This window comes from Scyliorhinus canicula, chromosome 9 (assembly GCF_902713615.1).
Source record: "Scyliorhinus canicula chromosome 9, sScyCan1.1, whole genome shotgun sequence".
In the NCBI taxonomy this organism is placed as follows: Eukaryota; Metazoa; Chordata; class Chondrichthyes; order Carcharhiniformes; family Scyliorhinidae; genus Scyliorhinus; species Scyliorhinus canicula.
Genome location: NC_052154.1, coordinates 57,626,302 through 58,779,734, shown reverse-complemented (window position 1 = coordinate 58,779,734; position 1,153,433 = coordinate 57,626,302). Strand labels below are relative to the sequence as shown.

The window sequence follows — 1,153,433 nt, the reverse complement described above, 5'->3', positions numbered from 1 at the left end:
AAAAAGAAAAAGGAACAATGCACTGAAATTGTAAAGAGAACATTGATCCATACATTGCGAGAATTTAGTCTGTTGATGTGAAAAATGGTTTTGTGAATTTGAAAGATGCCTTGTGTTGCTAGCTAGTCTGATTACTCTGAAGTTTTCATGCCCCATGCTGATAGAGTAGAGTGCTGAATCAGGGGGATCTCCCCTTGGGAAAGGGGAAAACTCAATTACTTTTGGTTTTCATCCTTGCCTCAATGGTCGCACACCCCACTGACTCAGCAAGATAAGGGTTCAAGTCCCAATCCAGAGAACCAAACATATATTCAAAGGTGACCAGGGCGATAATGAGGGAATACTGACTGCACCGTTGGTCTTGCCGCCTTTCAAATGAAATGGTAAACTAAAGTTCCCCCCCCGCCCCCCTACTCAAACCTCTACCCTCTCAGATAGACGTATTTTAATGAAGATCAGAGAAGGTCTCCTGGTGCATGGTTATTATTGATAACTCCAACAACGTCCTTGAAACAGACGATCTAGTCATTATCCCACTTTCGTTTGCGAGACCTTGGCGTCCACAAATTAGTTACCATGAATTCCTACATGATAACAATGACAACACTGCAAAGGCACTTCCTTGGCTATAAAGCTCTTTGAGATAAGCTAATGACATACGAGATGTTATCTAAATTCATATTCTTTCTTCCTTTCTTCTTTCAGTGACAAGCTACTGTCACAGAAAGGTTTATTTTTCAGTAAGTGAAAACAAATGCTGAAGCATCACTTGGAGCCAGCAGAACCTAAAGCTGAATTTACACACAACTGACGTCACTGTGTTTTCTGACCACAATCTTTTCATATGGTTCTGGTTGATTCGTGATTCAGCAACTGTGTTGTGCCCGACGTGGATCCGGGTGCATTGGGTGACTAGCTGGAGAGTGTAAAATGGATATTGACGCTGGGTGCAAACCAATCTGCAATGCACCTAGCCCGCTCCCAATGGTAAGTTCCAGATCACAGCCAAAAATGGCCAGAATATCATTAACCCTTATTTGCATTCATTTCAATCTCATTAACGAGGTTGACCTCGAATGTAACGGCCTGCCAGGAGTTACCAAACTCGCCAGTGGGAAGTCACATGGGCGTTGTTTAGTACTTCTTTCTAAAAATGTAAAGCTGATGCAATGGCTGCCTGCATACAGCTCAAGGGTACCGGAGTTGCTACCCCAGTGGTTGAGGAGGGCGAGGGACCCTTCAGGGGGATTGGGCTTGGTCGGGGGGCTCACAGGCAACCAAACCTGCAGCCTGCCTGTCCTACCAAACTCTTCCAGGACAGAGTCTTGCTGCTGCTTCTCTCCTGAAATTTAATCTCACCCCCTTGAGCAGCTTTCAAGCTTCACAATTGAAGGCTTTTTCAAATGTGAAATTAGCTTTGTTAGTTGTGAGGGCACTTCACATCTGCAAGTTCTGTTTGCTGCTTGCTCCTGATGGTGGCTGCAAATGTCTGGAGGCTGCTGTTGCAGTTTCCTGCCTTTTCTGTAGCCGGAAAGAAGGATAATTTTTATGAAGATACCTGGGTCCTGGAACACCAGGTTCAGGGGATCGTATGAGTCTAGAAGACAATCCAGTTTCAGGCAAGAAGATGCTGCGGGACCGGTGCATGACATTGATCCACGTGGGCCACCTGATGACGCCATTGAAGAAATGCTTTAGCAGATCGCTGATGGTTTTGTTGCTGGTGTGGTGAGCGCTGCATGTAACTGGCACGTCATCGTGAGTTAAACACACTGGAAGTCAAGAATGTTCAACTGCACCTTGAGCGGCAGTGGAATTTGTGAATGCCAGGATATGGTCCCGGTGAGATTGGGCCTTGTGGGAGGGCCTGCACAGCGTCGCTCCTGGATAGAGAATGGCACTGATACGTGGAACAATCAACACATTGATGGATAGATCATTTCTATGACAAATTTCTGGATATGGCAACACATTCTCAGGCTTATCCTCAGTTTCTGTTGAGGAACCTACGAGGGGTGATACAGCATGTTCGTGATTTTGTGAAAATTAGCGGATATAGTTTTGTATTGGTACCAATATGGAACAGTGATGTCTCCCTGTTGTTTAATGGTTAGTGTGATATGTGGAATATTACATAGTTGATTTTCAAATCTCTTACTGTTGACCATTTGATAAGCAAAATATTCTCAACTCTCAAGTGCCTCCTCAAAGGAAGAGATGCCATGTCTCAGAGGATGATTCGCACACTGCGTGTCTAATCTTTGATGTCTGAACAGTGTACAGGTGACTTTGGTCATTGCATGAGCTGATGGACAGCATATGCTTCAGAAGACTCGGTCTGAACAGAGAAACAGTGCGGCACCTGTGCCACGTCCTCAGGAGGACACCCGCTCCCAGTGGGCGTGAAGGTCATTGCAGTCTTAAACTTTTATTCCACCAGATGTTTTCAGGGCTCAAGCAAGGACCTGGGTGTCATATCCCAATCTACCGCCCACAGGTGCATCTTGGAGGTGACGGATGCTCTGTATGACTGGGCATCTGATTATATCATCATTGAGCTGGACTAGATCCATCAAGACACCCGGGCTGCAAGATTTGCTGCTATCGCCGGAATGTCTAGAGGGCAATCGATGGTGCCCATATCGCCCTGTAGGCACCGGGGCATCAGGGTGTTCCCTATATTAACAGGAAGAGGTTCCACTCCCTGAATGTTCAGATCGTGTGCGGCCATCATCTCAGAATCATGCACGTATGTGCCTATTAGCCTGGGAGCGTGCATGACAGCTACTTTCTGAGGCACTTGGAGATCCTCGGTGTCTTCGAGGACCACCCCATGATGGTGGGTTGGCTCATGGGGACAAGGGATCCCCTCTGACGTCATGACTGATGATCTTGAAATCGAGGCGGAGACCAATTATAATGAGGCCCACGTTGCCACCTGTGCTGTCATTGAGCGGTGCATCAGGCTGCTGAAAATGCAGTTGTGATGCCTTGACTGCTCTGGAGGAGCGCTACAGCATACCCAACAGAGGGCCTCCCGCTTTGCAGTGGACAGCTGTGCCCTCCACAATCTGGGAGGTCCGGGATGGGCTGAAAGATGAACTGGAAAATGGAGGACAGCGACAGGAAGGATCTGATTGCAAGGAGGACCAGGGAGGCACTCATCGTCTCCAGATGCTCCAAGGGCGAGGCTGTGTCTGTCAGCTCAACACTGCCCCCCCCCCCACAGTTCCCTAACCCATACCATTTCCCTCCCATTTCTCTCCCCCCTAGTCCCCGACCTATCCACCGCCCCCCACAATCTCTCCCCTTGCCTCCACCATTCCCCGCTGACAGTGGCTTCACATGTATGAGGTGTGACATGTATTAATAGTGAACATTTCACGGTGACAGATTTCCATTCTCTCAGCCCCAGGTATTGACCCCACCAGTGACCACTCTCCTTGATCTTCTGTGGCCTAGTGCTCGTCTAGGTGTGTCCTAGGGATGCATATGAGAGGTGGAGGCACGCCTGCTGCTTTCCATGCTCTGTGGCCTTTGAGGCCCTTGGCCAACATCCTTGGGAGAGCCTGGAGCTGGGGGTAACTTACTTGTGTCACTAGCATTGCCGTGTCACCCTGTTATGCCCGCTGCCCTTGAGATACGCAAGTGTAAGGGACGGGGATTTGTAAGAACTGGAGACTGCCGTTGTATCCTTGATGACAGGCACGGTTTGTCTCCAGCGCTTCCTCCCCCCTGATGGTGTCCATATGACCCTGGGGATTCCATGAAATGGAAGGGCAGTTGGAGTGACCTCCAGAGACCGCTGTTATCTGGTGCTACCAGTCCTGGAGACTCCCCATTTTGGTGTTGACGCTCCCAGCGATGCTCCCGAGTGACGAGGCCATGCTCTGCAGTGCCTCGGCAATGTGCACCTGCATCTGGGACACATCTCTCATTGGCTAGGACATGATGTTAAGGCCCTCAGCCATGGTCATCACAGACTGGGCCATGCCTTGGACACCAACACTCAATGTGGACATTGTGCGGCAGGTTTTCCATCGCGGTCGACACCTCAGCAGTGTTGACCTCGGTGCCAAATCGTGTGTGTTGGGACTTCTCCAATCAGCCTTGCAGTGGTTAGAATGTCGCTGACAGCCTTTCCTGAATTGCATGGCTGTGTTCTAACATCTGCATCAGCTCTGGGAGAACCTTGTCCAGAGGCTCGGCATCTGGCTGGGATCCAGCAGACCTCTGATCGCTGTCTCCCTAGGATATTCCTGCCTCCACCTGATGTGTATCAACAACTGTGTGGAGCTCACCAGAATGTTCCCCAGAAGCCTGTCCACTAACGTCGCCCACCATTAGAGATAGGTGTCGCTGCATTGGGGGAGGTGCAGGAGATTGTTGTGATGCCTCGCCGGTGGTCTCATTGGAGCTCTCCTCCGAGGTGTTCTCTTGGGTGGCGGGGAGTGTGGGGGTGGCGGGGTGGATTTGGACGACTGCGAATGGCCTGACCTCATCAGATGATATTCCTGCATGTGGTCAGAGAGAGGGAAGGATCATTTTGCCTGACATGACCGTTTATTATGGGCTATGTTCTCCTGTGGGGCAAAGAGAGGACATTGTGAGCTGCATGCTTAATGGGTCAGGGGTGTCTATAGCCGGTGGCATGCGTGATCACTGCACCTAGACATGACGGGATTTTTAGGTGGTTCTGAGGAACAAGCATGAAGATGAGATGTGGGGAGGGTGTTAGTCAGTGGATTGGGGAAACGGGGAGGAGGTGCAGGTGGAACTGGTGCCAGGAGAGAGGTGGTAACTTACCCTTGCAACTCATTGGAGATCATTGGTCTTCTTCCTACATTGGACAGTGGTCCTCCTTTCCATGCTGCAGCACTGACAGCCACTGCCTCCCAGGCAGCATTGCTGACCCTCTGCTGTTCCTCCAAACCCCTCAGGAGAACAGGGTGCCCCACCTCTCACCAACAAGAGCGAGAATCCTGGCTCGGTCGGCATCCCCAAAGCAAGGAGCAGGTCTCTGCGCTGCCACCCTGTGTGTTGACTGGAAGTGAGTGATGAAGTAGCGCTTAAAAGCAGCTTCCCCTTGTTAGTGGCGAATTGATGAGGTGCGGATCAGGCGAATCAGACGTCAATGGAGCCAGTAATATCGAGAATCGCGAGGGGGCTCACTTTGGGCACTTAGTGCTGTGTGAATATGGGCTGTGGTCTCGCCAATGCAGCCGCTGCAAAACTCCCCACCTAACGTGCCCAAAACTGGACTTTAACTTGAGTCCACTGACTCGCGCCCAGTGTATCTATTGTGACGGAGCACCTGCTTGAAAGGTTACAAAGTATCCATCGAACATTGACATGATCCCCAAAACAGGAATGTCAGTGCACTGTCACACAAGATAATAAGCACAATTTCAGTCCATCATGATACCAGTGGCATAGGTAGATTGGACCAACTGGAGGGTTCTATCCACAAGATTTGCCTGACTTGCCGGAAGGGAACTGAGCTGGGAATTAGGAAATGACAACTTTCCCACTCTGAAAGACAAGTCAGAAAGTATGCCGGAATGAAGACAGAAGATTGAGGCCAAAGACGGGTGACGGAGGTTCCTGGTAGTAGAATAGGGACAGTCCTTCTCAATCATCCCACTTCTGACCTTATGATGGAAGGATAATCATTGATGAAGCAGCTGAAGATGGTCAGGCCGAGGACATTACCTTGAGGAACTCCTGCAATGATGTCCTGGAACTGAGATGATTGAGTTCCAACAATTACAACCATCTTCCTTTGTGCCAGGTATGACTCCAACCAACGATTTCCATTGATTCCAGTTTTGCTCGGACTCCTTGATGCCAAATTCAGTCAAAGATGTCTTGATGTCAAGGGCAGTCACTCTCACCTCGCCTCTGGAATTCAGCACTTTTGTCTATGTTTGGACTAAGGCTGTAATAAGAACATAAGAACAGACGAACTAGGAGCAGAAGTAGGCCATCTGGCCCCTCAAGCCTGCTCCGCCATTCAATGAGATCGTGGCTGATCTTTTGTGGACTCAGCTCCACTTTCCGACCCGAACACCATAACCTTTAATCCCTTTTTTCTTGAAAAAACTATCTATCTTTACCTTAAAAACATTTAATGAAGGAGCCTCAACTGCTTCACTGGGCAAGGAATTCCATAGATTCACAACCCTTTGGGTGAAGAAGTTCCTCCTAAACTCAGTCCTAAATCTACTTCCCCTTATTTTGAGGCTATGCCCCCTAGTTCTGCTTTCACCTGCCAGTGGAAACAACCTGCCCGCATCTATCCTATCTATTCCCTTCATAATTTTAAATGTTTTTATAAGATCCCCCTCATCCTTCTAAATTCCAACGAGTACAGTCCCAGTCTACTCAACCTCTCCTCATAATCCAACCCCTTCAGCTCTGGGATTAACCTCGTGAATCTCCTCTGCACACCCTCCAGTGACAGTACGTCCTTTCTCAAGTAAGCAGACCAAAACTGAACACAATACTCCAGGTGTGGCCTCACTAACACCTTATACAATTGCAGCATAACCTCCCTAGTCTTAAACCCCATCCCTCTAGCAATGAAGGACAAAATTCCATTTGCCTTCTTAATCACCTGTCGCACCTGTAAACAAACTTTCTGTGACTCATGCATTAGCACACCCAGGTCTCTCTGCACAGCAGCATGCTTTAATATTTTGTTGTTTAAATAATAATCCCGTTTGCTGTTATTCCTACCAAAATGGATAACCTCACATTTGTCAACATTGTATTCCATTTGCCAGACCCTAGCCCATTCACTTAACCTATCCAAATCCCTCTGCAGACTTCCAGTATCCTCTGCACTTTTCGCTTTACCACTCATCTTAGTGTCATCTGCAAACTTGGACACATTGCCATTGGTCCCCAACTCCAAATCATCTATGTAGATTGTGAACAATTGTGGGCCCAACACGGATCGCTGAGGGTCACCACTAGCTACTGATCGCCAACTAGTGAAGCACCCATTAATCCCCACTCTTTGCTTTATATTAATTAACCAATCCTCTATCCATGCTACTCTACTTTACTTTACTCTACTTTGACTACTTTACCCTTAATGCCATGCATCTTTATCTTATGCAGCAGCCTTTTGTGTGGCACCTTGTCAAAAGCTTTCTGGAAATCCAGATATACCACATCCATTGGCTCCCCGTTATCCACTGCACTCAAAAAATTCCACTAAATTAGTTAGGCATGACCTGCCCTTTATGAACCCATGCTGCGTCTGCCCAATGGGACAATTTCTATCCAGATGCCTCGCTATTTCTTCCTTGATGATAGATTCCAGCATCTTCCCTACTACCGATGTTAAGCTCACTGGCCTATAATTTCCTGCTCTCTGCCTACCTCCTTTTTTAAACAGTGGTGTCACGTTTGCTAATTTCAGGAGCTGTGTTTACCCTGTTGGAACCCAGAGCAGGTTATTGCTGTCCGAGAACAGGTTATTGCTGAGCAAGAGCTGCTTGATCGCACTGCCAATGATCCCTTCCATCACTTTACTGATGATTGCCAGTAGACTGAAAGGGCAGTAAATAGCTTGGTTGTATTTGTCCTGCTTTATGTGCAGGACATACCTGGGCAATTTTCCACATTTCCGGGTAAGATGCCAGTGTTGCAGCTGTACTAGAACAGCTTGGCTAAGGGCTCAGCTAGTTGTGGAGCCAAATCTTCAGTACTATTGCTGGAATATTGTCAGGGCCCATAGCCTTTGCAGTATCCAGCACCTTCAGCCATTTCTAATTATCACATGGAGTAAATCAAATTGGAAAACTGACATCTGTGATGCTGAGGGCTTTTGGACGAGGCTGAGATGGATCATCCACTTGGCATTTCTGGCGAAAAAGTTTTGCAAATGCTTCAGCCTTATTTTTTGCACTGATTGGCTGAGTTCCTCCATCTTTGAGGATGGAGATATTTGTGGAGCCTCCTCCTGCAGTGAGTTGTCTAATTGTACCACTATTCACAACCGGCTGTGACAGAACTGCAGAGCTTACATTTGGAGTTACTTATCTCTGTCTTTTACTTGCTGTTTATGCTATTTGGCACATCATTTGGCAGACAAGTAATCCTGTGTTGCAGCTTCACCAGACTGTCACCTCATTTTAAGTATGCCTGGTGTTGTTCCTGGCATGCGCTACTGCACATTTCATTGAACCAGTGTTGATCTCCCGGCTTGGTTGCAATGGTAAAGTGGGGATATGACAGACTATGAGATTACAGATTGTGTTGAGTACAATTATGTCACTGATGAGCCACAGCGCCTCGTGGATGCCCAGTCTTGAGTTGCTAGATCTGTTCGAAGTCTATCTCATTTTAAACTGTGCAGTGTCACACGACACAATGAAGGGTAACCTCATTGTGAAGACGGGATTTCGTTTCCATAAGGGTTGTGTGGTGGTCACTCCTATCGCTACTGTTATGGACAGATGCACATTCGGCAGGCAGGTTGGTGTGGATAAGGTGAAGTATGTTTATTCTAGTTGTTGGTTCCCTCGCCATTTGCCGCAGACCCAGTCTAGCAAATATGGCCTTTAGGAACCAGCCAGCCCCTGTCAGCGATGATGCTACCAAGCCACTGTTGATATTGGGCATTGAAATCCCCACCCAGAGCATTGTTTGCACCCTTGCCACCCCCAGTGCTTCCTCCAAATGGTGTTTAACATGGAGGGGTACTGATTCATCAGTTGAAGATGAATGGTATGTGAGAGTCCATGGTTGACCTGGTGCCATGAGGTGTCATGGGGTCCAAAGTCAATGTTGTGGACTCCCAGGGCAACTCCTTCCCAACTTGCTTTTGTACTCTATGCCCCTATTTATAAAGCCTGGGATACGTATGCGTTATTGACTGCTCTCTCCATCTGGCCTGCCATCTTCAATGACCTGCATAGAAAGCCCCTAGTCCTTCTGCTCCAGAACACCATTTAGAGTTTTACCCTGTATTTGTACTGTCACTCCATGTTCTTCCTACCAAAATACATCAGCTCACACTTCTCTGCATTGAACTTCATTTGAGACCTATCTGCCCACTCCAGCAACTTGCCGATGTCCTTTTGAAATTCTACCCTGTCCTCCTCACAGTTTACAATACTTCCAAGTTTTTTATCTCCCATCTCCATACCTTGTCCACTACACACCAAGATCTGGATCATTAATATATATCAGGAAAAGAAATGGGCTCAAGACCCCTGTGGAACTCCACTGCAAACCTTCCTCCAGCCCGAAAAGTATCCATCAACCATTACACCTGTTTCCTATTACTCAGCCAATTTTGTATCAACGTTGCTACTGTCGCTTTTATTCCATGAGCTATAACCTTCCTCACATGTTTCTTGTGCAGCACTGCATTGAATGTTACTGGGGTAAACACTGCCTATGAGGGGTAAAACAGGCATGGGCACAGGAAGACAGGCATTGAGAGAATGTGCAAGGGTGTTTAATTGGTATTTTTATGTAATTTGGCACGATCAGATTTATGAATTTGGTTTGGAATGTGTAGTTTGTTGTGGCTTTTAACATTTCATTGTTGCCATGCTGATACTGTGATGGCCAATAAAAGGGGAAGTCAAGGTGTGGGATAGTTGCTGAATGGACAATTGATGTTGAGTTTACTGATACCACAGTTGAATGAGTAAATTCCGGACAACACTGGCAGAAGGGAATGTATTGGTTGCTTCCTCTTTTCCTCCTCTTCCTCCAAACATTCCTTCCTCTCCTCCTTTTTCCCAGATGGTTGCCACAAAGCTGGTGACCAGGATTGTGCCCTGACAATGTCATGCATAGAATGCAGAAAACCACTACAGACCTTGATGTCTGCTCTGCCGTGTGCTACAGGCCTACTCCAAAATGGTTCTGCCAGCAGAAACATTGTTTCAGCACTGTATCGAATGGCTTTTGGAAGCCCATGTACACCACTTCAACTGCATTATCCCTCATCAACCCTCTCTTCAAAAGCTCCAGCAAGTTAGTTAAACATGATTTTTCCTTAGGAAATCCAAGCTGGCTCTTTATAACCAACCCAACATTTTCCCATATGACTGTGAATGATATCCTGTACAATTGGTTCTCAAAGCTTCCCCACCACTGATCTGCAATTTCTGGGCTGCAATTTCTGGTCTTTTCCTTACAACCTCTTTTGAAGAGGGGCGTAAGGTTTCCATTCTCCAGTCCTCTGCCATCACCCCTGAATCTAGGGAAGACTGAAAGATTATGGCCAGCGTTATAGTTTCCACTCTCACCTCCTTCAATATCCTGGGATGCATCTTATCCGGTCCCAGAGTCCTGTTAACTTCCAGTGCCAACAGTTCATTCAACACCACTCCCTATCGCTATTGAACCCTTCTAGTGACAGAGTTTCCTCCTCTGTTATCATGGCTTAGGTAACATCTGTTTTCTTGGGAAAGACAGAAGCAAAGTATCCATTTAACACCACAGCCATGTCCCCTGCCTTCATATGTCAATCTCTTTTTTGGTCCCTAATCCACTCCTCTTTTTACCACGCTTTTTACTATTTTATGTGCCGATGGAATATTTTGGGATTCCCCTTTCTGTTCGTTGCCAGTCTTTTCTCATAACTCCTCTTTGCTTCTCGTATCTGCTTCTTCACCCTGCCTTTGAGCCTTCTGTATTCAGCTTAGTTCTCAGGTATATTTTCTATCTGGCACCTGTCTTAAGCACACGTTTTCTTCTTTATCTTAATTGCTATCCCCTTCTTCATCCAGGAGCTCTGGATATGTTTGCCCTAACTTTGCCTTTTGAGGGACTATACCTTGACTGTGCCTGAATCATTTCTTCTTTGAAGACAGCTCATGTTCAGTTAGTTTGTTCTTCCCAGGAACCTTTGGTTCCAGTCTTTTTTTTAAATAAATTTAGAGTACCCAATTCTTTTTTCCAATTAAGGGGCAATTTAGCGTGGCCAATCCACCTACCCTGCACATCTTTGGGTTGTTGGGTTGAGGCACGTGCAGACATGGGGAGAATATGCAAACTCCACATGGACAGTAAGCAGGGGACCTTTGGTTTCAGCCTACCCAGCCTAGCTCCCTTCTTGCCCCATTGAAGTTGGTTCTCCCCCCGTTAATTCATCTTACTCTGCATTTACAATTGTCCTTTTGTACCATCATCCTAAATCTTATGATACAATGATCACCATCTCCTAAATGTTTCCACACTGACACTTGAGCCCACCTCATTTCCAAGAACCAGGTTTAACAGTGCCTCCTTTCTTGTTGAACTGAACATATACTTGCTGCAGAAAATTCTCCTGAACACACAATAGGAACTTTTTCCCCCTCGCCACTCTTTACATTACCACTGTCCCAGTCTACAATTAAAGTCCCCCCTTAAAACTACTCTTTAATGTTTGCACCTTTCTGTAATTTCCCTGCAGATTTACATAGGAACGTAGGAATTAGGAACACAAGTAGGCAATTCAGCCCCTCAAGCCTGCTCCGCCATTCAATCAGATGTAGCTGATCTGTTCCTGGTCTTAAATCTACCTCCCTACCTGTTCCCCATGTCCCTTTAACCTGTTTTTTTAAATCAGAAATATATCTATCACCTTTTTGAAACTACTTACTGACTGAGACGCCACCGCATTATGGGGCAGCAAGTTACACAAATTCATCAACCTCTGCGGGAAGTAGTTCCTCCTCATCTCAGTTTTAAGTACCGCCTCTCAACCTATACCTGTCTCCTCTCATTCTAGATTGACTCACAAAGAGGAACTTTTGATCTATATTTACTTTATCAATCCCTTTTAGTATTTTAAATACCTCAGTCAGATCCCCTCTCATCTTTCTAAACTCCAGCGAGTATAAGCCCAAACTGTTTAATCTCTCCTCATAACGTCAACCCCTTCATTCCGGAATCAATTTGTTGAACCTCCTCTGAACCTCTTCCAATGCCATAACACCCTTCCTCAAACAAGGAGACCAAAACTGGACACAATACTCCAGATGTGGTCTCACCAACATCCAATACAATTAGGATCATAGAATTATCATAGAATCCCTACAGTGCAGAAGAAGGCCATTCAGCCCATTGAGACTGCACTGACCCTCTGAAAGAGCATCCCACTTAGGTCCACCCCCCACCCTATTCTCGTAGCCCCAGCTAACCTGTACACCTTTGGACTATGGGAGGAAATCGGAACACCGGGAGGAAATCTATGCACACATGGAGAACATGGAAGCTCCACAAAGACAGTCCCCTAAGGCCGGAATTGAATCTGGGTCCTCAGTGCTGTGAGGCTGCAGTGCTAACCACTGTGCCACCGTGCTGCCTTCATCCCAGGGAAGCAGCTTTGGCAGCATATATCTGACTGTGTTCTGCAAGGAGGATATGAATCTCTGCCTAACTGATGTAAGTTTCGATCAGGAAAAAGGTAGTCTTGTATTGTTTTCATTTAAACATTACAGCATAACCTCTTCATTAAACTGTGCCAATTATTCCATTCAAATGAAGGCCTGGCATTCGAAACATTAGTTGTTCTTTAGCTTTAGGGATTCAAACTGACCCGCTGTCACTTTCCAGTATTTCTGCTTTTACTCCAGATTTAAAGTATTTTGGGAGATTTGATTTGTCTAATTTTTGTCGTTTTGTTAAATCTAGTCAGCAAACCCACACTTGTTGACTTCATACAATCTATAATAATAGTTGCTGTGAAAGATTAACTGCAAAGTATGATTTATTATTACTTATTGATTTTGGGGACATTTGCGTGTAAAATTATGTGTCAACAGGGATTTGGCTGCATAGGTCCCTGCTGAAGACAACATTTACTGTTACAGTTCATTGAAAGGATCTCGTGCAGCAGGGCAAAACTCATCTTTATTTAACAGTCATAACTCAGAAATGTGCAGCCTGAAAGATTTAAGTGCAATGCAGCAGAGGGCAGTCTTTTCAGATTGCTGGCTTATTCTAGAATGTCGAGGAAAATCCTAAAGTTAACCACCATTTTGTCTGACTTGCACTGTCCCCGATCTAGAAATATTGAATATTGAATAGCATGAGACATGAAATGTCAAAAAGAAACGTCTACTGTTGCACTGAGACACAGTTTGGTTGTAAGCATATTTTTAAAGATCTCTAATTGTCTCCTCGAGCCAATACTACAAAGCAGAAACTTTCTTCGGAATTGTTTGACTGTCACCAGAACTACACTAATGTTTGACGCTGCCTTACTGTGGAAGGCAGCCAGGACCCAAAGACAAATTGTGGAGGGCGATGATTAATTATTGATGGCTCTGCAATTTTTTTTTGCCGTACAAATCAGAGGTGTTCTATCATCGGCTCGCAGATAAAATATGACATTGGGAAATGATGGAAAGACAGTTCTGTTATGGACTGACCCATTCATCGTCTCCTAGTGTGAAGGTCTTACTTGATTTATAAAGCTGAACTTGTGGTTTTTAAATGTTGAAACAGTTTGGAGACATTTAGCCGATACAGCTGAAGCAGACGCGTTGCAGGAGAGCAGTTTGTCATGGCCCTCCTCCTCTTAATAGCAGAAAAATTGAGAGTTGATTCCTCAGGCACATGACACATAAATCATTGACACATAATGCTGTGAGCTAAATTGCTGTGTTTCCTGCAGGTGGACTCCGAAGGGGTAACATCAGGACTCCACAATATTTTTAGCTGAAGGATTTTGATTTAGCTTAAGAGATTACTTTCATACTGTGTACATTGGGATCTTTGTTGCCTCATTGATTCTGAAATTTTCCAATATTCCCAACTCAGCTGAGTTTTCTAGGATATTCTAAGGTAATTATCTTTTAACCTTGAAAGTACATGCAAGGCTCCAAGATTTAGATATGCTTTTTGACTGGCTTTTTCCAGAGTTTTCAGGTTATGTGAATAAGTAAAGTAATATGCATGAGATTTGTTTAATAAAACTAACAATGCAATGAACATTTTGTTACTCTAAGGGAATTGGCCTTTTGAATATGATATTTTCTGACTGCTTTGAACTAAATATAATTTTAACAAATAAGTGACTTCTGAGGCAATCTAATGTGGCTTATTATAAAGTGGAATAATTGTAATGCTGTTTGTATTGTGATTTGATGAGGAAATACTGCTGAATTCACTCAAATTATTTCAGTCAATCATTAGAGACAAGACTATTACATTAAAGGTAAATCATTAAAGAGTATCCTGGTGGTGATGGAGACATGGGTTTCACATCGACTTGGTCACTGGCTCAAGTCCCAAATGCTGGATGACATTTGGATCAAACTTTGTGAATTCTGATTGACCTGCCACATTGGATAATAGCTTTTTGGGGATGTGGGGGAAGGTAGATTGAATGTGGGTTACTTCGGTAAATGTGGGCCTGTTGTTTGAACAGAGATCTGTTTATGTTAGGAAATATGGAAGAATTTGTCGATCATTTTCACCTTCTGAAGGCTGATGTGTGGAAAGAAAAATCATGGAACAAATGTGACTAAAATACTGTTGGAAATATATCTCAGCAGCTTTCAGCCACTTGGGATGAATTATTGCCTAGGCTTGGGAAAACCAGACCCGCACATGTTCAGGGATCACAAGATCGTACACCCGACACATGTGGAATGTCACAACGGATTTTTTTTTTTTTTTTCAAACACAGGGGCTGGGTTCACAGCACATTTTGCAAGCAACAATGAAGTGCGTGAGACGTGTGGGTGTGGAGGATGGCTGCTTTTACAACACAGCAGGCCAGTTCCAGCCACTGTTTGATGATCGCCTAAACCTCACATCATACCCCAACACATATACCACCCCATGCCACTTTATTCCCCATTTCACCTCTCTGCCCCATGCCACCTCATATTTCCCCCATGCCACAACATGCCCCCTCTATGCTCCCATGCCAGGTCCATGCCACCTCACATTCCCCATGCCATCTCCCTGCACCCACCCGCAGCCCCCCCATGCCACGCATTTTCGTAGCCACCCAGCAAAACAACAGCAATGTTTTAAAATATTTGGAAAAGCATTAAACCACTAACAATCTAAGAAAACCCTGAATTCAACTTTATTATTGATAGTGGACCAAAAAATCTAAAGGAAAAATGGTGCAATCCTTTAAATGCCAATTAGGTTTGTGAACAAACCAAGAAACCACATTAATAAATTGTTCTTCAGTCAATAAGTCTACCTGCTGAGCTGAAGCTTTTGAAACCCAGCCAAACATTCACAATGGAACAGGTGACATAACAAAAGCCTGTGGCTCCAGACAGAAAAAAAATCTATTTCTACTTCAAAGCATAGTGCCTGGCAATCAATGGAAGGACAGGTGCAGACCATTTCTTCTATCTTCAAGAGCAAGGGTTAAAAAAAAAGTCAGATCTTCCAGTGCACAATAACATGGCAGCAGATTACAATTTTTCAAAATTTAAAAAAAAAATCTTGTGGTACTTTCTCAGTTGGAAAAGTTGTGTAGTGCATGTGAACAATTAAACAATGCTGATTAATGTAAGGATCAATTTACCTTTGCAGGACAGGACTTAGGATGAATCACTGCATTAAAACACATCTACATTACAATGCAATACCTTATGGTGATATTTGAAAGTGTTAGAATGCTTACCTTTCAGAATGTTCCCTACTTCTCAGCAGGTTTTCCATTTTCTTCACAAACTGCAAACCCGGTGTGCATTTTGGGCTTCCAACCCCACACGCCGTGAGACCAAAATGGTTAGTGGGAGGAAATTTGATTTCTTTTTTGCCATTTAAAACGGGGAATCCAACCTCAGTGGTGGGAGGAGAGTGTTTTGCACACTGCACATTCCTGCCCCATGAAAAGACCAGATGAAAATGACGTGTGTCGAGAATGCGAAGGAAAGCTAAATTTCCTCCAAAGAAAATCAGGAAAATGTGGCCTTTCACGCAGCAAAACACCGCTGCGCCCAGATGAGAATTCAACCCTTGGTGTTTGTCGATCAAAAGATTTTTGGGCTCACAAAAATCACGTTTTATTAATAAGATCATTTTAATAGTGAAACAAATAGATATAATATTGTTATGCACTGACCTTTCAGAAAGCTACAGGCTTTTCTTTACCAAATACCACATACACCACATATGAAAAAGTAATAAAGTGTAATGCCAAACTTATCCATATGAATAAATGAAGAAGGAAAATTGCACTCTAAGATGGAGCACATCAGTATTTTCATGGCTCAAAGGTCTGATAAAATTTTAATAGCTCCAATTTGGTTCAGTCTGTTAAATTACAGAAATCCATAACAACCCGTGCTAAGAAACGTTCTGGCTAATGAACCATGAACAATGCTTTGATGCGGGTCTTGCATCCTGGAAGATAAAATAGTAAAAGCTGTTGTAGAATTATTTGTAATCTAAATCGTTCCCAGCAATTAGCCACCAAAAGCATGCCATGTTAGAATGATCCATGCCTCTTCACAGTGTGCACCCGTAATAAAGCAAAATATTGCATTAAAATTTTTAAAGTTTTTAACTTGGAAGTAACTAGACTTTCTAGGTGGGTGTTGTCTCCCCCCCCCCCCAACCCCCCCCCCCCCCCCACCCCCGCTCCCCCACCACAAGAAGCAATAGCTCCATAGCCTCTTCTCTCCCTATCCCTGTAAAGACTTTCAGCCCTACAACCCCTGGGATCTCTCCGCTCCTCCAAATCTGGCCCCTTGAGCAGTCCCGATTTCCTTCTTTCCACCTTTGGAGGCTACGGATTTAGTTGGCAAGTCCTAAAATCTAGAATTCCTTCCCTAAACTCCTCCACCTCTCCGCCTCTTCCTTCTCTTTTAAACTGCACCTTAAAACTCCCGTTTGGCCAAACGTTTGGTTACTGTTCTAATACCATTTTATGTGATTCTGCATCAAGTACTGTCTAACAATCCTCTGAAGGACGTTAGAACTTTTTACGGCATTGCCGCACTATATAAAGGCAAGCTGGTATTGTTGCTGCCTTCAATGAAAGGTAAGGATGAACAGCAAGGCCTTGGGATAAACCGCCACATGATAGGCAAGAAGAGGTCATGGTTTGGGAAACTTCAGGATGTTCTTGACACCTGCTGTTGTTCCAGGAGACAAGTTATTTTACAAACAAATTTAAATTAAGCTTCCACAGTGCAGTTGAGAGCCTGATTTAAAATTTACTGGTGTTGCATGAGTTTCTCCTGACTGTGGAAACCCGGTAATAAAATGGAGGATGAACCAGCCGCAGAATAAGAAATTAGAGCACGTCTTGTGGACTGGGGGAGCCTCGCTCTTCCTTTCTGCTGATTGATAGTTCTCACTATGCTGGCTCACGGAGCAACCCCCACCCTCTTCTCTTACAAGCCAACTCCTAATTCTGCGCCCCCCTCCCCAAATTAAGCCTTGATCTATATATGCCTTGCTCTTAAATGCTTGGAACTGTCTTCAATGACCCCAGGCTGTACCTTTTGCCACTGGCCTTGCTGCCCGTCATCTTCTTTGCCCACTTTCCAACTCCCTGGGCCTGTCCCCACCTTGAGCGTGAGGTGTCCGGTTAGGCAAATAATCCGTTTTGCCACCAATGCTCTGAGTACTTAAAGATGGAAATATTTGTGCAATAGTATTCAACCTAACATTATTTTTCTTGTTCCATTGGTGATTATTTCAGTAAATATTTCTATATTTTTTTTCTGTTACCGTTTTATTTGTGTGAGGGATTTCTTCAGCCAGAAGATGGTGAATCTGGAACTCTTTGCCGCAGAAGGCCGTGAAGGCCAAATCACCGAGTGTCTTTAAGACAGAGGTAGATAGGTTCTTGATTAATAAGGGGATCAGGGGTTATGGAGAGAAGGCAGGAGAATGGGGATGAGAAAAATATCAGCCATGATTGAATGGAGGAGCAGACTCGATGGGCTGAGAGGCCTAATTCTGCTCCTATGCCTATGGTCTTATGGTTACACAGCAACAAACTGACAAAATGAGGTTCTACATGTTCAGCGTTCTGTAGAATACATTTGGGGCTAGATTCACCATTTGGGAGACTAAGTCCTCACGCCAGCGAGTAAACAGTGGTGTTTCACGCCAGGCCACTGATTCCCCATTTCGCTGGTGGCTAGCAGAGAGGTAGCGTAGAGCTCCCAGCTCTAGCTGCCGATCCGGCCCTGAGCTTCTCCGGTTCAGTGGCCCCACATGAGCACAACGGCGGCGGCTTGCAGCGTGTTTCATGGTGGACTCAGCCCACGGACCCGGACCGCAAAAGTAGTGCCTCCTTCTGCTGTTCGCGCACCCTGGGCCTCCTGCCCACAGTACCTCTAGCGCCAAATAAAGCCCCCCATGGATCGGCCCTCCCCCGACTGTGGCGGCGCCGAACTGAGTCCGCAGCCGCCACGTTAAGTTCATGACAGATGAGACCATGAGAGTCCCATGAGAGTCAAAGCGGATTCTCCGCCCCGTCGCCGAGCACTATTTCAGCATCGGGGAGGGAGAATCCAGCCCTTGACCTTTGGAAACATCAACAGGTTTCCATTTCAGCCAGAAAAAACGATGCCTGCCAATTCAGGTTAAAAGCTGGTGACCAGTGACCTAAATGAATGTAATGGGCCTATCCAAGTTCCATTTGCAAATATACCATTGGGAAGACCTCTAAATATTTCCTTTCACTGGAGAAGTATCTCAAATCGTGGTTTTGTTATATTACTTTATTGAAAAAATATTTATATTAAACAATTTCAATTTGTAACAAACAAAATACGCCATAACACTATGCAAAAACAGATTTTACAAAATGCAATATTAGTAAAAACAGAACCAACCACGCAAAGCCCACACAGGAAAGAAACACCCTTTCCCCAACAATGAGAACTAAGAACTACTCTGTGGGTGAAGAAATTTATCTTAATCTCTGTCCTAAATAGCCTACCCAGAATCCTCAGACTGTGACCCCTGGTTTTGGACATCCCCACCGTCGGGAACATCCTTCTTCCATCTACCCTATCTAGTCCTGTCAGAATTTTATAGGTTTCAATGAGATCCCCCTCATTCTTCTGAAATCCATCAAATTAAATCCTAACTGATTCAATATCTCCTTATATGTGAGTCCTGCCCTCCCAGGACTCAGCTTGGTAAACTTTCGCTGCACTCCCTCTGCAACAAGATAAGAAGACCAAAACTGCACACAATATTCCAGGTGTCACCTCACCAAGGCCGTGTATAATTGTGGCAAGACATCCCTGCTCTTGTACTCGAATCCTCTCACAATGAAGGCTAGCATACCATTTGCCTTCTTTGCCGTCTGCTGTACCTGCATGCGTACCTTCAGCGACTGGTGTAAGAGAGCACGCAGGTCTCATTGCACATTCCCCTCTCCTAATTTATGGCCATTCAGATAATAGTTTCCTTTTCTGCTTTTCCTACCAAAGTGGAAACCTCACATTTATCCAAAGTATACTGCATCTGCCATTCATTTGATCACTCACTCAACTTGTTAAATCACACTGAAGGACATCTGCATCCACCTCATAGGTCACCCCCTCACCCACCTTTGTGTATCTGCAAATTTGGAGATATTACATTTAGTTCCCTCATCCAAAACATTAATTATATATTATGAATAGCTGGGGTCCCAACGCAAATCCCTGCGGTACCCCACTAGTCACCGCCTGCCAGTTTGAAAAAGACCCGTTAATTTCTACTCTTTGTTTCCTGTCTGCCAACCAGTTTTCTATCCATCTCAATATACTACCCCTAATCCCATGCGTTGTAATTTTACATGCTAATCTTTTATGTGGGACTGTGTCAAAAGCCTTCTGAAAGTCCAAATATACCGGCCGGGATTCTCCGAGCCTCCGTGCCGAAATCGCCCACGGCACGGGGTCTGACGCCGGGATGCAAACCTCGGGCGATCGGAGATGCAGCGCCAGTCGTGCACGGTCGACGCGGCGCCGAGCGGGGGCAATTGAAAGAGGCCCTACGGCAAATTTCCGCAGTCGGATGAGTTCCGCTGGCGTGGTTCACGTAGGGTTCCACCCGGCGGGAGTTTGGCGTCGCGGCTGCGGTGGCCATCCTGGTGGGGAGGCTTACCTTCTTCCACACCGGCCCGCTGTGTGGATCCGCCATGTCGCGTGGGCGCCAGTGCGGAACTTTACTCTTGTACTCTATTTTCCCCTTCTTAATCAAAGCTTGGTCCTTCTTTACTGAATTTTAAACTGCTCCCAATCCTCAGACCAGGGGCGGGATTCTCCGACCCCCCTGCCGGGCCAGAGAATCACCAGAGGGCGGCGAGAATCCCGCCCCACTACCCCGACACCAGCTGACGGATTTTCTGGCGCCGGCTTTACGGCGGGGGCGGGAATCAAGTCGCACCGGTCGGGGGATATTGGCAGTGCCTCCCCCCCCCCCCGGCGATACCCCGCCCCGCGATGGGCCGAGTGGCTGCCCGTTTTCACCAGTCCCACCGCCGTATATTACACCAGGTCCGTACCAGCAGGTCCTGGCTCTGTGGGCGGCCTGCGGAGTCCTCAGGGGGGCTCGGGGGATCTGGCCCCGGAGGGGATTCCCCGTGGTAGCCTGGTCCGCTATCTGGGCTCACCGATCCATGGGCGGACCTGTGCCGTGGGGGCACTATTTTCCTCCGCTTCAGCCGGTGTAACGGTCCATCATCAGGGAGAAGGGAAGTGGGCTATTGCCAAAGCCCATAGATCAGAGCTCCTACAGGAGCTTTCTTCCGTCTGTCCCCACATGGGGCCCAGCTCGGCAAAGCATTGAGAACACCTTCTCGATGTTGGCTATCCAATAACAAACAAGCAAGTTGGGTAACACTGGACACCCTGACTGCTGGTCCCTCTGAAGGAATACCCTATGGACTCTAGGGGTCTACACCTTCTCAAAGAAAAGACGGCATAAACTTACTAACCTTAGCAAAAAAGAATTAGGGGAGAAAAATCAGGAGACACTGAAAAATAAATAAAAACCTCTGGAGAATATTCATTTTTAAACTCTGAATCCTGCCCGCCAAGGACAAACAGGTTATCCCACTTTTGCAAATTGGAGCTCACCCTGCTCACCAGGCTAGTGGAGTTTGATCTTTGGAGCAATGACCAGTTGCAGCTCATCCAGATACCCAGATAACAAAACCTACCTCTGGCAAGCGGAAAATGTAATAACCCCAGATCAGTTCTGCTCCCCTGGGGGGTAACCGGAGGATATTCACTCTTCTCCAGGTTCAGTTTGTGTCCTGAAAAGGAGGCAAAGTTCCTGAGTAACTTCATTACTTCATCCAGAGGAAACTGGGTCTGTAATCTACAGAAGTAGGTCAATGGCGTACAGGGACACCCTATGCACCCCCCCCCCCCCCCCAATTCTATCTCACTCCATTTATCTGAAGATCTCAACGCTATTGTTAATGGCTCAAATGCCAGTGCAAATAGGAGTGGTGACAAAAGACACCCTGCCTAGTGCTCCTACTCAATGAAAAATATTCCGAGCTCCAAGCGTTGCTACGTATACTGGCTGTAGAAGCACTTAAAGCAGCTGAATCCATGAAATGAACTTCTGCCCGAGACCGGGCTTCGAAGAGGTATTCCCACTCTACCCTGTCGACCGCCTTCTCCACATCCAAAGACACAATCACTTCTGGTTTGGAAACCAGAGAGGGCGAAAGGACAACATTCAATAACCGCCACACATTAGCTGATAATTGCCAATCTTTAATGAAACCGGCCTGAATGTTCACTATCACTTATGGAACACATGGCTCCAAATAATGTTCAAAAGAGAAATAGGTCTATGAGAATCACACTCTGTGGGATATTTGACTTTCTTCAAAATGAGGGATGTTGAGGCCGGAGAAAGCGTAGGAGGCAAGGACCCTTGTGACATGGAATCGTTAAATATGTCCATGGTATCAATGGTATTAACTTGCTCGCAAACCTCTGACAAAATTCAATGAGAAACCCATCAGGGCCAGGGCCCTTACCCGACTGCATCAATCTAATGCCCAAAAAGTGTTTTCTCTGGACTCAACGGGGTCCCCATCTCCTCCTGCCTTTCTCTCTCAAACATCGGAAAGGACAGCCCTTCTAAAAACGTTGACATGCCCAACCCATTTTCTGGGGGTTCTGATCTATATAGGTTCTTGTAAAAAGCTCAAAGACCGCATTGATTTATTTCAGGGCAGAAACCAAACAGCCGCCCGAGTTTTTAACTTGTATAAACAATCGGGAAGCCACCTCCCACCTCAGCTGATCGGCTAGGAGACGGCTAGCCTTCTCGCCCTATTCATTAAAAAAAACCTCAAGCGCCAGAGCTGGTTCACCACTCTCCCAGTGGACAGCAAATCAAACTGGGTTTCCAGCCTCTTCTTATTCACAAGCAACTCCGGCGTAAGGTCAGATGAATATTGTCAATCCATCTCAAGGAGGGCATCCACCAGCCATTGCCACTTTGCCTCACCGTCCTTTCTAAGTGTGCCATAGAGGAGTTTAGGCTTCCCAGTGTGGAAGGAGAGACAGAGACATTCCTCTTTAATCTGGTGTACTCCTCGATGGTCTGGGACATGTGCTCACAAAACCTGCTGTCCACCAACAGCGCTACACCAACCTCCATGGTCGCCTCTGACTAGAATCTGTTTCCAAGACCAAGTCCACAAAGTGTGGAGCATAATCCAAGATTACAATTACCGAGTATTCTGCTCACCGCACCCAAGGAAGAAGGGACCCATCTATTAGGAAGAAGTCAATTCTGGAATAAAATTTATGTGCGTGGGAAAAGAACAAGAACTCCCTGACCCCTTGATGTAAAAACTGCCAGGTCTGGCCCCCCACCTCGATCTGTTCCATAAAAGCCAGGAGCACCTTCGCCACTCTTGAGAGAGCAAACGATTTAGGCCTGGATTGATCAAGTTTAAGATCCAGTACACAGTTGAAATCCCCTCCACAGATCAGCCCGAGTGAGTCCAGGTCAGGAATGGAAGTTCTTCCAAAGAATGCATATCGTCCCAATTTGCTGCATTAGATATTTACTCGTACCACCAGTGTGCCCGTCCAAGACCCACTGATCATCATGAATCTGTCATCGGGATCCACTACAGTCCTGGTGTGGGAAGAAATATCCCGTTTATTAACTAAGATCGCTGCTCCTCAGGCCCGTCCATCAAAACCCAAATGGAACACTTTTCTCACTCACCCCTTCCATAATCCAGTTTGATCCTTTATTCGCAAATGGGTCACCTGCAAAAACACCACATCAGCACTTAGATTCTTTAGGTGAGCAAAAACTCTCAACCTTTTTACCGGGCCGCCCAACCTCCTCTGCCAAGCTCCAATCAAAAAAACAGGCCCAAGGTCCATCCAAGATGGCCACCAAACCCACCCATAGGGTGAGACAAAGAGAATCTCATAATCACCATCAGAAAACTAACTCCTCCTCCACCCCCACCTCCAACTAACACCCCACCCAAATATACATATTGGGGATCCCCGAAAAATAATCATAACCCCCTCCCACCAAACCCCAACCCTCAACTATTCACAGATGCTAAGCTCGCCAAACCATGTGAGACCTGTTCGACAGCTGCAGATCCTCCCCCATCTCACTCCTATTAACGAGCTGAATTTTAATGCTAGTGGGGCAGTCTCCCCTCAGAATAGAGAAGAAAATACACATTATTGCTCGCCCCGAGGATAAAGCAAGCTTTCCAAAACCAATACCCCTACAAAACTAAGTTCCCAACAGGGGCAAAAGAACTCCAACTATAGTGCAAGAAACAAAAATCAACACTTCTCATAGAAGTTAGCCCCCATCAATAACCAAATCATAAGTGAGGCAAAAATCCCTTGTCATCCCCATGGAAGAAAAACAGACAACGAAAGAAGAATTTCACCCTCAGACAATAACAACTTTATATAGGATAACCCAATAGTCAGTTGACGAGTTTCTTTCTGTAGGTTGTTTCTGTCCTTTTTTAACATTGCAGAGGCTTAGGTACCTTGTATATTCAATAAAGGCATTTTTGTGAAAAAAATCTCCCAAAAGAAACAGGCGAAAAGGGCTCTAGAAAACGGACCTGGGTGGAAGCTGAGGTGTAAGTGTCCTCACTTCATGTGATGTCACCGGAAGAACTGTCTTTGTTTTCTTATAGCAATGTGGACATCACCATATACACTATTGGAATAGGAAATGGACGCTACTTCTACCAATACTTCACTAATAAGCTGCAAGTAGAAACCAAGAAAGTACACAGTGTGCTATTGGAAACATTATTTAGGTCATTTAGTCTCTTAATGGTACACTCTGTGCACTTTTTTTTCCAACTAGGCATCGCCCACATCATTAGCAAACCAGAGGCTACAGGGCTCTGATCCTCACATTTTCAATAAGAAACTGAGCCAGTGTCATAGTATCATGCACAGTGCATTTATGCGTATCTGTGTCAGGCAATGCAACATCGGAAATTTCACATTGTTATGAAAAAGCTGTTACTCTTGAGCATTACCAGCTTTGACAGCACTGGAGCTGAAAGAGCATTGTTCAGGAAACTTTTAAAAATTAAATTTCTCTGCGTGTTATTCAGCAGTGAGCAAGATAAATCCTGGAGTCTGTATGACAAACACTGGCAGGGTGACGAACAGCAAATAGTGTGGATTGCTCCAAAACAATAATTTGTTTGCTTCATACTTAGGCCTCATACTTAAACTCCTAAGTCTCTCGCTTCCTATACATTTTTCCAATGTTTGCAGTTTTGAAGTCCATGTGCCGATGTTCAATAATAGCTTTCGTAAAGGAAAGATAAGAAAGCATGTTTTGCATGAGCGAACCTAAACGCATTTGCAACAGCACTTTGCAATGCATGTCAAAAAGATCTACTATTTTAAAAAGTGATACGCCAACTCCAAACTTGGCTGGCCAAGTTTAAGTCAACTCCCCGAAATTCAGATGAGCTCATATTTCGGTTATGTTCACTCTTAAAAAAAATGTATCCATTGTCCCTGACCATGGCCATACACTTTTCATTGCTTTGAGTGCCTAAATTACAGGACTGCAGTTCTCTGTTGTTCATTACCTTATACGTGGGGTAATGTTTTATTTGAGTACTGGATGATGCATTCCATCTAAACACTTCTTACCAGAACATCAGTTCATCGCAGTGTAATAATCCCCAATTGGCACTGCAGTAAGAAGGAATGTGATTAACTTTCAAATGAAAACATATAATACTGCCAGTGCATTTTCTCCAAAACGGAGCACTGGATGAAGAAAGCAACACGACGCAAAACAAATGCTGCAATAAATCTGTGAATATGTGAGAAAGTTCAATCTTTGCATATAAGTGCCCCTTGAAAACAGTGCCCCTCCATTTATTAACGGCGCAAAGCATTAAAACCTTCGTGTTGCTCCACCCGGAGTTTTGAGTGTTGTAGATGGAACAACCCAGCTGTTTCCAATAGCAACGGCAGCTTTTTGATAAACAAGCTGCAATAGTCTGTGTTCATGTCAGCATTCAGTGACAACATACATGTCTGTCTATTGTGACATTCTTGCTTACAAGCAGGAAAATAAACTACTCTGGGACATTGACGTGTTCTGATATCAAGATTAAGTTCTTCGTCAAAGCAAGTGTCTATGCAATGAAACTTTTACACTTAAATAACACTGCACATGAAACACACTGAAAACTCAAGTAATGTTGTGGATATATTATTTGCTGCAATGTAATTATTTTACATCAATTTATTTCATTGCACTCTCATCCCCACTTCTGTCATACAATGATAACTTCAAAGATACTAATCAACAGTTGAGGGATCAAAGAGAAATTCTTGCTAGCTTGAGAAATGAACGTTGGCGGCGTCTTATTCAAAGTGTAAATACACAAAATTAAATGATGATTACACAGACTTGTCTTCAATGAGCATGGTTTGTAATGATTTCAAAAACAAGAGCTGCTACCAAGATAAGATTAGAAAGTGGTACATACAGATGATGCAGTAGAAAGTGCTGTCTAAAAATGTTATCTTGGCTCTGGAGTTTTGATATACGAATCACTCATTTAGTGAAATATCTTTTGATTCATCAAGTTTCTCACACCTCAATTGATCATTTGTTTTAGAAGCATCCCTGTGTCTAAACTAGCATAAATAAATGTGTGGATAAAACTACTGAAACAAGGGGTTCCTTGGAGGAATACTGCCCTCAATTACTCCCTGTTCATCACCCATCTGATTTTGGAAACAGATGTAATAGATAAAATTCAATGGAAACACGTTACCTTGTTTTCTACTCTATATCCAATTCAAATTCAATAAAATGCAGTATATTTTTGAGTTCGCAAGCAATGTTGATCATTAATTTGTTAATTAATGACACGCTATAAAAAATTATTGTGCCATTAAATGCAGTTGCAGTTTTCTGAATACAGTAACAAGAGCCTTAAAGTATAAGCTATCTAAGTTTAAATGCGTTGAAGTAATATGTTTAAAATCTATGTATATACAAACTAAAATAGTATAAATTTAATGTTATTCAAGTTGCATGAAGAAAAATAAGATTACGGAACCGTGTACGTCCGAAGGAGTAGTTGACTATATTTTCTATCTATATTTGGAGTAGACCACATTTTGTTTTTAAACTAAACGTACTCCTTTCAAACGAGACCCATACATCATACTTTGATATAAATAGATTGCTACAAACCAAAATATATGGGTGGTTTCTCCTCCTCAGGGATGACATCCTCAAGGGAAGAACTCATCCGATCAACCAAAGGAAAAACAAGGATTTAATTATGTTTGAGTAGATGCCTGAGGTGAAAGAAGTACATGGCTGGATTGGACTATTTGACCAATAAACTCAAAACAAGCTAAAAAATAGCCAGTTCACAACCACATGATGTGATAAAATAACTAAATTTAAGGTTGATTGATTATCGTTCCCTGTTTTGACAACTGCCATGATCATAATTCTGAGAAGCACATCATTATTCACCTCATTTAAACTTTATAATAATGTTACTTGAATAACATAAGTGTTATTGTGTTACCTACAAATGACTGCTTTTACAGTTAAAAATGTAAGGAATTATTGTCATGAACTTAAGAAATGATAACTTTTGCAACAGCGAAACAACTTTCGCAAGAACTTGAAAATTATAGCTTGAAGCGTGACCAGAAACACATAACATTTGAATTAGAAAGGCAGAGGATGAAACATTTTTTTAACAAAATCTTTTAAGAGCTGAAATTCCCATTGGCACACAATCGTCTTTTCCATCATGTAATTTTCCAAAATGATAGGCTAGGAAAGTGAAATCTCAAATTTTAATTAAATAACTAGGCACAAATGATAGGGTACAGAGAATATCTCTGCTATTCCGAATCACTAACAAAACAAATCACAGAAATGGTTTAGGTGGTTGGAATGCTTTTATTTAAATCCTGAAGAGTTAATTTTATTTAAAAACGAGAGCTGGTGTTAACTTTATCAGCTTTCAGGCACAGCATTCATATACCATCACAGATGCTAAGGTGTTAAACCTAACAAATAGGCAGATGTGGTTTCCAACAAAGTATCCATCAGCCTTAAGCTTCCAGTTATCTTTCAAAGAAATTCCTGCTGAGAGGGTTAGCAAATCTGAACTCCATCTTTAACCTTTCCTACAGTGTGTTTAGCCTTTAGGAACTACTGTTACAGAGTTGATGGTGTTAAGCACTCCCTCTGTATCTGCTGGCTCGCTATGATAACCTGAGGTTACAGCACAGTGTCTGACAAATATGTTTCTATTGTGGATAGCACCTGACAGCTGTTTAGTCGGTTTATTCATCACCTCACATCATGTTCCTGTCTGCGATTTTACCTATTTGCCCTTCTTTTGTGTATAGTGCCTGGACATTTATCTCCAAAAGCACAGGATGAACAGCTAAGCATAAAAATGTGCTTAAGTCCTCGTGCGTTCAAGAAATTGGCTGTATGCCTGTCGAACACCACTTTGGTATTTCATTGATAAGACAATATGCCCTTCAAAGTGAGGATTTATATGCCAGGAGTGATGTTATACTTCATTGCAATTTCTGTAAATTGCATTATGCAAAATATATTTTAACCTTCTGGGCACTAGTTTGTTTTCAACAGTTTACAACATTTTATTCAATCAAGTTTTCTTTTCAAGTTTACCTGTATAATGATAAAAGATAAATTGTTTTTAATGGAACATTTGAAGTGCAATTATTTCCTATTCAGGATAGTAACAAGAACTTTGTGTTATAAAATATTATAATGGAGCTTTTAAACATTGTCATAACAAGTTATCTATCACTCTTTCCCCCTTAACAATAAAGAAGCAACACAAATGTTCCACATTGCCATTATTTAACATTGGAATATGAGTGAATAAACCTTTTATCAGTCGGAAACGATTTTTAAACCAAACTTCCATCTTTATGAACAACCATGCAATCAAAATGATGTTGCTGGAAAATGTCTCAAAAACTTGTGGACACAAGATCAACAGCAGACTTTGTGTGCTCTCTTTACCTCTCTGTGATGTCAGTTATCCACTACATGATGGTCAGGGTCTATGTATTGTGTGACTTATGGGGCTTTTCCTCAGGTTTGCCTGCTCCCATTGTCAGTCATTGTCAGCCCTTGCCCACTAATACGTCTCATAAATGGCCACATTCATGACCCTGGCCTTTGTTTTTGCTAATGGTTCCATATCTCTCTCGTCTCTCGGACTTCCATGAGGTCTCATGACTGATCTGGCTTTTATCCTGCTATTTCTTACTGAATTGTTCCCTAGTTGTTTCCATCCTATTTTTTCTCAATATTGTCCCCTAGCTCATCTCTATTCTTAAACTGTTTCTCGCTGCTGGTCTGAAGCCCATAATTCCCGGCCCACAGCTTTGCACTAAGGCTGATTGATCTTGTCCTGGAGCTTCTCAATAACAGTGGCTCATTACTTGGTCTTGACTTTCAGTTTCTCACTAAAGTTCAATCCCTGATTGACATTGTAGTGATTTTTTGATCCTAGTCACTCACTGATTGCTTGCATTAATTGTTTTCTGGCACCAGCTCCCTGAATGGTGTTAATCTTGCAAACAATGATGACAATCATATAAAATCATATAAAAGAAACAAATGTCCTTGGTGAGCAATTGGAGTACAAGTTCAGGACTCTTGACATGAAACAATTGAACAAAACAGCAGCCAGGAGCAAGTGCCAACTGGCTGACAGTCAGTGAATCACCATCAACACAAAAGCATGGGAGGAGATTGGAATAGCTTTGCAGCCACGTAAATCAGGTTTTGATCATTATGCATGAAGTTGACCGAGAGGAATTGGAAATATACAATTGTACCCTATGCTGATCTACTTTGTGATGCTTTAACACGGTGGTTCATTTGGACACAACTATCAACTTTAGAAATCAAACGCTCGTGCTTCGGAGGTATTTGTCTGTAGGTAGACCTGTGATGGTAACAAGTGCGTGCTTAATGCATTTGTATCAATTTGTTAATAACCATTTCTTCTTTCCTGATTAGCAGTTCAATAGGTGATCCATACTCAAATTATATTTGGTGAACACTGCAGTACAAAATGCCAATTGAATACGGAGCTCTGCTATCTTTTTCTGCACGGGGAATTTGTAGACCTGTGTGCTAACTATTTGTGCAACTGAGATGCATTTGAAATAACCACCCCAATACCATGGGATGTAAATTATTTAGAAGGCAGCTTCCTGTTCCCAGATTATAACCAGTCCTTCATTACTTCACAATTGCCTTTCATATATTCTGGATGAGGAAAGCTGACAACAAGAAATTTGTGATTTTATTGTGTTTGACGTGGTCTTTTGAAGTGGCCGTGCCTCCTTCTATTCTCACCTTTGCTTTGTATTTTTGTCTTCCTGCACTTTGGTAAGCTGCCATGAACGGGTTGGTAACGGCTGGGAGCCGTACAGTGAGCTATTACACAAAGTATTCACTTTAATTGTACAAATTTCTATCATTTTCAAAGTCTCGGCAATAATCCCTTGTTAAGGCAGTTGCATTTCCAGCTCCAGAGGTCTGACACCCGACTCACTCCTTCATTCCTTCATGTCATTTTATGTACTTGGCCATAGGCCCTGATGCACTCACTCAGGGGAGTTGAACTGGTGAGTTTGATGGGAATATTTTAGGATGATGCACTTAGTGCCATTGATACACTGAGCAGGATTGGCTGGTAGCAGATGAGAAGTTGCAGCTTAGAGTAGAAAATGACTGAGGATCTAAGAGGCCCTGAGCATATGAATCAGACTTTAGGGCAAAAAGAGACAGAAACATGAGTCTCAAGTGTGGGTAATAGAGGTTTCTATGTCATGGATAAGTGGAAAGTGTCATGTATGCAAGCCCATGAAGAAAGTTTTCAGGGTCATACAGATGACCTTGGAGCATATGGCAGTCTGAGAGAGATCTGCAGCAAAACGTGTCGGAACGGATCTTAAGATACAGGCATGGCTATCTGAATCGCCGCTGTGACTGCTTGCTCAGGTGAAGGTATACCTTAACAGCACAATTTCGCAATCATTCGGGGATTTAATGTGGACCATTCAATGTGTTTTGCAGCCAAGCAATAGCCCAAATGAGCCCATATCCAACTTGAGTGGGAACTCAAGATGTTGTTGCTGTTGTTCCAACCTTGAGGTTGATTTCAGTAGAAGAAAGGGGATTAGGGCTGATAGGGTTGAAGTATTTAAAATTATGAAAGGGATGTGACAGAGTAGACAGAAGCAAACTGTTTCTAGTGATGAAGGGTCTCTTCCCGGACAGGCGCCAGAATGTGGCGACTAGGGGCTTTTCGCAGTAACTTCATTGAAGCCTACTCGTGACAATAAGCGATTTTCATTTTCATTACAGAGAAACATAGAACCGAGATCAAGTGTAATCGAGTCAGGAAAGAGCACATGGGAAACTATTTACCCAGAGGTGATCGTTAAATGCATTATCAGACTTAGGGATTGAGACGTAGACCATGTCAACATGTAGGAATATATTAGCTAGGTTGCTGAAGGAGACAACAAAAGGATAATGGAATAAGGTGGACACATGAAGAGACCCCCTCCCCTGTGCATGCGCCGGTATGACGGCAGCAGCCGCTGACGCACTGGCGCATGCGCGGACTTACGCCGGCCAGCGAAGTCCTTTCGGCCCCGGCTGGCGTGGCGCCAAAGGCCGTTCACTCCAGCCGGCAGAGTGGGAACCACTCCGGCGCGGGCCTAGCCCCTCAATGTGAGGGCTTGGCCCCTAAAGGTGCGGAGAATTCCACACCTTAGGGGCGGCCCGACGCTGGAGTGGTTCACGCTACTCCGACACGCTGGGACCCTCCGCCCCACCGGGTAGGGGAGAAACCCGTCCCTGTTCTGGGACCTCTGCTCTTTGTGGTTTTTATAAATGACTTGGATGAGCAAGTGGAAGGGGGGTTAGTAAGTTTGCCGATGACACGAAGGTTGGTGGAGTTGTAGATAGTGTTGAGGGTTGTTGCAGGTTACAACAGGATATTGACAGGATGCAGAGCTGGGCTGAGAAGTGGCAGATGGAGTTCAACCTTGATAAATGTGAAGTGATTCATTTTGGAAGGTCGAATTTGAATGCTGAATACAGGGTTGAAGGCAGGATTCTTGGAAGTGTGGAGGAACAGAGGGATCTTGGGGTCCACGTACAAAGTTGCCACCCAGGTTGATAGGATTGTTAAGAAGGCATATGGTGTGTTGGCTTTCATTAACAAAGGGATTGAGTTTAAGAGCCGCGAGGTTTTGTTGCAGCTTTATAAAACTCTTGTTAGACCACACTTGGAATATTGTGTCCAGTTCTGGTCGCCTCATTAGTGGAAGGATGTGGATGCTTTAGAGAGAGAACAGAGGAGATGTACCAGGATGCTGCCTGGACTGGAGGGCATGTCTTATGAAGAAAGGTTGAGGGAGCTAAGGCTTTTCTCAGTGGAGTGAAGAAGGCAGAGAGGTGACTTGATAGAGGTGTACAAGGTGATGAGAGGCATGGATAGAGTGGATAGCCAGAGACTTTTCCCCAGGGTAGAAATGGCTGTCACGAGGGGGACATAATTTTAAGGTGATTGGAGGAAAGTATAGGGGAGATGTCAGAGGTAGGTTCTTTACACAGAGAGTGGTGGGTGTGTGGAATGCACTGCCAGCACAGGTGGTGGAGTCAGAGTCATTAGGGACATTTAAGCGACTCTTAGACAGACACATGGGCAGCAGTAAATTGAAGGGGTGTAGGTTAGGTTGATCTTAGATTAGGATAAATGGTGGCACAACATTGTGGGCTGAAGGGCCTGTACTTGGCTGTACTGTTCTATGCTCTATGTTCTATTGCAGGCATGGTTCATTGACAAAGCAAATATCTGAGTGGCAGTCAATGTGCTGAAAAATTGGGTGATTGACATCACACACTCGCTACATGTTAATTTGGGCAGCACAGTAGCATAGTGGTTAGCAGAGTTGCTTCACAGCTCCAGGGTCACAGGTTCGATTCCCGGCTTAGGTCACTGTCTGTGTGGAGTCTGCACGTTCTTCCCGTGTGTGCGTGCGTTTCCTCCGGGTGCTCCGGTTCCTCCCACAGTCCGAAGATGTGCAGGTTAGGTGGATTGGCCATGCTAAATTGCCCTTAGTGTCCAAAAAGGTTAATTGTGGTTACTGGGTGAAGGGGATGGGGTGGAGTAGGTGTGTGCTTGAGTGGGGTGCTCTTTCCAAGGGCTGGTGCAGACTCGATGGGCCGAATAGCCTCCTTCTGTACTGTAAATTCTATGATTCTATGAATGCAACCTCTCCTGGCTTATCCAATTGAAAAGTTCTCAAATGGGTCCTTCAATGCCCTGAGTACAATCAATTGCGTCCCATATCTAAGGGAATCCAGCTAATTGATAAATGTTGATTACTGTCTCTCTGCTTTACAGGGTCCGTTGAGAACACAGTCAATTGAGATACCTGCCTGAGCAGGGTATCTGTCACCCTTTTGCACAATGGTGCACTGGTGTTTTGTTGACTGGCTGATGTGACTTGAAGTCACCTGAGGTAGCCTCGAAGGACTCAATTTAACATTATTATTTTGATGGAATCATTTTCCTTATTATTTCCCCATCTCACACCACTGTTTTCACTTTAATCAACGATACAATTAATCAGCATATTTCTGAAGTTCTGCTCGTCAACTAGTTCCCTCCCCCACTTTCGCACCCATCCTCCCCCGTCAATCCCCTTAAATCAAGTGTCATTGAGTGCTCCATCCAACTAGTCTTTTGAGAGCTGCTGAAAGACACCTGCTGTGGACACACATGTGAACATCAGTCAAGTCTGGTATTGAATCTCATGGCTTTCAAAGCTGCGAGTCAAATGTTGAGAGGTTACAGCTATCAGACCACCCATAATAACTTCATTGAACAAATGCCTTAAATGCTGCTGGGACTTTTATTGTTCTTTAAACTATCACTACACTCTTCAGCTAAATTCTTGGATTTCGCCAACATTATCAGTTCTGTTAGTTAGTGTTGATCATCCCACCCCATGTACCATTATATTGTAATCAGTCAAGAAATTAAAAAGTATAAGCCCAATTCGCTTTTTAAATTCAGGTTTTCCAGTGGCTCACGAAATAGATCCGGGCCCCAGGCTAGTGCCCACCAGGCCCCTGATTGTCAGTATTCCTCTGCATGTTTTCTCTTGTTCTTTTACTGAATTTGAGGGGAAGGATTAATCAGTAACGTTCCTGTTTACTCTTAGTGAAGCCCAATTTAAACCAGAGGTTCCTCTGTTAGATCCACCGGTATCAATTTTATAAGGAAAGGACTAATCCCAGTAATTGTCTTTCCTTGGATTGGATTTTGTTTATTGTCACGTGTACCAAGGTACAGAGAAAAGTATTTTTCTGCACGCAGCTCAACAGATCATTAAGTACATGGAAAGAAAAGGAAATAAAAGAAAGTACATAATAGGACAACACAAGGTATACAATGTAATTACATAAACACTGGCATCGGGTGAAGCCTACAGGGGTGTAATGTTAATCAGGTCAATCCATAAGATGGCTATTTAGAAGTCTAGTAACAGCGGGGAAGAAGCTGTTTTTGAGTCTGTTTGTGCGTGTTCTCAGACATTTGTATCTCCTGCCCAATGGAAGAAGTTGGAAGAGTGAGTAAGCCGGGTGGGAGGGGTCTTTCATTATGCTGCCTGCTTTCCCCAGGCAGTGGGAGGTGTAGATGAAGTCAATAGATGGGAGGCAGGTTCGTGTGATGGACTGGGCTGTGTTTACGACTCTCTGAAGTTTCTTGTGGTCCTGGGCCAAGCAGTTGCCATACCAGGCTGTGATGCAGCCAGATAGGATGCTTTCTATGGTGAATCTGTAAAAGTTGGTGAGAGTTAATGTGGACATGCTGAATTTCCTTAGGTTCCTGACAAAGTATAGGCGCTGTTGTGCTTTCTTGGCGATAGCGTCGATGTGGGTGGACCAGGACAGATTTTTGGAGATGTGTACTACTAGGAATTTGAAACTGCTAACCACCTCCACCTCGGCCTGGTTGATGCTGACAGGGGTGTGTGCAGTACTTTGCTTCCTGAAGTCAATTTCCAGCTCTTTAGTTTTGCTGCCATTGAGGGATAGCTTGTTGTCGCTGCACCACTCCACTAAGTTCTCAATCTCCCTCCTGTATTCTGACTTGTCGTTATTCGAGATCCGGCCCACTATGGTCCTATCGTCAGCAAACCTGTATATGGAGTTGGAACCAAATTTTGCCACGCAATCATGTGTGTACAGGGAGTATAGTAGGGGGCTAAGTACGCAACCTTGTGGGGCTCTGGTATTGAGGACTATTGTGGAGGAGGTGTTGTTATTTATTCCTACTGATTGTGGTCTGTGGGTTAGAAAGTCGAGGATCCAGTTGCAGAGTGAGGAGCCAAGACCTAGGTTTTGGAGCTTTGATATGAGCTTTCCTTTGCACAATGCTTGGCACACAGGCAGACCCCTAGCTGCCAGAGTAAATTCTTGTGAAGTGTGAAATGGCATATACCTGGATTAAAGCAAGCACGCACTGAAGAACAATAAAAATTTCAAAGTTCTCTTTATGTACTGCATTCATTCTGAAATAGCATTTTTTTTTAAACTATTGCAAGGGCTTGCAAAGATATTTTGTGGTTTTGTTGCAAGGGCAGCCATCTTGAATTGCACCTAAATGAAACTTGACTCAGTAAAATATCTGTATTTGTATTCTGTTGTTCTTAACCAAGATTTGCCTTCATGTGATTTATTTATACCAAAGTTTGTTCCAATGTGTCAAATACAGAGTTGTTGTCAATGTGTCAAGTGATAAATTCTCGTGAATTTATTACAATATTCACAAATTTTTCAAAGCATTATTTCTGAATACCTGAGCAGCATCCTGTATGACCCACAAGTGGCATTGCCTCCTCTCCATCAAAGGCTTGAGAAGGTAAACAAGACTAATGCTCCAGCACAGTACTGACGGAGTGCTGTACTGTCAGAGGTGCCATTCTTCAGATTAGAAATCAAATCACAGTCCCGTTTGCCCTTTCAAGCGGATATTAAAAAATCCCATGGCACTATTTTCAAAAAGGGCCAAAAAGTTCTACCCAGTGTTCTGGCATAATTATCATTCAACCAACATCATTAAAACAGACTTTCTCCTCATCATCACATTTCTACCTGTGGGAATTTCCATTCCAATTCTCTTCCCACACCTAGTGGTGCACGAAAGGCAGACGTTTCTCCATTTCCATTGCCAGGTATTCCCGGAATGGGTCACTAGTCTGTCGTCAGAGAGTTATAGTTTGAGGGGCTCCAATCCACATCAAGGGTGGCTGACCAGGAGTCTCCCCCACTCTTCCACCAGCCATTGGCGTGTTGGAAGGATATTGCAGCTTGACACACTCAACAGGCGCGATTTAACGGGCGCACTTGCATCATTCTTTGCACTGACTAGTTCAGCTCGTCAGTGCAGGAAGAGTATCTGTGGAACGGGGCACCATTTTTAAATGCCAGCCCGATCTTTCAACCACCCCACCTTGGCCTCCGTACCGCCCCACTGCACCTAACTTCCCTCTTACTGGGTCCTCGAGTCTCCCTCACCCCACCTCTTAAGGGCAAAGGACCCCGGTCTCAATCCCTGGCACGGGCAAACTCGCACCCGGATGTAATGTTCTTGTCGGATGGCCTGATTTATATTACAAGACTACTTGTAGCTAAAGCTATAAACAATTTATTAATATTATTAACTGTTGGTCAAATATGTACAAAACAACAATGAATAACAGTATGAACAATCACTATCTCTCTCCCCGCTCACTAGTCAGTCTGAGGTCATCTGAATCTAGAATTAATTTTTATACTAATGAGACTCCTGGTGGTTGAGTCGATCAGGTTTCCTTCTGACTCTGGTTCATCTTCTCAAAATTTGACCTTACTGTTCGGAACTTGTAGATCCAATGTTCTCCATGACATTCTCATGCTCAGGAACTGCTGAACTATCTGACACTGCAGCTGACATATATTCTGATGTAGATGCGTCATTCATCACATTGTTGTGAAAGTCTTCTCTGGTTTTCAAGAGCGCGCGGCGATTTCTTCTTAAAACCAACCCTTCCTCGGCCTGTACATTGTAGGAACGAGGTGCTACTTCTTCAAGTACAATGGCTTTTCTCGATCAATTGCCTGAATCTTCTATTCTCACAATGTCATCACTACTCAGAGGTGGTAAAATTCTAGACACTGTATCATGGAACTGCTTTTGTTTTGCTTTAATATTTTGCATTTCCTGCAGTACTGTAATGATTGTTTTACAATGTGTACACTTTTTTCGTTAAAATCTTTGGAATCCATGCCGAAACGAGTATCACCATTTTTTTGTTTCACACATAGCATGGAACTTACCACATTAGTAAGTTCTTCTATTTTCTTAATAACTTGTGGTTTTGTATCTGATACGGGTGATGGGGTAGAAATGAAATTGACATGCAGATCTACATCTTCAGCAATTTCACTACTAATAGTTTGTATCTGTGTTTTAGATAATGCATCTTCTTTAAATTGTATCTCGTTGCCGAATGGTAGTGCACAAAAACCACTGAACACATCGCAAATTGAATGATAATGTGCTCAGAATCATTGGAGCATTGGTCAAATCCTTTGCGGATGCTATATACCAACTGCACTAGACCTACTTTTTCACAGGACTGATCACCTAATAATTAATCCAAACCCTCAGATACTATACAGAATGGACCAGAATGAACTGTGTTTTCACCACCACTCTCAGGTCACAAGCACCATAACATTTAATGCCTGAACCATTATAACCTCTCAGGGATATTTTGTGATTTCTAATTGGCTGGATTTTTAGATTTTTTAAATCAGTCATGCTGATTAAATTGGCTTTGGCACCAGTGTCTAACTTCAATTGGACCGCTGCACCATTCACTTCAAGTGGTAGCAGCCAATTGTCCTCATCAACGGCATTTATTTTAAATGAAGTATCAGTTTGCATTTTTTAAGTGCTGGAGAATTTTTTGATGATGCCAAAAAATTCTTCTTCTCTGTTATTACTCCAACAAACAGTGTTATTTCATCACTGGAGACTGTCTTCCACTGTGCTGATTGATCTGGGATTGAGCTTAGAGTAACAATTCTGAGCAAAGTGATTTTTTTTCCCTTTGCATCTGGAACAAAACTTGCCAAATGCTGCACACTGCCTTAATTTGTGCCTTTGACCACATCTTTTACACAGAAGTACTTCATCCTGATCTTTAACCTGTTTGTTGGTGTGCGAGGAGCTGCAGGAACTTTCCGCCTTTTTTCAGAAGTTTCCCGCCTTTTTGGAAAAAGGCGGGAGTAACCGGAGTGCTTTCCTCCAAGAAGATGCTGCCATTACTGAGAAACATTTTAGAATGCTGTGCTGCTAGTTAGTGAGCTTGACAAATCTTAACTGTTTGTTCCAAAGACAGCTCCGATTCCCTCAGCAACCGTTCCCTCAGCTTATTTTCCTTCACACCAAACACAATCTGGTCCCGAATCATGGAAGATTCCACTGCAGAAAAATTACAGCTTTTAGCTTTTAACTTTAAATCAGTGATGAAATGAGCTATGGACTCTTCTGTCTTCTGTAAATGTGATCTAAACACATAGTGTTCATAAATTTAATTCTTTCTGGGGGTGCAGTGTTCATCAAATCTTTGGATTACTTTGTTAGAATTTTTACTATCTTCATCGTTTGCAGATTTAAACGTATTAAACAGGACAATTGTTCAGGCCCTTCCGCTGATAGGAGCATCACTACCTTACGTGAATCTGATTGATTTCCTAAATTTACTGCAGAAAGAAACAGATTAAATTGTTGTTTAAACACACACCAGTTGCTGTCCACATTACTATGAAATCTGGGACACATTGGTGGCTTCAACAACTCCTTGTAGTTCATTCGTGCAGTCTACAAAATTTTCAAATCTCTGGACCTCATGGCAGGCTTCACCGATGATATGATAGTTTTTTTCTCAGTGTTTAATAATATTCTTGTCGGATGGCCTGATTTATATTACTTGTAGCTAAAGCTATAAACGGCTTATTAACATTAACTGTGGGTCAAATACATACAAAACAGCAGATGAATAACAGTATGAACATGCACAAACCACTCTCTAGTCAGTCTGAGGTCACCTGGCTCTAACATTCACTTATATACTAATGAGACTGCTAGTGGTCATTGGGTGAATTGCAACACAACCATGATATGATTACAATGGGCACCTTGGCACTGCCATCCAGCATCCTGTATGTGCCGCTTCCAGCCTGGCAGTGCCACCCGGGCATTCTGGCAGTGCCAGGGTGCCTCTCACAATATTTCCAGCCTCGCAGGGTCACCAAGTTGAGTGCGGCGAGGCCAGTAAATCGCGCTCAAACCTGTTTGACAGCGTAATGAATGCACCTTCCGTGGCCAATAAGTCCCGGGGTGGAACTCTAACCCAACGCTTCTGGCCCAGAAGGAGGGCGCTACCCTCTGCGCACAAGACAGCTGTGGGAGCTTACTGTGCACAAATTGGTTGCTGGCTCCGAGGCTGCATAATATGACAACACATCAAAAGTACTTTGTTGTAATGTGCTTTGAGGAATTCTGAATTTGTGAAAGGCACTAGAAAAATGCAACTATCTCTTTTTGAGGTATTATGTAATGAATATAGTGAATTGATATGGTATCATTTTGAATATTTTATTTTCATATTTTAACTAAACTTGACAAGTAAAAACAAAGTACAGAAATCTAAGATAGTCAAAGAAAGTTTAATGGGCCTGGTGATGATTTCCTCAGTGGTCAATTGTAGTGTATATAGAAAATGTGCTGTGACTATCATCCTGGGTCCATTCTCCCAAAGCATTTTGACACTTAAATCAAGTCCCTTAAGTTTGATAAATAATGCTGGAACTACCTATACATTAGATTCTGGTATTATTTATCAGCATTGTGAAGAAGCATTCACTACGCACTGAGAGCACTAGTACCCTTTACATATTGAGAAATGCATGATATAATGAACAAAGATCAAAAGAATAATAAAACCAAAGCCAGATCATTTTAGTAAATGCTGTTGACTGAATTTGCTCTATTGTGTCACAAAATTACACATCACAGTGGGAAACTAAATTATAATTTTGATCACAACCCATCCAAATCAGATTTATCATCAAGGTGAACCTTAAACCTGTTGTCAGAAATTCATGCAGTGTTTTTTCAAAACTTCGTTTTAGTTTATCAGTTTTTTATTTCCTGCAGGTGCTGATTTTCTAAGCGATTTGATCCGAGTCATAGAATTTTTGCTCTATATAAATCTTTTGTACTGTCACTGATGTTGATTTCCTCAGAAATACCGTCATATTTCAAAGACAGGACACTTGAAATAAGTCAAAATCTTTCTTCTCATTTCAGACTACCGAACTCTAACCCAGGCCGTGGCAACAGCTCTCAGAATGTTATCTTTGATGGACAGGATTAAGAAAAATCCCTGTTCCTTGGTGAATTTCAAACACTGGAGAACAATGATGCAAGCCATGACTGAATTAATGAGATATTGCTGACTGGCAGGCAGGCAGGAACTGGCTTTACATAAACCTGATTAGCCTCCTCTTGCACTCTCTCAGAACATAGGAAAGACATGGGCTGCAAAGATCAGCAACAAAAGCACATATTCTCACTTTTATTAGTTTGATAGAAAAAGAGTCTGCTTTTCACTGGGTACTAATTAAAGGATTTAGAGTTCTTTCATCTGATTGGCTGTGCACATCCCTTGTTTCAAGCTCTTACTATGGAATCATTTGGCACCTGGGAGCAAAAACAGTTATTCTAATGATGTTGACTTTTCAACAGTTCAAATTTTATTTCACTTCATTTTTTTAATCCCAGACTGCCGTGATCTATTTTAATGGACCTGCAAATCTGAGTTTAAATTGCTTCTGCCATGGTTTCATTAGAAGTAATAATTTATCTGACTGATACTGACTTTTCAGTAACTGAATATATATATCCCTTTTACTTTTTAAACAATCGTGCTCCACTTCAAAGGCCCATGCTAATGAGCGGTGAGGGGTAGGGGGAATACTTTGACTTCCCTTATTTAATTAAAACGTCATTGTGCTTTTAATTTTCACTTTAGGCATAGTTTTTGATTACTTTGTTCCTCAGCAATTTCTTTCAAGGGGGAAAAAAAAACAGGGAATTAAATGTGAGGTGTGAGAAATTGGGAAAAAGACATCTCAGAATAATAAGTAATCTCATCAACGTTATCATAGGTGATTTCTCTAGCTTGGAGGACAATTCGAGGCATGAATGTAATTATATAATAGAATATAATTATGGATTGAATCTCTGCCAGGGTCTTTCAATTTTCCTGTTGTAACTTTGATGGAGACACACCAAAATTGCCATCGGTACCACTTCCCCCCACCACTTGGTTGCCATTTCAGCAGAAGAACTGCCCCCCACACTTCCCCCTTCAGAATACACACCCCCCACCCCCACTGTTTCATTTCTATCCTTCACTGTATTGCTTTCACCATTTGAAATATTTTGGTTGCATGATTAAAAAAGAAACATTTGAAATCCATTTGCTTAACTGAGACTACCTCATTCTTAATGCAATTCTTTTTGCAATATTGCATTGTAATGAATATTTACCACTTTTAACATTGGTGCAGAGTTACTTTCCTAAAAGGTTTGGCTGAAGAAAATTTCACAATCAAGCCCCAACATTAAGGGTAGTGAATAACAGAACATAAAAATTAGAAATAGATATTCATATTTTACAGTTTCCAACAGGCACATTCCCCTTCAACATCCCTACAAAATATATTTACAAAGGAGTTGAGGATTCCTACTTCAAGTCTACTGCTGGTCCTTTGAAGATTTTAATTTCCAACTTCGACTTCAAAACCGTTTTTTTAAAAGTCTTTTAAGCAATTTATTATTCATGCAATAGAGGTCCTTTTTGCTTGTAATGTGCACAGAAGAACGTGAGATATGTTAAACCAACGCACTGAGTACTGAAATTCTTTTGACACATGCATCATGATAAAAGTTTTTTATCTCTAAGAACTGAAGGCAAGTGCTTTTTGTATGATAGTTCAGCTTAAATATTTGAGGTACCTCTGCTTTAACAGTTTTTTTTTGCGCATTATCATGTGAAATGTTCAAAATCAGATTCTTTTTCATTGTGAGCTGTAAGTCAGAGGATTCTTTATTTATTCAGATACTGAGAAAAAAAAGATTTAGGTTAAAAGCAGCTGACTAATTTCCATGTGCAGATGTTTAAAATGCGGTTTTCTGAAACTATATTTATCACATCTCCTGATAGATATTAAACTACATACTTTGGCAGATATGACAGCCTTATTTAATTTACAGAATGTAATTACCAGTCCTAATCAACAAGCATGGTTAATAAGCCATCTAGAAAGACAAATTTGCTCAATTTCTCAATGCAATACAGCTTAGATTCTATTTTTATATATTTTTTTACAATATTCCACTTGGACAGCCACCTACAGATCATGCCGATGTTATTACTTACTTATGCAACCAGCTTTAGAATCATTTGCTTTTTTTTTAAACCATCCCCATTGGAGCCAACGGCCTACGGCAAGAACTCCACTGCCTCTTACTTAATTGCTTCTTAAACCTAACAGTGAATTACATTAAGTGTAATTTCATTGCCGTCAGATCTCAGTGAGTTAGCAGCAGACAGAGGTGCCACGTTTGCCACAGGAGCTTTTTTTTTCCCCTCTCTGGTTCATTGGCTACATCCGGGTGGGATGTGATTTTCCTAAAGTAATCCAGGAGAATCTCTCCTTTGAAGAGGAACAGATGTAGATTTACATATCTGGAGGACTCTTGGCCTCTGATGAGATTAGCTTGAGTTTTAAAACCCTACTGGAAGGTGCATATTTAATAAACCCCTAAAGCAAACCTCTGTGTGACAGCCAGCCCTGAGAGACTGGGGCAGAGAGGAGAAAGGGAGGAGATGTAATCATATGCATTGTGGCAGCATCATAATCAACACTGAAATTAGGCCAACAACAGTGACAACTAACAGACGCTGTGCATTTTCAATAAATCAATGAATATCTAAACCACGGAAGAAAGATGGAACTTTAGTTCACTGATACCAATAACCGTTATTCTTCTGATATGATGCAGGTTGTGGTAGTTATGTAAGTAATTGGTAGCAGACTTGCTTTGATATATTGGGATTATGTTTATGAATCTGGAGGAATATTAAAGCTATTTCATATTCAACGAAAGGCGGAGAAGAACATTTAAAAAAAAAAGATTTATGGCATCAAAAAGTTTTAACCCCTTCAACCTGCTTTCTTATGGTACAAAATGTATCATTCTATTTTCATTAGGCAAACAAAATTGTTTAATTTTTATTTATTATTAGTAGAGTTCTTCTACTGAAACAAGTCTTCTGGGATGGATTACAAAATTGTGGGCTTGTAATTATCGATTTTGTATATAGATATACATATATATGTGTATATATATATATATCGATAGGTAGATAGGTAGAACTTTGTTCAGTACTGCTGTCTCAGGCATTAAGTGGTTAAACTACACTGCCAGATCAAATATAATGTTAGACATCTGGAATGAGCAGCAAGTAGCCAAAAATTCTGCTGCAGTGCTGAGGTATTTGGTAGACGTTGATTAAAACAATGACATATAGCAAAAACTATATGTGGGCAGCACAGTGGTTAGCACTGTGGTTTGACAGCACCAAGGTCCCAGGTTCGATTCCCGGCTGGGTCGCTGTCTGTGCGGAGTCTGCATGTTCTTCCCGTGTCTGCGTGGGTTTCCTTCGGGTGCACCAGTTTCCTCCCACAAGCCCCGAAAGACGTGCTGTTAGGTAATTTGGACATTCTGAATTCTCCCTCTGTGTACCCAAACAGGCGCCGGAATGTGATGACTAGGGGCTTTTCACAGTAACTTCATTGCAGTGTTAATGTAAGCCTACTTGTGACAATAAAGATTATTATTATTGTAACTTCTCATAATGTATTAGTTTATAGTGTTCATTATATCAGCACACTTCTCCGATCGGTCTTGTCCATTGACATGATTGGCGAGAGAGGCACAGTGGCACAGTGCTTAGCACTGCTGCCACAAAGCACCAGCAACCCAGGTTCATTTCGGCCATGGATGATTGTCTGTGTGGAGTTTGCATGCTCTCCCTGTGTCTACTTGGGTTTCCTCCGGATGCTCCGGTTTTCCTCCCACAGTCCAAAGATGTACAGGCTAGTTGGATTGGCCATGCTAAATTGCCCCTTAGTGTTCACAAATGTGTAGGTTCATAGAATTATAGGATCCCTGATCAGAAGGAGGCCATTTGGCCCATTGTGTCTGCACCGACACCCGCTAAAGACAACTCTACCTAGGCCCACTCCCTGCCTTATCCCTGAAATTCTTCACCTAACCTACACATCTTAGGTGGGGTTATAGGAATAGGGTTGGGGAGTGGGCTTAGGTAGGGTGCTCTTTCAGAGGGCGGGTGCAGACACTATGGGCGATCGGCCTCCTTCTACACTGTAAGGATTCTGTGAATAATAACTGTATGTTCAAGGCCACTTAATACTCACATCTGCCAGGGACTCTTATGGAAATCAAAACCAACTCATCTCCATTACTTGAATAGATACTTTGCAACAGTTAATGGAAGAGTTATAATATTATAATAATATAAACTGTCAATTCCTAATCATCACCTGCAAACTATCCTGCGCAAGAGATCTTGGTGTGCAGTGGAGGTGGGGGGGGGGTTCGCTGGTCAGGGCCAGCCCAACACAGGAGCCAGGTGGCAAATAATTTGAAGGGGTCAATCCCTGCGATGGTAATAATCTCTGGGATGGGATAGTACAGTTCAGGAATTCCGCTGAATTGCTCTGAACCCAGTGAGGCCAATGAAAACTCTCATTAGGAGCCTGTCAGAGGCTCAGTTTCAAATTTTTTAAGGATTGGACAGGTTACTGCGCCTTCAGAAGCCCGTACCCGTACCAGCCTCCCCGGACAGGCGCCGGAATGTGGCGACTAGGGGCTTTTCACAGTAACTTCATTGAAGCCTACTCGTGACAATAAGCGATTTTCATTTTCAGAAGCAGATCTTCTGAAGGGAGCTGAGTGCAAAATGGGGAGCCAGTCATAGCTTCCCCAAGGATCCCATTGGCCGCAGAAGAGGGTCTGTGGCCAAAATGGTCTGGAGAATTGGTAACAGGGTACCCGTGGCAATTCAAAGGTGGTAGGGAGAGTGGGTATTCAGGGCCTAAGCTTTGAATGGATTCGGCACCCCTGGCATCGCAGGGGCTGGCTGACAAGGAAAATTGGGCAGCCACCGACCAAGAAGGAAATCAATAGAGGCCTGACTGTCAGATTTTGGGCCCAGTAGTGATGAGGAGAATCACCTTTACAGGGCATCAGGAAGGTACGAGAAAGGAAAGAAGGGCAGGAAGGCATTACAGGCCAAATACTTAACACACAATCGATCACCAAAGACAAAGCTAGCTGGAGTGAACGGATAACTTGTGTTACAGACTATGACTCTCCAGATGATCACAGACAGTTGTGCTCTCCTCGCGCAAGACCTCGCACCTCCCAGCATTGGTTGTCATGCTCTGCCAGTGGCCATCAAAGTCATTGTTGATTTAAACTTCTTCACATCTTTCTAAAGATCAGTTGTGGACATTCATGGCATCTTAGAAACAGCTGCACACCACTGCATTTCACTGATTTCCTCTTTAGAGCTTGACATTCCATTAATTTAATCACTGCCATAACTGCGTGGGGTAGATGGCATGGGTTTGCCTCCAGTGTTGTATTCGATCAGGCACAAGAATCATCAATTGTGGCCATCAAGATACCCAGTGAAAGGCCATTGAGGTCTATTAACAGGAAGGACTTTGATTCACTCAATGTCCAACTGGTCTTTAATCACAAGAGCTTCATCCACCATGCACTCATTTTCTGTCAGCTGTCATCACTCCTTCATCATCCACCAGTCCAGGCTGTCTGAGATCTTCACAATGTGTGGCGAACATCCTTTGAAGAAATGATTACTAATCCCTCTAAATTAACCACTAATAGGGGTATAGAGGCAATACAACCAATACCACCTGCTCAACAGAACAACCATTGAGCAGACTATCAGACTTTGGTAAATGCAATTCTAGTACCTGGAGCAGGGTGCCCTCCTGTTGCTAATTGTGCTTTTACTTAATTTGCTCTGTTTAATCACCTTGCTCTAGAGTCGCCAGGTATCTTTATGATACCACCACGAGGTTCAAAGCCAAGTGCTGATCAATAACTCAATACACCAGATAGTAAGTTTCAAATCAAAACACATTTATTATATACACAGTCAATCACTACTCATGCATAAAACTCTTACTAAACTATCTTTAACACTAAAAGGCCTATACTTAGCTTTGGAAATGGCCCACCAGGTCAGGGGAACAATGGCCTTTTGTTCGATTCTGAGGCTGCAGGCTTCAAGCTGGTATGGACTAGTATCTAGGAGCGCCTATCTCGTAGCGTGCGTTGACTGGAGACTTACTTGGTTGGTGCAGCTGCTAGGCTGGTCTCTCGTTGTTGAGAGTCACGGTCAAGAGTTGTTTCGAGCTGCTGAGAGACCTTGCCAAGAAGGACGAATTGAACTTGGGGACTCTGTTTTATAGTCCCCAGGGGTTTCGCGCCCTTTTGGGTGGACCCCGGACCTGGTCCCAATTAATTGGACCAAGTCCCAATCGTTTCAATCGATTTCTCCAATACTGGAGCTGTTCCCTGATTGCTGGGCGGTTCCTATGTGTCCGTTGGCCTTCCTTTGTCCTGGCTCCCGCTGGTGCCGGGGAGTCTGTCTTGGTCCCAATCGCTTCAATGTATCTAATTGTTTCTGGGGATTGCTCATTAATATATAGATGGTTGCTGGTTTCGATTCTGTCTGGGTTTATGCAAGTCTTAATACACAGGAGCCTACCCCTGGTCACTTTCTGCATCCAACGCCAGTAAACTATGGCCTCCTCACGGGTGCGTCAGTGGCCTGTGGCCGGAAGCCACAGGGGAACCAGTGGCCGTTGTCCTCGTCACCTGCACACCATGGCATGGTGGCAGACATTTTGTTACGGGGTTGGACGGCTCACTCTCTACCTACCCCCCCCCCCTCCGTCGCCCCCCACTGCCCCTCCGTCTCCCCCACTGCCCCCTCCGTCTCCCCCACTGCCCCCTCCTCTCCCACTGCCCCCCTCCGTCTCCCCCACTGCCCCTCCGTCTCCCCCCTGCCCCTCCGTCCCCCCTCCCCCACTGCCACCTCCGTCTCCCCCACTGCCCCCCCCGTCCCCCCACTGCCACCTCCGTCTCCCCCACTGCCTCCCCCGTCTCCCCCACTGCCCCCGCTCTGGACCCCCTTCCGTTCCCAGGGATGCCTTCCCCGTTGTGGCCAGACTCGAGCGGTGCGCTGAACGGTGCGCTGAGCGGTGCGCAGAGTGGTGCCCTGACCTCCTCCAAGCAGTCGTCAGCCAGGCCGACTGGTTGACGAATTTAAAAAGCAGGTGTGTTTCACGACGTCCAAACAGGGAGCCATGACGTCGGGACTTCGGCCCATCCGGGCCGGTGAATAGCGGGGGGGCTCTCAGTGGCGATTCTGGTCGTGTCAGGGGCGGGAAGGAGGCGTTTGTCGGGAAACGCGACTCCGACAATTTGCGGGGTTCGGAGAATAGCGGGAGGGCGTCGGAACAGCGTCGCCGTAAAAATTTCCGACGCCCGCTATTCTCCGAACCGTCGTGAGTCCGGAGAATCGCGCCAACGAAACCTTGCACCTGCTTGTTTCCCTGTGCCTGACCACTTTTCCCTGTATTCTTTGCGGGCCTCCATTTTGGAATCGGGAAGTGGCCAACCCAGGTGGCTACACTCCCATAACATATGCCACGCTCTTGGTCATCGTAGTGGTCTGCTGTACTCTCTGTAACATGGACCTCTAGGGGGGGCGAGGACCTTGAGGATGATGAGGCCCTAGAGGGAGACAGCCCATTGGGGTGGTTGAGGAGTAGGAGGCAAGAATGGAGGAGGAAGAGGAGGCAGAGGGAGTTGATACAAAACAAGGAGCAGCTCCAGCTGCACAATGCAATGGTCACCTCCTGCCTTCCTCTGGTAATAGGATCTCCCTCCACCCCATCATGGCCTCCAACATTAAATCCAGGTCACCATCAATGAAGTGTGGGGGCGGTGGAGGGGGGGGGGGGTGCTGTCTGGTCCCTGATAGCAGGCCTCTGGCTCCCCTGTGATATTTTGTTTCCGTCTTGTGCAGCAGAAGGTTTGACACAAAGATTTCTCCCTTAGGCAGCCAGCAGCTTCAGTGATGGCTGCCGTATTTCCACTTCATCCTCATCACCATACTTCATCAGAACTAACTCCATTCCACCCCTGTGGTTGGACAGGAAATCCATTTCAATATATTAGCAATAGGCTTTTTACACAAAAAGCTGAACTTTAATGTTTCCCTTTGTTGAAGGTAGACTTTTGAGCCAAAAGCAAACCCAATTCCTGTTTCCCACTTCTGTAGAGAAAATTCAGCCTCCAGTAACTAGGGGCATGATTCAGCGGACAAATGCTAAGGTCTGCTATTGGCTGCATTTAGCATGGTGTTTCTTGGCAGCTGGAGGGCCTAGAAACACCCGAGAATCACCCTGCTATTCAATGGCGGCTCTTTGTCTTTTTATTGGCCTCGGGAGTCTCTTCCTGCCGAGGCCGTAATTAGAGGGATATCCCACTTGTGAGTTGATCTCATCAGCAGGAATTGCTGCTCGCAGATCATGGTGCCATTTTGATCGGCAGCCCAAACCTCTCCCACCCCCCCACCCCCCTTTCAGGCTGCCCCAACTTTATCAACTCCCCCTTCATCCCCCCAAACTTGTCACGGCCCTTGGAACCACCCATCACTCCTCCTCCAATAGGCAAGGTCCCCCTTAGCGCCATTTCTGGCAGTACATACCTGGCACCCGGGCACCGTGTCACTGCCAGCCTGGCACCCTGATAATACCCCTGACAGTGCCAGAGTGGCACTGCCAGGGTGGCCAGGTGGCACTGCCAGGTGCTCACGTAAATTGGCAGGGTACCACCTTGCCCCTTCCTCGACCATCCAGGGCTTCCCGTTGGTCTGTGAACCCCATCCCCTCCAAGGTGCCGTTACGCCTGGTCCATATTTGTGTGGACCAGTACTAAACGCCAACCTGGTGAAGTCTCACAAGCGAGGCCGTTGAGTCCTGGGTGCTGGATGAATCCATTAGGCTCAGTTAAATATGCAGATTTGGATGTCACCCAGTGAGGACATGATCCAGGTCGTGCAGGGCGGAGCGATGCGGGTGTGGCTGATAAGCCCAACTTATATTGTCCATTCTTAGTTGCCCTTGAGAAGGTGGTGGTGAGTTGCCTACTTGAGCCACTGCAATTCTGTGATGAAGTTACTCCCGCAGTGCTGTTAGCCAGAGAGTTACAGGATTTTGACCAATGGTGAGGAAGGAATGGCGATATTTGTCCAAGTGAGGATAGTGTGTGACTCGAGGGGCAAACCTGGAAGTGGTGATATTCCCATGCTCCTCTGCCCTTGTCCTTCTCGGTGGTAAAAGCCACAGCTTGGTTGCTGGGTCAAAATCATGGGATTCCCTCTGTAACAGGACTGTGGGTGTACCTGCACCTCAGGGACTGCTGCGGTTCAAGAAAGCAGCTTCCCACCACCTTCTGAAGGGCAACGAGGGATGGGCAATAAATGCTGGCCTCACCAGTGATGCCCTCATCCGTAAAATGTATTTAAAGAAAGATGTTGTTGGAGAGTTCTTGACGAATTGCTGCAGTGCATCTTGATGTTACACACTGTAGCCACAATGAGCTGGTGGTGGAGTGAATGTTTAGGTGGGGGGGGGTCTCGCATTGATCAAGCAGGCACAACAGCAACTAAAATTGTCAAGTATCATTCAGAAGAGGCCATTGCAATGCGAAAGGATCCTAGCAGTAGGCTTTCTTCTGAGGAATCGTAAACTATTCTGCTGGTTTTTACTCTTATTGGTGACTAGCAGCAACATTGTGGCCCAGCTGTTTTAATGAACAAGAATCATCCTCTGATCTTTTTATTCAACCTCAGTTTTTTCTAATTGGGATTGGCCGTACCAATCAAAAACACGATCCAATGTCTCTCTTGTGCAGAATGTGAGCTTGGTGTTTCATTTGTATTTCTTGTGGTTTGCATAGCAATCGTCAGAGGGCAGATTAAACTTCAAAATATCAATAACTTTGGCGAGGCAGAAATGGTTCTGATTTGTCTTTTTGGGAGGTTGGTGGGCGGTCACTTTGGGCAGGATTCTTCGGCCATTGCCACCCGGCGACTGGAAATTCTCGCTCGAGGTCAATGGACTTTTACATGGTCCACGTCCTGCCCGTGGTAATATTGTAGCGGGCATGGCCGAAGAATCCAGCCCAAATTATATTGCAATGCCCCTCTCCATAGAAAATCAATCATTTAGTTTATATTTTTCATAGTTTGCTTTTCTCTAATCTAAACAGATTTGATTTTAGCTTCAACTAATTTGTGACAATTAAGCATCTAATCTCTGAAAAGCAGTTTGATGGTGTTTCGTGATAACCTGTGGCATTCTATTATACAGATACTGTGAGATCCATAGCTAAAGTTGCGTATTTTGGTGGGTGAAGGGGAGGAAATTAATGAGAGGGCGTTTTGGGTCAAAATATTTTAAATATTCAAATTATTTATAAATTAAAAATCAACAAAAGATTTCGAAGTGAAGTTAAAATGTATTCAGGACAAAGTATAAAATTACTTAATTTGTATCTCTGTGATACATTATGTTTCGTGCAAGATCTCTTCTTTTTATACCATGAAATAAATCAAGAAAAGATAACGCTCCTGGTGCACTCCTGTAACCAACTTTATTTTTACTGTTGCGTTTACCTTTGTTAGGGTTTGCTTACCTCTTACATTCGGTGAAACTATCTCCAAGAAAGTGGAAATGGAAGTCAACTGGCTTGTAGAAGTTTCAACTTAATTTGGGTTGGGCATGATTTCACCGCACAGAGTTATCCTAAATGAGGTATCCATGTGAGCGATCGCAACTCTGTGACTTAATGAATAGCAACTTCATGCTAATACAGAGGGGTGCATTTAGTCCTCATGAGGTTTGGGTTTATGCCATATTCCTTGAGCAATAATGGAAAAGCATTACATTGCCATAGAGTCAAGCAGCATCTGTCCTAAGAGGGCATTAGATCATAGGGAGATCAATATCAGTGCAGTGATTGGAGAGAAATGCATTGTAAAACCCAAGGGTGCTCACTAAGAATGTTGCTTTGGAATCTTTAATTATGCCAATTTAATTTCAACATGATCGATGGGAATAATGAACCTGAAATAAATGAATCGTGTGTCGGGGTTATTGCTAAAATGCTCTGTTTCACCTTGTAGTAAAATCATTGTTGTTACAGCAATATCTTCAATGTTTCACTCCTTATACAATTATACAAAGACTGGGTGCAAAGGTACAAAGTGTATATTCTGTAGTTGTGAACATCTATTTTAATTTTTCAGATAGCAATAGTAACTGAAAGAATAAAGAATATTTTCTATTATGGTCTGAGTGGAGTTGGATTTAGAGGTAGTGGGAAGTAGAGATTCATTCTAAACACGCTGGTGAGCCAATTGGGTCAAACTTTCCTGGCAAAGGGACCGCACTCAACGCCATTTATGCACAAATTGCAAAGGTGAGAGAGAAGTGTGGTTAAACATAAAAATTCAGAAACTGCTGCCCCAGATGCTTCACTGCACCACCAGCTTCCTCAAATCTACATCTCACTGTCTGGCCCGCCATTGAAAAGCAACAAACAATTTCCTGCATGGTAGATATGAACTACACACAGCACAGAAAGTTAAGGTTTGCCCAATTTCTGTTCAATGAAATGAAATGAAAAATGAAATGAAATGAGTACACTTTATGATAGCATAAAGGGTGTTAATGATGTCAAATAATCTCTCTGCTACGGAAAATTAATTTGTGTATTGCAGATGATTCATCTTCCTGAATTTGTCCCTAGTATGAAATGGTGCAGATATTGTAATATTCATTGTGTACTGTCCACATAACGGACTTAATATAAATCATGTACAATGTCCATATGCATTTGGAATGGTCAGTGGTTTTAGCATTCTGAGGTTTCGATAGAACCAAGACCGATAACAACTTGCATTTTGTGTCTTTAATACAGTAAAATACTTCACAGGTGCATTATCAAACAACATTTGACACTGAGATATGAAAAGAGATTAGGACAGTTAAGATAGGTTTTCAGGGGCATCTTAAAGGAGCAGAGACACCTCAGTGTGGGAAAGGGAAATGAAGAACAAGAAGATATAGAGGAGATAGGCAGCAGACATGAATAGAAACAGGAAAATCCAAGTTTTTTTTTTTTTTTTTATAAATTTAGATTACCCAATTATTTTTTCTATTAAGGGGCAATTTAGCGTGGCCAATCCACCGACTCTGCACATTTTTGGGTTGTGGGGGCGAAACCCACGCAGACACGGGGAGAATGTGCAAACTCCACACGGACAGTGACCCAGAGCCGGGATCGAACCTGGGACCTCAGCGCCGTGAGGCGGTTATGCTAACCACTAGGCCACCGTGCTGCCCAGGAAAATCCAAGTTATGTACATGTGGTTACATCTCAGCAATAGGATAGTTCTGGTAATAATTTAGGCAGGGGAGGAGGGGCAAATAAAATGGTACCTTTTAATCCACACATGAATGCAGTTGTACATCTTATTCTCCCATTCCAGTGTACTTAATAGATGCTGAAACTAAGGTTACATTAACAGGGGTGAGAATTTAATGAAAGAATTTCTAAGTTCATTTTTGGCGGATTTTTCAGGACGTTTCCCATCAGCCCTGCCGGGGAGTTCCCCATTGCTATCAAGCGACACTTAGGATGCAAACCAATAGCCACCCTGCACCGGAAAAGCAGCTCGCCGATAAAAGATGGGAGACACCGCTCCCGGGATCTACCCGGCTCGGAACGCCTGGTGAGATCTAACAACATCTCGCCAGATGTTGCACATTAAATCCCACCCATTGTGGGTGGGATCACTTTTTGGCAAATCTGCATATTAGAGCGAGACTGCCAGTCTGACTCTAATGTGCAGATTCCCGAGTTACCTGAGGCTTTGGGATTTCCCACAAATAGGGACCAGATGTAATGGTGCTCATGGGGAACTCCCAGGGGATTAGAGGACCCCCAGCTGCATACCCTTTTGGTAGGGAGTGGCCTAGCGCTGCTGGTGCCACCTGTGCATCCTGGCAGGTGGGATGGCACCTTTGTAGTGCCAACCTGGCACCATGGCAGTGCCACTGGGTGCCAGCCTGGCATTACAAGGTGCCCAGGTAGCATTGTGAGCTGGCATGGGTGATGCCAGGTTAGCAGTGCTAATGGGAGGGTGCCTTAGCCATGTGTTTCTTGGCACTGCGAGTGCCAGGAAACACGTTCGCTATGGGACTGTTGAATCTTCAGCTGCACTTGCTCAGCCAACCCCAGCCAGCTCGCAACAATGGTGCCGAGGAGACCAGCCCCAAGATTCAGGGATGCAAACCTGGATGCGCTGGAGGCCAGGAGGAATGCTTGTTTCCCCGGGGTCCCGGACGGTGAGCCACAAGGCTTCCAGCGCTGCCTGGGATGAGGTAGCGGCAGCAGTCAGTTTGGGGAGTGTGACCAGGAGGACTGGCCAGCAGTGCAGGAGGAAGGACAGCAAACTACACCAGGCAGCACGAGTGAGTAGATACCAATGCCCACCAACTCGCCCCACCCTGAGACCTCTTCCCCCCACGGGAGTGTCCGCCCCCTCCCTCCACCTTCAACTCCCCCAACCCTTCCTCCACCCCGTAAAGCTGCTAATTTTACGCCGCGTCCCTGCTAGCCCCCTGCAGGGCGAGGAATATGTGGCCCTTTCACGCCATTTTTTCTGGAGTGAAAATCCACAGTTGTGACGGCGGAGTGGGGACATAGTCCCAATAACGGAGAATCCAGCCCCACGTCTTTCGGGACTTCTGGAAGGAAACCGGAGCACCCGGAGGAAACCCACGCAGACACAGGGAGAACGTGCAGAGTGCGCACATGAAAATGAAATTAAAATGGAAACAAAATGAAAATCGCTTATTGTCACGAGTAGGCTTCAATGAAGTTACTGTGAAAAGCCCCTAGTTGCCTCATTCCGGCGCCTGTTCGGGGAGGCTGGTACGGGAATTGAACCGTGCTGCTGGCCTGCCTTGGTCTGCTTTAAAGCCAGCGATTTAGCCCAGTGTGCTAAACCAACCCCTACATACAGTGACTCATGCCGTGAGTCGAACCTCGGACCCTGGAGTGTTAAGCAACAGTGCTAACCATTGTGCTACCGTGCTGCCCATATTAACGGGTTGGGCACCAGATTCTCCACACCTTTGTGATGCTCCCTCTGGGCTGGGATTCATGTGGGTGTGGATTGGGTGCTAGTATTTGCCAGTGTGCTCTTGACACGGTGGACCTTGCGGTGGGTCTATGGGGTAGGTATTTAAAGTAGGTGCCCCCAAAATCCATCGGAGGACCCTCCCTATCCATACCCCACGACCCTCAGCTCCCCTGGCAGAGACCCACAAAATGGCAGCCCGATAGCGTGATTTGTGGCAGAATCCCTCGCAAACCCCACCATGCATAAATTTGCATGGTTTAGAACATAGAACATAGAACAGTACAGCACAGAACAGGCCCTTCGGCCCTCAATGTTGTGCCGAGCCATGATCACCCTACTCAAACCCACGTATCCACCCTATACCCGTAACCCAACAACCCCTTAACCTTACTTTTTAGGACACTACGGGCAATTTAGCATGGTCAATCCACCTAACCCGCACATCTTTGGACTGTGGGAGGAAACCGGAGCACCCGGAGGAAACCCACGCACACACGGGGAGGACGTGCAGACTCCGCACAGACAGTGACCCAGCCGGGAATCGAACCTGGGACCCTGGAGCTGTGAAGCATTTATGCTAACCACTATGCTACCGTGCTGCCCTTGGTTTGGGGGAGTGAATCATAGAATCATAGAATCATAGAATTTACAGTGCAGAAGGAGCCCATTCAGCCCATCAAGTCTGCACTGGCCCTTGGAAAGAGCAGCCCACTTAAGGCCACACCTCCACCCTATCCCTGTAATCCAGTACCCCATCTACTCTTTTGGACACTAAGGGGCAATTTATCTGGGCAATCCACCTAACCTGCACATCTTTGGACTGTGGGAGGAAACCGAAGCACACGGAGGAAACCCACGCAGACACGGGGAGAAAGTGCAAACTCCACACACTCACAGTCAATGGAAGCCAGAATTGATCGCGGCGCCCTGGAGCTGTGAGGCAGCAGTGCTGACCACTGTGCCACCACACCATCCTCTGGACGCCGAAGCACCGCACGATCACAGTCCTGGTCACTGTATTGGTGTCATTATAGCGGGTATCCATGTCGGTCTGTGGCCTCCGGATAGGTGTCATCAGCCACGGCCACAGCGAGTAACCCCTCTCGCCCAGGAGCCAACCCCTCAGCTAGAGCAGCGGGTGGGGGGGTGCACCTCGAACATGTCACGAATCACCGAGTGTGCCAGGATGAAGGTATCGTGCACACTGCCCGGATATCGGGTGCAGAGGTGTACGATGCACAGCTGATGGTTACAGACCAGCTGGATGTTCATTGAGTGGTACACCCTTCAGTTAGTGGAGAGCAGCCTGTTATCTGCAGGTGCCCGTAGAGCGACATGCATCCCGTCTATCGCCCCCTGGACCCGGGACATCCCGACGATGACAGCGGAACCCCATTGCCCGGACATTTCTGGTGGGCTCGGTCCACATGGAAATGGATGTAGTGATCCGCCTGGGCATATTGGGCCTCTGTAACGGCGCAGATACACCTGTGCGCCGAGATTTGTGAGATCCCAGGCAGGTTCCCACTCGGCAACTTGAAGGACCCCATCGCGTAGATGTTCAGGGCGTCTCTCACCTTGACGGTCACCGGGAGAGGGTGTCCATCGCCATAGCCCTGCGGTGCTAGGTGTGCCATCATCTGGCAGATGTGTCGCACCGTCTCTTTGCTCAGCCGGAGTCTCCAGCGGCATGCATGGTCCGGTAGGTCCTCGAATGACAGGCAGTGCCGGTACACACAAGGCCTCAGGAAGTGCCTCCTTGGCACCTCCTCCCCCTCAGCTTGTTGGGCGGCCCCTCCAGCCTGTGCGGCCGCCACCTGCCCCTCTGCAGCCCTGTCCTCTGCAACCCGGTCCTCTGAAGCCCACTCCTCTGCTGGCCGCTCTGCTGCTGCCGGCTCTGCTGCTGCAGCTTCCCCCTCCTCTCCGAGCGGCCACTGATCATGCGGCTGCAGGGAGTCTCCCAGAGCTGCAACCATCACCACGGCGGCCAGCATTGCTGGTTGAACGCCAAACGTCTTTGGCTGCAGAGGGTGGAAGGCCACAATGTTAGCATGGCGCATACTCCCGTGCCCAGCCAGGTTCCATGGAGTATACACTGGCGCCGATTGGCAGTGAACCACGCCGTCATGGAATTCAATGGAATTCAGTCCATCGGAGGCGGTGAATCTCGGAGACCCCGGAGAATAGGGTGTCAGGCCCGCTAATGATATGCCTACTATACTTTAACGTGGCGAACAACGCATTTACACCATTTCCGGGGTGCCAGAGTATCCCGATTTGGTGTCAAACTGGTGCGTACCCCGCTTTTGGCGTCGGAAGCTGTTCTCTTCCCATTCGCGTTTCGCGCTTTTGCCGTCGGCAAACGGAGAATCCGCCTATTGTCTCCCAAACAGAGAATCGAACTCCATATTTTCATTTAAGAATTATAACTTAAAACCACCTGACAGCCTAACGAGTCAGCTTACAACATGTTTAAAATTATTAAAAGGTTCACAGTGAGTCATCACTGTCGGCATCAACTCAATCTACTTTGTCATGCAGAAAGAAAGAATGTGACAGAAAAAACCGTCAAAGTGATGCAAGGGGAATTATTATCCCTGCAACAGAATATTGTATGGGCTGCTCTTATTTTGCAGGTGTAAAACAGGTGCAAAACATACCAATTTAACAGCGGAACGACCCTACAACCTGTGCAGCTGTCCCACCGAGTAGGGGCTCTGACCACATCTATAGCTTCATTCTAGTCCCAGTGGTTGTGAGTCTACAGCAGATAACTGCCATCATTGACTGCAGCAGTTGTGAATTTCCCCTTATTCTGACATCAAGACAGCTTAAGAGTATGAAAATGGTGAAGTGCAGTGACACCTTGATTTTTTTTTAAAGTCATGGCTACACGAACACAGGTCAAATTGAAAGCCGTGGCAATTATAGTGAATAATGAATCTATTTATCATTCCCAATCCACTGATTATGATGAGAGTTGACTTTGTCAGCCTAGTGAGCTTGAAGGATGGCACCTTTTCATTCATACTACAAATGGAATCTTCCCTTGTTTATACCAATTCATTTTGCACCTATAGCAACAGATGATGAGCTAAGGAAATGTTTTCACTCCAAGTTAAAGACAAATTTTATTACAACCATTAAATAATTTCATTCATATCACCACCAATATGATTGGCCAGCATTCAAAATTCTCGAAACGCTGTAGACTTTCAATTCTACCACAAACAGAATGAACGAGAATGTTAGCAGATGTGGCGTCTGTAAAGACCATAAAGAAGGGTACAATAAGTTTTGTACTAAAAATTTGAGATACTGTGCTTATTTACTTCTTCTACTGAAAGCTTGAAATGTTGCTTTTGCGCTCTCTGTGTTTTCCAGTGAAATATGTTGAAAATTAGAATCTTATTCTCAAACCATTCCACTAAGAATGACTGACTTGCAAAATTACAAATGAATTATGAGGAAATCACAAATCCATTATTTATTCATCCAGAAATGGCCCCGTTTCAGCATTCAATTGTCCTTAAATGATTTCAGGGTTTTCACCTCCACTATCCTATCTAGAGGTCGATTTTCTGCTGGCCAGCCAATCAGAATTTTGAAATTTCCTCATGTGGATTCCAGTCAATGTTGCCATAATGGAGCTCTTCCACTATTTAAATGGATGACCTTTCCCATAATCTCATGAGAGCATCTTACCATTCTTTAAACGTATGAATTTAAACGTATAAATTTATTCCCCCTTCTAGATAAATGGCCATAATGAGGAATAACTCATAATTTGCTGATTTAAGAACTGGAAAAGGCAATAAAAGTGTTCTGAAATATTACAAAATAGCCGATCTGTATTCATTATGTCCTTACAGGGCCACTTAGGATGTGAATCAACATCCTTCAGACAAAAGAAGTGAATTATACATCTGCTGTGTAAAGGGAACAGATAAGAGCATCTCATCAGGAAGAGCTACACAACTTCCTGCTCTGCTCCCGAATGTCAACATTAATTACATTGAAGCTAGTTCTGCATAACACACATCCCAACAATATTTTCTAACACAGACAGGCTTAGAGTTATTTAGGCCATTCTTCATGCAAAGGGCTGATGAGTGTTCTGACTGAATCAGAATATGGTGCCATAAAGCTGGGCCCTGAGGATTGCACTGATATTTCAGCTTTAAAAGCAGTAATAAGATTAGAGTGAACTCTGTTTACAGACAGAATGCTACAGGAAATGTCTGCTGGATATATATAATTTACAATGTTCAACTTTACAAATTCATAGATTGTCGGCTTCTCTGCGGGATGTGTACTTTGTTGGAGAGGATAAACAGCATAATACATAGATATTTATACCTCCCCTAGTCCATCTCTTATTTGTCATCCTACAGGAAGTCATGTGTAGTATTCTGGTGAAAGGGAGGTGGACAACAGAATCATTGAATAAAGGCATATTTCAGTCCCCATTTTAAAGTTGCACATCTACCTTTATTTTTGTACAGTGTTTTGGCAAAACCTATCACAATTTGGGGAGTAGAGATTTAGAATTAATTGCATCATGGGCTGCAGTGCAGTCTTACGTGAGTAAAGGAAAATTTAGTCACTACACTACCACCACTGGCAAGATGGGGCAATTGCAGCATGGCACTTCGCACAAGACTGGGGTGATTTTCCAAAAACCTAATTTGTCGGGAGAATAGTGGTAGGGCCCCAAAATGTGATTTGTGCTGGGAGCCGAACAGTGCAAGACACCCACTCCAGCTGAGGTAATCCGGTTCCCAGATTAGTATATTTAAATCCTCATTTGAATATGCCGGGACTGTTTGAAGCTGGGTTCTCCCAGCTCCTGTTATTCACCCACCCGCTGACGCAGCGTGAAGCCAGCGGGAATCCACCACTGGAGACCAGACGTGATGACTTCACTGGGTGGGTGGCGGGGGGGGGGGTGGCGGGGGGGAGGGGGCGGGGGGGGGGGGGGGGTGATGCTCTGAGGACATTGTAGTCCACAGGTGGTCGAGGACAGACCTGGAAAACTGGTGCTGCCAACTTTGCCAGGTTGGTATTGCCAAGGACCGGGGCTTAAAAGTGGGTTTAAAATGGGCGGGGCTGAATCGGATGGAGTCTGAATGGGGCAGGATCTGGAGCCACGAGGGAGAGGCATGAAGGGGAGGACATGGGTGGGGGGGGGGGGTGCATTTGGTAACATGATAGCGGGGTGTTGTTGACCTGGGGATGGGAGGAGGCACGGGTACCGACGATGAGGGGGGTGGGCCTGATTCAAGTGGGAGGAAGCTGAAAGGAGACCCATTGGGAGGGTCCTGTTACCCTGATGCCAGTGATCCTTGGGTGGGGGGGGGGGGGGGGGGGAGCGGGAGCTGATGCCGATGAGAATGATTGTGGAGGTGAACACTGAAGGCCCGATGCCAGTGATATTGGGAGGGGGGTGGTGCCTTATTGTCATTTGATATCAGGATGTTCTTTAAAAACTGCCCCTCTTAGTGCCGGTGTGAAACTCGACCCTCCCCCTTAAAAAAGAATTCTAAGTGAATGTGGATTGCGACCCACCCGGCAGTAATCGCAGCACCTGTCCCACCAGGGACCACACTTAGAAATGTTTTGGGAGAATTACACCCAAAAAGTTTATTTATTAGCTGCTTCTATCATAAGTGCGGACATGTTTATACAGGATGGGTAAAGTGCAGGAGATATCGGTTTTTTGTTTATATATTACAGAATAAGAGCGTGAGAGATGGATAGCGTGGAATGGTAATTTATGAAGTAATTTCACATTGGAATTCCAAACCTTACCATTTACATGTTGCAACTAGATTATAGTTTCAATATCCAAAAGTGATGATTTTTGCAAATTAACATTCATTAAAATGTATAATTTCTCTACTGAATGTAATTTCATTAGCAGTCATCCCATAAACTATGTTCAGAGAACCACATTCATTTTTAATGTGGTGGAAGCTGTTCAATGGGACCAACAGTGTGCCAAGTAAAATATACTAATTAATTGACTATAATTCTTCCTTAAAAGTAAAAAGTGAATTTTTGTGCTTACGGAAGTGAGGGATGTTGAAGATTCCTCTACTCTGTAGCACATAGGGTATGTTAGCCATCTGCACAATGCAGTTTTTTGCTGTAATGAATAACCCTTGTTGCCACAGGTGTCTTACTATTGTTGGATAATAGTTTCACTATTGATTTGCCAAAAGAAAAATCATATGAGTGTTTGAATCAGGAGACGGAGTAGGCCAATCGGCCCCTGGAACCCCTCCACCATTTGATAAATCGTGGGCTGATCTGATTATTTGCTCAACTCCACTTTCCTGTCTACTCCCATGTGCTTTGACTCTCTTTTCAGTCAAGAATTTATCTAACTCGGCCTTAAAACTCCATGTTCTCCTCTTGTCGCGTGGGTTGCCTCCGAGTGCTCTGGTTTCCTTCCGCAAGTCCCGAAAGACATGCTGTTAGGTAATTTGGGAATTCTGAATTCTCCCTCCGTGTACCCGAACAGGCGCCAGAATGTGGCGACTAGGGGCATTTCACGGTAACTTCATTGCAGTGTTAATGTAAGCCTACTTGTGACAATAAAGGTTATTAAAAAATATATTCAACGACCCTGCCTCCACTGCTCTCTGGAGAAGAGAATTCCACAGGCAGACAGCTCTCTGAAACAAAAGGGGCTGGATTCTCCGTCAGTGTTGACGCCGGGGCAGGATTTGTGCACATTCACGACAGCAAAACTGCGCCAAACCTAGACCGATTCAGCAACTGCGGAGGGGCTAACACCGGTGCCATGTGGAACACAGTCGATTCCAATGAAAAACAGTGCGGGATTCGCCGGGTCCATGATTGATTGATACTTGGGAGGCTGACAAACTGCAGTCGCATATTCACATTACAATGCCCACATACACTCATCCCAGCCAATAAGATTGCAGTAGTTTTGCTGGAGCGTGCCCATACAGCTGATGGGTTGGCTGGGCCAGAAGGCACCTAGCGGGGTGGCCTGGAGGGGCAACTATACAACCCATTGCCCTAAGTTCACAGTGGGTTGTCAGTGGCGTGCACTGCTGCATTTCCTGCTGCGTCAATGGTGTTCCGTGGCCGTCCACCCCGACCCCACAGTACACCTCCTGGCTACCCCCCGCTACTCCCCCCAGCCCTGACAGAAGCCCCCCGCCAGCGGCACAACAGTCAGCAAACTATGGCGATGTTGGTCACTTTCCATACCCCCTCTCTCTCCCTCAGCAGCCACGACGCCGGTTGAACAATTTTTAAAAGCATAAGTTAACCATGCCATCGGTCCATCGGAGGCAGAGAATCGCAGAATCACCGGAAAATACCAGATCAGACCCGCTAATGCAATGCAAACGGTGTTAACTGTGCGTGCGTTCCAGACCACATCGACATCGCTGTCGAAGTGACGGAGAATTTGGCATCAGAACCTATTCTCCGCCCAATCACGTTTCCCAATTTCGGCAACAGTCAAGGGAGTATCCCGCCCAAGATTTGTCCTCATCTCTGTCTTAATTGGGTTGGATTTAGAACTACCATTATGTCGCTGTTCAGCCGGCACATCCCATCCAGAATTCCCTTTGCATCAAAATTTGCGACTGCACCTTCAGACATCTAGCTCCAAGCTCTGCAATTCCCACACTAAACATTTCTATCTTGCTACTTCTCTTTAAAATACTCTTTAACCTCATATTGTTGACATTGCTTTTGGTCGGCCCTCCTCAAATTTCCACCTTCAGATCTGTCAACCTTTCTTTCTCTGATTATGACTCCGTGAAGTGACAGAAGACATTTTTCGATATATTAACCGCTAATTTAAATGTCGGTTGCTATAAATTATTCACATTTCTGGATAATTTGCCACCTCAGATTTGAAAGAAATTTGATCAATAACACTTGATCTGTAATCAGAAAAGGTTTACCATTCCTGTTTGTTAATGTTCGCACTGGACATGATGAGAGAATGATTCCTGAGCTGGATCTCCATGTCACCAGATGCACAAGTGCTGCATCATGTCAATATAATTGATACTTAAACGAGCAAGCATTGTCATAACAGTAGGACTGACACTTGTGCAGAAGAAGCACTAAAGTTGATGTTTCTCTGAGTGAACGTTTAGAGGGTTGTGACAAACAATCACAACATTGCCACCATTTGAGAAATGAAACAAAGCTATATTAAAAGCGTATGACAGTAGATTAGTGATTACTGGAGCAAAATAAGCCATCGATTCCCAAAAACTGTATTCACATGATTTTAATAAAGTTATCCATTCTTTCTCAATAATTTACCAGTATTACACAACCTACTTGAAGCAAATTGGTATCCATTATTGATAATGCACTGCCTACTGGTGATGTGGTTGAGTGCTGTGTATTTCAAAGACTCTAAACCTTTTGAAAGTTGACATAAAAATATATCATTAGTACTTTGGTTTGTGTCTGTAAAGTTCTTTCGGAATGTGAATATGTTTGTGGTTCCATGCATATCAGTCGGTGCTTAGCTACCCAAAGGTGGGCAGGGAAGGTTGCAATACTTTCATCTTTGAATCCTCTGTTTTGTGAGGTAAAGTATCAAATTTATTCAATTCATTGCTTTGAATCATGCTCAGGACTTTTACCCCTCCTTCTGATTTGGGATTCTTTGAAGATGCTTCCTCATGTCACAAGTCCACAGGCCCTGTCCACCCTCGGAGGTCCCGGCCCAACTGATATTTCTTCTTTGTGAACCTTGACAGGGAGTATCATCCGGCTATTTGACTGCACGGGATCATAATCAGATTCAATCCTCTCCTTGCCTTGTGTGTATATGCATGCGCTGTACATCATTGGTTACCAGGTTACCAGACAACAATCGGAAACAAGGACCCAGGATGCTTTCTGTTTATACCTCCTTTTGCACACTTTCTTTGCCATCCCCACTTTCTCAGTGACTTAGATGACCTCACACAGCATAATTTTATGCCAACTTGTGAACTTCCTGCTCTCTATCACTTAGTACCACATTGTTTGTGTGTGTGTGGGGTGGGTGGGGCTGGGAGGCGGCGAGTGTTTTTATATTTGTAACTTTCATACTGGGTTTCAGTCCTACGTTGAGGTGCCATCACTCAGAATCTGTTAAGATCCATTTAAGAATCGACTACCACTTGTCAAACCCCTGTGTGCTGAGGTATCAGTTTTTAAAAATTATTTTAATTGGTATTTTCAATTTATACAAGTTTAATATTTACAGCACGTGTGGTTCTTATATAGAAATTGATATCTTCTGTCTTCCTCCACCCCCCGCCCCCAGCCACTCCTTGATATCCCCCTTTTTTTGAACTGTCCCCTGTCTCCTGGCTCCTAATCGCCCCTCCCCCACTTTATGTTTTCTGCTGCCTGCCTTGTAGGTCTGGGGACGGTGCTTCTGCCCCCTCCTCCTCCCTCCATGCTTCTCCATGTAGTTCCCCTAAGTACCGTCCTCTCCCCATCCCCCCTCCCCCAGAGTTGTGTGTTCCTGTCTGTCTTCTCCCATCTCTCATTTATGTACTCGCCCATGACTTTGGACAATCCTGGAACAGGCCGATGAATTGTCCCCATGCTTTGAGGAAGCCTTCTTCCGACCCTTGGATGGTGTATTTGATCTTCTCCAAGTGGAGAAATTCTGCCAGGTCTGTCAGCCAGTCTGCAGCTGTGGGTGGTGCTGCTGATCGCCAGCCAAGCAGGATTCTCCGGTGTGCGATTAGGGAAGCGAAAGCTAGGGCTTCAGCTCTCTTCCCACAAGTAGCTGCGGCTGTTTGGATACCCCGAAGATTGCCACTCTTGGGCACGGCTCCAACCTCACCCCCACAACCTTGGACATTGCCTCGGCTGTCCAGAACCCTGAAGGTTTGGGACAAATCTAAAACATGTGATCAATGAGCCTGATTAGATCAATATAAAGGCTGTCAATCAAAAAATAACAGGCCCTCAGGAATCCTGGTTATATGCAAATGAAAGGCTTTGAAGTAACAAGAGGCAAACAAATCCTCTTTAGTGCCCCTAGAACAGTGTTTTTCAAACTTTTTACCCCGGAACCCACGTTTGCCAACTGACCAACCTTTGGAACCCACGCCGACCAACTTACGCAACACAATTCACGTTTGCTCATCTTTAATGCAAAAGGGGAGCCTGCATGGTTCTCAGGAGGAGAGGGAAATGCACAGATCAGATGCAGACTTCAGCCAGTTCCTTTGTGCTGTTTTCATCTTTATAAAAACAGAAAATCCAACCTCGCACATGTCGGTCATCGTGAAGGGCAATAGCAACAAAATGCTTGTTTTACTCAGCACTTGATACTCCAGAATAATCCTGCTCCAGAATGCTGAAAGCCTCTTGGGCCTTTGGTCTATTTTTAATGTGGTATCACAGGTCAGCGACAGCAGCATTGTCTTTTAATTTCACAGCTCTAAGTTAATGACTGACTCTTTCAAAATCTGAAACTTCTCCACTCATTTGCCATTACTTCCCTGCAAGTAACACATGAGTTTTGCATCCTTATTTGCATTGGCACAATTGACAAATCATACCTCAAGAAGTGGGGCGCGATCTAACAAAATTGCAACTGCGTCCCATGATGAGGGCTTTAATCAAGGTGTTTCCTGGTGCTCATAGCACTGAGAAACACCATGCTAGCTATCGGGACTTTGGTGCAATCTAGGGCCTCTATGGGGAATGCCTCGCCAAGGCCATATTTAGTCCCGTTTCCTGCATATATCTTTCCCCCCATCCCCAACATGACCCCCGAGTCCCCTAAAAGCCCCATCTCACCTATAAGGTCCTCTGGGTCCCACGTACCCCACCCCACATGGTTAGGGCACCCCCTGGTTTGATCCCCAGATCCCTCTGCCCAGCCGCATTTTAAATTACACCTATCGCCTTTATACTGCTTTGTTCCCGAGTTAAGTTTCTTCTTTGCAGGCTGTTAACCAGAGGCCTCGGAGCTCCGTACAGAGCTAACACTAGCACAGCTCTATCCTGCCCTGGACTCTCCTGCGAAGCTCTCTCCAGCAGATTCTGTTGTGAAATCCTGTCCAGTAGGTATACTGTCTATTTGTGTCTCTGACCGTCTCCTACTTTTAAGATAACAATCTTCTTGCCAGCAGCTGGAAAATGGAAGCAGCTCTGCTTCATAATTTGGCACCAAAGGCGCTTGACGTCAAGTGTACCTGCAGGAAATGTGACTTGCTGTCTGCTGCTGCTTCTGGCAGGAATACTCTACACACCCTGATTTATTTTCATTTAAAAGGTGGCAGCGGCTGCCATTCTCACTGTAAAAGCTGGTAGCGGCCATTGAGTGCTTCTCCCGTGATCGGGAACGCTGCAGGAACACCACGTCCCTCTCGACACTCGCCCGCATTTTGAAAAGCCCTATCCTGGAATGAAGGTGTTAATATTGCTTTAATCTTACATGAATTTAATAACCTCCTACTGTGCATTTAGAATGAAATGCATATCTGTGCAATTTTTGCTTTTCCAATTTATTTTTAAATTGACAATAATACAGTTTAGTGATTTTGAACTTAACATCCGGATATTCCATACCAAATTAAAGCTATCCACTGCAATACTTCATCGTTTAAAACTGGTTGGAATTACTTCATGCATTTACATTAAGCACATTATTATTTGACTTTTAGTGCATCTTAGATGAACTGAGACTTTGTGCGTCCAAATGATGTATTTGTGCTACAACCAAAGCATTTGTATTTTCTGGACAATTTAATTAACATGTGCAGTGGGGGGGGTACATATTCTGCTCAGAAGTGCGCTGCTTGGGTTGCAGTTCAAGTTTCTGTTATTAAAAAAATTGCATAGTCACAGATGTAAAATCTTTCATGGACCAATGTAATCAGGCAACGTAATACAGGGCAATTTTATTTTTCCATTCAAAGCTATTCCTTGATGTATTTTAAGAGTGGTAACCTCATCCACTTTATTTTTCCAGCTGAAAATCCATTTATCCCCCTAAAAAGCATTTATAATAAGAGTTCCCAATCCTGCAACTGAGTCATTTTATTTAAGATCACTGAAAATTATTTTAAAAAGCCCAATTGAACCATTTATTACTTACACTTTGCAATGAAAACATACTTCATACTAAAAAAAAGATTTTTGAATCTATTGTTAAAACCCTTAACTGAGTTTGTTTTAAAAAGAACCAAAATACATATTCCAGACTTGAGCTTATAGCCAAAGATGGCTGCACAACTTGCATCACTATACCCACTACAATGGTGTAAAACGCATCCAAGACAATGGCCTCAGAGGAATGTGAATGAATCACATTCCTCTCACATTGGCACATTGTCCATCAGGGTACTCAACTAGGTGGAGACAAACCATTAAACATAATAATTTGGACAATGAGAGAAGGATTTCCAGAGACGGTCTAATAAAGCTACAATTGGATTACATTGGCCATCACCTTATTTGGATTCTTGGAAAGTTGGCGGGGGAAGTTCATGCGACAAGCCAACACTTTGCTTGTTTTAAACACTTGCTTTCTCTGTAGAACAGCACAAGCAGCTGAGACACCAAAGACACAAGATCCAGAGAGGGTTCCTTCCTTTCTTTCTCTCTCACTCTCCACCCAACCTGTCAATTTTTGAACCCTGTCTGCTGATTGTGACTACTCCAGGTGCTGTAGACAGGTCTTTTGCAAAAGACGTTAACTAACTGTCTCCAGGAAATTAGATGACTCGTCTGTCTTCATCTTTAAATGGCCTTGTTGCCAAAAGCATCAGGACAACTGAGTGAAAGCATCAGGCCTGCCGAATTCAGCCTGATGCCAGCGAGTCACCACCCTCCACAAATTCTCTACCCTTGTAGTTTTATTGGATTCTAACTGTCATAATATACACCAGTATATCATGGTGGAGACACACACTGATGGACACACACAGGGACCAATCAACATGTACAAACACCCCAGCCAATCACCAGTTAGAATACACACACTATAAAGGCAGAGAGCACACGGTTCCCGCTCATTCTGGGTGCTGCCTCTCAGTGTAACAAGAACTCATCCAGCCCAGCACAGACTCACACCACGTGCTGAGAGAATCAACTGGTTCGGATAAGGCTTAGGTCTCTAGTTTAAGTTAGCGTCATTTAGACCCACAGTCATCGTGTGTTAGTTAGTTAGAAGTAGTTAATAAAATTAAGTTGAACCTTCATCAGTGTTGGAAGTGTCTGTTCATCTCTCAAGTCTACACTAGCCAACACTTCACTAACTTACTTAATTTATTCTTCCCCACTTTGTAATCTATGGGCGCATTTAGCATGGTGTTTCTCGGCGACTGCAGCACCAAGAAACATCCTGCTATTTAATGGCACTTTTTTTGGGGTTTCAGGGAGTTTCTCTCTGCCAAGACAGCACTTGAGTAACTTCCTGCTGGTGAAGCAAGGATCCTCCCAGATTGTGGCACCATTTTGTAAGAATGTCCCGATCTCCTCCCACCCTCTTTCAGTCCGCCCCAGCGCCCCCCCCCCCCCTTCCCCCAGCTAAAGCCCCGGGGGCTCAATGATTGGCACTGCCAGGGTACCAGGTGGCACTGCCCGGGTGCCAGGCTGGCGGTGCCTGGGTGCCAGAAGGAGTGCCCAGTGTGGGCGAGATCCAGTTCACGACACCTTGTGAGATTTTGTTAAATCTCACGAGGCATCTCGAGTATCGCAAATCGCGCAGGAGGCCTCGTGCCAACACCAAGTCAGAGGCAACAAGACCGCTAAATTGCACCCTACATGTGCATTTGTGTACGCAAACTTTGAGTGTTTGTAAGTTTGTGTGCAAACGCTCGCGTCAAAGTCACAGATTAGTTTATTATTTTACTCAGACGATGTTAAATAGAATAACAATTATCCCATTTTCTATGTTAAAACTCAGGAACCTGTCAGATTGTGTCTTTTAAACAAAAAGCCTATTGCAGTCAAACAAGGAGCGGAAAAAGAGGGAGGCAACTGAAATCTCCTCATCTGATCATAACAATTGGTACCTTAGTAAACTGACTAATTTTGAATTTGAAAACATGCTTATTCAGAAACTGAGTACCAAGAAGATGGGGAAATTTTCTGAAACATCAGCCGCAATTTAACGGGACAGAAACAGAGTGCCATTTTGGGCGTGTTTCTCAGTGCCTGTCATGCCGTGAGCTTCACCTCTATTTAACAATACTTTGCCCTTTCTGTTAGCTTCAGCGAGGAATGCCCCACTGTGGCCTTCGGACCCCATGCACCCAACTTACCCTTTACGAGATCCTCGAGCCCCCCCCCCCCCCCCCCCGACCCCACTTCTTAAGGGCAAGGCCCGCGCCCGATCCCGGCAACCTCGCACCCGGGAACCTTGGCATTGCCAGCCTGGCTCAATGGCAGTGCCCCTGCCAATGTGGCAGTGCAACGTGAGCACTCTGGCAGTGCGATATTGCCTGAGATCTCATAAAATCTCACGAGACTTTTCGAGCATCGCGAGTCTTGCTTCGTTCTGTCACCAAGTCGGGTGTGACAAGGCCATTAAATCCCGCCCGCACTCTTTAAATGTCGGCTCTGGTGAGAAAGCAGGCATTCAGCTCCCCAGCTGTACATCCAGCTTTTATTACCAGATAATGCAACATTTAGAGTTAAAAATGCTTCAGGCGTCTCTGAAACCATCACACTGTGAGCCAGCCCACAAATATTGGGCTCCCTTTTTAAAGGGCACCCTGGTCAGCGCTAAAAAAAATATATTTCCCCAACGCCCCTACACTGATGGGGTATTCTAAATGTTGGGAACATACTTCGGGAAAGCCGGCTACCTCATATTTGAATTTATGCACATTTATTGAAATTAGGTCGCTGCCTTTTCTGGATGGATACCTTGTTACATCACCGGTGAGGAGCGGGGAAAATCGGGAAACAAGATCTCGCCAGCGAGAAATCTGTTTCCCAATTGTCACGAGGGTTTGCGCCCATGTCGCCATTTGCGCTCACGACGAGCACAGGCACAAAATCGCCCCCAATGAGAGTGATTTGAAGAGCCAACATCCACCAATACATTCAGTGGAAGTTTGCAATATTGGCCCGGAGCTGTGGCCAGTTTTGGGGTGGGACCTGGTCCAATAAATTAAATCTAAAAACAGCATAAAGGGATTGTGCAAGGCACAAATAAAAGTGGTTTGGATGTAACACACAAATGCCTAAACTTTCCTACTTTTTTGCACTGGTTTGGCCGGTTCCACCCGGATTGTGTTCATATCACTGTGTAATCTCTACCCGAGGCTGTTTCAAATGTGACCAGGGACTACTGAGAATTTTTAGCCATGTTTTACTTAATTTAATGTCAAACTCAATAGTGCAAGGAATACTTGACCTGTGTGCCTCACATTGTTAGGCTCCGGCATCAGATCTGCCATCATTTCTGGAATTATATTGAAACCTTAGCAGTTAGAAAGTTGAACTGAACTCACAGTGATGCTAGAGTTGTAATATTAATGCAACCTTGCACTGTGGCCCTCTGCCAAGAGTCTTTATTTGATGCTTGTTGGACAACATGGAAATCGTCACTCTTTTGGCTTCCAATGGACTAGAAAATCTAGTCTTTGGAGCCCGTCCTTAGCCAATCAAGACCACAATTTGCTGTGCAAATCCAGCAGAAAATGCGAAGCAAGCAACTGAGGAACTTTTTGTAGTTTTTACAAACAGTAGGCTAGAATTTGTTCAGATGGAGTATGCAAATTAGTCAAATTTAATTTCAAAACAAGATACTCTTATTGCCTATCTTAGAACAGTTCAACGTGTAAAAGAAACCGCACTGAAAGCGAAGGTCCTTTGTATGGCTTCTTGACAAACAAGAGTATAAACAATCTGTATTTTATCAAATTGTAACGTGCCAGAGCACCATAGGGAAAAAAAATGCTTTTGTATCAAATGGTATCCCGAATGCCTGAAGTATTTATTCCCTATGTAAGTAATCAGGCTGATTGAGCAAATAATAGAACACTCTGAGTTTTTCTGCATTTAGAGAGGTGGCAGTGATCTATTAGTCATTTCAAGGGCCAGCTTTAGCATCCAAAAGTTGCACTTTTCCTTCATTCTCTTTCCCTAATCCTTACATTACTAGTGTTTATCTAATGTATTTTTGGCTGAGAGAAATAACTTATGAAATAGATGGAAAACATTTAAGATAATTGAAAGAGTCAGAGGTGAGAGGAGAATTATTTTTTACGGTGTGAGTTGTTACGATGTTTGGTTGAGCAATGGCCCTGTTTCAAAATTCACAATTTCAAATCCCTGCCTGACTTTGTCCCATCTCTGTAACCTTTCCCAGGCCTCCAATCTCCAAGATCTCTGAATTCCCCCCCCCCCCCCCCCCCCCCCCCCCCCGCATTCTGAATGCGAATTCCACTCTTGCCCGTGTCCGGCAGCCAACAGTAATCATGTGCTGGTTGGCCAATTAACAGTTGGCCAGCACACACCCACTTTGAGAAGGTACGTACTACAATGGTGGTGGCGGTGGGGTGGGGAGGGCAGGGGTGGGGGGGGGGGGGGGGGGCTGGTGTACAGATGGATAGGGTGCAATCAGCATCAGGCAAGGGGATTGCAGGCTGGAGAACTTGTACAGATGTACAGTTCTGGGAGAGCGTGCTGCAGACCTTGAAATTAAAACATTCCATTGAAAAGCGAAGGACAGGAAGAACATGGTCAGGGATGAGGGTGATGTAATCCGGATCTGCAATCCATGGAAATGGGAATACGCGGGGCCAAGCAGCCCCTCACATCCCTGATGTGTGCCTGTGAGTACTTAAGTGCCACTTGCTTAGCAATAACCTGCTCAGTGGCGCTCAGCTTGGGTTCCGCCAGGGCCACTTAGCTCCATAATCTTGTTACAGCCTTGATTCAAACATGTACAAATGAACGGAACTCCAGCGGTGAAGTGAGAGTGACTGCTCTTGACATCAAGGCCGTATTTGACCGAGTGTGGCATCCAGGAGCCCTAACAAAACTGGAGTCAATGAAAATCAGGGGGAAAACTGATGGAATCATACTTTTCTTTAAATTCATGTATATGATTTGGGCGTCGCTGGTTAGACCAGCATTTATTGCCCATCCCTAGTTGTCATTTAGGATATTGTGATGAGCTGCCTTCTTGAACTGCTGCAGTCCCTGCAGGAAAGTGATTGTGATTGTTGGAGGTCAATCATCTCAATTCCAGGATATCACTGCAGGAGTTCATCAGGTCAATGTCCGGTAGGCCTGAGGCCTGCAGGCTCTATTTTTTTCCAATTTTGCATTTTGCATTTTATTTAAGCTCTGCTTTAATTTTAAGCCTCGAGTCAATATTTAAAGTAACTTTGTATTTTCTCACTTGGTTGACATTGATCTTAATCCAGCTATGATTATGATTTGATGAATTAATCAGTAGTAAACAGTAGTAACCTGTTTTTTTGGACCTTTGGCAGGATTCTACGCAGCTGGCAGCGGAGTTCCCAATACGGTGGAGACTCCAGCATTGGGGAGAGATCGGGATCGGTGGCAGGTGCCAATCCATTTCTGATGCTCTGCCACTCCTCCCCCCCCCCCCCCCCCCCCCCCCCACCCCCCTTCCCCGCACCCCTCCCTCCCCCCATTGGCTTTGGGATCAAGGGTCATACTCCGTGCCAGTGGGAGAATGAAAATTAGTCATTAATCCTCATTTGCATCCACATAATGGGATGGGCACCATATCCTCCGTGCTCGTGTGATTCCCTCGTCCTCCGAGTATGGACAAAAGATCGCCAAAGTAACAAGACCCCTGCCCAGAGTCCCACTAAATAAAAAGACCCCCCCACCCAGTGACCCCTGAATAAAGAAACCCGCCAAAGAGCACCTAAATAAAGGGACCCCCCCCCCCCAAAGAGCACCTAAATAAAGGGACCCCCCCCCCCATCCCCACCCAGACCCTCCCCAGAAAAGAGACCCCGGCGAAGGAGGCCCCCAGAAAAGAGACCCCTGTCAGACAGCCCCATCCAAAAAAGAGTCCCCTGTCTGGAAGCTAGAGAGCAGTCCAGAGAGAGACAGTGAAAAGAATTACTGTTGGAACATTCACCTGGGCAATATACCTGCTGGCTCAGACACAGAAAGCACCAGGTGTCAATTCCAGGAAAGAGAAACCAGTGACCTGTGTTTAAACTCCTTAGATCCTTGAGCTGCAAACCGTTCATTCATTTCCTTTACTGGGCTATAATTGGCAACTTCCACATATACACAGCTGTCAGCTTTGCTTCATTCATCCTCCATCAAGATCAAGTAACTCTGAAGTGCTTTAACCACAATGTTTATAAACATCAACCACATCAAAGAGAGTTAAGCGTTTCCAATCCCCCCACTCAGGCTTGAGTGCTTTTGAAGTGGTCAGCAGGAAATTGACAGCACTTATCTCTCTTTGAAGTGTTTGATGTTTATAAACACTGCCCTTATGATGTGGGGTGCTCGATAACCCCCTAATTGGTAAATTGGGGCATTGGGGATCGGCGGAGGGAGGTCTAGAAAAATGGCACCCCACTCTCTTCCTGCACTGGCGAGTGGAGTGAGCCTAGGTACAGCCTCAGAGGGGTGTTCCTCACTGAGGCCCAGAAATGAAGAGGGGTTGTTCTTAATGCTACCATAAGTGTTTACTTCGAGGCTGAATTGCATGAGATCCATATTCCCAAAAGGGCAGCACGGTGTCGCAGTGGGTTAGATCTGCTACGTCACGGCGCCGAGGTCCCAGGTTCGATCCTGGCTCTTGGTCACTGTCCGTGTGGAGTTCGCACATTCTCCCCGTGTTTGCGTGGGTTTCGCCCCCACAACCCAAAGATGTGCAGTGTAAGTGAATTGGGTAAATTGTCCCTTAATTGGAAAAACTAATTGGGTACTCTAAATTTATAGGGGCTGGTTTAGCTCACTCAGCTAAATCGCTGGCTTTGAAAGCAGACCAAGCAGGCCAGCAGCACGGTTCGATTCCCGTACCAGCCTCCCCGGACAGGCTCCGGAATGTGGTGACAAGGGGCTTTTCACAGTAACTTCATTGAATCCTACTCGTGACAATAAGCGCTTTTCATTTCATTTCATTGGGAGACGCTATTCCCGGAGCCATTTTGAAATGTTAGTGGGCCAGCACTCTGCCCATGTGAATCTACAGAAATCCTCCTTTCTGCCGGCGTCAGATTCGCTGGGCACAATTTTTAACAGTTTTTCAAACTTTGCTTACCTTCTCTCTTCCCCTCAGTAGCAATGGCACTCAGTTCCCGTTTGTAAATGCTTGTAGTAAACCACCCCCGCGTGACTTCTGCCTGAGAGGGGCAGAACATTAGGGAGACCAGGAGCATGCTGGGACAATGACGTCAATGGCATGTAAATAAATGTAAATGCCGGTTTTGCATGCCGCCAACGGCACTGGGTGCAAACTTTGTTATTTCAACCAGTGAGGAACCGGAGCATGGCATTCGATTCAGCACCAGGCACGGACATTGGCCGAACGCCCGATTCTCCGCCAGATCGTGGTTCGCGTATGCGGCGTGACGAGGCGGAGAATTCCACCCGCTGTGTTTTGCTTATCTGTCGTACTATTGCATTCAGTGATCCTTGGACTACCGACTGGGATGCTGAGTAATCTTCTCTGGTGTGGTCACCTGAGGCAGTAGAAGATGAAGTTTGATTGATGGACATAACATCTGATTGACGGCAGATGTGATGACACCATTGGAAGCTGTATAAAAGACTTGGATATTGCAAAATATTCATGGCCCTGTGAGAAGAAGATTTGTCTTGGAAAAACTGTCCCAGACCTCGCTGGAATGCGGCTAGAAATTCAGCTTAAAAGAGATGTTGTTTCCGGGACTCAGTGCTGTAGCCATAATGGAATAATCATCCGCTGGGAGGTAGAAAGAAAGACCAGGAATGGAGTGACTGACCGTACTGCCCACCCATTAAGATTAGTCAGTGACCTGTAGACATATTGTGGTACAGACCAAATTGGAGTTGTTGGGTGGGATTCTCGGATCGCCAACGCCAAAATCGTGTTCGCCGGTCTGCCGGAGAATCCCCGTTGATGGCGAAATAGAGGGTGGAGGCGTTTTTGCGATGCTCGCCCCCTCAAAAACTTCAAGTACACCGCATACCATCGGGATGGCCTCAGAACGTCACCTGAGGCCCTCCCCCGATGCTATGCCCCCGATGGGCCGAGTTCCCGTCGGGCTGAGGGGGGGGGGGATAGTGGGGGGTGGCCAATAGGTGGGCTATGAGGTCTGGGTGGACGGGTACACAACATTACCGCAGCCGGCAAGGCAGCCATGCAGCTGCGCATGCCTTTGACAGCCTGCTTTACATCTGGTGCCCTGGGTCATATAGTTGCCTCCCGGCTACCACCTGGGTGCCCTCTGGCCCTAGCCGACCCATCAGTTATATGCGCTGCAGCACAACCTGTCCCATCTTTTCGGCCTCGATCAGTGTGTGTTTGAGGGGGGTTTATTGTTTATGCGCGGCTGCAACTTGTCAGCCATGCGAGTGTCCATCACAGACCCAGCGAATCCTCCACTGCCTTTCATGGGATTCGATGGTGTTCCACATGGCGCCGGTGCTAGCCCTCAACAATAGCTGTATCGGCACAGCTGCAGCGCTGGTTTTCCTGTAGTAGAAGTCCACGGATTCTCCGTTGCCATCACCACTTAATCCTAGAAATGGAGAATCTGGCCAATATGTATTTTTATATGTAAATAAAATGCTTTTTGCCTGTCAATTATGCTATCTTTCTCTTTTTTTATATTACGAATTATAATTCTCATATTATTATTATTATCATAATCTTAATTCAATATTCAATAAAAATGTTGACCAAAATATTCTGTCCTCGTTCGCAGCTGGGATTTTCCGGTGCTGCTGTAAGTGAATGACGTTTTGGCTGGAACACCAAATATTCCGTTCTCACTCGCAATGGGTCCCACCACGGACGAGACTGGAGAATCCAGCCCATTGTTTTAACACAATACTTGTCATAGTCACCCATCCCTCCTACATCCAGACTGCGGTTTCAAACGTAAGTGAGACTTTGAAAGGAACTCGCGCTGCTCCTTATAGTCCTAGGCCCCACCACCTTCAGCTGCTTCATCAATGACCTTCCTTCCATCACAAGGTCCAATGTGGGTTGGTTCGCTGATATTTGCTCAATGTTCAGCGCCATTCACAACACCTCACATACTGATGCAGTCTATGTCCAAATGCAGCAAGAGCTGGATGATATCCGGGCTTGGGCTGACAAGGGACAATTAAAATTCATGTCACACAAGTGCCAGGCAATGACCAACTCCAACAAGAGAAAATCTAATCATCACCCCTTATGAAAAAAAATGAAAATCGCTTATTGTCACGAGTAGGCTTCAATGAAGTTACTGTGAAAAGCCCCTAGTCGCCACATTCCGGCGCCTGTCCAGGAGGCTGGTACGGGAATCGAACCATGCTGCTGGCCTGCTTGGTCTGCTTTAAAAGCCAGCGATTTAGCCCAGTGAGCTAAACCAGCCCCTGGTTCAATGGCATTATCATTGCTGAATCTCCCACTATCGACAAACTGGGGGGTTACCATTGACCGCAAAATGAACTGGACGAGCCATTAAATACTGTGGCTACAACTGCAGGTCAGAGGCTCGGGAATCCTGTAGGGAGTAACTCGACTTCTGACTCACCAAAACCTGTCCACCATCTACAAGGTACAAGTCAGGAGTGTGATGGAATATTCTCTACTTTCCTGGATGAATGCAGCTTCAACAATACTCAAGAAGCGAGACAGCATGCGTAATTGGCACCCCTTCCACAAACATTCGCTGCCTCCACCATTGATGAACAGTGGCACAATGGGCACACAATGAAAGCCCTCAAGATACAGAAACGCTGCCCGGCTCTCCAGCAGGTGCTTTGATAGGCACATGCGTGCAATCAAAAGCTACTTAAATCCTTCGAAAGTCTGCAACAGCTGCAAATCCTTTGGAAAGCTTTGCCTTGCTGCCCTAATATATCCTGAAATGTATGAAGGTATTGATCCTTCTGAACAATGCACCATCAGAAGATTTATTCAGCTAAATGCTGCGGATTGTGACACACCACACATCACCAACAGGAAAGAATCTGAGGCATAAAACTGAGTGTGACAGTCACTTTCAGCATCATTGGCATTGGGTGTCCACCTATAGGGTTGGATGCGATCTCAGGCCCTATCATCTCACAGGTTGATGTCACTGTCTATCATATGAGGCAGTTCCTTCTTCAGTAATGCATCTCAGTCATCTCAGGATAGTTGGATTTAACCTTGTAGATTCTTCTGGCAGAGGGCTGATGCTTCCCCCTGCCCCATCTCCTTTGTAAAGCTAGCTGGCCTTCAGCCTGGTCTTGCGAGCAGATTCTATGACAACGTGTGTGGACGGCTAGATTACTCTCCCTTCTTACTCTCCTCTCCTCGTCTGAGAAGTGCTTCCAGCTGAAAAATCAATGCCTATTTTCACCTGCTTTTTTACCTTTGTGATGATGTAGCCAGTCTGTGAAAGCCTACATAATGACTTATGCCTCCTAATTTATATTTGAAAAGAGAAGGATGGATTACTGATGAAATTGGACTGCCCAGGCTTTCGAGTAACATGTGTACACCCACCGGCTCAATTCTCTATTCTTGCTGAGCCTTATAACTCGCCCAGGATGTAGAAAGTGTAAGATATGCAACTCCCGCCTGTCCATTTTTCCCATGCACCGAATGTAAAAATGCACGGGTCTGTCACAATTGCAGTGGATTGCCCTTTTAATTGACATGGGGTGGGGGCTTCTGACAATCACCCACAGCTCCCAGCATAATATGTGACGTGATGACATCAGGAACCCCTCCCAATGTCATCACGCTCCATTTGGCATGACATTGGGAGTGACGGACGCCCGCACAGGGAATGTAAAATGCGGGCCCATATTTTAAACTTCTTGTGAAACAAACTCTTTGGGAAAAACAAATACCTATTTGCAATCACCCTTGTGTCTTGCTGGGGATTGCATCATCTTTAACAGTGAAAGGTGTGTCTGTGCCCTTTAAAGAACTTGGATGTTTGTCTTTAGGCTGAATCGGGGATATGGGTGCAAATTGCATCCAACGTTGTGCTCGTTTTCAGTGGTTTTTGCTCCAGGTTCTTTTCAAACTCATTTGCAAAAAATCAATCATGAACCAACGCAATAAGTTTCTTTTTAATTTTGTTTCAATGATTCTTTATCTGCTTAAGAGTGGGATCTTGATGCAGCTTGATAAATACAGCTGATAAATATTGCCTATCCCTAATTGCCTATGAATGGTCGGTTTGCCAGGCCATTTCAGAGAACAGTCAGGAGTCAACCACGTTGCTGTGGAACTGGATTTATGTGTAGGCCAAACCAGGTAAGAACGGCAGATTTCCTTTCCTAAATGATAATCGTGTACCAGATGTTTTTTTTACAACAATCGACAATAGTTTTATGGTCATCATTCGACTTTTAATTCCAAATTTTATTGGCAGCAAATTTCACCATCTGCCATGGTCAGATTTGAACCCGGCCCCCCCAGAGCATTATCCCTGGTGTCTGGCTCACTAATCCAATGAAAATATTGCAACAACACCACCTCCCCCTTCCACTGCCGGGATCTTCGGGCTCTGCCAAAGGCAACCCCCGCCACCTGTTCCCCAGCAACGCGATGGGCAAGTCATGCAAAATGCCATAGACTTTGGTGGGACCAGAAGGTGCCACCAGTAACCAATGGCAATGGGAAAATCCACCACGGAGGCAGGTGGAGGGGCAGGGTGGGGAGAAAGGCTGGAAAATTCCAGCCATTGTGCCTAAAAAATGTTTAATTTTGTTTTAAGAGCCTCCTTGAAGTCTTGCTAATGGCTTGGAAACTTGCAATGGTGATAAAACCGATCTGGGAAAATGGCCTGTTTCGTGGTTCCGAGCTGGCATCGAGCACAATGTATTTCAAAGTAGCGCAAAATAATAATAATAATCGCTTATTGTCACAAGTAGGCTTCATGAAGTTACTGTGAAAAGCCCCTAGTTGCGACATTCCGGTGCCTGTTCGGGGAGGCCGGTATGGGAATTGAACCCGCGCTGCTGGCCTTGTTCTGCATTTCAAGCCAGCTGTTAGCCCACTGTGCTAAACCGGCATGACATGAACACCCAAATTGCATGAAGCGAAATGCGCTTAAAATTCCGCCGTCTTTTACGTTACTTTGGATGTATTGCGCCAAAGAAACTAGGGCAACTAAGCAGAACCATAAGACCATAAGACATCGGAGCAGAATTGGGCCACTCGGTCCATCGAGTCTGCTCCGCCATTCAATCCTGGCTGATATTTCTCTCATCCCCATTCTCCTGCCTTCTCCCCATAACCTCTGATCCCCTTATTAATCAACCCTCAGGCCCAGGCGTTTCATTGCCTCAATTTTGCTACCGGAATATAAGACAAGGGACAAAAGAATAATTTTGAAATGTTACCACGTGTTACGCAATGACTGCAATGTTAACTGCACCTGAGTTAGCGGATCTTGCATTGCAAAATCCCACGTGGTCCTGCAAGATCCTTAAAGGCTTTATGAAGCATTTTCCCAGGGCACAGGAGGATAGATTATATAATATTGAAATTTTAATGGCTGGGGCAAAATTACTTCACAATTCTCTCGCAGATGTTTATTTAAAGGTGTGTCATTCAGGAGTATTTGCTGGACTCTGGATATATATCAACAACAATAATGTGACAAAAAATATCAGTTAATTAATGTGCAGTCATTTTGAAATGACACTTTATCCCCGATCCAGAGATAGAACATTGTATTCTTCTCAGTTCTGACAGAAAGTAAAGATGAAATATTAATGTCGGCTCGCTTCTTTGCTCTCGCCACGGAAGAGGTGTTTGGAGACTGCATTCCTGCAGCCAACTCTGCTTTAATTAATCAGGTCACTTTCTCTTTCAGCCTACCTCAGATGTTCTTCATCTCCACAGCGAACAACATACCTGAAAATTCAATCGAAAGCTGTCCAACTAATTTTCTCCCCCAATCCATTGTTCCCTGTGAAGATCAACTCCTTTTGGCATTTGCTTTGAGCTTTTGGGTGTTATGCTATCTGTCTATTGATGCTGTGCTTGCTACCACTTATGCTTCAGACCTCCAAAATAAAACAATGGAAGGCATTCATACTGGGCAGAGCTAAGCAGGTTACCCAATTCAGAAACCAGTTAAAGCCACTCTGAGGTAATTTATAAATCAGTTATTAGGAACCCAGTATTTGCAAGCTGTTATGTGAATAATTTACATCTTTTTGACTGCCTTATTAGTGACAATTGAGAGAACCACTGGCACTGCCAGATCTTCATTTTCTCATATTGTACATAATATAACAGCAACTTTGTATGGAGTTCTGCTTTTTTTTGCAGATTTGAATGGGCCTCATCGTATTCTTCCGAACAATGGAACATTTTTTTTCGCCTCAGCAGAGAACACCACCAATCAAAATGTTTTCGCTTGTTCAATTCTCTCGGCTTAAATTTTCAGCAAAGTAAGAGTCAGCAGAAAGCAAGCAAAGTATACACCTATTGAAAGATGTTAAGGATACTGAATATAGAGGGCAGGTTACCGTAGAGGAAACTTAATTCACTTGAAGTTTTTTTAAAAAGGCATTCTGCTGATGTCAAATCTGATGGTTGAACAGCATGGTATGTATTACTTAATGGTCGCGTAATCGGGAGTTCTTAGATTAGGGACATTGTGGAGTCACGTGTATACTGATGTACAAATCATATGCTTTTTAAGCATATAATATAAAGTATTATGCCACAAATATGTTCATTTTCAGAAGTCCTTAAATATGGGGCTAGAGTAACATAGTGGATTAGCACACCGTCATTTCTGATTTGGGCTTGAATCCAGACTGTTCCACAGCAGTGAAAGTATTTAGCTACAGTGTCCTAATTGAATGATCATCAGCACTTTCCACCGAGGAACAAATGAGCGAATGACCATAATGTAAAATTTCACTTAATTCAGGCCTAATTAGTGCTAACTTATAGATCTTAATTGAAAAGGTCATCAAGGTAATCTTTGAGAGATGGAAATGCCACACTATTGTAGCAATGAGTGCTCCCCTGAGATTGGGGTTCATTGAAGTTTTTGTTTTGGTAATGTCAGTTTTAATGTATCGGTAATATTCTTTGTTTAGAATCACTGCAGCGAGGGCAAAGTGGTATATTCCTTGTCATCTTCCAATTTGAAGCACAGAATACCCCCTCCCCAATTGAAGGACAAAGCAAACTTTCCAGGTCTGGTGGCTCAGTAACAAAGATGTTTCCCGATTGTTGTGCACAATCAGTTTGTCTTTTGCTGCACTCATAATTCAGTTCAATCACTGCATTATGCTGAAGTGGTCTGACTAATGAACCTCACTAGTCTACAAAAGTACAACCATGGAACTTAGCTTCCATACCTCCTATTGACAGGTTAACACACAGGCCTGAATTTTACATTTGACGTGCGCCTGAAGTATGCGCGGGCGGAGGGGATGTGAAACTGAGATTGCATTGTTTATGCAATATTATGCTGGTTGGCCTTTTTAACAGCGATCCAGCATGAAACCCACTCTGTGAAAGTCGGAGCGCTGCTGGGGAGGGCGGGAGGAGGATGGGCTCCGGCATAAGGGAGTTGGCCAAAGCAGCTGCTCAATCTTACAAAAATAAATATTGATGGGAAAACTGTGCTTGAGTGTTCAGGCAACACAATCATACACGGACCTCAGTCACTGCATTTGTTAATTTTTTTCTGTCCTGTCCATTCATCCTGCCCAGGATTGAGGTTGCAGCTTAAACGTAAAGGCTGCCTTGCCAACTGGCCTGCCGGTCAACTGTAAAAACAGAGGGGCAACATAAATTCCCAGTCAATTGCTGCATAATTCATTTAAATTGGTTTCTCGATTGGCGGCGGATGCGCTTCTGACTCACGTGTGTTCCCGCCAACCAAAATATTGCATGAGGGTATGATGACGTCCCCAATTTACTCTTGCGCGATTTTACAAGCTTTCAGGTGGGCATGTGCCCACGTGAAATTCTGACCACTGCCAAGGGGCAACTGCCAAGGGGCGTAACCTTCCTCCATTGGGGGGATTCCCGATATGTCTTAGAGTCATAGAATCCCAACAGTGCAGAAGGAGGCCATTCAGCCCATTGAGTCTGCACCTACTCTCCGAAAGAGTACTCCATCTAGGCCCAAACATCCACCCTATCCCTGTAACCCAACCTAACCTTTGGACACTAAGGGGCAATTTAGCATATCCAATCCACATGACCTGCATATCTTTGGATAGTGGGTGGGGGGGATGGAGGGGGAGGATTGCGTAGGGGGGAGGAGAAGAAAAAGAGTGCCCCCAATATTTCCATGGTGGGGTGGGGGCGAAGGGATAGAGTACCCCCGATATTTTCATGGTGTGTGGGGGGAGAGGATGTAGTACGCCCCCGATGCTTCAATAGTGGGGGTGGGAGAGGGGCGGAGAGTACCCCCTGATACTTCCATGGTGGGGGGGGGGGGTTAGAGAGTGTCCCCCAACACCGTCGTAGTAGTGGGGAGGTCATCCTGAAGCTTGTGGGGTGATACTCTGTGTCCGTGGGGTGGGTTGGGGAAAACTTATTTCAACACAGATCAGGGCGTCCTTTACAGATGGTTCCCTGATCTCTGTGAAGTGGTCTTTCCTGGCTCTATCAGGCCCTGTCCCACCAGAGTAAGAGCACAAACTGGTTTTCAGACAGAACCTGTCACTGACACATTTTGGGAAAATTCCAGCCCTTATGTATCGAGCAGTACAATCCCTTCTGGCCGAAATGCACAGAACACTATCACTCTCAACTTAATTGGTGTGATGTTCAATTACCCAACCATCTATCACCATCCCTGATAACAACCTAGTTTGCATTAAAATAAAAGCAGAAAAGAGAGTACCAATATTTATTCATCTTGTGAAGAATATCACATTCTAAATGTTGCAAGTTAGCAAAACGTCTAAGAATTCAAAAAATGTGATATACACCAATTGATGTATTGGTGGTTTTAACACTTCACACTGTGTTACTCTGACACAGAATCTACTTTCTATAATAATAATTTGATAATAATCCAGGTCAGGATATATTCAGAAGCAGATGGAAGTTCACTTGGGGTGGGATTTTCCTATAAAAAAGACAAAGTTTCAGGTTCTGAGTGAAAACCGGCTTGTTTCTCCCCAAAAACACAGCCAGATTTTCATTTTAGAAAAGCCACGGGTGTGTTTTAAACTGTCACTCTGGCAGGGCAGGGCCTGATAGAGTCAGAAAGCTTGGTTCCACAGGTCCTAAAGTTAAAGTAATGCCCCTCAGACGTGGGGAAACTCTGAACCATGAAGACAGAGGGGAAACTCCTCCCCCCTCACCACTCTATGTTCAGGTCCGTAGCCCCCTCCGCACCAGTATCAGGCTGATCAAAAGTGCTTACCTCTCATCATTGCCAGCATTGGGGCATCATCTCTTTCCCCCCATCCCATTATCTCCGGCATCGAGGTATCATCTCCCCTCCACCCCCCCCCCCCCCCCCCACACCTTCATCACCGGCAGCGTCCATCCACCTCCCATCATTATCCGCATTGAGACATAATTTCCCCTTCGCCCTCATCATCGTCAACATCAGGGCATCATCTCCCACCCACCCATCATCGCCAGCATCGGGCCATTATCCTGCCTCCCACCCATCATTGCCACCCCTTAAAGGCCCCTACCTGGTCCTGAACCTGGCCCCGCCCTGTGCCAAACTGGCACTGCCAGGGTGTCGAATGGGCTGTGCCAGGTGTGACGATTGGAAGATTTTCGGAAATTGGAATGATAAATGGAGTGGGCAATTTAAGGGTTAAAAGCCTGCCGATAGTGTGGTTTGGCTGGGGAAGTCCCTAGAGAGTTAATGATTTGCTGCCTTATCCCCTTACTTCCCTTTTTTTTATTTTGCAGTTATTAATTTTGACTTTGAAGTAATGTCAACAGGAGAGAACACTCTGCGAGTCACTGCTGGTTTAAACAGGAGCTTCAGACTTGTCGGCACCAGAGAGAGATGGGGTGGGACTCAGCTTGATTGACTGGCTGGTGGCCAATGAATTAGCCCAAAAGGTCTTACTCTGTCTGGGAGCAGGTGGTGATTGGATCATATCTCAGTGGAATAATTTTCTGAGCCGCAAGGAGTTTTGGTTTGTCTCCTAAAAGCCCTGGGCAAAGGTCTCGCTTTCTCTCCTCCATGTTTTCTCCAGAAAGGCTGTATCCTGATGCTGCAGAGAGCTGGAATGAATGAATCTACAGAAAACCATTGCAGATTGCAAACAAAGCCAAGAACCTCTCCCTCTCTCTCTCTCGCTCTCTCTTGAAAGATTTTGAAAACTACAGAGACCCGAATGAATCTACAATAAAAACAATGAACTGAAAACAAAGTTTTGAAGAGGAGGAAAGTGTGTGAAACCTTCATCTGAAACAAAGGCTCTTTTTTCCTGTTACTTACAATTTTTACCCCTTTTACTCCCCTCTGTGTTTGTCTGTCTTGTCTGTGTATATAGACTGTGGGGCAACTTAAAGTGAGGAATTAGATAATAGTTAACCAGTTGTATTTGCTGCATATTTCATTAGAGTTCTACATGTTACAAATCTGGTGACTAATTACTGGACAGCCAAGGGCCAAAGACTTTGTGTATTTTTCGAAGAATTATTGGTTAATTCACTTGTGTTGCGACTCCGGGTTAAGTGGGGCTGGAATTGACTGCACACTAGTCCACATGTCGTAACAGGAGGGATGCGTGCCAGCTGCACTCCCGGGTTTTACCACCGTATTTTTAACAGTTTGATAAAAAAATGTTAAGAGGCAGTTCCCATGCCATCATGCTGGTAGGGTGGGCACTGAATGAGCAACCCTGGAGCCTAACAGACCTGTGCGCCATGCTACAGGGGGGATGAGAGCTCCCTGTGTGTGGGGATGATACAGCGGGGAGGCCCGCTAGGTAGATGCAAATGTGTGCAAATGGAGATCTTGCCCTTTCATGGCAGGAACCCCATTACGTCATCAGTGGTGGTGCGGGGGGAACAATCTCAATGGGAAATCTTGCCGGCGTAAAAGTTTTGGGATTCCTGTTGGATTCCCACCCGCCAAAAACAGGGGGTGGAGGAGTTGAAATCGCCCCCCCCCCCCCCCTTAGTTTCAGCAAGAGTTCAAACTGGCATCAGAGTTGAAAGCCCATTCAGTTTAAAATTGATAATCCATAATATTAAGCTTCCCCAATATGATTGAATTGGACAAGCTGTTAAAAACACAGTTCACTCTCCTTTTGAGGAGAAAATGGTAAGCTGAATGTTCGCACATTTTGGAAGCCAGAAGTAGGGTGGGTCTGGATTTTGCAGTACAGTAGTGGTGACATGTTCGACGGGGTCATCAATACATGATGCTGGAGATAACCCCACAAATTCTGGAGAGGACCACTGCCGTTCCAAAGTTTAATTGCAATGTGCCAGTTTGCTACTTCAAACAGCAAGCGTGGACCAAAATGTGATTTTGGGCTAATTGCCCACTAATTCTGAAATACTACACTTTGGGTTGGCTTTTTCGGCCACACTAATGGATCATTTAAATATGCGCTCGCCCAATTCACCCTGGCCCCTGCGAAGCCTCAACCAGGCGCTGTTTGGTACTGGTTCACAAACTCCGGAACCAGTCGTGATGGCACCTTGGGGATGTTCGCAAGGGAGCTGAGGCCCCCAGGTGCGCGGACACTGGGCAGGATGGCTTCCTAACATTCCCCTGGGATGTCCGCACCTTGGCACTGCCATCCGGGCCCCCCAGCAGTGCCAGTATACCTGGGTGGCACTGCCAGGCTGGATGGAGAACTGTTATGGTGACAGAATGGCAGTGCACAGGTGCAAGGTTGTCCATGCCGGGGGTTGGGCCTAGGCTGGGCCTTGCCCATTTGGAGTGGGTGGGTTGGGGGTGAGGGGAGGCTGAAGGACCCCAGAATAGGTAAGTTTGGTGAAGTGGGGAGTGGTTCTGAGGCCAGGGTGGGGTTGCAGAGGGGTGTCGAAAGATTGGGGCTGCCTTTAAAAATGGCACCCCGATCCCTTGCCAGCGCAAGAAATTACTTAGAGAGTGGCCTCAACAGGGCATTCCTCACAGAGGCCAAAAAAACCCAGCAAAGTTCTGTTAAATAATGGGGTCTTTCTCAGTGGTGCAGCTAAACGCGCTATTCTGCAGACTTTAACTCGAGACCGCTGTTAATATATAAAATCTTTGCATTTTTAGCAATGATTTTGAAGGCTTTTTAAATATCACTTTTTAAAAAGATTCAAAATGATTTAAATTACTGTACTAAAAAAGAATTATTAAAATTATGCTTACAGTTTAATTTTCTATAATTCATTCCGTCTCCAAAAATGTGATTTTTCCAATGACTTTTTATTACAGTAGCTTTTTTGACAATGTTTGTGGTGCAGTGACTGTAAACACACCCACAACTGTCTGCCATTTTGCCCACACCAGACGTATTGTTGGGCTTTGTTGCAACCCAGACCAGGAGGAATCCTCCCTCGAGACAGCCAAAGTTTTCACTAATGCAATCACGGTAGGTTTGTGGGGACATTAGTTCAAAGATCCACCATGTGAACTGAACACAATTCCAGGGGCATCCATACAAGCAATATCAACACATTCCCTCAGTTCTGCACTCAAGGACCAGCGTGGAGTTCTGTGCTTATGAAAAGTCAGGAGGCCCAAGAAGATAGACTAAATGATGCTTAATAAATCAACGAAAACCAAAGGCCACAAATCGGCATTCAGTTCAATGGTCCCAACCGGGACTACCGATCCTGCCGGTCCCAGTCCGGGCCGGCTTTTATAAGGCAAATCTACGAGCCCCAGCTGGGTGGGCCTCCGCCCACCAGCAGGGGAGCTTGTGTTCCACGAGTCCCACAGGGAGATCAATCGAGGTGTCCCCGTTGGTCTCGTGAGGGTTGTTATAGTTCTCCATGTCTTGGAATGGGATTCGAACCAACAAGCTTTGAATTCTGAAGTGAAAGTGTTGCCAACCGAACCAAAACAAGTCGTCTTTTTGCCAGCTGTAGGGATCCTAAATGAAATGAGCATCAGCAGTATTAATGCAATCCTAGCAAAGATGGTTCAGTTCAAAAACTGCCCATTATTTGGTGCAAACTTTGGCCTCAGACAAGGAAGGCTCAGGTATTAATGGGTAAATGTTCATTTATGCAGTACAGGTTGTCGCTCTCAGGCCAATTTACACTGGAGGTAAAATTCATGTTCCATGGCGGGCCCAATCGTGAGCTTGCTTTATAACCCACCCAATGATCTGTTCCATTTGTCTTGTGCTACTGCCCAAGACAATCAGTGCTAGGGAGAGAGCAAATGTACCTTTACAACAATATGGAATTGGAATCATTTGACACTGGATATGGGCAAGGCAGTGTTCCATCTCCGAGCATTGACCTGCCTCACATTCATCTGTGCAAACAAATACAGTTCAAATAATTATTTGGGGTGCATTGAAAAGGGTTAAAACAGTATTGAAGTAAATCCATTGTTGTGATCTCGCTCTGGAGTGTGAACGTGTTTTGTTTGGGGCTACTTTTTCCTGTCTTCCTAAAAAAAAAGTCATTAAATGTGACACACATATAGAGTTTTACAGCATTAATCTACAACAAGAAGCTGAAACCATTACTGATCCACAATACAAAAACATCTACAAATACTCAGAAGGATGATTTTACATTTTTTTTCCGAACAGGCCTGATTAATTGGATTCTTTGTATCTGCAAATTGAAAGCTCACTATTACCTGGTTGTTCTTCGGAACAGCAAACCACTTGGGACATTGAAGTTTGGACGGGAGTCTGGGACATGACACACCAGAACTATTGTGTGTAGTGAAGTGTGAAAAGTCATTCAGAGGAAAAACGCCTCACATCCTTTATTTATTTGCAGTGAAATATTTATCTGTGACATGAGGCTTTGGTAATAGCTCATCCCTCTTTTCATCTCTCCAATGAATATAGACATCTTTAGAATGTGTGCTTAATATATCTCCCAAGTGAATAATTCAATTGTGCACACTTTGGAATGATGCTTTGCTGACCTGAAAGCCAAACTGGTGATTTTGCTTCGAAAAAAAACTTTAAAAATATATATATACTTGGACAATGAATGCCTGGCTAAATTGTTAATTTTTTAAGCCGAAAATACGAACAGAATCTACCCATAATTTCATGTAATGCTGCAATTTTAGAATGGTTCATGGAGATATTTGTGCTGTCTGTTTGAGATTCTGTCATAGAATCGTAGTGTGGAATTTTCTACTCCCCACCCCGAAGAGGGGAGTTCTGATAGGGTGGTGAATCCCACGTCGGCCCAATAATGGGTGGACAGCAAACCCGCAACACCAACCATAGCGAGTTTCCTATCCCATGCCGTTGGGAACATGCCAACAGCTCATATGTATTCATTTGAATGCAATTAATGGGCTGGTAGTCTGAATCTCCACCCGCACCCCCATCCCGTTTTGCTCCACCCCACCCAGCCGGAAGATTCATAATAATTACAAACTGGGTCAACAAAGAACAAAGAAAAAAGAAAAGTACAGCACAGGAACAGGCCCTTCGGCCCTCCAAGCCTGCGCCGAACTTGCTGCCCTTCTAAACTAAAATCTTCTACACTTCTGGGGTCCATATCCCTCTATTCCCATCCTATTCATGTATTTGTCATGATGGCCCTTAAACGTCACTATCGTCCCTGCTTCCACCACCTCCTCCGGTAGCGAGTTCCAGCACCCACTACCCTCTGTGTAAAAAACTCGTACATCTCCTCTGAACCTTGCCCCTCACACCTTAAACCTATGCTCCCCAGTAATTAACCCCTCTATCATGGGAAAAAGTCTCTGACCATCCACTCTGTCTATGCCCCTCATAATTTTGTAGACCTCTATCAAGTCGCCCCTCAACCTCCGTCATTCCAGTGAGAACAAACCAAGTTTATTCAACCTCTCCTCATAGCTAATGCCTCCATACCAGGCAATATCCTGGTAAATCTCTTCTACACCCTCTCTAAAGCCTCCACATCCTTCTGGTATTGTGGCGACCAGAATTGAACACTATACTCCAAGTGTGGCCTAACTAAGGTTCTATACAGCTGTAATGTGACTTGCCAATTTTTATACTCAATGCCCCGGTCAATGAAGGCAAGCATGCCTTATGCCTTCTTGACTATCTTCTCCACCTGTGTTGCCCCTTTCAGTGACCTGTGGACCTGTACACCTCGATCTCTCTGACACCATGGCCTTTGAGGGGGAGCAAGGAGGCAAGTGCCTTTTTAATCGTCTTCAGGCGCCTGGAGCGCTGGGACTAGTGGGGACTGACTTGGTGGCAAGGGTGTGGAATCAGGGGCCACTAATCTCCAGTTTTGAAACTAAGTGCTCCCGCCAGCGGAGAATTGGGACAGTGAGCCATTTGTGCGAGGAGCGTTGCCAAGGTGGGATTCTCATACCTTTCCTCTGCTAAATTATGCATAGCGGAGAGCACAGCAGTCTCCCTGCACACAGCGAACTCAGGCCGCCATTTTGAATGGGCGCCACAATACCAGTGTCCAGAGCCAGGCTCACAATGCAAATGTTGACACCCCGCTGACAAAGGGAGCGCCCCCAAACCTTCATCAAGGAGGGTCATCGTCCCCCCACCATGGGAATAACGGGCCAACCTTCCCCACACCACACATGCATGAGAGTGACCGTACACCCCATCCAACACCCCCAGCTCTCCTCCAGCCCACCAAACCCAAGCCCTCCTCTTTAGCCAGCCCCCCTCCCCCCAAATCAGGCACCCCCTTAAGGCTCTGCTCCCTGGCATTGCAAACAATGCTCCCTGGCATCATGTCACTGACACCCTGCCAGTGACACTTGACACCAGTGAGCCCCGAGGGGAGTTAAGGAGATAAATCTATTACTCGTGTGCCCCTCTGCCGCTGCTAGGCTACAGAGGGAGGGTCCCCCAAGAATCTTGAGTGTTGGGTGGGCTCATGCTGGGAGTAAGAGGTTGGCCTTGCGACCCTCCCATGAGATGGGCGTCCCATGTTAGAACTGCCCCTTCTAGCCCTGGGCAAGCTGAATGTCGCTCGGCAGGATAATCTCAGGCAAATCTATGTTCAAAATTATCATCCTTCTCTGTGAACTGTTTAAACTTTGAAGTGGCCTTCTCACTTTCCCTGGTAGCTGATGAGCAGATCAGGCAGTTCATTGGGAATTCAAACCAGGAAGACATTTCCTTTCCTCACATCTGCTCCCTCAGAACAGCAGAAAGCACTGAGCATTGTTGAAGTGGTCAGCAGCAGTCAATCAGAACAAGGATTTTTATAAACATTTCAGAGGATTTCAAAGCTTTTCAAATGTTGCGTTCTTTCTAGGAAGGCTCAGGCGCTTCAAAAAACAGCAGTTTCAAAAGCATAGCAGATGTGAGGAAAGGGAAAGTCTTCCCGGTTTGAATCTTCATTGAACTGTCTGATCTGCAGATGCATTGGGTGAGAGTGCCAGGGCCGGTTCAGAGAAGAGCCACTATTCCAGGTCCCTGCCCCAGAACAGCAGGAGCCAGCCTGTGAGGCTCAAGTGCTGGTCATCCACCAAATCAAGGAGAAGGTACGAGGGTGGCACCACATCAAGCCATGTTTTTACCGTTGGCACTCATGCTTCAAGGAGCTGCCAGACTACATGCATTGGCTGAGACACTGCCTCACCAAGGAGATCATAAGGCATCTCTGCCAGATGGTGGTGGACTTGGCACTGCGAGGCGTAGGAGGACACCCGCTCCCGGTGGCTGTCAAGTTGACGGCTGTCCTCAACGTCTATGTCTCTGCCTAATTCCAGGGTGTGAGCTGGATCTATGCGGGATTTTGGAATCTTCCGCACACAGGTACATCTGCCCTATGCACCCGGGCAACTATCCATATCCACTTCAATCTGGACCCGGCCCATGAGGATGCCCAGGTTTCTGTATTTGCTGCCATTGCTGGCATGCCCCAGGTCCAGGGGTTATTGATGACACATGTCACCTTTAGAGCACTGGCTTGACAGGGGGTGCTCTTCATGAACAGGAAGGGGTTCAATTCCCTGAACGTGCTGTTGGTGGGCGGTCACCAATTGCACATCATGCACGTATGTGCACGATACCCAGGCAGTGTGCATGCTGCATACATCCTGGCGCACCCAGAGGTCTCTGGTACCTTTGAGGTGCTCCCACAGGTGAGGGGTTGGCTAGTGGGTGACAACACATACCTGCTGAGGTCATAGTTGAAGACAGCTGTGCAGAGGCCCCAAACTGAGGCAGAAAGATGACATAACAGCGGCTGACTCAGCAACCAGGAGCGTCATTGAATGGTGCGTCGGGCTCCTAAAGGTGCACTTCTGCTCTCTGAACCGCTCTGGTGGGGCTCTCCAAAACAGCCCCCAGAGTGTCGCACCCATCGTGGTGGCCTGATGTGTCCTACACAAATCACCCAGCAGGAGGGTGACATTCTGGAGGAGGGGGAAGATCAGGCCTCGCCAGACGAGGATGGTATCTGGGATGAGCCAGGCGAGGGCCCGGAGCTGGCTTGATAAGACGTGGAACGAGTCCTTCAGGACTGTAGAACCAAGGATAAACTAATCAGCTCCTGATTAGCCAACTAGGAGGCCAAATGACCAGCCGATCCATCACCATTGCCATCCTCTAGCCCTTGCCCTCAGTCCCTCCTGTCCCATAGCCGTCCCCTCCCAACTTCTCCTTAACCTTTCACCTCACCTTGCCCCTAGCATCTCACCCCAACTTTCTCTTAGGCCTTCACCCCTTCCCATGACCACAGCTCCCCTCCCTCCCTCTAAGGATCATCTCAGTTTCACACAGAGTGTTGGCCCTGGCTTCGCAGTATCAGCGGGTTTTGTCTGTGGGACAGAGGATGATGACGACTCGCTGTGGGATGAGCTCTGGCTCTCCTCATTGTGTGACAAAATATGACTCCTATTTTTAGATAATCCACTACTGTCCACTCATGTTATCCCTAGTTGTGCGACCGGGTCTCCTTCTCATGGGCCACATTATTTTTGCAGAGGAGATTCGGTGAGAGATGGGAGCGAGCTTTGGGCTAATTGTTTGGGTATGCTGTCACACTAGCTGGTCTCACACTGTAGCTACCATGGCCTATCACTCCTCGGTGAGGGTGGATGCCTGTGGGACATCCATGGGCCCGATGCACAGTGAACCCCTCGCCGCAGTCCCTTCTCCCTCCATGCCCACCACCGCCATCACAGCCCAAGACCCAGTCCCGGCCTAACTTTCACACCTGGGGGGACAAGAATGAGACTGGTGTGGGAAAAGTGTATAATGGTGAATTTTTACAGATTGTGTGATCTTCCCTCTGACTAACTATGTTTAACTACACACTGCCAATTTATGTGCAATCCACCTTTCTGATCTTCTGTGCCTTCCCCCCCCCCACTCCCTCTAGGCGTTCCCCCAGATTGCACATCAGGAGTGGAGGAGGCCTGCTCCTTGTCTCACCCTTTGCCCTGTGAAGCCTTTGGCGCTGACCTCTGAGGGACGTGAGGCTGGATGGGCCCGGCCACCTTTCGGCTATCACAGATAATGACATGTCACCCTGTTCTGCCCGTTACCCAGCAGCTGGGCTCGTGTCATTTTGGAGGGAATTCAGGAGGGCTGGAGTGTCCCGTACCTCCCTTGCAGGGAGGCCTCGGGATGGGACCCATCCCTTCCTATCCCTCAGGATGTCACTAAACCATGGGACGCAGGGGCAGCCGGAGCAAGCTCGAGAGGCCTCAACATCATCTGGTGCTGGAGGCCCAGCCTCATCTGAACCATGGTGTTGATGCCCTCAGCGATTGTGCTCTGTGACTGGGATATGTCCCTTATTGCTTTGGTCAGGCCCCTCTCTGTATCATGCCCCTCTGTAACTGGCTAACGTCAATCTGTACCCAGCTAATGCTCTCAATGCCCTCAGCCATGACCCTTTGTGAGTGGACCAAGCTCTGGAGTGGTGCAGCATTGTTGATCTGTACCTGGGACATGTCTGCCTGTGACTGGGCCCTCCTGTCCTGTGGCTCGTCCATGGATAATGCAGCCTTGGACGTCCTGATACACAGGTCTGACACTTTGCTCCAGGCCTCCCACCGCAGACGCCTCACATTCAATGTTAGACTGGGTGTCAAGCATTTTCGGCACAATTTCCTGCACCTGAAAGCTATTGGACTCCTCCAGTTGTACTTGCAGGTGCTGGAATGCTGCTGAAACCCTCTCCTGTAAATTCTGGCTCTGATTTTGCAACTGCATCAGTGATGGGATAACCTGTTCCAGGGGCGCCACATCTGTCTAGGGGGCAGCTGTTACTTGGGATTGGGCAGCCTTCGGACCGGCCAATCCCTCGGGGGTTCCTGCCTCCATCTGATGTTACTGCATGTGCTTGGTGCTCACCAGGAGCCTGAGCACTAACATTGCCCACCAAGGTGATAGTCTCGGTGCTGGTGGATGGTGCTGGTGTAAGCAGTGCCGAGAAGTCGGTGTCTTCCCCTGAGGTCCGATCCACGGTGTTCTGAGGGTCTGGAGGGGCCTGTGACCCCAGACAGCCTTGCCTCGTCTGATGAGGATCCTGGCAAAGGACATGGTGTCAGCTCTTGGAAAGGACAGAACTGTGGAATCTGGATAAAGTTGCATTGGACTCTCAGTTCTTCGGTGCATGCTGAACTCCATGTCAACTCCTCGATCTTCCCCACAAGTTCCATGGCCTTTCTTCAAAGGCAGTGTGGACTCACATCTCGGGTATGCCCTTGTCAATCTTCTGATGCCTCCTTTGATTATGGTCGCCTTTATCCTTGGGGTCACAGAAAGGACAAAGTGAGATGCCAGGTTTATGGCTGGGTATGGGCTGCATGGGGGGAGTTTCCAGCTGGTGGCCTATGTGTGCAAGGTGCCTGGCCAAAGAGGTCAGGGCATGTGTTGAGGGTTCCTGGACGGTGGGTTCTGAGGTACATGGTTATCGGTGGAGTGTCATAGGCACATAGAGTTTGGGGGCAGATGTCAGAGGTCAAAGATGGAAGTGATGCCAGGGTCACACCAGGTGGTTACCCACCTTAGAAGTTCAAAGGGAGGTTGTTCATCTCTTCATGCCTTGCAGGCTTGTCCTCTTGTGAGGCTGTCAGCACTTCTGCCATCTGCCACCTCATCCCAGGCTTTATTCATTACAGCTGGATGGTGTCCCTGTCCAACCTGCAAGAGAGGGTGTCCCCTCCTCTCCTCAAAGGCATCCGACATTCTGTGGATGTCCGTATCAAGGAATCGTGGCACAGGTCTTTATTAGCCATCTTCTTGGCTGGAATGAGAGTCTGGAGTGAGTGAAGCACTAAAAGCTGTTCCAGGCTTGCCTCAATGGGGATCACGACCCCAGCAAATCACAACACCTGGGGAATCTGGCGGGGTGAACGTGGCCAGCCGTACTGGCCCCAGTTACAAAGGTGGAATCGCACCTCCCCAGCGTTCCAGGCAGTAAAAAGATTCTGATTTCCTGCTGGCGGGATCACTTAGTCTCTGAACCAGAGAATCGCACTCACAGAGTTATATTTTCCTGTGCAGAGAGAGGCCCTTTGGCCCACCGTGCCTGCCGCTAACCATCAAGCACCTATCTATTCTAATCCCATTTTCCACACTTGTGTGCTATGGTGTTTCAAGTGCTTTTCTAAATGCTTCTTAAATGTTTTAAGTGTTACCATCTCTACTATCCTCTGTATCTGTCTGAGTCTAAAAAAACAGTAATCAAATAAACAAATGAGTATATTTTCTCTGCCCTAAGCTGGCTGTTCTAATATAGTCTTAAGATCATGTGTCATAAAACATGTAAGTTTTAAAATGAAAATGTGTCCTCCTTACATTTCATAGCAGATACTTGATAATCATTCATTACTTCATGCAAATTTTACAAAGTCCGGAGGTTTTGGGTGCATGTTTTTTTTTAGTATCAATGTAGACCTCTACCTTTGGTTTATCAAATGTTTACTTCAAACTATATTGAAGCTTTTAATCTCTGGACCAGACGCTGGATAAATGGATCACCCCCAATGGATTATTTCTCCATTGTGATCCTCATACGAACATATGGACAAGGAGCAGAAGTAGGACAGGCCATTCACCCTTGAGCTGGCTCCACCATCCAATGAGATCACAGTTGGCCCATTAGTAACCTCAATACTGCATCCCACCTATCCCAAATAATCTATCACCCCTTTGCTCACCAAGAATCTTTCCACCTCTTCCTTAAATATATTCAAACACCCTGCTTCTCCTACCTTCTCAGGAAGAGTGTCCCAAAGACTCACAATGCTCTGAATGAAAACGTGCCTCATTTTCAGTTCTAAATAGGCGACCCCTTGAGCGGGATTCTCCGAGCCTCCGCGTCGAAATCGCGATCAGCGCAAGGGTGGAGAATGGGCGTTTACGGAGAATCCCTGGAGAATCGACGCAAATCTACGCGGCGCAGGAAACTGGCCGAGTTCCCGACGACGCGGTTCTAACCACGTTTTGCCTGTCGGGAACAGCACCGGTGGCAGGGCTGCAGACTCAGTCCACGAGGCCGCCCTGGTGGGGTGGGGGGAGATCCTTCACCGGGAGGGGCCTCGCAGACAGCCTGCAGGTGATCGGGTGCAGCGAGCCGTGGCCACCGCGTGATCTCGGCGGGACCTACTTCGTTCATCATGCTCTGCGCTGTGAGTCGCCCATGTCGCATGGGCCGCCGCCACAGGCCGCCGCCGTGCACATACACAGATGCCTGACTGGAAGTGCAGGGCCCCATATCCCACAGCCAGAGCTGCAAGGCCCAACTCCGGGGCCCTGCCAGTCACCTGCAGGTTCGAGAATCACTCTGGATTTTTGCTTAAGGAAAGTTCAGAGTGAACGCCCGTGTCCTGATCCTGGCGTGGGGACAAAGACCCATTATTGGAGAATCCAGTCCCTTATTTTAAATTATGAACCCTAGTTCTAAATTGTCCCACAAGAGGAAACATCTTTCCCACGTCCGCCATGTTAATACCCCTAGGATCTTATATGTTGTTTTAAAATTTATTTTCCTCTCACTTGTATGCACCAATATTAGCACATGTGTCTTCACAGAACACAGTTGACATTTGAGCTTTGGCATCAGCTAAACTTTAAAGTTAAATTTGTGCTCAAGATCCCAGCTGATCGGTGAACGGGGAAATAAAAATCTGTGAAATGGCAAACTGTAACTTAACTAATGTGCAAGAAATGTACAAGTCGGTAATACCCACAGAATTACAGAAATACATGGGCTTCAACACAGTAGCTCTCCAAACCAGCAGCACCAAAGAAAACCTCAGACTCCTTTTACACCAGCCGTGGTTTGTATACTCATCAACAGCTCTGACTTTAATTGCAGAGGTTCAAGCAAAACACCGCATGCCCCTCAAAAAGAGATTTTTCACCATAACATACAGACCACTTGAAGTAAATCTCACCAGAAAAATACTTCAGTCCCTTTCTTTGAAATAAAATTATCCATTTGTGGCCAGATCACAACTTATTTGAACCTATTAGCACTCAGAAGCTTTATCGAATAAAGCAGCAATCACTATTGTATATCTCTCACATACAAATGCTTCCTTCTTGATTCCTTATTTGATTTTGGTACTGCAATTTATAACTTTTGCATGGGAAGGAGGGAACCGATATGTTAAATTATGTTTACAAACGCCAAATTACAAGATGCAATTTGTTTTTTTAAGAACTGGAGATTGATACCCTTTGAAGTAGCCTGAATGTTACAGCTAGATTATACCCCTGTACATGATTCAAATTCATCTAAGGCTGAGGGAATAAAAGTCTCTTTTTCTATTCCGGGTCTCCCATCCTCTAAAATATGAGTTTGAACGATCTAAATCCAGTTCAAAGTCCTATAGCCTGTAGTTCAGCTATTATATTCAGAATAGCTGTGGTTCAAAATTGGAAGTCACATTGTTACCATATATCTTGTGTTTCTAAAATTGGGTTTAAGATATAATATTGGGGTAGATTCTGCAGGACGAGCTTTATCTCTACCCTTTTCTGGATGTTGGCAAGTATCTGGATAAATATCTATCTGGACAAGTGGCAAATAACATTTGGGCTACATAAGGCAATGACCATCTCCAATTAGAGAGTATCTAACCAATATTCAATGGCATTACCATTACTGAATCCCCCACTATCAATATCCTGGGGTGTTACCATTAACCAAAACTGAACTGGACAAGCCTTATGAATATGGTGGCTAATACAGCAGGTCAAAGCCTTGGAGTCCTGCGGTGAGTGATCTCCTGACCCCTCAAAGCTTTTCCACCATCTACAAGGCACAAGTCAGGAGTGTAATGGAATACTCTCTACTTCCTGAATGAGTACAGCTCCAACAAACTCAGGAAGTTCGAGGACCATTCCAGGACAAGTAGCCACTATGATTGCTATCCCTTCCACGAACATGTCACTCCCTCCACCACCGATGGACAGTGGCAGCAGTGTGTACCATCTACAAGGTACACTGGAGGAACTCATCAAGTTTCCTTAGGCAGTACCTTCCAAACCCACGACCACTGCCATCTAGAAGGACAAGATCAGCAGATACTGGGGGACACCACCACCTGGAGGTGCACCTTCATGTCACTTACCATCCTAACTTGGAAATATATCACCGTTCCTTCACTGTCACTGAGTCAAAATCCTGGAACTCTCTCCCTAACAGCAGAGTGGGTATATCTATCGATCAGGGACTGCAGTGATTCAAGAAGGCAGCTCACCACCACCTTCTGAAAGGCAAATAGGGATGGGAATAAATACTGGCCTCGCCAGCAGTTCCCACATCCCGTAAATGAATAAAGCACAAAAATGTGCTGTACCTGACCTGGGGTTCGCTGAAGCTGAACCACATGTCCAAAGTGGCGAGATATTCTATTCATCAACATAGTTAATTCCAAACTTCGATAAGCACAAAAGTTCATGAAAGATATAAATTTGTTTTAACAGCTCACAAAACTTGTACATTTATTTCATTTTAACATTATTTCAAAAACGAATCCTTAACATGGGAAAAATCAGTTTAAAATAAAATCTGACATTTCAATAAGAAATATCTAATTTCCTAAATAACAACAGGAACTTACATTCCTCTGGCTCCCTTTATTGGAAAAACTTCCCAAGCTGCTCTCCTTGTCTCAGTGTTTTCACAATATGCACTATGATTTTGTAAGGTGTCTCTGATTTAAATAATGGCTAATCATTGATCACTGTAATGTTATTGTGACTCTGATTGATCAATATTTGAATACCTTGTCTTGGGGTGATACAAGAATAAACGTGGAGGTAAAATTGAGTTGTCCTTCAGTTAAAAGTGTTAGTTCACTCAATAACAGATAACATTGACTTCGGTTCTTAATGTCCTCATCCTTCCTAAATGCACTGCTTTGAAAACTGGCAACATGTACTTGAAATGAGACAACCCATTATATTATTATTTAGTTTGAAATATATATATTTCACCAGTACTTATATAGTAATGAGCATGTCCTTTCATTTTATTCTTACTCAAAGCAAAGTGTCAGTGTAATGAAAAAGCTTAATGGTATGCTGTTGGTGTTGTGGTCTGTGTAACTCATCTCACTGGAGAACAATAGGATGTTATTTTTGTTGAAATAATTCCAAAACTCAATCCTAAGTGCGCGTCTGTTAATTCTGCAGCTCGTATAGCCTTGGCTTGTGGATTTAAGATCTGTGAATCTGATCAAACTTGACAAGATCATTATGAAAGTAACCATATTTTTAAACATCCATTTGTATCAGCAAGAATATATTGAGATTCCAAAATGTCAATGAAGGAGCAAGATTCTGGTATAGCTGCTTACATTATTTTGAACATAGGTTTTTGGCAGGTCCCTGAACATCTTGTTCATGGGGGTGGGTTATTGTGGTTTCCAAACATGAATCACTAACTCTTTATTTTACCATAAGAGCAAGCCAAGCATCAGCAGAGTTGGTCTGTGGTAGTATGCTGTGTTTTTGTAAAAAATCAATAACTGCTTCTGTTTGGAGAGAGAAGCATAAAGGACAGCTAACTGTAGCATATTGTAAGTGTTCTGCAACCAGTCACAGCACTCGTCTTATAACAGCAAATCCCTGCAAATTATTAAATAATAAATCACAAAGTAGAGCAAGCCTTGGTGGACAGAACATATTTCCCAGCAAAGCAGACAGAGACAAATAAATTATTTAGTCCGCAAGCAAAGATAAAACAACAGAGGGAAAGAAATGAGAAGTTCTGATTTTTTTTTTGTTATCCGCTTTTCAAAATGGAATATGCTAGGGGTTTTATTGACAGATTGTTGGGAACTGCAATGGTCAATGACATGGTTTAACCAAGAGAAGAAAGTTCAGCCCAGAATTGTAAGAATAAAAATGTAATTGAAGGGCAACTTGGCAAAAGATTCGAACAGAAGGAAAGGCTTCCAAAAAATATTGCCGAAGTAAAGAAAGGTGGATGGCATTAAAGGCGAAACATAATTTGGAGATGTAAAATGAAAACCATTTTCCCAGTGATTTTTAAATAAAACATGGGCAAAGTACCACAATTAATTACTTCCTACACAAAATGTGTGAAAATCAGGATTACTGTTGGATTTCATAATTGCATATGTATAATATTGGTTTGTGTTTAGGTTGCTTTCCATTCGCTCATCCATGCATGACCAGTAAAACATTGTAATCCTGAAATGGCTTAAGCTGGCCTGAAATAAGCAATTTTATTTTTCATTTTATTATCCATTTATTGGGTCAAATTTTGCAGCTTTACAATTGAATGGAAAGGAACTCTATGTTATAAGGATCTATGTTCATGACAAGGTGGTCCACATGCATTTCAGTGGGCATGCAGAAATATAAACTGACAATAAGCTTCATTCAAATCAGCTTCAGATTCAGCTCCTCACCGCATCAATAATAATGGATTCCAACCCGCTCCATTTAATTTCCACTTTTTTTTTACTATTTTAAATATTCAGAAAATATTCACGATGCAGTATTTTTAATGTAAATGTAATAAATTTTGCAAAGGAATTCTGCACCTTTGCCACCTAAAGCTTCTTTCTGTGGAGAGAACAGCAGGGAAAATGTTCCTTTTCTGCATCAAATATAAATAACCTCAGGCTTACTTAAATAAACTTGAGAGTATATTCTATTAAATGTCGATTTCAAATGGTTTTTAAAATATTTAAAATTCTAAGATAGCAAGCGAACAAAAAGGCGTGAGTATCCTTCAAAAGCTGAAGGCTGATTAAGGCAATAATGTCAGTAAAATTATGCATTTCCTCTGTGATGCAGGCTTCAAGTAATAATCACTTTCTGCCCAAATAAATGCTGCAAAAGTTATTTAAGTTGGCAGCTTTTTGCATTCTTCAGGAGTAATTTGCAAAGCAAGATCTTAATATCACCTGATTGTGGTCATTTGCAACACACTCATCTAACTGCTTCCTCATCAATTGACTAAATCCACACAAAGAGATCTGCCCTGTGTGTGTGGAGCCCCTGAGGCTGATGTTGAAAGTGTTTTCTCAGGTTATTTAATAGAACACGAGCCAATTATCTAACTTCAATGCATTTTTATTGATTACTCTGTTAGCTCTGACTGAATAGCCATTACATTTTTAACAGAAGCATTTTTAACAGCAAAGTAACTGTTGAATTATAATTTACAAGTAGTGAAGAATTAATGATCGTTTAATATTTCTGACAAAAATTTGGTTATTCTGTATTTTCATAACTGATTCGCCAAATACTACAATTTGTGCATTATTAAATCAATGGGACTATTATCATTGAATCCTTTCAGTCTATCTTGGCAAGCTTTCTCAGTTTCAGTTAACCTCACTATTATTTATGGACTCTGGTTTACTTAGCCTCATACAAATGACACTGTTCCTCCAAAGAAACAATCCAGCAAACTGTGCATCAGATATAAATGGCATAGCTCACAAAGTCCCAGAATTAAATTGTAGCGCAACATTATTTTATTTACAGAAATAGAACATAGAACATAGAACAGTACAGCACATTCGGCCCTCGATGTTGTGCCGAGCAATGATCACCCGACTCAAGCCCACATATCCACCCTATACCAGTAACCCAACAACCCCCATTAACATTATTTTTTTTTTAGGACACTAAGGGCAATTTAGCCTGGCCAATCCACCTAACCCGCACATCTTTGGACTGTGGGAGGAAACCGGAGCACCCGGAGGAAACCCACGCACACACGGGGAGGACGTGCAGACTCCGCACAGACAGTGACCCAGCCGGGAATCGAACCTGGGACCCTGGAGCTGTGAAGCATTTATGCTAACCACCATGCTACCGTGCTGCCTTATTTTAAGATGGTCCATAGTCAACAACCAATCCGACCTCCAATCCAACTTGCCCTCGTAATGTCATCTCCAATTATACACTTGATTTATCCACCAACTTTATTTTCAGCTTCTGTTGCCTAGCTTGTTGCTGGGATAGATAGCCTTTACACTTATACCCGGTCGTCAGATCATGCATAGAATCTATATTATAAAATCAGATGGTAATAATAATAATAATAATAAACACTTATTGCCACAAGTAGGCCTCAATGAAGTTACTGTGAAAAGCCCCGAGTCACCACATTCCGGCGTCTGTTCGAGGAGGCCGGTTTGGGAATTGAACCCGAGCTGCTGGTCATGTTCTGCATTACAAGCCAGCTGTTTAGTCCACTGTGATAAACCAGCCCCTCAGGTGGGAGGTGCAATGGGTCAGACACCAGTCTTTTACCTCTTACACATAGGTTTGAACCCAGCCTAGACTGAGAGGATAAAATGCTGCTCTGTCTGCTGTCTGTAAGGACACTCCATGAATTTGGATATTCTGAATTCTGTTCTGAAGAAAACAAAACGCGATAGTGCAAAACTATCTCTAATCTGGTATTAGTCGACAACCTAATTCAGACAGGCTGGAGGGTGGTTGATGTGACAGGGGGAGAATGTCACAGTGCTTCCTGAGGGAACGTTGTTCTAAACTTAGGTGGAAGTATCTTGTTAGAGCCTGAGAGAGGGAGCTTGATGCTGACACATGAGGATTACACCAGACAAACAGAAGTGCAGGACAAGTTACACTTTATTTTCCAATATGCAAATATCTATATTGATAATTATCACCCAAAAACCAGTATTGTCCCACCCATCCGCTATAAATCAGAGTATAAAGGTGATTTGAGCACTGAAAATGTGCTTGATTTCATCCTGTATAACGTATTCACCATGGCACTCATTAAATTAGCACAATGCTAATAATGTCCAGACTACACTTCCAAAATTTGATTTTTTTCCACATTGCAACGGTAGATAGATTTACAAGTATTTTGTTATGCGAAAAAACTGACTTGTTCAAAAGGAACAAAATTTCTCCCTTCTGCTTGTGTAATATTCAGTTATGAGCAACATGGCTTATGAGTATTGATGCTTGCAAGACTTTGAAACATTGGTAGGACTGAGGATGAAAGGATGTTTTATTGGATATGTTGCAAACATTATTCCACACTGGAAGTTATAGACATAATCATCTATAGCATGTCCTTGACCTAAAGTGTTCAATAAAATCATTTGCATTCCTTTGTTTGTTTCTTTTTCTTTGTTTTCATTTTTTTCCTGTATGAACAAATGTGTGCATTCTCTTCAGTTTCCAAAGCTGTCCACCTTCCTTTTTTATTTCAGTGCACAGCATTCTTGGTGAGGTCTCTGACCTCTGTTGTTATACATCAAGATAATGAACATCAACCATTTGTAAATGTTACAAGGCATCCTAACATGGATCAGGTATACCTTTCCGTGTTTACATTATCACTTGCATAGAGCTCATAATTATGGCATACTTTTGTTTGACTAAATTGCTATATTTGCAATTTTAGGTTTTGAATGAAGACATGCCAGAGCTAATATAGCATGAAATACTGTGAACATGGCTAAACTTTTACAATCTGCATTAGTCCAATCGCTAGAACTCTCTGGTGCCTACTATAACCTACTATAATCTTTGTCTGCTATACTATGTGCTCCTTCATCCCAGGATTCTTTCTGTTGTCGCAGCTGTCTTTAGTAGGGTGCCATTACCCTGTCATTCTCTCAGCTCTTTCTGTGTGGTATGCTTTTCCTATAATTTACCCATCATTCTGTTATTTTGCTGCCACTTGTACAAAACAATCATTCATTATTCCTTAACGGAGACAAAAAAAAATACCGCTCTAAAACCTGTTATTTTAGAATCTCAACAGTTAGTCAGACAATGTTGAACCTTAACTGTTTTCCACAGCGCTCTGCATATCTACATTTCATCAGGAAGCTTTGTCTCGTGGGACCCTATCATCTCAAGGCACTCAGAATGCCATGAAAACATAAAACCCCATCTGCTCCATTTAATGATTTCTATTTGATGAATTTTTTCTATTCATGAAGGAAGATGTTACCACAGGGGACGGCCTGAAGCGCACTCTACCCTATTGCTTCTTCCAAGCCACGACTGATGATCGTCCAGCCGCTACCATCAAACCAACAGAAACAACATACAAAGTCATCAGTCATAAATAGTCGACCATAGACTTCTGATTTCTTTTTCCCTTACCTTTTTTGCATTGTGAGTGATTGAGTCATATTTAATTAGATATTAGCTGATCAATCATTGCCAACAAGGACTTCTGTGTGGCATTACATCAGAGAGCAGAGAAAACATAAGGGAGCACCTTGGAAACTTAAACTGTACAACACTTGTAATATTAAAAGAAAGTTGTCAGATAAAACAAAGGAAGACTGTTTGCTTGTGGCTGTACATTGGCAGCTATGTTAACAAGTTCTAACAGACGACATGAATTACCTAATCAGTGCACGACTATTCAAAAGCTAATACTTCTAGCAACCTTCAGGAAAAGCTCACAATCAAATATGTACAAAGGTTAGTTCAGGGCTCATGGCCTCTAGCTTTATGCTGCTGTCACCTTTTGAGGCATGTCAGGATCAATTTTCCTTAATAGATATCACTTAAGCTACATGATAATTGGCCCGTTGCTCTGTGTTGATTGAATAGCAGCCAGAGATTAAACTACGCTCAACAGATGATGAACAAGAAAAGGCATCTGAAACATGCATGCAACTTTTTTTACACAAGATTTTAAGTAGAATAATATTTGAATGGCAAATTAACGTCAGGAGCAAAATAAGTTAAAGCTGACGGTGATAATTTCTGCATCGTTTTCATTCTGAATTTAGTTTACTGGTCACATCAACTGTACTGTATATGCCGTTGTATATAATATGCTTGCAGGAGATTAGTTAATTGACATTGGAAATTTGATATATTTACTTGCACTATATTGATACTCTCTCCTTTTTATATCATAGAATCAAAGGGAAAGCCATTCAGACCAGCATGCCTGTACTAACTCTTTGATAGACCTCTCCAATTTGCCCCATTTCACTGCCCTTTCCCCAGAGCCCATAAAAAATATATTCTTCAAATATTTATCCCATTCCCTTTTGGAAGGAGATTCAGTATGGGCAATTATTTAGTCAGAGCTGTGTGACATAAAATATGTTTTTCTTCACAGCATAATCATATTAAAACTCATCACTTAGCTGAGTTTAGGTCGGTATATAACATGTAGAAAGGGTGTCGAGGCAGCACCTCCATTGTACTTGGGCTGTTTCAAGAACTCCTGAGGGAAAGTAGAGATTATGCTTTGTTATCAATGTGTTGGTGGATGCTTGGTAATGCAATGTATTAGACCACAATATAATTTGCACTTGGTAAGGCAGCTGATATAAGAGGTGCTTCTGTACGGGGAACATAGATTATAAATTTAGATTCTACCAGGTCAATACTAGAATCTCACCTCCTTTGCTTATTCTTGACCTTACCCTAGTATATGTATCACTATATGCTGGATGACACTGTATTTAATAGGAGGACTTGTGGCACTGTAGTAGCCTCCCTACCTTTGGATCAGAAGCTCCAGGTTCAGGTCCAATGCCAGGACTTGCTGGCCATGTAAGAAGTGTTCATAACACATTTGAACGGGCTGATAATCAGCTCGGGAATCCTTCCACGACTTTTCCACTATCTCCCAAAGGGAAAGAAAGTGTGTGAAGATACGCGTAAAAATCCTGTATTTAATAGGGTACTGTTATCAAGTATCCTTTACTTATTTTTAGAGCTGCACCCTCAGACCTCCATCATCTTTTAAGTGTCAGGGAAACAAAATCTTTGCATGAAGGATTCAACTGTGTTAGTAAGACATAATTCGTGTTTTCACAGATGGATTAAAATAGCTGTGGAGTTCGTAAGCCAAGAATTCTGTGACAGCTGCAATGTCCTGGTGGATATTAAATTGGCCAGTTGACTTGTCTGTTTCAATTATTAACTGCTGCATTCATATTATAGCAATCACTGGGCTTGCAGAAGTAGAGTAAATGTCCATTTGACAGGTGGCATCTTCAGTGTTATTTAACACCTTTTCCAGGTTTGACCACTCTGTTCACATTTTAACTCCACAAGTGTAACCAATTGTCAAGATGTAAAGCACTTACGTCTCTTACGCCATATAAAACACTTGAAGATGCATCTTGTTTTAACATCTTATCTGATACAATGTTTAAGCTATTTTCTTAAACTTGAGTTTGTCTCAATAGCATACTTCACCAACCTGAAAATAGCAAATATGATGCAGCACAAAGCTCTGGGTACGATCTAACCAAAAATAAACACAGTCCATTCTGGGCGGGATAGGCGGGGTCGTTCCCGACACTTTGTTTCCATGCTTCAGCGCATATCCTGCACTTAGGAGCTCTGCTCATCAGTGCAAGAAAAGTTCGAAGCACCATTTTTAACTGCTGTCCCGATCTCTTGACCCCCCCCCCCCCCCCGCCCCCCCCGACATGACCCTCAGACCCTCCCAACGCTGCAACTCACCTGCTGGGGGGTCCTTGAGCCCCTTGCCCCCCCCTCCCCACCTCATACAAAAGGGCACCACGGGGCAGCACGGCAGCATAGTGGTTAGCACAATTGCTTCACAGCTCCAGGGTCCCAGGTTTGATTCCCGGCTTGGATCATTGTCTGTGCGGAGTCTGCACGATGGTTGCAGAGATTGGGCTCGATGGTATTCATAGAATTTACAGTGCAGAAGGAGGCCACTCAGCCCATCGAGTCTGCACTGGCTCTTGGAAACAGCACCCCTCCCAAGCCCACAACCCCTCCCTATCCCCATAACCCAGTAACCCCACGCAACACTAAGGACAATTTTGGACACTAAGGGCAATTTAGCCTGGCCAATCTACCTAACCTGCACATCTTTGGACTGTGGGAGGAAACCGGAGCACCCGGAGGAAACCCACGCACACACGGGGAGGATGTGCAGACTCCGCACAGACAGTGACCCAAGCCGGAATCGAACCTGGGACCCTGGAGCTGTGAAGCGATTGTGCTATCCACAATGCTACGTACTGCCATGTGTTGACAACTCATTTTTTGGTATGCCTGGTGCTGCTCCTGGCATGGTCCCCAGCACTCTTCATTGAACCAGGGTTTATTCCCTGGCTTGATGGTAACGGTAGACTGGGGGGATAGGCCGGGCCATGAGGTTACAGATTGTGGTTGTATACAATTCTGCCTGTTGCAGGTGGCCCAAAGCACCTCTTGGATGCCCACTTTTGAGAGGCAGATCTGTTCGAAATGAATCTCACACAACACGGTGAAGGTATCCTCAATGTGAAGGACTGTGGTGGTCCCTTTTACCAATACTGCCATGGACATCAATACTAACATTTACAGTGTTGGGGAGTCAGGAGGTGAGTTACTTGCCACAGGATTCCTATCCTCTGACCTGCTCTCATAGCCGCAGTATTTATACGGCTAGTCCAGTTATGTTTCTGGTTCATGGTGACCCCCGGGATGTTGATAGTCAGGGATTCAGTGATGGTAATGCCATTGAATGTCAAGGGGTGATGGTTAGATTCTCTCTTACTGGAGATGGTAATTGCCTGGCACGAATGTTACTTGCCACTTGTCAGCCCAAGCCTAGATATTGTCCAGGTGCTGCTTCATCTGCACGGGGATTGCTTCAGTATCCGAGAAGTCATAAATGGTGCTGAACATTGTGCTATCATCGATGCACATTCCCACTCTGATATTAAGTTGGATGCAAGGTCATTGATGAAGCAGCTGAAGATGGTTGGGCCTAGGACACTACCCCGAGGAACTCCTGCAGTGGTGACCTGGAGCTGAGTTGATTGACCTCCAACCACCACAGCCATCTTCCTTTGTGTCGGGTATGACTCCAACCAGTGGAGAGTGTTCCCCCTGATTTCTATTTACTCCAGCTTCGCTAGTGCTCCTTAATGCCATACTCGGTCAAATACTGCCTTGGTGTCAAGGGCAGTCACTCACATCTCACCTCTGACATTCAGCTCTTTTGTCCATGTTTGAATCAAGGATGTAATGAGATAAGGAGCTGAGTGACCCTGGCAGAACCCAAACTGAACGTTAATGAGCAGGTTATTACTAAGTCAGTGCCGCTTGCTAGCACTGTTGCTCAGCAAAGCCCGCAGCACCTCATCAAGGTCCGCCTGCTACATCCCCAAAGGCTGGGGCACGCTGTTGAGGTGCTCAGCCATGGCCGTAACCGACTGAGCCACGCCTTGGACACCTCCACTCATGTTGCCAACACCGTGCACCAGGCTCTCTACTGCAGTCGCCACTCTAGAAGTGTTGGCCTCGGTGCCACACATTGCCGGCGCCACCTCCTGCACCCATAGCCTCTGGGATTGCTCCAGTTAGCTATGGACCTGCTGGAGTGTCGCTGACATCCCCCTCTGAGTATCACGGCCGCACCCTAACGTCTCCATCAGCTCCGGGTAAACCTGGTCCACAGGCTCAGCATCTGACTGAGACCCAGCTGGGTCCAGGCATCCAGCTGACCTCTAACTGCTGTCTCACCTGGGCATTCCTGCCTCCACCTGATGTACATCAGCAACTGTGTGGTGCTCACCAGGATGAGCCCCAGAAACCTGCCCATGACCGTTGCCCACTGATGTGTGTGTCTCTACACGGGTGGAGGGTTGGGATGTCAGCTGTGACCTCCTCCGAGGTGTTCTCATGGGAAACAGGGCTGGAGGGGGACCACCGCGGATGGGGCAACACCGTTGGATGACAATCCTGCTGGAGATGACAAATGGTCAGTGGGAGGGATGGTTCATCCCATTTGGCATTAACAACTCACATGTGACATTTCATCTGGGTGGAGGACAGCATACCCTCACCTCTGCGCCGTACGCCAACCTCTACGTTTGTGACAGATCTGTCCTCGGTCACCCCCGCATCCTCCAGGGCCCGTTCCTTGTAAGTGGTGCTGACTGATATCCGGCACCCCACCGCCTATATGGTTCCTCTCCCGTTTGTTGTGGGCCAATTTCTTCTGCGGGGACACAGAAGGGCATCGTTTGCCACACATGTTCATCGCAGGCTGGGGGAGGAAGGGGGGGGGGGGGAGTCTTCAGGGGGTGGGGGGGTTGAGGAGAATGGCCAAATAGGGGAGATGTGGGGTGTGGAGGGGCTGGGAATAGGGGGGAATGGAGGTGTTGGGCGGAATGGGCAGCACTTCTGGGCATGGGTAGGCCAGGGCACGGAACGGTACTGAGTGGGGGCAGTGGCGGTGCCCTGTCCATTCCCGGGGGGGAGCTGGCGGCAAGGGCCCACCGTGCAGTCCGGTGGAGGTCCTTGATCATGATTACGAGCTGTGTGAGGTTGGCTGTACAGGATCAGTTTAAACGTTACTCTCTATTGTAAGGGGGGGGGGGATGGCAAAAGTGGTCCCGGCAAATCAGCTGGCGGGACCATCATTTGCAGCGTGAAGCCCACAGGACCTTGTTAACGGTAGCATGGACCTATTACCGTTTTCCAACAGTAACAATGACAGCCTCACCAGGCCGTGCGTCAGGAAGCTCGCGGCAGTTCCCGCTGCTACTACACTTAGAAACCATTCCATTAAATCGCACCCATTGTCTTGTGTGATTGAAGAGACAAGATGGTAATAGCATAAACTCACCAATTTCATTTCAATGGCACTGAGAAGGAAGAATTATAAGGTCATTTCCGTTAAGATGCAGACGAAGAGGAGACATTAGTGCCCTGTTGATCATCATATGCTTGAGTGAGCAGTGATTCAAGGAATCATCCAGGTCGGTGCCTTTGTCTAGGGAGTATAATCATGATTCCTTTTTCAGTTAAAGCACATTGATTTTCTCCAGTTTTAGCACATAATTTAATATTTTACTGTGTTTAGTTATGCTAGTGACAAGATTACCAGTCCCTTAATTGCAGCATCTATAACCACAATTTTGATGATGTGTTTAATTGACTGTACAAAGGGTGGCTCACTCTCAGCTCCCAAATTTTCAGTGTATGCAGAGGCATAAACACAAACTAGGTGGTCTACTTGGATTGCTAGTAGAGAATACTGTAGGTGTTGACGCACCTCCAGTACTTCAAATACTGCTATCCTCTGCTTATTATAGCTGTAGCACTCATTGCAAAATGTATAGCCTGAGGCATTAAGAGAATGTAATGAGAAAAATAAAGAAAACATGATGGTCACAACAAATTTGCCACACACACCTTTAATCACCATTTGAACAAAAATTCTGTCTGACAAATAGAGGTACTGTTTACAGCTCGTGCCAGGTACCTATGGGTGGCCAATGTGCTGCAGGTCTATTAGCGTTCCTCTATGCTAGAAATCCTTATGTTGTCCTATTGTACTCAAACCAATAGGTACCGGCTGATACTTTTACCATTATAGTAACTACTGCAATGAATTTGAACATGAATTCCAAAGGCAAATAACAAGCACAGGTTGATGTGATGGAATGCTGTGCCTATATGATTCAATCTGTCAGCCATGTTCAGTTAGCTTCTGAGTCAGGGGGCTGTGGGTTCAAGTTAGCAAAATGCTATCATAAACAACGGATGGATTCGAGAGATGATAATGAAGAAGACAATGTTCACTACAATACATTTCCACCTCATGGTCAACCACGTAACGCGCACAAACAAGACGCACCTAGGGTTACATTCCAACAAGACACACCCAGTACGGCTTCTGGTCAGTACCACTTGCTAAGCAAGTACAACCATGGTTTGCTTTTACAGTTAATCAACAACAGTATCATAATAGCCCAACTGTTTACCACGTGGCTCTACAGAATCATCTCAGGCAACTGCCTGTTCTGCCTTCCACCATTATCCAGTAAGAAGATGATGTTCTGATAACCTCCATCAATAAAGATGATCAAATCGAAAGATTAAGTGAAATATATCAGAAAATACATCATTAATGTGATAGGACAGGTAAAAGCGCAAAGAATAACTCATTCATATTGTCATTGCAGTTTTGAACAATAGAATGGACACTTAGCATTGCAACAAGTATTTCAACAATAATCATTAAAATTATTAAAGAATCCTTATTAAAAAATAACAATTAATAAATTAATCAAATTTGATACTACTGATTCAGTATTAATAAATTATACAATATGTTAAAAATACAGTCAAATAATTGATTGATCAGCAACATTTCAACTGTTGGAGTTGCAGTTTTTCAGATGAGGGGCAACTAGGGATGGGCAATAAATGCTGGCCTAACCAGCGATGGCCACATCCCGGCCTAGCTGTCCTCTTGGGTGGCTATAAAAGATTTTTGAAGAAGAGCAGAGGAATCCTCTCCAGCTTCCTGGCCAATATGGTTTTCCTTCAATCTGGGCATTAGCGCATTGCTATTGATGGGAACTTACTGTACAGAAATTGGTTGCAACATTTACTACACAATAACAGTGTCCACATTTCAAATGTACTCCATTGACTGTAAATTGCTTTGAGATGCCCTGAAGTTGTGAAAGGCAGTATATTAATGCAAGTCATCCTTTTTTCTCTGTCGAACAGGGGCCAGTGCCTGGGTCGTTCTGGGGAAGTGCCAGGGGGTGTGTTCGTGGTGGCGGGTAGTGAGTGTTATGCCATAGTGTTCGGGGTGGGGTGTGGATTTGGGGGTGGTGGGTTCAGGGATGATATTTGGGTGGGGGGGGGAGTGCGGTTCTATCTTTATGTTAGTATTGGGGAATCCTTCATTTGGAACTCAACCTGTCGAGTTATATCATGAGACCTGCCGTTTCACTTTTGTTCGGTTATCAGCCGAACAATATGGTGGGGAAAGCTATTGTTGGGGCCGACGGCTTCCAAGCCGTTTCTCCCGCCTGCTGTGCCACTCTGCAGAAAAATGGGAAAATTCCTCCATTGTTTCAACCCGAAATTTGTAGTGAAATTGTTTGTTGCTGATTAACTTATTTTGGGTTTGATTAAAGCATTTCCTGGACTGTATTACTGCAGAACTATTGAAGTGCAAATCGATTTCCAATATGACAAAATGTTTGAATCATGAAATACCATTGTACTCTACATGTGTTATGCCATAGTTGAAGTACATTTAACAACTGCATACACTAGCATTAAGCCATGGTATTGAGCAGCAATGAGTGGGATTCTCCATTTCTGTGACAAAGTGTTGAAGCCAATGGAGAATCCACGGACTTTCACGACGGGAAAACCGTCGCCGCACCTGCACCGAATCCGCTCCCAGTGAGGGTCTAGCACCATCAGTTCCCATTAAATACGGTGCAGGATTGGCCGGGTCCGTGATCGACATTCGCAGGGCTGACAAGCTGCCGCCACGCATAACACAATCACTGATAGAAGCCAAAAAGCGTGGACAGGTTGTGCAGGAGCATACCCATACAGCTATACAGCTGATGGGTTGGCTGGAACCAGAGGGCAAGCGGCGGGGGGGGGGGGGGGGGGGGAGATGCCGGGGGGGGGAGAGGGAGTCACCTACATGACCCAGGGCACTAGGTTTACAATGGGCTGTTAACGGCATGCGCAGCCGCATGGCTGCCTTGCCAGCTCCGGTTATGTTGTTGCATGCCCATCCACCCCAACCCCACAGCCCATCTCTTGGCCACCCCCCACTACTCTCCCCGGCCCTGGCAGAAGCCCCCCCCCCCCCGGCCAGCGGCATGACTGTCAGCGAAGCATGGCAGTGTTAGGCACTGTCCTTACACTCTCTCTCAGCAGCCACCATGGCAGGTTCACGATGTTTGAGAGCACATGTGGTCGGGAACTCGGCCCATTGGAGGCGGAGAATCGTGGGTGGGCCCACTAATGATATGCAAACAGTGTTTAAAGTACGCGTGGCGTGCACCGCAGTGACGCAGTTTTTGAGGTTTTCAGAGCATCGCGATTTGCCGTTAAACCAGCACCTGCTGTGATTTTGGTGTCAGAGACTATTCTCCGACCGATCACACGCCCCGATTTTGGGGTCAGCAAATGGAGAATCTCACCCAAAGCGTTGAAGCCAAAGCAGAGATCGTGGACTTTCACGACAGAAAAACTGGTGCCATACCTGGACCGATTCTGCTACTATTGAGAGGCTAGCACCGGTGTCGTGTGGAACACAATCGATTCCAATGAAAAACCGGGTCCATGATTGACACTTGAGAGGCTGACAAGCTGCAGCCGCAGATACACATTACAATACACACTTATCCCAGCCAGCAAGATGGCACTGGTTGTGCTGGAGCATGCCCATACAGTTGATGGGTCGGCTGGAACCAGAGGGAACCTGGGGGGGGGGGGGGGGGGGGGGGGGGGGGTGCCCGGGGGGGCGGGGGGGGGGGGGCGGGTGAGAAGACCGTGGCACTGAGTTCAATGTAGGCTGTTGGTGGCGTGCGCAGCTGCATGGCTGCCTTGCCAGCTGAGGCAATGGAGTTCCGTGCCCGTCCACCCCAACCCCACAGCCCACCTCCTGGCCAACCCCCAGTACTCTCCCTGGTCCTGGCAGTAGCCCCCTGACCAGTGGTACAACTGTCAGCAGCTATGGTGATGTTGGACACCATCCATACCCACCTTCCCTCAGCAGCCGCCATGCCGGTTTCACAATTTTTAATAGCACAAGTGAACCGCGGCGTTGGGAACTCGGCCCATCGGAGGCAGAGAATCATGGAGGCCCTTGTGCATACCGGGTTGGCTCCTAATGATATGCAAACGGAGTCTACTGTATGTGCGTTCCAGAATGCATTGACGCTGCTATCGAGGTGCAGGACAATTGTGATTTGACGTCAAATTGCCGCCTGCCGCTAGTCAAAACCAATTTTCCATCCAATCGCTATTCCCGATTTTAGCGTCGGCGAACGGAGAATCCCGGCCAATGTCTTTTGCTCAGTGGAGAATTCATTTGGTAACAGCAGTGGGAAGATGGTGGAAATGGACCACCCTTGGCATTAGATAGAACAGCAGCAGTTGCATCAGTGAGTAAATCAGCAGGGATTTACTCACTGATGCGTGCAAGCAGTTACACCCTGATCAAAACTACATTTTTGATTGAGAATGGTGTACCTGTGAACGTTTGGCTGTGATTTGCCTCTTTGCACCTTATCTTAAGATAACTCAAGAGTCCAGCATATCCAAAAACACCCCTGAAGTCACGGTTGCGTGCCTGGCTGAAGTTGTTCGTACATTAACAATTTCTCCTTTAACTCAATTCTCCCCAATAAAATGTGCTGCTATGGGAGCCCATATGGATCGCAACTATACCTGATTTTTCTATCTGGAATCCATAGAATCCTTACAGTGCAAGAGGCCATTCGGCCCATCGAGTCTGCTCTGACCCCCGAAAGAGCACTCCACTCAGGCCCACTCCTCCGCCCTATCCCCGTAACTCCGCGCATTGATCATGGCCAATTCATCTAACCTACACAACTCTGGACTGTGGGAGGAAACTGGAGCAACCGGAGGAAACATTCTTTGTTCCGGTCCTACACAGTAGCCCTCTCCTCCCACCCTCCGCACCCCCCCCCCACCCTCAGCCCCCCACCCACCCAATACATCAATGACTGTTCCCTGGTTTCAGTCTGAACTGCAACATTTCTTCACCTTTTCTTCCATTTTCAATTTTGCTAATTTTCAAAAAATCCATCATGACAAGATATTTACAAGACATACAAGATAATAGGGGCTGTTTAGCTCACAGGGCTAATCGCTGGCTTTGAAAGCAGACCAAGGCAAGCCAGCAGCACGGTTCGATTCCCGTAACAACCTCTCCGAACAGGTGCCGGAATGTGGCGACTAGGGGCTTTTCACAGTAACTTCATTTGAAGCCTACTCGTGCAATAAGCAATTCGGAAGTGCAGAAGATTTTAGTTTAGACGGGCAGCATGGTCGGCACAGGCTTCGAGGGCCGAAGGGCCTGTTCCTGTGTTGTACTTTTCTTGGCTCTTTGTTCTTTGTTCTAACCCATTGCACTGAGTGCAACTTTGCCCTGTCAACTGCCTATCCTTCCTCACGGATTTTCTGCATAGTATTTATGTCTGTTCAACAGCTCCCTTATCCTCTGATCCATTGCTCTGGTTCCCATCCCCCTGAAAACTAGTTTAAACCCTGCCGAAGAGTTCCAGCAAACCTCCCACCCAGGATGCTGGTGCCCCTCCAGTTTAGGTGCAATCTGTCCTTCATGTACATGTCCAACCTTCCCCAGAAGCCTTCCCTCCTGCACCAACCCTGTAGCCATGTGTTCAGCTGCACTCGCTCTCTGTTCCTTGCCTCACTTGCACGCGGCACCAGAAGAAATCCTGAGATCACTACTCTGCTTGTCCTGCTCTTTAGCTTCCAATCTAACTCCCTAAAATCATTTTTTAGATCCTCATCCCTTTTCTTAGCTATGTCATTGGTGCCTATGTGCACCACGACTTCTGGTTGCTCCCCCTCCCCCTTAAGAATCCTGTAGACTCAATCCGAAACATCCCTGGCCCTGGTACCCGGAAGGCAACATACTTTCTGGGAGTCTCGTTCATGGTCACAGAATCTCCTATCCATCCCCCTAGCTATTGAGTCTCCTATCACTATTGCTTTTCTATTCTCCCCCTTCCCTTCTGAGCCACAGAGCAGGGCTCAGTGCCAGATACCTGGCCGCTAGGGCCTTCCCCTGTTAGGTCATCCCCCAACAGCACCCAAAATGGTATACTTGTTTTGTAGGGGAACGGCCACGAGGGATCCTTATAATGTCTGCCCGTTCATTTTCCTTCCCCTAACTGTAACCCAGCTACTCTAGTCCTGTACCTTGGGTGTGGCTACCTCCCTGTAACTCTTCTCTATCATCCCCTCTGCCTCCTGGATGATCCAAAGTTCATCCAGCTCCAGCTTCAGTTCCCTAACACGATCTCTGAGGAGCTGGAGTTGGGTGCACTTCCCGCAGGTGTAGTCAGCGGGGACACCGGTGGTATCCCTCACCACCCAAATCCTACAGGAGAAGCATGCAACTGCCCTAGCCTCCATCCCCTATGATCTTACACAATGTAGCTGCCCTGTGGACCAACTGGAACTCCGCCCTCCGACTCTGCTCCCAGTCAGCTGCACTCACTGCAAATTCCTGGCTCCTTTCTCGCTCTTTGAGGAAATGAAATGAAAGGAGCACCTTGCTCCCTCCTCACCTAACTCCCTCAGTCACCAAACTCTCACTAGAGCACACAAATGCAACCAAATTCAGCACTCAGTGCAAACAAAGTCTGCACTGTAGCTGGCTCACCTTCATACTGTGACTCTAGCCTCTGAAAACAGGCCTAATCCAATTAACTAATTAACAAGCTCCGGCTGCAAGTAGAACCTCTGTTTAAAGCTGTTTGAAAATTCACATTCTTCTCAACCAAACAGCAACTTTTAAGTTAATTAACTAAACAAAAGAAAGACTAGACTTTAGATAAAAATGAACCCTTAATACCCCCCAATCACCAAACTCTCACTATAGCACGCAAATGGACCCAAATTCAGCACTCAGTGCAAACAAAGTCTGAACTGTAGCTGGCTCACCTTTATACTGTGACTCTAGCCTCTGAAAACTGACCGAATTCAATTAACTAATTACTTGGGCACAAGCTGTTCACATATATATCAAAGATTTGGAACCAAATGCAATATCTCAAGCTGGTGGATGATCCAAAGCTAGACAGGAATTCATGTTGTGAGGAAGATGCAAAGCGGCGACAGCAGGATTTGGACAGACATAGTGAGTGGATAGGAACATGGCAGGTGGAAAAATGTGATGTAATCTATTTTGGTAGAAGGAGCAGATATGCAGAGTATTTCCTAAATGGTAAGAAATTAGAAACTGTAGACTAAGGGACCTGGGTGTCCTTGTAGGTAAGTCACTGAAGGCTAACATGCAGGTGCAGCAAGTTGTTAGGAAGGCTAATGAAATGTTGGCCTTTTTCGGAAGAGGATTTGAGTACAGGAGTACAGTAGTAAGGTTTTGCTTCAATTGTCTCGGAGCATAGTTAGACCACACCTGGACTGGTGTGTGCAGTTTTGTTCCCCCTACCTCAGAAAGGATACCATTGCCTTAGAGGGAGTGCAATAAAAGGTTTACCAGACTTGTTCCAGGAATGGTGGGACTTTCTAATAAAGAGAGGCTGGGAAAACTAGGCAAAGAGAGATTGGGCAAATGGGGCTTGTATTCCCTTGAATTTTGAAGAATAAGATATAATCTCAGTTAAACCTACAAAATACTTAAAGGGATAAACAGGGGAGAGTCAGGTCAGATATTTCCCTCGGCTGGGATGTCTAGAACCAAGGGACATTATTTCAAAATAGGGGAATGATACTTAGGACCGAGAGGAGCAGAAATTTCTGTACACAGGGGGTGTGAATCTTAAGAATTTTCTCCCCCAAAGGGCTGTGGAAGCTCAGTCATTGGGTGTGCTTAAGGGAGAGATTGATAGATTTCTGATTAACAATAATATAAAGGGTTATGTTATAGAGATCAGCTATGATCGTATTGAACAGTGGAGAGGCTCGACGGGCTGAATGGTCTACTGCTGTTCCCATGTTCCTATCTCCAACCATCAACACTTGACATTCAATGACATTACCATTGCTGAATCCCCCACTATTAACATCCTGGGGGTTACCATTGACCAGACTGCATTTTACCAGCTGTACAAAATACCTGTGGCTACAAGAGCAGGTCAGAGGCTGGGAATTCTTTGGGGAGTAACTCACTTCCTGGCACCCCAAAATCTGTCCACCATCTACAAGGCACAAGTCAGGAATGTGATGGAGTACTCTCCACTTGCCTGGATGAGTGCAGCTCCAACAACACTCAAGAAGCTTGGCACCATCTAGGACAAAGCAACTCACTTGATTGGCAATAAATGCTGGTCTAGCCAGTGAAGCCCACAACCTGTGAATGAATAAAATATGGGAAAGCTGCATCTAGGAAGGTACATTCAAGAACTTTGGAAAGGAAAAGGAGGTTGGGTTGGAGATGGGTGATTGTTTGCAAGGACAAGCGGGGGTCAAGGTTGTGTTTTTTGAGGAGGAAGGGTGTGTTGGTGGCCGAATGTTAGTGAAGCAAGACAGCACCTAATATGATGGATAATATCAGCTCGCATGAGGGCATAAAAGGGATATCAATGGATTGATAAAATTAGTGCTGAGAGGGCAGAAGATGGGTTTAATGGACCAGATGAGCTCAGGAAAGGCTTATGGAGAAATAAAAGGGAAACTAGAGGAAGATGCGAATCTTGGGCCAGGGCAGGGAGATCTTTAAAGGATGTTTAGCTTTGTGGCAAAGGGAAGGGAAAGAAATGGTACAGCCAGCTCAATGTACGATTGTGGCAAAATGGCAAAGAATCCCTGACCTCCTCTGACCTTTTCCTGGAGTTGAGGGTGGATGGGGCAATGGAAAGGGTTTAAGAAGACAGTTTTTAGTGGAGAAGAGAAACAAGGGATTTTCTTTGCATTCCAGAATGCAGTTTTGGAAGTGAAGAGCAACACCTGAAAGTTCTCCATTTGGTCCAGCCAGTTATGGTAGTGAATGCCGAAATAATTTTTTTCACTATAATCGTTCAAATCCTTTAGACTTTTAACAGAGCAGAAAAAGGCCCTGTTCTAGGGGGTGATGAGGTGAGAGGGAGTAATAACTTTAAGGGCATCAAAGATGAAGATTAGGGTATCATTAAGCGTTGGCTCATTTAAATACCTGGACACCAGGTTCACCTGGGACATAACGACTGCACCGCGAGACCTTGCCAGGGCTCCGTTTAGTACCAGTCCATATAAACATGGACCAGGCATAACGGCACCTTGGGGAGACTGGCAGGCCATTGAAGACACCCAATGGTGGGTGGTCGAGGGCAGGACAGAGTGGTACCCTGGCACTCCTGCTTGCACCTGGGCACCTTTGCACTTCAGCTTGGCACCCTAGCAGTGCCACCCAGGCAACTTGGCAGTGTCACCCTGCAAACAGCCACCAAGAAACACCCTGCCAGACGCACTCGACAGTGGAATTAGTTTTAAGTCTGCTGAATCGTGCCCCCGTTTCAGATTCCAGAATCCACAGTATTTTGCTTTTTTTACAACATTTATATGGCTGGTCCAGTTCAGTTTGTGGTCAGCGGTAATACTCAGGATGTTGATAAGCGGGTGTTATGTATTAAAGAATATATTCCTGCCGGTGGAATGTCACTTGATCTATAGTGATGTCAGCAGAGTGTTTGCGTGGGCTTTCAGTTCTCCATCTTAGATTTCATGAGCAACATCTCCTAATAAACCTTCTATCGTGTTTGTAAGAAATCCAGATGTGTGACACTTCCATACCTTTTCACTTTCTGGTACATGGAGAATATAACAGTGGGGAGTTCAGAGATGGTAGCACCATTCATTGTCAAGGGAGATGGAGTTGCTCCGGTTTCCACAGTCCTAAGATGTGCAGGTTAGGTAATTGGCCATACTAAAATTGCCCTTATGTCCAAAGGCGAAGTGGGGTTATAAGGAGTGGACCTGGGTGGGGTACTCTTTCAGAGGATCAGTGCAGACTCGATGGGCCAAATGGCCTTATTCTGCACTGTAGGTATACTATGATTCCATGGTTGGTTTCCCGCTTGTTGTGGCGAACATTATGCAATCTTCTGCGAACATCTCCACTGCTGACCCTAAGATGGAGAGAAGATCATGGATGAAACAGCTGATGATTGTTGTGTCCGGGACACTACCCTGAGGAATGCCTACATTGATGTTCTGGAGCTGAATTGAGTGACCTCCAAGCAACACAGCCATCTTCCTTTGTGCTATTTATGACTCCAACCAGTGGAGATTTCCCCCCCCCGATTCCCATTGACTCCAGTTTTGCTGGTGCGCCTTGGTGTGTACTTAGCCACATGCTGCATTGGGCAGCCACTCTCACTTCACCTTACCTAATTAATTCAGCAATATTGTCCATATTGACCAAAGGTGGAATAATTTCATCAGCTGGATGGCTATGATGGGACCTAAATTGAGCCTCAATGAGAAGATTATGGCTGAGTAAGTGCTGCATGATAGCACTCTTTACAAAAATTTCCAGTTTGCTGATAACTGAGAATAGACTGTTGGGATGGTGAATGGCTGCTTTTGTGTACACAAAATAACTGAGCAACCTTTCACACTGCTGGTTAGATGCCAGCGTTGTAGCTGTACCAGGACAGCTTGGCTAGGTGAATGGTTATTTCTGGAACATGCGTCTTCAGTGTTACTTCCAGAATATTGTCAGTGCCTTTGCAGTATCCATTGCTTTCAGCGATTTCTTAATATCAAATGGAGTGTATCGAATGAGCTGAAGACTGGCATCTGTGATGTCCTTCCAATTAGCTTTCTGCCCCTGCTAAAACATTGAAACTTTCCAAACTAAGGTGACATATGTCACGGTGATCATGGTAAACAATTCTTCTCAACCTGAAAGTTTTGTCACTGTTCATCACATCTTCTCCTCCAATGTCTCTCATCCATCATGCAGCTGGGTGGGATCAGCCTCTCAGTTCCATTCCTATTTATCCAGACAGTTACTTTCAATGTCGTCTCTCCCACTTCTGCACGTTTTCCTTTGTTGTTCTCCAGGGATCTAGCATTGTCTGCCTCCAATTTATCATTTACATGCTGCTCTTTGGCAATCTCTGAAAACATAGGGCTGGATTCTCCAATTTGAAGACTAGGTGCTGATGCCGGTGCGGAAACAGTTGCGTTTTCCTCCCGAAAAAATGGCGCCAAAGCTGCACCAATCTTCCATCTGGTGGGGGGCTAGCAGGCACGCAGTGGCCCCCATGGATACGGCTGGAAAATTGCCGGGTCCGTGGCCGCGCATGCGCACGGCGTGCAACATGGCAATGATCGCGCGCGGACCCAGTCTGCTAAAACCTGCTCCCCTGTAATCAGCCTCGCCACCCCCGGAACACTCCCCACCAGTGCCCCCCAGCCCCCGTCAAAGCCCACCCTGCCCATGGAACAGCTCCCCACCACCACCCCCCCCCCCCCCCTCCCAACTATGGCGGCGCTGGACTCAGTCCGCAGCCGCCACGCCGGGTTCACAAAAATGAAAAGGACAAGGGGACGTCCAGAGACCGCCCCGATGGCATGCGGCGTACTCTTTCAAGGGGGGGGGGCAGAGCGTTGCAAAAGTGGTGCTGCCCCCGATTTCGCTGCAAATGGGGATACTCCGTCCAAAATCCGCGTCGGCGACCGGAGAATCACGCCCATATTCTTGCACATGTACACTGATGACAGCCAACTTTATCACACTGCTATCTCTCCCAACCTCTCTCCTAATTCTAATTTGTCAAGCTGCTTGTCGGGTATCCAGTGTTGGATGAACAGAGATTTCCTTTGGCTAGATATTGATTAGACCAAAGGCATGGCCTTTGGTTTCAAACTCCATTCTCTTGCCATTGACTCAATCTCTCTGCCTGGCTACTATCTGAGGATGTTTTGACAATATTCAGTGTCCTATATTACTCTCAGACGAACGTCCAACCTGCATCTTCACCATTACCAAGATCACACACTTGGTCCTAGACTCAGGGGCTTAGAATCTGGATACTACTTTTAGTCCCAGTCCTGACCATTGGCATTGCTGGGATGACAATGCTGCCAGCCATTATGATTGGTCAGCAGCTCTCTGAGGTGAGAATTCCAAAAGTGTGGAAGAAATCCCATCTCCAGCCAACTAACGCAGCAGAGAGCGCTAAAAGGCTGTGGGGGCTGTTGTGATCTGGCTCTCTGGTTGGTTGGGTGGGAAACCACATCATCCAAAAAATCCTGCTCATTGTGTATTGTTAAAGTTTTTTAAAAATTTGAAGCGCGAGTTATAATTGAACTATACTTTGAAATTGTTTCCCTAAAGATAGTAAACAATTGGAAGTTTATAATTGTCCAATAAATGATCAACTACAAATACTCATCATGATGGGATATCTCTGGTGCTTTGACTTAATAATAATCGCTTATTGTCACAAGTAGGCTTCAATGAAGTTAATGTGAAAAGCTCCTAGTCGCCACATTCCGGCACCTGTTCGGGAAAGCCAGTATGGGAATTGAACCGTGCTGCTGGCCTTGTTCTGCATTACAAGCCAGCTGTTTAGCCCACTGTGCTGAACCAGCCCCTTTGGCAAAGTTGATGACACAAAACTTCCTCATAGATTCTGGACCCTGATAAATGTAAAAATCAGACACTTAAGCAATAGGTTTTTAAACAGCACGCTGTTGGTGCAAGTTTTTACTCGGTCAGAAAGGTTTTTGCGGTGGCTTTCCACTGGCGGTGATATGCTGTGCAGTCACACATCACATGGCTCTCCTCCAGAATACAAACAGGCACTTTTAGTCGAATGTAGCCCAAAAAATCGGACTTATTTCAGCCATGAATAAGAAAGGGAGAGACGAGGAACAACAATATGGCGGCAAAGGGGAGCTCGAGAAGCAGTAGAGATGGCAAGAGTGGAGGGAAAGGCCAAAAGTAGCGGTTGGATAAGACGGTAGACCCAGGGGAGGGGTCCCGGACACCCCAGAGAAAGGGAGACCGACAACTCGAACACCAGCCTCTGCCCCCCTCCCAGCCCCTCCGCCTAGAGATAGATGGAAGACGTTCCTGGCCAAGGAACTGTTGACAATGAGGGAGGAAATAAAGGTGGAAATCCAGGTGGCGGTCAAGTTGGCAGTGATGGAGGCATTGGTTGCCATGCAGACAATGATTGACGGACTGGGGAAGAAGCTGGAAGATCAGGGGAGAATGATCCAGGAGCTTGAGAAGACATTGACGTACCAGAGCGACAGGATTGTTGCTCTGGAGGCTGAAATTAAAAGGTTGGTGATAACCTAGGGGAGCCTAAAGGGGCAGGTCGAGGACCAGGTAACCGGCCCTGGCGCCAAAATATACGGATTGTCAGCCTGTCAGAGAGGACCGAGGGCAGGGACCCTACGGACTATGTGTCCCAGATGCTGGACAACCTGGTCGGGATAGACAGCTTCCCCAAACCGCTGGGATCGACAGAGCACACAGATCGCTCCAACTAAAGTCCAAAGCGGGGGAGCAGCCGAGGGCAATAATTGCCCAATTACATCGGTATCAGGACTGGGAGAGGATCCTCCGGTGGGCTAGACCGACACAGGCGAGCAACTGGGAAGGAGACAGAACCCATGTCTACCAGGGCATTTGGAGAGACAGTACTGAGGGTGAAACAGAGGAAGGGAAAAGTTAAAGCATAAGACAGGGTAAGAGCAGCAGGGCGCAGGGCACAGGGGAAACTGAAAAGGGAACAGCGATCTAGCAGTCATAGAAAAGAGGTAACATTAGCTTTGGAGTTGGGGGGGTGCCACCACACTAGCGGGGAAAGCTAGCAGAAGAAGTATGAAAACAAGGGGGCCACAGCGCACCGCCTGGCAGGGAGGGAGCGTCGGGCGTGGCGGGGGTGGGACCACAGGGGGAGGGCTGGGGAATTCAAGGGGGGAGAATGGGAAGGGGGGAAACGGAGGACGGGGGGGTGAGGAGGCAGCAAAGGGGACAGAGGGGGGAAGGGGGACCACAAGAGAAATACAAGGATAAGAAAAGGTTAGCTTCCAGGTTGGCTTCAGCAGGTAAGGTGTAGGTGAAAGCAACAATTTAGCACCGTAAGCAGCCACTTTGGAGGGTCCCTGGATTATGGGAGACCCCCAGAGTGCATGGGCACACACACGTGGCGTACACACAGTTGGTGGCCATGTTGGATGCTCCCTGGACAAAGGGAAACCCTGGAGTTCAAGGGCCCGGCCTCATGGTGAGAATGGTGACCGTGGCCATTTTGGGCGGCCCCTGAACAAAGGGAAACCCCAGAGTGCAGGGGCGCGTCCACCAGGTAAGTATGGCTGATCCTGCAGAAAGAGAGGGGACAAAAAAACCCGACCAGGATTATCATCTGGAATGTCAGGGGACTTAACGGCCCAGTGAAAAGACCCATTTGAGAAGGTTGAAAGCCGACATAGTCTTCCTTCAAGAGACATACCTGAGGGAGAAGGATGGACTGCGGGTAAGGAGGGGCTGGGTGGGACAGACGTACCATTCATGTTCGGGGATCAGGGCTAGGGGTGTAGCTTTCCTGATTGGCAAGCAGCTGGTGTTTACAGAGACAAGGACAGTCACAGGCCCAGGGGACGGTATGTCATGGTCAGCGGTGTCCTAGATGGGGCACCAGTAGTCCTGGTCAATGTGCACGTGCCCAACTGGGATCATAGAAGACCGTGGCAGAAACCCCCGCCATCAACACACACCAACTGATTATGGAGGTGGGGGGGGGACTTTAACTGTGTACAAGACCCATTGCCAGACTGATAAAACCCCAGAACAGGGGAAAAGACAGGCATGGCTGCGGAACTGGGTACATTCATGGAATTCTCATTCTTCTCACCAGTACAGAACCCCGGTGGGCTTCGTCTCTGGCTCCTCCCTCACCGGGTCCATATATAGTCCGGGCACTTGTGGGAGGCACTCATTTGTACAGCCGACTCTGGCAGGCGAGTTCATGGATATTAAAGCCTAATTTTCACTCGTTCTCACGGTCTCACAGTGAATTGAAGGTACAACATATCCATACTGATCTTCAGATAGGAACAAGGGGGTGTGCAGCAAGGAAGGAACCTAGGGAAGTATCAGGCAAGGACATGGGAAATGAGTGAGGGGGGTGCGGAGAGACCCTCCAGCAAAATCACAGAGGTAACAGCAACAATCACAAAATGAAAGAAAGAATATAACACCCATGGCGGAAGAAGGGGCTAAGATAGAGTCCGACTATCAACAAGGGGAGGAGAGGGAAGGGGGGAACGGGGCGCAAGAAAGGGGGACGGCTGATGAAAGGGTTACATATAAATTCATAGATCATAGAATTTACAGTGCAGAAGGAAGCCGTTCGGTCAATCGAATCTGCACAGGCCCTTGGAAAGAGCACTCCACTTAAGCCCACACCTCCACCCCTATCCCCGTAACCCTACCTAACCTTTTTTTTGAAAACTAAGGGCAATTTATCATGGCCAATCCACCTAACCTGCACATCTTTGCACTGTGGGATGAAACCGGAGCACCTGGAGGAAACCCACGCAGGCACGGGGAGAACGTGCAGACTCCACACAGACAGTGACCCAAGCCAGGACTCGAACCTGGGACCCTGCCGCTGTAAAGCAACTGTGATAACCACTGTGCTACCATGCTGCCCCATAGTACATAAGAAATGTCTCATTCTGTAAATAATGTGTTTTCAATGTCTAATTGTTAAATTGTTAAAATAAGAAAATTCTAATAAAAGTATTTTTTTTAAAGAAAGGTTGTTGTGTATTGTTGTAAAGAAGTGTGACATTGTTATTATGTTTGCATTGTTGCGGACAGGATGTCATACGAACTGAAGTAAACCAACCTAATATTGACTAATATTCAGTATATTCAAAAAAAACTTAATTTATGAACTGGCTTCACCTCACCAAGTGTTTTGTCAGCCACCTTGAAAAGAATTGGATGTGCACAGTCAAAAGACAAAAATATCCAGTTCAGTTCACCGGAGGGACTTAATGCAACAGATAGTGTCTGGTTATATGTTGGGTTACGTACCTAATTAAAAAGAGATAAGAGTTTCCAATAATTCACAGGATAACGCTACAATTCAAGTGGGATCAACCCAACCGCGCTAAATTTGCAGCATTTGCAACATAACTGGGTTGCACCAATACACCTTTTACTTATGTTTGGTGATTTTTTTACACTACTTCAAGATTCAGTTCAGTTGATTCCCAAAACTGGTCACACGCCCAGTTCAAATCTCTGAGATTCCACCAATTGCAGTGGTTAGCAAAGGTTCTTCAGTTTCTTCGGCGCAACCTGAATTAGTAAACTTGTGTTAAAATGATTTCCAGAACAAAAAGAACTAAGAAGCTGAACTGCGCACTCCAATGAAACGCGCACACAATTTGGTACTTTTTTAGAAATGTTACATCAGGTTATTCACCCCTGAAGCACTGGACACCAATGTTCCCTGTAAGCTAGTAAGAAGTCTTACAACATCAGGTTAAAGTCCAACAGGTTTGTTTCGAATCACTAGCTTTCGGAGCCCTGCTCCTTCCTCAGGTGCATCCGGGATGACTGGGCATCCAACTATATCACCTTCAACCTGGACCAGGCTCAACATGATGCCTTGGCAGCAGGATTTTCCACCAACTCCAGGACACCTCCGGTCCACGTGGCAATAGTTGCCACATATGTCACCTTGCGTGCACCAGGGCATTAATAAGTGCCCTTTATTAATAGGAAAGAGTTCCAATCCCTGAATGTTCAGATTGTGTGCGACCACCTCCTCGATATCATGCACGTGTATGAACGCTTCCCAGGGAGCGTGTATGACAGCTACATCCTGGAACACTCAACGATCCCCAGATTCTTTGAGAAGCACGAAATGGTGATGGGTTGGCTCTTGGGGAACAAGGGACACCCACTGAGGTCCTGGCTGTTGACGTTGGTGCGGAGGCCTGAGACCGAGGTAGTGGACCCGATATAACGAGGCCCGTGCTGTTAATGCGGGGTGCATCGGATGCTCAAAATGCAGATCCGATACCTGGACTGTGCTGGTGCTGCCCCCCATCCTCCACACACCGGCCAACCACCCTGTTCCACAATGCAAAGGTCTGTGGAACATCACCCCAGGCAGATGGGTCTGTGTTGGAACTGTCAGCAGGTCTATATACGAGGCAGGAGAGTGATGGTAACGCACTGTGAGAAAAGCTCTGGTGCTCCTTGGTTTATGCCAAACGTTTGGCTCTTGCCTGTCTGCTGACAGCGTGCTCACGCCCATCCGCTGATTTGAATCTGCACTGGTTGCATTTGATGTTGGACCACTAGGCCCAGGGGCAGGGGTTGAGGGGAGTTGAGGGCAACAGGGAGTGGGACTGCAGGCATTAGCTTGACAGAAGCTTCACATGTATAAGGCGTGACATGTTTTAATAGTGAACATTTGACACACTTTTAATACCGTTATCAAAAATAGTGACATTACCCCCCCCCCCCCCCCCCCCTTAGTGCCTACTCAGTGCACCTTAATATCTTGATTTCATGATCCAGTGCTACATCCCCAGGAAGCACATCAGTGGTGGAGGCAGCCTGTTGCTCGCGCTGCCCTGTGGCCTTAAATGCCTTTGATGGATGTCCCCTGGAGTGCCTGGAGCTGCAGGGTCCTTGCCGACTTATCGGCGTCATAGGCGCCACTGCGCCCGCTGCCCTTAAGATACGCCGGAATCAGGAGTGGGGGAATTCGGAGACCACCGTAGTCTCCTTGGTGGCAGACCCTGGGTTAGCCTCCAATGCTTCCTCCTCCCTGACAGTGCCTGCAGGGTCTTTGGGGTCTCCAGGGACGGTGGGGCAGCTGGAATAAGCTCAAGAGACCTCTGAGTCATCTGTGCTGCCACTACTGGAGGCTCCCCATGTCTGCACTATAGTGGAGACATCCTCAGCGATGGTCTTCAGTGACTGGGCCATGCTCTGCAATGCCTCGGCAATGCCGACCTGTGTTTGGGACACGCCACTCTGTGGCTAGTACATGAAGTCAAGGCCCTCAGCCACAGTTGTCACAGACTGAACCATGCCTTGGGCACCACCACTCAAGACGCAGATGTCGTTTTCCAGGCTTTATGCAGTCGCCACCCTAGCAGTGTTGGCCTCAGTGCCATGCATTGTCGGCAACATCTCCTGCACCCGTAGCCTTTGGGACTCCTCCAATCGGCTATGTGTATGTTGGAATGCCGCTGACATCCCCTCCTAAATGTCACTGCTGTGTCCTGTCATCTGCATCAGCTCTGGGAGGTCATTGTCCAGAGGTTTGGCATCTGGCTGTGATTCAGCTGAGTCCTGGGGCCCAGCAGGCCTCCGACTGCTGTCTCCCCTGGATCTTCCTGACTCCACCAGATGTGCATCAGCAACTGTGTGGTGATCACCAGATTGTGCCGGATCGAACCTGGGACCCTGGCGCTGTGAAGCAACAGTGTTAACCACTGTGCTACCGTGCGGCCCAGTGATTTGCGGAAGGTGGGGGTGGTGTGAGAATTTGAGGGGTGACAGGTGGAACTGATGCCAGGAGAGAGGTGGTAGCTTACCCTTGCAGCTCAGTGGGGGTCATTGGTCTTCTTTCGACATTGAATGGCGGTCCCCCTCGTCTTGCAGCCCGAACTGACAACCGCTGCCACTGCCTTCCAGACGGTATTGGTGACCCTGCTGCTGGTCTTCTGACCCCCTTGAGGAAACAGGATATCCCGCCTCTCATTCCCACCATTGGGAGGCCTGTCCAGGTCGGCACTGCCAAAGCGAGGAGCAGGTCTGCGCGCTGCCATGCTTGTGTCTTGACTGGGAGTGAGTGGCGAGTGTGTGTTTAAAATCAGCGCCCACTTGTTAGTCGAGAGAGGCTGCGGCACAAGTCTGGTGAATCAGACAGCGAGCAGCTCGTGGGGATTCATTTTTGGAACTAAGTGCCATTACATACGGGCTGCGAGCTCACCAACGCGGCTGGCAAGAAACACCCAGCCAATCGCACCCAAAATGACTCTTCGAAATGGTTCCATTAAATTGCGCCCATGGTCTTTTCCTCTTTGTGGTTCCTTCTTTGGAGCTTTGAAAGAAGGAGTCTAATGCCTTCCTTCCTGTCAGGAAGCAATCTCTAAGTTGCTGCTAGCCTCTCGGCTAAGTGGGGGCCAGTCCAATCCTGGAAAAATACTGTCAAGTTCCAAAGAGCAATATTTAATTTACTTCCTACTGTTATATATACCTAGGTCATGGTTCATATTTTAGAGGCATTATTTAGTTCTGGGAAGATTAAAGAACAAAGAACAAAGAAAAGTACAGCACAGGAACAGGCCCTTCGGCCCTCCAAGCCCGTGCCGACCATGCTGCCCGTCTAAACTAAAATCTTCTGCACTTCCTGGGTCCGGATCCCTCTATTCCCATCCTATTCATGTATTTGTCAAGATGTCCCTTAAATGTCACTATCGTACCTGCTTCCACCACCTCCTCCGGCAGCCAGTTCCAGGCACCCACTACCCTCTGTGTAAAAAACTTTCCTCGTACATCTCCTCTAAACCTTGCCCCTCACACCTTAAACCTATGCCCCCTAGTAATTGACCCCTCTACCCTGGGGAAAAGCCTCTGACTATCCACTCTGCCTATGCCCCTCATAATTTTGTAGACCTCTATCAGGTCACCCCTCAACCTCCGTCGTTCCAGTGAGAACAAACCGAGTTTATTCAACCGCTCCTCATAGCTAATGCCCTCCATACTAGGCAACTTCCTGGTAAATCTCTTCTGCACCATCTCTAAAGCCTCCACATCCTTCTGGTAGTGTGGCGACCAGAACTGAACACTATACTCCAAGTGTGGCCTAATTAAGGTTCTATACAGCTGCAACATGACTTGCCAATTCTTATACTCAATGCCCCGGCCAATGAAGGCAAGCATGCCGTATGCCTTCTTGACTACCTTCTCCACCTGTGTTGCCCCTTTCAGTGACCTGTGGACCTGTACACCTAGATCTTTCTGACTGTCAATACTCTTGAGGGTTCGACCATTCACTGTTTATTCCCTACCTGCATTAGAACCTCCAAAATGCATTACCTCACATTTGTCCGTATTAAACATCATCTGGCAACTCTCCGCCCAAGTCTCTAAATGATCTAAATCCTAAAGTTCAACTGTACAAAATGGAATAAATGCGTCTAAAGCAGCTTGAAGATTATTGCACTTAAAAAGTTGGGGCAAAGGTAAGATCATAAAATAACAGGTACATTTATTTAGCTGGAGAATTAAAGGAGATCTCTCTAAACCACCTTGCCAAACAATTGCAGCCAGGAGTGTTGTTTTGTTTTGAGAGTTAAAGCTGTGATTAGTTTAAAAGCATTCAGCGAGGGCAGCACGGTAGCGCAGTGGGTTAGCCCTGTTTCCTCACGGCGCCGAGGTCCCAGGTTCAATCCCATCTCTGGGTCATTGCCCGTGTGGAGTTTGCACATTCTCCCCGTGTCTGCATGGGTTTCACTCCCACAATCCAAAGATGTGCAGGGTTAGTGGATTGACCATGCTAAATTGCCCCTTAATTGGAAAAAAAGGAATTGGGTACTTTACATTTATTTTTAAAAAGCATTCAGCGAGCCCTGGAAGGTGACATCATCATGGAGATGGATGGAGCTTAAAAAGGTTCTAGGCTTTCAATTTATCTATGTGTTTGCTGCAGAAGTGAGTGTTCTGCATCAGGGAAAAGGGCATACTGAAAAGGTGCTGCTGTTAGAAGGCTCCAGGCAGCAAAAGTGTTGCTGTCAGCTGGCTTTGTGTATTTGGGGCTCGAAAGAAGCACCAGGAGCGATATGATTGCTCTGTACAGTTCGGGGAGTGCTGGGGAGCTGAGAAGATGGCAGAGTCACCAGCTCAATGCTGGAAAAGGTTAGGGCTCAGAAGAAGCCCTGGGAGGCATTTATAGCTTTGTGTAGCTGGGGAGATTGGAGCTTAGTAAAATGCAGAGACAGTGCCAGTCAAGTGAAGCTAGCTGGCTATTAAAGAGCTGAAACTTTGCCAGTTAGTAGAGGCTGGAGTGCAGACTCAGAAATCCAGGGCCACAAATGTAGTCTCAAAATGGGAGAATTCAGCCCATCATGTCTAACAACATCTGGGTGGGTTACTGAGAAATCTTGGTTGCGTTTTCTATTTATTATGGAGTGTGGAGTGTTTGACCACAGTTTGCCTATTAATTCACATGTACTGGATACTTAATATATAAGACGGATGTTGGAGTTTGTTTTATCTTTTTGACCTTATTTAGTGTGGTGGTATGAATGTGAGCACTGCCATTGGTGCAGAGCATGGGTTTCCCATTGGCTCTGGCTGGCCGTGTGCCTCTCGTCCGATTGGCTGGGACTAGTCATGTGACTGCTCACCAATTGGTCGAGAGGCAAGTAGACCCCGCCTCCGAGGCGGGGTATAAGTACCCAGAGTTCCCGGCGGTCGGCCTTACTCTGTAGTCAACCACCGGGCTAACAACTAGCTGATTAAAGCCACAGTTCGGATCCTAATCGTGTCTTGAATCCAATTGATGGTACATCAATTTAATCAGCTAGAATTTTGGAATGGAGCTACGCATCAAGCCTGACTGCCTCCGTACCAGTCCGCATGCTTCAAATGCGTCTGCAAACTTTAAACACTGGCAGGCGTGTTTTGATAGTTACCTGACGACTGCAGCCGGCAAGCCCACCAAGGAGCAGAAACTCCACATCCTCCACTCATGCATGGGCACAGCGATCTACTCAATGATTGAGGACGAAAGCGATTATGATGCGGCCATGGAGATTCTCAAAGGACACTTTCTCCGGCCGGTCAACCAAGTATACACACGGCATCTCATGACGACTAGACAACAGTTCCCTGGTGAGTCACTTGACGAGTTTTACCAGGCCCTCGCAGCTCTAGGGAGAATGTGCGCATGTCTCCAAGTTTCGGCGACTGAGCACATGGAACTTTTAATCAGAGACGCTTATGTTGCTGGCATGCAACCTCCTCTATCCGCCAACAATTGCAGGAAAAGAACACCTCAGCCTAGCTGAGGCACGGACTCTTGCAACCTTTTTGGCACGCGCCACCCCCGTCCTCCATGGACCCCGACCCCCCCCCCCCCCCCCCCCCCCCCGCCTCCCGGCCCGCTCCGCTCTGTGCAAGAGCTGCGGGAAGAAGGGCCACTGCGCGGTGGTCTGCCAGATCAAGTCGGTCGCTGCTGTTCCACGCAGCGACTGCTGGCCCCCGCAACGGCCCCACAGTCCACCCGACCCTCGCTCCCAGCCGTCCCGACTGGCCCGCAGACGCCGCTGACACTGCCCACAGCTGCCACGGGCGCAGCCATCTTGGGCCCCGGATGCCATGTGCAGGCCATGGGCGCCGCCATCTTGGGCCCCGGCTCCACGTGTGGGTGCTGGGCGCTGCCATCTTGGGACCCCCAACTCCACGTGCGGGTCCTGGGCGCCGCCATCTTGGGCCAACACAGAAGGCCCTGCAAGCGATTACTCTGCCACTGAGAATGATCTGGAAATCTCACCACGACTGGCTTCCATCAAACTCGACCAGTCGCGACCACACACGCTCGCCAAGACTACGACAACGGTTCAGCTCAACGGACACAAAACGAGGTGCCTGCTGGACTCCGAGAGCACAGGAAGGTTTCGTCCACCGCGACACGGTAAGACGCTGCGTGCTCCCCATCCACCCAGTCAAGCATAAGATTGAATTGGCCTCGGGTTCGCACTCTGTCCAAATCACTGGGTGCTGCATAGCGGACCTCACGGTCCAGGGGAGGGTTTTCAAAAACTTCAAACTCCTCATCCTCGCCCGTCTATGCACTCCAGCACTCTTGGGCCTGGATTTCCAGTGCAACCTGCAGAGCTTGACCTTCCAATTCGGCGGCCCTATTCCTCCTCTTACTGTTTGCAGCCTCGCGTCCCTCAAAGTGGACCCCCCTTCCTTGTTTGCTAATCTCACCCTGGATTGTAAACCTGTTGCCACAAGGAGCAGACGATACAGTGCCCAGGACCGGACCTTCATCGGGTCCGAGGTCCAGAGGCTCCTTAAGGAAGGAGTTATCGAGGCCAGCAACAGTCCCTGGCGAGCCCAAGTGCTGGTAGTTCGGACTGGGGAGAAAAACCGGATGGTCATCGATTACAGTCAGACCATCAACAGGTTTACGCAGCTGGACGCGTATCCTCTCCCCCGTATTTCCGACCTGGTTAACAGGATCGCAAAGCACAAAGTCTTCTCCACGGTGGACCTTAAGTCCGCTTACCACCAGCTCCCCATCCGCGCGAGTGACCGAAAGTACACCGCGTTTGAGGCAGATGGGCGCCTCTACCACTTCCTCAGGATTCCATTCGGTGTCACAAATGGAGTCTCGGTCTTCCAACGGGAGATGGACCGAATGGTCGACAAGCACGGTTTACGGGCCACCTTCCCGTATCTCGATAACGTCACCATCTGCGGCCACGACCAGCAGGACCACGGCATCAACCTCCAAAAGTTCCTCCGAACCGCGAAACTCCTTAATTTAATTTACAATAAGGATAAGTGCGTGTTTAGACCTGACCGTCTAGCCATCCTTGGCTACGTAGTGCGTAACGGAGTGATAGGCCCCGATCCTGAACGCATGCGCCCCCTGATGGAACTTCCCCTCCCCAACTCCCTCAAACGCTGCCTGGGCTTCTTCTCATATTATGCCCAGTGGGTCCCCAACTACGCCGACAAAGCCCGCCCCCTCATCCAGTCCACCTCCTTTCCCCTGTCGATGGAGGCCCGCCAGGCCTTTAGCCGCATCAAAGCGGATATCGCAAAGGCCACGACGCATGCTATCGACGAGTCCCTCCCATTCCAGGTCGAGAACGACACGTCTGACGTAGCTCTGGTGGCCACACTGAACCAAGCGGGCAGACCCGTGGCCTTCTTTTCACGAACCCTCCACGCTTCCGAAATCCGCCATTCCTCGGTGGAAAAGGAGGCACAGGCCATAGTTGAAGCTGTGCGACATTGGAGGCACTATCTGGCCGGCAGGAGGTTTACCCTCCTCACAGACCAACGGTCAGTAGCTTTCATGTTCGACAATGCACAGAGGGGCAAGATCAAGAACGACAATATCTTGCGGTGGCGGATCGAGTTGCCCACGTACAATTACGATATCCTGTATCGTCCTGGGAAGCTCAACAAGCCTTCCGATACCTCCCGCGGTACCTATGCCAGCGTGCAGATTGACCGCCTCCGCTCCCTCCACACGGACCTCTGTCATCCAGGGGTCACCTGTTTCTACCATTTTATTAAGACCCGCAACCTGCCCTACTCCGTTGAGGAAGTCAGGACAGTCACCAGGGACTGCCATGTCTGCGCCGAGTGCAAACCGCACTTCTACCGCCCCGAACAAGCGCATCTGATCAAGGCATCCCGCCCCTTTGAACGTCTCAGTATAGATTTCAAGGGTCCCCTCCCCTCCAACAACCGTAACACATATTTCTTGAGTGTTATCGACGAATACTCCCGCTTCCCTTTCGCCATTCCCTGTCCCGACATGACCCAACAACCGTCATAAAGGCCCACAGCGACTGGGGGTCCTCCTTTATGAGTGACGAACTGTGTCAGTTCCTGCTCAGCAGGGGCATAGCCTCTAGCAGGACGACCAGTTATTACAGCGTCTCCACCACCAGCCCGGGGTACGGAGACACATCTACGACCGATGCTCCCGGAGGCAAGGACGACCGACGTCACCGGCTCCACTGCGACGGTCTTCTAGAACACCACGGGCACCTGACAGGCTGATCGTGTCCATCTGATGCGGCCATGGGACATTTTGGACTTTGTTGTTATTCCGTTGCACAATTTGGACTTTGTTGTTATTCCGTTGCACCTTAAGTAGTATTGGTATTGTTTTTATTTGCCACGAGCCAGTGGGAAGCCCACCTTTCTCGATTGTCGCTGCTCATACCACCAGTCCTCGGACCACCTACCCCCCCCCCCCCCCTTCCACTTACACCATCCCCCCGCCTTCTTTCTCCACAAGGGGTGAATGTGGTGGTATGAATGTGAGCACTGCCATTGGTGCAGAGCATGGGTTTCCCATTGGCTCTGGCTGGTCATGTGCCTCTCGTCCAATTGGCTGGGACTAGTCATGTGACTGCTCACCAATTGGTCGCGAGGCAAGTAGACCCCGCCTCCGAGGCGGGGTATAAGTACCCAGAGTTCCCGGTGGTCGGCCTTACTCTATAGTCGACCACCGGGCTAACAACTAGCTTATTAAAGCCACAGTTCGGATCCTAATCGTGTCTTGAATCTAATTGATGGTACATCATTTAGTAAAGTTTATTTTTGTTTGTTCAAAACCGGTGGAATCTTGTGGCTTTATTCTCTGAGGCTTTATTCTCTTAATAAATGTCTTGAACCTCAAACCTCGTCTGTTTTAAACTGGAAAGTAGCCAAAAACCTGGGGGCCATTTCAAGGATCACACCACAACATCCATGGGGCTGACCGACAATTCTCTTGGAAACTTGCCTGCGAGGGGGGTGGGGACAACGTCAATGAGCTGCCCAATGTGCAATTATCTGCATTTCCCCAGCCCACATGCTTTTGAACACGCTTACGCGGGGCAGGGAATTTTCCACTTGAGCTGTCCCCTTTAAGATAACATGCAGGCAAATTTAAAGATACTGTGCATTGAAATGAACATTCCAACCACAAAAAAAACATTTGACAGGAACATTGCTGAACACCCGTATTAATAATGCTTATTTATACTGCTAAATGCACTTTCAGTTGTCAGAACAAGATAGCACTTCGTTAAAACTCTTAAATATATCAGGTTTTGACTTGTTAAGGAAAGGAAAGAAACAATTACATCCTATTGTGTTACCCGATAGCACTGGTTCGTTCGTTGAAATGTTTTGATTCTGCAAATAAAGTTTGACAGATGTGGGAATGTACTTTGCGACGGTGTAATGGGTCATACGTTAGCAATAGTCCCCTTTAATATGCATGCATGCACAGCTGTGCAGCCTTCTTAAAGCTGCCACACAGTGAAACAAAGAAACATTGAAGCAAATACTGATTAGCCCTCTTGTATCAATGCAGGTATTTAAAGCAAAAGCTTAAATTTGCAGGAAATGTTTTCCACACAAGACAAATAGCACTTTGAATATTGTTCATATGTGCTGCATGTGTTTACTTACATGTATGCACAAATGAAGATTAGAAATGTGACCAACATTTTCTCGTGGGTACAGCAGGACACCACAAAACTGTGCACAGACTATCCATGACTTGACACCAAATCAATAGTCTGAGTTTAGAGTTTATAAAGGTAGTGCTCCTGCTATTGGAGAATGAGTGCATTTCTGAAGCTTGAATTAAGGCTCAATGGCAAATAATTTCTCTGACTGCTTGTTGTAGCGAAATCAAAACACATATTTTCCAATTAAGGGGCAATTTAGCGTGGCCAATCCACCTACCCTGCACGTCTTTGGGTTGTGGGCGTGAGACCCACACAGACACGGAGAGAATGTGCAAGCCCCACACAGACGGTGCCCCAAGGCCGGGATCGAACCTGGGTCCTCGGCGCCGTGAGGCAGCAGTGCTAACCACTCCACCACCGCGCTGTCCTAAATTTTTAAATGCATTTCTGATGTTGTGCATTATAGCCAGAGGAATTCTTCCCCCATGTCAGCCACAAATAGGCAGCAGAGCTTTACTTCCTTCTCATGGCCATACCTGCGTGATGCGGATTCTGGGTGCAAAAGACTCAAAGAGTGCTCACCATCCTAAATGAAATCCTGGTCATGATGAACTCAAAACCGTCCTGACAATGTTGGTTCGATTTTCAGTATTTTAATAGGTTTTCTGAGCAGAAACATATGCTGTGAATGTGTCATTCTGAAAGTATTGCGCGAGCAAATCGAGCCAAAAACACTGTCTTGCTTCAATAGACAACACAGGGATGTTCCCAGAAGTGAGTCTCTCTGAAACGATGGGGAAATGGCAAGATTCCCAACAGCAGTATCTCCACCACCACATTGGAAAGATTAAGTTGTACTTTGGGAGATCTGCTGACTTTCCTCTTTGTCAACAGGCCCAGCCCATTCCCAGAATGGCAGTGATGTCTCCCTACACAGAGACAGTAGAGTTGAGTGCTTGCCAGTAGAGCTAGTTCATTGCTGCCACCAAGCCTAAACTTTAGTTCTTGCCAGCGGTCTCACCACACCCCGAAACCACAGTTGGGAAAATTCGACTTTTATGATTTTGAACTTCACATATGTTTTCAGATGGGAAAGTGTGGCAAATGCCCTGTCATTCTAAATGCCTTTTAATCTTCCTCATACTGTACAGGGTTGTACTTAATTGAGTCACAACAAACCAATGAAAGTGTCACAAAGAACTGGGAAGTGAAATAAGGTAGCCATGATGTGGAGATGCCGGCGTTGGACTGGGGTGAGCACAGTAAGAAGTCTTACAACACCAGGTTCAAGTCCAACAGGTTTGTTTCCTGAGGAAGGAGCTGCGCTCCGAAAGCTCATGTTTGAAACAAACCTGTTGGACTTTAACCTGGTGTTGTAAGACTTCTTACTGAAATAAGGTAGACACTAATCTTTCAACTTTGGGACTTGACTTCAAATTAAGTTGACACTGGTCTCCTCTGTCCACTGGCTCGAATGGACATGATATTTAGCACCATATTGTCCCAATTTCACACTAATTGGCAATCTTATTGAAGTCATAGGATGGCCACGGCAGCAATTGGAATAAAAATACAAAGTAGAGGGTACCCTTCTGAAAGGAGGGCTGATGCATGTTGCAGGAGGAGAATAGAAGGCACTTTACTTTGCAGGTGGGTATGCCCTACTTGACTCAGGGGTGCGAACTGCTGACGCAGAGTTCCTGAAACAAGATTTGTTTCTTTCCTGAGAATGATCATCCCCACTTTGATGAGCACAAAGAGAGAAAATACATTAGGCTGAACCTCCTCATTTCCTCACTACAATCCACAACACGTGAGCATTTAATGATGAAGTGTGACCAAATTAGGGTAATATAAAAAAATAAGTGTGGGTCATCTAACATTATATATCCACTCAAGATTATGCAATGTACAACTCATGCTCCACAAGGAAAGACTTAAATCACATCAAAGTTGAATTGGCTCCGTTTGGCTTGAACTGTGCCAGTCCCTACAATATTACTAAACCAATTCAAATGAAAAACCAATGCATATTTAAAGAGATAAATTATCAGAACCCTTTTAAAAATGATTTATTTGTGCTCCAAATTAATTTGAAACATATTTTTGTATGTTGGCATTGCTGATGACGTTACTGGAATAAATAGCCCGGAGAAGTTACCGACTGAAGTAAAGTCTTCACAAAATGTTTTTGCCAATTTTTGTTTGGGGGGGGGGGGGGGGGGAGAGGGCCATCAGTAATGTTGTTAGATGCGTAGCCATGCTACTTGATTGTCCCCACAAAGCTGGTGCACAAGTCGACCCTTTAAGTAATTCTGTTATTTCATTTCATTTTCATTTTCATTCTGCAACCATGAGGTCACGGATACCCTGTATGCCTGGGCTTCAGACTGTATCAACTTTGAACTGGACCAGGCCCACCAAGATGGTCGGGCTGCATATTCTCCATTAACACCAGGATGTCCCAAGTCCAGGAGGTTATTGATGGCACGCATGTCGCCTTGCGCGCACTGGGGCAACATGGAGTGCCCTTCATTATCAGGAAGGGGTTCCACTCCCTGAATGTTCAACTCATGCGCGACCACCACCTCCGAATCATGCACATATGTGTTCACTTCCCAGGACCCCCCCCCCCCCCCCCCCCCCACACACACACACACACACACTCGCACACACCCCTTTGCCCTTTCCCGCTTATTATGAGCTATCTTCTGCTGCAGGGACACTCAGAGATCCCCGGCGTCTTCAAGGACCACCCCAGGATGGCGCGTTGGCTACCGGGTGTTAAGGGGTACCTGCTGAGGTCCATGCTGAAGATGCCTGTACAGCCACCGGACACAGAGGCTGAAACCTGATATAACAAGGCCCATCTTGCCACCTGTGCTGTCACTGAGCAGTGCATCGGACTGCTCAAAATGCGGTTCCAATGTCTGGATCGCTCTGCTATTGCATCAGTACACCGCCCAGAGAATTTCCTGCTTTGTGGCGGTCTACTGTGCCCTCCACAATCTGACACAGCAACGGGGCAACATGTTAAAGGAGGAAGAGGAGGGATAAATGGCCTTGTCTGAGGAGGAGGAGGTGGACCAGGAGGGGATGGAAGACAAGCCTAGGGAGAACCCGCAGGAGGAGTCAGAGGATGGAGGACAGGCAGCATGCATACAGCATGCCTTGAGGAGGAGGGAGGCCCTTGTCCTCGCCCAATTCTCATAGGCTTGTCTATCAGCTCACCCCCTATCTACCCCCTCATCCCTCCTTCCCCCTTCATCCTTTCTCTCCCCATTCCCCTGCTTCCCACCCATTTCCCTCCTTCCGCCCCCCACAATTCCTTGCCCTCCCACACTGCCTCCCTCCCCGACTGCCCTATTGCACCCTCTAAGGGTCTGTGTAATATCACCCCAGGGTGATGGGTCTGTGTCAGCACAGTCAGTGCATCAATATACAAGGCAGGAGAATGGGGTCTTCATTGGGGGCGTTAGATCATGGACACTTTGCCCGGGGGGGGCACGGGGTGGGGGGTGCAGGCAGACCCAGTGTGAAGTTTAACATGACCGAGGCTTCGAATGTATCAAGTGTAGCATGCTTTAATAGTGAAGATTATACATTTTCATTCCTCGGGTAGTGCTCTCACTCCCCGCACCCCCCCCCCCCCCCCCGCCTTCCCCCACCCACCCAAAGTGCCCACTCAGTGATCCTGGTCTACAGCTATATCAAGATGTGTTCGCAGGATGCACGTCAAAGGTGGAAGCAGCCTGCTGTTTTCCGAGCCCTGTGGCATTTGATGCTCTTTGTGAGCATCCTGTGGAGGATTGGGAGCAAGCTTACCAGTGTTATAAGCATCGCTGTGCCACCCTGTCCTTTCCGCTGCCCTTGAGATGTCAGGAGGGGAGGGATTTGGAAGAATTGTAGAGCGCCGTCGGCTCCTTGGTGGCAGACCCTGGTTTGGCCTCCAGCGCTTCCTCCTCCCTGCCGGTGCCTTGTGGGATCGAGGGGCAGCTGGAGTGAGCTCCAGAGGCTTGTGAATCACCGGGCGCTGCGAGTCCTGGTGGTTCCCATTGTTTGTACCATGGTGATGATGCCGATTCCTCCAACCGGCTACGTGCTCACTGGAATGTCGCTGACATCCCCTCCTGAACCTCATGGCTGTGTCCTATTATCTGCATCAGCTCTGGGAGAACCTTGTCCAGAGGCTCGACCACTGACTGGGACTCAACTGTGGGAGGGATTCAGCAGACCTCCGACTGCTGACTCTCTTGGATGTTCCTGCCTCCACCGGATCATGCATCAGCAACTGTGTAGAGCTCACGACATTGTGCCCCAGAAGCCTGTCCATTAATGTTGTCCACCAAGGTTTGTGTCTCTGCACTAGTCGAGGGTGCAAATGATAGCTGTGAAGCCTCGATGGTGGTCTCCTCGGAGCTCTCCTCCGAGGTGGTCTCTTGGGTGATGGGAGAGGAATGACTCCAGATAGCCCAAATGCACAGATGGAGATCCTGTGAGAGAATGAACATGTGGTCATTGAGAGGGAAGGATAATTTTGCCTGACATAAACAACTCACTTGAGACAAGCTAACCTTGCTGTCGGTGACTGCTCTCTCCTTGGTCAACCCTGCGATTTCCAGCGCCCATTCCTCATAGGGGGTCAAGGATTCAGATCTCTGGGACTCCACCCCCCCCCTCCCCACACACACACACACACACACACTCGCACACACACACACCCTTTTCCCTTTCCCGCTTATTATGCGCTATCTTCTGCTGCAGGGACAAAGACAGGGCATTGTGAACCACATGCTTGATGGGCTTGGCGGGACAGGGACGGGGACGGTGGGGGGGGGGGGGGGGGGGGGGGTCGATTCCTGATAGCATGTGTGGGCACCGCACCTGGAAATGAAAGGGTTGTGCTGGTGGGTGCCAGGAGGTACTGAAGAGCAAGCAGGAAGATCTTAGATGTGGGGAGGGTGCATGGTGCCAGCGAGTGATTTGTAGGGGGAGGTGTTGGGAATTTGAGGGGTGGCAGGCGGAACTGAGGCCAGGAGAGAGGTGGTAACTTACCCTTGCAGCTCGGTGGAGGTCATTGGTCTTCTTCCGACATTGGACAGCGGTCATGTTTCCCGAACTCACAGTTGCGGCCACCGCATCCCACACGGTATTGGTGACCCTGCTGCCAGTCCTCCGACCCTGCCGGAGGAAAAGGATGTCCATCTCGCATCCACAGCATTGAGAGGTCCAGCCAGGTTGACACCCCAAAGCGAGGAGCAGGTCTGCGCGCTGGCATCCTTGTGTGTTGACTGGGAGTGAGTGGTGAGGGAGCGTTTAAAATCAGCGCCCACTCGTTAGCAGCGAGACACTGAGGCGCGTGTCTGGCGAATCAGACAGCCAGTAATGGTGGCAGTTTATTTCCGGCACTAGGTGCTGTTAAATACAGGCCGGGATCCCATCAACATGTCCATCAGGAATCACCCCTCCAATCACCCCCAAAATAACACTGCAAAGTTTTCCCGTTAAATCGTGCCCTCCATGTGCATCTGCAACACAAGTAACACGACTTGCCAAGTCACATGGCGAACATTTAGGTTTCCGTATTAGTGGATAGGATTCTCTGTTTGGGAGACCATGGGCATGATTCAACCTAAACATTTCTATGTCCGGTTTTGGCTGTGTTTAGCGGGGTGTTTTCAGTGGCGGCAGTGAAACTTCCATCTATTCAACAGCACTTTGCCAATTGTTTTGGCCTCGGGGAGTTACTCTCTGCCAAGGCCCGCACTGGGGGATTTCCTGCTGGCAGAGGCCTCATTTTGGAGCTGCCTCGATCTTTCCCCTAACCCCCAACCTTGGGGGTGCCCCTTGGAACACCCTCTTCATCCCGCACCCCCCCCCCCCCCCCTTATCTGATAAGGCCGCATCCCCGGGCCCAACCCCTGACAGTGTCAGCCTTGTATCCGGGCACCCTGGCCCTGCCAGCCTGGTAGTGCCACCCAGGGCACTATGACAATGTCAGGAACTCTGTGTCCCTCCCGCATGCAACAATTGCAATTCATCACCCCCCCCCCCCCCCCCCCCCCCCAGCTTTGCAATTCGCATCCATCCTCACCGGCTACACAATTCTGACCCTTTCCCAGGAAATTTCTGTGTACCCCACACTGCACTGTGCGGGGTGACCCGAACCCCCCCCAACCCCCAAGACCCCCCACTATTGACCCCCTAATTAGAGAAACCTCCACCAGAGACCCCCTAACTGGAGAGACCTCCACCAGAGACTCTCTAATTGGAGAGACCCTACCTGAGACCCCCCCCCCCCCCAATTAGAAGCTCTCCATAAGAGAGATTCCTGCCTAGAAGCTAGAGAGCAGTCCAGACAAAGGCAGTGAAAACAAATTCCTGCTTTGAAACTCACCTGTGCAATATGGCTGCTGGATCAGGCAAAGGAAGCAGCACCTGTCAATTCCTAGAAAGAGTAAACCAGTCAGCTGGTTTAAAACCCCCTCAGATCTTTGATCTGCAAGCCCTTCATTCATTTCTTGGTGAAAGTGCTTTTGCTAGACTGCAATTGACAGCTTCCACATACACACTCAGCTGCCTATATTGTTTTATTCATCTCCTTTCACCCTGAATCGCTTTGAAGTACTCAACTGTGAAACTAACAGAATTACTTAACTGTCTTTGATGTGGCCCAGGAAATGTCAATCATAGCTAAATGTTTATAAACATTGTGGTTAGTTTCACAGCTGGATTTTCTGGCCAAAGCTGATTCTCTTTCGCCTGCCGCCGGTACCAGAGTTTTTGATGTGGCAGAGAACCGAGCTCAGTGTATACTAATTTCCACTTTCACAATCCACTCACTGTAGTTCCTCCCAACTGGTGTTAAGCTGTCACCTGCACTGCTGACTTTTCCTGTCATATTTTCCAACATTTAGAACCCATTTGGCCTTCCATAGGTCAGGCCAATCTAACAAAATTAAAAATTAAAACAAAGATCCCTCCCACATGCAGAAGATCGCCACTCCCAACATACATAGGGAATATTCCCCTCAGTCACAGGTAATCCACAAGCACATAAACTCCTCCCACCCATGAATACAGGGAACCTTCCTTCCCCCTCCATGGACCTCCCGAGAGGAAGCCATTCCTGGCACTCCCCCTGGCACTGCCCCCTAGCGTCGGGACAGTTTCAAGGGGAAGTGCCAGGGGGCAGTGCCAGAGTACTGCCTGGGCTTGTACCTCTTCCCCGGTGCTTGTGCTTACCTGTGTGCCCACGACATGACGACGCTTTGGCGAGGGGGAGGGGTTGATCAAATGTGGGGGGACAGAAGGTATTTAAATAGGGTTCGTGTCATTGTATGGTAGGAACTAAATTACCCCAATAGGTCACTGGCGAGGGCGGGGGTGATCGCGTTGCAAGATCGCACTGGTGTGAATGTCATTTTCGGACTCTCACGAGATCTTATGCCCCATCGCCATATATGCACGTGGCAAACTCCTGGCCATTGGTTTTACAACCATTTTGATTTTTAAAAGCCGTACGGTATTACGATTTCTTTAAATTATGAGCAATAATGCATCATTTAAAATACGCACAATTAATTAAAATAAAAAGAAAGGAAGGCTTTTGGCACAGACCATAAACACTCTGCGAATCTCATATTTTGGTTTTCATGGTTAAGTTATTGCAAGACTTCCAGTATTTTTAGCTGAAGTCCAAACAAGGTCCAACTTCTGGTTCCTAATTCATTTGTTTTTCTTTTCTTATTGCCAAATTATTTGTTGTAAATTTTCTCAAAATATGTTACATGGAAAGACACATTCTTCCAACACTTGGCTGCTCATTAAGAACATTTTGAGCCCAGCGTCTTTGAAATTCCTGCTCTCATCAATAATTCACTTTCAGGTGTAAATATAAATAGTCCAGTGATGTTCTGACACACAATTTTTGTTTACTTCAGTGCGTTGCTGCTTTCAAAGAGCATTTTAATTTTGAGAACAAGAACTACACCAAAGAGACCAGCACCATTTTTGTGAGGATCAGCTGAGTGCATCAGCAAAAGCAATTGAGACCGTCACAACATTTAGGGCAGGATCTTACTGGTACCTGTCCTGGAGGTAAGAAATGAAAATTGCTTATTGTCACGAGTAGGCTTCAATGAAGTTACTGTGAAAAGCCCCTAGTCGCCACATTCCGGCGCCTGTTTGGGGAGGCTGGTACGGGAACTGAACCGTGCTGCTGGCCTGCCTTGGTCTGCTTTAAAAGCCAGCGATTTAGCCCAGTGTGCTAAACCAGCCTCGTAAGATCAGTGCTGGCAAAATGAAATGGGTTTGTATTGGCCTGGCTGCCCTGATATAGTTCCACACTCCTTCCAAACTTTCCAAATGCAGATGGATCAGCCATTCACTGAATGGTGGCTGTTACTCCATCAGTTGTCGGTGATCTTTCTGCTGATTTGGGCTTTTGAAAGGGGCACAAAGGTTACATGAAGTATCAGGAGCTCAGCTTTTCAACAGCAGGTGAGCGTTGGAGGAAGGCGGCAACCATTGCTAAATGCATAACTGTACTAGCCCATATTATAATATAGGATTACAAAGGATATATGGAACAGAAACAGGCCATTCGGCCCACCCACTCCATGCCGATGTTTATGCTTCACTTGAGTCTCCTCTCATCTTTTCTCATCTAAATCTACTATCATAACCATCTATCTCCTTCTACCACATATACTTGTGTAGCCTTGCCTTAGATGGTTCTATACTGGGCAGCATGGTAGCTCCATGGTTAGCACTGTTGTATCACAGTGCCAGGTTCCCAGGTGCGATCCCCAGCTTCTGTGCGGAGTCTGCACATTCTCCCTGTGTCTGCGTGGGTTTCCTCCAGTTGCTCTGGTTTCCTCCCACAAGTCCCGAATGACATTCTGTTAGGTAATTTGGACATTCTGAATTCTCCCTCGGTGTACCCGAACAGGAATGTGGCGACTATGGGCTTTTCACAGTAACTTCATTGCAGTGTTAATGCAAGCCTACTTGTGGCAATAAAGATTATTATTATTTGTTGCAACTATTCCCAGCGATTGCAAATTCCACATTCTCATCATTCTTTGGGTGAAGATTTGTTTCCCACATTCCCTATTGAATTTCTTGGTGACTATCTTATGTTGATAACCTCTAATTGTGCTCGTCCCCGCAAGAGGCAATAATCCCTCTGTATTCACTCTATCAAAATATTTCAGAATTTTAAAGGCCTCGAATCGGTCACCCCACAGTGTTCTTTTTTCAATAGAAAAGAAACCCAGATTGTCATATTTTCCTAACATGTAAATCCACGCATTTCTGGTTTCATCTTTATAAATCTACTCTGTGTCCTCCCCAGTGTCTCTATGTCCTTATTATAACATGGCAACCAGAATTTCACTCAGTACTTTAAGTATGGTCTAACCACGCTCACTATAGATTCAATACAACTTCACTATTTTTCAATTCTATCCCTCTGGAAATAAAGTCTAGTTCTTGTCTTGTTTGTTTTATGACCTTGCTACTCTGTGGTTCAGCTTTTATTGACTGATGTATTTGTACTCCAAGATCCCTTTGTTCCTCTACCCCAATGAGACTTGCACCTTCCAAGTAATAAGTGACATTTCTATTCTTGCTACCAATGTACTACCTCACATTTATCACGTTAAACTTCATTTGCCTCTTACCTGCCCATTCTGCAAGTTGTTTTGATGTCTTACTGTAACTTGTTACAGTCCTCCTCAATATTAGCTATCCTCCTCCAGTTTGGTGTCTTCTGCAAATGTAGATATTGTGTTTTTGATTCCAACACCCAAATCATAAATTATGAACAAGAGGCAGCACAGATTCTTGCGAGGCACCATTTCTCACTTTCTGCCACTCAAAAAAATATGATTTATTCCCACTATCTGCTTTCTCTCTTAACGCCAGCTGGCAAACCATTCTGCCACACTGTCTGACCTTACTTATTACTCTATTTTGGGGCACCTTATCAAAGATCTTTTGAAAATCCAGATAAATTACATCTACTGCATTACCACTGTCTGTTCCCTCTGTTACCTCCTCCAAAAGATCAATAAGGTAGGTCAAGCAAGATTTTACTTTTTGAAATCCTTGCTGACCATCTATTATTATATTTCTTATTTCCATTATTGGCTAAAGAGTTTGTAAAGTTTTCCTGACTATGTAAAATATAATTCTTGCAGAATAGTGTATAATTGGCTCTCATCAGAGCTGCTTTGGATATTTTCAATTGTTGTAATATACCTGCTTGTTTCAAATTCAGAAGTACTTTTTGCTGGATTAAATAGAAATAGACACATCAATATTTGTCTTTAAATCTTTTCACTAGCATAAATCTATATGGCAGTTGCACAAAATGCACTGGGGATAATATTCACCTTCTATGACATAGCAGAGCTCCATCCTGTTTCATGTTGTAAAAATGCTGCCTTGTAAACCTTCATATAAATCTTTAGCTAGATCAAGCACTGTTACTGTGATGGATGTGGGCTTCATCCTGCATCATATTTTGGCCATGAAATTTGGCTCCGCAGCTCTGGGGAGGATTCTCTGTTTCTGAAACTAAGTGTTGTCGTTGACGCAGAATTCATGGACTTTTATGACAGCAAAACCGGTGCTGCACCTGGACCGATTCTGCTACTGTTGAGGGGCTACCACGGGTGCCACATGGAACTCAATCGATATCAATGAAAAATAGTGCGGGATTCGCTGGGTCCGTGATTGACAGTCGGGAGGCTGACAAGCCGCAGCTGCACATGGACATTACAGTCCCCACACACACTTAACAAAGCCAAAAGAAATGGCTGATGCAATTCAACGTGAGAAAATGTGAGGTCTTGCACTTTGGAAAAAAGAATCCAAGCATAGACTACTTTCTAAACGGTGAGAAAATTCATAAAGCCAAAGTACAAAGGGATCTGGGAGTGCTAGTCGAGGATTCCCTAAAGGTAAACATGCAGGTTGAATCTGTGATTAAGAAAGCGAATGCAATGTTGTCATTTATCTCAAGAGGGTTGGAATATAAAAGCAGCGATGTGCTACTGAGCCTTTATAAGGCTCTGGTTAGGCCCCATTTGGAGTACTGTGTCCAGATTTTGGGCCCCACATCTCAGGAAGGACATACTGGCACTGGAGCGTGTCCAGCGGAGATTCACACGGATGATCCCTGGAATGGCGGGTCTAACATATGATGAACGGCTGAGGATCCTGGGATTGTATTCATTGGAGTTTAGAAGGTTAAGGGGAGATCTAATAGAAACTTACAAGATAATACATGGCTTAGAAAGGGTGGACGCAAAGAAACTGTTTCCGTTAGGCGAGGAGACGAGGACCCGTGGGCACAGCCTTAGAATTAGAGGGGGTAAATTCAGAACAGAAATGCGGAGACATTTCTTCAGCCAGAGAGTGGTGGGCCTGTGGAATTCATTGCCGCGGAGTGCAGTGGAGGCCGGGATGCTAAATGGCTTCAAGGCAGAGATAGATAAATTCTTGATGTCGCGAGGAATTAAGGACTACGGGGAGAATGCTGGTAGGTGGAGTTGAAATGCCCATCAGCCATGATTGAATGGCGGAGTGGACTCGATGGGCCGAATGGCCTTACTTCCACTCCTATGTCTTATGGTCTTATGGTCTTAAAAATATGCCACTGGTTGTACTGGAGCACACCCATACAGCTGATGGGTCAACTGGGACCAGAGGGCATCCAGGGGGGTGCCCTGGGGAGACACCAAAACGACCTGTGGCACTCGGTTCAAAGTGGGCTGTTAGCGGTGTGCGCAGCTGCATGGCTGCCTTGCCAGCTGCGGCAATAGTGTTGCATGCCCATCCACCCCGACCCAACTGCCCACCTCATTGCCACCCCCCCCATTACTGCCCTCGGCTCTGGCAGAAGCCCCTGGGGTAGCAGCACAACTATCAGTAAACTATGGCAATGTTGGACACCTTCCGTACCCCTCTCTCCCTCTACAGCCACTACACCAGCTTCATGAATTTTAAAAGCACAAGTGAACCACTGTCAGGATCTCGACTCATCAGAGGTGGAGAATCATGGAAACACCAGAAAATACCAGGTCAGGCCTGCTGATGATATGCAAATGGTGTCTACTGTATGTGCCTTTCGGAACGCATTGACGCCACTGTCAAGGAGCTGGAGCATTGTGATTTGGCATCAAGTCGTCGTCTGTCATGATTTTGGCGTTGGAACCGATTCTCTGCCAAATCACCTTTCCCGATTTCGGCTTCGGCTAATGGAGAATCCTGCCCCTGGTGTTTTTGTGCTATGAGTGTTGTTCTGTGTCTAAATTGGCAGCTACAGTGTGCAGGCGCACTTCTGGTGCTCGTCATGAGGGAGGCCACTTTGGCCACTTTGGCAAAGGAATTAACATATGTGCAGGAAGTATCCACTGCAAGTACATAGAGTCGGTATGCAAGTTCAGACTGCTACTTAAGCTTACGTTGCTGCTGTCATGGTTGTGAATATCAGCGTCCATAGTGGTTTGCAGCATATCATAGCAGTCCAGCAATCTGTCTTCTAGCACATTGCTAGGATTGCCGAGGCACTGCCTTGGGGAAATGGCAGTGGCTCCATGAAGCACAATACTGATGTCTGCTGTCAGAGTGACAGCATGCTTCCTTCCACCAATGCCTGTCCATCCGTTTCCTGACTGTTGCTTCTCAGCCAGTCTCTGCATGCCAAGATCGTGCAATCTGAAGCCTTCTTGGGCCAAAGTTGCTCGAGGGTGTCCTGCAAGGCCATCTGCAGTCAGTCTCCTTGACGGTGAGCTCCCTTCCACCAGCTCTTCTGTAGCCACCGGGGTAACACTGCATGAGATAAGTGGAACAGGCATTGGGCAGAAGGAAGGCAGGGATTGGGGGTAATGCACGGAAGTGTTTAATTGACATTTTATACAATTCAAAATGATTTGATTCATGAATATGGTTTGGAATAATTATTTATTGTGGCTTTTATTTTTACATTGTTGCCAAGCACATACTGTGATGGTCAATAAAAGAGGGAAGACAAAGGGGGGAATTCTCCCATTTTGAGACTAAATTCTGTGGCAGTGACAGGAATGTGGAATGTTTCCCGCTGGGAAGGGTGGTGGTAAAGCATGCCAAATCTTCTGGCCCTGGCCTCTTTACACACCTGGGTGTTTTACGCTGTATTCCGAGGTGGGCAGACCTGGATGGTGTGTAGTCTGCTGTTGTATCCAGGCGCCATATCGAACAGATGCCCAACATCACTGACCCACTATTGATGAAAGAAGGTGGGCCTCCTAAAATGAAGGTAGATCTCTGGGGTAATTCTGAGGCGGGAAGATGGACCCCTCCAGGATACCAAGTCCGGAAGGTCAACTTGCAGATGCTTCCCCCACCTACTTCTATGATGATCCAGGTCCACAGTTGCGGGTGGCTTCCATCCTGAACTCTGGAGGCAGTCCCAGGTATTGTTCAGATGAGTCCCGACATCTGCATGCCATGTTGTTGTGAACGTGACACGCCGCTGTATTTTCCCACCCGCATTGTGGAGAATTGGACGTGTGGAGGTTGGGTCTTCACCTGAATCCCATTAACAGGATGCAAATAAGATTCACAACAGCCTCTGGAGGGCTTTCCGACCCACCATGGCGGACACCAGCGGATGATCTTGCTGTAAATTCACGCTGGCATGAAACCAATTTCTGCGTCTTCCGCCATTTTCTCCCCCCACACCCGTCATCAAACCTGCAGGCGGAGGCTTCAGAGAATTCGGCTCAAAATGTGGGATTGTTGGTGAGTAGGGAATTGGGGTTGAGTTTACTGATATGGCAGTTTAATAAGTCAATCCCTGACAATGCTGGCAGAAGGAAGTGTACTGGTTGCTTCCTCTATTCCTCCTCCTCCTCTTCCTCCAACTCCTCCTTCTCTTCCTTCCCCCTTTCCCCAGATGGTTGCCACATAGGTTTGTGCCCTGACGATGGCATGAATAGGATGCAACAAACCACAACCATAAGTGCTCTGCCGAGTACTGCAGGGCTTCTCCAGAATGGTCCTGGCAGCAGAAACATTGCTTCAGCACCCCAGTGGACTTCTCTATCAGAATGTCTTTCATTCTATACATGGGGCCCATTGTGCTTGGTTTGCACTCTGCAATATGTCATTGGAAGATAAACCTTCTTGCTCAACAGTCACCCATTGATTTGTTATGGTGGCTCAAATGGGATAAAACAGTCTGAAGTCATCATGGCTTCTACCAGGATACCTGGCATTGATCTGCAGGAGTCATGGCCAGTGTGGCATATTGGCATATGGCAGAATTGACATACGCCATCTGCAAAGTGATAAGCAAGCAGTCAGTGGAACCCTGCACCAGAGAGAAGCCTCCAATTCTCACAAGGCTTCTCCATACTTCTCTATACTTGAGAGTATAAATACCAAGTGGTATCAAACTGCCCTGGTTTAGACAATGCCAACTATGCCCACTAAACAATGAAATGCAAAGTGTTTCGAGAGCTTAGATTATGTGCCGAACTCTCTTTGGCCCAATGAATCGAAGTTCCAATCAAACATTGTAAATAGGGTATTGCTTGCTTGGAAATCACGCTGCTCCAGATATGCACCTCCTTTATGAATAAGTCATAAGCAGCAAAAAGCACCAATTAATTTTGCACGATAGCCTTCATAAAGCAGAAAATACACTAAGAAGAACCAATCAAATCATTCAAACTATTTTAACAGATTTTGTTCATTTCTGTCAGTGGCCATGTTCTTACCAAAGGCACTTAGAACTGAAATTATGATTTTTAATATGGAGAATATGTAAAAATGAAATAATTTACAAGTAAAAACTTACAAAGTGCGTGCAGTAAGATTTGCCTCCAGATACTTACGATCTTTTAGGTATCTGGAACTTTAGTTTGAGCCCTTTAGCTTCCAACCTATCCCAGGGTTATCTATCCTGATACTCTCCGGCCTCTATATATGCGGGGAGATCCTCAGTGTATCTTGTGGCCTACATGCATGCTTGATTTGGATATGACCCTGTGGGGAACACAACAGGAGACCCGCTTTGAATGATCAATAATTTAAAAATAGAAGAAACATTTAGAAACTGCCATTTTGCAGCAAGATCATAGTTCTGTCCCAAGAGTTTCTACATGATGATTCTTAAAAATAATTTGCTCATATTAGTAAAGGGAAACATTTGACAAACCAAATAGGATTTCAACTATTTTTAGTTGAATGACGATTCAATAAGCCTTTCTTTTGGGTGCAGCACGGTGGCCTAGTGGTTAGCACAGCTGCCTCACGGCACCGAGGTCCCAGGTTCGATCCCGGCTCAGGGTCACTGTCCGTGTGGAGTTTGCACATTCTCCCCGTGATTGCCTGGGTTTTGCCCCCACAACCCAGAAATGCGCAGGGTAGGTGGATTGGCCATGCTAATTTGCCCCTCAATTGGAAAAAATGATTGGATACTCTAAATTTATAAAAAATATAAAAATAAGCCTTTCTTTCAAGTAATCGCTCCTTACTTCCTCAAACTGAAGTAAACAATTCTTGTCACATTGTACAGCAGTATTTGCCAAATGATGTACACTGATATGATATCAAGAAAGCAATAACAGCGCCCTGTCATTTTTGAAGTACTGTATTTTGTTTTGCATGCACTGCTTTCAAAAATTCACTCGATGTCTGTGTCTATGTATTAACATTGTGTATTTATTGTATGTCTTATGTTTGTTCATGTATGGAAGAATCTGTCTGAACTGTACGCGGAACAACACTTTTCACTGTGCATCGATACATGTGAGAATAAGTCAAATCCAATCAAATCCAATCCAAGAGAGAGCTCCCAGTACTCACCATTATCCCATTGTTATGCAGCAAGTAAAATTAGCAACTTCTGGTCACCGCATCTACACAGTTTAATTGTGGAAATGAGAAGGTTTCATTCCGAGTGGTCCTGCTCCTCCTGGAGTTTCACTACACCAGTACCTCGTCAAGAGACTCAGCAATCAGCCATTTGGAACGGTGTAAATCTGCGACATTTATATAATCCATACCAAATAAACACACCAGGAAAAGTAAGGTCCATTCAAATAAAGGTGATTTTTTTTCAATGTCACAATAATTTTCATTACAACCAAACTATCTCTTTGGCACTGAAAATGTTCTTTTAAAAAAGTGTTGATTTTTTTATTTTTTCAGATTACAATTAGATATTAAAATTGTTACTTTATTTGACTGTTTCTTTAAGTCCTAACTGTCCCTCTTGACCCCATCATTCTTTCCCTCTCCTTATTTGGCTTTCTATATGTAGTAATCCAGGAGACACAAAGAGGAATGTTTAAATGGATTATTCTGAACTGATAAGTAAAGCCTCATCTTGGCATACAACACAAGTGTCCAGCCGAATGGAACTACCAGTCTAGTTCTGGGGTAGCATTTAAAGGGCTCAGTAACCAACATCTGGGCGGGCCGCTGCTTGTTACCATGGGAACCTGTACTCCACGAGCACCATGGGAAGATTATTAAGTGATTCCCCGTGGTGCTCGTGAGGGTTATCACCCCCCCCCCCCCCCAATTCCAGATCCTTCCCCTCACTCCCATGGCGATGAGGCCTCTTTTGCCTCTTTTTGCATGACCTTGAGTTGCCAGTCAGCAGAGCCGGATATGGGGGCATTAAGCAGATAGGGATCATTCCTTCCTAGTCAAGCATCGAAGTGCCACTGACGGGGGAGTTTCCTCGACATTGACTATCAGCTGCGGGTCTGTCACCTCATCCTCCATTTCTGAGCCCATTACTTTGTTCTCTTGGGGATGACTCTTGAGTCCCCTGTCTGGAAGTAGGTTCCAAGGATGGTGAGGGTGTCGCCCCCACCCAGAGTATTTTCTACAGTGGAGGGTTCTCTGCTCCTGAGATGGTCCAGGTGTTTTATGCAGTCCTCTCCCTGGTCTTCAGCTTGTACTACACGAGGACCATCTTTTCCACTACAACTCCAGGGATCCAAGGGAATCTGTCTCCAAAATTTCAAACATAGATCGTGTCTCCCGGCGTGAAGGTCCAGTCAGGTCCACGCGTATCGTAATTCTTTTTCTGGGCCTATTGTTTTGACTCCACTTTCCCACCTAGGTTGGGAAACAACAGAACGAGTCTGTTCCAAAAGCGTAGGGCCATCAGGAATTCTACTGATGCAACCCACGTTGTGGTGTGTGGCATGGTCGTGTAATTGAAGAGGAACCGAACCACTTTGGTGTTGAGAGAGCCAGCGATCAGTTTCTTCATGTCGCTTTTAAACGTATGGACTGCCCATTTGGTCAGACTGTTATAAGATGGGTGGTATGGCACCGTTCGGCTGTGTTTTATTCTGTTGGACTTCACAAATGCCTGAATGTTTCACTGGTGAAAGGGGTCCCATTGTTGGACATGAGGACCTCTGGTATCCTAAGGGTACAAAATGACCACCGGAGTTTCTCTGTGGTGGCGAAGAATGTCGTTGAGGATACCATAGAAAGCATCAGTCTACACAAAGCGGGCAGCATAATCAAAGACCCCTCCCACCCGTCTTAATCACTCTTCCAACTTCTTCCGAAAATACTTTTCACCACGGTACACGTGACAATAAACAAAATCCAAATCCAGATATCCAATGTATATCCAACCAAGATCAAAAACAGTGACTCCGTAAATGGCCCGAAGAAGTCCGTTTGTGCCCGTACCCAAGGTTTCCCTGGCCATACCCACGGGTGTAGCGAGACCAACGGGGGGAGGTTCTGACTCTCCTGACAGGATGGGCGCAGATTGATCAAATTTCAATGTCAGAGTCAAGCCCGGGCCAACAGAGTAGCTCCTTGCGAGCATCTCAATTTTAGAAACTCCTGAGCGGGTTGCGGTAGGCGACTCCTTAAAAAAGTCCAATAGGGACTTTTGGTCTGTGATTATCATAAAGCATCAACTGTAGATGTACAGATGGAATTTCTTCACTCAGAATATCATGACCAGGGCCTCTTTTTCGATTTGTGTGTAGCGTTGTTCTGCATCTGTCAGAGTTGTGATGCATATGCTCGGTGCCATCGTCACATCGATGGGAAAGGATTGCCCCTACTCCATACCGGGAAGCATCATATGTGTTAGTACCAGTGATCTTGTGGGATCATGGTCCGCCAAGATGTGCGACGAGTGCTGTTGCTTCACCTTCATGAATACTCTGTCCTGTGGCGCTTGCCACGTCCACTTCTGGGCCGGGATTCTCCCCTATCCGGCGGGGCGGGGCGGGGGGTCCCGGCATACCGGAGTGGCAAGAACCACTCCGGCGTCAGGCCTCCCCAAAGGTGCGGAGAATTCCGCACCTTTAGGGGCTAGGCCCGCGCCGGAGTGGCTCCCGCTCCACCGACTGGCGCCAACGGCCTTTGGCGCCCTGCCGACCGGCGTCGGGGCTGGCCGAAAGGCCTTCGCCGGTTGCTGTGAGTCCGCGCATGCGCCGGAGCGTCAGCGGCCGCTGATGTCACCATTGACGCATGCGCTGTGGAGGGGGTCTCTTCTGCCTCTGCCATGGTGGAGGCCGTGGCAGCGGTGGAAGAAAAAGGGTGCCCCACGGCACAGGCCCGCCTGCCGATCGGTGGGCCCCGATCGCAGGCGAGGCCACCGTGGGGGCACCCCTCGGGGTCCGATCGCCCCGCTACCCCCCCAGGACCCCGGGGCCCGCTCGCGCCACCTGCTCCTGCCGGCACCAGAGGTGGTTTAAACCACGTCCGTGGGAGAGGCCGGACAGCGGCGGGACTTCGGCCCATCGTGGGCCGGAGAATCGCCACCGGAGGCCCGCCAACCGATTCCCGGGTGGCGGAGAATTCCGGCCACAGCGGGGCGGGATTTACGAAGGCCCCGGGCGATTCCCCGACCCTGCGGGGGGTCGGAGAATTCCGCCTCTGGTTCTTCTTCAACAATGCGTCCAGGAGTGCCAGTAAGGTATTGGCTGCTGGTTTGCATTTTGAAAATTTACTTCAAGCCCAATCGGATTTTCTGCAGCTAGTCTCTGCTCAGGAGATTGGGTCCTGGTCCTTGCAGGACTATTAGGGGAGTCAGACCACCTGTTGCCCATGGGTGATGAAGGCAATGGTGGTTCCTACGATTAATAGGGGCTTCCCATAGTGTGCGTGGCTAGCCTGACCTCGGAGTCTCGTAGGCCCAGGGGCATGATTCCCACCCAGAGGCACCTGTAGGTCTGTCCCCATTTATGGAGACAGCAGCTCCTGTGTTCACTTCCGTTTCCGGGGACTGTTGACCGGGTGTTTAATTTTGATTGGGGCATCTTTAGGGGGCGATGATGCAGTTCAGCTGCATTAATTTGTCCTCCTTGGTCTGGTTGATTTGCAAGGCCCAGGCCTGAGGTGGCTTTGGCTTCCGGGCTGGACGATGAGTGTACTGGTGATTCTGGTAGCTTTGCCTTGGACGTATCCTTCAGCCGCAGATACGATTTCCGACTGTCCCCTGAAGTCTCCTGGGAAGCTTCCATTACATTCCTGGGGTTTCGTGGCCATCGCTTTGACAAAGAGTCATCGGACTCGAAACGTTAGCTCTTTTCACTCCCTACAGATGCTGCCAGACCTGCTGAGATTTTCCAGCATTTTCTCTTTCGACCCATATCCTTGCATGCCATGGTTGAGTGCTGAACAGGTTGTTGGTGGGGCGCAAAGGTGCTTTCCACAGGGATCCCGTTTTTCCATATGGGGTCATCCAACGTTGGGCACACAGCAGTATATTGAACCCTGAAGTTCCTGGGCCCCTTTCTTGGCATTTTCCAAGCGACAATTCTCTGGCTCTTTTAAGGTCCAGAGTAGGCTCTGCAAGCAGATTTCTCTGTGTCGCGACATTGTTTAACCCACATACCAGTCTGTCCCATGGCATCTCCAGCAGGATGACCCATACCCACAGTGTTCCACCACTTTCCTAAGCATGGTCAGGAATTCCGTTATGGGTTCTCCAGAGGTTCTTCTGCCCATATTAAACCTGTAGCGCTGGCGTATTACTGATGATCTCGGGTAATAGTGGTTTGCCACGAATTCTACCAGTTCATTAAAAGTTTTTGAGTCTGGGGCTGCTGGGTAAGTCAAACTTTTAATGGTGTTGGTGCTCCACAAGCATTCAGGAGGATTACCTTTTATCAGTTGCCAACTTCTATGAAACATTCGCATGAAAGAAATAGCACAATCTTTTGACATACTGGGGCACCTCTACGCCTGTATCATACAACTCGAGTTTCCCAGATAGTGGCAATCCCAGTATCTCTTTGTACGTTTCCTTACCAGAGTTGTTACTTTTTAAGCAGGGCTGTCCAGAATATAATTTTTGCTCCTCATCGCCAGTGTAGTAATCCAGCAGACATGAAGAGGAAGGGTTAAACAGATTTATTCTGAAAAGTAAAGACGCACATATGGCGTACAACACATGTATCCCAACCCGGGACGAACGGGGCTATAAATCTGAACATAGGACAGAGAACATACAGTGCAGAAGAGGGCCATTCGGCCCATTGAGTCTGCACCGACCCACTTAAGCCCTCACTTCCACCCTATCCCCGTAACCCAATAACCCCTCCTAACCTTTTTGGTCACTAAGGGCAATTTATCATGGCCAATCCATCTAACCTGCACGTCTTTGGACTGTGGGAGGAAACCGGATCCAGCACCCGGAGGAAACCCACGCAGACACAGGGAGAACGTGCAGACTCTGCACAGACAGTGACCCAGCAGGGAATCGAACCTCGGACCCTGTCTGCGTCTGCAACTAAAGGGCTTGGTAACGAGTCCCAACTGGGACTAGCTCATTATAATGGGAACTCATATTCCATAAGCCCCACAGGGAGATCGCTAAGTGATTCACAGTGGTCGTCATGAGGGTTATCACACTATTCATAGTTTAAATTTAAATTCAATGTTCTACCTTGCACTTCCTGATTTGGACTCTGTGGTTGAATCTTGCCATCTCTGAAACCTGTCTGCTTTCAGGACCCCGCTGGTGTCGGCTAGCTGCACGGTGTCGCCATGTTGAAGAAAGTGGCCAACAGAAAAGGCAATCCCCCTGTTTGCCATCCAGTTGAGGACAGTGGGAATGTTTGGAGGTTGGAGGTCCAATCAGAGGGGCTGTGCACGACAGTCAATCCCACAGAGAGAGGAAGACGCTGCAGATGCTTGTAGAGGACAGCAAGGGTGTCTCAAAATGGAGGTGCTCTCTGCAGCATTCTGAAAACTTAAAAACCATTCAGACCTACAGCTGTCAAGCCATCATTGTGGTTGGAATCCTCTCCACAGGCCTATTTGTATCCACAGCCGCGTCCTTCTGATCCCCATGACTCCATGCTGGGGCGATTGATAAGAGGCACTGACTCACGGTCCCACCTCCTGCCCTGCATGTTTCAGTGAGAAATCTTCAGTCTGGTTGGATAAAGAAACATGCTGTTGCCCTGTTCACACATGCCACATATCCCCTGTGATGCATGAGGACTCTGCCCAGTTTCAGATGTCCGATACCGTAGGCTGCCACTCAAGAAGTTAGGGTGATGAATGGAGAAATCGGTTTGTCTAACACTGACTGCAAAATCCAAACAGTCTTGCACAATGTTCAAAAAGGAACCGCATGGATAGTACTGGATCTGAAAATAAATAGAGAAAGGCTAATGGAACAGCCTCTGTCCTGGCTGTGAAAGGAATATGGAAGTGCGTTGAGATTTGATTCAAATTTTCAGAAGTCGTGAATTGAGTTGCGATCCAAGCATTGCGCAGGTTGCCTCAATTTACTGCGGCATGCAGCAAGATCCCAGCAAATCGGCCTCACTTGCTTAGTCCAGTTGGCAGTCACAGCTCCAGAGGCGGTTCATCAATCTGGGGCAGGGTTATCTAAATCAGCCAGTTTTTACATCCACGTTAGGTTATTAGTCGGGTCTGAGAATGGAGTGCCAATCTGGAGTGGGGCACAAGTGTCGATCATCAGCAACCAGTTTATTTAATGTGGAGGCAGGAGCAGCAGCCCCATAATCGAGGAAGTCAAATAATTCAACACACCTTTCCAGTGCCAGCATATGAATTGTGTAATGGATGGGGTCAGAAATGTATATTAGGTAGCTTTGCAAAGAATCAAATGTATATTTCAATTATGCGCCAAGAGGTACCTTTGCCAAAATAATGGGTGACCTAACTTTACTGTTGAAATGAACATACACATGCCGCCCACCATATTGGACCCTTAGGTGTGCAGTAAATAAAATATGATGTGGAGATGCCGGTTTTGGACTCGGGTGAGCACAGTCTTACAACACCATGTTAAAGTCCAACAGGTTTGTTTAAAATCACTAGCTTTCGGAGCACTGCTCCTTCCTCAGGTGAATAAATAAAATAAGCACAGTACAATCCAATTCGTTTCTCACAGGATTTGTCTTTGACTGTGTGCATTTCGTCCTTGAGCTTTAACTGGAGTGAATTAAAAACTTTATCTGCAGAGCCAGGAAAAGAGAATATAAAAAATGTAAGCCAAACTAAGAAAAATTAACCTCACATGTTAAGTTGGTAACTTGAGTAATACAGTATCAGTTTGTAAATGAAGACACAGTCAAAGACAAATTAAAAGTACCATTTTAGCTTACAGTGAAGAAATGATCAAGGACGTCTCTGTCAGTGATCATGGCCTTAAAGGAAGTGAGACCTGGTATGATAGTGAGGCCAAGAGAGTGTCCATATTGGTGAGAAAGTTTATGGAAGAGGTGTGGTGATGTGCATCACTGTAAATACACAAGGGGTTAATGCAAATACACTAAGACTAAGTAAACACTAGAGGGAACACCAGAGACATCATGATATGCAGACATACAGCTAATGAACACATAGAATAGGGCACAACCAATGGGCAATCAGAACACCCAGATGTGACACTACCGCAAGGGGGCAACCCATATAAAAGGACAGGGCACACATGCTCTTTCTCTTTCCACAGGCAACACTCAAAGAGAAGCACAGGGGAAGAGCGGAAGCATCACACCCACCGCATGGCACATGAAGAAGCATAATACAACATGGTTCCAGGAGTGCCTGTTGAATCCATATAGTTTAACTCAAGATCCATGACTACCAGCAACAGCACCCAGGTAAGATGTTCGAGATTCCGGTTCCACAATAGCTCAGGTACCACGGCAATCTCAGTGCAAACTGGCATGCATTCAGGCAGAGATTTGAGATCTACCTGGTCGTGTCCGACCTAGATGGCGTGGCGGATGCAGAGAAAATAAAGCTTCTGCTCACCATTGCGGGTGCAAGTGCAGCAGAAATCTTCAAGACCTTCAAATACTCAAAAGGGCAAGGCAAGAGAGACTTCCAGACAGTCCTGGACAAATTTGAAACATACAACGAGGAAAACACAAGAGAGAACGGCAAAAGAGGCGCCAATACTCACTACGAGGCAAAGGTTGGCTTGCAAATGCAGAAAACAGCAGTTTTGATTGGCAGCCATCTTGAGAAAGGAGCTGCACATGTGCAGTTGCCCAGAAGACTCCAACCGGCAAACGCAGTGAGAAGCCGCACATGCGCAGTTGCGAAAAGAGCGCTCAGAAAAGGAAACGTGATCTGCGCATGCACAATCCATTCCTACGCTCTACGTCACAAGCGTCATGATGTCAGAGGTCCCGGACCACACCCACTTAAAGGAGAAATGTCCTAAAAAAGTGAAAAACAGTTTTAAAGCCGGAAAACACAATTCTTTCACCTGGAACGACAGCACACTGCCTGAACTTCAACCAGTAGCTGAAAGTAATCTCCGCAGAATTCTGCAACAAGCAGTTAGCACCACCCAAATAAATGATTTGGTCCTTGAACACCACGGCTCAGACGTTGATTACTTCTTTGGACATTGTGAGCACAATGACAGCTCCGACGCAGAAAGTGATGATATGGTCCTTGAAGACTACGACTCGGAAGATGATTTCATCATTGGATGTGGTGACCTCAGTACCAAATCCGAACCGCAACAAAATGTATTGTACGGTGAAGAATCCGACACAGACGTGGACGAGCTCTTCGGATTTGAGGATCCTCAGCCCAGCACAGACGACATCCTAACCCAGATGTACAGGATTCTCCAGCAGCCTGACGCCAAGAGACAGAGAGTGGTCCAAGCCCACAGAGAGGGGACTGACGCCAAGAGACAGAGAGAGGTCCAAGCCCACAGAGAGACCTGATGCCACACCAGTGGTCCATGCACCACGAACAGTGCTCCACGTACCACGAAGAGTCCCCGATTCCACACACAGAGTGGTCCACGCACCAAAAAGAGTCCCCGACTCCGGACAGAGGGTGGTCCATGCACCACAAAGAGTCCCCGACTCCGCACAGAAAGCGATGACAGACTCCACAGCGAGACCACTGCACATCTCCACACAGAGAAGACAGAAAGACTCCACAGTGAGACCATTGCATGACTCCATTGAGAGCGCACAGATCGACTCCACAGCGAGACCACTACCTGACTCCACACAGGGAATCATGCCAGACTCCACAGAGAGAGCGGTACAAGCCTCCACAGCGAGCGCGTTGACAGACTCCACAACGGGAGCAACGCAAGACTCCAGAGCGCAGTCCTTGCATGAACAAGACCATGAAGGTCTAGCAACCAACAGCAGACGATACAAGTCTGCTGCGCTCAAGTGCACAACAAGACGACTGTGACAGTCTACCACGCTCATGTGAACAACAAAAGGACTATGACAGTCTACCCAGATTATTTGAGCCACCAGGAGAAGACTCTGACAGTCTACCCAGCTCACCTAACCGACAAGAAGACACTGAAGGTCTACCCACACTCTACCCACACTCCGGCGGGGTGTGTCGAGAAACCAAAGCCGATTTAGGTGAACCAGAAAGGACTCCAGACGGGGAGCATTGACAAGCCAAAGATGATTCTAGTGAACCGGACATGGCTCCAGACGGGGAGTGCCGAGGAATCAGAGACGGCACGCTCAATGAAACAGCAGATGCCACAAAGGACACTGACACAAGTAACTTTGTGAAGGACTCAAATTCTCCACTCGGTGTGGTCATTGAGCGCAACAAGCACAACAATAAAACCTACAAAAACAACAACAAAGACAACAAGAAGCATACCAAAGGCACCAATATCAAAAACAAGCATGACAAAAACAACACTGGAACCACGACTGGTACGACATGGTACAACTCTGCAAATGCAGGACAATGTAACTGCACAGCTCCTAACACTGGCAAGAGTACAGCCATGGCATGACGGCAAATCTCACCGATTCAGGTTTGCTCCACTACGAACCAGTAAACCAGCTTTCAACACAGATGGCATACCACAAGCATAGAAAAAAAGAGTCCAAATCAGACAACGAAGTGATTTGACCATTTGAACACCGCCTGATGACTTCTTGGTTCCTTAAGCACAGGGACACTTACGGCGTTCACAAAGCAATGACAACATCGACATCGCCACTTCATCAACAATAGAAGAAAACCACTCAACCATACCAATTCATAAATTTTGGACTCATAAATATTACTTGCTATTGTATAAACATCAATGTCATCATGATTCATACATGTAATCACTTATCTAACTATTTTGTTCCATTTTCTTTAACACTGTACAGAAAATATGTAACACGAAAAAGGGGGGATGTGGTGATAATCATCACTGTAAATACACAAGGGGTTAATGCAAATACACTAAGACTAAGTGAACACTAGAGAGAGCAACAGAGACATGATGACATGCAGACATACAGCTAATGAACACATAGAATACGACACGACCAATGGGCAGTCAAGACACACCCAGAGGTGACACTACCACAAGGGGGCAACCCATGTAAAAGGACAGGGCACACATGCTCTTTCTCTTTCCACAGGCGACACTCAGAGAGAAGCACAGGGGCAGATCAGAAGCATCACATCACCGCATGGCTTAGAGCAGACTGGTTAGTTAGACTGAATTACTATAGCAAGATTAGCAGGAGAGTCAAACTCAAGTAGGAGAATTGTTCAATAAATGTGTTAAACCTATCGCCAAGTCTGAACCTTCCTTTGTCAGAGCATACATCAAGGAAGCCGCTTATGCTACATGAAGAAGCATAACACAAGAGGATTTGAATGAGGGGATAATCAATGAGGACAGAGAGACATGTTTGCAGTTTGGTCCATGGTTTATGCTAAGTTAACTGGTCACAGGAGCTTGGTGTCTAACTGACAGAATGGTTTCTTTCTCTTCCAGAAAGTCTTCGTTTTGATGTTTGCATTGAGCAGAAAGTAAAGGCATATTGACACGTGGAGCCAAGTGGGAGCACTGTGGATGGCACAGTGGTTAGCATTGCTGCCGCACAGCACCTGGGACCCAGATTTAATTCTGGTCTTGGAATGTGGAGTCTGTTCGGAGTCTGCACGTTCAGTCGTGTCTACGTGGGTTCCCTCCAGGTGCTCCAGTTTCCTCGCACATTCCAAAAATGTGCATGTTAGGTGGATTGGCCATGCTAAAATTGCCCCTTAATGTCCAAAGATGTGCAGGTTAGGTGATATAATGAGGTTAGGATGGGGAAAGTGGGCCTGGGTAGGGTGCTCTTTCAGAGTGCACTGTAAGGATTCTATTCTACGAAAATGAAAATTGCCCATCCTGACTACAGAGAAAATGGACTTCTAGTTTGTAAATGTGATGGGTCTTTCCAGAAATAATGACACCAAAATAATATTATAAGAAGTTGTTGTGTCAATCTTCATTATGTCAAACTTTCTCTTAAAATAGTGATGAACCGTACAAAAGTCTATATGACGATGTCACTGAAATTTGTACCCGTCTGCCACCTTGGAACTGCAAAGCTTGAGATTGTTGCTATCTATTTCTGTCTCTCATTCTCCAACCTGGTAGCCTGATCCCATTTTTACAACAGCACATTATACAAAGGCAGCTGTGATAAATGTGAAAGCCCATTTATCATTGCACCTTGAGCAGAGACAGCAGAGGCTGCCCAGCTCGTTGAGTGTGCACCATTTTAACCACTTTAGAACTTCATAGTTTGAAAAATATCATCCTCAGGATAGAGAAAGTTTACAGAAAATCAGTAAGATATAGATCACTTGCAGAGTTTGACATGATTACAATTTGATATTGGGGTGGGGGTGTTCGATTTTTGGCACTTGCGTTTTCAATGAGCGCAAATGGCGACCTGGATGGCGGGGAGGCATTGCTCCAGTGCTTGGGGGGGGGGGGGTTACCCCAATACTTGTGGCGAGGGTTCCTGTATCCGTGTGGGGGTGGCTATTTGTTTCAGCGCAGATCGGGGCACCCTTTAGAAAGGATGCCCGGTCTCTGTGGAGCCAACATTTCCCACTCCATCAGGCCCCCCACACTGGCGTGATGCCGAAAACCACACCGCCATATTTTCTGTGCAGAGTGCCAGAGAATCTGGAGAGAAAACCCAGCTGTGCAGCTGGAGAGCTACCGGCCGGTCTTCTTGCCTCAGCCAGCACCCTGTGCACAAAGTGCAAACGTCCGCCCAGATGCAAGCTCAGAACTGCTTTGTGTGTAAATGAATATCCTGTGAACTACTTCAAATTCAACTATATGCTGTGAAATTTTAAGATGTACATAACAAAATTGGACATCCTGAGCTTGATCATTGCCATGATTAAATCAATGGGTCATGCGAACATTCAAAAGATCAGTCAGTTAGACAAGAGCAGATAATAAACCAATAAGCTAGATGCTAAGGCTGGAATTCACTGGCCCTTTTTTGGAGGTGGGATTCTCTGTTCTCACCGGCAGCGTCCGCGGGTTTCCCAGCTTTGTAGGCTGGCTTCAAGGGGAAGTCCCTTTGACAGCGGCGGGAGTGGAGAATTCCACAGCCAGCGAACAGCGTGCCACTTCCCGCTGCCATGGGGTGGGGGGGGGGGGGGGGGGGGGGGGGGAGAATCTCAACAGCAGAACATGCACCAGACTACCAATCAGGGAACTGAAAAATTAAATTGAGATGAATGGTTAAGAACACATAGAAAAACAGACGTACACATTTGGTTTCATGCATTGCGTATGTAGAGTCTGCTTGAAATTATTAATTAATGGAACGTCACTTATTCTGAGTAAATGCTTGGTTATTTAATATAATTACATTTCTCGAGAGTTTTATAACACAGAAAAATGTATGGAAAATAGAAGCAGGAGGAGGCCATTCGGCCCTTCAAGCCTGCTCGCCATTCATTATGATCATGGCTGATCATCAAGTTCAAAACCCTGATCCCGCCTGATCACTATGTCCTATGATCTCTTTAGCGCCAGGAGCTATATCCAACAACTCCTTCTTGAATTTATACGTTTTGGTCTCACTTACTTTCTGAGGTCGTGAATTCTACAGATTTACCATTCTCTGGTTGCAGAAATTTCTCCTCACCTCAATCCTAAAAGGTTTACCCCTTATCCTCAAACTATGACGCCCAGTTTTGGATACCCCCACCATCGGGAACATTCTTTCTGAATCTACCCTGTCTAATCCTGTTGGAATTTTTCAAGTTTCTATGAGATCCCCTCTCATTCTTCTAAACTCCCATGAATATAATCCGAACTGACTTGGTTTCTCCTTATTTGACAGTCTCGCCATCTCAAGAGTCAGCCTGGTAAACCTTCACTGCACTCCCTCCATAGCAAGGACATTCCTCCTCGGATAAGGAGACCAAAATTGCACACAATACTCCAGGTGTGGCCTCACCAATGCCCCATACAATTGCACGAAAACACCCCTATTCCTATATTCAAATCCTCTTGCTCTGAAGGCCAACATTCTATTTGCCTTCTTTACTGCCTGCTGTACCTGAGCACTTACTTACAGCGACTAATGCTCGAGGACACCACTCTCAATTTACACCCATTCAAAGAATAAGCTGCCTTCCTATTTTTGCTACCGAAGCGGGTAACTTCGCATTTATCTGCATTATACTGCGTCTGCCATGCATGTGTTCATTCACTCAACCTGTCTATATCCCACAGAAGCATCTCTGCATCCACACCACAGCTCACCCGCCCACCCTACTTTGTATCATCTGTAAATTTGGAGATGATACATTTAGTTCCCTGGTCAACTCTACTCTAAATCTTCAAAGATTCCAGTACATTTTTCAAGCGTGATTTCCCTTTCGTAAATCCATGTTGACATTGTCTGATTATGCCACTACTTTCCAAATGCTGTGCTATGAAATCCTTGAAAATGGACTCTAGCATCTTCCCTACTACCGACGTTAGGCTCACAGGTCTATAGAATAGAATCCCTGCAGAAGGAGGCCATTCGGCCTATCACATCTGCACCGATCCTTCGAATGAGCACTCCACCCACTTACACTCCCCCATCAACCCCGCCCTATCCCAATAACCCAGAACCTAATCTGTACATCCCTGGACATTAAGTGGCAATTTAACATGGCCAATCCACCTACCTGCACATCTTTGGACTGCAGGAGGAAACCAGAGCACCCAGAGGAAACCCCGCAGACACGAGGAGAACATACAAACTCCATAGAGACAGAGGCCAGAATTAAACCTGAGTCCCTGATTCTGTGAGGCAGCAGTGCTACCCAATATGCCACCCTATAGATCTCTGCAATCTCTCTACTTCTCTTTTTGAATAGCGGGTTTATATTAGCTACCCTCCAATCTCTAAGAACTATTCCAGAATCCAAAGAATTTTTGAAAATGGCCATCAATGGATCTACTATTTCTCAGGCCACTTCCTTTGTAATAACAATCTTTATTGTCACAAGTAAGCATACATTAATGCTGCAATGAAGTTACTGTGAAAAGCCCCCATTCACCACATTCTGGCGCCTGTTCGGGTTTACAGAGGGAGAATTCAGAATGTCCAAATTACCTAACAGCACGTCTTTTGGGACTTGTGGGAGGAAACCGGAACACCTGGAGGAAACCCACGCAGACACGGCGAGAACGTACAGATTCCGCACAGACAGCGACCCAAGCCGGGAATCGAACCTGCTCCCTGGAGCTGTGAAGCAACAGTGAAACCCACTGTGCTACCATGCTGCCTCTTTAGTACTTTGGGATGAAGATTATCAGGTCTTGAGATTTATCCAGTCTTTAATCCTATTAATTTCCCCAAAACTATTTCTCTTCTAATACTAATTTCCTTCAGATACTCACTAAAATGTGTGTTAATCAGAGCTTCCGATACATTATTCATGTTATTCATGTCTTCCTTTGTGAAGACAGAAGCAAAGTATGAATGAATTTAGTTCCTCAACCATTTCTTTGTTCCTCATTATGAATTCCCCCATTTCTGTCTGTAAGGGGCCTACATTCATTTTTATCAATCTTTTTCTCTTCACATACCTATTGAAACTTTTACAGTCAGTTTTATGTTCCCCACTAGCTTACTTGTATATTATATTTTCCCCATCTTAATCAATCTCTTGGTTTGCCTTTGCTGAATTTTAAACTGTTCCCAATCCTCAGGTCTATTGCTTTTTCTTGCTAATTTGTATGCCTCTTCTTTGAATCTAATACTGTCTCTAATTGTAAACCATGGTTTAGCCACACGTCCCTTTCTACTCTTGTCCCAAATAAGAATAAACAACTTTTGGAGTTCACCTATTCGTTCTTTGAATGCCTGCCATTGCCTGTCCACTGTCCTTCCTTTCAGTAATGTTTCCCAGTCCGTCATAGCCAACTCATGTCTCATACCATCACAGTTACCTGTATTGAGAATCAGGCCCCTGGTCTCAGAATCAACTGCCTCACTATTCCCTTACCGAGCAGGTACTGGTGCAGTTCGTCGCTCAAAAATGACGAGCCCCGGTCACTGTGGACTGAAGTGGGGAAACCAAACAAGGTGAAGACACTATGCAGGGCCTTAATGACGGTGGCTGCGGTCATGTCGGACCGGCAGGGGATTGCAAAGGGGAAGTGGGAGAACTCGTCAATGACGTTGAGGAAATGCGTGTTGCGGCTGGTAGAGGGGAGGGGACCTTTGAAGTCGATACTGAGGCACTCGAAGGGCCGGGATGCCTTCACCAGGTGGGCCTTATCCGGTCGATAGAAGTGCGGCTTACACTCCGCGCAGATTTGGCAGTCCCTGGTCATGGCCCTGACCTCCTCGGTGGAGTAGGGCAGGTTGCGGGCCTTGATGTAGTGGAGAGGCCGGGTGACCCCCGGGTGGCAGAGATCATCATGGATGGCCAGGAGTCACGGGACAGGGCTTCTGGGGGTTCGTTGAGCTTCCGAGGACGATACACTATATTGTAATTATAGGTGGAGAGTTCGATCCTCCACCTCAAGATCTTATCGTTCTTGATCTTGCCCCGCTGTATATTATCAAACATGAAGGCTGCCGACCGTTGGTCGGTGACGAGGGTAAACTCCTACCAGCGAGGTAGAGCCTCCAATGCCGCACAGCTTCCACGGTGGCTTGGGCTTCTTTTTCAACTGAGGAGTGTCGAATTTCGGAGGCATTTAGGGTACGGGGAAAAATGCTACTTGCCATCCTGCCTGGTTTCTGACGCGCCGCCCTCCATGGTGGAAGGGGACGGACTCGTCACCGCGCGCATCGTGGCTTTGGCAATTTCTGCCTGAGCAGCTGGAGGCCTGGTGGGCCTCAGCCGCCAGTGGGAAGATGGTGGCCTTGATCAGTGGGCGTAATAGGAAAAGAACCAGAGGCACCTTTTCAGGGCCTTGGGGCAGTGGGGGAGGAGGAGTTGCAGGAGGGTGCGCATACGGTCGGGGTCGGGTCCTAGAGCTCCGTTTTCCACCACATAGCTGAGGCTGGCTAGTCTGGTTGTGCGTAAAACGCATTTCTCCTTGTTATAAGTGAGGTTGAGGGCTTGGGCGGTTTGGAGAAATTTCTGGAGGTTTGCGTCGTGGTCCTGCTGGTCGTGGCCGCAGACGGTGACGTTTTCCAAGTACGGAAATGTGCTCGCAGCCCGTACTGGTCCACCATTCGGTCCATCGTTCTTTGGAAGACCGAGACCCCTTTTGTGACGCCGAAGGGAACCTGGAGGAAGTGGAAGAGGCGGCCCTCTGCCTCAAAGGCCGTATAGTGGCGGTCCTCTAGGCGGATTGGGAGCTGGTGGTATGCAGACATCAGATCCACCGTGGAGAACACCCAGTAGTGTGTTCTGGTTAACCATGTCTGCGATCCGGGGAAGGGGGTACGCATCAAGGTGCGTGTACTGGTTTATGGTCTGGCTGTAGTCTACAACCACCCGGTTCTTTTCCCCGGTCCTGACAACCACCACCTGAGCTCTCCAGGGGCTATTGCTGGCCTCGATGATCCGTTCCCGCAAGAGTTGCTGGACCTCGGACCTGATAAAAGTCCTGTCCTGGATGCTGTACCGCCTGCTTCTGGTGGCGACTGGCTTACAGCCGGCGGTGAGATTTGCGAAGAGCGGGGGAGGGTCAACCTTCAGGGTCGCGAGGCTACATACGGTGAGTGGGGGTAGGGGCCCGACGAACTTCAGGGTTAGGCTCCTGAGGTTGCACTGGAAGTCCAGTCCCAACAGGAGAGGCGCGCAGAGGTCGGGGAGTACATATAGTTTAAAATTGGTGTACTCAGAACTCTGTATTGCAAGGTTTGCGGCAGTGTACCCCCAGATCTGCACTGAGTGCGATCAAGAAGCAAGGGAGATGGTTTTAAGTGCAGGGAAGTTTTGGAGCGAGCAGTGCCTTACCGTGTTTGGGTGAATGAAGCTGTCCGTGCTCCCGGAGTCAAACAGGCAAGGCGTTTCATGTCCATTGACCCGGACGGTCATCATGGAGCCCCGGAGGTGTTTTGGTCGCGACTGGTTGAGGGTGACCGCGCCGAGTGGCGGGTAGCGTGGTCGGAGGTGATGGAGTGGTCCCAAGATGGCTGCCCCCGTCGCTCGTACGTGACCGGTCGGCGTTGCAGATAGCGGCCAAGATGGCGGCCCCTACCAGTTGCACGTGTCGGGCGGCGAGTAAGATGGCGTCCAAGATGGCGGCCCCCATGAGTCGCACGTGACCGGCCGCGTGGGAGACGGTGGCCAAGGTAGCGGCCCCTGTGAGTCGCACATGTTGTGCGGGCTTGAAGATGGCTGCCCTGATGGACAACACGAGGCAGATGACGCGTCCGGAGGGGGCAGAGCCGGTAGGCATGCAGCCACACTGCGGGGTCTGCGGGCCTGTGAATCTGAGAGTGGGGCCTGCGACTTGGAGGATTTGGACCTGGCCAGGCAAACTTTGGCGAAGTGTCCCTTTTTGCCGCAGTCGCTGCAGTTCGTGTTCTGGGCCGGGCAGGGCTGCCTGGGGTGCTGGTGCTGGCCACAGAAACAGCAGGGTAGCCCCCCCGGGTAGGGTGGGCAGCCGTGCGGCACAGGCCTGGGGTACTCTCTGGTCGGGGGTCCATGAGAGGGGTCGCGTGATCAGATGGGAATGCGTTGAGGCTTTGGAATGCTACCTCTAAGGAGGTGGCTAGTTTTACCGTCTCTTCCAAATCGAGGGCACCTTTCTTGAGCAGGCGCTGTCTCACGTAGTTGGACCTGACTCCAGCCACATAGGCGTCCCGGACGGCGAGGTCCATATGTTGAGAGGCTGTAACGACCTGGCAGTTGCAACTTTGCGCAAGGACTTTGAGGTCGCTTAGGTACTCCTCCAACGATTTCCCGGGCGTTGGCGGCGAGGAGATGTACACCTCATTCACTGGTCTTACATATAGGCACTTCAGCATTGCGAGGGCTTTCACATATGTGGAGGTTTCCTCGAGTTGTACAGAGATTCAATGGCTCACCCGGGCCTAGAGGAGGCTCAGCTTCTGATCGTCGGTGACGGAAGGCGAGGAGAAGGCGGCGAGGTAGGCCTCGAAACAGCGGAGCCAGTGCGAAAAAATTCCTTTGGCCTCCGCAACCTGTGGGTCGAGTTCCAGTCGGTCAGGTTTGAGGGCCGATTCCATTGTGGTGTTGTAGTCGATTAAATTGATGCGACCATCAATTCACACAAAACAGAGAGTCGATGTAAACTGTGGCTTTAATCGACTAGAGCAGTGCCTGCCTGTGACTACTCTGCTAGCGAGAGCTGCCTACAGGGCAGCTGCTCTTTATACCTCCCCTCAAGGGGCGGAGCCAGGGGCGGAGCCCATAAGGGCACCAACATGATACATTCTATTTAATATCATACAATGGTCCATAGGTGGAGTCCACATGGGCAACAGCATGATACACTGAAATATATGGTGAATGATTAATACAATACGTTCACCACACCAAGAAGGCGCCGCAAGCAGTCACTCGGGGGGGTCCCTGGGCAAAGGGAGACCCCAGAGTGCAGGGGTGCACCAACATGGTGCACACACAGTTGGTGGCTATGTCGGGTGCCCCCTGGACAAAGGGAAACCCTGGAGCGCAGGGCCCCGACCTCATGGTGAGAGCGGCGACCGTGGCCATTTTGGTCGGCCCCCTAACAAAGGGAAACCCCAGAGAGCAGGGGTGTATGCACCAGGTAAGTATGGCTGATCTCACAGTACCGGGGGGGGGGGGTCAGAAACCCCCCACCAGGATAGTCACCTGGAACGTAAAGGGACTTAACAGCCCAGTGTAAAGATCCAGAGTCTTCGTCTACCTGAGGAGCCTGAAGGCGGATATAGTCTACGTATATGAGGCACACCTGAGGGGAAAGGACAGACTGCTGGTAAGGAAAGGCTGGGTGGGACAGATGTGCCATTTATGTTGCGGACAAGGGCTCGGGGAGTAGCCATACTGATCAGCAAGTGGACAAGATTTACAGAGACCTGGACGGTTACGGAGTCTGGGGGTCAGTATGTCATGGTCAGCGGTGTCCTGGAGCGGGCAGCAGTGCTGCGGGTAAATGTGTATGCGCCCAAATGGGACGAAACAGAATTTATGAAAAAGACCCGTAAATCCCCGACATCGACACACACCGAATGATTATTTGGGGGAGGGGGGGCAACATTAACAGCATACAGGACCCATTGACCGACCAATCAAACCCCAGAATGGGGAAAAAGGCAGGCATGGCTCGGGAACTGGGAGAATTCATGGAGCAGATGGGAGTGGTGGACTCGTGGTGGTTCCTGCACCGGGGAGAAAAGGAATTCTCGTTTTTCTCGCAGGTGCACACCCGCATCGACCTCTTTGCAGTGAAGAAATCGGTGCTTCCAGGAATCAGAGGAGCGGAATACTCTGCAATAGTCATCTCTGACCATGCTCCACACTACGTGGATGTGAGGTTGGAGACGGGCCATGTCCAGCACCCCGCATGGAGGCTGGACATGGACCTCCTGACCGACAAGGCCTTCTGCCAAAAAACATCGCAGCCCATAGGCGACTATGTAAGTAACAACCAGAACAGGGAGGTCTCACCCTTCACGTTCTGGGAGGCACTGAAGGCTGTGATTAGAGGAGAGATTATAGCCTACAAGGCACGCAGAGACAGGGAAGAGAGGACAGCCAGGCAGCAGCTGGTTGACTCCACCTTGAAGGTCAACAGAAAGTACTCCAAGGCCCCGACTGTAGAACTGTTGGCGGATAGGAAAAAGCTACAAATGGACTTTAACCTGCTATCCACCAGGAAAGCAGTGTACCAACTCTGCCAGACATGGGGGACCTTTTACGAACACAGGGAGAAGGCTGGCCGCCTACGAGCTCACCTGAAGAAGCAGGGAGCCATGAGGGACATAGCACAAGTAAACGATAGAGGTGGCATGGTAGCACAAGTGGATAGCCACTGTGGATTCACAGCGCCAGGGTCCCAGGTTCGATTCCCCGCTGGGTCACTGTCTGTGCGGAGTCTACACGTTCTCCCCATGTCTGCGTGGGTTTTCTCCGGGTGATCAGGTTTCCTCCCACAGTCCAAAGACGCGCAGGTTAGGTGGATTGGCCATGATGAATTGCCCTTAGTGACCAAAAAGGTTAAGAGGGGTTATTGGGTTACGGGGATAGGGTGGAAGTGAGGGCTTAAGTGGGTCGGTGCAGACTCAATGGGCCGAATGGCCTCCTTCTGCACTGTATGTTTTATAGCAGAGGCAGACAAAAAGAGGTTAACCGAGCATTCGAGACCTTCTACTGAGGGCTGTACGCCTCCGAGCCTCCCGATGACGAAGCGGGGATGAAACGGTTCCTCTACGGTCTGGAAATGCCAGTTGTGGGGGAGCACAGACGGGGATCTGGAAGCACCAATAGATCGGGGAGAAATCATGGAGAGCATCAGATCCATGCAGACGGGGAAGGGGCCAGGACCTGATGGGTTCCCGGCGGAACTTCTATAAAAATTCGCACCAGCCTTGACCCCACACCTAAAGGACATGTTCGCAGACTCACTGGCAATGGGCACCTTGCCACCTATACTAGTGCAGACCACAATTTCATTTTTACCCAAAAAAAGACAAATACCCAATTGAATGTGGATCATATAGACCTATTTCGCTGCTAAATGTGGACGTGAAAATGCACGCAAAGGTCTTGGCCAAAAGGCTGGAGAGTTGCGTAGCAGAGATGGTCGCAGAGGACCAAACGGGCTTTGTCAAGGGTAGGCTACTCACTGCGAACATCAGCTGGCTGTTGAATGTAATAATGAGTCCCTGGAGAGGGAACACCAGCGATGATCACCTCCCTGGACGCAGAAAGGCCTTCGACAGAGTCGAATGGAAGTACCTCCCCGAGGTACTGGAACAGTTTGGGCTAGGAGCGGCATTCACCGCCTGGGTGAGACTCCTGTACAATATTCCCATGATGAGCGTTCGAACCAACAGCACCAGCTCTGAATACTGCCAGCTACAAAGAGGCACAAGGCAAGGATGCCCGTTGTCCCCGCTCTTGATCGCGCTAGCAAATGAACCCCTGGCGATAGTCCTGCTGGATGCGAAAAGCTGGAAGGACATCCAGAGAGGAGACAGAGAGCACAGAGTCTCACTCTATGTGGATGACCTGCTCCTGTCTGTCTCAAAGCCGCAGGAAGGACTGAAGGCAGTCATGCAGATCCTGAAAGAGTTTGGAACCTTGTCGGGTTATAAACTCAACCTGGGCAAAAGTGAGGCATTCCCAGTGAACCTAAATGGGGGAGGGACAGAGCTGGAAGGGCTCCCTTTTAAAATATCTTAAAATAGATTCCGATACCTGGGGATCCAAATAGCCAGAAACTAGATACAGATCCACAAGTGGAACCTTACCAGCCTGGTGGAGGAAGTCAAAAACGACAGAGGTGGGGCGCACTCCCATTCTCCCTGACGGGGAGGTATAAAGAGCAGTAGCCCTGTAGGCGGCCCTCAGTAGCAGAGCAGTCGCAAGCAGGCACAGTTCTAGTCGATTAAAGCCACAGTTTACTTCAACTCCTTATTTTGCGTGAATTGATGGTCACATCAGACAGGACGGGGGTACGCTGACAGTTAGGAATTTTTACATAGGGAACAAACTAGCGATACCATACAAACTGACGGAGGAATGGGAACTGCCAACAGGACAGGAAATGTGGCACCTACAGATAAAACACTTCCTCCTCAAAGAGGAGGGCCCCGGAGACCACATTATTGGAGGACCTGATGAACACAGACAGTAAGGAAGGGGGATTCTGCTGGAAAATATACAGACTGCTACTGGACAGAGCTCAAACACCACTGGACAAGACCAGACAAAAATGGAGGGACGAACTGGGGACAGAAGTGGGGTGGCGACTTTGGAGCGAAGTACTGAGCAGGCCCAACTCCATCTCCTCTTTTTTTTTAAAAAGTTTAGAGTACCCAATTATTATGTATTTTTAAAGAATTAAGTGGCAATTTAGCATGGCCAATCCACCTAACCTGCACATCTTTGGGTTGTGGGGGTGAAACCCACGCAGACATGGGGAGAACGTGCAAACTTCACATGGGCAGTGACCCAGGGCTGGGATTTGAACCCAGGTCCGCAGCGCCGCAGTCCCAGTGCTAACCATTGCGCCACATGCCGCCCTCACTCCATCTCCTCCTGTGCAAGGCTCAGCCTCATGCAGTTCAAAGTGGTGCACAGAGCACACCTGAACAGAACCGAAATGAGCAGGTTCTTCCCGGAGGTGGAGGACAAATATGAACGGTGCCAGAGGGGCCTGGCCAACCGCACCCACATGTTCTGGGCATGTCCCAAACTTGCTGGGTTCTGGATAGCTTTCTCCAAGGCAATGTCCAAGGTTGTGGGGGGTGAGGGTGAAGCCATGCCCAAATGTGTCAATCTTCGGGGTATCGGAGCAGCCAGAACTACAAATGGGGAAGGGGGCCCATGCCCTAACCTTCGCTTCCCTAATTGTACACAGGAGAATCCGGCTCGGCTAGCGATTAGCAGCACCACCCACAGCTGCAGACTGGCTGGCAGGCCTTTCGGAATTTCTCCACTAGAAGGAGATTAAATACGCCAGCCAAGGGTCGCAGGAAGACTTCCTAAATGCATGCGGACAGTTTGAGGCCAGCAACAATGAGTAGATATCGAAACTGGAAAGTTAAGGGGGAAAAAAAGGAGAAAGGAAAAAGAAAGAAAGACAAGGAGGAACCGCAGGAACGCACAACCTGGGGAGAGGGGGGGGGGGGGGGGGGGGAGGAGGAAGGACTGGGGAGGCACAAAAGAGGCAATGTGGGGGGGGGCAGCGTAACTCCCCCTTCCACAGGAGAGACACGGCCAAAGCCAACAAGGGGAGAAAAGAAAGGGGGTGGAAGGGGAGGAGAAGGGGACACACACCCCCAGACCGACCAGGGAGGGCACGGGGGGGGGGGGGGGGGGGGGGGGGGGTGCGGGAGATGGCGGACTGGGGGGGGGGGGGGTGGCGCGGGGAGGATTATAAGCCGAGTTGGATGTCGACAGACTGTTGTATACAGAAATATTTAAGGGGAAAAAAAAGGACAAATCTTTCTGTGTAAAATAAATGAAAACGAACGCCAATGTATATCATTTTGAAAAGGCAATAAAAGATTTGTAAAAAAAAAAAGACATTTTTCCAGTAGTTTCCCTCCTACTGAAGTTAGGCTCACTAACTTAGGCCCGGAGTGGTTTGTCCCTACTTCCCTTCTTGAATAATTGTACCACATTAGCTGTTCTCCAGTCCTCTGGTCCCTCTCCTGTGGCCAGAGAAGATATGGAAATTTTTGTTTGAGCTTGTGCATTCAGTACTAGTTCAAATTTAGTAGCTTTACTGAGAAAGATTTCTCACACCTCTCACATGTGTTCTCTGTTTATGAAGAACAAACAATTAAAATGGGTAAGGCCAGTGCAATATTTGGGCAACGCTTTGGATTTCTTGGACGCGGTAGAACTCTCTTATATCTTTAAAGCCATTTGAAAAATCTGGTATGATTTCTATCAATAGGAGCATTGAGCTCTGTGGTTCTCTGCTGGTTCCCACAGCATTACAAAATCTTTGTTTATGAACAAGAGGATTCTAGCTTGCTTCATATTTGTAACCACATTGTCATTACCACTGATACTGTATCAACTATGATAATTACCACTGTGACTTAAAGTTAAATAGACCAGACATTTGTCTGGTCGAAGGGGAAGATTGCCAAGTTGGCTATGGCTGCTTGATGAAATTAGGTTCACTGTCTTCATCTTGGCTTGATTTGGCTCACTTTCATGTTAAATGTGAAAGAATTTGTGTGGTTAGGACAGAATGTGTTTTTGGTGCTGAAGCAGATAAAAGTCCACTGCCATACATTTGCTCAAACAGCACAAACATGAAAATTATTTCCATCAGTTACTATGAAAACAGAGGCATCTGTTGAAAATTTGAAGATGTGATCGAGGCTGGTTAAATTAGGGTGTGAATGGAATCAAAAGTAACAAGCCAAGTTTTGAAGAAGTAGGTCACTTTGGGTAAACTACTAATTTGCCAGTGATTCATCAAACCCTGTCAGTTTTTACTGATTCCCTAAACAATGCATTGGTGCATCTCATTTTGAACTGCATTCAATTCCCATCACATACAAGTTGAATTCACCGATCTGGACAGCAATATCATCAGCCAGTCTAGTAAGCCTTGTACTGCCTCGTTTCTCTATATTCATAAATGAGCAAAGATACTGAAGTGCAGATACCATGGTGAAAAGTATTCAGAGTTCAATTATGATACAGATTGACCATAAGGAAACATTGCCTTTTCTCCACTGGCATCCAGTTGGCCACATTATGCCGTGTCCTGTGAAATAATTTCCACTAGGAATTCAATTGAGACTGCGGAAGTTCATTTCCCTTACAATTGTCAGAGAGAGGCAGCTGTCAATCAATCAATCTGGGCTTCACGAGAAGCTAATCCCTGGAAAGTAGCATAGTTTAAAAAAATGGCCAGTATTTATTTTATTCGATGTCCAACTTATATTGTTCTCCATAGTGCAGCCTCAAAATAAACAAATACTTAAGTGAATAAATTCTGACTAGAAATACAAATAGAATCATTTTTCTGCTGAAGGATAGGTAGAATATCAGCCCTGGTAATATTTATGGAACAGGATATCTTAGAGGAAATTTATACATGATTAGACATGATCATACAAGACCACAACAACTTGCGTCTACTTAGCTCCTGGACTGTATGCAGGACAATATTTTTCATTGTACCTGGGTACATGTGACAATAAATTAAATCCAATCCAATCTAATGTCTCAAAATGTGCCAAACTGCTTCACAAGAGCATTACGCTTGGCCCTGAGATATATAAGAAGCTATTAAAATAGGTGTGCAAAAGCTTGACCGAAGAAGCAGGTATCAAGGAAAGGGGGAGAGAGGCAGGAAGTCGGAGCGTTTTAGAGGAGGCACTCCAGAGTTTAGATAGATGGAAGCATGGCCACCAATGAGGCCTCATTGAAAATTGGGAATGCGCAAAAGGACAGAATTTCAGCAGTGCTGAGATCACTGAGGGTTGCAGCCCTGAAGGAGATTAGAGGTGGGGAAGGGGTGAGGCTATGCAGAGATTTGACATCGCAGATCAGAATCCTGCGGAGCTCAAGCACTTTCAGCACTGACTTACAAGTGTAGCAATAATTACCGAGTTTATAATAATGGCACCCATTCCGTGCTGATTACTTTCATACCGCCGCAAGATTAATTTGCAGGCTAATCCGTTTTTTCCGTTGTTGTGATTAAGGGAGGATTGTTGGCTGGCACTTTTAGGAAAGTTGTAATATTTCCAACTGAATCAAGTGAACAGGTAACTGTCAAGTCAACTGATTCAATGCTGATTTGTAATCTAATGCCATTTTCTATGTGCATTGTCAAACCCAATGCTGCAGACCGATTTCTACATTGGCTGGAACTACTTTAAAGCGACACCATAAAGACATACTCTGTTCTTTACAGTTCCAAACAGCAACTATTTATTTACTTTAAAGAGTTCAGGAGGACCACACAGGGCAGCAATAATTAAACCTGATTACTGGCCTTGACAGAGGAAACGAAGCAATCAAAGGCTCAGCTAGCTGACGGCCATGTTGTTCATTGGTTCAAATTCCAGCAACAAGCTACATGACATTGAATCTGCTGTCAAAGGTCAAAATCATACACTCTTTCAAAAATCAGCAGTGCTACCTTTTCTTGAATTAAAAATTTGTAACTGCATTTCTTGGCGTAGGCAGCAGAAAACTTCAAATATCCAGTGTGTATACGGAGACGGTGGCAGAGTGGTATTGTCACTGAACTAATAACCCAGAGACTCAGAGTAATGCTCTAGGGACCCAGGTTCAAATCCCGCCACTGTAATTGGTGAAATTTGAATTCAATAAAAATCTGGAATTATAAGTCTAACAATAACCACAAAACCATTGCCGATTGTATTAACAACCCATATGGTTCACGGATGTCCTTCAGGGAAGGAAATCTGCTGTCCTTACCTGGTCTGGCCTATATGTGATTCTAGACCCACAGCAATGTGGTTGACTCTTCTCAAGGGAAATTAGCGATGGGCAATAAATGGTGGCCTGCCATGAACAAATTAGAAAAAAATGGTCAGTGGTCTTATAACAATTTGCAATGTGACTTGTGACCAGGTGATAACTGTGACAGAGGAGAAATCCTTCCTAGCTCTTTATTAAACCCCTAAGTGGCCTTGGCATGATGGTATTGTTGCTTGACTAATAATCAAGCGACTGGGGACCTGGGTTCCAATCCCACCATGGCATAAAGTAGAATTTCAATTCAATAAAAAAAATCTGTTTGAGTGCGAGGAGTAATCAGAACTAAAGGGCTGGCAAAAGCAAACTTTTTTCTTCTGACAAAGTAACCCAAGGGATGAAAACCACCTGGTATGATTGAGTTATCTGCTGCTAATGGCATCGAAGTTTGCAAGTCATTCATTATTATGCAAATTGACTTATCTCTTGCACCACTGGAAGAACATCTCAAAGAAAAGAGGCTTCAGCAGGCCTGTTTAGCACAGGGCTAAATTGCTGGCTTTGAAAGCAGACTAAGGCAGGCCAGTAGCACGGTTCAATTCCTGTAACAGCCTCCCCGAATAGGCGCCGGAATGTGGCGACTAGGGGCTTTTCACAGTAACTTCATTTAAAGCCTACTTGTGACAATAAGCCATTTTCATTTTCATTTCAGTAAGGTACATAATATATTAAATTCATTTTTTTACGAGATACTATCCAGCACTTGACGCAAAGGTTGGATCCCTGTTTGACCTCACCAGATGTGCCTCGGCGGACCCCATGCCAGGTACCTCCTAGAGCCAGGAAATTTGGAGCTCCTGACTTAGGTGGCCCCTGACCTTCTTGCACCAATGTCCATGCGGCAGAAGGAGATTCCATCCCATGTAAGGGGATGTAAGGAGCGAACTTAGCATATCTGATTACTAGTCTAATTTGAGACATTTCCAGGGCTTTCCTGCTGCAGCTTTGCGGGGAATCTGTTGGAATGCCTGTGTTTTTACTGGGCCCATTACTTTAAATGTACACAGGTGACCTTAAAATGTGAAATGGAGCAAAGTTAAATCAAGCTCGAAATTAAACATAATCACAAGGACAAATTAAAAGCTGAAATAATCTGTTTTTGCAATGAATATTCTAAATTTGTTCAAATATTTTTGTCACCAATTTCTAAAGGCTGTATTTTAATGTAAATAGCTTCTGGAATCCAAATACATTGCTTTAAATAACTGCTCTATCAAACAATCATTTCACTTCAGAGTTATCGATACAATAACATGTTGTACATAAAATTAAATGCTTAATTAGATTGCATAAATAAATGATGTTTCATGTCTATCAAAATACGTTAATTGCTTGAGCAATCTACCCATTTCCCAGCTCCAAATGACCTCCGGCACTCAAAGGATGCCAGGTAGTTCATTAGAGTTGCTGTATTTGAATACATTCTATTGATCAAGGCTTTACTTGCTTCACAATTGGATTCTTATTGTTCTCAAAGAATTGCTAACTGACAATTATCTTGTTTACACACACTACGATGACCTCAAGGCCAGACCCCTTCCTGCCTCCAATGGCAAATATTACATGAAAGCCGCTTTTCAAGCACTGCATGTCTGGCCAAGTTGAGTCTTGGTCCCACTAATTTGAGTCCTGTGCTGGAACAGTGTGATAATTAAGCATAACCGGTTGAGCCTGGCCACCAGCAAATATAACATGCCAACCCTTAATTTAGCTTAGAAAATGGGATCCATGCCAATCACATTGTTTGGATGAATTACGCAAGAACTAACCATAGATGTTCAGTAAGAAGCTGCAACATATATGCTTACTTGGGATGGCTTGTGTGCCTCTCCCCACAATATTCAGGATCTGGAGAACTACAGTCCAATTCTCAGCATTTATGTTTGTCTTTTCACTGCTGTCAGCCATGCTTCAACTGAAGAAAGACAAATGCCAGGACAGACAGGATAGCTTTTGGCAAATAATATTTGTGCAGACTATTCCCCAGCCATTTTAAGAATATGCCTTCCACAAATTGGAGGTGGTTCCTAAGTATTTGGATAGGAAGGAAAAAGATATATCAGTCTTCAGTTGCTTGCATTTGTTCCCTGGGGAAGCACGGCATACATAATAGCTTGTTGGAGGATCATAACAATGCTGTGAGTGGTTAAGTATTGACCTGGCAAAATACTACAAGACAGTTACTAAAGTCAATATTTAATCATTATGTACATAAATTGTTATCTTTGTTAATATTGTTGATATATATACTCATTAATAATTAAACATTAGGCATGATGTTGTTGTAAATTCTTTACACTTTGGTGGGTTCTTGCATCTAATTTGACTGAATAATAATGTTATCAAAGATTTTTAACAATTGTATGAAATTATAAACAAATGTATCAGCGTATAAGGTGAAGAGGTGACTGGTATGAAGTATCCCAATATAAAATCAGTTTCACCATTTATCATTTTTGAATCCTTTCCAAAGTGTGTGAAACCTGGATCAGATAAACTGTCATGTGAACAAAGCCTGTGTGATTACTCATTCTTGACTGTTCGAGTTTAATCTTAGAAAAATGTGAAATAGAAATATTTGGATTGACCCTCTTAAACATGTCAACACATGATTGGTACCTCAACTGGAATCTTAAAAATCTGTCACAATCAATGGAAAAAACAGAGTCATCGTCACCAGTGGGCAATTCCATTGAGTAACCGTTTCTTCTGTTTTATGTGGTACGTTAGTTTGAGACAAACCTAAGTTAATAGATCTTTGTACAGAATTCAATTAATAACGGTTCTATTGACTGCAGTTCTCAGTAAGATCCCTAAGTATCTCCAGAATAAGTGAGATTTTTAACATGGCATCTACTTGATGTAGGGCGCGATTCTCTGGCCTCGTTGTGCTCGGGTGAGAGTGCGATGAGGCCGATGAATAGCGGGAGTTGCCAAAAACAGTTTGCGATGCAACCGGCCCGCCCCCATAGGCAAAATCGGGATCTCGCCGTAGCGTGGCAAGAAACCAATAATCACCACTTAAGCCCTATTTCCATACAATTAACAGGAGCCACCCCATATCCAACAGCCTCCCCAGCAAGTGGTCACGCTGGCGCCAATTAGGACCCCCTTTTAAAAACGTGAAACTGACGGAAGGGCTTCTGCGGGGAGCCAAGGTGATGAGTAGCCATCTTCGCTCACAGGAAAAGAGCCTGGGTTACTGGGATTGCTGCCCCAATGCTCGGCTGGGGGCATGCTCTGGTGGGAGGGACCCCAGCTGGGGTGGGCCTCCATGGGAGTGGGGGGGGGGTCAGTGTTAGGGGGAGGGGGTCATCCGTTGGGGAGGGGGGCAACTGCCCGCTGGTCCTCCATGCCAACTCCTGGATCATAGATCATAGAATTTACAATGCAGAAGGAGGCCATTCGGCCCATCGAGTCTGCACCGGCCTTTACAAAGAGCAACCTACTCAGGCCCACGTATCTACCCTATCCCAGTAACCCCCACTTCACCTTTTTGGACTCTAAGGGCAATTTATCATGGCCAATCCACCTAACCCACACATCTTTAGACTGTGGGAGGAAACCCACGCAGACACAGGGAGAACGTGCAGACTCCACACAGTGACCCAGCCGGGAATCAAACCTGGGACCCTGGAGCTGTGAAGCAACTGTGCTAACCACTATGCTACCGTGTTGCCCAAATCATGTGCATTGGTTCCAAGGGCAACCTGTGCCCCTGCCCTGAAGGCTATTGTCAATAGGAAATTGGCAATCATGGTTAAGTGAGCACTTCACACATCCCAAGTGTATTCCTGTGGTTGGGCAGTGCCATGTAGCATGTGGAAGTCATTGCCTTACATCCGATTCAGACGGCGATGCCCGGACACTGTAGCTGAACACTGTGGGAGGGAAAACCACACACGCAGTAGCCGAGAGCCGAACATCCAGGGGATGGGCACGAGCACTGGAGACATGACCAGTGAGTGCAATGGGGAGGGAATCTATGGCTGGTCCAGGGAACGTTATGTGCAGGTGTCAGGGGTCTGTTGAGAGGGGCTCACTGTGGCTCGGAGTGCGTGGGTAGGCCATGTCACGTGTGGGGGAGGGGGGAGAGGAGGGAAGGGGGGTAGATCATTGGGGGAATGGAGGCTCTCAGGATGGGAGTCACCACTGTTTGTCAGTCTAACATTCTCTCCCAATTCCTTACAGATATTGAACGGTATGGACAGTATTTTGGACCCCGCAGAACAGGCCCTAGTGGTGCTGCTGGTAGGCCGGTCGGCCAGACGCCAGAGACGGCAGCAGGAGTGTCTGCAGAGGCTCCAGGCAGCGGCCCATGCCAGACCATGGCCCACATCCTGTGCACTTGGCTGCTCATCAGGCCAGGGAGAGACACGTGGGGCAAGCCCGGGACAGCCCAGGGTGCACGCGCTGGTCATTCGAGCACATTATGGACAACAAGTGCCACAATAGGCTCCGCCTCAATAAGGAGATGGTGCAACACCTGTGCCATGTCTTCGCGGACGTGGGGCCAAATGCAGGAGTAGGACACCTGCTCCTGGTGGCTGTCAAGGTCCGCAGCCCTGAGCCTTTACCCCTCGGGATCCTTCTGGGGCTCGAGTAGGGATCCGTGTGGCATCCCGCAGACCACAGTCCACAGGTGTGTCCAATAGATCACGAATGCCCTGTTTTCCCGGGCGGAAAACTATATCAACTTTGACATGGACCAAGCCTAATAAAGCTGCCCGGGCAGCAGGATTTTCCACCATTGCTGGGTTGCCCCAGGGCTGGCACACATGTCACCTTGCGCACACGAGGCCAGGTGCGAGTGCCCCACATCAACAGGAAGGGGTGTCACTCCCTGAACATCGAGCTCGTGCGTGAAAACCACATTCAGATCACGTTTCCCAGGGTCAATGCATGGCAGTTACATCCTGGAGCAGTCAGATACCTCGGCCTCTTCGAAGACTACCCTAGGATGGCTAACTGGTTCTTGAGGAATAAGGGTACTCACTGAGGACCTGACTAATCACTCCAGTATGGAGGCCGGAGACTGAAGCGGAGACCCAATACAACGTCGCCCACGTGTCCACATGAGCTACCATTAAGAAGAATGCTCTTCCAATGCCTTGACTGCTCCGGTGGTGTCCTGCAGTGCACTTCCCCAGGAGGTGGTCTGCTACGTCCTCCACAACCTGGCACAGCAGCGGGTGAGGAGCTCGAGGTGGGCGATGAGGTACTTGTCATCACCTCCGAGGAGGAGGACGAGAATGATGAGGTGGCTCCAGACCAGCAGAGACTGGAGGACAATCTCTAGGTTGAACGGGGGGGCCAGTCAGAGACTGCGCAAGAAAGTGACAGAGGCATCATCCTGTTGTGGGGTGGCACCATTCTCCAGATGGTGCCACCCCATTCTCCCCTCCACCCCATCACCGCTGCTCATCTCCTAAATACCCCCTCTCTCCCAGTGCCCTCTCAGTGACCCTCAACATGCTTGGCTTTCTTTGCTCTACCACTACATCTAGGTGTGTCCACAGGATGCACATCTGAGGTGGAGGCAGCCAGCTGCTTATCTCATCCCGTGGCCTTTGATGTCCCTGTCGGGCATCCTCTGAAAGCTCAGAGACCGGAGGACCGCGGTGATTTGTCGGCCGCACATGCACTGTGGTGTCGCCTGGCCCCTGTACTGACTGTGAGACGTGACATTGTCAGAGGGGTGGAACTCGGGGAACCTAGTGGCCACCAACCCCTCTCCACCCAGTGCCCTGTCCTCCCACTCAGTGCCCATAGGGCCCAGGGTTTCACCTCGGGATGGAGGGGCAGCTGGTTCAAGCCCCGTCTACCCTGTGTCATCTCCTCTGCCAGCCTTGGTGGCTCCCCAATATCTGCACCATGGTGTCAATGCCCTCGGTGATGCTCCTCAATGATTGGGCAATGCTTTGCAGCACCTTGGCAGTGCCCACCTGCGACTGGGGCAAAAACTCCGCAGCGCCTCGGTCATTACCATCTGAGACTGGGCATGTCCTGCAGCACCTGATTAAGGTCAGCCTGGTACTGGGTCACGTCCCCCAGTGAGTCAGACATTCTGTCGGGCCCCTCAGCCATGGCTGTCACCAACTGCGTGACGCCTTGGACACCTCCGCTAATGCTGCATGATGTCATGCACCAGGTTCTCCGCTGTGGTCGCCACCACAGCAGTGTTGGCCTCGGTGCCACACATTGCCGGCAACATCTCCTGCTCCCATAGCTTCTGGGACCCCTCCAATTGGCTATGGATCTGCTGGGGTCTCGCTGACATCTCCCTCTGAATATTCCGGCCACTCCCCAATGTGTCCATCACCTCTGGGATAGCCTGGTCCGTGGGCTTAGAATCTGGCTGGGATACAGCTGTGTCCTGTGATCCAGCTGAGTCCCAGGATTCAGAAGACCGCTGTCTCACCTGTGTGTTACTGCCTCCACCTGATGCGCATCAGCGATTGTGTGGTGCTCACCAGAATGTGCCCCAGAAGCCCGACCACTAACATTGTCCACCGAGGTGTGTGTCTCTGCGCTGGTGGAGGGTGGGGATGATACCTGTGACGTGTCGATTGTGACATCCTCAAAGCTCTCCTCTGAGATGGTCTCCTGGCAGGCAGAAGATGGGCCTCCCTGGATGGGCCAGCGGCGTCACCTGGCGGACCTGCGGGAGAATAGACATGTGGTTAGTGAGAGGGTTGGGTCAGTGTGTATGGAAATAATAACTCATGTTTGACAGGTTCTCCAGGTGGGGCCCGGTGGGTCTTCGCCTCTGCGGCATGTACTGACCTCCGCGAAGGTGACTCCTATGTCGTTGGCCACCCCCATAATCTCCAGAGCCTCTTCCTCGAAAGTCATGAGAATTATAATGTTTGGCACCCCTCTGCTAGTCTGGGCCCTCTTCCGGTGATTGTGGGAGAGCTGCTCCTGCGGAGGCACAGGGAGGGCATCATTAACCGCATGCGTGGTTCACACTGGGTAGGGGAGGGTGGTGACGGAATGGTTGGGGGTTGCATTGAAGGGAGGAGGGTGAAGGGAGGGAGGGGTTGTTGCTCGCATGGGGGTGGAAAGGCCTCTAAATACTATTAGACTTTTTTAACTACCCAAATGTGAGCAAAGGACCTTACTTGTGGTCCAAAGGGTAAGTTAGATCAGAACTCAACTCAAAAAGCTTTCTCAAAATGTCTGGATACCTTAGTTCTACTGAGAAAATAGATCTTCTCCCCAAGCTGAAAACACATTAATTCCCCAGGTACTCCCCCCTAGTCAAACAACATTGCATTAGCCCAGGCTGAAAACACATTACTCGGGTCAATTTCACCTCTGGCTCCTAAAAGCTTTCAGGTCTTGCAAATCAAGATTAGTTTTCCCGGCTCTGGGTCTCTGTCCGTGTGGAGTTTGCACATTCTCCCCATGTCAGCATGGGTTTCGCCCCCACAATCCAAAGATGTGCAGAGTAGGTGGATTGGCCATGCTAAATTACCCCTTAATTGGAAAAAATAATTGGGTAATCTAAATTCTTTTTTTAAATCAAGTGCAGTCAAACACACTATAACCCCAGGCTTTTAACTCTTACATTGCCAAATGTTTAGAATCCAATATATCTAAACTCCTGCATTCATCACATCAGCACACCATCACTTCCTTTGACACCTCAATTGCCTCTGTAGTATTAGACTGTTTGCCCAGGTTCAATACCTGGATAAGTGGCATCTCAAAACCAGGAAGACTAGAATCATAGAAGTTACAGTGCAGAAGGAGGTCATGTGGCCCATTGGGTCTGCACCGGCCTTTGGAAAGAACACCCTACCCAAGCCCACACCTCCACCCTATCCCCTTCACCCAATAACCCAACCTAACCTTTTTGGACAAGGCAATTTAGCATGGCCAATCCACCTAACCTGCACATCTTTGAACTGTAGGAGGAAACCAGAGCACCTGGAGGAAACCCACGCGGACACGGGGAGAACATGCAGACTCCGCACAGACTGTAACCCAAGCTGGGAATTGAACCTGGGACCCTGGAGCTGTGAAGCAATTGTGCTAACCACTGTGCTACCATGTCGCCATTAGTGAGAAATGGAATGCTGTGAATGTCTGAAGAACTCTTATGGAATGAATCACGATGGGTGCAATAGTGTGCAGGGGAGGAGCGGTGGAATGGCTCCCCTCTTTTCCTTCCCCTTATTTGAGTGAACAGGTTTTTGAACAACAGATATACTTGTCAATTCCATGAGTGTCTAACTTTGTATCTGCTGTGGCACTAAATGAGCTGATAAGACAGGTTGTCATGAGTTTAAAAAAGAGCGTTGTTTTATTATACTTAACCACACACACATGCACAAAGACACACAGACACACACACACACACGTGATGGTTAAAACTGTGGATTGGGAGATTTATCTTTTCTTCTGATGACAACAGTTCTGGGGTTTGACTTATTTTTCTGTGACACCGGGATAGTCAAAATTAGCAGACTGTGTTTAACTTATACGCTGGTTGTAATTGCAAAGTGAGAGGGAAGGAACCTACTCAGCATCCTGGTTATACAGCACCTCATTGTGTGTGGTGTTCTGCAGAGAAAATAGGTGCTTAATCACACAAAGTGTTGGCTTGTCACATGCCATTCTCTCACCAATATCCAGTGACCCAAATATGGTCATGACTAGCATATTCCAGTTCCCTTGATTAGATCATGACTGGGAAATCCTCTCTCCTGATCGTGATGCCTCGCGTGACTTGGGTCAATCTCAGGAGGCATGCTGGCTGTCGGGAAGCCGGCGGGACGCGTCTCCCGGTATCTACCGGCAGTGTCGTACTCCAGTTCGAGCACAACACAGCCGGTTGATCGCGACCTATATGTTGGAATGTGAGACAAATAATTAAGTAAACGACGAATAACACTAATAACAACATCAATATGGCCGTGCTCCTCATTTTGCTGATGAAACTTAGACTAGTCTGCCTTTCAGATTAGACATTAAACAAAGGTTCTGTTACCTTCTTTGACTCAGCTAGACATTAAAGGTCCATTGCATTACTGAAAGAAAGGCAGGGAGTTCTATCAGTGTGCTTACCTACATTTCTTCTACGATATCTCTAGTCACCATTAGCTGGTTATTAACTTTGTTACATCTTTTTACATTGATTGTTATGCAACAACACCCACTGCACCTTGAAGTGATTCACTGTAAAACACATTGTGCCATTTGAGACATGCAGTACAACACTACAAAACATGATTCCTGACGCACAAAAAAGGATCATCCTGGTGGAACAAATGTGGTCCGTTTTAAGGCAGTTAAAGTTTAACATGGGATAACTGCTTTCCAACAGTGCAAGCCAGCAGAACCCAGATATGCCGAAAATGTGTGAAATTAGGGAATTACATACATGCATTCCTGGAGACATCGAAGGGGCTTTTGATCGGATACTTGTTACATGACTGCGATGTCAGTACTTTGGTGAAATTAGAAATGTAATGGCAGATCACTGAGTGTTTGAATACTTTAATGTTACTTAATCAATACACTTTCCACCTGTTCCATTGCAGCCAGTGTGAAGACCAAGTGGCAGGTGTCTGCACCTTTGAGTTGCCGTCACATCACTCCCCAGAAGTAATGGGTACCCTCCAGGGGTTGGGGGTCAAAGTAAAGCTGCTGGGGAAGAGAAAAGCATGTTTCAATTTGCAGCTAATTGTGCTATATTTGCCCTGAGAGTCCTTTAATGCTGACACTGTTTGCCTGAAATGAAAAATGTTTCATTGCCACAAACAACCTTCAATTTGATGACATAAACATTACACCATCGCTGCTTCAAAAACAGACGGTCTCGCCCAACAGACTGAGGGTTAAATTTACTTGAGCTTTTTGTATTTTCATTAACATGGTAACCACTGTTTAACGTGTCACGACACAAACATGTAATTGTATCCATTGACCATGATGCGTAGGTTAGCAAATGCAAATTTTTCAACATATGTTAATCTAAGTCCACTTTCAGTGCAATGTCACATTGGTGTGCTGCAATTAGAACCAAATGCCATTGAGCAATACTGCACATGAAGATTTTAGGTCTGAAAAATCTAAGAGCCATCAAAATGGCACTAAACCCATGGAAACCCCGGCCCCATGAGACTCAGAGATGTGAAAGTTCATAATTTAGAAGAATTAAACATTTTCTGATAATGGAAATGTAACACCAATGGTAGCTCTCTCAAGGTGACAATAACCTTCATGTGAAGTGAAAGCTTATGTAGCACTGGAGGAGTGAATTTAAACTGCTGTTGCTTCCCCATTTACTGCGTCGGGGAAAAATACTTAACTTCAACTGTGCAACCAGTTAAAGAAGCAAAATAACTTTCCAGTTATTAAATTACATTGCTGCGTAGCAATGTAATCACAAAATGCACTTTAACTGGTGTGTTGAAATAATTTAATTGAGACATGGTTATCCTAATAGCAAACTCAGGAGTGTCTTTTTGACAAGACCACTTGTACTTCGATTCATTGGGTCCCCAGGCAACATTCGGTACTCTTAACTCTTACATATGCCAACCCTCACACAGCAGGAGCCTTCATGGCCCTCCCAAGCTATGTCGATTCATATGTCTTCATGTGAAAAGTTGCTGTTCTTTGCCTGCTGTCTCTATGACTTTTTGATTTGAAATTAAAGGTCCAGTTTCATTGCAGATAATTGATCAGTTTCGCACGAGGAAGCACTGTGGTACGATTCTCCTTGGGCGCGTTTCTCCGGCCCCGTTACATAGAGTCACAGAATTTACAGTTCAGAAGGAAGCCATTTAGCCCATCGAGTCTACACTGGCCCTTGTAAAGAGCACCCTGCAGAAGCTCACACCTCCACCCTATCCCCGTAACCCAGTAACCCCACCCCACCTTTTGGACACTAAGGGCAATTTAACATGGCCAATCCAACTAACCTGCACATCTTTGGACTGAGAGAGGAAACCGGAGCACCCGGAGGAAACCCACTCTCGCTCAAGCGAAACGAGGCCGGTGAACAGAGACAGAAAACGGAAACGATGCTGGTGAATAGCGGAATAGGCAGAAAACAGGAAGCTCGCCAGGTGCCAAACAATTTGCGATGCAACCGGCCCGTTCTTGAAGGCAAAATCGGAATCTCGCCGCCGCATGGCGAGAAACTAATTAGCCCCACTTAAGCCCTATTTCCATACAATTAATAAGAGCCACTCCATATCAAATGGTCTCTTATGGATCAGCAGCACCACCCACAAGCAAGTGGTAACGCTGGCACCGATTAGTACTTCTTTTGAAAAACATGAACATGGCGGAAGGACTCTTCCACAGGTTCAGCATCAGCTGGGTCCCAGCTGAGTCCTGGGATCCAGGAGCCCTCTGACTGCTGTCTCGCCTGGGAGTTCCTGCCTCCATCTGATGTGCATCATTAGCAGTGTGGTGCTCACCAGATTGTGCCCCAGAAGCCTGACCACTAACATTTGCCACTGAGCCGTGTGTATCTGGTGGAGGGTGGAGTTGACAGTTGTGTCGTGACTATTATGGTGGCATCCTCGGAGCTCTCCCCCTGGTACCCTGGCAATTCAAGGCTGGCACTTCCAAGGTGCCAGACTGGCAGTGCCATGGTGCCTGCGTGCCAAGCAGGCACTGCCAGGGGTAGGGCCCAGCAGGGCCTTGCCAGGTAGGGGGGTTGAGGAAGTTCCGGGGGGGCCTTCCCAAATTTGGGGGTGTGAGTTGGGGGTCACAAAAACAGGAAGGGCTTGAAAGTGGGTGTGGGAAGATCGGGGCTGCCAGTCAAAATGGCTTCCCGACCTCTGAGGAACCTTTCCTGCTGGCGAGCTTCCACTAAATGTACCATTCAGCAGACTTTACCTTAGGTCCGCTGAATTGCACCCCATGCCTCCATGTAATTGTGCTCAACCAGAACTCTTGTCATTCTCAACATCTTGCTTTGCATAGATTTCATGGAGACAGATCCTTTCAACTTCCTTCCACAGACCCAAACTAGTCTAAAGACCCTCAACATATTTGGTGGCGGCAAACTGTAAGGCACTATCACAACTGATTGTTTTAACTTGCTGTCGAACAACCTTTAACATATAAGGGCACATTTTAAAATATTTTCTTAAAACACAACACACAGTCCTACCTCCAATCCAAGATGTTGGATTTGAAGTGAAGTTTGTCACAACATAATATTATTGAACATCCATTCCAATTGACGTGCTTGTTTCCATAATTGCACAATTTATAAGTTCTGTCCACGGCATCTACTAGTTGAACAGACATACTCTGTAAACAGAACGCCACACTAAGTTTGAATCAATTGAATTCAGTTCCATTATTAATCTAGGTGAAAGCTGCAATGTACAACAAATGTTTTATGTTGTTTAAAAGCTCTGCATTAAGCACAGGCAGATATTGAATATTGTATCTTTAAGACATTTGTTACAAAAGGTATAGGTATTTTTTTCTTACACAGATCGATTGAGTACTGGTTCTTACTTTAGTGTTGTGTACTTTATAAAAATTGCTTTTATTCTGAGGTCATGACCTGTGAAACGCTTAAATGTTTTCAAAATCAAGAAACTGTGAAGTACAATTGCTAATGAATGACTTTGATGCTGAACTTTAGTTTTTTTTAAACTAGTTTGGGTCTGTGGAAGGAAGTTGAAAGGATTCATGCTTAGTAGGGTAGCAAGTGCTTTCACATGACATGGTGCAATGTTAATAAGTAGCTCAGTGGCTCTACCACATGGTCCAATAGACTTTCCTCGTTCCATCCTAAATTTGCTAATCGCCTGGGGACAGCAGTTGGGGAATGATAATTGGTCTAATTGTTTTCAAATCCCCAAAACTTATCCTTCCCTATTTCTGTAATCTCCCCCACAACCCTCTGAAATACATCTGCTCCTTCAATTCTGTCCTCTTGCGCATTCCCAAGTTAAATTGCTCCACCATTGGTTGCTGTGCATTCGGATGTTTCGGCTCCAGGCTCCGGAATACCCTCCCTCCACCACTCCAACTTTCTGTCTCTGAAGACACTCCCCAAAATCTACCACTTTGACCACAAGCTTTTGGCCATCTGCTATGATATCTCCTTATGTGGCTCGAGGATGTTCTTTATTTTACAATGTTCTTGTGAAGTGCCTTGGGATATGTTATGACACTAAAGGTGCTATACAAATATATGTCATTATTGTGCACTCTGAAGACTGAGAAATGGATAGAAAGTCAGTCCAGGTTTCTGCTTCTAACAGTCATTGATTGGTCCCTGCAGGATCGTCTACCTGTTTGGAGATTTGGCGAGAGTGAGATTAGATTGAGTTATTGATTCCATACACTTTGGTCGAGGTTGAGCAACCCTAGGTTGAGGCTTGCAGGAGAAGAATGAACACTGGGATTGGGCGCCTGTGTCAACAGACCCACTCGGGAAAATGTAATTTGGAATTTGCTTAAGCATCGAAACCCAATGCTGAACTCTTGACCAATGAGATCTACCATGGAAACAAAATAGCCCTGGTTCAGAATGTGCACCCCAGGTGTCTCTGCAAATTGAAATGTCTTCTGAGGTCAGGAAATTGGACTCCTGAATGGTTGGGCCTTCTGTGATGATGTGAAACATAATCATATGCAGATATACAATGTATGACACTTAATTCCCAGTCCTTACAAAGAAATCAGCTCAGTAATTCCATCTGATAGGAAACAGCAAAGAAGTATTTGTTGCCTAAAGTGTGAAATCTTTAAAGTTCCTTCTTCTATAGAATCCCAAATATTACCATTTTATCATCATATTTCCTCTCAAACATTATCCCTGGCCGCACACCTTGGAAAGTACATTAGAAGATGCTTCCTGTGAAATCGTCAGTGTTTCTTCTGGAGCCAGTGAGAATACTAGTTAGAACTCTAACAAACATGCTGTCTCTATCAGTCCAGGAATCTCGGACGGGATTCTGTGATCCTGAGGCTAAGTGTTGATGCCGTAGGAAGCGCCGTCGCATTTCTCGACGGCGTCAACACAGCCTCAGGATCAGCAATTCTGGCCCCTACACGGCGGGGCCAGAATGGCACTGGAGTGGACCACGTCGCTCCAGTTGCTGATCCTGGCATGAACTGGGCGCCGCGGGGTCCGCGCATGCACAGTGGCGTCAGCGCCAACACGCGCATGTGCAGCGGCTCCCTTCTCCACACTGGCCCTGACGCAACATGGCGCAGGGCTACAGGGGCCAGTGCGGAAGAAAGGAGGCCCCCAGCCAGAGAGGGCGTCTCGCCGATCGGTGGGCCCCGATCGCGGGCCAGGCCACATCGGAGACCCCCCTCCGGTGTCGGACGCCCCTCCTCCCTCCCCACTGACCGCCCCCGGCATTGGGGCGGCGTGACGTGATTCGCGCCAGTCACAGGGATTCTCCGGCCTGGGATTAGAGAATCCCGCCCCTCATCTGTGGATTTTCGAGTAGTCCGTGGTTATCCAAGTCATTTTTATTTTATTAAAAAGGCTAGAATCAGACAATCATAGATGAGTTAATTTCACATTTTTAATGAGAAAATGCTTAAAGACATTTTCCAGCATGCTATCAATATTCAACTATAGAGATACCACAGCAGGCAAATGGCATGGTTTTAAAAGCAATCCGTCATGCCTCAAAATCCGTAGGAATTCTTTAAGGAAGCAGCTCAATTGGTGAACAAAGGATATCCGGTGGATGTAATATACTCAGATTTTCCACAGGCATTTGACAAGGTTCTGCATCAGAGGTCTCTAAAAAAGATAATGATGCGTGGAAGAAACGTTACATTAACTGAAGGGAGTGATAATAAGCTTGCCAATTGCAGTGAATGATAAATGCACATTGCTGTGCTTTAAGAACAGTAACTTGTAAGTTTTTTTTTAGGTTCTCTGCTGTTTGCATGGTTCATAAATGACGCTGCAAAGGATTTTTATTTGCAATCCGAAATTCGTAGCAAAACCCCAAGCTATACATCCAGATAATCTCTGCATGGGTGCATAATAACGTTCAGAAGAATTTATCCGCAGTAATTGGAGATTGACAAGTTGTGTTCAATATGAACTTGTTGTGGTGCACTAAATACAGAAACTGTGAAATAAGTATTAAGTAGATTCACGCCAACGAAAAGAGAAGAAATTAGATTTGTTCCTCATTCCATTGCAGGGTTGAGATCCAGAATGGGGTAAAACAGGCCCCTATCCTGTTTGGTGTCATTTTCTCTGCCCTACTGACCTATGCTTTCCCTGTTGATATGAAAAGAGTTTACCTCCACACGCAGATGGGAAACTTCTCAACCTTATCAAAACTAAATATCAAAACAAAAATTGATCAGACAACTGTATGCTGGTGATGCTCCACTTGTTTCCCAAACAAGAGCCCAGTTCCAAACGCTCCTGGATCATCCACGCCATGTTTGTGTCATGTTCGCCCTCGCTGTTACTGTCAACAAAATGGTAGTGATGGCACAGGGTATTGTGGCTCCGTCTGTGATTGGACTCAACACACCATTGGAAGCAGTCAGCAAATGCTGCTCCCTTGGATCTATGGTGACAGACAAAGAGTTCAGCACATGCATTGGAAAGGCAGCCAATTGCAAACAGCAAACTGACCTTAGGACCAAGATGCTTAGCCACAAGATCTGGACCTCAGCACGTTGCTGCAATTATTTTTTTAAATTTATTTACTATGGGATGTGGGCTTCACTGGGTAGGCCAGCATTTGTTTCCCATCCCTAATTGCCCTCGAGAAGGTGGTAATGAGGGTGGCACATGGCACAATGGTTAGCACTGCTGCCTACAGAGCTGAGGGCCCGGCCCTGGGTCACTGTCCCGTGGAATTTGCACATTCTCCCTTTGCTTGGGTTTCACCCCCACAAAACAAAGGTGTGCAGATTAGATGTATTGGCCACGCTAAATTATCCCTTAATTGGGAAAATAATAATTGGGTCCTTTAAATTTATATTTTAAAAAAACAGAAGATAGTGAGGAGCTTTGTTCTTGACCCGCTGCAATCCCTGAGGTATAGGTACACCCACAGTGCTGTTAGGGAGGGAGTTCCAGGATTTTGACCTAGCAACAGTGAAGGACCGGCGATATATTTCAAAGTAGGATGGTCAGTGACTTGGAAGTGAACGTCCAGGTGGTGGTGTTCCCAGGTACTGCTGCCCTTGTCCTTCTATCTGAACCAGAGAATCATAGAATTTACAGTGCAGAAGGAGGCCATTCAGCCCATCGAGTCTGCACCGGCTCCTGGAAAGAGCACCCTACCCAAGGTTAACACCTCCACCCTATCCCCATAACCCAGTAACCCCACCCAACAATAAGGGCAATTTTGGACACTAAGGGCAATTTATCATGGCCAATCCACCTAACCTGCACATCTTTGGACTGTGGGAGGAAACCGGAGCACCCGGAGGAAACCCACGCACACACGGGGAGGATGTGCAGACTCCGCACAGACAGTGACCTAGGCCGGAATCGAACCTGGGACCCTGGAGCTGTTAAGCGATTGTGCTATCCACAATGCTACAATGCTACCGTGCTGCTATGGTAGTGGTTGTGGGTTTGAAAGGTGCTGCCTAATGAGCCTTGATGAGTTCCTGCAGTGCATCTTGTAGATGGTAAACAATGATGCTGCTGTGCAGTGGTGGAGGGAGTGAATGTTTGTGGATGGGATGCCAATCAAACGGGCTGCTTTGTTCTGGATCGTGTCGAGCTTCTTGAATGTTGTACGAGCTGCACTCATCCAGACAAGTGGAGAGTATTTCATTACACTCCTGGTTTGTGCCTTGTTGATGGTGGACAGGATTTGGGGAGTCAGGAGATGAGTTACTCGTCGCAGGATTCCTAGCCTCTGACCTGCTCCTGCAGCCACAGTACTTATATGGCTGGTCAAGTTCAGTTTGTGGACAATGTAACCCCCAGGATGTTGATTGTAGGGGAATCAGTGATGGTAATGTGACTCAATGTCAAGGGACAATGATTTGATTCGCTCTTATTAGTGATGGTCATTGCCTGGCATTTGTGTGGCGCAAATGTTACTTGCCACTTGTCAGCCCAAGAGCAGATATTGTTGAGGTGTTGCTGCATTTGCACAAAGACTGCTTCAGTGTCTAAGGAGTCATGGATGGTGCTGAACATTATGCAATCGTCAGGAAAGGTCATTGATGAAGCAGCTGAAAATAGTTGGTCCTCGGACACTACCCTGAGGAAGTCCTGCAGTGATGTCCCAGGACTGAGATGACTGACCTCCAAAACCACAACCACCTTCCTTTGTGCCAGATATGACTCCAGTGAGTGGAGAGTTTTCCCCTTGATTCTCATTGACTCCAGTTTTGATAGGGCTCCTTGATGCCAAACTCGCTCAAATGCTGCCTTGATGTCAAGGGCAGTCACTCCCACCTCACCTCTGGCATTCAGCGCTTTTGTCCATGTTTGAACCAAGGCTGTAATGAGGTCAGTAGCTGAGTGACCCTGGGGGTACCCAAACTGAGTGTCCGTGAGCAGGTAATTAATAAATAAGTTCCACTTGGTAGCACTGTTGATGACTCCTTCCATCACTTTGCTGATGATGGAGAGTAGACTGATAGGGCAATAATTGGCTGGACTGGATTTGTCCTGATTTTTGTGTACAGGACATACCTGGGCAATTTTCCACAATGCCGGGTAGATGTCAGTGTTGTAGCTGTACTAGAACAGCTTGGCAAGGGATGCAGCAAGTTCTGGAACACAAGTATTCAGTACTATTGCCAGAATATTGTCAGAGCCCTTAACCTTTGCAGTACCAGTGCCTTCAGCTGTCTCCTGATATCACATGGGGGTGAACTGCACTGGCTGAAGGCTGGCATCTGTGATACTGGGGACCTCTGGAGGAGACCGAGATGGATCATCCGGTCGGAACTTCTGGCTGAACATGATTGCGGATGCTTCAACCTTGTCTTTTGCACTGTAATGCTGGGTTCTTCCCTCATTGAGGATGGAACCACCTCTTTCAGTGCGTTGTTTATTTGTCCACCACCATTCGTGACTGGCATGCTGCAGATCTTACATCTGATCTGTTGGTTATGGGATCACTTAGCTTTGTCTATCAATTGCTGCTTTTGTCGTTTGGCAAGCAAATGGTGTAGCTTCACCAGGTTGACACCTCATTTTTCAGTATGCATAGTGTTGATCCTGCCATGCCCTCCTGCACACTTCATTGAACCAGGGTTGATCTCCTGGCTTGCTGGTAATAGTAGAGTGGGGGATATACTGAGCCATGAGGTTACAGATTGTAGCTGAGTACAATTCTTCTACTGTTGTTGGCCCACAGTGCCTCTAGGATGCCCAGTCTTAAGTTGCTGGATCTGTTCTGAATCTATCCCACTTAGCACGATGGTAGTGCCACACAACACAATGGATGGTATCTTCGATGTGAAGACAGGACTTTGTCTCCACAAGGTCTGTGCAGTTGTCACTCTTACTGATACTGTCATGGACAGATTCATCTGCAGCAGGCAGGTTGGTGAGGATCAGGTCAAGTATGTTTTTCCCTCTTGTTGGTACCCTCATCCCCTGTTGCAGACCCAGTCTAGCAGTTATGTCCTTTAGTACTCAGCCAGCCACGCTTGGAGATGGACGTTGAAGTTCACCACACAGTGTACATTCTGGGCCCTTGCCACCATTAGCTTTCTCCAAGTGGTGTTCAGCATGGAGGAGTACAGATTCATCAGTTGAGGGTGGTCGGTACATGGTAATCTTTGGACCTGGTCTCAGGTCACATTTGGGGGAGGTCAGGTGTCATTTTGGGGAAGTCAAGCACTCTTTGGAATATTACATGAATGTGCATAACAGGTACATAAACTCAATAAGTGTGTCAAAATCAACTGTCAAAACTGTCAAGAGGATGTGTTAAGACAGTCTGTCAAAAGAAAACTGTCAGAAATGTGAAGAGGACCTGTCAAACTTCACTGTGAAAGGGAGCTGTCAAGCTGTTTAGACAGTTAAAAGTCCTGCCCTTTAAGTCTTTGGAGACAATAAGTCTGAAGTGTTAAAAAATAATTGCTTGCTATTTCATTCTACCTGCTAAATGACTACTGCTTTATGACTAATTTCACAATTATCCATTATCAAAGTTGGGTGCCTGCTAGTTTACAGTTTTATTGCTAGCTGCAAGTAGTTATGGACTCTTTGATGTAGGGCTATGAATCTTGATGCTTGTTCTGTAAGAGATTGTGCACTTGAATGAAAAGTTTGTTGTTATAACATTTTATTAAGTTGAAGGAATGCAAATGCAGTGAATAGGTTTTAGAACATAGAACGATACAGCGCAGTACAGGCCCTTCGGCCCTCGATGTTGCACCGACATGGAAAAAACTAAAGGCCATCTAACCTACACTATGCCCTTATCATCCATATGCTTATCCAATAAACTTTTAAATGCCCTCAGTGTTGGCGAGTTCACTACTGTTGCAGGTAGGGCATTCCACGGCCTCACCACTCTTTGCGTAAAAAACCCACCTCTGACCTCTGTCCTATATCTATTACCCCTCAATTTAAGGCTATGTCCCCTCATGCTAGCCACCTCCATCCGCGGGAGAAGGCTCTCGCTGTCCACCCTATCTAACCCTCTGATCATTTTGTATGCCTTTATTAAGTCACCTCTTAACCTTGTTCTCTCTAACGAAAACAACCACAAGTCCATCAGCCTTTCCTCATAAGATTTTCCCTCCATACCAGGCAACATCCTGGTAAATCTCCTCTGCACCCGTTCCAAAGCTTCCACGTCCTTCCTATAATGAGGTGACCAGAACTGTACGCAATACTCCAAATGCGGCCGTACTAGAGTTTTGTACAACTGCAACATGACCTCATGGCTCCGGAACTCAATCAATCTATCAATAAAGGCCAACACACCATAGGCCTTCTTCACAACCCTATCAACCTGGGTGGCAACTTTCAGGGATCTATGTACATGGACACCGAGATCCCTCTGCTCATCCACACTACCAAGTATTTTACCATTAGCCAAATATTCCGCATTCCTGTTATTCTTTCCAAAGTGAATCACCTCACACTTCTCCACATTAAACTCCATTTGCCACCTCTCAGCCCAGCTCTGCAGCTTATCTATGTCCCTCTGAAACCTGCAACATCCTTCCACACTGTCTACAACTCCACCGACTTTAGTGTCGTCTTCAAATTTACTCACCCATCCTTCTGCGCCCTCCTCTAGGTCATTTATAAAAATGACAAACAGCAACGGCCCCAGAACAGATCCTTGTGGTATGCCACTCGTAACTGAACTCCATTCTGAACATTTCCCATCAACCACCACTCTGTCTTCTTTCAACTAGCCAATTCCTGATCCACATCTCTAAATCACCCTCAATCCCCAGCCTCCGTATTTTCTGCAATAGCCGACCGTGGGGAACCTTATCAAACACTTTACTGAAATCCATATACACCACATCAACTGCTCTACCCTCGTCTACCTGTTCAGTCACCTTCTCAAAGAACTCGATAAGGTTTGTGAGGCATGACCTACCCTTCACAAAACCATGCTGACTATCCCTAATCATATTATTCCTATCTAGATGATTATAAATCGTATCTTTTATAATCCTCTCCAAGACTTTACCCACCACAGACGTTAGGCTCACCGGCCTATAGTTACCGGGGTTATTTCTACTCCCCTTCTTGAACAAAGGGACCACATTTGCTATCCTCCAGTCCTCTGGCACTATTCCTGTAGCCAATGATGACCTAAAAATCAAAGCCAAAGGCTCAGCAATCTCTTCCCTGGCTTCCCAGAGAATCCTAGGATAAATCCCATCAGGCCCCAGGGACTTATCTATTTTCACCTTGTCCAGAATTGCCAACACTTCTTCCCTACGCACCTCAATGCCATCTATTCTAATAGCCTGGGTCTCAGCATTCTCCTCCACAATATTATCTTTTTCCTGAGTGAATACTGACGAAAAGTATTCATTTAGTATCTCGCTTATCTCCTCAGCCTCCACACACAACTTCCCACCACTGTCCTTGACTGGCCCTACTCTTACCCTAGTCATTCTTTTATTCCTGACATACCTATAGAAAGCTTTTGGGTTTTCCTTGATCCTACCTGCCAAAGACTTCTCATGTCCCCTCCTTGCTCGTCTTAGCTCTCTCTTTAGATCCTTCCTCACTTCCCTGTAACTATCAAGCGCCCCAACTGAAACTTCACGCCTCATCTTCACAGAGGCCTCCTTTTTCCTCTTAACAAGAGATTCCACTTTGGTAAACCACGGTTCCCTCGCTCTACCCTTTCCTCCCTGTCTGACTGGTACGTACTGATCAAGAACATGCAATAGCTGTTCCTTGAACAAGCTCCACATATCCAGTGTGCCCAACCCTTGCAGCCTACTTCTCCAACCTACACATCCTAAGTCATGTCTAATGGCATCATAATTGCCCTTCCCCCAGCTATAACTCTTGCCCTGCGGGGTATACTTATCCCTTTCCATCACTAATGTAAAGGTCACCGAATTGTGGTCACTGTCTCCAAAGTGTTCTCCTACCTCCAGATCTAACACCTGGCCTGGTTCATTACCCAAAACCAAATCCAATGTGGCCTCACCTCTTGTTGGCCTGTCAACATATTGTGTCAGAAAACCCTCCTGCACACATTGTACAAAGAACGACCCATCCAATGTACTCAAACTATATATTTTCCAGTCAATATTAGGAAAGTTAAAGTCTCCCATAACAACTACCCTGTTACTTTTGCTCTCTTCCAGAATCATCTTCGCCATCCTTTCCTCTACATCTCTAGAACTATTAGGTGGCCTATAGAAAACTCCCAGCAGTGTGACCTCTCCTTTCCTGTTTCTAACCTTAGCCCATACTACCTCGGAAGAAGAGTCCCCATCTTGCATCCTTTCTGCCACCGTAATACTGTCCTTGATTAGCAGTGCCACACCTCACGGGGCAGCAGGGTAGCATGGTGGTTAGCATAAATGCTTCACAGCTCCAGGGTCCCAGGTTCAATTCCCGGCTGGGTCACTGTCTGTGTGGAGTCTGCACGTCCTCCCCCTGTGTGCGTGGGTTTCCTCCGGGTGCTCCGGTTTCCTCCCACAGTCCAAAGATGTGCGGGTTAGGTGGATTGGCCATGCTAAATTGCCCGTAGTGTCCTGATAAAAGTAAGGTTAAGGGGGGGGGTTGTTGGGTTACAGGTATAGGGTGGATACGTGGGTTTGAGTAGGGTGATCATGGCTCGGCACAACATTGAGGGCCGAAGGGCCTGTTCTGTGCTGTACTGTTCTATGTTCTATGTTTTGCCCCCTTCTCTGACCTTACTAAAACACCTAAACCCCGGAACCTGCAACAACCATTCCTGTCCCTGCTCTATCCATGTCTCTGAAATGGCCACAACATCGAAGTCCCAGGTACCAACCCATGCTGCCAGTTCCCCTACCTTATTTTGTATACTCCTGGCATTGAAATAGACACACTTCAAACCACCGACCTGAACACTGGCGCCCTCCTGCGAAGTCAAATCTGTGCTCCTGACCTCTCTACTCTCAATCTCTCGTACCCCAAAACTACAATCCAGGTTCCCATGCCCCTGCTGAATTAGTTTAAACCCCCCCAAAGAGTACTAACAAATCTCCCCCCAGGATATTGGTGCCCCTTAGGTTCAGATGTAGACCATCCTGTCTATAGAGGTCCCACCTTCCCCAGAAAGAGCCCCAGTTATCCAGAAATCTGAATCCCTCCCGCCTGCACCATCCCGGTAGCCACGTGTTTAATTTCTCTCTCTCCCTATTCCTCATCTCACTATCACGTGGCACGGGCAACAACCCAGAGATAACAACTCTGTTTGTTCTCACTCTGAGCTTCCATCCTAGCTCCCTAAAGGCCTGCCTGACATCCTTGTCCCCTTTCCTACCTATGTCGTTAGTGCCAATGTGGACTACGACTTGGGGCTGCTCCCCCTCCCCCTTAAGGACCCGAAAACACAATCCGAGACATCACTTACCCTTGCACCTGGGAGGCAACATACCAAACGTGAGTCTCTCTCGCTCCCTCAAAATCTCCTATCTGTGCCCCTGACTATTGAGTCCCCAATTACTAATGCTCTGCTCCTCTCCCCCTTCCCTTCTGCGCAACAGGGACAGACTCCGTGCTAGAGTCCCGTACCCCATGGCTTACCCCTGGTAAGTCCCTCCCCCCACAAGTATCCAAAACGGTATACTTGTTACTCAGGGGAACAACCGCAGGGGGTCCCTGCACTGACTGCTTCTTCCCAGTCCCTCTTACAGTTACCCATCTATCTCCAGTCTTTGGTGTAACTACTTCCCTGAAGCTCCTATCTATGACCACCTCTGCCTCCCGAATGATCCAAAGTTCATCCAACTCCAGCTCCAGTACCATAACTCGGTCTTGTAGGAGCTGGAGCTGGCTGCACTTCCTGCAGGTAAAATCAGCAGGGACACTAACGGCATCCCTCACCTCATGAGTGAGAGCATTTATTTATGAATATAATGAGCTCTGCCGGACATATTGTGGTGCAATGGCAGCTCCCCTACATCTGGGCAGGAAGATCTGGGTTCAAGTCCTACTTCAGGACTGATGGACCATGGAAGGTGCATTTGTGCCACAGTCAAACAGGTTGATTATCAGCCCGTAAAGCCTTCCAATATGTTTAATGCCAACAGGAGATATTACTTGTCAGCCATCCTGCTGAAGACAATGGTAAACCACTGCAATACTTTGCCAAGAAAAATAATGGGCAAATCCACTGGAATCCATGATTGTAGGATATGTGACCTAAAGGAGAAGGAGGAGGAGGAGTGAAGTCTGTAAAAGACACTTCGATTTTATCTCATCACTGCATGGGTCCTGAGATCTGCCCATGATGGACAGTGGGTGAGTTCGCATGGTAGGTGTAAGTACAATGGATAGTGGTTAGCAGGCATGGGTTGGCACTAAGTTGGCTTAGGGAGCTATAAAGGGCTATGCAGGGGGGATGCATGGAGGGTATGAGTGGCCGTGGGGGTGAGTACAGTGCGTGTGGTGGCATGGGTTGATATGGATGGGGTATGAGGAGTATGTACGGAGGTGAAGACAAAGGGGGTGAGGTGTGGTGAGTGCTGGAGCAATGTTTTATGTTTATTTTTTTAAATGTCAGAAACCTCACCAAATTCTGAGGCTGCATTCTCATCATCTCGCAGTGATGAGAAGAATTATCTGCAGGACAAATTGAGGTCTTGGATCATGTAACATTTTGAAATTTTTTTTATTGGTTTGCCCTTCAAGGAATCTTTGGTTTAAGTTTCCACAGGCTTACCCATGTAAAGTCAGGTCTAGTTAACAGATGTTTTGATTTCAGTATACTTTTCTAGCTTGACAGAGCTGGAGAACGGGTGATTTGGAAAGTGAATGTGCTACCCCAAGGGCAAATCAATAGTCATCACACTTCTCTGTTGTAAAATACACTGGTGTAAAAATAATGGAAATCCATTGAGTATTTACAATCTGATTGGAGCTTTAGAAACAGCTTCCATTCATTGTGGGTGAAGGTGAGCTGGGGTTAGGATTGGCGACAGGGGCTGCTCTTGATCTCAGTTTAATTGATAATGGTACCAGGAGTAATAATATATAAAGGTGCCTAACTGGGAAACCCGTATTATATTAATTCATATATTTCATGTAAAAATCAGTTCAATGCTTCACAATGTGACGACCGACAAGACGTTTTGAGGCCTCGATCTTTCTTTCCCATTACCCGACTGATTGTAACAGGATAATGTATAAGGATGAAGGTACTTGTGCAGGCCTGAATTTTACAGCATAGGTGTGGGCCCATGGCATTCCTGACCTGCCTTGAAATAGAGCACGATGACTTCAGAAGGGATTGCCGACGTCATCACGACACCTTCCGACAAATCGGTGGTGTGCTCAAATTAAACATCACAAGCAGAAACCTCTTAATTCAACCACATACAGTTTTAGTGCAGTTTTGCTGGGTTACACCCCCCCCCCCCCAACCCCCCCGCCACACCCCCAGTCCCCTCCAGCGAAAAGCTTGCCTCATTCCCCAACTCCAGTGGGTTGCACCCAGCCATTTGACGCATGGAGGGGTATTCACTAGTTCAGGGCAAGACTCCTGCTGCCATCTGGAGAGGAAGTCACACTTCCAATAGTGACCAGCAGCACTCTGGGATTGCACCCTGTTGCACCCTGGCCCCACAAAGATTGGAACTGGGGCCAGATGAGGTAAGTGGGACAAGGTAGAAACACCGGAGCATGAGTAGGTCATTTAGCCACTCTAGCCTGCTCCATCATTTAACTAGATCATGGCTTCTCTTCTACCCCACCACCATCTCTCCGCATTATCCCCACATCCTTTGACGTAATTGGTATTGAAAAATCAACCTCTGCTTTGAACATACTCAATGATTGAGCCTCCACAGCCCTCTGAGGTAGATAATTCCAAAGATTCACCACTGAAGACATTCCTCCTCATCTCAGTCCTAAATAGCCTATCTATTATTCTGAGACTGTGTACCCTGGTTCCCCCAGCCAAGGGAAACATCCTTCCTGCATTCTTGACGAGTCCTGTGAGAATGTTATAGGTTCTGAGATCACCTCTCATTCTTTTAAACGTTAGTGATTACAGGCCCAGTTTGCTCAATCTCTCATGAGATAATCATGCCATCCCAGGGATCTGTCTGGTAAACCTTCATTGCACTTGCTCTATGGTAAGGAGGTCAGAAGTACATGCAATACTCGAGGTGTGGTATCGCCAAGGCTCCCTATAACTACAGCAAAAACCTCCTCACTCCTGTACTCAAATCCTTTTGCAATATAGGCTAACAATCCATTTGCCTTCACAATTGCTTGCTGCACCTGCATGTTAGCCTTCAGTGACTTATGAACAAGAACACCCAGATCCCTTTGGACATGAACACTTCCTAATGTCTCTTCATTTAAGAAATACTCTACATTTCTGCTTCTCAGAACCAGAGTGGAGAACTTCACATTTCCCACATTATATTCCATCTGCCATGTTGCGGGAAAATCCCGGTCAAATTATTCATTTAACATAGAACATACAGTGCAGAAGAAGGCCGATTGGCCCATCGAGTCTGCACCGACCCACTTAAGCCCTCACTTCCACCCTATCTCCGTAACCCGATAACCCTTTCCTAACCCGATAACCCTTTTTTTGGTCACTATGGGCAATTTATCATGGCCAATCCACCTAACCTGGATATCTTTGGACTGTGCGAGGAAACCAAAGCACCTGGAGGAAACCCACGCAGACACGGGGAGAACGTGCAGACTCTGCACAGACAGTGACCCAGCAGTGAATCGAACCTGGGACCCTGGCGCTGTGAAGCCATAGTGCTAATCATTTGTGCTACCGTGCTACCCCATTTGGTTTCTCTATTTCCTTATTCCCTGTTATAAACGCTCCTTTGCCTATAATGGGCCCACATTTGTCTTTGCTTATCATATCTATGATTCTAAGATTGGTGGAGTTGCAGATAGCGAGGAGGACTGTCAGAGAATACAACAAAATATAGATAGATTGGAGAGTTGGGCAGAGAAATGGCAGATGGAGTTCAATCCAGGCAAATGCGAGGTGATGCATTTTGGAAGATCAAATTCAAGAGCGGACTATATGGTCAATGGAAGGGTCCTGGGGAAAATAGATGTACAGAGAGATCTGGGAGTTCAGGTCTATTGTACCCTGAAGGTGGCAATGCAGGTTGATAGAGTGGCCAGGAAGGCATACAGCATGCTTGCCTTCATCGGACGGGGTATTGAGCACAAGAGTTGGCAGGTCATGTTACAGTTGTATAGGACTTTGGTTCGGCCACATTTGGAATACTGCGTGCAGTTCTGGTCGCCACATTACCAGAAGGATGTGGATGCCTTGGAGAAAGTGCAGAGGAGGTTCACCAGGATGTTGCCTGGTATGGAGGGTGCTAGCTATGAAGAAAGGTTGAGTAGATTAGGATTGTTTTCGTTGGAAAGACGGAGGTTGAGGGGGGACCTGATTGAGGTATACAAAATTATGAGAGGTATGGACAGGGTGGATAGCAACAAGCTTTTTCCAAGAATGGGGGTGGCAGTTACAAGGGGTCACGATTTCAAGGTGAGAGGGGGAAAGTTTAAGGGAGATGTGCATGGAAAAAATTTTATGCAGAGGGTGGTGGGTGCCTGGAACGCTTTACCAGTGGAAGTGGTAGAGGCGGGCACGATAGCATCATTTAAGAGGCATCTAGACAGTTATATGAATGGGCGGCAACAGAGGGAAGTAGACCTTGGAAAATAGGAGACATGTTTAGATAAAGGATCTGGATCGGCGCAGGCTGGGAGGGCCGAAGTGCCTGTTCCTGTGCTGTAATTTTTTCTTTTTATATCCTTTTTACCTAAATTAAAAGTTTTACATTGCATCTTTATGATTCTCACTAATTTAATTTCATATTCCATTTTCTCTTTCTCTATCAATTTCTTGGCTTTCCTTTGCTGAATGTAAAATGGTCCCTACCCTCAAGCTTTTTGGGCCTCTTCCTTTGGTCTGATAAAATCCTTAACTTTGCTTGCGAGCCATGGTTGAATCACTTTTCCTGCTGGCTTGTTGTAACTTAAATGAATAGCTGCAAACCATGTATTAATTCTTTAAATGCTAGCTGTCATCATGCCATCATTTTTAATGTTGTTCCCAATTTATCTCAACCTACTTTCCCCTGTTCAGCAGGGTCAGGCTGAAAGGGCCTGGCAAGCCTGTAATGGTGGAGCCACCACCGCTCGTCACTCCTTTCACTTCCTTTCTCATCAATAGCCCAAGGAGTAAGACTTGCCGCGCTTCAAGCCTGTCCCCCCTCTTCCACTGCTGTGGGAAAAATTGCAGCAAGGCAGGAACAGGTCCTAAATTTCCATTGATTGTGGTGAGGGCAAGGGAGGGCAGGTTCATTGGATTGTTAACTGGAACCTTCATAACTGTCCATGGGAATTCAAGAAGACTTCTTAAGTTTCCTCTTCAAAAATGTTCATCAGTAACAATTCAATTCACTCAGAAAATTAAATTAGAGAAAGTCTCAAACTTTCATAGGAATGAGTCATCATTCATCTTCCAAGGTCTCCCTGCTTTTTTTGACTGCGTTGACACAAGAACATGATATGCCCAGAGGCAACGGTAATACGGATAGATGTCCTATGGTATTGAGTGTGAAAAGCTAACAGAATGGGTACCAGTTGGCAAGCTTGGAGCTCTGCTGTACCTATTGCATGCTTCATCAAACCTGGATCCGCTTATAACAGCTGTGTGCAGAAGCTTCGACAATTTATTGTGCTTTTTATGTTCTTAATGATCGTCTGTTGCCAGTCAGTAGATGGCACTGAAGCACAACCCAACATAGAACCCCCCCACCCCCACTATTCCCCACCCATGCTGATTCTTCTTTCGTTCCAACAGCCAGATACGTGGCCTGAACAGGTCCTATTCATATCAACCTAACCAAAATCAGCAAATTGCCATGTGAGGAAAACTTCACTGGGAATATCATCTGAAGCTGGATCTTTCATTACTTGCAAATGTATTTCCACTGATTTTAAGTTCACTTCAGTAAGGAATTATACAAAATTACATCCTTTATGTTTTGATCAGTCTGAGTTTCCTTTTGTACACCTGACCTTGTTTAGTCTTTGATGAAGAATCCTTGGCATTATAAAAATATTTAGGTATGAAAGCAATATTGACATAAGGGAACATTTTATACATCAAGCGGATGGCTGAGGAAGAAAAAGCTGTTTGGCATGATTACATTTCAAAAACACTGGTACATCTTGTCACTTCATTAATTAAACGCTGTTTGTCATTAAATGAGTATTGCAGCCTTTCATGCCCACGGATAGGTTTGATTTTAAAACAGTCAAAAGGCCTGTAAGTAATCGGTGGAATGCTGTTGGTCTCTATTAGCATTCAATATATTCAAATGCTGATGTACTCTGCCTCACCTTATCAAATAAAAAGGTTCATGTTTAAAAAGCATGTCAGGCTATCAGGAATAAAGAAAAACTTTGAAAGGGATTGTGCCGTCTCAAAAAGGTATTGCAAATAGGAAATGTTCTTGTGAATGACGTGAGGCTTATGCATCCATATAGGAATCAGCGAAGAAAGCAAATTTCCATTCATTGATAATGTGAGCAGAAACGGTCTTAATGTCCTCAGCAGTTATTATACACATTTGCACTCGGGAAGGGCCATAGTTCCATTTTTTGTGTCCCGTGTCAGGTTCAAACACTACTAAGTTCCATGCAACACAGATTTAGTTTCTTCAATGCTGCCCATTAATGTGCCATTTTTATTTCTCATATATCTTTACGGAATGAGTGAATTTACCATATTTGTTCAAGTATCGCTATATATAAAAAAGAGAAACTTGCTTTTCATGACCTTTGAGCACCTGAAAACAATTTACACCCACCAAAGTACTTTTTGACGTGTTGTAAGAACTCCTGTGCTCAAGTCATGTGCTAATTTGGAAAACTCATTTTGCTCAGAAGCCTCAAAGCAGCCGACAGAGAGGATGTCAAATGTGTAAAAAAAAATCTAAATTCATGGCCAAAAGAGAAATAAACACTTGCTGTGACGCCATCATAGCATTTTAGTTTTCAGATGTAGATTACTAGTAGAGACAGGGCTCCAGTTGTGAAAAGCTAGAGCTCTCATTGAACTAAAGTGTATCAATAATTAAAATATTATTTAATTTTCTCCTACCCTAGTAATAGGATTGGACAACAGTGACAATTTAGCCTTTGAAGAGGTTTGTGCACATCTCAGCAACCTGACTCTTTGGCAGTATTATGATAATATCAGAAACAGTTGACACAAATCTCTGAAAAGCTAGAGTTATATACAGAGTATAACATACTCAGAATGGTATAGCAGACAACAAAGTATTGCAAGTAATGTAAAGCTTGATGAGTGGTTGGAAATAAAATTGCTGGTATCTTGAATGGATTCTTTGAATAAAGTTGCACGTAAGGTCCATCTATCTTCTTATTAAAAACAGCCGCAAAAATACACACATCGTACATATAAAATATCATGGCCACAAACTATAGCTGCATGGTTCCTGTATTGTAGATGCTATGGATGGCATTTTGCATGCAAAATAACATTGGGCTGTACATTTATGGTGTGGCCTTTGCTGAATATGTCTGAAAAGTGCAGGGTAGATTGAGCATGATGTCAGCCAGTGTGTAACACTGATTTGATACCGGCCAGCCTGCCAATTTCGCCCTCACCACCCTTCTTAAAATTTCACGACTGAATATGCTTTCAGCAGCAGAGCTGATCCCCACTAAGGCCACTTAAAGGGATCATCAACTATTTTCAGGTGAGCTGCTGATTGATTTATACCAACTCTAGCTGAGTTTGTTGGTGCTATGAGTGTTCTACTGCCACATTCCAAGTCGGTGAGGTTGACTGGGAATGGGTGTTGCATTTGGTGAAGGACTTGGTTCTAATTTCAAGGCTTCTGGTCAGGCCATTTGTTTCCAGTTATGGATGTTGCACTTACAGACCCCTTAGGCTTGCAACAAGCAGAGCCAACACCAGAGGAGGACAAGCTGCTTGAAGAGGAAGAGGGAGGAGGAGAGGGAGAAGGTCTCACAGCAGGAGGCCACATCCACCCAGGAGGCCACATCTACCCAGGAAGCATTTCTCTTCTCTCAAACCCACCAAGGAACAATGTGTGCACTGGCTCTATTTTACAAAGGAGGTGCTCATTGAAATCTCCCCCCTCCCGCCCCTGAGCAGGTAGAGCCGCAAAATCTGAGCAGGGCACATACAGCATTATCAGTAGCTGTTAAGGTCACCGTTGCCATGTATTTCTTTACGTCAGGGTCCTTCCAGAGTGGACCAGGTGGTACTTTTAATATCTTCCAGTTTGCAGTCCACTGCTGTATATGGAAGTGGATTGATGTCCTCCATATTAAGACTGTATTCTCTCTGGCCAGAGAGGAAAGCATATCTTGTACATTTTTGTCAGGGTAGTGGTTCCCCCAAGGTGTACAGTGCCATTGACTGCATACATTTTGAGGTGCATCACAACTACAAAGTGTTCCACTTCATGAATGTGCAGTAGGGGAGTGACAATGCTCAGTGAATCATGCAGCTGAATGTCCACTATCTTGGCAGCAGTCAGGATCTGCACCAATCTGCTTTCCCTCAAAGAGCGACTAGCAGGCAAAATAGAAGTATCCATTGCCCGACCACATGTCGGCAGCTCGCAGATATTGAGACTCATGCTGCTATATGAAGCACCATGGAGGATAATGGGGGTGCTCAAGAAATGTCTCTGTTGCCTGGATCACACTAGAGGAGTGCTGCAGGACTTGTCAGATTATGTGTTATGATTCATTATGGTTTGATTCATCCTGCAAAGCGTGGTCAGCATGAAGGCACAAGGCTTACAACCAGGTAATAAGTGAGCAGCTGAGGTGGAGGGGGGAGAAGGAGGAGGTGGCAAACGTCATATCCCTTTTCCGGCTAGGTTGTCCATGATCATTTGAATCTGGTACTAGGGAACACAAGGCCAGTTTCCCACTGAATAATAAACCCGCAACTCACACATCCAATATTCCATGCACCTTGTGCATTCCCTTAGTGCCTGTCTTACAAGTGCCTTTGCCTGGCCTAGCGTTCCATCACAGTGCAACAGCTGCGGCTCCAACATGGCTGGTGGCAGGTTGTTGACATTCAGCGGCGGAGATTGCAAATGATCCTGTCAGAAACACTCCTGTATTTCTGGCCATAGGCTGCCCAGCCTCGATCTGCACCATCTCGACATCAGCAGCAGCAGCAGTCTGGACTGGCACGCTGACAGTGGAGTGGCAGTGATGGGAGCAGAAATGCTGCCATTCTGAGAGGACAGCAGGTTCATGCTCCGCTGAACAGGGTGGTTATTCAGGAATCTTAGTCATCTCTGCTGGGAAACTGATTGCTAGTTTACCGTGAGACCTTCCTAACCCCTTTCAACATTAGTACCTGCAGCCATCAGCAATCTGCACTTGCATGGCAAGAAATTGGGATAAGGTGCACACAAAAGGCAACTACACAAGATAGGAGCTCATGGTGTTGGAGGTAATGTTCTGGCATGAATGAAGGTTTGGATAACTAACAGGAAGCAGCGAGTAGCGATAAGGAAGTCTTTCTCAGGTTAGGGGGCAGTAACCAATCGAGTGCCAGAGGGATCAGTGCTGAGTCTGCAGCTCCTCACAATATTTATTAATGATTTAGAGGAAGGAACAGAGTGTACGGTGGCCAAATATGTGGATGATACAAAGTTGGGAGGAAAGGCAGGTTGGAAGGAGGATATAAATAGTTTACAGAGAGGTATTGACAGGTTAAGTAAGTGGGCAGAAAATTGGCAAATAGAATTTAATGTGGGAAAATGTGCGCTGATTCATTTTGGAAGAAAGAATGGGAAGATAGATTATTATTTAAATAGAGAGAGACAGCAGAAAGCTTTTGCACAAAAGAATTTGGGGACCTTTGTTCATGAAACCCAGAAAGCTGGCACACAGGTATGGAAGGTAATAGGGAAGGCAAATGGAACGCTGTCCTTTATTTCAAGGGGCCTGGTGTATAAAGGAAAGAGGTGTTGCTGCAACTATGCAAGGTACTAATGAGGCCACATTTAGAATAATGTGTACTATTTTGGTCCCTTTATTTAAGGAAATATACGTTATTATCAGAGGAAGTTTACCAGGATGATCCCGGATATGGAGGAACTGACATCTGAGGAAAGATTAATTAGGTTGGGTGTGTACTCCTTGGAGTTCAGAAGAATGAGAGGTGATATGATTGAAACATTAAAGATTCTTAGGAGGTTAGAGATGATAAATGTTGGGAGGATGTTTCCACTCATGGGAGAGTGTAGGACCAGAGGGCATAGTCAGAGAATAAGAGGGTGCTTATTTAAGGCTGAGTTGAGGAAGACTTTCTTCTCTCAAAGAGTGGTGAATCTTTGGAATTCTTTGCCCCAGGAAGTTGTGGAGGCCGAGTCCTCGAACATCTTCCAGGCTGAGATTGATAAGTTTTTAATCAGTAGGGCAAGTTAAGGTTATGGAGATCTGTCAGGAATGTAGACATTTAGAAAGTAGAATGTTAGATCAGCCGTGATCTTATTAAATGGGCGGAGCAGGTTCAAAGGATTGAATGGCCTACTTGTGTTTCTATGTCTTATCGTCTTGTGGGATTGCATACCTTCATTTTGAGCTTCCACTGCAGCACTTACACATTTGTGTGGTTTCTATTTCTCCTGCAATGGAACTAGGGCGTTGGCCACAAGACACTGCATCACGGTTGGGTTTGTAAGAATTCTTGTGGATTTAGCCACTATTTTCCTGGTGGAAAGGATGGCCCCCATTTCTGCACAAAGGCACGTGCCAATGCGGACACCCACATTAGGGTTAGGTGGATTAGCCATGATAAATTACCTGTAGTGTCCTAATAAAAGTAAGGTTAAGGGGGGGTTGTTGGGTTACGGGTATAGGGTGGATACGTGGGTTTGAGTAGGGTGATCATGGCTCGGCACAACATTGAGGGCCGAAGGGCCTGTTCTGTGCTGTACTGTTCTATGTTCTATGTACATGCTCTTTGACATTGACCACAGACTTCCTATCATGCACCAAGCCTTTCAATATCCATGCCCATTAGACTCCTCCTGGATGACATCCAATCAAAGTCCTCATCTGAGTCCTCTGCAACAGAATTCATAAGTGGCCTTACCCTCAGGGTAGCTGGCACCTGTACTATCCTTTTCCATTGCCCTGGCTACAGGTCACATGTGCCCAGTGACTCACCCCAAGCAGATCCCATCCCTTTACTACTCTCAATGCACTCACACCATCTGTATCTGAACTGGTGGCTGTGAGCGTGAGATCAAATGCTTCTTTCAAATTATGATTCTCTTGTGACTCTTCCACTTCATGCTCCTGCCCAATGCCTGGCAAGTTGAATGACACAGGAATAAGGTTGCCATGAGGGGAGAGGGAGAACAAAGAGGTCCATTTTACACCATTTATAACTTATAAATCAGAAGGGATTGTGGGATGAGAGGCCAATGAACTGTGAAAAACTGGATTCGGCTTGAGCATGCCATCACCTTCAATGGTTTCAACTCCACTGCTGACCACACCATGCTGTCCTGCAAGGGAAAGGGAAATGTGTCAGTGAGTGTGGTGAAATCCCTTTAGATGGTGTGCCTGTCATGTTTGAATTGCTGGCAGTGTGTGTGAACTGTGAGGTGTTATCATGAGGCTTGCAGAAGCGTTAGAGTGTGAGGGTGAGGTGAAACTATGAGTGTGAAATCCGAGTAGTGGTTGATAGAAATTACGGGTAGATCACAGAATAACAGAAGGAGGCCATTCAAGTCTGCACCAGCACTCCAAACAAGCATCATGACTGAGAACTATTGCCCTGCCTTTTATACCTGCATCTGATGCCCTTTTGAATGCCTCAATTGAACCTGAAAACCACACTTTCAGGCAATGCATTCCGGATTGAAACCAGTCGTTGTGCGAAAACGTTCTTTCGCACACATTTGCTTCTTTTGCAAATCGCCTTAAACCTGTGCCCTCTCGTTTGTGATCCTTTTAGGAGGGGGAACTGTTTCTCCCTATCTATTCTGTCCAGAGTCTCATGATTTTGAACATCTCTGCCAAATCTCCTCTCAGCCACCTTCTCTCCAAGGAGAACAGTCCCAACCTATCCTCATAACTCAAAGACGGAAGGGCAAATGGATAGCACTGTGCCTTTACAGTGCTAGGGTAGCAGCTTCCATTCCCTGCTGGGTCACTGTCTGTGAGGAGTCTGCACGTCCTCCCCGTGTCTGCGTGGGTTTCCTCTGGGTGGTCCGGTTTCTTCCCACAGTCCAAAGACATGCAGGTTAGTTGGATTGGCCATGATAAATTGCCCCTTAGTGTCCAAAATGGTTAGGAGGGGTTATTGGGTTATGGGGACAGGGTGGAAGTGAGGGCTTAATGTGAATTTGTGCAGACTCGATGTGTCGAATGGTACTGTATGTTCGATGTTCTAGAACTGAAGTTTCGCATCCCTGAAACGATCCTTGTAAACCTCTTCTGCACTATCTCCAGTGTGTTCACAATCAAAGGATCTATAGAATCCCTACAGGGCAGAAGGAGGCCATTCAGTCCATTGAGTCTGCACCAACCCATGAAAGAGCACTCTACCTGACCACTCCCTCTGCTTTATCACCATACCCCACCTAATCTGCACATCTTTGGACACTAGGGGGCAATGAAGCATAGACCATAAGACAAAGGAGCAGAATTAGGCCACTCAGCCCATCGAGTCTGCTCCGCAATTCAATCATGGCTGATATTTTCTCATCCCCATTAGAACATAGAACATAGAACAGTATAGCACAGTACAAGTCCTTCAGCCCACGATGTTGTGCCAACCATTTATCCTAATCTAAGATCAACCTAATCTACATCGCTTCAATTTACTGCTGTCCATGTGCCTGTCTAAGAGTCGGTTAAATGTCCCTAATGACTCTGACTCCACCACCTCTGCTGGCAGTGCATTCCACACACCCACCACTCTGTGTAAAGAACCTACCTCTGACATCTCCCCTATACCTTCTTCCAATCACCTTATAATTATGTCCCCTTGTGACAGCCATTTCCACCCTGAGGAAAAGTCTCTGGCTATCTCCTCTATCAATGCCTCTCATCACCTTGTACACCTCTATCAAGTCACCTCTAGCCTTCTTCGCTCCAGTGAGAAAGGCCCTAGCTTCCTCAAACTTTCTTCATAAGACATGCCCCCCAGTCCAGGCAGCACCCTGGTAAATCTCCTCTGTACCCTCTCCAAAGCATCCACATCCTTCCTATAATGAGGCGACCAGAACTGGAAACAATATTCCAAGTGTAGTCTAACTAGAGTTTTATAAAGCTGCAGCAAAACCTCGCGGCTCTTAAACTCAATCCCCCTGTTAATGAAAGCCAACACACGCTACGCCTTCTTAACAACCCTATCAACCTGGGTGGCAATTTTGTACGTGAACCCCAAGATCCCTCTGTTCCTCCACACTTCCAAGAATCCTGCCGTTAACCCTGTATTCAGCATTCAAATTCGACCTTCCAAAATTAATCGCTTCACATTTATCAAGGTTGAACTCCATCTGCCACTTCTCAGCCCAGCTCTGCATCCTGTCAATGTCCTGTTGTAACCTGCAACAACCTTCAACACTATCTACAATTCCACCAACCTTTGTGTCATCGGCAAACTTACTAACCCACCCTTCCACTTCCTCATCCAAGTCATTTATAAAAACCACAAAGAGCAGAGGTCCCAGAACAGATCCTTGCAGGACACCACTGGTCACTGACCTGCAGGCGGAATACTTTCCATCCACTATCACTCATAGTCTTCTTTCTGCCAGCCAATTCTGTATCCAGACAGCCAGATTTCCCTGTATCCCATGCCCCCTAACTTTCTGAATGAGCCTACCATGGGGAACCTTATCAAATGCCTTACTGAAATCCATATACACCACATCCACTGCCCGACCTTCATCAATGTGTCTCGTCACATCCTCAAAGAATTCAATGAGGCTTGTGAGGCATGATCTGCTCCTCACAAAGCCATGCTGACTATCTTTAATCAAACTACGTTTTTCGAAATAATCATAAATCCTATCTCTCAGAATCTTTTCCAATATTTTGCTCACCATAGACGTAAGACTGATGTGTCTGTAATTCCCAGGGATTTCCCTATTCCCTTTCTTGAAAATGGGAACAACTTTCGCCTCCCTCCAATCATCCGGTACTACTCCAGTGGAGAGTGAGGACGCAAAGATCATCGCCAATGGCGCAGCAATCTCCTCCCTCGCTTCCCATAGTAACCTTGGGTATATCCCGTCAGATCCAGGGGACTTATCTATCCTGATGCTTTTCAAAATTTCCAGCACATCCTTCTTCTTAATATCAACCTGTTCGAGTTTATTAACCTGGTTCACACTGTTCTCATGAGTAACAAGGTCCCTATCTCTAGTCAACACTGAAGCAAAGTATTCATTTAGGGCCTCCCCATCTCTTCAGCCTCTAGGCACAAATTCCCTCCACTATCCCTGATCGGCCCTACTCTCACTCCGATCATCCTCTTATTTATCACATAAGTGCAGAACGCCTTGGGGTTTTCTCTAATCCTTCCCGATAGGGCTTTTTCATGCCCCCTTCCAGCTCTCCTCACTCCATTTTTGAGTTCTTTCCTGGCGCCCGTGCCAGATCCTTGCTTCCTCAACCTTACGCAAGCTTCCTTCTTCCTCTTGTCATCCAAAGCTCCTTCACCTTACCATTCCTTCCTCGTCTCAGTGGAACAAAACAATTCAGCACTCGCAACAAGTGCTCTTTAAACAATCCCCACATTACTGTTGTGCATTTCCCCAAGAACAATTGTTTCCACTTTATGCTTCTCAGCTCCTGTCTCATAGCAGTATAATTTCCCCTCCCCCAGTTAAATACCTTCTCGTACTGTGTGTTCCTATCCCTCGCCAGTCTATGGTAAATGTCACGGAGTTGTGGTCACTGTCACCGAAATGCTCTCCCACCGAGACATCTGACACCTGGCCTGGTTCGTTGCCGAGCACAAAGTCCAATATGGCCTCCCCTCTAGTCGGCCTATCTACATATTGGGCGGAATTCTCCGACCCCCCGACGGCCCAGGGCCATCGTAAATCCCGCCCCCACCGTGGCCGGAATTCTCCGCCACCCAGGAATCGGCGGGAGCAGGAATCACGCCCCACCGGTCGGCGTGCCCCACGCGCCAATCGGCGTGCACCCCGCGGCGATTCTCCAGCCCACGATAGGCCGAAGTCCTGCCGCTGACAGGCCAATCCTGCCGACGTAGTTTAAACCACCTCTGTGCCAGTGGGATTGGCGGTGTCGCGGGGCAATCGGACCCCGGTGGGTGCCCCCACGGTGGCGTGGCCGCAATCAGGGCCCACCGATCGGCGGGCGGGCCAATGCCATGGGGGCACTCTTTTTCTTCCGCCGACGCCACGGCCTCCACCATGGCGGAGGCGGAAGAGACCCCCCCATCGCGCATGCGCTGGTGGTGACGTCAGCAGCCGCTGACGCTCCGGCGCATGCGTGGACTCATGCCAGCCGGCAAAGGCCTTTCGGCCAGCCCCGATGCCGGCCGGCATAGCGCCAAAGGCCGTTGGCACCAGTCAGCGGAGCGGGAGCAACTCCGGCGTGGGCCTAGCCCCTAAAGGTGTGGAGAATTCCGCACCTTTGGGGATGCCCGACGCCGGAGTGGTTGACGCCACTCCACTACGCCGGGACCCCCCGCCCCGCCGGGTAGGGGAGAATTTCACCCATTGGGTCAGGGATCCTTCCTGTACACTCGTGACAAAATCTCCTCCATCCAAACCATTTGCACTAAGGAGGTTCCAGTCAATATTAGGGAAGTTGAAGTCACCCATGACAACAACTCTGTTACTTCTGCACTTTTCCAAGATTCTGCCACCCAATCTGTTCCTCTATCTCTCTGCTGTTATTGGTGGGTCTATAAAAATCTCCCAATAAAGTGACTGCCTTCTGCCTTCTCCTGCCTCCCCCCCCCCCCCCCCCCCCCCCCTCTCCCCTTAACCCTTGATCCCCTTATTAATTAAGAACCTATCTATCTCTGTCTTAAAGACACTCAGTGATTTGACTCCATAGCCTTCTGCGGGCAAAGTATTCCACAGATTCACCACCGTCTGGCCAATCCACATAATCTGTACATCTTTGGACTGTGGGAAGAAGACGGAGCACCTGGAGGAAACCCAGGCAGACACAGGGAGAATGTTCAAATTCCACACAGTCACCCAGGGCCAGAATTGAACCTGGGTCCCTGGCGCTGTGAGACAGCAGTGCTAACCACTTTGCCACTGTGCCGCCCTTCCTATAGTGTGACACCCAGAACTGTACACAATATTCCTGCTGAGGCCTAACTAGTGTCTTATGTAAGTTCAGTATAACATCATTGTTTTTGTTCTCTATGTCCCTATTAATAAATCCCAAAATTCTATATGCTTTATTAACTGCTCTGTCCATCTGTTCTGCCACTTTCAATGATCTTTGCACATATACACCCAGCTCCCTCTGATCTTGCGGCCACTTAAGAATTTTCTCCCTTCTGTTATATTGTCTCTCCTCATTCATCCCGCCAAAATTCATCACCTCATATTTCTCCACATTGAACTTCATCTGCCAACTACCTGCCCACTCCACCAACTTGTCTGTGCCCTTTTGAAGTTCTACACTGTCCTCCTCACAGTTTACAATACTTCCATGTTTTTTGACATCTGCAAACTTTGAAATTGTCCCGTACATACCAGTATCTAGGTCATTAGTACACATCATGAAAAGCATGGGTCCCAATACTGACCCCTGGGGAACTCCACTACAAACCTTCCTCCAGCCTGAAAAATATCCATTAACGACTATTCTATGCTTCTTATTATTCAGCCAATTTTGTATCCATGTTGCTACTGTCCTTTTAATTTCATGAGCTATAACCTTTCTCACAAGACAAGAGTGAAAGAGCGTGTGTAATGAATTAAGCAGTGGGGGAGACTTGTGGTTCAGTTGCAAGGATATTGCATATGAAAATGCATTCTCTGGCCTGGACCAATAATGTGAAACCAACTGATTTCTTTCATCACCGCATTCCCTTCCTTGAGGCTGCGTAGCAGGCATGGCGTTGCATGGCTGGCATGGGTCTGAGTTGCTGGAATTGGCTTCCGCAGCTGGCATGGGGCTGCATGGTTGACATTGGCTTCCACAGCTGGCATGGGTCTCCGTGGCTGGCAAGGGGCTCTTTGGTTGCCATTGGCCTCCACGCTTTCTGCTCTCAAGGCTTTACATGACCTGTTCAGGCCTCCTGCACCATAGCAGGTTCTGCACTTGAAAACCTTGGAGCTGCTATTGTAGTGATCTGTACATCTGTACATACATCTGCACATACACCAAGGACCTACAGACAGATGTAACAGCCACAGCATCATGAGAGGGCAGCATCCGAGACGGGTATAAAGGGTCCAGCCCAAGGGAGGATCCACTTCTTTCAGAAGCACAGGGCTAGTGAGCAGCAGCAGACAGAGACAGCTCAGCATAGGCAGTTTACGTCAGCTTCACTGGTCATACCTCTTGACTGTATTATATCTGGTTAAGCTCTGGAAACAGAACAAACCCACTGAATAAAGTATTTGTGTTAACTGGAAGTCTGCAATCTTTATTCAGACTTAGAGAATAACATATGGTACCAGGAGTGAATTTCAGAAAGTTAGCTCGACACCAGCAAGAGAAGAAAAACTTAAACCGGATATTCGACTGTGGAAGACTTCGCAGCAAATGGATCCTTGACGACTAACTGATTCGATGGAACTTGTTGGAACTTCATGACAGCTGGGAACAACCGGTAATTTAAGTTATAACTGGAAAATGTTTGAATAGCTGATCCAAATATTTATCACAGCTAATGATTTAAACTGCCTCTGACGCAACACAAATAGCCCTACTACTCTCAACAGGAGGGCATGAAGCTAGAGAAATCTATAATTGCTTTAATTACTGAGAAGATGAGGGCAACACCAAAGTAGAAGTTATACTCAAAAAATTTGATGAACGCTGTAACAGTCAGTCTGATGAGATGCTGGAAAGATTTAACTCTCGTCAAAGAAACGGAGGGCCCATCTCTGATTTTATTAAAAATCTCAAGTTAATACCACAGGGCTGTGATTATGCCGATTTCAGAGACACTGTGATAGTGCATCAAATAATTTCTGGACTAACTGATAAAAATTTGAGGGAAGAACTTTCACAAAATAAGTATCTAACTCGAGAAATCGCTATACAAAGATGCCTTGCTTATGAACAAAAACAAAATCAATACTTTGAGTCTCTACAAACACAGAATCATCATTTAGAAAACAAAATAGGTAAAAATGGCGTGAACACTCACCACGAGGCGGAGGCAGGGTTGAATCGGAGGAAGACAGAGGTTCTGAGCGGCAGCCACCTTGACAGCACATGCGCAGTTGTGAATAGAGCGCACAGTACAGGAAACTCGGAGTGCGCATGGGCAATTGAGTCCTACGCATGACGTCACGAGCGTCATGACGTCAGAGGACGAGGACCACGCCCACGTAAAAGGGAAATGCACAAAAATGAACAAAAAGAAATTTAAAGCTGCAAAACCCAATTTTCTTGCCTGAAAAGACAGAACAATGCCTGAACTTACACCAGCAGTTGAAAATATCTGTCACAACACCCTGGAACAAGCAGTTAGCACCGCCCTAGAAGATGATATGGTCCTTGTAGACTACAACTCACACGACGATTTCATCTTGGAAGATGGCTACCCCAGTACCAAACCCGAACCGCAACTAGAGGTGTTGTACCGTGAAGACCCTGACGATGAGTTCTTCGGATTGGGGAATCTTCAGCCCAGCATATATGACATCCCGACTCATGAGTGCAGGATTATGCTGTGGCCTGACGCCAAGAAAAGAGTGGTCCACGCACCACGAAGGGTCCCAGTCTCCACACAAGAAGATGATTTGTTCATTGAACATGAAGAGAACGATCACAACTCCAAAACAAAAAGCGATGATTTGTCTATCGAACAATACACACAATACTACTCAGACCTGGCTGAGTTATTCGGAGATCCTGATCACAGCATCAGCAACACGGTTGAAAAGCTCCTTACGACTCATCTCATGGTAGATTAATCCAATACCATGGTGCCATGGCAGATCGTCGATACATTGGATGACAGCAATACCCAAGACGAAGACGACGCCACACAGGGAGCACAGAACGACTCCACTGAGAGAGCACAGATCGACTCTACAGCGAGAACACTACACAACTCCACAAAGAGAGCGATGACAGACTCCACAGAGAGAGTGATGACAAACTCCACAGAGAGAGCAATGAAGGACTCCACAGAGAGAACAATGGCAAACTCCACACAGAGAGCGATGAAGGACTCTACAGAGAGAGCGATGAAGGGCTCCACTAAGAGAGCAACCCAAGCCTCCACAAAGAGAGCGACGCAAGCCTCCACAAAGAGAGTGATGCAAGCCTCCACAGACAGCTTGGTGACAGATTCAAAAATGGAAGCAAGCAAACACTCCATAGCGAACGCCATGCATGTTCAAGACCATGAAGATCTATCAAGCTTATTTAAGCCACCAGAAGAAGACACTGAATGTCTACCCACTGTATGTGAGATAGGTGACGAAGAAATCACAATTCCCATACAGAATGTGCAGGATCACAGCGAGACTGACATATCTCAGCTCATCTGCACAGAAGCACTCAATAATCATAGGACAGCCACCCATGAGTCCAGAGAGACCACGTCAATTGAAATCTTGAAGATTTTGACTCCAGAAGAGGTGCACCAAGAGTTCAGAGAGACTACGTCAAGAGAAATCCTGAAGATTTTGACTCCAGAAAAGGAGCACAAAGAGATCACAGATGATTCAAATGGACCTGAAATGACTTCAAAAGAGGAGCACCAAGAAATCAATGATAATTCAAGTGAACCTGAAATGACTCTAAAAGAGGAGCACCTAGAAATCAATGATGATTCAAATGAACCAGAAATGGCTCTAGAAGAGGAGTACCAAGTAAGCAAAGAAGAGGAATCGAATCCACCACAAATGACTGATGTCACCAACATCAATGCAATATTAGATCATTCTCACAATTCTCAAGAAGAAATGCTCAATGTAGCAGATACCACAAAGGACACTGACACCAATAACTGTGACAATGACTCAAATCATCCATATGGCACACTCATTGAGCGCGACAAGAACAACAAAAACAGCAAGAAGCACAGTATAAACAAGAACAACAACAGCAACAACAAAAACAAAATGCAGCGCAACAAGAACTACAAAAGCAACAAGAAGCATCCCAGAAACAACAAGCACGACAAGAAAAAGAACAAGAATAAAAGCGAAAACAATGAAAACAGAATCAACAAGCGCGACAAAAAGAACAACAAGAACAACAGCAGCAAAAACGCCGACGAAAACAACAAAGACAGAAACGACAGAAACCACAACAATGAAACAACGACCTGTACAACATGGTACAACTCTACACGTGAAGGACAATGCCATAGCACCCTGCAAAACAATAACAAGACTACAAACATGATAAAAAATCTCACAAAATCACATCTGCTCCAGAACAAACAAGCAAAACAGCTTTCACAAACGATGACATACAGAATAAATGCCACAAACACAGGAAAAAGTTGAGGTCAGAAACGGTGAGACACGGAATCGCTACCCGCAATCAAATGGAACAGGGGGAAAAGTGTCCACATCATTAAACGACTCATCAGCAAAGCAGCTGAGTCACGTTCTGGCATCAACCTAGCTCTGTTATCATACCGAGCAACCCCATTGAGCTCAGGACTGTCGCCAGCGCAAATGCTCTTCGGCAGAGACATGCGGACAACCCTACCGGCAAAGCAATTCCGAGACCCCGGTAACGCACTGGTTCTCAATGACATGCGGGCACTATGCTCCAAACAAAAACTATACTACGATCAACATACGATCCCACTCAAGCCACTGACAATAGGCAATGCCATCAGAATCAGGGACCCAGAGGATGGTCTGAGTTAGTTACAGTGATCAGGCAGGAGGCACCACAGTCCTACATTGTCAAATCGTCTGCGAGAGTACTTTTTCACCGCAACCTCCGGGATCTATTAGAGATTCGACCTATACCGACAGTATTTCCCAAACTGGACTTGACCGAGTCCATTTGTCCACAGGACGTTCCTCGCCACACAACGCCAGACAGTACTCTTGATGACATCAAACCATCATCCCTACTACCACCGTTAAGATGCTCCAGCAGAAGCCGTAAGGCACCCGACCACTAGCTTTGTAACGACACTTCAACACACACAAGACGAATATGGACATTTCTCACGATGGACTCACAACACAGTTATCGTTTCTGTATTACTTTTATCATTTTCACAGTGTGCAGATTTGCATATTCTCAGCACTTGTTATGTACAGTTTTCTTGAGACCAGTCTAGAAAACATGTCAAATAAAAAGGGGGGGGGGGATGTAGTGATCTATACATCTGCACATACATCTGCACATACACCAGGGACCTACAGACAGATGTAACAGCCACAGCATCACTAGAGGACAGCATCAGAGACGGGTATAAAGGGTCCAGCCCAAGGGAGGATCTGCCCCTTTGAGAAGCACAGAGCTAGTGAGCAGCAGCAGACAGAGACAGCTCAGCATAGGCAGTTTACCTTAGTTTCACTGGTCATACCTCTTGACTGTATTATATCTAGTTAAGCTCTGGAAACAGAACAAATCCACTGAATAAAGTATTTGTGTTAACTGGAAGTCTGCAATCTTTATTCAGACTGAGAGAATAACATAGCTATCTGCTCTGTTGTGCTATTTGGAAGTGCTTTTCCTGCTCACAATATATTTCCTGACTCCCTTCAGCCCCGGCTGCAGCAAGAATTAACCTTTCTTTTCATAGATGCAAGCTATAAGGTGGTCCTAACCTCACACTAACCTGGGCTCCCTGCTGAGGTTTGCAGCCATTCAACAGCAGGTTCAACATAGCTAGCAGGAAGTGTGCTTCTTTTGGGTAACCAAATGCAGCAGGAAGTGTATGAGTTGCTTGTGTGGGCAGGAATGCATGTGGGTTAATTGCTTGTTGAAATTCATGCCCCTGTTTTCACACCTTGTGCAATTTCCCTCCTCATATGCATTGAAATTGACCCACTTCAGATGTTGCACTTGAAACAACACACATACATGTATGTATATTTTAAAGAGCAGCAGTGATGTTATATTAATCTCTGAGCTGGAGTAGGAAATTTACAAGCACTTGTCAGTCTGCAAACTTTCCCTATCAACAGCGATTAACCTCTAGTTAACCTTAGGATTTACTGCAATTAGCCTTCTTGACCTTAAAAGGACAGATTAGCCTAGTCACAGCTTCATCTTTGCAGTGCATTAATGCATCAGACGTTACATTGCATAATGATCCTGTCCCTATAAAACAATGTATCATCTGCTTTACTGCAAGCAATGACACTGGAGCTCTGCTAATTTCGACAAATATTAAAGCAATAACGATCAAAGAATGACACAGTCATTTTGAGATATTTATTACAGTTTGAAAATTGTCAGCACTGGAACGCTTACGCCAAATCTGAAAAACATAAGAAATGTGCAAGTGGTCCACTGACTATCTGAGAAGGCAGGTTAATGTTTCAGATAGGCATTTTCATTAGAACAGGGACTTACATTAAGCATTCAATGCAGAATCATCCAAAGTGCATTAAATTTACTGAACACGTACTGTCTATAGTGGCATTTTATCACTGAAGTTAATGCAACACTTAAGGTAATTACCACAAATCTGCATTTTCTACTTGTAATTTAACTCAGCTGTAATGGATTGGCTAATGATAACTAAACACCAATTAAGACAATTATTTAGGTAATGGATCTCACTAAACTAAACTGCACATCTTTTCCGCATTTAAGGAGAAAGGAGTGATGGAGACTATTTTAGATACGTCCATTTAAAGGGAGCGAAAAAGCAAGTTACTGCAAACGCTGGAAAATTGGGTCAGTCAGTATCTGTGGAGGGAGCAGTGAGTGTTTAAGGCATAAAGCTGAAGCAAACATTTGAAATAGTTATCATTCTGGAGCCTCTGTTATTGGTGATTCACATGAGGGGTGGCCAGTTTTAACCTTAGGGTGCTCTTTAAGGGGAGTTGGCAGCGTTGTGGTAATGTGGCTGGATGAGTGATCTATGCTAAGGGTCTGGGGATATGGGTCGTATCCCATCAGGAAGTTGGTGAATATTGAATTAATTTAATAAAACTGGAATATATAGCTCGTCACAGCAATGGTGACCATGAAACTGTTAATCATTGTCATTAAAAACAAATTTCCTTTAGGAAAGGAAATCTGCCATCTTTGCCTCCTCTGACCTACATGTGACTCAAGATCCGCAGTAATATGTTTGATTCTTAACGGCTCTCTGAAGTCCTCAGTTCAACGGCAATTAGGGATGGGCAATAAATAATGCAATGCCCGCATCCTATGATTGAAGATCCTTTTTTTTTCCGAGTACATGGGTGCATGGTCCCTTTAAAATTGTTTTGCACAGGTGTGAACGTGCAGTGAATTTAAGGAACTGACTTGCTCATGGCCTGCAGTTGAACATGACGGCACAGTTTTCCGGGAATACTGGTCTGGATTGATCGAAGGAAAATGGCAAAGTCTTTACCTCTTTGCTGTCCCAGCAAAATCTCAATGTTGATCAAACTTACTATTTATCCAAATGGAAGGGATTGCCCTTGGAGAAGAGGCCTGACCCAGAAAGCTGTAATAATAATAATAATCTTTATTAGTGTCACAAGTAGGCCTATACATTAACACTTCAATGAAGTTACTGTGAAAATCTCCTAGTCGCCACACTCCCGGAGGGAGAATTCAGAATGTCCAATTCACCTAAAAGAACGTCTTATGGGAGGAAACCGGAGCACCCAGAGGAAACCCACGCTGATACGGGGAGGACGTGCAGAATCCGCACAGACCGTGACCCAAGCCTGGAATCGGACCTGTGTCCTTGGAGCTGTGAAGCAACAGTGCGAATGACTGTGCTACTGTGCCGCCCGAAGTTAGATCTATGACAAAAAGAGGACATTGTTGCACAGGGAGAGCATTGGGGTTAACACCAACCTATCTCACTGTAGACTGGAAGGGTTCCTTTGTGATCACAGATCTTTGTAAAAATCATTTACATGAGGATCTAGATTAAGCATTTGGTGACAAGTAAGCCTGGTGATTAGTACGGCATGTGCAGAATTTCAGAGTGACTGACACATTACACCTACATAATATTACATCGGGTCTGACCGTGTTAGATGTAAATATCCATCACATGGCTGATGAGCAACTCTGTGACTTTGGATGAGTTATTAAAAAGTACTCAGCAAGATGTGTGTGTAACTGAGCAGCTGCTGTCCAAGCTTTGGTGCAGAAAGGGAAGCAATTCCTTTTGAAGTTCTCCGAATTGGTCAATCTTCACTTCCATTTAATTTCCACTGTTTGTAAGATTAAAGCGGGGTCCCTTTCTTTTAGGGTGACATAAAAGACCTTGCTGGAGGACAATGTCTGAAAGAAAAGGAAGCATTTGTGAAGTATCTTCCACAACCACTGACATCCCCATGTTCTTTACAGTGAATTAAGTACTAATTTTGGTAAGAAGAGCATGGAGTGACAAAATAAAACAATGTGTACAATTCAGAAGTGGATGCAGGAGCAGAGGACCTGGATGTATATATGTAAAAGTCATTGTAGAAGGTGGCAGGACAAGTTGAGAGAGCCATAAATAAAGCATACAGCATTCTGGGTTTTATTAATAGGGGCATGGAGGACAAAAGGAAGGAAATAATGTTGAACTTACATAAGACAAAAGTTCAGCCTCAGCTGGATGTTGTATCCAGTTCTGAACACTGCATCATTGAAGGATGTGAATGCATTGGACTGAGTGCAGGAAAAATCATGAGAATGTTTCTAGAATTGAGGAACTTCAGGTAAGAAGATAGATTTGAGAAGTTGCGACTGTTTTCTTTGGAGGAAAGACGGCTGAGAAGAGATTTGATAGCAGTATTCAAAATAGCAAGGGGTCTGGACAGAGTACATAGGGGGAAATTGTTCATCCACATGAAGGGATTGAGCGCGAGAGGGCACAGACACGGAGTAATTAGCAAGAGAAGCAAAAGCGACATGAGGAAAAACATTTTCAGAAAGCAAGTGGTTAAGGTCTGAAATGCACAGGCTGAGAGGGTGGTGGAGGCAAGTTCAATCGAAGCATTCAAAAGATAATTGGACTGTTATCGAAAAAGGAGGAATGTGCAGGATTATAGGGAGAAGGCAAGGGAGTGGCACAATTTGCTCATATAGAGACTTGGTCAGACATGATGGTCTCCTGCGCTGTAATAATTCTTTGATTCTGTGAACTGCATGTCTGGTCTAATGTAGGAAATGCGGCAGACAATTAGTACACAGAAAACTCCCCCAAACAGTATGTGATAATAACTAAATAATTTCCTTCTGTTCAGTTGACTGAGGGATAGAAATTGGCCAGGGTAGCTCCTTTGCTTTGCTTCAATATAGTGACAGGGGACATTTTACATTCACCTGAAAGGGTCTCAGTTTAACATCACATCCAAACGACACTTCCAACTGTGTAACGTCCCCTCAGTACTGTTGTGTCAGCTTTGACTGTTGTACTCCAGTTCTGGCATGGGACTTTATCCCACAATCCTGTGGGTTAAAGGTAACAGCGCCACGAACTGAGTCATGCTGACACTCTGTGGTGTATGGTGGGCCAACATCCAGCAAAACTGATTTTCCAACAGTGATTGTCCATTTTGCTAAAATGCCATTGGCTATGATCATTAGAAACTCAGCCTTCTTAATCCTAATACCATTAGTGCTCATGCATATACACTGCATTGTAGATTTGCTTCTTCCTTTGGCCTCTGGTGTCCACCTGTTTCTGGAAAAACATAAGGGGCTGGTTTCTCCGTTTCAGCGGCTACGTGCCGGCTCAAACGGAGAATTTGCAGGTGATTTACAACCAGACAATTGCCGCCGAACCCTCAGATTCCGTAACTGGTGAGGGGTTAGCAGCGGCACCGGGTGAAACTCCCGGCGCCTGTGCTGAAAACAGCTGGAGAATGGATAGGTGCCTGGCCGTGCATGCGCACGGTGGCGACATGCAGCGGTCGCGCTGTACAACATGGTGCGGCCGTGCGCGGACCCGACCCGCCATCCCGACACCCCAACCCACGCCCTGGCCACACCCCCACCAGTCCCCCCAGCCCTCACGGAAGCACCTCTGACCAGCGGCACAGATCCCAGCTGAGTGTGGCGGCATTGGACACAGTCCGCAGTCGCCATGCCGGGTTCCCGCCCTCTGAGACCACACGTGTCCCGCGCAGTCGGGAACTCAAGCCATCGTGGGTGGAGCAGGAGGGCCTGCTGATGACACACTAACGCCGTTGCAACGACATGTGACGCGCGACGAGATGACGCCATTTCGGATATCGCCAATTCCGATATCGGCATCGGGCAATGGACCATGCAGCCCAATATACCTGCATTTTTCTAAATTGTGTTCACAACAAACATTCTGATCAGAGCTTCTAAACCACCTATTACATAATCACCTCAGAAATCAAGGATGAGGAAATATCATTACCTCAGATATTTTTCTCGTGTTTGTTAAAGGAGGAAAATTCACAAAAAATGAAGGTGACTGGAAAACTGGTGTTGAGAACATGGTGTTACTGCCATAATTAATCAACTTAACAATATCATACAAGTAGACCCACATTTTTGCAGAGCGGGCGCGATTCTCCGCCCCCCACAACGGGTCAGAGAATAGCGGGAGGGCCTTCCCGACATTTTTCCCGACCTCCCGCTATTCTCCCCACGGCCGCCCCACGACACGAATCGCTGCTCGCCATTTTTTTACGGCGAGCAGCGATTCTTCCCTATCCGATGGGCCGATTTCCCAGGCCTTTACGGCCGTCTTCACAAATTTAAACACACCTGCTATCACAGTTTGTGAAAACGGCCGCAAAGTGCCGTTCTGCACAACTATGCCACCGATTGGTGGCATGAGCCCGCGATCGGTGGGCATCGATCGCGGGCAGCGGGTCCGATTCCCGCGCACTCTTTGTCCCTCCGCCGTCCCGCAGGATCAGTCCGCGGGGCGGCTGAGGGGCATGACGGACTGTGCATGCGCGGGTTTGACGCATATGCGCGATGATGTCATCCGCGCGCGTCAGCCACTATGAGTCTTGGCGGCCGGGCTTAGCGAATGTTCGCTAAGCCCGCGCTGCCGTTCTTCCCGGGGCCGCGATGCTAGCCCCGACCGGGGGTGTGAATCGGGTCCCGGGAGGGGGCGCGGAGGCTGCCGTGAAACACGGCCGGTTTCACGGCAGCCTTTACGACTCTCCGCATTTGCGGAGAATCGCGCCCCGGAGTCTACACAGTGCTTCCAAATGGTGGGTGGCACCTGAATCCTGAAGTCTAGCCCCATTTTTACTGGTTGGGGAATGGGGACGGGGCATTACTCACACATGAGGGAATCCCAAACTCAGTAAGGCTATTTGAACTCAGTGCTGAGTTCAAACAGATCCAATTTTCACTGTAGCAAGGCATCAACCCGCAACATGGACCTTACGAATTTTTAAGAGTAGTTGTAAGCACTCTTGAAGGTTGAATAAGGTCTGTAGAATTATCATGATGTGAAGTTATTTAAATCTCCAGCCCTATAAAAATTTAAAATTCAGCCTGCCTATCACGTTGAGAGGTAATAAAACATTCAAGTGCAAATCTATTCAAATCCCAAGCCTTTTAAAATTAAAAAAGGCCGCATGTGTCAGTAAGGTGTTGGAAAAACAAACTTTTCCAGTCATTACAATAGTTTGTTGATATTACCTCAAGGACTTTCATTATGTCATTATTAATGCTCGGCTTCTTTTCTCGACCTATAATTGTCTTAGTAGGGTGTCCTAAGGTCACAGTTTGATAGCTGAAAGAGGTTATGAAATGATTAGCTGTCATTATTGTGGGGTTATGAATACAAGTCTTTATTTTTATAAGGGATTACATACTGGAGGTGGTTTATATGTTTTGATTGGGCTTTCATGAATGTGAGTTTATTTTTAAACCATAGTTGAAGCTGTAATAGATATCAAGGCCTTTATTTTGTTTCATCTCAGTCCGACTCTGGAGGTATGCCCATAGTGGATGCTAAGTGAGTTGGCATGGAGGGTGTAGGGCAGAGAGTGGTGGGTGAGTTGACATGAACTGCCATGAGTTGGCCTATCTCCTGAGATATTAAGATTTCCTGACACCCACGGCCCATTTCAGAAGCAAAACCCCAGGCCATTGTTTCCTTAAAACAAATATCCACTGCCTGAAGCAAAGAGTTGCCTGTTCATATATAAAGCATTAATGCGTTTAAGTCTGCATTTTTGCACTCAGCTATCATCTCTGGTTGACAGGTTGTTTCCATCTATGACTGGGTTTTCTTCTGCATTCGGTAACAGTGTCTGATTCATCCTTATTATCTTCTCAGTGGCTTCAGGAATGTTTCTTTTCCTAATCTCGATCCTTCTCCCATCCGTATTTTCTTGATTCCATTCAACATTTGTCCCTCTTACTCTCCCTTGGCAATGCTATACAAACTCCCTTGCCACTGGATGAAGTTGGGGTTTTAAATTTTCTCTCCCACCATTGTAATTGCTACACTCATCTTTTAATTTTGTTTCTCTTGCCTGTTCCTTATCTGGTTCACGAAAGGAAATCTGCCATCCAGATCCACAGCAATGTGGTTGACTCTTCAATACTCTCTGAAATCAGTTTGAGGGAAATAAATGCTGGCCCAGCCACAGCCGATGATTGAATTTTAATTTAAAAATCCTGCGTATTTCTCCATTAAACATGATTGGACTTAATTGAGTTGGTTACATTGACCTCATACAGCTAAGGATATTGGTTTCAATATTCTACAGAAATGAATGTCTAACTGTTTGTGCAAGAAAAATAGCCTGAATTGTGACCATTCATCTGCCTTAAATGTATGGAAGAGGATGATTGAATGTCGGCCAGCACAGTCGGTAGATTGACATTTGAATCATTTAGATTTATTAAAGTCAGAAGTGATGGATGTAAAGAGAGCTATTTAACCAGAACTGCAAGCTCAGAGCTTGAATAGAGGTATGCAGAATTGTTTTTCACAGGCCGCCTATAGTGATCTAAAACATATGCGGATCCACAAGGGATGGGAGAGGTCCTAAATGAATATTTATCGTCAGTATTTACTGTTGAGAAAGGCATAAATGTTAGGGAAATTAGGGAAATAAAATGTGATGTCTTGAGGAGTGTACATATTACAGAGAAGGAGGTGCTGGAGGTATTAAAGTGCATCAGGGTAGACAAATACCCGGGACCTGATGAAATGTATCCCAGGACATTGTGGGAGGCTAGGGAGGAAATTTCCAGCCCCCTAGCTGAGATATTTAAATCATCAACAGCTCAGGAAAGGTGCCTGAAGATTGGAAGGTAGCAAATGTTGTTAGAATAGAATAGAACAGTACAGCACAGAACAGGCCCTTTGGCCCTCAATGTTGTGCCGAGCAATGATCACCCTACTTAAACCCACGTAACCCGTATACCCGTAACCCAACAATCCCCCCATTAACCTTACACTACGGGCAATTTAGCATAGCCAATCTACCTAACCTGCACATCTTTGGACTGTGGGAGGAAACCGGAGCACCCGGAGGAAACCCACGCACACACGGGGAGGACGTGCAGACTCCACACAGACAGTGACCCAGCCGGGAATCGAACCTGGGACCACTGGAGCTGTGAAGCATTGATGCTAACCACCATGCTACCGTGAGGCCGGCATTATAAAATGATTATAACAGGATCTCCTTTGTTTAAGAAGGGCTGTAGGGATAAGCCCGGGAACTACCATATTTCTGTAGTGGGCAAATTGATGGAAGGTATTCTGAGGGACATTTAGACAGGCAGGGGCTAATTCGGGAAAGTCAGCAAGGCTTTGTAAGGGGAAAGTCATGTCTCACAAAGTAGATTGAGTTTTTTGAAGGGGTAACCATAAGGTAGAGGAGGGCAGTGCGGTGGATGTTGTCTACATGGACTTTAGCAAGGCCGTTGACAAGGTACCGTGTGGTAGGTTGTTGCAAAAGGTTAAATCTCACGGAATCCAGGGTGAGGTAGCCAATTGGATACAAAATTGGCTTGGCGACCGAATGCAAAGGGTGGTTGTGGAGGGTTGTTTTTCAAACTGGAGGCCTGTGCCTCAGGGATTGGTGCTGGGTCCACTGTTATTTGTGATATATATAAATGATTTGGATGAGATTGTAGGAGGCATGGTTAGTAAGTTTGAAGATGACACCAAAATTGATGGAATAATGGATAGTAAGTTATATAAGATTATAACAGGATCTTCACCAATTGGGCCAGTGGGCCGATGACTGGCAGATGGAGTTTAATTTGGATAAATGTGAGGTGATGCATTTTGGTAGATCAAATAGGGCAAGACCTATTCAGTCAATGGTAGGAAGTTGGGGAGAGTTGCAGAATAAAGGAATCTAGGAATACAGGTTCATACCTCCTTGAAGGTGGAGTCACATGTGGACAGGGTGGTGAAGAAGGCATTCAGCATGCGAGGTTTTATTGGTCAGAATATTGAATACAGGAGTTGGAACGTCTTGTATAAGTTGTACAACACTTTGGTAAGACCACACATGGAATACTGTGTTCAGTTCTGGTCACCTTATTATAGCAAGGATATTGTTAAACTAGAAAGAGTGCAGAAGATATTTACAATGATGCTGTCATAATATACACCAGTATATCATGGTGCAGACACACGCTGATGGACATACACTAGGACCAATTAACATGCACAAACACCGCAGCCAATCACCAGTTAGAACACATGCACAATAAAGACAGAGGGCATCACTTTTCCCGTTCATTCTGGTGCTGCCTCTCAGAAGCACAAGAGCGTATCAGTTACAGTACAGACTCTCACCACGTACTGAAAGATTCAACTTGTTCGGACAGGCACAGGTCTCTAGTTAAACTAACATTGTGTAAACCCACAGTTATAGTATGTCTAGTATTTTATCAGTAGATAATAAAATAGTGTTGAACCTTCTTCAGTGTTGGTGGCATATGTCTGCTTCACGAGTCCACAGTGCCCAACATGGTATCATTTCATGGTACCAGTAGTTGAGGGATGTTAGTAATTCTGAGACCTACCTACCAGTGATCAGCCTTCCACCAGTCTTCAGCCATCCTGCAGTATGGACACCGTTCGCCTCCCGCCGCCTCTCCGCATTACCGGGAACCTGGGCTCCAATTGGAAGATTTTTAAACAGCGCTTCCAGCTATACCTCGAGCCCATGGACCTGGACGCTGCCTCGGACACACAGAAGATTGCTCTCTTCCTCTCCACAGCCGGGGACCATGCCCTCCACATTTTCAACTCTCTCACCTTTGCCGATGGGGAAGATAAATCTAAGTTCAAGACCGTCCTCCTAAAGTTCGACAGCCACTGCGAGGTCGAGGTAAACGAGAGCTTTGAGCGCTATATCTTTCAGCAGCGCCTACAGGGTAAGGACAAACCTTTATCACCCACCTCCGTGTCCTTGCGCAGTCCTGGAACTACGGGTCCACCTCTGACTCCATGTTACGCGACCAGATAGTTTTTGGTGTGCAGTCGGAGCCCCTTCGCCAGCAGCTTCTTAAGGTCAAATAGCTCACCCTGTCCACTGCCATTGAGACCTGCGTGTTCCACGAGCACGCCTCCACGCGATATTCCCGCATCCAGGCCGCTGAAACGGCGCGGCAAGCTCCCCAAGAGGCAGAACGGGTCTAGGTCATCAAATCACTCCAGGGCCTAAACCTGACGAAGGAGGCCATTTCGCGTGCTTTTCGCGGGCTCCCGCGCTGGGACGCAATGAACGTGGCGACGTCAAAGAATGTACTGCGCAGGCGCACACCACGCTGGATCGCACCACGCATGCGCGGTGGCATAATGAGCGCGCCGACGCAATGGCGTGTGGCAACTGTGGCTCCGCCCACTTAAAGCGGCAATGTCCTGTGAAGACCCGACGATGTTTGCAGTGTGGCCACTATGCTGTTTTATGCAGGTCGACTCAGCCTGCTAGTTTCCGAAGATCCAGCCAGCCTCGCAGGGATGTCCGGGCCATTCAGCCCACATTCAACAAGCCTGTCCCAGACCTGTCCTCCGACTTTGACAGCGATGACCTGCAAGCCCCTTTCCAAGTCGGCATCATGGCCAAGCACAGGATGTCTCCTAAGCGCAGCACCAAACCCATTCCCATACACAGCATTGATCCGGATGATGAGTGGTGTGCCACCCTTACGGTCAACCGGTCCCCAGTGAGGTTCCGCCTGGACACTGGCGCCTCCGCCAATCTCATAGCGTTGTCTGACCTTCGCAGCCTGCCATCCTGCCATCTGCATGCCAACTGCTTGATTGCAACGGAAATGCCATCGCTGCCAATAGCTCCTGCCAACTCGAGGTGACACACCGTGCTCACACAGCAGTACTCTACTTCGAGATCGTTGCCTCCTCGAAAGCCTCCTGGCTTGGTGCGCAGGCATGTTAGCTGCTGAAATTGGTGCAGAGGGTTCACTCTCTCTCTCCAGCAGCGTGTCTGCCTCTGCTGACACCGACTTCAGGGCGCAACTTGACTCCATCATCCAACAGTACCACAACGTCTTCGAGGGCATGGGCACGCTACTGTATACATACAAGATTCTACTCAAGCCAAACGCCACGCCTGTGGTACACGCACCTCGCAGGGTCCCAGCGCCCCTAAAGGACCGCCTCAAGCATCAGCTCCAGGACCTCCAAGACCAAGGGATCATCTCCAGGGTCACGGGGTGAGTTCCATGGTCTGTGTGAAAAACCGTCCGGTGAGCTAAGGATTTGCATAAATCCTCAGGATCTTAATCGGAATATCATGCGGGAGCACTACCCGATTCCCAAGTGTGAGGAACTCACGTGTGAAATGGCCCACACCAAACTCTTCAAAAAACTCAACGCCTCAAAAGGCTTTTGGCAAATCGAGCTGGATGAATCAAGCAGAAAGCTGTGTACATGCAACACGCCCTTTGGCAGATACTGCGACAACCGAATGCCATTTGGCATCATCTCGGCGTCCGAAGTATTTCACAGAATAATGGAACAGGTGATGGAGGGAATCGAAGGCATCCGTGTTTACGTTGACGACATAATAATCTGGTCCACCACCCCGCAGGAGCACATCAGCCACCTCAAGCGCGTCTTCAAGCGCATACACGAGCATGGCCTCCGTCTCAATAGAGCCAAATGCACTTTCGGCCAGTCGGACATTAAATTCCTGGGTGACCATATTTTCCATTTGGGTGTGCGGCAGGATGAGGACAAAATTGCTGCTATCACTTCCATGAAAACGCCCGAGGACAAGAAAGCGGTCCTCCGGCACTTGGGCATGGTAAATTTCCTAGGAAAGTTTATTCCCAACCTCGCCTCACATACCACGGCTCTCAGGAACGTGGTCCAAAAGACAACGGACTTCCAGTGGCTCCTTGCCCACAAGCTCGCGTGGAGGGAACTGAAGGCCAAGCTATCCACGGCCCCAGTGCTGGCTTTTTTTGATCCAGCTAAGGAAACGAAAATCTCTACGGACGCCAGTCAGTCCGGCATTGGAGCCGTGCTTCTGCAGCGTGATGAGGCCTCGTCATGGGCCCCCGTTGCGTATGCGTCACGGGCAATGACCCCCACGGGACAGCGCTATGCGCAAATAGAAAAGGAGTGCCTCGGCCTTCTGACCGGTGTTGTGAAGTTCCACGACTATGTTTATGGACTTCCCCAGTTTACTGTCGAGACCGGCCATTGTCCGCTTGTCAACATAATACAAAAGAACTTGAATGATATGATGCCTCGCCTCCAGTGCATCATGCTCAAGCTCCAGAGGTATGATTTCCAACTCGTTTATACCCCTGGCAAGGACCTTATCGTTGCTGACGCCCTCTCTAGGTCGGTCACCACTCCATGCGATCACGAAGGGTTCATTTGCCAAGTCGATGCTCAAGTTCAGTTCGCAGCCTCCCATTTGCCAGCATCGGATACACGCCTGGTACAGATTCGCCGCGAGACAGCGGCTGACCCCCTACTACAGCGTGTCATGCGCCTAATTACGGACGGTGGCTCAAGGGCCAATGCCCACAATTTTACAACGTTCGAGACGATCTGGCGATCGTTGATGGGGTTCTCCTGAATCCCACATCGTGATCCCGCACAGCAGCTGCACGAGGGCCATCTGCGCATTGAAAAATGTCGCCGCAGGGCCAAGGAAGCTGTCTATTGGCCGGGAATCAACAACGACAATTGCCAATGCGGTACTCAACTGCCCCACCTTTCAGCCCGCCCAACCACAGGAGACTCTGATGCCCCATGAGTTGGTCACATCGCCCTGGACCAAGATGGGCATTGACCTGTTCCACGCATTGAGCAGGGACTATGTATTAATTATTGATTACTTCTCAAACTACCCGGAGGTAATCAGGTTGTATGACCTCACTTCATCCTCTGTCATTCGGGCGTGCAAAGAGACATTTGCCCGGCATGGCATCCCGCTCACAGTGATGTCGGACAATGGCCCCTGCTTCACAAGCCAGGAATGGGCCAGCTTTGCACGGCAGTACAACTTCGCACACATCACATCCAGTCCAATGGCAAAGCGGAAAAGGGGGTTCGCATAGTCAAGAGGCTACTCTGCAAGGCTGCCAATGCCGGATCTGACTCCTATCTCGCTTTGTTGGCCTATCGCTCCGCCCCGCTCTCCGCTGGGCTGTCGCCTGCACAGTTGCTGATGAATCATTCCCTGAGGACGACGGTGCCATCTATTCACACCCCGAATCTTGATCTGGTTCCCGTGCTTCACAAGATGCAGATGTCTCAGGCGCAGCAAAAGGCGACACATGACTCACATGCTGCTGATCTCCCCGACATCCAGCCAAACGACAAGGTTCGCATTCATCTCCCGGCTGGTGGCTGGTCTGCACCTGCTGGTTCGCCTCAGGCAGGTGGCCCCCCGCTCCTTCCTGGTTCGGTTACCAGATGGATCCATTCGGTGCCGCAATCGGCGTGCCCTTCGCCTTGTTCCACAATCGTCATGGGATCCTCCGAGCAGCTCCTCTGCTGACCCTGCCATGGACTGTGCAGAGTTTCCGGTCACTCTGCCTCCCCCTGACTATGTTACAGCCCACCCAGCTCCTCTGCTGACCCTGCCATGGACTGTGCAGAGTTTCCGGTCACTCTGCCTCCCCCTGACTGTGTTACAGCCCACCCAGCTCCTCTGCTGACCCTGCCATGGACTGTGCAGAGTTTCCGGTCACTCTGCCTCCCCCTGACTGTGTTACAGCCCACCCAGCCCCTCTGCTGACCCTGTCATGGACTATGCAGAGCTTCCGGTCACTCTGCCTCCCCCTGACTGTGTTACAGCCCACCCAGCTCCTCTGCTGACCCTGCCATGGACTATGCAGAGTTTCCGGTCACTCTGCCTCCCCCTGACTGTGTTACAGCCCACCCAGCTCCTCTGCTGACCCTGCCATGGACTGTGCAGAGCTTCCGGTCACTCTGCCTCCCCCTGACTGTGTTACAGCCCACCCAGCCCCTCTGCTGACCCTGTCATGGACTATGCAGAGCTTCCGGTCACTCTGCTTCCTCCTGACTTTGTTGCAGCCCACCCAGCTCCTCTGCTGACCCTGTCATGGACTGTGCAGAGCTTCCGGTCACTCTGCTTCCTCCTGACTTTGTTGCAGCCCACCCAGCTCCTGACCTGGCGGCTATCGACTCACCCTTGAGGCCGTCAACCAGAGTTCGTCGCCCACCTCAGAGACTGAATTTATGAACTTTGCAAATTTATGGACTCTCTGAGATGTTTCCTTCCTTGTTCAATCGTCTTCTATTGGTTTGTACATAGCACTGTTCTTGTTCAATTTATTGCATACTAACTATCTGCACCAGGCACCTTCCCTTGTATGTAGCTTTGTATTCCTGTATATAGCTCTGTACATATGTCTTTGCACCTCACATGTAGTTAGGAATATTCTTCACACATCCACACTATTTATTGTTACACATTCACATCACATCTTTTTTAAAAGGGAGGGGATGTCATAATATACACCAGTATATCATGGTGCAGACACACACACTGATGGACATACGCTAGGACCAATCAACATGTACAAACACCGCAGCCAATCACCAGTTAGAACACACGCACTATAAAGACAGAGGGCATCACTTTTCCCGCTCATTCTGGATGCTGCCTCTCAGAAGCACAAGAGCTCATCAAGTACAGTACAAACTCATACCACGTCCTGAGTGATTCAACTGGCTCGGACAGGCACAGGTCTCTAGTTAAACTAACATCATGTAAACCCACAGTTATAGTATGTCTAGAATTTTATAAGAGTTAATAAAATAGTGTTGAACCTTCTTCAGTGTTAGTGGGATATGCCTGCTTCACGAGTCCACAGTGCCCAACACTACAGATGCTACCAGGACTTAATGGTCTGAGTTATAAGGAGAGGCTGGATAGGCTGGGGCTTTTTTCCCTGGAGTTTAGGAGGCTTAGGGGTGAATTTATAGAGGTCTATAAAATAATGAGGAGCATTGATACCTGTGACATCCACTTGGAACCTCAAATATGTGACAATATGTAGGCAGTAAGATACATTTCTCATGTTTAAGGTGGACCCCGCATCTCTGAATCTTTTTAATACCTCTTCCAAACTTGACATGCTCTTCGCCTGTGATTTCAGTGACTAACACATTGTCCAGGTAGACCTCCACTTTTGGGATACCCTGAAAGACGTTTTCCATGAAAATAGCTGGAAAATAACACAGGTCGAGGAAATACCGAAAGGGAGCCTGGAGAATGGAAAAAGGCCTTTATGTGTACTGAAAATGGCAAATGTTTGGGACTCTTCGTCTAATCCTAACTATAAGGGGTACAAGTGGCTGAGGTCCAGCTTGGAGTAGGTGAGACCTCCCACCAGCTTGGCGTAGAGGTCCTCGATTTGAGGTATCAATCGGGAAGCCTGGTTGATTGTGAGCTTTATAGTCCCCACATTTTCTTCTTGATCGGTATGGCTTCAGCACAGGGACAATGAGGGCTGCCCACTCTCAAAATTGCACAGGTTTAATTATTCCCAGTTCCTCTAATCACTTTAGCTCAGCTTCGACCTTTTGATGCAGGACGTACAGGTTGACAGCTTGGCCATCGTGCTACCTAAATTCAGTGTCTGAACTCCTTTTGCAATGCAATCAAATATCTGCTTCCCCACAACCATATCCAAGCCCCAGTATTGACCTCCACTTTCAAAGGTTTTCCAGTCACTTCCATAATTATTTTGATGAGCTGTCTTATTTACTTCGACAACAGTCAGACAGTATATTTTTTGTTCCTCCTCCGAGCTCTTCTCCACTTTGTTCAGTGGTGTCATGGATTGCTGCTGTTGCTGGTTTTTCTTTTGCATTGGCAGACTCTGCCTCTTGCAGCAACATGCCTGGATATGGCCTCTTTGGCTGAAAATAGACAAACTCGCAACAGTGGCAAGCTTCCTGCGGATGATCTCCCCCACATTGGTAGCAAGCCACCTCTGTCCTGGGCTGACGACCCAATCTTTTCCTGCTTCTCTGACTTTGATCCGGTCCCGAGGACCGTGGCTGGTTTCCACTATGCCAGTTGATCTCACCGCGCACCTTGCAGCCAAATCGCCCTACGACTGATTCACTTCTGACTTGCTTTGGACCTCAGGTGTGCCATTTTTGGTGCACTCCATTGCCTGAGATATCTCAATCGCTTTGTCTAATGTGATTTTAGTTTCAGCCAGGAGTTTATTTCTGGGTGCTGAAGTTGTTAATTCCGCACACTAGACAGTCACGCAGCATATCACTGAGCGCTGGACCAAACTCACATGCTCGGCCATTTGGCGGAGCCTCGCTACTAAGGCAGAGATGGACTCTTCTGGGTCCCTAACAGCAGAGTTGAATTTGTACAATTGTGGGATTATTGAGGTTAAAATGTTCATTGACCAATGTGATTAACTGGCCCAAAAACAGAAAATACTGGACAATCTCAGCATCGGGAGTTTTGAGTCTGGATAGAAACATTATCTCCCTTCTGTCTCCACAGGTGCTGTCAGACCTGCTGAGATTGTCCAATATTTTTTGTTTTTGCTTGAGATTCCAGCGTCTGCAGTAATTTGTTTATATCCTACTGACTAACTGCTCGAAGGTTTGTAGGTGTAGGTTTGAGGCCCTCAAAATGTTAAAGGTATCATCTTCTGTTTGTCTTCCCTTACTATTTAATTTGCTATAAAGAAATAGCAAAGCCATTCGATTAACTGACTCGGGTCCTTGGCGATCTTGGTCAAATAGTTCTAACTTTACGATCATTGGAATTTTCATTCACTTTTTGGGTGCTATCGTTGATGATTCCCGATTCTCATCTGTCTTTAGAGGTTTCTTCCTTCCCTTCTCAAATCCCAAACTACTGCAGACTAACGATCAAACCGTTTACCTCATCGTCAGTATGGTGACTCGAGACTACACACTGGACAACAATGGGGGCATATTGACAATAGGAAGAGGCAGCTATACATTGCCACAGAGCAACACCAGTTAGGACAGGGGCTGGTTTAGCACAGGGCTAAATCGCTGGCTTTGAAAGCAGACCAAGGCAGGCCAGTAGCACGGTTCAATTTCCGTACCAGCCTCCCCGAACAGGCGCTGGAATGTGGCGACTAGGGGCTTTTCACAGTAACTTCATTTGAAGCCTACTTGTGACAATAAGCGATTTTCATTTCATTCTCCAGCTCCTGGGTCCACACTGCCCAGGCCTTGTTCCAGGGCCCCATTCTTTTTCTCGATTGGTTGGAGTCAGCACACTCCCACATGATTCATCCCGGGCCACTCACGTGGACTGCAAAACTTGCCCCCTGAAAGGGGCCACGCTACCACAGTGCCAAAACGCTGTTCAAGAAGGAAGACAATTATATAGTATGTAACTATTGACTATTGAACACTTCCTTTAGTGTCAGTTGTGCACCAACACTTACAATCCCTAATTAAAGATAAAATGAACTCGCATTCAGAAACGCTCAAGTCATCTCGGACATTACCATTTGGAAATAAAGCTCAATAATAAAATATATGTGATTGCAAGTGCATAGGTCAAATATCCTTTATATTTCATTTCTAAGCAGCCTTCAAATTGATTCAAAGTATTCCTGGCTTTGTTAATTCAGCGGTGAAATTCTAACCTTTTGGGATCATCTTCACTACTATCATTTGCAGCAATGTATTGCTCAAAACTTTCACTTTTCATTTAAGATTAACCAGGAAATCTGGGAATGACAAAGTCACTTTGTAATTTAGTTTAATATTGTTTGTATTAATATTGTTGTTGAACGGGGATCATTACTTTTAAAGTCTATCCAGTACTTGGACACAGTTTCCAGATGGTACATTAGAATGCTTTGCTTTTTTTTCGCATTTTGTTTTAAGTCTTGAGGTGAAGATAATTCACAGTTGATTGAAATCATTCATTCACAGCTCTGCTAATGGCTCTGTAATGTTTGCCAGTGAGCAGCCGAGACATGCAGGCCAGCAATGTCCCAAGGTTTGATCTACAGTCTGTGCTGAGTTAGCTACTCTCAGCTGGGGCAGTGGCAGGGGCACCATCATTGACCTCAAATGCAGTTGAAGAGGGGAACATTGCCAGACTTCCTGCTCCTGATCACGGTTCTGGACCCCTGCTGAATGTGCTCTCGTGGGTATCAGGTGAAGACCAGGTCAGCTTCTGTTGTAATTTGTCCACGACCCCCACCAACCACTTCCATTTGAGCGAGTTCCTATTCCTTCTCCGGATCAAATAACCTGTCAACACTCACTGTTGAGGCCCATGCATTGGCTACTTGAGTACCTTACTACAGATGGTTCAAACCCATGAAAATATATCTCAGGAAAGGACGAGAGATAATTAACAAGGAGAAAAGGAAGTCAAAATTCATACAGAGGTACAAAGTAAAATACTGCTGTACAGTTATGGATGCAATCAACCTGCATCTAATGTACTTTGAGTGTTTTTATTTGTTTTATTTACTGCCTATCCCCCACTTGTCCTGAGAAGGCAATGATGGGACATATTCTTGAGAGGTTGTTTTCACAACTAAATGGTCGGCTGGAACACTGCAAATGACATTAAACATCAACTATATAGTCTGTAATTGTGGTCCTGCATAGCCTGGAGCAGGTAAAGGTAACAGATTCTTTTCCCTGAAGAACATTAATGATCTAATCAGATTTTGAACAACAATCCAGCAGCTTTCATGGTCACTCTTTCATAGGCCAGGATGTTCTGGACCCACCCGCGACGAAACATTTGGCGAGCCTGTAAAGCATCCATTAACTTGCTTGCAGGAATGTCCAGTCACGTCCAATTATTGAGTTCAATTTGTGATTTGAGCTTGGGTCTTCTGCATTGCTACACCAACAGCATAATCATACTGCCCCACAATAAGTGGGCGTGCTTAGCGATCAGAGTACCCCCTCTCCCAGAAATAGAATAAGGCCTTTGAAATAATGCTGCGATCATTCACATCTTATAAAGGAACCGTAAGTGTTTCAAAATGGTAGATTACCATCTGAGGGTTTTATTGCAGGTAAATATTGAAAAGCAGAATATTTGGCAATGCAATGAATTATCCCTGTTAGTGCCAACGATCAGCAATAAACCTGCCATGTCAGAGTTAACAGTCGCAATGAATTTGTGTCAAAGCAAACTTTCACATCTTGCAGTTGGAGTTGGTCAAATTCCAAATTGTTTTGCCACCTTTTGAGCTTCCTTGGCACAGCAGTACTGCTTTGCGAAAGGAAGACTTGTTAAATCCTTGCACTTGCTATTCTTTCACAAAGCGTTAACATTTGAGCATTGAAAAGAAGAAGAATCAGGCATTGATAAATGCATGTAGGTTTCTAAGGCACCAAGAGCAAACTCTACCATATCTAACACTGCCTTTTTTTTCCCAGCTATCAGCTATCACTCACAACAGTGTATTCTACTCTACTGAATTGATAATGTTTGGCTAAACGATTCTGTCTGACATTAGATTTCATTAAGTGTAAATTATACTCCCAAGGCCTGAGGCTTTGAAGTGGCATTTGAAGCTATCATTGGGGACGTTTTTCTTTCTACCTGTCTACTGGCCAATAGCCCAGAAGTTTTAACTAATGGAGAGTTGGCATTCATGTTGTAATACAAATGTGAGGTCTGTGCAGCTCTTTTCTCCTTTGTGACAGTCATTAAATTTAAATGGAGATAGGAAATTGATCTGTATTTAAGGGGGTTAAAGACCCTCAGCTAACTTAGGATCTTTATGACCTGCTCATTATAGTTATTATATGCTAACAGAAGCACTAATGAGCAGCTCTAAAACTGTCTGTATGTGGCGTCCATCATTTTAACCAAGAAAGTGGAAACAGCAGTCCAGATGAGAAAATATAGGGGAGAAAATAATCATTAGCTGGGGAAAATTATTTGGCACATATCAATTTTCCGTCAATTGATTTATCAGATTGATTGCTCGTGTTCAGTGCCTATGGTCTTTAAAACAAATTCTTTTGATGTTGCCGTGGTGCCTGATATAAAAGAGTTACCCTGCTCTCTTGAGGTTATGAGTTTGTGACCCGGTAATGTTTAAACACTTGAACTCAGCTACCTGATGTGCAGCGAGTCAAACTACTTCTCAGGAAAGACTAACAAACTTCAAACGGGGGCGGGGCGGGGGGGGTTGGTGGGCGGTTGCTTTGTATTGTACATCCTGAATCATTCCAAGTGTTGAGTTTAGAGCCCAAATATGTATGGAAGCTTCAGTGAGGACAGGACAAAACTCAAAACTGACAACTGGGGAGTTTGAGAGGGGGGGGGGGGGGGGGGGGGATTCCCATTTGTTGAATGTAACTGGGTGAGAAATCTACCCCAAAATGCAAGTCATAACTTTATGAATAACTGACTTGTTCTCTAATATGGGCAGTGGCCCACTCTTGCCTCATTTCCTAATACTGTTTTGATATTGTGATAATAAACATTGTTCAAATTATTCATAAAAATAATTTAATTTATTTGTAATAAATGTAAACACTAGCTGAACTTTGGAAGTTATTGTTCAACATTATTATGGTGCCTTGTCAAAAACAAGCTGGTTTATTTGAAAAGGTAATATTTTGCTGAGATATCATTCTATTTTGATTGCTTTGAAAGTGAAATTTTAAGGTAGATTTTTTTTACAATTACACTTCAATCTCTATTTTAATTGAAAATTCTGATATGTTGTGTACTACACAAAATCACATGTTCACATATTTAACTCAATGTTAAGTTATAAAATGAAAAGCCTGTTTTCCATATTTGTTCCAGATCCCTCACGTTCAGATTTCAGTAACCTGAAGCTTCATCCTAACTTGGCAACAAATAATAAATCAACACAACTGTTTGCAAAGATAATTGGCTGCATCACCTTCTTCGCAAATTGTTTCCAGGTAGAAATTATGCTGAAAGATTCAAAGTCTACTATGCCCATCAAATAAACACCTTTTTGTACTGATTCCCCTGCATTTTACTGACAGGTTGTCATTGATAACACTTTATTTCTCTGGTTTTATTCATCTGAAGGCAGTCAGATGATGTTTAAGAGCTAATTTCTTGGTTGATGATGAATGCTGTTGCATTTCGCCTGTTTAGATTTCTTTAGCCTTCCTGACTTGGGTTACAGAGACGTGTCATCTCCGATTACAGCACGGCCATCAATCTTGGCTACTTCAAATGATTCTCGATTATCTAGCACAGCATCAGCCCATAAAACAGGTCACCGGAAGTTGACAGAATGTGTCTGCTTTGTATTATATGTCAAGATATTTGCAACTTTCACAAATTCACAACTTTCACAACGTAAGACTGAGACATAACAAAAGCATTGTGAACAATGCACTTTCTACTATAAGCTGCTTTCTGACTGTAATTGTATATGCATGGTTGTGTATCTTAGTGGTTAGTGGCTAATTTATGCAGATGTAAGAAAATTAGGATGAGGGCCTAATTGCAGTAGGTTTGGAGGAGTATCAGGAGTATACCAGAGCTAAAATAGAGAAAGTCTCTCACCTTATGCCTGGATATTCAGGGCATATTGCGGGGGGCATTGGGAGTATTTGATTAAAAGGTTGCCCCATAGTGAAATTAGGTTTCAGATAGAACATAGAACATAGAACATAGAACAGTACAGCACAGAACAGGCCCTTCGGCCCTCAATGTTGTGCCGAGCCATGATCACCCTACTCAAACCCACGTATCCACCCTATACCCGTAACCCAACAACCCCCCCCCACTTAACCTTACTTTTATTAGGACACTACGGGCAATTTAGCATGGCCAATCCACCTAACCCGCACATCTTTGGACTGTGGGAGGAAACCGGAGCACCCGGAGGAAACCCACGCACACAGGGGGAGGACGTGCAGACTCCACACAGACAGTGACCCAGCCGGGAATCGAACCTGGGACCCTGGAGCTGTGAAGCATTTATGCTAACCACCATGCTACCCTGCTGCAAACTCTGGCCCTCAGTGAATGGAAATCCCTTCCTTGAGAGCTGCCCGCCAATCAAATTGGCCAAGAGCTCTAAGAGTCACAGCAGCACCAGAACTCAGTCATTGGTGCTGCAAGCAGTCCCATGATGAGGACTATATGGATCCTGGACTTTGGTAAGTCCAGGATTTTGGGGCGGGGAGGAACTGGATACCCAAGGGAGGGGAAGGGGATGGATTGGAAAGGTACCATCTTTGGGTGGTGGGGGGCTGTCTCCAATGTGCACAGAGCACCTCCGAAATCAGGTAGCCCCAGCCAGCTTATCTACTCTTATCTTCCCCGCCACCTGCAATATGGCATAGGCAGGGTAATATCCAGGTCAATTGGTTCGTTTAGAAGCTCAATTGCCCATTCCTGAATTTATCGTGATGCCGAAGCTGCTGATTTCGGCCAGACATTATATTATGGGAAATTGGCATGTTCATAGCTGGTTCATGACCCAACATCATCAAGCTGTACTTTAGGCATGCACAGGAGACAACAATCCCGATCTCCACATATGTAAAATCTTAGCCTTTGAGCTATGAATTCATCTTGTGGAATATGAATGGTGAAAGTGAGTTTTGGTCTGATGCAAAGGACAGCGATGGAGTAATTGCGTAGCACAGCGACATAGTGGTTAGCACAGCTGCCTAACGGCACCGAGGACCCGGGTGGCTGTCCGTTTGAAGTTTACACATTCTCCCCATGCCTGCGTGGGTCTCACCCCCCACCCCCCCCCCCACAACCTAAAGATGTGCAGGGTAGGTGGATTAGCCATACTAAATTGCCCCTTAATTGGATAAAATATGAATTGGGTACTTTAAATTTTAAAATGTTTTTTAAAAAAGCAATGAAGTACCTGCCCCTTAAATACCAGGCTAGGGGTGCAGTGGGAAGTGTGGCCATCTGTCACTGTGGAGATTGTTGAAAAGATATAGGGCTGGTTTCTCCATTTCAGGGACTATGTCCCAACCAACTGTGGTCTTTCACGCCAGAAAAACTGGTGGGAATAGGCCACATATTCATCGTCCTGCAGGGGGCTAGCAGGGACCCGTCGTGAATCTAGCAGCTTTAGTTGCAGGTGCGGGCCCCCGCATGTCCGGGTCAGAGGCCGCGCATGCGCACAGCGGCGGCCTCCTGCGGCCACGCTGTGCTCCATGGTGGACTCAGACCGCAGAACTGGACCACCTAAATAGTGCACCCGATCTGCCGTGCGCCCGACCCGGACCACCTGCCCAAAAATAGGCCGATCCCTGATGATCCCTGCCCTCCGATCGGCCCACCCCCGAACATGGCGATCGAGGACTGAGTCCGCAGCCGCCACATGAGTATCCCGAACGGCAGGACCACATTAGATCCACGCCGTCGGGACTTCAGCCGGTCAGGGGCGGTGAATAGCGGGGCAGGCCTCTGGCAATGGCCGCAGGTCGGGGAAACGTGGCGCGGCGTACTCAGAGAGTACACCCCTTTTCGGGGGCCGGAGAATCGTGGAACCGCCACCGATCCCGATTCCATGCCTGGAAATGGATGCTACACCCCGGCGCCGGGTGCGATTTCAGCGTCGGGGTGCAGAGAAACCAGCCCATAGACCTCATCTGTGGCAGAGGATAAAAGGGTAAACTAGCTTAAATTAACTTCAATTAGTACGATGGTATTACATTACAGTTTGATGTTAATGTGGCAATGCAAAAAAAACAGCACAAAATTAGGATCACTGATTCATGAGCATGTGATCAGTGTGGTCATTGCATAGCTGTTATTATGTACAGTTACAGACAGTCAACTCTCTGGGTGGAGTTTAGCCACTGCAATTTAATCATTAAAAGTTCCAGTTTATACTGGTTTGGAGAAAAGTGCTACTTGTGTTCCTCGAACAAGCCTATTTTAACCAAAGGATTGTAATTTAGCTAAGAGCATCTGGTGAAGACACGGAGTTCAACTGAGTGTAAAGTTTGTTTTAAGCACTAACATGTACACTTATTGCCAGCCACATGACATTACTATGTACAAGTACCGCAAAAATATATGTTGAACCACTTTAAGTCAGTTTGTCAATAGCTATTGGGTCCAAGTGAGGGGAAAACAGATTTTTAGATGCTATGCTCATGATGAAGCATTGTAACTAAATCAGGAATGAGTGATATTTTTCCTTTTCCAGCAAAGCTGGTTAGAAATGACTTATATTTTCCTGTCGCAGCTTATTAATATTTGTCAGAACAAGCAAAAAAGAACATATGTTTCATATTTTGCAGATTTATTTTCATAAATTTCAGATTGATGTGTGGGAGTAAAGTTGGAGTTGCTGTCAAAATATTTCAGATCATAAAACCAATAGAGGTTAGAAAGCATGGAAGCAGTTAATCGGAGAATCCACAATTGTAAGGAAGCCATGGGCGTGATTCTCCAATCCCGCAGCAGAGTGTCCACGCCATCGTAAACGCCGTCGCGTTTTGCAACGCCCCTACAGGGGGCAGGCATGGCGCTGGAGCAGTTCACGCCGCTCCTGCTGCCGATCCTGGCATGACCTGTGCGCCACGGGATCCGAGCATGCGCAGTTGCGCCAACGCCAATGGGGACATGTGCAGTGGCGCCGGCGCCAACTCGTGCATGCGCAGTGGCCTCCTTTAAAGTGCCGGCCCCGCGCAACATGGCGCAGGACTACAGAGGCCGGCGCGTAGGAAAGGAGGCCCCAGCCACAGAGGCCGGCCCACCGATTGGTGTGCCCCGATCGTGGGCCAGGACACAATCGAGCCCCCCCCCCCCCGGGGTTGAACCCCCCCCCCCACAGGCTGCCACCCGACCCTTCCATGCCGAGGTCCTGCCGGCACTGTTTAACCTGCTCTGGGCTCTTTTCTTACGGCCGCTTGGCCCATCCGGTCTGGAGAATCGGCGGGCGAGCCACGTAGAGCGGCCCGTGACCGGCGCTACACCAAGCACGCCGGCGCTGGCTCTGCGGAGAATCGCGTGCCGGAGTCGGGGCCCGTTCGCGGGGATTCTCCAGCCCGGCCCAGGGCTAGGAGAATCCCGCCCCATGTACTCCTCATGTCAAGTCTGCCGAAGTTGGTTTTTAAGCATTCTTCCAGAAGACATCCTTTTAACCAAACCCCAATAATTTGAATAGGAAGCTTTTTGGGTGTGGGCAAACAGTTAAATCTATTCGCGGTCAGATATTTCTTTTTACATATCTCATCTGGATGGCAATTTACGACAAAAAGAAAATCTCAAAGTAAAGAATGATGGTGTTGGAGAATGGGATTGGTTCTTATTTTATACCAACACACGTGAATACCAATTGCTGCCAGGACTGATCAAACACAAATAATGGTACTGCTCCAGTTGTCCTAACAATGTAATTAGAACCCCACTCCATTTTCAGAAGATTAAGCCTCCTCACATTAGTAAAACATCTAAGTCTCCACAGACTTTCCTTAATGGTGCAATTGTTGCATGCATGCCAGCCTACTCAGTTTTCGGGCAACGTTAAGCTTAAGATAACGTGAGGTTATCCATTTTGGTAGGAATAACAGCAAAAGGGATTATTATTTAAACAATATAATATTAAAACATGCTGCTATGCAGAAAGACCTGGGTGTGCTAGTGCATGAGTCGCAAAAAGTTGATTTACAGGTGCAACAGGTGATTAAGAAGGCAAATGGAGTTTTGTCCTTCATTGCTGGAGGGATGGAGTTTAAGACTAGGGAGGTTATGCTGCAATTGTATAAAGTATTAGTGAGGCCACACCTGGAGTATTGTGTTCAGTTTTGGTCTCCTTACCTGAGAAAGGACATACTGGCACTGGAGGGTGTGCAGAGGAGATTCACTAGGTTAATCCCAGAGCTGAAGGGGTTGGATTATGAGGAGAGGTTGAGTAGACTGGGACTGTACTCGTTGGAATTTAGAAGGATGAGGGGAGAATCTTACAGAAACATATAAAATTATGAAGGGAATAGATAGGATAGATGCGGGCAGGTTGTTTCCACTGGCGGGTGAAAGCAGAACTAGGGGGCATAGCCTCAAAATAAGGGGAAGTAGATTTAGGACTGAGTTTAGGAGAAACTTCTTCACCCAAAGGGTTGTGAATCTATGGAATTCCTTGCCCAATGAAGCAGTTGAGGCTCCTTCATTAAATGGTTTTAAGATAGAGATAGATAGTTTTTTGAAGAATAAAGGGATTAAGGGTTATGGTGTTCAGGCCGGAAAGTGGAGCTGAGTCCACAAAAGATCAGCCATGAGCTCATTGAATAGTGGAGCAGGCTCGAGGGGCCAGATGGCCTACTACTGCTCCTAGTTCTTATATTCTTATGTTAAGCTTTGGATTCAAGCCTTTTTGATCACCTGCTCAGCTCACCTAGGATCCTCAGCAGGTGCCAGACACAAAGGAGTTTTCTGATATATCTTTGAGTGGATTCATATTGTGGTCACGTGGCCCCTTTAAGGGGCATACCCTCGTGATCCATGTGATTGGCTCGGGGACCACCAAACGGGAGTGTGCAAATCCCAACCAATGAGGGAAAAGCACGGTACCCGAGGAACGGGGTTCTGGTCAGAGTAGGTCAGAACCCAGGAGCCAGAGTGTTAACACCTGCATAGATATTCTGTGCCCGTATATAATTAATTACCCTTGTTAGCTGCCAATAAACACTTTCCTCCCTACTGTCGAACTGGTATTGTCTCAAACCACCACACATATTCTGTTCTTAAAAATATAAAAGATGGACAAGAAATTGAAAACCTTTGCACCTGTTTTCGGAGCTAGGCATGGCATTAGAGCCCCAAAATGGTGTACAGGGTGAATCGAGCCAGAGACATATTAGTGAGGATGGTAACGATGCTGAGTGAATGCCCACCTGAAATATGCAGGTCAGGCAGATGGTGTCAATCAGCATACAATGTTGATTTAATAAAATTGGTGTCATTTTGGCTCGGGCACCCTCTGAGCCTTGCACAGTCAACATGTATTCAGCAGCAGGAAGAACCACACCCCAACCCCACCGCCCCCCAATCCTATTTGATGCTTAGTTGATTCCTGCTTTTTGTTTTTTTTAATATAAATTTAGAGTACCCAATTATTTTTTCCAATTAAGGGACAAATTAGCGTGGCCAATCCACCTATCCTGCGCATCTTTTGGGTTGTGGGGGCGAAACCCATGCAGACAATGTGCAAACTCACAGACAGTGACCCAGGGCCGGGATTCGAACCCGGGTCCTCAGCGCCGTAGGCAGCAATGCTAACCACTGTGCCACCGTGCTGCCCGGCTGATTCCTTCTTGATGTTGCTTCAATTCTATGAACGTTTGCTGCTTTCTGTAATATTCTGCATGGGACCTACAGGGTGGAATGATTGTCTTCCCCGTGATTCTCGCAGAGTACGAGCTCCCCCGTTGAGGCGTGGAGGAACTCCATTAAACATTGTGCAAAAGGTCATATATGTCATATCGTTATTATAAATAAATTAAAGTTCTTTATTTTACTTGTTGTGGACCCCTTTATTAAACTTTCTATTGGTGTTTAAAATTTTGAATAGTGTGGCGGGTACTGAAGAAGTGTTTTGCTGCTTTCAAGGCTCCTGCATAAACCAGTTGACCCCAATCATGTATGCATCAGTGGGCATTCCCCCCGGGATACAGAATAACCTGGAGAATGAACGGATGCATGCAGAAGTGGAGAATCTGCTCAAAGAGGAAGGGAAGAAGGGCTCTCAGCAGGAGGCCATCTCTGCCCAGCCTGTTCAAAGGCAAGTGTCCCTGTCCCAGCTGAACCTCAGTGAGCAATAATGCATTTGACACGTGCCCGGCAGTAAAGAGTTGCGCAGTGAAATCTGCTCGCTGCTGCAGCCACAACTGCAACCTCAGAACACAGCAAGGTCCGCATAGCCAGGGGCAGTGAAAGCAATGACATTTCTGTGTATCAAGCTCCTTCCAGCCTGGAGCTGGAGATATGTAGTAATATATCGTAGTTTGCTGTCCACGGTTGATTAAGGGAGTTCATCAGCTTCTCTGCTCAATGAGACCTAACAACATTTTTTTCTTCTCCATACCGTCGTATTCTGGCAGCATCAACGTTGGTTCGTCCTGCTGCAGGCCACTGTGCCACCTGCATTTGAGAAACTATAACAAAACATTGGATAGATTCTGGGCAATGAGAACTATCTACTGATGGCATGGCTGATGTCTTTGGTGCGTAACCTACATTTATATCAGCAGCATGTGTAGAATGAAAACCCTGCTGCAACTTGAAATGTGATAAGAGCAAAACATTGGCCATCTTCGCTGCCTGGACCACTCCAGAGACCGCTGTCATCAGAGCATTGTTTGGTTTTGATCTCCCAGCTATATGGCAAACTCTTTATTTCCCTATGGAAGATGAATCTGGAAATGACACTGTGCAATAGAAAGAAAAGGAAGGACTTACCTAGTGACTTTCACAACAGCAGAACCTCTCAAAGTACTTTAGAGGCAACAAAGTGTTTTTTAAAAGTGTAGTCACTTTTGTAATGTAGAAAATGTAGCAGCTAATTTACATACAGCAAGATAATGACCACTGACAACAGTGGGATAATGACCAGATAATTTATACTTAAAGTGTTGGTTCATTAACAAATATTGACCGCGACAATGTTATCATCTGAATTCGGTACAAGTTTGGGTCCAATCTTCTGACCAATATCTTAATGAATGTTTTAACCTATTTAAAATGAATTGGTTAACTCCTGCATTAATGTAGCAAACGGAGAACTACGACGTTAATTAAATCATTTCAGTTTTGATTGTTCTGACTGGCAAGTCCATAAAAGGAGCAGTACTCACACTTTTATTGACCTTCAAACCAGCTAAAATGTTTACTAATATTCTGGAACCATCATATCTGCCCCACTTTTTAAAAATAAATTTAGAATACCCAATTTTTTTTTTCCAATTAAGGGGCAATTTAGCGTGGTCAATTCATCTACCCTGCACATCGTTGGGTTGTGGGGGCGAAACCCACGCAAACATGGGGAGAATGTGGAAACTCCACTCGAACGGTGACCCAGGGCCAGGATCAAAACCCAGGTCCTCAGTGACATGAGGCAGCAGTGCTAACTACTGAACCACTGTGCTGCCCTAACATCTACCCCACTTTTAAAAGCTACCTTAAAAACCTACCTTATTTGACTTTGACATCAACTGCATTGTTTAATTTTCTGTCCTGCTTAAGTCTTACTTTTCTAATCTCACTCATCCTCAAAGTGTTTTGCTATTTCAGAGATGCTTTATAAATGTGCACTGTTCACTGGATAGATGTTTACTTCACATTAAAAATCGTTTTTTTTTTACATTTCTTTGTCTTGAAAAACATTAAGTCAAGCTGACAATTCGCAGGCTAGAATTTAGGATAATTTAAGCGTTTTTTTTCTGTTCATAGCTACAGCTTCTAACATTCTATGAAGATCAAGCTTTCTTCCGTGAGACGCTTTTTAAAAATACATTTTCAATACCATTTTATTCTGTCGATAGAGTGACATTTTCGCCTCACTGTTTTGTTCCAATCATAGAATCCCTACAGTGCAGAAGGAGGCCATTCGGCCCATCGAGTCTGCATGACTCTTTGAATGAGTACTCTACCTAGGTCCCCACCCTGTCCTCGTAAGCCCATCTAACCTTTTCGACACTAAGGAGCAATTTAGCATGGTCAATCCATCTAACCCGCATATCTTTGGACTGTGGGTTGAAACCGGAGCACCCGGAGGAAACTCACGCAGACATGGGGAGAAAGTGCAAACTCCACTCAGACATTCACCCGAGGTCAGAATTGAACCCGGGTCCCTGGTACAGTGAGGGACATTTTACTGAATACTTTTACTATTTTCCTGAATACTAAAAATATTTAACATTAAAAAGCCACTGGCACATTCGAGAGTGTAATTGAGAAGTATGAAACAGAAAATTATGAATAAGTGTTGCATGTTACGTTGGAGCAATGTTTCTCCATACCACTGTTTCTCAGTTAAAGATCCTTTTAACAGATAATGAACAGGAGTTTTACACTGTTTCATATTGTTAATTAATCAGAGGAACATTACATTGACAAGGCTCGGCATCATCATTTCTGCCTCTCTCTTTAAAAGGCCCTTTGGAAACAGCTGCTCTGTGGCAAATATTTTGTCATTTTATGAACATTTAAGTAGGTTTCATTTTGTAATGCAAACTTGTTAGAGCATTTACTCATTACGTTAATTGATGGAGTAATAATATTTTGGCTGCTTTAATGGTGAGGAGATGAAAGCAGCTTCAAATTATTTAAGAACTTCCTAATTTGCAGGGTTGAAACCATGCCATGTGAATCACATGGATCCTTTTCGAGGTAGGACTATGTATGCTGCATTTGCACTTGGCGTGAAGGTTGTACGGGTCTTTAAAAAATATTGTAAGATCATGGTCATGCGTAAAGGCACGTTACAACATTAAAATTAGGCCATGTTGATTAAAGGAGAGTTTAAATGAACCAAGGAAACCCATTGGAGAAGTAACCAGGCGTTATAATTATTATGTGTTCTTCAATGTTTTAGGTGCGCCATTGGTATTTATTGCATTTTCAGTAGTTCCTTGAGGAACGCATGTATTATGTTACAGAATAAATTTGTGGTTGTCACATTATTGTAACAGTTAGTCAAAATCTCCATTGGAAATAAGTTTATTTTCAATGTTTTTAATCTTCTAAATCAAGGAAGTCAGAAGTGGACCAATCACAACATCAATCAATTTAGGATCTACATGAAAACGCACTCCATCTATAAAGTTTCAATGACAAAATCCTTTCAACATGGAGAGGACATTTCTAGCCTTGCGGGGCAGGTGAGCCATGCAGACAGGCATTGACTCACTGGGACTGGAAGGTCCCGCCAGCGGCCAAAGCTCGCTCCATCCCACTGCGGGAAAAGCTGCCGCAGAGGGTGGAAAATCCGAGCCATATGTACAGCATGGCAGAAGGCCATTCAGATCATCGTTGCCTGTACCAGCTGAAAATGTGTTGTCCAGCCTTATTTCACTCTCCCGGTCTGGTCCGTAGCCTGTGGCTTATCGCACTTCAAGCCATCGATATGTATACTTTTCAATGCAATGAGGGTTTCTACCTCTACCAACCTTTCAGGCAGTGAGTTCCATGCCCCCACCACCTCTGGATGAAAAAGATTACTCAATTCTCCTTAACTCCCCTCTAATCATTCTGCCAATCACATTGAGTCTCATCCTGCATGTTATTGATCTCTCTGCTAACGGAAACAGGCACTTTCTGTCCATTTTACCTGGGCCCCCTTCAATTCCACACCTCAATTAAATCTCCCCAGTCTTGTCGCACAGTGGATTGCGTCGCTACCTCAGACCCTGAAGGCCCGGGTTCAATTCTCACTCCCAGACACACTATGGAAGGTGTTTTATGACATGACCAAACATGTAAATGTTTCTATTACACCGATGGCAGGTGATAGGAGCAGGACAATCTCCTGGTCAGCCAGAACTGTGTGGTACCTGCAGCACAACTGCCTCCCCACAGAAAAGGCTCTACGTGCAGGTTCTTGCCATGGGCTATGCCCTCCTTGCTTTGAGGATATCCGTATGATATCAACGGCTGTAATGGTGGACAAAGGCTGCAGCAGTAGGGAGATCCCCAGTCGTTGAGATTCCATTGCCACTGCAACTAGACCTACCTTCTGTAGCATACCCACGTTAAAAAATCCCACTCCAGGCATCTACCTGGAGGAAACCAGAACAACCTTCCACCCCCCACCTCCCCCCCACCCCCCCACCCCAATCCCACAGAGACAAACCCTGTGGCAATTGGCGAGAAGTGACAGGGACAGGTCTAGGAGATCTGGAAGTCACTAGCTTTGGACCGGCACGTAGGCAGTGCAATTTGGTTCAGTCGTCACGCTCTTGGAATAGGAACAGGAGCATTTCAGCATCTTTCTTCATGACTGAGCAGCTCTCTTCAGATTCCACTATGCTCACCTCGCATGGGGGAAGGGTGGCCGAAAAATAATCCAGCTCCAACCTGGTTGGAAACCTGCATCCAGCAGGCTCATCCACTTACGGTCAGAAAATTAAAGTTTAGCTGAATTTCGGAACCTGGAATGTACGGACCCGCATGGATAATGAGCAAAACCATTGACTGGATGGAGAACTGTCCTTGTTGCCCGTGAACTCAGGCACTTCAACATTGATGCCCCTGCCCTGCAAAAGACCTGAAGAGCAGTCGAAGGGCAGCTGAGGGAAGATGGTTACATCTTCTTCAGGAGAGGAAAACCTGAGGAACAGCCTAGGGCGCACGGAATTGGTTTCGCCAACAACAACAAACTCGTCAACCGACTCTCAGAGCTCCCTGTTGGCATCAACGAGCTCATCATGACCGACCCTCTACAACTCACCAAGAACCAGCAGGCAACGGTTGTGAGTGCCTCCACCCCAAACCTTGATGCCAATGATGAGTCCAAAGAAGGCTTCTAATCCACACCTGGACATCATACTCCCCAACATTCATAAGGAAGATCAGATCATCCTCCTTGGAGACTTTAATGCCAGGGTTGGAAAGGACCCCCAAATCTGGAAAGGAACCATTGGAAAGGAAGTGTTACGATAGGTAGATGTTTGGAAATTGGATCCGGAAATGGGGTTGAAGATATATACTCACACCTGGCCTGAGTTACATTGTCCCATTCAGACTTAAACTCATTAATGGGAATAAACAGGATGTCCCTGTTCAGATGGGGCAATTCACTCAAGACCTATTATCCTCTGGAACACTGTGATCTGACCAGCTATTAGCGCATTACAGAGTCTGATGGGTTTTTTTGTGCATAAATTGGGGGTTAATTGCATATCCTAGCATGGCCCTGTTGCTTTGTATTAACGGGAGTGGGCAATCAAAAGCGCAGATAGCAATGATGAGTTCAAGTCTGCACATGCCAGGACAGAACCATCTTTGAGGGGCTGGGTAGAGCTCAGAGAGAGAGAAAAGAATCTTGTTTGAACAGGTAGGGCAGAAGGTTCTGGAAAACCGGCGGTAGAGGTCATGAATAGCTGCCACAGAAAGGCAGGCTTTCAAAAATGAGTCTGAACGAGGTTCATTAACAGGAGCAATATGTTCTGTAAATGCAAATATCATTTTTGCCTGCCTGCATAAGTGGAATTGAGAGCTGCATGTTCATTTTTTGTGCTGTTTAATGGGAAATCGTGTGTTAGGGCTAAAAGATACATGTAAGCTGTTCTTGTTATGTTTGAAGTTTAAAAGTTGAAATATTGTTTTTCTTTTGTTTTAATAAAGTTTTGTTTGTAAAAGTAACCAAACTCTATTTCTTATGCAATCACTCCTGGAATGAATAGATCTTTCAGCACAGATTTACAAAATTAAAAATCCATTACGGTTCTGGTTCAGTATCTTAGCCACTGTTGGGATCTGACCAGGCGTCTGTAACAGAAGGAGTTGGGAATTACAACTCCAGTGGGATTCTCCTGCTCACCAAATGTGCAGAACACCAGCTTGTCATGACGAACACACTGTTCTGCCAAAAAGACCAATTCAAGACTTCCTGGAGACATCCGCAATTAAAGCACTGACACATGTTTGACTTTGTCATCGTCCGATTCAGAGTAAAAATGATGCCCTCATCATCAAAGCGATGACCAGTGCAGATGACTGCTGGACAGACCACTGCCTTATCTGTTTCTCTAAGTCCATCAAACTCCACCAGAAGCAGTGGAACTTGAAGAAACAGCTCAGAAAAAAGATCAACGTTGAGCGACTTCCAGAGCCAAGCATGCTATTGAACTCCCAACAATGTCTTTTCCAAAATTTCCTAAGTGTTGATTCTAATGGAGTGGATGAAAACTGGAAAGAGCTGAAGACAGTCATCATTCTCAAGCTGTTCAGCGACAATGGCCACATCATCCAGGACCTCATTGACAAGAAGAGGAAAGCTTTGTGTGCCTGGCAAACCAACATAATCAGCAAGACAATGAGGAGAACTCATTAAACAGCAAAGGCAGAGGTACAAAGAAGAATTAGGAAAATCAAGATGCAATGGTGGACTAAGAAAGCTAAGGAGGTGCAACTCCTCACTGACAAACATGACACCTGGGGCTTCATCAGTGCGTGACACCAAGGCAATTATGGACCGTATACCCAAGGCCTCAAACCGGCATGGACTAATGATGGTACATCAGCCTTCGATCGAGAAAACACTTCAAATTCCTAAACCATAATACAACCATAGATGAAACATGTTTGAGGAAAACCCCCAACTCCCTATCAAAGATGATCTTGGACTCACAACAAACATGTACGAAGTTGAAACCGCCATTAAATACATGAAGATTTGAAAAGCCACAGGAGTGGGGCGGGATCCCAGTGGAGATTTTCAAACTTGGAGAAGAGATCACCCAACATCTCCATCAGCCATTGCTGACAATCTGGGACAGAGAAGAGATTCCTGCTGACTTCAGTGATGCCGTCATTGCCACCATCTTCAAGAAAGGATACAAAGTAGAAACTATTCTCCATCACCGGGAAGATCATCTCCCTGATCCTCGCTAGTCACCTTCTCCCAGTCACTGAAGAATTCCTTCTGGAAAACCAGTGTGATTTCCAACCAAACCAGACCACTCGGCAACTTCAGGAGAAATGCCAGGAGCAATATCAACCACTCTACAGGCTTTCACCAATCTGACCAGAGTTATTGACTCATACCCGTGGAGCCAGTTTTCCTCTAATAATAACCTTAATTTGTATCACAAGTAGGCTAACATTAACACTGCAATGAAGTTAATGTGAAAATCCCCTAGTCACCACACTCCAACGCCTATTTGGGTAAACAAAGGGAGAATTTAAAGTGTCCAATTCACCTAATAGCATGTCTTTCAGAACTTGTGGGAGGAAACCGGAGCACCCGGAGGAAACCCAAGCAGACACGGGGCGAACATGCAGACTCCGCACAGGCAGTGAACCAAACTGGGAATCAAACCCCGGTCCCTGGCGCTGTGAAGCAATAGTGTTAACCACTGTGCTACCGTGCCGCCCATAAGAGTGACATTGATGCGGAGATCCAACATAGTGTTCAATCCGTGAGCGCCTCCTTCGGGCGCTGAAAGGCGAGCATCTTTGACGACCGCAACATCTGTGCTGACACCAAGATTGTCATGTACAATGCAGTCGTCCTTCCAACTCTTCTGTACGACTCAGAAACTTTGGCCACCTCTAGGCCCTGGAGAGGTACCATTAATGTTATCTGAGACAGGTTTTCTACATCAGCTGGGAGGACAGATGTACTAACATCAGTGTCCTTGAAGGAGCCAAGAGAACCAGCATTGAGGTCATGATCATCCAAAACCAGGATGGCCATGTGCTTAGGGTGTCAGAGTCCCAATTGCCAAAGCAAATCTTCCTCATCCAGTTCAACAAAGGCTCCCAAACAAGAAGAGGACAAAGGAAGTGCTTCAAAGATACCCTGAAGGCTTACCTCAAGAAGTGCCACATAAATGTCAATGCCTGGGAAGCCCTTGCTCAGAAGAGACCTACTTGGAGAAACCTCCTGATTGGAGGGACACAATTCAGCAAGAACACCCGAGTGCAAGAGGAGGCCCGGAAAAGGTGCTTGAGAAAGGAATACCAGTGATCTAGCGTCCGAGCACTGATCCCATCTCCCAGAAACACCTGCCAAGTATGCGGTCAGAAGTGTGGCTCTAGGATCCGGCTCATTAGCCACGCAAGGACACACAGTAACACGGAGTTTCTTGGGTGGACAATCATACTAGTTAACAAGTGATCGCCGAAGAAGACAAAGCTATCATCGGGGATCTTCAGGTCTCCTCTGTTGCCTATGCTTCTCCCATGTCCTCCTGTTCATTGTGCATTACAATACCCCAGATGCATTGCTTCACATTTTTCCTGATTGGATTCTATTTGTCACATTTCTGGCCACCTAACCAATGAATTGATACAGTCTACAGATTTCTTCCTCACCATCATACACAGGGCCAATTCTGATATCAGGAAACTTCTTAATTATGCCCTGCACATAGAAATCTAAATCATTCATGTGTACTGTGAACAGGAAGTGACAGTACTGAGCCCTGTGGAACATGAGAAATAGGCTTCCAGTCACAAACAAAAACATTGGCCACTGCCTTTTGCTGCTTGACACTAATCCAATTTTGGGTCCTAACTTGTCACGGTCTGTTGGATCCCAGATTCAACCTTAAAGCCAAAATCTCCTTTGTGCAGCATTCTTGTTAATTTTACAGAGATTGGAATTTTATCAGAAACAACCAAATGGTGAGTGAAGCTGCAGTCTGACACTGCTGCTTCCAGATGTGGAAGTGGAGGGAAGAATTGGGGATATATACAAGTGGCTGGGGGAGCAGGGAGGCGAGCGGGTGGTGAAGTTCAAGGAGAAATGGGAAGCGGAGTTGGGAGGGGAGATCAATTGGGGAGTATGGAGTGAGGCACTGCCTGGGGTAAACGGGACCTCCTCTTGTGCAAGGATGAGCCTGATACAGTTTAAGGTGGTGCAGGGTACAGATGACTCGGGCGAGAATGAGTGGGTTCTTTCAGGAGATGGCAGATGAGTGTGAGAGGTGTGGGCGGGGGTCAGCGAATCACGCGCACATGTTTAGTGGTTGCGAAAAATTGGGAAGATTCTGGGCAGGAGTGTTTGTGGTCTTAGCCAGGATAGTAGAGGAAGAGGCGTACCCGGACCCTTTGGAGCTCATGGAGAAGAGGAAGGCTGATGTCGTGGCCTTTGCCTCTCTGATTGCACGGCGGCGAATGTTACTGGAGTGGCGGTCGGCATCGCCACCGGGGGTAGCCGCTTGGTTTGGTGATGTGTACGACTTCCTGCAGTTGGAGAAGATAAAGTATAAGTTAAGGGGCTCTGCAGGGAAGTTTGAGAAAAGGTGGAGAATGTTTGTGACTGTGTTTGAAGAGCTGTTCGTTGCGGGGGGTGGGGAGTAAAAAATTTGTTTAGACGGTATAGTTGATTGCTGGGAAGTCTGTTTCCCAGGGTGTTTATTTACTGTGACCTGTTTTGATGAGTGGAGGAGTGAAGGCCTGCAGAATGTGATGGTGATGAAAGATGGCTTTGCTTGTCATTCCAGAGTACCACTTTTATTGCATAGCTTTGTAGCATGTCTGGGAAGAGTGTCCCTGGGCATCTCTATAACCTGGATGGGTAGGTGCTATATGGGGATAGGTACTAGAAAATTGCATGGGTGCTCTATGTTTAATATACTTAACTACAAACTGAAAAACAATGCAAAAGCTATCCAGCGACTTGCAACTAAATCGCGGAAATCTAGTTTACTACATTTCTAACCATTTTTCTGATGAGAAGTGCTCAATTTTTACCCACCAATTAGACATATTAAATGTAAGGGATTTCCCATGGTTGAAATGTGGGGTATGATATAGGTCACCTTTTCCGATTTGGTATGAGCTCCAATCCTATTGAGAGATGAACTCATTGACGAGAAATGCAGGTAGAAGAGTCACATGCTCAAGGCAGATCAATTTGTTTTGCCATTGTCAGAAACAATGGTGTTCACTGTATATATATTCCCTTTGATAGAATATTTGTAACTGGTTTGGCAGGCGGGGGGGAAAAAAATCCCTGGCTCTCCCACACAAAGTTTAATCTAAAGCCAGAGGGACGATTGAACATGATGACTACAGCTCTGTCAATGTAAGAGTTCAGCATTTCCAACCTCAGTGGTGTGATCAAAATGTGATGAAAGGAACGATGCAAGAGTCAGCAGTGCTTAAACCAGCTCAGAAGCAGGCAGCGTTCATGCAATTTCATGCTCGTATTTGGTATTAATCCAAGAATCCAGAGAATTGCAGCAGCTCACACACCCATTGCGGCTGTATGCAATCTCCCAGGAGGTCACTGCCTGCAACACGGGCCTTTATATGTAAAATATTCTCAGCACATAAGACAATCGTTCCAGGACTGCTGCACCATACATTGGTTTGTGAAAAGCTTGTTGTGTGTGGACACCAGAATTCTTGCGAACGTTTCGGTGCTCTCATCATCCATCCACCTTGTGATCCGCCCCGCTTACAGTTATTTCCAGAGGCATTCTGCTCTGCTGCCCAACATACAAAATAAAAAGCAGAGTGAGAAAACAAGAGTGATTTACTTCACATGCGATGCACTGCGACTTTGTATGTGTGTCAGGTTTATGAACCAAAACCATGTTCCGAATGACCATAGGGTAAATCCTGGTACTCAGAACAAAACTGAGTTTGTGAGTGAAGTCCTTTTATTGTTTAGCAGTATACCGGAATGAATTTGCTTGGACAACAACTGGTGCAATTTTACCAATGAAAGAACATGAATCTGAATGTCAGTTAAGACTTTGAACTTTTGTTTTCTCGCTGAGCCTTGCACCTCACTGTTGAAAGTAGCAGACAACAAAATATCCTCCAATCCACCGATAACCATGTTGTGCACCACATCACTAGCATCGACCTTATTAAAATCTTGTGTTCTTCCTCGCTGTGATATTGTGCTGTTCATTGATTGAATACAGTGCCAGAGTGGATAAGGGTCATACTCGAGATGGCAGGTCTAAAGTTGTAAAACCTGTCGACAGGACATGAGCAGCGATGCCTCTGGCAAATGTTTTCAAGGCAGAGCTGTTTGGAATGCCTCAGGTTTTAATAAGCATAGATACGTCTGAAAACGATGTGAACTACATTGGATGTGACAAGCTTGCTTCCTTGCTTTGATTAATTGGCATCACGTCATTTTTCTGCACCTGGCTACAATTTGCATGCATTCTTTATTTGGCCTGTTTACATATTCTCAGACCATCCCAGTGCCTCATTAAGGCAAAGGTTATAACCAAAGAACATGTGTATTTTTTTAAAAAATGACAGACACAAAGAAAACCTGAGAGACAACAATTAACATGATAAAAATAATGAAAATGTGTACAATACAAATGCATTCATTATTCTTGCAATGTGTTTGTATTGTACAATCTTGAGCAAATGTAGAATTCTTTGAAACATGCTTTTAAAAATTAACATTAATGTCTATTGATAAATCAATCCCTCAATTCAGCAGTGTTTTTATTCACCAAATGTACACACAAGTATGTCGATAGAGTTTGAATAATTCGTATCAGCCTTTTTTTCAAGAACACAAACAATGCAAAATATCACCTCTGCTTGATTTCTTGAAATCTGTGGAGGCATTTGAATTAAAAGGTTTACAATGAAAGCTTGTTCAGTGAAACCAATTTCTCGAAAGAATCTCAGTTAACTGCAATATTACGTTAAACTGTAGGTGATCGCCCCAGATATATGCTGTAGCGTAAAAATATTCATGTTTGTACATGTCAACACATCGTGCGCCAATCTTATTTTTCCTAAAGGTAACGCATTCAGAGCTTTGAATTTCAGGGTGTAAAATTTTCTGTCTTGGAAACTTCGGGTTGAACAATTAGTTATGAAATTCCAAGTAACAGACTTAGTGATGACAAAGACCAAACATAATTATCGCCTCAGTAAAATGCATCTTTATGGAATATGGAACTACTTGCAGAACTTAGTTAGGAATTCATAGTAAGCTGTTCTTCTATACTACATATTATTTTTTGCATTGAATTTATCGCTTTCAGCGCCCTCCTCGCTGCCATTTTGGAAAGCAAGCTCAACTTTTCTGCAAGTCTTCAGTAAACTTATGCAACAGCTTCAAGTACAGGGAGACTTAAATTCTCTACTAATACACAATCAGAGCTTTCCAATAAAGGTTGAATGTGAATAGCAGGACTCATTTTAACACTATGTAATATTCAACAAAGTAGCTGAACAGAATCTATAGAGCAGCTGAAGAGATTAGGGCAAATTCTCCAAAGCTGTAACTCATATGTGTGCGAAAGAGGTTAACCTGGAGAGCTTTAGGAACAATGACCTGGAACAAAATGCTACAGTTAAAAGTAATCTGTCCCACTCCTTAATAAAAAATAATCTTAAAGACTGTTTGAACGTTAGCGTAACTGAAGTTCTAAGATGTAAGACAAGAACAACCACAATAGTTCAGTTTAAACTGTCAAACAATGTTGCAACAAGAATTGACAAGACTAGTGAAGAAGTGAGATGGAAGGTCATTAATATGTTCTGTACAGAAAAAGATTGTTGAGAGATTAAGATCTAAAATGCAGGATACCATCAGGATTTTTAAAGGGTACAGGAAAAAATATTGGCCGGAATTCTCCGACTGTTGGGATTCACTTTTCTGCTGGCACCACAACCCGCCCATGGGTTTCCGGGTGGCAAGGGGTGGCTTCATTGGGAAATCCCATTAACAAGCAGTCGGAAGAGAGAATCCCGCTGCCAGCGTACGGCACGCCGCTGAGAAACACACGGAGAATACCCGTTTGCGCCAAAATCGGGGCAGTGCTGTTTTAGCAATGCTCTGCCCCCTCCAAACTCACACGCCGTATGGACGGCCTCACGACGTCACCTGAGGCCCTCCCCCCAATGGGCTGAGTTCCCGACAGCGTGGGTTACTCATGCTATTTTTTTTTCATGAACCCGGCGTGGCGGCTGCGGACTGAGTCCAGCCCCACCACAGTCGGGCCAACCGATCTGCGGGTGGGGGTGGGTTTGGTTTGGGGTGGTCCGGGAAGCGAGTCTGGCCAAAGGGAGGCACTATTTGGCATGCCGGGTCCGTGCGTGACTGGCACCATGTTCTCCAGCCGTTACTGCAGCTAGAGCCGAGGGCTTTACGCTGCGTGCCTGCTAGTCCCTCCAAACGGAGGATCGGTGGAGGTTATGCGCTGTTTTTCCGGGCGTAAAACACCACTGTTTCCACGTCAGCATCAGCCTTAGTCTGAAAATCAGAGAATCCCACCCATGAAATCAGAAAAGAGGATGGGATGATACTAAACTTAAGCTTCATGCTAGTGGGAGGAAGAAAAATATGAGATGGGGAAGGGATCTATCAACAAAAATAGCATATTTGTGATGCAGTGACTTTAACATAAAGAAATGTCTCAGGATATTTCATAAGGAAATAGATGCTAAGGCAGCCAGGGAATACTTTAGAACAGTGTTTATTCAAACTTTTTTTCTACTTTTATCAACTGGCCAACCTTCGAGACACATGCCGGCCGACCTTTGTGACCCACCATTATTTCTTACCTTTAATACTCACCATGCTTAGTCTTCAAGTGCTTTTTAAGTTTTGAGGGTTTTACCTTTCATTTACCAGTACTTCCCTGCATATGACAGACATGGGGCGGGATTCTCCAATCCCGCGGCAGATATCCACACCGCCGCAAATGCCATCGTGTTTACTAATTCTGGCCCTGACAGGGGCGAGAACGGTGCTGGAGCGGTTCTTGCCGCTCCAGCTACCGATCCCGGTGCGAACTATGCGCCGTGAGATCCACGCATGCGCAGTTACGCAGGCACCAACGAGGACATGCGCAATGGTCTCCTTCAACATGCCGGCCCCGACGCAACATGGCGTAGGACTACAGGGGCTGGTGCGTAGGAAATGAGGCCCCCAGCCACAGAGGCCGGCCCTGATCGCGGGCCAGGCCACATCGGAGGCGGCCCACCCCCCCCCCCCCTCCCCCAAACCCCCCCTCCGGGGTCGGATCACTCCTCCCCCCCACAGACCAGCACCCGACCCTTACATGCCGAGATCTCGCCGGCCCAGAGCAGGTTAGAACGCCACAGGCGGGACACAGCTCTTTTCTTACGGCCATTCAGCCCATCCAGGCCAGAGAATCAGCGGGCCAGCCGTGTAGAGTGGCCCACGACCGCCGCTGCGCCAACCACGCCGGCACCAATGGCGCCGATTCTCTGCTCTGCGTCGGGGCGCCGTTGCCCGTTCACGGGGATTCTCTGGCCCGGCCTAGGTCTGGGAGAATTCCGCCCCTGGGCTTTGCATTTTGATTTGCATTGGCACAATTAGCAAAGCCACACCCAATAAATCATTTTTGTATTTCTTTGTTCCTGATTTCAGTTTTTTCTTTGGCTATTCTCCAGAGGCCCTGGAGTTCTGCATGCAGCTCACGCCAGCACTGCTTTGCCCGGACTCTCCTGTGAAGCTCTCTCCAGCAGATTCGGTAGTGAGATCCTGGCCTGTTTGTGTCTCTGGCCTTCTCTTCCTTATTACAAAATGACCCATCTTCAGTTCTTCACAGAGCCCTGTTGCTTGTTTGCTGGCAGCTACAAAATGGAGGAATCTCACCTCCGTTACTTAGTGCCCTACGCACAGACGTACAGAACGCATGACATCAGTGCATGTGCCAGGCGCATGACCCGCTCTCTGCCACCGCTTCTGGCGGGAAGATAATATCATTTTTTTAAAAAGAAATTTGCTCTTGAGACAGTGTGCTGACATCAGAAGGAGACGGTCTGCCCCGCTGAGCTTGAGATCCGCGCACTGCTGGATCCACCTGAGGGCGCATGCATGCGCGGGATGGTCAGTATTTTTAAAAGCCAATTTTGGCCATTGCGTGCTTCTTCTGCAATTGGGAATGCCGCGACCAATCACTCATTGACCCTCCCGACACCCACCTGCGGCCCACCCACGGTCACGACCCTGAGTTTGAAAACTCTGCTTTGGAAGGAAGACTGTAAGTTTAGCGGAAGAGATGAGTTTTGATGTTTTTAAAAAGATGTCACAGGGCAAAGTTGAGGGAGTGTACACTGTAAACCATAGATCAAGAAAGAGAGGATTTGGCAATGAATATAAGGCTAGAGATGTTGGCAGAGATAGGATGGGGAAAAAGCCACAGAGGAACTTAACGTCAAAGAAATCAATTTAAAATTCCCACATTGTGATTCAGAGAGACAATGTAGGTCACTGAAAATGATGGACAAAGCCAGGTGGTGCAGAATATAACAGAGTTTTGACAAGTAGGAGTTTATGGAGGTTGGAGAGGATGGGAGATTATTACGGAAAATTTAAAGACGTCAAGTCTGAAAGTGGCCAAGCAATGTATAAGGATTCTACCTGTAGAGTAGGGGTGGAGGAGAGATGCAGTAAACAGTGCTGCAGAGGCAATACTGCAGGAGTGGAAGTAAGTGTTCTTAGGGTGCAGAGTTTAAAGCTCAACTCGAGATCGATCAGGATGCCATGTGTGTGCATGATCCCATTCAAGCTCAGATGGTGTTGGAGAGGGATGTTAATGTGGCAGAAAGGCAGCAATTATTTAAGAGGAGGAGCAGAGGACAGATCCTCAAGCAATGCAGGGAAGGGAAAATAAGCTATTTCTGGAGATGTACTGGGTGCATTTGATTAGGGAGGAATAGAACTTTATACAGACCGCCCCATGGACCTAGGTGTTGAAGGAATGGTGATGGTGTTGATGGCACAATGCTGCAGAAAGCTCAAGGAGGGACAATGCACAGAGAGAATGCACTTCCTGACCTCAGCTAGGTCTGTCTTGATGCTTTGGCAAGGCTCGAAGCTAGTTGAAGGGATTTGAATAATTCATTTTGAAATGGGTAAACGCAGAGTTGAAAACAATGGCACATTTGTAAGGAAAGAAAGGGTGGAGATAGGTGATAGTTGAAACAGCAAATGGGTCCAGGATGAGTTGTTTATGCAAATATTTGAAAATGATAGTTTAGAAATAAAGCAAAAGGGTGCCGGAGGATAATGAATGATTGAAAATTCCACTACCATGGAACCAGCAATTGTGGACGGCAGGGTGGCACAGTGGTTAGCACAGCTCCAGGGACCTGGGTTCAATTCCACCTCGGGTGACCATCTGCGTGGATCTTCCCTGTGTCTGCGTGGGTTTCCTCCGGGCGCTCCGGTTTCCTCCCACAGTCGAAAGATGTGCAGGTTAGGTGGATTGGCCCATGATCAATTGCCCTTAGGGACTAAAAAAGGTTGGTGAGGTTACTGGGTTATGGTAGGGTGGAGGCATGAGCTTAAGTAGGGTCCTCTTTCTAAGGGCTGGTGCAGACTCGATGGGCCAAATGGCCTCCTTCTGTACCGTAACTTCTCTGATTCTATGAATTGAATGGCCAGGAATTGAATAGGATGCTGATTGAGCAACTAGGACATGGTGCCATGGACAAATATACAGAGGTCCCCTGCCCCCTTAAAGGGGGAGCTCATATTTTGCAAGGTTCACGGAGAAGTTAATTGTTCCCACCCTGCAAGATACTTGTGGGTTACAACAATTTCATTCATCTGACTTTGCTCCAAATCTCTTGATACCCTTACCGACCAAAAACTATTGCTCTCAATGATTTGAAGTTGATCCAGCATCCACAGCTTTTGGGGTGAGACATTTTGTGCTTTCCCATAAACTTTTGGTTGTGAAAAATGCATCTATAATTTTACTCTTAAATGGTCGAGTTTAATTTTAAGATCTTGCCTCCTTCATCTGGGAAAATCATTTCTTTGCATTTATACTATCAAATCCAGTTAAAGTACTCCTCAACCTTCAAAATCCAAGAAGGCAACCTTATACACCCTGGCCTCACTATTTAAACATTTAATCATTGTATAATACTGTGTTGTACCCTCTCCAAGGCAATATATTTTCTCTGACATTTGTTTTCCAAAATGAACACAGTACTCCAGAATTCTATTCCAACTTCCTTGAGACACAGTCAGGGGCCCAATTTGTAAAATACCTTCACTTACATAGCGTTGAGTCCCTGCAGCAATCCACTAGGCTTTTTGATTACTTTCTCAATATGTGCACTAGCTTTAAATGATCTCTGCACATGGACAATCAAATCACTTTGTTCCCCCATAGCTCCTGCTTACTGTCATTAAGATAATGTTCTGATTCAGCTTTCTTCAGTCAAAAGTGAACGGCTTAATAATTTCCCAAGTTGAACACTATCTGCCATAACTTTCCAGTTACATTATCTGTTTATGCCCCTTTGAAACTTCTTGCCCCCACCTACACAACTTACTGTTGCCTCTTAACTTTGTGTCATTTAATCTTGTCTATACAGCTCTCTATTCCTTCACCCAAGCCGTTTAAATATATAGTGAAAAGCTGACGCACAAGCAGATCTTTAGGGAATGCCTCTTGTCAAGGCCTGCCATACTGAAAACATTCCATTCCAAAATATACAACACTCCAGCTCTGAAGAAATCACACCAACTCGATAGCTATTCTATTTTCCCTCTCCACAGATGCTGCTGGACCTGTTCTGTTTTTCCAGCATTCTCGTTTTTTGCTTCACTTCCAGTATTCTGCGGTATTTTGCTTTTATTAACATTCCTGTTAACCCTACTATCTAGCACCAACACACCAATTATCAATTCATGTCACAAGGTTACCTCCAATTCTGTCCATTGGGATTCCCTGTTCCGTCAGTAGCGCACTCCCGCTCGTGTTTCCCGGCAGCGGGGGGGGGGGGGGGGGGGCTTCAATGGGAAATCCCATTGACAAGTGACGGGAGTAGAGACTCCCTCTGCTAGCGAATGTTACGCCGCCGAGAAACAGTTGCTGGGGGACCGGAGAATCCAACCCTCCATTTTTGTTAATTATCTCTTATGCCAAACTTCATCAAATGTCTTCTGGAAATCCAGAGACACAAAATCCAATGACACCCCACCCTTATTAATTATGCTAGTGACCTCCTCAGAAATGTCAACTGGATCCGTCAGAAATGACGTACCCACCACCAAATCACACTGACTCTCTTTGATCAAGTGAGACTTATCCAAACGTTCGGTTGCTGTGTCTCCGATGACAGATTCCAGCAGCTTCCCCACAGGATTTCATTGGCTGGGGAAAGAGGAAGCCAGAAGTCGTGTTCATCTTCCAAGATGATTGTGGAGCAGGCGATGGTTATCTCAGCGAAGGGTGCAGCACATTGTGAGAAAGGCCAAATCTGACAACTAATGGCTAGAAATATCGTGCAGCATGTACACTCAATTTTGCAAACATCTGGCTTGAGGGAGTGAAAATGAATTCTGTGCCAAACAAATGTCAATGCAGCAATGATTGATATTCAGTGGACAAATTTTGTTTTCAACTGATGCAAGGGAAGAAATTATGGAATCGTAGGCATTTACAATGCAGAGAAATTTAGCTCTTTGTAACTGAGCGAGTGACATTGGGAATAGAACCTAATATTACAACCTCGTTGAGTGAAAGTACAAGTTCACAATCTGTGCACATTTAAGAAGTGGCCGAGTTGCTGTTGCTCTTTTCAGACCTTGGAATCAAAACACTCAATCAAGTTCTCCCCCTGTTAATAATCTATTCACTTCTCTGTGAAATATTAAATCTGTTATAGGTTAAAGAGGGTTAATTTTTGCCATGTCCCTTATTTACCAAGCTCCTGCCTGGGCAAGAGAAGTGAACCGATTTTTGTTGTGAGTGTGCAAGGATTACCCTTTTCACTGGTGCCTCTGAGAAAGAAAATGACACCAGTCTGGCTCAGTACGTCTTTGCCTGCAGCTCCTGACCCACAGAGAAACAGCCATGGGCCATCCAATCGGGACCGTTCTAAAGAAGTAATTTATTCCAAAAACAAGGCAGAGCCGATGAAATCTGTGCCAAGCATGAAAAAACCTGACAGAAATTCTAAGGGGAAACATGCAGATCCTGCAAAACGAACAAATATAGCAGTGGACTGCAGCCAACAGTGTTTGACTAATGCCCATCGAAATAAACAAACCATCCCCCTTCACCATAACTAAGGGAAAGCAGTGTGGAGGGTCAGTGGCTTCATAACCATCGGCATAGTTAAATCACATCCAAATCAATCCGTTTCTATTTTAACTTTAGTTTTGTAGGTAAATTCACAACGATGATTAAGTTAAAAGACACAGCCAAACTAATTGTGTAAGTAGTTTATAGAAAATATGGTCCTGAAATTAGACGATGATCATAAGCATCATAAGAATCTATGGTCGATAAAATATGGTTTCATTAAATGGCACACTGCAGTCCACAAATCTGCCCATTTTTGGGAATTTTTAAGTCTCCCAGACCTTGTCCAGGACATCACTGCAAGAGTGTTCAGGGTAGTGTCCTTGGCTCAACCATCTCTAGCTTTTTATCGATTATCTCCCCTCCATTATAAAGGTCAACAGTAAAGATGTTCGCTGATGATTGCACAATGTTCAGCAGCATTCACGCCATCTTATATAATGAAGCAGTCTGCTCCAATGTGCAGAAAGGCCCAGACAACATTTGGGCTAGGACTGATAAGTAGAAAGTAACATTCAAACTACACAAGTGACAGTCAATGTCAATCTCCAACAAAAGAGTACCTAACTATTTCCCCTTGACATTCATAGAATCCCTATAACGCTTAGGCCCATCGAGACTGCACCGACCCTCTGACAGAGCACTCCAACCAAGCCCATTTTCCGCACTATCGAAATAAGCCCTTAACCTAACCTACATATTCCTGGACACCAAGGGGCAATTTAGCATGGCCAATCCACCTAACCTGTACATCTTTGGATTGTGGGAGGAAACCAGAGCACCCGAAGGAAACCCACACAGGCAAGGGGAGAATGTGCAAACTCCGCACAGTCACCTGAGGATGGAATTTAACCCAGATCACTGGCGCTGTGAGGCAGCAGTGCTAACCACTGTGCCACCTCATTCAATGGCATTATCAGTGAACCACCCCACTATAAACATCCTGACCACAAACTGAACAGGTTAGCTAGACAAATACTGTAGCCACAAACGCAGGTCAGAGGCTGGAAACTCTGCAGCCATTAATTCACCTCCTGATTCCCAAAGCCTGTCCAGCATCTACAAAGAACAAGTCAGGTGCACTTTCTACTTTCCTGGATGAGTGCAGCTCCAACAACACTCAAGAAACTCAACACCACCCAGGACACCGCAGACCATTTGATAGGCACCCCAGCCAGCACCTAAAACATTTACCCCCTCCAACACAATCTGCAAGGGGAAAGTCATGTCTCACGAATTTGACTGAGTTTTTTGAAAGGGTAACCAAGAAGGTAAATGAGGGAACTGCGGTCGACGTTGTCTACATGGACTTCAGCAAGGTACCACATGGTAGGTTATTGCAAAAGGTTAATTTTCATGGAATCCAGGGTGAGGTAACCAATTGGATACAAAATTGGCTTGGCGATCGAAGGCAAAGGATGGTTGTGGAGGGTTGTTTTTCAAACTGGAGGCCTGTGACCAGTGGTATGCTTCAGGGATCGGTGCTGGGTCCACTGTTATTTGTTATATATATTAAACTGATTTGGATGAGAATGTAGGAGGCATGGTTAGTACATTTGCAGATGGCACCAAGATTGGATAGTGAAGAAAGTTATATAAGATTGCAACAGGATCTTGACCAATTGGGCCAGTGGGCCGCTGAATGGCAGATGGAGTTTAATTTGGATAAATGTGAGGTGATGCATTTTGGTAGATCAAATAGGGCAAGACCTATTCAGTTAATGGTAGGGAGTTGGGGACAGTTACAGAACAAAGAGATCTAGGAGTACATGGTCATAGCTCCTTGAACTGGAGTTGCAGTTTATGAAGAAGGCATTCAGCATGCTAGGTTTTATTGGTCAGAATATTGAATACAGGAGTTGGGATGTCTTGTTGAAGTTGTACAAGACATTGGTAAGCACACATGGAATACTGTGTTCAGTTCTGGTCACCCTATTATAGGAAAGATATTGTTAAACTAGAAAGAGTGCAGAAGATATTTATGAGGATGCTACCAGGACTTGATGATCTGAGTTATAAGGAGAGGCTGGATAGACTGGGACCTTTTTCCCCTGGAGCGCAGGAGTCTTTGGGGTGATGTTATGGAGGTCTATAAAATAATGAGGAGCACAGATAAGGTAGATAGTCGACATCTTTTCCGAAAGGTAAAGGAGTCCATATGTTTAAGGTGAGAGGGAAGAGATACAAAAGAGACCAGAGGGGAAATTTCTTCAGAGGGTGGTGAGCATCTGGAACGGGCTGCCAGAGGCATTGGTAAAGGCGGGTACCATTTTGTCTTTCAAAAAGCAGTTAGACAGTTACATGGGCACAATGGGTATCGAGGGATATGGACCAAAATGTAGTCTAGCTTAGTTATAGAAATCGGACGGATTGGACAAGCTGGGCTGAAGGGCTTGTTTCATGCTGTAAATATCTATGACTCTAGAACACTGATCACAGTAGCAGCAGCATGTACCATCTACAAGATGCACTACAGCAACTCACCAAGGCTCCTCAGAAAACACCTTCCAAACCCAAAACCTCTCTACCACCTAGGTGGACAAGGGCAGTAGATGCACAGGAACACCATCACCTGCAAATTCACCTCCAAGCCACACACCATCCTGACTTGGAACTATGCCAACGTTCCTTCAGAACAACTGGGCCAAACTCCTGGAGCTCCCTCCCTAACAGCACTGAGTGTACCTACACTACATGGACTGCAGTGATTCAAAAAGGTGGTTCAGCACCAAGGGCAATTAGGTTTGGGCCACAAATGTCAGGCTTTCAGGCCGATGGTCACATCCCATGAACAAATAATTTACAAAGTAATGGAGGAACGGCAATATATTTTCAAGTCAAGATGATCTACATCTATGACTTGGAATAAAACTTGCAGGCAGTGCTATTCTCATGTGCCTGTTACTCTTGTTCTTCTAGATAAGGTTTTTCAATGTCAAGGTCACGACCCGCGGGTCGGTGGCACGCGTGTGTCTGGAGGACTGTGGAGATTAAACTGCGTGGAGTATTGCGGCCGAAATGGCAATATAGAGTAGGTCATGTGCGCTGCATGTTGAATTCACATGAAGCGCCATCCAGGGATGTGCTTTTGGCACCAAAATAGGGAGCAGTGTTGCTTCATGGGCAGCACGGTAGCACAAGTGGATAGCACTGTGGCTTCACAGCGCCAGGGTGCCAGGTTCGATTCCCCCCGGGCTCACTGTCTGTACGGAGTCTGCACGTTCTGCCCATGTCTGCGTGGGTTTCCTCCGGGTGCTCCGGTTTCCTCCCACAGTCCAGAAACGTGCAGGTCAAGTGGATTGGCCATGATAAATTGCCCTTAGTGTCCAAAAAGAGTAGGTGTGGTTATTGGGTTATGGGGATAGGGTGGAAGTGAGGACTTTGTGGGTCGGTGCAAAATAGATGGGCCAAATAGCCTCCTTCTGCACTGTATGTTCTATGTTCAATTTTGCAGCTGCTGGCAAGCAAGGTAAGTGAGCGATGAAGATCGATAATTTTTTAAAAAAGTAATAGATGGTCAGAGACTCAAATAGGCAGGATCTCACAATACAATCAGCTGGAGAGAACTGGACAGGAGAGTCCGGGGAGGACAGAGCAGGGCTAATATTAAGAGCTCCAGGGCCCCAGGTTAACAGCCCTGAGAAAAGAAACTTGGAACAAAGAAGTATAAAGATGATTTCTTGAGGTATGGTTTTGTCAATTATGACAATGCAAATAAGGAGGCAAAGCCTATGCGTGTTATATGCAGGGAAGTACTGGCAAATGAGAGAAGATTCAAAATTTGAACGAGAAGTAGTGGGGAAAAATTCCTTTCCAATTGAGACCCCTGAGTCAGTTATTAACTTAGAGCTATTAACTTAGAGCTGACTCCAAATGAAAAGACTATGCTGCTACAGTTTAGCTGTAACACCACATTAAAAACATGCCAAAAGCACACGAGGCAGTCAGCATTCTCGTGTAGCATCTCACAGCAGTACTCAGTGTTGAGTAAAACATGCACTTCATTGCTATTGCCCTTCATGATAACCTACATGTCCGAGGTTGGAGTTTCTGATTTCATAAAGGTGATGACAGCACAAAGGGATTAGCTGAAGCCTGATATGCGCACTGGCCACTCCCCCTTTGAACTTGATTCAAATTAGATTATGAGGACAAAGTACGCTCCCCTTTTACGTTGAAAGATAAGCGAACAAGGTGTGTATCATGGTCTGTCGGCGTGTGTCGCGAAGGTAGGTCAGCGTGTCTCGCGAAGGTAGGTCAGCGTGTCTCGCGAAGGTCAGTCGGCGTGTGTCGCAAAGGTTGGTCGGCGTGTGTTGCAAAGGTCGGTCGACATGTGTCGCGAAGCCGGTTGTGTGTGTCGTGAAGGTCAGTCGCGTGTGTCGCAAAGGTCAGTCGCTGTGTGTCGCGAAGGTCGGTCGACGTGTATCGCGAAAGTCGGTTTGCATGTGTCGCGAACGTCGGGCGGCGTGTGTCGCGAATATCGGTCAGTGTGTATTGCGAAAGTCGGGTTGCATGTGTCGCGAAGGTCGGTCAGCATGTGTCGCGAAGGTCAGTCGGTGGTCGGCATGTATTGTGAAGGTGTCGCGAAGGTTGGTCGGTGTGTCGTGAAGGTTGGCCGGTGTGTCGCGAAGGTTGGTCGGTGTGTCGCAAAGGTAGGTGGTGCGTGTCGCAAAGGTTGGACCGTGTGACCTGAAGGTCGGTCAGCGTGTGTCTCGAAGGTCGGTTGGCATGTGTCCCGAAGGTTGGTTGGCGTGTTTCGCAAAAGTCAGTGGTGTGTGTCGTGAAGGGTGGTCGGTGTGTCGCAAAGATCAGTGGCGTGTGTCGAATTGGTTGGTCGGTGTGGAGCGAAGGTCGGTCGGCATGTGTCGCGAAGGTCGGTTGGCGTGTGTCACGACGGTCGGTCGGCATGTGTCGCGAAGGTCGGTCAGCGTGTGTCGCTAAGGTCGGTCAGCGTGTGTCGTGAAGGTCAGTGCCATGCGTCGCGAAGGTCGGTCGGCATGTGTTGCGAAGGTTGGTCGGTGTGTAATAAGAGGTTAAAAGTTTTGATGGATTCATGTTAACCAAAGGAGCTTGCAGTACGGATTTGGGGGTTTCATTTCAAACTGTGCCTAAATTGTGATAAGAGGGTTCACAACATGAAAACAAACAAGTGTAAAGAAATATTTGGGTGTTGCTTAGTAATCAGGGGCCACTTTGAGTTAGAAAGGCCTTTTGAGCTTAGTTTTAAGCCATACCTAGTAGCAGTTGAAACTAGGTAACTGGAAAGGAAGCAGCTCTCACAGATACTGCCAAAAGAGAGACAGAACAATGGAGTAAGGGCAAGAAAGTAAGTCCCAAAGCTAAAGAACAGATAGTGCTAGAAAGCAGGGAATGAAAAGGAGACTCAAATCAAAGGGATAAAGAGAACTGGAATTTGAACAAAGTACTGTTCATTGAAGTTGAAGAAAGGAGCAGAGAGAGAGGCTCCCAGTTAAAGATGGAGTTCAAAAGTGCAGACCTGGTGAAGTTGGCGAGTGAGAAGCCAGACATCTGAAGTAATCTTAAGGTTGGTGACCAAAGTGCAGCCTCTGAAACAATGGTGTTCTGTTTCAATTGCTGGGTACCTAAGGGATTGTGTGGAAGTGTGAATGAACATGATAATTCGAGGCAGATGGGCGGCATAGTGGTTAGCACTTCTGCCTCACAGCGCCAGGTACCCAGGTTCAATTCCGGCCTTGAGTGACTGACTGTGTGGAGGATGCACTTTCTCCCCGTATATGCATAGGTATCCTCTGGGTGCTCCGGTTTCCTCCCACAGTCCAAAGAAATGCAGGTGAGGTGGATTGGCCATGCTAAATTTCCCCATAGTATCGAAAGGTTAGGTGGGGTTACTGGGTTATGGGGATCGGGCGGATGAGTGGACCTAGGCAGGGTCCTCAGTCCAGTGGCGTGCAGAGGGGGGGGGTGACCCCGGGCATCCATTGGATGGGGGCAGCAGCGTGAAGAGAACGGAGCGCGCCTGCGCACCGCGGTCGGCCAGAGCGCGCCTGCGCACCGCGGTCGGCCGGAGCGCGCCTGCGCACCGCGGTCACCGCTGGTGAAGAGGCGGCTTTGCACTCGGCGGCTGGAGCATGAACAAAAAGGGCGCAAATTCTCCCGAATCGACGGCAATCAATGCCACCATGGGTGAGTTTTATTTATTCTTTATCTTTATCTTTTGATCCATTTTTAAACTCTTCTCTGCACCTTCTCTATAGTTGTCAACTTACTAAACTGTTGTGCCCAGAATTTGACATTTGGGCCAGGAGCACCCATTTAGGACAGAACCAGTATTTTATAAAGATTCATCATGGCCTCTTAAATTTTGCCCTCTTACCCTTTATACTTAAAGCACAGGGTCCTATAAATGGGAGATTCTCAGAGACAGGGGCAGCACGGTAGCATGGTGGTTAGCATAAATGCTTCACAGCTCCAGGGTCCCAGGTTCGGTTCCCGATTTGAAGAAGTTCAACGTTTTGAAGGATATTGTGGCTGAAATGAATGCGATACGTGCTGAATGGGCTGACTGAGAAATGTGTGAGATATGTCTTTGTACCTGCTATGTGTAATTTATCGGTCATATTATTGCAATTTTCCTGTTAATTCATGTTTAATTTACGTTGATTTTGGTGTGATTGCTAATATAAAAGTGAAGTCTTGTATATTGGTCTTAGTTGGGTTGTTTGTAGTTTGTTTCCACAAGGGTCATAACAGTATTTCCATGACGTTGCTGCTCTTATCCTCTCCATGGGGGTTGCAGAGGAGGGAGGCACAACTTTTGAGACATAACATCTCACCCATTGCTGCAAAGCAAAATGACTGAAGAAGAGAACAATATCCCTAGAATCCCAGCGCTAAGGGGAAATTGACTAACTCTTACAGCGCAATTTAACCTCAGGCAGCCGTCCTATACCTTAGAGATGACAAAGATAAAGAGGTCAGTGAATAGCTCTAGAACGGGTGCAACTACGTTTTTTATAGGTTTTTTGGTGATATTTAATGAAATATTTACGTGGGGCTTTGGGGCATACAATCAAGATTTGCCCCGGGCATCACCAGACCTCTGCACGCCACTGCCTCAGTCAGAGGGGCAGTGCGGACTCGGCGGGCAGAATGGCATCCTGTTGCACAGTAGGGATCCTATGGATACTGAAAGCTGAGACTGAAATCCTGGAATTTGATCCATGAGAGAAAGCATTGTTTGGTCGAAGATTGTAAGGCATGTTTTGTCAAGAGCGGAATTTGCAAACACTTGTGTGGAAATCAGAGTTTCAGTGACACCATGTTATGCACAGAGTAATAATAACATTGGGGTGGCATGGTGGAACGTTTGCCTCACAGTGCCAGGGACCCGGTTTAATTCCGGCCTTGGGTGACTGTGTGGAGTTTGTACTTTCCATGCCTGCGTGGGTTTCCATTGGGTGCTTTAGTTTCCTCCCACAGTCCAAAGATGTACAGAATAGGTGGATTGGCCATGATAAATCGTGCCTTACTGCCCAGTGATGTGCAGATTAAGTTATGAGGTACAGTGACAGGACAGGGTGTATGGGGCAGTGGGCATGGGTAGAATGCTCATTCAAAGGGTCGGTGCAGACTCCATTGCACTGTAGAGATTCTATGATTCCATCTGGGGAGATTTATGATGAGAAATGCGTACAAGTTTGATTGGTCAGGCACACAGAGAAGTGTGACTGAGCACAGTTGGCCTGTTGGTTGACATAGACTGTGTAGTTGCTGAGAACATTATAGTATAAGGTCAATTTTGTAACTGGTGTTATCATTTAAAATCTGTGAAGGTATAGGTGGGGTAAAGGGATAGTGTGCCTTAGTCAATCTTTTTATGTTTGATAAATGTTTTATTATTTTGTAAAAAGCTAATTGGCAGTCCTGTGACTCTATTCACCATGTTTCTCAAAGAAAATGTAACAGTTACAGTCAGGGTTCCATTCTGGGACCTTTTTTTTAAAATTTGGAGTACCCAATTATTTCTTTCCAAATTAAGGGACAATTTAGCGTGGCCAATCCACCTACCCTGCACATCCTTTGGGTTGTGGGGGTGAGACGCACACAGACACAGGGAGAATGCACAAACTCCACACAGACAGTGACCCAGAGGCGTGATCGAACCTGGGTCCTCGGCTCCATGCAGCAGCAGTGTTAACCACTGCGCCATAGTGCCGCCCCCATTCTGGGACCTTCTTGTACTGTAGTAACATTAGCTGGGATCAAACAGGGCTGGATTCTTCAGTTCTGGGGCTATGTCCCCAGGCCAGCATGAGAACGATGGGAAAACTGGCACAAAACAGCCACCGATTCCCTGTTTTGCTGGGGGCTAGCAGGACAGCAGTGTAGAGCACCCAGCTCTAGCTGCCGATATGCACCATAGAATTGCTGGGTCCGTGGCCGCACATGCGCATGGCGGCGGCCTGCAGCGGCCGCACCGTACTTCATGGTGGAGGCCGTTCGCGGACCCGGCCCGCGAAATAGTCCGCCCTTTCAGCCGCTTGCGTGCCCCAGACCACCCCCCTGTAGTGTCCCCAGCCCCTATTAAAGTCCCTCCTGCCCACGGATCTGCCCTCCCCCGACTGTGGCGGCGCTGGACTGAGTCTGCAGCCACCACGCCGAGTTCCCGATGGATGAGATCACACGTGTCCCAAACCGTCGGGAACTCGGCCGGTTGGGGGCAGAGAATCGGGGGACGGGCCTCAGGAAATGCCTGAGGCCGTCGATACGTGGGGCAGCGGTCTCCTAGAGTGCGCCGCTTTGGAGGGGGCGGAGCATCGCAAAAGCGCCCCCCCCCCCCCATGATTTCGTCGGGAAGTTGGATTTTCCGGCCGTTCGTCGAATACGATTTTGCCGTCGGCGACCGGAGAATCCAGCCCACTGTATTTATGTATCTGGTCCAGTTACATTCAGTTAATGGTGGCCCCAGAATGTTGCTGGTGTAAGATGTAGTAGCAATGATAATGCCGTTGAATGTTGTATGGAGGTGGTTAGAATTATTTACGTGGTATTTGTGTGTTGCAAATAATAATATTACATGCCGCAATTTAAACAATTGTTACCTATTCATGGAATCCTTAAAATCATTTCTGCAGGTCGAAGACTGCTATGTTATTCTATTCCTTACACCAATAAAAAAAGAAACATTTGTATAGCGCCTTTCATGACCTCAGGATATCTCAAAACACTTTATGGCTAATAAGGTGCGGTTGAAATGGATTCACAGTTATAATGTAGAAAATGTGTCAGCTAAATGTGACACCATAAGCTGTCATAAATAGCAATGTGATAATGACCAGATAGCTTTTTTTTGATTGAGGGATAAATATTATTTAAGGTAGCAGGGAAAACTCCCCTGCTTTTATTGAAAACAGTGTCATGGGATCTTTGCCATCCACCTGAGCGGGTGGATGGATTCTGTGTTGGATGCATCATCCAAAAGACAGCACCTCCAACACTGCCTCAGTACTGCGCTGTCAGCTTGACTTAGTTTCTTCAAGAACTGAACTGGGACATGAACCCCCAACCTTCTAAAACGGAGGCAAAGTGCTACCAACTGAGCCACACTGGGAGTTAACCAAGGTTCAAGTGCAAGAGCTAGATATAAAGGTGGTATGAATGAGAAAAGAGACCACTGGGCTCAGGCTAGGTCTGCCTGAACCAGCAGCAGAGGGATAGGGCTCAAGGGAGCTCCTCTGGTTTAGAAACATAATGTTAACCCTTGAAGTCAGGAGTACAAGTGAACTATCTACGAACCAGAGTAAAATTTACACAATAGATTTTCATAGGAGCTGAACAATTTAATTGAAGGGTTGAAGAATTTTTTTGAATAATTTAGGGTTTCCCCGTTTTTATATTAGACACTTTGGCAGAGGCGGATTTACAATGAGACACACTGTGCCTAGGCACAGGGCCCCAACCAAAGGGGTGGGCTCCGTACCATGCCTGGTAAGTATCAGGCCGACATGGCCAGAGCTGACAGTTAGCAGGACATCCAATCAGAGGCTGATTATTCTTCATTTGCTGCTGATATAAGCCTAACAGCACCAAATGCAGAGCAAAATCAGACTCTCTGATTGGGTGAGTCTCCAAGAGCGGGAAAAGTAATGCTTGTTGGCAGTAGGTGCATGTACAAGACCACAGGTTTGCACTGGCAAAGCAGAGCAGAAACGCTCCCCCCAGGCTAGCAACAGGTACAAGTTAACGCCACAAAAACAAGCCATAGGAGCCAAGCAGGTTTGCACTGTCAGCAGAGCGGACCCCACAAGGCCAGCAACAGGTGCGTGATGACACCCCAAAAGGCCACAAGGAGCCAAGCATTGGTTTACACCAGCAGTAGAGGGACCCCCCCCCCCCCCCCAGGTCAGCAAAAGGTATACAGCAATGCCCCAAGGCAAGGGAGAAGCACAAGAGCCACAACAAAAACACAGCATGGGTGAACCAGGCTGTCTTAAAGATCCCAGTTGAGTGAAGTCATTAAGAATGGGAGAGTGTATGTGAGTGGGTTGGGTTGCAGACTTGTAGGGAAGCAGTGTGTCAGGGCTGGGTTGCATGGAGGGAGAGTTTATGATGGAATTGCGGGGTCCAAAGGGAGGGAGAGTTTGTGAGGGAGGGAATGGGCAGGAGGAGAGTAGAGCGAGTCTTGTTTGAAATCCATGATCAGAATCATAGTTAAAAGATGAATCCCATTTTCGCAGAGCTTGAACCTGATAAAGACATGGGATTGATTGTGTAAGTGCCTGTTCTTTCAGATGCTTTATTAGCTGCCAAAAATCAAGATCTGGGGCTGCATTCTCCCCTACCCGGTGGGGCGGGGGGTCCTGGTGGGATGGAGTGGCGTGAACCACTCCGGCGTCCGGCCGGCCCATAGGTGCGGATTTCTCCGCACCTTTAGGGGCCAAGCACTCACCTTGAGGGACTAGGCCCGCGCCGGAGTGGTTCCCATCCCACCGGCTGGCGTGGAAGGCCTTTGACACCACGCCAGCCGGGACTGAAGGGACTTCGCCGGATGGTGGAAGTCCGCGCATGCGCCGGAGTATCAGCGGCTGTTGACGTCATCCCCGCACATGCGCAGGGGGGGTCATCTCTGCGTCGGCCATCGCGGAGGCTGACACAGCCGACGCAGAAGGAAAAGAGTGCCCCCACGGCACAGGCCCACCTGCGGATCGGTGGGCCTTGATCGCGGGCCAGGCGACCTTGGGGGCACCCGCCAGGGCCAGATCACCCCCCCCAGGACCCCGGAGCCTGCCCGCGCCGCCAGTCCCGCCGGTAAGGGGGGTGGTTTGATTCACACCGGCGGGAGAAGCATTACAGCAGCGGGACTTCGGCCCATCGCAGGCCGGAGAATCGGCGGGGGGGGGGGGGGGGGGGGGGGGGGTTAGGGTTAGGGTTCCCGCCCCCGCCGAATATCCAGTGCCGCAAAATTCGGTGGCCGGCGGGGGCGGGATTCACGCCACCCCACGGCGATTCTCCGACTCGGCGGGGGGTCGGAGAATCCAGCCCCAGTTTCTTCAACAAATTAAGTGACACTGTTAATCTGGCTGTCAAAAACACAGAAATTGAAGGTGAGGCAAGAGGACAAATCTAGGCAAAAAGACAGTTGTCATTTTACTTTGAAAAGTTTTAAGTTTTTTTTGTAGATTTAGAGTACCCAATTGATTCTTTTCCAATTAAGGGGCAATTTAGAAATCCACCTATCCTGTACATCTTTAGGCTGTGGGAGCGAAACCCACGCAAACATGGGGAGAATGGGCAAACTCCACATGGACAGTGACCCAGAGCCGTGATTGAACCTGGGACCTTGGCACCGTGAGGCAGCAGTGCTAACCACTGCACCAATGTGCTGCCCAAAAGTTTGAAGTATTGAACAGTAAAAATTAATCTTCATTTTTAGGTTAATCAGTTTTATCAGGCTGATTCCTGGGATGGCAGGACGGTCATATGAGGAGACATGAAGTCGGCTGAGATTATATTCATTGGAGTTAAGAGTGAGAGTGGATCTCATAGAAACCTTATAAAATTCTAATAGGATTAGGCAGGGTAGATTCAAAAAGAATGTTGGGGAAGTCCTGAACTAGGGATCATAGTTGGTAATCTTTTAGGACTGAGGTGAGGAGAAATCTCTTCACCCAGAGAGTGGTGAATCTGTGGAATTCAGTATGGATGAATTAGCTGTTGACTTATACTTGCCGATATTCGGAGATACCACATCATTTGAAAAGTTGAACAAGATTGATCAAATCTAATGTAGACCCTTACAGTCAGAAACGGTTGAATTCATAATAGGAAATAAAAGAAATGGCTGAGGAACTAAATTCTTATTTGCTTGTGTCTTCACGAAGGAAGACATGAATAATGTACCGGATGTTCTGAGAAATACAAGATTCAGCAAGGCGCTGAGGAAATTAATATTAGTAAAGAAATGGTTTGAGGGAAATTAATGGGATTGAAGGCGGATAAGTCTCCAGTACCTGATAATCTTCATCCCAGAGTACTTAAGTGGCCATAGAAATAATAGATCCATTGGTGGTCATTTTCCCAAATTCTTTGGACTCTGGAAAGGTTCCTACAGATTGGAGGTAGCTAATATTCAAAAAGGGAGGTAGAGAGAAAACAGGGAAGTATTGACCAGTGAGCATAACATCGGTAGTCGGGAAGTTCCTGGGGTCCATTATCAAGGATATCATAGCACAGCCTTTGGAATGCAGAGGTATAATCAGACAAAGTCAGCATGGATTTACGAAAGGGAAATCATGCTTGACAAATCTACTAAAATTCTTTGAAGATGTAACTCGTAGAGTTGAACAGGGAGAATCAGTAGATGTGGTTTATTTAGACTATCAGAAGGCTTTCAACAAGGTACCAGATAAGTCAAAATGCATGGGATTGTGGGTAGTGTCTTGAGATGGATAGAAAGCTGGTTAGCAGACAGGAAGCAAAAAGTTGGAACAAATGGGTCTTTTTCTTATTGGCAGGCAGTGACTAGTGGTGTATCTCCGGGATCTGTGCGATGACCCCAGCTGTTCACATTATATATGAATGATTTGGACGAGGGAACTAAATGTATGATCTCCAAATTTGCAGATGATACAAAGTTAGGTGGGAGGGTGAGTTGTGAGGAGGATGCAGGGATACTTCAGAGGGATTTGGACAGGCTGAGTGAGTAGGCACATGAATGGCAGATGTAGTATAATGAGAATAAATGTGAGGTTATCTGCTTCGGTAGCAAAAATAGGAAGGCAGATGATTATTTGAATGGGTGTCAATTGAGAGAAGTGGATACTCAGCGAGACCTTGGTGTCCTTGTGCAACAATGGCTGAAAGTAAGCGCACAGGTACAGCAGACTGGAAAGAAGGCAAATGGTATTTTGCGCTTCATAGTGGGAGGATTTGAGTATAAGAATAGGGATGCTTTACAGCAATTGTTTAAGGCATTGGTGAAGCCACATCTGGAGTAATGTGTGCAGGTTTGGTGTCCTTATCTGAGGAACAATGCTCTTACTCTGGAGTGAGTGCAGCGAAGGTTTATCAGGCTGATTCCTGAGATGGCAGGATGGTCATATTAGGAGACATGAAGTCGGTTGAGATTATATTCATTGGAGTTAAGAGTGAGAGGGGATCTCATAGAAACCTATAAAATTCTAATAGGATTAGACAGGGTAGATTCAAAAAGAATGTTGGGGAAGTCCAGAACTAGCGATCGTAGTTAGAGGATAAGGGGTAATCTTTTCGGACTGAGGTGAGGAGAAATTTCTTCACCCAGAGAGTGGTGAATCTGTGGAATTCAGTACCACAGAAAGTAGTTGAGATCAAAACATTGTGTAATTTCAACAAGGAAGTAGATATAGCTGTTGGGGCTAAAGGACTCAAGGAGGGAGGGGAGGCAGGATCAGGGTATTGAACTGGATGATCAGCCATGATCATAATGAATGGTGGAGCAGACTAGAAGAGACAACTGGCCTCTTCCTGCTTCTATTTTCTACGTATGTTTCTATGTATGAACTCTGAAATGACAAAAGAACTGAGAGGTATTGCTGATTCTGAAGTGAGGGAAGACATTGCCTTGTGGCCAAAATAGTTTCCACTGGCTAGGAGAAATGGCATGACAGAAAGGAGAAATTGGTTGACTTTTTTCGGAAACCTCTAAGGCAGTTTCCTGTTATGCGTGCAAATTATTCCCTGACCCTAGTGAAGAAAAACAAGCATTTGTCAACGGGTCCTCTAACTGGAGAAATGGTGGAAGAGACATTGCTGAGCATGAATCTTCCAAAGCTCATATTGAGGCTATATATGCGTTCGTTCAAAGATGTGCATCCTCCAGAATAATTGTTTCTGCGGTATCGGTTCAGTTTGAAAAGGAGTGTTCTTATTGGAGGAAAGTGCTGGGACGTGTTGCTGCCACAGTCAAACTGCTGTCTTCTTTGGGGCTACCCATACCGGCATAGGGGGGACCTATACCGTTGGGATGGTCTCCACCTGAACCGAGCTGGGACCAGTGTTCTGGCGAAAAGAGTAAATAGGGTGGTCAATAGGACTTTAAACTAGAGATTGGGGGGGAAGGGAAAGTCAGGGAACCAAGAGGTGAAGGGATCAGTGGGAAGCGTAGCTGCTTAGGATTACAAAAAATCAAGAAAAGACAGAGCTCAGGAGAGGTTACGATAGTCCCCATCTCACAAAATATGACACAGTGTATGGAAAGGCTCAGTAAACCAAGGTCCACCACACTAAGAAAACAAAAAGGGACAGTCAATAGGGAATTAAAGGTGCTATATTTAAATGCCCGCAGTGTACGGAACAAGGTAGATGAGCTTGTGGCCCAGATTGTGACTGGCAGGTATGATGTGGTAGGCATCACAGAGACGTGGTTGCAGGGGGTTCAGGACTGGCAGTTAAACATCCAGGGATTTACAACCTATCGAAAAGACAGAGAGGTGGGTAGAGGGGGCGGGGTTGCCTTGTTAATTAGAAATGATATTAAATCAATAGCACTAAACGACATAGGGTCAGACGATGTGGAGTCTGTGTGGGTAGAGTTGAGGAACCACAAAGGCAAAAAAACCATAATGGGAGTTATGTACAGGCCTCCTGACAGTGGTCAGGACCAGGGGCACAAAATGCACCACGAAATAGAAAGGGCATGTCAGAAAGGCAAGGTCACAGTGATCATGGGGGACTTCAATATGCAGGTGGACTGGGTAAATAATGTTGCCAGTGGACCCAAAGAAAGGGAATTCATTGAATGTTTACAGGATGGCTTTTTGGAACAGCTTGTGATGGAGCCCACGAGGGAACAGGCTATTCTGGACTTAGTGTCATGTAATGAGCCAGAATTGATAAAAGACCTTAAAGTAAGGGAACACTTAGGAAGCAGTGATCATAATATGGTAGAATTCAGTCTGCAATTTGAAAGAAAGAAGGTAGAATCAGATGTAAAGGTTTTACAGTTAAATAAAGGTAATTACAGGCGCATGAGGGAGGAACTGACGAAAATCGACTGGAAGCAGAGCCTAGTGGGAAAGACAGTAGAACAGCAATGGCAGGAGTTTCTGGGAGTAATTGAGGACACAGTGCAGAGGTTCATCCCAAAGAAAAGAAAGGTTATCAGAGGGAGGATTAGGCAGCCATGGCTGACAAAGGAAGTCAGGGAATGCATCAAGGCAAAAGAGAGAGCCTATAATGTGGCAAAGAGTAATGGGAAGTCAGAAGATTGGGAAGGCTACAAAGACAAACAGAGGATAACAAAGAGAGAAATAAGGAAGGAGAGGATCAAATATGAAGGTAGGCTAGCCAGTAACATTAGGAATGATAGTAAAAGTTTCTTTAAATACATTAAAAACAAACGGGAGGCAAAAGTAGACATTGGGCCGCTCCAAAATGACGCTGGTAATCTAGTGATGGGAGACAAGGAAATAGCTGAGGAACTTAATAAGTACTTTGCGTCAGTCTTCACAGTAGAAGACATGAGTAATATCCCAACAATTCAGGAAAGTCAGGGGGCAGAGTTGAATATGGTTGCCATCACAAAGGAGAAGGTGCTAGAGAAACTAAAAGGTCTGAAAATTGATAAATCTCCGGGCCCAGATGGGCTACATCCTAGAGTTCTAAAGGAGATAGCTGAAGAAATAGTGGAGGCGTTAGTTATGATCTTTCAAAAGTCACTGGAATCAGGGAAAGTCCCAGAGGATTGGAAAATCGCTGTTGTAACCCCCCTGTTCAAGAAGGGAACAAGAAAAAAGATGGAAAATTATAGGCCAATTAGCCTAACCTCGGTTGTTGGCAAAATTCTAGAATCCATCGTTAAGGATGAAATTTCTAAATTCTTGGAAGTGCAGGGTCGGATTAGGACAAGTCAGCATGGATTTAGTAAGGGGAGGTCGTGCCTGACAAACCTGTTAGAGTTCTTTGAAGAGATAACAAATAGGTTAGACCAAGGAGAGCCAATGGATGTTATCTATCTTGACTTCCAAAAGGCCTTTGACAAGGTGCCTCACGGGAGACTGCTGAGTAAAATAAGGGCCCATGGTATTCGAGGCAAGGTACTAACATGGATTGACGATTGGCTGTCAGACAGAAGGCAGAGAGTTGGGATAAAAGGTTCTTTTTCGGAATGGCAACCGGTGACAAGTGGTGTCCCGCAGGGTTCAGTGTTGGGGCCACAGCTGTTCTCTTTATATATTAACGATCTAGATGACGGGACTGGGGGCATTCTGGCCAAGTTTGCCGATGATACAAAGATAGGTGGAGGGGCAGGTAGTATTGAGGAGGTGGGGAGGCTGCAGAAAGATTTAGACAGTTTAGGAGAATGGTCCAAGAAGTGGCTGATGAAATTCAACGTGGGCAAGTGCGAGGTCTTGCACTTTGGAAAAAAGAATAGAGGCATGGACTATTTTCTAAACGGTGACAAAATTCATAATGCTAAAGTGCAAAGGGACTTGGGAGTCCTAGTCCAGGATTCTCTAAAGGTAAACTTGCAGGTTGAGTCCGTAATTAAGAAAGCAAATGTAATGTTGTCATTTATCTCAAGAGGCTTGGAATATAAAAGCAGGGATGTACTTCTGAGGCTTTATAAAGCACTAGTTAGGCCCCATTTAGAATACTGTGAGCAATTTTGGGCCCCATACCTCAGGAAGGACATACTGGCACTGGAGCGGGTCCAGCGGAGATTCACACGGATGATCCCAGGAATGGTAGGCCTAACATAAGATGAACGTCTGAGGATCGTGGGATTATATTCATTGGAGTTTAGGAGGTTGAGGGGAGATCTAATAGAAACGTACAAGATAATGAATGGCTTGGATAGGATGGACGTAGGGAAGTTGTTTCCATTAGCAGGGGAGACTAGGACGCGGGGGCACAGCCTTAGAATAAAAGGGAGTCACTTTAGAACAGAGATGAGGAGAAATTTCTTCAGCCAGAGAGTGGTAGGTCTGTGGAATTCATTGCCACAGAGGGCGGTGGAGGCCGGGACATTGAGTGTCTTTAAGACAGAAATTGATAAATTCTTGATTTCTCGAGGAATTAAGGGCTATGGGGAGAGAGCGGGTAAATGGAGTTGAAATCAACCATGATTGAATGGTGGAGTGGACTCGATGGGCCGAATGGCCTTACTTCCACTCCTATGTCTTATGGTCTTATACCTCCGAGAGGACATGATGAGTCATCATTGCCAAATCAAAGAGGTAATTGTTTAGCCTGACTTGAACATCTCAGAGCATTTGAAAAGTTATCAATGTTGTGGCTTACGGTAGACCAACATCTTAACACCCCAAACCTACGATGACTTAATCACTATAATGACAGAGCGGCTCAGAAACCAATTCAATAATGAAGTTAAAGATGTCAAATACTATTCCATAATAGTTGATTCAACACTAGATGCGAGTCATGTGGACCAATTAACATTGATTTTAAATATGTGATCAGTGATGGTAAAGTTGCAGAGCTATTTTGTTGCTTTGTTCAGATAAAATTCCTCACTCCTGAGTATCTGGAGACACCCGTTTTGGAAATTGTTGCAAATTATTGCAAATTTTGGTTTGGACATGAAAAATTGTTGTGGGCAGATCTTCGATAATGCCACAAATATGGCAAGAAAATAAAGTTCCTGTGCATTATTCGTTCCAGTTACGCTTGAATTTAATCTGTAATGCTGCAGCTGAATCCTGTGAGCGGACTGTACAATTTTTTGACTTTGTTCAAAATGAATATGCCTTTTTTTCAGTTTCCATGCATTGTCGGAATATGTTGCAATCATGCGTGGAGCAGACAAATGAAGAACATTTGACAGTTAAAAGAATTTGTAACACCAGTTGGTCTGCTCGTACAGATGCTGTTTTGGCTTTGAGACTGAGCTTTGCTGATATTCAGGAAACCTTATTCGACATCGCCACATCAACTTCAGAAAAATCCCATGTGAAAACCAAAGCAAAATCATTAACAAAGATTGAAAAGTACAATATTGCTGTCTTTACTCTTTTATTTCAAAGAATTAATGCCACCAACAAATAACTGTAAAATATTGATACAAATGTATTCACTGCTGCACAATTGTTAGCCTAAGTTAAAAGTTGTGTCATGGAAGTTCAAAATGGCTGTTGCTCAGTGGAAAAATATTGGTCCCTCTGATATATCCGATGAGAAGCGCACATGGTGCAGGAAATTATTTTTGATGAAATTAGAACAACGAAATCAATTTGAAAGGCAAATAGAAGATCATCATTAAGACTGTCAATGTCATTTGTGACACAACAATGGTGCAATTGCAGAGTATAAGTGAATCTTTGCAGAAAACTGTTGATTTATTTTGTGCGCTTTTTGACAGATGCTTGGATGAAAATGCTGAAAGCCACTGCAGCAAGGAATTAAGTGAATTCTACCATTGGATGAGACACAAATCTTTCTGAAGGTGAAATGATACAATTCATTAATTTCATTGATAATGATGAGCTATGTGCTTCAAGATCACTAACAGTTTTGTACAGAATTGTACCTAACAGTTTGCAGACAACCTTTCCAAATTTGGAAACCATTCTGAAAATATTTTTCATAATACCTGTCACAAATGCTTCCGGTGAACATTCTTTTTCCGTATTGAAAAAAGTTAAAATTCATTTGTGAAGTACATGAGTGGGGAACATTTAACAAGTTCAGCAATATTGCCGATTGAAAGTTTGCCTTTACAAGATTTTATCTACGATGATGCAGTTGATGATTTTGTAAAGAAAAAGTGTCGGAAAAAGCTATATAAATTGCCATGCCAACAAGGGACGAAGCAAGAAATTCTTAAAAATCTGTTCCTCTCCCATATTCTCTTGTTTAAATTCTGTTTTTCAAAATGGGCCATTGCTGGTCCGATATAATGACTGCAGATGGTCACATGCTGGTAGTTCTAACCACCATCGCCCTGAAGACTGGCCTTCAGAAAGTCTCTCAGACAAAGAATGGAATCCTGCCAGAAAAAGCCACAGCAGCACAGTGGTGAGAACTGCTGCCTCACAGTGCCAAAGATCCAGGTTCAATTCCCACCTTGGGTGACTGTGGAGTTTGCACGTTCACATTGGTCTGTGTGCGTTTCCTCCGTGTGCTCCTGTTTCCTCCCACTGTCCAAATATGTGCAGGTTAGGTGGGGTTATGCAGTTACAGGAATCGGGTGGAGAGTGGGCTGAGGTAGGGTGCTCTTTCAGAGTTCAGGTGCAGACTTGACAAGCCAAATGGCCTCCACCTGCATTGTAGGGATTCTATGGATATTGGACTTGGACTCACTGGACTCCGTTCATGTGAGTAACTTGTATGATTTGGTGAGAGGAAGTTAACTTTTATTTCCGAGACTGAATGAGACTCTGAAATACACAGAATGGCAGTGTGTACCAATTGTTGATTGCAGCATTACCTCCTGCACTGGACTGGTTCATTCTGTCCTGCGCTGCAGTGACACCATTGGTTGGTTTTTACATCTCGTTGCTCATTAGCAAGTTCCATGCTCGCCTCAAAATCGCAATATTAACCATCTTTACCATTATTCTGACAAGAGGTCAGCTTAGATTTCAGTGATTTTTCATACAGGTGTGTTTTTGTAAGTGAATAAGCAGTGATTAATTTGTGTATTTTTGTGGCTTCCGCCTTTGTGTTCTATGGGGCAAAGGTGGGTGGTGAGGAGGTGATGTTGGGTGGGGGAGGACAGAAATTAAGGTGAGCGCAAGACTCCATTAACTGTACATCCACCTCTCACCTTGGGGTGAAATTCTAACCCCAAACCTTACTGAGTCAGAAAGGAAATAAACATCATGAACACAAACCCATGTCACCTCAACCTTATTGACATACAGTGTTAATGGGGGCAGAATGACGAGTGTGAGTGAATAACCAACCACTAGGCAGCAAGTCATTCATTGAAATATTCCAACATGGCTGAATACCTCAGCTTATTTTTCTGTTCCAGCTTTCACACCAGGCTGACTGGCTTTCCTGGAAGAGCTGACTGATTTTGTAATTGTACAGAACAAAATTAATCATGGACATACATTGAAAACAAAAGAAAAATAAAGAGAAATATATACACATCGGTCGGCTTCTGTTATTTACATCAATTGTCTTATATTATTTACAATGTTTTTCGTTTCCAGTAGGCGGTTTGGTTCTGGCTGGGTCCCCTACTCCCCTCTCCCACTTTTCTTCATGACCCCTCCTTCCCCTCAAGCCGTTGGTCATGCCTTCTTCTCCCATCTGCCCATGTCCTGCTCCAGGTGCGTTGGTGTGGCGCTATGTATTTTGCAATGTGCTGGGCATTGTTGGTTCCCATGTCTCCTTGTCGCCTCTCTTTGCGCCCCCCCCCCCCCCCCCCACCCACCCCCTCCCCGTTGTACCATACCTACACTTTCCCTTCCTTTGGCTTATTGGCTGTTGGCTACAAACAGGTCTTGGAACAACTAGGTGAATGGCTCCCATGTTTTACGCAAGTCTTCGTCCGACCCCCATATGGTAAATTTAATTTTCTTCCTGACCCATGTGGAAACCGAAAATCAAAGTAATCAAATTTACCAAATGCCCTGCAAATGAAAAAGTTAACAAGATTTCACTTTTTATAACTTTTAATTAAGAACATCAGAAGAACATAAGAACTAGGAGCAGGAATAGGCCATTTGGCCCCTCGAGCCTGCTCCGCCATTAAATGAGATCATGGCTGATCTTTTGTGGACTCAGCTCCACTTTCCGGCCCAAACAGAAATAACCCTTAATCCCTTTATTCTTCAAAAAACGATCTATCTTTATCTTAAAAACATTTAATGAAGGAGCCTCAACTGCTTCACTGGGCAAGGAATTCCATAGATTCACAACCCTTTGGGTGAAGAAGTTCCTCCTAAACTCAGTCCTAAATCTACTTCCCCTTATTTTGAGGCTATGCCCCCTAGTTCTGTTTTCACCCGCCAGTGGAAACAACCTGCCCGCATCTATCCTATCTATTCCCTTCATAATTTTATATATTTCTGTAAGATTCTCCCCTCATCCTTCTAAATTCCAATGAGTACAGTCCCAGTCTACTCAACCTCTCCTCGTAATCCAACCCCTTCAGCTCTGCGATTAACCGAGTGAATCTCCTCTGCACACCCCCCAGTGCCTGTACGTCCTTTCTCAAGTAATGAAACCAAAACTGAACACAATACTCCAGGTGTGGCCTCACTAACACCTTATACAATTGCAGCATAACCTCCCTAGTCTTAAACTCCATCCCTCCAGCAATGAAGGAAAAAATTCCACTTGCCTTCTTAATCACCTGTTGCACCTGTAAACCAACTTTTTGCGACTCATGCACTAGCACACCCAGGTCTCTCTGCACAGCAGCATGTTTTAATATTTTATCATTTAAATAATAATCCATTTTGCTGTTATTCATACCAAAATGGATAACCTCACATTTGTCAACATTTTATTCCATCTGTCAGACCCTAGCCCATTCACTTAACCTATGCAAATCCCTCGTTTGCACTTTTCGCTTTACCACTCATCTTAGTGTCGTCTGCAAAATTGGACACATTGCCCTTGGTCCCCAACTCCAAATCATCAATGTAAATTGTGAACAATTGTGGACCCAACACCTATCCCTGAGGGACACCACTAGCTACTGATTGCAAACCAGAGAAACACCCATTAATCCCCACTCTTTGCTTTCTATTAATTAACCAATCCTCTATCCATGCTACTACTTTACCCTTAATGCCATGCATCTTTATCTTATGCAGCAACCTTTTGTGTGGCACCTTGTCAAAGGGTTTCTGGAAATCCAGATATACCACATCCATTGGTTCCCCGTTATCTACCGCACTGGTAATGTTCTCAAAGAATTTCACTAAATTAGTTAGGCACAACCTGCCCTTTATGAACCCATGCTGCATCTGCCCAATGGGACAATTTCTATCAAGATGCCTCGCTATTTCTTCCTTGATGATAGATTCCAGCATCTTCCCTACTACCGAAGTTAAGCTCACTGGCCTATAATTACCCGTTCTCTGCCTACCTCCTTTTTTAAACAGTGGTGTCACGTTTGCTAGTTTCCAATCCGCCGGGACCACCCCAGAGTCTAGTGAATTTTGGTAAATTATCACTAGTGCATTTGCAATTTCCCTAGCCCTCTCTTTCAGCACTCTGGGATGCATTCCATCAGGGCCAGGAGACTTGTCTACCTTTAGCCCCATTAGGTTGCCCATCACTACCTCCTTAGTGAGAACAATCCTCTCAAGGTCCTCACCTGTCATAGCCTCATTTCTATCAGTCACTGGCATGTTATAAGAACATAAGAACATAAGAACTAGGAGCAGGAGTAGGCCATCTGGCCCCTCGAGCCTGCTCCGCCATTCAATGAGATCATGGCTGATCTTTTGTGGACTCAGCTCCACTTTCCGGCCCGAACACCATAACCCTTAATCCCTTTATTCTTCAAAAAACTATCTATCTTTACCTTTGTGTCTTCCACTGTGAAGACCGACCCAAAAAACCTGTTCAGTTCCTCAGCCATTTCCTTATCTCCCATTATTAAAACTCCCTTCTCATCCTCTAAAGGACCAATATATACCTTAGCCACTCTTTTTTGTTTTATATATTTGTAGAAACTTTTACTATCTGTTTTTATATTCTGAGCAAGTTCACTCTCATAATCTATTTTACTCTTCTTTATAGCTTTTTTAGTAGCTTTCTGTTAACCCCTAAAGATTTCCCAGTCCTCTAGTCTCCCGCTAATCCTTGCCACTTTATATGCTTTTTTCTTCAATTTGATACTCTCCCTTATTTCCTTAGATATCCACGGTCGATTTTCCCTCTTTCTACCGTCCTTCCTTTTGTTGGTATAAAACTTTGCTGAGCAGTGTGAAAAATCGCTTGGAAGGTTCGCCACTGTTCCTCAACTGTTCCACCATAAAGTCTTTGTTCCCAGTCTACCTTAGCTAGTTCTTTTATCCCATTGTAATCTCCTTTGTTTAAGCACAAAACACGAGTATTTGATTTTACCTTCTCACCCTCCATCTGTATTTTAAATTCCACCATATTGCGATCACTCCTTCTGAGAGGATCCCTCAATATGTGATCATGAATCAATCCTGTCTCATTACACAGGACAAGATCTAGGACCGCTTGTTCCCTCGTAGGTTTCATTACATACTCTTCTATGAAACGTGGATACATTCTATGAACTCCTCCTCAAGGCTGCCTTGACCGACCTGGTTAAACCAATTGACATGTAGATTAAAATCCCCCATGATAACTGTTGTACCATTTCTCCATGCATCCGTTATTTCTTTGTTTATTGCCTGCCCCACTATAATGATACTATTTGGTGGCCTATAGACTACTCCTATCAGTGACTTTTTCGCCTTACTATTCCTGATTTCCACCCAAATGGATTCAACCTTATCCTCCATAGCACCGATGTCATCCCTTACTATTGCCCTGATGTCATCCTTAAATAACAGAGCTACACCACCTCCCTTACTATCCACCCTGTCCTTCCGAATAGTTTGATACCCTTGGATATTTAACTCCCAGTCATGACCCTCCTTTAACCATGTTTCAGTAATGGCCACTAAATCATAGTTATTCACGATGATTTGCACCATCAACTCATTTATCTTATTCCGAACACTACGAGCATTCAGGTAAAGTACACTTATGTTGGCTTTTTTACCTCTGTTTAGAATCTTAACACCTCGATCAGTAACCTCTCCTGAGTTATATTTCCTCTTAACTTTTCTCCTAATTTTCCTTGTCGTTGAACCCATATTTTCATGTAACAACCTGCTGCGTCGCTTAATGTTTTTACTTCCCGTTTTATTCCTTTTAGTATTACTGGGCCTATTCACTGAGCTCCCATCAGTCACTGTACTTGTACTGTCACCCTTTTTTTATTTTTGACAATGGCTTCTCTGCCTTACACTTTCCCCCTTACTTCCTTTTGCTTCTGTCCCTGTTTTACTACCGTCCAACTTCCTGCATCGGTTCCCATCCTCCTGCCACATTAGTTTAAACCCTCCCCAACAGCACTTGCAAACACCGCCCCCCCCCCCTCCCCCCCGCCCCCACCCAGGACATCGGTTCTAGTCCTTCCCAGGTGCAGACAATCCGGTTTGTACTGGTCCCACCTCCCCAGAACCGGTTCCAATGCCCCTGGAATTTGAATCCCTCCCTCTTGCACCATCTCGCGAGCCACAGTTTATCCTATCTATCCTGACATTCCTACTCTGACTAGCTTGTGGCACTGGTAGCAATTCTGAGATTACTACCTTTGAGGTCCTACTTTTTAGTTTAACTCCTAACTCCCTGAATTCAGCCTGCAGGACCTCATCCCATCTTTTACCTATATCGTTGGTGCCTATGTGCACCACGACAGCTGGCTGTTCACCCTCTCCCCCCCCCCCCACCCCAGAATGTCCTGCAGCCGCTCCGAGACATCCTTGAATCTTGCACCAGGGAGGCAACATACCATCCTGGAGTCTAGATTGCGTCCTCAGAACCGCCTGCCTATTCCCCTTATGATTGAGTCCCCTATCACTGTAGCCCTGTCATTCTTCTTCCTGCCCTGCTGTGCAGCAGAGCCAGCCACGGTGCCATGAACCTTGCTGCTGCTGCCATCCCCTGGTGAGCCATCTCCCTCAACAGTATCCAAAGCGGTATATCTGTTTTGCAGGGAGATGACCGCAGGGGACACCTGCACTGCCTTCCTACTCTTGCTCTGTCTTTTGCTCACCCATTTTCTATCTCCCTCAGTAACTTTCATTTGCGGTGTGACCAACTCGTTAAACGTGCTATCCACGACTCCTCAAGATCGCGGATGCTCCAAAGTGAGTCCATCTGCAGTTCCAGAGCCGTTAAGGGGTCTAACAGGAGCTGCAATTGAACACACTTCTTGCACATGAAGGAGCCAGGGACAGTGGACGTGTCCCTGAGCTCCCACATTGCACACGAGGAGCGTGACACAGGTCTGGGATCTCCTGCCATGTCTTAAACCTTGGGTAAACTTATACAACTACAATTACAAAAAACGAAAGAAGAAATAAATAAATTAGACAATGAAAATAAAAACTACTTACCAGTCACTTACCAGGGTTAAAAAGCACCTTCTCTCCACCCAGCTTCGAATTCCAACCCAGCTTCAAATTCCCAAACTCACTCTTGGTTGTGCCTCACTCTGGCTGTGTCTTCTCTGGCTCACTGGGAGAAGTCACCCAGGGTCTCAGATGCTCTCTGGTTCTCTCCCTGCAGATTAAAAGTTACAGGCCAGAAGCAAGAGTGAGAACAAAACAATAGGGAAAAAGCACTCTGCACCGAATTACCTCACTGCACCTAATTACCAAGTTCCAAATTCCCACTCTGGATGTGTCTCACTCCGGCTGTGCCTCCTCGACTTGCGCAAAGTGTACTGAGTGTGCTTTCTGTCTGTCTTTTATACAGACCTCAGCGAACCATGAATCTGCACAAATGTAAATTAAACATGAATTGCCAGGAAAATTATCCTTCAAATTGAAAGATAATTTAACTTTAAATAGTTGATGCAAAAGATCATCATGCATGGTAGAGCCTCACATCCTTGAGAAGACATCAACTTCAAATCAAGATGATATGTTGCATTCGAGCTTCACTCCCATTGGAAGCTTTGATGCACAATTGCTCTGGACCTTACTCTAGTTTGTCTATTATCATAATTATCAAATGGGCTGCAATTTTTAACATCTGCTTCATTGCATATGTTCTTATTTATTATATATATTTATTATTTGTAAGTCTTGTGAAAAAACCTCTTTCTGAATTGCAGCTCTTTCCCATTTTCACCTGGTGCAACCTGATTAAAATAATACACATAGATCATAGAATTTACAGTGCAGAAGGAGGCCATTTGGCCCATCGAGTCTGCACCGGCTCTTTGAAAGAGCAACCTACCCAAGCTCACATTTCCACCCTATCCCCATAACCTAGTAACCACACCCAACACTAAAGGCAATTTTGGACATTATGGGCAATTTAGCATGGCCAATCCACCTAACCTGCATATCTTTGGACAGTGGGAGGAAACCGGAGCACCCGGATGAAACCCACGCACACATGGGGAGAACGTGCAGACTCCACACAGACAGTGAACCAAGCCGGGAATCGAACCTGGGACCCTGGAGCTGTGAAGCAATTGTGCTAACCACCGTGATACCGTGCTGCCCATCATGCTACCATGCTGCCCAATGTGATTTTCACAAAATGTGATTTGAATGATCCGTCCTTTAATGCATAAAATTTGTACCAGAAAGATACAAAATGCTACTTTGTGCTTGTGTTGTTCTGGAGTAGTTGGTTAGTCCATCATAAGTATCTCTAGTTTATGACAAATGGTCAGTGAGAAAGCCACACTAACAAATGCAGTTTTTAAATTCTTTAACGGGATGTAGGCATCACTGGCTCAGCCAGCAATATTATTGAGCATCCCTAATTGCCCTTTGTTATGCATTTATAGAGGTTTAGTAGCTGCAGAAATCACTGTGTAATAATATATAAATGTCGTTGCTGGAACTGACGTCCTTGGTCGCCTGTGTGGGAAACTGCAGAGTGAAGAAGTAGCCTACAGTGCACAAACCCTGTAAATAAAGCTCCACCATCCGAGCTTCCTAGCATTAGTTCTACATGCTACACAACACAAAAACTACCCACAAACACTTTGAACGGCGCTTGCTAGAAAACCAGGGGAAAAGAAATGGACGAAAGTTGAGAAAGAAGACTTAGAAGAAGAGCTTTTGCATGTGCTCCGGACATAACAGGCAAGGTGCACCTGAGCAGCGATCCTCTGCAGAGCAATTGGGGGCGTTTTAAAAAGAGACAGAAGCTGGTGTTGTTGCCTTGTTTAAATGAGATAGCTACTGAAGACATGTTGCAAAGTGTGCATAAGGGGAACATCCATTATGACATTATGAAGAAACTGTTGGGAGTTTTCAGCGCCATTGGGCCCTTTGATGAAAATGTAAAGCAATGGGGCTCCTATACTGAGTGTTCTGTCTATTATGCGCAGGCAAACAAAATAGCAGAAGATGTTAGGGTTCCCAGGTTCCTGAATGTAATGGGGGAGGGGGAGGAAATCATTCAATCTCATCAGAAATTTCATACATCCAGAGATGTCAGACACTAGAACATATGAACAAATAGTAAAGATTTTGAAAGCAAACAATTCGCTGAAGCCTTTGGTCATTACAGAGCGCTTCAGATTCCACAGGAGACATCAAGAAGCAAGAGAATCAATTGCACAATTTGTGGCTGTATTAACAAGACTTGCAGAGTACTGTGAGTCAGTGATGTGCTGAATGATACAACTCGGGACAGACTGGTCTGTGGTCTGCGAAGTGAGGCAACACAGAAACAGTTGCTAACCAAGAGCAACCTTATTCTGAAAAAGGCCATGAAAATTGCTGTTTCAATGGAGCAGGCTGCAAAAAAAGTTCAGCAACCGAGTTTGAATACTCAGATACACAAAATGTTAGCCGACTCAACACTTAAGAGTTTTGAAACCCATACGCGTCAGTGATTCGTGAAGCCAGGGCAATCAGCTGTGGATTGCTGGTGCAAGGATATAATATGCAGAAGCTGTGGGGGAAAAAGGTCATATAGAACATGCCTGGAAGAAGGAAAGTGAACTACAAGCAAAAAATAAGAAGAAACAAGAGCAAACCAAAACAACATGTAAGTAGAGCAAAACAAGAAGTGTTCATGCTGTGCAAAAGGGTAGAGAGAAACAAGGTGACTCGCAGTCTGCAGACAAATAGTCACTGAATATGCTGGCCATTACTGGTGCTGTGAATAGATACTGGGTCAGTCCACTGCTGGATAGACAACCAGTAAGGATGGAAGTCAACACTGGGGCAGCAGTCTAGCTGGTACCAGAGTTGTCTATAAGGAAAAGCCCAGACGCATTCCCTTGTGATCTTCAAGAATAGCGTTGAAGACCTACACTAGTGAAGTGGTTCCATTGAAGTGCTGCATTGACGTAGCTGTGCAACTTAATGGGCAAATAGCAGCTATTTCTTTCCATGTCGTAAAGTGCAATTATCGAGCATTGATGGGTCAAACATGGTAAGAAAAGATTCGACTGAACTGGGCCAAAGTCAACCTGATGACTAATGAAAAATCTCGCCTTAGAAAATCTCTAAAGAATTACATTGTTGTGTTTGATGGAGAATTGAGGAGCACAAAGACATTACAGTTAAATTGAAGATTTGGAAGGAAGCCAAGCAAACTTCCTGAAGGCAAGGTCAGTACCCTATGCTATTAGGCCAAAAGTGGATGTTGACTTTGACGACTGGTAAAGAAGGGAGTCTTGGAACCTGTCGGTATTAATGAATGGGCTACACCAATAGTATCGGTCATTAAAAAGGATGGATCTGTACAGATTTGTGGAGACTTCAAAGTCACCCTTAATCCAGTGTTGTGAGTGGAACAATACCCACTACCCCACATTAATGAACTGTTTGTGCAGTTGGCAGGAGGCCAACATTTTAGCAAAATAGACCAGGGCCAGGTATAGATATCGATGAATGTAGACGTGACGGCCCAGGAACCTCTGACAATTGTAACACATAGATGTTTGTTTCGGTACCGAAGATTACTGTTTGGTAACACATCTGCTCCGACATTGTTAAAAAGAGCAATGAATTAGATCCCAAGTGGACTAAGTGGAGTCCAGTGCTATCTGGATAACATCTTAGTCACTGGAAAGTATCACAGAATCTCTCCAGTGCAGAAGGAGGCTATTCGGCCCATCACATCTACACTGACCCACTGAAAGAGCAGCCTACCTCGGCCCACTCCCTCACCCTGTCCCCGTAACCCCGCCTAACCTTAGGGCACGAGGGGGGAAATTTAGCATGGCCAATCCACTTCACCTGCACATTTGTGGAGTATGGGAGGAAACTGGAGCACCCGGAGGAAACCTAAGCAGACGCGGAGAGAATGTGTAAACTCCACACAGACAGTCACCCAGGACCAGAATTCATCCTGGGTCCCTGGCGCAGAGAGGCACCAGTGCAACCACTGTTCCACCGCTTCGCTGCAAGATGAAGCGAAGCATCTTTGGAATTTGGATGCCACTCTTCAAACATGGGAAGACTATGAACTGAGAGTCCACAAAGACAAGTGAAAATTCTTCTAGTCTTCCGTTGAATATTTGAGATATGTGATTGATGTCACGGGCCTTGAATAAAATTCAACGGTCAAGGCTATCACAGAGGAGCCTGCCCTCAGGACGTTAACCAGTTGTAATCATTTAGTAACCATTTTAAAATCATTACATAACCTATTGTGCCAAAACAAGAAGTGGAAGTGATCGGGTCAATGCAATAATGCTTTTGTGCAAGCCAAAGAAGCGTTGCTCAAACCTGATGTCCTTACGCATTTCGATCCTACCCTGTGTCCAGAGTTGGCGTGTGACGCATCTCCTTATGGTGTTGGAGCAGGGGTATCCCACATCATGCCAAGAAAGATCCATTGCCTATGCACCTCGAACCATGAGCAAAGCTGAAAGTGACTATGCACAAATCGAAAGGGAAGCTTTTGTGATTATCTTTGGACACAGATCCATCAATTGTACAGAAGAAAGTTCAAACTGTTGACAGACCATTGTCCAGTCAAGACAATATTTGGAACACACACAGGAATTCCATCACTTGCATCAAATAAAATGCAGAGATGGGCATTGCTTTGGTTTGAACATACTTATACCATCAAGTATCGAAAATCAAGTCTCCATTGTAATGCAGGTGGACTTTCACGATTACCACGACCAAGTAGTTTGTCAGTAAATAGTTTGTCAAACTACTTGAGCGGAAGTATCTTCCACTTTGAACATGTAGATGGTACATCTGTGACAGGTGAAGTGAAGAAGTACACACGGAGCAATCCGATACTCTCTGAAGCAATGGATATGGTACTGCAAGGCAAGACCTCAGAGCTAAAACCTGACTTGAAACTGTACTCGACTAGAAGATTGGAGCTGTTTGCACAGTCAGGATATCTTCTTTGGGAGCTCAGAGTGAACATTTTGCCACCATTGAGAAGACAAATGTTAAACAAATTACAGCAGGGCCAATGCAGAATTGTGCACATGAACGAAATAGTGAGGGGTTATTTCTGATGGCATGGATTGGATGTGGAGATTGAAGAGAAAGCTGGAACGTATTGCTCATTTGTGAAGATATGAAACCTGCCACTGTTAGCACCACTGCATCCTTTGGAATGACCAGAAGAGACTTGGCAAAGGGTGCACGTCAACTTTACAGGACCTTATGAAGGACATATGTTCTTAGTAATGAGTGATGCTCATTCAAAATGACCAGAAGCTTCCATAATGAGGTCAACTTCATCAGAAAAGTCCATCGAGAGGTTATGAGAAGTCTTCAGTAGGTTTGGATTTCCTGAGCAATAGGTAAAGGGTAAGAGACTTCAATTTGTCTCCCAAGAATTTAAAAGTTTCTTGAAAGAGAATGGTGTGCGCCATACCAACCTATTAAGAATAGACTAGCAGAATGTTTCATTTAAATCATGAAACATACATCGAGAGCAACCAGGGAACATGTTTTCCTGATGAAACACGTTAATCAATTCTTACTGATGTATAGGAACACGACTCATTCAATGACTAAAACCTCTTCTTCATTATTGATGATGAAGAGACAACTATGTTTGACTTTTGACTTGTTGAAACCTCCGAAAACAAAAAGAAAATGTTCAAAAGAAATTACAAGGATAGATAGAAAGGCGGAAAAGTAAAGAAAAACATCATGGGCTGGATTTTCCGCTATTGGGATTCTCCATTTCGCCGGCAGCCCGGGTGATTTCCCGACGGCGTGGGGCTGCCCACAATGGGAAACCCCATTGGCCGGCTGGCGAGACGGAGATTCCCGGTGGTGCACCGCACCAGAAATCTGGTTCAGTGGGACGGAACATCCGCCCCATTACTTCCGTCGAGGACAAGGAGTGTTGGTTAGGATTTGCTCCAGCGGTGAAAACTGGGTTCATGCCATGATCCTTGCACAGACTAGACCAGTCTCGTGTGCCATCCAGACCAGAGAAGATGTCATCTGGAGGAAGCATACGGACCAGCTGTTGGTGGGGAGAACCGATTCACCTGAAATGGAACCTGCTGAAAATTTGAAATCAACTGTACAAAGTCCTGACCTGAACCTCGGTACAACTTTGACACCGACAGACACTGTTGAGGAAGACACTTCATCTTCAGATCAAGCACAGACTCACCATCTAGTTACAAAGTCGACACTGATCAAAACAACCACTGATGACATTCGTACAAAGATGAAAACACCATACGTTATAATTGGAACAAAGAAGCAGATACGGAGGTTACCCTCTACCGTTACGGGAGCGACAACCTCCAAACTGCCTGACTTATTAATTATTGTTATTTGATTATTGTTTATGTTACACTAGTTTGAAATTGTTAGGGAGGTTCTATTTAAAGGAGGAAGAAGTATTATGTATTTATATTGAATCCTAGTAGCTGCAGTAAGCACTGTGTATTAATATATGCATGTCGTTACCTTGTGAACCTCCTAGGTAGCATAATTATTATTGTGATATAGAGTGGTGTATTTTATTGTGTCTAATAACATCAGATTATTACTTTATTGACAATTTTCTTTCTGGGGCAAGATGATTGACAAGTAATCCAATGGCCCAGATTAATACTCTTGGGACATGGGTTCAAATCCCACCCCAGTAACTTGTAGCAATTTAAAATTTTAATTAATAAAATATGAAACTGAAAGCTAGTCTCATAATGGTGACCATGAACTACAATTGATTGTTGTAAAACTCATCTGGTTCATTGATGTATTTACAGGAAAGAAATCTGCCATCCTTACCTAGTCTGACCTATATATGACTCCAGACCCACAACATTGTAGCAGCCCTCTGAAATGGGCTGGCAAGCCACTCAGCTCAAAGGCAATTAGCGATGGGCAACAAATGCTGGTCTTGTCATCAAAGTCCACATCCTATGAAAGAACAAATCAAAATCTTAAATGTGTTGTTCTGGAGAGTTTATTTTGTGTGTATGATTCTATTGTAAGCCGCTGTGTACTTCTTCCACATTTTGCGAACAGTCAATGTCCCATGGAGTAGAACCTCATATATAATGATTAAGGGCTGTGACATCTCCCGACTACTTGTGCTTTGGTTCTGCTGTGCACTGTTGATCTATCACAAAGAACCAACTTGGAGCCTTCAGCAGTCATAAACATGGCATTAACACTGATGCTGCATGCAGATGAATAGCTCAAGTGAAGAACATGGATGCAGGTGACACGATGATGGGAAGAGCATTGTCCTTATGTTGAATTATTTGCTTAAATTCTCTCTCATTGACGATGCTCTTTCGAAAGCAATGTCCATTATCCAGAGGAAGCTCTAAGGAGATATGCTGAGACTGTTGCATGCTTTGATGGTAATGTTGCCTCAGGCATTTGTCATCTAACCTACAGGGATAACAACATGTAATGGTGGTGCTTCTTTAGTGCACAGCATAAGTATGAATATTGTACCGAGATCTCTATTACAATTAAAATGGGGAAATAAATCATAAATGTACCATGAACAAATAAAGTGTGGAATTAAATTTGTGTCATTTCACTATTTTATGTGCAATGACTAAATTCACACAAACAATAATTATGCCTTACATTTTCCTACTTCTGTTCCTTTATTGTTTGTTCCAGCAGGGCTGTAGTTACTCTCCAGGTTCTGTCTAGATATATTTAGCAGCAAGCCTGCTTGATGAACATCTTCTCAATGATCTATGGCCTTTTGAATGAATATAAAATCTTGCATTGTTGCTACTTCTTGTTTAAAACCGGAGCCATCACTGCTATTTTAATAATTTAGAGAAGTCACAATAATATTTACTTCAAGAATATCCTTTCCCAAGTACCTCAGGAGAATAGTGCCAGTTGTTAAAATGTTTGCAAATTGAGTCCCCGGTGACTTCTATGGTAATTATTTTTTGTTGCTTGACAATGGAATGAGGCATGGCCAGTCATAACAGTGATGCTTATTGTCACTGGTAAATGTAAAGGGCCAATGAGAGCTGCCTGCATGTGCGATGACACGCATCACTTTTTCTTATGTATAATTTTGTCTTTTATGCGGGATTGAATAGAAACATTCTTGTCTAGAAGAGTGAAAATTATTTCTTCTCCACCTTACAAAAATTACGCCTTATTTAGGGAGAGCTTAAAAGTGCTTTGTTGCTAAGTTTGAGAGTATATGTACTTGCCTGATCAACATCAGAAGTACAAATTAAGACACAAACTTCATTTTAGATTTCTGCCCTGCAGATGCAGCACTGCAAAGGTGCAGGCAGCTAAATGAATGAAGCTTGCAATGGCCTCAGTGCATGCCATAAAATCTAGAAAAATGTAGAAGGGTGATCCTTTACATTTCAACTTCTTTAGTAGAACTGGTGGCATTATGGACTTGGTCAAAGTTCTTTTCATTTTGTGTGTAAGCTTCTGCAATCAACCCCTTAAAATGTGTATGCTTCATCTAATAACCTTTTGACATGGTTTCAGTTGTGTCAAATTATGTTGTACTCAGAACCCATAAGAAAATATACTTTTTGGATCACCATCGCATTGACGATGCATTGAGACAGGATGGGATGAATTCAACTTTTGGGACACCATCGGTGCATTCAGGAGGTGGCTCCCAGCGAATGTACAGACTGCTGCCATTTTGAGTCCCAGGCCTCATGAATCTGACCTGCGAAATGCAGGTGCCAGGTGAGGTTCCTGAGGCAGCAATAGACGAGTTGACAGGCCATAGGAATATTGGCTGACTGTGGAAGCTGCAAGCAAAGCTGTGTGGGAGAAAGGCCAAGGGAGATGAGCCTGAGTCAATTGTAAGCTTCACTATTTTCTTGGGGCCCAGGGAGGTATAAATAAATAAACTTGCATTCATATAGCATCTTTGATTACCTCAGCAGATCTCAAAGCACTTTACAACTAACGCTCAACTTTTGTAGTTTAGTCACTGGTGTAATGTAGGAAACCACAGAATTGCACAGCACAGAAGGAGACTATTCAACCCATTGTTTCTATGCCATGCCTTTCAAAGAGCTATCCAATTATTCTCATTCCCATGCTCTTTCCCCATAACCCTGCAAATTTTCCATTATAAAAATATGTCCAATTCCCTTATGAATTTATTTCCTCCCACTCTTGCGTGTAATGGTTTCCAGATCATCAAAACACGCGACATTAAAAAAAAGTTCTGATTTCCTACCTTGATTTTTTGGTCATTATCTTAAATCTGTCCATAGTTTCATAAGACATAGGAGCAGAATTAGGCCACTCGGCCCATTGTGTCTGATCCGCGATTCAATCGTGGTTGATATTTTTTCATCCCCATTTTCCTGCCTTTTCCCCACAACCCCGGATCTCCGTATTAATCCAGAACCTATCTATCTCTGTGTTAAAGACACTCAGTGAATTGGCCTCCACAGCCTTTTGCGGCAAAGAGTTCCACAGATTCACCACCCTCTGGCTGAAGAAATTCCTCCTTAACTCTGTTTTAAAGGATCGTCCCTTTAGTCTGAGATTATGTCCTCTGCTTCTAGTTTTTCTTACAAGTGGAAATATCCTCTCCACATCCACTTTATCCAGGCCTCACAGTGTCCTGTAAGATTCAATAAGATCCACCCTCATCCTTCTAAACTCCAACGAGTACAAACCCAGAGTCCTCAACCGTTCCTCATACAACAAGCTCTTCATTCCAGGGATTATTCATGTGAATCTCCTCTGGACCCTTTCCGAGGTCAGCACATCCTTCCTTAGATATGGAGTCCAAAACTGCTCACGATACTCCAAGTGGGGTCTGAGCAGAGCTTTATACAGCCTCAGAAGTACATCCCTGGTCTTGTACTCTCGCCCTTTCAACATGAATGCTAATATTGCATTTGCCTTCCTAACTGCCAACTGAACCTGCACGTTAACCTTAAGAGAATTTTGAACAAGGACTCCCAAATCCCTTTGTGCTTTTGACTTCCTAAGCATTTGCCCATTTAGAAAATAGTCTATGCCTCCATTCCTCCTTCCAAAGTGCATAACCTCACATTTTTCCATATTGTATTCCATCTGCCATTTCTTTACCCACTCTCCTCGTCTGTCCAAGTCCTTCTGCAGCCCCCCTCCTTCCTCCATACTACTTGTCCCTCTACATATCTTTGTATCATCTGCAAACTTAGCAACAGTGCCTTCAGTTCCTTCTTCCAAATCATTAATGTATATTGTGAAAAGTTGGGTCACAGCACCGACCTCTGAATCATGCCACTAGTCACCGGCTGCCATCCTGAAAAAGATTTGATTTAATTTGATTTGACTTATTATCACATGTACCGAAGTACCGTGAAAAGTATTTTTCTGCGGCCACAGTATGTACATAGTAGACAATAAGAATAATCAACAGTACTTTGACAAATGGTACATCGACAAACAGTGATTAGTTACAGTGTGGAACAAGAGGCCAAACAAAGCAAATACATGAGCAATAGCAGCATAGGGTGTGGTGAATAGTGTTCTTGCAGGTAACGGATCAATCTGAGGGGGAGTCATTGAGGAGTCTTGTAGCTGTGGGGAAGAACCTGTTCCTATGTCTGGATGTGCAGGTCTTCAGACTTCTGTACCTTCTGCCTGATGGAAGGGTCTGGAAGAAGGCAATGCCTGGGTGGGAAGGGTCTCTGATAATACTGTCTGCTTTCCTGAGGCAGCGGGAGGTGTATACAGAATCAATGTGGGGGTGGCAAGCTTGTATGATGAATTGGGGTTAGTTCACCACATTCTGCAGTTTCTTGCGATCTTGGACTGAGCAGTTGCCATACCAAGCTGTGATGCAGCTGGACAGGATGCTCTCTATCGCACATCTGTAGAAGTTTGGGAGAGTCAATGCAGACATGCCGAATTTCTTTAGCTTCCGTAGGAAGTAGAGACGTTGTTGAGCTTTCTTGACTGTTGCATCAACGTGAGTCGACCGGGACAGACTGTTGGTGATGGTGACCCCCAGAAACTTAAAGCCATTGACCATCTCCACTTCGAAGCCATTAATGCAGATGGGAGTGTGAGTTGTGCTACGCTTCCTGAAGTCACTGATCAGTTCCTTGGTCTTTCCGACCCCTTTATCCCCACTCTCTGCATTCTGCCAGTCAACCAATCCTCTATCCATGTCAGGCACTTACCCTTAACACCATGGACTCTGGTTACCAACCACCCTGCTTCACCCAATCTCCTGTCAAAATCCCTCATAACTCTATATGTGTCTCATAGGAGTCCAATTTTCATTTTAAATGGGACAATTGCTCGACACAGAAGCACTTTCGAAGCTCAGTGTTAGGGCTTGGTGAGGGATTACTATGGCCACAGAGCAGTAAAAATAGGCATGTTTTATTTCACCTTATTCTTGCGGCATTACTGCTTTCTTTACACCAAGCTGAAGTCTCGACATTCAGCTTTATACCAATCTTTAGTGCAACAGTGTTGGTTTGCAAAACAGCAGCTGGAATCTTATCACAAGGCAGGATGTCGTCACTACTGGGACCAAAGATGGGACCCAAATCCCACATGGGTGGCATTTTACTGGCAATGACCAATTGAATACAGCAGCTCACCTCCCAGAGCGGGCAGCTCAGTGGCCAATAATTGGTTCTCTTCGATACCTGCCTCCAGTTGGAGGACGGCCATGATGTTGAGGTTCTCGTCACTGGTAATATCAGATGGCAATGGGAAGATGTCGATGTGCCCTCCCGATGCCAACTACCACCATTTAAAATATCTCCTGCCTCCCACTCCATTTCTATTGGGGTTGGTAAAGTCTAACTCAATTCATCCTATGAAGAATAACCAAATAGTTTCTCATGAAAGTAAATCCCAATTATGTACCTTTACTCTGAGAATGACTATCTTAAAACAAGGCAACTTTACACCAGAAAGATCAAATTGGGTTCAAAAGACGCCTCACACGTGTGCAATGACCAGTACTGAGACAGTATGACTCCTATTATCCCAGAATCATGTACTCTAGGAGATTCAAGGCCTGAAAATGGCCCAAAGTAATGTGAACACTCAAGGTAAAATTTCACCACCACCCATTTCCATATAAACAAATAAGCTTGCATTCTGTTAGCATCTTCGATGACCTCAGCAAATCTCAAAGCACTTGCCAACTAATGTCAACTTTTGTAGTTTAGTCATTGCTGTAATGTAGGAAACACCACAGCAAATCAGTGCACATAAGCTACCACAAACAGTAATTAAATAAATAACCTAATCATCTGTTTTAGATGTTGGCTGTGAGATAAATGGCAGTCAAAACAACCAGGAGAACTCTTGTGATCTTTTTCAAACAGTCCCATGGGATCTTTTCTGTCCATCTGTAAGGGGAATAGGACCCTGGTTCCCAAACCTGCTGGAAACAAATACCGTATATATTCGCGTAACTTTCAATCTCGCGTATCATGCGACCCCTAAATTTTCAGCCCAAAAACATGCTTTTATGGTATACCTCATGTATCATGCGAGTCACTTTTTTGACATGACAGCTGACACTCAGGTAAGCTTTCCGCCTAAAACTGCCGAATGAGAAACAGCTGTTTTGCTGTTTCTAATCACGGAACTAAACCCGATAATAAACAGTCACGGTACCTAACAGGTGACACAATCGACCCTTAACAAAAATGGAGAAAAGATCAGCGAAGAAATATACAGCCAAATGGAAACTGCAAGTTGTTGCCGAAGCGGAACAAAGCAACAATGTTAAAGCTGGAATCCTGTTTGGTGTCGGAGAAAGCTGTGTCCGAAACTGGAGAAAGCAAAAAGAACAATTGATGGCAAGTCCTTCCTATAAATGCACAAATCGCGGGTCGCAATGTCATTGGCCGAAGTTAGAAGATGAAGTCTCAAACTGGGTGTCCGAAAATCGGGAAAATGGTTACATAATAACACGATCTAAAATAAGACTTTATGCTTTACGAGAAGCTAGAAACATGGGCATTCGTGAGTTTACTGCTAGTCCCGGATGGTGTACGCGGTTCATGAAAAGACATGACTTTGTGTTAAGAAGAAAAACAAAAATAGCACAGAGACTCCCAAAAGAATTAGAAGAAAAAGTGATAAGTTTTCATAGATTTGTTATCAAACATCGCAAAGCTAACAGCTATAATTTATCGTGCATTGGAAACATGGATGAGACACCCGTTAATTTTGATATGCCATCAAACTCAACCGTTAATAAAGTCGGCGAAAAAAGTATCTTTATCAAAACTACAGGGCATGAAAAGACACATTTTACGGTTGTACTAACGTGTATGGCAGATGGGACGAAACTTCCTCCAATGGTCATCTTCAAACGGAAATTAATGCCCAAGCTAAAATTTCCAAGTGGTATCATTATCCATGTCCATGAAAAAGGTTGGACGAACGATAATGGCTGCATTATTTGGCTGAAGAGAGTTTGGGAATCAAGAACAGGTGGTTTACTACGCCAAAAAAGTTTACTTGTTTGGGATATGTTTAGGTCACATCGAGTGGATGCCGTTGTGAAAGCTGTTCGCGAAGCGAACACCGATATAGCGATCGTTCCAGCTGGCTTGACTAGCGTCGTTCAGCCACTTGACGTATCCATCAATAAGCCATTTAAAGACAATCTAAGGATGAAATGGAATGACTGGATGATGGAAGGAGAAAAATCATTTACGAAGGGAGGGACTATGAAGGCTCCGGATTTGGCTCTATTGTGTTTGTGGGTAAAAGAGGCATGGGCTGGGATAGATGGCGATTTGATCGTTAAAGCATTTAAAAAATGTGGAATATCAAATGCTTTGGATGGAAGTGAAGATGATGCTTTATTCGAAGATGTAGGAGAAGAGGATGAAAATATTGACGACCTGGAAGATGATCAGTATGACGACTGCCTCGATGAGGAAGAATTCCAAGCTTTATTTGACGATGACGATGTTAATGAAAGCGAATTCGAAGGATTTTAGTTTACCTGCATTAGTTTGCTTTAATGATGTTTTTACATTTTAATAAATGTTAAATAACCAATGTTTTCCTGTTTCATATATCATTATGTTCAAAAATAAATACCTGTATAACAGTTTCATTGACTACTGAATGCTATTTGACTTATCTTGGCCAGCACTTCACACCCGCAATTTTTGTATCTCGCGTATCATGCGACCCCCGAAATTTAGGTTTCAAATTAGGTGATCAAAAGTCGCATGTTACGCGAGTATCTACGGTAGGTATTTGTCATTTTGAAACATGGGGTCCGACTTTTAAAAATTATCTTAATGTCTTTTCTGGCATGGAAGTGCAAAATTGAGTTTCCTTCTTATCAAAATAATTCCCCTTTTAATCATAAACAGGAGATATATTCTATTTTAAATTGAGATTTCTAAGTACACTCTGAGTGTCCCTGATGCTAATGTACAATATTTCAAAGAAGTAGGTCTTTCTAAAAACCATCAAGTAATATATACCAGCTAAATCTTCTGAGTTATGCTAAAATTAAGATGTTGAATTATCTCAGACTAGATACATCATAGTGAGTATTTCCCTACTTAATTTGGAACCAAAATAATTTATTTTATGATGTCAGATTATAGCAGGTAAAGTCTATCATGTTCCGTTTCAATGTCATTCATCCCATTATTTTAACTTGCACATCCAGGTCCAGTATGCCTTATCTAAAATCCTCAGGGCAAATCGCATTTTGGATTTCCGATACCACATATAGGACGAGGTCTACTTACATTACAATAGCCTACGCCTAGGCTAGGTATTGTCTAAAGCAAATGAAATAGATAGAAAGGTAAGATGTATCACTGAATAATAAATACAGGGGGTGGGATTCTCCGTCCCGTCTTACGGGTTTCCTGGTGCGGCACACCCTCGGCAGCAGTCCCACCAGCCCACCAGTGAGAATTCCCATTGTGGACAGCCCCACACTGTTGGAAAACGGCAGGCGTGGGTGCACTGCCGGCACAACGGGGAATCCCGACAGCGGAGAATCCAGCCCCCGGATACCTGTAATAAGTTCCCACCCCTAGCGCCATCTGTGATCCTACTTGTAGGATTTGAGTATCAATGTGCTCTGCTGGAAGCATTTTTGAATAGTTCTTCCAGCTTCATCTGTGTTGTCAACATTCATTTGTGTTTCATAAGTTTGACTTATAGATTAGCATTATTTCTTGCTCACTTACAAATGTACACTGTGCGAGTGCATCTATCAACCCACCACACATCTAACTAATATCACCAATGGCCACTTTGTCTACTGGATTCACTTTGTGACTCTTGTCATCACAGTTCTTATCTAGTTGGTCCTGACGTAACACCACTTCTGTATTCTTCACATCAGTCAAAAAATGCATGACAAGAGCATTGCTAGCAATATTAAACTCTTCCTCGATATCCTCAGCCTCCAGTGTATTTACACATTCTAGTCATATAGCTTTTGCATACTCCAGGAGCTAGCTTACCAAACTTTTATTCCTGTTCACACGAAAACCTTCAAAGTCTTTGTCAATATTATTATCTTCAATTGTTGAAGGGCAAAGTTTGTGTCAGGAGTTGGTCAAGGTGTCCTTATCAACAAGGGACCAGGCATTAGCGGATGCATAAATGTTGTCCTTAACTTTAAACACCTTTTGGAAGCCTTCCATCCCCAGGCCTCTGTTCACAGCACCAAGCGTATTATTCAAGAAGAAGTCTTTATAATTACATTTCATGGACCGAAGAATGTCTCGGTCCATTGGCTGAATTAATGCCATTACGTTGGGGAGAAAGTTCAGTGGCGGCATGTACAAAACAATCTTCCAGGAGCAACATGATTTTATAGTTTTCTTCAAGTCCAGCTGCACATGTGTTTGGTACAAAGTGGTTGCGAAATGAATCAGAAAACATGTCCCTGATTACCCATGCTCTCTTACTGCCATGGTAAATGTAAATGTCACCACAATCCCAGAGGTTGCTCTCCCCTTTGAGAGCTGACCGAGGATCTGTTAGCTCAGTTGGCTGGACGGCTGGTTTGTGATGCAGAGCAATACCAACAGTGCAAATTCAATTCCCGTACTGGTTGAGGTTATTCATGAAGGCTCCACCTTCTCAACCTGGCCCCTCACCTGAGATGTAGTGACCCTCAGGTTAAATCACTACAGGAGCGATTTACCAGCTGCGTCGCGCTGGAATCAAGATGGGGCAAGGCCAGTAGATCCCGCGAGAGGCCTATTCCAGGATTCCCGATGATCATTGCGCACCATGAGATCTAGTGAGATCTCTCGAGACAATGGGCAAAATCCAGTCATGCATAGTTAAGTGAGCTTAACTGATCGCTTAACTATTCCGACACCAGATCTAACCGGCCCCTGAGATCTACCGGCCTAGCTGAGGAGACCCCAGCCGGGTGCCGTTTAGCACTTGTCACCACAAGTGGAGAACAGGCGAAATAGCACTTGGGAGGGTCGGTGCGTCTCCCAGATCATTGGAGGCCCCCAGGTGGTTGGCCTCTGGGCAGGGTGGTACCCTGGCACTGCTTATGCCAGCTCGACACTGTGGCACTGCTATCCTGGCAACCTGGCTGTGCTACCCTGGTGTCACACTGGAACTGCAGGGTGCCAGGCTGGCAGTGCCAAGATGCCCAGGTGCATTTTGCTCACGTCAGGGATCAGGCCCGGAGTTACTCTCCCCATATGAGGTGGGGTGCAGGAGAGCTTAAGGACCCCCCCAACAAGTGGATTGGGCATTGGGCGGTCCAAGGGTTACGTCGGAGGGGGGGGGTCTAGAGGATGGGGCGCCATCTAAAAATAGTTTCCGATCTCTTCCTGCACTGACGAGCAGAGCTCCACAGTGCAGGAAATGTGACTGAGTGCCGTCTCGGCGGGACGTCCCCCACTGAGGTCCGAAAAAATAAGAGTGGTGTTCAATAGTTGGGTACAACTCCGCTAATCCGGCCCAGATGGGACTCTGTTTCTTTTTTGTTCGATCACGCCCCACAAGTCAGTTCTCAAAGGGGAGAGAAGCCTATGGCCTTCTGGGACTGTGGAGACACTTACATTGACATGGTAGTGAACAGGTAATGCCCAAAGACCATTGAATCACATGTAACATTTGCTCTTCCCAATTACAGCCAATTTACATTTGTGTATACCAGCTGCATTGGCACAGCCAATGACTGCCAGACCATCCTTAACATTCATTGGTGCACTCTCCTCTGCTTATTTTGTCTGAAATTAGCTTAGAAATTAGCATCAATACATTTTTCAGCAGTGCCATGGCCTGCAAATGCATTATCAACATAAACTTTCAAAAAAACGTTGATAACATGATGCTTCCTGAATTTCTGCAACCACCCCGTCATATATTCACACCAGGTTCAAGCCTCAGATCTCTGTGGTCGACCTTGGCTCGCTGTATGATCAATGGGCCAGTCAGTGAAAACCTTTCACTCCTACACTGAAAAATCCACTCTATCGTAACACCAGCATGGTCATCATTTTCTGACCTCTGCAAAATTTTTGCATCCATAAACAATCAAACAGTATTGATATTCAAATATTGTACAGTTTGAAGATAATTACTGAAATAAAGAAAGTCAACAACAATCCTTAGGAATTGGAAAGGGGATTTATGGCTGTCCATCAGGTGGTGAAGAGGAGGTGGTTATTGAACTTTAAGGCAAGAGGTTTTATAATGTGAGACATAATGTTGTTGAGTGAGAGAATATAAAGTGCCTTGAAATGATTGACTTACATCATTCATAGAATCATGGAGCCATATAGTACAGAAGAAGGCAATTTGGTCCATCGTGCCTATGCCTTATCTTTGAAAGGACTACACTTCCCTGCTCTTTTCCCATAGAACAGTGAGTCTTTCCTTTGAAATGCATGCATCCACTTCCCGTTGAAAGTTATAATTAGAAGTTATAATTGAATTTGCGCCTGCCACCCTTTCAGGCAATTTCAGATCACAATTCGTTGTGGTGACATAAATTCTTCAAGGGTGTATTTGGCAATTATCGTAAATGTGCATCTTCTCATTACTGCACTCTTGTTAGTTAAAATAGTTTGTCCCCATCTACTCTATCAAACATTGCTACAGATATTGTTTTACAATTGAGAACTAAATATAGGCAACACCAAATTCAAAATTAAGATAGTTCCACAACTATAAATTCTCTTTTGACTGCCATCGAGATCGAATAATGTCTTTCGGACAGTGTTGTAAAAAAAAACCTGGCATTTATGTTACCTTACCATGTCTCAGAAATATCTCAAAAGCTGGATCTGAACCTTCAAAAGAGACGGGCAACTTAACATCTTACCTATAGGAAGATATCTCCAACAATGTAGCAATTCATTTCGCATTGAAACAAAATGTCAGTGTTGATTATGTGTTCCAGTCCTGAGAGTCAGGCTCATATCCACAAGGTCCAGATTTAAAGACAGGAGTACTTATTATGAGCGGAGCCAAGTTGACACTTACACCCATGCTTTGCAATCAAACTCTAATGAATCATTTTGTTCCACCATGGCATTTTTAGGGCAGTGTGAAGATGTGTGCATGTGGGCAGTGTGCATGGATGGCACTCTCAATTCGTGGAACATTTATAGTTCATTTGATCTCACTGGAGAACAAGATCATGGCGTGTATTCAGTAAATTCCTTTAATAAAATAAAAATAAATGGTTAATTGTGATCAATTTATGGCCTAAGTACAAAGTAAAAATAGCTGCCAAAAGTTGGTAAAATTGTTACTTGTTATTTAAACTTGAAATTATTGTATACAGAAGAAGCCTTAATGTTTTTGACCATATTCATTTGTCAGCTATTTTAACATTATCATCATCGTATTTATTTTGAATGGGTTAATGGCTGTGATATGAGACAAAGGCTTCTGTGACCAAAGGGTTGGGCATTCTTTTATTAATACTGGCCCCAGCAATTTCTGGAGTGATTAACCAAGACACTTTCTGGAATTTATGGCGTGTTTGTGCCACAACGCAAGATTTTTCTATCAGCACATTGAAGTTGCCTTTTAGTCAGGCATGCCTTTACTCCCCATGTGGATGGTCCACCCTTTTCAGGTTTTTGGAAAAGTTTCCTGGTTGCTTCAAAGCAATATTCATGAGAACCATGTCCTTCGTAAAGCCAGGTTATTTTCCAATCCGAGGAATTCAGATCAGTCAGTTGTTAATTACTGTTCATTCCCAGATGCAAACAAAAACAAGACACAGTAGGATTTTTAGGACAGCTTTCACAGTTCTCCAGCTACTGGCAGTCCATCAAACATTGAAAACTGGCAAACCTTCAGAAATACAGAAGAGGCAGCTCAGTGCGAGTATCCAGTTCCCTAGTGTTTTCACTTGATTGACTCAAAATGTTGTACTAGTTCCCAACAAAAATCTTGACATGGATACTTTAATCCCTGATTTATCCTACTATCCTTTACTTAAATATTTCTCTTTATTTCTTTTGTAAATGAGGTCTTCATTGTTCCGTTTCTCAATTAAATTATGTTTTATTTTCCATTATCTGTTTTCATTGTAATTTTTTAAATCTTTCTCTTTGGCTATATTTTCCTTTATCTTTGTCATGGCCTTGTCCATTATTCTTGCATGTTTTTCTGATTTCCTCTCCACTAATTAATTACTCTACCTCTTTGAATCCCTCCAGTACCTCTTGTGTTGTCAGACTGCTTGTCCAACATGCAGTCTTGGATGAGTTACAAATTCCTCCAGCTAAACACTAGGAAAATCAAAGCCATAGTCATTGGCCACTGCAGCAAGCTCCATAATCACACCAGCTCCTCCCCGCACACTCCCCCACCCCCATGCTGAATCAGACTGTTAGTAACCTCATTTAATCTTAAATTGCAATTCTCACGCCATATCCTCTGTGTGACAAGAACCACTTCCTTCCTAACGTCCTTTACCTCCACCCAAAACATCGGCCTATTTTCTGCTAAACTCCTCAGCCAAAGTTGTATCTCCGCCAGATTCAGCGACTTAGAAATTCAGGAGCTGCAGGGAATACTTAAATTACGGTCCAAAGAACTCCAGTACTGGGGCCCTAGGCCTCATTCACAAAGTAACAGCACTGCAGGAGGATCCCAAGGAAGTTAGTGGTGAACGTTCAGCCCACTGGCAAGTGATGTTCTTGGCAGGGAACCAATGGTGAAAGAGGAGTGTGATGGGACTGGTTGATCATGGGTCTTTGGGATGGAAGTTGTGGACTTCGGACTAACTCTCCATTCTCCATAAACCTCTCCAGATCATCCAAAATGCTGCTACCTGTATCATAAACTGCCCTACTTTCAGCTCGCTATCCTGTCCTTGTTGACTTGTATGGAGTCCTGAGCCCCTAACACTTCAAATTTAAAATTCCCATCAATGTGTTTAAATCTTTCCATGGCCTCACCCCTCCCTGTCTCTGTAAACTCCACCAGCACTTCAACTCATCCTGCCATTCCCCAGACTCCAGTCACTTTTGCATCCCTCTTTCCCCCTGCATTGGTGCCTGTTTTTCTTTGCACATTTAAATATTCTCAAACGTCTTCCCGAACTCATTCTTCTCAATCTGTCCCTTTCCTCAAGACTCTTCTTTCCTCAAGATTTTGTATGCCTCTGGATTTTTTTGGTGACCTCATGACTTGCATCAATAGAGCGAGCCCCTTTAACAAAGTAAAATATTCAAAGGCGCTTCACAGAATCATTATCAGACAAAACGTTTTGCAAAACCAAAGAAGGAAATAATCAGAATAACTAAAACTTGGAGGAGTGCAGAGTTCTCAGAAGGTTATAACGCTGGAGGAGGTAACACAAACACGAAAGCCGTAAAGCGTTTTGCACACAAAGATAAAAATTTTAAATTGGTGGCATCGGCAATATGGGTCAGTGAGAACAGAGTCGGTGAGTGAATGGAGCTTGAAGAAAATTAAGAAACAGTAGTAGAATTTTGGACAGGGTGAAGTTCGCTGAGGCTAAGTCAGCCAGGAGATTACGTAGTCAAGACTGTGGGTAACTGTCATATTTATTTGTTGCCATAAAGAGAAAAGGTATGGCGGGGCCCACACTCCAGATTCTTGTAAAAGACAATGAGAGGTTTATTAAGGGTGTTGTTCACACAATCAAGATGGTGATCTGCCCAAAGCTTGTGCAAACACTCTGCTGATGTCACTGCACATTACATGATACAGAACCAGCCAGAATGTATTCCCAGATACATAACAGTATCAAAAGTGCAGATAATGACTTTGGTAACAGATAGAATTAGGCAGAAGCAATGCAGCCGTTGTTATGGAGCCCAAAGTAAACCACCTTTTTGGATGGCTATGCGGTCCAAAGCTTAACTGGGTCAAATGAAGCCAAGGATGCAAATAGTTGACTGCAATTTGAGACAGTGCCAATAAAAGGGATGGGAAAGAGATGGTGGAAAGGTCAAAAGAGACGATGGAGCATTGGTTCTGAACAATATTAGTGAATACGTAAAACCTGATGCCATATCTTCAGGTGTTATGGCTGTAGGGCAGTATATAGATAAGGAATCGGAAGGGACCAATAATAAATGCTTGGGGGATGCCAGATTTAATTCTGCAAGGGCAGGAAGAAGAGTCATTGCTCGATATACTCTAGCTCCAACTGGATACATAAACATGGAACTACGTGAGGGCTGTCCTGTTGAGCTGGACACCTGAGGAGGAGGATGCTTCACTCAATTATGTCAAAAGTTGCTTGCAGATTCAGAAGGATGAGGAGAAGTAGAGTGTTTCAGTCACAGAGGATTTCTTTTGTGATTATAATTAGGGCAAGTTCAGTGCTTTCGCTGGTATGTTTTGTGTTGTGGGAAAGATATGGAAGATGACAAACTGTACGAAGACTTTGGAGAACAAAGGAAAGTTGGACCTAAAGCCATTGTTTATGAGCATAAAGAAGAGATCACGGGTGGGTTTCTGGGTGGGCGGGATAATGGAAATATTGAAATGGTGTTGACTGTAGAGGAGGAAACCGATTACACTGTCAGCCAGCTTGTAGATGGGGAGGGCAGATGGGTAGTCAGTAGTTTAAGAGGAACAGCATCACAAGGGCAGGGGCTGAGCCTCATGAACAGGATGAACTGTGAGAGGGCAGGAAACTGCAGTTATATATGCAAGCACAGACAGCAACAATGGTTATACATCTTGTTGTGAAATAGGCAATTAAATATTGATTACTAATGGGTTTCCAGGTCTCTAGAGTGTTTGAGCTTCAGCTGACAGAAATAATTCAACCCTATATTTGTGTTTGCAGTTTAAGTCCCTTGAGTATATAATTTGCCATTCATTCATACACTTGCTGCCAGCTTCAAGCCAACCCATTTCCATCATAACACAGATGGATGTACCATATGCTCAGAGTGTTTTCCACCCAAGTGTTGGCTCCAGACCATCAGGAGTTTCCATGGTGTTCACATTAACGCAGATAATTTTGTTGATAAGCTTTGGATACAATAGCTCCCTAAACCCACTGCAGTATCCACGGTGGGATTCTCATTTTTGGTTTCCCTGCTGATCTGATGATAAACAGCAACAGTCACAGTTGGGCTTTTAAAAGAGAAAATCACGATTCCTGAAGGATGCAATATGTTTTGTCACTTACTTGAGTTGCTTGTCCAAGGATATCTCCATTGTACTGTAATCTCCTTGCTATTTCCCTTACTCGCAATTGTTATTAGCAGCCAGCTGTTCTCCCTTCAATAATGTGTTCAGTTCATAGCATCGTAGGTTACAGGTGTCCACAAGACAATGAGGGTAGCTCTGATTCATTATGGATGTTTAAGCTTTGAATATTATCATCTCAGTCGGCGTGGTGGCGCAGTGGTTAGCACTGCTGCCTCACAGCGCCAGGGACCCCGATTCAATTCCAGTCATGGTTTACTGTCTGCATGGAGTTTTCACATTTTCCCCGTGTCTGCGTGGGTTTCCTCCGGGTGCCCCGGTTTCTTCCCACAGTCCAAAGATGTGCAGGTTAGGTGGATTGGCCATGCTAAATTGCCCCTTAGTGCCCAAAAAGGTGAGGTGGGGTTACAGGGATAGGGCGGGTCGTAAGCCTGGGTGGAGTGCTCCTTCAGAGGATCGGTGCAGACTTGATGGGCCAAATGGTCTCCTTCTGCACTGTAGGGCTTCTATGATATGGGGCCTGTTAACTTTAAAATTAATAAGAGTGTTTCTCAGAAGAAATTACGATTTCATCCTGCACACTAACACACCCAGAAATAATTACATTTCTGCTTTCAACTAATGCCTCAGCCAAGGTTTTTGGATATCAGGCAAAATCCTAGGGATTTACTTGCCCTCGTGGTCTCCTGAATCCCACTGCCCAGGCCGTAACATAGGTCGGAAACCACCACCGTGTGGTAAAGTAACCCTTTCAGATTTTCCCCAGGGTGGTCAATTAATGGTCAAAGGGTGGGCTCACCAATCAACTAAGGATGACGGGTTAGCTCCTGAAGCTGGAGGGCCAATCAGAAAGAGCCCACCTTGAAACCAGCAGCAGGCTGCAAAGGAAGGTAAGTAAGGGAGAGGACACTTCAAAATGGAGACACTCTCACTGAAACTTTAAAAAAAAATTAAATTCAAAACTGTTTTTTCCAGTCAGATCACTCTGTGGCAGGAGCTCCACCGGGCAGCCTGTGGTTGCTATAGTACCCACCAGGGTAGCATATAAACCTCCCTCAGTGCTGGGCACCCTCCCCACTCTCCTCCAATCTGCAGTCATGAGCTTGCCTCCAGACAATTAAACTGGCCCCCACCCTCTCTCCATCCCAGTCAGTCTGCTTTAATTGCCCTTAATAGACCCTTCACAAGCTATGCCGGCTACCTGCCATATTCAGGAGGGCAGTCCAGCCACGCCCCCATCCCACCTTCTTGAAAATGGCTCAAAGGGCAGGATGGAAACTGGCACGAAGGCATGGCGCTAATTTTAGCGCCAGCTTGCCTCCGGTCCTGGCCCCAGCACATCAAGCCCCTCATGATTGATATTCCTCTTTTAATGAAATATGGGCAAGCTGCCCATTCTTCTTGTGATGGCCAGCTGCTCTCATCATAGGAATGTGTGGTTTTGAAACATGTCATTCCTGTGAAGTGAATTTCACTAGCAGCAACAAAATAACAGTAGCCAATCATGGCACGGCTGTGATAATGATCCTTGAATGTTATTCAAAAAGCTACAAGCCAGTTAACTGGTAAACATCTCAAAGTTTATTAATCCAAGCACGAAGTTCATTATTTGTTAAAATGGCCAAATCATAAGTAAGAACATCCTCATGCAATGATGAGGACTTGCAAAGACTGATTACTGCCAATAAACAAAATATGTAAAGGTGACGAACATGATAACAGATCATTCACAGACTACTAATTGATCAGAACCAACTTACTTTCCTGTAATAATTTCACATTAAGGGCTGGAATCTGCGATTCTGGGTCTATGTCTCCATGCCAGCGTGGGAACAATGGCTTGGCGCAAAGCGACCACTGATTCCCCATTTTGCTGGGGGCTAGCAGGACGGCAGCATAGAGCACCGGGCTCTAGCTGCCAATACATCCTGGCGAATGCCGGGTATGTGGCCGCCTGTGTGCATGGCAGAAGCCTGCAGTGGTTGCGCCATTCTACATGGCGGAGGCAGCTCATGGACGCGGCCCACGAAGTAGTGCCTCCCGTTTGGCCAGCTTCCAAGTCCCGGACCACCCATCCCCTTGCCCCACAGTGCCCCCAACCCCTTATACAGTCCCCCCCGCCTGCTGATCAGCCCTCCCCTGACTGTGGTGGCACTGGACTGAGTCTGCAGCCACCACGCCAAGTTCCCGACAGATGGGACCACACGCGACCCACACTGTCGGGAACTAGGCCGGTCGGGGGCGGAGCATTGGGGGGGAGGGCCTCAGGCAATGTCTTGAGGCTGTCGATACATGGCGTGGCGTACTCCGAGAGTACGCTGCTTTGGCAGACCATCGTGAAAGCGGCACCGCCCCCGATTTGGGCGGAAACTTGGATTCTCTGTCCAATCGCCGACCATGATTTTGGCATCGGTGACCAGAGAATCCAGCCCAAAGTGTTGCAACAATACCTCACATGGACAGTAGCAAACATCTGTGATAGCCCTTATTTTTTCATCATTTACTTCAGATCTGGAGTCAATCTTCTATAGATCAGTGTACAACAAACATGAGTGACTGGTCAGCAGCTGTGCAGAAGTGAAGTTATAAATGGCCTGGAAAAATTAAACCGCTGCTGTGAAAAGATGGTGTAAAAGAATTATTGTTTCCCCTTTAGGTGTCTGTTTAGTAATTTAGAAGATCTTGTGTAACATTTTTTTGTATTTTACTACAGCTTAGTATAATATGTTAAGGCAGACAGGAAACTAGGAAATGGGAATAAAGGAAAAGAAATGGATGGATGCCAGGCGAGTGAAGTTATACCTATGAAGGTGTTATAAACCCCATAAGACTCAAGGGGAGGGCCCGATTGATCTCCCCGTGTGGCTCATAGAGTATGAGCTCCCCCACTGAGGGGTGGAAGCCCAATAGGGCGGATCATTAATTCCCCGAGATAACAGCAGGCCCAGGAAGGAACGGGCTGGTCCGGGCTGGGACTTGGCTTTAGATGCTCTATTTCCTAGCTGTGAGTACAAAATGAACTACTTTTGACTCACCTTTTCAGAACTCCTCATTGACTACAATAGGAGGGCAGCATGGTAGCATTGTGGATAGCACAATTGCTTCACAGCTCCAGGGACCCAGGTTCGATTCCGGCTTGGGTCACTGTTTGTGCGGAGTCTGCATATCCTCCCCGTGCGTGCGTGGGTTTCCTCCGGGTGCTCCGGTTTCCTCCCACAGTCCAAAGATGTGCAGGTTAGGTGGATTGGCCATGCTAAATTGCCCTTAGTCTCCAAAATTGCCCTTGGTGTTGGGTGGGGTTACTGGGTTATGGGGATGGGGTGGAGGTGTTGACCTTAGGTGGGGTGCTCTTTCCAGGAGCCGGTGCAGACTCGATGGGCCGAATGGCCTCCTTATGTGCTGTAAATTCTATGATAATTGCTCTCCCACCCGCAAGAAAACAGAGGAGCATGTCAACAGATTCACCATGTAGTCAGTGGAAAATCTCTGCACATGTTGCAATCGGACCTATAGCCAAACTCCACCATGGACAAGGTACGTAAAAGACTTTCTATTTTATTCTTTCGTGGGATGTGGGCATCGCTCGCAACACCAGCATTTGTTGCCCATCCCTGATTGCCCTTGAACTGAGTGGCTTGCTGAATGGCCATTTCAGAGGGCAGTTAAAAGTCAACCACTCTGTTGTGGGTCTGGAGGCCAGGCCAGATAAGCATGGCAGATTTCCTTCTTGAAAGAACATTAATGAAGCAGATGGGTTTTCACAGCAATAAACAATAGTTGTCACAGTCACCATTACCGGGACTAGTGCTTGGTTCCAGATTTATTGATTATATTTAAATTCCACCAGCTGCCATGGTGGGATTTGAACCCATGTTCCAAGGGCATAAGCCACGACATCACCATCTCTCCTTTAAGTATTTATCTTTAATGTCAGGTTCAGTGCAGGCAAGTTACACCACTATCCTACAAAGAAATATGTTGCGGTGTCAAGGAAAAAATGCTCCTGACATCCACTTCATGCAGCACCTGCTTTACCACACTGGAATGGTGTATCCAGGCTCGGCAACTCCATTGGTCCAGAACGTGGATCCTCCCACGACCTTGACTTTTTTTTTCAATTCCCTTTCACTTTATATTTACGTGGAACTTTTTGACTCTCTCTCCACCTTCAGCCTTTCCCAACAAAACCGCAGAACGGGTTGAAGTGATCTTTGGTATTTTCTATTTTAAAAAAGCTGGAAGATTTTTTTGTTCCGCTTGCCCCGGTCTTCTTTAAATGGACACATCTTTTTAACTTTTACCCACACAGCAATTTTCTGCATTTCTTCTCTCCACCCTCCAATTAGGATGGCTCCTATACAAACCTGCAGAATAATTATGGCGTTGAGCTGACCACCGAAAATGACATGCAATCAGCACACTTGTTTCTGGCCAGAGTAACATTGGTTCCCAGTCACACTGCTCAAACAAAATGGTCTTGTTCGGCTGGGACTCAGCAGTTTTAAAAATGTGCATGAGCTGATTAGCACCGACTTTCAACAGAAACGTAAATAGTTAAAGTCAGACCCTTTGCGCATTTTGCCCAAATCTTTCAAAGTGACAGGAATTATGTGATGCCAGGTGATTCATCTCAAACGTCAATGTATAACACATTTTCTATTGGACTGAAAGACTCAGACTCCCTACAGTGCAGAAGGAGGCCATTCAGCCCATCGAGTCTGCACCAACTCTATGAACGAGCCTCACCCTATTCCCATAACCCAGTAACCCCACCTAACCTTTCTTGGATACTAAGGGCAATTTAGGATGGCCAATCCGCCTAACCAGCACATCTTTGGACTGTGGGAGGAAACCGGAGCACCCGGAGGAAACCCACACAGACACAAGAAGAAAGTGCAAACTCCACATAGACAGTCACCCGAGGCCGGAATTGAACCCGTGCCCCTGGTGCTGTGAGGCAGCAGTGCTAACCACTGTTCGATTCCCGACTTGGGTCACTGTCTGTGCGGAGTCTGCACGTTTTCCCCGTGTCTGCCCCGGCTTTCCTCCGGGTGCTCCGGTTTCCTCCCACAGTCCAAAGATGTGTAGGTTAGGTGGATTGACCATGCTAAATTGCCCCTTAGTGTCCAAAAAGGTTAGGTGGGGTTACTAGGTAACGGGAATAGGTTTGAAGTGTGGGCTTAAGTGGGGTGCTCTTTCTAAGGGCTGGTGCAGACCTGATGGGCCGAATGGCCTCCTTCTGCACTGTAAATTCTATGCTTCTATGATAGGCTGGAATTGAGTTGGCATGGAGTATTGGGCCATGGGGACTTGTTGGGGGGCATAAATTGGCACTGAGTAGTCATGAATTAGCAGGGAAGGTGTTCGGGCCATGGGAAGTTGGTCTGGAGAGGGTGGTTGAAAGCGGGTGAGGGGGTTGTTACGTTATGTAATATATTTATTACTCTCTTAATCAAGCCAAGTTGTTAAATGATAGCCGTAATCTTCCAGCAATGATTAAGTAATTTATTGTGTAATATAAAATAATCTTGTGAGTTCTTTTTACTTAATACTAAACTAGTAAAACAAATAAATAACTGTAGAATATTAACTATTAAGTAAGTTTATATTAAACTCTGATAACTAATAACTTCTTCTCTCTAGCTTTCTCACTTCTGTTCTCTCTGCAATCCTGACACATACTCCTCTAAGAAAGAGCGGGAAAACATTCATATAGGTCCTCATAGTGTGCCTATCGAGTGTTCATTTGCTGTACATGATTAACATAGTCTGATAATGTATTATTAAATACAGAGATCACTACAGGGGTGCATGGGTAAGTGCAAGATGGGCTAACACAACTGGGTTAAAGTTCCACAGAACCAAGATAGACTTTCTAACCAGCCCACCTTGGCACTTGCCCACCCCTGTGACTACCAACTCTCTGCTTTTGGTGTCAGCTGGTCCAACTCCATCCAGTACCCACCATTCCCAGAACAAAAATTGTGTATATTGTGGCTTCCTATGGAGGCCGTTCATGTCGGTCCAACTCGAGCTACTCAGGTCAGCAGCCAAAATCCAGTCCAATGTTTCAGATCACAAACTGTACACCAAAACTATAATAGGCTTTAAGAAGGTGAAATAGCGGAAGGTAGAAAAAAAGTGGGTCCGTGATAGGGCAGAAAATGGGAAATATTAAATGACACGGGTGTCTGGTGCACAACCAAAAGGGTTGGTGATTGCGAAGTAAAGGAACAATAGATTTGCCTAACGGTAGTGTAAATATCAGTTTGATGAACAACTGCCAACCAAAAACAAAACCAAGAGATAAACGCTGAAACCAAAACGTGCAAAGTAAAGGAACCTAAATGGAAGTAGAGGTGAGGGATTGAAATTGTTGAACTCAATGTTGAGTAAAGTGCCAAATGGAAAGATGTCCCTCTAGCTTATGTTAAGCTGCATTGGAACACTGCAGGAGGTCGAGGACAAGCGAGGTCAGTGTGAGAGAAAGAAAAAAGGTAGAGAATTAAAATGCTAGGCCACGGGAAGTTTGGAGTCATGTTTGCAGACTGAATGAAGGGCTGGATTTGTCCGCTGCGAATCTGTCCCGCTACCACTGCTAGCGAGGATGGATTATTTGGCACTCATCCAAGTCTCCCATTCACTGCAGCAGGGGCCAGAGAATCCCACTGCCGTGACCAGGTGGAGAGCCCCGCCCAAGGTGTCCCACAAAGTAGGTCACCCATTCTGCGTCTCTCCAAAGTAGAACAGATCACATTGTGAACAGAGAACACAGCATTGTTACAGACAGAGGAGGCGCATTCAATTGAAACTCCCAATTCCATTCCCTTCTGCTAATAATCAGTGTAGCTTTATTGTGAAAAAGGTTGATGCGTGTGTTTCTAAACCCCGTTAGAGTATTGTAAATTTTAAAAGTACCAGCAGCAGACTTTTGTGAATTTAAATAAAAAGGATTATTTATTCACACACTTACCTCAAAAATCTAGACGACATTAATTACTGACTCAAGAACGATACAATTTAATAAGATAATGCACTCCTACAAGTATAAACCAGAATAATCATTATTGTTCACTTGCCTTTGTGGGTCCAGTGAAGGAGGAGGCTTTCCCACTCCTGAATTGACGTTCATGGAGGTTTGAATGGTTGGAGATCAAATATGAAGATTGCTTCAGGATTTCTGCAATGAGAATGATGGTCGGAAGGTCGTAAAGTCAGGTATTCATGGATCTTAAAGGATGAGGAAAGTAGGAGTAAAGGGAAATATGTACAATGTCATGCACTTGCATGGAAAGGTGCCATGGGGAGGGTCAGGATCTTGGGTGGATAGAAGAGTGGACCAGGGTTCCACAGTTCCTTCAGAATACTGAAAGAGGACAGGGAGATGGGTTGGGTGGTGACATCATACTAGAAGTGGTGGAAATGGCAGACACTGATCCATTGAATATGAAGGCTGATGGGATGGAAGGTGAGGATGATGGAACACAATCATCAAACATTTTGCGAGGGAGGGGAAAGAGTGAAAGCAGAAGTACGCAAAATGGATGAGACATGTTTGAGGGCCCTATCAATCATGATGGGGGTGGGTAGTCCTTGGTTGAAGAGAAAATAAGACATGTCATAAGCACTGGTGAGGAAGGTAGCATCATCAAAACAAATGTGAACAAATCCAAGGATGTGGAAGTATAGTTTAACGAGCTGTGGGCTTCTAATTAATACTTGTTGATAGCCTATCCCCAGAAATGGAAATAGAAAAGTCAAGGAGGGAAAGGGAACTGTTGGAGTCAAAAAAATTCCCAGCTCAGCCCTCTGACCTTGGGGGGAAAGAACCCAATTTTTTACACAGCCTGATTTGTTAATCAAGCAAAGTTTTCTTTCTGACTCAGCTGTTTGATGATCTAATGGATGGCTGAACTCTCAGCTAAGAATATATGACACTTTGCTGAAAGCTCAGAAATCCATTAGTTTGTTGAACACTTGAGCCCAGAGAAAGCATTGTTTGACTGGTACTCTAGATTTTATTTCTTAGGTCAACTGCACAACAATAAATAATTTGCAGGTGCTTGCAGTTTCAGTTTTTGATACTTTAAATGGTTTGGCTGATTCACGCTTTTATCAGGCTGAAGTAAAAAGGACTGCTTTTTCAGGAAGTGAAAATTCATGAATGAATGATAGTTTTAAAAACCTGTTTTTACACATCCTATTGTCACTAGTGTTGATTGTTTCTGTACAGTGTGTAATGAATAGACGGACATGCAAGTGCCATAGTTTGGAATGGGGGGAATAAGGGACCATTGGGGGCAGATGGGGAACAAAGCTTGGCATAGGGGCCATGAGGACCATGGTGGGGGAGGGGGGTGGTGCATGTGCAGGATATATCTTCACACTGGAACATAATGGGGGTGGGTAAGGGGGATACGTTGGCATGGAGACATGAGGAGGGCCTTTTGAACTTACCTTTCAAAAGGTTCCCTCAAGCAGACTATAGTTCACAACACCTCTGATACTGGGAGCCACTCTTTGAAAACTGGCCCAACTCCATGAAATTGTGGAAGACTAGGTCATGCCTATTCCAGCAATATAGCCAACTAGGTCAGGAGTGCAGGTGTGGTCCCACAACTCAACCAACCATCGTTCTTAAAAGGCATTCCTAAAAATCAAGAACTCTGGGAATTGGATTGGGAATCCCAGAATTGGACAGCACAAGTGAGTAGACACCAACGACCCCCGCAAGGGAGCATCCATCCCCCTCAATGACCCTGGCGACACCCAACACTCCCCCCACCCCCTCACCCTTCAACCCTCCCCACACCCACTCCTTCGACCCATCCTCCAACCAAACCTTCCCTTCACACCCCTTCCACAACTGTGAACCACATGTATGGCTAACGATGCCCTCTCTGTGTCTCCTCAGGAAAAGTTTACTTAACCACAATTGCCAATTTCCTATCAGTGATAGCCTCCAGCTACACAGCCAGAGGCCTTGGCAGTCGGTGTGGTGATGGGTGATCAGTGTGGCAGACGGGCAGGGACAAGTGCTGTCCCCAGAATGAGTATACATGATCCAGGGGTTGGCATGGTGGTGCCACGAGTGGTTGTCACCCAATTACTTCCCACAGTGAGCCCTCCCATAGTGGCCCACCCCTGTGGAGCGGTCTCCACCCTCAACCGAATGTCCCCCACACCCACCACTGGGGTGGCAAGCCAGCACCCCCGGACTCTTTACCTGTGAGGAAAGATGCCTACTCACCTCCTCAGCTCCCACAGAAGCCCTTCCGCCAGGTTCGGCGCCAGTGTGACCACTTGTTAGGGAGGCCGCTGAATGGGGGCCCGTTGGATAAGGGGTGCAGGTGTGGTCCTGTATGGAAACAGGGCTTAAGCGGTGATAATTGGTTTCTTGCCACGCTACATCGAGATCCCGATTTCGCTTATGGGAGCGGGCTGGTTGCATCGCAAACTGTTTGGCACCTGGTGCGGATCTCGTTTTTTGCATCCCCGCTATTCACCGGCCTTGTTTCGCTTGAGCGAAAGGGTAACGAGGCTGGAGAATTGCGTCCCATATACCTTCCTTTGGCAAATATCCTTCAATATCTTTGCTTAACAAACATTTATCAAACTCAGATTTAAATTTATCAACTGTTCTCGCTTCGACTGCTGTTTGTGGGAGTGAGTTCCAAGTCTCTAGCACCCTGAGTGAAGAAGTACTTCACTAACATCTCTCCTGAACGGTCTTGCCCTAATCTTTAGACTATGCCCCCTAGTTTTAGAATCTCCAACCAGTGGAAATAGTTTATGTTTATCTACCCTGCCTTTGCCTGTTAACATCTTAAATACTTCGATCAGACCGCCTTCAAAATTCTAGCGAAAACAGGCGTAATTTGTGTAATCTCATCTCATAACTTAACCCTTGCAGTCCACATCTCATTGAATGCAATAGACTGCACATTGAATTTCACTATCTGCATTCTCCCACCTGTCAATCAACCTCATGAATTCAGGGCTTGTCTTTCAGGTCTTAATGGTGATGTTGCTGGGTGCTGCTTTACGTTGCATTTGTGAGGTGTGCTCACTTTATAGTTACAAGCTGCTTTTATACTGAATCTGTGCAGTAGGCATGAGGTATTCCCACTACCAGTTGCATGTTACAAGGGAAGCAAATTGCTTTGAGGTGAAATTGGCCTTTGCCAGCCCCGCTCATAGAAAATCGGCAGCCCATTTTACACAGCCCTCAGCTGGAGACAATGGAAAAGAACACCTGGCACAATAAAACTGGGGAAGACCAATTTCACTCCCATGAGTTTGGTTCACAGGATCTGATTGTTCAGTAACAGACTGGTACATAAAACAGGGAATAGATCATCCAGAGTTCAGGAATCTCCTCTTGCGGGCCATTCTCCTGGAAGTCCAATCAATAATGTATTAAAAGTCTTGTATATAGTGTGATGACCTGTAAGTGTCACACTTTCCCTGTTGAGTTTTCCCAATAACACTCCTATTGTCAAAAAACACACCCTCTCACTCAGCGAGAGCCGCACACTCAGGAGATCCAATGCCAATAAAAAGAATGCCAAGAATGTAAAACTATAATGTAATTTGGACTGTGTGCTCATTTCTACTGACGTTGAACATAGATACAACCCTTCCAGTCACAATGTGCATCAAATTACAAAATATACATCAAGTCAAATTGATAATTTAAGAGAGTGAAAATATAGCAAAGTTGCAAAATTCTAATTGTGAAGATAGGGAAATGATGAGGGGACGGGAGAGGGTAGAACAGCAGGATAAATGGTGATTGACTGCTTCTGCCAGACTGTAACTGAGGGAATTTTGGAGGATATTGCTAAAAGGATAACCTGCAAATCAGCACAATCACAATTATCTCTTGAATGGTAAGCAGGAAAAATATAATGAGCATGTGCTGCTTAAATAATGGTGATTTCATATTCTAACATTGTCCTTTTGGGTCAGTCATATAATTATAGGAATGAATTCATTGCCAGCTCCAAAATCTTTTGACTGGATGCTGACATACCTACAAATTCTGCAACTGTTTCCAATCAGCAGAAGCCTGTTTTTGAAATGTCGGATAAAATAATTCAGTGCCACACAACTGCCACTGCTGTAATGTTTTGAAAGGATGAACTAATCTCAGAGATCACAAGCATTGGAATGCGGAAGATCTTAGACCTTTGAAGGCACGCAAAGGTGGTGATTAACACACTGGCCTTTCACCTTTCACTTCTGGGATTAGATTGATGGGATGAGAATTGTCGGTTGGTGTGTGTGAGTTTTATCTGAAATGAGTTTTGGCCAGTCTGACATCAGTTCCTGCATGTGTGAACCCTCAGCACAACATTGATTCAGCACAAAAAAGACAATTTCACTGAAGAGAGGCCACAGGCTGCCATGAAAAACCAAGGTCATACTGCTGCGGTGAAATGTGCTCTTCTGAAGTTAGATATAAAGAAATTGCAGAGACGAGGAAGAAGAGTTTTACTTTTCATCTGACTGCTACACTTGACTTGTGCTTTTTGCTGACACAGGGTGCCTGAGTTGGAAAAGTTTCATTTCCCAACATGAACATATGTCAGTTTCATGATTTGATGAGCACAACAAGGGGCTCAAATAAAGTCGCCACTATAGCTTAGTGGTGCAGTGCTGGCTTCCCATATTGATGATCATGAGTTTCAAGGTTGGAAACGCTCCATTATTATTCATATGGAACTGCTGAGTTGATCATCACCAAATTTAACGCGAGTTCTCAGTAAATTGCCCAGAACGTCCTAAATGGTGCCAAAGCACAAAGTGTTTCACAAGTAAATATTTAATTACGTAAGTAATTAAGTAACCAGTTTGGAGCGGATTTTGTTACCTGCATAATTGAATTGGCTTGTGTTATAAAATCAGTTTCTTATCTCTACCGGACTATTTATTGGCTGTAGGAACATTGGAAAAGAATAGCCCATTCAGCCCATCGAGCTTCTTCATTCAATACGATCATGGCTAATGGAGTCTTCAATGCCTTTTACACACACTATCCCCATAACCATTTACATTATTTTTAATAAGAATATAATATCCAAGTGGCTACCTGTAATACTCAATTAGCTAAAACTGTAGTAATTCCAGAGGGTGAATATAGAGTCCTTTACTGACCTTTTCATGGAATGTAGATGTCAGTAGTTAGTCCAGCATTTGTTGCCCATCCATAATTGTCCTCGATAGGATGCTGAGAGCGGCCTTCTTGAATATTACATGTATCCCAATTGTATTGAAACACCTCAGAGTGCAACTTGATCTATGTCGACAACTTTAATAACTTTGCACCATTTGGCATGACCATTTTGAAATGTCTGTAACATTTCCTCGACTCACCTCAGAGTGCAACATGCTATATGTAGAGAACCAGAATATTATTGCACTGTGTGTGATGGTTATTTCAAAATGTTTGCAATGTTCTTTCAGATATTTTCTAAACAAAGTATATTGTGGCAAAAAAAAGGGGGAACCTACATGTGCTGGTGTTCCTATGCATCTACTGCCCTTGTCCTTTCATGTGGGAGAGTTTGCAGGTTTGGACAGTTCAAGACATCACCTCACCACCACTTTCTCAAGGGCAATCGGAGAGGCAAAATAAACCTGGTCGTGCCAACAAAGCCCAGATTCCATGAAAAAGGAAAGAAAATAATTGAAGGACTCTATATTCATCCACTGGAGATACTACAGCTTTAGATAATTTCACCTGAGTGTCGAAACTAGCAATCTGGACACTACAGCCGATAAATAGTCCAGCTGAAATAAGAAACTAATTCTACAACACAACGTGTAATGAGAAACAAATCATTGCCAATCTGGCTGTACGAGACCCCTTGGGGATAAGCAACCATAAAATTATAAAATGTTTTATCAAGATGGAGAATGAAGTAGTTGATTCGGAGACTAGGGTGCTGAATCGTAACAAAGGGAACTATGAGGATATGAGGCGTGAGTTGGCCTCGATAGATTGGGGAGAGTTTCTTAAAGGGATGACAGTGGACAGACAATGGTAAACATAGACCATACAGTGTAGAAGGAGGCCATTCAGCCCATGGAGTGTGCACCGACCCACTTAAGCCCTCACTTCCACACTATCCCCACAACCCAATAACCCCTCCTAACCTTTTTGGTCACTAAGGGCAATTTATCATGGCCAATCCACCTGACCTGCACGCCTTTGGACTGTGGGAAGAAACCGAAGCACCCGGAGGAAACCCACGCAGATACGGGGCGAACGTGCAGACTCCGCACCAGACAGTGACCCAGTGGGGAATTGAACCTGGGACCCTGGCGCTGTGAAGCCACAGTGCTATCCACTTGTGCTACCGGGCTGCCCGATACAAGGAAGAAACATACAGATTGGCCAAGAAAAATAATAGGTCTGAGGATTGGGAACAGTTTAGAATTCAGCAAAGAAGGACGAAGGGATTGATTAAGAAGGGGAAATTACAGTATGAAAGGAAGCTTGCAGGGAACAATAATGACTGACACTAAGAGTTTCTATAGATATGTTAAGAGAAAGCGATTGGGAAAGAGAAATGTAGGCCCCCTACAGACAGAAACAGACAGACAGACAGAAGGGGCAGCACGGTAGCATGGTGGTTAGCATAAATGCTTCACAGCTCCAGGGTCCCAGGTTCAATTCCCGGCTGGGTCACTGTCTGTGTGGAGTCTGCACGTCCTCCCCGTGTGTGCGTGGGTTTCCTCCGGGTGCTCCGGTTTCCTCCCACAGTCCAAAGATGTGCGGGTTAGGTGGATTGGCCATGCTAAATTGCCCTTAGTGTCCTAAAAAATAAGGTTAATTGGGGGGGGGGGTTACTGGTATAGGGTGGATACGTTGGCTTGAGTAGGGTTGAGTAGGGTGATCATTGCTCGGCACAACATCGAGGGCCGAAGGGCCTGTTCTGTGCTGTACTGTTCTATGATTCTATGAAACAGGGGAATGCATAATAAGGGACAAAAATGGCTGAGCAATTGAATACATACTTTGGTTCTATCTTCACAAATGAGGACACAAATCAGATCCCAGAAATGTTGGAGAATGAAAGGAATGAAAGCAGAATGAGAGGGAAGAACTGAGGGAGATCAACATTAATAGAGAAATGGTGCTAGGAAAATTGATGGGATTGAAGGCGGATAAATCCCCAGGGCCTGAGAATCGGCATCCCAGAGTGCTTAAGGAGGTGGCTCTGGAAATAGTGGATGCATTGGTGGTCGTCTTCCAGGATTCTATTGACTCTAGAACTGTCCCTGCAGAGTGGAGGGTAGCGCACACCACTCCGATATTCAAGAAGGGAGGTAGAGAGAAAGCAGGGAATTATAGACCAGTAAGCCTAACATTGGTAGTGGGGAAAATGCTTGAATCCATTATCTTTATAAAGTACTTTATAGGGGAACATTTAGAAAGCAGTGGCAGGATCAGTCAGAGTCAGCATGGATTTATGAAGGGAAAATCATGCTTAACAAATTTGTTGGAATTCTTTGAAGAGGTAACCAGTACAGTTGACAAAGAGGAGCCAGTTGATGTGGTATATTTGGACTTTCAGAAGGCGTTTGACAAAGTCCCGCATAAGAGATTATTGTGCAAAATTAAAGCGCATGGGATTAGGGGAAATGTATTGAGGTGAATAGAAATCTGGTTGGCAGAGAGGAAACAAAGAGTAGGGATTAATGGGTCCTTTTCAAATTGGCAGGCAGTAACTAGTGGAGTACCACAGGGATCGGTGCTGAGACCCCAGCTATTCACAATATATATTAATGATTTGGATGAGGGAACAAAACGTAACATTTCAAAGTTTGCAGATGATACCAAATTAGGTGGGAGGGTGAATTGTGACGAGGATGCAGGGATCCTACAGCAAAACCTGGATAGGTTGGGCAGGTTGACAAATCAATAGCAGATGCAGTATAATTTGGATCAGTGTGAGGTTATTCACTTTGGAAGCAAAAACAGGAAGGCAGATTACTGCCTGAATGATTGTAAATTGGGAGAGGGGAGTGTGCAGCAGAACTTGGGTATCCTTGTGCACCATTCGCTGAAGATAAGCATTCAGGTGCAACAGGCGGTAAAGAAGGCTGATGGTATGTTGGCCTTCATTGAGAGAGGTTTCGAGTATAGAAGCAGGGATGTGTTGCTGCAATTGTACAGGGCCTTGGTGAGGTGTGCAGTTTTGGTCTCCATCTCTGAGGAAGAATGTTCTTGCTCTCGAGGGAGTGCAGTGAAGGTTTACCAGACTGATTCCAGGGACGGCGGGACTGTCATATGAGGAGAGATTGACTAGGTTGAGATTGTTCTCACTGGAGCTCAGAAGAATGAGGGGGGATCTCATAGAGACTTATAAAATTCTATCAGGACTCGACAGTGTAGATGCAGGGAAGGTGTTACCAATGATGGGTGTGTCCAGAACCAGGGGTCACATTCTGAGGATTCAAGGTAAACTATTTCGGACAGAGATAAGGAGACATTTCTTCACACAAAGAGTGGTGAGCCTGTGGAATTCATTACCACAGGAAGTAGTTGATGCTAAAACTTTGAATATATTCAAGAGGCGGCTGGATTTAACACTTGAGGAGTATGGGATCAAAGGCTATGGGGAGAAAGCAGGATTAGGCTATTGAGTTGGATGATCAGCCATGATCGTGATGAATGGCGGAGCAGGCTCGGAGGGCCAAAAGGCCTCCTCCTGCTCCTATCTTCTATGTATCTATGTAAAACAAATTTTATGACCAAAACTAGCCTATTATTCATTCAAGATCCAAGTGATTGAATCCACTTGTAAAAAACCTGTGACACCTTCTCTTGATACATCAAAGGTTTATATTCAATATAATGGAAAAGTGGAACATGGAGTAAAACATTTGAAACCGCGCAGCACAATCAAATTGATATGCAAATTGAAATGCTGAACACATAAATCTTCAAACACTGAGCTACTGTTGGCATCTCGAATCAGAACAGTCACTTTGTACGGCTCCACTCTCGGTTCAGGTGTTTGGCTTGGGCCAGACTCAGCAACGCATCTCAATGATGTCGAACTCAGATTTTGTCAAGATGATTTGATTTCTTGGTAAATACAGAAATTGGCCACTTTATAAGAATTTGAGGCCAGTTCTGGATGGGCCCGGATGGAAGAACAACATTATGATGGACTGAACTTTGCAACTGGTGCGTTGATTAACCTTATCTGAAACACTTCACATTTCATTAACAAGAGTTCACCTCATTGTATTGCCGAAGAACCTGAAGGGGGCAGACTAAAGATAAATAATAACAATATGAGGAACAAATAGGGGAAAAAAGATTGAAAAGGAAATGCTTGAACTGGCATAAACACTCAACACTGCTCTTGAAAATGGAATTATTGGAAACAACAGGTAATAATACCCGACTCTCTGATAAATTTTGCATGTGGTTTTAATGAACTTAATAAAAAATAGATGGTTGGATGATATGTTGTAGTTAGGGTTGAGAAAAAAGAGACGCCTGTATTGAAGCTTGATGTGTTATAATAAAGGGCTGATAAAAAGGATTTCTGCACCGAAAATTTCAACCACCTAACCAAAACCAGCGCCGTCTAATTTTTAAATAGATTTCTATTTTGTAATATTTCTTTTCCATACGCCTATTGAAGTGTAATCCCTGCCATGAGGAGTAGGAATAAACATATTTTAGCTATAAAACCCATATGCAGTGGTTAATAATAAATTACTTTCTAAAAAAAAAACAAAAATACGCTGAGGTTACTAAAGTATTCACACTGCAAACAGAAGCCAAGGGAATAACTATATGTATTTCTTTGCCCTTTTTGTCTTCCTTGGTTTAAAAAAAATCCCACTGTTTTCAATGCATTCATGGTGAATTCTTTTTTTTTACATTTTAGGAACGCTAGGTCTAGCTGTAACTAGCCACAGCACAGCTACTGTACATCAGAATGTAGGATTTTGATCATTAATTTATCACAGTTCTAGCAGTTTGTTTGACAGGTACGGATTCTTTCATCTAATGGCTACACAGCAAGTGTGCAGTACACTAAAGTGTGGATGCCACTGACTTCAGGTAGGGAAGCAGCAGCCAACAGCCACCTTCCTACCTTCAGCCAATTTACTCTATTTTTCAAAGACAAACAGAAAGTACATATAATAACTGATAAGAATTCACTTCTGCTTGTTATATGGCACCAATTTTCAAGGATTTTTTACGAGAACTTCATTGTACATGAACAAAAGATTTAGGATATGTCAATTCATCTAATGGTGTGAACTCTATGAATACTTTAAAATAATTCATAATTTGCTTATATTAAACTTGTGGAAGGATTTTGAATTGTTAAAGGACAATTGTTTTGTGCCTGTTTAACAGTAAGAGAGAGTTATATATTCTGAATTATTACTAATTCCTGAAAATTAAAATGTTTTTGTTTTCCGCTCAGACACAAAAAAAACCCGAGGATATGTTTATAATTTATGAAATTTAATCCTTAATCTCCTTTTAACACCAGAGCAGAATAAAACATCACAAGGTGCTTCACTGGAGTGTCATAAAGCAAACTTTTACATCGAAGATATGGGGCGGGATTCTCCAATTTTTCCTAGAAAGTCCGGGGTGATTCTCCATTTTAAGGGGGCCAGCAGGGCCCCAGAGTGCTCCACGCAGCTCCAGCTGCCGATACGTGGCCCTGCACTTCTGGCCGCGGGTCCGCACATGCGCACGGCGGCCGCCTGCGGCGCTGGTCCCGCGTAACATGGCTGAGGCACTAGTGGGCCAGCGCCGAAGAACTACCCCCCCCCCCAGATCGCGCATGCCCACTGATCGGTGGCCCCCGAGCGCGGGCATGGCCGTCGTAGAAGCCACACACCCTCCCCCCCTCCCCAGTGACAGATCCCCCCACCAGGATGGCCACTGCGCGACCCTGAGTTCCCGCCGGGTGGAACCATACGTGAACCACGCGGGCGGGAACACGGCAGATCGTCCGCGGAGAATCACCCCGGGGGGCCTCTGTCAACGGCCTCCGACTGGCGCCACGTTGACCTTGCGCGGGCGATTGGCGGCGATTCTCTGGTCGCCGGAGAATCGCGCAAAGGCGTCGTGGGTCCTACGCCCCATTCTCTGTCCCCGCACCGGGCATGATTGCAGCGGGGAGGCTCAGAGAATCCCAGCCATGAGGTCAGATGGTCAAAAAAAGGTTCTGGGGAGCTTCTTAAAGGAAGAAAATCAGGTAGAAAAACAGATAGGTTTGGGTCAGGTAGATAATTCCAGAGCCAAGGCCCTCGACTGCTGTAGGCGTGGCCGCCACTATTGGATCAATGGAAATCAGGAATGCTCAAGGAATCAGACTTCAGGAGTACAGGGATCTTGGCAGATTGTAGGGCTGGAGGAATTTATAGAAATAGACAGGTGTGAGACCATGCAGGGATTTGAAATTAAGGATGATAGTTTTAAAGTTGAGGTGTTCCTGGACTGGGAGAAAATGCTGAGTGAGCATTGGGGGTGATAAGTGAATAGGACTTGGTGCGGGTAAGGACACGAGCAGCAGAATTTTAAATGGCCTGACATTTACAGAAGGTAGAATGTATGAGGCCAGCCAGGATTGTATTGGAATAGCCAATTCCGGAATTATCGAGAGCGTGAATAAGGATTTCACCAGCAGATAAGCTGAGGTAGAACATAGAACATAGAACATAGAACAGTACAGCACAGAACAGGCCCTTCAGCCCTCGATGATGTGCCGAGCAATGATCACCCTACTCAAACCCACGTATCCACCCTATACCCGTAACCCAACAACCCCCCCTTAACCTTACGTTTTAGGACACTACGGGCAATTTAGCATGGCCAATCCACCTGACCCGCACATCTTTGGACTGTGGGAGGAAACCGGAGCACCCGGAGGAAACCCACGCACACACGGGGAGGACGTGCAGACTCCGCACAGACAGTGACCCAGCCGGGAACCGAACCTGGGACCCTGGAATGGAGTCAGGTGATATTACGGAGATGGAAATAGCTGGTTTCATTGATGGTCATGATATATGGTCAGGAGTGCATCTTGGGATCAAATCTGATACCAACATTATGAACAGACATGTCAGGCTCAGACAGTTGCCAGGGAGAGAAATGGAGGTAGTGCCTAGGAACAGAATTTGCAACACTGACTGAAGATAGTAGGCGGGATTCTCTGTCCCACCTCACCCATTTTCTGGTGCGATGTGCCCCCACCGGCAACGGGATTCTCCGTCCTGGCAGTTGGTCAATGGGGTTCCCCATTGTGGGCACCCACACGCCGTCAGAAAATCCACAGGCGTGACTGCGCTGCCGGTGAAACAGAGGACCCCGCTGATGGAGAATCCAGCCCAATAGCTTTACTCATCACATTATTTAATTGGAGGAACTTTCTGCTCATCCAGTTTCAGCGGGCCTCCAACAGCAGGTGACGATGGTGGAGGAAAGCACTGAGCGGGGTAATTAGTCAACCCCTGTGGGTCCCTCGCTGTCGAGAGCAGTGTTAATGACAAGCTGAGGGCAGAGCCATGTCCACCAGTATCAAAACAGTACCATCCCTGAAGGGAAATAACTTCAAGAGACAAACTATTTACAAAGAATATCATTCCTGATGCTCCAGATCTCTGTCAAATATAGGGCTTTGGCTTTTCAATGCAATGCCTCACCAGGCTTAACCATAAGACAATAAGACATAGGCGCAGAATTAGGCCACTCAGCCCATCGAGTCTGCTCAGCCATTCAATCATGGCTGATATTTTTCTCAATCCCATTCACCTGCCTTCTCCCCATAAACCCTGGTCCCCTCATTGATCAAAAACCTATCTATCACTGTCTTAAAGACACTCAGTGATTTGGCCTCCACAGTCTTCTGCGGCAAAGAGTTCCACAGATTCACCACCCTCTGGCTGAAGATATTCCTCCTCATCTCTGTTTTAAAGGATTGTCCCTTTAGTCCGAGATTGTGTCCTCTGCTTCTAGTTTTTCCTACAAGTGGAAACATCCTCTCCATGTCCACTCTATCCAGGCCACGCAGTATCCTGTAAGAGCCCCCCTCATCCTTCTAAACTCCAACGAGTACAGACCCAGAGTCCTCAACCATTCCTCATACGACAAGCTCTTCATTCCAGGGATCATTCTTGTGAACCTCCCATGAACCGTTTCCATCCTTCCTTAGATAAGGGGCCCAAAACTGCTCGCAATACTCCAAATGGGGTTTGACCAGAGCCTTATACAGCCTCAGAAGTACATCCCTGGTCTTGTATTCCAGCCCTCTCGACATGAATGCTAACATTGCATTTGCCTTCCTAACTGCCGACTGAACCCGCAGATTAACCTTAAGAGAATCGTGAACAAGGACTCCCAAGTCCCTTTGTGATTCTGATTTCATAAGCGTCTTCCCATTTTGTAAATAGTCTATGCCTCCATTTCTCCTTCCAAAGTGCATAACCTCACTTTTCCACATTGTATTCCATTTGCCACTTCTTTGCCCACTCTCCTAGCCTGTCCAAATCCTTCTGCAGCCTGCCTGCTTCCTCAATACTACCTGTTCCTCTACAGATCTTTGTATCATCTGCAAACTTAGCAACAGTGCCTTCAGTTCCTGCCTCCAGATCATTAATGTATGTTGTGAAAAATTGTGGTCCCAGCACCGACCTCTGAGATACACCACTAGTCACCGGCTGCCATCCTGAAAAGACCCCTTTATCCCCACTCTCTGCCTTCTGCCAGTCAGCCAATCCTCAATCCATGCCAGGATCTTAGCCTTAACACCATGGGCTCTTAACTTATTTAACAATAAGTTAAATAAGCTTGATTTGCTGCTTCAGCTCCTGTGGCTTCAATCCTACACTGCCCCTCTCCACAAGTCTTCTCAAATCCAGGGGTGCTGCCAATCAGTCTGACTCGGTCTCCTATTCCCCTTCCTGGCTCTACTCACCCTTAGAAGCTTCAAGCTGCCCTGTTTATGGCGTGCGCTCCGACCATTCACTAATCCTGGACTTGTCCTTGCTGCTTTCTCCCTGGCCTCAATACACTTAGAGATGAGCTTAGTTGTGAGGAAGGTGTCTTCCTTTTGGGAACGAGAGTGGTTGTCCCCATATCAGGATGAAAATCACTGCTTGCAGGTTTGCATAGCATCCATTAAATGTGACCAATATGAAAATGTAGCAAGAAGCGACATTTAGTGGCCTGGCTTTTTTGCTGATATAGAAAGCGTTGTGAAACAATGTGACTAATGCCAGTTGTACCAGAAGTTGCCAGCTGCATCTCCCTTACACCCCTGGGAATGGCTGCGTCAACCATGAGTGAGAGTTCACATAGAGTGGGATAAAGGTGTCTTTTCAGGATGGCAGCCGGTGACTAGTAGTGTATCTCAGAGGTCGGTGCTGGGACCACAACTTTTCACAATATACATGAGTGTAATGTTCCTTTTGCTGATGGATGCCCATTCAAAATGGATGGAAGTATTTGAAACAAAGCCCACAACTTCATACACCAACAACTAAAAATCTGCACCAATATTTTGTCGCCCACGGCGTTCCAGAAGTACTTGCCTCGGACAACAGTATGGAGTTCACCTGTGCAGAATTCCAGACGTTTATGACATTTAATGGAATAAAGCATTTCGGACCGCACCGAGGGGGTGAAGTTGGCAGGAGCAACTGGTCAGAAGATCTTCTTGACAAAGTAGTTCATGAGATCCTCAAATCTGTTGTTGGATGTTAGAGTGGAGGAGACAAGGTATGAGGCATTTAAAGAGATGACTTGCAATAGAGAAAAGAAACTGGGAGTCACCTTTGCGTTCCAGGATGATCCTGGAATAGTGAGATGTTTTAGCAGATGAAGACAGGGCCCAACAGTGCTCCATATGGTCCAACCAGATCCAGCATCGAATGGTTAAAATAATTGTCCACCTTTTTCATTTAAGTCTGCATTCTTTGGTAATAATGAAGTCACCCCGAGGGCCATATCAGGGGAACAGCCAGGGTGAGAGAGAGAGACCAGTATATATAGACGGAATACGAAAAGGTTTTGAAAATAATACACCACTTCAATTTATATCACAAATAAAAATCAGCTGTTGTAATTAAATCAAATGAATCAGGCAATCCTAAATAGGTGTTTTATTTTGACAAATCCTTCTTGAACAGGTAACCCAAAATTATTGGAGATCAGGGTGGAGCAGAACGTGAATTTATCCATTGTTTCTCATACACAGGAAGATGGGATGTGAGTGCCACTGGCAAGGCCAGCATTTGTTACCCACCCCTAATTGCCCTTGGACTGAGTGGCTTGCTGAATGGCCATTTCGGATGGCAATTAAGAGTCAACCATGCTGTGGGTCTGGAGTCACATGTAGGCTGCACCAGCATGTCAGATTTCTTTCCTGAAAGGACATTCATGAATTGGATGGCTTTTAATGATTTAAAAGATATAATAATGAGATTATTCAGATTTAATAATTGAATTTGAATTCCACCAGCTCCCTGTGGTGTTCTTTGTGGTTCTAATCTGAGGATGGTTGGTCTAGTGTTCACAAAGACCACAACTTTTAAATTGAACAAAGCTAAAGATTTATTCACACTACTTAACTGGATTCGACACTTATTCCTGTACAATAAACAGTTGATAAACATTCAATCTACACTCACCTACTACTAATCGCTACACAAATACAATAACTATGATCTGCTCTCACTCATACTATCTTTCCTACAGTCTGTCTTCCAGCCTTCTCCTCAACACTCTCTCCCAGGAGGCTTAGCATCGATGCTTTATCTAGTTCTGCAACTAGCTCCCTCTAGTGGCTGATTTGGACATAACATTAACCCTGATAGTTCTGTACATTTATCAAAATGTCACACTCCCGTCGTAAGATTCAAACCCATGTTGCCAGAGCCTAGGATTCTGGATTACGAGTTCAGTAACAGTACCATGATGCCATCTCTTCCACATCAACGAAAGAATATGTGTGTGAGAAAGCGTAAATCAAATGAGCTAAATGCAACAGCTCATCTCATGCATATTTCAGCAGTTTTGCATCTTCAGTTGCATCTTTTTTATCGGGTTGAAGATTGAGACTCAAGAGGGAGATTTCCTCAGTTCCTTTACTACAACAAAATCATCAGAACATTTTTTGTAATTGAATTAGCAATTCTTCTGAAAACAGCAAACAGATAAGATCTTGATAAGTGAGCTATACATTCCCCCCCTCTTGTAGATCATGGCTCCAAAGCCCCAGCTCTCTCATTTAGTTTCCTGTGTCAAGTCACCTTGTCAGTTTGATATCATAAATACTCTTCTCACAACCTATGAATGGGAAACTAGGCAATAGGAGCCACATTTTTGTTCCTGGATTAGCTTTTCAGAGTTGGTAATTTTCTTGGACTCTTCAGAAAGTGTTCTGGATGTTCCAATTTTTAATCTGGGTGATGGATGTTAACTGGAGTTGGACCCACCTCACCCAGAAAGGTTTGGAGGCAGCCACAAGGGCTGCCGGATCCCAGCTGTATAAAAAAATATTAAAACAAAAAACAGCCCACTTCACCCACTTCACCTCTCCATATACTCCCCCTGCCCATCCATGCCAACGCATGCTCTATACCGACCCCCATGGCCCCTCACACCCTCCATGTCAACTTATGCCCCTCTACCCACCTGCCATGACCCTGTATCACCCTTAACTTAGTGCCAGCTCATACCAACCAATGATCCCACCCACAATCTTTAGCCTTGACACCTTCCATGCCAGTCCACCCAGTATCCTCTCAACCTTCTTTTCTCCCAGGAGAGCAGTCCTAACTTTTCCAAACAATCTCCATAATTGAAGTCCCTCATCCCTGGAGCTATTCTCTTCCATCTTTCCCGCATCCTTCCTAATGCCTTCATTTCCTTCCTAATGTGTGGCTCCTCTGTGGCACTGTACTCCAGTTGAGGTTGTGTTAGTATTTTATAAATGTTCATTATGACAATCTCACTTTTGTACTCTAGACCTCAATTAATAAAATCATAAACAGAATTAATTTAATGTTTTTAATGATATATTAGTTATGTTTGTGCTTTGGACATTTGACCACTTGAACAAGTTTAGAATTGCCAAAACTCTATTCCAGGAGAGTTGTTCAGAGGTTGAGCTATCCAAAACATGCATTCAGAAGTAACTACAGTAATTTCTGGGAAAACAATGCTCAGTAACGTTCTCAATTACAAGGTAGAACTTCATCAGAATCCTGGGTTTTGTGAGAATTAACAATAATCTGTAATATTCAACCCAATGCATTGGTATCTGGTCCACATCACGGAAAGGGTTCTCACCCACCTAACCTCTCCCTTTATCATTCACATATCTAAATATTCTTTAGCTTTAACTAGCTGATACCTGTTCGCATGCTGGCCCAATAACTAGAAAAATCATTTGGACAGTGCTCACTTTGTTTTTCCGAATGTGATCCAATACACAGTAACCCCACTGTAACATTCCCTCTAGGAGCCATATAAAAACATGTTATAGTTCTATGGAAACATTTGGCATCAAATGAATGTGCCTATCACGGCACACAGTTGAAAACGATCCTGGGTGTGGGGCACAGAGCCTGGGAGAGTGGTCTAAATTTTTACGATACTGAGTAATATTTGGCAAAATATTAATTGCTTCACACCCAATGTGGAATAATACACCTGCACAAATATTTTCTCAGGATAGACTTCATGCTGAAACTATTTACACATAATTAACCTACTCCCCTTATGTGCAATGATGTGCAGGCCAAAGTTGGTTTCTTTTCTACATCTCGTTTACAACTGTCCAAAGGCTGCCTGATGGAGGACGGTGGGGAGGTGGGGAGGTGGGGGGGGGGGGGGGGGGGGGGGGGGTCAGTCTCTCATTACTGAAGTTGGGGTTGTTCAAAGTTCTATACAAGACCTGGTAATAAATAGTTACTGAATCTTTCATCATGGGAGCTTGACAAGAACTTCATGTTCACAATCGAGGAAAGCAATTTATTAGCAAAGAAAATCAAAACACATCTGTCAAAGAAATGCAACATTGAGTCAGAGAGTCAGAGAGTCATACCGCACAGAGAAGGCCCTTTGGAGCATCGTGTCTGCAGCAGTCAAAAATAACCACCTAATCATTCTAATCCCATTTCCCACCACTTGGCCAATAGCCTTGTATGCCCTGGGATCGCAAGTGCACATCTAAATACTTATTAAATGTTATGAGGGTCTCTACCTCCACCACCCTTTCAGGCAGCGAATTCCAAACTCCCATCACCCTTTGGTTAAAAAATGATTTTCCTCACATCCTCTCTTAATCTCCTGTTTTCGTTGGAACCTCCTTGTTTTCGTTGGAAAGACGGAGGTTGAGGGGGGACCTGATTGAGGTCTACCAAATTATGAGAGGTATGGACAGGGTGGATAGCAACAAGCTTTTTCCAAGAGTGGGGGTATCAATTACAAGAGGTCACGATTTCAAGGTGAGAGGGGGGAGATGTGCATGGAAAGTTTTTTATGCAGAGGGTGGTGGGTGCCTGGAACGCTTTGCCAGCGGAGGTGGTAGAAGCGGGCATGATAACATCATTTAAGATGCATGTGGACAGATAAATGAACGGGTGGGGAACAGAGGGAAGTAGATCCATGGAAAATAGGCGACAGGTTTAGATAGAAGGATCTGGATCGACGCAGGCTGGGAAGGCCGAAGGTCCTGTTCCTGTGCTGTAATTTTCTTTGTTCTTGTTCGTCCTACCCCTTACCTTAAATCTATGCCCCTGGTCATTGACCCATCCACCAAGGAGAAAAGTTTGTTCCTATCTATGCCCCTCATAATTTTATACATCTCTGTCATGACCCCCTCAGTCTTCTCTGCTCCAAGGATAACAATCCAAGCCTATCCAATCTCTCTTCATAACTCAAACTTTCCAGCCCAGGCAGAATCCTGGTAAATCTCCTCTGCACCCGTTCCAGTGCTATCACATCCCTTCTATAATGTGGATTCCAGAACTGCACACAATACTCTGTTATATCCTCCCTTGCCTCACTAAACACATGCATTTAGTCTGGCCCTGGATACTTATCTCCTTTTAAGCCTGCTAGACAACTCAGAACCTCCTCTCTGTCAATGTTAATCTCATTAATTCTATTGCAGTCCTTCTCCCTGATTTCTATATCCACATTGTCCCTCTCACAAGTGAACACTGACATAAAGTATTCATTTATAACCTTACCTACATCCTACGGTTCCATACACAAATTACTTAATGGGCCCTCCTCTTTCCCTAGTTGTCCTTTCAACCTTGATGTACTTGTGAAACAATTTAGGATTTTCCATTATTTTACCTGCCAGTATCCTTTCATGTCCTCTTTTTGCTCTCCTAATTTCCTTTTTAAGTTCCCTCTTGCACATTTTATATGCCTTGAGGGTTTCTGCTGTTTTGAGCCCTTGATACCTGCTATAAGCCTTTCTTTTCTCTTGACCCAATGGTGTATACCCCTTGATATCCAGGGTTCACTGGATTTGTTGGTCCCATCCTCTTTCTTGATTGGAACACGTTGGCCCTCAACTCTCCCTATTTCCATCTTGAATGCGTCCCACTGTTCTGTCACAGATTTGCCTAAAAGCATCTGCTCTCAGTCCACTCTGGCCAAATCATATATGATCTTTTTCAAATCAGCCTTCCCCCAGTTTAGAACTTTGATTTCAGGCCCATTGTTTTCCTTTTTCATAACAATCTTGAATCTAATGAAGTTATGATCACTGTCTGCAAAATGCTCCCCCACTGATACTTCAACCACTTGTCCAGCTTCGTTACCGAAAATTAACCCCCTGTTTTGTAGGTCCCTCTACATACTGGTTTAAAAAGTAATCCTGGATGCATTTTAAGAATTCCACTCCCTCGATACCTTTCAATTAATATTGGGGGAGTTGAAATCCCCCACTATCACTACCCTATTACTTTTACGCTTCTCTGAAATTTGCCTACATATCTGCTCTTCTATTTCTCTCGGACTGATCAGTGGGCCCCGATCCCCCCCCCCCCCCCCCCCCCCCCCTCCCCCGAGGACCGCCCACGCATACTCGCCTGCCAGGTCCGGCTGGTGCATGACTGGCTAAAAATGGACAGGGGGACCGCTGTCAATGGCGTGGTGCCGATCCCGGCACTAGAGAATACGGCAGCCGGCATCGGGGCAGCGGGGCGGGATTCGCGCCTTGCCCGGCGTGGGGGTCGGAGAATCCCGCCCTATATGCCTTCCAATTCACTTGATGTCTCCTTTAATTTTGGCTGTGCATCTATCCCTGCTGAATTTTCTGTCAGGATCCCAGGCCCCTGCCAAGAATGTAAAACCCTCCCTAACAGCACCAGCAAACCTCCCTGCAAGGACACTAGTCCCATTTTGATATTTACTTACTTTACTTCTCTTAATTTTACTCTTCTCCTGAGTTGTCTTCATTTTAATTTTTGTTTTCCTCTGCTCTTTGCAACCTTGGGAGGGATCCTGCATTACTGATTCTTCACTGGTTTTATTGCAAAAAAATTGTTGCTCGAAAGGTATGTTGGAGAAACTTTGGCCGAAAAGCAACGTTAAATATTTGAAGATCTGGCCCTTGGCATTTATTTACAGTGACTCTTAATCCTACTTAAATTAATATAATTCATTCATGGAATCTGGACGTTATTGGCTGGGCCATTTCTAACTGCCCCCAACTCCGAATTCTCTGGTGCCGGGGATTTGGCGGGGGCGGGAATCATGCCGCGCCAGTCAGCAGACACTGGCAGCGCCGCCCCCCCCCCCCCCCCCACCATTCGTCCGCATCGGCCGCTGTGGTCCTCCGCCATTGCCGACACGGAGATGATCCCAGCTGCGCATGCACTGGGATGATGCCGGCACATGGTGGCGCTCCCGCGCATGCGCCAACCCATGCCGGCCGGCGGAGGCCATTCAGTGCCGGTTGGTGTGGCGCCAAGCCCATTCCCCGCCGGCCAGTGCCGCGCAAACCATTCTGCCGCCGGCCTAGCCCCTGAAGGTGCGAAGGATTCCGCACCTTTGGGGTGGCCCGACACTGGAGTGGTTCTAGCCACTCCTTGGCGCCGGAGTTTCCCACACCGCCAATTCCTGCAGAATCCCGCCCCTGCTTTCTATCGAATTTTACCAACTGCCATCGTGGGATTTGACATCAAGTTCCTAGAGCATTACTCAGGGTCTCTGGATTACTAGTCCTGTAATGATACCACTCTGCCACCGCCTCTCAACATTTGACCTGCAACTCTATTTTGCTGGAATCATCCAGGTTGTACCCTTATATATTGCAAGGCAATACTTTTGGTAACATCTGTGTGGAGCCGAAAGTTGCAGGTGAGGCATTAAATTAATATTTTGTATTTGTGTCCACTATGGAGAAGGACGATGTAGGTGTAGAACGCAGGGAGGGTGACTGTGATATAACTGAACAGATTAGCATTGAGAGAGAGGAGGGGACAGCAGTTCTACCTTAAAAGTGTATAAATCCCCAGGCCCAGACGAGATGTCTCCGAGTTTTATGTGTGAGGCGGGGAGGAGATTGCAGGGGCTCTGACGCTAATTTTCAAATCCTCTCTGGTTACAGGAGAGATGCCAGAGGGCTGGAGAACAGCTAATATGATACCATTATTCAAGAGGGATAGTAGGGGGGGGAAAAAGGTAATTGTAGGCCAGTGAATATAACATCAATTATCGGGAAATTATTGTAAAGAATTCTGAGGGACAGAATGAATCTGCACTTGGAGAGGCAAGGATTAATCAAGGGTAGTCAGCATGGCTTTGTTAGGGGGGAGATCATGTCCAACAAATTTGATTGAACTTTGAGGAGGTGACCAGGTGTGTAGATGAGGACTGTGTCGTTGATGTAGTCCACAGGGACTTCAGTAAGCCTTTTGACTTGGTCCCACATGGGAGACTGATCAAGAAGTTAAAAGCACATCGTATCCAGGTCAATTTGGTAAATTGGATCCAAAATTGGCCTAGCCACAGGAGGCAGAGGGTAATGGTTAAAAGTCGTTTTTTTGTGACTGGAAGCCTGTGTCCAGTGGTGCACCCAGAGGGTGGTGAGAATCTGGAATTCACTGCCTGAAAGGTTGGTCGAGGCGGGAACCCTCACAACATTTAAGAAGCATTTAGATGAGTAGTTGAAATGCCATAGCATACAAGGCTGCAGAGCAAGTGCTGGAATATGGAATTAGAATAGATAGGTGTATGATGGCCAGCACATCCACGGTCTGCCGAAGGGTCCCTTTCTGTGCCATAAAACTCTATGACTAATAAAAAATCTTTTTCTGTAATTTTGCTACTTTACCCCCAATCGCTGAAATATTCACACTTTGCTGCTGATGTGGTTTTAAATGTAGATGTACATTATATTCATAAGCATTCTGCAGGATATTTACACAAACTTTGTACCTTCTGCCCTTACAATTGCAGACTCTCTGTAGATATGAATTCTTGTTCTTTAAACTTCTAACTTAGTATTTGCAATGTAAAACATCATGTTGTAGCCTAGAGGTGTTGTACAGTTTTCCTGTCACTAGTATCCAGATGCATAATTGAATTGATTAGAAATACAAGTTTCCCGTAGGCAGGCATGCATCAAAAGCGCATTTTACCAGCTTCCCATCTTTGGGATGCAAATCCAAACTATCAGAAACAAAATATCATATTTGGGGGTTTTTTAGACACAACCATATTATGTTAATTCAGTAGATCGACGGTCTGGTGAAAAGGGGATCAATCTCAATCTCAATCTCTCTCTCTTTCTCTCATGCATGCTCTTTCTCTTTGCTCTTTCTACTAGTGAGAAATTATTATGCTTGTTTAACAAGTATAGTTGACTCATAATTTTTGAACATTGCTCTTGAAAATCATAGTCACATGTCTTATTACAAAATTTCCAAGGGTTTTTATTCTATGTGGCTGATTTCATAGCTTAGGCACAACAAAATTGGAATTTATTTAAACATTAATTAGTTCATAGGGAAGATAAAGAAAATCAGAGTTCTACCTATGTATAATTCCACTTACAGTGTCTTGTGTAGGCCTTGTGTTCATGCTGCTGGACCACTTACCTATACATTTGATAGCATGCAATGTGGCATCCAACAGTCATTAACAATCATGATGTGGAGATGCCGGCGTTGGACTGGGGTGAGCACAGTAAGAAGTCTTACAACACCAGGTTAAAGTCCAACAGGTTTGTTTCAAACACGAGCTTTCGGAGCACAGCTCCTTCCTCAGGTGAATGGAGAGGTATGATCCAGAAACATTTATATAGATAAGGTCAGAGATGCCGGACAATGCTTGGAATGCGAGCATTTGCAGGTAATCAAATCATTACAGATCCAGCGAGAGGGATAATCACATGTTAAAGAGGTGTGAATTGTCTCAAGCTGTTGGTGGAATTTTGCAAGTCCATGCCAGATGGTGGGGGGTGGATGTAATGCGGCATGAATCCAAGATCCCGGTTGAGGCCGCACTCATGCGTGCAGAACTTAGCTATAAGTTTTTGCTCGGCAATTCTGCGTTGTCGCGTGTCTGAAGGCTGCCTTGAAGAACGCTTACCCGGAGATCAGAGGCTGAATGCCCTTGACTGCTGAAGTGTTCCCCGACTGGAGGGGAACATTCCTGCCTGGTGATTGTCGCACGATGACCGTTCATTCGTTGTCGCAGTGTCTGCATGGTCTCGCCAATGTACCACGCTTCGGGACATCCTTTCCTGCAGCGTATGAGGTAGACTACATTGGTCGAGTTGCACGAGCATGTGCCGCGTACCTGCTGGGTGGTGTTTCCACGTGTAATGGTGGTATCCATGTCGATGATCTGGCATGTCTTGCAGAGATTGCCCTGGCAGGGTTGTGTGGTGTCGTGGTCGCTGTTCTGAAGGCTGAGTAATTTGCTGCAAACAATGGTTTGTTTGAGGTTGCGCGGTTGTTTGAAGGCCAGTAGTGGGGGTGTGGAGATGACCTTGGCAAGATGTTCATCTTCATTGATGATGTGTTGAAGGCTGCGAAGAAGATGTCATAGTTTCTCCGCCCCAGGAAAATACTGGACGATGAAGGGCACTCTGTCAGTGGTGTCCCGTGTTTGTCTTCTGAGAAGTTCGGTGCGGTTTTTTGCTGTGGCGCGTTGGTACTGTCGATCGATGAGTCGGGCGCCATATCCCGTTCGTACGAGATTAACAATCATCACTGTGATTTGGTTTCACAAAATCATGGAGTGAATTTTTCTTCAGTGGCCACATTTTTGGAATAAAGTCAGAATGTCTCAGAGTACTTCATAGTCTTAACTGGAAGCAGTAGTACTGTCATGAGTAAATGGCACTGTCAGCAATGCATCAACGATTAACCGATACATAGGGCGGGATTTTCCATTCGCCGACGCTGAAATCGCAAAACACAAATGGGCAGAGAAACGGTTCCGATGCCAGAATTGTGGCAGGTGCCGATTTGACGCCAAATCGCAATTCTCCATCACGTCAACAGCAGTGTTTCGGAACACATGCACGGAAATTACCATTTGCATTCAATTAGTGGGTCCGGCCCGGTATTCTGCGAGGCCTCCGCGATTCTACATCTCCGAAGTGCCGAAGGGGCGGTTCGCTTGTGATTTAAAAATCGTGAAAACGGTGTTGTGGCTGATAAAGGAGAGAGAGAGGGTGGGTCGGACCTGGAGAGAAGCAACTGCAGGCTGCCAGCCCAGATACTGGCATTGCTGGCTGGGGTGGGGAGATGGTCCTTGTTGTTTAAACTCACCACTATTCTTAAAATTCTCCCTATACCAAAAAGGGCCGACATTCTAAATGGTGAACAGGGATTCTCACTCCCTGACTCCGATGCAGGCTTCGGTGGGTGCTATTCAGGTCAAACTATATTTTCAAGTTATTCCCCGGAATAACCCATAGCTTCACTGAAGATTTCATCTACTTACCACTTAGTAGCATTGATCCTGGGTCCCGCATTGCAAAGTAAGTAAAGTAGACTTAGGAATAAACCACTGTTTCAGGTTAAATTAAGTTATTTTATTATTATATTTTTTATTTTAACAGCTGCAATCACTTTCTTTACAGAAAGCTAAAAAGTTCTTGCTTCTGGATCCTCCTCGTTGGTTGAAGGGACCTTCAGGCCCAACTTTGTTTTTTTTTATAAATTTAGATTAGCCAATTATCTTTTCCAATTAAGGGGCAATTTAGTGTGGCCAATCCAACTACACTGCACATTTTTGGGTTGTGGGGGCGAAATCCACGCAGACACGGGGAGAATGTGCCAACTCCACACGGTCAGTGACCCAGAGCCGGGATCGAACCTGGGACCTCAGCGCCGTGAGGCGGTTGTGCTAACCATAGGCCACCGTGCTGCCCCTTTCAGGCCCAACTTGACAATCAATCTTCTTTAAAGTCTGGTCTTCTTTAGATGTATTCGCTGGTGAGCTCGGTTGCTATGTTCTATCTTTCCCATGACCGAGCTGGCTGTAAGCCGACTCTGCTTCTCTTGTTCCTTCTCTCCTTCTCCCTGAGTTCAGGTTCTGGTTCTGCTCTGGTCTCTGGGTTTATATTCTCTTTCTAACAGTTAAGTTTTTATGAACTTATTGTAAAGTAACTTATTTCACTTTGATTGTAAAAAGTATCTTTGATCTAAACATTCTAATACAACTAAATATTCATTTTGGGCACGGCCTGAGCCCTCAGATCTGATTACATTACCCTTTGTGATGTTCAAAGTTCCTATGTGATATTCAAAATGCTTTGGTTTCAAGAGGTGTTACTTTTAATTCCTGTCATTTCTATAGTTTTATTTTCCAATTGTGTCCCCAGCACATAACTTTGACTTTGATTTTGGCTCTAAATTATGTTTCTCGTAGCCTAATAGTCTCCAATTTTCTTTAATTTACTTGGTGTTAGTAGAATTGCACACATAGAATTGACACGAAATTCAACTGAACTTCATCCTTTCCTTTCCAGCTGTTTACTAAGAGAGTTAATCTCAATGAAGGTGTGAAACATTGCTTTTAGCTGTATGCTAAAATCCACTTGGTTATGACTTGAAAGATCTGCCTGTTTTAAACATTCGTCACCTAATTCAACTGAAACCTTCATCCATGCTTTTCCAGATGCTTACTAAGATAGTTACTTTCAATGAAGGTGTGAGCCATTGTTTTTAGTTTCATAAAAAATCCTGTGCATCTGCTAAGCCTGCTTGAGAGAAAGAATCTGCATTTTATAATCCCGCTCTTGCAGTTGCTATTAACCCTTCGTGGGATCGTTCCCTGTATCCTCTCATGTTTCTCTCAGACCAGATATTGCCAGATTTCATGTTTCAAATGACACATCTTTCCATATTTTCAATAACCCCCCCCCCCCCCCCCCGCCATGGGACTGGGCGGTGTCCAGGCATGTGTTGGGGCAGTGATGTGTTGGGGCAGTGCCAACCAATGGTTCGTCTGGCATCAAGGAACGGCACCAGAGCCTGAGACCCAGTAGACCTGGTTTGGGCATGGGGGTACGCACCATGATATCATATTGGCCTTTCACACCCTGCAGATAATGGATATTAAAATTCAACCAGCCATGGTGGCCTTCCTGCCAGTCACCGCAGCCCTGGGGAATGCCCTGCGGCTGTACACATTGGAGCTGCTCAAGGAGGATGAAGCTGCAGCAGGGCAGTGGGCAGTGATGTGTTGGGTAAGCTGGGTCTGCGAGGACTGCATTTACTGCAGTGGTGAGAGAGACAGGCTTCCAAAACTTGAAGAAATGCAACTCGATTTTATTGAACACTTAACTATAACACATGCTTTAACTGTGGGTTGACACTGTGCTGACTTGACTGGAGACCTGAGGCTAACCTGACCAGACTATCTTACTACCCCATGGTGTTTGTTCTAGTTGCTGCTCACGGGCTCTGACTGTCTCAGAGGCTGGATCCCAAGAGAGCGGGAAAACTAGTGCCCTCTGGCTTTATAGTGGTTGTGTCCTGTCTGGTGATTGGCTGCTGTGTTCTGTGTGTTCACTGGTCATCCTGTGTGTCAATCACTGCCTTTCTGCACACCATCATATATATGGATGTATATTATGACAGGCAGCAGAGGAGCATGCCCCAGAGGACAAGAGGCAGCTTCCCAGGATGGATAGCCAGCCTGATGTGATTGCCACCCTGCGATCTGGGTCCCCGTTAGCGGGTGTCGTCTGGCAGCCTCGATGATTCCTATCATGTTCGAGATGCCCCACAGCTGGGGGGTTGGCTCCTGGGTGACAGGGGTTATCCACTGCGGTCGTGGTTGATGACGTCACAGACCGACACGGAGACCAGCTATAATGAAGCCCATACAGCAACAAGGAGCGTGATCGAGCGACGTGTCGGTCTCCTGAAGATGCGGTTCAGGTTCCTGAGCCGCTCTGGAGGGGCCCTCCAGTATGATGCTGAGAGGATCGCCCATATCGTGGCGGCCTACTGCACCCTCCACAACATCGCATAGCAGAGGGACGATGTGTTGGAGGAGGAGGAGGAATGCCAGACTTCGTCTGATGAGGAGGACGAGTGACGGGGGAGGATGGGCAGGTCATGGGGCCCAGGCAGGCACAGGGGAGGCCGCACGACCTGTGTGCCTGAACCAACACACACGGGTGCTCTGGTTGTCTCCAGGTTTACCGACAAGGGGGGGGGGGGGTAGGGGGTGGACTGGCCAAGGGCACGGACACTGCATCCCAACCCCACACTTCCCCCCCCCCTCCCAACTACCCTCACCTGCAACTCCCACTGTGATACAAACCTGTCGCACTATGGGTGTGGGCCTTGGGTTAACAGTATCACCAGGTCTAACCCATCAATCCAGAGGATGATGCCAACACTCTTTGCGGTGAGCTCTGATGCTCCACATCATTTGTCAACGTCTGACTCCTGCCCATGGTAGCACTTTCCACCGTCCACCTGGGTGACCCCTGCATGTGAGCTAGCCATTCCATCACAAGGTCCCATCGGATCCCTTGGGCTGGATGTGGGCGGGGGGGGGGGGGGGGGGGGGGGGGGATGGTCAGGGGGGTAGGGAGCCTGTGTTATCCACAGGGTCTGCTCTGCCCATGGCCAACCAGTTCCCCCCCCCCCGCCTCCCCCTTCCAGCCCCCCCCCCCCAAACCAGCCAACCCAAACTCGACCACCCTCACATCAGGGTGAGTGCACGTTGCAATGATGGCAACAAGTGTTTAATTTGAATGGATATATACATATCTGTGCCCTGCACCCGTGCCAACATAACTAGTGTCTAATCTCCTGGCCTTACGGGCCCTAACACTATGCCTAGGTGGTTCCCAGATGGTACGGCAGCGGAGGAGGTGGCCTGATGTGATTCCTGCCTTGCGTTCTGGGTCCCCGTTAGCGGGCATCTTCTGGGGCGACCACGGTGAGGGTTCCTCATTAGAATCGATTGTGTTCCACGTGACACTGGTGCCAGCCCGTTAGTAGTAGCGGAATCGGTCCAGATGTGGCGCCAGTTTTATTGCCGTGGAAGTCCACAAATTCTGCGCTGGCGTCAACACTTCGTCTCAGAAACAGAGACGGCTTTGAGGGAGTTGTAATAATAATTATTGGAAGACAAATTTGGAAGTTTTGCCTGCAGTGATCCTGACTGTGCAAGCAGATGGTATTAGTTCAATTATAATTAGGAATTTATTAATGTATTTGGTTCATCAGATTTGGACTTATGTACAGGATAGTTGAAGAACATGTCGAGTTTCAGTTAAAGCCTGTTTTAAATTATCCTGGAAAATGACAATTGTTGGAAGGTAAACTGACATGGGGATAGAGACCACAAATTGGTTTCAGTATCTCTGAAACAACTCAACTACAGGCAGCCATTGTTGAACAAACTTTATTTACACCTCCACAACAGAGAGGGCAGCAGAGGGACAGCTGTACTATACTACACTCCCTTTTCACTTCAAAAAACAACTTATACATTAAAATGGACATTTAATTAATTACCCAGGATACAATCTGACCAAACCAACATCAATGATGTTGGTTATTATCAGTAATGCAGGGCAGCACGGTGGCACAGTGATCAGTACTGCTGCCCCACACCATCAGGGACAAGGGTTCAATTCCCACTTCGGGTGACTGTGTGGAGTTTGCACATTTTCCTTGTGTCTGCATGGGTTTCCTCTGAGTACTCCAGTTTCTTCCTACAGTACAAAGATGTGCAGGTTCGGTGGATCGGCCATGCTAAGTTGCTCCTAATGTCCAAAGGTTAGGTGGGGTTACAGGGCTGGGGTGTCAGTGCAGGCTCGATGGGCCGAATGGCCTCCTTCTGTACCATAGAGATTCTATGATTCTATAAATAAACCTGAATATTAACGAGTTGCATATTTGTTTGTACTCTAATCACAACCACAGCATACTGCCAGAGTACTTTACATGTTTAACATAGAACATAGAACATTACAGCGCAGTACAGGCCCTTCGGCCCTCGATGTTGCGCTGTCCTGTGAAACCCCTCTAAAGTCCCTCTACACTATTCCCTTATCGTCCATATGCCTATCCAATGACCATTTGAATGCGTTTAGTGCTGTCAAGTCCACTACTGTTGCAGGCAGGGCATTCCATGCCCTTACTACTCTCTGAGTAAAGAATCTACCTCTGACATCTGTCCTATATCTATCTCCCCTCAATTTAAAGCTATGTCCCCTCGTACTGGACATAACCATCCGAGGAAAAAGGCTCTCAATGTCCACCCTATCTAATCCTCTGATCATCTTGTATGCCTCAATTAAGTCACCTCTTAACCTTCTTCTCTCTAACGAAAACAGCCTCAAGTCCTTCAGCCTTTCCTCATATGATCTTCCCTCCATACAAGGCAACATCCTTGTAAATCTCCTCTGTACCCTTTCCAATGCTTCCAATCCTTCAAATAATGTGGCGACCAGAACTGCACGCAATACCAGCTCAGAGTTGATGAGCTGGAGTCTGAGCTTCACACACTGAGGCACATCCGGGAGGGGGAGGCTTACCTGGACACTTTGTTTCAGGAGGCAGTCACACCTGTCAGAGTAAATAGTTTAAATCCTGCCAGTGGCCAGGGACAGCAGGGTGTGACTGCAAGTCAGGCAGGTAAAGGGAACCATCAGTCAGGAACTCAGGAGCCTCAGCCCTTGACCCTGTCCAACAGGTACGAGGCACTTGCTCCCTGTGTGGATGGCGAACAGGGCTGCAGGAAGGATGAGTCAGCTGACCAAGGCACCATGGTTCAGCAGGCCATTCAAGGGGAGGAAGTAAATAGGCAAGTTGTAGTTGTAGGGGATTCTATTATCAGAGGGATAGATAGTATCCTTTGTGAGCAGGATAGAGGGTCCCGCATGGTATGTTGCCTGCCCGGTGCTAGGGTGCGGGACATCTCTGACCGGCTTGAAAGGATATTGGAGAGGGAGGGGGAGGATCCAGTTGTTGTGGTCCATGTCGGTACCAACAACATAGGCAAGTCTAGGAAAGAGGACCTGTTTAGAGATTATAAAGAGCTAGGATTCAAATTAAATAACAGGTCCTCAAGGGTCATAATCTCCGGATTACTGCCCGAGCCACGTGCAAATTGGCATAGGGAGGCAAGAATAAGGGAAGTTAACACGTGGCTGAAAGAGTGGTGTGGGAAAGAGGGGTTCCTTTTCATGGGACACTGGCATCAGTTTTGGGACAGGGGGGACCTATACCGTTGGGATGGTCTCCACCTGAACCGAGCTGGGACCAGTGTTCTGGCGAAAAGAGTAAATAGGGTGGTCAATAGGACTTTAAACTAGAGATTGGGGGGGAGGGAAAGTCAGGGAACCAAGAGGTGAAGAAATCAGTGGGAAGCGTAGCTGCTTAGGATTACAAAAAATCACGAAAAGACAGAGCTCAGGAGAGGTTACGATAGTCCCCATCTCACAAAATATGACACAGTGTATGGAAAGGCTCAGTAAACCAAGGTCCACCACACTAAGAAAACAAAAAGGGACAGTCAATAGGGAATTAAAGGTGCTATATTTAAATGCCTGCAGTGTACGGAACAAGGTAGATGAGCTTGTGGCCCAGATTGTGACTGGCAGGTATGATGTGGTAGGCATCACAGAGACGTGGTTGCAGGGGGTTCAGGACTGGCAGTTAAACATCCAGGGATTTACAACCTATCGAAAAGACAGAGAGGTGGGTAGAGGGGGTGGGGTTGCCTTGTTAATTAGAAATGAAATTAAATCAATAGCACTAAACGACATAGGGTCAGACGATGTGGAGTCTGTGTGGGTAGAGTTGAGGAACCACAAAGGCAAAAAAACCATAATGGGAGTTATGTACAGGCCTCCTGACAGTGGTCAGGACCAGGGGCACAAAATGCACCACGAAATAGAAAGGGCATGTCAGAAAGGCAAGGTCACAGTGATCATGGGGGACTTCAATATGCAGGTGGACTGGGCCAGAATTGATAAAAGATCTTAAAGTAAGGGAACACTTAGGAAGCAGTGATCATAATATGGTAGAATTCAGTCTGCAATTTGAAAGAAGGAAGGTAGAATCAGATGTAAAGGTTTTACAGTTAAATAAAGGTAATTACAGGCGCATGAGGGAGGAACTGACGAAAATCGACTGGAAGCAGAGCCTAGTGGGAAGGACAGTAGAACAGCAATGGCAGGAGTTTCTGGGAGTAATTGAGGACACAGTGCAGAGGTTCATCCCAAAGAAAAGAAAGGTTATCAGAGGGAGGATTAGGCAGCCATGGCTGACAAAGGAAGTCAGGGAATGCATCAAGGCAAAAGAGAGAGCCTATAATGTGGCAAAGGGTAGTGGAAAGTCAGAAGATTGGGAAGGCTACAAAAACAAACAGAGGATAACAAAGAGAGAAATAAGGAAGGAGAGGGTCAAATATGAAGGTAGGCTAGCCAGTAACAGTAGGAATGATAGTAAAAGTTTCTTTAAATACATTAAAAACAAACGGGAGGCAAAAGTAGACATTGGGCCGCTCCAAAATGACGCTGGTAATCTAGTGATGGGAGACAAGGAAATATCTGAGGAACTTAATAAGTACTTTGCGTCAGTCTTCACAGTAGAAGACATGAGTAATATCCCAACAATTCAGGAAAGTCAGGGGGCAGAGTTGAATATGGTTGCCATCACAAAGGAGAAAGTGCTAGAGAAACTAAAAGGTCTGAAAATTGATAAACCTCCGGGCCCAGATGGGCTATCCTAGAGTTCTAAAGGAGATAGCTGAAGAAATAGTGGAGGCGTTAGTTATGATCTTTCAAAAGTCACTGGAATCAGGGAAAGTCCCAGAGGATTGGAAAATTGCTGTTGTAACCCCCCTGTTCAAGAAGGGAACAAGAAAAAGATGGAAAATTATAGGCCAATTAGCCTAACCTCGGTTGTTGGCAAAATTCTAGAATCCATCGTTAAGGATGAGATTTCTAAATTCTTGGAAGTGCAGGGTCGGATTAGGACAAGTCAGCATGGATTTAGTAAGGGGAGGTCGTGCCTGACAAACCTGTTAGAGTTATTTGAAGAGATAACAAATAGGTTAGACCAAGGAGAGCCAATGGATGTTATCTATCTTGACTTCCAAAGGCCTTTGACAAGGTGCCTCACGGGAGACTGCTGAGTAAAATAAGGGCCCATGGTATTCGAGGCAAGGTACTAACATGGATTGATGAATTGGCTGTCAGACAGAAGGCAGAGAGTTGGGATAAAAGGTTCTTTTTCGGAATGGCAACCGGTGACAAGTGGTGTCCCGCAGGGTTCAGTGTTGGGGCCACAGCTGTTCTCTTATATATTAACGATCTAGGTGACGGGACTGGGGGCATTCTGGCCAAGTTTGCCGATGATACAAAGATAGGTGGAGGGGCAGGTAGTATTGAGGAGGTGGGGAGGCTGCAGAAAGATTTAGACAGTTTAGGAGAATGGTCCAAGAAGTGGCTGATGAAATTCAACGTGGGCAAGTGCGAGGTCTTGCACTTTGGAAAAAAGAATAGAGGCATGGACTATTTTCTAAACGGTGACAAAATTCATAATGCTAAAGTGCAAAGGGACTTGGGAGTCCTAGTCCAGGATTCTCTAAAGGTAAACTTGCAGGTTGAGTACGTAATTAAGAAAGCAAATGTAATGTTGTCATTTATCTCAAGAGGCTTGGAATATAAAAGCAGGGATGTACTTCTGAGGCTTTATAAAGCACTAGTTAGGCCCCATTTAGAATACTGTGAGCAATTTTGGGCCCCACACCACAGGAAGGACATACTGGCACTGGAGCAGGGTCCAGCGGAGATTCACACGGATGATCCCAGGAATGGTAGGCCTAACATACGATGAACGTCTGAGGATCATGGGATTATATTCATTGGAGTTTAGGAGGTTGAGGGGAGATCTAATAGAAACTTACAAGATAATGAATGGCTTGGATAGGATGGACGTAGGGAAGTTGTTTCCATTAGCAGGGGACACTAGGACGCGGGGGCACAGCCTTAGAATAAAAGGGAGTCACTTTAGAACAGAGATGAGGAGAAATTTCTTCAGCCAGAGAGTGGTAGGTCTGTGGAATTCATTGCCACAGAGGGCGGTGGAGGTCGGGACGTTGAGTGTCTTTAAGACAGAAATTGATAAATTCTTGATTTCTCGAGGAATTAAGGGCTATGGGGAGAGAGCGGGTAAATGGAGTTGAAATCAACCATGATTGAATGGTGGAGTGGACTCGATGGGCCGAATGGCCTTACTTCCGCTCCTATGTCTTATGGTCTTATGGTCTAATACTCCAAATGCAGCCGCACCAGAGTTTTGTACAACTGCAACATGACCTCATGGCTCCGAAACTCAATTCCTCTCCCAATAAAAGCTAACACACCGTACACCTTCTTAACAACCCTCTCAACCTGGGTGGCAACTTTCAGGGATCTATGGACATGGACACCGAGATTTCTCTGCTCGTCCACACTACCAAGAATCTTACCATTAGCCCAGTACTCTGTTTCCTGTTATTCCTTCCAAAATTAATCACCTCACACTTTTCTGCATTAAACTCCATTTGCCACCTGTCAGCGGAGCTCTGCAGCTTATCTATGTCCCTCGGTAACTTGTAACATCCTTCTGCACTGTCCACAACTCCACCGACTTTAGTGTCATCTGCAAATTTACTCACCCATCCTTCTACGCCCTCCTCCAGGTCATTTATAAAAATGACAAACAGCAGCGGCCCCAAAACAGATCCTTGTGGTACACCACTAGTAACTGGACACCAGTCAGAACATTTCCCATCAACCACCACTCTTTGTCTTCTATCAGCTAGCCATTTTCTGATCCAAACTGCTACATCACCCTGAATCCCATGCCTCTGTATTTTCTGCAATAGCCTACCATGGGGAACTTTATCAAACGCTTTACTGAAATCCATATACACCACATCAACTGCTTTACCCTCATCCACCTGTTTGGTCACCTTCTCGAAGAACTCAATGAGGTTTGTGAGGCATGACCTACCCTTCACAAAACCATGTTGACTATCTCTAATCAAATTATTTCTTTCCAGATGGTTACACATCCTATCTCTTATAAACCATTCCAAGACTTTTCCCATACAGAAGTAAGGTTCACTGGTCTATAGTTATCGGGGTTATCTCTACTCCCCTTCTTGAACAAGGGGACAACATTTGCTATTCTCCAGTCTTCTGGCACTATTCCTGTAGACAAAGATGACTTAAAGATCAAAACCAAAGTCTCAGCAATCTCCTCCCTAGCTTCCCAGAGAATCCTAGGATAAATCCCATCCGGCCCAGGGGACTTATCTATTTTCACACTTTCCAGAATCGCTAACACCTCCTCCTAATGAACCTCAAGCCCTTCTAGTCTAGTAGCCTGTATCTCAGTATTCTCCTCGACAACTTTGTCTTTTTCCTGTGTGAATACAGACGAAAAATACTCATTTAGCACCTCTCCTATCTCCTCGGACTCCACGCACATCTTCCCACTACTGTCCTTGACTGGCCCTACTCTTACCTTAGTCATTCTTTTACTCCTGACATATCTATAGAAAGCTTTAGGGTTATCCTTGATCCTACCTGCCAAAGACTTCTCATGTCCTCGCCTGGCTCTTCTTAGCTCTCTCTTTAGAGCCTTCCTAGCTAACTTGTAACTTTCAAGTGCCCTAACTGAACCATCACGTCTCATCTTTACATAAGCCTCTTTCTTCCTCTTGACAAGTGTTTCAACTGCTTTCGTAAACCATGGTTCCCTCGCTCGACTACTTCCTCCCTGCCTAACAGGTACATACTTATCAAGGACACGCAGTAGCTGTTCCTTGAACATGCTCCACATTTCCATTGTGCCCATCCCCTGCAGTTTTCCTCTCCAGCCGATGCATCCTAAGTCTTGCCTCATCGCATTATAATTGCCTTTCCCCCAGATATGACTCTTACCTTGCGGTATATACCTATCCCTTTCCATCGCTAAAGTAAACGTATTCGAATTGTGGTCACTATCACCAAAGTGCTCACCTACCTCCAAATTTGACACCTGTCCGGGTTCATTACCCAGTACCAAATCCAATACGGCCTCGCCTCTCGTTGGTCTATCTACATACTGCATCAGGAAACCCTCCTGCACACATTGGACAAAAATGGACCCATCTAAAGTACTCGAACTATAGTGTTTCCAGTCAATATTTGGAAAATTAAAGTCCCCATAACAACTACCATTTTCTTTCGCTCCTATCCAGAATCATCTTTGCAATCCTTTCCTCTACATCTCTGGAACTTTTCGGAGGCCTATAGAAAACCCCTCACAGGGTGACCTCTCCTTTCCTGTTTTTTAACTCAGCCCATACTACCTCAGTATTTGAGTCCTCATCAAATGTCCTCTCAGCCACCGTAATACTGTCCTTGACTAACAATGCCACCCCTCCCCCTCTCTTACCACCTTCCCTGAGCTTACTGAAATATCTAAACCCCGGCACCTGGAATGAAATGTAAAATGAAATGAAAATCGCTTATTGTCATGAGTAGGCTTCAATGACATTACTGTGAAAATACCCTAGTCGCCACATTCCGGCGCCTGTCCGGGGAGGCTGGTACGGGAATCGAACCATGCTGCTGGCCTGCTTGTTCTGCTTTAAAAGCCAGCGATTTAGCCGAGTGAGCTAAACCAGCCCCGTAGCTAAACCAGCCCCGTAGCTGAACCAGCCCCTGCAACAACCATTCCTCGTCCAGCTCAAACCATATCTCCGAAATGGCCACAACATCGAAGTCCCAGGTACCAACCCATGCCGCAAGTTCACCCACCTTATTCCGGATGCTCCTGGCCTTGAAGTAGACGCACTTTAAACCACCTTCCTTCCTGCCAGTACACTCCTGCAACTTTAAAACCTTACTCCTCCACGTGATGCCAAGTCCGCAAGGAAGTGGCACAGGTGCCGCACCATCTCTTTGTTGTGGTGGAGTCTCCTGTGGCACATGCTGTCCAACACCTCGTCAAAGGACCAATGATACTTGTACATCTTGGGCCATCGCCGGCCTCCCCCTCTGTTACCCTCCCTAGCTTGATGGGCAGACGGATATTCAGGGTGTGGGACTCTGCACATGGGCCAACGCCTCGAGCTTCTGTCAACACTGCTGCCGCTGCCTTCTCTGGTGTCAGTCCGCCTGGCCTGCCAGCAGCACCACAAGGGCAGCTGCTGCAGGGTCCACAACATCATCTGTAATGTGATATCTGTGAGGAATTGGAGAGGGTGAGAGGCTGAGAATCAATTATGTCTTCCACCCCAGCACCCTCAAATCCCCCAAACCTCCCCCACCATTATGTTCCCCGCCTTCTCTCAGCACGCCATCCAATGAGCTGGTTGTGCTGGGGGACTCCACCCTGCACATGCACCCCCAGCCACAGAAGGGACCCCTGGGCAGTGGACCCGGACCCCAGACCACCGCCGGGCACATTACTTGGACCGGGCGCAGGTTCCTTCCCCGATGCCCACACAAACCCTCTGGTTATGGGGATGTCCCCCGTGCTGAAGCCCAGCTCTTGGGTCTTTGATTGTTGGCTGATTCCTCTGTGGTATTGACACCTCCAGTGTTCAGGTAAAGTGTCTAGGCCTCAGAGTCTGATCGGGATTCCAGGCAGTAACGTTGCCTGTGACATGGCGGAGGACATTTGGCTGACATTACCAAAATTCACTAGACTCTGGGGTGGTTCCGGTGGATTGGAAATTAGAAAACATGACACCACTGTTTAAAAAAGAAGGTAGGTAGAAAGCGGGTAATTATAGGCCAGTAAGCTTAACTTCAGTAGTAGGGAAGATGCTGGAATCTATCTTCAAGGATGAAATAGCAAGGCAACTGGATGGAAATTGTCCCATTGGGCAGACGCAGCATGGGTTCATAAAGGGCAGGTCGTGCCTAACTAGGTTAGTGGAATATTTGAGGCGATTACCAGTGCAGTAGATAACGGGGACCCAATGGATGTGGTATATCTGGATTTCCAGAAAGCTTTTTACAAGGTGCCACACAAAAGGCTGCTGCATAAGATTAAGATGCATGGTATTAAGGGTAAAGTAGTAGCATGGATGGAGGATTGGTTAATTAACAGAAAGCAAAAAATGAGGATTAATGGGTGTTTCTCTGGTTGGCAATCAGTAGCTAGAGGTGTCCCTCAGGGATCAGTGTTGGGCCCACAATTGTTCACAATTTACATAGAAGATTCGGACCAAGTGCAATGTGTCCAAGTTTGCAGACGACACTAAGATGAGTGGTCAAGCAAAAAGTGCAGAGGATACCGGAAGTCTGCAGAGGGATTTGGATAGGTTAAGTGAATGGGCTTGAGTCTGGCAGATGGAATACAATGTTGACAAATATGAGGTTATCCATTTTGGTAGGAATAACAGCAAACAGGATTATTATTTAAATGATAAAATATTAAAACATGCTGCTGTGCAGAGAGACCTGGGTGTGCTAGTACATGAATCGCAACAAGTTGGTTTACAAATGCAACAGGTGATTAAGAAGGCAAATAGAGTTTTGTCCTTCATTGCTAGATGGATGGAGATTAAGACTAGGGAGGTTATGCTGCAATTGTATAAGGTGTTAGTGAGGACACATCTGGAGTATTGTGTTCAGTTTTGGTCTCCTTACCTGAGAAAGGATGTACTGGTGCTGGAGGGTGTGCAGAGGAGATTCACAAGGTTAATCCAAGAGCTGAAAGGGTTGGATTACGAGGAGAGGTTGAGTAGACTGGGACTGTACTCGTTGGAATTTAGAAGGATGTGGGGGGATATTATAGAAACATATAAAATTATGAAGGGAATAGATAGGATAGATGCGGGCAGGTTGTTTCCACTGACGGGTGAAAGCAGAACTAGCCTCAAAATAAGGAGAAGTAGATTAAGGACTGATCTTAGGAGGAACTTCATCACCCAAAGTGTTGTGAATCTATGGAATTCCTTGCCCAGTGAAGCAGTTGAGGCTTCTTCATTAAATATTTTTAAGATAAAGATCGTTTTTTGAAGAATATAGGGATTAAGGGTTATGGTGTTCGGGCCGGAAAGTGGAGCTGAGTCCACAAAAGATCAGCCATGATCTCATTGAATGGCGGAGCAGGCTCGAGGGGCCAGATAGCTTACTCCTGCTCCTAGTTCTTATGTTCTTATGTTTCTATGGCACGTCTACCATGCAAATCCACTGGAGAGCTCTGAAGTGCTTGTGTAACAAACAATGCCAATTCCCTATTTGCAGCATCGTTCGGTTGTGCAGCCAGAGGCCACCACGGTCAGAGGGAGTTAAAGTGACCAACACCATATTATCACGGACATGGCTCTGTCCAGGGGGTGTTCAGTGGGAAGGACAGGCAGGAGCTGGTTCCCCCGGTACAGATATACACTATCCGGGGTGTGGGGGTGGGGGTGTCAGCGCCGATCCCCTCACAGCTGCCTGCCCAGGGGGCAACCCTCCACTGATGGGGGCTGAACCCCTGACCGGGCCTGTCCCCCTCAGTGGCTTCCCCCTCCCCATCCCACCTCCCCAAGCGCTGGTACAGCAGCCCCATCTGATTGCCCGATTATGAAAATGGCTACTCACCTTCTCCGATCCCCACAGCAGCCATTGTGCTAGCTTCACGTTTTTAAATAGGTGTGCTAAAGGGCGCCTGTGACTGCTTGCTGAGAAGCCGGTTAGATCACGGGAGGCTTTTAGATAGGGGATCTGTTCTGTTAACAATCTGGAGATTGGCCTTAATTGATGATTACTGGTTTATCCCCACGTCTAAGTGTCCTCCGGATCTCTCTAACGTGAGCGGGACGGTTAGGTAGGAAAGCGATTGGCGCCCGGTGTGGATCCTGATTTCAGTGTCTCCCGCGATCTAACCGGCTCGCTCGGATCTGTGCCAGGCGCCACACGACCGTTAGATCACACCCGTTGTATTTCACAACAAGCCTATTGCAGTTGGGCTTTACATTTATTGATATAAAACTATAGTTGCTCAGTCTGAAAATTAATTGAAGTGTAATTTCAAAAGATTGTTTTATTGTTTTTTTTGTGGGGAGTGGACAATCGGTTGAACTAGACACAAGAGAACCTCAAACCTCCGCATTCCTGTATATCCCACATCTGCCGCAAATTCACATCTTCAGTCAATTCCTTTCCCTTAAGTTCATTTCATGAATAAATTCAGTCAAATTACGTGAAAGAATAGTCTGTGAACACGTTTTTTCGAGTGCTTCATGTGAATGCACTGACGGAGGTCAGTCCTAAATGTGACATTCGCACAAGTTCCTATTCTCTGTGTGAGTAGCTCCTGGCTTGACTTTTGTTGTTCTTCACGACCGACAAAAATTGAATTTGTATCAAATTTGTCAATTTTTAATAAATGCTGCCACGTGGTTAGTACTGGAGGTTTGTACCACTGACCCCGGTATTACTTCCATATCGCTGTTCCAATGCTTTCAAACAAATCAATAAAATTTACTTCAAGAGCAAGTGGTGTAATTTAATTGAACATTGGTTCAATCCTTCACCAGTGATTAATGGTGGATGGCAGGATATGTCCATAGTTCATGTAAAGACAAGCTTAATATTCTATATGAGGTTTCATTTAAAATGTCCTGCCAGCAATGTTTTTAGCAGGGGTGGCATGTAAAATTGGGCAGGTGCCCATCCCACCCCGAGCTCAGCCCCAGAATACCAAGATCGGCAGCTCACCTGCCATTGTTAGCAAGCCAATTGGGCCTGATAACATGCTGCACATACTACAAAATGTTTGGCATGACTAGCCCGATTTTTTAAGTAATCTGCAACGGTCAGGAAGGGATGGTGCAGGGGTGGGGATTGCCCTTTACCGATTGGGGGAAGACAAAGCTGGAACACCAATCCGCTGTTTTCCTATCCACCTGCAATATTCAGTCCAAGATTTTAGAATAAATAGAATTCATAAAGCATGCAGGCTGAATAGATATTTGATTAATTCTATTTTAAAAATAAAATTAGAACACCCAATTATTATGTTTCCAATTAAGCGTGGCCAATCCACCTACCCTGCACATCTTCGGGTTGTGGGTGGGATGAGACCCAAGCAGACATGGGGAGAATGTGTTAACTCCACACGGACAGTGACCTGGGGCCAGGATTGAACTCAGGTCCACGGCGCCGTGAGGCAGCAGTGCTAACCACTGCGCCACCGTGCCTCCCCGATAAATTTGCATTTAACGTTTGAACATTTTATGATACTTTTCAAAAATACATCGACACCTTAGATAGGGCTCTATGTGTAAATTTTGAGCTGTATCCTTAAGTCTAAATAAAGCCAGATGGTGCATGACATCCTTGTATCTTTTAGAGTTGAGTTTGAATTCTAACTAGACGAATAAAATAAAAGCTTCTCCTTTTAAGTCAGTGCAATGGTCCCTTGTGAAATACATCTGAGCTGTCTCTCTTTGTCATGAGTCTACAGCAGAAAAGTGATCACAAATTACAAGGACGGTGGTGAACAAAATAGGAAATTTCACACTGAGATCTGACAGATAGCGTCAAAAAAGGGCCATGCTCCTTTGCAGCATTTTCATGCCTTAGTCTTTAGGCTGCGGGTTGCAGGCTTGGCACCACCTTCACTACACATGTGATCATTCTATTACCCTCTCTTTCAGCACAACAAGCCTGCTTCCCTTTAAGCCCAGTTTATGACTAACACCAAGCTGATTGCAGGCACAACTCCTGCCCACCTTTCCCCAGCATTGGCAGTCCAACCAGAAAGCGGGGAGAAGCTTGTCAAAGTAACTGAGCCTAGATAGCCTTCCAGGGTGGTTGCTGAACTCAGAAAATCAGGGCTATACTTTTGGAGCAGATTGAAATCTGTTTCAACCTCACCAGCTGTGCTATACCTGACCCTGGAGTGCTCAATGCCAATACTGAGCTGCCAAAATAGAAAAGTGTACAGCAGACCCTCAGCGCTGTCATCCCTCACTCTGGAGAACACAAATATTCTCTATAAAAATAACATTATAAAAATCACTAATTGGATGCAAAGGATAGCTCTCCCGGTTGCCCCTTCTCTCCATATGCACAGGAAGGTGGGTCCACTCCAACTCGTCTGAAAAATGCCGCATTGCAGTTGTGCTGTATTCGAGGTAAAAAAATGAATGAAACTTTAACTGCAATCAAAGATTCTCACTGAAAGCAAGTTGCCAATGCGATATATTGCAGCTGTGATATATTGCAGCTGCCTCTCTGCTACCGTCTCCGCTGGGGAGATGGGAATAAGATTAGTTCAGCAATACACAGCCCAGTCATGGCGGGTGGGGGAAACATGCCACTGGTGTAAAATTCCACCCAACAGAAAGATGAGGATGACATGGTATTCCTTTTTGCACTTCATTTGAGAAATTAAGGACTGAAGAACACTATTCTACTTCCTGGAACTCATGAAGTTGATTTTAAGGAAGTTTGAGTCTTTTGAACAATTCCCCCTTGTGTACACATCACAATTCGAGGGTACATGATAAGTTAACATGGAACGTAATTGAAAAAAATGACACTGAAGGTATATTTGGGGACAATGGGGGAACTGTCATCCTCACGAAGAAGACTGGCATCATTACGAACAATGAGGTTACACGTTTGGCTGAAAATGAATAAAACAGGTGAGGATAAAGTAAATGTTTTCCTCACCGTAATGGGGTTTTGAGCTGGTGTCCAACTCAATTAAAATATATTCCTGACAGGCAGAGGAATTGTACAAGAGAGAAAACCATTCCAATGCAAATAAGGCAGTCAAAGAGGACATAAAGACAAAAGCTAGGGCATACCATCCTGCAAAAGCTAATGTTAAGGTGGAGGATTGGGAGAACTTTAAGGTTCAGCAAAAGGCTACTAAAAATAAGATCAAAGGAGCTAAGATGAACTATGAAAGGAAACTAGCTGAAAACATAAACACTAATAGTGAAAACTTCTGTCAGTATATAAAGAGGAAGAGAATAGCCAAAGTGAATGTTGGCCCACAGAGGATGATGCTGGTGAGGTAATAATGGGGAACACAGAGATGGCGGAGGCACTGAACCAATATTTTTGCTCTGTTTCCCGGTGGAGGATATTAAAAAATTCCAAAAACTGCAGTTAATGCAGAGGAACTTGATGCAATAACCATCACTAGGAGAAGGTATTGAATAAACAAATGGGATTAAAAGCAGATAAATCTCTAAGACCTAATGGCCTGCACCCTAGGGTATTAAAGGAGTGGCAGCACAGGCAGTGGATGCATTGGTTATGATATGTCAAAATTCCCTGGATTATGGAAAGGTTGCGGTGGATTGGAAACATGCTAATGTGACACCCCGATTCAAAAAGCGGGAGAGGCAAAAAGTAGGAAACTATAGACCAGTTAGCTTGACCTCTGAGGTGGGAAAGCTGCTGGAGTCACTCATTAAGGAGGAGATGATTGAACATTTGGAAAATCAAAGCTCAATCCACCATTGTCAGTATGGTTTTATGAGGGGCAAGTCATGCTTGACAAACTTGCTTGAATTCTTTGAGGAGGTAAGGTGGATAATGGGGAGCTGTGGATATGATCTATCTAGACTTCCAGAAGGCATTTGACAAGGTGCTGCATAATAGACTGATCCAGCAGGTGAGATCACAAGTGATTTGGGGTAGAGTACAAGATTGGATTGAGGATTAGCTGACTGACAAAAAGCAGAAGGTCAGGATAAATTGGTCCTTCTCTGGATGGCGTACTATAATTAGCCGGGTGCCCCAGGAGTCAGTCCTCGGACTTCAACTGTTTAAAATCTATATAAATGATCTGCAAGCAGGGACAGAGTGTAACATATCAAAAATGATACTAAAATAAGTGGGAAAGCAGGCAATGAAGAGGAAATAAAGAGTTGACAGACGGATATAGATAGAACATAGAACATAGAACAGTACAGCACAGAACAGGCCCTTCAGCCCTCAATGTTGTGCCGAGCCATGATCACCCTACTCAAACCCACGTATCCACCCTATACCCGTAACCCAACAACCCCCTCTTAACCTTACTTTAATTAGGACACTACGGGCAATTTAGCATGGCCAATCCACCTAACCCGCACATCTTTGGACTGTGGGTGGAAACCGGAGCACCCGGAGGAAACCCACGCACACAAGGGGAGGACGTGCAGACTCCACACAGACAGTGACCCAGCCGGGAATCGAACCTGGGACCCTGGAGCTGTGAAGCATTTATGCTAACCACCATGCTACCCTGCTGCCCTATGAGAGTTTCATATACTCATATGAACTCATAGCCTCATATACTCATAGCCTCATATAGGCTATGAGAATGGGCCAAAATTTGACAGCTGGAGTTCAATGTGGATGAGTGTGAGGTTATCCAGTTTGGGTGAAAAAATAGAGAAGCAAATTATAATCTAATTGGACAGCAGATTCAAAATGCATCTGGGCAGAGGGATCTTGGTTTCTTTGTTCATAAATCGCAGAGTCAGTAGGAGGAACAACATGTAATAAAAAAGGCAAATGGAATATTAGCGTTAATTGCAAAAGTAGACAAGTGTTGTTGCAATGGTACAGGGTGTTGGTGAGACCATATCTGGAGTATTGTGTCCAGTCCAGATGAGGTTCACCAGATTGATTCTAGGGATGAAAGGATTGATGTATGAGGAGAGATTGAACAGTTTGGGTTTATATTTTCTGGAGTTTAGATCAAGGTATATAAAATACGAAGAGGGATTGATAAAGTAAACATAGACCAAATGTTCCCCCTTGTGGGGCAATCCAAATGAGAGGTGACCGGTATAGATTGAGAGGTGGTAGATTTTAAACCAAGGTGAGGAGCAACTACTTCTCGCAGAGGGTGGTGAATTTGTGAAACTCGCTTCCCCATAGTGGGGTGGAGTCTGAGTCATTAATGGTTTCAAGAAGGAGATAGATATATGTCTGGTAAAACAAATTGGTAAAAGGGACGGGACATGGGGAACAGGCAGGGAGATGGATTTGAGACCAGGAAGAGATCAGTCAAGATCTGATTGAACGGCAGAGCAGGCTTGAAGGGCTGAATTGCCTCCTTCTGCTCCTAATTTCTATGGCCCTATGTTCTGATGTGTTGGGTACTCTGGATCTGTGGAGACTGCATTTACCTTAGCAGTAACATATACAGGCTACCAACACTCATAATAGCACAACTCTATTTTATTTAACTAAGAGCTGTTGAACATACTTGCACTGTGGGTCGACACTATGTTAGATTGACTGAAGACCTATGCCTAACCTGACCAGCCTATACTGCTAGCACATGGTGGATGTTTGTGCTACTGACTGCGGGCTCTGTCTGTCTCAGAGGCTGCATCCCGAATGTGCGGGAAAACTAGTGCCCTCTGGCTTTATAGTGAGCGTGCCCTAACTGGTGATTGGCTGCTGTGTTGTGTGTGTTGATTGCTCTTGCAGTGTTCAGTCAGTGTGTGTCCCTGCACCATCATATACTGATGTGTATATTATGACATGTTCCTGTGTAATGTTGCCTGAAACACCCCAAAGCTATGGACTATTCTGAAATGAATGAAATCTGGACTCATAACTGAAAATGAGATACATTCCATAAAAGGAAGCAGTTGTCAAGTGAGACTGTTACAGATTACATTCTCAAATCAATGGAATCTCCTTTCACTGTGGGTATGGCACAGACTTAGAAATCAACCATAGAGACAGGGTTGTTGGAGACATAAAGAATTTGAATTTGATGTCTCATGTACCGAGGTACAGTGAAAAGTAGTGTGTACAGTTCAGACAGATCGTTCCAGACATGAAAAGCAAAGGACATGCATACATGATAAAATCCAGGCCAAACTATTGAGCAAAGGCAAGAGGCTGATGTGGAAAGAGGCCCCTGATGAGGTCATGAGGTCACAGCCAGAGAATTGGAAGCAAAAGGTGGTTGGAAATTGCAAGAGTGTTCTTTTCCTGAACTGGCAGGAGAGGTCCATTGGATTTCCGTGAGGTCCAGACCTGAGCAGCCAAATTCACAGTCACAGAGTCAGAAATATAAATGCTACTGTTGCCATGGTAACTACTAACCATTTAAATATCCCCCCATTTCCAGTCAACGTGGTATGCCTCTGGGAAAGTTGGTCATATCCAGACATCATGCAGGGATAGAGAAAACAGCAATGCTGCAGGTCGTGGCCAAGCTACAGGTCACAGCCATTTACAGGTTGGGGTCCTGGTAGATCTAAAGCTATTTCTGTTGTCTGAAAATTCTCAAATGCGCATATGATAAATGTGGAAACAGAAACTGATATTATTGAGCAGGAAGGTCAAGAGTTGGACTCAGTCAGAGAGCAAAGAATACAGTATATGGAAGATGAGAGGAACAAGGCTAAAGGTAAAATTCCAGTTCCCAGAGTACAAATAAAAGTCGGAGATTCACAACTTATTTTTATCATTGATACTGCTTGAGCAGTCCGTAATCTCAGAAGGAGAGTACTATAAATCCCCAAGTCACATTCCCTTATGCAAAACTAGTTTGACACTAACTTGTTATTCCAATAACTGTATTCCAATGTTAGGTTAAGTTACTGTCATACTGAAATATGATGTGTGGCATTAGAAGTAAAATGAAGGAATAAAGTCTCCCTGATGGGATGGAATTGGTTTAAGAAAACACAGTTAAATTGGGCCATGTTATTTACAGTAGGGGTCAATAAGAGTACGTCTGACATCAGGAAGTGCGAAGAGAGAACAAGAAGGAACAAATGATAAAATTAGTCGACTATTAAAGTGAGTGCATGTTGGGGAAAGAGAACTTTCTTTTGGTGGATGGCTATAGCAAGTGGATAAATGTTGAATCCATGTCCAATGCCACAAGTTTCAAAACTAGTGAGGTTTTGGGAAATTGGTTTCAGAGGTGTTGGTGTCAGATTATGGCTCACATTTTATGTCAGAAGAATTTGAAATACTGCTGAGTAAGAAAGGAGTTAAACACATTCTAACGTGTGCAGAATATAAGTATACGGATTGTGAACAGGTGCTTGTAGAAATATTTCTCAAGGTGACATAATAGGCAGTCATTTCCATGTTTCCCTTCAACACAATTTTCTGTTCTCTGGGAGAATAACCCTATGATCTAGAACAGGTTGCTCACCTCGTCTGTTAGTGTTAAACACACTCCTAAGACAATGTTTAGTTTGCTTAATCCTGACAAAGTAAGAGAAAAGCATGAATAAGAGATGTGTCAGGATATACAAAGCATGAAATAAAGTGTTCATTGCTGGTCAGAAGGTCATGTTAAAACCCCACCAAGCTGATAAGGAGAAACCTGTGATTGGAATTGCTGTAAAGAGACTAGGCGCATTCACAATGTGAGTGAAGAGTGGAGAGCGATTCCATCAGTGTCACGTGGATCATTTGTTTGAAAGAGGAAATCTGACAAAAGGAGAGCATGAGAAACCATCTATAACCCCAATGGAAATTGTGTTTAACTAACTTTTTGAAGCTTTATGAGGAAGTAACATATGCTGTGAATAAAAGGGAACTGGTGAATGTACTGTACTTAGACTTCCATAAGGCATTTTTTTTTTTTTTTTTTTTTTTTTTTTTTTTTTTTTTTTAAATAATTTTTATTGAATTTTTCAAAATACAAACATTTTAACCCCCCCTACATTTACATTTAAATTATAACAACACAAAGTCAAACCCCCCTACTTAACAAGAAAGAGAAAAAGAATCCCCCCCCCCCCCCCCTACCCGCGCATCCCCCCCCCTCCCCCCCCGCCGGCGAACCGACAGTCAGACCAACTTATCATTTCTAGCAGCGTCCTCGGGCAGGCCTTGCCCGTGCCACCGCCGCTACCGTACTTCCTTCGTCGTTTTCCCCCCCTCCCCCCCCCCCCCCCCCCCCCCCCCCTCCCGCCCTCCCCTCCCCTCCCGGGTTGCTGCTGTCATGGCCTCAGTTTCTATCTCTGATCCAAGAGGTCTAGGAAGGGTTGCCATCGCCTGGAAAACCCCTGCACCGACCCTCTCAGGGCGAATTTGATCCTTTCCAATTGGATAAAGTTTGCCATGTCGTTTAACCAGGTGTTAACACTCGGAGGCCTTTCGTCCCTCCACTGAATCAGGATCCTCCTCCGAGCCACCAAGGACGCAAAGGCTAATATTCCAGCCTCCCTCGCCTCCTGTACCCCCGGTTCCACCCCAACCCCGAAGATCGCAAGTCCCCATCCTGGCTTGACCCTGGACCCCACCACTCTCGACACCGTCCCTGCCACCCCCTTCCAGAACTCCTCCAGTGCCGGACATGCCCAAAACATATGTGCATGATTCGCAGGGCTTCCCGAACATCTAATACACCTGTCTTCACCCCCGAAAAACCGACTCATCCTTGTCCCCGTCATGTGGGCTCTATGCAGTACCTTAAATTGAATGAGACTTAGTCGCGCACATGACGACGACGAGTTAACCCTCTCCAGGGCGTCTGCCCATGTCCCGTCCTCTATCTGTTCCCCCAGCTCTAACTCCCACTTATTCCATAAGGCATTTGATAAAGTCCCACATCAAAGGTTATTGTGGAAAATAAAAACTTATGGTTTTGGGAACAACATATTGGCATAGGAAGAAGATTGACTGGCTAACAGGAAGCAGCAAGTGGACATAAATGGGGCTTTTTCAGGTTCGCAAGACATTATGGAAGCCATAGGGAACAGTACTGGGTCCTCAACTGTTTGCAACTTATATAATAACTTGGATGAAGGGATTGAATGGATGGTTTAAAAATTGTGATGAAACAAAGCGAGGTAGGAAAGTAAGTTGTGAAGTGGACATAAGGAGGCTACAAAAATATATTGATAGGTTAAGTGAATGGACAAAGATCTGGCAAGTGGAGTATAATGTTGCAAAATGTGAAATTGTCCATTTTGGCAGGAAGAATAAATGAGAAGCATATTACTGAAAAGGTGAGAAATTGTCGAGCTCCACTGTGCTGACGGATCTGGGTGTCCTATTGCTTGAATCACTGAAGGCCAGTGTGCATGTACAGCACATTGGGAAAGCTACTCAAATGTTGCCATTTATTGCGAGGGTTTTGCCATTATGCACAGTCTCACTTTTCCGGAGGCACTGGACACGAAAACTTTCCAGGATTTGACGGACTTGGTAAAAGAATACTATGACCCTTAGCCACCTCTGATCCTGCGAAGGTACTGGTTTTACTCAGCATTCCGAGACACTGGGGAGTCAGTCACTAACTTTTTAACAAGATTAAGGTGATTAGCCGAGGCTTGCGAATTTGGCCTGACGCTAAATGAGATGCTCCGAGACCAGTTGGTGTGTGGAATAAATAATTTAGCAATACAAAAACATCTTCGAGCTGAGTTCAAACTGGATTGCAACAAGCATTGCAGTTGGCTTTGTTCTTAGAAAAAGCAGCAACCAGAGCACATGAGTTACAGGGTACTCCGATGGAGGTAGATGCCCACAACAGTGAAACTGAGTTAAGGGACTACTGCATAGCCACCCTCAGGAACGACTCGGATACGAAGGAACCCAGGCCCATTGGCAGAACTGTTCCCAAGCAATGGAAAATTAGGACCAGACAGAGAGCTGCCCCTGCACCTTTTTGCCCTCAAAATATTGTAGTTGTTGCCAGAGATCAGAGCCAGAGAGGAGAAATAGAAGCCCACCATCTTGGAGAAGGACACGTAGGCCGGGGTACAGGAGATTGCACACCCTAAAAGCCCACCTACCTCCGACGAGGAACAACTAAATTGTGTAGCAATGGTTAAATCAAAATCCATTAAATTAACCATAAGGTTGAATGGACGTCCCACATTAATGGAAGTCGACATGGGAGTAGCCGTATCAGTGATAGGGGAAACAGTATTCAATAAAATTCACACTGGACCCAACCCTTATTCCCAGTCAGGACTTCGGCAAAACTGAGAACATACACAGGGGAACCACTGAGAGAGTTGGGCATAACACATGTACCTGTGGCTTATGGACAGTAACTGGTTAGGCTGCCTTTAATGGTAGTGAAACGTGTGGGACCAAGCTTATTGGGACGAAACTGCCTGAAAGTGAACCAGCTGTATTGGATAAACATTTTCCAGCTGAAAAATGGTTGCCTGATGAACTCCTGTGCAGATATCCTGAGGTTTTCTGAGAAGGGATCGGAACATAAAGGGAGCAAAGGCGACATTACACATAGATCCAGGGCAGTCCCAAAATTCTACAAGGCCCGACCAATGCCCTCCACGTTAAGGCAGAAAGTTGATATGGAAATCAAAAGATTGGAGCGGGAAAGGAATAATAAAACCGGTCCAGTTTGCAGAATGGGCAGCAACCATTGTGCCTATCCTTAAGCCGGACGGCTTGGTCCGCCTTTGATTTCAAGCAAACAATTAATTGCTACTCACAACTGGACAAATACCCAATTCCCCGGATTGAGGATTTGTATGCAAAGTTGGCTGGTGGACTCCTATTCTCAAAGCTGGATATGAGCCACGCACATCTACAATTGAAGCTGGACGAAGAGTCACAAAAGGTCTCAATGATAAACACCCTGAAGGGCCTTTTTCATGCACAAGATTACCCTTCGGGGTATCATCAGCCCGTGCGATATTCCAGAGGACAATGGAGAATATATTACCAGGGTTATCACAGGTCGCCATTAACCTAGACAACGTCCTCATTATGGGAAAAACAAGGGCAGAACACCTGCAAAACCTGGAGGAAGTCCATAAGAGGTTTTCAGCAGCAGGCATGCGCCTAAACAGGGAGAAATATGTTTTTCTAGCACCTCAAGTAACTTATCTGGGGTACAAGGTTGACATGTCAGGGCTACACCCTTTGGAGGATCGGGTGAGGGCGATTGAAGATGCCCCGGTCCCCACTACAGTCCAGGAGTTAAGATCTTTTTTAGAACTGGTGACATACTATGGAAAGTTGATACAGAACAGGGCTTCCATCCTGGACCCCCGACGCTAATTACTTAAAAAAGGGCAAGCCTGGGAATGGTCCACCCGCCAAGAAGATAAAACAACAGCTCTCCTCAGAAAATGTCTTGGCACACTACGACCAAAGGAAAAAGTTGGTGCTCACTTGCGACACGTCTCCATATGGCGCCGGGGCAATTCTGGCACTCAGAGGGCAAAACGGACAGGAACAGCCTATAGCATTTGCTTCCAGGACGTTAGCAGCAGCAGAGCGAAAGGATGCCCAAATTGAAAAAGAAGGACTGGCTGTGACCTTTGCGGTGAAGAAATTTCACCAGTACTTGACACTACATTTCCTGGACACCCTTCCAGTGGCCACACAAAACATTTGTTTGTGGACACAAAGGGACCCGTTTTTAGCAAAAATAAAACACATGGTGCTAACGGGGGAGATGGAAAGACCAATCCAGACGGAATTCCACCCCTACTGGAGCAGAAGAGGGCTGATCACTATGGAAGACTGGATACGGCAATGGGGAGATCGAGTAATAGTTTCAGGTTAAGCCTGTCGTGCCATTCTTGCTGAACTACATCATGGGCACCCTGGATTCTCAAGAATGCAGGTGCTGGCCAGGAGCTATGTCTGGTGGCCGGGCATAGACACAGACATAACGGCATTGGTAGGTCGGTGCCAAGAATGTCAACAAGGGCAGAAGGTGTCACCGGCAGCCCCGCTGCACCCTTGGGAATGGCCGGGGAGACCATTCTCTGGCAATGTTAATTTTGCAGGCCCGTTTATGGGTTCAGTGGTTTTTGTGATAGTAGATGCCCATTCCAAATGGCTGGACATCTACAAAATGAACTCGGCAAACACAACAGCAACCATCGAAAAACATTGCACCTCATTTACAACACATGGTGTACTAGAGGTGTTAGTTTCAGATGATGGATCATTTTTCACCAGACAGGTGTTCACAAAATTCAAGGAGTCAAATGGTATTCGGCACATAAGGAGGGCACCATACTATCCAGCAACAAATGGGTTGGTGGAGAGAGCCGTCCAGACCCTAAAAGTCGGTTTTGGAAAAACAGTCAACAGCATCATTGGAGACTAAACTGTCGCGCTGGCTGTTCGACTATAGGACAACCCACACACCACGATGGGAATAGCACCAGCAGAGCTACTCATGGGCAGACAACTCTGAACCAGGCTGAGTCTACTATTCCCAAGTGTAGACGGAAGAGTAGAACGACACCAAGAGGCCCAATGCAGAGACCACTACAACGCTCGCCGAGAAAGGCAGTTCAACGCGGGTGAAAAGGTATGGGTCAGAAATTATGCCAATGGCCCCACATGGGTAGCAGAAACGGTCAAGGCCAGGACAGGACCTGTGTTGTCTGAGGTACGTGTGGGAGAACACAAAGTAAAAAAGTACCTGGACCAGATGCCGGCCTCTTATTCGTTTCCTCCTCCGAACTTGGATATGGACATCATGGATGAAGCCGCGGCTGTCCCCCTACCGCCGGAGGAAAGGGGCGAACTGCCCCTCAGACGCTCTCATCGGAAAGATGGGCTCCTAGCCATTATACCCCGCCTACAACGGAGGCCGAAGTGGAGGATCCGGACCCGGCGCAGAAACAAATCGGAGACCCGTGAGTCATGAGGACCACGGGGGCTCCTCGGATTTTGGGGGGGAGGGGTGCAATGATTTAGGCCAGGCCTTTGAGATTGGCCAATTAGAATACAAGTTCCCTGATTAGTGGCCCAATCAGGGAACACCTTTCCCTGTATATAACAGCGAGTGTGAGATCCTCTGCACTTCCAGTGCAGACAGCAAGCTGAATGCACCTGATTGTGCGGCTGTTGGTTTTGTAAATAAAAGTAATTCTAGTGAAGGGACTTCTGCCTCCGTGAACTTATTATAGTGTGTCCCCAGGATGCCCAGCGGAGACAGAGGCAGCCTGCTGCTTTCCGCACCCTGTGTCCTTTGGTGCTCTGTGCAGACGTCGTCTGGGGCACATGCCGGTGGCACATGCCTCAACATGCAACCCCCCTCTGTCCGCTGATCCCGAGATGCGCTATTGTCAGGTTGGAGGAGACCTGGGAAGAACATGAAACTGGCATTGTCTCCGGTGCTCCCTCTTCCCGCTTGGTGCCCGTTGGGCCCTGGGGATCACCTTGGGATAGGGGGCAGGATTAGGGAACCATGGATGACAGCGAAAATTGTGAGACTAGTCAAAAAGAAAAACAAAGCATACATAAGGTCTAGGCAACGAAAAACAGGCAAAACGTTTGAAGAATATGAGGAAAGGAGGAACAAACTCACAAAGATAATTAGGAGGGCTAAAAGAGGCTAAAAGAGGCCATGAAATGTCATTGGCAAGCAGGGTCAAGGAAAATCCCAAGGCCTTTTATCCATATATAAGGAGCAAGAAGGGAGCTGGGGAAAGAGTAGGCCCACTCAAGGACAAAGGAGGGAAGTTATGCGTGGAGTCAGAGCAAGTGGGTAAGATCCTAAATGAGTACTTTGCATCGGTATTCACCAAGGAGAAGGACATGACAGATGTTGAGGTTAGGGATGGGAGTGTGAATACTCTAGGACATGCCAACATAATGAAGGAGGAATTGTTGATATCATAAAATGCATTAAAGTAGACAAGTCCCCTGGGCCAGATGGGATATATCCCAGGTTTTTGTGGGAGGCAAGAGAGGAAATAGCTAGGGCCTTAACAAAATTTTGCATCATCTTTGTCTACAGGCAAGGTCCCAGAGGACTGGAGACTAGCCAATGCATCTTTGTTTAAGAATGGAAGCATGGATAATCCAGGTAATTACAAACCAGTGAGCCTGACGTCAGTGGTGAGGAAACTGTTGGAGAAGGCGCTGAGGGACAGGATTTATTCACATTTAGAAGTGATTGGACTGGTTTGTGATAGGCAACATGGTTTTGTGCAGGGAAGATCATGTCTTATCAACTTGATAGAGTTTTTTGAGGAGGTGACAAAATTAATTGATGAGTAAAGGCTGTGGATGTTGTCTGCATGAACTTTAGTAGCTGTATGACAGCCTGGTACAAAAGGTGAAGTCACATGGGATTCAGAGTGTGCTAGCTAGATGGATAAAGAACTTGCTTGGCAACAGGAGACAGTGCGTAACAGTGGAAGAGAGTTTTTCAGAATGGAAATCTGTAACTAGTGGTTTCCCACAGGGATCAGTGCTGGAACCACTGTTGTTGGTAATATATATATAAATGATCTGGAGGAAAACGTAGATGGTCTGATTAGCACGTTTGCAGATGACACTAAGATAAATGAAGTTGCAAATAGTGAATGGGACTGTCAGAGAATACAGCAGAATATAGATAGATTAGAGAGTTGGGCAAGGAAATGGCAGATAGATTCAATCTGGACAAATGACATCAGTTGATGCTCTGGATAACTTTCATTCCTCAGCCAACTGGTCATTTCTTTCATTTCCTGTCTGTAGAATCTTGCTCTGCAAAATTGACTGATGAATTTAGCAACAGAACAACTACCTTTACACTTTAAAAATAATTAATTAGGTGTGAAGTGTTTTTGGGCATCCTGAGAACAAAAAGACACTGTGGTTAACCTAACTAACAAGTCGGGATGAGAAACAGTCAACTCTGGACTACTGTGTAGAGTATTGGTCTCCTTATTTAAGGAAAGATGTAAATGCATATCACTGGACTAGTAATCCAGAGACCCAGGGCAATGCTCTGGAGACCCAGGTTCAAATCCCACCATGGCAGATGGTGGAATTTGAATTCAATAACAAATCTAAAAATTAAAAGTTTAATGATGACCACGAAACCATTGTCGATGGTTGTAAAAACCCATCTGGTTCACTGATGTCCTTTCAGGACATCTGCCAGTTAAAGGAAATTTGCCATCCTTACTTGATTTGGCCTATATGTGAATCCAGATCCACAGCAAACCACCCTGTTCAAGGGCAATTAGGGATGAGCAATAAACCCTGGCCCAACCAGTGACATACAGATCCACTGAATGAAAAAAAATAAAGGGTGATCAATTTTAAGACAGGGATGAGTAGATATCTTTCTGCAGCGGGTTGTGAGACTTTGGCACTCTCTTCATTCAAAGGTGATTGAGCCAGAGTCTTCGAATCTTTAAGGCAGCAGTAGATAGATTCTGATAGCAAGGGGTTGTTGGTGGTAGACAGGAATGTGAAGTTGATGTTAAAATTAGATCAGCATGATCGTAATGAATGGCGGAGCAGGCTTGAAAGGCTGAGTGACTTACTGCTACTCCTAATTTGTAGGATTGTATGACCCATCGAAGCACACTGTCTTCTTATCCTAACTTGTCCACGTTGACTTTTTAATGAAAGAAAGACTTGTGTTTATATAGAGCCTTTCATGACCACAGGACTTCCCAAAGCCCTTTACAGCAAATAAAGTATTTTTGGAATATAGTCGCTGAAGTAATGTAGGAAACGGAGCAGCCAATTTGACAGCAAGCTCCTACAAATGGCAATCTTCACCCTCTGGGTAGTATTGCAGTGCAATGCATCACCAATCCATTGTGTATATTGTTGGACTTGATCATATTGATTTCAGTAGGTTGAAACTTAGTAGATTCTGCAATGGATGGGCAATCTGTTCTCTTGGAACTCCACCAAAGCAGTGAAAGGGCAAATTATCCCGATATACCTGTCCTTTCTTTTTCATTTACAGCCTTTCCACATGTGGGCAGAATAGGTTTTTAAAGTATCTGATGCAATAATTTTCTTGAGTGTTGAGTTAAACTTTAATCTTGCCTGAAATGCAGTAAAATACTAATGTAGGATATCAATTTGCAAATTAAATTGAATCATTCTAATGTCACCATTGCTTAGCATTGGCTATCATTGATGGCCTTATCACTAACCTAATTGCATCTTATTGACTGTTAACTTTTGACATAATTTTCTTTTAATGAGGAATTCAGATCATAATTCAACTTAAATAAGGGCATTTGGTACCGAATGTTTCTCAAAGCTGGAAAACAAGTGGGAGGTGGGGGGGCACCCCGGCTGGGAGCTGAAGTGGAAGCCGTTTTAATGGCTCAAGCTCATTAACATTGCTGACTGCCCAAGGGCATCAAGAGGCAACTTGCTGGTTTTGGCCTGCAAAGATCAGATAGTCAGTCACGTCAAGGCAAGTGTGCTTAGGAGGATTTTTATGTCTGACCTTGAGGAGGGTGAGGTGGGTGGAGGGTAGTGTGTAGATTTAGATCTCTTGTGCTCCTGGCCCCACGAAGGTAAGTCTTAAACTTAGCTGTAAGGGCCTCCACTGAGCTTCCACCAGATTTAATGAGAGCACCATCCGCTGCTGATACAGTGCTCCATAGGCAAAGAAAATTGCATTGCAGTCCGATTGACATCTTAGGATCCCAATTTAAATTTATTCCTGAATCTTCCACTGAAGCCAGGCAGATGCCTCAATCAACCAAGAAAAGAGCAGCAGCAAAACAGATGCGGGTCGAAAAAGATCGATAAATCCACTGCTCGGATTTTAACTCCTCTCCAATGCAATCACCACTGGGGACTGAGCTAGAATCCCTCCTCATACATCAACGATAGAAAACAGTATTGATTCCAGTGTTCCAAGGAACTGCAAATTTACTATTTCTTATGAGATCTTGTCTTTTTTCTAGTTTTATATACCTCATATTTTCTTTATTGTGTATAATATCAAAGCAATTGTCCAATGCAAATCACATATTCTCAGTGGCATCATGGATTCAAAGTTGGCTGAGTGACAGGAAACGGAGAGCTGTGGTGAATGGCTGGTTTTCAGTCTGGAGGACTGTATGCAGTGGGGTTTCCCGGGGGTCAGTATTAGAACCATTGCTTTTCCTGATATATATTAATGACCGAGGCCTACATGGACAGGACACAATTTCAAAATTTGTAGATGACACAAAACCTGGAAGTATTGTGAACTGTGAGGAAGATAATGACAGACAATTGTCTACAGCTTATTGAATATGGCAGGGTAAGCTGAGAAACGGGTAAAAAAAAGGCACATGGGTTCCTGGGATTTATTAAATAGAGGTATGAAATACAAAAGAATGGAATTATGTTGAACGTTCATATAAAAAACCTGGTTCCACCTTAAATGAGGGAATATATGCAATCCTGTGGCACGATACTTGAGGAAGGATGTGGGCTCTTCAGAGAGAGTGAAGAAAAGGTTTAAGAGAATGGCTCCAGGGATAAGGGCCTTCAGTTATGTAGATGGCTTGGAGAAGTTGGGGTTGATCTTCTTAGAGAAGGTTGCGAGGAGATTTTATGGAGGTGTTCAGAGGTTTGGACAGAGAAGATAGGCAAAAGCTGTTTGGGGAACAGTCGAGGACGAGTAAACAGCAATATAAAATGAATGGCAAAAGAACTAATGATGAGATGAAGGAAAGCTTTTTGTGCAGCGAGTGATTAAGATATGTGGAATGCACTGTGTAAGAGTTTGGAAGAGGCAGATTCAATCATGGCTTTCGAAGGGGAAATAGTTAATCACCTGAAGAGAAACAATCTAATAATAATAATCATCTTTATTATTGTCACAAGTAGGCTTACATTAATGCTGCAATGACGTTACTGTGAAAATCCCAAGTCGCCACACTCCGGCGCCTGTTCGCGTACACAGAGGTAGAATTCAGAATGTCCAATTCATCTAACAAGCACGTCTTTCGGAACTTGTGGGAGGTAACCGGAGCACCCGGAGGAATCCCACGCAGACACGGGGAGACCGTGCAGACTCCACACAAACAGTCACCCAAGCGGGAATTGAACCTGGGACCCTGGAGCTGTGAAGCAACAATGCTAACAACTGTCCTACCGTGCCGCCCATGAATTCACTCTGGATAAAGGACAAGGGAGTGGTACTAGAAAAGTTGGTCATGCAGCGAGCCAGCATGGACACAAAGGATCCAATGGCCTCGTTCCGTGCTGAAACCGGTCTGCAATTCAAATAATGGGTGTGCAGCCATTTTGACTACAACGTCCTCAGGCTGGGTTATGCAACAATCCAGATTGCAAGCTGTATCCTTCCAATATTTTGAAAGTCCCGGTTCTTATAATTCGAGATTTTTTTGAAAATATCTATCCTGCCCATGGGTAGTGCAGCTAATATCATTTTTTTGTGCATAATATCGAAAAATAATATACTGGTAGGGTTTCATGAATATTGCACCACTATTATGATCCTGGATAGCTGTGACTGGCTGCCCAGGTTTGGGACAAAAATTCACTGTTAATGAGAGTGGGAGAGTTAACTTGAGATAAATCGTGGACAGGACTCTTGAACAATTAGATGCAACTGGAGACCGAATTGGAGATAATCCTCGGATGAGGCTCTTGGAATGACAGTGAAAATCTGTGAGGCCAGTGGTTTTAATTTCTTTTGGTTGGTATGTCCATATGAACTTCCTTTCTTTGTTAAATTAACATAATTCTCAACTAATTTAAAATTATCAGGTTACTGAGTGCTGGGTACAGCACACAAAGGAATTTCCTCAATGTGTTAACCCGAATGCTACCAGACGAGCCGTTTGATGCTCGGGCGTCACAGTAGCACAGTGATTAGCACTGTGGCTTCACAGCGTCAGGGTCCCAGGTTCGATTCCTGGCTTGGGTCACTGTCTGTGCGGAGTCTGTACGGTGTCCCCGTGTCTGTGTTTCCTCCGGGTGCTCTGGTTTCCTCCTACAAGTCGCGAAAGACGTGCTGTTCGGTGAATTGGGCATTCTGAATTCTCCCTCTGTGTACCCGAACAGGCGCCGGAATGTGGCGACTAGGGGCTTTTCACAGGAACTTCATTGCAGTGTTACTGTAAGCCTACATGTGATAATAAAGATTATTATTATTATTATTATTAACAAATAAAACTTTTGCAACTATTTATAAACAAAATTCATGTGTTGTGAAGTCTAAAAGGGAAATCTGGACATTTCTGACTTGGAGGAGAGGGAGTAAAAATAACTGATCATCAACAACACCGAATTTCAGTTTTTGCACTTCCTTTAACTTCCTTGGCCTACATAATGAACTGGACGGGGAGAATAAAAATATATGCAAAAGCAAAGCAGAGGAGGATTCGGAAGCTCAGCATTTTATTTAAGGAGGGCGCAGTAAGAAGTCTTAAAACACCAGATTAAAGTCCAACATGTTTGGTTCAAACACTAGCTTTTGGAGCACTGTTCCTTCCTCAGGTGAAGGAGCAGTGCTCCGAAAGCTAGTGTTTGAAACAAACATGTTGGACTTTAACCTGGTGTTGTAAGACTTCTTACTGTGCTCACCCTAGTCCAACGCCGGCATCTCCACATTAAGGAGGGCAACACGAATGGACCATAGCATCATTGCATTAATCCAACCAGCTGGTGTAACATGAGTTGTGGGGAAATTCTACTGTTGGAAAACGAATTCAGGCCATTGTTTGAGCCAGAAATGGGAGATATGCATTGAGCTTCAACTGGAAGTCACTAGGCTGACCCAAAATTGGACCTCAGACCTCATCAGCATTATTGTGTGAGCTGCCAGAGTCTTTTGTGCCTCCAGAAGAATTTCATCCTTTTTAAAAAGGAGAATTTCAGCCATTGGCCCGGCCATCAGAAGTCCACAAGTGTGAGAGAGAGAGACAGAGAGAGAGTGACACATATACAAGTTCAGACGCACATGGCGAGAAAGAAGGGGAGAATGTTTCAACACACGGAGAGGGATAGAACCAGAAATAGAGATGGTCAAACAATGTAGACAAGGAGGAAGAAAGATAGAAAGTAACTCAGACTGGAGGAGTTCATGCACATAGACAGGATGAAGTACAGCAGGGGGACATCACGAAAGAGAAGCACAAATACTGAGGAACTGGGAGAAAGTGGCAAAGAGATGCATGGGGGAAAACAGAACCATGGATACACGACAGAGAGAAAAAACAAACATACAATTCAAGAGAAATTGTGGCGCTGTTTTGGTTAAAGCACCTGTCACATCCTCAGGATGTCTGAAGCATGTGGTCACTGAATTGGACTACAACCTGACCACAAGGCCCAGTCGATGCTGTCACTTAGCCAAATGTGACAGCCAAATATGGTGGTGGTTGAAGGATAAATGTTGGTCAAGAAACTCCTTTCCCTTCTCTGAATAGTGCCACTGGTTTAAAATCGCATGTGAAGGACAGTGCTTCCGGCAATACAACACTCTCTCAGGACTGCACCAAGAGCTTAACCTAAATAATGAGCTCAAATCCACAATACCTCACTCGGGTAGAAGAATCTTACCAGCTGAGCCAAGCTAGCACTTGAAGCATATTAATCACAAGGATATGTAGGTTTATGATATGTATGAGAGTTACTTAGAGAAAGAAAAAGAGAACCGTTGTCACACACAGTCTGTGATAAGTTTGGGTTAATTATGGCCATAAATAAACTTGTTATTCAAGTGGAGCCACCTTACACAACATGCCAACAAGATATGATCGTGAAATAATTTTACTTCAACACAATTCGGTGCTGAAAGACTGGTTGAAAATATGGATTACAAAAGTATAAAAGAGCAAATAGAGGTTGAGAGAAAAATCAATAATACTTTATTGTCACAACTCGGCTTACATTTGCACTACAATGACGTTACTGTGAAAAACCCCTCGTCACAAAATTCAGGCGCCTGTTCGAGTACACAGAGGGGGAATTCAGAATGTCCAAATTACCTAATAGCACGTCTTTCGGACTGTGGGAGGAAACCGGAGCACCCGGAGGAAACCCACACAGACATGGGGAGAACACGCAGACTCTGCACAGACAGTGACCCAAGCCGGGAATCAAACCTGGGACCCTGGTGCTGTAATCCCATAGTGCTAACCACTGTGCTACTGTGCTGCCTATTGCACTCTACTGGGAGTTCCAGAGAATGGAAGACTGTTTCTGAACGGCAGGATTGAAGTCTATTGACTATTAGTAAAGATAAGGAAATAAAGTCTTTACTTTTGGTGATTTGATTAATTTGACTTAGTTTGCTTTGTCCTAAAAGTCAAACCAGTTGGTTGTCCATCCCCAATTTCAACCCCATTTGCTAGGAGGGCCAATATGTTATTCGGATACATGAGGGTGATACTTTCTTCAACTAGACAAAGAAATGTAGATGTATGCTAATTTATTATGAATAAGCCCTTCGTTGAGCATGTTTTAATAACTCTTTAATTCTGAATCAACTTTGTATTTTGGATTTGCAAACATGAGAGAATACTGTGTGATACGACAAGCAAACAAAGATTTCACAGCTGTCAGAGATAGTGATTGCATGCTAAAACTTCAGACAATATGTCAAGTTTGACATGATGGAATTACTGAAAATGATGTGTAAAAGACAGCAGAAATAATTTGTATAAATTAGAATGGAAAGCTGACTGACTGGTGGAAGATGCACATGAGACAAAGTAGTCACCTTATTTGCTCTCAGTTGTTTTCCCTGTTGCAGTAATATGCTTCATGGGCCTAATCAGATGATCATTGAAACAAGTCACTTTGATTTGAAAGTACTTCCCAACAGACGTTAGACCTTTGCCCTCACCAGAAAAAAGCTTCCTATTTTAGTCAAACCAATGGATGGTTAGCAACATATATTAAAGCGTTTGTTATAATAACTGAAAGTACATCTGGATCTGAGGCAACATCAGACACTCTATAAAATGACTGCAGTGAAAACTATCCATAATGACCACCTTTGGGATTGACGTCAGGTGATCCTTTAGACAGGTTATCCCCTAATACATATTCAACACTCAGTCACAAATCTTTTGATGAAGCTGGCATTAGATAGCTGCCGTGTACAGGTTTAGTGCAAGTGTAATCACAACTGGGAAGCACAAGAAATTGTTCTTTTTTATTTGCTTTTGCATGATGCACTTTAGAAAAAAATTGTTGCTTTACCTTTCTTTTCACAAATTATGCTCAATAATAAACCACGTCTCCTCGTAATGAATTAATATTGCTTCAACTACTGTCAATGCCGCAATCGGGTTGCAGCACGAGAATGATAAAACCATTCACACAAAGAAACATTTACTTGAATTTTTTAATGTTTCCATTGCTTTTCCTCACTAAATAATTCATGATACAGTATCCACCACTGTGCATCATTACAAACAGCTGTGGTCTCTACACATGTCTGCTTCACAATGATCAAAACAGCACACGCAAAAAACCACTGTTTTCAAATTGAGAATTAGTTCTGTACTCGTAAGTACAAATCTATTGCGGAATCAATTAATGCATAAATGGTGCTCAAAGAATACAAGTAATAAATTGGCATTGCCAACACACCAGGTATATTACACATTATATTCCATGATCTGAAGTGAATTCTGCTTTTATCTAAACTTCAGCACCTTAAACCATACTGTACTGGGACTTCTCCATTGTCTATCTTCCTGACCTCAATGAATGAGATTGCTCAACATGCTGTACCTTTTGGGAGACTTGTTTTTGGTTAGAGATGGATTCATGTCAACTACAAACTGGATTAGTGATTCCCAAGCTCATTTCAGCGCTCAGCTGTCAGACAGGAGACTTTCATTCTCTCTGGCTGAGATATTTTTGAACTCTGGCCCAGAGGTGCAACAATGTTTTAACCTACTGCATTACCCTTCATTAATCAAAATGCATCCACACGCACAGAAAATGAGGTACCTATATGAAAGCAGCACAAAACATTGTCTGTTTTGTTGTATTAGTACCATTCTTGCAGCATATTGTTAAAATATCTTTTGCTAATAGATAAACTCCACCAGATAACCTAACTGTATGAAATTCCTTTCACATGCAGAGGCAATTTGAGACAAAGAAAATCTACTGCACCAGATTTAGTTGCACTGGTGACCAATGGTCAATGTGCCAATATATCATTTTATATGCCTCAGTCACAGAAATGTGATTGACTTCTTGCAACTGTTTCAGTTTTAGAATTAAGAATCGTAAGAGTTACCATGAGGTAATTTCAGTCTTTGCAATTTGATCAATGAAGTAAAGAGAGTACATTAAAAGACAGACAATTTGAATTGGGAGACAATCTATTGCCACACCTAGATATCATGCTTAGGAGCATTTGTTGAAATTTCTTTAACACAATGAATGGCTCATATCCGAGACCAGTAGAAGAAAATTTACTTTTGTGTTTTGCATGTGCTTACCAAGGGTGCGCTTGGACGCAAACAGAACACAACATCATAGAGTCTGTTACATCAATCACTTCATAATTACCCAAATACGTTTGATAAAAATGCTTTATCTGAATACTTGCTTATTTTAACTGTAGTTGAAAGTGGAAGTGATATATATTTGCATACACTGGGTGAATTCATGTGACCTATCATCATTGTAAATTTCACACAATCACTTTCAAGCAGCACTGTGCCACTTTAAACTGGGTGAACTATATAGTGGGGATTTTGATTGGAGCTCATATTTTTCATCAATAGGGAAGAGAAGTGGCTGGTGGTGGTACTTCCCCTTCCCACTGGAAACAATAGAAGTGTGTCTGTACATTGGAAGGTGTTCTTATCATTGTCAAGTCTATTCTCTGTTTCTCACTCCTTTGTCAATGGGAGTTTGCATAGTGATGTACCTATACTACTGGCTGCAGTCTCCCTTCCCTGGACCTTGTTTGTTTCCAGATGGTTTCCCACCCTTGTTATTTTTGTTATTTGAGCTAACCAGCACAATAGCGATTAATCGTTCCCCAGGTTCTCAGTTGCAAGTCTTCGCATGCAGATACAATCGCTTCAATTTATCTCAAGCTTGTTGACTTTGTTTATTACCTTTTTAACTTTGAAAAGAAACAGACAAAGGACCTGACTGCCTGCCTTTCTTTCTGTCCATCTCTTTCCTTATCTCTTGCCACCCATTGCACTTGTGGCAAACACCAAGCGTGTTATCTAATCAAAAAGGTGTAAACACCGGTCGATGTCCTCCTCAGTCTCACCATATGTTGAACAGGTCTATGCCATTCACAGGCAATACAACCAGAATGCATCTTGTTGTGGTGTCGCTTTTGTGACACAACTGTAGAATTGTTTTGAAATATTGAGAGCGGTGGATATAACAAAGTTGGGAGTCTGCAAGAGGTTTACAACAGCCGTCATATATATAATGACACCCACATTGGCAACACTGAAGCAGCTGATGTTCACACCAGATGCTGCTGCAGTCAACAATGGCACAACAGAATCCTGAAATACAAAAGATCTGTTAAAAATCATCAAATCATCAAAAGAACAATTGCAAAAAGTGTCACATCTCAGGCAATTAAAATGAATGAAGCATGTGTTTAAATAGCACACATGCATTTTCACTGCACCTTCGCTACTATACAATTTCACTGACATGTCAACAAATGCATCTTATCAAATGCATCTCCAAGTCAATGTTTTGCTACACTGACATTTAGATTCAATAGAAACGCATGTACTGTTTATTTTGTATGTTCAGTGGTTTGAATTTTATCTGTGAAAAAATGTTTAGTATCATATCTTGATTACATTTTTTTCTTCATTGAAGGGATGTTGGCTTCAATGGATAGGCCAGCATTCATTGACCATCTCTAATTGCCCTTGCGAAGGTGGTGGTGATCTGCCTTCTTGAACTACTGTGCTTTTAGATGGGTCTCAAGGATTTTGACCCAGTGACAGTGAAGAAACGGAGATATATTTCCAAACCAGGATGGTGAGTGACTTGGAGGGCAATTTCCAGATGATGGTATTCCCAGGTATCTGCTGCCCTTGGCCTTTCAGATGGTAGTGCCATGGGTTTGGAAGATGCTGCCTAAGGAGCCTTGATGAGTTCCTATGATCCATTTTATAGATGTTACACACTGTTATCATGTTGGAGGGTGTGAATGTTTGTGGAAGGGATGCCAATCAAGCAGGCTGCTTTGTCATGGATGGTGGCAAGTTTCTTGAATGTTGTTGGAGCTACGTTCATCTAGATAATGGGAGAGTATTCTATCACACTCCTGACTTGTGCCTTGATAACGATATGAGTTCCACACCACAGGATTCCTAGCCTCTGACTTGCTTATGTGGCCATAGCAATTATATGGCTAGTCCAGTTAAGTTTCTGGTCAATGGTAAACCCCCCCCCCCCCCCCCCCCCCCCCTGGGATTTTGAGAATTCAGCAATGGTAATGCCATTGAATGTCAAGCAGCAATAGTTACATTCTCTTTTGTTGGAGAGGGCTATTATTTGACACTTTGTGTGGCACGGATGTTACATGTCACTTGCCAGTCCAAGCCTGTAATTGTCCAGATCTTGTTACATTTGGAGATGGACTGGTTCAGTATTAGAGGAGTCACAGATGGTGCTGAACATTGTGCAATCATCTGTGAAAATACCATTTTTGAATTCATGATGGAAAGAAGGTCATTGATGAAGCACCTGAAGATGGTTGGGCCTAGGACACTCCTGGTGAGGATTTCTCCAACAGTGATGTCCTAGAGCTGAGATGACTGACCTCCAACTGCCATAGCCATTTTCCTTTGTGCTAGGTATGAGTCCAATCAGCAGAGAATTTTCCCTCTGACTCCCATTGACTCCAGTATTGTTCGGGTTACTTGATGCCACCCTCAATCAAATACTGCCTTGATGTCAAGGGCAATCACTCTCACCTCACATCTCATTAGTGCATGTTTGAACCAAGGCAGTAATAAGGTCAGGAGCTGAGTAGCACTTATGGAACTCAAACTGAGTTTCAGTGAGTGAGTTATTGCTAAGCAAGTGCTGTTTGAATGTACTGTGGATGACCCCTTCTATTATTTTAAAGATAATTGAGAGTAAATCATACCTGGGCAATTTTCCACATTGCTGGGTTGATGCCAGTGTGGTAGCTGTACTGGAACAGCTTGGCTGGGGCACATCAAGTTCGGGGGCACAAGTCTTCAACACTAGGGCTGAAATATTGTCAGGGCTCATAGCCTTTGCGGTATCCAGTGCCTTCAGCTATTTCTTGATATCACGTGGAGTGAATCACATTGGCTGAAGACTGACACCTGTGATTATGGGGTCCACTGGAGGAGGCCAAGATGGATCATTTACTCGGCACTTCTAGCTTTAGCTTCAGCCTTATCTTTTGCATTGATGTGCTGGGCTCCTCCATCATTGGGGATGGGGATATTTATGGAGCCTTCTCTTCAAGTGAGTTGTTTAATTATCCACTACCATTCACAGCTGGATGTGACAGATTTGGAGAGCATAGATCTGATCAATTGGTGGTGGGATTGCTTAGCTCTGCCTATCGTTTGCTGCTTCTGATGTTTGGTACACAAGTAGTCCTGTGTTGTAGCTGCACCAGGTTGACTCATCATTTTTATGTATGCCTGGTGTTGTTCCTGGCATGCTCTCCTGCACTCTTATTGAACCAGTGTTGATTTCCTTGGTGGTTCTGGTAGAGTGGGGGATATGCCGAGTCATGAGGTTACAGATTGTGGTTGAATACAATTTTGCTGCTACTGATGGCCCACAGCACCTCATGGATGCCCAGCCTTGAGTTTTTTGATCTGCCTGAAGTCAATACCATTTAGCATGGGGGTAGTGCCATACAAAGCAATGGAGTTTATCCTCAATGTGAAGATGGGACTTTATTTCCACAAGGACTGTGTGGTGGTCACTCCAACTGATATTGTCACAGACAGATGCATCTAAGGCAGGAAAGTTGGTAAGGGTGGGGTATATTTTTCCCTCTTGTTGGTTCCCTCACCACCTACTGCAGGCCCATCTAGCAGCCTTATCCTTTAGGATTTGGCCAGCTCTGTCTGTGGTGGGGCTACCAAGCCACTCTTCATGATAAACATTGAAGTCCCCCACCCAGAGTACATTCTGTGCTGTTGCTGCCCTTAGTGCTTCCTCCAAGTGATGTTCAACATGGAGGTCTAATTCATCAGCTGAGGGGGTGCAGTATGTGGAAATCAGCAGGCGCTTACCTTGCCCATGTTTAACCAGATATCATGAGACTTCCTGAGTATAATTTTTGATTTGATTCATATGATGATAAATAAAATAATAATGGTGGTGTACTGGATAGCACTGCTGCCTCACGGTACCGAGGACCAGCGTTCAATCCCGGCTCTGGGTCACTTTCCATGTGGAGTTTGCACATTCTCCCCGTGTCTGCGTGGGTCTCACACCGACAACCCAAAAGATGTGCAGAGTAGGTGGATTGACCACGTTAAATTGCCCCTAAATTGGAAAAAAAAAGAATTGGATACTTGAAATTTTTTTTAAAAATGAATTTAAAAAAATGATATGTAGGTGGGGAGGTGACTTGCAATCGCTTTAGCAGCTAAATTATCACAGGTAAATGAATGACACATCAACTACATTTTTCTCTATTGGAATTCTATCATTACGCAGGTCTTTTAAATTGAATATAATTTTAATAGTACATTGAATCTGTGTATAATGTTTCCAATCTGAACCTAACAATAAAGAGTTCTACTGTTAGCAAATAGTTGCTATTGGTGCTAGGATATATGTTACTGCAGTAATAGCTGACTTTAGTTAAGTTCCACAACATGCTCAGTTTGATTGATTGCACTGGAGCTGCATTGTTCACGATCTACCTGCTCCAACGCATATAATTTGCAGGAGTTCTGTGTGTGTTATATCCCTGATGCCAACAGCATCAATAAACAAAAAAAAAAAATAGCAGGACCTACCACAAATCCTGCCAATTATATTTGCGGCAAGGTAGCTAAAAAGCACAGCTAAGGTAGACGAGCAAGTGAACTTTCCTTTTTATCCTGACTTTCTGGATTTATTTCAAAGATCTTGGGCTGGATTCTCCCCTACCCGGCGGGGCGGGGGGTCCCGGCGGGATGGAATGACGTGAACCACTCCGGCACGGGCCGCCCCAAAGGTGCGGATTTCTCCACACCTTTAGGGGCCAAGCCCTAACCTTGAGGGGCTAGGCCCGTGCCGGAGTGGTTCCCGTCCCGCTGGCTGGCGTAGAAGGCCTTTGGCGCCACGCCAGCCAGGGCCAAAGTGACTTCGCCGGCTGGCGGAAGTCCGCACTTGCGCCGGAGCGTCAGCGGCTGCTGACGTCATCCCCGCGAATGCACAGGGGAGGGAGTCACTTCCGCGTCAGCCATCGCGGAGGCTATGGCCGACGCGGAAGGAAAAGAGTGCCCCCACGGCACAGGCCCGCCCACGGATTGGTGGGCCCTGATCACGGGCCAGGCCACCATGAGGGCACCCCCCCGGGGCCAGATTGCCCCGCGTCCCCCCCCAGGAACCCGGAGCCCGCGCCACCAGTCACTGGCGCGGCGCAATTCCCGTCACCGCCGAATATCTGGTGTCGGAGAATTCAGCGGCCGGTGGGGGCAGGATTCACTCCGCCTACCGGCGATTCTCCGACACGGCTGGGGATCGGAGAATCCAGTCGCTTATTCATACTGCACCTGTGCAATTATATTTAATTTTTGACTATCCATTGCTTGCATTCAAAATGGAGAGCAGTATCCAATGTAGATTAATTTACTCCAATGTGTGTAGTTTTAACTCAGACTGGTGTAAAACCCTTCACTGAAATATCTGAATTCACACCAGCCAGGTTTTAAACCATGATCCATGTACGAGTGGCAAGAAATGGCGAGAGCTGTGGGCTTATAAACATCAGAAAGAGGGATGGCGGGATGGTCGAGCTTATAAACTGTACAGAGAGCAATGGTGGGATGGCTGGGGTTATAGACAGCACAGAGAGGGATGGTGGGACTATTGAGGTGATAAATAAACAGAGAGGCGTGGCGGGACATGGGGTAATGAGCAACAGAGAGAGGGATGATGGGATGGGTAGGGTTATAAACAGCAAAGAGAGGTGGGCTAAGTTGATCAAGTGTCAGTATGAGGATGTTTAGGGAGCAGTGATCATTGTATCAAGGATTAGATTGACCATGGAAAAGAACAAAGAATATTTGAGCATAAGAATAATTAACTGGGGGAAAGCCAACTTACATACAAGGAAGAAGCCGGAGTAGGCTATTCAATCCCTCAAACCTGCTCACTATTTAGGCACCCCACCCACCCTGAAAACCTATTACACCCTTGCTTACCAAGAATCTATCTACCTCTGCCTTAAAAAAATTCAAAGACTCTACTTCAACCACCTTACTCTTCTAAACTCCATTAAATACAAGCCTAGCCTGTCCATCCTTTCCTTGAATGAGAGAGCCAATATTGTATGCCGTACTCCAAATGTGGTCTCTCTCATGCCCTGTTCCTGATATCATTGAATGGCGAAGAGACTAAATGGGCTGAATGGCCTACTTCTGCTCCTACATTTTATGGCCTGTATAACTGAAGCATAACCTCCCTACTTTTGTATTCAATTCCCTTTGCAATAATTATGATATTCTATTAACTTTCTCAATGACATTCTGTGCCTAAATATTAATATTTTGTGACTAATGCAGTAAGACAGCCAGGTCCCTCTGCATTTCAGAGTTCATTTACATAATAATGTTTCTCTTTTATTCTTCCTGCCAAAATGGACAGTTTCACATTTCTCACATTATACTCCACTTGCAAAATCTTTGCCCACTCACTTAACCTATCTATGTTCCTATGCCCTCTCCACAACTTACTTTCCTATCTATTTTTGTGTCATCAGCAAATGTGGCAACAATCCAAGCCATCCATCCATCCAAATCATTTGTATAAATTGCAAAAAGGTGAAGCCCCAGCTCTGATCCTTGTGGCACACCATTCGCTACATCTTGCCCACCTGATAAAGACCCATTTATGCCTACTCTCTGCTTCCTGCTAGGCAACCAATTATCTATCCATGCCAATATGTTACCCCTTATACCATGAGCATTTATTTCCGCAATAACCTTTGATGTAGCACTTCATCAAATGCGTTCTGGAAATCTAAGTGTGGTACATTCACTGATTCTACTTTATCCACAACACATGACACTTCCTCAAAGAAATGCCAGCTGCAACCTCTTTATCTTCTAAAATAATTGTTATTCCTGATGTTAAACCAAATGGCCTGTAGTTTCCCACTTTCTGCCTCCCTCCCTTTTTGAATAATGGAGTTATGATTGTTATCTTCCAATCTACTGGGACCTTCCCCGAATCTAAGAATTTCAGAAAATTAAAACCAATGTATCAACTTTCTCTCTAACCAGGGCCGGGATTCTCCTCTACCCGGCGGGCGGGGGATCCCGGCGTGTTGGAGTGGCGAGAACCACTCCGGCGTCAGGCCGCCCCAAAGGTGCGGAATTCTCCGCACCTTTAGGGGCTAAGCCCTCATATTGAGGGGCTAGGCCCGCGCCGGAGTGGTTCCCACTCCGCCGGCTGGTGTGAACGGCCTTTGGCGCCACGCCAGCCGGGGCCGAAAGGACTTCGCCGGTTGGCGTAAGTCCGCACATGCGCCGAAGCGTCAGCGGCTGCTGACGTCATACTGGCGCATGCGCAGGGGAAGGGGTCTCTTCCGCGTCCACCATGGTGAAGACCATGACAAAGGTGGAATAAAAAGAATGCCCCCATGGCACAGGCCCGCCCGCCGATCGGTGGGCCCCGATCGCGGGCCCGGCCACCGTGGGGGCACCCCCGGGGGCTAGATCGCCCCCCCCCAAGGACCCCGGAACCCGCCCGCGCCGCCAATCCCGCCGGTAAGAGAGGTGGTTTAATCCACGCCGGTGGGAGAGGCTAGTCAGCGGTGGGACTTCGGCCCATCGCGGGCCGGAGAATCGCCGCAGGGGCACTGCCGACCGGCCGCGGCGCGATTCCCACCCCGCCGAATCTCGGGGGGGGGGCGGATTGATGCCGACCCCGGGCGATTCTCCGACCCGGCGGGGGGTCGAAGAATCCCGTCCCATTTCTTTTAGACCGAAAGATGAAGTTCATTAGGACCTGGGCACTTGTCAGCCGGCAGCTCCAACAGTTTACTCAGAACCAATTCCCTGGTGATTGTAATTTTCCTGACTTCCTCCCTTCCTACTTGTTCAATTCATCTGCCATTTCCTTGTTTTCCATTATCAGTTTCCAGACTCATTTTCTGGAGGACCAATGTTCATTTTGTTAACTCATTTTGTTTTTTGTTAATATTTATAGAACCTTGTGAGTACCTGTTTTTATATTTCTGGTTATATTTCTCTTGTGCTCTAATACTTTTCTCTCCTTATTAATCTTTTAACCGTCCTTTGCTGTTTCTTATATTCTGTCCAATTGTCTGACCTTCCACATACCTTTGCACAATGTTATGATTTTTTTAAAAATCTGATACTATCTTTAACCTTTCTAGTTAATCATGGATGGTGTGTCCATTCCTTGGATGTTTTCTTACTCATTGGAATGTAGCTAATTTGTGTGTTCTGAAATATCCCCATAAATGTTTACCGCTGCATTTCTGCTGAATGATCCCTGAGCCTAATTTGCCAGTTCACTTTAGCCAGTTCTGCTTTCATGCCCACATAATTGCCATCATTTAAGTTTAAAATATAAGGCTGGATTCTACGCAGCCCCGCGCCGAAATCGCGTTTGTTGCAGGGGCGGAGAATCCAATTTCACGCCGAAATCGGGCACGCCGCTGGTCCGGCAATTCTCTGGGACCCGAGAATCGGCGTGTTCGCGTAGTACTCCGCGTGGTTGGGGGCCCATTGCCAGAGGCCCGCCCAGCGATCCTCTGCTCCCGACTGGCTGAGTTCCCGGCGGCGTGGTTCTCACCATCTAGCGCCTGTCGGGATGCTCGCGTGGCGGCTGCGAACTCAGTCCGCGGCCGCCCTGGTGGAGGGAGGGCGGATTGGATACTGGGGGGGGGGCCTTATGCAGTTGGGGGAGACAGATCGGCGTGGTCGGGTCTTCGGGCACGTGGCTGATCAGGGGGGTCTACATTTTTAATCTGCCTCCGCGGTCCGAGTCGCCATGGCGCTCGGCACCCCTGCTGGAGGCACCGCCATGCACATGCGCTGACTCAAAACCAAATGTGCGGGGGCCCGTATCCGCAGCTAAAGCTGCGTGAATTACTCTGGGTTCCCTCTTACTCCCTGCAGGTCAGTGAATCAGCTCCACTATTTCAACAGGAATCTTCAGACTGAAATGCCAGCGTTTCTATGCCAGCGTGGTGACATAGTCCCATTTTGGGAGAATCCAGCCCTGTCTTGGACCCACTCCTCTCTCTCTAAAATTGAATCTAAAATTCAATCACAATATGGTTGCTGCTAACTAGGGGCACCTTCACGAAGAGATCATTAATTTATCCCATCGCATTGCACAATACCAGGTCCAGTATAACCATGTTCTCTGGTTGGTTCCGCGGGATTCTCCAACCCCCTACCGGGTCGGTGAATCCTCGGGGGGTGGCGCGAATCCCACCCCGCTGCCCCGAAGCCGGCTGCCGTATTCTCCGGTGCCAGTTTTTGGGCAGGGGCGGGGTTCATGCCATGCCGGTCGTTGGCAGCGGCCCCCCGGCAATTCTCTGGGCCCTGATGGGCCAAGCAGCCATTCATTTTTGACCAGTGCGCCAGCGTGAATCACTCTGCTCACGTACCGGCGGGACCTGGCAGATGAGTCGGCTGGTACGGTCTTCCGGGGGGTCCAACACCGGGGGATGCCCCATGGTGCCCTGGCTCGTGATCGGGGCCCACCGATGTGCGGGCGGGCCTGTGCCATGGGGGCACTCCTTCCTTCTGCGCCAGCCCCTGTAGGGCTCCGCCATGGCCGGCGCGGAGAAGAGAACCCCCCACGCGCATGCACCAAAACACACCGGCCGTCCTGCGCATATGTGAGATCACTTTGGCATGAACTCGCGCAGTCTCTTCGGCACCAGTTGGAGCGGCATCAACCCCTCTGGCGTCCGCCTAGCCCCGGACGTACGGAGGGTTGACGCCAGAGTCATTCGTGCCAGTTTTCCTGCCGGTATGGGGACTTAGTCCCCGGAAAGGAGAATCCCGCCATGATGTTCTAAGAAGCTATCCCAGAAACATTCCATAAATTTCTTATCGATGCTACCTTTACCCATCTGACATTTTGAGTCTATTTGTAGATTCAAATCTCCCCTTATTTTCGCCATGCCTTTCTGACAAGCTCTCATTATCTACATCTTTATGCTTGTGGTTATTATTGGGTGGTCTGTGCACGAGTCCCACACGTGACGTCTTGACTTTCCCATTACTCATCTCCACCCAAACTATTTCCATAACCTAGTTTCCTGAATTTACTTCATCCCTCTCTATTTTCCTAATGCTATCATCAATTAACAGCACCACCCTCACTTCCTATCCTTTCTAAATGGCCTGTAACCTGTCATATTCAGGTCCTAATCCATGCCCTCCTGCAGCTATGTCTCTGTAATGGCTATCAAATTATACTTATTTATTTCTATGTGTACTCAGTTCATCTGTTTTGTTTCAAATGCTTTGTGCATTCAAATACAGAGCCTTTAGTTTGATCCTTCTATTATTTTCATCACCCCGAGTGTCACTCTTTGCTTTAATGTTAGAATTGTGCTCTCCATCCTGTCACTATCAGTTTTTCAGTTCATGTAATAATACCTTTTTCATTTGCTATGCCTCTTTTTTAAGTTATCACATCTTCCCAAATTTGATCCCTTACCCCATGACTTAGTTGAAAACCCTCTTTACTTTCCCAGTTATGGGGCTTTCAACACCATAATCCCAGTGATGAGACCATCAATTCACGCGACACGTGGTTAGAAGTGAACAGTGGTATTAATCGTCTTACAACAGAGCCTGCCTGTGACAAGATGAACTCCAGATGAACTGGCAGGCAGGCTCTCAGCATCGACCTTTATACCTCCGGCTAGGGGAGGAGGTATGGGTGGAGCCATGGGCAGAGCCAAGGGTGGAGCCCAGTACAAGCTCCTCATCTCCCCCTATGGGTAGAGCCACGCAATTACACGTGATCTACTACAAGTACAGGCTCAACACATGTTGTACAATACAGTGTGGATTATTAGTGTTCATAATTCATCACACCCAGCCAAGCTCATATCAAAGCTCCAAAACCTAAGGCTTGGCTCCTCACTCTGCAACTGGATCCTCGACTTTCTGACTCACAGACCACAATCAATAAGGATAAACAACAACACCTCTTCCACAATAGTCCTCAATACCAGGGCCCTGCAAGGCCTCTTACTATACTCCCTGTTCACATATGGCAAACTTTGGTTCCAACTCCATCGACAAGTTTGCTGACGATATGACCATAGTGGGCCAGATCGCGAATAACGACGAGTCAGAATACAGGAGGGAGATAGAGAACCTAGTGGAGTGATGCAGCGACAACAATCTCTCCCTCAATGCCAGCAAAACTAAAGAGCTGGTTATTGACTTCAGGAAGCAAAGTACTGTACACACCCCTGTCAGCATCAACGGGGCGAGGTGGAGATAGCAGTTTCAAATTCCTAGGGGTGCACATCTCCAAAAATCTATCCTGGTCCACCCACGTCGACGCTACCACTAAGAAAGCACAACAGAGCCTATACTTCCTCAGGAAACTAAGGAAATTCGGCATGTCCACATTAACTCTTACCAACTTTTACAGATGCACCATAGAAAGCATCCAATCGAGCTGCATCACAACTTAGTATGGCAACTGCTCGGCCCAGGACCGCAAGAAACTTCAGAGAGTCGTGAATACCGCCCAGTCCATCACACGAACTTGCCTCCCATCCATTGACTCCATCTACACCGACCGCTGTCTGGGGAAAGCGGGCAGCATAATCAAAGACCCCTCCCACCCGGCTTATTCACTCTTCCAACTTCTTCCATTGGGCAGGAGATGTAGAAGTCTGAGAACACGCTCGAACAGACTCAGAAACAGCTTCTTCCCTGCTGTTACCAGACACCTAAATGACCCTCTTATGGACTGACCTCATTAACACAACATCCTGTATGCTTCATCTGATGCCAGTGCTTATGTAGGTACATTGTATACCTTGTGTTGCCCTATTATGTATTTTCTTTTATTCCCTTTTCTTCCCCTGTACTTAATGATCTGTTGAGCTGCACACAGAAAAATACTTTTCACTGTACCTCGGTGCACGTGACAATAAACAAATCCAATCCAATCCAATCCAATCCGTCTCCAATGTGTGCTCATTCCTTAATTTCTAATTACTTTTTTTTGTTAATTTTTCCAATTAAGGATCAATTTAGCGTGGCAAATCTATCTACCCTGCATGTCTTTGGGTTGTGGGGGTGAAACCCACGCAGACACGGGGAGAATGTGTAAGCACCACATTGACAGTGACCCCCCCAGGGGACGTGATCGAACCCGGGTCCTCGGTGCCGTGAGGCAGCAATGCTAACCACTGCACCACCATGCTTCAAATTTATAATTAATAAAGCCTTCCCAATTGGTTTTGGCGCTGCCAGTAAATTTTATAATACTGACAGTACTTACAATACTAATAATACCAGTAGCTGATTTGCCTTCAATTTCTGAGGCAAAAATGGGGAAATCAAATAATGGAGACTGAAAAAGCGTAGAAGAAGACAGCACCTCCTGCCCGCAATTCTCTGCTGATCTCCCCATTCAGCACACTTCTTGCAGCAAACCTTATGAAAAGCATTCTTTCCCCCATCCACCAAATTTCCATTTTGAATTAAAGTCCTAAATATATTCACTCAGTCTCTGTCTCACTAAGCCTTAAGTCCCCCCACCCTCCCCCCCCCCCCCCTTGCCCCACACACCCCACTACATGTGAACCTTTTACTTGAATGGGGTAAGTACGGATTTGAGCCAAATAAATTGGAGTCAATGGTGGGGAGGAAAATAGTTGCTGATCAATGGCTACTTCAAAGAAGAGATTATTTGAGCAAAGTCAAAGTATAGTCCCTTAAGAGGGAAATATCAGCAAACAAATCTAGAACTCCTTCGATGACGAAATTAGGATAAAGAAGAAAAAAACATGTCCATGTCAGGTAGAACATACAATTGGGAGCCAGGTTGAATATAGAAGGTTCAGAGGAGAAGTGGAGAAGTGTGCTGATCTACCACTGTATATATATGTGGGTGCTTGCATTAGGGGATGTACGACAGTACCTGTATTACAGGTTTTCCGGTAAGCCCCTGCCGGCTAGCTCCGCCCACAGGGAGCAGTATAAATATTCATAAGTTTCCCTGAGATGCCATTCTACAGCTGCAGCCGAAGGAATAGCATCTCACAGTAATAAAGCCTCTCTTGTACCGATTCGAGTCTTTGGGTGCAATTGTTAGCGCCACAACAGGAAATAAGAAAAACAAAGGTGGATTATGAAAATAGACTTGCAGCCAACATAAAAGATTTTGGGATTCCCTTTTATGGACATATAAACAGGAAACGAGTGATCAAAGGTGAATTGGGGCCGATTAGGAACCAAAAGGGGGATCTGCAGGCATTTGCAGGCTGAGGTTTGAAAGAATACTTTGCATCTGTCTTTACCAAGACAGAAGATGCTATCCAGGCCTTGGTGAAAGAGGAGATAATTCAGAAACTAGAATGGTTTACAATTGATAAGGAGGAAGTATTGGATACTGAGGGAAGTGAGAGTGGAAATTTACAGTGGTACCAGTCATAATTTTTAAATTTCTTTCGACTCAGGGTGGTGCCAGGGGACTGGAGAATTGTAAACATTACACCCTTACACAAAAACGGATGTAAAGATAAGGCCAGCAACTGCAGCCTAGTCAACTTAACTAATGAAGGAAAGGCAGCAGGGACTTTTAAGGAAAAATCACGATTAACTAACTTACTGGAGGTATTTGAGTTGATAACAGAGAGGCTTGATGAGGGAAATGCTGTTGTTGTGGACTTCCAAAAGGCATTTGATACAGTGCTACACAATTGATTTGGCAGCAATGCTATAGCTCATGGAATAAAAAGCCCACTACCAACATGGATACGAAATTGGCTGAGAGACGAGAAACAGAGTACTGGTTAACAGCTGTTTTTCAGGCGAGAGGGAAGTTTGTAGTGGAGTTCCCAGGGGGTCAGTGTTGGGACCCATGCTCTCCCGCCAGCCTCCCCAGACAGGCGCCGGAATGTGGCGACTAGGGGCTTTTCACAGTAACTTCATTGAAGCCTACTCGTGACAATAAGCGATTTTCATTTCATTTCATTTCATTCTTCCCGATATATATTAAAGGCCTTAGTGTAGAGGGCACAATTTCAAACTTTACAGATGATGAAAAACTTGGAAGCATTGTCAACTTTGAGGAGGGTGGTGTAGAACTTCAAAGGGACATAAAGAAGTTGTACTAATGGGTGGACAGGTGGCAGATGACGTTCAATGTGGAAAATGTGAGGTGATTCATTTTGGTAGGGAGAATATGGGGACCCAATGTATCATAAAGTATAAAATTCTAAAGAGGGTCCAGGAGCAGGGGGACCTGGATGTACAAGTGCACAAGTCATTGAAGGTGGTAAAGTTAAATGTGAGGTATCCCAAAACCAGTTCTTAGTGGTGTATATTTTAAATTTGGTATACTGTGAGAAAAGATAGGCGTTTTGTAATCAATTGATAAAGAATATTTATTAGCTTAAAAGAAAAACGCACAACAAGAAGGACTACAACGGTACAATTAACTACACCGATAGAACATAGAACATACAGTGCAGAAGGAGGCCATTCGGCCCATCGAGTCTGCTCCGGCCCACTTAAGCCCTCACTTCCACCTTATCCCCGTAACCCAATAACCTCTCCTAATCTTTTTGGTCACGAAGGGCAATTTATCATGGCCAATCCACCTAGCCTGCACGTCTTTGGGCTGTGGGAGGAAACCAGAGCACCCAGAGGAAACCCACGCAGACACGGGGAGAACGTGCAGACTCCGCACAGACAGTGACCCAGTGGGGAATCGAACCTGGAACCCTGGCGCTGTGAAGCCACAGTGCTACCCACTTGTGTTACCCTGCTGCCCTAATAGCTACACTATACACACACATGAATTTACCCTTTTATTCCCAACTACCTGCACTTTCTGAACTCTGAGGTGCCCCTTGGTCCTAAACAACATCCAATGTTATAGAGTTCTATGAGCTAAATCCAGCAGATAATTACCACACATGAGTTATTTGTCCACATTTGAAAAAAAAAACGTCTTCAGCTCCAGCTAAGGCTTAATCTTTTTGGTTCGAGTTTTGGATTTTAACCGGCTGCCTTTTTAACAATAATTTGTTTTCAGGGGAGACTGTTCTCTGCAGCTGGGTGTGGCTGTGAAGGTAGCTGCTGCTACTGTAACCCTTTCTCCACTTATTGTGCTGTGGATGTATCATTCTTTCCCTTTGATGTTACCCACCACGTGCAGCCGGCTTTTTAGCATATAAGTGCCAATTCCCTCATCTCTCCACTTTGAAGTAACCTCTTCAATACCCCCATTGTTTTACCCTAGTCACTGAGGTACACACTTGCTTTTCTCACGGGTATGCTACTTTGCATATCAAAACCCCCAATCAGACAGCTACTCTGATCAATTCCCCTTTTTATTATATTTTATCCCAATTTCAGTTTTTTAATCCTCATTTTCCCCAATTCTTAACAGTGGCAGAACACGTTGACAGAGCGGTTAATAAAGCATACAAAATCCTAGGTTTTATTAATAGAGGCGTGGAGTGCAAGACCAAGGAGTTTAGCTTGAACTTCAATAAGATTAATTCAGCCTCAGCTGCAGCATTGCATCTATATCAGACTGTTACACTTTCGGAAGGATGTGAAGGCATTGGGCAGGTTACAGAAAAGATTCACAAGAATGGTCTTCAAGGATGAGGAACTTAAGTTATAAAAGATAACTGGAGAAGGTAGGGCTGTTTTCCTTGGAGACAAGATGGCTGAGAGGACATTTCATAGAGGTATTCAAAATCCTGAATCTGGACAGAGTCGATAGAGAGAAACTGTTCACATTCACGAAAGGATCGAGCATGTGAGGGGCACAGTTTTAAAGTAATTGGCAAAAGAAGCAAAAGTGATATGAGAAAACTTTTTCAAGCAGCAGATGATTAGAGTCTGGAATGCATTGCCTGAGAGTGTGGTGGAGGAAGGTTTAATCTAAGCATTCAAAAGGGAATTAGACAACTATTTGCAAAGGAACAATGTACAGGGTTACGGCATGAAAGCAGGAGAATAGAACCAGGCGAATTGCTCATTCAGAGTCCCACTGCAGGCACAATAGTCTCTTTCTGCGCTGTAACAATTCTGTGATTCCATGTACAAACAGTATTTAGATGTTGGCCACTACACGCCTAGTTTTGTAGTGGAGCTCAATGCAAATGCTGTGAGAGTCTTGATTTAGATTGACTATTATAGATCTATCAACAAGCATGGATCCCGAATCTCACAGCCTTAGATAGGAGTTTACTACCAGATTCCAGCCTCCATCTGCAACTAGAAACCTGTCAGCCAGAATGTGTATTCATCACACATCTTGGAGACTAACTTGACACATTTAAACAATTTCTAAGAAAGACAAAGTGGACCAAAATAAGAGGGACTGGCAGTGTTAAGAAAGAGTTAATGTTCCTCAATGCTGAAGTTAGTATTGAAGTTTTAGTTGTTTAATAGGTCGCACTTATTGTTTGATAGAATGTGCATAAGTATAAAGAGGGTACAGGTACACTGTGGAGTTGGAGGACAAGTGATTGTAGAACAGAGTAAAATTGGAGTTGAAGAAGTTGAGACTTGCTTTCCATTTCTTATTACAGAGATACCTTGGGAGCTTAACAGTGATAGCAGAAGATGGTTGCTGCTAATAAGAAACAGAGTGTTTGGCACTGCGCCAGCTGGCGCCGAAGGGCCTCCGCCAGCCGGCACGAGTTGGCACATCCACAGGAGCTCCAATGTGTGCTGGTGTCATCCCAGTGCATGCGTAGGGGGGTTATTCTCCGCACCGGCCATGGCGGAGGTTGACAGTGGCCGGTGCAGAGGGAAAGAGTGCCCGACGGCACAGGCCCGCCTGTGGATCGGTGGGCCCCGATCGCGGGCCAGGCCACCTTGGGGGCAACCCCAGGGCCAGATCCCCCTGCCCCCCCCCCCTCAAGGACTCTGCAGACCGCCCGTGGAGCCAGGTCCCGCCGGTAAGGACCTGTTGTGATTTACGCCTGCGGGACCCGCTAAAAATGTACAGCCACTCGGCCCATTGCAGGGCGGAGAATCGTCGGGGGGGGGGGGGGACTCTATCAGCGGCCGCCAACCGGCGCAGCGCAATTCCCACCCCCGTCAAAACCCCGGCGCCAGAGAATTCGGCAGCCGGAGGGGGCGGGATTCACGCCGCCCCCTGCCGATTCTCCGACCCGGCGGGGGTTCGGAGAATCCCGCCCTGTATTCTGAATTCTAACCTGGAAGAATGATTTAAATAGACTTGGAAATTACATGGCTAAATCCAAGTGTGGAGTGTCAGGCTATGTCGGCTGTCAATTCTATGACTAATGGGAGAATGAAGTTACCATGTGGACTCAGGTTACATCCTTGTCCAAGAAAAACAAAGAATAGCCTTGGCTCTTTCGCTACCGTACAAAAGCAAAATAAGATGCAAGGTATTCTCAGAATTGGATTCGGATCACTTGGACTCAGATTAAGGTTTGGATATATTATTAACTTTCATGGATAAAATTTATCGAAAGGACAATTTATTAAGTGCTTATGAGACCTGATCAAATTTTGGCAGGTTTAGAAAGTCAGAGGATACCTCCATAGCAGACTGTGGAATATAATTCAGGAGACTGTATAAAACACTGCAAAAACTCCGTCTAGAAATCCCTCAATCAGTGCTGCCATTTGAATTATTGGACTGCGCTAAAATTATAAATATGATAGACTTCTGGTTTTGATGGGAGTTAAATTTGCAGAAAGGCACACCCTGTTCGAACAAATGGCAGAGGCTCTAAAAAGATTCCTGGGCAGACATTCGTTCCCGGGAGCATTCATGGCACAAATGGGGTCAATCGGGTATAAGACAGACGATTGAAGACACAATGCTAACGGGCTTGGTGAGGTGGTCTAGAAACCGACTGCATGCGTCAATACAAAAAAGGGTTTATAACTAAAAATAATGCGGACAGAAATATCTTTAACAATTATGGCAGGAGGAATGAATTGGGAAATTTCAACAGAAACATTAATCCCTGAAATGTCCACGGTGTCGTCAATTGGTGTTTTAGGTGTGATTCAAAATTCCGGCATGAAATAAACTGTCCCAAGAAATATAATAGGGTGTTTGAAACCAAATACGAGACAGAAGACTCTGAAGAATAATACAGACGTTTTGACCAAAGAGAAAGCATTGTCTTAGAAAAGAGAAGTTTTTGTCCAGTGATGAATGTGCTGGTCACAGAGTTCTTCAATTGTGCCGTATTAGACAGTGGATGCCCATCCACAATATGTGGAATGGGCTGGGTGAAATGTTACCTGGTCTCTTTAAGTGACAAAGATTGGAACAAGGTTATGGTATTTTGAAGTTCCACGGGTTTCAGATTTGGGGATGATTGCAGAAAATTAACTCACTGAGAAGAGTAGTGATTCCTTGTAAAATTGCCAGAAGGAATCATTTTATTAGCACAGGTGTAGTATCCAGCGAAATAACTTTACTTTGAGCCGACCACCAATGAAAAAAGCACATATGAAACTTGATTTGGAAAATGACAAGGCCATTGTATTTGGAAAACCTGTGGACTTTACACAATCTGGACACTGTCTATCCTGTTATTGAATCCGAATTGTTCTTGTTGTGCAATTAAGGAAGTATTGTTAGCACCAGAGAAAAGGAGCCTAAAAAACAAAAGGTTGAGTGTGTTCAAGTTGCATTGGCAACCTGCCATCTGACCTCCCAAAGATTTAATTTTTTTCTCAAGGATGCGGGTGTAAGAGATGCAGAATATACCAGACTTATAGAACAGATAAGCAATAGATATAAATAAGAAATATAGAAGAATACCATCTTGGCCCATAGTGAGTAGCCCTAACTGAGAGATTTTAATGAAGTGGTGGCTATGGATCTGAAGGTGTGGGATAAAGAAAAGAGCATTTTCATTTTACACTTTGTAGATTTGGCAATGTGATTTCATCAGTCAGTGATTATATGTAGTAAAAAAAAAGTTGTGGAACAGACATTGGAAAAATGGATAGGGACCGGACTGGGGCCACCGGCAAAGCTACTCATTGATAATGGGGGTATTTGCTGATGTTGAATTTTGGGATATGCATGAAAACATAACATAATAGTTATGAATACAGCTACAGAAAGTCCATTTTAGTAATGGGGTGTGTGAGAGAATTCATGTTGTGAAAGATGAAATGCTTCAAAAATTTTGGCAGATAGGCCAAATTGTAAATTAACTTTGGCTTTGACATGGGCCTTCCATACAAATAATTCACTACAGATCTTGGGGGTGGGGGGAGCTATAGTCCATATCAGTTGTTTTTTGGGAGAAATACCAAAATTTCTTTGGTCATGAATGAACATCCTTCAGTTTGGGAGCAGATAACGATTAGCTCTGCCTTTTCTGAGCATTTAAATGCACAGCACGTAGGCAGGAGAGCGTTCCTTAAAGCAGAAATCTCAGAAAGAATTTGGAGAGCTTTAGGCACAATGTAAGGCCATCAAAAACTATTTTTTAAACAGGGAGACATGGCATACTATAAAAGAGATGGATTAAAGAGTAGAAAGTTCCAGGAAAGGTTATTAGTTCAAATGGTAAAATAATCACAAACCAGACTGTTTGTGTACACTCATCAAGATTAGTAGTCACAGATACAAGTTATGGAAAGTGCTGAGAAATCAGCTACCTCTCATGGACATATGGGGCGCAATTCTCCGAGCCCCGCGCCGGGCCTCAGAATCGCTGCAACCGCGCCACGACGCCCCAACGCCAGCGCGCGATTCTCCGAGGTGCGGATAATCGGCGTCATTTGCGCCGGCGCGTTTGGCACGGCATCGGCCGCGGGACACTGGACCTGGGACCTCAGTGCCGTGAGGCAGCAGTGTTAACCACTGCACCACCGTGTTGCCCCATGAACATATGTTACAGAATTTTGAGGAGCAGATCATGGAAAATGACAGGGTGTTTGAAGATGTACATAGTAATTCTGATGAACCAGATGAGGCTATTTGTCCCAAAGGACAGCTGCCAAAGGCTGGCACTAACATTATATACTGGCCAGAGGGGCCAGTCAGTGGAAGGATGCAACTATCATTGGCGGAGCAGGGAAGGCCGCTGGAAACTATAAAACCTGATTGAATGTAGGTTAGGCCCATGGATTGTATTACGATCCCAGGCCAAACCCCAGCAGTGGCTAGCATACTGAACCAAAATCCTAATATTTTAGTTTACATGAACGACAGCAGAAAGAATGATTCACTTCAGGAGTAACTGCAGTGAAGAAATCAGGCTTATTTTTAAAACAAAACTTTTTTATGACTACAATGTTTACTTTTTTAACTTCACACCCAAAAAGAACAGCTTACAATCAACACCTTAAACACTACTACTCCATTTCCCATTAAACAACAAGAAAATAAACAGCTGAAAAATGAATTATCTCGGCAGACTGCAAAGCACATTAATTCCCTGGGGACTGTCCCAGTCAAACCACAGTCCATTAGCCCAGATTGAAAACGCATCCCTTTGTCAATTTGACCTTCTGGTTGCTAAAAGCACCAGGCCTTGCAAAACAAAATTATTATCTTTTAAAACATGCAGTCAAACATACTCTAACCCCAGGCGTTCTACCCTTAATTTGACTAATACTTAGAATCCAATATTCCTAAACTCACTTTATACAGTAAAGTATCTTTTTAATTGAATTAACAGCCACATGGAAAATTAAAGTTTAAAAAAAATAAGATTATATCTTCCTTTCACTTTATTTGCATTTTAAACATACTTATAAATGCTAAACACTAATAATATAAGAGATTAACCTCCTTAACAATTGTCTCCCGATGTCTCCAGCCTCTGCTTGATGATCCTGGACTGAGAAAAAAAGCTGCAAATAAGAAGGTGTAAAAACTTACCGAACATCGTGAAAACCGACCAAATTAGCGCTGTCACTGAATTTCAAATGCAGCAGATCCAGCGCACTGCACGAGTTCAAGCTTGTCGAAAAACATGGGCTGGGAGTTTGAACGCTGTGCGTTTCCAGCACCATGTGTTTACAATTCCACCGTCGCGTTTTGCATGTGCAGCGACCAAGGGCTAAGGTTGGGGACCCAACAGAAAGGTACGGGCTATTGTTTAGAGTGACGCATCTTATGCTAATCTCTATGATGGCTTTACGAGTGCAGGAGGATGTATAGTTTTTCTCCTGGGGGAGTAAGGTAAATATTGCCCTTTGGCATGGGCAACTAAAGATGCGAAATGTGGTGGGAAGTACATTGGCAATGGAGACATTTGCCCTAATGGAGGAAGTAGATATGGCACTTTTTGTATCTAGTATCCTGACTGAAATTTTGAACGGAGCAGGATATCTGGGAACAGTACCTATAGAGTGTCACTAGACAATAAGTCCCTTTGGGAGAATGTCCAGCCTACGAAAAATGTCAATGAAAAGAGGCTATGGATTGACTTAGCAAGCCTAAAACAGATGTTAGAGAACAGGGCGATTGACAAGATTAAGTGGGTGATAGCAGTTGCCAATTACCTAACTGCCTGACGAAAAAAGGGGCTACCTCGAAGAAGTTATTAGAAATTGCTGAAGAGGGGCACCTTTTCCTACAAGGAGGAGAATGTGAGGCTGGATTAAAAAGATTAAGATGGGGGAAAAGGGTGCATTTATATGGAGAAAAGAAAATGTATACATTTGTGTTATGAAAATTTACATCAAACTTAATGACTTTTTTCCATTCAGAGGGGGAATCTGGAAGGAACAAATTAATGGCCCCTCGTGCTTAGGTTAGAATGGAAGCTTTGATTAATTATTAGAACTCCTGTGTTGTTTGATAGTCTGCACCTATATACATAGGGATACAGGTGACACCATGGAGTTGGATGAGAAGTGCTTGTAGAACACAAATAAATTGGAGTTGAAGAAGTCAAGACTTGTCTTCTAGTTCTTATTAGATATCTTCATAACGTAACAGGTTCCCTTCTACTTTCGGCTTTAGATCATTGTATGCAGGCAAGTCTAGTCCCACTGCTCCACAGACCATAACAACAGTTAAGATATCTAACTCACCCACAAAACTACCCATTTGTTCACCTTTGATATTGCTATTCTCTGCATAAAAAGGCTCCAATGAGGCTTCTATCGGTAAACTCATAACATGCATTTATGATGATACAAATATATTTTTATAAAACAAGTTATAAAACTGGTTAACATGCAATTTGGAGCTTAGAAGTGTAGCAATTTTCCCCCTTTGTAAAAAGAGTTTGAAGCCCCATCCCCTCACATACAAACACAAAAAACTGGGCAAAGCTAACAGTGTTCTGCTGAGGCTGGAGTATGGGAAAGTTTCTTTTTAACAAGGATAAAATTCGTATCGGTCTTGACCCTGTTGATCTAACAGAATTCTGCTTACAGTAGACTTGGAAATTCTTTCAGATTAATTGCTGGTTAAACTATCCTTGATGACTCTTACTTATCACAACTTTGCAGACTTCGCAAAACAAAAGGAGTTATTCTGATGAGACATTTCTGTTAAAAGCTTAACTCACTCTCGACAGCATGTAATACAAAGGTGGGGCAGAAAGAGAGAGTTTTCTTCTTGTAGCCTACTTCCAAAGCACACCACCCTCTCTCCTCAGAGTTTTAAATAATAAAATAGTTCGGAGAATACTTCTCTCAGGCCAGGTGTTTCTTAACCAATCGACAAGAGCCTTTAGCCTGGCAACAGCGGTTCTTTGTTCAGTCAGATATATAAAGTATCTCTTTCCTCTTCAAGTGTTCCCCGTTGGACTTCGATCTGGTTTCTTGAAGGATGGCATATTCACAGCGGCAAACTAATCCGGTAGATTTTAAAAGAAAATCTCAGGAGGGAGAATGTCCAACAACAGGTTCTCACACTCTCGAAACCCTTTGCACCACTATGGGTTTTAAGGCTGTATGGGAGACAACTTTTGAACTCCTCCAGCAATATTATCTCTCTTAAACCTTCATAGGCACAGTCATTTGTTAGGGCTAGTACCAACCGGTCAAATGCTCGCTGTTTAATTTTCTCAAAGTCACGGAAAGTTTGAGTGGTTTCTTTACAAGAGCCCTGGAACTTTTGGTGGTACTTCTCTCCAGTAAGCACTGAGAACTATTGTCTGTTCAGAGCTTGCGGTGCTCTTGGCAAACAGCATGGAATAAATATAATGGGTTTTTCCCTATCATCTGATCTTGTAGTAGAAGAGTCCAAGACTCTGCTGATCACTTTCACTGACCTGCCAGCTTTTCAAAGTCAATGAAGAAGATTTCCACATCCTTTCCTTCAAACTTGGGGACGCATCAGGTATACTTTATGAAATCAAAATTTATCTCTGGGTATTTAAATTAAAAACACCCCTCCCCCAATAGGTCACACTCACATAATCTTCTTTAATCTGTTTTAGTTTCCCATCTTTTTGTGACTGCTTTTGCAGCTGAAAAACTCGCTCACACTCTCATTTCTGGAATTCTCTCTCTCTTTGCCCTTTGTTCCTCTCTTTCTTTTTTTCCTGGAAAGGTAATTCTAGTCTCAGCTCCTCGAGGCGAAATTGCATCCAGGTAACCTGGTCTGACTCAAGTTTTGGATCGTCTACCTGCTCCCAATCTGGAGAGAGGCCAAGATACTCAGAGAGCATCTTCATTACTTTAGGCTTTTGTGCTTTATTACATGTTTTTCAGTACTATCTGTTTAACTATGGCGTTTAGTTGTTCTGCGGTTAGGGATTCTAATTTTGACCAAGTTAAGTCCTTCTGTTGCACAAATGCTTTTACATCAAAGTCAGCCATCATATTTTCTATTAGTGTTCACAAAGTTCACTGCTGATTCCCTTCTGTTTTTGTTTCAACAGCTTTAACATTTTTCCCTTCTTAATCCAATTTTTCTTAAGTCTGATTTGGCTCATTTGCTCCAATGGATTTAAATCTTGGATGAAACTCCCAATTCTGCCATGGGCAGAATGTATTTGATCTCTTACTTCCCATGATCACTCTGTCTGTATATGGAAAGAATCATGACATTTATTAACCTTGGAGTGTATATCTCAAATAAATAAGTAAGCAGCAAGTTTTTGTGAGTTTGAAAGTAAGGAACGTTATTTATTCTCACCCTTACCCCAAATTAAATGCAATGTCAGACAGACTCATTCTCACAAACACACTGATTCACACAAAGATTATGAACAGATAAAGGTAATGCTTCTTTACAGATTAAAGTCATGTCAGTGTTTTGTTTATGATCTCCAGTCTCTCGCATGGCAGGCTTGGTTTCTTAAATGGTTTTGATTCTTTAAACCTGAAATGACGGTCTTGTGATGCGCAGCATTCACAGCAGGCTGCAAGGTTTCTTTTAGTCAAATTCCTCAGAGGTTGGTTCTCAGGTGAACTTCACCTGGAACATGTTATGTACTTTGCTTGCTTGGGTCTGGTTCACAGACTGGCTGAACTGATGGTTTTATTGGCTTTGGTGGTTTTGCCTGAAAAAAGTTCTTAGTCAATTTTTAAAAAGCTGACAACAACAAGGCTCCCTCCCAATGTGAATTTCTAAAAATTCAAATTTTTCTCAGATAGAGGAGTAGTGTTCATCTTGATTTCACATCCTTTGTCATGGGTTAACATCTCTGAGACAAACCCAGTCTAGTTTGGATGGGGGAACAACGGGATGATGATTGGGGCCATTCACTCCCAACTGCCACCAATTGAGTTTCGATCTTCCATTTTGTTCAGTATGTAACGGGGAGGCCGTCAGTCTAGAAAACTCCACAGTCTTTTGAGTTGGCCCATCCTTAAACAAAGAGATGTGTGAATTCCCCCAGGTGGCTGTGAATGCCCATAATTAATTAGGCATTTGCCTGAGACTTGCTGCTATCTGTAGCTCAAATGCCAATGGCAACATGATGTGTAGAAATCATTTTAATACTTTGTTTGTGCCCTATTTTTTAAAACTGTTGTCTAAAGGTTCATAACATGACAGGTGGGATTTTCCAACCTGTCCAGTCCCGGCGAAGGCAACCCCGGTGGCGAATTCCCTGGTAGCAGGGCAGGCGAGCCATGCAAAACGCCGCAGACTCCGGCAAAGCGGGTTGATTAATGGGCGGCACGGTATCACAGTGGTTAGCATAGTTGCTTCACAGCTCCACAGTCCCAGGTTCGATTCCCAGCTTGGGTCACTGTCTGTGCAGAGTCTGCACGTTCTCCCTGTGTCTGCGTGGGTTTCTTCCGGGTGCACTAATTTCCTCCCACAGTTCAAAGATGTGCAGGTTAGGTGGATTGGCCATGATAAATTGCCTTTAGTGTCCAAAAAGGTTGGATGGGGTTACTGGGTTACGGGGATAGGGTGGATATGTGGGCTTATTTAAGATGATCTTTCCATGGGCCAGTGCAGACTCGATGGGCCAAATGACCTATTTCTGCATTATAAATTCTATCCTGCTGACGGCCAATGGTGAGCCACTTCCACTGTGAGAGAAGACAATGCGGGCTGACGGCCAATGGTGAGCCACTTCCGCTGTGAGAGAAGACAATGCGGAGGGTGGGAAAATCCAGGCCATTATCACCATACACAACATGGCATAATTATATCGATATGTGGAAAGAAATCAGAACAAAATCAATAGTCTAACAAACATACATAATTAATGTAATCGCATGAAAAAATAATTTGTTAACAAATAAAATATATAATTGTTACTAATCCCCAGTAAACACATACACCAAAATAATATAGAAATGTCCCATGGCATGGGCAGGACAAATTAACAAATTATGTCCTTAATTTGTCCTGCTGTCCTTACATTGATGATTTTCTCTCTTTTGCTTCTCCTGTGATCACAGCATGGTTGAATTTAGTATACAGATGGGGAGTGTGATGATAGAATCCAATACCAGGGTCCTATGCTTGAACAAAGGGGACTATGATAGAATGAGGAAGGACCTCGCTAAAGTAGACTGGAAACAAATATTTTATGGTAGGACAGTTGAGGAGCAGTGGAGTACTTTCAAAGAAATCTTTCATAGTGCTCAACAAAAGTATATTCCAGTGAGAAGGAAGAATTGTAAGAAAATAGGTAATCTACCATGGGTGTCTAAGGAGATACATGAGGCTGTCAAATTGAAAGAGAAGGCTTACAAAGTGGCCAAGATCAGCGGGAAACTAGAAGATTGGGAAAACGTTAAAGGTCAGCAGAAAGCCACGAAAAGAGCCATAAAGAAAAGTAAGATAGAACACGAAAAAAAACTGGCACAGAATATAAGGACAGATAGCAAAAGTTTTTATAATTATATAAAACTAAAAAGAGTGGCTAAAGTAAACATTGGTCCGTTAGAGGATGAGAGTGGTCATTTAGTTATGGGATATGATGAAATGGCGGAGGCATTGAACAAATATTTTGTATCGGTCTTCACAGTGGAGGACACTAATAACATGCCAGCAATTGACCGAGAGAAGAAGGTAGGTGAGGACCTGGAAACCATTACTATCACGAAAGAGCAAGTGTTGGGCAAGCTAATGGAGCTCAGGATAGATAAGTCTCCTGGCCCTGATGGCATGCATCCCAGGGTACTGAAAGAGATGGCTGGAGTAATAGCAGATGCACTGGCGGTAATTTTCCAAAATTCGCTGAACACTGGGGCAGTCCCAGAGGATTGGAAAACAGCAAATGTGATGCCACTGTTTAAAAAGGGAAGTAGACAAAAGATGGGGAATTATAGACCAGTTAGCTTAACCTCTGTCGTGGGGAAGATGCTTGAGTCTATTATCAAGAAAGAGATAGGAGGGAACCTCGATAGAAATTGTCCCATTGAACGGATGCAGCAGGGATTCATGAAGGGCAGGTCATGCTTGACGAATCTCTTGGAATTCTATGAAGACATTTTGAGCAAGGTAGACAAAGGGGACCCAGTGGATGTGGTGTACCTAGATTTCCAAAAGGCCTTTGACAAGGTACCGCACAAGAGGCTGCTGCATAAGATAAGGATGCATGGTGTTAAGGGTAGAGTACTAGCATGGATAGAGGATTGGTTGTCTAACAGGAAACAAAGAGTGGGAATAAATGAGTGCTACTCTGGCTGGCAATCAGTGACGAGTGGTGTGCCTCAGGGATCGGTGTTGGGACCACGATTATTTACAATTTATATAGACGATTTGGAGTTGGGAACTACGTGTAAGGTATCCAAGTTTGCAGATGACACGAAGGTGTATGGCAGAGCAAAGTGTACTGAGGACTGTAAAACCTTACAGAGGAACATTGACACATTGAGTGAGTGGGCAAAGGTCTGGCAGATGGAGTATAATGTTAATAAGTGTGAAGTCATGCATTTTGGTAGGAGTAACAATAGAACGGATTATTACTTAAATGGTAAAAAGCTGCAGCATGCTGCTATGCAGAGGGACCTGGGTGTACTTGTGCATGAGTCACAGAAGGTTGGTCTGCAGGTGCAACAAGTAATTAGGAAGGCAAATGGAATTTTGTCCTTCATTGCGAAGGGGATTGAGTTTAAAAGTAGAGAGGTAATGTTGCAGTTGTACAAGGCGCTGGTGAGGCCACACCTGGAGTACTGTGTACAGTTTTGGTCTCCACACTTGAGAAAGGATGTGCTAGCACTAGAGGGGGTGCAGAGGAGGTTCATTAGGCTGATTCCGGAGTTGAGGGGGTTATCGTATGAGGAGAGGCTGAGTAGATTGGGATTATATTCACTGGAATTCAGAAGGTTGAGGGGGGATCTAATAGAAATGTATAGCATTTTGAAGGGAATGGATAAGATAGAAGTAGAAAGGATGTTTCCACTGGTAGGTGAAAGTAGGACAAGAGAGCATAGCCTCAAGATTAGGGGAGCAGATTTAGGACTGAATCAAGGAGGAACTTCTTCACTCAGAGGGTGGTTAAAGTATGGAATTCCCTACCGAAAGGAGTAGTTGACGCTACTTCATTGAATATATTTAAAGATAGGGTAGATGTTTTTTTGAAAAATAAAGGAATTACGGGATATGGCGAGAATGCGGGTAAGTGGTTCTGAGACTACGAAAAGATCAGCCATGATCTTATAGAATGGCAGAGCTGGCTCGAAGGGCCAGACGGTCTACTTCTGCTCCTAGTTCTTATGTTCTTATGTCCTCTGTCTCTTTCTCATCACCTTTCTCCTTCTAGATATTTTGCTGTACTTCTTCCTTCCTTCATTTCCGATGGGACGTGTTGGTAGACTAGCATAGTGTTGTGGAGGAACCAGCCACCATGACCGACACAGTCACATTTTCACTGTACAGTGTGGAAAAACATAGTTTGCTGCCATCAGCAATTTCCCCCATCACAAGTACTTTACAAGAACAACGGGATTTATATATCGCCTTTGATTTGGAATAAGTGCCCCAAGTAACACAACAGAAATACAAAGATAATTTTTTAATATGCATTTGTGCATGGGTTTGGAAGAAGGTAGGGAGTTAAAGCCTGGGAAAATGGACAGTGCATTGGAAAGCCGGCTGCAACCCGGCTCCCAAAGATTAGTGGGAGGCTAGAGGACTGGGAAATCTTTAAGAGGCAACAGAAAGCTACTCAAAAAGCTAGAAGAAGAGTAAAATAGATTATGAGTAAACTTGCTCAGATATAAAAACAGATAGTAAAAGTTTCTATAAATATATAAAACAAAAAAGAGTGGCTGAGGTAAATTTTGGTCCTTTAGAGGATAAGAAGGGAGATTTGATAATGGGATATGAGGAAATGGCTGAGGAACCGAACAGGTGTTTTGGGTCGGTCTTCACAGTGGAAGACACAAATAACATGCCAGTGACTGATAGAAATGAAGCTATGACAGGTGAGGACCTTGAGATGATTGTTATCACTAAGGAGATAGTGATGGGCAAGCTAATGGGGCTAAAGGAAGACAAGTCTCCTGGCCCTGATGGAATGCATCACAGTGTGCTAAAAGAGATGGCTAGGGAAATTGCAAATGCACTAGTGATAATTTACCAAAATTCACTAGACTCTGGGGTGGTCCCGGCGGATTGGAAATTAACAAATGTTACACCACTGTTTAAAAAAGGAGGTAGGCAGAAAGCGGGTAATTATAGGCCAGTGAGCTAGGGAAGATGCTTTAATCTATCATCAAGGAAGAAATAGCGAAGCATCTGGATGGAAATTGTCCCATTGGGCAGACGCAGCATGGGTTCACAAAGGACAGGTCGTGCCTAACTAATTTCGTGGAATTTTTTGAGGACATTACCAATGCGGTAGATAATGGGGAGCCAATGGATGTGGTATATCTGGATTTCCAGAAAGCCTTTGACAAGGTGGCACACAAAAGGTTGCTGCATAAGATAAAGATGCATGGCATTAACTGTAAGGTAGTAACATGGATAGAGGATTGGTTAATTAATAGAAAGCAAAGAGTTGGGATAAATGGGTGTTTCTCTGGTTGGCAATCAGTAGCTAGTGGTGTCCCTCAGGGATCAGTGTTGGACCCACAATTGTTCACAATTTACACAGATGATTTGGAGTTGGGGACCAAGGGCAATGTGTCCAAGTTTACAGACAATACTAAGATGAGTGGTAAAGCAAAAAGTGCAGAGGATACTGGAAGTCTGCAGAGGGATTTTGATAGGTTAAGTGAATGGGCTAGGGTCTGGCAGATAAAATACAATGTTGACAAATGTGAGGTTATCCATTTTGGTAGGAATAACAGCAAACGGGATTATTATTTAAATGATAAAATATTAAAACATGCTGCTGTGCAGAGAGACCTGGGTGTGCTGGTGCATGAGTTGCAAAAGGTTGGTTTACAGGTGCAACAGGTGATTAAGAAGGCAAATGGAATTTTGTCCTTCATTGCTGGAGGGATGGTGTTTAAGACTAGGGAGGTTATGCTGCAATTGTATAAGGTGTTAGTGAGGCCACACCTGGAGTATTGTGTTCAGTGTTGGTCTCCTTACCTGAGAAAGGACGTACTGGCGCTGGAGGGTGTGCAGAGGAGATTCACTAGGTTAATCCCAGAGCTGAAGGGGTTGGAATACGAAGAGAGGTTCAGTAGACTGGGACTGTACTCGTTGGAATTTAGAAGGATGAGAGGAGATCTTATAGAAACATATAAAATTATGAAGGGAATAGATAGGATTGATGCGGGCAGGTTGTTTCCACTGGCGGGTGAAAACAGAACTAGGGGGCATAGTCTCAAAATAAGGGGAAGTAGATTTAGGGCTGAGCTTAGGAGGAACTTCTTCACCCAAACGGTTGTGAATCTATGGAATTCCATGCCCAGTGAAGCAGTTGAGGCTCCTTCATTAAATGTTTTGAAGATAAAGATAGATAGTTTTTGAAGAATAAAGGGATTAAGGGTTATGGTGTTCGGGCCGGAAAGTGGAGCTGAGTCCACAAAAGATCAGCCATGATCTAATTGAATGGCGGAGCAGGCTCGAGGGGCCAGATGGCCTACTCCTGCTTCTAGGTCTTATGTTCTTATGCAACCCATCGGCTTCAGCATTTACCCACAGGACATTAGGCTGCATTGCATGCACGACCTTCAGGGGAGGCAGGCTGTCAATTTCAACATGTTAATGGGCCAATTACAATTATATCAACATGGCCTCTTTCAATTTTACTCTGTGTCTATGGGTTTCACAGAATTCCTGGAACTCACCAGTGAAACCGAGACATCAGCCTTGCGGCAATTGAAGGCCCTGAAGACATGACAAGGAAATATGCCGAAAAGGATTGGCATCACACAGCTGTTTTCTTTCTTGCTTTGTGTGAAAGCATTTATTCCCAGCATTTGTGCTGAGAGGTAACTTTGAAAGCCTTCGAGGGTTCTACGTTGAATCTGTACTTTAGAGCTCAGGTCTATCAGATCAGCATGGGTGTCGTCTATGCTGTATTACTTTAGGTCTCTGATGTGGACTAACTAAGATGACCGGCGGGAACAGGGTGTGCACAAGCAACAGGATGCTACTCACAGACCTGCTGCTCCACTGAAGAGAGAGCATCATGAGAGTGGTGCAACTTGCACACAGGATTGACAGCCAGATGAAACACTTCCATGACATGTTGGAACACCAGTACTTCCCAGGGCTCAAGGTTTCATGTTAGTTAATGGCAGACATTTGCAGCCTGCTGCAAGAACTGCTGCAGCCAAACGAACCTGGGGGCTATAGTTTACCAGTGACTGTCAAGGTGATCATCACCCTTAATTATTTGCCTCTGAATCCTTCCAGGCCTTTTAAGGATCTCACAATCACTAGCCCAGACTTGAATCAGGCATGTTTCTCAGGGCATGCAATTATGTGAACATTGCCTGTGATGACACCAGTCATAATGAGCAGATGCTCAGGGTTGCAACTCCTGAATGGCTTTCACGTGGTACCGGGCACCTGCAACTGCAAGCACGTAACAGTTAAGGCACCTGAAAAATTATCCAGGCGTATTCATCTTAAGCAATCATCCATGCCATCAACGTGCTGCTGGTATGCCGATTGCTGGGCAAATGCCATGATCTTTCTGCCCCATTGCAGGCCACCCTCCCTGAACTCTTCATCTCAAAACAAAGTTATCAATGCCTGCTCGGGAGGGAAATGACCACTAAAAACATGGCTGATGACACCAATGAAGAAATCAACGAATGAGACCCAGGAAAGATTTGACAAAAGCCACATGACAACCAAATGAGCAAGGGATCAGTGTGATGAAGATGTATTTCATGTGGATCCCAGTCAGGAACTCCAGAATGCTTGTGGCATACCTTGTATGTACAATATTGCACAGAGGCAAGGTTTGGACCTACAGAAGGTTCAGGACGATATTGTTGAGAAGGAGGAAGAGGATGGGAACGTACAATGTGATGCTGCCAAGGCACCAGCGTACATTGGTGCTGGTGAGGCCCTCGTTATTGTGAGATCCATTTAGTTTCCACAACCACATGGGGCGGGAGAGGGGGGGCAGTGGTGGTGGGTGTATTCAGTGGGAAATATCATTGACAGCGGCGCGACAATCTGACAACCACATGCAAAAGCCACTTACACAACATAGTCCCTCTATACCACAAAACAGTTCTGGAAACAACCAAGCATCCATTTCACAGACCTCCACTGCTTGGCATCATGCTTTTCTATTCATTAAAAGCTAGTTGTTAACCCAGCAACCAACAATAGGCAAGACAGAAATTTGGTGAGCAGAAATGATTATTTATGCGGCTGAAAGATGAAAGATAAACTATGAATGTAACATTGCCGCACACAACTCTTGTACAACTGCAATCTTTACTCTTCCTCACACTCGTACATAGTGCAATCCCTGTGGCTTCAGTAGAGAGAGGCCAATGTTCTTGGCCAATGTCTTCTGGGCTGTGCAGAGCTTAGAGAACCCCGTACCTTCCAATACTGACTTTCCACTGCAGCTCCCACCTCTACCATCTGCTCTGGCTCACTTGTGGAAACCCAACTCTCTTCCTTCGCAGTCCCACTGACGTGAGAGTATCTGAGCTGGGTGCACAGTCTGCACGAGCTGCATGATGGTTGCATTCTCAGTGTGGGTGACCTCATCAAAGGAATCAACTTCCATCTCCCACTGGATCCTCCAGTGTCCCCGCAGGCGGTGGTCCAGGAGAATAAAGACATGAATTAGAACTGCCAAGTTAGAATGTTTTAAATAATAAGTATGCAGATGAACATATTGCACTCACTGCTGACATGAAATCAACATGAGTGAGTGTCCCATACTGTGTGGGTTTCTGATATTCAATGCTGCCTCTGGGTATAGCTCAGCATCTCCAATGACCAGGCACTCCAAGACACCACAGATGTCAGTGCCTCCTCCTCTGCAACTGAGATCCAGTTCTCAGCCTCTATCTCAAGTTTGATGTTCTCTTTTACTGCATGGAGAAGAGCATACCTAAAAGTAAGAGTAATGGCATGTATCAAGTGGACAAATAAAAAGCATTTGTTGAGAAAGATGATGAGTAAGAGGCATGACGAATGGACAGTTGTGAATATGATGAAGTGTGCGGACAGAGAGAGATGGATGTATGCTTCGTAAGTTGGGGTGAGAGGTCATGTACTGGAGTCAGCTTGAGAAGGTAAAGTGAGGAGGTTGGAGTGATTTGCACATAAGCATCAATATGCAACAATACTCAGTTTTTCTTCCCTGCTCGGATCATTCAATCGTTTTGAGCATTGAATCAGCAAGATTGGCACAAGCCCCTCCACCTTGTGGCATGCTTCTCAGTGGCGGGAAGGGGCTGGTGGCGGCATCTGCTGGTCGCGCCGCTGTCAATGATATTTCCCACTGAATACACCCACCACCACTGCAACCCCTCCCCCGCCCCTGCCACCGGGAAACCCGTGATGAGGATTCGCTGTTAGCGGCATCAGAAAATCTCACCAGCGAGAACGGCCAGAAAATCCCCGAGGATGATATTTTACCAACCATTTAGTGATGGGCAGAGAGGCGGGAAGGCTGGCAAAATGGCATTTGGAATGCATTTGCGGGTATGCGCAACATCCTTGTGACGCCATGCCATTTTGGCAGCAACTGGCAGGCTGGCAGATCAGCTGCTCATTGGGAGCACAATTGAGACATTTAAGTGCATATTTTAACAATCGACCCCATGGGGGATTTTCCAGAAATACTGGCTGAAGGAGAAAAGAGCACATCTGAGAGCAAGAGTATATTGAAGCCGGTAGGTGCAAAGACATGTCTGGGAGCAAACGTATAGTGAGACCAGTGGATGTAAAACCTGGCCTGAGATCTAGGGCATAGTGAAACTGGTAGGAAAGAAGGGTGATAAAGAATTGGAAAGAATCTAACATCAAGCATCAACCGAAGGTTTAATTTAAAGGGGTAGGTCATGGCAGGAGAGCTCAAAGAACCTGTTTGGTCCTCCTGCTCCATGTGGGAAGCCAGGAAGATTTCCAGTGCCCGGGACCAGCATGTGTGCAGGAAGTGTCTCCAGCTACAGCTTCTGGAAGCCCAGGTTTCGGAACTGCAGCAGCAGCTGCTGGGGACACTTTGGAGCATCCGCGAGGCAGAGAGTGTCATATAGAGAGGTGGTCACACCGCAGGCTCAGACTCCACAGACAGGAAGGGAATGGGTGACCACAAGGCAGAGCAAGAGAGCTAGGCAGGCAGTGCAGGAATGTCATTCCCCTGAAAAACAGATATACTGCCTTAGATACTGTTGAGGGGAATGAGCTCTCAGGGGAAAGCAGTGACAGCTAAATTTGGTCCACCATGGTAGGAGTAAAAAATGTGGGAATGCAATAGTCATAGGACACTCAATTGCAAAAGGAATAGGCATTTCTGTGGCTGCAAACGGGACACCCAGGATGGTATGTTGCCTCCCTGGTGTTCGGATCAAGGATGTCTTGGAGCGGTTACAGGGCATTCTGGAGGGGGAAGGTGAACAGCCAATGGTCGTGGTGCACATCGGTGCCAGTGACATAGGTTAAAATTATGTGGTCCTAAAAGCAGAATATAGGGAGTTAGGAAGAAAGTTGAGAAGTCGGATCTTAAATGTAGTGGTCTGAGGATTACTACCAGTGTCATCTGCTAGTCAGCATAAAAATAGCAGGATGTATTGGATGAATACGTGGCTGAAGAAATGGTGTGAGGGGAGGGTTTCAGATTCCTGGGGCATTGGGACTGGTTCTGGGGGAGGTGGGATAGATTACACCTGGGCAGGACAAGGACTGATGTCCAAGGGGGGATATTTGCGAGAGAAGGGTTTACATTATAAAGGCAGGGGGATGAGAACCTATGCAAGGAGTCAGAGGTAGAGGAAACAAGAACAAAAAGAAAAGACAGAAAAGGGAATAAGAAAAGTGAGAGGCAGAGAAACTAAGGGCAAATTTAAATAAGGCCCCAGTGAAAAATATTGAGAGTGGTACAAGTAATGTTAAAAAGACAATTTTAAGGTTTTGTGCCGAAACGCATGGAACATTCCCAATAAAGCAGATGAATCCATTGCTCAAACAGGCGTAAATGGGAATAATCGGGATTACGGAGACATGGTTGCAGGATGACCAAGGAGTGGAACTGAATGTCCCAGGGTACTCAGTATTTAGGAAGGACAGAGAAAAATCAAATGGTGGTGGAGTGAAGTGAGGAGGGATATTAGCTCCAACAATGTGGGTCGAACTGAGAATCACAAAGGGGCAAAAAATGATAGTGGACATCATATATAGACCCTAAACTGCAGTAGTGAAGTTGGGGATGGCATTAAACAGGATATTAGAGATGCTTGCAATAACGAAACACCTTTATGGGTAATTATGGGTGATTTTAATTTGTTCATAGATTGGGCAAATCAAATTAGCTACAATACCATAGAGGAGAAATTCCTGGAGTGTTTATGGGATGGTTTTCTGGACCAATACATTGAGGATCTAACTGGAGAATAGGCCATCCTAGACTGGGTACTGTATAATGAGAATTGAATCATTGGCAATCTAGTTGTGTGACACTTTTTAGGGATAAGTGACCATAATATGATAGATTTTTTCATCAAGATGGAGAGTGGAGTAATTGATTCTGAGACTTGGGTCCTGAATCTTAATAAAGGAAACGATAATATGAGACATGCGTTGGCTATAATTGAATGGGGACATTGCTTAAAGGGATAACAGTGGATATTCAATGGCAAATATTCAAGGAGCGCTTGGGGGAACTCATGCATCAGTTGCTGAATGTAAGCGCGCAGGTACAGCAGGCAGTAAAGAAAGCAAGGGGTATTTTGGCCTTCAGAGCGAGAGGATTTGAGTATAGGAAAGGGTTGCTTTACTGCAATTGTATAGGGAATTGGTGAGGCCATACCTTGAATATCGTGTGCAGTTTTGGTTGTTCTTATCTGAGGAAGGATGTTCTTGCTGTAGAGGGAGTGCAGCAAAGATTTACGAGGCTGATTCCTGAGATAGTGGAACTGTCATATGAGGAGAGACTAAGTCAGTTGGATGTTGCAATTGCTGCACCAGGAGCACCTTCAGGAGACTTCACATGTCTTGGGGTACCACTTATTCGGGAATGTCTCCAGCTACTTAAGCTCGAGCTCAGGATCTCCGAGCTTGAGTGGCAGCTGGAGACATTATGAGGTATCAGGGACGATGAGAACATCTTGGATCGTACTTTCAACACAGGCAGCAAGAATTTAGGATAGTAGATGGAAGCAGGAAGTATAGGAATTCTTGGGATGTGTGCTACTCAGACATATACTCAACCTTGGAGTAATGATACTTTGAAAGAGTACAATTCAGATCATGGCATTTATGAACAAGAGATTGGACAGGAGAGAACAGCATGGGGCAGACATGCAGTCATTCGAGGAGATGCAGCTGAGGGTTGAATAGAATCCCAAATTTGCAAATACATAGATTCAACGTGAAGAAAGGCATAGATTCCTCGGCAAGGATACACAGTTTAAGGTGGGGCCAAAATTGATGGTTCCTGCCTTCCCAGTGTTAGCTGGAGGCAATTAAAGCTCATTCCAGCTGAAAGGGAAAATCTGGCAAGTATCGATAGTGTGTGTACAATTGTATTTGGAAGTAAAATGGTGCTTTGAAAGGCAATTCAAGGTTAATATAACAGAAATAATGCTTTGCCTGAGGTTTACCTAGCTTTATTATTGTAATATTAGCTTATTGTAGCATCATCATGTGCAATTTACCCCCTCTGATGACACAAGTTTGAGGGCAAGAGGCAAATGCCCATGGGCAGGTATCGTGATGTGTTCCCACCTTTCTGTTATTCCCAGTGTTGAATCTGTAGTGATGTCAGGAACCCCCGTGGCTGAGGCCAGAAGCCAACTGAAGTACTTAAACATGTAATTAAGAGCAATTTTGTGCATAGATTGATTCCCTCTTTCCCAACAGCAGAGCAGTCCCACGCTGTGTCTGCAACCCAGAAAGCTGGCGAAGGCAAGTACATAGCGAGAAAGAATTCCCCAGCGAAACTGACGAAATGTGAAGGCTTTGATCAGTTACACTGAAGAGCTCCAGCTATGTCCAGGTGAAAGGTTCAAAGCAGCCCTTCTGCCAGAGAGAGCTCTCACTGCTTGACAGGTGATTGCAAAATGTTCAGAAGGCGTCTCACTTGTTCAGCACTTCATCCACCCTCAGCTGCACATCCCTGTTGCCAGCTTTTACGGGCACACAGCTTAGCAGCTCCACCTTTCCCTTCTGCTGAGGGTCAAGGGTAGAGGGCTCCCACTGCCAATTGCTCTGGATCAGCAGGAGAAATTGCAGCTGTAGCACCAGCTGCCTCCTCTTCTGCCACATGCCACTGCAGGGCAAATGGGATGAACACCAAGATCCAGCTGGAAGAAGGCAAGACCCCCAACAAAGTGACTGCAGGCAGAGAAGGTCAGAAAGTCTGAGCAGCAGTACCTCAGTGGCTTCAGTTTGTCATGGTATGCAGCCTCCTGGAACAAGACCTCCTTCCCAATGAAGCAGTTGGGCATGGATTGTCAGTGGTAATCAAGGGGCCTGTCGCTAGAGATTATTCGCTTTCCACCCCCTCACCTCAAGTTGTGTGCTCTTCCCCTGCAAGAAGAGAAAACAGGGAGCTAAGGGTACTTATAATGGTTTGTGTGCAGAAGACAGAAAAATATCACTTGTGGGGGTGAGTGTGAGACATTGGTGTGAGAGATGTCGGAAAACAGAGGTAGTTTTAAGTGAACTATATCTGGATTGTTAACTATGAAAAATAACGTATAGTTTTAAGTGGGCTTAATTTAGTGTTTGGGTGAAAGGGAGGGTAAACCTATAGTTAGATTCATGTCAGACAAAGGTGGTTAAGATGTGTAAGGAAATAGGTTTCAGTCCAAACTGTGTTCCTGTTATGCTGACAGAGTTTACAGCGTGAAAAGTAAACATGTGTTTCAAGAAATAATCAGCTGTTGCTTAGCAACCAGGGGCACCATTAGGGTAAGAAAGCTTTTTGAGTGTAGTTTAAACTGAATTCAAAACAATTGGGACTAGGAAGCGAGAGAGTGAACAGCTCTGCTACAAACAGGAAAGCCTAAAATGGAGTGATGTGCACAAAAGCAAGCTCCAAGGAACCAAAGGACAGTTGGAACCATAGGAACCAGGGAATGGACAAGAAGCACCAGGAATATTGAAGTAAAGAGGAACAGTCTTTGAAACAGGATACTGCTCATAGAAGTTAAAGTCGGACCTGGGAAGAGAAGAGCTGATGAGGTTGGCTGCAGACAAGCCACATATCTAAGACAATCATAAGGTTTGTTGTCTTTCCTTAAAATGTTTGAAGCTAAGGTTTTCTGTCGGGAACTGAGTACCTGTGTTTGTGTAGAATTTTAGATGCATGTTGGATGTCAAGACAAAGGAATTCTAAAAGAAGGGTTGGAAAATCTGGAAGCATCTCCTTGCTAATAGAGTGGAGAGGAAACCTTGTTGAAAGGTTAGTTGGAAAATCGGGAGTGGATTCTTGATGGAAACAGCTGATGAGAGCATTGATTCAAAGAAGATTTTAAGGCATGTCTTTCTGAGAGTGTAGTTTGGAAACACTCCTCGGACAATCATCTGGGGGGAATTTGAGGAGAAATCCATGAAAGATCGATCGAATGGCACCCACCATTTGGTTTCAGAGTGGGGTATTATCTTTGAAATCTGCATACAGTGGTGAAGGGCCGGTGGGGGGGGGGGGGGGGGGGGGGGGGAGGTGGGGGGGGGGGGGGTAGATGTAGTAAAGGAGTATTCTATTGTAATCAAACTTTTCATGTATAATAAATGTTTGTTTTCTTGTTGTTTGAAACTAATTGGCAGTCCTGTGACTCTGTTCATCCACGTTTCCTTAAAAAAGTTAAAGTTTATGATCTTTTGTGCAAGGGTTCCACTCTGGGATCTTTCCATCAAATTATAACATCAACTGGGATTGCAACAAAGGGCAACAGGTTAAGGTCAAGCATGAGTGTTGGCTGTTTAAGGGGAGATGTCAGACAAGGGAGAGGAATGAGTGGAGCTGCAAGGAGTATTGACATGAAGCGTGTTGTGCAGGAGAATGCTGGGAAAGTCAGAGTGTGGAATTGGCTGCTAATGGTATTATGCCTTTCACCTATAAAAAAAAACCCTCCTGAGGTGTTGGCTCTTCTTGGATCACAGTCTTCAGGTGCCGCTGTTCACTTCCTTTGCCATTTCCAACCACACCTGCATGTCTGGGGATGATCTGCCCCTCCTCCTGCCTTTGAGATCAACTCACTGCAGTTCCTCATTCCACAACAGGGAAGAGTCCGAGTCCTGAACATCTGCCTTCCCAGGTTGATCCCCACTATTCCTGTGAGTGCTGCTCAGCTTTTCTGAAACCTGCTGTGCCTCCTTTAATTAGAAATCCTGCCTTCAAAAAAATGGCGTGTGTCATTTCCACCTCCTCCCCCACCCATTTCTTAATTAGTCAGGGAACCTGGTGGCAGGCTCTTGGTTGGTTTGCTCTGGCAAATGGCAACCAGAAGGCCCACTAATCCATGGTTGGGGGTTCAGGACCCCAAACATTATCCCACAGTTTCACCAGTGGCTAAAGCGGTAAGATTCTGCTCACAGGGAGAGAGTGTCAGATACTGAATGAAAATCAGAGTGTATCCTTCAGATGCACAGCTGAGATTCTGGCACTCAGTGCATAGAACATCTGGGGGCATGGTTCACACCATCTCTCTAGCAGGGCAGGGCCTGAGAGAGCCTGAAAGGCCATCTCCACGGAGATTGGGCTGCCATCTTTAAAGGTCTCCGCAATGAGTGCTGAAAATTAACTCCTAAACACCCCTCTCCCACCTCCCCCCCCCCCCCCCCCCCCCCACCCCCACAGACACGGAGGAAACCCCCACAATCTTCAGAGCAAACCCCCACCTCACCACAGAGGTATCAGGGGATTTCCCCTTCCTGTCCCCCTCTTCACCACAACAAACATCGGGGGCTCTCCTTCCCCTGGCCCCTATCACCATTGACGTATTGATGCAATCCCCCTCCTCCCACCTCACATGCATCAGCCCGTACCTCCCTGATTCACCAAAGGGAAACCACCCAGGCCCCCTCCCCACAGTGCTCCCCAGAGGACCCACCCCTGGCACAAGTTAGCACTGTGAACGCAGGCTCAAAATCCCCCCTCTAGTGTGCGAAAATACAAAATCAATCAGTTTGGAAAGACAGGAATCACCTGGACCTGCTGGCAATCCAAGAGTTAATTTGAGTAGCATTTAGAAAAATGCTTACTTGAAAACACGCAATTTTGCATTTGCAGTAGTAAGAGAGCATATGACTGCTTAGAGAACGTAAGGGTATGATAATTATAGGTCCAGGCTCTAACAGGTAGTTGAACTGTTAGCATTTAAGTAAGTGGTAATGATTATAAATATATACTTAACAAATAAGGCTTCATGTTAAAGAAAGATGAATGTTTAGCTTTAAATGCCCCTAACAGTTAGACACTTAAGTAGAGTAAACAGCCTTATTATCGCTGCGATATATTTAGCAATAGTATATCCGGCATAGTTATAGTCCCACAGTGGTAGACTTTTTGTGTGCTAAGTATATCAGTACTGCATCTTTCATAAGGTAAAAACATAATCCATAAATATAAAATATCAAGCATAAAAATAATCATTTTTCCATTGTTACTTCGTGTTCTAACCAGCACCTTTTTCACTGCTGTCACCAAAACCACAGCAGGCAAGCCCAAACTTCACCTCCCCTCCCACACTTAGTCTGAACTCATTCACTTAAACAGGTCCTTTATTTACAGCACTATTTTATGGAGCACAGCAATGTTCCCCACACATCGCTTCTGTTCCTTACTGGCCCAGACCTCCAGCCTACCCATGTCATTGCTCTCCCAGTACATTGGTATTGTTCCACTGCCTCAGCACTACCCTTGCCATGCCACAATACCTTGCATTTGTAAAATAGTTCCCAAATTAAAAGACGCCCAATGTCAGTGCGCACAAAATATTTGCGAGAAATGCGAATCGTATGCAATTTTAAAAATGTGATGTTAACAAACTGAAGCAGAAAGCTGATGTCGTACAATGAAATAGAAAGGCTCTCATAGGGAACGTAGCCACAACACAAGGAAGAACATATGCTTTCATGACTCACTTTCTCAAACACGGCTTTATTTCGTGTCATCAGACTAATCTACACTCGGTCCTAAATAGAAAAATGCTGTGTCCATCTATCTCAGGATGGAAATGTGAATATTCTGCTCCTTGCTCCATCCCAGAATATTGATATAGCCTTCCTGTTGCACTTCCTGCTCTCGCCTCACTGCTTACAAATCTTTCCTTTTGTTGATGTGCCGATTGGGTTAATGTTACAACTCATCAGAAAATTCTGAGTGGCTGCTGTATTCTTATTGTACACTTTGCCCTCTGTTATTGGAAGTGTTCCACAGACTAGGAGAGCCTCGGTACTAAGAAAATACCAGATTTGTTTAATTTTAATCAACTGAAACAAAATATAAAGCATTGTCGTTTGCAACTTCTCAAGCATGCCTCAATAATTAAAATCAAGTTCTTCTGCGAGCACAGGACACCTTCTGTGTGTAATTCAAGGTGATAGTTGTGTTAAAAATAGAAATCATCGTTGATGCATCAATGGGACATTAGGCCAGAACATAAAGTGCATTGGTATCATGTGACCTTGTCCTTTACATGTAATTGGTTTTGGTGTATTAAAAAAAAGCATTAAGGGACAATAGAATGAGCTGCATTGTTATGGGTCTGCAACAAATTGATTTGCCATTTCTAAATGAAACACTGTTCACAGATTTTATCAGACCCCTGTCAAGACCTGTAGATTTCCATTTCATTGGATTTAACGACTGGAGGAGGAGGTGTGCATTACAGCAAGATACTATCACATTTGTCAGCATGATCCTTTTATGTGTAATTCAATTAAAGTGTTATTCTCTAATTTCATTATAGACTAAGCTGAGTGCTAATGCAAGTGACTACTTCTGCTACAGGTAGATAATGGTGCCAATTTGATTTACCTAATTAGAGTTTAGTGGTCTAACATGCTTTTCATATCTTAATTCCCTGAATATTCTTTAGTTTTGCATCCAGAACAATTCTTTTAATGGAAAAGGTCAATATAGTACAAGTGTTACTTCTTAGAAACCAACATTATCCTATTAGAATATGCATTCAGTCGTGTTGAAAGGATTCCATGACATGCTGAGTATAAACTTTTATCCCACTAGATTTTACGATATTTGCCTGTTGTAACCATTGCGTGATTAGTACCTTGTTCTGTATTTTAGAATATCTGTGAATAATATATTTTGCGGGGGTTTCTTCCATCAACTTCAAGAACAGCAATGAAACTCAAGGCTAAAACTTGTAAAACCATCTTTCAGTAAAAGGCCTGATATAAATTACTATGATTGTTGAATATTAGCCCCTTTGTTGCTTATTTAATTAGAGAATTATTTTAGATTTCCATTTTCATGGAGTCGGTATAAATGAGCTTTACTCAATATATAATGGGGTTTTTTTCAAGTCCTTTATTGAAAGCTCGTGTGTATCTAAATTATATTGTCAAGGGCATAGTTAAAAATATTTGAGAAATGGAAATAAAGTAAACTGTAGTTTGGCTAGAGTCTATCAGTAGTGTTAAATTGGTTGAATATGTTTCTTCTGAGAGTAAATGCTTGTTCTTTCCATCTCCGGGAATAATGAAATAGAAATACAATGTTGCAACCTGTTCTCAGTCTCTGACCTTTACTGAGAAGAGACACAGACACATGCCTAGCATTTACACCCTTGGTCCCCAGTCCTTACCATTATGCTATTATCTGGAAAGTGTGATTATTACTGTGCTTTCCACAGGAAAATATGCCTTGATTTCCATCGATCTGACTTAAATCAATGCTTTTAAAAATCTTGGAACCTTTTACTTAAGAGCAAAAGCATGCATTTTATGTTTTGACATGGTTTTATTGATTGAGACCAGTATGGGAGAGCAGTGCTCTGTTCCTAACTGTCTACTGCACTTCCCAAGCTACCAGTGTCTGTTAGCACACTATTCATAATGGTTTTACTTCTTTTTCTCCCATTTGCTCTCTCAGGCTTGCCCTATCTCTCCCACTTGGTCACTATATCCTTCCAGCCGACAGCATGATGCCTTTCTTGGTTTTTTAGAGTAATCAATACTACACTGAAGCCTCCTGCTGGTTCCCTGTCACTCATATTTGTTCCAGCCATAAATTATATATGGGCTGACCTCATCTGATATAAAATTTCTATTGCAGTTGTCAATTGCTGATCAATAGTTCCAAATTTTCATCCTCAAAGGTTCATCAGCTCTGAACATCTGAATATTTCCTTGAACTTAAGATAAAAGAATGTTTCATTACAAAAGAAGAAAGGTATAAGCTTTAGATGCTGGTCACTTCTTTAGATTTCTATATGTCATTGACATGGATACGCTAAGCCAAAGACATGATACAAAGCTTTAATCTTTGCATTTGGCCATTCATATCATTCATAGTTATGTATTCAGCCAATGCCCTTTTAAAAGATTGAGCAGAGCTCACCTGCAAAGCTTTTCAACCTGAATCACACAAGCTGCTTTATGCGTGAGGTCATATTTGAACTTCCTTTCTCAGTTAAGAGAAGGTGACATTTTCCCCAATCTTAAAATATCAAATGAAAGATTCAAGATTCAGAGTATGTGTGTAATTAGTGAAATAGTTTTTTTTTTATTCAGTCATTCAATTGATACATAGTGTGTTGAGTTTTGATGTGCTCAGTTTGCTAAATTGTTTTAATCTTGTTCATGCAGTAAATAAGGGATCAAGTTCAATTTGACTGCACCCAGGAAAGGTTGGGTGGATAGTGAAGTACAATTAAGGGGCTGTTTAGCACACTGGGCTATTAGCACACCGGGCTAAATTGCTGGCTCTGAAAGCAGGCCAGCAGCACGGTTCGATTCCTGTAACAGCCTCCCTGAACAGGCACTGGAATGTGGTGACTAGGGGCTTTTCACAGTAACTTCATTGAAGCCTACTCGTGACAATAAGCGATTCTTTTTTTTTTCTTTGTTGGTGGTGATATAGGCAGCATGCTTGGAGTAGGTGCTGGTCATGAAGGACGTGATTCTGCTCTGGAAACATTGAAGGATTGCACGTCTTGGGAAAAAGTGTGTGTCAAGGTTTCCAGATGCAGCACTACAGGCCTTGGTGGAGAGGAATGGTGGCTTGTACTGTAGCCATCTCAGATGGCCACCTGCAAAGGACCATGGGAATTATGGTCAACCCAGGACTCAGAAAGACTCAGAACTTGTGTGTGTATTTGCAACCTAGATAGCTAGACGCGATCAAACCCCCCGCTCATTTGCATTCTAATGGCATTTCCCCAGAACAAAAGAACTGTACTCAGGTAACCGATACAGATACAGACTAATCGGTGCCACTCCCTTTACTCAGGGAGCCCAAACAGCCACGGTTAATGACTGCTAAGGACACGCCCAGCCATCAAAGCACCCGCCCCTTTATTGACCAAAATCGAAGGCAGTGATCGAAGCCTGTCGAATTATTGGGTCCAAGTTAAGGACCGCCCCAAAGAGCGCAAAATTCCAGAGGGATAAGAAGAGACACAGGCACATGCTCGGTCTCTCTTGGATCCGGCCTATGCCAACCCAAGTGCAGCATAATGACCAGACAGACAAGTTCAAGACCAACGATCGCTACCAGACTGATGAGCCCAGCAGAAACAGAGCCACTTCTTCCACCCAGCCACGCAAGATCCGGACAAAGGCCTTGTCCATCTACATAGAGCTGGTTGCCCTGAAGTTAAGTATAGGTTATTGTAGTTGTTAGGTGTAGCTTAACTTGTAGTGTTTTGTGTTGCATGTCGAAGTAGTCCTTGTGTGTAAATAAACCATCTTTGAACTTGAACTCACTAACTGGTTGTGTGGTCCTTTGCTCGATATCCGGTAAAGCCTTGTGGTGGTATCATTTGATACCTGGCGACTCTAAAGAACATCATTATTGATTGGCAACATTATTCCAATGCCGATTGGCAACAGTACTGGCAGGGGACTAGGAGGCCCTCCAGGCATACATTCAAAAGACAGTGGAAACAGGTAGTGGTGCTTGTCACAGGAGTCCAGAAATTGATTTATTTATTTATTCATTTACAGGATGCGGGCGTCGCTGGTTAGGCCAACATTTATTGCCCATCTCAAGTTGCCCTTCAGAAGGTGGTGGTGAGCTGCCTTCTTGAACTGCTGCAGTCCCTGAGGTGTAGGTACACCTGTCCTCCAGTCGATCATTAAGATTATGGATATGCCACTCTGGGGGAGTAGCAGTGGCTCCATGAAGCATGCACCTGCTGTCCTCTCTCAGGGCATCAGCATTCATCCTTCCACCTCTCCTACTGCACCAATGTCCTTGTTGCTTGCTACCCAGCCAACTCACCCCAGATTGGTGCTTTTCAGCCTGAGATTGTGAATTCTCCAAGTGGCCATATAGACCCAGAACTGCTTGGGATCGCCCTCCAAGACCACTGCAGTTTCCTCCACTGAAAGTCAGCAGCCTTCCAACAGTTATGCTGCAGCCAATGAGGTAGTACAGCTATGAAGTACTCGGATTGGCAAAGGCACAAGGAAGCCAAGCAGCAAGTGAATGCAAAGGGGTGATTTGTTTAATTGTGTATGCGATAAGACGTGATTTATTTTACAAATTTTATTTGGAATTTTTATTTTGCAGTGGATATTATTTTTGCATTGTGGCCAAATGGTCAGTGTCAGAGGGAAGGTAAGCTGTGTGACTGTTCGTGGTTATGTGGCTGAGAATACATTCATGTTGGTTCTGCATCACATAGAATGCAGTGACGTAAGCATGCATGGGCTTTTAGCAAATCACCATCTTGAATGTATGAACAACACCCTTAATAAACCTCTCATAGATTTTTGCAAGAATTCATTAGTGTGGAAATTTCTATGCCTCTTCTCTTTGCGGCAACAAAGAAATATAACACGGGAGAAAACTGTCAACGAGGATTGAGGCAGAAAGAAGATTTCCGTCGACTACTTGTGGTACAGCATCAGGAGGAACAGAAGATTCTCGGAAGCGGACGTACAGACACATAGGTGTCAGGTGAAGCATTGCCGCTGATGCAAAGGTTTCACAAAATTTTCCACAACAATTGTGAGTGAGAGGCAGCACGGTGGCACAGTGGTTAGCATTGCTGCCTACGGCGCTGAGGACCCGGGTTCGAATCCCGGCCCTGGGTCACTGTCCATGTGGAGTTTGCACATTCTCCCCGTGTCTGCGTGGGTTTCACCCCCACAACCCAAAGATGTGCAGGATAGGTAGATTGAACACTCTAAATTGCCCCTTAATTGGAAAAAATAATTGGGTACTCTAAATTTAAAAAAAAAACAAACAATTGTGAGTGAGAAGACCAACAGTTGGGAAAGATTCGCTTGCGTTGAAGTGAGTGGGGTCTGGGCTGCAGGGTCCACACATGTGATGAAGCTGCACAAGCAGTGGGGAATGGAGATTTCAAAGTCTGCTGACTGCACAGGACTCTGCTCGGACAAAAAGTCGAAATACTCAGGCATAAAAAGAAAGATTTTTTAGTTGCTTGTTCAAGGGATTGTTCATGCTATACTTTCCAACACAGTCAGAAGAGAGGATGTGTAGATCCAAGAAGGTGGAATCCAAAAATAGCATGAAAAACGGGCGCCAAGGATCTGTTTGATGAGGATTATGAAACATGGAATTCATATGAAGAAAGATTCTTATTGTTTTTAATAGCTAATCAGACACTGGGGGACCTAAAAGTCGGAATATTTCTCAGCTCACTTGGCCATAATAAGTTTAAGCTGCTACAGAATCTTGTTCACTCAGCGAAACCAGGAGACAAGTCCTTCAGTGAGTTCATGAAAATCTGAGAGGGACATTTCACTCCTAAACCGATATTGATTGTAGAAAGGTTCCAATTCGACCACCATAGTCAGGAAGAAGGTGAACCCATTTCACAGTTTATGGCGTCTTTAGAAGATGACCTAGATATTGTGAATTTGGTACAACACTTGATGATACTCTTTGAGATACGCTGATCTGTGAGTAACACAGTGAAGCAATTCAGAGGAAGCTGCTTACTGTAAATTATTTAACTCTGAAACTGCTGTGGAAGTTGTCACATCTATGGGGCTTGCAACGAGAGATGCTTCACAGATACGGGCTGAAACAAAGATCCACAAAATGGATACCTCAAGCAACAAGGCTAGAAAGGTACAACCATGTCACCATTGTACACAAGTTGGACCCTTAGCAGGAGAATGCTGGAATAAAATCAAATATGTGCGAGACTGCATCAAGAAAGGCCATATTGCCAAAGCGTGTTGGGCTCAAAAATCTTCTTCTACACCAAGTAATTGCAAGAGGAACAAGACAAATAAACATCTAATCATGTTTAAAATTAGCTGTTGAAGCTCAAGATCACTCAAAAGACAGCAAAACAGAACTCCAGCAGAGGTAAAGCTAGGTGTTTGCCAATGCAGGGTGATTAACAACATTTTTGGGCATATCCAAAATTTGATGGTCATGCAATTAAACTGTAAGTGGATATGGGCGCAGCAGTATTGTTAATACCTGAGACGATTTGTTATCAAAAGCTGCAGCATCTGCCTTTAAAACCATCAAGTGTGATCCTAAGGATGTATATTGAATAAGTGGTACCATTAAAATAATGCATTATGGTGAAAGGAGAAGCAAATGGACAGACCGTGAAGTTGTCTTTTCATGTTGTCCATGAATATTTTCCTGCTCTATTTGGCAGAGTATGGTTGGCTAAGATTGGCTAAGATTAAGCTTAACTGGGAAACAGTTAATCAGTTAGTGGATTCAAGAGCAACTTGCAACAACTTCTGAAGAAGTACAAGAGGTATTCAAAGATTCATTAGGTTCTATGATTAGAGTTGAGCTGTCTTTAAAAATCAAGCCAGAGAGCGCACCCAAATGTCTCAAAGCAAGAACAATACCATATGTAATCAAGCCTAAAGCTGAAGAAGAACTAGAAAAAATTTCATTGAACCTGTTGCTACAAATGATTGGGTGACACCAATTGTTCTTGTATTAAAGCGGGGTGGCTCAGTGAGAATTTGTGGATATTTGTACGCAGATCATTATCCACTGTTGCTGATTGAAGACTTGTTTGTTAGACTTTCTGAAGGACACAAATTCAGTAAAATTGATCTTTCACAGGCACATCTGAAAATGAATGTGGCTGCCAAATTACAGTCAGGCTCTCCATAGTGATGCACAAAGGTCTGTTTCATTACAGAAGACTTCCTTTTGGAATAACATCTTGCCTACTCTTTTTCAAAGATCAAATTCTGAGTGGATTAAAAGGAGCGCACTGTTATTTAGATGACAGACACATCCCGGTTCAAGTGAACAGGAACACTCGAAGAACTTGGAAGCTGCACTGAAGTTGTTACAGAACCACAACCTGAGAGTTAAGAAGGAAACATTTGACTTTTTCAAGTCATCCGTAAATTATCTTGGCCATATCATTGACAAAGCTGGTTTACAAAGAACCAAAGAAAATGTCAACAATCTTAGAAGCACCACCTCCTCAGAATTAAGGTCATTTTCAGGATTGATCAACTATTATGGTAAATTTGTCTGGAATTTAGCAACACAATTGAAGCATTTACACACGTTGCTATCAAACAGGCCTGGCATTGGCCAGAAGAATGCGAGAATGCGAGATTGTATACAGTGACGTGAAAGAAGCTTTACTGAAGTCAGAGTTGTTTGTTCATTATTTTATTTTATTTTTTTTTTAATTTTAGATTACCCAATTATTTTTTCCAATTAAGGGGCAATTTAGAGTGGCCAATCCACCTACTCTGTACATTTTTGGGTTGTGGGGGCGAAACCCACGCAGACACGGGGAGAATGTGCAAACTCCACACGGACAGTGACCCAGAGCCGGGATCGAACCTGGGACCTCAGCGCCGTGATTGTTTGTTCATTATAATCCAAAATGAAGTTTCAATTAGCTTGTGATGTCTCACCCTCTGGGTCGTCTCGCACATTATGCCCTCAGGTAAGGAACAACTGACAGCATTTGCTTCATGAACTCTTACTAGAGCAGAAATGAATTACACTCAACTAGAAAATGAAGCTTTGAGCATCATTTTCGGTGTCAGAAGATTCCACTATTACCTTTATGGGCGTCATTTTACACTTATGGCAGATTATCAAAGCTTGACCACAATCCTTGCAGCATATAAAGGTATACCTTCTTTGGCAGCTAGTAGATTGCAAAGATGGTTATTGATATTGTCAGCACACACTTGCAATATCCTGTATTGAAGCGGGAGCATCATGAAAATGCTGATGTTAATGCTATATTACGATTGTCATTGCAAGTCATTGCCAGATGAAAATTTTTGCAATATTTTGTATTTCTCATTCATGGATGGTGTACCTATGACTGCATCTCAAGTTCAAAGATCTATAGTGATGGGGAAGGTGATGGACTTGGTCCAAAAAGAACACTGTCAGATATTCATAGGAAAAATCCAGACCTCAAGCCCGACATCACACAAATGACTTGAGTTGACAGTACAGATTGGAGAATCTGTATGATCATTCCTCCGTTCTTACATAGAAGAGTCCTTGACCAACTGGATGAGGGGAATTCTGGTGTGGTAAGGATAAAGCAATTGGCGCGCAGTTATTTTTGATGGCCAGGGTCAGATGCTCAAATCAAATCGCAAGTGGAGCAATGCCAATCCTGCGTAAAACTAAGGGACACTCCACCTTTACAACAATTACATCCATGGGAATGGCCGACTCAGCCATGGCTTAGAATACACATCGATTATACTGGTCCACTGGAGGGACACAAGTTCTTTGTGATTGTGGACGCGCACTTGAAATGGACAGAAGTCGCGATAATGAAGTCAACAATGCTTGAGCAGGCCATTGAAAAGCCAGACAAACTATTTGCAAGATTTGGAACACTGGAGCAGACCATTAAGTGATAATGGTATGCAGTTTATTTAAAAGGAGTTTGAGGACTACTTAAAAAGGAACAGTATACACCATATCAAGTCAGCTCCATATCATCCAGCAATTAATGGATTGGCTGAATGTTTTGTGCAATCATTAAAGCATTCCATCAAAGCATTGCAGGATCAGAGAGCATTTGGATTAGGGTTATCTAGAAGAGTAAACAAATTTCTAATGAGTTACCGGAACACTGTTCATGCTACAATGCAAAGTTCACTGGCAATGCTGTTTTTTTCGAGGGAACTACGATCACAGTTTGATTTGTTAACTCCACCTGACACTGCAGAGATTGTCAAATAACAACAACAAGCACAAATTGCTTGGAGGGAGAAAATCTCTATAAAGCAAGTACTCAACCAGGGAAAGAGTGTGTTTGCTAGGAGCTACACTGCGACTGAAAAATGAGTATCATTACACTAATTAATTAAAGAGGCCAGGCTGTATGTATCTGGGAATACATAGAACAGTACAGCACAGAACAGGCCCTTCGGCCCTCAATGTTGTGCCGAGCCATGATCACCCTACTCAAACCCACGTATCCACCCTATACCCGTAACCCAACAACCCCCCCCCTTAACCTTACTTTTATTAGGACACTACGGGCAATTTAGCATGGCCAATCCACCTAACCCGCACATCTTTGGACTGTGGGAGGAAACCGGAGCACCCGGAGGAAACCCACGCACACAGGGGGAGGACGTGCAGACTCCACACAGACAGTGACCCAGCCGGGAATCGAACCTGGGACCCTGGAGCTGTGAAGCATTTATGCTAACCACCATGCTACCCTGCTGCCCACATGTTTGCTGGTTCTGCATCACATGATGTGTGGTGACATCAGCAGAATGTCTTTGTGGGCTTTGAGCAGATCACCCTCTTGAACAACACCCTTGTATGAGCAACACCCTTAATAAACCTCTCATTGTTATTTAGAAGAATCCAGAGTGTGGGTACCTCATGCCTTTTCTCTTTGTGGTAACAAAGAAACATAACATTTGTGAATGTGAAATTGGGGTTGTAGTTACCGGTATTGCACTCAGATGGGCCTTTCAAGGGCAGTCCATCTAGAAAGGTGCTCTTCACTTCCTAGTGCTCACTGGGCTTAATCGCTGGCATTTAAAGCAGACCAAGCAGGCCAGCAGCACGGTTCGATTCCCGTACCAGCCTCCCCGGACAGGCGCCGGAATGTGGCGACTAGGGGCTTTTCACAGTAACTTCATTGAAGCCTACTCGTGACAATAAAGCGATTTTCATTTTCATTTTCATTTCCTCCTCCGCTGCTTACAATAGAGTTTGTTGCATGGCCTATTCCCTTATGGTGACAGGGTGGTACAGTATGCAGCATCAATCTGTCCAGTACTGCAGGAACATTCTGGTAACAGAAGCATTTTTTCAGCATGCATGTGATCTGCTCTATCTAACTTTCACATGGCAACATGGCTTCCCTTATATGCATGCTGTACACATGTTGGTTGGTTTTGCACAGCAGTCTTCGGTCTAGTCCTCAGCGGATATCACTTGTCACCCAGTAATACCCTTGGTTTGCTGTGGTTGCCCAAATGCAGTTGGCTCAGCAGCTGCTGTAAAATGAAGGCATTATAATGGGCTGCCAGGATAGCAGGTATTGACCTGTATGATCTGTCACATCTAATCATTTATCAGCTGGTAGGTGAGTGAATAGGATACCTTTCAGTACTGGTTACGGGCAGTAGGCTCCAGGAAACAATGCACGTGCAGCCAATGGTATCCTCCATCATTGGGAAATCAGCAAACCTAGTGAAGCCCAATCCTAAATAAAGTTACTAAAAAAAGCAAGCCTGAGGATTGGGAGCAGTTCATAATTCAGCAAAGGAGGATGAAGAGTTTGATTGAGAAGGAAAGATAGAGAATGAGACAAAACTTGCAAGCAGTGGATCGAGCTGTGCAGAATGCCTATGGTGTGCAGCGTTCATTAGCAGAGGGATTGAATTTAAGAGCCATGAGGTGATGATGCAGCTGTACAAAACCTTGGTACGGCCACATTTGGAGTGCTGTGTGCAGTTCTGGTCGCCTCATTTCAGGAAGGATGTGCAAGCTTTGGAAACGGTGCAAAGGAGATTTACCAGGATGTTGCCTGGAATGGAGAGTAGGTCTTACGAGGAAAGGTTGAGGGTGCTAGGCCTTTTCTCATTAGAACGGAGAAGGATGAGGGGTGACTTGATAGAGGTTTATAAGATGATCAGGGGAACAGATAGAGTAGACAGTCAGAGACTTTTTCCTCGGGTGGAACAAACCATTACAAGGGGACATAAATTTAAGGTGAAGGGTGCAAGATATAGGGGGGATGTCAGAGGTAGGTTCTTTACCCAGAGAGTAGTGGGAGCATTGAATGCACTGCCTGTGGAAGTAGTTGAGTCGGAAACATTAGGGACCTTCAAGCGGCTATTGGATAGGTACATGGATTACGGTAGAATGCTGGGGTGTAGATTGATTTGTTCTTAATCTTGGACAAAAGTTCGGCACAACATCGTGGGCCAAAGGGCCTGTTCTGTGCTGTATTTTCTATGTTCTATGTAACATAAAAGTGGAATGTAAAAGCATCCTTAAGTATCTAAAAAGAAAAAAGATTAGTGAAGACAACAGTTAGTCCATTTAAATTCCAAAACAGAAGAATTTATAATAGAGAACAAGGAAATGGCAGAGCAATTAAATCATAGAATCACAGAATATACAGTGTAGAAGGAGGCCATTTGACCCATCGAGTCTGCACTGGCTCTTGGAAAGAGCAACCCACCTGAGCCCAAGCCTCCACCCTATCCCTGTAACCCGATAACCCCACATTTTGGACACTAAGGGCAATTTAGCATGGTCAATCCATCTAACTTGCAGATCTTTGGACTGTGGGAGGAAACCGGAGCACCCGGAGGAAACCCACGCACACGCGGGTAGACCGTGCAGACTCCGCTCAGACAGTGACCCAAGCCGGGAATCGAACTGGGACCCTGGAGCTGAGAAGCAACTGTGCTAACCACTATGCTACCGTGCTGCCCAGAGTACTTTAGTTCTGTCTTCACAAGGAAGACACAAAAATCTTCCCAGAAATTCGAGGGAACCGAAGGTCTAGTTAGAAGGAAGAAATTAAGGCAATTAATATTATTTAAAAATTAATGCTGGTGAAATTAATGGGACTGAAAGCCGATAAATCCCCAAAGCCTGATAATCTACATCCCAGGATACTAAAGGAGGTGGCCATGGAAATAGTGGAGGCACTGATTGTCATCTTCCAAAAACCTGTAAATTCTGGAACAGTCCTGGCAGATTGGAGGGTGGCAAATGCAATCCTGCTATTTAAAAAAGAGAAAAAACTGTAAATTAAAGGCCGATTAGCTAGTATTGTTGGCAAGGAAAATGCTTGAGTTTATTATAAAGCATGTGATGCAGCACACTTAGAAAATATCAACGGGATTAGACAAAGTCAACATGGATTTATAAATGGGAAATCATGTTTGACAAACCTAATGGAGTTTTTTGAGGACATAACTCGTAAAGTAGATAATAAAATAAATAATGTGGTGTGTTTGGATTTTCAGAAAGCATTTAATAAAATCCAACATGAGAGGTTAGTGTGCAGAATTAAAGCACATGGGATTGGGGGTAACACATTGGCATGGATTGAGAATTAATCAGCAGCAAGGAAGCAGAGAGTAGTAATAAATTAGTCTTTTGTGAACTGACAGGCGGTGACTAGTGGGCCCCAGCTATTCATAAGACACATCAATGATTTGGGTGAGGGAACCAAGCCGTGTCCTGCCAGAATTGGGGCAGGATTCGCGGAGCAGATCCCGGGAGAGACCTCCCCCGGAATTCCCGATGGCCATTACGCTTCGCGAGAACTAATCACAAGGTTAGGTGAGTTTAGAAATTCACTTGGCCTGACTCGTTCAGATATTTTCAAGTTCGAAATTTTACAAAACTGATCTTCCCAACATTAACCATGGACAGTCTCGCCAACGGAGCGGGTTCTTTTGCCCACAAGGTCGGAAGAAGGGAGCACTTCTGGTGAAGATTATAGACAGATTATGTCATAGGATTCAGTATTGGTGGAAGGGGGTTCAGGCCAAGTTGGAGGAGGAGTTGCGGCTGGTGTTGGATGACGAGGTGTGGAGTGAGGTCCTGTGGAGGGTAAACTCCACATCATCGTGAGCTTACTACAACTCAAAGTGGTGTATAGGTCTCACCCGACTAGGTCTGGGATGAGTTGGTTCTTTGCAGGGGTAGAGGACAAGTGTGAGCTCTGTACAGGAGTCCGGCCAATCCTGTGCATATGTTCTGGTCATGTCCCAAGCTTGTGGGTTTTTGGGTCTCCTTCCTTAGCACCATGTCAGCGATTCTGAAAATTCAGCTTGAGTCCTGTCCCTTGGTGGCCCTATTTGGGGTGTCGGACTCGCTGAGGAGGCAGATGTGCACCGTGGCCGATGTCCTGGCCTTCGCCTCACTGATTTCCTGGAGACGAGTGCTGATGGGGTGGAGATCAACTTCACATCCGTTACGTCAGTGTGGCTGGGAGATCTGATTGAGTTGCAATACCTCGAGAAAGTCAAGTACACTGCGAGGGGAGCAATTGAGGGATTTCACCGAAGGTGGCAACCGTTTATTTTGTATTTCAAAGTGCTGGCCACCATTAGTTGCTGAAGGTGGATGTGGGGATAAGGGGAAGGGGGTGTTTTTGGAGGGGTGAGGCTAGGGTTTGGGGAGGTGGTAGGTGGTTTGAGGGGTTATTATTTGGATTGGGTGTGTTGTTTTGTCTTTGTATTATGTATAAAATTAAATAGTTGAATAAAAACATTTTTTAAAAAAGAAATCCACTTAACCGTGCTGATGCCCGGTTGACCGGTCACCAGGCACCTATCTGTCTTGGCGAGGCAACGCCAGTCGAGCGCCATTCAGTACTGGTCCCCACAAACAGGGGCCAGGTGGGACGGCACTTGTGGGAGGGGGGGGGCTGACTGGAGGCCCCTGGGTAGGGTGGCATCCTGGCTCTGCTGATGCCACTCAGGCACCTTTGCACTGCCAGCCTGGCAACCTGGCAGTGCCACCCAAGTACCACCCTGCGTAGCCTTGGTGAAACCACACCTGGAGTATTGTGAGCAGTCATGTTCACCTTACCTAAGAAATTATACTCTTGCCATAGAGGGCGCACAAGAAATATTCACCAGCTGAATCCTGGTATGGCAGGATCGCGATGATGAGCGATTAGGATGACTGAGTCTGTATTCACTATAGTATAAAAGAATGAGAGGGGTTCTCATTGAAACAAATAAAATCTGACAGAGCAGGACAGACTGGATGCAGAGATGGAGTTTCCTTTGGCTGGGGAACTAGAACAAAGTGTCACAGTTTCAAGATCTAGAGTAAGCCATTTAGGACCATGGCTGCACATAGTCCCATTTTATATAGTGGGGAGCTCCTCCTGCCGGAACTCCCCAGTGTATTCTACAGGACCCCAGGAGCGGGGTCACCCGGCTTCTATCGGCCACTTTTCTGGTGCACTGTAGCCATTGGATCGCGGCCATAGTTAGTTCTCATTGAATAGAAAGCGTCAGTAACCTCCCTTGCTCAACAATGGACAACACATTGACATGGGTGCACTGCTACGCATTCATTTTGTGAGTAGATGTAGAATGAGGACAGGTCACACAGAACAGGAAAAGCTGGTGGAAGAGAGAGGAGGAGAGGGAGAAGGATTTTGTGCAGTTTCCTTGAAATCAGTCAAATTCCTTCAACGTCACTCCTGTAGACTACAGCAACTTAAAGTCGCTAAAGAAAGCATAATTGACTGTCCGCCAATTCGAGAATGTCATCTACTCAGGCTCACAAGTTTCTGTCATGAGCCTTCACATGGTTAAGCAGGTCAATGATCGACCCGCAAATAGGCAAAATACCCCACAAGGTTATGGGATCCAAAGCGCAGGAATGTCTTCCCTTTAGTTCCTTCTCTGCCATTGCACTGCGATATTGTTAAAACACTGGCACTCAAAGTGTGATGCAACTTGCCAGTTTGTTTAATATCGTGAAAAATTTGCAGAAAGCTGCTCCCAATCATTAAATTCATCTCTGCCTCTCTTCAAAGAGCGCTTCAGAGTATCTTTTGAAGTGTTTTTTTGTCTTCCTGTGGAACATTGGCCATTTTTACAGTTGAGAGATCAAATAACAGATTGGGGGGGGGGGGGGGACAATTTTCAGCCATGTGGACATAGTGCCCAGTTTATCAAAGTAATTTTGCAAGAATGCTTGTGGACCGGACATTGAGAAGGACACTGGAGTTCTTTCAATGGTCCTCCCATTGAACCTGGAGCACGTGGTAGAGACATTGCTAAATAGACTTTCTGTCGCACTGTTAGATGTTGTTGATAGACTGTCTAGGTGCTCCACAGCAGCGTGGTAACGACAAGTACTCTGTTCAATAAGACTTTTATTGCCTTACGTAGGACTTCGCTGTCAAACATTTACTGCTGTAGTTTGGAGAAGGCTGAGCTGGTGCAGCAATCTGTTCATGAAAGGTGGCTTTTTGAGAGAGGTGACTGCAAAGGTGGGTGGATTGGCCATGATCAATATGCGGATTTACAGGGGTAGGACATGGAAGTAGGCCGAGGTAGAGTGCTCTTTCGGAGGTTTGGTGCAGACTCAATGGCCCGATTGGCTTCCTTCTGAACTAAACGGATTCTATGAATACAGGAAGTGCTCAACATTTCCCAGAATCGCTCCTCCAATATATATGGAAGACAAAGCATTTTTGGTGAATATATAAGTTTTGTTTTGCCAACATTCCAGGACAGGCTGAGTTTCTTGTGCCCAGATTGAAGAGATCAAGAGTGGCTTGATGCAGAGTGGGCATCAACACTGTAGTCGTACACAAACAGTAAATCATGTGTATCGATGGTGGTTAGTTTAGTTTCAGCACAGAATCGACTGAAGTGTTTTCTATCTGGAGTAGATTCTATATGGAGGATAGTTCATCTTTAATTATATGAATAGGCTCCGCCAGGTAGTTTGAGAATGGTGTGGGGGCTATCACACAGCCTTGCTTGAGTTTAGCCCAGATTTTGAAGGTGTCTGTTTAAGATCTGGAACTCATGACAGTTGGAGTAATATCATCATGAAGCAATTGCACAATTGCGATGAAGTCTCTTGGACATCAAAATCATTGGAGCACAGTCCAAAGAGCCTCATGATTTACTGAGTCAAATTATTTGGTTAGGTCGATTCACGTAATGATGAATTCCTGTTCTCAACATTTTTCTTAGAATTGTTTGGCAACAAAGACACTGAAGCAACAGGTGGATGAATCAATCAGCAGATAGCTTGTAAGTAGCTGATGATCCTATTAAATAGCATTAGTGTGAGGGGCCTTCCTCCTGTTGTACACATGCTCGACTGTGTGAGGTTACATGTGGGCAATAGCTGGAGTATTGAACGAAAAATTGACGCCACATTGCACACTGATTGATTTTGTGATAGAATATAGAACATACAGTGCAGAAGGAGGCTATTCGGCCCTTCGAGTCTGCACCGACCCACTTAAGCCCTCAGTTCCACCCTATCCCTGTAACCCAATAACCCCTCCTAAATGTTTTGGTCACTAAGAGCAATTTACCATGGCCAATCCACCTAACCTGCACGTCTTTCAACTGTGGGAGGAAAACGGAGCACCCGGAGGAAACCCACGCAGACACGGGGAGAACGTGCAGACTCCGCACAGACAGTGACCCAAGCCGGGAATCGAACCTGGGACCCTGGCGCTGTGAAGCCACAGTGCTATCCACTTGTGCTACCGTGCTGCCCATCTTTGATCTGCCTTCTTTGCACATTTCTCTGCAGCAACTCCCCAAGGCTCCTCCGACAGCACCTTCCAAACCTGTGACCTCTACCATCCAGCAGGACAAAGGCAGCAGATGCATGGGAACATCACAACCTGCAAGCTCCCTGTGGTGATATGCATCACTGTAAATACACAAGGGGTCAATGTAAATACAAGTAGACTAGATAGACGCTAGAGGGAGCACCAGAGACATCGCAGACAGACATTCAACCAATAGGCCAGTAAGATAGGACACGACCAATGGGCATTCATGATACACACAGAGGTGACACTACCACAGGAGGGCATTACACCAACCCATATATAAGGACACAGCATACATGATCTTCCTCTTTCCAGTGGAGACACTCAGTGAGTACACAGGGTTGATTTGAAACACATCACACCCAGTGGATTGAAGCAGACTGGTTTCGTCAGACTGAGTAGCTATAGCGGGATTAACAGGAGAGTCGAATCCAAGTAGGAGAATCGTTAACAGTTTAATAAATGTGTTAAAGCTATCTCCAAGTCTGAACCTTCCTTTGTCAGAGTGCACAGCAAGGAAGCAGCTTATGCTACGTCAAGAGCATAACAAAACACACCCCTCCAAGCCATACAGCATCCTGACTTTGAAATATATTGGGCGAGATTCTTCTGAGACTAAGTGTTGATTCATGGACTTAAGCAGAATTCATGGACTTACACGAAAGCAAAACTGGACTGGTTCTGGTACTGTGAAGGGGCTAGCACCGGCATCGCGTGGAACACAATCGATTCCAATGAAAAGCAGGGCAGGATTCACCGGGTCCATGATTGACACTCGGGAGGCTGACAAGCTGCAGCCGCATATACACATTACAATCCCCACATGCACTCATCCCAGCCAACAAGATGGCACTGGTTGTACTGGAGCATGTCCATACACTGATGGGTCAGCTGGGGCCAGAAAGCACCCAGGGGGGTGGCCTGGGGGGGGGGGACACCCATATGACTCATGGCCCTAAGTTCACAGTGGGCAGTCAGCGGCATGCACAGCTGCATGATTGCCTTGCTGGCTGCGGCAATGGTGTTCTGTGTCTGTCCACCCCCATCCCCACAACCCACCTCCTGGCCACACCCCGCCACGCCCCCCCCCCCCCCCCCCCCCCCCAATCCCTGGCAGAAGCCCTCCGGCGAGTGGCACAACTGTCAGCATACTCCGGCGATATTGGACACTTTCCGTATCCCCTCTCTCTCTCTCCCTCAGCAGCTAGCTTGCCGGTTTCATGATTTTTAAAAGCACACGCGAACCACGCCATTGGGAACTCAGCCCATCGGAGTAGGAGAATCGCAAAGGCCCCAGAGAATACCTGGTCGGGCCCACAAATGATAAGCAAACGGCGTTTACTGTACTTGCGTTCCGGAACACATTGGCGCCCCTGTCAAGGTAACGGAGACTTGCGATTTGACGTCAAATCAGCGCCTGCCACGATTTCGGCATCGGATCTCCTAATCGCGTTTTGCGATTTCGGCGTCAGCCAACGGAGAATCCCGTCCATTGCTTTCCTTTCATTGTTGGTGGGTCAAAACCCTAAACTCCCTTCCTAACAGCACTGCGGCTGTATCTATATCAGATGGACCACAGTGGTTCAAGAAGGTATCATCGGATCCCTACAGTGCAGAAGGAGGCCATTCGGCCCATTGAGTCTGCAGCAGCCCTTGGAAAGAGCACCTTATATGCCCACATCTCCACGCTATCCCCATAACCCAATAACCCCACCTAACTTTTTTGACACTGAGGGACAATTTAGCATGGCCAATCCACCTGACCTGCATATCTTTGGACTGTGGGAGGCAACCGGAGCACCCAGAGGAAACCCACTTAGACATGGGAGAAAGTGCAAACTCCACACAGACAATCATCTGAGGCTGGAATTGAACCCAGGACGCTGGAGCTATGAGGCAGCAGTGCTAACCACTGTGCGGCCATCTTCACCTTCTTTATTTTTGATTTAGAATACCCAATTTTGTTTTCCAATTTAGCGTGTCCATTTCACCTAACTTTCACAGGGAGAATGTGCAAACTCCACATGGACAGTGACCCAGAGCTGGGATTCGAACCTAGGTCCTCAGCACTTTAGGCAGCAGTGCTAACCACTGTGCATCGTGCCGCCCTTTCTTCACCTTCTCAAGGGCAATTAGGGATTGGCAATAGATGCTAGCCCAGCCAGTGATGCCCACATTCTGTGTAAAAAATTTTCAAAGTTCTCTATTGGTGCACTGCATATTCGCGAGCAGCCTCATCAATAAGGAGCGGGATTCTCCGACCCCCCCGCCGGGTTGGAGAATCACCCGGGGCTGGCGTCAATCCCGTCCCCGTCATATCCTGAATTCTCCGCCCCCCCCCCCCCCCCCCCCCCCGAGATCGCGGACTTACGCCTGCCGCCGAAGCCCTTTCGGCCCCAGCTGGCATGGCGCCAAAAGGCCGTTCACGCCAGCCAGTGGAGTGGGAACCACTCCAGCGCGGACCTAGCCCCTCAATGTGAGGACTTGGCCCCTAAAGGTGCGGAGACGTCTGCACCTTTGGGGCGGCCCGAAGCCAGAGTGGTTCATGCCATTCCAACACGCCGGGACCCCCCCCGCCCCGCCGGGTAGGGGAGAATCCCGGCGAAGAGGTCCAGCACATTTGCCCCTAAAGTATGCAAACGTGAAGACTACTGATGCCATTTTTGAGGACTAAGGGTAGTAGTAACACCCAACAACTGAGAACAAACAATCGCAGTTTCTCACCCTGCATTTCTTGCAGTCATTTGTCCCCAATGGTTTATTCCACATCGGGCCTTTCACAGAGTCTTCCTCCAAATTATTATGATCAACAATTTTCATATTGCATGGAAACCACTTGAGTGCTAATTCTTCACCCCTGAAATTAAATTTATTCTTAAATTAATGTTAATTTCAAATATATGCCCTCCAATAAAATGGCAAGATTTCAATTAGACTAAATTTTTCACTCTTCATCAGATAGGCATTGCAGAGACATGGAGCACTGATCCCACAAACCTGAACAATGGTGAAGAAATATAAAAAAGTTCATCTGGTGATGTTGAATATTTAAATGTCCTTGTGATCATGAGAACAGAAATGGGAATGTATTGCTCCATCACATAATTGTTAAGGCATGACTGATAGGAAAGGTCATGCTGCCTCAATTCCACGTGGAAACTTGAAACTGCTGCCAAAATGGTTTTTGCTATTTGTATATTATGAGGAGGTGTTCTGAAATCAGGAAATGACGTATCTGATAAATTGTAATGATTTTATATTAAAGTAAACTGTTATTGGAAAATAAATTTTAGATTTTATAAATTACATTTAAACACAAGAATGGCTTCACACAGTAAACAGTACTTTAGAACTGCCCCAAAATATTTTAACTTAAACTATACTCAGAGCTAACCTTCCCTTTTCTGCTTGGCAATAATCCTAACAGATTTTAAAACTTCTGGTCATTTTAAGAATTCTGGTCATTTTACCACACAGTGTCTTTTTGTTCTTAGGGTGGCCTCTGAGGCTGGCAGCAACGGCTTCTCCATGTCTTCTGAGAGACCTGACCAGCTACTACGTTTTCTTCTGGGAGATCTAAGACAGCTACCACCTCACACAGGTTTCACTCTTTTCTTAAATGCATTCCTTTTTTTTGATCTCTCTATCCTCTATTTTTGATCCTGTCTCTCAGAAGTGCCTTTTTTCCAAGACTGATCAAACTCCTTCCTTTATTTTAGCTCCAATATATTAAAAAGTAAACTTGCCCTATCATGGCCTCACTTACTTACAATTTTACAACTTGTCCCCCTTTGAAATAAAACAACTCACTTCAAAATCACTTATTTTATTATGTAATGTAAATTTTGATTGAAATTCCTCTTGGTTATTAGCATATCAAAACCACCTCTGACTGGTGTTTTAGACTCTTGGAGTCACTCTGTCTCTTAATCCAATCCAACAGTCACACCCACACCATCCTGTTTTCCAGTGTATGGGAAATCTGACAACGACATTACCAAAAGAAAAGTATTATAATTCCTCATTTCCCTGACATAATGGAAATGACTTTGTGGGATGGCGATTACCACAAAGTGAACCGTGTACTACAATTTCACCGGGGTCTTTGCGTTGAAGGTTCAGCTGTCTCCCTGTTTAATGTAGGGCCTTTTTGCAATACTTTAATTAAGGTTCTGTGACACAATGTTATGATTGGGACAGGAGGAGTGCACAGATTATCTATCCCCACTCCTTCACAGGTCACACCATGAGTGTGAGTGTTTTATTCACTCATGAAAATAGCCAGTTATTTACTTTCATAATAATGAAGCCACAGAGTAAATAGGACTTTAACCAGGCTTCTTTCAACAAATTATGAACAAAAACATCTTTTAAAAAGTTGCAAAAACTGGTCAAAATACAATTTACAATCCGGAAGTATAATTATGTTCCCCTTTAAATCCTAAAACACACACAGACATATACACAAAGGACAACCCAGTAAGGCCTCTACAAAGGTTGGCATTTAAGGGGGGAAACACATTCTGGCCAATGGGAAACTTTATGGGAAAGCATAAGATTTGAATGCTTTTGACGCTGTCAATCTGGTGTTCCTGTGCACAGAGACGGATCGCTGGTTATAGTAGTTGCCTGGAAGTCCTTTCCAACAATGCTTTGATGTGGAGGAGAACAGAGTGGAATTAATACCCTTGCGATTTGTCTCTTGTCTCAAATTCTCAGGTTTCCAAATACAGGTGAGTTATATTGAGATGAGGATCTCAAGCTGAATAATGATAATTACACTCAGCTTCAGTCAAGGCAGGGGAATAGTGAGTTCGGCAACCTTATCCTTCTTGGTTTATTTCCAAAACTGAGGCCAAAAAGCAAGTTCAAAACAATAAAAAACAATAAACTAATTTCAGCCAAGTGGTTTCAAGAAAACAGTAGGTTTTTTTTTCCTGCAATTAAAGATCAAGTACATAACTGGTTCTTATCTCCTCAGGTGCCTTGCTGGTCATTTAGCTGAAATCATGTGATTTCTTGAAAAGGGCAGTTTGCTCACAGACCAAAGTGAATGTAAACCTTTTTTAAAGAAAAAACAGGTCCATTATCAAGCAAGTGTCCAAATTACTCAAAAACATATAGTTCATGGCGCTATTTATTTAGAACAATGCACAGAACTCCAGCACAATGTTGAGATGCCAATAGATGGTGTGTAAATTGTTCATTGGTAACAGGCATTAAGCAGCCCATCCAGCAATCTGTAAAAGAACTGTTGCAGGTACATAACAACAAATTGCATTTAGGTAGCACCTGTAAATTGATAAAACTTTTCAAGGTGTTTTACATGAAAATTCTATAATGAAGCATTACAACAAAAGATGTGAGGAAATATTGGGTCAGATGACAAAAAGCTTGGCCAAAGTCAATTTTTAAGGAGTGTCTTAGAAGAGGAAAATGAGGTAGAGAGGCTGAGAGGTGTGGGGAGGATATTCCAGATCTTGGGGCCTGGGCAACCAAATGTGTGGCCCAAATGGTGGGATGATTAAATTCACCCACAAAACAAATAAGATTTGAGCAAAGATTTTTTTTCTGACACGATAAAACGCTTCCAGGCCACCGCCCCACTTTCAGACAAAACTTTAAATTTAGTTCTGCATAAACGTTTCCAGAATTCCTGCCTGATGTTGAGCTGACTGGTTGAGCACTTCCAGCTCCCTGCTGGTAGCCAAGTTAGGTACTGTCCTCAAAAAAGAGTTGAACATTAGGGGAAGGACTTTGGGTGGGTAGCATTTGTGCCCCCAGAAGTTGTGTCTAGCGTCCTCTTCATTTAAATAATGCTTCTCAATGTGTGATGCACTGGAAATACATCAAGGTCATGGGAGTGGGTTATCCAACACTAGCAGTTTGAAAGCGGCTTAAAGCTGTCCTACAACTTAAAATATGCAGCTGACTCCAAAATAGAAAGAATAGTTAATATGGCAAGCCATAGGGCCAGGTTTGTTTGTAGAGATGGGTCAAAATTGGTCACGGCTGTTTAATATTGTTCAGCATCTTTGAGCATGAGAAAAGGAGAGGGATAACAAGATTAATGGGGAAATGCTGTCAAAAATAAAAATGGCAATAGTTGATAAATCCACCAAGTCAATTGTCTGGCTGCTATGAAGAGACCAAATGGATTGTGAGGTAGAACAAGAAGTAGCTAGAGTGCATAAAGGATTAAGTTATGTTGCCTCTGTATAGTGCCATTCCTGGAGTGCCATCACTGAGAAACCTTTAGAAATAGCTTACCAAAGGAGGCTGTAAGGGCTAGTAGCTTAAATCTCTTCAAAGTTAAGACAGATGAGTGACTTGACGATAAGCACATCATTGATTATCACTGCTGGAACATCAAGAAGGCAGACTAGATGAATCCATGTCTTTTTCCCCTAAACCTGTGATTGTCTAAATCATAGATCATAGAATTTATAGTGCAGAAGGAGGCCATTCGGCCCATTGAGTCTGCACCGGCTCTTGGAAAGAGCACCCTACCCAAGTTCAACACCTCCACCCTATCCCAATAACCCAGTAACCCCACCCAACACTAAGGGCAATTTTGGACACTAAGGGCAATTTATCATGGCCAATCCACCTAACCTGCACATCTTTGGACTGTGGGAGGAAACCGGAGCACCCGGAGGAAACCCAAGCACACACGGGGAGGATGTGCAGACTCCGCACAGACAGTGACCCAAGCCGGAATCAAACCGGGGACCCTGGAGCTGTGAAACCATTGTGCTATCCACAAGGCTACCGTGCTGCTTATCGTCAAGTCACTCGTCTGTCTTAACTTTGAAGAGATTTAAGCTACTAGCCCTTACAGCCTCCTTTGGAAAGCTATTTCTAAAGGTTTCTCAGTGATGGCACTCCAGGAATGGCACTATACAGAGGCAACATAACGTCATCCTTTATGCACTCTAGTCCTCTTATTGTTCTACCTCCCTGCCTTGTTCTATATTCTATGATTCTTGGATATCATCAAAAGCTGAGCTGTTTTCTAGGAGTAAATGTACTTTTTAACCCTGTGTGCAATTTGGCAGAAAGAAAGAAGTTAATAACATGATACATTTTAGAACAAAATACTGCATTTCATTCACATCACTCTCTGTACCTTCCCTTCACATACTGTACTCATAAATGCCACTGGTAGAGTATTTGTAAAGATCAAGGCTGCATTTATTCCTGACCTAATAAAACCTCACCGTTTCTGTTTTATGACCCATGACGATGTTAGGTGACCTTGCAGAAAAATGTTCTTTTGAAATAGGCACACAATATTATCACGACTTATGTGTAGCTGTTGGGTAACGTTCCCTTGCCAGGTTCTTTCAAGTTTGCCATTGTCTCCTATACCTGAGCCTTGAATATAACATTGAGCCTGGTTACCATATCCAACCAGACATGGTTAACCAATATTGAGCTGGGAAAGTGCCAAGGAATGCCAATCACAGCAAATCCACCATGCACCACCTCATGTAGCAGCACATCCACTTCACCAGCTGTCGACAGGAGACCACATATTGCAACATATTGTCATTTGCCCACTCACTATATCTTGTGGTTCATTTTAAGCCTGAAAAATTAGTAGGTTTGGATTTGGTGAGATGTTAAAATTTTGAAAATCACAAACTCAAATAGCTTTTAAACCCACCCTCCTCTGAGTTTAATAGTGGAGGGAAGCAAGGTGTCACAGAGGAGCTGAAGACCTGGTACCGGGGGAGGACTGGCTCTCACTACATTGATGCTGGCCTGATTCCAGTGCTGGAGGCTGTGAGGGAGAGAAGGGGAAGTCTTTTCCCAGAGAGTGGCAGGGGGCCAGCTTGTCATGCAGCAAGGACATCTTTTGGTTCAGATTCAGCTCCCTGCGCTTCCTTTTCCTCCTCCTCTCTCACCTCCTGCACCTCACCCGATGAGCTTGTCTCATCACAGGGCCTCAAGGTTCACATCGCCCTGGAGGGCCATATAACGGAGGACACAGCAGACCACCACAATAACCAAGATCTTTGCAGGAGGGTCCAGCTACTAAAATTGCACCTTCAGATGTCCGATGGCCTGACAAGTGGCTGTCCTGCAGGGCAGGAGGCATTGGGCATATTGCTGCTGTGCAATATGCTGGGGCTTCCATATAGGGGTGAGTTGTCATTTTATCAAGTTAATTCAGTCACTTATCTCTGCTTAAAAATTGGTACTGTAACCGCAAGAGAAATATATAACTGCCCAATTAAGAAAGCAGTGTGAAAGGACATTTATTTGGTGCAACCATCAGTGAAACAATGCTATCAATTGATTAAAACACCAAATTTATATTAATCCATTTGCAATCTTCTGAGCAGTTCCTTTTAACTGTTCAGTTTGCATGTATTATTAATACTGCCTTTTAAGAGCTGGTTATAGATTATTTTATAGTGAGCTGAGAAATGCCACATGCTGCGTAATGCCTGAGAGAATGGAGTGTTACTAAACTTTTCATTCTTGGTCAGCACCAGAAAGCTGCAACTAATCCATAGTTAAGGTGGACATTCAGGGTTAATACTAATTTTAAAATAAGTTTTGGTAATTATACTTTTATCTTTGTAATAATGTAACAACATCTGAAGCATTTGCAGGATGTGAGGTCAAAAATGGCATTTCACATAAACAGACAGTGATTTATTTTCGCTACATTGGATCCATTTTAAAGCAGTCAAGAGTCAGGCTGTAGATGTAATTCAATTAAGCTCAATTCATTCTTGTTTGTGGTAATTTAGCTTTAGAGTGCTTCACAGAGCAATTTTATGTGGCATCCAGGAGTCATGACAAAATTGAGGCCAATGGAAATCGGGGGGTGAATTCCCCACGTGCTCAAAGAAAGATGATTGTGGTTGTTGGAAGCCAATCATTTCAGTCTGAGGACTTTGTGCAGGAGTTCCTCAGAGGTCCGAGGCCCTCCATCTTCAGGTGCTCCATAAATGACATCTCTTCCATTATAAGGCCAGAAGTGGGGATATCACTGATTATTGCACAGTGTTCAATACTTCCTTTTGCCATCCTTTCATGGGATGCGGGCATTACTGGCAGGGCCAGCATTTGTTGCTCATCAATAATTGCCCTTGAGGAGGCGGTGGTGAGATATCTTCTTGAATCGCGCAATCCATCTGGGTGCGGGTACACCCATAGCGCTACTGGGAAAGGAGTCTCAGGATTTTGATCCTGCAACAGTGAAGGGATGGTGATATAGATCCAGGTCAGGATGGTGAGTGGCTTAGAGTGGAACTTGCAGGTAGTGGCATTCCCTGAATCTGCAGCCCTTGTCTTTTTAGGTGGTAGAGGTCATGGGCTTGGAAGGCACTGTCGAAGATGCAGTGCATCTTGTGTATAGCTGTCACCGTGTGTCAGTGGAGGGAGTGAATGTTGAAGGTGGTGGCTGGGTGTTGATCAAGCAGGCAGTTTTGTCCTAGATGGTGTTGAGTTTCTTGAACGTTGTTGGAGCCACACTCATCCAGGCAAGTGGAGAACATTCCAATATCCTTGTGCATTGTAGATGGTGGACAGGCTTTGGGAAGTCAGTACATGAGTTACATGCCTCAGAGTTCCCAACATCTGACTTGCTCTTGTAACCACACTACTAATATTGCTGGTCCAGTTCAGTTGCTGGCCAATTGGAATCCCTAGGATATTGGGAGTGGAGGATTGAATGGTGGTAATGCCATTGAATGCCAAGAGGAGATGGTCATTACCTGGTATTTTGCGGCACAAATGTTATAATAATTTAGGCTTGAGTTGTCATTTATCAATTCAAGCTTAAATGTTGTCCAGGTCTTTCTGTATATTGGCATGGATGGCCGCAGTATCTTCTGCTCCTAATTCCTTTGTTCCTATGTTCAATAAGATTCCTTTATTATAAAGGTTATTAGTCTCTATAGAGATCGTAATATATAACTTGCCCTTTATGATGCTGGTGTGTTTGTTTTATTAAAAATAGTGCAAAATGATCTCATTGTAGCCTCATTAGTCATGTAGAGGAATTGTTCTAAAAAAGGACCAATGAGTACAGTAAAAACTACAAAGAGGATGAACATAGGGGGAACCAAGTGTATCAGCACTGTATGGGTTTGTATACTGCTGTTAACAGAGGAAATGGATTGCAGCAGACAATGAACAAAAGCTTTTGAAACTCATTAACTATTTAATGTTCTAAACTAACATTCTATTTCTAAAACTGAAGCATCTTGTGAAATTCTATGTTATATCCCATTTTTTGACCACAGAGAATAAAGGGTGTGCAATTAATTTGAAACACGTTATTTAATTGAAAGGTTTAGGGGAACCCAGACACCACAAGATCAAGGTTTTCAATTGACCTCCCTGTTTTTCATACCCCCTTCATTCCATTTATACCCTTTTTTATTGTTTGCAGTGACTCTGAGTATGCTCCAGACATTACCATTCAGACAAGGGCCGAAATTCTCCCCTACCTGGCGGGGCGGGGGGTCCCAGCTTAGCGGAGTGGCGCCAACCACTCTCCGCACTTTTAGGGGCTAGGCCCACGCCGGAGTGGCTCCCGCTCCGCCGACTGGCGCCACGCCGCCCGGCGTCGGGGCTGGCCGAAAGGCCTTCGGCAGTCGGCGTGAGTCCGCGCATGCGCTGGAGCGTAAGCGGCTGCTGAAGTCACCACCGGCGCATGCATGGTGGAGGGGGTCTCTTCCGCCTCCGCCATGGTGGAGGCCGTGGTGGCAGCGGAGGAAAAAGAGTGCCCCCACGGCACAGGCCGGCCCGCCGATTGGTGGGCCCCGATCGCGGGCCAGGCCACCATGGGGGCACCCCCCGGGGTCCGATCGGCCAGCGCCCCCCCCCCAGGACCCCGGACCCGCTCGCGCCGCCTGCTCCCGCCGGCACAGAGGTGGTTTAAACCACGTCGGCGGGAGAGGCCTGACAGTGGCGGGACGTCAGCCCATCGCGGGCCGGAGAATCGCCGCAGGGGCCCGCCAATCGACGCGCGGGGCCTGCCAACTGCGCGGGGTGCGATTCCCGCCCCCGCCGATTCCCGGGTGGCAGAGAATTCCGGCCACGTCGGGGGCGGGTTTACGCCAGCCCCGGGCAATTCCCCGACCCTGCGGGGGTCGGAGAATTCCGCCCGAGGTATCAGTATCCTGCAATAAAACCAAAAAGCTATCCCTATCTACCTATTTAATGTAAATTCACTAATCATTCTTTATCTGTTCATAGAATCAAAGAATTTTACAGCACAGTAGGAGGCCATTCAGCCCTTTGAGCTTGCCCCGCCATTCAGTCAGATCATGACGGATCTCTTCCTTGTCTCAAATCCACCTTCCTGCCTATTCCCCATATCCCTTTAACCTGTTTTTTTATCAGAAATATATCTATCTCCTTCTTTAAATCATTTAATGATTCAGACTCCACCACACTATGGAACAGTGAGTTCCACAAATTCACCACTCTCTGCGAGATGTAGTTCTTCCTCATCTCAGTTTTAAATCTACCGCCTCTCAACCTATATCTGTGACCTCTCATTCTAGATTGCCCCACCAGGGGGAACATTTGGTCTATGTTTACTTCATCAATCCCTCTTAGATCCCCTCTCATTCTTCGACACTCCAGCGAGTGTAAGCCCAAACTGTTCAATCTATCCTCATACATCAACCCATTCATCCCTAGAATCAGTCTGGTGAACATCCTCTGAACTGCCTCCAAATCCACCACATCCTTCTTCAAGAAGGAGACCAAAACTGGACACAATACACCAGATGTAGTCTCACCAATTGCAACAACACTTCTCTGCTTTTCTAATTAGTCCTCTTGCAATAAATGCTAAAATTCCATTTGCCTATTTTATTACATGCTGTACCTGCATATCGACTTTCTGTGATTCATGAAAAAAGACACCCAGATCCCTTTGCCCGTTCGCATTTTGAATCTGCTTTGCATTTAGATATTAATTTGCCTTTCTATTTCTTCGGCCAAAATGGATAACATCACACCTATCTACTTTAAACTCCATCTGAAACATTTTGGACCATTCTTCTAACCTTTTGGGCAGCACGGTAACATGGTGGTTAGCATAAATGCTTCACAGCTCCAGGGTCCCAGGTTCAATTCCCGGCTGGGTCACTGTCTGTGCGGAGTCTGCACGTCCTCCCCGTGTGTGCTTGGGTTTCCTCCAGGTGCTCCGGTTTCCTCCCACAGTCCAAAGATGTGCGGGTTAGGTGGATTGGCCATGCTAAATTGCCCTTAGTGTCCTAAAAAGTAAGGTTTTTTTTTTATAAATGTTTTTTATTGAGTTTTCATGTTTTATATATGACAAGTTACAAATTATTAGAGAGAAAAAAAGAAAACACAAAAATTTAACATGTATATTTACAGGTAAGCATCTTTATAACAACAATTGTGGCCGCCCCCTTTAGCCGGCATACATATTTTACATTCCCCAATATGGCCGAGGCACATGTTTATAGGCATTTATTTATAGTTTGGTTTTGGGCCTTAGCTTGCCATCAAACCCCCATAACGAACCCCCCCCCGGCTACCTTCCCCCGATTCCCGTCCATTTTCCCCTGATTCTTGGCCACCCGACTATTCTTCCTCTTGTTCGATGGCCACAAACAGGTCCCGGAACAGTTGCATGAATGGCTCCCACGTTCTATGGAAGCCGTCGTCTGACCCTCGGATGGCGAATTTGATTTTCTCCATTTGGAGAGATTCCGAGAGGTCGGACAGCCAGTCTGCAGCTCTGGGCAGTGCTGCTGACCACCAGCCAAACAGGATTCTACGGCGGGCGATCAGGGAGGCAAAGGCAAGGGCGTCCGCCCTCCTCCCCAGGAATAGATCTGGCTGATCTGAAACCCCGAAGACCGCCACTATCGGGCATGGCTCCACCCTCACCCCCACCACTTTGGACATAGCCTCGAAGAAGGCTGTCCAGTAATCCACAAGTCTGGGGCAAGACCAGAACATGTGGGCGTGGTTGGCCGGGCCTCTTTGGCACCGTTCACATCTGTCCTCCACCTCCGGGAAGAACCTACTCATACGGTTTCACGTTAAGTGGGCTCTATGTACCACTTTTAGTTGCGTCAGGCTGAGCCTTGCGCACGTGGAGGTGGAGTTGACCCTATGCAGTGTTTCGCTCCAGAGTCCCCACCCTATCTCCATCCCCAGGTCGTCCTCCCATTTCCTTCTTGTTGCGTCCAGTACGGTGTCGTCCCTTTCTACCAGTCGGTCATACATCTAAAAAGTAAGGTTAATTGGGGGGGGGGGGGTTACTGGTATAGGGTGGATACGTTGGGCTTGAGTAGGGTGATCATTGCTCGGCACAACATCGAGGGCCGAAGGGCCTGTTCTGTGCCGTACTGTTCTATGTTCTATGTTCTATCTAAATCTGTCTGCAAAACCTCCATCTCCTCTTCACTGCCTGCTTTCCCACCTATTTTAGTGTCTCTCGCAAATGTTGCTCTATTACACTCTGTCCCCAGGGCCGCATGGTGGCGCAGTGGTTAGCACTGCTGCCCCAAGGGCCTGAGTTTGATCCCGGCCCTGGGTCACTGTCCATGAGGAGTTTGGACATTCTCCCTGTGTCTGCTTGGGTCTTCCCTCCACAACCAAAGACAGGCAGGAACGGTACATTGGCCACGATAAAATGCCCCTTAATTGGAAATGTATTTAAAATCATTAGACGTTACACTATGTCCCTGCTTGCAGATCATTTATATAGATTGTAAACAGTTGAGGTCTGAGGACTGACCCCTGTGGCACCCCAATAGTTACAGTTTACCAGCCAGAGAAAGACCCATTTGTCCTGACCCTCTGCTTTCTGTCAGTCATCCATTCCCCAATCCAATCTAGTACTTTAATTGAAGTCAATGGAAAGAAAACCTTTCTGGACAAGATTGTACTTTTTAAAACTATTACTGTAACAAACCAATACAAATCAGCATAATTCATACATAATTAACAGGCAAAGGATAATTCAAAAGGTAAATTTCACTTTTTACAGTTGATCCAACAAAGACATGCCTCGCGTAGTTACAAGCAGATTACTTTCTGTCCAAATGTGGAACCATGTGAAAATCTCATGGTCTTTCCAACGTGGCCTCTGTATGGCTCACTCCCGATTCAATTGTTTCAGCTCTTGTGTCATATTCATTAGCAGGGGTATTTCACCCGAGGTTCCCACACATAGTTACCACCAACAAGATATATATTATATACATATATATATATGAACCCTCTCGCACTTGGGTCACAATAGTCCTGATGGACCAGAATCTCCAGAGACTCACTTTTGAATTCTGGTTGATTGTCTGGCAGGCCCTGGCAACACTGAAACAGTGCAATAGGTTTTGCCCAATCCACAATCCATTGCCCTTTTTGTCATCAGCTCTCTGCTCTTTCCAATTGTACAACACGCGCAGTCACAGTTCTATTCTCAGTGACCTTCTTCAACACCAGGATCTGTTCAAAGACTGCCAAACAGAAAACTGTCCCATTTGGAGAGAACCTTGCTTGTTCCTCTTCGCATGAGTTCTCAGCAAAATATGAACTGCTGAACAGAAAACACAGGCTGACGCAACCCCACTGCAATTAGCTTTCTATTGACCCTTTTGTTCTTAGCTGTGAATCACCATGTCAACCCCAGATCACATGAGTATTCCTTAGATATTAATGATGTCAAGAAACCAACCTCTTTCAGACTAGCTCCCAGCCCATTTTGGTCTTAAAGGAGCATCATACAAAAATAAAAGCACATGTATTGCATATGTAAGATCACTTTCTGTTGTGTAATAGAATTTTCATTACAAATCAGATTACGAGGATAAAATAATTTGCCATTTTCAGCAAATCAGCAATTTTTAAAATCTTGCAGGGTAGATTAATCCTGGATAATCGTGATTACAAAGAGTAGGGAATTTCTGCATTCGGGTGCAAGGTGCCCTTATCCCTTCCGAAGTTCCAACATTAAACTTAACATTTTCATTTTATAAGCATTGATTTGAACCATGAGCATGGGTTAACCATGGGTTACTTGAAACTTTTTAACTGAATTAGTTTTCTTCATTAGAAGCAAATGCAAAAATGATTTACAGTATTGTATAAAAATCATGAAGCGTTAACATTTTTACATTTCTTCTTTAACACTAATCACATCACTGTAAAGTTGACATGCCGTAGTTTTAAATTTGAATTACGTTTCCTCATGGCTTCAATTTTAGAATGGTATTGTGAAGTGCTGCCTTATAACTGATGATCTTCAGCATTGCAAATTAGAATACCTCTTCGAAAATGTTTATGACAGAAATGGAGATCATGTCCCTGATATTACTGGGAGTGGAAAGGGAGTGTTCCAGCAACTGGGAATCCAAAAGAAAATGGGAACCGAAAGGTCCTATAGAATTTAATGGCAGGGCCTAATTAGAATTTTTTTAAATTCCCTTTCAGGACCAGCAGCCAATCAAATTGAAGGCTCCTGACAATCAGGGAGGATTGAGGACTGTTGCTGGAGCTGCATGACAACATGGATTAAGGAAGAAAAGGAAAACTCCAAGGGGGTGAGATCATGGAATGGGAGGGTTCGCAGGGAGGAAGGCCCACCATGGGAGGGCTGAAGATTGTGATGGGGGTTGGTCTGCCAATCATTGCAAAGGATTGCTGAGGTTTCTTTGAGGCACGGGGAAAGAGCTACTTCTCCTCTTAACCCACAAGCAGTGTCGGAAAAATATTTACTGCTGACTCTGGCAGCTCCCATATCCCTTCAGCTGCCAGGTTTCACCAAGTCCTGGGAACCCTAGCCTGTAGTTGTTAAAGAAATGAAAATGATTTCCAAAATCTGAAGAATGGAACCTTGTTTAAATGGTGTGGATCATTTTTGTGTCCCTTGAACTTGTGGACACATTCATGGTGATTTGAGATCTGGTTTCACATATTTATAAATTTATCACCTCTAACACTCTGTCATCCATTATGAGAGGGTGACAATTACCCTCTTTACCTCCCTCCTGTGTCTTTTCTGTTGAACTATAGGTTTCCTTTCCTGGTTCATTTCTGTCAAGGAATTTTACATTTTCTTTCTTACACAGTTTTATTGATGTCTATACTTAATCACCTGATTCTGATCTGTGATCCTTTGATTTAACTGCAGACTCTTATTATTTATAATTCCATTTCATTTTTACAATATCATGAGCAATTTACTTCAAAAATATGGCCCTGTGGGACTGATTCCACACCTGGAGTGGAATAGGTGCTCAAACTGGTCTGAAAATCAAAGACCACACTTTAACATCCAGGAAGGTAAATCCAAAATTATCTAATTTGACAACAAAAGTACAGGGTGCAACGCGGCTTACAGTTCCAAGGTCCCAATCGGGACTACCGTTCTCGACGGCCCCAATTCGGGCCGGCTTCTTTTGCGAGGCAATTTCTATGAGCCCGCCTGATGGGCCTCAGCCCACTAGCAGGGAAGCTTGTATTCCATGAGTCCCATGGAGAGATCAATTGGGGTGTCCCCGTGGGTCTCATGAGGGATATTACACACACCAAGAAGCATGGTCAGAGAACCAGAGCAAGGAAAAGAATTGCAGGCACTAATTTGATTAGACTGCATGTGCTAGTTGGGCATTTAAATTAAAGGCAGGATTGCTTTGTGTAGCTGAATTATAAATCCATTGCAAAAGAACATATTCACATTACTACACAAAGTGACTGGAGCAATTCTTCCCCCAATTATCAGTGAGTAATAATAGAACAGTTGTTCTATTGTTCCGAGGCAGAATGTGCATGAACATATTGCTGGGTTATTTTTTGCTTGTTAAGTAATTGTTAAACAGAAATGAATATAAATTTGCATATTACATTAATTTTGCACAAGCAGTTCACCAGCTTGTGAGGGCGCATTCAGGAATCAAATCTAAGCCAGTGCTCTGTGAGTGAGATCAAGCTGCCCTTCACTTCAATCTTAGTGAGGAACAGTGCTTAAGGAGACTACTCTTTGTCAGGGACAAAATCTCTGATTTGTTCACAGATCCTGAAGGCATCTATGTAGTTAAAGTACAGGATCCAGCCAGCATTTTCAGTGGAAGTGATAGTCATCGTTGCACTAAACTTTTGCAAGATCCTTCTATGCACCAGCAGGAGACATCAGTCAGATCAGCCAGTGCATGACTTACAGCTGCAACACAGAGGTAACAAATGTCTTCTTTCACCACACGTCTCCATATATTACATTCAACGTTGGCATACCGCACTAGCTTTGAGAGACATACTCAACAGCAACCCTGACAAGGTAGCACTCCTGAATATTGTCCTAAGACTTAGGGTGGGGGGAGACTTCAATCACCTCCTTGTAACTCAGAGATAAGAGAGTTCCCAGCTGAACCAAGTTGACACATGCTGCATGTATTGCAGAGAAGAACACTTGTTTCACAACACTGCTCAGCAGGGTTGCAGAATTCAAAACTTTATCTGGACCAACTTCAGCATCTTGGGCAATGAAGCGAGTGACTTGCTAACCAGGGCATCAAGAAATATCTTCCATGAGCGTAGAATCACAATTTGGCAGTGTCTGGTGTGTGGCCATATGGGAACCTCCGCAACACAACAATCAGCCTTTTTACCCACCTCTTGGGTAGATTCTTCACCTGTGATCAGCAGCTCATCATGAATGTATCCCTCAAACTCATGGATGACATCAGGAACCACAAGCTTACAGCACAGAAGGAGATCATTTGGCTCAATGTGCCTGTGCTTGCTCTTTGAAGAGCTATCTAATTAGTTCCACTTCTCTGCTCCTTCCCCATGGCCTTGCAAATCTCTACCATATATTCAATTCCCTTTGAAAGTTACTGCTGAATCTGCTACTCCCATCTTTACAGACACTGTATGTATGCGGACTATGACTAATTACCTATTACCTATTCCAGATTATAACAATTTAATTCATATAAAAAACCTTTCCTCTCTCTGCTCTGGTTCTTTTGCTGATTCGATCTGTGTCCTTTGGAGCACTCTTAGACATCTGAGGTCAGGAGATTGTAGGTTAAAGTCTCACTCCAGGACTAGAGTACAAAAATCAAGGTTCACACTCCAGTGAAAATCTAAGGGAAGCTGTATTGTTTCAAGTGCTGTCCGTCTGACAAGGCGTCAAACTGAAGCTTCGCCTTCACTCGAAGTGAGGTGTTAATGATCCCAGTGGCACTATTTCAAGGAGCTGGGGAATTAACTCGGGTGCCCTGGCCAATACTTAATTGCTCAATCACAAAAATAGATTATTTAGATATTGTCACATTGCTGTTGGTGGAAGCTTGTTATGCACAAATTAGCTCCCGTAGTTCCTATAATAGTGTTCACACATCAAAAATACTTTATTGACTGTAAAACTTTGGAATGTCCTGTGGTTCAGAAAGGTACTACATAATTTGAGTTTTACTTCCTTACTATCAAAAACATTCATGATTTAGAATGCCTCTATTTATTCTCATGTTAACAGCCCCTGTCCTAAGATGAACATTTCCAAATTCGCAATTGTAACTGAAGACCATTATACCCGATATAATACTGGCAAATCTCTTCTTCCCCTTCTCCAAGGCCTTCAAATTCTTCCAAATTTACTCCAGCTGAGGCCTAACTAGAGACTTAGAAAAGTTGAACAAAATGATGGTGCTTTATGGGTCCTGCTGGGATGTTGTCAGCTTAAATTAAGGTAGCTGCGACTGACAGTCCTCATTGCCTTGCTAAAGAAAAAGGTTGGTACAGGATGAGAATATAGAAAATGACATTACAGTGTGTGTTTCTTGCTAGAATACAAATGAACTTTGAACCTGATTGCTTTGCATGTTGCTGAAGCCTCTGATTAATCGTAGCTTTGCCTTTCTAACTCATTAGAGGGGAATTGTTGTCATCTCCTTGCACCATTCACCACGATCGCCAGGGTTTCCCAATGATCCTCTTGCTTTCTTCATTGCTGTTCAACAAACACACTCCACAGCTGGATGAATGTACTGATCACTATTTGCAGCATTTGCACAACCACAAAGCTGATTCAGTAGTATTATTCCAAGTGCAATTTGGTTGTCAGTCAGAGAAAACACTGGATAAACTTGAGTGTTCCTGATAGTTCAGTAAAAGGGACGGGGAGGGGGGGCACTATCTCATTAGATGCATAATCAGTGCCAAATGTTTTCCTCCAGTGGAAAAAATTGGAAGCACAGAGTTCCAGGTTAAACAAAATACAGGAAAAGAGCATGCAGGAGAAAGGATAGATTCATCTTATGACCAAGAATTTGCCCTTGTCCTGTTGCTGGTTGATCTTTGTCCTTTAGTTTGAAGTAGAATAACTTGTAGATACGTTACTAATTGAAAACCTAGCACACTTTATTGGAATGTTGACAATTGGACACCATATTCTGAGAATGATATAGTTATTATACGGGATAGTATTACTGTTGTAAATTGGTACATTTATGATTTTTTTTTTTTGCTTTATTGGCATGGACTATTAATAATGTTCAATGAATTTATGCTGTAAATTACTGAACACAAAGTCAACTTGTCACGGAATGCTAAGCTAGTGAGTGGTCAATTCCAGCTAAAATTGACCCGGTGTCACAACACAGGTCAAATTAGATTTTGTTTAAAATACCCAAACACAATTAATTGTAAAACACACGTGATCCCTTATTATGTAGAGTTCCAAAGGTAAACAGACAGAAAATGTAACTATCTGCTACCCGTTTCACAATTCACCCCATTCAGCACACGCATACAGATAAACAACAGAGGGGAAAGGATGGTGGAAACATAAAGAAAATATTAATGAAAATATGAGGGTAAGGACCTTAATGTACTGGGATGACTCCCAGTCAATCTCTTTCTAAAATTCAGACTTTTGTTTTGATAACTCTTCCTTCTAGGCTTGAGATGGTTTTCTCTGGCAAGATTGTGTACTTTTTCTGCAGACTCAGCATTATTTCAGGTTTACAGCAATGGATCTGCAGGTCACTCTCTGCTTTCAGAGCAATAGAGCAATTCTTTAACTTCAGCAAGCAGGAGAGAGAGAGTGTTCGCTGCACTTTCAAGGTCTAAACACTTCTGTAAGTTCTATCAAAAAGCGTCACGCAGAAACCAATCACTGGCCCTTGTCATACAGAACACAGTCTCTGGCCAATCCACTAGTTAGCCAACCAACTCCCTCCAAACCTGGGGCGGGATTCTCCAACCCCCCGCCGGGTCGGAGAATCGCCCGGGGCCGGCGTAATTCCTGCCCCCGCCGTGTCCCAAATTCTCCGCCACCAGAGATTCGGCGGGGGCGGGAAACGCGCCGCGCCATTCGGCGGGCCCCCTGCGGCGATTCTCCGGCCCGCGATGGGCCGAAGTCCCACTGCTGTCAAACCTCTCCCGACGGCATGAATCAAAACACCTACCTGACCGGCGGGATTGGCGGCATGGGCAGGCGCCGGGTTCCTGGGGGGAGCGCGGGATGATCTGACCCCGGGGGTTGCCCCCACGGTGGCCTGGCCCGCAATCGAGGCCCACCAATCAGCGGGCGGGCCTGTGACGTGGGGGCTCTCTTTTTCTTCCGCCTTTGCCATGGTCTTCACCATGGCGGAGACGGAAGAGACCCCCTCCCCTGCGCATGCGCTGGGATGACGTCAGCAGCCGCTGATGCTCCGGCACATGCGCGGACTTACGTCAGCCGGCGAAGTCCTTTCGGCCCTTGCTGGCTTGGCGCCAAAGGCCATTCACGCCAGCCGGCGGAGCAGGAACCACTCCAGCGCGGGCCTAGCCCCTCAATGTGAGGGCTTGGCCCCTAAAGGTGCGGAGTGGCTCATGCCACTCCGACACGCCGGGACCCACCGCCCCGCCGCGTAGGGGAGAATCCCGGCCCTGGTTCCTAAAATCCACTCGATGGCAAGGACTCTGGTTTCTCCTTCCCAAATACAAAGCCTGGGAACACGGAAGCCTGGTCCCAACAAGCAAGCTGTGACAACTTTGAATCTGCTGCTTAAAGGTACGTCCTAATATGAGACCAAACGGAACAAAATAACAAAAAATACATAAAACAAATGGGAACAAAGGAAATAAACAGGACGGACTCTTACTAACTCTCAACACTGAGTCTCAGAATAACGGGTCATCAATTTGAGAAGAATAGAAATTTGTTTACTCAAAGATTTGTCGGTCATTGGAATTCTCTACCCCAAAGGTTAGTTGGTGCTCAGTTGTTGAATAGTTTCAAGACATCTTGATTGATGTTTGGATATTAAATGAATCAGGGGATATGGGGAGGGTGCAGGACCTGGAGTTCAGGTAGAAGATTAGCACTAATTACTGAACGCTGACACAGATTTGTAGGGCCAAATGCCCTACTCGCAGGGGCGCAATTCTCCCAAAAGGGAACAAAGCCCCGATCGCGTGTATGAAGCCGAGTGTTTCTTGGCCTGGATGGGGAACGTGCTGCTGAGGACGCACATAGCACCGTTTTATTCAGTGAGGAGCTCCGCTCGCCGGAATTCTCCAATATAGCAAGAGATCAGGATGCCATTTAAAAATGACCCACCCGCAACATCCACACTGGACAACCCCGGCTCGATTGCATGCGTGCAAAAAAAATGGCAGCTTGGCACCTTGGCAGTGTCAACCTGGCACCCTAACGGTGCCTATGCCAGCTGGCAGAGCCACCTGGACACCCTGCCACTGTTATGCTGGCACCCAGGTGGCACTGCCAGGGTGCTAGGCAGGCACTGTCAGGGTACTCAGGTGGCACCAGCCATACCAAGGCACCACCCTGCCCAAAGGACATTCAGCTGGGGGCCTCTGATCCCCTGGGAGTCGCACACGAATGCCATTCCACCTGGTCCCCGTATGTGGGGACCAATACTGAACGGCGCTTGCCTGAGTTCTCCGAGGCGAAAGGGATGAATCCCAAAGTCCCAGGTCCCTTGGGAATCTGCACATCTAATATGCAGATTTGCTAAAAAGCGATCCCGCCCATTGTGGGCAGGATTCACATCGCAATGTCGTGCAAGTTTGCATGGAATCTCACATGGCACTGTGAGCCGGGTCGATCCCGGGAGCAGGGTTTCCTGGCTTTCAATGGCCTACACTGTGCCACGGCACGCTGCTTTTCCGGCACAGCATGACTGTTTGATCACCCACCTCCCCCCCCCCCCCAAATCTTATATCTTTTGATTTTTCCCAGTCAAGGAAAAGGTATTTTTATGTGGAATAGTTTATTCATAACAGGAATTCAATGTCACAAATCAATGAGAAAATATCCAAATCTGGATAAATCATCACTAGAACTGAAGGAAGCTATGGTACACTAGCCGTGACTCATTCCTCATACTTAGGAACAGCATTTTTATTATTCCTTTCATCAGGGCCTCAGTTTATATTTGACCCTCACCCTCAGTAGTTCATTAGGCACCATATTGGATGGGCTGGATTCTCCGATTTTGAGGCTATATCTGGAGGAAGTATCTGCTTTTACGACGATAAATTTGATGAGGCCCCAGCACCGATCCTCTGACTGGTGAGGGGTTAGCAGCCATGCCACTTAAATCACACGGCCTTCCAGATATAAATGCCTGGTGAATTGACAACGCTTGCGCACGGCAACGGCCTGCAGCGGTCGCACTGTTATGGATAAGCTATTCCACTTAAAAATATCTTTTCCCTGATTGTGTAAAAACATAAGAAATAAGATTAGGGAGGGTGATCAAACGGACACGCTGCACAGGAAAAGCAGTGGGCCTTGGTGCAGTGTGGCATTTGAAAGCATGGTGCAGGCTGCGCACAGACCCAACCTGCCAGATAGTGCCCCCCTGGACACGCCCTAACCACCCTCAGGCCAACTCCCCATCGGTCCCCCCAGTCCTCGCCGAAGCGCCCTCTGCCAGCAGCACGGCTCCCCTCCGACTGTGGGGGTGCTGGACACAGTCCGTAGCCGCCAATCTGGGTTCATGAAAACTGAGAGCACACGTGTCCCGCGACGTCGGGAACCCGGCCCATCGGAGTAAACAACGTTTGCATATCATTAGCTGGCCTGAACCGGTATTCTCCGGGGCCTCCGCGATGGTCCATATCCATCGGGCAAATTCCCGACGGCGAGGTTCACTTGTGCTTTGACAAATCGTGAAACAGGTGCCATGGCTGATGAGGGAGAGAGAAGAAGTAGGAAATGGTGAAGCGCAACCCAGATAGCATAGTGGGTAGCACTGTTGCTTCACAGCTCCAGGGTCCCTGGTTCAATTCCCGGATTGGACCACTGTCTGTGTGGTGTCTGCACGTTTTCCCAGTGTCTGCGTGGGTTTCCTCTGGGTGCTCCGGTTTCCTCCCACAAGTCCCGAAAGTCATGCTGTTCGGTAATTTGGACACTCTGAATTCTCCCTTTGAGTACCCGAACAGGCACTGGAATGTGGCAACTAGGGGCTTTTAACAGTAACTTCATTGCAGTAAGCCTACTTGTGACACTATGTGGTGTGTGCCCTGGGTTGGCAATAACTGCGAGTCTGGTCCATGGGATGTTCATAGACTACAGTTCCACCTTCAACACCATTATCCCAACAAGACGAATAACCAAACTCTGCAATAAGAACATAAGAACTAGGAGCAGGAGTAGGCCATCTGGCCCCTCGAGCCTGCTCCGCCATTCAATGAGATCATGGCTGATCTTTTGTGGACTCAGCTCCACTTTCCGGCCCGAACACCATAACCCTTAATCCCTTCATTCTTCAAAAAACTATCTATCTTTACCTTAAAAACATGTAATGAAGGAGCCTCAACTGCTTCACTGGGCAAGGAATTCCATAGATTCACAACCCTTTGGGTGAAGAAGTTCCTCCTAAACTCAGTTCTAAATCTACTTCCCCTTATTTTGAGGCTATGCCCCCTAGTTCTGCTGTCACCCGCCAGTGGAAACAACCTGCCCGCATCTATCCTATCTATTCCCTTCATAATTTTAAATGTTTCTATAAGATCCCCCCTCATCCTTCTAAATTCCAACGAGTACAGTCCCAGTCTACTCAACCTCTCCTCATAATCCAACCCCTTTAGCTCTGGGATTAACCTAGTGAATCTCCTCTGCACACCCTCCAGCGCCAGTACGTCCTTTCTCAAGTAAGGAGACCAAAACTGAACACAATACTCCAGGTGTGGCCGCACTAACACCTTATACAATTGCAACATAACCTCCCTAGTCTTAAACTCCATCCCTCTAGCAATGAAGGACAAAATTCCATTTGCCTTCTTAATCACCTGTTGCACTTGTAAACCAACCTTCTGTGACTCATGCACTAGCACACCCAAGTCTCTCTGAACAGCGGCATGCTTTAATATTTTATCGTTTAAATAATAATCCCGTTTGCTGTTATTCCTACCAAAATGGATAACCTCACATTTGTCAACATTGTATTCCATCTGCCAGACCTGAGCCCATTCACTTAACCTATCCAAATCCCTCTGCAGACTTCCAGTATCCTCTGCACTTTTCGCTTTACCACTCATCTTAGTGTCATCTGCAAACTTGGACACATTGCCCTTGGTCCCCAACTCCAAATCATCAATGTAAATTGTGAACAATTGTGGGCCCAACACGGATCCCTGAGGGACACCACTAGCTACTGATTGCCAACCAGAGAAACACCCATTTATCCCAACTCTTTGCTTTCTATTAATTAACCAATCCTCTATCCATGCTACTACTTTACCCTTAATGCCATGCATCTTTATCTTATGCAGCAACCTTTTGTGTGGCACCTTGTCAAAGGCTTTCTGGAAATCCAGATATACCACATCCATCGGCTCCCCGTTATCCACTGCACTGGTAATGTCCTCAAAAAATTCCACTAAATTAGTTAGGCACGACCTGCCTTTTACGAACCCATGCTGCGTCTGCCCAATGGGACAATTTCTATCCAGATGCCTCGCAATTTCTTCCTTGATGATAGATTCCAGCATCTTCCCTATTACCGAAGTTAAACTCACTGGCCTATAATTTCCTGCTTTCTGCCTACCTCCTTTTTTAAACAGTGGCGTCACGTTTGCTAATTTCCAATCCACCGGGACCACCCCAGAGTCTAGTGAATTTCGGTAAATTATCACTAGTGCATCTGCAATTTCCCTAGCCATCTCTTTTAGCACTCTGGGATGCATTCCATCAGGGCCAGGAGACTTGTCTACCTTTAGCCCCATTAGCTTGCCCATCACTCCCTCCTTAGTGATAACAATCGTCTCAAGGTCCTCACCTGTCATAGCCTCATTTCTATCAGTCACTGGCATGTTATTTGTGTCTTCCACTGTGAAGACCGACCCAAAAAACCTGTTCAGTTCCTCAGCCATTTCCTCATTTCCCATTATTAAAACTCCCTTCTCATCCTCTAAAGGACCAATATTTACCTTCGCCACTCTTTTTTGTCTTATATATTTGTAAACACTTCTACTGTCTGTTTTTATATTCTGAGCAAGTTTACTCTCATACTCTATCTTACTCTTCTTTATAGCTTTTTTAGTAGCTTTCTGTTGCCCCCTAAAGATTTCCCAGTCCTCTAATCTCCCAGCAATCTTTGCCACTTTATATGCTTTTTCCTTCAATTTGATACTCTCCCTTATTTCCTTAGATATCCACGGTCGATTTTCCCTCTTTCTTCCGTCCTTCCTTTTTGTTGGTATAACCTTTGCTGAGCACTGTGAAAAATCGCTTGGAAGGTTCTCCACTGTTCCTCAACTGTTCCACCATAAAGTCTTAGCTCCCAGTCTACCTTAGCTAGTTCTTCTCTCATCCCCTTGTAATCTCCTTTGTTTAAACACAAAACACTAGTATTTGATTTTACTTTCTCACCCTCCATCTGTATTTTAAATTCCACCATATTGTGATCGCTCCTTCCGAGAGGATCCCTAACTATGAGATCATGAATCAATCCTGTCTCATTACACAGGACAAGATCTAGGACCGCTTGTTCCCTCGTAGGTTCCATTACATACTGTTCTAGGAAACTATCGCGGATACATTCTATAAACTCCTCCTCACGGTTGCCTTGACCGACCTGGTTAAACCAATCGACATGTAGATTAAAATCCCCCATGATAACTGCCGTACCATTTCTACAAATGGCAATCTTGGACTTGACCCCTCCCTGTGCAGCTGGATTCTCGACTTCCTCACCAACAGACTGCAATCTGTCAGGATAGGCAACAGTACCTCCTCCACAATAGTCCTCAACACCGGAGCCCGGCAAGGATGTGTGCTCAGTCCTCTACTCTACTCCTTATGCACCCATTACTGTGCATGATACGACTGTGGTGGGCCGCATCCCAAATAACGACGAATTAGACTACAGGAGGGAGGTAAATCACTTGGTTGCATGGTGCACCGAAAACAACCACTCTCTAAATGTTGGAAAGACCATGGAACTGATCATCGACTTCAGGAAGCGCAACATGACACACACACCCGTCTGCGTCAATGGCTCTGAAGTGGAGATGGTCGATAGCTTTAAGTTCCTGGGGGTTACCATCACCAACAGTCTGTCCTGGTCCACTCACGTTGATGCAACAGTCAAGAAAGCCAAACAATGTCTCTACGTCCTGCGGAAGCTAAAGAAATTTGGCATGTCTGCATCGACTCTCACAAACTTGGTATGGCAACTGCTCGGCCCAAGATCGCAAGAAACTGCAGAGTGTGGTGAACTCAGCCCAATGCATCACACAAGCTTGCCACCCCCACATTGATTCTGTATACACCTCCCGCTGCCTCAAGAAGGCACACAGCTTTATCAGAGACCCCTCCCACTAGGTATTGCCTTCTCCAGACCCTTCCATCAGGCAGAAGGTACAGAAGTCTGAAGACTCGCACATCTAGACATAGGAACAGTTTCTTCCGCACAGCTAGAAGACTCCTCAACGACTCCCCCTCGGACTGATCTGTTCCCTGTAAGAACACTATTCACGACGCCCTATGCTGCTCTTGCTCATGTATTTGCTTTGTTTTCTTTGTTTGGCCCCTTGTTCCACACTGTAACCAATCACTGTTTTGTCGATATACCATTTGTCAATGTTCCCTGTTGATTATTCTTGTGTCTGGGGCAGCAAGGTGGCACAGTGGGTTAGCCCTGCAGCCTCATGGAGCCGAGGTCCCAGGTTCGATCCCGGCTCTGGGTCACTGTCTGTGTGGCGTTTGTACATTCTCCCCATGTTTGAGTGGGTTTCGCCCCCACAACCCAAAGATGTGCAGTCTAGGTGGACAGGCCAGGGTAAATTGCTCCTTAATTGGAAAAAATGAATTGGGTACTCTAAATTTATATTTAAAAAAATAAAATAAAAAATTCATGTGTCCACTATGTACGTACTGTGTACATTCCTCGGCCGCAGAAAAATACTTTTCACTGTACTTAGGTACATGTGACAATAAATCAAATCAAGTCAAGGATGGAGTACGATGAAAACCCGCTATGCGATGAACTCTGGTGCTCTGCACCGTTTGGCAATGCCTGACTCCTGCCCACAGTAGCACTTCCCACCATTCACCTGGGTGATCCCTGCATGCAAGCTGGCCATTCCATCACATGGTGCTATCAGAATCCTGGGGTGGCGGAGGTGGGGACAGTGGGGGGAGGGTGGGTGGGTGTGGGACACTGGAGTAGTGAGTGCTGGCTGAACTGCAGTCCATGAGCCAAGCCCACCCACAACATCTGCCCATCCCCCCCCCCCCCCCCCACCAACCCGCGCCCGGCCTAGACTCACCCACCCCTCACACCCTTCTGACGGAGCACCGAGGTATTAACATGAACAAATATATACAGATATGTGCCCTAGCCCATATCACAAAATTGTGCACTGCACCTGTGCCAACTTAACTGGTGTCTTCTTTTCCCGGGCTATTCGATGGCAACAGAGTGCGGGCGGAGCTAACCCGTGAAGCTCACCGCCACCTGGCACAGCCAGTTCTGGAGGCCCGCTGTTGTCTCAACCAGGGTATGCATTCCCGCGGTTATGGAGCACAGGAAGTGGGCCACCTCTGTCTGGGACGGCACCACATCACGCTGTGACTGTGCCACCACCTTCTGGGTCTGTGCCACATCAGCAAGTAACTGTGCCACCTCCCTCTGTGACTGGGCCACAACCCTCTGCGACTGGGCCACCTCCCTTTGCATCTGTGCCTTGTTGGCCAGGGCCTAGGCAACGTGTTGGTGCTCTCAGACATGGCCTGCTGTGACTGGGTGATGCTGAGGAGTGCTGCTGCAATCTTCAGGTGTTCTGGCACATGGCTGCCTGTGAGAGGGCAGCTCTGTCCTGAGCATTGACCACCACCTGCACAGATTGCCCTTGGACATGCTGAACCACATCTTAAACCCTTGCCCAAGGCCTCCACCGCGGACACCTCTGGTGTGGTGTTGGTCTGGGTGGTTTAGATGGTCGGCACTACCTCCTGCCCCTGCACATGGGTTAACTGCTCCACCTGCATCTACAGTGCTGAATGCTCGCCGACAACCCCTCATGTAGTCCCTGGCTCTGTGACTGCATCTCCACGATCGAGGGGACTGTCCGTTTCAGAAGCCCGAAATTCGTCTGGTCCCTGGGGTCAGCCTGTCATGAGAATGTCACTTTACAAAATGGTAGTCTGCTAAAGGTACTGCAGTGATATCAGAGTGTGGGTGGAGCTGAGCTCTGGCTCTGCTTTTTAGTTTCACGTTGAGAAAAGCTTGGGTGTGTCTGTGTTTGTTTGGTTTTGTTTCAGTGTTGGAGCTGCAATCAGCCAGAGAAGATTGAATGTTGTTCTCTCGGCCATGTAAAAACTATCGCTTGATCATTTGGTGAATTCAGCTTGATAACGGTTCTCAGCAGTGAATTTAAACCTGATGTGCTTCTGTTAAAAGGTTTTTTTAATGTCTTATGGATGTGAAAAGGAAAGTAAGGATTACATAGTGTTGTATTCTTTGGGGGTTGTATTTGAATTGATGGTTGCTAAGATGTTCACTGTATGTTTTAAAAAGGTTACGTTGAGTTCATAGAATAGACATTGTTTTGCTTTACAAAATACTGTTAGATTTCTGCTGTATCTCACCTGTAGAGTGGGCCATGTGCTACCCACATCACAATCTAATAAAAGTTGTGGGTCAGGTGAACCTCCATGATACACTTTGCGGTTCTCTGAACCCTGGCCCATAATAAATTGGGGGCTTGTCCGAGATAAAAGTCTATCTATTGGATTGGCTTAGTGAACTTAAAGACAGTGAGGGGTGAGCATATTGTGGGTGCTTTTCAGGTGTGGTATTTTAGTTTAAGTCGGGAGTGTTTTGTGGACAATGGCTCTTTCAGAGGCTCTGTAGTTTTTGGGGCTGGAGATCATCACATGCAGTACCTTATGGACAGAGACGAAAAACAGACTGTTAGATTTGGCAAAAACATTGCAGTTAACATTGCCTGACAAAATGCAAAAAGGTGAGGTGATTATGGCAGTGGCTAAGCATTTAAAGTTGCCTGAGATACAGTCTGACTCATTGGAAATGGCAAAAATTCAGTTACAAATTAAACAAATGGAACATGAGAAAGAATTAAAGCAGCTTGAATACGAAAGAAATAGAGAGGAAAAAGAAAGAGAGAGACAGTTTGAACTTCAGAAAATGGCCGTCAAACATGACAGTCAGTTAAGATTGGCGGATTTAAAGGGAAATGCACAGTTTGAGGATAGTGATGAGGTTAGTGAGAAAGAGCGTCAAAGTCAGCAGCTTGGTGGTGATCTATTTAAATATGTCCAAGCATTGCCAAGGTTTCATGAGGAGGTGGAAGCCTTTTTCATTTAATCTGAGAAGGTGGCTAAACAAATGAAATGGCCACAGGACATGTGGGTATTACTGACTAAAACAAAGCTGGTAGGTAGGGCTAGTGAAGTGTTTGCATCAGTACCGGAGGAGGTATCTGGGACATATGAGGAGGTGAAAAAATCCATCTTGGGTGCATATGAACTAGTGCCTGAAGGCTACAGACAAAGGTTTAGAAATTTAAGGAAATAATTTGGTCAAACATACATGGAGTTTGAAAGGATAAAACAGAGTAATTTTGATAGGTGGATAAGGGCTGTGAAAATAGACCAAACATACTGAAGCTCTCAGAGAAATTATATTTTTGGAGGAGTTTAAAAATTCAATTCCTGATGTAGTGAGAACTCATGTGGAAGAGCAGAGGGTTAAAACTGCAAGATTAGCAGCAGAAATGGCAGATGATTATGAATTAGTTCATAAATCAAAGGTTGATTTACGACATCAGTTTCAACCTGTGAGGGATTGAAACTGGGGACATGAGAAATACTCAAGTGGTAGAGGCAAAGGTGATCTGATGGGAGATAATAAGGATAGTGTACCTCAGATTAAGAAAAAAATACAGGAGGGTGAAAAAGAAATGAAAAGTTTCAAATGTTTTCACTATAATAAACTAGGCCATGTAAAGTCATAGTGTTGGTGGTTGAAGAAAAGCAATGGGAAGCCTGTTGTGGTAAAACAGGATAAGACACTGGGGTTGTTAAAGTCGGAAAGGAAAGCCCAAGTGAAGCGAAGGAGGTGCAAAAGATTGTACAGCCTGATCAAGAGGTGATTGATAAGAAGGTGCCAGATCTCTTTAGATAATTTACTTGTGTGGGTAAAGTTTACTCATGTGTATCAGGAGGAGCAGGTAAAGAAGTCACAATTTTAAGAGATACGGAAGCTAGTCAATCTTTAATGGTAAGAGATGAGGAGTTATGTAGTTTGGGAAGAATATTGCCAGTAAAGGTGGTAATATGTGGAATTCAGGGTGAGAGGAGTAGTGTTCCATTATGTAAGGTAAGTCCAGTGAAGAGTGGTGAAGTGGTAGTCGGAGTAATAGAGAACTATCTTTTCCAGGAATACAATTTATCTTGGGTAATGATATAGCTGGATCGCAGGTGGGAGTGATGCCTACTGTGGTTGACATGCCAGTGGAAAATCAGACAACTGAAGTGTTGAAGGACGAGTATCCTGGGATTTTTCCAGATTGTGTAGTAACAAGGTCACAAAGTCAGAGGTTAAGACAAGAGGAGAAATCAAAGAGTGAAGATTAAGTGGCAATACAATTATCAGAAATGATTTTTGATCAGACGGTTGAAAAAGAACAAGAACATGTGGAGGATGAGGCGGATACTTTTAGTTCCGGAAAATTGGCAGAGTTACAACAGAAAGATATAGAAATAAAATGGGTGTATCAGAAAACATACACGGAAGAGGAATCTGAGTGTATAACCAGAGTGTTATTACCGTAAAAGTGATGTCTTGATCAGAAAATGGAGACCTTTACATATGCTGGCAGATGAAAAGTGGGCAGAAGTTCATCAAGTAGTATTGCCGGTAGGGTATAGAAAGGAGGTGTTGCGAGTAGCACATGACATACCAGTGGGAGGTCATTTGGGAATAAGGAAAACTCAAGTTAAAATCCAGAAACATTTTTATTGGCCTGGACTACATAAAGATGTAGTTACATTTTGTCAATCATGTCACACCTGCCAAGTGATAGGGAAACCTCAAGCAGTGATAAAACCAGAGCCCTTAATACCCATTCCAGCATTTGATGAACCTTTTACAAGGGTCCTAATTGATTGCGTAGGACTGCTTCCTAAAACAAAAAGTGGGAATTAATATCTTTTGACGATAATGGATGTGTCTACTAGGTTTCCAGAGGCCATTCCAGTACGTAATATTACAGCTAAATGGATTGTGGAGGAGTTACTTAAATTCTTTACTAGATTTTGACTACCCACAGAAATACAATCGGATCAAGGATCGAATTTGACCTCAAGGTTATTCAAAGAAGTTATGGATATCTTAGGAATAAAACAATTTAAATCAACTGCATACCATTCAGAATCGCAGGGAGCATTAGAAAGGTGGCATCAGTCATTAAAGACAATGTTGAGGGCTTATTGTCATGATTATCTGGAGGATTGGGATAAAGGAATTCCATTCGTACTGTTTGCAATTAGGTATGCACCTAATGAGTCAACCAAATTCAATCCTTTTTAACTAATTTTTGGTCATGAGGTAGGAGGACCACTTAAATTGATTAAGGAACAATTGGTGAGTGAGAAATCGGAAATTACATTATTGGATTACGTGTCAAATTTTAGGGGACGATTAAATAGAGCAGGTGAATTGGCTTGACAACATTTAAAAGTTGCACAAAATGTGATGAAATGGGTAGCGGACAAGAAATCCAAAGTTTGTAGTTTTGCCAGTGGAGATCAAGTTTTCGTATTGTTACCAGTGGTAGGTGAACCTTTAAAAGCAAGGTTTTATGCACCTTATCAGATTGAAAGGAACTTAAGTGAGGTGAATTATGTGGTAAAAACGTGATAGAAGGAAAACTCACCGAGCATGTCATGTGAAAAATCTTCAAAGGTACTTTGAAAGGGATGAGAGCAAAAGGAGGAGGTTCTAATGATTCTAACTCAAAGTGATGAACCAAATCCAGATGACTTTGAATTTGACAAACCTCAGATTAAATTGGAAAATGAGGATGTTCTTAAAAATTGGAATAAATTGTTGAGTTACCTTCCAGAGGAAAAACGACTGACTTGGAAGAGTTATTGATATCACATGGGTAAGTTTGTAGAGATAAATTGGGAAGTACTAAAATGGCTCTACATGATGTAGCTGTGGGAAATGCTGTTCCAATCAAACAACATCCATATAGACTTAACCCTTTAAAATTGGCAGAGGTTAACAAAGAGATTGAGTGTATGCTTAAAAATGGCATAATTGAAGTGGTTGCAGCCAATGGAGCTCACCCATAGTGATGGTACCTAAACCAGACTGTACCCAACGGTTGTGTGTGGACTATAGAAAGGTTAATGCAGTTACAAGAACGGACTCTTATCCTATCCCACATTTGCAGTATTGTATTGAGAAAGTGGGACAATCAGCTTTTATTTCCAAACTGGATTTACTTCAAGATTACTGGCAGGTACCTTTATCCGAAAGGGCGAAGGAGATTTCAGCTTTTGTGACTCCAGATGGTATATATCAATTCAAAGTTCTGCCATTTGGCATGAAAAACACCCCAGCCACATTTCAACGGTTAACTAACAAAGTTGTTTCAGGATTACTCAATTGTGCGGTATACATCGACGATCTGGTAATTTTCAGCCAGACATGGAAAGAACATTTAAAACATCTGATAGAGTTATGGATCGACTTCAGGAGGCGGGTTTGGTGGTTAACCTAGTCAAAAGTGAATTTGGAAAAGCCCAAGTCACTTTTCTTGGCCATACAATCGGACAGGGTCGAATGGTCCCACAGGATGTGAAACCAAAAGTTATTGGTGAGTTTCCAATACCCTTGATACAAAGGGAAATAATGTGATTTCTTGGTATGAGTGGGTTTGATTGAACATTTGTTCCAAATTTGCTCCACTGATGGACTTGCTGAAGAAACGTCGAAAATGAAGTGGACAATGGAGTTTCAACAGGCATTTGACTGCCTGACAGCTGTGATAACCAATCCTTCTGTATTGGAGAATTACAAGGGACTCTGTGATCAGATTGAACTAAAGTATCTGACTTTAAAGAGACATGTCGAAGTGTAGAGAAATGGATGGATCGTGCAGAGACCTTCTTGTTCAAAGAGACCGTCAGTCGTGAGGGTTTCAGTTGGAGGAAGAAGAACAAAAATGGACTATGTTACTATATCTGTTTGCGTGTGTTTTGTTTTTTGAAACAAAAACGTATATTTACTGTATGCATTTCTTAAAGGATAGGGAAAAGGGTCAAAATGAAACCATCTTGAAGTTGATGGTTTATTTTTTTGGGGGGGAGGTAGGTTCATGAGAATGTCACTTTAAGAAATGGTAGTCTGCTAAAGTTACTGCAGTAATGTCAGAGTGTGGGTGGAGCTGAGCTCTGGCTCTGCTTTTTAGTTTCACGTTGAGAAAAACTTGGGTGTGTCTGTATTTTTTTGGTTTCGTTTCAGGGTTGGAGCAGCCAGAGAAGGTGTAATGTTGTTCTCTCTGCCATGTAAAGACTATCTCTTGCTCATTTGGTGAATTCAGAGTGATAACTGTTCTCAGTAGTGAATTTAAACCTGATGTGCTTCTGTTAAAAGTTTTTTTTAATGTCTTATGGATGTTAAAAGGAAAGTAAGGATCACTTAGTGGTGTATTTTTTGGGGGTTGTAATTGAATTGATGGTTGCTAAGATGTTCACTGTATGTTTTAAAAAGGTTACGTTGAGTTCATAGAATAAACATTGTTTTGCATTTTAAAAATTATTGTTATTATTAAAAAATACTGTTAGATTTCTGTTGTATCACACCTGTAGATTGGACCAAGTGCTCCCCATACCACAATCTAGTAAACGTTGCGTGTCAGGTGAACTCCATGAAACACTTTGGGATTCTCTAAACCCTGGCCCATAATAAGCCTGCCCGCCGACTGTCTGCCCCCTTGGGAGTTCCTACCTCCACCTGCTGTACTGGATCAGCTGTGTGGTGCGCACCACTAGTGTCCCAGAAGTGTCTTTACGAAAGTGCCCATATGAGTGACTCTGGAATGGTTAAGAGTGTTGCAATTTACATACCACCGCAATCGGTCCACAGCAGACGCCATCTCCCTGGCCCTACACTCATCGTTGGAGCATCCCGACAACAAGGACTCCTACATCAGACTTCTGTTTATTAACTTCAGCTCCGCCTTCCAGACCATAATCCCAGACAAGCTCATATCAAAGCTCCAAAACCTTGGCTGCTCACTCTGCAACTTAATCCTCCACTTTGTGACCCACAGACCACAATCAGTAAGAATAAACAATAATACCTCCTCCACGATAGTCCTCAATACCGGGGCCCTGCAAGGACCCTTACTATACTCCCTGTACACAAACAACTGCATGGCAAAATTTGGTTCCAACTCCATCTCCAAGTTTGCTGATGACACGACAATAGTGGGTCGGGTCTCAAACAGTGACAAGTCAGAATACTGGAGGGAGATAGAGAACTTGTGGAGTGGTGTAACGATAGTAATCTATCCCTCAATGCCAGTAAAACTAAAGAGCTGGTCATTGACTTCAGGATGCAAAGTACTGTACACACCCCTGTTTTCACCAACGGGGCCGAGGTGGAGATGGTTAGCAGTTTCAAATTCCTAGGTGTGCACATCACCAACAATCTGTCCTGGTCCACCCACGTCAACGCCACCACCAAGATAGCACAACATACCTATACTTCCACAGGAAACTAAGGACATTTGGCATGCCTACACTGACTCTTACCAACTTTTACAGATGCGCCATGGAAAGCATCGTATCTGGCTGCATCACAGCCTGGTATGGCAACTGCTCGGCCCAGACCGCAAGAAACTTCAAAGAGTTGTGAACACAGCTCAGTCCATCACACGAACCTGCCTCCCATCCATTGACTCTATCTACACCTCCCGCTACATTGGGAAAGCGGGCAGCACAATCAAAGACCCCTCCCACCCGGCTTACACACTCCTCCAACTTCTTCCTTCGGGCAGGAGATACAAACGTCCATTGTGTCAGCATGCTCCTGCCCCACCGAACTTATTTCCTCTTATCTTGACTCCATCCTCACTCCTCTGGTCCATTCCCTCCCCACAAAAGACTCTTCTCCCATGCCCTCATGTCTGTTCTTGGCCTGCTGCAATGTTCCAGTGAAGCTCAACGCAAACTGGAGGAACATCTCATCTTCCGATTAGGCACACTACAGCCTTCCGGCCTGAACATCAAATTCAACAACTTCAGATGATCAGCCACACGTCGACCCATTTGTTTTCATTTCATGTTAACTGTCTTTTACCATTTCTTTCTTTCTTAATATACATTAAATTCCCCCCCCCCCAATCTTATCCACCTTTCCTGCACCTTTCTCCTCTTTGCTTCCCCTTCCCCGCCCCCCACACCTACAGTTCATCCTCTGATGTTAGTTTCCCTGCTGTTTGACCTTTCACATTTTTTGTCCTCTGTGGGGACTGCCATTAGCACTCTTTCCCCTTGGTATCTGTGGCCATTAGCACCCGGTTTCCCTGGGTTTCAGTGGCTATGACTCATCTTTCATTCTCACTCCACAGTATAAATATTTCCCACTCTCTCTGTCTGTTAGCTTTGACAAAGAGTCATCAGACTCGAAACGTTAGCTCTTTTCTCTCCCTACAGATGCTGCCAGACTTGCTGAGATTTTCCAGCATTTTCCCTTTCGTTTCAGATTCAGTCATTTGCTTTTAAATCCAAATCCAGACAGCTGTGACGGAAAATCCATGTCACCCTCGGCCTCCAGCTGCGGAGTGTCCTGGTCTCAGGTATATGGCTTCCGTCTGTGTCGGTATCCTCATCGCTTCTTTGCTCCCGGGGCGCGAGCTCTGGCTGTAGGTGGGGGACACCAGAAGTACCCAACCCCATCACCAGCAGCTCCTGCAAGACACAAGACAAGACATATGATTGTACCATGGGCCGGAGAGGAGTGATGCTGGTAGGGGTGTGTGGGTAGGGGTTAGTGCGGGTTTGCGGGCGTGAGGGGGACATAAGTGGCATGGGTAACCGCAACTCAGCGGGGTCTCACTTAATCGCCTGAGGCTGATCTCCACCCCGGTGACTGCCCTTTCCTCAGGCCCACCGATCACATCCAGGGCCCTCTGCTCTGCAAGGGTGAGGGGCCACAGGTCCAGTGGTCCCCCTCCAGTCTTCCTCCCGCTCCCGGCGGTTATGGGCAGCCTTCTCCTGCGGGGAGTGGGGGGTGACAGAAGATGCACAGAGTTAGACAATCCATCACATGCAGCCCAGGGAGTGGATAGCTGGTGGCTTCAGTGGGCAGGGCACCCGGCCATAGCAGGCAGCATGGGTGCCAGCATGTGGTGCAGGGTGGGGGTTCGGCCACCCTCCTGGGCGCGATGGGGGTTGGTGTCAGTGACACAATGCTGCCTACTCACCCTGGCCACCCTGAGAAAGTCATGCAGTTTTCTCCGGCGCTGCTGGCCAATCCAGATGGCATTTCTCGTGGTGCTAACTGCCTCTGCCACCTGCGCCCAGGCATGGCGAACAACGGCAGCTGGCAGCCTCCTTCCAGGACTGGGGTACAGGGCCGCCCGCCTCTCCTCTATGGCGTACAGGAAGGTCGCAAGCTCGGCGTCCATGAATCTCAGGGCCGTTCTCCTTGCTGCCACCTTGTTGGCTAGGATGTTGTCTATGGGGAGTGAAGTGTGTATATGTGGCTTCAGTTTGTCAGCCTCCTGAGTGTCAATCTCGGACAGGGCAAATCTGGCACCGTTTATCATTGGAATCGGTTGTGTTCCATGTGGCACCAGTGCCAGCCCCTTAACAGTCGCTGAATCAGTCCAGGTGCGGCGCCAGTTTTGCTGTCTTGGAAGTCCACGAATCCTGCCCCGGCGTCAACACAGTCTCAGGAACAAAGAATTTTGCCGCTGTTTTTCAGGAACTCAAAACAGCTTTAAACGAGGACTTAATGGAGAGGTCATATTGCACAATTCTTGACAGGACTCCAAATATTTCATGTTCAACGTGAGTTCTGTTTTTCATTCGAAACCAGGAACAAACCTGTGCATGTGACAGAAAGATTTTTAATTGCGAGTTAAAAAGCATTTATCAAAATAAACTTTCAGCCAAGGTTCTTTCAGATTATCTCATCATTAAAAAAAAATCTAACAGTATCATTTTCATTGTCACATTTCTCTATTTTTATATACCAACTCTATTGACACTGTGAAGATCTGGGGCGGGATTCTCCGACACTGCGCCGAGTCGGAGAATCGCTGGGAGAGGGGGGGGGGGGGCGTGAATCACGCGACGGGGCTCCGACGCCGGGCTGCTGATTCTCCGGTGACCGGAGAATCGGTGCCAATCGCGCCGAGGCCAGTTGCCCCCCCCCCCCCCACAACGCTCACACACATCTTCTACCCCTTCAAAGAATCGGCTCATCCTCGCCCTCGTGAGGTGTGCTCTGTATACCACCTACAGCTGTATCAGCCCCAACCTCGCACACGAGGTGGAGGCGTTCACTCTCCTGGGCACCTCACACCAGAACCCCTCCTCCATATCCTCTCCCAGCTCTTCCTCCCACTTTGCTTTGATCCCTTCCAATGGTGCCTTCTCCTCTTCCAAAATAGCTCTGTAAACCGCTGACACTACCCGCTTCTCCAGTCCCCCTGTCATCAGCACCTCCTCCAGGAATGTGGAGACCGGCTCCACCGTGAAGCTCTGTATCTCCTTTCTGGCAAAATCTCGAACCTGCATGAATCTAAACATTTCCCCCTGCTCCAGCCCATACTTCAATTCCAGCTCCTTCAATACTGCAAACCGACCCCTAAGAAACAAATCTTTTAGTGTCTTAATCCCCTTCTCCTCCCATTTCCGAAAATTTCCATCCCACTTCCCTGGCTCAAATGTGTGGTTCCCTCGAATCGGCATTTCCCTTGACCCTGCCCCCAACCCGAAGTGTTGGCGAAACTGCCTCCAAATTCTCAATGAAGCTATTATTACCGGACTTCCTGAGTATTTCCCCGGGGCCAATGGGAGTAGCACTGTTGCTAGTGCTTTCAATCCCGACCCCCTGCACAAACTCTCCTCCATTCTGATCCACTGGGAATTAACCCCTCTGATCCAGCTCCGCACCTTCTCCACATTCGCCACCCAATAGTAATACATCAGGTTCGGAAGACCCAAACAACCCTGCCTGACTTCCCCTCTGTAGCAGCACCTTTCTAATTCTGACCACCTTCCCTCCCCATATGAACAAAGTAATCATTCCCTCAATCTCTCTGAAAAAAGCCTTTGACAGGAAAATCGGTAGGCATTGAAAAATAAAGAGAAAACGCGGCAACAGGTTCATTTTAACCGCCTGTACCCAACCCGCCAGTGACAGAGGAAGACCATCCCACCTTGCCAGATCAGTTTTCACTCTCCCCACCAAACTAGTGATGTTGTACCTGCGAAGCCTCCCCCACTCCCGGGCAACCTGCACCCCCAGATACCTAAAGTGAGTCCCTGCCCTACGGAATGACAGCCCCCCCAACCCCACCCCTGCCCCCACACCCGGCCAAGATACCACAAAATACTCACTCTTGTCTAGATTTAGTTTGTACCCCGAGAAATACCCAAACACCCAAAGCAGCTCAAATAGTCCCCCTATCGACACACTTCGTTCCGACACATATAACAGCAAGTCATCGGCATATAAGGACGCCCTGTGCTCTATTCCCCCCCCCCCCCCCCCCGCATTATTCCTTTCCAAACCCCCGAACATCTTAATGCGATGGCCAACGGCTCAATCACGAGTGCAAACAGCAGGGGGACATAGACATCCCTGCCTAGTCCCACGGTGGAGGGAAAAGTATCTCGAGCTGATGTTGTTTGTGCGGACACTCGCCCTCGGCTCCTTATATAGTAGCTTTACCCAATTCACAAATCTTGGTCCAATCCCAAATCGCTCCAGAACTGCCATCAAGTACCCTCATTCTACCCGACCAAACGCCTTCTCCGTGTCCAATGCCACAACCACCTCTGTTTCCTTCCCCTCCGCCGGTGCCATAACCACGTTCAATACCCTTGAATGTTTGAAAAGAACTGCCTCCCTCTCATGAACCCCGTCTGATCCACACCTATCACCTTCGGGAGGCATTCCTCCAGCCTACCCGCCAGTACCTTCGCCAATACTTTTGCGTCCAAAATCAGAAGTGATATGGGCCTATACGACCCATACACCGTCGGATCCTTATCTTTTTTAGCAACAGGGAAATCGATGCCTGTCCCAAAGTTTGTGACAGCACCCGCTTCCCTATCACCTCTTCAAACATCCTCACCATCAGGGGCACCAGCATATCCTTGAATTTTTTATAAATTCCACCGGAAACCCATCCGGCCCTGCCACCTTCCCTGACTGCATCCTCCCAATCACATCCTTTATCTCCTGCTCCACTATCGCTCCATCTAATGTAGCCCTGTCCCCCTCCCCTAACCTCGGGTACTCCAACCCATCTAGAAATTCCTTCATCTCACGGTATCCCCCGGGTGGCTCTGACCTGTACAACCACTCATAAAACTCCTCAAAAACCTTGTTAATCAGCTCCGGAGCCACCACCAACTTCCCTGCCCTGTCCCTCACCTTTTTTTTAAAAATTTAGATTACCCAATTATTTTTTCCAATTAAGGGGCAATTTAGCGTGGCCAATCCACCTACTCTGCACATTTTTAGGTTGTGGGAGCGAAACCCATGCAGACACGGGGAGAATATGCAAACTCCACATGGACAGTGACCCAGAGCCGGGGTCGAACCTGGGACCTCAGCGCCGTGAGGCAGTTGTGCTAACCACTAGGCCACCGTGCTGCCCCTCCCTGTCCCTCACCTGAACAATTTCCCTAACCGCTGCCTTCCTCCGGAGCTGACCTACTAACATACGCCCCCCCCCCCCCCCCCCCCCACCTTACCTGTATGCTCGTAAACTGCACCGCTTGCACGCCTCAGTTGGCGCAACGCCTTCGTGGTAGATAGTCGGTCAAAGCTCGCCTGTAGTTCCTTCCTCTTTTCCAACTTCGCTGGGTCCCCATCTTCTGCATAACTCCTATCTACCTCCAACATCTCATCTATTACCCTCTGATGCTCCAACCTCTCCTCCTTGTCCACCCTGGCCTTAAACAAGATCTCCTCACCCCTCGCCACCGCCTTAAGAGCCTCCCAGACAATTGCCTTTGACACCTCATCCATACAGTTGAAACCTATATATTCCTTAATTATCTTTTCAATTTTGTCACAGAAGTCTTGGTCCCCCAAAAGTCCCACATCTAATTTCCACCCTGGCCTCTGTGCTACCCCCTTCTCCAGTACCATATCCACCCAATGCGGAGAACGGCATCAGCACTTAGACCCATTATAGGAGAATTCCACCCCTGATTTCAACTCCCAGAATTCAGTGCACCATTTTACTCATTCACAGGGCGGAATTCTCCCAGCAGGTTCAATGGCGGGCAGAGGGTGGTAGAATTTGGCTGGGATGCACTGGTTTCATGCCGGTCTGTATTTCCCATGGTATCTTCTGCTTGTGCATGCCATGGCATTTTCGGAAATCCATTGGAGGCCGGCATGAAACTGATTTGCATCCCACTAACGGGATGTGGATGAATATCTGATCAGAATCTTCCACCCATGCCGATTCTCCATTGGGAACACAGGTGCAAAACACATCTGGAACAACATGCCCTGCAGACATCGGCACTTAGCTGAAGGATGCCGAGGGTTGCCTATGGAATTTGGAATGGCGACCATCAGTAACCCTAGACCCCGAAACACCACAGCAGAGGATGGGGGGAGTATCTATAGGTGTATCTGCTAGTTGCAGTGTCATTAAGTAATTCCATCTTCCAAGCTCAGAATTTTCCTGAAAATGTATCATTGATGGGTTAGTGACGTTGGGCACCTTTTCAATATGGCACCTCAACAACGGCGTTCATGCATTCCAGAATACATGAAATGAAATGAAAATGAAAATCGCTTATTGTCACGAGTAGGCTTCAATGAAGTTACTATGAAAATGTACAGTAAACACCATTTGTATAGCATTAGCGAGCCCTTCCCAGTATTCTCTGGGGTCTCCGAAATTCTCCACCTCCGATGGGCCATATTCCCGACGGCGAATTTCACTTGTGCTCTTAAAATTGTGAAACTGGCATCATGGCTGATGATGGAGAGCGAGGGGGTACAAAAAGTGTCCAACATCGCCACCATGTGCTGACAGTTGTGCCGCTGGCCGGGGGCGGGGAGTGGGGGGGGGGGGGGGGGGGTTTGCTAGGACCGGTGGGGGACGGGGGAGAGCTAGAAGGTGGGCTGCGGGGCGGGGTGGATGGGCACAGAGCACCATTGCCACGGTCTGCAAGGAAGCCATGCAGCTGGGCAAAGCGCTGACTGCCCACTTGAACTTAAGGCCACAGGTCATATGTGTGTCCCCCAGGGCACCCCCCTCGGTGCCCTCTGGCCCAGCCGAACTATCAGCGAATTGGGAGCGCTTCAGTGCCACCTTGATGGCGGGGATGAGTATGTGTGTAATATGTATATGCAGCTGAAACCTATTGGCTTCCCGAGCGTCAAACATGGACCCGGCGAATCCCGCACCACTTCTCATTGGAATTAATTGTGTTTCACATGGCGCTGGTGCTAGCCCCTCCACAATCACTGAATCGGTCCAGGTGCGGTGTCAGTTTTGCTGTCATGGAAGTCTACAAAACCTGCCCCGCCTTCAACATTTAGTCTCAGGAACGGAGAGTTCCGCCCATGGTGTGGTATCCCGCCAGCCTCCACAATGAGAAAGAAGGCACATTCCCGCTCACAGTGTTGTGACAATAAATAGAAAGTGGGTGTTGGTTAATCTTTCCCCGCTGCGTGTACGTTTTCCCTTGAAAACATAATCATTAATCAATTCCAGTTGAATCCAAGACATTACGTCTGCAGCGAACATTTCGGCCATGAGGTCGGGGAAGTTAAATGTGTGAAGTGACAGGCAAGGGCATTTCAGTTGGTGACAGCAATCTCCTGTGGGAGGTCAACCAACAGATCAGAGCAAGCAGTTGCTACCTAATCAAAGGTTCTTAGGAAAGAATGCATCAAATTCAAATAAGAACGCAGATAAGGTAGAAATACCCTTGAGCTACCCTCAATGTTCCAGATGTTGGACAAGAAGGCAAAGAATTTGAAAAAGCTGATGGAGCTGAACGGGTCCTGGCAGGAAGATTAGGCTTCAAATTTCTTTACGTTTTTATTATTGACAGTAGAGAGGAATGCCAAATGGATTACGCAAATCCTCATTATTTCATTTAAGGTGACCTATCTAATTGTAAATATTCATTGGTCCTGCAATACAACCAATTTGCCCCATTTACACGATTTCAAACAATGTTTGATACATATACATAGCTTTTGTGCAATGTTGTAGAACATGAAAGGATCTTGTCAAAGAGTTAACATTCTTAAATATTCTGGAGTACAGCTACGGGGCTGCGGGGGGGGGGGGGGGGGGGGGGGGGGAGGGGGGGGTTGCTGGAGGGGGGGTTGGTGACCGAAGAAGGCAACTTTCTATCTCCTTTAAAAACTATAATACCGCCCTAAGCCATTTTTTCTGGGCCAGCAAGTACAATCATTATCAAATTAACCGTAATTATAGGTTGTATCTGGTTCCATGAAATGAAAGGAAGTCAGGCAAAGTAGAGTATGGTGTTTCTCGAGACCATTCTCCTTTTTCCACTGATAGCTAAATTTAGGAGATCACAAATTAAAAATAATTAAAAATGAATTGCACAGGAGTTGTTTCTCACACAATTTGAGACATTGAATGGGGGAGATTTTTGTCTTCCCTGGTGAGTTAGTTACCTGGCACATGTGGGACCTGGTGGACCCCATTGCGGTTCCAGTGACCGCATCTGTAGCAAGTGTTGGTTGCACGAGGAACTCCAGCTCAGAGTTGATGAGCTGGAGTCTGGCGTTCAGACGCTGTGCCAAATCAGGGATGGGGAACGTTATCTAGACGCTGTGTTTGAGGAGGCAGTCACATCCCTCAGTTTAACAACCTTGAATTTGGCCAGTGATCAGGGACAGGAGAATGTGACTATGAGTGAGACATGTATAGGTATCCAGGAGGTAGGATTGAAGGAGCCTCAGCACTTATCCTTGTCCAACAGACTCCAGATTCTTGTTCCCTGTGTGGACAAGATTGGGTACTGTCAGGAGGATGAGCAAAATGACCACGGCACCGTGTTACTTTTCTCCTTCCATTCAAGTGGGAGGAGAAAAGATAAATGTAGTCGTAATCGAGGACAGTATATTTAGGGCATAGACACTGTTCTCTGTGACCAGGATCGGGAAGGTTGCGTGCCAGGGTTCAATATATCTCATCCGGGCTGCAGGGGAACTTGGATTGGGTGGGTAAAGATCTAATTGACGGTGGTCCGTGTAAGTACCAACGATATAGGTAGAACAAGGATACAGGTTGTACTGAGGGAATATGAGCAGCTAGAGGCTAAATTAAAAAGCAGAACCAAAAAGGTAATAATCTCTGGATTACTATCTGAGCCACGAGTTAGTTGGCACAGGGTCAATAAGATTAAAGAGGTAAATGTGTGGCCCAAAGATTAGTGTGGGAGAAATGTGTTTGAATTCATAGGATATATTGGTACCAGTATTTGGGGAAGGAGGGAGTTGTTTCAATGGGACGGTCTTTACCTGAATTTACCTGACACTAGAGTCCTGGCGAATTGCATAATTAGAGCAGTAACTTAAATAGTGGAGGGAGAGGGGGGGATTCATTTGCATGGAAAATTAGAAAATTAAAGTTAAAGGACATGGTATAAGTGCAGGTTACTGATGAGGCTGATTGATACCAGAAAATAAAAAGAAGGAACAGAACACACAAACGTCGTCTTGCACCAAGGAATCATACAAGAGTAGGGAAATTTTATAATAGAACTAATAGAGGCTTTGTATCTGAATTCACAATGCATTCAGAATAAAATCAATGAGTTAACAGTGTAAATGAAGATAAAATGGTAAGATTTGGTGGTGATTTCTGATAACTTATAGTTACAAGGAGACCAGAGGCAGGATTCTCCATCAGCTGGAATCGCAAAATGTGATTGGACGGAGAATCGGTTTTGACGCCAAAATCGTGTTGGGCACCGGTTTCACGCCAAATCGCAATTCTCCTCTGCCTCGACAGTAGCGTCAATGCGTTCTACTCCAAATGTACAGAAACGCCATTTGCATATCATTAGTGGGCCTGACTCGGTATTCTCCGGGGCCTCCACGATGCTCCGCCTTGCGGATCCTCCCGATGGCAAGGATCTCTTGTGCTTTCAAAAATTGGGAAACAGGCACCATGGCTCATGAGGGGGAGGGGGTAGGGAAAGTGTCCGACATCACCATAGTGTGCTGACATTTGTGTCGCTGGCCCGGAGGCTTCTGCCAGGACCTGGGGGGGGGGGGGGGGGGGGGGGGGGGTAGTGGGGAGGTGGCCAAGAGGTGGGCTGTGGAGTCAAGGTGGATGAACACGGAACACCTTTGCCACAGCTGGCAAGGCGAACGCTGCTGGCTGCCCATGAATCTAGTGCCATGGGCCATATGGGTGACCCCCCAGGCCAACCCCCCCTCCCCCCCCAGATAACCTCTAGCCCAAGCCAACCTGTCAACAGGATGGGCTCACTGCAGTGCAATCAGTGCCATCTTGTTGGCTGGGATTAGTGTTTCTGTGGAGTGGAGTGCTACTTTGCAGCTGCAGCTTATCAGCCTCTCGAGTGCCAATACCAACCCAGCGAATCCAACACCATTTTCCATTGGAATTGATCGTGTTCCACGTGACGCTGGTCCTAGCCTCTCAATAGGCGGTGAATTGTTCCAGGTGCGGCACCAGTTTTGCTGTCATAGAACTCCACTAACCCTGCCCGGTATCAACACTTAGTGTCAGGAACGGAGAATGCGGGGTGTTGAATATCCAAGGGTACTCAGTATCTAGGAAGGATAGACAGAAAGGAAAGGAAGTGGTGCAGCTTTGTTAGTAAAGGAAGGGATCAGTGCTGCAGTGGGAAATGATAGAGGCACTGGAGATCAAGACGGGGAATCAGTCTAGGTAGAAATAAGAAATAGCAAGGGAAAGAAGTCCCTGGTCGGGGTAATCTATAGTTCACGAAACAGTAGTTCCATGGCAAGGCACGGTATAAATCAGGATATACTGGAGGCTTGTAAGAAAGGCACAGCAATAATCATGGGTGATTTTAATATGCATATAGACTGGAGTAATGAAATTGGCAAGGGTAGCTTCATATATTCGTGAATATATGAGAGATTGTTTCTTGGAGCGATGTGTTCTGGAACCAAACAGGGAGTAGGCTTTTCTGGATTTTGCATTGTGTAATGAGGATGGATTAATTAATGACCACATTGTTAAAGATCCTCTGGGGAAGAGTGATCATAGCATGCTGGAATTCAAAATTCAGTTTGAAGGTGAGAATCCGGAATCTCACACTCGCATTCCAGAGTTAAGCAAAGGTAATTTTACACAAGCATGAGGACAGATTTGGCCCGACTAGCCTGGGCAGGAAGACTAAGAGGAAGAACAGGTGAAGAGCAGTGCCAGTTGGTTTAAGGAGATATTCAATTTCTCCCAACTAAAATATATTCCAGAGAGGAAGAAAGGGTGTAAGACGGAGAAAAAACGTTCATGGCTAAGCAAGGAAGTTTAAAGATAACATAAAGAAAAAAACTAAGGCATACCACATTAAAAAGGCGAGTGACAGGCTGGAAGACTGGGGAACTTTTAAAGATCAAAGGGTTACCAAAAAAAGCAATAAAAAATAGCAAAGATAAATTAGGAAAGAACAGTGCAAGATAAAAAGGATGGCAAAAGCTTCAATAAGTGCATATAAGGGAAGAGGATAGCTAAAATCAATATTGGACCCATGGAGGATGAGACAGGGGAGTTAATAGTAGGGAACACAGAAATAGTGGAGACACTAAATCAATATTTTGCCTGTTTTCCAGAAGACAGGATAAGAATTAGGCCACTCGGTCCGTCGAGTCTGCTCCGCAATTCAATCATGGCTGATATTTGTCTCATCCCCATTTTCCTGCCTTCTCTCTGGCCTTCTTCCTGGTGGAGGACACTAGTACCTTCCCAATAGTAACAGGTAATGCAGATGCAATAGCAATGTCGAAACTTAAAACAATGATCATCAATAGGGAAAATGTACTAAACAAACTATTGAGATTGAAGGCTGGCAATTCCACAGGGCCCGATTGCCTACATCCTAGGGTCTTAAAGGAAGTGGCAGCATAAATAGTGGATCCATTGGTTCTAATATTCCAATATTCCCTGGATGCGGGAAAGGTTCCAGTTGATTAGAAAAATGCTAATATAATGCCCTTATTCAAAAAGTGAGGGAGGCGGAAAGTAGGAAACTATAGGCCAGTTAGTTCAACATCATTCATTGGGAAATAGTTTGAGTCCATTATTAAGGAAGGAATAATAGAACATTTGGAAAGTCAAACTGCAATCCATCAGAGTCGACATGATTTTATGAAGGGTAAATCTTGTTTGACAAGTTTGCTCGAGTTCTTAGAAGATGTAACAAGCCAAGTGGATAATGGATCCTGTAGATGTAATATATCTTGACTTCCAGAAAGCATTTGATAAGGTGTTGCACAAAAGATTAATACACACGATAAGATTCAATGAGATTAGGTGTAATTAGATTGGATAAAGCTCTGGCTGACCGACAGAGGGTCAGGATAAATGGGTCTTTTTCTGGTTGGCAAGATGTAACTAGTGGGGTGCAAACTCCAACTAGACTCCAACTATCTACAATCTATCTTAATGACTTTGATGAGGAGATAGAAAGTACTGCAGCCAAATTGGCTGATGACACTAAAACAGCAGCACGGTAGCATTGTGGATAGCACAATTGCTTCACAGCTCCAGGGTCCCAGGTTCGATTCCGACTTGGCTCACTGTCTGTGCGGAGCCTGCACATCCTCCCCATGTGTGTGTGGGTTTCCTCTGGGTGCTCCGGTTTCCTCCCACAGTCCAAAGATGTGCAGGTTAGGTCGATTAGCCATGCTAAATTGCCCTTATTGTCCAAAATTGCCCTTAGTGTTGGGTGGGGTTACTGGGTTATGGGGATAGGGTGGAGGTGTGGACCTTGGGTGGGGTGCTCTTTCCAAGAGCCGGTGCAGACTCGATGGGCCGAATGGCCTTCTTCTGCACTGTAAATTCTATGTCTAACAGATGGGGTAGTAAGTTGCAATGAAGAAATAAGAAATTTACAAATAGATATGGGGCTGGATTCTCCCCCACCCGGCGTGACGGAGGGTGCCGGCGTAGGGGAGTGGCGCCAACCACACAGGGGTCGCGCCTCCCCAAAGGTGGGGAATTCTCCCCACCTTTGGGGGCCAGCCCCGCGCCGGAGCAGTTTGCACCAGAAGACTGGCGCAAACACCCGGCGCAGTCGGAAGCGGGGCTGGCCGAAAGGCTTTCGGCGGTCGGCGCATGCGCCGGCAGTGACGTCAGCGGCAGCTGGCCGCTGACGTCACTGCCGGCGCATGCGCGATGCGGGGTTCTCCTCCGCGTCCGCCATGGCGGAGGCCGTGGCGGCGCGGAAGGAGAAAGAGTGCCCCCACGGCACTGCCCCGCGGAGTGAGCGGGGGGCCCCGATCGCGGGCCAGGCCTCCGTGGGGGCACCCCCCCGGGTCCGATCGCCCCCCGCCCCCCCAGGACCCCGGGGGCCTGCTCGCGCCGCTGAGCCCGCCGTTCCAGAGGTGGTTTAAACCTCGGCGGCGGGAGAAGGCCTCCCAGTGGCGGGACTTCGGCCCATCCGGGCCGGAGATTTGAGGTAAGTTTAAAAAAAATGAAATCCCGCCGGCGCCAGCTGTTTTCACAGGCTGCCGGCGGGATTTGCACAGCGCCGGTTTATGACCGGCGGGAGAATTCAAAAACCTGCGGGAGCGGAAATAACGCCGCTTCCCGCCTATTCTCCGACCCTGCGTGGGGTCGGAGAATTTCGCCCATGGATAGGTTAGATGGTGGGCCAAAATTTGGTGGATGGAGTTTAACGTGGATAAGTGTGAGATTATTCATTGTGGTCGGAAAAATAGAAAGGCAATTTATTATCTAAATGGAGACAAACTTCAGAATGCTTGTATGCAGAGGGATCTGGGTGTCCTCGTACATGAATCGCAGAAAACTAGCATGCAGGTACAGCAGGTAATCAGGAAGACAAATAGAACTTTGCCAGTTATAGCTAAAGGGATAGAGTATAAAGGTAAGAGAGTGTTGCTGCAACTGTACAATGCATTAGTGAGACTGCACCTGGAGTACTGTATACAGTTTTGGTCCCCTTACTTGAGGAGGGATGTACTTCTATTGGAGGTAGTTCAGAGGAGGTTCACGAGATTGATTCCAGTGATGAGGGACTTGTCTTATGAAGAGAGATTGAGCAGGGTAGCCCCATACACCCTAGAGTTTAGAAGAACGAGAGGAGATATAATTGAAGTGTATAAGATGATAACAGGTGTTCACAAAGTAGATATAGAGCAGATGTTTCCTCTTGTGGGGCAATCTGGAACGAGAGGTCATAGTTTTAGGATAAGGGGTGGCAGATTTAAAACAGAGATGAGGAGAAATCACTTCTCTCACAGGACCATGAATCGGTGGAATTCACTACCCCAGAGTACAGTGGATGCCGGGACACTGAGTAAATTTAAGGGAGCGATAGGCAGATTTCAAAGAGTGATGGGTTGAAGAGCTATGGAGAATGGGAAGGAAAGTAGAGTTGAGGCTGAGAGGAGATCAGCCATGATGCTATTGAATGGTGGAGCGGGCTCGAAAGGCTGAATTGCCAACTCCTAGTTCTTTTATAGAAATCAATGCAATTAACATCCGGTGGGTTCTACAAAGAAGGGGTAATTCACTCCAGCCAATTACAACCCCAAAAAAGAACTATCAATGAGTTTGAAAGGAACAGAAAATATCCTTGATTTAATAGGGTAATCATCAAAATGTAAATACTCGAGAAGTTTGAACATTGCCTGACCTAATATGGACTCAGCAACCACCATTCTACAAATGGAGGAACGTGGCTGCAATATATATCTACAGCAACCCACTGATCTTACTTCGAAAGAGTCTCACAGTACTACCAACAACAACCAAACATTAACATCCTGATTTGGATGTACACGATTAGCAAAGATCCTTGAATTCCCTACCCAGCACCAGTGGGATCCCATCGCTTCAATGATTGGGGCTGTTCAAGGAGAAGGCCCAACATCACTTCTCTCTTTTAAATTCATTTATGGGATGTAGACATCAACGGTAAGCCCAGCATTTGTTGCTGATTCCCTGACTGCCCAAGGGAAGGTGATGGGGAGCTGCCTTCTTGAACCGTTGTGTTATTGTAGTGCAGGTTCTTCCCAGTGCTGCTAGGAAGGGTCTTTCAAGACTTTGGCCCACCGACAATGAAGGAACAACAAAACATTTTCAAGTCAGGACAGTATGTGACTTGGAGGGGAACTTGGTGTTCCCATGTACCTGCTACCCTTGTCCTAATAGGTGATGCAGGTCGCACGATGGAGTAATAACAATAAAAAATTGGCTTTGCCAGAATTACCCATAACCTAAGAACAACTTTGTTTTAACTTATACGAGTACAATTGCTTATTGATTATTCAGTGCCACTGAGTGGATCTCAATACTCATTTTACAAGCATGTTACAATAACATCCCTTTTTTTCTATCTCATTAATTATTTTTCAGTCTGTGTTGCATGTCGTTTTTCTAAAGGAAACTCGATGGAAAATCGAAGAGATATGAGACTTGTATGATGTGCCAGGCTTTATAAATTAAATTGAAGAGTACTGGTGGCAATTTAGAGATAATTATCCCTTCCAGCTGTATGTATTAAGCTTCTTGGTATTTGCTACTGATCACTGTAACTGCTAATCTCTTTATACTTAAGGTGTCAGGTTTTCTTTTGATGTTCCAAAACATGTTTGACTCTCATTTTTGGTTGGACCCACATTCAAGGTGATGCAATTACAGTGATGGGCCATCAATTGTACGAGAGACGAGTTGCTTTACAAAAGTCAGGCTTTAATAAACTAGAACATAGCCCTGCGGTCGTCTACAATAAAATGGACGACCGCCGGGCGTGTGACTATTTATACCTCGGCAATGGAGGCGTGGTTAACTCAGCCTCTCGACCAATCGGTCGAGAGGCACATGACCGACCAGGGCCAATGGTAAGCCGGTGTTCTGCCCCAATGGCAGACAGGTATGCAAATCATATCACCACATTCGCCCCTTGCGGAGAAGGAAGCCGGGGGGGGTATGAACGAGAGCCGGGGTGGGGGGGGTGCGGGGGAGGGGGGAGAGAACTGGTGATATTAGTCGCAGCCGGGAGGATAAAAATTTTCTCTCCTTTGTTTTATCGAATTTGGGGGCTTCCCACTGGCCCAGACAAGAAGCGGTATGTACACAAACGTCCATGGAGCTGTTGAAATTTTGAACGATTCGATCAGTCTTTTTGTGGCCCGTGATGTTCTGGCAGACCGCCGCAGTGGAGGAGTTGACGTCAGGTCGGCCGATGGTGGTGGTTCCGCTGACGTCCTGGAGTCCGGGAGCGATGGTCCTTGAACAGTCTCCGTCACCCGAGCTGGCTGTGGAGACGCCATGGATGGGGAAGGGGGAACCTGAGTGGGGCGCTGGTGGGAAAAAACAGGGGGGGGGTCTGTGGTGGAGGGGGGGAAGGCCGCACGCCGGCGGGTGCCAGGTCCCGGAGGGAGACCGTGTCCTGTCGACCGTAGGGGTACTCCACATACGCGTACTGCGGGTTAGCGTGGAGTAACTGGACTTGTTCCACTAACGGGTCGGATTTGTGCACCCGCACATGCTTCCAGAGCAAGATGGGTCCGGGGGTGACCAGCCACGTCGGGAGAAGGGATCCGGAGGATGACTTCCTGGGGAAAACAATAAGACATTCATGAGGTGTCTGATTAGTTGTGCGCGCTCGGGGCGGTAGAAGTGCGGTTTGCATTCTGCGCAGATGTGGCACTCACGGGTTACTGTCCTGACTTCCGCGATGGAGAAAGGCAGGTTGCAGGCCTTAATGAAATGGTAGAGGTGGGTCACCCCTGGATGGCAGAGGTCCGCGTGGAGGGAGCGGAGGCGGTCTATCTGCACGCTGGCGCATGTACCGCGGGACAGGGCATCAGGAGGCTCATTGAGCTTCCCAGGACGATACAAGATCTCATAGTTGTACGTGGACAACTCGATCCGCCACCGTAAGATCTTGCCATTCTTGATCTTGCCCCTTTGTGCATTATCAAACATGAAGGCTACTGACCGTTGGTCTGTGAGGAGGGTAAACCTCCTGCCGGCCAAATAGAGCCTCCAATGTCGCACCGCTTCGACATTATCAAGATACGAGAAGGTAGCCTGTAATCCGTACTTGTCGACCATTCGGTCCATCTCCCGTTGGAAGACCGAGATCCCATTTGTGACACCAAATGGAACCCTTAGGAAGTGGTAGAGGCGCCCGTCAGCCTCGAACGCGGTGTATTTGCGGTCACTCGCGCGGATGGGGAGCTGGTGATAAGCGGACTTAAGGTCCACAGTGGAGAAGACCTTGTATTTCGTGATCTCGTTTACCATGGTGGAAATACGGGGGAGAGGATACGCGTCCAGTTGCGTAAACCGGTTGATGGTCTGGCTGTAGTCGATGACCATCCGGTTTTTCTCCCCAGTCCGGACCACCAGCACTTGGGCTCGCCAGGGACTGTTGCTGGCCTCGATGACCCCTTCCGTCAGCGGCCTCTGGACCTCGGACCTGATGAAGGACCGGTCCTGAGCGCTGTACCGTCTGCTCCGTGTCGCGACGGGTTTACAATCGGGGGTGAGATTAGCAAACAAGGAGGGGAGGTCCACTTTGAGGGATGCGAGGCTGCAGACAGGGAGGGGGGGTTTAGGGCCGCCGAATTGGAAGGTCAAACTCTGCAGGTTGCACTGGAAGTCCAGTCCTAGGAGTGCTGGTGCGCAAAGGTCAGGGAGGACAAGGAATTTATAATTTTTTAAAACCTTCCCCTGGACCGTGAGGCCCGCGATGCAGCACCCGGTGATGTGGACGGAGTGCGAACCTGAGGCTAACCCGATTTTGTGTTCTACCGGATGGACAGGGAGCGCGCAGCGTCTTACCGTGTCAGGATGAACAAAGCTTTCCGTGCTCCCGGAGTCCAGCAAGCAGCCCGTCTCGTGGCCATTGAGGTGGATCAGCGTTGTCGTTTTGGCGAGCATGCGTGGACGTGACTGGTCGAGCTGAATGGCCGCGAGCTGTGGAGAGGGGGGTGGGGAGGGAGGTGGGGGGTGGGGGGGGGGGTGGGGGGGTGGGGAGGGGGGTAGGGGTGGGGGGTGGGAGGGGGTAGGGGTGGGGGGTGGGGAGGGGGTTGGGGTGTGGGGGAGGGGGGTGGGGGGAGGGGGGAGGGGGAGGGGTGGGGGGGAGGGGGTAGGGGTGGGGGGTGGGGAGGGGGTAGGGGTGTGGGGGAGGGGGGAGGGGTGGGGGGAGGGGTGGGGGGGAGAGGGAGGGGTGTGGGGGGAGGGGGGGAGGGGCGCGGGGATGGGGGGTAGGGTCGGGGGTGGGGGGGTAGGGGTGGGGGGGGTAGGGGCAGCGGTGGGGGGGTAGGGGCAGGGGTGGGGGGGTAGGGTGGGGGGGAGGGGGGAGGGGTGGGGGGGAGGGGGTAGGGGTGTGGGGGGAGGGGGGTTAAGGTGGGGGGTGGGGGGTAGGGGCGGGGGTGGGGGGTAGGGGCGGGGGTGGGGGGTACGAGTGGGGGGTAGGGGTGGGGGGAGGGGGGAGGGGTGGGGGGGAGGGGTGGGGGGAGGGGGTAGGGGTGTGGGGGGAGGGCGGTAGGGGTGGGGGGTGGGGGGGGTAGGGGCGGGGGTGGGGGGTAGAGGCGGGGGTGGGGGGGTAGGAATGGGGGGTAGGGGTGGGGGGGAGGGGGAGGGGTGGGGGGAGGGGGTAGGGGTGTGGGGGGGAGGGGGGTTGGGGTGGGGGGTGGGGGGGTAGGGGTGGGGGTGGGGAGGTAGGGTTGGGGGTGGGGGGGTAGGGGTGGGGGGGTGGGGGTAGGGGTGGGGGTAGAGGTAGGGGGTGGGGGTAGGGGTTAGAGGGGTAGGGGTAGGAATAGGGGGGTAGGGGTAGGGGTAGGGGGGTAGGGGTAGGGGGCAGCGGCGTGCAGACGGTGCGTTGGCCCCGGGCATCCATTGGATGGGGGCATCAGCAGATCTTCCTTGTCTTTGTTTGAGAGAGAGAGAGAGAGAGGGAGATTGTGGGGACAGACAGAGAGAGAGAGACAGAGAGAGGGAGTCCCGTCCGTCCTCTGGCTGAGAGCAGGGCTTTGGTGAGTATATTGCAATCTGCCTAAACCAGGAATATTGCCTGGTTAGAATGCAGAGGGAAATGCTGGGATCCCGGGGTGGGAGATGTGTCTGGATTTGTCTATTTCTGCTTCAGCCTCTGCGATTTCAGGTCAGTTTCACAACAACAGGAAAAACGCGCGGAGAGAGAGGGTAAAACTTTTGGCAAAGTTTCTGGGTTCAGCCTTTATAATTATAAAGTTTAGGCAGATTGCAATATACTCACCAAAGAGCTGCTCTCAGCCAGAGGACGGATGGGACTCCCTCTCTCTGTCTCTCTCTCTCTGTCTGTCCCCACAATCTCCCTCCCTCTCTCTCTCTCTCAAACAAACAAAGACAAGGCAGCTGGGAGGAAGGGGAGCCTTGAGGAAGATCTGCTGATGCCCCCATCCAATGGATGCCCAGGGCCAATGCAACGTCGCCCCCCCCTCTGCATGCCGCTGCCCCCCTACCTCTACCCCCTACCCCTACCCCCTACCTCTACCCCTACCCCTACCCCGACCCCCCCTACCCCCCTACCCCTACCCCCCCTACCCCCCCCCACCTCTACCCCCACCCCTACCCCCACCCCCCACCCCTACCCCTACCCCCCTACCCCCCCCGCCCCCCCCCTCCCCCCCCACTCCCCCCCCCCCCCCCCCCCCCCGGACGCGATGTAGGTAACTAAACGGCGTCAACCATCATCAATGGTTGACGCCGTTATAAACCTACTTTGATTTTCGCCGACGTGGCCACACTTCGGCCCATCCGGGCCGGTGAATAAAAAAGCTTAAAAAAACAATGGCATCCCGCCAGCGCCAGCCGTTATCCGAGGCGGCCGGCGGGATTTGAAGAACGCCGTTTTATGGCAGGTGGGAGAATTTTTAACATGGCGGGAGCGGCAATATCGGCGGCGCCGGCCGATTCTCCGACCCTGCGTGGGGTTGGAGAATTTCGCCCCAGATCACCACATACAGTGTTACATTTCATTAGAACTGCATTCCCCACAATTTATAATTTTTATCTGTGCAGCAGTCTTGAAAAATTGAAAACAAAAGCAAGACAATTTTGAAGGGCAGTCCACAATCTTAAAATATTTGAAGTGTGCCTGTGTTTTATTCCGTCATTGACTGATTTTGTCTATCCTAAAAATGTGCTGAGAGAAATTTACATAAGAAACTTGGAATGAGAATGGCTGGACACAAAATCATAAGCACATACAAATTGGGAGGCACAATGGTACAGTGGTTAGCATTATTGCTTCACAGTGCCAGGGTCTCAGGTTTGATTCCCGGCTTGGGTCACTGCCTGTGCAGAGTCTGCACGTTATCCCCGTGTCAGTGTGGGTTTCCTCCGGGTGCTCCGGTTTCCTCCCACAAGTCTCAAAAGACATGCTGTTAGGTGAATTGGACATTTTGAATTCTCTCTCTTGTGTACCCGAACAGGAGCCGGAATGTGATGACTAGGGGCTCTTCACAGTAACTTCAGTGCAGTGTTAATGTAAGCCTACTTGCGACAATAAAGATTGTTAAAAAGAATTAGGAGCGTGAGAAGGCCATCGAGCCACTCGTGCCTGACCCGCCATTTGATAAGATCATGGCTGGTGTGACTATGGCCTCAACTCCACGTTGCTGCAAACTCCATGGGGCGCGATTCTCCGCCCCCCACGCCGGGTGGGAGAATAGCGGGAGGGCCTCCCGACATTTTTCACGCCCTCCCACTATTCTCCACCCCCCCACGCCCGACCCACGCCACGAATCGCCGCTCGCTGTTTTTTACGCCGAGCGACGATTCTCCGAGGCCGATGGGCTGAGCGGCCGGGCCTTCACGCCCGTTTCAACACGGCAGCAAACACACCTGCTCGCTGCCGTCGTGAAACAGGCGGCAGATGCCCGTTTGGGGCATCTGGGGCCCGATTGGCACGGCAGTACCACGGCCGTGCCAAGGGGGGCATAGGCCCGCAATCGGTGTCCACCGATCGCGTGCCGTGCGTCCGTAATGGACACACTCTTTTCCCTCCGCCACCCCGTAAGATCAAACTGCCACGTCTTGCTTGGCGGCTGAGGGAAAAGACGGCAACTGCGCATGCGCGGCCGATGTCATCGGCCGCGTCAGCCGGCGTGACGCTTGACGTGCGGCCTTGACGACCGTCGTCAAGGCTGCGCCGCTGTGACGCACGGGGCCGTGCTCCTAGCCCCGCCCGGGGGGGAGAATTGGCCCCGGAAATGGGCGTGAAGGCTGCCGTGGGTCACGGCCTGTCCCACGGCAGCCTTTACGATTCTCTGCATTTACGGAGTATCTCGCCCCATATATTCTTTGACTCTCCTGTTAGTCAAGAATTCATCTAACTCAGCCTTAACAGTATTCAATGACCCCGCCTCCACCACTCTCATTGGAAGAGAATTCCACAGCCTCATGACCCTCTGAAAGAAAACAATTCTCCCCATCTCCACCTGAAATGGGAGACTCCTTATTTTTTACCTGGAACCCTAGTTCTCGTTTTTCCCAAAAGAGGAAACACCTTCTCGTCATCCACCCTGTCAAGTCCCCTCAGGCTCTTGTATATACCTCTCATTCTTCTGAACTCAAATAGATATAAGCCCAACCTGTCCAATCTTTCCTCAGCAGACAACCCCTTCATCCCAGGAATCAATCATGTCAATGCCCAAATTAATGTTTAGTACAATTATTATCTCTTATGTCTTTATTTATTATGTCTTGATTTATTTTTCTGAAAAATTGAGAGTACGCAATTCTTTTTCTGCCAATTAAGGGGCAATTTAACATGGCCAATTCACTTACCATCCACATCTTTTTGGGTTGTGGGGGTGAAACCCACGCAGACACGGGGAAAATGTGCAAACACCACATAGACAGTGACCTGGGGCCAGGATCGAACCCTGGTCCTCAGCGCCTTGAGAACTTCTGTCTTTTATCTTCAGAGTTGAATTTTGTTCCAGAAACTCATTACTTCAATAAATATTCCAAAAATAACATTTATCAGGGCACCATAATAATCCATTATATGAGGTGGGAGGATGTAGAATGGTCACAATAATGCCTCTCCAAATGTGATTCCAATGCTTGCAGCAAAGACCAGGTAATGTTTGAGAGGGGAAATTGGAGAACTGGCACTCCAGAACCACTCACACACATCTCTCAGTGAAAAACTTTGAAGTGTTCCTGTGGCTTGGACTGCATATCTCCAACCGACCGTCCAGACTGGTGATAATACACAAAAATACGTATTTTTCAACAAAGAAATGATAAAGAAAAAAGAACAATACAGCACAGGAACCGGCCGTTCGGCTCTCCAAGCCTGCGCCAATCACGTATCCTATCTAGACCAACCGCCTGTATACTTCTATACTCCGTCTGTTCATGTGCCTATTCAGAAACGTGTTGAAGATCGCTAACGTATCTTCCTCAACCACCTCACTTGGCAGTACATTCCAGGCCACCACCACCCTCATTGCAAAAACAATTCCCCCACACATCTCCACTGAACCTCTCCCCCCATCACCTTGAACTTGTGCCCCCTTGTAATTGTCATTTCCGCACTGGGAAAAAGTGTCCAACTGTTCACCCTATCTCTTCTCCCAATAATTTCATAAACTTTTATCAGGTCGCCCCTCAGCCTCCATCTCTCCAGGGAGAACAATCCCAGTTTATTCAATCTCTCCTCATATACCCTCCATACCAGGAAACAGCCTGGTAAACCTTTTCTTATCTCTCTCCAAAGCCTTTATGTCCATCTGGCAGTGTGATGTTCAGAATTGGACACAGTATTCCAAATGTGGCCTCACCAATGTTCTATATAACTGGAACATCATTCTTTTACTTTTATACTCTATTACCCCGTCCTATGAAGGCAAGCATGCCATATGCTTTCTTTACCACCATTTCTACCTGTGCTGCCACTTTAAGGATCTGTGGACCTGCACGCCCAGATCTCTCTGTGTGTCTCTATGCTCCTGATTATTCTGCCATTTATTTTAAAGCTCCCACCTGAATTGGATCTACCAAAATGCATCACCTCGCATTTATCCAGGTTAAATTCCATCTGCCATTTCTCTGCCCAATTTTGCAGCCTATCTATATCCTGTTGTATTCCCTGACAATCTTCATCACTATCCGCAACTCCTGCAATCTTAGAATCATCTGCAAACTTGCTAGTCAGTTAGTATCATCCACAAACTTGCTAATGAGAGGGTTAGTGTATAACTGTTTATTTGATCTTATGTATATATTTTAACATTCTCACTTCACAGTCACACAACTGATAGAATACATTTTTACCTCACTTCCATTTATCCATGGTTTGCACTGGGCATACTTTTGTTTAATGTGTTCATGTGATGTGAGCGTTGCCTGTCCCTAATTGCCCTTGAGGAGGCTATTAAGAGTCAACCACATAGCTGCGCATCTGGAGTCACATGTAGGCCAGACCAGGTAAAGACGACAGATTTCCTTCCAAAAAGGATACTGGTGAAGCAGATGGGTTTTTACAACAATCGACAATGATTTCATGATCATCATTAGACTTTTAATTCCAGATTTTTATTGAATTCGGATATCACCATCTGCAGTGACGAGATTTGAAGTCAGGACCCCAGACCAATACCCTTTGATCTGGTTTACTAGTCCAGTGAGAATACCACAATGCCACTGCTTTAAACCAGTATGATATGTTTGCCTGCAAAGAGTCTTAGGCCAATCATCTTCTGTGATCTTAGGATTCAGATGAGAGTTTTATCAACATACGAATATGCACCTGCAGTGATGTGAGAGATGAACTTATAACTGGCCTCTAATGATCCAAACTGAATTAAACTGGGGGATTTGTGCATTAGCCTACACCACGGTAGTTTGGGCTTAAATTCATTATAGCTCTTACTTCTTTTCTGAAATAAAGCGCCAAAGCTTAGCTGCTTCCATACAAATATCCTGACCCAATTAAGTTGCATAATTCCTCTTGATCTACTGATCCTTGGAACCTTTCATGGCTAGACCTGAACCCTCCCAGGACAGTAGAGAGTGGTGGCAGCACCTTTGGGCAATCAAAAGAATATAGTTGTGCACATAGCCAACAGGAGCTGTACTTTATTATAAAACAACACTGCAGATACAGGAGTCCTCGGTGGCAGAACTGAACACAGAGCTTTATTTTCTGTTGTAAGGGTGTGTATAAAGAATCTGTGATTGGTCCTGTATTGGTGCTGAGGAGATATACATTGGTACTTGCCAATTATGGCACGAAAATGTATCCTGCAGTCTTGTGGAATTGCGAACAGACCCGTCATCGGAAGGTGTGCACCATTTTACCATGTTTTTGTGCTTCATCCTGTTTCTCCCTTCGTCTCTGGTGGGCTTATAGGGGCTTCTAGCTATGTCTAATGATTGCATCGAGCCAGCTATAATGTTGTTCTCCTGTTACCCTCTATTCACGTATGTTGAGCCGTTTTTCTCCTTGCTTCTGGTGATGTATTTATTTTGTAATTTTGTTGCATTGTCTCTAAAACTGTAAAATCCTAATAAATTTACTTGAAAATAATATTTAATAGGATAAAAATAGATTAAGACAACATATTTAAAAGGTTGACCGTATTCCAACTAGAAATGTTGCCTGTGCGAATGAGATTCATCGTAGTTTACCGTGAGAAATTAGGATGGAAATTATGGACGGCGGGATTCTTCAGCCGCGCCACCCAGTGACTGGAAATTCCTGCCCGAGGTCAATAGACCTTTACATGGTCCATGTCCTGTCCATGTCGATCTTGCAGCAGGCGTGGTCGAAGAATCCAGCCCGGAAACTCCGCCCAAGATCTTCCATTCCTCTTCTGATATGGGGTCATTCAAGAGGACAAGAAGATTGCAAATATTCAACAAATTTACTAAAGGATAAAGTTGGCAGCTGCAGACTTAATAGTTTAGCATTATTCTTGGAGAAACCTTCAGAGACAATAATCTGTAACAATGTTAATTAGCATTTGAACAAGTATGGGTGAATAATTAAAAGTCTGCGTGGATTTTTTTAAAGGCAAAATCATCCCCGCTGTTACCAGACTCCTAAACAAGCCTTTTATGGACTGACCTGAGTAATAGTACACTCCTGTATGCTTCACCTGATGTCAGTGTCTATGAATTTGCATTGTGTACCTTGAGTTGCCCTATTATGTATTTTCTTTTCTTTTCATGTACTGAATGATTTGCTTGAGCTGTTCACAGAATAATACTTTTCATTGTACCTCAGTACACGTGACAATAAACAAATCCAATCCAATGTTTAACTAACTTGATTGACTTTTTGATGAAGTAACATAGAGGATTAATGAGGGTAATGCAATTGGTGTTGAGTATATGAACATTCAAAAGGCATTTGACAAAGTATTACATCTTAAACTTTCCAGGAAAACCTAAAGTCCAAAGGGCTAAAGGAACAGTGGCAGCATGGAGACAAAACTGGTTGAGGGACAGAAAGCAGAGAATGGCGGTGAATACTGATTTTTCAGGCTGGAGGGAACTATACAATGGTGTTCCACAGGCTTCCATGATTAGCACCCTACTGCTGTTTTGGTATATATTAATGACTTGGCCTTGTGAATGCAGGATATAATTTGTTAGTTCACATGATATGAAACTTCAGAAATGAAGCATTGAGGAGGACATAGACTCATGAAATAGGCAGACACAGGGCAGAAGAAATTTAATTCAGACAAGTATGTAGCAATTTATTTTGATGGACAAAATGAGCAGAGGCAATATGAAATAAATGGCATGATTTTAAAGGAGGTCCAGAAACAGAGATACCTACGATTTATGGACACAAACCTTTGAATGCGACTAGATGAGAAGGCTGCTGAAAAGGCACACGGGATCCTTGACTTTATGACGAGAGTGCAAAAGCGAGGAAGTTATGATGAAACTTTATAAAGCTCTGGTTAGATGTCAGCTAAGGAATTGTGTTCAGTTCTAGGCATCATGCTTCAGTAAGGATGTCAAGGCCTTGGAGAGGGTGAAGAAGAGATATACTGGAATGGGGCCAGGGATGAGGGACTTCAGTTATGTGAAGAGATTGGAAAAGCTGGCATTGTTCCCCTTAGAATAGTGAAGATCAAGAGGCGATCTGACAGAGGTGATCAAAACCATGGTTTCTGTTGGAGTGAATAAAGAGAATCTGTTTCCAGGGAGCAACATCAGTAACCACAGAACACAGGATTAAACTGATTGGCAAAAGAACCAGAGGTGACGCGAGGAATTTTTTTTTACCCGCTGAGTTATGATGAGCTATATTGCACTGCTTGAAAGGCAGCTGGAAACAGATTCAATAGGCCTTTAGAAGGGTATTGGACAAACATTTGAAGAGAAATAAATTGCAGGGCAATGAGGAAAAAGGGAAATGGAATTACTTAAACAGCTCTAACAATAAGCTAGTCCATACACAATGGGCCAAATGTTCTCCTTTTGTCCAATATCATGCTATGACACTGTGATTCTAGGGTAACGACATTATCAAGTGCAATTATTCCCTAGCGTGCTTATATAAACTTTCTGTATACATTCCATTATATTGCAAGCAACAGGATTCAATTTTACATATAAAGTCAGGCTACCCTGGGTATTTAAAAAGAAAATCCAAGTACGGTGGAATTCTCTCGAGATCAGGCCTTGTATGCCAAAATAAATTGCCAGTGCTATTTGATCTTAACAACCCCTCCTTTGATTTTGCTGTCATAATTAAAAAATAAAACAAAACCCTTGCAGCATGTGTCTCACTTAGGAAGTCAAAAGACTTCGCTAATTTCAGCAAAAACAATTAAGGTTACTAATTGGAAAATCTAGTTTGGTGCTAAAACTATCAAAGGGGGAATTTTACCCTTTGGGTGTCATTAGTTCACTTTGTTGATATTATATTCCAGAGACATCTAGTGGCTGTTTGTGGGTACTGCACCAATTCCAGCCCATTACTGGCACGGGTGCATTTTTCCTCTCCATTTATTTTTGGCACATTGCTTTTGCCAGTCAAATTCTTGCATCTTTATTATGAAATAATTATCAATGCTATTCACACTTTCGCAGCCCAAACATACTGAATAACAGATCTGTTATATGGGCTACATACAAGCATTCAAGCATTTAAAAAAATATAGTTTGCAATTAGTACTTTTTCGTGCAAACATTAGCTATTTAGAAATTGTCTTTGAAGTCATGCAGATCTATTCGCAGAATAACTGAATTAGCACATTATTGTGGCGCAGAAAGCAGAACAAAGAATTGCATTTTAAATGTGTCTCAAAATTGGTGCTATTGAATATTTAGGGTTATTCGTGAAGGGACTGGATTTCCTAACTTACAAGTGACAAGCCATGAAATGTTGAAATGCAATATTTTGTTTCTGTCCTGTCTGTGCCACTTCATAACTATATTGTGTAGTATTTCACTGCAATTCAATGAATGATCTTAAGTGTAGTCACCTTACATATTTATCTTACTCTGTTTTACTGAAATATTTCTGTCCAGCCATAATCATGACATTATTTTCCAGCAAGCGCTGGTGTTTACTCTCCAGTATCTTTGAGAGATTATTTTGGTTGTTCCAAACCTTTTATTGTGCCAGTTTGATATTTAACCAGCAACCAAACACCGGCAGTAAATGTCTTTTTTCAAACATGGTCCTCATTTTTATTTCAGCTCCACTGAAATACGGTGGTCTTATGGTTCCGTTCAGAACACCTTGTGCTCATTTATTTAGGGTGTGTAGATTGCCACTGACATCTATTCTTCCTGCCATGGGAAAACAATGTCACCTTGGACATACAGTTCCCATGTAAAGTCAGCCCCTATTACGTCATTCTTGTTTAAATAATGAAACTGTTAAGTAGACTTCACACACAACTGTCACATTATGATTATTCTTATGACCTGCAGTCCTCTGATTTTCAAGAGCTTGACTCTATTTAAAAGGGCAAGCAGCATAAGATTGATACTGTGGAGCTAGGCTGCGCTTATTCAATCAGAATATCGTATCACCATATATGTTACAGATGCAGTTATACTGCAACTATTGGCTTTACACTGGTATAATTTTGTGATCAATTCAAGCTAACAGTAACAATATTATCCATTTGAACTACTCTCAAATCGGGAATAAATAGACAGACATTTGTGTTTTGTGCATGTATAGATCTCTGTTCACTGGTTGGTGGAAATCTTTGAAGTTAACGAATAGCTGACGTGTCTCAATTCACCTTTTAATCTTAGAAACATGCTAAAAATTAGGGCTAGACTGTTCAAGAGAGATGTTAGGAAGCACTTCTTCACGCAAAGAGTGGTAGAGATTTGGAACTCTCTCCCACAAACATCAGTTGAACTGGAACAGTTGTTAATTTTAAATCTTGGATAGATTTTTGTTAAGCAAAGATATTAATGGGTATGGGCCAAAGGCAGGTATATGGAGTTAGGGCACAGATCAGCCATGATCTTATTAAATGACGGGACAGCCTCGAAGGACTGAATGACCTACTACTTTCTTATGTTCTTAATTTCTATTTTTCCTTTTCACTATATTTAACTGAAAAGTGCGCAAGTTAAGATACTTCCTCTGCTTCATACAGACCTTTATAGTATCTTTGCTATAATTACAAAGGAAAATAAAACCTTTAAAAAGGTTCGGCGGGATTTACCGTGCCACCCGCTGCCTGTTTCGTGGTGGCAGGTGGCAGCCCACCATTGGCCGCCGGTGAAATCCTCTGGTCCCGCCATTGTCAATGAGGTTTCCCGTTGAGTGCATCCCGTGCCATTGTGAAATCCACGGCGGGGATCAGGACCAAAAGATCCCGGCGGCATGAATGGTCAGAAAGTTCCGGCTGATATTTAAAAAATATACCACATCCACTTTCATATCAGTCAATGTAATAAGAAATAATGAGATAACTTGGCAAACTTAACAATCAACTTCAATGACCTCAATGAAGGTTTTGGGTATACTGGTTGCAGGTTTGCAGGTGACACAGAAATTTGTGCTCATGCTGGGGACCTTATATAGCACCTATCATTATTTTAAGACCACCCTAAGTGTTTTGCAGCCAATTAAGTACTTTGAAGCATATTCACTGAAGGAATATTCTTTTTTTTTAAATTTAGAGTACGAAATTAATTTTTTCCAATTAAGGGGCACTTTAGCATGGCCAATCCACCCAGCCTGCACATCTTTGGGTTGTGGGGGTGAAACCCACGCAAACACGGGGAGAATGTGCAAACTCCACACAGTGGCCCAGAGCCGGGATCGAACCTGGGACCTTGGCGCCGTGCGGCAACAGGGCTAACCCACTGCTCCACTGTGCTGCCCTGTAGGAATATTCTGAAGTCTGATTCAGATATAATCAGAGGAAATAGGTTCACATCTGACATATGTCACTTAATATGGATAAATATAGTCTGGTCTATGCAAATAGAGCTAATACCAAGGATCTTTAACACAGAATTGAAGTCTGTTGAAAGGGACCTAGGCACTATAATTGTGCCTTTAGACTGATGCAAAGGCTAGTATCGCTCAAGAATGAGCTGCAAGAGCAATTCAGTATGAAGCTAAAAGATCTATGGAACTATGGTATTATTGTACAAGTCCTTAGTTGGGCCCGCATCTGGAATATTTTGCTTAGTTTTGGTCACATCATATGGAAATGTTTGAAGGGGAACCACTGGAATGATTCCTAGCTTAAATGTCCTTTGTTACTACAATAAGTTTGGAGTTTTTTTTCCCCCTGGGAGTTACCATTGATGAAAAACTGAACTGAACCAACAATATAAATACTGTAGCTAGTAGAGCAGGTTATAAACTAGGAATTCTGTAGTGAGTAACTCACCCCCTGACTCTCCAAATCCTGTCCACCATCTACAAAGCACAAGTCAGAAGTGTGGTGAAATGCTCTCCACTTGCCTGGATGTGTAGCTCCAACAAACTTAAGAAACTCAACACCATCTCGGACAAAGCAACAAGCTGATTGGCACACCCTCATCACCTTCAACATCCCCTCTCTCCACCAGAGACCTACAGTAGCTGCAGTGTGTCCCATCTACCAGATGCACTGCAACAACTCACCAAGGCACCTTCGACAGCACCTTCCAAACTCAACTTATACCTCCTAAGACAGGGGCAGCAAATTCAAGGGAACACTACTACCTGCAAGCACCCCTCCAAGCTACGCATCACCCTGCCTTGGAACCATGTGACCACCCCTTCACTGTCACTGGGTCAAAATCCTGGAACTTGCTTGCTAACTGCAGCAGTTGACAGAAGGCAGCCCAACACCACCATCTCAAGGGTAATTAGGGACGGGCAATAAATGCTAGCCTAGCATGCGATGTCCACATCCTATGCAGGGAAGCTTTAAAATAGAATGTTTGGTCATTTTACATTAGAACAGTGTATACTTTTGGGATCTTTGATTTGTTTAAAATAATGAAGGACTAAACTGTGTCTGTATCTGTCTGGGACAACTCTTTGAATTAGGTAGATTAGTTTGGGAAAATAAGTGGTCATATGCATTTAAGTAAACATTGATCTATGTTTGATATTAGGTGGCTTTTCTTTACACAGCGGGTTTTTTACATTTGGAACCAGCTCATGTGGCAAGTGTGGATTCATTGCAACAAAGTAAAAATAGCTGGACATATTACTGTAGCTGAAATGACTACATGCAATAGGTAGACTCAATGTTGGGCATGTTTCTCAAGTCTAATGTCATTCCATCAAATTAATTTGAATTAAGGGGTCAAAGAGAGATTCCTGGCATTTGTGCTCTGAATTGGCCCAATACATTGTTAATCTGGATTTTAGCGTCTCCTGGGAGATGATATGACCACAGGTGTGAGAATACACTTGGAATTAGTATCATTCTATGTTTCTCGCAGCATGCCATTTGCTCAGGATTCTCTCTTCCCGCTGCTTGTCAATGGGATTTCCCATTGAAGCCATCCCATGCCGCAGGGAAACCTGCAGGCGGGAGTTCGCGGCCAGCAAAAAACAAGAATCCCAACCCAGAGAATTCCAGCCCAGGTATTTTGAAATTGGTATTACTGAGTAGCAACATTATCTCTTTCAACACTGTTCATCTATGATATATGTAAACAAGGGCCTACCTTGTATTGAAAGGATATTAAGGTCAATTCAAGCTTGAGACTTGTGCTGTCTTCACATATATATTGGTATTCTGTTCCTTAACAGAGATTTTCTATTAAAAAGGTAAATCAAAATCAATTTATTTTTAATCAATCAAAATGCATGATGTTGTGAGCCCTCTTACTCCCATCTCTAATAGAGATTCAATTATTCCATATCGTGTTCAAAAAATGCAACATCATTTTAATAGCTACATAGAAAAAATCCTGTTTTCTTTCTTTTATTCTTTCTGTCCTAATTTTTTTTTATTTTCTTTCAAATTGAAATCAGTAACATTTTATGTTTGAAGGTATTTTTCATCAAATATAGCACAAATCAGATTTATCCCATTTAGATACCAGACATGACAAAAATACATTGATATTTTGTCCATTTCTCTTTCACGTAGAAAAAGGAGATAAGATTTATACCTGAACTTCTCTACGTGGCTAAATTTGCAATAGTATTGTTAAAAACAATATTCAAAGATGAAAAAGTCTTCATTGTCTTAAATTGGTATTTTTATTTTTAAATGGACTTCTAGATACATTCTCATTTATAGGCACTGTTTTTCTTTGCTAAACAAAGGAAGTCCTAATTTTCATCTGTGCATCATTGTATTATTTCAGGCTTTTTAACAGAATAAACTATAATTAGTGGTATTCCAGTGCTATATATTTTACTGAATCATTATAATGCAATGTAATTAACAGTATCATTAAAATCTTTGAGTCATTACAATGTTGCAGTTGCAGCCCACCTAATCTTTTTTGTATGTTTCTGATTTCATAGCCATTTTCTACAATTACACCAGCTGAAGACGATATAGGTTCATGTGCTAAAAACAATGGGAGAGATCTTCCGGCGATTCATGCCGCGGGTTTCCTGGCGGCTTGGGGCGGATATAGTGGGAAATCCCGTTGACAGTGTCAGGACCAGAAGATCCCGCTGCTAGCCAACAACAGGCTGCCTCCCACAGCCGAGGAAGACGCCGCGGGACACCAGAGAATCTCCCCAAAAATGTTTTTGTCTGTGATGAAATAAAATGATCCAGATTGGATAAAATTGTATAATGCAAATATCTGAGATAAAACCCTGCTGGATAATTACATGAATTACTCAAGGATAGAAAATGATTCCCAAATACAAAATTAAATGGGATTTGCAGTAGGATATAGATTTATACCAGAGATTTTCAATGTGGCTACATCTTTATCTTAGGTGAGACATTGAAGGAGCAGTTTGTAGAGATGAAGCAGTTTCTCCGCTGGGGCAGAGTGACAATCTAGATCATTGGCCATGCCCCTCTGTGAGGAGTAGTTCTGGCGATCCATCGATCAAAGCCAAATTCTCTTTAGAATTATATTTGGTGCTTGGGAATCTTTCAGTGGAACAAATACACTTTAACAAATTATAAATACAGTAAAACACTGCAGTTATTAATTACAGATTACTTGAAATAAAATATCCCTTTTTGAAACATGCAATTCAACAGTCTAATTGAAATTTGAATTAATTATATATTGTAACGTTATATTCCAATTATAATATTATTCATGGCCACAGAATTCCCTCAGGTGTTTTACAACCAACAAAGTACTTTTGAAGTATAGTCAATGTAATGTAGGAAATGGGGCAAAAGACTTGCACACAACATTGCTCCCACAAGCAACAATGTGGTAATGACAGATAATCTGTTTCTGTAGTTTTGATGAAGGGACTTAATTGGTCAGAATGCCAGAGATAATGCCTCAACTCCTCTTCAAAATAATCCTGTGGGATTTTTTAAGTCCACTTGGGAGAGTAGAAAGGGCCCCAATTTAATATCTCATCCAAAGGATGGGACATCTGACAGTACCACACTCTCTGAGCGTAAATGGAATGTCAACTTTGATTTTCGTACTCAAGTCATGGGACGGAACAGAAACTGACAACTTTCTGACTCAAAGGTAAAAGTGTTCCTGACTCAACCATGGCTGATCTTCATTTATAAATGTCAAGTAGCTCAACAACATCCAGGACAAAGCATCCTGCTTGATTGGCACCCCATCCACCACCCTCAACATCCACTCCCTCCATCACTGTACCATCGGCAAGTTGCACTTCAGCAACTCACCAAGGCTACTTCGACAGCACCTTCCAGACCTGTGATTTCTACCACTGAGAAGGACAAAGACAGCAGATGCATGGGCAAACCACCATCTGCAAGTTCGACTCCAGGCCACACAACATTTTGACTGAGAAAACATCTTGCTGCTCCTTAATTATCACTGGGTCAAGATCCTGGAACTCCCTCCCTAACAGCACTATGGATATACTTGCACCACATGGACTCCAGCAGTTCAAGAAGTGGACTCACCACTACCTCTCAAGGGCAATTAGGGACTGGATTCTCCACTTTCCCTGCCACGTGTTTCTCGGCAATGCATCGTTTGCTGATATTGGGATTCTATACTCCCGTTGCTTGTCAATGGAATTTCCCAATGAAGCCACCCCATGCTACCGGCAAACCTGCAGATGGGGGTCCACTGCCAGCAGGAAAAGTGAATCACAATGGCCAGAGAATTCCTGCCTAGAGATGGGTGATAAATGTTGACCTAGCCAGCAATGTCTCATCCCATGAAAGATTTTTTTTACTCCTCGTGATTTATTAAACTATAGAGGTCAATCGATCTTGGTGAGCAGTTTTCTTCAAAAACCACGACAAAAACTTTCACTTTTCCATTGACCATAAAATCCAGGCCAGTAAGACAACTCTGGACTGAACACATTTTGATGCATCAAAGATTAACTTACAGGGTTTTGAATGAAAATATTATCAACATTCAGATCTCTGATTTTATTTGGCACACAAATTGTTGTTAGGTTGTTCTCAAATTGATTTTTGTCATTTTTTTCCAACATAGGTGTAAGAAACAGGAGTGGGAAGAAAACAATAAAATAAAATTTGTTCTTAGATGTAAAATAAAAAGGGATCTGCTCCGATAAACTGGGTTAGGTTTGATTTAAAAAGTAAATAAAAGTCAAATGGCAAAAATATGAGGCAGGAAGGATACCACAATTTGAGGAGAATAAGTGTGTCATGTGCTTCTAATGATGCTACGTAGTCCGACACAGATGTAAGGTGATTAGCAGAAGAACCAAAGGCAGCATTGACAAAAAACCTTTCACGATCTAGAATACACTGCTTTGTAGGGTGTTGGAGGCAGAGTTAATTGTGGCTTTCAAAATGATAAACATTTTCAGGATGACGAGGAAAGGTTTGGGGAGTGGGTCTAGCTGGATTGCTCTTGCAGAGAGTTTGCATAGACTCAGTGGATTGAATGGCCTACTCTTATGCTGTAACTGCTCCAATATTCTCTGACAAATGTCCTGACTGCCAAATTTGCCCTTATTGCTGTACAAGAATGGTATGTTGCCTCCCTGGTGCTAAGGTCAAGGATATCTCGGAGCGGTTGCAGGATATTCTGGAGGGGGAGGGTGAACAGCCAGTGGTTGTGGTGCACATCGGTATCATGACTTAGGTTAAAAAAAGGGATAAGGTCTTGAAGGCAGAATATAGGGAGTTAGGAAGAAAGTTGAGAAGTCAGACCTCAAAGGTATTAATCTCAGGATTACTACACCTCGCCATGCACATGGGCCATGTGCTAGTCAGAGTAGAAATTGTAGGGTGTATCTGATAAATATGTTGCTGAAGAGATTGTGTGAGGGTCAGGGTTTCAGACTCCTGGGGCATTGGGACCGCTTCTGGGTGAGGTGGGACCTGTACAAGCTGAATTGATTACACCTGGGCAGGACTGGGACTGGTGCCCTTGAGGAGGTACTTGCTAGAGTGGTTGGGTCGGGTTTAAAATAATATGGAAGGGGGATGGGAACCTATGTGAGGATTCAGAGCAGGGGCTATCAAGAACAAGGGAATAAGACAGAAAGGAGAATACGAAAAGTGATAGGCCAAGAAATCAAGGGCCTGCATCAGATAATAACACTGTTAAAAATAGTAGGGGAGGGACAGGGTACAATAAAAAGACTAGCCTTAAGGTTTTGTACCTGAACGCGCGGAGCATTTAAAATAAAATGGATGAATTAGTTGCGCAGATAGTTGTAAAAGGGTATGATATAGCTGGGATTACGGAGATATGGCTCCAAGATGACCAAGGATGAGAGCATTGAGGGCTATTGCATTGTTGATTAAAGAAGATATTAATACAATATTGAGGAAAGATGTTCGTACAGATGATGTGGAATTTGTCTGGGTGGAGTGAAGAAACATCAAGGGGCAAAATGCATTTGTAGCAGTGGTATACAGACCACCAAACTGCAGTGGTAATGTTGGGAATAGCATTAGACAGGAAATCAGAGATACATGTGATAAAGGAACATCTGTGATTATGGGTGACTCAAATTAGTCACAGTACAAGAGAGGAGGAATTTCTAGAGTGTATACGGGATGGTTTTCTGGACCAGTATGTTGAGGAATCAACTACAAACAGGCCATCTTGGATTGGGTGTTGAGCAATGACAAAGGATTAGTTGGCAATCTGGTTGTGAGAGAACCCTTGGGGATGAGTGACCATAATATGTAAGAATTCTTTATCAAGGTGAATAGTGAGGTCGTTGATTCTGGGATCAAGGTCCTGAACCTCAACAAGATAACTATGGTGGAGCATGAACTGGCTTGATGGACTGTGAAACATTACTGAAAGGAAGGACAGTGGACAGGCAATAGCACGCATTCAAGGAATGAATAGGAGAACTCCAAAAGTTGTTTATTCCTATTTGGCGCAAGAGTAGAAAGGGAACTGTGGCCAAACCATAGCTTACAAGGGAAGTTAGAGATAGTATTAGATTCAAAGAAGAGGCTCACAAATTAGCAAGAAAAAACAATAGACCTGAGGATCGGGAACAGTTTAAAATTCAGCAAAGGCTGACCAAGGGGGAAATACAGTTGGAAGTAAACTAGCGGGGAACATAAAAACAGATTGTAAAAGTGTCTATAGGTATGTAAAGAGAAAAAAATTAGTCAAAACTAATGTGGGCCTCTTACAGTAAGAAAAGGGGGAATTCATAAAAGGGAATAAAGAGATGGCTGGGGAACTAAATTCGTACTTTACTTCTGTCTTCACAAAGGAAGACATGAATAATGTACTGGAAGTCCTGAACAGCACAAGTTTTCGTGAGGAGCTGGAAGAAATTAGTATTAATAAAGAAATGGTTTTGGGGAAATTAATGGGATTGAAGGTGGACAAATCTCCAGGGCCTGATAATCTTCATCCCAGTGTACTTAAGGAAGTGGCCCTAGAAATAGTAGATCAATTGGTGGTCTTTTTCCAAAATTCTTTGAACTCTGGAATGGTACCTACAGATTGGAGGGTAGCGAATGCAACCCTGCTATTCAAAAAGGGAGTAGAGAGAAAACAGGGAACTACAGACCAGTGAGCCTAACGTCGGTAGTAAAGAAATTGCTGGAGTCTGTTATCAAGGATTTCAAAGCACAGCATTTGGAAAGCAGTTGTGTAATCAGACAAAGTCAACATGGATTTATGAAAGGAAATTCATGCCTGACAAATCTACTAGAATTCTTTGAAGATATAACTAGTAGAGTTGACCAGGAAGAACTGGTGGATGTGGTTTATTTAGACTTTCAGAAGGCTTTTGACAAAGCCTCTCATAGCAGACAAATATGTAAAGTTAAAGCTCAGGGGATTGTGTTTAGGGTCTTGAGATGGATAAAAAAGCTGGTTAGCAGACAGGAAACAAAATGTTGGAACAAATGGTTCTTTTTCTGATTGGCAGGCAGTGATTTGTGGGGATCTGTGCTCGAACCCTAACTGTTCACATTATATATTAAGGATTTGGACGAGGGAACTAAACGTATTATCTCCAAATTTGCAGATAACACAAAGTTGGATGGGAGGGTGAGCTGTGAGGAGGATGCAGACATGCTTCAGTGGGATTTAGACAGGCTGAGTGAATGGGTCATTGGATATAAATTGGGAGAGGCACTCAGGTACAGCAGGCAGGAAAGAAGACAAGATGGCTCACCAGGGGAAGGCAGCAGCAGCCAGGTTCATGGCACCGTGGCTGGCTCTGCTGCCCAGCAGGGCAGGAAGAAAAATGGCAGGGCTATAGTGATAGGGAACTCGATCGTAAGGGGAATAGACAGGCGGTTCTGTGGACGCAATCGAGACCCTAGGATGGTATGTTGCCTCCCTGGTGCAAGGGTCAAGGATGTCTCGGAGCGGCTGCAGGACATTCTGGGGAGGGAGGGTGAACAGCCAGCTGTCGTGGTGCACATAGGCACCAACGGTATAGGTAGAAAACGGGATGAGGTCCTACAAGCGGAATTCAGGGAGTTAGGAGTTAAACTAAAATGTAGGACCTCAAAGGTAGTAATCTCAGGATTGCTACTAGTGCCACGAGCTAGTCAGAGTAGGAATGTCAGGATAGATAGGATGAATGCGTGGCTCGAGAGATGGTGCAAGAGGGAGGGATTCAAATTCCTGGGCCATTGGGACCGGTTCTGGGGGAGGTGAGACCAGTACAAACCGGACGGTCTGCACCTGGGCAGGACTGGAACCGATGTCCTAGGGGGGGTGTTTACTAGAGCTGTTGGGGAGGGTTTAAACTAATGTGGCAGGGGGTTGGGAACCGATGCAGGAAGTTGGAAGGTAGTAAAACAGGGACAGAAGCAAAAGGAAGTAAGGGGAAAAGTGCAAGGCAGAGAAGACATAGTCAAAAATCTAAAAGGGCGACAGTACAAGGTACAGTGACTGAGGGGAGCACAGTGAATAGGCCCAGTAATAACAAAAGGAATAAAACTGGAGATGTTAAGATTCAAAACAGAGGTGAAAAAAACCAACATAAGTGTACTTTACCTGAATGCTCGTAGTATTCGGAATAAAGTAAATGAGTTGATGGCACAAATCATCATAAATGACTATGATTTAGTGGCCATTACTGAAACATGGTTAAAGGATGGTCACGACTGGGAGTTAAATATCCGAGGGTATCAAACTATTCAGAAGGACAGAGTGGATGGTAAGGGAGGTGATGTTGCTCTGTTATTTAAGGATGACATCCGGGCAATAGTAAGGGATGACGTCGGTGCTATGGAGGATAAGGTTGAATCCATTTGGGTGGAAATCAGGAATAGTAAGGCGAAAAAGTCACTGATAGGAGTAGTCTATCGGCCACCAAATAGTAACGATATGGTGGGGCAGGCAATAAACAAAGAAATAACTGATGCATGTAGAAATGGTACAGCAGTTGTCATGGGGGATTTTAATCTACATGTCGATTGGTTTAACCAGGTCGGTCAAGGCAACCTTGAGGAGGAGCTTATAGAATTTCCTAGAACAGTATGTAATGGAACCTACGAGGGAACAAGCGGTCCTAGATCTTGACCTGTGTAATGAGACAGGATTGATTCATGATCTCATAGTTAGGTATCCTCTCGGAAGGAGCGATCACAATATGGTGGAATTTAAAATACAGATGGAGGGTGAGAAAGTAAAATCAAAAACTAGTGTTTTGTGTTTAAACAAAGGAGATTACAAGGGGATGAGAGAAGAACTAGCTAAGGTAGACTGGGAGCTAAGACTTTATGGTGGAACAGTTGAGGAACAGTGGAGAACCTTCCAAGCGATTTTTCACAGTGCTCAGCAAAGGTTTATACCAACAAAAAGGAAGGCGGAAGAAAGAGGGAAAATCGACCGTGGATATCTAAGGAAATAAGGGAGAGTATCAAATTGAAGGAAAAAGCATATAAAGTGGCAAAGATTGCTGGGAGATTAGAGGACTGGGAAATCTTTAGGGGGCAACAGAAAGCTACTAAAAAAAGCTATAAAGAAGAGTAAGATAGAGTATGAGAGTAAACTTGCTCAGAATATAAAAACAGACAGTAAAAGTTTTTACAAATATATAAGACAAAAAAGAGTGGCTAAGGTAAATATTGGTCCTTCAGAGGATGAGAAGGGAGTTTTAATAATGGGAAATGAGGAAATGGCTGAGGAACTGAACAGGTTTTTTGGGTCAGTCTTCACAGTGGAAGACACAAATAACATGCCAGCAACTGATAGAAATGAGGCTATGACAGGTGAGGACCTTGAGAGGATTGTTATTACTAAGGAGGGAGTGATGGGCAAGCTAATGGGGCTAAAGGTAGACAAGTCTCCTGGCCCTGATGGAATGCATCCCAGAGTGCTAAAAGAGATGGCTAGGGAAATTGCAGATGCACTAGTGATAATTTACCGAAATTCACTAGACTCTGGGGTGGTCCCGGTGGATTAGAAATTGGCAAATGTGACGCCACTGTTTAAAAAAGGAGGTAGGCAGAAAGCAGGAAATTATAGGCCAGTGAGCTTAACTTCGGTAGTAGGGAAGATGCTGGAATCTATCATCAAGGAAGAAATTGCGAGGCATCTGGATAGAAATTGTCCCATTGGGCAGACGCAGCATGGGTTCGTAAAAGGCAGGTCATGCCTAACTAATTTAGTGGAATTTTTTGAGGACATTACCAGTGCAGTAGATAACGGGGAGCCAATGGATGTGGTATATCTGGATTTCCAGAAAGCCTTTGACAAGGTGACACACAAAAGGTTGCTGCATAAGATAAAGATGCATGGCATTAAGGGTAAAGTAGTAGCATGGATAGAGGATTGGTTAATTAATAGAAAGCAAAGAGTGGGGATTAATGGGTGTTTCTCTGGTTGGCAATCAGTAGCTAGTGGTGTCCCTCAGGGATCCGTGTTGGGCCCACAATTGTTCACAATTTACATAGATGATTTGGAGTTGGGGACCAAGGGCAATGTGTCCAAGTTTGCAGATGACACTAAGATGAGTGGTAAAGCGAAAAGTGCAGAGGATACTGGAAGTCTGCAGAGGGATTTGGATAGGTTAAGTGAATGGGCTCGGGTCTGGCAGATGGAATACAATGTTGACAAATGTGAGGTTATCCATTTTGGTAGGAATAACAGCAAACGGGATTATTATTTAAACGATAAAATATTAAAGCATGCCGCTGTTCAGAGAGACCTGGGTGTGCTAGTGCATGAGTCACAGAAGGTTGGTTTACAAGTGCAACAGGTGATTAAGAAGGCAAATGGAATTTTGTTCTTCATTGCTACAGGGATGGAGTTTAAGACTAGGGAGGTTATGTTGCAATTGTATAAGGTGTTAGTGCGGCCACACCTGGAGTATTGTGTTCAGTTTTGGTCTCCTTACTTGAGAAAGGACGTACTGGCGCTGGAGGGTGTGCAGAGGAGATTCACTAGGTTAATCCCAGAGCTGAAGGGGTTGGATTATGAGGAGAGGTTGAGTAGACTGGGTCTGTACTCGTTGGAATTTAGAAGGATGAGGGGGGATCTTATAGAAACATTTAAAATTATGAAGGGAATAGATAGGATAGATGCGGGCAGGTTGTTTCCACTGGCGGGTGACAGCAGAACTAGGGGACATAGCCTCAAAATAAGGGGAAGTAGATTTAGGACTGAGTTTAGGAGGAACTTCTTCACCCAAAGGGTTGTGAATCTACGGAATTCCTTTCCCAGTGAAGCAGTTGAGGCTCCTTCATTACATGTTTTTAAGGTAAAGATAGATAGTTTTTTGAAGAATAAAGGGATTAAGGGTTATGGTGTTCGGGCCGGAAAGTGGAGCTGAGTCCACAAAAGATCAGCCATGATCTAATTGAATGGCGGAGCAGCCTCGAGGGGCCAGATGGCCTACTCCTGCTCCTAGTTCTTATGTTCTTATGATCTTATGTTCTTATAAATGGTAGGATGCCATTCATAACGAGAAGATTTGAGTATAGGAATGGAGATGTTTACTGCAATTGTATAGGGCATTGGTGAGGTCACACTTGGAGTATTGTGTGCAGTTTTGGTGTCCTTTTCTGAGGAAGGATCTTCGTGCTATGGAGGGATTGCAGTAAATGTTTACCAGGCTGATTCCTGGAATGGCTGGACTGTCATATGAGGAGAGACTAAATCAGTTAGGATTATATTAATTGGAGTTTCGAAGAGTGAGAGGTGATCTCATAGAAACTTGCAAAGTTCTAACAGGATTAGACAGGGTAGATTCAGAAAGAATGTTCCCGATGGTGGGGGAGTCCAGAACTAGGGGTCATAATTTGAGGATAAGGAGTAAACCTTTTAGGGCTGAGGTGAGAAGAAATTTCTTCACCCAGAGAGTGGTAAATCTGTGGAATTCGCTACATAGAAAGTAGTTGAGGCCAAAACATTGTGTAATTTCAAGAAATAATTAGATATAGCTCTTGGGGCTAAAAAAAATCAAGGGATATGGGGGAAGGCGAGATCAGGGTATTGAACTTGATGATCAGCCATGATCATAATGAATGGCGTGGCAGGTTCGAAGGGCCGAATGGCCTCCTCCTGCTTCTATTTTCTCTGAGAAAATATTTGCTCGATATGAGACATTAGACTTGTGATTTCACCGCCTCACCTAAGAAACAAAGAAAGTCTTAATCACTGCTGGTAATTTAAGCACATTTAATAATAAATAATGTAGCATTAATAAAATATTAATAAGTAAGTAAATCCCTAACCTAACAGCCTTTTTTAAAATCTGATAGTTAATGGATCCTCATTAAAATCTAATATTCAAATGTTCCATATCTTGAATCTAAGCTATTCCTCTTTTTGTGTGAACTGTTCCATTGGTAACTCAAGGGATATGATTGAGATTCATTGCATTACATTACCAGTAGATTGGCTGTACAATGAACATATATTTGACAATAAAATTGAAGGGACAACGCATGCAGTATTCAGAATTTCAAATATTCTAACAAAACTTTTTAAGTACGGATCCATACTTATCAGAATGTAAACAAAAAAGCTGATAAACGTTTGAATAGTGATTGTGGCGCAGCAATATACAATGTTCAACTCTGGAATAAAGCATCTTAATTTCATTATGATGCAAACAATTAGCTCCTTATCTCCTGCCAGAGCAGAGAAGAACCTTTCTTCTGCTATCTTCTATGTAGATACATATAGGAACTTACATTTACATAGCAACTGCCGCATCCAAAAGCGCCTTGCAGCAAATAAAGTCACCTGGTGAAAACTAACAGACCACAGGAAACCGGCAAGGTCCCAAAACAGCAATGAAACAAATCACCAGATCATCTGCTTTAGGTATTAGTTAGGAACAAGGGAAAAATACAGCAACTTCTCACAAGGAAAAGAAGCAACGTATATTGAGCAATGTGGTATTGAATATCATTCTTTTATGTATTAAAATCTGTAAGTGCTTCAAAGCATTCCATTTCAGAATGCAATGAAAAATCATTTTCAGTAAGCAGTGAAACTCAATTGCTTTATGATCAAACTCCCCTTGATATTTACGGGGAGTCAAGAAGGTAGAATGGATTTTAGACATAGACATAGAATTTACAGTGCAGAAGAAAGCCATTTGGCCCATCGAGTCCGCACCGGAAAGACCAACCCACCAAAGCCCACGCCACCACCCTATCCCCACAACCCAGTAACCCCACTTAAACTTTTAGAACACTATGGGCAATTTAGCATGGCCAATCCACCTAACCTACACATCTTTGGACTGTGGGAGGAAACCGGAGCACCCAGAGAAAACCCACGCAGACACAGGGAGAAAGTGCAGACTACGCACAGACAGTGACTCAAGCCGGGAATCGAACCTGGGACCCTGGAGCTGTGCAGAAACTGTGCTAACCACTGTGCTACCGTGCTGCGGGAGTGGGGGAGGGGGGGGAGGCAGTGAAAGCTGAAAAGCCTGAGGTGAGGAAGCCCATGTTATAGCCAGGGCCACATTATCATTTTCTTCTGTTTTCAGCCAGCCTGCCAGTCAGATCGACAGCCTGGCTGGCTGCCAAGTGGGCAAGAGAGAAGCAGAAGGCTACATCTGGTGGTGTGTAGGGCGGGTGGGTCAACGGAGGGGGTCTCTGGCATTCGGAAGAGATCAGGGACTGGCAGGATGGGCATCAGAGTCTGGCAATTTGGAGGGAGAGATCAGGGCTTCGTGGGGAGTTGGTGGGGGGTTTGAAAGTGCGAACCAAAGTCTTCTTTGATCACCCAGAGAAAAAACACATGCTCCTCCTGGTCCACTGGAGTGCCCTAACCTGCCCAGGTGGCCACTCTAACCTCCTTTTTGCTTTCAGCTTTCCTAAGCCCTGAGAAACCAGCACGGCTGGCAACTGTCAAACTTAAATCGGGTCCAACTACACAGTGGGAGCCTGCTTTAAATGAAATTTTTAAAAATCTCTCTCCAAGCCATGACATGCGCAAAGCCTGTAACACACTGTTGGAAAATGGCGTGTACGCAATGGTTTGGAAATGTGTTCCCCAATTATTAATATTTAACACCCCTCCCAACTAACTCAACACCCATTGTGGTGGCGTTAATGCCAAGACAATTATAAAAGTGTCATATTTTACCTGTTGCACCTCTTGGTGGCACTGCAGTAGGGTTTTTAATATTATATGTCACATAATGTTAGCTGCTAAACAACAGGAACTTTATAATATACTGAGAGTTCATATCAAAACAACTATTGAAATGTTCATGTAATTACAGACTCTGGACACCAAGGGGAGCAGCCTAAGTTTGTGTTTGGCAGGAACCATGTTAACATTAGCAAGCAAACAAAGTGGGAAGAAAAATTAAACACGTCTTATTCAACTGCCCCCTCAATACTGAGTGAGAAATCTTCCCTAGGCTACTGACCCAATCTTGTCTCCAGGACTTTAAAATTCAAGCCCAGAAAACTGCTTTCCTCCCACCACTAACCATTCAAACATCCCACATCTCTCCAGCTCCATCAATGAATTATATGACATTGATATCTTCAAGCAGCAATTCAGATGTCTTGATGAGTCAGTGGTTTGCTCCAATGCGCTCCAACACAAGACACTTTGATCATTGTGGTCTGTTGTATGCTATGCAACTTTGCAGGGCAATAAGCCTGAAGCAGATTAAGGGGAGGACAAAACACAACCATGAGATGAACACAAATCTGTTTGATTTGCTCAGTGTTTCCAGGTATTTCTGTTTATGTTCAAAAGGCTTTGTATTGGTTTTGAACGGGCAACTGGGGAGAGGAGGGGAGGATAGAGAAATGTCAGCTTTAATTCTCTTGCAGAAATTTTAACAGAATCACAGCACTTGTTCTGAAGTGAAATTCCTGTGTTTAGTTGGAACCAACTGTTAGACAGTATGCTACAATTTCAAAAGGGCGGGGTTCTCTATTGCCCGATGCCAAAATTATGTTCGGCGATCAGACGGAGGATGGGCTCCGATGCCGAAATCGGGCCGGTGTCGGCTTGACGCCGGTCAGCCATGCTGTGCCCCCTCTGAAATGGCGTCATCGTGATGCATGCCTTGCGCAGTCGCAATGCCATTGGCATCTCATCGATAAGCCCATCCACGATGCTCTTCCCCCGATCGGCCTAGTTCCCGAAGGCGTGGTACATGTGTGGTCACACAAATCGTGAACGTGGCGTGACGGTTGCAGACTGTGTCCAGCACCACCACACTGTGTCGCTGGCCGGAGGGGGAGGCATCTGCGAGGGCTGGGGGACTGGTGGGGGTGGGCAGGGGCTGGCCAGGGGGTGGGCTGTGGGATCGCAGATGGCAGGTTGGGTCCCCGCGTGCCATGTTGTACAGCGTGACCGCTGCAGGTCGACAGCCGTGCACATGCACAGCAGCAAAGTGGTGACTTCTTGGGACCAAAAACTGAGCAAGACTAAAATAAATATTGTAAACTGAATTTTCCGAGAAAGCAAATGGTCCTGTAGCCTGGACTAAAAGCGTGTCCCAACTCTGTATGGTGGGGCCCTGGGCAGCGTTTTACGAGCACAAGGAAATTAAAAGATCCTCAATTGAGGATGGCAGTCCCACCCCCCCCCCCCCCCCCCCCACCCCCCCTTGAGCTGCCAGCTCATCAGAAGACCAGCAGCCTTGGCAGCACTACCATTAAACGTGGCCACTGCTGGAGCTGCTGGAAGAAGAAGAGAGACAAGGTAATTTTGTTTGCTTACCGTTCCAAGGTCAGACAGGCAGGTTGTGCCTTCCAGTGGTGGCACGGTATCCCTGGGGGCAGCATTGCTCTCCCAATGCTGGCAAAATGCCGAGAGGGACAGGGAGTGGCCCTGAATTTACCACATAATTGGCCACTGTGGTTCCCAACACTGATAACATCTGGTGGTAATATAAATGATTGGGCTTCCCCATCCCTCATTTTTACCAGACATCCAGCCTGTCTCCAAAAAATCCAACCCTTTCTTCAGTAAATAGTGGGAAAACAGTTTAAACGGTTTGTCAGTTTTAATTCCTTTTATTGTTGAAGTTCTCAATTGCAAACATGTGGTGGCATTTATCATATTGGTACAGTTATGAAAAGGAATAAGGGGGTAGGCACATCTTTATTAATAGAACTCTGAATAAACTGAGTATCACAGATATGCTGCTAAAGGCAATATTGCATTCATTCATTCATATGCAAATGTTACACTTTTCACATTCTTTGCAATAAAGGCACACTCATTTGAAATGCTTGTAGTATTACTTATCCACTCATGGCTTAATCAACTACATTAGACACCCCTACTACCATAACTTAAACTCAATTAATGTTTCATACCAGGCTGCATCATTCTCATTTGGCCTCCAAAGGCTCTTTCATAAAGATAAGATTATCCACTAGAGTCTGGTTTAACATGTTAATCTTAGAAAATGCATTCACTTTTCTTTAGAATTCATTTTTTTTAACATCTACATATTTTTCTATAGAAATGGGGCAAAAGCATAAGCCACATAGCCAAGGGCTGCTCTACATCTGTGTCAACTTCACTGATAACATTTATTTGCAGAAATGAAAATCAAGTTGTTTCTTTCCCATTCGGTTGATTTGCACCAGTGTTCGTCCTGGATGGCAACTACAATTCCAGCCCAGCTCAACTCTCTTTGTGTAACGTTGTTTCCGTTTACAAAAAGAAACACTCGATGAAACGAGAGGCCACTTCATTGTCTAACGTGTGTTTTGCTGACAATTGCAAAATGTCAATGTTGAAGGCTTACACATGTGAGACAGAAATTCTAGTTTCACACGGATATGACACTGAGGGGAGAGGAGAGATTGCGCAGGATATATAGACAGAGACAAAGATAGAGAAAGAGAGTTTCCGCTGCAAATCTTCTGAAAATGCAGCCTGCAAGTCAATAATGACTTCATACCCTACATCGCCTTAACCACCCAACGCAAGGAGAGGGGAGGGAAAAGCAAAAACACACAGAAAAAAAGTGATAAAAACAAGAGATTAGTGGAGAACAAAAGAATTCACTTCCTTATCAAGTTATTCACAACCTCAGGACATCCTAATGTGCGTCTCAGCCATGTCGAATTTACGAAGTCAAAACACTGTTCGAATACAACAGCTCACAAACAGTAACGAGATAGATGACCAGATCTTATATTTACACTTTTTACTTAGTATACTTTTACATAGAGCAAATCAGAAATGTTGTCATTGTTTTACTTTGTGTCTAGAACTGAGGATAGCCTAATAAATATTATTATGTATCTCAAATTTGAATGAGAATCTTGAAGCAAATGTGAGAGATTGTGGAATTAGAGGAAAGAGGTGAAGTGGACCAAAAAGGAATTTATCAATAGAAAGCCCAAAGTAATTCTAAAAGGACATCATTTGCATCTTGTCAAAAACGAATGGCACGGCTCACTGAAGGTCAGTCGGGGAGTAATAGTTTTCATAATCTATAGATAATTTAAATGAGAGGATCAAAAGAAAAATGAATAATTGCCTCATGATCTAAAATTGCGTGGGATAACAAAAGTATGCTCGTGTTCAAATTGGATTAAAAAATGGAGCAGGTAATGGTTAGAAAATTATTTTAAATTCAAATAAATGTTAAATGATACAAAAATGAGAAGATGAAGATAGAAAGGGATTTGAGAACAATGTAGATGACTATTTGAAAGTGACAACATAGTGGAGAGTGTTGACAAACGTGGCACCCAAATGTTGGGACATGTCAAGTGAAGTGGAATCTAAAACCAACAAGAGTGGAATAATCTTCCTTTTAGTTGTAAATAAAACTGTAATTAAATTGGGTTTAAATATTACACCCAGTTTCAACTAATCGACCTTCGAATGGGCATTCATGAATATAAAATTAAGTAAAGGTGAATTGCAAAGATGATTGTTGGTTTTAATTAGCATCTATGGATTGCTTCGAAAGGAAATCTGGCTAATTTACTTTTCAAAAGAGCCAAGAATGGGAGAAATTGATATCTAAAGGGAATTTTGAACCAGGATCAGGCGAGTAAGTCTGTGCAGCACTCTTCAAGTTTTACATTTTGAGAGTGGAGCCCACCTTCATAAGCTAAGCTCTGGATTCAGAAAGCATTAGGTATGCTCACGTTACCTTCCCACTCTCCCTCCACCCCACCCCCGCTCCACCCCTAGCCTCGCGACAGAATTATAAACCCACATTTTCCTGGGTCCACAATGTCATCAGAATAAAAGAATCAGAATTGTTTACATTATAGAATATTGCCAGGGGAAGTAGACTGAGCCTTCATATAAATGTAAATTTACCCATCCTATATTCCAAGCAGGAATCGGCACTCAAAGGGAGGGTGAATTAGAAGATTGGCACTATAATTTTGAAGCCCTGTCACAAATACACAGCTAGCATTTTTTTTCTTAATTCATTTTGAGGAAGTGGGTGTCATTGGTAAATCAGGCATTTGTTGCCCATCCCAGTTGTCCTGACAAAGTAGTGCTTACCTTTTCTTGAACCACTGTAGTCAGTGTAACGAAGGTTCTGCTGCAATATTTTAAGATGGAGATTTCCAGGATATTGGCCCAGCACCGATGAAGAAATTGCAATACATCTCCACATCTTAATGATGTGTGATCTGGAGGTGATGGTGTTCCCTTGCACCTGTTTCCCTTGTTCTTCTAGGAGGTCTGTCAAAGAATCCTTAGAAAGTTGCTGCCTTGCATCCTACACACTGCAGGCATGATGGGGCGGAATTCTTCATAAACAGGCCAGGCGGGCAATTCCGCCAGATGCCCCCACGAATCCTCTGCACCTTCAGGGGCTAAGTCGGTGCCGGAGTGGTTTGCGTCACGCCTGCTGGCACGAAAGGGGCACAAATCCACGGCACAAACCCTCCCGCGGATCAGTGGGCTCCGATCACGGGCCAGGCCACCATGGGGGCACCCTCCAGGGCCAGACCCACCCGGGCCCACCCCCCCCCCCCACCTCCCCCCCCCACCTCCCCACCCCCCACCCCCCCACCACCCCACCCCCCCCACCTCCCCCCCCCCCCCCCCCCCCCGAGGACCCTGGAGACTGCCCGCGGAGCCAGGTCCCGCCGGTAAGTACCTATCGTAACATACACTGGTGGGATCCACTGAAAATTGGTGGCCACTCGGCCTATCACAGGCCGGAGACTCGCCGGGGGAGCCGCTGCCAGCGGCCGCCAACCGGCGCAGCGCAATTCCAACCCCTGCCAAATCCCCGGTGCTGGAGAATTCGGCAGCCGGCGGGGGTAGGATTCATTCCATCCCCCGGCGGGGGGGGGGTCGGAGAATCTCGCCCAATACGTTGCTGGTAAAAGGGATGAATATTCAGGCGAGTGGATGAAGCACCAAGCAAACTTGCAGCTTTGTAATAAATGGTGTTGAGCTTCTGGTATTGCAGCTGCAACTAGTAGTGTGCTAGCAGTCAAGGCATCTACATGACTGGTCTAGTTGAGTTTCTGGTGAATGGTGATCCTTAAGACTATGGAGGAGATCAATGCATTGGTAACTTCAATCACATGGAGGTGGACAGTCTTTCTCTTACTGGAATTTGATACTTGGTACTTAGTAATCATAGATCCCCTACAGTGCAGAAGGAGGCCACTCAACCCATCGAGTCTACACTGACCCGCTGAAAGAGCACTCCACCAAGGCCTAATCTCCCCACCCTATCCCCACAAATCCATCTAACCTTTTAGACACTACAGAGGTAATTTAACATTGCCAATCTACCTAATCTGCACATCTTTAAACTGTGGTGGGAAATCGGAGCACCTGGAGGAAACCCATGGAGGCACGAGGAGAAAGTACAAGCTCCACACAGATAGTCACCCAAGGTCAGACTCAAACCAAGGTCCCTGGTGGAGTACTAACCACTGTCCCACCATGCCACCCCGTAGTATGCCTGGATTTTGTTCAGGCCTTTCTGCATGCGGGCATAGAATGGCCAACCCGGTCAATTTTAACACCATGGAGCCACTTTTGATGATGGCATTGAAGTCCCTCACCCAGAATACATTCAGTGCCCCTATCCCTCTCAATGTTTTCTGCTAGTGCTGGTTAACATTATTCATTAGCTGATTCATCAGTTGAGGGAAATTGGCCACATACAACTACCTAAAATAAGAGTGACCGTGATACCCTGGCACGGAAATCCCAATGGGGACTACCTAAAGGGGAAATTGGCAAAGCGAGGGAGATTTACCCCTCAGCTCTCCCACCAGCATAGCCTCCCACTTGCTAAAATTGATCTTATAACTTGAGAAGGCACTAAATTATATCCAGCTCGTTAATGATAGTGGGAACTGAGACATCGGCTTTGTCACAAGCAGCAGCACATCATCCACATACAGTGTGGTCGTGTGCTGCTTATCCTGTAGCCACCTGGGGTGGCCACGTCCCGATTCCAAAATGGATACCCGCAAAGAGTGCAGGGAAAATTGGACAGCACTAGAGAAAACAAGCAGGTGCAAGGTTTCCTGTGTATTAAGACTTGCAGAACCCAGAGAGAACTGAAACCAATAGCCATTAGCATATTAATGAGCTAACTCCGGGGACAAAAAGAAACATTGAAACAATCGGTGCTGGGACAGACTCCCCGGCGTCAGTGGAAGCTAAAACAAAGGCAGGCAAACTGTTACATAGGGCCCGCCCAACGATCAGGGAACAACCCCGGTATTGGAGAAAATCAATACGAACAATTGGGACATGGTCCAATTAATTGGGACCAAGTCCGGGGTCCGCCCAAAAGGGTGCGAAACCCCTGGGGACTATAAAACAGAGTCCCCAAGTTCAGTTTGCTCTCTTGGTAGCTCTTGGAAGCTCTTGGAAGAACTCCCACCTTGGCATTTGGCTCTCAGCGACGAGAGGCCCGCCAAGCACCAGCCAAGTAAGTCTAAAGTCAACGCACGCTATGAGATAGGCGCTCCTAGCTACTATTCCGTACCAGTTCGAAGCCAGCAGTATCAGAACCGGACAACGGCAATTGTTCCTCTGACTGAGTGGGCCACTTAAAGCTAAGTATAGGCTTTTAGTAGTAAGTTGTAGTTTAGCGAGTAGAGTTTATGCATGAGTAATAATTGACTGTGTGTGTAAATAAATGTGTAATGATTTCAAACTTACTAACTGGTATATCGAGTCATTGATCAATATTCGGCTTTAAACCCTGTGGTGGTATCAGAAAGATACCTGGCGACTCTTGAGCAAAGGTAATTAAAACAGAGCAAATTAAGGGAAAGCATAACGAGCAATAATCCCAACATTCTAGCCCCGATTTTAGGGGATCCCCCTAATTGCCTCCGCCGACGGTTCTAAGGCCAGGACAAATAACAAGGTGGATGGGAGCAGCCCTGCCCAAACCTCTTAGACCTAAAACCATTTGTGAGTACCCCTACCACAGGCCCATGGTACAACTTGAATCCAGTTATCATAGTCCTCACTCAGCTCAAATCGCCGCAGTATGTGCACCAGATAATTCCATTCAACACGATCAAAGGCTTTCTCTGCATCCAAAGAGATCACCAGTCCAGTCAAAGCCTGCTTCTGGAAGGCACTGTACCACGTTCAACAATCTCCTCACATTACTAGTGGAGAATTTGCCCAAAATAAACCCAGTCTGATTTTCCCGATTAATCGCCGGAAGGATAGCCTGTAACCATCTCGCCAGTGCCTTTGACAACAATTTCAAATCAACATTGAAAAGAGAGATTGACCTGTAAGAGGCATATTCCTCTGGATCTTTACCTGTCTTCAAAATCCAGGATATGTTGGCCTCCCGATGTGTCGGTGGCAACAGCCCTGCCCCATAAGAGTGACTGTACATCACTAGAAAGGCGGAGGCACAGTGGAGGAAGGCACAAGGGGCAGTGTATGAACATGGTGAAAAGGCGAGTAGGATGCTGGCTCATCAGCTCCGCAAGCGGGATGCGGCTAAGGAAATTGCTGGAGTGAGAGACAAGAGTGGGAATGTGGTGCAGAAGGGGGTAAAGGTGAATGAGGTCTTCAAGGACTTTTACGGGGAACTGTACCGGTCGGAGCCACCGGTGGAGAGGAGGGGAATGGAGAGGTTCCTCGACGGGCTTTCTTTCCCGAAGGTGCAGGAGGAGCAGGTGGAGGGGTTGGGGGCGCCGATTGAGCTGGAGGAGCTAGTTAAGGGGATCGGGCAGATGCAGTCAGGGAAGGCGCCGGGGCCAGCTGGGTTCCCGGTGGAATTTTATAAAAAGTTTGTGGACCTAGTGGGCCCCTTGCTGGTACAGACACTTAATGAAGCGCGGGAAGGGGGGACTTTGCCCCCGACGATGTCGCGGGCGCTGATTTTGTTAATCTTAAAGAGGGACAAGGACCCCCAGCAGTGTGGTTCATACAGGCCCATATCTCTCCTCAATGTGGATGCCAAGGTGCTGGCAAAAATCCTGGCCACCAGAATAGAGGACTGTGTGCCAGGGGTTGTACACGAGGACCAGACAGGGTTTGTGAAGGGAAGGCAGCTGAACACGAATGTGCGGAGATTGTTGAATGTCAACATGATGCCGGCGATTGAGGGGGAGGCTGAGATAGTGGTGGCGCTGGATGCAGAGAAGGCCTTCGATAGAGTGGAGTGGGGGTACTTATGGGAGGTGTTGGGGAGGTTTGGATTTGGTGAAGGGTTTATTAGATGGGTGAGGCTGCTATATGAGGCCCCGATGGCATGTGTGGCCACGAATGGGAGGAGGTCGGAGTACTTCCGGCTTTACCGAGGGACCAGGCAGGGTTGCCCCCTGTCCCCCTTGTTGTTTGCATTGGCAATCGAGCCGTTGGCGATGGCGTTGAGGGATTCAGGGAGGTGGAGAGGTTTGGTGCGAGGTGGGGAGGAACATAGGGTGTCGTTGTATGCCGATGACCTGTTACTGTATGTGGCGGACCCGGTGGGAGGGATGCCGGGGGTGATGGAGCTGCTAGCTGAGTTTGGGACCTAAACTAAATTTAGGCAAGAGTGAGGTGTTTGTGGTGCACCCTGGAGACCAGGAGGAAGGAATTGGTAGGCTCCCGCTTAGGAGGGCAGGGGAGAATTTTAGGTACCTGGGGGTGCAGGTGGCCAGGGATAGAGGAGGAGTTCAAGAGGTGGGACATGCTACCATTGTCGTTGGTGGGGAGGGTGCAGTCCGTCAAAATGACGGTGCTTCCGAGGTTCTTGTTCCTCTTTCAGTGCCTGCCCATCTTCATCCCCAGGGCCTTCTTTAGGAGAGTGACTAGCAGTATTTTGAGCTTTGTGTGGGCACATGGGACCCCGAGAGTGAAGAGGGTTTTCCTGGAGCGAGGGAGGGATAGAGGCGGGCTGGCGCTGCCCAACCTTTTGGGGTACTATTGGGCGGCCAATGTGTCAATGGTGCGTAAATGGGTAATGGAGGGGGGGGGGGGCGGCATGGAAAAGAATGGAGATGGCGTCATGTAGAGGTACGAGCCTGGGTGCCTTGGCAACGGCGCCGTTGCCGCTCTCTCCTAAGAGGTATACCACGAGCCCGGTGGTGGCGGCGACCCTAAGAATCTGGGGACAGTGGAGACAGCATAGGGGGGAAACAGGGGGCTCGATGGAGGCTCCATTGGGTGGAAATCATCGGTTCATCCCGGGGAACAATGATGGGGGATTTAGGGGGGGCATCAGTAATTTGAGGGACCTGTTTATTGGCAGGAGGTTTGCGGGTCTGGGGGAACTGGAAGATAAATTTGGGCTCCCAAAAAGGAACATGTTCAGATACTTGCAGGTAAAGGCATTTTCTAGGTGACAGGTAGAGGAGTTCCCTTTGCTGCCCTCGCGGGGGGCGATGGACAGAGTGCTTTCGGGGGTGTGGGTCGGAGAGGGGAAGGTGTCTGACATTTATAAGGTAATGCAGGAGGTGGAGGAGTCGTCAGTGGAGGAGCTGAAGGCTAAATGGGAGGGGGAACTTGGGGAGCAGTTAGAGGACGGGACTTGGGCGGATGCCTTGGACAGAGTCAACTCTTCCTCTTCATGTGCGACGCTTAGTCTCATCCAATTTAAGGTGCTGCACCGGGCCCACATGTCCGGGACTAGGATGAGTAGGTTCTTTGGGGGTGAGGACAGGTGCACCAGGTGTTCGGGGAGTCCAGCGAATCATGCCCATATGTTCTGGGCATACCCGGCACTGGAAGAATTCTGGAAGGGGGTGGCGGGGACCGTGTCGAGGGTGGTTGGATTCAGGGTCAAACCAGGGTGGGGACTCTCGATATTTGGAGTTGCGGTGGAGCCGGGAGTGCAGGAGGCGGAAGAGGCCGGTGTCCTGGCCTTTGCGTCCCTAGTAGCCCGGCGGAGGATCTTGCTGCAGTGGAAGGATGCGAGGCCCCCAAGTGTGGAGACCTGGATCAGTGACATGGCGGGATTTATAAAATTGGAGAGGGTCAAATTTGCCCTGAGAGGATCAATACAAGGGTTCTATAAATGGCCTTTTCTGGACTTCCTGGCTCAAAGATAGTATCTTGGCCAATAGCAGCAGCAACCCGGGGGGGTTTCTATTTTTTTTTTCTCTACGGTTATGTAACTTAACATTGTATTAATTTAAGTTGTTGTTAATATGTTGTGTTGTTCATTGAGGAGGGGCGAATGTTTATGATTGCTATCATTATTGTTATTGTTGGTATTTTATTATGGTTCGATGTTGTTGTATAAATTCAAAATCTTTCAATAAAAATTATTTTCTTTTTTAAAAGAGTGACTGTACATACCAACCAATAGTTCTATCAACAGATCCTAAAACACCCTGTAAAATGCACAAAATGCACAAAGAAAACCATATGGCCCTGGGGCCTTGCCCTGTTGAAGCTCCTTAATACTACACTCCTGACCAGACTAGTTTTGCACAGTGGGCTAAATCGCTGGCTTGTAATGCAGAACAAGGCCAGCAGCGCGGGTTGAATTCCCGTATCGGCCTCCCCGAACAGGCGCCAGAATTTGGTGACTTTTCACAGTAACTTAATTGAAGCTTACTTGTGACAAAAAGCGATTATTATTATTATTAGACGCCAACAATGGCTAGGACATTGGACAAAACCCCCAATATTTTATTTTAATTTTGTAAGACTGTGAAGAAAGGATGCCGTGCTCCAGGAGCGATTTCACAAAGAAATAGGGATATGGTAGATGGTAAAAATGTCATTACTAACACAGTATTAACATCACACCAGAAAATAGCTGACAATTACCCCTTAAAGAATGTTACTCAATAGAGCTCTCAATCCACTTTAACTACCATTAGCACATAGGAATGCCTGCTGAACAGAGAGTTTCATTGAGAAAGAGAGATCTTCCAACAATGCTTTAAAGAAAAGATCCGACTCCTGTCAGAACCAAGCAGAAATTTTGGCTGTATTTCTTCAGAAAGCTGCTCCAGCTCACCTTCTAATCAGATAAGTCTGAACTGCTTTGAAAAACTGCTAATATGTCTATAGACATATCTTTAACTAAACTACAGAAAGCAAACTGCTGGACTTCGGTTCACAGCTAAATCTAAAACTTTACTGACCTGAAAAATGCCTGCTACCTTAGCTCCACCCAGTAATGACATCATCTTACCAAGCTGAAATCCAATTAACTCTACAGGGAATCCCCTTAATCCAAACAAAACTGCATTAGGCCAAACTTGGTTTAATTGCACCCCTGACTCCCAAAACCTTTGCTGTCTTTTCAACCACAGCAGTCAACGACTAACTCAGTCATCTAACCCTTACTGCACCAAACAACTATAACACAATACATTTGAAATTCTTGCATTCATCACGCTAATAGTCCATCCACAATCATCTTTAGATACAGGAGCATTAATGATAAACTCCGGAGTTTACACATTCATTATTGAAACAGTTTCCCCATGCAACATCCCCTTAACAATCATATACCTGCCACTCTTATCTTTGACACAGTTCCTTACCTTCAAGGGAACATTCTTGTTGATCAGGATTGCCACACCCCTACTACTCATTAAAAAACAGGCAAAAAAGACCTGCCCCACCCATTCCTGTCTCAATGTGAAGTGCTCCCTGTCATCCAAGTCAGCCTCCTGTAACAAGGTTATGCCCGCTTTCTCCTGAAGGAAAGAGAGGATCTTTTTTCTTTTCATAGGTGAATTGCTCATACATTCCATGAGCAAAGTTTAAAATTAGTTACCGCCATTGCACAGACCACTGGAAGAAAGGTAGGATTGGATTTTCATGACACACTTGGGTGTGTACCATAACAATATTCCCCCATCTCAATTTATACGAGAGGCACCAAAATGGCCCCAGTATGTTCCTTTCACAGATATAAGACCTCTCTGTTCCAATGCAGGATCTCATTAACAACATAGAAACCTGAATATAATAACAATACAAAATAATCACAACGACAATAGTTCTAAAGTGATCCTTAAGCAAGACTGAGGACCCATAGGACTAATCTTACGGCCATAATGTTATTACTCACAGGGTACAACATCCTCAATAAGAAGGAGAAGAATAGAGCTAACAAATCAATGGGAGTCAAATGCTCCTCTCTTATTTTAAACCCACAAAATGAAGACCTGTATCCACCACCCTCCTTTCGGCCATGATTACGATCCGGATAATAAGAAAGGATGATCGATAACTAGCATACGGCACAGCTACCATGCATACTGACAATAAGAGTCTCCAAACACTCAAAAGACAAGAAGACTTTATTTGCAGTGATCAATCATTAACATTTTCCTTTAAGCAGGATACATGATAATACAATTAGTCAAGCAACACCATGGTAGGGAGAGAGTCTGGATGAGAGCTTTTGAACTTTCCGACCAGCAGATTATCAGACCAATTCCTTGCCCTTCATGGACTTAATGAAGGCCAAGGCAATAGTTTGATTATCGACAAACTTAATGGAGTCATGGATATGACGTTCAAGGTCGCAGGATAATGCATAGCATAATTCACTCCAGCTGCCTTTGTTCGCTTTCGAACTTCATTGAAGCCTCGACATGTCAACTGTGTCGTCGCCGAAAAGTGCTGGAAAAAATAAATCCTCGCTCCTTTCTGGAGCCAAGTTCTGCCACGTCTCGCCATCTCCAAGACCCTCAGGCCATTTTTTTAATTGTGGAAGCCAATGGTTATAGGCTTGGGATGATGACTGCCCCCTCCCCCTCCCCCCAGCCTCAAAGACAGAATATGGTGCGCCCTTTCCAATTTGAAACAGCCAGCCTTCACATCCAGCCAGTACCAGACAGTTCTCAAATAACTTAATAGGAGCGTTACCCTCTATTAATTCAAGCAGACCTACTACCCATTCTTTTTCCAGCCACGGTTCTCCAAATTATTCAGGATTTCTGACATGCCGCTTAGTTGGTTTTCTGAGGATTGAATGCAAGTTGCAGCTGAAGAAGCAACATTTTTGACATTCAGGATTCCTTCCTCCGTTTCATCAAGCCTTTTATTGGCGTTCTGCAACTCAGTCTCCTGAGCACTTGGATTTTGTGTCTGTAATCTATGTCTCTGATCAATAACTCAGAATATGGTGGCAGTCATTGTTTTCAGTGCCTCCAAGAGTACTTCAGAGAGCGCCAGATAAAGAGGGCACTCGAGGATCAAGTTGGCATATTGAAAAGGAGGCTCCAGTCCCATTGAATCCGACTGTGCCCTTTTATTGTTGGATTTCTTCATGTTTTTCGGCATATTCTCACCAATACTAATCCCAAAGTCTTCTGGGGACATAATATCAAGTGTGAATTCATGGATTAGGTAAACCTATGCTGGGCACTCAGGATAAATGACGGATTATAAAACAAGTGGCGCCAGAGCCCACGGAAAAGCTGCTATTCCCATGCTCGCATCACGTTGTTCCCCCCACTAGCCATTTAAATAAAAAATGAATTCAGGTTCTCAAACTACCATGGTGGATTTGAATTTACATTCTCTCCGGATTATCCGTGCAGGCCTCTGCAGTATTATACTAGTAAGAGAACCATTAGACTATCACACTCCGAAAGAGTAAAATGCACTCCAAACTAAGAGAATGCTTCAGAATAGCAGATGTGAGAATGGCAATGGATGGGACTTTGGTTACCTCCCACTGGACTAACAAGGCTGATGTGCTGAATGACACATTCTACACATTCTTAAATGATTATGATTCATTGGGATCCTGAAGCAAATACATATTTTTTTTTAATGAGAAACATATGGAATAGGGAGAAGTAAGTTGCTGAAAGTGTACCAAGACTCGTAAAGTTTGATATATTTTCTGGAAATAGCACCACTTTAGTTCTATTTGTGTACACATATGTTAATTTGGGAGGCGCAATATACCAGTTCGTGTCTACTTTTATTTCTCTGCCAAGTATTATTTATGCACTGCATTGACTAAATAAGCTGCATAAAAGCACATCTGTGAACATTTAAATGTATCTAGAAATGACATTTGTTATCAGTTAATGTAGCCTTAGCAGATTTATTAGTAAGAGCTAAAAAACCTCACAACCAAGATGAGCTAACCTCCGTACCAATTCTAGTTTTACTTATGGAGCTTTCTAGAAAAGACAGTGCCAATAATGCAAAATATTGTTCTGATTGTCTTCCATCATTTTCAATATTCTTAAAATCAGATGAAAGTTTCAGCCCAGTATTTCATAATGGCAGAGGACATCTCCATCATTGCAAAATGACAGAATGGGTACGAATCCAGAAGGCCCACCCTTGAACACAACATCTACCATTTTTGAGGGGGCGGGCCTAGATTTGTGCATGCTCATTTTGCGGATGCAGCTGTCCATAGAAATTAGCAGCTGCCTCCATTCATGTGTCATTTTGGTGTGTAAGGTGTCTGAAACTTGATGTGTGCAGATTAGATTTGTACTTTGTGGATTCATTTGGACAGCCAGGATACCTTTTTGGAGAGATAAGGTACCTTTTTGAATATGGTCCCCAAACATCTTTGGGGTCAGTCAGGTGCCCTTTGAAGGAGATCCGGTGCCCTTGACGGTAGTTCAGGTGATCGTTAGGAGAGTTGAAGTGTCTTTTGAATACGTAAAAGTAGTATGAATGTGCGTAAGGACTGCATAAACTCAATGGAATCTAAAGTTCATTGGAACTGTTAAAACAACCGTCAGTAGTGTCAAAATTAACTGTCAAAAATGTCAAGGTGAACTGTCGACAGATGCTGTCAAAAACAACTGTCAAAAGTGGCAGACTGAACTGTGAATGGAAGCTGTCAAGGCATTTAAAACCTTTAACTCTTTGAAAAAAAGGTCAGGAGTGTTGAACATATGTACAAACATACGAATTTGGAGCAGCTGTGGGCCACTCGGCCCTCAAGCTAGCTCTGCCATTCAATAAGATCATGTCTGATCTGATTTTAAACTTACCTTCACATTTCTGCCTCCCCCCGATAACATTTCACTGCCTAGCTGATTGAGAACCTACCCATTTCTGTCTCAAAGATATTCAAAGATTCTGCCTCAATCACCTTTTGAGGATGGGAGTCCAAAGCCTCACAACCCTCAGAGAACTAAATTTTCCTCACCTTAGTCTGAAATGGACAATCTCTTATTTTTAAACAGTGGCCCCTAGTTCTATATTCCCCCACAAGAGGAAATATCCTTTCCACATCCACCGTGTCAAGTCGCCTTCTTCTAAAATTCAAAATATACAAGTCCAGCTTGGCTAGCTTTTCTTCATCAGACAACCCGTCCATACCAGGTATTAATTCAATAAACCTTCTCGGCACAGCTTTGAAGACACCTTTCCTTAAATAAGGAGACCAATACTGTTCACATTACTCCATATGTGATCTCACCTGTACCCTGTATAACTGAAGTATAACATCCCTACACTTGCTTTCAGTTCTGCTTGCAATAAAGAATAGCATTAGAACATAGAACATAGAACGATACAGCGCAGTACAGGCCCTTCGGCCCTCGATGTTGCACCGACATGGAAAAATACTAAAGGCCATCTAACCTACACTATGCCCTTATCATCCATATGCTTATCCAATAAATTTTTAAATGCCCTCAATGTTGGCGAGTTCACTACTGTTGCAGGTAGGGCATTCCACGGCCTCACCACTCTTTGCGTAAAAAACCCACCTCTGACCTCTGTCCTATATCTATTACCCCTCAATTTAAGGCTATGTCCCCTCGTGCTAGCCACCTCCATCCGCGGGAGAAGGCTCTCGCTGTCCACCCTATCTAACCCTCTGATCATTTTGTATGCCTCTATTAAGTCACCTCTTAACCTTCTTCTCTCTAACGAAAACAACCTCAAGTCCATCAGCCTTTCCTCATAAGATTTTCCCTCCATACCAGGCAACATCCTGGTAAATCTCCTCTGCACCCGTTCCAAGGCTTCCACGTCCTTCCTATAATGAGGCGACCAGAACTGTACGCAATACTCCAAATGCGGCCGTACTAGAGTTTTGTACAACTGCAACATGACCTCATGGCTCCGGAACTCAATCCCTCTACCAATAAAGGCCAACACACCATAGGCCTTCTTCACAACCCTATCAACCTGGGTGGCAACTTTCAGGGATCTATGTACATGGACACCGAGATCCCTCTGCTCATCCACACTACCAAGAATTTTACCATTAGCCAAATATTCCGCATTCCTGTTATTCTTTCCAAAGTGAATCACCTCACACTTCTCCACATTAAACTCCATTTTCCACCTCTCAGCCCAGCTCTGCAGCTTATCTATGTGCCTCTGTAACCTGCAACATCCTTCCGCACTGTCTACAACTCCACCGACTTTAGTGTCGTCTGCAAATTTACTCACCCATCCTTCTGCGCCCTCCTCTAGGTCATTTATAAAAATGACAAACAGCAACGGCCCCAGAACAGATCCTTGTGGTACGCCACTCGTAACTGAACTCCATTCTGAACATTTCCCATCAACTACCACTCTCTGTCTTCTTTCAACTAGCCAATTTCTGATCCACATCTCTAAATCATCCTCAATCCCCAGCCTCCGTATTTTCTGCAATAGCCGACCGTGGGGAACCTTATCAAACGCTTTACTGAAATCCATATACATCACATCAACTGCTCTACCCTCGTCTACCTGTTCAGTCACCTTCTCAAAGAACTCGATAAGGTTTGTGAGGCATGACCTACCCTTCACAAAACCATGCTGACTATCCCTAATCATATTATTCCTATCTAGATGATTATAAATCGTATCTTTTATAATCCTCTCCAAGACCTTACCCACCACAGACGTTAGGCTCACCGGCCTATAGTTACCGGGGTTATCTCTACTTCCCTTCTTGAACAAAGGGACCACATTTGCTATCCTCCAGTCCTCTGGCACTATTCCTGTAGCCAATGATGACCTAAAAATCAAAGCCAAAGGCTCAGCAATCTCTTCCCTGGCTTCCCAGAGAATCCTAGGATAAATCCCATCCGGCCCCGGGGACTTATCTATTTTCACCTTGTCCAGAATTGCCAACACTTCTTCCCTGCGCACCTCAATGCCATCTATTCTAATAGCCTGGGTCTCAGCATTCTCCTCCACAATATTATCTTTTTCTTGAGTGAATACTGACGAAAATAATTCATTTAGTATCTCGCTTATCTCCTCAGCCTCCACACACAACTTCCCACCACTGTCCTTGACTGGCCCTACTCTTACCCTAGTCATTCTTTTATTCCTGACATACCTATAGAAAGCTTTTGGGTTTTCCTTGATCCTACCTGCCAAAGACTTCTCATGTCCCCTCCTTGCTCGTCTCAGCTCTCTCTTTAGAGCCTTCCTCGCTTCCTTGTAACTATCAAACGCCCCAACTGAAACTTCATGCCTCATCTTCACATAGGCCTCCTTCTTCCTCTTAACAAGAGATTGCACTTCTTTGGTAAACCACGGTTCCCTCGCTCGACCCCTTCCTCCCTGCCTGACTGGTACGTACTTATCAAGAACATGCAATAGTTGTTCCTTGAACAAGCTCCACATATCCAGTGTGCCCAACCCTTGCAGCCTACTTCTCCAACCAACACATCCTAAGTCATGTCTAATGGCATCATAATTGCCCTTCCCCCAGCTATAACTCTTGCCCTGCGGGGTATACTTATCCCTTTCCATCACTAACGTAAAGGTCACCGAATTGTGGTCACTGTTTCCAAAGTGCACACCTACCTCCAGATCTAACACCTGGCCTGGTTCATTACCCAAAACCAAATCCAATGTGGCCTCGCCTCTTGTTGGCCTGTCAACATATTGTGTCAGGAAACCCTCCTGCACACATTGTACAAAGAATGACCCATCTAATGTACTCGAACTATATCTTTTCCAGTCAATATTTGGAAAGTTAAAGTCTCCCATAACAACTACCCTGTTACTTTCGCTCTTTTCCAGAATCATCTTCGCCATCCTTTCCTCTACATCCCTAGAACTATTAGGTGGCCTATAGAAAACTCCCAACAGGGTGACCTCTCCTTTCCTGTTTCTAACCTCAGCCCATACTACCTCAGAAGAAGAGTCCCCATCTAGCATCCTTTCCGCCACCGTAATACTGTCCTTGACTAGCAGCGCCACACCTCCCCCTCTTCTGCCCCCTTCTCTGAGCTTACTAAAACACCTAAACCCCGGAACCTGCAACAACCATTCCTGTCCCTGCTCTATCCATGTCTCTGAAATGGCCACAACATCGAAGTCCCAGGTACCAACCCATGCTACCAGTTCCCCTACCTTATTTCGTATACTCCTGGCATTGAAGTAGACACACTTCAAACCACCTACCTGAACACTGGCACCCTCTTGCGAAGTCAAATCTGTGCTCCTGACCTCTATACTCTCAATCTCCCGTACCCCAAAACTACAATCCAGGTTCCCATGCCCCTGCTGAATTAGTTTAAACCCCCCCAAAGAGCACTAACAAATCTCCCCCCCAGGATATTGGTGCCCCTCAGGTTCAGATGTAGACCATCCTGTCTATAGAGGTCCCACCTTCCCCAGAAAGAGCCCCAGTTATCCAGAAATCTGAATCCCTCCCGCCTGCACCATCCCTGTAGCCACGTGTTTAATTGCTCTCTCTCCCTATTCCTCATCTCACTATCACGTGGCACGGGCAACAACCCAGAGATAACAACTCTGTTTGTTCTCGCTCTGAGCTTCCATCCTAGCTCCCTAAAGGCCTGCCTGACATCCTTGTCCCCTTTCCTACCTATGTCGTTAGTGCCAATGTGGACTACGACTTGGGGCTACTCCCCCTCCCCCTTAAGGACCCGGAAAACACGATCCGAGACATCACTTACCCTTGCACCTGGGAGGCAACATACCAAACGTGAGTCTCTCTCGCTCCCACAAAATCTCCTATCTGTGCCCCTGACTATTGAGTCCCCAATTACTAATGTTCTACTCCTTTCCCCCCTTCCCTTCTGAGCAACAGGGACAGACTCCGTGCCAGAGGCCCGTACCCCATGGCTTACCCCTGGTAAGTCGTCCCCCCCACAAGTATCCAAAACGGTATACTTGTTACTCAGGGGAACGACCGCAGGGGGTCCCTGCACTGACTGCTTCTTCCCAGTCCCGCTTACAGTTACCCATCTATCTCCAGTCTTTGGTGTAACTACTTCCCTGAAGCTCCTATCTATGACCCCCCTCTGCCTCCCGAATGATCCGAAGTTCATCCAGCTCAAGCTCCAGGTCCCTAACACGGTTTTTGAGGAGCTGGAGTTGGGTGCACTTCCCACAGATGAAATCAGCAGGGACACTGACGGCGTCCCTCACCTCAAACATTCTGCAGGAGGAGCATTGTACTGCCTTCCCTGACATCACCTCTAGATTTAAAAAAAAAAACAAGAAAAAGAAAAAGAAAGGAAGAACTTACCTGATATTACCTCAAACCCTGCTCCCGCTGAAAGTTAATCAAATTTAAAGGCACTCACTCACCTTCACGACAGGCCCCTGCTCCCGAACCACCGTGGGGTGGGGAGGTCGGTTAGAGGAGGAGGTAGGGTGGGAAACACTCACAAAGTGTTTCGGGTTTAACTGTCAGTTGCCAACAGCCCCTCCACAAACCACCTTCAACTTAGGCTGACCGCACTGCACGTATACAAATTTCCCCAGAACAGCTGATCAGTAGCTCTGCTCTGCTGCCCTCTGCTGGATGCTTGTCTTCACTCAAACTCCTTGGGTCTCCTTCGCCAGTTCACTTCAACTTAGGCTGACCACACTGCACGTATGCAAATTTCCCCAGAACAGCTGATCAGTAGCTCTGCTCTGCTGCCCTCTGCTGGATCTAGAACATAGAACATAGAACAGTACAGCACAGAACAGGCCCTTCGGCCCTCAATGTTGTGCCGAGCCATGATCACCCTACTCAAACCCACGTATCCACCCTATACCCGTAACCCAACAACCCCCCCCCTTAACCTTACTTTATATTAGGACACTACGGGCAATTTAGCATGGCCAATCCACCTAACCCGCACATCTTTGGACTGTGGGAGGAAACCGGAGCACCCGGAGGAAACCCACGCACACAGGGGGAGGACGTGCAGACTCCACACGGACAGTGACCCAGCCGGGAATCGAACCTGGGACCCTGGAGCTGTGAAGCATTTATGCTAACCACTATGCTACCCTGCTGCCCGCATTCTATTATCTTTTCTGATAACTGGCTGCACCTACATACTAACCTTTTGTGATTCATGCACCAGGACACCCAGGTCCCTGTGAATCTCAGAGCTCTACAATCTCTCACCATTTTGATAATATGTTTTTTTATTCATCCTACTAAAATGCATAACTTCATATTTTCCCCATTAAACTCCATTTTCCAGATCTTTGCCCACTTTCCTAATCTACTTTCATACTTTTGTAGCCTCCTTATGTCCTCTTCACAATACATTTTCCTACCTATTTTTGTGTTGTCAGCAAATTTAGCAACCATACCATCAGTCCCTTCATCCCAATTCTTTATATAAATTGTAAAAAAGGTTAGGATCGAGCACTGCACCCTCATCATATCCTACAAACTAGAAAATAATACATTTATGCCTACTCTCTGTTTGGGAACAAAACCATGTTCATCCTGTTTGGTTTTATTGATTTTATCTAAGTGCCCTGTTATAATATCTTCAACAATAGCTTCTAACATTTTATGATAGATGTTAAGATAACAGGCCCAGAGTTTTCTACTTTCTGTCTCCCTTAAAAAAAATGGTTGCTTGCTATTTCACTTTGTTCACATAAGCCTTCAGGTCATATTACTGGATTTGTGCTGCATGACTAATTTCACAACTATTCATTATCACAAAAGGGTGCCTGCCATTTCAGTTTGATTGACAGACCTAAGTGGCCATGAACTCTTTGAAGCGGGACTATGAATTCCGATGTTTGTTTTTATAAGTGATTATGCAATTGAAAAAAAAATGTTGTTTTAAGAGATATTAAGTTGAAGCAATGTAAGTGTAGTCAAGGGTTGTTTATGAATGAGAGGTTTTTTTTAGGGGCTGGTTTAGCTCGCCAGGCTAAATCGCTGGCTTTTAAAGCAGGCCAGCAGCACGGTTCGATTCCCGTACCAGCCTCCCCGGACAGGCACCGGAATGTGGCAACTAGGGACTTTTCACAGTAACTTAATTGAAGCCTACTCGTGACAATAAGCGATTTTCATTTCATTTTTCATTTTTAAATAAAGTCTGCAGTAGACACCTGAAACCTTATTTCATATAATCTCAGCATGGGTCCTAATGTCTGCCCTTGGTGGGCACTGGGTGAGTTGGCATGGTAACTGTAAAAGCAAAGGGCAGTGGGTGGAGGAGCATGGGTTGGCATAAGTTGGTACTGAACTATAAAGTGCCATGGGATAGGTGGGGGCTTAGGTTATCCTGTAGAGCATCAGGGACCCTGGTAGGTGGGTGGGGGGCATAGGTTGGCATGAAGGCTATGACAGGTTGCAAGAAGAGAATGTGTTGACATGAAGCGTAAGAGTAGCCATGGAGGGGCAGCAAGGTGGCTCAGTGGATATCACTGCTGCCTCATGGCACCGAGGTCCAAGGTTCAATCCCGTCAGTGTCTGTGTGGAGTTTGCACATTCTCCCCATGTTTGCATGTGTTTTGCCCCCACAACCCAAAAATGTGCAGGCTAGCTGGATTGGCCGCACTACATTGCCCCTTAATTGGAAAAAATGAATTGGGTACTCTAAATTTATTTATTTTTTAAAGTGGCTATGGAGGATGGGTGGGGGCATATGCTGGGATGGATGGTCTGATGGGCCATGGGGGTGGGGGAGGGGCATGTGGTGGCATGGGTTGGCAGAGTTAGGACACGGCGATTGTGTGAGGATTGTGGGCTGGAGGACTGTTTTATGTTTTACTGTGTGTTTTTAAAACTTCAATACAGTCCCGGCGCACTGAGGGACTGCTATGTTAGACATCACCTCGCTCACACATTTGTGTAAGTAATAAGGTTTAAGTTATCAAATTGTGTTGTATATATTATTTGCATAATTCGTGAATGTTTAGATATGTTCTTAAGCAGTCTTAAAGTTGGTGCCTCTTTAAGTGCTGTAGCTTTAAGAAAAAACCAAAGTTATGGTCAGGAAGATGTTCTAAGCACCAGGGCCTCCTGTTTAGTCGTTAGGAGGGACGCAAGACTGCAAAGCTGATTGGATTGGTTGTTGTGGGGAAGCTCTTCTATTGTTCAAGAGTAACAGATATTTGGTTGGAAGTAATTAGTGTGCTGATACAACTGCACAAACTTGGGTTAAATATTGTAAATCTACCTGCAAAAAAAGATATTTGCACTTGCCAAGAGACAGAATTTGTCGCAGGACACTTGCTGGAGGCATTTGTCAGCAGAGAGAGTTAGGAGTGGGCACTTACTCAGACGTTAGCATCTGTGAAGGATGTTACCAGTTGATGGGTATTTGTTCCAGGTTGAGGGGTTTCCATAAGAACCAAGAAGTGACTAAAGTAATTGCCACAAGTTGAGGATTGCCATAAAAATCCAGTATAGAGATCAGCATTAGGGTCCAGTATATGGGCTAAAGTAATCGCCTTGAGAGAGATTGAAGCTTTGTTATTGCAAAATTGTCTCCACCAGAGAGAGAACACTCAGCAGGCAGCTGTGAAGTGTGCAGCTTCAGCAGTTAAGTTGAACTGGAAGCTTTAATAGTTAAAGTGGATTGGGGAGTTATGGGTTGATAAAGGATTCACTAGTCTTAAAACTGCAAAGAGGTTTGTATGCATATTAGAGTTAAGTTGCGTAAGCTAAAGTCTCACAGAATGTGAGTTGAGAGTTCAAGGAACCAAACGAAGACTCCAGGAGTCCCAAGATCAAAGAAAAAGACGGAGCGACACGCGTTGAGCTTTGTATCAATTAGTGAAATGTTAAGAATCAATCATTATTTTAAATGAGTGAATGGCCTTTGCACCAATATTGTTATTCCTCAGCAAGAATTTTATTTCTCTGGGGTTTAGTAAAGAGTTAAAATCCAACATTTGCATGTTTTTGTGTGGTGGAGGGGTGAGGTGCAGTGAGTGCTGGAGGGCTATTTTATGTTTTTTAAAACTTCAATATAATGCTGATACTTAGAGGCAAGCCTTCCTCCCAGCCCGCCTCCGCATCTGGCATCCTCCGCACTCGTTTCAGGGTCACCCAGCCCAACTCCCAGAGATCCTCACCACCCCAAAAAAAACAAATCCCAACTTCCAGACCACTTTCTCCCAGTTCGGGGAGTGAAATTCCAGGCCTAAGTTGTAGGTGAAATAGCACTAGTGTTGTGGGGTAAAAATACAGCTGTTCTAAAATCAACATAAGGACAGACAGCAGCATCAATGCTTTTATCTTTGCCACTTTAGTCTTTGGTCCAGCTTCATGCTGGTTGAAAACATCTCTGCAGTGGCTGTCCTGGTCTTGTCTCAGTCATCAAAGCTGTGTGCCTACAATTGAAGTATGTGCAATTATATTAACATCGCTCTGCACTGCCACTGCTGGGTTGGTATTCTTTACCCATAACAATCGGGAAAAAATTACTGAATATATTGAAGGTCTGTGGTGAGATATTTTTGAATACTTTCCAAGCTGAAGGTACATGTTTTTGTTCACGTTTGGGGTTGGAATTATGCTATGTCTACTTGACCCCAATAAAGTATTCCTCTGGCTGCACCACTTGTTATATTTTCCATTTCCGATGTTATTTGAGTGGACTACCAGTTGTGAATTACATGTAGCCCCCAAAATATTGACTCATGCCTTAAGCTAATGGTTTGTTATGAATCAGATGTTCATATTCTGAATGTTCTCGGACAAATTGTTGTACTCTTGACAGTGCATCACATGTCATACATTAGATGTAGGAATTTGTAGCATTTCTTATTGGATGTCACACCAATATTCTTACTCAAACCCAACTGTGATTGGGTTGTGACCGGCAAATTTTAATTTTATGTTTCTGTTAAATGTAGAGCTTACCCCACTGGCACAGTAAAGTTCAGCGCTTAGCCAGATATCTGTTCAAGTTACAGGCAGGGAATCAGTTTGGATATAACAGTACTTGGATTTCATATTCTTTCAAGCAACTCCCTGGCTTCAAGTTTTCTGCCTGTATATGAAATAATCAATTACTTGTGTTTTAGTTATTAACTGAAGAGCAATTTCACAAAGATGCAAAATAGCTCTAATTTGCTTTTAGAATCTTTAGAACCAAAAGCTAAGACATGTTTTCTTCATGCAATTTGATCTTGTCTGCTAACCACTCAAATGCTGTATTTTATATCCGGCATTGATTTAAGTTACCAAGACAATAATGAAATACAATGTGAATCAATCACCTGTTTAATGTCTCGATTTTCAAATAGCTTTTACAGTTATTTCGAGACGTGGAGCTTTAAAATATGCGAATGGAAGCTATATTGGGGGAAGTAGCTCAAATTCCTTCAATGTTAATGCAAAATATGTGAGGCAGAATCATCGAGTTTCAGAGTCTTGACACACTGCCAGGACTCTGATTTCTTTACTGCGCCAATTAACACCACACAGATCAGTCACCTGCTTTGCAAGACAGTCTTTTCCTACTTTAATCACTCCCTATTTTTAAACTTACTGACAATCCTGAGTGTTGGCATCTGAGTTGGTGAGCTGCCTTGCCTAAGGACTCCAAATCTGAGGGATAGCCTGAGAAAATAGAGCTCGATAAAACTAGAATATTATGCAGATGGAGTCAAAAGTGGAGGATAAAACAAAGAGAGGATTTCAGAGATGTAGCTTGGGTAGAGCAAGATATCAACCAGAAGTTTGTGAGTGGAGAAAACGATGAAGGTCACAGGTAAGAAATGGCAGAGATGGAGATGGATGAGATAATGCGCCAGGGGTTTGAGGGGATCAGATGTTGAGGAAGAAAGGGAGATGGAGAAACAATGATAATTCAGCAATAAAGAAAGGATGGATGAGTGCATGACAAAAAAAACTTGAATTTAAAAAAGAAACAGACCAGAAATGAGAATCTCTGGCGTCTCCGCTGCGGCATGTTTCCCGGTGGCAGGTGGCAGTCCACCGTTAGCCGACGGGCTTCTCTTCCAGCCGCTTTCAATAGGAGTTCCCATTGAATCCACCCCACACCGCCGAGAAACCCATGAAGAGGGTGATCCATCGGCAGGAGCAGAAGATCCTGCCAGCGTGAACATCCGGAAAATCTGGACTAAAACTTTTTTTTTGGAACATTTATATAATTTAATCACAGAATCACATAAATGCCTCAAAAACTTTAGTAATAATTGCCGTATTTGTTGTGTGTATACTGGCATCAGAATAGTATATTGTTGAAAATCATAATATCCAGAAAGTAAATTTCCAGAATACTTTTTAAAATATTTTTATTCTACTCCTTTTTCACATTTTCATCAAATTTACACCCACCAACAAATAATCAACAGGAACAAGTACAATGGCTAACAGTCCCTTTATCCCACCCACCACCAAACAACCCCCAACATTTTAAGTACAAACACAAAGAAAAACAATCTGGAATCTGAACAATTATCCCATACATAATCACCAATAACGTATACATCCCAAACCACCCCCCCCCCCCCCACTAATGTTCAATGTAATCCAATTCTTGAAAATGCATAATAAACAAAGCAACAAGTTGATGAATTATTTCTGTCCTTTGAAAACCCTAAAGCAAGAAAAGTTTTTTGAAAATTCAATATGTAAGTTGAATGTTTCCACCAATTGTATGTCTTACAAAAAGTGACTTTGTTCATTTTTGAACAAACACCATGGGCGCGATTCTCCAGCCTTGTTGTGTTCTCGTTTGAGCGAAACAAGGCCGGTGAATAGCGGGAGTGGCCAAAAACGAGAACCACGCCAGGCACCAAACAGCTTTTGATGAAACCGGCCTGCTCCGGTAGGCAAAATCGGGATCCCGCCGTAGCATGGCGAGAAACCAATTATCACTACTTAAGCCTTATTTCCATACAATTAACAGAAGTGGCCCCATATCCAATGGCCTCCCATGATTCAGCGGCCTCCCCAGCAAGTTGTCATGCTGGCGACGATTAGTACTCCTTTTTAAAAACGTGAACCTGGCGGAAGGGCTTCTGTGGGGAGCCGAGGAGGTGAGTAGCCATCTTTGCTCACAGGCAAAGAGCCCAGGGGGGCCGATGGGCTTGCCACCCCAGTGCTTGGCAGGAGGTGGGATGACACTTGGCTGGGGATGGGGACATGCTGCGGTGGTGGGCTGCCATAGGAGGGTTGGGGGAAGGCATTGGAGATTCAACCAAGAGGCAATCGCACATGGCATCACCATGCCAACCCCTGGATTCCGTGTACCCAATCCGGGAGCAAACCTTGGCCCTGCCCATCTGTCCCACTTATCACCCATAACCCTAATCAACTGCCGAGGCCTCTGGACATGTGTCTAAGGGCTAGTACTAATAGGGTACTGACAATCGTGAGCACATCACACAACCCAAGTGGATTCCCATGGCTGGGTGTACTATGTCGCCTGTAGGAGTCATTGCCCAGCATCCCAATCACACCTTGATGCATGAACATTGGGCCTGAACACTGCGGGAGGCAACACCACACATGCAGCAGCCAAAAATCCAAACATCCAGGGGTGGACATGTCCACGGCTGGAGGGTAGGTGAGTGCCATGGGGAGGGAGATGCCTGGATAGATGGGCCAAGGATTCGGAGGTCAACCCGCATTGCAGAAGAAAGTAACACAGGTGTCAAGGGTGTTTATTGTGTGTACCAATTCCGCACTCTCTTGATGGTGCTGCCTCCTCCACCTCCCTACCTCCTCCACACCCTCCCCTGGTGCCATCAGTGATCTTCAATGTGCTTTGCCTTTCTAGATCTACTGCTATGTGACGTGTGTCCCCAGAAGTCAGCCAGCCTCTTCCCATGTCCAGTGGCCTTTGATGCCCATGGCGGGTGTCCTCTGGGCACTCTGGGGCCAGAGGGCCCCGGCACACTTGTCGATGGCACATGCACAGCTGTGCCGCTGTCCTGTGTGCTGACTTCGAGACACGGCCGCATCAGAAGGGTGGAACTCAGGGGAGCTGGTAGCCACCATCGCCATTCCATGGGATGGGTTTGGATTGGCATCGAGCCCCCTCCTCCTGGTCGGTGCCCATAGGGATCTGGGGTTCAACCTGGGGCGGAGAAGCTGCTGGTTAGAGCCCCGCGTGCCCCTGCATCATCTGGCTCTGCCAGCCCTGGCAGTTCCCCATGGTCTACACCATCGCGTTGATGCCCTTGGCGATGCTCCTCAGTGACTGAGACATGCTCTGCAGCGCCTCAGCAATACCCACCTATGACGGGGACAAGCTCCATAGCGCCTCGGCCTTTCCCATCTGAGAGCGGGGCATGTCCCGCAGAAACCACATCAAGGTCAGCCTGGTACTGGGTGACATTACCCAATGAGGCGGACATTCTGCCGAGATCCTCAGCCACGGATGTAACTGACTGCGCGACACCTTGGACACGTCCACTAATAATGACATCATGCATCAGACTCTCGACTGCAGTCACCACCCTAGCAGTGTTGGCCTCGGTGCCACGCATTGCCAGCGACATCTCCTGCACCTGCAGCCTCTGGAACTCCTCCAATCGGCTGTGGACCTGCTCGAGTGCCACTGTGATCTCCGTCTGACTGTCATGGCCGCACCTTAGCATCTCCATCAGCTCCGGGTATACCTCTTCCATAGGCTCAGCATCAGGCTGTGACCCAGCTGGGTCCTGGGATCCAGCAGACGTTCCGACTGCTGTCTCACCTGGGAGTTCCTGCCGCCACTTGATTTGTATTAGCAGCTGTGTGGTGCTCAGCAGATTGTGCCCCAGAAACCTGACCACTAACATTTTCTACTGACGTGCATGTATTTGCTCTGGTTGAGGGTGGGGATGACAGCTGTGACACCTCGATCATGGCATCCTCAGAGCATTCCGCGAGGTGTTCTCCTGGGGGGCTGGAGAGGGAGCCACCAGGGATGGGCCGGCGCCGACAGCTGGAGGACCTGCGGGAGAACGGGCATTTGGTCAGTGGGAGGGATGGGTCAGTCAGTAAGGCAAGAACAACTCATGTTTGACAGCTCCTTTGGCATGGGGCCCGCTGGTTCCTCACCTGTGCGGTGTCCCCATTCTCCGCTTTGGTGACCGATCTGTCCTCAGCCACCCCAGTCACCCCCCCCCCCCCCCCCCCCCCCCTAGGTCCTGTCAGTCTGGGCTCTATCCCGGTGACAGTCTGAGAGCTTTTCCTGAAGAGACACAGAGAGGGTATCGTTAACCACATGCATGGTTCACAGTGGTGGGAGTGGGGTGTAAAGGAAGGTTTGGGAGGGGGTTGAAGGGAGCATTGGATGTCGCATGGAGAGTTGGAGGGTGGATGCTCATGTAGGGTGGGAAGGTCTCAGGGATGGGGGGCGGTGGGGATACATTGGTGTCTACTCACACGTGTTGTCCGATCATTGTTGTTTTTATGGCACTGGAGGCCACCTGGTCACACCTCCTGTGCTCATAGCCGCTGCCACCTCATCCCAGGCAGCTGTCCTGTGGCTGACCCTCAGGGACCCTCAGGGGAACAGGACATCCTTCCTGGTCTCCACTGCATTTAGGTGCCTGGCCAGATCTGCAACCCGAATCTTGAGGCCGGTCTCCTGTGGGCCATTTCTGCGAACTGACTGAGGAGAGTGTGAAAAGGGAGGTGGCCAACCTAAATGCGCGCAGTATATGGAACAAGGTAAATGAGCTCGTTGCGCACATTGAAATTGGCCAGTACGATGTTGTAGGCATCACAGAGACGTGGCTGCAAGGGGATCAGGACTGGGATCTAAATATCCACGGATATATGTCCTATCGAAAGGACAGGCAGATGGGCAAAGCGGATGGGGTTGTATTGTTAATAAGGAATTAAGATAAATCGATAGCAAGGAGCGATATAGGATCAGAAGGCACAGAATCTCTATGGGTAGAGTTGAGGAATCGCAAATGTAAAAAGACGCTGATGGGAGTTATGTACAGGCCCCCTAGCAGTAGTAAGGATGTGGGGCAGAAAATAAATCAGGAGATAGAAAAGGCATGTAAAAAAGGCAATATTACAATAATCATGGGGGACTTCAATATGCAGGTGGACTGGGAAAATCAGGTTGGTAGTGGATCCCAAGAAATGAAATTTGTGGAATGTCTAAGAGATGGTTTTTGGAGCAGCTTGTGACAGAGCCTACTAGGGAACAGGCAATTCGGGATTTAGTAATGTGTAATGAGGCAGACTTGATTAGGGAACTTAAGGTAAAGGAACCCTTAGGGAGCAGTGACCACAATATGATAGAATTTACCCTGCAGTTTGAGAGGGAGAAGCTGCAATCAGATGTAACGGTATTACAATTAAATAAGGATAACTACAAAGACATGAGGGAGGAGCTGGCCAGAGTTGATTGGAGAAGGCGCCTAGCAGGGAAGACAGTGGAACAGAAATGGGAGGAGTTTTTGGGGGTTATTAGGGAAGCACAATGGAAATTCATCCCAAGGAGGAGGAAACATGCTAAGGCATCCTTGGCTGACAAGGGATGTCATGGACAGCATAAAGGCTAAAGAAACAGCATACAAAGTTGTGAGGATTAGTGGGAAACAAGAGGCTTGGGAAGCCTTTAAAAGCGAGCAGAGGACAACTAAAAAAGCAATAAGGGGGAGAAGATGAAGTACGAGTGCAAGCTAGCTAGTAATATAAAGGCAGATAGGAAGAGATTTTTTCAATATATAAAAGGTAAGAGAGAGGCAAAAATAACATTGAACCACGAGAAAATGTAGCTGGAGAAGTAATAATAGGAAACAAAGAAATGGCAGACGAACTGAATAGTTACTTTGCATCAGTCTTCATGGTGGAAGACACCAGTGGGATGCTAGAGCTCCAGGAGAACCAGGGGGCAGAGGTGAGTGCAGTGACCATTACTAAGGAGGTTCTGGGGAAACTAAAAGGGCTGAAGGTGGATAAGTCACCTGGATCGGATGGACTACACCCCAGGGTCCTAAAAGAGACAGCTGAGGAAATTGTGGAGGCATTGGTGATGATCTTTCAGGAATCACAGGAGGCAGGAAGGGTCCCAGAGGACTGGAAGGTGGCAAATGTAACACCACTGTTTAAGAAGGGAGGGAGCAGAAGACAGGATAATAGTAATTGTTTTACGTTCTCTCCCTTTTGCTCCTTGATTTTCTACTATTTTGTGGATGCTTTTATTGTTTTCCATGATGAATACTAATTAAAATATTTGTTCAAAGTCCCTACTATTTTCTTATTTTGCATTATTAATTCCCCAGTCTCATCCTCTAAGGCAGTGTGTTTCAAACTGTGGGTCGCGATCCAAAGGTGGGTCACGAGTGGGTTTTGGGATGGTTGTGGAGCAATTAGTCGTGGCATTCCCAATTGCTGGAGAAGCGCCCAATGGCTGCGACCAGCATTTAAATTGAGAATGCCGGCTGCAACGCAGTCTTCCAGACAGAAGCGACAGCAGAGAGCAGGTCACACATCCCGCATGTACACTGGCACAAAATCACAGAAGAGAGATTCCTCCATTTTCTTGCTGCAAGCAAGCAAGACAGCAGGATTGTGAAGAACTGAAGATGGATTGCTTTGTTATAAGGAAGAGAGAACCAGAGAAAAAAACAAGCCAGGATCTCACAACTGAATCTGCTGGAGAGAGTTGCTCAGGAGAGTCCATGGCAGGATAAAGCAGTGCAGGTGTGTGCTCTATAGAGAGCTCCAGGGCCTCTGTTGAACAACCAACAAAGAAAAAACTGAAATCGGGAACAAAACAATGTAAAGATGATTTCTTGAGGTATGGCTTTGTTAATTGTGTAAATGCAAGTCAGGATGCAAAGCTCATGTGTGTTATGTGCAGGGAAGTACTGGCAAATGAGAGTTAAAACCCTCAAAATTTCAATGGCATTTGAAGGGGCTGGTATAGCTCACTTGGCTAAATCGCTGGCTTTTAAAGCAGACCAAGCAGGCCAGCAACACGGTTCGATTCCCGTTCCAGCCTCGCCGGAATGTGGCAACTAGGGGCTTTTCACAGTAACTTCATTGAAGCCTACTCGTGACAATAAGCGATTTTCATTTTCAAGACTATGCACAGCGAGTTTGAGGCCCAACCTCTTAATTTTTTTCAATGGATGCAGCAAGAACTTAAATCATCAGCAGAAGTCCTTAGGAGAAATATTACATGGAATGACAAAGCAAGTGGTATCATAAGGACCAAGCAGGCTCAACTGTCATGTTAAAGGTAAGTGAAAATGGTACGTCATGAAGATCTGCCAGCATGGTTGTGAAGGTCTGTCTACGTGGGTCGCGAAGGTTGGCCGGCGTGGGTCCCGAAAGTTGGCTGATTGATAAAAGTGGGTCCCAGGAAAAAAAGTTTGTCAAGCACTGCTCTAAGGGATCAGCAGTATCTTTAGCTACTCTTCCTTTCTATATAGTCTTCGTCCGGCCTAAATTTTCCCAGGGACAGACAGAGCCTCAAGCATAGTCAAAATGGCACCGGAACTCAGATTCTGGAAATCCCAACATATAAAAGTAAATCTGTCTTCAAACAGATCCAATTTTTACAAGTGTGATGTCTAATACACAATCTGTGGATTTTACACTTTTCAGGAGAAGGTCCAAACTTAGCGGAGTTCTTCAGAGAAATAGCATATCCTTTTGGAAAGGTAAGGGACCCATTTTGATTGTTAAAAGTAGACATGAATGTGCATAAAAACTGGATAAACTCAGTGAACCTTCGAGGCAGTTAAAGCCCACTGGAATTATGAAACTGTCAAGGCATTTAAAACTGCCCTTTTTTTAAGTCTACAGTTTTAAAACATCATTGCTTGCGATTTCACTCTGTCTGTTCATTACTCCTAGATGTTTATAAACATTATCTGGAAGCTATTAACCTGTCAGTTACTGCCTACTAATACTGTTTATCTTTGAATGTGAATAGAAGCCTCTGAGATCAAAGGATCCCAAGGGGATTTAAAACTTTGTGATGTGTTTTGGTTTTCTATGAAGTAACAGCTGCTGCTTTCAACACTTCTGTCTGAGGCAAGGGACAAGAGTAAGGGACTGGAAAGTGAAAAAACAATGATTTTCACTGTTTCTGCATGGGCTGCTCTTTAGCTTCCAGGCATGGGTGACTGATTGAAGGGGATCTCTGATATGGGGGCCTGATATGAAGGTCTGATACTGGGGATCTGATATGAAGGTCTGATACTGGGAATCTGATATGAAGGTCTGAAATGGGGGTCTGATATGGGGGAGTCTCCGACATGGAGGAGTCTCTGATATGGGGAGTCTGATGGGGGGTCTGTTGGGCAGCTGGGGTGGGGAGGGGGCCCTCCGATGGACTATGTGGTACCTACATTACATAATTACCACCTTGACACACCGCGGGATCCATCATGACAAGGCCATGCTGGAAAATATTTGCACCAATCCATCCCACGTGAATCCCGGCTGAGAGGACCAGAGCATAATGGAGACATGGAGAATCAGGCTCCCGACCCATTAATCAGATGTAAATAGGTTCAAATGACTAATTTGCATCCTCCCACTGGAATGGGGAGTATAGCTTGCTGCCGCTGCCGGCGAGAGATGGGAGCATCGGAACGGGATCAGTACCATTTTTAGTCAGTGCTCAATTCTCTGCTACATCTGGAACTCCACAGCCAGTGGCAGGCAGCGGAGAATCCACCCAGTATTTATGCTGCATCAATGATTCCACAACCTATCATTATCACACCGGGAAGCCTGTCTGTTCACATTCTGATTGACAGCTCCGAATGTTTATAAATTCTTTGAGGTTGGACTGTGAATGCAAATGCTTATTTTATAAGGGATTGCGAACTTGAAGGAAATGTGTGTTTTTAAAGGAATTAAGTAATTGAATAAATTTAAATGTAGTAAATTTGTTTTTATAATTTTTTTCACAATGGTAAAGTTATCAATAGACTTAGAACTCTATTTCATTTCTTCACAGATTGGATCTTGAGGTCTGCCCATGACTGTTACTGGATGAGTTTGCATGGAGAGTGTATGGGCAAAGGGTGGTGAATGTAACATGGGTTAGGACGGAGAGTATGCAGAGCTTTGGTTGGTGGCAGAGGAACACAGGTTGCCATGGTGTGTATGGGGGTGTTGCGGAGGTTGGTGAGGGGCACGGATGCATCAGTTGGAATGGGGAGCGTGTGTGGGGTAAAGCAGTGTGAGGGATGGTTTTGTTTTATTCCTTTCCGGAACACCAAAGCCAGCTTCCATGCCCTGGAGCCCTTGTGGATGTCTCTGCACTGTTTGCAAGGATGGTGGGCCTAACTGCTGTTAACAGCTGTTCCCACCACCACCCATCCACCCCAATTCCCCCCCCCCCCCCACCACCCCCTCCCCACCACCATCCACCTTCCCCCAATTAGAAAATCCGGGACACTTTCTCCTGAGCTGTGTTTGCTGAGCAGGGGACGAAAATTCAGGCCCCTCTGTTTTAAAATTTCTTGCTAGTTTACACTCATATTATCATTTCATCTCTTTTTTTAGACATCCATTGCTGATTTCTAAAATTTTTCCTAACCTTCTCCTACCCCTAATCTTTGTAACAACATTGTATGCCTTTTCTTTCAATTTGATACCATCCTTAATTTCCTTACTTAGCCAGGTTTTGTTCATCCTTTTCACAGTCATTCTTTCTCAATGGAATATATCTTTATTGAGAGTTATGAAATATCTTCTTAAATGTCTGCCACTGCGTCTCTACCATCTTACCTTTCAGCCTATTTTCTGCTACATTAAAATGCAAAAGCCATTTATTTACATGAACATTAATGGATAACATTACAAAATAATATCCATAAGTATTCTGGGACGTAAACTTTGCAGCTATCAATAAAGAGATAATCAGTTTAAAGATAAACATAACTTGATAGCATAAAAGAATACTGCATTTCGTGTCATGGCAAATGACTTCTTCAAGGTTGAATGTTCTACTGTTTGATCAATATGAAGCTACTTACAAATCACATGCATTGATCACTGTAATCATCCAAAGGAATGTAGGGCAGTCACTAAAACCACATGCACTTAGTCTTAATTGCCCACATTAAAGCAATTATGTCTGCAAACTATTGCTGTCTAACATTATGCTTATTATTAATACCATCTCTTTACTTATATTGACATAAACTGTATTTACTGGAAATCAATCAAACCCTGCTCCATGCCACACACTGAAGGTGCTGATGTTCTGAAATATTACACAGTAATAGCAAAAATGTCTTCTTCGGAATGTCGAAAACATTTCTGGCAGTTGCAGTGATAGCTCTGTTAACTGATAATTCACAAGCATTTTTATGAGCTTCTCCTTCTTTCTGTGATAATAGCACTCCCAGAAACATATGACCTTTTAATGAACAGACTGTAAAATCGTTTAAAATTTACAAAATCATTTAGTAAATGAACTTGTCTGTATTGCTTCCAAAAAGAATTATCCTGAACATAATAGGTGTTTCTGTTTTGTGTGTGTGTGTGTGTTAGTGTGCGGGGGCAGATTTGTCTTAATTAGATGAAAGATGTCAATACTGCCATGTTTTAATGTTTTGTATTTATAATCAAAATCAGCCACTCTCTATTCTGGTAAAGCATGACTCTCTATACTCTGTAACAAAATGTCCCTTAATTTCAATATCAGAGGAGCACTGTCCCAATGCACCAATGCACTCCTCACAGTTATCACCATGATGAGCTACTCAGTGGCCTCTTTACATTACTATGCTGCCAATGAAAATAGCCCAACCTAGACAGTGGTGTCATAAGGTAAATGGAACATTGCTGCGTCTGGAAGAACTAGGGACCATCTCAAGAGGTTTTTATTCCTGGCATCCATGGTGTCCAAATTAAAAACATGCAGCTACCAAAAGCACTTAGGGGCCAAACATTAAATGCTAATGTTACTATTATTTTTGCATAACTCCAAACTGCTGATGCCAATCGCACTGGGTGTTCGGATTTTGAATTGAGCCACCAGTGGCTGTATTTACTAAAAAATGTTCTCACCAAACTTCCCAATCCATAAGATTCAAACAGGACAAACCAAAAAATTAAGAATTAGGTACAAATAGAATAGAGTCAGGATGGAGAGCACATACAAATGCAGGGGATGATGCATTTGGGCATCACAAAAATTAAGCACATTTTTAAACATCAAATTATCATTATTTATGCTAATCTATCATGAGTCAGAGAAGCACTTATAATTTCTGAAAACTAAAGGAACAGTTTCTCCTTTGACAAATGACATAAGATGTATATCAATTCTAGTGAAAATCGTATGTACAAATCCTCATGCTAGAAAAAACTCAAACGTTTCTCACTTTATTTACGCAACAGCTTTGTAACTGTTACAGTTGCAGTAGAAGTGCAGCAGAAGTGCATATTTACCCAATATCCTTAGTGTTGTGGTGCAGTGAATCACAGAGGCACTGAAGATTGCATATAAACAGAGTATCTGGCAAATTGAATTGATCTCGAAATTTGCCTCTCTATTCCCAATGCATGACAGTTTCAAGCCTGAACTGCTGTTCCCAGGCTCAAGCAAAATTGACATTACTGCATTTGAATTTAGCAGAACTAAGGGTTGGGAGAAGGGGAAAATTAAATTAAAAAGAATTCCAAATAGTCCATCCCTCCCGAGGATTCATCGCCAAATAACTTTATTTTTAAAAAATTAGCTGAAATGTTTGAGCCATGAACATTGTGACATAATGGCATGACCAACAAAGGAATCCCTGCAAGCAGAGATCACATTTTCGCAGTGCTGATGTGATTGAAGAGAATTTAGGGGTGGGTGAATTTGAGCTCTACAGATGAAATACAAATGCACCCTTGGTGTGTTATCGATCACGCACAAACCAAAGAGTTACTATGATGACATGGACAGTAAGAGCAGAGTTTGAGCAGTTTATTACTTCATCAGAAATACTGGAACTCATTACAGTGCATGTTATTTTCTGTAATGCAATGAGTGAATTATTTCTTACCCTGTGCTCTTGTTCCATTTTTATCACGGAATATCACGGCAGACTCAATGAATGGCAGGCTGCTGTGAATAAATTACATGATTGGGCTAGAAATAACACTATATCATCTTAATAGATAAGAAGTGATATTGGTATTTAGTTTATTGTCTGAAACAAACAAATATCATGACTGCACATCACAGAATATTTATTATACCATTATATCATGATCCTGCACAGTGCTTATCACACTGAGTCGTAAATGTTATGAAATTGAAATATACTTATTTAAGTATGTTTTGCCTTCTTGAAAATGAACAGCAGTGCTTGCAAGGATAATCAGAATTTCTTCATCTTGATGCATCTGACATGTCATCCATTGTCACTTTAGTCAATATTTAATTTATCGCTTAGTTGTGCCTTTTCTATTTTAAACCTAAAGACTTTTGTGTCAGTTTGTCTTTCGCATTATCCTATTACTTCATTTAACCACTTCAATAGTCAAAGCAGCCAAGGGCCGAAAACTGAGCAGATATATCCCTGCAGCACCTTTCCTCACATTTCTCATTTAACCTCCTATCAAATCATCCTTTGTCTCCCCAGTCCCCTAATGTTGCCACTGTTACATCTAAAAATTTAACAGGTCACATGGGTCAGAAAGAATTAGAAGGAGATCATATTAGAACCGCTGAACTGAGTTTTTAACCTGTATGAATAGACCAATGCCATCATTTGTCATTAGCTCAAATATCACATTTACTGCCCAGACCAATGATACCAGACAAGCCTCCATTAAAATGTATTCTTTTCTCTGACTTTCTTTTCCATGCACTTTATTTCTTCTGCTTCTATTTAGAAATATTCCCTTTTTTCTCTTAATCCTGCATTAGGTTGTGTTCATTTTCCTTTTTAAATTCTTTGGCTAAAACTTTATTTTCTAAATGTTGTGTATTTTCACTATCTTTCTTTCTATTAAATACTGTCCTTACTTCTCTTTTGAATCATTCTGATGCTGTACTTCAGCGGGAGTCTCATTGCAGTTATTGCCCGTGCCCAGGGGATGCTGCAACATCTTGTGTTTTTCTTTTGGATTTCGCTAGGTCCTAATCTGACCCAACCAGCAAAATGAATGGGGAGATTTAAAAGGAGACTTTAAAGTGACTTAAAGAGAGAGCGTCTCAGATAAGTGGATTTGAACAGCAAAGGTTCAGACAGGCCACAAACATCTTCAATCAATGGGGGAAGGGTCTATGACACAGGATAGAAAGGACTTGAAATGCCACAGCAAGGGCAAATGTGCTGGGGGAAAAGAAAAATCAGTGAGCAGCAAGGAAGTGGACAATGAATTCAGGAGTACAAACAGTTGTGAAGTTTAGCTGTGGAGTCAAGAATGGATGCAGGTGGCATAAGTGCTAGGAAAGGCTAAGAATGAGGAGAGGTGAATCAGGATATCAATGGAGAAGCCAAAATCTACAAATTAAATGTAAAACACAAGGGCAGCTAGGATCTGCATCATTATGCATAGTATAGACATATGATATATGTTATGATATATTCTGTCGATACCTGATTAATCCAATATCAAAATGCGCTCAGATACTGAAAGTCATGTTTCTGGCTATTCTCTATATGCAACAGACATTACACCAAGAGAACAAATCACACTCCTATTTGATGAGCACTAGGGCAATAAATTCATTAATCATCATTTTATGCCTCATCAAACCTTTTCCAAGCTGCTCCATGGGAGTTATACAAATTAGCCAGTGAAAAGCCAGTAATTTTAGTTTAGCTAGGTAAGTGCTTTTTGATTGCCTTCTTGAACAATGCTTCCCTTGACAAGCTAATAAATCAGTCCTTTCTAAACCAGAAGCGCAGCAAGTGTGAACAATAAGTTCACATAGTTTTGCCACTGATTTCAGCTAAAATAAAGACCTAAGTGAATGGTCTAAGATCAAAGTCCCTAAGTTTATTACAGAGTGAGGTTTTCTCCATCAAGGGCAGCGAGTGAAGAGAAAGATTTTGTTTTATTATTAATGAACATGGAGGAAAAGTCTGGGGACAAAAGGAACAACTGTATGTAGCTGAAATTGCAGCATTTGACCCCTGTGCTTTGTGGGCCACCATTCAGACTTATTGTCTTGCCATTTGTAAGGGTAGAAAACAGAAGCAATATTGCAACTGTTGTATTAGGTGCCCTGCTGCGGTCCTGAAATATCTCCATTCTCACGCAGTTGGACAGGTGAGGAGGGGTGGTTTCATACAGCTGGGAGATACTATTGTCAGCGTAACAAATTACCAGAGAAACTGGTAATAGAGACTGCATTTAATCTGCAGCCAATTGATTGTTTGACTGTTTCAGGTATTTGTGGTGTAGGACTTGATTTGTTGGGTGGTTTGCGTTAACATGAACGAAGCCTTGCGGGTGTGCTATCTTGTCTTTTTGAATTGCTGCCTTGACAGTATCATCCTTTCTGTTAGGCTGTAAATCATCTCACTAATCAGCTTGCACCAAGCCAACATGCATACGTTGGCACTCAGCCGGAGAATTTGTTTTGGAAGGCCTTTAGCAACAAAATCTGTGTTTGTATCAATAACTGTCTGTTAATGGCTCATGCATATGGATGTAACCACAGAGATAAAACAAGTAAATACAGTGATATAGGCATTTTTGTAATAATTGCTTTTGCAGTTGATGCTTGATTGCACACTATGAGGTGAAGTAATTGCTTGAAGTGCAATCAAAGAACAAAAAGTGCACACTGATGAAACTTGATGCAGCATTTTAATTCATCAGGTATTACCAGGCCATCATCCAGAGAAAAATTGATCTCTCCACGGTTGCCTGTTATTTCAGTAATGTTTAGCAGATATCCTCCACAAACCACCACCTGTTCCACTGAAGGGCATGTCAATGCTTCTCTCAAATTCTCCTACATGCAAAAAAAAACTCTAGGCTTCCTTTCAACAAGTCTAGACCCAAGGTATTTTAAGTACAGTTTGTCTCTTTGCTTCTTCATTAACTTTCGCTACACACATCACTGCATGCCTCTGAAAATAACTTGGCAAACTGGGAGCCGTTTATCTCTTTTATCTTGGGACCTGATCCAATTAAATAAGTGCGCATTTACATTTGCATCCATCAAGCTTAAGCAAAGAGTCTGGTTTGGTTTCAGCGAATAAAAGCCTATTTCTTTAAGTAAAAGGGATGTCTGGGCAAATTGTGCCATTTTACCAATAAATAAAAATGATGACTTTTATCTCTAATACCTCTAAAAATAATACTCTGAAACAACTGTGAAGAGACTGCGAGCAAGTTAGGTAATTATGAAAGCACAGTAATCAAATGTGGTCCTTTACTTAATAGATCTGCTATCAAATTCTATCTGGCACTATCGAAGTGTGCACACATACACATACTATATAATGGACACATACATATACAGGGAATACTTTAACAATTTGTCTTCGCGAGGTAAGCAACACACACATATGCACATGAGCATTAATTCCTCACTATAACTGTAGCCTACCCTTAGGGACAGTAAATGTTACTTGTGGTTCCATTCCCTAACCAACTATGTATGACAGCCTTTCAATGATATCCCCTTTGCAATGTGATACATTTTATGTAGCTCCCTAAACAGCTTTATAGAAGGAATCTAGTTTGTGTATTTTTACTACATGTATAATCTCCAGGCACATTGGTTGATAGTTTATGGGACTCATATACTATTGTTGACACTATTTACAATGTTTGCCCACTGCTCCCTTACAAAAAATGGCCCTTTCAGATTCATGTGCAGCTAAACTATCTTTCCCCAAGATAAATTAAAATGCAACCTCATGATAGAGTGAGAGATAGATGAAGGAAATTAATAATACTGCATTGACATACAACTTATTCACTTGCTCTTGCCTTATCAGACGTAGCTTCTGTTTCCTGTATGTAATTTTATTTCCTCACAGTCTGCATCTTTATCATGACCAACTCACTATCAGAATGTTTTCATCCTTCTCTCCTCTCATTGATCTCAATTTGCCGCTCCTTCTTCCTGTTCTGTGTCTTGCTGAATCTGTACATCTATCCATCTCTATGCTTGTTTCTCTCCTTCGCAAGGCTCTCCACCTCTCCCGTGGCATTTTTAAGAACCTTTTTGGTTGCTTTTTCAGAAGCCACTCCCTGATCAATTTTGCCATTCTGGTTGGTGTTTCTTTATTATGCTCTCTCTTTCTCCTTACTGATTTGATATATTCAGATTATTTCATGCAAACTATTGCATAATGGCAGTTTTCTCATTGGCATCTTTCCATGCATCCGAACATACTGCCTATAATAACATCTCAATAGAAATTAAAATTATCTGGATTGTTGCATGTAGTTTTGTAGTTAACGGTTGCCAGTAAAATGTTAATTTTGTGCCATAAATTCTTTTTGCAAGTTTACTGTTATAGTTTCACAGTCATTTTACTATTCTTTTTTTTTAAATTTAGAGTACCCAATTAATTTTTTCCAATTAAGGGGCAATTTAGCATGTTCAATCCACCTACCTTGCACATCTTTGGGTTGTGGGGGCGAAACCCACGCAAACACGGGGAGATTGTGCAAACTCCACACGGACAGTGACCCAGAGCCGGGATCGAACCTGGGACCTCAGCGCCGTGAGACTGCAGTGCTAACCTACTGAGCCACCGTGCTGCCCTCATTTTACTATTCTTGAGGCATACATTCACTGGGCAGAGCAGCAACTGATAAGAGGTTGTGCGGCTGAAGTTAGGCTTAGAATTGTTTTAACGTAAGTCAGACGGGTGAAAATGAAGATGTCACACTTGATGATTTGGTGGCGGAGATGGGGGGGGGGGGGGGAGGCAGGATTTGCGGCTGTGCAGTGTCTACTGTCATTGAGAACTATTACTGAATATTGTCCAATGGCATAACTGGGGCGATAAGATTTCTGGAATCAGCCCTATATGCCCCATATCCAACTGAAGTTAGCAGAACCTAAGGTTAACTCCATCACAGAAGGAAAACATGGTTTGATCTGACTACTATGTGATAAAATTCGTGGCAACAAGTTATACCTCCATATATGTGACATCTTGAATGTAGAAAAGCATCCCAAGGTGCTTCCACAGGAGTGTATGCATAATGAGATGTTAAAACAGGTGACACAGATTGGTCAAAGAGGTAGGTTTAAGAAGTTAGGTTTAAGGTTAAAGGAAGACAAATAGACAGAAAAGTGGGAAGGTTAAGGAGGGAAATTCCAAATTAAGGACCCAGGCAGCTGAAATTCTGGCCAATGATGGTGTGATGAAAATCTGTGCTATGCAAGAGGACAGAATTAGCAGAACGCAGAGATCTTGGAGGGTTGTAGGGCTGGAGGTGAGATGGCAAAGGAGTGAGATCATAGATGCAAGGATGAGAATTTTAAAGCTGAGATGTTGGCTTGCTTGCAGCCAAAGCACATGGGTTGATGGATGAATTAATCTGGAAGCAGTTAGAATGTCACAGAGATGCAATAAAGAAGCCCAGCCGTTCTTCAAGTTGCAATATTGTACATGATTAGAACCATCTTTAATTAAAATATAAAGCTGGACTGCAACTATTTTCAGCAATGCCCCAAATGAAGGTTGCATGAAGGATAGCAAATTCCTACGCTGCCAAACAGGACTGATGCGCGTGTACCACCCGTGTGCACGGTTCTACTCCTGGGCATCTGAATGCCAGTCCATTTTTAACATCAGCAAAAACTAAAAGGGGCAGTGAGTTCTTCGCTTTATTTTGTTTAACAGTAGCAAAGTTTGGAAACTTGCCACTCCATCAGGTGGGGTCATTTCAAGGTTTGACGAGAACGTTCGACCTTACCAAGTGGTGCCGCTTGCGTAACCGTATTGAGAAAATTTCACGCCTTAATGACTCTCGGCCTCCGTGCAAAACCGAAACCAGTTCCAGCTTTGAGGTTAAAACGCGCGCAAATGCAACTGATCTCGAAATGCACCCCAATCCCTGCGCAATCCATTGTGTGGAATGTATTTCCTGCTTTCGATTGTGTCGACGCTTGCTATAGTTCAGAGCATATCAATATTTACAATACTGCGTGGAGTTGACCAGTTAGACACACGTACATGATAAATCCACTAGGGTGGTTAAAAAGAACGAGGAAGTAAATGTTACAGGGGGGAGGGGAAAGGAGAACTGTCATGATTTTTTTTTATTTTAGCATGCAGAGTGTTCATTGATAGGGTCTGACCAGAACACCATTCTAAAGACAGTGCAGCGTGTTATCAAACAGCTGCAAGAATGACAAGCACACGTTTCCCCCCAGAGACTTCCAGAAGAATTGGAGAAACAAGGGGCAAGCTTATTTGTGTTTTGCTACTTTTTCGTTGGTATCCAAGTCTCCTTCCTTAATAAATGTGGATTGTTCCTCCGCTAATCTTGTATTTTGTAGCTCTTTCCACAATTTGGATTGTATACAGTTGTAAATCATATCGTGACAATCCATATCTAGGTCAGTTTACAGTTTCGGCATAAATATTTAAAAGGCTTTTAACATTTAGAAGTGCAAAATCGTTAATAGGTAACAACCAGCTGAAGAGTGTTGTACTGTACAGGGTATAGAAATGTTGGAGGACAATAAACTATCCGTCATTAGCAGGTTCATTTTCACCAAGGACTATCATTAGGAAGTGATTTATGCTGAATGTGCTCTCGTAGTTCTCAGCCCAGAGTTTGTCTTTCTCCACTCGAGCCTGCGCCAAGCTCAAGAAACAGCTGGGCTGAATTTTTAGCGCCCATAATTAATTAAGAGCTTCATTCCCGGGATTTGATGATTAAATAAAGCAAGACCCTTATCCCCTCTGCGATTTCACTGAAAGTGTACTCCAGTCCAACTCTCCTAATCCCACGCCGGTGGCGCTTTATAATCCCTTTCTGTGAGGAAAATGCCACAGGATTGCTTATAGGCGCACACAAAAGGTAACTTCAGAAACAGTCATTTGCTTTGCAATCGCTTCTGTTTTCTCTTCAGTTTTCCCCCTTCAGAATCGAAAAGGAAGGAAAAGGCGGTTGATAGGAATTAACATATTGTTTTTTTGGGGGGTTGGCAGCCGGGTGTGTTGTTGGTAATACTTGGTAAAATGCCAGTCGCAGATGTCCTTACTAATAATCTAACCGGGTCAAATAATAGGATTCCCTTTACACTTTTTAACTGAATTTGATGTTGTTCTGAAGTGGCAGACTACCTCTTGTCAGTGCCTCTAGTGGTTTGTTTGTGCAAGCTGCTTATTGCAGAACTTGACTTGTACATCTGGATAATAACAATAATTAACAACGTATCACCTCGTTTGTCAATAGATTCCTATTACATAATGAATTGACGGGCTGTTTTATTTTTTTTAAATCTGGAATCTGTTTATATTTCTTCTTCTCAGGAGCAGAGTCCAGACGACAACAAGAACGAGCAGCAACATTGTTTTCTTTTACCAAGGCAGAAATGATGAAAGGCGCCAAGACCAGATAAAATCAGGAGTTTGGTACGTAATTTCGGAATATTTCTCAAACAGTGAAGATTTTTCTTTTAACCAACAAAAAGCTTAGCAAATGCACTCCTGATTCCTTGGAGAGTTGAGGCTTCAGGAAAGCTTGCATTCATCCTAGACTTCCAACAGGTTCAGCCTGAGCATTTCAAACAGCGTGGAGAATGAGGCAATAATGTTCAAAAAGTTTCAAAAACCCATGTATAGACTGAGAAGTAGGGCATTTAGCCCATCGACTCCGTCCCTCCCGTGCAATGAGACCATGTGCCCCGATACCATTTGCTCGTTTGCGCTGTGACCATTTAAGCGGATAAAGTACCCTTGTGGTGCAGTTAAGCCCCTCTCCAGTCGCTTTCCTTGTAAAGCAGCCTGCACGGATGCATGTTATACATGTGTGGTCGACACGCCTTAACACTCGCCCATATAACCATTAGAAAGTGTAATGTAGCGCCATAATGTGCTCTACGGCCCTTGTTATCTGTTAAACTTGGGATGGCCTTTAATCCTACAGTCAAAAAATAAACGCGCGAGGTTAAAAATGTCACTTCAGATTATTTTCCAAAATAACAACCAAGCAGGTATACACACACACAAACAAACACTTACCGTTCATAACATATTGCCTATACAAGCAAAAAATATAGATCTCCACCAAACCATTTGTTGTAGAATCTCGTTGAACCTCCTTCGACTCAAAAATCGACCATTAAACCATGGGTTTCATTGCGTTCGCATTGTCAACATGTATTAATGACAAGTTTTAACATGAAAGTTTTTAAAACCAGATATTGTTGGTTAGTCTTCATTTCGGTATAAATAATTTGCAATAAAATAATAGTACACCACTAATTATCCACCAGTATTTTTTTGCAGTGCACATAATTCTCAATTGGACCGGAGAGACCAATATATAACGCACATAAAATTAGGTATAATTTTTTCTAATAAAATCTATTGGTTTTCCAAGAAGCCTGGGGTCTCTGAATGGCGCAGAGCTCATTGTATATACTGTACAAGGCATTTTAAAGCAATTAGGAAAACAGTTGAAGTTATTAAGTCTACACTATGTAATTTTGATTTACTTACGTTAGTGATGACCATCCATTCATTACACTAACAGGCCTATACTGACATACGCAATGCAGAAGCTTGCAATTCATTAGGAGGCGGCGCAATTTTCCCATCCGCGGCGCCAGCCAGCACTTCAAACAAAGTTGGTATTTGTTTTTTTTTAAAGTCTCGTTCGCCATCCCACCCTTTCTGCAAATGTATTGTGAATGCTTTCTTAAAGCGGTCTCCCTGTTGGGTTCATGTCAAGGGTTGGGCTCTGTTCAGCCCCCCCCCCCCCCCCCCGTACAGAAACGAGTTTCCTAAATATGCTCGCAGGACACAGACAGACTAACATTTTAGCCCAAGCAAACCAGGGGCCTTTGATCATCTCGATCAGCTCCAGATGGACTCGATTTGTAGGCCATTTTTTCGGTTTTTCTCCAAATGATTATTTATGTAGTGTGCAAACGCCACCTTTTGCTCCTTGGCGCAGACAAGGGGTGTACAAGAGCTATCGGCTCCCACCTTGTCCGGATACTGAAGTTTATTATGAGACGGCGGCGGTAGATTAAATAGGCAACTAAACTTTTAACAGGGTTGAGGGAGGGGAGCATGGTCAAATAAGAAACAGCTTCACAGGAACGGAACCTCGTGTACCATGTTTGTAGAACAACTTGCAATTGATGTCCAGTTGTGAAAAAAACACAATAACAGAGGTGTTTTCACGTGCTAAAGTGGGGTTTTATTTTTAGATTTAGTGTAAAAGACTACTTACAAAATAACGTGGGGCACCTACCTCATTTTCCGGTAGGGCTTATAAATGTGCAGCGCACCCGTGCTCTGTACTCATTATGCACACGAATAGGAAAGCAGGAGTCCCTTGACAATGAGTAGAACTGCTCCGAATATCAATTTTATTCTTTGCTAAAAGAAGCCAGAACGATGTGAAATATAGAATAATACCATCGAGAATGTATTGATCGAACTTGCTCATTCTCTTTCATGGCGCTGGGCCGTATGCTTAGATAAACACACTTCGAGATCAAGAGTTTAAAGTTCTTTTTATAAGATTAGTGATTATCCCCTGTGATGATATACCTCCGAAAGTGTCCATATAGTTAAAAAGAATACATAGCATGGAAATCCCAAGTTTTCTTTGTGGGTGTAGGGGTGTGCTCAATCAAACTTAGAGGTTAGGAGAACAAGGATTGGTGTCTCCCCCCTCTCCCGATCCCAGATGATGATTTGAAATAAACCGCTCCTTTGTTTCATTAACAATGGTGCTGGAATTATCCTGCACCAGAAGTGCCATTGGGCCCATTCCTTTCAGCCACAGACGACTAGCCGGGTTGGTTAAGGAAACCCAGGATTTCACGAAACAGCTGGGGGTGGCTGCCATCCGCACTCTGTGACATTATTACCTGTCAGGCGCGAATAAGTGAGCAGTAATACGTAGTGTTTCTTTCCCTTTCTCTCTCTCTCTCTGCATGGTTGGGACTGTAAGCAATTGCTGTCTGCTTGTTGTTACTCCGCAGATTTTATTTTTGACCATGTACATGCCAGGAATTCTCGGCTGGGGAAGAGGACACAGGCTTTTCACCTCTCCCCAGTCAATTGGGTCGAACTGAGCGCAAGAGTGCGGCGTGCGGAAGGAATATCAAATTCTTAAGAGGTTTGCGATGGAAGGGAATCATTACGACTAGGGCAAACCCCCACCCTCCAAAACAAAATCAACTTCCCAATTTAGTTCGAGAAGTTCCAGTAAGATGTCATTGTTCCATTTCCCTCGCTGACAGCTTTGCTCTTAACTACCTGAAATGTGTGTTTCTCCAGCGATGGGGCGACATCCAGTGTTTTGCTTCTGTTTTTGGTCCGTTTATGCATAAATGCAAACACTGCTTGGCTTAACTCTACCCATCTTGAATTGCTACTTTAATTCTGAGTATATTTAACGTTCAGTCTCTTGTGCTTTCGTATTAACGATTGAAAATGTCACACTAACAGCATGGTTCTCTTTTAGAAACATGTCTGCATATCTACATCATCTTGCTGCTAATAAAAAGGCATAGGTTTTTTTTTAAACGTGCACCTTTCCCTGCATTCTCGTGTGTCTCAATTTTCATTTCTCAACCAGAGCTTCCAAGTTTGCGGTGGTAAGACCAGCTATTGTCTTTTTGTTTGTATCTTGTCTCTTGCAGTCAGCCGAAATTGCCTGAAGATCCACGTCGACGTTTAAAACAACACGGTTGCTACAGGAAGTGTCTTTAGATAATTGTAATGATCATAGACACCGGTGTCAGCACTCCCAAACGTATACAAGGCAGCTCTCGCCGACATTTCAGTTGCATTCAGTTTGTGTAAGAATCGAGTATTTTTAGCTTGGGGAAAGGGAGGAGGGGGCAGGAGCGTACAATCGCTGAATTTGCATAGTTTCAGGTGCAGCAGACTTGATGTTTAAGAAGTTTCAAAAATTATGATTTCATAAAGGTCAACACAACCCCCTTTTAATTTTGATCTATGGAAGCAGATAAAATGCGGGTGAGTATTGGCCATAGTTCTTCTGCAGGAACAGGTAAGCGCATGCACATATGCACCTGTACGTGTATATGCATGTATGTGCATCTGTACGCACTCACATGAGTGGCGATATGCATGCTGTATCAGACCAGCACGCATGCCTGCTCATGCGCGTGTACTGCGCAGGGTCGACACAAAACTGGCCAAATAATAAATATTCTGATCAGTTAGAAACCAAAAAGTTTGCTGAACTCAGAACACCAGTTGTACCATTAACTGTATTCATTTCTGGGTGAAATAAGGGAGTTCGGGTCCAGAGATCTGGGCAGCAGTAATAATATAGTGAAATATTAATATATTCGGCTATCAATCCTCTTTAATATATAAAGGCTGCCCTGGAGGAAGATTCGTGTGTGATTATACAACAGCCAATTCTACCCTGGCCACGAGTCCCCAAAACTCATATCATTTTAGTCGGAAGCCACAAGGTAACTGTGACTAGTATCTGGTCCTGAGATATTCTGACTGTGTGTAGAACATTGGAAATAGTATTTGTAAATCTGTGCTAATGCATTTCAGCAACTTATAAAAGATCATTTCTTTATGAAAAAATATAAAAATCAGCTTAAGACTAATACCGCCTGTAAGTCACTAATCCTTTAAAATTAAGTAAAGATTAATTTAATTCCTAAAACAGATACCATAGTCACACTACTAATTTGCATAGATTCCACGAAATAAAGTAATTTACTACTAATTCCTTGTCTGAAACTGATCATAACTTTAAGCTGCAGGTTATTTGTGTATGCTTAAAAAATACACTGAAGAAAGCCAGATGGGGAAGGAGGCGAGGGGAAACTAATAATTATGGTGCTGCCTGATGATGTATTGCAATCACACCAGTGCAGCTAACACTTTAGCACCAGATAAAAATAGAAGTTCTGATTTGAATGTCCGAGAGACTCTGAACATTGTAGCATCGTTACAGGGGGTATTTATACTCACCCCCTGAGACACTTTCCGACAATTTACTGAAATAGCAGAAAGATGAAATTAAAGAGGATTGGTGGCAATCCATTTTTTCTGAAACACTCACTGCTAGAGAATCTGCATCTTGAAGAGAATTGGCAAATGATGCCGCCTTTCTCGAATGTCTTTTTAAATGCACGTCCTATTTTACATTGTATAAAGATTGTTTAAGGGAGGTGAAGTCACGGGGCCATTTTGTGGGTAATTAACAAGTAATATCGCAAAATGCTTCATTTTGGAATAACATCTCGTCCAATTCGCTATGTGTGCGCACCAGTTATGTGTGTGCTGTTTTAAATAGCGAGTGTTGTGGTGCTCCTGAGCAATGTTTAGGTCCTGGGTTAATGGTGTGGGTATGGCAAGCAACAATCTAAATGTGTAATAGGCTATAATGATATGCAGACGGCACATTCAAACCCTATCAAATGAAACTATTTATTTTTTAAAAGGTGTACTTTATTCGGGTTTTAACTGTGAAAAAATTCACAATGTGGTACGCTATCATTTCAGTTGGTTGGAAAATTCGCTAAATATATGAAACACACGTGCCGGCGTTCGAATTCAGTGTGACAGCCAAGAGTGTGTGTTAGCTCTGCTGAAAGACCGCTGGAATTACAAATAGCATAAGTAATGTCTTACATTAACAAAATATATACGTGTCAAGTCCAAAATTTACATCAGTTCCTCACCACCCAGCTAACTTTAAATTACCGGTGGATTAGGTCGAAATGGGGAGCTTTTATACAATATTTAATGGGCCCGCTGATTAAATTCAATTGAGGGAAAGGAGGCTGACATCTTCAATTTAATTGCCACTATAAATGAGCTATTTTTTCCCTCGTTTTCCCTTTTCCTGTAGCGGAAGAATTAGAGGGGTCTGTCATTAATATTTAATTTCTCAATCTGTTGATCTTTTAAATTAGGATAGTCGGGCTGAATCCATTCTACGGAAACATAAACAAGAAGCATCACGTTGCATTTGGAAAAATCAGGCTGAGATTTTATTTACAAACATTTCCGACTCCATTGTTTTGCAAAAAAAAACAGCCGCATAAATTAGTAAAAGCTCTGGGTATAGTTCTTACAAAAATACAATTCAAATATTTCTATCTCCTTCCAGCAAACTCGATACACAGACAATATTTCACACAAAAAAATAATTTCTGGTCTTCGACGCATCGCACTTGGAGGTAGAGCGACATGTTCAGGGCATTGACTGGGGTGAAATTATTCACATCAAATAATAGGAGGGCGATTTACTTCCATTTTGTAAAGTTTGACGATACATTGATATTCCCTGGTTTGTGTATTGGAGGGTTTCTGTTGCAGGGAGTGCTATTTGATTCGATTTTCAAAAAAAATATAGTTTTAAAAAAGCCTTTTTGCCACTTAGTTGAAAGGAGGGTGATTTTCTATTCGGAACAAGTGTGACACCTACCTGCGAATCTGGGAAAAGTTCAAGTCAACACTTTTAGCTGAATGGGTTCCAGTATCGTAACATTGAAGGTGGGGGGGGGGGGGGGGGGGGGGTGAAATATGAGTCGCAAAACAAAACAAAAAGTCTTCAGAAAAGCTTGCGGCCAACACCGGAGAATTAAGCGAATTTGCATGGTAAACGAACACAACTTGTGGGGGTGAGGAAAAGTGTAGGCGAGGATATCTTGTATGGATGTCATCATGCATTCACTTCTCTGCCTCAAATATAGCACGGCTGTGCTTTTTTGCGATAGTAATGAAGACTAAATTTGGCATAAAATCGAACTCATTAGCAAAGTTCACCAGATGATTGCTTTGCATAAAACACGACACTGATTGGATGTAATTAGGTTAAAGGATGGCACTTTAGTTTTAGCCTTATTATTCCAGCCAGTTCTTCCACTCTGCTAACTGCACTGTGAAAGTGCTGCCCTCCTGATGCCAATAATGTCCTTTTTAAAACTAAAAGTTCCTCACAATTTTGTTGACGGAACAAACCAAGCCAAAGCGCAACGATCGGCTGGATGTGTAAGCCGAAACTGGGTTTAAATTAAATATTTACATTTTGCTCAGCAACTGTCCTTTCATTTATGTTTTCCTCGAGTAAGTCTAATTTGTGTTTTGTTAAAACCTGCACCCCCCCCCCCCCCCCCCGCCTCCACACACACACTCTTAGAGAAAACAGCTTTCGTCTTAAATTAAATTGCCATAATCTTATCTAGGAAACATTTCAAAAACACAGATTTATATTATATATGTGTATATATTATACCAAAGAACAACAATAATATCTGTACAGAAGACTCGTTTCATAATTTACTTCAAAGAGGGTGTATTATCCTTTTAAATACAAAAACGCTACATTAAATATACAGAATTAGTCTTAATACAAATTAATCCGTGGTTGGTTAAGACATTTTTTTCAGATGTTACATTTTTTGAACAGTTTGCATCAACAGATTCGAACATATCAGAAACTAAAAAAATCTTTGTTACTTTATACCATCTTGACGGAAAATACTTTGCCATGGCGACATAATAAATAGTGTCCAGCGATTCGGCGGAGAACCAGTATTAAATATTGAACATACCTTTCTTCAAATCATAAGACGATGTGTCCTTGCAATGATCTATTTGTGTCGAGCCCTTTGTTCTAGCTTCTGGACAGAGTTTTGCCAGAGCCTCTGCTCTACTTAAAACAGTCTGACTTAATCCATTGGAATTGAAGTGTGTTGTGCTGCTACCTCCGTGGTGGCTGTGAAGGTGCCCGAAGCTGCCATAGTTCGTGTAGCCTGTGTAGAAGGGCGAGGTGTAATAGAGAGGCCGGCCCAGCACGGCGCTGTTCGGGTAAGGACAAGGGGAACGGGACGGAGACGAGGCGCTGGCAGATACGGCACAGCCTTGACCCGGGCACGCACTCTGCTGCTGCTGCTGCTCGCTCTGTTCCTTCGACTTGTCCGAAGTGGCGATTTCCGCCAGAGACCAGAGTTTGGGCTTGGAGCTTGTTGCCGGGGGGGAATGGATGACTGAAGTTACATTGCAGTTCGCTGTGTTACTCGGGAGAGTGTGAGTTAGGTTTGTATGTGCACTTTCCAATTCGGAGTCGGTGCTTTCGTGCAAGAGTTCAGCTCCACGAGGCACAGCCAGGGAAGAAGTCGTGGCTTTGGGGGAGTGAATGGTTTCTCTTTCCTCCGAGTCTTTTAACTCCGAATCGCTCAGGCTCTGCCCACTTTCTTTGCTCGGATCTTGTTCCTCAAATCTTTCGCAGGCAATTTCTTCCATGTTCGTTTTGTGATTCCCTGTTTGAAACAGTCCAAAGAGAGAGAGAGAGAAACACTTATTCTGTCCTAAAATGCAAAGCAAAATCAACATCTTCAATATAATCTAATGAGTGTCATGATGTTTGCTTCAAAAGAACTCAAAATGTGTAATATTTGATTTCTTGATTTCGCTTCCACTGTGTTATTTGGGAGAGGATATTTCAAATGCATTTGGCAGTATTGCATTTTTATAAAGCGTCTTTGAAGCTACACGTGTAGCGAAAATTACAATTCAAACGAAAATCAGTGTGTCATTTGCTTTTGTGTGCTTTATAAATAATAGAAGCAAAATCGGCTCCGCGCCTTTATTGCAAATGATTTCACTGAAATATTCATCTTACCTGACTCTGGCTCGGACGAGTTTGTCTTGTCCAAAGATTTCTGCGGCTCCTCCTCGTCGTTTTTCTCCAGGTCGATGTTCTCTTCTTCCTCCTCGTCTTCGCTCCGATTTCTCGGGGTCCAGGTCATTTTGTTCTCTTTCTTCAGCCTCCGCCTGGCGTTGGCGAACCAGGTGGACACTTGGGTCAGAGTCATTTTGGTGATGATGGCTAGCATGATCTTCTCGCCTTTGGTGGGGTACGGGTTCTTCCGGTGCTCGCTCAGCCAGGCTTTCAGCGTGGCGGTGGCATCTCTGGTGGCATTTTTCCGGTAAGCTGGGTCACCGTAGGGGTAAGAGCCTAAAGGTGCAGCGTACGGATGATATCCTATAGATCCAGCCATTCCCGTCGAGTGATCATAGGGAGAGCCCTGAGACACAACAAACACCCATCACAATCGCATTTTGTACCAAGCGCGGTTATATCTTAACGATATCATCTTTTTTTTAAAAATGCAAACAGCTAAAATTGTAATAAAATCAAGCATTTTTTCTTGTTTAAAATAAACATGTTAACCAAATTTGTCCAATCGATTTGCATTAAAATAACAGACCCGGGACGCCTGAAAAGTTTGGAAAGAGGGAGGTGAGATCTTTGCAGAAATGAACTCAAAAAGAGGCACCATTTCTATTCAGCAATAGTTATGAATGCATTCTAATGGCGTGGAGGAAACATAACTCACCACGTAGGAAGTGAAGGCAGCGGTCGGGTCTGTGCCGTACTGGAGGTGGCTGTTGTAGCCTGGGGAAGGGGCTGTAAACGCTGTAGATCCGGCGTAGGGGCTGAAGGCAGATCCCGAGGAAGATCTCCCAAGTTCATCCGTCCTGGGTCCCGATATCACGCTCGTGCTGTACGCTGGACACGAGTAAAGAGCTAAAGAAGCTGACGGCTGATACAAGTAGCCCTGAGGATACGACATGGCTTAAGATTCGGGTTGTGTGTGTGTGTGTGTGTGTGAATCGGTTCCCCCTATTTCCAAAGCTCTATATGGATTGTGTGATCTGGAGTCATACGCCAGCAGATTGCCTGGGTCTGCGCTCTCAGCGGCTGACTCTCCCAGTGTTTACTTGCTTAGAGAAGTTTTCCTTTGGATAGAGCTGCTTGGGAAAGGTCCTGCAAGATGCAAGTTAGAAATTCAGGCTTTCTGACGCCTTCTACGCATTCGCAGCTCCTCCTATCAGGGTGTTGTCAATAGAAGAAAGGCAGCAGCCTGATGGGGTGCCATAACCAACCTAATGAGAGGCTTTCTCTCTCTCTCTCTCTCTCGCTCGGAACAAGCCTCACTTCAAGGCTCAAGTGCGCCGGCCCCTGGATGGCAATCTTTTACCAGGCTCCAGCAACTTAACTCCGAGTTTGCTAATATTATACGCGACACAAACCTATATAATCAGGAACAAATGTTGATCTTACTGGAAATGCCTGTCAATCAAACTCCCCCAAAGTACGTTTTCTGACCTTTGCATCGAATTTAGATTTACTATTCGCAAGTAATTACAATTCTATCGCGTGCGATGTTACATGTTTACCATGTTACAGGTGTGTATCCATCGTATACAGCAATGTAAACCCAAGAGCCATTTCAGAATCAGTTATTGTCCCATGTCAAATGCAGGGGATGTTTTATTTTATTAGACATATACCTTGATTCCTTAACCTACGATTCAGATGGTTTCTAAATATACCGGCAGCTCAGCACTCCGCCCACGTGGCTCGCCTGGTGAATAGCTGAATCATAATTGGTTCCGGGGAAAAGACGGGGGGAGTGGCTGGAGGAGAGAGCCGGCGCGGACACGATGGGCCGAATGCGCAATTGCCATTCTATGATTCGAGGTAGGGTTCGGTTCCCACTGGGTGCTGATGTTAGATATGGGGCAATGATATTGGTTTCATCAACTCCAGTTGAGGGGGCGGCGGGGCGGGGGGGAGTAAGTAGCAAATGTTTTCAGTTCTGGTCACCGTCCACAAGTCGCGCTGGAAGTGCGTGTCATTCTTGGGTGAAATCAGGATGGGGCTGGGCTGTGATGCCACTTGCCACCAGCACCACAGCCACACTTGAGTAACTGAGCATTTGGGTGAGATGTTGGAAGAGAGCTGGGCCCCATGGAGCCTTGCCCCGGTATGAAAACAAGTTACCATTCGCCTGAACCCGGAGATCCCATTATTGCTTTTAAATCACTCGCTGTTTTTATATTTATATTAATCTGTTGGGATTGATTCAATTTCTAAATTATGTCAGTGCAGTCTGCAACACTAATGCAAAATGAGACTCACGAAGATCAACAATTGCACATTACTTAAACATTATTGAGAAACTGTTTGCAGTTTGGTCACAGCTACACTGAGGTTGTTTTCACACAAACGCCCACTTTTCATTGAATACAAATCTTCGAAACAAATGTTGTGCAAAATAGTTAAAGAAGTCAGTTTTCACTACTGGCCACTAATTCACGCCAATGAGTAATCGCCGTTAGTAAGCAATGCCAGGGAATTATAAAGCACAATGTGCAGACTGTGCGTGCATCAAATGTGTGGATAGAATTACTGTTGTAAAAATAGACACAAGTCCAAGTGCATAATAAAATAAAAACCCTGACATGCAGTTTTTGGACTATTAAAATAAAATCTATTCATCTTGGGTTACACAAGCACACTTGAGATTATAGGAAAAAAAAATTCTGCCTGCCATTTGATTAGTTTGTATGCTGAGAAATGGGATGGGGTTATTGGAAATCAACAAATTTAAGATTTTGCAGAGCGAAAATGTATTTTAAAATGATAATTCATAGAGCCATAGACACATTGCAGTGTAGGAAGAGGCCATTCAGTCCTTCCTGCCTGTGCCAGCTGAAAAAGAAAATTGAAAAGAGGAAAAGTAACCGCCCGCTCTAATCCTACCTTCCAGCGCTGGACCTTTCAGGTCACAGCACGTCCAGGACAGATCCTGGTACATTTTAAATAAGTTGAGGGGTTTTGCATCCACCACCATACCAGGCAGTGAATTCCAGATACCAGCCCCTGGGCGAAGAGGTTTTTCCTCATGTCCCCTCTAATCTTTCTACCAATCACCTTAAATCTGTGCCCCCTGGTGATTGACCCCACCTGCTCTCCTTTGTACTCTATCTAGGTCCCTCATAATTTTATTCACCTGAATTAGGGTCACCACTCAGCCGCTATGTTCTATAAAAAACGGCAACCACAGCCTATCAAATCTCTCCTCAAAGCTGCAATTTCCAATCCCTGGCAACATTCTTGTAAATCTCCTCTGCACTTTCTCCAGATCAGTTATGTCCTTCCTGTAATGTGCTGACCAGAACTGTCTACAAAGCTCCAGCTGTGACCTAACCAACATTTTATACAGTTCCAGAATTACATCCCTGTTTTTGCATTACCACCTTTTCCACCTGCCCTGCCACTTTCAGGGAATGTGTGGACATGCACGCCAAGATCTCTCACTTCCTTTACCCATCTCAATACCCTCCCATTTATTGTGTAATCCCAAACTTTGTTTTCTCTGCCCAGCCCCCTCCCCCAATCACACTCCTCTGGATTGAATTCCATTCGTCATTCGTGGTTTCATATTAGTGAAGAAATTGAGTTGTTGGCGGTTCAGAAAATTAAGGAATGCCTGATCCTGACATTTAAAGAAGATTAAAGGATTTTTGCCCTTTGACAACGGGATATGTATGAAGAATGAATCCATATATTATTAGTTGATAGTTCTGGTGACTTGCATTCAATTACGTGTACATTGATTTGGCTTCATATCATTTTTATATGATAATCTGTAATAAAGAACAAAACACACATATCTTAGAAAGGAGGCCCAGTAAAGTGAATTTAGAATCTGAAGTAACCATCAGTATGGGCTTGTTTGCCGAATATCTGAATTTGGACCTGAAAATGTTGTGCTTTGATATCTGGGCTAATCTGTATTCAAACTAGGGCACCATTCAGATGTCCTAAATATCCTTACTATGTGCTTGTTACCATCCATCTTTCTGATCCCCCAAATCTTTCCCTGCTGTAAGAATAGATGACATATAAGAGGTTGCCAGCTGAAGCTAGAACTTCGGCAACATTTTTTTCTTAATTTGTTTTTTAAAATTGTTTTTTCTTTCCTTACAGTTGGAGATCATCCAAGTTTTATTTGAGTATGCATCCATGAAAAACATGGAAAAATGCTGAAGCCAGAAGGGCCCTATGTACATATACTTCTGCATAATTCCTGGTAGGTTGTAGGACCATTGTGTATGGAAGAGAACACAAATAAATTATTCTTGATCATGTTGATCTCTTTATACCCAAAGTATTACTTTATATCTCTATAGAAAATAAAACTCCTCAGTGTTAATAGACATGTGAAATAACCATATCATTTTGACTTACATTTTCCTACTTTAGCAATTAGGATTCAGAAGGTCAGAACTCGATGCCCTCAAGATAGAATCTGAACCTAAATACAAAATATTGTGCATAATATATGAACAAATTGTTCTAAAATATTGTGCAGGGTGTACACTACCTGTCTCCAACCTTCCTTTGTGTTATGATTTTGGTCACCTTTTGTGTCACCATTTACAATTATAAATTGCTGTGGCAAAATTTAGCATTCTAATTCACTATGCTACCTGTCATGATAATAGTTGCAGGCTCTGGCCAACATCTGGATGGTGAAACAGATTTCTGAAGTCTCTCAACTCTGTTATCCTGTGTATGTATGAAAAACTTAGAATCATCAACTGACCACAAGCACCACAAAGAACAATTTGCAAGTCAAATATAACTGCTAGTTTGAGAGCCACGGCAGTAAAGTACTCTAGGATTACACAAGTGACTATTTGTTAGAGGGACTAAAGCTGAAGGCAGTTAAAAGTAGTTTTGCAATCTGAGGAGCAATAATTTATTTTTGAAATGTAGTTAAATATTTGATTTATTATACCCATAGGAGTTGGTACCATGTTCTATAACAGAATTTTACATGATTATTCTTTACTTGAGATACGTGAGGTTGCAAAAAAAATTGACATGGATGAAACCTTACAGCTTTTCTAATGGATTCAGAAAATATCAGTATTGCAACAATTCTAAGAATAGGCAAAAGCCACCGAGCATCACAATGGTCATGATATTATCATCAAGGATGCTAAGGGTCAGATGTGACAAAAACTCTTGGGTGCATTGCAGCTAAATGTAAATTTAGCTTTGAGAAGCTTTTGATGTTACATTTTATTGTTTGCTAATGTAACCCACAGAAGTCTATTACCCATGTGAGGCTAGTTTTCTTCTACAACCAACACTATTTTCTCACAAGTGATTGTTGTTCAATCAATCAGTACTGGCTTCCAAGAACATAATGTTCACAAAAATACATAAAACCTGCGGTTCTCAACAGAAGGTCAGAAAAGAGTAAGTTTGCTCCATGCACTGGTTTTCCACTTACATTTATTAGCACTCGCCATATTGAACCCATACTGGTTGTCCTGTGTGTCAAACTTGTACTTCAGGTGTTCAATTTACACTTTTTTCCCACTTCACGGCACCATTGACCATTCTGTATATTGTCCTTCTTTAAAACAAATGGGTAAGTAATGATTAGTAACAATATGATATACCAAGATTTAGGCAGTGTGTGAATTTCAGATGACAATTTATCCTTGTGTTGGAAAATCTGAAAGACATTCACTGCAGTACTTCCCTCTAGCTGCTGTACAATTATGTAGAACAGCTGCTGTCTATAACTATGGATCCCATATTTGCTGTTGCGTTTTGGCATATGATAGCTGAGTGTTTTGATGACCATGGTTATTGCTTCTTCCTCTTACAGTCTAAGCAAGATTTGAGCTATTGTAGTCTTAACACCTAATTCAAGTCTTCATAGTATGTATGTGACATGTGACCTGCTTCGTGCTTGTGATTTTGGGACACATTGTTGGATATGAAGACTTCCAAAGGCACTACCTGGATCAAACCATGGTTCAAGGTTCGATGTTACTAATAGATTTGATGACAGGCTGTTATCAATCCCAGTGACAGTAAATCATCTTTGTGTATTGAGTGTGTATAGTTGGAACCAACTGTCAGAATTCTGACATGGCACTTCTACTCTAGCCTGAGAGCATTGGAATAGAAGTTTAAACTAAGACTAAATTCAGGATCTCCTCACGTTTAATAAGCCTAAGATATTATTATTGGTGATATTAACCAGGAACTTTAACAAAAATGTTGATTAATTTAGTGGAGGCCGAAAGTTATTCTTGTTATTTTTAATGGATTGGCAGACAACCTTGCTAAAAATTGCAGGAGAATCCCATAGCAATAGATTAAGCGCTGACATTATCAATGATAATTATTAGACTCTACTGTCTATTAGTGAAATTCTTTGCATATGATTTAGAATCCACCCCATGCACTGCTGTGAAAATCGAATTTGAGGTGAGGGCTTTTTCATTAGACTGAACTCTTACTTAGGGATTTTTTTTTCAAGATGACATCCCATGGCACCTGGATAGAGGTGACTCATTTGCCAGCATAAGAGAGAAACAAAATACTGTACTTGCTTCCAGCATGTTAAATGTAAATAAAGTACATTGTAAAGACATAGTTAATTCTGTTATAGTGGCATACACAGATCATTGTGCTTTGGGAGAGACAGAGTTAACGTTTTAGGTCCATGACCTTTAAGTTCACTGACCTGAAGGGTTAACTCTTTCTCTCTCCACAGAGGCTGTCAGATCTGCAGAGTATTCCCAGTATTTTCTGCGTTTATTTCAGATTTCCAGCATTCGCGGTATTTTACTTGCATTATTGTGCTTTTGACACAAATCCCAATCATTGTTGATTGGGAGGAGAGCCGACATACATGCAAAATGATTAATTCAACATTGATTTCAGAGCAACGGGTCTTAAAACGAATGCACCGCCGTCCTTGACTTTTTTTTTAAACAATCACGCCCCGCAGGGATTTCAGCCAGTTTAACCCTAACTTGGAATTTCTATTTGAAATATAAATCACAGCTAATTCATTTCCCCCCATGCTTTCAAATCTAATTTTAACGGCAGAGCCATTTGAAGTTTATGTTTCCAGCACTAAGAAGTTTGAGAAATGTACCGATTATTGTCTGGACAGACATAAGACGCGTTATTGGGGCTGCCCCCCACGTCCATCCAGGGGTGAAAAACACTGCTCCGACATTAGGATGGGGGCAGTAGTATAGAACGATTCGGCAGCATACACAGCGTAAGGTTTTTTAGCGGCTGGTTTTTAAATATATAATTCTTAAATAATACCAATTACTTGGAGCATTCGATAAAGGAGTGTCACTTTTACTCTATAGTACATACTCGCTGATTTGCTGTCTCCCGCACTCTTAAGCTCAAAATGAGTGTTTACTGGTGGATATAAGCACGTATCTCCTCTCCAAAACTCATAAAAGGGTAGAAGCGAAAGCAGATTAAAACCATATGAACTGGGATAAATCCCTGCCGATCAACGGATGTAATCTCCTTTGATTCCACCAGATATATTTCCCAACACGAACATATCCCGGTTTATTTAATTCTCTTTGTCTGCTTATAGCAGCTATTCTGCTCAAGCCCATATCTCAGCGGGCAATCTCGTAAATCGATAGTTCCCAAAGTCTTCTGCCCTGCGAGATTAATCAGAGAAGTGAATGTTGTATTTAGCCCCTCAATATAATAAGGTCTTTTTTTTACTGTACAATGCCATGCTTTGATAATATTATTCCATGTTAGTGGTTGATTGAGATGTTTGTTCTTGCTCTCGTCTGTTTATAATCCGTTTTTGTTACTTTCAATTACTTTTTTTTGCCTGGATTAAAGGCTTAATTTTACATCTTTCTGAAATCATCTCCGGTAAAGCTGTATTCGTACAGGCGAATGACCACGACTATTATCAAGCAGAGAAATATGTCAAAGTTGTTAAAATATGCATATAAAAATTTCTGTAACGGCACTTTCACAATGAATACGTGTGCTTCCGTCTATACGTTTTGACCAGATCGGTGGTTTGGTCCTTTGAACCGATGAGAAGTTTTTAAATCAAACACCAATGTACAACTTTTTAGGATTTTATCAAACGCAAAATGTAAATGTGGTTTTACAATTAATCACGGATCCATCTGTAAATTCTGGAAAGAAGTGTTCATTTTCCTATCATAATATCCTAAACTTTGCACAGCACCATTTGATTTCGGTACACTGAATCTTGGGCATTGCAATCGCGCACCGGAGCCACCTTAAATAGGATTCCTTGCGTTTGATCTTTTGCACATGATACGTTGCAAAGCCACCATCTTTCCTATTTCCACTCCTTAAACATCCCTGCGCTTGCATTACACATAAAGCCAAGCGAAAAGTACCGCTCTCTTAAGCGTTGTTCAGGTTGAGCTACTCTCACTGCACCTCCAAACACTTCCAGAGAAGCATGAGTGACAGGGGTACCTGTGAGGCGCGAGCTGTTCTGGGAGGTGTAGTTCCAACGTAACAAGGAGAACGCCAAATCCCGAGGTGCGGTGCGAGATTGCGCTGCTGGGGCCGCCCCCCTTCCCAATGATTGGTCAGTTCGCTTACTCATCTGCATAGTTTTTCAGCCAGTCACGGGGAGGCGAATGCTGCTGACGTTCGGGTCGGAGGAAAGGGGCGGTAGAGCGCATGGCACCTTAAACCCCGCCCAGCCTGGGCAGACATTCCCCTCCGACGTCACGTCCGATTCGCTCGACTCGGTTGTCAAGGCAGCGAGCCGGGCGACCGGAAGCACGGTGCGGGCTCAGCACCGTCCGTCACCCTTGGAGACGGCAGCGCTGACCTCGGCGGCAGCGGATCTTATTCCACCTCTCATTCACTGCAGAGGGGGCAAGATGAACTATTCCCAACTAGTTAGCGTCTTTAAAGCGGGTATATAGCGCAAAGCGGAGCGTCCCGACCTGCGGGGGTAAGTCACTCACTTGCTGGTGTGTATTTTCGGTCCAGGGCAATTTTTACCCTCCGCTCCTGACTTGTTTTCTTTCTTCCCGTGCCTATTGGCAACTGACATTTGCTTAACGTTGGAAAATGGACTGTCATTTAAAAAGAAAGCCGAATTGTTTATTGTAGCGCGATGGTTATTTATTTTTTCAAAGTTGATTGCAGTGAATGCCCACGCCTCACTCCGACATGTTAAAGTTTTCTCCAGTTGGGGGGTGTGTTAGTTAAAAAATAAAATGCCATAACGGAATCCCATGTACATTATATGGTTTCTCCTCCACGAAAGGAAGCCAACAGTTATGTTCAGCTTTGGAAGCAAGGTGCAGTTTTACTTGCCGCACGGTTATCACAGTGCAGTCTTTGCTTGTAGCCAACTGCTCCTTGGCTGGGAGGCTGCTGCTGGTGGCGGTGGTGCTCCTCCTTTACACACATGCTCAGGGGCCCAGCCGTCAGAGGAAACTTACTCCTTGAAATTCGTGACCTGAAATTGATTGCGATCGGCAGGTTTGCCTTGAGGAAGCCGGCAGTCCATCTGTGTGCGTGCGTGTGTATTACGCTGACAAACAAATATACAGACGATGCCGTGTTAGTAAATTCTTAGCAGCTTGGTTTGTGTACCCCCCCCCCCCCCCCCCTCGGAAAACAAAGCAAAAAAATTACAGGAACTGTGGTTGGCCTTTAGGTTAATTGAAAGCATATCAGCATAATTTTCTAAATAAAATAAGCTGTTTTCCCCAAACCTGTACATCGCAAGTAATTCGTTGCAAATGCCCGCCTCAGATTCGTAAAATTACGATTATGCTTTCTACGGTTGCACTGGAAACGTATTTTCCTGCAGGGAATTAATGAACAAGTATAATATTTGAACCTAAATAACCTACTTAGATTATTTTTGCTACATTTGTTTTGTCAATGTAACAATTGGATACATCAAAGACATTAAATTTTGTAATTGCCGTCTTGGTGAATCAGGTTTTATCTTTCAAACATATGAGGTAACCTACTGAATGGCATTTTCAGGATACAATCTTTTAATTGTAAATGTGAATTGTTATTTTGCCATTAACCCTGGAAATGGATAGCAACGTGTATACATTCACTTAATTTATAGCTATCCTGAAAATCATCACCATATACAGTTCTTCATTACCAAGGATTTTTGAGCGGCTATCTCACAGGCCCTTCCTAGTTTTGCAAGCTAGAAATGAGACAACAATTGAAATCGGGAGTGATCATTAATAATGTATCAGAATTTATTGGTCTATTTTATTTTATGGTGACACAATTTTGATTATTCGGTAAATTAATTTCCATATATAGTATTTGCCTTTGTATATGTGTATTTATAGAATTACTGAACAAAATTGATGTTACTTCTATACATGTTCAAAGTCACAATCGACATAATGCAATATAATTCATTAATTTCTGTAGAAGTGCAATCAATTTCTTAGGCTGGAAATTACATTGTTATGCAAATTAGTGATGAAATGCTGTATCCAGACAGTGCCTCTTGTCTTGAAATTTCACTAATTTTGACAGCGTCTTTGATATTCAAATAGATTTGGGAGAAGAAATCACTATTAAAAGTAAAACAGAATGTACCATATTTGAGTCATTATTTTGTATTGCTGCAACATTTATTTTGGGAAATTGTATAATGAGAAGTTGTAAAACCAGCAAATATTATTACAACACTTATCACATAGCTTTCTAATCAGAAATGTAAACTTATTAGTGCCTATATTTCTTGTGTTCATACTCGGTGTGTGTCAGTTCGTTGTTGAAAAAGCTTCAAATAGAGGTCCTGGATTTCTGGAAATGTTTATTGATTCTAACTTTCTTCCCCAACTATCTAAACAGTTTACTTGTGTAAATTGCATCTACAGCAACAAATTCTGTAACAAAGACATACAGTGAACAGTCATCTCTGTGGTGGTAGAAGTAGCTATTAACCTATCACAGGTAGTAGAATGCTTGTCTCGCAAAAGAATGGTAGTAGGTTCAAATGATAGTTAAGCCTGTCAGTCGCATTTGCCTGCCACTGCTTGAGCTTCATCAGTTCTCAGCTGGGTACAGCAGTCCTGCATTCAAAGATGAAATTGAAATGCCCTATATCAAACTGTAAACTTGGCTTAAGGCCTTGCACATCCTGATCTCGTACCCGAAATGTGCATGACAACGTAAAGACACTTGAGGAGAACTAAGTACAAAATAATTGAACTAAAACTATGTAAAAACATAAATCTCATAAAACGAATGCCTAGCATTAAAAAACACAGAAATGTGTTACAGACAAGCCTGTTTGAAGATGTATCTTTTTATCCTTTCAGACAATCATAAAGTGCTTCTAAGATGCGCTTACAAAAGTTGTTTGTTGGTTTTATCATGGATGAAGAGGTAAGGCTGCCCAACTGAAACCAATTTGTCTATTTTGGAAAATTTACAGTTTCAAAAATTCTAAGGATAATTAAAATTAAATGTGTGTATTTCTTTGTAAAACTTGAGAGTACATGCATCCAGTATTTACTACAATATTGTTTGTCTCCATATTAATCCGAAACAGTTGAAATTTAATTTATTTTCTGTTTATTAATGGTGGGTTAGTTGCATGAAAAATAAACATCTATATGTATTACCCCTCATTTGTATTTCAGCAGTTTTGAGATGGATCATATTCTTACAACATAATGGAAATATCAAATTACCTTGAATGTAGTAGTTATTCTTGAACAATTGAAATTATGTTGCAGTTTTGTAACTTTTGAACAACACTGCTACATTGCACAATACTTTATACTTGAAGGTATTCATTTAAAATTAAAAGCTTTGTTTAAAGTATTAAGTTATAGATTGGAATGAACACCACCACAAAGTTAAAGGTAATATATCTATTAAATATGCTGCATAACAATGGCTGAAATACCTATTGTCATAAAAGTTCAAATTACTATAGATATTTACACTCTTTTCAAAGCACCAAGTACATTTTAAGACTAATTCATCCTATTTTACAATACTGCTAAATTATAATTCTGTTTTCAGGTTAGAAATCTTGAAATAACAGTTGGTGTATATTATTGTATGCTGCAAAGAAAACATAAACAGTTTGTCAGATTCTGACGTTTCCTTGTAAGAAAATAGATCATAACACGTAATTTACAGAATATCATACAAAGCTGAATGTCAGACTTGGTGTATTTCAATACTATCTGAAGAAACGGAAGATGGAAGTGCAGTGAGTTGTTTCCTATCATTTCTGATTAAATTTGATACATCCACACAAAAATGTCTCTTAGAATTTCTCTGGAATCCATGGGCGGGATTCTCCAACCCCTCGCCGGGTCGGAGAATCACCGGGGGGGCGTGAATCCCACCCCGCTGCCGGCTGCCGAATTCTCCGGCTCCGTTTTTTTGGCGGGGGCAGGAATCGCGTTGCACCGGTCAGGGGCTGTTGGCAGCGACCCCCCCCCCCCAGCGCTTCTCCGCTCCGCGATGGGGCGAGCGGCCGCCCGTTTTCGGCCTGTCCCGCCAGTGTAAATTACACCAGGTTCTTATCGGCGGGACTTGGCTCTGCGGAGTCCTCGGGGGGGGGGGGGGGGGGGAGGGGGAGGGGGGGGTGGCTGCGGGAGCGATCTGGCCCCACGGTGGTCTGGTCCGCGATCGGGGCCCACCGATCTGCTGCGGGCCTGTGCTGTGGGGGCACTCTTTACCTCCGTACCGGCCTCTGTAAAGGTCCGCCATGGCCGGCGCGGAAAAGAAACCCCCTGCGCATGCGCAGGAATCATGCCGGTGGTTCTGGGAACACGCTGGCGCTGCTGCGCATGTGCCAACTCATGTCGACCAGCGGAGGACTTTAATCACTCCAGCGCCAGCCTAGCCCCCAAAGGTGCGGAGGATTCCTCACCCGGGTGGCCCGATGCCGGAGTGGTTCACGCCACTCTTTGGCGCCGGTACGGCCCGCCCGCTGGACACCGGAGAATCCCGTCCCATACGTTTCGTTCCATAGCATGCTCAACATTTTTGCTATTTTGTAAGTATATGCTCTCTTAGAAAGTCTAGATTATAGGTAAATTTCTGTATGTAGCTAAGTAAAATAGTGGCTATTGCCCTATAATTTATACTTCCAAGTTTACAAACTTAATCCCCATTAACAAGGTGACCGAACACAAGTAATTGGGGAACATGAAGAACAGTTTGGTTCTTTAAGAGCATCAGAAAAGTTAGGAATGAATTAATCTTTTCATCATGATATTTATAATTTATATTTTGAATAACACTAATGTTTTTGCCACTATTACCTTATTTAGGCATTATACCAAATATTATCACTCTTGAGTGAAGTTTATTGATATTCCAAATTTTCTCATTACATTACAATTATGGCCTCTTGTCCCACGTCAAACTAATAACCTGAGTTTACCTAATCTATGTTGTAAGTATTTTCTTGTCATCCCCTCATTAACTGACACCTTTATAACCTTTGGGCAGGATTCTCCGACCCCCCACCGGGTCGGAGAATCGCCGGGGGCCGGCGTCAATCCCGCCCCCGCTGTGTCCCGAATTCTTCGCCACCAGAGATTCGACGGGGGCGGGAATCGTGCCGCGCCGGTCGACGGCCCCCCCCCCCCCGGCGATTCTCCGGCCCACGATGGGCCGAAGTCCCGCCGCTGTCAAGCCTCTCCCGCCGGTGGGAATCAAACCACCTACTTGATCTGGACCCAGGGGGTGCCCCCACGGTGGCCTGGCCCGCGATCGGGCCCCACTGATCGGCAGGCGGGCCTGTGCCGTGGGGGCACTCTTATCCTTCCGCCTTCGCCATGGTCTTCACCATGGCGGAGGAGGAAGTGACCCCCTCCCCTATGCATGTGAATCAGGTGGAAACCCAATATCTGAGGGATGACTTCAGCAGCCGCTGACGCTCCGGCGCATGCGTGGACTTACGCCAGCCGGCGAAGTCTCTTCGGCCCCGGCTGGCGTGGAGCCAACCACGCCGGCGCGGGCCTAGCCCCTCAGTGTTGGGGCTTGGGCCCTTTGGGGCGGCCCGACGCCAGAGTGGTTCATGCCACTCCATCACGCCGGGACCCCCCGCCCCGCCAGGTAGGGGAGAATCCTGGCCCTTATGTTTCCTTTTATTCCTTGGGATCAATTCTTGTTCTGCCTGTACCTTCTCTAACACCATATAACTTTTAGGGTAGAAATTTGTTAACTCCTGCCTGAAGGTTTGTAGGTAGCTGGTCCATAAAATTCCCCAAGTGGCCTTCCCACTACCCTCCCATTGTTCCTGATTTATCTGTAACTTTATGCGAGGAGCAAGGTGCAGAGTAGCCCGCCCACCCTCACCCCAATTGAAACTTTTCAGATGCCAATTGTTGGCTATTTAAGCCTCCGTATGAAGCAGGCAGGAAGAATTCAGGAACAGGTGGAAGCCCAGTAGGTCACCCTGCATGGACTTTGGTCATAGAGTGGGGCAAGGGGGAGCAATGGTGCCTCCCTCAACCCTTTACAATTTGGGTACTACCCCCCCCCTCCCAAAGTCTGCGTACTGGCCCTACTACCCCCCCCCCCCCCCCCCCCTTCCAAAGTCTGCGTACTGGCCCTATCCACCAAGACCACCATGCCTCACAATCCTCGCCCCAGAGACTTAGAATCTGGGGGCTGCTTTTGTAGTCCCAATCCTGGCTGCTGCTGGGACCTTGGAGATGCTGCCCATTCAGATTGATCACCTGTTCTCAGATATTGGGTTTCCACCTGATTCAGGGCAGAAGTCCCATCCCCAGCCAATTAACATTCATCGGATCATTTGTATTAAATAACTGTAGGGGTGTTTTGATAGATGGGTATGCGTTCCCTGCTGACTCTTCAGGTGGCAGGGTGGGAAACCCTACCGCCTGATGCATTCTCTCTGTAGTGTCAAGGTGGTGACACCTGAACACAGTGCTCTGAGTATGATCAATCAGGGAATTATAAAGTGTTGGCATAACTTCTGTAAACTTGTATTATGCTGCTCCTGGTTACATCACACTAGCTCATCATCTTGTACTAATTCAGTTTAATTCCTTGCACAATTAGGGATGTGGAGGACAAAGTGAGTGGGAAAAATCCTGAAAGATGCCGAGTTTAATATGGAGAAGGGTGAGGCTTTTTTCACTTTGGATCTGAGGGACGCCAAGGAAAATATTTTTTTATTGGTGAGAGCTAGGGAGCTGTGGAGGAGCAAAGAGATTTGGGTGCCTATGTACTTAAATTACTAACAAGGTAGTGTGCAGGTACAAAAAACGATCAACAAGATTAAAGAAATGTTGGATTTTATCTTGAGTGGAGTGGAATACAAAAGTGAGAAGTGATGCTTCAGTTGGACACTACCTTGGTCAGACCCCAGCTGGAGAACTGTGTTTAGGTTTGGGCATTGAACCACAGGAAATATATGAAATGAAAATGGCTTATTGTCACAAGTAGGCTTCAATGAAGTTACTGTGAAAAGCCCACATTCACCACATTCCGGCGTCTGTTCGGGGAGGCTGGTATGGGAATTGAACCCGCGCTGGTGCCTGCCTTGGTCTGCTTTTTAAAAGCAGCTATTTAGCCCAGTGTGCTAAACCAGCCCCATTATATTAACTTTAGAAGGGATACAGATTTACTGAATAACACCAGGGCTAAAAGAGTCATTATTATAAACTGTTGGAGTTCCTATCTTATCGTACATTATGGCATCTAAACTATATGGGATTACTGTTTAACTATTTTAAACTGCTCATTATTTTGAGTTTAAAGAAATAAGACAAAAGTTACAAATGTGGAAAGGTTCGATGGCCATTGCAGCCCCATTTAGCAGAAATTACATTTTGAATGTTCCACATTTTGAAGCTATAACCTTCCCTGAATTATGTTCCAAATGTTTATTACCTTTTGTGTGGCGAGAAAGAAAAAACTAGTATCTATTATATTTATTTTCCATTAAATTGAATGTGTGTCTTGTGGTCCTCTCTGCATGAATGTTTTCGAGTAATTTTCAGGATTTGATTTAATTCTGTTCCATTTAATGCTTTACATGCATTAATGAGGTTTCCTTAACCACCCTCTTTGATTTTATAGTGGCATGGAACTGCCAAATCTTCAGGATTTTTTGTTTAAGGAGATATGTATATTAACCCGTGGGATTTCCTTTCCTCAAAACCAGTAATGGGCCGTGTCTGGAGTACCTCCATTAGAAATATATGAAAAGTGATGGAGTTGCAAAACCATTGGGAACTCTGCTTCAGCTTGATGCATTTATTTTACCTACCATCTTATATTGGTTTGAAAAAACTAACAATAACATAATGTTAGTTTTTGGTTTGAAAGCAGGATTACTGAATTAGGTGCACAGTAGAACATTGGTTCTTAATTATAATTGGGCATTTGGTGCATCAGAGGCATGGTTCTTCAGGAATCCAACTATTTGGAGCAAGCAGGCCTCATGAAAGCTAATCTATTAAATCTATTTATTTGGACATTGTATACTCTAGCAATTGGACTCCTGCATATAATGCATTACTATATTTGTAATAAATCATTCAATGAAAAGTTGCATGAAATTTAGATTAATGGATACTTGGGGCTGTTAGTGCTTCATTTTAATTGGCCATTCAACATTTGGGGTGTGTTACTTAATTGTATTAATCAATGTCAACAGTGTCTTAAGATGCCATGAAACAAAAATGTATCCAACAGAAAAATATTATGCAAAAAAAAAGCAAAGTTGTATTGTGATGATGTGTGTATTTACAGTTATAATTTATAATAATGTCTTTGGTCTTAGAATTCCTCCCAGGTTTTCATAGTTATTGTTATTAAGAGCATGCATAGCTGTCTTTCACAATGAGTTATAAGAATATTACAAACTTAATTTTTGCTGCAACTTTAAAAAAAAACTTATTGTTACAATAAAGTTTAGAAATGAATCACTTTTTAGTTCAAGCATTCGTCTGTTAATTTATGGAGACTAATTTGGCATCTCCAATACTTTGGAAAATTTTTTAAATTTGTGTTTCACAACATTTATACATGATGTCCGCTTACCAAACTCAGTTTCTAAAGAACAATTAATCCGATGAGAACTATCTGTATACCCATCCATTAAAATGCTAATCTGTCAACTCAGTGATTCAACAATGCTTTGATATGCTTTTATTAGCCTGAGGGCTGTTATGGCATAGTCTGTCATACATTCCTATTTTAAAAATAAATTTGGAACTATTTTCAATTGTTTGAAGTTTTCTTGCAGAACAAATTATAATGCTAAAAGTTTTGTGATTGTTGAAAAGTCAAGTGTGCACAAATAAAGGCTTTGTTATTTATAAAGGTCTGCGTTCTTCTGTGTTTTGTCCCATTGTCTCATTCCTGCTACTTTGTGATCTTGCGCATGTTTTTATTCTGGAATATTATGTAAGTTTAGCAATCCAGTATGACAACTCTAGATAATTACAACAGCTCCATTAAGTACACCAGATGTCTAAATATGTTTTACAATTTAAAAGTTGTAAGAGGTATATTAATCAAGAATTAAATATCATAGAATGCTTCAATTGCCTGGAATCATGAGAACCACTTCCACAAGTACATTTAAAATTACTGTATGAGAAAGAAATAATTTAAATTTATTCAACACCTTGCTCTTGTTCAGGATTTTCCAATATGCTCACTGGCTCTCAGTTACTTTTGGAAGTGTGGTCCCTGTTGTTTCATAAGTAAATGCAGCAAAGGGCATTTTGCCCCTGGGCCTCTAGGACCTCTGTTCAAATACAGCTCAGATCGATAGGATGTAAGTTTGTGATTGAGGAATGGTGGGACATACAGTATTGGAGAGAATTTCACTCCGCATTTGACAGTGCTATTCCTGACACGTGAGTATTGGATGCCTTATTATTAGCATTAACAGCCCTCATCTTTATGAACTCAAAAATAAATGAACAATGTATATTGCTGAAGTTCTGTCCAGGTGCTGGATGGGTGCAATATACCTGAAGTGTATTGGGTATGTCTAAGCAAGGAACCTGTTAATTTAATTGGTAAGTTATGCCCCAAAGCCCTGCAGTGAGAATTGGCATTTGGAGAAGCTTTTCAAAATAACAAAATCTATGGTTTGGCATGGAGAAAAATATTAACCTTGTTTGTCGAAGAGAAAACCATGTTAAACTATTCACAACAAAACTGTAGGAAAACTAGAAATGTGCTATTATTTTCAACTGTAATTGGTATTCATAATTTAATTCACGTGTTTTTGTATTTTCATTTAAATATTTAAAACTGACAAATGTGCATTGTGTAGTATCAATGGTAGAAATCAAATATCTTTGGCTAAAGGGGTTGCATATATCATTATCAATAATATACAGTAGGATGGACCAGAATTGTAAGCGCTGTGCCATCAATTTTGTTATAATACTTATCCAGATAGCTTATTTAATTAGAACTAATTGCATGCATTTGAAAAGCTAAATTATCCAGGTAAGCATCAATGTTATCTTTGGCACTATTTTTGTCTGCTCCCCTCCAATTATGTTCAGTTATTAAATATCATTTTCTTTTCAATAATGCTTTATTGTTGCGCTTCGTAGCATATATGCACCTTTTAAGTACTCAGTATATTACATCTAACATCTGTTACAAATGTTTTGCATTTCTATGCAATAATCTCACGTGTGTAGTGCTATTGACATTATTTTTGATGAAATTTAAAAGAAAATTATCCTGCTGAGTGGCCATTATTGTAAAAGCTGAATTTATACTTGGAATGCAGGATGCCAATTAATAATGCTACAATATCTAAAAAGCATGAAATCCATGCTTCCAGAATATTTTACAGGCTGGATGCAAGTCTCCTAACGATTTTTTTTTAATTAAGCAAAGTACTTTTCTGACTGGATTGACTCATGAGATTAGACTCAGGTTTTTATTAGTTTAAGTGAAAGAAAAGTAGCTATTGGAAAAGTGCCATTATGATGTGTTAACTGCTGGAAAACATTTGGACATTTGGTGAGTCACATAATCATTTACTTTATTGCAAAATTTATAAGTTTGCAGAATAGCGCAAAAAATTGCAGAATATAATGCTGTTGTTATAATACTATTTACATTGTGCATCATTGCGCATAGGCATAATCCCCAAAGTGTAAGATGCATGTACCTGTTCAGTTTAGCAATATGAATTAAACAAAACAAACTATGATATCTGAATTACTTATTAAGTAGTTAAACCTTTTATGGTATTGTAGATGCCCAATACATTTTATATTTATTCTTTAATTAGAAAATCTTTCCAAATTAGCAAACTGTATTGGCACCAACCATTCCCAGATTAGTTATAGCATAAACAACTGCAAAGTAAGGCTCTCTTTATCCCAAATATCACTTCTGAAATGGAATACTGCTATTTTCCACACTAGCCATGCCTATTTAGGATTGTGGATTTTAAGGATGATTTTGTGCCATGAGTGTTTACCCACCCGAGATAGGCAATAATTGTCAAAACTTATTTCAATGCAACAATATCAGAATCAGAAGAGAGAGACGTTCATCCCATGGATATGATTCCATATGCTATGGGGAAAAGGGACAACATGGTTACCTGTTCCACTAGAATCATATCATAGAATTCGCAGTGCAGAAGGAGGCCATTCAACCCGTCAAGTCTTCACCGGCCCTTGGAAAGAGCACCCTACTAAAGCCCACACCTCCACCCTCTCCCAGTAAACCCATCTAACCCTTTTTGGACACTGAGGGCAATTTAGCATGGCCAATCCACCTAATCTGCATGTTTTGTGACTGGGAGGAAACCGGAGCACCTGGAGGAAACCCACGCAGACACGGGAAGAACGTGTAGACTCCGCACATACAGTGACCCAAGTTGGGAATCGAACCTGGGACCCTGGAGCTGTGAAGCAACAGCGCTAACCACTGTCCTACTATGCCCCCACATTTTCCCCTTTTTCTTGGTGTTCAATTATAGTACAATGTACACTTAATTTATACATGAGCATGGCCTATTTACCATGGAAAGAATCCATTTCAGTAATTGAAATGCTGACTAACTTTTACAATAGGCTTTTCTGTACAGTGCCCATGGAGTTCCCTCTTTGAGACCTCCACAATTGCCTTAACTGTTGCTTTCCTCCCACAGGACACCTGGGTTGCTATTTAAGTCCCGGAAGCTCCCCAAATTGTTCATTTTTTCCCTGATATAAGCTCCAAGGTGCCACCTCACCAATTGAAATGACCTTCACAATGGACACAGCTGTAACAATAATGGCAGTTATTCAAAATTAATGTCCTGGATTTTATAGTTGGTGCAGAAGTGATGGTGCTTGCTGCTGGCCTCAAAGAAAGATACTCTTAAAGATCTAGTTGTCTATGTAGTATAGATTTCCTCTTTTTTTCCAATATCAGTTTGAATCTGTTGCCAGGTCAAGGTAATCTCCAGGTATCCAGCAACAGTGATGTCATCAAGCAGGATAAGTAGTCAGTCGAATTGAAGTATTCTCACAGGCAGCAAACCAGGAAGTACAATGCATTGAAGCTTTCACTTTTAATTCAAATTTTATGAGAGAGAAATTAATGATTGGAGCATACACATGGCATTAAGGAAGCTGAAATATCATTAACTTTGAAAACAGTATTTTCTACTTTTTTACATTTTAACAGGCAAAATTGCCATTCTACAATTATAAAATTATTTTTTCAGGACTGTTGAGGCTGTTCAGCAGTAATTCTGAATTTAGGATGCTATTAAAAGCCGGTACCTCCTGCAACAAGGTGCAGCATTTTCAAGGGTTTCTACAGCAAGATTATGAATGTCAGAGAGTAAATTCTTATCAGTTCAGAGATTTCTACATAATTGCAGCCTGTGAGTTTTAAGTAACACATCCTAATGGGAAGTGTAGACTCACTGATGGCAACTTCTTGATTTTCATGTTGACTGCACACGTATGTGTACTTCAGAATTTGCTGTCAGTTTCAGAGGAGTAATAACAGTGCACACCTGACAGTTGTGCCATCATTATTGCAGCAAAACCTGGGCCAATGTGGGCCTTTAGCAAATTAGGCACCTCCATTGTGAAATAACATTTCGTTCAGCTAGTTTGAAACAAAATATGAACGAGTTGACTTTTTCTATTTCTGAAATTGGTGGCAACTCCTTGTTTGTTGCTGAGGCTGTGGTCAGCATCTCTCGTGACAATTTCACAGTTTGTGACGATTTGACTTTCCGCTCTCATTCCCACTTCTCCCTCCCATTCCCACTTCTCCCTCCCATTCCCTCTTTCTCTATCTCTCCCATTTCCAGTGTCCTTATTGTCCTTATTACAAATTACAATGATGTATCTTGTTACAGTTATGATCTGAAGGATATTTACAGTGTTCAAAAAGTTTATGCAGGAGTATATTTTTTAACTTAATAGTAAATAACTGACACCATTGCTTATCTGATTAAATACTAATGTCACTAATTCTTCGTAATGTTTGGGTGGAATAATTATGATGAGTTTGAGTTCTTTGGTGTTTATTTTCAACCAGTCAAAACATTTTTGCTTTAGATTTTCAGATAGTGAGGAAAACAGGAACTGAGAGATTTGGAGTAAATGAAATTCCCAATGGAAAAAAAAAACAACTCTGTTGAGAAACCCCATAATCCATGTCAGAGCAGACTGTGTGCACTATGCAGTATCTATTATAATATTCTGTGCCATGCTGTTCACGCAACCTTTAGTATTTTAGGTAGCTGGATAATAGTCACCAGTCCAATACATTTGCCCCAAGGCAAAAGACAGAGGCTTTTTCATCATTTTCCTCCTTTGGGTATTGAAACCTGTGACTCTCGAGGTGAAAGACAGTCATTTGTGTCTATTCACAATGCAATGGATTATTATACAGTACATAGATACATGCTACCATGTATAGAGTGCTATTGTGAATTCATATATTCATTACTTATCAGATTAAATTGATGTGCCACACATGCACTACAGATATTTTTTTATTTTGTGAATACTAGAATATGGAAATAGTTATATCCATAGTACCTAGGAAAACATTTAAGTAGAATTCTTACTTTTATGGAACCTATGCATATCAAAGGCTGGAAGTTCCTGCAGGAGTTAATTTACAGTGAAATTGCTCATGTGCTTCATGTGAGGCATACATAATTGATTAGCAGGGGAAAAAAACTGCTGTGTAATATTGACAGGTAGTTGGCCTCACTTATAGAACTGTAAATGCAGAAACCATTTAAATTAAATGTTTGTTTAAATAACTATGATGGTTTTCTCTTGTTAATGGTTTCCTGCATTGAATGATCAGCCATGATCATAATGAATGGCGGAGCAGTCTCAAAGGGCCAAATGGCCCACTCCTGTTCCTATTTTCTATGTTTCTATTCAATGCTATGAGCTGCAGTTGCAGTGGCTGTTAAGTGTTTAAATGATGACACCATTATGTGAAGTGATTTTGAAATGAGAGATTTCACTGGAAGATTGCATCTGCTCTTTTTCCTCCCTATATCACACTCCCTGGCTGTGCAGATTATGATTGATTTGTTTGTGACAGATTGCAGGAAACAGTCATTGATTTTTCAATATTTTACCAAAAAATTATTTACAGTTGTAACCATGGGGAGGTATTTCCATGAGCTGTCAGCCCTTGAAAGACTGGGATAATATTCCCTGCTCCCTGACAAGACAAATTACCTGTAATGAGTGCAATAGCTGAAGGGTATACTTTTATTTTAAAATATGTCAATAACCCCAGTGACTAAACGAATATTGATTCAGCATAATGAAGCCTGAGTAATGCGAAAATGAGCTCTTCAAGGAGCCTACTAAAGGGTTCCATTCAGCTCCTAGCAGGAGGTTTTCCATTCTTCACTGCTGGGTCACGAAATGCTGCTGCTTATGAACAAATCATTAGAAAATTCAGTGCCCTACCTCAATGTGAAGACTGCAAATAGGCCGACTGTAAGTGATAGATAGCCTTGCTCTCCCATGTTTTTACTCCAGCATTTATATATGTACACATAAAACAGCTTTAATATTAATGGAAAGGCTGTTTGTTTTGTGAGGTGTTGCCAAAGTCATTTTGCAATCAGCACATACCTTTTTAATCATTTACATTTTTGAAATAAAATAATTTCCTATGCTCCAAGTGATTTAATAAAAAGTTACTTGTCAGAGAAGAGGAGGTGAAATGCAAGAACAAAGGCACCATATACAATTTGAATATTTAATTAATCTTTACTTTGAAAGAAAAGTACAAAAATATTGTAAACCTTTAAAATAATTGATACTATTGTTTATCTTGTCTTCATGACAATCCAACAGCTTGATAAACCCCTTTACCAATATTATGTCCGCTTTTTATTCCAGATTTTTCTGTTCAGCTAAATTCAAATTCTCAAACTGCCACGGTGGGATTTGACCTCATGCTATGGATTATTGGTCTCTGGTTTACTAGTTCAGAAAAAGTAACCCTTACACTACCATAGATTAAATGAAAGTTACGTGGTAATTTCTACTGAAATCCAGCACAATAACGGACAAGGCAAAAAGAGGACTTGTAAACAAATAGAAGTTTTATGTGTGCTCCTTTGTGTATTACAGCTGGAGCCACTATTTCTGTGAAGGTTAAATAAAATTCACTAAATCAAATGAAATAGATCCATTGGCCAGATATTATGTCCTGTCTAAATAAGCGACTTGTAAATTAGGAATGGTAGACACATTTAATTTGCTCACTGCATGATCTGAGTCCCAAGTTTAATCCTTTTTTTCAGGATCATGTTTCAACAATACAGACTATAAGGATCCCGCCAAATGTATTGGCTGTCTGCTTGCCGTGAAGTACCCACAATAATTATCATATTTTTTGTTTTCTTCTACTAACCGCTTCCAAGTCATTCGTGTAAGAATGACCGGTGATCAGAACAGACGCATTAAAGCACGTGTTTGATGTAAGCAATTGCTCTTTGGCTACTCCAGTCTTGCTAGGTAAAAGGAAGAGGGAGGGCATTGTGAACCGATGAGAGAAACAGCCGATGCTAATGCTAATTTGTCTCCAAAATTATGAGAGGTATGGACAGGGTGGATAGCAACAAGCTTTTTCCAAGAGTGGGGGTGTCATTTGCAAGGGGTCACGATTTCAAGGTGAGAGGGGGAAAGTTTAAGGGAGATGTGCGTGGAAAGTTTTTTACGCAGAGGGTGGTAGGTGCCTGGAACGCTTTGCCAGCGGAGGTGGTAGAGGCGGGCACGATAGCATAATTTAAGATGCATCTAGACAGATATATGAATGGGCGGGGAACAGAGGGAAGTAGATCCTTGGAAAATAGGCGACAGGTTTAGATAAATGATTCTGGATCGGCGCAGGCTGGGATGACCGAAGGGCCTGTTCTTGTGCTGTAATTTTCTTTGTTCTTTGTTCTAGTTGCAACTTTGATATGTTTGAGAAAATGACATGTGACTTTGGAAAAATTAGATTAACATTGAAACTGTTGTCAGCAAAATAGAAACATTGTCAGATTTTAATAATTATTTACTAGCTGATCACCACTGTTCGAAAAGGAGCATTGCTACTAAGTATTCCTTAACATATCAAGCAGAAATACTGAAACATTTTCAAAATAGACGAAGATCTGAGGCATATTAATTTAATATTGCACATTAGCAACATTTTCTTTTCAACATAATTGTACAAAAAATGTAGAAACATAGGAAATAGGAGCAGGAGGAGGTCATTCAGCCCTTCAGTTTTTTTTAAAAGCCATTGCCAGAATTATAAATCTTGAAATGCAAATACGAGTGTTCTGCCCGGGCCTGGTAGCCATATCTGACCTGGCAATGTCAGGTTGTCTTTGAGTCTGAAGTTTAGAGGTCTTAGTCCCATTACATGTAATCTAGATTTATAATTTAGTGTTTATAATTTTAGTGTTTTAGGGAGGAAGTAATACATTTGTCAGTATTGCTATTTGTCAATTGAGACATTAAAGGAGGGCCTTGAACTTGATCAGGTAAAAGGCAGATGTATAAGATCCCAGAGTGCTAATCAAATAAGAGCAGAGAGTTCTCAGTGTCTTGATCTACATTACATCCTCAATTGCTAACATCAAAAACAGACAATGTGGTGATTTATTATTTTTCTGTTGCCACTGTCTATTCTTGCAGAGCACTGCCTTCCCTCACCAATTAGAAAGCAATCAGTGAGGAATCATACAATTTAGTAATGAAGAATCCATCACTGACCCTCCCTCCCTTCTTCCTTACCTGTGTTTTTCCCTTCTTCTCTACATTCTAGCCTCTTCCCTCCTTTCTACCCTTCATCTCTCTCTTCCTCTCTCCTTTTCAAGTCCACACTTGGGGGTTTAGAGAGACAAGATCTCATAATCAAAACTTGACATTAGAAGATCTCAAAATCAATCCATTTACCAAAAAGTAATTATTGTGAAATGTGTAATTTTTGGGTTTACTTTTAATCATTAGAAATTTCAGTTAAGTATACAAATGTAAAAATAAGCGCAGATCCTGGCAACTGTGCAAAATGCTGTTTTTCCACCCTTTGATGTTCATTGTAAGAGCTACAAAATGGGACTATGAAAATAAATTTGCAAACTATATCAAATTCAGTACCGTTTATTTTTACAATTTCAGGAATGAATAGATGGTCAGGACCAATACTGGCCCCTTCAAAACTGATAATATTGTCCATGAACACAAGAAAATGGGAGACATGTTGAATAATTCCTTTGAGTCAGCATTTTAAATTGCAAAATGCTGGAAATCCAAAGGAAACTAACATTGAATCAGGAATGTGAAACTCATAAAAATTAACATAAATGAAGAAAATAATGGCAATAAAGAGTGACATTCCCAGGAGCAGATGATTTACATAGAAACATGCATAGAAAATAGATGAAAACAGAAGCAGGAGGAGGCCATTCAGCCCTTTCCGTCCCAGGGTTTTAAAGCAAGTAGGTGAGAACATTGCAGTTGCCTGAACTAAAATCTTCCAAAGTCCTTTCAATTTGTTCCTTCAGAATGAAAATTTGTCACTGCTTCCTAACAAATGAGATGGGCAAAAGGGGCATTACACACCAGTTAGCTTAACATCTTTTTATTAGGAAACAACTAAAGTCTATAATTAAGGGTAGATTGACTGAGCAGCTTAGAAGTTTTCAGCCAACGAAATTTAGAAAGTGTGGGTCATGCCTGATGATTTTATTGGAGAGAGGACTAAAGTAGTGGCCAAGGGGATGTCTGTTGCTGTTATTTATATGAACTTCCAGAAGCACCTCATAAGATACTGTGAACTGAAGTTGAAGATCCTGGAATTGAAGGGAAACAATTGACTTAGTCAAGAAATTAGCTGAGTAGCAAGAGGTAGAGAATCTAGATAATGGATAGGTAGGACAGAATTTAATGCTGACTGAGGGAGTGGAAAAAGAGACCGGAGGGGTTTTGAATAGAGCAGTAAACAAAGTTTCAGGTTCCTGTTGTTGGCAGCAGGTTGGATGTGGGACAACTATGCCAATGGCGTGCTCGGGGAAGCTAATTATAATGGATTGGCAAGCAAAGAATACTCATTAAACAGGATTTTGTGATTAAATACTATACTTGTGATTAAGTGCATGGAAAACATGGACCTTCATTTTTGTGACCAGTAAAGCTGGCATAGAGCAGGCAAGGCAGTCTTTGAGGTGAAAGCCGAGTGAGATTAAACTGTCTGTCATGAATGAAAGAGTTTCCTGGAAGAGGGGAGATGAGGTTGAGAAGCATCACAGGGCCGGCTGAGGATGACTGAGCGAAGGATGGGGGACATTGAGTAAAGGTCGACGGTCACTGAGAGAAAGAACAGGTTGAGATCCAAGAAGATCATACAGTGGTTGAAGAGACCGGGTTAAGTGTCATTCATCCACAGGTGCAGTGTCTTAGCTGAAGGCCATGTCACCAGTGGAAGGATGCCTTTGCCTAGCTTCTGCCCTCTGCTCAATTTCTGGAGACAAAATGGCCCTTGTCCGCCTGGTGTCCCTGGAGCATTGGGTGGAGGAGGAATGGTGCAGAGAAAGTATGTCATTGGATCCTGCACAACGGTGGCCAACAGGTCAACAAGGGACAGCACCAGATACTGAAGCTAGTCAGGAGGCAGACTAAGGCCAGTGCAACAATGAGCAATGGTACATTCTAGAGTCCACTTGCTTCAACTACCTGCAAATGATGGAAAGGCAATGTCAACGATGGCTGAGGATATCTAGGGAGGCAGACATTGACCTGTGCTCTCATTTGGGATGACCTTGGCCCCTTGGATTGGTAGAGAAATCTGTGCTAATGGCTTCAAAAGAGACCGCAGCACTGAACTTTTACATCAGCTCCTTCAAGTGATCTACAGGTCCATTCGTGGTGACTCACAGACAGCCACACATTACCGCATCAGAGATCGCAAATGCATTGTTTACAAGTGCTGGCAAGTTTATGCGCTGTACAGATCCAGAGAGCTAGACCCCAACATCAGTGGAGTTGGTGACATTATGGGTTTCACACAGGTGTAGAAAATTATTGACTGTACGCATGTAGTGATCAGAGGTCCCTGGGGCCAGCACGCAATGTACACAAAAAGAAAATGATTCTACTCAATGTGCAATTGGTCAGCAACAACAGGAGGTGTATCGTCCTAGATGTGTGCTTGGTTCCTGGGAGCTCTATTTCTGCATGCACTCCGCAACTGCCAGATGCCATAGCTAACTCATGCCTGCAAGGATGGACCCTGGATAACAGGATCTATCTACCCAATATCTGACTAATGACACCAGTTGGAAAACCTCAAGCTCCAGCCGTGGACCGTGACAATGAATCCCATGGGTTCACAGGTTATAACAGAGCAGACCAGCAACATGGTGCATTTGAAAACGAATTAGCTCTAGGTTGTACACCCATGTGACCTATGCATATCCACCTGACATTAAATCAGATATGAATGCAGATAAGCCACTCCACCCTAATCAATACTTGCCCTTCATCCATGCAGGATTGCCACTTGTCATGGAAGTTATTGCTCTGCTAACCAGGTCCCACTAACAAAATCAATGACCACAGGTGCGTAAAATGAACAAGGCTATTTGATAAAGTGCAAACATATGCTCACAGCGCCAGAGACCCGTGTTCAATTCCCGTCTTGGGTGACTGTCTGTGTGGAGCTTGTGCATTTGCCCTGTGTCTGCATGGGTTTCTTCCAGATACAGACTTGATGGGCCAAATGGCCTCCTTCTGCACTGTGGTGGTTCTATAATTCTAACATTAGAATACCCATGCCACTTTTGTGTGACTGCAAGATCCTATATTTACACTTATGGTCGCTGTGATGTGGTGTGATCAGGCATCTAGAACTGTGGTATCGTGAAGCTGCTGAGTACAATGCCCTTTGGCCTGAGATTACCTTGTAGGCATCCTCTGGTTTCTCAAAGCCTTGAGGGTCCCTGGCATACTGAAGGGCTCCTGCATGGATACAGGGTCATGGCAGAGGAGCTAAGGAGCGGCTGCTGACCTTTGGAGTGTTCTAAGAGGAGTCCCCGGCAGCCCTGCACACTGACACCTCACTCACTCTCCATGTTGACACCGCCTTGACTACTGGAGGAGGACGTTCAAATGCATCGCTCCCTCTATGTTGACATCGCCTCACCACCATGCACAGATCCCATGGCCAGACTGACGGCAAACAGATGTAAGCCCACTTGAGACATGGCTGACTTCAGGACCTGGAAGGAGTCCTCCATTACCCTCGCATGTCTGCACAATGCCTCTGGCAGCTCCACCGCATTCCCTGCATGTTGTTGCATCTCCAGTAGGTTCCATGTGGCTGTCACCAGCTAGAGGCTCAGCATGGACCTGCCCTCTAACATCACCTCCCCTATTCTCTCAAGTCTTCATTTCCCTCCAAGTGTGGCACCCAGAACTGGACGCAGTACTCCAATTGAGGCCTAACTAGTGTCTCAGACAAGTTCCAGAACTTCCTACTTGAAGCCCCTTTATACTATATGCTTTATTAGCTGCTCTCTTAACATTCCCTGCCATCTTCAATGATTTATGTACATATGCACCGAGGTCCCTCTGTTCCTAAACCTCGTTTCTCCCTTTATTTTATACAATCTCTCCATGTTATTCTTGCCAAAATGATTCACCTCCCACATCCCTGCATTGAACGTCATCTGCCACTTGCCTGCCCAATCCATCAGCGTTTCTTTGTCCTTTTGAAGTTCAAGGCTATCTTCCTCACAGTTGATGACGTTTCTGATCTTCATGTAAAATTTTGAAATCATGCTCTGAACACTGCAGTTTAGGCCACTAATCTATATCAGGAAGAGCAAGGGTCTCAACACTGACCCCTGGGGAGCTCAACTATAAAACTTTCTCCAATCTCAAATATTCAGACACAATTCACTGGAAAGATTTCTATGTGTGGTAGCCAGCGGGAGCTGCCGGGAACTTCCTGACGAGGCAGGCACAGTAATGCAACGTTAATTGGCCCACTTAAGGAGACCACAAAGGCTTCACGATGCAAATCATGGTTCACCAGCCGATTCGCCAGGACCTCACTTTCCAGCCCCCCACTAAAAAGGTCGACCAGCATTTAAACAGCTCTTGCTTAGCCAACCCCACTCAGTTCACAGCCATGGCGCTGAGATGACTGGCCCCAAGATTTGGAGACGCAGACCTGAGGAGGACTTTTGAGGCAGTAAAGGCCAAGAGAGAGATCCTTTCCCCTGACGGTCCCAGAGTGTAAGTCACAGAGCAGCCAGTACCGCCTGGGATGAAGTGCCAGTGGCCATCAGCTCAGGCAGTATGATAAGGAGGACAGGCCTCCAGTGCTAAAAGTAGGTCAGTGACCTACACCGGGCTGCACATGAGTTTCTACGGGATTGCGCCCCCCCCCCCCCCCCCCCCTCCCCCAACACCCTCGGTGAACCACGCAGGCAGCAATGATGCCCTGTGTCCCCGCAGGAGAAGTTATCTCAACTGTTGAGAGAGGGCCCAGACAGACGGCAACATGTCGGACATCAGAATCCTCACCACATTCGAGGAATGGGCCCTGGAGGTTATGGGGGTGGCCGAGGACAGAGTGGTCACCAACATGGAGATCACCGCATGCTACAGAGATATGGATTCACCGGGCCCCACCCAGATTGGCTGTCACGCGAGTTAATGCCGTACAGACTGACACATCCCTCCCACTGACCATGCGTTCGTTTTCCCGCAGGACCTCCAGCCAGCGGCATTGGCCCATCCGGGGTGAGAACATCTTGGAGGAGAGCTCCAAGAATGCCACCACAGCGTCACATCTGTCAACCTTACCAGCGCAGGGATACGTACCTCAGTGGGCAAACATTAATGGTCAGGCTTCACGGGCACATTCTGGTGAGCAGCACAAAATTGCAGATGCACATCAGGTGGAGACAGTAAAGCCCAGACGAGGCAGCAGTTGGAGGTCTGCTGGATCCAGTCAGATACTGAGTCTTTGAAACATGTTTATCCGGAGCTGATCCAGGTATTGGGATGCAGCCGTGATATTTAGATGGGGATGTCAGCGACCCTCCAACAGGTCCATAACCGATTGAAGGAGTCCTAGGCTACAGGTGCAGGAGATAGCGCTGGCAATGTGTGGCACCGAGGTCAACACTGCTAGTGTGGCGACCTCAGTGGAGAGGTATTACTGATTCAAACAAAGCTGGTAGGTACGGCTAGTGGTGTTTGCATCAATACCGGAGAAGGTATCTGGGACGTATGAGGAGGAGAAAAAATACATCTTGGGTGCATATGAACTAGTGCCTGAAGCTTACAGACTAAGGTTTAGAAATTTAAGGAAAGAATTTGGTCAAACATACATGGAGTTTGAAAGGCTCAAACAGTAATTTTGATAGGTGGATAAGGGCTTTGAAAATAGACAAAATGTATGAAGCACTCCGAAAAATTATGGGTGCGATTCTCCGGACTCACGACGGTTCGGAGAATAGCGGGCGTCGGAAATTTTTACGGCGATGCTGTTCCGACGCCCTCCCGCTATTCTCCGAACCCCGCAAAATGTCGGAGTCGCCATTCCCGACAAACGCCTCCTTCCCGCCCCTGACACGACCAGAATCGCCACTGATAGCCCCCCCCGCTATTCACCGGCCCGGATGGGCCGAAGTCCCGACGTCATGGCGCCCTGTTTGCACGTCGTGAAACACACCTGCTTTTTAAATTCGTCAACCAGTCGGCCTGGCTGACGACAGCTTGGAGGAGGTCAGGGCACCACTCTGCGCACTGCTCAGCGCACCGCTCGAGTCTGGCCACAACGGGGAAGGCATCCCTGAGAACGGGAGGGGGTCCAGAGCGGGGGCAGTGGGGGCGACGGGGGAGGCAGTGGGGGCGACGGGGGAGGCAGTGGGGGAGACGGAGGGGGCAGTGGGGGAGACGGAGGGGGCAGTGGGGGAGACGGAGGGGGCAGTGGGGGAGACGGAGGGGGCAGTGGGGGTGACGGGGGAGGCAGTGGGGGCGACGGGGGAGGCAGTGGGGGCGACGGGGGAGGCAGTGGGGGCGACGGAGGGGGCAGTGGGGGAGACGGGGGAGGCAGTGGGGGAGACGGAGGGGGCAGTGGGGGCGACGGAGGGGGCAGTGGGGGCGACGGGGGAGGCAGTGGGGGGCGACGGGGGGAGGCAGTGGGGGTGACGGGGGAGGCAGTGGGGGGCGACGGAGGGGGGGGTTAGGTAGAGAGTGAGCCGTCCAACTCCGTAACAAAATGTCTGCCAGCATGCCATGGTGTGCCGGTCACGAGGACACGGCCGCTGGTTCCCCTGTGGCTTCCGGACACAGGCCACTGACGCACCCGTGAGGAGGCCATAGTTTACTGGCCGTTGGATGCAGAAAGTGACCAGGGGTTAGGCTGCGCGCGTGTCAGCAGCGTGACCAGGCCACCGGGACACGCAGGTATCCCGTGGCTGGCGGCTGCCGAGGTGTCGACTAACCTCCGTCTAACATGTCCCGTTTCTCTGCCCCCCACCACCCTTCTGTAGGTTAGCACAATGTATGGGAACAGAACGGCTATGTTCTGCGCAGTGGTTGGGGCCGCTCTACTGGATTTGGAGATGCAGCAGCATCCACACCCACAACCCGCAGTGGATGCAGGGCCAGCTGCAGCAGCAGAGGGAAGGGCCGAGGAGTTGCCAGTCATCGAGCAGCATGGGGGGGAGGAGGAGGAGGAAGAGGAAGAGGAGAGAGTGAGGGTGCAGCCACGGCGCCAGAGGCGACGACCAAAGCCGAGGGTGTACCGTATCCGGGTCTCTTTCCTAACAATGACGGACATCACCTGCAGGAGGAGACTCCGGCTGAGTAGGCAGACGGTGATACATATCTGCCAACTCCTGTCGCACCTGCCCCACGTGGAACGGGGGGAGGACACGCGATCCCGGTTGCCATCAAGGTGACGGTCGCTCTGAACTTCTATGCTACCGGCTCCTTCCAGTCTCCGAGCGGGGACGTCTCTGGGATCTCCCAGTCATCGGTGCACAGGTGCATCCGTGATGTGACCGACGCCCTCTATGCCATCGCGGACCGCTACATCACCTTTCCCGAGGACCAAGCAAGTCAAGACTCACGAGCTCGTGGATTTGCCAGTGTGGCCGGGATACCGAGGGTTCAGGGGTCAATCGACTGTGTTCACGTCCCCATGCGCCCGCCTGCTGTGGACAAGGAAGTGTTCACAAACAGAAGGGGGACATACTCCATTAATGTCCAGGTGGTATGCGACCCCCACATGAGGATCATGAACGTCTGTGCAAGGTTCCCAGGGAGTGTGCATGACTCCTACATACTGGCGCAGTCGTTCATACCTGCAATGTTTGAGGGACGTCCCCCCCCCGGCTGAGGGGCTGGTTGCTAGGTGACAGGGGTTATCCGCTGAGGTCTTGGCTGATGACGCCTATACGGAGGCCTCAGACCAATGCGGGAACACGATACAACGGGGCCCATGCAGCAACCAGGGGTGTGGTGGAGTGCTGCCTTGGCCTCCTGAAGATGAGATTCAGGTGCCTGGACCGCTCCGGAGGGGCCCTGCAGTACCAGGCCGACAGGGTCGCTCGCATTGTAGTGGTCTGCTGTGCGCTGCACAACATCGCGATGCAGAGGGGAGATGACCTGCTGCAGGAGGCGGAGGGAGAAGCTAGTGGCAGTGGTGCCAGCACAGAGGAGGAGGAGGAGGCGAGGGAGGAGGAGGAGGAGGAGGCTGGCGGAGTGGCGGGCGCAGAACGCAGACATGACCCAGGTGCTGGTGATGTCCAGGAGGCAGCACGACGGACCCGGCAAGGACGGCGGGCACGCGACGCCCTGGTGGCAGCACGGTTCACGCATCGCATGTGACGTCCCCGATGAACACCAAACCACCACCTGCATCGCTAGTCATGCAGAGGGTCACCACACAACTGCCACCACCACAACCCCCCCCCCCCCCCCCCTCTCAGTGTACACTGCTCCACTTCGACATCACGCTTATCACTGGGTCCAGACGGTATGGCACAACATTGATGGCTGTGTCAGCGGGTGTGATCAGTGCCATGTGGAATGATGACAGCCCGCTCTGCGAAGAGCTGTGAGCTCAGAATCGTTAGAGAGAGTCTGACCCATGGCAATAGCTGAACCATCCACCTTGGTGGCCGCTGAGTTCGTCACTGACACTCCATCACGTGCCCGCGTGGGCTAGCTGTGGGAGGGGGTAGGGGCAGGGACTGCACACCCGGCACCGAGGTTTCACCACCCGTCAATCCCAGCGACACTCGGTCACCATCACGATTCCTGTGGCTGTGGAACAATCACACGGAATTACAAGTAAGGTGGAACAGTGCGTTTAATATTAACAATTATTTACAGGTGCCCTAGCCCCTACAACTAAACTGTGCCCTTCACCCGTGCCAACTTACTCAGTGTCTATCTTAGTTGCCTTACGGGCCCTACCACTACGTCTAAGTGACTCCCCAGCTGATACAGCAGGAGTGGAGGAGGATTGCTGTGAATCGCCCCCCTCGACTCGTTTCTCCTTGGCTAAGCGTTTCCTGGGGCGACCCGGCCTTGATGGGCCAGGCTGCTTTGCGGGCGTCTCGGGTGACATTGTGCCACCCTGCTCTGCCTGCTGCCCGCCCGATGCACCAGGGATGGGACGGGGGGAGGCCGAGAATTCCGGGACGTCCCGTGATGGCCTTAATGGGACGGACCCCGAAACCTCCTCCTCCCTCTGGGAGCCCGGTGGCCCCCGGGCCTCACTTTGGGACAGAGGTGCGAGCGGGGAGGTGCCCCGTCGCACCACCGACACCTGGCGCTGCCAGTCCTGGAGGCATGCAACGGTATCCACCAGGATCCGAAGGTTTGCAGAGACGGAGTCCAGGGAGTTAGACATTCCCACCAGGGACTGTGCGACCTCAACCTGTGTGTGCACGACGCCATCCAGCACATGTGTCAGGCGGTTGATGGTCTCCGCGACCGACTGCTGGGACTGTGCTATCGACTGCTGGGACTGTGCCATGGCGTGCTGCGACTGGGCCATGACCTGCTGAGACTCGGCCATGGCCCACAGGGCGCCGGCAATGTCGTTTTGGCTCTGGCACATTGCTGCCTGTGAGAGGGCAACCCTGTCCAGGGCCGAGGATGACGCGTGCACATTAACCCCAACATCTTGCATAACCTGACCCATTGCCTCCACCGCGGATGCCACCCGTGCGGTGTCGGACTGGGTCTCTGCCATGAGCGGCACCACTCCCTGCTCTTGGACGCGGTTCGACTCCTCTAACAGCGTCTGCAGAGCCAGGAAGGCAGCCCTCCTCCCGTCATTGTTTCCCTGGGTTTCCTGAGGCATCGGCTGTGCGGGTGGGTTGATAAACTCCAGGAACTCAGAAAACGTCTGGGAGCCAGCTGCATCCTGGGCCTGGTCTGGTCTCCGCGAGTCCGGGCCCTCTGTTGCTCCGACCTCCACCTGCTGTACCTGCTCAGCTGTGATGTGCCAACCAGACTGTGCCCCAGGAGACTCATCACTAAATAGGCCTGCCGGGGTGTGTGTCTCTGGGATGATGGATGTGGTGGGAGAAAGCAGTGCCGCAAGCCCGACGCTCTCAATGTTTAGGGCCTCCTCCAGGGTGTGGGGCTGCTCAGCGTCAGGAGGGTTGTCCCTGGCCATTTCTGGTGGTTGTGGACTTCGAACCCTCTGTACGTCCTGGTCCGCAGATTGGGTTGGGGCGGATGGGGCTGCCCGCTGATCGGGCACCCTCTGTTGTGAGGCCCCGGGTGAGGTGGCGGCAGATTCCTGTCTCCGTCTGGAGGCAGACGGCCCTGGTCGTTCGGCATCACGTCCTAGGGAAGAGAATGAGACGGGTTATTTAGATTTGCTCGGCAGGTCGCTAGACGGTCCCAGTGGGCAGGGTGTGTGAAGGGACAGAGGATGGGGGAGGTGTCCCAGTGGGCAGGGTGTGTGAAGGGACAGAGGATGGGGGAGGGGTGAGTGTTTGTCAGGGAGGGTTGTCTCACTTGCTGCAGTTCCGCCAACCTCGCATAGCGCGATATCGCGGGTGGCAGACCCCCCAACAAGGTCCAGGGCCCTCTGTTCAAAGGTGCTGAGGGGGTGCAGGTTGGGCGAACCCCCTCCAGTCTTGTGCCGCTCACGGTGGTTGTGAGCGGCCTTGGCCTGTTGGGGGAGGGAACATAGGTAGATCATTACAAAACGGAAGGTATCAGCAGTCCGTTCAGATACTGGCACAGTTTGGGGGGGTCAAGTTGTCATAAGACGATTGCATCTCTCCTCGGGGCCAGAGCGCTGGGTCTGCGACAACTTTGTGAACCATCCTCAAATAACTCTGCCCCAATCCCCCTCCCCCCCCTCCCGTGCCGGGGGGGGGGGGGGTGCTTAAGTTAAGGGGGAGGGATGGTTGTGACTAGGGGGCACCCTCATGGCACTTACCCTGGCAGACCTGGTGAGGTCGTGTAGCTTCTTCCTACATTGCTCAGCTGAGCGAGGGGTCTGCCCCACAGCACTGACGGCAGCAGCCACGTCACGCCAGGCCTGGCGTACCGCGCTGGCAGGTTGGCGATGCCCTCTCCGCGGGCGAATGATGCCCCTCCTCTGCTCCACGGCATCGAGCAGCGCCTCGACGTCAGCATCAACAAAGCGAGGAGCAGCTCTCCTCGGCTCCGACATCCTGCCCGACAGATTCTGTGGTCGCCCGCGCCTTTTTACGGCGTCGGGCGGCATCACGTGGGCGCGATCGTGTCGTCGCCGCGTTCCGTCGTCATCACGCACGTAGTTGACGCGGCCGCGCTACTAGCCCATTTCCCGGAAGTGAATTCGTTGGGAAATGAAACCTTCGCGACTGTCGTAAAACGCTCCCGATTTTTACGACGGTTTTACGATTTTCCGCGGGTGCGGAGAATTTCGCCCTATACTTTTGGTGGAGTTTAAAAATGCAATTCCTGATGTAGTGAGAACTCATGTGAAAGAGCAGAGGGTTAAAACTGCGGGATTAGCAGCAGAAATGGTAGATGATTATGAATTAGTTCATAAATCAAAGCTTCCGACATCAGTTTCAGCCTGTGAGGGACAGAAACTGGGGACATGAGAAATACTAAAGTGGTAGAGGCAAAGGTGATCTGATTGGAGATAATAAGGAGAGTGTACCTCAGATTAAAAAATAAATCAAGGAGGGTGGAAAAGGCATGAAAAGTTTCAAATGTTTTCACTGTAATAAACTAGGACATGTAAAGTCACAGTGTTGGTGGTTGAAGAAAAGCACTGGGAAGGCTGATGTGGTAAAACAGGAAAAGACAGTGGGGTTTGTGAAGGTGGTAAAGGAAAGCCCAAGTGAAGCGAAGGAGGTGCAAAAGATTCTACAGCCTGATCAAGAGGTGATTGATCAAAAGGTACCAGATCTCTTTAAAGAATTTACTTGTGTGGATAAAGTTTACTCATGTGTATCAGGAGGATCAGATAATGAAGTCACAATTTTAAGAGATACGGGAGCTAGTCAATCTTTAATGGTAAGAGATGAGTTGTGTAGTTTGGGAAGAATGTTGCCAGAAAAGGTGGTAATTTGTGGAATTCAGGGTGAGAGGAGAAGTGTTCATTATATAAGGTAAGGTTGGAAAGTCCAGTGAAGAGTGGTGCAGTGGTAGTAGGAGTAATAGAGAAACAATCTTGTCCAAGAATACAGTTTATCTTGGGTAACGATATAGCTGGATCGCAGGTGGGAGTGATTTCTACTGTGGTTGATAAGCTAGTGCAAAATCAGACAACTGAAGTGTTGAAGGATGAATATCCTGGGATTTTTCCGGATTGTGTTGTAACAAGGTCGCAAAATCACAGGTTAAGACAAGAGGAGAAATCAAAGAGTGAAGATGAAGTTGAAGTGCAATTATCAGAAATGATTTTTGATCAGCTGGTTGAAAAAGAACAGGTGGAGCATGAGGCGGATGTTTTTTAGTTCAGGAAAATTGGTGGAGTTACAACAAAAAGATATGGAAATAAAACGGATGTATCAGAAAGCATACACGGAAGAGGAATCTGTGTGTATACCAGAGTGTTATTACCGTAAAAGTGATGTCTTGATGATAAAATGGAGACCTTTACATATGCAGGCGGATGAAAAGAGGGCAGAGGTTCATCAAGTAGTATTGCTGGTAAGGTATTGAAAGGAGGTGTTGAGAGTTGCACATGAGGTACCAGTGGTCATTTGGGAATAAGGAAAACTCAAGCTAAAATACAAAAATATTTTTATTGGCCTGGTCTACATAAAGATGGAGTTAAGTTTTGTCAATCATGTCACACATGTCAAGTGATAGGGAAACCTCAAGCAGTGATAAAACCAGCACCCTTAATACATATTTCAGCATTTGAGGAACCTTTTACAAGTGTCCGAATCGATTGCATAGGACCGCTTCCTAAAATAAAAAGTGGAAATCAATATCTTTTGACAATAATAGATGTGTTTACTAGGTTTCCCGAGGCCATTCAAGTACGTAATATTATAGCAAAAAACATGGTGGAGGAGTTACTTAAATTTTTTACTAGGTATGGACTACCCACAGAAATACAATCGGATCAAGGATCGAATTTTCCTTCAAGATTATTCAAAGAAGTTATGGATAGCTTAAGAATAAAACAATTTAAATCAACTGCGTACCATCCAGAATTGCAGGGAGCATTAGGAAGGTGGCATCAGACATTAAAGCCAATGTTGAGGGCTTATTGTCAAGATTATCCAGAGGATTGGGATAAAGGAATTCCATTCGTCCTGTTTGCAATTAGGGATGCACCGACTGAGTCAACCAAATTCAGTCCTTTTGAACTAATTTTTGGTCATGAGGTAAGAGGACCACTTAAATTGATTAAGGAAAAATTGGTGAATGAGAAATCGGAAATTACATTATTGGATTACCTGTCAAATTTTAGGGAACGATTAAATAGAGCAGCTGAATTGGCTAGACAACATTTGAAAATTGCACAAAATGTGATGAAACGAGTAGCGGACAAGAAATCTAAAGTTCATAGTTTTGCCAGTGGAGACAAAGTTTTAGTGTTGTCACCATTGGTAGATTAACCTTTACAAAAGCAAGGTTTTGTGGACCTTATCAGATTGAAAGGAAATTATGTGAGGTGAATTATGTGGTAAAAACACCAGATAGAAGGAAAACTCACCGAGTGTGTCATGTGAATATGCTTAAAAGGTACTTTGAAAAGGAAGGAGAGAAAAAGGAGGAGGTTTTAATGATTCTAACTCAAAGTGATGAACCAGGGCAGAACGGTGGCACAGTGGTTAGCATTGCTGCCTCACAGTGCCGGGGCCCCAGGTTCGATCCTTGCTCTGGGACGCTGTCTGTGTGGAGTTTGTACATTCTCCTCGTGTTTGCGTGGGTTTCGCCCCCACAACCCAAAGATGTGACGAATGGGTGGATTGGCCACACTAAATTGCCCCTTAATTGGAAAAATGAATTGGGTACTCTAAATTTATTTTTAAAAAGTGACGAACCAAATCCAGATGACTGTGAATTTGACATACCTCAAATTAAATTGGAAAATGAGGATGTTCTTAAAAATTGGGATAAATTGTTGAGTTACCTTCCAGAGCAAAAACCGACTGACCTGAAAGCGATATTGATATCACGTGTGCACGTTTGTAGAAATAAATTGGGATGTATTAAAATAGCTATACATTATGTAGATGTGGGAAATGCTGTTCCAATCAAGCAACATCCTTATAGACTTAACCCTTTAAAATTGGCACAGGTTAACAAAGAGATTGAGAGTATGCTTAAAAATGGCATAATTGAAGTGGGTTGCAGCCAATGGAGCTCACCCATAGTGATGGTACCAGAACCAGACCATACCCAACGGTTGTTTGTGGACTATAGAAAGGTTAATGCCGTTACAAGAATGGACTCTTATCCTAACCCACGTTTTCAGGAGTGCATTGAGAAAGTAATCAGCTTTTATTTCCAAACTGGATTTACTTAAAGGTTACTGGCAGGTACCTTTATCTGAAATGGCGAAGGAGATTTCAGCTTTTGTGACTCCAGATGATATATACCAATTTAAAGTTATGCCATTCGGCATGAAAATCGCCCCGGTCGCATTTCAACGGTTAACTAACAGTTGTTTCAGGATTACCCAATTGTGTGGTATACATCGACGCTCTGGTAATTTTCAGCCAGACATGCACAGAACATCTGAAAGATCTGATGGAGTTATTCGATCGACTTCAGGAGGCGGGTTTGGTGATAAACCTAGCCAAAAGTGAATTTGGAAAAGCCCAAGTCACTTTCCTTGGCCATACATTAGCTCGGGGTCGAATGGTCCCACGGGATGTGAAAACAAAAGTTATTGGGGAGTTTCCGATACCCTCGACACGATGGGAAATAATGCAATTTCTTGGTATGAGTGGATTTTACCGGAAATTGGTACCAAATTTCAGCAGTGTGGTTGCTCCACTGACTGACTTGCTCAAGAAGTGTAACAAATTCCAGTGGACAGTGGAGTGTCAACAGGCATTTGACTGCCTGAAAGCTGTGATAACCAATGCTCCTGTGTTGGAGAATTACAAGGGATTCTGCGATCAGATTAGACTAATGTATCTGACTTTAAAGAGAAATGCCGAGGCATAGAAAAATGGACGGAGCGTGCATAGACCTTCTTCTTCAAAGAGACTGTCATTCAGGAAGAAGAACAAAAATGGACTATATTATTGTACCTGTTTGCGTGTGTTGTTTTTTAAACAAAAAAGTATATTTACTGTGTGCATTTCTTAAAGGCTAGTGAAAAGGTGAAAAATGAAACCATCTTGAAGTTGATGGGTTTTTTTTCTTGGGGGGAGGTGTCATGTGAGAGTACCTTTCTGAAATGGGTGTTTATAAATGGGTGTGTATATAAGTATCTGTCGTGAGAGTACCTTTAAGAAATGGGTGTTTTTGTTGCCGTGATGTCAGAGAGTGGATGGAGCTGGGTTGCGTGTCCGCTTTTAGTTTCACTTTGAGAAAAGCTTGGGTGCGTCTGTGTTGTTTGGATTCGTTTTCAGTGTTGGAGCTGGAGCCAGGCAGAACAGGTGTACTGTTGATCTCTCTGCTATGAAAAGACTATCTCTTGATCATTTGGTGAATTCAGAATTATAAATGTTTTCAGTAGTGAATGTAAACCTGATGTGCTTCTGTTAAAAGGTGTTTCTTCTGTCTTATGGATATTAAAAGGAAAGCTTAAAGGATTATTTAGTGTTGTATTCTTTGGGGGGGGGGGGTTGTATTTGAATTAATGGTTGCTAAGATGTTCACTGTATGTTTTAAAAAGGTTACCTTGAGTTTGTTGGACAGCAGTTAAAAGGTGTTTCTTCTGTCTTATGGATGTTAAAAGGAAAGCTTAAAGGATTACTTAGTGTTGTATTCTTTGGGGCGTTGTATTTGAATTGATGGTTGCTAAGATGTTGTCTGTATGTTTTAAAAAGGTTTCCTTGACTTCATAGAATAAACATAGTTTTGCTTGAAAAATACTTTTCCATTTCTGCTGTACAACACGTGTCGAGTGGGCTGCGTGCTCCCCATACCACAATGTATTAAAAGTTGTGGGTCAGGTGAACTCCATGATAAACTTTGGGGTTCTCTAAACCCTGGCCCATGGAGTAACACATTATTGTTTTTACAATGCTGGGGGACCTGGCTTGGAGGTCCAAAAGAATATGCATAGTTCAAATAAGCTCACAGGAGTACAGAGTGAATAATGATAATGTAGAGTGCAGGACATTTGGTTGAAGGAAAATAGTGGTTGTTACAGATGTATAAAAAATGCTATACTGAAAAAGCAAAATATTAACCAGAATGTTTCAAGTAAGATATGAGAAGTGAAAATAGCAAGGTTGTGTAAATGATGTTTTCTATCCCATTGCATCCCATTACAAGAAAGACCAGGAAGAAACTTCAAGGGTCCAATTCATTATGTTTCGATCACCACTTGCCTTAGGTTTAAACTCATCTGACACATCAGTGCGTAACACTCAGAAGATATTGGATGCGAGGTCTGAAAGAACTGGTATTTATATGAAGAAACAATATAGACTTTTATGATGAGGAAGAGTTTAAAATACATTGAATAATGGCAACTGGAAGGAAAGACCGCACTCGTAATATATCTCAAAAGCTATTCTATGGTTTGGTTGATATGTTACATGGCCATTAATCTACACAATAGTTGTGCACAGGGAATCATTGCATGTAAAGATAAGTGGATTATGATAAATAAAGATGGATAAGTGCACTGTATACTCAATTGTACACTATGAACATAACGTAACTATGCATCAACAATTATCACTGCCACAAAGTAGGCATATATTGTAGTGATTTAGGTATTGATGAAATGGCAGCTAATACGAAAAATGAAAATGAAATGAAAATCGCTTATTGTCACGAGTAGGCTTCAATGAAGCTACTGTGAAAAGCCCCTAGTCGCCACATTCCGGCGCCTGTCCGGGGAGGCTGGTACAGGAATCGAACCGTGCTGCTGGCCTGCTTGGTCTGCTTTAAAAGCCAGCGATTTAGCTGAGTGAGCTAAACCAGCCCCTGAGTTAGATGAGGAGGTAGTTGATTAAGAGTAGGACCCTAGCGTTCTTTGTAACCCTTTTCCGTTTTATTGTGCTGATTTCAGAGACATACAGCACAAGATCCATAGTGTGGAGCCACTTGCTTCCTTGCACATCATAGATGTCAGGAAGGAATTCAGCATTCAGATATGCATTTGCTTTTCCCTCATTAGTAATCAAAGAGAATTGGATAAATGCGTGAATGGAAAAGGAAAACAGGGTTATTGGGAAAGAGCAGGGATGGAAAGGATTAATTGGATATATCCACCAAAGAGTCAGTACAGGCACTATGTTTCGAGTGTTCTCCTGTGTGTATCATTCTATGATTCAATGAATATTATAGGGCACAGTTGTCTGCAATCTGCTTCTGAGCGCATGACAACACTAGTGGCATTTGCAGCAAATTCCACATTTATGCAACTCCAGTATGGATATTTCCATTGCTGCTGCATTTTCACTATTGTGTATTTGGGACCAATATTCCAACACAAAGTCACTACTGGCTCCGGCTCATTTGGAACATATTTAGAAAGAAACATGGCACTGTGATTCTGTAGCATCAATAATTCCAACTGCTGTATATTTGCACAAAATGGTGGATCGCTCAAGGAGATGTCCTCCGGCAGTGGCATGCACAGAGTAGCATAGTGCTGCCAACTGACATTTATGTTGGTCAATATTTTGTATCACCAGGCAGGCCTTTACAAGTCTTGCCTTTGAATCCACAACATCCACATCAGATCCAAACGATTAGTCATAAATTGGAAATCGCTGCAGCTCCGCACTAGAGTATACCTCCATGATCACACATTGACAGCCAGCATAAAGTATGAAAAACATACAGGGAACAAATGTGGAAACAAATACATTAATCAGGCTCGCTCCAGCACTAGGCAATTTGACAAAATAATTCACCTTTTAATACATCTTGCAATTTTTCCATTGTGCAGAAAGAGTGAATTATTCCAAAGCAAAACATTTACATAGTGCTGTAAAAAACTGTGCAAAGAATGTGAATAGCAACTTGTTATATTTCACTTGAGGAAGGAGCAGTGCTCCGAAAGCTAGTGATTTGAAACAAACTTGGTGGACTTTAACCTGGTGTTGTAAGACTTCTTACTATAATATTTTGGAAAGAAAACAACTGAAGACCTGAGCATCAACAACTTGGTACAGCCCACTTGGTTGATCACAGCTCCATATTGTTCCCGCTCATTTTTCCACAGCTGTAGCTCTCCATCCAGTTCCATGATGAGGTGTTTTGTCCATGATGATAATGTATAGCATTCCTCTTGTTATTGTAACTATTCTTATTTCCACCCGCTGTCAGCTGGGTGGTTCAAAGGTAGCAGAGGCGTATTGAAACGCCAGAGCAACACATTCGTATCACTCTCTCCAACCCACCTGGTACCAGGGGACTGATCAACATGACTTCCAGCCACAAGCAAAGCCCACCGCCCTCAAGAAGAATGCATCGTCCCGCTTCAGCCACCAGGTTCTTGATGTTTTGATTGGAGTAATCTCTGTGCAGAAGCAATCTCGGTGCAGAAGTGTGTCCTACACCCAAGGGATAGTACCAGGAAGCACATGGACATCACCTCTCTGGCCTGAGAGGCCATTGCCCAGGAGGTCAGCCAAGGGACAGTACCAGGAAGCACATGGACATCAACTCTCTGGCCTGAGAGGCCATTGCCCAGGAGGTCAGCCAAGGGATAATACCAGGAAGCACATGGACATCACCTCTCTGGCTTGAGAGGCCATTGCCCAGGTGGTCAACCAAGGGATAGTACCAGGAAGCACATGGACATCACCTCTCTGGCTTGAGAGGCCATTGCCCAGGAGGTCAACCAAGGGATAGTACCAGGAAGCACATGGACATCACCTCTCTGGCCTGAGAGGCCATTGCCCAGGAGGTCAGCATGACTGGCAACTATGCTGCAAGCAGGTGGTAGCCTCTAACCCCATGTGGCATCAGGTTTTCTTAAAGAATGTGGTATATGTGATGCACAGTGTCTCTGGACAATCACAGGAATGCCTGGCACCTGCTCTCACTCATTTGTAAGAAGGTGACTCTTTGACAATAAAACCTTGGTTTCTACTATCTGGGTGTCTCCTTCTCACCTTCCTGTTCATACTCAACCTTCCCTTGGCCATTTGACCCCAGGCAGTGCTTCCAGCTGGACAAACATGATCCACTATCTCTCCTTTCTACACCGCCTACATTAAGTGAGGACTGCAGCATTGAGTCCTGGATCCATTAGTCCTTTTCCCTTCTCTCTGAAAGTAAACATCAAAGACAACAATGGCTAAAGATGCAGAAAGGGAAGTTGTGATTTAAAGATCTATGGAAGATGTGGAGGTAAACTGCCTTGGGTACCTTGGTTCCATTGCAGGCTCACCTGAGACTCTAGCTCACAAATAGAGGTGAGCAACATTTCATTACAGATGTGACATCTGAAACCCTTTGGAGGATGAGAAGGTGCAAATGAAATGAATCAACCAAAGTAGCCCTGCACTTCATTCTTTAAAATGGCATTCCAATTGCTCATGGTCTGTAATGAGCAGCATTTATTATTAACCCATGCCTGCCCTTCACTGATGGGATGGCAGATTTGATACACTTATGTCCCCTTCACTATTACCTTAACTCTCCAAAGCTGCGTTCTGACCTTCTACTTTGCCTATTTTGAGACTTTGTGAAGCTATTGTCAGGAAACAGAGGTAATTGTAATATTAAATATTTGAAATAAGATTTAAGTGAGTTTAATTTAGTGTTTTGAGTAAGAAAGGGTCCACCTAATTAGATGCTTGCATGTATGGGGATTTTTTGTTTTCAGCTCAAACTGTGTTTCTGTTGTGCTTAGAGATTACAGCGTGAAAAGTAAGCAAGAGCTTGGGGGAAAAAATGAGCTGTTTCTTAGCAACCTTTTCAGGAAGATACCTGTTTTGAGTTTAGATTTAATTGGAAGCCAGAGTATAAGGAGCTTAGCTGGGAGAGGGGGAACATCGCTCTCCATTATGTGAGAAGAAAAGCCATATAATGGAGTAAGGGGCAAGGAAGAAACTGTCAGAAATCTAAAGAACAGCTAGGAAATGAAACTAGAGAAATGAAGAGAACTTTCCAGGAAGTCTGAAGTTAAAGGAACAGAGCAAACTGAAACAGTGTAGTGTTCATTAAAGCTGCAGACAGCGCTGCAGAAGAGTTGGCTAGTGAGAGTACAGAATATATTTGAAGTGATTCTAAGCACACTAAATAATACCAGTTTTCTTCTACTCTGGAATTGCACCATTATTGAGCCACAAATAACATTGACATTTCGATGATGTTCTTCTCTTTCTCTTTTAAAGTGATTTTGTTGTTTATGCATCTTGTATGTTTCGCATCTGATATATCAGAGGAACCTATATTCTTTGTTAAGTTACTGCCTCTGCTTCCACTGAGCTATAGTCAAACAAAGAACAAAGAAAAGTACAGCACAGGAACAGGCCCTTCAGCCCTCCAAGCCTGCGCCGACCATGCTGCCCGTCTAAACTAAAATCTTCCACACTTCCGGGGTCCGTATCCCTCCATTACCCATCCTATTCATGTATTTGTCAAGATGCCTCTTAAACATCACTATCGTTCCTGCTTCCACCACCTCCAAGTGTAAAAAACGTGCCTCGTACATTTCCTCTAAACCTTGCCCCTCGCACCTTAAACCTATGCTCCCTTGTAATTGACCCCTCTACCCTGGGAAAAAGTCTCTGACTATCCACTCTGTCTATGCCCCTCATAACATTTCAAACTTCCATGACAAATCTTTTAACTGAGGCTACCAAGTGTGTAGCATTCAATACATTTCTATCAGTATTTTAAAAAATAAATTAAGGGTACCCAATTAATTTTTCCCAATTAAGGGGCAATTTAGCGTGGCCAATCCACCTACCCTGCACATCTTTGGGTTGCGGGGCCGAAACCCATGCAAACACAGGGAGAATGTGCAAACTCCACACGGGCAGTGACCCAGAGCCGGGATCGAACCTGGGATCTTGGTTTCATGAGGCAGCAGTGCCAACAGTATTTTGTATCAGTTTTTGTCATTTGCTGATGGCATTAATTCTTTGAAGTAAACTGTTCCATGAAGGAGTAAAAACAGCAATATCATACCTTTCAAAATGTCTCTCAAGGATTTTGCTTCAGTTTTCACAGCGGTCTTTCTTAATTTGGGTGTGACGAATGGAGGATTTTAGGAAAATTTGATTATAAATGTATTGGCAATTAGGGGTTAAAAGGCTGGAGTTAGTGTGATTGACTTCAATGGTCCAGTTTTTTCAAAAAAATAATAAATTCTGTTTTGCAGTTCCTGAGAACTTTTCGTAGCCAGACGGTGAAATGTTCTTTTGTTATATTTTCAGTCTGGGCTAATGTACTGTGGCTTGACTGGGCAGTTAATGTTATTTCAGTCCCTGGAAAGTTATTTGTTTTAAAGTTTGGGGAGATAATGGGTGGGATTCTCCAAGCCCGTGCCGGGTTGGAGAATCGCTGCCGGGGGTGGGGGGTGCGAGGTGTGAGACCCCGATGCCGGGCCACTGATTTTCCGGCAACCGGAGATTCGGCGGCAGGTTGCCGCAGTGCCGGTCAGCCCCCGCTGCGATTCTTCACACTTGTTAGGCCGAGAGCCCACCGAGTCCTGCCGGCATAGTTCGCGTATGGTCCTACCCGGCGCGACCTCGGCATTCTGGCTGCGGGGGATGTCCTGGTGGAAGGGCGGGAGGGAACCGACTCCGGTGGGGGGAGAGGGGGGGGGGGGGGGGGGGGTAGGTGCTTCCAGGGTGGCAAGGCCCGTGACTGGGGGCAACCGATCGGCGGGCTCATTCTGGGGGTTGGCCTATGTTCCTTTGCCCCTGGCTCCTGTAGGGCTGTGCCATGTTGCCCACGGGCTGGCGCAGAGACGGCCATGGTGCCCATGTGCGGACCTGCGCCTGCCGTGGCAGGCCAGCTTTTGGCGCCAGAGCAGCGCACAGCACTCCGGTATCGTTCTAGCCCCAGAGGACGGGGAGAATGACTGGGCCTGGAGGCCTGTTGATGCCAATGTCGCTCGTGCCAGTTTTGACACCGGCGTCAACACTGTCTGTACTGGGTGCAGCTAAGCGAGCGAGAGAGAGAGAAGAGTGGAGGTCTCACCTGGCTACCACAGACTTCACAAGTAAAGGCAGCTTTCTTTTACAGGCAATAGATTAAAAAGGGGGGAATATTTTAAAGCAGAGCAGCCTTGTCTGAAGCCGAGAATGAGGCTGAAACAACTTGGCTGATGCAGCTTTTTGTAGACATTCAGCCATAGTCTGCAGGGGTTTAACCAGGGCCCAAGTCTTCTCTGCAAAGCAAATATTACTCTACAGCCTGCTGATTTTAAGCTGGATTGACAGCTGTATATTTCTTTCCTTGCTCTTTAATGGCGAATTGAGAGTAGTGTTGAGGGTTAATTGTCGGCTGTTCTTTTCGGGTGCGACATTAGAGTTTAATATTGTATTCATAATAAAATTTCTTTTTAAACATCAATGCCCTACTTTTTTCATGCAGTTACTCCTGGAGCGAATCATTCTTTCCCCAGTCTTACAAAATAAACTAAAATATTTGGGTTTTGATCCAGTATCCCAGCCACTATTAGGGTCTGGTTTGGAATTGTAATAAAATTGGCGGCTTGTCTGGGAACTTAAGCATAATTCCTTATTTGGCTTGGTGTTATTGAACTTAAAGACCGAGAGTGTGTGTGGAACGTTTGCACTCTTTCAGATTTAAAAAAAAATGTACAGCTCTGTCACAGGATTTAGCTGCAGAATTGCAGATTAAATTCAGGGAGTGACTGGAACATAGGATGGATAATGCACAGGGGCATTGTTCAGTCTTGCTGACAGACCTCAATATTTTCTGGTCGTATTTGCAGCATTATTGAAGATCTGCCCACGACAATTTTTGATGTTCAAATCTAAATTTTCAACGATTTCCAAAACTGTTGTCTCCAGACATTCGGAAATATGGGATTTTAGCTGGACAAAACAAAGAAATCGCTCTAACTTCACCATTGCTGGTCACACATGTTAATTGACTCATACCTGCCGTTGAATCAACTATTATGGAATAGAATTTGTAGTAGTATGAGGGTGCCACGGGTGGCACAGTGGTTAGCAGCATCAGGGATCCGGGTTCAACTCCGGCCTTGGGTGACTGCCTGCCTATGAGGAGTTTGCACATTCTCCCCGTGTCTGTGTGGGTTTACTCCATGTGCTCCGATTTCCACCCACAGTCCAAAAATGTGCAGTTCAGGTGTATTGACCATATTAAAATTGCCCCTTAGCGTTCCACATGTGCAGGTTAGGTGGGGTTAGGGGGATAGGGCAGGGCGACAGGCTAGGTAGGAGTCTCTGTCAGAAGGTCACTGCAGACTTGATGGGTTGAATGGTCTCCTTCTGCACTGTAGGGATTCTATGGTTCTATAGAATTTAAATTTCCCATAGCTGCATATAGTGGGATGTGAAGCCATGCCTTCAGAATTTTGCCAGAGACCAGTTTAACTCAGTTGGCTAGACAGCTGGTTCATGATGCAGAGCGAAGACAGCAGTGTGGATTCAATTCCCATACTGGCTGAAGGTATTCATGAAGGTCCTGTCTTCTCAACCTTGCCTGTATTCTAAGTTGCTTTCAGATTAAAAATAAAAAGGAGAAATATTTCTAGATTATAAAAGCTAAAAGCCAGTTAGAAATATAAAAAAACAAATTAAATAGAGAGATGCAGGGCCAGGTGATGAGTTGTACCTGCATGATGTGGGAGTTGGTGGACCCCATTGCGGTAACTAGTGACCACATCTGAACCAAGTATTGGTTGCTTGAGGAACTTCGGCTCAGAGTTGATGAGCTGGGGTCTGAGCTTCGGATGCTGCGACACATCAGGAAGGGGGGAGAGTTACCTGGATCCTGTGTTTCAGGAGGCAGTCACACCCCCTTAGATTAACTACCTTGAATTCGGCCAATGGTCAGAGACCAGAAGGTGTGACGATGAGTGAGGTAGGTAGAGGGATCCAAGACGTAGGATTGCAAGAGCCTCAGCCCTTGTCCTTGTCCAACAGATTCAACATTTTTTTTCCCTTTGTGGACTAGAACGAGGACTGTTGGGAGGATGATCAAACTGACCACAGCACCATGGTACAGGGAGCCATTCAAGTGGAGGGAGAAGAGAAATATAGTTGTAATCGGGGATCTTCTATTTAGGGGCATTGACACTGTTCTCTGGGACCAGGATTCCAAGTCCTGAAGATTGTGTTGCCTACCTTGTGCCAGGGTTTGGGATATCTCATCTGGGCTGCAGAAGAGCTTCAGATTGGGAGGGAAAAAATCCAGTTGTCATGGTCTACTTAAGTACCAATGTTATATGTTGAACAAGGATCGAAGTTCTGCTGCGGGAATGTGAGCAGCTCGGGGCTAAATTAAAGAAGCAGAGCCAATCTCTGGATTACTACCTGAGCCACGAGCTCATTGGCACAGGGTCAATAAGATTAAAGAGGTAAATGTGTGGCTCAAAGATTGGTATGGGAGAAATGTGTTCGAAATCATGGGATATATTGATACCAGAATTGGAGAAGGAGGGAGTTGTTATGATGGGACGGTCTTCACCTGAGTCGTACTGGGACCAGAGTCCTGGTGCGAGTAAACTATAGGTGCTCAAAAGTAAGAAACTTTGGACCAGTTAATTTAACATCTGTTGTTGGGAAATTGTTAGAATATTAAGGAAGTATTAACAAGTCACTTAGAAAGTCAAAGTGTAATCCATCAGAGTCTGAAGGTTTTTTTTGAAGGGTAAATTATATTTGCATAATTTGCTAGAATTCTTCAAAGGTGTAACAAGCCTAGTGGATAATGGGGATCCTGTGAAGGTAGTATATCTTAACGTCCAGAAGACATTTGATCAGCTGCCGCACAAAAGGTAAGAACCATAGTATTGTAGGTAATTTATTAGCTTGGATAGAAGACTGGCTAACCAACAAAATGCAGAACGTTGGGATGAATGGGTCTTTTTCTGGTCGACACGATGTAACTAGTGGGGTGCCACGGTGTTTGGGTTTCGGACCCCAACTATTTGTAATATATAAAAAACTTGAGTGCTGGGATAAAAGGTACTATAGTAAATTTACAGATGACAATAAAATAGGTGGTATAGTACGTTGCAAAGAGGAAATAAGAAATTTACAAATGGATATAGATAGGTCCGGTGATTAGGCTAAAATTTGGCAGATGGAGTTTACTGTGGATAAGTGTGAAGTATTTACAGATGACAAAGTAGGTGGGATAGTATGTTGCAAAGAGGAAATAAGAAATTCACAAATAGATATAGATAGGTTAGGTGATTAGGCTAAAATTTGGCAGATGGAGTTTAACGTGGATAAGTGTGAAGTTATCCATTTAGGGTGGAAAAATAGAAAGGTGACTTATTATAAGCAGAGGGATCTGGGTGTCCTCATGTACAAATCACAGAAAACTAACATGCAGGTACAGCAGGTAATAAAGAAGGGAAATGGAATTTTGGCCTTTATAGCTAAGAGAATTCAAGTGGGGATGTGTTGCTGCAACTGTACAAGGCATTGGTGAGTCTGCACCTGGAATACTGCGCACGGTTTTGGTTCCCTTGTTTGAGGAGGAATGTAGGTTGCAATGGAGGCAGTTCAGAGGAGGTTCAATAGATTTATTCCAGAGATGAAAGGTTTTCTTATGAAGAGAGATTGAACAGGGTAGGCCTATACTCTCTTGAGGTTAGAAGAATGAGAGGAGATCTAATTGAGGTATTTAAGATAAAAGGTATCCACAAAGTAGACGTAGAGTGGGTGTTTCCTCTTTTGGGCAACCTAGAACGAGAGGTCATAGATTTAGGATAAGGGGTAGCAAATAAAAAATGGAGATGAGGAGAAATTACTTCCCAAAGCGTCATGAATCTGTGGAATTCACAAACCAAGAGTGCGGTGGATGCTGGAACATTGAGTAAATTTCAGGAGGTGATAGATTTTTAATTACTAATGGGTTGAAGGTTTATGCAGCAAGGGCAGGAAAGTGGATTTGATGCCAAGGAGGGGGGGACGGAGGAGGAGGGGGGGACGGAGGAGGAGGAGGGGGGGGACGGAGGAGGAAGGGGGATGGAAGAGGAGGAGGGGGGGCGGAAGGAGGAGGAGGGGGGGCGGAAGGAGGAGGAGGGGGGGCGGAAAAAGGAGGAGGGGGGGCGGAAAGAGGAGGGGGGGCGGAAAGAGGAGGGGGGGCGGAAAGAGGAGGGGGGGCGGAAGAGGAGGGGGGGCGGAGAAAGAGGAGGAGGGGGGAAAAAGAGGAGGGGGGAGAAGAAGGAGGAGGGGGGGAGAAAGAGGAGGAGGGGGAGAAAGAGGAGGAGGGGGGAGAAAGAGGAGGAGGGGGGGAGAAAGAGGAGGAGGGGGGGAGAAAAGAGGAGGAGGGGGGGAGAAAGAGGAGGAGGGGGGGGAGAAAGAGGAGGAGGGGGGGAGAAAGAGGAGGAGGGGGGAGAAAGAGGAGGAGGGGGGGAGAAAGAGGAGGAGGGGGGGAGAAAGAGGAGGAGGGGGGGAGAAAGAGGAGGACGGGGGAGAAAGAGGAGGACGGGGGGAGAAAGAGGAGGAGGGGGGAGAAAGAGGAAGAGGGAGGGGTGTCGGGGAAGGGGGCTTCCATGTTCCGGGGGTGTGGGGGGATGTTCCCGCGGGAGCGACATGCCAGCCGGCAAAGCCACGCCTGCAAGTTGAGGTCGTGCTGATGGGCAAAGGCCACTGGTGCTGCCATCCCTCGCGGCCACACGCCTTGACCTTGGGTGCGCCCAGCCCCACCTCCCCCAGGTGCCGCAACACCCACCTGACGGAGACCATAACTGGGAAGGGTCAAGGCGACACACATGCCAGCCTCTGTGAGGGCATGGCCAGCCCACGGTGATGCAGTGAGGGGGGATGGGCAAAACTGGGGGGTGGACGGATACTGTGGGCAGTGGTCAGGGTGCTTGTGTGTCTATAGCGACACCAGCCAACCGGGGCACACGTGTATACCATAGCACCTGGCTGTTGAGGTGTCAATGCGCCATCGTTAAACATGTTGTATCCTCCCCCCACCCCCGCAGATCGTAATGTTTGGGTACCAGCCAGCGATGTTTGCCGCCGTGGTGAGAGCCGCTGCCCTGCAGGTGGCCCTTTGGCAGCGTCGACGCAGGTGGCTCAGAGCAGCTGCGGCAGTGGTGGCTGCAGCAGAGAGACTGGCTGCAGAGGGTCCCGTGCCACCTGCTCAGGCTGCAGGCCCGCCCGACAGGGTGCAGGAGGAGGTGGAGGTGGACGATGACCACCACATCGTTGGGAATGCACAGGACGAGGATACCAATCTTGATGGGGTGTAGGGGGAGGAGGAGGAGCAGGTGGTGGTGGCAAGGCAACGGAGGCGCCCCATGAGGTCTCGAGTGTACTGTCACCGGATGTCCTTCGAGGACCTGCCAGACAGGGCATGCTCCGGAGGAGACTCCGGATGAGTAGGGAGACTGTCGCACATATATATGCCACTTCATGGCACAGCTGGCACAGCGTGGAACGGGGGGGAGGTCTGCTGTCCCGGCGCCCGTCAAGGTGATGGTTGCCCTCAACTTCTACGCATTCCAGGTTCTGAGCAGGGACCTGTCCGCTGTCTCGCAGGCATCGTTGCACCTTTGCATCCAAGCAGTCATCGACGACCTGTCTGCCATCGCCAACCGGTATATCCAGTTTCAAGAGGATCGCGCACACCTGGATGCCCGGGCAGCAGGATTCGCCTCTGTGGCCAGAGTGCGATTGATGGGATGCACGTCGCCATGCGTCCACCATCGGAGAACATGGACGTGTTCATGAACCTAAAGGGGACCTACTCCATGAACATTCAGGTGGTCTCGACCACCGCATGAAGATCATGCACGTGTGCGGCCAGTACCCCGGCAGTGTGCATGATGCCTTTATACTGGCGCTATCCTTCATCCCTGCCATGTTCGAGGGACACCCCCCACCCCTCCCCTCCCCGGCTGAGGGACTGGTTGCTGGGCCACTGGGGTTACCCGTTGCGGTCGTGGCTGATGACGCTTATACGGAGACTACAGACCAACGCGGAGACCCGCTACAATGAGGACTATGCAGCAACCAGGGTGTTGTCGAGGGGTGCTTTTGGCCTCTTGAAGATGCGCTTCAGGTGCCTGGACCGCTCTGGAGGGGCCCTCCAGTACCATTCAGAGAGGGTCGGCCGCATAGTTGTTGTCTGCTGCGTCCTCCACAACATAGCCCAGCAGAGGGGCGATGTCCTGGAGGAGGAGGCACGGGGGAGCCCAATGAGGTCGACGGATCTGTACATGAGGAAGAGAGGAGGCGGAGGAGGATGGGGAGGAGGGTTGGCACACACGCGACATGGGGGCTGAATATGTCCGGGAGGCAGCACGATGCCACCGACTTAGCGAGCACGCGAGGCGTTGATCGCCGCACGTTTCACCAACTAGGGGGAGGGCATCGCTGAGCAAGGTACTTGCACCACCATTCCGCCCAAACGCACCCCCCATCTCCCGCACCATCCGACAACCCTAGCTCCCACACCACCACTTTCACAGCACCCTACACCGGCAGCACAACAGGATGGTCTCACACAATTGCTAGTGTAAGCAGGTGCCGATCAGTGCCATGTTGAGAGATGACAACCCGCTCTGCGATGAGCTGTGAGCGCCAAAATCGTTAGACAATGTCTGACTCATGGCCACAGCTACATCCTCCACCTGGGTGGTCCCTGTATGCATCACGGACACTCCATCACATGGCCACGTTGGATAGCTGGCGTCGGTGTTCCGAGGACGACGGGGGGTTGGGGGTGGGGGAACACACACCCGGCCTCACCGTTGTACCGAACTTCGACCCCAGTGCCACTCAGTCCCCTTCACAACCCCTCAGGCACAGGAGATAGCACAGAGGCATCTAGGTTTGGTGTAAGAGAGACTTTAATCGTGACATTCACATACAAGTGCCCTAGTCCCTATAACTAAGCTGTGCCCTGCACCTGTGCCAACTTACTATGTGTCGAACGTCTTTGCCTTACGGGTCCTACCACTACGCCTTGGTGTTACCCCAGACAGTACAGCAGGAGTGGAGGCGGACTGCTGAGACTCCTGCCCTGCAACTGCGTGGTGCCACCCTGTACTGCCCGCTGCCCACCAGATACACCTGGGACGGAACGGGGGGAGTCCGAGTGTTCCGGGACCTCACTTGCATGAGTCACCGGGACAGCCCTAGAACCTCCTCTTCCCTCGGAGTCCGGTGGCCCCGGGCCTCACTATGGGACGGTGGTGCAAGCTGAGACAAGCGCCGTGGCACCACCGACACCTAGCGCTGCCAGTCGTGGAGGCCCGCTGTGGCAGTGACCAGGGTCTGAACATTCACAGCGATGGAGATCAGGGAGTGCGCCATCCCTGTCGGGGACTGTGCAACCTCCCTCTGGGCTTGTGCGACGCTATCCAGCACGTGCGCAAGGCCGCCGATGCTCTCAGCGATGGCCTGCTGAGACTGGGCCATGGCCTGCTGAGACTCGGCCAAACCCTGGAGCGCGGTGCAAATGCCCAGCTGGCTCTAGGACATGGCTGCCTGTGAGAGGGCAGTCCTCTCCTGGGCCACGGATGACGCGTTCACATGAAGCCCCACGCCTTGCAGAAACTGACCCATGGCTGAAACCGTTGCCCCCATTGCCTCCACTGCGCACTCCACCCGTGCAGTGTCGGCCTAGGTGGCAGCCATGACCGGCACCACTCCCTGCTCCTGGACAGGATGGACTCCTCCAACTGCATCTGCAGATGCTGGAAGGCGGCTCTCATCCCGTTGTCCACTTCCTGGGTTTCCAAACACATCGGGTCTGTGGGTGGCTCTGGTAAGTCCAGGAACCTGGGAACCATCTGGGCGGCAGCGGAGTGCTGGGGCTGGGCTGCCCTCTGACCGTCCAGCCCCTTGGCTGCTCATACCTCCACCTGCTGTACCGGTTCGGCTGTGTGGTGCGCACCAGTCAGTGTCCCAGAAGCCTCATCACTAATGTGCCCAACCGAGGTGAGGTTATCTGCGATGGTGGAGGGTGTAGATAACAACTGTGACGCAAGGTCCATGTCTTCTTCGGACCCCAGGTCTGGGGTCTCCTGTGTCGAGCCTTGGACCGATGGATGTTGTCCCCGACCCATGTGAGGGGCTGTGTCCGGTCTGTCTATCATCAGTTTGGCTGTCCTCTGTGCGTCACGGTCCACAGTCCGCGTCCTCTGTCTGTCACTGTCCTGGCTCTCCGTCCTCTCTTTGTCCGTCTCATGGCCATCAGTGGCCTGACTGTCCGTCCTGTGTTCTTCAGTGTCGTTTGTGTCAGTCCTCTGTGCGTCCGTCTCCTGTGGCCCGGCTTCGGAATAGGGCCCTCCTGTCCGTCTTCCTTCCCCTCCCTGGTGGGCGACCCTGTGGACGTGGACCTTGATGGCGGTGGCTTGTCTGAGACGTCCCGGGACGATCGGCGGCTGGCCCTGGAATACACATTAAAGCATGTATCGTTAGACACGCAGAGTCGAGTGTGAGGGGGGTTTAGGGGGTGGAGGAGGCAGTGTGAGAGGGTGGAGTGTGAGGGGGCGTTAGGGGGTGGAGTGTGAGGGGGTGCAGTATGAGGGGAGGGAGGGGGGATGTGAGGGGCTGAGGGAGTGTGGCCAGGCAGGGGAGTCTCACTTGGTAATGCGCCTCCGATCTGGCATGGCGCTACCTCCCGGGTGGTGGCTCCCCCAGCGAGGTCCAGAGCCCTCTGCTCATGGGCGGTGAGGGGGTGCAGCACAGGTGATCCCCCTCCGGTTCTTGCACACTCACGATGGTTGTGGGCTGTCTTGTCCTGTGGGGTGGGGGGGGAAGAAGCATCAGAGTTAGGCGGTCAGCAGCAAGACGCGCAGATGTTGGCAACATTATGACTGGGGGGGGTCACTGAGCACCACGCCATGGCTGCTCGCAAGGGCGGTGTGGTGTCCATGTGGGTCGTGTGGTATGTGGTGCACCCCCCCACTCCTGCGGGGGCGCTTGGCACGTGGTGGGGGGGGGGGGGGTGTGGCCTGGGGGAACTCTCGGCGTACTTATCCTAGCTGCCCTCGTGAGGCCGTGGAGCTTCTTGCGGCACTGCTCTTCGGAGCGTGGGTGTGCCCCACAGTGCTAACGACGATGCCAGATCACGCCTGCTGCAGCTGACTGTGCTGGCCAGATGCCGGTGGCCACATCTTGGGCACAGGATCGCCCTCAGCTCTTCCACTGCATCCAGCAGCGTCTCCAGGTCATTGTCCCGGAACCTGGGAGCGGCACGGCGGGGCGCAGCCACCTCTCTGTATCAGGGCCTGTGCACGCATCGGGCACATAAAATGACACGGCGCCGCGTCATCCGGGCATCGCATGATGACAGCACCACTCTGGCGCCACGCCCACCGTGTTTCTCGCAGCCCCGCTGCTGGCCCCTTTTCAGGGCCAGAATTGATGCTGCCAGCGGCCCATTAGCGCCGTCGTGAATCATGACGTCGTTCATAATGGCGCGGACACTCTGACTCGCCATCGGAGAATCTCGCCCTTAAGTTCTCCCGCCAGAATAGAATCGCTCCTGGTCTGCATTGGAGCTCGGAGCGGTGCCCAGGAGCTGCCATGCAAATTTATGCATGGCGGGAATCCTGCTATTGCGATGCCATTTTGTGTGGGCAGCCAGATACTGAAATGTTTGATGGCTGCCCCACCTCCCCCAGCTGTCAGGTAGGGGCATTCTCTCCCACTAGCGGGTCAATTACAGGTTACAAACTCCACAACACACCCTCATGAAGGTGAACAGACACTCCTAACAGACAGCCTGATTCCCCCCCCACCCCCCCCCCCCCCCCCCCCCCCCCCCCCCCCCCCCCCCCCCCCCCCCCCCCAAATATCAGAGATCCATTTGCATCACCCTGTTCCAGGGCGTGAAGCTCGCTGCCACCGGGGGAGGGGGGGTTGGCGCATTGGAATTTTTTTGCCCAACTCTTGATTCTCCAACGGATTGGGAACTCCAGCAATATCATGTAGTTCCGGTGTCATTTCAGAGTCTACTTGTTCAACTTTTGCAGTCAATGTGGTATCTCTGGAAAATGGCAATTCAATGATAATTCACTCATACCTTTGGATGAATGTGCACTGTCGCACTGTTCAATACTTGGATCTTTATAAAAACAACGACAAACTGTCTTTATGCTTAGCTTTGCCTTCTTTTTTCTGCATTTTTGACTACCAGATTGATAGTGTTGCTTCATATCGCTAAAGAGATTGATATTGATTTTAGGCAGCTAATAAAGTGTCTCAAAGAGCAGGCGTTTGCATAGTCAATGCTATGAGGTTCTAGTTCTCAAAAAATAGGGTTCATTTTTTAACTATGAAACTGTGATTCTGATCATGGATCTCAAACAACGCTCACTCTACTCTTTCCTCCCCCCGCCCATTTCCCCCCCCTCACAAATCACAAATGGTGGTTCTCTCTGCTCCTGGCACCGTCCTCTGCTTTCCCAAACTGTATCCTCCACGTGGCCTAGGAGCCTTGCTTATCTGCTGCTGGCCTCTGGTGCAGCACTGAAGTTCACTTGATATTAGTGGAGGTTCCTTGGTTCTATGGCATTATTCTCACCACCAAGGTAGAAGGTCCTGGGTTCGAGTCCAGTTCCAGAGATTTAACAGGTAATTCGGGTGACACTTCAATGCAGAACTAGTGGAATGCTGCAATATTAGTGGTGGAAAATTTGCAATGAAACATTGAAGGGAGATATTATTTGTTCTCTCATGTGGGCATCCAAGATTCCATTGCAGTGTTCAGAAAATAGCAGGGGAATTTATTTGATATTGTGGCCAACATTTATCCCTCCATGAGCATCATTTAAACAAATTATTGGATTATTTTCTGTTTGTAGAATAATGCTGAGTACAAATTAGTTGTCCTGTTGGGGCACATTAAAACAATTACTACACTTCTCCTCAAATCCTCCTCGACGATTGTCAATTGAGTATTTCCACATTCTACTCTCAAAAAGACAAACTTTAAAATGTTCTTTCAACCAACAGCTGTTCTTTCCATCAGCTGTTTTCATCAGGCATCCACCTCCAGGTTTTCCAACTCTGCTTTTTAGGATTCCTATATCTTGAATGTTTTAACACAAACTTTGAGATCCAGCCACCGATTGCTCCACAATTATTTCAGGTGTCATTTCACAGATTGTAGTAAGATATTACAAATCTTAGAATCAGGGGCCACAATGCTCCTTTCTTCCTGCTTTCGCTCCACAGGCCTGAACAAGCTAACTTTACCCTTTCCCCACTAACTCTGATTTACATTTTTACTACTTTCAGGGCATTTGACGTTTGAGAGCATTAGTGCTCAGAATGGCATTGAATACATAAAATTCAACTCCTGGCACTTTCCCAATATTCCGCTGCTTTTTGTTCACTCCCATTTCACTTGTAGAAGAACATGAAGGCTGATGATTTTTCATCGGGTTGACATCAAGTGGCCTAATAATTTTAGACTGAAAAATAAAGGTTTTTTTTGGTAGATATTGTAAATCATAGGTTGGTGACCAACAGACATTCTGACTCCTTGATGATTACTAGGCTGCCTGGCCATAATGTGTTTCTGAGTCAGAGCTGCCTTGGGTTTAAAATATGGTTCAAGTAAAATTACTACTTTAGCTGTACATGATTCAGTAAATGGTGCTTGTACACTTCCTGCATTACATTACAGTGATATTATAATTTATATTGCTCTGTTTTTTTGGAGTATGATCATATATATTTCCACATAACAAATGATGGAAGTATAAAATTATACCATGAGCAGTTGTTTGTACATCCCAGTTGACACTGCTAATTATGACGCACAGATCTTAACTGTAAATTTGTATGATAACATTTATTTTTAAACAGTAATTTAAATGTAACAGAATATGACTATATTGGTGAATGCACATAGATAATAGTTGGTGTTAAATTTTAAAATTGTTGAAGAATTTTCTGTGTTTGGTGACTGCAAAAATATCTGCAACTAATTTTGTTTTCAAATCTGTTAGGAGAATGTTATATTTTGTTATTTAACAGAACTAATAAAACTATAAGCAAGTCACTATATTATTTTGTGAGATTGATATGGTAGGCTTTGGGTGGTTAACTACACAAATATACAGCTTCTAATTACATTTATTGGTTGAAAGCTCTGAAGTGTGAATAATTGTGGTATAACTTACTAGGATCAATGTTGGTGAAATTTTATAAACATAGGAATGTATAACACAAAATTTGATAAACCACATGGAATGGGAAAGAGGTCACTAGTGGATCTTGGTTCATCTGTGCAGCCTACATTCGTCTTTTATGTTTTTGTAATATGTTGGATAGGAGGACAAGTTGTACCAGAAGCAACAATAAGGATGACTTAGACATATTAATACAAAAGGAAAATACAGCAGATGCTAGTAATCAGAAATGAAAACAGGAGATGCTTAGCAGGCCTGGCAGCATCTCTGAAGTTGGATAACAGTTGATGGCTGAAATCAATGATCTTTCTCATTACCTTTTATGGCTCCCAGCTTAATTCTGGTGGTGGTGGTAATGCCGACAGCGCAGGGCTGTGCATAGAAAATTTATAATGGAGCTCCACAAGGCAAGTCCAGTAACTCCTCAAGAGATGTCTATGCTGCAAGGTTCATGAATCAGCTAAGGCTATTCTTCCAGCCCAAGAACCTTCCTTTTAGCGCTGCCAACCAGGTCTGATGCCACAAGGTATGTGTCAGCCATGGCTCAGTTGCTACCACTTTCATCACTGAGTCGTAAAGTTGTGGGTTGAAGTCCTACTCCAGGGTTTGAACACAGAAATCAAGGCTGACACTCCGATGCAGCACCGAAGGAGTACCCCATCTGCCCCCTTTAAAGAAAAATTCAATGGCACGTTGAGTAAGAGCAGGGGAGTATCTAACCCTCAGTCAACATCACAAAAAACTAGACTGATCTTTATTGCAGTACTGTTTTTGGGAGTTTGCTGTGTGCAATTAGGCTGCCACAGTTCCTACATTACAACTGTGCATTGCAGCTTCAAAAGTACTTCATTGGCTGTAAAATACTTTGAGACATCCATGAAAGATGCTATATAAATATGTATTTAGTTTTTGGGCACTAGACATATCCAGGTTTTCAAGTTATTGGAATGTTCCTGTGTTGAGAATGTAGCAGTTGCCATTTTACAAATTATAATTTTGGAGGGAATTGTTTGGGTTTCTCTAGTGGCTCAGTGAGTAAATGCACCTTGGATCTGGTCCAGTTCAATTTCAGGCCTGCATTCGATTACCTTCCTCAGTTGGAATAAGGCACCTTTCTCACTATGTGCAGGGGATGGAAGAGAAATTGGCCTGTTTCCTTCTCCTGATTGTTATGCAGTGTTCCGTGTAGGAAAATATGAATGTGTGGATGTCAGGATAGGATTAAGTTTGGATTTGCAGTGATGGTTGATACTTTCTTGGCATTACAGATAAAGAATGTTTATTTGACTTGAGGTGTAGGAGAATTGCTGTTGTTTCAGCTGCAATCCAACATAAATTGCTGTCTTCAATAAAAGACAGGAGAAAAGAAGCTTATTTTTGATTGGAGGGGAGTGTAAGGCAGGCTGCTGCACACTTTATTTTTGATGAAATGTTGTTCATGATGTGTGACCAAAATGATGGAGAGTTCATCAAAATATGCAAAAAATTTTTACATGTAGTGCCTCTTTTAAAATATTATGGATAATCTAGCTGAGCTTAACTGTAAAACAGGATAATGCATAGAAAAATATCGAAGCTTATTTCCAGCATAACCTGTGACTGGATTGTGCTGGGTTATAATTGTTTATGTTGTAGTATAATAAGAAATGTAGGAGTAAATACTAAAAGCTACTGTAATTACTGAGTGTGCTTGATTCTTCGAATGTAGCAACGTTTTAGAAATCCTGAGGGAGATATTATGATGTAACAACTATTTAAGAAATTGCCACATGAAATACAGAGAGCGATCAGAGGTCTCATTGTGATGTCATTCTCATTTCGGGTAGTCAGGTCATATCAGAATTATGACCAAAATATATCCATATTAGTTGATGTTCTAACGATTTAAAATAGCTGATGTATGGCAAAAAATTAATCGTGCACATTAGTGTTTATTTGCATGGTAGCACAGTGGTTAGCACTGTTGCTTCACAGCGCAGCGACCCGGGTTCGATTCCCAGCTTGGAGTCTGCACATCCTCCCAGTGTCTGTGTGGGTTTCCTCCGGGTGCTTTAGTTTCCTCCCACAAGTCCCCGAAATACATGCTTGTTAGGTGAATTTGACATTCTGAATTCTCCCTTGGTATACCCGAACAGACGCCAGAGTGTGGCGACTAGGGGATTTTACCAGTAACTTCATTTCAGTATAATGTAAGCTTATTTTTGACACTATTAAAAATTATCATTATTATTCTGGATGGTACCAAAACAGAATTCATGTATATGCAATTTGATGAATCGTTTCACACTTTGCCACTCAATGCATCACAAAATGTCTTCTTAACATATCTCTAACTTAAATATAATTGTTTCAAATTATAATTGTGAAATTTTTTTGCAATTATTTGCATATAATCTTGATGTGACTAGACGTAAGATCTGGAGAAAGAATGCATTTTTTGCATTATATATATTCAAAGCACTTTTGAAAGCAGTAGAATTAAGAGCAATGTCCATTACTTAGCAAAACAGCATAATCTAATGAAGAAACGAGAAAAATTCAATTAAACTGAATTGTTGCAATGCTGACATATTATTTATTAAGTTAGAGCATTATGTGATTTGGTTAAGTGAAACTTTTACAATTATGTATTCATACCATTAACTAAATGAAACTTAAAACCAATATGTTGAGGTCATGCTACAGAGGGCAGTGAGACATTTTTACTTCCACAAATGAGACAGACTCGATAACTTATGACCATAAACAGTTCAGATAAATTATGGCCTGTCTCGAGAATGGGGAAAAAAATCATAATTCATTGACCTTTGCTGCATATTCTATTTAGAACACTTATAATTAAATGTTTTTTCATTAATTTAAGTTTGATTTAGTTTTAATGAGGAGTATTACAAGCACAATGGTGTTTCTGTTTTCATGCCAGCCAGTAAGTTATGTGATCTGCCTCTTGGCTCTTTCAAAGGGTGATTGACCCCTTTATTTCACTAATCGGTTTTAAAATGAAATTTTAGCTCCATGGTTTGTTTTGTGACCAAAGACATGTATGCAAATCTTCAAAAAATGTATTAATCACTCTGAAGGATGATTCAGTTTCAAACAATGGTGAAGCAAGTGTGCTACCATAACCAAGTGTGCTACCATAAACCTTATGGTCATAAACTTTATGGATATGATAGGAAAACAGCACATACCTTCAGTAATTATACATGATCTGTGTTGATGATATCGGTCCTCTGGAATTAGAGTTTAAATCTGTTTTAAATATCATGTCCCCCCCTTTTTCCTTCTCTGCACTACTTTCCCTAGCAGAGAAGAGGGGTGAGTAGCTTGCTTCACGCCTTCTTATCATGTCATTCGTAATATATTTCCTAAAAGATATACTGGAATTGATGTAAGTTGATTCTCTCTTCATCTTTTGTGGAATGCTTTTTACTTGCTCTAACCACATCCTTCACATGGCAGGATTGAAATCAGCAATTTCAATTTAAACAGATTTTAAAAGAATGTTTAGAACTGTTCATCCATGAGTGAGTATATATGAAAATGTGTCAAGTGCGGCAGGCAGGTCGTAGCACTTGCAACTCTAGAACTGGTCAGCTACAGAAATGCATCGATTGATGAGGAGAACACAATCCAAAATGTTATGGTTCGGTCTTTCGGAATTAGAATGTTGACATAGAAACGAAATGAAATGAAAATCGCATATTGTCACAAGTAGGCTTCAAATGAAGTTACAGTGAAAAGCCCCTAGTCACCACATTCCGGCGCCTGTTCGGGAATGCTGGTACGGGAATTGAACCGGCGCTGCTGGCCTGCCTGGGTCTGCTTTAAAAGCCAGCTATTTAGCCCTGTGCTGAATCAACCCCTGAAGGCACAAAGTTACACATACTTCCCAGCATTCAGCAGACGTGAAAAAAATCTGTTGACTGAGCTGAACTAATTTGGCATGCATAAATGATCGGTACTTTGTTACTCTTGAACATTTCTGTCTGAGATTGTTTCTGCATCAAAACACTCCATTTGAAGTCTTCATAGGTTGGAGCAAGATTTTATTGGTTTGTAAATTATGCATTTTTGTTTCTTTCATTAAACTATGGGATGTTAGTGCTGTGGAATGGGACACTTTTGATTTCAGGCACATAGTTTCAGTATCTTCAATTCGGGTGTATCACACTTGCATACAAAGGAAAGCCCATTGATCCCAACCTCGTGTGCACTCACTCTTACACCAGTTTGGTATTTTTCTATTTTGCAAACTATCTATTCTGAGGTCTGTTTGAGCAGATTTGCCAATTAGTGCTGAATTATTGTTTTGTGCGGAATGCCAATAGATTATCATAGAATTCATAGAATTTTGAACACTAAGGGCAATTTATCATGGCCAATCCACCCAACCTGCACATCTTTGGACTGTGGGAGGAAACCGGAGATTGAGATTTCCCAACATTATTTTACGTAGAACTTCACAGGCAGCAGAAAGGAAGTTTTCATCCCATTAGTTTACTGACCTATGATTAAAGTTTTATTTGTTCATATGTAAGTATTAAATTCAGTTTCAAAGACAATCTAAAAGCCTCCATGAAGTTCTACTCTATTAATGTCAACACATGGGAAGCAGGTGTTCATTCTGACCTAAATGGTGATCTATCATCCAAAATAGTGTCAAGACTATCCCAATCAACAAAGACGGCCACTGAGAGAGAGTGAATAAGGAAACAGACAGAAAGAGAGGGCAGTTGCTTGAGTCAGGAATCTGCCGCGATCTCTACTGGTTGTCCTCACTGTGGGAGAACCTGCAAGGCTAAAATGGGCCTCATCAGCCATCTGTGAATCTACAGTCAACACTGATATCCCAATTTCACCCAGTCATCTGCCAGAAAGAATCATCCTGGACACAAGAGACTTCTGACCGATACATTGAAGTAACAAGTTAAATCTAGCTTCCATCCATTGAGGGGAAATCATTGGGCCAACATACCTCCAGAGGTTTTATATTGTTTCAATCACTAAGAAATATAAATCTTCTTTAACTCTTATATTGCTACTTTCCACATCTGTGTAGGTAGAAAATCCATCGATGTTGACACTCATGAGAAGGTTCTAGAAAAATAGATAAATTATCAAAACTGAATATTGTTAGATCGTAATGTTGTTATTCGCAAATTTGTATGAAACAATAACTTGCATATACATGACACCCATTATCTCAGGATATCCGAAAGCACTTTGCACCCAATAAAGTACTTTTCAAGTGTAGTTCAAATGTAGAAAATGTGACAAGTCAATTTGCACAGAACAACCTCCCCAAACAGAAATGTGATAATACTGCAATGATTTGGTTTTGTGATGTTGATTGAGAACTAAGTATTGCCAAGGAAATCATGGATAATCCCCTTTCTCTTCAAAATAGTGCCCTGGGATATTTCACATCCACCGTGGAAAGAAGGTTTGGCTCAGTTTAACGCCTCATCCGAAAGATGGCACCCTGACAGTGCAACACTCCTTCAGTACTGCAAGGTCTCCGGAGAGACTTGGGCACAAGAGTGCTACAAAGTGAGCTTTTAAGCCTGTATGATTTTGTATTAAATTTCTTAAATGTAAAATACTTCGAGCTTTCATTCCAGTCTGCTAAGATTTTCCCTTTCCATGCTTTCTATTATTTTTGGTCCATCAGCTTATGTTTTTTTTTAGAAAATATTTTATTGAAGCATTTGTAATTTTCACAATTTAACATATTGACATTTCTATAACAACCACGCGGGCCGACGCACAAAAAAACCCCCTAGAAGAACAATAAATAATAAACCACGTTCCCACTTATTCCACCCTGTCCCCAATTGCCCATATACTAAGTTCCCTGTCCTTAGCTAACATCGCCATGCCTCCTGTTTTCCTCCACCCCCCCGCCCCCCCACCCCCCCACTTCAATGTTTATTGAAGAAATCGATGAACGGCTGCCAGCTCCAGGTGAATCCCTGTATTGCTCCTCTCAGAGCAAACTTGATTTTCTCCAGACTGAGAAACCCTACCATATCACTAACACACACTCCTGACTTTGGGGCTCCGAGTTCCTCCATTTCCGTAAGATCCGTCTCCGGGCCACCAGGGAGGAGAAGGCCAGAATATCGGCCTCCCTCCCCCCACTTTGCCCCGGATCATCCGACACCCCAAAATTTTGCCAATTTTGGGTTCGGAGTTACCCTACCTTCCAGGACTTTGACATAACATCCGCAAACCCCTGCCAGAATTCCCTCAGTTTTGGACATGCCCAAAACATATGAACATGGTTAGCCGGGCTACCCCCACACCGTCCACATCTGTCCTCCACCTCCCCGAAGAACCTACTCCAGGGTACCATTATGTGGGCCCTGTGGACTACCTTGAACTGAATCAAGCTAAGTCTAGCACAAGACGAGGATGCATTTACCCCTTTCAGGGCTTTTTCCCCACAGTTCAGTTTCCAGCTCCCCTCCTAGCTCCTCTTCCCACTTTCTCTTCACCTTTTTGATTGGGGCCCCTTCCCACTCTATCAATTCCCTGTATATGTCCGAAACCTTCCCACCTCCAACCCCTGTTTTTGACAGCACTTTATCCTGTAGTCCCCTTAGGGGAGGCGAGGAAAGCCTGGAACCTGCCTCCGTCCAAAGTCCCGCAATTGAAGGTACCGAAACCCGTTCCCATCCGTCAAATCAAACTCCTCCTCTAATGTCTCCAAGATCGGAAAGCCCTCCTGGATGAATAGATCCGTAAACCTCTCAATCCCTGCCCGCTGCCATGCCTTAAAGCCCCCATCCATCCCCCCCAGGGCAAACCGGTGATTGTCACAGATAGGTGACCACACTGATGTCCCCTCCAGTCTCATATGCTGCCTCCATTGCCCCCACACCCTTGGGGCGGCCACCACCACAGGACTTGTAGAGTACTGGGCCGGCGGGAAAGGCAGGAGCGCCATCAGTAAAGCCTCCAAATTCTGCAGGATTGCTGCCTCCATCAGCTCCCAGACTGACCCCTTCCCCACTACCCACTTCCTGACCATCGATATGGTGGCAGCCCAGTAATAGTTAATAAAGTTCGGGAGAGCCAATCCCCCTTCCCCGCGGGCCCGTTCCAGGAGTGCCCTCTTTACTCTCGGGGTTTTACCCGCCCATACAAACCTTGATATCACCACATTCACACTTCTGAAAAAAGCCTTTGAGACAAAATTCGGGAGACACTGAAAAAGGAAAAGCAGTCTCGGAAAGACCGTCATCTTCACAGTCTGAACCCTCACTCCCAGCGTCAGTGGGAGCATGCCCCATCTACAAAAATCTCTTCTCATTTCATCCACTGCTTTGTCCAAATTTAACTTGTGAAGCTGCCCCCAATCCTTGGCCACTTGAATCCCCAGGTACCTAAAACTCCTCCCAACCACTTTAAAAGGTAGGTCCTTCAGTCTCCTTTCCTGCCCCCGTGCCTGGATCATGAACGTCTTGCTCTTTCCCATATTTAACTTATAGCCTGAAAATCGCCCAAATTCTCCCAATACCTCCATGATTTCAGTCATCCCCTGCACCGGGTCTGTGACATTAAAGCAGCAAATCGTCCGCATAGAGAGAGACCCTATGTTCCATCCCGCCCCCTCACTATACCCCTCCAGGCATTCGCTGCTCTCAGGGCCATTGCTAAGGGCTCTATGGCCATGGCAAACAGTAATGGGGAGAGCGGGCATCCCTGCCTTGTCCCCCAATATAGACTAAAGTATTCTGACCGAGCTCGGTTAGTTCTTATGTTTGCCACCGGGGCCTGGTACAATAACCGGGCCCACTCCACAAATCCCTGCCCAAACCCAAACCTGCCTAAAATATCCCATAGGTACTTCCACTCCACCCAGTCGAAAGCCTTCTCCGCATCCATGGCAACTACCACCTCAGCCTCACGTCCCTCCGCTGCCATCATTACTAAATTAAGAAGCCATCTAATGTTGGATGTCAGGTCCCTGCCCTTTATAAATCCTGTCTGATTCTCCCCAATTATCTCCGGGACGCAATCTTCTATTCGAGTGGCCTGGATCTTGGCCAATAAGTTGGCCAATCTACATTCAAGAGGGAAATTGATCTGTACGATCTACAGCTCTTTGGCCTGTACGATCCACAGATCCTTGTCTCGCTTCAGGATGAGAGAAATTGATGCCTATGATAACGTTGGGGGGAGTACTCCCAGCTCCTTAGACGCGTTAAAAGCCTTAACCAGGAGCGGCTCCAGTAACCCAGAGAATCTCTTCTAAAATTCCACTGGGAATCCATCAGGTCCCGGGGCTATACCCAATTACATCACCCCCAGTCCATCTATCACGTCCCCAAGCCCAGTCGGGCCCCCCAGGACCTCCACCAGTTCCTCATTTACCTTTTGAAACTCTAACCTCCTCAGGAGTTGATTCATGCCCTCCTCCCCAACCGGGCATTCTGACTCGTACAGCCAGCTATAAAATTCACGGAACATGTCATTCACTGCCCCCGGATCCATCACCACCTTCCCCATCATATCCTTTATTTTCCCTATTTCTCTCGCTGCCTCCTGTTTCCTCAGCTGATGCGCCAGCATCCTGCTAGCTTTCTCCCCATGTTCATATATAGCACCTTTTACCCTCCTCAGCTGACCCTCCACCTTACCTGTGGAAAGGAGCCCAAACTCCATTTGAAGTCTCTGACGCTCCTTCTTCAGGAGCTCCTCATTTGGAGACTCCGAATATCTCCTGTCCACCTGTAAGATTTCGCCTACCAACCTGTCCAGCTCCAACCGCTCAGTTTTATCCCTGTGGGCTCAAATTGAAATAAATTCCCCTCTAATAACCGCTTTCAGTGCTTCCCAGACGACCCCAGCTGCAGTCTTCCCCGTGTCATTGATCTTTATGTACCCGCAAATAGAGTCCCTCACTCGCTCACAGATCTCCTCATCCGCTAACAGCCCTGTATCTAGTCTCCACTGTGGGCGCTGGGACATCCCCGTGCCTGCCCGTAGGTCTATCCAATGTGGTGCTTGAACTGAAACCAGTACTCGGTGTCCTCAACCCCTGCTGACAGTGTTTTATCTAATACAAAGAAATCTATCCTGGAGTACACCTTATGTGCATGTGAGTAGAATGAATATTCCCTGCTCCTTGGTCTCTCAGATCTCCATGGATCCACTCCTCCCATGCGTTCCATGAATCCCCGCAGTTTCTTCGCCATTGCTGAAATTTTCTCGACCGGTGCAATCTCGGGTCCAGGACCGTAATCAACTTGTGTTTTTAATGGACCATGTACAATCAGGTAAACTCCAACCATTCTTCATAATTTTATGGAAAAAGTGTAGAAAGGTTTTTCTCTGATCCCTAAAGGTACAACACGTAAAAATCAAGGATTATTAGTTTATATTATGTACTCCAGCATATGTTCCAGTTTATTCCACTATATTGCTTTGTATTTGTGTTTATAACATTCAGGGTGGGATTTTCCCTGCTTTGCAGTAGGTATGGGAATGGGTGCGAAAACTATGTTTTTGTCAGTACTTTCCATTTCCCGTTCATTAATTATGCACACATGGGACACATGTTGGAATGCTGGCTGGAGGCAAGTGATTCGCTTGCCACACCATAAGATCACCACTTTCTTTTTCTCAATCACTGTGGCACAGGACTGCTGCAGATCACACATAGTCCTCAAAAGAGAAGAAGGCAGAAGCCCCCAAGTCCAGTGACGCTTCCCTCCAATGCCTGCTGGATGCCATGCTCTCTACCCCAATGGTGGCTGCAGGAGGACCACTGACTTGGGAGACGGTAGCAGTGGTGGTTGGCACTAACTCTGCACAGAAGTGGTCAGCTACTCAGTGCAGAAAGATGATGAATGCTCGCATTCATCTACCAGGGTAAGTCAACCCATCGCAACTCACACACTCAGAAGGCCATCACAGGGCTCTCACTCGCTGCCAGCTCTCACTTGCTACGATCAACATCCTGGGGTTACCTTTGACTAGAAACTGTAGTGCACTAGCCATATAAATCCTGTGGCTACAAGAGGAAGTCAGAAGCTAGGAATCCTACAGTGAGTAACTCACCTCCTGACTCTCCAAAGTCTGTCCATAATCTACAAGGCACAAGTCGGAAGTCTGACGGAATTCTCTTCCCCTGCCTGGAGGAGTGCAGGTTCAACAACACTCCAGAAGCTTGACACCATCCAGGAAAATGTGGCCTGCTTGATTGGCACCCCATTCACAAACATTCACTCCCTCCACCATTGATGTACAGTAGCAGCAAGTTGCAGGAATTCACCAGGGCTCCTTGGACAGCATCTTCCAAACCCACAACCACTACTATCTAGAAGGACAAATGCAGCAGATACATGGGAACACTACAAGCTGAAAGTTCTGCTGAGCCAGAACCGGATGACAAGCCTCCAGACTTGGTCCTAAATCAGTTGCTGGGGTGAATATTAGGAAGGGATATTAGCTGCATTCCTCCGATTGCCATGTAGGATGGAGGAGCCTGTCAACATTCAGTCTGAGATGATAGAGCTGGCATGCCAAAGCATCAAAGTCAATACTGGCAGGTTGGTGGCTGCTGTGGAGACCTTGGTCCAGGACACCAGTCCTGCACTGCTGCAGGACCAGCATTCCATCGCTGTAGCCCTTGGTAGCATCCATGCACAGGAGGCAGTCGAGGCATCCAGATCTCACCCCAGCTACCCCTTCTCAAGGAGTCAGCCAAGGACACTAGGGCACCCATAGGGAGGAGGACCAGGAGTTGGACACCCCAGGGTCATCCTGCCGGGTGAGTCCAGGACTCCAAACAATTCAAATTCCCTCTTCCTGTGACCCTCCCACCTCCAGCTCCACAGCCCAAGGAGGGTGCACCTGTCCAATAGCAGAACACCCAAAACAGGTTGGGGCCCTCCAGATCTCAGCTCTCCAGAGGACACCCGACAAGGTCATCACAGACAACAGTCTGTAGAAGTTGGTAGGCTGCCTCCACCTCCACTGTGGATGTCGGGGAAGCACCAGGCTCTACAGGTGGGGTTAGGAAAGTTAAAAAAGATTTAAGAGCATGGATGTTTACAACAGGTATATTGTGTACAGAAACATAAATTGAAAAGCACCCATTTCACATCATCTCATGTGTATGCTTCCCTTTTATGATAAGCTGTGTTATCAATCAGGTGTGATAGCATGGTCGTTTCCCCCCCTCCCCCCACAATGTTTTGCAGATGTCCTATGATGGGCCCCTCGTCTATATAGTTTGCTTCCATATGACCACAGTGTGTGCCCCTTTTGTACATCATTCTTGACATTGGTGATGCCTTGACCTTAAAGTTAAGTGTGCTTTCGGAATGAATCTCATTCACATTCTTTGCAGGGTCATGTCATGTTATTTTTGTCTGTGTAACATTGAGTCAGAGTGTTCCCCATCTCATCTGCATTTTTGAACAGTAAAGGTGCAGTACACAAGGAAAAAAATCCTTCATGCATAGAGAATGGCCATTTCTCTCAGCAGAGTTTTCATGCTATGAACCCATGCACAGAGCTTGTGTACGCTGCTGTCAGCCAACTGGGTTTTCAACTTTGAATGTATGCATGCTAAGTGTACCAATAGGTGGGGGCACCTTGCTACCTCATAGTGATGAAATGTGGCCCTTCTCATCCACAATTATTGTCCTGGTGCTCAAAACATACAACCTTGAACATGGCTCACCCTGTATGTGTGTTTCTTGTGGGGACAAAGCTCTTGTTACAAACATGTGATTCAGCGTTGTGCGTCCTTACCCTAGCACTCGGCACGGTCACTGATGCCAATTCCAAATGTAATTTCTGGCGGGCAATGGAGGCTTTGTGCATGTTGCACATGGTCACTTTAGACAATGTGGAGGGGAGCAATACGATAGGAGCCAGAATGTTCTGAAGTTGAAGTGTGGTCATAATTAGCAATGACGTGTGCCCTTGAGGACTTCATGGTGTCTCAGCATTTTTGACTTTGCAAGCGCTGGGCTGGCCATGAGTGCACAATGCCTATGTTAAAGAAGAAGCATTTTAATGTCTGGCAGGCGAGTATTTGGTCCGCATCCATATTAAGGTGAGGATAAATGCAACCTAGGATTCCCAACTGAGAATGCAAATGTCCGTGTAATTTGGAGGAATGCACCACAGAGGATGATGTCATCTACAAGTGGATTCACAGCAGCAAAACATCATTGGCTGCCTTGCCCCAAGTGTAATTTATCTGATTGACCATTAATGTTACTCTGAGTGTGTAGTTCCATTGGTTGAGATGAATGTCCTTGGGAAACCTTGCCAGATTGAAGACATACAGCAACGAGACCACTGAGGATCAACCAGCAGGGTCTTGTAGGTGTCGTTATGACTGGGATGCTGGAGAGATACTTGAAGAAGCAACGTCGCCCAACATCTGGTGACGGGACGCCCTCCACCAGTTAGCCCATTTTCTCCGCAAGGACACATGCTGCTGAGGGTTCACCATTGGGTGCACAGTAGCACAGTGGTTAGCACTGTTGCTTCACAACGCCAGGGTCCCAGGTTCGATCTTGGCTTGAGCAGCTGTCTGTGCAGAGTGTGCACGTTCTCCCCGTGTCTGTGTGGGTTTCTTCCGGGTGCTCCAATTTCCTCCACAAGTCCCAAAAAATGTGTTGTTAAGTGAATTGGACATTCTGAATTCTCCCTCCGTGCACTCAAACAGGTGCCGGACTGTGGTGACTAGGGGCTTTTTACAGTAACCTCATTGCGGTGTTAATGTAAGCCTACTTGTGACAATAGAGATAATTATAGATTATTATTATTATCATCTTTCAAGGGTTCAGGACAGGAGTGAGCCAGATGTGTAACTATTCACTATCATATTGAAAGTGTATGGGTGACACGAGAAGAATAGCAAGTTGGTGGTTCATGCTGGCCCATGATGGAGTGCACTTGTCCAAGAGGGTACTCACTGCAAATTGTCATCCTTCTGGTGGAATCTTGTGGTTGCCAGGGTCTCAAAGGCACACCTGCCTCAACCGACACGTGCTACGACTTCTTCCCTGCAGCCTCAGCTTCCTTGAACTCATGACCCTCATTCTCTTTGAGGACCTCCTCATCAGCTCCTCCATCTCTTCATCTGTCAGATCCTCCCGCTTTTCAATGCCAGCTGTGCAGCACTCAGCAAGCCATGTTGATCCTTAAGAACCTCTGGGGACTGTACTGGGGTGTTCTGCAGATCTGTCCACGCATAGGTATCACAAACCTATGTTGTGCTCCAACAATAATGGCATGAGCCTTGATATCTTCTCTCTGCAGGACCGCCACCTCACAGTCGTCATCAGCCACATCTTTTGTGGGTACCCTTTATAATCGAGGAACCAGCCCTAGATTCTGTGTGGTCCTTCGAAGCTGTCTGGGATCTGCGATCTACTTGAGATGTAAGAGTCATAGTCATTTCCTGGGGAAACCTGCATGATCATTTTTTTGTGGTCACAGACCCCCTGTAGATTGAGTGAGTGGTAGCCTTTGTGATTTATGATTTATCTACTGAAGTGCCTATTGCCTTGGAGCATTTATAGCCACATGAGTGCAGCCGATGATCTGCTTCACCATGGAAATTAGCAATCACAGCAATGCCTGTTCTCCAGATTCTGGTTTGCTTTGTCTTTCGACATTGATATAATTGTAGACCTTGGCAAAAAGCTGGTCCTTGAACTCATGAATGCATTTCTGCATGAATGCTCGAAAGATCCCACTGAGGTCCCCAGTGGAACCATGGGAGGAATCACTGGTGTAGATTTTAAAGCAGCCATTACTTTTACAACCATCAGCAATTGATGCCTTTGCAGTCTACATGGCAGAAATTCCTGGAGAATGTGGAAAATGTGAGGAACCTGTTCCGTGGACTTGTGAAGCCATCAGCGACACTTATCTCACTCATTTGCAGAAAACAATGCAAAGTTTGTCGACCGTGGGTCTTGCAAGCCGCTTATGCACAAAGTCTTCGTAAGCCTCATCCCCTGTGTCTAGAGGAGGCCCTGCTGGTCTGTGGTCTTGAGGGCATTGCTCCTCCTCTGGCAATCCAGGTGCCTCCAACACAATATTCTTCTTCTTCTTCTCTACTGCCTGTAAGTTAAAATGTAGGCAGTGATAAATCCAGCCTCTGTCTTCCTCTCTGCAGTATTAATGAGAAACAGGAAGTATCATTATGAGTCTCTAAAAGTCAGCCCGCCATTGATGGGTGGAGTGATTATTGCAAACGGGTTTCATGATGATAAAATCGATATTTGGCCTTCTTGTGATATTTTCTGATCCTGCCTGCCATGATTGGGGCTGTAAAATCCCCATCTCAGTTTGTTCTTCTGAAAATATTCATGCCGCCCTATTGTAAAGTATTAACTTTTGAATAATTGCTTTAACTGGGAGTGTGCTCTACATGTTCCTAACTCTGAGAGAGTAACTGGATTGGTGTATATTTTGTGGTCAGCGTTGCAGAGATGTCACTTGCTGTTGACCTTGGCTAATATTGTCCACAAAGATATAGCAATTGCTGTGATTATGAATTTAATGCTCTTATTAATATACAACAGGGTTGTATCTTTTTCAAGCAGCAGGACCATTACCCTCTGGACCTTATTGCAGTCTTGGTTAATACATGAACGGGAGTTGTTTTCGAGAGATGAGGTTGGAGTGAATGCACTTTATGTTGTGGTAGCATTCAACTTGCCAAGAAACTCCAGTGAAATTGAATTCAGTTGGGGAAAACGGAGTATTTGAGTTTGGGAGTTTCAAATTATTTGAACCGTGTTGATTCTTTAAAAACTCCCAAGGTAAAGTTTATGTTTGGTCTAGTTTAGTCAATATCCCTATTGTTCGGTCACTTGGAATTTTTCAGTAGCTATAGTTATCCTTCACCTAAGAAATTAAATGCTCATTGCTATCACAGTGACTTTGTATTCAGTTTGTAAGTCACAATTGAATGCAGGTCTGACGCAATGTTTCTACAGTTGCATTACTTCTTGTTTGTTGGGTGATGTACAGTTAAATAGTAGGTAGAGCTGAATAATTTTGTAATGGATTTTCTGTTTTGATTCTTTTAATTAGGATGATTCATTTAAGTAGACTTCACTGTATCATGATCAGTTCAATTGGTAATTGCTTGCTGTTCTCGAATCAAAACATGTGTTCCAAATAGGTACTGTGGCTTAATGTATGTCATTAGAGGGAGGGCTAGGTAGGAACATCAAAGGGAAGTTGATGTAGTTTTAGTGGGACTTGTCAACATAAATTTATAGGCATATTAAGGAAATCATCAAATGACTGTGAGAGTCGTTTACTGGTGGATGATGCCTAATTCAAATGCTTTCTGACAACAAGTAACAGCAACTACCACCCCCGCCCCCCTCTCCCTCCCCCGCCCCCCTCTCCCTCCCCCGCCCCCCTCTCCCTCCCCCGCCCCCCCTCTCCCCCCCCCCCCCCCCCCCCCCCCCCCCCCCCCCCCAACAAAAGTGGAATAATGAAGTATCCGTTAAAACTGTGTAAGCTCAACCATATTTACATAGGTAAGTACAATTTTAACAAGCAATTCTGACAAATCAGTTGTGGAGCAGTGTTGCGTGTAATTACTTCACCAAGGGTTTGCCTTTCAAAGCTTAGCCTTAAGTGGCTTGACTTGTATTTCCTTGTCTTTCAGCACTACTCTAGGTTTTTGCAGACATGAGAATCTAAGCAACTTCTCGATATTTTGGAAACAGCCAGTTTAGAAAACACAAGCAGCTTCACTCGCAAAAGTTCTTCTCAGATTCTTGCCGAGTTTTAATTTTGAGCAGCCTTAAAAATTATCAGGAGACAAATGGAGAACCAGACTAAAATAGTACTTTGCCCTGGGAAAAAAAAAGTCGAATTCTACTTTTGAAAATATTATGTATCAACTAAATATAGTTGGACAGATGTAATATGGTGCATCAGCAATGCAGAAATTCTAATTAAGGATGTTTATTTTAAGTTAAATAGGTATTATGACACTCTTTTTGTCCAGAAGACAGTTTGAAATGTATGTTTCTCCTCCGCCACAGCCTAGAATTCCTACAGGACGTCACGTCCGAACCTTCTGATCTGTACTTGCAACAATTGTATGCTGTCAGCCAATCAGCCAGCTGTCATTTCCTCACCCAAGAAAATCTTGTTTGGGTAAATTTGTGGGTCCAGTAATTATTCTATTGAGCAGATTTGCATTTGAAACCTTTCAGATGTTAATGAGAAAAGTAATGTGGAATCGACTAATAAGATCATTTAAAGTATATGAAGGAACTGTTGTCATGAAGAAAGTCATCTAATTATTTATCCAATTATGGTACTTTACAAGTTAAAGGCAGGTCATTTTTATTAAAAAGATTGTGACACTTTTATTTATATTAACTCCCTCCTTAGCAGATGATCTTCCTTTCTAATTAGTACGTTTATGGCGAAAATAAGTCACTTGCTGAAAGTAAAGATCAGAATTGGGATGGTCTCGTACAATGTTCTTCAAACTTTTTTTCCGGGGACCCATTATTACCAACCGGCCAATCTTCGCGACCCGCGCCGGCCGACCTTCGCGACCCGCGCCAGCCGACCTTCGCGACCCGCGCCGGCCGACATTCGCGACCCGCGCCGGCCGACCTTCGCGACCCGCGCCGGCAGACCTGTGCGACCCACCATTTTCTCTTACCTTCTTTGCTGCTGACAATAATGGAGGAAATGGTTTTGGATCCCTTTGACCCTCGGACACGCTCCTCCAATGGAACCTGTTGGATGAAGGTGAAGCCTTCCTGTGTTGGAAAGCATGGAGTCTCCATCTGTCTAATGTTCTGCATTTTTTTCTGGTAAAAGTTTTTCAAAAAACCCCACCCGATCTTGTAAAAAAAAATGAATAAAATAAATGAAAAAAATAAAAATTAAATGAATAAAATAAATGAAGAAAATGAATAAACCCCCCCCCCCCCCACCGAACTTGTAAAACAAAAAGCTGCGACCGTTTAAAAAAAAAAGGGGCCACACTGCATGCGTGCCAAATCATCGGCTGCATGCGCATAGTTTTGCGCATGCGCGCCAATGATCTGGAACGCATGTGCAGCGCAGCCGCATTTTTTTTACATGTCCGCAGCCATTTTGAAGGCCGCTTGCAGCCGGCGTTTTTAACAACCGGCTGTTGCGCGGAGATTTGCGCGATCGGGAGCGCCGCGACGGACAGCTCCGCGACCCTCCCGACACCAGCCCACGACCTATCCACGGGTCGCGCCCCCGAGATTTACAATGCCTGGTCTAGCAAGGTAATACTTGATTTTTAGTTGAGATGAAAAGCCTCAAAAGCTAAAATCATTATATCCAAATAAAAAAAACCTCTATAGTGTATGTTTTACTTTTGAGATTGTAATTTTACTGATTTCTATCAAGAAAAAATAGACACAGTTTTTACGGTGCATTATAGTAATGTGGGCAGACAAAAGAAACACTTCAAAAATTGCACCGTTAATCCAAAGGGAGCCCTTCATATAGGTAATGGGGATATGTTACCTTGTACAGGTTGAGCACTAAATTACCTTGCCAATCATTCAGAAATTGTACTTAAAAAGGACAGTTGATTTTGAAGAAAAATCCTTCCTCAAGGTATCTTATTGGTTCTGTCATTCAAAAGCTCTCTCACAGTCCAAAGATGTGCAGGTTAGATGGTTTGGCATGCTAAATTGCCCCTTAGTGTCCAAAAATGTGCAGGTTTGGTGGGGTTACGGGGATGGAACACGTATGGGGATTGGCCTAGGTAGGGTGCACTTTCAGAGGGTCGGTGCAGACTCGATGGGTCAAATGGACTCCTTCGGCATGTAGGAATTCAATAGTTCTCTGGTACATGACCTCCTTAAATCAATATCATTGTTCTATATGGTTGGGGGAACCATATATACCGTGAATATAAAGCACCCCACTTATTTTGAACATTTATTTATCAGGACAAACCTTTTCTACTAGAAATATTTCACTTTGTTGAAGATCAAAGCAATCTTTTGCGAATTGCCGTGTTAGCATGGGTGGCACGGTGGTACAGTGCCTCACAGCATTCCTGTCTCCTCCAGGGACCCAGGTTCAATTCCTGCCTCAGGTCACTGTCTGTGTGGAGTTTGCACTTTCCCCCCGTGTGTGCGTGGGTTTCCTCCTGGCGCTCCGGTTTCCTCCCACAGTCCAAAGATGTGCAGGTCAAGTGGATTGGCCGTGATAAATTGCCCCTTAATGTCCGAAAGGTTAGGTAGGATTACTGAGTTAGGTAGGATGGAGGCAGCATGGGCTTCAGTAGGGTGATTTTTCCAAGGGCCGGTGCAGACTCAATGGGCCAATGGCCTCCTTCTGCATTGTAGGGATTCTATTCTATTTTTCCCTCAAACAACTTTTTAAATTCAAGCTGATACTGACCCTCCTGTTCCAATTTTTGTTAACTAGTATTTTGTGTAGAACCATATCAAAATGCTTTCTTAAAGTGCATATAGCCAACATCCACTCCATTCTTCATCAACTTTCTGTTATTTCATCAAAAAATTCAATTGGATTTGTCGAGCATGTTCTGTCCTGGCTCTCTTGCATGACTCAAACTTCTCCAAGTCCCTGCTAAATTTTTCTTGATTTTTTTTTCTGAAAACCTCACCCAGCACAGGCATTAAACAGACTGACCTGCAGCTACAAGGAATGTCCTTGCACCCTTTCTTGAACAAGAGTGTCATATTTGCCATTCTCCAATCAGCTGGCAGCTCCCACAGATTATGGCTAGCTCATCTGCAAATTTCACCCATATTTTCCTTAACAACATGGGGTGCAAGCCTAGGTCCAAGTACCAGGTCCATGTGACTTAGGCCAGATGTACTGGAAAAGCTGGCTATGCTTAGCATGTTATCAGTTTTTATCCCATCTATTGACAAACCTCTCATCTTCTACTGATACTTTGTCAGCATCCTATTCCTTCGTAAACACCAATTACAAAGTACTCATTAAAAATTCAGCCTTGCCCTGTGCCTCTAAACCATGCATCACCAGCTTTGCTGTTGATAGGCTCCAACAGTCCTTCACTGTTTACTAATTACATGCCGGTAGAAGATTTTTGTTTTGCCTTTTATGTTGACTGTCACTCTATTCTCATATCCTTTCCTTGCCAGTTTTCTTCTTCACTTCTCCCTCAACTTATCGCATTTAACCTGATTATTGTTCGAAGTATTCACCTGGCATGTAACATGCAGCTTTTTTTTTTTGTTTCATCATATTTTGTGACGCCCTGATCATCTAAGAATGAAACAAAAAAATGAAAATCGCTTTATTGTCACGAGTAGTAGGCTTCAATGAAGTTACTGTGAAAGGCCCCTAGTCGCCACATTCCGGTGCCTGTCCAAAGCACTGGCTTTGGTTTCTTTACCTTTCTCTCTTGTTGGAATGTACCCAGCTTGTACCTGTAACATCTCTTCTGTAAAGATCATTCATTATTTTGGTGCAATTTTTCCTGTCAAACCTTTTTCCATTTTACCCTGGCTAGATCCCTTTTGAACTGACTTGAAATTATTCCTCTTCCAATTTAGAAGTTCTACTTTGGTTTGTTCAGTGATTTATTTTCCATTACGATATCATGATCAGTCCTTCCCGAGTGTTTTCCCACTTGGCCCACCTCATTCCTCAACACCAGATCCAGTAATACCTCCTTTCGAGTTGGGCAAGAACATTCTGGTCAAGCACCAAAGAGAAAATGCTGGAAAATCTCAGCAGGTCTGGCAGCATCTGTAGGGAGCGAAAAGAGCTAACATTTAAAGGGTCACCTGGACTTGAAACGTTGGCTCTTTCCGTTCCCTACAGATGCTGCCAGACCTGTTGAGATTTTCCAGTATTTTCACTTTGGTTTCAGATTCCAGCATCCACAGTAATTTGCTTTTATTCTGGTCAAGCAAGTCCTCTTGCACACTTTTCAGAAATTCCTCTCCCTCCTTTCTCTTTACAATGTATTTCCTAATCAGTACTTCCACCCCAACTACCTTTTTTCCTCCCCCATCCTTTTTGAACGCAGGGCGGCAGTCATCATCGGATTGTCACGCGCGTCCAATATTTCCATGTCTCAACACTGCTCTGTGTTTTTTGCTGGGTCTTTCAAGTCTGGCTTTACCAGACTTGTGGGCCGCAGCTCTGTCATCGAAGTTTTGGAAGACAAACGGGCTCTCTTCTTTTTTATATGGCACTAGCTACCATGTAGTAAAGTTTTCTTTTTATAAATTTAATAAATTTAGTGCACCCAATTTTCTTTTTCCAATTAAAGGAAAATTTAGCGGGGCCAATCCACCTAGTCTGCGCATCCTTGGGTTGTGGGGGTGAGACCCACGCAGACACAGGGAGAATGTGTAAACTCCACACAGACAGTGACAAAAGGCCGGATTGAACCCGGATCCTCAGCACCGTGAGGCAGCAATACTAACCACTGTGCCACCGTGCTGCCCACCATAGAGTAAAGTTAATGGTCCAGGTGAATGTTAGTAAATGGATCAATGTTAATAAATTGGTGAACAGATGAATGTGTGAATGGGTAGGTCAGTCGGCGGTAATTTGGTTGGGGTATTTGGCGGGGTGAAGAGGTGGTCAGTGTGAGAGATTTGGGAGATCAGTTCTGCGGTTACCCAGGAATTGAACAAGGTTTTAATCTGGCTATCATTTCCTGTGTAATTATTTGGTAAGTACCATAGAACTCTGGCTCGGAGCTGGAGACTTTTGTGCAAGTTCCCGAAGAGGAGGAGAATTACCTGTCGGACGTTCAAACTTGCTGGATGATTCCCATTGATGTCTGCTTGTCAGGACTTCCACATGCACATCTTGGGTCTTACACCCAGTCTCATCCAGATCCTTGGAGACTGTAACATCTGGGCATTTGTATCCTTGAATATTAAGTACCTACTCTCTCCATTTTAAAGCCATGAGACTAATGGCTCACTTAAATATGTTAATCTGAATCTCGCGCAGTGAGGGCAAGGTCCACATCACGACGTCTCGAGAGATCTTGTTAGATCTTGTGATGCATTCCGAGCGTTGCGTAACTCGTGAGAGGCCTTCCATGCGATTTAACGGTCTCTTCACGTCACTGAGGTGGGTGCAGCGAGGCCGTTCAATCACGCCCATAGTAAAAGTTTCTATAAATATTGTTAAAAGGAGAGTTAACAAAGTGACCCCCCCCCACTCCAAGGGCAGCACGGTGGCGCAGTGGTTAGCATTGCTGCCTCATGGCACCAGGATCCCAGGTTCGATCCCAGGTCTGGGTTACTGTCCATGTGGAGTTTGCACATTCTCCCCGTGTTTGCATGAGTTTCACCTGCACAACCCAAAGATGTGCAGGGTAGGTGGATTGGCCACGCTAAATTGCCCCTTCATTGGAAAAAATGAATTGGGTACTCTAAATTTATAAAAACAAAAACAAAGTGAGCCCTACAGAAATAGAGTCTGGGGAATTAATAATGGAAAATGAGGAGATGACAGATGAATTGAACAGGTAGTTTGTATTAGTCTTCAAGATAGAGGATGCAAGTAACATCCCAGAAATAGCTGTAAATCAGGAATTGGAAGAGAGTGTAGACTCAAGGAAATTACAATCCCCAGTAAAGTGGTACTGAGCAAATTGTTGGAGCTGTGGACTGACAATTTTGCAGGTCCTGATGGACTTCATTCCAGGTTCTTTTTAAAAAAATCTTTTTATTGGCATTTTCCACATTATCAACAGTTATATACATTGTTTGCCACGCTATATTATACAGAAAAGTTTATCCAATTCTTCCCTTAATTTACTTTACGTACATTTTGCTGATATCTGGCTTGGCTTGTAGTCCCCCACCCCCTCCCCTCCTCTCTTTTCTTCCCCCTGTCAACTTTGGCTGTGTTTGCCCTGTGATTTGGGGGTTGCCCTCTCCCTCCGCTCCCACGTTGTTCCCTTTTTTGTGACTTTCCAGCCTATCCTCTTCCTCTTCCTCCTCCCCCCCCCCCCCACCCCATCCCTCCCCCCAGATTGCACATTGGTTCCCCCCTGTCTTTATTTTCCCCTTGTCCTTCCTCTTTTCTTCCTATCTCTCCCATTTTCCTCTCTTTCTCATTGTTGCTGGCCTCGAACAGGTTTTGGAACAGGCCAACAAACTGCCCCCATTTATCTAGGAAGCCTTCCTCTGACCCTCAGATGGCATGCTTAATCTTCTCCAGTTGGAGAAACTCTGAAAGGTCAGCGAGCCAATCTGCAGCTGCGAGTGGTGCGGCTGATGGCCAGCCGAACAGGATTTTTCGGCGTGCGATTAGCGAAGCAATAGCTAGGGTGTCGGCCCTCTTCCCCATGTGTAGCCCTGGCTGCTCTGATACCCTGAAGATTGCCACTATTGGGCATGGCTTCACCCTCACCCCCACAACCTTGGACGTTCCCTCGGAGAAGGCTGTCCAGAGCCCAGCACGTTTGGGACAAGCCCAAAACATGTGGGTGTAGTTGGCCGGGCCCCTCTGTGAAAGTCCCGTTCCCATTTGTCGTCCACCTCCGGAAGAACCTGCTCATTCTGGTTCCAGTCAGTTGCGCTCTGTGCACCACTTTAAGCTGCATTAGGCTGAGCCTTGCACAGGAGGAGGTGGAGTTGGACCTGCTCAGTGCTTCACTCCAGAATCTTCACCCCATCTCTGTCCCCAGTTCATCCTCCCATTTCCACCTAGGCTCGTCCAGTGGTGTTTGAGCTCTGTCCAGTAACTGTCAATGCATTTTCCCACATAGTCCCCCTCCTTTGCTGCTTGTGCCTATCAGGTCCTCTAATAGTGTGTGGTTTCTGGGACCCCAGGGTACCCCACTGTCCCTTTGTGGAGGAAGTGTTTTATTTGCAGGTGTCTCATTTCCTGTCCTGTCGGTAGACCCCAGTTCTCCGTTAGTTTGTCCAGTGTCGCCAGTCTGTGCTCTACGTAAAAGTCCCTGACCGTCAGTGTGCTTCAGACCCATCTCCATCTCTTGAAGGTGGTGTCTAGCACGGCTGGGGGGAATTTGTGATTGCCACAGATCGGGGCCATGGGGGACATCTTAGTTAGCCCAAAGTGCTGTCTCAGTTGGGCCCACGTTCTCAGCGTGGCGCTAACATTGGGCTTGTTGTGTATTTTGTCGAGGGAGATAGGAGTGCTGTTGTAGCCAGGGACCAGAGGGTCCTTCCTTTTCAGGAGGTCTCCTCCATCCATACCCACTCCGAGTTGGGTTCGTGTGCCCATCCCCTCACTCTTTTCGCCGTTGCTGCCCAGTGGTAGTACTCTAGGTTCAGTTATCCCAGGTTCTTAAAGAAGTGGCTAGTGAGATAGTTGGTTTTGATTTTCCAAAATTCATTAATTTCAGGGGAGATTACATTAGATTGGAAAATGGTGAATGTAGCTCCTTTATTCAAAAAGGGAAAGAGACAAAAAGCGGGAAACTACAGGCCAGTTAGCTTAGCAGTTGTCAGGTAAAACATTAGAAGCTATTGTTGAAGACAATATAGCACACACTTGAATCAGTTCAGAACAATCATGGTTCTGTGAGAGGGAAATCATGTTTAACCAATTTATTGGAGTGCTTTGAAGAAGTAACATGTACTGTAGTTAAAAGGGAACCGTGCATGTACTGTATTTAAATTTCCAGAAGGCATTTGATCAGGTACCACATCAAAGGTTATTGTGGATCATAAAAGCCCTTGGTGTAGGAGATAACATTGGCATGGATAGAGGATTGTTAGTGAACAGGAAATAGAGTCGGCATAAGTTAGTCTTTTTTTAGGTTTGCAAGATGTAATGAGTGGTATGCCACAGTTGTGCTGGGGCCTCAACATTTTATAATTTGTTTCAATGAATGAAGGGACCAAAGGTACGGCAGCTAAATTTGCTGATGATCAATAGATAGGTAAGAAAGTAAGCTGTGAAGAGGACATAAGGAGGTTACAAAGAGATTCAGATAGGTTGGGTGAGTGGGCATAGATTTGGCATATCGAGGATAATGTGGGGTAATGTGAGATTGTCCATTTTCTGAATGAAGATTGAAACAGAAGCATATTATCTAAATGGTGGAAGATTGCAGAGCTCCAAAATGTAGAGCAATCTGTGTATCTCACTGCATGAATAGACAAAGGTTTGTATGCAGATACAGCAAGTAATTAGAAAAGCAAGCAGAATGTTTGAGGTGAAAACATAGTATAATTTCAAGAAGAAATTAGACATAGCTCTTGGAGCTAAAGGGATCAAGGGATATGGAGGGGAAGGAGTGATCAGAGTATTGAACTCTATGATCAGCTGTGATCATAATGAATGGCGGAGCAGGCTAGAAGGGTCAAATGTCGTCCTGTTTCTATTTTGTATATTTGTCTCATGTTATTGTTTATTGCAAGGGGAATTGAATACAAAGTGGAGAGGTTATGTTTCAGTTATACAGGACATTGGTGAGACTACATCTGGAGTACTGTGCAGAATATTGGTCTCCTCATTTAAGGAATGAAACAGTTCAGAGAAGCTTAACTAGAATGATACCTGGAATGAGCGGGATGTCTTTTGAGAAACGTTTGGACAGGCTAGACCTGTAGCCACTGGAATTTAAAGAATAATTGCAACATTTAAGATCCTGAGTGATTTTGACAGGGTGGATGTGGAAAGGATATTTTCTCTTCTGGGAGAATCTAGAACTGGGGGTCATTGTGTAAAAAAGGGATCATCCATTTACGACAGATGAAGAGAAATCTTTTCTCCCAGAGGATTGTGTGTCTTTGGAACTCTTCCTCAAAAGCGGTTCAAGCATGCTGTCGAGGTGCACAGCCACTGCCGTCACTGACTGAGCCACACCTTGGACACCACCACTCATGGTGCTGACATGGTGCTCCATGCTCGATAGCCACCCGAGCAGTGTTGCCTCCGTGCCACGCATTGCCGGCGCAATCTCCTGCACCCTCAGCCTTTGGGACTCCAATCGGCTATGGACCCACTGGAGTGTCGCTGACATCCTCCTCTGAATCTCACGGCTGCACTGTATCGACTACATCAACTATGGGATGTCCTGGTGTAGAGACTCAGCATCTGACTGGGTCTCAGCTGGGTGCTGGGAACTAGTTGTCCTCCGACTGCTGTCCTCCTGGATGTTCCTACGTCCACCTGATGAGCGTCTGCAACTGTGTGCTGCTCACCAGAATATGCCTGAGAAGCCTTCCACTACTTTCAGCCACCGAGGTGTGTTTCTCTGCGCTGGTGTTGGGTGGGGCTGACAGCCATGACGTGATGATGGTGGCATCTTCGTAGCTGTCCTCTGAAGTGTTCTGTTGGGAACCTGGGGAGTGGGGCCCACCGTGAATGGGCAGGCACCGCCCCTGTGATCCTGCAGGGGAATGAACATGTGGTTAGTGGGAGGGGAAGGATCATCATCCTGGCATGAACAACTTGCATGTGATGGGTCATCTGGACGGCGCCTGGTGGATACTCATCTCTGGGGCATAGTCCGATCTCTACGTCGGTGACTGATCTGTCCTCTGCCACCCCTGCTGCCTCCAGGGCCCATTCCTTGAAAGGGGTGAGGACCTTCCGTTCCGCAAACCCACCACCCGTCTGGGCTCTCTTCTGTCTGTTGTGGGCCAACCTCTCCTGCAGGGACAGAAGGGGGCATTGTGAACTGCACGCTTCTTGTATCGGGGGTGAGGGAGGGCATGGCAGGGGACAGGCGGGTTCACCACTGCTGGGCATGGGTGAGGTGTGCTGGTGATGCTAAGGTGGTATTGTATTGGGGGCGGCGCAGGGCTGTTGGGGGGTGCCCTCTGGGGTTGCAGACAGGACCTGTCTCAAGGGGCCAACAGCTACTCACCCATGTGGCACAGTAGAAGTCGCTGAGCTTCCACCGGCACTGTATGGTGGACCTCCTGGTCACCTTCCCCGAGCTGATGGCTCCTGCCACTGCCTCCAAGGCCGCACTGGCTGCCCAGTGGCTGACCCTCCAACCGCCTTGGGAGAGCAGGATGTCCCGTCTCTACTCCACCACGTCCATGAGCCTGGCCAGGTCGGCATCCCCAAATTGCTGCACTGGTCTACACCATAGCATGGCTGTGTGCTGTCTGCGCTTTGCTCTTCGGAACTGGTTTAAGTGCCGCTCTCCTTTAGAGGGGAGCTGCCTAGTGCGATCCCAGCAAATCTGCTGGTGGACAGTCATTTGCAGTATGAAGCCCATGGAGCCTCATTAAGTAGCCCAATCAATGATGGATACCAGTGACGGCCTCGATGGGTCACACCCGGCATTTCCCGCTCACCAGCGCACCTAGAAGGAATTTGGTTAGATTGTGTCCACGATCTGCACAAGGATTGTGCAGATTGCCTCATACTTATTTATAGGGGTTTTGATTTAATCTGGAAGACTGATGCACAAAATGCAAGTAGTTTACAATAATTGTGATATCTATCACATGTGCATATGAATCACTACAGACTCCATTCGATGTAGGGTATGCTGCAGTGCTTCATAGGATATGAACTAACACTGCTTTGAAATGACCATTTGAGAAGTGGGTTTTATCTGAATTTAATAAGAATCAGGTTAATACTTGTTTTTTTTAAGGTATCAATCAGAACTGTGGTGAAAGGCAGCATTTGAACACTGCACCGTAGGTTAGCCTTCATATGTGTTTACTGTGATTGAGTCAGGCACCTAGTTTGCCAGTTACTGTTTTCAAATTTGGAGAAATTGATTTGTATTCCAATACTAAGACCTGTGCAAGTGGTTGCTTTATTTTTTCTTGATAGTACAAATGAAGCCATTTCCAAAGTAATACTTTCACAATAACATTTTTAGTTGGACTGTATCTACCATTTCTTGAGGAAAGATTTTTATTTTCACCCTATTTCCTTTGTCTAGTAGTCAGTACAAGGAGAATTGCAGCTATGCAAATTAGTTTGTGGATGTGCTTTTCTGAAACATCCGTTCTCTTGTTTTGAAAAGAAACAAAGAAGTGATGTGCTGAAATACAAGGAAATGTAATATAGTAACGGTTGATTTGAAAATGTATTGCCCTGCATAAATTAGTCAAGGTCTTGGAGGCCAAAATGACAACAGGTTACTCGTACACTGTTTAATTAATTGAAAAATGGTCATATTGCAGTAAGTTGTTATTAAAAACTAGAATCAGTGTTGCCAGTACTCAACCATAATTGGCACACTGGGGAATTAAATATTTAGCATTAGTAATGTAGCAGTACTAAGACACAAATTTCTATTTCAGTAATGAAAGGGATTTACTGTAAGTGCAAATGGCTGTAATGACAGCTGTGACAAGGGAAACAGTCTGGGCTATTTCAATAAAACATTTCATTGGATGGTAAGCTTTACCACATTATTTGCTGGTAAGAGATCTGCATGTTTAATTCCCAAATGTAATGCATTACCAAAGGTACTGAGATTTCTAATTGCAAATAGGATGAACAGTTGGCTCAATGTCTTACCTTAAGTGGTCGAAACATGAAGCTCTCACCAACTAACATGACATCAGTTCATGCCGTTGTCAGTAAAAACATAGACGTCAAAAAGATCTTGTTTGTTTTAAGTTTAATTACATTTTGAGCATAAGTGCTTCCACTGATACAACATGAAAAGTCGGATATTGGGCTTTAACGAGCTGTAGTGGTGGATGGCTGAACACCCTGAGGGATTCATTCACTAAATTAACTGTGGATCAGTTTTTGGTTTGGACACAATATGTCTTTTAGATGCAGTTAAAGCACAATTACAGAACTATCTCAGTTTTCTGTTTTCCATCTAACCAAGCCGAATTGAGTTGTTTTAGCTAAAGATATCACCATACCTAACTGCTCGATATGAACAAAAGAGCTTCTGGGGTATCATTGACCATGAACTGAAACACAAGAGTCCAATTGATATAAAATGGAATATTATAAATAAAATATATGTTCTCTGCAAGGTGGTATCATTTAGCCAGGTTTCTTTGGCCAGGTTTCTTTAAGTTATTCAAACAGTTTTCACTCTTTAAAAAAAAAATTAACTAAAACAACCAGTTAAAAATTCTGAACAGAAATCACACTTGGAAGTATTTAAGCGGGAATTAGAAATCAACTATATGGTGCAATTTATTGTTGAGGATTTTCACTCTTATTAAGGTGTATCAAATGCTTTGACCACATTGACTCCCTAATCTATTTGCATACATTTTATTCCTGTGAAATATGAAAATATTACAAATTAAACTGGGCAGTACAAGGTAATATATTTTATAAATATATTTAGCTGTTCTGATCATGGTTTATCTGGGATTAATCTTGATTACAAAGTTTGATGGTTGATTTTATTTTATAAAACTCTCATCCTTTTGGTCCACTGTGGCAAATATTGGGAAATAAACTGTGTGGGATGTAATTGGACCACCAGTGTGCATATGTATTGTCTTAAAATAAACTGCACATTTATAACCTGTGCATATTGTTTGACCTAAAGTGAGGTTCTTGTGTAGATCTTGAGAGACAAATACGAGTACTTTAATATTGGTTTGAAAAAACACTTGGTAGATAAGCTGATCCCTCAAGGTAATTTTAGCAATCATTGTAATTACATTATTGTGAGGTGTATGAAAACTGCATAAATAGTGAATATAAATGTTTTAAAATTCCAGTCTAAGGAACTGTCACTATGTGCCTTCCGTTGTCATAGTAGCATATGTTTTCTCAAATTACTAATGCTGTTTGTTTTGCCTTTATCAGTCATCAACCCATCAGCTGGTCCATTCATAATGATTTCTGGCAGCTCATCAGGGGAATTCAGAACCATTGAATACAGTTCAATCAGTCTTCACACCTCATTGTGTGAAACTGTTTACCATGTTGGTTTTTTCTGTAAATTGTGCACAGTTCAGTAAAAGATGCATGGAAATGAAACCATATAACCTTGTAGCAGTCAGCTGAGATTGGAAGTTTGCGTTGACTGATAATTAACAGGCTCTTTTATTTAAGTTTGCCACTAAGTAGCATCAAGATTTTTGGCTTTGAAGTCTTGTATACATTAGTTAATGAGACAACATTTCATATGACCTAACATTTGTCAGGTATTTTGAAGGCAATTCCCCATAATTGGGGGGTATGGTTTAGCTTTCTGACATCAGGCTAATCTTTCATTCCTATTTATGTTAACTTCTTCTAAAGCATTGTCACATTTAGTACGTCAGGTTTTTACAAAGTCTGCATTGAATTATATCACAGTTGCTCTTTGGTACTTCGCCAACAGTAAATGATATTGCTCACACAAACGCAAGGCCACGTAGTTAGGTGGCATTTAATTTTAAAAAGTCGTCATATAAGATGAGAACCTCATTAGCTTTAGCCACTGGACTGTTGTATTACATCCTTACAGAAAATGCATTTATTCCATTTCCTTTGCTTTTCTACCCTTCTTGTGATCCCAGTTGATTTAACTGGACGAGAATATTCCAGAATGGAACCCTGGCTCAAAAGACCAGAACATTTTTACTTTTGTTTTGTAAAATGTGGTGTGGAGGAACAGACTCACGGGACCACTAATTAGTTTTAACAACAAGGAAAAGAACATGAAAAAATTGGATTATGATACAATACTCATTTACTCCCCCTTAGCTTAACAATTACATATGGGTTTTATGATTAACATTGATTACAAAGTACAGCTTAATCTACAGTGGTCCCATTAACACAGTCCCTTTTAAGCCTACAAGATGACTGGGTGCAAATATACTCTCCACTCTGAACTCAAGTGAATGTTTATAGATGTCTCCTTAGACTCCCCCCAAATTATTGTCACGTGAGAGTTTCAAAACTCTAGTCCCAAAAACACACTTTAAAATCTTCTCTCATAAGTACGCTCTCCCAGGCGGGACGGTGGTGCAGTGGTTAGCTCTGTTGCCTCATGGCGCCAAGGACCCAGGTTCGATCCCAATCCCGGGTCACTGTCAGTGTGGGGTTTGCACATTCTCCCCGTGTCTGCGTGGGTCTCACTCCCACAACCCAAAGATGAGCAGGGTAGGTGGATTGGCCACACTAAAATTGCCCCTTAATTGGGAAAAAAAGAATTGGATACTCTTTTTAAAAAAAAAAAAAAAATTTTTTAAATGAAGTATGCTTTCCCTTAGCAGTTTGCATTTCAAAATCTAGACTAGGTATTCCAAATGACACTTTTAAACATAACTTCCACTCCACTTTTAACAGCGAATCCAGGATTTTACATAAACCCCTTTTGGATTTATTTGTCTTGACTGCTGTACCAATTGCTCACAATTGCTTTAACTCTCGATTCTCAAATTGTACTAAAGTGGCATCAGACATTTGCTTTACCATTGAAGGCTGCTGCCCCACTTTAAATCTGATTACTGCAATTGTCTCTAACTCCGAACACTTTGTTTACTGTTCCTTAAATTCTTCTGAACCATATCTTGATCGCTGTTCACTTAACTCCAGACTTCTTGCATAACGCTTCATTTCTCTAGTTTCCTAAATAGCTGGACTTTAGATTTCACAATGCTTTCTTTTTTTTAAAATTTAGTGTACCCAATTTAGCATGGCCAATTCACCTACCCTTCACATATTTGGATTCTGGGAGTAAGACCCATGCAGACACGGACAGTGACCCGGGGCCGGGATCGAACCCGGGTCCGTGAGGCACTGGTGCTAACCATTGCTCCACCGTGCTGCCTCAGGATGCTTTCTTTTTTTAAATAAATTTAGAGTACCCAATAATTTTTTCCAATTAAGGGGCAATTTAGGGTGGCCTATCCACCTATCCTGCACATCTTTTGGGTTGTGGGGGCGAAACCCACGCAAACACGGGGAGAATGTGCAAACTCCACACGGACAGTGCCCAGGGATTCGTACCCGGGTCCTCAGCGCCGCAGGCAACAATGCTAACCACTGTGCCACCGTGCTGCCCATCAGGATGCTTTCTTAACCATTACTCCATGGTATGGCTTTTCTTATAGAAAGGCTGAGAGAGATGTTCCATCATTACCTTCTAAAACTAACTGGTTCTTGTAGAGCTGCGAGAGCTGCCTTCTCTCTCACTACCTGTCTCTAACTGCAATCAAATTAGCTAAACTAAAACTTAAAAGCTTCTCTACCTTGTAAGGCCCAGCTATTAAGCAGCAACTGCTGGTTTATTAATTTTTCGCACCATAGCCCACTCTAAGAACAATGGAAACACAGTGGGAACTTAACTAATCCTCACACATATACACATCTTTCTCCAGCATGAATATAACTATAACGTTTACCTATCCACTCACAGAAACATTAAATTAAACACACTTCAAACCTTATTTCTAATGTTTACTAAAACACATATAAATCCCTTAAAACTACCTTTGTTTTCCTAACAGTCCTTTTAGTTTTCTTTTTTTTCTGAAGATGCTAAATCATACTTGCTCAAATGGGTAGTTGGTGTCAGTAAACTATTTGATGAAAGATGAAACACAGTCCAGGTTAGCTAAACCCAATTCTCCTTTATCTTATATACGCACAGGTAGAGTACCCAACAAATGTCACTGCATAATGATCAAATGTGGCAACGTTAGGCCCTTTCTAGCTCTGAGGCAATGTATCCAAATGCAGAGTGCTCAGCATTCACGTGGCTGAGACCAGTTAACGTGGAATTTCTGGTAAATATGACTTGACAGCACACAGGCAATGTCTTTCCCCACTTAGTCATTTGGGGAATTTGTTTTTAAGGACTAAAAATTAAAGTATAGTGAAACAATGTTTGATACTTAGCAATGACTTTAAATAAAGAGTCTTACAATACCAGGTTAAAGTTCAACAGGTTTATTTGGAATCACGAGCTTTCGGAGCATAGCTCCTTTGTCAGGTAAGTGAAGAGGTAGGTCAGACAAACATAGCATATATAGACAAAGACAATTATGCAAGACTGCCCACGCCAGTCCTACGCCGGCAACGCCACATCATGACTTTAAATAAACGTTAATTCACGAACCATTTACTAATATTTTTACTGATACCTGGGTAAGGTGAACTGAAAGCATTTAGATAAAAAGAACACATGGTGGATTGGTGTGCTTTAAAATACTGGTACCTTGTGCCACATTGAGGTACGATGTAGATGTTCTCCTGCGAACCCTAGAATAGTGAATTTATGATCCTCCCCCATATTTCCAGAAACAACTAGATCCTTCCCTTGGGGAGAGGTTGGAAATGTCAAGGACAGGTCAACCCTTCTTGCACGAGTCACCATTTAAAATGACATTGGGAATATTTGCTATTCTGCTGGATTCCAGGAATGATGTATGTCAGAGAAGAAGGGAAGTGTAAAGAATTGTGCAAACATTTTGAAACGTGGGGGAAAATTGAACATTTATCGAAAGGATCAATGGCCATAGATTGCGAAAATGCCTGCAATGCACAAACTATACTGATTGATTGAAATAACTAATTTGCAGGAGTAAATTTAAAACCACAAACTGTAAAACAAATCACTAAAATGATTTTTCATTAACTTAAAAATGTTGAGTGAATAGCCAGCCATCATCATAAAAACAGTCAATTCCCTTGAGGAAAAAAGTGTATTTTCAGTACCCATTTTAGTTTATAGAACATAGAACATTACAGCGCAGTACGGGCCCTTCGGCCCTCGATGTTGCGCCGACCTGTGAAACCATCTGAATCCTAGCTGACTTACAGTATTCCATTTTCATCCATATGTCTATCCAGTGACCACTTAAATGCCCTTAAAGTTGGCGAGTCTACTACTGTTGCAGGCAGGGCGATCCACACCCCTACTACTCTCTGAGTAAAGAAACTGCCTCTGACATCTGTCCTATATCTACTACCCCTCAATTTAAAGCTATGTCCCCTTGTGTTGGTCATCACCATCTGAGGAAAGAGACTCTCACTGTCCACCCTATCTAACCCTCTGACTATCTTATATGTCTCTATTAAGTCACCTCTCAGCCTTCTCTTCTCTAACGAAAACAACCTCAAGTCCCTGAGCCTTTCCTCGTAAGACCTTCCCTCCATACCAGGCAACATCCTAGTAAATCTCCTCTGAACCCTTTCCAAAGCTTCCACATCCTTCCTATAATGTGGTGACCAGAACTGCACGCAGTACTCCAGGAGCGGCTGCACCAGAGCTATGTACAGCTGCAGCATGACCTTATGGCTCCGAAACTCAATCCCCCTACTGATAAAGGCTAGCACACCATATGCCTTCTTAACAGCCCTATTAACCTGGATGGCAACTTTCAGGGATTTATGTACCTGGATGCCGAGATCTCTCTGTTCATCTACACTACCAAGAATCTTGCCATTAGCCCAGTACTCTGCATTCCTGTTACTCCTTCCAAAGTGAACCACCTCACACTTTTCCGCATTAAACTCCATCTGCCACCTCTCAGCCCAGCTCTGCAGCTTATCTATATCTACCTAACGCGGTTCTCGAGGAGCTGGAGTTGGGTGCACTTCCCGCAGATGTAGTCAGCAGGGACACTCGAGGTGACCCTTTCCTCCCACGTTGAAATTGTAAATGCACTGGTGATAATTTACTTACCCATTCCTCAAAGTATATTTAAAATTAACATTTTAATACAGAATAGTCAACAAATGCACATGTGGGGCAAGGTGGAAAAAACACAGAATATGCCTATAAACTTACCGTTTCAGATTTTCCAAGTATAAAATTATTTTTATTCTCCGTAGTCAGTCTTTCTCTACCTATTTAAGAACCCAAGAGAGCTGATAGCTGCTTTTTAATTGTGCTCCAAGAACCATCGGCACCTTTTGCACATCACCAAGTAGCACTGAATCTCATCTACCATTTGTATACCAATTCCGCCAGCCAATCTATGTCATCTTGAAGTTTTGTGTCATCTGCAAATTTTCATGTGCCCAAATATAGGTCATTACCATAAAGGAAAGCAGAGTTCCGAACACTGACCCCCGAGGAACTTTCTTCCAGTCCAAAAACAACCATTCACCACTATTCTCTGTTCCTGTACTCAATCAATTTTTTAAATTCACGTTGCCATTGTCTCCTTTATGGGCACTAACTTTGCTGACAAGTCTGTCATACAGAACTTTATCAAATGCCTTTGGACATTAACCACATTACCTTCATCAACTCTCTCTGTTACCTCATTAAGAAGTCCAACAAATTAGTTAAAGACTATTTTCCCTTAACATGACTATGATTTAGTGGCCATTACTGAAACATTGTTAAAGGATGGTCCCAACTGGGAGTTAAATATCCAAGGGTATCAAACTATTCAGAAGGACAGAGTGGATGGTAAGGGAGGTGATGTTGCTCTGTTATTTAAGGATGACACCCGGGCAATAGTAAGGGATGACATCGGTGCTATGGAGGATAAGGTTGAATCCATTTGGGTGGAAATCAGGAACAGTAAGGCAAAAAAGACACTGATAGGAGTAGTCTATAGGCCACCAAATAGTAACATTATGGTGGAGCAGGCAATAAACAAAGAAATAACTGATGCATGTAGAAATAGTACAGCAGTTCTCATGGGGGATTTTAATCTGCATGTCGATTGGTTTAACCAGGTCGGTCAAGGCAGCCTTGAGGAGGAGTTTATAGAATGTATCCGCGATAGTTTCCTAGAACAGTATGTAATGGAACCTACGAGGGAACAAGCGGTCCTAGATCTTGTCCTGTGTAATGAGACAGGATTGATTAATGATCTCATAGTTAGGGATACTCTCGGAAGGAGCGATCACAATATGGTGGAATTTAAAATACAGATGGAGGGTGAGAAGGTAAAATCAAACACTAGTGTTTTGTGCTTAAACAAAGGAGATTACAATGGGATGAGAGAAGAGCTAGCTAAGGTAGATTGGGAGCAAAGACTCTATGGTGAAACAGTTGAGGAACAGTGGAGAACCTACCAAGCGATTTTTCACAGTGCTCAGCAAAGGTTTATAACAATAAAAAGGAAGGACGGTAGAAAGAGAGAAAATCGACCGTGGATATCGAAGGAAATAAGGGAGAGTATCAAATTGAAGGAAAAAGCATACAAAGTGGCAAAGATTAGTGGGAGACTAGAGGACTGGGAAATATTTAGGGGGCAACAGAAAGCCTAAAAAAGCTAGAAAGAAGAGTAAAATAGATTATGAGAGTAAACTTGCTCAGAATACAAAAACAGATAGTAAAAGTTTCTACAAATATATAAAACAAAAAAGAGTGGCTAAGGTAAATATTGGTCCTTTAGAGGATGAGAAGGAAGATTTAATAATGGGAGATGAGGAAATGGCTGAGGAACTGAACAGGTTTTTAGGGCCGGTCTTCACAGTGGAAGACACAAATAACATGCCAGTGACTGATAGAAATGAGGCTATGACAGGTGAGGACCTTGAGATGATTGTTATCACTAAGGAGATAGTGATGGGCAAGCGAATGGGGCTAAAGGTAGACAAGTCTCCTCGCCCTGATGGAATGCATCCCAGAGTGCTAAAAGAGATTACTAGGGAAATTGTAAATGCACTGGTGATAATTTACCAAAATTCACTAGACTCTGGGGTGGTCCCGGCGGATTGGAAATTAGCAAATGTGACACCATTGTTTAAAAAAGGAGGTAGGCAGAGAGCGGGTAATTATAGGCTAGTGAGCTTAACTTCGGTAGTAGGGAAGATGCTGGAATCTATCATCAAGGAAGAAATAGCGAGGCATCTGGATGGAAATTGTCCCATTGGGCAGAAACAGCATGGGTTCATAAAGGACAGGTCGTGCCTAACTAATTTAGTGGAATTTTTTGAGGACATTACCAGAGTGGTAGATAATGGGGAGCCAATGGATGTGGTATATCTGGATTTCCAGAAAGCCTTTGACAAGGTGACACACAAAAGGTTGCCGCATAAGATAAAGATGCATGGCATTAAGGGTAAAGTAGTAGCATGGATAGAGGATTGGTTAATTAATAGAAAGCAAAGAGTGGGGATTAATGGGTGTTTCTCTGGTTGGCAATCAGTAGCTAGTGGTGTCCCTCAGGGATCAGTGTTGGGCCCACAATTGTTCACAATTTACATAGATGATTTGGAGTTGGGGACCAAGGGCAATGTGTCCACGTTTGCAGACGACACTAAGATGAGTGGTAAAGCAGAATGTGCAGAGGATACCGGAAGTCTGCAGAGGGATTTGGATAGTTTATGTGAATGGGCTAGGGTCTGGCAGATGGAATACAACGTTGACAAATGTGAGGTTATCCATTTTTGTAGGAATAACAGCAAAAGGGATTATTATTTAAATGATAAAATATTAAAACATGCTGTTGTGCAGAGAGACCTGGGTGTGCTAGTGCATGAGCCACAAAAAGTTGGTTTACAGGTGCAATAGGTGATTAAGAAACCAAATGGAATTTTGTCCTTCATTGTTAGAGGGATGGGGTTTAAGACTAGGGAGGTTATTCTGCAATTGTATAAGGTGTTAGTGAGGCCACACCTGGAGTATTGTGTTCAGTTTTGGTCTCCTTACCAGAGAAAGGATGTACTGGCGCTGGAGGGTGTGCAGAGGAGATTCACTTGGTTAATCCCAGAGCTGAAGGGGTTGGATTCCGAGGAGAGGTTGAGTAGACTGGGACTGTACTCATTGGAATTTAGAAGGATGAGGGGGAATCTTATAGAAACATATAAAATTATGAAGGGAATAGATAGGATAGATGCGGGAAGGTTGTTTCCACTGGTGGGTGAAAGCAGAACTAGGGGGCATAGCCTCAAAATAAGAGAAAGTAGATTTAGGACTGAGTTTAGGAGGAACTTCTACACCCAAAGGGTTGTGAATCTATGGAATTCCTTGCCCAGTGAAGCAGTTGAGGCTCCTTCGTTAAATGTTTTTAAGATAAAAGAAGAATAAAGGGATTAAGGGTTATGGTGTTCAGGCCGGAAAGTGGAGCTGAGTCCACAGAAGATCAGCCATGATCTCATTGAATGGCAGCGCAGGCTTGAGGGCCAGATGGCCTACTCCTGCTCCTAGTTCTTATGTTCTCATGTTCATATCATTGCTGGCTTTCCTGAATTAATGCACATTTGTCGATGTGCCTGAGGAGCAAGTAGCAGCACCAGGAACTAAGCTTACGGTTAGATAGGGGAAGTTTCACCCATGAAGGAAACTGGGGCTGGAGCCCCTGCCTTGATCTGTTGACAGGTTTCAAAGAATGTTTTCGTTGCGGGGAAGCCGCACTCCAGAGAGGTGCAGGTTCCGAGAGACTGAGTGCTTTCGGTACAGTAAAAGAGGCCACTTGAGGCATAGATGCCAAGACGAACAGAGCCTGCCCTGCCCAGGAAGGGGGAAAAAGCGGGTAGTGATTCACAGGATGGAGGAATACCAGTCAACTGAGCAGGAACATGTTAACATTGAACCACATTGGCCTGGGTAGAGTGGCTCCAACAACCATAGTACTACTTGTCAAGGGACATCCTTTAAAGATGGAAGTAGACACCATGGCTTTAGTGACCATTATAAGGGAATAAGGTTATAATTTCTTGCCAGACAGAAATCATTTCTTCTCCAGCCATTGAGGCTGAGGAAAACTGCAGCCCAGTTAGCCACTTATACAGGAGAGGCACTAAAAATCAAGTGGACCATAGTGGCTCCGGTGGCATATGGGCAGCAGTTGGCCTGGCTCCTACTTGTCGTCTTAAGTGGACAATGTCCAAGCTTAATTGGGACGTGACTGGCTCCAACACACAAAGTTGAATTGGATGGAAATTTTCAAACTGACTGAGGGGAACCTGTACTAAGTTATCCAAACGTATTCTGAGGTCTGCCAGGGCGACCTAGCCATCATTAGACCAGTAGACTTTGCAGAGTGGGATGAACAAGATGGTCCGAATTTGAGGGGATTATAAACTCACAGTCAATCAGTGGCCAAATTGGACCAGTACCCCATACCTACGATTCAGGACATGTACGTTAAACTCGCTGTTGGTTTGACGTTCACCAAACTAGAAATGAGCTATGCTACTTGCAAGTAGATGAGGCATCCCAAGAATACATTACCATCAACACGCGTAAAGGCTTGTATGAGTATACTTAGTTACCATTCAGAGTATCGTCACTGTGCGCAATTTTTCAATGCGCCATGGAAAATTTGATGCAGGGAATGACCAAATTTGCAGTTTATTTAGATGATGTCCTAATCAGCAGTTTCACGCCAACTTGGAAGAAGTGCTAAAAAGATTCTTGAACACTAGCATGCATTTGAAAAGGGAAACGTATACATTCCAAGCCAACAATGTGACCTATTTGGGCTACAGGTTCGATACAAAAGGGTTTCACTCAGTGCAGAGAAGATAAAAGCCATTCGAGAAGCGGCCGCCCCGAAAAACACACAGTTGAAATCCTTCTTGGGGATGATTAAATATGACACTAGATTCCTTCCGTATCTGGTCACCCTGTTAGCGCCATTGCATGCTTTGTTGAAGAAACACCAGAAATGGTTTTGGAAAGCACCCCAGGAGGAAGCCTTCAATCAAATGAAGCAGCGTCTTCAGTCCACTAGTTTACTGACCCGTTTTGACCCTCAAAAGGAATTTGTCCTCACCTGCGACATGTTTCCATATGCAATTGGGGCCTTTTTTTTTCTCACCGATTGCCCGATGGAACAGATAGGCCCATCGCTTACTTATCCCAAAACCCCTCTGAGGCAGAGAAAGGGTACTCTCAAATTGATAAGGAGGATTTGGCAATCGTGTTCAGCATTAAAAAATTCCACCAATTCGTTGTTGGATAACAAAAGTTCCTGGTTTTTATTGTATAGGATTACTCCACATTCCCCGCGGAGAGTTGCCCCGGTGGAGCTGCTGATGGGCTGTTGTTTGCCGAACTGATCTTCCAGAATGAAGGGGAAGGTGGAGTCCAGGGAAGCTGTCCAAAAAAGGATCCATGACTTGTTGAGGACAGAGAGCACTTGAAATAAATGACCTGGGCTTTCATAAGGAAAAATAGACCAGCTGGGTGTTGGGATTTATGGTAGCCATGACTGGCCTGGTGTCATATGAGTTATGGACCCAGGATAAGATCCTGCAGAAGCATTTGGACCATTTACGAAGAAGAGCGCCTTCACTAGAGAAGGTAACCTCTTCAGCATCAAACCTACCCATGTTAATACCAATCAGGGGCTCGAAGTGGCTGACCAGACCGTCATGAGTCTAGAGCCTATGGTCATTGAGCAAGGAGGGGCGGTGGCCAAGGAGCGACCAGTACCCACAGAAAAAAATTGAGAGAACGGCCAAAGTAAGACAACTCCTGAGGGAGAACCCCCAATCAGCAGTACTTTGTCACTCCCAATGCGAACGGAGCGTCCTGATAGACTAAGCTATTGAGACCACAATCTCCAGTGCCTGTGGGGAGGTGCCAGTTGACCTGAAGGGGGAACGATTCTTCGGCGAACATCAGGGATCACGTGACCTCCCGAACTGACCCCCGGTGAACCTCTTGAGGCCATGTCGCATCCAGCCTATCAGAGCAAACTGTACACGATTCCAGCAGGTTGGGAGCCTTTAAAACCTACAAAACAGATCCAGTCGAGGAGAAGAGTTGGAGCCGCTGGCTGGTATTGTAATGTTCCTTTATACTTTCTGTAAATAGATTTTGCATCTAAATAAACTGTTGGGGCGGGATTCTCCGTCCCGCCGTACCAGTTTTCTGACATGCTCTGCGTCGCTGTGACTTTCCGGTGTATTTTTACACTACCCTGCGCAACTTTCCACTGATGTGAGTATACTGCTGCGAACTGTGGAAGAGGGAGTGTGTGCTGGATCGATTCAAATGCGCATGACTTCATTGTACTGTTGAATGATTCATGTTTAAAGTGTGGTTGCTTATCTTTGTACAAATGTGCTGTTGTAGTTTTGTGTTTGTACCGATATTCTGTGGTGAAAAGGTGCCGATGTGTGTATGGCGCAGTGCCTTTTCCTTGTCAGTTGATGGCTAATTTGATATATGGACTGTTAAGTGGTTAATTTTTATCTTTTGTATAAAGGTATTGTTGCCCATTTAATAAATAAAATATTTTCAAGTGGCTTCTCGTGGTACACATGTCATGTCTCAGACAATGATTATTGCATTCCATTTCAATTCAACTTTGAAACCTGAACATTTTGCTTGAACTCTAGGAATGTCGGCACCATAGAGGCAGCAGCCAGCAATCAAACACTCACTCAAGTTGGGCTTCAGCACTTGGGGTATTGTTGCCACCTTTGGGTAAGTGTGTGGATCAGGGCAGGGCATCTCAGCACAGTCTCCCTAAAATTCCCGGCAGGGGTTTGGGGTCCAGGTGTGGCTGGGGGCAGGGCCGGCCCAAGGTACCGGCAACTCGGGCAGTCGCCCGGGCACCATGTGCTAGGGGGCGCCAGAGACTCCGGTCCCGCGCATGCGCAGTTGGGCCGGTGCCAACCAGCGCATGTGCGGTGGCCGCCCTCCCCCAGGGCGGTCCCCTCCGCGCCCCCCCCCCCCGTCCGCCCCCCCCCAGTCCGCCCCGCCTCGGCCCCCCCCCCCCCGCCTCGGCCTTGCCCCCCCCCCCCCCCGAAGGGCGCTGAATTTCAGCTTGCCCGGGGTGCCAGCAACCCTAGGGCCGGCGCTGGCTGGGGGCGAGTGTGCAGAGCATGGTTTACCAGCACAGCTGGCTAGGTGGATGGCAATCTGAGAGAAGGCAGAACTTGTAATGCTGGGGGAGGCTTTGGGGATTTGAGAGTCCCGGGGTGGAAGCCCTAAGTGATTGTCAGTTTCCCTCATTCACTAATTCCTTACAGATTAAACAATATGGTTGATTATGTCAGTCCCGCGGAGGCTGCCCTCGCGGTGCTGGTGGAAGCCCAGGTGGAAGCAGTGTTGACGCAGGCTGAAGGCAGTACCACATGCGCAGGGGACTGCAGCACAACCTGAAGACCTGACCACCCATCAGGCTGAGGAGGAACCCAGAGGGTGCTGCCAGCAATGGCCCAAGGAGAACCGGTGTTGTTGGTCTTGTGAGAAGATGAAAGACAGCATGTACCGCAAAAAACTCTGTCTCATCAAAGAGACAGTGCGGCACCGTACCATGTCCTCGCAGGCCTGGCACCCTGTGGAGGAGGAGGACACCTCCATGTGGCCGTGGAGGTCACTGCAGCCCTGAACCTTAATGCAATCGGTTCATTCCCTGGCTCGAGCAGGACTTTGCGGCATATCACAAGCTACGGCCCACAAGTGCATCCATGGATTCTTTGCTGTCTCCTGGATGCCTCGGGTTCAGGGGTTGTTGATGCCACGTATGTCGACTTGTGCACACTGGGGCATCAGGGAGTGCCCATCATTAAGAGGAAAGAGTTCCACTCCGAGTGTTCAACATGTGTGCAACCAGCGAATGGATTGGATCTTGGGGGATAAAGTACCCTCTGAGGTCCCGGCTGATGACACCATTGTGGAGGCTGTAGACAGAGGCGGAGAACTGATATAACGAAGCCCATATGGCCACTCGTGCTGTCATTGAGTGGTGCAGTTTCAATGCCTGGGCTGCTCTGGTGGTGCACTGCAGTCCACCATACAGAGGTTCTCCCACTTTGTAGTCGTCTGCTGTGCCCTCCATAACCTGGCACAGCAGCGGGATGACTTGCTGGAGGAAGAGGGACATGCAGTCTTGTCTGAGGAGGAGCCAGACAAAGAGGGGAAGGTGGACTAGCCTGAGGAGGAGGTCAGAGGATGGAGGACAGGCAGCGGCAAGGGAAGACCAGGGAGACCTTCATGCTTGCCTGCTCCTCAAAGGATGAGGCTTTGGTAGCTCACCCCCATCCTCCTCGCCTATTCTGTTCTACCCTCCAAGGGTCTATGTAGCATCACCCCAGTATGATGGGCTTGTGTTGGCACCGCCAGTGGGTCAATATACAAGGCAGGAGAGTGATAACTCATTGTGAGGTAAGCCCTGGCACTCCTCAGTTTATGCCAGTCTGACTCCTGTCTTTCTGCTGACGGTGCATACGCATCCATCTTCTGAATGGTGTCTTCATTGGGGGCATTTGTACTTGGACCACTGTGTGTCGGGGTGCAGGCAAGCCCGCTGTGAAGATTAACGTGACCGAGGCTTCACATGTAACCGGTGTAGCATGTTTTAATAATGAACATTGGATATTTCCATTCCCACTATTTCAGATATTGCCCTCAGTGCTCACTCACTAATCCTCTTTCTTGATCTTTCGTGGTCTTCTGCTGTGTCTAGGTGTATCCCTCCCAGGATGCACATCAGAGGTGGAGGCAGCCTGCTGCCTTCCAGGCCTGTGGCCTTTAGATGCCCTTGGCAGAGGTCCTCTGGAGGACCTGAAGCCGGAGGGCCCAGGTCAACATACCGGTGTCACAGGTATCACCGTGCCACCCTGTTCTGCCCATTGCCCTTGAGATGCACTGGTGTGAGGAGGAGAGGAATTTGGAAGAAATGGAGACCACCGCTGTTTCCTTGGCGGCAGGTTCCAATTTGGTCTTCACTTCCTCCTGCCTGACGGTGCCTGAGGGCTCTGGGAGTCTCTATGGCATGGAGGGGCAGCTAGAGTGAGCTGGAGCAACTCTGGATGGCGCGGCCCCATCAGATGGAGATCCTGCGAGAGAATGGACATGTGGTCATTGAGAGGGAAGGATCATTTTGTCTGACACGAACAATTCACTTGAGACAGATCATCTGGGTGAAGGGGCAGTGGATCCTACCTCTGCGATGTCCCGTCTCGCATCCACAGCGTCAAGAAGCCTAGTCGGGTCAGCAGCCCCAAAGCGAGGAGCAGGTCTGTGCACTGTCTGCTTGTGTGTTGATTGGAGTGATTGGTGAGGGAGCGTTTAAAAGCAGCTCCTTCTTGTTGGGGGCGGTATTCTGAGTCTGCGAATCAGACAGCGAGATGGCCATTAATGGCGAGAAGCTTGTGGGAGCTCATTTCCGGCACTATGTGCTATTAAATACAGGCCGTGATCTCACCAACGCAGCCGTCGAGAGACACCCTGCCAATCGTGCTCAAAATGAAACTTGGAAATGTTTCCGTTAAATTGCACCTGCCATCTTTTTAGGTAATTTAATTTTCCATTAGAGATATCATAAATTCAACAACTTTACATAAAATCATTATAAAATAAATCAGCATTACTTCCAGGGATGTCAAAATGTGACTAGAATTATTTTCCTGTGTCTCCAACAAAATAGTTAAAGCTGAATTATCATTTTAGCTTTGAGGTGATACTGAATTCGGTGCCTTCTTAGGTGAAGCTTCAAATACCTATTATTCAAATTTCGGTGAATCATAATTACATTTGCAACTATATCTAAACAATGCTGAATTAACACTGCAGCCATTGTGAACCATAGGATTCCCTAATAAAAGCTTGCATCTGAATCTCTGGATTATTTTCATTTCAGTATGACTAAAATATTAGTATTCAGGTCACACAGGTATTAGGTAATTTGGACATTCTGAATTCTCCCTCAGTGTACCCGAACAGGCGCCAGTGTGTGTCGACGAGGGGATTTTCACAGTAATTTCATTGCAGTGTTAATGTAAGCCTACTTTTTACAATAATAAAGAATTAAAAACAAACACTTTTTATATACATATATATATATGTGTGTGTGCATTTATATATGTATGTATGGCTAAAATATTAATATTCAGGTATGAGATTGAGGCACTTATATATTATATAATAGGTATCTGCCATTATGGTATGAGACGGATGTGGGGATTGATGGAGCTGGTGATAATTCTGGGGCTTGGTGAAATTAATTCAGGACCTAAGAGTTTTGCATCTTGTGGTGGTGATTGGGGTCTGCAGGAGTTTGTGGTTGTTTAGATGAAGAGGATAACAGGGCTTTTGATTTTGGTGACATGGAGGTGATCGTGAACAAGGGAAAAACTGCAGTTTGAGTTCTGAGGCTTGACTTCTATAGCTATGTGGGACAGATAGACAAACTATCTGGTGTTTTCCTATTCATTTTCATCTTTCAGGATGTTGAAACTTATGAACATTTTTCATGTATAATTTCAAAGTTGAATTTATAAATATATGTGCATGTATTAAAAAAGGGAAAAATAGTTTCAGTTTCATTTAGGTTTTGTTTATGCACCTTGGTGCTTGGAAGCCTGGATTAGGAATAAAGGTTTCAGCTCTTTTGGATTTGTTTGTGTGTGTATATATACATTTTTAACAAGGTTTTTTGATGCAAAAGACGAGAGTAGTGGAATAATTGAGGCTTTATTGAGCAAAGATGTTGTGCCTCCTGTAGCTGCTACCAGAATGGCTGCAGCACCGGCGAGCACACACATTTATACGCCGCCTACTGGGCGGAGCCAGCAGGCAGGGATTTACCCATGTATATCTATTATACGTGTCTAACCGTAATACATATAATACAGCTAGTGGTGACTACCACATTCACCCCTGTTCTTAAAAAAAGAGTCGGGGTTGGTGGAAAAAAATTACAAGTTCAGTCTGTCGGGGGGCCTTGACCCTCCTCTGCGATCGCCTCAGTCCTGGTGGTGATTTGGGCGCTGACTTGGTCACCTGTGACTCCAGGGGCGTGTTGTCCTCGTCTTTGTCACCCCTGAGTGGAGCCAATGGGAGGACGGATCCTCCTGGGGTAGGGGCTGCGGTGAGGCAACCGGGGGAGGGGGGTGCGGCGTCGGGTCGGGGGCCGTGGGTGGGGATTCAGCGGGTGCCAGGTCCCAGAGGGTGACTGTGTCCTGGCGCCCGTCGGGTAGTGCCGCGTAGGCGTACTGCAGCTTCGCGTGCAGGAGGTGGACCCTTTTGACCAAAGGGTCCGACATGCTTGTGAAGGAGGATGGGTCCAGGAACTGGAGGTGGACTTCCTGGGGAAGGCAAAGAGACGTTCGTGAGGGGTCTTGTTTGTCACGGTGCAGAGGAGTGATCGGATGGAGTGGAGCGCGTCAGAGAGAGGACCTCCTGCCAGCGAGAGACTGGGAGATTTTGATACCACAGGGCCAGCAGGACTGCATTCCAGACCGTCCCGTTCTCCCTCTCCACCTGTCCGTTTCCCCGGCGGTTGTAGCTGGTCATCCTGCTCGAGGCAATGCCCTTGCTGAGCAGGAACTGACGCAGCTCATCACTCATAAAAGAGGAACCCCGATTGCTGTGGACATAGATGGTGAAACCGAACAGTGTGAAGATGCTGTGGAGGGCTTTAATGGCCATGGCAGAAGTCATATCGGGGCATGGGATGGCGAAAGGGAACCGGGAGTACTTATCGACCACGTTTCGGAAGTACGTGTTGCGGTGGTGGAGGGAAGGGGCCCTTTGAAGTCCATGCTAACGTGCTCAAAGGGGCGGGAGGCCTTCACCAGGTGTGCTCAATCTGGCCGGTAGAAGTGCGGCTTGCTCTCTGCGCAGACTTCACAGTCTCTGGTGACAGCCCTGACCTCCTCAATAGAGTAGGGCAGGTTGCGGACCTTGATGAAATGGAAGAACCGGGTGACCCCCGGGTGACTGAGGTCATAGTGGAGAGCCCAGAGTCGGTCCACTTGTGCGCTGGCACATGTACCGTGGGATGGGGCGTCAGGGGGCTCGTTAAGCTTCCCCGGGCGATACAAAATCTCATAATTATAGGTGAAGATCCTCCACCTCAAGCTCTTGTCGTTTTTGATCTTGCCCTGCTGTGTGTTATTGAACATGAAGGCAACCGACCGTTGGTCAGTGAGGAGAGTGAATCCCCTGCCGGCCAGGTAATGCCTCCAATGCCGCACAGCTTCCACAATTGCTTGGGCCTCCTTTTCAACAGAGGAGTGCCAAATTTCAGAGGCATGGAGGGTGCAGGTAAAGAAAGCCACAGGCCTGTCCGCCTGGTTGAGGGTGGCGGCCAGAGCTACGTCCGATGCATCGCTCTCGACCTGAAAGGGGAGGGACTCGTCGACCACATGCATCGTGGCCTTGGCGATGTCTGCCTTGATGCGGTTGAAGGCCTGGCGGGCCTCAGCTGTCGGGAGAAATTGTGGACTGAATGAGTGGGTGGGCCTTTCTGCATAATTAGGGACCCACTGGGCATAGTAGGAGAAAAGCCCCAGGCATCGTTTAAGGCCCTGGGGCAGTGAGGGAGGGGGAGTTCCATGAGGGGGCACATGCGGTCGGGGTCGGGCCCTAGAACTCCATTTTCCACGATCTAGCCAAGGATGGCTAAGCGGTTGGTGCGGAACACGTATTTCTCCTTATTGTACGTGAGATTAAGGAGTTTGGCGGTCTGGAGGAATTTTAGGAGGTTAGCGTCGTGGCCCTACTGATCGTGGCCGCAGATGGTGATGTTATCTAGGTACGGGAAAGTGGCCCGCAGTCCGTACTGGTCAACCATTCGGTCCATCTCACGTTGGAAGACCGAGACCCCATTAGTGATGCCGAAGGGAACCCTAAGGAAGTGGTAGAGGCGGCCATCTGCTTCGAACGCAGTGTATTGGCGGCCTCTGGGCGGGTGAGGCGCTGGTGGTAGGCGGATTTCAGGTCCACTGTGGAAAAGACCCGACCAATGACCACAAAGACTAGAGTAGTGGAATAATCGAGGCTTTATTGAGCAAAGATGTTGTGCCTCCTGTAGCTGCAACCAGAATGGCTGCAGCACCGGCGAATACACACATTTATACGCCGCCTACTGGGCAGCCCCATGTACCTCTAGTATACGTGTCTTACCGTAATACATATAATACTGCTAGTGGTGACGACACCGTTTTACAACCCTTGAAGTTGAAGAGATGGGTTAAAAAGGCTTTAAAGTTTGGAAACACAACACAAAGTAGAAAAGCTTTACTGCAGCCTTGAGACAGTGATCCAATGATGGGTGACGCAAACAAAAAACAACAGGAATTTAGAGGGAGAGAGTTCAGAGTTTCTGTGTGTCAGAGAGAGCAGACAAGGATTTTTAAGCTCTCAGAAAAGGAAAACTGCAAGTCTACTGGGACAGCAGTTAACTGAATAATCAGTTATAGTTAAGTAATCAGTTTAGCAGAGGTTCGACTGAAAGACTGCGTTTAGGGAATTTTGCTCTGCAGTTGAAAAAACAGTGAGTTTAGAGTATGGTTTTTGGGTGTCTCTGGGCGAGCTATGACTTGAGTGAAAAGCATCAAGTTAATGCTCAGGAAGTCACAGAGAGAACTATTATCAACTGTCAATCCCAAGTGAGACACCTTTGTGTACAGCTTGTGGTAACTCTTCATTGGTTTATGTGGATGTAAAGATATTGCTGGGGTAAACAAAAAGTGGGAATCTAAATTGTCGTCTTGTGTTTGTATGAAGATCTTTCCAACCTTTTTCTATTTAATATAGTTTTCCATTTTTATATATATATTTTATCCTTTTGTATTAAAATTTCACCAGCACACTCCTGTGAATTTGTTCAGTCATTTTCCTCCACAATTTCCACAGTTATACCCTGGGACCTGACTTGTCCAGTATTAACAGAAGCTGGGATCATATCCCAAAAGGCGGGAAATCAGTTCTTATAGTATCTGACTGTGAGCCATCTCGTGTTGAAATGACTGTACTACATTTACATGCATTGATCATGTATATTGATGTCTGAATATCACTACACTACCAACAGAAGTGTTTATGTTTAAACATACAAGTCTCAGGTTCTTATCAATGAGATGCCACCACAGCAACAGAACAACCCCATATTATGACGGGAACCACTTGTTATGTCAGTTGGCTGCAGGGTTTGTTTTAATAGCTGGGTACCGACATAATCCATTTTAGTAGTTATGGTGGAAAGCTAAATATTGACCAGGATACCAGAAAACGTGAAAATGGCAATTCAGACAATATGGCAGTGCTGCACTGAAATGCCAGCCTAAATGATGTGCTCAGATCTCTGGAGTGGAGCTTGAATGAATCCACAACCCCTTGACTTGCATGGTACACTCCCCAACATGACTGGTGGGTTAGGATGGACTGTTGATGGCCATATCTGCAATGGATCCTAAAAGGTTTCAAGTGGTCTGAAAAGGATTTTGATACATCAAGCCAGCTATTGAAGGAAACATCGTCACTTTTCCAGAAATATAATGGGCAGTAGTTGGGGGTTGGGGGGGGGGATAATAAAGAGGAGAAGGCATGCTATGATTAATGTCGATTGTAGCCTATTAGGAGGATTGGATCCATTTGCAGCAAAAGTTGGGCAACTGAGCCAAACTTCATAATTGAAGCTAAAGGGCAGTACTTGAGATTCAACATTAATTTCTTCATACACAAATAGGCCCTGCCAATAAGACATAGTCTAGAGATCTACATCATTGTCCAGGTGATTCCGTAAGTACAACTAAACATTTTATCCTGAATTGTTCAATTTTATTTTGAGTTTCTTTGAAAAGTTACTTTTACCAGTAAATGCTTTGGTCTCTGGAAAATTTCAAAGTAGTAGCTTGAACCAAAATCATAATTATTGCAATTAACTGATTTGCTGCTTTCTGCTAAATATCACTATGGGATTGGTAGCTTGAACAGAAATTATTTTATCACTCTGTTTGGTTGTTGCAGCTTACTCGATCCTCATTGATGTCTCCTGATAAACTCGTACTGCTTTTAATTTTAGTCAATTGATAATTTGGTTATTTAGCAGATATGTGCTTGTTTTTTCAATCACATTTTTGCCTGGCAGAAGACTGGTTCTTTTAACATGACATTTTCAAGTGTGATATACTCTAGCATTAAGCAATTTGAGTGCCCCCCCCCCCCCCCCCCCCCCCCACCGACCACCACCACCACCGCGCTAACACTGAATTTGCATCTTGTTCTAGTTTCTCTCCTGCCTCTCCTCATACCCCCTGAGTTCACCTTGCCCATGAATGCATTTCAAGCTCCCTTGACCTTATTCCTACTAAAACTGCCAAAAATTGAACTAACCTTCCTTGGTCCTGTGTTAGCTGATATTGTCAACTCTTCTCCCTCTTCAGGTAGTGTCCCCTTCTCTATTAAATCTGTCGTCTTTACTCATCACCTCAGCAAACCCAACCCTTGACCACTCTGTCATTTCAAACTGTCACCTCATCTCCAGTCTCAAGTCCTTGAACATGTTACCACTCAAATCTGCTCCCACCTTTCCTCTGCACCCTTTCAAGTGTTATCACATTCCTCTACAACGTGGATTCCTGAACTGCATACAATACTTTAATTGTGACCTAACTAAAGTTTTATACAGTTCCCTCATAACCTCCCTACTCTTAAACTCTATGCCTCGGAAGCATACCATACGCCCCCCGAAAGTCCAGTGAAATGTCCATTTCTGAGTCTGAGTTGGAGCCTTCTGATGAGGCGTTAGGCATCTCAGCTTCCTGGTCTTCGAGTGTTTACGTGCTTCCGACAGTCGGGATCTAAGACCAGCTGTAGGTACGCGTGGCTCATGTTGAGCTTTGTGAATGTTGTTCCACTGCTGAGTTTTGCGTAGAGGTCCTCAATGCGTGGTCGCACGCGAACGGCACTGGGCGGGCATGGAAATAACGAGGCTGCATGTCCTCGTCTACGCTGACTTTGGCCACTGCACCTTTTATCATCCTGAGGCCTTCGGCAAAAACACCTTGAAACTTTGCCAACACTCCTGGGCCGTGGGAGTACATGCGACAGACACGTTGCCAGTCCAATTTTAAATGGCGTATCTAATCTCGGCCTAGTAAACTGGGTCCTCCTCTGCAGGCTACCACCAAGGGCAAGCATGCAGACTGGTCCCCGTAAGCCATGACCACGTGGGTGGTTCCGTCAATGGCCAAAGACTTTCCAGTGTACTTCGCCAGTTGGGCATCCGTGTCCTGAAGGTCCAAGGTCTGGAGACTGGACTTGAACATGGTGAAAGTCCGGTGGCTGATCACTTAAGACTGCCTCTCCAGTATTGCGCTCCATTTCAAATGGGATGTCCATTCACTTTGAATGCAATTGGGATGGGTGCGATACTGGGGGCTGTAAAGCAGTGCAACTGCTGGTACTCTTCCTCTTGGTCTTCCACATAGAATGCTCAGCCTCTAGGGGGACAGTGATGCCTGGGGTTGTGGTGGGGGATGGGGCCCTCCCCGGGCTTGCCCAGCATCTCGGCCCTGTTCGTGGTGTCCAGCCTGCGGTCACAATCTAGATGTTCCATTTTGGGATAATTCTCCCTTCATACCCGGGTGCGCCATAGCGATGGCCTCGAGTCTTGCGGTCACTCCCGCATTGTGGAAGTTTGCGTTGTTCGAGCCCATGAGCAGTTGGTTGGTGGGCGTTCCGGCAACCGAGCTTCAGGACTGATGAGCCCTGCAACTCTTGTACTCCGCGCACTCCCGAGAAATTGCGTTGTCCACCGCCTTCTGGAGGGTTCAGTCAGCCCCCGTGAGACTATCAGCATCTCGGAGCCCACAGACTGAACAGATAATAGAACATAGAACAGTACAGCACAGAACAGGCCCTTCGGCCCTTGATGTTGTGCCGAGCATTGTCCAAAACCAAGATCAAGCTATCCCATTCTCTGTCTTCTGATATGCTCCATGTGCCTATCCAATAACCGCTTGAAAGTTCCTAAAGTGTCCAACTCCACTATCACAGCAGGAGCTGTGAATAATGATTCGGACACTGCGACCCTGAACTCACACAAGGCAGCAAGCATCCTGAAGCACGGCAAAAATTCACCATTTGATTCTCTTCGGGCCTGCGAAGCCATGTGGAATGGAGCTGGCGGGCCATTATTGGGGGCTGCAGGTTAAAATGTGCCTCGACCAGGGCCACCAACATGTTGAAAAGCTTGGAGTCCGGTCTGTCCGGGTATTTGAGGCTCTTGATGAGCACATAGGTGGGTCCCCTGACCGCCACCAGAAGGAACACGGCCTGTCGTTCATCTCCAACAACTCAGTTTGACCGAAAGAAATATTGCACCCGTTCTATGTATAGGGTCAAGTCATCGGTACCCGTGTCAAATTGGTTGAGTTTCCCGATGTGCGGCTGTTCTCACTTCGGAGTGGAGACCTTAGTGGGCCTGAATGAAGCGTGTCGGCGGTATAACGCACAGTAGCTGCGATAGCTCCACTTCACCCTCGTTGCCAGGGCAGAACCCGAATTGGAGAGACAACATGAACACACGGTAGGGTTGAAAGAACGACTGGTTTATTACAGTGTACACAGAAACATGAAAACTACTACTCCTCTCCGCGAAGGGCCACCCTTCCTGACCTGCACTCAGGTCAGGGTTTTTATATAGAGTAGCTTTCCCTTGTTAAGGGGAAACCCACCCCAATTACCGGGGGAGTTCTTACTCTGCTTTGTAAAGGGGAAATCGAATGGAGCACAGTCCTTGGCCCCGAATGGCATCATTACACTACCTACATCCTCTGGCTCCACATACAAATCACCTACTTTTTCCCTTCTTATCCTTTTACCCTTAATGTACTGAAACAACTTATGATTTTGCTTTATTTTACCTGCGAGTATCCTTTCATATCCCCTTTTTGCTCTCCTAATTTCCTTTTTAAATTTCTAATCATCAAAGAGAAGCACATCAGCTGATTGGGATATTCTCTCATTTGCCAAACCTGCTTGGGTAGGTACAAAACTGCCGTACAAAATATATATCACCTCCAACATACAAAAGATCAAATAAGTTCCTCCAGATGTTAGATGAAAGGAAAAGATTGCCTGTTTTAAAGTAATGAAACAATATATTGGAAATGCACAGCATCAGAAACTCTGCTGAATGTTTGGCAATCCAAAATGTTGAGCCAACTTTTCTCCACAATGTTAACAGATCCTTTGTATTTTTAGAGCATTTACTGCTTTCCAGGTTTCCAGGATTAGCATTTTTAAAATTTCTGCCAAATTAGTGAATGGGAGTAACCACCTCCTGGCAACTACTAATCAGAATAAGAAGGCCCCAGAGGTCAGCCAGAAGTATTCTATTAACCCTTAAAATAATTTTGAATTAGACAGCTCACCGTAGAAAATCAGAGACAAAGAGCTTGGGAATAGAATCCAATGCAGCTTGCAGCCAACATAAAGGCAAGTTTATAGTTGTGATGCCAAGAAATTATAAAATTATTTTCACTAAATATGCAGATCACACACCAGCATGTTCAAGTAACCAGTTCCATAAAACATGGATAGGAAGAATAATTCTTCAACATGAACAGAGGAAGCTGGAAAAAAAAACAGGTTTGCCAGCACCCATCAGGCGAGAAACAATTAATCTTTCGAGCCATGGTCCCTTCGGCGGAACTGAAAGGAAGGAATTTCAGTTTCAACGAAGGGTCCGTGACTCGATGTTCAATCTGACGTGCTGAGTTTTTCTGACTTACTCTGTTCTTGTTTAAGATTCCAGTATCCACAGTATTTTGCTTGGATAAGAATAATTCATATATACATGCCGAACATTTGCAAATATTAAGAGGGATTGCTCTTAGGAATTTCATCTGTGGGAGTCTCCCCAATTTTGTATTGAAGGAGTAGAGGTGTAATTGAGCCTCTACAGGGATCTCATCTGTCCTCTGATGACCGCGGCCTTCACAATGAAGAACATTACTTGTGCAATTCTGGGCAATGCAACTGTCTAACTGGGAGACATCTGTTTTTCTTTATTTCTAGAAAGAGAGATCCCTTTAGGTTTGTTTCTCCTGTCTCACAAAGAAAAGGATTTGACAGTCTGAAAAATATAATTGTTTTGAAAATTGTTCGGAAGGGAGGTCTAGTTCCATTGTTAAAGCATTACAGCACACTTATTTGCAATTTTTGTTGCCATCTGGAAACATTTCAAGAGGATTTTAAAGAATAATATATTGGGCCTTAATGTCTGAGCTCCCCAGTGTTGGATTTGGGAGGGGGGTATTGGATGTTCCCATGTAAAATTTGCACGGCAATTGCCCAGAAGTGCAAACTTCCCCAGGGCAATTGGCCAGCATAGGGAACCACCCAAAAATGCTATTTAAATCACAAACTTTGGATGGTTCCGACTGGGTTACACCAATAGTTACCCAGAAAACATTAAAACTACTTCTAACTTGGGTAGCTATTGTAGAGGGTCACACCAACCCCCATGGAACGCACCCGAGCCTCCGGGTGACTTCTCCCAACCCTCGACTACCTCCTCCCCACTACAAGATATCTTGCACCCGCAAGGGTCTCCTCTCCCCACCCTTCCCACTCTCACATTGGATTGCAACTCCACTCCCATTTTCCTACCTTGCACTGGAGATCCATGTTTCTTGCCCCGACTACCGACTTGGGGCTATTGAGAAATGTGGACCTTAACTGCTCCTGGATACCGTGCGTGCCAGAGGAATTGATGGTATGCTTCCCTTTTTGTGGCACTAGCAGTCGGGGTGGTCTGGAGGGTTGTCAGGGCATGGGGGTGTTCGGTGGTAGGGTTTTCAAGTGTTTGTGTGAGTAGGAGAAGGGTTGGGTATGCAGTCGGGGAATTGGGGAATAATCAGTTGGTTAAGGGGTGTCTGGGTGGTAGTTAAGTGGTCAGTGGGGCGGTCTTGGTCAGTGGAGAGTGGGCAGGGGTGGTATGATGGTCAATGGAAGTGATTGGGGGCTAGTCAGAGTGGAGGGGGTATTTGGTGGTCAACACTAGTCGGGCGGTAGTCAGGTGATGGGGTTGACAGAATTGGTTGAGTGGTTGGAAGGGTAATCAGGGAAACTGGGAGTGGTGGAGGGTGGTCAGTAATAAAGTTATGCAGGAGTCACAACTGGTTCTAGTGCTTCTAACATTTCCTGGGTAAGCATTCTGCTAATTAAGTCGGAATGACCAGATGTCTCTGACTTTAAATTGGAGTTTCGGATAACTCCAGATGCTGGGCACTTAACCAACGGAAGTTGAAACTTCTCGGGCAATTCCTGTGCAGTTCTTGCATGCAGATTCTCGAGTATCTCCAGCACATTTTCCGGGGTACCTCTGGGGTTCGATCCTCCGGGAAGCGGAAGGTGAAAATGAAAATCGCTTATTGTCACAAATAGGCTTCAAATGAAGTTACTGTGAAAAGCCTCTAATTGCCACATTCTGGCGCCTGTTCGGGGAGGCTGGTACGGGAATTGAACCGTGCTGCTGGCCTGTCTAGTCTGCTTTCAAAGCCAGCGATTTAGCCCTGTGCTAATTCAGCCCAGGTCTGGGCCACTATAATGAGGAAAACCAGAATGACTTTGTGACGAGGCTGTGTGTGCACGTACACAAGATGGACATTGTAGCTTTCAAGGAGGGCAGTGAATGCACAGGTGTTTTGAGCTACAAAGGTAGATTTCATCTTTGGGTTTGATTCACAGGAGTGATACAAACTTGGAGGGGATGGTTTAGGTATTTTAAATTGTTAAGGACATCAATAGTGTACAAGTGAATATATTGTTGGATATGTTGCGATTTATATTGAACAGGGGGGGGGGGGGGTTGCTGGTGAGGGAGCACCTATTTTAAATGAGAAAACAAGGGACTGATGGTGGACATTTACAAGTTTCATTTTTCTCCGAGACTAGTCAAGTCGTGAATTCTGAAGGTGGTTGTGAGGACTAATTTCTTGTAGTCCTCCAAGAAGATGTTAGACCTATTTCTGGCAGAGAGAAGATAAAAAGATTTTTCTACAGTTAATGTAAGCATAAGTAAAAACCCCCAGCAAGGTACAGCATCATTATTGTTATAAAACATCATCTTATGCTGTTAATCTGTGAGAAATACCACAGGACATCCATGATCAGGTTAAGGGTACAATTTTCAGTTTTCAAATTTGGCAGTTGGTGAGAGAATTCCACTTCAGGAGCAGGATTCTCCGACCACCCCCCCCCCCCCCCCCCCCCCCCCCCCCCCCCCCGGCTGGGTCGGAGAATCCCAGGGGGCCAGCGTGAATCCGGCTCCGACGCTGGCTGCCATATCCTCCGGTGCCGGATTTCTGGTGGGGGCGGGGATTACGCCACGCCGGTTGGGGGCGAGTTCCGCCGGCGTGAAATGGACATGGTCCAACATGGTGGGACCTGGCTGATAGACTGGCTGGTGCTGTCCTCGGGGGTCACGGGGAATCTGGCCCTGGGGAGGTGGTGCCCACTGCGGCCGGGTCTGTGATCGGGCCCACCGATCTGGGGGCGGGCCTGTGCTGTGGGGACACTCCCTCGTTCCGCGCCGGCCTCTGTCGGGCTCCGCCGTGGCCAGCATACGCAAGATTACGCTGGCCGGTCTGCGCATGCGCTGACCGTCACCGACGGTTCTGCAGATGCGGCAACTTGCGCCGGCCCTTCGGTGCCGGTTGGCACGGCGCCAACCCCTCCGACACAGGCCTAGCCCCAGGAAGTGCAGAGGATTCTGCAACTTCCGTTTGGCCCAACGCCGGAGTGGTTCACGCCATTTTTCTACGCCGGCGCGGGCCATCGGGGGATTCGGGAGAATCCCGCCCCTGATGTTTAGTGTAAAGTTAAAGTTGAAAACATTAATCAAAGAAAAGGTTAAGCAGAATCCACTGTACATTAATAAATTTTACTTCTGAAAATTAGATTTTTTATTCTCATTTCTAAGAATTCTCAGGACAACTTTTTATAGAATAGTGTAGTCATTCTTGCAATTAGGTTTTAAGTATTTTCAGTCACTTTGAATTCATTCAATTGGACTGAAACAGCTCAGAATTTCAATGTAATTATTTTTTTAATAAATCAATGTAAAGTCAAATGTAGTAAATTAGTAACATGTGAACAGGGCAGTAACTTTGCATAGATCTGATAAATTTAAAGCCTGATAAATGAACACCAATTTGGATTTTTGTAGATCACAAATGAAAACTAACATCTAACTTAAAGACTTGTTGCAAGAGTCCAAACTAGAAAGAATTATAGGTACTTGTTTGAGAAGCGACTGGTTGTACAGTGCTTTTTATGTTTTTGTTTTCTCTTTTCAAATAGGGAATAAAGTATGTCATCCTTAAACCTGCTTGGGATGGTGCATTTGGAGTTGCGGAAATGGCTTTTGTAGATGATTCAAAAAGATATTTTGATGCCACCTTTCCTGACAAAGATCCAGCAAACATACGCAAGTGGTGATTTTTGGACCCATCAACTCGACTAGTAACAGAGGGAGCACTGCTTAAAAGATGTAAAGAGGACAGAAGTAGCTGCATACTAGCCAGTGTGATCACACAAGCAGAAGAGGTATGTGATAGAACATATATGTAAAATTCATTGTTATCAAGTTATTTATATGCAAGTCACTAGTCAATGTACTGCACAGTTGTTATCTTCACACTTCAGCTTTATGTGTCTTTTCATATTTATCAATGATCCATTTATAAAACATATGCTTTTTTGTGTTAGTTTTCGAATTGTTTCTTGTGATTAAGACAATTAAAAATACATACAAATTTGCTGTACTTGACTCAAATGTTCTTGTGGGTTCTTCCAGAACGTGACCTGGTTTCCAATTTCAGTATTTCGTCCTTTGCCTTCTGAAGAGCCTGCCTCTTGCAAGGCCAATTCCATGCACTTAATTTAAAAACATTGGAATTACCTCCTTGGTGGAGAGAGGCTTGGTGGATGGTGGGATATAATTGCTGTTGGACAAATCCCACTTGGGATGGCAAGCTGGCACTAGATTTCTGAACTATGGAGCAGCTGAGTGGTGCTTTAAGGATCTACTGGTCCATTGGTAAAGAGATAAGTATCAACATAACCGCTGGATTGCAGTCTGCAATTTTTCAGCTAAAATATATTTCTTCTCTTCAATCATTTTGCTATCTAGGTTGAGTATCCCATATTTGTGGACAGCACGGTAGCATTGTGGATAGCACAATTGCTTCACAGCTCCAGGGTCTCGGGTTCGATTCCGGCTTGGGTCACTGTCTGTGCGGAGTCTGCACATCCTCCCCGTGTGTGCATGGGTTTCCTCCGGGTGCTCCGGTTTCCTCCCACAGTCCAAAGATGTGCAGGTTAGGTGGATTGGCCATGACAAATTGCCCTTAGTGTCTAAAATTGCCCTTAGTGTTGGGTGGGGTTACTGGGTTATGGGGATAGGGTGGAGGTGTTGACCTTGGGTAGGGTGCTCTTTTCAAGCGCCGGTGCAGACTCGATGGGCCGAATGGTCTCCTTCTGCACTGTAAATTCTCTGATCTATGATATTGGAAATTCCAAAATTTGAAAAGCTCTGAAATCCACACTTTTTCCAATGCCAGCAGTTCCTTGTACTGTGTCCCATTCCTGTGGCCGAACCCACCTGCATGTGTGTATTCGTCCAATTGACGGCACGAGTCTGTTGCACCAAAATAGGTACCTGATTCGGGAGGGAAGCCGCATACCCCCCCATCAGACGCAGCACCGACCGGCGACTCCGAGCAGTGTCCGAGGATCTTTGCAGCTTGATATTTCAAAATTCAAAAGTCCTGCAATTCCAAAATTCAAAATTCCAGAATCTGAGACACTATTGGCCTCAATAAGGAATACTCAACCCGCATTGGTCTGCACACTGAAGAGTGAGAGGTAACAATTGTGCTGTACGTAGGCTGGTGCCTTGCACATAAATAACCATATAACGACACTAGCAAAAAATACAGTCATCGTACTTTTATATCCGTATTAAGTAAATTACATGTCTTTGCATTCTGGGCCAAGTTAGTATTAAGAGTGGCTATTAAATAATGAGATTCCAATAATGATTAAGATTAAAAGTTTTACATTCCTTTCAAGATTGTGACTTAGATCCTTTCCTCAGTATTGAAGGAACTGGTTTTGTTCTTTACCTTGTGTACAGTTGCCCCAAAACATTTAGAAAACTTGCCAATGGATGTTTCCATTAGTTTAGCATCTATTTCAGTGCAGTGCCATCTACAGAGGACCCGAGGTACCTGTGAACTCTTCAGGCACCAACAAAGCACTTGAACCAATCAAATTAAAATATCCTCTACGAGACATGCATTGCAAACCAGAAAATTACATTTAAATTATATTTTACTTGTACATGATGTAGGAAATACAAAATGGATTAGGGAGATAAACATATTTGTAAATGTTTGTATATTTTAACATCTGTAGCATAATTGTTTCTCAGGAAATGAGACTACACACTTGTAAAATGAATTATTCGGGTCCGAAGAGATTATACAGCAATAGTTATCACCTTATGCCATTAAAGCTACTCTTAGTTTTCAATACTACATCAGCCCTAACATTTCCAGCTGCCTTCAGCATGGAGCGAATGGGTAAGTACCGTAGATTAATGTTGTTACAGTAATTTCAGTGCCAAGTCTATCGACGAGAACTGCAGAAATGCACCCCATGAAGAAGCAGGGTATCTCTGACAGTAACATTTGGATTTCTATGAATAATTGTGCATGTGTGGCTGCCAGAAGGTGTTGTCATATTTACCTTCATATCCTTACTGTTATCAGTGCAGCAAAAACTGGACTATTCATTTTCTTTTGAGTAATTTCCAGATGTTATTTCCCAAGGAGAATTTTGTATCACTGCTTTCACTTTTTATAGCCTGTTGAATGCAATCTGAATCTGAAGAAAAAAAGGCTTCCTCAGCAGTGATAGTTCTGCTGGAAACTTGATGCAACTGGCTATATTATCTGTCTGCCTCTAATCAAAGGTTTTGTAATATAGGAGAATGCCATGACTGCAGTGCCTCTTATTAATTGTCTTCCGTTTTTTTCCAGTTTCTTCATTCTAATTGTTACTCTTCAAATATATAGGCCAAAAATCTTTTTGTCAATTTTTTCTGACCATAAGTATTGCATGTACTGAACTATCAAGTCGTTTTTTCATTTATATCTTTATCATACTATAGATTTTGCAATAAAACTTTAATACATATTTTGCACTCAAAGAACTTTAAATTTAAAAAAGAACAGCTTTTACATCGTCAGGACATCTAAAGCATTTCAACTTACTGATAACCCTGAAAGGTCCTGGCGAAGGTGGCAGTGAACCACTGCTGTCGGTGTGGCTGAGGTGCTTCTAACAAAGATGTTAAATAGGGAGATGCAGGATTTTAAATTAGTGACAGTGAAGGAAAGGTAATGTTCCATGTCATTTTAAATTGTTTTTAAAGTATGGTCATTGTTGTGCAGTCAAATGGGGCAGCTAGTTTACACTTGGGCCCCACAAACAACGGTGAGACAAATTACCAGTTTTGGTCATTTTTGGTGGTATTATTTGAGGGACCATGTTGGCTGGCATCTGTAAGAATTATTTTTCCTTTGCTAGATTCTTGGGATCTTTTATGATCATTCTAATAGGCAACCAAGGCCTTGGATTAATGTCTCATCCAAAAGATAACACTTCCAATGATGCAACACTCCTTGCTACTTTACAGTCTAGATTATGTCTTTGTCTAGGTGTTTTAGATTATGATCTCCTATTCTGATCTGTGATAGGTGAATCACATCCTGATTCACCAAAACCATTTCACCATAAGGAACAAGTCATTGACATGATGGAAGATTTTCCGCTTTTCCTGGATACATGTTACTTCAACAACACTAAAGAAACTCAACATCATCCAGAACAAAGCAACCCACCTAATCGGCACACCATTCACTACCTTTGTCGGTCAGATTTGACCTTATTCACCAGGCTGGTAGAATTCAGTTTACGGAGTCGGGCCCAATCTCTTTTTTTTTTAAATTTAAAGTATCCAATTCCTTTTTTTTTTCAATTCAGGGCCAATTTAGCATGGCCAATCCACCGACCCAGCACATCTTTGGGTTGTGGGGATGAGATCCACGCAGACACTGGGAGGATGTGCAAACTCCACACAGACAGTGACCCGGGGTCAGGACCGAACTCGGGTCCTCTGTGCCGTGAGGCAGTAGTGTTAACCACTATGCCACCATGCTGCCCTCCGGGCCCAATCTTGAGCCACCTGAACTCCCAGAAAACTGAAGCTGGACCTGGACAAGCGGAAGTACCCCAGACTGATTCCATTCCCCAGGGTGCTGATCGGAAAATACTCGCTGTTCTCCAGATTTGTATTCGGAAAAGGACTCTAAGCTCTGGAGTATCCTTATTAGGTCTCCCATGGTGGGCACCGAGTCCACGGTGTTAGTGAGGCCACACCTGGAGTATTGTGTTCAGTTTTGGTCTCCTTACTTGAGAAAGGACGTACTGGCACTGGAGGGTGTGCAGAGGAGATTCACTAGGTTAATCCCAGAGCTGAAAGGGTTGGATTACGAGGAGCGGTTGGGTAGACTGGGACTGTACTCGTTGGAATTTAGAAGGATGAGGGGGGATCTTATAGAAACACATAAAATTGTGAAGAGAATAGATAGGATAGATATGGGCAGGTTGTTTCCACTGGCAGGTGAAAGCAGAACTAGGGGGCATAGCCTCAAAATAAGGGGAAGTAGATTTAGGAACTTCTTCACCCAAAGGGTTGTGGATCTATGGAATTCCTTGCCCAGTGAAGCAGTTGAGGCTCGTTCATTACATGTTTTTAAGGTAAAGATAGATAGTTTTTTGAAGAATAAAGGGATTAAGGGTTATGGTGTTCGGGCCAGAAAGTGGAACTGAGTCCACAAAAGATCAGCCATGATCTCATTGAATGGCGGAGCAGGCTTGAGAGGCCAGATGGCCTACTCCTGCTCCTAGTTCTTATGTTCTTATGTTCTTCACATGTAACTAAAGATAATCTGTGTACAGGGACACCTATGTCTCACTTCACCCCTAACTATCCTTTTCCACTTGTCCGAAGCCCTCAGGGCAATGGCCAATGGCTCAATCGTTAATGCAAACAGGAGGAGAGACAGGGTTCCAACCTCAATGCTAGAAGCTTGGCTAAAAGTTTATCGTCTATGCTAAGCAGTGAAATAGGATGGTACAACCTGTATTCCTCAGGATCCTTGTCCTTTTTCAGGAGAAGGGAGATGGATGCCGGCACAAGCGTTGCAAGAAGGAAACCCTGCGTCAAAGCGTCATTGAACATCCTCATCAGGAACAGAACCAGCAGGTCCACAAACTTCTTGTAAAATTCCACCGGGGATCCGTCAGGTTTGGGTGCCTTCCCTGTTTGTATCTCTCCTATCACTGACCGGACCTCCTCTGGACCCAAAGCCTTTCCCACATTCCCTCCCCCACCTCTGAGAACTCCAAACCCTCTTTAAAAACTCTGTCATATCCGACTCTACCCCTGGCGGCTCCGACCTGTAAAGCTCTCGTAAAAAGTCCGTAATGCCCTGTTCACTTTATTCGGGGCAGAAACCAGCCAGCCTCCCACCTCCCTGATCTGGATAATTTTCCTAGAGGCCATCTCTACCTGAGCTTGTGAGCTAAACGACAGCTTGCTTTCTCCCCATATTCATTGGTAAACACCCTCAGGTGCCACAACTTATCAGTAGACTGCAGGTCAAACTGCATTTGCATTTTCTTCCTGCTTGCAGGAGTTTTAGGGTTGGGTCACTCAAGTATCTACGGTCCACTTCCAAAATGTCATCAACTAACCTCTGGTGCTCCTTCCTAGCCTCGCTGTCCATGTGTGCCTTCTGCAATATAATCTCCCCTCTAATAACCGCATTCAATGCCTCCCATAGAATCGAGGGCAAAACCATCCCGCTCTTGTTGAACTGGACATATTCAACTACAGATCTCGTCACGTGGCCACAAAAGCCCCACATCCATCCTCCATCGGGGCTGGTTTAGCACAGTACTAAAGAGCTGGCTTTTGAAGCAGACCAAGGCAGGCCAGCAGCATGGTTCAATTCCCGTACCAGCCTCCCCGAACAGCCGCCGGAATGTGGCGACTAGGGCTTTTCACAGTAACTTCATTTGAAGCCATTTGTGACTAGCAATTTTCATTTCATTTTCATTTCCTGAGTGCTGCATAGGGCCCACCTCCAACACTAAATCTACAAAATGCCTCCTCCATAAATGCTAACAGTGCCTTTGCCACCCCTGAAATGGTAAAAATTTGTCTTAGATCGATCGAGTCACAGATCTAAGACACATGTTAAAGCTCTTGCCCAGAATCAGTTGATGAGTAGCTAGGTACAGTATTGCGGCCACAACCACCGTATGAATATCACATCATCCCAATTCAGGGCATACACGTTTACCAAGACCACTGACTTGCCCTCCAGTATATCTGTGACCATTGCGTACCTACCACCGAGATAAGCCGTCATGCTTTCAGCTATGAAGCAGATTCTCTTATTGATTTAAGATCACCTCCTCCTGGGCCCTATTGTCAAAGCCTGAGTGGCATACCTGGCTTACCCAGCCCTTCCGGAGCCTCATCTGGTCCCGCGCCCGCAAATGGGTCTGTGAAAACACATCGGCCCCCAGATTCTTTAGGTGAGAGACAACTCTTGCACTTTTCACTGGTTTTCCCCAGGTCCTGCACATTCCAGGTAACTAGTCTTGCCAGGGATCTATCACCCCCCCCCCCCCCCCCCTTTACCCTTAAATCAGCCATTTCCACCGTGATTAAGTCATCTGGTCCTCATCATGAATTCCTTGGTCCAATCCCCTCCTAAGATGAAAGGTGACCCCTCCAAAGGATGGGATAAAGAAAATCCCAGGGTCAATATTAGCTCTTTGTTCCGCCCTCCCCACTCCCTCGCCACCACTCTTGGGCTCGCAGACTGCCTACCACCCCAGCTAACCCCATCCCCCACCAAATTAACCAACTAGACTCATTGAACCTCATCTAACCAGGTCCAACAAATCGCAACCTCTTCACCCCCACTTCGCTCCTGTTCACTAGCCTGCACCTTCTTGCTAGTGAGATAGAGGATCCACACCGAAAAGACAACAAGTGTGTGTGTATCTTAACCCAAGTTTTAATACCATTACTAAAAATAATATAAAATTACAATCCATCACACATGGACACCTGAGAACATAAGAGAGACAACAGGAAGAAACTAGATGGGATCACAAATAAATAGTGATTTTTTAAAAAAACACTCCAAAGAAAGACACAAAGAAAAGTGAGAGATTAACAAAAAATAACAGATATCAGAGCAGTGAAGATATGAAGTATTAGCAGAGCAATTCTTCCAGAGCACTGCTAATATTTTGTAGCAGCAACTTTCAAAGTTCCAAGGCACTACAGGAGCATTATAGAACAAAATACGACACCATAGAGATCCACCTCCTCCTCCCCCTGTGTGTTTTGCGATGGCAGAGGTATCAACAATAACTCAACAGTGAGTTATTCTCCACTGCTGCCAAGGCGAGAATGGATTTGGTAGCTGGGTAATGGAGTTTGGAGCAGGGCTGAAACAATGGCTTGTAGGTCTAAAGTCGGGACACGTAAGCAGCTGTGCCTATAGGTTTTTCTCAAACCTGAAAGTGCTTATATCCCAGGTAAGACAAATCGTTCCACAGACAGCTTCATTGGACGCAGTTTAATTTCTGTCTTGTAGCCCCAGTTCCTATAACTATGTGGCTACAGTCTCTACAGCAGTCATGATAGATGAATGAAGTCCTTGATTGACAAAGTTACGGCACTGTTTCCTATTGACATTTTAAGAGCTCTGTGTTGGTAGCAAATGGGAGGGGGGGTTAGCAAATCCTGCATTGACTCAATATTATGCAGCAGTATGTTCATAATCATTCCGATAAAATGCATCCCCATTTATTTAGACTTAATTTATTTATTAGACTTCTCCCTACTGTTCAGATATACTGGCTACTGGACCTAAATGGGGAGGAGATGGTGCCTGGAGGCATATTTAATTATTAATATCATTTTTTCTTTTACTAATTGAAATACTAAACAAAAATTATAGGCTGAACCTTTTAACTGTAATTTATGTTCCTGTCTTATATTCCTCATTGATAGCAGCTAATTTATGGTCTTGTCTAATATTAACTAAAGATGATAAAATCTTTTGCTTAAGTAAATGATGCACATGGTAATTCTGAGGTTCCTTTGCTAAAATAACTTTTAAATGGTGTCCACAAAATTGATAGATTTCGGCATTGTTACAGATTTCTTAACAAGTAAAAACATGCATAATTTTACAAAGATTTGCTGCTCTTCCATATAATTGCTATTTAGTTTAACAATTTATTGGGCCTTGCATTTGTTTTTCGTTGATGTAACACAACATGCAAGAAATTGGGTGTTATCAGAATAATAATGGAATAATTCAATGCCTGAAATAATTCTGCCCATTGAGCTGTTTTACCATTATCTAGGTTGTAATATCACAGTAATCGTTGAGACATTAATGTGATATTTTCACATTCTTGCATGGTAGCTTACCATGGATGATGAATTAATGTTCCAATCGAGCTAACGTAAAAATGTAAATTAAATAACTGGAGAATTGAAAATTAACTACCTGACCCCTCTTAACAAAGAGTGACTTGGATTTTGTTGAGAAAATGGTGCATAAAAACCATCGTACTATGAAAACATATCCTAATGTGGTGGATCCTCATTTTTTTTAAACACAGCGATCTATTGAAAGTGGGTAGAATTTGTGCCAATCTTCTGCGAATGTTGTAGCAAAGTGCCAAAAGAACCCGCATGACAATGACTGGAGTCAGAGTCTGAAGATACCAAACCGGCACTATGGAAATGTCTGGGCCAAACTGACCCAAACCTTCAACAGCACTTTCCAAAACTGCAACTTCTACCATTGAGAAGGATACCATTGAGATGAATGGGAACACGACCACCTGCAGATTCCCCTGCAAGCCACACACCATCCTGACTTGATACAATAGCATTGTGCCTTCACTGTAACAAGAACTAACATCCTTCATCAAAATTAATACAGGGCAGTTTTTATTTTTATTTTTTAAAAAGCTAACATTCTGATACCACAAACCATTGCATAGCTTTTAAAACATATTGGGCAGAGAATTCGATAAAATCTGAAATGGTCACGAGATCATGATGCACAATTAAATTGTGCTTCATTCTACCAATGGAGGCAGCGTGCAAACTCAAACTGCTTACTCACTTAAATGATTTTTTGCAAGCAGTCAGCGTTAAGTGTGTTGCTGAGTGACTGCATGCCTGAGCGATGAATGCAAAATAGTGAGAGATTATCACCACTGAAAGTTAGCTTGCACCTCTTAAAAAAGAGGTACCATCTGGCTGGAGGAGGTGGAACTTGTGGAGGAGAATGTAAGTGTTGGAACCAACAATTCTACGGACATGTGCTTGTAGGATTAGAATAGCGGTTTTAATATACTTACAACAGAGCCAGCCTGTTAGCCGTTGAACTTTCAGTGAACTGGCCGGCTGACCCTGTGGCACTGATCTTTATACAGCAGCTCCCGGGGAAGGAGTCCTGGGCGGAGCCAAGGGAGGAGCCCCGTACAACTCAAGCATTCCCAGAGCTACTCCCCCTGGAGGTCAGATAGTGCAACTGCACTTACAATATACTTGCAATATAGACACATGTGTATATACAGGTTATAATCCGGTGTGAATCACATTCACCACAGTGAGCTAGAACTCTAGATGATGGCTCAACATGAAGAGACTAGGCTCTTTGGATTTTCTGATGCTGCACCGGAGACCTTTGGTTAAGATGATAGGAGGAAAAAGGAGCATCCACCACCCTAGCAAAAGAAGGTGAAGGTGAGGGTTGACATAGCTTTACAAGAAACTCATTTGGTTGATGAGAAGCATTTAAATTGAAGTGATAGTGGGTGGGGCAGGTTTTCTTTACATCCTTTTCGTCAAACAGCAGGGGAGTGGCAATCCTTATCAATCAGAATGTCTCATTTAAGGTTGCAACTTCCACTCAGGACAAGGGCAGTGGATATGTGATCATGAGAGGTGTGGTACATAGAATCATAGAATTTACAGTGCAGAAGGAGGCCATTCGGCCCATCAAGTTTACAGATCCCTGAACTATTCCTGGAGTTCATTACTTAAGAGCTCACCCGTTCGAAAATGTGGAGGTTTGATGTCTCCTTGATAAGAGATATGTAATTTACTGCATACATTTTTAAAAAGGAGTTTGGGGTTTTCCTCTCCGTTAACTCGACCCAAGATACTTCCCCCTCCATTTTGTGAGATACGTGTAAGGTTTATGCTTGGAGGCTGATTATTGCTTGTGCAGCTAATAAAAGGTGCGAAATGTGCAGAGCCAGCTGAGACTGGAGGGTTGTTTGGAGAAGCCGGGGGAGAATTATAAGAAGACTCCTTATAGACAATTGATGAAGGAGGCTGGTGCAGCAAGGGTGGCTTTGGACTCCTTGGGTGCGATTTAACAGGAAGTCCGTTTTTGGTGTGTTTAGCAGGGTATTTCTAGGTGCCTGCAGTGCTGAGAATAGCCCAGCTACCGAACTCTGTTTGGAACCTTGGTGAGGAACGCCCTGCCGAGAACACACTTACCCTCATTTCTATTTTTCAATCCCGACCCAATCTCTGGACCGCCTCTTGGACTCCCCACCGCGGCCTCTGGCTCCCCCAACTCCCCAACTTACCTGTTGGGAGGTGAGGTGAGGGGAGGACTGGATTGGATTTGTTTATTGTCACGTGTACCGAGATACAGTGAAAACTATTGTTCTGCATGCAGCTCAAACACATCATTCTATACATGAAAAGAAAATACATAATAGGGCAAACATAAAATACAGAATGTAAAAGCAGTCTCGGGTGAAGCATACAGGAGTTTAGCACTACTCAGTAGAGATCAGATCAGTCCATAAGAGGGTCGCTTAGGAATCTGGTAACCGTGGGGAAGAAGCTGTTTTTGAATCTGTTCGTGCGTGTTCTCAGACTTTTGTATCTCCTGCCCGATGGAAGAAGTTGGAAGAGCGAGTAAGCTGGGTGGGATGGGTCTTTGATTATGTTGCCTGCTTTCCCAAGGCAGCGTGAATTGTAGACAGAGTTAATGGATGGGAGGCGAGTTTGTATGATGGACTGGGCTGTGTTCACGACTTTCTGTAGTTTTTGTCTTGTCTTGGGCCGAGCAATTGCCATACTAGGCTGTGATGCAGCCAGATAGGATGCTTTCTATGGTGCACCTCTTAGAGGGAAGTAAGAGACTGCCGTATACTCTGTTTCATGGAGACGTGGCTTAACCCCTGCCTCGCCGGACTGTGCTGTACAATCTGATGACTTTTTGCACGTTCGGACCTAGCGTGGGGTCTCCGATTTGATTCTGACGGTGAGCAAGGACTCAGAAGAATGTGCCTCCTAATGGCCAATTTATCTTCTTAATATCGACTTGAAACTGCAATCTGAGGTTCTGGCCAAAGGGCGAGAAGATATCCTTCCGACAATCATGCGGGAAGACCTGACTGGGATTATGAGGGGACGATATTTGAGCAATTACATTAGAAAGCTTCTAAATGTGATACGGGTTCTTCAGAAGCATGCACTGGTTGGGCTGGTTATCGCTGATGCGCCTAAAATGACAGGTAGTTGATGATTATATACAGTGCCTGTGTCAAGATTCAGTCCTATTGGTTAGGTGTGGTCAGGGGAGAGGATTTTTGAGAGAGCCAAATCATGTATTTCTGATTCTGGGTCTCTCGGTCAGAAGAATCATGGATTCTGATGACCAAGGCAATATAATATTCTGAACTGTAATACTCTTAAGAATATCCTATGCTCCTGGATTACTGACAAATATCCTTCTATCCAAAACTGGCATAGGCTGAATATGGAATGCATCCCCATGGAATTTTTGACATCTGTTCCCTGCTCTAATTCCAATGCGTTTAGTAATGTAGCACCCCTATCTTAAATGTATCGGCTCTACTTTCGCTGACTTGCTTTTGCTTGGCTTTCCATGAGCGAATTCATCTTAGTTCAACTCAGTTTAATCCATTTCAAGTTGTTAGTCTCAATCGCTATACTTTGGATTATGCGACCAGTATTGTTAGCCTTCTGTGTTATGATCTTTCCCTCTTTTCCCTAATTGCTGTGGTACCTCATTGTTGGATGTTTTAGGGGCTCTGGTTCTTCAACTGACTTGTTCTGAATCTATTCAGAAATGTCATATTTGTATTTATGCCGGCAATAACTCTTGTTCTGCATGGGTGGCACAGGGATCAGAGATGGATCCAATTTCACGGCGCCGAGGATCCGGGTTTGATCCTGGCCCCGGGTCACTGTCTATGTGGGGTTTGCACGCTCTCCCCGTGTCTGCGTGGATCTAATCCCCACAACCCAAAGATGTGCACGATAGGTGGATTGGCCACACTAAATTGCCCCTAATTAAAACATTTAAAAAAAAATTAAAAACAAAAGAGGTCCATCCAATTGAGTCAAGACAAATGCAGAAACAGAGAAAAAGATTACATGTTAAAGAAAGAGCTTTGGGGAGCAGAATGGAAGCAACGTGAACTTGAGAGAAGCCCTGAAGATCTAAGGGGGTAGCCGAAGGCTGGTGACTTTTCTGCAGGTTTTTTTGGAGCAGCAGTGTTCTGCTGGCACAGCTGAACATCTGAAATTGTGCTTTGATGGTGAAGTTTGAGTGTACGTTAAGATCCAGAGAAAAGGAACCTTGGCACGCAAGATTGAAACCCTGAAGGTGGATCCTAGTTGGAGCCATCAAATGGAGACAACATTTGGAGAAAATTTGAAATGAAAATTGCTTATTGTCACAAGTAGGCTTCAAATGAAGTTACTGTGAAAATCCCCTAGTCGCCACATTCCGGCACCTGTTCGGGGAGGCTGGTACAGGAACCGTGCTGCTGACTTGCCTTGGTCTGCTTTAAAAGCCAGCGATTTAGCCCTGTGCTAAACCAGCCCCTAAAAAAATTCCCCTGGTAATTTCAAGGCGAATTCTTCAAATGTGGAGTTGGAAACCCTTACGAGAGAGTTTTGGTGAGACAGGTTGGCTTACAGTGTGACAAGCATTTAGGTGGGTTGTTGAAATTGCTTTGATCGCATATGTCATTTACTTTAGAATGTGGTTTTTCTGAGCACAGTTCACTATTTGGTTCACATGGACTGCATAGTTACCCTGATTATTAGAGTCTTAAGTCAGATATGGTAAATTATAGTTAGATATGATAAATTATTTAATTTTTCCAAATTTGTGTGCATTGGTAAAGATGTAGCTGAGGCGAAGGAATAGTGAATATTTGCTTAATTTTCTTGTCTTTGTATTGAGATCTTTCCAACATTTTTATCTGGTGTGATGTAATTCATTTTACTTGTTTAATAAATATTTTATTCTTTGTGTTAATAGTTCATCAGCGGACTCCCGTGAATTTGTTCAGGGCTTTCGCCACAGTTTCTTAAGGAAAAACATTAGGATCTATCCTGCCAGCTTTCACTCTGGGATCTGATTTGCCCAATATTAACATCAGCTGAATCGTAACAACTAGCACAGAAAAGCTGGGCCCTGTGCTGTAAATTTGATGAAATGTAAAGAATTCTTAAGGGGCTTGATAGGGTAGGTGCTGGGAGAACCTTTTTTCCTGACTCAGGAGACTTGAACAAGGATTCATCGTGGCAGAATAATGGCCCGACCATTTAGATTCATGACTAGAATTTTTTTCACTTGAAGGGTTGTAAATCTTTGGAATTTTCTGTGGGTTCTCAGTCATTGAGTATGTCCTATATATTTGAGTATATGTTGGATTCCTGTACAGATGGGCAATCATTATGGTAGATTACCATCTTGGCAATGAAAATGTACCCTTCTTTACTTAAAGATCATTTATAAAGGATTGGTTTAGTTCTTAGACATTCCATGTATTGTCATGGTGTGCTAGATCAAAGATATTCTACAGTAAGCATACAGACAAAAAGCCATCTAGACTCGAAACATTAGCTCCCTTCTCTCTCCACAGATGCTGTCAGACCCACTGAGATTGTCCTGTATTTTCTGTTTCAGATTCCAGCATCTGCAGTTATTTGCTTTTATTTTACCTTCGGATTGTTTGTCGTTTCATTATTCTTTAAATTTGGTTACTATTTTAAACTTTGAGTAAGAGTTGGTGTTTCAGTTGTTTTTGAAGACTGAAGTGAGATTTTGCAGAAGCAGGACATAGTTCAATAGCTATAACCAGCTAGCGAAAGAGTTTGCTATATGTTTACCCAGGTATATTACTGAGAACTTGGGTGGATCTTCAGACAATAATAGATAATCATGAATAGATGGAAAGTTAAAGTTTATTCTTGACAATAACCCAAGCTATGAGAGACAAAGAAATCTGTAATACAAAGATGGCAAAAGATCCAAAAGATTAACAGTGGCATTGTCATCACAATAACATAAAGAGGGTCAGTTTCTTTTGTATCGGACATCTAATACTTGGGAAACACAATGCAATCAGGAAAGAGAAAGCTAGGAGGATGCCAACTAATTTGCAGTTTCTTCTACAGAACCACCTCACCAGTGAATGGAATCATGCTTTTGTATACCAATAAAATGTTCCGATCTGATTTGCGAAGTATTGGGTGCTTTTTCAATGCCCTATGCCTTTAAATTGAACCCTGTTCCACATGAAAGAGAATAAATGATCTGCAAAGGAAAGGACGATTGGTTATAGAGTTCTGATCATAAAAGGCAAATTTTGTCCGATCAAAGGTAAATAACTGACGGGGCAGCACGGTGGCACAGTGGTTAGCATTGCTGCCTACGGTGTGAGGACCCGGGTTCGAATCCCGGCTCTGGGTCACTGTCCGTTTGGAGTTTGCACATTCTCCCCGTGTCTGCGTGGGTTTCACCCCCACAACCCAAAAGATGTGCAGGATAGGTGGATTGGCCACGCTAAATTGCCCCTTAATTGGAAAAAATAATTGGGTACTCTAAATTTTTTTTTTTTAAAAAGGTAAATAACTGAAACAGCATTGCATGATTTCAGTCTTACAGCCATACTTTCTGTTGTGGCCAGGACTGGCCTCTTTACTTCTGCAAAGGATCCAAACTGGATCAAGACTTGCCCTTTTGATTCCCTGGCTGCCAGGTTGGGACGTTGTCCTTGAGCCATAAGAGAATCCTCGATGTTTTGCAAAATAGTTGACAGCAACTACATATTGAGGTGCTATCCTTGATTTTCATTATGGAAGTTGGCAGGACAAAGTTAAATTAGTACATTGGTTGTGTCATCATTCTGCCGATGAGATCGGTCTGTGGCATGTCATTTTCCTCTGCATCATGCCCACTGAGTCATCTGTGAGATTCTTAGGAAATTATCAAGTGTCAGTGGAACTGATGTTCAGCTGCATTTGGATTCTGTCTTCCATGCCTATGCCTCAAAAATTGCTTTGCTACATTGGTAGTTAGTGTTGACCTTTATTTCTTTTTTACAGTATGGTATAGTTGATTGACCTTTCATTGAAGAATGGAAATAGAAAACATTAAGTTCATGACACCCATTCCTTCTGTCGGCTTTTACAATTTGTGCAGGTGATAATCTCATCCAAATACTACAAATAGATATATGCCTGCAAGTTTTCTCCTGGAACCTCAAATGTAATGAAGTGAATTTGTAGGATATTAATCAAAATGCAATATTCAGGTTTGACCACATGTTTCATAATTCACACAATTGTGGTCTAACCAGTACTGGAACCATGGGTGGGATTCTCCCCTACCCGACGGGGCGGGCCATACTAGCGGCGAGGATTGGCGTGAACCACTCCGGCATCGGGCTGCCCGGAAGTTGCGGAATCCTCTGCACCTTCAGGGGCTAGGCCGGCGCTGACTGGGTTGGCACAGCTCCAACCGGCGCGGAAGGGCTTGGCGCTGCACCAGCCAGCGCCAAAGGGCTTCCGCCAGCCGGTGCGAGTTGGCGCATGCGCAGGTGTGCCAGCATGTGCTGGTGTGATCCCAGTGCATGCGCACGGGGTTCTTCTCCATGCCGGCCATGGCGGAGGTTTATAGCAGTCGGCGCGGAGGGAAAGAGTGCCCCCACGACACAGGCCTGCCCGCGGATCGGTGGGCCCCGATCGCGGGCCAGGCCACCGTGGGGGCACCCCCCGGGGCCAGATCCCCCCCCTCTCCCCCCCACAAGGACTCTGCAGGCTGCCTGTAGAGCCAGGTTCCATCGGTAGGGACCTAGTTTGATTTACGCTGGCGGGACCTGCCAAAAACGGGACCTGCCGCTCGGCCCTTTGGAAGCCAGAGAATCGTCGGGGGGGGGGGGGGGGGGGGGGGCGTTGCCAGCGGCCGCCGGTCGGCGTGGCGCGATTCCCGCCAAATGTCCGGCGCTGGAGAATTCTGCAGCCAGCGTTGGGGTGGCAGGACAAGATTCACCCTGCCCCCGGCGATTCTCCGACCCGGTGGGGGGTCGGAGAATCCCGCCCATAGTTTTCATAGTTCTCAACAGGGTCATGAGGTGTAATTTAAATTCTGTGTAAGTGGGATTTTGAATGAGTTAGGATATTTCCACATCTCCAAACAAGAGTATGGTAACCTGCTCTTGGGGGTATGGCAAGAAAGCCAAACTTTAAAAGCAGTTTCTGGTTCCAAAGACTCCCATACTGCAGTTCTTTCCATATGCCACCAATGATTGACTCATGTCTTCACATTAAGGATATTCTCCCTCATATTGTCTGGCACGACAACCATGTTAACTAGGGTTAATTTCTAACATGAGGACAGGCCAGAAGAAGCATCAGGGATACCTAAAAATGAGGTGTTGGCCTGTTGAAGCTGCATCACAACCAAGTTGCATGCCTAACAGTGGAAACAGCATGCAATGCACAGCACTAAGTGATCCCATATCCAATGGTTCAGATCTAAGCTCTGCAGTCTTGGCCCTATCAATTCGTAAATGGATGAGTCCAGCTTCAAGATGTGAGAAGCTCAACATCATCCAGGACAAAGCAGCTGGCTTGATTGACAGCCCATTCACCACCTTAAACATTCACTTCCTCCACCACAGATGTACAGTGGCAGCAGTGTGCACCATCCACACGATGCACTGTAGCAACTCACCAAGGCTGCTTTGACAACACCATCCAAACTCATGACCTCTGAAATCTATATGGACACAGGCAACACAGCAGCGGGATTGTCCATTCGTGCCAAGTGCCAATGGGATTTCCAATTGTGGCCGTCCCATGCCACTGGGAAACCCGCAGGCATGAGTGCATTGCCAGTGGAACGGAGAATCCCACCGGTGGAGAATCCCGCCCAACATATCCAAAACTTGAAACTCGTCATGTGATTTCCAGTAAATCAGTGGCTTTTGGCTTTACCAGCCCTTTCCCCATCAATTAACTTGATTGCAGTTCAAAGCAAACAGCCCTTCCCCCTCAAGTGCTGGTCAGGTGATTTCTTCAAAAAGGCCTACTTGTTGACAGTCCAAGGTGAATTTATGGCCTCGTTTTAAAAAGAATACAAGGGTAAAATTCTCCACCTCACGAACCGCGATCGGGCGGAGAATCAGGCTCCCAGTCAAATTCGAGGTCATTGCCTGGTGTCGATTCAGGTGCCATACTTGGGTACCTCACTGGTGGTGATAATGAGGTTTGTGCCCCAAGCCGGCAGCATTATGCAAAATGACATTTGCATACATTTAGATGCGATTAGTGGGTTGGATACTGTGTGCTCCGTCCTTCCATGATTTCCGCTCCTCTCCGGCAGACACCTTGACAATCTATATGGTACCACAGAAAAGGTTAATATGTTGTTAGAATCCTGGGCTGGATACTCCGTTTCAGCGGCTAAATGCCGTCTCAAACGGAGAATTTGCGTGCGTTTTATGATGCCAATATTGGTGCTGAACCTGCACCGATTCCTGAACCAGGAAGGGGCTAGCAACAGTGCCATTGAAATTCTTGGCTCCCACGCCGAAAACAGCTAGAGAATGGCCGGGTCCCTGGCCGCACACATGTGCACGGCGACGACCTGCAGCGGTCGCGCCATACAACATGGCGCTGGTCGTGCTCAGACCCAACCTGCCATTCGTGACCCCTCAGGCTATCCCTTGGCCACCTCCACCAGTTCCCGCAGCCCCTCATGGAAGCCCCCTTGGCCAGCGGCACAGTTCCCAGCTTAGTGTGGTGGCTCTAGACATAGTCTGCAGCCGCCGTGCCGGCTTCTCGACCGCTGAGACCACATGTTAGCTGCGCGGTTGGGAACTCGGCACATCGGGGGTGGAGCATCGCGGGATGGCCTTCCGATGATGCACCAAATGGCGTGCAGCACGCAATTACGCCACTTCTGTGGGGCGGAGCATGGCTGACCAGCATCAAACTGGTGCCGGCCCAATTTGGCCGTCGGAGCCCATTCTCTACCCAATCACCAATTATGATATTGGCGTCGGGCAACGGAGAAATCCGCCCCGTTTCTTTGTGTGGTACCATATAGATTGCCTTTTGGAAATCTAAGTATACTCCAACTATCGACTTATTCTTCATCTACCCTACTTGTCACCATCCCAAAAAACTGATAAATTTGTCAAACGTGCAATCTTCAATGTTCCAGCCAATTAAAGGTTGGGGAATGGAATCAACGTCCCATCAAAGTTGACTCGATGCTGGAGGGCCAATGGAAGGCACTCCAGTGTTGAGTGATCAGCAGCTCTACCAGCTGAAGTGGGGACTACCAATCTGAGCATGGATACGGCAAGGGAGAAACGAAAGTATTTTGATTTTTAATTTTCTAACAGTCAAAGCTACCTGGCCATGATCCTGGAGGGCAATTCCTCCAGGGGATGACTAATGGCTCCGAGTGATCGTTATGGGTCCTTCATTGAAAATGGCTCGGGATTGTACCATTGAATTTGCACAGAGACCAGTGGCACCAAATTGCATGCCTGCCTGCCCGCCTACTCCATCTCACTGTAATGCTAATTAGATCTAAAGCATTTGCTGCTATTTGAGCCATTAATTTGCCTATCTTACTACAAATGCTTATTTGCTTGGACCTCATTCACTGATTACTGTTAAACTCTTAGTCCTTTCTTCTCCCACTCTGTTTGTCTTTACCCAAATCGCTATGCTATTCTGCTGCCTCTACTATTTTCTTTAGGTTTCTAAATCTCCCTTCAACCTTTTTATTTTAAAGCCCTATCCAAACCCCAGTTATAAAATTCGGCAGGACACTGAGTCTCCTAAATGGAATAGGTTCCTTTTTCGCCAGTACTGGTGCTAGTGCCCCATGAATTAAAACCCTTTTGTCCCACACCATTCTTTGACTCATGTGCTTAATTATCTCACTTTTTTGACCCTATACAACATGACGTGTGACTCATATATAATAATGCAGAGTTTATTACTGAATTTGTGCATTTTTATTTGGACCCTTTGAACATGGAGATTTGCTAGAGGTATTTAAAATCAAGAAGGGTTTAGATAGAGTAAACGTTTCATTTGCCTGAAGAGTTGATCACGAAAGAGTGCAGATGTAAGATGACTGGCAGAAGAAGCAGAGGCAACATGGCAAAAAGATTTTTACCTAACAAATGGTTTGGAAGTGAAATAGATAGGGTGGTGGGTACAAATATAACAAACTTCAAAACGAAGTTGAAAAATTCCTTGAAGGAGAAGATATGGGGAAAGAGCAGGCAAATGGAACTAAGGGGATTGCTCTTCAGAAGAGCTGGCACACACTTGATGGACCAAATGGCTTCCTGTGCTATACCTTTCTATGTTTCCAAGATCTATTCACAGTAGACATTAATGCAATCATTTGTGATTTGATTACTACATTAGCAAAAATTCACAAAATAACTTAGAGAGCTATTGCTGATATTTTTTCTAAAGTATAGAAAATAATATTTTGGAATTTGCTACTTGAAAGATTCCTCTACTTTAAGGAATGCTTTGAAATAAGTCTTAAAGAAATAATACAGTTCAAGCCTTACAAACATTATACGCACTAAGTACATAAAACAAAACAAAGTAAATGAATGAGTTGTCTTAGTATTCTAGCCAACATTCTTCTCTCGCCTTCGCTATCAAAAAAGGCTTGCGTAGTTATTCGTCTTATGGTTACTTGTTGAATTTTGCTGCATGTAAATTTGGTGCCACATTCACCAAGATGAAAACAGTATTTTTAAGTAATTCATTGTATTTGTAGCACTTTGGAATATTTCTGAGAAACAAAATAAATGAAAGTTCATCTTGCTTTCCATTTGATGTGCCCTTTGGAAGTCATTTTGACATTTTGCAAGTTCAGTCCTATTGTACATTAAACAAATACTAATGTTTGGTTTTGGATTTGGATTGATGGTCATCAGTTCACATGGAACGCTTCCTCTTTGAATCCATAATAAAAAAATTTTAAACATGCGAATCAGAAAGTTGAACAGGATATGCAAATTTGTGGTAAACTGTATAATAGACCTTTTTGATCTGCCACAGATGAATTGGGAATAACATGCATTTGCTCTCATGATTCTTGCTGTGTCTGTTCCTGTTAGAACTTACTGCTGTGTTTCCGTAATAATGTATTTCAGAATCCACTGTCTAAATTATCCTGGAGGAAATCTCTTGAAGAAACTGAACAAAGAAGGGACTTCTTGTCTCACAATACAATTAAATAACTCGCATTTAAAATATTTGTCTGAACTAACTGAAGTAGTCAATATGTCAAGTAGGAAAGCAACATGCAAGATAATTGTCTAAGGAGAGGATTTGGAATAGACTGATTTGCTTTGAAGTTTGTTAGAGGAAGTAAATGGATATATCCACTTAAACTATTTGTGTAAGCTAATACAATAACTTTCATAGTGTAATCACTTCTTTATTCCCTGCAGGTCATCTGGCCATTTTAGTGAAGTGCAAAGGGCTTTGCATCCTCCTCAGACACTGATGTTTCATTCATGTTGGAAACATGAAGCTATGAAAATAAGACAAATAAATCATATGTTTGAACAGCTGCTATACTGTAACTTGACTTAGATGACAGTGAATATGATGAGAACATTTGCCAAATAATACAGGATGCATATAAGAGCATCATGATATTCAAAATATAAACATATATTTATTTGGACAATTAATGTATGTGTGGGAAACCCTAATTTCTTTAATATGAATTGAAAATGTTAGAAATTTTATTGGGCTGTAAACAAAGACATTCTCTCATTTTGAATAATCAACTACAGAGTTGGAATTTAATTATGCACATGATTATGTGGATAATCTGTTGGAATACAATACTTTTTTCTTTCAATTGTGTAAATTATTACAGTGTATTAATATAACTTATAAATATATGTTATCTGGCATATGCAGTATACTGTTTTAATGGATTGAAAGGGTTGCATTAGTTATTTGACCATCTACAATTATGAAAATACTTTATTCAAATATTTCCCCTCCACCTCTAAAAGTTCTATTAGCATCACAAATCCTTCCATACTAAACTCAGTTGGTCATTCTTTGTGGGTGTATTCAGGCTGTGAATGGTTGTAAGCATCAGCCATCACTCAATTCAAGGATGATATTTACTTAGGGTTGCAAGTTTCTGCCATGGGTTTTCATGTGAATGAACAGGCCAATTCTCGATCCACAGATATTTGGACACATGGGGCAGGACATCCCACATGGTAGTGGGATCTGAAGTGCAGGATTTGCTTCCTTTTATTTTCTTCCTCTATCACCACCCTGCCTTATCATTAAGGCATCTGGGCTCAAAACATTTGGACGGACACGTTGTCCCCATTTTGAACGACTGGTAACAAGCTCTTTGCAGTCATTAATTAATTAATTAATTAATGTCACTGCTACTGTACTTCAAAGAGAGCTTCAGAGTATCTTTACCCTCCCCTGGAATGTTGGCCATTTGAGAGTTAAGAAAGGAGGATCTGGTGGAAATTTTGAACTAATTCTAGCATTTGAAGTTTCTCGTAAGCGGAGTAATTGGTGAAATATCACTATAAGCAGAAGTTGCATCCACGTCTTTAAACTAATACTGAATGAAGAGTGATTAGCTGATAACTGAAATCAGCCTAAAAGCAGCTTTTAAATTAAAGTAGTTGAATACTTTGACCAAAGAAAATATTGGCCAGATTGTGCCGTTGGAGGTCAACACTGCAAGTAAGATTCGCCATGATACTTTTTAGCTGAAACCAAAACATTGCTCACCAAATTTCTGAAAATGCAAGCTGGTACCTAAATTCAATTTGGGTCTTTCAACTGTAAAATGTATAATTTCACCGAATGGAGGGTAGAAAAAAATTCCAATCAATGTTTGTGGCATGTTTGCTTTGGAAAATGTTTTTTTTTTGTGCAATGTATTTACAACTCATCTTTACAGTGAGGGACGTAAAGCATCTGGGACCAGAGTGAGCAGGAAAACCTACAGAGTATTTCCTCAAAAAATGAGACTTAACAATCGGAAATTAAACACAGGAAGGACTGCGAAGGGAATGTGAACAAGAGTGGTTGGGTTCAATTGCAGATCAGGTAGAGAAAGTGAAATAAGGAGAATGAAAGAAAGACTCAAGTATTTGTGTGAGAGAAAAAGAGACAGAAGGAATGTAAGAAAAACAATTGTAAAATATAAAAGTGTGCTTACCATTATTGTCCCTAAATATTTGAAACAGTTTAAGTCCAAGAAAATACAGTAACTTCATGAGATTCAACACAATTCAATAATGAGGCTGACAACAAAATACAACTTTTGTAAAACTAATGGCAGAAGGATATGACTTGAGCAACAACTTTTGGATGTTAGCATTTAAGCACATTATTTGTTTCTCATCTGAAGTTGTTGCATCCTTTATGCATAAATAACAAAGTGCCATTAGCCTTGCTGTTATGCCAACAGCAAACTCTGGGCCCTTAAAATTGTGCTCACCTTAAATCTTCTCATACTTTAGTGACACAATAAGATTTGCAGTATTGTTAATATTTTTGTTTTTATAGCCTGTCCAACTTTGGTAAGTGCATACATTCATTTATCAGCTAAAATGCTGCATATTCCAGTGCACTGCATTATAGCTTACTGCCAGTTATGATTTAAAACACATCACATGTTGCACTATTCAATATTACTCTACTAATAGAAATGAGGAATTTGGTTCATGTTGTGGTACAGGCTGCAAAATAGCAATCAAGCAAAACTGCAAAGCAACCACAATTTTTGTAAACTGAAGTAATTAATTAAACAAAATGTATATTTTTGTTGCTCAGATACAGGAGTTGATGAAAAGGTTTTGACTGTGACAGGATATAAAGCCAATAGAATTACTGCATAAACAGGGTGGCACGGTGGTGCAGTGGTTAGCACTGCTGCCTCACAGCTTCGAGGTCCCAGCCCTGGATCAATATCCGTGTGGAATTTGCACATTTATCCCGTATCTGCGTGCGTCTCACCCCCCACAACCCAAAAGATGTGCAGGGTAGGTGGATTGGCCACATTAAATTGCCCCTGAATTGGAAAAAAAAAATTGGATACTCTAAATTTATTTATTTTTTTAAAATAATTTTTATTGAAAAATTTTGAATTTATACAACAACAACGAACCATAATAAAATACTAAAAATAACAATAATATTAGCAATCATAAACCCCATCTCCATGAACAACACAGCATATTGACAACAATGCAAATTAACACAATATTAAGTTACATAATAGAAACTACAATAAGGAACACCCCCCCCCCCGGGTTGCTGCTGCTATTGACCAAGATACCTATCTTTGAGCCAGAAAAGGCTGCCATCATTTATAGAACCCTTCTTTGATCCTCTCAGGGCAAATTTGACCCTTTCCAATTTTATAAAACCCGCCATGTCACTGATCCAGGTCTCCACACTTGGGGGCCTCGCATCCTTCCACTGCAGCAAGATCCTTCGCCGGGCTACTCAGGACGCAAAGGCCAGGACACCGGCCTCTTTCGCCTCCTGCACTCCTGGCTCTACCGCAACTCCAAAAATCGCGAGTCGCCACCCTGGTTTGACCCTGGATCCAACCACCCTCGACACCGTCCCCGCCACCCCCTTCCAGAATTCTTCCAGTGCTGGGCATGCCCAGAACATATGGGTGTGGTTCGCTGGACTCCCCGAACATCTGGTGCACCTGTCCTCACCCCCAAAGAACCTACTCATCCTAGTCCTGGACATGTGGGCCCGGTGCAGCACCTTAAATTGGATGAGACTAAGCCTCGCACATGAGGAGGAAGAGTTGACTCTCTCCAAGGCACCCGCCCAAGTCCCGTCCTCTATCTGCTCCCCGAGTTCCTCCTCCCATTTAGCCTTCAGCTCCTCCACTGACGACTCCTCCACCTCCTGCATTACCTTATAGATGTCAGATACCTTCCCCTCTCCAACCCACATCCCCGAAAGCACTCTGTCCATCGTCCCCCGCGAGGGCAGCAAAGGGAATCCCTCTACTTGTTGCCTAGCAAACGCCTTTACCTGCAAGTATCTGAACATGTTCCCTTGGGAAAGCCCAAATTTATCTTCCAGTTCCCCCAGGTCCGCAAACCTCCTGCCAATAAACAGATCCCTCAATTTACTGATGCCCACCCTTTGCCACCCCCTAAATCCCCCATCCTTGTTCCCTGGGATGAACCGATGATTGCCACCCAATGGAGCCTCCATCGAGCCCCCTGTTTCCCCCCTGTGCCGTCTCCACTGTCCCCAGATTCTTAAGGTCGCCGCCACCACCGGGCTCGTGGTAAACCTCTTAGGGGAGAGCGGCAACGGCGCCGTTACCATGGCACCCAGGCTCGTACCTCTTCATGACGCCATCTCCATTCTTTTCCACACCGCCCCTCCCCCTCCATCACCCATTTACGCACCATTGACACATTGGCCGCCCTATAGTACCCCAAAAGGTTGGGCAGTGCCAGCCCGCCCCTATCCCTCCCTCGCTCCAGGAACATCCTCTTCACTCTGAGTCCCATGTGCCCACTCAAAGCTCAAAATACTGCTAGTCACTCTCCTAAAGAAGGCCCTGGTGATAAATATGGGCATGCACTGAAAGAGGAACAAGAACCTCGGAAGCACCGTCATTTTGACGGACTGCACCCTCCCCGCCAATGACAATGGCAGCATGTCCCACCTCTTGAACTCCTCCTCCATCTGATCTACAAGTCTGGTGAAATTATGTTTGTGAAGAGTCCCCCAGTCCCTGGCCACCTGCACCCCCAGGTACCTAAAGCTCTCCCCTGCCCGCCTAAGCGGGAGCCTACCAATTCCTTCCGCCTGGTCTCCAGGGTGCACCACAAACACCTCACTCTTGCCTAAATTTAGTTTATAACCTGAAAAGGTCCCAAACTCAGCTAGCAGCTCCATCACCCCCGGCATCCCTCCCACCGGGTCCGCCACATACAGTAACAGGTCATCTGCATACAACGACACCCTATGTTCCTCCCCACCTCGCACCAAACCTCTCCACCTCTCTGAATCCCTCAACGCCATCGCCAGCGGCTCGATTGCCAGTGTAAACAACAAGGGGGACAGGGGGCAACCCTGTCTGCTACCTCGGTAAAGCCGGAAGTACTCCGACCTCCTCCCATTCGTGGCCACGCACGCCATCGGGGCCTCGTATAGCAGCCACACCCATCTAATAAACCCTTCACCAAATCCAAACCTCCCCAACACCTCCCATAAGTACCCCCAATCCACTCTATCGAAGACCTTCTCCGCATCCAGCGCCACCACTATCTCTGCCTCCCCCTCAATCGCCGGCATCATGATGACATTCAACAATCTCCGCACATTCGTGTTCAGCTGCCTTCCCTTCACAAAACCTGTCTGGTCCTCGTGTACAACCCCTGGCACACAGTCCTCTATCCTGGTGGCCAGGATTTTTGCCAGCACCTTGGCATCTACGTTGAGGAGAGATATGGGCCTGTATGAACCACACTGCTGGGGGTCCTTGTCCCTCTTTAAAATTAACGAGATCAGCGCCCGCGACATCGTCGGGGACAAAGTCCCCCCTTCCCACGCTTCATTAAATGTCCGCACCAGCAAGGGGCCCACTAGGTCCACAGACTTTTTATAAAATTCCACTGGGAACTCATCCGGCCCCGGTGTCTTCCCTGACTGCATCTGCCCGATCCCCTTAACTAGCTCCTCCAGCTCAATCGGCGCATCCAACCCCTCCACCTGCTCCTCCTGCACCTTCGGGAAAGAAAGCCCGTCGAGGAACCTCTTCATTCCCCTCCTCTCCACCGTTGGCTCCGACCGGTACAGTTCCCCGTAAAAGTCCTTGAAGACCTCATTCACCTCTACCCCCTTCCGCACCACAATCCCACTCTTGTCTCTCACTCCAGCAATTTCCTTAGCCATTATCCCGCTTGCGGAGCTGATGAGCCAGCATCCTACTCGCCTTTTCACCATGTTCGTACACTGCCCCTTGTGCCTTCCTCCACTGTGCCTCCGCCTTTCTAGTGGTCAGCAAATCAAATGTAGACTGCAGGCTGCGCCTCTCCCCCAACAGTCCCTTCTCTGGTGCCTCTGCGTACCTCCTGTCTACCTCCAGCATCTTTCCCACCAGTCTATCCCTCTCACTCCTCTCGCTCCTCTCCCTGTGTGCACGGATGGATATCAGCTCCCCACGAATCACTGCCTTCAGGGCTTCCCAGACCACCCCCACCTGAACCTCCCCTGTATCATTCACCTCGAGGTACCCCTCAATACTTGCCCGGACCCTCCTAAACACCTCCTCCTCCGCCAACAACCCCACATCCAACCGCCACAACGGGCGCTGGTCCTGCACCTCCCCCCATCTCCAACTCTATCCAATGCGGAGCGTGGTTGGAGATTGCAATGGCCGAATACTCGGCCTCCTCCACTCTCGGAATCAGTCCCCTACTCACCACGAAGAAGTCTATCCGAGAGTAGACCCTATGTACGTGGGAGAAGATAGAATACTCCCATGCCCTCGGCCTAACAAACCTCCATGGATCTACCCCACCCATCTGGTCCATAAACCCTCTCAGTACCTTGGCCGCCGCCGGCCTCCTACCCGTCCTAGAGCTGGACCGATCCAGTGAAGGATCCAACACCGTATTGAAGTGTCCCCCCCCCCCCCCCCATAATCAGACCTCCCGCCTCCAGATCCGGGACCCATCCCAACATACGCCTCATAAAGCCCGCATCATTCCACTTTGGGGCATACACACTAGCAAGTACCACCTTCTCTCCTTGTAGCCTGCCCCTAACCATAACATACCTACCCCCCTTATCCGCCACCACCTCCGATGCCTCAAACGACACATTTTTCCCCACCAGAATCGCCACTCCCCGGTTCTTCACATCCAACCCAGAGTGGAAAACCTGCCCCACCCATCCCTTCCTCAGACGGACCTGGTCCGCCACCTTCAGGTGGGTCTCCTGAAGCATTGCCACATCTGCCTTTAGCGCCTTCAGATGAGCAAGTACTCTTGACCGCTTCACCGGCCTATTCAATCCTCTCGCATTCCAGGTGACCAATAAAATCAGAGGGTGTCCCGCCCCCCTCCCCCGTCGACTAGCCATAGCCCGTCGACTGCCCGCCCCAGGCCAGCATCCCCTGCCCGACCCCGTCCCCACAGCGACAACACCTCACCTCTATCCCCCCGGCCCTCACCAGCTCCTTCCTGACCCTATAAGCAGCAACCCGGTATTCCCCTTTTCCCCCCTCCCTTCCCCCCCTTCCCCCACCCCCCCAGGCTAGGAACCCTCCTAGCCGCGAACCATCCTCCATTGTACTTCCGTGGGTCAGCTAACTTCTGCTGACCCCGGAAACTCCCGCCAATAACTCGACCCCTCCCAAAGTGGGATCATTCCCCAATCTATCCCTCCTCCAGGCACAGCTCCAGCGCGGGGAAGAACCAGTTAAGGCCCTGCCTCCTCCCGTCATCGTCTCCACCCCCCCAGCCCCGCAGCGCGGGAATCCAGAGGAAAGCCTGCGCTTTCGCACTGCCCCACCACACCCTTCTGACGCAGCTCCCAAATACCAGCCCCACTCCATACCCCCAACCCGACATAGAATACAACAAACCCCCCCAACCCTCCCCGCAAGATACAAAACTCAAACAATGCCCCACAGCAAAACAAAATAACAGAACAACACCCCCATAAATAACCATATCAAAATTGCAAAAGTACAGAAAAGGAGAACACAGCAACAGCAGAGTCCAGCAATAATGTATTACAACCGACCCCGCAACCCCCAACCCCTAGTTCAAGTCCAGTTTCTCTGTCCGCACGAAGGCCCACGCCTCCTCCGGGGAATCAAAATAATAATGCCGGTCCGAATAAGTTACCCACAGGCGCACAGGCTGCAACTTTCCGAACTTTATCTTTTTCTTGTAAAGCACCTCTTTCGTCCGATTAAACCCGGACCGCCGCTTAGCCACCTCCGCACTCCAATCCTGGTAGATCCGTACTACCCCATTCTCCCAATTGCTGCTCTTCACCTTCTTGGCCCAGCGCAGCACACACTCCCGATCACTGAACCGGTGGAACCTCACCAGCACCGCACGCGGGGGTTCATTCTCCTTAGGCCTCCTGGCCAGTACTCTATGTGCTCCCTCCAGCTCCAAGGGCAGATGGAAAGACCCGGCCCCCACTAGCGAGTTCAGCATCGTAGCCACGTAGGTTGTCAGGTCCGACCCCTCCAGCCCCTCCGCAAGGCCCAAGATCCGCAGATTTTTCCGCCTCATGCGGTGATCAAGCTCCTCGAAGCGTTCCTGCCACTTCTTGTGGAGTGCTTCGTGTACCTCCACCTTACTCACGAGGATCCCGGCCTCCTCCTCTCGTTCAGTGGCCTGCGTCTGCAACTCTTTGATGGCAGCACCCTGGGTCGTCTGAATCTCCGAGAGCCTTCTGTTAGTTTCCTGCAGAGAGCTCAGTACCTCAGCCTTGATAAATTTGTTTTCTAGTTTATTTTTTTCTAAAATAAAGTAATCTCCTATGATTTTTTTTTTTTTCTAAATTTAGAGTACCCAATTCATTTTTTCCAATGAAGGGGCAATTTAGCGTGGCCAATCCACCTACCCTGCACATCTTTGGGTTGTGGGGGTGAAACCCACGCAGACACTGGGAGAATGTGCAAACTCCTCACAGACAGTGACCCAGGGCCGGGATTCGAACCCGGGTCCTCAGCGCCGTAGGCAGCAATGCTAACCACTGTGCCACCGTGCCGCCCGTAATCTCCTATGATTAATAAGTTGCAAACATAGTTCATAATATTTTTATTTCTTGATCTGGTCATCGCAGGCTGAGCCAGTATTTATTGCCCATTCCTAACTGTCATTCACTTCAAAGGGTATACATTGCTGTGGTTCTGGAGTCACATGTTGGCCAGACCAGGTAAGAATAGCAGATCTTCCTTAATTGACATTAGTGAACCAGATGGGATTTTATGACAATGGTTTTATGGTCTTCATTGAACTTTTTGTTCCAGATTTTTTTAATTGAATTCAAAGTTTGCCATCTGCCATGGTTAGATTTGAACACGGAACCCCAGATCATGCCCTGGGTCTCTGGATTACCAGTCCAGTGACAATACCACTTCCTCCACTAAATCAATTGAAATCAGTATACACAATAATGTGGAATTATTCTATATTTTCCACATTTGTAGGTGTTGCATAAGATTATAGCAAAACTATGACTATCTGATAAATATAAAATTATATATACAGTAGCATATTGTTGTGCTCTTCTGAGATACTAAGTAAGTATCAAATTTCACCATCGTATTTCAAAAATAAATTGTATAATGAAGGCTGTCATTTGAAATATACAAACTTCACCAATGTCTCAATTTTAAAATTCTCATCCTTGTGCTCATATCCTCTATTGCCCCATTCATACCAATGACTTGGATGAAGGGACCGAATGTATGGTTGCTAACTTTGCTGACAACACAATGGTAGGTTAGTATGCAAGTTGTGAAAAGGACGTAAGAAGTCTGCAAATGGATATAGGTGGGTTAAGTGACTGGGCAAAATTTGACAGATGGCTTATAATGTGGGAAAATGTGAACTTGTCCACTTTGACAGGAAGAATAAATAAGCAATATATTATTTAAATAAAGAGAGATTGCAGAACTCCATAGAACAGACGGATCTGGATGTCAAGGTATATGAATCACCAAAAAATAGCACGCAGATACAAGTGATTAGGAAAGCAAATGATTCCGATGACTTCTTGCTGTATGTTTCGGATCTGTTGGAGAGTATGGGAAGGATTATGGGCCCGCTGGGGAGGTTTGGAGGGTTCTTGGGGTACAAACTGAATGTAAGGAACAGCACGATTTTCCCGATGAATGACCTGTGACAGCGGGCTAATTTAGGGGGATGCCATTTACGGTAGATGGGATAGGTTTAGGTATTTGGGGATTCAGGTAGTGAGGGAATGGACGGGGCTCCATAAGTGGAACTTAACAAAGCTGGTGGAGGAGGCCAGGGAGGACCTTAAGAGGTGGGATACACTGCACTTAATGTTGGCGAGGAGGGTCCAAGTGGTGAAAATGAATATTCTGCCGAGGTTCTTGTTTATCTTTCAAACTCCCCCGATCTTTATACCAAAGGCCTTTTTTCGGAAAGTGGACACAATCATTTCAGACTTTGTATGGGCGGGGAAGGTGCCGATGGTGGGGAGGACCTTGCTAAGAGGCAGTAGGGGGGGTTGGCGTTGCTGAACTTGTTTCATTATTGTTGGGCGGCGAACATTGACGATGTGCGTGGGGGGTAGGAAGGAGCAGGGGTAGATTTGGAGGAATCTTGTAAGTGGTCTAGTTTAAGGGCTTTGGTGATGGCAGCGTTGCCAATGGCTCCAAGTAGGTATCAGGGAGCCCGGTGGTGCAGTCCACGGTGATGGTATCGGGCGGAATTCTCCGAGCCTCCGCACTGAAATTGCGATTGGCGCGGGGCAGAGAATGGCATTGACACCAAAAACCGACGGGACACTGAAAACCTGTGGGACGCCGCTCCTGCGATTCTCCGTTCCCCGGAGAATCGCCATGAATCACACGCGAGCAGTCTACGCGGCACGGGTAGGGGGCCATTGATCGAGGCCCCCGCAGTGATTCTCCGACGGCAACTGGCCGAGTTCCCGACTGTGGTTCTAACCACGTTTTGCCTGTTGGGAACTGCGTTTTGACGCTGGAGTGGGAACATAGCCCCATTATTGGAGAATCCCGCCCATGGAATCAGTTGAGGAGGCATTTTAGGGTGGAAGGGATGTCGGTATTAGCGCCGTTGTGTGAGAATCATGGGTTTGAGCCGGGGGGATGGATAGTGTATACTGGAGGGGGGGGATGGATAGTGTATGCAGGAGGTGGGGGGGGGAAGTGGGGCTGGTCAAGGTGAGGGATCTGTATTCGGAGGAAGGTTTGCCAGTCTAGAGGAGCTAAGGGAGAGGGTAGAGCTGCCAAGGGGGAGTGAGTACACGTATATCTGCAGGTTAAGGACTTTGCGCGAAAGGTCTGGAGGGGGTTCCTTAGGTTGCCATAATACACCCTGCTGGAGTGACTGCTGCTTCCGGATGTGGAAGGGGAGGGAAGAATTGGGGATAGATAAAAATGGCTGGGGTAGCAGGTGAGCGGGTGGTGACGATCACTGAGAAATGGGAAGCAGAGTTGGGAGGGGGGATCAGTTGGGGAGTATGGAGTGAGGCACTGCGTAGGGTAAACAGGACCTCCTCTTGTGCAAGGATGAGCCTGATACAGTTTAAAGTGATGCACAGGGTGCATATAACTCGGGCGAGAATGAGTGGGTTCTTTCAGGAGGTAGCAGTTGAGTATGAGAAGTGGATGGGGGCCAGCGAATCACGCGCACGTGTTTTGGGTTGTGAAAAATTGGGAAGATTCTGGCGGGAGTGTTTGCTGTGTTAGCCAGGACAGTGGAGGAGGAGGTGGACCCAGACCTTTTGGTGGTGATATTGGGGTTTCAGAGAAGCCAGAGCCCCTGGAGAAGAGGAAGGCCAATGTCTTGGCCTTTGTCTCTCTGATTGTACGGCGGCAAATTTTACTGGAGTGGCGGCCGGCATTGCCACTGGGGGTAGCGACTTGGTTGGGTGACCAGTACGACTTCCTGCGGTTGGAGAAGATAAAGTATGAGTTAAGGGACTCTGCAGGGGAGTTTGAGAACAGGTGGGGGATGTTTGTGACCATGTTTGAGGAGCTGTTCGTGGCGGGGGGTGAAAAAGGGGAAAAACCTGTACGGATTGTATAGTTGATTGCTGGGAAGCATGTTTCCCGGGGTGTTTATTTGCTGTAACCTGTTTGTGATAAAATATATTTTTTAAAAATTGAAGGCAAATGAATGTTGTCAATTGTAAGGGGAATAGAATATAAAAGCAGGAAAAAATGTTTAACTGTTGTACAGGGCTTTGGTGAGACCACGTTTGGAATATTGTGTATAGTTTTGGTCGCCTTACTTAAGGAAGATGTAATTGCATTAGAAACCGTTCAGGAAGATTCACTCGACTAATTCCTTGGATGAAGTGCTTATCATAAGAGGAAAGGTTGGACAAGTTGGACCTGTACCCATTGGTCTTATTGAAACATATAAGATCCTGGATGGACTTGATGAGGTGGATGCAGAGAGGATACTTCCCTATTTGAATAAAAAAAGGTCTCCCATTTAAGAGGGAGATGAGGAGAAACTTATTTCTCTGAATGATTGTTGGTCTGTGGAATTCTCTTCCCCAGAGATCAATGGAATCAGGCTCGTTTCATATTTTCAAAGTGCAGTTAGATAAATTCTTAATTAATGAGGGAGTCAAAGCTTAGAGAAGGTAGCTAAATGACCCATTACTCCTCCTAATTCATATGTTTGTATATTCATATCCCGTCTTGGTATTCCAGCCCTATAACCTGTTCAGTATATTGCATTCTTGCAACTCTAACCTCATGTGCTTCCCCTATTTCCGTCCCTCACCTTTTACAGCCATCCTTTCATCCTTTTCCTTTCACTGCTGCAGTCCTTGTGGTGATGGTGCTCTCATAATTGTGTCAGACAGGGGCTTGCGGATTTTGACCCAGTAACAATGAATATCTAAATTGGGGTGATGTGTGCCTTGGAGTAAACTTTATAATTGCATTACCTTAATATTGTTACTCTTGTTCTTCTTGGCATCAGAGGTCAAGGGATGAGGTGCTGTTGAGTAAACCTGTTGAGTTGCTATATTGCATCGATAGATTACTAGAATCACGTTGTGTTTGCGATTGACGAGGCAGCTATCAAGTGTAATGGAAATTACCAATGAAGCAAACTCTTTTGCACGGTGTTGCATTTGAATATTTTTCTAAGTTCACCCACCCAGGTTTATGGTGAGTATTCCACAATATTCCTGACTTGTATCTTGTAAATGGTGTGGATGCTTTGAGAAGTCAGATGAGTCACTCATTTCAGAGTATTCAATTCGGCCCCACTATGGTAACCATGGTATTGAAGGGGCTGGTCTAGTTCAATTTCTGGACAATGATGATCCCCAGGATGTTGATGGTGACGTATTTAAGAGTGGCAATCCATTGGGAATCAAGGTAGTATGCGAGCTTCCTATTAGCATTTCTGTAGCACAAATGTTATCTGCCACACGTTAGCCCAAATCCGCATGTTGTCCAGGATATTTTAGGTTGCACATGCTACTTCATTATTAGAGGGATTGTGAATGGGGCTGAATTGATATAAAATGGCCAGTGACAGCCCAATTCTGAAGCTTATGTAGGAGGGAAAGTAATTAATGAAGCTGATGACAGTTGGGTCTCGTATGTTGTGCAAAGAACTTTCTTTTGCGATATTGAGGGGCTGTAATGGCTGGCCTCTAATAACTATAACTATCTTGCTTTATGTCATGAATTATACTAATTTTAATAATATTTGTTTACTCAGCGCAGTACTTCCCAAACTATTTTTCGACATTCCCCATTTTAACACTTCAAAATTAATGTGAGTCCTAACATTAGCTAAAACAAATCAACAATAAAGCAACATAGTAATATTCAGTATATGATCATTAAGGCTAGTGTTATATATCAACATATAACACATAGGTAAAATTGCCTGGTCTTCGGCTGGTCGGAGACTTGGGGCAGGAATTTAACAAAAATGAAACCGAGTAACGTGTCAGGTACATTTAGCCGTGTTTTTCCCGGCGATGGCAGGACAGAGAATGACCCTGCTATTAAACGGGACTCCGCTTCATTTCTGGACCTCAAAGTCCAGCATCCACTGCACTCTCGGACAGCGAATTCCACAGATTCATGACCCTTTGGGTGAAGTAGTTTCTCCTCATCTCTGTTTAAATTTGCTGCCCGTTACCCTGATACAGTACTATGACCTCTCATTCTAAAATTCCCCACAAGAGGAAGTATCTGCTCCATGTCTACTTTGTCCATACCTTTTATCATCTTGTACACCTCAATTTGATCTCCCCTTACTCTTCTAAACTCTAGCAGTTGAGCCTAAACTGCTCAATCTCTTTCCAAAAAACAAGCCCCTCATCTCTGGAATCAATCTAATGAATGAACATCCTCTGAACTGCCTCCAATGCCATTACATCTTTCCTCAAATAAGGCGACCAAAACTGTGCACAATATGCCTGGCGCGGCCTCACCGATGCTTTGTACAGTTACAATAACATTTCCTTACCTTTTTATACTCCATTCCTTTCGCTATAAATGCAAACACTCCATTCGCTTTTTTTATTACCTGCTGTACCGGCATGCTAGTTTTCTGCAACTCATGCACGAGGACGCCCAGATCCCTCTGCACCAGAGGACCCTGAATTCTCTTCCTATATAGGTAATAAGTTGCCTTTCTATTTTTCTGACCAAAGTGGATGACCTCACTTGCGTTAAACCCCATCTGTCACATTTTGGCCCACTCACCTAACCTATTTACATCCATTTGTAAGGTTCTTATTTCCTCATTGCAGCTTACTGTCCCACCTATTTTAGGGTCATCTGCAAATTTGTCTATGGAACCTTCTATCCCTGTATCCAAGTCATGAATATATATTGTAAATAGTTTGGAACCCAAGGACCGAACCTTAGTTGCTGGTGTTACAAAACAGAGTCTCCAGCCTGGCTTAAGGCGCAGAAGTAGTGAAAAGTTTGAAGTTGCCACATGATCTCTCAGTTTTTCCCTCAGTCAGTTATTAAGTTACTCTCACCAGTCTCTTCCTACGTCAAGTCAGTGCACTTGCCGTCAGGGCTCACACAGCACTTGCGGGCTGAATTATTTCCCAAGGTTAAAAGACACTTCAGGCTCACCTTCTGCCCTTTTGCTGTTTGGTGGCATTGATCCAATGGCTCCAGAGCTGTTTGACCAGAGTTTCATCGCTACTGTCACTATTGCTGCAATGGCAACTGTTTCTACAACCCTGTCTGCAATTGTGCCCCTGAGGTTCGGAACTGCTGCTTCAGCACATTGTTACTTTCTAGCTCTTGTAGAATCCTTCACTTTTTCAATCCTGCTTCATGTAAGTGTTAAAAACAAGAAACATCCTGATTCTACCATAAGTTCAGCCGCCCCTGTTAGAACTATTTTATTACACAGCTACATAGATTTGATGGTTCGAGCTGTTCAATTTTGTTTTGAGTACCTTGTTCGTTCGTATACATACCAATCCTGATTGCTGTCTTTTGGAGTATTGAACCATTACTCTTTTTTTTCTGCTTTCTCATTTATTGCCCCTACTGCTATAGTGTTTCTACTAAAACTTCCCCTCCTATAGCAGCCCAGCAGCTGTACTGTAATCTTTCCAATCTTTCTCTTTCTCACACAAAGTAGTTTTGCGATTACCACCCTTGAGGACTTGTTTTTCAGTAAGTGTCTAACGCCTTAAAGTCCATAGATATCTACCTTGTATGCTGCAGGAAAGGCTGTCCCAAAGCGTGGTACATTGGCGAGACCATGCAGACGCTGCGACAACGGATGAACGGACATCGTGCGACAATCACCAGGCAGGAATGTTCCCTTCCAGTCGAGGAACACTTCAGCTGTCAAGGGCATTCAGCCTCTGATCTTCGGGTAAGCATTCTCCAAGGCAGCCTTCAGGACGAGCGACAACAGAGAATCGCCGAGCAGAAACTTATAGTCAAGTTCCGCACACATGAGTACAGCCTCAACCGGGACCTTGGATTCATGTCGCATTACATTCACTCCCCACCATCTGGCCTGAGCTTGCAAAATCCCACCAACTGTCCTGGTTTGAGATAATTCACACCTCTTTTAACCTGGGATTACCCCTCTCTCTGGCTGTAAAGTCTTAATTACCTGTAACTGCTTGCATTCAAAGTATCGTCTTGCATCTTTGACTTGTCTATATAAATGTAGCTCTTCATTCACCTGAGGAAGGAGCAGTGCTCTGAAAGCTGGTGATTCGAAACAAATATGTTGTACTTTAATCTGGTGTTGTAAGACTTCTTACTGTGCTCACCCCAGTCCAACGCCGGCATCTCCACATCATAGATATCTGTGTCATTGGCTCCAGCATGGACCACAGCTTTTGGCAGCTGTCCCTTTCTTCTCAAACATTGTTGCACTAGTTTCAAAATATTTTTCATCCTAACTCTGTAGACTTAGGGCTCTTGATAATGTTGCCTAAAAGGTTGCCTGTACCGGTAGTTATGCAATATTGTGCTGCAATTACATTTCTTTTCTGGTAGTTTTCATCACTCTCCATTACCATAGATTGTTCCTTGAACCATTATGCTGCTCCAGCTCACTTCTTTGAGTCATTATTCCTGGCTATCTCATACTTGGTCAACAAAATAAGGGAAAGATTTCCTGCATCTCCCTCTACTCCCCTATGGATGATCATCCACTTTTCTCTTTCCACGTTAGCCTTTTCTTTCTCTATATCATTCATCCAGCAGCGCCTCTTAGACATTCTGGAGAACACATTCTTTTCTGTTGCTGCAAAGTATGGGAAGTTGCTGCTTGAAGACAGCTTTATGATGTTGTAACTTTCTGATGTTAATTGTGTTCGCATCTTTTGGGATTCAAATTATGTACGTATACCAACATTTTTGTGAAAGATGTAAATCAATCGCATTTCACAACAAAAAAACTTAATGCTGGAATTCTCAATAAAATCATAAAATGCAGGAAATACTCAGGGTCAGGTACCATCTATGGAGATAGGTGCTGAGTTAACGTTTGAGGTAAATGGTCTTTCATCACAACTTTTTTAATATTCTATCTGTGACATGATTTTTGATTCTTAACTTTTTTAATGTTCATGATTTGTAATGTTAATAATCTGAAAGATAAAAAGGAAGATGAGGTAGTGAGTTATATAGGGTTGGGTTTTGGGAGTTTTGGTAGGATATTTAAGGGGGTGGGGAAAGGAATGATGGGAATGTTGCAGTGTATTTGCAAAGGAAGGATCTTTGGGTGTCAGTGTAGTGGGAAGAAGGTTGCAGGTTTGCGAGAATTGGAAGTGATATTTGAGAGTGGAAGATATGTGAGAATGAGATTTAATGTGTAGGGTATATGCTGGATGTGAGAGCTTTCAGGAGGGTATTTCTGAATGTGCAAGTGTGGCAGTGGGCAATAAGTGGCAGCGAGGTAATTTGGGAATATAGGGAGGTGGTGGATGCTAGTAGGTGGGAAAAGCTGGCTGTGACTTGAGAACAAGCCGAGTTGTTTACAGCATTTTTATCCTCTTTGTAAAAGTGCAATAAAACATCATAATCTATGGAAAACTGCATTATGGGGTCACAATGAGGTATGTGGTAGAGTTTTTTTATTCGGGATGGATCAACATTAAGAAGCACCAAGAGAGGCATACAATACAGAGATGGGAACCTGGAGGGATAAAAGGCACAGTTGCTTAGTCCTGGGGAGCATGAACAAATAATAGTGAATGGGGAAGGGAGGAATACATGGGTCTTGTTATGAACGGGAGAAAGAGGTGGTGAAGAAGAATTAAGATTTATACAAACTGTACCCATTTTTCCACATCGCCTTCCCCTCATCCCCAGAAGTTTTATGAAGACTGAGCTTTTTTTAAGTTGAAATTAAACTTGTACTTAAAATTTATATCTAAATAAAGCATATACAAGCAGAAAAATCAATATAAATATATATTATAGTGAACGCTAAAGTCATATTTTTCATTTTGACTCTCAGCTGATAGCCAACTTAGGAAAATAATTCATGACCATTTTTATAAAATACAATTGATAAATTTATCTGCTTACTATAGTTGACACATTTAATGAGAACTCTTTACCTCAATGACACAGGAATATGGTTAATTAAATTCATATATATTAAATATAATTAATATATCAAATATTATCAAAATGGTTTTCCATTAATGAAATGTTACATTGATTTTAAATATTAAATTGTGTGGGAATATTATTAATATAAATAAAATAACAAATGCATTATCATTCAGCAAAGATGGTTATAGCCTGTATTAAAAAATTAGAGAATAATTCCACATGATGATATTTATAGAAGATAATATAATAGACAAGAATTTATGGATTATTAAATTATTTACAAATAATACAAAGTTGAGGAATATTTAAAACTACATACCTATGCTATAGTGTTTTAATTGGAGATGGGTATATCTAATAAAAAAACCTAACACTTGGGCAGCACGGTGGCGCAGTGGGTTAACACTGCAGCCTCACGGCGCCGAGGTCCCGGGTTCGATCCCAGCTCTGGGTAACAGTCCATGTGTAGTTTGCACATTCTCCCCGTGTTTGCAACCCAAAAATGTGCAAGCCAGGTGGATTGGTCATGCTCAATTGCCCCTTAATTGGAAAAAATGATGTGGGTACAGTAAATTTATTTTTAAAAATCTAACACTTAGTTAAATATTATGATAATCGGGGCCCAATTTAAGACCAGAAGACATCGGAGTAGAATTCGGCACATCGAGTCTGCTCCGCCATTCAATCATGGCTGATATGTTTCTCATCCCTATACTCCTGCCTTCTCCCCATAATCCCTGATCCCCTTAAGTTTGATATATTTATGTATTCCTGGTCATTCAGAGAGTCAAGAGACCAAATACAGTCTCCAGGTCGTCACGTTAGCGGGGTGGGGCAATAATGTCAGGCAAGGATTTTGGATCGAGGGTAAGGATAAGTAAGAACTATTTCTTTCACATTGAGGGACATGCTCCTGAACAATAGTTGGAGAAGGGTCAATTGTTTTGTCAGTTATCAGGTGTTGTATGTTAGAAGAGGATTGGGGATCTTCTGTATTTCTATGTGTGGAAAGTATGAGGGGTATCTAGTTTCCCCCAGTGTTTTCCTCAGCAGATGAAGTTAGGTGATCAAAGTGCTTGAAGACAAGTGGGTTCAAGAAAGTAGGTGCTGGTTTTCATGGGCCAGACAAGTTTGGTGACAACTGGCAACTTTTAGATTTAAAATGTTATATGAGTTCTCTGCAGGACTTTAGATAAAATAGGTAGAATGTACTGAAGATAGGCACGGTGGCACAGTGTATAGCACTGCTGCCTCACAGCTCCAGAGTCCCATGTTCAATTCCGGCCTCGGGTGACTGTGTTGAGTTTGCACTTTCTCACTGTGACTGCTCCGGTTTCCTCCGGGTGCTCCAGTTTCCTCCCACAGTTCAAAGATGTGCAGGTTAGTTGGATTGGCTATGCTAAATTGGCCCTTGGTGTCCAAAGGGTTATGGGGATAGGGTGGAGGCGTGGGTTTAAGTAGGGTGCTCTTTCCAAGGGCCGGTGCAAACTCGATGGGCCAAATGGCCTCCTTCTGCACTATAAATTCTATGATTCTATGATAGAATATATTCAAGGGATAATTCAGAGTTCCAAATTTCAAATAGGGAGTCATGCGCCAAAGAAGAATGTTTTGATAATCATTGCTACAATATTGTAATTCTTTCTCTGGCTTTGCTTCCTTTGAATGATGTTTCTCACTGGTTGCTCAAATTGCTCTCAAATGTAATGAAATCAGGGAACCATTCACTGTATGCAACCTTTCTAGAAAAAAATATAGAAACTTATTTAAAATACACAACACACACCTTTAACCATCTGTAAGGCGATGCTGAAAAAAGATTGAACTATTCCAGTAGCTGCAACATCAGTAAAATGTTCCTAACAAGAATATTTTTTTAAATTCCAAGGGCTTTTGTTTTTCTCCTGCATATTGGCTGAAGTGCTGTTTTAATGCAGTGCTTTGTTTATCTGCCTTAGTAATACATGCAGGCAATCATAGTGCACCATAAATATAATTTCTATCATAAGCCTACCTACATTATCCAACTTACAGTCTAGGCAACCTAAATGCAGTGGGACACTTTACACTGAAATCTTGTTTGGCATGACATAATGTCAGTTTGTCAGGACCTCCTTTGGATCAAGAGTCACTCTATTAAGTGGTACCAGCTGAGAGTTTGATGAAATGAACTCTGCAACATCAGGTTCAGTTACTGTAAACAATCACACCAACTTGAAATTGCCAGATTCTCCATGTTCATTCAAAGCAAGATTAAAGCACCAATCTTAAGACTGCATTACAACAGTCTCATAATAAACTTTGCTCAAAATTGGCCACACTAAAAATTGTGACTGGAATATGGACTTTCTGTATCTAATCTTAGATACATGCATCTATGTTGAAAATAACACCTCATTTACCTAATTAGTAGTAATATCTATAGGTACTGTGTTGAATGTGGCGCAGATGATGGAACTTTAGTTTATGTGAATGGGGCAGGCATGTAGTTAAAATGGGAGTCGAGTTGTTTGTGCCACAATCTGGCAGATTCCTGCTGAGTGTAATTTTTGCTTATGTGAAACTTATTCAGGAGAGCAGTCTGTCTCGGGCTGACTGAATCCTACTTTACAGTCAAGGGTCCAGTCCAATGTAATTGATACGGGAAGATTATATCAATTGACAAAAATGCATTGCACAGCCAGTTTAAAATCCACCAGTAAAGCCTAGTGGCTATGGTGCTACTGTTTAAACTCAGTGGGCCATTCGATCTTTGTTGTCTGGGTAAGTACGAGACCTAACCTCCAGATCACTTTAATATTCTTTGCCTAACTTTACCTTAGAAATTTTTTCTCACTATCCATGGGTTCCATAATTGCCATTTATTTTCTGGCTGGAGGAACAGTTGGAAGTAATGGAGCAGGAGCCTGAGGGAGCTGTGCTTCTCAGAAGACACAAGGTGAGGGCAGTGAGTTGGGGTCATCGGAGGTAGTGGGTGTTGTGGGGGGATGGAGGTATGATCATAGCAGACCGTATCCAGAATTATGTGTATACATGCCCACCTTAACCTGAATCCAACTAAAGAACAGTGCCACAGGAAGCTTCACTTCATCACTCAGGGTATCTTGGACTTGTGCAACTTCCTACAAGGATACCTACTGTGTGTTCTATTGATTGCCATGTTTGGCCAGAGGTTTTCAGTCACCACATTCCTCGACGGTTATGCCACTGTGTCTTTCCAACATACTGAAGGAGAGATTATCTGAATCTTGCAATCTACAGAACATAGTGACATTAAGCAGGTCACAATATTCTTTCTGCCTGGGCTAACCACTGCAACACCTTTCCCATTGACCTGAAGTTAGCAGGAAAGATTTCAGGATGTTGCTGTAGTAGCCATCTTCCACTTTGTGCAGGGTATCTTCACTACATACATGTTAGCATTGGTGCAATAGATCACCAGTTAAAAAGGCTGCCACAGTCCATCAATGTGCAACTAATGGTTGCTCACAGAAATTGGATTATGCAAGTTGCTGCAAAGTACCCAGATAGTCAACATAGGACATTTATACTGAGATACTGTGCAATCTCACCAATATTTGATCCTCTTTGCAGGATGGCTGCTGGAGAAAAATGAATGCCCTCTTCCCACTTGGCTAACAACGCCCCTCCACAGTCCCAGCACTTGGGAACAACTGTTAATATAAGTTGTGGGATCACCAGGATCTAACTGAGCATACTATAGGATTGCATGGTAGGAGTGTCCGTGAAGAGTCTTCTATATGACTATTGTACACTGCATACTTCACAAATTGCCTTGCAGAGGGGCCTGCCTTTTGATGACCAGGGCACGAGTCGGAAACTCAGCTAGGTGAGCAATGAGGTACCAACACCTTTTAGCAGGAGGTGAGAGATCAGCTTGCTGTTCAACAATTCTAATGATTTATTCCGACAACTATATTAATGATGTATGGAGAGTATAAATTCAGAAACTGTAATGAAACCACACTACAAAAAAAATGTTGATTTCATTAAGGGTGTTGAATTTACAACCAAAAAAAATATTGTTGTTTTTCATTTCTCACCAAAATGCTCAACACAACAGTTTTACTTGCAAGAAAGTATATCACCTCTCTGAAGTGCACCCCTGGTGGAAGCTGGCAGTTTGTTATGTTGGGATCTTTTACGTACATGACCAGTGATTTCTGTGTTTCCAAACTTCTGAAGTCCCAGCTGCAGACTTGGCTACTGTCAGGGCAATCTCAATGTTGGTGAAACACATTCTTGAACCACTGCAAAGATCTGTGAGTACATTCACAGTGCTGTTAGCTGGGCGTTTAGGTTGTTGATGTGTTTCCAAGTCAGGTTGGTGTGGGACTTGAAGGGGATCTTTCAGGTGGTGATGTTTTCAAGCACTTGTTTACCTTGTAGAGATCTGGGGCGGGATTCTCCCCTACCCGGCTGGGCAGGCGGTCCTGGCGCCGAGGAGTGGCGTGAACCACTCCAGCGTCGGGCCGCCCGGAAGGTGCGGAATCCTCCGCACCTTCAGGGGTCAGGCCGGCGCCGGAGGGTTTGGTGCCACGCCAACTGGCGTTGAAGTGCCTCCGCCAGCGGGCGCAAGTTGGCTCATGCGCGGGAGCGGCAGCACGTGATGGCGTCATCCCAGCGCATGTGCAGGGGGGTTCGTCTCTGCATCGACCATGGCGGAGGTCCACAGCAGCCGGTGCAGAGGGAAACAGTGCCCCCAAGGCCCAGGCCCACCTGTGGATCGGTGAGCCCCGATTGCGGGCCAAGCCACCATGGGGGCAACCCCTGGTAAAAAGCCAGATCCCCCCCGTATGTCCCCCCCCGGAGGCCGCTCATAGAGCCAGGTCCCGCCAGTAAGTACCAGGTCTAATTTATGCCGGCAGGACCGGCCTAAAACAGGCGGCCCATCGCCGGAGAATTGCCGGGGAGGCCGCCAGAAGCGGCCGCCGGCCAATGCGGTGCAATTTCCGCCCCCGCCAAAACCCGAGGCTGGAGAATTCAGCAGCCGGTGGGGGCGGGATTCATGCCATCCCCTGCCGATTCTCCGGCTGGCGGGGTGTCGGAGAATCCCACCCCAAGGGTCTGGAAGGTACAGTTAAAGAAACTTTGATAAGTTGCTGCAGTGAAATTTTGAGTGCTGCACACTGCCATCAGTGGATGGAATGAATGTTTATGTAGATTGGAGTGCTAATTCTGGATGATGTCCAACTTCTTGAGTGTTGTTTGAGCTGCACTCATCCAGGCAAGCGGAGAGCATTCCATCACACTCCTGACTTGTGCCTTGTAGATGGGGGACACATTTTGGGGAGTCAAATAGCTACAGTGTTTATGAGCCTAGTCCAGTTAAGTTTATGGTCAACGATGATCATCCAGCTTTTTATTTTAACCATAGCTTCACACACGTTATTTCACTTGGGGAATAATGAGGAAGTGCTGGAACGATTATCAGCCCGTTGAACTGCATTATGAATACTCCTTCCATGGCTAACAAGTCCTGGTGTTGGACTTGAACTCACAGCTTCAGGCCCCAAGGCCTCCTATCTGCAGCTTGTCAATGGAGAGGGATACAGCAATGGTAATGTTAAGGCTATGATGTTAGATTCTTTTTTTTCGATATGGTGTGTACTATGTACTTGTGTGGCATGAATGTTACTTGCCAGTTATTAACCCAAGCCTGAAAATTGACCAGATCGAAGTTGACCAGATCGAGCTGCATATGGACATGTACTGCTTCATAATTTGAGGAGTTGTGAATGGAACTGACCACAGCGCAAATATCAGCAAACACTCCCACTTCTGACCTTATGATAGAGGAAAGGCCATTGATTAAGCAGCTGAAGATATTTGAGTCCAGGATACTACTTTGAGAAACTTTGTGCAATGTCCTGGGGCTGAGATGATAGACCTCCCACAATCACAACCATTTTCCTTTGTGCTAGGTATGACTAACAAATGGAAATGTTTCCTGCTGATTTCCATAGATTTCAATTTTAGTAGGGATCCTTGATGCCACACTCAGTCAAATGCTGCTTTCATGTCTCGGGCAGTCACTCTCACCTAACCTCCATAGTGGGGAAAGATGAAAATCAATGGCAGCCTTCCAGTACCTTGTACAGCTGTTACTTGATGCCAGAAATTTTATTTTAATGGTTGGACCCCTGCAGTCATTATCTGTGACATCTTGAGCGGAGCTGGGAACCTTGCCCTCCAGTGAACTGTCTTCTGTGCTGCCCCTGCTACTTGTACCTGCTGCCTCTTGCAGTTACTCTGTTACTCATTATCCAAAGACCCCTCCAATCCATTATCTAACTGAGATGAAGTTCCAATGACTGAACTGAATCCTGAGAAGTATTGAGCACCTGAGGAGCTTTGTCCTTCTCCATAGCATCTTCTTGCAAAGATGGCTCCTGCTACTGAGAAAGACCGAGAAGAAAGAGAAAAGGGGTATAAACTAGGTAGGGCGAATGAAACTGGACATTTTCTGATCACAGTCTTCAGAATACAGCTTGAACTTGTGGTGCACCATTTGCGAGGTGCAGGAAAGGTTGGAAGTAATATAGAAGACACTGTGCTCTTGTATGCCATGAACCTTCCATTCCTTAGATGTTGGCTCTGCCTGAGTCACTGACTACCAGGGCATCCTATTTTTGCTTGAATGAGGACAATGATGTTAAGCACTCCTACCCCAGTCCAGACTCTCTCTTTAACATTCTGCACTATTTTTACCTGCAGAAGAGTGTAAAGGGAGCTATTGAAAAGGTAAGTGGGATCTTTGGGGCTTGCGAACATAGTAGGTGTGTTGAGAGGTAGAGCAAAGATTAGTTTAAATGAGGAGAAGGAGGAGCTGAATGTGTGATTTAAGAAAGGAGTGGCGGGAACTCTATTTTAGGTAAATTTCCCGTGACAGATTTTGCTGTGGGAATAATGGTGAGGCTGATGGCAACCTCTGGTCAGCACACATTGGTGGTTAAACACGGAAATCGGGATGTAGCTGCCTTGAGATGTGCAAGCTGTATGAAATTGCCATCTAGCGCTCCATACAAATGTATTGAATGACATAAAGTTCCTTAACTGATGCTGTGGATACAAACTAAACTCACTGCAAAATGTTAGTTTAATCTTTTCCAGTCTAAGTGGAGTGTCACAGCCTGTTAAGTCTTAAAACCTCCCTGGCACTGAAAGTTAACTTTAGCAAGTGTCAAGTCTTAAGCCTTCAGTTTTTAATTATTGTTAGTGATTTAAAACAGAATGTTAAAAAATGTTTTCTTACTTTCTAATCTATATCTCTTTATCCTGTCTTTCATTCCCTCTTTATTTCACCTTCTGTATCTGTATTTAACTTTGAATTCACTATGGGTGTCATGGTGACGCAGTGATTAGCACTGCTGCCTCACGATGAGGACCCAGGTTCAATCCCAGCCCCGGGTCACTGTCCGTGTGGAGTTTGCACATTCTTCCCGTGTTTGCATGGGTTTCACCCCCACAGTCCAAAGATGTGCAGGATAGGTGGATTGGCCATGCTAAATTGCCTCTTAATTGGAAAAACTTTGAAATCACTATGCTGACACTTACTGGCTCAGTCTCTGTGCTGCTTATTGAAGATTCTTCAATATGATTTATTAAGGAAATACTCAGGTGCCTGCTTTGTTCAAAGAGGTCCCAGATGCCCTGTAGACAGTGCCATAGTATTTGGATGTCCCGCTGACAGCAGATTTGTGATGTAAGAGTCCTTGCTGTTGATTCCCTTATTTCTCCTTTCTTTATTTTTGCTCTTACCATTTTGATCCATGGATGCTGATGGGCATGTATCTTTAAGTCGAGCAGGGGAAGTGAGGAATTCAAAAGTTATGAAAGAGAACGCAAGCTTCAGACAGCAGAACTCCGACTTTTCGGCACCCAAGAGATCGGTGGGATTCGGTTCGATTGGTTGTTTGCTGGCCAGTGAATTGGCCAGAAGGCTGCATTCAGCCCGGTAACAGATGGTGTTTGGGTCCTGCTTGAGTGGGATGATCTTCAGAGAGCCAGGGGAAGGCCAGTTGGAGTCCTGGACGCTCAGAGGAAAGAAGCTGCTATCTTTCTCCCTTGTGTTTTCTCCAGAAAAGCTGCATAGCTGTACACAGATGTGAATAAATCTACAATGAAAACCTCAAACTGAAAGCCTAAATTGAAGGACGATGTGCTATAAGACAACCATCTGAAACAAAGACTTTATCCTTTTTACTTATTATTTTAACCCTCTTCCCTCCTCTTGTGTTTGTCTGTTGCGTGTGTGGAGAGTGTGACAAGTTTATGTGTGGGTTAGAAATTAGATAATAGTTAACCTGTTGTATTTGCTGTATATTTAATTATGGGGTGGGATTTACTGGTTCTTCACGCTGACGGAAAAGTCCGGTCCCATGCCGGCGCACTGATTTCCCGTTGACGAGGGTTCCTGTTAATAGAAAATCCCATTGACAAAGATGGTAAATCCCACTTTTGCGGGCTGTCTTCCCCCATTGAAAAAGACACGGCATGGTGATCGGTAAATTCCATCCATAGGTATTGTTATTAATAAACAATTGTCCCTAAATTTACTAACCTGGTGACTGCAGTTATTGGGCAGCCAAGGGCCAAAGAATTCAGGTGTTTTTCAAATAAATATTAATTTCAATTGTGACTCCAGGTCAAGTGGGGCTAGAATTGACCGTGCGCTAGCCCAGGGGGTTGTAACAGTGTGCAAAAACCCTGTGGAAAGCGTTTGGATAAGCACGAGTCTAAAGAAAACAAGTCCACTGTTCACAGAAAAATGTGACCCATTGAGTATTGTAGATATCCACATCACATAGTACACCAGCTACTGTATTAGTTTGAAAGAATCTCACTAAACATATCCATGCTACTTAAAGTCAATAAGAGAATTACTGTGACCAATAATGAGTGCAAATATTAATAATACAAAAGCTAGAGCATTTTTGAAATATTAAGATTAAAAATAAAAATTTGAAATAATTAACTTTGCAGTTCCAAAAAATTTAATTAGTAGGCAACAAGGTACAATTGAGCCGAGTAAATGGGAATTGCAAGGGGCTATGTAATGCTTTAGTAATGGATAAAATATGTATATTATTTATTTCCAGACCTAATCTAAATGTTCTCCTCCATTGCTTTACAAAATGGAGCTACTTTGGTGGGCATTGTAGTGTTCACTTTCAGAGTTTAAAAAAAAAAATCCATTTAAGACTCTGTCATGTGGGATACAGAAAAGACTAGCTTTCTTACAATTAATTTGTAGTCAAGATGCTGGCTTTAGAATTTGAACAATGGTAATCAACTGAACGATATCATTTTTCAATTTGTTTGGGTTTTGCATATCATTCTGTCATTGATCATTGGTTGTAAAGGTAACAAACATATATTTTGACATACAAGTATATATTTTGTGAAATAGGAAGACTTTGAACATTTAAAACAAAAATTTGTATTAATATGTTATGCAGTTTCCGAAACAATTAACCCGAGTTAATATATGCAAAATGTGGCTAAGTAGCACTAATTATGATTTTCACTTTAACATGCATGTACAATGTCTAATTTTTATAAAATTTGACTGGTGGGGAAATTTATTTGCCACAGTGACCCTGTGGCATAAGGTAATAACCCATTTTAATTGACATGTGCATATTAATTAGAATTTATACAAAGATTTTTTTTCCAGCTTTATCATTCTCTGGAAATGTTCAGTGCTGTTAAGGTGATGAATCACTTTTGCTTTAATGGTTCATTGTCTGTATTTTTAACCAACCACTGTTATAATTACTATAGTGATACTGTAAGTTAATACAACTCATTAGCTCAAAATGTTTGAGTTGGTAATCCATTACTGATTCTGAAGATATTAAGCTCTATGTCCTGTTAAAAGTATCAAGATGAATGCATTGCTATATTTGGACCCTAGAACTATTTTTATTATTCAATACTATATAGATATTATTGAAGCTCCTCGTATTAGTGTCGCTTGAAGGTATATTGGTTAAAGATTGGGTTGAATAATAGTGCTCAAAATCGGGGGTTGCAAAACTAAGATTTGTTGTTGCCTGTTGCAAATTCAAATGGCATATTTGGTTAATCTCATCACGTTCTTGGTTTCAGTTTTAAATTCAGGGATTTATACTGATTACCACAATCATTTTCAGAACTGAAGTGTTTTCCTACACTTGTAGTTTTAATTGATATTAAAATGATTGCATTTGGTTTATGGCCTATGAGATGACTGGAAGACTTTAGGTATATTGGACAATTTACGGGTTAAAAGCCTGGAGTGTGTTTGACTGCAGTGGTCACTTTGTTTTTTAAGAATTCTGTTTTTGCAGGGGCTGGGTGCTTTTAGCAGCCAGAAGATGAAATTGACAAAGGGATGTGTTTTTCAGTCTGGGCTAACCGACTGTGGTTTGACAGGGAAAGTCTCTGGGGCGTTAATGTGCTTTGCAGCCTGCAGAGATGATTTATTTTTCAGCTTGGAGAGGTTAGGTCATTGCTGGGTGGAGCCAAGAAATGCAAAGAGACATTTTGAAAAGATTTAGAGAGGAGTTCAATTCTGATGGGTTCACAATTCTCCCACAGTAAGATAGATTGAGAGGTGTATTTTTGATATTATTTTTAATAATAATCGTTATTATTGTCATGAGTAGGCTTACATTAACACTGCAATGAAGTTACCTTGAAAATCCCCTGGTCGCCACAGTGTTTGGGTACACTGAGGGAGAATTTAGAATGTCCAATCACGTAACATGCACGTCTTTCGGGACTTGTGGGAGGAAACCGGACCACCTGGAGGAAACCCACGCAGTCATGGGGAGAACGTGCAGACTCCACACAGACAGTGACCTAAACCGGGAATTGAACCCTGGATCCTGGCCCTGTGAGCAACAGTGCTAACCACTGTGCTACTGTACCGCCCACTGGGAAATTGAGTAGTAGTGGTTAAGGGGTAATTAATTGTAACTTGTTAATTTCACATACGAAGTTTAAAAAGTTCAATGTTGTATTGTTTTAAGTATACTGAAGCCCTATTTCTTCATGCAATCACGCCTGGAGCAAATCATTCTTTCCGCACAGTCTACAAATAAACTAAATTATTGGGGTTTTGGTTGAGTATCCTAGCCACTGTTGGGGTCTGGTATGGGATTGTAATACCTATATAGCTCGTATTGTGCCAATGTCACAAATATTGCATCACTTGATACTAACTTTTTCAAAAGAAAGGTGCATTATTAGCACAATATGCTGAGAAGATATACCCATTAATGTGTGATAAACAGTGGCAACTTGAGCTCGAAGATGAAAAGTAGAATTTTGGGTGATATGAAATTGAGAGGTGATAGGAAATATGTATGAGCAGCAAATCCTACAATCCCAGTGTTCCTGGTCCCATCATCTTTTTTTTAAATGTATTTATTCAGAGTTTTCAATAAGTTTACAAAACCCTCCAAAAAGGAAAATAATACAAAGAAAGAAGGGCAACATGCCAACAGAACAGAACAACTGAAACCTCTAAACGATAAACAGTTTAGCAAATTAACACTAAATTCAAAACAGGATAGAGCATGCGCCCCTTACAAAAAGGAAAAGAAATCCCCCCCCCCCCCCCCCCCCCCCTCCCCCGGGGTTGCTGCTGCTGTTTTTTTTAAATTAAGGTTTTGTAAAATTTTCCATAGTAATAATCTTAACGCAGCAACTTAGTGAACATTAACCTAGTGCATAAAGAGAATATACATCAGCAATCCACTAGACGTTACCCCACGCGCTTCAATCCTCCCACCCCCTCCCATCGGGGCACTCACCCCCTCTCATGGGTCGCTGCTGCTGCTAAAGTGTTAGTTTTCCCCGCGAAGTCAGCGGACGGTATTGTGCCCCCGCTCAACAGCGGCAGCTGTGTACTCTTGGCAAAGTTATTTACACACATGTAGGCATTCGTTCGTGGTTGTCCCTTGCTTCTTCCGGATGGATTTCGCTGACGTTGTCGCCTCATGCGCCATTCCACTTCTGCGGCCCTCCCGTCTTCCCCATTTTCTCTGTTCCTGTGGATGCCAAGTTTGTTAACGTTTCCCTGCCTTGGTCCCATCATCTTATAAGATAACAATATCCTATATCAATGTACTGATGCCACTAATCACTGAAGTACACACAACCAACAAGAAAAAAATGTCTGCTTGTCATTTTTGATGGCTTATAGACTTTTATGTTCATTTCTGACTGTGTTGGCTCCTTAGGCAAGTACAAAGATTATCCAGAGTTAATTTTTTTAGCTGGAGAACCATCTCTGCTTGTGCACAAAATTACTCTGTCAATATTGGTGGGCGTTTAAATTTCCATCAGAATTGGAGGGTGAAAAGGAAGAAGAGCAGCAAGTCAGAATGCAGAGAAACGAACATAGGGGAGCAGTGTGCTGGAAGCTTTCGGCAGAATGCTCCGTGCAAAGTGGTGATGGCAGAATGTGGAGTTCTACGACAGCAAAACTGGTGCTGCACCTGGTCGGATTCAACGACCATTAAGGGGCTGCCCTTGTGGAACCCACAATCAATTCCAGTGAGAAATAATACAGGATTCACCGGATTTACGATTGACACTTATAGCCATCTCAGATGGCCGCCTGCAAAGGATCATGGGAATTATGGCCAACCAACGACTCAGACAGACTCAAAGCTTGTGTCTATATTTGCAACCCAGATAGCAAACAAAACCCTCGCTTGTTTGCATTCTAATGGCCCATTTCCCCAGAACAAAAGAACTGTACTCAGGTAACCAATACAGATACAGACTAAGCGGTGCAATTCCCTTTACTCAGGGAGCCCAAACAGCCAAGGTCAATGACCGCTAAGGACACGCCCAGCCATCAAGGCACCCGCTCCTTTATTGGCCAAAATCGAAGGCAGTGATCGAAGCCTGTCGAATTATTGGGTCCAAGTTAAGGACCACCCCAAAGAGCGCAAAATCCCAGAGGGATAAGAAGAGACACAGGCACATGCTCGGTCTCTCTTGGATCGCCTATGCCAACCCAAGTGCAGCATAACGACCAGACAGACAAGTTCAAGACCAACGATCGCTACCAGACGGATGAGCCCAGCAGAAACAGCCACTTCTTCCACCCAGTCACGCAAGATCCGGACAAAGGCCTTGTCCATCTGTATAAAGCCGGTTGCCCTGAAGTTAAGTGTAGGTTATTGTAGTTGTTAGGTGTAGTTTAACTTGCAGTGTTTTGTGTTGCATGTCGAAGTAATCCTTGTGTGTAAATAAACCATCTTTTAACTTGAACTGAATAACTGGTTGTGTGGTCTTTTGATTGATATCCAGTAAAGCCTTCTGGTGACTCTAAAGAGCATCATTATTAATTGGCAACCTTATTGGTGATGCTCATAGGATAGTATTCCATTAAAAAGAGCAACACACTCGAGAGGCCAACAAGCTGCAGCCGCATATACACACTTCACTCCCCTCACACACCATCCCAACCAACAAGATGGCAGTGAGGAGAGCAGCGCCCCATTTTACGGACGCCGAGCTCGAAACCCTACCAGATGCTGTGGAGGAGAGGCAGTCCACCCTGTACCCCAGCCTGGTAAGGAGGCTACCAGCAGTGCTGAAAGCAACTGCATGACCTCCACAGGGTGGCCAGGGTGAGTAGGCAGCACTGTGCCCTGGCACCAACCACCATCCCACACACCTGTAACCCTACCCCCCCGCCCCCACCCTGGAGAGCCAGCGAACCCCCACCCTGCACCATATGCTGGCACCCAAACCAGCCGCCATGGCCAGGCACCCTGGCCACTGAAGCCACCAGCTATCCATCCTGTGGTCTGCATACATCGTACTGTCTAACACTCTGTGTTTTCTGTCTCCCCCTCCCACCCCCAGGGAAAAGCTGCACATAACCGCCGGGAGTGGGAGCAGACTGGAGGTCGACCGCCGGAGATGCAGCCCCTCAACATGGCAGAGCAGTGGGCGTTGGACGTGGCCTGCGGCCCCGTGGAAAGGGCAATCGCAGGGGTGGAGATCAGTGTCGCGTGAGGAAGTGAGACCCTGAAGTGAGGTGGCCCAGTCCGAGAGTTGCAGTTACCATGGCACAGGTGTCACCACCCCACCCCACAGCACCCATGCACCTTCACATCACCCCCACACCCTGGTCAACCACCAGCAGCATCCCGATTCTTCCCTCCCAAACCCCCCCTGCCCAGCCCACGGTTTAATCATGCATCTTGTCTTGTGTCTTGCAGGACTTGCTGGTGATGGGGTGGGCCCTTGTGGTGTCCGCCCCCCCCCCAGTCACAGCCAGAACCACAGTGACCGACACAGAAGCGAGCCATAGACCTGAGACCCAGGATACCCCCGGAACTCGAGTCCGAGGATGACACATATATTTTCCGTCACAGCTGCCACCAACACCTTCCCCTTTAGTGAAGAGGCTCCTGAGGCACTATATGATGCGCACCACAAAGCAGGTGGAGGTAGGAACTCCCGAGGGGGCAGTCGGTCGGAGAGCAGGCTTGCGCCCAGGACTAGCTGCCATCCAGACGTGTTTTGGGGCTTCTGGAAAGAACAGTCCCATCGATTTGTGGAGATGCAGTTGCAGGGCCAGGGACTACATGAGGAGTTGTCGCTGAGCATCCAGCATCTGCAGGTGCAGGTGGAGGTGTTCAACCACATGCAGCATCAGGAGGTGGTGCTGGCCATGCGTGCCACCCAGGCCAACACTGCACAGGTGGCGTCCATGGTGGAGACCTTGGGGCGAGGGTTACGGCTATGGATAAGCGTCCCCGAGACCTGGGGCACTCTGTGCAGGCGGTGGATGAGGCCCATGTCAGGGTTGCCGTCTCACAGGCAGCCAAGTGCCAGAGCCACCTGGACATTGCAGTGGCGCCCCTGAGCGTGGCCCAATCACAGCAGGCGATGGCTGAGAGTGTGGGTGGCATTGTCCAGGTGCGGGCTGATGTGCTACAGAAGCAGAGGAAGGTGGCCCAGTCCGAGAGGGAGATGGTGCAGTCACTGGGTGATGTGGTACAGATCCAAAAGGTGGTGAGACAATCACAGCGTGGTGTGTTGCAGACCCAGACAGAGATTGTCCACTCCCTGTACTCTATGGCCGCGAGCTTGCAGTCCCTGGTCGAGACAGCAGTGGGCCTCCAGGTCTGGCGATGCCAGGTGGCGGGGGAGCTTCTGGGGTTAGCTCCACCCGTACCCCCATCCCATGGAATAGCCCTGGGGCCACTGGGCACCCCAAAGGAGGAGGTGGTGATGGAGCCCATGCCGGTGACTCCCACAGGGGAGGTGTTGAAACACCGCAGCACCTCGGACCTCCCCCGCCTCCCCAATCCATGACGCATCTGGTGGCTCCATGCCACCAGGGACACCCAAGCAGCAGTCGGGACCATCCAGGCCATGCCGCCACTGAAAACGCCCACCAAAGGGGTTGCAGGGCAGGAATCACAGCAGGTTGCCTCCACTCCTGATGAACCACCTGGGGATCCACCAAAATGTAGCGTTAGAACATAGAACATTACAGTGCAGTACAGGCCCTTCGGCCCACGATGTTGCGCCGTCCTGTGAAACCCTTCTAAAGTCCCTCTACACTATTCCCTTATCGTCCATATGCCTATCCAATGACCATTTGAATGCGTTTAGTGTTGGCGAGTCCACTACTGTTGCAGGCAGGGCATTCCACGCCCTTACTACTCTCTGAGTAAAGAACCTACCTCTGACATCTGTCCTATATCTATCTCCCCTCAATTTAAAGCTATGTCCCCTCGTGCTGGACATCACCATCTGAGGAAAAAGGCTCTCGATGTCCACCCTATCTAATCCTCTGATCATCTTGTATGCCTCAATTAAGTCCCCTCTTAACCTTCTTCTCTCTAACGAAAACAGCCTCAAGTCCTTCAGCCTTTCCTCACATGATCTTCCCTCCATACCAGGCAACATTCTTGTAAATCTCCTCTGTACCCTTTCCAATGCTTCCACATCCTTCCTATAATGTGGCGACCAGAACTGCACACTATACTCCAAATGCGGCCGCACCAGAGTTTTGTACAACTGCAACATGATCTCATGGCTCCGAAACTCAATTCCTCTACCAATAAAAGCTAACACACCATACGCCTTCTTAACAACCCTCAACCTGGGTGGCAACTTTCAGGGATCTATGGACATGGACACCGAGATCTCTGCTCGTCCACACTACCAAGAATCTTACCATTAGCCCAGTACTCTGCCTTTCTGTTATTCCTTCCAAAATGAATCACCTCACACTTTTCTGCATTAAATTCCATTTGCCACCTGTCAGCCCAGCTCTGCAGCTTATCTATGTCCCTCTGTAACTTGTAACATCCTTCTGCACTGTCCACAACTCCACCGACTTTAGTGTCATCTGCAAATTTACTCACCCATCCTTCTACGCCCTCCTCCATGTCATTTATAAAAATGACAAACAGCAACGACCCCAAAACAGATCCTTGTGGCACACCACTAGTAACTGGACACCAGTCAGAGCATTTCCCATCAACCACCACTCTTTGTCTTCTATCAGCTAGCCAATTTCTGATCCAAATTGCTAAATAACCCTGAATCCCATGCCTCTATTTTCTGCAATAGCCTACCATGGGGAACCTTATAAAACGCTTTACTGAAATCCATATACACCACATCAACTGCTTTACCCTCATCCACCTGTTTGGTCACCTTCTCGAAGAACTCAATGAGGTTTGTGAGGCATGACCTACCCTTCACAAAACCATGTTGACTATCTCTAATCAAATTATTCCTTTCCAGATGATTATACATCCTATCTCTTATAAACCATTCCAAGACTTTTCCCATACAGAAGTAAGGCTCACTGGTCTATAGTTACCGGTGTTATCTCTACTCCCCTTCTTGTACAAGGGGACAACATTTGCTATCCTCCAGTCCTCTGGCACTATTCCTGTAGACAAAGATGACTTAAAGATCAAAGCCAAAGGCTCAGCAATCTCCTCCCTAGCTTCCCAGAGAATCCTAGGATAAATCCCATCCGGCCCAGGGGACTTATCTATTTTCACACTTTCCAGAATTGCTAACACCTCCTCCTTATGAACCTCAAGCCCTTCTAGTCTAGTAGCCTGCATCTCAGTATTCTCCTCGATAACTTTGTCTTTTTCCTGTGTGAATACTGACGAAAAATACTCATTTAGCACCTCTCCTATCTCCTCGGACTCTACGCACAACTTCCCACTACTGTCCTTGACTGGCCCTACTCTTACCTTAGTCATTCTTTTATTCCTGACATACTTATAGAAAGCTTTAGGGTTATCCTTGATCCTACCTGCCAAAGACTTCTCATGTCCTCGCTTGGCTCTTCTTAGCTCTCTCTTTAGAGCCTTCCTAGCTAACTTGTAACTCTCAAGCGACCCAACTGAACCATCACGTCTCATCTTCACATAAGCCTCCTTCTTCCTCTTGACAAGTGATTCAACTGCTTTAGTAACCCATGGTTCCCTCACTCGACCACTTCCTCCCTGCCTAACAGGTACATACTTATCAAGGACACGCAGTAGCTGTTCCTTGAACATGCTCCACATTTCCATTGTGTCCATCCACTGCAATTTTCCTCTCCAGGCGATGCATCCTAAGTCTTGCCTCATCGCATCATAATTGCCTTTCCCCCAACAATAACTCTTGCCCAGCGGTTTATACCTATCCCTTTCCATCGCTAAAGTAAACGTAATCGAATTGTGGTCACTATCACTAAAATGCTCACCTACCTCCAAATCTAACACCTGTCCTGGTTCATTACCCAGTACCAAATCCAATACGGCCTCGCCTCTTGTTGGCCTATCTACATACTGCATCAGGAAACCCTCCTGCACACATTGGACAAAAACGGATCCAACTAAAGTACTCGAACTATAGTGTTTCCAGTCAATATTTGGAAAGTTAAAGTCCCCCATAACAACTACCCTGTTATTTTCGCTCCTATCCAGAATCATCTTTGCAATCCTTTCCTCTACATCTCTGGAACTTTTCGGAGGCCTATAGAAAAGCCCTAACAGGGTGACCTCTCCTTTCCTGTTTCTTAACTCAGCTCATACTACCTCAGTATTCGAGTCATCAAATGTCCTCTCAGCCACCGTAATACTGTCCTTGACTAACAATGCCACCCCTCCCCCTCTCTTACCACCTTCCCTGAACTTACTGAAATATCTAAACCCTGGCACCTGCAACAACCATTCCTCGCCCTGCTCTATCCATGTCTCCGAAATGGCCACAACATCGAAGTCCCAGGTACTAACCCATGCCGCAAGCTCACCCACCTTATTCCGGATGCTCCTGGCATTGAAGTAGACGCACTTTAGACCACCTTCCTTCCTGCCGGTACACTCCTGCAACTTTGAAACCTTACTCATGACCTCATTACTCTCAGCTTCTTGTGTACTGGAGCTACAATTCAGGTTCCCAATCTCCTGCTGAACTAGTTTAAACCCTCCCGAAGAGCATTAGCAAACCTCCCCCCGAGGATATTAGTACCCCTCTGGTCCAGGTGTAGACCATCCCGTTTGTAGAGGTCCCACCTACCCCAGAATGAGCCCCAATTGTCCAGGAATCTGAAACCCTCCTTCCTGCACCATCCCTGCAGCCACGTGTTCAACTGCTCTCTCTCCCTATTCCTCGACTCGCTAGCACGTGGCACGGGTAACAACCCAGAGATAATAACTCTGTTTGGTCTAGCTCTAAGTTTCCACCCTAGCTTCCTGAATTCCTGCCTTACATCCTTATCCCTTTTCCTACCTATGTCGTTGGTACCTATGTGGACCACGACTTGGGGCTCCTCCCCCTCCCCCTTAAGGATCCCGAAAACACGATAGGGCCCATAAGGCCAGAAAGGTAGACACCAGTTAAGTTGGCATGGGTGCAGGGGCTAGGGCATTAATTTTTATATATGTTTTCACATTAAAAACCTGTTCACAATGTAACAACCTGCCTTGGTGCTCTGTCAGAAAGGTGTGAGGGGTGAGCTGGTCTGTGCTGGCTGCAACGGGGCGGGTGGGGGAAATGGGCAGACATTGGGGGATGGCCTTGGCTCAGGAACCACAGTAGAGATTTGATGGGACCATGCGATGGAATGGCCAGCTTGCATGCAGGGATCACCCAGGTGGACAGTGGAAACTGCTACCGTACGCACGGGTCAGACATTGTCAAAAGATGTGCAGCACCAGAGCTCATCACAGAGCGGGTTGTCATCATCCTCCACCCCATGGACCAGACCTGGTGTTACTGCCACCCAGGGCCCACACCCCGTAGTGCGGCAGGTATGTATCACGGAGGTGGTTGCAGATGGGGTTGTGGCTGCGGGGTATGGGGGTGAGATGCGATGTCCGTGCCCCTGGCCAGTCCCCCCCCCTCCCTATTCGGTGAACCAGGGGACGATCAGAGCGTCCCGTGTGCTCTGGCCCTGGCGCGCACATTGTGTGGCCTCCTCTGCCTGTATGGAGCCCATGTCCTGCCCACCCTTGACCTCCCCGCATTCCCCTTATCGACGAGGCCTGCCGTTCATCCTCCAAGGAGAGGCACATCACCACGCTGCTGTGCAATATTGTGGAGGATGCAGCAGGCTACCACAATGAGGCCGACCCTCCCAGGACCCCACCAGAGCGGTCCAGGCACCTGAAACGCATCTTTAGGATGCCGCAGTACCGCTCGATCACTCCACTGGTTGCTGCATGGGCGTCGTTGGAGTGGGTCTCCACATCGGTCTGTGACCTCCGGACAGGCATCGTCAGCCACAACTGCAGAAGATAGCCCCTGTCACCCAGAAGCCTCCCTCAGGCTGCTATTGCTGCTATATTTGTTTTAAACGCACCTATTTGGTACAAGTTCCAGGCCCCTGGCTACTCACTGTTGACTGCTCACTGTGTCCTGAAAATGTTCACAGAGCCTCTGGTCACTGAGGAGCCCACCCAGGCCGCACCCTTGGAAACCCTCAGATGCCAGCTGACACATTAACAGGGTGGGCATGGCCAAGCTCAGTCAGTGGCACGCCAAGTGCTGGAACTCATCACAGTCATCAGAAGCGCAGCCCCACTGCAGGGGAAGCAGAGAAATGACAGAGCTCACCCCAAAAAAAGGACACATGAACCATGGCCTTTGGCATCCTCCCTGGCACATTGCCCCTCTGCCCTATCAGTTAGCCCACAGGATCACCAGCTGTCTCCAAGCCCTGCCTCCCAATCCGCCCCTGCTCCCATCCATCCTGTTCCCGGTCACAACCTGTGTGCCACTCCCAGGATCCACATCACACTGCATGTAGGCTCCCAGCAGACACTTCCCTGCCTCACCCCCATCTGTAGAACCTGCCCACACACAAGCCTCTTAGCATGGAAGTGATTGGTGGACACGGTGACCCTTTCCATCGCATAGCCAGGTGCCACCATGCTGGCAAAATAACACACAGCCCACCCAATGAGGATACCAACTGTAGATACCACTGGGGAAACAGGTCAGGGGCTGCAGTGCCTACCACTGACACAGGTTGCTACAGACAGGTACCTCTGTTAACAGGGGGATGGTGAGGATAGAGGTTCCCCGGTGCCACTCACTGATGGGGGCAAGGACGCAGTGTGGAAGGCAACATATTGGGGGCAACGGCTGAGGGGTGGGGGTGGGATAGGGGGGTGACATGTGTATTGGGTAGAGCTGAAGGCAATTCAGGGTCACCATGTAGCTTTATTGATCTAGATGGGCAAGGGAATACTCACCTTGCTAAAATGTCTTCTCGTGGGGCAGCACGGTAACACAAGTGGATAGAACTGTGGTTTCACAGCGCCAGCGTCCCAGGTTCAATTCCCCACTGGGTTGCTGTCTATGCGGAGTCTGCATGTTCTCCCTGTATCTGCATGGGTTGCCTCCGGGTGCTCGGGTTTCCTCCCACAGTCCAAAGACGTGCAGGTTAGGTGGATTGACCATGATAAATTAGTGAACAAAAAAGGTTAGGAGGGGTTGTTTGGTTACGGGGATAGGGTGGAAGTGAGGGCTGAAGTGGTTCGGTGCAGACACGATGGGCCAAATGACCTCCTGCACTGTATGTTCTATGTTCTTTTACCCCCTTGCAGAGAATGAATTTCGGAGTACAGCCAGCAATACTCTCTGTCTACCAGGACACAGCTGCACGGTAGCATGGTGGTTAGCATAAATGCTTCACAGCTCCAGGGTCCCAGGTTTGGTTCCCGGCAGGGTCACTGTCTGTGCGGAGTCTGCACGTCCTCCCCGTGTATGCGTGGGTTTCCTCCGGGTGCTCCGGTTTCCTCCCACAGTCCAAAGATGTGCGGGTTAGGTGGATTGGCCATGCTAAATTGCCCGTAGTGTCCTAAAAAATAAGGTTAAGGGGGGGTTGTTGGGTTACGGGTATAGGGTGGATACGTGGGTTTGAGTAGGGTGATCATTGCTCGGCACAACATCGAGGGCCGAAGGGCCTGTTCTGTGCTGTACTGTTCTATGTTCTATGTTGTGGATGCATGGAGGCTGGAGGCACAGGCCTGCTTGGGGAGGACCCTGCACAAGAGGTGCCTGTCCCAGAAGAGCCGTGTAAGGCTTGAGTGCCGGTCATCCAGCAGGCCGCGGAGGAGGTGTGAAGAAGGTGCTGCATCAGGCCACCTGTATACCGTCAGCGTCTGTCCTTCGAGGAGCTGCTGCACCACCTGTGCTGCCAAAAACTTTGGCTAACCGGGGAGAACTTGTGTCACCAGTGCCGGATGATGGTGCACCTGACAACACGTGGGTTTGGAGGAGGATACCTGCTCCAGTGGCCGTCAACATGGGCCAGAGCTAATTCGAGCCCCAGCGAATCCGATGCCAGCAGGAAATGAATTCCACTAGATTCACATAGGCAGAGTGCTGGCCATTCGCATGTCCTGAATAGTTCCACAAATAAAGACCCCAATGGGAACACAGACAGCACGTAATTCAATCCCGGTGTCAATACTTAGCCTCCCAAATGGAAAAGTTTGGCCAGAATGTTTGGAGACTGTATTTCATCAGAAAGGCTGTAATAGAGCTACGTCACATGTTAAAGAAACAACTGCAGCCCATCACCAGATCCCACACTTCATTGTTTGTAGCTCTGAAGGTTACATGGGCGGCACGGTAGCACCGTGGTTAGCACAGTTGCTTCACAGCGCCAATTTCCTAGCTTGGGTCATTGTCTGGGCAGTCTGCACATTCTCCGTGTCTGCGTGGGTTTCCTCCAGGTGCTCCGGTTTCCTCCCACAAGTCTCGAAAGACATGCTGTTAGGCAATTTGGACATTCTGAATTCTCCCTCTGTGTACCCGAACAGACGGCAGAATGTGGCGACTAGGGGCTTTTCACAGTAACCTCAATGCAGTGTTAATGTAAGCCTACTTATGACAATAAAAGATTATTATTATTATAGCCTTGAATTTCTACATCCAGGCTGCAACAAATTAGATTTGCAACATCAGTCAATTTTCATTACATTGCTGCATCAAGCAAGTAACAGATGCACTCCTCGCAAAGCAACATTGAATCATCACTTTTGAGGCAGGAAGCAACACCACAGACTCCTGAGGTTTCACCAGGCTAGCAGATTTCCCACAAAGCATTGTGTGCTCCATACTAAGAATTTGGAAGGATACATAAACAAGAATGATTTCACACTGTTTCTCTGGTGCGTGAAGCAGCATATCACGCAGAGCTGTGACTGCTGGCTCATTAGTTTTGCATGATTCTTTTATTTTCAGTTCTCTATCCTCCATCTCTTCCACCCAGACCATCAGGTGTGAGGCTGACTTCTTCAGGGAAAGTGTGTAACACAGGTCAGGAACTCAGATGCAGATGTAAAGTAGTGCTGCATCAGAGCCACATCACACCCAGATCTCTGGTTGAGAAAACATTTGGCTTCTTGAAAGGAGAGGTTCTATTGAATGGATAAGCCTGAAGGCATCCTGCAATATAGCCCTCAATGTTTTAGCAACATAAGAACAGGAGTAGGCTATTTAACCCCTCAAACTTGTCCCTCCGATTCATTATTGCATTCTACAGGCTTTGTAACTTTGTCCTACAAGGGAGGCAGGCCTTGGAGCACCTGGGAAGAAAGATGTCAAGTAAAGGAGCAGAAAGATCAGAACAATGTCCATAAAAAGCAAGTGGCACGTCTGCTGCCAGCTGTTAGAGCTATATGCCAGAAAACCCAAAGCTACACTAGCATCAGTCTCAGCTTCCATCACAGCTGTGAGAGCTGTCACTAAAGGCTCCATTACAGAGAACCCTGCTGCAGTATGTATAGAGGTAAACACAAGCCCAGTGTGATTGCATTGTTTCCCAGCCTTTTGTGCTGACCCCACACAAGTTAGAGATGGACGCTTCCATGCTGTCTGACATTGTGCACAGGTGTTGCCAGCAAACAGTCCAGTACACTGAGAAATTGATGGTATGGGATCAGTTTTTTATAGATAGGGACTAATAAATCAATATGTCTGCGCTTTGCAGAAAAGCTAGGAGGTGGACTTTTCCGAGCAATAAAAACAGAAAATACTGGAAATACTCAACAGGTCTGGCAGCATCTGTGGGGCGAGAAACAAAGTTAACAAATCCCTTTTGTCGACCTGAAATGTTAACTTGTATTTCCAGTGTTTTTTATTATCTCAGAATTGTGTTTTCCCCTTACCAGCTGGAAAACTGCTTTGTGCATTATTCTATCCTTCTGCCCCAGGTTCCTTGTGCTCAGTGAATCACCCAGAATAAACTCAGTTATGCTGGTATATACAAGGGTAAATCCAAATGGAAGAAAAGTCTTCATCTGAAGCCATTACATGTGATTGACCTGACAAAGGGAAGTGGGTATCAAGCATTAGCAGTTAATGGAAAAGATTAGCTGAGGCAGATGAATGGCAACTCTAAACGTATCATGTTGGCGTGCAATGTTTGCGAGGAAGAAAGTTCAGTGAGAAAAGGAGCATGAGCTGACCAAAAGCCTGCAGAGCAGATCTTCCAGTTGTGATGCTCCTGACACCCCCTCCCCCTATTCATGAGTTCCAGTAAAGCGCCTTCCAGTGGACCACAGGACTTAATTTGATCGGGCCCTTTTCTACTCCAAAACTGCTTTCTGGTTGTTTCCCACAAGAGAAGTGTGAGTGTTAGTCTGTGGCTTTCTGAAATGTTGTAAGCAGTGTTCTCTCTAAACGGCACAGCTGCACAACAATCTGGAACGTGCTGTGCAGATGCATGAGCAACATTGCCTTTAAGATGTACACATGTGTGGTTGCATGTCAATCTTATACTGCAGCAAGCCAGCTGTGCACAACAAAAAGAAGTTGAAGATAACATTGGTTGTAAGATGTATGTGTGAGGGTAGAATAGTGTGCATGATGCGTGAAAGATGCCTAGGTCTGGGTAAGTGTAGAAAGTAATTGCGAGGACAGTAGCAGGTGCACAGCCTGCAGTAGAAGCTAAAAGAGGTTCAATGAAGTGTGATGCTGTGGTTGTGCCTGTTTCCTGCACAAGCAGAACTTCTCCCTAATATTTCTCTTCTTCTGCCTTTCCTTGCTTCTCCTTTCTTTCTCCTGGCATATCTAGAAACTTACAATACAGACATTAGCCTTTGAGGTGGAAAGACAATAGCCAATGGATGGAAGTAAAACTGGATTTTATATTTTGCAAATACATTTGATATAACTATGGCAAATGAGTTGCAACATATTTAATTACAGTAGTGTTTTTACTCACAAACCTACAAATAGTTTTACAAAACAGACCTTGAGGCAGTTCATGAAGAAAACAGTTTTATTATTCCCTGATCCCTATTTTGCATTTAGTTTGATGATGTTTTTCTGTTTGATTTATGAAATAAAATAATTTGAATATGAAGACAATTTATATGTAGATGTTTAAAACACCTGTTCAAGAAAGATTTATATGGTGAATTCAGGTTACTGCAGGCAGTTGCATTTCAAATTTTTCAAACGGAATATATTCCAGCTGCATAAAGTAATGTTTAATAATATGAATGCTTTTCTAAAATGGTGAAACCCAGTGATCAGTGAAGTCTGTCACACACTGAATACAGAAAAAAATTATTTTGCATCAAAATCAGATATGGTTGTCTGACTGATGGACATTTTCCCCATGACCTCAGTCTATCTGCATGTGACCTGTACTGTCAAAAGGAGCAGGCTTTTTATTGGTGCATTAATTTTATATTTCCCTGTTTTATTCCCTGTTAGAAAAGAATATGGCTTCAACTGCATGAATTTCTAATGCATGTCTCTAAACATTGTTCAAATATCAGTACAAAATGTACACTATTGTCACCAGAAATTGACTTATAGTACCCTGCAAGTCTTTAGTTGGGTTTTATGTGAAAATTCAAAATGTTGAAAGCATTTTTTGGGGGTTAAGAGTGTGCCAGGATTTATTTAGATGCCTATTAAAACTAGAAACATTCATTTCAGTAGAAGAATAGCAAATCTACTCCAGCTATACAGTCCCTATCCAGTTCAACCCTCACAGTTTACTATCCCTCATGAAAGCTGTGTTATCCTAAATATTCAACCTGCTGTCACTTTCTTCCTTGGTTTTTCTGGGGCTTGTGTTGTTTACCACTATCCTACCACAAGAAATATACATTTAAAAAAAAATAAATTTAGATTACCCAATTATTTTTTCCAATTAAGGGGCAATTTAGCGTGGCCAATCCACCTACTCTGCACATTTTTGGGTTGTGGGGGCGAAACCCACGCAGACACGGGGAGAATGTGCAAACTCCACACGGACAGTGACCCAGAGCCGGGATCGAACCTGGGACCTCAGCGCCGTGAGGCGGTTGTGCTAACCACTAGGCCACCGTGCTGCCCTCACAAGAAATATACATTACCAAAATTTAACAACAGTTCCTGAAAACATGGTAGATAACAGCAGGTAGGATCTATGAATTGTTGATGTTCTGTGCAAATATATTTAAGCTGAAAGCCATGATGAAAAATATACCCCAACATCAAATCTCCATTGGTGGACACACCACACAGCACTTTGTACACAATGTTTCCTCTAATTTCTCTCCAGTGTGCATGACTTGCTCATTGCACTGCACAGTTCCTTTAAGACTACAGCAAGGCCACGCAACTTAAAGGGAACATTGGTTGCATGCAGCCCATTTGCTCACTGCATGGTATTTTCTGAAATGCTGCACACCCGCTCAGCTTAGAGGGAACAGTGATACAAAATTGTGAATTAAGAATGCATGATTGTCCAAAAAGCATCTTGTAGAACTTATATGTGCAAGAGTGGTCTCTATTAATTTTCTTCAAGAGACTTAAATCGTAAAAGTTAATACATCTGACAACTGAAATTCTACACTGATCATGGGTTACATACAAAAGGACTGACAACACTTATTGCACTTATTGTTCATGCAGCATTACCTTGCTGTACAGCAGTCTTCAGTGATGGGTGTCTCAGGGAAATACGTTCCTGCTTACCGATGTGCAGTGCAAATTTGGAACGCGTTTAGATTTTCTTACACCCCAAGCTTATGCTTAATTCAAAACAAATTAACATCTACAGTTATAGGTTATTAAGTGTCATTGATATTGAACCAAATCAAACTAACTAAATTGTTTATCATGCAACAAGATTACAAATCACCAAGTTCCATGTCCATTAAAAAACAAATTAAATCAGCAGTAATAGCATGCACAATACAAAGGCATTGCAAGTTTTCTGCACATGCATACTTTTATGTTTCAATGTTTCTAATCCCTGTATTTATGCACTGCTGGTGTTAATCGTACTTTTTGTAGAGCCTCCATGTTTAAATGACCACCTAATAACTTGATTACCATTTTTTCCTGATTTGCCAGAGTCGCCAATTTTCTGCAGCAATTAAGTCATTTTGTGGATTTATAATTCCTCAATAGACGCAACTGAACAATAGTTTTAATGGAAAGGCATTTAAATCATAGTTCATTACATTTATGATTAGGAACTGTTTTGGTAATCAACCGTGATGTTGCTATATGTTTGTTTTTTAATCTGACCTTTCTGCATAAATAAGCACAGCAAGGAAGGTAAGAAAGAAGTAGTAGTAGTTCAACATGACAGTTGATGCTAAAAATTGGATCATCAACTGCAAGAAATAGCCCACAATCACTGGCTGGGACAAAGCACAGTCAATTTGACCCAGCTGGTTGAATGCGTGGATGCCTTAATAGGGCAGTAGTTATTCAGTGGAACCCTTGCTTGCACAGATATAGCTAGACTGGTCTCTGAAGAACACATTTAAACCGCCTCCTTTCCTCTCTTTGGTAGTAGCACTTTCACAAAATAACATCATTTTGTTTAAAAAGCAGCATGAATGTTTTTTTCATCATGACTCAAAGTTGATTTGCAACTTGTTCTTGTTATTGTGTTAGTAATACGAATTACTTCTTGAATATTCCTTTGTTGTCATTGTACAGAACATAAACACTCCTATTTGACTTGTTTTTCAGTGCATGAATGCGCACATTATTCAAAGTCAGGAAAGTAACTAATCCAATTAGGTATATGGCACTCTGTATTTTCCTCTAGTATTAACATTTTATGCTTATTTGATAGAAAGCCAATGCTGACACATCTCTTAAATGTAATACATAATCAACCAAATGGCGTAGCACTACCAACAATAAATGTTTTGTTATACCGGAATTATTGTGCAATGTTATTCTTCAAATTATTATAGAAATGCAGATTTTACCACTGCTAGCTCCTTGCCACTTATTAGAAATTTCAGTTGAACATTCTCCCTGTGTCTGCGGGGTTTCACCCCCACACACCCAAAGATGTCTAAGGAAGGCAGATTAGCCATGCTAAATTGCCTCTTAATTAGGAAAAAAAAATTGGGTACTTTAAACTAAACAATAAAAGAAATTTCATTTGGAATGCAATAAAATCTTGATGAATCAAATTTGATTTGTACGAAATTCCATTTGTGTCGTAGTCATCATCCATTCACAATGGCAGAATAGCAAAAGCCATAGAACAATTAGCCCTTAATTAGTCAAAATTCTGCAGTGGTTGATTCGATTCAACTGAACATCTGTTTGGCGCCAACTAGTAAAATAGTGCCCAAAATGCATTGCAAAATAGGTGATTCCGCAGTGCAAGCAAGTCAGCTCTTCCACCATGTTACTGCATTGACCAATTAGAGTGCAGTGATTAGACCGATGTGCACACAAATATGAAACATCATCAAGCTATCATTTCACACCGGGATTTCCCTGTGAAGTGACATGCAAAGCATGCATATTGTGGTAAACCACTGTTGCACCTATATTAGCTGATGTATGGTAGGACCTGTACTACAGGTACGACGGTAGTCCCTGCCTGCTGGCTCCGTCCAGTAGGCGGAGTATAAATATGTGTGTCCTCTGTGCAGCAGCCATTTCGCCAGCTGCTGTGGGAGGCCACATATCTTAGAGCAATAAAGCCTCAGTTGTATTCAACTCTCGTCTTTGTGCAATTGATCGTGCATGACATATTTTGGCGAAACCTATGAGAAAGTTAAATGCCCACCTGCTCTCTTACAAGTTTCCCAGGCCAACGGCCCAAAGGACTTCGAGATGCTCGGGGACTTTACGATTCAGCGAGAAAGCACCAAAAACAGGATGACTGCATCTCCCACATGGCGGATTGTATCACATACATCTGAAAACGGCATGCCAAACAGAAAATGATTACGGACTCCTTCCGACGCTAATTCCTGCCCTTTCTCTAGACCAGCACATAGTACCATATAAAATCCATGGCGAACATGAAGCTCTGCTTAACCTGAATTTCAAGGTTGTTCACATGGGATTTGACTCAAGACTTGTATTAGTCAAATAGGAGGCAAAGATTTTGTAGAGAGTTTATTCCAAGGATAAAAAGATGTTGCTGGAATCGATAAACCTCATGGCAATCCAGCATGAGTGCACTAAACATTATGGATATTCTGTGTGCAGTTGGTGTAACAAAACCACTTTGCTGGTGAATTTCTTTGGAGTTGACACACTTGGCCACTGTAACTTTGGTAGAAAACCAAAGAAAAAAGAGAATAAACACAGTTTATACTGTACTTTGGAAATTCCATTGTCCTTCAGGCGGAGAATGGCTTCCGACGCCGGATTTGGGGCAGGCGGCAGTTTGATGCCGGTTCATGATGCTCCACCCCCTCCAAAATCGGCATCATCGGGATGTGCGCCAAGTGCAGTTACAAGGCCGTTAGCGCATCATCAGCCGGCTGACCCGCGATGCTCTGCCCCCAATTGGCCGAGGTCCCGAAGGCGCGGGCCATCCTCAGTAAGGATAGGCAACAACACCTCATCCATGATCATCCTCAACACCAGTGTCCCACAAGGCTGTGTCCTCGGCTCCCTACTACTTATACACCTATGACTGTGTGACCAAATTCCCCTCCAACTTGATTTTCAAATTTGCTGATGACACCGCTGTAGTGGGTCGGATCTCAAACAATGACGAGACAAGGGTATAGGGACAAGATAGAGAGTCTGATGAACTGATGTGAGAACAATAATCTCTCCCTCAGTGTCAACAAAACAAAGGAGATTGTCATCGACTTTAGGAAGTGTAGTGGAGAACATGTGCCTGTCTACATCAATGGGAACAAAGCAGAAAGGTCGAGAGCTTCAAGTTTTTAGGTGTCCAGATCACCAACAACCTGTTCTGGTCTCCCCCATGCTGACACTATAGTTAAGAAAGCCCACCAACGACTACTTTCTCAGAAGACTAAGGACATTTGGCATGTCAGCTACGACTCTCCCCAACTTTTACAGATGCACCATAGAAAGCATTCTTTCTGGTTGTATCACATCTTGGTATGGATCCTGCTCTGCCCAAGACTACAGGAAACTAAAAAAGGTTGTGAATGTAGCCCAGTCCATCATGCAAACTAGCCTCCCATCCATTGACTTTGTCTGTAATTCTTGCTGCCTTGGAAAGGAGGCCAGCATAATTAAGGACCCCACGCATACCGGACACACTCTCTTCCACCTTCTTCCGTCAGGAAAAAGATACCAAAGTTTGAGGTCACGTACCAACCGACTCAAGAACAGCTTCTTCCCTGCTGCCATCAGACTTTTGAATGGACCAACCTCGTATTAAGTTGATCTTTTCTCTACACCCTAGCTATAACTGTAACATTACATTCTGCAATCTCTCCTTCCTTCCCCATGTACGGTATGCATTGTACAGCATGCAAGAAACAATACTTTTCACTGTATACTAATACATGTGACAATAATAAATCAAATCAAAAAGCTAGACCAGAGCACAGCACCCAACATTAAGGGCAGAATCTTATGCACTTTTATAAAGAAAAACAAGGCTCATGACCATTTCTGGGTCCCAACCCTGCACTAGCTGTTGATCACTCACGCTGGAGCTTTTCCTGGAGGTGGCCTCCACTATGACTGCTGTCCAATTAAGGATGGTGGGTGGCTTCCTGTAGCCTCATCAAGAGGCCTGTATTTCGGAAGAATGACAGCCCCACTGCTAGAGGGGGACCTTGAGGATGCCTCACTCTCTGAAGAAGTATTAAATGTAATAAAATAAATGGTGGCTACATCTACCAGACCATCCCTGTGGAAGGGCAAGCACCTCCACAGGATGGTTGGTGGCTGCTAATGGCTGCGGCTCCACTGGGACTTTAGAACAGAAGGCTTCACATGCCCATGAGCTGTCTCCAGGCACCTGATGGGTTTAGCTGTCAGAAGAGGACCTATCTGCCGCTGGGAAGATTCCAGTGGCAGCCCCAATCAGCCCACAAATGGGCAGAACTGGGCAGCTAGTCTCTGCTGGTGATGACCAGCATCCTGGAAGATTGCTGGGGTGGGAATATGCTTCATTGCTGACCAAATTACCAATTCTGTGAACTTCCTTCCATGGCTCCTTCCATAAGTTTTCCACTATGTCTTTCAGATGGCTTTAATAAAGAATATGATTTCTGATGCCCAGCTATGGCATAAGTTTGCCAAGATTTCTTTATATAAAACTTGTGTCGTTGGGATGTAAGAGACTTGAATTGAGAATTTTTTTTAAATTTTGGGTACCTAATACATTTTTTCCAATTAAGGGGCAATTTAGCGTGGCCAATCCACCTACCCTGCACATCTTTGGGTTGTGGGGTTGAGACCCACGGCACCACTGGAGGCCGCCACCATACGCATGCGCGGCCTCTGACCTGGATGTGGGGGGGCCGTATTAGTAGCTAGAGCTGAGAGCTCCATGACGGCTGCATGCTAGCCCCCTGGAAGGCTGTGAATCTGTGGCCTTTTGACACCAGTTTTTCTGGCGTAAAAGGCCACAGTTTACACAATGACATGGGGACATAGTCCCTGAAATGGAGAATCCAACCCTGTTGTTTCCCATCCATCAGACATGGTACACTTGTTATGGGGTTCACAGTGGACATTCCCATATATGTCTGTTGTAATAGAGACAGGACAGGAGCAACAAAAAGTGAAAATGCTTTGAAAGTTACAACAAAGGAGAAGAGGACCAATTGGGACATACACTCTCACCAGAGTCTACCATCTATGTAATTCCCTGGTTGGCTGCTTAGAACCGATCTGCTTTAGGAAGCAGAAGGCACAAACTCACTTCTAGCTACCCTCTGAAACCCATTAAATAAGGAATTAAATAAGAGTAAAGTCCTCATAGTCCCAGATGACCATTGGCTGCTTTTCCCTTTGAGGGGGAGGGCTGACTCGTGATTTAACCTGAGGATCACCACACCTCAGGCGACGGGCAAGGTTAAGAATGCAGGACCTTCATGAATAACCTCAGCTGGAACGGGATAAGACTAACTTCAGAGCGCTGAATCTGATACCAAAAATTGGTTTACTGTCAACAAATATATTTGCAATATCTTGTTACTGTACCTACTCCGTTCCTCGCTGTGTTGTTTTTTTTTTAAATTGAGTACCCAATTCATTTTTTCCAACTATGGACAATTTGGCGTGGCCAATCCACCTAGTCTGCCCATCTTTGGTTTGTGGGGACGAACCCACGCAAACACGGGGAGAATGTGCAAACTCCACATTGACAGTGACCCAGAGCCGGGATCGAATCTGGGACCTCGGCGCCGTGAGGCAACAGGGCTAACAACTGCACCACCGTGCTGCACTTCGCTGTGCTATTCTTAAACCTATCGTGCTGCTGTGCTGTGGTAGCTAGGTACACCAGTGGTTGTTGGTAATGCTCTGGTGCAGGTGCCAATCCCAGTTTCTGAGAATGAATGAATTAGATTTTCGGCAGGCTGCACCACTACCACAGGAGTGTGAGCGGCCTGTACTACACTCTACCCTGACACTTATTGGAGCGAGCTTATGAGGGGCTGTGTTGTAATTTCACATAGGCTGTCACCGGGAGAGAGGACACATTAAGAAAGTGGATTCTAGGTATTCCATTTGTGTTGGATCCTGATCAGCATGAGGTACACCTAACGGTATCCGCTTAGATTCTGCAGGTCCCAATATATTGTGTGCTAATTTCATAGATGCTACTTGCCATTGTTCACTCCAAACGGTTCATTAAAGACTGTGGTCAAAACATCTACTTTGGATGTACTGAGCAGTTTGGAGGCTTCTGTTATGGAGGGTGAAATCAAATATTTAGGATAGCATCACCTGTTTCAGATAGTAGTGCATTGTGTTAAATCCTTGTTTAATATAAACTTTGAAATTGGCACTGAATTTCATTATGACTTGTGCTATCTGTTCCAGATCTTCTAAGCTGATCTTCAGTGCCTCCATGTGAAGTTCTCACCTAGCATCCTTTTTAGAGCCAATTCTCAGAGATCATGGGCTGAATTCTCCGTTTTTGGGACTATGCCCCCACGCCGTCGTAAAAACTGTGGCCTTTCAAGCCAGAAAATCTTGAATATAGAGGTTCATCACAGGGTGCAACTGTGAGGTTCCTAGGTGGCTAGGCAGCAAAGGTAATTAAAATTCTCCCGGCATATTTTTGGCTTGTGACACCAAACAAACCACGCCTTTGGCTCCACATCACCATTAGAAGGGTGCCCAGCTCCAGCTACCACTGTTCTAACACTTCTGACATCTCCTCTTTCGGCAGGTTCACATCTCACTGCTGCACCATGTTCCTGTCTCTTACACAGGGTTTATCTGCCCTCCATTCCCTGATTCCTTTCCCCTCCACTTCCACTTTCACACCCTTCAACAGTCTCCCTGCCCCATCACCCCAACCCTCCCTTCGAGGTTCTTTTCTCTCTAAATATTGCTCATTTAGGTATCAGCCTTTTTTTAATAAGCTTTATTGTCACAAGTAGGCTTACATTAACACTGCAACAAAGTTACTGTGAAAATCCCCTCATCGCCACATTCCGGCGCCTGTTCAGGTGCACAGAGGGAGAATTCAGAATGTCCAAATTACCTAACAGCACGTCTTTTGGGACTTGTGGGAGGAAACCGGAGCACCCGGAGGAAACCCACGCAGACACAGGGAGAATGTGCAGACTCCACAGAGACAGTCATCCAAGCCGGGAATCAAACCTGGGGCCCTGGAGCTGTGAAACAACAGTGCTAACCACTGTGCTACTGTGCTGCTATTTTCTGTGATCTCAAGGTAAACAATCCACTTTTAGGATAATACCTGCTATTATTGAAGGAATTTCAATTTCTTTAGTAGATTTGATATCATTTAGATTGTGATCTTGTTATTAAGAACATTACTCGATTTTCCTGACTCCCTACGTGAAAGAGTACTAATTTCTTCACCTAGCTCCAGAGACTGTATCAGAGAAGGAGGGATTGTGAATATTGATCTGATATATTTTCAAGATAAAGAGCTTTAGACTGTACTGGAAAAGATATTCAGCATTTGGGGTAATGGTTAATATACCCTTATCGATGCTTAATTGCCATTAGGTAAACAAATTATGACCCATGAACTGGAATGCCAAGTAATATCTGCACTTAATGTAAAGGTGCAAACTACAAACATCTTACATTGATTAGTTTGTACAACAAAAGTATCTGGCGGATTCTACACAGACTATACTAAATTCTTGAAAGTAATAAAATATAACAATGTTTTATTTAAACCCTTTGAAATTTAATGCTGTAAAACATGTAATATTAGGCGTGATTTACGATAGTAGATTTTGAAGAGCTGAGGTGATTGACAGTTTATTAAAATGGCTAAAGTGGCATGTTCAGTTACAGTAAATGCTGAGCCAACTTGAAATTGTTGCGATTCCATGACTAACCTAATGAAGAATCGGTCGTCTTTGTTTCTTAAGTTTGTGATCCAAACTGAAACTGCATATTTCACCAAAAATGATTCAGAGACTGATTGTTTCAGTCACCGAAATAGAATGAACACTTTTGAAAGTGTATTAGTGTAAAAGGTTCAGTCAATGTAGTGAGATTAAGTGAGTTTCCATTGATTTGTGAGGTGCATTTCACTGCTCTTTATTGGTTGGATAATAAATCAACTCTCAGATTTTCTCTAAGAGGGCAAAAATTTCAATACAACTGTAATATTATTCGGTTCAGTTTAGTAACTGATTCCTCACAGTTAGCTACTCAAGTCTAGGGCACTTGAGTTTATGACTAAAATTGGGTTTCATATTAATGCAGGAGTTTTGTTTTTAACAATGTGCAATGAGCTGTTATATTACTATTGTCAGTATACTATTCCTAACTGTTCCAGTAATTTCTCTTTGATTGAGGGGTGCTGCTGACTATATTTTGCTCAGGGTGCCTGCTTGTGGCTGACACAGTGCTACTGATAAACTTAATTGGTTAAATCCAGATAACCTCAATTTGGCAAACTTATCAGTGTCTGTTTCAAATTTTGGACGGCTTTTTTTAATATAGGTTGAAACACTAACTCAAATAATGTTAATTGATTCCATGTTAAGGTTGTTGTGGTTTTGATTGAAAATGGAATGCAAGCATGATGTCATCAGCAAGAAAAACTTCACAATGGTCATTTATGCCTTGTTCCTTATTACATCTGGGTGCATGATATTGTGCTTTACTCTGTATCTGATACGTGGTTTATGATGAAGCTAAAAATAGCATTTTCTTCAAAAAGATTCTATGGATCGGCAGGAAATGCTTTGATTGCACTGGAGTTTATGAGAATGTGGAGTCCAGGTGGTGTTTTTCCCTTGTCTTTATGCAAGGGGAAAAAAACAACCACATTTGTATCCCATGTGTTTACTCTGTTCATTAATAATTCAAGAAATGATGGTGCTTGCTCTCATTCACTTTGTTACAAATTCATTGAGAAATTTACATTTAAGTAGGCATGTGATATTTTAGTGGAGCATTATAGATTTGCCATCTTTTAAAAGTATATTTTAAATGGTGCGGAAAGGATAATGGATGGTTGTAAAAGGGAGTGGTGAGGTCACCAGAGGCCTCAGCCAACTGAAAGCAGGGGTCAGACTTGAAAGTGGGCCAGTTTCCATTTCAGGCTTTTAAGGCATAGTTGAAATTACTACGGTGTGCAATGCAAATCACATTCCAACAAGCTAATTATGAGAAGAATGCATCCACTTGACTAGGTAGAATGGATGTCAGCACATTGAGGGGCTATCATAACCATTTGCAGTCTTAGGTGCAATTTTAAAAATGGAATTGTTTGCTGGAAAACGATATTAACGCATCATTAAAGTAATTGGCTTCTTCTGTTTCAACTGTGAATAGCAATATTAGAGAAGAAGCTACAACAGACAGTAGAATATCACTAATTTAGTCCCTTAAATTTATAAGTGTTATCTCAAATTCCCATGCACTTGTATTGCAATGCACATGCCACAAAATAGATCACCCATTCATTGCTTTTTTTTGTATCTAAATAGAAAATAACCACTTTAAAATCATTGAATTTTACTTCATATAAGGAGGCCATTTTGTACAGTTCTAGTTACAACCCCCTGCCCTTTTCTAATATCTATGTGTATATATACGTTAACCTTTTTTAAAAAAAAAACGATTATGGATTCTGTGTCTACCACTTGTTTCTGGAGCAGATGCACTTGGGAGTTCGGATCCATAATCCTTAAAAGTGGGAGGATAATTTAATAATCGGAATTTTGAAATAGAAATGATAGTGAGGTTATCATCTTTATTATGGAATAAATTGAACCGCAACTACTGGTGTCCGCACAATATGCAGTTAAATGTGGAAGTTGCCAAATCTTGAAATCGCTTTTCAGTTTGCCCTCATTCTTGCCAAGCTTTGCTGCACCAGTACCTCACTGAGAGGTTTGACATAAAAATACATGGAAGGGCGTCATTGCAGTACGTGACCACCAGTCACCAAATGCAGCAGAAAACAGTGCCGGTAAATTTGGGGAGGGGGGCGGGGGGGGGGGGGGGGGGTAATTGAGTTTTTAATGGTGTGGTATGACCTGCTGCAAACAATCTTTTTGGTTGTCATCTGAGCTTTGGATCAATTGGTCGCATTTTCACACTGAGTCTCAAGACCTGACCTCTGTAGTATTCTCCTGGACAGCACTCCTCTGATCATCAAATATTGCTGTTACACACCTTCCTTTTTCTGCAGCCCCCTTCTCAAACCTCCATCTCAGCAGACAACACTGACTCTCCTATCATCCTCTCACCCCTATTCCTCATAGTCATCCCCATTCCATGCAGCAACCCTCCTCAAATGTGTTCATCACATCCTCAGTACTCACACTCCTAGCTCTCTGCTTTTTTCTCATTGCAGAAGAAAGCTCAGAACGCCAGGGAGGGGCAGAGAACTGGGGGTGGATCTGCAACTATGTCTTCCCTGGCTGCAATGGAAGAGAATGCACTTGAGATCGATAGGGTAGCAAAAGTACTGACTGTTAACAATGCAGAGATGGCGGTGGCCCAGAAACCTACTGAAAGCATTAGACAATGCACTGCCATTTGACACTTAACTGGCAATTATGTTGAATTGATTTCACCAATACACGAGCTATTGTGATCTTCATTACATTAAGTTTGTACAGAAACTTATTTCATCTCCTTTCAGCCCTAGCTCATGCCTTTCATCTCCTACAGGTCCTTTGCAGGTCCCAATTGAGGGGATGAGGAAACATGCCATGGAGTCCTCAGAAGTGGAGGAGCACTCAGGGGATGCTTACACACATGACTCTTGTGCACTCTCAACCAATGCAGACACAAACAGCTTGGTGGGGCCTGCTTTGCAGATAGCAAGGGTTCCACATTGCATGTGAACAGGAGAAGGTGCTGGAGTTAATGACAGCAGTTGAGAGTCCTCACTGAAGTGTGCAAGGTACCCCATGCCCTGCTCAGCTGGACTTTAATCCTCAGCCTCAGGATTATGCCTTAAAAAGGAACCGGTGGAGGAGCAATGGGAAATCTGTGTGTTACTGTCAGCATTTCAGTGGTCTGTACACACTCCTGCAGAATTAATCGAGGAGCCCATTGCAAGTATGAGTGCCATGATGTATCATGCATTTGCACTGAAGATCATCTCCATTGAAAGAGTGATTACCTTCTTGGAGAATCAGAAAAGGCAGCTCACAGCATGGTTGCCCATACTCATGACCCACAAAACTGGCTGACAATTTAGAGAGGATCGAACAAAGCCTCCTATTTGGTGGCTGAATGCCACCCTATTATGCTGCCAAGTGCCCTCCTCCCTATATGATTAGGGATAGTCAGCATGGTTTTGTGAAGGGTAGGTCATGCCTCACAAACCTTATCGAGTTCTTTGAGAAGGTGACTGAACAGGTAGACGAGGGTAGAGCAGTTGATGTGGTGTATATGGATTTCAGTAAAGCGTTTGATAAGGTTCCCCACGGTCGGCTATTGCAGAAAATACGGAGGCTGGGGATTGAGGGTGATTTAGAGATGTGGATCAGAAATTGACTAGTTGAAAGAAGACAGAGAGTGGTGGTTGATGGGAAATGTTCAGAATGGAGTTCAGTTACGAGTGGCGTACCACAAGGATCTGTTCTGGGGCCGTTGCTGTTTGTCATTTTTATAAATGACCTAGAGGAGGGGGCAGAAGGATGGGTGAGTAAATTTGCAGACGACACTAAAGTCGGTGGAGTTGTAGACAGTGCGGAAGGATGTTGCAGGTTACAGAGGGACATAGATAAGCTGCAGAGCTGGGCTGAGAGGTGGCAAATGGAGTTTAATGTGGAGAAGTGTGAGGTGATTCACTTTGGAAAGAATAACAGGAATGCGGAATATTTGGCTAATGGTAAAATTCTTGGTAGTGTGGATGAGCAGAGGGATCTCGGTGTCCATGTACATAGATCCCTGAAAGTTGCCACCCAGGTTGATAGGGTTGTGAAGAAGGCCTATGGTGTGTTGGCCTTTATTGGTAGAGGGATTGAGTTCCGGAGTCATGAGGTCATGTTGCAGTTGTACAAAACTCTAGTACGGCCGCATTTGGAGTATTGCGTACAGTTCTGGTCGCCTCATTATAGGAAGGACGTGGAAGCCTTGGAACGGGTGCAGAGGAGATTTACCAGGATGTTGCCTGGTATGGAGGGAAAATCTTATGAGGAAAGGCTGATGGACTTGAGGTTGTTTTCGTTAGAGAGAAGAAGGTTAAGAGGTGACTTAATAGAGGCATACAAAATGATCAGAGGGTTAGATAGGGTGGACAGCGAGAACCTTCTCCCGCGGATGGAGGTGGCTAGCACGAGGGGACATAGCCTTAAATTGAGGGGTAATAGATATAGGACAGAGGTCAGAGGTGGGTTTTTTACGCAAAGAGTGGTGAGGCCATGGAATGCCCTACCTGCAACAGTAGTGAACTCGCCAACATTGAGGGCATTTAAAAATTTATTGGATAAGCATATGGATGATAAGGGCATAGTGTAGGTTAGATGGCCTTTAGTTTTTTTCCATGTCGGTGCAACATCGAGGGCCGAAGGGCCTGTACTGCGCTGTATTGTTCTATGTTCTATGTTCTATGCCCTTTACTAGCAGGGACGTGCAGGTGGTCCCTGAGAGGTAAGATGATGAAAAGGCACATGGCACCTCTCATCCCTTGGCCCCCACCCTCCAAACATATCCATCCCCTTCCCCCCCACCCCCTCCACCGTCCAACAGAGATAGACCTGCACAAATTATCTATCTTCTGCCCAATGACTTAGTCTGACTCCTGCACAAATGCAAGTGGGTAGTCTTTAGCAAGACCCTCACAAGCTCTAAATCCCAGAGGATATCAGCAATGAGCATCTTGCGTCAGAGCAGGGAATTATCAGCCCAACCCCAGCCCAACTGAAGCCATAGTGGCAACATCATGCAGAGGTAATAGAAAATGTAAATGGAAGATGTCTTTGTTGCAGAAAGAGATTCACTTGGTGCTTATAACAGTGTTAATGTTTCAATAATGCTCTTTCAATGGAAGCATGAGTTGATGTGAATTCCTCATTCTTATAACCTCTACTTTTCCTTGTTCACCATGGTCAATGTCTTACCTGTGAAAAGAATGATGTCTTTATGGAGAAGAAAGTGTGTGACTCTGATGGTTGACTGGTTAACTGGAGGAATGAGGTTACCTGTAGCGGCGGGATAGAACAAAGAACAAAGGAAATTACAGCACAGGAACACGCCCTTCTGCCCTCCCAGCCTGCGCCGATCTAGATCCTTTATCTAAACCTGTTGCCTATTTTGCAAGGATCTACTTCCCTCTGTTCCCCGCCTGTTCATATATCTGTCTAGATGCATCTTAAATGATGCTATCATGCCCGCCTCTACCAACTCCGCTGGCAAAGCGTTCCAGGCACCCACCACCCTCTGCGTAAAAAACTTTCCACGTACATCCCCCTTAAACTTTCCCCCTCTCACCTTGAAATCGTGACCCCTTGTAATTGACACCCCCACTCTTGGAAAAAGCTTGTTGCTATCCACCCTGTCCATACCTCTCATAATTCTGTATACCTCAATCAGGTCCCCCCTCAACCTCCATCTTTCCAACGAAAACAATCCTAATCTACTCAACCTTGCCTCATAGCTAGCACCCTCCATACCAGGCAACATCCTGGTGAATCTCCTCTGCACCCTCTCTAAAGCATCCACATCCTTCTAGTAATGTGGTGACCAGAACTGCACGCAGTATTCCAGCCTCAACATCCGTCATGTCCCTCTCCTTGGTGAATACCGATGCGAAGTACTCATTAAGAATCTCACCCATTTCCTCTGACTGACTCCACGCATAAATTCCCTTTTTTGTCTTTGAGTGGGCCAATCCTTTCTCTAGTTACCCTCTTGCTCCTTATATACAAATAAAGGGCTTTGGGATTTTCCTTAACCCTGTTAGCCAAAGATATTTCATGACCCCTTTTTGCCGTCTTTATTTCACGTTTGAGATTTGTCCTACTTTCCCGATATTCCTCCAAAGCTTCATCAGTTTTAAGTTGCCTAGATCTTATGTATGCTTCCTTTTTCATTTTAGCTAGTCTCACAATTCCACCCGTCATCCATGTTTCCCTAATCTTGCCATTTCTATCCCTCATTTTCACAGGGACATGTCTGTCCTGCACTCTAATCAACCTTTCCTTAAAAGACTCCCACATTTCAAATGTGGATTTACCCTTAAAAGCTGCTCCCAATCCATATTCCCTAGTTCCTGCCGAATTTTGTTATACTTGGCCTTTCCCCAATTCAGTACTCTTCCTTTAGAACCACTCTCGTCTTTGTCCATGAGTATTCTAAAACTTACGGAATTGTGATCGCTATTCCGAAAGTAATCACCGACTGAAACTTCAACCACCTGGCCGGGAGCATTCCCCAAAACCAGGTCCAGTATGGCCCCTTCCCGAGTTGGACTATTTACATACTGCTCTGAAAAACTCGCCTGGATGCTCCTTACAAATTATGCTCCATCTACGCCTCCAACAATATATGAGTCCCATTCAATGTTGGGGAAATTAAAATCTCCCATCACGACCGCCCTATTGCTCCTACATTTTTCTATAATCTGTCTACATATTTGTACCTCTACTTCATGCTCGCTTTTGGGAGGCTGTAGTAAAGTCCCAACAATGTTACTGCACCCTTCCTATTTCTTAGCTCTACCCATATTGCCTCAGTGCTCGAATCCTCCATCGTGCCCTCCTTAATCACAGCTGTGATATCATCTCTAACCAGTAATGCGGCTCCTCCACCCCTTTTACCTCCCTCTCTATCACTCCTGAAGCATCCAAACCCTGGGATATTTAGTTGCCAGTCTTGCCCTTCCCTCAACCAAGTCTCAATAATACCAATAACATCATATTCCCAGGTACTAATCCAAGCCCTAAATTCATCTGCCTTACCGGCTACACTTCTCGCATTAAAACAAATGCACCTCAGACCATTTGTCCATTTGCGTTCATCATCTCTTCCCTGTCTACTCTTCCCCTTAGTCACATTGAGTTTATTATCTAGTACCTTACTGGCTTTAGTTGCTGCCTCTTTACTGTCCTCTAACTTCCTAACCTGGTTCTCATTCCCCTGCCACATTAGTTTAAAACCTCCCCAACAGTGTTAGCAAAAGCACCCCCAAGGACATTGGTTCTAGTCCTGCCCAAGTGTAGACCATCCGATTTTTAATGGTCCCACCGCCCCCAGAACCGGTTCCATTGTCCCAAAAATCTGAACCCCCTCCCTCCTGCACCATCTCTCAAGCCACGTATTCATTCTGACTATTCTTGAATTTCTACTCTGACTACCTCGTGGCACTGGTAGCAATCCTGAGATTACTACCTTAGAGGTCCTACTTTTTAACTTCTAACTTCCTAAATTATGATTGTAGGACCTCATCCCGTTTTTTATCTATATCGTTGGTGCCTATATGCACCACAACAACTGGCTGTTCACCCTCCCCCTTCAGTATGTCCTGCAGCCGATCTGAGACATCCCCGTGCACCCGGGAGGCAACATACCATTCGGGTGTCTCGTTTTCGACCACAGAAATGCCTGTCTACTCCCCTTACGATTGAATCCCCTATGACTATAGCCCTGCCAGTCTTTTTCCAGCCCTTCTGTGCAGCAGAGCTAGCCACGGTGCCATGAGCCTGGCTACTACTGCCTTCCCCTGGTGAGTCATCTCCCCCAACTGTATCCAAAACGGTATACCTGTTTTGGAGGGAGATGACCGCAGGGGACACCTGCACTGCCTTCCTGCTCTTTCTCTGCCTTTTGGTCACCCATTCCCTGTCTCCCTCACCAATCCTAATCTGCAGTGTGACAACTCACTAAACGTGCTATCCACGACCTCCTCAGCATCGCGGATGCTCCACAGTGAGTCCATCCGCAGCTCCAAAGCCGTCATGCGGTCTAACAGGAGTTGCAGCTGGACACACTTCCCACACATGAAGAAGTCAGGGGCATCGGCTGTGTCCCTGAACTCCCACATTGAGCACGAGGAGCATAACACGGGTCTGGGATCTCCTGCCATTTTTGCACTTTACCTTAACTGACTACAAATATAGTATCAAATAATGAATAAGTGAAAGGAATAAAGATTTTACTTACCAATCACAATACTTGCCAACACACGAAGAGTAGAATTTCTCCCAGCCACTGCTAATTGGAGCACTTTCCTTACCAGCCAATCAGGTCAGTGCTTTGCTGTGATGTCACTCTTCCCGACAGACCCCTGGCCACTGCTCCCGCCGAAAATCTGAAGGCCGCTTCTCCGGCAGCTGTGTCCCCGCCGCTCTCCTCGCGCTCACTGTTTGGCACAGAGTTTTTGATGGAATGCTTAGATTGGTGCAAGCTCATTTTTCTAGTGAAGTGTGTCTGGATGAGTCTGTTGCAGGACTTTCTGAGGGCACCAATTGTAATCTGGCGCCCTGGAGGAGGATGCTGGGCACTCTCCACCTTCCTCGCACCAATTCCAATCCCCTCTGTAGTGCAATGTTGTGAAGGGCACAGCAGACCATTCAATTGCAGTGTCTCTGGGGGGACATATTAAAAGTTACCTCCAGCTTTGTCAAGGCTCTGGAACCTCATCTTGAACAAACCAATGGCTTTCTATATTTTTGCACTGGTGATGTAATGACTCCCTTGTTCCACACTGTAACCAATCACTGTATTGTCGATGTACCATTTGTCAATGTTCCCTGTTGATTATTCTTGTGTCTACTGTGTATATACTGTGTACGTTCCTCGGCTGCAGAAAAATACTTTTCACTGTACTCCGGTACATGTGACAATAAATCAAATCAGATTTTTTAAGAACCTGTTATTATCTCTCCTGTGCCTCTGTTGAAAATTCCCCACCGGGGTCAGCAGCCAGTCCTTCAGTGGGTAGATTTTCTCTTCCAGAAGCGAATCATTGAGGCTGTTGGAGAGAGCATCTATGATACTTGAGAATGCTGAAGGATGAAGAAGTTATGGCAGCTACCTGGATACTGGGTTTGCTTGATCTTGCGCTGGTGGTAGACTAGTGGCACAGAGAGAGTGAAAGACCTTCCAATCGATGAAGTTGCCTGGCTGATCCAATTGCACCTTGACTGCCATATGAGCACAATCAATCACCTACCTGGATCTGTGGAAATCCAGATGCAAAAGTGAACAGCCATTTGAGTTTGAGTTTCCTGATCTGTGGCAAGGTGGGCATAGTTTGTGGCCTTTGCAAACAAGGCACTGGTGACCTGCATCATGCAGTTATGGGAAGTAGATTGCGAAAGCCTAGAAGATCCCTGAGAGAAGCTAAATGCAAAGAAATTAAGGACTGTGGTGACTTAGATGGCCACTGGCTTGGTAATCTGGTCCTCTTGGGTAAGTCTGCAGATGGCTGTCACAAGACTGAGAACCCTCTGGCACTGTTGTTCCAATATATTGAGGAAGATGAGGAAGCTGATCCTTGGACTATGGATTCTGTGCTGGGTATTTCACCTCAGATAATGGGACGCAGCTCACTAGCAAAGAACTTGCCGTATTTCCGAAACAAAACGTCATTCGGCATATTCGAACCGCTTATGCTGTTTGGCACACAAGTAATCCTGTATTGTAGCTTCACCAGGTTGACACCTCATTTTTAAATATGCCTGGTATTTCTCCTGGCATGCCCGTCTGTATGGGCGGAATTCTGCCACTCCCCCCCCCCCCCCCCCCCCCCCCCAGCACGCCGGGTGGGAGAATCGCCGTGCGAGTCCCGCCACGCCGCCCCGGCACCCACGCTCGATTCTCCCGCCACCCCCAACCGGCGCGGCGAGAATCACGGCTGGCCGCTGGGAGAATCGCCGCTTGCAGGTTCTCGCCTGGTCACTGCCGGCGGGAACAGCGCAGGAATGCTGGGGGGGCGGCCTGGTTTGAGGGGGGGAGGGGCCTCAAAAGGGGACTGGCCGCGATCAGTGCCCACCGATCGGCGGGCCGGCCTCCCTGAAGGAGGACCTCCTTTCCTCCGCCGCCCCGCAAGAGCCATCTGACATCTTCTTGCGCGGCAGCCTCGGGGAGGACGGCAACCGCGCATGCGCGGGTGACTTCATTTATGTGGTGCCAGCCGCGTCATTCACGCGGCGTCGCTTTCACGCGGCGCCAAGGCCCGGCGCGCGTAAATGACGCAATGCTGCTCCTAGCCCCCCGGGGGCAGGAGAATAGGGGGCTGGGAGCCGCCTCCGACGCCGGAGTGAAACACTCCGGTTCTCACTCCGGCATCAGCACTTAGACTCCCAATGGGAGAATTGCGGCCTATGTTTTAGTACAATTCTGCTGCCGCTGATGGCCCACAGATCCTCACGGAGGCGCAGTCTGGTGTTGCTAGATTTGTTCAAAGTCCATTTACCACAGTAGAAGTGCCACACAACGTGATACAGTTTAATTCCTTCTTATTGACTTTCCAATTTGGTGCTGAAGTTACAGTCAGATCAGCAATGTGAAGATGGTACTTCGTCTCCATAAGAACGGTGCGGTGGTCACTCCTACCGATACTTTCATGTACGGCCGTTTGGTGAGGATGAGGTCAAGTATGTTTTTCCCTCTGTTGGTCCCTTCACCTTCTGTCACACTCCCGGTCTAGCAGTTATATCCATTAGGCTTATTGGCCTGCTTATTCTGTGATCGTGCTACCGAACCAATCTTGATGATGAGCAGTGAAGTCCTCCATCCAGTGTATGTTTGGTGCACTTGTCACCGTTAGTTTTTTCTCCAAGTGTTGTTCAACATAGACATGGTGGGGGGAATGGTACATGGTAATCAACAGGAGGTTTCCTTGCTCATGTTTCACCAGATGCCATGAGACTTCTTGGGACCCAGAGTCAATGTTGAGGTCTCCCAGGGCAACTCCTTCCTGACTGTGTACTATGTATACTATTGTGCTGCTGCCTTTGTCTGGGACATTATCTGTAAGGTATGATTCTATGAATACTATGTCAGGCTGTTGCTTGACTTGTCTAGGTAACGGTGCGTCCTATTTTGCACAAGCCCACAGATGTTAGAAAGGAGGACATTGCAGGGTCAAAAGGGCTCGCTTTGCTGTTGTTGTTTCTGGTTGATGTTGGGTGGCCTGTCCAGTTTAATTCCTTCTTATTGACTTTCCAATGTGGGGCTGAAGTTACAATCAGATCAGCAATGATCTTATTGAAAGGCAGAGCAGACTCGAGGGGTCAAGTGGCCTAGCCCTGCTCCTAATTCATCTGTTTGTCAGAATTACTAGTCCAGTGACAATACCACTGTGCCACTCTATCCCTGAGTATGATGGAATAATCCCCATTTGCCCGGATATGTGCAGCTTCAAAAACACTTGAGAGGATGGCACAGTAGTTAGTACTGCTGCCTCACAGCTCCAGCGACCCGGGTTCGATGTTGGCCTTGGGTCACCGTGTCTGCGTGGGTTTCCTTTGCGTGCTCTGGTTACCTCCCACAGTCGAAAGATGTGCAGGTTAGTTGGATTAGCCATGCTAAATTGCATCTTGGTTGCAGGGATAGGGTGAGGTTACGGGGATAGGACTGGAAAGTGGGCCTAATTAGGGCGTTCTTTCAGAGGGTCGGTGCAGACCCGATGGGCTGAATGATCTCTTGCATTGTAGAGATTCTATAGAATCTCAATGCCACCCAGAAAAAAGCAGATAAATTAATTAGCTTGCCATCCACCATGTTAAACATTCACTTCCTCCACTATGGGCTCACAGTAGCAGCACTGTGTAGACATACACAATGCACTGCAAAAATTCACCAAGGTTCCTTCAAAAGTACCTTTAAAACCTACAATCTCTAATTGTAGAAGAATAAGGGCAGCAGATGCACCTGCAAGTTCCCCTCAAAGTTACACACCAAACTAATTTGGAAATATCACTTCACTCTCGTCGGGTAAAAATCCTGGGGATCTCCTTCCCTAACAGCTCTGTGGGCGTACCTACATTGCATGGACTGCAGTGATTCACAGAGGAAGCTCACCACCACCTTTTCAAGCACAGTTAGGAATGAGCAATGAATAAACAAATAAAGGAAAAAGGGCAAAAGCAAAATACTACAGATATGGAAATCTGAAATAAGAACAGAAAATGCTGGAAATATCCATAGGTCTGGCAACATTTGTGGAGAGGGAAACAACATAAATTTTCCAGGTTGTTGTTCATTCAGCAGAAAGTGTCAAGGGTTTCTGTGGCCTGAGTTGAGCATGGGCCAAGTAGCTGTGGTCTGAAAAGTCAATGAGAAACACATCCATGCTGATGGAAGAAGGCTCTGTGGAATTTATATGCCAGTCTAAATGTTGTAATTTCACAAGTAACCATTATAAAGAACAGAATCAAAAGTTTTACTTATAGTAGATAGATAATATTGTGGAGTTTATTGTGTTCAAAAGAACTGATACCTTATAGATTCTAGTAAACTTCCTCTTCTGGTAATCATAGATAATTCTATACTTCTCAAGGTGTTTCCCACCCTCCTTTATGATAGCCCCCAACATTTTACCCGCCAGCCTGTAATTTCCAGGCATAGCCCTTTCACCTTTATGTTAAATGTATGTGTTATGTTCCCTTCTCTTTCAGTCCTTTGGTATTATTCATCATTCCAACAATTCCCTGAAGATTTCTGCTAAACTGACTAGTTGTCCTGGCTTTTTCCTTGAGTACGCTTGTGTGTAAATCAGCTAACCTTGGGGTCTTGAATTCTCTCATGTCTTTAAATTTCCATCACTTCCTTATTCATAATTTGTACTATTGTTAATTTTTTCTTTATTTCCTGAAAAATCAATCTTCACATCCAAGAAAGATTCAGTGGCTTCCTGTGTGAAACTGATGTAGAGTAATTGTTCAGGATATCCTAGTTTCCCAATATTATAGAGCCATAACATTTAACTGGAAGAAATATATTTTGACCTTGCTATTCGTACTTTGCTGTAGAATTCTAAAACAAATCCCTTTACCCCTTTTCCCCTCGTAGTCTTGTACCTTTTATGGCTCCAAATATTTAGATATTTTCACTTTAAAAATTGCAATCATCCATCTTCCAAATATCCCCGAAACAAATATGCCATGCTTCAACAACCCTCTCTGCACAAAGAATATTCTCTAATATTTTCTCCTCACTTTTAGCGATGAAATTTATGTTCCCTTATCTTTCACTCATTTGTTTTGATTTACTCTGTCAAAACTCAGCAAATTAAAAAATAATCTCTCATTCAGTCTATTGTCTTTCTCCGCTGAAGTGGAAATACCACACCTCCAAACCCCCAGCGGTACTTTTCAGAGACTCTAATACTTCTTGAACTCCTATTTATTCTGGATTCACTTAGAGAAGCATTCTATATTGCCCTGTTACTATTTCAATAAAATTCATTATTTTAAGAAACGCAATTATATGTAAAAATACATTTTCTAATTAATTTGTTTTGTGAAGATGCTTCTTAAAATAGTTTTCTCGCAAAAATATTTTAAAAATAGAATATTACATTAAATTCTCCCACAGGAGTCAATTTTTAATGGTTAATAGTACTTGATTAATTATCTGTCATACGTCTAGTTTATTCATATAATCCTGCAGGTGTACAGCACATATACTAAGATAAGATACACAAAATTAAGTGTAAATTAAGAACCAATTTGTGCAATTTATGTGCTCATGCTTTTGAAAAGATTAAATATTTTGAAGGTACTGATTTCTGTTTCCTTTGAAATGTTTAAGTGGAATATTACAGTCACTTTATTCCTATGTAAATTTTTGAAAACTTTATTATTCATATAGAATGTGCTATGATATCTTACCAATATTTATAAAAATTATAACTGGCAGTGACAGCGAATATTACTCCAACTGCATAAAAACCTATGGCCTATGGCAATGCCATTTATTTGCTTGAAATTTGGAGTAGCATTCTATCGTTTTGATTTGCTGCAGGAAAACGTGACAGTTTCTCTGCCATTATTTTGTAAGAAAATATATATTTACTTCTTAAATAAGTGGCACAATCTACCGTATACTTTGCCATAATACATTAGATTACCACAACTAAATATTTTGATTGCACATATTGGTATTTGTGCAATTAAGTGTGCAGGGGTGTGCATAAACCATAATAAAACATTATAGTGGTCAGTGCCTGAGACAGTATTATTTGGGTCTATAAGACACCAGGTCAATAGTCCATTGTAATGCTTCAGCCAATTCTGTTGCACACGAGTTTGATTCTGTAATAAAGAATGAAGTTGCCTCATAATATGCAAAATGTATCGCTGATAACGGTGAATTATATAAAATATTCCATTACGATCCAATTGTGACATTACATGGATATGTCATCATTTCAATGCCATGGCTTTTCACTGAATGAGCACAGTAAAATTGCAACAATGAGAATTTGACGGAAGATGAATAGTGGATTTAAGCCGCTTCCCCATACCTTTGAAATGCACACTTTTGGATTTTGTTTTCCAAAGGATCAGTTTATTCCATGTTTTATAGTATGCAGCATGCTCCCTTGGTTAATGAAGTAGGATGTTTCCGATATTGTTCTAAAAATTTTAAGATGTACAACAGCAATTAACCAATTAATTGTTTTGGATTGGTTAATTGAAAATCAATTTGCTGAACCTGCCTTCCCAGGATTTCATGCAAAACTAATGGTTGAAACTAATGACATTATTGATAATACAGAATAGATGGTTATCACACAAAGTAAAAGCTTAGACTTTTTGTGTGATTTATTTATGTAATGAAATTGCAAAAACTCAATATTTACTACAATAACCTATGTGTGTAAAGGGGTATGGTATAATTTTTAACTGCCTGTTCAATCAAAGAAAAAAAGGGCATGCAGATATATAATGTCACACAATTTTTACAGCCTAATTAAGCACTTTTAAAGTGTAATCAGTGTTGTAATGTAGTAAACGTGATAACAAATTTACACACAATTTGTCTGACAAACAGCAAAGTGATACTAAACCAAAATATTGTGTGGAAGCTGGTTATCTGAAATTAAATGATGACATTCTGCCACTAGGTTGGCGGCCTAATATTTTAACTCTGTTGTCTCTCCACAGATTTTGCCAGATCCGATAAGCATTTCCAGCATTTTTTGTTCTTGCTATAGCAGAGTGGTGATGACCAGATAATCTGTTTTAGTGCTGGTTAAGAGATAGATATTGTCCAAGACACTAAACAGAACTTCCCTGCTATTGATCAAAGCAGTGCCATGCAATCTTTTATATTCACCTGAAGGGATAGACAGGATATTGATCCAATGTCTCTTCTGAAAGATAGCACCTTTGACAATCCAACTCTCCCTTCGTACTGCACTGGAGTGTCATCCTAAATTAGGTGCTCAGTTAAACCGGCTGCATTTGATGCATTACAAAAATTATTCTGAGACACAATTCTGACAGCCACTAGTATCTCACGCAAATGGTCACTATACATGTGAATGCAGGGAACTTATTAAACCAATAGGGCAGCACGGTAGTATAGTGGTTAGCACAGTTGCTTCACAGCTCCAGGGTTCCAGGTTCCAGGTGGAGGAGGTGTGTGCTTGAGTGGGGTGCTCTTTCCAAGGGCTGGTACAGACTCGATGGGCCAAATGGCCTCCTTCTGCACTGTAAATTCTACAATTCTATGAAAACTTATTAAACCAAATCTAATTTTGATTTTGCTGATGTCCATATAAATGCACTTGCAAAAGAAATTCACTGGATAGCAGTTAGGAATGGGTGCCCTTAAAGATAACGGGAATTATATTCTGAAAGTGCAAAAACAGGTGCGAAATAGGTGCAGCTCTAATAAGACATTCTTTTTAAATGTTTGAGCACACAGTTTTGGTCCTAATTGCTGATTACCATAATTTGAATAATGAAGAAAATAAACTTTCTGTCTGCAAGGGAATATAGGTAGGTTAAGTGAATGAACAAGAAGTTGGCAGATGGAGTGTAATATGAAATATGAGGTTATTCACCTTGGTCGCAAGAATTTTTTTTAAATGCTTTTTGAAAGGTGAGAAATAGTGTTGATTTTCAGAAGGATTTACACATTCTTCACACAGAGTGGTGAGCCTGTGGAATTCATTGCCACAGGAAGTAGTTGATGCTAAAACTTTGAATATATTCAGGAGACAGCTGGATATAGCACTTGGGAAGAGTAAGATCAAAGGCTATGAGGAGAAAGCAGGATTCGACTATTGAGTTGGATGATCAGCCATGATCGTGATGAATGGCGGAGCAGGCTCGAAGGGCCATAAGGCCGCCTCCTGCTCCTATCTTCTATGTATCTATGTATCCTTGTATAAGAAATACAGAAAATGAATAATGAAGTATAGCAAGCAATTTGGAAGGCAAATGGTAATTTGGCCTTTATTGCAAGGAATTTAGAGGACGAGAGTAAGGAAGCCTTGCTACAATTGTACACTGCTTTATGAGACCATTGCTGGAATACTGTGTACAATTTTGGTCTCCATACCTAAGGAAGGATACACCTGCCTGAGAGAGGGGTGCAAGGAAGGTTCACTGGATTGATTCCCGCAACAAAAGATTTAATTGAATAGACCTGTGCTCTCTGGAATTTATTCCCACTCTAGGGGCAGCACGGTGGCACAGTGGTTAGCACTGCTGCCTCACCGCGCCAAGGACCTGGGTTCAATTCTGACCTTTGGTGACTATCTGTGTGGAGTTTGCATGTTCTCCCTGTGTCTGCGTGGGTTTCCTCCGGGTGCTCTGGTTTCCTCCCACAGTCGAAAGATGTGTGGGTTAGGTGGATTGGCCATGATAAATTGCCCCTTCGTGTTGAGGGATGTGCATGTCACGTTAAGGGGTTATGTGGATAGGGAGGAGTGGACACAGGTGGTGTGCTCTTTCAAAGGGTCGTGCAGACTCAATGGGCCGAAGGGCCTCATTCTGCACTGTCGGGATTCCATGTATGGTATTTATTGATTAATGCATTGCAACAACTCCTGATTTTTCATCCAAAGCTGTATATCATCCAAAATTATTATAAAATCACTTAGGAAAACTTAGCACCAAATGTGGTATTAGTTAAACTGTCTCTCAAGGATCATCAAGGCAACCTTTACAGCACGGGTGTTAGAATGAGCTTTTCTTTCTCATTAAAGTGGCACAGTGTTCATAAAAATACACCTATTGTTTGATTTATTTATTATCATTTAATAGATGTCTTGATACAAATTCTGGAGCTTAAGGGCCTAGTCAGCTGAAAGCACAACCACCAATGGTGAAGTGGTTTAAACTCTGGGCTGTGCGAGAGGCAGGATTGTTGGGAGTGCTGAGTTCTTGAAGAATGTAAGCTAACAAGGATAGAGAGGGCCGAGGCAATAGACTGATTTGAAAACAAAGCTGATAGTTTTGAAATCGTGGTGTTTCTGGGCTGGGTGCCTTGATAGGTTAGATGGTTCGTGAATGGTCCGAGGTGCAAGTTAGGATATGGGCAAGGGTTTTTTTGGATTTGCTCAGGTTTACGAAAGGTGTAATGTCGGTGGCCAGTCAAGAGAGCATTGGAATAGGCAAGTCTGGAGGTAACAGGCATGCATGAGGATTTCAGCAACAAATAAGCAGAAGTTAGGATGGAAACAGGTAATCTTACGATGGTGGAAGTAAGCAGTTTTGGTGTTGGGGCAGTTATGGGTCTGAAGCTGATCTCAGTGTCAAGGACGAGGCTGCAAGCATTCTGGTTCAGCTTCAAACAATTGTCAGAGAGGGCGAAGGAGTGAGTGGCTAAGGAATGGAATTTATGGTGGGATCAGATACCAAAGTCTTTACAATAGTGAGCCATGGATTATTTTGCTCACCCAGTATTGTATTTTGAATGAACACTGAAAAGTCTTAGATAGTAGAGGGGTTCAAAGAATGGTGGTGAGGTAAAGCTACATGCTATTAACATACATGGGGTTCTAATTTTGAGTTTTCGGGTGATGTTGCTGAGGGGCAGCCTGTAGATCAGAAATATGAGGGGCCAAGTAAAGATCCTTGGGAGCTTCCAGTGATGACTCTGTGGAAGTGGGAGGGGAGGTTTTGCAGATGATTCTCTGGCTCAGATTGAATTGAACAGAATGAAACGAAGCACTGGTAATCGCACCCCATTGGATAATGGAGAATAGTTGATGGAGAACCATCTGACAATGCGATTTAAATAGCAAACTATCTTGCAGTAAAAGTTACCCAGAAAAGGTTAGAAGAATTTGAACCACTTCTAACTTCTGGTTAATTATAAGCACGGACTCATCACAACCCTCCAACCAACCTGCCTTGGCCTGACCCAACCCCCCCTCACCCCCCTCCCCCAGCTCGACCTGAACCAACCCCATCCACACACACCGGCCCAACCCAATTACAGCTAGTGCTGTAAAAAAGTAGTATAGCTTACTTACCTTGGAGTGAATTGCCCTCGACTAAAGGCCATGGGAACCCGGTGCCCTGGAGCGATCTGACCCAGTCAGAATGTCGGGCAAGCTAGGAGCGGCTTCATTTTAAGATAAGAAACTAAGAGCATTGGCAATCTAACTCAATTGCCGCTTCACTGGAAGTTCACCCATTATTATTATTTATTTATGTACTATTTATTATTTTTTATTTATTTGTTTGATTATGGAATGTGGACAATTCTACCAAGGTTAGTATTTATTGTCCATTCCTAATAACCCCTGAGAAGGTGATGGTGATATACTTTCTTGATTGCTGCAATCTCCATGGTGCAAATACATTCCAAAGTGCTGGATCCAAAGGTAAATTGGAAAAGAAAAATTGCATTGATATAGTGCTTTACACAAGCATCAGCCATTTCAATCTGCTTTACAGTCAATGAAGTACTTTCGAAGTTTCATCGCTGTTGTAATTATAGAATTCCTACAGTGCAGAAAGAGGCCATTCAGCCCTTATGAGTCTGTACCAAACCTCTGAAAGAGCACCCTACCTCGCCCTGCTCTCCCACCCTATCCCCATAGCCCCACCTAACATGCACATCTTTGGACATGAAGGGGCAATTTAGCATGGCCTGCACATAATTGGACTGTGGGAGGAAATCTATGCAGACAGGAAGAGAATGTGCAAACTCCACATAGACAGCAAGGAAAGAATTGAACCGGGGTCCCTGGCGCTGTGAGGCAGTAGTGCTAGCCACTATGCCATCCAGTGGGATGGGGCAAGGTGGGAAATGTGGCAGCCACTTTGCACACCACAATATCACACAAATAGCAATGTTATAATAACCTGATAATCTGTTCTTTTGTGATTTTTATTGAAGGATTAATGTTGGCCTAGACACTGGGGTAAACTCCCCTGCTCTTCTTTGAAATGGTGTCATGGGATTTTTGCACCCACCTGAAAGGGCAGATCTGGCTTCTATTTACCATTTGTTCAAAAAAACATCACATCCGGCAATGCAACACTCCCACAGTACTGTACTGAGTGTCAAATTTGCCTTCAAATCCTAGAATGGACCTTGAACCTGGAACCTTTTGACACAGAGGCAAGAATATTACCAATGAGCCTAACACTAAATACATCCTGCCTGTCTTCCAGAATTCAAACCAGCGACGGGGAACAAGCGGCAATATATTTCCAAATCAGCATGGTGTATGATTTGAAAGGGAGCTGTCAGATGTCTTTGTTCTTCTAGGTGGTAGTGATTGTAGGTTTGGAAAGTGGTCTGACTGACAATGGAATACTTTTTCAATTATTTTAAATGTTGTGTTGAAACAAATTGCTTCTATTACATAAGCTGCTTGGTAGGGTTTCCTCTGAGGATGGAACATAAGTGGTGAACGAAAAGTGGGCTACGCAGAGCAGGATAAGTTGGGAGAAGGGAGAGGTGGAGGAGGGAGACAAAGGATATTAGCAGGAGGCCATATAGACCAAGGGTTTTCAGGACACAATACTCTTCACCTTCAGCTAGGACTAATGCATGTGTCATCTTTGCTTCATAAACATGGTTGTGCCTGAAAACCACCAATGTTGCAGCCACAATTAAAATCACAAAGTATGACGCTGACAACATTGCATGCCATTGTGAAGGCAACCGTGGATCTTAATTTTCATGTACCAGCCTCTTCTCAAGTGTCAGCTTGGTGTAGTGTGCCTCTCAGTTAGGTGTGCACTGCTGCATAAAACAGGTCAATATGGTTTTCTATTTGCAAGAAACAGTTTTATCTCATTCCATCTTGCCAGAGACCAGGGTTTCTATGGATTACAGGCTTCAGTGTGGTGCATGGTTCCATTAACTGCATGCACATATCCTGTGTCTACTTCATGTAAATGTGGCCATTTTCATGCCTCAATCTTCAGTTGGTTTTCAACTACAGATAGTGCATCTTGCAGATTAATGTCTATTATTCTGCCAGTAGTGTCACTTCCTTCATTCTGGACAACATTAAGGCTTGGTTAATAAGTGCCAATTAACAATCATGCCACATAAATGCCAGACAATGACTATCTCCAACAAGAGAGAACCCAAGCAACTCCCCTTGACATTCAGTGGTATTACCATCACTGTATCCCCCCATTATCAATATCCTGGGAGTCATCATCAACCAGAAACTGAACTGGACCAGCCATATAAATGCTGTAGCTGCAAGAGCAGGTCAGAGGCTAGGAATTCTGTGGTGAATAACTCACCACCTGACTCCCTGAAGACTGTGCACAATCTACAAGCCTCAAGTCAGGAGTGTGATGGAATACTCTCCACTTACCTGGATGATTGCAGCTCCAACAACAGTCAAGAGGCTGGACACCATCGAAGAAAGAGCATCCTGCTTGACTGACATCCCCATTCACCAATTTAAACATTCATTCCCTCCACCACTGACACACAGTGGCAGCAATGTATAAAATCTACAAGATGCATTGCAACAATTAACCAAGGCTCTTTTGACAGAACCTTCCAACCTAATGACCACTACCATCAAAAAGGAGAAGGACAGCAGACACCTGGGAACACATTGGGAAAACAAAGGTAAGGGCAGCGCGGTTGCACAATGGTTTGCACTTCTGTCTCATGGCGCCAAGGTCCCAGGTTCGATCCCGGCTTTGAGTCACGGCCCATATAGAATTTGCACATTCTTCCTGTGTTTGTGTTGGTTTTGCCCCCACAATCCAAAGATGTGGATTGGCCACACTAAATTGCCCCATAATTGGAAAAAATGAATTGGAAACACTTAATTTAAAAAAAAAGAAAACAAAGGTAGTTTTATGGGAATTAGATTTGTATTGGTAAACATTAGAAATAAGGTATAGTTTTAATTTAATGTTTCTGTGCTGGAAGAGTCAAACCTGTAGTTAGATTCATTCTGGGCAAATGTGTTTGTATGTTTGGGGTTGGTTACATTCTCTTTTGTTTCTATTGTGCTTAGAGAGGGCTACGTGTGAAGAATACGTAAATGGCATAAGCCAGCTGCTTGGCAACTGGGGCCTTTGAAGGTAGAAAGGCTTTTAAGTTCTAGTTTATATTTTATTACACTTGAAGATAGGAAGTGAGAGAGAAGGCAGATCTCATAGCTCTGCTAGAAACAGTTGGTTTGCAAGACGAGGAAAGAAATGTCTCTCTCAGCTTTGCTGGAAGAAAAGCCATATTATGGAGTAATGATTAAGAAAACAAGTGGAGAGATCTGAAGAGCAGCCAGTTAAGGAAAGTAGAGAAATTAAGAGAAGTTTCCGAGAGGTCTGAGGTTAAAGGTACAAGAACAGAGATATTTTCAGTAAAGTCAGATCGAGTTGAGAACAAGGCTGAGACACCAGAAAGATGTGTGAATAGATTTTCAGGTTTGTGAGATTTTCCACAGCCTGTGGAATGTGAGTTAAATTAACTACCGAAGTCGGTGGCTGAATCTGAGTTTGTGTAAAGAATATAGAACATTACAGCGCAGTACAGGCCCTTTGGCCCTTGATATTGCGCCGACCTGTGAAACCAATCTAAAGCCCATCTACACTATTCCATTATCATCCATATGTTTATCCAATGACCATTTAAATGCCCTCAATGTTGGCGAGTCCACTACTGTTGCAGGCAGGGCATTCCACGCCCTTACTACTCTCCGAGTAAAGAACCTACCTCTGACATCTGTCCCATATCTATCTCCCCTCAATTTAAAGCTATGTCCCCTCATGCTAGCCATCACTATCCGAGGAAAAAGGCTCTCACTGTTCACCCTATCTAATTCTCTGATCATCTCGTATGCCTCTAATAAGTCACCTCTTAACCTTCTTCTCCCTAACGAAAACAGCCTCAAGTCCCTCAGCCTTTCCTCATAAGATCTTCCCTCCATACCAGGCAACATCCTGGTAAATCTCAAAGCAGTTAAGACAAAGAAATCCTAAAGAGGTTGGTGTGAAATCCTGGACTGGATTCACTGTTAAAAGTGCAGCAGAAGCTTTGTTTAAAAGTGTCATGTGGAAAACTTTATCTGGATTTCAGAATACAAACCGCTTGGGAGTGGAGTTTGGAAATGTTCATGTGACAATCATCTTGAGAGATTCCGAGCAGAAATCCACAAACACTAACTTGGGTTCAGAACGGAGTCCGTATTTGACCACAGTAATCTCGTGTTTTTAAAAGGGACTTTGTACATTAAGATATACTTTGTAATCCTTGTCAATCCTAAAATCTTTGTGCATTTGTTAAGTTAAAGGGCAAGTAAAGGAGTATTGTATTGTAATCAAATTTCTTCCTGTTTAATAAATGTTTCCTTTTTCTTGATAAAACTAATCAGTGGTCCTGTGACTCTGTTGCTCCTTGTTTTATAAAAATAAAATGTAAGTTACAATCTTTTGAGCCAGGGTTACATTCTGGGATCTTCCTGTCCAATTATAACATCATCTGAGATTGTAACAACACCACCATCTGGACGTTTCTCTCCAAGCTACTCACCATCCTGATTTGGAACTATATTGCCATTCCTTCACTGGCACTGGGTCAAAATCCTGGCACTCCCTAACAGCACTGTGATTCAAGAAGATGACTCATTACCACCTTGAGGGCAATTAAGGATGGACAATTAATGCTGGTCTAGCCATAGATGCCCACATCCCAGGAACACATAAAAAATAATCCATTAACTGCCTACTGTGCCACCTATATTTGATCTATCTTATCAAGTCAAAGGCTGGTTGCAGAGAAACAATGGTTATCCATTCATTGCATAGTTCATGACTGCTCTTGAGAACCCATGTATACAGCAGGCCACAATGAGGACTATGCTGCTAAAAGAAACACATCCTCAGAGTCCTCTAGAAACACTTCCATTGCCTGGACTATCCTAGAGAAAACTTGCTCTACTCATCTGAGCGGATATCAGGAATTGTTATGATGTGCTGCATGCTGCACAACCTTGATACTGAGGGAAGCACTCTGTGAGGAGCAAAGGCACAAGGAAGTGGAAGAGTAGGAAATACAACAGAAAATGGAGAAACAAGAAGAGGAAGGGAGGGTACAATATTGTTAGCCTCTCTTTGACTAATCCTGATGTGATCAGATTGTTGAGGAACAGTACCAGTAACCCAAACCATCCATTCCCATTCACCAACAGTCCCTCCTTGCCTAACACCTTCACACTTTTTCTATTCTCTTTACAACAAAAAAAAATGCAGAGTCAGTTATTACTTCCCATTACCTCTTGTCTAGACGGCCTCTGGCTTGCCCTGGATACAGAATGTCTCAACCTCTCTCTACATCTTGCACCTCCAGTGCATTGTCAGAAAACCTTGGTATTTGTGTGCTCACGTTCAGCCATTCCTCAAATTATTATTGCACTGACACACTTTTTCAAAAAACTCCCACCTCTTGCAGCCTCTACCTTTATAAGAACTGCAGACTGCCTTTAAGCAATCCTAAACCTTGGTGATATTGGGCTCCCTGCTGTTGCACGCAGCCAATAAACAGTACTGGTGACAATTTACAACAAGTTTAACATTTTACCTGCATCTCAATGTACCAATTCACAGGTGTGGATTAGACATGTATCACAATTCCCACTCCCATTTTCCAATTTAACCCCTATTGTTTACAAACATGAACTCTAATTTCCTCAACATCTGGCATGTTTGGCACCTCAAACAAGTACTGACATTTCTGGAGGTGGATTCTTGGCTTGGAATCATTTCCACCGGGGCTCTACTATAATGATAATGCTTTAGCTTCCTTGTGGTTTGGGCCTTCTCAAAGTATGCATGCCTATACTGCTGGAAGTCACTAAAATAAATGCTAATAAAATAAATGCTAATTAAGAAGAATGCAGTATCCAATCTCATGACTTGTGTTTCATTATATCATGGGTAATTAATAATTATATAAATTAAGCATATCTGTTTTCAAGCACAAGCTGAGACCAGTGAAAGGTTTCCTTGGAGCCTGAAACCTTTGAGGAATGAGTCCTGGAGCTTGAGGAAATTATATATTTTTTGCCTTATCACTGATAATTTGAAGGATTGTAAAACAACCAAGATATTTTTACTTCCATTGTTATAGATTCCAAGTACCAACCACGGCATGTCCGAAGAGCATTCCCTTCTTGCAATTTTAATCAGGAAGAAAAGTAGGAAGAAAAGAAAATTAGGCAGCACCTTGCACTGGTACCTTCACGGCATGCAAATCTTACGAAGATCTCAATGAGCAACCACAGTGTAAGAAAAGTACAATTCACAAAAAGGATAATATGGGAGCTGTTTCCATTACTTTATGAAGTCCTATAACCTAGATTATTTGTCTGGACAGCTTTGCCTGTGGCTCTGTGGGTTAATTTGTACTCAACATTTCAAGCTATCTGCTGACTTTAAGCAGATATTGGTGATTTGTGTAATATCAATTGAGTTGCTATTTGAACCTTTACTTGTCATTGTCAGGTAACAGACACATTTTAGGAGAATTGACAAATTCATCCAGTTTTGCATTTATAATGAGGTACTAATGTGGTCCAGCAATTTGGTATGGTCAATCCACCTATGCTGCCCACCTTTTGGGTTGTGGGAATGAGATCCACGCAGATATGCGAGAATGTGCGAACTCCAATCAGACGTCACCCACGGTCAAACCGGGTCTTTGGTGCCATGTGGTGCCAGTGCTAACCACTGCGCCGTCGTGCCGCACAAATACAAAGAATCTTTCACGGCAATAGAACATTAGCTGGAATTTGCCGCAATGCATTGACCCTCAGATATTCTGCTCTACTGAGCTCTTCAGAGAGGAAAGTCAAGTGAATGCTGCCATTCTTTGAAGAATCACAAGAACAGCAGCTAAAGAACACTGCAGCAAGGCACATTCGTCTACCAGGGTTTGGTGGCATGGGTAGCACAGTGATTTGCACTGTTGCTTCACAGCGCCAGGGTCTCTGGTTCGATTCCCGGCTTGGGTCACTGTCTGTGCGGAGTCTGCACGTTCTCCCGGTGTCTACGTCGGTTTCCTCCAGGTTCTCCGGTTTCCTCCCACAAGTCCTGAAAGACGTGCTGTTAGGTAATTTGGACATTCTGAATTCTCCCTCTGTGTAACTGAGCAGGCAACTAGGGGTTTTTCATTGGAGTGTTAATATAAGCCTACTTGTGACAATAATAATAATAATTGCTTATTGTCACAAGTAGGCTTCAATTAAGTTACTGTGAAAAGCCCCTGTTTGCCACATTCCGGTGCCTGTTCGCAGAGGCCGGAATTGAAACCGTGCTGCTAGCATTGTTTTGCATTGCAAGCCAGCTATTAAGCCCACTGTGCTAAACCAGCCCCTTGTAATAAAGAGAACCATAGGTGTCTTAGAGAGGTGCTTTAGTTGATAGATTGAGATGGGCTCTGAAATATGAAATATGGAGCATCAGGAAGGCCATCACATGGACAATTCCTCAGTCACAGCTACAAATAACATTAGAATTCAACTTAAGTGAAGTTTTTCGTCTATTTAACAGCCTCACTTTGTTAATATTGGTATTTCTCCTTACCATCCCATCTTCACATAAATTACAAATATTTCAATCCAGCATCTCATATCAAATCCATTTGATCTTTCCTCACCTTGGTATTCTCAACAATATTCTCAACAATTCCCGTACCAGCCTCCCCGAACAGGCGCCGGAATGTGGCGACTAGGAGCTTTTCACAGTAACTTCATTTGAAGCCTACTTGTGACAATAAGCAATTTTCATTTTTCATTTCAGGAATGGATACTAAGCATTAACAAAGTGCAGATTTTCCTTTATTACAAAACTGAATATCAGCTGCATGATTCTTTTCACATATTGTACAGCCCAGAGTGTTTGAACATACTTTTATATCAGCCTATTTGTTTTCTTTCATAGAATGTGAATGTCACTGTCCAAGCCATGATGTGGAGATGCCGGCGTTGGACTGGGGTGAGCACAGTAAGAAGTCTTACAACACCAGGTTAAAGTCCAACAGGTTTGTTTCAAACACGAGCTTTCGGAGCACGGCTCCTTCTTCACCTGAAGAAGGAGCCGTGCTCCGAAAGCTCGTGTTTGAAACAAACCTGTTGGACTTTAACCTGGTGTTGTAAGACTTCTTACTGTCCAAGCCAGCATTTGTGCCCATCCCTAATTGCCCTTGAGAAGGTCAACTGTTGCAGTCCATCTGGTATAGGTGCACATAGTGTGTTATTAGGAACAGAGTCCCGGTAACCTGGTCCAGTTAAGTTTCCCAACAATGGTAACCCACTGGATGTTGATTGTGGGGAATTTAGTGATGGTAATGCCATTGAATGTCAAAGGGAGATGTTTGGATTCTCCAATATTAGAAATGGTCATTGCCTGGCATTTGTGTCGCATGAATGTTACTTGCAACTTATCAGCTCAAGCCTGAATGCTGTCCATGTCTTGCTGCACACAGGTATGTACAGCTTCAATGTCTGAGTTATTGTAAATGGGGCTGAAGATTGTGAAATCATCAGCAAATATTCACAATTGTGAGCTTTTGTTGGAGAATAGATCATCGATGAAGCAGTTGGAAGATGGTTGGGTCTAGGACACTAAGTTGTGTAACTTCTGCAATGATATCCTGGGACTGATATGATTAACCTCACATAATCACAACCTTTGTGCTAGGTATGATTCCAACCAGTGAAGTGTTTTCCCCCTTATTCCCTTTGACTTCAGCTTTGCTAGGGCGTCTTGGTACCACACTGTGTCAATTACTGCCCTGATGTCAAGGACAGTCAACACCAACCTCACTTGATTTCAGCTCTTTAGTTAACGTTTGGACCAAGGCTTGTAATGAGGCCAGGAACCAAATGGCCCTGATGGAACCCAAACTGAGCATTGACAAGCAGGTTTTTGCTGCGCAATTGCCACTTGATGGCACTGTCAATGACACCTTCCATTACTCGCTGACAGTTGAAAGCAAGCCGATGGGGTGGTAATTGGCCAGATTTGATTTGGCTTGCTTTTTGTGGACACACAATACCTGGACAATTTTACACACTGTCAAGTCGACAGTATTGTATGCAGGTGGCCCCAGCAGTTACCATTATACTGGGCTCTGCATTTATTTCTCTACTGATATGCAGATGGCTGATAGGCTGCTGTTAGAGTCATGGAATCATACAGCACGGAAAGGCCTCTTGGCCATCGCGTCTGCATTGGTCAAAAGCAACCACCTAACCATTCTAATCCCACTTGGCCCATATCCGTTTATGCCCTGGGATCGCAAGTGCATATCTAATACTTCTCAAATGTTTTGAGGGTCTATGCCTCCACCATGCTTTCAGGCAGTGAATTCCAAACTCTGACCACTCTCTGAGTAAAAACGATATTCCTCATATCCTCACTGAACCACTTGCCCCTCACTTTAAATCTAGACCCCATGGTCATTCACCCCTCCACCAAGGGGAAAAGTTTGCTCCTGTCTACTCTTTCCGTGGCCCTCATAATTTCACACATCTCAATAATGTCCCTCCTCCGTCTCATCTGCTCCAAGGATAACAATCCAAGTCTCTCCACTCTCTTCATAACTAATACCCCCCAGCCCAGGCAACATCCTGGTAAATCTCTTCCAGTGCTGGAATGAGGAATGCTGTAATTAGTGAGAAAAGTAGTTTGCATCTGAGCCTCCAAGAGCCTGAAATTTGGCATTTAATCTGTCTTCCTGTAATACTTGGGCAGAAATTGTGGAGGTGGATCTGCAGCCAAACCTCCAAGAGGCTGAATCTGATATTTAATCTGTCTCCCTCAACCACTTGGGCAGAAGCTGGTGCTTTTGTGGAGGTGGAGTCACTGACTACTCTTTGGCTACTTCTAGGGTGGGAGGCTATCATAGATCACAGTGAAATTGCCATGTACTCCATTGATAGAAGATAGTTTCTCTGGTGTTGCTGCAAAGAACTACTGGACTATAACTAGGGAGATCTCCAAAGCCCCCTTAATAGATAGACCGCCAGGGTCTCTTCACCCCACCCCCCCAAGGACCCCTTAAATAAAGGGAACCACCACAGGGACACCCTAATTAGAGGGACCCCCCACAGAGACCCTCTAACTAGATGAACCCCACAGATACCCTTTGACTAAAGGGACCCCCCCCCTTCTCCCACAGACCTCACCCCACGCCTTCTGAAAAAGACCGCTGTCTGGAAGCTAGAGAGCAGTGCAGACTTACCTGGAAGCCCCATGTGTCCATTCCTGGAAGGAGAACAGTTGTGTCTCAATCCCTCAGATCCATTAGCTGCGGCCATTCATTCATTTCCAGTTGTGGGCTGTGATTGACAGTTCCAGAAACCAGCTGCTGCCTTGATTCCATCATTTCCCTTCATGGATCAGTTATTCTTTTAAGTGCTGAAATCCCAAAGTTTCCAAACACCAGCCACTTCAATGAATTAAGACCAATTTGCATTCATTTCCATCCTCCTGCTGGCGTGAAACCCGATCCACCGCCAGCAGTGGAACAAAGCATTGGAAACCGATCTGCAGCCGCCGACGCCTGGCATCAATCCCGGTTTTACGATTCTCCATCTCATCAGGGAACGCCCTTCAGGCGTCCCGGGATGGAGAATTCACCTCTTATGTTTTCAAGAAGGATTTCGGCATAGTTCCTGGAGCGAAGGGAGCAAAGGATATGGGAGGAAAGCGGGAACTGGTTACCGAGTTGGATGTTCAGCCATGGTCATAATGAATGGTAGAGCAGGCTCTAGGGTTTGAATGGCTTCCTCCTGTTCCTATTTTCTATGTTTCTATGCCTGAGATAGGAGTGGGGATGATGCCTGTGAGAGGAGTGGGGACTGCCCTAATGCTTCTGTGCTGGGGGTGGGGCGGGCGAGTCACCCGAAGCTTGCATGCTGTTGTGGAGGGGCAGGCCACCCGATGCTCATGCTTGCATTGGGCGCTCACGGCAGCAAAAAATTGGAGGGGGATCCGAAGGGGAGGCAGAGAGCACAGAGTCTCACTCTATGCAGATGATCTGCTCCTCTACATCTCGGACCCACAAAGCAGCATGGACGGAATCATCGCGCTCCTGAAAGAGTTTGGAGCCATCTCGGGCTACAAACTCAACATGAGCATAAGCGAGATCTTCCCAGTACACCCGCAGGGGGAGAGGGGGGGGGGGGGGGGGGGGGCGGCAGCACTAAAGGGGCTGCCGTTCAAACAAGCCCGACACAAATTCCGCTACCTGGGGATCCAAATAGCCCATGACTGGAAAGGGATCCACAAATGGAACCTCACCAGCCTGACGGAGGAAGTAAAAAAGGACCTGCAAAGATTGAATACACTCCCACTCTCCCTCGCGGGGAGAGTCCAGACGATCAAAATGAACGTACTGCCCAGGTTCCTCTTCCTGTTTAGATCCATTCCGATCTACATCCCCAAGGCCTTTTTCAAAGTGCTGGACAAACTTATCATGGCGTTCGTATGGGGGGGGTAAAAATGCTAGGATCCCCAAGAAGGTCCTACAAAAAACAAAATCCAGGGGGGGGGCTAGCCCTCCCGAATCTACAATTCTACCACTGGGCGGCAACAGCCGAGCGAGTAAGGGGATGGATCCAGGAGCCAGAAGCCGAGTGGGTGCGTGTGGAGGAGGCCTCCTGCATGGGGACCTCCCTCCGGGCCCTCGCAACGGCAGCACTCCCATCCCCACCCAAAAAACACTCCAGCAGCCCAGTGGTGACAGCCACCCTCCAATCCTGGAACAAACTGCGGCAGCAATTTGGCCTGACCAAAATGTCGGACAAGGCTCCCATCTGCAACAACCATAGGTTCACACCAGCACTGACTGACGCCACCTTCAAAAGGTGGAGGCAGGACGGGGGGACACTGACAGTCAGGGACCTATACACGGACGACAGGATCGCAACACTGGACGAACTGACAGAGAAATTTCGACTAGCTGGGGGGGAACGGGCTACGGTACCTGCAACTCAAAAACTTCCTACGAAAGGAGACAAGGACGTACCCACAACCGCCACGACAGACACTACTGGAAGACCTACTGGACGCAAGTATCCTAGAGAAAGGAAACTGTAGCGACATGTATGACCGACTGGTAGAAAGGGACGACACCGTACTGGACGCAACAAGAATGAAATGGGAGGACGACCTGGGGATGGAGATAGGGTGGGGACTCTGGAGCGAAGCACTGCATAGGGTCAACTCCACCTCCACGTGCGCAAGGCTCGGCCTGACGCAACTAAAAGTGGTACATAGAGCCCACTTAACAAGAAACCGTATGAGTAGGTTTTTCCCGGAGGTGGAGGACAGATGTGAACGGTGCCAAAGAGGCCCGGCCAACCACGCCCACATGTTCTGGTCTTGCCCCAGACTTGTGGAGTACTGGACAGCCTTCTTCGAGGCTATGTCCAAAGTAGTGGGGGTGAGGGTGGAGCCATGCCCGATAGTGGCGGTCTTCGGGGTTTCAGACCAGCCAGATCTATTCCTGGGGAGGAGGGCGGACGCCCTTGCCTTTGCCTCCCTGATCGCCCGCCGTAGAATCCTGTTTGGCTGGCGGTCAGCAGCACCGCCCAGAGCTGCAGACTGGCTGTCCGACCTCTCGGAATCTCTCCAAATGGAGAAAATCAAATTCGCCATCAGAGGGTCAGACGACGGCTTCCACAGAACGTGGGAGCCATTCATGCAATTGTTCCGGGACCTGTTTGTGGCCAACGAACAAGAGGAAAAATAGTCGGGTGGCCAAGAATCAGGGGAAAATGGACGGGAATCGGGGGAAGGTAGCCGGGGGGGGTTCGTTATGGGGGTTTGACGGCAAGCTAAGGCCCAAAACCAAACTATAAATAAATGCCTATAAACATGTGCCTCGGCCATATTGGGGAATGTAAAATATGTATGCCGACTAAAGGGGGCGGCCACAATTGTTATTATGAAGATGCTTACCTGTAAATATACATGTTAATTTTTGCATGTGTTTTTTTTTCTTCTCTAATGATTTGTAATATGTTGTATATAAAATATGAAAACTCAATAAAAAAACTTTTTTTTTAAAAAATGCTTGCATTAGGGGTGGGGGGGATCGGTTTTGCCTGATGCCTGCACTTTGGGGTGGGGACGCCACCCCAATACCTGCATTGCGGGGGGTGGGGGGGCCACCTTGATGCTTGCATAGTGGGAGAGGGGTTGCCCCGATGATTGTGTAGGCAGGTGTCCTCCATGTCTGTGGGGAGGTGGGGGAAGTTTATTTTGAACGTATCCATGTGGAGCCGGTCCTGTCAGCTCTAACAGGCCGCACCCTGCCAGAGTGAATGCACAAACCAGGGGCTGGATTTTCCGATCGGCCAGAGAATCCATTTTCAAACTGGAATCGGGGGTGGCGGCGTTTTTACGATGCTCCGCCCCCTCAAAAACGGCATATTCTGAGTACGCCAAACGCCGTCAGGACGGCTTCAGAACATCACCCGAGGCCCCTCCCCGGTGCTCCTCCCTTGATGGGCCGAGTCCCCGAAGGCGTGGGGCGTGTGTCCTCACAACTTTCAGGGACCTCGCGTGACAGTTGCAGACTCTGTCCAGCGCCTCCACAGTCGGTGGGTGGGGGTCAGCCATTCCGCTGGCAGGGGGGGCTTCGGCAAGGGCGGGAGACACTGTTGGGGGGTGGCAGGGGGGGGCAGTTTTTGGCAGGCTATGTCCGCGTGTGGCCGGCACCATGTTATACAGTACGGCCACCGCAGGCCGCTGCCATGCGCATGTGCGGCCACGGACCCGACCATTCTGCGGCCGCATCTGCAGGTAAAGCCAGACGCGGCATGGCTGCTAGCCCTTACACCGGGTGAAGGATCGGTGCGGGGGCGCCGCCGACATTTTGATCGTAAGACCAGATGGATCCTGCAGACATAGTCGCAGAATTGGAGAATCCAGCCACATGTCCCCAGATTCTCTGTGCCAGAAAATCTGGAGAGAAACATGCCGGTTTTCAATCTGAACCGGAGACTGATAGATTTTGGGATATTTGCACCCAGCAAATATAATTTAGATGTTTGATTTCTGACAATTCATGTAATTCAATGACCCTTAATCCTCCAATTCTCTTAATATTAGTGATTTACCCCTAATTTTCTTCTGGTTTATCTGAATTAAAGTAAACTAAATCACATATGAATAATCATAGTAAAGCATTACCCAGTTTCAGTTGTAAAACTGTCAGGATCTTGGTTGACAGCATATACTTACATTTTCTATCAAGAGGAAGGTAGTTGTTCCCCAATATTTCCCAAATGGGGAGTCCGTGGCCTGGGAACTATTGTCCTCAAAAGGAAAAGGGGAAAATAAAGCGATAATTCACAGCGTTTACCCAATGCCGTACAAAAAGATAATGGGAACATTCTGGTTACCCAACTCAATGGTCGGCACAGTGGTTAGCACCGCTGCCTCACAGCGCCAGTGCTCCGAGTTCAATTCCGGCCTTGGGTGACTGTGGAGTTTTCTTTCTCCCCGTGTCTGCATGAGTTCCCCCTGGTTCTCCGGTTTCCTCCCACAGTTCAAAGAATTGTCGGTCAGGTGAGGTTGCAGAGTTATGGGGCTAGGGCAGAGGGGTGGGCCTCAGTAGGGTGCTCTTTCAGAGGCTTGGTAGACTTGATGGGCCAAATGTCCTCCTACTTCACTGAAGGGATTCTATGAATTTAGATTGGTACAAATTGAGAAGAGATTTGATCGAGGTGTTGAAAATCATCAGGGGTCTCAACAGAGTAAAAAAATTAGAAACTACTCCCATTGTTGAAGGGATTGAAAATCAGTGGGCATCGATTTAAGGTTATTGGTAAAAAGAAGTAATAACAAAAGCTGTTTTTAATACAGTGAGTGGAATGCACAGCCTCAGTGTGTGATAGGAGGCAAAATTCACTACAGTGGAAAGATTTGAAAGGCCATGGGGAAATAGTAGGGGAGAGGCACTGGGTGAATTGCTCTTTTTTTAAATTAATTTACGAGATGTAGGTGTGCTGGCTAGGCCAGCAATTATTGTCCATCCCTAACTGCCCTTGAGAAGGTGATGGTGAGCTGCCTTCTTGAACTGCTGCAGTCCATATGGTGTAGATACCCCCACAGTGATGTTAGGAAGGAGTTCCAGGACTTTAACTTAGTGACAGTGATGGAAAATCATCCAGCAATTTATGCTGACTTGTAACTCATGGGGTATCGCTTCTTTGCCACAAATTGATGGATTACTTGCACAGTAATAATGGCTTGCAGAGTAACAAAGTCTGGGCCAGTATATCTTGCCTCATTCGCTCAAAGTCAAGCTCTGTGCTTTGCTACCTGTAGCTGGGTGACTTTGCACATTTTGTTTAACAGAGTTTTGCACTCCCACCTCTGAGTCAGAGGTTTTAAGTTCACACTGCAATGTAGCAATGAGAATGTCCTGCACTATTGCCACCTTTAGGACGTGATATTAAATCGAGGTGCTATTTTCTCTCTCTGGTGGACGTAGAAGATTGCATGGCTATATTTGAAGAGGCGCAGCATGGTGGCACAGTGGTTAGCACTGCTACCTCACAGCACCAGAGACCGAGGTTCAATTCCAGCCTCGGGTCACTGTCTGTGTGGAGTTTGTACGTTCTCCCAATGTATGCGTGGATTTCCTCCCACAGTCCAAAGATGTGCAGATTAGGTGAATTGGCCATGTTAAATTTCCGAGTGTCCAAAAAGGTTAGGTGGGGTTACTGGGTTATGGGGATAGGGTGAGGGTGCGGGGCTCTTTCAGAGGGTCAGTGAAGATTCGATGGGCTGAATGGCCTCCTTCTGTACTGTAGTGATTCTATGATTCTATTCTATGAGTAGTGGATTTCTCCTGGTGCCTTGGTCACCATTTATTCCATAACAGATACTACAAAAATGTTTAATTGGTCACATAGCTGATTGTTGCAGGTGAGGTCTTGCTGTGCGCAAATTGACTGCTGCATTCATCTACATTACATCAATGACTCCAGTTCAAAGGTAATATGTTGGCTGTGAAGTCCTTTGAAATGTCCTGAAGACATGAAAGGTGCTATATAAATGTGAACCCATTCTTTAATTGCAGTTGGTGCTGAAAAAAGTGGTTGAAAATGGTTTACTTGATTAAAAAAAAGATTGTTCTAAAATCCAAGCACAGAGTGGGAATGGAAAGACTGAGCCTAGGTTTTAGTTAAACTAACAACAGTGAAACGTATTCTTTGAATTGCATGTACATTTATGGGTTGAGTTTGAGAGATAACCTTTCAGGACCAGTTGTCAAAACAATGTTTGTAACAGTTTTTTCCCTTTAGGTTCTTGCTGCCAAGGCATGGAATATTAATGACATTGTTTATTCTCTTTGATTTTCGGCTGATGTTGTGCAGTCTATTGATGAGAGACTTTTTTTGCAGCTACTGTACCATGTTTTGTATTTATTTGCATGTTTTTCGTTGATGTTAGGACATCTTGATGCACCTTCAGTTCCGGTACAAAGGAAAACATTGATGAAACGTGTTTTCAACAGCCAGTGTCACCCATTAAAAAAGTAGGACTGCGGTACTGTTGTCAAGTGTGTCACTATCTTTCCCTGGAAGTGTATCCATATTCAGCAAATTTCCTCTTGGAATAACAGATCAAAACCCATAAAGTGGATCATTTATATGCCACTCCCCATTATAGAACAGCATGGAGACAGTTAATGAGAGGCATGGCAAAGGGAATATTTCCATGACTTTGTTCCCGTGCAGTCAGTGGCTGAAAGTGCTGTCTTGAGGGAATTATTTGAAAGAACAAAAGTGCTGTCTGAAATTTTTGTGCCACTGGTACTTCAGTCAACACAACAGCTTGCTGCAAAAAGAGTGTGCTGCACATAGAGAGGCTTTTTATTACTCTTTTTTAATCTTAGAAACCCAGCAGTGATGATAAAGGTATCTGTGACATTTGCAATTTTCTATGCACCAGCCCACTCCATTTTCTTCCTTAGTGCCACTTACATGGTACAGTAAGTCTGTACCATTGAGAATAATTACAGTCTGCATAAAATGAACAGTGTAATACGAACTCAGCTTCCTGTAATTGCCTTTTCATTATTTGCTAACAGTGAGCTACTCAGTCATAAGGAAATAAAATTGCATAGTAATTGACTGACGATAGGAAGCTGAAACAAATTCCACAAATATGATAATTTTCATGTAACCATAAAGCTTTCCCCTCCCCATTTTGAAGGCGGTTAAACCATTTATATTGTAATGTAAAACTACAATTGCCAGGATTGAAAGAAAATCATAATATTAACATTTGCATCTGTTCTGGGTGGAACATCCCATTAGCCATATTGGAAGTAGACAGAGGTTATTTTCCATTTTTGTGACTGTAGCCTCTGACCTAAATCAAGATTTTGAGCTTTGTTTGTTGCAGAAGCTATGTCATAGAAACCTGTTCGCTGTGGGCTAATTATTTTAACCTCTATTTAGTTAACCTTAGGAAATGTAGGGTACTAATATAGGGGAAGCTATGCTTTTAGCACAAACAGATTTTCTGAATTAAGTACACTGTCTTTGCCAGAAGCTTTATCATTTAGATTTGTAACAAACCCTACCTTTGTTCTTGTCTTGAGCTTTCCGAGATCACTGATCTGCTGATTAATAGATCATTATTTATATAGCTTGCAGACTTCCTTTTTTTTACAATTACGATTGTGCATGATAATTATCTAATATAGCAAAACCCAAATCAAATTAGTGTTTCACAAACCAAACCAACCTGATTGGTATGAATACCTGTGATACAACCCGACTGACATTTAACAGCAGAAGTCACTTACTTTGCTTGAAGGATTTGTTTGTATTTTCTCGGTATGATGTTTGCTATTCTGTAATTAGTTCCATAGGGACAGTACATCCTAACAGTTAAAGAATAATTACAGCCCATGAAATATTAAACTGCCTAATACAACCTTTTGTTGAGAATTTACTGAGGATAATTTTATGCAACAAGTAAGCCAGAGTCTCCATTCTGCATCATGGATATGCTTTTCATACACAAAGAACGGAATTTTGGGCAGAGGTAAATGGATTCTAATGTGATAATGTTTCAGAACACCATAGCATAATTAAGGCCAACAGTTCTGTTGAAATCTATCTCTATTTATTTTCAGGTGCAGTACATCTTGAAATTCTGTGTACTGAGAATGAGCTGAGGTGTAATTTTCCATCTCAACCAAGCAAAATAAAAATTAAACTGCTTCTGAGACTTTATATTTCTGTATGCTTTATTTCTTTTCATCATAGTTTTGAATATTTATCGTAAAATCATTTCCCTGTTCCTGAAGAAAATTAGAATATGCGATCAGATAATACGCTGTTATTTACTATGCATTTCCCAATCTTCTGTAATAATAACATTTTCCAAAATGTTTCAATTTTAACAGTATTCAAATATTAACAATGTTCTAATATGGTGATAATATGGATACTTAATACCATCTTGTTTTAAATACATTATGGTTTGAACCTCCTGTCAAACCAAATGTGTAGAATGATAAAATACTTGATTTTGAATATTTGTTTTGGCAATTATGGGCATGATTTAACGGCCATGTTGTGCCCAGCACAGATCTGGCACGTCGGTTAGCGGGAGAGGCCAGAATCGGTTTGCGAACTAACCAGCCCACTCCTGGTGGCGGGTTCCGGATCCTGCCCAGCCGTGGCGAGACACCAATTGAATCCAATTATGACTAATCTCCATCTCATTAGAGAGATGGCAGTCCAGTCGAATGGCCTCCCGGGAACTAACCAACTCCCCAGCGAGAGGTCACATGAACATCGTTTAGTAATCCTTTTTTAAAATTGGAAGCTAGCACAGTGGCTGCTGAGGAGGTGAGTAGCCATTTGCATTCCCCAGCATGCAGCCCAGGGGTATTAGGGTTACTGTCCCTGAGCTTGGGGAGGGGACCCCTAACTGGGAGTTGGGCCAGGTCGGGAGCTGGGCATCAGATGTTGGGGGTCGCCCCGGGTTGGATGGGTGAAGTGCGTAGCATCTGCTGGGCCTACAGGCCATCCTCCAATATTGTACATATACATAACAGGGGCAACTACAGCTGCTGCCTGTCTGCCCTACCAAACACTTCCAGGACAGAGCCCTGTTCGTGATTCTATGCTGAAGGTCACTTTAAGTCCCTTTGACTGTGAGCAGCCTCTAGCTTCACAGCCAAAGGCTATTGTAAATAAGGAATTGGTGGTGTTAGATATGTGAGCACTTCACAGCTCTCAGGTGCATTCTTGTACATACAAGTGCCATGCCTCAGATGAGTATTATTTCCAAGCATTCCAATCAAACTGTGAGACCTGGACACATTGCCTGAACCCTGAGTGTGTCCACAATATAGAGGCAGCAGCTAATCATCAAACACCCATGAGCTGGGCTTCAGCACTGGGGATATCATCGAGACCAAAGGGTGAGTGTGCGGACCAGGGGAGGGTACTTGAGCACGGTCTCCAGAGTGATCCTGGCAAGGGTCTGGGGTCATGGGGTTCTTGCTGTGGCTGGGGATGAGCGTGCAGAGTGAGGTGCTCCACACTGGTTCAGTGGGTGGAGAAGACAAGACACGTGTTTTCTCCGGGTGCACCGGTTTCCTCCAGCAGGTCCCGAAAGACATGCTGTTAGGTAATTTGGAATTCTCCCTCTGTGTACCCAAACAGGTGCCGGAATGTGGCAGCTAGAGGCTTTTCACAGTAACTTTGTTGCAGTGTTAATGTAAGCCTACTTGTGATAATAACGATTAATATTATAGGAGTGGGGAGAGGCTGGGGAGATTTGAGGGTCCTGGGGTGGAAGCCATAACTGATTGTTGGTCTCTCTCCTTCCCATGTGCTGTACACCCTGAAGACCCAGCCACCATCAGGCCGAAGAGGGACCCAGAGGGTTACGCCAGAGAGGGGAAGGTGTACAGGTCCCTGACGACCCTGTTCCAACCTCCCAGGGTCTGTGTAACGTCACTCCAGGGTACTGGGCCTATGTCAGCACGGTCAACGGGTCATTAAACAAGGCAGGAGAGTGATGCTAACCCGCTGTGAGGTTAGCTCTGGTGCTCCGCAGTTCATGCAAAAGTCTGACTCCTGGCTTTCTGCTGACAGCGCGCTCACACCCATCACCTACACGGGGTTTGTGATGGGGTTTCTTGTTCTAGGACCATTGTGCATAGGGTGCAGGGGGTGGGGGAGCGTAGGGCAGATGGTGGTGGGAGTGCAGGCAGGCCTGTTGTGTAGAATAACGCAGCAGCGGCTGCACATGTATCAGGTGTAACATGTTTTAATGGTGAACATTCAAAACCCTCATTGTCCTTAGCTACAGATGGTGCCCCCCTCCCCCCCCCCCCCCCCACTCCCCCTGCATCCAAGTGACCACTTAGTGTTCATCTATCTTCTTCGTCTTCCATGATCCACCACTATGTCTAGGTGTATCCCCAGGGTGGACATCAGTGGTGGGGGCAGCCAGCTGCTTCTCGCGCCTTGTGGCTTTTGATGCTCTTGGCGGGTGTCCTTTTGGGGGGGCCTGGAGCTGGAGGTGTCATAGGTGTCGCTGTGCCATCCTGTTTTGCTGCTGACCTTAAAGGCAGCACGGTAGCATTGTGGTTAGCATAATTGCTTCACAGCTCCAGGGTCCCAGGTTCGATTCCGGGCTTGAGTCACTGTCTGTGCGGAGTCTGCACGTTCTCCCCGTGTGTACATGGGTTTCCTCCGGGTGCTCCGGTTTCCTCCTACAGTCCAAAGATGTGCAGGTTAGGTGGATTGGCATTGCTAAAATTGTCCTTAGTCCAAAATTGCCCTCATTGTTGGGTGGGATACCTGGGTTATGGGGATAGGGTGGAGGTGTGGACCTTGGGTAGGGTGCTCTTTCCAAGAGCCGGTGCAGAGTCGATGGGCCGAATGGCCTCCTTCTAAGATGCATAGGTGTTTGGAGGGGGAGATTGGGGTGAGGTGGAGACCGCCAGAGCCTCCCGGGTACCAGGCACCCGGCCTGTTGAGTCCTGAGGGGCTCCATGGGACAGAGGGCAGGGAGGAAGATGTGGATGTCCAGGGAGGTGCCACGTGGGACTGATGCCAGGGGTCCTGGTTTAACTTACTCTTGTGGCTCAGTGGAGGTCGTTGGTCTTCCGACATTGTATGGAGGTCCTCCTGGTCACACTGCCAGAACTGACGGCCTCTGCCACAGGAACAGGTGGCCAGCCTCACATCTATGGCATCCAGCAGCCTGGCCAGGTCAGCATCGCCGAAGCGTGGAGCGGGTCTGAGTGCTGCCCGCTCAGGTGCTGCTTGAGAACGCCAGCGCTAGAATTCCAGGTTTGATTTCTGGCTTGGGTCACAGTGTGGAATTTGCACTTTCTCTCTGTCTCCGAGGGTTTCCTCCAGGTGCTCCGGTTTCCTCCCACAGGTCCTGAAAGATGAGCGTCAGACAATTTGGACATTCTGAACTCTCCCTCAGTGTACCTGAACAGGCGCCGGAATTTGGCGACTAGGGGATTTTCACAGTAACTTCATTGCAGTGATAATGTAAGCCTACTTGTGACAATAACGATTATTATAAAAATTATTATAAATTGGTTTTACGCCAGTGTGAATTTACCACGGATCTTCTGCTGGTGCCCACCATGGCGGATCGGGAAACCCACTGGTAGCCAACATGAAAATAATTTGAATCCTGCTAATGGGATGCAGGTGAAGTCCTGACCGGAATCTCCTCCTCTCCCTCCTCCCTGTCGAGAACAACATGGTGTGCAGAAGTCCACCACTCGACTGGTCTCAGATGGGAGATTTCTGCCCAATGAGACGATTGGCCTCCTGTACTATACAGTTCTATAATTAAAACAAGAATTATAGGCATCTTTAAGATATCTTTTGCAGGCACATTATTAACTCTAAAGCTTGTTTTGGTCTAAAATGAAACATGCTGCATTTCTGAACTGAATTTGGTTTGAGTAATATAAAAATAAAAATGTGAACCACATTTTAAGATCACACATTGTTTTTAACCCGATTCATTATTTCAGCAATGATATTTACCATAGGTTTATGTCTATGTTGAAATACTGTACCAGATAGAGAAATGTCATATCAATGTGTGGTGTATTTGCCCACGAATATCAGTAACAGTAACAGTGGCTTTAGTTGCACGAGACTGGGTGGTACAGTGGGTTTTCTCAATTAAGAAGAGGAGTTGTGTTTTTCGAACAATATTTCAACTTGTCTATTTTTGAATGTGAATAAGAGAAAAATGAATGGCAAATTTGGATCTATCTTTTATTAAAGACTAAAAGGTATTAGTTCCTTTCTTTGTAACTATTGAAAACAAATCGAGCCATGCAACAGACCAAGAGAAAAAAGACAGAAGACAGGAACAGGAGATGGGTCAGGAACAGGAGCAAGCAAGTGGGGAATAGTGTGCCAGCAGCCTAAGTGCTGGTTTCCCAGCTCTATTCCACCTTTCCCCCCCCCCCCCCCCCCACACACCCCCCCCCCCCCTCCCCCCCACCCCACCCCCCACCCCGGCCATTTCTGCCCAGGTGGGATGGGGAGAGGTTTGGGGTAGGATACATGCCCATAAGTGGCAGGTAGCCTATTACATTACTCCTAAGACCTATTATTGCTTCTTGTTAGAGGTTGGCCTAAGATTTTCCATTTGGCCTCCAGATCCTCACAGCCTGCAGGAGACAGTTTAATTGCCAGGAGGTGGCTTTCCAGGGTCAGACCAGGAGGGCCATCACTCCCAAGCAAGGATTGAGGCTTACCTGCACAGCATAGGTGGCCCTTTGAAGAGGTTCCACCCCCACCAAACTACCTCCCCATTCCCCCAATGGTAGCCCAGCTGCAAAAACCAATTTTTTTTTACATGTAAAAGTTGATGAGAGAGATCCCTCTATTTTGAGGCGACCTCTTCCTCACTTATGAGATCATGCCACAGCTGCCTTCAAGTTGAAGTGCCTTTTATTGGCCCCCCAACTTCCAAGAGCCCACCCCCTGTCCTTAGTTGGATGGTGGGCCCAACCTGCGATGGCTAATTAGCTGCTCAGGGGAAAATCACTGGAGAGTGACTGTTTCCCACAGAGTGCGGGCTTCCAGCCCCCATTTGAGCCTCACTTTGGGCTTCCGAATCCCACGGGAAAATCCTGACTACTGTCTTGGTGTTTGCATTTAAAAACTGTTTAAAAGTTTTCCTTTACAATTGATGTAAGTGAGTGAAATATTAATTATTGATAAGTGGAAAAATTCAAAGTTACAAGGGTAATTCTTTATTATCTTGAACTATGAACGATGGAAATTGTTTTGTTTGTCTCCCGTTTTGCTTTCCATAAAAAGTTAGGATTCTTATGTCAGATAACAGTAAGAAGTCTTACAACACCAGGTTTAAGTCCAACAGGTTTGTTTCAAATCACTACCTTTCAGAGCCCTGCTCCTTCCTCACCTGGGATGTGGAGACTGATGGTGATTACTGGAGAATAGGGGTTGTGTATAGCAGCTTAGAGAGGGAGGGGGAAATCTCTTACCTTGGAAACAATAGTAAATCCTGGAGATTGGATTTTATAGCTGGTTACCTCACAGCACGACACAATTCCCAGTTTACAGTCCTCTCATCGATTCCATCTCAGAGCAGGATCCGGGTCTAGTTGGACTTTGAGGCTGGGACTTTGTCATTTTACCGTGTCACTGACTCACTGATGCATTTACGCACATTTCAAGCTACATTCACTGAAGCCGTGTTTCCAGCATTTTATAATTGGGACTAAACCATAACATTGTTAAATTAATCCTGATATCTGATACTCTGGGCGGCATGGGGGCAGAGTGGTTAGTACTGCTGTCTCACTGTTCCAGGGACCCAGGTTTAATTCTGGCCTCGGGTCACTGTGTGTGCGGAGTCTGCACTTTCTCCCCGTGTCTGTGTGGGTTTCTTCCAGGTGCTCCCGTTTCCTCCCAGAGTCCAAAGATGTGCAGGTTAGGTGGATTGGCCATGCTAAATTGCCCTTTAGTGTCTAAAAGATTAGATGAGGTTACTAGGTTATGGGGATAGGATGGAGGCATCGGCTTAAGTAGGGTGCTCTTTACAAGGACTGGTGCCGGGGCAGCATGGTAGCATAGTGTTTAGCACAATGGCTTCACAGCTCCAGGGTCCCAGGTTCGATTCCCGGCTTAGGTCACTGTCTGTGCGGAGTCTGCACGTTCTCCCCGTGTGTGCATGGGTTTCCTCCAGGTGCTCCGGTTTCCTCCCACAGTCCAAAGATGTGCAGGTTAGGTGGATTGGCCATGCTAAATTGCCCTTAGTGTCCAAAATTGTCCTTAGTGTTGGGTGGGGTTCCTGGGTTGTGGGGATAGGATGGGGGTGTGGGCTTGGGTAGGGTTGCTCTTTCCAAGAGCCAGTGCAGACTCGATGGGTCGAATGGCCTCCTTCTGCACTGTAAATTGTATGTATGTACAACTCGATGGGCCGAATGGCCTCCTTCTGCACTGTAGGGATTGTATTCTATTCTATTCTATTCTAAATGTAACAATTGCTAACTACATTTTGCTACTTGGCAACAACAATAATTTGATTCAAGTAAGTATGTAAAGCAGGGGTGGGCAAACTTTTCCGTGCAAGGGCCACATTCAGAAATTCACAATTTTAAAGGGCCGCATAGTATATTAAGTAAAATAATTAATATTTAAAATAGCCAAAATAAAAGGTTTTTAAAGAAAAAAAAAGCAATTAATTTTTATTAATTAATATTTTAAAGTAGAAACTTCACATGAAACACATGTTGTGCCGAGCAATGATCACCCTACTCAAGTCAACGTATCCACCCTATACCAGTAACCCAACAGCCCCCCCCCCCATTAACCTTAAAATTAAAAATAAATAAATAAATTTAAAAAAAATTTTTTTTTAATGACTTGATCTTGGTGGGCCGCATAAAGACCTTTGGCGGGCCGCGGGCCGCGGGCCGTAGTTTGCCCACCCCTGATGTAAAGATTAAAGAAAGGATTGCTGTGCATTACATAGTGTTTTTCATGACTTGTGGATGTTCCAAAGCAATTACCGCCAAAGATTTACTTTTGAAATGTGGTCATGGTTATAAAATGTAGGAATTTATCATTCCAGAGATAAATATATCTAAGGAAAATATTTTATTTTTAGTAGAAACTAATTAGGAAACGATTAATTCAGTATTTGCAAAGGTCCATTAGAAACTTTTAAACTAGTGCCAAAGCTAGAGACTTCCTCCTCCGTGCCTCTCTCCAACTGCTGATAATCTACAAGAATCAACAAGTAAGCCAAGGCCACGTTCCAACCCCTCCAGTTCGGCCAAACCCCAGTTTCACACTCCGCAATGCTGCAGAGCCACTGGATAACCCTCATCCCCATACTGCTAAATGTCAGCGCTTCCACCTCAATGATGTCAATTCCCAGAAATATACTGTTGCATAGTGGGTTAAAAGTTGTGATAATGAGATAATGATGTGTATAATGATATAACCTAACATCAGTAGTCATGTGCTAGAAACAGCAGCACAGTGATTAGCACTGCTGCCTCACAGCTCCAGGGACCTAGGTTCAATTCTGGCTCAGGTGACCGTCTGTGTGGATTTTGCACTTTCTCCCCATGTCTATGTGGGTTTCCTCCGGGTGCTCCGGCTTCCTTCCACAGTCCATAGATGTTAGATGGGTTGGCTACACTAAATTGCCCCTTAGAGTCCAAAGGTTAGGTGGGATTACTGGGTTACGGGGATAACGTGGAGGCATGGGCTTAAGTAGGGTGCTCTTTCAAGAGCTGGTGTAGACTCGATGGGCCGAATGGCCTCATGCACTGTAAATTCTATGATTCTTCAACCAATAGAGAAGATGGGATAGTCTGCACTCAAATATTTGCCTAGAAACTTACTTTGCATGAATTGCAAATAAAATAGTTTTGAAGAAACCTGCCTGAGCCAGACTTAGATTACCCATGCATATAGGGAAACTATCCCAGTGATAGATTAGGACACTAGATAAACAATAAAACTTGGCAGCAACAAATGATACACCAATTATATTTTTTTATATAAATTTCGAAAACCCAATTATATATTTTTTTTCCAATTAAGGGCAATTTAGTGTGGCCAATCCACCTAACATCTTTGGGTTGTGGGGATGAAACTCACGCAGACATGGGGAGAATGTGCAAACTCCACACGGACAGTAACCCAGGGCTGGGATTCGAACCCGGGTCCTCAGCGCAGCAGTCCCAGTGCTATCCACTGCGCCACATGCCCCCCCCCCCCCCCCCCCCCCCCCCCCCCCCCCCCAAAATGATGCGCCAATCTAACAATGATTTTATGCCATTGACCGAACGGAGGAGGAGGGCCATCTGGAGACGAGTCCAGGACCTTGTCTCCCTTTAATCTCACTGCTGCCGCATAGAACCCATGGCCAGAACAATGGCATGTTGGTTCCAGCATAAATCTATCATCCACTGACTAATCTGCTGAACCTAGTGCCGACCTCTCCTTGGAGTAAGCCAAGAATCCTAGAATTCCAACAGCTCATCGAGCCTGCAATGGCCCTCTGAAAGAGCACCTACCGAGGCCTAGGCTCATGGCCCTGCCCTATCTCTGTAACCCCATCTAACCTGCGGATCCCTGGAAAATAAGGGGCAATTTAGCACGGCCAATCCACCTAACTTGCACATCTTTGGACTATGGGAGGAAACCGGAGCACCCGAAGGAAACCCATGCAGACACGGGGCGGGGGGGGGGGGGGGGGGGGGAGTGCAAACTCCACACACAAAATCCCCAAGGCTGGAATTGAACCTGGGTGCGTGGTGCTGTGAGACAGCAGTGCGAACCACTGTGCCGCCGCCAAGAGCTCACCAACCTGTGACATTGCAGAGCTCACAACCTGGATGGATTCCTCCATCATTCGCGCAGGTCTTCACAATATCTCTGGAAGGCACATGGATGTTCCCCTGCCTATCGCTGCATCTTCAGTAGGTTCCATTTGGACAACACCAGAGGCCCATCATCAGCCTGGGGCTCATTTCTCCAACTGTCTGGTCCCACGACCATCACAGTCTCTATTAGCTGCTCCGGCATGTCTGTGATGGGTTCATCGGAATATGACCCAGATTCTAAACCCAATCATATACTCATCGAGGTGACTGTATCTGTGTTGGTGGAGAGTGCAGGGGAAAAGTGTGACAATGCACCCTCGAAGGCTTCCCTGCCCTCATCCTCACAGGTGGACTACAGGGTCATGACTGATGGAGCAGGCCATCCCGCCAGAATATGAGGACCTGCATGAGAAAATAGACAGAATTAGGTTTACATTATTCATTGTCTCTCTTCTCAACCCTCTCTGCGCATCTCGGGTGCGATTCTCCCAACGGGAGACTGAGTGCCGACGCCGGAGTGAAACCCGGAGTGTTTCACTCTGGCGTCAGAGGCCGCTCCTCGCACCCTAATCCCCCCCGCCTCCCCAGGGGGCTAGGAGCGGCGGTTCGTGAATCCCGAACGCCCGGCCTTGACGCTTGCGTCAAAGCGGCGTGCCGGGAATGACGAGGCCGGCAGCGCTGAGCTGACATCAGCCACACATGCGCAGGTTGGCCGGCTCCAACCCGCGCATGCGCGGTTGCCATCTTCCCCTCCGCTGCCCCCGCAAGACATGGCAGATTGACCTTGCGGGGCGGCGGAGGGAAAAGAGTGCGTCACTTAGAGATGCCGGCCCGACGATCGGTGGGCACCGATCGCGGGCCAGTTACCTCATGAGCACGCCCATGGTGCTCGATCCTCCCTCCGCCCCCCACAGGCCCCACACTTATCTGTCGCGCGCTGTTCACGACGGCAGCGACCAGGTGTGGTTGCTGCCGGCGTGAACCGGTCGGGTTCGTCAGGCCGCTCGGCCCATCCGGGCCGGAGAACCGCCGGTCGCTGTGAAAAACGCGACATGCCATTTTAGGGGGTGGGAGAATCACGGGGGGTGCCAGGGCGGCGTGTTGTGATTCGCCCGGCCCTCCCGCGATTCTCCCACCCGACGTGGGGAGCGGAGAATCGCGGCCCTCATTTCTGCCGCGGGGTTGACAGTAAGCTCAGGGCCTTCTCCCTCCTCCCTGCACTCCTGCTTCACTGTTGTGATTGTCTGGCTGCTCTACTCTCTGACCAATTCCACTGCCACCTCCTCTGCCCGTGTGAGTGTCCCTTTTGTCAGACACTCCACAGGACGTTATGTACCATTTGCTCCTGCAAACTGAGGGAGTGAATAGTCACAGCGTGATGGACACCTAACTCCCTTATCAGCATGCAACCCTCTCATAGGTAATCGGGGCTCCCAGGTAACCAATCCACACTTTTACTTTCAGACTCTACTACTATGGTGAAAGAATAAGCTAGCAAATTTTGGCCATCTGCATTTAGGCCTCATGATGCATCTGCTACTGTGCTTTACATTACATTCCACTTGCTCTAACACAATACTGAAAGTCATTGCTTGGCCTCATGAGAGCCACATTGATCTAATGCCACTTATGCTATCGCTGGTGGTGCAGAATAGGTGGTTGATCCTTTTCATTCATTAGACCCGAATAGCTCCTTGACGCAGAACCTTTACTGCATCCCCTGCCAGACCTCCTTGGTCAGCCAAGAGGATCTCCTGATGCTGACAGTGGAGAACATTGCCTCCTGGGCCATCTGAAAGAAAACCTCCAGGGAGACATTGCTGAATCGTGGGTCCACACGTTGTCTGCTCTGAGACATATATCAGTTGAGTGTGGAGCTCAAACTGATGGTCCTAGAGCTGGCAGCAGAGAGGAAGAAATTACAAAAATTTGGTGCATGTGAAATAAGACATATATGTGGTATTGCAATGGGAAAATGTGGCTTATAACATCCTTTGCAAATGTAACTTCTGTCAGAAAAAGACAATTGAAATACATTTGGACAGTCTGAATCAAGTTATCGGTGTGCATACTTCCACTGTAAAATCTATCCATAAAGCAAAATTAATTGATAATCGACAGTAGAATGGCTAGTGTGCAAAATAGAAATGAAATGTTAGTACATTAAAGTGGTTGGTCTTTTGAAGTTGTAATCAAGCATAATTTAGCATGGAGTTTAATCTGCTTTGAACTTGTGATCTAGCTCACCACGGAATGTTGCTCTTGTCACCGGGCACAAACATAAACTTGTTACTCTCCAGCACTTTCTCAGGATATTGAACACAACATTTATTATTCAAGATGGTGGTTTAAAGCACTCCTAGAAGGAGAGGTATACAATGATAGGACATTGCAGAACGGAAACAGACTATCTGAATCTCTGGCCCAGTTTGTTTCTCCACATGAGCTCTCATCCAGTACCATTTCCCTGCTCACATTCCAAACACAAATATATCCTTTCTTCGAGAAACAATGTAACATCCTTTGAAAATTATTTATAGAATCTGTTTCAATGTTATTTTACATTTCGAAAATAATTTGTTCTTTTAAGATGCAAGTGATCATTCCCCCTTTAATGCTCATTTTGCAATTATATTGTTTGATAATGTTCTCTTTGGAGGAAGCTTGATTTTGTTTTTAATCAAACAATCTGGAATTTTCACTAATATGCAAATAACAAAGTGATATCAGAACCAATTGACTATGTATAGTGCATAAAAAATGTTGACACCTTTGCATGAGGTGCTGTGCTGTTTTTTGTGGAAGAAACTTTACTTAAATTACGTAGTGTTATTGAGGTCCTGATACTAAAATTATACAGTTGCAAGTTTTCTGTGAAAATTCTTCACATAATTTAGAATAACTACAGTATATTTTTTATTTTAATCTGTATGGAGACATTTTAGACATTGTGTGCATATTGCTCAAGTTTGAATCAATCTTTTCAGAGTTAGTTTATTATAACGGAGGGATTTTGTGAACCTTATCTGATCACTATCTTAGCAAACCTCATTGTAAGTGCATGTATCAGATGAAAACAGGTTTGGACTTGGGTGTGAAGGTCGCTGTGGTGAAATAGCCTGCCAACGCGCACTATTAAGACTCTTCCATGAATTAAAGGCAGTATTTACAATGACGGTGAATGCTACCTGTGGAACTGTACCCCAGCAGGACATTCGTACTGTCGGGAGAGGAGGAGAAGGAAGCGAATTAACAAAAGATAAAAATGACTTTGTTCAAAAGGTATTCAAATCTATTTGAATAAAAAGGGATTGAACTTAATGCATTTCTTTGATTTTCTGCAGAAGAACTGTTAAGACAGAACTGAAAATTTATGACACATGGTGGGACCTGAGCTTTGACACGCAATCGCTGAGAAGTGAAATGGGGTCTCTTGTGAATGACGTTTTTCCAACTGTGTCTGTTAAGGTATTTCAAGATTTACTGATTATTTTTTACAATAATTACGCCAGTAATAGACCTCAAAATTCTGATCAGGACGGTTTGGGGAAAAAACAATAGTGGGGTATATGTGGCAACTTTGCTGACTGTGTTGCAGAGACTCTGAAATTCCTTAGTTCGCAATCTTGATAGGTTATACCGGAATTGTGCTTGATGGTGTTCTCCAGTACTGGAACCCCTCCCGATGAACTTGTGTCCACAATCGTCTCAAATCTCTGGTTTCTACATGCCTATCAGGAGTGGGATGTTAGGGCAGCACGATGGCGCAGTGGTTAGCATTGCTGCCTACGGCACTGAGGACCCGGGTTCGAATCCCGGCTCTGGGTCACTGTCCGTGAGGAATTTGCACATTCTCCCCGTGTCTGTGTGGGTTTCACCCCCACAACCCAAAGATGTGCAGGATAGGTGGATTGGCCACGCTAAATTGCCCCTTAATTGGAAAAAATAATTGGGTACTCTAAATTTATTTTTTAAAAAGGAGTGGGATGTTAATACGGCAAGGTCTTCCCCACCTCCGACCGTGTCAATGGTCCTTTGTTCCTCCTGTACATGGTGCCGAATGTGCAGTTAGATATTCGGAGAAAAATTTGAATTTCTTCTGGCTGAAGCATTTATGTGGCACCTAGATCCCATTGTTAATGCATATATTGCCCTTAATGTTGGGTGGGGTTACTGGGTTATGGGGATAGGGTGGAGATATGGGCCTGGGTCGGGTGCTCTTTCTAAGAGCCGGTGTAGACTCGATGGGCTGAATGGCCTCCTTCTGTACTGTAAATTCTATGATAAATGCCAATATGCCTCTTCTCATTCAATGTTTGAGCTATCACACAAACATTAGATCCTATTAGAACCTGAGAATGAGGAGCTCCTGGATTAGAGAGTCACAATTCCTTGCTCTGTCCCTTTCACAAATTTGCCCTGTAAGGGGTCAATTGAGATTTTACCGAATGCAAGTCAGCCAGGGACCTTTTGGAAATTGCAGAGACCTGACATATCCAAATGGTAATGTTTGTAATGCGAATACAAATAACTGAGCACCACATTGTTTGATTTGTACCAAGTGGTTTTTGTTTTTTGTATTTCTCAATTTACAACACTTGTCGTTAATTATATGGTTCAACTTTATTTTCCCAAATATTTATTCCTGTGTTAATGGCAGTCTCTTTGCATTGATTGTACACCAGCTTAATTGCAATTGCTTCACCTTATAATGTAAACGCTAGAAATTTTTATTTGTAAATTATTGTTTACCTTCAATATTGGCTGCTAAACCTATGCAGTCGGAAAGGAGATTCAGACACCAGCCACAGCTGATCAGTTTTTAAAAGTGTGGAGATCATCTTTTATGAATAATTTGCGTTTGCAGTGATGAAGTAAGAATTTGCAATACGGATTGTGCATTTAGTTGATAGATTCCAAAACTCAATCATTTTCAAATCTTTTGTCAACAATGGTTGACCAAATTTTGTAATCCATGGGTTCAGTTAACTTAGTTACCGGTTGCTTAGTGAATTTCTTCCAGGCAAACTACTTTTTTTGTATCTCAACAAAAAATAAATAACATGCAACAGGCATTTAATACAAAATTTTCATATCATGAGCTGGAAGGACAATTTTGCTTTGGAATTGAACTGGAATAAGCCAGTCATCTAAATCACTGCCCATCACCTAGAAATATATTTGAATTAATTTCATGGATGGTTGCTGAGTGCCAGCATTGTCAATCCTTAGGTTAAGGAGTAGAAATAAAATGTAAGCTACTTTCTCACCTTGCAGTGTGGTTCTTCTGAGCTTTGCCCTTTGTGTGCTTGACATGCAACCTCTTCTCATTTGGTCCCTTCTTCTCGCCACTAAACTTCCATCTTGTTTCCACTGCATTTTATCTCTTAGTTCTCTCTCTTTGCTTGACTTCCCACTTATCCAATTTTTCATGTTAGATTGCCATATCTTGATTTTAAACATTCATCCTTATCAATGCTTAGCAGCCCCATGCCTCAAAAAAAGCAATAAAGGGGCCAGTGAAAAGATAGAAAAATGGTTGCTTGAATACTCTGAAGAAATTCAAATAAGGAGTTTCTAATTTACACTCCATGTAATCTGGAATTAAATTCTCACAAGTTGATCTCTTATAGCATTGCTGAATGCATAAAAATAAAATGTGCCTCTTTCTCTTCTGCATGTTGTGTTCTGTTCTCGTCAGGGGAGGGGGAAGAGGGTGCAAAGCCCCACACAACATCACAAAAGCTTGTCCTGTCATCATGACATTGCTGTTTATAGGAGCTTGACTGTTGAATTTCCTCCATTATGACAACAATTACATTTTTACAGGTGCTTCATTGGTTTTAGGACACTTTAGGATGTCCAGTGATCATGAAAGACATTGTATGAATGCAAGTCTTTTCCTAAATAAAAATAATTGTCAAAACCCTTTTGAAAAATTAAAATCACCTAGGTGATTGACAGAAATTGCATCCATTTGATTGGCCACTTTACAGTGAGATTTTTGGTAGTCTATCTTTTAGTGAATTAACACAAGAAAATTATTTACCCTGAGCCTATGAGGAAACATTACGTTTTTCTTTTTCTCCCCACAGAGAGATTTATTGTGCTCCCTTACATATTTAATATGTGACATGCTTTATGCAAGACCTTTCACTAAGTATAGATGTTTCTCACAAATATGAAAAACTGCTGCACTATCAAGTAGGTCATAAGGTTTTGTTCAAGAGAAGCTCGTGCAACCGTACAAATCTGGAGTCGCTTGACAAATTAGATCTTGTATATATGATATAAAAATTGTGAAGTATCACTTCTGCATGAAAACATTGAGTACCACAGAAATGTTTTCTGCCTCAAACCATGGGTGCAGTGGCCGTTTGCAGGTGCATCATCGTGGATCAAAGGGAAGAAAAGAGTTCAGTCCAAGAACACAAAGACAATAGTACAATTATGTCCAATTACAGGTTCTGTCCCAGACTGCCAGGACAGCAGTGCATGGCAAGGTTGGCTCACCTGAAGTACAGAGACTGAGATTTTTTTCCTGTTGCACAAGGTAAAAGGTAAAGTCACTGTAATCCCAGATAACCATCGGCTGGTGATTTAACCTGAGGATCACCACACCTTAGGCGAGGGACAAGGTTGAAAAGGCCGGGGGGCCTGTTTCACAAACACCAGCAGGGACAGCCAATCATCCCTGCACTGTCAATGACTATGAAGGTCACCAACTGCCTTCTATGCTTATACCACAGCGTTAACAAACTTCTCAAAAATTTATGATAAATGATTTGTTAACTGTTTTTAAAATCATCAAAAGAGAATGTCACTAATCCATTGTGATTGATTGCTACTTCTTTGTTACTTCCAACTAAATTGCATTGTCACAAATTGCCTGTGTCAAAACCATTTATCCCTCTGACTTTGTTACTATTTTGTGAAAATAGGCAGAAAATATTTACTTCCCTTGGTACTTCAACTTTTGTGTGTTTTGTTTCACAACCCTATTTTTCAACTTCATATTTTCCAATCAGGGCTATTTCTAATAATTTGCACTTGGCACCTCATCCTGCATTCCAATTGTAGAATTGAATTGGCCACCAGAAACATGGAAAATTTGTGTAACTTCTAAACTCCTCTCTTTCAGCTCTAGCTGTTCAGCTTCTGATGTTGCATACCATAATTCTTCATATTCTTTTCATCAGTATTGTAGTAAGTGGCTGTAAGTTGAGAAGTGCTCTGCCAGGGAATTTAGTATTCCCTAGTTAGCTCTTTTGTTTAGTTGGTAGGTCATTCATAATAAGGTTTTTGGTAATCTTAGTTCAGAAAAGGATTTACACTCTATTTAAACTCTTCTGAAGCCTGAATTTCCCTCAAGAATTGTTTAGCTATCCATACATCCAATTTTTATACTATGTTTCCACAAAGTACTAATAATATAGTATTAATAACATAGCTAATGGTAGCTTCTTAGAATTAAGTGGAATCCTACCAGGAGGCTTCCAAAATCATAACTTTCATTCGAAGAAAGAAAAGATTTGGAAGTTACTCCTTTTATGTCAAGTGGAACTTGCTTTTGGTTGATCAAAAGATATTTTTCTTCCCTGGGTACTTAGTTCTATGCATTGTAATGGATTCAGTTCTGTTTGAGAAACAGAAGGCAGGGGATATTGAAATTCCAAATGTAAGACAGTAACTAGTTGCAGGACAATTAGTAATCTATCAGTAACTCTGAATTAAATACCTCTAGGTATTTTTCATTTGATACTTCAATTTGGCTAACCGGGTCTGAGCCATTCTTTGAGATTTTCAAGTTAGTGTTTCGTATACTTTTTTTAGGTCTTGAATTTAAGCTTTGTTTTTGCAGGCTTTTAGGTGGGATACTTACCTTAATCCTCTTATATTTGTGTGCCTGGAAGTCAGACTGTTTGTATGGCTTAGGATTTAATGATTCTGACATTGCTGTAATTTTGAGGTCATGCTAACTTTATTGTTGAACCTACACAATTGAGTACTTTGACGTTTTGTATTGGCAGCAGTCAATTTAAATCTAGAATAACATCAAGTAAACAATACACACAAATTTCACTTATATATTCTTCCCCCAACAGCATATTTTTGGTAAACTAAAATGGTTCAGTTTAAAGTACTGGGAAGTATATTCTTAGCACACCAGCTGCAGGAATAGTTTTTTCAGAAAAGTTTTTTGTTTATTAATTACCTCTTTGATTATAAAAGCACATTGAGATCCCAAAATTCCAAGTGTAAAGTTGGAGCAAGGATTCTTCTGGGCAGCAAAATTCGGGCAGAAACCATTTTTACTGTTTTCCCGCCTAAAAATTGGTCCCTCGGGTTCTCAATCACGATGATCAACCGGCAAGTCCCTCGCCACCTAATTGCAGTATTGGATATGAGGACCAATGGTGTTGCAGTCTGGAATTTCCTTGAATCATGTTTACAATGCATTAGAAGCAAGTTAGAATGTGTGATACAAAGTGCAGCTGTTGTTGAGATCAGTCACAATTCATGAAAGTTTTAAAACTGAAAATAATCTGAAAGAATGAGTAACAATGAATTACATTTTGGAGCAATTTTATTTACCTGCACGTAGTCTACATATTGTATAGTTTGCTTCTGAGTATCTGTGGGATTGTAAGATCAGCAGAAAACATTGTTCACCACAACCCCTCCCATCTGCTTCATCCCTTACGCTTACATACACATGAACGCACCCATACACAGAATGAGGGCTTTTCAAGAGCAGGTATGGCCTTCCCTACAGACATACCTTTGTGTGCCACAATAATAGAGGAGGCACAGGAAAGCATGGAAGAATGGTAATTGAAACAAAATTTAAGGATGCATGCTGCCAGGCATTCCCACCCTCTTTGGAGAGAATATTCTGGAATCACAGGTCCAATGAAAACAGTAGCAAGGATATGTGTATTACAAAATCACAGACTTGTTCCAGCACAGATGGAAGCCATCCAGCCCATCTTGACTGCACTGACTCTTCAAATGAGCAATTCACACAGTGCCATGTCCCACCTTCGCTCCATAGTCTGCATGTTCTTCCTTTTCAGATATCTCTTTTGAATGCCTCGATTAAACCTGCCTCCACCACACTCTCAGGCAGTGCATTCCTAACCCTAATCACTCGCCGTGTGAAAAATCTATGCCCTCTCATTCTTGATTCTTTCACGAGGATGAACAGTTTTTCCCTATCTACTCTGTCCAGACCCCTTATGATTTTGAAAAGTGCTATCAAATCTCCTCTTTCTCTTCTTCAAGAAAAACAGACCCAACTTCTCCAATTTATCTTCAGAACCGAAGTACCTTTTCCCTGAAACCATTCTCATGAATCTTTTCTGCACTCTCTCTATAGCCGTCACAGCTTTCCTAAAGTACATTGTCCAGAACTGGACACAATTCTCCAGCTGGAGCTGAACTAGTGTCTTGTATAAGTTCAACATAACCTCCTTTCTCTTGTCCTAAAGAAGAGTGTGCTTCACAAAATAATTATGTAATAGAGGTGCACATGAAGACCTGTAGCTGCATTCTGATATGTTTGTGGTTATGAAGATGATTGGGACTTAACTTTTATGAATCCTAAGTTCTTCCAAGCATCTATGGGGATCGCTTTGACACATATTTGGCTGCAGTAACAGCACTCATTTGACTGATACACTATGCAGGAATTCTAGGAATTAATTGACTGTGGCTTCACAGGAAGGCAATAGCAAGATAGGACCATCCAGTTTTACAGGATTGCTGACTTTACCAAAATACAGGGTAAAAGAGACAGCATCCACATTGCTCGATGAGTCAATGAGATGACAGTCAATCGTCTCAGCTCCCTCAACAGAGAAAAGGCTTTCACCTTTGAGTATGTATTTTGTGTTTGATAACATACAAATGAGTTATCACACTTGCTTATGGAAAAGAAGGCCTACACCTCACTTCCATCAATGACCCCAATAAAAGTTGCAAGGGAGTGCTAAAGTGAGGCAAATGGCTCTCTCAAAAAGATGGCAGTTGGGGTCTTAAAGGGTGATATTGCAAACTCAACAGATCAAGAGGGGCTCTGCACTATGCTTTAGCTCATGTGCCCTGGTCATAACCTGTTGTGCCTTGTCCAGTTTACCTGGCTATTCAAAAAGGTCTGGGTTTGGACATTCCATGGAAGGTATTTGTAGCTGCTTTCGAGGCGGTAGTATATGTAGGAGATAATCAAGTTGACCATCACCCAGGAGGCTCTTTGTTGACTCCTACAATGAGCATCAGATCACAACTGATGACTAACTGTTGCCATCTTTGTCACCATAGTTACCACTGCAAGGTGAATACCTGGGGGATGGGGGACTTCATCTGATGGGAATGGTGGGGCGGTGGGATGGGGCGGTGCATCTGATGCGCCCCTTTTTCGGGCTAACAGTTCGGTTTCACTTCTCAGACTGAACCATTAGTGCAGCCGTCCTTGCCGCCGGCAAAACCCCCATGCCAGCAGGAGAAATTCTTAAGTGGCCTATAATACCTTGAACTCACTTTAGGCCCTCAAGTGGCCTAGGAGTAAAGAGGCCGCCCACTTCCTCTTCCACTGGTAAAATCACTCGAGGCAGGGTGGCTGGATGATGGACACGGTACCACAGCCATAGTGCCAGATTTATAATTCCTTCCTGTCTTCCATCTGATCCCCGGGGGCCGTAAATTTCTGACGGTAGAAAAGGTATTTACCTCATTACCTTCTTGTCTTTGTTTACCTGCTGAGATTTCTGAGGCCCGGGATGTCAAAGAAGAGTTCAAAATAACAAGCTGTTAAAATGGAGTCACACAGCTTTCTTAAAAGGTTTCAGTGATTGACCCACTTTCTGATTGTGAGTGCTCCTGGCCTAATTTTAAAATAGATTTTAAAAACCTACCAACCCAATCACCCCTGACCCACCTGTCTTTTATCCTTATCAGTTAAAATAGCCCCCTGCATAAATGTTACTTACCACTTATCAGTCCAAGCCTGACTGTTGTCCAGATCTTCCTCCATATGGGCATGGACTGCTTCAATATCTGAGGAGTCACAAATAGTGCTGACATTGCATTATCATCAGTGAACATTCATACTTCTAACCTTATGCTGGAAGAAAGGTCATTGATCAAGCAGCTGAAGATTTTTGGGCCAAGGACACTCCCCTGAGGAACTTTATGTCCTGGGACTGCTGTGCTTCAATTTCAACACCCACAATCATTTTCCTATGGGCTATGACTCCAATTTGCATGTTGATCAAATATATTCTGTGCCCTTCCAAATGTTAAGAAAAAGAATTGGATGGTGACTGTTATCTGTTAAACTTCAGACACTTCGACCAGTCTATTATTCAAATGTTTTACCCAGATGCCCTTACTTGCAAGATGAACAAAGGACAAATACAAGTTTATAATGCAACCAAATTTATTATCAGACACAGTAAAAACAGCTGTCCTCCTTAGATTATCCCAACTACAATAATCCCAAGATTCTTAATACCATGCCGCTGAACTCAATTGAGCTGCGGGACCAGTTCTCTGAGTCTCGGTTGTCTCAGAGTCTCCAACCAGGAAGGTGGGTCTTGCACGTTGTTGTAACTTCTCTGTTGCCTTTACATCAAGTCTTCACTGGGGAGGGTCCTGGTGCTCGATTCTTATTCCCTTTCCATTTTTCCAGAAAGTTCTGTGGCCCTCAGCCAATGAGGTATCGGGGTATCCACTCAATGAAGTTGCCGATTGCAACTCTGCAGGATACCAAGTACCAACCCCCAGGGGTCCATCTCCAGGTATTGACCTCATGTCTTACTCCATATATAGTAACAGTGTAAAATCTGGGTGCCAGAAAGTCTATCTTTATCTGGGCAATCCACAACAGTTGATCCATTTGAATGGGACAGATTATTCCCTGATGTCCTGCTTACAGGGTAGGCCCAAACTGGTCCCCACTATCTGTCTCTGCTCAGTGGATTCGTACTTAGCTGTTTGAATTCCCATCAAGCTTGCCTGTTGGCGACTGTGGTTTAATTTAAAATATCCAGTTCTTAATTTAAAGTGTCCAGTAGTAAATTGGGCATAAAATTCAGGCCTTTGTCCATTTTACTGCACTACCTCTATATAGCTGTATTTTGGCTATAGGCCCCAGGAATATCGATACCAGCACTCCAGCCAGCCAGCCAGCAATCTTTTCACTTCACGGTTCCCAATCAGAACAAAATGAGATTGGAACATGCAATTAATTTTCGACACTGGAGTTTCTGGAATTGACATTCCTGATACATCCAGTGCAGTACGTGAGTGGCACAGTAGTTAGCACTGCTGCCTCACAATGCCAGGGACCCGGGTTTGATTCTGGCCTTGGGTGACTGTCTGTGTGGAGGTTGCATGTTCTCCCCGTGTATGCGTGAGTTTCCTCTGGGTGCTCCGATTTCCTCCCACAGTCCAAAGATATGCAGGTTATGTGGGATTTCAGATCAACATTCACCTATGGCAAGCAGGGCAGCATGGTGGTACAGTAGTTAGCACTGCTGCCTCTCAGCGCCGAGGTCCCTGATTCGATCCTGGCTCTGGGTCACTGTCTGTGTAGAGTTCGCACATTCTCCCCGTGTTAGCATGGGTTTCGCCCCCACAACCCAAAGATGTGCAGGCTAGGTGGATTGGCCATGCTAAATTGCCCCTTAATTGGAAAAAATTATTTGGGTACTCTAAATTTATTTTTAAAAACTTATGGCCATCTTAGTGGCTCCTGTTTTATGCCCCTTCACATGCAGACTCATATGTATTAGTATGACAACCTTGTAACGGCAATTTAGCTAAGCTAATGTTAATCTATTCATATAATTAACAGCAAAAACAGTTCATGTTTAAATATTGCTTGAAGTGTATTTTTCAAACATTGGGGATGATTTTCAGTCCATGTTAGCCTTCAACGAGAATGGTGACGTGAAAAATACGGCGGGAATTGGGAAATGCGACTCTCGCCGGTGAGATCATGTTTTCCTATTTTCCTGGATCTCATCATTGGCAGAATGAGAATCCCGCCACAGAATGTTGGGAACCTCATTTAAATACAATAGCATCTTATTATCGATCCCTCCCGCCAGGACTTCTTCCCTTGCTGAATATTCATTGGGTGCCGGCGTAACATCACAACAGCGCCATTTGCAGCAGTTACATAAAAACAAGAACCCATCAATCTCATCTCTGACGTGGGGTCCCAGATATGTGCAACTTGCGGATTCGGGGGGTGGGGGGAAGAGTTCAGTCTCAGCATCAACCAGGTGGTCTCCCACCCTGAACACGCAGACTGCAATTTTAAAATGCAGGCAATAAAGACATGCAGCTGAAACCAAGGAGGTCCTTCTTTAAATATGGTGTCATCAGCACCTGGCTGCCTTCTTATCAGTGATCTCAGTGGGACCAAAAGGAGCAGAAGCTGATTGGAAATTCAGCCCGCAGCATGGTGGGCTCAGCAGGAAAATTGCTTCGAGCTCTGCCACTGCTTTCAGATCTGCTGTCTCTTCACTCTTTTTGGTCTGTGAGTTAAAATTTCCCCAAAGTACGTCTCATCATGCACACCAACACACCCCCCACCCCCCCACCCATGTCAACCTTTGTGTTTACCTGCAAATAGATCAAAATACCATTTTATTAGTGATGTAGCATTGAACATCAAGTTTTAAAATAATCATTTTCTATAATTAAGTTTTTTAAATCATGGTGGTTAGCATAAATGCTTCACAGCTCCAGGGTCCCAGGTTCGATTCCCGGCTGGGTCACTGTCTGTGTGGAGTCTGCACGTCCTCCCCCTGTGTGCGTGGGTTTCCTCCGGGTGCTCCGGTTTCCTCCCACAGTCCAAAGATGTGCAGGTTAGGTGGATTGGCCATGCTAAATTGCCCGTAGTGTCCTAATAAAAGTAAGGTTAAGGGGGGGGTTGTTGGGTTACGGGTATAGGGTGGATACGTGGGTTTGAGTAGGGTGATCATGGCTCGGCATAACATTGAGGGCCGAAGGGCCTGTTCTGTGCTGTACTGTTCTATGTTCTACAGTACCCAATTCTTTTTTTTCCATTTAAGGGGCTATTTAACATGACCAATTCACCTACCCTGCAAATATTTAGGTTGTGTGGGTGAGAGCCATGCAAACACGGAGAGAATGTGCAAACTCCACGTGGACAGCGATCCGGGGCCGGGATCGAACCCGGGTCCTCAGTACCGTGAGACAGCAGTGCTAACCACTGTGCCACCGTACCACCGTGTAATGAAGTTTAGGTAATAAATTATAGTACTGAATAAAAATAATAAGTCTTTAACTGAAACATGGCCCCATTCTAAAGCAATACTGGAGCTGCTGAATTGTTAATATAAATGTAATGAGTAATTTCTTTTCGTGTTTATACTGAATATAAAGAATCTGAAACAATTTGGAAATAATTTGAAATCAATTTACTGAAAACTACTGTACACACTCAGGTCATAACCTTCTCTGGCTTGGGCAAAATGTTCATTCATTAATGGTCAATAAACAAAAAATATAATTACTTGCATTCTTAAAAAAAATCCATTGTTCACTTGGATCATACAAAATTCCAAAGAAAGGGAAAAAACGATCACCATTAAAATACTCTATACTATTTGATTCGTGTTATACAGTAATTATTTAATCATTGCACGCAGGATTTTTATGCTTCAAAGAGACAGAATTTATTGTAACAGATTTGAATCCTTTGCCTGAGCTTAATGTTTAGATCCTGGATATTAAATGGTTGGACATATTACTTTAATGAAGATGGTTACTGATTATAGTTTAAGGGCACAATCTTATGGCCCCTCACGCTGGTGGGACTTTTTGTTCCCATCGACGGCACACCCCCACCTTGGGTTTCCCAGCGATGAGGGAAACAACGGGACTGGAATATCCTGCTGACGGGTCGCCTCCGTCGGCGAAAAACACACAGCGGTTTGCGCAGAAAATCCCACCCAATATCTTAAAATGAATTAAACCTTTTGTTACACTTTTAAATGGTATGAATGTAAGGTGTTTTGAAATAGTTATGCAAAACATTTGAGCAAGATAAGTCAAACATTTTACAGCAACCCCGAGAAAGTTTCAGTATGCCCTATTGCTGATAGTCCAGCTGCATAGATCAAGTGATACGTCTGTCTTTTTTGTTGTGTGTGTCAAATATGGGTGGATTAAATGTCTCTCAGGTGACCTGCTGAGAGGAAGGGGTGTAGTATTTGTCTGGCAAATATGTCCTCCGATTTATATCTGTGAGAAATCCTCATCATTTCCCTGACATGACAACCTTTGTGTATTCAACAGGGGGCAATGCTTGAAGCACAGAGGTAAGGTGTGGCTGATAAAGCCCAGATAAATATACAAAAAGGCCCGTGTGTTGCTGAACGGGTTTTCAGTGTTGTTTTTTAATTTCACTTGGTGAAACTGTTTCGCCCCTTTTCATCCTGCTGCTTTATCTTTACTTCTGATCTAAGTGAAGCAGCAGCCTTTCAAATTGAACAAACCTTGTTTCAAATAGCCTCTTCAGCTTCTGACAAGATGTACCTCATTTTCACTCACAGCCCTCAGCAAGGTCACACCTTTTTAATTTATTTTCTGTAAGGAAATCTACCAGGTTGATAGAACAACTGCCAAAGCTAGCTGGAGGTCAGTCCTGTGGCTAGTCATACTGCAAAAGGATAAAAAGCAGTTAAATACTATGGATCACAAAGTGGAATGTTATTAACTGGAACAGGTTCCTTTTATTGAAGGCATTGTTTATCGTGGCTATTTTTAGTATTTTGTGTGGAAAAATGCATTAAAAAGTTCTGTGAAGTTGATTTTGGTTAATGCTGTTTGGGTCAGCTTGTGAGATTAGATTCAAATTCATATAAACTGGAGGTGCAGAATAAAACACCCTGATTAGTACAGGTACAAAATTATTGCAGCCAGCTATTTTTTAAGATCAAATTGTGGGAAACGATATGCCTATTGTTAGATAATCGTTTATTTAAAGCTTTCCAGTGGGAGAAGCTAGCTCACCAGGTTCGATTGGTGCTTTCTTATTTTTCTAGATTTGTTACTCAACAATTAGATAAATGCATTTTGCAAATTATGGGCGATGAAGTGTATTGTCGATGTGTGCTATTCCTCTACCATGTCACAAACAATAAATGAAAAATGAAAATCGCTTATTGTCACGAGTAGGCTTCAATGAAGTTACTGTGAAAAGCCCCTAGTCGCCACATTCCGGCTCCTGTCCAGGGAGGCTGGCACGGGAATCGAACCGTGCTGCTGGCCTGCTTGGTCTGCTTTAAAAGCCAACGATTTAGCCCAGTGAGCTAAACCAAACAACCAAAACAATCTCTTTGCTATGTCCCAACGCAGTTTGTGGTAACAAATACAACTTTCCATCAGTTGCATAAACTGTAAATGGATAGAATAGAAGATTTGCATTAATCTGGGGAATCAATCAACCAGAATAAGAAAATACATTTTTGTTTCTTATTGTCAGCATGAATGGGTGTAAAAGAAGCCATTCAAAGGAGAAGAGGGAATTGACCCTGCCTAACATTCATGTCTCGACTAATACCACCAAAACAAATTTGTCTGATTAACATCAGGTAGAACATATGCAAATTGATTGCTCAATGATAACTGTGACAACACTTCTCAAAATAAATGTTGGCTGAAACATTTTCAAACATCTTGAGGACATGAAAAGAAAAAGGAAACCTCTGTGAAGAAGAATAGTTCACCAATTAAACACAATTCTTTTTTTTATAAATTTAGAGTACCCAATTAATTTTTTCCAATTAAGGGGCAATTTAGCATGTTCAATCCACCTACCTTGCACATCTTTGGGTTGTGGGGGCGAAACCCACGCAAACACGGGGAGAATGTGCAAACTCTACACGGACAGTGACCCAGAGCCGGGATTGAACCTGTGACCTCAGCGCCATGAGACTGCAGTGCTAACCTACTGAGCCACCGTGCTGCCCAATTAAACATAATTCTGACATTCCTGGGCATCAGCACCACTGCACTAGTGCTTCAAGTTGGGACCCCATTCCAGAGCCTGAAAACCGTGATTTATTTGGGTGGGGTTGACACATTATACAATGAAGGCACATCTGTGGTTTCAGGCAAACTGACAGTCAGCATATTTGAATATTGCCATAACATTTCAGTGACAGAAAGAAGGCCCTGTTGAAAATCCTCCTCTTCAAATTTTCTATTCCCAATTGACCAAGCTAATCTTTTCAGGAAGGAAATTGATCTCATCCAAAATCTATTACTTTTCCCTGATAAAAGTTTAGGATCCGTCCAGGCACTCAGCAAGATTCAAACTAATTCTCAACTGATGTGCTTCCTCTGAGGCTTACAGAGGGCAGAAAGGGCAGCATTTCTGGAGGGATGCAGGAACTGTCCAGATGCACTACACTCTCTTCACGACATGGGGGCAGGCAGAAGATCTACTTCCAGTTCCCCATCTCTAACTCATACTGGAATTTAAAGGAGCTGGGTATATTAGGCAAAATTCAAGTGTAACTGGGCCTTGCCCCAAAATTCTGCACTGTGCAGGCTTAAATTAGACTGTCCGCCCTCTCTGGCCCCAGAAATGGTGCTGCCAATCTGATTATTTGAAAGCAATGAATAGCAGGATGAGGGATACAGAAGTACTCAAAATGCCACATAAAGAGGATGGAAGGATATGAGTTTGCATTCCATTTCCCCTCAATTTCAGATTCAGACCAGTTTGTCAAGAGAAATATTTCACGCAATCTGAATACTTCTGTACAGGGTGGAAGTGAAAAACCATTGTGAATACCCACCTCATGCTATTTTTGTGCTCCTTTCATCAGCTGGTTGCAGATTCTCATAGTCAGGGAAACGGTTATTTGGTTGAAATTTTCACTGCAGAATGATGAGTGGCATAGGGGCCTTGAATAAAGGAGAAATAACTTTGACAAAAAAATGTGAGGGACATCAAAATAAAACATTGCAAGGGAGCGGGACCATTATCGAGCAAAATTTGACACAGAGGCGCAAATGAAAATATTCGGCCAGATTACCATAAACATGGTCCCAAAGGCAGATGAGAAGGAGGGGCTTGAAGGGAGAGAGAGAGGTTGAGAGGTTTAAGGAGGGATTTCAGAATTTCGGGTTGAGGCTAGCTGAAGGCATGGCCACCAATAGTTCTCTTCGGAATGTGCAAGAGGCCAGAAAGAGATGAGATGGTGTGAAACAAGGATCAAGATGAAAGTACCCATGATATAAAAATGGATAATAGTCACTGGGAAGGGTAACATTCAATAAACCACACGAAGAGCAATAAATTCCTCATTGCTCTCTTCAGCAATGTAAAGAAACTGTCAGCAGTCCACACAAGAGAGAAAGGCTGTTAGGCATGGATTAAATGGGCAACTCTTAGACAGGAATAAATGAAAGAAAGAAATGTGCTGAATCATGAATTGATCAAATTTCCTTCAGAATGGCTCAGTGTTTGCAGCAATTAAGTGGCCATGTTTCCATTGGTGTACTGCAATGAGATTGAATAGCACTGCAATGGGGGAGTCTAGTCCTGAGCTGTGTGCAGTGAAGCTAGAAGGTATGAAACTTGGCATGCTACTGGGATGGAAAGAAAGATCCTGGTGACATCAGATGGAATCGAATGCATCGTGAAGCTACCAGCAAAGTGGCTTTGTTCATTAAACAATAACAACTTGTAGAATGCTTTTAATGTAGTATAATATCCAAGGCCCTTCACGAGAGTGATGTAAAACAAAGTATGACACTAAGCCACAGGAGGAGATATTAAGTAAACTGACCAAAACATTAATCAAAGAGGTAGGTTTTAAGCAATGTCTGAAGGGTGGAAAGAGAGGTAGAGAGCTGAGATATAGTGAGAGAATTCCAGAGCTTGGAGTCTAGACAACTGAAGGCGCGGCCACCAATGAGGGAGCAATTAAAATCAAGGATGCTCAAAGTATTTAATGATGCAGGTATCTTAGAGGCTTGTGGGGCTGGTGGAGATTACAGAGATTGGGAGGGTTGAGGCCATTAACGAATTTGAAAACAAAGATAATTTTATAATCAAGACATTGTTTGACTGGGAGATAGGTTCGCAAGAGCAGTGGTGATAGAATAACAGGACTTGGTGTAAATTAGGACACAACATTGTACCAATCAATGGTACAGAGGAGGATATTTGGTCTATAATCACTGGCTCTTCATTGGAGAAATCTGCTCTATTACTTCATTACCCTGCTCAGCTTTATCCATCACCCTTACACCATGAACTCTCTTTCAGTTAATTGCTCCTATCTTCCACCCTATCACAGACCTTCCCACATCACTTGTTTAAAACCTATTGCGGGTGCGATTTTGTCCACAGCATGGTTTGCGACTGCAGAGCCTGCCCGTCAGTGGCTGGTTTTTCCAGTCCCACCGCTGTTAATGAGTTTTCAAGTACCCTCAACCGCCAGGGAACGAACAACAGGGGGTCACTGTCAGCTGGACCAGGAGATCCTGCTGGTGAAAACGGCTGAGAATTTCAACCTACTTTAACTTTTTCCAGTTCCAATAAAAGATGATCAACCTGAAATGTTAGCACCGTTTCTCTCTCCAAAGCTGCTTTGTTTACAATTCATTCATGGGATGTGAAGGCCACTGGCTGGGCCAGCATTTATTGTCCATCCCTAATTGCTCTTGAACTGAGTAGCTTGCTCGGCCATTTCAGGGGGAAATTAAGGGTCATTAAAATCCTGGACCAGGCCCTAACAATTACTAGGATACTGGTCAGAAATCCCAATTAAAGAATATAAGGAAAGGACCCTTCTCTCCAGGAGTGATTCCACACATCGAGGTTTTGGTTTATTAAAACAAACTCTATTACTAACACAATATTAGTAGCTCCCCTCAAACTCCCCCCATCTCAGGACAAAATCCACTTTTAAATACAGTTAACAGACTCTGGAATACTTTCTCTAAGATGTCTTCAATAAGCGACTTTGCGAACGAGAGATCCTTCAGGAACCAGCTTGAGATCCTTGCCTGTCTCAACTACTGTTTAAAATGCCAACCTAGGATATTGCTCCTATCCTGTTCTCAGGCTGTTTGCCGTGGCTGAATGCTGTTGGCAGAGGTCTCCAGCACCATGGGCAACACTGGCCAGCAGTGCAGTGCACAACCTCCTCAGGGTGGCCATGGTAAGTAGGCAGCAGTGTATCTCTAGCACCAACCCCCGTCCCACACACCTGAAACCGCACCCCAAACTCCCCACATGGAGGGCAGCTAAAACCCCCCACCCAGGTGCTCTGACCACTGAAGCCACCAGCTACCTACCTCATGGGCTGCATGCAGACTGTCTAAAATTGTGCGTTTTCTGTTCCCCCACATCTCCTGCCCCCCAGGAGAAGGGCGCACACAACCATCAAAAGAGGGAGAAGACTGGAGGGGGATCGCCGGACATGCGGTCCCTCACCGCAGTAGAACAGAGGGCACTGGACGTGGTCGGAAGACCTGAAGAAAGGACAGTTGCCGGGGTGGAGGCCGGCATCCTTCCCTCTCCACCACCACCCCTCAGACACCCGGCCCGTGATGCAATCATGCGTCTTGTCTTGTGTCTTGAAAGAGCTGCTGGTGATGAGGTGTGGGCCCCAGGGGCTAGCTGCCCTCCAGGTGGGTTTCGGGATTCTGGAATGGATGGTCCCATCGATTGTGGAGATGCAGTCACAGAGCCAGGGACTACATGAGGCGTCAGCGAGCATTCAGTACCTGCAGATGCAGTTGGAGGAGTCATGGTGCGTGGTCAGTGGGGTGCGCCGCAAGATGGCTGACTTGTAGGCCACAGCAATGGCGGTCCACCCCTGGACACCCTGGCTAGCCAGCCCGGTCAGTATCAGGACCAGCAGCCCACGGTCGCGTCTCTGCATGTCCTACCTCCTCTCTCTCTCTGTTATCAGCCATGGTGCTTGTGCCGTGATTTTTAAAACCACAAGTAAACCTCGCTGTTGTGAATTCTCCCTGACAGATGCGGAGGATCACGGAGGCCCAGGAGAATACCAGGAGGCCCCGGAGAATACGAGGTCAGGCCCACTAATGGTATGCAAACGTGCTTACTCTATATGCGGATGGAGCGCATTAACACCGCTGTCGAGGCACTGGAGAATTGTGATTGCCAATTTCGGCATCAAGACCGATTCTCTGACCAATCGCCATCCCCGATAGGGGGCACGATTCTCTGTTGGCTTAAGCCTATCTATTGAACCATGTCTTTGTCTGTCTTTCCTAGTCATTATAATATAATGTAATCTTTTTATCGTCACAAGTAGGCTTACATTAACACTGAAATGAAGTTACTATGAAAAGCCCCGAGTCACCACATGCCGGCGTCTGTTCGGGTACATGAAGGGAGAATTCAGAATTCTCAGCCGGTATGGGAATTGAACCCGCACTGCTGGCCTTGTTCTGCATTACAAACCATTGTCTAGCCCATTGAGCTACTAAAGTAGGGTAACTATTTCTCCTCTGTACAGTCCACTGTGATACCCATTACTTTAAAGGCACTATGTAGCAAGTTGTAGTTCCTGACAGAATTCTTCATCACCAAATGGGCAATTATATGCCTTTGATGAATATTTGTCTTTTATGTGGAATAGACTTATAGTTTCAAAAGTATTTACTTTTTTTGGATAGGATTTATGGATCTTTACCTGCAGCGTCAAGCCATGGTTCAGTTGCTATCACTCTTGTCTTCGGAGTCTCGAGGTTGAGAGTTCAGCTCCACTCCAGTGCATTACTGAGGCAGTACGACACTGCCAGAGGTTCTGTCTTTCAGATGAGATGTGAAACCGAGAGCCTGTTTTCCCTGCTCCGTGGGTAGTAAAGATCCCTCAGCATTGTGCAAAGAGCAAAGGGCTTCTCCCTTGTGTCCTGGCCTCAGCCAATATCATTTTAACAGATCATCATTCCATTAAATCATTGCTGCTTGTGAGACCTTGATGTGTGCAAATTGGCTGTTGTGTTTTTGAAACTGCAATAGTCACTGCAGTGCTTTCTTGGCTTTAAAGAACTTTGGCTGTAAAGAAATGCAAATATTTATTGTCTTTTCCCATCTAAGTGGTGTAATTTGACTGAAATTTCCATAGAAGGCACCACCACGATAGGAATCAATTAGACTAATGTGTGAAGTGACAGACGTTTATCTCAGCTGTAGTTGCTGCTTTTATCTGTTTAAATTGATTTTGTCTTGACATATCTCGGGCTTTGATTTTCCAACCACTGATTTTTAATTTTGTTTTCTTTTGTACTTTCTTTACCTATTTGTTCCATGGACTCCAGTGCAGAAGGAGGTCACTCAGCTCAAGAGCACCCTGCCTAGGCCCATTCCCCCACCCTATCACCATAACCCTACATATTGATCAGGGCCAATCCACCTAACCTGTACATATTTGGACACTAAGGGGCAATTTAGCAATCCACCCAATTTGCACATCTTTGGACTGTGGGATGAAACCGGAGCACCCGGAGGAAACCCACGCAGACACTGGGAGAAAGTGGAGACTCCACACTTCCACACAGTCACCCAAGACCGGAATCGAACCTCGGTCCCTGGCGCTGTGAGACAGCAGTGCTAACCACTGTATCGCCGGTATGAAGTCTTAAAATAAATTCTAATGTTTAATTCTAATAAGATACCTTCTAATAAAATCTGAAAATATATAGGTAATAAAAAGTAGGAATCCATCATAGCCATTATACTAACTTCCACTGACTAGATAATTTTATTCCTCTTTTCAAATAATATTTTCCCAAATTATATCTTCTTTTATGTGTGTGACCTATATTACACACAGTTATTATCTGTGTCTATTTCTATCAGTACTTAACTACAATGGTAAATGTTCTTTTGAAAAAGTAACGAGTCATTATTGAAAACACAGTAGGTTTAATTTGAAATAATATAAGCCAGTTTGTTTATGTCTCCTTTACATTACATTTCACACTTAAATAGACATTCTCTAATAAAACTCACTTTCTATAATTTGTGTGAAATTCTTTGAGGTAAATACAGTAGTCCTGAAAATTGAATGGAGTTTTTGCTAAAACAGTTATTCCTACAGCTAGAATTGGCTTCAAAATGAAGACAGCAGTGGATACAAATCATGATTACAAAGCTATTTTCCCTGAACATTTTAAGGGAACAAACAACTGTTTTTCTGTCTACTGTAGGTTCTTCGTTTTGAAAAAGGCTTTTGAGCCTAATAACAAGTTTAAGCTGTCAATTAATGAAGTCTTGGCAAAGACTGTTCCAAAAGGTTTTTGAACCAGTTGCTAAATTAACTGATCTATTTTAAAATGGTATGACGATAAAATTGATGTGCTTTTGCCTTCTGTTCTAAACATCAATCTATCTGTAATCTTTTGTCCTCAAAATAACTGCCGCATATCACGCTACAGGGACAGATATTTAAATAATGATTCATTTTCTTGGTCCTTGTCAGTCAGGAGTTATTGGCTGGTCATGAAATGACATTAGTAAATGCTCAGAGTGCAGCAAATCATATCCATAAAATAGATAATTTAAGGAACATCTATTGGTTGAAGCTGCAACTTTTATTTATTTATTTTTCCAATTCAGGGGCAATTTAGCATAACCAATCCACCTCCCCTGCACATTTTTGGGTTGTGGGGGTGAGACCCATGAAACAGCAACTTTAGTGGGAGAAAATAATGTAACAGACTGCTTTGGGGTATTTTCTGATATGTGGAATTGTTCCTGCCAGTGTGATTCAGGTGTGTCTGCGGTTTGGAAAATCAGATGAGGATATATTTTGCCAGATCTCCACTCATTTTGCAGGGGGTTCCGGCTGTTTAAAGCACTATTTAAAGTGATGAGATGGAAATAGTGCTACTGTAATACCATTTTCAAAATTTTCAGGCAACGCCCAAAACTACACCCCATATACACTCGCCTCAGCATACAATAAACAGGGGAATTAACTGCACCCACTAAACACCCAGGGAACTGTCCCCCCAGAATTTATATAGTACCAATTCAATCGGGCACATATAGGGTCCTCACACTCCAACAGTGTCTGTAGGCGCAAAACTTGCAGCAACATCAATAGGCATGTAAAATACCGCTGTAGTCCATCTCGTAATCCCAACCATCATGGAACAGTCTTTCAAAATCAATGCCGCACTCACAAGCACTAATGACAGTCCAAAAGGGCGGCGGCCAGCTCCAAGAAGGACTCTTCAGTCAACCATTCTACCACAACAAGGCAGCATCACAAAAAGGCTACAAGTGAAATACAGATGAAAACATAGCACAACCAATACCAGAAGTCACCCTAATGACGTTGTTGCCAATCGCCACCAGAGTCACCAATAATGTTGCCAATTAATAATGATGCGCTTTAGAGTCGCCAGGTATCAAATGATACCACCACAAGGCTTTACGGGATACCGATCAAAGGACCGCACAACCATTAGTCAGTTCAAGTTCAAAGATGGTTTATTTACACACAAGAATTACTTCGACATGCAACACAAAACACTACAAGTTAAACTACACCTAACAACTACAATAACCTATACTTAACTTCAGAGCAACCGGCTCTATGCAGATGGACAAGGCCTTTGTCCGGATCATGCGTGGCTGGGTGGAAGTAGTGGCTCTGTTTCTGCTGGGCTCATCCGTCTGGTAGCAATCGTTGGTCTTGAACTTGTCTGTCTGGTCGTTATGCTGCACTTGGATTGGCATAGACCGGATCCAAGAGAGACCGAGCATGTGCCTGTGTCTCTTATCCCTCTGGGATTTTGCGTTCTTTGGGGCGGTCCTTAATTTGGACCCAATAATTCAACAGGCTTCGATCACTGCCTTCGATTTTGGCCAATAAAGGGGCATGTCCTTAGCAGTCATTGACCTTGGCTGTTTGGGCTCCCTGAGTAAAGGGAATGGTGCCGATTAGTCTGTATCGGTTACCTGAGTACAGTTCTTTTGTTCTGGGGAAATGGGCCATTAGGATGCAAACGAGCGGGGGCTTCGATCGTGTCTCGCTATCTGGGTTGCAAATACACACACAAGCTCTGAGTCTGTCTGAGTCCTGGGTTGGCCATAATTCCTATGGTCCTTTGCAGGTGGCCATCTGAGGTGGCTACAACATCACCTTCGATACTGCCAGGTAGAGTTGACCCCGGAACTCTCCCAGCAGCCACACACCGCAAGCTGGTATCAATCCTCGGCCCGGCACTCGCCTACCATTGCATTTCAATCCGTGTTCGCGCTGGATCTAACGGCCACCCAGCTTCTGCTGACCTCACCGAGAAGACCCCAGCCATGTGCCATTCAGTACTGGTTCCCACAGAGACCAGATGGAATGGTACCTGGGGCGATCTTCCAGGCGATCGGAGGCCCCTGGGTTGTTGGCCTCCGAGCAGGTGCCAGCCTAGGACTGTCAGGGCGCACAGGTAGCAATGCAACACTGTCAGGAACACTGGCAGGCTGCCAGTCTGGCATTTTTCCCATGCCAGGATTGTGATCTAGGGGGGAGGGGGGGAACCCGATGACACCATGAGTTGGGGGAAACCGGGGGTTGCATTGTGCAGGAAGGTGAGAGATCAGGCACCCATTTAAAAATTGTATCTCAATCTCTTCCTGGAGGAAGGAGCACTGCTAATCTCACCCAGAACGGATTCTATTTTTTTTTTTTAGTTAGATCATGCCCATAGGCCGGAATTCCCGGTCAATGGGATTCTCTTTTCTCGCCATCAGCGCACCCCCGTTTCCCACCTTGGGGAAGAGGGTGTACTGCCTCTCCTCTATTGCATCCTACATTGTCTTGAGCTCCTCATTCGCAAAGCATGGTGCTGCTCTTCGTGGAGCCATCTTCTTGGCTGGAATGAGAGTGTGTGGGGAGTGGAGTGCTTATAAGCAACTCCAGCTTGTCAAACTCTCCAATGGCAATTCCAACCCCAGCGAATCTGATGCTGGCGGGAATGAGAATTGCTCTAGATTTATATGGGCAGAGTGCTGGCTCATTGGCATGTCCTGAATTGCTCCAGAAACCGTGTCCCCAACGGGAACGCGAACTGCACGCAATTCAATCCCAGCAACAGCACTTAGGCCTCAATTCTCCGGAAAGATTTCCAAATGTTGTAGCGAATGTGAATTGCCACGAGTGTCCCAGTGCTCGGCCCAGTGAGGCCAGCAACGCTATTCAACGTTAATTGGTCCACTTAACGAGGCCTCATGGGCTTCTCGAAACAATTTGCTGGCACTGCGCTCGCCAGCTCCCCGCTAACAAAGTCGAGCAGCACTTAAGTCGCACTTGCTCTGCCAACCCCAGCCAACTCATAACAATGGTGCCCAGGAGACCAGCCCCAGGATTAAGGGACACTGATGGGGGGAGGCTACTCGACACTGTGGAGACTAAGAGGGGTATCCTATTCCCCCAAGGGTCTAGGACGGTCATTCATAGGGCAGCCAGTGCTGCCTGGGACGAAGTGGTGGTGGCAGTGGGCTCGGAGTGTGACCAGGAGGACTGGCCTCCAGTGCAGGAAGAAGGTCAATGACCTACACCGGCCAGCACGAGTGAAAAGACACCAATGCACCCCCATTACCCCCCCCCCCCCCAAAGACCTTGCTACCCTCCAACTCACCATGCATCCACCTCTGCTGTCTCTCCACCCCCTACCCCTTCAACCCCCCCTGCCTTCGACAGAATGTCCGCCTCGCTGGGGGATGTCACCCAGTACAGGCTGTGCTTGATGAGGTTCTGCAGGACATGTTCCACTCTCAGATGGGCAAGGCCAACGTGCTGAAGACCATGTCCCAGTCACTGAGGAGCATCGCTGAAGGTGCGGACCATGGGGAATCGCCTGGGCTGGCTGAGCCAGATGATGCAGGGGCAGCCGGGGACTCGAGCCAGCTGCCCCTTCGTCCCAATTCGAACCCCAGGGTCCTGTGGGCACCGAGCGGGAGGAGGGGGCGCTGTGCGCCAACCTTGGCCTGTCCTATGAAGTGGCGAAAGTGGTCACCAACTCCCCTGAGTTCTACCCCTTACTGTCCAAAAGGGTAGGTGGGGTTACTGGGATAGGGTGGAGGTGTGGGCTTAAGTGGGCTGCTCTTTCCAAAGGTGATGGTGGAGAAACCTGTAGCCTTAGCATTTTGTTGGGTTTAATCCATGTGAAAGACAATGTAGTCCTCCGTCCGGCATACCGGACATTTGTGACCTGCCGGATGTACCTACGGACTGTGGTCTGCGAGATATCACACAGGTGTCCATTCAAGTCCTGGAATGATCCCGAGGCATAAAAGTTCAGAGCTGCGGTGACCTTAACGGCCACCGGGAGCGGGTGTCGTCCTCCTCCATGCGGTGCCCAGTCCGTGAGGACATGGCACAGATGCTGCATCGTCTCCTTGTTGAGGCGGAGCCTCCTGCAGTGCGTGCTGTCTGTCATCTGACCAGCTATGCCTGTGCACTCTGGGCCATCGTGGGACTCGACCCCCCTGGCCTGATGGGTGGCCGGGTCCTCGGGATGTGGGGCGGGGTCCGGCACATAGTCCACCACCTCGAAGATCAGCAGACACTGCTGCTGCCGCCGTCTCTGGCGCCTGGCTGCCTGGCCTAGCAGCAGCACCACCAGGGCAAGTTCTGCATCCAATATCCCTTCCATCGCGTTCAATATTTGTAAGGAATTGGGAGATGGTAGACTGACAAACAGCGGTGGCTCCTACCCCGGGACCCTCCATCCCCCCATTGATTTCCCCCACCCAGAATGCCCTGCCCATACACTCATGGCCAAAGTGGGCCCCCTCACCGGAACCCAGACCCTGTACCCTGGATACCCACTCGTAACGTCACCTGGATCGGTGCTGGTTCGCTCCCCATTGCACTCACCCACCCTCTGGCCGTGGGCATATCCCCAGAGCTGTGTCCATCTGGGTGTTCGGGTGTTGGCTGCTGCATGTGTGGCGTTGCCTTGCACAGTGTCCAGACATCACAATCTGATTTGAATGTGAGGCAATGACTCCCTCATGCTACATGGCCCGCCCACTCACGGATATCCACTTGGGTTGTGTGAAGTACTCATTTAACTACGATTGCCAATTCCTTGTCAGCAATAACGTTCAGCCGCACGGCCAGAGGCCTCGGCAGTCGGTGGATGTCATGGGTGGTTTGTGGTACAGATGAGCAGGGACAACGATTGCCCCCAGAATGTGTAAACATGATCCAGGGGTTGGTATGTTGGTGCTGCGAGCGTTCCCCCCCCCCCCCCCCCCCCAGGCCTTCCCTTCAATGGCAGCCCACCCCTGCAGAAGGACCCCCACCCCCTCCGCCCAGCACTGGGGTGGCAAGTCCAGTGCCCCCGCGCTCTTTGCCTGTGAGCAAAGATGGCTACTCATCTCCTCTGCCCCCAACAGAAGCCCTTCCGCCAGCTTCACTTTTTTAAAAAGCAGTACTAATCAATGCTAGTGTGACCACTTGCTGGGAGGCCAATGAATGATGGGAGTCTGTAGGATAAGGGTTGGGTACTGTTAATTGTATGGAAATAGTTCTTAAGTGGTGATAATTGGTTTCTCGCCACACTACGGCAAGGTCCCGATTTAGCCTACGGGAGCGGGAGGTTGCATTGCAGATTGTTTGACGCCTGGCACGGTTCTCATTTTCTGTCTCTCCTGCTATTCACCTGCTTTGTTTCACTTGAGCGAGAGTGCTAGAGGGCCGGAGAATCGCACGCTTAGTCTCCCAAATGGAGAATATTGGCTAATATCAAAGCAGTGAATCGATAACAAAATCTCACACTCTCTCTCTCTCCCTCATACTCTCGCTCTCTATTCCACACACTCCCTTTCCCCACACACCCTTTCTCCGGCTCCAAGCTCACATTCTCAGTCTCTCCCTCACAAACTCTCTCTTCCCCTCATACATTCACATTGTCTCTTTATCCCTCCATACCCTCTCTCTCCTCCCACATCCTCACCTTCTCACAGACTCTCACTCTCTCTCTCTTCCCCCCCCCACAACACACTCAATCTCTCCCCTCACACCCTCTCTTCCCCTCAAACGTTCTCTCTCTCCTCACACTCTCTCTCCCTCTCCTCTCACACTCTCACTCCCTTTCACACACTCTCCCTCTCATACTCTCTCTCTCCCGCTCACGTTCTCCCTTCCCCACACACTTTCTCTCTCCCCTCACACACTCTCTCCCCTCACACACTCTCTCCCCTCACACACCCTCCCACTCTCTCTCCCTCCCACACTCTCTCTCCCTCCCACACTCTCTCTCCCTCCCACACACTCTCCCTCTCATACTCTCCCTCTCCCACTCACGTTCTCCTTTCCCCGCACTTTCTCTCTCCCCTCACACACTCTCTCCCGTCACGCTCTCTCTCCCCTCACACTCTCTCCCTCTCACTCTCTCTCTCCCTCCTACACTCTCTCCCTCCCACGCTCTCTCTCCCTCCCACGCTCTCTCTCCCTCCCACGCTCTCTCTCCCTCCCACACTCCCTCTCCCTCCCACACTCTCTCTCCCTCCCACACTCTCTCTCCCTTCCACATTATCTCTCCCTCCCACACTCTCTCTCCCTCCCACACTCTCTCTCCCTCTCACACTCTCCCTCCCACATTCTCCCTCCCACACTCTCTCTCCCTCTCACACTCTCTCTCCCACCCACATTCTCTCTCCCTCCCACACTCTCTCTCTCTCCCACACTCTCTCTCTCTCCCACACTCTCTCTCCCTCCCACACTCTCTCCCTCCCACGCTCTCTCTCTCCCTCCCACACTCTCTCTCCCTCTCACACTCTCTCTCCCTCCCACACTCTCTCTCCCCCCACACTCTCTCTCCCTCCCACATTCTCTCTCCCTCCCACATTCTCTCTCCCTCCCACTCTCTCCCTCTCACACTCTCTCTCCCTCCCACATTCTCTCTTCCTCTCACACTCCCTCTCCCTCTCACACTCTCTCTCCCTCCCACATTCTCTCTCCCTCCCACACTCTCTCTCCCTCTCACACTCTCTCTCCCTCTCACACTCTCTCTCCCTCCCACATTCTCTCCCTCACACACTCCCTCTCCCTCTCACACTCTCTCTCCCTCCCACATTCTCTCTCCCTCTCACACTCTCTCTCCCTCTCACACTCTCTCTCCCTTCCACATTCTCTCTCCCTCCCACACTCTCTTTCCCTCCCACACTCTCTTTCCCTCCCACGCTCTCTCTCCCTCTCACACTCACTCTCCTCCTCACTATGCCACAGTCTCCATGCACACATTCAAATGTCAGTGTCCCCTCCCTCTGGATCACCTGAGCCCTGCAGCAGCTTGCCCCTCCCCCCCTCCCCCCCACACATACTCTGGCTCCTCACACCTCACTCTGGCTCCCTCATCCCCACTTTCACTTCCTCACCTGCACCCCATTCCGGCTTGCCTGGGCCCTGCTCCAGCTACCTCACATCTCCAGGCCCGGACTTACCTTAAAAACATCTTCCCACTGTTTGCTGCAGTGTCCATGTGGAGTTTGCACGTTCTCCCCGTGTTTCCGTGGGTTTCGCCCCCACAACCCAAAAGATGTGCAGGCTAGGTGGATTGGCCACGCTAAATTGCTCCTTAATTGGAAAAAATTAATTGGGTACTCTAAATTTATTTTTAAAAAGATGTGCAGGGTAGGTGGATTGGCCATATATTTTTATTAATTGCCCTTAAATTGCCTCCCCGAACAGGCGCTTGAATGTGGTGACTAGGGGCTTTTCACAGTAACTTCATTGAAGCCTGCTCGTGACAATAAGCGATTTTCATTTTTCATTTCATAAATTGGGAAAGAAATAAATGGATACTCTTTAAAAAAAAAAAAAAAAAATTTTTTTTAAATACAGCCCATGGGCTGTGGGTTAGACAAGTTTAGTTTAGAACTTTCAAAGGATATATAGAGAGGTTGGTTGAATGGACGGACAAGCGGAAGATTAAATTTAATAAAGACAAGTGTGAACTGATTCATTTTGGTATGAAGAATGCAGAGACAATATAAACTAAAGGGTACAGGGGCAGCACGGTGGCGCAGTGGTTAGCAATGCTGCCTCACGGCGCCGAGCACCAGGGTTTTATCCCAGCCCCGGGTCACTGTCCATGCAGAGTTTACACATTCACTCCGTGTCTGCGTGGGTCTCACCCCCACAACCCACAAAGGTGTGCAGGTTAGGTGGATTAGCCACGCTACATTGCCCATTAATTGGAAAAAAATAAATGGGTACTCTAAATTTAAATAAATAAATTATCGGGTACAATTCTAAAGGAGCCAAAGATCATGGTATATATTTGTGCCTAAATCATTGAAGGTGGCAGGACAGGTTGAGAGAAAGGCTAATAAAGCATAAGCATCCTCGGCTTTAAAAATAGGATCATAGAGTACAAATGCAAAGGACTTATGTTAAACTTGTGTAGAACACTGGTTCAGCTTTAACTGAAGTATTGCAACCATTTCATGATGCCACACTTCTAGGCAGAATGTGAGGGCATTGGAGAGAGTGCAGAAAATATTTACGAGAATGGTTCAAGGGATGAGGAACTTCAGTTACAGAGATAGATTGGAGAAGTAAGTTGGGTCTGTTTCCCTTGCAGAAGAGAAGGTTGAGAGCAGATTTGATGGAGGTATTCAAAATCATGAAGGGTCTGGACAGAATGGATCAGGAATTTTTTTCCCATTGATGGAAGGATTAAGAACAAGAAGGCAGAGATTTGAACTAATTGGCAAAGTAAACAATGGCGAACTTGAGAAGTAACCTTTTCATTCAGCACGTTGTTAGGATCTGGAATATGCCATTTGAGAGGTGGTGGAGTCAAGTTCAATTGAGGCATTCAAGAAGAAATTAGAACATTATGCATACGCCAACACCACCATGCTTTTGGGTATAATCTCATTTACTATATATGTCAATCCATTGATCTGTTGTTCCCTTCATCTACACAACCAGGAGTAAATTCTTAAGACAAAGTTCAAATAAATTGGGAAAATTGAAGGAAATTGTAAGCAATTTATTTCTTTATCAGTGATGCACTCATACTGTGTGTTTGAGGGCCAAAATACCATATCTCGGGCGCGATTCTCCGCAAATGCGGAGAGTCGTAAAGGCTGCCGTGAAACTGGCCGTGTTTCACGGCAGCCTCCGCGCCCCCTCCCGGGACCCGATTCTGCTCCCCGGGCGGGGATAGCAGCACGGCCCCGTGAAGCACGGCATCGCGGGCTTAGCGACGGTCGCTAAGCCCACGCGCCAAGCGTCACGGCGGCTGACGCGCACGATGACATCAGCCACGCATGCGCGGATTCGACGACTCCAACCCGTGCATGCGCGAATGACGTCATCACGCATATGCGTCAACCCCGCGCATGCGTGGGCTGTCCTGCCCCTCAGCCGCCCCGCGGACTGATCCTGCGGGGCGGCGGAGGAACAAACAGTACGCGGGTATATCGGACCCGCTGCCCGCGATCAGTGCCCACTGATCGCGGGCCCATGCCACCCTTGGCACGGCCGTGGTGCGGCCGTGCCAATCGGTGCCATGGTTGTCCGCAACGGCACTTTGCGGCCGTTTTCACGAACGGTGAGAGCAGGTGTGTTTGTGTTCGCGAAAACGGCCGTAAAGGCCTGGGAACTCGGCCCATCGGCCAGGGGAGAATCGCTGTTCGCCGTAAAAAAAACGTGTCGTGGGGCAGCCGTGGGGGGGGGGGGGGGGGGAGAATAGCGGGAGGTCGGGAAAAATGTCAGGAAGGCCCTCCCGCTATTCTCCGACCCGTCGTGGGCAGCGGAGAATCGCGCCCCTCATCTTTCAAGCCCATGCTAATAATTTCTGCATCATTGTACTCAGGACTAAGTTGTATTCTCAAAGTTACCACTGAAAAGCTGTTGCTCCCTGACTCCCTGTTATTTGCACCATTTAGTAATACATTTATTATTGCTTTGCAATATTGTATTATCCTTCGGAGTTTGCAACAACATAGATCATAGAATTTACAGTGCAGAAGGAGGTCATTCGGCCCAACGAGTCTGCACCAGCTCTTAACCCCACATAAACCCACACCTCCACCCCATCTCCGTAACCCAATAACCCCACCTACCCTTTTTGGACACTAAGGGAAATTTAGCATGGCCAATCCACCTAACATGGAGGAATGCACACAGGAAACATTTGATGTCTGATTCTGGATAGGTTAACGTGAAGGGTTATAGTACCAGACTTGTCCATTTTTGTCAGTAATTCATTTAAAGCACATCTTTTTCTTTCCCTTGGAAAAATGTCAAGCTGAGGCAGTGAAGGTCATATCACCACCATTCATGGCTTTTAGAAACTGCTTCTGAGTCTTAACACAAATGAAGTTCTTGGTTTAAAGCTTTGACTCAATAGCAATCCTGCTAGATTATTTGTCGACTGCGTTATGGAAGTAGTTGATTTTTCCAACAGACGCAGCTGTGATTTGCATTATATATTCTTCAAACTTGCAGTGTAAATGAATAACATTGGGCCCAGTATCTCATAAGTAGTAGATTTAAACTAATTTGTATTGAGTAACCTGTTTTAGTTATTCAAAACATATTATACGAAGCTGTGATCTGGATTTTGTTGTGTATTAATTTGGAATTCTTTAGTAGCAATGCTAATTGTAGAAATCTTGCTGCAGGGAATATATTTAATTTACAAACAGTAATTAAAAAGAGTTCAAAGTGTTGGTTGCTGGCAGAGTTCTCAGAATGTTGCTACCTTTTCTTGAGGCTACACCATGATATTAAATGACTTACTGCTGAAGGTAATCTACATGTAAATTGCATATTTGTTACTGATTGATCAATCCTTTTGTGTAAACAATACAGAATATGAAATATTCTTAGGGATCAACTGTATAAAATTTAAAAGCCTCACATGAATATTCATGTCATGAAGCTGTAAAGTACATGATACGCCTTTCTACATTTTACTCTTTGGTTTACAAATCCACACAAATAAGATTTATTTTGAGAACTTCTTAGAAAATTCTTCAAACTTTGTTTTTTTGGGAGAAATTGCCTTGTGTAGAGTTTAGCTAATCTTTTTCATTAAAATTCTATTAAATTCAGACCTCGGGTGTGATTCAGCAGTTTTGTTGTTCCTGACATGATGTCGGGACCAGGCTGTTGAATCTCACGAGAGGCCTTTATCGGGAATCACAATGCTTGAAACATAGAACATAGAACAGTACAGCACAGAACAGGCCCTTCGGCCCTCGATGTTGTGCCGAGCAATGATCACCCTACTCAAACCCACGTATCCACCCTATACCCGTAACCCAACAACTCCCCCCTTAACCTTACTATTAGGACACTACGGGAAATTTAGCATGGCCAATCCACCTAACCCGCACATCTTTGGACTGTGGGAGGAAACCGGAGCACCCGGAGGAAACCCACGCAGACACGAGGAGGACGTGCAGACTCCACACAGACAGCGACCCAGCCGGGAATCGAACCTGGGACCCTGGAGCTGTGAAGCATCTCGCGAGCTTCAACGGAATTTCGCGAGGCGTCACGATCTGGATCTCGCTCTTGGTGGGCGAGGGCCAGGTGTTCATGTTTAAATGAGCCATGAGGTTCATTTAAATATGTGCTCACCCAAGGCCCGGGATTCACCGGTCTCTCCAGCAAGGCCTCAACCGGGCGCCTTTTGGTACTGGTTCACAAAGTCGTGAACCAGTCGTGATGGCACCTCAGGGGTCTCGCTGGGAGGTTGAGGTCCCTGGGTAGGGCAGTACCCTGGCACTCCCTGCCACCTGGGAACTGCCAGCCTGGCACGTTGACACTGTTAGTGTGTCACTGGAAGTGCCAAGGTGTCCAGATGCCAGGTTTCCCGTGCCAGAAGTTGAGCCCAAGGGGAGCCTTGTCCAGTAGAGGTGGGATAGGGTGGGCTTGAAGACCCAGGAAGAGGTAGTTTGTGATGTGGGGGCGATCCTGAGGCCGTCGTGGGTTGAAAGATTAGGGCTGCCTTGCCAAGGCCAAAAAAATGGCCAAATGCTGTTGAATAGCGGAGCCTTGCACTGAGAAACACCCTGCTAAATGCACCATTCAGTGGTCTTTAACTCGAGTCCGCTGAATCACACCCCTCATTTGCTCTTTATTGTTGAACTTTTTAATAAATATGCCATCTTCCTGCTTATTTCATAATTTATTCTGCGAATAATATTTGCTGTATGGCATTCACTAGAAGATTTTTGAGGCCATTGTATTATGGCATTCCATAACGGGAAATTAAATGAAATGAAAATCGCTTATTGTCACAAGTAGGCTTCAAATGAAGTTACTGTGAAAAGCCCCTAGTCGCCACATTCCGTTCGGGGAGGCTGGTACGGGAATTGAACCCACGCTGCTGGCCTGCCTTGTTCTGCTTTAAAAGCCAGAGGGAATATCTTCAGTCTAACAGCTCAGAATCACAGAATTGGTACAGGGCAGAAGGAAGCCATTTGGCCCATTGTGTCTGCATCAACTCTCCAAACGAGCATCATGACTTAGTGCCATTCCCTTCCTTTTCCCTGTACCCTTGCACATTATTTTTATGTAGACATTGTAGACACAATGAACCAAATGGCTGGTTGCTACCCTTGCACTGGCATTTTCTATCATCTAACAATAAAAAAAGCGAGCACCCTCCACAGAGCATCTAGGACCTCTGTCAAAGGGGTAAGCTTATGTGTCCCCTCAGCCAATCATATTCATGATTCAGTAATGTGCAGCATCAAATTTGAATCAGGAAGTGTTATTTGCAATAATTACCCAAATGTTAAATCAAGACAAGAGAGCAAAATAAAGAGAGGGGGAAACCAATTGGATTAAGGAAGAAAGAGAAAAAGGGAACAGAAAAAAAGTTAAAATAAATTAATTTCAGTGGTTTTTAAAATTTCAAAAATAATTAAAATCTGAAAGAATGAAACTCCACACTCTTAAAGTTAATTTTTAGTGCTGGAAAGGTTTTTTTAAAAAAGTAATTAAGATTCTCCATGCTTTAACAAAGTATTCATTGTGTTCCAGTATTTTCAAATACCACATTTTAAAGCTGTGCAAACTTTATTTTAAACCATATTTCCAACCACATTTGTTTTAATATCACTGCATATTTAGACAAGTAGATTCCTGAACTGTTAATCTTCGTTCTCAAGAAAACTATAATTTTTACATTTTGGTATATGCTGCAGTAGATTTATGTCTTCAGCACCTAAATGTTGAGCATTGCCTGAGTGGAGAACAGAAGGAAATTCTGGTGGCAACGTTTGCACTCCTCTTAATTTAAATGGAAAGGGAATTAGGTGAGTACTTTCTTGGCATTAGGTCAGACCGTGCCCTCCACCCAGTGATACATAATGTTCAGATGGTAAGGATGAAAACCCACCCAAGTGATTATAACTTCCTCATTGGGATACAATCGTGCACATACTTTATGTTTTGAGAGCCCACCTAATATATTCAGATTTATAGATCCAAATACTATGTGGGAAGACAAATGTTTCTCAGAATAGTCAAGTTGGCCTGATTCCTGCGTTCAACTCATCTCCCAGCCTAAATTTTGACATTGCTAATGGAAGACATCTTCCATTTCAACTTCAGCTATTTCCGGATTATATGAGGCATCCGCCGAACGTCACTATAAATTTTCAAGGTTGTCTGTGTCATGTCCTTGTTTTTAAAAAAAAAACTACCAAGGAAGGAAAAGCCAAAGCAACTGCATGTAGGGGATAGTGCACAAATGGGAGTCTGTGGACCCCGAATGAGACAACAAAGAGCCTGATTACTATATGTGGCATGCTGAAAGGAAATTCAGGGCATAGTGACAACATACTGTGCCAGCAATTGTCAATTAGTAGACATACATATTGCTGAAAATAGTTCAGGCATTGAAAACTGACCAAAGAGGCTGCCTGCCTTGGAGGGTTACATACACCCATTCAAACTACACATTTGGAATGCCTATTAGTTTAAGAATAAAGTACAGTCTTACATTGGTGCTCCTTACCACTATGTACCATTGGAAAAATTTCAGCAAATTCACCGAACAAGAAACATCCAGTGACAGCTAATAAATTGTCAGGCCCTGATTCTTCGATAGTGAAGGAGGATAAATAACAGTGAGGGAATTAGCATCAAATAGGGTAAAGTAAAAGTGACAGAGAGAGGAAAATAAGGATTGAATTGAAAGAGAAAATGCAAAAGAAGTGCAGAAAGCAAACGTAGAAACAAAAATTCAAAGATTAAAATTTGACATCTTTTTAAAAAATAAATTTAGAGTACCCAATTTTCTTTTCCAATTAAGGGGCAATTTAGTATGGCCAATCCACCTACCCTGCACATCTTTGGGTTGTGGGGGTGAAACCCACGCAGACACGAGAAGAATGTGCAAACTCCACACGGACAGTGACCCAGGGCTGGGATTCGAACCCCGGGTCCTCAGCGCCGTAGGCAGCAATGCTAACCACTGTACCACCGTGCTGCCCTAAAATTTGACATCTTTAAAATATCCAACAATAACTTACTCCATGTGACAATGAGGCTGAAAACTTTAAATTGTTCCCTTTCTGGGCTAACAACGTTGCTTGGCCTTGCATTCACATTGCATTATCTGGTATGATTACCTATCCTTCTTCTCTGCAATTGCCTCACCATATGTCATTGTAAACTTGCACTGGCAGCAAATTGTGGCACAAAACATTTTGAGGTGAAAGGCACAGGAAAAAGTTCTAATGGAATACGCTACAGCATGAAGGGGATCTGCCTACTGAGGTAATGTGGGCTGAAGTTAGAAATTGGAAAGGAGCGGTCACGTTGTTAGGAGTTTTCTATAGGCCCCCAAATAGTAATAGAAATGTGGAGGAAGAAATTGCAAAACAGATTATGGATAGGTGTGGAGGTCTCAGGGTCGTTGTTATGGGTGACTTTAACTTTCCAAATATTGATTGGAACCTCGATAGATCGAACAGTTCGGATGGGTCAGTTTTTGTACAGTGTGTGCAGGAGGGTTTCCTGACACAATATGTGGATAGGCCGACAAGAGGGGGGGGGCCACATTGGATTTGGTACTGGGTAATGAACCGGGCCAAGTGTTTAGATTTGTTTGTGGGAGAGCACTTTGGAGATAGTGACCACAATTCGATGTCTTTCACTATTGCAATGGAGAGGGATAGGGCCATACGGCAGGGCAAGGTTTATAATTGTGGTGGGGGGGGGGGGGGGGGGGGGGGGTAATTATGATGCGATTAGGCAAGAATTAGGGAGCATAAGATGGGAACAGAAACTGTCAGGGAAAGGCACAAATGAAAAGTGGAGCTTGTTCAAGGAACAAATACTGGGTGTCCTTGATAGGTATGTCCCTGTCAGGCAGGGAGGAAATGGCCATGTGAGGGAACCATGGTTCACAAAAGAGGTTGAATGTCTTGTCAAGAGGAAAAAGGAAGAGTATGTAAGGATGAGAAAACAAGGTTCAGTTGGGTCGCTTGAGGGTTACAAGGTTGCAAGGAATGAGCTAAAAAAAAAAGGGCTTAGGAGAGCTAGGAAGGGGCATAAGAAGTCATTGGCGGGTTGGATCAAGGAAAACCCTGAGGGTTTTTACTCTTATGTGAGAAATAAAAGAATGACCGGGGTGAGGGTAGGGCCGGTCAAGGACAGTATGGGAACTTGTGCATGGAGTCAGAAGAAATAGGAGAGGTGTTGAATGAATACTTTTCTTCAGTGTTCACCAAGGAGAGGGGCGATGTTTTTGAGGATAAGAGTGTGATACAGGCGGGTAGGCTGGAGGAGGTAGATGTTCTGAGGAAGGATGTATTAGCAATATTGAAAAACCTGAGGGTCGACAAGTCCCCTAGGCCAGATGGGATATGTCCAAGGATTCTTTGGGGAGGCAAGGGATGAGATTGCAGAGCCTTTGGCTTTGATCTTTGGGTCCTCACTGTCCACGGGGATAGTGCCAGAGGACTGGAGAGTGGCGAATGTTGTTCCTCTGTTCAAGAAAGGGAATAAGAATGACCCTGGTAATTATAGGCCAGTTAGTCTTACTTCGGTGGTTGGCAAGTTAATGGAAAAGGTCCTGAAGGATAGGATTTATGACCATTTGGAAAGATGCAGCTTAATCCGGGATAGTCAACAGGGATTCGTGAAGGGTAAGTCTTGCCTCACAAATTTGATTGAATTCTTTGAGGAGGTAACTAAGTGTGTAGATGAAGGTAGAGCAGTTGATGTTGTATACATGGATTTTGGTAAGGCGTTTGATAAGGTTCCCCATGGTCGGCTCATGAAGAAAGTAAGGAGGTGAGGGATAGAGGGAAATTTGGCCAATTGGATAAGTAACTGGCTATCACATAGAAGACAGAGGGTGGTGGATGGAACATTTTCAGACTGGAGACCAGTTACCAGCGGTGTACCACAGGGATCAGTGATGGGTCCTCTGCTATTTGTGATTTTTATCAATGACTTGGAGGAGGGGGCTGAAGGGTGGGTCAGTAAATTTGCTGATGAGACCAAGATTGGTGGAGTAGTGGATGAGGTGGAGGGCTGTTGTAGGCTGCAAAGAGACATTGATAGAATGAAGAGCTGGGCCGAAAAATGGCAGATGGAGTTTAACCCTGATAAGTGCGAGGTGATCCGTTTTGGGAGAAAAAATTTGAATGCAGATTACAGGGTCAACGGCAGGGTTCTGAGGAATGTGGAGGAGCAGAGAGATCTTGGGGTTCATGTCCACAGATCTCTGAAGGTTGCCACTCAAGTGGATAGAGCCATGAAGAAGGCTTATAGTGTGTTAGCGTTTATTAACAGGGGGCCTGAGTTTAAGAGCCGCGGGGTTAAGCTGCAACTATACATGACCCTGGTGAGACCACATTTGGAGTATTGTGTGCAATTCTGGTCACCTCATTATAGGAAGGATGTGGAAGCATTGGAAAGGGTGCAAAGGAGATTTACCAGGATGCTGCCTGGTTTGCAGGATAGGTCTTATGAGGAAAGGTTGAGGGAGCTAGGGCTTTTCTCTTTGGAGCGGAGGAGGATGAGAGGCAACTTCATAGAGGTTTATAAGATGATGGGGGGGATAGATAGAGTGGATGTTCAGAGACTATTTCCTCAGGTGGATGTAGCTGTTAAAAGGGGGCATATCTATAAGATTCAAGCTGGGAGATATAGGAGGGGTATCCGAGGTAGGTTCTTTATTCAGAGAGTGGTTAGGGTGTGGAATGGACTGCCTGCTGTGATAGTGGAGTCGGACACTTTAGGAACTTTCAAGCGGTTATTGGATAGGCACATGGAGCACACCAGAATGACAAGGAGTGGGATAGCTTGATCTTGGTTTCGGACAATGCTCGACACAACATAGAGGGCCGAAGGGCCTGTTCTGTGCTGTACTGTTCTATCTTCTATGATCCAGTCCAGCTTCCTGCAGCAAAGTTTAATGTGTAAATTCTTGTTTTTCAATATAAATTTAGAGTACCCAATTTTTTTTTTTCAATTAAGGGGCAATTTAGCATGGCCAATCCACCTAGCCTGCACATCTTTGGGTTGTGGGGGTCAGACCCACGCAAACATGAATCAACGTGTAAATTCCGCAAGTTCTGAAAACCTACAGGAGGTTCAGGGTACGATGCCATGCATATGAAGCAGCATTAATCGACCAGTAAGTTATGGAGATTTGCATATCTCTTATTTCCCTTAGTTATTGGCCATTTTGCGCATTAAAAAAATGTGCTCCCTTCGGCCAAAGCAATACTCCTTCTCTGGTGTTTCAAACAGTGGTGCCCTTGGTATTGCTCTATTTCTTTGTGTTGTGCATGTCTTTGGTAAAACATGTAAGCTTCAAATTCTGTTCAAGATAGATGCTGTTACTTTTGCTGCTACTGCGCCATTTTGAGGGTGCCACACCCACATTGTTATGCTTGCAAATTCATCAAAAATGGACCCTTAATTTTAAAAGCAGAATGAAAAATGGACGATTTATTTTGAAATAAGATGGAGTCAAGGATGGGGGGGGAGGGGAGGAGAGTGTGGGGGTCAGGTGACCTCCCATCTTGTATGAAACTGCCCAAGTTTGGAATTAGCCTGTTTGTCTGGTTAAAGTGTAACTGACTGTTTTGAGATAATCCATTGAAGGGACATTTGAAAATGCAACAGATCTCTCCTGTGGAGTTAACAGCTACCTTTGTCTAAATGTCTGCAGAAACGGATGTAAAATGGCCATATAAACGTAGTGGCTGCAGAATGAAACTCCACAAAATGGGTGTGAAGAAAAAGAAGCATTCTATCACAAATTGATGCATGGTTGAGATTCAAACCATATTGTGCGTCACTGTTGATGTGTTAGGCAGGTTGGTTCAATGTGGACTGCACTCGATGCAGGGAAGTTAGAAACAGACGTCGAACACTGGAGAAGATCCAACACTCTTTTATTCAACTATAGAACTGCTATACATATTCAGCTGTGGGTCGACACTATACTGATTTGACTGGTGACCTTGTAGTAGCCTGACCAGACTTACTAGCTACCGCATGGTGTTTGCACTTGCTAGCTCGTGGACTCTGACTGTCTCAGTAGCTGGGTCCCACGAGAGCGGGAAACCTAGTGCCCTCTGGCTTTATAGTGGTAGTGTCCTGTCTGGTGATTGGCTGTCCTGTGTTGTATGCTTACTGGTCATCCTATGTGTCAATCACTGCCTGTCTGCATCTCATTATATACATGAGTGGATATTATGCCAACTGTGAATGTCATTGGGGACCAATTGGGCGCACTGAGACTATGGTTACTGTGATGATATGTGCCTGCATGCATTATATAGTAAAGGTGCTTGACACAGCAAAGGTTAACATCCAATTGGAGAGTGGCACCACCCACAGTGTCATTTATATAGTCACATGGTCAGAGAATAGTTTAGAAGGACACTCTGTAAGCAGCTAGCCTGCATGGGGGTAATAACACAATACTTGGAGCTGTAAATAGTTAAAGCCTGCCAATAAATGTGTTTATGTTTAAGCTCACACGCCTCAAGATCTCATTGATAAGCCACCACTACTGAAGCATGAAGAACCCATGCTATGTACATATTATAGCCAGGTGTTGGAACGGGATTTGGTGATAGTACCATGCTGACCTATGATGGTGATCCATAGCGATAAGAAAGGTGGCAACTAAATGCAGGAACACAGAACTATACCCAAGGTATGGAGCACTGAAACTAACTAGAGGGCATACCGAAAAAATATTGCCAGACCTTGAGTAATGTTGAGTCAAAGAACAGGGCAGTTACAAGATGGGTGAGTACCATGGAAAAGAGGCAAAGCTCCTGAGATAGAATCCACAAGAAAAGTGAGAAAAATACAGAAATGTAGCTGCACTTACATGTTTTAATAGGTGGTGGTTCCAAGAGGCTCAGTAGGTTGAAGAAGCTAAAAGACAGATGAAGAAAAACATGTTCAAAAAATCAGGTGCAGAAGAAAAACCTATATTTAATAAAAAGGCAGATGGAGAAGAAGAAACCTGTAAAATTGCCCGGCAGAGTCAAAAGTTTAAAAATTAAAAAAAGAGTTTTAAAAAAAAACTCTGTGGAGCTGACAGCAGGGATTGCTGTGGCTTTAATTTAAAATGAAAAAATAACAAAAGTAACAAAAGAGTTGCTACTGTTCTGAAGGTTACGTGCCATAACAAGATTGCTAAAATGGTCACACTGATGGTACACCAATATGCGTCGTTGAAATAGATGCTGAATTGAAATGCTGGAAAGGAAAAGAACCAAATATCAACCTGTCTATAAAAAAAGCCTATGGAAATCGAGCTATTTGCTGGAATTCTCTGGTCGTTGTGATTCACTTTTTCCACTGGCAACGGAACCCCGCCCATTGGTTTCCCGGTGGCGCGGGATGGTTTCAATGGAAATATCCATTGACAAGCAGCGGGATTCCTGCCCTCGGGGAATGGCACACTGCTGAGAAACACATGGCTGGGGAAAGGGAGAATCCCACCCATTGTCTGTTAAGGATGAGCTCCCAGTTATAAAACAAGAATTTAGGAAAGTAACTGAGGAAAAAGCAGTTTTGCTGGACAAACTAAAACAATGAAGAATATAGTCAAATCTTTGAGAGATGAATTAAAGTGAAAGGCCTGAAAATTTATCTTCATATTACAATATCCAGTTAGGACAGAAGAAACATTATCGTAAGACCCAAGTACCAGAGATACTGAGTACTCCTACCATTTCTCCACATGTGACAAACCAAGATGCCAAAGAACTGACAAGACATAAGACTCTGTTGTATTGTGATACGAAGTAAACATTGTATTGTATTCTCTGTTAGAAGTGAGGAAACCTTCTGAAAAAGGGGTATGTGCCTGCATTCATTATAGTGCAATTGTGTTCAGTAGAGCAAGGTTAACATGGGACTGGAGAGTGGCACTGCACACAGTGTGATGTATGTAGCCAAATGGTCAGAGAACAGTCTAGAAGATGTAGCCATCTGGGATGGCCACTTACAACATGGAACAGAGAAACTCGCAAAGCATAGCGGGTAAAATGGACAAAGCAAGATTCAGGCAGGCTCAGAGCCTGAAATGTATATTTGCAAGTGAGGAATCCAGACGGTATCAAAACTCCGACCAATTAGCATTTTAATGGACCAATTAGCATTTGATGGCCCATCTCCACCAAGCCAAAGGACTGGTACTTGAGCGACCGGTTCAGTCCCAGGCATTTTGGCGCCACACCCTGTTCTAGGGAAGCGTAAACAACAGGGTCAGTGACTGCTTTGGACACGTCCAGCCATCTGGAAATCGAACATAGTGATCAGGGATCACCGAATTAGTGGGGTCCAAACTGAAGGACCGACCAAAAGAGCGCAAAAACACCCAAGCATAAGAAGAGAGTCCAGCATGTGTTTGTCCTCTTCTGGACGTAGCGCCCCGGCAACATCCATCTTCAATCGCAGCACCACCAGAAGCAAGTCCAAGTTCAACGCCTGCTACCAGACGCCCGCTACTAGCTGAGCAGCAGTTACTTCTCCAGACTCGATAGATCCAGAATCGAATAACAGCCACTGTTCCTCTGACCTACGCCGGGTGCCTGAAGTTAAGTATAGGTTGTCTTTGTCGATAGGTGTAGTTAACCAGTAGTGTATGTTGCATGATCAATTGTGTTTGTAAATAAAGTACCCGTGACCTTGAACTAACTAACTGGTGTTTGGCTCTTTGATAGATATCAAAAGAAAGGATATCCACTGATTGCTGTAGTTGCAGCAGAGCCACAGAAAAGGCAACAGTTCTGTAAGCAGCTAGCTAGCATGGTGGGAGCAATACAATACTTGGAACTGTAAATAGTTAAAGCCTACCAATAAAGTTGTTTATGTTTAAACACACAAGCCTCAAGGTCCCATTTATGAGCCACTGCCATTGAACCATAAAGAACCTATTTTCCATGCATATTATGACAGTTACTTGACAGAAACCAGCTTATGATAAGAAGACACATCTTACGAACAGAAGTGAGTTATTCTTGGAGACAAGGAGATCTCAGAGGGAAACGATCCCATCGAGCAAAAAAATAAACCTATCTATAGCCCTGTAATAGTCAGAGAAGTGGGGCTATCCCTTTCCCTGAAAATTTGCAGAAGCAGGCCAAGTTTGCTATAGGAGCTCGACTACAACGTCAACTGGAGCAGAGCCAGAAGCTACTGTTGAAAGGTGCAAGCCACTGTGAATTCATTGCCAGAAACTTTTAACCTCCATTTCCTTCAGTGCACCAAAAGAAAATCACCTGGCCAGCAACATTTGCAGCTTCCATCTCAAAGGACAATATTATAGTAACTTTTTGGACTCTTCAAAGCCCTAATTGCATGATGTTTCTTTTGTAACTATATTTTCTTGTATGTGTTTGAGAGTGTGAATGGGTGCTGCTGTGGTTACATCCGGTTGTTGAGAAATAAACATTTATTTTTCCTTTTTCTTTCCAAGCTTAAGATAAAATATGTCTCGAGTCTGCCCTTGAGAGTCACAGATTTAAAGCAGTTAAACACTTCTTTCAAACACATCTTGTTGTGATCAGTTGCGGAGAGATGGAATATGGGATGGTGGGGGGAAAACCACCCGACCATCCTACCCTGTCTGTAAACTGGGTCAATAGTCCAGTCTGTCCAATGCAACTTCCACAAAATGGACCTTTGAGCAAGAACCTGACGGCTGAAATTTCACACAAAGTAGACACCATTTTCACGCCTACACATTGTTTCATTTAGTGCTTTCTTTTACAAGCACTATCAGAATACTCAGAAGTTTGAAATAGGTATAGAAGCCAAGATTTATTGGCAGCTTGACATTCTCAACGTTTCTCCCAGAACACAAATACTTGGGGCTGACTCATAAAGCTAAACAAGTACCTGATAACTCCAATTAACTCAATTATGTGCAGTTTTTTTTATTCAAGTATTCCTTGATTACTGCTTCTCTTTTATCCAGCTTTTCACAAATTCAATTAAATCTAGCTGATAAAATTCTGCAAGTATATGTCGATGTTTCAAGTGAAACTGGCTAACAATTCATTGTCATCTGAGGATGATTGCTAACCTATCACTGCCCTACAAATAGCTCAACAATCTGCAAATTCAGTGCAGATCAATTTGCCACCAGATAAAAATTTAATGAAACTCTTCAGACCAAAGTCCACTCATTCCTGAAGAAGTCAGCATTAGTATCTGTTTCTCCTGCATGACTTCACCTTTATCTGCCAGAAGCAATTCTAGTTTTTAACGTAACCGTCATAGGGAACAGTTATATGGCCTCTCTGCGCCCGAATTAATATCACGTCAAGGCCATTGAATCTCACAAGAGGCTTCTTGTGAGATACGCAACGCTCGAGAAGTCTCGCGAGGTTCAACTGAACCTCAAGAAACGTTGCGATCTGGTCTCACTTGGGCTGGGCGAGATCCAGATCAGCATATTTAAATGAGCCATTAGGCTCATTTAAATATGCATTAACTGGATTCTCTGGGCTCCCGGAAACTAACAGCCTCCCCAGCAAGGCCTTGACTGGGAGCTGTTTAGTACTAGCCCACACAAACCTGGACCATGCCTAATGGTACCTGGGGCTTTTCCAGTCCATTGGAGACCCCTGGATGGTTGGGGACATGGCTGGGTGGCACCCTGGCACCTGGGCACCTTGACACTGCCAACCTGACGTGGCTAGGGTTAGGGTAGCACTGCCAGGGTTGCAGTGCCAGGGTGCCACGGTGGCACTGCTAATGGCTGGGGCCTGAGGGACCATGCCTATAAAGAGGGGGATGAGGGTGGGAGTGAAGGGTGGGTATGAAGGGCAGGTATGAAGTTTGGGGAGGTGAAGTATGGGGTACCTAAAATGGGGGATCTAAAAGGCGGAGTGGGTGGGACCCAAAAGGGGGGTGGGGAGACTTGAAAAGAGAGGCCTTATCAGGGTGTCCTCACTTGAGGGGACAGGAAATGCTCATGTGTGCAAGGGGTGATATTACCCATGGGTGGGGGTTGTGGGGACCTTCACGCTCACTTAGAGTTCGGAGTACCCTTTCAAAATGGCGGCCTGATCTCTGAGGAGCTGGTCTTGCCAGCGAGTTCAGCTCCTCAGTGATGAAAACATTTCTAAGTGTGTGTTGGATGAGGGAGAAACTCCCCAAGGTCAAACAAAATGACCTAAGCGCGCGATTTAATGGAAAAGGCGTAAGTGTGGTAGCGAGCGGGAACTGCTGCAAGCTTCCAGATGCCTGGCTCAGTGTGGCCATCACCGGTATCAAACGTTAATTGGACCACTTCAAGAGGTGCCATATGGTGCAGAGGTGAGGCTCCACCGGGCCCCACCAAGATAACCTGTCACACGTGAGTTGTTAATGTCATAAAGACTGATCCATCGCTCCCACTGGCCACATGTCCATTCTCCTGCAGGATCTCCACCTGATGCTGCCAGCCCATCCGGGTGGTCCTATCCTCCCTCCCATGAGAACACCTCAGAGGGGAGCTCTGAGGAGGCCACGGTGTTAGTGGCACAGCTGTCATCCCCATCCTCCAGCAACACAGAGACGCACACCGGATGACCATTGTGGACAGGCTTCTGGGGCACATTCTGGTGAGCACCACACAGTTGCTGGTGCAGATCAGGTGGGGTAGGTCTGCTGGATCCCAGGACCCAGCTGCGTCCCAGTCAGATGCTGAGCCTCTGGACCAGGTTTACCTGCATCTAATGCAGCTTATGGGGTGCGGCCGTGATTTTCAGAGGGGGATGTCAGCGACACTCGAACATGTCCATAGCCGATTGGAGGAGTCCCAGAGGCTACGGGCGCAGGAGATGTGCCGGCAATGCACCAAGGCCAATACTGCTAGAGTGGCGACCCGCAGTGGAGAGACTGGTGCACAACATCAGCAGCATGAGTGGAGGTGGCCAAGGCGTGACGTAGTCAGTGACGGCCATGGCTGAGCACCTCAATAGCATGTAGAAGTCACTTGGGAATGTGTCCCAGTCTCGGGTGGACCTTGATGAGGCACCACGGAGCATGCCCCAGTTTCAGGTGGGCTTTGCCAAGATCCTCCAGACCATGTCCCGGTCGCTGAGGGAGGTGTCCCAGTCTCAACTGGGCATTGCTGGAGCACTCCAGAGCATATCCCAGAAACTGAGGAGCATTGCTGAGGGTGTTGACACTATGCTGCAGACATCATGAGATGCCAGGGTCGGCAGCGCTGTGCCCTCCACCTCCAGCACATTGCCACGCTGCTGTACTAGGTTGTGGAGGGCACAGCAAACCGCCACAAAGCGGGCAACCCTCTGGGAGATTTACTGCAGTTCTTCACCAGAGTGGTCGAGGCATTGCAACTGCATTTTGAGGACTCTAATGTAGCATTCAATGACAGCCTGGGTGGCAGCATGGACCTCGTTGTATTGGGTCTCCACATAGGTAACCGGCCTCTGCACCAGCACCATTAGCCAGGTCCTCAGCGGCTACCTCTTATCGCCCAAGAACCAATCGACTATCCTGGGGTGGTCCTCGAAGAGGTCGGGGTTTCCGACTGCCCCGGGATGTAGCTGTCGTGCATTCTCCCTGGGAAGCGTGCACGCATGTGCATGATCTTCATGTGGTGGCCACACATGAGCTGGACGTTCAGGGAGTGGACCCCATTCCTATTGATGTGGGGCACTCTCTGACGGCCCGGTGTGCGCAAGGCAACATGTGTGCTATCTATTATGCCCTGGACATGGGGCATCCCGTCAATGGTGGAGAATCCCGCTGCCCGGTGTAATTGAAAATATGGAAAGATGTGTAATTTGAAACATGGAAGTCTGAGAATACCTGGTCTGAGAGAAACATGAGAGGATACAGGGAAAGATCCCACAAAGGGTTAACAGCAGCTGCAAAGAGCAGGATTATAAAATGCAAATTCCTTTTCCTAAACAAACAGGATTTTTGTATGAAGCTAAAAACAATGGCTCACACCTTCATTGAAATTAACCATCTTAGTAAGCATCTGGAAAAGCATGGATAAGGGTTTCAGTTGAATTAGGTGACGAATGTTTAAAACAGGCAGGTCTTTCAAGTCATAACCAAGTGGATTTTTAGCATTACGCTAAAAGCAATGATTCACACCTTCATTGAAGTAAAATCAGCAGATAGAAAAGAATGACTAGGGGGACAAACATACAGATGAGAAGGTCTGCCGATATCAGGTAAATTGAAGAAAATTGGAGACTATGAGAAACATAATTTAAAGCCAAAATCAAAGTCAAAATTATGAGCTGGGGACACAAATGGAAAATAAAACTATAGAAATGACAGGAATTAAAAGTAACACCTCTTGAAATCAAAGCATTTTGAACATCACTAAGGAAGAATGTAATCAGATCGATGAACTGAGGTCATGCCCAAAATGAATACTTAGTCGTGTTAGAAAAATTCAGATTAAAGGTACCTTTTACAATCCAACTGAAATAAAAGTTACTTTACAATAAAGTCATAAAAACTTAATAACTGTTCGAAAGATATATAAACCCTGGAAAGGGGACAGGAGTTTTTAGGAAGTCCAGGAGAGGAGAGAAGCAGAGAAGGAACAAGCAGCTCAGAGTCACCTTACAGTCAGCTCGGTCATGGGAAAGGGACAGAGCAAAGCAGCCGAGCTAAAACAGCTAATACATCTAAGGAAGACCAGAATTTAAAGAGGAGGCAGAGTCAGTTCAGAGACAGCCAGCAGAGCCAGTTCTCATAGCTCAGTACAAGACATAGCAACCGAGCTAACCAGCGAATACATCTAAAGAAGACCAGACTTTAAAGAAGATTGATTGTCAAGGTGGGCCTGAAGGTCCCTTCAACCAACCAGAAGGGTCCAGAAGCAAGATATTTTTACCTTTCTGGAAAGACCGTGATTGCAGCTTTAAAAGAAAAAATATAACACTAAAATAACTTAAAAGTTTTAACCTGAAACAGTGGTTATTCCTAAGTCTACTTTACTTACTTAGCAATGCAGGACCCAGGATTGATGCTGCTAAGTGGTAAGTAGATGAAATCTTCTGTGAAGGTATGGGTTATACCGGGGTATAACTTGAAAACATAGTTTGACCTGAATAGCACCCACCGAAGCCTGCATGGGAGTCAGGGAGTGAGAATCCCTGCTCATCATTTAGAATGCTGGCCCTTTTTGGTGTAGGGGGAATTCTAAGAATAGTGGTGAGTTTTCAACAACACCGGGCATCTTGTTGACCCTGGTTCATGTAAATGTTTATATAGTTCGCTGCCTGGGGAAACAGTGCATCTGTTACCTCACAAGCCCATCTCGAGCCGTGGAATGATTTTGGAGGCTGTGGTGAACTTGACAGTCACCAGGACCGGGTATCGTCCTCCTCCATGTGGTGCCAAATCCGTGAGGTGCCGCACAGTCCCCTTGTTGAGGCAGCGCCTCCTGCGGCACACGCTGTCCGTCATCTCTTCAAAAAACCAGTGATGCCTGTACACCTTGAGCCATCGTCGGCTTCCCCTTCTGGGTCTCTCTCTGGCCTGATGGGCAGCCATGTCCTCGGGGTATGGGGTGGGGCCCTGCACATGGGCTGCCGCCTTGAGCCTCTGTCGTACTGCTGCAGCCACCTTCTCTGTCGTCTGGCCACCTGGCCTTCAAGCAGCAATGTGAGGGCAGGTCCAAGATAGCCTCCATTTCGTGTATTTCTGTAAGGAATTGAAGAGGGTGTGACATTGACAACCAGTGGTGTCATCCACCCCGGAACACTCCATTCGCCCATTGCGTTTCCCCCCTCCCCCCCACATCGCCTTCCATCCAACACGCCCTGTCCACGTAAGCCCGGTTGCAAGGGGGGTTCCTGGTCACCAGACCCCACATCCTGTACCACAGACACCTGCACATAACGTTACCTGTACCGGGTGCTGGCCCCCTCACCGGTGCATCACTCACTCTCTGATCGTGGAAATGTCCCCGGTGCTGGGGCTCAACCCCTGGGTGTTCGCCGTAGTGTCCGTAGTGTTGCTTCCTGCAGTACTCAGGCATAGTGTCCAGGCATCTGGTTGGAATGCTGTGCAATAACTCCCACATGCTACATGGCCTACCCATGCAAAACCACTTGAGAGCTGTGAAATGTTCACTTAACTATGATTGACAATTCCCTATTAGCAAGATCCTTAATGGGCGGCACGGTGGCGCAGTGGTTAGCACTGCTGATTCACGGCGCCGCAAAACCAGGTTCAATCGGGGCTCCGGGTTACTGTCCTTGTGGACTTTGCACATTCTCCCAGTCTCTGCGTGGGTCTCACCCCCACAACCCAAAAGATGTGCAAGTTAGGTGGATTGGCCACGCTACATTGCCCTTTTTTTTAAACAAACAATTTTATTGAGGTATTTTTTGGCATTGTAAACAGTACAGATTACAGAAATATGCAAACAACAACGTAAAACCAACACTTCAGCCAAACCATAGTGCACATAACCGCACCTCTCCCATAAATGCTACCCGCCTATTTATCCCTCCTACTCTACTCTAACCTCCCCCCTGCTGACGTTCAATCTCCCGCGAAGAAGTCGATGAATGGTTGCCACCTTCAGGCGAATCCCAGTACAGATCCCCCAAGGCGAACTTGATTTTTTCCATACCCAGAAAACTCGACATGTCCGAAAGCCATAGTTAGGTCTTCGGGGGTTTTGAGTCCCTCCATGCCAGCAGTATTCGTCGCCGGGCTATCAGGAAAGCAAAGGCCAGAACATCAGCCTCTTTCTCCTCCTGGACACCTGGGTCTTCCGAAACCCCAAAAATTGCCACCTCTGGCAATTGCCACCCTTGTTGTCAGTACCCGGGACATGACACCCGCAAATCCCAGGGGGGACCAGTACCCCCTAGGCTTTACATTGCCCTTTAATTGGAAAAAATAATTGGATACTCTAAAAAAAAATTTAAATTAAAAAAGAACAATATCGTTAAGCAACGTGGCCAGAGTCACGTCACGTCAGAGTCCACGGTCAGTGGTAGTTATAGAACATAGAACAGTATAGCACAGAACAGGCCCTTCGGCCCTCGATGTTGTGCCGAGCAATGATCACCCTACTCAAACCCACGTATCCACCCTATACCCGTAACCCAACAACCCCCCCTTAACCTTACTTTTTAGGACACTACGGGCAATTTAGCATGGCCAATCCACCTAACCCGCACATCTTTGGACTGTGGGAGGAAACCGGAGCACCCGGAGGAAACCCATGCATACACGGGGAGGACGTGCAGACTCCGCACAGACAGCGACCCTGCCGGGAACCGAACCTGGGACCCTGGAGCTGTGAAGCATTTATGCTAACCACCATGCTACCGTGCAGCTGAGTCCTGGTAGACAGAGAGTATTGCTGGCTGTACTCCGAAATTCATTCTCTGCAAGAACATAGAACATACAGTGCAGGAGGTCATTTGGCCCATCGTGTCTGCACCGAACCACTTCAGCCCTCACTTCCACCCTATCCCCGTAACCAAACAACCCCTCCTAACCTTTTTTGCTCACTAAGGGCAATTTATCATGGTCAATCCACCTAACCTGCACGTCTTTGGACTGTGGGAGGAAACCCGAGCACCCGGAGGCAACCCATGCAGATACAGGGAGAACATGCAGACTCCGCATAGACAGCAACCCAGTGGGGAATTGAACCTGGGACGCTGGCGCTGTGAAACCACAGTTCTATCCACTTGTGTTACCGTGCTGTCCCACGAGAAGACATTTTAGCAAGGTGAGTATTCCCTTGCCCATCTAGATCAATAAAGCTACATGGTGACCCTGAATTGCCTTCAGCTCTACCCAATACACATGTCACCCCCCTATCCCACCCCCACCCCTCAGCCGTTGCCCTCAATATGTTGCCTTCCACACTGCGTCCTTGCCCCCATCAGTGAGTGGCACCGGGGAACCTCTATCCTCACCATCCCCCTGTTAACAGAGGTACCTGTCTGCAGCAACCTGTGTCAGTGGTAGGCACTGCAGCCCCTGACCTGTTTCCCCAGTGGTATCTACAGTTGGTATCCTCATTGGGTGGGCTGTGTGTTATTTTGCCAGCATGGTGGCACCTGGCTATGCGATGGAAAGGGTCACCGTGTCCACCAATCACTTCCATGCTAAGAGGCTTGTGTGTGGGCAGGTTCTACAGATGGGGGTGAGGCAGGGAAGTGTCTGCTGGGAGCCTACATGCAGTGTGATGTGGATCCTGGGAGTGGCACACAGGTTGTGACCGGGAACAGGATGGATGGGAGCAGGGGCGGATTGGTAGGCAGGGCTTGGAGACAGCTGGTGATCCTGTGGGCTAACTGATAGGGCAGAGGGGCAATGTGCCAGGCATCTGAGGGTTTCCAAGGGTGCGGCCTGGGTGGGTTCCTCAGTAACCAGAGGCTCTGTGAACATTTTCAGGACACAGTGAGCAGTCAACAGTGAGTAGCCAGGGGCCTGGAACTTGTACCAAATAGGTGCGTTTAAAACAAATATAGCAGCAATAGCATCCTGAGGGAGGCTTCTGGGTGACAGGGGCTATCTTCTGCAGTTGTGGCTGACGATGCCTGTCCGGAGGTCACAGACCGATGTGGAGACCCACTCCAACGATGCCCATGCAGCGACCAGTGGAGTGATCAAGCGGTACTGCGGCATCCTAAAGATGCGTTTCAGGTGCCTGGACCGCTCTGGTGGGGTCCTGGGAGGGTCGGCCTCATTGTGGTAGCCTGCTGCATCCTCCACAATATTGCACAGCAGCGTGGTGATGTGCCTCTCCTTGGAGGATGAACGGCAGGCCTCGTCGATAAGGGGGATGCGGGGAGGTCAAGGGTGGGCAGGACATGGGCTCCATACAGGCAGAGGAGGCCACACAATGTGCGCGCCAGGGCCAGTGCACACGGGACGCTCTGATCGTCCCCTGGTTCACCGAATAGGGAGGGGGGGGGACTGGCCAGGGGCACGGACATCGCATCTCACCCCCATACCCCGCAGCCACAACCCCATCTGCAACCACCTCCGTGATACATACCTGCCGCACTACGGGGTGTGGGCCCTGGGTGGCAGTAACACCAGGTCTGGTCCATGGGGTGGAGGATGATGACAACCCGCTCTGTGATGAGCTCTGGTGCTGCACATCTTTTGACAATGTCTGACCCGTGCGTACGGTAGCAGTTTCCACTGTCCACCTGGGTGATCCCTGCATGCGAGCTGGCCATTCCATCGCATGGTCCCATCAAATCTCTACTGTGGTTCCTGAGCCAAGGCCATCCCCCAATGTCTGCCCATTTCCCCCACCCGCCCCGTTGCAGCCAGCACAGACCAGCTCACCCCTCACACCTTTCTGACAGAGCACCAAGGCAGGTTGTTACATTGTGAACAGGTTTTTAATGTGAAAACATATATAAAAATTAATGCCCTAGCCCCTGCACCCATGCCAACTTAACTGGTGTCTACCTTTCTGGCCTTATGGGCCCGATCGTGTTTTCGGGATCCTTAAGGGGAGGGGGAGGAGCCCCAAGTCGTGGTCCACATAGGTACCAACGACATAGGTAGGAAAAGGGATAGGGATGTAAGGCAGGAATTCAGGAAGCTAGGGTGGAAACTTAGAGCTAGACCAAACAGAGTTATTATCTCTGGGTTGTTACCCGTGCCACGTGCTAGCGAGTCGAGGAATAGGGAGAGAGAGCAGTTGAACACGTGGCTGCAGGGATGGTGCAGGAGGGAGGGTTTCAGATTCCTGGACAATTGGGGCTCATTCTGGGGTAGGTGGGACCTCTACAAACGGGATGGTCTACACCTGGACCAGAGGGGTACTAATATCCTCGGGGGGAGGTTTGCTAATGCTCTTGTGGTTGGTTGGGGTTGCCACTGTAGCAATCCAGGGGTCGCATGGCAGACCCACAGGTGCTGAGTCACCCACCCTCCCTCCAGCCCATAGGCGATCTCCCCCCACCAATGACGGCCCACCCTGACCGAGGCTGGCCCCTTGGGGGCTGGGCTTTCCCACCCTCCGAGCATTGGGGCAGCAACTCCAGTGCCCCTGGGCTCATTGCCTGGGAGTGAAGATGGCTACTCACTTCCTCGGGCCCCGACAGCAGCCATTCCACCGACTTCACGGTTTTAAAAAGGTGTACTATTGGGCGCCACGTAAACACTTGTTGGAGAGGTGGTTAGATCAAGGGAGGCCATCAGATAGGGGTCTTGCCCGTTAATTGTATGGAGATTGGCTTAAGGTGTAATTCTTGTTTTCTCGCCATTTGTGGCGGGATCCTCATTTCGCTAATGGGAGCAGGCCGGTTAGATCGTAAACTGACGCTTGTGGTTCTCAATTTTGACCTCTCCCGTGATATGACGGTCGTGTCGCACTCTCACTCAAGCACAAAGTGTCCATTAAATTGCCCCCTGAATGTTGTTGAACACTGGTGTGGATCTACCCCAAAAGGCCGGCAGGAAATATCCTGCCAAACGTGCCTAAAATGACACCTATAAATTTGTTTGGTTAAATCGCCCACAAAGTTTCTTTTGTTCACTGTGGCCTGATTTTCACTGAGTTGGGTTGACTTGGGAGCCCTTGCAAATGGCGGGAAAGTCAGGATTCTGGGATTCCTGACCACATTCCCAGGCTATCTGAAGCTTGCATCTGACATTCCCAACCTGACCAACTCCATTTCGCAGATAGGCATCTTATACTTTGTTGCAATTTTCATGAGGTCGGGCAAAGTTTTAAAGAATCGTGGTTCACAGCCCCTCAGAGGAGTTTGAACTAGTGTCTGAAAGAGGATGGCATGGTAGCACAGTGGTTAGCACTGTTTTCTCACAGCGCCAGGGACCCGGGTTCGATTCCCGTCTTGGGTCACTGTCTGTGCAGAGTCTGCACGTTCTCCCCATGGCTGCATGTGTTTCCTAATGACGTGCCTGTTAGGTGAATTGGACATTCTGAATTCTCCCTCAGTGTACCTGGTGGTGTGGTGACTAGGGGATTTTCACAGTAACTTCACTGCAGTGTCAATGTAAGCTTACTTGTGACACTAATAATGACTATTATTAAACGAATAGCAGGGTGAATCTAGGCACTGCAGGCACCAAGAAACACCCCACCAAACACATCCAAAAGCAGACTATAGCTTATGTCCATTGAATCACGTCCTATCTCTAAATTAATTTAAATTGCATTACATAGAACATAGAACAGTACAGCACAGAACAGGCCCTTCGGCCCTCGATGTTGTGCCGAGCAATGATCACCCTACTCAAACCCACGTATCCACCCTATACCCGTAACCCAACAACCGCCCCCTTAACCTTACTTTTTAGGACACTACGGGCAATTTAGCATGGCCAATCCACCTAACCCGCACATCTTTGGACTGTGGGAGGAAACCGGAGCACCCGGAGGAAACCCACGCACACACGGGGAGGACGTGCAGACTCCACACAGACAGTGACCCAGCCGGGAATCGAACCTGGGACCCTGGAGCTGTGAAGCATTTATGCTAACCACCATGCTACCATGCTGCCCACATTTTTAAAATAAATTTCTCAAGGTTTTGTAGTCCTGAGTAGGACTGGGTGAATCACTTTACTTACCTTCAGCAAAAGTAGGTATTGTTTGATAGATTTGAACAAAAGGACGGGGATTTTGGAAGTGAAATTGGTCTTTGCTAAAAGGGCAAAATGGGCAGTAACAAATGGCCGCCTGTTTCACACATAGCCCAATATCCATTACATTGAAATCTTTCTAAAGACAATTTCAACCTCTTGTATCCAGCCATATCTAAAGATTACAGATGATAATTTGTGATGCGTTTTATGCTGTGTTGAAATTGTAAATTTCTAAGTACTGAATTTACCTTCTACCTCAGTACAGCATTTTTTTCTGTTACCTCAGCATAAGCATCCAGTATATTTATATGAGGCCACCCAGGAATAATGAAGGGAAAAACTGGCAGGAAATATCCTCCCAACACTGTGTTGAAGCGTTGAAGTGTCGAGTTCCCCAAGCTGTCAAGGTTTTTTTATAGTGTGTATTCACTTTCAGGATTTTGCATTTTGCATGTATACACAAAGACAAATGATCATTAACGGTCTATCAATCTGTTAACTGTGCAATGAAATTATTTTAACTCGCATTCAAGCATCTTCACCATTGCTTCACTGTCACTGGGCCAAAATCCTGGATCCCTTCTTTACAGCCACCACATGGATGGCAGTGGTTCAAAAGGACAGCTCACCATCACCTCAGTGAACATTCAATTGATCAGCAGATGTTGGGATATTTATTGGAAGGACGCTTTTAACTGCCCATTTCTCCTCTTTGAAAGGGTGCTAAAATGTTCTTAAAAATCAGATTCAGGAAATAACCTGGCTCTGGTTCCTGAGATGAGCCTCACAGCCACTAATCAGCAAACTGGTGCAGTGATTCTGTGCCCAGTGGATCCCAGGCCAGGAATAGGGAAATACCCAGCTTGGAATGCGTGGCCCTGTCCTAAACCAAAAATTATTTCTTAAAATTCATTCTTACATATGGCGTGCGTGTCGCTCGCTAGGCCAGCATTTATTGGCCATTCCTAACTCTCGCTGCACTGATGGCCCAAGGGTAATTACCAGACAAATAATCTAAAATCCAGACCAAACACAAAATCAGGACTTTGACAAAAAGGATTCTTAAGACATGATAGCTTTAGGATTAAATAAAATGACAGAAACTGAACTGGTCAATACACAAATTTATTCAGTAGGTCTGATAGCCGATGATAATATTGTGAGGCAAGGAATAAATGAATCCTCCGGTAAATTTGATGAAGTTCTAAAATTTGTGACATATATTTTAATCTAACATGCAACAAACTTTTAGAGAAAACAACCGTGATCTTAAATCAGAACTCATGAAGAACAGAATTGTTGTCCCAAGTTGCTGATGATGCCTTTTTCAGATGTACTACAGGATAAGGGAGATTTGACTTCAAAAACGTCTATCCTAATAGTCAGACAGTCTGAAATTTGTCGGCAGCACTGACCCACCTTGCATGGCAAAAGCAAGCGTGGTACAGATCGACTCCAGCTGTCCAGCTAGTAATGTAACTAAGCAACCAAAGTGGTTGAGAGACTCCAGGCCATGAAAAACAATACCCAAACCGACCACAAGAGGGTAAGTGGCCATGTCAGTGCTGTGGAGCCAAACATCCACATAGATAAGGGCGATATCCAGCAATCTTAGTGCAGTGTTAAACTGCAACCACCTAAGACACTTTGGAAAACTATGTAAAGCACAACCCCCCCCCCAATACGAGTGGAGGATCCCAAGACAATCCAGGAGATTGAAGTACCTTACCAGGAAGAGACCCAACCATGCTTACTGAGTGAGGTCAAGGATCCCGGGTTCTCTTGTTGGTCTGTAGACATCTCAGTAAACGGTCACTTCACCAGTTACAATCCTCGTGAAGAAGGAGCCACAACTTGTGACACAAGATCACAAAGCCTGATGCCACCGTCAACAAAGCTATACAGACCAGGCAGCATCAAATTCACAAAAGGCTCCGCTGTACTGGGATGCTGGCAGGAAGCAGCGTTAACACTGAGCACAAAATGTGCGTTCTCCAAGACCTCTACTTTAGTTCAGTCAGCAGCAACGGCATGACAGCGGACCCACAAAAAGCGAAAGCTATTAGTGAGTTCCCAACCCCATCATCTATTCCAGACCTACAGAGATCCCTTGGCATGGTGAACCAGTTGGCAAAGATTCTACCCAGCCTACACAAGTAATAATAATCTTTATTAGTGTCACAAGTAGGCTTGCATTAACATTGCAATGAAGTTACTGTGAAAATCCTCTCGTCACCATGCTATGGCACCTGTCCAGGTACACTGAGGGAGAGTTCACAATGTCCAATTCACCTGACAAGCACGACTTTCGGGACTTCTGGGAGGAATCCGGAACATCCGGAAGAAACCCACGCAGACGGGGGAGAATGAGCAGACTCTGACAGTAACCCAAGCTGGGAATCGAATCCGGATCTCTGGCTTTGTGAAGTCCCAAAACACCCGCAACATTTTCTCAAAACAGGCCGGCATTGTACGAGGACGCACGCCAAGAGCAAACATTTGGGCACATTATAACAATGCTGCTCTCACCCAATATCCTGGCCCATTATGGCCCCTCCCTGCCCACTACAACAGCAGCAGATGCCTCGTCTACAGGCCTAGCAGCAGCTTTATTTCAGGAACAACTAGATAGTTGTCACCGACCAGTATATTATGCATTTACAGAACCGTCAGACCAGAGATATGCTCTGCTATTATCGAAAAAAGAAACTCTCGCAGTCACATGGGCTTGCACAAAGTCCGTTGTCTACATTATCAGCCTAAAAGTCACCATTGAAATGGATCATGAGACACTGATCTCACTGTTAGATGAGAAGGAAATTGAAAAGAGATGTAGTATGTTAAGGGAAACATCAAATGACTGCAGACTGCAGACACACTATGTAGGGCCACAGTCGACGTTCCTGTGGCACGGTAGCTTTGTGGATAGCACAATCACTTCACAGCTCCAGGGTCCCAGGTTCGATTCCGGCTTGGGTCACTGTCTGTGTGGAGTCTGCACATCCTCCCCGTGTGAGCGTGGGTTTCCTCCTGGTGCTCCGGTTTCCTCCCACAGTCCAAAGATGTGCAAGTTAGGTGGATTGGACATGATAAAATGCCCTTTGTGTCCAAAATTGCGCTCAGTGTTGGGTGGGGTTGCTGGGTTATGGGGATAGGGTGGAGGTGTTAACCTTGGGTAGGGTGCTCTTTCCAGGAGCCAGTGCAGACTCGATGGGCCGAATGGCCTCCTTCTGCACTGTAAATTCTATGATGTCAACCTCATTGAGGAGCCCAGGTTGTACTCCCACTTGGTGAGGCGATGACTGTCAGTTATCTCAGGGAATTTCACCAGATCTGCTAGGAGCAGATGTGAGAAGAGGGGTGTGCTTGCATCCGCTGTTACTGTCAACAAGGGTGGTCACAGCAGAGGCGAGGTGGTAGCAGCATGAAAATTTGGTTTGAACAGCAGAAACATTTGACCATCCAGTCTCCGTTCCACCGGAGGTTCTCCAAAAACTTCACCAAGGCTAGCTGGGCATTACAAAGTGCAGAGCATATGCTAAATCTGCAGTATAGGGCCCGGGCATATCAAGGCCCTTTAAAAAAACAATTGCAAAGTGCCAGGTGTATGCACTGCACAAACCAGTCAAAAGACAGCCCCTAATCCCGAAAGAGTTTCTGTACCAGGCCATGAGAATGGTTGGGAATCGACTTAATCACTTTTAATGGCAAATCTTTCCTAATCATGATTGACCACTTCATTGTTGAGTTGAAATAATGACATTTCGATGACCAGTGAGGCGATTGTGAGATCTTTGAAGGAAATGTTTGTGAACCATGGCATCCTGGGCCAGGTGGTGTTTGATAATGCCCTACAGTTTGCAAAAAAGTACTTCATGCAATTTGGTACCAATTACAACTTTCAACACCCTACCAGCTCCCCAAGTTATCCACAGTGAGGCGGGCAGCAGGGTAGCATAGTGGTTAGCACTATGGCATCACAGCACCAGGGTCCCAGGTTCGATTCCCGGCTTGGGTCACTGTCTGTGCGGAGTCTGCACATTCTCTGTGTCTGCGAGGGTTTCCTCCGGCTGCTCCAATTTCCTCCCACAAGTCCCGAAAGACGTCCTATTAGTTGAATTGGACAATCTGAATTCTCCCTCTGTGTACCCGAACAGGCGCCGGAATGTGGCGACTAGGGGCTTTTCACAGTAACTTCATTGCAGTGTTATTGTAAGCCAGCGTGTGACAATAAAGATTATTGTTTTTATAAAGAAAGGGAGGTCTACACCACTAAAGCTCCCTTGAGAAAGAACAATGACTTCCCTATGGCGCTTTTAACTTATGAATCCAGTTGCAATCTGGAGCTTCTGATGGGCAGAAACGTCTGCACACAACTCCCAATGCTGCCAAAAATACTAATCCCAGGGTTGGCAGTCAAGGACTACTGAAACATTCAATACTGATAAGGGTCTTAGAGGAAGCAGCAGGCAGTGGCCTACAAGTAGGTACCACACTAGAAACCTGCCACAGTTACACAAAGGAGACAGGGTAAGGATCTTGGACCTTGAAAGAGAAAATATTGTCTGGAGAGACGATGACCAGCCAAGGTCAGATCACAGCCATTCACTGGAAGGTATGATCAGGAGGAGCAGGAGAGGGTGGCATAATTGTAATGTAAATACTTTGGGTAAACATTTGGGGGAAAGTGTATTTTAAGGGTAGCTGGCATCACAAGAGTTAATTTGGAACTGGGAAACAGAACCGCCCACAGTGTGGTGAAAAGAGACACATATGTCAGTTAATGTTCAGCACACAAGACGTCAATCTGCTTCGTGGGGCCGCCTGACGAGATAGAACAAAGCTCAATTCATAGAATCATAGAATTTATAGTGCAGAATAAGGCCATTCGGCCCATCGAGTCAGCACCGGCCCTTGGAACGAGCACCCTCCTTAAGCCCACACCTCCACCTTAGACCCGTAACCCAGTAGCCCCACCTAACCTTTTTTGGACGCTAAGGGCAATTTATCATGGCCAATCCACCTAACCTGCACATACTTGGACTGTGGGAGGAAACTGGAAAACCCAGAGGAAACCCACCCAGACGCTAGGAAAACGTGCAGACTCCACACAGGCAGTGACCCAAGCCAGGAATCGAACCCGGGACCCTGGAGCTGTGAAGCAACTGTGCTACCGTGCTCTCGCCTCTTACTGACATTCTAACATGAGTTATTTAACAGCAACCGAGTGTAGAAATCTTTGCTGACATGGTCTAGACTCTAAGGGAAACCTGTACCACTAACCTAGCTGAAATTAGCTAACAAGGCCTGGACCTAAGACTGTGTGCGTCAGTCACGAACACAATGGATGGTACTGTTACCTGCTGGGCTATTGAGGAACTACTGCAGATTAAATTAAAGCAGAAAATATGGGGAATACAAAGCGTCATCTGTAGTGAGAGAAAAACAAGATTAACATTTCAGGGCAAGATAGTTGGTCTGTTTTTATGCCATTAAGGAACTCCATCCTTCTTTGGAAAGTACCATTTTGGCATTTTACATTACAATTTTACAATCAGAAATCAACTAGTCCCTAAGACAGTTGGTCACATGAATAAGTGCTGCAGATAATTAGGCAACACGGTAGCACAAGTGATTAGCACTGTGGCTTCACAGCGCCAGGGTCCCAGGTTCGATTCCCTGCTCGGTCACTGTCTGTGCGGAGTCTGCACGTTCTCCCCGTGTCTGCGTGGGTTTCCTCTGGGTGCTCCGGTTTCCTCCCACAGTCCAAAGACGTGCAGGTGAGGTGGACTGGCCATGATAAATTGCCCTTAGTGACCAAAATGGTTAGGCGGGGTTATTGGGTTACGGGGATAGGGTGGAAGTGAGGGCTTAAGTGGGTCGGTGCAGACTCGATGGGACGAATGGCCTCTACACTGTATGTTCTATGTTCTATAATTTTGTCCCATTCAAATGTTATCAGCTATATACATAAAATCCTAAAAGCAATAAGGCTTTACAATATTAAATATATGCTCAAAGTATTTTTAAGGTATGCTGAGATGCTGAAGAGTATGAAATTACATCCAAGAGAAAAATAATGGTGCTTCACTTTGTTGTGATTAAGGGTAATGCCTTTCCCGCAGCAGTTAAAATTATGAATAAAATAAGTAATTACCATTTATCCTATGCATTCTAAACAATTGCATAATGCTTGAAGCTATTTTTCCCTCAAACACCAGCTCATTTTTAGTCCATGGAAAATTATGAATGTTATATTTTAAGAAACAACATTCATTCTTTTAATTTTCTGTCTCAATTGTAATGTTATCAAATAAAGAATCCATATTCACCATTAAGCTGCTAATTAAGTTAACATTTATTTATAAGATTTGAGGAATGACTGACTCAGCTAATATTGACCATTAAATGCAACGATTTCCACTGTTCCTGCAAAGGTCAAAGGACAAGGTTAGTTTATGAGCTTATTCTGCCATGTATCACTGCAGGCAGCACCAGTGAACAGCAGGATGGATAAACGCCACTCACCTCTCCATTTATTACCCCTGTCAACTGGTAAGGGATTTCTTATGTTGTGAAAAGCCCATCAACAATGAATCAGTGGAGTGAATATGACAGTTGATTTGTGAATTCAGATTATATGAAGTGACTAGATTTCAGTGGACTATGTAGATAAAGAAACTGTCATGATAAAATAGGATGCGCAATTCAGCAAACAAAATTCATCATATATCTGAAAATGCTATTTCAATGTCAGGAAATAATTTGAAAATGTAAATTCTTTGACACTTCATTTCTTTCTGCTTTTATTTGGTGCACAAAGACAGTAAAACATTCATTGACACTAATTATGCTGCACATTAGCATTTATTACCTTGCATAATCTATGTATGAATCATCATTTGTTTCTGATTTTGTCCAACACAAGATGTTAATCATATGCAATAGGTCTTGTAGGGTGTTACTTGGATACCTCAAAAATCTTTCAGATGCCAACAATACAGTTGTTGTAACCAATGGATTAGAAATGTTTACTGAATGATTATTTCATTTGAGTGCAGTATCCAATCGTTTTATTGAAATTTGCCCATGTGCCAAACATGCAAATGAAATATTGATTTACATTTGGACTCACAGCATACTCAAACTTTTGCTGGTAATCATGCAAACTAATTTTTTGTTGTGTGACTAAAAATGTGCTTGATACAACAAATACTGTTTTTTTTCAAATGCATTTGATTCATTATTCTTATCTGTGCATTTTAGCATGGGTTTGAGCTAATGTATATGTTGCACTGTAAATGTTTGCCTCATTGACCTTTAATTTAATTGATCCCATGAGCAAGTTATGTGAGTTTATTTATTTAGATATAGTCATATTTTCTCTTTCTCTAACATGAACTGAAAATCTCTCAGAATTTTCTTTTTGTAAACTGACAGCTCTGAAAGGTGGCTTTAATGTGAATATCAGCTACTTTATTGCCTTGACTTGTGTGACCTCATCTACTCGAATGAAGTCATTCACTGAGCTAAGGAAGACAAACCTTCGTTCCAGGGAATTAATCAAGTCCATCAAGTGCCCCGCTTTACAGCCTTATCTCTAGCTAGTGAGAGAGTGAGCAGTAAGAAACTTGACAGCCACCAGATAGCCTCCTGTCCTTCACGTTATGCCAACATCAAAGGGGAACAAAGAGGTTTCCAGAAGCTGAAACTATCTCTGCACGGATAAGTGCAGCTGACATAATTTCTAGCTCGGGGATTACATTGTTTTAGAACAAGGTATTTTAGGGAGAATGACTACAATACATTGCACTGAACTTTAACTTTTTGACGATTAACTCCTCCGATAGGAATGCTCAGCACATAATCGCTTGGCCTGCCTTTTCATCCCAAGCTATCGCAGAAGCCATAAACATTCCAATTAGGCAGCCAATTAAAATGAGAAAGAACCTCCTGAATTATACAGCAGTTGGAAGCTGTTCTGCCTTTTAGTTGTCAGACTGTGAAAGGTTTTTATTGCATTTGAACTGAAGGAGGTGAAAGAATTAAGTGAAACAGTTGTTTGAAAGGATTGTATGAAGGGGCAGAGCAGTGATAATAGTTCTCAGCACTAGTGTTAGAGAGCCATTAGTAGGGTATAAAAAAAGTATTGTTATGCTAAGGTTGGACATTGTAGAAGTTAGACGGATCCATTGACGCAATGAAACTAAAATCAAATTTTATTTTATTGTTGCCTTACTGGTGAGGGGCAGGACAAGGTAGCCATTTGCAGCTTTCAAATAATAGGAATGTGCACTCCATTCTTGCAATTCTTCCCTGACGACATGCAGGAAAAGTGAAAAGAACTTTTTTGTAGGATTTTTTAAAAATAAAAAGCTCAACTCAAAATAAAATAACGAAATTCATACCATCAGTATGCAGCCCAAGTACTATCAAAAATAAATGTTTTCTTCTACATTAAATAAATTTCTTATTGTCATTCATTTAGTCATTGGTGGTATACTGGAAAGTTAAACAAATGATACCATGAATGAAGCTGCCTTTGAAGCGCTGAAGTAACCACTTTCAGTAATTAGGATATCCTTGAACAAGTGTTTCTGAAGTATTAGCTGGTTCCTTGGCATTTGCGTCCTTTCCTGCCTACTAACTAGGAAGGCTTGATCTTAGATAATTATCCACCCACTGAGCATCCAACTATGACAGTCAGTTCCCAGGGGATTCTGGGATGCCTGTACTGTTGACTGATGACTTCAAAATGCCAGAAGCGTTAGGTCTGAATGTTAAGCAACAAAATTATCTGTTTTCACTGCCTTCAGTCAAAGTTATTATGGATTTTGTAATTACTTACTGTGGGAACAATTTCCTCCAGTAAGAGTAGGTGAAGAACAAATAGCACAAATGAAAAGTCTCCTGTATAGAGGGTTTCATTATCTTATGCATTTAAATCAACTCTAAAAATAAATGCCTTTGCCACAGATGTACGGCATCATTGATATGATGTACATTTCTTTCCTCGTTTATATTAAGCCTCTGATCAATCATTGCTGACACTGCAGTGTCTTTGTGTGAGAGGCTGTAGGACAAATGTTTTACCTTGTGAGAAGAAATTGTTAGCATTTGAAAAGGGAACAGTGCAGGGAGGATTAATGGCCCACTTTGATGGATTATAATGTAGGGAAATTGCTCAATATTGATAGGAAAATGTTTGTGAATTGGCTGCATGGAACTGCCAATGGAAAATGAAGGCTGTTAATTTCATCTTGTCACCGTTATCAGTCCAGGCTCAGCTCGTACGAAAGGCTGGTCAACAAAGACCGATGAGAGTGCTTGAAAAACAGATGAATAGGGCTGCAGTGAAAATCGATGTAATCAAAACACTGAACTGCCCAGTGTTACAATGTCAATTATTTTGTGCTTTGTAATAATATGATTATGTGAAAGAACAGTTTCCTGCTAAATACCAATTATGGAAGGCTATTTGAGGCTGCAGTGTTTGTTTCCCAACAATAGAATTGTCAACTTGATATGCAATATTTATAAAACGAGTAATTATTATCTGCACCCCAATGATGTGTACATTTACTCATTTTATTTGGCCTTAGAACTGCCAGGAATTGGATAATTGCAATGTAGCATTATAGCCATAAAGATGCATTCAGATACCAAATTTGAAATAGTTTAATTTTTGTCAATTTTGATCACGATGCCACAGGAACCACATTTTTGTTATAAATCGGTACCATCAAGTTAAAGATTATATCCATACTATGGATATATGCTTAATGTGGGGTACTGCTTCTTACTTAATGTTTATTTCACAGTGTACAGCATTAATGTACAAAAACAAAAATTTTATTGAAATATTTATTGTCCATATAACTGTTTACATAGTAACTAAATTGTAGGATAAATTTATTTTTATTTGTTCTTGGGATGTGAACTAGGAAGGGGTATTGCTGGAACTGGGCTAAATTGAGTAAATGCCTGTGGGAAAACACTTGGGTAAGAGTTTAGATTAGTAATGAAGAAGAATGAGGTGGCACGATGACGCAGTGGTTAGCACTGCTGCCTCCTGGCACCGTGGACCCAGGTTTAATCCCTGCCCCAGGTCACTGTCTGTGTGGAGTTTGCACATTCTCCCCATGTCTGCCTGGGTCTCACCCCCACAACGCAAAAATTTGTGCAAAAAAAAGAATTGGGTACTCCAATAATGAAGAAGAATAAGGAATAATCCAAAGAACAACCTAAATTGGAACAGGGCTAACTTCAATGGGATGAGGAGCAACCTCGCCAGGGTAAATGGAATCAAAGTTTGACAGGAACAATTGGCAAGTGAACCAAAGCCAAATCTCCTTGGATGAGAAGAGAGATAGAGAACGTGAATTCGTCAAGGGAGAACCAGGTCAAATTCTAGAAGTTGAGAGGGGAAGTATAAAGGAAACTAAGATTGACAAAGAGTGTATAAGAACGGAGTAGCAGTTAACATAAAAGGTACCCAAAATCTTCTACCGGCGTGGAAATAGTAAGCAGATAGTAGGAGATGATGTGACAAGAAAGGTGATATATGCAGGTCATGACTCGGATGGTCCTTGTATCGTATTGGTGTTTAGTAAGTAAGAGGATGCTGACAAAATATTGGTGGATACAGAGATGATAGAGGTAATGGATCGGGTGAATTTAGAAAAAAAAATCTTTAATGGGTTATTAGCATTACTGGCAATGCCAGTATTTGTTGCTCTTTTTTTTAAATAAATTTAGTGTACCCAATTTGTTTTATCCCATTAAGGGAAAATTTAGCATGTTCAATCCACCTACCTTGCACATCTTTTGTGTTGTGGGGGTGAAGCCCACGCAAACACGGGGAGAATGTGCAAACTCCACACCGACACTGACCCAGGGCCGGGATCGAACCTGGGACTTCGGCGCCGTGAGACTGCAATGCTACGACTGTGCCACCGTGCTGCCCCTTTTGATGCTCTTCCTTATTGCCCTTATGATGTGGAGAAGCCGGCGTTGGATTGGTTAAAGTCCAACATGTTTGTTTCAAACACTAGCTTACGGAGCACAGCTCCTTCCTCAGGTGAATGAAGAGGTACGTTCCAGAAACATATATACAGACAAATTCAAAGATGCCAGACAATGCTTAGAATGCGAGCATTTGCAGGTGATTAAATCTTTACAGATCCAGAGATATGGGTAACCCAGGTTAAAGAGGTGTGAATTGTCTCAAGCCAGGACAGTTGGTAGGATTTCGCAAGCCCAGGCCAGATGGTGGGGGTTGAATGTAATGCGACATGAATCCCAGGTCTCGGTTAAGGCCATACTCATGTGTGCGGAACTTGGCTGTAAGTTTCTGCTCGGCGATTCTGCGTTGTCGCGTGTCCTGAAGGCCGCCTTGGAGAACGCTTACCCAGAGATCAGAGGCTGAATGCCCTTGACTGCTGAAGTGTTGCCCGACTGGAAGGGAACATTCCTGCCTGGCAATTGTCGCGCGATGTCCGTTCATTCGTTGTCGCAGCGTCTGCATGGTCTCGCCAATGTACCACGCTTCAGGACATCCTTTCCTGTAGCGTATAAGGTAGACAACGATGGCCGAGTTGCACGAGTATGTACCGCATACCTGGTGGGTGGTGTTCTCACGTGTAATGGTGGTATCCATTTTGATGATCTGGCACGTCTTGCAGAGATTGCCACGGCAGGGTTGTGTGGTGTCATGGTCACTGTTCTGAAGGCGGGTAGTCTGCTGCAAACAATGGTTTGTTTGAGGTTGCGTGGTTGTTTGAAGGCAAGTAGTGGAGATGACCTTGGCAAGATGTTCATCTTCATCGATGACGTGTTGGAGGCTGCGAAGAAGATGTCGTAGTTTCTCCGCTCCGGTAAAGTACTGGACGACGAAGGGTGCTCTGTCGGTTGTGTCCCGTGTTTGTCTTTTGAGGAGGTCGGTGTGGTTTTTTGCTGTGTTGGAACTGTTGATCGATGAGTCGAGCGCCATATCCCGTTCGTATGAGGGCATCATTCAGCGTCTGTAGATCTCTGTTACGCTCCTCCCCGTCTGAGCAGATCCTGTGTATACGGAGGGCTTGTCCATAGGGGATGACTTCTTTAATGTGTTTAGGGTGGAAGCTGGAGAAGTTGAGCATCGTGAGATTATCCGTGTGCTTGCGGTAAAGCGAAGTGCTGAGGTGACCGTCCTTGATGGAGACGAGTGTGTCCAAGAATGCAACTGATTTTGGAGAGTAGTCCATGGTGAGTCTGATGGTGGGATGGAACTTATTGATGTTATCGTGTAGTCGTTTCAGTGATTCTTCGCCGTGGGTCCAAAGGGAAAAAATGTAATCGATGTATCTGGTGTATAACATCGGTTGAAGGTCCTGTGCGGTAAGGAGGTCTTGTTCAAACTTGTGCATGAAGATATTGGTTTATTGAGGTGCGAATCTGGTCCCCATGGCTGTTCCGTGCATCTGAATGAAGAACTTGTTGTCGAAGGTGATGACGTTGTGATCCAGAATGAAGCGGATGAGTTGCAGAATTGCGTCTGGAGATTGGCGGCAGTTGGTGTTGAGTCCTGAGGCTGTTCCAGCAATGCCGTTGTCATGGGGATGCTGGTGTAGAGTGCCGAGACGTCCATTATGACGGGGAATGTTCCTGGTTCAACTGGTCCATGGGTGCTGAGTTTCTGTAGGAAGTCCGTTGTGTCGCGACAGAAGCTGGGCGTACCTTGTATGATGGGTTTCAAGATGCCCTCGATGTAGCCAGAGAGGTTCTCACACAGGGTCCCATTGCCTGAAACGATAGGACGGCCCGGTGTGTTGGCCTTGCGTATTTTCGGGAGGCAGTAGAGATTTCCAGTGCGGGGAGTACGTGGTATGAGAGCATGTAGGGTGGTCTGAAGGTCCGGATCCAAGGTCTTAATCAGTCTGTTGAGTTGGCGGATGTGTTCCTTGGTCAGATCTGCGGGTAACTGTCTATAGTGTTCCTGGTTGTTGAGTTGTCAGTATACTTCTTTGCAGTAGTCCGTTCTGTTCAGTATGACAGTGGCCCCTCCTTTGTCTGCTGGTTTGATGACGATGTTGCGGTTGTTTTTGAGAGCGCGGATGGAGTTGCGTTGTGCTTGGGTGACGTTCGAGGCTGTCTTGTGAATGCGACTGATGAATCTGGCATTGACGCGACTCTTCACGGCTTGAGCATACATGTCGAGGGCAGCGGCGTTCCGGAGGGGTCAATTCGACTCTTTCCTCTTTGGTTGCCGCACCGCAGATCTCTCGGTCTGCTGTTCTGGTTCATTGGTAGTCTCCTTGGGATTCCTTTCGGCCTCTTGGGGTCTGTGGAAGAATTCCCAGAGCCTCATTCGCCTCATGAATTCCTCCGTGTCTCCTGATGAAGTCCTCCGCGAGACTGATGGGGTCCATTTTGGTGGTGGTGCAGAAATTGAGCCCTGTGCTGGTTGAGGGGTGTAGTCCGACAAGTTGACAATAGATTTCCCTATATTATTTTCCACTGCAAAGAAGTATACCGACAACTCGACAACCAGCAACACTATAGACAGTTACCCGCAGATCTGACCAAGGAACACATCCGCCAACTCAACAGACTGATCAAGACCTTGGATCCGGACCATCAGAGCACGCTACGTGCTCTCATCCCACGTACTCCCTGCATTGGAGATCTCTACTGCCTCCCGAAAATAGACAAGGCCTACACACCAGGCCGTCCCATAGTTTCAGGCAATGGGACGCGGTGTGAGAACCTCTCTGGCTACATCGAGGGCATCTTGAAACCCATCGTACAAAGTACGCCCAGCTTCTGTCACGACACAACGGACTTCCTACAGAAATTCAGCACCCATGGACCATTCGAACCAGGAACATTCCTCGTCACAATGGACGTCTCAGCACTCTACACCAGCATCCCCCATGACAACGGCATTGCTGCAACTGCCTCAATACTCAACACCGACAACTGCCAATCTCCAGACCCAATTCTGCAACTCATCCGTTTCATTCTGGATCACAACGTCTTCACCTTTGACAACAAGTTCTTCATCCAGACGCACGGAACAGCCAAATTCGCACCTCAATACACCAACATCTTCATGCACAAGTTTGAACAAGACCTCCTTACCGCACGGGACTTTCAACCGATGTTTTACACCAGATACATCGATTACATTTCTTTGCTTTGGACCCACGGCAAAGAATCACTGAAACGACTGCATGATGACATCAATAAGTTCCATCCCACCATCAGACTCACCATGGACTACTCTCCAAAATCAGTTGTATTCTTGGACACACTCGTCTCCATCAAGGACGGTCACCTCAGCACTTCGCTTTACCGCAAGTCCACGGGTAATCTCACGATGCTCCACTTCTCCAGCTTCCACCCTCGACACATTAACGAAGCCATCCCCTATGGGCATGCCCTCCGTATCCACAGGATCTGCTCAGACGAGGAGAAGCGTAACAGACATCTACAGACGCTGAAAGATGCCCTCGTATGAATGGGATACGGCGCTCGACTCACCGGTCGACAGTTCCAACGCGCCACAGCAAAAAACCACATCGACGTTCTCAGAAGACAAACACTGGACACAAGCGACAGAGTACCCTTCGTCGTCCAGTACTTCCCCGGAGCGGAGAAACTACGACATCATCTTTGCAGCCTCCAATACGTCATCGATGAAGATGAACATATTGCCAAGGTCATCCCCACACCCCCACTACTTGCCTTCAAACAACCGCACAACCTCAAACAAACCATTGTTTGCCGCAAACTACCCAGAATTCAGAACTGCGACCACGACACCACACAACCCTGCCATGGCAATCTCTGCAAGACGTGCCAAATCATCGACATGGACACCACCATTACACATGAAAACACCACCCACCAGGTACGTGGTACATACTCGTGCGACTCGGCCAACGTTGTCTACCTCATACGCTACAGGAAAGGATGTCCTGAAGTGTGGTACATTGGCGAGACCATGCAGACGCTGCGACAACGAATGAATCGCGCGACAATCACCAGGCAGGAATGTTCCCTTCCAGTCGGGGAACATTTCAGCCGTCAAGGACATTCAGCCTCTGATCTACGGGTAAGCGTTCTCCAAGGCAGCCTTCAGGACGTGCGACAACACAAAATCGTTGAGCATAAACGTATCGTCATGTTCCACACACATGAGTAGGCCTCAACTGGGACCCGGGATTCATGTTGCATTACATTCATCCCCCACCATCTGGCCTGGGCTTGCGAAATCCTACCAACTGTCCTGGCTTGGGACAATTCACATCTCTTTAACGTGGGGTTACCCCATCTCTGGATCTGTAAAGACTCAATCACCTGCAAATGCTCGCATTCTAAGCATTGTCTGGCATCTTTGTATTTGTCTATATATAGGTTTCTGGAACAAACCTCTTCATTCACCTGATCCGAAAGCTAGTGTTTGAAACAAACATGTTGGACTTTAACCAGGTGTTGTAAGACTTCTTACTTAATTGCCCTTGAGGAGGTGATAGTGAGCCATCTTCTCAAATCACTGCTTTCCGCCTGGTGTAGGTGCCCCCTCAGTGCTGTACGGAACGAAATTCCAGGATTTTGAATCGACCACAATGAAGAGCAGCGATGTAGTTCCAAGTCAAGATGATATGTGGCTTGGAGGGGAACTTGTAGATGGTGTTGTTCCCATGTGTCCACTACCCTTGTCATTTTAGCTTTAGAGGTCACAGGTTTATTTGGTGATGTCAAAGGAGTCTTGGTGAGTTACTGCAATGCATTTTATATGTGGTGCACACTTCTGCCTCTGTGCATCGGTGAATGTTTGTTTTTATAAATTTAGAGTACCCAATTTTTTTTTTCCAATTAAGGGGTAATTTAGCATGGCCAATCTACCTAACCTGCACATCTTTGGGTTGACCCAGGGTCAGGATTCGAACCTGGATCCTCAGCTCCGCAGTCTCAGTGCTATCCACTGCACCACATGCTGCCCCCCTCAGTGAATGTTTAAGGTGGTGGATGGGGTGTCAATCAAGCAGGCTGCTTTGTTTTGGATGATGTTGAGCATTTTAACATTGTTAACACTGCACTCATCCCAGGCAAGTGGAGAATATTCTGTCACACACCTGACTTGTGCCTTGTCGATGGTGGGTAGACGTGGAGGAGTCAGGAGGCGAATTACTTGCCACTGAATTACCAGCCTCTAACTTCATGTTGTCGGCATGTATTTATATGGCTATTCATTTAAGTTTCTGTCAATAGTAACCTCCAGAATGTTGATGGCGGGGGATTCAGGGAAGTTAATGTAATTGAATGCCAAAGTTTTTAAGTTCATAAGATCTAAGAGCAGAATTAGGTAATTTGGCCCATCGAGTCTGCTCCGCCATTCGATCAGGGCTGATCTCATCATGGCCTTAACTCCACTGTCCTGCCCATAATCCTTCAACCCATTACCAGTTAAGAATCTATCTAATTCCTCCTTAAATTTACTCACTGTCCCAGCATTCATCGCACTCTGGGATAGCAAATTCCACAGATTAACAACCCTTTGGGAGAAGTATTTTCTCCTCAACTCTGTTAAATTTGCTACCTCATCCTAAGACTATGATCTCTCATTCTAGAATGCCCCTCAAAAGGTAGCATCTGCTCCACGTCTACTGTATCCATACATTTTATCATTTTGCATGCCTCAATTTGATCAAAGGGGGGAGATGATTAAATTATATCTTGCTGGAGGTGGTTATTGCCTGCATGGCACTGTGTGGAGTGAATATTTCTTGCCATACATCAGGTCAAGCCTGAATGTGGTCCAGGATTGCTTTAGTATCTGAAAAGCCACAAATGGTACAGAACACTGCAAACATCAGCAAATGTCCCCTCTTCTGACTTTAATGGACGGACGATCAATAGTGAAGCAGCTGATGATTATTGGGCCTAAGAATCTAACCTGAGGAACTCCCACAGCAGTGTCCTGGGCTGGGATAATTGGTCTCCAAAAACAATAACTATGTTCTTTTGTGATCGGTATGAATCTAATCAGTGAAGAATTTCCCCCCAAATTCCCATTGACTCCAGTTTTGCTCGGGCCCCTTGATGCCACATTCCGTCAATGCTGCCTTGATATCAAGGGCAGTCACTCTCACCTCACCTCTCGATTTCAGCTCTTTTGTCCATGTTTGAACCAAGGCTATAATGAGGTGAGGAGCTGAGTGGCCATGGTAGAACCTAAACTGAGCATTGAGAGCAGATTATTGCTGTGTGCGTGCTGTTTGATACCACTGTTGATGACCCCTTCCATCACTTTGCTGATGATTGCGTGTGGACTGATTGGGTGGTAATTAGCCAGGTTGGTTTTGTCCTTTTAGTGACCAGGACGTAACTGGACAATTTTGCACATTGTCGGGTAGATGCCAATGTTGGAGCTGTGCTGGAACAGCTTAGTTAGGTGTGCAGCTGGTTCTGGAGCAGAAGCTTTTGTACTCCTGCCAGAATGTTGTCAGGGTCCATAGCCTTTGGCCTTCATCTATTTCTTGATATCACGTGGAGTGAATCAAATTGGCTGAAGACTGGAATCTTTGATGCTGGGATTCTCAGGAGGAGGCCAAAATGGACCATTCACTCAGCACTTCTGGCTGAAGGCGGTTACAAATTCCTCAGCTTTATCTTTTGCACTGATGAGTTGGGCTCCCCATTATTGAAGCTGGGAATGTGTGTGGAGTTTAATTGGCCACCAGCATTCATAATTGCTGGATGTTGAAAGACTGCCGAGCTTTATCTAATTCAGTGGCTGTGTAGATATCTCTGTTTCAGACTGATGCTGCTGTTTAGAATGCATATAGTCTAGTTGGAGCTTTAATAGATTGGCACCTCATTGTTAAGTATGCCTGTTGCTGCTCCTGGCATTCTCTCCTGTACTCATTAACCACGGTCCATCCCCTGGCTTAATGGTAATGGTGGTGAGAGTGTTATGCCAGGTCATGAGGTTACTGAATCTGGATCAATACAGTTCTGCTGCTGCTGATAGCCCACGGCATCTCGGGGGTGCTCAGTTTTGAACTGCTGGATTTGTTCTGAATCCATCCAATTTAGCGCTATGGTAGTGCCACATAACTAAGAAAAGGTTAAATGATTTAATCACTCGTTGGCATCTCATCTTTTAAATACAATGGGGCACATGTCCCGCAACATTAATCAGCAGGGAATAATCAAATTAGACCCAAAAATGAGGGAGATATATTCAGTAACGCACTGAATTCTAACTGAACTCAAGGGTGGATGGACATTGTGTTTAACTTCAGTTCCCTATGTCAGTAAGAAGGTGAGGCAAGGGTGATGGTATTTCTTGTCGAAATTCCCATACCTGTCACCTTGTGACTGTCCCGTGACATGGGTGCCAGATCTTGACCTGGAACATTAAGAAGATTGATATTGAATATATATTAATACATATTAAAGTTCTTGACCATATGTGCAGGTGAGCAAATCAATCATCCACAACCAGTGAGCAAATCAATTCCGTAGCCTAAATAAATTGCGTAGTGTGGAAGTGACCAGCATTTCTGAGTACAAAACACCCAAATCGCCTTGATCCTTTACAATAGTTTATTGTTCCCACTGCCCAACTACATCACTGACTGTTCCTAATTCTAAGAGCCTTATATACAAGCTTCCCGCAATCAAAGTTGTTCCAAGGCTATTCTGCAGTTGCAATCCAAAAATCTCTTTTTTGCTGTTGAAATGTTTTGAGAGTTTGAAAACTCAATGAGTGAGCATGACAAAAGTAAAATTATGTGGATTCTGGAAATCTGCAATAAAAAGAGGAGATGCTGGAAGTACTCAGGTTGCCTAGCAACATCAGTGGAGAGAGAAACAGAGGGCAAGATTCTCTGGCCTCCCTGTAGAGTGTTTCCTGTTGGTGGGAGACTGGGCCCAGTGTTTGCCGGTGGCGGAATCTAGCCCTGAGTTAACTGGCAAAATGTAATGCTTCCCCAGGAGCTGACCTAGAGGTGGGGGGCATATAATGGAGCAGGAAGGCTTATGGTGGAGATCCTGTCACCTTTTCCCCCAATTAAATCTGGGATGGGAAAGTGCATTGCTTACATTCAATTTAATGGTCCATTACCTTTTACCAGCCTCTTGATTGACAGGTCCGGGTATTTCAAAGGAGGGATTAGCTTTGTTTTTTAAAAATATCTCTTCACGGTCCCTTAACTCTGAAGTGCTTTCTCTTTTGAGCAAGTGTTCTTTCTAACTGCAATTTTTTCATAAACGTTTTTCCATGTTCTGAAGTGCTTGCTAGAAAGACCAGGTGTTGTTTCTAGCTGCAGATTTTTTCTGCTGGGGTTTCATCTGTTCTGAAGTCCCTCTTAGAAAGACCAGATGCTCTCTCTGAGTGTTTTTTCTTTCTTCTGGGGTTTCCTCTGTTCTTATGTCCTTCCTAGAAAGACGAAGTGCTCTGTCTGAGTGCTGCCTCCCCCTCCCAGTGCCAGTCTGGCACTGTTGAGGGGAAGGATGTGAAGGGGGAGACTGAAGGGGTGGAGGGCGTGAAGAAGGAGCCCTGACGAGGGGGGTGGGGGGTGGGAGGGGGCCTTTGGTGAACCTATAACATGGTGTTGCTCGCTTGGAGGGGGGCCTTGCCACTAAATGTGGCAGGGGGGTGGCCTTGCCAGTCGATTGGGGGAGGAGCTTTAATGTTATTCTGAGATCAGTGGGCCCTTTAAGAAAAGGCATTGCCTGCTTTTTCAGGTCACACAGTGAATCACCACGGCTCCAAAAAAATCTCGAAGTGTGGGTGGATTGCAATCTGGATCACGCTGAGACTGTTGGCGGCAATCACACCCCATTTCCCACCGCAAACCACACACACAAGGTCTCCCCAACGAGGCCTCGACTGGATGCCGGTTAGTATTGGTCTACAAAAATGTGGGGGGGGGGGGGTGTTCCCAGGCCATTGGAGACTTCTGGGTGGGGGTTCCCAGGCCATTGGAGACTTCTGGGTGGGGTGGAGGGGGGGGGGGGGGTGTTCCCAGGCCATTGGAGACTTGAGGGGGGGGTGTTCCCAGGCCATTGGAGACTTCTGGGTGGGGGTTCCCAGGCCATTGGAGACTTCTGGGTGGGGTGGAGGGGGGGGGGGGTGTTCCCAGGCCATTGGAGACTTGAGGTGGGGGGGGTGTTCCCAGGCCATTGGAGACTTGAGAGGGGGGGGGGGGGGTGTTCCCAGGCCATTGGAGACTTCTGGGTGAGGTGGAGGCGGGGGGGGGGGGGGGGGGAGACACAGGGCAGGGTGACCCCCTGGATCTCCTTCTGGCTCTCCATCCTGCCACTGCCAAGGTGCCTGAGTGGCACGTCCAGGCTGGCAGGGGCACTGCCAGGCTTCCTGGGTGGCACTGCCAAAGGTCTGGGACTGAGGGCGGCCAAGCCCATGAAAGGGTAGGTGGGGTGAAGGGCAGGTGGAGGGGCCTCTTGAAAGTTGGGGAAGTTAACGCTGGGGGTTCTGAAAGGGGGACTGGGGAGGCCTTGTTAAATGGACCAATTAACGTTGAAGCGCATTGCCCGCTTCGCTGGGCTGAGTGCCAGGAAGCTCGCGGCACTTCCACTCGCTACAACACTGAGAAATCTTTCCAGGGAATCGCGCCCACAATTTTTTGGTTGAACCTCTCCAGAATTTCCCCTGACTTGCCTTTTGGCTTTCTTAGTGAATATCTTCTATTAATGCTCCCTACTTTTTGGTTCACACATAAGTGAAAGCATCTGCTCTGTTTCTACCTAGTTCAGCAACTAAAATTTTCCAAACAACTATCTGTTTATCTATGGATGCGGTTTAATACCCTAAAAAAGTTTTGCGCACATTTTGCAGGGTGTTTCTCAACGGGACTCTGTTTTTTTGGTACTCTGTCGGGAATGCCCTGCCAAGGCCTCACTCACCTCACTTCCTGCGCTGACGAGTTGATCGGGGAAGCATTTAAACATTTTCTCAGCCTCCTCACCACAGCTTCTGGAACCACCCGCACCCCCCACCCCAAGACCCAATTTACCTCTTATGGGGTCCTCGACCCTCAACTCCCCACCTTTTAAGGGCCTGACTCCTGGCATGGGCCACATCTTATTCGCAAGTCCTTTTTCATGCCCCCTTTTGCTCTTCTGATTGCTTTCTTATGTTCCTTTTTGCACTTCCTATATTCCCCCACGGCTGCGGTTGAAGCTTATCATATTCTTGTCAGCCAAGAATGTGGCACCAGCTTGTTTTTCACCCGTCCACGAATGTTACCCTTGATCTATTACTAAATAGTTAGGAGAACCCTTCTGAGAAGGCACCATCATGCAACCACATACCAGTAAAAGGTTTGACACTCTGGCTGGGATTGGGAATGAGATTTAGGAGTCTGCGCATGGTACGACACCCAGCACTGGTGAACAACAACAGGTACAGTACTAATGCTACAAACCAGGAGACAAGTCACAGGAGGGCTAGATCCCCTCCCAATTCTGCCAAGGAAGCTGCTTGCTTCATGTAGGCAGTCCAGGTTTGGAATAAGCTGTTTTTTACCAAAATGACTGTAAATATGGAAGAGTCGGCTTCCGGCCTGTGTGGTGGCTTCTGTACGGCATCAACATTCGGCAATCTACTTGGGAATGTGTGGCCACCCACAGGGATTCTGTAACCAAATCCTATCAAATGGTAGAATCCCCCCATGAGCAACAGCAACTTTCTATCAGCTCTGTTAACTATTCTGCCATTGTTGGTAAACGTTCTTAAGGAATTCACTACAACAACTGTGCTAGCAATTAAAATAATCACCTTTATTAAATATTTGACTTAGGTCAAGAGTTTCTTTTCAATATAACTTCTTAGTTTGCATTTTCAGCATATCAGGAATGTGTAGTTTGGATAAAAGATTTTGGCATTCTTTGACAGAAAGTCAAGGGGGTGAAGTTGGGGTATCAAGGATTTTCAATGCAGAAAGGCTTTATGGTAGGAGGATTGATCAGGTTACTGAAAACCATGCTCCATCAAATGCTCCATTTGCCTCTTGACCATCAATGCAATGATGAAGTGGAAGCCCCCTGTTAACAAAATCTCCTGGTTTATCCTCTGAGGTTTTGATAGCTGCACAGATACAGTATACTAAGTCCTAGATAAAAGGTCTCTGATCTGATCTAGCCAAGGTCTTCTACAAGCAAATCCTCCCACCTCTTCGAACAGGAAGGAAAAAATAGTTCAAACCAGTATTCCTATTTCTCCATTTTACTGTTTTTTAAAATTAAGAGTACCCAATTAATTTTTTCCAATTAAGGGGCAATTTAGCGGGACCAATCCACCTATCCTGCACATTTTTGGGTTGTGGGGGTGAAACCCACACAAACACGGGGAGAATTTGCAAACTCCACACGGACAGTGACCCAGAGCTGGGATCGAACCTGGGACCTTGGCGCTTTGAGGCAGCAGTGCTAACCACTGTGCCACATGCTGCCATGTTTTACTGTTTTTTTCCTTCTTTATCACTTGATGCTTGCCCGAGTTTTTCATGCTGTCGTTGCTGCTGCTCTTTCTCCAACTATTCCGCCATTGGGAAAAATTAAGCCCAGAATATAAGTTGTAAGCAATGAATCGAGGACAAAGTTGGTAAGAAGCAAATTCCAAACTCGAAGTTCCTTGGAAATCCATAAACAAAATGGCACACAGATCCAAATGAACTGAGGGCCTGAAACAAATGTCCCTTTAAATGTGGATTCCCATCATATCAGTCAACTCACCGACTCATGTAGTGTTTACCACTGGGTAGGGCGACGGATTCTTCCAGTTGAAATAGTGCCAGTCCTGCTGACATCATTTGACCCCGATTTATATTCAGCAATGAGTCACATTCGTGTTTCTGCTAGGTCCCGAGTTAAAATGGTGGTTGCTCGATTTCTGGTGAATTTGCCAACGGCTGCAAGCCGATTTCTGTCATTTGAACCATCATCTATCCTGTTCTCACCAGATGGAACATTGAAGTCAGTGATTTTTCATTCTAATGGTAATCGTTGATTCCTGGTGACATTCTAATGAACCGATACTGCACTTTTAAAAATGTTTTTATATCTTTCCTGTAAAGGATGCTCATAGTCGTACAGAGTAGATCTAGTGTGGCCCAGCAAAGTTTCAAAAGTTCAATATCACTTCCTGCCTTTGTACTTTATGCCTCCATATACAAAGAGAAATATTCTATTTGTATTTTTATGGACTCATCTACTTATGTCACCAGCAGCTTCTATGACCTATATTTTTCCAACCGCTCTACTCCTCTATTCCATTTAAAATCTCACCGTAAAATTACACTTCATCTCAAAGGCCACATCTGTTTTCCTTGCCAAACTGACCAAACTGGAAGCTCCAAAATAGTATCGGCCAAAAGCTTGACGTACCTCAGGATTGATTTTATATTAGTGACAAATTTGATGCATGAAAAGTGTCGAAACTGGCAGTGGACCATCATTCAACTCCCTGCGTCTACTTCCACAAAGCCAGAGAACTTAAATAAAAGGCGATGTTTTAAAGATTATGGTAACAGCAGGTTTCTGGGTGCACATTTAATTTAAAGAAGCACTCCAGAATTTTAGTTGTATTTACAAATATGAACATGCAAATTAGGAGTAGGAGTGAGCCAGTCAACTCCTCGAGCCTGCTCTGCCATTCAATAAGATCATGGACAGATCTGATTGTAATCTCAAATCCACATATCTGTCCACCCCCAATATCATTTGACCATAATTTTTAATGTAAAATCTATCTGAGGTGCAACACTGTAAGAGTCCACTCCTTATACACTTGGTAAGAAATTAGAATTAAATAATAAATAATCCTGTCATTGTTCACTATTACCTTGATACATTTCTGCTTTAGAACATAGAACAGTACAGCACAGAACAGGCCCTTCGGCCCTCAATGTTGTGCCGAGCCATGATCACCCCACTCAAACCCACGTATCCACCCTATACCCACAACCCAGCAGGGCCACACGCCCAAGAGGCGCAGGAGGGACAACACGCCATGCGGGAGCCACAGCACAGGGATGCTGAGGAAGAGGCGGTGCCACGGCCACGGAGGTGTCCGATATGACACCGTGTGTACCGCCCTGCATGCCCTTCGAGGACCTCCCGGACAGGGCGTGCAGGAGGAGACTGCTGATGAGCCGCGAGACGGTCGCCCACATCTGCCACCTGATGGCACACCTGGCACCACACGGGACTGAGGGTGGACATGCCATCCCAGTGGTCATCAAGGTGACGGTTGCCCTTCTTCGTGACGGGGTCGTTCCAGTCGCCGAGTGGGGACCTGTCTAGCATCTCCCAGCCATCGGTGCACAGGTACATCCGGGCCGCCACCGACGCACCGTAAGACATCGCAGACCGGTACGTACAGTTCCCTGTGGACTGTGCCCACCAGGATGCTGGCACAGTGGGGTTCACTGCTGTTGCCCAGGTGCCCATGGTGCAGGGGTGATTGATGGAGTGCACATCGCCAACCTGCCCATCTCGGAGGAAAGGACCATGTGCCCAAACAGGAAGGGTACACATTCAGTGAACGTGCAGGTTGTCTGCGACCACAGGATGACAATCCTACACATCTGCACCAGGTACCCTAGCAGTGTGCATGACTACTTTATACTGGCCCAATCGATCATCCCTGCCATGTTCGAGGGACACCCCCCCCCCCCCCCCCCCCCCCGCCACCCCCCTCCGGCTGCGGGGCTGGTTGCTGGGCGACAGGGATTACCCATTGCGGTCGTGGCTGATGACGCCTATACGGAGGCCACAGACTGATGCGGAGCATTGCTACAACGATGCCCATGCAGCGACCAGGGGTGTGGTCGAGACGTGCTTTGGGCTGCTCAAGATGCGCTTCAGATGTCTGGACAGCTCTCAAGAGGCCCTCCAGTACCCGTCGGAGAGGGTCGGCCGCATCGTCATGGTCTCCTGCGTCCTGCACAACATAGCCCAGCAGAGGGGCGATGTGCTGGAGGAGGAGGAGGACGGTCAGGATGAGGGGAACTTCTCTCCAGATGAGAGGGATGGCGAGGGGGAAGCCGATGCACGGGACATGGGGGATGGACAGGAGCACAAGGCTGCACGGCGATGCCGGCTGGGCCTGGTGTCGGGGGTGTTGTTGGGGGGGGGCTGCAAGTCACACGAACTGGAGCCCAACATCTATCGCAGCACCTTTCACACACACTGGCACATAGTCCCCGCCCCACACCCGCACGCATCGGACAGAGTACAGAGGCAGTTCGCCAAGGTGTAGAATGTGTTTAATAACAGAGTTCTGTAATGTGCCCTAGCCCATCTAACTAATCTGTGCCCTGCACCCGTGTCAACTCACTCATCCGTGTCGACCTTTATGGCCTTACGGCCCTATGACTAGGTGTTCCCCCAGACGGTACAGCAGAACTGGAGATGGACTCCTGTGATTCCTGCCCTGTGACTGGGGTCCCCGTCGGCAGCCGCTTCCTGGGGTGGCCCGGCCTGGATGGGCCAGGCCGCATCTCGGGCAATTGGGATGGCTTGGTGCCACCCTGTTCTGCCCGCTGCCCAGCAGATGCACCAGGGGCGGTAGGGGAGGGGGCAGAATTGGCGTGGGATTCCAAGACTCTCCCTCCAGGGGGACCTGGGACGGGCTCCAGCACCCCCTCCCCCCTCCCCAGAGTGCCCAGTGGCACCCGGAGCTCTCCATGGGATGGGGGTGCGGGCGGATCCAGCACCTGGGGCACTGGCATCACCTGGCGCTGCCAGTCCTGGAGGCCCGCGCTGGTATCAACCAGGGTCTTGACGTTCACGGCCATGGAGCTCAGGGAGTGCGCCATCCGTGTCTGGCTCTGTACAACGCCGTCCATCACCCAGCCAATGGTGTTGATGCTGTCAGCGATGGCCTGCTGGGACTGGGCCATAGCCTGTGGGACTGGGCCATGGCCTGCTGGGACTGGGCCATAGCCTGTGGGACTGGGCCATTGCCTGCTGGGACTGGGCCGTGGCCTGCTGGGACTGGGCCAGGTTATTGAGCGCCTCTGCGATGTTCAGCTGGCTCTGGCCCATGGCTTCCTGTGCAACGGCAGCCCTGTCCCGGGCCATGGAGGCCGCGCGCCCGGATAGCCCCAGGCCTTGAGGGCTCAGACCCATGCTCGACACCGTCGCCACCATTGTTTCCACCATGGACGCCACCCGTGCAATGTTGGCCTGTGTGCACTCATGACCGGCACCATTTCCTGCTCCTGGGCGTGGATGCGATCCTGCACTTGCGTCTGCAGGTGCTGGAAACCGGCCGTCACCTTCTCACGCCCCTGGGTCCCTGACTGCATCGGGTCTATGGGTAGGCGGGGGAACTCCAGAGGCCCGGGACCGCCGAGGTGACAGGTGTTTTCCGGGGCTGGGCTGCCCCCCCGGCCCCTCGGCTGGTCCTACCTCCACCTGCTGTACCAGAGCGGCTGTTGCGGTGCACACCAGTTAGTATCCCAAAAGCCTCACCACTAACATGGTCAACCGAGGTGAGTGTCTCTGTGATGGCGGGGGATGGAGGAGATCTCTGTGACGCAACCTCAGTGTCTTCATTGGACCTGTGGTCAGGGATCCTCTGGGGTGCTGTGTCCTGTCTGTCCGTCCCCTCCGTGTTGGTGTCGTGTTGTGTCCTTTCATGTCTGTCTGTCTGTCCTCTGTGTGCTGGTGTCCTGTGTGGTCATGTCATGTCCGTCTGTCCCCTGTGTGCTGGTGCCCTGTGTGGTCATGTCGTGTCCATCTGTCCCCTGTGTGCTGGTGCCCTGTGTCGTCGTGTCGTATCCGTCTGTCCCCTGTGTGCTGGTATCCTGTGTCGTCGTGTCGTGTCCGTCTGTCCCCTGTGTGCTGGTTGTGGTGAATGTGATTCACACTATATATAGTTGCCAATATCACTCCATGTATACATGTTCGTTATCTACCCATTGTAAGTGCAGTTGCACTATCCGACCACCAGGGGGAGTCGCTCTGGGAGTACGTGAGAGTTTGTACTGGGCTCCTCCCTTGGCTCCGCCCAGGACTCCTCCCCCTGGGACCGATGTATAAAGATCAGTGCCTTAGAGCCAGCCTGCCAGTTCACCTGAAGTTCAACGACGAATAGGCTGTCTCTATTGTAAGTGTATTAAAGCCTCTGTTCAGATCCAACTACACGTGTTCGCTGAATTGATGGTTCCATCACTGGTGTCCTGTGTGATCTTGTCATGTCTATCTGTCCCCTGTGTGCTGGTGTCCTGTGTTGTTGTGTCATCACTGGGCTGGGCCGTGGGGGCTGTTGTTGCAGCTGCCCTCCCGTCGCTGCTAGAGTCCCTGTGGGCTGGCCGCCCAGGTGCTGGATGCGGGCGGTATCTGCCAGGTGCTCCAGGTCGGTCACCGCGTGGCCTTGCGACACACAATACACCATCATGGTTAGGCAGGTGGAGGGGGGGTGTGGTTCGCGGTACGGGATGAGGGGAGAGTACTGAGGGGGACAGGGCTGAGAGGAAAGGGATGAGGGAAAAGGGCTGAGGGGAAAGGGCTGAGGGGAAAGGGCAGAGGGGGGAGGGGGCCAGGAAGGGGGGAATCTCACTTGGTGGCGTGACTCCGACCTCGGTATTGGCAATCTCCCGGTCCTCGGATGCACCGGCCATGTGCAGTGCCCTCTGCTCATGCACGGTGAGCTTCCGCAGGTCAGGTTCATCCCCTCCGGTTCGGGCACGCTCCCGTTGGTTATGGGTGCTCTTTTCCTGGAGGGGGAGGAATAACAGCATTTTTAGGTGGTCCACTGCATGTAGTTGGGTCTATTTGGCATTGGTGCACAGGTCACAGGGCCAACGCGGCTTGTTTGGGTGCTGCAGCCATGTGCCTCACGGCTGTGGTTGTACCATCCCCCTGGGGAGGAGGTGGGTGTCACACTTGTGAGGGGTAGGGGGGTTGGTGCCATGGGCACGCTACTGGGTACTCACCCTGGCTGTCCTCAGTAGGTCGTGGAGCTCTTTGTGGCACTGCTCGCCAGTCCTGGGTGTCACCGGGGTGGCACTCACGGCCGCGCCCACCTCCCTCCTGACGCTGGGCCACGTTGTCTGGCACCCTCCGGCCGGGTCCAGGGTACAGACGCCTCCTCCTCTCATCAAGGGCGTCCAGCAGCGTCTCCAGGTCGTGGTGTGTGAACCTGGGCGCTGCTCAGCATGGCGCCATGGTACCCTGTCAGCGGCCTGTGCGCTCGTGTCACCTGTTGTGCACCATATCGCCTATGTGGCGGCAGGTCTCTGATGCCACTCTGAGACCGCGCATCCCGCCGCCACCCCCCCCCCCCCCCCCCCCCCCCCCCCCCCCCCCGCTTGCCCCCTTGCAGGCCAGAGAATGCCGTCTCGGAACAGGCGCCGGCAGTGAGGTAAATCGCACTCGTTTTCCCGTTGGCGCCTGCACTCTGTCGCCGGAGCGGAGAATCGTGGCCCGGGTCTCAGAACCAGTGCCGGAGTAAAGTACTCCTGTTTTGGCTCCGGCGCTGGCACTCTGTCACCGGAGCGGAGAATCGTGGCCCGGGTCTCGGAACCAGTGCCGGAGTAAAGTACTCCTGTTTTGGCTCCGGCGCTGGCACTCTGTCACCGGAGCGGAGAATCGTGGCCCGGGTCTCGGAACCAGCGCCGGAGTAAAGTACTCCTGTTTTGGCTCTGGCGCTGGCACTTTGGTGCCGGACCAGAGAATTGCAGCCAGTGTTTCTGGGCCTTGGGAGAATATGGCGCAAACATATTTAAATGTCTGGATCTCACCCAGCGAGACCCTGACGACCGACGAGATTCAGATAGATCTCATAAGACGTTGTGAATCTCGCAAGAGGAACCTCGCGAGATTCAATGGCCTCGTTGCAACACCAAGTCAGGCCATTAAATCACGTCCTTCATTTCTCAAAGAGTGATTTGAATGTGAAACTCAATGGATCAAAAATCTTAGATATATATAAAGGGGAGCTTCATAAACACAAAGGAGAAATTTAAAGATATGCTGATAGGTGTAATTGAAAAGTCTGGGCCGGGATGTGTGTTACTGAAGACTTGTATCAAGCATTTTTTAAAAAAAAATAAATTGCCCAATTAATTTTTCCCAATTAAGGAGCAATTTAGCGTGGCCAATCCAGCTACCCTGGTCATCTTTTGGTTGTGGGGTGAAACCCACGCAAACACGGGGAGAATGTGCAAATCCACAAGGACAGTGACCCGGAGCCGGGATTCGAACCTGGGACCTCGGTGCCGTGAGGCAGCAGTGCTAACCACTGTGCCACCGTGCTGCCCTTGTATCAAGCATAAAGACTAGCATGAACCAGTTGAATTGAATAGCTTGTCTCTGTGCCGTACATTCTTTGTAGTTCTACATAAACTGTTAGAATTTAATACTGGAAATCGAGACACAAAGAGTGGTTTTGAAAATTCCCTTGAGTTTGTACTGAAATGTATGCCAACTAATACCATGATTAAACTAGCTTGTGAACACATGCATTTTCATGCTTGCATGAGTTCAAAGTGTACAATTTAGCAGGATTTCTTCTGCCAGGTTCATGCAAGAGTGTTGTCTAGGCCAAAATCACTCTGGGCTAAATCTGACAAGCAAACAAGGTATTGGATTTGACTGTAGAATGGGACCGACTCTGAAATCAGTCAGACAGAATGACATAGAAACCTTGTCGAATTTCCCAACAGATTAAGAGGTGAAGAACTCACTTTCTTCATTTAAGAGGTTCCATCACGTATATTTTATTTTCAGTGAAAGGCCATGTTCAAAAACAATTTCACTCCTTACATTTTCTGCCCATGGTTCTTGATTATTTGCAAGGAAAATTCAACTCCTGTTTACAAAACTCGGAGATAAATTCAGACAGTTGTGATTAAAATTCAATTTCCTGGCTGTTTCCCTGCTTTGAACAGGATAGTTCACACCCTAAAAATGTTCCTTTTTTTTAAAAAGTTTTTTTTTAAAATTTAGAGTACCCAATTATTTTTTCCAATTAAGGGGCAATTTAGCGTGGCCAATCCACCTACTCTGCATATTTTTGGGTTGTGGGGGCGAAACCCACGCAAACACGGGGAGAATGTGCAAACTCCAATAAAAATGTTCCTTGATATTAATCTTAAATATATAACTGGCTTTCTATTGAAGAAGTTAGTGATAGCATGAATACAGATTATTTCATTGGTTCAACAAAATATTCTACGTCAGATGCTTGAAATAAATTAATTATTTGTCATGAACATGTAAAATGGTTGTTAGTTGGGGAACTATATTCCATTAATACTTACCTCAGAATGAGAAGAATATACAAACAGGAACCAATTTTGTCTTGCGTCATTTATGTTGTCTTATTACATTCCTATGAAGTGTTTTGGGGCCATTTTGTACATTAAAGGCGTCATATAAAGACAAACTATTATTGTTGACTTGTTCACGGGGTGATATCAACTACTTTCACAGACATCCACATTTTTTCACCTATGCTGAACTAAGAATTTTGTCAGCTATTCTCTATCATCTGTGATAGGGTTAGGGCGGAGGAGTTGGTCTGGGTAAGGTGCTCTGTCAGTGGGTCAGTGCAGACTTGATGGGCTGATGGCCTCCTTCTGCACTGTAGGGATTAGGCACAGTAGTCAGTGTAACAGTCCTAAAGAACAATACAGCATAGGAACAGGCCCTTCGGCCCTCCAAGCCTGCACCGACCATGATATCTGCCTAAACTAAAACCGTATGCACTTACGGAGTCTGTATCCTTCCATTCCCACCCTATTCATATATTTGTCGAAAGAACAAAAAACATGGCACCTCTGATAGTGCAGCACTTCCTCAGTACTGCACTGGAGAGGGACTTGAACCCACAACCTTCTGACCCAAAGACAAGAATGTTACCCGCTGACCCACAGCTGACATACTATCCTGTCGGATAATGAACAATGGCTGGTGACCCAGGGGCTTGCGTCGCCCATGAAATACCTACATGTGGCTCCTGGGGAAAGCCACTCTGCAGAAGACACTGATATACAAGAATAAAGCAATCCTTGAGACCCTATACGTAATGCACAGCCAGGACTGTTCATTACTAAACCGCAAAGCCTGTGTTGAACTTAACCTGCCCCAGAAGATTGACGCGTTAAATCAACAAGAGTCTGGCTCCAAGTACAAAACTGAATTCCTAAAGCACTTCACAGGACAAGGGCAACAGTAAAACACATGCAAATTCCCACAGAGAGGTTGCTAAACCTGAGTGCCGATTCACACCAAGTTACCCCATCTCCTCCCCTCAAGTCCTTGAATTCAAAGGTCCAGGCAATCTGCAGGCCGCAAGACTGTCGGACTTTATTGCTGCTGATTTTTCTGTAGGTTTTGTAAGGGTTCTTCCTGTTGATTCCCTTAGTTCCTATTTCTTTTATTTTGCCTTTATTGTTTTTATGCCATCACTATTATCTACCTCCTCTTTTTAAGGTCCTTGTTCAGTGCGTGTTCCATGCATTGTGCCTATTGCAGAGTAAAGTTGGTGCAACACTCTGCAAATCATGAACAGATGAGGCTTTCTTGTCGGTTGCCTTTTCTGAAAATACTACATCGGCCCAGGCAACTGAATCATTTTTAAGCTTTCTAAAGGTCATTTTCCAAAGATCATAATTGCAACAATATTTTATCATGTCATCAATAGAACCTTGCTAACCTCAAGTTAATGCTGTTTGTGGGCTAATATAAAAAAGTATATTTATCTGTGAAAGCTATTTTATTTTTAACCAGGGTGGTCATGACCAAGAATCATTGAGGAAGGCATAACGGTGGTGCAGTGGTTAGCACTGCTGCCTCACGGCGCCGCGGTCCCAGGTCCGATCCCAGCTCTGGGTCACTGTCCGTGTGGAGTTTGCACGTTCCTCCCCGTGTTTGTGTGGGTTTCGCCTCCACAACCAAAACATGTGCAGGGTAGGTGGATTGGCCACGCTACAAATTGCACCTTAATTGGAAAAAATGAATTGGCTACTCTAAAGTTATTTTTTAAAGAAGAATCACTGAGGATGACCTTCAAAGTGTTACAACTGCCTCTGCAGTGGTAAGGCTTTCGTTAAATTTCTTAAAATGGTTTTACATTTGTACTTCTGTGGAAATTGAAGTGTTATTGATAAACGCTGGTGCTTATGTAGTTACATTGTATACCTTGTGTTGCCGTATTATGTATTTTCATTTATTCCTTTTTCTTCCCATGTACTTAATGATCTGTTTGAGCTGCTCGCAGAAAAATACTTTTCACTGTACCTCGGTACACGTGACAATAAACAAATCCAATCCAATCCAATATTCAATTAGCTCTTTTTTTCATCATGTTGATCCCAAATGTTAGACTCCAGGAGGAGTCTGATGAAATGGTGTTTGAACAGGCAGGGAGGGATGTAGTGGATTCGCGCTGACTTTCAGAAATCTCAGCCAGCCTTGTAAGGGCTGGAACTTCTGTCCCTCAAAGTAATGCTGGGGAGGTGCACATGTGACCTGACATAAGAATGCAGGATGAGGATTGCTCGGAACAGTGAGGCATGATTTGCAGAAGTGTGCAAGTTGGACTGTGGGAAGGGAGCAGGTCCAGGATATAGAAGCTGCATGAACCTCCAAGGGTAAGGTAAGATTATCTATTTAAAAGTCTGTGGCACTATCCTTACACTGGAGCTGGGGTAGTACTCTCAGGGGATTGGTGGTGAGGAGGGGATAGAAAAGGACTGGACTCCCCTCCCCACAGTGGCAATTAGATGCTGGGTTTTCTCGAGCTGCATCTGCCTGACTAATTCTGCCTAATTCTAATTAGGTGCAATTCCAGGAGTTCACAGGTTTTGGGGGCCATTATTGATTTTACTGCTTGCCAATAATCATGACTTAGCTAGGGCACATTGCTGAAAAGAGAGACATGCTACCAAAGCTTTTCATGGTACACTCATCATGATAAACACAAGAATACCAAATTTCAAACAATCACAACAATATATATTACAGGAGAAAAGGATGCTGATTGATTGAGAAGTCAACTCTGACCGGGGTGTTGCCATGGAGAAAACAATGGAAAACTATAAGGTTCCCAAATGCGGCTAATTCAAAAAAGGCACAAGGCTTGAACATAGTTTATGGAGAACAAGTCCGTTCATGTGAGTGTATGTCGCTTCCAGCAAGCATAAATTAAAAAAAAAAAATTTATAGTACCCAATTAATTTTTTCCAATAAAGGGGCAATTTTGGCGTGGCCAATCCACCTAGCCTGCACATCTTTGGGTTGTGGGGACGAAACCCACGCAAACACTGGGAGAATGGGCAAACTCCACATGGACATGTGACCCAGAGCCGGGATCGAATCTGGGATCTCGGCGCCGTGAGGCAGCAGGGCTAACCCACTGCGCCACCATGCTGTCCTCCAGCAAGCATAAATGAGCCACTTTACAAGCTTAACTGATTATCTTAAACTGGTTGTTGGTGAGGCTATTGCCACAGTCAGGATTGTTCAACAATCACAGTGAGACACTTTTAAATGGCATATTGTTAGTTACTCCAGTTACTTTCTTTATTAACCTAGAATCTCTTTATTAATAATGCAAGTGCTAAACATGCCAGTGGAAGCAAGGAGTTACATTACATAATGTAGACTGCAGTGTTCATTAAGAATCGGAAACAGAAAATGCTTTTTATTGTGGGGGCCACGCAGGCAATGAACTGCCACGAGACCCGGGAGTTAAAACTTTAATATGCTCCAACACAGCATCCCACTCAAAACTTGTTGTCAATGACATCAACATCGGCACTGGGAAGTTAAAATTGATGACCGCTGTGAGAAATGTCCGAAAATGGTCCGAGCAGTATAATTAAAGATGTAGGAAGGAGAATGGGTCTATAATCAGGATTATGATCAAGTGTTTTCCAATGATGAAGTAGGGTTTACAGGAACAACAATGTAAGGATAATACAGAGCCTCAATTTGACTTTACCACATTCCTCTCCTTCTCTGCCCTCCATGTCAATGAATTTTTTCAATGGCTTCCTCAAAGACACTCAGGGACCGTCCTACAGTCCATTCCTGCTTTTTGCCATTATATATTGCTTAGGCCTGCAAGCAAATAGGAGAGTTGAGAAACTGGGTGTGGTAGAATACATCCATGTATGCACCCTACAGCTTTTCATGTACGTGAGTACATGCACATGATACATTTACTCACAGCCATGATAATGTCCCGGATTTCCCGCAATGTAACCATCAGCATAGGATCGCTGCTCTACTTGAACTTTTTCATGACCGCTCCACATTTCTTGCTGGGTCTTTGAGCCCAGCTTCTCCAGAAATGCGGAGCATAGCATCCAGTGGAGAGCTCCATCGCAATGTTGGAGCGTTGTGGAAAAGAGAAAACCTTCCGCTTTTATACTCAGCTGGCTGCCATATGGTAAGTTTAAATGTTAAGTGTGAATGTTAATGAATGGGTGAATGAATTAATTAGTGAATGGGTAGGATGGTAGGGTGGGTAGGTGGTGAGGTAAGTGGATAGATGGCAGGTGGGTGAGGTGGCAGGTGAATCAGGAGGTAGTTTGATCGGGTAAGGGGGATTTTGGAGGGATCAGGAGAGTAGTTGGGGGTCGGGGGGGGAGTCAGAGGAACATAGGAACAGGAATAGGCTATTCAGCCCTTCGAGCCTGTCCTACCATTTAATGAGATAATGGCTGATCTGTGGCCTAACTCCATATCCCTGCCTTTGGCCCATATCCTTTAATATCTTTGCTTAACAAAAATCTATCTATCTCAGATTTAAAATTAACAACTGTTTTAGCTTCAACTGCTGTTTGTGGGAGAGAGTTCCAAACCTCTACCACGCTTTGAGTGAAGAAGAGGGGTCAGCGTGAGAAATTGGGGTGACAATTCTGTAGTTACCCAGGAGAAGACTAGGATTTTTCTGTCTAACTTTTCCGGGATAACTATTCAAGTAAGGCTCATAGAATTGTCTGAAGTTTCTGACTAGCAGAGGGTTCCAAGGATCAGAGAAATTACTTGTCGGAAGTTCAGACTTCCTGGGCAGTTCCCATGGAGGTCAGTACATCGGGACCTCCGTGGGGATCCTGACAAGCATCTTGGGTTGTTACATTCGGTCTCTGACAATCCGGAGACTGGAAAATCTGGGTCATGTTTGAAGTAATTTTTCGGGTGAAAGCCTTTAAGGATATCTGTTTGGCAAGTGTACTTATAAGTCATTGGTACAAACTGTGCTCTACTGCAGAGTTGGCATTTATGATAAGCATTCTGAAGCCTGTGCAGTAAACTGAGCGGAAGGAAACACATGCTTTGCCATCCACTTGGTGTAAAGTCATTATGGACAGTATTACCTTGGCTGATGTTCTGAAGTGTCGAAACACTTTCCCTATTTGCAGTCAGGTCCTCTGTGTAATGGTAGCAGCAGAGTCATGGACTGACACCTCCTCCCATGCACTCTATGCGGTCAGACTGTCGAGAAATGTGGGACATCCTTTCCCAAATCCATTGCTTTCAGGAGCATTTATTCTAATGGCACAGCAAATTGAGGAACTTGTGAACTCCATTGTGCCAGTGATTTATAAGGTGGTGAAACTTTAATTCACCAAAAATACTCTCCCCCTGGAACCTGCTGCTACAGGCATTTTAACCGCTGCAGCAGCATCAGATATCCCACGCCTCCCCCAACTGTAAAGTCCTAGTGATTGGAATATTGAAGGCAAGCACCCACTGTGCATGAATAAATTGATCTCACCCTGGAGAGGTCAGCGGTGTCAGGTGTTTACTGTGCTAGGCAGTAAAGTGTAACGTTCTACGTAAGGCTTTTACCTTAAAAAATCTATTCTTGATTTAGAAATTCTTCCAACCTCGGCATAGAATACAAGACATTCCCATCAGAAGGACAGAGAAGTAAAGATGCAAGAAATAGTAAACAAAGTGGGGATTCAGTCTTTTGAGAACAATGGTTTTTCTATTTCCACTGTTTTTGAAGTATATCCTAGGTATACTGCCAGAAAGGCAATCAATCTCTTTAAGCAGGATGGATACATTTGCTATCTTAACTGAGCCAGCTCTGCTTCACCAAATGACCTCTTTTGTATTTTTAAAACCAAAATTGTTTCCTTTGACCTTTGGACGTTGCATAAGAGTAACTGTGGGAAAATGTGTAACAGTGCACCAAGTGTCATTTGCAGTGCCAGGAATAAGAAGAATTTTTGCATATCGACATTGAGTTGTGAACCATGAAAAGTTATAGCTCTGCCAGTTTCCAGTTTGTTCGCAGTATTGCCTTCCGTTTCTGGTTAAAGAAGCTTTTTTAACAAAACCCGATCTGTTTAGCCTGGACAGAAAGCCTTAGCTGTCCTTCCTGTGCGACCACAGAGAGAATGAGAAATGAAGGTTGAAGGCCTAGACAGTTTGCAAGGGGAAATGCACACAAGGTCAGGAAGAAATGAGAACTTGCTCGCTTTGTGCTCCCCGGGTGATATTCAATAACCCTTTCAGCTCTCAAACTGTAAAACACAGATTCATTTGCTCAATTCAGAGAGACAGGAGCAGATTTTGTCAGAAACTTAGCTGGAGTTAAATATGACAGAGCCTTACATAGTAGAAGAAACACTTCCTTTATCTAAGCAACTGGAGGGCATGAAAATGTAAGGACTTGGCAGAAATAACATAAATTCAGTGTTTTTCTGATCTGACCCAGACCGGGTGGAAGGAATGCATAGTTTTCTTTTGACCGTCTGATTTCCTGACTGACGTTTGAGAAGTTGTCTAGCCTGGCCACTAAAGAAAGTCTACATCAATTACTTAAAAGGAAGCCAGCCTTGGCTCTGAAAGCTTGGCTGTAGAAGTGGTTATTGTTGAAGTAGAGCAAATGAACTTACTCTTCTTGTATTTTCAAAGACTCAATTATTTGACTTAAGGTCACAAGACCCTTAAGAACTTCAAACGCAGCCTGCTATGGAACTGAAATCTCATTAGATCAGATAAATCGCAGCAGGCTCTTCATGGTGTACTATGAAGCTTTCTCTGCTCCAGTTTCTCATTTTCTTAACAAAAAAATCTTAATTATGGTTTGCTTTTTAATATGTATGTGACAAAAGCTCACCTCACAACTTCTTACTGTTAGATGTGTTTCACAAGTAGGACTGAGCTTTATCCCATAGACACACACAACTGCTGCTATATTGGTAAAGTACTTGCAAAATTCTTTCTGAAAAATATTTATCCACCTTTGAAAGCCTTTTTACTGTACTTGAGAATATTTCATCATGTTTGTCTATGTATTTATAATCGGATCTGCACAGCAGGTGAACTGTAGATATATACCTGTCAAACCCAACATACTTCAGAACATTTTTCTCTCCACGGGGATAATTGTAACCTTTGATGGTGTTCAACAGGCGCTATTGGATTGGGCATTCAGTATATTCTGAATTCTCCTTTCCATGACTTCATGGAGCAAGACCACTGATGGTACAAATCTCAATGTGCAGTTTGAGAATCAACGTTCAAACTTTCAACTGTAATACCGGTTGAAAAATTTGATCAGAATCAAATCAATTTGAGAAACACTTTGGGCCCGATCTAATGGCCTAGTCGCGTCCGACTTGGTGATGCGAAAAGGCTGTCAAGTCTTGTGAGAGGCCAAAGTAGCTCAGTAAGGGCAAAGGTAAAAGTTGAATGGGGTTTGGTGCAGATTAAGATAAATACGGCAGAGTTTTGGATGAGTGAAATATATGAAAGGCAGAGAAAGTAGATAAGCGAGCAGTGTATCGGAATAGTTGAATTTGAGAGTGGAAAGAGCCACAGATGGGCTGCGGCAATGTTACAGAGATGGGAATAGATGGTCATTGTGATGTATGGATTGTGCTGTTGGAAGCTCAATTCTGCGTCAGACAAGTGACGTTGACCTTAGACAATAATAATAATCGCTTATTGTCACAAGTAGGCTTCAATTAAGTTACTGTGAAAAGCCCCTAGTCGCCACATTCCGGTGCCTGTTCGGGGAAGCCGGTGCGGGAATTGAACCCCCGCTGCTGGCCTTGTTCTGCATTACAAGTCAGCTGTTTGCTAAACCAGCTAAACCAGACAATGATCAATAAGGGGAATGGAAACAGAGTCAGGGGTACAGAGTTTGTGGAAAGGGATTCAATCTTCCCATTGCTTAACTGGAAGAGACTGTAGCTTACATTGGAGAAGGAGGCTGACAATACAGGCAGGGGCTAAATGAGGTGATGGCGAGGTAGAGCTGGATAATCAGCATATATGGGGATTTGCACCTCATGAACAGCATGTAAATGATAAATAACTGAGAGCCGAAGGTAGATACTTGGAACAAAGACAGGAAGAGAAACCATTGCTGGAAACGCTCTGGTTTTGATTAGATAGACAAGAATTGAAATCAAGTGAGTACAGCCACAATGACTGGACAACAGAGAAGAGGTGTTAGAGGAAGATGGTATGGTCAACCGTATCAGAGGCTGAAGAGAGAGCAGCAAGGATATGGAAGGATATACACAGGCCATTGTCACAAATGGTATAATTTTTGACTTTGTTTATGGCAGTTTCAGTGTTTGGCATGAATGGAAACCTAATAGGAGAGATTTAAACAAGGATAATGAAAAGATTGACACAGATTTGAGGTGCCACCACATTCAAGAAGTTTGGAAAAGAAGAGGAGGTTGGAGATGGGCTGTTATTTTAGGAGGATATCGCTTGAGAGTGAAATGTTAAAAGCAATCAATATGAATTTTACAGTCAGATTAACTTTAATTAGGGCTATTTTCTGAAAAACAAATTGGGCTATAAAAACGCGCATACTTCCCAACGTGAACACTTCTTCAACAATTGCCTTTGCCCCCTGACGATCCTTTATTAATAACAGGCTTAGATTTTCAGAGTTTTGGGGCAGCACAGTGGCATAGCGGTTAGCACAGTTGCTTCAGAGCTCCAGGGTCCCCGGTTTGATCCCCGGCTTGGGTTGCTGTCTGTGTGGAGTCTGCACGTTCTCCCTGTGTCTGCGTGGGTTTCCTCCTGGGTGCTCCGGTTTCAAAGATGTACGGGTTAGGTGGGTTGGCTATGCTGAATTGCCGTGAGTGTCCAAAAAGGTTAATTGGGGTTACCGGGTTGAGGGGATGGGATAGAGGAGGTGTGTGCTTGAGCAGGGTGCTCTTTCCAAGGGCCGGTGCAGACTCGATGGGCCGAATGGCCTCCTTCTGCACTGTAAATTCTATGATTAATAAAATGAAACCAAAGTGCTGGACAAACCCAGCAGGTCTGGCAGCATCTGTGGAGAGAGAAACAAATTTAATGGGCAGGATTCTCTGGCCATGTTACGCTCTTGTTAGGGCGAAACGAGGCCGGTGAATAGCAGGACAGGCCGAAAAGAAGAAACGCGCCAAGCACCAAACAGTTTGCTAAATTGGGACCTCGCCGTGGTGAGAAACCAATCATCACCACTTAAGCCCTATTTCCATGCAATTAACGAGAGCCACCTCATATCCAATGGCCTCCCCAACAAATGGTCACGCAAATGGCACTGATTACTACTCCTTTTGAAAAACCTGAACCTGGTGGAAGGGCTTCTGTGGGGAGCCAAGGAGGTGAGTAGCCACCTTTGTTCGCAGGGAAAGTAAGAGCCCGGGCACTGGGCGAGCAACCTCAGTGCTCGTCGGGAGTTGAGGGGGGGACTCTCCGCAGGGGTGGGCCGCTATGGGAGGGTGGGGGGGAAGACACTGGGGGGGGGGGGGGGGGCAACCCCACGGGGCACCAGATTGCGAATCCCTGGATCGTCTGTACCCATTCTGAGGACAACCCTTGTCCCTGCCCGTCTGTCTCACCGACAACCCACAACGCCAATCGACTGCCGAGGCCTCCGGCTGTACGGCTGATGGCGATTGCTGATTGGGAATTTGTTTGTTTGAATTCGGAAACGGCAATCGGGCAGAGAATGGCGGATTCGGGATTGGCGGCAGTTTGACGCCGGTGCACCCGCCCCCTCTAAATTGGCATCATCGGATGCGCGCAGATGCAATGCCATTGGCATGTCATCAGCCGGCCCACCCGCGTGTTTCCACCCCCGATGGGCCAGGTTTCCGATGGCGCAGGCCATGTGGGCTCCCAGCGGTCAGGAACCTGGCGTGCTGGCTGCAGACAGTGTCCAGCGGCGCCATACTCGGCCGAGATCCATGCTGCTGCCCGGGGGGCTTCTGCTAGGGCTGGGGAGAGTGGTGGGGGATGGCCAGAGGTTGGGCTGTGGGGTCAGCGAGTACACAGTCCAGCATGGCTGGTGCCATGATTCCCGGCGACACCGGTGGGGGCGTAGACGTGCGTGACTGCAGCTTGTCAGCCCTGCATATGCGCGGCCTGGGACCCGGCGATTCTCAGGGGGTTCTCTGCGTGATCCGCGGCCATTCCACACGGCACCGGTGCTTGCCCCTCACCGGTACCGGAATCGGTGATGGATTTGCGCTGATTTTCCCGTCGAGGAGCACCACGGTTCTACGTTGGCGCTGGCACTTTGCCTCAGAAATGGAGAATGCAATCCCTAACACGCTGATCTTCCTCACCCAAGCCAGGTGAGACAGGAACAGCGAAGTGCGTCTCCAGCTCCAGCACTGCGGTGTAAATGGAGCGCAGTGAGGGAGAACACCCCCCATTTTTAATGGCACTGTAGGCGTTTAAAGGCGCTGTTAAAGGGAGTAGATGAGTTTCAACGGTAAGTGGCGTTCAAACATCGGAATGGGATGGGAGGCATGGGGCGGGATTCTCTGTCTCGCTGCATCCGTTTTCTGGTGCGGCACACCTCCATCGGCAATGGGATTCTGCATCCCGGCAGCCGGCCAATGCAGTTTCCCATTGTGGGCATCCCCACGCTGTCGGGGAATCAGCGGCTGCGAGTGCACTGCTGTCAAAACGGAGGATCCTGCTGATGGAGAATCTGGCCCATGGTTTCAGACCGGGAGAGTGGATTCGGATAAGGGGGTAGATGGAGTTGGACGGATATCAGGACAGAGTTAGATTTGTTTGGGGGTGGTGGTGGTGGTGGGTAGGTGGTCGGGCACATTAGGATGTTGCGGGGTTGGTGGGGGGGGGGGGGGAGGGCGTCATACCGGGCCAGAGAGATTGGTTGGACTGGGGGGGGCGGGGGTGGTTGCAGATCAAGGAGGGGTGTCCGATGTTGGCTTGTGCTAAGGGTCAGACCAGGGGTGGGGTTGTTGTCTGATGTCAGGTCAGGCTGGGGTAGAACTGGGGGGTGGGCGTGGTGTGGGCGGTTATCTGGAAATCAGATTTATCCCATGCGGGGCTCTGTCCGAGTCTTTTAATAATAATAATCTTTATTGTCACAAGTAGGCTTACATGAACACGGCAATGAAATTACCGTGAAAAGCCCCTAGTCGCCACATTCCGGCATCTGTTCAGGTACACTGAAAGAGAATTCAGAATGTCCAAATTAACTAACAGCATGTCTTTCGTGATTTGTGGGAGGAAACCGGAGCACCCGTAAGAAACCCACGCAGACACAGGGAGAAAGTGCAGACTCCGCACAGTGACCCAAGCCAGGAATCAAATCTGGGACCCTGGAGCTGTGAAGCAACAGTGCTACCCACTGTGATACCCTGCTGCCCACAGGTTAAATAGTTGCTCTGAAGTTAAAGTGCTATTTTTCCTTCTAGCTCTTTCAAGGTAACAATGAAGGTAAAACTAACAATTTAAATCATTTTATCAGATGGTTCCCAGCCCAACGCAGTTGGTCAGGGGAAGTTAGCCCTTCTGGACAATTGCTGGGTAAATCCTTACATGGGAACCTCCTAGAGGGATTCCCCAATGCACCATTGGGCTACCCCCTACATGTGATGCTGGGGAGCCGGGAAGTTATGGCCCACTCAGGGAACACTGAGGGCCAATGGAACTCAGACAGTGAGATATCTCTTCATGTCCTTCTATTGGTCAGGTTGTATTTGTTACATTGGACGTTAAAATATTTTGCCCACAAATTTGTTGGAAGTGCAAGCTGCTAAAAGCGCAATGAGGGCATCAGGGCAATTAAGAACTTGGTGAACAATGGGACAAACCATTCATTAATGAGATTAAAGGATGGAGAAATAAACTGAGGAGGGACTAAGAGAGAGTGTGAATCAGATGGGCTGAATTCAATGTCAAACCTGAAAGCAAAATAAATAGAGAGATAAAAAGATTGGCTTGAGAGAGGGGGTGGGATTCTCCTGTACCTGGCGGGGCGGGGGGTGTCCCGGCGGGACGGAGTGCCGTGAACCACTCCGGCATCAGGCCGCCCCAAAGGTGCGGAATCCTCCGCACCTTCAGGGGCTAGGCCTGCCCCAGAGTGGTTTTCGCCCCGCCGGCCGGCGGGATAGGGGTTTGGCGTCATGCCAACCGGCGCTGAAGGGCCTCCGCCGGCTGGTGCACGTACGGGAGCGCCAGCACATGCTGGCGTCATCCCCACACATGTGCGGGAGGGTTCATCTCCGCATCAGCCATCTCGGAGGGCCGAAGTGGAGAAATAGAGTGCCCCCATGGCACCAGGCCCGCCCGTGGATCGGTGGACCCCGACCGCGGGCCAGGCCACTGTGGGAGCACTTCCTGAGGCCAGATGCCCCCGCGACCCCCCCCCCCCAGGAACCTCGGAGCTCACCCGCGCCGCTAGTTCCTGCCGGTAAGGGACCTACTCTGATTTACGCCTTCAGGACCGGCTACAGACGGGCGGGACTTCGGTCCATTGCGGGCTGGAGAATTCGGGCGGCCCCGGCGCCCATTGAGTCGCGACGAACCCCGCCATTCTCCGAGGCGGGTGGCGGGACTCACGCTGGGCTGCTCTTTGGGGGGGGCGGGATTCACGCCGACCCCCGCCGATTCTCCCACCCGGCGGGGGGGTCGGAGAATCCCGCCAAGAGAGAGAGAGAGAGACAGACACAGAAAAGAAAGGAATTTGAAAAAATGTAAAAGTTAAAAATTTGACTTGGGAAATCTTATGACATTAAAAATCTCCTGAAATAATTCAAAAGCCGAAAGAATTAAATTCCATATTGACTGGGAAAAAGAGGTGGACTGGCAGCCATTAACCTTTAATGATAGGATTATTGTTACTTATGCTGTTTACGCAATGTAATTTTCTGTGGCATGTTTAATAGGCAATGAAAATCATGGTGGAGCTTAAGCGTGAGTTGCTGTTTTCACAAAGCTAACAGCAGAGTAACACAAACTGGCCAGCAACTGGTGGTGATTTGAACGTACTCCTTCTTTGTCACAAATCACTCGCCATTTTGCACATTAATAACCATGTGCATTACGTTTTTGAGGAAAATCAGCCGATTGTGTTTGAACGTGTCCTTCTTTCAACATCATTGCATTCACCATTGCATCCTTCAATTGAAAGAAAATAGAAGGTGAGGACCTACAAGGGTTGTAAGAGTGCGATATAAATTCTGTCAAAATGGACTGTCATCTTGATCATAAAGAATGAAGCATCCAGTTTGCAATGTCTCTATCATTTGTTGTTTTAATGGTATTTGGAAACAAAATCATTTGAAGACTGCTTCATCTCTACTGAGTAATTCGCTGTATTTTCACAATCTGAGACCCCATCTGTGGCATAGTTATGACCCTTGGTTCTTGGAGTCACAATAAGCACTTAGATATCTTCTCACATGAAATGTTTCACTACATTGAACATGGTTTTCTGTACTGATGTAGTGTACAGCCAGTATTTTATGTAATTTCATCTGATGCCTTTGCAGCATAGATCACAATGTAATAACACAACAAGCTGGAAATACTTATTGTATAAGGTCAATAAAATAAGTATCACTTCACCTCTACAGTTTTAAAATTACATCCAGGTTAGAAGAACATATTTCTTTTAATATATTTTAAAGGTATTCCTCATTACAAAGTCACCCTTTAAGACAACAAATTCCATTTATCGAGTTCCAATAACATTGAAACAATCCCAATAGTGTTCATAACTAGGCATAAGAAAAATGGATGCCAGGATGTGGGTAGATTAAGGTGACATAAAGCTTTATCAAAGAGGCGGATTTTCAAGAGGAAGATCCAGGAAGGTTTAAAGAGGGACTGCCAGAGAACAGGTCCAATGGGACTGAAAACTTGCTAGCCATGGTGGACTACAAGAGAGGGAATATACGTCAAGGAACAAAGCATGTAAGTGGGGATTTAGGGCTGGAGAAGTTTGCAGAGAAAAAGTGTAATGAAGCTATATGGGGGTGTGGGGCAAGACAAGAAATTTAAATTTAATATATTGGAAAACAGGGAGCCAATGCTGATCAGCAAGGATGGATCATGAGTAAGCATGACTTGGCATGGGATGGGATCAGTCAGCAGATTGATCAGAGGTAAACAAATACTCACAACCTTTGACAAGGTTGCTATCAATGGCAGTATGTGATCAGCGAACAGTAGTTGGCATTCAAAGGTGTATCTGCCAGTATTCCCTATTGCCACCAAGTGATTGATTTCCATATTGTGCTCCATCCACAAACCCAAAAGAAAAAATAATGTTTTGCAGTGTTTTTGAAAATATAACTTCTGCAAGACATAACTTTATTTATATTTGAGAAGAACAGATGCTCTCCACACCTGAATCCAAAATGCTTGGAATATTTTTTAAATTTGCATAGGACCTCGACATTTTTTCAATGGAAGATGTAAACAAATTTAGCTATGTCCTTCCTGATTTCTTGGTATAGCTTCACAAGTGCACCTTTTCCTTATTTCTTTGGTCCTTAACTGCGCTTTTCACTTCCAGAGTTTTTGTACTGATCAAAGGTGTGAAATTTCTAATCATTGAGCCCCAAAACACACAGTTTCAGCAGTGAAGAATATAAAGGGTGACAACTGACAGAATTTAAACAATGCCTTAAATTAAATGCCTAATAAATAAATAGAAGTTTTACAATATGCAGCTGTTGTCAACGTGAAGTATTTTGTATACTAGGAAGAATGTAAGAAACATAGCTAAACAATATAGCCACAGTCGGTTAAAAGGCTGTCTAGTCTCTATGGATTCTTCATGCTGCTCATTGTCTGAGATTACTTTTTCCCTCCGATTCATTTGCATTTGAGGGACAAAGACCTTCTGTTAGAGACCCACAGCAGCTCTTCACATTTTATCTTTCAAGGAACATTGGTATCCATAGGGTGGGGAGTTTTCATTACTTCACTCCTTGAGTCTACAGGAACCAATACAAATCTGCCTTTTAACACAACTAACAGCACAAAAGTGGTGCTTTCTCCAAGAATAAAGCTGATGGTTTGAAAAGCTGTCTCAAGAATAGAATCCTTTACTGTGAAGGGGTTGAGGAAAGGAAGAATGCTCAGGATGGTCAGATTGCTTACACAAATAAGATTGTTAGGGGGTCTATTCAGGCTGTCTGCTCTTAGTTTATACTGTAAGGAAGTTGTGACTTCTGGAATGACAACAGACGACTCCTAGCTTCCGATGCCTCCATGTGTTATATGTCTCTGAATTATGTATGCGACTTTTATTAATACTCAGCAATAAGCTGCATGCTAAGCATATCTTGTACCTAGCAATCTATTAAGCAGCAAATACATTTAGCTTTCACTACTTGTGAATGGACAGAATTAGATGTTTTCCCATTGAGTAACTATAATATGGTTGGTAGGATCATAATTGTTCGAAATGTGAAATCAGCAATTTTCCCCTATTGATGGGCTTTGGCCACTAAAAGTGTTGTAATTGCTCTGTACAAATTACACTGTAATACAGTAAATTACACTTGTGTCTGCTGGTGGTCTGGAATACTTCTAAACTGCATGTGAATTCCACTTGAAATCTTGAACTCATACCATAAACGAAATGACCACTAAGACGTTATTTAAGTATCAAATTGCAGTCTGTTTTACTGGAGCGCTGTGGTACGTTTCCATTACTGCCTTATACTTGGAGTTTACTATTACTTGGCAACTCTTAATGACCGAGAGAGACACTGCTCCTCATGTTTTGTTTTTTTTTTAAATATAAATTTAGGGTGTCCAATTCATTTAATTTTTTCCAATTAAGGGGCAATTTAGTGTGGCCAATCCACCTACCCTGCACATCTTTGGGAGTGAAACCCACGCAAACACGTGGAGAATGTGCAAACTCCACACGGACAGTGACCCAGAGCCGGCATCGAACCTGAGACCTCGGCGCCATGAGGCAGCAGGGCTAACCCACTGCGCCCACCGTGCTGCCCTGCTCCTCATGTTTTTAAGGCATTTCTGACCTTCCAACCTGAGAGTACACCTAATCAGTTGTTGAAGATATGAAGTATAACCAAATTTGATGGCGATCTAGGGGTTGTGTATGATCCCAGAAACTTTGGGGAGTCAAGTCTTTTTTTTCTGTTTAATGCAAACTATAGCAGTAAACTAAGTAAAAGTTATATGTATATTCAAAAATGTGGGTAGAGTATTCCGAATATTGGGTATTTTAATGAATACATTGATTCCTGTTAGAGCATACTGTGCTGCTAAATTCTTATGATGTCACCTATAAACAGGCAAGAACTTTGACATGCACACAGCATGAAGCTACTTAAATCAGGGCCTCATATACAGGATCCTGCTGTCTGCAAAATGGCTCTAATGGCATTATCCCCAGGCCTGAGGGGCGAGCTGAATAACAAAACCCAAAAAGCTCTCTTATGTGGAAAAATAAAGCTAATCTCTGATAGTATAACCTAATCGCCTCTTGATCTGCTCTCAAGCACCTCTGAAGTTGAGCAAAAGAAATCACAGCAGAAAACTTTATAGAGCAACAGTGTAATGTGTGTAGGCAGCCCTATGAGGAAAATAATTGTTTTAAAACTTTTAGACACCATCATTACCATCGGCTGCATGCCATTTCTTAATGTCCTGGCTCACAGTGAGGACTGAACCTTTACAATTTTCTGACAATTAGCACAGCTGACAGATATCCTTCATAGAGTTTCATAGTTTTAACCTAAGTCAAGAATATTAAATCATTGCTCAGTGGGCCTCAAACATGCTTTACATTATGGCTTATTTCATTAGTAATTATATGGAATTCATCAAGTCTTATGCAATCGTGTATGTTAATAACAAAGCACATATTTTTTTGAAAAACAGGTTTACTTGCAGTTATCCACAGGACCTCTTACGACTTCAGCAATAAAGTTTTATTGAGCATCCACCTGACCTCAAATTGGAAATTTGTGTTGGAACCAACCTAACCAACTATTATGGTTCTCAACTGTTGTTAATTTTACATTTGACCAATAAAACACAGCAGGAGTTACAGTAGTTCTCTGTAATAGGCAGTTTTAACGCAAATTGTTTTGGGCTAATTTCTGAACTTATTGCTCTCACATTTATTGAAGCAAATGGAAAATACTCCAGGGCCTGATTGTAATTTATAATATTTTTTTTCCTGTTGCAATAAGAGCGTAAAAATCTCGGCCCGGGGGGGGGGGGGGGGGGGGGGGCGCGGTGCTTTCCGGTTGTTCACGCCAGTGGGATTTTCCATTCTTGCCGACGGCCATGGGTTTCCCGGCAGCAGAGGGTGGATTCAATGGGAAATCCCATTGACAATAGGGGGACCAGAAGATGCAACGGCAGGCCATCTCCCGCCACCAAGTAACACTCCTTGGGGGTACGGAAAATTACCCCCATTATTTTAGCGAGCTAAGAAGTGATAAGACAATAATAAATCATGGGGATGCTGCTGAAGAATCCAAAACATAGCACAAGGAAAGCAGAAAATATTTTATTTTATATTCTCTTTGAACACCGGTTGTGATTGAACAGAAATGAAACAGAGTCCAGTGTCGAGCACGTTTAGCTGGGTGTTTCCCAGCGCTACGACCCCACTATTAAAGAGGACTCTGCATCATTTCTGGGCCCTGCCAAAGAACACCCCGCTGAGGCTGCACTTAGTCCTGTTTCCTGCATGAATGAACTCCGCTCGCCAGTGCAGGAAGAGATCGGGATGCCATTTAAAAATGGTGCCCTGATCTCGAGACTGCAATCATGGCTACCGGACCTCCCCTCCCTCCCCCCCCCCAAACACCACAACCCACCAATTAGGGGGTAATCAAGCCCACTGCACCTAACCTCCGTGTAGTTTGCACAATTGCAGTGGCATTATTTGCTGATAAATTTGATTTTGTAGCAAAATGTATTGCGGCTTCAGAGGAAGTCTACTTACATTTATCAGTTTAGTCCTGCTGTGCAAGCAAAGATTAAAACACTATATTCAAAATACAGTCCTTGTCTTTCCTTCCAACACCAAATGAATGTTGGTTTTATTAGCATTTCTTCATATACAATGTAAAATAAGCCTTGATTTTTGCGATTCTCATAATGATATTTTCCCAGGGGATGGCATGGCGGCGCAGTGGTTAGCACTGCTGCCTCATGGTGCCAAGGACCCGGGTTTGATCCCAGCTCTGGGTCACAGTCCGTGTGGAGTTTGCACGTTCTTCCCGTGTCTGCGTGAGTCTCGCCCCCACAACCCAAAGCTGTACAGGCGAGGTGGATTGGCCACCCTAAATTGCCCCTTAATTGGAAAAATTTAAAAAACAGCTTATTTTCCCATCAATAACCAACTAGTTGTGTTTTTGTATCTGGTCATACAAAGCTCTTTTTGCATGACTTCTTTATAATGTTGCTCAAGACATATTTTCATTTACGAGTGTGGTTGACAATAATAATGATTTGTTAAGCACGAGTGAGCTTTCTGAATCTTTTTTGTAGTAATGGGTTACAGAGTAAAGTAAAACAACAACGGACTTTTAAGAAAAAGGATCTAAAAATTGTGAACTAATTTTACTCTACCGGCTCAATATTCTTTGACTTGTAAATAACCAGAAACATACTCATAACGAATTGCCTGAGGATTTTCTTGGCTCAGACAGGATTGATGTGTTTGTGTGCTTAATTTTCATTAACAGTTCTTTATCATTCAACAAATCGAGTACAGGAACAATGATAGCCTTGAGACTTCTCTGGGTTGTTAATGACATAAAATCGCTCACTCAATTTTGTGTGCTTTCTCCTATGAAAACTGATCTCGCAGTGAAACGCTGATGAAAAAAGTGACCTTGTAATATAATTCAAAATTCCATTATTTATCATCATTAGTGTGTGAAAGCGTCTTTGGATTCAGTTTCCTGATACGGGGAAGAATGTAGTCAGCATGAAGATGGGGTGACTTCTCAATTTAGAGGAATGTAGATTTGAAGGGAAATGATCCTTAAAGGGATGGCAGGATTAATACTGGACTGGGATACACAGTTCACATTTGAAAGTTTTCCCCACTTACATTTCTGCACGTGGTAAAGTGTTTGAAAGGAAGTCAAGTTTTTTTTTAGTTCTTGCCGCATATTGTCATCATCAATCATGTTCCGTTTGTTGACCGAGCAACATGTTGTCAGTGTTTATTTCATGGATGTTCTAATGGGGTTCAGAACAAAGAGCTCTCCTCCCAACAGGCATTTGATTTTTACACCTCGCCTATTGAATTGTTGGTGCTCTTGTTTCTTGTTCGCGATATTAGTTCATTAGAGAAAACTTTGTTTTTTTTGTCTGCATTATGGTATTTTTAGAATGATTTATAAACAATAAGAAAGTCTACTTGGCATATGTTATTCATCGTAAGAAGCAAAGATATTAACTCGTTAGGCAATTGACAAGCCCTTCAATACCAACTAGTAGCTCAAGTACCCTTTCATCATATTTATTAAAAAAAACACTTTTAGATGTCAGCACTGCACACTCTAGATTAATTCAAATCAGCATCACATAGCTACTTCTATTGACTGGTGAGTCGAACATTCCACAAAGGAGTTGGAGAAGCTAAAACTTGCATATTTCATTTTTAAAAATAAATATTTTTGGGGAAAAACTGTTGGTGTTAAGGGAATACGTATGTGCTGAGGGTTTTACAGTCAAAGATCTATGCATTGAAAATAATTGTATGAAACTTTATGAATAAGGACGTCTTCAGCTCTGAACTGAGATAAAGGCACATAAATTTATTAAAACTCATCTCAGCTTTTATAAACTAAAACAGTCAGCTACGCTGCAACTGGTTTGAATAGTTTCATTGTGAAATACAAGTAGAAACTGTCACTGGTTACATATGTGTATCTTTAATATTTGTTCCTAAACATGATTATTTATTACCTTCTTTATTATTTTAAGACCCTGGGTTCTTGTAGGATGTGTTGTATCAGGTCAAACATCTCCCCTTCCTCAATTTATCAAGCTTTTGATCTCTTGTCAGTTCTATACATTGGCAAGTCATACCTCTAACAGTATGTTTCAGGGTCGCAAAAGGGCACTATTACATCTCAAAACTTACGGGCATCCTGGTGTTGCATCCCCACATAGCAGTACAGATGTGGTTTTGTGTTCCTGTTAGCCTGCTCTACCTTGCTGTCCATTATATTTTTATAGGTCTGTTCTGCATTCCTTTGAGTCAACCCCTAGGAGATGGAGGCCTGTTAGTTTATTACTTACATATGTCTGAGCCCCTTTACCTCAGCAGGGAAAGACAAAATATGAAGGAGTAACTGTAGATTTGGGACGGTCGACTAATCTTTCTCCACCTTGAACTAATCGACAAGCCTATGTGTTATTGCACTGAATGTTGTTCTGCAGTGCATAGCCAGTGGGGTTTCAATTTGTAGAAGCATAAACAGATACTAAACTAGAAGAAATGGTGCAGTGATTTATTAACAGTGCACAGATCAAATTATCACAGCAATTCCCTGCTGTCAAACCAACAATTGCCTCCTTATTCCAGTTACTGCAGAATTTTTCGACATTATTGTCTGATTTTCTTCAGTGAGACTAAATCATTTGACCTGTGTACCGGATCATTAAAATTAACTTCAACATTTGTTTCTACTCTTTTCTTCCCTCTCCTTTCCCAACCCTTGACTTTCTCCCTCTTGTAGTTACATTTCTTACAGTTCTTCTGGGACTGATTTATCATCATTTGTGAACACATATGTCTCAAAATTGTGGCTTTGATCATGTTGTATTTTATAACCTGTGTCTGTTGTAGGCTTAACCTTCTGTTATGAAGTTTTAAACATCCATCTTCTAAGATGCAAAAGAATTATTTAGTTGGAAACAATTAAATTCTGTTTTTAAAAAAAATCTATCACCCTCATCTCCTGCCTCTTTATCTGCTGTTATCATTCTTTCCGGAATACTGTTTACATCTTTTTTTCTTCACTGATCTTTAAGTGGCTTAACTCTTGTCACCTTCCAACTATTTTTAAATCTTTAAACTTCACAGTCCCAATCCCCATCCCTTTTCCAATGCTTACAGCTTGATCCAGTGGAACATGATTGGATTCGCTTTGCTGCTATGGGAAACACAGCTGCTTTGACCGACCTTTTGCTCCAGGAGCCAGCCCTTGCATTATAAAAGGTAAGATACAGAGATTGAAAATTCAGTTAGTTGAAGTGTATGTTTGAAAATTAATCAAGTGCTCAAAAACAATGCGTTTGAAAACTCTTTTAAAATGTCTGCATGACTCATTGCAAAGCACAATTAAAGCACCAGCTCAAGTGTATAAGCCTTACAAATAGAAAGCAATAGATGATTTAGCCAGCAAGATTTTCGCATGCATGGTATTAATTGGTGAAACCATACTTCTGCAGTGTGTTGGTCTCATGTACTTGATGCTGCTGTGGTAAATCTTGCAATGAATACTTGCTGCTTTCCTTGTTTCTTTTTTGTAGAGCTCACTAAAACATTGGAGGCACTTGAAATTCTGGATAATATGTTCGAGAGCTTTCTTAATATTCAGATAAAATCGGCAAATCTATTTTATTTTAATAAAATATGGTTAAGGAAGATTATATTGGCAAAACAAATCTTGGTTCACAAACATACTGCAGGTTAAATATTTTTAATGTCTCCTATAGTCAATAGTCAAATTCTAGACCACTGGACACTTTGTGTGGATGAGTTCACAAATCCGATCTGAGTTTATCATAGAATTTACAGTGCAGAAGGAGGCCATTCGGCCCATCGAGTCTGCACCGGCCCCCGGAAAGAGCACCCTACCCAAGGTCAACACCTCCGCCCTATCCCATAACCCAGTAATCCCACCCAACACTAAGGGCAATTTTGGACACGAAGGGCAATTTATCATGGCCAATCCACCTAACCTGCACATCTTTGGACTGTGGGAGGAAACCGGAGCAACCGGAGGAAACCCACGCACACACGGGGAGGATGTGCAGACTCCACACAGACAGTGACCCAAGCCGGAATCGAACCTGGGACCCTGGAGCTGTGAAGCAATTGTGTTATCCACAATGCTACCATGCTGCCCTTAAAGTTCTAAGAAAGTTGAATATAACTTGGGGGAAAATCAAAAGCTCCATTTCCATGGCGTTTTATTTGATGTGAGGTCGATGTGCCAACCATTTTCGTATCAAATTTGCTTTCACTTTCTAATAATCTGAAAACACTGCCATTATTCTGCTGTGAAGTTGGGAAATATTTTTTATGTGGTGTATAAGCTGGTCCGAATTGTTAATTCTGAAGCTGAAGTTAGGAAATATTGGTGGAGAAATATTCACCCTGAATCACCAACAACAAAACTGAGTTGGAGAAAAACACCCAGTCTGAAGAAAATATTGATTTTTGTGGTAGGAACACCATCTTCTTGTAATGAAATTTGTGGAAACAGAAAAGCTGTGTCTCCAATTAATATCAGACACCAATGATACATAAAGGCTTTCCACTGTGATTTACTATGCTGCTTGTTTGTAAACAAATGAAAAAAGTTTTCAACCCATTTTTCATGAAGATTGTGCTCCTTTAATGTTATAATCAAATAACAGATAAAGTTTAGTTTAAATTGTTTGATGAGGGCTGCAGGTGTAGGGATCACAAAGGTATCATATTTGTCCAGATAATTTAAGGGAAGACATTTTGATTGCATTTATCTTTTGAAAAAAACACTTTGAACATGCCGCTCAGTGCAGCCCACTTATGCTTTCTCAAATCAGTAAAGACTCTGGTTAGTAGATAAGGGTTTCTGACCACTAAAGGGCAGATGGCTGCCTTTCATCTTCCACTTCACTGTGTAAAGTGCAATGTTTGCTTGTCCTCGTCTTGGTATCAGGAGAGGGTTTTTAAACTCACCCCAATTATTTAGTTTTTACACAGTATACAAACAAATGAGTTAAAACTGTTGTGCATGTTTCAAAAAACTATCTTGAAATAATATATTTGCTGCACACACTTGACCTTTATGTATTAAGTAGCATAATAGTTAACACCAATAGTTGTCAATTACTAACTAGATAAATGAGGGATCATGCACTCAGGCGCTTTGGTTTATAGCGTGCATTATAGTGGGAAAATAATTGCCTCTATTCAGTATGATAACAACTAAATAAACATTCCTTGTTTTGAATAGTTCTTACTTCAAGGAAATTGTAAGAAGAATGGAATGTGCGTGTCAATTTTAACTTTTGCACACTTGCAGTTTGGGATTAAGAGAGTATTTTTTGTCAATCAACTATAAATAATTTCAGAGAATAAGAAAGATAAGCATTTGATAAATTCTTAAAATGAGTAGACAGATATAAATGAAATAGTTGGAAGCAGTTGTGCTAACAGTGGTCTTTTTTGTTTTGCCAGAGGAAAATAATGTAATTTCTTTGAGCCTAAATTGTGCTGGGCAGCATTATCAGCTGAAAGACCCTACATTTTGACAGGCTGCACTGTATAATGATTAATTACTTCTCAGCTTCATTGGACTTTTCTAATTTCCTTTTGCCATTTGCTGGAGGGTACAAGCGATAACTGCAGCTCTTATTACTTTGTGCAAAAGGGAAATGTCTATTACTGGCCTTATTCTACAAGTGATCAGAATGAAAAGCTGGCCAATCAGAGGTTCTTATAAGTGCACTTAACTGTCATTATATGCCCTCCATCCTTGATAGTCTCTTCCACATATAATATCAAGTTTATGAACTCGAAATTAAACTTGGCAGGTACAAACCATGAAATTTTGACCCGATTCAAAAGGAACAATGCCGGTTTCTGCCAGGGGATACATTTTCAGCAGTATCTGCCATTAATCCTTTAGATTCTAAAATTTCATTCAGAATTTTGTTTTTAAAAAAAAAGCATGTCCCTAATTATCATTCATATTATTCTTTTCATTTGTTCATTTGTGGGCATCACTGGCAAAGCAAGTATTTATTGTCCATTCCTAATTGCCCTTGAGAAGGTAGCTGTGTGCTGCATTCTTGAACTGCAGTCCATGTGCTAGAGGAATATACAGAGTGCTGGTAGGAAGGCACTTCCAGGATTTTGACCCAGTGACAGTGAAGTGATGGTTATATCGTTCTAAGTCAGGATGGCCTGACTTGGAGGGGGTTTGTAGGTTGTGGTTTTCCTATGCATCCACTGCCCTTATCTTTCTAAAGGATAGAGGTCACCAGTTTGAAAGTGTTGACGAAAGTGCCTAGGTGAGTTCCTTCATTGCATCTTTTAGATGGTACACACTGTTGTTATTGTGCATTAGCAGTGGAGGGAGTGAATGTTAAAGGTGTTGGATGAGGTGCCAATCAACAGGCTGCTTTGTCCTGAATGGTGTTGAGCTTTTTGAGTGTTGTTGGAGCTGCACTCATCCATGCAAATGGAGTGTATTCCATCACACTCCTGAATTGTGCCTTGTGGCTGGTGGACAGACTTTAGGGCGTCTGTTGGTGAGTTACTCTCCGCAGAATTCCCAGCCTCTGACCTACTCTTGTAGCCACAGTGTTTTGTATGGTTAGTCCAATTCAGTTTATGGCCAATGGTAGTCCCAAAGATATTGATTGTGAGGGGTACAGCGATGGGATACAGCAATGGTAACGCCATTGAATGTCAAGGGGTGTTGGTTAGATTCTCTCTTGTTGGAAATAGCCATTATCTGCCACATGTGTGGCGCAAATGTATTTTCCACTTATCAACCCAAGACCAGGTCTTGTTGCAAATGGGCACAGTATCTGTGGAGTCGTGAATGGTGCTGAACATTGTGCAATAATCAGTGAACATCTGTCTGTGTTAAGGAGGTAAGGTCATTGATGAAGCAGCTGAAGATGGTTTGGCCTAGGACACTACCTGAGGAACTCCTGCAGTGATGCCCTAAGACCGAGATGATTGACCTCCAACAACCACAACCATCTTCCTTTATGCTAGGTGTGACTGCAACCAGTGGAAAGTTTTCTCTTGATTCCCATTGACTTCAATTTAACTAGGCCTTCTTGATGCTATGCTCAGTGAAATGTAGCCATGTTGTCAAGTGCAGTCATTCACACCTCAAAAGAGTTTGGATCTTTTTTCCATTTTGGACCAAGACTGTCATGAGCTGAGTGACCTTGACAGAACCCAAACTGAGCATGTTATTGCTGACTAAGTGCCGCTTAATAGCACCGTTGATGACACTTTCTATCACATTGCTGATGAATGAGAATAAACTGATAGGGTAGTAATTGGCTGGGTTGGATTTGTCCTGCTTTTTGTCAGCAGAGCACCTGGACAGTTTTCCACATTGCCAGGTAGATGCCAGCGTTGTAGCTGTACTGGCCAGGGGCATGGCGAGTTCAGGAATACAAGTCTTCAGTGATATTGCTGGAATATTGTCAGGGCCCTTATCCTTTGCAGTATCCAGTGCCTTCAGCCATTTCTTGATATCACATGGAGTAAATCAAATTGGCTGAATATGGCATCTTGATGCTTGGGAACATTAGGAGGAGGCCTACATGGATCACCCATTCAGCACTTCTGGCTGAAGATGACTGCAAATGCTTCAGCTTTGTCTTTTGCACTGATGTACTGGGCTCTCCCATTATTGAGGATTGAGATATTTGTGGAGCCTCCTTTTCCAGTTAGTTGTTTAATTGTTCACCACCATTCATGACTGGATGTGACAGGACTGCAGATGTGTTGGTTGTGGGATCGTGCTTAGCTCTGTCTATCACATGCCACTTCTGCTGTTTGATATGCAAGTAGTCCTGCGTTGTAGCTTCGCCAGGTTGACACCTTATTTTTAAATATGCCTGGTGCTGCTCCCTGTACGCCTCATTGATCTAGTGTTGCTCTCCCGCTTGTTGGTAACTGTTGAGTGGGGGATATTTCGGTACATGTGGTTATAGATTATGGTTGTATACAATTCTGCTGCTGGTAGACCACAGTGCTTAATTTTTAAAAAATAAATAAATTTAGAGTACCCAATTATTTTTTCCAATTAAGGGGCAATTTAGAATGGCCAATCCACCTAACTTGCACATCTTTGGGTTCTGGGGGTGAAACCCACGCAGACACGGGGAGAATGTGCAAACTCCACACGGACAGTGACCCAGGGCCGGGATTCGAACCCTGGTCCTCAGCGCCGTAGGCAGCAATGCTAACCACTGTGCCACCGTGCTGCCCCCCACAGTGCTTAATTGATGTCCAGTTTTGAGTTGCTGTATCTGTTCGAAGTTTATCCCAGTTAGAATGGCGGTAGTGCCACGAAACACGATGGAGGGTCTCCTCAATTTGAACACAGTTCTTCATTTTCACAAGGACTGTGCTGTGGTCACTCCTACCAATACTGTCATAGATAGGTGGATCTGTGGCAGGTATATTGGTGAGGATGAGGTCAAGTAGATTTTTTCCCTCTTGTTGGCTCTCTCAGCGCCTGCTGAAGACTCAGCCGAGCAGTTATGTCCTTTAGGACTTGACCAACTCGGTCAGTGGTAGCACTTCCAAGCCACGCTTGGTGATGGACACTGACGTCCTCTGTCCCAAGTATATTTTCTGTCCTTGGCACCCGCAGTGTTTCTTCCAAATGATGTTCAACATGATTCAACAGCTGAGAGGGGACGATTGCTATTAACCAGCAGGAAGTTTTCTTTGGAGCATATGAATGAAAGAACAGTATTTAGTGAAATTATTCTTGTAGCCTTCATTGACTTTTTTAACAGCATCCATTTTAAAAAAAACTTTGTGGATTACATGTTGCCCTCTTGATTAAATGTGAGCAGGAATTTTCAATTTCAGATTGGAAATTGTTTGGTAGTTTCTTGCCTTTTATTTAAAAATGGGTTGGCTTCCTGTGGGTGTCAAAGTGAAAATATGTCTCATACTGAACCAAGGAAATAAAGTAAAATGGAATTTAAATTAGCGTAATGTTATATTGCCTGTTTATAATCTAATCCCACAAAATTTTGATCATGTTTAACAAAAGCTAAGAAAAATAATCTAATTTAAAAATACTTTCTATGAAAAACTTTAAAAACTAAGTTATCTATATTTTGCTGGCAAGTTTTGGAATTTTATTTATGCCACATTACAAAATCTAAATTGTCTTATCGTTGAGGCAACAGATTTTAGAATTAATCATAACACACATTTAATAATTTATGACAGATTTACATGTATGATCCTATAAAATTACAGTTAAGATACAAAACCCTAGTGCATGGTAGCACAGTGGTTAGCACTGTTGCTTTACAGCGCCAGGGCCCCAGGTTCGATTCCCGGCTTGGGTCGCTGTCTGTGCGGAGTCTGCACGCTTTCCTCGTGTCTGGGTGGGTTCCCCCCGGCTGCTCCGATTTGCTCCCACATATCCCGAAAGATGTGCTATTAGGTAATTTGGCCTTTCTGAATTCTCTCTCCTCATTGCAGTGTTAATGTAAGCCTACTTGTGACAATAATAACGATTATTATTACTATTAAGTGTGTTAACTTACTAGCTATGGGATAGTGGATATTTCATTGTATTATAAATGACAAAAATATTTTATTTGGGGAACTGGACCACATAGCTTACAAGGAACAAGGTTATGACGGTGATCTAGGAATCCAGTTCTCTCATAATTATTATCAACAATATCATAACTTTGTGCTTTTGTTTAAAATGAAATAAGGGCGGCATGATGGTGCAGTGGTTAGCACTGCTGTCTCACGGTGCCGGGAACCCGGGTTCGATCCCGGCCCCAGGTCACTGTCCATGTGAAGTTTGCACATTCTCCCCATGTCTGCGTGGGTCTCACCCCCACAACCAAAAGATGTGTAGGTTAGGTGGATTGGCCATGCTAAATTGCCCCTTAATTGGAAAATAAAATAATTGGGTACTCTAAATTTATTTTTTAAATGTTCACGAAAGAAGAACCATCTCTACACTACAGGGGTCAAAAGGCATAGTTGCCATTGTATAGCTTCCAGGCCTTATTTGCAGTAAGAAACCTCACAGCTAGTGTAAAAACTAGTTTGTCAGTCTTACTGCACTGATGGTTGTACTTTTTAGTAACTCGCACAGATATGGCTGCCATGTCAGTAACCAACTCACAATCTATTTGTACAGTAGTTAATGGACTATGTTAAAGTTCAGTACATAATTTTCACAGTTATATTGACAATGTTACTGTTTTTATTACTTTGCATATGTTTGTGAGCTTTAGGGAGGCAACTCATACAGTTCTAGTGGCAGATGGTGGTGCTGCATAGCCTTCCAATGGAGCTGCATCAGGTTAATCAGTCATCAGTGTGGTGCTGGTTTCCATGGAGTTTAGGATATGCAGTGATCTTTGAAAAGGGTTGCTGGGAAAAAAGGCAACTTTGGTTTACTGCTTCAGGAGTATAAACATGACAGAGATAGCAGCAGAGTATTTTCCCCATGTGGGTTCCTGTCTTTTCGGTTGCTATGGCTGTTTTAGGAAATGAAGCACTAGTAGGAACTGGGTTTTAGCCATTTGTCAAGGCCTACTGAATCACCTGAGTGAAAATCACACCACACATTGGATGGTCCACAGCACGATACATCCAAAATGTCATTCCATGGACCAATTGCATACGCAACATCAAAGGTTACACTTTAACTATTGGCTGGAAGCCTTAAGAGAGAGTTTGGAAATATTAATTAGAAAATTTAGGTATACTACTGTTTGCCTTTTCCCAAGGTAAATTGAATCCTTTAAATAATAATACGATTCAGTGGCAGTGGTGCCAATTGGGATATTTACTAGCAAACTTAATTTCTGAAGCAGCCTGCTTCGTAAATGTTGCTGCAGTTCTGTCATATTGATTGTTGATGAAAGTTCACGGAGCACCAAATGCTATTGTTGCATTGCCATCTTCTTCTGGTCTATGAGTGGGATTCTCCGTCGGCCGACGGCAGAATCTGGAAACGCGATTAGGTGGAGAATCGGTTCCGACGCTAAAATCGCGGCGGACGCCGATTTCACGCCAAATCGCAATTCTCCGTCGCCTCAACAGCGGCATCAATGCGTCCCAGGACGCACGTACTGTAAATGCCGTTGGCATATCATTCGTCGCCAGACCTGGTATTCTCCAGGGACTCCGCGATTCTCCACATACAATGGACCGAATTCCAGACATCGAGGTTCACTTGTATTGATAAAAATTGCGAAAAAAAGACGCTGTGGCTGCTGAGGGAGAGAGAGGGGCTATGGAAAGTGTCCAACATCACCATTGTTTGCTGACAGTTGTGGCGCTGGTCGGGGGACTTCTGCCAAGGCAGTACAGGGGATGGCCGGGGGGTGGGCTGTGGGGTTGGGATGGATGGGCACGGAACACTATTACCGCAGTCTGCAAGGCAGCCATGCAGCTGCGCACGCTGCTGACTGCCCACTGTCATATGGGTGTCCCCCCAGGTCACCCCGCCCCTCCCCAGGTGCTCTCTGGCCCCAGTCAACCCATCAGCCGTACGGGCGCGCTCCACCACAACCAGTGCCATCTTGTTGGCCGGGATGGTATTTGTAGGGAGTGAAGTGTATATATGCAGCTGCAGCTTGTCAGCCTCCTGAGTGTCAATCGCGAATCCGGCGGATTGGCCATCATTTCTCACTGGAATCGATTGTGTGCCACGTGGCGCCTGTGCTAGTCCCAGTTGCTGAATTGGTCCTGGTGCGGCGCCAGTTTTGCTGTCCTGGAAGTTCGCGAATCCTGTCCCGGTGTCAACTCTTGGCCTCAGGAACTGAGAATCCCGCTGTGTATTTGTTTTCTCCAAAACTATACAATGAATAGTGGACTTGTAGGGGCAGGTTGAATCAATGTTATCGTGATGTGATTAAATTGCTGTTCACCAGCCGTGGCGATCACTGGTAGCATGATCCCAAAGCTTGTGGTCCACGTCACAGGACTTCATGTGTGATTTGCAGACAGCTTTGAAGTGAAGGAATGGGCAGCAAGTGAGTGTGAGGACACAGTTGGTTCACACACCCTGTGTGGTGATGATACACCATTGTACTGGACTATGCCTTTCACATTGTCACGTAATGAGGTGATGATGCTCAGTAACTTTGGCAGACATCCGATCTTTGCTAATAAATTGAAGAGCCCACATCTGCTGACGAGGTCAAAGGCTTTGGTATGATCTGTGATGGCAATGAAGAGTGGCATCCATTGCTCATGGTATTTCTCCTGTAGTTGGCTAAGGGAGAACAATATGTCGATAGTAGATCCTTGCACGAAAGATGCATTGTGCCTCCGGGTAAACACGATCAGCCAGCTTCTGAAGTCTGTTTAAATTTGGGTAAAGGTTTTGTCTACTGTGCTGAGCAGGGAGATTCCACGGTAGTTGTTGCAATCACCATGGTCACCCTTGTTCTTATAGAGGGTGATGATGTTGGCATGTCCTGTGGTACTGCTCCTTCATCCCAGCACTGGCAAAGCAGTTCATGGAGCTTTGAGATTATAGCTGGCTTGACACTTGATTATTTCAGGGGTAATGTCGTGCTTTCCGGGCGCCTTTCTGCTGACTAGAGAATCAATGATGTTGCTGAGCTCCGGCTCTGTTGGCTGTTCATCCAGTTCATCCATGACTGGCACTGGCTGAACTGCATTAAGGGCGGCATCAGTGACAATGTTTTCTCTGGAGTATAGTTCTGGGTAGTGCTCCCCGCAGCCATTCATTTGGCTGCTTCAGTCAGTGATTGTTTCCCCTGATTTATCTTTGGGGGTGGGGGGGGGGGGGGGGGGGGGGGTGGGGGGGGGGGGGTATTCTTGATGATTGGCCCAAAAGTCTCCTTGATGCCATCATACATTTCCCTGATTTTCCCAGTGTCAGATTCCAGCAGAATATGGCTGCATAGATGTTGCCAGTAGTCATTTGCACAGCACCTAACTGTTATTTGTGTGATGCTTCTGGCAGCTTTAAGTGTTAAAGGTGTTTTTGCAGTGAGGGCTTGCTTGTAGTTCAGCAGTGCAGCATGCTTGGCAACGAAGACTGGTTCCATCTCCTTAAAATGGACTTGTAACCAATCGACATTCTGCTTCTCGCATTTGCCAAAGGTAGCCCTTGCTGAGTTATAGATGATGTCGCTCATGTTTTGAAGGGCTTATTTAATGGAATTGAGAAACTCCTGTAACAGTGATGGGTGAGAAATTCTGGTAGTGATGATACACGGGCGCCCATTTTGCTTGGAATGATGTATCTTCTTTGGTTGGAGTCCAACTTTACTGTACACCAGGGAGTGTCCAGTGTCACAGTCCATGCTGTGGAAGCTGTGTGTGATTAGAATACTTTATAAAGTCTCTCCTGGTGGTAATGCGGTCTAGCCTTTGCCACCAGCATAATCTTGGATACCTCCATGAAATCTGGTGACATGGTTTGGTTTGAAAGAACACATTGATAATGCAGAGGCTGCAGTAAACATACTACCCCAGCAGTCTCTGTACATTCTCATTCATCCTTCCAATGCCATGTCGTCCAAGGCAGGAGGGCCATAAGCCATGGTCAGCCCCAATCCTGGCATTAAAGTCACCAGCAGGAACTGATGTTCGGTGTTAGGGATGCTGCTGAGTTCCTTGCTGAGTTGTGGGTTGTGGAGTCCCTTGCCTTTAACGTTGCTTGAGGAACAGAGTGATGGGCATAGTTGCTGAGCATGTGTACAGGGCTAGGAGCGGTGGACAGTATGTGTTCCAAGCCATTTGTAGATGGCTCAATCATATCGACCAAGGAAAAGCCCACTCCATGCTGTCTTGGCTCTTTTGGGTCTCTGTGCTGCCAGTAAAAAGTGTGGTCTTGCTTCCTTATTAATCCACTTGCAGGGAGGCGTGTCTCCTGAAGTAGTACAATGTCCACATCAAGTCTATTCAGCTCGTAGTTGATAATGGTATTCTTCCGGGAGTCATCAATCTGTGAGGCAGGCCCAGGCACATGATTCTGATGTTCCTGCTTGCAAAGTGAAGGACTGGTACCTTCTTTCATTCCCTCATGTTGCTTGGTACGGTCCTTGACATCCTGGATGGTCTAGATAAGGTGTACGTGCAAAGGATGTTTCCACTTGTGAATGAGTCCTGTACTAGGGGGTACTGTTTTAAAAAGAAGGATTGCTCTTTTAGGACAAAGATTCCAGAAGGCGGAGGGGGGAGGGGGGGGGGGGGGGGGGGGGGGGTGTCACTGAATATTTTCAAGGTGGTGATGGATAGATTCTTGTTAGATAAAGGAATCCTAGGTTATTGCGGGTAGATGGGAGTTTGGAACTCGAAACACAAACGGGTCAGCCAAGATCTTATTGAATGATGCAGCAGGCTCGAGGGGCCGAATAGTCGACACCTGTTTCATATGTTTGTAAGGCAGAATTTGCCTGTGGCATGAAAAAGCCCAGTAAAATTGGCCAATGGGAATCGGGGGGAAAGCTCTCCACTACCTCAAGTTTTATCTAGGACAAAGGAAAATGGTTACGGTTGTTGAAGGCCAATTATCTCAACTTCAGGGCAGTAATTCCTCTGGGCATTGTCCTAGGTTCAACCATTTTCAGCTACCTCATCAATAACCTTCCTTCTATCATGAGGTCAGAAGTAGAGTTGTTCACTGACGATTAAAGTATTCAGTTCCATTAATTGTTCACCAGATAATGAAGAAGTCCATTATCTTTCATAGAAAGACTGGAATAATATATAATTTGTGACTGATAAATGGCAAGTCACATTTGCAGAACAGAAGTGCCAGGAAATGACCAACTCTAAGAAGATAATGCCTAATTGCTTCTTCTTGACATTCAATGGCATTGCCATTGTTATCTCCCAGCATCAAAATCTTGACGGCCACCATTAAACAGAACCTTAACTGTGGCCATAAGAACAGTTCAGGCACTGGGCATCCTCTAAGCGATCTGACCCTCTTGCAAATGAGTATGAGTAGCTGCAAATCACTTGTGCTGGTGACTCACCATGTGCAGGTCCCAACTCCATACTACCCTCTGAAGTTCACACAGTGCCAACATTGGAGCTAGTGGCTGAGAGTGTCAGGTCAAACGATGGTGCTTCTTCCTCAGTGATCTGCTGCTGCTCTCCCTCTCCCTCCTGAGCATACAGTAGTGGGTAGGCAGCTGTTACAGTGTATCTGAAAGCAGAAAATCGCAAGGGAAAGTTTGAGATGAGGGGGAGGCAGGGTGGGAAACAAGAGGCTCATAGGCACGATTTAACGGAAACATTTCTAAGTGTGATTTTGGGCGTGATGGTTTTGGCAGGGTTTTTCTCAACGGCTGTGTTGGCGGGATCACGGCCCGGATTTAACAGCAGTTAGTGTTGGAAATGAGCCCCCAGCCATTACTGCCTTGTGGCCTGATTCGCCAGACCCGTACCTCAGCATCTCACTGCTAACAAGAGGGAGCTGCTTTTAAACGCTCCCTCACCATTCAGTCCCAGTCAACACACAAGCATGGCAGCACGCAGACCTGCTCATCCCTTTGGGGGCGCTGACCTGGCCAAACTTCTCGACCCCGTCAATGTGAGATGTCCAGCATCTCCTTGAAAGTCCAACGACGCCTGTAGACCTTGGGACGTCGCTGGCGTTCCCCTCTGGATGCCGCCTTGGCCTGATGGGCAGCCGGGTCTTCAGGATGTGCAGCAGCCCCCTGCACATGGGGTGCCGCCTCCAGCCTGCGGCAGCGCTGCTGGTGCCTTGTCCGGCATCTGCCTGCTTCAGCTGCCACCAAACCTGCGAGGGCAGCTTCTGTGGGACCGACGTAACCAGCTGTGTTGTTATATCTGTAAGGAACCGGAGAAGGTGAGAGACCGCCAATCAGTTGGGGCTTCCACCCCGGGACCTTCAAATCTCCAAAGCCTCCCCCACACTTAACTGTTCCGCTTTCTCAGAGTGCCATCTACCAAGCAGTTGTGCTGGAAAACCTCGCTCTGCACACTCTCTCTGACGGCAGCAAGAGCACCTAGAGCCAACAACACTGTTGGAACATCAGGGAGACCATACTCAGGTGCCCTCCCCTGATCCACACACATCCTATGGTCATGAGGATATCCCCAGTGCTGAAGCCTAGCGCCTGAGTGTTTGTTGCTGCCTCGATCATGCTGACCCTTCTAGAGTTCAGGTAAACTGTTCAGGCTGCAAAATTTGATAGAAATGCAGTGCAATGATCATCATCTGAGACATGGCACGTGTACCTATGAGAAGTCCCTGGTGAGCGGAGAGCTCTCACAACTAATTAAAAAAAAAAAAAATTTAGAGTACCCAATTAATTTTTTCCAATTAAGGGGCAATTTAGCGTGACCAATCCACCTAGCCTGCACATCTTTGGGTTGTGGGGGCGAAACCCACGCAAACACGGGGAGAATGTGCAAACTCCACACAGACAGTGACCCAGAGCCGGGATCGAACCTGGGACCTCGGCGCTGTGAGGCTGCAGGGCTAACCCACTGCGCCACCGTGCTGCCCTCTCACAACTAATAAGGCCAATTGTTCATTAGCAATAGGCTTCTGCTGTGAAGCTGGAGGCTGCTCACAGTTAAAGAGAGTTAAAGTGACCTTCAGCACAGAACCAAGAGCAGGGTTCTGTCCTGGGAGTGTTTGGCAGGACAGACAGGCTGCAGCTGTAATTGCCGATGTTGTGGGCACCCCCCCCCCCCCCCACCCCACCCCTGTTCGGGGGTGACCCCGGCCTGGAATGTTTCAGCCCCCGACCAAGCCTGACCCCAAAGGGGTCCCTCACCTCCCCCGAGCACTGGGGTGCTAGCTCCAGTGCCTTTGAGCTGCATGCCGGATAATGGAAATGGCTATTCACCTCCTGAGTTCCCCTCAGCACCCATTACACCAGCTTCACAATTTTAAAAAGGAGTACCAGACCATGCCCGCGTGATTTCTCGCTCGGGAGCTGGTTAGTTCCTGGGAGGCCGTTGCATTCGACTTTCTCTAATGAGCTGGAAATAAATGCAAATAAAGGTTAATGATATGCTTACCATATTTGAACGTGATCTGGAACTCGCCATCGGAAGCGGGTCGGTTAGATATCAAACTGATTCAGCACCGGCCCGAATCTCGATTTTAACCGGTGAGCCGAGATCTGCGTTAGGTACAACGCGGTGGTTAAATGGCGCCCAAGGTCTCACCATCTGTAGGTTGCGCTTCATGCCCGATAGCAGCATGAAAATGTGCTGGAAGTTTTGAAGGGCCATAAAGCAGGAACATACCTTCATCCGTAATGTTCTCATCGACATCTAATGCAGCATGCTCTGTCACAGCCAGATGGATCCATAATATGGAGCACTAACTTCTCTATGTGACTCAGGAGATGCAGGTATGTCTGTCCTGCACCAGTTCTGTTCTGCTCCCTGTGGTTGTGTCTAATCTTGTCATTTAGGAGAAAGGGAAGAATGTCTGTTGTACTGTATTTAGGTGATGCGTTGCCAAAACTGAATAGCTGCACATGTTTGGAAGCTGAGAGGGGTAGGATTTGTAAAAATTATTTCTTCAGATGTCGGTGTTGCTAGTTAGGCCAGAATTTATTGTCATTACCTAATTACCCTCGATAAGGTGGTGATGAGATGCCTTCTTATAATAATAATCTTTAGTAGTGTCACAAATAGTCTTACATTAACACTGCAGTGAAGTTACTGTAAAAATCCCCTAGTCACCACACTCCAGCACCTTTTCACATACACTGAGGCAGAATTCAGAATGTCCAAATTACCTAACAGCACATCTTTCAGGACTTGTGGGAGGAAACCGGAGCACCCGGAGGAAACCCACGCAGACACAGGGAGAATGTGCAGACTCCGCACAGACAGTGACCAAAGCCGGGAATCAAACCCGGGTCCCTGGCGCTGTGAAGCAACAGTGCTAACCACTGTGCTGCCACCATTATGCTATTGCAGTCCATGATTTGAAGGTACATTTACAGTGCTGTTAGGGAGGGAGTTCCAAGATTTTGACCCAGTGTTAGTGAAGGAATAGTGCTACATTTCTAAGTCAGGATGGTTGTGGCTTGGAGTTGAATTTCCAGATGGTGATGTTCCAATTTGTCTGCTGCCCTTGTCCTTCTAGATGGTTGTGGGTTTGTAAGGTGTTTTCTTAGGAGCCTTGGTGAATTCCTGCAGTGCATCTTGTAGATGGCACACACTGCTGCTACTGTACGTCACTGGTGGGGAGTGTGAATGTTTGTGGATATGGTGCCAATCAAGTGGTTGCTTTTTTCTGGATGGTGTCAAGCTTCTTGAATGTCGTTGGAGCTGAATTCATCCAGGAAAGTGGAGATTAGTCATTGGTTTTGTGAAGTTATATAAAAGACCTAAGCAATTCGATCTAGAAATTCCAAAGTCTGTACATGAGTTCAAATTATTAGATTGTGCACAAATCTCACACATAGATAGACTTTTGGGTTTGACAGGTGTTTAATTTCATAGTGAGGGCTCTCTTTTTGAAGAAACGGCTGTGGTGATCACAAGTTAACTAGATGCAATACAACTGAGCAAACACTAGAGGGGGCACGGGAGAGCCATATAAATAGACGGGGACAGGAAGTGAGGACACACTTCACTAAGGGCAGAACTTGGAGCAACACAGATACAAGACACACGCCAGCTAGGAACACTGAAGGTAACTTTAGGAAACAGCTCTGAAGAGAGAACGAACTCACAATAAAGCATCTTCTCCACATTTGAGACTACGAGCTTTATTAAGACACGAGTAACAACACATGGTACCCAGGAGTGGCTTCAGACACTTACTACAGGACAACTCAGTGGCAGATACAGAAAGAACAAAATGGCATGGAAATCTCCTACTGGACATTTCACTCAGGAAGACATCGCTAATGCGAGGCTGTGGCTTGAATACCCAGAACAACTGGACCTGACTGGCAATGTAAGAGGTATCTGGAAACGCTTTAAACAAATGTTTGATATTCATCTCGTAGCAAATGGAATACCAGACGCCTCCGACAACACTAAAATAGCAATTCTCACCGCAGGGCCTGTAAATAGGAAAGTGTATAATGGATTTAAATACTCAAAAGATGAAGACAGAAACAGCTTACAAACGTTACTAAACAAATTTGAAGAGTACTGTGAGAAATTTGAACAGCAAGACATACTCAGAGTCCAAACTGCACAGAGACTGAGTGATGCAAAACTTTAAAAATCACGAAAAGAGCAAGAAATCGCGAATGAAAAGTACAGATCAAAAAGAAGAAATAAAAAGAATTTCTCACAAAGCCAAAACGCTGAAACCCTGTCCAAATCAGGAAGAGAAGATAACTTACGAATTTTGGAAGACCAGTCCTGGTGGGACAGAAAAGTCGCTGAAATCCGCGAAAAACGGCAAAAAATGGCGTTGGAGCACATTTCGCAGTCTCCGGTAAGCAAAGAACTACAAATTGCATCTGCGTATGCGCCGGAACCGGAAGCCGCGCATGCGCAGTTTAAAAAAGATCGCGGTGCCGATCGTGATGCGCATGCGCAAGCCGCGCATGCGCAGTCAAAAGAAGTTTTGGTCGCGGATCGTAATGCGCATGCGCACGCCGCGCATGCGCAATGGAAACAAAACCGCACAGTGAAGGAGGAAGGCCGAGTTGCGCATGCGCAATGCATTCCTACGCGTGACGTCATGACGTCTGAGCATCCCGACCACGCCCACTTAAAAGGGAAATGCCCGAAAATTGAAAACAAGACACTTAAAGTGGTAAACACAAATTTTCTTGCCTCAGAACACAGAAAAACGCCTGAACTTACACCAACAGTTAAAAACAACTTGCACAACACCCTGAAAAAAGCAGTCTGCACCACCCAAAGTGAAGAGAACAAAAAGAATTCCGAAACAACAAAAGATGATTTGTTTTTCGAAGAATACTACTCAGACACAGCTGAGTCAGTCGGATATGCTTCTCACAGCATCAGCGACACGGTCGCAAAGTTCAACACGAATCAACTCGTGGTAGAAGAATCCAACCAGGATGATTTGTTTTTCGAAGAATACTACTCAGACACAGCTGAGTCAGTCGGATATGCTTCTCACAGCATCAGCGACACGGTCGCAAAGTTCAACACGAATCAACTCGTGGTAGAAGAAGCCAACGAAGATGAAATGGGTATCAAGGAATACTACTCAGACATGGAGGAGTTATTTGGACATGCTGATCACAGCATCAGCGACACCGTTGCAAAGCTCAACACGACTCTACTCATGGTAGATGAATCCAACACCATGAGGCCATGGCAGCTCGTCGATACATTGGATGACAGCAATACCCAAGACGAAGACGACGCCACACAGAGAGCACAGGAAGACTCCACAGAGCGAGCGATGACAGGTTCCACAGTGCGAGTAATGAAAGACTCCAAAAGGGATGCAAGCAAACACTCCCTGGCGAACACCATGCATGAACAAGACCATGCAGGTAAACCCGCAGTAGCTGAGCAACCGCAAGCAGACTATGACAGTCTACCAAGCTCACAGGAACAAGAAGAAGACAATGCACCTCTACCCACTGCATGCGAAGACAGTGACAAGATGATCACACTCGACGTACAGGATCACAGCGAGACTGACAGTTCTCAGCTTGTCTGTACCGACGCACAGAGCGAGAACAGTAACAAGGTGATCGCACTCGACGTACAGGATCACAGCGAGACTGACAGTTCTCAGCTTGTCTGTACAGAAGCACAGAGTCGGGCCACCCAACAGTCCAGAGCGACGATGCCGAAAGAAAACATGCAGATTTTGACCCCAGAAGAGGAGCGCCAGAAGTCCACAGACATCACGTCAATTGTAATCATGGAGGTTGTGACTCCAGAAGAGGAGCGCCAAGAATCCAGAGACACCACGTCAAACGAAATCATGAAGAATTTGACTCCGGAAGAGGAGCACAACAAAAGCAAAGATGAGGAATCCAATTCTCCACAAATGATTGAGGTCACCTGCACCGATGCAACATCAGATCATTCGCACCACTCTCGAGACGAAATGCTCAATGACTCAAATTATCCACTCGGGACACGAATAGAGTATAACAAGAAAAACAAAAGTCAAAAGAAGCACAGCAGAAACGGGACAAACAACAGCAAGAACAAAAGCAACATGAAGCGCGACAAGACCAACAACAATAGCAAGAAGCACAGCAGAAACGAGAACGACAACAGCAAGAACAAAAGCAACATGAAGAACGGCAACGAAAACAACAAAGTCAGGAACAAAGATAGCGACAACACCAAAGACAGAAACGACAAAAACAGCAACAAGTACGGCAACGAAAACAACAAAAACAGGAACGACAGAAACAACAGCAATGAAACAACGACTTGTACGCAATGGTACTACTCGGCACATGAAGGACAATGCCACAGCACACTGCAAAACGATGACAAGACTACAAACATGTCATGGGATGACAACGAATCGCACAAACTCATGTCTGCTCCAGAACGAGCAAGCACACCAGCATCCAAGGCGGATGAGACAATAAATCAACACCACAAGCACAGAAAAAAGGCCATGCCAGTCAACATCAGTGAGGTGACCATGCAAACACCTTGGGATGATGCATTGGGTACTTAAAATAACAAGGAACACCAACAACATTCACAGCGGACTTGCAATATCAATATCACCACGTCATCAACAACAAAAAGAGAGAAAAAAAAAAAAAAAGCTCTGAACAAATTCATCAAGTTTGGACTCATAAATGTTTTATTGAGATTGGATATATAACTACATTGGCTTTGTACAGTATGCAATAGCACCATCACCTGTATAGATACGCAGATCATAAGTAACTGTTTTCTATAATTTTCTTTAACGATGTACAGCAAATATGTAAAGAGAAAAAGGGGGATGTGGTGATCGTAGATTGACTAGATACAAAACAACTGAGCAAACACCAGAGGGAGAGCTAGAAATACACCGGGACAGGAGGTACAATTTTCTTTAACGATGTACAGAAAATATGTAAAGAGAAAAAGGGGGATGTGGTGATCACAAGTTAACTAGATGCAATACAACTGAGCAAACACTAGAGGGGGCACGGGAGAGCCATATAAATAGACGGGGACAGGAAGTGAGGACACACTTCACTAAGGGCAGAACTTGGAGCAACACAGATACAAGACACACGCCAGCTAGGAACACTGAAGGTAACTTTAAGAAACAGCTCTGAAGAGAGAACGAACTCACAATAAAGCATCTTCTCCACATTTGAGACTACGAGCTTTATTAAGACACGAGTAACAACACAAGGAAACAATTGTTTCCACCTACTTTTTGTGAGCGATGTTGGAAATTTTGCTGTGGTACAGAGAATTAAGAACTCCATGATTACTAACTTTCAAAATAAAAGGGCGCCTAGTTACAGGCGCTTGTACAGAGAAGGAATTGCTTGAAGATGTTCTGAGGTGGGTCAGACCTTTTAATAGATTTATGGATCAAGGTGAAAAGCAAGATTGGGGTAATAGCAGCGAATGGATCCCAGAAATGCACAGGGAATCATTACCAAATGTTTCTGGTGTGACCATAAATGTCACAATGTAAGGAATTGTCCAAAAGTCAGGAATCATGTCTTTGAAGCAACTCATGAAAGAGATGGTTCTGATGATGAAGATGATCAGGATGAATGGCAAGTATCGTATTAGTGGCAGAAAGCTTAATTTGGCCCATGAGTATCTTGGTTGCCGGTTCATTTAATTGTGCGAGATAGTGACAGTGTGGGGATCGATTGACTAAACTATTATTTGGAAGTCCTTGACAAAGCAGATAAAAAGAGAGTCAAGGAATATGAAAGCACTACCTGCTTTCGATTCAGAGATGATAATACATTCATGTCTTTAAAGAGAGTGGTCCTACTGTGTGAAATTGCAGGAATGTGTAATTTCATCAGCATTGAATGTGGTTCAGCGTGACATACCGTTATTGCTGAGTAAGTCCTTGATGGATAAAAGCAAAGATGTGTTTGGACGTGGAGAATGTCAACGCATTTATTTTTGGTGAAGCGGTGAACTTACAGTTCATTGGATCTGGACATTATTTTATTCTGTTGTGGAAACAGGGAGTTTCCAGTCATAAATTCAGTAAGTATTGTTGACCACTTGAGGCAAGAGTCTGGCTAACAAGAACAGAATCATCTGGAAATTGTATCAACAATTTTCCCATCCTTCACCACAAAGATTAAAGCTACTGCTAAAGGGTGCCAGAGTTGTGGATAAAGAATATGAATCCCTTGTAGAACAGGTCACATGTAAATGTGATGTATATATAAAAAATTGGGAGACACCGCCATGCCCAGCTGTCAGTGTTCCACTAGCCCAGGATTTTAATGAAGTAGTATCCACTGACTTGAAGGTGAGGGACTAGGATCAGGGTATTTGTCTGTTATGTTTTGTAGATATGGCAACTAGGTTCACCATATCTGCCATAATAAACAACAAGGTCACATGACAATCGTGGAAAAGTGGGTCTCGCCTTGGGTCCCCAATAAAATTCCTAACAGATAGTGGAGGCAGATTTGCGAATGAAGAGTTTAGGGGCATGTGTGGGAACTTAAATATTAGCATCATGGACATTGCTACAGATAGTCCGGTCAGCAATGGCTTGTGAAAAAGAACCATGCCATAATTAAAGAAATGTTACACAAAATACTGGCAGATCAGCTTGGCTGCAAGTTGGAAATGGCACTGACATGGGCAATATATGCAGATGATTGGAGGGTATAGTCCTTACAAATAGTATGTGGCTGGGATCCAAAATTGAGTTTGGCATTATATAATGAGCCTCCAGAACTAGAGGGAACAACAAGTAGCTCTATCTTTGCCATTCACCTAATGTGCTCCATGCTGACAGAAAAACACTTACCAAAGCTGAAAAATTAGGAGAGCTTAAAGACATCATATAAGACTGTCTGGAGGAGATTTCTGTTCTCGTGACCTGGCTGACCTAAGAGAGAAGGACTCAGGAAATAGAATAAAATAATTGGAAGTAAACAAAACAACAACATATTTAATATGGTGGCACACTAGTTAACACTGCTGCCTCACAACACCAGATACCCGTGTTCAATTCAGACCTTGGGTGACTGTGGTATTTGTACATTCTCCCGATGTCTGTGATTTCCTAGACCCGTGGAATAGAGCCATATAATTCCTACAGTGCAGAAGGAGGCCATTCAGCCCATCAAGTCTGCACCAACCCTCTGAAAGAGCACCATACCTGGGTCAACTCCCCTGCCCTATCCCTGAAACCTAACCTGTAGATCCCTGAACACTAAGGGGCAACTTAGCTTAGCCAATCCACCTAACCTGAACACCTTTGGACTGCGGGAGGAAACCAGAGCACCCAGAGGAAACCCACGCACATATGGGGAGAAAATGCAAACTCCACACAGTCACCCCAAGGATGGAATTGAACTCGGGACCCTGTCACTGTGAGGCAGCTGTGCTAACCACTGTACCATTGTGCTGCCGTCATTTCCTCTGAGTGCTTTGTTTTCCTCCCACAGTCCAAAGATTTACAGGTTAGGTGTATTAGCCATGCTAAATTGCTGCTTAGTGTCCAAAGGTTAGGTAGTGTTCTGGGAATAGGCAAGGAGCATGGGCCTAGGTAGGGTACTTTTTTGGAATGTCAGTGCAGACTTGATTGGCCCAATGGCTTTCTTCTGCACTGCAGTGATTCTATAAACACTAATAAAAGAAAATCAGATGTCACAAAGACAGTGACAGCAAAAAGCCCTGGGATGCTTTTAAAATCTTATGACCGTACTCTAAATTAGAACATACAAACATTTTTAAGCATAAGACAAGTAAAATTATATAATAATATAATGTTTAGATTTAAATAGTTTCACAGTCTTAAAATAAATAACCAAATGACTGCACTTCTAAATAATCACCTTTAACCATTAAAAAAAATAAAAAAATTCTTTAAAAGAATCAACAACAATAGTAATGCTTAAAAGAAAGATTTTAAAAAACTTTAAAAAAACGTGCACATACTTATAAAACACTTGTTAAAATAGTTGCCTGTTGTTTTCAATATAAATCTGCTATTTAAATGCCTTCCCTCAATGGTCTTTCCCAAGCTGGCCACGTCATCAGGGCATGGGGCTGCACTCCTCCTGTGCCGCTCTGGAGCATGCTGTTGCTCGTTCTGGTGAGTGTGCTTTACACTCAATTGGCTCTGTTTTATTACTTAGCTCTAGAGTCGCCAGGTATCCTTATGATACCACCACGAGGTTCAAGTTCAAGTTCAGATCAATGAATTAATACACCAATTAGTAAGGTTCAAATCAAGACACGTTTATTAATACACAGTTAATCGCTACTCATGCATATAATACTAAAAGACTAGGCTATTCCTTCCACTAACAGGCCAATACTTATCTGGATAAGGGAACCCGCCGGATCAGGGAACAATGGCCTCTTGCTCTGTACTGGATCTGCAGGCTTCCAGCTGGTATGGACTAAGGGATCAGGCATGTCTATCTCGTAGCGTGCGATGTATGACACTTACTTGGTGGTGCAGCAATTGGCCAGGCCTCTCCTTACGGTCAAGTTCTTCGAGAGCTGCTAAGATGTTCTGCTGGGAGGGCCGGCTAAGAGAGTGAACTGAACTTGGGACCTGTCTTTTATAGGTCCCAGGGGCTTCGCGCCCTTTTGGGCGGACCCCGAGCGAACTTTCAATCGATTGGATTCCATACCAATCGATTGATTTGAATTCCCCAATACTGGGGCCATTTCTCGATCACTGGGCGGTTCTCCCTGGCTTGTTTGTCTCCTTTGTTTCAGACTCCCGTTGGTGCCGAGAAGTCTGACCAACTATAGAATGTCCCAAATGTAGCTAATCGTTGTATCCATTGTTCCCAGGGATCGCTCATTAATATGCAGACTGCTGGTTTTGGTGCTGTCTGCTTTCTTTGCAGGCAGAATACACAGGAACTCTGCAAAACTGCTTGTTCCTCTAGTATTGTCCAATTTTCCCTGCTGTCTTTGTGTTTCTCCTTTTTGTGTGGGGAAGTGGCCAACTCAGGTGGCTACAATACACAGACACTGGGAGCTTCAGGCTGCCGAAAAGAAAGGAAGGTTCGGAGCATCATCGGATCCCAGGTAAGTGTGCAGATTTCTCTTTCAAAATGGGCGGCCCGTGGCTTCCCGCGCAAGCAGGAAGTTACAGGCCAATGTCTTCTGCTGCCTAATTCAGTAAATGGACATTCATTTGTAAAACACTTCAGGCATACACCAATTATCCTCTATTATGCATAGAAATTCTGAGGGATGTCGCCCAAGGTGTTAGAGGAATGATTGAGAATGTGTTGTCAAACACAAAGTTGATGGGTGTAGGCATGAGTATATTCTTGGTTCATTTCTGTAACCCAAGCAAATGTTTATCACTTATATATCTGAAAAGCTTAAGGTAATATTTGCTTCTTCATCCTCTTGGGCTGAACTAAATAAAAAGTATGGAAAATTGCCATGGCCCGAAATTGGCTTTGTGATACCAGCAGGTTTGTGGTGCCAACACAAAAGGGTGACCAATCTAGTGATCATGTTAAACAGTCGTAATGTTTACTAACAAATTATCCGTTTTTAACAAATCACAGTTAATATTTTAAGTGAAGGAGCAGATTATCCTGAAATCAAGAAATGTTAAGAGAAAGCTAATTGGACAATTAAAGACAACAACTGTTAAACTTTTCAGGAAGGATGTGTATCTGCTACATGTCTATCAAATCAACCTAATTGAAGTTGATTCAAAGGAAAATATCACATGCATGTAAATTGAGAGCAATTATACAAAACAAAGACAATGGAAGGTCAGTTTATTGATTCTATTCAAATGTACCATTAGAAAGACTGTACCCCAGACACTTGTGAATAGTAAGATGTCTACTAAATATTACTCGGGGAATGAATTCTTCTTTCCATTGCGTCTGGTCAAGGCCATAAATATTGGTCCATACAATGCATTATAAGATTTAATTTGATCAGTGATTAAAAATATGTTCAGAATATGCTCCAAACAGGCTAAAATTCTAAGGTCATAAAATTGTTGCATTTTGTTTTAGAGCTCAAAAGGAAAAAAACATTAACTTTTTTTGTGGGGTGTTGCCATTGATGGTAAGGCCAATCATTTGTTGCTCATGAACTGAGTGGCTTTCTGGACCTTTGCAGAGGACAGATAAGAGTCAACCACATTGCTGTGGATCTGGAGTCACATGAAGGCCCAAACAACAGATGTTCTTCCTTAAAGAAAGAGAACTGAAGGACATATGGGTTTCTACAACAATTGACGATAATTTCATGGCCACTATTACTGAGACGAGATTTATATTCCAGATTTATTACTTGAATTTAAATTCCACCAGATGCTGTATCGGTATTTGAACCCATATCTCCAGAGAATTAGCCTGGGTCTCTGGATTACTAGTCTATCCCATCTCCAAATTCCCATTTCTTTCCATGCTCGATGTGTTGTCGCCACGCATAACCATGCCCTTCTGTCCTACAACTCTCTGTCTAAATCACTAATGTCAGATTTATATCCCTTTCCATAGTGTAAATATTGTTCTAACCAACATCTTAAATGACATTCCTTGCAGCCATGTCTGCGGTGCGTTATTAGTTCACATTCTCCTTGATCTCTTTGCAACCTTTGATATAGTCAATCCCATCGTCCTCCTACAACATCTCTCCTCTGTTGCCTTTGTCAGTGGCATTGATTCCTCTCTTACTTTCCCAATGCTTGTCGAACATTTCTTGCTGTAGGTTTTCCCTTTCACACAGTCACCTTGGAAATTTCCTGATGATGCACCCTTTGCTCCCTCCAATCACTTATATACTTTCTGTCCTTTGGTGACATCATAGAATCATAGAATTTACAGTGCACAAGGAGGCCATTCGGCCCATCGAGTCTGCACCGGCCCTTGGAAAGAGCACCCTGCCTAAGCCCATACCTCCACTCTATCCCCGTAACCCAGTAACCCGACCTAAACTTTTTGGACGCTAACGGCAATTTATCATGGCCAATCCACCTTAAGTGCTCATCTTTGGACTGTGGGGGAAAAACGGAGAAACCGGAGGAAACCCATGCAGATGCAGGGAGAATGTGCAGACTCCGCACGGACAGTGACCCAAGCCCCCCCCCCCTCCCCCCATAAACTCCCTATTCTTTCCACCAACTTCATCCCTTTCTGTCCATTGTCTTAGATTGTACCAAACAGAGGCAGAGAACAATCAACTGTTCGACTTTACTACCTTAGGGAGGGCATCCAAGAGCAACACCAGGCTTGCTGAAAAATGAGGTGTCAAACTGGTGAAGCTACAACTCAGGACTACCTGTGTGCTAAACAACAAAAGCAGCAAGTAATAGACAGAGCCAAGCGATTCCACAACGATCGTATCAGATCTAACCTCTGCAGTCCAGCCACATCCAGCTGTGAATGGCGGTGGACTATTAAACAACTCACGAGAGGAGGAGGCTTCACGAATATCCCCATCCTCAATGATGGAGGAGCCCAGCACATGTGCAAAAGACAAGGCTGAGGCATTTGCAACAATCTTCAGCCAGAAGTGCCAAGTGGATGGTCCGTCTCTGTCTCCCCGGAGGTCCCCAGCATCATACATGCCAGTCTTCAGCCAATACGATTCACTCCACTTGATATCAAGAAATGGCTGAAGGAGGGCAGCACGGTGGCCTAGTGGTTAGCACAACCGCCTCACGGCGCTGAGGTCCCAGGTTCGATCCCGACTCTGGGTCACTGTCTGTGTGGAGTTTGCACATTCTCCCCGTGTCTGCGTGGGTTTCGCCCCCACAACCCAAAAATGTGCAGAGTAGGTGGATTGGCCACGCTAAATTGCCCCTTAATTTGGAAAAAATAATTGGGTAATCTAAATTTATATTTAAAAAAAAAAATGGCTGAAGGCAATGGATACTGCAAAGGCTATGGGCCCTGTCAATATCCCAGAAATTGTACTGAAGACTTGTGCTCCAGAACCTGCCAAGCTGTTCCAGTACAGCCGCAGCACTGGCATCTATCCGGCAATGTGGAAAATTGCACAGATGTGTCCAGTACACAAGAAACAGGACAAATCAACCTAGCCAATTACCACCCTATCAGTCCACTCTCCATCATCAGCAAAGTGATGGAAGGAGTCATCAACAGTGCTATCCAGCAGCACTTAGTCAGCAATAACCTGCTCATGAACGTTCAGTTTGGGTTCTGGAAGGCAAACTCAGCTCTTGACCTCATTACTGCTTTGGTTCAAACATGGACAAAAGAGCTGAATGCCAGAGATGAGGTGACAGTGACTGCCCTTGACATCAAGGCAGCATTTGACCGAGTATAGAATCAAGGAGTCCTAGCTAAACTGGAGTCAATGAGAATCGGGGGGAAATTCGCCACTGGTTGGAGTCATACCTGGCACAAAGGAAGATGGTTGCGGTGGTTGGAGGTCAATAATCTCAGCTCCAGGACATCACTGCAGGAGTTCATCAGGTTAGTGACCTAGGCCCAACCATCTTCAGCTGCTTCATCATGACCTGCCTTCCATCATAAATTCAGAAGTGGGGATGTTTGCGGCTGACTGCACAATGTTCACCATTTGCGACTCCTCAGATAATGAAGCAGTCCAAGTCTAAATGCGGCAAGACGTGAACAATATCCAGCTTAATGTTTCAATTACTTTCGACTAAACTTCATTGTAGTTGAGACTATATTAAAGATCAGTATTCTATTATTTGCTGCATATTTATTCGTTTATTTTTGGAAAATGCTTTTATAAGCTCAAGAATAATTTTGTAATGTACATGCATTTGCGAAATGCAGTGCAAACACCACTTGCACATATAACAAAGCTTTCTAATGTAGTTTGCATAATCTAGAAAGTGGGTGAAATTCAGTATTCAACATTCCATGCATTTGTTACAAATAATACAACCTAATATAAAATATTTTCATAAGACAATGTGCTAAAAAAGTTCCGTTTAAGATAATTTATAGCAGTAATCCATTTTTAAATTTGCGCAGTACAGACACTATGTGTGGAATCTATTTGAGGCATTGGGGGTTTCACTGAATGGCTGGCGAGCCAGTGTGAAACACATGCTGCCTCTTTTCTGCTGAGCCACAAGCCAGTCAGGTTGTGGGGAGGCTAGTCGCTGGCCTTCCCCCAGAATCAAGATCCCAAGAGCTGCAGTCTCAGCTACTGAGAGCTGCCAGTCAATCCGGGAGCTCTTGTACTCGGCAGTGGCACAGGGGAGGCTGTGGCAGCTGCCGGAAGGACAGGCAACAGAGTCCCAGGATCACAGAAGGTCCCAGGCCACAAGTAAGTAATGGAGTGGGGGAGGAGGTTTGGTGGACGATGCGGGTGTGTGGGATGGGCGGTCTTCTCGGGGAGTGGGGGCTAGCGGGGGGGTTCTCAAGATGAGGAATTGTGGGGAAGGGGTCCTGGGATGTCAGCAGCAAAGGCAGTTTGTTTCCTCTCAGCGCAACCCCTCACCCCGCCACCCCTCCTGATATCCACTCCCTCAATCGGGCACTTGAGTGCCTTTGATCATGGGGACCCCCACGAGGTGAGAAGCTGGTGACATGGTTTTAATGTCTGAGCATGCCGAATAGCTGGGTTAATATCAGCGGCAGTGGGTTGAGGCCCTTAAGTGGTTACAAGGGCCTCAATTTGGGATGGGAAAGTTGATCATGGGCCTTCCCACCCACAATCTAATCATGGCGGAGGCAGGATGGCGGCAGGGTTCAGGTACCCCACCTTCCCAGCTACTTAAATGCCTTTCCCACCTCCAAGCTCACAACCAGAGAGAGAAGACAATTCCGCCAATATGAATGGGTATTTGGAAAATATAGTTATGAGAGTGCAATTTAATGCTCCCCTTGCTCCCAGAAGTGGGCTGGAAGGGGGAGGAGGTGATGTGTAATGAGATTGGAAGGCTTGAGCTGGAGAGCACATTGCTGTCCCAACTCCCCACAATTAAGTCCGAGATAGAAAGAGTCAAGAATAACCGTCGTGCTCGTAGGTCAATCGAGCTGCTGAAGTAGCCTTTTAAGAGCCTCATCCTACCGCTGCTGGTATTTAAATCCCTGGATTTCTGCCCACTGTCCATGATCCTACATGCCAGGTGCCTGAGCACCACTGGATTGGGTGGGCCTGCTCGGAAAAAGGCAACGCGGATTTGTCATCGGCTTTCCAACTGGTGGCCGAGACCCTTAACGCCTCCACAAGATTCTGCCTGAGAAATCAGGTTTCACTGTGTGATAAATTCAAAATAATCAAAATGGATTCTGGTTCCCCTTAGACCAGGCATTGTCAAACCCGGGGGCCCGACCCACGGGTGGGTCGCGGGCGGGTGTCGGGAGGGTCACGGAGCCGTCCGTCGCGGCGCTCCCGATCGCGCAAATCTGTGTGCAACAGCCGCAGCAGCAGCCGGCTGCAAGCAACCTTCAAAATGGCCGCGAACATGTAAAAAAAACGGCCTCACTGTGCATGCTTGCCAGATCATCAGCGCGCATGCGCAAAACTATGCGCATGCGCACCGATGATCGGGTACGCATGCGCAGTGTGGCCGCTTTTGTTTTAACGGTCGCAACTTTTTGTTTTTCAAGTTCCGGGGGGTTTTATTCATTTTATTTTATTCATTTTTTTTTTTAGAAGTTCGGGAGGGGTTTTATTTGATAACATTTTAGAGGAAAAAAGTGCAGAACTTTGGACAGTTGGAGACTCCATACTTTCCGAGACCGGAAGGCTTCACCTTCATCCAACAGGTTCCATTGGAGGAGTGTGTACGAGGGCCAAAGGGACCCAAAACCATTTCCTCCATTTTTGTCAGGAGCAAACAAGTTAAGAGAAAATGGTAGGTCGCGCAGGTCAGCCGCTGTCGGCCGCGAAGGTCGGCTGGCGTGGGTCGCAAAGAACAGCCGGCATGGGTCGCGAAGGTCGGCCTGTTGGTAAAAATGGGTCCCCGGAAAAAAAGTTTGAAAAACATTGCCTTAGTCTACCGATATATACTGTGGATATCTGTACATGAGCAAAGATCAAAATAGAATAATTTTGCAGAATGTGCGACTCCAATGAAATCTGTAGTGTTATGGATAAATTAGAACGCTCAGAGAATTGTCAGACTGAGAATTGAACATTTTTTAAGAATACGTAGAATTACATTGGATGTACCGCACAGAAACAGGCCACTTGATCCAAACAGCCCATACCAATGTTTATGATCCACTCGAACCTCCTCCATCTTTTCTTATCTAAAACTACAATCATAACCATCTTTCCCAGAATACTATACTGGAACAAAATGAAGGCCATTCAGCCCATTGAATCTCCTTGACAATTTTATTAACCAAGACAGCTTTTAAATGCTTCAAGCTGCATTTCCTCCTTTTAATCCATGTGTCTTAACGCCACTACCGTATGCAAGTATGAGCCTCCTATTAAATATCTCAGCTGATACTCTTTCTATCTTTCTGGTCAGTATATTTTGCATTCTGACAAACCCTTAGGGCACTATTTAACAGAAATGAAATAGGGTCCTGTGTCAAGCGCGTTTAGCTCGGTGTTTCCCAGCGCTCGCAGTGCCGAGAAAGACCCCGCTATCTAATGAGACTCAGTTTCACTTTGGGGCCTCAGCGAAGAATGCCCCGCTAAGGCCTCACCTAAGCCCGTTTCCTGCATTGAGGAGCTCCGCTTACTGCAGCACCTTAATACGCAGATTAGCGAGATCACGCCGTCTCACAAGGCGTGACAAACTGGGTAGATCCCGCGAGAGGCCTCTCGCGAGATTTACTGGCCGTGTCCTGTCCCGGTTCAAGCACAGATGTTAAATCTTTCCCTTATTTGGATTCTGGCCGTGTCCTGTCCCGGTTCAAGCACAGATGTTACATTTTTCCCTTATTTGGATTCACAATTTGCCAACTTTGTTTTCATTTTAAGAATATTTTGATTTGTCTCTCAATTTAGAAAGCCTCTTCACTTTATTAATATGAGCATTTGAATCAGTAAAGCAGGCCTGATGACTCACATGACATAGTATTGAGGGTAGTCAGACAAGTCTGCCTCCCATAAACAGAGAAGGACACAAAGAGGCTGCAAACATATATAGACAGGTTAAATAAGTGGGCAATAAGGTAGCAGATGGAGCAGAATGTGGGAAAATGTGAAGTTATTCACTTTGGTTGCAAGAATAGAAAAGCAAGGACTTGGATGCATTCGTACAAGAAACAGAAGAAGTTTGCATTCAGGTACTGCAAGCAATTAGTAAAACAAATGGCACATTGGATTTTATTGCAAAGGGATCAGAGTACAAGAATACAGATGTTTTGCTGCAAATGTACAGGGTTTGGTGAGACCACAGCTGGAGTGCTGTGTGCAATTTTGATCTCCATGTTCAAAGAAAGATATTCTTGCATTGGAGGTGGTACAGTAAAGGTTCACTGGATTGGTTCTTGGGATGAGAGGGTTGTCCTATGATGAAAGGCTGAGTCAATTGAATCTACATATTTGGAGTTTAGAAGAATGAGAGGTGATCTCATTGAAACATACACGATTCTGAAATGGCTTGACAGAGTAGACACTGAGAGGTGGTTTTCCCTGGCTGGGGAATCTAGAACGTGTAAGCACAGTCTCAGGATAAGGGAACAATCATTTTGGAATGAGATGAGGAGAAATGTCTCCACTGAAAATGAATCTTTGGAATTCTCTACTCCTAGAATACATTGAATCATTGAATACATTTCAGGCTGGGATAGACAGATTTGTTTCTCTCAGGAAATCAAGGAATATAGGAAACAGACATGATCGTATTGATAAGTGGAGCAGGTTCAATGAGGTGTATGTTCTACTCAAGCTCCTATTTCTTATGTTATTATGCCTGTGTTGAAAACAAGTGTTACTCGTGTTCTCATCAAGCGCATTGTTTACATCATTGTGTTTTGTACTTTTGTTGGTTTAAATTAGGTTTTACAGCCATATTTACCTGGGAGGAATTTCTTTTCCCAGAAATGTGGAACCGTATGGTTTATGGAGCTTGTGCTGTTCATCGATGTGGCTTCAGACAGTAGTGCAGAATGTCTGTAGTTTATAATGATCCCACAATATCACAGTACAGATTTGTTATGGCACAGAAGGAGACCATTTGGTCCATCATGTCCGCATTAGCTCTCCAAACAAGCGACATGACTTAGTACCATTCACCTGCCTTTCCCTGTACTCCCGCATATTGTTTCTATTCAAGTAATCATCTAATTGCCTCTTGAATGCCTCGATTGTACCTGCCTCCACCACATTTCCAGACGGTGCATTTCAGACCCGAACCACTCATTTTTTTTTTCACATCACATTTGCTTCTTTTGCAAACTACTTAAAATCTGTATGATAAGTGTCTCTCATTGTTATGCAGGTGACATTGTGATGAAAATAAAAGCTCTCATTTCAGTTTTCACACATTCTGTGATAAACATTGCATCTCCCTGGGCAGGAAGTCTGGTTTATTTCATGGAAATCGTCATATTATATAAACGGGGCATTCCATAATTTTCAGAATGGGTTCTCTCTCCTTATACAAAAGAAATAAATCATTTGACTTACAAGGCCTGTAGTTATTTGGAAACAGATGGGTAGTATTGACAAAACTATGGCATAAACATGGGATTTTACAAGAAACACAATTGTGTTATTATTGTTCTTAAAATAAAACTAGAAAACCATAGGGTACTGACCTTTATCTCATATTTAAAACCCTTGCTTTAATAGAAATTCATTTTCAATTTATTTTTCAATCATATAAAAGGAAAGAAAAAATTACTACACTGAACCCTTTTAGCTTGCAAAAGGTTACAATAAGATACACTTGAGGCTTTCCAGGGAGTAACCAAGAATGTCCCTAAGGAACAACCTTAATCGAATAAACTAATCTTTGCTGTGGAGATTAACTGGATGGGTTCAGCAGTGTAATATCAGCAGAATGCTAAGTATCAGCACCATCAGCTGCTTCAAAGATACTGGAAGCAGTGGGAGAGCTCCCTGTTGGGCCCACCCTACTGATCCTGCAAATTTGGTAAACTTCATAGAAATTTAGTAAGTCCTGCTGCTTTGTGTTTGTAGAGCAAACAGCATGGTGCTGGGAGGCATATATGCCATACTTTACAAGCATTTTGGAGGCTGTGGTAGCTGTAGAAGCCTGGGGCCTGTGCAGTTTAAGCCATTATACGTACATCCTTAAGGTAAATAATATTTGAAGGTCATGAATTGGTTTAAAAGCTTTAGCTGCTTTGTATGTAAACTATTATTTTGAACATCATGTGTGTCTAAACATCTTCCATAGTGCACACGAGATTTCTGCGTCTGACTTTCTCACTGACTGATGGTAACGATACTCATTTACATCTTATGACTACCCCGCAAGCATATAATAAATGAACAGATATTTGGACACTTAAGAAACTTATAATACACCTTCTTGGAATGCAACTCTATTGGCAGCAGACAGGCTTGGCTGTTTAATAAGATCTGAGTTCTTTGTCTAATGGAGAGGTGGGAGAAGGAAGTAAGAAAAATGTGTAACAAGAAAAGCAGAGTAGGAGATGGTGGTGGGGTTGATATTAATAACACATGGATAAAGAAAACCAAGGACTTCTATGTTTAATATGAACTAATATAGTTTGATAAATCTCTTGTATTTTCCTCAAGCTATTTCTTTTTATTTGGTTTCCAGCTGCTTTTCCATTTCCAACACTTCATCATTCCCTGAATCATCTAAACCCAAGCCTATTCTGTATCCCAGTCATGCAGCTGCTGTACTTGCATGTCTGTGGTTAAAAAGATTGGAAGGTGTTTAGTTGCTTTAATTTCATCCTTGAAATTCATGATTGCTAACAGGACAACTTTTTTATTTGCTCTATTGTCTCGAATCCCATAGCTGACAATCTGTTCCACGAGGTAGGCTTTTTAATCAATCAACTAGATAATCAAATGTCACTGGCTATCTGCTCCATGTAATTACTTTTGCAATTAAACACCAACCTCTAGTTGCCTCATCTAATTAGAGGGATGGGCAGATTTTCATCGAGATTGATTTTTTAATAAATATTGACTTAAAATATCATGATCTCATCATATTCCTTCATTTCTTTGCACCAAAAATCAAACAAATGGTCAATTTAACAAGGAGAGAGATTCCTGGGACATCAGAGGGTTTTCTCAGTTCAGCATACACAATTGTAGTGAATAGAAGCACAGCCAATATCGTTCTAATGATAACACTCAAGTGCTTAGATTACTTTATGAGGGAAAGGGAACAACAATAAAGTGAATGACAAGTGAATCAAGTGTTCATTTTGAAAATACACAAAGAGAAATTAAAAATTGTGGATCGCTTTTCAATTAGGGAGAAAATGCAAATATAATTATCACAAATTTGAATCTAGATTAATGCATATATTTATTCACGTTAAATATTATCAACGCCTCTTTTATATCAACTGTATTTCCATACTGATATACTTGTGTCAACCATTATAAAACATATACAGAGTAATAGGACCCTACTCTCACCTGGCATGGTGATCTCACCAGGATGCTAAACCATAAGCTCACTGAAACCCCAATCACTGCCACGTCAAGTAAGAGTTCCCCAAATTGTCCAAGGACTTTACAATGCCGCAAGGTAGCCATTGCTACCTCATGGGGCTTTACTTTGTGGTGACAGCCTAAAAATTACAATATGATTACAATAGATAAAAATAAGTAAAAACATTTGTTCAATTTTGGGTTGACTTTGTGTGTAATTTTATTTATATTGTATCTTGTTGATTTAATGTTTGACACATTGTAAATCTCATGTCAAATACATACATGATATCAGATTATTATTCCTGAGCATAGCATTTTGATTATCTTTTTGTTGTTTAGATAATGGTGCATAAGAGTAAAAAGGTAATGGTAAGTATGCATAAAAATGTTGATTAAGTCATAGGTGGATGCAGGTTTCAGCATCCGATACATTAAAACCACAGAAAGTGCCATCCACCAGAATGACGCCAGGGATTAGAAGCTAAATTATGAAGATAGACTGAAGATATTGGCTTATTTCCAACTGAAGCAGAGAAGAAATGTAACAGAAGTTTAAAAGTTATAGAGGGTAAGGGAAAATACTATTTTCTATGGTCGAGGAGTTAGTGACAAGGAGTTTAATTTAAAGTTGTCCCGAAGAGAGTGAGAACAAGTTTACGAGGGATATCTTGGCTGGATTCTCCGTTTTTGTGACTAAATCACCACGCAATGTGGAAAACTGCAGTCTTTTACGCTAGGAAAACTGGCGTCAAAAGACCACATATTCCACGTTTTGCTCGGAGCTAGCAGGCAGCCATCGTAGAGCTCGCAGCTCTAGTCTCCGATACGGCCCCCCACACTTCCAGGTCAGAGGCCACGCATGCGCATGGCGGCGGCCTCCAGCGGCCATGCTGTGCTCCATGGTGGACTCAACCAGCGGACCTCGACCAGCAAAATAATGCTCGCATCGGCCGCTTGCGCACGCCTCGGACCGCCCGCACAGATTGCCCCCTGCCCCAAATGAAACCCCCCCCCCTCCGCCCACCAATTTTTCCTCCCCGACTGTGTCAGCCCCACGAGGATCCTGAATGGTGGGGCCATGAGAGGTCCACGCCATCGGGAATTCGGCCATTCGGGGATGGAGCATTACGGGGCGGGCCTCGGGCAATGGCCTGAGGAGGTGGATACTCGGCATATGCCGATTTTCGGGGGGGCGGAGAATTAGAAATCTGCGCCGCTCCCGATTTTGTGCGCCAAAATGGATTCTCCGCCCTGTAGCTGAACGTGATTTCGGCGTCGGGAGCGGAGAATCCAGCCCCTTTAATCAGATAGTTGCTGAAATACTAATTGTTTTGCTGTAGGAAATCGTTGATTCAGCATACTGAATCTTTGAATTTAAAATTGGATAACTATTTAAAACAAGTGAACACACAGGGTGTTGGGAGTTAGAGGTATAGTGAGAGTGGTTCTGGATTAGACTGACAAAGAGCCTATGTAGTAATCATAGGCAAAATACAGGAGCACACCGTCAGTGTAACTTGTTCTACACTCCTGCCCAAGGACCATGTATAATGAAAGAACAATGATCAGTCTATCAAATCCATATGACTTGCCCATTTGCTTTTTATGATTTCTCATATCATAATAGGATCCATTAATCATTTCGGACAATTGAATTAGAGAATTAGCTTCGTTTGGCATGGCACTCTGAATTTTTCACTTTATTTTCAGTTTTCACAATGCCTCTGAGTACATCCAATCTGTTTACTAACCTATCAGTTTGTTGAACTTTTACAATTTGTGTGGTGAATGTACTCCAGTGGTACTGGTAGGGAAAGAATTCCAGGATTTGGCCCAGCAACTGTGGGGGGGAAAAAAGGCAATATAGTTTCAAGTCAGAATGGTGTATAACTGAGGGGGGGGGGGGGGGGGGGGGGGGACTTACAGTCTGTGGTGTTTAAGCATCTGTGGCCCTTGACCTCTGGATGGTAAAAGTTATGGGTTCGGGACCTGATGTCAAAGAAGCCTTGGCGAGTTGCTGCAGCTTACCTTAAAGGTGGTACAGTGTGCCAATGTTGGAGGGAATGACTATATATAGTGGTGAATTTGGTGCCAATCATGTTGGATGCTTTTTTGTCCTGGATGAGGTCAAGCTTTTTCATTGTTGTTGCCGTCACAGAATTCCCAACCTTTGACCTTCTTTTGCAGCTACAGTATTTAAATGGCTAGCCCTGGTCAATAAGATTCTGGTCAATAATGATTTGCAGGCTGGTATTGGTGGGAGGTTCAACAATAGTGATGCAATTCAAACTCAAGGGGAGGTGCTTAGACTTTCTCTTTTTGGAGATACTCATTCTGCTTGTGTGTGACAAGTGAAAGTCTAAGCACCGCCCCTTGCCTGATCAGCTCAAGCATAATAGTTCTCCAGGTCTTGCCGTATGTGACACAGACTACTTTGTTATTGAAAAAGTTGTGAATGGAACTGAACACTGTGCAATCATCAGTGCATATCACCATTTCTCACCTTATGATCAAAGTAAAGCAATTGGCAAAGAGGCTGAATATGGTTGGGCCTAAGACAGTACCTGGAAGAACTGTAGTGATATCCTGAGGCAGAGATGATTGGTCTCCAACAACCACAATGATCCCAGCCAGTGGAGTCAATTCTCATTGACTTCAATTTTACATGGGTTGCTTGATGCCACACTCAGTCAAACAGTGCCTTTATATTAAGGGCAATCTCTCTCACCTCAACTTGGAATTCAACTCCTGTATATGTATTTGGACAAAGTTGTAATGAGGTCTGGTATTGAGTAATCCTGGAGGAACCAAACTGAGGCTGGGATTCTCCGTCCCGGTGTTTAAGAAACAGGATTGGTCTCCGCTGGCGATAGGAGTGGCACCCAGGTGCGAGTCGCAGTCCTTTGCCATGCAAATTTAAGCAGAGTGGAGAGCTCGCCAGATTCTATTCAAATCCTGGAACTGGGCCGCCATTTTGAGTGGGCGGCCTGACACAGCCCCCCTTGCACCCCCCCCCCCCCCCACCAGTGTAAACTTTGATCCCGGGCCCTACCTCGCTGACAAGGAGGGCACTCCTAACCTCTCATCAAGGAGGGGCAACCTCTTCCCTCCACCACAGGAATAATGTGTCACCCACCCACACCATGCACACATGAGGGTGACCGGCACCCACAGCACCCACCCCTCTTCAATCCGCGTCCCCTGGCATTTAAATGGTGCATTACTGCCAGCACCATGACAATTACACCCTGGCAGTGACACCTGCACCAGGCATGGCAGAGTTCAACGGTCAAGGGGGTCAGGCCATTGATAATGCACACCTTATCACTGCCCAGTTGCTGTGGGGGGTCCCTAAGTGTCCTGGGGGTTGGGTTGGATTAGGCTGTGGATAAGGGCTTCACCCCAGGACCCCATCCCCCACCAAGATGGGGTCCCATGTCTGATCTACCCCCTCCAGCTAAGGGTGATCTTCAGGTTGGTTGCCCAGGGCTGGAAAGAGAAATCCAGACACTGAATCTCAATCCTGCGGGTGTGGAAATCCTGGGGTCAAGCCCTCACCCGTTGCCTGAGCCCAACCAATGCCCAGGACCCTTCGAGAACTATCCTCTGCAGTCTGGCAGTGGCAGAGGGGTACATTATCAATGGCATGTCCCCCTTGACCTCCCTTGGGGCTCCAGCATGCCAGGGCTGTGCTTGGCAAACCTCACACCAAAGCCTGATCGGTGGATTTCCAGCTGTGGGGGTCGGGGCATCATGGTGGGGTTGAGATTTGGGCTCCCAGCTCGTTAATTGCATGCATCAAAATACTAATCATTAATTTGCATATTCCTGCTGGTGGGGGACGGGTAGCGCGCTAAGGCTGGTGGTGGGGCAGTGGAGCCTGGCACCAATCCCGTGTTGCGGCCGGCACTCAATTCTCCATCCGATTGGGGATTCCCAATCGTAGTGGAGGGGAATGGAGAATCCAGGCCTGAGTATAGATGTGCAGGTTATTGGTGACTAAGTGCCTCTTAATAACATGGTGGACAACTCCTTTCACACCTTTTGTATTGAGAGTAGACTGCTGGAGCAGTACTACCATTGGATGGTTTGGATCCAATGCCTGTCCACCATTATCCATTGGATGGGAGTGCACTCTATCTATTCAGACACAGCCAGAGAATTACCGGCTATGGTTTCTCTTCCCATTTCCACACCAATAACCCTGGTGTGCTGTAATAATATATCCTTGTTTTCATTCTATTTCTCATCTACTTGCTGCCCCTTGCAAATAGCACTCCAAAAGATGGTGTCTGTTTCCAAATGCACACTGATGAACCCAAGTCTACCTCACCATCATTTTATCAACCCCTCCACTGATCCTAAGTTGTTAGATTGCTAGCCCACATCCCGTAGCAGATGAGCAAACATTTCACCCAATGAAATATTAGAAAGACTGAAGCCATTGGTTTCAGTCCTCACCTTAGCTACTGGTTCCATCCCTTTCCACGGCAAGTGAGGTTGACCCTGAGGGCCTTACAATCTTATAAGCCTAATTTAACCCCATCAAGATCTTCCAATCTTTGTTTGCCAGCCATCACTTAAACTGCACTCAGACTCCGGGCGCAATTCTCCCCCCCCCCACGCCGGGTGGGAGAATCGCGGGGGCGCCGGGCGAGTCCCGCCACGCCGCCCCGGCACCCGCACGTGATTCTCCCACCCCCCCCAAACCGGCGCGCCGAGATTCACGGCCGGCCGCTCGGAAAATTGCCGCTCGCCGTTTGTAACGGACGAGCGGCGATTCTCCGGCTTGGATAAGCCGAGGGGCCTGCCCAATACGACGTGTTCACACCAGCGCCGACCACACCTGGTCGCTGCCGGCGTGAACAGCGCAGGAACGCTGGGGGGGCAGTCTGTGGGGGGGGACGAGGGAGGATCGAGCACCGGGGGGGGGTGCTCAAAAGGGGTCTGGCCCGCGATCGGTGCCCACCGATCGGCGGGCCGGCGTCTCTGAAGGACGCACTCCTTTCCTCCGCCGCCCCACAAGATCACTCCTCCATTTCTTGCGGGGCGCCTGCGGGGAGGACGGCAACCACGCATGCGCGGGTTGGCGCCGGCCAACCTGCGCATGCGCGGGTGACATCATTTATGTGGCACCGGCCACGTAATTTACGCGGTGCCACTTTTACGTGGCGCCAAGGCCCGGCGCGTGTAAATGACGCGGCGCCGCTCCTAGCCGCCCGGGGGTGGGAGAATAGGGGGCGAGGAGCGGCCTCCGACGCCGGAGTGAAACACTCCGATATTCACTCCGGCGTCGGCACTTCGTCTCCCGTTGGGAGAATCCCGCCCTCCATCTCCACAACATTATCCAACTCTGTTCCTGCCTCAGGTAATCTACCTCTTTTGCTATATCTAGGCTTGACAACACTCCCAATTTATGTCCCACATTCTACCTTCTGTAAATGTGAGGTCATCTAAAACATTGTTGCCTAACTGCTAGCTTGCGCTAAACCCGGTTCGACAATGACCCCCGTGCTCACTGACCTACATTGGCTCCCAATTAATCAAGCAATTTAAAAAAGATAATCCTTGTTTTTGAATTTCTTCCTGGCCTCACTATATATCTCTTCTATCTTCTCCAGCTCCACAACACCCCAAAGCTATGTGTTCCTCTAATTCTGGCCTCATGTGCATACCTTGCTTCACCACTGGCAGTAGATGCATTCATGTTCATTTTCTAAAATTCACTGAGATTCTAGAAAGATTCCATCAGACTGGAAAGTGGAAAATATAACCCCGCCATTCAAGAGGGGAGGGAGGCAGTAAATATAAAACTATAGGCCAATTAGTTTGACAGCAATTAGCTGTTGTGGGAAGATGTTAGAATCAATCGTTAAGGCTGGACACTTAGAAAAATTCAAGGTAATTTGTGAGAGTCATCATAGTTTTGTGAAAGGGAAAACATGTTAACCAATTTATTAGAATTATTTGAAGGGGTAACATGTGCTATGGATAAAGGGGAACCTGTAGATCTACTGTACTTGGATATCCAGAAGACATTTGATAAGGTGCTGCATCAAAGGTTAGTGCAGAAAATAAATGCTCATGATGTAGAGGGTAACATATTAGCATGGATAGAAGATTGGCTGGCAAGCAGAAAGCAGAGTAGGCATAAATGGGTCTTTTTTCCATGATTGACAGGTGACAAGTGGAGTCCTGAGGGTCCATACTGAGGTCTCAACTTTTTATAATTTACATCAATGACTTAGATTAGGAGAGCAAAGACATGGTGGATAAATTTGCAGGAGGACAGAAAGATAGGTAGGAAAGTATGCTGTGAAGAAGACATAAAGAGGTTGAAGATGGATGTAGAGTAGGCAAAAATCTTGCAGTTGGTGTATATGTGGGAAAATGTGAAGTTGTTCACTTTGGCAGGAAGAATAAAAAAAAAGCATAGTTAATTAACCGGATACAACTGCAGATTTCCGAGATTCAACGAGATCTAGGTGTTCTATTGCATGAGTCATAAAAGGTTACTGTGCAGGTACAGCACACAATCAAGAAGGCTAATGAAATGCTATCCTTTATTACGGGAGGAATTGAAGATAAAATTAAGGATATTATGCTTCAATTATACAGTAAGAAGTCTGACAACACCAGGTTAAAGTCCAACAGGTTTTTTTCAAATCACTAGCTTTCAGGGCACTGCTCCTTCCTCAGGATTCAGCTGGTGTTGTAAGACTTCTTACTCTGCTCACCCAGTCCAACGCCGGCATCGCCACATCTTATACAGGGCATTGGTGAGACCACATCTTGAATACTGTGTGCAGTTTTGGTCTCCATATTTAAGGAGGAAGCATCTTCATAATAACAACTGTGGCCACCCCCTTTAACCGGCATACATATTTTACATTCCCCAATATGGCCGAGGTACATGTTTATAGGCATTTATTTACAATTTGGTTTTGGGCCTTAGCTTGCCATCAGACTGTCGCTTGCCATCAGACTGTCCTTCCTTTTTTTTTGGAATAATTTTTATTCAAGTTTTCAACATCAAATTTTATCACAACAGAGAAAAACAGTAACCCCTCCCCTCCAATACAAAAACGATAAATTAACAAGAAAAAGAAATAAGCATAAAACCATGAGAACAAACCTTTACTACTTTAGAACTTTCCTGTAGGATAGAATCCCTACAGTTCAGAAGGAGGCGATTCTGCAACGACCCTCTGAAAAAGTACCCTACCTAGTTCCACTCCCCAGCCCTATCCCCATAACTCCACAAACCTGCATATCTTTGGACTGTGGGAGGAATTCGGAGCATCCGGAGGAAGCACACACGGACACGGGAGAACGTACAAACTTCACGCAGACAGTCACTCAAGGTCGGAATTGAACCCAAGTCCCTGGTGCTGTGAGGCAGCAGTGCTAACCACTGTGCCACCATGCCATTTCTATCTCTAAATCTACCTCTTTGATCAATCATTTAATCATCTGTCCTAATATCTCCCGAAATGATTGTGTTTCAAATTTTGTTTGCTGTGAAGCATCTTGGAATGTTTTTCAGCATTAAAGGCACTCCATTAATAAAAGTTGTCACAGTAGTAGGTAACTTTTAATGGTTCCCTTGCCCATTCAGTGAACAGGGCACTGATAAGAGACAGGAATAGAGATTACAGCTGCTAACTATGGAGAACATTTGCTTCTTAAGTACTTTGTGAGAAGATTCACTTGCTGTGACCTCTTCACATTGGACATTGCAATATGATTATTCGTATCCATTCAAGGGTTGCATAACAATACTGCGGGAGGATCTTGCATTACTGACATCAAATCTCACCAGTGGAAGTGAAATCACTCATATAAAGGATAAATTCCATGCTGTCTCAAACTTGTATTTTTCTAGCCTTACATTGTAGCTTAGGCTCCCAGAAGGTTCAAGTGCTGCTGGTGGCTGTCTTGCCAGAGTCCCAAAAGGAAGGCCTTATCAATCAGTTTTCTAGATATACAGGTACTGGATCCCAGGAGCTACTCTCACCACTGACAGGCATTTATTAAACAATAGGGAAGTATACATAAGGCCAAAAGGGAATATTTTGTACCAGTAAAGCAGTCCTTCCAAGTTGAACCAAGGATATTTTCTGAGACATTTTCTTTGTGTCACCATAATCCATCCTTGAGATTGATACCGGTGGGCTGGTCTCCAGGGTAGTTTATCTGTAGAATAACTACCATCTCAAACATTTTCTTGCAAATGAAAGAATTCACACCATCTTTACTGGAATCGACATGTGTTTGTGTCTGCAAAATAATGAAACTAAGTTTCTCTTTGCTATTTAATTTTGAATAAAAGTGATAAGACTCCTATGATTGTGAATGTATCCATGTTGATGCAAAATACTAGCTGGTTCATCAGTCATGCCACGTTTAAACACCTTCAACTGGACCCTTGCCCTCCAACCCATCCCCCACCACAACCCAAGCAGTCAACCATATAATCTCCTGGGAAAGGCAAAAGAAAAATTCTTGACAACCCCAAAAGCTGATGGGCCAGGTTCCAGGATAGCACAGCAACTGGGAGATACATCACCACTACTGCATCTGCCTGCTATACATAGTCATGTTGGCCACAATGGAGAAGTCTCAGCATTTTGGATTTGACTATTTTGGAGTAGAAGGCATCATTTATATTAAACACTGTAGGATGGCACATGTCTCTATAGCATTTTCTTTAAGGTGTGCATTGGTCCAATTTCATAGACAAGATAGTGATTTTGGAGATTATAAGCATGAATCTGTTCATGGTGACCCAAGATTAATGGCAATTCAAAAAAAAAATCATTGTTTTTTGGGAATTGCAAATCAAATGGAATGTCAATTTTGTTTTAAATCATGAGTAGGGGCAGCACGGTGGCACAGTGGTTAGCACTGGGACTGCTGAGGACCCGGGTTCGAATCCCGGCCCTGGGTTACTGTCTGTATGGAGTTTGCACATTCTCCCCGTGTCTGCGTGGGTTTCACCCCCACAACCCAAAGATGTGCAGATTAGGTGGGTTGACCATGCTAAATTGTCCCTTAATTTGGAAAAAAAAATAATTGGGTACTCTAAATTTAAAAAAAAAGGAAAAAATCATGAGTAGAAGTTCCCTTTAGTTGCATTGGTTGAAACAAAATCAACAGCGCAATTCGTCTGAAAGTAGCCAAGCCAGAACAAAAGATTGAAAGCCTGATTGAACGGCCTCATCATACCCTCGGGATGTGCCAAGGCTGTTAAATCTCGCGAGAGGCCTCTTACGAGATTTGCGATGCTTGGGGTGCTTCATGAGATCTAACGAGATCTTGCACGCCATCGCAATCTGGATCTCGCCCTCACTAGGTGGGATCTGGATTTGTATATTTAAGTGAGTAGTTAGGCTCACTTAAATATGTCTGCGCCAGATTCTCCCAAGGCCTGCAATCGAATGCCAGTGCCTGGGAGACCTTCCCATGGTGCCATTTAGCACTGGTTCACACAAACGTGAAGCAGGCGTAATGACGTCTGCAGGGTCCACCAGCCCATCAAAGGGCCCTGGGCGGTCGGGCTCTGGGCAGGGTGATTCCCTGGCACTCCCACTGGCATCCGGGCACCTTGGCATGGTGCGGCATTCAAGCTGGCAGGGGCACTACCAGGGATCGGGCCTGAGAGTGCCCTGCCCTTATGAGGCTGGCTGAGGGAGGGCTTGAAGACTCCCTAACAGGTAAATTGGGGGTGGGGGGTACTCGTCAGTGCACGATATGAAGGTAAGTGCGGCCTAGGCGGGCTGTTCCTTGCCTCGGCCAAAACAAAATCAGAGTCCCGTTTGATAGCGGGGTCGTTCTCAACGCTGCAGGTGCCAAGAAACACCCCATTGTATGTGTGGGACTCTTTTTTTTCCTGTTAAATTGCGCCCTGAGAAATTTCAATGCCAAATTATGCTCAAGCAAATAGAGCTTCAGTGATTTTCTGCCCTAGTTTAAATAAATCAGCCACAACCACAAAACTGGCATTGCCTCCAGATTGAATGACTGTATACATTGAATTTCCAAGAATTTCACATATTTGTGGGCCTTTGTGGAGGCTCGGGAATTGGGCTTTTATTTGGCACAAGAACATTATTGGGCACTTTTTAAAGGTTTTTATTTTGAAAACTTTAATTAGGAACTGACACCTGTGAACCAAATACAAGCAAATGGTTCTGAATAGTTTTCAAAAGTCAGTTTCAGTTATTTAAAACCACATTACGCCTAGAGGGTGGATGTGATTTAATATATTTTTTACAATAAACCCATTTTACATGTACTAATAAAACAGCTTTTAAATGCCACTTAAATTTATTACTTAAATATATCGTGGGCTAATTTTTAATGCAAACATGTTTTTTTCAAAATGTTACTTTCGAAACACTGTTCAATTGTGCTGGTTAATGGAAAGTTTTATATTTGCTGATGTGTAAATGAGTTTGATTGGAAATTTTATCAAAACGATCATTTTAAAATTAACACTATTTTGTGCGCATTTTGTGCTCGAGTCACCAATTGTAACAAGAGTGCAGACTCTTCGCCCACATGTGGATGCAATGTCAGAATTCCAGAATTATTTCATACAAGGGGAGGTGCCAAATCACCCTTGTGCATTTTCTGAGTACCTGTCTTCCATGAGCCATTACCTGTCAACATGCTTCCCCAGTCTCTGCAGCATGGCTGGTGGGAGTTGCTGCCTTACAGTGAAGGATGGCCTTACAGGATGAGCTCAAGCAGCTCTAGCCCTAGAAGCCCCAGCTGTAGACTACACTATCCCACCTGGAGTGGAGCAGTGTGGGCTAGCTGGCTGACAGGTAATAGCATGGGCATTGACAGAGTTGCAAGGGTGGAGCACAAAACGCTGTCGTCCGGAGAAAGCACATCGGGTTTGTGCTCCATGGAGCAATTTCCACTACTCTGGGGTGGTGCATCAGCTATCCCGTAATCTATTGGAGGACAGACTCCTGCACTGCAATTACAACCAAAAAGCCCCTTTTTAAGCTGATATCTCTCCAACAGTGAGGGCTGACGTGGCAGCAAGTTGACTTTGCGTGACTTCAGTCTGAGTTTCCACTGTAGCACTCAGACTTATGGTGAAAGCTGTTTATACTGCACTGGAAGCTGAGACATCAACTGTTGCATTATGGTTGTGTCCACAACTGTGAAAATGGAGTTGGCCACCACTTCCATGCTGGAAAGGGTGCACTCCAAACTCTCCGCAAAGCTTTGTGCCAAAGTGGTGCTGAAATTCTTCCATGCTCCAACCCCAGGCTTTCTGGTAAGCTTCACAATGCACCAAACATTTTCTTGTGTATACCTACCAACCTTCACCTGTATGCTGTCCCATTGAAGTCCTCGCCAGAATCCTCTTTCGAAGAACTCATGTGACGCCTCATCCTCCGACGATCTGGGAGGAGCTAGTCTTTCAGCCTGCCCTGGCTTCAGGTCACTCGTGTCTCACAACATGTAGACCCTGCCTCTATATTATCCTCAAAATTACGTACAGTCAGTATATGAACTGGTAACTGATGTGAAATCCAGTGACAGTGTTCTGTTTTCATAATCGGTGTCTTGCTGCTCCTGCACTGCTTGGCCAGGTTGCACCTTTTGGGTCTTTGAAAGAGCAAAGATACAGGGTTAAGGAAGTGGTGTGGTCAGCTGGGCGAAAGAGATGTATGCTTATACCTTTGCTCTTTGTAAATCAGAAGATGGGGGATGAGGGGCAAGTGGGATATAAGAAGGAGGAATGGCAGAAGATACCATCATCTTCAATGGTTTCAGCACCTTCACTGGCCTCAGCATCCCAATAATCCAAACATTGTCTCTTCCATGCAGAATATATCATGCAGGCACTTTGTCCCCCTCTGCTTAGTTTCTGTTGCCTCCGGTTATGCACCATCTTATCCTGCCAGAGAGGAAAATACGTCATGCAATCTGATTGGCTGATTTGACTGTCATGGTTGAATAGCTAGCAGTGTGTGTAAGGCATGACATCTGTTGTGAGGCTTGCAGCAGTGCAAGTTGTGTGTGAGTGCAGTGCAGTATCTGAATATCAGGTATGAGTCCTGATTAATAGAGATTGTGGTTAGCTGGATGCGTGATGGGCTGTTTGGTGTGCATTAAACAGTGTCTGAGGATTCTCGTGCAGCTAGTAGGATAAGGCATTTGAAGATGCATTCACTGACCTTGACCATGCATGTGAGTCATTGAATTTCTGGTGACACTGCATCAAGGTCCCCTAGGCTTGACTCCTGGCATTGACCTCCACAACTATCTGCTTCCACTAACTTTTAAGCTTGATTCTGGAGGGTCTCGTGGCGCTCTGTTAATACAGGGTGTAATGATATATATACTGGGTCACTGTCCATGTGGAGTTTGCACATTCTCCCTGTGTTTGTGTGGGTTTCGCCCCCACAACCCAAAGATGGATTGGCCACACTAAATTACCCCTTAATTGTAAAATAACATAATTGGGTACTCTAAATTTATAAAAATATATATATATTATATATATATATATAATATATATATATATATATATAGGTAAGCTAGTGAAGGGTTAATTATTACGTCTCTGTGTAATTCAAACATTAGAGGGCACCACCATTTCTCTGTATGTAAATCAGACCTCAGGGAATGCTGGGTAGTTAGTGAAGGAGAAAACCTGAGAACAACACAAGGAGAGTATTAGATTGGAGAGGGTTTACACAAGGATATTATTAGTGACTATTAGATTATTGATTACTGCTAGACAGATTCAATATTACTTTATTATTAACTATAGCTCAGTAGCGTGTGCGAACTTCATTTAATTAATTGTTATACAATAAATTAGTTTTATTTCAATCTAATGATTGGTGGATTCTTTGTCATCAACTCGACTGACTATTCTGGAACAAAAGATGAAGAACACAACATATTACCACCAAGGGTAATATAACACAGGGCAACTTCCTTCTATCCACCTTCTCCACCATTACAGTGTCAGATAACTTTGGAGCCTGTTCTTTCAAATGTTATGCCATTCTTCTGCCCCTCCCAAGTCAGATTCAGCTTACAAAGTACTCCAGACACCTGCTCCAGCCACTCCCTTAAGAGTGCAGGCCAACTTTAAGTCAAGCAGGCGAGATTGAACTTGTGCAAGCCACTCTTGAGTTTTCCCATGCTCAGTCATCCAGCCAGTCAACAGTGCAGTTAACATGGTGCTGCAATTATGTTAAACAGCAGGCAACACAAAATTAGCTTGCTGCTTGCATTGCAGTCTAGGTGTGCAAATTAATCGGGCACTGCATTTCCGGCATCTGGTTTTGTTGTGTATCGAATTTAACCACTAATTGTCTCATATATTTAACAAGCTTTTTTTTTTTCTTTACCTTTAATTAAAAGGTTCCTGTACACATTATCAAATCATATTATATAATTTTATTTTTGCACAGTTCTTTCTAGGTTTCAAAGAAGTCATTAATGGTATCAAATAAAAAACCCCAATAACAGTTCACTGACTTCTTTATGAAATGTGTAGTTAAGTTACCTTTTTCATTTGTTCCTTTTCCATATGAATGTAATCTCCCACTTTGGATCTCCAACATGTCTTTGTGCACATATCAGCTGAGTATTTAGAATAGCTTTCAGAAGTTTGAGTTAACATTTGGCCTACCACTCGTAGGTTCCCAATCATAAGGGCAGATTAGTTTGTAAATATTACTCGAAGCATAACAAGGAAGATGAGGTGAATTTCATAGAATAGCATCATAGAAACCCTACAGTGCAGAAGGAAGGACATTCGGCCCATCAAGTCTACACCAGCCCTTGGAAAGAGCACTTACTTTAAGCCTACACCGCTGCCCTATTCCCATAACCCAGTAACCCCACCTAACCTTTTTGGACACTAAGGGGCAATTTAGCATGGCCAATCTACCTAACCTGCACTTGGATTTGTTTATTGTCACGTGTACCGAGGTACAGTGAAAAGTATTGTTCTGCCCGCAGCTCAGACAGATCACTCCGTACATGGAAAGAAAATACATAATCCGGCAAATATAAAATACACAATGTAAATACATAGTCACAGGTAGATGAGCTTGTGCAACAAGGTAGATGAGCTTGTGGAACAAGGTAGATGAGCTTGTGGCCCAGATTGTTAACAAGGTAGATGAGCTTGTGGCCCAGATTGTGACTGGCAGGTATGATGTGGTAGGCATCACAGAGACGTGGTTGCAGGGGGTTCAGGACTGGCAGTTAAACATCCAGGGATTTACAACCTATCGAAAAGACAGAGAGGTGGGTAGAGGGGGCGGGGTTGCCTTGTTAATTAGAAATGAAATTAAATCAATAGCACTAAACGACATAGGGTCAGACGATGTGGAGTCTGTGTGGGTAGAGTTGAGGAACCACAAAGGCAAAAAAACCATAATGGGAGTTATGTACAGGCCTCCTGACAGTGGTCAGGACCAGGGGCACAAAATGCACCACGAAATAGAAAGGGCATGTCAGAAAGGCAAGGTCACAGTGATCATGGGGGACTTCAATATGCAGGTGGACTGGGTAAATAATGTTGCCAGTGGACCCAAAGAAAGGGAATTCATTGAATGTTTACAGGATGGCTTTTTGGAACAGCTTGTGATGGAGCCCACGAGGGAACAGGCTATTCTGGACTTAGTGTTATGTAATGAGCCAGAATTGATAAAAGACCTTAAAGTAAGGGAACACTTAGGAAGCAGTGATCATAATATGGTAGAATTCAGTCTGCAATTTGAAAGAAAGAAGGTAGAATCAGATGTAAAGGTTTTACAGTTAAATAAAGGTAATTACAGGCGCATGAGGGAGGAACTGACGAAAATCGACTGGAAGCAGAGCCTAGTGGGAAAGACAGTAGAACAGCAATGGCAGGAGTTTCTGGGAGCAATTGAGGACACAGTACAGAGGTTCATCCCAAAGAAAAGAAAGGTTATCAGAGGGAGGATTAGGCAGCCATGGCTGACAAAGGAAGTCAGGGAATGCATCAAGGCAAAAGAGAGAGCCTATAATGTGGCAAAGAGTAGTGGGAAGTCAGAAGATTGGGAAGGCTACAAAAACAAACAGAGGATAACAAAGAGAGAAATAAGGAAGGAGAGGATCAAATATGAAGGTAGGCTAGCCAGTAACATTAGGAATGATAGTAAAAGTTTCTTTAAATACATTAAAAACAAACGGGAGGCAAAAGTAGACATTGGGCCGCTCCAAAATGACGCTGGTAATCTAGTGATGGGAGACAAGGAAATAGCTGAGGAACTTAATAAGTACTTTGCGTCAGTCTTCACAGTAGAAGACATGAGTAATATCCCAACAATTCAGGAAAGTCAGGGGGCAGAGTTGAATATGGTTGCCATCACAAAGGAGAAGGTGCTAGAGAAACTAAAAGGTCTGAAAATTGATAAATCTCCGGGCCCAGATGGGCTACATCCTAGAGTTCTAAAGGAGATAGCTGAAGAAATAGTGGAGGCGTTAGTTATGATCTTTCAAAAGTCACTGGAATCAGGGAAAGTCCCAGAGGACTGGAAAATCGCTATTGTAACCCCCGTGTTCAAGAAGGGAACAAGAAAAAAGATGGAAAATTATAGGCCAATTAGTCTAACCTCGGTTGTTGGCAAAATTCTAGAATCCATCGTTAAGGATGAGATTTCTAAATTCTTGGAAGTGCAGGGTCGGATTAGGACAAGTCAGCATGGATTTAGTAAGGGGAGGTCGTGCCTGACAAACCTGTTAGAGTTCTTTGAAGAGATAACAAATAGGTTAGACCAAGGAGAGCCAATGGATGTTATCTATCTTGACTTCCAAAAGGCCTTTGACAAGGTGCCTCACGGGAGGCTGCTGAGTAAAATAAGGGCCCATGGTATTCGAGGCAAGGTACTAACATGGATTGACGATTGGCTGTCAGACAGAAGGCAGAGAGTTGGGATAAAAGGTTCTTTTTCGGAATGGCAACCGGTGACAAGTGGTGTCCCGCAGGGTTCAGTGTTGGGGCCACAGCTGTTCTCTTTATATATTAACGATCTAGATGACGGGACTGGGGGCATTCTGGCCAAGTTTGCCGATGATACAAAGATAGGTGGAGGGGCAGGTAGTATTGAGGAGGTGGGGAGGCTGCAGAAAGATTTAGACAGTTTAGGAGAATGGTCCAAGAAGTGGCTGATGAAATTCAACGTGGGCAAGTGCGAGGTCTTGCACTTTGGAAAAAAGAATAGAGGCATGGACTATTTTCTAAACGGTGACAAAATTCATAATGCTAAAGTGCAAAGGGACTTGGGAGTCCTAGTCCAGGATTCTCTAAAGGTAAACTTGCAGGTTGAGTCCGTAATTAAGAAAGCAAATGTAATGTTGTCATTTATCTCAAGAGGCTTGGAATATAAAAGCAGGGATGTACTTCTGAGGCTTTATAAAGCACTAGTTAGGCCCCATTTAGAATACTGTGAGCAATTTTGGGCCCCATACCTCAGGAAGGACATACTGGCACTGGAGCGGGTCCAGCGGAGATTCACACGGATGATCCCAGGAATGGTAGGCCTAACATACGATGAACGTCTGAGGATCGTGGGATTATATTCATTGGAGTTTAGGAGGTTGAGGGGAGATCTAATAGAAACGTACAAGATAATGAATGGCTTGGATAGGATGGACGTAGGGAAGTTGTTTCCATTAGCAGGGGAGACTAGGACGCGGGGGCACAGCCTTAGAATAAAAGGGAGTCACTTTAGAACAGAGATGAGGAGAAATTTCTTCAGCCAGAGAGTGGTAGGTCTGTGGAATTCATTGCCACAGAGGGCGGTGGAGGCCGGGACATTGAGTGTCTTTAAGACAGAAATTGATAAATTCTTGATTTCTCGAGGAATTAAGGGCTATGGGGAGAGAGCGGGTAAATGGAGTTGAAATCAACCATGATTGAATGGTGGAGTGGACTCGATGGGCCGAATGGCCTTACTTCCACTCCTATGTCTTATGGTCTTATGGTCTTATCAGGTGAAGCATACAGGACAGGAGTGTAGTACTACTCAATAGAGAATATGTGTGAAGAGATCAGATCAGTCCATGAGAGAGTCGTTTGGGAGTCTGGTAACAGCGGGGAGGAATCTGTTTGTGTGTCTCAGACTTTTGTATCTCCTGCCGGATGGAAGAAGTTGGAAGAGTGAATAAGCCGGGTGGGAACGGTCTTTGATTATGCTGCCCGCTTTCCCAAGATGGCAGAAGGTGTAGACTGAGTCAATGGATGGGAAGCAGGTTTGTGTGATGGACTGGGCTGTGTTCATGACTCTCTGTAGTTTCTTCCAGTCTTGGGCCAAGCAGTTACCATATCAGGTTGTGATGCAGCCAGACAGGGTGCTTTCTATGGTGCACTTGTAAAAGTTGGTAAGAGTCAATATGTGGACATGCTGAATTTCTTTAGTTTGCTGAGAAGGTATAGGCGCTGTTGTGCTTTGTTGTTCGCTGCGTCAACGTGGGTGACAGCATTTTATGACAGCACTGTATTCTGTAAACTGGTATCCCATTGTATGAAGTAACTTAGGTGACATAGTGGCACAGTTGTTAGCACTGTTACCTCACAACTCCAGGGATCTGGGTTAAATACTGGCCTCGGGCGATGGTCTGTATGGAGTCTGTGTTTTCTCCCTGTGTCTGCGTGGGTTTCCTCCAGGTGCTCCGGTTTCCTCTCATAGTCCAATGCAAAGAAATCCTTCCTTAGATATGGAGACCAAAACTGCACATGATACTCCATGTATGGTCTCACCAAAACAATTGCCACAAGAAATCCTTATTCTTGTACTCCAAATAACAGTGCTATTAAATGAGTATTCTGAATGCAAAATTTAAGTTTATCAGAACTACACTTCTTTAAAAATTTTTTTTTTAGAGTACCCAATTATTTTTTTTCCAATTAAGGGGCAATCTAGGGTGGCCAATCCACCTAACCAGCACATCTTTGGATTGCAGGAGTGAAACCCACACAGACACGGGGAGAATGTGCAAACTACACACGGACAGCGACCCAGGGCTGGGATTTGAACTGGGTCCTCAGCGCCGTACTCCCAGTGCTAACCACTGCGCCACCATGCTGCCCCTATACTTCTTAATGTTAGCATTCTGAAATAATAACCTTCCGGGATCTTGGATTCATGTCGCATTACATTCATCCCCATCATCTGGCCTGGGCTTGCGAAATCCTACCAACTGTCCTGTCTTGAGACAATTCACACCTCTTTAACCTGGGGTTACCCCTATTGCTGCATCTGTAAAGACTTAATTACCTGCTAATGCCCGCATTCTAAGCATTGCCTTGCACCATTGACTTTGTTTATAAATATAAATATATATATATATATATATGTTTCTGGAACATACCTCTTCATTCACCTGAGGAAGGCGCAGTGCTCCGAAAGCTAGTGATTTGAAATAAACCTGTTGGACTTTAACCTGGTGTTGTAAGACTTCTTACTGTTCTGAAATAAAAACACTGGAGTTCATCTTACAATTCTCAAAGGGCTAAATGGCCTACTCCTGCTCCTAGTTTCTTTGGGCGCGATCCTCCGGCCACGCTGTGCCAGAAAAGCAGCTTTCCGTGGCGCAGCATGGCTGTTGAAAGCCGGGAGACCCTGCTCCTGGGATCCAACTGGCTCACAACGACTCGCGAGATTCAGCTAATAGGGGATCGGAGACCCCCCCAGCTGCATGCCCTTTGGGCAGGCTAGTGCCCTGGCACTGCTGGTGTCAACCGGGTACCCTGGCTGTGCCACCTGGGTGCCAGGCTGGCACTGTCAAGGTGCCAAGCTGTCATTTTGTGTGTGCGTGATTGGACCGGGGTTGCCCGGTGTGGGTGGTGTGGGGCGGGGGGAACCTCCCATGTTGCGTTCGGGTTGGGGGTGGGGGGAGGTTGAGAATTCTTTTTGGGGCCTCGGTGATCGGGACGCCGTTTAAAAATGTATTTCGGGCAGCACGGTGGTGCAGTGGGTTAGCTCTGTTGCCTCACAGCGACGAGGTCCCAGTTTCGATCCTGGCTCCGGGTCACTGTCCATGTCGAGTTTGCATACTCTCCCCGTGTATGCGTAGGTTTCGCCCCCACAACCCAAAGATGTGCAGGCCAGGTGGATTGGCCATCTAATGTGCCCCTTAATTGGAAAAAATGAATTGGGTAGTCAAAATTTAAAAAAAAAATGTATTTCAACCAATAGCAAAGAGGTTTGCATGTGAAATGTGTGTTTATACCAGAATTCTGACCAGCTATCGAACTCTTAATCGCATTAAAACGTGGGAAGCAAAATACACACTTGAACCATAGATCCCATGTAACCTAACCACGATGTTCAAAATATCATGAACAATGGGTGGTATCTCTAGAATATTGTAGCACTATGACTACAATATGTCGTCAAGGCTTCATAATCTATGCAAAGTCAGAACATCATTGGTTTGGAAAAAAGGTGCAATTCCCCTTTCCAGAACATAATGAAGAGTGGTTTTTATTCCCTCAAGAAGAAAAACTTTTACTGCATAAAGTATAATATTTGGCAGGTTTCTTGTGTTCAAAGCTAATGATTTAAATTTTGTATATTAATGTTTCTTACTATAAAAACAGTAGAAGTCTTTCACATTAGATCAGATAAAATATTTGTACTTTAAGCAGCGTAAAAAAAATACAAGTCACCATTTTGTTCGGGTTTGGAGCAACTATCTACCTAATTTAGGGCAATTCACGCAAGATTATGTGCACTTAAATAATTGCTCATATTACAAATTGCAATAGTGATTTGTGTGCAGAATAATTGCCTTAAATTTCTATTTTTAAGGGCAATAAATTAATTCTACAATGCCATCAGACGTCTCCAACATAATCATCAACAATAATTATAATGTATGTACTGTTGTAAATGGAGGATATCCCTACTTGTACATACATATGTAACGATGAGCCTGTTGTTGTACATCTACCTGTGCCAATAATCATAATTTCATTGACCAGGAAATAAACTGTTTTGCTTAACCCTCGAGACTCATAATGTGATATGAGCAAAAGGAAGAAACCATGGCTGTTACCTGGAAACCAGAGCCAGGATTTTTATGCCTCCAAATATGTTGGAATAGAAGCGGGTATTTAAAAGTGGTGAACGTGGCCTGATTCCGAGAATCCTGACCCTATTCCCAACGCCGCCAATTTTCATTGGGAAATTGGTGGGATAAGGATGCAGGAAACAAGCCCATACCTCGCACTCCCAGCCTGGCTGGCTCCATTGCTGGGGTTGCTATCCTGTAGCCCCCTGCAGATTTTGTGGAGTCGGGCTAACTTTTTCATAGCGCACGGTTCAAGGATCCCAGAGGCGACATTCAGCTTTCGGGAAGCTTTTAAAAGGTATGTTCAAAAGGTCTAACTCATGCATCCTCCATGTTCTCCATGTCCATTTCATATCAACCCATGTCTTGTTGTAATGTGACTTGTTGTATCTTTCCCTGACTCTATTGATAGGTGACATCAGCCAGAAGCTCAAAGGGTAGTAGGGGGGAGCCCCCCACTTAATCTGCTCAGAGTTGTGAAAACCTGTGGTAGAATTGACTGGTACACGATGATGAAGTTATGGCAGCTTCAATGAAATCTTGTGCATACATGCATAATAAGCTACTGGTTGATGAATGTTACAGAATTATCCAATGTGCAGTTGATGATCTCCTGAACCTGTGAAAATCCAGCCACTGCTGCAAAGGGAAGAGCTCTCTGACTGCCCTCTTTGGTGCACATATTGGCAGCCTTGGCACACCTTGGTCTGTGAAGTGGGAGACAAACTTTTGGGCTGCAGATTGTGAGATCCTGTGGATGTCTCTAGGCTGATGCCTTAAAGGAGCCAAAGGCAAAGAAATTCCAGGTTGTGGCAACCTTGATGGTAACCGGCAGTGCAAACCTATCCAACCCTCTTCGAAGGAGGTCTTGTTCCAAAACAATACAAATATCCACAATTAAATATCCACAAGAGCCTGAACCTCCCGAAACACTGTTGCTCGGTCATGTTGATGAAGCTCATCCTCTGTCAAGGGCATATAACCTCCTTTGAGCTTCATCTCTAAATCCTCCCCTTCTTCCCTGTGAAGTGGCTGTGAAGTAGTCAGCTATTGTTGCTGTTCCTGGTGTTGTTGGTGTCAGTGTTGCTGGTCATCCTGTTCCTCTTCAGAGGTCAATATTATGACCTCAGAAGCTGCTGCAGTTTCACAGTGAAGGCTGAGAGCTGATAAGCTTACATTGAGGTCTGTATGATCCAAGGTACTGCAAGTCAAATGACTTGCACAAAGTTATACCTGCCTATAAATTAGGAGTAAAGCCCTTTCTATAAGCATGGCTGTAGCTGTTCAGTTTCTCTATTTAACTATTTCCTATCAGGCAATGTTCTATAACATCCCGTTGTGGTCTTGCCTTGTGAACCCTGGTGAGGTCCACAAATAACAGAAAATCAGTGCGCTAGCTGTTAAAGACTGCATTGAAAATGAACTTACCAGTTAATTGCTATTTAACGCAGTTAAATATCTGACCTAACATCTTCAAAAGAATTTCCAACTCAGCACTCTCGCAGAAGAGAGTGAGAACATGTTGGGTTCCCCTCTTGCTGTCATTTATTGGGGGCTTTAACTCCCTGCACACACCTGATCCCTTCCCCTTTGCAGATACAATTCTGCCCAGAGATGTTCAGGGCTGAATTAAATTTGAAGCCTTTGACGGGGCCTTGCCGATCTTGGAACATGGCTGCAGTTTATGTTGCAGCACACAACACTGATATGCCTCTGTGGCATCTTAACCTGCACATTCTATTGCTGAACAAGCCCGGGTATAACTGCAGGTGAGCTGAGCCCACCTCTGGTGCAATCTGATCGATTCGGCATCTCAATATCTTTTCTTCCTTTTCTTTGCATTCACACAGCAGCCGAGAGGGATTTCCATTGGGCCACCTAGTGTGGTTGCTTTCCTTAGCTGAGCTTGACAAATAAAACTTCCCAAAATTCCTTAAAAACACGCATTCATGAAGCTCCCAGACTGTTCCTTTAAATATCTTCATAAACAATGACACAGCCTAGTAGCCCCGAATGGACAGTCTTATATGGCCAGAATTAAGCAGCAATGTGCTTTTCATGTAAAGGTGGGAAAATGTCATCAATATGTAAATGATGTCATATTATATTGTAATGAAGCTCTCTTTCTGTTGAAATGTTCTTTTGCTGTGTTGGAAATCCACATGATACATATTATGTGTGCAGATTGAATGCAACCGATCTCTTTCGATATTTCTGCTCTGTTACGCCCAATTGAGCTCATTTATGGGGTGTTACAGAAACAAAATCTGGGCTGATATATTCTCCTATTATTGGTACCTTTTGATATTCAGTTTGTTCAGGTTGGTAATTGTGATTGTAAGTGACCCATAGTTTGAAGCTGAGAAAGCCAGGAGAGCAGCTGGTGATGAAAATAATGGTGGCGACAGTGGGAGTTGTCATGAGGAATGATATTTAACGAGAGAGATTATTTTAGATGATTACTTTCAGCTATCGCAGCCTCTGATTGTGAGAAACCTTCTTGTTTCTCTTTTGGGGACTGGAGAATCGTTATCTGTTGTTAAGGTTGTTAAGATAATGATTTTCTCGCCCTCCATGCTATAGCCTGTAAAGCCAGACATTATATCACTGGCCTCCTGATTACATTAGTGTGGCATTACTACAGGTTCAAGTTGCACATGAGGTTAACCTTCTGTGTTCTTAAGTCTCTTCCAGTTAGGATAGAACAGTTGTGAAAAATTGTTCATGTTAACCCCAGACAAAATAATTTTATTATAATTAGATAGTTTCAGTTAAGGTTGTAAATGATTTAGTGTAATTACAAAATGATGTACTCCACTGTAAAATTGCCTCATAATGCCTTCAGACTGGGGCAGAAAGCAGGATGGGACTGCATCAGATAAAACACAAGACAAAAGCTATATTTTGTTCATGGTGAGTGCTTAAAAGGTCAACTCAATAATCAGGTCATGTATGATTGTAGTACAAATAGAAGATTGGATTTGCCTACCTGTGATTTATTTTAAATTGTGCCAGATGAATATAAAAGTTACTTTTTCTTCTGGAAACTACTGGAAAGCACTTTGTTCCTTGGTGGCCTAAGTCTTTTGTTTTCCCCTTTAGCTCACCCTGTTATGATACACAAGTCATTGTCCACTAAACCAAATCAATTACATCTTGTCCTTTCTCTTTTTTTCTGTTTCCCTCTTTGGTGCCTGCCTCCACAATGGTGTTTGGAAAACTACTAATCCCTTCACAATGTGCTCCTAGGACTTCAACTCTGTAAGTACCAGTGGGATAAAGCCTCGACCCAGTAAAACCTCCCTCTGAGACTAACTCAGCTTACCCTGATTGTTGCAGGAGGGCAGTCAAGATGTTCATGTGTCTGATCATATGGTACTTTATATATCAGATTGAATTTTAGCCATTGCTTTAATGTTTTCTTTTCACCAGGAAGACCATCACAATATAGTGTTCGGGGCGGCAGTGCTAAGCCTCTGTCTTAAAGCTGTTCTGTCTGGAAGAGGGAATGCTCAGGGGAGGCAAGGTAGTGACCTCATAAAGAGAGAAAGAAAAGCAGCATTGGGAGTATGGGGGCGGAGGGTAGAGGGGCTGATGTGCACCTTTTAGCAGTTATTTACAAAGTATCATTAGTGGCAGCTGAGGAAAAGGTCACCAACTCACTTCCATGCTTGGAGGATGGTAGATGTAATGGAAGTCAGGTGATGGTATCTGGTAGTGTGATAATGTAAAATAATAATGCATTGGTCACAGCCATGCAAAATGTTGTTGGTAACTTTGATTAGAGTGTCCTACGAACAGCATGGAAGTCAAACTGAAGTGAATTTAACAGAGTATAGTAAAATACACGCGATACCAAGCAGAATACTAAGCATTAGAGCGGTGCTTTGCACACCTTTAGCTCTGGGACCCCATTTTGAGGCTTTTAAATTGCTATAACCCGCAGTGGGGGGCAGGAGTGGGAGGTGGTGGGGAGACCTGATTTGGGGGGTGGCGGTGCCATGGTGAGGGACACCTGTGGGGCGGGTGGGGGGGGGGGGGGGGGGCAGAAATTTCCACAGTGCTTTTGATGTAATTTTTCAGATTTTCCTTTTCACTTGCTTCTTTTTGGAGCAGGGGTCATGCCTCAAGCAAGGGCCTTTGAGGTCTCATCCACCATTTTGAAAGAAGGCAATGATTTAAGGGGCCTTGCAGGTGTGAACATTCAGTTGGAGTTTCACAGCAGCCATTGCTGCTGCAGAGATCATGACTCGCAGTTTGGGAAGCCCCGGGTTAGATGGTGGAGGGTTTGATTATCGACTTTTCAAGGAGGGGACTATGGAATAACAACAGTTTTGTAAGTGTGTACCTAAATGCCCTAACTGATTTAATTTTTAATGGAGAAATTGCCCCCGTTATTTTATGCATCGCTGCACATGTCAAAACAGGAGTGTTTTATTCCCACTGTACAGGTACAGCCCTAGGTTGTTACATTGAGGTAATTTTGGCAGTCACTTATTTTTTGTGGTGCAAGGGCCTGAGGCAAATAGATGGTAACGTGTGTTCTGCAGTGTTGCCACCGTGCAGGGAAAACCCTGATGTTTCCTGGGCATCCCTCAATCATCTAAACATCTCTGTTTATTCTTACACAGATCAGATAAAAGCAGGAATGTTTAGATAACGCAAAGTGATGGCATAACCATGAGAGTAAAGTCTGAGTAGTTTAAATTCTGACCTACTGCACATCCCTGATTTCATTCCACCCACCATTGGTGACCGTGACTTCAGCTGCCGAGGCTCTAAGCTTTGGAATTTCCTCACATAACCTTTCCGCTTCTTGACCTCTTTCTCAAGCTTTAGCTGATTTGTCCTAGGTGATTGCCAAAACACTCAATATTGTGATTGCATCTTGTTATCATTCTTGCCAGCGTTACCGTTTTTCAATAATCGCTTAAATATATCAAGTGAGATTCCACGATTGGCTGCTATGAAATCACACATTTAAAATGCATTATTGTTGATGCTGTTTGACTTATAAATCTAACGGCAGCAAATGTTATAAAAATCAAACTCACTCTGTGTGTGTTATCAGCAATGTAAGCTGCGTGACTGTATGCCCACAGTTTCCCTGCACAGGCTACACACAAGTTGGCTGCCTTTAAGGTATTGTATATGTAGGGAGACACACTTAATTAATTGAGCATCAGCCATAGCTCAGTTGGTAGCACTATTGACTCTTATTCACAAAGTTCTGGCTTTAAGTACCACTCCACTGCTTGAATAAAAACTCAAGGCTGATGCTCCTGTGCAGCACTAAATCTTTCAGATGAGACATTAAACTGAGGCCCCATTGACCTGCTTGCAGGGTGTATTCGAAAGATCCTATGCCACAATCTCAAAGAAAAACAGAAGAGTTATCCCCGGTGTCCCGGCCAATATTTCTCTCTCAATTCACAAACACAGAACAGCTGATCATTATCAAGTTACTGTTTGTGGGAGTTTCTTCTGGACATTTTGGCTGCTGCGTTTCCCACATTACAAGTCACTACACTTCACAAGTACTTCATTGGATGAAATGTAAAGCGCTTTGAGATGCCTGCTGGGCATGAAAATATTACACTACTACCACTAGCATATGCACTGATGGACAGCTAGATGTCAAATTTGAAATTCTTCAGCCAGTTGGCAGCCTCCTTCCTCAGCCTGGTGAAGGGCCACGAGAGTGTCACTGAAGCACAGATCAGGCACATGTCGATTATATGCACCATGGTTTGCACTTGGCCACAATTGCACGGGGTGAGTCACAGTATCCTCAAAGGAAGAGGTTGTTGTGGCAGGGTCCGACTCCGGTGCGAAACATGTTCAGTTTGACCCATTCACCACGCGGTAGATCGAAGCCTGGGATTTCCAACATGGGTTCATCAACCAAGTGTTGAGTTTGGGCTGTATTATTGGTGTTGTGCCACAGGTCCTTCCACCTACAGCAGAACTGCCTAGCTCGGGAAGGTTGGTCTAGATTGGATATCTTGAGGCGCTTGCTGGGTGGGTGGGTGATATCGTCTATCAGTGGTAGATCTGGAATTTTGTGAGCTCTTTTCAGCAATCGTGCTGTGCTAGCTACATGGCGGATCTGTGCGCAATGTTGCAGAGCCAATTTGTGCTGGTCGACCTGATTACTCCTGCGATGTTCTTCTTGATCTCATTCAGCTGGACATCGACCAGTTTGCAATTCTTCCACCCAGAAGCACAATATTCAGCTACTGAGTAGCAGAGAGCCAACGAGGAGGTGCTTAATGTTCTGGTGTTGGCTCTCCAAGAGGTTCCCGCTAGTTTGTTGATGAAATTATTGCGAGTCTTCAGTTTAGCTGAGACTTTCTGGAGGTGTGGCTTGGAGGTCAGAGTGTATTCGAAAATGGCACCAAGATAGGTTGGTGTTGGATGCTGTTTGATATGGCTGCTGGTTAGGTCGAGGTCAAGTTCTTTTGACAGCATTTTGAGTATTTAGTAAGGTTGTCATTTAGAGCACTGTTAATGTCCTTGAAATCTCTTGGTAAGCACAGCAGATGTTATCTGCGTCAATGAACTTGCAGCTGCATTGGCTGGCAGGTCATTTATGTACAGGTTGAACAGGAGGGGGGCCAGTACTGATCCTTGAGGTAGGCCATTTCACTGCCTCTATCATGTATTGGCTTTGGGCCCCATGTGGACTCAAAATAGTCTATTTTGAAGAGAAGCGATGATATTGACAACCCAGGGTGGCAGGATCCTAGAAAGCTTGACCAGTAGGCCTTTATGCCACCTCGTGTCGTAGCTGCAGTGAGATCGAGGTAGATGACTCCAGTCATCAGGTGTTTTTGAAAGCTATTTTTGATGTAGGTGGTGAAGGCAAGTACCTGGGCTTCTGTGCTGGGCTCCTTATGGAATCCAGCTTGATAGTGTGTCCTCCACAGTTGGTTGGATATGGTACAAGATGATCCTTTAACAACTTATAACAAATGGATCGAAGAGAAATTGGTCTGCAAAATTGGTCTGCAACTGGACGATTATTTAGGATTCTTGCCAGGCTTGGGGATTGCAATGATCTTGGCTTTTCATCAAATTCTTGGCAGTTGCTTCTCCTGGATGAAAATGCTATACAAATGCAGGTTTTTCAAAATCTGGACACGACAAAAACATAGCGAATGCAACTCTATTCAAGAAAAGAGGGAGGCAGAAAGCAGGAAACTACAGACCAGTTTACTTAATATCTTTCAGAGGGAAAATATAAGAATATATTATTAAGGAGGTTATAGCAGAATATCTTAATGTAATCAGAAAGAGTCAACATGGTTTTGTATGGCCCCGGATCACTGTCCGTGTAGAGTTTGTACATTTTCCCCGTGTCTGCGTGGGTCTCACCCCCATAACCCAAAGATGTGCAAGGTAGGTGAATTGGCCATGCTAAAATGCCCCTTAATTTGAAAAAAAGAATTGGGTACTCTAAATTTTTTTAAAAACATGGTTTTGTAAAACGGAAATCATGTTTGACTAATTTATTAGAACTTTCAGGAAACAACAAATAATCTGGATAAAGGGGAACTTGTAGGTGTGGTGTACTTTGATTTCAAAAAGGCACTTGATTAGGTGCCACATCAAAGGTAACAACGCAAAATAAGAACTTATAGTGTGGGGGATAACATATTAGTATGGATAGAGGATTGGTTAGCCACCAGGAAGCAGAGAGTATAGATAAATGGGTCATTTTGGGGTTAGCAATCTGTAACAAGTGGAAGTGCCACTGCAATCATTGCTGGATCTGAACTATTTACAATCTAAAGCAACGTCCTGGATGAAGGGATGGAATGTATGGTTGCTAAATTTGCTGATGACACAAATATAAGTTGGTGCATAAGTTGTGAAGGGGACATAAGGGGCGGGATTCTCCACCCTGCCGGTGCGGCGCACTGGCCAGCTGGCCAATGGGGTTTCCCATTGTGGGCAGCCCCACGTTGGGAAATCCCTGGGTGTGGGTGCACTGCTGGCGTAACGGAAAATCCAGCCAGTGGAGAATCCAACCCAAGGAGCCTGCAAAGAGATATAGATATAGGTTAAGCAAATGGGGAAAAAAATTGGCAGATGTGGTAGAATATGGGAAAATGTGAATTTGTCCACTTTGACAGGAAGAATAGAAAAGGAATATATTATTTAAATGGTGAAAGCTGCAGGGAAGATCTCAAAGCTGAGATCTCACCTGCGCAAATCCTGTTTTTGGCCACTCACGAGATTTAGCAGCCGTTATAGGATTTACGCCCACGATAAACGGGTCCGCTAGGTTGCAGCTTTATTGCAAGTAGAATGAGGATAAAAACAGTTTTCTTCAATTGTATGAGGCATTTGTGAGACCACATCTAGAGTACTGTGTACAGTTTGGACATAATTGTGTTTGAAGCAGTTCAGAGAAGGTTCACTTCACTGATTTCTGGGATGAAGGAGTTATCCTATGAGGAAAGGTTGGACTGGTTGAGTCTCTATTCTTTCTTTCTCCGCTTCTCCCCGTGTCTGCATGGGTTTCCTCCGGGTGCTCCGGCTTCCTCCCACAGGTGTGCAGGTTAGGTGGATTAGGCATCCAAATAGTCCTTAGTATCCAAAAGATTAGGTGGGGTTACTGAGTTATGGGGATGGGGTGGGGCTTTTTCAGAAGGTCGTTGCAGACTCGGTGGGCCGAATGGCTTCCTTCTGCACAGTTGGGAGTCTATGCATTCATTGGAGTTTAAAAGAATGAGAGGTGATTGTATTGAAACATCTGAGATCATGAGGGGACTTTACAAGGTGTTTGCCAAGAGGATATTTCCCCCTGTGGGAGATACAAGAACTAAGAGACATGGTTTAAAGATAAGGGGCGGGATTCTCCCGTACCCGGCGGGGCGGGGGATCCCGGCGGGACGGAGTGGTGTGAACCACTCCGGCGTCGGCCCGCCCCAAAGGGGCGGAATCCTCTGCACCTTCAGGGGCTAGGCTGGTGCCGGAGTGGTTTGCGCCCCGCCGGCTGGTGTGTAAGGCCTTTGGCGCCATGCCAGCCGGGGCCGAAGGGACTCTGCCGGCCGGCGAGAGTCCGCGCATGCGCGGGAGCATCAGCGGCTGCTGACGTCAACCCCGGGCATGCGCAGGGGGGGTTCAGCCATCAGCCATCGCGGAGTCTGACACAGCCGACGCGTAGGAAAAGAGTGCCCCCATGGCACAGGCCCGCCTGCGGATCGGTGGGCCCCGATCACGGTGATGGGGGTGATGGGAAATTCTCCAGTGCTGGAGAATTCGGTGGACAGCAGGGGGCAGGATTCACGCCGCCCCCCGGCGATTTTCCAACCCAGCGGGGGGTCGGATAATCCTGCCCTCGAGATCTCCCATTTAATATGGGGTTAGGAAGAATTTTGTTTCTTTCATAGTGTCTTAGTCTGTGGAATTCTTTTCCCCAAAGAGCAGCGGAAGGAGGGTGATTGAATATTTTTAAGGCTGAGTTAGCTCAATTCTTGATTAACAAGGGAATCAAAGGACTTTGTGTCCCCTAAGTCCTTTGATTCCCTTGTTAATCAAGAATCGAGCTAACTCAGCCTTAAAAATATTCAATCAGGAAAGTAGAGTTGAGGCCACAATCAGATCAGTCATGATCTTATGAAATGGTGGAGCTGGCTATGGGGACCAAATGGCCTAATTTGTATGTTCAGGCATTTGTATGTATAATAGTGAGAATGGTACCTTGATCATCAACTGTCACATTGGTATAATTTCTCAATGAGGCAGAAAGCCATGTTACTGATGATATTATATAACTTCTTTTGTCTTTTTTGATGTATCGTACCACACTGCAACATGTTGCAGGGAACTGAAACAATCGGAATGTCTGTCCTTCCCTTTTGTGTAGTGGGCAATGATAGATTGGAAAATATATAGAAGTACACTACCCATCAGTTTTTAAAGCTAACTCAAGCCTGTTGTTGCTTGGGTCTTGCATGGATGCCGAACAACCATAGCAAAGAGAGTGGCCAGTGAACCTGTCAGCAAACTTTCATCAATGCCACTCTTTGACTAACGTCTAAGAGATCTATAATAGCTACATGCTGATCACTCTACCTCTAATTTTCCCATTTCTGTATAAAGAAATAAGATTTCAACCCATGGCCCTTCCTTCTACAGTGGTGAATATTGATGTTTCATGATAAGTACCATAATCCCCAATGTCTCTATCCTTCCAGAAGATAAATCAGTTTTATCTTACTAATTTCAAATCACAAGGCTAGAAATTCATACTATGGCTGAGTCACTTGTTAAAGAATTAACTGGAAGTCAAATGGTAAATGTGACTGTATTCAAAATAGGACCCAAGCTTTCGTTGGACCTAACGCAAGGTCACAAGAATATATTTAAATGCTTGGCAGTGACTGTTTGTAACAAACACTCATTAAAATATAATTATAGGACTGTTAATGTGTTAGTGATAGGATACACTATGGAAAGCAATGCATCTTGGTTTGAATTTTCAATTGCGAGGCAGGCTGTAACTAATTTCTTAAAATAAACGTTCCAAAATATTACATAACATTAACAATGTGTCTAAGTTTGTGCCTTTAATATAAGGCATGATTTACCTCCTCGACGCGCCCGACGTGGTGACATAACGAGGCCCTTGAATTTCGCAAGAGACCTCTCGCGTGATTTGCAAAGCTTGAGGCGTCTCGCGAGATTCATCCGAACCTCGGAAGAGGTCATGGTCTCAATCTGGATCTCGCTCTTGCTGGGCGAGATCTTGATATACATATTTAAATGAGACATTACACTCATTTAAATATGTATGTCCCGGATTCTTTGGACTCACGGGAACTAATGACCTCCCCAGTGAGGCCTGGTCCAGGTGTTTAGTACTGGTCCACACAAATGTGGATCAGGCAAAATGGTAAGGGGTGGGTGGCATTGTATACTCCTGAGTGGTCAGGTTCAGTGCACGGGGGCCTCCTGGCACTCCCACTGGCAATTGAGCACCTTGGCAGTGCCAGTCTGGCACCTCAGCATGGCCACCCTGGCACTGCCAAAGTGCCTAGGTGACACTGCCAGGCTGGCAGGGGTACTGCTAGGGTGCCCAGGTGATAGTGCCAGGGTGCCCAGATCCTCGGGTGGCACTTCAAAAGGTCTTGGCCTGAGGGGGTCCATGCTCATGAAAGGGGGAATGAGGGGGACTATGAAAGGTGAGGGGGTGAATGGCAGGCTTGAAGGGGCCTCATAATGGTTGGGGGGTTTAAGGGTGGGGGTCCTGAAAGAGGGGGTTCCAAAAGTTTTTTTTTGAGGCCTGAAAAGGGGCCCTTTAGCGACGCCACAACGGGTTGTCCTCATTTTGGGAGGGGTGGGGGTTTGGGAAAAGCCCATTTATGCAGGGGTGACATTGCCCATGGGTGGGGGGGGTGGTGTATTGGGGATCCTCAAGCTTAGATATTGGGGCACACGGTCAAAATGGCACCTCGAGCAGGGCTGGTTTCGCTCAGTGGGCTAGATAGCTGGTTTGTAATGCAGAACAAGCCCAGCAGCGCGGGTTCAATTCTCTGTAGGAGAATTCTGAATTCTCCCTCTGTGTATCCGAACAGGCGACGAAATGTGGCGACTCGGGGTTTTTCACAGTAACTTCATTGCAGTGTTAATGTAAGCCTACTCGTGACAATAAAGATTGTTATTATTATTATTTCTGAGGAGCCGGTCTCACTGGCGAGTTAAGCTCCCCAGTGTTGAAAAAGGTTGCAGTATGGGCTTGGCCAGGGAGTGACTCCCCAAGGCCCCAGAAAATGACTTAAGTGTGGTTGAATATCGGTGTGGATCTCACCCAGAAAGCCGGTGAGAAAGATCCCGTCAAACTCACCCAAAATAACACTTAGAAATTTTGTGGTTGATTCATAGCTGTGGAAAAGCAAGACTCTTCACAGAGGAGGGATGAACAATTGACTCTTAAGCAAAGAAGAAGCAATTAGAAGCGGTGATTAAAAGCTTGCACCAAGAGGCAGGTTTTAAGAAGGGTCTTAAAGGCGGAGAAAGAAACGTGAAGGAAGAGAAATTAATGGAGGGAATTTCCAAACATATGGCCTGGAATAGACTCTTGAGAGCAGTTATATTTGTTTCATATCAAGCACATCTAAGTTTTCGACAAAATGCTGTGAGTTCGCAATGAAATCTCTGGATGGAAAATTGTGGGAAATGCACCCATGACGGTTGCTCCTGAGGTGGATGCATAGAGTCGGGAAATTACCCAGCTTGCTGCGCCGTCCTGTGGAAAAGTGCTCCAAATAGCAGAATCCTTGTTCTGGGGGTGTTGGATGCATGCTGAGGTTGAGCCCACCACCCCCAGAAACTGGAGGCAGCCATAGTGGCTTCTTGAGTGCTGAGTCGGGCTGCTTACAAGACCCACCGTGGTGATCTGGGAGCTATGCTGAGATGAAAAAGTAAAGCTCTTAAGTATCTATTACAGACTTCAATATATATATATATATTTTTTTTAAACCCTCACTGATAAAGACACATTAAAAAAAAAATCTAAATTCCCTCAAGCACTTAATCCCTTATAAAACAAACATTTATATTCATAACCCCGCAAGAAAAACAGCTAATCCTTTAATACCCTCTTGAATATGTCAATCAGTTATGAACTTACAGACACACACTGTGATAATGACAGGTTATGTAAGCAGTCAAGCAGTAAAAATACTACAATGGTGGGTTATGTGAACAAACTGCTATTGAATCTGTAGGCATCATATTTTTTTCAATTCACACATTATTTTTAAAGTTTAAAGGGCAGTGGATGTGAGAGCTTGACAATTCCACTGACCTTTTTCGAACATTCACATCTACTCTAAAAAAATCATAAGTCACATACTGAACCTGGGCGGGACTCTCTGATCCTGAGGCTAAGTGTTGATGCCGTCGTAAACGCTGTCGCATTACCCGACGGCATCAACATGGCCTCAGGAGCAGCGATTCTGACCCCTACAGGGGGCCAGCATGGCACTGGAGCGACCCACGCCACGCCAGCTGCCGATCCTGGCATCAGATGGGCGCCACAGGTCTGTGCATACGCAGTGGGGGTGGCGCCAATGCACGATGTGCAATGGGACCTGCGCGATTGCCGCGCATGCATAGTGGCTCCCTTCTCCAGGCCGGCCCCAACGCAACATGGTGTACGGATACAGGGGCCGGTGCGGAACAAAAGAGGCTCCCAGCCCGAGAGGCCAGCCCGCCGATCGATAGGCCCCGATCACGGGGCAGGCCACAGCGGAGGCCCTCCCCGGGGTAGGACCCCTGTTTCCCTCCCCCCACCACCACTAGGCCGCCCCGGATCCATTCGTGCCGAGGTCCCGCCGGGTAAGACCAAGTTAGAACAGCGCTGGCGGGACTCGGGTTTTATTGAACAGCCGCCCGGCCCATCCCGGGCCGAGAATTGCCAGGGGGTTGTGTAGACACCGGCGCCAATGGCGCCGATTCTCCGCTCTCCGGAGAATCACGTCCCGGCATCAGAGTGGCGTGGCAGGATTCGCGCAGCCCCCCGGGGATTCTCCGACCCAGCGCGGGCTCGGAGAATCCTGCCCCCAAACTCTCTCAAGCAAAATTGGGGCCTGTATGAACTCAGCACTAAGTTCCAATGGCCTTTATGGAGAAATAAATCCCCCATGTGTTAATCACATCCAGTTCCCTTTCTCCTACCAGGATTTACCGGAAATGGGGGTGGAACCCCCGGATCCAGGCTCCCTGTGCCATTTTGCATAATGCACCGAATCTTCATGACTCGACAAAAATCCAGGCCTTTGTATGCTCTGGGTTCAGCCAAGCTGCCATTGTGTTCTTGCCTGTGTGCCTGGAGTAACTCTTTCAAAGCTAGAAATCTTTCTTTTAAAATAGCAACTTTTAGCTTGGTAAGACTTTTCTACTGAGCACCTATAGTAGCAACATCTTCTCTCCCTGTTTCTCTTCTCCACCCCTCTCTCTGAGGGTAAAATAATTTTAGTGTGTGAATCTCCAGGCACCCTCAGCCACCCAGTGCTTTCCCCAACTGGCCTCTTTACAAGCTGTTACCATATCCAAGACCAGTAACATTTTTTAAAAAAGAAACCCAAAATCTCAGTTGTTTACTAAAATAATAATGCCACAAGATTCCATGGTTTAAAACTTACACAGTGGTTAACACTGCTGCCTCACAGTGCTAGGGACCCGGGTTCAATTCTGATTTTGGTTGAGTGTGTTGAGATTGCACATGCTCCCTCAATCTGCATGGGTTTCCAACAGGTGCTACGGGTTTCTCCCACAGTCCAAACATATGCAGGTTAGGAGGGGATACGGGGATAGGGCGGGCAAGTGGGCCTAGGTAGGGTGCTCTTTTGGAAGGTCGGTGCAGATTCAATGGGCCAAATTACCTCCTCCTGTACTGTAGGGATTCTATGATAAAACAGGAACCAACCATACTCTAAAACCCAGAATCAACATAAGTTAAACATGAATTCATGCAAACTGTGGTTAATTATAAACTATAAATTACACATTGAATGGCAGATGCAACTATGGCAGATCTATTGAAGTGGCTCATGTCATCAAACTCAGTCACAAAAATCTCAACATTCTCTCTTCCTTACAGAGTATTTCAGCTCCTTTCCTTCTAGGAGCTAGCCTGACCCCCAACTGAGAGCAACGCACCACCAATCCAGGTTCCACTGGCACAGTCTTCATCAAATTAGTACATGTCTGCAGAACCCCCTCAACTCAGTCTGGATGGCACAGATCCACCAATGTTAGCTTCAAGCAATAAAAACAGCTGCAGCAACTGTGTGTTTGCTTATTCACCGCTTCTGCATCTGTCCTTTATCGTCTTCTGCTTCCCTGCGCTGTACCATTGGATTCATCAACTTCCACTGGGCTTGGATTGATCTGCATCCTTTTATATCTTAAAGTCAGTTTCAGCTCCTTCGAAGTTTTAGTTTCCAATTGCAATTTCAGTTTTAATTTCCTTAAAATTAGGGGTGGGGGGGAGAGGAGTCTGTTTCCTTTCCCTGTTTCCCTTTTCAGCTTCCTTCTTCAATTAAGGTCTGTCTCAAACAATACAAACTTTTGTCCGCACATTCCATCACAATGGGTGAGCCTGGATCATGAGTGTTAGTGGGCTATTCCACCATAGCGGCATCATACTTTTAATTTGCTACCTAGACAGAGGCACTTGCAACAGACTTCAAAGAATGTTGATAAAGGCAAGGAGTGCTGGCTAATGTTCTCTGCCCGAGTGACAAGTGTTGAGGCCAGTTGTCTTGTTGACTGCCGCCACTCTGGCTGAAGAGAGCTCATTCAACATAAACAGAGAATCAAACCTATGACCTGCCCAGTCTGTAAGTCTCAGCAGCTCAAACAGCTGCACAAAGAAGTCAGCAAAATATTCATGATTGTTATTCTGAATCTTTCTTGGCTGAAAAAGCAAACTTTCTGACTGACAACTGTTTTGCCAGCTTGTTAACATTATTCCCAAACCATGGGAGAGTCCATGTAGTTGAGTCAGAAACATGGTTATTGGGTTTGATAGATTTCAAATCATGTGGTTCAGTCTCTGTCAGCAGCCGAGTGGGCCAAAGCATTGCCTGGTGTGATTTTAAGGCAGATAGCAAGGAGGGCCCAAGGCTTAATTCCTGGGTTGCAATGAGCAAGCTGAACTAGGGTTAAGTGGTGGTTTGGATGCTGCACTTGGCCTTGCTGTCACTTGCTCAGCAAGGTGAACAGTCAATCAAAATTCCCTCATCTGATCGCGGTTGAGTGATCTCTAATGGAAAGTATCCATGTGTCACCATCAGTTTAAAGCCTTTATGGTGAAACTGCCTGCCAACACACACATACGAAGAATGACCATTTGGGCGAGATATGGGAGAGCTGCAGATGTCCATGAAACTGTTTGTTAGCAACAGTTGGGGGTGGTGGGGGGGGGGGGGGGGGGGGTAGATTAAACCAAGGGAGGGGTTGAGATAATTGAATGGAAAATCTTGGAGGTCTGGTCTGTTAGGGATGCCCACTGAATGTTAATATAAAAAACTTTGAGAGTTGGATTTCTTTTAACAAACCCCATCCTACCCCTACCGCTGCCACCACCAATTATTTAAAATACTCTATCCATAATGGCAGGTGATCCTGCTCTGCAAATTTTATCCAACAATATTGGAGACTTGAATAGAGAGCTTTTGTTCCGAATGATAATGGGCAATATACCATGCGGTCTCTGAAGTTTGCTGCTATCTGACCTGGATACAGCAAAGAAACAGTCTTGAAGGTTCAGAGTGAATGAGTTTTTTTCTCCTTGACTCCATGATTATGGTCCAGTCTCAGTTTAACAATAAATGGCATATTGGTCTTTGAGCACTCCCTTAGGAATCACAGTCAATTTTCTATGGAAAAAAATTGCACAGTGCTAAACCTATATATGAAGCTGTTCCCAACCCTTCCAGGAGCACGAGTGAGTGAAGTTGATCCTTTGTCGTTGAAATTCAATCAAGGGCATTAAAGTGTAAACCAGTTGGAAAAACAAAGTGCTTAGGGAAATCAGATGCGTAAACAACAACAAACATGTACTTTGTAATCTTCTTAGAGAAATTAATGAAGGGAAAACCCCTGTGCTTGGGAGGATAATGATCCACTGCGATCATATAGCAGTCCTGGGAGGATCAGGCTGGAGGTGAGAATGCAGCAGACTAGATTAAAGAAAACCCCCACAGGAATGAAAGGAAATTAGGAAAAAGGATCACAGCCAACCCATCCACATATCCAAACAGATTTTTTAGAAGTGAGAGGGTGGACCTCCGTTTATTTTACTGGGATTTGTGCAGGCTGAAACACTGTCATTTCCAGTTACTTCATTTGATATGCCTATTTTAAACAGTTCTTTCTGTAGGTTGTGGGCAACAAGATCTAAAAATGTATTGATATAAATATTTTCTGCGAGTAAGATTAGGCCTTTCTCATGAGAATGTGCTTATTTTCATCAAAATTTCCTTTGTGTTTGCTCCACCCCAGTTGAATTCTTCTGACATCCAATGATATCCCGCCCCTGATGGACAACTGTGGCTGAAGTGCAGTATCTCCCTCAAACAAATCATATAAACAAGGGGGGTAAGTCTTGTTTTTCCAATGATGATGTCTTTAATCTGGCTATTGATCTAATAGGCTGCATCCTGAAAGTTTGATATGGGCCAGTGGAAGTGCCGAAAGATCAGTGTTGCAAGGAAATAAATGTTGATGTGATTATAATGTCTCTGATAAGGAGCAGTGGTTGTTTTTCAAGAGGCCTTAAAAAGAAGCTCTTCATTAGTGCTGGTTATCAAGTGATTGTTTCAATCCCTCCCAAATAATTTACAGATGAGCCTCATTTATTCCTGTCAGCAAAATGCATTTAACCACAAGAAGTCAAGATTGGCCAAATAAAGTCTGATGGTTAAGTGTAATTCAAACTGTTTTCCCGGCACTGCCGGAATGACTAATGTACATTTGGAATCAAAGATCATCATCCATCTTTTTTCATGTGCCTAACCAAAGGTTAGCAAGTGCACAAAACCTTCAGGCAAGAGGGCCCATGCATTTTTGTTCTTCAGACACTTTTTACTGAAGCAAACTATATTAAGAGCAACAAATACGGACCTTGTAAAGACCATATGGGCAAAAAGCGACATGATGTGGCTACCACTGCCCTGCTTGTCATCCCCAATCATGTTTAGTATAATCCTTGTTTTAATTTACTTTGCTTGTATGGCACCAATCTTGCCAGTGCATTCCTCCGGGTCCCTTCATTCCTGCCATTTATGACAAGGAATATGCAAAGGCACAATTATTCATCCGCTAAGGTGACAGAGAAGGGCTCTGCCTGGGAATATGTTTTCAGTGGCTCAGCATCTTAATGTCAGTTACTAAAACACTTTGCAGTTACAAGCAATACTTCAGAGACCATTTTATTAATATGTTGATCTGAGAAGCGATTAGGCTTGGTATACATGCATAAGTATATTTATTTCAGGAGAGGTAATCTTCAGCATTTCAAATTGATGACATGAAAAGCCTTACATATAATACTGTTCAGTGGATTATTGTTTTGCTATCTCTATTTGGCTATTTTGTTTTGTTTGGAGTTGATTTCAGTGAGTGCTCGGTTTATTTTTATATTCTATCTTTAGTTTATTTCGCACAGTAAAGTAAACTACAGTCACGAAAATGCAAGAAGTCCCAAGTGCGGCATTCAGTTTCTTCATGCCATGATGTATTGCATTTGCCACGGTCAGAGCAGTTTTAACAATGGCTTTCATTTTCTTCTGTTCTGCAACCATTTTCCTTTTGCAAGGCCTATTCTCCAACACTTCTCTTGCCTTTTCAGGGTATCATTTGCAATTTAAAGCTCACCTGGTGTGTGCACTAACAATAGGCTTCAGCATGAAATGGTTCAAGGCCTGCCTGCATGCCTAATGAGGTTGATGTTGAGCTATTTAGCTCTTTGTCCCACCATAATATCTACTTAATGCAACTCAATGGGAGTGGATTGTTAGAAGCGTTAAAGATTCTATTAAGTCTTTACAAAAGCCACTCTATTCTGCTTCCAACTCTATAGTGGTGGCAGCATAAGATTTAAGAACGCAAGAGTGGGAACAAGTGGTCCAAATGAGCCCACATAAAGAAAATCGGTCGGAAATTTTAAAGAAAGTTTGTTACAAAAAAGTAAGACCCTTCAGTTACAAGATTATTGCAATTGTTAGTCACTTATTGCCCAACTTGCGACAATCGGAGTTTAATTCAGCAAATTTAAAGTTAAACACTATTATATGCATTAGCCCTTCAACCTCTTTCATTATTTGCACATCACTTTAAATGTTTTTAAATCTGATGAGGTCAAAGGACGGTAACAAATCAACAGTAAAACAGTATAGATTAATTCACAATCCCGACTCCACCTGTTATTCTTGCAGGAGATTATTTAAACCCTGCCCTCCTGGAATAACACTAAACACAAAAAAAAAGTATTTATTCAGCCCTTTTTATTTTTTCCTTGTGGGATTTTATCAGACACGTATGGTGCTAGCCACCAGCTATGAAAAGCAGAGTGTAGTAGGGCCAGGATTTCACACAGTTGGCATTGACTTGGCTTGAAGAAGGGAGCACTAAGCTTTCTTTTCAGACATGGTAAAACCCTCCATCTGGCCACCCTAAACTCTCAGTTAGCTTGTTCAACTTGCTGTCGGCTGATTGGGCTTCCTGAAGCAGAAGTAACAACATCAATAGTGTAAACCCTTGCCACTTGAGAGTATTACATTTCATTTCATGCTTGACTTAATCAAAACTGGGGAAATGAAATTTACACCTTTTTGATGTTCTTTTCCCTGCTGTTTAAGAGAAAAAATCTTAACCCTTTTGATCTTCACAAGGACCTACTAAATGACCAAATATGCCAAACTGCCAGGAGCAGACGCCTGGCAGTTGCCAAATTATGTCAGGTCAACATTCAGGCACTTGCTGCCACACTGTTTCAGCAGAAGCCCCAAAATGGAAAATGACAGTTGCTGTAGAAGCGCTGGTTTAATTACTCATTGGTGTGATGAGCCCTCAGATCCAGCCAGGCTCAGGGAGAAGCCTGCATCTTGCTGGCTGTGTGCTGCAATCCAGAATCACTGTGCACTGTTTGCTCCTCTTAATGAAACCAGGGTTGTTAAAGCAGTTGGCAGCATCCTGCTGCTCATGGCACTGTGGTTGATCGTGACAAACACATGCAGGAAAAAAAAAATAGTGTTTTTTCTCTCGGAAGCTTCCAGTGGCTCGGACGCTCTCCTGCAGGCTTTCTGCCTTTTTCTCACCCTTACTAAAGCCTCCATTTGTGACTTGATGAAAACATTTGTGATAGATAATCAGATGCCTGTGTCTTGCAGGGAACAACGTCGTGTTTGTTAAATATAAATTACCATTAACGCAGATAGCATTGCAGAAGGCAAAGGGTTTTGACACATTTTCAATGAAGCAGGCTGGGCTTCGATGAAGGGAGCCAAGTGCCTGTAAAGAAACTTGTCTGGGACCGTGATGTTCGGACAGTTTTTGTGTGACAAGATACATAGTTTCTATTCAGCTATGGGGAGATTATTGGTTACTATAGTTTCACTAATGCTCAATTGAAGCTGATGGCTAAGCTGAACAGAATAGGTTAAAAGGTGCCGATGTTCAGACCCACGAAACCACATGTTGAGAGTCAGGAACCAAACAAAACAAAGAGCACATCTCTGTGTTCTTTGATGTCTTCTCTGAGGGTTGTAGAGTGAGAAAAAAAGAATACTCTGCCCTCAGATTGGATGGCTTGATGGGACCTGTGACAATACTTTAGTGCAAAGACACAATCTAATGGTCCAAACAAAATAGGGCAATAAAAAGCATTCACTGCCCTGCGTATTTATTTTGAATTTATTTCTCATAACTTTTGAAACTAATATATTTTCCCCCTCTACCTTGCTTCACCAAAATAAAACGCTTTGTACCCACTTAGGTGACCTGTCCTATCGGGATCACTTCACATTCACGGGATGAATTGTCTTCAGCATAACATAAATCAGTTTGTAAGTATGAGAAATTTGTGGTTTTTAAAATGCTTATTGAGGCCCTGTTGTCAAATAAATGGCATGTAACATTGTGCATCAACTAAAATTTAATATTTGAAAGAGCGCCTGTGTCATCTTAAGGTAGAATGTACGTCTGATTACGCTGGAGCCCCGAACGTCACCTTATATTTGACACCGTTGCAAAGTGGAAGAGTGCCTAGGGCATGTAATATTTTTGTGCGACTTCTGACATAAATCAATAATGGAACATTGTTGGAGAGGAACAATCTGAGATAAGACTTGTAAATTAAGGAGCCACTGCACCTTTTAGCCTCACTGTACTTTTTAAAATAATAATCGTTTCAACACTTTAAGCAAAAAACATACACATAATGCTCACAAATGTTATATAAATCAGGAATTATTTCTATACTGAAAGTTAGAGGCAAAGCTCCTGGGTTATTCCATTAACTTCTTAGTCTTATTTTGACAGCATTAAGAAACTTTTATAGCAGAATAACATTTTCTTTTTGTTATAGCACTGGAAAGTCACAGTCCACAACAGAAGTGAACCACAAACTATTAGATGCACCATAAAGAGAAAACATTACATTATATTCAGGATATTTTTGAATGCAAATATTCATTTGCACTGGAGTCGCAGGCACTAAGCAATTACCACCAGTGCTAACATATATTAAATCATGCTCATTGCCTCTTAGTTCATGTTTAATTTATATCCAGCAAGCTCTAAGTCATGGTTTTCATATGAGTATGTAATTTGTACTTACTGTGCTCACCAAGTAAACACTTTAAGAAAATTCAGTCCTTACAGAAAAAAAATCATTAAACAATAGCATTGGGATCGCTGTCCTTGAATTTGAGTCTTTAGTGATGCATCAGTGAGTTTACAATATGCAGAATTACCAAGCATATTAATGACCAGATGCAGTACCAGCTCATTCTCCTCACTGAAATCTTCTTATGCAAATACCCCATGAATCCAGTTCAAAGGGATGGTTTCAAAATGAGCTACTACACACATTCAAATGAGTCCTTTCACTGCCTGGGAGAGGCCCTGTAAAGAAAGTGACATGAGAGAAGTTTGGACACTTGTTTTTATAACTGAACATGATCCTGTTATCATAATCTTATACTAGTTTCTTGCTCAGTTTGGTTTTTGATTTCTAAGTATTTAACAGAGGGGGATAATCTCAGCTTTTGTATCACTATGTACTAAATTTGGCACTCAATGAGAAATTGTTGTGTATGGCTGCATGTTTAAACTATCTTTTCAGTTAAGAAGGGGTATAGTGTTGAACTGAATAGTCTTTTGGATTTGATAACTGCTTGCATTTTGCATTAGAATGTAGGGGAGACTTTCCAGGCAAATTAATTAAGAATACTTTGTAGTTACAGTTGGTAAAATATGTTGTTGTGATTTCTGTTTTTCTGAGCTATGAGTGAAAATTCAGCAAATGTTTTTGCGCCATGTCATTTGAAATTCTTTTGCATTTGAAACTGATACAAGCATTTGTAACTGGTAAAAATTGAAAACAATATTTTATATTGTCTTCCGATATTGGATTTTCAGTAGATAATGATATGTCACACTGATAGACAAATGTATTTTTGATTTTCCAAGTGCTGATGTTTCTTCATTGAAATGTTGATTTTTCAAGAATTAGGAACGAGTTTATTTTTATATACCCATTTTCACAAACTGGTCGAAAAAAATCTTCAGAACATAATCTAAGACAATAATGTAATTCTGCTGATAAAATAAGTAAATTATCTTTAATATGTTAAGCATTCAAATAATGTTTGGAGTAAGTGAGAGAGAGTTGCATTTGTTCTTTTGTCTAAAAATATTTAGGTTTTTGAAGCTAACGGCTTGAAAAGATCATGCAATACAACAGTAGAAATAAATATGCCTTGTAATAAAAAATATTAATGGTGTATCGTTGCCATGCAGCTCCCTTTTGAGTGCTGAATTTAGTATACTATTACATGGATTTATTTTTGCTTTAAATATTTTAGAACCAGTTCCCAAGATGTTTAAAGAAGGAAATAAATTGCTTATATTAGTAAATCTTTCAAAAATTCTTCTACCAAATGAATGATCTCGTTTTGGAAGAGGAGTAGGGAGCGTGAATGGGATTTAGATTGTATTGTGCCGTTTTGGTATAATTGCCGTTTTAGTTCCCCTGCACATAAATGAAAGTTAATGACTCAGTGGCCACAGGCGGCAGCACTTCACAAAGCATTTGCAGCCCGTCTTTCATTAGATAGTTAATAGGCAAATGTTACTGTAATCATACTGAAATAGGTGGCATTACTTGACAGCCCAAATAAAAAGATACATTTTACTGCTGCAAAATTGAATCTCTATAGGAGGTAATGACTATTAAAAGAGCATTTGTGACAGAAGTGTCTAAGAAACTATAAAGCCACAAACAGAGCTGAAACCTTGCACAGTATTCTGAATATGAGGAAAGGCAGCATAATAGGAGACTGCACAACAAAAGTTTGGACTTGACAAAGGTATAAAACTCATTTTTGTTTGAATGCTTGGAGATGTCACATCTTATTGTGACTCCCCAGAAAATAATGAATGCATACAATCCATTTATTAAGAAGAAGAGACAATATAATTAAAGATATGTCAATATAAATAGAGGCAAATGCATTAAATATCATATATATATCTTTATGGCCAGATGAAAAGCAGGCTTATCGTGTTTGTTTCCAGTATGTCTTCTGTAAATTCTGATATAAATTGAGGTGGGTGTACAACCAGAACAATGCAGAGGACTCCAAATAAGTGAGTTAAGGAGTTCATGAAAATGTCGTTAATCTGTCTTACTTAATCCTTCTCAATTGATTCCAGTGTGTGTGTAGATTTTGAGAATTGATTCCCAAACAAGATGTCAGTCCACTGTGCTGCTCTTGGTTGATAGCCATTACTTGCTGATCAAACTTCGTCTACAAGGAAATACAGACCCTGATTTTCTTTTCCTCTTTGACTGGCACATATTATTCAATGAAGTTTGCAGGACAAGAACTTGGCATAATACTGTACCTGTATGCTACTTTTCTGATTTTTTTTGTGTGAATACACCCGAGTCCATCAACATTTACAAGTTTCACACCTTTCAAAAATAATAATATTGTGCTTTTCTATTCTTACGACCAAAGTGAATAACCCCACACTTCCCCACATTTATTCTCCGTTGCCACCTTGTTTCCCACTCACTGAATGTGTCTCTATTTCTTTGCAACTTCCTTGTGTCCTCCCGTTTTTTATTTATCACCATACCTTTTAGTCTTTTTACCAGACCTCCTTTCAGACCTATGAAATTGGCTTTGTTTAATGTCAAGATGACCTGTTCTACTGGCTGGCTGGCAAACACAGGATCCTTTGGGTAGCCTACAGCTCTTAAAGGCAAAGTTTCCCTCGAAAAGTGGTGTTGCACTGACAGAAAAGAAGTTGCTACTAAGTACTAGTACTGCAATTGGCAAGACTTAGAAACAAAGAAAATGGAGCACCGTGGCAGAGAGCGGGTATTCTGCTTCACGTGCACTGGAGGCCATTCTCATGGACATTGACAGGAGAGAGCCCAGATTTTCCTGAGGAGGCCAGACGTCATCACAAAATGCCCTCTGAAGAAAATGGGAGAAGGTGGTAAAGGAGGTTGATGCAATAGGTTTGCTTTCGAGGGCTTGTGCAGCAGAAGGTTCAGTGATGTCATGTGGATGGTCAAGATTAATGAATGCCTCCTCACAGGACATCATGTTGCTCAATGTATCGCTTCCCCAGCAGTCAGATCTTACATTCAGATCCTCAATCTCATCCTCACGCACTTTTCACTGTGCCAGCTATGGTGGTTTTAAGACTATGTCTGCAGGCCTCAGAGGTTCAAACAAAGAACTTTATTCAGGAGATGTGAACACTACAGGCTGCTATGTTACACTGCCCATTTGTCCGCGCCAAGGTCCAAAGATGATGTCATGTGCCCTTGTTCCACTGCAAGGCTTAATGATATGCAGACACGTAACCAATGGATCATCAGTACAGGACACACCAATGGGTAATCAGGACACCCAGCAGTGGCATCACCACAAGAGGGCACCGCCGACCACTATAAAAAGGACAAGGCACACAGGCCCAGTCTCTTCCACTAGAGAGCAAGACATGTGTCAACACAAGTAGCGGCTTATGTTAACATAACAACACATGGTACAGGAGTGGCTACTCAATCTACCTAGTTCAACTCAGCAAGGTCAGAGACAAACTCCGACAAACAGCAACCGAATCCAGGCACGATGAACAAGATACAGGCTCCTCATCAACTCAGGACCACCGGTAATCTTAGTGCTAACTGGCGTTCATTTAAACAAAAATTCCAACTATATGTCGAAGCACCTGGCTTGAACGGCGCGACCTATGCTTGGAAGATCGCTCTCCTGCTGACCACTGGGGTGACCATGTGATAGAGATCTTCAACTCACTTCAATACACACAAGGGCAGGACAGAACGAAATACCAAACTATCCTGAAGAAATTCAATAGCCACTGCGAGGTTGACACGAATGGAATGTTTGAGCGCTACATCTTTTTAAAAAAGAATGCAAGGTAAAGATGAATCCTTCAATAATTATCTTACTAACCTTAGACTGCTCGCGCAATCCTGCAACTTCGGTGACATAACTGACTCCATGATTAGAGACCAAATCGTTTTTGGAATCCATTCTGATCCTCTGCGAGAGCAATTGCTAAAAATCAAATATGGGCTTGCACTTGTGATTCTTTCTCTTTCACGCAATTGGATTTCAAAGTTTTTTTTATAAATGTTTTTTTATTGAGTTTTCATATTTTATATATGACAAATTACAAGTTATTAGAGAGAGAGAAAAAAAAAAAGGAAAAAAAAGGAAAACACAAAAATTTAACATGAATATTTACAGGTAAGCATCTTCATAACAATAATTGTGGCCGCCCCCTTTAGCCAGAAAAATATTTTACATTCCCCAATATGGCCGAGGCACATGTTTATAGGCATTTATTTATAGTTTGGTTTTGGGCCTTGGCTTGCCATCAAATCCCCATACCGAGCCCGTATCCCCCCCCCCCTCCCCCCGGCTACCTTCCCCCGATTCCCGTCCATTTCCCCCTGGTTCTTGGCCACCCGACTATTCTTCCTCATGTACGTTGGCCACAAACAGGTCCCGGAACAGTTGCATGAATGGCTCCCACGTTCTGTGGAAGCCGTCGTCCGACCCTCGGATGGCGAATTTGATTTTCTCCATTTGGAGAGATTCCGAGAGGTCGGACAGCCAGTCTGCAGCTCTGGGCGGTGCTGCTGACCGCCAGCCAAACAGGATTCTACGGCGGGCGATCAGGGAGGCAAAGGCAAGGGCGTCCGCCCTCCTCCCCAGGAATAGATCTGGCTGGTCTGAAACCCCGAAGACCGCCACTATCGGGCATGGCTCCACCCTCACCCCCACCACTTTGGACATAGCCTCGAAGAAGGCTGTCCAGTACTCCACAAGTCTGGGGCAAGACCAGAACATGTGGGCGTGGTTGGCCGGGCCTCTCTGGCACCGCTCACATTTGTCCTCCACCTCCGGGAAGAACCTACTCATACGGTTTCTCGTTAAGTGGGCTCTATGTACCACTTTTAGTTGCGTCAGGCTGAGCCTTGCGCGCGTGGAGGTGGAGTTGACCCTATGCAGTGCTTCGCTCCAGAGTCCCCACCCTATCTCCATCCCCAGGTCGTCCTCCCATTTCCTTCTTGTTGCGTCCAGTACGGTGTCGTCCCTATCTACCAGTCGGTCATACATGTCACTACAGTTCCCTTTCTCTAGGATACTTGCGTCCAGTAGGTGGATTTCAAAGTTTGTGGGTTCTCTCGGAGTGACAAAATCACTTCTAATTTGAGTCCCATCAGATGTTGCCAATAATATTGCCAATCGGCACCAGAATCACCAATAATGTTGCCAATTAATAATGATGCTCTTTAAAGTCGCCAGGTATCAAATGATACCACCACAAGGCTTTACCCCGCACAACCATTAGTCAGTTCAAGTTCAAAGGTGGTTTATTTACACACAAGGATTACTTTGACATGCAACACAAAACACTACAAGTTAAACTACACCTAAAAACTACAATAACCTATGCTTAACTTCAGAGCAACCGGCTCTATGCAGATGGACAAGGCCTTTGTCCAGATCTTGCGTGACTGGGTGGAAGAAGTGGCATAGGCCGGATCCAAGAGAGGCCGAGCACATGGCTGTGTCTCTTCTTATCCCTCTGGGAATTTGTGCTCGTTGGGCGGTCCTTAACTTGGACCCAATAATTCGACAGGCTTCGATCACCGCCTTCGATTTTGGCCAATAAAGGGGCGGGTGCCTTGATGGCTGGACATGTCCTTAGCGGTCATTGACCGTGGCTGTTTGAGCTCCCTGAGTAAAGGGAGTGGCGCCGATTAATCTGTATCGGTTACCTGAGTACCGTTCTTTTGTTCTGGGGAAATGGGCCATTAGAATGCAAACGAGCGGGGGTTTCAATCGCGTCTCGCTATCTTGGTTACAAATACACACACAAGCTCTGAGTCTGTCTGAGTCCTGGGTTGGCCATAATTCCCATGTCCTTTGCAGGTGGCCATCTGAGATGGTTACATCCCGTCCTCTTGATCCTGAACGCTAAGTGTGCTGGATCACACTGTTGATCCCTTATCCATCCCTGGTGTGCCGGTTATCCTTGGTCAAGGACAGGTTCTACACTAATCTGTCCTATGTTTTTGGAGCATTTACCTGAGATTTTTATTGACACATCAAACATTCATAATTTCTAACGGGTCACTATAAAACATTTCACTCTTCCGCACTATTTAATATCTAACTAACACTATCTAAGCTACTCTCATGCCGCTGGCAAATATCAGAAAGAACTTATGTACAATATAAGATTTCAAAACAGCAGCGTCACATTCCTACTTAATCCATCAAAGTTAGAGAGGCATACAGTCTTTGTTTTCATCAGCGATTACAGCGTTTGTTGAGTTGGGTGAATTCCAAAGAAGGGGGTTCGGTGTGTATATATCGGGGAGTGGGAGACTCTTTTTCGTCATTTACAGTCTAAGTATCTGGATGACACTGCAGATTCTGCAATTACCAGAAGGGCCTCTACTGTGTATGAAAGGGTGTACAATTTGGCAATGTTTTCGCACCAAGTGGGTGGTTTCAGTGTCTATCTCTATGTGTGGTGTGGTGTCCGGGCTAGGGGTATCACGTTGTGCGGTGGTGTTCAGGGCTGGTGTGGTGTGTGGTACAGAGGCTTGTAACGCGCGCAGTTGTAGGAGTCTAGCGATGATCACAATGTAGGTCATCAGTCCTCTCTTCATCTTGTCTTCTGTCTTCTGTTTTCTGTATATTCCTGGGGGTGCAAGCATAATATCTGTTATTATCTTCGGTTAATATCACGTTTATGTGTCTTTCTCTCCTTAACTTCAAGTACCCATTAGAATCGTCACCATGTGTGACTCCCTCATTTTTGTTTTTTGAAATAACATTTTGAGAGACAAGACATTGCCAAAAAAAAAATTCTTTGTAAGTGCAGAGATTCTTGCAGCTGGTGGTCAATGCGGGGAGTGGGCGGATAATTTCTCCGTCCAGTCTGTCCTTTACTGCAACCAGTGATGGCTGAGGCTCATCTTACTAGCCAAATTTTAGGGCGGCCAGTTTTATAGAGTTTTGTCGTCCCAGGGTCCAGAGGTAGTTCGTGTGTAGCAGCATATGTGGCAACCAAGTGTGTCAAATATGTAAATAGCAGGTGCAGTACGACCAGAGGATCGCGGAAGGTAAAGGGATGAGTGTACAGACTGTGGCAAAGGACATTATTTAAACCACAATAAAAGAGCAGAGAAGGGAAACTAAGACCTGCCAAAGACAGTGAAAAGTGTAAAGAGCCATTCCAGAGTTCTCGAAGTGACGGGAACATGAGGTGCGTGTGAGCGCGGAGGGCAAGAATGGGTGGAATCCCCGGGTAGGGCGATGATCAGTGTCGTTGCTCCACTACCTGAGCTTAACTGACCGGATGCATTTGGGGTCCTCAGGCAGGGCTGGGTTTCGTGCCGTTATTCCCTACCTGGATGACCTAAACGAGCGGAAAGAATTTGTAACACATGTGAGATCCAACAATTGTTCCTTTAATGGCCATTGGTCAGTAAATGGCGTCGGAAGAGTAACTATGACTGTATCAAGAAATTGGGTGTCAGGCCGATATTAATTAAAACCATGTAAAACCAGAAGAAAGAAAGAAGGAAAATAAATAGGCGGGCAGGCTCCATCAGAAAGTAGGACACCGTAAATCTTATGCGGCATCTTTTTCTCATTATCTGGACACCGCAGGGTTCTGTATCAAAAAGCTTTGTAAAAAGATTACCATAACCAGAGTCAGAATCTGAATCATCACCATCTCCCGTTTGCCAGACTCCTGTCTGCTGTTTTTGTGCCATGGCCGCGTGGGCCGTCGTGGAATCCGAATCGTCATGTCTAACCAGTCTACAAGAGTTGTTGCGGTGCCAAAAAGGGGTTCGTTTGTCACGAGGCATAGGGGCGGTGGCAGTGAAGGGCAAGTTACTGTTGTCCGGCGGTGGCGGTGGCTCTGGCTGTGGAAGGGGGTACAGGGGGCCAAACATGTCTTGGTCGTGGTACCGGGGGCTGGCGTGACTGGGGCCGGGGAGGTTGTGCCAGTGGTCAGTGATCGTGGTCAATTCGGGGAGGCTGGCGCTGTTGTCGGAGTCAAGCTCAAGGTGGAAGGTCATACCTGTGAGCGGAGACAAGGTCGGGTCTGTGGGTGTGGACGTGCTGTCAGGGCTGGGGGAGGGTTGGACTAGGTTGTCGATGGGCGGGGTGGAATCATCTGCTATTCCTCGGGAGATGTGGTGGGAGTGGCTACATTGGGTTCCATAGACTTTGAGCTGGTTGATGTATGTTATCTTGTACCCAGAGGGGCTTACTTTGTCTGTTTCTGCTGGGCTTATCCATCTGGTAGTGATCGTTGATCTTGAACTTGTCTGTCTGGTCGTTATGCTGCACTTGGGTTGGCATAGGCCGGATCCAAGAGAGACCGAGCACATGGCTGTGTCTCTGATCCCTCTGGGATTTCGTGCTCTTTGGGGCGGTCCTTAACTTGGACCCAATAATTCAACAGGCTTCGATCACTGCCTTCGATTTTGGCCAATAAAGGGGCGGGTGCTTTGATGACTGGGCTTGTCCTTAGCGGCGTTTGACTTTGGTTGTTTGGGCTCCCTGAGTAAAGGGAGTGGCGCCGATTAGTCTGCATCTGTATCGGTTACCTGAGTACAGTTCTTTTGTTCTGGGGAAATGGGCCATTAGAATGCAAACGAGTGGGGGTTTCGATCGCGTCTAGCCAGCTGGGTTGCAAATATACACACAAGCTCTGAGTCCTGGGTTGGCCATAATTCCCATGGTCCTTTGCAGGTGGCCATCTGAGATGGCGACACCAGATGTCTTCAGCGGTAAGGGCACACTTCCATACGGGTCCAAGATTGTACTGCGGCTTGACACAAAACCTGTGGTCCAGCCACCAAGGAGAGTCCCTGCTCCACTGAGGGACCAACTAAAAGCAGAACTCACAAGCCTACGAAAGAAAGGCATCATCTCTAAGGTCACTGAACCAACCAACTGGGTCAGCTCGATGGTGTGCATCGAGAAGCCTTTGGGGGACCTACGAATCTGATCGACCCAAAGGATCTAAACAAAAACATTATACGGGAACACTACTCAATCCCAAAAAGGTAAGAAATCACGAGCGAAATGGCACATGCGCGCTTCTTCACAACACTGGACGCATCCCAAGGATTCTGGCAAATTCAACTCGAAGAATCCAGCAGAAAGCTCTGCACCTTCAACACGCCTTTTGGCAGATTCAGCTACAACCGAATGCCGTTTGGCATCATCTCGACATCAGAAATATTCCACTGCATCATGGAACAGATGTTGGAAGGAATAGACGAGGTTCGTGTCTATGTTGACGATGTCATAATCTGGTCTTCAACTCCGGAGAAACATGTGTCGCGACTGAAGAGTGTATTCCGACGCATACCTGAGAATGGCCTCAAGCTGAACAAATCCAAGTGCTGCTTTGGGACGTCCACGTCCCAAAGTTCCTGGGTGATCAGATATCGAAACATGGTGTATGCCCGGACACGGACAAAATAAAAGCCATTGAGGCAATGAAAGTCCCCAAGGACAAGAAAGCAGTACCGCGCTTCCTTGGAGTGGTAAACATCCCAGGCAAATTCATCCCGAATTTGGCCACACACACAAAACATCCCGAAGAAAACTGATCAAGAAATCAACCGCCTTCGAGTGGAAGACAGAACACCAAACAGAGTGGTTGGAGCTGAAAGCCAATCTCGCCACTGCACCCGTCCTGGCATTCTTTGACCCAGATCGAGAAACTAAGATCTCGACCGATGCGAGTCAGGATGGCATTGGTGCGGTACTGCTACAGAAAAACGACATCATTATGGATCCCAGTAGCATTCGCGTCACGGGCAATGACACCGACCGAGACCAGGTACGCGCAGATTGAAAAGGAGTGTTTAGGTCTTCTCACCGGCATCCTCAAATTCCATGACTACGTCTACGGCCTGCCAACATTTACCGTTGAAACAGATCACAAACCTCCTGTCCACATCATCCAAAAGAACCTGAACAACATGACGCCCCGATTGCAGAGAATTCTGCTCAAACTCTGGAGTTACGATTTCAATCTGTTGTACATGCCTGGCAAAGAGCACATCATTGCAGATGCATTGTCCCGCTCCGTCACCTCACCGAGTGAGGCACTGGAGATCTTCCAGCACATTGAATCGCAGGTACAAATGTGCGCAAGCAACCTCACTGCAACAAACAAAAAACTTGTTCTCATCAGAGAAGAGGTGGCCAAAGACCCCCTGCTGCAGTGAGTCATCCACAACCTCAACAATGAGTGGCCGAATGGGCAATGTCCTCAATTCTACAACGTCAAAGACGACCTAACGCTGATCAGCGGAATCCTGCTATAGATGGACAGAATAGTGATCCCGCTGCGTCTCCAGCACATGGTACTGCGGCAAATTCACGTGGGGCACCTGGGCATAGAAAAATGTAGATGCAGGGCCCGACAGGCCGTCTACTGGACCGACATCAACCAGGACACACGGACATGGTCCTGGACTGCGAGACCTGTCAGAAGTTCCAACCAGCACAGGGCAAGGAGACGCTACAACAACACGACCTGGAAACCTCTCCATGGTCCAAGGTCGGCATTGACCTAATCCACACGAATGGTCGCGACTACATCCTACTCATTGATTACTTCTCAAACTATCCTGAGGTGCTGAAGCTGTCCGACCTCCCCTCAAAGACCGTCATCAAAGTGTGCAAAGAGACTTTCTCGCGGCTTGGTATCCCAAATACTGTCATGAGCGACAATGGCCCGTGTTTTCACAGTCGGGAATGGACCACGTTTGCTAAAGGTTACAACTTCAAGCACGTTACCTCCAGTCCGCACTACCCGCAGTCTAACGGCAAAGTTGGAAAGGGGCACACATCGTCAAGCAACTTATCCACAAAGCCTCGGACTCCGCCTCCGACATACACCTTGCACTACTAGCGTACTGGGCGACTCCTTTATCAACTGGCATGTCACCAGCTCAATTGCTGATGAACAGGGACCTGAGGATAACACTTCCAGCCCTACACCTGCCCAACCCAGATCACCTACCGGTACTACAAAAGATGTAACAGCTTTGTGACAGTCAGAAACAGAACTATGACACACATACCACCGATCTGGATGCGCTATCCCCAGCATACACTGTCAGGATCAAAACACCTCATGGTGGTCTTCCCCAGCTGTCATCATCCAGCAGGCCGCTCCCAGATCCTACGTGATAAAAACGGCTGACGGCACCATCATGCGACAAAATCGAAGGGCACTTCGGAAAATCATACACCCACGACCAATTCCCCCTCCACTTCTGTCTGTTGAAGCGCCACCTCAAGACACCATAAACCACAATTCCACCAGTCATGACTTCCACACATCTATCAAGACACCGGCATCCCCTCCGCCACTTCTCCAAGGTCATCAAGGATAAGAGGGAGACTCCTGAGACTGGACTTATGAACATTTGCCTTCTTATGTCTACTGTATATACAAGTCATGCATATCAGGTTGTTTTCTTCAGTACTGTCAACCTTAGCTACCTTTACCACATTAGACAGGCGGATCAAAAGAAAAGAGGGATGTAATGATATGCAGACACGTAAACAATGGGTCATCAGAACAAGACACAACCAATGGGTAATCAGGACACCGAGCGGCGGCATCACCACAAGAGGGCACCACACGACCCCTATAAATAGGACAAGGTGCCTCTTCCACTGGCAGAAACCTAGAGAGCAAGACGTGTGTGGTTAACAGTACCGTCACAGCATAGCACATGGTCTAGAGCAAGCTCATATAGTTAGTAGAGTATGCTGTGTTACTAGAGTTAGATTAGTAGAGTGTAGAAATCATTTAGGAGCTTTGTTAATTGCTCAATAAATACGTTCAACTTACCTCAAGGTCTAGAGTATCCTTCAGCAATGCCTACACCAAGCAGCGACTTATGTTACTCAAAGTAACATAACAACACAAAGGCTACTAGCAAGGAAACACTTAGTAAAAAAATGTCGCCATAGTCCCAGATTACCACAGGCTGCTTTCCCCTTTAACCTGAGGATCAGCACACCTCAGGCAAAGAGCAAGGTTGAGAACCACTTCATGAGTAACCTCAGCTGGTACGGGAATTGAACCCGTGCCACTGGCCTTCCTCTGCATCACAAACCTGCTGTCCAGCCAACAGAGCTAAACCGGAAACACTAGCTATACCATGAATACACAATATTTTTCTCCCCATTTAAACAAAGGTCCCTGACACAATAAACAGCATAACATTAACAATTAATCAACAATATGTCAAACGCTTCAGAGGCCGTTATTCTCTGTGTGTTTGATGACGAACCTCAGGCGCCTTTTAGTGCTTGCTGCAACCTCCGGTGTCTTTGCCTTGGTTTGCACGTCGTCCGTAGTCGTCTTAACCGGAGTCAACATGGTGTCCTGAGATGAACTCGGTATCTGGTTCTCAACTGAGGGATTGTTTTCCCCAATTGATTTGATTAGTGTCAGGTTCATGGGAAGGTCCAGGTTGTCTCTTGGCACAGCTTGATTTGGACTCTGTCGGTTTTGTCTCTGGCAGATTGGTTCTTGTTGCTAGAAATTAATCCACATGTCTGCTCCATATTATATCATCTCAGGTTTGTATGGTGTGGGAGACCAGTCCTGCCTGTGCTAGAATAATGACAGTTATTCATTTTTCACTTGTGGTATAGTTCCTTGCCAGAACTTCTTGAAACTGGTGAAAAACAGAACGTTTCGCCTTGTTCTTCCACTGTATGGCCTGATCCTGCTGCGTTTCTCAATAATTTCTTTGGTCTGGGTGGTTTTAGCAAATGGAATGCTGTGTGCAGTTGACGTCTAACCATTAGCAATGCCAGAAACACTTGGGTTATTGAAATGAAATGAAAATGAAAATCGCTTATTGTCACAAGTAGGCTTCAAATGAAGTTACTGTGAAAAGCTCCTAGTCGCCACATTCCGGCGCCTGTTCGGGGAGGCTGAGTGCACAGTATTCCTGTATGTCAGCAGGAATTGGCTCAAGCATTTAGACAATGAACCTTGTTCTCTAGTTATCTTCAATGAATGTTTCATCGTCTGTACAAAACATTCTGCCAGCCCACTTTTGGCATAATGATAAGGAGCAGATCGGATATGTTGAATTCCATTCTCCTTCAAGTAGTGTGTGAACTCTTATGAAATGAACTGCAGCCCAATGTCATTCACAAGTTGTTCAGAGTAACAAAATTTACTGACGATTTCACCCAATCTCTCAAATGTTTTCTCCGCTGACCTTATCTTCATGATGGCAACTTCAGACCATTTCAAGTCAACATTGACTAGAATGAGAAACATTTCCCCTCAAGCAGTGTGGCTTAATCGACATGTACCCGTTGACGGGCCTCTTCTGGCCAATCCCACGGGTGCATAGGAGCTACTGGCGGCAGGTTCCGTAATGCGCAAGTCAAACACATATCGCGACATTATAGCCTGGCCACCATCACCTAACAAAATATGAACCTTCTTGAGTTTTAAAATTTGGTGCTTTGGGATTAGCATCCAGTGAGAATGGCGATGATATATGTTTCTGTGTTATGATACATATTTGCCGCATCAAAGTTTCTTCTCATGTCCCTTTCGTATCACATCGGCGCTTTTTCCTTTATTCAGTTTCCCATTTGGTTTATTCAGCTCTTGCCTTGTGTAACTTTTGCCTAAAGCTTTTTTTTTCCAACAAGCAGGTTCAATGTGGCTCTTTTTACCACAATTCATGCACACGATGTCTTTGCACCAACAATACGCTGCTGAGTGCCCAGATTTTGAACACCTATGGCAAGTTCGAATCTCTGTTTGAGTTTCAGCCGACATCTTGTGAATTCTTGTGCTCAAACTCAACTGTTCAGCTTCTTTGGCTGCTAATTCCATGGATACAACATCCAAAGCTTTCTTTAAGGTCAGCTTGGATTCGGTGAATAACCGCTTTTTAATAGCTTTGCTCCTTAAACCTGTCATGCGAGAGTACCTTTAAGAAATGGGTGTTTACGACTGCGGTGATGTCAGAGAGTGGGTGGAGTTGGGCTGTCTGTCGGCTTTTTACTTTCTTTTTTGAGCAGGCTGCAGGGTGTGTTTTAGTTTCATTTTCAGGGTTGGAGCTGAAGCCAGACAGAGCAGGTGTACTGTTGATCTCTCTGCCATGAAAAGACTATCTCTTGATCATTTGATGAATTCAGAATTATAAATGTTCTCAGTAGTGAATGTAAACCTAATGTGCTTCTGTTAAAAGGTGTTTTAAGTCTTATGGATGTTAAAAGGAAAACTTAAAGGATTAATTAGTGTTGTATTCTTTGGGGGTTGTATTTGAATTGATGGTTGCTAAGATGTTCACTGCATGTTTAAAAAGGTTAACTTGAGTTCAGAGAATAAACATTGTTTTACTTTAAAAGATACTTTTCCATTTCTGCTGTACCACACCATTTCTGCTGTAGAGTGGGCCATGTGCTCCCCATACCACAATCTATTAAAAGTTGTGGGTCAGGTGAACTCCATGATACACTTTGGGGTTCTCTAAATCCTGGCCCATATCCTGGCATCTATTGTATTGGCTGAATGAACTTAAAGACAGTGAGGGGTGAGCATATTGTGGTTGCTTTTCAAGTGTGGTATTCTAGTTGAAGTAGGGAGTGTGTTGTGGACAATGGCTCTTTCCGAGACTCAGAGGTTTTTGGGGGTGGTGACGTCACACACAGTACCTTGCAGACAGAGACTAAAAGCAGACTGTTAGATTTGGCAAAAACATTGCAATTAGCATTACCTGACAAAATGCGAAAAGATTAGGTACTTATGATGGTGGCTAAGCATTTAAAATGGCCTGAGAAACAGTTTGACTCGTTGGAAATGGCAAAAATTCAGTTGCAAATTAAGCAAATGGAACATGAGAAAGAATTAAAGCAGCTTGAATACGAAAGAGATAGAGAGGAAAAAAAGAGAGGGAGAAACAGATAGAGAGGAAAAAGAAAGAGAGAGAGAGAGGATAAAGAAAAGGAGAGAGAAGAAAGGAGAAATGAAAGAATAGCCCTAGCAGAACAAAAAGAAAGAGAAACAGAGATACAGATCAGGGAAAAAAATAAAGAGAGAGAGTTTGAACTTCAGAAAATGGCCATGAAACATGACAGTCAGTTAAAATTGGCAGACGCAAAGGGAAGCGTACAGTTGGATGATAGTGATAAGGATAGTGAGAAAGAGCGTCAAAGTCGAAGGCTTGGTGGGAATCTATTTGAATATGTCCAAGCATTGCCAAGGTTTGACGAGAAGGAGGTAGAAGCCTTTTTCATTTCATTTGAGAAGGTGGCTAAACAAATGAAATGGCCACAGGACATGTGGGTATTACTGACTCAAACAAAGCTGGTAGGTAGGGCTAGTGAAGTGTTTGCATCACTACTGGAGGAGGTATCTGGGACATATGAGGAGGTGAAAAAATCCATCTTAGGTGAATATGAACTAGTGCCTGAAGCCTACAGACAATGGTTTAGAAATTTAAGGGAAGAATTTGGTCAAACATACATGGAGTTTGAAAGGATCAAACAGAGTAATTTTAATAGGTGGATAACGGCTTTGAAAATAGACCAAACATATGAAGCTCTCAGAGAAATTATACTTTTGGAGGAGTTTAAAACTTCAATTCCTGATGTAGTGAGAACTCATGTGGACGATCAGAGGGTTAAAAGTGCAAGACTAACAGCAGAAAAAACAGATGATTATGAATTAGTTCATAAGTCAAAGCTTCATTTCCAACATCAGTTTCAACCTGTGAGGGATAGAAACTGGGGACATGAGAAATACTCAAGTGGTAGAGGCAAAGATGGGAGATAATAAAGAGAGTGTACCTCAGATTAAAAAAGAAATCCAGGAGGGTGGAAAAGAAATGAAAATGTTCAAATGTTTTCACTGTAATAAACTAGGACATGTAAAGTCACAGTGTTGGTGGTTGAAGAAAAGCACTGGGAAGGCTGATGTGGTAAAACAGGATAAGACAGTGGGGTTTGTGAAGGTGGTAAAGGAAAGCCCAAGTGAAGCAAAGGAGGTGCAAAAGATTCTACAGCCTGATCAAGAGGTAATTGATAAGAAGGTGCCAGATCTCTTTGAAGAATGTACTTGTGTGGGTAAAGCTTACCCGTGTATCAGGAGGAGCAGGTAAATAAGTCACAATTTTAAGAGATGCGGGAGCTAGTCAATCTTTAATGGTAAGAGATGAGGAGTTATGTAGTTTTGGAAGAATGCACACATTGGACAAAAGCGGACCCATCTAAAGTACTCGAACTATAGTGTTTCCAGTCAATATTTGGAAAGTTAAAGTCCCCCATAACAACTACCCTGTTATTTTCGCTCCTATCCAGAATCATCTTTGCAATTCTTTCCTCTACATCTCTGGAACTTTTTGGAGGCCTATAGAAAACCCCTAACAGGGTGACTTCTCCTTTCTTGTTTCTTAACTCAGCCCATACTACCTCAGTATTCGAGTCCTCATCAAATGTCCTCTCAGCCACCGTAATACTGTCCTTGACTAACAATGCCACCCCTCCCTCTCTCTTACCACCTTCCCTGAGCTTACTGAAATATCTAAATCCCGGCACCTGCAACAACCATTCCTCGCCCTGCTCTATCCATGTCTCCGAAATGGCCACAACATCAAAGTCCCAGGTACCAACCCATGCCACAAGCTCACTCACCTTATTACGGATGCTCCTGGCATTGAAGTAGACGCACTATAAACCACCTTCCTTCCTGCCGGTACACTCCTGCAACTTTGAAACCTTACTCATGACCTCACTACTCTCAGCTTCTTGTGCACTGGAGCTACAATTCAGGTCCCAATCTCCTGCTGAACTAGTTTAAACCCTCCCGAAGAGCATTAGCAAAGCTCCCCCCAGGATATTAGTACCCCTCTGGTCCAGGTGTAGAGGGGCTGGGGGAAGCAGTCAGTACAGGGATCCCCTGTGGTTGTTCCCCTTAGTAACAGGTATACCGCTTACCGCTCACATCCCGTTTGTAGAGGCCCCACCTACCCCAGAATGAGCCCCAATTGTCCAGGAATCTGAAACCCTCCCTCCTGCACTATCCCTGCAGCCACGTGTTCAACTGCTCTCTTCCCCCTATTCCTCGACTCGCTTGCACGTGGCACGGGTAACAACCCAGAGATAATAACTCTGTTTGTCCTGGATCTAAGTTTCCACCCTAACTCCCTGAATTCCTGCCTTACATCCCTATCCCTTTTCCTACCTATGTTGTTGGTACCTATGTGGACCACGACTTGGGGCTGCTCCCCCTCCCCCTTAAGGATCCCGAAAACACGATCAGAGACATTGTGGACCCTGGCACCTGGGAGGCAACACACCAACCGCGAGTCTCTCTCGTTCCCACAGAATCTCCTATCTATCCCCCTAACTATGGAGTCTCCAATGACTAATGTTCTACTCCTTTCCCCCTTCCCTTCTGAGCAACAGGGACAGACTCTGTGCCAGAGACCTGTACCCCATGGCTGACCCCTGGTAAGTCGTCGTCCGCAACAGTATCTCAAGCGGTATACCTGTTACTAAGGGGAACAACCACAGGGGATCCCTGTACTGACTGCTTCCCCCAGCCCCTCTCACCGTCACCCATCTATCTTTATTCTTTGACATAACTACCTCCCTGAAGCTTCTTTCTATGACCACCTCTGCCTCCCGAATGATCCGAAGTTCATCCAGCTCCAGTTCCCTAACACGGTTTTTGAGGAGCTGGAGTTGGGTGCACTTCCCACAGATGAAATCAGCAGGGACACTGACAGCGTCCCTCACCTCAAACATTCTGCAGGAGGAACATTGCCCTGCCTTCCCTGCCATCCCCTCTAGATCAAAAACAAGAAAAAGAAAGGAAGAGCTTACCTGATATTCCCTCAACCCCTTTGGTTAGAGGAGGTGGAAGGGTGGGGGACACTACAAGTCTAGTGTCTCGAGTTTAGCAACCGCCCGACTTGTATACAGGTACTCACCTTCCCGACAGGCCCCTGCTCCCGCCAAAAATCCGGAGGCCGCTCCCGCTGAAAGGTAAGCAAATTTAAAGGCACTCACTCACTTTCCTGACAGGCCCCTGCTACCGCCGAAAATCCGGAGGCCGCTCCCGCTTCCCAACGACTGCGGTTGTTTTTTTTTGGTTAGAGGAGGTGGTAGGGGGGGAAACACTGAGGAAGTGTATCAGGTTTAACTGTCACTTAACAACAGCCCCTTCCACAAACCACCTTCAAATTACGCTGACCGCACTGCACGTATGCAGATTTCCCCGGAACAGCCAATCAGCAGCTCCGCTCTACTGCCCCCTGCTCTGATAGTACCTAAACCAGACAGTACCCAATGGTTGTGTGTGGACTCTCGAAAGGTTAATGCGGTTAACGGACTCTTATCCTATCCCACGTTTGGAGGATTGCATTGAGAAAGTAAGACAATCAGCTTTTATTTCCAAACTGGATTTACTTAAAGGTTACTGGCAGGTACCTTTATCCGAAAGGGTGAAGGAGATGTGTGCTTTTGTGACTCCAGATGGTATATACCAATTCAAAGTTATGCCATTTGGCATGAAAAATGCCCCAACCACTTTTCAACGGTTAACTAACAAAGTTGTTTCAGGATTACCCAATTGTGCGGTATACATTGACAATCTGGTAATTTTCAGCCAGACGTGGAAAGAACATTTAAAACATCTGATGGAGTTATTCGATCGACTTCAGGAGGTGGGTTTGGTGATAAACCTATCCAAAAGTGAATTTGGAAAAGCCCAAGTCTCTTTCCTTGAGGAGTTTCCGATACCCTCAAGACAAAGGGAAATAATGCGATTTCTTGGCATGAGTGGATTTGATCGAACATTTTTGTAAAAGGTTTTGTAGCGTGATTGCTCCACTGATGGACTTGCTGAAGAAACGTTGAAAATGTCAGTGGACAGCGGAGTTTCAACAGGCATTTGACTGCCTGAAAGCTGTGATAACCAATGCTCCTGTGTTGGAGAATTGCAAGGGACTCTGCGATCAGATTGAGCTAAAGTATCTGACTTTAAAGAGAAATGCTGAGGCGTAGAGAAATGGACGAATCGTGCAGAGACCTTCTTGTTCAAAGAGACTGTCAATTAGGAAGGATTTGAGTTGGAGGAAGAAGAACAAAAAGGGACTATATTATTGTACCTGTTTGCGTGCGTTGTTTTTCTTTAAACAAAAAAGTATATTTACTGTGTGCATTTCTTAAAGGATAGCGAAAACGTGAAAAATGAAACCATCTTGAAGTTGATGGTTTATTTTTTTCTTGGGGTGAGGTGTCATGTGAGAGTACCTTTATGAAATGGGTGTTTATAAATGGGTATGTATATAAATATCTGTAGTGAGAGTACCTTTAAGAAATGGGTGTTTACTACTGCAGTGATGTCAGAGAGTGGGTGGAGCTGGGCTGTCTGTCAGCTTTTTACTTTCATTTTTGAGCAGGCTGCAGGGTGTGTTTTAGTTTCGTTTTCAGGGTTGGAGCTGAAGCCAGACAGAGCAGGTATGTTGTTGATCTCTCTGCCATGAAAAGACTATCTCTTGATCATTTGGTGAATTCAGAGTTATAAATGTTCTCAGTAGTGAATGTAAACCTAATGTGCTTATGTTAAAAGGTGTCTTTAAGTCATATGGGTGTTAAAAGGAAAGCTTAAAGGATTAGTTAGTGTTGTATTCTTTGGGGGTCGTATTTGAATTAATGGTTGCTAAGATGTTCACTGTATGTTTTAAAAAGATTAACTTGAGTTCATAGAATAAACATTGTTTTGCTTTAAAAGATACTTTTCCATTTCTGCTGTACCACACTTGTGGAATGGGCCATGTGCTCCCCATACCACAATCTATTAAATTTGTGGGTCAGGTGAACTCCATGATACACTTTGGGGTGCTCTAAACCCTGGCCCATAACAAACCACAGACTAATCTATCTCCGATGGTGTTGTTTAATACAATGCAGAATTTGCAGTGTTCAATTAGTCTTTACAAGGCAGCTACAATCTGCAGTTGATTCATCATCTTGGTTGCACTCATAAAACCTAAACTTCTCAGCGCCGACTTAAGGTTTCAGTGTCTAGAAGTCCTTCAATATTTCCACCATTTCATCTTAGGTTTTCATGCCTTGCTTCTTGGGCTGTGCCAGACTCCTGAAGAGGTTAAATGTCCCCATTATGCTCAGGGAAGCTGGTACTTTGATATCTGCTGCTATCTTGTTAGCTTGAATAAAACAGTTGAGTCTATCTGCAGATGAGCTCCATCGCTCTGTATTCTCATCAAACTATCCCACGACGTCAAAAGTTCCCGCCATTTTCTCTATGGGAGGACCAGCGTGTGTACAATGTACCACAAATTTTTAACACTACCTTGCTTCCTTTTTCCCCAAATAAAGGCAAACCCGAGCTCAACCTGTTTTCCCATTGTGTCTTACAGCACCCCAGCTCTAAATTTGTTGTGGCAGGGTACTTGCTATTCACGGCTACTGAGTTTATTTTGGGTATAGCAGGTGGTGGAGCTTCTTTCCAAAGTTGTTTTCTTCAGATTCCTCGATGATGTTTCAGCTCCTCCAGTGGTAGCAACTGTTGTTTGGCTCCCTTGCCACCAGCTTTTGTGTCGTGACAATTTTAATTTTTTTTTTCAGGTGCCGATAATCGCTGTTCGCCTACTTCATTGCCAGTTTTTGCGTGGTTGTTTAAAGATTAAGTCTGCAGGCCTCAAAGTTTTGAACAAACAAAGAGCATTATTCAAGTGATGTTAACACTGCAGGCTGTTTGGGCAGCATGGTGGCGCAGTGGTTAGCACTGCTGCCACACGGCACCCAGGTCCCAGGTTGGATCCCAGCTCTGGGTCACTGTCCGTGTGGAGTTTGCACATTCTCCCCATGTTTGTGTGGGTTTCGCCCCCTCAACCCAAAGATGTGCAGGGCAGGTGGATTGATCACGCTAAATTTCCCCTTAATTGACAAAAATGTATTGGATGCTCTAAATTTGTTTTTTAAAAAACACTGCAGGCTGCCAGTGAGGACATCAATGATTGATTACTTTCATTGCCCCTGTTCCACAGCAAGGCTGCCAGTGAGGAAAAACTACAAATACCATAAGTACACAACACCAGTCTCATACCCACCTCTCACTGTCCCCACATCACCTCCAGTTATACATCCATGGCAGGCACACCACCCAAAATTACTGACAATTTTCCCCCTCCTGCAGGACAAGGTGAAGCTGAATAGAAGGGAGGTGATGGAGGAATTATATGCTAAGAAAGTTGAATACTCCCTAAACAGGGAAACGCAGGATGAACAGGCATGTGGCTTTTCCAGGATAGCGGGATTCCCAAATGTGCAGGGAGCCATCAACTGCTTGCACGTGAGCCCCACGTATCGACATGGAGGCATGCAGGAATTGCAAAGACTGTTGTTCCTTCAATTTGCAGTTGGTAAGGAACCATGTACAAACCATTCAGTGAATTCCCGATATCCTGGCAGCACCCAAGAGGCCTTCACCCTGATGTAGACTACTTGTCCCGCTGTGTTTGGGCCTCAAAGAAGAATATAAGGGTGGATGTTTGGGGACGAGGGCTAGCCCCTATACACCAAGCCGTGGATCTTTCTCCACCATCCAACCACAATGTTTATACAAAGAAGGCACAACACCACCAGGAACCTGGTTGCACACCAACTACACATTGAAGGAATGTAGTCATTGTGGTTCCTGAACTTTTCCCTGTTGATGCATGGGGTCAACAGAGCCATGTACATGCAGTATTTGGGAATGCCACTATCCTGGCAAAGCATCATGCCCACTTATTTTGCATTTTCCTGTTCAGGAAGTAATCATTGTTCTTTGCACATAATGCCTCTGCCACCTTCCGAATGGAGGAATGTATAATATATTGAGACATATTCCATATGTCTCCTACGCCCAATTGGAGCTTGGAAGTTATGGCCCTTTATGCCTCCCTAGTTAGAGTAATCTGCTAAATTGAATATACAATTCTCTATTACTTCATCTAAGTCATTGATATATGCATAGTGAAAAGCCGAGATCCTATTCCTGATCCCTAAGGAACACCACTTGTCATATCTCACCAATCAGAATACATTACCTTCATCCCTACACTCTGTCTCCTATGTGCCAAACAATTAACAACACATAGAGCAAAGTTACTTGCAATTATATGCATTTTTATTTTTGCCAACAAACTCTTGTGCAGAGTCCATTTAAATGTTTATTTACCATGTTGGTGACCAAAGATTCAACCAGATTTGTCAAAAATGGAACAGATTGCAATCTCAGGCCTTGGAGTACATGGGCATTGGGATAACCCTTCAAGTTGGGATCTGGGGAGACTGCAAACGCTCAAGAAAAGCACAAGCTGAACCTGAAGACACATTTTGAGTCTGGGGACTGGAAAGACTTTGACAGAGTTAGAACATAAAGGAGGCTGAAAACGTGAAGCATTGAATGGCTGAAATACTAGCAAGAGGACAGGATGACGGCACAGAGAGCTCAGGGCTTAAGTCTAGACCTTTGACTACAAGCTTTTTTGTGGAGAAGGGGGAATTACTTTAAACAATTGACAACATGAATTAAGAGTGCAAAAATGGGTTGCAGTTATTGTTTTCAGAGGGGATAGGATATTTCAAATAATCAGAATGCTTTCATCTGCTCAAGAGGTATATCAAACTAAAGACTTTTTTCCATGTGTATAAATATTCCTGGAAATTGCTGTTTTGTATGCTAACAGTAGCTTGCTAAAAGCTTTGGGTTGAATTTCTTCTTTTATGTTTCCCCACGATTTTGCTGTTTTCAGTACATCAGATAAAATTGGAACAGTTTCCCTGTGATGTGCTAACCAATAAGGAAAGAGCAGCAGTAAATCCTCCAAATGGTCTGTGAGCCGCGATATGGAGGCATTTAAAAATGGCACAGCATCAGTAAAGCAATCTGAGTACGGATCAGAATACGAAGGGGCTGCAAACTCTTCTGGAAGGGTTCTAAAGTATTGATGAGAGGGACTACATCACCACGGCATTCAAATGTTACACATCAGAAGAAATGAACCCCTTCCTCTGACTTGAACATTGTGCTGAGCATTTATTTGTCACAGGAGCCCAGCATCTGTACACTCCCTAATACATCTGTGGTAACAATTGGGTGACACTGAAGATGTCCCTTTTAGTAATCCAGAATACACCAGTGGTACATAATGTGAGTGTTGCAGTTAACTTGACAGTCCCTGTTAATGCAGTACCAATGTTTGAGGCTGTAGGCCTTCGTGAATCAGGTGCTACAGCTGTGTGACTGCCTCTTTAGTAAGCCTGAGTGCTTGACAGCTATGCCTGGGGCTGTAGAGTCAATAGGTCAGATAGCGGCATGCCCGGAGATGCACCTCTATAGTACAATCTGACATCCCTGGCAACCCTTTCGATTTTTTCATACCCTGAACCCACAATTGCCACTGGCACAATGCTGAATGTCAGCAGCAATTTGTAGGCTTTAATGATGGCAAAGCTTGATTGGTTACCAATAGTTAGAAAGAAAAACTCTTTCTGACCTTATGTTCCACATTACAAACAGCCAGAATTTACAGCACAGCTCATAGGTTTCTATGAATAATATGGACAAAAACATTTTCAAAATTGCATTCAGTAAGCCTACTTAAAGAACTACCTATATGTCTATGGTCTCTGAAATCCTAATTTTCAATGCATAGGTTGATAGGTTGAGCCTGCAACATCAATTATAGGTCTCTCAATTCTGGTGTTCAGAATCATTAACCCCTCTTAAATATATACCTGATGCATGAGTATCCAACGATTCAAAATACAGGAATTTCCTGTATTCTGACATACAATAACCTGAGTTAGTCTGAGATGATACTTGATATTCATTTTTGTGCATATTAGAAGCATATCATTAAGGCCGCAATTATGCTCCTCACTTCGAAATGCTTATAATAACAAATCTGTTTTGCAAACAATGGGCACAGTTCTACCCGACTGCATCAAGCCCAATAGAAGTCATGGATGCTTTGCATGCCTGGGCATCTAACTACATCAACGTCAACCTGGACCAGGGGGACAGGGGGGCTCCCACTTTATTGTGGTCGCCTGTGCCATCACAGCGTGCCATAGCAATGGGGCCTCGTCTGAGGAGGAGAACCGGGAGGGGACAGAGGGGGACTCAAAAGATGGAGGGCAGGCGTCAGCGGGGCTCCAATATGCCAGGCGGACCAGAGAGGAACTCATAGCCTCCAGATTTGCAGACATGAGGCTCTGTGTCCATCAGCTCAACACACCCCACATCAAACCATTCCTTCCCTGATCACCCTGTTCCCCCTTCCCCAATCGCCCTCTTCCACCTTCCCTGATTGCCCTGTTCCCTCTTCCCCGATTATCCTGTTCCCCTTTCCCCAATCACACTGTTCCCTCTTTCCCAATCGCCCTACTCCCCTTCCCCAATCACACTGTTCCCCCTTCACCGAACGCCCTCTTGCGCCTCCCCGATCACCCTGTTCCCCCTTCCTAGATTGCGCTGTTCACTCTTCCCCGATCGCCCTCTTCCCCATCCCCGATCGCCGTGTTCCCCTTTCCCCGACATCATCCTCCTGCCTTGAATAGTGACCTGCTGACAGTGCACGCAGGCCCATCATCCTGGGGTGATGTCACATAGATCTTTCGAGGGGGAGGGAGGGAATTGGGAAGACGGTGATCGGAGAAGTGGGAACAGGGCGATCGGAGATTGCAAGGGTTGTTTTCAACATATGAAAGGTAAGAGACAGGCAAGAATGGACATTGGACCACTGGAAGATGAGGCTGGCGAAGTAGTAATTGGGAACAAAAGGAGAACAATGGGAAACAAAGAAATGGCAGAGGAACTGAATGGCAGAGGTACTTCGCAACAGCCTTCATGGTGGAAGGCACCAGTCGCATACGAGAACTTCAAGAGAGTTAGGGGGCAGAGATGAGTGAAGTGGCCATCACGAAGGAGAAGGTGCTGGGGTAATTGGAAGGTCTTGGGAGTCCTTGTTCAAGATTCTCTTATGGTTAACGTGCAGGTTCAGTCGGCAGTTAAAAAGGCAAATGCAATGTTTGCATTCATGTCGAGAGGGCTAGAATGCAAGAGAAGGGATGTACTGCTGAGGCTGGATAAGGCTCTGGTCAGACCCCATTTGGAATATTGTGTTTTGGGCCCCATTTCTGAGGAAGGATGTGCAGGCCTTGGAAAGGGTCCAGAGAAGTTTCACAAGGATGATCCCGGGAATGAAGGGCTTGTCATATGAGGAGTGTTTGAAGACTCTGGGTCTATACTTGCAGGAGTTTTGAAGGATAAGGAGGCGGATTTACAGAATACCGAGAGGCCTAGATCGAGTGGAAGTGGAGAAGATGTTTTCACTAGTAGGAGAGATAAGAACTGAAGGGTAAAGCCTCAGACTGAAGAAAATCCTTTCAAACTTCAGCCAGAGGGTGGTGAATCTGTGGAACTCCTTGCAGCAGAAGGCCATGAAGGCCAAATCATTGAGCGTCTTTATGACAGAGATAGATAGGTTCTTGATTAATAAGGGGGGTCAGGGGTTACAGGGAAAAGACAGGAGAACGATGATGAGAAACATATCAGCCATGATCAAATGGTGGGGCAGACTCGATCGGCCAAATGGCTTAATTCTGCTCATATCTCTTATGGTCTTATGGGGAAGGTAGAAGAGGGCGATCTAGGAGGTGGAAGAGGGTGATCAGGGAAGGGGGAACACAGCGATCGAGGAAGGTGGAAGAGGGCCATCGGGGAAGGGTGAGCACGGCGATCAGGGAAGAGGGAACATGGCGATCTAGGAAGGTGGGGTGATCGGGGAAGGGTGAACAGGGCGATCGGGGAAGGGTGAACAGGGCGATCAGGGAAGGGTGAACAGTGAGATCGGGGAACAGGAACACAACGATCGAGGAAGGGGGAAGAGGCTGATCGGGGAAGGGGGTGATCGGGGAAGGGGGAACAGGGTGATCAGGGTAAGGTGAACAGCGAGATAGGGAAAGAGGGCGAACGGTGAAGGGGGAAGGGGCGATCAGGAAAGGGGGAAGATGGCGATCAGGGAAGGGGGAAGAGGGCGATCAGGGAAGGGTGAACAGCGAGATCGGAGAAGAGGGCGATTGGAGAAGGGGGAACACGGCGATCAGAGATGGGGAAGAGGGTGAGCGGGGAAAGGGGAACAGGGTGATCGGGGAAAGGGGAACTTCTACTTCTCCAGCCTCATCTTCCAGTGGTCCAATGCCCATTCTTGCCTATCTCTTACCTTTCATATGTTGAAAAAAACCCTTGCAATCCCCGATCGCCCTGTTCCCACATCTCCGATCACCATCTTCCCAATTCCCTCCCTCCCCCTCGAAAGATCTATGTGACATCACCCCAGGATAATGGACCTGCGTGGCACTGTCAGCAGGTCACTATTCAAGGCAGGAGGATGATATTAGGGAAAGGGGAACGCGGCGACCGGGGATGGGGAAGAGTGAACAGCACAATCTACTACAATTACTACTTCTCCAGCCTCATCTTCCAGTGGTCCAATGCCCATTCTTGCCTATCTCTTACCTTTCATACGTTGAAAAAAACCCTTGCAATCCCCGAGCACCCTGTTCCCACTTCTCCGATCACCGTCTTTCCAATTCCCTCCCTCCCCCTCGAAAGATCTATGTGACATCACCCCAGGATGATGGGCCTGCGTGGCACTGTCAGCAGGTCACTATTCAAGGCAGGAGAATGATGACCACTAGCTGTGAGGAAAGCTGTGGCACTCATCAAATTTGGATTAAGTCTGACTCCTGTCTTTCTGCTGACAGTGCATTGACGCCCAACCTCATGCCTGAGTGTGTATCGGGGGCACTTGATTTTGGCCACTATTGGGGGGGTGGAGGCAGACGGGTAGGTAATGTCAATGTCCAGCGAGCAATGGGGATTGCATTTCTGGATGTCGATCGCTGTGGGTTCATGGGCTCTAACTGTGGCTTCCATAGGGCTGTCCACCATGCCTCCTCCTTCAACTCCCCCACCCTTTCTCCACTCCCTCCCTCCTTCACACCCCTCCTCTCCCACCACTGTGAACCACGTGTCTGGCTAACGATGCCCCCTCTGTGTCTCCTCAGGAAAAGCTCTCCCACAATTGGCAGGAGAGGGCCCAGACTGACGGTGGGGTGCCGGACATCAGAATCCTCACCTCCTTCGAGGAGTAGGCCCTGGAGGTTACCGGTGTGGCTGAGAGCAGGGCAGTCACCTATGCGGAGGCTGGCGGACACCGCAGAGGTGAGGAAACACCGGGCTCCACCCGGAGGACCTGCCAAACATGAATACAGATTGTCTTACTGACTGACCCATCCCTCCCACTGACCACATGTCCATTCTCCTGCAGGTCCTCCAGTCAACGGAGCCGTCCTATCCAGGGTGGCCCCCTCTCTTGACTCCAAGAAGAACACCTCGGAGGGGAGCTCCGAGGATGCAACTGTTAGCCCTGGAAATGCTGTCATCTCCACCCTCCACCAGCACAGATACAGTGGGAAATGGACAGTGGACACTGTGGGAAATGTTAGTGGTCAGGCAACTGGGGTACAGCCTGGTGAGCACCGCACTGCTGACGATGCACATCTGGTGGAGGGAGGAACCCCCAGCTAAGATAGCAGTTGGAGATCTGTTGGTTCCCTGGACCCAGCTGGGTCCCAGCCTGATGCTGAGCCTCTGGAATTGGGTTACTCAGAGCTGATGGGGATGATAGGGTGCGGCCGGGACATTCATCGGAAGGAGATGTCAGCGCCACTCCAGCAGATCCATAGCCACTTGGGGGAGTCGCAGAGGCTACGTGCGCAGGAGATGGCAGCGGCAATGAGTGGCACTGAGGCCAACACTGTTCGGGTGGCGACTTCAGGGGAGAACCTCGTGCACAATATCGGCACCGAGTGAAGGTGTCTAAGTCATTGCTCAGTCGGTGACATCCATCGCTGAGTGTCTCGGCAGAATGTCCGACTTGCTGGGAGATGTCACCTCGTACCAGGTTGACCTTGATTAGATTCTGCAGGACATGTCCCACTCTCAGATGGGCATGGTCAAGGTGCTGCGGAGCTTGTCCCAGTCACAGGTGGGCATTGCCGAGGCGCTGTAGAGTGTGGCCCGGTAACTAGGGGATGCATCCCAGTTGCTGAGGAGCATTGCTGAGAGCGTCGACACAATGGTGTGGACCAAGGGGAACCACCAGGGCTGGCAGTCACAAGATGTAGGGGCAGCTGGGGCTCGAACCTTCTGCTTCTTTGCCCCCAGGTGGACCCCAGGGCCCTATGGCACTGACTGGGAGGAGGGGACACTGGGTGCCAACCCAGACCCGTCCCATGGAGTGGCAATGGTAGCCACCAGTTCCCCCGAGTTCCACCCCTCTGATTAGTCCGTGTCTTGGGGTCAGCACACGGGACAGGGTGGCACGGCTGTGAATGTGCCACCAACAAGTGAGTCAGGCCCCTCCGGACCCAGAGCCCACAGACGACGCCCGCCAGGGGCACTGAGGACTATGGCACAAGGTAGGCAGCTGGCAGCCTCCACTTCAGATGTGCATCCTGGGGACAAAGTGGTAGAGCATGGAGGGCAAAACATGTTGAGAATCACTGAGGGCACCACGGGTGGAGGGCTCAACCCCGGACCCTTTGCCCATCTCTCCAGGTTCCCCCGAAACCCCCTCGCCCTCCCCATGGCACCCACCCACCCTCTGGCAGTGGACTTGTCCCAGGAGCTGTGTCCCATCCCCTGTGTGTTCGGATTTTGGCAACTGTATGTGTGGTGTTGCCTCCTGCAGTGTTCAGGCACAGTTCCAGGCATCATGGTTTGACTGCGATGCTAGGCAATGACTCCCATGTGCTACATGGCCCCCCACCCATGGGAATCTGTGAAGTGCTCACTTAACCACGATTGCCAATTCCCTATCAGCAATAGCCTTCAGCCACGCACCCTGAGACCTCAGCTGTTGGTGGGAGTTATGGGTGGTCAGCGGGGCAGACGGGCAAAGACAAAGGTTGCTCCTGGTTCAGGGACACACGATCCTGGATTGGCATGGTGGTGCCGCGATCGATTGCCCACCGGGCTCACCACCTGCCGAGCACTAGTTTGGCAAGCCCAGCGCCCCCAGGCTCTTTGCCTGTGAGCAAAGATGGCTACTCACCTCCTTGGCTCCCAACAGAAGTCCTTCTGCCAGGTTCACATTTTTCAAAAGGAGTACTAATCAGTGCTAGCATGAGTACTCGCTGCGGAGGCCGCTGAATGACAGGAGGTCGTTGAATATGGGGCTGTTCTCGTTGATTGTATGGAAATGGGGCTTAAGTGATGATAATTGATTTCTCACCATGCTATGGCTAGATCACCATTTCGCCTACGGGAGCAGACGGGTTGCATCACAAATTGTTTGACGCCTGGCACGTTTCTCCTTTTTTGGCCTCTCCCGCTATTCACTGGCCCCATTTCACTTGAACGAGAGCGAGGCTGGAGAATCAGGCCAAAAGTTATTTTTCAGGAGAATCATGCCTGAATGTGGGTGGATTGCGATGGTAATCGTGTTGGAACTGTCAGTGGGATCCTCACTGGTTTTTCCACCCAAAATCACACATAGGCCACGGCCATCCAGCCACACTGTGCCAGAACAGCAGCTCACCATGGCGCAGCGGTGCCAGTGAAAGCCGGGAGACCCTTGCTCCCAGGATCTACCTGGCTCGCAATGCCTCGTGGGATTCAACGCAATCTCGCGAGATGTTGCAAGTGGAATCTCGTCCACAATGAGTGGGATCAGTTTTTGGCAAATCTGCATATTAGGGCGAGGCAGTAAGCCTAACTCAAATGTGCAGATTCCCGAGGTACCTGAGCCTTTGGGATTCAACCCATTTGCCTCGGGGATCTCGGGCAAGCGCCGCACTCGTCTCCACAAATGGGGACCTGACGGAACAGCACTCATGGGGGTCTCCAGGGGGATCAGAGGCCCCAGCTGCGTGCCATTTGGGCAGGGTGGTGCCCTGGCACTGTTGGCGCCACTGGGGCAGCCTGGCTCCCTGGCAGTGGCAGCCTGGCTCCCTGGCAGGGGCACTGTCATGGTGCCAGGTTGGCACTGCCAAGTTGCCAAGCTGGCATTTTCAGTGCGTGTGCAATCAGTCCAGGGTTGCCTGCTGTGGAAGTTGGGGTGTGGTGCGGTGGGATGGGGGTGAGAAAGTGGCCGGGGAACCCTCTCATGTTGCGTTCGAGCTCGGAGGAGGTTGGGTTTTTTTGTGGCATTTAAAAATAGTGTCCTGATCTCTCGCTACAACGGGGACTTCCGGCGAATGGAGCTCCACCTTGTAAAAAACGGGGCAATGTGCGGCCTCGGCAGCTCGTTCCCCGTTCATGCTCCTTATTCAAAGCGAGTCAATTTTTGATATCATTCCCAACACTAATAAATCATCTTGATGTTTATCCATCAGTTGGATCAGTTACCATTTCCAACTTATTGTTTGCTTGCATGACATCTGTGCGGTCAAATTAGAACTTTTAATTATAGCTTCGAAACTGCTGTCAGTGTCAAGCATTATACCAGTGGCGATTGAGCGATTGGTGTATTAATACCAGGAGTGCAATCGTGTGCTTACATACTATCGTTTTCCCAGTCCCAAAGCTGTTGAAATGTGAATGTCACTGCACTCGAATCTTGCAATCTAATAATTAAGGGTATAAAATGTATTAAAAGGGACAGGGGTTCTGGGTGGCACAGTGGCCCAGCCCCGGGTCACTGTCCGTGTGGAGTTTGCACACTCTCCCCGTGTCTGCATGGCTCTCATCCCCACAACCCAAGGTTTTGCAGGATGGCAGATTGGCCATGCTAAATCGCCCCTTAATTGGAAATGAATAAATAACTATTTTAAAAAGGGACAGGGGTTCATAGCATATTGCTGTAGGAATAATCACAGATGTGATGCATTTATCACCTATGGATCATAGATTTATAGAATTTTACAGCACAGAAGGAAATCAATCAGCCCACAGTGCCTGTGCTAACTCTATGAAATAATTATTCAGTTATTCCCACGGATTTGCTCTTTTCCCATTGGCCTACAATTTTCTCCTCGTCAAATAAGTAGGTTGGGCCTTTATTTCCTCTTTCTAGGCTATTGACCACTATCAGGTCTGCAGTAACTCTGCACATGGTATAGAAGGGAATGATATAGAATAGCCTGAATGGCACTCGGCCACTCTGCAAGTCTCCTAGTGGCCACCTGATAACATTAGAAATGTATCTATGGGCAAAGAGGTTTAATAGCATCTCCTTTTCAAAACTGGAATGGGGATTCATACACGACCATCTGCAGCCATCACAGTAACCGTCACTTTTTATTTATCATTCTCCTTCTAGGCTCAATTGGGACATTTGTGGTGTTGGCCAGTTTGATCCATACAGATGTAGCAAAGGGACCGCAGATGTGTAATTCAATGGTATTGTTTCTTTCCTCACTGACTAATAGCAGCAACATGTAACAACAAATTAGATTTTACAATACTGTTGGCATTCCCAAAGGATAGAAAGATATCAACTCTGCCAGTAGACCAGTAAGTCTCTGGGAACAATGCATATTTATTTGTTATTGCTTATAATACAGCTGGAATCTATCAGATGACCAAGGAAAGGGATTTTAAAGAATTTTACTTTGTATTTGATGTTTTAATGACCAGCTTGGGGTTATGCCAGTACATTCTCATTACTTCACAAGCTTTTACAATGCCTTCTATGACATCCTTATTCAGAATGGAAAGATGAATGGAAAGTTGGCAACAGGGAGATTTAAAAATGTGGGTCTGCAGTAGGTATCTTCACAGGTTCAATGCTGTCAGTTGCCCCTGTTGGTGTCAGCTAGGATTCAATTAATATCACTCTTGCCTCTGAGTCAGAAGGTAGTGACTGGAAGTCCCACTCCAAAGGTGGGAATTTATGGTCCCAACACTGGCAGGCATCTTCACAGGTGCGATGGGAAAATCTGGAATGCCGCCATTTGACGGCTCTAAAAATGTTCCCGTCTCGCCTACAATGATGCCCATCAGTGTAGGGACTGGAAAATCCTGCACAAAGACATGATCACAAAATCTACACTGACACTCCAGCGTATTCCTGAGGGAGCGCTGCACTGTTAGACTCGCTGTCATTCAGATAAAACATTAAACTGAGGCTTGACCTGTCCATTCAGGTGGATGTAAAAATCCCCGGCATCATTTTAAAGAAGAGTTGGAGAGTTATCCTCATAATACTAAGAAATATTTATCCCACCATCAGCAGCACAAGAACAAATGATCTGGTCACCAACACATTGCTGTTTGTGGAAGCTTGCTGACCACAAGTTAGCTACCGTGTTTCCTGCATTATAACGGTACCGTCACTTTCAAATTACTTTATTGCTTTCCCCTTTCTTCTATAACCAGTCCGAGTATGTTACGTTTTATGGGAGTTAACTCAAACTGCCCAAATCTACTCACATGGTAATGCAACCCAAGGATGTAACTATACTCTCCTAGGACCTGAACTCGATATTTGTGTCTCTTTCATATCCTCTTCAATATCTCCAAAGTTGACTGTTAACATTTGTTGAGGTGAAGCCTGCTGCAGGTAATTAAACTTTTATTTCACCTCGAATCAGCATAGAGCACCACAATTAGAACAAAATGTGCTTAGTTAAGATGCGGCAATTTATCTTTGTTTAATGATCCAAATTAAAGATCAGGCCACGCATCCCAATATCAGTAAGTTTTCTTACATAACTTAAACAAAATAACTCCTTTGCATTCTGGCTTTTAGTCAAGTTTTAAACATCCCCTCCCTACAGTTTGTAACACCTGCCACCCACACTACATCATCAAATACATATATGTAATTTGTTATGCTCCCAGTTAATGTTACTACTGAACGGGAAGGTCCCACCAGACTCCAACATTTATTAGGATACCGGATGAGAAACGCAAACATTTTTTTTTAAACATGTAAAACCGTGAGGAAATTATATTTCACCCCAGGAATGATAACGCTGACCAATAGGTATCTCTTATGTATTACGGGCCAGGGTTTAGAGAACCCCAAAGTGTATCATGGAGTTCACCTGACCCACAACTTTTAATAGATTTTGGTTATGAGGAGCACAAGGGCCCACTTTACAGGTGTGATACAACAGAGAACTTAAGTATTTTTAAACAAAACAATGTTTATTCTATGAATCCAGTTTACATTTTATAAATACACAGTAAATATCTTAGCAACGGGCAGCACGGTGGCCTAGTGGTTAGCACAGCTGCCTCACAGCGCTGAGGTCCCAGGTTCGATCCCGGCTCTGGGTCACTGTCCATATGGAGTTTGCACATTCTCCCCGTGTCTGCGTGGGTTTCGCCCCCACAACCCAAAAATGTGCAGAGTAGGTGGATTGGCCGCGCTAAATTGCCCCTTAATTGGAAAAAATAATTGGGTAATCAAAATTTAGAAAAAAAAACATCTTAGCCACCATCAACTGAAATACTCCCTCAAATAATACAGTACTCTATAAGTAACCCTTAATCTTTCCTAGCAACATCCATAAGACAAATACCCTCTTTAACAAAAACAGCAGGTTTAAATTCTATACTGAGAGCAGTTGTCACTTTTAAACTAGCAAGTGATCTGAAGGCATTCTTTTCATACAGAGAGATCAAATTATACCTTGTTTGGCTGGGTGCAGCTCCAACTCTGAAAATGAAACTAAGCACACACTATAGCTGCCAGCCCAAAACAAAAGTAATAGACAGCCACACTCTTGACATCACTGCAGCTACTTGATAAACACCCATTTGTTAAAGGTACATCCACTACAGCTATTTGATAAACACCTATTTCTTAAAGGTACTCTCACATGATGATAAAACAAACTTTAATTTAAACATGGAATTAACCACATTAACATCAACGAAATAGCTTTACAATTATCAGTTAATCAGTTTTTAGCACAAGGAAAAACTTAATCTTACCTTCTATACCTGTTACTAGTTCCAGTTAAGCAACCCAAGACAGTTCAAATACCACTTACAAATAAAGTTTTTAAAAAAAACAGGTTTACTTGCTCAGCTGGGCAGACCATAGGAGAGTGTTCCTTTCATGTGCAGATTCAGTAAACTTCTGCTCAACCTAATAGCATTTGAAAAACTGCTGCTCAACTTAAAATCCTTCTGTCTAGTCAGACTCAAATCCTATGGCAGTCTGCAAGACTACAGGCAGATCTGGCTCATCCCATTAAAACATTTTTTTTTATTTAAAATTTTTTTTAGAGTACCCAATTAATTTTTCCAATTAAGGGGCAATTTAGCATGGCCAATCCACCTAACCTGCACATCTTTTGGGCTGTGGGGGCGAAACCCACGCAGACACGGGGAGAATGTGCAAACTCCACACAGACAGTGACCCAGGGCCGGGATTCGAACCCGGGTCCTCAACGCCGTAGGCAGCAATGCTAACCGATGTGCCACCGTGCTGACCTGCTCATCCCATTAATTACATCAACTGTGTCCCACTAAGCCGTCGCATGACCTGCTAAACTAAGACTAAATACAACCCCTCATAAATGATTTACTCTCCAGGGAATCTCCAGCAATCATAGCCCTTTACCTGTAACCATGTAAGTGGATGGAATTAATCATGACCTCACCTTTTAGGACTCTTTAATTCCAGTTTTAGCAGGCACACAGTCTGGGTACCTTAACCTATGTTCTTTAATAATATTACTGCAACAAATATATACCATAACCCAGACTTTTAAAAACACTACTGCAACAAATATAAAATATGATACATGACAATTTCCACATTAATCTCAAAGCCTGGCTCAAGAGACTGTTACACTTACTTTTATTTACAAAACATGGATGAATAGAATCACAACAAAAATAAACATTTATTAGACATGTTTTGAAAAGTTTTGACGATAATACAATACTCCTTCACTCCACTCATCTTCACAAATCATAGAATCCCTGCAGTGCAGAAGGAGCGCATTCGGTCCACCGAATCCGCACCGATCCTACGAAAGATCACCTCACTGAGACCCAATCACCCTCCCTATCCCTGTAACCCCAACAACCTTTGGACACCAAGGAGCGATTTAGATTTGGATTTGTTTTATTGTCACGTGTATCGAGATACAGTGACAAATATTGTTCTGCGTACAGTCCAGACAGATCATTTCAAACATTAAAAAAAACATAGGGCATATGATAAATATATAATGTAAATACATAGACACAGTCACTGGGTGAAGCATACAGAGTGCAATACTACTCAGTTGAGAAGATGTGTGAAGAGATCAGATCAGTCCATAAGGGAGTCATTCAGGAGTCTGGTAATAGCGGGGAAGCAGTGGTTTTTGAACCTGTTAGTGCGTGTTCAGACTTTTGTATCTCCTGCCCGATGGGAGAAGCTGGAAGAGTGAATAACCCGGGTGGAAGGGGTCTTTGATTATGCTGCCCGCTTTCCCCACGCAGCGGGAGATGGAGACAGAGTCAGTGGATGGGAGGCGGGTTCGCGTGATGGACTGGGCCGTATTCACGACTCTCTGAAGTTTCTTACGGTCTTGGGCCAAGCACTTGCCATTCCATGTTGTGATGCAGCCAGATAGGATTCTTTCTACGGTGCATCTGTAAAAGTTGGCAAAAGTCAATGTGTACATACCAAATTCCCTTAGTTTACTGAGGAAACATAGGCGCTGTTGTGCATTCTTGGTCGTAGCATTGACATGGGTGGATCAGGACAGATTATTGGTGATGTGCACACCTAGGAATTTGAAACTGTCAATCATCTCCACCTCGGCACCATTAATGCGCACCGGACGCCAAACAGTTTGCGATGCAACAGGCTCGCTCCCATTTGAGAAATCAGGATCTCTCCGTAGCATGGCGAGAAACCAATTATCACCACTTCAGTCTCATTTTACAATTAACAGGTAATCAGCCCAGGGGTGCAGGGATTGCCACCCCAGTGCTCGGTAGGGGATGAGGGACCCTCAGTTGGGGGTGTGGGATCCTCCGCAGGGTTGGCGTGCCATGGGAGGTTGGGGGGGGGGCGGAGGCACTGGCGGGGGCAACGGAAGGCAACCGCTCATGGCATCACCATGCCAAACCCTGGATCATGATTACTTGTTCTGGGGGAAACCCTTGTCCCTGCCCATCTGCCCCAATGAACACCCATAACCTGAACAGACTGCTGAGGCCTCTGGCTGCGTGGCTGAAGGCTATTGCCAATTGGGAATTGGCAATCGTGGTTAAGTGAGCACTTCATTGATGTGGAGTAGATGCGGCCCCATGGGTGGGCGGGCCATGTAGCATGTGGGAGTCATTGCCTAGCATCCCAATCACACTCTGATGCCTGGACACTGTGCTTGAACACTGCGGGAGGCAACACCACATTCGCAGCATCTGACCACCCAGGGGATGGGACACAGCTCCGGGGAAATGTCCATGGCTGGAAGGTGGGTGGGTGCCATGGGGAGGGGGAGGGGTGGGGAGGGATGCCTGGAGCGATAGGCAAAGTGTCCGGAGGTGAGCCCGCATTGCGGACGAAAGTGACAGAGGCATCGTAATGGTTGTGCAAAAAGATGTTTATGTGTTGTACTCCCAGCAGCCTCATCAGAGGGGTGGAACGCTGGGGAGCTGGTGGCCACTGCCACTCCTCCAAGGGACGGGTCCGGGTTGGCACTTAAGGCCCCTTCATCCCAGTCAGTGCCCATCGGGCTCTGGGGTTCACCTTGGGACGGAGGGACAGCTGGTTCAAGCCCCGGCTGCCGCTGCATCATCTGGCTTTGCCAGCACCATTGTGTCAATGCCCTCGCCGATGCTCCTCAGTGACTGGGCCATGCTCTGCAGCACTTCAACCATTCCCATCTATGATTGGGACGAGCTCCGCAGCACCACAGCCATGCCCATCTGAGAGCGGGACATGTCCCGAGAACCTCATCGAGGTCCGCCTGGTACTGGGTAACATCCTCCAGTGAGGCGGACATTCTGCTGAGACCCTCAGCCATGACCGTCACCGACTGCGCCACGCCTTGGACACCTTCACTGTGCACTAGGCTCTCCACTGCGGTCGCCACCCGAGCAGTGTTGGCCTCTGTGCCACTCATTGCCGGCGCTATCTCCTTCGCCCGAGACTCTGGGACTCCTCTAATCGGCTATAGATCTGCTGGAGTGACGCTGACATCTCCCTCTGAATGTCCCGGCCACTCCCTATCGTGTCCATCAGCTCCGGGTACCTCTGTACCACAGACTCAGCATCAGGCTGCATCCCAGCTGGGTCCTGGGATCCAGCAACTCTCCGACTGCTGTCTCGCTTGGCGGGGGGGGGGGGGGGTTCCTGCCTCCACCTGATATACATCAGCAACAGTGTGGTGCTCACCAGATTGTGCCCCAGAACCCTGAATGCTAACATGCCCCACCAAGGTGTGTGCATCTGCACTGGTGGAGGGAGGGGATGACAGCTGTGCTGCGACTATAACAGTTGCATCCTCGGAGCTCTCCTCCGAGGTGTCCTCGGGATCAGGAGAGGATGCCGTACGGATGGTCCAACGGCGTCAGCTCGGGGATGTGTGGAAGAATGGACATGTGGTTAGTGGGAGGCATGGGTCGGTCATTAAGGCAATCACGACTCACATTTGACAGATCCTCCGGGTGGAGCCCAGTGGTTGCTCATTTCTGCGACGCCTGCCAGCCTCTGCATAAGTGACCGATCTGTCCTCGGTCACACCAGTCACTACCAGGATATGCTCCTCAAACGAGGTGAGGACTCTTAAGTCCAGTACCCTTCCACCAGTCTGGTCCCTCTCCCGATGGTTATGTGAGAGCTTTTCCTGAGGATACACAGAGAGGGCATTGGTAGCCACAAGCATGGTTCACAGTGTTGGGGGTGGGTGGTGAAGGAGGGGTTGGGGGGTGTTGAAGTGGGAGGGGGTGGAGGAGGGCTGGGGTGGTTGCCTGGCGAGTTGGGGGGTGGATGCTCCCTTGAGGAGGGGGGTGGGGGGCGTTGGTGCCTACTCACTCGTGCTGCCGTGTGTGGTCGTTGACCTGCTTACGGCACTGAAGGCCAGTCCTCCTGATCACACTCCCCGAGCCGACAGTTGCCGCCACCTCATCCCAGGCAACACTGACTGCCTTGTGGCTGACTCTCTAGGACCCTCGGGGGAACAGGACATTTCTCCTGGCATTCACCGCATCTAGGAGCCTCCCCAAGTCAGCGTCCCCGAATCTTGGGGCTGGTCTCCTGGGTGCCATTATTACGAGCCGGCTGGTGTTGGCTGAGCAAATGCAGCTTAAGTGCTGTTCGACCCTGTTAGCAGGGGGCTGGTGAGTGATGTCCCTGCAAATCAGCTGGCGAGCCTTCATTTGCGATGAGAAGCCCATGAGGCCTCATTAAGTGGACCAATTAACGTTGAATTGGGTTGCCGGCCTCGCTGGGCCAAGCTGCGGGAAGCTCCTGGCAATTCACGCTCTCTACCACACTGAGATACTTTTCCGGAGAATTGCACCCCTTGTTATTTTTTGAGAGAATCGCTCCACACAGTCCCTGTAACCCTACAGGCTGTGATCAGACAACACCCACTCTGAAACCAATCTCAGTGGAGCTTCTGTGGATTCCTCCTCAATTCTCCCCAGGTGATTATTACACTGTGAGTCACTGATCTCATTGGACTCCGGCTTCCCCGTGACTGCTTTGAAACTCCACTCTCGAAAAGACCCGCCTGAGTATCTTTCAAACAATGCCTTCCTTCAACTGTTCCCAGTAAGGGACTCACTTCCAGGATTTCCAACTCTTCTTTCAGTATTCCTTTGTCTTGAATAATTATAAGCTTTCAACCTTCAGACAATCTCTCAGGAGCCCAGCCATGAATTGTTTCACAATTGCTTACATTTTTACTTCACCAGCTGTGGTAAAAAATCACCAATCTTTAGGCTTATTTCAAATTTCTCTGGTTTCTCATTAGCCAACTTCACGTCTGCACCTTTCAGCTCTGACTTTAACTTCAATGAACAGTAGCCTGTTCCAATTCCAGTTCCTCTTATTCCTTTAACTTCAAACTTCCTGGAATTCCTCTTTTCATTCACTGATTTCTCAAACTAATTGTTCTTTAGTTTCTCTGGAACTTGCTTTCTTGCCCATTGTTCTGCTTTTGCATCTGGCAGAACAGAGAAAGCCATTCTCTCTCTAGATGCTGAACTCCTTCTGTCTGTGTCCAATTAAACTAAACTCAAAAAACTTTCCTAGCCTAAAAAGTGGTCCCTGGTTGCTAAGAAACAGCTCAATCCTTCTCCAAGCTTTCACAGCATAAACTCTCTGAGCACAACAGAGACACAGCTTAAAATAAAACCAACAGCCCCATACTGACAAACACCTTTGTTTGACATGAATCTAACTAGAGTTTTACCCCTTCTTACACAGAAACACTAAATGAAACTCATTTAAATTTATACCTTATTTCTGATATCCAACCTTACACACATACATCACTTCAAACTACCTCTGCTTCCTGACGAAACACACACACACATGCGTAGAGTCCAAGAGCCGAACCTGGCAATGATTCCTGCTGTGTTCAAATAGAGTTGTCGCAACAGCAATGATTGTGAATGATCATTCAAATGTTAAGCTATCTTTCATTGTTTACTGCGCACTGATTCAGACATCCCATCGGAATTCTCATTTACATTTCCCAGACCTGCTGTCCTGTGACAATGAGAACCAATGATAAATATACACTCAGCACAGAGTTCCAGTCAAGTACAGGGGATTTATTTCTTTTATTATGTAGTGTGTAAATTTTGACTGCTTGAGTTGGCATGGCGCTGCCCCTTGGCAATTGTGCTTTGTTTTAAATTATGGAATCTAACCTACAACTCCTAAGTGATTGTCTTGTGGAAAGAACAAGTAAACTGGCTGATTGCAGATTTTCCAACTGACAGCCATTGGGTTTTTGATCATTCTGGACCTCCCTGGGCTGTGCATGGTAAGGACACTGTGTGTGAGTCAACCACATCTACCACAGTTGTGACTGACTGATTTGACTGCTTCAAACTTCATTCTCCTTTGCCTGGCGTGCCAGGCACTTTGAGGGACCTTGAGCAGCCTCAGAAATAGTCTGTTCTCTTTTTCTGGATCCAGGCATGAAGGGCTTGCAGCTTCTGACTTTTCTCAGTAACACTGAAATTTGCAGCAATTTGACTTTTAATCGACAGCTTTGCTTTCGCAATGCTATTTATGAGACTCAACTGACTCCCAATTGTGATTCAAAGCTGACTGGAGGGTTGGTGCTGTCCGTTTCTCATTACAGGAGAGATCATGGCTACAGTTTTGCACACAAACTGAAAGCAGCAGTTCCCTGTATATGTCAGTAGGAGGAAACTCTTCGAGAAACTTTTTGTAACACGCATAAATCATAAACCAGCAGAAAATTCGATGAATTATTGTGGTATTAACCACCAGCTGATAGAAGTATATTTTTCTTTTGCTGTTTTCATATGTCATCTGCTACATAAAGTGATATATGCAAAATATGCTATTTCTGTAACATTCTTTGAATTAAAACTATGATTCAAGCCTCCTGGTACAAACCGCCTTAACTCAAATGATAGAATCATACAGCACAGAATGAGGACCTGCATGTTTCCCCGTCTCTCTGTCAATTTCCGTTCCCCATTTTGCTTCGGAGGACATGAAACTGAAAGGGAAAATTGTAAAAGTGGCCCTGCAAGAAGGCAATCTATGTGGTTTGGTGCTTTCTCAGCTTCAGATGCAGCCTCCTTCACTTCTTTGGGTCGATAATTGGCCCACAGGAGCTTTGTTGGTATTTACAATGAGCCAGGCTTCCCATGATGAGAGAGATAGAAAACTTGTTGCTTTTAATTTGAATTGTACAAAGTTGAGCATTGTACAACATTACCTGTTATCCAGGCAACAAGCCAAGTATACCTGGCTCTGTTGGGAGATGGTAGAATTAATCATACTTCATGGTTCCAGGACTTTTGCTTAGAAGAGCTGCAAATAAAAGCAGAAGAAAGGTATGTTTAGTAATATATCTCATCTCATCTCAATCAGTAAGGAACATAACTTTTAACTTTAGCAGGGTCAGTAGGAAGAAAAGTTGAAGTGAGTTTGTATAACATTTAGACTTGAGATAATAAGTGGCAAGTACCATTCACACTACTATTGGGCGGTGGGTGTGGAGGCCCACCCACCAAAGGTCTTTAAAAGCACTACACACTTGGAGAAGCAAAGCAACAGACAGAAGAAAGAACCTGTAAGTAGTTGATGATCTCTTTAAATAGTACTGGTGTAAATGTTATGGGTTCCCTGAATCACAGACAACAAGGGCTTTCAACAAGGTAGTTTATTCACTAGCTATGCAGCTACGTCAACACTTATGCTCTGCCTGCCCTCCGAGGAATGACTCCCGCACTGTTTGGCATCACGATTTGCCTGCTCTGTGTAATTCCAGTGCCTATATACTGAGAAACCCTCTCACCAATTTAGTAGTCTGTGCAACCAGCTCCAGTGCCATTTTGAAGCTCTGATGGTACTTGTATTCATACGTAGAGGCAAGTTATCCTAATTTCACACTCCAACAGTCTAAATGCTAGGTGGTTGAGCCAAGATTACCTCATCTACCTTTTATTTGTTGTCAACTTCCTTATTGTTTTTGTTTTTAATTATAAATCGCAGTGAGAAACTCCACATTCTTATTTGGAATAGAAATTGATTTTATTGGTAATGTTATCCCATTAGATTTACAAAGTCATTGGGTCAAAGTGCTTTAAAGGGAGTTCTCTTGCCCCTGCAGTTCATCCAATGAAAGCTTAATGTCTGAATTATAGTCATATCTTTTTTTGGTGGATATTAGGAAGCATTGGGACATGGATTGGGATGATGGGATTTCATGTTTATCGAGTAACGAATAACTCCTTATCACCCAAATGCCTTGCTTCCTCAGTCAGCGTTCTGATCTATCTACTCTGTGCATGTGCTTAGCCAGAACACTCATGGTCAAATTATTCCTTGACATTACTATAGTGAGCATTCCTGGAATAACAAGAAGTCCGAGGGCAACATCCCCAACAATGATTATTTTCTTTAATAACAAGAAAGCTAAATTCTTTCCCAAATTTACAATTATAATCTTGTCAGTTCTCCTTAAATGTTGACACATGTTTTCCAGTAGTGCAAATTGAGTTGTAAATTCTTCCCATCAAAGGTCACAAGCTGTTCTTATTGGAACGGATTTGAGACGCTATCCCCTGTGGGGACGGAAGGAAATTCATAGAATAAGTGACTTCAGGCTGCTCTGCTACCTCATGCAGCACTTAGAAGGCACTGTTGACAGTGGACTGTGAGTAGCTCTGTTGCATACCACCTCTTTCCAGGGAAATTGCATGATAATGCAAGCAAAAGAGGAAGCATTCACTTGATATTGTATACAACATACTTCCGGCATGGCCTCAATGCATGCACACTGCATGCCCTATTAGATCTTTTAGTACCCGTCTCTCAGAGGTGCACAACTGAATTTCTGGGCCAATGTCTTAATCAGCATGCCAGAAATCTGCAATGATAAAAAACTACTTTATTGAAGGTCAGACATGTTTATAAATTGTTTCCCTGGAACTGTTGGTCTTTACAGGTGTGTGCATGATTCTTCTGCATTGCATTAAGAATAAACTTATCATATCCTTTTGCAGCTTTAAATCTCTTTTACATTTTAAATGTCTAAACTCTGTTTGTGTATGTGTGTAATACTGAGAGGAAGAAGAGTAAAGGTGAAAGGGAAGTGGAAAGGGGGAGAGAGAAAGAATTTAAAACATTAATCATGAAAAACGATGTGTACAGGACGAAAGAGACACAATTTTCAGTTTACTTTGTCAAGGATGTAACAAAGGATAAGATGTCAAGACAGCTAGCTCGGGCAGCACGGTGGCGCAGTGGATTAGCACTGCTGTCTCACGACATGGAGGTCCCAGGTTCGATCCCAACTCTGGGCCACTGTCCGTGTGGAGTTTGCACGTTCTCCCCGTGTTTGCGTGGGTTTCACCCCCACAACCCGCAGATGTGCAGGGTAGGTGGATTGGTCATGCTAAATTGCCCCTTAATTGGGAAAAAATGAATTGGGTACTCTAAATTTAAAAAAAAAGACAGCTAGGTAACCATCCAAAGTTCATTCAAAGAAACCGAGGGTGTCTATCATAACATCAAATTTCATCTTGAATAATGTCCGAGACTTTACCTCCAGTGCCATATCCTGAAGACCAAAGATTACTGTTTGCATGAAGAAATTATGTCATCAGTTTTTTTTTTCCTTTTATCAGTTTTCCCCATGACCTCTTGCCCATCAACTGAATTTCTCACTCTTCACAGTTGTATATGGCTTAGTGTTGCCAAATTAATAGCTTGTCTGCCTTTATGAACAGAATGAAAGCAAAGTGGTTGATGGTCAAAAGGAACTATACCAGTTGAAGTGATGAATACTTAGTACACGAGAGACTAATTGCTTCAAATCAGTCCCATATACCCAACAACTGTATTGCTGGAGGCAAACATGTCTCCTGTTTTTTTTAATATAATCAGTCTTTTGTAAAGTACTGATTTTCTCCTTTTGATCACTGTACTCTTTTCTCCCTTTGATCGCATGAGGTGGAATATACTGTTCTTTAATACTGGATAATGGTTAGCACAGAGCACTTATAATATAGACATCTAATCAAGACTTTCAGATATCATCATTTGCTATCAACTGAACCCCAATGTTAGATTACAGTCTCCTAATTCCTGGTACCTGTTCATGTTAATAATATATGCTGTTTTGATTTTACATGTTTACGCATGTGCTGGAGTAGGAACTCTGTTTTTCATCAGGTTTCGAGCGACATTTGCTGTAAATGTGCTTCAGATCTTTCTTACATGATGGCATCCACATGCAGATGACTGATGATTATAAAATTATTGCTGCAAGTTTATTAAAAGAATAACTGCAGTTCATCGCCAGAAATTATTTTGCAGTGTATTTTAAACATAGAATGACGGCAGAATTGAAATACAGTATTTTTACAAAGCAGAAGGAGGTTATTTGGCCCATTCTATCAGCACCAATCTTGGAATGAGCAATTCACTTCGTACCATTTACCTGATTTCTCTCTGTAACTCTGGACATTCTTCCTTTTTAGATAACTGTCTAATTCTCTTTTGAATGCTCCAATTGAACCTGCCTACACCAAACCCTTCGGCAGTGTGTTCCAGACCTGAACCACTCGCTGGGTGAAAAAGTTTCCCCTCATGTTGTTTTTGTTTCTTTTGCCAATTATTTTAAACCTGTGTCCTCTCATTCTCGATCCTTTCATGAATGAGAACAGTTTCTTCCCATCTACCCCATTGAGACCCCTCACGATTTTGAATACTTCTACTAAATCTTTCCTCAGCCTTCTTTTCTCTAAAAAAAAGTCCTAACTTCTGGATTTAATTCCATTAGTCACTTTTCTGTCCACTTGTTCCATTGATTGATATCTTCCTTCAATCTACAATTGTCTTCCTCACGATCAACCACACAACCATTTTTTGTATCATCTGTAAACTTCTTAATCACGCGTCCTACAGTTATGTCTAAATCATTGCTAAACACCACACAAAGCAAGAAATTTAGCACTGATCCCTATGGAACCCCCTGGAAATAGCCTTCCAGTTACAATAACACCAATTGCTCCTGAGCCAATTTTGGATCCAATTTGCCACTTATCCTGGGATTCCATGGGCTCTTACTTTTCTGACCAACCTGCTATGTGGGCCCTTGCCACAAACCTTACTAAAATCCACCTCGCCCATTAAATGTGTTACTACTTGTTGTCTCCTCAAAAAACTAAATCAAATTAGTCAGACATCATCTTCCCTCAACAAATCCATGGTGACTGATCTTGATTAATCCATGCTTTTCTCAATGATTAGTAATAGTGTCCCAAATATTTTCTTCCAATGCCTTTGTCACCATCGAGGTTACGCTAACTAGACTATTAATTACTCAGACCTTCCGCCCTTTTTGAACTATGATACAACATTGGTAGTTCTCCAATCCTCCAGCACCACACCCGGAGCCAGATGAATGGAAAATGATGGTCAGAGCATCTTCTATTTCTTCCCTTCCTTCTCTTAGGAGCTAGGATGATAAACCATGGTCTTTTTGAATGATGGCGCAGGCATGAGGGGCCAAATGGCTTACTCCTGCCCCTAATTCAGAGGCATGGGAAACATTTCATCCCAGCCTAGCAATTTATCGAGTTTCAAGAATTCAATGCACTAATATTTCCTCTCTTACTTTGTTTGTATCATTCAATATTTCTCACTTCTCCTTAACTACAAGATCTGCATAGCCCCCTCCTATCTGAAGACAGGAACAAAATATTTATTAAGAACTGTGCCCATGTTTTCCACCTCCACATACAAATTATGTTTTTGGTTTCTAATTGATCCTACTTTTTTGTTGTTATCCTCTATCTCTTTATGTATTTATACAACATCTTTGCATTTTTCTTGATTTTACTAGCCAATAGTTTTGTACTTGCCAATAATTTCCCATGTCATCTCTTTGCTTTCCCAATATTCTTTTTAATTTCTTCCCTTGCACTTCCGATACTCCTTCTGATCGGCTTTCTATAGATTTTGCTGTTGGTACCTGATGTAAGCTTTTCCTTTTTGCCTTATCCTACTCTGTATGTCCTTTGACCTCCAGAAATCTAAGACTGGATTCTTCCACCCCGCAAGATCGCCACGGACGGGACGCAGACCACGTAAAGGTCCATTGAACTCGGGTGGGAATATCCGGTCGCCGGGGGTGCATGGCTGAAGAATCCCACCCCTAGATTTGGAGGCCCATGACTTTTCTTTCTGGGAACGTATTTGTTCTGAATCCTCGCTATCTTTTACTTGAATGTCGCCCACTACTCTGACACACTGGGCGCGATTCTCCGCCCCCCACGCCGGGTGGGAGAATAGCGGGAGGGCCTCCCGACATTTTTCACGCCCTCCCGCTATTCTCTCTCCCCCCCCCCCCCAATGCCTGACACATGCCACGAATCGCCGGCGAGTTTCTGGCGAGCGGCGATTCTCTGAGGCAGATGGGCCGAGCGGCTGGCCCTTCACGCCCGTTTCACCACAACAGCAAACACACCTGCTCGCTGCCGTCGTGAAACGGCCGCCAGATGCCCGTTTCTGGCATCTAAAGGCCCAATTGGCTCGGGAGCACCACGACTGTGCTCGGGAGGGGACAGGCCCGCGATCGGTCCCACCGATCGTCGGGCCAGCGTCCAAAACAGACGCACTCTTTCCCCTCCGCCGCCCAGCAAGATCAAGCTGCCACGTCTTGCCGGGCAGCTGAGAAGAAAGACGCCAACTGCGCATGCGCGGGTTGGCGTTGTCCAACCTGCGCATGCGCGGCTGACGTCATCGGCTGCGTCAGCCGCCGTGACGCTTGACGTACAGCCTTGATGACCGTCGTCAAGGCCGCGCCGCCATGACGCACGGGGCTGCGCTCCTAGCCCCGCCCGGGGGGAGAATCGGCCCCGGAAGTGGCCGTGAAGGCTGCCGTGGGTCACTGCCTGTCCCACGGCAGCCTTTACGATTCTCCTCATTTGCGCAGAATCGCGCCCACTTACTTTCAAGTAGCTGTTTCCAGTTCACTTTTGAAAAATCACATCTCAGCCTGGTTAAATGGATTTTTCCACAATTCAAAACTATAAACTTTTACTCTTGATTTATCTGTGTCCTTTTCCATGACTAGGTTGAATCTAGCTGAATTATGATCACTATTATCAGAATGCTCTTCCACTGATACCCCTTCCACCTGCCTGGCTTTATTTGCTAAAGCTGAATGCAGCATTGATATGTTTTACTCACAAATATTAAACTCTGTGTTTATTAAATACTAACAGATCCTTCATAGTTAGTCAGAGTGTGTACTTTTCGATTAGGAAATGCTAGGATGGGGAAATGGGCAAGATGGACATTTTGATTGAAAGTATTTGGAACATAGTTTGCAAGCATACCACTAAAATGGGAAGCGTTCTTTTTTTCATTTTTGATTGGTTCCTGGAAATGGATCAGTATTGTTTTCCTAACCTACTGCAGAAAAAAAAAGTAACAAATACATTCCCTTCTCATGCCATAGTTACATAACTACATCTATGAATGAGTAATGGAGAAGACATTTCCAACTTTCATTACCCTTCCACATGGGTGTCTGAATACTGTTTCTGGTGGTACTATTCAGTTGTTGCTTTTATTACACATTGGTTGCTCCAGCTTAAATATTCGTACAAATTACAGTAGAATAGGTATTAACAAATTTCAGACAAGCAGTAAAGGGAAGTGTGCTGTATGCACCCAGTTTTCCAAGATTATCTAATTTGCTTCCAGTATAAGTTTAGATTTGTGAAAGGATTACACCAATGAGTTTAACATAAAAGTACACAAAAATTAAAGGGAATGGGCAAGTAAAGGAATGAAAAATTGGCAAGGATTTAGAGTAGATGAGAAGGAAACTCATCTCATCAGTGGATTAAGTCAAGGCTGAATAAAGAAAGGACTAAAAAGTTACTGCCATAAACAAAATAAAACAAAATACAAGGCGTGGCAATATCCTGCAAATAAGAGTTGGTGTAGCCTATCACCTAATGTCCTCTCGTGTGCCGACTGAAGTGTAGGTTATATTGCACGAGTTTCTGCAAGAAGGGCTCATTGTACTGGGTCACACACAGCTCTATGTCTGCAATGTCCTTGCTGCTAACTTTGATTGTGCACTTTGTGGGAGGTGTGGGGAGGTTTTGGTGTAGGACCAAGAGTAACAGTAGAGCTGTACTTTATTAGAGAAACAGATGGAATTCTTTAATCTAATTGAATGTGAAAGGACATTAGTGGCAGAGCAAGATAAAAACAATGTGGCAAAGTGCACTTATAGCAGCAGGCATATCTAAAACATTATAATTGGCACCTTTGACCCCTGTGGCATTGGCAAATGGTTTTTGGACTATTTAAATGGTGGTGTCTTTATACTGTTAGAAACTGACAGGCAAGTGCCTAGCAGAATCCTACTGATGCATTGTGCACATTGCACGCACTCAGACTGTGGCATTCTAAGAACTGCAGGGACAGGTGTGTCTGGCACCTCCCTTGAGCTAAAAGGACGACCAATCTAGGAAAAATATGTGCCTGGATCTTTGGTCCTCAGCGTACATCAGGTGGGCCTGCACTGATGGTCAGCTCACTATTTTATGATAGCAGTTAACCCAACAGGTCAGCCACAGAAACCATGCCTGCAGCAATGGATTAAGATGAAAGGCTGAGCTGTTTGGGAATTGGGTATGTAGAGCATTAATGAAGGAGTGAATGATTATCAATAAGGAGTAGGGAAGGCAATGAAGCTCATCCTGAAACCAAATGTCTGTCAATAAAAGTAATCTTTAGGCTTGACAGAGTTGGTTCCAATGATTCCGTCTGTTTTACAGTTTCACTACTGGTCAGGTATCCTGCTAAAGACCACAGAAATGGCATTTGTCAATGGACAATAGATTTATACAGCATAATGAGGTTATAACTTGTTTCAGTGTGAGCACTGGCATGCCTCTTCCCTTATTACAACCCGACCCGTGTGCCTTTTTATTTACCATACTGCCTCCGCCGCAATGAACAGTCACATGTTAATTATGAACCACCATCCCCATATTTGTTTTTGGGTATCCCCTATGACTATAATGTTTGTCTCTGTTGCCTCCTTTTTTAGCTTGAAAGGGGTGGTAGTGAATTTAAAATTGCAAATAATATTTACCACTAACTTACTAACCAAGGTTCTTGATTTAGGTGGTCAGTGCCCATTCATTGTCATGCAGGTAGTGCGGTAAAATAATTGACAGATTCTGCTACAACCGTCAGCTGGGGCCATATATCGCAGAGCTATTGATACCAGTGCACCTCTTAAAGGGAGGTGCATTGCAGCCAAAAGAAGTGGTGAGTTTTTCAAAAGTCAATCTGGACTGCCACACTTTGAGCAATGAAGAGGGAGGAAGGAGGAGAGATGTCCTGTATTTCCAGGGTGTCGGGATAAAAGCGGCAGGAGGTCTTCCAGACATAAGCTCCGGATCAGTGAAAACAAAATGGTGGCAGATGCTATGGGTGTTACTCTAACAACATTGATACAGTGTGGGAAGAGGTGAGTTCACCTTCAACTGGCACATCCTACCAATTATATTACCAGCCTGATCCACTGCTCAGTGCATTCCACCCAAAAAGATTAATAAGGAGGGAAAAATTAGAGTACGGAAGAAAGCTAGCTAGTAATATAAAGACAGACAAGTAAGAGTTTCCATAGATATTTTAAAAAGAAAACAGTTAACAAAATGAATGTTGGTCCCATATAAAGTGAGTCTTGGGAATTCATAATGGAAAGTAAGGCTATGGTGGAAGAATTAAATAGGTATTTTGCCTTCACTATAGAGGACTCGAGTAACATCTCAGAAATAGTTGTAAATCAAGGAATGGAAGGGAGGGAGGAGAATTTGCTGATGACACAAAGAGGGGTAGGATAGTAAGTTGTGAAGCGGACATAAAGAAGTTACAAAGGGATATCAATAGGTTAAGTGAGTGAACAAAGATTTGACAAATGAAGCATAATATGGGCAAATGTGGAATTCTCCATTTTTTTGGAGGAAGAATAAAAAAGATGCTTATTATTTAAATGATTAGAGATTGTAGAGCTCTGAGATTCTGAAGGATCTGGATCTCCAGTGGGTCTCCAGTCCATGATACAGGTACAACAAGCAATAAGGAAAGCTAGTAGAATGTTATTGTTTATTGTGAAGGGAATTGATTACACAAGTAGGGAGGTTATGCTTCAGTTATACAGGGCATTGGTGAGACCACATCTGGGGTATTGTATACAGTCTCCTTATTTAAGGGAAGATGTAAATGCGTTTCTGAAGTGAGAAGGTTTACTAGACCAATACCAGGAATGGGCGGGTTGTCTTATGAGGAAAGATTGGACAGGTTAAGTTTGTATCCACTGGATTCAGAAGGGTAGGAGCCATCTTAATCAACCTTTAAGGGGCCTTTGACAGGGTGGATGTGGAGAGGATGTTTCTTCTGTTCAAAGAATCTAGAAATAGGGGTCACTTATTGAAATAGGGGGTCACTCATTTAAGACAGAGATGTGGGGAAATTATTTCTCTCAGAGAGCCATGAGGCTCTGGAACTCTCTTCCTCAAAAAGCTGTGGAGCGTGATCTTTGAATATTTTTAAGGCTGATTTTGATAGATTCTTGATTCACAAAGCGGTGAAAGGTGATCAGTGGTAGGCAGGAATGCAGGGTTGTGGTTACAATCAGATCAGCCATGATCTAATTGAATGCTGGAGCAGGCTCAAGGGGCCGAGTGGCATACTCCTGCTTCCAATTTGTGTGTTTGTATAGCCTCCCCCACCATCAATCTCTATCAATCATTACTCAACACTTCAGTTGATATGCTTTATGTTACCCTCACATATTTAGCACTGTTGTAAGCCTTACATGCACAACACACAGCTCACACCCATTGTCAGCTATTCAACCATAGCAGCCATGTTACATAAGTATATTGCAGAACATTGGCACAGTTTTCATTACCTTGTAAGAAAAGGTGGTACCTAACAGCAGACAGAAGGAAGGAATTGGATAAGACAAATGTATCTGCATGTTTTAACTCCCATGGAGGAGACAGTGCTGACCATTATGGGAAGGTGCATCATTGAGGTCATGGCTACTGGTGGGTCTGAAGGAATCAATGAGCGTATCTGCATACTTAATCCACTTTCTCCTCTCATCCCTCTTCCCTCTGATCTTCCTATCTCTTCTGAATCATATGGTACGCATTTCTTACTTCTCTCTTCCCACAGCTAAACCTATGCCGCTTCATTTCAGCTATCCAAGAACTAGAACCTTTCCAGTCAATGGAGAAAGAGAAAGAAGACAAGGAAGCTGAAGCCACTAATTCAGAGATTGACACTGCATACTTTAGAAATTAGAATAAAGCAGGGATCTGCACATGGTGATACACTGGACACAAATGCGTAGGAGCCAGGGCTAGGGGAAGGATAACGGAGGTACCAGATTGCCAGAGGGCACTCTGTTGCTTATTTCTCCAGTAAAGTAAAGTCGCCATAGTCCCAGATGACCATCGGCTGCTTTCACCTTTGAGAGGGAGAGCAGACTGGCGGTGATTTAACCTGAGGATCACCACACCTCAGACGGGGTGAAGGGGGGTTCAGAAGGGTGGGGCCTTCATGAATAACTTTAGCCGGCACGGGAAATGAACCTGCGCTGCTGGCCTCGCTCTGCATCACGATCTAGCTGTCTAGCCAAGTGAGCTAAACATAAGAACTAGGAGCAGGAGTGGGCCATCTGGCCCCTCGAGCCTGCTCCGCCATTCAATGAGATCATGGCTGATCTTTTGTGGACTCAGCTCCACTTTCCGGCCCGAACACCATAACCCTTAATCCCTTTATTCTTCAAAAAACTATCTATCTTTACCTTAAAAACATATAATGAAGGAGCCTTAACTGCTTCACTGGGCAAGGAATTCCATAGATTCACAACCCTTTGGGTGAAGAAGTTCCTCCTAAACTCAGTCCTAAATCTACTTCCCCTTATTTTGAGGCTATGTCCCCTAGTTCTGCTTTCACCCGCCAGTGGAAACAACCTGCCCGCATCTATCCTATCTATTCCCTTCATAATTTTAAATGTTTCTATAAGATCCCCCCTCATCCTTCTAAATTCCAATGAGTACAGTCCCAGTCTACTCAACCTCTCCTCATAATCTAACCCCTTCAGCTCTGGGATTAACCTAGTGAATCTCCTCTGCACACCCTCCAGTGCTAGTACGTCCTTTCTCAAGTAAGGAGACCAAAACTGAACACAATACTCCAGGTGTGGCCTCACTAACACCTTATACAATTGCAACATAACCTCCCTAGTCTTAAACTCCATCCCTCTAGCAATGAAGGACAAAATTCCATTTGCCTTCTTAATCACCTGTTGCACCTGTAAACCAACCTTCTGTGACTCATGCACTAGCACACCCAAGTCTCTCTGAACAGCGGCATGCTTTAATATTTTATCGTTTAAATAATAATCCCGTTTGCTGTTATTCCTACCAAAATGGATAACCTCACATTTCTCAACATTGTATTCCATCTGCCAGACCCTAGCCCATTCACTTAACCTATCCAAATCCCTCTGCCGACTTCCAGTATCCTCTGCACTTTTCGCTTTACCACTCATCTTAGTGTCATCTGAAAACTTGGACACATTGCCCTTGGTCCCCAACTCCAAATCATCTATGTAAATTGTGAACAATTGTGGGCCCAACACGGATCCCTGAGGGACACCACTAGCTACTGATTGCCAACCAGAGAAACACCCATTAATCCCCACTCTTTGCTTTCTATTAATTAACTAATCCTCTATCCATGCTACTACTTTACCCTTAATGCCATGCATCTTTATCTTATGCAGCAACCTTTTGTGTGGCACCTTGTCAAAGGCTTTCTGGAAATCCAGATATACCACATCCATCGGCTCCCCATTATCTACTAAACTGGCTCCCACTATCTCCAATAGCAACCTGGAAGAAACCAAACACATGCACATTAAGAGTCATATTCACCTGACAGTCACAGACAATGCTCTCTCACTCCAATTTGAGGTTGCAGTTGTGGCTGAAGCAATTAAGAGGTTTTTGTCCTGGACCCTCTTGCGAAGCGCAAACATTTGAAACATTTGTCCTTGTTGAAGTTGAGGTGAAGGAACGATTTCCGAAAGACCTTTGACAGATATGCCCTCCTGCTGAGAGCCATTCTCCCTCTCTCCTCTTCCATCGGCATGTCCTGCACTGCGAGGCCTCTCTTCATTCCCCCATATATGTTTAGTTCCCACGTGAAGCTCTATCCGGCCACCCCATGTCTGGCAACAGTTTATTTCAGCTCAAGATTTGAAATTTTAAGGAAGTATTTACACACTAACCAGATCACTCTCTGAAGACTATTGAAACTTTAGCCAAATATAGGAAAGCTCCACAAATGAGTTCAATTACATCAACAGCCAGCAGAAATAATCCAGCTGGTGGTTGTTAGGTGTACATGTGCACTGGAGCCATCTAAGATGGCCACCTGCAAAGGACCATGGGAATTATGGCCAACCCAGGACTCAGACAGATACATAGCCGACATGTATTTAAAACACAGGTAACCAGACCTGATTGCAACCCCCCACCCCCCCCCCGCTCGTTTGCATTTTAATGGCCAATTTTCCCAGGATAATAGAACTCCAATCAAGCCAACAGCCACAGACTGATCGGCGCCACTCCCTTTACTCAGAAAGCCCAACTGCCAAGGTCAATGGCCGCTAAGGACCCGCCCAGCTACCAAGGCACCCGCCGCTTTATTGGCCGAAATCGAAGACAGTGATCAGAGCCCTGTCGAACTATTGGGTCTAAGGTTAAGGACCGCCCCAAAGAGCACGAAATCCCAGAGGATAAAAGAGAGTACAGCCATGTGCCTGTGCCAACCCAATCGTAGCAGGAACAGTCAGCCAAGTTCAAGACCAACGATCGCTACCTGACAGATGAGGCCAGCAGAGACAGAGCCACTTTCTTCAAACCAGCCAAGTGAAATCCAGATAAAGGCCTTATCCATTTGCACAGTGGCGGTTGCCCTGAAGTTAAGAATAGGTTATTGTAGTTGATAGGTGTAGTTTAACTCGTTGTAGATATTGGGTGGTATTCTCCGCTCCCGGGACTAAGTGCCCGTGCTGTCGTGAACGCCGTCGCATTTCACGACGGCGCGAACAGGGCCTGGGCACGACCTATTCTGGCCCCGACAGGTGAAGGAGCCCCCCTCCCCTCCACACAGACCTCCCCCCCCCCCCTCCTCAGTGTTCCCGCACAGTTCCCACCGGCAGCGACCAGGGGTGAACGCCGCCCGCGGGACTGTCATTTCTTTCGCCGGCGCGACTAGTGCGGCACCCCGGCGATTCACCCACCCGGCGTGGGGGTAGAGAATACCGCCCAATGTGTTTGCATGTCGACATAACTCTTGTGTATGTACATAAACCATCTTTTGAACTAAATATATGGTCATTTGATCGATATAAGGGAAGGCTAGTGGTTCACCAACATTATCATTAATATTAGCAACAGTATTGGAAACGCTGTTGGGATCAAAACGGGCAACAGCACCATCGTCAAGATGGCATCCAGTTCATTTCCAATCAGAAGTGTCCACACATATCTTAAACAAGGATTCGCATAAATCCTAAAATGACAGATGATGCAGAGATCTCCATTTAGAGTCTAAGCCCAAACTGCAAAGAGAGGTTTAGGCCTTCAAACGTGTGAAAAAATATAGAAATCAGTCTCATATGTAAATTTAATCATCTGATGCAGGGGGAAAAAATCTTCTTGTGACTTTATTATTGTTGCGCACTTATTTAAATCCTTAATCAAGAATAAAACTGCAACAAATATTTTGAGTTCACTTTATCCAGCTTCTCCTTTCTAGAACATTGGCATATGAATTAATTGCAATAGTATGTTTGAATTACAATTTATGACTTTCGATCTGAGCTAGTCAGATGATGTGGAAATGTGCCTGATATAGGTACAATTTAATGCCAGAACATAGGCACTAGCCAGATAGGTAGGTGAACAAATAGATAACATTGAAGTTTATACTATTTATATTAAGATATTTTCCAGATAGTTGATGTTATGGCAGACAGTAATTTGAAATGTTCTTCTTGTACCTATGGTTTGACCATAACTTTATTGAAATGCATATTTTGACATATTTTAAGCAATTAATGATATCACAAATTATAATAATTGTGTTAAAATCATTTAAAATGTTTCAAATAAATGTCACACAAAAAGTCAAATACAATGTACAGTAACTTAATTCACCACATGATTATCCTCGTCCCTGAAAACAGGTTGGACTTAGGAACACTTCCCTGTCCATAAGGAAGGCCTTCCTAACTCCATCTGTCAAGGAGCTAGTTAGATTTTTCACAAAGGTCAATTCTAGGTTTATATATTCAAGCTGCTGACCTATGCACTTTGCCCCTTTACTCCTGCCAATCACAGATGCAAAACTCAGGTGCAAAGTGTATAGATCAGCATTATAGCCACATTAACTGTACCATATTGAAGTTGACCTCCACCACAAAAATGTGAATACCTTTACAATCTATGCTACTGAGTCATCTTTTAATTGAACAAAAAATAACAGGGATGAATCGTTAAGATAAATTATCATTTAATCCTATTTTAAACCTATTAAATTGTCATTTAATCCTATGGTTTGTGAGTCTCCCCAAGCATACATTATTCCTCTGTTAAGAAGGCAGGCAGATGATAACAGGCCTTTGTGAGAATTGCCACAAAGTGACCCATCTGCAACAACTCACATTTTTATAGCACCCTTAGTGTAGTAAAATCGAAACCAATCCCAAAAAGGAGATATTATGACAAATGATCAAATGCTTAATCGAAGAAGTAGGTTTGAAGCTTAATCTATGGAGCTAAGTTTCGACTAGGGCAACCTGACGGCAAGTAGCATACTTGCCCTTGTACATTTTGCATTTCTGGCATACAAATGAGCATCTCTTGGTTTCCATATGGAGGGAGAACAGCTTACTTTACAGAGAGCCTTAGAATTCTGGCACCAGAAATCATCTATGTCAGCCATTTGTTCCCTGAAAGACTCATGCAGAATCAGAAGGCAGGCAGGGCCATGAAAATAGCAAGGTCCAACAGACCATGTTCGTTTCAGAGATATCTCGCCTTACTGAAAGACTCAATTAACTCTCCCATTCCAGGGAATCCTCACTGAAAGCCACCACTTTCTTCTTCCACTATGGTAGGCTCAAAGGAAGCACTGGGAAATCAAATTATTGAACAGTACCATACATTGTTACATGGGAAGATCTAGGCACAGAAACTGGGTGACACAGGGAATAGATTTACCTCATACACTTCAAACTATTTTACTTGTGCCAGAGTTTCCTTTGTGCTGTTATGCGTTTTTGCTTGAACATATTATTTGATAGTGAGTTATAGTAAGGGACCCTAAAGTTACATGTTGTGACATGGGGCCCAGATGGCGGTACCTCGTCCAACCGTGGCACATGCCCAGCCCCGCTTTGTACCCCAGCTCGACGGACACAGCCCTTAGATAAGGACACAATCCTTTTCTCAAAGTTATGCAAGGTGCCTTAAAGGCCCATGTCTATTATGTACAGTTAAACTTGGGAGAGCCCAGACTCATGAAAGGATTATCTGAATGCAAGTTTGTTTTGACAGCTGCAGAGAACTTTGTTAACTTTGCTTTATTAACATCTTTATATGGTACAATAAGTTTTTTTAATGATCTCTTTTGTCAATGTCGCAATGTTTATTTGCACAAGATTAAGAGGTGTGAAGTGTTTGAATCTTCTTATTGATGCTTTGATTGACATTTTTACAAGGTTGTGAGACCAGTGTACTTTTTCAAATGAAGATTTATAAATCAGTGTTCCACACATGCCACTGTTATTGTACGGTACATTGGCTCTGTACAAGGTGTGTACTGGGTAAATGGACCAAGGGCTATGAGTTTGCACAGAGATCAAACACTCTGTGAGAGTGGCTTACAAAATTGGCCATTGGATCCTTGCATGCCTGAGTGCTGCTCTGTTGCATTTTGGAGGCACGGCTTGGGACTAATTTTGAAATTTCTGGCCCTTGCATCTGGGAGAAATTAGGAAAATTATAAAAATGGCCTTGGACAGGAATGTCAAAATGTTCCCATCTCCTGCTTTTCCCAGAGATGGCTTCTGTGCATTGACAGCAACCCATCCCGCAGCAATGGGAAGCCAATTGAAGTTGTTAATGAAGCAATAAACAGGTATTTTCCAAGGGCATTGCAACCTTGCAGTGTTTGTGACTTGTCAATTCACAGGAGGAAAGTGCACAGTTGGGAGGTCAGAACACCATGAAAAAAACTGCAGTCTGCACTTTAAAGGTCATCCACAGGCAGAGGCTAGCAATTGCATGATTATCTCCTGAAGACTGATGTCAGGGATAATGCTGGTGGTAAAGAAGTGGCTGCCATTTCCTGAAGCCATTTTGAACCTTCATTTTATCCGACCTGTTCCTATCCCATAACACTGTTAACACCAGCAACACTTTTAACCCCCCCCCCCACAATTCCAGACCCTCCCCCCCCCACCCCCTCACCAACTCTTCTCTCCCCCCCCCCCCCCCCCCCCCCCCCCCCATGCACAGAGACCCACAGACATGAGAACCCTGTCTGGAAGTGAGCAGTCCAGGCAGTGAAAGAAAATCACTGTTGTAACACTCACCTGAGAAAACACCTGCTAACTCAGACAGAGGAATCACCATGCGTCAATTCCTGCAAACAAAAAGCAGTGTTTATACCCTTCATATCCTAGAGCTGCAAGGCATTCATTCATTTCCCTTAGTGGGCTGTGATTGACAGTTTCCATATGCACACAGTGCTCTGACAATGTTTACAAACATCAACCACTTCATAGAGAACTGCATTCCAATTATCCCCCTTCACAATTGCGTGATTTTGAAGTGCTCAGCTGGAAATTGACAGTACTTAACTCTTTGATATTGACTTTGAAGTAGTCAGTTGTGAAACTAACAGAAAGCACCAACTCTCCTTGATGTGATGTGGAGATGCCGGCGTTGGACTGGGGTGGGCACAGTAAGAAGTCTTACAACACCAGGTTAAAGTCCAACAGGTTTGTTTGGAATCACCAGCTTTTGGAGCACAGCTCCTTCCGCATTTATCTGATGAAGGAGCTGCGCTCCAAAAGCTCATGATTCCAAACAAACCTGTTGGACTTTAACCTGGTGTTGTAAGACTTCTCTTTGATGAGGTCAAGGAGCTGTAAATCAAAGCTGATGTTTATAAACATTGTGGTTAGTTTCACAGCTGACTACTTCAAAGTCGCAAGTGTGAAGGGACATGAATGGACCAATGCAGACAGCTGGATGGGTGTGGAAACTGTCAATCTCAGCCAAGTAATATCAATATCAAAGGGAAATGAAAGATCTCAGTGGGTTTAAACCCAGCTGACTGGTTTTCTCTTTCCAGGGATTGACAGGTGCTGCTTCCTCTGCCTGAACCAGGGTGTATTGCACAGGTGAGTTTTAAAGCAGTGATTTTTTTCACTGCCTCTGTCTGGACTGCTCTCAAGTTTCCAGACCGGGGTCTCCAGGATGCTATAGACTCTGGAACAGATCCTGCAGATTGGAGGGTAGCTAATGTAACTCCACTACTAAAAAGGGAAGTGGAGAGAAAATGAGGAATTATAGTCCAGTAAGAAGCTTCACATCAGTAGTGGGGAAAATTCTAGAATCCATTCTCAAAGATTTTTTAGCATAGCACTTAGAAAACAGTGGCAGGATTGGACAGAGTGAGCATGGATTTATGAAGGGGAATTCATGGTTGACAGATCTACTGGAATTCTTCAAGAATGCAACTAGTAGAGTCGATGAGGAGGAGCCAGTGGATGTGGTTTATTTGGACTTTCAGAAGGCTTTTGACAAAGTCCCGCATAAGAGATTAGTGTATAGCACATTGGACTTGGGGTATTGTATTGCGATGGATAGAAAATTTATTTTATATAAATTTAGAGTACCCAATTATTCATTTATTTTTTTCCAATTAAGGGACAATTTAGCGTGGTCAATCCACCTAACCTACACATCTTTGGGTTGTGGGGATGAAACCCACGCAGACATGGGGAGAATGTGAAAACTCCATATGGACAGTGACCCAAGGCCGGGATTCGAAACCAGGTCCTCAGCTCAGTAGTCCCAGTGCTAACCACTGCACAACATGCCGCCCTAAGCTGGATAGAAAACTGGTTGACAAACAGGAAACAAAGAGTAGGAATTAAAGGGTATTCTACAAATTGGAAGGCGGTGACTAGTGGGGTACTGTAGGGATCAGTGTTAAGATCCCAGCTATCCACAATATATATTACAGTAATGATTTCAATGAGGGAACAAAATATCTCCAAATTTGCAGATGATCCAAGTTGGGTAGGAAGATGAGCTTTGAGGAGGATGCAAAGATCCTTCAGTGTAATTTCGACGAGTTGACTGAGTGGGCAAATAAATGGCAGATGCAGTATAATTTTGGTATAACCTTGGTAGCAAAAACGGAAAGGTAGACTATTATCTGAATGACCATAAATTAGGAGAAGGGAATTTGTAACGAGACCTGGATGTCCTTTCACACCAGTCAGTGAAGGTAAGCATTTTTAAATATATATATTTAGTGTACCCAATTCTTTTTTTCCAATTAAGGGGCAATTTAGCGTGGCCAATTCACTTAGCCTGCACACCTTTTTTTTTGGGTTATGTGTATGAGAACCAAACTCCACACGGACAGTGACCCGGGGCCGGGACTGAACCTGGGCCTTCGGCACCATGAGGCAGCAACGGTAACCACTGCGCCACCATGCAGCCCCAGCACTGAAGGTAATCATGCATATATAGCAGTGGTAAAGAAGGCGAATAGTAGGTTGGCCTTCATAGCGAGAGGATTAGAGTACAGGAGCTAGAACGTCTTGCTGCAATTATACAGGGCCTTGGTAAGGTCACATCTGGAATATTGTGTGCAGGTTTGGTCTCCTTATCTGAGGAGGGATGTTTTTGCTGTGGAGGGAGTGCAGTGAAGGTTTACCAGACTGATTCCTGGGATGGCACGACTGATGTATGAGGAGAGATTGAATCAGTTAGGATTTTATTCCTTGGAGTTCAGAAAAATGAGGAGGGAATCTCATAGAAACCTATGAAATTCTAACAGGACTAGACAGTGTAGATGCAAGAATGATGGTCCCAATTATGATGGTGTCTAGACCAGGAGTTATAGCCTGAGGACACGGGGTACACCATCGAGGACAGAGATGAGGAGACATTTCTTCACCCAGAGCGTGGTCGGACTGTGGAATTTACCACCACAGGAAGTCGTTGAGGCCGAAACATTGTGGGCGAGATTCTCCGCAAATGTGGAGAATCGTAAAGGCTGCCATGGGAAAGGCCGTGACCCACGGCAGCCTTCACGCCCACTTCCGGGGCCAATTCTCCCCCCCCCCCCGCCGGGCGGGGCGAGGAGCACGGCCCCGTGCATCACGTCGGCACGGCCTTGATGACGGTCGTCAAGGCCGCACGTCAAGCGTTATGCCGGCTGACGCGGCCGATGACGTCAGCCGCGCATGCGCGGGTTGGACAACGCCAACACGCGCATGCGCAGTTGGCGTCTTTTCCCTCAGCCGCCCCGCAAGACATGGCGGCTTGATCTTGCGGGGCGGCGGAGGGAAAAGAGTGCATCCGTTACGGACGCACGACCCGCAATCGGTGGGCACCGATCGTGGGCCTATGCCCCCCTTGGCACAGCCGTGGTACAGCCGTGCCAATTGGGCCCCCAGATGCCCTAAACAGGCATCTGGCGCCCGTTTCACGACGGCAGCGAGCAAGTGTGTTTGCTGCCGTGTTAAAACGGGCGTGAAGGCCCGGCCGCTGGGCCCATCGGCCTTGGAGAACTGCCGCTCGCCGTAAAAAGCGGCGATTCGTGGCGTGGTTCGGGCGCGTGGGGGGGAGAATAGCGGGAGGGCGTGAAAAATGTCGGGAGGCCCTCCCGCTATTCTCCCACCCGGCGTGGGGGGCGGATAATCTTTTCAAGAAGCAGTTGGATGTAGCACTTGGGGCAAAGGGGATCAAAGGATATGGGGGAAAGCGGGATTAGGCTATTGAGTTGGATGACCAGCCATGATCATAAATAATGAATGATGGAGCATGCTTGAAGGGCTGAATTTCCTCCTGCTATTTTCTATGTTTCTCTGTTTTTGAGGGCCTTCCAATCAGGGGTTTCTCTTCTGGGGATGTCTCTTTAATTAGGGGGTCTCTGGGGGTAATTTAATTTGGGGGGGCGGTCTGGTGGGGATGGTGGGCAGGTCTTCCATTGTAGGGGGAGGGTGACGCTCCGATGGACTTGGAGGCAACTCTCTTTAAGAGTTACCCCTTTGGCCCACTGTGAGGTACACCACATCAGGTACATGCTTGTCAAGACCTGCACTAATTCTCGCCCACGTGAATCTCGCCCCACGGGACCGGAGAATCACGAGTCCCCGGATAATATGGTGCCCGGTTCATTAGTAAGGTGCAAATTGGTCCCATTTGCATCCTATTACCAGGCCAGGCACTATATTCTTAATGACCCATTTGCATCCTCCCTCTGGTGTGGGGCACGAACCTCGACCCTGACACCAGTGAGATGCCAAGTGAGGTACCGGAACACCGGAATGGGATTGCACTGCCACAGAATATGGCCCCACAAAACCCCCAGATGTATAATTGATGAGGTCAAGACCGCAAGGTATGACATGGCTGTCCATCTGCCTCAGCAGTCCCTGTCACCGGACTTAGTCCAAGATGTGAAAATTCTGACCTGGGTCTCGAGGATAGCTGATTGGGGAGTTCTAAACCATAAAACGGAGGAGCATAGGAGCAGAAATAGGCCATTCGGCCCATCAAGTCTGCTCCGCTATTCAATGAGATGATGACTGATCTGATATAATCCTCAACTCCACTTTCCTACCTTCTCCTCCTAACCCTCAATTCCCTTCTTGATTAAAAATCTGTCTATCTCAACATCAAACATACTTAATGATCCAACAGCCTTCTGTGGAAATCATTCATTACGTTCTGAGAGAAGAAATTCCTCCTCATCTCTGGCTGAAACCCTTCCTCTGAGATTATGTCCTCTGGTCCGAGACTCTCCCACAAGAGAAAACATACTCTCAACATCTACCCTGTCAAGCCTCCTGAGAATTCTCTATGTATTAATAAGTTTGGCTCTCATCTTCTAAACTCCAATGAGTACAAGACCACTCTACTTAAAGTCTCCTCGCAAGAAAATTCCTCCATACCCGGGATTAACCTAGTGATACCTTTCTGGAATACGTCCAATGCCAGTATACCTTTTCTTACATAAGGGGACCAAAACTGTTCACGCTATTGCAGGTGTGGTCTAACTAGTGCATTGCCTGGGGTGGAATTCATCCAGAAATCTTCTGAAGGTGCCATTCACTGGGAAGATTTCTAACTGTGGTGGCGAGCGGGAACTGCCGCGAGCTTCACCACACTCAGCACTACAATGCAACGTTAATTAGTCCACTTATGGAGACTCCATGGACTTCACACCTTAAATGAAGGTTCACCAAACAATTTGCCTGGACGGCGCTTGCCAGTCCCCGCTAACAAGGTCGAGCAGCATTTAGACAGCTCTTGCACAGCCAGCCACATTCAGCTCGCAGCCATGGTGTTGAGACATCCGGCCTCAGGATTTGGAGATGCAGGCCTGGTGAGGCTCTTGGATGTGGTCAAGACCAGGAGAGATGTCCTGTTCCCCCGAGTGTCCCGGAGGGTCAGCCACAGGGCAGCCTGCGCCGCCCAGGATGAAGTGGCAGTGGCTGTCAGCTCCTGCAGCATTACAAGGAGGACAGGCCTCCAGTGTCACGAAGAGGTCAACGACCTACACCGAGCCACATGAGTGGCACCGGACCCCCCACCCCGCCGAAACCACCCCCCCCCCCCTCAAAAACCCTTCCTTCCCGCCCGCCTTGTGCAGCTAATGGTGCCCTCACTGTGTTCCCGCAGGAAAGGTTGTCTCGCCACTGTCACAAGAGTCCAGATTGGCAGCGGCTTGCCGGACATCAGAACCCTCACCACATTCGAATAATGGGCCCTGGAGGTTACGTGCTGGCCGAGAACAGAGCAGTCATCAACGTGGAGGTCGACGTTATGTTACTCTCTAAGCCTGAATGAAGACTGTAGACTTACAGTTAACACAAACACTTTATTCAAAGGGTTCATTCTGCTTCCAGAGCTCAACTAGATGTAAAACAGTCAAGAGGTATGACCAGTGAAACTAAGGTAAACTGCCTATGCTGAGCTGTCTCTGTGTGCTGCTGCTGCTCACTAGCTCTGTGCTTCTCAAAGAGGCGGATCCTGCCTTGGGCTGGACCCTTTATACCCGTCTCTGATGCTGCCTCTAGTGGTGTTGTGACTGTTACATCTGTGCTGCAATCCCTGGTGTATGTGCAGATGTATATACAGATGTACAGATCACTACATCCCCCCCCCTTTTGATTAGATATGTTTCCTAAACTGGCCGCAAGAAAACTGTACAGAACAAGTGGTGAGAATAAGCAAATCTGCACACTGCGAAAATGATAAAGTAATACAGAAATAATTAACAGTGTCATGAGTCCATCGTTAGAAATGTTCATATTCGTCTTGTGGGTGTGTTGAAGTGTCGTTACAAATCCAGCCGGTTGGGTGCCTTACGGCTTCTGCTGGAGCGTCATAACGGTGGAGGTGAGGGTGACGGTTTGATGTCATCAAGAGTATTGTCTGGCGTTGTCTGGCTAGGAACGTCCTGTGGACTAATGGACTTGGTCAAGTCCAGTGTGGGAAACACCGGCGTTGTAGGCCGAAGCATTAACAGATCCCGGCGGTAACGGTGAAAGAGTACTCCCGCCAACGACTTGACAATGTAGGACTGCGGTGCCTCCTGCCTGATCACGGTGGCTGACTCAGACCATCCACCTTCTGGGTCCCTGATCCTGATGATGTCGCCCCCGTTCAGTGGCTTGAGTGGGATCACATGTTGATCGTAGTATTGTTTTTGTTTGGACCGTAGTACCCGCATTTTGTCGAGTACCATAGCGTTATCCGGGTCTCGGAATTGAATCACCGGTAGGGTTGTCCGGATGTTCCTGCCAAAGAGCATCTGCGCTGGCAATAGTCCTGAGCTCAATGGAAAAGAGTGACCCACGGTGGGCCCCCATCGTGGGCCAGGCCACCATGGGGGCACCCCCCGGGGCCAGATCGGCCCTTACCCCCCCCCAGAGCCCGCCCGTGCCGCCAGTCCTGCCGGTAAGGGAGGTGGTTTGATTCACGCCGGCGGGAGTGGCATTACAGCAGCGGGACTTCGGCCCATCGCGGGCCGGAGAATCTCCGGGGGGGCCCGCCAACTGGCACGTCGCGATTTCCGCCCCCGCCGAATCTCCAGTGCCAGAGAATTCGGCGGCCGGCGGGGGCGGACTTTGTGCTGCCCCCGGCTATTCTCTGACCCGGCGGTGGGTCGGAGAATCCAGCCCGTGATCTCTTCACGCTTGGGGATGTGGTAGTGTTCCTGGCGAATGTTCTGGTTCAGGTCCTTCGGGTCTATGCATATGCAAAGATCCCCAGAAGGTTTATTAACACAGACAATGGAGCTAACCCAGTCAGTCGGCTGTGTGACTCGCGATATTACGCCTTGTGACTGCAGTCTGTTGAGTTCCGCTTTCACCTTCTCCCGCAGTGGAGTTGGAACCCTCCTGGGCGGCTGAATGGCGGGTTTGGCATCTGTCTGCAGCATAATTTTGTATTGGCAGGGTAAGGTGCCCATGCCTTTGAATACATCGGGGTTTCTTGTAGTATGCTGTGGATTTTAGCTTCCAGGCTTGATGGATCCTGGGTGTGCATGTAAATGCGTTGCACCAGCCGCAGGTCTTTGCAGGCCTGAGCGCCTAACAGTGATGATTTGTTGTCGTCTACAATCTCGAATTGTAGCTGCTTGCATATCGTCTTGTTGTCCACCCGGAGATGGCACGATCCCTTTGAGGCGATCTGATTGCCATTGTAGTTCTTCAGCAGACATGCAGCGGATATTATTTCATGGTCTCCTGGAATCGAATGGAGATCCTTGCTCGTGAGGAGGTTAGCTGAGGCCCCAGTTAAGCTTGAAGAACATAGAACATAGAACAGTACAGCACAGAACAGGCCCTTCGGCCCTCAATGTTGTGCCGAGCCATGATCACCCTACTCAAACCCACCGATCCACCCTATACCCGTAACCCAACAACCCCCCCCTTAACCTTACTTTTTTTAGGACACTACGGGCAATTTAGCATGGCCAATCCACCTAACCCGCACATCTTTGGACTGTGGGAGGAAACCGGAGCACCCGGAGGAAACCCACGCACACAGGGGGAGGACGTGCAGACTCCACACAGACAGTGACCCAGCCGGGAATCGAACCTGGGACCCTGGAGCTGTGAAGCATTTATGCTAACCACCATGCTACCCTGCTGCCCCTAATGGAAGTCATTGACTTGCACAGTCGCAGTCCACTCACTGCTGGAATCAATGCTGTTGACCAGGTGGGGCATGGCGATTGTTGTGTCATGTTTCTCGATTGTCACGATCGTGTCCACAAGAAGTGAAATGTCGCAAGCGAGGTTATCCTCATCCGAGGAATGCTCATCATTGAGTTTTTTGTGCTCCGTTGAATCTATGCTTTTTACATCGAAGTTCATGTGTTTCTGTCTAGTTGTCTTCATTAGCAGTGCAGCTGTGCACTGTGAGGCAAAGTGATTGTATGTGTCACACTTTAAACATTGTTTTCCAGAAGCTGGACATTACCCTTTCAAGTGGGCGTGTCCGCAGCGGGGACAGGTCATGACGCTGTCCCCACGCTCGCGCATGCGCCGTAGGCCTTCCGTGTCAAATCTTCGGGATAACTGCGCATGCGTGTGGCCTGCATCCAGGTTCACACGCGCGGGATTGCCGTTCGAGGAGCGCCTTCTGGAAGCCTGGGCCACCATTTTGAATGGCTTGACCTCGTGTTGAAGGCCTTGGTCCCGGTAAGTAAACTCCTCATATTCTTCTTTACCTTTTTTGTAAGTAGAGCATCTTTGCGTGGCTGTTTCTAGGTTTAGGTCTTTTCGTTTTAATAAGGATTTTCTAAGTCCCTCATCAGATATACCATTGACTATCTGGTCTCGGATGAGGGAGTCACGGAAGTTTTCAAAGTTGCAGGATTGAGCTAGTAATTTTATATCAGTTACAAAACTGCTGAAAGATTTTCCCGGTTTTTGCAAGCGACTGGTGAACTTGAATCTTTCAAATATCTCATTGACCAGATTGACAGTGGGTTTCAAATTTTTTGATGATTATTTCCAGCTTTCCCTTGTCCTCCCCTGCCAGGTAGGTAAAGGAATTATATATTTCTAGTGCCTGCGGCCCAGCCAGGGATAAGAGCAAGGCTATCTTCCTGGCATCAGACGCTGAGGTTAGATCTTTAGCTTCTAGATATATTTTGAACTGTTGTATAAAAAGTTCCCAATTGGAATGCATATTACCAGTGATTATAAGCAGGATTGGAGGTTGGATTGGGTAAATCTTGCCGATTGGTATCTGAAGGGTCCGAATGCTGCGAGACCTTCCGTGGTCGAATATCTGGTTTAAGCCCCCTTCTCTTGCTGGTGTCTAGCTAGCTTGCTGAAATCACACCTGGTACCATATGTTATTCTCTAAGTCTGAATGAAGACTGTAGACTTACAGTTAACACAAACACTTTATTCAAAGGGTTCGTTCTGCTTCCAGAGCTCAACTAGATGTAAAACAGTCAAGAGGTATGACCAGTGAAACTAAGGTAAACGGCCTATGCTGAGCTGTCTCTGTGTGCTGCTGCTCCCTAACTCTGTGCTTCTCAAAGAGGCGGATCCTGCCTTGGGCTCGACCCTTTGTACCCGTCTCTGATGCTGCCCTCTAGTGGTGTTGTGGCTGTTACATCTGTGCTGCAGTCCCTGGTGTCTGTGCAGATGTATGCACCGGCAGATGTATGTACCGATGTACAGATCACTACAGGCGTATGTCACAGATATGAGGATCCACCCAGCCCCAACCGGATGTCCTGTCACACGTGAGTTGTTAATACTATACAGACTGACAAGTTCCTCCCACCGACCACGCAGGGGCAGAACGGTAGCACAGTGGTCTGCACAGTTGCTTCACAGCTGTGCGGAGTCTGCACGTTCTCCCCGTGTCTGCGTGGGTTTCCTTCGGGTGCTCTGGTTTCCTCCCACAGTCCAAAGATGTGCAGGTGAAATGGATTGGCTGTGCTAAATTGCCCCTTAGTGTCCAGAAAATGCTAGGTGGGGTTACGGGGATAGGGTGGATGTGTGGGGATAGGGTGGAGTTATGGGCTTAGGCAGGGTGCTCTTTCCAAGGGCCGGTGCAGACTCGATGGGCTGAATGGCCTCCTTCTGCACTGTAAATTATTCTATGATTCACGCGTTGATTCTCCTGCCGGACCTCCAGTAGACGGCGCCAGCCCATTCCCCCCCCCCCCCCCCCCCCCGCCTCTCTCAGAGGAGAGCTCCGAGGATGCTGCCATAGATGATTCACAGCTGTCATCCCCACCCTGCATCAGCGCGGAGACATGCACTTCACCCACGGACAATGTCACCTCCTACACATATGCCCCCCCCCCACCCCAAGTGAGGGTACCCCATTATGTGGTCACTGAGGGCCCACCACATTTCAGGTCTCCATGTTCCCTCTTTCGGGCATTAAGGGCGAGATCGCGATGTCTCAAGAGGTTCGGTTGAATCTTGTGAGATGTTTTGAATGTTACGAATCTTCAGTGGCCTTGTCCCGACACCACGTCTGCAGTGATGAGGCTGCTAAATCACGGTCATAGTTCCAGCAGCACTGCCCTAGTCTTTTTCTCCATTCCCTTTTAAATAAAGGCCAACATTCCATTTGCCTTCGCAATTACCTGCTGAATGTACATGCTAGTTTTTTGTGATTTATGCACGAGGACTCCTACATCCCTTTGTGCTGCTATTTTCTGCAGTCTTTCTCCATTTAAATAATATTCAGCTCTTGATTTTGTTTCTACCAATATGCATAACTTCACATTTTCTGACATTATATAGCATCTGCCAAGTTTTGTCCACTTACCTAACCTGCCTATATTCCTCTGTAAGTTAAGGTAAAGTCGCCATAGTCCCAGATGTCCAGGGAACAAGCTGATTGGTGGTGATTTAACCTGAGGATCGCCACACCTCAGGCGAGGGGCAAGGTGGAGAAGGCGGGGCCTTCATGAATAACCTCAGCTAGTACGGGAATTGAACCCGCATTGCTGGCCTCACTCTGCATCACGAACCAGCCATCTAGTCAACTGAGTTAAACCACCCCGAAAATAGTGGCCCGTGCGGGAGGGAGTCATAAAACAAGTAACTATAGGCCAGTTAGCTTAATGTCTGTCATTGGGAAAATGTTAGTGTCCATTTTAAAGGGTATAATAGCAGAGCATTTAGAAATGCATAATATAATCAAGCAGAGTCAGCATGGCTTCATGAAGGCAAAATCATACCTGTCAAATTTATTAGAATTCTTTGAGGTGATAACAAACAGGATAGATGAAGGGGAACCAGTAGATGTAATATACTTGGATTTCCAAAAAGCATTTGAAAAGGTACCCAAAGGTAGATTAATAAGATAAGAGCTCACAGTGTTGGAGGGGGGCGGTAGTACGTCAGCATGGATGGAGGATTGGCAAACTGATAGAAGAAAGAGAGTAGGGATGAGGGGGGCATTTTAAGGACGTCAATCTGAAACTAGTGGAGTTCCACAGTGACCCGTGGTGGGCCATAATTATTTACAATATACAAATATATGTTTTTTGATCAATTTAAATTCCCAATTCCTTTTTTTCCAATTAAGGTGCAATTTAGCATGGCCAATTCACTTAACCTGCACACCTTTGGGTTGTGGGGGTGAGACCCACGCAGACATGGGGAGAATGTGCAAACTTCACACGGACATTGACCCGGGGCCGGGATCGAACCTGGGTCCTCAGCGCGATGAGGCAGCGGTGCTAGTACCACTGTACAACCCAGATTTACAATATATATTAAAGGCTTGGATGAGGGAATGAAATGGAGTATTGCCAAGTTTACAGATCACACAAAAATAGTTGGGAAGGTGAGTGGTTAGGATGACAAAAAGAGTTAACAGAGGGATATTTTCAGAAACATCTCCATTGCTCATCCACCGTCTTTCCTGCTAAGCCCCTTTCCATGTCCACTCTAGCCAATTCTACCCTCATTCCTTTATAATTACCCTTATTTAATTGGAGCATAGTTTTTTTCTGACCCAAGTTTCTCACTTCAAAGTGAATGCTAAATTCTACCATGTTGCAATCACTGGGGGATCTGAGATTGCTTATTAAACCTGCTTCATTACATTAACAAATACAAAATAGCCTGATCTCTGATTGGATCGACAAAATAGTGTTCGAGGAAACTGTCCCGAATACACTCTCTGAATTCTTCCTCATGAATACCTCTGCCAATTTGATTTACCAAACCTACATGAAGATCAAAGTCACCCATGATTAAAGTTCTGCCTTTTTTACATGCCTTTATTATGGCCTTATTTAGTCGCAGTCCTACAATATAACTACTGTTACTGGGCCTATAGACTACTCCTACGAGTATCTTCTTCCCCTTGTTATTTCTTACCTCCACCCAGGTGGATTCTGCATTTTCTGATCTAAGATCATTTCTTGCTATTCTGACCGATCGGTCAGCTTTCCCCAGTACGGATGCCAGTGCCCCACGAGCCAAAACCCTCTTGTCCCATTTCAGTCTTGAGGCACCTATTCATTTCTCTAATTTTCTGTACCCTATGCCAATTTGCACACGGCTCAGGTAATAATTCAGAGTTTATACCCTCGGAGATTCTGTTGTAGTGTCTGACGCTTTGACTCCAGCTCATTAACTCTGAGCCGAAGTTCCTCGAGTAACCAACACTTTCTACAGATGTGGTCACTGAACCATTATGAGATCCACCAGCTCTCACATGCTGTAGCTACAACACATCGCCTGGCCCTGCATCTCAATTTTATTTAATTAGATTTTCAATTTGTTTTTAATTTTACTGCTGATGTTCAGTTTTCACACTAACTTTTTTCTACCTGGCCTTCAATCTCAAAGCAAGTTCAAAAAGGTAGAAGAGAGAAATATTCACCGACCAAACACTTAGTGATATCACTCAGGCATGTTCACCCGATGTTGTAGGACTGTTGCAACCTTTCTCCCAGCTCTCCAGCCTTGGTGTGCAGGAGAATGGACATGTGGTCAGTGGGAGGGGATGGGTCAGTCAGTAAGGCAATAACAGCTCACTTTTGATAGGTACTCCGGGTGGAGCCCGGTGGTTCCTCACCTCTGCGGCATCCGCCAGCCTCCACATGGGTGATTGCCCTGCTTGCGGTCACCTCAGTCACCTCCAGGGCATGCTCCTCGATGGGGTTAAGGATACACCTCCGCAAGTCTGGGTCCTCTCCCGATGATTATGGGAGAGCTTTTCCTGAGGATATACAGAGAGGGCATTGTTAGCCACACGTGTGGTGCACAGTGGCGGGAAGAGAGGGGGGATGAAGGTAGGGTTGGGGGGGGTTGAAGGGGGAGGTGTGTAGGGGGTCGCATGGGGAGTCGGGGGGAGGATGCTCCCGGGGGGGGGGGGGGGGGGGGGGTGTTGGTATCTACTCATGCATGCTGCCCGGTGTAGGTTGTTGATCTTTTTTGGCACTGAAGGCCAGTCTGCCTGGTCACACCTCCCGAGATCACAGCTGCCGCCAACTCATCCCAGGCAGCACGGGCTATCCTGCGGCTGACTCTCCTGGACGGGGAACAGGACATCCCTCATGGCCTCTAGCACAACCCTAGATCTGCGTTTCTGAGTCTTGGGGCTGGTCTCCTGGGCGCCATTGTTGTGAGCTGGCTGGATTTGGCTGAGCAAGTGCAGCTTAAGTGCTGCTCGACCTTGTTAGCAGGAAGCTGGCGAGCACGGTGCCGGCGAATCAGTTGGCCAGCCTGCATTAGCAGTGAGAAGCCCGTGAGACCTTGTTAAATGGACAGTCGAGGTTAAATTGCATTGCCGCCTCGCTGGGCCGAGCACCGGGAAGTTTGCAGCAATTCCTGTGCGCTACCACACTTTGAAACTTTTCCGGAGAATTGCGCTCCTTGTTTTTTTTACATTCCTTTGTCTTGAAAATGTGAATGTCTGCCCTTCAGTTACCAGCAATTTATGTTAGATCTTAGGAAGATGTAAGACTAAGATTGATTTTCTTAAACTCTCACACTTGTCTTAACTCCAGATTCTCACTCACTGCAGCTAGCCCTCCTGGATGCAAGGAAGATGTGATTGATATTGCCGTAAAGATAGGCTTTGAAAAGGGAAGTATTTCTAAGATTTCCCTGAAAACTTACAGTCAAGGTTATTCTGTCAGAATCTGGAGAGGGAGAGCAACTATTGGCAGCAAGGTGCTGTATTTCACCACGAGAGCTGTAAGTGGGAGTTTTGTCAAGTCCAATTTCATGAGGAGTTAAAAGGATGTTAGAAAATTCGCCTTACTAGAGGAAGATGAGAAAACTCACCGTAACAGATTGTTCTGAGATTAAAAGTTCCCAGACTGATCGGAAAAGTACAGAAGTAAAGCCTAAAAAGCTAAGACTCATCTTGGATAGGACCTTGGAGAATTGAATGTCTATTTAAAGGACAGTGTAAAGTATACCTGTGAAGTTTGTTTTCAGTTGCATTAAAAGAAAAAGGAGAGTATTCTGTTTTGTGGTTCAAAGTGTAAGTTTCCTATGAAGATATTGACCCAGACCTTCCTGTAATTTGCCATTTCACAACTCGCTGTCATGCCCATCCTTGGCCTGCTGCAATATTCCCAGTGAAGCCTAACGCCAACTGGAGGAACAGCACCTCATCTTCCGATTAGTCATGTTACAGCCTTCTGGCTTTGGAGGAGTATCGGGAAAGTAGGACGAATCTCAAACGCGCAATAAAGAGGGCTAAAAGGGGTCATGAAATATCTTTGGCTAACAGGGTTAAGGAAAATCCCAAAGCATTTTATTCGTATGTAAGGAGCAAGAGGGTAACTAGGGAAAGGATTGGCCCACTTAAAGACAAAAGAGGGAATTTATGCGTGGACTCAGAGGAAATGGGTGAGATTCTTAATGAGTCCTTTGCATCGGTATTCACAAAGGAGAGGGACAAGACGGATGTTGAGGCTAGGGATGGATGTTTAAATACTCTTGGTCAAGTTGTCATACGGAAGGAGGAAGTTTTGGGTATTCTAAAAGACATTAAGGTGGACAAGTCCCCAGGACCGGATGGGATCTATCCCAGGTTACTGAGGGAAGCGAGGGTCGAAATAGCTGGGGCCTTAACAGATATCTTTGCAGCATCCTTGAGCACGGGTGAGGTCCCGGAGGACTGGAGAATTGCTAATGTTGTCCCTTTGTTTAAGAACGGTAGCAGGGGTAATCCAGGGAATTATAGACCTGTGAGCTTGACGTCAGTGGTAGGCAAACTGTTGGAGAAGATACTGAGGGATAGGATCTATTCACATCTGGAAGAAAATAGACTTATCAGTGATAGGCAGCATGGTTTTGTGCAGGGAAGGTCATATCTTACAAACCTAATAGAATTCTTTGAGGAAGTGACAAAGTTAATTGATGAGGGAAGGGCTGTAGATGTCGTATACACGGACTTTAGTAAGGCGTTTGATAAGGTTTCCCATGGCAGGTTGATGGAAAAAGTGAAGTCATATGGGGTTCAGGGTGTACTAGCTAGATGGATAAAGAACTGGCTGGGCAACAGGAGACAGAGAGTAGTAGTGGAAGGGAGTGTCTCAAAATGGAGAAGGGTGACTAGTGGTGTTCCACAGGGATCCGTGCTCGGACCACTGTTGTTTGTGATATACATAAATGACCTGGAGGAAGGTATAGGTGGTCTGATTAGCAAGTTTGCAGATGATACTAAGATTGGTGGAGTTGCAGATAGAGAGGAGGACTGTCAGAGAATACAACAAAATATAGATAGATTGAAGAGTTGGGCAGAGAAATGGCAGATGGAGTTCAATCCAGGCAAATGCGAGGTGATGCATTTTGGAAGATCAAATTCAAGAGCGGACTATATGGTCAATGGAAGGGTCTTGGGGAAAATTGATGTGCAGAGAGATCTGGCAGTTCAGGTCCATTGTACCCTGAAGGTGGCAATGCAGGTTGATAGAGTGGTCAAGAAGGCATACAGCATACTTGCCTTCATCGGACGGGGTATTGAGTACAAGAGTTGGCAGGTCATGTTACAGTTGTATAGGACTTTGGTTCGGCCACATTTGGAATACTGCGTGCAGTTCTGGTCGCCACATTACCGGAAGGATGTGGATGCCTTGGAGAGGGTGCAGAGGAGGTTCACCAGGATGTTGCCTGCTATGAAGAAAGGTTGAGTAGATTAGGATTGTTTTCGTTGGAAAGACGGAGGTTGAGGGGGGACCTGATTGAGGTCTACAAAATTATGAGAGGTATGGACAGGGTGGATAGCAACAAGCTTTTCACAAGAGTGAGGGTGACAGTTACAAGGGGTCACGATTTCAAGGTGAGAGGGGGAAAGTTTAAGGGCGATGTGCGTGGAAATTTTTTTACGCAGAGGGTGGTGGGTGCCTGGAACGCTTTACCAGCGGAGGTGGTAGAGGCAGGCACGATAGCATCATTTAAGAAGCATCTAGGCAGGTATATGAATGGGCAGGAACAGAGGGAAGTAGACCTTGGAAAATAGGAGACAGGTTTAGATAAAGGATCTGGATCGGCGCAGGCTGGGAGGGCCGAAGGGCCTGTTCCTGTGCTGTAATTTTCTTTGTTCTTAATCAACTTAAGTCTATGAACTCTCTCCTCCACCTTCACCCCGTTTTTATTTCTATCGATTTATCTTAATTTATTCCATCGATCCGTTTTTCCCTCACCATTGTCTCCTCTCCCCCCTCCACCCCACTAAGACTGTCTGTTCCCTGTTCCAAGTTGTCCCTTGACACACTGCTAACCTTTGTTTCACCATTAACACATTCTGACCTCTTAATGAGTCACTTTCAGCACCTTCTTAGCCATGATCAACACCAATTACATTCCCTTTGTCTTTTCGTCTGACGTCTTTGCCAATCTCCACCTATCGCTGACCCTCTGCCCAGCCCTATCTCTCCTCCCCCTATCCCCACACAACAGTAGAAATCTGAACCTATTTCCAGTTCCGTCTAGCTTTGACAAAGAGTCATCCACACTTGAAACATTAGCTCTGTTCTCTCTCCACAGATGCTCTCAGACCTTCTGAAATTGTTCCAGCAATTGTGTTTTTGTATCAGATTTCAGCATTTGCAGTAATTTGCTTTCATTTTATTTTATTGTTTCGTGTTTCGTCAAGAGTGCTTTTAGTCTTTTGTTATACTAAACGTCTTAAAACCTGAACTCTTGTTGTATCATCCTCTCAGCTATTGGCTGGATGTTCAAATTTATTTTTAACAGTTAACGGTTGCTAAAGAGATTGCACAATCTACTTACCCTGGCACTTCAACAGATGTCTGAAAACAATTTCTTCATTTGCTCCTGTGTAGGGAGACCCTCGGGACCTGCTGTGCCATCTCTTTTCATTCATATGGTCAGTGGAGTTAGAGCAGATGGCAGAAGACATCATTAAAATGGCGGTTCATCAGGAAGTTTTTTGAGGAGGACAAGAGAAATAAGGTAGAAAGTCTTTGGAATAAAGCTCTCATGTAGATGAAGAATGGCTGAAGGCTATTCTACTGATGGTAGAATGGTATGCAGAGAGATTAAAGGCACATTAGTCTAAAATCAGAAGGGCAAGACAGAACATAGAACTGGGGGAGATTGCAGAAATAGGTATTCGAGGCCATAGACAGATTTGTAAATGAGGACCAGAAATGAGACCTGCGTGACTCTAATTAGCTGGTTTCCTGAGGTTAAACTAATGTCTTTGAGTTTTTATTGGTCTGTGCCAACCACAGACTAAGTGTTCCAGAATTTCCAGGCCTGATGTGTCATACAGAACCCTGAAATCTTTCTGAGTATTAAAACCATAATTGAGAACACAGACAACAAAGACCATGCTAGTTAAGCAGAGTCATGCAGGCACGTTCATACCACCAATTAACCCCCTGCTTTGCCTGTCCAAGACTCATGAACCAATCGACATGTTTTTTGACAGTGACATCCTTTGAAAATAGTAGGAAACCTTTAAGCCTTTATCATGAAAATTAATTCTATTTCACTATGCGGGCATTTCACTAGTCCTGATGTGTTTTTAGCCTAATGGCCTTTAGACTCGAGGAGCACTATTTGTACATATCAAAACAATATTGCATAATTTGTCTTGGGAAAATGCTTAAAAGCATTGTGCCATTTTTCTTGATTTAACTCGTGTATTATCCAAGCCTTTTAACGTTAAATGACCATGCGTTAAAATGTATCCAGCTCTAACCCACTTCATGTCACCAAATTTCTAGGGAGGAAACTGATATAGTACTTATCCAACTCCAAAATCTATACAAACAAAATTAAACTCACCAGTTTCAGTCGTGCTCAGTTAGTTTTATGCATCATCATTTAATCTGTAGAAGGAATTTATAAGAGACAGCAAAAACAATTTAGGCTCCAATTGGCACAAGGTAGAATTGATTGATGTGAGTATTTATTTTCAAGAAGGGCATTAGCTTACCAGCGTGCAAATATTGAAATGCAGCAGCTGAAGCAGTTTCAAAAATGTATGTTTTTTTCTGTCTGAGGATATTTTTGTATCTCGCAATACTATAGAGGAAAATAATGTTTATCAATGTACTGCATCGCTGTTTGATGTATTAGGAGGATAAATGCACCAAATTAATTTATGGTGAATTAGAGAATACATACTTCGTTACTGGTTATATGTTCTTTTCAAAAACAATTAAACTAATATTTAATGTCCAGTTTGGTCAGACAGCAAAATCCACTCAAAATAAAGTGATCTTAGATAAATTATTTTCAATGCTCTAATAGTTATTTATTTCTAATAAACTAAATTCTTACCTTCACAGACACATTTAATTAATCCACTTTAGAATTTATATCCAGTGCAGATTTATAAACAGTTATACACAGAATCGGTAGAGGAAATGTTTAATAGGGCAATTCCACATTAGTTAAAGCATTGACTGCTGTGCACTAGGTTGAACAGTGCACTGTCATGTGTTTCAGTAAATTGATAAGAGTTCCAAAAGGGCTTTATGGAGGTGACACATTTTCCTTCGCATAAAAATTGTCCCTTAGTATTTTGTTCTTTGTGGCTGAGCTTGTGGGTCGCTTCTAAGTAAAAGGGTTGTTCTTGTCACCTGCCATTTTCACAGCCTGCTTGACACCCTAGGGCTTCCCAGCAGCACTCTCCAGCAGGAGCTGTCTCTGAGCTTTTAGCACCACCAAATAATTGAGGTTGTCACATCTCTTGTTCATTGTTTTTCTAGCCTGGAAAAAATGCAAATATTTCATTGTAGTCATTAATTTTCCCATACTTTTCTTAAAGCATTTTCTTGGTTTGATCAGATGAAAAGGGCTGAAGGCATTATTGCAAACATGCTGGCATCTAGGCCTGCCTGTAGTGGAGAGAATCTCATCAGATAAAGTCTCAGGGAGGTCATCAATCATTGGTGCTGACAACCATTTTGCCTTCGTTTGTTACAGATGTGAACATGCTTAATTATTTGTAGTGTAATTAGTTCATGAAATGTCAGGAAATGTCAAACTGTGTTCACAGTGCAGATTTCTTCAGCAAAGTGGAATGAGAGCAAAGTGTCAATGGGAGACATGCAGGACTGATGAGCAAAAACATGTCTGCAGGCAAATGAGGAGATGGCTTAGGGGTGATGAGAGAGGGTCAAAAACTACTTAGCATTATCCTCCTGGGGTGACATTTTCTAGTATATGTCATAAATATGTAAAAAAAATAAAAGCCAACATCAGTCCAGAGAGTAAAGAATTTCAGAAGTAAATATTCGTTTCAATTTCAAGCATTTTCATTTAATCAGTTTTGTGACACTATTTTTATTACTGTTCCAAAAATAGTCGAAGATGCCCTGTTGGGATTGACTGCTCAATCTGACCCTTCTTTATATTTACTGTAAGTAAGTTCAATAATATTAAGCCAATTACGGATCTTGGTGCTGCTGCCTCAGTTTAAATAGTATTATTTCTGTAACTTTACAAAAAAATTCCACCTCAACAGTTGGGGTGATAGCCTTTGCTCTCAACTGACTGTTAAATAGTCTTAAGTATAATATGTTTTGGCATTCTCAACCCAGTTCCCAAGGAACAGGAGACCACTGCTCCAAACTGCCCATAATTCAGCGCTAATTAGGCAGTCTCACTGGGAGAGACAGGATGGTGCGGGAAATGAAACCGTCGTGCTGGTACAGGAAGGTGTTCTCCCGCATTCGGTTGAGCCACAGTGTACGAGTTCTATACCATGAATCTAAATCATGCTCGCCTGCACCTATGAGTGTTTAATTCTGTTGCTGGAAGGAAGCATTCCATTCCCTAGTGCTTGAACAACACAAATTTTACAAAAATTATTTGTTCCTAATTTGAGCTTTTATTTACAGGAACAAGAACCCAAAACTCAAACAATGTAATGTAAGATGGGTTCTCACAAATGTAGTCTGCAAGTTGATCAAGATAATTCATATGCATATTAGGAAATCATAATGGATACATACTAATTAATCCCTTGTTGCTAAAACCCCAATTAGTACTATTTTGTTGTCACTAGGTCATCAAGTTAACGTGGAATAATAAAATAATTGTGACCATTTGCTGGGAAGTGTCATTTCTTTGTGGAGTTATTAGAAAGAATGAGGCCACAACCATTAGAATACTGTTTATATTGCCCAAAGAAGACCTTTTGTCTACGATACAATGACAATAAAATGAGCTCTATGCTACAGAAGGTATTTAGTTGGTTTATGTGTGAATTTCTTAGACAGCACTCCACTGGGCAGCCAAGCATGGCAAGGAGGAAATGGCAGAGACACTCGCCAGAGATGGCATTGATGTCCATGTTAAATCTGTAAGTGACTGAGATGTTAACTGATGTTTGATTGGTCTCTTGGAAATCGTATGCATATTTTCACTCTCCTCCCCACCTCCCGCCTCCGACCCCCACTCCTGTCTTTGTACTTTCACCCCCTGCTGGCATACTTTAAAAAAAGCACCTTTCTTCTATTAAACAGACAGGGGCTTTTTATAGTGATCTTGCTCGACTGTCACTCAGGCCTGTCAAAACTGCCACCTTATCAGGCTATTAAACCAGAGTATGGTGCTACTGTCAGTTTAGTTTAAGAAATTTATTAAAAATACTTTGAAGAGTCTAATGTGGCTCGAATATGCATTGGCAAATGCTGTATGGATGCAATGAATGCATTTCTTTTTGAAAATTAAAACCTATCTGTTTTATGTATACATGACCACATTCAATTTAATGGGTACATTTTAGGCATAAACTGATTACTGATCACTTTGTTAAAGCTATTGAATTTTTGTGGTGGGAAATGTATTGACTGAGATGTTTTATATTGAGGTGCCAACATTATCAGACCGTTCTGTCTTAGAGGAGCTAGAGAAACTTGCATTTTGGATCATATTTAGTTATTATAGATTTGGAATTAAATTACAATTTCAACTAAATTTGGTAACATCAGTCAGGCTGTATTGTCAGATTATACACTTTCTCACCAAAGGAACATCAAGTTTATTTGAGAAAAGAATGAATCCTGACCCTGGATGGGAAAAAACTGAGTTAGATTTTCAGCTTGCTGCTCAGACAAAAACTGCCTAACGATAATTTCCCTTAACTTGAAAGGACTAAAAATCGGGCCGTTTCTGTAATGGGTTGACAATCTGCAAAGTCACTTTTGTGTCTCAGATGGCATTGACAATCTGCACCAAAATGCTCTGAATTGAACCGATTCCGAACATTCAAACTTTTGGGCAGCAGGGTGGCGCAGTGGGTTAGCCCTGCTGCCTCACGGTGCCGAGGTCCCAGGTTCGATCCCGGCTTTGGGTCACTGTCGCGTGGAGTTTGCACATTCTCCCCGTTTTTGCGTGGGTTTCGCCCCCACAACCCAAAGATGCGCAGGTTAGGTGGATTGGCCACACTAAATTGGAAAAGATGAACTGGGTACTCTAAATTTATATTTAAAAAACATTCAAACTTTCAATTTACAGGTGCAGAATAAAGAATGTCAGTTTCATTCCTTTTGTCACATCAATATTTGATTTAGAGATGACTTACTGTAAACGCCAAGCCACAGTTAAGCATAAAGTTAAAATTAAAGTTATTACAAGTGGTCAATCCTGCAATAAATTGCGTGGAGCAAAAATGTTTGGACCTATTAATTGAGGAGATTTATCTCCTTTTTTACACAATCTTAAATTTAATATGAAATTTTAATTTGAGAATTGTGAATATTTTCGCTGACTGATAAACCTCTTCTAAGAAACAAAAAACTTTTAATATAGACATCTTCATGAAATGCAAAAGGCTAATTGTTTGATTGCAATTGCCTGCATTGCGAGTTATTCACCAGGGTGTAGCAATAAAGAAAAATAAGCCACCTTTCCATCAAAATGTATTTATTACTTCAGTTGTCCCTTAATTACCTTAATTTCATCAATAGCATTTTTTTGTCACAGGGCATCACAATGTTCGTCTTTTAAATAAAAGAGAGAATTTTGCCTTTGTCTTGCATTAATTCATATATATATTATGTATTAACTTGCAATGATTACTATATATTACATTTTGAACAAGTGCCCTACAAATAAAGATTATAGCTTTATTGACTTTAACCATATATTTTAGCATATGTCTCATCTTGATTCAAAGTTCACTTGAAATCCTTGAATAATTTTTGTGTGTTGAAAAATGCCAAGAGAATATTACGGTGACTCGATTATTGACAGTCTTTATAAATCCAAGCTATGATGACTAATAAAATGGATATTGTCAAATGTATTAGCAGAGAAAATAAGTCATGTTAGCAACACCAAGAAATATCCACTTTAATTTCACCGAATGAATCATCTTGAAATATTGCAAAACTGCAACTCTAGCCCTGAAAGATTTTTATAAAAAACCCTTGCATTTGCATTTTTTAGCACTCATTTCCCCATAACTGTAGTTATTCTTCAAGGTGAAACCCATTCCTAGGTTTATCTTAGCTACTGCATCCAGGCTTTAATTTCTTTTCTCCAACCTTTTCATTTTCAAATAAATTGAGGCATCCCATTTAAGACATTTTTTTTTCCACAGTGTGCCTGAGGCTTGGTTTGCGTTCAAGTCAAATAAAATTGGAATGCTCCATTGCACCTTTTTCCCACTTTTCCACCTTTTGTATGTGAAGTGGCAGACGTGAATTTAATAGAGGAAGAATGCTGTGATTACTTAATGGTTTCCCAGACAGCAATGGCCTGGAGAATTAAATTTCACATCTGCTTTGATTGTGTTAATCTCTCTCTTCACATCCAGGCTGTTATGATGTGCACATGAGAGATAATGTTTAAACTGACTAAAGCAAAGTAAACCAGACAAGTCTGTTATTGGCTTTATAATTACATAATTAACTTTTTGTCTCTAATCGTTATGGAGGTAATGGTGCTGTTAAAATGGGTTTCTGGTGAGCAGAAACTAAATCAAAAATCAATAATCCATAGAATGCCATTAAGGGCTGTAACAGCGCTTGTTTGATTCACTCAAGTTTTTGTACTGCAAATGAATTTCATTATGGTGCAGAATGTTATCTGGCAAGCTGACTTTCAACTGATAGAAGTGAGCAAGAGCATTGTAATCAGCAGTGTGCAGGAAAATGGACAAATGTTGCCATAAATTACACTCTGCTTGAAATGCAGTTATTGTAGAGCGATTGACCTACTTGAAATTAATTCTATTTTCCATGAACCCTCCTTTATTTCTAATTTACATTACGATCATATAGGTCTGAAAAATGATATCATAAAAAAGATTAATGTACTAATTACTTGTCTTCTTATCTCCCCCTCCCTCAGTTCCAACACCTTTGGACCAACTCGCTCAGCATGTAAGTATGTCACTTATTTCATTGTGACAGGGGTAATGTATTTGCAAACTGTGCTATAAATATTGGAATTCAGGGTAGCTATCTCATATTCAGACACCAGCCTTTTGAGCTATGCTTTTCCAAATGAGTTTAGAATTGACAAAGATTTTCAAAGCCAAATTACCTGTATGTCACTGTGAAATTAGGTTCTTGACCCTGCCTCTGATGTATGCTTATTTTCTACATATTTTCTCCCTCAATTTTATGCATCACTATTCACTGTTGGAACTGGTGACATGTCTATCCTGAAAGGGGGTAAGTAATACTTTAATACACCTGTGAAATGAGTCTGCGTTTGTCATGAATATGCTGAATGCCACCAGCGTCTGCAGTCAAATTGTTATTCCAGTGGCTCAGCGTGACCTGAGCTTTCCTTCAGTAGGGCAACCATGAAGATCCTGCTGTCTTAACACTGCTTCAAATTTTAAAAACAGTGGAAATGTTTCCTTCACTCCTAATTTTAACCCCACTGTACCCGCCTACCCCCATCCCCTCACATTTTTTTCTTTTAATAATGCATGTTTCAAAATGACACATTAACGTCTTTTTAAAAAAAATCAAATTCTTACATGATGTATAATATCAGGAATATCATTATTATTAGATCCATTATAGGTAATACTGTATTATTTTCAAGTTGTCTTGATGTAGAAATTTTAATCTAAGGACTACCTTTTTGCAAATAAAGACAAGAAAATCCTCCCTACTTAAAATCAGCATAAAACAATTTAAGTAAAATAAATTTGAGATGTGTTAAGTACAGTGCGAAGGCAAAGTATAGTGAATAATTACATTAAATAACTGTTCATTGTTTTTATTTATTCATTCACAAGGCCATCATTTATTGGCAATACCTAATTGCCTTTGTGAAGGTTGTTTTAAGCGGCCTACTTGAACTGCTGCAGGACATTGCAACGGTTTTGATGCTACTGTGGGTTCACTTAGCTATTCTAGAGCACAGTGCAGATTTGACTACATTGCTCTGAATCTGAAGTGACATATAGGCCAGACCAGGTACACGCTGCAGCCTTCCTTCCCTAAAGGATGTTTGTGAGCCAATTGAATTTTTAGGCCAATTCTGTAATTTTATGGTCATCATTAGTGACATTAGGGGCTGGATTCACCGATCAGTGACGCCGAAATCGCGTTCGGCGATTGGCCGGAGAATCAATTTTTACGCCAGAATCGGGGGTGGTGCCGTTTTTCCGATCCTCCGCCCTCTCAAAATCAGTGTAATCGAGGAGTATGCCGCACGATGTCGGGACGGCCTCAGGATGTCACCCGAGGCTGTCCCCTGATGCTCCGCTCCCAATGGGCCAAGTCACCGGCAGCGTGGGGCACATGTCCTCTCTCCTTTCGGGGACCTCACGTGGCGGCTCCAGACTGAGTCCAGTGCCGCCACAGTCGATGGGGGAGCGAGCCGTTCCGCTGGCAGGGGGGGCTTCGGGGGGACTGATGGGGTGTGGTCCTGGGGCAGTGAGGGGGGGTGGTTACAGGTGGGAAGTATTTGGCAGGCCAGGTCCAAGCGCGGCCGGCGCCATGTTGTATAGCGCAGCCACTGCACTGTGCCCATGCGCAGCCACAGACCCGCCCATTCTGCATCCGAGTCAGCAGGGGGGCTTTATGTGGCGTGGCTGCTAGCCCCCCCACCAGGTGAAACATCAGTGCAGGAGTGGCGCCGACTTTTTGTTCATAAGACCAAACAAATGGTGTGAACATAGCCGCAGAATCGGAGAATCCAGCCCTAGGTTTTTAGCCTCGAATTTATTTTAGGGAAAACCTATCCATTCGCTTTGGAACTGGAGTGCACTGTTCCCATTCAGGCTCCTGTCTATACACATATGCTGGTTGATGTGTGTTGCAAACATCCCTTCTGCCACACAAACCAATTTACAATCGTCTGTTCTCAAACACAGATGCTGTCTGAACTATTTGTCAAAAAGATTTAACAGTTTAGCTCTAGAGATTAGTAAGCCTTGAAAAAAAATACAAGCAAGCAGTTACAACTCACAGGTATGTAAGAAATAGCATATCATGGTCGAAATTCTCCATTTAGAGACTAAGCGTTGACGTTGGGACTGAATTGCGTGCGATTTGCATTCCCATTGGATGCAGTATTTGGTATTTTTTCCAATTAAGGGGCAATTTAGCATAGCCAATCCACCTACTCTGCACTTTTTTTGGGTTGTGCGGGCGAAACTCACGCAGACATGTGGAGAATGTGCAAACTCCACACGGACAGTGACCCAGAGCCGGGATTCGAACCTGGGACCTCAGCGCCGTGAGGCAGCTGTGCTAACCACTAGGCCACCGTGCTGCCCTAAGAGCTGTTTTTACGCGCTCCACTTACCACACACTCATGCAGCCACCAAGATGGCTCAGAGAAGACCTGCCCCCCAAGGCCATGAATCCAAGGTGGACCACAGCCCCATGCCAGTGAGGAGCAGAGGGATACCCTCTTCCCCGACGTGGGCTGCGGACTTGAACCTGCACTCCTGAACACTGCCTGGCAGGTGGTGGTAGAGGCAGTCACCATTGCGAGTTTCACTGGAGGAAACAACTGGTGATCCAGAGGGTTAGGGGTCACTGATGAGTCCTCTGCCTTGAGGGGGGAAGAGAACCAGGGAAGGTTCCAAAGGCTGTGCTGCAGGTGTCCTCTGGTTGGGGTGAGCTCTCCTGATCCCCAGATTCCTCTGCACTGGGGCAGCACTTCTGAAGAGTGCCAACACTTGGTGGGCTCCTGATTGAACTAGGCCACGGCCATCCCGTCGATGCTACAGCTTGGGTATGAGGATATCGAGGGGTGATCGGGTGGGCTCCCAGACGACCAGAGGCCTTTTGAGTATTTAAAAGACACAGTGAGCAGTCAGCAGTGTGAGCAGCCAGGAACCCCTAAGTAGCACCAAAGGGGTACATTTGAAAGACAGACTGCAGACATGGCAGTCAGAACCAGGCCACCCTGATGGCGAGTGGGACACACCAATCCACAGACCTGGCACCAAGTCACAACCCACTACTGTCCCCGTCCCAGGCAGCCATCCCCCAACAGACCCAACAGTTTTCAATAGTTTTGCAGAGTTCTTTTAGACTCCCGCTCCCCCTCCACAGCCATGGCACCCAGCCCACTTTTTTCAACACTTGTAGTAATTGACGGCCATGAAATATCAGCCTGAGAGGGGTGGAGCATCTTGGAATGGCAGAGCATACTGTGTTCACCCCGCTAATCATATTTTAATGCATGCCAATGCAGGTTTTACATGCTCCCGCTTGTGCGGGGCGCAAACCCCGTTTTCACCGCCAGCGAGGGACTGGAGCATGAGCTGGGCACAGACCTCAATTTTGGCCGGATGCCAGATTCTCCGCCCAATTGCCTTTACAACCCCATATGTTACTTTTATAAAGTGTCAATTTTTAAAGTTTACATTTTTGTAATTTAACATTTTTGATGTTTAATAAAATTCATAAAATTATTTGCCTTTTAAGATTAACTGTTTCAGGAAAAACTACTTGATTCTATATATGTTATACATTATTGTCTCAGCCAAACTTTTTTCGCCCTTAACGATATTTTTCACACCCGCAGACATGTTTAGCACTTGACAGTCTTGTAAGTCTACAAATTAACTTGACACATTGTTCCCCTGAAGTTCCACTACTTTTTTGTGGGTTTTTAGATTTCAGCGAGTTCTTTTACGTGGACGAGATTGCCTTCACTCCTGGAGGCAAGACACCTGGCTCAACTGGAGCAGTAATTCATTTTTAGTGTTTGGGGTGTGATCATCATTCAGATAGGTCTCAGTCTTTGAATGATGGATGGTGAGTAAACTGGAGGCTGATAGGACATAGCCCATGAATCTGTTCTACATCATCAGTTCCTTTGATCACTGGCAGAAGTTCAGAGATGCCTCTGTGCATCTGTCCAAATAAACAAAGTACCAGTTATATCCTCTGGAGCCGCATTCACAAACATAGAACCCACCTCCATTTCACACTCACCTCCTTCACCAAGATGCCTCCAGTATAAAATAAATGCCACAGTTCCTTTATTTGGATGGAACTATTTGAAAAGGCCTAAGATAATGACAGATTCTGTAGATAATAGATGACCCATGAAAGATGATAGCTGTGCTGACAGCAGGGGCTGGTTTCGGCATAGCTGCCATGCAACATTAAGGCCTACAGCTGTCATGACAAGAAACTCAAAAGTTACAGCAATGCTATAGCGATTACATCATTTATCTTTTGAAGCCTGTTCCCTGATTAGTGTCTTGCATTCATTCTACTCACTGTCGGTGCTCAGCTTGAAGTAACTTGTCAGTTCGTTTTCCAAGAATAAATCAAAGGATGTTTGTCTCGTACTCGGGTTGGGTTTAGTATATGTGACAGTTGATTCTGCTTATTGGTCTGTTTAACAAATATTGATCATGTTTTATAAAGAACTTTCTCTATAAATGCCACCCTTTCCTTTGTTTAAAATCTTTGACCTTTCTGTGCTTCATTAAATTTACACATAGCAAAAAAAAAGGTTGAAGAGTCTGGCCTTTATATATTACACAACATACATGACTATGCCTGTCACCAAACTCCAAATTCCTTTTATTGGAATAATGAGGCAACTCTCAAACCCATATATAAAATATACCAGGTATTCAAGTGTCTTTTAAATATAAGATGTACTATTTTATACTAATGAAGAACTATTTCCCTTAAGCATGAAGTCGATTTTTTGTGGAAGCAATGTTAAATCTCCCAAAGCTATTTCAGCAGTAACATAGGGTCTCAGACCATTATCGGTCAATTATTAGGTTTATTTCAGAAACTTAGAAAGTCTATAGGCTCAAGTAAACCTTTCTAACAAATGAAATACATCAAGTTGTACAGGTATGACATTCTGTTTTTATAGACATTTTAATAAAGATGATAAAAATTAGTATTTTTAAGTACAAGAATGCATTAAATTATGGTTATCGGAGTCGTGAATAGGTAGTTCACAGGAACAGTTTGACATTAAAATTCATACCACTGTTGGTTAATGCTTTTTGTCATTATGTCACTAGCGCATTACATGAAGTAGTTGGCGGGTGCGATTTAACGCGCAAAAATCAGCGGCCCATTTTGGGCACGTACAGCAGGAACTGAGAACGACTTTCTAATGGGACTCTGGCATTTTTTTGGCCTCAGTTGCGAACACCCTGCAGAGGCCACACTTATCTAATTTCCTGCACTGACGAGATGAGCCATTTTAAAATTTCAACTAGATATTTTGACCCCTGCCTCGGAATCCCCACTGTGGCCTCTAGACCCCCCCCCCCCCCCCCCCGTCCACTGCCCACTGCCCCAACTTGCATCTGAAGGGGTCCGTGAGCCATTCCTCACCACCCCACCTCTTAAGGGCAGGGCACCTCTGGGCCTGATGCTTGGCATGGGCAACCCGGCACATGGGCACTTTGGCACTCCCAGCCTGGCACCCAGGCAGTGCCCCTGCTAGCCTGGAAGTGCCAACCAGGCACATTATCAGTGCCAGGGTGGCACTACCAGGGTGCCCAGGTGGCAATGCCAAGGTGCCTGGGTGCCATCAGGAGTGCCAGGATACCACTTTGCTCAGAGCCCAATGACCAGGGGCTCCCGATTGATATAGAGACCCCTCCAGGTGCAATTATGCTTATTCCATGATTGTGTGGAACAGTGCTAAACAGCACCATGGCGCGGTCTCCCATGCACGGGCCTAAATTTCATGCGGGGCTCATTTTTTTACATTGAATGTAGGAACCAGCATAAATCAAGTGTCAATGGAGTGCCACCAATTGGGTTAATAGTGAATGGATGGGCAGTCTTCTAATGGCTCTTGGTTCTTCCACTTATTTTCCTCATCCATTATTATGCAGGAAAATACCACATTTGGGGGACTATTCCAGTCACTCAGTCCTTCTGATCATGTGCAGGAATTCTGAGACTGAGACAGATTTGGTTAAATATTTTGCAGGTTGGGCGGCACGGTAGTTAGCACTGCTGCCTATGGCGCTGAGGACCCGGGTTCAATCCGGGCCCCGGGTCAATGTCTATGTGGAGTTTGCACATTTTCCCTGTGTCTGCATGGGTCTTGCACATACAACCCAAAAAATGTGCAGGTCAGGTGGATTGGCCATGCTAAATTGGAAAAAATAATTGGGTACTCTAAAAAAAAATTTTTTTTAAATCTTGCAGGTTTTAATAAAATTGTAAATAAGTGCTTTGAAAATTGCTATCGAATTCCAGGATTCTCACAAATTCTGATACCAAGTGAATTGAGGCTGAGCTGAACCTAAATCTACTCCAGTGTTGTTTGTTTAAATCCTGGTAAATTGCATGAGCTGGTCTTTTGAATGGCGGTTAAGCTATGTAAGTGAAACGCTTTTGGTAGATGTATCTGGGAAGGGGCAAAAACGATCAAGAAAATTTGGGCACATTAATGTTTCAATGCAAAACTAACATAATGGGAATGTGATGAGACATCATTTAAAATAAATGAAGTGGCACAGCAGTGCCACCAAAACCTTTCTGGAAATATTCAGCCATTGTTTTTGGTGTTTTGGTACAGATTATCATGCATCATAAATGCATATTCTGCTGGAGCTTATGAATTGGTGTGTGCAGCATAACATTTATTTCCCTGGCTATTGAGCGACAGGGGTTCAATACCCTCTAATGGAATCTGAATAGTCTGCACATTCACACTTGGAACAGTAATCAAGAGGTGTTGGCTCAGTCTTGCTAAATGGATAACTCCATTAAAGTGGTATCCATTACCTAGCTATTTTAGAATAGTTACACTACATTAATTATTTGGGAGCTCTCCAAACTATTTATTCACAGTTAGATGAGCACTTGCTTTTATTTCATCTTCAAAGACCCTGAGGTTCATAGAATCATAGAATCCCTACAGTGCAGAAGGAGGCCATTTGGCCCATCGAATCTGCACCGACCCTCTGAGGGAACACCCTACCTAGGACCAGTCCCCCACCCTATCCCCGTAGACCCACCAAGGGGCAATTTAGCATGGCCAATCCACCTAACCTGCACATCTTTGGAATGTGGGAGGAAACCAGAGCACCCAAAGGAAGCCCATGCAGACACGGGGAGAATGTGCAAACACCCCACAGCCAGTCACCCGAGGTTGGAACCGAACCTGGGTCCCTGCTGCTTTGAGGCATCAGTGCTAACCACTGTGCCAGCGTGCTGCCTGCCCCATTTCAGATTTGTGTACCGTCTGAAGCAAAAAAAAACAATGCCTGTAACTTTGTCAATAAACTTTCCATTGCGGAATGGTAGTGCATTTCGCCTCATTAGTTAACCAGAGTGCAGGCACATTCATGCCTTCTTGTCACCCTGCTAGACTTCAAAGGACTGAATGTTTGCTTATCATCAAATACAAACACTGAAAAAATAATGCCTTAGAATTAAGTTTTGGAAAATAATTAAATCATGTAGTCTAATTCTGTAGCTTTAACACATGTCAGACTCTAAGTGAATTTTTGTAAACTTGGCTTGTAGACTTGCTTCTGACGGCATGGAACTGCATTAGACTAGTACGACCTAGAACAGTATCAATTGATAAAGTGGCTGGGTGTGTGAGAACTTCCTTCTTTAGGAATGTTATAGATCAGGAGCTATTGCCAGAGACCAATTGAAAATCAATTATGTGACCTGGCATCTGCTCAATTGGCTCAAATGGTTTGTAATGGAGGGGCCTAATTAACAGTTTAGGAGATAAAAAAGCAGGTCAAAACTATATTTATTATAGCAGAGAGAAAACAGATCCAAAAAAGGGGGACTACCTCTACTCAGGATCCGAGAAGTTTGCAAAGTCTGAACAGGGTACAGAAATATGAAGAGACTACGAGGCCAGAATTTTCACGGAGAGAAGCTGTCTGGCTGTGCAAAAATAGCGATGGAGGCCTGGATCTAGAAGTCCTTCTCTGAATCTAACCTCCACCATCTTCGGCGGGGGTGCGGAGAGATTCCAGGTGGATTTTAAGGTGCATATGCTCATGGAGGCAGCTGTGCATGTTAAAGTGAGGTTGCTTCAGTCAGATCTGATTTTGGTTCGTGGGATGTCGAAAACATGGTGTAGGATTTTCCTCCTCCGCAGCGTGTTCCACAGTGATGGAGGGTGGCTCGCCAGTGGCCAGTGGCGGGATCTTCTTGTCCCGCCATTGTCAACAGGGTTTTCCATTGCATGCACCCTTGCCGCGGGGAAACCTGCAGCGTGGGTGGGCCATTGACCAGACCATAAGAACCCATCAGCGTGAATGGCCAGAAAATCTCACCCACGTCATGTGCAATTTAGACCTGGTCGGGGAAGATTTATAGCTGCTGGAACTTTTTGGAGACGAAGGGTAGTTTTTGGAGAGGCATGGTACCCTTTTGGATATGATCCCAGAACACCTTTGGGAGAGGTCAGGTGTCCTTTGAGAAAGGTAAGCTGCGCTTTGAGATTGTTAAAGGTAGACATGAAGGTGCACACTGTCAAGAGAACTGTTAAAAAGCTGTCCAGTTCTCAAGGCATTTAAATGTCCTGCCTTTTAAGTATTAGGGGAAAAAATGTCCATGGTGTTGAAAACAATATCCGTGCTTGCTATTTTATGCTATCTGCTGACATAAGACTGAAGGTTATACTTACAAGATTAGGGCTGCATGATTGATTTCTCATTATCGTTATCACAGTGGGATGCCTGTCAGTTCACAGTTTAAATTATAGCTCCAGGTTCTTCCAAATTCTTTGAAGTTAGACTATGAATACGAATACTTGGCTTTATATGGGATTAAAGGAAGTTAAATGCAGTGAATGGGTTTTTATCAATGAGACTTTTTTTATTTAAATAGCAAATTCATAGGGCGGTATCTGGTGCAGTGGATAGCACTGGGACTGCGGCGCTGAGGACCCGGTTTTGAATCCCGGCCCTGGGTCACTGTCCGTGTGGAGTTTGCACATTCTCCCCATGTCTGCGTGGGTTTCAGCCTCACAACCCAAAGATGTGCAGGTTAGGTGGAATGGCCACGCTAAATTGTCCCTTAATTGGAAAAAAAAATAATTGGGTACTCTTTTTAAAAAAAAATGTTAAATGGCAAATTCAACAGTAAACACCTAACCTGGAACTTTCCAGCCATTCACACTGGCGAGATCTTCCAGTCCTGCCAATGGCACACCCTGCCATGGGTTTCCTGGTGGTGGAGAATGCCTTCAATGCGAAATCCCGCTGACGGCCAATGGCCTACCTTTGTGGCTTGGTTGTGCAGAAATCCCGGCCATTATTTAATCTCAGCATGGGTCTTCACATAGTGAATATTGAGTGAGTTGACATGGTAGGTGTAAGGACAAAGGGTGGTGAGTGGGAAGTGCCTTGGTTGGCATGAGTTGGCACTGTTAGCATAGGGGCTATAAAGGGGTGAGAGGGTGAGTGGAGGTGCATAAGTGGGCATCGAAGGTATTGGGGGGGCGGTGGATGAGGTGTGAAGTGGAGTGGCTGCTGCATGGGGAGTTTGAGGGCTGGAGGATTGTTTTTTACTTTATTTTTAAAAAAATATTCAACAAAGTGCCCGGAATACTTAGACTGGCCTACAATCCAGCTCCACTCTTTTCAAGATCGCCGCCATGGCTCCCATTTTCACCTACATGGATCCAAACATTCAGGCACAAACTCGGGTTTGTGGAGCTGAGCGTTGTCCCGACTCCACGCTCTCAACTCAGGAACGAAAACTCAGGCTCAAGAGTTCAAGAGAAAGTCAGAGTTGGAGAAGTATATGAGAAGGATCCAGTCTGGATTTTTGCACACTCTGATACCCATAGCTGGAATGGGAAATATAACCTGTTAAGCTCATTACTGTCTTGTTTATTAAGCATATTATGCTTAATCAATCTTTCCACTTTGCTACAATTTGTCACTCTTGCTGTTGAAATATTAATCACACCTGCAGTCTCCACAGTTCTATCTTATTCATCAGGTTTGAAACGAGGGCCGGAATTTTCCAGAACTGCCCGCTACCGGGACCTTCCGGACCCGCCGAAGGTCAATGGAGCTTTGGTTGATCTGCTGCATTGCTCACGGCAAATCCCACCATGGTAGAACCGGAAAATCCCTGCCAAGGAGTTGGGGGACATTTACCATAATTGCCCAGATAATACATGAACACGTACTGTCTCAACCTTAATAGAGTTACAGAAATTATAAGCATACTTATCACCAACAACCCTCACACCAAAATATCTCAATAAGTTACTAAGAATCATATATGCTGAAGAAAGTATATTATGTGAGTGATGTAGGTAGTTAACTCTTGCTGTTTAAATAGATATATCTCTATTTTCTAATATCCTTGTCCAAACCTTTTTTAAGTTGCCCTGGCCATCAATATAAATGCTGAAAACCTTTAACAACAGATCAGGTATATACCAAAAATGATGTAAAAACAATATATTTCCTCACACATCATAAATATGGCATTAGAATAAAGGTACATAAGGTTGAAAAGCTTCCGATAATATTTTTGAAGAGCTTTATTTGCATTTATCCCACATTATGGGTGTGATCTAACGGAAAGGTTTTTAAGTATCATTTGTGGCGGATTTTGCTGTGAATTTCATCTTGGCTCAAGCCGCTCCAGCCCCCCTTCCCGGCGACAAATGGGCGCCGCGCCAACCTGCGCAAGCGCGGGGGACTTCTTCAGTGCGCCGGCCCCGACGCAATATGGTGTGGGGATTCAGGGGCCGGCCACGCAACAAAGTAGGCCCGGGGCGGAGAGGCAGACCCGCCGATTGGTAGGCCCCAATCGCGGGCCAGACCCCATCGGATGCCCCCCCCCCCCCCCCTCCACCGGTGGAGGAGCACTTTTCCTCGTCGCACAGGCAGCCCCCCGACCCTTCACGCACAGTTCCCGCCGGCAGCGACCAGGGGTGAACGGCGCCGGCGGGACTCTGTCGTATCCGCGCGGCCGCTTGGCCCATCCAGGTGGCCCTGCCAATTCCAGCGGCCAGCGCCGCGCCGGCACAAATGGCGGTGATTCTCTGCACCTCGGAGAATCGCACGCCGGCGTCAGGGCATGGTTGTGCCGATTCACCAGCCCAGCGCGGGGCTCGGAGAATCGCCCCCTTAGTCTCCGTTCTCTCGCCAGAGGAGAATTGCACCTGTTTTACGGTCCCCTGAGACCGCAAAGCAGGAAGCAATTCTGTAACCCTTGCCGTATACATTTATGCATGACAAGCAATGCAAGGGATTCCTGGCTATCAGGCAGGCATTTAGGAGCGTGGGGCCTGATAGCGAAGTTTTTAAATTTATTTTAAAAAAACTTAGGGGGTCTCTGTTGAGGGTTCCTTCAGTTACGGGGTCCCAGTGGGGGGGCCCTTCAGAGGGAGGGTTCCAGAGATGGTCTCCATATTCATAGGGTTCCTGGGGGGGTGTCTCTCTATCAAGGAGGTCCCTGAGTGTGGTCTCCCTATTAAGGGGGTCCCTGGGGGTGTGTGGGGGAGTCTGGTCGAGGAGGGGTGGGCAGCTAGTGCATTGTGGGGGGGAAGGGTGGCCCTCGGATGGATCTGGTGGCAACTCCCCTCTCTAACTCTGACTTTCTCTTGAGACTGAGTTTTCGCTCCTGAGTTGAGAGAGCAGAGTCGGGACAACGCTCAGCTCCACAAACCCGAGTTTGTGCCTGAACGTTTGGGTCCATGGGGTGCAAGTGAAAATGAGCCATGCTGGTAGAAACCACAAGTAATCCGTGCCCATGTGATTCCCGGTCAAGGAGGGCAGAGAATCATGGAGGACCGGAGACTCTGGTGCCGGACCCACTAAATGAATGTGAATGGTTCATTAAGACCTATTTGCATTCATTTACATCCTCCCTCTGGTGCGCAGTCATGGACCTCCATTCCGGCGACAGTGGGGGGGTCGGAGCATTGCGTCCAGATCAGCAACTGCTGATGCCCGGCACCAATCCCAATTTTATGATTTGCCGCTGCATCGTGGACCTTGACACCAGCGTTGGCAAACAGAGAATCCAGCCTTTAGTCACTTTTTTGGGCTCTGGCTTGTTTCTCACCAGGGTATCTCCCACTTAGAATTATTTTCATCACTGGAGAGCTGAATTCACTGGCCAGGCCGGCTCCTCTGAGATCAGGCCACCATTTTGAAATGGTACCCTGATCTCTAAGTGGCCTTGAGGGTCCCCCACATAGCCCCACCTATGGGCATTACCTACACCCTCCAGCAAGTAATGACACCCTGCTAGTGGGTCGCTGAGGGTTCCCCATTTTCAGGCCTACTTGTGCCCCCTTTTGGGCCCCCCTTCCAGGATCCCCACCGTTCACCCTCAACCTTCAAGCGATCCTTTCTTGCTTGCCCTGCAACCCCCCCCCTCCATTCCTTCATACCTCCATCCACCCTCCTTTCCTGTGCATGGCCCCCTCAAGCTCTGACCCTTCGCTGTCCCACCTTGGCACCCTGGCACTGCCACCCTGGCAGTGCTCTTGCTGACTTTGCAGTGCCATCCAGGGTGCCGTTGCACCTGATCCATGTTTGTTTGGACAAGTACTGAATGGCGTCCAGCTAAGGTCTTCCTGCGAAGGGCAGTAGATGCCGGGAGCGCGATAGATCCTGGGTCAGCACACGTAAGCAGGTTTTAAACCTACTTAAGAATGCGGCGCTTGGTCCCGCCAATTGTAGGCGGGATTCTGGCTGCTGGCTGTCAGGAAGCACATGTTAGGCCTCTCCCGGCCGTGTTGTGCTCCCATTCGGGTGCAACACGATCGGTAGATTGCGCCCTATATGTGTCCAGGGTTGTTTGGGGGAAATCGTGTGCGAAATACTGACACTGCTTAGTCATAGGACGGAATTCTCCCAGAACCTGTCAGCATGCATGGCAGGGAATATGATGGGATACCAGAAATCAGTTTAATGCCGGCATGAGTTTACCATGGGATCTTAGGCTGATGCCTGCCCTGGCAGGTCGGAAAACCTACCAGAGACCGGCATGAACCTCGTTAATGGGATGCACATGAAAATCCAATCCTCTCCATGACTGGTTCTCTGCGATGTCGGTGGGAAAACATGCTGGTGCGAAACACGTTTGGAACACCATGGCATGCAGATGTTGGGACTGACATGAGCAAGGCCTGGAGCTGCCTCCGGAGTTCCGGATGGAAATAACCCACAACTCTGGATCATGGCACACGACAGCAGTGGGTCGGAAACCATCTGCAGGCGGTCCTTCCAGATTCAATGTCCTTGAAGGGGTTCCATCATCCAGCCTTAGAATGTTCCTAAAGATCCATATTCTTTCTCAAGCGGTCCATCTTCTGGCCTCAGACCAGAATCCAAGGTGCTTCCCGAGATCCATCTTCATTTTTAGAATGTCCTCTTCTTTCTTCATCAGTGGGTCAGTTTGGTGCTTTATCAATATGGCGTCTGCATAGGATGGCAGACTACACACTAGCAGGCCTGCCCTGCCAAGAAATATGGTGCTAATCACCCAGCAGCATAATTGATGTGGTTTGGGCTGGATGATTTGGCATGTTTTCTTGCTGACCTCTGTAGTGGGGAAACTCCAGTTTTCCGCTCCGCCATGGGACTTAGACCCACAATGAGAGAATGTTTAATCATACAAATTCGAATTTTCAGAATCTGAAGTCTGTTTCTCAAATCCAGTGGCAGCACCTGCAAAATGACACATACTGCTAGACCACCCATGATGGAACAGGTGGTACCGTTTCTGTCTCTGGGTCAGGCAGCCCAATGAGTTGGTTTCTCCAGTCCCCCAGTCCCGTGTTTCTCGGCAGCGTGGCATTCCCTGGTGGCGGGATTCTCTACTTCCACTGCTTGTCAATGGGATTTCCCATTGAAGCGACACCATGCCACCAGGAAACCTGCAGGCAGGTGGTGCCCTGCCAGTGGTAACAGAGAATCCCGAAGTTGGATAATTCTGGGCCAGAGCTCCAGCTGTAAAGTCCAGATTGACATCCAACAGGTGCAGTTCCGAAGAAGAATCATATTGAACTTTAAACATTGGGTGTGATGCTCCCACCATTCGCACCCGGCTCCATGATGGGTGAATCGTGGGAGATTCCCAAATCAGGGGCGGCATTCTCCCCTATCCGGCATGACGGAGGGTGCCGGCGTAGGGGAGTAGCGCCAACCACTCGGGGGTCGGGCCACCCCAAAGGTGGGGAATTCTCCCCAACTTTGGGGGCCAGCCCCGCGCCGGAGCGGTTTGCACCAGAAGACTGGCGCAAAAACCGGCGCCCCCGGCAGCGGGGCTGGCCGAAAGGCTTTCGCCGGTCGGCGCATGCGCGATGTGGGGTTCTCTTCCGCTTCCGCCATGGCGAAGGCCGTGGCGGCCACAGAGGGAAAAAGTGCACCCAGGGCACTGGCCCGGAGTCTGAGCAGGGGGCCCCGATCGCGGACCAGGCAACCGTGGGGGCACCCCCCGGTGTTCGATCACCCCCCTCCCCCCCCCAGGACCCCGGGGCCCGCTCGCGCCGCTGATCCCGCCGTTCCAGAGGTGGTTCAAACCTCGGCGGCGGGACAGGCCTCCCAGCTGCGGGACTTCGGCCCATTCGGGCCGGAGAATCACCGCAGGGGCCTCTCCGATCGGAGTGGCGAGATTCCCGCCACCGCCACTTCCCGGGTGGCGGAGAATCTCTGCCATGGCGGGGTTGGGATTTTCGGCGGCCCGAGGCGATTCTCCGACCCTGCTGGGGGTCGGAGAATTTCGCCCCAGGATTCTCGCGAAACTTCACACAAGTCACTTGACCTGCAATGCCTGGTGTGATTTGGATCACACATTCGCTGGCCGTTATCTACATAATGATATTTAAATAAGCTCTTAGGCTCATTTAAATATCTCGCCACAGTATTGACCTGACTCCCGAGAGACAACAGCAGTGCCTGTGAGGCCTCAATCAAGTACAAGTTTCCACAATCGTGGACCAGGTGTGATGGAAAACTTTCAAAGTGTGGCCCTGAAGGGGAGAAACTCCCCAAGGCCCAAAAAAACAACAAAGTATTGTTGAATGGCGGTGTCAGTCTTGGCACTGCACCTGTTACACAACACTCCGCCAAACACACCCGATACTAGACTTTGAAACGTTTCCAGTGATTCGCGCCCACAAACGTTCTTTCGCCACAAGTGCTGCCAAACCTGTTAAATTGTTCCAGTATTTTCTGTTTTTATTTGACATCCAGCAGGATATTCTCATCCAGTGGGTGTGGGCCTCCTCATCACATGAGTTGTGGGAGTCAATGAATCACTCTCACTTATTGGACTAACCAAAACATGGTTACCATCATAGAATAAATGTTCATCTCACAGCCTGTCAAACTGCAAATTCTTCCACGACTGCAAGGAAAGTGTGAAAAGATGCTAAAGCAACAACCTCCCATGATGTAATGCACCCAAAGGAATTTGATTGAATATGTCTGAGCTTTGATAAACATCTATTTGTCAAGAACTGTTATGCTAATCAGGATTTCTGTGAACTTTAACTGTAACTATCCAAAGCTAAAATGGTAGCTCGCTGAATTATTGTGCTGTCTTATCTTGGAGGCAGGGAAGGAAGAGAGCTGAGTGGGTATTTGTTTTAAGGTGGAAGAATGTATTTTTTTGAAGGTCTTGCAGAATTTAGTGGCAGCATTTTTTGTCTCCTTTTTCTGGATGCAGGCAGCCAAATTGACAGGCCAGCTGGCTGGCTGTTGGGCAGGTAATCTTTCAACACTGAACCTCAGCTGGGAAGTGGAGAGGAGCCAGGCAAGATCAGGGTGGCCATGAGTGCAAGGGTCAGAGAAAGATCAGGGGCGGGATTCTCCCCTTCCCGGAAGGGTGGGGAGTCCCGGCGGGATGGAGTGGCGTGAACTACTCCGGCGTCGGGCCACCCCAAAGGTGCGGATGTCTTCGCACCTTTAGGGGTCAAGCCCTAACATTGAGGGGCTAGGCCCATGCCGGAGTGGTTGGCGCTCCGCCGGCTGGCGGGAATGGCCTTTGGCACCAGGCCAGCAGGAGCCGAAGGGATTTCGCCGGCCGGCCGTAGTCCGCGCATGCACCGGAGCGTCAGCGGCTGCTGACGTCATCCCTCTGCATGCGCAGGGGAGGGGGTCACTTCCGCCTCCGCCATCGTGAAGACTATGGTGAAGGCGGAAAGAAAAGAGTGCCCCCACGGCACAGGCCCGCACGCTGACGGGTGGGCCCCGATCGCAGGCCAGGCCACTGTGGGGGCACCCCCCGGGGCCAGATCGCCCCGCGTCACCCCCAGGACTCCGGAGCCCGCCCGCGCCGCCTGGTCCCGCCGGTAAGGTAGGTTGTTTCATTCACGTTGGCAGGACCGGCATGACAGCTGTGGGACTTCGGCCCATCGCGGGCTGGAGAATCGCCGGGGGTGCCCGCCGGCAGGCGCAGCGCGATTCCCGCCCCCGCCGAATCTCTGGTGCCAGAGACTTTGTGAGGCGGCAGGGGCGGGATTCATTCGGCCCCTGGCGATTCTCCGACCTGGCAGGGGGTCGGAGAATCCCGCCCCAGAATTCAGAACCAAGGGAGATGGGGAGGGATGGTGGCAGGGGGGGAACGGGGAGTAAGATCAAAGCCCGGCACAAGGGACAATCGGGGAGATTGGAGTCAGGGAGCAGAGATCAGAGCCTGGAGTGGAAGATCAGCATAGAGGGAGGCAGGAGGGGCAAGGATGACAAGAATGGAATCCAGTGCTAGAAATGATCAGGAAGGCTTGAGCAGAAGGTAATGCAGGTTACGGAGCCAGGTGACATTGGAGAGGCTGAATTTGGGTGGTGATCGGAGACCAGACTCAGATTGCAGATCTCAGAGAGGAAATTGCAAGGGTTTGTTTCAGGCTTCCAATTATAAGGGTTTGGTGAAGCAGGTATACTGTGTCGGGCAGGTAAGTTGGAAGAGATTTACTCCTGAATCCAGCAATCCTAGGCCCGTTTTATCCTTTAGCCGTCCTCCTGCCAGCTGATTAGTTGTCTACCCACTGTTATTCTATCTCCATGGACAGGTTGGAACTCGGGTGGGCTTCGAATTCAGATGTGTTACATTTCAATCAGCCGACCCAAACCTGCTTATTTTTGGACTTTAAAATTCCTCACACGCGTCACCCCACCAACATCACAGCCATTAATTCAGCAATTCAGCCTCAACATAAAAATAATTTATTGGAAAAAATGGTGCATATTTTCACCAAAAATTCATTTGACTTTTAATGTGGCAGTGAAACAACCAGATTTGATGTGCTAAGCATTTGCGAAGAATTTGATGCTTGCAGCAGGATTTTGTATTTAAGATTTATGCTTGAATTAGCTATTTAATATATTTGGAGTGAATGGAACATGATTTAATACACTAGGATTCTGTACATAATTTTGAATCATCCTTCGATTGAGTATCTGTCGTTAATAAAACAGTTGTACTTGATCTAATTGTTTGCTAAGGATTTTTCTCAGCATCCTCAAAGATTTTATTCCTTAGAATTGTATGTTTAATTAGAAACACAGCACTGAGCATTGTATAGATTTGTTCTGGTAGCTGGCCTTGAATGTATTTGGAATTTACATTTCTTCCTCATTTTTTGGTCAACCTTGATCCATTCCCTTTACCAAAGGTCCTGATTGGCTCAGTCTTACGTCTTGAATGATGCAATGTTTTTGAAATGCACAAGTAGATAATAATTTAATGTCCCCTTGCTTGTTGAAAATCAGTAAAAAGAGATAACAATTTCTGCATTATTTATAGTACATAATCTAAAATATATACTATCCCAATTGTAGTTTAAATAGTAGCAGCATAAGGTTTTTGATACAGTGCTTTTGTCTATACATATTACAGTTGTACTTCTGTAAATCAACTAATTGCACAGTTTTCATTTAATGCTTTACAATTTGCTGTCTTCTGTTCAAATCCTAGGACCATATGCCATTGCACATAGCAGCCCTTCATGGCCACCGATACATCATTCGGCTGCTGATCAACACATACAGTAAGTGACTGGCAACTCTTTTAATACCCTTGTTTCTTTATGAAACACTTTCCTCCCAGACCAGTGAGGTCTGCCATTTCCATAATCTCAATTTAACACATATTTGAAGTGCTAAACAGGGACTGTCTAGGCTTGAAAGTAGTAAAGTATAACAAAATTGCATTGACAGAAAAACAAAACATCTCTGCTGCCCTTATTAGCAGAGATGCTTAAAATGAAAGTGAGCGAGACCAAGGATTTGACGTGGAAGCAGGGGATAAATTGAAAACCAGTTAAAACTAGCTGAGAAACATCAACATGGCAAGCTAACAAAGACAGGGACCCCGAGGGGGAAAAAGGGACAGAAAGAGCAAGCAGTTTGAGCATCATCAGATAATTGCTTATACTACAGCTAAATATTTGTGATTGAATGTTTTCCTAATTTGTTTCACAAATTTTAGTGGTGCACTTTAGATTGGCTGAGATAGGCTAATACAGCATAGATGACTGTTCATTAAGATGTTGATTCACTCAGTCTCTTGAAGCATAGCAGCTTTTTCGAGGATGTAGCCTTCCCTTTAAGCAGAACTAATTTCTCCTTAATTAGCCAGACCTTGCTATTGTTATTTACAGCTCCGCTGTGCACCAGACTAAAAGTTTTCTTCTGCCAAGTTTTCAATGCCCCGAAAGTTCAAGAGGGAGCAAGCAGAAAAGGTCATGCAGAATAAACCACAGTAGGCTAGTTGTATAAATGAAATGGCCACTATAAAAACACAGGTTCAAGGTCAACTGGAAGTCAGGAGTCTCACAGATGGTAAAGTGAAAAAAAGTGAAAGGGGGAGAAAAACAATCCTTGTCTTGTCACATAAAAATTCTGTGAAATATCTGGTGTGAACACCCATCGGCTTCCACCAATTTTGTACAGAGTCTGTTTGCCTTTGGGCGGAGATTACTAGGTCTTTCCTTATGCATCCTCCCATTGAGATTGCAGTCGGCCCCAAGGGAGGAGAAACCACCCAGATTTTTTTTGCAGTTAGTGTTTTATTTACGTCATCGACACCGCAGAGAAACCTGAAGCTGATGTTGCTGCCACAAGTTTTGAAGGAAAATAAGACTGAACTTTAACCTCTAAAATATAATCAGCATCAACCACTTTTTCAGAGCCACTGGGCTCAGCTCGTGCTGGCAAAATTTCAGGAAACAAATTTGCACATCTTTTTTTTTACAATGCAGGCGTCAAAGTGATCTTTATCTGCATTTTACATTCAGCATATTTCCCCAGGGACCATCACAAAGCCTGTTCACAAATTGTGTTACTGCTGTTAGTTGTAATAATGGTTGTGAAATCCATGATAATAAAATACAAGACATATGTAGCTGTGTTTTTTTTTAGAAAAAAGGAATATTGAGGGGTAAAAAAAAGACAAAAAAATTGAACTGCCCTAACCCTGCCCTAACCAAAAATCAGTCAGCTGAAACTGGAACAATCTGGCATGTGGGTACAGATTTGCAAGGTTTCCATTTCTGCGGCCCCGTGGCTACTGGGTATTTTGGTTCACCCATCCTCGGAACCAATCTGAATGCTTCAGCATTCGCATCACAACAGATAGCAGTAACTTTATATCCACTCGCATAAGTGTAAAAGAAGAATTGTGTGATGTCACGTGAGAGCATCATTATACAGCAGATATAATAAAATGCACACTCTAGTATTTAGCCAGGGCCTCATTTACTTTGCACCATGGTTAACCTGCATAAACAGTGCACATTAGTGAATAACTACAGCTCAGAGGGATAATCCAATATTCTAAATGTATTTTTCTGTAGCACAGATGAAAATATCACATTGGAGCTTGACCATTCTAAAATGCTAAAATAATAATAGAAAACTGAATCTTATTTGAGTAACTGTTACTTAATATTACTATCTGATATTTTGATGCCCTTACATTCATCTGACCTGCTGTTCATATTGCATATTTAACCACGGCTCCTACTGCTTATTAATCTGCCATCCATTTCTTGAATAAATACGTAAGTAGTAATAATTACAGAAATCTTCAAATCTTACCCACTCTTTTTATTTGTCCAACAGGCATCATAAAAGATAGGCCCTGAGAAGTGCAGTATTTCTCAAATTAAAAATACAAAGCATTATCGTTGGTAAAGCTATGGGCGCTGCTTCAGCTTTATGTGACATGCAGAAATGCTGACCTCGTGTACATGAAATAAGTCTGGGAATTGGCAGCAGTAATGGAGATGGAACATCACTGTGCTTTCAAGAGTGTGAAAGGCCATGGTTAATGAGAGCTACTGATGGCCATTTACATGAGCAAAAGAACAATTGAAGCACATCACATTTTTCTCCTACATTATATGCAAGACTTTAAATAGACTTGAGCTAAAGACATTTCTGCCTTGCCCTGTCTTCAAGCCATGTGAAGGTCCAAGGGCAGCCCGATCTCTGAGGAGCCAGTCTGGTCAGTGGACTCAGCTCACCAGTGATGAAAATAATTCTAAGTGCGGACTCGCATGCGAGGAACTCGCAAGGACCCAAAACATTAAGTGCCATTAGATGGCGGTCCGGAGCTCGCCAATGCGGCTGTCATAGAGCCCACAGGAAACCTCACTCGCTACGGCGCTTAAGAACTTGTCCCGTTGAATCGCAGTGAATTACCACCTTAAAATCACTACTGTTGTGTATATTTAATATTCACTTTTTCTTTCTTGACTGCAAGTTTCACCTTTTTTTGAAAGGTGCCTAATAGTGTTAATTTTTTAATTCCTAGGCAGCACTGTTGCACAGTGGTTAGCACTGCTGACTCACGGCTTCTAAGACCCAGGTTCGATCCCAGCTCCGGCTCACTGTCCGTGTGGAGTTTGCACATTTTCCCCGTGTCTGTGTGGGTCTCACTCCAGAACCCAAAAGATGTGCAGGGTAGGTGGATTGGCCACGCTAAATTGCTCCTTAATTGGAAACAAAAAAGAATTGAGTACTCTAAATTAAAAAAAATAATTTAAAAACTCATCTGATGTCTTAATTGTGACGTGCACTATCCAGTGTGATGTTGAACCATAAGGTTTTGCAAGTTCATTCCTAATTCCTCCTGAATTACAAATTTTTATTTTTTTTAAAATAATTTTTATTGAAAAATGTTGTATTTATATAACAACAACGAACAGCAATAAAATACCAACAATAACAATAACAGTCATAAACATTCGCCCAACCTCAATGAACAACAAAACATATTAACAACAAATTAAATTAACACAATATTAAGTTAAATAACCATAGAAAAAATAAAGACCCCCCCCCCCCGGGTTGCTGCTGCTATTGACCAAGATACCTATCTTTGAGTCAGAAAGTCCAGAAAAGGCTGCCACCGTTTATAGAACCCTTGTACTGATCCTCTCGGTGCAAATTTGACCCTCTCCAATTTTATAAATCCCGCCATGTCACTGATCCAGGTCTCCACCTGGGGGCCTCGCATCCTTCCACTGCAGCACGATCCTCCGCCGGGCTACTAGGGACGCAAAGGCCAAAACACCGGCCTCTTTCGCCTCCTGCACTCCCGGCTCCGCCGCAACTCCAAAAATCGCGAGTCTACAAATTATTGATAGGCTGACTAGGGTGGAAAAAAAATAGTCATCCAATATGCCCTCTACTGACCTTAATTCCGTGATTGCTGCTGAAATATTTGCTGATGTACTGAATGAGGAGAAGATTAGGCTTGGTTGTGATGCCCCTATGGTTGAATAGTCTGCCCACCCCAACAGTCTTGACTCGCATTTGAAAAATTTCCATTTGAATGAGATACTTCAAAGATGTACACACATGTGGAAGCATACTCTAGAACAGCGAGGGCATTCAGGATGTAGGGCACAAAAGAGGTGGTAGCCAGCAAAAGTGTTTGGGCAAGAGCCAATTCCTGGGTATATTTTTACCCCACAGATAAATATGGAAATTCAGAAGATAAGTCGTGCTGTGTTACTCTGGTGCATCTCTTAGCAGCCAGCTCAAGATTGGCTCTGGAAGCAATTCACCAGATGCCCACTGTCTCTGAACCAGCAGTAAATGATAATTAGTGGCGAATGACAGTAAAGACCAGTGTTCCACTCCATCTGCACATATCTTTTGTAAGGGGCAATGAAAGAAATCCACACTTAGATTTGGAGAAAACAAAACTTATTTTATTCAACACGTTGACTATTTTCATTTCATATATGCAGCTCCAGTAGTTCCCTACTGGGTCTTCCCTAGTCGGTCCCTGACTAGCCGCTTCAATTTATACACAGGCACATGAACTGTGTTAAGGGTCCTCTGCCCCCTTATCGGGTGAACTCGTATTCTGCAAACAGAGACCCATGCAGGTTATAACAATATTGATGTGCATTGATTAAAAATTAGTTTTTCTTCCTTTAATTTTAAATATCAATTTTACTTTTGTCAACACTCTAACAAAGAAACCAGAATGACATTAACAGAAAATGATGCACAGAGGCATTGAATAACTACCCAACAAGTGAGCCACCAATATAAATCAGTTGGATTCTCTCCACCCACAGGTTAAGCAGTTGTCATTATTCCATACTTCAAATAATCAGCACTTTTCTTCTCCCATTTATATAATTTCGTAAAAGGTTGCATTCCATATTAAGTGCAAAAATTAAGTTTATAGCCCCATAATAACTGCCACCTGGTGCCATTCAAACAGTCTGCTTTTATTAAAATTTTCATTCACTTTATGCTTTCATTATTCTAGCATGCTGTCGAAAACTTTTTTGCAGTTTCACAAGATAAAAGCTGCTGAAGTCAAATGGAGAATCTCAGAACTTGGCAATTCCTCTGAGTAACTTTGAACTATGAAAACCGAAACACAATACTGAAAATGTAGGGTGACAGGAGCTGCTACAGTAACAACACCATAGCAAACTAGCTACCACAGCCCGCAACTTTTAAACACATATAATAAGGATTATAATTACATGCATTAATTAAATCAAGCAATCCGTGATACCCTTTACAAGGCTAGAACAAAGTTTCAAGCTTCAGATGTCTGTAGTAATCACTCAAACTTAATTCTCACAGTTTATGACATCATGTAAACCTCTCAATTATATTGCGGGGTTGTAACACAGCATCAGGTGTCTGTTATTTCAAGCCGTGAGTAGCATATTAAAGCAGAGCAGATCTTGCATTTCTGATGCTCACTTAGTAAAATGCGTTTCCAAATCTTTCATTCAGTGATCTGGTGCCAACAGTTTCCGTGCCTGGATGTTTGGCATGCAGCTGGAGATTTTCTTTTCCACAGCCTGCAAGTGATGTGTATTAAAGCTAACAAAACCAAAATGTACTATACTTCCTGAGTGATAGGGGGGTGGAGAGGATGAATGGCGCAAGGTTGTACTTGGGTTGTGACCACATAAAAGCCATTTCATGACAGGTGGTTATGTGCTATGGAGACTGCTGTATGCACTTGTGCTTGGCACGGTGAAGAAAGCCATCACCAGGGTGGCATTGTGTTCAACTATTTGTAAACCAGACACTGTTTTTTTTTAAAAACTTTTTTTTTATAAAAAAGAAAAACTTGTGAAATAAAAAGATTGATCTGAAGAGGCCAGGCTTCAGCATCAATGAACACCAGAGAACATTCTTAAACTGACAAAATAAATCAGCTCAGCACAGATGACGGCTCTCAGGATTTAACACTGCCTGACAAAGAGAGGCATTCTGGTCTCCTTCAAGGAAACATAGATAAAAATTTTGTTCTTCAACTCTAATGAGGCAAGCTCAGATATGAGTCAATAGAGCAATTCATTAACAAATCTAGTGAAATCCCCCAGGCACCAGGCAAGATGGCAGTGAAAGCGGATGTGTTGTGAAAAACCCTCCTCCGGAATAGATGCCCATATGCTAAGGGTCAGAGAGCCGGACTGCTTTGCTCTGTTTACTATTCACTGAACACATATGGCAGTTAAGGTCACTGTTATCAGACACTTTCTCTGTACACAAAACAAAATTTCCATATGGGCCATGAAAATGGATATGCTGTGCTCGCAAGCAGCTTCCCACGGCTTTCTTATTGTGCGGCAGCAGTTAGAAGTGAAGGGGTGTGAGGGGTTAGCTTGCCAGTCAATTGCACTCATTGCTTTGTGCGTCAGGCCAATTTAGGGCAAATCTGCGTCACTTTTTTCCCCCCTCTTTCAAACCCAAATGCTCATGTCAGTCTATTAGAACGTGATGGAAGTACTGATCACTGCCTCTTCATTTAAAGCCTTTTGAAAATACGATGACCTGCTGAAGAGGATTTTAAGAAGAGGGCCCTTCACCAGACTCTTTCAAATACACATAAATAAAGCCCTTTACTGGCTAGAAATGGCCTCTTAGATTTAGCACTACAGAGCGCTGAAAGCCACAACACGATTGTCATGGATATTACACGATGCTAACAACAACAGACCATGCAGACAAGTGTCGATATTAAACAAAACTAGACTAGACGTTTTGAAAACCTGGGATGCGGAAACTTGACAGCCAAATAAATCGCCTGTTTAACCCTTTAAAAGTAAATGAAGAGGGGAGAAAATTGCATCATGATAGATTTTATGCCTTTGAAAAATTCATGGCACTAGAAACACATCAGTTTGCTTAAGGGCAAGAAACATAGAATTTTGGAATTGAGATGTTGAAGGTGCGGCCTTAAGGAATATATTTACGTGATTTTTAGAAAGCCTTTCTCAATTACATTGATAAATATACTAGATTGTTTCTGATGGAAAGTTGATCCATTGTCTTCATATAAAAATTGAGTTTCATTTGTTTGGTTATTAAGACACCCATTTAGTGAATGCGACTTGGTTTCTTGATCGTCAAAAAATAAGCAAGCTAGACTGTTTCAGTCTAATCTTTATGCAGTATTTACAATTTATATTGTCGGTACTTTTCCACTGGTGAAATCTGTAATTGAAAGACGCAGAGGCACAGTAAGAAGTAAAAGGATTAGTAATGGTACAATAATTGTGAACTAAAAGTTTGATCACGCTGCAGGCTACATTTAAGAAACAAACAGATACAATTGGTTGGTCTAATTTCAACGTCATCTAACAAGCGTAGACACATCTGGATGTTTTCCAAAAGGCATTAATGATTTTCTTTTCGGGTGATATTCGGGTTTGCAGAACTGCATTTTTAATAAAAGTAACAGTCTAAGATGTCTAAACCAAAGCTATTTTTAGTTTATTTTTAAAGAAAATGTTTTGCACATTGAATTTCAAATAGCAATCAATATACCGTGGCTGTTTGGAATAGTATTTTATGTTCAAAAATTCATGAGACAAATGTTGAAAACCCTGACAAAAGAAACCCCATGTCAGAGGTTTGAGGAAAAGTTATATTGGTTTTATGATCATCTGCACTTGACTTGAATGCAGCGTCACGACATATTTTGCCAGTCACAAGATTGTTATAATTCTAAATACCAATGTTCTGAACCTCTGCCCATGTTTTAACCATGTAGAACTCCATCTAATTAATTTAATTGATTCTAATTGTCTTTCAGGGAAGAGGGCTTGTTTTTTGCCAACTCGACTGGCAGTGAAAGGCTGCCTGCTTCGCCACTCACTGTCACACAGAGACACTCATGAAAATGCATGCTATTCCTCGAGGATATTTCAGTAATTGTGCTATTTCCTTAACCATTTATGTCAGCCAGTTGTTACTGGAAAACCACCGCTTTTCACAGTGCGGGTGCATTCAGTTATCCTCAGATCATTTTAGTTGAATATTGTGCTGTGACAGCAAATTCTGTGCAATTATCAACTCTGCAAATGATGATGTAGGCAAGTCTATATTGCTGCATGATCCTTTTTCTCAGGTCATGTACACCCAGTAAGAACAGAAAATAAGGCAAAATCTTTCTGTGTGGCCCATGGAGGGACCCCCAGCGACAAGGGCCACCCCTGCAGAAATAGACTCTCCTACCCTCCATAATGAATCCCCCCACCTCTTGCCTGACTGGCCCCTGCTTGTTTCGCCTTTTCTGTTCCAGAGCCTGCTGCAGTACCATCAGTTGCCACCGCACCCAGTGGTGCTCCTGGGACTAAAGAGATGCCAGCAAGGAAACATCAACGGATGACAGTTAACAACCTGACTCACATTCAATCCAGTTGGAGTTTACAAAAAAAGCCACACTGTGGATACCCCCAGCTTTTTAGCAGGTGAACACCACAGGCAGTAAATTCAACCCATAGTTCACAATTAGACCATGCAGGCCATGAAGTTACTGGACCTTGAGATGCATACTGATCTCATCCAGAATGGCATTTGGCCTCAATACCTTGGACTAGCATGAGGAAATGAATCCGACAAGATTCTGATTTTAATACTTGGTAGAAACCTGGCTGAGGGATAGTTAACAATGCTGGGATACTTAGCTGCTGACCACCTGTCCCATTCCCACAGCCTTCTATTTTCAACCTATTCTACTCCGCAGGCAGGAAGGACACCTAACTGATACCAGTGGATTCTATCTTTAAATATACAGATCTAACTCTGCTGACATCATGGGGTCCAACTGCTATTTTAACCAGTGACCCAAATGAGAAAGACATCTTTTCTTCTAGTGAGAAGAAGAGTACAGACCAGAAGGAAACAGGTAAGTTTTGAAATGTTTCTTTCCTTTCCTTGGGGAATCAGTACAGTAGGAACTCTCAGAGTTTAGGATCCCTCTGCTGCGCACCCTTTCCACCTTGCCCCCAACAAAACCACCACCGGCATCACCTGAACACCAGGTTTTATTCCTTTAGTCTTGTTGTCCAACATTTTGTTTCTTGCCAACCTTAGTGGGGCAGCTGATGAGAATTTTGCAGAGGAAACTCCAGGGTTAAGAATACCCAGGTCTCATGTTGCCAAGATGGTATGATTCCTATCTACTGTTCCTCCATTGATTTGTATTGATTACCTATGTATACATTGGAGCAAGTCCAGGTTGTGAAAGTTGGCCTGTATCTGTAGAAGCAATAGATGCCTGGAATCAATATCTTCAGAAAAGGGGGAAAGTAGCTTGGAGGCAAAAAAGGAATGCTTAAAGAATTGTATGTATCCACAAGGAGGCAGCAACATTTCCCCAGCTACCAGGACACTCCCTATTGGACAGACTTCTGACCCCAGGCGAAATAGGGATGGTGACTGCGCTGACATGTACGGTTGTCTACTAGAGGAGTACCGGTCACCGCTGGACAGGATACGGGAGAAGTGGGAGGAAGAGCTAGGCATTGAGATATGGGGAGGACTCTGGATCAAAGCAGTGCACAGGGAGAACTCCACCTCCTCAAGTGCAGGGCTGAGCCTAACGCAGCTAAAGGTAGTGCGCAGGGCTCACTTGACCAGAACACGCATGAGCCGCTTCTTCCTGGAGGTGGAGGACAATGTGAATGGTGTCAGGAGGGCCCAGCCAACCACACCCACGTGTTCTGCTCCTGCACCCGACTTGTCAGGTACTGGCTCGCCTTTTCGAGGCCATGTCCAAGGTTATGGGGTTGAAGGTGGAGCCATGCCAACTAGTTGCAGTCTTTGGGGTGTCAGAACAGCCAGAACTCTTTACAAGGAAAGGGGCAGATGCCCTAGCCTTTGCCTATCTGATTGCTTGTCGGAAACTCCTGCTTGTTTGGAGATCAGCAGCGCCACCCAAGGCTGTAGACTGGCTGTCCGACCTGGCAGGATACCTTAAATTGGAAAAAATAAAATACACTATTCGAGGATAGGAGGAAAGCTTCCACAACATGTGGTAACTATTCACCATATTGTTCCAAGATCTGGTTGTGATCAGCAATCAATAAGTGGTGGTGGGGGGGGGGGGGTGGGGGGGGGCGTGGAAGGTGGATCAAAATGGAGGTCGGACAAATGAAAAAAGGGTGGGTGGAGAAAGGAGGGAGGATAGGGGGGAGATAGGAGGAGGGAAAGGGGAGGACGCCAGTCAGAACACAGGGCAGAGGGGACAAGGTGCAAGGAAACGCACAGGGGCGACCACAGCTACAACACCAGGATATGTCCAGTTGGCACGAATCATGCCCCTGGTATGTTTTAATACCAGGAGGCCACATGTATATAATTGCTAGCCACTGTGCCACCATGCTGCCCACATGTATATAATTAACACAGTGCAGCTGTGTCAACTAAGAACCGGGGGCCCAAAATTAGGGGTTCCATATTTGTAGATTTGTTACATTGGTATACATACCTGTTTATTTTTTCTTTTGTATACCCATTTTATAGGTTTCCCTTTATTGTTATGTGATATTCTTTGCAATGTTTTTGTGAATAAATGTGAAATCAATAAAAATATATTCTTAAAAAGAACTTATGTATTTTATGTTGCTCCATTCAGGAGCTGGACATACACATGACTATAATAACTGAAATGCACTGTATTGGTAATAGCTGTGGAAATAACACAGACTTCTTGCTGGATTTTTGACCATGGACAAGACGATCGGAAAAGTTGAAAAGAGTTTGGCAAAGTCAGCCTTCTAAACAGCCACCGACAGCAACCCAACAGCAGTTCTTTAATTTTGGTGATTAGCAATTGGGGAAATTGCAGGGTTGGTAGATTTATTTATTCACCATTTGACAAGCAAATAATCAAGTTATCATGAGCATTGCTAATACAAGATTGTCTTTAGTGAGAAAAATGTATCCAAGTCCAGCACTACTACAGGGGCTGGTTTAGCACAGTGGGCTAAACAGTTGGCTTGTAATGCAGAACAAGGCTGGCAGCGCAGGTTCAATTCCCGTACCGGCCTCCCCGAACAGGCGCCGGAATGTGTCGACCAGGGGCTTTTCACAGTAACTTCATTGAAGCCTACTTGTGACAATAAGTGATTATTATTATTATAGATGCTTTTCAGATCAGGTGATTTTCTTTTTTCTTTTTGCAAGTTACTTTATATTCCTGATTTCTAAATGTAAAAAAGGCACAAAAGTGGTATTGCAAAACAAAAAGAAATGTATATATAGCTGGTTTAGAACTGGTTACAATATGGTATATACACTGTCTAGACTGGAGGATAGATGAGCAATTAATAGATTAGCATTTGCAGTGGTGAGAAAGGGATATGAACTGGAAAACGAAACACTTAACAGAAAATTACCCTTATCATGAAAAGGCAGTTGCTTCTCTATATTAAGGATGGTTGAGCAATACATACAAAATTGCTCACATTAACTGCTTATGGCTCGATTATAGAACAACCCTAAAAGATGAGGCTGAACAATTGGGCCAAGATTTGCATTGCATTTCACAATCCAGATGCTTTATGCTGTGACTCAAATTAATGAATCTATTCATTCTCCTCATAAAATCATCAATTTCAAAACAAAAACAGAACACTTCCTTTCAAGGCCAGTTGCTGCTTTCGTAATGAAGCTTATATCCGGCCCCCGAGATTTACTTCCTCTGCCCCCTCCTTCTTAAAGAGAAAGTTGTCTATTTAAAGCCCAACCGCACCAAAACCCAGTCCTAATCCCAGTCCTCCTCTGCCGACCAGCTGCTGCTTTCTGCCGGGAACAACTGATGGCAGCATTCAAATGAGGCCTGACAGTTAAAATCTGCTGGGCCTCTGATACGCTTGTGCAGGTTTGCCATCTTTCACCACCCCTCCCCCCAATCCACCCCAGCATCATGCCCATCCCCTACACCCAATCTCTTCCCCCCCTCCCCCCAGCTTCCCACTGGAGTTAAAATTGGCCTGAGAGTGATATCATAGTATCATAGAATCTTGCAGAACAGAAGGTGGTGATTTGGCCTCTTGTGCCGATGCCAGCTCTTTGAGAGAGCTGTTCAACTTAGTCCAACACGTTCCAATTTATTCCCATAACATTGCAAAATAGCTCTCTTCAAATTTTTGAGAGAGCTAGAAAATGTAAACTAATGAAGACGACATTGCATGTCTGTTAGTAAATCTGTACCGAACCCAATATATGATTTGGACATAATCATTTGTTGCGCATTGCACATTGCTTGATGTACAGTCACTGGCTGTAAAGTGCAGTTGGAATAAAGTGCAGTTACAATTCTCCCATTCTAATTTACAATTGTCATGCATAATAGGGAACTGTTGATGACTATATTGATAAATTTTAAGCAATATCAAGGGATTCAGTTCCCTTTACGAGCCAGCATTTGCCTATGTAATCTATATAAGGGCACCAATGATATCTAATCAATACGCACACACTTACAATAAAACAACTTGGGAAAGCCTATAAGTTAGTGATATCTGTGAATAATACTCCTTATCAATTATGCTACAAACAGTACTGTCTTTGGCTTATCTGTCTTGTTTTCTCTCCTGGTGTTTTTTTACTTTAAGCAATTTTTTCCTCACCATCTTAAATTATCTCTACTCTACTCTACATTAGTGAACTCTTTTGAGGGGTAAGCTTTTGCCAACACAGATGCATGATTATTCTTCATATATAAGCCCACATAGTGTGCTTTGTCAGCTCATCGATGGCGAACCAATCCTGTTCTCACCAGATATCCACAAACATGATCCTCCAACAGGGTTACCTGGATAGGCAATCAGCAGGTGAAACACTGACTGAATTTTCTCAGCTCTCTCACCCAGGCATATTATGGCCAATTATATTGCATCTAGCACTGCCATCGCTGAGATCATCAAAGACCCAAGATCAACGCTGGAGTCTCCTGGTCTGTTTGGCTCAGTCGTTCATTCGTCACGATGTGCATTCAATGATTCAACAGCCTCAATCTTAAAAAAGAAAAATTTGCATTTATATAGCAACATTCACAACCATTTTTATTCCAAAGCTCAATACAACTAATTAAAGTAATTGAGGTGTGATCAGTGTTGCAATATAGGAATCGTGACAGCCATTGAGATAATGATAAGATAATCTGTGTTTGTGATGTTGACTGAGGGATAAATATTGGCCCAGACATTGTGTAAACAGTAACAAGGATGATCCATTTTAAAACTGCCATATTAAAAAAATATGTATTTTCAGTCAAACATAATCAAATCACCTCAGTGAAAATATTCACAACTTTTGGTAATTCTGATTATCTGTTGAACTGGATATCCTGTTACCAAAGATTGGTCTACAAGCCCATATGTAGTATATACTGAAGCATACCTCATATCCAATTAAGAAGCCTCACTGAAACCAGGCTTGATATGGATTCTTGCCACTGAGCCATTGCCAGTAAATCTGGTGATATACGATATAACAAGAAAGTGAGGAAATCTATTGCTCCTCCACTTTCAATTAATCGTGCTTCAAGTTACATATTCATTTCACAGCATGGATAGAAAATTTTCCTGAAAGTTTGCAATTCATTGTCTGTTAATGTACTTGGTTTGCTTAAATTCGGAATGCAGATATCATTGTTATATGCTATATTTTATTCGAGAATACTAATGTATTTTGCATTCTCAGCAAAAGCTGAGAGCTCTAATAGTATGTTGCTTGATTGTATTCTGTAGCCCATTATTGTTGAAGAACAATTTTACTGCTAAAGGTTAGGCACAATGTATGAAATTGTCTGTTTGTGGTGATATTCAAAACAAAGAAAAGAAAAACCACATGGGTATTATTGCAATGCTGCTTATGCAGCTCTCAATATGGAACCTTTATTGTTTCTGCTTTAGAGAGAATTACTTTCTGATTTCCAGTAGCAGGTCACATTGAACTTTCAAATCAGAAGTGATTACTTCCAGTAGTATGGAGGTGCCTGCACATGTGGCAGCATCCAAAATGGCAAATACAAATGAAATTTATATTATCGCAGTCATTTAATACGGCACACTATCTTCTGTAAAAGTTCCCCGAGCTTTCCATTCTATATTACATTGAATTTAATAAGTCATTATAGTGAGTTTTAGTCAAATAAAATATTTCTGCATGAATGGACTTCTGGATATTACTCCTTAATATGAAGGATAAATTCATGTTTAAAACGTAATTATTATAAAGATAGGAATATAAACGATTAATTAGCACTTTTAATACTTCCTCTAAAACATTATCAAGTAGAATTTTCACTAGGTTTCTCCTTATCTCTCACTATAACTTTGGCAAAGGAATGGCAGAAACCGGAGCGACACAGCTAAAACACAATTACCCCAGGGTTTCTACTGATGTTCCATCAGTCTCACAGCAGGAGATTGGGACAATGTGGAAACTCTACCCTCAAAACCTTTAGTATCCAAACAACTTCTTCATGACATCAGTGTACATATTCTCACCGTATTGAAATTAACTTTATAGTATACTGAAATGTCAGTGATGGCACTTCAATCGCCAGCATAAAACACATTATGATGCATGAAGTAACCACGATCAATTAGAAGTTTTCTTATCTGTTAGTGGACTAATATAATTCCAATAGTATCCTCCAGGCCCAACATACCAATCAAAACTCTAGAGAACTAATGGCCAGACACCTGTCAATCAAAATAAAGAATTTCTTAACAGGAAATTCTTAACTATATTGCTGAACAAAAAAAATATATGTTTTTTTCCTGAAATCCGCGTCGGAGGGCGAAATACGTTTTTAACAATTTATAAATCAATGTTTCGCTATTTTCCATTCTTCTGTTTACAGTAATACAAGGTTTTCATTTATTTTGTCACTTCAAGCTTAGTAAGATCACCTCTCAGGAGGCGGCACGGTGACACAGTGGTTAGCACTGCTGCCTCACTGCGCTGAGGTCCCGGGTTTGACCCCAGCCCCAGGTCACTGTCCATGTGGAGTTTGCACATTCTCCCCATGTCTGTGTGGATCTCACCCCAACAACCCAAAGATGTGCAATGTAGATGGATTGGCCACGCTAAATTACCCCTCAATTAGGAAAAAAATGAATTGGGTACTTTAAATTTAAAAATAAATAAAATCACCTCTCAGAATTTCCATGGGAGTTGGGGTAAGTCTCCTATCTCCTGCCATAAGATTGGTGGAAATGGCTTACAAGTGACAGTTAAGATAGATTATCCAAGGCTTCCACCAATCTCTGCCAAAGTTGCAGAGGAGAACCCTGCGGAAATTGTTCCCTGACATATTTTACTCATTAATTAATTTCTATTGACAAATCCCAAATTCCAGAAGTGCTGATATGTCCATTCAATGAGTTTCTAAGTTTATTTGGTCAGTGCAGATCATTTTGTTACATTGGCAGAACAATATTTAATCTTTGAGAACTGTTTCTGAGGACATCACCACCCCACTTATAACACACATGTGACCTTGTCATTCAGGTGAGAGGTTACAGCGACCTTGTAAAACAAAGTACAGTTTCTATTTTGGATCATTTTTCTACTTTAGTTCATGTAGTTAGTACATAGCGATTGAAAAAAGCTGTGATTAGTAATCTATTATCACTATTTGTACTGTAGTTTCAACATTTTGTGCTGCATTTGGTGTGTAGCCATAGCCCTGTGGAGCAAAAGGCCTATTCTGTAAGAATGCCTGAATATATCCACATGAGACACATATCTCACTGAAATGCTTACACACAGTATGTGTATTATAAATCATCAAATAATGACATACAACTTTCAATGTCATAAATTACATGCCTTCAACATATTGGATAATCGGATCCTTTAAAATTTTTAGATGGAGAGCAACTCTTTCCTCTCATGTGCTAGATTTTGAGTGAGTGTCAGGACCCTGCGGTTAAGTCTATATGTTGTTCGCACATCCACCAGTGCAAACCTCAGAGGGGCAACATCCTACCTGGTCAGCACCATGCTTGCTGCGCTATTAAGGATAGTGGGAAGACCCCTGAGGCAACAGGCCCAACCAGAGAGTCAGCTGCAATGTCAGGCCAGCAGCCCCACATAGAGACACTCTTGACTGCCTGTATTGAAGTTACAAATTAAAGAGGCCCAAAGCCTGTACAGTCATCGGGCTAGAGGGGAAATGCCTCTGCAGACCTATTCTCAATCAGAGTTTTGGCCTTTCACACCAACAATTCCTTCATTGGGTCATGGAATCTCCAGCACCGATGTTTCCCTGGTGCTACCTGGAGACCGCCTTGACTGTGACCTCCACACGTTATGAGTGGGCTGCTCCAATGCCAGTAAAATACCAGCACCAGCTCAAAATGGCCCCTAGGTAGCATTAATTGGGCTACCTGGCCACTCATCTGGTTCCCTATTTGTCCCTGTGAAAGTCACCTCCAGGCAGGAATGCATTGGGCAGCCAACCCAATGTAGTCATCACATTCTTTTGGACCCCCCACCTCCAATCTGGTCTCTACGGGGCTGGAAAAGCTCAGTTAAATGTGTCCTATTCAAAGTCAGATTCCTTTGAAAAGGAATTCTGGATCTGAAAACGAGACATGTAGTAAGATGCTCTGAACAGTTAGATTTGTGAAAAAAAAACACAAGAGTGTACTGAGTTCATAGGCCAGAGTAATTGGGCAGAATCTAGTGCTCGCCAAAACTGTCCATCTTGGTGGTGGGCCGCATTTAATCAGGTGAGAGGGGCTGTGGTTGAGGACTCTGCTGCCTTCCCACCTCCATCACGTTTAAGTTCATGGCCAGAAGGCCTGTGGACAGCCATCCAACCACACTGCCAATTAAGGCCCCAAAGTCGGCAATTAATGGCTACTTTTCATCTGACCACCTTTGTTATTAATCTAGAAGCGGCAAGCAGGGAGACTCTTTATGAGGAGCACAGCAAGCAAACCCTAGTGTGTGTGCTTACAGGCTCCGGGTGGGAATCCCTCATTCGAAAGCACTCGATGCCTGATCGAAGGACCTGGCATTGGAAAGGGGTGACATGCTGAGAGCCACCCGCCTGGCCTTGCCTCCGACCCCGCTCCCCTGCCCTTCCTTGAAAATCCCCTAGTGTAATTGCACAATTGTGCCTGTGCCCATCCTCAATCCGAGGCCTCTGGTGGGTATTACATCAGCAGCCGCCATTGCCTCCCCCGGTGGCAGTGCTGAATTCAGAAGAGCTGTTGGCACCTCTCAGTAGGCAGGTATTCTGCCCCGAGGGTCTTTGGTCCTGAAGGAAGACTTGCCACTGGCCACTTAAGTGCCAGTCTGGCACAAAATGTGGCAGCACATGCCCAGATTCCGGTCCTTCTGCAAATTCTGCTCATTACCTCTGATTCAAATCCTCCTTCACCGAGCAGTCAAATCAAATTTACTGATGGAGGGAATAAAAATAAAAAGAAGAAAAAAAAATTGTACTGTGGCGTGATTTGAAGGGAGCTTTGTCGACTGTTACTCCATTTTATGGTTCATCCACCGTGAGTGTGGGTAACTGGAATGCAAGTTTAATGCTGTCTGTGAACATCCTGGATTTCAAGTGCTGATAGCTGTTTTTGTAATGGTGTGCATTTTTCTCTTCACGCCTTCATTCACGGTTTCCAATGGGATGCCACTCCTCACATTCGACAATTGTCCAGAAGTGGGCCCACTTTATTTGCCAACGCAGCACAACAAATAAATCAACCCAAATGCAACAACAGTGCCAAAGACAATAGCGTAGAGAACACCGTCAGGTCTTTCATAGGTTGTCAAAGAGACAGGAGAATTACATTCTTTCAGACCTACCGAGCAGATTCCCTGGGCAGGATTCTCCATTTCAAAAGCTAAAGTGTTGACGCCAGGATTGAATCAGTGGACTTCTACAACAACTAAATTGGCGCTGGTCCCGGAACAATTCACGATCCGTTAATGGGCTGTGGTAAACCACTGTTACACCTTTATTAGGTGATATATGGTAGGACCTGTACTACAGGTTCGCCGGTAGTCCCTGCCTGCTGGCTCCGCCCAGTAGGTGGAGTATAAATATGTGTGTCTTTCATGCAGCAGCAATTTCTCCAGCTGCTGTGGGAGGCCACACATCTTGGAGCAATAAAGCCTCGGTTGTATCCAATTCTAGTCTTTGTTTAATTGATCGTGCATCAATTTATTGCTCTAAGATTTTCTAAAAATGGACCTCCGTATCAAGCCAGATCACCTGCAGCTGGATCCACAATCAAGCGACGCCAAAAAGGACTTTAATCACTGGCTAGCTTGTTGATACAGATCCTGTACTCAAGGTACATAATATTCACATCAGTATATGATGGTGCAGAGACACACACTGACTGACACACTGCAAGACCAATCAACACACACAACACAGCAGCCAATCACCAGTTAGGGCATGGTCTCTATAAAACCAGAGGGCACTAGTTTTCCCGCACATTCGGGATGCAGCCTCTGAGACAGACAGAGTCCGCAGTCAGTAGCACAAACATCAACCATGTTATAGCAGTATAGGCTAGCTTGGCCGGGACTACGTCCTCATTGTGGACTATTTCTCGAACTACCCGGAGGTAGTTAGGTTGCACGACCTCACCTCAACTTCGGTCATCCGTGCGTGTAAGGAAACCTTCGCTCGCTATGCCATCCCACTCACGGTCATGTCCGACAATGACCCGTGTTTTGCCAGTCAGGAGTGGTCCAATTTTGCCAAACGATACAACTTCACACATATCACGTCCAGTCCTCATTACCCCCAATCCAATGGCAAAGCAGAAAAGGGGGTGTACGTCGTAAAACGACTCCTGTGCAAGGCGGCCGGCCAATCCAGGATCCGATTTTTATCTTGCCCTGCTTGCTTACAGATTTGCTCCATTGTCCACCGGCCTGTCACCAGCTCAATTATTGATGAATCGCAGGCTGCGGACGATAGTGCCGACCATTCATGTCCCGGACTTGGACAACGTTCCGGTCCTTCGTCGAATGCAGCTGTCTCGGGCCCAACACAAATCGGCATACAACGCCCGTGCCATGGATCTCCCTGATCTGGCTCCTGATGACGAGGTCCGTGTCCAACTTCCAGATGGTAGCTGGTCCGCCAACGCTGTGGTGCTCAGACAAGTGGCCCCCGGGTCATTTTTGGTTCGTCTACCAGACGGCTCTCTTCTGCGCCGAAATAGGCAGGCACTACGACTCCTTCCTCGCTCGCCACCAGATGATCATGTCCTGCCTCGTCATCACGACTAACCCGTTACGGACTTGGCAGATCTCCCTTTCGTTCTGCCACCCTCTGGGTCTGACACAGTCCCACCCATTCCAGACCAGGCGGCCCCTGACCCACCCTTGAGGCGGTCAACCAGAATTTGTCGCCCGCCTCGGAGACTGAATTTATGAACTGCCTGAATTCATGGACTCTCTGAACTCATGGACTGATTGTTTCGTTGCATTGTTTGATTAACTCACTGGTTTGTACATACTGTTGTTCTAGTTATTTTTCTGTTACATATTGTCCATCTGCACTAGACACCTTCCAATGTAAATATCTTAGAGTTTCTGTACATAATCTTGTAAACATGCTCACATATGCCACACATAGTTAGGAACATTCATATCATACATTATTTATTGCCACGAACGCACATTTTTTAAAAAAAGGGGGGATGTCATAATATACACATCAGTATATGATGGTGCAGAGATACACACTGACTGACACACGGCAAGACTAATCACCAGTTAGGGCACGGTCACTATAAAGCCAGAGGGCACTAGTTTTCCCGCACATTCGGGATGGAGCCTCTGAGACAGACAGAGCCCACAGTCAGTAGCACAAACATCCACCATGTGCCAGCAGTATAGGCTGGTCAGGTTAGGCATAGGTCTTCAATCAATCTAACATAGTGTCGACCCACAGTGCAAGTATGTTCAACACCTCTTAGTTAAATAAAATAGAGTTGTACTATTACAAGTGTTGGTAGCCTGTCTATGTTACTGCTAAGGTAAACACAGTCTCCACAGATCCAGAGTACCCAACACATCACAAGGTTGATCTCCAACGTTTTCCTGCTGATCCAGGACACGCCAAACTACAGCGAAGCCATGACGCTTCTCGAAGAAAACTATGCGCAGAAGACGAACACGCTCTTCGCCAGGCATGTACTCGCCACTCGCTCTCAACTCCCTGGTGAGTCTATCGAAGACTTCTGGCGGGCCCTAATCCCACTCGTCCGGGACTGTGATTGTCAGGCAGTTATGGCTACTGAACATTCAAACCGTTCGTTACGGGGATTGGATCGGACCTCATACGCCAAAGAATGTTAGAGGGGGCCACGCTCGATCTCGCAGAGACAAAGAAGCTAGCGCTCTTCATGACGGTCGCCTCGCGCAACATTCAGGCCTACACCCCCGGCCGTGCGGCCCACCCCTCCTACGCATCATTGACCCCACAGATGGCCGCCCCGGCCATTGCACCCTGGGGGCCCCCAATGCTATTTTTGTGGCCAGCAGAAAGACCCTTGCCAATGCTGCCCGGCCCGCGCTGCCCTTTGTAAAGCTTGCGGTAAAAAGGGGCACTTCTCCACGGTATGCCAGGCCCATGCAGTCGCCGCTGTCACCCCCACCCCCCTAGTCCACAGACAATGGGCGCCGGCATCTTCACCTCCCCAGACCACGCGCGGCCAGTGGGCGCCGCCATCTTGTCCAACCCCTGCAACGTGCGGCCCATGGACGCCGCCATTTTGTCCCCCTCTAGATCTTCAGGCGCTGCCACCTTGTCTTCCCCACGGCACATGGACACCGACAGCATCATCCGACGTCAGCGACGACTGACTACGACTCGCCTCAGTGACAATCGACCAATCTTGTTCCCACAACCTGGCCACCGCACCGACCAGCGTGAAAATCAATGGCCACGTGACCTCTTGCCTGCTGGACTCCGGAAGCACTGAAAGCTTCATCCACCCGGATACGGTAAGCGCTGCTCCCTCGCGGTACACCCCGCCAACCAAAGAATCTCCCTGGCCTCCGGATCCCATTCCGTCACGATCCGGGGGTACTGTACGGTCACACTCATGGTCCAGGGCGTAGAATTCAGCGGCTTCCACCTCTACGTCCTCCCTAACCTCTGCACTGCCCTACTAATAGGCCTGGACTTCCAGTGCAACCTCCAGAGCCTAACCCTAAAATTCGGCGGGCCCTGCCACCCCTCACTGTGTACGGCCTCGCGACCCTAAAGGTCGATCCGCCTTCCCTCTTCGCAAATCTAACCGCGGATTGTAAACCTGTCGCCACCAGGAGCAGACAGTGCAGCACCCAGGACAGGACCTTCATCAGGTCCAAGGTCCAGCGGCTGCTTCGGGAAGGCATCATCGAGGCCAGAAACAGCCCCTGGAGAGCCCAAGTGGTAGTGGTTAAAACTGGGGAGAAAAACAGAATGGACTACAGCCAGACCATCAATCGGTACACGCAGCTCGACGCGTTACCCCTCCCACGCATATCTGATATGGTCAATCAGATTGCACAGTACCGGGTCTTCGCAATGGTAGACCTCAAATCCGCCTACCACCAGCTCCCTCTTCGTAAATCGGACCATCCATACACTGCCTTCGAGGCAGACGATCGCCTCTATCACTTCCTCAGGGTTCCCTTCGGCGTCACTAACGGGGTCTCAGTCTTCAAAAGGGAGATGGACCGAATGGTCAAAGGGTACGGTTTGCAGGCCACCTTCCTGTACCATGACAACTTCACCATCTGCGACCATGACCAGCAGGACCATGACGCCAATCTTGCCAAATTTCTTCACACCGCCACTCTCCTAAACCTCACCTACAACAAGGAGAAGTGTGTGTTTAGCACGACCCGCTTAGCCATCCTCAGCAATGTGGTCCAGAACGGAGTTCTGGGGCCCGATCCCGACCGCATGCGCCCCCTAATGGAGCTCCCCCTTCCCCACTGCCCCAAGGCCCTGAAACGCTGCCTGGGGTTTTTCTCATACTACACCCAGTGGGTCCCAAATTATGTAGACAAGGCCCTCCCACTCAAACAGTCCACCCACTTTCCCCTGACGGCCGAGGCACAACAGGCCTTCGCCTGTATCAGAGCCGATATCGCCAAGGCCGGGATGCACGCAGTAGACGAGACACTGCCCTTTCAAGTAGAGAGCAACGCATCACACATTTCCCTAGCCGCCACCCTCAATCAGGCAGGCAGACCCGTGGCATTCTTCTCCCGCACCCTTCACGCCTCAGAAATTCGGCACTCATCCGTCGAAAAAGAGGCCCAAGCTATTGTTGAAACTGTGCGGCATTGGAGGCATTACCTGGCCAGCAGGCGATTCACTCTCCTCACTGACCAACAGTCGGTAGCCATCATGTTCAATAACACACAGCGGGGCAAGATCAAGAATGATAAGGTTTTGAGGTGGAGGATCGAGCTCTCCACCTACAATTACGAGATTTTGTATCGCCCTGGTAAGCTCAACGAGCCCCCCGAGGTATATGTGCCAGCGCACAAGTAGACCGACTCCGAACCCTTCACGACAGCCATGGCTGTGCGGGGTGCAAGCCGCACTTCTACCGGCCGGACCATGCGTGCCTGGTGAAGGCCTCCCGCCCCTTTGAGCGCCTCAGCATGGATTTCAAAGGGCCTCTCCCCTCCACCGACCGTAACACATATTTTCTCAGTGTGGTCGATGAGTACACCAGATTCCCCTTCGCCATCGCATGCCCCGACCTGACGACTGCCACCGTCATCAAAGCCCTCAACACAATCTTTGCTCTGTTCGGCTTCCCCGCCTACATCCACAGTGACGGGATCCTCATTCTTGAGTGATGAGCTACGTCAGTTCCTGCTCAGCAGGGGTATCGCCTCCAGCAGGACAACAACCCCCGGGGAAACGGACAGGTCGAGAGGGAGAACGGGACGGTATGGAGAGCCGTCCAACTGGCCCTACGGTCCAGGAACCTCCCGGCCTCCCGCTGGCAGGAGGTCCTCCCTGATGCACTACACTCCATTCGGTCGCTACTGTGCACCGCCACAAATAACACACCCCATGAACGTCTTTCTGCCTTCCCCAGGAAGTCCATATCCAGGGTTTCGCTCCCGACTTGGCTCGCAGCTCCAGGACCCATCCTGCTCCGTAGGCACGTTCGACTCCACAAGGCGGACCCGTTGGTGGAGAGGGTGCAATTTCTCCATGCAAACCACCAGTATGCCTACGTGGCATACTCCGACAGCCGCCAAGATACTGTCTCCCTCAGGGACCTGGCACCAGCAGGTTCCACATACACACACCCCTCTGGCCCGGCGCCACCCTCCCCTCCCCCGGCGCTCCCACCAGCACCCCCCCCCCCCCCCCCCCCCCCAGGACCATCTGTCCTCCCCCTTCCCACGCCCGAGGATGAAGAGGATTTCGGCATGCTCCCAGAGTCACCAAAGACCAGACCAGCATTGGCATCACCATCGCCACTACGTCGCTCCCAGCGCAACATCAAGGCCCCGGACCGGTTAAACCTCTAACTTGTCCACTGGACTTCAAAAGACATTTTTCATCGCTCTCAAATATTGTAAATATAAATTCATTGCTGTATATACTTCTCCACCAACCCTGCCGGACTCAATTTGAACAGGGGGTAAATGTGGTAAACCACTGTTACACCTTTATTAGGTAATATTTGGTAGGACCTGTTCTACAGGTTCGCCAGTAGTTCCTGCCTACTGGCTCCACCCAGTAGGCGGAGTATAAATATGTGTGTCCTCCATGCAGCAGTCATTCCGCCAGCTACTGTGGGAGACCACACATCTTGGAGCAATAAAGCCTCAGTTGTATCCAACTCTAGTCTTTGTTCAATTGATCGTGCATCATGGCTAGCACCGGCGCCACGTGGAACGCCATCGATTCCAATAAACAACGGTGTCCGATTCGCCAGGGTCAGGATTGCCACTCAAGAAGCTGACGAGCTGCAACCGCATATTAGCATTCCACTCCACCTACACACTCATCTCAGCCAACAAGATGGCAGCACAGAGAGTGGCACCCCGGTTTGCGGACACCGAGCTGGAGACCCTGCTGGATGCCGTGGAGGAGAGGTGGGCCACCCTGTTCCCTGAGGTGAGACGGAGGCTGCCACCCACCAACATACACTGGGCCTGGGCAGAGGTGGCAGAGGCTGTGAAGGCAGTGGGCCCAACCGCCAGGACAGGCCAACAGTGCTGAAAGAACCTCAGGGCGGCCAGGGTGAATAAGCCGCACTGTGCCGCTGGCACCAACCCCCGACCCAAACAACCGCAACCGCCCCCATCCCAACCTGGAGGGTGACTGAACCTCACTCGCTGTCAGTGTGTGCGCTCCCCACCCTGCACCACATGACAGTACTCATACCGGCCGGCATGGCTGGATGTCCTGGCCTCGAAGGCCACCAGCTGCCCACCCCGTGTGCTACTGCGTCCAACTGCCGATCACTGTGCACTTTCTGTCTCCCGCCACCGCGCCCCCCTCTCCCTCCACCCAGGAGAAGGCGGCCCCGCAGGTGTCTCACAGAATCACTTGGCAGTGAGGCAGGTCCTTCCCAACCCCAAGCAGAGTCCAGCGACGAGGAGACAACAGATATCGAAGATAGCCCCCAAATGTCAGTCTAAGACACCCCAGAGCACCAGTCCGAGGATGACACTGACATCCTGTCACAGCTGTCTTCAAAACCCTCCACCATCCCAGAGACACTCACCTCGGCTGGGTACGTTAATGAAGAGGCTCCTGGGGCACTATCTGGAGCGCAGCACACACGTCCTTCGGCATGTCAGGTGGAGATAGAACCCCCCGAGGGGGTGGACGGTTGGCGGGCGATCTGACCCCCGGGTCTGGCTGCCATCCAGATGAGTCTCGGCTTCTGGAATGGGCGGTCCCATCGCTAATGGAGATGCAGATACAGAAACAGGGACTACATGGGCAGGCTGTCAACATCCATCCAGCGCCTACAGGTGCTGTCGGAGAAGTCCAACCGCGTGTAGGGACAGGAGGCAGTGCCACCCAGGCCACCACTACAAAGGCAGTGGAGGCCTTGGGGGGCATAGGTATTGGCCATGGGTCAGGATGTGCAAGGCCTGGGGCACTCTGTGCAGGCAGTGGCTGAGGCAGAGGGCAGAGGGAGGTGGCACAGTCACTGAGTTTGGGGACTGTCTTCGATATCTGTTGTCTCCTCGTCGCTGGACTCTGCTTGGGGTTGGGAAGGACCTGCCTTGCTGCCAAGTGATTCTGTGAGACACCTGCGGGGCCACCTTCTCCTGGGTGGAGGGAGAGGGGGGCGCGGTGGCGGGAGACAGAAAGTGCACAGTGATCGGCAGTTGGACGCAGTAGCACACGGGGTGGGCAGCTGGTGGTCTTCGAGGCCAGGACATCCAGCCGTGCCGGCCGGTATGGGTACAGTCCCAGAGGGAGGTGACCCAGTACTGATGCTTCATGGCTTCCAGCATGGAGACTCATGCCGAGACGAGAGAGGGCCTCCAGGACTGGCAATGTCAGGTGGTGGGGGTGCCCCGAGTGTTCGCTCCAGTCACCCCCCCCCCTCCCCCCCCCCCCCCCCCCCCCCCCCCCCGCCCCCCAGGAGTAGCCCAGGGGCACCAGGCACCCCAAGGGAGGAGGAGGTGATGGGGCCTGCGCCGGTGACTCCTACAGGGGAGGAGCCAGAACATCATAGCACCTCAGACTCCCCCCACCCCACCCGTCCCTGGTGCGTCCGATGGGCTGCGGGCAGAACAGGGTGGCACCACATCACCTGGGACACCCGATCAACTGCCGGATCAATCCAGGCCCGCTTGTTCCAGAGAACGGTTGACAAAGGGGACCAGCGTCACAGGGTGGGATTTGCAGCAAGGCACCTTCACTCCTGGTGTACTGTCTGGGGATCCACCTCGACCTAACATTAGGGCCTATAAGATCAGAAGGGTAGACAACAGTTAAGGTGGCACAGGTACAGCACACAGGGCCTAGGGCAATAACTATTATGGAGATGTTTACATGTTCTTTGTAAAATAAACACCTGTGCACAGAAGTTCCAACCTGCATCGGTGCTCTTTCAGAAGGACTGAGCTGGGCTAGGCTGGCTGCAGAGAGGGAGCTGAGGGTGGGGGGGGGGGGGGGGGGGGGGGGGGGGGAGAGGGGGGGTGCGGGGATGGGGGGGGGGTGGAGGTGGTCGCGGGTCAGGGAACATAGCAGGCCATCATTATGTGGGAGACTCTCCTTGTGCAATACTGGAGGGTCCCTCCAGAGTGGTCCAGGCACCTGAACTGCATCTTCAGGATGCCGAAGCAACGCTCGATCATGCCCCTGGTCGCGGCATGGGCGTTGTTGTAGCGGGTCTCCGCGTGGATCTGTGGCCTCCGGAATTGCATCATCAGTCACAACCGCAGCGGATAACCCCTTTCGTCCAGGAGTCAACCCCTTAGCCAAGGGTACATCTCAAAGGTGTCAGGAACTGTCAAGTGTGCCAGGATGAAGGCGTTGTGCGCACAGCCCGGGTATCGGACACAGATGTGCATGTTGTGCAGCTCATGGTCACACACTAACTGCATGTTCATTGAGTCGAACCCCTTTCACTTTGTGAAGACCGGCCCCTCATGAGCCGGCGCTCTTGCTCGGACATGCATCCCATCGATCCCCCCTGGACCTGGGGCATCCCAGCAATGGCGATGACTCCTGCCACCCTGGTATCCTGGTGGGCTCGGTCCACATTGAATTTGATATACTGTGCTGGACAGTCATAAAAGGCCTCTGTTACGGCACGGATGTACCTGTGCACCGAGGTCTGCGAGATCCCTGAAAGGTCCCCACTTGGCGCCTGGAAGGAGCGCATGGCGAAAACGTTCAGAGTGACCTTCACCGTAACGGCCTTCGGGGTGTCCTCCCTCATTCCCCTACGGTTCCAGATGCGGATCTGGCAGATATGTCGCACTGTCCCCTGTTCAGCTGGAGTTTTTGATGGCATGCCCTGTCCGGCAGGTCCTCGAATAACAGGCACACGGTACACACGGGGCCTAATGCCTCCTTCCACATCCTCCTTGGCCTGTTGGGTGGCCGGCTCCCCATCTTCACCGGCTGCCTCCTGTTCCTCTCAAGCAGGCTCCACTTCTGCAGGTTCCTCGTACAGCTTCAGACATCCCCCCAGGGGCTGCGGATTACAGGATGAAGGCCACCATTCCTGATTGGATTCTGAAGTTCATTATCTGCAAGGGATGAAATTCAGACATGTTAGCATGGTACCTATCTCCCTGCCTAACCAGGTTCACTGGGCTACATAGTGGGCCCGGCCTGCACTGCAGCCCTGGTCCCTGCATGTCCTTCATCACCCTCCCCCCCCCCCCCCCCCCTCCCTCCTCTCCCATCTCCACACCCAATCTCAGCTGATTCCCTGGCAAGCTGCCCTCCACACCGCACCTCTGTACCCGTCGGGGCCTGACAACCATACCTGCCAGCAGGGGTATCGGTTTCAGGTTCTGCCTATGCCAGTGGTACACTCCCCGGTCCCCGTCCGCCGCCCTCCTGTAGGGGTTACTGTGAGTGTTACCCTTGGGCAGGCCACATCATGCCACACCGGCGGGTGGTGTCCAGTCGCATGTGGGAGGGTTGGTGGGGTTATGGGGTGGAGGTGGGGGAGGGTTGGTGGAGTGGAGGTGAGGTGGAGAGAGGGAGGGAGGTTTGGAGGGAGGGGGCTTGGTGGGTGGAGGAAGGGTTGCGGGATGGGGGGGGGGGATGGTGGTGTGGAGGGAAGGGTTGCCGGGGGGGTTGGTGGGATGCAGGTGGGGTGGAGAGACTGATTGGGGGTGGGTGGTTGGCACCCATGTAGCTGGTGTCTCTCAGTGGAGTGTGCAGCAAGACGGCAGTCCTGCAGACCGCAACAATGATTCGCGCCTGGGCACCATCCTGTCCCGGGGTTCTCCCCGACCCCACCATCCATCGTCTGGTCACCCCTCGCTATGCCCCCCAACGACCCTGGTAGACGCCCCCGCCAGGCAGCCTGGCAGTGATAGGACTGGCAGCCGCGGTCGCGCCTCTGAAACATCTCCTACCTCCGCTCTCTCCCTCAGCAGCCACGGCGCCTGTGTCCCGATTTTTAAAAGCACAAATGAATCTCACCCGCGGTAATTCCTCCTGGCAGCGGCGGAGCATCGAGGGAGCCCCGGAGAATATGGGATTAGGCCCGTTAATGACATACCTATAGCGTTTACTGTATGTGTGGAGTAGAACGCATTGATGCTGCTGTTGAAGCACCGGAGCATGGCATTCCATCAGGCCCCAAGCACCAGCCACGATTCTCGGCTCAAATGTAATTCTCCCCCAACCCCGCAATCGTGTTTCGCGATTCTGGCATGACTGGATGGAGAATCCTTCCCCCTGTTTCTCAGAAACATACATCCCTACCCTGAATAATGCATTCCTTGTGCAAGAGTCAAATAGAATTCAGAACACAAACATCATTCTAAATCAATTCCAATCAATTTTCAAATATCCAACCATTGCACAATTTAATTAATTTTGAGCCTAATTTAATTTTCTTTCTCAAAATTCCATCACATTTGTGCCCGCCATCAGCACTGTATGCATTTTGCTGTCAGTTCCCTCCAGTATAACCAGTGAAAGATGTAAAAGTATGATTTGTGAATCGTGCGACAATGAAACAATAGATTTAGGATTTCAGCTGGAACACCTCAAGTTGACCATTCTCTTTGACCAGAATTGCTGACTATTCAATCACAGCCTGGCGCGAAGAAAAACGCTCACCGCCTTTTCACTGATGGTTACCACCTTCACAGAACTGCCCTCCCCCACCCTTCACCCCCACCAACACCTTGAATTCAAAATGTGCTGAACTTATGGATTTTAACTTGTATCCAAACTAAGGTGGCAAATTGATAACTTTTGCTTTCCTGGGCTTCCCCGAACACCCTCACTCTCTTATTTTCCCTCCTCTCAATTGTTCCCTCACCCTTCCCAATGTTTGCCATGCCACCTCACTGATCAATAAAATCTGTTACTTACTCTCTTGACCACCCAGATTTCATCTCTTCATGCTTGCCAACCTTAGCAACCTATGGGCACGATCCAGTGGCTATGCTGAGCCCGAAAAGCAGCTCGTAGCTGCTAAAAGCTGGGAGCCCTCGCTCCCGCAATCTACCTGGCTGGGAACGCCTCGCGAGATCCAACGTGATCTCACAAGAAGCTGTGATGCTGTTGGCGGGATCACCTTTTGGAAAATCTGCATATTAGGGCAAAACTCTAATGTGCAGATTCCCGAGATACCTGAGGCTTAGTGATTTATCCCTTTCACCTTGGGAACCTAGAGAGAGAGAGCGCCGTTCAATATTGGTCTCCACAAATGCGGACCAGACAGAACGGCACTTGTGGAGGCCTCCCAGGGGATCAGAGGCCCCCATTGGCATGTCCTTTGGGCAGGGTGGTGCCCGAGCACTGCTGGTGCCACCTGGGAAACTTGGCAGTGCCAGCCTGGCACTGCAAAGGTCCTAAGCCAGCATTTGTTGCTTGTGTGTGATCGGTCTGGGGGTGCCCTGTGTGCGTGTTGGGGGAGGAGGGCAGGGACCCTACTCTAGTGTTTTCAGGCTGGGCGGGAGTCAGGGGTCACTTCGACGGCCTTTGTTATCTGCAAGCCATTTAAACATGGCGTCCCGATCTCTTGGTACACTGGGGAGTTCCGTAGCTCCTCAGTGTGCTGAATGGGGCTATGTGTGGCCTCGGTCGTACATTCCCCACTGAGGCTTCTTATACAATGCGAGTTGCGATGTATAGACAAGTGTTTCTCCGCGCTGCGAGCACCAGTGATGTATCAACTCCCTTCCCCATTGTTCCCTGTTGTAGTGAACACATATGGGCTACAGCTGTGCAGTGTTCAATTGAATCCTTGTATGTGTATTGTGTAAATAAAGCATTCTCTATAATTTGGTCCTTGACTGTTATCTGTAGACAGTCTGGGCTAAGGTAGCGGAACACACTCATTAGTGATTCTCTGTCTTTAAGAATTTAGCAGAGGGGAGCACGGTGGCGCAGCGGTCCCAGGTTCGATCCTGGCTCTGGGTCACTGTCCGTGTGGAGTTTGCACATTCTCCCCGTGTTTGCGTGGGTTTCGCCCCCACAACCCAAAGATGTGCAAGGCGGCTGGATTGGCCATGCTAAATTGCCCCTTAATTGGAAAAAACGAATTGGGTACTCTAAATTTTTTCCAAAAAAAAAGAATTTTGCAGCAAGCAGCTTGTGTGGTTTTTAAGCTTGTATGCTTGTTAACTCTTTTAGCAATGGTCTCACCACCCTCTTTCCCCCATGGAAGCATAAACTTCAGTCCAATATCTTGAGCATTAATGACCCTGGCTTCCTATCTCTACTAATCCTCCACTGCCTTTGACAATTTGACACTCATTTTTTATCCAGTCCCTCTCCTGTGCTGTGTACTTTTGGGACTTTGATCTCTCCTGACTTCATTCTTATTTCACTCAATGCAAGCACTTTATTACTGCTAATATCCCCGCTGGGTCACTGTCTGTGCGGATCTCCCCGGGTCTGCGTGGGTTTCCTTCAGGTGCTCCGGTTTCTTCCCACAGTCCAAAGACGTGCAGGTTAGGTGGATTGGCCATGCTAAATTGCCCTTAGTGTCCAAAAAGGTTAGATGGGGTTATTGGGTTACGGGGATAGGGTGGAAGTGAGGGCTTAAGTGGGTCGGTGCAAACTCGATGGGGCGAATGGCCTCCTTCTGCACTGTATGTTCTATGTCTATGTCTACAGATTAACCACAATCTAATTGAATGGCAGATCAAATTCAAGGGGTCGAATGGCTACTCCTGTTTCTATGTTCCTGATCGTTCCAGATATTATGGTTAAAGGTCATTTTTTCTCCCAAAATGAAATCCTGAGGTCAGATGCTAAATATAGGAGTACCATACTTGACACCAATGTTGCCAGTTTGGACATGAAGAATAACAATGTTTTACTTTCACCAGCTAGTGCATAATTTATGGGAGACTAACGCTACAGCTTCTCTTTTAACTCCTTATAGAGGTCAAACAACATCTGCTTATTGAATCTAAATCTATGCTAACAGCAAGTGTCAGATTAGTCAATAATATAAATTCACTCTTTGAAGATCCTTTGGGACTGTCCTGCTCTCCTGGGCCTTCTCTGACTTATAAGCAAAATCCCTTCTGCCATTTTGGAACTTTGGCTGGCTGGAGAGGTATTTGTTTTTGGACATGTAACTTCTGTGGCACCAGGTTTTAAAATCTACAGAAAATATGGTCTTAATAATGAGACTCCCAACACCTGGCAGCCTCGTAGTGTAGCAAGTCAATACATGAAAAGGCTGCTGATAGATTGAGTGGAATTTCACTGCTACACTATCTCATATCACCAATTTCCCTGCTTTCAGATGACCTATGTATGGGAGGTGTCATATATTGAAACAATCCGCTTCCCCAGGAGACGGAAAATCAGTACGAATCAAACTGGGATGTGCTTCCACACTCTTCAGCAGTTACCTTTTTTTATATTCATTCATGGGAGGTGAGCGTGACTGGTAAGACCAGCATTTATTGCTAATTCTTACTTGTTTGTCAAAAGAGGGATAATGAGCTATCCTCTAGAATCAATGTAGTCCTTGTGGTGTAGCTCCACCAACAGTACCGTTAGGAAGGGAGCTCCAGGATTCTGACCCAGTAACAGTGAAGGAATTATAATGGGCGGCATTCTCCAGCCTCCCTGCCACGTGTTTATCGGCAGTGGGAGGTGGTGCACCATTCTCTGGCAGTGAGATTCTCTTCCCATTGAAGCCACGGACAGGGGCGTGTTGCCGGCAGGACCAGAGAATCGGACGGCAGCGAACGACCGGAGAATTGCAGCCAATATATTTCCAAGCAAGAATGGCGTGTTACTTGGAAGTACACTTGCAGGTGGTGGTGTTCCCGTGTGCCTGCTGCCGTTGCCCTACCACGTGGGAGAGGTCGCTTCGTGGGTGTTGACAAAAAAGCATTGGCAAGTTGCTGCCGCACACTTTATAGAGGGTACACATTGCAGTTGCCGTGTGCCAGTGGTGGAGGAAGTGAATGTTCAAGATGGTGGGAAATGGGCCTAGGTAGGGTGCTCTTTCAGAAGGTTGGTGCAGACTTGATGGGCTGAATGGCCGCTTCCTGCATTGTAGTAATTCTATGGATGGGATGGCAATTAGATGGACTGCTTTTGTCTTGGAACTTCTTCAGTGTTGTTGGCGTTGCACTCATCCAGGCAAATGGACAGTATTCCATCACACTGCTGATTTGTGCCTTTCAGATGGTGGAAAGGCTGTGGGGAGATAGGGAGTGAATTACAGGTCACAGCCTCTGACCTGCTCTTGTATATTGTACTTATATGGTGTGTGTCAAGGGGAGGTGCCTGTTGGTGGTGATCATTGCTTGGCACTTGTGTGTCGTGAGTGTTATTTGCCACCAGGGTCCTTGTAAATTTAGAACAGTACAGCACAGAACAGGCACTTCGGCCCTCGATGTTGTGCCGAGCAATGATCACCTACTCAAACTCACATATCCACCCTATACCCGCAACCCAACAACTTCCCCCTTAACCTTACTTTTTAGGACACTACGGGCAATTTAGCATGGCCAATCCACCTAACCCGCACATCTTTGGACTGTGGGAGGAAACCGGAGCACCCGGAGGAAACCCACGCACACACGGGGAGGACGTGCAGACTCCGCACAGACAGTGACCCAGCCGGGAACCGAACCTGGGACCCTGGAGCTGTGAAGCATTGATGCTAACCACTATGCTACCGTGCTGCCCTCATGTACACAGCCATCTTTTCTCAATTTTAACAAGGAACAAGGCCTGCATGGTACTCACCAGACTGCTGTGTGGTTGCACATGCCCACAGCTTAGTGATCACATGCCACTTATCAGCCCAAGCCTCACTGTGTTTCCAGATCTTGCTATCTGCATGCACAGATGACTTAATTATGCGAGGAGTTGAGACTGGAACTGAAAGTCCACAATTATCAGTAAGCATCCTCATATCTGACCTTATGATGGAGGGAAGGCCTTTGATGAAGCTGCTGAAGATGTTTGGGGTTAGGGAACTGCCCCGAGGAGCTCCTGCAGTTATGTCCTGAGGCTGATGATAGGGCCCAACACAACCATCTTGCATTGCAGGGTATGACTTCAGCGTGCGAGGTGCGAGGGGCAAGGGTTAGAGGAGATGTACGAGGCAAGTTTTTTTTACACAGAATGCACTGCCAGAGGAGGTGGTGGAAGCAGGGACGATAAGTGACGTTTAAGGGGCATCTTGACAAACACATGAATAGAATGGGAATAGAGGAATAAGGACCCCGGAAGTAGAAGATTTTAGTTTAGACGGGCAACACGATCGGCGCAGGCTTGGAGGGCTGAAGGGCCTGTTCCTGTGCTGTACTTTTCTTTGTTCTTTGTTTTCCCTCTGTTTTCAGTTCACCTCAATTTTACAAGGGAACGTTGATGCCGAGTGAAAAGATGCCCTGGTGCCAAGGGCTTTCACTCTCAGCTTGTTTCTGGGATTCCACCATCTTGGAGCTGGAACTCTTTTGTCCCTGTTTGGAATAAGGCTGGCTGTTTGGAGCCCAAAGTGGAAAATGGTGAGCAAGTTATTGGTGATATAAGTATTGTTTGATAGCACTGTCAATGACCCCTACTCTCGCTCAAGAACAATTTTGCCAGAACTCTATGAGGACAACACCTTGCCTCTCCCCTCGATCGTAAAATGATACAAAACGAAAGGGTTGGAGAATCTCTGCAATGTCTACAAAAGAAAATAGCAAATAATGTCGCAAACATTTAACAGCTCCAAGACAGTGCATTAGATTGTGTTCTTGCCTGTTATTTGTCATTACGTAAGTACCAACAGAATAAAACAAAGCTTGGCAACAAACACCACACCAAGGCAGTGCCAGGGATTAGCACCATTACTAAATATAATAGAAGATTCCCCTTTGCCTGAACTTTAAAATCAAATCAGTTATTATAATACCGCGGAGAATACAGGGGAATCATTAGCATGAGAGCCTTTGAGAATGGAAGCATCAATCAGTGTGAGGGGCGCACAGTGGCTCCTCAAACAACTTAAACTTCTTTTGACATCTAGTTATGTCCAAATGAAACTGATAACTCTGGGGTTCAGTTCCCTGTGAGGAAAGTTCACTGACAGACAGCATACAAATCTGATCTTAAATGAGAATTAAGAGAAACTAGCATTCCAAAAACCTGACAGTCCACAGCTGCTACCTGGGTCAGTTTAACAAAGCCAATCCTGCTCTGCTGAACAGTGATATTAGCATCTGCATGTCTCAGTCTCATTATCAGACATCTGCCCACCTTTATTCTAACCCATAACCCACAGCCCTCCTTCTGCATTGACAGCCCTGCTTTTGTCATTGAAGTGATATTATTGAATTAGGTCCTGGATTGCTCGGAAGATAGGTCTCGCCACCCTTGGTGATAATTTATTTTCTCCTCTGAAGGTGCTGAAGGTTTTTGACTTACATAAGTCTGAAATGTTATACAGACATGACGTATCTTCCCATAATATATGAAGGTTTTTACTCTCTGCGTGCGTATTTTTTTTTCCCCTCAACTGATTATTGGAGAAAGCCCTACTATTTTGCAACAGTGGCGATCAAAGTCATAACAGCCCACTCTGACAGGTAAGAATAGCTTATTCAGATTGGTTTGGCAGCCGCACACTTAGAATTGCAAAGTCGAATTCAAAATGAGATATTCATAAAACTGGTAACATTGTCTTTCATTCCAAAAAGACATTACAGACTGTCAACAGTGCGCTAAAAAATAAGAAATGTTGACCTTTTTACTATAGAGTTTTTTTTTCCACCATCACCTCCTTTCAAATGCACAATCCCCCCACTTCAGCTGTATGTTATCTCAAATAATTACCCTGCGCTTCTGACTGTCCCTTGTGACTTAGCCTGCAAAAAGCTACTCATTGTAGGATAGTGTAGAGGGATTTAAAACCTGCTTCTTGTGGCCCAGCAACAGCTCTTAATTAACCACTCAGGTATTGGGAAGCCTCCCAGCCCAGCTTCTATCCATATGGCAGAAACATGTCCGCAGTGATAATCACTGAAGGAAATGTTGTATCAAAAGAGTTTGCTGAACAGAAAGCTTGTGCAAATTATTTTTAATGATTCCCCTCTGGTGAGTCAGCTTATTTATTATTTCAAACAGAGGTAGCAGGATCTACTTGTCCTTGACCTTTCTTTCCCCAGCACTTGCCCCCACGCAGACCTGCTACTCTGCTTCACCTCCTTCGAACTAGAATATGAAGGGAATGCCTTCATACAGAATAGAAGCAAGCAGCTTATATTAGAATCATTTTGTTTCTTCAAACCATAATGGATACGCTTTATAGTTATTTTGCATGACTCGTTCTTCGGCTATTTCCTGTACTTAATTTTTTTAAAAACAGCAATTTGATGTTGAATGGTAAACATTTTGGCAGGACAGATATAGACCTTACCCAACAGATTTAACCTATGATAGATTATTAAATGTAGTTCGTGACCATTTAGAAATGGATTTGCACCTTCGGTGTTTCACAAATATAATAGATGCTTAAGTGCAGACAAAGATTCTATGTCCATGAAATAGTGGTAGCAGATAGCGACGGGAGCAAAACTATTTTTTGCCAACCTAAATGGTAGATTTAACACAAAATAAATATACTAAGTTCAACATTTGGACAAATCTGTTACAGGAAATAAACATTTCCCCCATCATTTTCTCGTTATCTATTTTGTTTATATATACATTATCCAAATTTAGCTTTATACAAATAAACAGTCATTCAGGCGTAAGATTTCACATTGCTGAAAGGTGTGAGACTCATTACAATTTGCCCAGCTGTACCTGGAACAGTGTCAATCTCCACCTTCTCAAGCACTACCTTGTGTTATCTTGTTAAGCTGCATCTGGAGTGGGGTGCAGATCACTGCCACTTCTGCTTTTGTTGCCTTTCAAATAGGGAAGACACATGAAACTCCAACTAATTTCCTTTTTATTCCTCTGTACTATGCTGCGTGTACAGTTTGTAACATTGATGGCTGATTTAAAAGAAACAGGAGCAATGTTTATAGTGTCTCATGTGCAGAATTTATTTCTCAATGCTGTTTCATGTTGCAATCTGTTATTCTGCTATGTTGCATTCTGTACTTCATGTAACACAGTAGTAGACTTTCCATGCTAGTCAGTATTGCTGCAGCCATTTCTCCTCTATTCAATGTTACCAGTAAACAGCAATGTGAGGATCCACATCTATTTCACATGAAGGATTTTGACTTTCTGTAAATTTTGAAGTTAATTCCCGAGCTGTCGATTCCAACCTACTCCCTGGCAACTGAGACTACTTCATATCCACAAGCAGAAGCATAATCTGAGAAAGCATAATTTCAGCTGGTGCCACACATACGATAGCGACCCCAGCTTTGCTTTACCATCATCTCTCCACTGTCTCTCTATTGTCAAACTGCTTGTCCGAAATGTGATCCTGGGTGAGTACTCCTAGCCGGCCTCTTGCCTTCCACCCTTCATTAACATACGTTCTCTACCTCGCTCTCACTCTGTCTACTTCAGCCTTCTGAGGTGTTCCACTGAAGGCCCCTGCAAACTTGTGGAACAACACCCCGCTCATTTTTCCACTCGTATTTTACAACTTTCTGGACTCAACATTGAGTCCGATAATTTTAAATTGGAACCTCTGCCCCATTTTGTTTCCTCTTTTTCTTCAGGTTTCTCTGTTATTCCTTTCCTTGGTTTTTGGATGGCATCCTCCAGGTGCCTATTTTGTTGCTTTTCTTGCCCAGTTACCATTTCTTTTGGCCTTGCGTCACAAATCCTTTTGTCATTTAATCTTTCCTGCCCTCCGAGCACAGGCCTTCCATTTTTCCGGTAATCACACCGGGAGGGGGGGGGGGGGGGGGGACATCCATTAACTCTGTCTCTCTCCATAGATGCTGCCAGACCTGCTGAATATTTCCAGCATTTGCTGTTTTACTTCGACAGGACTGGTTGTATACTAATTCGCAGCAAGTCTGTTTACCCATCACCTCTGCGGTTGCTGAACTAATTAGTTCCCAATTGAACAATGTGTCAATTTTAAAATGGTCATCCTTCTTTTAAAATGCCTCCATGACCCAATTTCCGCCCCCCACCTTTGTAATCTCTTTCAGTTCCACAAGACACTGGGATACCAGTGCTTCCCCAATTCTGGCCTCTTGAGCATCCCCGATTTTGCTTGCTTCACCATTGACAGCCATATCTTCAGCTATCGAGGCTAGGGAATAACCCTTTCAAAATATCACTTCCTTTCTACCTCATAGTCATAGGGTGCAATCTAACGGCCGCGTTGTGCCCGGCGCGGATCCGTGCGAGCTCCTTAGTACACGGGAGAGGCCGAAATTGGGATCGACGGTAGTCATCGATCGGTTTTCCATCTAACCGGCTCGCTCCCATTGGCGGGTTCTGGATCCTGCCTAGGCGTTGTGTAGTTCAAATTAAACCAATTGTGGGCAACCTCCATATCATTAACAGGACAAACACCCGGCCTAACGGCCTTCCGAAATCTAACAGGCTCCCCGACGTGAGGTCACGCGCCACCCTTTAGCACACCTATTTAAAAATGGGTAGCTGGCGAATTGGCTGCTGAGGGGATTGGAGGAGCTGAGTAGCCACCTTCAAAATCAGGCATGTGTGGTAGTATGACTAGAGGTACTACGGTACCTGGGAGTGTGAGCTGCTATTGGTGGAGAAGGCTCGCTGCCCATTGTCCCAAGTGTTGCTTTCCCATTGGTCGAGATGAAGGTAGCTCCGCCCACGAGGCAGAGTATAAGAACCTATGTTTCCCAGCAGCCATCATTCTTTCTATACTCAAGCAGCTGGGCACACTGCTTGTAGATTAAAGCCTTTGATTCGGACTCCTCCTTCGTTTCTGTGCTTATTGATTACGCATCAGCATGCAACTAGGGGGCTCTGGAGCTGGTACCCCAGCGCTCTGTGGGTAAGGGGGGAGCCCTTGGTCTTGGGGTTGGGGGGGGGGGGGGGAGAGGGGCTCAGCACCCTCGGGTCCCACAGGCCACCCCTCAGATTTCATATACTCATAACAGGGGCAACTTCGGCTTCTGTCTGTCATTCCCACCAAACACCCCCAGGACAGAGTCTTGTCCGTGGTAACATGTGCAGGTCACTTTAACACTCTCTGACCATGTGGAATCACTGGCTGCACAATTGAAGGCTATTGCTAATAGGGAATTGGCATTGTTAGTTATGTAAGCACTTCACAACTCTCCAGTGGAATCCCATGGGTACACGTGCCCTGTCTCAGGCAATTGTTATTGCCTAGCATCCCAATCAAACTGTGAGGCCTGGACACTTTTGCCTGAACCTGAGGCGTTAACATCACAGAGGCAGCAGCCAGCAATCATACTCCCTAGAGGGTGAGTGCGTGTGGATCTAGGAGGGTCCATGAGCCCAGCCCAAGTAATGTTCTTGGCAGGGGTCTGAGGTATGGTGTCCAGAGTCCCTGCCATGGCCGGGGATGCGTTGTGGGGCAGGTTCCCCAGGACAGACGGCTCATCAGATGGCATAGTGAGGGAAGGCAGGAACGCAAAGGTGGGGTAGGCTTGGGGGACTCTCGGGTCCTGGGGTGGAAGCCAAAGCTGACTGGTCTCTGTATGCCCAGGCATCGAACCATATAAACACCTAGCTGGACCAAGCCAATCAAGATGGCTGGGCTGCATTATTCTCTGCCATCGCCGGGATGCCACAGGTCCAGTGGGTAATTGATGGCACGCATGTTGCCTTGCGCATCCTGAGGGAGCAGGGAGCGCGCTTTATTAACAGGAAGGAATTCTACTTCTTGAATGTCCAACTCTTTGTGACTACCAGCTCCGAATCATGCAGGTGTGCATGACAGCTACATCCTTGGCCTCTCGGAGATCCTCGGCATCTTCGAGGACCACTGTAGGATGGCTCTTGGGGATAAGGTGTACCCGCTGGGGTCCTGGTTGATGATGGCAGTACGGAGGATGGAAACCGATGCGGAGGCCCAGTATAATGAAGCCGATGTTGCCACTCGTGCTGTCATTGAGTGGTGCATCGCACTGTTCAGAATGCGGTTCACTAACGTTGCCCACAGGCAGGGGTGGTGGTGTCGTATGTAGTTCCAGGTACCAGCCCATTTGTAAGGGGAGGTGGAGAGAGGGGGAGGTACGCGGATGGTACGTAGGACCAGTGCCAGGTGGCCAATGCCAACTCACCTGTGCGACCCGGTGGAAGTCATTAGGCTTTCGATTGCACTGGACTGCGGTCCTCCTCGTAACTCTCCCCGAGCTAACAGCCCCTGCTACTGCTTCCCAGGCAGCACTGGCTGATCTATGGCTGAACCTGCGACCCCCTCAGGGGAAGAGGGCATCCTGTCTCAACTCCACTGCGTCCAACAATTGGGCCAGGTCGGCATCTCCGAAACAGTGGGCTGGTCTGTGCGGTGGCATGGCTGCGTGCTGTCTGGGATTTGCTGGGAGGGAGCGGTTTATGTGCTGCTCCCTCTCATTAGCGGAGGGCTACCGGATGAGGTCCAGACAAATCAGCTGGCAGGACAGCCATTTCAGCCACGAGGCCCGTGGGGGATTACTAATTGATGTTAGAATCGGATCGTGGTCTCGCCAGGTCAGCCAACGTGAAATACATGGCAAATCGCGCCTCTCTACTGCACTTAGTGCTTCTCCCATTAGACTGCACCCATAGAGTCTTAGAGTTTTTACAGCATGGAATGAGGCCCTTTGGCCCATCGCGTCCTCGCCTGCCATCAAGCACTTATTTAGTCTAATTCCATCTTACAACACTTGGCCTTGCACGCTATGAGACAAGAGCTTATCTAAATACTTAAATGTTGTGAGGGTTCCAGCCTCCAGCACTCTTTCAGGCAGTGAGTTCCAGATTCCCATCGCAATCTGAGTGAAAAGGTTTTTCCTCACATCCCCTCGAAACCTCCTGCCCCTTACCTTAAATCTATGCTCCCAGGTTATTGACCCTTCCGCTCAGGGGAAATGTTCCTTCCAATCCACCCCATCTGTGCCCCTCATAATCTTATACACCTCAATCAGGTCCTCCCCTCCAACTTCTCTGCTCCAAGAAAAACAAGTCCAGACTATCCTGTCTCTCTTGCTCGCTGAAACGCTCCAGCCCAGGCAACATCTTTGTGAATCTCCTCTGCACCCTCTCCAGTGTAATGACTTTCTTCCTATAGTGTGGTGACCAGAACTATACATAGTACTCCAGCTGTGGATAAATCAACGTTTTATGTAGCCCCATCTAACCTCCCTGCTCTTATATTCTATGCCTCGATTCATAAAGTCAAGTATCCCATTTGCCTTCTTAACCACCTTACCTATCTGTCCTGCTGTCTTCAAGGATCTATGAACAAGCACACCAAGATCCCTTTGATCCTCTGTACTTCCTACGGTGCTACCATTCATTGTATATTCCCTTGCCTTGTTAGTCCTCCCAAAAAGCATCACCTCACACTTTTGGGTAGTTCCTGTGAGGAATAGAGGTTTGCGTGGTAGTTGCTGTGAGGAATGGAGGTATGGATGGTAGGGGGCTGTGAAGAATGGAGGTTTGAGTGGTAGGGGGCTGTGAGGAATGGAGGTTTGGGTGGTAGGTATTGATTTGAGGAATGGAGGTTTGAGTGGCAGGTAGTTGCTGTGAGGAATGGAGGTTTGGGTAGTAGAGGGTTGTGAGGAATGGAGGTTTGGGGCTGGTTTAGCACAGTGGGCTAAATAGCTGGCTTGTAATGCAGAACAAGGCCAGCAGCACGGGTCCAATTCCCATACCGGCCTCCCCGAACACGCACCGGAATGTGGCGACTAGGGGCTATTCACAGTAACTTAATTGAAGACTATTTGTGACAATACGCGATTATTATTATTATTAGGTAGTTGCTGTGAGGAATGAAGGTTTGGCTGGCAGGTAGTTGCTGTGAGGAATGGAGGTTTGGGTGGTAGATGCTGTGAGGAGTGGAGGTTTCGGAGGTAGGTAGTTGGTGTGAGGAATGGAGGCTTGGGTGGTAGGCAGTTTCTGTGAGGAAGGGAGGTTGGGTGGTAGGGGGCTGGGAGGAATGGATGTTTAGGTGATAGGTAGTTGCTGTGAGTAATGGAGGTTTGAGCGGTAGGTAGTAGCTGTGAGGAATGGAGGTTTGAGTGGTAGTTGTTGTTAGGAATGGAGGTTTGTGTGGTAGTTGCTTTAAGGAATGGAGTTTTGGGTGGTAGGTGACTGAGGACAGGAGATTTGGGGGGTAGTGGGTTGTGAGGAATGGAGGTTTGAGTGGTAGGTAGATGCTGTGAGGAATGAAGGTTTGGGTGGTAGTTGCTGTGAGGAATGGAGGTTTGGGTGGTAGATGCTGTGAAGAGTGGAGGTTTCAGAGGTAGGTAGTTGCTGTGAGGAATGGAGGTTTGGGTGGTAGGCAGTTTCTGTGAGGAATGTAGGTTTGAGTGGTAGGTAGATACTGTGAGGAATGAAGGTTTGGGTGATAGGTAGTTGCTGTGAGGAACGGAGGTTTGGGTGGTAGGTAGTTGCTGTGAGGAATGGAGGTTTGGGTGGTAGGTTGTTGTGAGGAATGGAGGTTTGGGTGGTAGGTTGTTGCTGTGAGAAATGGAGGTTTGGGTGGTAGTTGCTGTGAGGAATGGAGGTTTGGGTGGTAGGTAGTTGCCGTGAGGAATGGAGGTTTGGGCGGTGGGTAGTTGCTGTGCGGAATGGCGGTTTGAGTGGCAGGGGTTGTGAGTAATGGAGGTTTGGGTGGTAGGTAGCTCTGAGGATGGAGGTGAGGGTGGTAGGGGTTGCGAGGAATGGAGGTTTTGGTGGTAGGTGGCTGTGAGGAATGGTGGTGAGGGTGGTAGGGGTCTGTGAAGAATGGTGGTTTGGGGCTGGTTTAGCACAATGTGCTAAATAGCTGGCTTGTAATGCAGACCAAGGCCAGCAGAGTGCTTCCAATTCCCATACCGAACAGGCGCCGGAATGTGGCGACTGGGGCTTTTCACAGTAACTTAATTGAAACCTACTTGTGACAAGTTGATATGAGGAATGGAGGTTTGGGTGGTAGGGAGCTCTGAGGAAGGAGGTTTGGGAGCAGGTAGTTGCTGTGAGGAATGGAGCTTTGAGTGGCAGAGGGTTGTGAGGAATGGAGGTTTGGGTGGTAGGGGGTCGTGAGGAATGGAGGTTTGTGTGGTAGGTAGTTGCTGTGAGGAATGGAGATTTGTGTGGTAGGTAGTTGCTGTGAGGAATGGAGGTTTGGATGGTAGATGCTGTGAGGAATGGAGGTTTGGATGGTAGGTAGTTGCTGTGAGGAATGAAGGTTTAGGTGGTAGGTAGTTGTTGTGAGGAATGGAGGTTTGGGTGGTAGGTAGTTGCTGTGAGGAATGGAGGTTTAGGTTGTAGTTCGATGCTGTGGGGAATGGAGGTTTGGATGGTAGATGCTGTGAGGAATGGAGGTTTGGGTGGTTTGGAGTTGCTGTGAGCAACGGAGATTTGGGTGGTAGATAGTTGCTCTGAGGAATGGAGAATAGGGTGGCAGGTAGTTGCTGCGAGGAATGGAGGTTTGGGTGGTAGTTGGCTGTGAGGAATGGAGGTTTGGGTGGTAGGTAGTTGCTGTGAGGACTGGAGGTTTGGTGGTAGGTAGTTACTGTGAGGAATGGAGTTTTGGGTGTTAGATGCTCTGAGGAATGGAGGTTTGGTGGTAGGTAGTTGCTGTGAGGAATGGAGTTTTGGCTGAAACGTAGTTGCTGTGAGAAATAGAGGTTTGGGTGGTAGTTGGCTGTGCAAAATGGAGGTGAGGGTGGTAGGAGGCTGTGAGGAATGGAGGTTTGGGTGGTAGTTGGCTGAGAGGAATGGAGGTTTGGGTGGTAGGTAGTTGCTACGAGGAATGGAGGTTTGGCTGAAACGTAGTTGCTGTGAGAAATTGAGATTTGGGTGGTAGTTGGCTGTGCGAAATGGAGGTGAGGGTGGTAGGAGGCTGTGAGGAATGGAGGTTTGGGTGATAGCTAGTTGCTGTGAGGAATTGAGTTTTGTGTGGTAGGTAGTTGCTGTGAGGAATGGAGTTTTGGGTGGTAGGAGGTTATGAGGAATGGAGTTTTGGGTGGTAGGGGGTTGTGAGGAATGGACGTTTGGGTGTTAGGGTGTTGCGAGGAATGGAGGTTTGTGTGGTAGGGGGCTGTGAGGAATGGAGATTTGGGTGGTATGGGATTTTGAGGAATGGAGGTTTGGAAGGTAGGGGGTTGTGAGGAATGGAGGTTTGGGTGGTAGGTGGTGTGCGGAAAGGAGGTTTGGGTGGTAGGTGCTGAGAGGAATTGAGTTTTGTGTTGTAGGTGACTGCGAGTAAAGGAGGTTTTGATGATAGGGGTTGCTGTGAGGAAAGGAGGTTTGGGTGGTAGGTAGTTACTGTGAGGAATGGAGGTTTGTGAGTTAGGGGCTGTGAGAAATGGAGGTTTGGGTGGTAGTTGCTGTGAGGAATGGAGGTTTCTGTGGTAGGTGACTGTGAGGAAAGGAGGTTTGGGTGGTAGGTGACTGAGGAAAGGAGGTTTGGGTGGTAGGGGTTTGCTGTGAGGAATGGAGGTTTGGGTGGTAAGTAGTTACTCTGAGGAATGCAGGTTTTGGTGATAGGTAGTTGTTGTGAGGAATGGAGGTTTGTGTGCTAGGTAGTTGCTGTGCAGAGTGGAGGTTTGAGTGGCAGGGGGTTGTGAGTAATGGACGTTTGGGTGGTAGGTAGCTCTGAGGAAGGAGGTTTGGGTGGTAGTGGGTTGCGAGGAATGGAGGTTTTGGTGGTAGGTGGCTGTGAGGAATGGAGGTGAGGGTGGTAGGGGTCTGTGAGGAATGGTGGTTTGGGGCTGGTTTAGCACAGTGTGCTAAATAGCTGGCTTGTAGTACAGACCAAGGCCAGCAGAGTGCATTCAATTCCCATACCGAATAGGCGCTGGAATGTGGCGACTGGGGCTTTTCACAGTAACTTCATTGAAACCTACTTGTGACAAGTTGATATGAGGAATGGAGGTTTGGGTGGTAGGTAGTTGTTGTGAGGAATGGAGATTTGGGTGGTAGGGAACTCTGAGGAAGGAGGTTTGGGAGCAGGTAGTTGCTGTGAGTAATGGAGCTTTGAGTTGCAGAGGGTTGTGAGGAACGGAAGTTTGTGAGGTGGGGGGGTCGTGAGGAATGGAGTTTTGGGTGTTAGGGTGTTGTGAGGAATGGAGGTTTGGGAGGTAGGTAGTTGCTGTGAGGAATGGAGGTTTGGGTTGTAGTTAGTTGCTGTGGGGAATGGAGGTTTGGATGGTAGATGCTATGAGGAATGGAGGTTTGGGTGGTAAGTAGTTGCTCTGAGGAATGCAGGTTTGGGTGTTAGGTAGTTGCTGTGAGGAATAGAGGTTTGGGTGGTAGGTAGTTGCTATGAGGAATGGAGGTTTGCGTCGTAGGTAGTTGCTGTGAGGAATGGAGGTTTGGGTCGTAGGTAGTTGCCGTAAGGAATGGAGGTTTGGGTGGTAGATAGTTGCTCTGAGGAATGGAGGTTTGGGTAGCAGGTAGTTGCTGTGAGGAATGGAGGTTTGGATGGTAGGTGGCTGTGAGGAATGGAGGTTTGGGTGGTAGGTGGCTGTGAGGAATGAAGGTTTGGGTGGTAGGTGGTTGTGAGGAATGGAGGTTTGGGTGGTAGGTAGTTGCTGTGAGTAACGGAGATTTGAGTGGTCGGGGGTTGTGATGAATGGAGGTTTGTGTGGTAGGGGTTTGTGAGGAACAGAAGTTTGGGTGGTAGGTAGTTGCTGTGCGGAATGGAGGTTTGGGTGGTCGGTAGCTCTGAGGGAGGAGGTTTGGGTAGCAGGTCGTTGCTGTGAGGAATGGAGGTTTGAGTGGTCGAGGGTTGTGAGGAACGGAGGTTTGGGTGGGAGGGGGTTGTGAAGAATAGAGATTTGGGTGTTCAGGTGTTGTGAGGAATGGAGGTTTGTGTGGTAGTTAGTTGCTGTGAGGAATGGAGGTTTGGGTGGTAGTTGCTGTGAGGAATGGAGTTTTGGTTGGTAGGTAGTTGCTGTGAGGAATGGAGGTTTGAGTGGTAAGTAGTTGCTGTGAGGAATGGAGGTGAGGGTGGTAGGGGGTTGTGAGGAATGGAAGTTTGGGGCTGGTTTAGCACAGTGTGCTAAATAGCTGGCTTGTAATGCAGAACAAGGCCAGCAGCGCGGGTTCAATTCCCATACCGGCCTCCCCGAACAAGCGGCGGAATGTGGCGACTAGGGGCTTTCACAGTAATATTGAAGCCTACTTGTGATAATACGCGATTATTATTATTATTAGGTAGTTGCTGTGAGGAATGGATGTTTGGGTGGTAGGAGGTTGTGAGGAATGGAGGTTTGTGTGGTAGGGGTTTGTGAGGAATAGAGGTTTGGGTGGTAGGTAGTTGCTGTGAGGAACGGAGGTTTAGGTTTTACAGGGTTGTGAGGAATGGACGTTTGGGTGTTAGGATGTTGCGAGGAATGGAGGTTTGTGTGGTAGGTAGTCGCTGTGAGGAATGGAGGTTTGGCTGGTAGGGGGTTGCGAGGAACGGACATATGGGTGGTATGGGGTTTTGAGGAATGGAGGTTTGTGTAGTAGTTACTTGCTGTGATGAATGGAGGTTTGGAAGTTAGGGGGTTGTGAGGAATGGAAATTTGGTTGGTCGGGTGTGTGGGGAATGGAGGTTTGGGTGGTAGTTGTGAGGAATGGAGGTTTGGGTGGTAGATAGTTGCTGTGAGGAATGGAGGCTTGGGTGGTAGGTAATGGAGGTTTGTGAGTTAGGGAGTTGTGAGGAATAGAGGTTTGGGTGGTAGGTTGCTGCTGTGAGGAATGGAGGTTTGTGAGTTAGGGAGTTGTGAGGAATGGAGATTTTGGTGGTAGGTAGTTGCTGTGAGGAATGGAGGTTTGGGTGGGAGGGGTTTGTGAGGAATGGAGGTTTGGGTGGTCAGGGGCTGTGAGTAATGGAAGTTGGAGTTGTAAGCAGCTCGTACCCAATATCAAACAAAACTTGCCAGCACAAGATAAATAATGGAAAGTGGTTAGTTTGGAAGTAAGGTTGGAGAAGCTGCGTGCATTCCTCCATCTCCTGGCCCTCGAAGGGAAGTTAAAAATATCTATCCTCGATGGACTCTGCGTTTTCATCACCTGGTGGTTGAACCACAATTACTTCCCCAGTAAGGTCAGCGTTAAAATTGTAGTTGATGCCTGATGATGTCTTGAACCTCAATCAACATATTTAAAGAAGGCCCAATCCTGGTCGAGGGGGTGCATTTCTGCCTGCTCATGAGATCTAGTTAAAATTGAGGATGGTAGGTCTAGGTGGCATGCTGAGTCACCCAATTGAACTTAACTTTCCATCTGCCTGGTGGGTAGTGTTAACATCATTACTCGTGTCAGCTTAGTGCTGGATCTGATATGGGACCACATGGCCAAATTAGTACCATTTCGGCGTGGCTTTTGTTGTTCCCTGATCCTTCCTCTCCCTGCTGACCATCCTGTTCACTGTTCAATGTCAGTGACATTGCCCAGGCATTGGCCGACATGTCACAGACACAGAGATGTGGCCCAGTCCCAGAGAGAGATGGCGCAGGGTTCCCCCTGTCATAATATGCACTCATGTATATAATGAGATGCAGACAGGCAGTGATTGACACATAGGATGACCAATGAACACACAACATAGAACAACCAATCACCAGACAAGACACCACCACTATAAAGCTGTATTAAGACTCCCGTTCTTTTCGGGACCCAGACACTGAGACAGTCAGAGTGCACAAGTCAGTGGACATTATTGCCATGTGGTAGCTGGTAAGCCTGGTCGAACCAGTAAGAGGTCATCAGTAGGATTAGTAGAGTGTCAACCCACAGCTGAACATGTACAGCCGTTCATAGTTTAAATAAAACCGTGTTGGATCATCTCCGGTGTTAGACGTTTGTTTCTAGCTTCCCTGCATCCAGTTGCAGTCAACATCAAACCAATCCGCCTAACACATCATGGTACCAGAGTGCTATTAATCCTGCCGAACCTACCTCGAGTGAATCTGCAACGACCAGAAAGCAGCCATCCAGCGACATGGAAAACATCCAGCCTCCTCCGCAGCTCCGCATCTCCGGCAACCTCGCCGCCAATTGGAAGATCTTCAAGCAAAAGTTCCTCCTGTAGATCGAGGCCTCCGACCGCGAGGCAGCATCCGATGCGAGGAAGATCGCGCTATTTCTCTCGACCGCAGGGGATCACGCCATCCATATCTACAACTCGCTTACGTTTGCCGATGGCAAAGACAAGACGAAGTTTAAAACGGTCCTGCTCAAATTCGACAGCCGCTGTGACATTGAAGTGAATGAGAGCTTTGAACAGTACATCTTCCAACAGAGACTTCAGGGTAAGGATGAACCTTTTCAATCCTTCCTGACCCAGCTCCGCATCCTGGTGCAGTCATGTAATTACGGCTCAGCTGCTGATTCCATGATCCGGGATCAGATCGTTTTCGGGGTCCACTCCAATACCCTTCAGCGGCAGCTCCTCAAAATAAAACAGCTAACTCTCTCCGTCGCTATTGACTCGTGCGTGGTCCATGAACATGCCAAGAATCGTTACTCCCACATCAGGGTGGCGAAAAATGCAAAACTGGCCTCCCACAAGGCAGAATGGGTGCAGGCCATTGAGAAAATGCAAGGCCTGAGCATCGAGGAGAGTGGCCGTTTCGCGCGCTTTTCCCGGGTCCCTACATATGCGCGCCACGACCGGGTGGACGTCGAGGCCGACAACCCTAATGCGCAGGTGCGTACGTCGGCCGACCGCACTGCGCATGCGCGTTGGCGCACGGAAAGCGCTGACATCAGCATTATGACGTGTCTGAATTGTGGCTCCGCCCATTTAAAGCGGCAATGTCCAGCCAAAGGACAGCGATGCCTACAGTGTGGGAAGCCTGGCCATTACGCGGCCTGCTGCAGGTCCGCTCCACTGATTATCAGCCAGCGATCCCAGATACGGCGCAGAAGTATCCGCTCGGTACAACAAGATATGCAGGATGCTGATCCCGACAGCCCAATGGATCCCGATACTGATTGCCTCGAATCTCCGTATCGGGTGGGCATCATAACCACACGCGAGCTGGTCCCCACTGCACCGACAACCCGCCTTTCGATCCTCACTGTGGATCCCGACGATGAGTGGTGTGCTATCCTCACAGTGAACCAGGCTCGCATCCGATTTAAACTGGACACTGGCGCGTCTGCGAACCTCATATCGCAGTCAGACCTCGACAGCATCCGTGACCGACCTACCATTCTTCCACCAGCATGCCAACCCCTCGACTACAATGGCAATGCCATAGCTGCCAGTGGATCGTGTCGGCTAGGGGTATCTCACAAGGCAATCAAGGCAACCTTACGATTTGCGATCGTTCGGCCTGACAGGGCGTGCCTGCTTGGTGCTCGCGCCTGCAAGCTCCTGAACCTGGTCCAGCGAGTCCACACCATGTCCTCGACACCGGTGACTACCTCGACCGATGTGAAGCTCCAGGCCGAGATAGACGACATCCTCATGCAATTCTGCTAAAGCCGAACGCCACCCTAGTGATCCATGCACCACACCTGATGCCGGCTCCTCTCAAGGATCGCCTAAAAAAGCAGCTACAAGACCTCCAAGGCCAGGGCATCATCTCAAGGGTCACGGAACCAACAGACTGGGCTAGCTCCATGGTATGCATCAAAAAACCCTCTGGTATACTCCGCATTTGCATTGATCCCAAAGACCTAAGCCGCAACATCATGCGGGAACACTACCCAATCACGAAACATGAAGAGTTGACCAGTGAGATGGCTCGTGCCAGATTCTTCACCAAGCTGGACGCCTCCCAGGGTTTCTGGCAAATACAGCTGGACGCGTCCAGTCGGAAGCTGTGCACGTTCAACATCCCGTTTCGCCGCTATTGCTACAACCGCATGCCCTTCGGTATCATATCAGCTTCCAAAGTATTTCATCGCATCATGGAGCAAATGATGGAGGGCATTGAGGGGGTGCGAGTATATGTGGACGACGTGATCGTCTGGTCCACAACGCCCGAGGATCACATTGCCCGCCTCCGACAGGTCTTTCAGCGGATTCACGAAAATGGCCTCCAGCTCAACAGGGCCAAATGCTCATTTGGTCAACCTGCTATCAAGTTCCTGGGTGACCACATTTCACAACACGTGGTGCAACCTGATGCCGACAAGGTGCTGGCGATCAATGCCATGAAGACCCCGGAGGACAAAAAGGCGGTCCTCCGCTTCCTCGGGGTGGTGAATTTTCTCGGGAAATTCATTCCCAATTTGGCAGCCCGCACCACGGCATTCCGGCATCTCGTAAAGAAGTCAACAGTGTTCCAGTGGCTGCCCGCACATGAAAAGGAGTGGCTTGAGCTAAAGGCGAAGTTCACCACAGCCCCAGTACTGGCGTTCTTTGACCCAACCAGGGACACCAAGATATCTACTGACGCTAGCCAGGACGGCATTGGGGCGGTGCTCCTCCAGCGAGATGACTCCTCGTCCTGGCCTCCAGTGGCATATGCCTCCAGGGCCATGACGCCGACCGAGCAATGGTATGCCCAGATCGAGAAGGAGTGCTTAGGTCTCCTGACAGGAATAGTCAAGTTTCATGACTACGTATATGGCCTGCCGAAGTTCACGGTGGAGACAGACCACAGGCCTTTAATCCACATAATCCAGAAGGATCTAAATGACATGACGCCTCGGCTACAGTGCATTCTTCTTCGTCTCTGCCGATATGACTTTGAACTCGTCTACACATCGGGTAAGGAGCTGATCATCGCAGATGCCCTATCCAGGTCCATCACCACACCGTGTGAACAGGGCGACTTCATCTGCCACATAGAGGCACAGGTGCAGTTGTATGCCAGTAACTTACCAGCCACTGATGAACGTGTGGTCCAAATACGTGAAGAAACTGCCACGGATCCTCTACTGCAGCGCGTGATGCAACACCTCGCCCATGGCTGGCAAAAGGGGCAGTGCCCCCAGTTCTTTAACGTAAAGGACGAGTTAACGATCATTGAGGGAATCCTTCTTAAACTGGACAGGATCATCATTCCTCAAAGCATGCAAGCTATGGTGCCCAGGCAGATCTATGAGGGTCACCTTGGGGTCGGAAAATGTCGATGCAGAGCTCGGGAGGTGGTTTATTGGCCCAGCATCAACCAGGACATTGCTAACACGGTCCTCAACTGCCTGACCTGCCAGAAGTTTCAACCGTCTCAGCCCAAAGAAACACTGCAACAGCACGAGCTTGTGACCTCTCCATGATCGAAAGTGGGGGGGGACCTCTTTTACGCCAATGGGCGTGATTACGTGCTCCTGGTCGACTACTTCTCCAGCTACCCGGAGGTGGTGAAATTGTCAGACCTCACGTCTAGGTCCATCATCAAAGCCTGCAAAGAGACGTTTGCCAGGCACGGGATACCACTCACAGTAATGAGTGACAACGGTCCGTGTTTTTACAGCAAGGAGTGGTCTGATCTTGCACGATCCTACAATTTCAGACACATCACTTCCAGTCCCCATTACCCGCAATCAAACGGGAAGGCCGAGAAAGGGGTCCATATCATCAAGCGGTTGCTGTGCAAGGCTGTAGACTCAGCATCCGATTTCAACTTGGCGCTGCTGGCCTACAGGGCTGCCCCTCTGTCGACTGGTTTGTCTCCGACGCAGATGCTCGTGAACCGCAACCTGAGGACGACTGTTCCAGCCATTCACATTCCAGACCTTGACCACCTCATGGTGCTGCAGAAGGTGCAGCGATCCAGGGACCAGCAGAAGATCTCGTATGATACTCATGCCATGTTTCTGCCTGCGCTGGCTCCAGCAGATGTTGTTCGCGTCCAGTTGCCTGAGGGAGGTTGGTCGGCTCCAGCTGTTGTTGTCAGGAAGATCGCCCCTAGGTCTTTCATTGTCCAATTGGCTGATGGCTCCATTCTCCGGCGCAACAGGAGGGCGCTGCGGAGAGTTCCCCGCCCTCCGCCCAACCGCATTGCTCCGCCAGCTATCGTGCCTCCTCCGGACGTTTCCTGCCACGAGGCCACCGATCTGCCATAGATCCCGCCGGTCCACGACACTGCCGCAATGCCAGGAATCCCACCTGTCCAAGTGCCGGCATCTCCTGATCCACCTCTGTGGCGATCGACCAGAATTCGGCGCCCGCCTCAAAGACTGAATCTATAGACTTTACTTTTGTAAATTTCGTTCAGTTTGCTCTGTATCTGCACTATAGACACCTTCCCATGTACACATGTTCGTTAACTCACCATTTGTACATAGTCAGGCATGTATATACCTTCACGTTTCATAACTTATTTTTTAAAAAAAAGGGGGAGATGTCATAATATCCAGCCATGTATATAATGAGATGCAGACAGGCAGTGATTGACACATAGGATAACCAATGAACACACAACACCAACCAATCACCAGACAAGACACCACCACTATAAAGGTCACAGGGCATTAAGACTCCCGCTCTTTTCGGGACCCAGACACTGAGACATTCAGAGTGCACAAGTCAGTGGACATTATAGCCATGTGGTAGCTCGTAAGCCTGGTCGAACCAGTAAGAGGTCGTCAGTGGGATTAGTAGAGTGTCAACCCACAGCTGAACATGTACAGCCGTTCATAGTTTAAACATAACCGTGTTGGATCATCTCCGGTGTTAGATGTTTGTTTCTAGCTTCCCTGCATCCAGTTGCAGTCAACGTTGACCCAACCCGCCTAACATATCACCCCCCACCCCAGGCAGCCCGGCCAGTGTCCGGCCTGGCAGCCCACAGTCGCTCCTCTCTGTGTCGTACCTACTCTCTCTCTCCCTTATCAGCCATTATGCACGTTTCACGATTTTTAAAAGCACAAGTGAACCGCGCCATCTGGAACTCAGCCCATCGAAGGCGGAGCATCGCGGTGGCCCTGAGAGAATACCAGGTCGGGCCCGCTATTGATATGCAAACGGTGTTCACCGTACTCGTGTTCCGGACTGCATTGACGCCGCTGTCGAGGTAACGGAGAATTGTGATTTGGCGTCAAATCGGTGCCCGCTGCGATTTTGGTGGTGGAACCTATTCTCCGCCCATTAGCATTTCTGATTTTGGCGTCAGCCAACGGAGAATCCCACCCCTGGAGTTTATTGATAGGTGGTTTGTGGATGTCCCACGTTTGTTCTGCTATTCATTGTGTTGTGAAGGGAAGTAGTTGATAATGTTAAAGTTCGTACTGTTGCGTCTATGTAAAGTTGTTTATATTGCATGTTTTATATCAAATTTAGTAATTTTAATTACATCGGGAGTGTAAGCATGGTTCTAATTGTTCGATTATAATACTCGCTTTTATACATCACCTTTTTGTGTTAATAGTCTCAAAATACAACCAACAAAATAAGTTAGAAGCAAATTGCTGAGGATGCTGGAATCGGAAACAAAAACAGAAAATACCGAACAATCTCAGCAGGTCTGACAGCATCTGTGGAGAAAACAAATCACAGAACGTTTTGTGTCTGGATGATTCTTTGTCAAAGCTTTGAGCTTTGTCAAATTACCGTTACTGCTGCCTGTGGTGATTTACCCACTATATGGTAACTCTTCCTTTCATGTTGCCCATTTTAAGTTGTTCCACTTTAACATCAGTCAGTTACTGGAGCCCCTACTTGAGTTTTGTATTGGGGGTTTCATTTTCAACTCGTTCTATGCCAGGTCTGACATAAGGCCACATGATCAAACTGACACCATTTAGGAGTGACCTCTGTTGCTCTCTGGCCCTTCCTCTCTCTGCCAACCTTCCTGTTCACAGCTTCGGCCTCCCTCTCACTGCCGACCCTTTGTCTTGCCGCTTACGTCCAGCAAGTGAGAGTTCAGGAAAGGGAAGTGGTGGGTACGAGAAGCAGGGAGTTGGAGGTTCAGTGAGAGGAAGGGTCTGCAATGACCAGGAGGGTCAGGCAGCAGGAGAGGGTGTAGCGTCAGAGGATCAGCAGCAAGTGAGAGGATCACGGAGCACCAGAGGACATAGGCTGGAGTATCAGCAATGAAACAGGAGGATCATGGAGCTGTAGAGGTCACACATTGGACGAGTCGGTGAGAGGAAGGATCCACGTGCCTGGGAAGGACGGGGGCCACTAGCTGGAGGGTCAGTGAGAGGGAGGGTCGGTGCGAGGGAGGGTCAGTGCGAGGGAGGGTCGCTGCGAGGGAGGGTCGGTGCGAGGGAGGGTCGGTGCGAGGGAGGGTCGGTCGAGGGAGGGTCCATGCGAGGGAGGGTCCATGCGAGGGAGGGTCGGTGCAAGGGAGGGTCGGTGAGACGGAGGGTCAGTGAGACGGTGGGTCGGTGAGACGGAGGGTCGGTACGAGGGAGGGTCAGTGCGAGGGAGGGTCGGAGAGGCAGAGGGTTGGTGAGACTGAGGGTCGGTGAGACGGAGCGTCGGTGAGACGGAGGGTCAGGGAGGGGGAGGGTCCGTGCGAGGGAGGGTCCGTGCGAGGGAGGGTCAGTGCGAGGGAGGGTCGGTGAGACGGAGCGTCGGTGAGACGGAGGGTCAGGGAGGGGGAGGGTCGGTGCAAGGGAGGGTCAGTGCGAGGGAGGGTCGGTGCGAGGGAGGGTCGGAGAGGCAGAGGGTCGGTGAGACGGAGGGTCGGTGAGACGGAGCGTCGGTGAGACGGAGCGTCGGTGAGACGGAGGGTCAGGGAGGGGGAGGGTCGGCGCGAGGGAGGGTCAGTGCGAGGGAGGGTCGGTGCGAGGGAGGGTCGGAGAGGCAGAGGGTCGGTGAGACGGAGGGTCGGTGAGACGGAGCGTCGGTGATACGGAGCGTCGGTGAGACGGAGGGTCAGGGAGGGGGAGGATCAGGAAGAGGGCTGTGTGGCAAGTGGGAGGTTTGACGATCACGATCAGCAACAATCAGGAGACGCACTGAGTGGGAGGTAAATAGAAAGCATATTTATTTTCTTTCTCAAAATTCATTCTTGGGATATGGCTTCGTTGACCAGGCCCATCCCTAATTGCTCATGAGAACGTAGTGGTGAGCTGCCTTCTAGAACCCTGAACTCCCTGTGGTATGGGTCCACCCAGAGTGCCGTTGGGAATGGAGTTCTAGGATTTTGACCCATTTATTTAATTAAAAAATATATACATTTTATTTGAAACAGTCATAAATGGTAATCATCTAGCAACAGGTTACAAACAGTTTGAAAAAAGTTTCCTCTTTTTTTCTACTTCCCCAAAATAACCCCCTATTTCCACCCTCCAGCCCCACACCACCCCTCCCCCTGCCCTTTGGCGATGAAAGTTTCTTTAAACAGGGATAGAAAGAGTTTCAATCTCACAAAGAACCCTTAATTCGGTGCCTGATCTCACTCCAGACCCGCCTTCCAAGATCGATTCCCAACCCCTTCTGCCATTTCTTACTTATTTCTTCCATTGACACCTTATTAGTTCACAGTAGCCACACGTAAATGTCTCTGATATTTTTCTCGCCCAGGTCATCCAGAGTCAACAACCTCTCCAATAGTGTCCGTTCTGGCGGATGAGGAAACAAGGGTAGTTCTTTGTAAGCAAAGTTGCAGAGTGAATGTATCTAAATTTGCTCCCCCCTAGGCAACTCAAATTTCCCTTGTGATTCCTCCAGTTTCGCAAAGCTTCCTTCAACAAACATGTCCCTCAACCGTTCTATTCCTTCCTCCGTACCAACTCACCATACATCGCATCCATCTTAGTGGCATAAACCGATAATTTCTACATAATGGGGTCATTGTTGACATGCCTCTTGGCCCAAAGTGTCGCCTCAATTGGTTTCATGTTCTGAGCGAAGATGCAGCCACGGAATTCCAAGTATATCTGCCTGGAGAGAACTGGAGTGGGGCCTCCGCCAAGGCCCTCAAACATGACCCCACAAAGTAGGCCTCCTTCACCCAAACCCGCTCTGATTCCTCTTCTCCCCACCAACTCCTCACCTTCTTCATATTTTCTGCCGGTAATAATAAAATAGGTTTGGGAGTGCCAAACCCCCCCCCCCCCCGCCCTCTTTGCAAAAAGATCCTCCGAATACTGGGAGTTTTACATGCCCACACAAACTTTGAAATTAATCTGCCCAGCCTACAAAAGAACGCTTTCTGGAGGAATATTGGAAGTGTTTGGAAGGCTACTAAGAATTTCAGTAATACATTCATCTGAACTGTCTGTATCCTTCCCACCAGGGACAACGGCAGGAAATTCCACCTCTTCAGATTCCCCTTCACTACCTCAACCAAACTGGACAAGTTCCATTTGTGCATTGCATCCCATTCATATACTCTAGTATCTAAATCTTGCCCTGGCCAGTTTGAATGGCAAAACTCCCAGATTTGCTCTCCTTTCCTGGGCATTAACTGGAAATACCTCACTCTTTGACAGATTTAGCTTATATCCCAAAAGCCTCCCACATTTCTCTAAAAGATCCATCATCTTGTCCATAGACTACAGTGGGTTTGATACATATAACAATAGGCCATTGGCATAGAGCGATATTCTATGCTGCCTGCCTCACCTAGCAATGCCCCTCCACTCTCTGAATGCCCTCAATGCAATGGCAAGGGGTTCAATCGCCAGCGCGAATAATACCAGTGACAACAGGCGTCCCTGCCGTGTTTCCCTATGCAAGCTGAAGTCCCCCGAGTCCATCCCATTTGTCCTCACACTCGCTGTGGGTGCTGCATTTAACAACCATATCCATGCGATAAATCATAGTCCAAACCCAAACATCCTCAGGGTCTCAAACAAGTACCTCCATTCCACTCCTTCTAAACGTCTTGCTAATACTTCGGCCAAGATCTTCACAACTGTATTTAACAGGGAGATAGGTCTATAAGACTCGCACTCTGTCGGGTCTTTATCCTTTCTCGGTATCAACAAGATAGAGGCCTGTGTGAGCGTGGCCAGCAGCTCCCTCTGCACCATCGATTCATTGTACATAGCTAGGAGATGGGGCGCCAGTTCTGGCAAAAACGGTAAATAGAATTCTACCGTGAATCCATCTGGGCTTGGTGCTTTCACCGATTGGACCAACCTTGCCCCCTCCAAACTGTTGGCCAAAAGTTTGTCCTCCAGGATTACGGATTGTGTACCGAACGTCATTGTGGAGGATCAGATGGGGTTTGTTAAGGGCAGGCAGCTGGTGGCCAATGTAAGAAGGCTGTTAAATGTGATCACAATGCCCCCGGAAAGTAGGGAGGTGGAGGTAGTGGTCACGATAGATGTGGAAAAAGCTTTTGACCCAGTTGAGTGGGATTATTTATAGGAGGTTCTGGGGCTGTTCGGATTTGGGAGGGGCTCTATTGACGGGGTCAGGTTGCTGTACCAGGCTCCTGTGGCAAGTGTACGGACGGACAGGACGATTTCGGACTATTTTAGCCTGCACCGGGGGACAAGACAGGGATGCCCCTCTCCTCACTGCTGTTTGCGCTGGCTATAGAGCCGCTGGCAATTGCTCTGAGGGCCTCAAGGGGCTGGAAGATGGGGAGAGGTGGGGTGAAGCACAGAGTCTTGCTGTATGCGGACGACCTGCTTCTGTATGTTTCTGATCCAATTGAGGGGATGGAAGAAATCATGGGAATTGTAGGGCAGTTCAGCCGGTTTTCGGGGTATAAGCTTAATATGGAGAAGAGCGAGATGTTTGTGGTCCAGGCGAGGGGTCGGCAGAGGCGACTGGGAGAACTGCCGCTTAGATTGGTTGGGGACAGTTCCAGGTATCTAGATATCCAAGTGGCGCGGGACTGGGACTGGCAACATAAATTGAACTTAGCCCGGTTGGTGGATCAGATGAAAGATGATTTCCGGAGATGGGTATGCGCTCCCTTTGGGGCAGCACGGTAGCACAAGTGGATAGCACTGTGGCTTCACAGCGCCAGGGTCCCAGGTTCGATTCCCGGCTTGGGTCACTGTCTGTGCGGAGTCTGCACGTTCTCCCCGTGTCTGCGTGGGTTTCCTCCGGGTGCTCCGGTTTCCTCCCACAGTCCAAAGACGTGCAGGTTAGGTGGATTGGCCATGATAAATTGCCCTTGGTGACCGGAAAGGTGAGGAGGGGTTATTGGGTTACGGGGATAGGGTGGAAGTGAGGGCTTAAGTCAGTCGGTGCAGACTCGAAGGGCCGAATGGCCTCCTTCTGCACTTTATGTTCTATGTTCTATGTTGTCTCTAGCTGGTAAATTCCAAACGGTGAAAATGACGGTCCTCCCGAGATTCCAGTTTGTTTTCCAATGTCTCCCCATCTTTATCCCGCGGTCCTTTTTTAAGCGGGTCATTAAAGTTATAGCGGGCTTTGTATGGGGGCGGGGGGGGTAGGTGGGGGCAAGTCCCCGCGAGTGAGGAGGGTAATGCTGGAGAGGAGTTGGGGAGAGAGAGGGCTGGCACTGCCGAACTTTAACAATTATTACTGGGCGGCTCATTAGCAGCTGCGTTGGGGACAGGCCAGCGGCCAAAGGAGTCGCCCTGTAGGCTAACAGCGCCAGGTTGAAACCCGAACCTGAGTCAGCAGCTTTGCACAACAGTCTTTTAACAATGTGGACCCCTTTTTCAGCCTTCCCATTCGACTGGGGGTAGTGGGGGTTTGACGTGACGTGCCTAAAATTGTACAGCCGGGCAAAATCTGTCCACTCCTGGCTGAAGAAGCAAGGTCCGTTGTCAGTCATAACTGTAAGTGGGATTCCATGCCGGGCAAAAGTCTCCTTGCATGCCTTGATTACTGTCGCTGAGGTGAGGTCAGTCAGTTTGACCACCTCGGGGTAGTTGGAAAAGTAGTCCACTAGGAGGACATAATCTCAGCCCTTGGCATGAAAGAGGTCAACACCAACTTTGGACCATGGGGAGGACACCAGTTCATGCGGCTGTAGAGTGTCTTTAGGCTGAGCCGGCTGGAACCTTTGCCAAGTTGGGGCAATTGAGGACCGTGTTGGCGATATCTTGGCTGATGCCTGGCCAATATACTGCGTCTTGGGCTCAACAGCAACACTTTTCGACCCCCAGGTGACCCTCGTGGATTTGGCTGAGGACCAACTCTCGCATGCTCTGTGGGATCACTATTCTGTCCTGCTTCATTAGTATGCCGTCCACTACCGCTAGATCATCCTTTACATTATAAAACTGGGGGTACTGCCCCTTTTGCCAACCATCCGTGAGATGTCGCATGACCCGCTGGAGTAGAGGATCCCTGGCCATCTCCTGATGAATTTGCAGGACCCTTTCATCAGTGGCCGGAAAGTTGGAGGCATAAAATTTCACCTGCGCGTCTATTTGACAGACAAAGTCCGACTGCTCACACGGTGTGGTGATAGATCTACAGAGTGCATCGGCCACGATGAGCTCTTTGCCCGGGGTGTAGACCAGGTCGAAATCGTAGCGGCGGAGTTTGAGGAGGATATGTTGTCGCCATGGCGTCATATCATTGAGGTCTTTGTGGATGATGTGAACCAATGGCCTGTGGTCCGTCTCGACCGTGAATTTGGGGAGGCCATACACATAATCATGGAATTTGTCAATCCCTGTGAGGAGGCCCAGGCATTCTTTTTCAATCTGAGCGTATCATTGCTCAGTGGGTGTCATGGCTCCAGATGCATATGCAACTGGGGCCCAGGAGGAGGAGTCGTCCCGCTGGAGGAGCACTGCCCCAATGCCAGCCTGGCTCGCGTCGGTGGATATTTTCGTCTCCTTGGCGGGGTCGAAAAACGCCAGCACCGGGGCCTTGGTGAGTTTAGCTCTGAGCTCACGCCACTCTCTCTCATGAGCGGGGTGCTACTGGAAGTCCGTAGCTTTTTAACGAGATTGCGGAGAGCTGTGGTGTGCGATGCAAGGTTGGGGAGAAACTTCCCAAGGAAGTTGACCATCCCTTCGAAGCGGAGGACCGCCTTCTTGTCCTCTGGGGTCTTCATGGCGTTGATCGCCGACACCTTGTCTGCATCTGGCTGCACATCGAACTGCAAAATGTGGTCGCCAAGGAACTTGATTTCTGCTTGACCGAACATGCATTTGGCTCTGTTGAGTCGGAGGCCATGCTCGTTGATCCTGTGGAACACCCGCTTGAGGCGATCGATGTGCTCCTGAGGAGTTGTGGACCAGATTATGACATCGTCGACGTACACCCACACCCCCTCGATGCCCTCCATCATTTGTTACATTATGCGGTGGAACACCTCTGAGGCGGAGATGATGCCAAAGGGCATTCGGTTGTAACAGTAGCGACCAAACGGGGTGTTAAATGTGCACAGCTTGCGACTGAATGCGTTCGGCTGTATTTGCCAAAACCCCTTGGAGGCATCCAGCTTCGTGAAGAACATGGCATGAGCCATCTCGCTGGTTAGCTCTTCTCATTTAGGTATTGGGTAGTGTTCCCTCATGATATTACGGTTCAAATCTTTGGGGTCGATACAGATTTGAAATTCCCCTGTCGGCTTTTTGACACAAACCATGGAGCTAACCCAGTCCGTGGGTTCCGTGACCTTAGAAATGACGCCCTGGTCCTGGAGGTCTTGCAGTTGCTGCTTGAGGCGGTCCTTAAGGGGTGCCGGCACCCGACGCGGTGCGTGAACCACAGGGGTGGCATTTGGCTTCAACAGGATTTTGTATCGGTAAGGGAGTGTGCCATACCTTTGAAGACATTGTGGTACTGTGCTATGATATCATCGAGTTGGGCTTGGAAGTTAACATCTGGCGAGGCCGTTGCCTCTGCGGACAACATGGTGTGAACCCGCTGCACAAGGTTCAGGAGTTTGCAGGCCCGAGCACCGAGCAGGGAAGCTCTGTTGGTTCCTACAATTTCAAAACGCAGCGTTGCTTTTGAAGAACGATGGGACACCGCAAGCTGGCATGAGCCACTGGCAGCAATGGCATTGCCATTGTAGTCGAGTAGCTGGCAGGCCGGTGGAAGAATGCTTGGCTTGAAGCGGATGGTGTCAACGTCAGACTTTGAAATGAGGTTTGCTGAAGCGCCAGTGTCCAGCTTGAAATGTATGTGAGCCTTGTTGACCATAAGAGTGGCACATCACTCATCATCTGGATAAATGCTCATTGTTGGGAGTTGTTTCACCATCGTTGAGAAAGGCAGCGTATGCTTGGTGATGATGCCCATCCGGAATGGGGATGTGAGGCCTTCGGTGTCGGGGTCTGGAAGAGTGTCGGAGTCGGAGTCTGCAATGGGTTGCTGTACTGACCGGACGCTCCTGCGCTGTGACTGGGATCGCTGTGTGTTGGGCAGTTGAGCAGATCTGCAAAGGGCTGCGTATTGGCCAAGCTTGCCACACTGGAGACAGCATCGCGATTTTGCGGGACATTGCCGCTTTAAATGGGCGGAGCCACAGTTGGAGCACGTCATGGCGCCGCCGTCAGTGGAGCCATAGTTTCAGACTGCGCAACGATGCGGAGATGGGTTAAAAGGTTCTTTTAAAAAGTGAAAAATTCAGGGGATAGTCGATTGGAGGGGAACTCTGGCAGGGGAAAACACTGGGGCCTTGGGGCTGACCTTCACCGCCCGAAGTTCTCTTTGTCCCTTGCAGCCTCTGTCTTTGACTGCTCCGTAGGCTGCCTGGTGTCCTTCCCCACATGACAGGTGGGCTGTTGCAAAAATGCCAGCTGGGTAAAGTTACCCTTGAAAGGTTTTAAATATATAGATCCTTGAAGCAGGCAGCGGATCTATGTCACAGCCTTCTGCTGAGAAAATGCCCAAAGCCATTCTAATATCGTACTGCTCCCGTCCCGCCTTCAACCCCCCACCGCCCGACAAGGGCCTGTGAAATTCTGCCCATGGTCACTGCTGTCGTAAACGTGGCAGCCTAAGTCCACAAACAGCAATGAGAGAAACGGCTAAATGTTTTCGTGAATTTAGTTGAGGGATAAATCTTAGCTGGGGACGCCAGAGATCATCGCCCTGTCCTTCTTCCTAATAGTGCTGTGGAGTCTTGTACATCCACCTGAGAGGGCTGACGAGAGGGTTTGGTTTAATGGCTCTCCAAAATAACATCTCCAATGGCACAGCGCTCTATCAGTACTGCATTTGAGTACAATACTCATATATGTGGTCAGACCTCCGCAGTGGAACTTGAACTCTCACCCTTCGGACTCAGTGATGAGTGCTACCATTGAGCCACAAATTACACCAAAGTAACCAACGTACCTTTGTTTTTTTCTTAAAGAAAGGAAATTTCCAGTTAACAACTGCCTTTGCGAATTGTTGGCAGTCGCATCCAGAATCGCATCACTGAGTAATCACACTTTAACACTACAAAGAGCTGATTGAATTGCTTGAAGACCCAATTTTGCTGAAATTAGCAGAACCTATTGAACTATTAAGTGCATGAGGGCAAGGACATATTGGGTGCTTCAAATAGTCGCTGGGTTTAAAATGTTTGAAGCGTCGACTTTGTATTAACTCCTGTGGCAAAATTGTGAGAGCTATTTATAGGATATAGGTGACAGTTTGTGATAAGCCTGGAAGGTCTCAGTTTACTTTTTAAGTGCAGTAACATGCCTGTACAAGAGCATTGTCCAAAAGCAGAAATAAGATAGATATGAAAATAAATACTTGTTTGCCTGTTGTATTCCACAGGGGGAAATGCTGGCCTAGATGTGAGGGCTACTCTGTTCTTCATCAATGTCTCCATAACCCATAATTCGGGCCTCAGTTTAACAGTTTATCTGAAAGGTATCATCTCCAAGAATAAAGCACCGCTCAGTTCTGCACTGGAGTGTCAGTGTGGATTATGACCTTAAACCCTTTTATGGGGCTCAAGTTTGCAACTTGGTGACCCAGACGTAAGAGTGCTACCAGCTGAGCTTAGCTGACACACAGGCTTGTCAGTAGGTTAGGAAAGGAGGTCGTGGACAGAAACGATTATTTCAGACTCTGTCCTCTTCACCTTTCCTGGGGTTTAAAAAAATATGTTCTCGTTGCATTGTTCATATTTTCCCGTTGTCAATGTTAGATCCAATTTTATTAACTCCATTGTTCTAATTAATAGAGGAAATGGAAGCAATCCCTCCCTATGGTTACTGTTATCCGGTAAATCTTGAAGTTTCAGACCATAATCCACAGTAACGCTCCAACGTAGCTCTGAGGGGGTGTTGTGTTCATGGAGGTGAAATCTGAAAGCTGAGGCTTGTCTTACGGACTATGCGGGCATTGATAAAGATAACTTAAATACCACTTTAATTTCAATGATATAAAATATTGCTTTTCATGGTAACTGAGGGAAGCGGGTGAGCAGAAATTTCTCTTGCATATTATTTAAGTCTTACTGTTGATCTGGGGCAGCACGGTGGCTCAGTGGGTTAGCCCTGCTGCCTCACGGCGCTGAGGTCCCAGGTTCGATCCCAGCTCTGGGTCACTGTCTGTGTGGAGTTTGCACATTCTCCCCGTGTTTGCGTGGGTTTCACCCCCACAACCCAAAGATGTGCAGAGTAGGTGGATTGGTCATGCTAAATTGCCCCTTAATTGGAAAAAATTAATTGGGTAATCTAAATTTATATTTTTTAAAAAAAGGTCTTACTGTTGATCTAGAATAAGTTCATTCAAGGTCTGCTTGTACAATGGCAAGGTAATCAGCTAGTGCTCACAATCTGTAAAGACTTCTGGAGAGACGAGATTGAATGTGAAATGTCAGCCACTAAATGGAATCATTAGTTGGATTTGGTCAGCTCTGTGCCAGGGTTCATTCATTCTTTGAAAGCGAGTTTTGGTAAATTTGAGCATCCATCAAGGTGTATACCTCGATAATGCATTTTCCTTAAAATCATGTGATGCAAATTAATCAGCAAAATTTGTTTCCTTAAAGCATATTAACAACAGCCTTGAACAAAAGCCAACTCTGACTTCAGACAGCAGTCAAACACATGTTGTTCCAGGACTGGTCTGGAAGGAACATGAACTGTGAGACACTACATTCAGTTACAGACAGGGAGAGAGAGACAGTACCATACTGTCCATAATTAGTGTGGTTTAATTTAGATCAAGCTGAGCTTTACTCCCAAAGCCCAATTTGTACGTGGTCAGTTGTAATAAAAGTGACTAGCAGCAGATTTTCATGGATTTTAAAATCAGAGGCATTATTTATTCACACACAATTTCCCCAGAAAAGTGTATTGCTACTTCACACACATCACATACAGGAAAGAAAGATGTAGTGGGGAAAAAAAGAGTTCCACTTCTGGAAAATTAAAACTGAACAGTTCATGGGTTTATCAGATTCCAGTGTGTAGCCACCAAAGTTGGCCATTCCCTCAATACAAAATGGAGGAGCGCAAAGCTTGCAGGGTAAAATGGACAAAGTTTGCAGACAGCAGGCTGCACCAAGCCACTGTGTATTCTGTCTGCAAAGAGAGCAGACAGCACCAAAACGAACATTCCGCATACTAATAAGGCAATCTCCGGGACAGTTAACATAGTATTGGAACGATCCCAGGGACAATGGGCACAAATAGGGAAGTGATTGCAACATTGTATAGGACACCAGACACCCCGGCACCAGCGGAGTTCGAAGACAAAGCACCTGAAGGCCCGCCCAGTAGCCGAGGGACAGCCTCAGTATTGGGGGGATTCAAACAAATCGATTGGGAAGAGACCCATTCGATTCACAGCAGATAGAGGGTCCACCCAAAAGGGCGCGAAGCCCTAGGACCTATAAAAGACAGGTCCCAAACTTAGTTTGTTTTTCTTGACCAGCCCTCCTCTCTTGACCAGCCCTCTCAACCAGCTTTGTACCGAAGAAGACCTTGACTGAGAGAGAGGAGAGGTTCGGACAGCAGCCACCAGCAAGTAAGTGTCTCACAACGATCGCTACCAGAGATAGACACTCCTGACCCCTTTTAACCCGTACCAACCTGAAGTCTGCGGACCAGTGCAGAGCAAGAGGCCTTGTCCCCTGATCCGGCAGTTCCCTTTAAGGTAAGTATTGGTTTATTTAGTGGTAGGAATAGTGTAATCATCTTAGCATGTGCATGAGTAGTTTATAATTGTATTATAATAAACTAATTTGTTTCAATTTACTAATTGGTGTATGGTTTTATTGCTTTGAACTTGACCTTGAAACTTGTGGCGGTATCTTAACGATACCTGGCGACTCCAAAGCTAAGTAACGAAACAGAGCCAAATTGAGTGTTAAGCACACTCACCTAGAATGAGCAACAAGTGAGAGCCGCTTTTCCTCTTAAGAACTGAAGTTCAGATGAGTCCAGACAGCTGAAGACAAGATTTTGTGGTGTTTCTTCGAAATAAGTAGACAGTCTTGAGAATACTTGTAGCTTGGAGACCAGTTTCCCTTTTCTAGGCAAACTCGGGACCTTTTGGAAACAAGCTTTCAAGGAGGTTTTAAAACTTTAAGCCTTGTAGCTTGGTAGCTAGCTAGATGTTATAACCTGATCTTAGCAGTGATGTTCCTATTGATGTCACTCCTGTATTCTGCAGTCTGCTGCAAAAAAAAAACAAGCAGGACCATAATAAAAAGCTTTCAAAAGTCAGAGTTTCAGTAATGTGATGGCTGGCCATTGATACATGATGGAAAGCAATCAATAGTCTGTTCGTATTAACGAAGCAGCTTCCATGGTCAGAACCATCAGTATACAATAGAGGTCCTTAACATTTATTTGTGCAAGATCAGTTTCATTAGATCCCTTCATTGCCTGACAGATCTGAAGTCAGAGGGCACAATCTAACCAAATTGGAACAGAGTACTGTGAAGAGTGTGTTTTGCCGGATATTCCCTGGTAATCGCAGCGCTGAGAAACACCTGCTATCTATCGGGGCTCTGTTTCAGTCCTGGGCCTCAGTAGGAATCCTCCGAACCCCCTCAAACCACCTATAATGGGGTCATAGCCCCCCCACCGCACACCCCATCTCACACACACAGGGCAACCCTGGGCCCAATCCCAACTGCGGGACAAATGCCAGCCTGGCACCTTGGCAGCCAGGTGGCAGTGCCAGGGTGCAAGGCTGGCAGTGCAAGAGGATGGCGGTACCAAGGTGCGGGTGGCACCAGCAGTCAGGGTGCCACCCTGCCCAGTAAGCAAACAATGGGGGCCTCCAATCACGTGGGCGACCCCCACAAGTGCCGTTCCATCTAGACCCCATTTGTGGGGACCAGCACTGAATGGCACTCGCAGGAGGTCTCCAAGGGTTAGGTCGCAAATGTGCAAAACAGTGATCCCACCCACAATGGGCAGGATTCAAATTACAACATCTCGCGAGATTGCGTTAGATCTCATGAGGCATGGCAAGCCGGGTAGATCCCAGAAGAGGGAGCTCCTGGCATCTACCAGACACACCACCTCCTGGG

At 45.3% G+C, this 1,153,433-nt stretch overlaps 1 protein-coding gene and 2 long non-coding RNA genes across 13 annotated transcripts; 2 read left to right on the top strand and 1 right to left on the bottom strand.

The window, feature by feature from the left end:
* The first annotated feature begins 564,861 nt into the window (after positions 1-564,861).
* Positions 564,862-578,096, top strand: LOC119971333. The gene is made up of 3 exons (XR_005461818.1): positions 564,862-565,034; positions 565,490-565,591; positions 577,989-578,096. It is a non-coding gene; the product is annotated as an uncharacterized LOC119971333 (long non-coding RNA).
* Positions 572,482-575,341, bottom strand: irx5a (iroquois homeobox 5a). The gene is made up of 3 exons (XM_038806737.1): positions 574,546-575,341; positions 573,828-574,233; positions 572,482-573,465 (listed from the first exon to the last, which is right to left on the bottom strand). Exons 1-3 carry the CDS (start codon positions 574,780-574,782, stop codon positions 572,741-572,743), a joined length of 1,368 nt encoding a protein of 455 aa, XP_038662665.1. The 5' UTR covers positions 574,783-575,341; the 3' UTR covers positions 572,482-572,740.
* Positions 578,097-582,618: 4,522 nt separating the features above from the next.
* LOC119971332 lies at positions 582,619-1,090,667 on the top strand. Of its 11 annotated transcripts, none has more exons than XR_005461811.1 (16): positions 582,619-582,813; positions 585,179-585,245; positions 638,692-638,834; positions 689,110-689,355; positions 810,185-810,308; positions 913,918-914,399; positions 971,127-971,138; positions 984,903-984,998; positions 988,396-988,465; positions 1,063,684-1,063,813; positions 1,066,181-1,066,235; positions 1,067,094-1,067,180; positions 1,070,177-1,070,208; positions 1,070,500-1,070,502; positions 1,088,176-1,088,248; positions 1,090,323-1,090,667. It is a non-coding gene; the product is annotated as an uncharacterized LOC119971332 (long non-coding RNA). The 11 variants fall into 11 exon arrangements; XR_005461810.1 differs by lacking the exon at positions 1,066,181-1,066,235 and adding an exon at positions 1,054,849-1,055,083; XR_005461808.1 differs by lacking the exon at positions 1,066,181-1,066,235 and adding an exon at positions 642,430-642,568.
* Positions 1,090,668-1,153,433: the final 62,766 nt, after the last annotated feature.

Bases quoted from the DNA above. Each gene is read 5' to 3' on its own strand.
- irx5a (XM_038806737.1), bottom strand. From the start codon at position 574,782: ATGTCGTATCCTCAGGGCTACTTGTATCAGCCGTCAGCTTCTTTAGCT. The intron at 574,234-574,545 runs GTGAGTTATGTT...GTTGTGTCTCAG, and splicing joins CTGCCTTCACTTCCTACGTG to GGCTCTCCCTATGATCACTC. The intron at 573,466-573,827 runs GTAAGATGAATA...TGTTTCAAACAG, and splicing joins CTCGTCCGAGCCAGAGTCAG to GGAATCACAAAACGAACATG.